Source organism: Saimiri boliviensis, chromosome X (assembly GCF_048565385.1).
Source record: "Saimiri boliviensis isolate mSaiBol1 chromosome X, mSaiBol1.pri, whole genome shotgun sequence".
Taxonomy (NCBI): Eukaryota; Metazoa; Chordata; class Mammalia; order Primates; family Cebidae; genus Saimiri; species Saimiri boliviensis.
This window is the reverse complement of record NC_133470.1, coordinates 7599272-8593046: the sequence shown is the minus strand read 5'-3', so window position 1 is coordinate 8593046 and position 993775 is coordinate 7599272. Positions and strand designations below refer to the sequence as shown.

The following is a 993775-nucleotide window of genomic DNA, read 5'->3' as shown; positions in this document are numbered from 1 at the left end:
GGGATTCAGGAATCAGTGTTTTTGAAGCTCCCCAGCACCATAGCCAAAGTTTAGAACCACTGCTCTAGACTAAAAAATGAATGTCAAGGCAGATAAAGTGACTTTACTAAGATGAAATAGTTAAATAGTAGCAGAATCACTAGCTCTGTGCTTGTTTTAGAGCTACTGCTGAAGGACAGAATTCTATTCTAGGTTGATCCAAAACAGTGGTCCCAAACTGGGCTGTCTGTCTAATGGAGGTACATGGAATCCTTTAAAAATACAGTATATGGATTCTTACCCTACCCTAACAGAGATTCTGGATTTGTTTTTGTTTTGTTTTGTTTGGCAAAGCTCCTCAGGTGATTTTAATGTACAGCCAGAGTTGAGAACTACTGACCTAAATTTTAGAAGATCTTGGGCCATGCACAGTGGCTCACGTGTGTAATCCCAGCACTTTGGGAGGCTGAGGCGGGCAGATTGCTTGAAGCCAGTAGTTCTAGACCAGCCTGGCCTACATGGTGAAACCCTGTCTCTGCTAAAAATACAGAAGTTAGCTAGGCATGGTGGTGCATGCCTGTAATACCTGCTACATGGGAGGCAGAGGCAGAAGAACCTCTTGAACCTGGAAGGCAGATGTTGCAATGAGCCATGATCACACCACTGGACTCCAGCCTGAGTGACATATTTCAAAAAAAAATTAATTTTAGAAGATCTTCTAAATAGTTCTATAACCTATCTGCTCATTTTTCTTAACCAAACACCACAAACTAAGTAAATGTGCCTCCTTCATGACCAAGGAGTTTTAACAGAATGAAGTCATGTCAGTAAGCTCCTAATGTCAAGAAGAAAAATGTGGAATGTATACATTAAAATTATCCAAAAATTACAGGAATTCCTCTCTGAATAATGAAAAGTATTTCCAATAATACTCTTCATTGTTTAAAGCTTTAATGTCAGAAAAAAAGTTAACATTAATGACATAATAATCAATCCAGGGCACATTAAAAAATTTGTGGTACAAACACTATCTTAAATATGAGATGTTCAAAAATAATAGGAAAACAAAGATATGTTCTTAGGTGCCCTGAGTGAATTGGTGTGAGGAGGAGTTATTTAGGAGTAAGTGAGGATGTCAAGATGCATAAATTGGGATTCAACCAAGGAAGGTATACTAGTTTTTCTATTGCTATATAACAAATTACCTTGAAATTTAGCAGCTTAAAATGTAAATGTTTAGTATCTTACAGTTTCTGTAGGTAAAGAACTTAGGAGAAATTCAGCTGAGTGGTTCTGGCTCAGGGTCTCATGAGATTTCAGTCATATTTTTGGGGCTACAGTTATCTGAAGGCTTGACTGGGGCTGAAGGATCTGTTTCCAAGATGGACCATGTGGTAGACAAGTTGATGCTAGCTCTTGAAAGGAGACCTCAGTTCCTTGCCACATGGACCTCTTCATAGGACTGTCCTTATGACATGGTGGCTGGCTTCCTCCAGAGTAAATCGTCCAAGAGTGAGCAAGGAGGCAGCTTTTAAGATGTAGCCTCAGAAGTCATATGTTATCACTTCTACCTTATTTTCTTTATTAGAAGCAAGTCACTAAGTTAAGACCACAGTCAAGGAGAGAGGAATTAAGCCCCACTTTTTAAATAACATGTCAAAGAATTTGTGGACATATTTTAAACCATCACATAAGGCAGGAGAGAACAGGCAAAGACAAGTGTGCTTGCTGATAAACAATGCAAACTCCATTTAAGAAGCACAAGCCCTTTCCTTTTTGACAACTTCCAAAAGGTCCAGGAATAGGCCTTTAAGACAAGACAGAACAGCTTCTGGAAGGAAACAAGGGATTATCTTTGATTTTAGGAATACTTTTGGTTCACAAATATCTTCCTGAATGCCAGAACTATTTTTATATTGAAGCAAAAGCCACAACTAGAGATGAGACAACAAATGAAAATGGTAACTGAAATAAACACTGATACAGCTGAAAATGGAAGAGTTTACCAGCCAATAGGTGGGGAGACTCAGATCAAAGACATAACCTCATGTAGAGGGTGAATGGCAGAATGGAAGAGAATTAGAAGAAGGGGAACAGAAAGGTTAGGCTGAGAGCTAGGAGGACTAGACTTCAAAGACCCAAAGGCCCAGGAGACGTTTCTGAGTGTCCAAGTCATTAATTGGCTACCTCGGTATTTTTACTTCATATTCTATACACAGAGAAATCTTCACCCAGACAGTTAAGATCTTATACTCTGGACCTCTGGGAGTGAATCTCAGTAGGATTCTTTGCTTGCTGTGTACTATAGCAAGTTCTGTAAGCACCCTGTACCTTTCCTTCCTCATCTAGACAACAGGGAGAATAATAGTGCCTACTTCATAGGTTAATAGGTAGATTAAATAAGTTATTAGTTTCTCATTATTAAAAAAAAAAAAAACTTGTGATAGTTGACAAATACCCTAAGACTCAAGCTTAACATTTCTTAGCATTTCCTGATTAGAAGACTACTACAACTTCTAAGACTACTAGAACTATTAGAACTTCTAACTACCAAACTTCTAGAAATCTACTTCCTCAATTGCCATAGGTATTTATCCTTCCAACTGACTCTGATGTTCCAGGGGACATTTTAGTGAGCCTTCTTGTTAACATACATATGTCAAGAGCTGAATCATAATCATATCTTTGGGTAGCTTCTAACTACTCAAAAAGAGGATGTTTTGATATTAAATACTAATCAGTAGATTTGCCTTTTTCTCATGTCAATTTTTTCACACAAAAAATATTTAAAATTACTTTTGATGTTAAAAAACTAATTTATTAAAATTTCTAACTCAAAAACTAGTCCTTCTCTAGCTTTTTAATTCAATTCACTAATCATATTATTGTATTTATAAATCTATGAAGTTTTAATAATCACTCTTGGGGGAATCTTTAATTAATGTTTGTTCCCATTGCAAATGTAGTTGATTAGACTCTCTCTAGTATGTTAAGCAACATTTAAAATTTTGATATATGCTATTCCTTTTTTATGGGCTTCAATTGTGTGAGTAAAAAAACCTTATTCATGTGCTATTTATAAATCTAATAGATTAAATTTGTCAATATGTTGGCAAACTTAACTTTCCTGAATTTTCTAATATTGCTGATAAACTTAAGATCTCAAGCTAAAATCACAAGTTTAAATCAATAAGTCAAATACACATTTTGAATTGGTATTGCAAAGCTAATAAAGTTATGTTAATAAGCCAAATTTTCTTAAACATAATAAACAACTAAAATACCAAATGTATATATATTATTCTTAAAAACAAAATATTAATGCTATAGTTTTGATTCTCTTTTTTCTAAATTACAATTTTTCTTTAGATTAAAAGGAAATGTAACTGCTGCATTAAGCACTGAGCATCTTAACGTTTTCAATTCAACCAGTATGGCATCCTCCAGGAATGATCAGTTACATCCCCAGGTGATATTTGGGCTTGTCTTCTAGTCCCCTGAAAAGAGACCCATGCCTCAGCCCCTATGAGATTCTTATACACAACCCTGAAGGGAACACTGAACTCTCTTTATGGCCAACATAATAACACTCTCCGAATGGGCTGGTCTCACAGCTCAACTCTATGTAATCCCATTCCTGAATCTACTAATAGAAGAAGCCTTGAACCCCTCCCCAAGTCTAAACAATTACGTTTTGAATTTACTGGGTTTTAAAGATACTCACCATGCTCTCCTCTAGCTCTAGCGACTTGAGTGGTACCTATAGTCTTCTCTTAGCCTTCCTATATAGGAAAGTCACATCTCTCTATATATTAAAGTAACAGGCACCTGAAGAATGGATTGTCTAGGGAAAACCATAAGCAGGCGGAAGAGTTAGGAAGGTATTTCAGTGGTTCAGGTGACATGTGACAGTGGCCAAGACCAGGGTGATATTAGTGGAGATGAAGTGGATTGATCAGAATATATTCTAGAGGTAACACTAACAGGACTTGGTGATAGATAGTAGCTACTGGAAGAGAAGAAAGGAATTGGGGACAATGCCTGGATATTTGCCTGAGCAACCAGGTGGTTGGTAGTACTATTACCAAGCTAAGGGAAACTTGAGTGAAAGGAGCTTAAAGAGAAACTTCAATAATTCTCTTTTAGGCATGTTAATGTTGAGATGTCCTTTAGCCAAATAGCAATGAGTTCACATGATACAGAAGTCTGCTCCTTCATCAGACAGTTCAACACTTCAGTTTTGTTTCCAGGAGGAGAAATGAGGTTTGGATTGTCCACCACTGGGCATATTTGCTGCCAAGATTTGAGAGAAAGGATCTCACTCCTCCTTTATCTTTTCTATAGAAACTAAGCAATGACTTTATGCCTATGGTAGGCATCGTTTACCTTCAAGTAAGCAAGAATAAATATTTTCATTTAAAAATTTTGAATGCATGCATTCTCTATCATAAGATTTGTGATCATTTGGCTTGCTTTTGAAAAAACTGGACTTTATTATAAAAGACTTTGGTTTCATATAACCTAATAGTCAAGTATTCCTATATGTTATTATGACGGTTAAATTTTTTGTTTCAAGTAGTCTGAGCTGTGATTGGTAGTTTGGTCAAACACTAGTCTAAGTGTTGCTGTGAAGGAATTTTGTAGATGTGATTAACATCTACCATCAGTTGTCTTTAAGTAAAGATTACTCTCCATAATGTGGGTGGTCCTCATCCAATCCACTGAAGGTCTTAAGAGCAAAAACTGAGGTTTCCTGGAGAAGAAGCAATTCTTTCTCAAGACTATAACATAAAAATCCTGCCTGAGTTGCCAGCTTGCCAGCTTGCCCTACAGATTTCAAACTTGTCAGGCCCCACAATCACATGAGCCAATTCCTTAAAATAAATCCACCTCTATACATACATGTATATAGATAAAGATATAGATACATACATATATATCCTATTGATTCTGTTTCTCTGGAGAACTCTGATAGTTATTATGCACATATTTCATGTAGGTAAAAATTAATAGGAAAATTACACTGAATGATCAAGAAGTCTCTGTGACCTCCCATGATTATGTGCACTACCACTTGGTACACTAGAGGTGCTTCGTAAATTTCCATTTGTGAACTGAGCTTTTCTGGAGTTACTGCTTGGATACAGGGTTGGGGGGAGGGAGGGAGGGACGGAGGGAGGGAGGAAGAGAGAGAGAGAGAGAGAGAGAGAGAGACTGCGAGCGCATCTGTAACAGCTGGCCTTGCTACTGATGAAGACCAGCCTCAGCACCTCTTGGTAGGTTTGCCATGTGCCACTCATTCAAGAAAAGGGCTGATGAGTTGTTCTGAATAGAAGCTGAGGAAAGAGATTTCCAAAGCCATAACTATTTCTAGAGACAATATGCCATTGATAAGAAATTATTTCGAATTGTGAAACGCATCTGTGTAAAAGAAATGCATGTGAAAACCTGCACATCCTTTGTTAGCAAAACTGAATTCAGCTAGATTATCTTTCCCATATTATTACAAAGCAAGTTTTACATTAATTAGCAACCTCTTCCAACAGAATGAATGAAAGGCTGCTGATTTTCTAAATCACTTGTCTACTAATACATGATTGCAATTTAATAGGACACTATAAATAACTTATTTTTAGGACATATGTTTTACATGCCATTATTTTCACAAAGAGCTGTTTTATTACATAAAGTGTTTTTTTTTTTGTCCTTGACAAATTTGGATACAAGTACTAAATAACAAATGCTTTCACTGGATCAGAGGCATAAACGTAAAAGCAAAAATGAGAAAATGTATTGAGGAAATCATAGAAAAATATAATCTTGACCCTGGAGTAGGCAAAGATTTTTTAAGATAAAACCCCAAAAGCATTAACCATAAAATAAAAAATGATAAATTGGACTTCATCAAAATTAAAGACTTAAAAACATACCATTAAGAAAATGAAAAGGCAAGCCACAGACTCTGATAATATTTATAGTACATAATCCATGACAAAGTATATGAATCCAGATGAGAAGAGAATGACTACAAATCAATAATAAAAGAGACAAATGACTTAATTTTTTAAATGAGACTTGAAAATACACTTCGCAAAAGATTATAGATGGCCAATAAGAACATGAAAAGATACTCAGCAGCATTAGTCCTCAGAAGTACAAATTAAAACCTTGAGATACTATTATAAATCCAATAAAATAGTTAAAATGAAAAGATTTGAATTAACAAATGTTAGGGTGTGAAGTGACTGGAATTCTCATATATTGCTGGTGTGTGGAGGGGTGTAAAGTGGTGAAATGTATTTGGAAAAGAGTTTGATGCTTTCTTATAAACTTTCCATATTCTTACTCTCAAGTGTTTCCATTCCTAGATATTTCATTTCCAGTAGAAATAAAAATGCACGTCTACACAAATACTTTAATGCAAATGTTCATAAGAACTTCATTCATAAACAGAAAACACCCAAATTTCCATCAGCAAGGGAGTGGATAACCAAATTGTGATATATTCCAACAATGTTATGTTACTCAGCAACAAATAGCAACAAACCACCGATAGCTGTAACAACATGAATGAATCTCAAAATCAGCACGTTTGGGGAAAAAAGGCAGGCGTGAAAGAGCACATATTGCATGACTCTATTTATATACATTTCTAGAACAAACAAAGCTTCTTTAGTGACAAAATAAAATTGGTGGTAGCTGGAGTTGGTGGTGGAGGACTGGGGGGTAGAATTTGATGGGAAAGGGACAAGAAAGAACTTTCTGGGAAGACAGAAATGTTCTATATCTTGATTGAGACCATGAGTACATGGATGTATGCTCACTTAAAATCTTTACATTTTGCTGCCTCTACATTATGTCTCAATAGGAATGTCTTTTTCATAGGTAACATATACTGTTGCTTCCACGTTTTACCCATTCATAAGAAATTTCCCTAAATCTTTACAGGACAGTCAAGATTTTAAAATATGTTAGTTTTTTTCAAAGGCTCCAAATAAAGCAACACCTTAAGAAATTACTGCAACTGTTCTAAAACTGTTTTACTAATACTTTCTATAAAGAAGACAGGATGTAACAATAATAATAGTAGTTCATGCTGTTTCTATGAGCTCTACTAGCACAGAGTGTATAGAGGTTCAAGGTCACATTTGGAAGAGCAAACAGCATTCTTTACTGCTCTGCTACCCCTTTCAGGAGCCTTATATTCATCCAGGTAACTTCACTGCCCCTCATGGTACCTCATACTTGTGTTCTGTCGCCACAGCTGTGCAACTCTCCGTAGTCAGCTGTGGGCCTGTGTGTCCAGGTGGCTGGGTACCCCTCTGAAAATAATATTGGTTCTGTGGACACTCTAGCATCTGCAGTGACCCACTCAGGCAATCCTAACCAGCCTTTCCACAGCACACGGGGGCTCTCAGTATCACATGTTCAGTCTCCTCTCCGTAGAACTGTGGCATATGCCTATGAACTGGAATGGGAGGATAATTTGAGAATACAGAAGGCCTTCTTACAGTGGTTCCTCCATTCTGCCTTGTCCCAAACCTCCAATCTAATTATTACTGGGCTCTGAATTGTGAAGTCTTGAAGCTCTGCCTTGTCCACCCTCAATTCTTTGGCTCTGCTGTGTGAAGTTCAGCTGCTTCCCCCTCAACTTGGATGTTAACAGACCACCCAACTCAGCACTCCTTGTTCTACCCTACAGATTATAGTCCTGGATCCAAGTACCAGCTCATCACCAAAAGAGGTAAGCCCTTTCTTCTGCTCACTGTTATTTCTTTCTTTCATTTCATTTTTTTGAGATGGGGTCTTACTCTGTCACTCAAGCTACAGTGGTATGATCATAGCTCACTGCAGCCTTGAACTCCTGGCTCAGCCCATCCTCCTACCTCAGCCTCCCAAGTAGCTGGGACTACTGGTGCATGCCACCATGCTCTGCTAATTTTTTTAGAATTTTGTAGAGCTAGAGTCTTGCTATGTTGTTCAGGCTGGTCTCAAACTTCTGGCCTCAAGCTATCTGCCCACCTCAGCCTCCTAAAGTGCTAGGATTACAGGTGAGAGGCACCACATCAGGGCCCAACTATCAAGTGCATCTTACTACGGATGCACTTGCTCCCAACAGAAATAGAGAAATTACATTTAATAAGTAGTAATACATTGATGAGAAAGCTAGACATTTGAGAATAAAGAACTAAAAGATTAGCAAGTTTATATTATGCCAAATTTATAAATCAGCTCTTCCTATTTGTAAATGTACTGGAAAAAATCCTACCTCATATAAAACTTTGGGAAGGCAGGTCATACAGGATTTTTGATGCACTGAAATCATTTATTCTCAGCTTGCTGTTTTGAGGTATATATATGAAGAAAAAGTTTCTTTGAAATGCTGCAATTCCACATAGGCATACTCAAACTTAGGAGATAGTCAGAGATTTTCATAAATAAAGGACTGAATTAGGAAGATGACAATCTTTTCTATTGGCTGAGAAAAGTATTTTCTTTCAAATACATTTCCTGACCCTGAGGTAACTTATTACATAAAAATAAAGTGGCCTTGTTTTGATCTTCTACCCATCTATCCAAGTATAGGAACCAACCGTAGCTTATAGCCAAACCCAAGTAGCATATCTTTACAGACTTAAATTTATTTAAAAAAAAATAATTTCTGCAAAATTAAGTGTGCATCACACTTGAAAACACTGATGTTGAAAAGAAAGTTAGACACTCTAAAGAAACTCTTTTGTCCCAAGCTGAAATGAAGCAGACTGATGTTCAATTGAGAAGACTGGAACTATAATCAATTATTTTCTCACCCTAGCCAGTGCACTGTTAAAATGGAAGATCTGGCTAATCAATTACAGCAGCTGAGGTGGAATATTGCATAGCTTGTAATCTCTGAAGCTTAAAAGAAAATCCGTTTACAAAAATTCAGAGATACATCAAAATGACAAGGGGAATGAAAGTTCCTTCATTTTCAATTAACACCAGCCAGAGTTTTAGAAACCTGTAACATCCTTATTCCCTGTATTCTTACCTCTTCTGAGGTTGTCCAATTTGACCATAAACATGCCATGGAAACAGAATTGATGAGATGTTTACAAAACAGATGTGTTCAAGGGATGCTAATAACATATTTAAACCCAAGACCTACCTTTCCAAAGGGACATAAATTATAAGTGACAGAATACAAAGTACACAAGAATGTATTAAAATACGTGCCACAGAGCAGACAAAATTGAGGAAGATATCATCTAGTCCATATTTATTAAACACTAACTGTATGATAGAAAGTTCCCATATTTCTTCCAAAGAATTAATATTATTTCACTCTGTCAAATTATGTACTACTATCTGTTTAGAAAATGACTCAGAAAGAAAAGTACAGTATTTCACCTTATGTAGAATCAACAGGGGAAGAAAAAATATTCAGGATAAATGAATAAATGATAGAATATATATGCATATGTACATAGCACATACATCTTAATAATGATGAAGTGTTTTTTCTCAACTTTGTTTCTTTTTTTAGACTGAGTCTCACTTGCTCTGTCTTTGAGGCTGGAGTGTAGTGGCGCGATCTTGGATTACTGCAACCTCTGCCTCCCAGGTTCAATTGATTCTTCTGCCTCAGACTCCCAAGTAGCTAGGACTACAAGCACGTGCCACCATGCCCAGCTAATTTTTGTAGAGACAGAGTTTTCCCATGTTGGCCAGGCTGGTCTCAAACTCCTGGCCTCAAGCAATCCACCTGCCTCAGCCTCCCAAAATGCTGGGAATACAAGTGTGAGCCACTGCGCCCAGCCTCAACTTTTTTTACAAATGAAATATGCTTGCCTTCCAATGGCAAGTGCCATTAGGGAACACTGGTTTGCTAGTGGTACAGAGGTCTGATTGTTGTCAGTACTTTGTCCTTCCTACTTCTTTCCTAGTTTCTCTGTGTGAACATACTTTTGTCATAGTAAATACATATTTTTGACCTATAACCCTTCACCCACTACACAGTGGGAAGATGATTCTTCTGGAAACCCATCCTCAGTTTTGTTATCACCACTAAGTCAGTGGTTGTCAATCACTAGTTAGTCTGTATCCTTAGGGACATATGGCAATATCTGGTGATGTTTTGGGTTCACACAACTGGGGAAGTGATGCTACTAGCATCTAGAGGCCAGGGATTCTGCTAAATAGCATATAATGAACAGGTCAGCCCCCAGGACAAAGAATGATCTAGTTCAAAGTAGCAATAGTGCTGAGATTGAGAAACTGTGCTCCAGAGTTAGGTAGAACTAGGTCTACTGTGTGATTGACTCACTGCTGAGCCATTGTATTTTTGGACCTAAAATACAAATCGATTTTTTTATATTTGGTTATTCAAATTTCCCAGTTTATGACACATTGTCTTCATTGGACTCTTCAGGGCCTTATTTTGTTCTACTTATTACTTTTCTATTTCTTTTCCCCACTCCACCATTCTAAGATATTTAATATATATCCTTTTATTTGTACATGTCCTTGAGTAGCATTTGAGGTATGTTTGTATACATGCATTGTATGGTACACACATGGCATTGGGCTCTAGGCTCATACCGTTTGGCTTTTTTTCACTCAGCACTGTTTCAAAGATCTGCCCACGTTGCTGTGTGCACATCTAGTATGCACCTTCTAATTGCTGTAAGACACAGCAGTTTACTAATACACCACCCCATCCCCATCCTCACAAGTGGTAGTGTCTCCAACACTCTACTACTATAAATGCCATGAAAAATAGCCTTGAAAATATTGCTTTTGTCTGTGTGAGAACTTCCCTGAGACATACATCCAGAAGAGAGTTCTCAGTGCTTTCTCAGATATTATTACAATAGACCTTGGAGCAATGATGCGACATAGGCATCATTGTTTTCCAATGATGAGGAAGCTGAAGCTTAGTGGGATGATATAGGTTGCCCAAGGCCACATAGCAGAGTGGGGACTGATTGACTGTATTTTCTGAAGCTCTCATCTCACTTTCTCCTTAGACACCTCTAGATGCAAAAGAGAGTGAAGCCCAGAGCAGAACTGGCACTGACAGCAGGGAGACATGGAGGGATTTTTGTGAGGCTGTGCTCACATTCTAAAGCTCTCTGCGCTTCCCCAGATGAGGTATTTTCCTCTCCAGCATTTTATTACACACCAGGATCTCTGGGACCAAATCTCACAGAGACAACTGGACCTATCAGACGGAGGATGAGGAGGATCTGACAGCCTGAGCCATAAGCCCAAAGGAGACCTCATGGAGAAACTATAAACTTCTGGCATGTGAGTGTCTTCACCATTCATTCTTTCATTTATTTTCACTATTAATTGATCAGCTACTATGTGTAGCACACTTGTCAAGCAAAACCTATCATTGGAGGGATTGTCCTCCTATCTGTGATTCCATATTACAACCAGCTAGTGCCCTTGCTTAGATGGCTACCCGAGCCATCACACACATGATCCTTAGGGAAACCAGCCAGATGATCATAGCCCTTAAATGCCAGAAGAGCTGGCAGCAGACCTGGGGCCAACCTCTCTCTTATGCCAATGAGACCTTACCGTACAGCAGTGCATTGGAGATCTCTTGCACCTAGAATCATGATACCTAGGTCACTAGGAAACCCTACAACACCCTCCAAAGAACAGAGACATTATAGTGGCTAAGATCCCTTCACTTGACTGAACATATCTATTTGGTCCCAAACTAACATGCCAAGGAAACCAAAGGTTAAAAACTTCCCTGCAGATGGAGGGAAGGTTGTTAACCTATCATAGTTTCACATGTTTTGAAGTTGATTCATGTTTAGGTTTCGAAAGTAGATTTGTCTATGTTATTTTGAACCTAAGAAGGAGTAAGGCAGGGAGGAGGCTAGTGAAAACATCCCTAACCCAGAAATCTAGATACCTGCACCTGGGTCTCAGCATGACAATTGATCTACTGTGTAACTGGCATCAGCTCAGATTCTCTGGGTCTCACTGAATTCCCCTTGGAAAGAGGTGAAGTTTCAGATTGTGTCAATGAGCCTTAAGGGTCAGTGAAGATCCTCCAACGGCCACTCAAGATGAGAGTTCAGAGTTTAGGAATGGGAGTTGCAGTACAGTACCTGCCCAATTTGACCATTTTGATCAATTTTATATCTTGGCATTGTATATAAGAATTCATCCTTTTACAACGAGTTCTAACACAAAAGAAAGATTTTTAAAATGACTGACCACAATGACTTTAAAACTCTGCTTAGTGCTAGATATACTTTGCTTCTATGACTCATTCCATTTTCTCAACCCCAAACCTCTGGCTTCCCTTAACTTTCCCTTCTCCTAGAAAACCAATAAATTGAAGGAAAAAGAATGTTAGAGTGGACAGGGCCAACCTCTCCAACAGGCCTAGACAATCAGTCCAGGGCCAGAGCCCAGAATGTTTTTAAAGACCCATGAAAACTTACTCTCTTAAAATTTTAATCTTTTGAAATCAGAAAAAAAATTAATATTTCATAATAATGAATCCAGCTCTGTTTACATTTGTCTTTATGCCATAACAGCCATAAAATAAAACTTTTGGTATTTTTGGTGAAGGATGGACCCAGGACGGCAAAAGTATTTCAGCCCAGAAAGGCATCATGGGTTCTAATAACAGAAAACATGAGATGTTTGGAGAAAGCACAGATCTGAGTTCAGATTCCTGCTTCTAACATAGCTGCATGTGATTTATCCCTGGGTCTCAGTCTCCTGGTTTACTCAACAGGGACACAGATTCCTCCAGGACTTGCTGGGAGCTTAAGTAATAAGCGTGTACATCATGTTCCGGCCCAGCAGGTGCTAAACTAATAGAAGTCTCTCCTCTCCCCTTCTTTTCACACAAACCCCCAGCCAGGTGGCATGGACAAACATTTTAGGGGGCACTTAGCCAAGATTTGCTCCCTGGCTTGGACTTAAAGCATCTAAAATTTCCTGCCAAGTCATTCAGCTCTGCTTTGTTCTCTCCATACTAGGAAATAAACAGAACTCATGTAATGGTCTTATAATTACCTCCTGCTTCTGTACAGAAAAATCCCAATTTTGACTAAAATGAACTGAGGTCAATGAAGGAGCCACAGCATGGGCCTCATCCTTTGTCATTTGTATCCCCAAAAACTGAGAAGTAGCAAGACCTGATGATAGAAATAGCATTGACAGAACATATGGCTTGGTTGACGTAAAAGATCTGACCCGAGAAAGACAGAAATAAATCTAGTTTTCATAAATTAGATGATGTTTATCTTTTAAAAACACACACAAACATTTACACTTAAATATGATTATTTGGACACTTAGGTTCCTTCCATAGCTTGGCTATTGTGAACAGTGGTCCAATGGACATGGGAATGCAGATATCTCTTTGACATACGAATTTCATTCCTTTTGGGTATATACCTAAGAAGTGGAATGACCGGGTCATATGGTAGTTCTATTTTTAGTTTTTTGAGGAACCTCCATATTGTTTTCCATAATGCAAAAAGAAGGATATTCTACCTTTTGCAGCCACATGGGTGAACCTGGAATATATTACACTATGTGAAATAAGCCAGACACAGAAAGACACATACCACAAGATTTCCCTTACGTATGGAATCTAGATAAGTCAAGCTCATGAAAGTAGAGAGTAGAATGGCAATTTCCAGGGGATGAGATGGGGGCAGGTAGGAAAGGAAATGGGGAGATGTTGGTCAAAGGATACATAATTTCAGTTAGACAGGAGGAATAGGTTTTAGTAATCTACTGTATGGCATGGTGACTATAGTTAATAATAACGTATATTTCAAAATTGCTAAAAGAGAAGATTATTAAAGTTCTCACCACAAAATAAGGGTGATAGATATCTTAGCTGGATTTAATCATTCCACATTATATGCATATAACATTAACATCACATTGTACCCCATATATATATATATATATATATATATATATACACATATACATATATATATATATACAGACACACACACATATATATATACAAAAAATTAGCATTTGTCCATTAAAATAAAAAATAAATATGATTATGTGCTTTTTAAAATATATATTTTATTGCACTTTAGGTTCTGGGGTACATGCGCAGAACATACAGGATTGTTGCATAGGCAGTGTGGTTTGCTGCCTTCATTCCCTCGTCACTATATCTGGCATTTCTCCCCATGTTATCTCTCCCCAACTTCCCTACCCTCTGCTGTCCCTCTCCTATTCCCCCCCAACAGACCCCAGTGTGTGATGCTCCCCTCCTTGTGTTCATGTGTTCTCATTGTTCAACACCTGCCTATGAGTGAGAACATGCAGTGTTTGTTTGATTTTCTGTTCTTGTGTCAGTTTGCTGAGAATGATGGTTTCCACATTCATCCATGTCCCTAAAAGGACACAAACTCATCATTTTAATGGCTGCAATAGTATTCCTTGGTGTATATGTGCCACATTTTCCTTGTCCAGTCTATCACTGATGGGCATTTGCGTTGATTCCAGGTCTTTGCTATTGTAAACGGTGCTGCAGTGAATGTGCATGTGCATGTGTCTTTATAATAGAACAACTTATAATCCTTTGGGCATATACCCAGTAATGGGATTGCTGGGTCAAATGGAATTTATATTCCTTCAGGAATCGCCACACTGACTTCCACAATGGTTGAACTAATTTATACTCCCACCAACAGTGTAAAAGTGTTCCTATTTCTCCACACCCTCTCCAGGATCTGTTGTCTCCAGATTTTTAAATGATTGCCATTCTAACTGGCATGAGATGGTATCTCAATGTGGTTTTGATTGGCATTTCTCTAATGACCAGTGATGATGAGCATATTTTCATATGTTTGTTGGCCTCATAAATGTCTTCTTTTGAAAAGTGTCTGTTCATGTCCTTTGCCCACTTTTGAATGCAGTTGTTTGTTTTCTTCTTGTAAATCTGGTTTAGTTCTTCATAGATTCTGGATATTAGCCCTTTGTCAGATGGGTAGATTGCAAACATGTTTTCCCATTCTGTTGGTTTCCAGTTCACTCTAATGCTTGTTTCCTTTACTGTGCAGAATCTCTGGAGTTTAATTAGATACCATTTGTCTATTTTGGCTTTTGTTGCCAATGCTTTTGGTGTTTTAGTCATGAAGTCCTTGCCTATAGCCTATGTTCTGAATGGTTTTGTCTAGGTTTTCTTCTAGGGTTTTTATGGTGTTAGGTCTTATGTTTAAGTCTTCAATCCATCTGGAGTTAATTTTAATGTAAGGTGTCAGGAAAGGGTCCAGTTTCTGCTCTCTGCACATGGCTAGCCAGTTTTCCCAACATGTGCTGTTTTAATTAAAAAGAATATAGCATTAGCAAAACCACTCCATATAAGAGCATATTAAAAATAAAGCAGAATTGACATGATGCTTTAGAGATATGAAGCTAATATAAAGAACTCTGTGTCTGAAAGTGAACTAGAATCCACTTTAGAAACTGTGGGGAATATGTGTGCATATTTGTGTGTACACAGATAGACATTTTTATATGTGTGTATATAATATACAAAAAATCAGAAGAAATAAAGACTAAAACAATAATGTATATCATACACACACACACACACACACACACACACACACACACACACACATATATATATATATATATATATATGGAACCTTGGGTCTTAGGTAGCTGACCTTTCTGGGCAAGTCCTGCAAACAGCTGGCACACAAACATAGGCTTCCAGTGCCAAACTTCCAATGACCTTGCCTTTGACTCAGTTGCTGTCATGCTGTATCATAAAATGAAAGCTCACAAGCGGCAGGAGGCCCCCACCAGAACATGAATGTCCAACACATACACAACGAAAAGCCTTGACTTTAGCACTCCTTTCTGTGGAACTCTGGAATGATGAGGTGCCCATGCTTCTCATCTGAAGTCGATCCTGAACTCATAAGTCTACCCTTTCCCTATTACTCTTTCCCTATACTCTGTAACATATAATTTATCCAAAATCCTAATTGGTGAGGCAAAGACAGCCAAAGGAACCATCTGTGTGACAGCTGTAACCTGCATATTGGTAGTGATCATTGCTGGGTGGTAGGTCTGTAGGCAATGGTTAATTTTTTCTTCCTACTTTTCTGACTTTACAAACTTTCTACCTTACCCTTAGAATGCAGGAGCTGGGAGGGGGAATAGTTATTATCTAAAATGAACTTGAGACCACCCAAATAGGAGCCCTTCAAAAGAAACTAATCTACTTGGTGATTTGGTCTAGAACTAACCACTAGCTCCTTTAGAGATGTAATCTACGAGACACTGATTGTAAAGGAAATCTAATCTCTGTTCTCAATTTATCACTCTAAAATTTGCTAAAAGAGAAACTAGTCCATGTCTCTTTAGTTTAGAGAATGACAGTCTCTGCTACAAAAGATAATTTCTTGGAAAACATCTTGTTGCTTCTTTCCAAGGTTCCTTTCCCTCCAGGACTTTCAGGGAAAGCTATTCTTGTGAGAAATAATAAATCAAGCTAAATAAAATATGGTCTAAAAAAGGATTTACACTTCCATTTACGAGAATGGGTAGTGGCAGTAGATAGATCAAAGTCACCTCATTTAATTCATGGTCCTAACAAGGGTGGTTATCTGGCTCTCCAGCCTATAAGAAATAAAAGATGTAAAACAGGAGAGGGATGGAGAGAAAAGGTCTGAAGGAGCAGACTGCATGGCTGACAGCAGTGAGCAGACAAAAATCCCTGCCTGACTCAGATGGTAATACTCTTGATGATGTCTCAAGAGATACTTAAAATGTAGATATAAACAATTATAAACAAAATTTGTGGGATACTATTAGACCAGACTAAAAAAGAAAGTTGAGTTTTCTGGTTGTGTTTTATGAGCAGTGCCTGGCACACAGTTGGCACTTTACAGATGTTTGTAAAGCCTAAATATCACACAACCCTAACAAGGGATAAAGTGAAATGACCACACTGGCATGGTTGGTACTAGTAGAAATTGAGTTTTTCTTTTTGGAACATAATTTAGAAAAATGCCCATAGCTTTGGAGTCAGTAAATTTTAGGAATCTGATCTAAGGAAATAATCTCAAAGTCAAAAAAAAAAAAAACCTATGTAAAAATATTTTCATTGGATTGGCTATTAGCAGTAACATTGGAAACAATTCAAATTTCCACCAGAGAAGAATAGTTAAATAAGTTTAGTGGAATATTATATAACAGAGAATATATATCCAGGACAACCTAGGAAAATATTTTTAAATGCTTTAAATTTTTTACATTTTTCTGTCTATCCATCTATTCTATGTGTGTATATATGTATGTACAAAGGCATATATAGTAAGATTATAATTTAATCATTGAAAGAGTAAGGATTATTTCCTATACTAACTGTACTATATGGTAATCAAATAATTGTTTAAAAAAAAAGTTGTTCTTTATAGAAGTATTCGAGCTGTTAAATGAATATTGAATGAATTAGAGTAACATTGGGAACAAGTCAATTTTCCAACAAAGAATAGTTAAATAAGCATAGTGGAATATTATATAACAGAGACTATAGATATTCAGAACAACCTGGGAAAATACTTTTAAATGTTTTAAATTTTTAAAATGTTTCTATCTATCCATCTATTCTATGTATGTATATATATATGTGTACAAAAGCATATATAGTATGATCAGAAGTTAATCATTGGAAGATCATTGCTGGGTGGTGGGTCATTGCTATCATTGTTGAGTAATAAATTACCCCCAAACATAGAAGCTTAAAACAACATACTTTCCATAGGTCAAGAATTCAGCATTGGCTGAGCAAGAAGTTCTGGCTCACGATGGTTCAGAGGCTTCAGTCAAGATGCCAGCTGGGGCTACAGCCACCTAAAGGCTTGACTTCCAACCTCACTCATATAGCTACTGGCAGGAGGCCTCACTTCTTCCATGTAGTCCTTATGGAGTGGCTTCTGGCTTTGCCCAGAGCAAGTGGCCCAAAAGAAAGAGGAACAGAAGCTGCGCTGCCTTTTATGACCCACCCTCACAAGTGACGTAACAGCATTTCTCGTATGTTCTATTGGTCAGGCAGACCAATCCTGAAACAGTGCAGGAGGACATTCCATGAGGCCATGAATCCCAGGAGGCAGGGAGCACAGGGGGCCTCTTCAAGGCTGGCTACTGCAAACACCATTTCTCAACCCTCAATGAATTAATTGATCTACACTATAAGCATCAATGGCCACTGACATCACAACAAGAGAGACAACCCGGCATGAAGTGCCACTGATGGAAGTAATAACAACAGCTATGAAGGAGTCTGGAGAAAAAATTTGAACTGGAATTTGATTATGCCTCTGGTTCTATATACTAATGTAAATGAACAAGGGGGACAAAGGAACATGTTAACCAATACCATGTAAATGCGGCTTCCATGTGAGTGCAATACCATGTAAATGCAAGTCCAGACTCTGAGCCATGTTATAAGACAAAAAAACTAATTTCTTGAAAAAAATAAACTGCAAGGCAATAAATAATAGCGACAGAGAAAAGAAAACCTACAAATTGAAAGAGACTAAAGGACATTTCAATAATTGCAACATTCAAACATTATTTCAATCCCAATACAAACAACTAAATTGTGAAAAACACAACTAAGCATATTAATAGAAGGGAGAAACTTTAAAGCATACAAAAACAAAATACAACATTCTGTAGTCATTCATTGTAAGGGGAAGAATAATTCTACAAATCTAATATCTTAAGAAAATATTATAGTAAGAATGTTTCTATGTTTCCTCATTTATTTATCCATGCAATTAATAAATGCTTACTGAGAACCCACTGTGAATAAGGCATATAGTAAATATCCTGGCAAATATACAAAAGGTTATGTTATACTTGATACCCAGTGTTCAAGAAGGCAACTAAGTACAAGCTGAATTTTTGGAAGTTAGCATTAAAAATCATTGAGCCTCAGTAACCCAAAATGTGATGTGGGCGGAAGACATCAAATAAATTTTCAAGGCCAGGCACAGTGGCTCATCTCTGTAATCCCATCACTTTGGGAGGCCAAGGCAGGCAAATTCCCTAAGGCCCAGAGTTCAAGATTAGCCTGGCCAACATGGCAAAACCCAATTCCTACTAAAAATACAAAACTTAGCCAGGCATCATGATGTGCACGTGTGTAATCCCAGCTACTCAATAGTTTGAGACGGGAGAATCACTTGAATCTGGGAGACAGAGGTTGCAGTGAGCCAAGATTATGCCACGGTACTCCTGAGTGACAGAGCAAGACTGTTTCAAAAATAATTTTCATATCTCTCTTGCATTAACTTTATAATTGACATTTTAAAAACACTTCACCATTTTTCATTAGTGATGAACATGCCTGCTCTAACTTCACAAGCTTTTAGTGGCAAAGTAGATCTATCTTTCTTTGATGTGATTAGATATTCATATTTCCATAGCATTTTTAATATTTGAGATACGATTGAAATATTACAAAATTATCTCCTTGAAAGTGTACAGTTTGGCAGTTTTTATTTTTATTTATTTATTTATTGAGACAGAGTTTCACTCTTGCTGCCCAGGCTGGAATGCAATGGCAAAATCTCAGCTCACTGCAGCCTCCGCCTCCCAGGTTCAAGTGATTCTCCTGCCTCAGCCTACCGACTAGCTGGGATTACAGGTGCCTGTGGGGAACATTCCCGTGTGAGACCCCCAAAAGGCGTGAGTCTCACTATACAGTGAGTTTGATCCCAAACAGTTTCCTACTGGAGGCAGTTGAGCTATCCGGAAAAAGGAACTTAAAGATGAATGATCAGTTTCTAATATCAACCACAATATCGTTTGGGCCTAAAACTATGTGGTGCTGCTAGACCGAGTGACCCCCTGCCAGCAACTGGTTCCTGCTTTTAACTTTTTTATGACTCTTTCTTTAAGAATAAGCTTTAACTTTTTCTTTACCTGCCTGACTGCCTTGTACCCTAGATAATGGTTTAACTGTCAGGATATTTGCAAAGCAAACGCCACCATAAGGGATGGCTTTGATTTCTGACTCAGAGACTCCTGAATGGGGAAGTTGAGGTAAGTTGAGTCAGGAGTAGACAAAGGAGAATCCGGTTAAAAGATATTCTGATGAGCAAAACCAGAAAACCTTTTCACATCTCAGTTCTAAAACAAGATCAAACCAGAGATACCTGCAGCCAGGAGGAATAATGTCTGGATGTAAACAAGCTTTGTGATCACAGGAAATTCTGTTACTTTTTACAACCACTGATTGTGTATCTGACTTTTCAATTGTATAGGCCATGTAAGGTATACATTTGCATTTCCTCTTGCAAACATTGTGTATCTGACTTCTCTATTGTATAGGCCATGTAAGGTATACATTTGCATTTCCTCTTGCAACCACTGATTGTGTATCTGATTTCTCTATTGTATAGGCTATGTAAGGTATACATTTGCATTTCCTCTTGCTATAACGTAAACCAGAGCAGAAGAAAGTGTATTTATTCCTGGCCTTTGAAAAATAAAATTTGCTGTTTAGGCACAGCCTATTCTGCCCTCCAGACGCCTCGCTTTCTCTCTCAGTCTTTATTATTTTTCCAAGCACACTCTCTCTTCCAGGTATTGGGACCCTCTTGCAGGTCGGGAGACCCCTGGCAGACGTGCCTACCCATCCCGGACGGTCCCCGACAGGTGCCCACCACCACACCTTGCTAATTTTTTGTATTTTTAGTAGAGATAGGGTTTTACCATGTTGGCCAGGCTGGTGTTGAACTCCTGACCCCAGGTGATTCACCTGCCTCAGCTTCCCAAAGTTTTGGGATTACAGGCGTGAGCCACTATGCCCAGCCAGCAGTTTTTAGTATATTCACATAGCTGTGCAACTATCACCACTATCTAATTCTCAAGCAATTTCATCAACCCCCAAAAGAAACTCTGTACCCATTAGTAGTCTTCCTAACACATCCACTACCCTCTGGCTGCCCCTCCACCCACTGACCATAGGCAACCAGTAATCTACCTACTGCCTCTATGGAATTGATTGTTCTGGATATTTCACATAAATGGTATCAGATATTTATGGTCTTTTGTGACTGGTTTCTTTCACATAGCACAATATGTTCATGGTTTATCCATGTCATAGCATGTGTCAGTACTTCCTTTACTTTTATGACCAAATGTCATTTCATTGTATGGACCGAGCACATATATTCATCCATTCATCAGCTAATGGGTTCGTGCCATTTCCACTACTTGGCTATAATGAAAAATACTGCTATGAACATTTGTGCCTAAGTTTTCGTGTGGACATATGTCTTCATAGGAGTGGAAATGCTAGGTCATATAACACTAGGTTGAGCTTTTTGAGGAACTGCCCCACACTTATTGATATGGTTTGGCTCTGTGTTCCCACCCAAATATCATCTAGAATTTTAATCCCCACATGTCAAAGGAGGGACCTGGTAGGAGGTGACTGGATCATGGGAACTGTTTCCCCCATGCTGTTCTTGTGATAGTGAATGAGTTCTCACAAGAACTGATGGTTTTAAAGTGCGGCACTTCTTCACTCTCTCTCTCTCTCCTGCAGCCTTGTGAAGAAGGTACCTGCTTCCCCTTCACCTTCCACCATGATTATAAGTTTCCTGAGGCTTCCCCAGACATGTGGAATCATGAGTCAATTAAACCCCTTATCTGTATAAATTACCCAGTCTCAGGTAGTATCTTTATAGCAGTGTGAGAAGGGACTAAAAATATATACTTTATTTATTTACAAAATAAATATGTATTGAACAATGAAAACATTTCAATCTGATTGGCTCTTAATTTCACCTAGCTTATTATTTTATAATAATTTGGGGGGGGGGGTTTGGTCATAAGATTAACATTTTAAATGCCAGACTTCCCTCCATTTTCTTGAATTATGTTGACATCATAGCTGCTGTTACCTTATGTTTTATTTATACTTAATTTTGTCCAAGTTTTAAAAATGCTTCTGTTTTTAAAGGCAATTTTATATTCAATGATATTTGGAATTTACTTCCGTAAAAGTATAGAAAAAGAAAGATGAAACAAGATTGGCCATGAGTCAATAATTGTTGAAGCTGGTGATTATACCTAGGGGCTCAATATTCTCTACTGGGTCAAATTTTGTATATGTTCAACATTTCTCATAATACAGTTCTGAAGTAAATATTTTTATATTACTGTAATAGATTTAAGCCATTTTTTAAAACGCTGAATTGATATTTTTCATTTCATCTGAAAATCATTACACCATCCTTTTCTGTTATTAAACATAAAGTATATTTCATCTGCCAGATAAATGTTCTCTTTTCTTTGTTTCAGAGGTACTTGAATATATAATTTGTGTTTGCTTTACATCGTGGGTTTGGAATCCATGTGGAGAGGGTCTCCTTGTTCTACCAACACAATATGAATATTACAGAGTCACGTAACAATGCCCAAGTTAAGTCACTTAAATTAATGCAATTTAGAGCAGACTCCATGCAGACAAATTGGCTATAGAACAGCTAACCATGAGGAATAATACTTCAGTCAGGGCGCCCCAGCAGGGATTATTTGTCAAACTGACCATCCTGAAGCCCATTAGGAGCAACGGGATCTGAAAACATGTACTCAAGCCTACTGAAGTCCAAGTCATGATTCTAGCAAGTCCCTAGCAAAAAGAATGTGATTTCCACTAGCTCCCCAGGTATTATTTGTATAATGCTGTCTTAAAGAATTTCATATTGTAAGGTGACTACACAATATGCTCAGATGCTCTTTGGCTGACTTGATCAAAATGTACAACTCAGTCATCAACACTGAAAACGTTGTTCACAAAATCATTCGATCTGCATATACTGATAGCAAGCCAATTTTGCAGTACATCATAGGAATAGGTGGTAGATTTTCTTTACTTAGGTATAGAAAATCTGGGAAACAGGAAACTATTCTCAGGAAAATAGTATCCTTAAGATGATCACTTACAATGAGACATTAAAGATAAAATCCTTTGTAGGGACATGGATGAACCTGGAAACCATCATTCTCAGCAAACTGACACAAAAGCAGAAAATCAAACACCATATATTCTCACTCATAGGCGGGTGTTGAACAATGAGAACACATGGACACAGGGAGGGGAGCACTACACACTGGGGTCCGTTGGGGGGAAATGGGGGAGGGGCGGGGGGGTGGGGAGGTGGGAAGAGATAGCATGGGGAGAAATGACAGATACAGGTGAGGGGACGGAAGGCAGCAAACCACACTGCCATGTGTGTACCTATGCAACAATCTTGCATGTTCATCACATGTACTCCAATACCTAAAATGCAATAATATATATATATATATATATATATATATATATATAAAAGATAAAATAATCCATTTCAAGTGGCTGGGCACGGTGGCTCACACCTGTAATCCCAGCACTTTGGGAGGCTGAGGTGGGTGAATCACAAGGTCAGGAGTTCAAGACCAGCCTGGCCAACGTGGTGAAACTCCATCTCCACTAAAAATACAAAAATTAGCCAGGCATGGTGGCAGATGCCTGGAATCCCAGCTACTTGGGAGGGTGAGGCAGGGAATTGCTTGAACCTGGGAGGTGGAGGTTGCAGTGAGCCAAGATCATGCCACTGCACTCCAGCCTGTGTGGCAGAGCAAGACTCCATCTCAAATATAAAAATAAATAAAAGGATGAACAGTCTCTTGGAAAAATAATTTTTCAAAATTACATACTGTGAAGTGTCCGTGGAAAGCATACAGATGCTTCTACGAAGGCAAGTACGTTGAAAAGTAAATGGCATGTCATAAACAGCTCATTTTCCACCTGCCAAGGCCTGGATCCTTACTAGCTGGTAATCTACACAGTAATCTAGGAAATCAAAATAAAATAACTGTCATTTCTAAGTCTTCAACAAACTATTACTGGCATTTTCAAACTACTCTAAGCCTTTTAGAAAATAAAGGAAAAGGAGTGTTCTATTTCATAGTTGATCCTCACCTGCCCTCTCAAGCCTCAATCACCAACATTAGCCATCAGCCAGACAAGCATATTTAGTGTCTCAATTTCAGTATCTGTAAAGAAGATATTTCAACAGATAGTGGAAAAGGAAATAGGACAAGAATCAAAGGAGACAATTCCAAAAGGAAGCTTACAGAAACTAACCCAATGCTTGGTAACTTCATATGTACAAAACAGTGCCAACCAATTAGCTGGTTGATGAAACAGAATAAGGTCTGTGTGCATCCCTTTGGATTGATTTTCCTCAAAAGAAGCATAAAAGTAAAATTACTCCTAGGCTCCAGGTTGGGTTCTAGAAGCCTGGCCCCATCAAGTCAGAGGGGAGGAGCCAGTGCTCAGGCTGAGTGCTCAGGAGTGGAGGGAAAAATCATGAAATGAAAGGTTAATACAAAGGAAACATACATTTAAAAGGGTTAGGAATAGATTCTATTTCTTTTTGTTTTTGAGCCCTTTCCTGGAGAGATTTACAAGGGTACAGAGAAAACTTTCCCTTTGCCCTCTAAAGATTTGCTGAAAATCAGCTGACAGAAGACAGATTAATAAAGGAAAAGGCACGTAATAGTTTATTGCAATGTGCATAGCATGGGGGAACCACAGGAGAATGATTACCCTCTGACTCACAGCAGCTCAGAAGCACATATGTCCTTTTTCATAGGGGAAGGGGAGATGGCTCTCCTGTCAGGTTTAAATCAGCCTCATTGTGCTAACTCTGACCAGGAAGCCAGGAGGTTTCTTATTGAATTGGTGGCCAATTAAATGTTGATAAATCCATGGTTTATTGTGAGGCTTTCACATACCAACAATCATGCAAACATATTCAACACACAAGGGCATTAGTAAGACAGAGAGGAGGATTGAACCACCGTGAGTAGCTTGATTAGCTTAGGAGGCCAGCAGGATGACTAACAAGCCCGGCAGGTCCTGTTACTTTTTTTTTACAGGGTCAGGGTTGGAGCAGGGATTGCTGTCACTGCCCTTCTTCCAGACCTTCCTACAGCACCTGCTAATGGAAGAGGCCCCAGGGTTGCCACGTGCAGAGCTTCTGCAGATCTCTTGACCGTGGTCAGTTTCTTTGTGGTTTTTATGGCCCTCCGGATCTCAGCCACCTTTTGGCTTCACTCACTTGTCAGGAGTGCCAGCAGTGCCTGGCCACAGCGGGTGACATCTTCCATACATGTGCTTATCACTCTGGGGGGTCAGCAATTTCACTGTAGGCTGAGTCATTTATCATAAGTGACACCATTTTGAGACATTTAAGATCACAAAACATTATTATATATCATTGGGGAATGCAGACAATTATTTTCTGGGACAGTAAACCATTAGGGAGAATAAATGGACTGTGGAGGTGAGAAACAGACATTACAGAAAGGTGAGAGGTGGAGGCCCACAGGAAGAAAGTTTGTCTTATGCAGATGAAGCCTTCCAGGTCATCTTTCTGAGCTGCCCTCAGAAGAATAGATGAAAAGTCTGTCTGGGTGTGGTGCTGACTCCCTGTTTTTTATTTTCATAGATGGTCGATCTTTCCTAGATACTTGATGAGATTCCTAGGGAGGGTGCTTAAGACAATTACGTTTCTTTTGGAAAGACATTTTCTTAATGAAATAAGAAAATTCCAGAGAGTCCCTCCCAGAGCTTGGGGGACAAGAGGGAGGCAGGGGGAGACAAGACAAGGTGAGAGGGACCTTGATTCTGAGGCATGCATGTCAAAGCACCAGTCTTGGAGTATTGCTTTCTCAGACGCAACAGACTCATGGCAAAGGAGCTGAGAAACTTCTACAGCAGGAGTAGGAGAGCTCAGGCAACAACTGCTATTCTAGTGATGTATAAATTTTCAATCTAAAGCAGTTCACATGTCTGTGTGAAGCCACTGAACACTGAATGCCCAGTGCTATTTTAACACATGAGCTATATGGACAAGGATACACAAGGGAAGTTAATCAAGTCCCTTCACACTTACCAAATAGGTACTTTGCAAAAGCAACTCTCCAGAGAGGCATGGGTTTTCTCACAATTCCCCCCCTGCCCCCCACCCCCAGGGAGCACATTGGGCCACACACCTCCCTCCAAGCGTCTACTGCACCATCTCAGGAAGCAGAAGCCTGGAAGTATGCCTGAAGCCCCTTCACTCTGCAGGTGCATGGTGACAGCCTGGCCCAGGTGGCAGGCTAGAAAATATGACGACACAACCAGGAAAGGCAGCATCTTCACATTAGTTCTTACAGACTGTTAGTACCTGTCATTCAACACCTGAGAAAAACAAAGCAGCAAGATGAGACGTATTTCTATGCTGGTGTCTCATTTGCAAGGAAAAAATAAAATGTGACCTCAAAAAGCACCAAAGCATCACAAATGAAATAAGAGATGGTAAGAGTTTGCTGAAAAGTGCAGAGGTTAAAAAAGTATTCACTACTAAAAAGTGGTCAAGAGGGTTTTGAAATCACAACTCTCCTTTTGATTCATTATTCAGAACCCAATAACTCAAATATTTGGTGTCTTGGGAACATAAAGCTAGTAAATGTATTTTGCAAATTGCAACTATCCCACTGTTTGTCTTTTGCTTACCAAATAGGATTGCATGTTATCAAATATCCTTTTTCCCAGGACATTAAATGATTTTATGGACTCTAAAAAGCAATGATAGGCCGGGCGCGGTGGCTCAAGCCTGTAATCCCAGCACTTTGGGAGGCCGAGGTGGGTGGATCACGAAGTCAAGAGATCGAGACCATCCTGGTCAACATTGTGAAACCCCATCTCTACTAACGGTGCAAAAAATTAGCTGGGCATGGTGGCGCGTGCCTGTAATCCCAGCTACTCAGGAGGCTGAGACAGGAGAATTTCCTGAGCCCAGGAGGCGGAGGTTGCGGTGAGCCGAGATCGCGCCATTGCACTCCAGCCTGGGTAACAAGAGCGAAACTCCGTCTCAAAAAAACAAACAAACAACAACAACAAAAAAAAAACAATGATAATCAAGTAAGGAAAAAGGCTGTGCCTCTATGTGTACCCTCAAGTAAGAAACAGATTCAATATATGTTGCTTGATGCTATTAGTAGAGGATGATGTAGATGATATGAAAATAACAAATATAAGCTCACTATGGATCATTTTTGTATTAACTTCAGTTAGTTTCAGATATTTTATGTGGGTATTATTAGAATCTGACATTTCATTCCTACATAATTCATTTTATTTTTTTATTTTTATTTTTTGAGACAGAGTCTCACTCTGTCACCCAGGCTGGAATACAGTGGTATGATATCAGCTTACTGCAACCTCTGCCTCCCAGGCTCAAGCAATCCTCCCACCTCAGCCTTCCGAGCAGCATGCATTACCATACCTGACTAATTTTCATATTCTTCTGTAGAGACAGGGTCTCACCATGTTTACCAGGCTAGTCTCACACTCCTGGGCTTACGCAATCCACCCACCTTGGCCTCCCAAAGTGTTGGGATTACAGGTATGAGCCACTGCTTCTGGCCCCATAATTCATTTTAAACCTATTTAGAATGCAGAAAAAAACACTATTTCTCTAGAGCAAAGGTCAGAAAAATACAATCCACAGGACAAATCCTGCCCACCACCTGTTTTTTCTTTTCTTTTTTTCTTTTTTTTTTTTTTTTGTAAATAAAGTTGTATTAGAACATACCCACGCCCATTCATTTGTATTATCTCTGGCTGCTTTCACACTACAATGGCAGAGGTTGAGTGGTTGCAACAGAGCCTGTATGGCCCGCAAAGCCTAAAATATTTACTACCTGGCCCTTGACAGAAAACATCTGCTGACTAATACACTAGATAGTTCATTATTTACCCTCAGTATCACTATGGCACAATAAATAACAGATACGTAAAATTTCAGTATCTGATTTGTTATTTTCCTGAAGAAAATTACAGGAATTTATATTAAGTTTTGGTACAGTCCCTGCAAATATGGCTGCCAAGAAGTCTGCCCTTGCCATCACGACCTGGAGTTTATTTTCCCTTCCCTTGAATCTAAGGTGGCCTTGTGACTTACTTTGGCAGCAGAGTATGGTAAAAGAGGCCTGTCAGCTTCTGCTTTCCCTCTTGGAGCCCTGAGTCACCATGTGGAGAGTTTGTCTTCTCTGCTGGAAAGAGGGGCTCAGCCAGTCCCAGACATACCAGCCATAGGGCCAGTCTTTGAGTGAAGCCATCTTGGAGATCCTGGCCACAGATAAGCTCCCAGCCGAATACCACCCCAGGAGTGGCCACAGCCAACACCCTGTGGAAGAGAGCTGCCTAGCTCAGCCTAGGCAACCAACAGGGTGGCAAGAATAAATCATCATTTTAAGCCACCAAACTGTTATTATGCAGCAATAAATGAACTCAAAGTTTTGATGTTCCATTTGGCATTTCAAACTTTCTTTAGGATATTTTAAAACAGTTCTTAAACAAGACAACTCTATTGTCTTCTTTTATATCTTAAAAGCAAGAAACATCATTCTGTTCAGATGTCAGTACGAGCAGATTGGATGAAGAATGTCTCTCATAAACTACATGTAAGACATGGAGAACCATCAGAGAAGAAGCAAAGTTATCTGTCGACAGCAATAAGATAGAAAATCTCATCTAAATGCTGAGAGAAAAAAAATTTTTTTAATCCACCAGCAGCTCAGTGCTGAGGGTTTTTGGAATCTCATTTGTTAAGAAAGCATTTCTTTTCTCAATCTATTTGTCTTATTAAACAGCAAGCAGGTCAGGAGAAAAAAAGACTTCAAGGAAATAAAAAACATGCTGTTAAACTGAAATTAGCTGGTGGCAGGTAACTTATAACTGACTAGTAATATAAGAATAAAGTTGATAAATACTCCCAGAAAAAAAGCGAGAAAAGAAAGGAAAACAATGAGGGAAGAAATTGATGCAAAGATGAGAATAAAAGTCTTGGAGACAGACACATTTGGAGCAGAGGATTATATTTTCTATAGGGTATAGAGACGCGGTTTTAGTTAAGCATCATTTATTTAAATTTTACTTAAAGAAAATAATGACTTGAACAAACCACTGAAACACATGTGCCTCAAATAGTAGACTAAATCAGTACAGTGCCTACCAGAAACAGCATGGAGGTTCGTCAAAAAATGAAAACAGAATTACCATATGACCCAGCAATCCCACTTTTACTTCTATATCCAAAAGAATTGAAAGCAAGATCTCAAAGAGATATTTGCATACCCATGTTCACAGCAGCATAATTCACAATAGCCAAGAGGGGGAAGCAACCGTAGTGTCTATCAACAGAAAAACTGATAAACAAAATGTGTTCTATCCATACAATGATTATTATTCAGCTTTGATAGAAAGAAATTCTGACACATGCTACAACAACAACATAAACCTTCAGGACATTATGCTAAGTGAAATAAGCCAGTCACAAAAAGACAAATACTGTGTGATTCCACTTAGATGAGGTACCTGGAGCCATGGAATTCATAAAGATGAAGTAGAATGGTGGTTGTCAGAGGCTGGGGTAAGGGGGAAGTGAGGACTTGTTTAATGGGTGCAGAGTGTCAGTTTTGGCAGATGAAAAAGTTCTAGAGATCTGTTGCATGACAATGTGAATGTACTTAACACTACTGAACTGTACACTTAAGAATTATTACAATGGTTAATTTTATGTTATTGTATTTCTTTACTGTTAAAAAGCTTTAAAATTGTTATTTTATTTTATTTTATTTTATTTTGAGACGGAGTTTCACTCTTGTTACCCAGGCTGGAGTGCAATGGCACCATCTCGGCTCACCGCAACCTCCGCCTCCTGGGCTCAGGTAATTCTCCTGCCTCAGCCTCCTGAGTAGCTGGGATTACAGGCGCACACCACCACGCCCAGCTAGTTTTTTGTATTTTTAGTAGAGACGGGGTTTCACCATGTCGACCAGGATGGTCTCGATCTCTGGACCTCGTGATCCACCCGCCTCGGCCTCCCAAAGTGCTGGGATTACAGGCTGAGCCACCGTGCCCGGCCCAAAATTGTTATTATTTATTTATTTATTTTTTTTAAAGGAGGCCGGGCTCGGTGGCTCAAGCCTGTAATCCCAGCACTTTGGGAGGCCGAGGCGGGTGGATCACGAGGTCCAGAGATCGAGACCATCCTGGTCGACATGGTGAAACCCCGTCTCTACTAAAGATACAAAAAATTAGCTGGGCGTGGTGGCGCTTGCCTGTAATCCCAGCTACTCAGGAGGCTGAGGCAGGAGAATTGCCTGAACCCAGGAGGCGGAGGTTGCGGTGAGCCGAGATCGCGCCATTGCACTCCAGCCTGGGTAACAAGAGCGAAACTTCGTCTCAAAAAATAAATAAATAAATAAATAAATAAATAAATAAATAAATAAAATAATAAAAGGAGACTAGAAGGAAAAACTCCAAAACAGTTATGGTGACTAGCCAGGGCAGGATGATATCGGATATTTTTTCCTTCTCTCTTATCTGTGCTTTGATGTGTCTGTGTGTTTTGGTTTTAGTTTTTATATTTTGAATTAAAAAATTAGTTTCCTATAAATTCAAAAGAAATGGGAGTTATTTGGGTCAAAAACAATAATAATTACCTTAATATATTTAGACAAGGATTTTTTAAGTCTATATGTAGGTTGAAGGAAATAATGAAATCATCAAAACAAATATATTAGAAAATTTAAAACCATAGCAGTTACAAACCCAAGAGCAAGTTTCTTGGGAAAAAAAAAGTATATATATATATATATATATATATATGGAATACCTTTGCCAAATGTAATGAATAAAAAGGGATCAGGAAAATGTCCACTAAATGAATTATGAATGTTAATAATATAACGTTACTAACAGCTACTAAAAAAAAGTCCTTTGAAACTGCAAGAAATAACTAAGCAGGCACAGCTGTAATACATTTGAAAATCTAGATCAGGTTTGGCAAACATTATCTGTAAAGGACCAGATAATGAGTATTTTTAGCTTTGTAGGCCATGCAGTCTCTGTAGCAATTACTCAACTTTTGCCATTATAACTTGCAAACAATTACAGACAATGTTTAAATGAAAGGGTGTGGCTGGTTCCCATAAAACTTTATTTAGAAAAGCAGGCAGCAGACCTGATTTTGCCCACAGGTCATAATTTGCAGGCTAAGAGACAGAGGGCTGGGGTCACCTTTCCTTCCTGTTGCTTTCCCCCTAAAATTTGGCCTCCCCCCATCACTGTGACAATCTTTACCGAGGTAATAAAGAACTGGAGCTACTGTATCTTTTTCACCCGGGCCACTGACATCCTCATGGATAGCATTCGTAATTAGATACCACGAAACAAACACTGATTCTGGATACTCAGAATCCATAGGCAACCCGCTTCCACATTTCATATTTTATATTAAAAAACCAAAGTCTCATAAACCTTAGACGGCAAACAGAGGCAAAGTAAAAGTTTCTTCATGGTCTAGCAGTACTTACCAGGACTCTTTTCAGAAAGTATCTCACGCCCACTCCTTGACATAAGGAAAACTAGAGACTATGTCATCCTAAAAGCTTTGGAACATGGGAACCAAGGCTCTAGGTTTTGGAGAAAGTATTAATTAAAATAAGAGACTCGATCCAGGGGTGAGAAGGACCACAAATACAGAAACCAGGTCTTCCCTTTGCTACAGTGATCCTGTGCAATTACCCCAATTGGGGTTCAAGTTCAGCATTCTACTTTAAGTCCCTTTTTATTAAAAAAGAAAAAAGTCAACAAGAAGGTCATGGAGTTTTCAGATGAAGACACTGGGCAAACCATCAAACTTCAAAAAAAGAACTGCAGGTCCTGATGATTTTGAAGTTGATTTGGTTCTAACTTTCAGGGTCTGGATTAATTCCAAGTCAAAAATTCAGAAGTTTGACTATAAAAACATGAAAAGTTATGCAATTAATTTCAGAAAGCTTCCACAGAATCAGAATCTCCGGAAGTACGATCTGGGACTCTATATTCCCCCATGATTCTGCTGCATAATGTCTTAGAGCTAGCACTTGAGAACGGCTGAATTCAAGGGTTAAATGTAAAAATCAACCAAAGACAATAAGTTAATTAGCAACAACAATCATACGGGAGAGGGTTACTGGAAGCATTTTCGCACATAACCAGTAAGAGTGTAAATCACGATAATTCGTCTGGAAAGCAATTTGGCAAATGTATCAAGAACTTTAAGAATGTTTATAGATGTTGATACCTGCGGAGGAGGGAGGGCTGCCGGGCTGCTGCTGGGAGCAGGGGTTTAAAGAAAGAGACGCCAGGCTAAGCTCAGGCCGCTGAGGAAGGGGCGCCTCCCAGCTGTTGCTGGTGTGACTGACCGACCCCAGGAGGATGTTTCTGGAAGAGCGGAAAGAAGGTGGAGGCTGCCACCAGCCGCTGCAGTCAGGGTGAAGCGCCCCTGCATCGCGACAGAAGCAGCAAGCCAATAGCGATGAAGCCCCTTCTCCGGTCCAGTCGTCCCTCTCCAGTGCCCCCTGCTGGCAAAACAAAACAGGAAGCAAGAGAGCAAAGGAGTTTTCAGCACAGCAGAAAGCGGTGTATTTTTAGCTGCCTGATAATCGCCGAAAAACTAACACCTGAAATCTCTTTATAAAATTCCCCTCAAGTGTAAAAAATACGCAGGATATTTCAAAAACTAGAGCCCTAATTGCCCAAATCTTAAAGGGCAAAACTAAAAAAAAAAAAAATGCGTCAGATGTTCCTTTTAGAGTGATTTCTGGAAGCCAGTAGGATTTTACTTCATTATTATTATTATTATTATTTTATTTGTGTTAATCGGCATTTTGTCATCGGTGTAGCTTGGGAGTTTTGAGGACAAAGATGTTGCTTTCCAATAGTTTTATGTATCCTCATTTTCTATACAAAGTGCATGATAGACTATTACGTCTACAAAACAGCAATTCTTATCACCAGTTACAAGAATTTTAAACTAAGAGCATCTCCATTATAGAACAGCTATAATGTAAACTGACATAAATCAAGAAAACCTCAGGCACCTCTCCGATAGGGTTACAAATTGAAAGGAATGGGGTAACGTTGACATCATCCTATTATGATCAGCTGGTCTGCACTGAGCCCGAAAGAAAAGGGGTACTCACAATTTGTTGAGAAGAACATTTATCATGAGAGCAGGCTTCTTGTGTGCTAATTCACTTTTGATGGGGATGTGTAAAAATCTAAGAGCACTTAGCTACTTACTACTGAAACAACAACAGTAATGTTCTGTTTACAGAAGGAAAATTGTTTGAACTTGACTATGATCTTACCATAGTATGTTTACCATACCATGTCTTGGCATGGCAAAATACAGGATTTTAAACTTGACTTCTCCATTGAGGAAACTAAAACAAAACAAAAGAACTGGTTTGCTTCATTGAATCGTGAATCTGAGACTTCTCAGAAACGATCTAATGTGATGTGTTTGTCCCATTCAGAGAACATTTCAAAGAGATTTCAAGTTTTCATCTAGCTTTGCTTTTATTTTAGCTTCTTATGTTATGAATTTGTCCCACAAGACAACCACTCTGAAACTTAACATCCAGGAACTCTTATAAAGCCAAGTTCCTGTCTGGTGGGATAAATTTAGACTCTAGAAAATGCAAAAAAAATGTGTCCCAGCATCCAGAATTCTGGGTATGTGACCTAGAGAAAGACTGGCATTTGAATACAAGGAATTACATACAAGTGCTATTTATTGCAGCACTATGTATGAGTAAAGGGGGAATTTGGAAGCAATTTGAATATTCAACAATGGTAAAGGAATTAATACCAGGTACTATATCCATGTGATAGACTAACCTACACAGTTAAAAGTATTAAACTAAATGTAGTGTATAAGTAAAACTCATATTTATGTATTTATGCATATATTATACATATATGTATATATACATATGATATATGTCATATATCTATATGTATGTCAAAAATACAATGAGTAAAACAGCAAAAAGTTTCATTGTACAATGTGAGTCCACACTATACCACACTCAGGCTATTTTTGCCTCTGGAAGAAGGGCAGGGGATTGAGACCCAGGCAATGGTTAAAGGGAACTTTAGCCAAATATAATTTTTTTGTTTTCCAAATAGTGGTTGAAACAAATATTACAAAATAATAACAGTTTTTAACTTCATAGTGAAATGTATTTTATATTCTCCTTCCTAGTTTTATGCAAATTGTAAATTTCCTACCAACTATCTCCCACTTACCCCACCAGTCCTCATGCTAGCTACAGGATCCCAAAGAGGTGTTGGTGGCTCAGTCTACTTTCCTCCTTGTTACTTGAACAGTAGCAAGGGCAGGTATATGTTCCCTTGAGTATCTGATGGCTTCTGAACATGCCAGAGTTTCAGCAATTTCAGCCAAGGCAATGGAGTTTGAGCTGTTCCATGGGCAGGGAGTAATACATATGCACCACAAAAGGCACATTGTGACATTAGCTATTGCTGTATAGCAAAGCATCTGAAAACTCAGTGGCTTAAAACAATAAGCATTTATTATTGATCAACAGTACATGGGGCACCTGGATGGGTCTGCTAACCTGGGCTAGATTTAGCTGATCTTGGCTGGCTTGTATATGCATCTGTTGAGGGCTGGCAGGTAGGCCAGCGGTTGGCCAGTCTAAGACGGCTTTTTTCACATGCTAGCCAGTCGGCTGATTTTTGGCAGGGGTGATAAGAATAACTGGGCCATGTGGCTCTTATCATCCAGCAGGCTAAATGGGATTTGTTCACATCTAAGCAAGTTTCAAAGGGAGGGAATGAAAGGGAGTCACTCTGCTATATTGTCTTGGCTAAAGCAAGTTATAAGACCAGAACTTCCCTTGCCCTTTTCAAGAGCAAAGAAAATAGACCCCACTTCTTTATTAGAGGAACTTCAAACTCATATTTCACAGGTTAGGGAAGGGAGTGGTGGTGGTGGTAGGTGTGTAAAGATTTAGAAACATTTTTAAATCCATCTACCACACCATGGCGTCTTGTGGATCACCAAATTAACAAAGCATAACACCGGTTATGCTTTACAAGCTACAGAATATAAAAGATAAGATGAAATATTATATATCAAAAGAAAATTTTACTAGTTTTTACCTCCAATAGTGTTTTTGGGTTTCAGATATTGTTTTATATACTGCCCAAGCACATTTAAACAGCCTTTATCCTCTGACACTAATAGCTGTGTTTCTATGCAGCTCACAAATCATCTCACCCAAAATTATTTTCTGGATGCTAATGGACGACTAATAGAGGCTGGTGACCTGAAATTGTCTCAGAAGTCACCTTTACTGTAGTGAAGATTGAGCAGTAAATAGAGCCTGCAGGCTAGTATAATTTAGCTTGTGCCAAGCCATATCCAAAATGGCTTATTAAATCATCCCACTGAGAGTTGTAAATCTAAGTGGAAAAAGTACAAATCAATAGAAAAACATAGTCAAGTACTTTACTACCTATGATTTTCATGATCCTCTGGAACGATGAAGATTGATGTTGCAAAGAAATTCCAAAACATGGAAGACATGTAAAGATTAACTAGCTCTGGTTTGCATTAGTCTTAACAATTCGTTTTATTCCTGCTGTCACAAACCTCTCTGTGCATTAACCTTTTTTTGCTTATATCACATTATCAGTATATATTTATTCCTTGTGCCCTATCTTACTAAGCAGGAAAATCAAGCCAAACAAGTTTGAAGATCTGTCAACTCCATATTTGCTTACAAAGGAAACTGTATAAAGGCACAGGTTTTCTGACCTTCCAAGGAAGTACGAACTCAGAGGAATGACAAGAGGAAACTTGGCCTGTTTTAAGCAGTGATGCGTGAAAGAAACCTCACTGGAGTGTTGGAATAAGTAGCTTTCAGCTCTCAAAAAATGGGTTTTCATAGTGTTTTTTTCCTTGAGTTTCAGGCCTAGCCAGTTTTTGGAGACCCTTTTCTAAAAAAGTGAGATATAATTCCCTGTTTTCATCCATTCTCACATTACTTTAAAGAAATACCTGAAACTGTGTAATTTGTAAAGAAAAGCAGTTTAATTGGCTCACAGCTCTGCAGTCTGAACAGGAAGCATAACCCCTTCTATTTCTGGGGAGGCCTCAGGAAGCTTTCAGTCATGACAGAAGGCAAAGGGGGAGCAAGCTTCTTACATGGTAGGAGCAGGAGCAAGAGAGAGAGGCAGGAGGTGCCAAACACTTTTAACCAAGCAGATCTCGCGATAACTCACTCACTATCACAAGATCAGCACCAAGAGGATGGTTCTAAACCATTCATGAAGAACCGCCCCCATGACCCAATTACGTCCCAACAGGCCCGGCCTCCGACACTGGGGATATCTAGTTCAACATGAGATTGCGCAAGGACACAAATCCAAATCATATGATTCATATACCATAAAATTCAGCCTTTAAGTGCTGACAATTTGGTGTTTTTTAGTATATTCAGAGTAGTACAATGATCACTGCTATCTAATTCCAAAATTTTCCATCACTCCCCCACAAAACCTCATACCTATTAGCAGTTAGGCTCAATTCCCTCATCTCCCTATCCTCTGACAACCACTAATCTACATTCTAGCCCCATGGATTTGCCTATTCTGAACATTTTATGTAACTAGAATCATGGAATATGTGGCCTTTGTTTCTGGCTTCTCCAAGATCCTTTTCGATGAGTGAAAGAGCACATGAACCTGATGTTCCTGACTCTCGGAGTGTCCCTGCTCTTTCTCTGCCTGCCCGGAGGCCTGTTTCAGCCCGGCAACCTATCTTCACAGAAGCTCAAAAGCACAAATCCAGCTCCGTAAGCATTAAGCGAAAATCTGACACTGGAGCAGCGATGAAGGGGAGGCTCGCAAAGCACATCACCAGAAAAATGCCCCTGCCCTACTTTCAATCCTTCTCTTTTTTCCGAACAGATCCTTCTACGCTTTTCTTTTTCTTTCCTCTTCAGAAATCTCTGCCACCACTTCGAGGCACAGCTCAACCTCTTCCGCAGATGCTTCTACAAACTCTTCCTTTGGGTATCTCACCTAATAGCCAGAAGCACAGGCTCGTTGTGGGCCAGACCACACCACACCTTGCTCCTCAAGGGCTTCCTGGGGGCACTCCATTTGCTTCCTCACACACTCATTCCAGAACAGGACCCCTTCAGGTTTTGTAGGGCCTCAAGTTTCTGTAATCGTGGAAGCCCTCTTTAAGAAATATAGCACATGGCCAGGCACAGTGGCTCACACCTGTAATCCCAGCACTTTGGGAGGCCAAGGTAGGCAGATCATGAGGTCAGGACATCGAAAACAGCCTGGCCAACATGGGGAAACCCCGTCTCTACTAAAATAAAAAAGTTAGCAGGGCATGGTTGTGTGTACCTATTGTCGCAGCTACTCAGGAGGCTGAGGCAGGGGAATCACTTGAACCTGGGAAACGGAAGTTGCAGTGAGCCGAGATTGTGCTGCTGTACTCCAGCCTTGGTGACAGAGTGAGACTCCATCTTAAAAAAAAAAAAAAAAAAGAAAGAAAGAAAAGAAAAGAAAAGACATAGAGCACATAAGTATGACCACGAAACTGAGAGCTTGGAAGAGGTACACACAAGCAAATGAGGAGCCCTGAAGTTTCAGCTTCACGAGCTCCACCATCATTCTACCTCTGCTCCACAGTCAACACCATGGACTGTTGGAAAATCTGAGTAATGCAAATGTCTCCTGGCCTCAGTGGCCAGGACTTTGTGATAGGCAGAACAACAGCCACCAAAGACATCCACATCCTAATTCCCGGGATCTGTCAGGACGTTACCTCACATGGCAAAAAGAACTTTGCGGGTAAGATTAAGACAAAGGACCTAAAGATGAGGACATTATCTGCATGGGCCCAATGTAATCATAGGAGTCTTCACCAGCGGAGAATCAGAGGGATGGCAGCTTGAGAAGGATTCGGCCCAAACTTGCTGGCTTTGAAGATGGGAAAAGAGGCTACTACTCAAGGAATGCAGAAAGCCTCTAGAAGCTTGAAATGGCAAGGAAAGATATTCTCCCCCAGGGCCTCCAAAAGAAACACAGTCCTCTGATGCTTTGATCTTCACCTAATGAGACCTGTATTAGATTTCTGATGTCCAGAACCATATGTTAATAAATTTGTGTTGTCTCAAGTCACTACATTTGCGATTATCTGTTACTAGCAGCAGTAGAAAATTAATATGGACTCCAAAATGTGAAAGTGTTGTAATATGAGCATAAGTGAAAAAGATGCTCACCTTCCTACAAACCTGCCCTAGCAGGGACCAAACCCTTAAAACAGGTCCCTCTGTTTTTCTGGGAGTCATCATACACCAGTTGGCTACCTGTGGTCACCATGCAGTCTGCCAGGTTCTTCCTCTCTAACTACCTTAGGAGCTCCTTGGAGGAGGAGGAAGAAGAAGAGGAGGAGAAGGGGGAAGAGAAGGGGAGTAAGTAGGAGCATAGTGCAGAGCTGATTTGGAAGCTCCGAGACTCACCTCCCTCCATGTGATGATGGGTCCGTGATGATAGTATCAGTGCTGCATACACCGTGGGCTGCCTCCAGATGGTCCCAAGCTTTAGTCCTCATGGAGTCAGAGAGGTGTGAAGCTCATGTCACCTCTGTCATCTGGGCCCCCAAAGAGCTCTGCTTGAGTCTACAAGTGCTTTTGTGAGGGATCCCCAGATTCTGTCCTTCTGCCTTTGCCCAGAGGCCCAGGACGTCCCTTAGGAAACATATTGCTTGGTGTTAGGCCCTCAGGCCTCTCCTGCTAGGGACTTGAGCCCTTCATGGCAGCAGACAGCTCCTCTGTCCATCCTCTGCCTCCTTCTCTTCTGCACTGGCCTCCCCAAAAGCCCCTCCTCCCAGAAACCAGCTGGAAATGACCTCCCGCATTTCAGCACCTGAGCACACCCATGAGGTTGCTGTCCAGGCCGGCAGCCTCTGGGCCCTGCTTGATCAACCAAAAGGCTTTGAAAACTGGGGCAGGGGACAGCAGAGGGAATTAACTCTTACTCCCTGCCACATTTAGACTCCCATAGGAGTACTTAGCTTTTTTTTGTCTTTTTCTTGCTTTTTGCTGTGGATAGGTCTCCTTTGCTGAAAGCTGAGAATTCACCACAGAGAATTATACAGCAGCAAGCCAAGACATGATATAGAAACTCAGCCCTCACGACCTAGTGTTGAGGGTCACCTGCACCTGGGTGTGCTGGCTCCTGTCACGTAGGGGTCCATTGTGTTGAAGAAAGCAAACTGAGATGCCGCCAGAGTTTGAAGGCTGTTGTGACTGGTGTGTTTTGAAGCCAGTGCTTGGAAAAGTGGCCAGGAACACACTGAGGGGTCTCTGACAGCCCAGAGTGCTGGAAGAGACCCTGGCTCTTGACTTGGATTTTGGGGGGAATAAAGTCTAAGTCCAAAGTTGTATGTAACCAACACTTTAATGATATTTGCCAGCCTTGTCTTTAGCATTTGGGGTTGCTGATGAGAATCCCATGTTCTGGCCAGGTGCGGTGACTCACACCTGTAATCTCAGCACTGTGGGAGGAGGCCAAGGCAGGTGGATCACTGGGTCAGGAGTTCAAGACCAGCCTGGCCAACATGCATGGTGAAACCTCATCTCTAGTAAAAATACAAAAATTAGCCAGGCATGGTGGCAGGCCTGTAATACCACCTACTCAGGAGGCTGAGGAATCACTTGAATCCCGTTTGAGGCCAAACTGGGTAATATAGCAAGCCCTCACCTCCAGAAAAAATAAAAATAAAAATAAAATTTGCCTGGTGTGGTGGTGCACACCTGTAGTCCCAGCTACTCAAGAGGCTGAGGTGGGAGGACCACTTGGGCTGAAGGAATGAAGCCTGCAAGTGAGGTGAGATCACGCCACTGCACTGCAGCCTGGGTGACAGAGCACAACTCCATCGCAAAAAAAAAAAAAAAAAAAAAAAAAAATCCCATGTTCTGCTCAGTCCATACTCTCTTCCTTGGTGACCTTAGCCAACCTCAGAATTTACCACCTATGTTCTGGTGACTTGACGGACTGTATTTCCCTCCCAGTTCTTCCTTCTGAAGTACAATTTCCACCTCATATACTTCTCAAAACATTCTGCCTCCTCATCCACATTTCAATAATTTTGTGGAGTCTACAATATCTCCCAACTGGCCTACATTCCTCTCACCTTTTTTTTTTTTTTTTTTTTTTTTTTTTGAGACAGGGTCTTAGTCACCAAGGATGGAGTGCAGTGGCATGATTATAGCTCACTGCAGCCTTCATCTCCTCAGCCTCCTGAGTAGCTGGAACTACAGGTGTGCACCACCACACCAGGCTAATTATTTCACTCTGTGTGTGTACAGATGAGGGCTTGCTATGTTGCCCAGGCTGGTTGTGAACTTCTGAGCTCAAATTATCCTCCCACCTTGGCCTCCCAAAGTGCAGGGATTACAGGCTCATAAGCCACCTAGCCCAGCCTTCCTCTCAACTCTAATTCATCCTCCACACTGCAGTTGAGCGAGGTTCAGAAATCACAAACTTAATGATGCCAACGATTGCCATTGGAATTCATTGCCCCAGGATAACATGCGGACCCTTAACCTGGTCTATATGGCCCCATATCATGTGACCCTCAATCTTTGACCGTTTACCTCTCTGACCTCCTCACTCTGCCCCAGGCACACGGCCTCTTTCCTCTTCCTCCAGCAATGCCAAGAACACCACTGCCTCAGGGTCTTGGCCCTGGCTGTTCCCTGTGCCTGAATGCTCCTCCTCCAGCTATCTGCATGTCACACTCCCTTAAACTCAAGGTTTTGCTCAGATACCACCTTATCAGTGAGTGAAGCATCTCCCTAGAACTATAACCACTTTACCTAAGTACTAATCAACTTTTACCTTGGAAATCAGGTTAATAAATTCAGTGGCATTCAGAATAGATGATAACTGTTAACTTCAGTGAGATTAATAAAAAGTGAAATAGTTTGATGATAAAAATACAAGATTCCACTATTGTGTCCATTTTGATAGATATTGTTTGTCCCTAGAAATCTGTCACTGTGAGTGCATAAGTACCTTGAAATAACTTCCTGATAGTGAGTTGAGTTGCTTCTGCTAGGCTAGAGAGATCTCTTTCCCAGTATTCTCTGAATGTAGCTATTATTACTGTGTCCATTTCGTATATTCTATTTTACAGTTCTCATTACACCCCTATGCAACAAAGGACTTGGATGGCAAAACTAAGATATTTTGTTAAATCCTCTAGGAAGCCAAACATCTCTAAAACTCTTCAAAGTGTGGTGAGTGAAAGGCGTTGTCATTGAATCTTGGTTGAATTTAATATATTTCTTCTTTTGCAATCAGCCCTCTCATTTCAGAATTACAAAAAATAAATCCAGTTTAGATCTAGCTACATAAACAATAAAGCCTCAAACTAAGAACTGCCTCTTCCTTTAATACCAGAATCAAGCAAATGGCCAAGCAGATGGCAGTTTAAAACAGTAAGAATCCTGGGAACACGTGGGAAGGGTGAGGAAGATGGAGAAAGTGGAAAGACTGCAGAAAAATGATTCCAAATGTTCCCCTACTTCTTTCCTCTACCCTCTAACCCACAAAGTTTGCCTATTGTTTTGCCTCAGCTTGGAAAAAGTTGGGGTGACATAGCTTTAGAATCAAAAGAGATCAGTTTGAATTCTCTCCTGGCTTCTAACTAATTTGAATTCTATTTCTCTGATTTATGTAAGACATAATACCTTCCTCATGCAGCTATCCTGAGAACAAAAGGAAGAACGTAAAGTATGGCACAAAGGACTGACTATGTCTGAATCCTGCTTCCTATCTGATTTCGTACATCCTATCCCCTCAAACAGTATCTCAGAACCCACCTGCTTAATGTGCAGACTGAGGGCCAGCAGCATCAGTGTGGCTAGGAGCTCCCGAGCAGTTCAGGCCTGCTGACTCAGAACCCACATTCTAGCAAGACTGCCCATCAAAGCATGAGAAGCATCATCCTGAAGGAAAGGTCTCCTGATTTCCAGCAACCCAACTGTTCAACTACTTGTGAACTCTTGTTTATTCACCCATTTCTAGTAATTATATTTCTCACTGTGTGATGAAAGATGTAACACAGGTATTTTCCATGTGTGATGTATGTTGGCAACATGTCCACTCTGGATATGATGTGGGATAGCCACCCAGTTGCTGTGTCTGTCACCATGCAAAGGAAGTGGTGCTGGCTAGGCACATCCCAGGCCCTGAGACAATTCGCTGGGGACTTACATTCTGCTCATTGGTTAGATAGCCCACAATTTACACTGGAGGGAAAGCTGAAGGCTAGAAATGGCTACTGATCAATTCATGTTGAGTTTAGCAGATGGATTCCAGAGAAGAGGACGGCACTTGGTTTTTTGACCAGAATGACATAAAAACAAATACACACTAAAGAGTCATTCAGTTAAAAGGCTCATGACTGTAATTTCAGCACTTTGGGAAGCTGAAGCGGGCGGATGACAAGGTCAACAGATTGAGACCATCCTGGCCAACATGGTAAAACTCCGTCTCTACTAAAAATACAAAAATTAGCTGGACATGGTGGCACACACCTGTAGTCCCAACTACTCAGAAGGCTTAGGCAGGAGGATCACTTGAACCCGGGAGACGGAGGGTGCAGCGAGCCGGAATTGCTCCACTGCACTCCAGCCTGGTGACAGGGTGAGACTCCATCTCAAAAATAATAATAATAGTAAAAGATTTAACTAGTTTATTGAGGAGTTTCATGCCTTGCTGGAGTATAAACATGATTTCCAAGTCATTGCTTTCAACTTAATCTGTTGAAACCCCTTTACCCAAGTGGATATCAAGTTCTTTAACGCCATCTTGGCCAGATTTCATAACTGGTGAAAACGTTCAATGATCAAACCCCCTACACTGAAAACCAGTTAAAAGAGTAGAAGCATACTTTCTTTTTTGGGGTAATGGAGGGTTAATTTTGGAAAATGCTGACCTTTATGGGTTACGTTATACTTTTGTATATTATGAACTGATTAAAGTAACACACTTCCTTAATACCAAACTTGATTTAGTAAAAATGATGATCAGTGCCTGCAAAAATTCTCTTAACTGTATTCCAAGAAGGACCATGCCTTATTGTTCTTCCTGTTTTCCATACCTAGTAGTTTCTGGCAGGAGAACAAGTAGTCAACAAATGTTCAGAAAAACTTAACTCTTGACAAGCCAAATCTTAAAGAGCAAAGGCTATTTGTTTTTTAATGGCAAAACAGGGTAATTACACTTGCTCAAATTTTTGAGGTGATAATATAATCTAAGGATAGATGGCAACTTTTGTAAATTCATGGTTTTTTTTTTTTTTCTTTGCTTCTTTAGTGTACATCATACCCTGGAACGATTTATATATTCTATTTTTGTTCAGAAATGGTTTTTGTTCTCACAAGTTTTTGTCAAAGATCTAATACAAGGATCTGATACAGAAACTATTGAAATAATGTTTTCAACATGCCTTTAAATTACTATTAAAAGGAAAACATTGATAACGAATATGAGACTTAAAAACTGCAAGGTTTGGCAGTTTAGGAAAGTAACAATTTAAAATTAACAAAAGGAAGATCGTTTGTAATTTGTACAAGGATTATATAGACATTTAAATATTTTATCTGGAAATATTTTGAATTATTAGTAATATACAATAGAGGGATTGATGTTTTGAAGAAAAATTATTACTTAAATCAACCAAAGCTGCATATCATCAACTTTTGAAGTTATACTTAAGCAATGCATTTAGGGGAAAAAATAACTGTTCATTATTAGAAAATAAATTAACTGTAAACTCAAGATATGTTACCTATATAAATGTTCCAACAAAGTCTGTGCTCACTTCATTGGAGACATTTAAACAAGTAGAGTCTTACAAAGGAAAATCTTTTTCCTTTTCCCAGCCATAAGTAATTACTGATTCAACTTTTTAAACAATTCAGAGCACACTGCAGATGCACCAGATTTAAACAAGCATTGCATAAACCGAATGGCGATAAAACCGACCACGAACCTGAGTACTATTCTGACTGGTCAGCATATGCACAAGTCACTTTGATGCAATTATCTACAGAATTTTTAAAAATCCTCATGGCCCTTGTTCACAACCAGTGGTCTTTGGAAGTTAAGGTCTGCTGAGCTGAGTTATAAGACAGGTGCTATATTCAATGCTGGTATGGTACTGATACCCTTTCTACCAATTTAGAGCTTTCTAAAACATCTGAAGATGGGGAAGGCATGTGAGACTAAAATAAGGATTAGAGGGGTGACTGCAGAGACTATCAGTTGGTAATGAGGGAGGAGGAGGATAAACTGGTGTTGGCCCCAGATGAGCCCAGGGTGCAGCAACAAGACGGCACAGAACTGCAGGAACTTCTAGGAACCACTGTCTGGTCCTGCTGCCAAGTGAGATGAAACCAAAGAGGGATTGAACAAAAAAGGTACAAAGAAAAAACAAAATGAAACCAAAAGTTAAGAGTCAAAAGGTTACCCCACTATCATCCTGCATGAAAGAGAAGGGGACAAGGCCAGAGTGAAAACTCTCCCTCCTGATTCTTTCAAACACGACGGGCTTTATTTAGATTACCAAAAATAACATTTTACAGAAAGAGAACCATAACATTACACAACAAAGTATAGCTGTAAAATCTCAAACAAGAAAGGCAAAGCTTTCTTTAGATCACCAAAAATAATGTTTCACAGAGAGGGAACCATTAGAAGCAAATGTATAGCTGCAAGTTTTCTTTTGCCACCCATATCGATTCCCTCTAAAATTCTTTGAGACGACTTTGTGGTTTCCAAGTACAAACTAAACCTTGTTGGACAGAGTTGCTCGGCTTCATAAAAAAAAAAAAAAAAGAAGAAACCAATTTGCAAAAAAATTTGTTTAATGCTAACAAATGATGAGACAATGTGGTTTTTGCTAACCGACTGCAATGTCTCCTGAAATGGCCTAACCTCTGTACACTTCCACGAACATTTCACTGTGAACAGAGTTGCCTTTTCCTTGCCGTCACAGATGACCTGCACAGTTACAAGCGTCATGTCAGAGCACTTTCAGGCACCCAGGAAATGATTCCTAACAGAATAAATGTAGTATGTGGGCAATTCAAACAACAAAGCCCCAAGGTGGCCATTGCATTTGTGCTCTGGGCAGACGTACCACCTTGCTAGTTGTTCACCTGGAACCCAGAGCACCAAACTAGACAGAGCAGTTGATCTTACAGAACCATCAACATTTTAATAAATTGCCCGGGGGTTCTTGGTACTGTAATGTGCCTCACAGGCAGCGACATAAGCCGACTCTGGGAAGAAGTCATCATGGTATTCTGCTAAAAACCTGAAAACAAACAAACAAACAAACAAAACGATAGCCCCAATGAGCTTCATACTAAGGACTAAAGACCATCATGCAAAATATTAACTTTCAACTTATTAACATTTCAACTGTTTTTTGGTATTAGGAAGAAAAAAATGACTATAATTTTGATCTCTCTATAGTGATTACTTTCACTGCGCTTATCCAGCTTCTCTGTGAATTACTACTTACCTGAATACTTTCACCATCATCAGGCGTACAAATAGAAATAGAACCTAAAATCCACTAGGTGGCACTCTGGTTATATAAACACTTTTGTGGTGGGGGGGGGAAGCCCATGAATGTTTCTACTTTTTCCTATTTTTCAAACAAACTATTAAAAACAACAGATTATAAGCAATAAATCTCGCTTGAGAAATCTACATCATTTATATGAGCAAAGTCACATAAAAATTGAACAGAACAACTAGTAATAGCATTTGGTGTCCTAATTTGCCATGCCAAAAGATGTTACAGTTCTAGCTGACGGTACCAAGACACAGAAGAGACTCATGTGTATGAAGATGGATGCACTGGTCATTCAAGACTCTGCAATATACAGAGGATATCTTGACTTAAACTTTAACTGATTTTGCCATGGAGGGCTAAGACCTTCTCACATGTGCAATATTCACTAACAAGCACATTAATTAGCCTTATGCTTGCTTCCCAGCGACACCCACCTGCCCAAATTCCTAAAAATGTACAAAACTTCTTTAGTATAAATTGAGACAAAACTCACTGGATAGCTAACTCGTTTTCTTCTATGAGTGTACTCTTTTTATGATCATTATTGAGTCCACTGATTCGGGTTGATACCGTTGGATATATTTTTAAAACCTCTTACTAGGTTTATTAATAAATCTTCCTAAGTTACCTCCTAAAATTCTAATTTCTACTTTGTATTAGGCATACTTCAAAATTAGCAGGGTTTCCTATGCTAACCTGCAGCTGACTCTTCATATTTTCTTGGCACTGTTTGATTTCAGTTTACAAAATTTTATGCCAAACAGAGTTGTAGGTTTTGTTGAGGAAGAGGCTGGGAGGGAAGACGGTATTCTGGAAACTTGTTTCCAAGAAAATGTTGTAAAGTCTAATGCCACTCATGGATACTTTATTCGAAATGCCTACATGAAAGGATCTTTTAAAACCACAAGATGATTTCCCTGGCTGGGATACTCTGTGGTAAATCCTACTTGATGAGTCAGGGTAGGGCATGGATACAAGGAATAGTGGCTCCTCAAAGAGAAAAAAGAAACAAAGTCAGGTAGCTAGGATGAGCCAGGGGAACAACTAGCCTTGAAGACCAAGCAGAGGAAGTGGTCTACAGACATCATCTGCAAGGGAGAGGACACAGCAGAGCCTTGGGTCAAATGATCCTATTAGATAAGAAAATGGCCAGGCGAGGTGGCTCACACCTGTAATCCCAGCACTTTGGGAGGCCGAGGTGGGCAGATCACGAGGTCAAGAGATCAACACCATCCTGGCCAACACAGTGAAACCCCATCTCTACTAAAAAATACAAAAATTAGCTGGGCTTGGTGGCACACGCCTGTAGTCCCAGCTACTCAGGATGCTGAGTGAGGCAGGAGAATTGCTTGAACCCAGGAGGCGGAGATTGCAGTGAGCTGAGATCGCACCACTGCACTCCAGCCTGGTGCCTGGAGACAGAGCAAGGCTGTGTCTAAAAAAAAAAAAAAAGAAAATGACTGGCTTTGTCAGCTGCAGGAAATAATACCTTTCTCTGAATTTATACATCACAACACAGGCTAGGGGTCTTTTATCTTAATTATAAAGTAAACACCAAAATCCAATCAATGCTACTATTTAAATTAATTTATGTACATGCAACAAAGGAAAGTCCAATGCTTGCGGTTCTGTTGAATAAAAAAATGTAAAACTACATTATCATCAATCTCAATCACTTCTATTTTAGAAATTTATTTTGTTTATAAGGTTTTTCAATTAAATTCTTCTAGTGACACACAAAAAAATCTTTACCTCTGTACAATGAATGCCCCAACTCAGAAACTAGAGAAATTATGGAAAAAAGAAATACCAAAAAAAACCCACTCCTAATTCCCATAGTTTAGAACCAGCCATACTTAGGTAACTGCTACTATTTAAAATACCACAGAGCTGACTTCCCCATGTGCTAAAGAGAAGTTCAGAAAAGCCATATATATGGCAACAGACATAAGTTTTGAGAAAGTAGTAAAAATACCTCAAAAAGAGATCAAAGTGCTTCAATAAAGCCTTCAGATTCTTCTCAGAAAAGGACATCTTTCCAAGGATTTCTGGAAGTTTTACTGCATTAAAAATAAAAGCAAAACCATTTACAATTAGCAGAATCTGACAATGCATAGGATTCACTCAGGTTGGTCTGGGCCTCTCCTTATCGCTATTGGAACTGAAATTAACATCCACATTCTCAAACAAAGCCCAAAACTCTTACTGAATAAAGATAGGGTAGCGGTACAAATTCTACAAACATAATTTTTATGAAATTTAAGATTCATTCAATGCCTTTTCTTTGATAGGTTACCTTTGATTTTTTCTTAGATCCCCACATTTCTTAGTTAGATAATAATAGCCCAAACCACAAGATGTACAGAAAGCTAACAAGACAATGAAAAATGAAAAATGGAAAGAAGAAAGCAGGAACCAGCATTCTTACCAAACAATCGCAGCAAATGCTGTGCCCCATAAATGTAAGAGGGTGGTGGTGGCTGGTCACCTGGGGGGTAATTGTCAGGCACGAGCTTCCAGGAGAGGACCTGAAAAAAGCATGAATTGAATGCTTGTTATTCTTAATGGAGGCACTTCCAACCACCTCATCATTGTGACAGTGAATTGTACGTAGAGGGGAAAAATATACCATCGTATCAAAATAAACACAAGCTTATTAAAATCAAAGATGAAAGGCAAAAACACTTACAATAGATTAAGAAAGTATTTGATTTATTAACTCACAACAGTTATTCCCTAAAAATAACTGTAACTGTTTGGGTTCTTTAGCCCCTTTCTCTTTATTGAAAATCCTGCTGCATAGCCAGGCATGGTGGCTCACACTTTGGGAGGCCGAGGTGGGTGGATCACCTGAGGTTGGGAGTTTGACACCACCCTGGCCAACATGGTGAAACTCCAGCTCTACTAAAAATATAATCAACTAGCTGGGTGTGGTGGCAGATGCCTGTAATCCCAGCTATTTGAGAGGCTGAGGCAGGAGAATCACTTGAACCAGGAGGCGGAAGTTGCAGTGAGCTGAGACTGCACTACTGTACTCCAGCCTGGGCAATGGGAACAATACTCCGTCTCAAAAAAAAGAAAAAAAAAAAAAGAAAATCTTGTTGCACCAGAGTAAGAATGACGAAGCATTAAAAAGTAATCCAGGCCGGGCGCGGTGGCTCAAGCCTGTAATCCCAGCACTTTGGGAGGCCGAGGCGGGTGGATCACGAGGTCGAGAGATCGAGACCATCCTGGTCAACATGGTGAAACCCCGTCTCTACTAAAAATACAAAAAAGTAGCTGGGCATGGTGGTGCGTGCCTGTAATCCCAGCTACTCAGGAGGCTGAGGCAGGAGAATTGCCTGAACCCAGGAGGCGGAGGTTGCGGTGAGCCGAGATGGCGCCATTGCACTCCAGCCTGGGTAACAAGAGTGAAACTCCGTCTCAAAAAAAAAAAAAAAAAAAAAAAAAAAAAAAAAAAAAAAAGTAATCCATAGGCCGGGCATGGTGGCTCACGCCTGTAATCCCAGCACTTTGGGAGGCCAAGACGGGCAGATCTCAAGGTCAAGAGTTGGAGACTATCCTGGCCAACATAGTGAAATCCCGTCTCTACTAAAAATACAAAAATTAGCTGGGCATGGCGGCACATGCCTGTAGTCCCAGCTACTCGGGAGGCTGAGACAGGAGAACTGCCTGGGAGGCGGAGGTGGCAGTGAGCCAAGATCGCACCACTGCACTCCAGCCTGGCAACAGAGTAAGACTGTGTCTCAAAGAAAAAAAAAAAAAAAAGTAATCCATAGATGTTCTGAATAATATTACTGTTGTTTCAAGATTCCTTAATTTCTTGCTGTTAGATTCATTATGGAAAGTAATTTGAATCTTTCCACCCCTTGAATCAACTGAAATAGACTTCAAACCTGATAACTGATTTGTCTTCATTCTGAATTTCAGAACTGTGGGTGGACTTGGGGCTTTTGTTAAAGGGAGAGCTGCATTACAAAACTCTCGAATGAATTTCCGTAAAAATACTTCAGCAAATCACAGAACAGGGTCTACTCTACTGAGCTACAACTTTGGCTTTTGGGACGTCATAGTCAATATGGAAATAGTCAGACTGGAGGAAACCCTCCAGCAGACAAAGCAGCAAGGTGTCCCTCAAACCCGGAAATGCTGATAAAGTCAATTTAACAACATGAAACTGCCAGAAGCTAGCAAGCACCAAGGTGGCTCTGGAGGATCCAGGACAAAGGCCTAGCTTCACTTCACCCCTGCTAGGCCGGGACAGATTCTCGCTTAGGTCTCCACCCCCAGTACCCCACTTTTGCACTGTGGAACACTGAGGGAAAGGATCATTCCAGCATCTTTACAGCATCCCTGCACCTGCCTAGCGCACATAGCTGAAGCTTTGAAACCATTCTGACAGTGACTCAAAGGGAACATACAGGACTTTGCAATCTCAGAGGCATGAACAGCACTTGGCATGTGCGAAAGCAGGTCGTCTGGCTCTACTTCACCCACTTGATTGTGTTTCAAGGCAGTTTATTATCTTCTGCTTATGAAGACACATTTTCCAGGGGAAAGCAGTAGGTTTCTAGTGGGACATTCCCTATGGGGTATGCATGGGAACCATCCATGGGTCTTTATTAGTCATGTGCTGCCCCAGACCAGCCCCTAGTACTGTGGAGCAGCGACTGGTACTGAGAGAAAAATCTCTGGTCAAAAAACACAATGGTAGAGGTGCATAAGAAGGTGGGAATCAAAGAAAGTTTCATAAGCCCTTGTGAGAGCCACCTAAATCCCAACGATTTCCCAGAAAACACTTTTTAAATTGCAGCTGTACCTAAAACCACTAGATGGCGCCTTCGCACTGCAGACCAGTGTGGGAATGGCCCTTACTTGACAACTCAAGATACCCCTTAAATTCACGATTTCCCTTTGATAATAAAATCCGCAGTGCATTCTTAGCTGAAAAATGGGCGTACCAGGGACTGCTTGAACTAGGGATTTCCTAACTTACCCTCAACAATCATGATAACACAAATTGGGCTTTCTAACTTCTCTACAGGGTCAGCCAACTGTAGCCCTTGGGCCAAATCGAGCCCAATGTTCATATGTTCAAAATGGTTGGGGGGAAAAAAGTTACATGAATAATATCTCACGATATGTGAAAACTATGATATTAAATTCTCAATGTCCCTGAATGAATTGAGGGGCAGCACACACAGCCACACCCCTTTGTTTATGGCTTTCCTGCTACAACAGCAGAGCTGAGCAGTCACTCCAGAGACCTGAGGGTACACACTACTGAAGACAGTTATCATCTGGAAGAAAGTTTTTTGACCCCTCTTCCTATCATCAAGGGCTCTTTGCCTAGGCCAGGAGCAGTGGCTTGTGCCTGTAATCCCAGCACTTTGGGAGCCTGAAGCAGGAAGATCACTTGAGCTCAAGAGTTGGTGACCAGCCTGGGCAATATGGCAAAACCTAGTCTCTACAAAAAAAAAAAATGCAAAAATCAGCCAGGCATAGTGACATGAGCCTGTAGTTCCAGCTACTTGGGAGGCTGAGGTGGGAGGATCACCTGAGCCCAGGAAGCAGAGGCTGCAGTGAGCCAACATCCTGCCACAGCACTGCAGCCTGGGTGAATGCACAAGAGTGAGACCTGTGTCAAAAAACAAAAACAAAACAAACAAACAAAAAAAAAGTTTTTTGTTTAGCAAAGCCATCTTCCCCTGTGCAACTCCTACCCACCTCAAAAAAAAAAAAAAAAAAAAAAAAAAAAAAGGAAATCTCACCTCAGAGGAGACATTCACAGAATAACAGAATATGCTGATAGACTGAGACCTCTTCAGAATCCCTGACAAACTCACTACCTACAGATCCCCTAAGGGGCCTTCAAAATGGCTTTAAAATGGAAAGTTCTCCCATCTATTAAGTGGAAATCTGGTGGCAAGGCTGATCTCGAGAATGCAAGGTAATTTGGTTCAAGTGTCTGGCACAGTGGTGGCCTAGCACACACACCTGAACGGACGGCTCTTGGAACTACAGCGAATGATGGAGGGGAATCAGTTATATTAAAGCAAGAGTCAGTAAACTACAGCCTGCTGGTCACAGCCCACCCAACTACTGCCTGTTTCTATACTGCCCAAAAGCTAAGAATAGATTTTATTTTTTTAAATGATTGAAAAACAAAATTTTTTAAACACATGAAAATTAAATGCTAGTCAAATTTCAGTTTCCATAAATAAACTTTTATTGGAACATAGCACACTCATTTACATACTATCTGTGGCTACTTTTGGAGTTAAGTAGCCTTGACAGACACCATATGGCCCACGAAGCCTAAAGTATTTACCCTCTTGCCTCTGTAGAAAAATTGTGTTAACATCTGTTCTATAAAGTAAAAATAATGGTACTTCAATAATCGCACTTATTTAAAAGATGACTGTCAGTGTAAGGCTGGAATCCTAACAATTTTCTCATTTTAGAAACCAAAACCCACAGTGTTAAGCATGATCTTACATATAATTTTGTTAATGTTTACAGTAAGAGCAGCAAGATGCTTCAAGAACCTCGATTTCCACCCACAGAATTGAAGCAATCAGAAATGAAGGAACCCTTGGGAACAAACATCATTCTTTACCTCGTTTATTTCATTAGTTCTTCTCCCTTCAAAGCCAGCAAACACAGCACTCCCTTCCTTGCTAGGAGTCAGAGGAATAGGTGAAGATGATCTGCTATGCACAGGTGTCTCTTCCAAATAAAAAGATGAAATTATTCACACAGCAACTGAATTCAAGAGTGCCTCAAGACTGTTAAAAACTGCAGAACATAAATCTCAACTTGGTTCTCACAAATTACCAACCTTTAACAATAAGACTTTCCTTTTATAACAGATAGCACCTGAATTTTACTTGCTTAAAAAAATAAGAAATAAAGCACTGCCACATGCTACAATGTGGATGAACCTTAAAAGACTATGCTTAATGAATGGAGCCAATCACAAAGGGCCACATACTATGTTTCCATTTATATGAAATGCCCAGGGAGGCAAGTCCAGAGAGAAAACAGCTTAGTGGTTGCCAGGAGCTTGCAGAAGGGGAAGTGGTGAGTGACTGATACTGGATATGGGGTTTCTTTTCGGGGGTGCTGAAAATGTTCTGGAATTGACTGTGCATATGATCACACAACTGTGAATACACTAAAAACTGCTGAATTGTACACTGGTAAACTGTAAATGTGGAATCATGTGCCAATAAAACTGTTTAAGTGCCACTGAATTCTTAACTTTAAAATGGTTAATTTTGTATGTGAATTTCACATCAATAATACAAAGTTTTTTAAAAGTACAAAGAGAAACAGAAAAACAGCACTTTATTTTGTAGCACCTTTTTAAAAAGTCTTTTTTAAAATTTACCCAGCTGACTCTCAATCTTCATTCAATCAAGCAGTCCTTATTAACCACTTACATACAGATGATTCCATTTATATGAAATGCCCCAAATTGGCAAATTTATAAAGAGAAATCGATTAGTGGTTGCCCAGGGACACAGGGAGAGGCAAATGAGTAACTGCTAGTGGAGGTGGGGTTTCTTTTTTGGAGTAGTGAAAATGTCTGAAACTGATTTCAGTGATGGTTGCTTAACTCTAGTTTTGCCCAACTAAAACTATTTTGTTAGTTAGTTATCTATCAGACAGGGTGGTCTCTTTGTGTCGCCCAGGCTGGAGTGCAGTGGCCCAGTAAGAGCTCACTGCAGTCTTGGACTCTGGACCTCAAGTGATCCTTCGGCTTCAGCCTCAGCCTCAGCCTCAGCTGCAGCCGCAGCCGCAGCCTCCCAAGTAGCTGGGACTATAGGTGCACATCACCACACCTGGCAATTTTTTTTTTTTTTTTTTTTTTTTTTTTTTTAATAAGAGATGGGGTTTCACTATGTTGCCCAGGCTGGTCCTGAACTCCTGGCCTCAAGTGATCTTCCTGCCCTAGCCTTACAGGCATGAGCCACTGTGTCTGGAGACACCAAAAACTTTAAATGTGTGAATTTTAAGGTATGTGGATGATATCTGAATCAAGCTGTTTTTAAAAAGCACTTGATTTTGTTTTAGCGCTTGATTATTCAAAGGACTTCTCTTAAAGGTATGTCTTTTTTAACTCTGCCCTCTGAGTCTTCCCAATCTTCAAAGAATCAACAAATACTTTCAGACACCTGGAACTATGCTCCTAACACTGGCTATGATGGAGGTGACACAACCAACAAATCAGCCCTTTCTCTCAGGAGCTTATGAGGTGGCAGGGACAGGATGTACACAAGGTAACAGGCACCTGAACACAGAATGGCACTGCGATGACAGTTTTGGGAGTCCCAACAGGGTGATGCTTAGAAGGATCCCTGAAGGAGTCAGCACAGGAGAGGCTGAGGGAAGAACAGGGGTGAGCACAGGTCACACACAAAATAGGCCTACGGGGGCAGGAGGATTCCACTCCAAGGAGTTTTACCCTGATCTAAGCTTTGAAAGTGTTTTTGATGTTTATGAGGGGTGTCTTAGATTTCACAGCCTGTGAGCAGCTGGGCCCTGTGAAAGGAAGGCCACCAGGCCTCCATGTCTGCAGTCGGGCACTTGGCACCTCCTGGTGCAGCGCCGTCTCCACCTCCACACAGTGTGGACAGGCATGCAAGCTGCCTCCTCTACTGCTGACTTCCTCACTGCACCCGCCAGGCACCAGGTGGCATCGTCAGCACTGCTGCCACCAACTTTCCATTTCATATGGTTTTGGCAGTCAAGGGTGGAAGAATATAAGCATGGAGCACCCTGTATTTTATTTGTGAATGAGGTCTTCAATGTAAAGTGAATACTACTAGTAAGGGGGCTTCATTAGCATAGGCTAAACAACCAGATTTTAATTAATTTGGGAAAAATACCTGGTTAGTGTATGGCAGCTAATGTTAGTTTCTACAGTAATTGTACTTGATTCATGGCACCTGTTTCAGCAGTTTTTGGAAGTTTAAAATGATTGATTAGCAGTGGCTTCCTTCTAAGTTTTATATTACAGCAAATCAACCTGTGTGTATCTTGGGAAAAAAAATAAAGTCAACTCTTGTCTAATGTATTTTGACCATTGAAACATTCCAGTTGAAAATCAAGGTGAGCAGACCTGAAGGAGTTTGAGTTGGGCGAAGAGGAGGTGAGAAGAGATGATGGGAATGTGAGCATTCTCACTTTGATATTTTAGGCCAGAACTTTCCCAATTAAACTTTAGAATGAAGAGACTACTGAGACAAAGTACAAAGAACACAAAACTAAAACAACCCATTTAGAATTGCTCATTTTGAATGATTCGTTAGGCCTAGCTACACAATATATAGAATTCTGATACCCCGATTTGCTCACAGTGGCAGAGTGGTGGCCACAAAGGCTGAGGAAACAGCCCAGGCCTGCCTCCACCGCAGCTGCACTGCGCTCTGTGCCAGTTACTTCAACTTTCTATAGCTCCAGAAAGCAGGAGGCATAACAGCACTTTGGACGTGGGAATCACACACCGTACACTCACACATGTAACCTCAGCACCGTGCCCGGCACCAGCTAAACAAGAGGTACACGCTGGCCCTCCCCGGCCTTTGCCACCCGAGAATGAACCTACTCTTTTCCAGGTGCAGGAAGAGCTTGGGCATGCTGGCAGACGTGTCCTGCTGCCTGCGCTTGGGCTGAGGGGAGGCGCTGCTCTCAGAAAGCCTGTCACAGTTAGTGGTGTGGCGCGTGGACCGCCTCAGAGACTGCAATCCTTCTGGCTCAGCTTTGCGCCTTTTGGGGGTGGCTGGTTCACCGGTGGTCGGCTGGCTCTCTGTGGACTGTGGCGTGGATGGATTCAACAAAGGGGGGCTGGGAGAGAGCTCCTCCTGGCTCCTAGAGAAGATGGAGAAGGTCACACACGGCCAGCCCAAAGGGCCTTTCCAGAACATGGAGGGCTTCTGAAGACACGAAATGCTCTCTCCAGTCCAGGAGGGTTGTAAATCTGTACCTAAGTCATTTGGACCCTGTCCATAACTCTGTAAGGCACGCTGGCATTAAAGATTGTGATGCCCCCTGGTATATGTGTCTTAGAGCAGTGGGTCTCAAGTGGGAGCAACGCTGCCCTGACAGGGAACAAAGAGCAATGCTTGGAGACATTTTTGATTGCTGCAACTAAGGAAAACCGTGCTATCGGCATCTACTGGGTGAAGGCCAGGAATGCTGCTAAGCGTCCTATATTGCACAAGGAGCCGCACAACCAAGAAAGATCTGGTTCAAAACAGCACTAGGGCCGAGGCTGAGAAACGCTGGTCTAGACAACAAGAATACCCTATCAGCTCATCGAAATGTAACTACTGGCAGGAATAGGAAAAGCATCGGGGTTACTGTGTGAAACCTCCTCCCGCACCGCCCTCCCTGGAGGAGTCTCCAGGAATGAAGTAGGCCCTGGGGACTTGGACGCAGGTCCCCCGTGAGTTCTGCAGGCCTCTCACCTGGGGTAAAACTGACATGGGAAAGGGAAAGGAGGGAGAAGCTACCCAAGGAAGGCTGGCTGAGGAGATGGTGGCCAGGCAGACAGAGAAGCTGGGGAGCCCACAGCCATGAAGCCGAGAAAGAAAGGGAGGGCAGGGGAAGGGGCTGAGGCAAAGGGCAGTGTGCTGCAAGCGGGAGGTCATCAGTACACCTGCAGGCAGAGTTGTGCAGCGTAGCAGTAGATGAGGGCAGATGGTTAAGTGGTAAAGAGAAGAGACGGATGAGTGGAAATCATGAGAACAGACCACTTTCTCAGGAAGACAGGGAAGAGGGAGTGAACACAACACCTTATAAAGAGATTAAGGGAAAGACTTTAGGGTGTGGGATCCCCCTCCCTGCACCCCCAAAAAGAACAGAGCATGCTTGGTCACTGAGAGAAAAAAGTGGTGACATCACAGAGCAAGAAGAGAAGTAACTTTTCCTAAAGGCCAAAGGTTGCAGGCCCTGTATGAACGTTCCTATTTACTACCACTAGCGAGGCCAGCCTTCACTCCGTCACATAACTGCAAAAGAAGGAGGGTCCTAAGGAATCTCCCCAAATAACACAAGCAGCCAGTGAGGGCATTCAATTCAACCTGCCCCTTCCACCCTTCTCGGCCTGTGCTCTCTTCACCCCACTCCTTGCTGTCTTCCCAAAAATGTGATAGCTGCTCATCATCCCACCTAAGTTCTCTGTGCTGAGGTCTTCACTTGGTAAAATCTGCCAAAACCATACGACAGTGAATGATGACTTAGCTTATCCAGAAAAAAGAAAACCACTAGGATAGACACTTTTCATTTCCTTCCCTCCTCCAAACATGTTAGACCACAGCATCAGACTGAACTCCTCAAAAGAAGGATCTGATTATTGCACCGCTGACATCTAAGGGGAAAGTGCAGGCTATCTAACTTACCTGGCAGTGCTTGTGGCACTCTCCTTAATTGGAAGAAAAAACTTAGACGAAGTCACCTTTTTATACTGAGCTTGTTCATATGGATACAGTAAAACCAATGGGAGAGTATAATCAAAGGTTATTCGTAATCCATCCACCATCTCCTTACAAAGGTCAACACTGGGAAGATTAAGAAGAGATTAGAGACACAATGAAGTAGGAGGTACTTTCCAAAATTTCACAATGAAGCTGCCCATTTTTAATAGGGGAGTTTTAAACATTATACATTGTACCTACATACACACAAAATGAAATGGATTTATAGATACTGTCAAGATTACATAGGAAAATATAAAGTGCAGAAAGTACAGCAGTCCCTTTAACTTACCCCACAAAACACAAATAAATATGTTCAAGGCCACATGAGGTATCCAGCAGCCTGTGCTGCATAAGTAGACAGGTGGACACATCCCCATCACTGCGAGCTGAAAGGGGCTGGCCCTAGTGAACCCCTAACCCTTGCTTTAACTCCAACACTCCACCTTTCTGCCTCTGGTCTAGCTGAGTCATGTGTGCCTGGCAGGATATAAGGGAGCTTTCTCCAACTGGAATGAAAATCTGTTTGCAAATAAGCTTTGAGAAATACTCACTGCCCCTTCTGGTGCTTCTCAAGGAACGTTCTCACCCTAAACAGTATCACCGAAAAAACTGTCTCAGTGCTGAGGCAGGACATTTTCAATGCATCCACATCAGATGTGTAAACAGTTACCGAAGTACTGAAGATTTCACAGGTGACAAGGTTTTAATATGAGATTGACGATTCAGTGAATTATGAATAAATTACTAAATATTACATGAATTCAAAATAACTGAGTAGAGACAAGAGTCACCTGTTCTAGATGGAAGCCACCTCTCTAATACACAGAGAACCACAAAACAGAAAACATGCCAGTACTCACTTCTTTTCGGCTGGGATATAATGCACGTTCATGTTGGCATGTGGCATAACGTGATGGTGACGAGGCCTCTCGTTGGCTGAAAAGGCTGCATTGATAGCAAAATGTTTCACATAGGATTCCAAAATTGTTATGATGTTGGTCTGGCATGGAAGTTTCACTAACTGTTAACAAAAATATAGACATCTGATATATACATCCTAATGTAACAAGCCGCATATTCTGAGAAACACTGGTCATGTCTGTATAACTCAAAAATAAAGCAAAGCCAATTCTGTTTGAACTTCTTAAGTATGTTCTCAACTTGTTTGATCTTTTTTCCTCTATGATCATAACCTTATGTGGATTACAATAGTACTTTTTTGAATAGACATAAGCAGTGATTCCTAATCTTGGTGATCTGTTGGAACAACTTTGGGAGCCCCTTCAAGTATACCTACAGTTGGGCTCCACCACAGGTCAATTAATTCTTAGCTTCTGGGCTGAAGCACAAGCAGCAAGATTCTGGAAAGCTCCTAAAACAACCCTAATGGGTAACCAGGACTGTGTGAGTTATAATTTAATCAGCTGCACAGCACCACCGGCAGAGAACTTTAAAACCTGACTCAGTACAAAGCTGAAAAACATAAATTTCATTCCTCCAAGATTCACTATTGCTGAAGTCTCTGATTGCAAAATATGGCAAAATGAAATTTCTAAACAAATCACTGTTTTATACACTCTCCCTACATACCCGTTTCCTCCTATTAATGTAATAGCAATCATCCTCCAGCTGCTTCTTCAGAACTTCAGGGATTTCTATAGTTATTGTTCTTTCTTCCATTTCCCTTTTTGTTTGAAGCTCCGGTTCTTGTTTCTGCAATATCAAAATTCCATTTTTAATTATTTAAAACAGCACAGCCAATATCCAAAGAAAGACTAACATGTGACAGCCTGCTATGAAACAAACCCAGCTAATCCTCAACACTCCCAGTATACCACGTTCTAATGAAAAGCATGTTAAAGGCCAAAAATTAACTTGTTTGGGGGCACTCAACACAATACAAATATTTACTTTATTTTTTTTCCCATTTAAGTTTACCACTAGAATCTACACTAACTTTGGATGCAGACAGAAGACATCACACTCTGCCGGCTCCACTAAAAATATTAATCATCATAAAACAAATCATTTGACTGGAAAGATAACTATAATTTGTGGAAACACTATGGGGGCATAAAGAGCCACTAAGAGACTCACATGGTGATTATAAATAAGGATTGTTTTTCTTTAAATGTCAAACAAAAATTTACATTATTGGTTTAAAAGATGTATCTTGAAAAAACAATTCACAGCTGGAATATTTCACCATGAATTTTTAGCACTAAAATATGTAACAAAGAGAAAGTGTTTACAATAAAAACTTTATACCACTTCAGTCTTTTCTTCAATATCACTTTCTTCACTTATTTCTTCATCCTTGTCTTCAGCACTGTCAGAGGAACTGTTTAATGCTAGGTGAAACAAAAGCATCTGGTAAACTCGCATTATGTACCCCACCAACCCTTATGTCTACAAATCTTCACATGCAGTGTGGGTGCTACCAGAAATAATAAACTGTAGTTCCATGTATATTTTAAATGCTGAACACAAATACTGTATCTTTCACAGTAGAAAATTATTGGCTGGGTACAGTGGCTGACACCTGTAATCCCAGCACTTTCAGAGGCCAAGACAGGTGGATCATAAGATCAGGAGTTCGAGACCAGCCTGGCCAACATGGCAAAACCCCGTCTCTACTAGAAATACAAAAATCAGCCGGGCCTGGTGGTGGGTGGCTGCAATCCCAGCTACTCAGGAGACTGAGGCAGGAGAATCCCTTGAACCCGGGAGGAGGAGGTTGCAGTGAGCCAAGATCATGACATTGTACTCCAGCCCAGGAGACAAGAGCAAGTCTCCGTCTCAAAAAAAAAAAAAAAAAAAAAAAAATTGACAACCAATTTCAACAGATGTAAAAACCATACAAGCTAATGATCTGAAAGTGTTCTGTCAGTTAGGATTCTACAGTTTCCTACTGCATTCATAAGTGGACCAAGGCTGGGAGGTTCCAAAAAGAGAACAGATGCCATGAGAAGACAACCGTGGAGGGTTTGTACAAAGACGCTGGTCAAGAGTAGAAAGACGCTGGGCAGTAGTCACGAGCATGACTCTGGTAAGGTTCTATTACTGACTTCTTGACTTCTTATATTGACTGCTACTTTAATTGTCAAAAACAAATGGGGCAAATATTATACATAACAAGCTTGAAGTGTTTCCCTGTCTAGAATTTCAATGACTCCTTCTCTCAGTCTAAGTGGAAGTTCTTTCAGCCAAAGAATATGAAGTGCAGCTACTCACAGTTTTCGTCATTTTCATCTTTTTCTTCACTGGGGAGGCCTTTTAAGACAGAGTCAACACCAGGCAACCTGCAACGCTTCTTCTTTCTTCCTGTGCTCCTCCTGAAAAAGAGTACCAAACAACAGAAATACATTTTGACACTGAACCTGTGAGTCTTGAGATCAAAATGAGACATAATAAACAATGAAATACATCTGAACAAAATTAAACTTTTGAACATAAATGGTAATTTCCATTTCAGGAAATTACACAGTAACCACTCGGAAAACACTAAGGTATGCATAATGCCATAGGAATACTCTTCCCCTTACACACTTTCAGTATGTAAAATTGCTTAATAAATGTTAGTTATTTTATTACTTTTATATCATAAAAATCTAAGACACTAAGAGAAAACACATTGCATAACATTTATATCTTGATTTTTGTACTCTTACAGGCGAGCTACAGCTTTTCTTGCCAATTTACGCTGTAATCTACGATTTTCATCGGTATCACGAAGCACATGATCTTCGGCTGCCCATCTATCCCAGCTAATTGAACAAAAAAGGAAAATGCAGCACTTTAGTTTGATATGAAACAAAGGCTAAAAGTATCTCACAGCAATAGAAATGGCCCACAATTCCTTTTTAGAAAATGATTCAAATATTTTACAATCACAAAGAGGAGGCAAATAAACTGAAAAAGTAACTCATTCAGACACAGAAACAATTGGAGTTTTCAAAATCACCCAGACAGAAATCAAATACAATGTACTTAAAACTACTCCTCATTATAGGCAAGTTCTGTAACAAAGTAAAAACAGGAAATGAATCAAACTTCTCTACAAGTGTTTCTAAGACTTAAAGAATTATACAATGTTTCTGTGGCACAAAGACAATCAGTTTTCAGTCTGGTTTAACAAGTTCACTCACCTTCTGTTCCAACCATTAAAATGGATCAGATATTCTGGGATCTTCCTGCCTTTTTCGTCTTTCCCAACAATAACATCAACAATCTGAAACCAAGAAATATTGCCCACAAATGACAGAACATAAAGAAAATTAGAAGTTAGATCAGGAAAACTAATTCGTAGACCCTTTTTAAAGAAAAGAAAGCATTCTCTCCTCTTTTAGACCGAGGGCTGGGTTGAAATATTTTTCCTTTCATTTTTCCCCCCAGTGGACGCCTTCAAAATAGGAAACATCCCTCCAACCACCCCGTGATTGGTCTCTGAGCACGAGACAGCGTGAGCCTTCTGAAGCCATTGGTCGGCCGATGTGTCACTAAGGGGAGAGTCCAGGCTAGACGAGAACTGCAGTCCCGAGACCTCTGGGAGTTGTAGTCCCCCGGGCTCCCCTAAATCCAGGCCCGAGAAGGCTGGCTGGAGACTCTCGTCCCTTAGAGAGAACATCTAAGACTAATAATGGGGCGTGTCTCCCCCCTGCCCCAAACAGACTCTGGGGCGGGGAGAACAAGGAGGGAGAGCAGATGTGGTTAGAAGACAGGCGCAGCAGAGGAGGGAACTGAAGGCACAATAGGCTCATCCCATTAGGGATGTTCTTTAGCATCTCTAAAGGACCGAGCAGCCAAAGACACAGCTGGGGCTGCCTTTGTCCCTATCACCTAAGGCTTCGCCCAGGGGGGCGCTAGGAACCCAGGTCTCTAAAATGAGCACCTGAAATGAAAGCACATGGGCGCTTTCCTTGGGGATCTGGGAGACCTGGTGCCAAGTCCTGCCCTCAACCCAAATCCGAGGAGCTGCAAGATGTGGCTCAGGTACCGGAGACAGGTGGAGCCGCCCGGGGCGCGATTCCCGTCAACCATGGTCAGACCAATGTAAATCCTTCAGGGTTTGAAAATGTCAATGCTGCAAGGCCCTGAGGATACGAAAACACTGGGCCAACCTTGCCATCGGGGTAGGGTTCATGGCTTACAGGAGGGATGGGGCCTAAACACGACTAGGGTCCCAGGGACACGACGTCTCAAGTCAGCGGCCAGCGCCGTGGAACTACGAATTAGAACCTGGATCGGACGACCAGGGCGTCCGACAGGAACCCACCCGGCACTGGGCCGCACAGTAGGAGAAACTTAACGCAAAGACAGAAACCGTATTCGAGAGGCCTCCTCCCTCAGCTGCCCGCGTCGGTGTCGGGGGCGCAAACGGTAGCCCCGGTAACGCGACGAAGCACGGGCGAGGCTACCAATCGCGCGTGCGTGGCCCGGGCTGACCAAAGGAAGCGGAAGCACCCCAGACCCCGCCCCTACTCCCACGCGCAGCGCCCTGTGAGCGCCCCCTGCCGGCCGCACCGCTCCTCGCAGGCCGAAGAGCCCGGCCGGTCCCCCAGCTCCGCGCGGCCATCCGCCCCCGCCCCCGCCTTCGGTCCCCGGGTCTCCCAGCCCACGCCTCCTCCCTGTCCGTCCGCGGCGGCACCTTGGCATCGTACAGCACTCGCGCCTTGGTGGGGTCAGGCTCGAAGCACAGCACTTTCTCCCCTGAGTGGAATTTAAATTTCATGCCCTCGCTCGCGCTCATTTGCTCATCGTGGCGGAGGGCGAGGCTCCGGGGCGGGCGGAGCGCGCGCGGTGGGGGAGGGCGGGCGGGGGCGGGGAGGCGGTACGCCGCGGTCGGGGGGGGCCGGGAATGGCGGAGGCTGCGGCCGCCCCGCCCTCGGCCCCTCCTCCGCCCGCCCCGAGCCGCTGCAGAGACCTCAGAGGCGCCGGGCGCGCGCGCTCCCGCCTGGGCGCGCCCCCGCACGTCCCAGCCGGGGCTCTGGGAGGGGGGCGGGCGGGGAGCACGACCCCCTGGCCAAGGTCTACCGGCAGGACGTCTCCCGTCTCCCCCATGGGAGAGGGTCCCCGAGGCCTCCAGGCTGCGCCCACGTGCGCGCAGTGTCGTCCGTCGCCCCAGGGGCTCGATCTCCGGCCCGGGCGTGGGGAGCACCTCGGAAGAGAGCGAGCTGGTCTGGAGTAGGCACCCGGCGGCCTGCAGGCTGGACGGCGTCTGCCCCCAGGAGCTCCTTGGCCGTGCGCGCCGCGTCAGCCCCCTTGGCAGAGCCGCGCGCCGATGAGTGTGGCCACGCGAGGAGAACGCAGCGCTGGAGCTGGCCCCAGGCGGGCAGTGGCCTCGGGCGAGGGCAGAAGGGCACTCAGGGCACTGAAATGAACACTTGCTTATTCCTTCAGAGGACTAGCCGGTGGCAGGCCCGTAGCCCCCAGTGACGGGGTGAGCAGTGGGCAGCGAGGCACATGGGTCCTTAAAGGGTAGCTGACATCTTCAGTGTCAGTTTCTAGCGTGGCCACGCAGCCCCCAGCATCCCGGGAATGCCCACCACGGTCTATCTGCTCCAGTAGACTAAACATTCCATAAAGGGTGGAAGCACCCTTGAGGCCGCTATCAATATGGTACCTGCACAGAGTAGATGTTAAGTAAATATTCCATGAGCGAATGACAAGTGATGGGAGACTTGCGGTGCAAACTTCCAGGGACCGGAAGGACTGTGCTGTGCGTTTTCTTTTGAGTTTTGGAAAGCCATTGGGCAGCGTAGTTACTGGAATAGAACCAGGCTGGAGACCAGCGACCAGGCTAACCTCTGCGGACCTAGTGAACTTCAACTACTCTGTTCTAACCTACAGAAAGTTGCATTTGCTTCCCCTGCGCACGCGTCCTTCACCGGGTTCCTGGTATATATCCTTCACATTTCACCATAGGCATTGCCAAGAGAAAAGCCCTCGGGTTTCCCAAGATGAATCATAAAGCCCTGAGGTGTTCCCTCCCAGGACTCTACTTACCCATTTCTCGCCTGTACCACTGTGCTGTAGAATGGGTTGTTTATTTGCAGAATGCCCTCATTAAGACAGTAAACTGCTTGAAGCTGGGGGTAGGGGTCTTATCCAATTCATCGTGGCATACTCCTGGCACACAATCAATACAAAATGAATGAACAGATTGATTTAGGAAATAGAACCCACAAAACTCAGTGGCCAATTAGATGTGAAGAAGAGAGAAGGAGGAATCTTGGAAGACTTCCAGGTTTTCTTGCCTAGGGAATTGGGTGAATAATAGCTGCATCCACCAGAATAAGGACTATACAGAGGAGATAAAGGTTGGGGGAAGATAGTTAAATGATGACCTTTAGGGTAATACAGTGCAGAAACCAGAACCGGAACCATGATTCCCCTCCAGATTGTGGTTTACCAGATCAGAGATGAGAAGAGTAAATAGTGGTGTTCCCCACAAATGGCAGGGGCAGGTTGAAAGCACACGTAGTTGCACGTTCTGTGTAAACCACAATTAAAATACTCACCTTTTATTTTCCCTGCCCATGAATGGAGAGTTCTGCTCCAGGCTCTACCCTTTCAGGGATAAGATTTTAGATGCGCCGGGCGCGGTGGCTCAAGCCTGTAATCCCAGCACTTTGGGAGGCCGAGGCGGGTGGATCACGAGGTCGAGAGATCGAGACCATCCTGGTCAACATGGTGAAACCCCGTCTCTACTAAAAGTGCAAAAAATTAGCTGGGCATGGTGGCGCGTGCCTGTAATCCCAGCTACTCAGGAGGCTGAGGCAGGAGAATTGCCTGAACCCAGGAGGCGGAGGTTGCGGTGAGCCGAGATCGCGCCATTGCACTCCAGCCTGGGTAACAAGAGTGAAACTCCGTCTCAAAAAAAAAAAAAAAAAGAAAAGAAAAAAAATGATTTTAGATGCTTTCCTTTGTTTCTCCCCATTTCCACCCCTTCTTATGTCATTGAGCAATTCCTCTTTCCCTATCCCTCTAAAAATTCCAAGAATGCAAAAGCCTTCAGGAACCTAAAAGTTACAAAGCCTGTCAATGGCAGCACCCCTTCCTCCAGATTAGGATCAGCTAGAGAAAGCTCCACCCTTAATGGAGGAGCACCATTTTTCCTCTCTGGTGTAAAGGTTAACATGGCTGGCTCTGCAGACCACTCTCCAGGACCCAGTCCCATGCTTGTTACTTTCTAGCTTGTGAACATGGACAAGTGGTTAGTCTCTTTGTAATGCACTTTGTTCATGTCTAAAATGAAGGAAATAGTGGCTTCTCCTCTGTAGGGTTCTTTTAGGAGTCAATGAGTCAATTCAGTATACAGGCTTTCCTGTAGTGCCTGACATGTAAGTGCTTGGTAAATGTTTGCTCTTAACATCAGGCATTTCTTATGTTTCTCCTTCTTGTCCCCCATTCATTCATTCATTCATTCAACAAATATTTATTGGGCCTTCTGTGTGCTAGTTGCTAGACACACAAAGTAGAATACGTACATTACCCCTGTCCTCCCAGAGGGCACATTTCAAGAGGGCAAAGCAGCAAGCAATCAAGTTCAAGCATGTATTAGGGTATGTGTATACCCTAATAAAGCTGGTGTGGAATAAAGGAGATAAAAGAGCTTACTTGTCTCTAGGAGGAGGGAGAGTGTCCAAAAAAGCTCCAGAGAGGAAGGCACTCTTAAATTGCAATTTAGAGGTTTTCCTCATTTTCCACTTTTTGCAGTTTTGGACAGTAGTTGTTTTGTCTGCATTTGGGCATGATTATAGAATGGTCTTGTTTTTGTCGGGATTAAGATAGCCATCAAATCTTATAACAAATCTCTTTGATTTCTCATTATAGGTCACCTAGTGGGTCACTGACCCACAGGAATCTCTTCTCAGCAAGGTGCATGCAGTGCCCGATCCAGTTAGTTGCACTCCCTGCCCAGTTCCTGCTGGCCGAGGCCCAATTTTGTTCAGGTGTTTGCCATTCCACATTCTCAGAGCAGACCTCCCATCAGGGCTCAGGCTGGGGTGAAACTTGATCGGACTAATATGTTAAAACTCACTTCTGAGGATACATTTGCAGCAGCTGGGGAACTTTGATGACTTTCAAATACTGTTGCCAGGAGTTGGAATTTTGTTTCCAAAGCTCCCAGGCGATTCCACTGTGCAGGCAGGGCTGAGAACTGTTCTAAACCAATCCCGGCAACCCCCTTTGTCTTTCAGTGATTGCTTTAAGTATGGTCATGTGATACACACCTGGCCAGTGAGAAATTTTAATAGGGAGTTAAAATGGAGAACTGTGAGTACTTCTGGAAAAGATTTTCCACCCGCCTCCCTTCAAAAGAAATACATCTGGCATAAAGTCTCATCTTCCTCACTGGGTGTTATTGTCTGCATTGGAATGTGGGGTTGGGGAGGGCGTCAGTGCTGCAGCCACCTTGGCACCACGGAGCGGAGCTGGCCATCATCACTGAGGCTCAGAGGGTGAGAACCCAAGGCTAGCACTCGTTCACCTGGGTCACTGGGGAGCTGTTGAGCCCCTGATGCACTGAACTAACTAATCCTGCTGCCTAACGCCAAACTTCTTGCTCTGTGACATAATAAACCTCCATGCAGCAAAGGCATCCTGATCACGCCCCTCCGGCAGTTGTAGAGTTAGGTAATTGGCATCTGGCATGATGTCTGTTGCTAATTTTGGTGATACTGATGAGATGGACCTCTGATGGTGAGAATACATTTTTGCATGGACATGTAGACGTAATTGATGCTGCATTTGAAATACTATTTCACATATATTCAGTATTCAGTAGACTGTGGGAATGAAGGATAAACCTAGTTACCATTTGTGATATGGTTTCAACTGGAATGTCTGTTTTAAGTTAGAATCAAACTTTAAATGAATTTCTGGAACAACCCATTTATAAAGTTAAGAAAAATCTATGACCTTACAACTGGATGACCTTACAGTTAGATTTTTTTTTTTTCTTTTGGTCTTAGGTAATATGCAGACCTACATTCTAAGAATGTATTTTGTGGTTAATGAATATTCTGAAAAAAAGTTACAGTGATACTTTTCCAAAAGTTGCAATGCTTCTTAATCTTTAATCCTTGGTGGTGCTTCTCAAGTTAAATGGAGATGACCTTCATTGCTTCTTGGCTTCCACCCCTAATTCTTCAGATGATATAGGGATCTAGTTCCAACGGAAAACTAAGCTACCTACATTGTGGTTATATTTTGAAGGTGTTCCAGGATACTGCCATCAATGCCCTCCAGTCAAAGACGACTAGTAACAAACTTGCTAAACTTGAGTTGAACACATTGTATATTGTTTATTTCAGCAAGAGGGAAGGTGCACTATGGGGAGTTGTTGGGAGCCTCAGTGAGGAAGGGTTAGAAAAGGCTTATTGGAAAACTTAGGCTTGTGTTTTGGTGAGTTGGTGGCTTGAAGCCCCTCTCCTTGGGAAGTAGTTAAGGATGCAAGGTTTTTCTCTGCATTGGATGGTGTCATGAAGAGGGGATTTTAGGATTGGGTATTTGATTACATCTTACCTAGGAGGAGGAAAAACTAGATTGAGCTGAAGGTGTAATTGGTAAAGAAGTGGCTGTCTCTCATATTAGCCAGGAGAAGGGACGGTTTTGGATTTTGTGATTTGGACAGTAATTGTGTTTTGCCTGTGTTCAGGCGTGATTAGAGTGGTCTTGTTCTTGTCATGATCCATCATGATCCCTAAGTGGTTTCACCTGATCTTCTGTGACACTGTTTATGATTAATAGGAGAACAGCCAGGCCCAGCTGTGCATGCCTGGCCAACTCCTGGATGTCAGAGGCTGCCTAGTTTTTCCTCAACCATTAAGGTTTATTGAGTGTTTGCCATATGATAGGCATTTGTGCTAAGCGCTTAACATATTCAGATCTAGTCATTCTCGAAACCTTAGGAGGTTGTGTTATGATCATACTTATTTAACAGAGGTAGAAACGGGGACTTGCATTGCTAACCGGTTTGTCCAAAGGGGACAATCATTTGAACCCAGGAGTGAGTTCAGGCTGACACCAAGGCCAATGATGCTCGTAATCACTCTTCTCCACAAAACTGTGTGGCTGGGCTTGGGCTGTAAGACTCAAAACTCAAGTCACTGTCACTTTATAAATAGCAAGAGTATTAGTATACATCATATCTATCTTACACTGAAAGGTAATCGCAAGTTTGAAACTAAGTCCAGCAGCACACCTCTATTATGAAGCCATTTAAAGTTATGTTGTAGAAAGACACTTACTGACATGGAAAAACTGCCAACAGTATGGTGACAGACAAACACATTAAAAAACAGAATTTGGGTCACCTGAGGAGCTTTTTACAGCTGCAGCTTTGACTCACTGAATTGAAATATCAGAGTGAGTTTCTAGCAACTGTAAATTCCAGAATTGAAATTTTTACTGTACAGATGAAGCCCAGTGTTCTAGTTCAGGTGTAAACCAAGGCAGGTACTTGTCAGGATTTCCTGATGTATGATCAAGAACATTAATGGCCAACACTCAGGATATAACTGGGTTCTGATTAATTCAGAGCTGTAGAATTTGCACTTTTGTGACACTGTACTTAGCCTCAGTGGATGCTTTTGAAGATGGTGAGGATGATTATTTACATCTATTGGCAAGTTTGAGTAAAGCCACCTTGGGCATAAGATTTGGCCCTGGTGACAAGCTTAAAAAATAACTTTAGGTCCTCAACCTTCTTATTCAAGATCAAAAGCTGAGGTTTACTCCATTTAACAGAATCAAATAGTAGCAGCTATTTATTGAGTGGCTACATGCTAGCTTTTTTACTTGTCTTTGTTTTTAGCCCATAAACAATCCTCTGAATTATTATGTCCACTTACAAACAAGAAAACTAAGGCTCAGAAATGTTAAGGGGCTTGCCCAAGGTAGCATATGAATAAATGTCAGAATGGCAAGATGTTTTCCAATCTGGTTCTAATACCCATGTCCTGCTTTCTCCATTTGTTAATGTCCCCACAAGTTTTACAAGCTTTTGAAAAGGCTTGTGGCCAGGTACAGTGGCTCAATACCAGCATGCTGGGAGGCCGAGGTGGGCGGATCATGAAGTCAGGAGTTCGAGACCAGCCTGGCCAACATGGTGAAACCCCTTCTCTACTAAACATACAAAAATTAGCTGGTGTGGTGACAGGCACCTGTAATCCCAGCTACTCAGGAGGCTGAGGCAGGAGAGTCATTTGAACCAGGGAGGTGGAGGGTGCAGTGAGCCAAGATGATGCTATTGCACTTTAGCCTGGGTGACAAGGCAAGACTCCATCTCAAAGAAAAAAAAAAAAAAAAAAAAAAGCTTATAAAATTCTAAGGAGATTTGGAGATAAAAAAAAAACAGGCTTGTAAAATTCTAAGGAAGTTTCAAATATCTGTGTCTTTGTACAGCTATGTAATCTATGCTTTCTGCACCTGTGACATATCAAATTAGCACAAACACAGAGAATATTATTTGCATTAAAAAGGGTACTGGACTTGCAGTCGTATAATCATTGTAGTCTTCATGAAATTGAGTCATATCAGCTACAAAAGCCAGATTAGAAGACTATCTTTACAGTTGAAATTCCAGAGAAATTTACAGAAAATCATTTTCAAAAAGGTCCAAAATATCAAGTCAGGTTTAAAAAATTTTAACTACACGACAGCCTTCAAATGCCAAGACTTCTGAAACATTAAAACCTAATTGAAATTTGGTGGAAGAATTGTGAAAGGAACATTTAACGTCTTATTCACCCGAAATTTGCTTTACTTAAGACCCACATGTTTCTGAGTAAAACAACTGTTCTTGACTAATTTCATATAAAAATGACCATGTATTATGAACAATAAAACTGATAGTAATTGTACATTATGAATTGTTGATGAATCATGTCAGGAGAACAATATACACATAACTTACAAATTTTGCTGTTTAAACATATTCTGAAAATTATTGGTTTCTCGGCCATTTAAGTGTTCACATTTCAGTGAGTGAATCTTAAAAACAGTATTCTCTGTTTTTATCATATTTGAGAAGTGGCTTTGTTATCCTTGTTATTAATTTTTTAAAGTTTTTTAAGAAGGAGTAGTAAAAAGAATCAGGCTACACTGAGTATTTATTATTAGCTTTCAGTTTTCCAAGGAACCATGGCTAAATACAGCTTCCTCTTTACTCAAATCTATAATTAATGTTTATAAGATTTCATATTGACATAGTTTTTTGTTTTTATTTTGTTTGGGAGGGGATATTTTGTTTGTTTGCTCTTTTAGAGACAAGATGTTGTTATGTTGCCTAGAGCGTAGTGGCTGTTCACAGACACCGTCATAGTGCACTACAGCCTCAAACGCTTGGCCACAAGCCATCCTCCCATTTCAGCCTCCTGAGTAGTTGGGACTATAGACATGTGCCACCTCACCTGGCTGACATTGTTTTTCAAAATGGAATCTCATGAGGAAATTACCATACGAGTCCATGACTAATGGAACATGAAAATATTAGCTAAATTATCAAATTAAAAATTATTGACCTAAATTATCCTTCATTATACTTGGGTTATATGTAGTAAAACCTAAACTAAAAATGGTAATTTTTAGCTCAAAAAGTAACTGAAAATGATTTTCATATTTTAGTTTCCAGAGATTAATAATTTACTACAAAGATGACTTTAAAACCTTAAAGATTCTAAGAATGTTCAGTAACATTTCTGATCTCACCCTCAATCTTATTCAGATGATTGTCTCCAATGACAATTATCATTCACAGTGATGACTCTGAGGTATTGTCACTTCTTTTTTCATGTTACCCAAAGTACTGGATTCTTATCATTGCATGAATTGTGCTGTAGTGACTATATTTAGTGTGTCTTGCTAGATTTGCCATCTTCTTTATTCTGGTAACAGATCTTTCCTTCTGACCACAAGTTGGGCAGATGGCCCAGGCATGGCCCAAGGCAGTATCTCATCTCCTGAAAGGTGATTGGGCAAAAAGGCAATCACCCTGGTGGGATACAAGACCAGTGAGAATTATTCCATGTTCTTGCTACTTGAACACAGGGATAAAGCAACTTAAGTGGAAAGAAAGCAACTTATTGTTCAAGTAGATTTCTGTCACTTGCAACCAAGAGTTCTAGTGAATAGAAACTTCTGAATACCTCAAGGTATAGCCACTCTTTTATGCAGTGGTTTTCCTGAAAGCAGGAAAGTGAGCCAAATTATTTTATACATGTTTTTAAGAAGGCTTGAAATAAAGCAGTTTCTCAAGATTTGTACCAAATCTAATTTTTCATTTTATTGATATCCAATAAAGTTTAATAATGAAAAAAATAAATGTTAGCTAGAATGAGTGTTCTAATCCCATCTTGGATTGACAAATAGTTTCCTGAAAGTGGTAAACAATGAACCTGGCTTGAGTGTACTGTTCCATAAACGTTGGTATGTCACAGTAGCAGAAAGAATGGTGAAAGACCAGTTCTCAGACAGGAACAGAAAGATTGCAAAAGAAGCTAAAGTGCAAAAATAATTCTGCTTTTCTTCACTCAATGCATGATCTCACTATATTGGAGGAAAATGGTGACTAGTGGATCTGATTCTAATCTTGCTTTCCTGGAGGAAAGCCTCCAGTTAAACCTATGGGGAGTGCAGGGACAAGGTCTAAATTACTGGGAGCTGTATAAACATGTTACTGAAAAGAGTTTACACTCTTTTGTTCATTTGGACTTTCATTAGTTGGACTTTTCACATTAATTAATGCAAGAGGTGATCAGACCTACAACCCTAGTTTCTTAACAGTTGTGCTTCCCCAGAGTGCCGTCTCAACCCTGCTGTTGGGGCATGTGTAACCTGCAAAATGATGTCTCCGCATACCTACGTCTCTTCTCCAGTGTTCAAGTATCAGAGTCTTTTCTGTAAATAATATGTTAACCTTATACCTAGGAAATATCCAACGTATCTAAATGCAACAAGTCCAAAATGGAACTCATTATCTTTCTTCCTAAGCCTCCTGCTGTGACTCAGTTGACGTTAGTGGCTGTATCACCATCTATCCTATTGTTAAAGCTGTGTATCTATCTGAATACTTCCCATTAATTTTTCTCCCTCACCCCCAACATTCAATCAGTTCTACTCCCTAAGTAGCTCTGAAAATGTGTAGTCATTCTAGACAACCCCTTCCTCTCAGCCCTCTCAGTAATCCCTAACCAAGTCCTACCACATAAGCAGCTTTCTAGCTCATTAATCTTTTATTACATCTATGCTACTACCACTCTGGTGTGAGCCATTGTCACCTCTCCTGCATCAGCGCAGAAACCTTCTCACTGGATGCCTTGCATCCACCTGACTCTGAAGCATCTTTCTTCACAGTGTAGGTAGTATGAACTATTTTAGTATGTAAATCTATCATGATACTAACTGCACTGCTTTTAGTCTCTTGGGGACTTCTTTTTGCTATAAAGAAATGACATGGCTCACTAGGCAAAGTATAGTCTAGACATGGCCTTTCTCATGCCATTGTCCTCCTCTCTTGCCCTATGCCATCCACACTGATCTTGTCTCAGTTCCTTTAACACCTTATCCAGAATGTTCTTCCTCCACCCCTTTGCCTGGTTGCCATGTTGGTCTTTCCAAACCCAAGAGGTAGGTGGTGCTTCATTATGTCTCCACTGGTCCCTTCATTTTATAGCCGTCATCTCAGATCATCATCATACATTCATTTATGTGATTGTTTAATTATTTGTCTCTTCTATTAAATTGTAACTCCTATGAGACCCAGGACTGTGTCATCTTTTATAAACATGTATCCCCAGAGCCTAGCATTTTTTCATAGATATGACATAATAGTGATTCAGTGTATTCGAAATAGAACTGTTAATACTTCATGTATATTATGGGTTAAATAGGCTTTGAGGACTGGATAATAAATATAACTACTACGTATAATACAGTTTCATTTAGAAACTGTAGTCTAAGTTGCCAGGCACAGTGGCTCATGCCTGTAATCCCAGAACTTTGGGTGACAGAGATTGGAGGATCACTAGAGCCCAGGAGTTCAGGAACAGCCCAGGAAACATAGTGAGACCTCCATCTCTAACAAATAAAAATGTAAAAAATTAGCCAGGCCTGGCAGCACATGTCTCTAGTCCAAGCTACTCTGTAGGCTGAGGTGGGAGGATCACTTGAGTCCAGGAGTTCAAGGTTGCAGTGAGCTATGATCACACCACTGCACCTAAGCCTGGGTAACAGAGTGAGACCTCATCTCAAAAAAAGAGAAACTGTAGTTCAAGATGGAAAAATCGAACTGTAAATGAATTTCTGAGCTTTCCCACTAAAAAAGTTGGAAAACTGCCTCTGAAATTATAGTTATTTAACAGTGATTTTTGTTTTAGTAATGTAATAATATTCAGACTATAAGAATGTATTTGGTGGTCAAGGAATACTTGGATGAAAAGTCTCAAATAAGATTTTATAAATATGTCTTACCCTTCATGTGAAAGCTACTCAGGAAAGCAGGGACTATGTCTATTTTTATTTATCAGTACCTTGTGCCAAATACTGTGTCTGTGACATAGGAAGCACTCAATAAATATTTGTTGTATGAATAAATGCTGTTTTGTTTGTTTACTTTCTGCCATTTGCTTTGATGTGATATTTCTAACTCTATTCCTCTTTGCTCAGTTAGTTCATATTTATATTTTATGCTTCAACTTAGGCATTGCCTCCTGTTACAAGCCTTCACAGATGCCAACTGCTCCTGGCCAAGAGTGAGTTGAGGGCCCCTATGTGTATCTCCACATGCATCCTTCTATTATTGTGTTTATCATAGAGTGGGATAAATCTGTTTATGTCTCATTTTCTCCCTGTGTAATAGGAACTCCTCAAGATCTCTTCCGTATCTCCAGGGCCTTGTACAGTTTTGGGTACATCATAATTTCTTGAGGAAAAAAAAAAAAAGCTTGTTAAATAAAATAATTAGTGAATATTCAGCCTTCAAAGTCCTGAGAGACTGCTTCTTGGTGCATCCTAATTGCTCCAAAATTGCTTGTTGAATTAAAAAAATGAATCAGTGGATCTTCAGGCTTCAAACATCATCTCGATCTCATATTAGTTTAAATCTAATATGTAGACCAGGCATCATGATTCACGCCTGTAGTCCCAGCACTTTGGGAGGCTGAGGCGGGTGGATCGCCTGAGGTCAGGAGTTAAAGACCAGCCTGGCCAACATGGTGAAACCCCATCTCTACTAAAAATACAAAATTAGCCAGGCATGGTGGCATGCACCTGTAATCCCAGTTACTTGGGAGCCTGAGGCACAAGAATCGCTTGAACCCGGGAGGCGGATATTGCAGTGAGCTGAGGCCACACCACTGTACTCCAGCCTGGATGCTAGAGTGAGACTCCATCTCAAAAAATAAATAAATAAAACAAAATGTGGATAAGTGACTTGAATAGCTTTAGCATAAACCCGTCTGTATAATTTTATTTCCTTTTACTTTTTTAAAAATTGTTTATTTATTTTACTTCAGGAGCATACTATATCTGGCATTTCTCCCCATGTTATTCCTCCCCACCCTCCACACACACACACACACACACACACACACACACACACACACGTGAGATCCAAGCAGCAAAACAGAGGTAGACTCCTTTAAAAATATTGGTATAAGTTACATTAATATTCAAGATGAAAATCACATGCCAGAAATATATCAAGTACTACTGAATTCTTTAAAAAAGAACTATAGGTTACCTTTTTGATAAGAAAGAGATGGATTCTCAAATGAAGCAAACTACTCATGTAATGAATATTTTAAATCTAGGGATAGAAAATTCATTGCAGAACATTGCACTTAGCAGTGAATTATGGCAAGCTTTTCCCCTGAGATGGGGACTAAGACAGGATGCTTATTTTACCTCAATTGTATTCAATATTGAGGTCTTAGAACAATACCACAAATAAAAGAAATTAAAGGCATAGAGTTTGAAAACAAAGAAATAAAGCTATAATTATTCCCAAGTGACAGAATAGTCTAAGTAACAAAAAAGTCCCAAAACTCTATCTGTAGACAAGCTATAAAGATACTTTGTAAGGTTGCTGTATACAAAGTCAATTGTATTTCTGAATGCTAGCAATAAGCAAGTAGAAAATGAAATTTAGAATAGCATTTACAATAGCATCAAAAGATCAAATACCTATCATAAATCTAATAAAAGATGTAAAAATCACATCATTATTGAGAGAAATTAAAAAGACCTAAGTAAATGGAGAAATACATCATGTTTATAGATGGAGAAGCTTAATGTTATAAAGATGCCAGCTTGCCACAAATTGATCTATAGATTCACAAATACAATGCAATCCTGGAAGTTTTTTGAAAATTGACAAGCAGATTCTAAAATTTGTATGGAAATTAAAAGGGCCAGAAACAGCCACCAAAGTTTTGAAGAAGCGGAACAAACCTAGAGGACTTTTATCATCAGATACTGTGGCTTCTTATAAAACTGCAGTATTTAAGATGCTGTGGTACAGACGTAAGAAAAGTCAAATAAACAAACTGAACAGAACAGAGCAGGGGTCCCCAAGCCCTGGGCGGCAAAATAGTACCAGTCTGTGGCCTGTTAGGAACCAGTCCACACAGCAGGAGGTGAGCCGCAGTTGAGCAAACATTACCACCTGAACCCTCCTCCCATCAGACCAGCATTGGCATTAGATTCTCACAGGAGCACAAACCCTATTGTGAACTGCACATGCAAGGGATCTGGGTTGTGTACTCCTTATGAGAATCTAACTAATGTCTGATGATCTGAGGTGAAATGGTTTCATTCCAAAACCATGCCTGCCTTACTTCCACAAAACCAGTCCCTAGTACCAAAAAGATTGGGGACCACCGGAATAGAGTCCAGAAGCAGACCCACACATGCCACTTGAATTGTGAGAAGGAGGCTGCTTTAGTGCAGTGGGCCAAGAATGGTCTTTTTAATAAATGGTGCTGGATCAACTGCATGTCCATATAAAAAAAGGAATCTTGACCTCCTACTTCAACCGTATGTAAAAATCAATTTTAGATTGATTGTAGATCTATGTGTGCAAGGTTAAAACAATAAAACATCTAAAAGAAAGCATAAAAGAATGTCTCCATAACTTTCAAGATACCAATTTTTTTTTAACACAAAAAGCACTCATTAAAAAGAAAAAGTGGACTGCATAAAAACTAAGAACTTTGGTTCATCAAAGAGCACCATAAAATTAATAATGAACCAAGTCACAGTGTGGGAGAGGATATTTGAAAAGGTGATGAACTTTAGTAGGGAAATGCAAATTACCAAGATTTCACTATATTTTCTCTAGAATGTCTTAAATGGGCAAGACAAATAATACCAAGTCTTGATGAGGTTGTGAGCAACTGCAACCCCCAAATCCTGGAGGTGGGAGTATAAGTTGAAAAACTACTTTTGAAACTTGTTTGGAAATATTTATGAAAGCTGAACATATAATCTTCTATCACCCAACAATTGTATTTGTAGGTATATGCCCTGCAGAAATTCAGACATAAACTTAACAAAAGACATGTACAAAAGAATGTTGTACATGTCTGAATGTTGTACATGACCTGAAACTGTCATCCATATCTATTGACTGTAGCTTGGGTAAACAATTGTAATGCATTTATACAATGAAATACAATATATCAGAACAAACAACATAGATGAATCTTTCAGAAATATTATTGAATGAAAGAAGCCACACACTAAGCAGTACATAGCGCATAATTATATTTGTATAAAGTTCAAAAACAGGCAAAAATGATGCATAGTTTTAGGAGTTGGGATTGTGTTACCTTTGGAGGAGGGACAAAAGAGGATATTCTGGGTTCTAGTATGTTCTATTTGGTGATGTGGCCACTGGTAACCTTTGTGAAAACTTGCTGAACTATACACTTATGATCTGCGTACTTTTCTGTCTGTATGTTATATGTTAATTTTAAATTTTACTTAAAGAATTTGCTTGTGGTGTGGAGCAAGATGTCAGAGAAAGGGTTTTAGAGAATGCTTAGAAATCAATAAGAAAAAGATGAATGACCTAAAAAAAGGCAAAGCAAAAATATAGGCAAGTAACATGGGAGAAAATTATGGTGGCAGAAGCATTTTAAAATAGGTATGCTTTTGTTAGTGTTTAGGGAAATGTTTCTTCTAAAAACAATGTAAGTTTCACATTCTCAAATTGGAAAAATGTGAAGGCTATATAAAGATACCAAGAGGTGAGCATTCTCATCTGCTGCTAGTAAGAGTGTGAATGGGGACAACTGCTTTGGAGAACAATTTGGCCACATATAAAAAAGTTGGAAACACAACCGTCTTTTTATTCTCCAATTCCATTTTTAGGTATGTATCCGGAAAAATACTTAAGTTTGTAACAGGAGATGAGTATTATAATTTTCTTTCTGGTATTGCTTGTTATTACAAAGATTATGATGACCTAAATATAAGTAGAAGTAGGCCAGGTGTGGTGACGCACCCTTGTAATCCCAGCACTTTGGGAGGCTGAGGCGAGTAGATCACCTGAGGTTGGAAGTTCAAGACCAGCCTGGCCAACGTGGTGAAACCTCGTCTATACTAAAAATACAAAAATTAGCTGAGCATGGTGGTGTGCGCCTGTAATCCTAGCTACTTGGGAGGCCGAGACAGGAGAATTGCTTGAACACAGGAGGTGAAGGTTACGGTGACCCGAGATCGTCCCATTGCACTCCAGCCTGGGCAACAAGAGTGAAACTCTGTCTCAACAATAAAAATTAAAAATAAAAATGAATAAGTAGAAATAGATAAGTAATATTCATACAACAGTACAGCAGCATATAAATAACATAGAGCCATTGTATCAAAACTGTAGCAGTCAGTAAAAAAAATCTTAAAAACACACGAGTGTATATGCTGTGTGCATAAAAATGCACAAAAAAACCCAATAAATCCAGAATGGTGGTTGCCTCCAAGATAGGAGAGAAATAGGATGAGGGAAGGGGTACATATTGAGGAAGGAATGTTCCAATTGTATTATTATTTTTTACTTAACTGAAAAAAATAGGACAAAATATAAAGATTTGATAAGGCTGTATGGTGAGTCCACAGGTATCTGTTATATTATTCTAACGTTCTGTGGGTTTGTAATATTTCATAATAAAAAAATTTAACAGGAATAAATGGACAAACATTGGGCTGTTTTCCACAAAAGGAATCCCATCAGTAAAAGAGCTAGTTGTATGTATGTATGTGCAGATGACACTTCATGGGATATATCTTACTGATCAATGCCTTGTTTCTCTATTCAAAAATGTGTTTAAAAGCTTAGAAAATTGTTTTTAGATAATAATAGCTAATGGTGATCAAATGCTAAATTTATGCTGGATGCTTCTTTCCTGTCCCCTCCCTGCCCCTCTCCTTCTCCCTGTCTTCTCACCTTCCTTTCTCCCCTCCCACCCTTCCCTCCACCCTTCCCTCCACCCTTCTTCTCTTTCTTCTCTTTCTCCTTCCTTCCTTTCCTTCTTTTTTTTCTTTTCCCACCTTTTTGTTGCTGTTGTTGTTGTTGAGACAAGGTCTCGCTCTGTCACCCGGGCTGGAGTGCAGTGGTACAATCTCAGCTCACTGCAACCTCCACCTCCAGGGCTCAAGCAATCCTCCCACCTCAGCCTTCCCAGTAGCTGGGACTGCAGGCACATACTACTACCCTTGGCTAACTTTTGTATTTTTCTTGGAGATAAGGTTTCACCATATTGTCCAAGCTGGTCTCAAACTCCTGGGCTCAAGTGATCCTCCTGCTTTGGCCTCCCAAAGTGCTGGGATTACGGGCATAAGCCATCATGCCCAGCCCCTTTTATTATAAAATATTACACTCATATAAAAATTGTGTAAAACTTAAACCTATAACTTAACAAATTACTATAAAATGAATACTTCTGTAACCACAACTAAGGTCAAGAAACAGCATGGTCAGCCCCTGGAAAGCCTACCTTGTATGGCAGGTTCAGTTCTAAGTGGCACACAAAAGTAGCTCATGGTGGAACTTGTATTCCATCCCAGGCTGTTTGGTTCCACACTCCACGTAATGTGTGCATGTGTGTGTGTGTGCATGCATGCTCATGCATGTGAAAATGCACATCTTGATTTCTTCTCTGTCAATTGAGTAATATATCCATATCTAACTCAGGATTGTTGGAAAGATTAAAGGATAATATGCTATAATACATAGCACAGTGCCCCGTATGTATAATTGTTTGCTGTCATCATTATTGTCACCATCTACCACTACTTTATTCTGCTTCTCAGAGCCCTTCTGAACTTGGTCAAATGTAAACCCCAGAAGTAGAAATGAACACTCCTTTCAGAAGTTTCCTTTTCTGCAGCAATGTCTGGGCAGGTAGACCAATGAAAAGCAAGATACATGTAAACTTTCCTGGTCTATTACTAAAATAAACACATAAAAATTTATGGCAGTGAAACCAATCCAATAGTCCCATAGATAATTTTGTGGATAAATAGAAATTGACCCTTCTGGGAGCCAGGGGCGGTGACTCATGCCTGTAATCCCAGCACTTTGGGAGGCCGAGGCAGGTGTATCACTTGAGGCCTGGCCAACATGGTGAAATAGTGTCTCTATGAAAAATAAAAAAATTAACTGGGCATGGTGGTGCACTTGTAATCCTAGCTACAAGGGTGGCTGAGGCAGGAGAATCACTTGAACTGGGAAGTCGGAGGCTGCAGTGAGCTGAGATTGCACCACTGCACTCTAGCTAGGAAACAGAGAGAGACTCAGTCTCTCAAGAAAAAACAAAAATGGACTCTTCTGGTCTTAAAACTTGAAACTTACATTTGTGTTATGGGAGTTCCTTCCTTAGGAAGCAAAGAGCTTCAGACCTCTCAAAAAAAAAAAAAGTGTCGAAGAACTAAAACTTACAAGAACCACACATCCAGAAAATTAGATGCTAGACCCGTCATTCATGATGATTGCTTTCTTGCCCCGCCCAGCTCCTGTTTTCTCACACATTGTTACATTTCTCCACTTCTATATAAACTCCTAGTTTTAGCTGGTCGGGGAGATGGATCTGAGACTCAGGAAAACGGACGTGAGACTGAGTTCCCATCTCCTTGGCTGCAGCACCCAATTAAAGCCTTCTTCCTTGACAATACGCATTGTGGCTTTCTGTGTGATGAGCAGCAGGACCTAGTCCAAACCCTTGGTGCTTCGGTAACAGTGAGTGTAATTCAGAACTTGACAGTCCTAAAGAGACCTGCACCTTTTCTGTTCAGCAGTACTTTGACACCAAGGAGAAAAGTTGACAAAATTTATATATAGTGTTACAAATTTATATAAAACTTATATAAGTTGCAGTGAATCTGTAATGTAAATTCTGCATTTTGAAAGATATGTGTGCACCAGGAGGAGAAACACAGTGACTGAGAGAAACTAGGAATAGGTATGAGAATTATGCAATATGGTTATTTAGAGTATTAATTTATCCCGAAAGTAGTTATTAGACACTAGACACTGGAGGAGATATGAAATGGCAACACATTAGTACAATCCCTAGCCCTATGAAGCCAAGACTAGTTGGATTGACAGATGGATTTACAAACTTAATGAAGAAAAAAAATATAATGAAAAAGGAAGTACAGAGTGCTATAGGAGGAGTGAGCAACTTAATGCTAAAGGTCAGGGAATAGCTGGAGCACAGATATTCCTCCTCTAGAGATATTATGCTGAAAGATAAGAAGGGATCAGAGAGGAAAACTTGATTGTGGAGCAAATGGGAAAAGTATGTGCAAAGGTTTAGAAGATGCAAAAAAGGCCTACTTTGGCTGAAGACTAGACATGGAAGGGAGGTTCAGGAGTTGCCCAATGCCCAGCACGACATTTTTAACCACAGCTGACAACAAGAAAATATGGTGAAACATGTTACATCAGTTCACTGTGTTTGCTTTGTTTGGATTGTAGCTAACCTAAGTCTCTTGTCTTACAAACGTGGTTTATACCTAAAATCCTTTGGACCTGCTCATTGAGATTGATAAATGAAATGTGATAACTTTTTAGTTTCCTGTATTGAATCGCATGTGCCATTTTTTCCTTGTTTATATCTCAAAGGAAAATAAATATGAATAATATTGGATTAATTTTATAAACACTAAGCTACTAGATTCCCTATAAAGACAGTGTTTCTAACCAGATGGATTTGTGTTATTAAACTTCCCTTTTTTGGAAAACTTTTGAACTTTTCATCCAATAATGTTTATAAAACCATTTTAAAGGACTATAATAAACTGATGTGGTAAAATAGTGCTTGGGAAAAGCCAGCTATTCTTTTTCACTGTTTAAACTGTATCATTTCAACTAGTCCTAAATATTAATTCCTTTCATTAGCTTAATAACATTTTCTAGGCAATTTTTAAATGAGTACTGGTTATTTTGCAAGTAAGTCTCTTACAGACTTGAAAACAAAAGACATCCCAAAAAGAGCATGAAAGCAGCAAAATGTATATTCTGTTTTTTATGTTCTTTTGTAAGTGAGGATGATAAAGCTTATAGAATAAAACACATATATCTTCAACTTGTATACTAATTTAAATTATATGCTGTTTACATTCGATTTATATACACATCTATGTTGTTTATACTAGATTTTAAGTTCTAGGGAGCAAAAAAATCTGGCAAATAAATTACTGAATTATTTTAAAAATTATTATAGAAGATGAATGAATATGGTGGGCTTTCTCATGGATTTATGGATAAAAATTAAAACAAATCTAAAACCCATGGCATGGCTTTGTCCTTCTAATGACCCCTCCTCCAGCCTTGAGAGCACCTCACTGCTTTGACTCTCATTTTCCATATGAAAACTAAAGACAGCCAGGCATGTCACGCTCCAAACTACTAGTACTCACCAGTGCTTTAAGGACTTCATATCCTAGTCCTTTCATACTAATTTTATAATTTGGAGACAAAATCCCAGATCCTGCTGGATAACTAAACTATTTCCCAGAAAGTTATGTTAGCAGGTGTGTTCTAAATTTCACCTAATAACTTTATTTCACTCAGTAAGCAATAGAGGAACTTTTAAAAAAATCACAACAGCTTATTAGGATAATCCACTAGAATGTAGAGTCACTAAACTGATTTGAATCTTTAAGGTCAACTAAACTGACTGCACCTTTGAACAAGCAACACAACCATATATACATACATATATATATATATATATATATATATATATATATATATATGAAAGGGATGCTGTCTCTCCTCTTTCAACTCAATAACCTCCTCATATTCTTTAGAAGAGTACAGCATACATCCCATTAAAACGCCTTTCACCAAGACCTCGGATGACCTTGGTGCTAACCCAGGTAACAATTGGGTTTTCTATCTTGCTTTTCTTGGCCCCCTGGCGGCATTTACCCAGGCGCGAACTCTCACCCTTCTGGAAACACTCCACTCCCTTTGTTTCTGTTTCCCTGTCTTTCCCATTGTTCCTACAAGCTCTCTCGAGCCACTCACTGTTTCCTTTGTACATACTCCTCCTTTATCTGCCAATAATAGTTAGGGCTTTCTTCTAGGCCTTCTTTTCTCTCACCCTAGATCAGAAATTCTTTTTGTCTCATAAACGGTTTTTGTTGGTATAATATGCTCAGTTGATAAAAGTTCCAAAGATACAAAGGTTGTCAAAGTGAAGAGTCTCCTTTGCATGCTGTTGACTCTCAGCCATCCAATTTTGTTCTCTCTCTCTTTTTTTTTTTTTTTTTTGAGATGGAATTTCACTCTCGTTGCCCAGGCTGGAGTGCAATGGCGTGATCTCAGCTGTTGCCTCCTGGGTTCAAGCAATTCTGCTGTCTCTGCCTGCCGAGTACTTGGGATTACAAGCATGTGCCACCACACCCGCCTAATTTTGTATTTCTGGTAGAGACGGAGTTTCTTCATATTGCTCAGGCTGGTCTCAAACTCCTGACCTCAGGTGATCTGCCCACCTCAGCCTCCCAAAGTGCTAGGATTACAGGCGTGTGTCACCATGGCCAGCCCCATTTCTCTTTTTAAAGGAATCCCTTTTGTGGACTTCTTGTGTATCCTTGAAGAGATGTTTTATGTATACACGGGTATAGACACACATAAGATACTGTATAATACTATATACATATATTATTGTGTCTTGCTCTTACTGTTTAATAATGTATCATGTAGATTGCTGCATATATGTATATATAGAGCTTCATCTTTTGTGTGCATGTAGATGTAGAGTGTGTCTACATATGGATGTATTGTAATTTATTTAACCAGCCATCTTGTATCAGTCACAGTTTAATGCAGGAAGTAGGAATTCACTTGCTCTCTGGTATATAAATAAAAGGAATTAGGTGAGGTGAAGTAATCAAAAGGGAAGAAGGAGTGAAAATCATGGGTTTGCCACTGAATTGCTGGTTTCAAAGTTGTACAACCGTAGCTGTCATCCAGAGATTCAGAATTTGCTTTCAACATGGACACAAACGGCACTGCTGTCTCATACCATGAAGCTGGTGAGTAGACTCTGGAAGATGGAAACCAACGGCCACATACATTCATACCTGTCTGACTTTGTATGCAGCCTGCATAATATCACAGAGATGGCCCTTGTCTTACTTTTAGTCTGGATGCTTTTCAGCTTGGACTCATTTTCTTGTTGTATAAGAACAACTCACAGCAGAACCTAAATAAAACAGAAAGAGGAGTGGAAAAGGATACCAAAGGCTGATTGAACAACACTTTCTACCCCTTTGCATTATTCAGCATAAATGCCTATCCTTCCACTTGTCCTTGAATTGCAACAACAATATGGTCACACCTTATATTATATATTACCTTCTATACATTCACCCTTTCCCCATAAAGGAGAACCAGTTCTATTAGTTGCAAAATCAAACTCTGAATGATTTCAATTACTCTTTTAAATTAGTCACAATGGAAATTTTACGTCTTATAACCCAATGACCAAATTTTAACTAAACACTAAATTGTAACTAAACAGTATACTAATTTGGTATAAGCTAAATTATACCAAATATTTATATAAAGCTTTTAACACCTTTATATAAAATAATAGTGAAGGAGAAAACAGAGAAATGAAATTTGGTTACTATATAAATGTCTATACACAAAATGGCAAGGAAACAGTGTATGTAGCTACTATATTCCTTGACTTCACAACTACTTATGAGGTTGTTCTTAGTGAAATTTCTTTCTTCACTTAGCATTCTGTTCTGTTTCAGCTGGATGGGGTATTGGTATGGTAGGACAAACTAGTATGGTGTTGTTATCACTACCATCAAACACAAACAGGTTAGATAACTAATTTTAGTTTTCCGTTTTCGTGCCAAATGCTGTTTTATTCAGGATTATGTGCAGTAAACACTCTAGGTATTTTAAGTAGAAAGAGTTTTAACACACAAAAATTGGGTGCTTGGAAACTCATTGGGGGTAATTCAGGGTATTGCCAATGGGCTAATGGTTTAAAAGTCACACCAAAAGTTGCACCATATTGCTATGATTACAAAGTCAGAGAACTGGGACTGCTGCTGTCGCGACACTCCCACAGCTGAATCTCATACTCATGAAGCTAGTGAGTACATGCTGGAATTGTGGAGTCCAGCTGCTGCAAATGCTCATGTCTGCCTCATTTTCCTTTTCAGACTCCTAAGCATCAGGAAAATGTCTCATTACTACATTACATTTCATGAAAATGCAGCTCATCAATGAAATCTAAATCATGTCACAAATCCCAGCTTCATGAGAGTCCAATAAATGTAGTTTTTGGTCTTCTGAAATATCTAAACCATTGTAGATATAGAGTGGGAACAAAAAAGGGCGAAAGAAAGTGCTAGCACACTTATGATGACAGACCTTGATGTGGCTTGCTATCTTTTGTTTTTGCACCAAATTTCATGAGGAATGTCTTAGAACACACACCATTTCCCACATATGTGGAAATAAAAGTAGGATAAATTTCTAGAAATAGTATTGATGGTTTAAGAGAGACTTTTATTTAAAATTACATTAAACATTTACAAATTAATACAGCTATAATACAGAGTGTGATCTGGTCTGTGTACAAGCAGTGTTGGCCTCACCTGGAAGCTTGTTAGAAAGGCAAAATCTCAGGCTAGGCATGGTGACTCATGCTTGTAATCTCAGCACTTTGGAAAACTGAGGTGGGCAGATCACTGAGCCCAGGAATTTGAGATCAGCTTGGGAAACATGAAAAAAACCTCATCTCTACAAAAAATATAAAACTTAGCCAGATGTGGTGGCATGCACCCATGGTTCCAGCTACTCGGGAGGCTCAGGTGGGAGGATCACTTGTGTTCAGAAGGTCAAGGCTGCAGTGAACTGTGATAATGCTACTGTACTCCAAACAGGACAGCACAGTAAGACTCTGTCTCAAAAATAACTGCAAAATCTCAGGCCCCTCCCCTGACCATCTGAGCCAGAATGCTTTTACCAAGATTCTCGGGTAATCTGTGTGCACATTTCAGTTTGATGAACACTGGGCTGTAGGTAGTACACACTGCATTCCCAGTAGCGAAATATGTATGGAATTCTTCCTCTACTTTCACTAAGACTGTGCTCAGTTATCTTCATATTTTTCAAATTAATATTTGAAAATGGCATTTCTCTTGTCCAGGCACAGTGGTTCACGCCTGTAATCCCAGCACTATAGAAGGCAGAGGCGGATGGATCACATGAGGCAAGGAGTTCAAGACCAGCCTGGCCAAGATGGCAAACCCTGTCTCGACTAAAAAAAAAAAAAAAAAAAAATAGGTGACACATGCCTGTAATCCCAGCTATTGGGGTGGCTGAGGCACGAGAATCTCTTGAATTCAAAAGGCAGAGGTTGCAGTCAGTCATAATGGTGCCACTGCACTTCAGCCTGGGTGACAGAGTGAGACCGTGTCTCAAAAAGAAAAAATAAAGAAAGAAAATGTCATTTTATGAAATTGAGCATCTTCTCATGATTTACAAAAGTTTTTGTATCCATTTCTGCAAACTTTTTCTTCACATTTATTGAGTTAGTCTTTTGGTCTTTTTCTTATCAATTTAAGAATGTTTTACTGTTGAGAAAAAATCAGGCCTTTGGCTTTGATATGAGTAGCAAAATGTTTCTCATATTGTTATTCCCCTTTTGATTTTGTTTATGATTTCATTTCCATGCAGCAGAATACACACACATACGCATGCACATGCACACACACACACACACATTCCTGTATGGTTGAATTTGTTAATCTTTTCTTTCCTGTGTTAGAGATATTTGTCTTATGCTTAGAAATGCCACTATCACCCCTAAGACTTTTTAAACTCTTCAATGTTTTCTTTGGTAATGATCCAAACCTTGAGACATTGGAATGTATTTTGGTGAGAGGTATGAAGTAAGTAAGTATCCAATTAAATAGTTATCCTAGATAACTATACACCATGAGTTTTTAACCTCACATTCATGAATGCCTAGAGAGTACTTAAACCCCTAAAATTGCATGTGAAATTGTGTCTGATTTTGCATTTGTCTGAAGTAAAGATCACTAGAGTTCATTCAGTTTTCCTCAAAGATTAAGAACCATTGCTCTATGTATGTATCATCCAGTATGGCTTCAGTTGTTTTCCGTATCTTTATTACTCCCAAGTGTCTAGTCAGAGTCTTCTCTTGACCTCCACACTTCGGTATACCAAAGTGGATGAGTCCAGTGTAATCACAAGGGCCCTTATAAGAGTAAGGCAAGAAAGTCAATTAAAGAAAGGAGATGGAATGACAGCCGCAGAAATTGGATTGATGCACTTTGAAGATAGAAGAAGGAACCAGAGCCAAAAACTGCTTCATTTTATCCCATTAAAACTCATTTTGGACTTTTGAGCTCCAGAACAACAAGAGAATAAATGTGCATTATTTTAAGTCACTAAGCTTTTGGTAGTTTATTATAGCAACAATAAGAAACTAACACATGGTATAACATAGAGAAGGCAGCAACAGTCTAGCTTTAGGAATTTAATAAATTTACTGGTCTCATTATAACTGCTGGCATCATGAGTCCAGACAATACAATATCCAAGCCCATCTCAATGGGATATATTTATATAAAGTTTTATAAAGTAAACAAATACAATCCAGTTACAGACAAGCCCACTCTTATTACCTTACAACTGCATCTCATTGCATGTGACCAGAGCATCATTGAAATTGGTGGAAGGAACAAGCCTGCCATATTGGCCCTTGGGTCTCATCTAGCAATCCTACCATTTTCACCTTTTAGACATCCAGCATCTTTTGACATAAAACATCTTTCTGCAAACACCGAAAAAGTTCTAGCAGTGTCCTATTTCTCAAATAAGGAAAAAAAATTAAGGGAAATATTCTCACACAAAAGGAAAAAGGTGCAGCTAGGCATGCCCAAGGATAAGGAAACATAGGCATTTGGGAACCCCTGAGTTTTTCACTTTGGCAGGAGGTGGGGAGATTCAGACGGGAGATAAAAACTAGTCAAAGCGGGTTTCAATTTAGTCAATCAACTCCTGAAACTGGGCACCTAGTATAGCTTAGCTCCGTGTCATCTGACTATCATACTTCTAAATCCTACCCTAAAATAGTGTGGCTGTGACAATATGGTCAAACAAGCCGACTGCAGCAACGCAGAACTCTGTAACCAAGGTAAGTTGGAACTCCAGCCTATAGGTGCTCAGGGGAATCTGCAGAGGTGAAAATGACAGGCCCACTAAAGGCTGTAGGAAAGGAGAATGTTTGAGGGAACACTTAGTTCTGGAGATAGTGCCCCTTGCCCCCAGTCCTCTGCTCCTTCATGCCAGAGAGCGCTATCCTTCTCTAACCAGTCAGGGAAAGCATTTTGTGGAAGGTATTGACAGTGAGATAAAATTAGCCAAGCCAGATGTTTGGTGAATTGCCAAATATGAACAGACATTGTTAGAGGGACGTTGAACAGTTCAGAATAACTGAGAACAGTCATCACCTCTGTGGAGAAGCCTCTGACTGGGTATAGGAGGCAAGAATAGCAGAGGTGACTTAATGAAGCTGTATAGGCAACTGTCTTACAAATGAGAATGCATTTATGTAATCATCATGTAATTAAAAATAAATTTACAAAAAAAGTACTTGTACTTTAAAAACTGAATGTTAATGAGCTAAAGGCCAGAACAGAACTCTAGCATTCATGAATCAAACAGAATGAAAGAAAGTAAATGTCTTTACATGGATTTTCATAATCAGCCTAGACATGGATTAGCAGAAAAGAGACATCCAGATAATGAAAGAAGAGAATCTGGAGCTGAATAAAGGCATACGGTGAATTTCTAGTGGAAGAAATTGTATTAGTCATCTTTGTTCCTCTGGTCTAGTGCAGTGCTGGTTCTTGGTAGCTGTACATATCCCCAGGTATCTGTTGACTGCTTGACTAAATGGACAAATGGGCAGATGGCACTATCCCATCCATGTTTACCTACATTCTCACACATTCCAGATGGAAAGGACTGTGTAAACACTACTTGGCCTTTTGTAGTCATTGTGGACCCCATATGCCTGTTACTATCTGGGTATAGTTTATCCATTCACTTCCTAGACCAGAATCAGGATTCTCAATAAATCTTTTGTTTCTTTTATAAAAACCCACCTTCCAAGAATCACATTCAGTAATCCTGCCCCCAACCCTAGGAAAAACATATGGGGAGTCTAAAAAACATTGATTACAAGTAAGCCTTGGCCAATGAACCCAGAGGACTAATCAATACAGAAAAATGAGAAAGTATGTTGTACATGATAACATTCTAAGCCAATGTGATCAGGAATTACAATCATTCAGTCTCCTGTGGTTTGTCAGTGCCCTTTGTGGCTGGGTCTGAGTTGCTAAACTGCTCCTTGTGGGGCCAGTCTCTGTAACTGGTTCAGCTGTTCCCCACAATCCTCCATTTCTGGTGTCCTTAAGCAGGTATTGGTCCTTTCTCTTTGATGGTGTTGATGGACACAAACTCATCCATTATATTTTTCACAAGATACCTTTCCTCACCAATGTTGCCAATATACAAGAAGGTAGGGGAACTGGGGTCTCAACCAGCATATTGTGATCCTAAGTTTGTTGAAACAGATGGAATTTAAAAATGACAAAAGACCCAATGAGTCAAAATTCTACCACTAATTTTGTTTCTGCAAAGAATTGAAGTTCCCTATCAAAATGCACATAGTTACTTGAGAATTATAAATAAGTCATTATCACTGACCAACCATTAGTTGGAATTGGCTCATCAGATTTTCTGTCCAGTTAGTTAGCATGGCACTGAGACGGTAAGGTAATAAACTCATAGGCATTGATAGAAGTAGAAAAGAGATTGTCCAGAACAAGAATGTCAAATCCATGGCATACATGCTTTGCTCATTCACTTCTACACCCATGGAAAACATCAGACTCTTACCAACCTATGCCAGATAGAGCCTCAGAATCCTGTTCAACACAATGCTCTAGGAAACCACTGTGAATTCCACTTTGTGTTAGCAAAGGAGTTAAAACCTTTGTTTTTTTCTGGCCTGAAATATAAGACAGAATGTTAGAAGAGTACCATAGGAGGATATAAGAGTACCATAGCAGAGGAAGGCAGGCAGGGGTATGGGGAAGAGGCTAAGCTTTTGGGGAGACCAGTGTTACAAAGGGACACAGCATAGTGACACAACTCTGTCATTATCTTTCCATATTCATAGAGTTGAACAGCAGCGCTTCTCAAAATTTAGTGTATATAAGAATCATCTGGGTTTCCTGTTGAAATGCCGATTCTGATTTAGTAGATCTTAGGTGGGGTTCAGGATTCTGCACTTCTAACAAGCACATAGATGTTGTTGAAGTTGCTGGTCCAAAGATTACATCTTGAGTAGCAAGGATGGAGTTAATGTGGATTAAAACTTGTGTCTTGGGCACAGGACCCTGTGTTCTTTCCGTATGTTGTAGAGAAGGGAGACTGGAGTAGAAGCCATAACTCCCAAATTCAAACTGGAGTCTGCCACTTATCTTATGACCTCAGTTTTCAAAGACCCATTTTTAAAATTTGTAAAATGAGGACAAAAACATATACCTCATGGGATGCTCATGAAGATCAAATAGATATTGTAAAGGGCTCAATAAATATTAATTTACTCTGAGTAGCCAACAGTCAATAGTATTCTATGAAGACACAGAAGCTCATGCTACACACCCCCAAAGAATCCAGAAGAAAAATTTTATCAGCTTTCCGATGGCTGTCAACATAATGCCAAACATAAAAATATTTGGAATGCATTAAAAACATATTCAACAAGCATCTTTCTCCCTTCCAGATGGGTGTTTTGGCCTCAAGAAGACAAAGAGTGATGGGCTCTCTATCTAACTTCACTGGCTTTTTTGTATACTTCGGAGCTGCTTACAGATGCATTGGAAAATGATAATTCATACAACATGGATAATCTCAATTTTCAGAAGGCCTTTGATATTGTTAAACCCAAGACAGCAGGGATTCTTGATGGAACCCTGGGAAAAAGGAGAAATTGGCTAGAGAACAAAACAAAAAGTTGAGAATGAAGCAGAATGGAAAATAGATGAGGTTACATTCAAAGAGCAGGGGAGGAAGTCCAGATGTTGCAATTGTGACTGTCACATAGGTTGGTACACAGGGTGAGCAACAAGAGGAACGGTGATTACAACTGTGGCTCAACCATGCGTGAACATCAAGCTTGACAGTGACATGCACCTTATATGGCAATATCTTAACATTATAAGGGCTGCATATTAATTGGACTAGAAAGACCGTTAAGGCACTTGAAATGATGTGAAAACAGGTCCTATCTAAGCATCAAAATATCTAGCTACAGCATGAGACTTTTAGTAGAAATTTTGCATTTTTCATTAATTATACTCATTGTAACTCTGGGGAAATAAGAGATCCACCTGCTTCTGAATCAGTGGTTCTCAAATGAGGGTGGTTTTGAGCCCCTGTCCCCAGGACATTAGGCAATATCTGGAGACATTCTTGGTTGTCACAATGGAGCTGGGGATGTGCCTGGCATCTAGTAGGTAGAGCCAGGGATGTTGCTCAGCATTCTACATTGCACAGGACAATCCTTCATACACAAGTGTTATCCAGCCCCCAATGTCACCAGTGCCAAGAAACCCTAGTTTAAATTATTATATGTTAAGAAACCCTGGTTTAAATTATTGTACCCTAGTTTGTGCACAGTAGAGGAAAATTCATAAGGTAAGATTTTTGTGCAAAAAACATTTAAAACATAACTGCCATTAGTGGAATAAAGTATTCATTGTCACCAAACTATAATATGATGCTCTAAAACTAGAAACAGGAGCAAGGAGCAGGGGCCGAGGAGAACAGAGAAATCTGTGCAGAAAGGGAGATAACAGGAGACAACAGAAAAGAAAGACATCGAAAAACAGAAAAGACATCGAGAGAACAGAAAAGAAAGTCCTCTGCTGGGACTTCCATGCCCTGCACAACCCCCTTTCCTCATGAGTCTTCTGCCCAATTCATTTCAAATGGATTGGTCTGGAGTTTGCTACAGATGGCACACAGATGTCTGAATCTACTCATGCCAGCTAGTTTTCCAGATACCATTTTGTTTTAGAGAAAAAAAGCCGGTCCAATGAGAGAATATGGAAAGTAGGTGGAAAAAAAATAATTTTACAACTTTTTAAAATGTATGAAATTGCTTCAATTTCTGATACATAAAATATAGAAGAAGGTGATTCTTCTAGCTGGTACATTAAAATTAAGGCAGTCCAGATTTCCATAACTGCTTTCTAGGACTAGGCGAAGATGCAGCCCTGATGGAGGAGATAGAATGGTTTCAGCGGGCCTCCAGAGGAACCCACACCCTGCTACTAATCCTACCTCTTTTGGTGTCGCAGTTACAAACACTACTTTCAGAAGTTTTGTCTTTTATTGTGGTATGAGTATTCTCTGCGAGTTTCCTCAAGTAACTTACTCAGTTAACTCTTTCAATTAGTTCATGTGGATAATGAACCAGTATGGAACACAGCTAGGGAGTTGAGGAGAAGTGGGAACAAAGAAATCTCTCTGAGAACGCTTCCTTAATTTACATTTTCTTCAAAAGTCAAAGCTATTTGTAGGAAGGCAGGGCCCTGAATCATTCAAAATTTCATCTAATTTAATTCGATGGAAAAGAAACACACCTGTGACATGTTCTTGGCTATTAATGACATTGATTGACCTTTGACTGAGTCCATTTAGGAGATGGTAACATACATCCCAGGAACCTAACCTGGTATCCTGAAATGAAAGGGTTCCTCAGCACAAGGTTGAATTATAAATAATTACATGCTTGGACATCAGCACTCCTGCAAAACAGCCAGAGGTAAGGACCACTAAAACAGTGGGAATAGAACTCTAGCGTCAAGCCTATTTATCCACAAAGATACACAGATGGTATTGCCTTGAGTTTCAACACCATTGTCATCCTTCTTGGTTGGATTCTTTACCATCATTAATTGATAGAATTCTGTGGATTAATTGATTTTTTCTTTTTAAAATTAAGTTTAATTTTTAAAATTAACAAAAATTGTACATATTTTTGTATACCACATGATGTTTTGAAGTAGGTATCCTTTGTGAAATGGCTCAACAGGGCTAATTCACATATGTATTACTCACATACTTAACATCTGTTGCAGTGAGAACACTGGAAATCTGCTCTATTCATGATTTTCAAAATACAGTATGTTCTTTTTAACCATAGTTACAGTGCTGTACCATAGATCTCTTGAACTTATTCCTCCTAACAGAAATTTTGTATCCTTTGACTAACAACTTCTCAACCCTCCACCTCCCCAGCCCCTGATAACCACCATTTTACTCTCTACTTTTCTGAGTTCAACTTTTTTAGATTGATTCCACATATGAATGAGATCAGGTAGTATTTATTTTACTATGCCTGGCTTATTTGATTTAACATAATATCCTCCAGGTTCACCCATGTTGTTTTGAATATCAGGATTTCTGTTCTTTAAGGCTAAGTAGTATTCCATCTTTCATACGAAACACATTTTCTTTTTCTTTTCTTTCTTTCTTTTTCTTTTTTTTTTTTTTTCCGAGGTCTTGCTCTGTCACCCAGGCTGGAGTGCAGTCTTGGCTCACTGCAACTTTTGCCTCCTGGGTTCGAGCAATCCTCCTGCCTCAGCCTCCCAAGTAGCTGGAACTACAGACACACAACACCACAACTGGCTAATTTTTGTAGAGATCACGTTTTTGACATGTTGGCCAGGCTGACCTCAAGGGATCCACCCACTTTAGGCTCTCAAAGTTCTGAGATTACACATGTGAGCCACTGTGGCTGGCCTGGACCATATTTTCTTTCTCCATTCATCTATCGATGGACACTTAAGTTGGCTCCATATAAACTATTGTGAATAATGCTGAAATAAATATGGGAGTGCAGATATCTCTTAGATCATGTGATAGTTCTATTTTTAACTTTTAAAGAAACTTTCATACTATTTTCTGTAATAACTATATCAATTACATTACCACCAACAGTGTACAAGGGTTCCCTTTTTTCCATATCTTTTCCAACTTCATATCTTTTTTTTGGTAATAGTCATTCTAACATGTGAGGTGACATCCCATTGTGCTTTTATTTTATGCAATGATTAGTGAGATTGAGCATTTTTTCCTATATCTGTTGGTCATTTGTATGTCTTCTTTTGAGAAATGTCAGTTCAGGTTCTCTGTTCATGTTTTAATCGGATTATTTGTTTTCTTTCTGTTGAGTTGTGTTGAGTTCCTTAAATTTTTTATTTTTTTGGATATTAACCCCTTATCAGATGTATGTTTGCAAATATTTTCTCCCATTCTGTAGACTGCCTTTTCATTCAGTTGATTGTTTCCTTTGTTGCAGAGAAGCTTTTTAGTTTGATGAAAAATTTGCTTTTTGCTCTGGTTTGTGATATGTGTATGTACACATAAATACGCACTTAAGCATACACACTGACATACCTTAACAGCTGAATTTGAGCATTGTTTTCATTCCCTTTTTCATGTTTTATTTTACAGTTTGTTATGGTGTTAGTGAATTTAAAGGTCCGTATTTGACATGTCAGGGCCAGGTAGACTTCTCTTTATTTTTTACCTATGGATCCTTGCTCATCATTGAAAAATTTATACCTTTTCTCACAAGAAGGAAGTAGCAAGAAGACAATGATGAATCAGTACCACCATTTATCCTCAAATGACTCCTTGGTGAGAGGCGTCAGTGAAAGCATCTCTGTACACAAACAGGGGCATCTTATATATCTTTTTTTTTTTTTTTTTTTTTTTTTGAGACAGAGTCTTGCTCTTGTTGCCCCGGGCTGAAGTGCAATGGCATAATCTCAGCTCACTGCAACCTTCGCCTCCTGAGTTCAAGCACTTTTCCTGCCTCAGTCTCCTGAGTAGCTAGGATTATAGGCGTCCACCACCACACCCAGCTATTTTTTTTGTATTTTTAGTAGAGACAGGGTTTCACTGTGCTGATCAGGCTAGTCTCAAACTCCTGACCTTGGGCCATCCACCTGCCTCAGCCTCCCAAAGTCCAGGGATTACAGGCATATAAACCAATGGAGCAGAATACAAAACCCAGAAATAAAGTTGCACACCTACAGCCATCTGATCTTCAACAAACTTGACAAAAATACGCGATGCGGAAAGAACTCCATATTCAATAAATGGTGCTGGGATAGCTAACTAAACATATGTGAAAGAATAAAACTGGACCATACCTTTCACCATATATGAAAAGTAAGTTAAGTTGGATTAAAGATTTAAATGTAAGACCTCAAACTATAAGAATCCTAGAAGAAAACCTAGGACATACCATTCTGGACATCCACCTTGGGAAATAATTTATAAGTGAATCATCAGAAGCAATTACAGCAAAAACAAAAATTAACCAATGGGATCTAATTAAACTAAAGAAGTTCTGCACAGGAAAAGAAACTATCAACAGAGTAACCAGACAACATACAGAATGGGAGAAAATATTTGCAAACTATGCATCCAACAAAGATCTAATATTCAGAATCTATAAGGAACTTAAACAATTCAACAGGCAGAAAACAAAAAAAAACCCACTAAAAAGTGGGCAACAGACGTGAACAGACACTTCTTGAAAGAAGACATACAAGTGGCCCACAAACATATGAAAAATTGGCCAACATCACTAATCATCGGGAAAATGCAAATGAAAACCACAATGAGATACCATCTCACACCAGTCAGAATGGCTATTATTAAAAAGTCAAAAAAACAATGGATACTGGTGAGGTTGTAGAGAAAAGGGAACATTTATACACTGTTGGTAGGAATGTAAATTAGTTCAGCCACTGTGGAAAGCAGTCAGGAGATTCCTCAAATAACTTAGAACTACCATTTGACCCAGCAATCCCATTACTGTTTATCTACCCAAAAGAAAACAAATGGTTCTACTAAAAGACACATGTGCTCACATAGTCATCACAACACTATTCACAACAGCAAAGACATGGAATCAACCTAGGTGCCCATCAACAGTGGACTGGATAAAGAAAGTGTGGTATGTATGCACCATAGAATACTACATAGCCATAAAAAAGAATGAAATCATGTCCTTTGCAGCAACATGAATACAGCTGGAGGCGATCATCCTAAGTTAATTAACACAGGAACAGAAAACCAAATACTGCATGTTCTCACTTATAAGTGGGAGCTTGAACATTGGGTACTCTTGGACATATAGTCAGCAACAATAGACACTAAGAACTATTAGGGGGGAATGGAGGGAGATTGTCAAGTGTTGAAAAACTACCTATTGGGTACTATTCTCAGTACCTGCGTGACAGGATCATTCATACCCTAAACCTCAGCATCATTCAATATACTCATGTAATAAACCTGCACATATATTCTCTGTCTCTAAAATAAAAAGTTGTAACAACAATAAAAAAAAGACTAGGCCAAGAAGAATTGTAGCCCAGGGATACCAAACCCATTAAATTGCTAGTTTGATTCTCAATGATGAGCAAAGGATTTTACTGGTTTCAATTTGACCCAAACTCATGTCCCCATTATCAGCTAATATTAAGGTATTACAGCATGAACTTGTTTTTCTAATTTTCATTCTACAACACTGTAGTTGATTATTTTTGCAAAGGAATAATCTCAATTTATAAAAGACTGTGGATGCGGTGTAGGCAGACAAGGAAGACGGGATCAAAGTAGAAACGCTAATCCAGAGACAATGGCACAGGGAGGGCAGCCAATTTCTCCCTGTGAGACAAGTGCTTTTCCTGATGAAATCTGCAAGGACAAGATAGAGTGTCATGATCCCAAACTCCAGGAAAACAAAAAATAAGAAAGTCACTTAACAGTGAGAAACCACTTGGTGTTCAAAGAAATTTTTGTTTTTATTTTTGTTTTTATTGCTCTTTATTTTTATTTTTAATTACTCTCCCAGGACTGGCTAAATGACATGGGCTTTTCATTTCTTAAAGATTGCAGGGGTCTCTAACTTCAAGACAAGATGATAAATTAAAAACAAAAAACCTCTATGTACATATGAAAAGCCAGATACCAAAGTAACAATGGAGAATCCACTTACAATGGGACACCTCAAGTATTCCTTGATACAGTGACAGTTCTCACTCAGGAGACTGGTCATGAAGGGAAGTCAGTGCGAGATGTCAGGGAATATACAAAGAAAATAAATCAAACCCAAAAGATAGACAGAGAGAGGAGTTAAGACAAACAAAAGCGATTTATGCAACAATATTGTGTGAGAGAGGAACACTTTAAGAATTGAAGTCAGAGATTCTGAGGTGTCACCTTAGTTCCAAAATCAATGCCACACTCTGAGGTCTCTTATGTGCTTCTTGGTTACAGTAGTTGTAGTGGCTAACAAGAGTCAGACCCTGTGCTAAATCTTTCCTGCATTAGTTGTCACAGTCTCCTTGTGTAAAGTTGGTTGACAGATGATAAAACCAGCTCTTCAGTTATTTATTCAGTGTCTCAGGTTTTAAGTGATATAAGCATGATCAAACCAAAATCTCTTTGATTCCAAAGTCCACATTTTCATGCACTCTACCAATACTAAAATGGCGTTTACACATGCCTAGAAGAAGATTTCCTGGACATATCTTAGACATTATCTTTTCAATTTTTACCTCTCTCCATCCCTTCAGCTGTAATTCCTACTAATTGTATTTTGGAGCTTACCATTTATCTGTCTTGTTTTTTAACTTCTCTTTAGCAACTTCCCTGTCTTTTCCCTTCTGTGCTATAATTTGGTCTGTTCTTTAAGAGTCCTGTCTGAATTCATAGTTCTGTGTTTAGCTGTGTTTACCCTACTGTTTAATTCATGTATTGACTCCTTCATTTTAACAGCCAAATCAGACTCTTCTATGATCTACAGTTCCTTGCTGTTGCTCATGGCATTTGATTTCCTCAGATGCTTTGTAAATTTTGTCTGTAAGCCTATATTTAGAACAAACTGTCTTCTATAGGGCTCCTCTACTCAGCCTATTAGCTTTTGTGGTCATGTTTGCCAAGGCTCTGCAGGGTTCAAAGTTCCTAGACCAGAAGATACACTAGTCTCAGTCCCACAGCCCCACACTTCTTGAGTATATGGAGATGCAAAGAAAAGATACTTAGCATAAGTACACACTGTGTATCCTTCACAATAGTCCTGAAGGAAAGCAGTTTATACAGGCTAGCCCAGGTGTCTGCAAACTATGAACTGTGAGCCACCTCCAACCTGCTGCCTGTTTTTGCAAGACCTGCGAGATGAGAATGTTTTTTGAATTTTTAAATGGGTGAAACGTACGAATTATATTTCGTGATACGTGAAAAAGATGCAAAATTCAAATTTCAGTGTTAATACACAAATATGTATAGGGACATACCATGCCCATTTGTGTATATATTGTCTGTGGCTTCCCTCATCCTACAACAGCAGAGCTGAGCAACTGCAACAGAGACCATATGGCCCACAAAGCCTAAAATATTTACTGTCTGGCCCTTTGCAGAAAGCATTTGCTGCGCTAGGTCATCTAATTGAAATCATCTCTGTTTGAAAGTGAAAGTACAGTCCACAGATGTGTGTCAAAATGTTTTGCCTATATAAAGAAAATCTTAGAGTATACAAAATAAAAAAGAAAGACTGTGATTGCCAGTCCCTTAAGATACCAAGAACGCTTTTAAAAAATTTTCCCAGTTTTACCCTTGCCGGTAATTTCTTCAATAAGACATGCCATTCTCTACTGTGGCCACCAGATGGAGACTCCAATAACGGCCAAACGGTACATCAAAATTTATTTATGAAGACACTTTATGCATAATTTTAAAACAACAGTTTGCGAACAGTTGCAAGTTTAGAGATCAACTGAATAATGCCAAACTCATAATAGCCTTGGTAAGGAAACAGTCTGGGGCCCAATAGCTTTTGGGGAGGTAGGAGCACCCCTAGAGTTAATTTATGTTTGATCTTATCAATAGTCTCAAACTGTAATGTACAAAGAATCACCTAGAATACTTGCTAAAAAGGCAGACTCTCAAGCCACACTGCTAGAGAGTCTAAGTCAGCAAAATGAACATGAATTTTTAAAAATCAACCCTACATTTGATTCTGATGTAGGTGATCTGATGACCACAGAGGTAATGGTAGTGATTTCAGGAGATTTCTTCCCTGTAGGCCTGAATAAACAGGTAGTTGCTTGCACAAATTATAAGATCCAATGAGTCCAAGGGCATTGGGCACTACTTCATGGGCAGGAGTTCAAACTTGCAGTCGGGGTGGAGAAAGCTCTCTCTCGAATTTCAGCACCCAGGGAGAAAGTCAGAAAGGATTGTCCAGGCTCCATTCAAATGGAATGATCCTCAGGCAGAGCTCCCAAAGGGGTGCTATGGCTAGAACATAACTTGGGGAAATTCTGGAAGGACTGAGGACCTTCGTGGGAAGAGGGACCAAGTGTAGAGGTAGCAAGAGCTATGCTAGACCGACGTGATGCCAGACTTAGGTCTGCTTAGGTGAGGTGGCCAAGGCTGACCTGGCAACCTGAATGTCAAAGTTTCTGTAGCTCTTTAAGAAGAGGAAGTCAGGGAAGACACATCCTGGTGGTCTTTTTTCTTTTGTGATCTTCTAGTGGATCCCTTGTCTTAATTCACTGATTTAAAGCAATACATCATCTGGCATTCACACCTATAGTCCTAGTACTTTGGGAGGCCGAGGTGGGCAGATCGATTGTGCCCAGGGGTTTGAGACCAGGCTGGGCAACATGGTGAAACACCATCTCTATAAATAAATAAATAAATAAATAAAGCTATACATCCATTCTGAAAACTATATAACCTCTCATTATAAAGTGAAGGTTAAGTGCAGAAACTCCTATATGTCACACGTACTGATTCTCTTAAGCACCTTATTATTTCTTTTCCAAGTGTAATATTCAAAGCAGCTTCCACAAAATAGACAAACCCTGTAACAACCTGGTCTAAGGCATTTCTAGATGATTTTTGTTTGCAGGACCCTAGATTTCTTAGAATCACTATGAGGAGCTTATACATGTGCTGAATAAGTGGTCATTAAATGAAACAATCAAATGAAGAATAAAGTTTTATCTTAAAAGCAACAAAATTCAGTTTGTTAATGGCTCCATGCAGTTTCTTTCTGCATCATTTCCTTCAGGAGCATAGTGAACGAAGATACGTATATAACCTCACTTAGTTAAAAATCCCTATGTCTTTATTTCCAATCCTGTCCTCTCTTTAAATCTTCAATTGCCTGCTAGATGTTTCTACATACATGCCAAAGACTACAGCAAAACTAAGCTCACCATCTTCAAACCTCTCCTAGAATCACTACCATTTTTCTAGTCAAGCATGCACAAAAACTTGGACTCATTTTTATTTGTTCACTTTTTCTCATCCACTATCTTGCTGGCTTTTTTCTGTATTAACTTAGCTCAGCTAAGCCCAGGTTTTGCGCATCCCCTTTGCCATTTGATTCTAGAAAGTATTGGCCCCCAGGATATTTTGTGTGCAACTTGGAAATTGGAATTGAAGCAGAAGTCACATCTTGTACATTCTGAAAGTTTGAGCAGGGCTTCTGCACATTGTCACTGATCCTCTGGCATGAGACCAGCACTTGTACCACAGCTCCTCCAGTTCCTTCTGATGTCCCCCTCAACTTCCCCAAGACCTGGGACAAGTGTGCAGACAGCTGGCTCTGTTGCGATGGGCACCTATCTCACCAATGGTATTAAGCTTTCCTTCCAGATTGCTGATCTTTGTAGGTTGCTTCACCAACTTCCACAATTGCATAAGCCTTATCCCCTATAAATGCATCCATTCTCCATCCCTCTCTCTTAGCCTACTTCCTCTGCCATAGCAAGATACCTCAAACTGGGTAGCTTAAACAACAGAAATTTATTTCTCACAGTTCTGAAGGCTGGAAGTCCAAGATCAGGGTGTCAGCAGAGTCAGGTTCTGGTGAGGGCCCTCTTCCTTGCTTGCAGACAGACACCTACTCACTGCGTCCACACGTGGTAGAGAGCAGAGAATGCAAGCTCTGTGGTGCCCCTTCTTAAAAGGGCAGTCATCCTGTCATGAGGAGCACACCCTCATGATCTCATCTAAACCTACTCACCTCCCAAAGACCCCACCTCCAAATACCATCCCACTGGGGATTGAGGCTTCAACATATTAATTTTGAGGGTAACAATTCAATCGATCACACCCTTCTAGCAGTTTTCTTTCTCTCATTGAACAGATGGTTATAGCTGCTGTCATTACTCAGAAAGTCCTATAAGACATTGCAATTTTGTCCACCTGCTTCTTATTTTAACTGCCTTTGCCACCACTCCAGTTAAGAACCCCTCCTCTGAATGTGGATCCCTGCAGGAGCTTTCTGGCTGAGCCACTACTCCTAGTTTTAGGAGCCCCTAATCCATCTTGCTCCTGCTGAATCATTCTGGTTTCAAAAAATCTCAGTGTCTCTTTGTCTTACCAAATTCAATTCAAATGTCTTTGTTTTTCAAGGAATTTCATTTTTTTAAACCTATACCTTCTTATTCACTTGTTAATACACACACGTGGCAAGTTTCTTGGACTCTCCATCCCTGTTTACTCAGCTATAAAATGGGACATATTAATGGTGTCGACACCAAAGTGTTGTTGTATTAAATGAGTTAACATATGTGAAGTGTCTAGAAGACTGCCTGTTTACCTCTTAAAAAGTACTCTGAAAGAGTTACCTATTAGCATGAGCCTATTCCCCTGGTACAGCCTCTGAACTAGTCTATGGATGCTCCAGGCTCTGCTTTTGTGTCCTTTTTTTTTTAGAGGTGGTGTTTTGCCATGTTAGCCAGGCTGGTCTCAAACTGCTGACCTCAGGTAATCCTCCTGTCTCAGCCTACCAAAATCCTCCTTGGGATTACATGTGTGAGCCGCCATGCCTGGCCTTTATGTCTTTACTCATGTTGAACACTCAAGCCACCTCAAAAAATAAAATGACATCTAGCAGAATAAGCACTTAAGATAGAGGAAAGACTACTAGAACATACGTTGGATCTGTGCTGGACTTGTCAGACATGCTAACCTAAAAAGCATAACTTTCCCTCCTAGTGGGCCACACCCCATCCACAGTGCCTTGAAGGAGAATCTGTGACAGCCTGTTCTTAGCATGAGGTGGCCACCTGGTTGGGGTAGGGTGGCGAAAGAGCAAAGAGTGGAGTTTCCATAGCTTCGGGAGACCCCTAAGATAGCCTGGTGTAAAGGCTTTGCCTAATGCAGAGGTGGAAACTCACTAGGCTAATGAGACTAGCTTCCAGTGGAATCTGAACAGAAGAATATGGTATGCATTGGCAAGTTAGGACACGGGAAATCATGGAGCACACAGAAGAAAGCAGAAGTGTCCATGAGGGAGATGTCAGGGGAGCCACAGAAGACAAGAGGGAAGTGAGTCCTGAAAGCAGCCTGAAGGCCTCAGCAGAAGAACATTTCTGCCCCAATAGTGTTTATCACCTCTTATAATAACTCCTCCTTTTCCAAAGGCCCTCTTAGAACTCCGAGAGGCTAAATCCAGAGGGCCATTTTTGAGAAGTTCAAGGAACAGAAGATGGAGAAAGACATACACTGAGAAGTAACTGTCTTTCTGAGGGAGTTTGAATGAGGCTGATGGAGTCATGACCAAAGGGCTGTATTTGTCCAACCAGTGCCCCTCCCATTTCCCCCTCCATCAGCCAGGCTTCCTTTGGCAAATATAAAGTAGAGATATGTAAGAGTCAAAGGTAGGTAGGACACAGAGCCTGGGAAGCATTGGTGTGATGGTTTTGGACTCCATGTTGCTATTGGATTGTTGTATTGGTTTCTAAGGGCGGCTGTAACAAGACGCTGCAGACTGGGTGGTTTTAAAGCAACAGGTATTTATTGTCTCACAGTTTTAGAGGCCAAAAGTCTGAGATGAAGGTGTTGGCAGGGCCACGCTGCTTCCGAAACTCCTAGAGGAGACTCCTTCCTTGACTCTTTGAGCCTCTGGTGTTGCTGGCAGTCCTTGGTGTTCCTTGGCTTGTAGGGCATCACCCCAATCTCTGCCTCTGTCATCACGTGGCTGTCTTCTCACTGCGTCCTTCCTTTTTTTAAATAGCGACATCAGTCATATTGGATTGAGGGCTCTCCCTACCCCAGTAGACTTCATGTTAACTAGTTACATCTGCAACCACCCTGTTTCCAAATAAGGTCGTATTCTGAGGTGCTACAGCTTAGCAATTCAACATATTTTGTTGGGGGACAAAATCCAATCCATAACAATAGATAAGTTTCTTTTTTTTTCAAATTATTTTCAGTAATAAATGTTCATGCATGATGGCAAGATGCAGGATGCCATCTGTCCACTGACAATTGCCTGCTCCTTCCATCATGTGCTGTGGTCACGGTAAGGCACCTGCCCCACCCAGCATTGCCCTTTCCAGCTGCCTTTGCTTCCAGTTGTAACCACGTGACTAGTTCTCACCAATAATGTGCAGATAGGGTTGAGGTTCGTCAGTTCAGCTTAAGTCTTCAAAGAGACCAGTACCTTTTCCATTCTCTTTTCCCTGAGACAGAGGACTTGAGGCCTTAGGGGACAGCAGAACTCCATGGAGGGAAACTGCCTGCCCAGTGACTGAAAATATTCATTTTTTTTTTTTTATGCAAGTGAGAACTAAACTTCTGTCCTGTTTAGTTTAGCCATTAAGTTTGAGTAGTTTACTTGTTATAGCAGCCGGCAGCAACCTAACTGTTGCATTCAAAAGACCTGATTGGTTTTCTTTCATCATTTTCTCACGGAAGTTGATATTCTGCTAAATGCTCCTTTAAATTCCAATATGATCTTAAGCTAATCATGAAGGAAAGCAAAGAGAAAAATCATCCCAACTTTTGACAAGCTATAGGGATAGATACTATATACTACATTTCCTACAAAGTAAGAAGTCCTTACATATTCCAGATATATCTGTTATATTAGTAACTTCCTTTTCAAAAACTATTTTTTTTGCTTAATTTTCTATTGCTATTAATAATGACATAACCCATGGTCTTTATACTACACAAATAAGGAGAAGCTGAAGGTGATAGAGGAGGGAGTGTGTTATTCTTGGATCACTTTTTCATTTATCATTCCAATATCATGCAGCCCTTCCCAGTTTTTGGATGAGAATAGAAGGATATCTTAATTTCCAAATGCACAATTTGGCTAAAAGACTTTTTAGCCAAATATCTGTTTGTGTGTCTGTTAAGACTTATTTGGCTAAAAGAGTTTTAACCAAATATCTGTTTGTGTGTCTGTTTGTTAAATCCTTTTGGCTCAGATATCTCTGGTGACTCATTCTGGCACCATTCACATTTTAGCATCTCAAGAATAATAGGAATAAGCTTAAGAGACTTCTCAGGAGAAAAGGCACCTCCTTCCCATATGGAGATTTAAGAATAAAACATTCATGCCGAAGGCTCAGAGATGGCAGAAGGTCTTTATAAAGGAACATTCTGTGGGTTCTGACAGATTTACCTATTACAGAAGTTCTCCACATGGAGCAATTCTGTCCCCCCGGGGATCAGCTGACAATGCCTGGAGACAAGTTTCACTGTGACAACTGTTTTGGGGTTCAGGAGCTACTACTGGACTCTAGTGAGTAGAAACCAGTGACACTGATCAACATTCTACCATGTACAGGTCAGTCCCCCAATAAAGAATTGCCCAGTTCCAAATTTCAGTCTTACAAAGGTTGAGGAACCCTGACTGGGAGTAACACATGAGAATTAACTATGTCTACATATTCCTTTGATGAAGTTTGCTTTATTCTCAAAGCAGAAAGTTCAAGTAGAATAATCATGAAAATCATAAGAATGATATTGACTAGCTTTCATTGAAATCTATGTGCCCAAGCACTATGATAACTGCTTTACACAGCAAGGAGTGCTTTATAATTTTCTTTTTCTTTTTTTTCTTTTTTTTCTTTCTTTTTTTTTTTTTGAGATGAATCTCACTCTGTCACCCAGGCTGGAGTGCAGTGGTGAGATCTCAGCTCACTGCAACCTCCACCTCCCAGGTTCAAGCAATTTTCCTGCCTCAGCCTCCCAAGTAGCTGCACCACCATGCACCACCATGCCCAGCTAATTTTTGTATTTTTAGTAGAGACAGGGTTTCACTATGTTGGCTAGACTTGTCTCGAAACTACTGACCTCAGGTGATTCAGCAACCTTGGCTTCACGAAGTGCTGGGATTACAGGCATGAGCCACCATGTCTGTACCTCAGCTTTGCTTGTCATGCAGAAAGTAAAGATAAGAATCTAGGAAACAGAAAATTAGAGACATTTTTTAGAGTAAATTTAGATTTAATTGAAAATCACAGAAACGCTCAATCAAATCATCCAAGAAGCCCAACTTTGTGAATGCTAATACTTTTAGAGGAAAAATTCCCATGAAAACACTGAGTCAAGCAAAATATTACTCAAACATAAATGAGTTGAGAATCGTATATCTTTTTGAAGAATATTTAGCCTTGTGAAAAAACATGCATAACATAATGTTCAATAAAAAGTTCAACTGGGCACAGTGGCTCCCACCTGTAATCCTAGCATTTTGGGAGTCCGAGGCAGGTAGATCACTTGAGGCCAGCATGGTAAAACCCCATCTCTACTAAAAATATAAAAATTAGCCAGGTACGGTGGCATGTGCCTGTGGTCCCAGCTACTCAGGAGGGTGAGGCAGGAGAATCGCTTGAGCCCAGGAGGCAGAGGTTGCACTGAGCAGAGATTGCACCACTGCACTCCAGCCTGGGCGACATTGAGACTCTGCCTCAAAAGACAAAAAAAAAAAAGAAAAAGAAAAAAAGAAAAAGAAAATTCAGCTACAAAACTTTTGCACTTATGATCCCAATTCACAGCTATGCTTTTTTGATGAATGAATACATTGATAAAAATATCGGAGAGAAAATATGCTGTAATGAAATACACTGAAATATTGTCTCTAAGGTATTGAGATTTGTTTCTTCTTTACTATTTCAATTATTGTGTAAATTTTTCATATTAATTATGTATTATGCACTGCAAGGGAGGTAGATAAGGGAACTGGGAGAGAGAGAGACCAAATCTCCTTGGACAGAAACTATTTTGACAACAGTAATAAAATATATGCTCTTGATTGAACTATTTATGACTGTTTATATTGGCTGTATTAATGAATTGGATGGAATAGCTCTGATGGAATAAATTACTCTCTTTTCATATTTCAGCAAATGTAAGCGAAACATGACTAATTAGTTTACCTAACCCAATGTGCTTTGGAAGTGTTCATTTTCACTATGCTATATTTATTTTTGTTGGGTTTTCTCTTGAAAGCATATGAAAAAGAGGGAGAAATAAACATTTCAAACATTAGATACAACTATTTCAAATATTCATAGGCTAAATAGAGGGAAAAAGTGAGAAAAATATCTTACCTATTTAGTACTGATGTTTAATAGTTCCTTTACTAATGAATGTAAAACTGATTGTTAAGAGAAATTTTCTTTCACCTACCGTTTTCTAAATTGCAATTTGAGGGCTTTTACAATTCAGACTTCTTAGAACTCTGGCTTTCGACCACAAAAGCTTAAGATAAATAGTATGGAATATTAAAAAAAAACAAAACTGAGTAGTTTGAGCTTTGATGTTGGGAATGCAGTACGGCACACTCAGATTCAGGAATCCTTTCTGTTCAGTTGCAAGCGCAGATTAGAAGACTGCAGTCCAAATACAGGAGTGGTCTCCCCAAAGATAAAACATCTTTTCTAAAATGAAGCCAACAGAATTGTGAAAACTAGTTAGAAATTTTGCATTGAGTTAGCAGAGAGGCCATTCCAATTAGGGATACTAAGAATAAGAGACTCATTTCTCATTATTCTTTATCATTATTTTAAAAATCATTGAATCAACATTTGTGTTCAAGTGCTTCTCAACCAAGGTTACTTTTGCCCTCCAGATTCTCAACCAGGGTTACTTTTGCCCTCCAGGTTACATTTGGCAATGTCTGCAGATATTTTTTAGTTGTCACAACTGGGGGATGGGAGTGCTACTCACATCTCTTGGGCAGAGTCCAGGAACGCTAACTTTAAAGCATGTATTCAGTCAATACAGATCTCATCCCAAACTGGATTTAGAGTCAATCTTTCTTTCTTTCTCTTTCTTTCCTTTCTTAATTTCTCTTTCTTCCTTCTTTTCTTCTTTCTTTCTTTCTCTCTTTCTTTCTTTTTCTTTCTTTCTTTCTCTTTCTTTCTTTCTTTCTTTTTTTTTTCTTTCTTTCTTTCTCTTTGACAGAGTCTCCCTTTGTTGCCCAGGCTTGAGTGCTATGGCACAATCTTGGCACACTGCAACCTCTGCCTCCCTGGTTCAAGCAATTCTCCTGCCTCCACCTTCTGAGTAGCTGGGATAATAGGCACCCGCCACCATGCCTGGCTGATTTTTGTATTTTCAGTAGTGATTGGGTTTCACCATGTGGGCCAGGCTGTTCCCCATCTTCTAATCTTAAGTAATCCACCTGCCTAGTCCTTCCAAAGTGCTGGGATTACAGGTGTGAGCCACTGCAGTGGGCTGCATTTAGCATTTTTAAGCCATCTGTTACTGAGAATAAATTTATAGAAGCCCTGAAATCATGAATCTAGGACCATCAGACATAAACTATATAACTTCTTATTGTAAAAGTGGACAGGTTTTTATTATTTAAATTCACATACACTTGTTCCTATGTGGGGATTTTTCTTATACTGAAGCACGGACTTAGATTATTATTAAATTAGGAAGTATGCCAATCAGTAAGCTATTGTATCTCAGCTCAATCCCAGTCTGCCACACTCCTCTTGGATGTTGGAGCTGAGGGTCTTTTGCCAGTTGGCTCTCTGGTAGGTTTAACCAAAAGCAGGGATGCAGGGAGAGTTTGAGGCTGGAGGAGGGAGAAGGGGCCTGCTCTTTACTGCCTGCTTTTTCCTGTCAGTGTCATCCCAGTGATGCCTCTATGCCTGAGAATGGCAGTTAGCTCAAGTTTCCAGGACTTGTTTTTCACTTCTCTACAACCAGTCTCATAGTACCTTCTCAGAGACACTAGTATCAGCCAAGCAGTGTTTCCTTTTCAGAAGTCTGGAGTCTATTCATATGTGGCCTCTCCTCCGATCTCCTAAGCTCTGATAACCCCAAACTCTTCCCTTTGTTCCCTCAGCCCTAGAGGGAATAAATACTCAATACCTTCTAATCTATCTCAGTGACCCTTTATGTCCCTTCAGTACTCCATACCTGTCCAGCCAATTTCTTAGATTAAATTTCTTCTGTTCACAAACTCGATTTGATTTTCATTTTTCTGATTGGACCCTGATTGAAAATTTAAACCTTGTACAAAAGTTTACCACAGTATAGTTGTTTATTCTTATCTGAAATATGAAGATAACTTTCAACTGTTTAACTTAGTTTATTACACAACAAAACTGTCAGAAAATCAAGAGACAGCAAACACAGACACCAGTATTGTTACTTACAGTCTGCTGTTCTATACCTGCCATCTTCAGGCTGACTGAAATAATAGCCTATATTGAGACTTGCACCGTTTCACCACTGAAAGTCTTTGGATAGTCTTCCTTGGTCATTCAGGGTTTTGGTGAGTTTTTCTAGTTCTCTTTTGCACTTACCAAGCACTCTTTTAGGTTCATAAAGGGTTAGTAGCACTAATTATTGTATCTTACATCACTGATGCCCCACTACTCTTCTTCTTATCAAGAGCAACCAGACAGAAAATAAAAACTTACTATGTTCAGGGGATAGCCCAACTCTACTCCTGAACAACAGGACTTTGGAAGGTGGTACTTGAGAAAGCCTGTTTGAATCTTGAGTCTTTCTAAAACAGGACCAATGGTACTGTGTTGTAAATATTATGGAGACTCTAAGTAGAAACCACACTCTGTGCTTTGGTTTCCCCGCATATAAAATATATAAAAATAAGCCAACTGACTAGATGACCTTGAAGATACTTCCAACACTGAATCCTCTTCGAAGCTGTGATAGTTACTCAAAATCTTCTGTTAGCTTTAAGGTTTGCTGGAGTGATTGGCGGGTAAGATGGAGCCTAATGTCTGGCTGGCTCATAAAGGATACAAAGAAAAATGGACAAAGAAAAATTCACATGGAATTGAGTAAACAAAGTGAGGAAGGTGTAGAAGGGAAGGGTTTGATAGAAAGACATGATGCAGGAACCAGGGAGTGCTCTAGAAAATTCATTTGGACAGCTGTCCCCTGCTCCAGAGTCTTCTGGGAAAGCTCAAAAGTTCACCCCTGCAGTCACACCTACACTGCCCTTGGCAGTTTTCTTTCCTTCACCCAACTTCTTGTAGATAGAGTTCCTGCCCTCAAAGACTTCATAGCATGCCTGGAAAAGATTGAGCTATAATTCATTGGCTTAGTCCATTTTACGCTGCTACAACAAAATACCTGAAACTGGGTAATTTTAAAACATCAGAAATTTATTCCCTCACTCTTCTAGGGGCAGAGAAGTCCAAGATCAAGGTGCTAGCATCTAATCTGGTGAGGGCCTTATTGTTATATCCTCACGTGGCAGAAGGTAAAGGGGCAAAATAGCCAAACCCTGCATGAAGCCTCTTTTATAAGGGCCTTAATCCCATTAATGAGGAAGGAGCCCTCATAGCCTAATCATCTCTTGAATACCCTACCTCTTGATTCTATCACATTGACGGCACCTAAATATTGGAGAGGACACATTCAAACCATAGCACTCAATAACTGCATGATGATAATAAGCACAAATGAATGAACAACTCATCATATCTGCAGTGGTAGAGCATTTTAACTAATAAAGGCATCAAAGATATCATTTGAACTGAATTTTGGGGAAGGGTTCTAGTCAGTGGAGGTAGGGAGGGACTGCTGAGATAAGGAACAACATGAACAAGAGGTTGGATGGTTGAATGTTGGGAAATGTCTGGCCTGTCTGTGGGGAATAAGTTGGATTGGCTGCCCTGGAAGGAGGAGGTATATGTGATTGTTTATACTAGAAATGTGGCCTATGGCTAGGTCTGGAGACCTTACATGCTACGCTAAGAGCAGAATTTATTCTGCAGCCAAAGGGAAGCTACTGGATGATTTTAATGAGGGAATTGACATGAACAGGTGTGTGTTTTAGAAAAATGCCTCTGTAGCATTGAGGAGGACAGATTGGAGGAGAGGAGAATTTGAGAGATCCAAGGGAGGAGACATTTCTTTATCCAGGTGGGAGAAGGTAAAGCCATGAGTCAAAGTTATGGCTGTGGAGGCAGAGAAAAGGAGATTCAAGTGGACCAGCATAACAATACAAGAAAAAAAATCTGTTGAAAATGGAAGCTGGGAGAAATAGGAATAACAGCTGAATGAAAGATCCTTGACAAAATGATAAATATAAGAATAGTGGGTGGGAACAGTTTTACCTTCTCTCTTTCCTCTAATGGCCCTCTTCCTGTCACTTTCCACGATACTTTGCACATAGTAGGCACTCAAATATTCGTTACCTATTTCATTAATTAAGGTAACCTTCTTGTATGCTAGTCTCACACCTTTATTCTACAGATAAATTGTTCTAACTTTGGTTTTATTTGTAGCATTTGGATTTCTGTAGTAGATAAGGATAATTTAGTGACACATTAAAATATTGACATGTCAGGAAGAGGAAACCTTCTTTTTCTTTTCTTTCCCTTCTCTTCCAAATATTTTTTTTTGAAAATTCACTTTGATATTCTAATCAAAATGTAAAAACCAAAAAATGAATAGACAACAGAGTTGTTAGGTGTTGATTATAATGAGTGTGCAAATTGCCAAGGTTCACTTCAGTAGAAGATAAGACGAATACCTCGTGGTGACGACTGAATGGGTGTTAGAAGGTTGGCAACACAGTGGGAACGTCAGCATTGTGCTTCTCTGGGGCCCAAATTGTCCTCAGAATAGTAATAATAATGAGTAGATAGTGAAATAAACAGTAGACCTTGATCTGCTAGAAATCATGTTGTGGATATTGGTCACAGGTGCTACTATAATGAGGGCTGTTTAGAAACCAGTTTTGAGTTTTGCTTGGAATTTATGTTGTAGCTTGAGTGATTTGTAATTTGTTTTTCAAAAAATATTAGGCTGGGTGCAGTGGCTCATGCCTGTAATCCCAGCACTTTGGGAGGCTGAGGTAGGCAGATCACGAAGTCAGGAGTTTGAGACCAGACTGGTCAATATGGTAAAACCCCCATTTCTAAAAAACACAAAAATTAGCTTAGTGTGGTGGCTTGAACATGTAGTCCCAGCTACCTGGGAGGCTGAGGCAGGAGAATCGCTGGAGCCTGGGAGGGGGAGATTGCAGTGAACTGAGATCGCACCACTGCACTCCAGCCTGGGCGACAGATCGAGACTCTGTCTCCATAATAATAGTAATAATAATAATAGTGGATTGGAGAAAAAGGGAATGGAGAGTGATTGCTAATGAGCACAAGGCTTCTTTTGGAGGTGATGAAAAAGTTCTGGAATTTGTGTGATGGTTGCACAACTTTGTGAGTATAATAAAAATTCCTGAATTTGAATCATAATTTTAGCTAATGTTTTAATTAACATTTTATGTTCTATTAACCAGATCAAAACCTTGTTTCATTTGATTTTTAGTAGATTTTATTGTTTTTTTTTTAATAGTTCTTTGAGTTACTTGGTCCAAAAGGCAAAATATATGAAACATTATTCCTCAACAAGTTTTACTCCTATGAATATTTATTCTTATTTTCCACCTTTTCTTTACAAAAGATAGTGCTCTCTATATATACACACACTGTTCAGTGCCTTGCATTTTCACTCAACAATATGACCTGGACATCTTTCCACACTGGAACTTAGAGAACTTCCTACTCCTTGGATTTGCAGTTGCATGGTTTTCCACTAATGGAAGTAAGACAACTCATTGATTCAGTCCCCTGTATGATCTGATTTCTAAAATATGAAGATACAATTAAATAGAATTTTGGAATGTCTGTGGATAAAGAATACACACACAACTCACATGTACATCTGGTTTGAAATATTTTGGCTTATGAAATGATCAGAGAAAAGAAATTTGTTACTTATAGGCTCCAAAATAATAGTTTATAAAGAAATCCTATAAAAACTAATTTTGAATCAAAATGCATAGCAGTTACAGAAAAGAAAAAAATCAATGTACATAGAGCAATTATGTTCCAATATTTTAAACAAGGATATGTTTCTTATTAAAGTTCATTAAAGCTCAAATCATGTAATGTGGCTATTCTGTGATTTTACATTTCATAGTAAAATAACTAAAGCCTTTTGTGATAGCAAATTAATTTTTTGAAATTTCATTCATTTATCCTGCGTTGCTGTCAGGATTTCAAAAACAAAAGCAACATACTTTTATTGATTGTAGCAAAGCAGAAACATAATTAAAAATCAGATTAAAGCTCAAACCATGCAAAATGAGCTAATGTTTTCCTTTCACATTTATTAGGAAAGCAATCAAAAGCCTTTTCTGATATTAACTTTATTTTTTGAAGTCTTACTCAAAGGAATCCTAGGTTAATCATAGATTTAAAAATCCACCCATTTGTGCCTGGGATTAAGCTTGTCCCCTGCCTAAGCAGAAGTGGGAGCTGAGTGGGGCTGCTGTGGCCCTGCTTCCTCCTCCCCATTTCTACGCTCCTGGGACCATGTCTGCATGGAGGGTGCTAGAGCCAGGCGAGACTTTTGACATAACGTACAATCTCCTCATTTTACATATAAAGAAACTGAGGCTCAGGGAAAAGAATGACATTGTCCTGGATTATTCATCTAGTGGTAGTGCCAGGACCAGGGTGAAGATGCCTGGAGGTGTCAGGGCTATGGGGACCACATTGCTCCAAGCTAATGATGGTACAGGACTATCAGTGAAACCTGGCACACAGCTGTTGCTTCTGGTGTTCAGAATGCCAGGATTCCCTCACTAAAAGGTACTATGAGAAGGATGGGAAGCTCTACTACCACAGGACTACTGGGAGACATTTGGGGAGTTCTGTCATGGGTGCTCCCTGCTGATGACACGGCCCATTTTAGTGGCTAGAGATGTTGTAGTAGAGCTAATCAGACATGAGCAGGGCAGGAGAGGGCTCCTCCCCACCAGGAATGTCAGACAACCATCAGGTGATGGTCAGGAGGTTGTTAAACCGTCTCTCTAAAATAGCAATTGGTCGCAGCCAACTCCAGGGAAAGGTCAGTCTCGTGATAGATAGAAACTGGTGATCAGCAGCTTCCCAATAAGATCTCAGGAGCTGGGTGAGTGGGCTCAAGAATGTGCAGTATGAGGCAAAATGGTGGCATTTAACTGGTCTATGACCTTCCTCTAGGAATGCTTGACTGGTAAGGGGAAAAGCACCTCAAGTGAGCATGTGCACAACTGCAGTAAACACACTACACATGCAGCCCCTCCCAAGTGCCAGCAGGCCACTGCACATGCGGACAGTCCACCCCAAGGGAAGAATCAAGAGAGACAAGATGCAGACACCGTAAGAATGCCAACATATAAAACCCCAAGTCAAAGGTCAAATTGCACACTTGATCTCTGAAGTCTCCTGCTTGACCCTCTTTCAAGTGTGCTTTACTTCCTTTCATTCCTGTTCTAAAGCTTTTTAATAAACTTTCATTCCTGCTCTGAATCTTGCCTTGGTCTCTCACTCTGTCTTATGCTCCTTGGTCAAATTATTTCCTCTGAGGAGACAAGAATTGAGGTTGCTACAGACCCATGCATATTTGCTGCTGCTAATAGGGAGTTCAAGTACCACCCAGAATGCTTTACCTGTATGAGCTATAAAGTGACCATTGAGGATGGGGTTGCATATGCCCTGGTGCTACATGTCACTCTACACTGTGGAAAGTGTCACAATGAGGTGGTGCTGGCACCCATATTTGAGAGACTCTCCGCAGAGTCCATTCAGGATCAGCTGCCTTACTCTGTCATGCTCATGTCTATGCTGGCCACCACAGAGGGAAGGCAGAGCTTCTCCATGTCCGTGGAGAATGCCTGTTCCAACTATGTAACCACTGTGCAAGTAAAGTGGTCAACCAGATGCACATCAGTCCAAACAGCCACAATGCCATCCACCCCAGGGGTCGCATCCTGGAGATCAATGCAAGCCCCATCTACCCACTCCAAGTAGAGGAGGTGGAGGATGTGATTAGCCAGATGAGCTCTTGATTGAACATGACCCCTTCTCCAGAGAAGGCTGAGGCTGGATGCCTGGCTCTCTTCCCACACACAGAATGCCAGACACCCTTATGCCCTCAGCATGCTAGACACCAAGGAGAATCTGGAGGGGATACTGAGAAGATGCTCCCTGAGACTCAGTAACAGCAACTCCAAGTCCCCTAGCCCTAGCTCCCCAAAGAAGTCCCTGCTGCTCAGCCCTGATGCCAGCCACTGGAATCCCTTTGCTGTTCCAGCACTTATTCACAGCAGATATTCTGGTCCTGTGACCTGTTCCACGGGGAGGTCCTGGGGAAGGGCTTCTTTGGGCAGGCTATCAAGGTGACACACAAAGCCAAAGGCAAAGTGATGGTCATGAAGGAGTTAATTCAATGTGATGAGGAGACCCAGAAGACTTTTTTGACTGAGGTGAAAAGTGATGTGTAGCCTGCCTGGACCACCCCAGTGTGCTCAAGTTCATTGGTGTGCTGTACAAGGACAAGAAGTTGAACTTGCTGAGGGAACATTGAAGGGGGCATGCTGAAGGACTTTCTGCAAAGTGTGGACCTGTTTCCCTGGCAGCAGGAAGTCAGCTTTGCCAAAGGCATCTTTCAAGAATGGCCACCACCAAGAACTGCACCTTGCACAAGAACAACATCGAGTAGGTCTACACGGTGGTGGGAAACGTCTACTGGATGACCCCTGAGATGCTGAATGGAAAGGGCTACGATGAAATGTGGATGTCTTCTCTTTCGGGACCATTCTCTGCGAGATCACTGGGAAAGTATATGCAGATCCTGATTTCCTTCCTCAAACACTGGACTTTGGCCTCAATGTGATGCTTTACTAAAAGAAGTCTGTCCCTCCAACCTTCTTCCCCCTGGCCATCATCTGCTGCAGACTGGGGCCTGAGAGCAGACTAACATTCTCAAAACTGGAGGACTCCTTTGAGGCCCTGGCCCTGTACCTGGGGGAGCTGGGCATCCCTCCTGCAGGGTTGGAGGAGTTGGACTACACTGAGTATGCAGTACGGCCTGACCCAAGACTCACGCACCCTAGCCCTGGCCCAGCCCCCTGCAGGGCAGTGTTCCACAGCCAGCATTGCTCCTCTGTACCCCATCCCTGCTGTGAGCAGGCTGTTTGGGCTTCCTGTGGATTCGCAGCTTGTTTAGAAGCAGAACAAGCCATCTCTTCTATCTCCCCAGGAGACGAGTGGATGCAGCACCAAGGAAATGTATCTCCACAGATTTGGGGGTCTGGTTACTGTCTGCAAATCCAGCACTCACCTGAAAGCTGTGAGGAAGAAGAAAAAAAGCCCGGCCTTTGGGCCAGGAGGAAATCCGTTATTCAGATCCACCCAGGAGCTCCCAGGTCACACTGATTAGTGTAATTAATATAATTTCTTACCCTAATCAGCATGACCTGGACCTCCTAGGCAGGATCCCAGGGTAAACCTGCTTGTGAACTCTGAAGTCTGTAGTCCAGCTGGGTGTGTCCAGCTGAGTGCAGGAGGACTTCAAGTGGAAGTGTGGAGGAAGGAAAGGCTGCTGGCCAGAAGGCACTCAAAGGGTGTGAAAAGACAGTAGTGTGCCCCACTTCCACTCCAGGTCTTGCCTTTCCTGGAGCAGAGGTATTGGAAGTAGGTTTTGGAGAGTCTTGGTGTGTGGCACAACTGGCCAGGAGTCAGGGAAACGGCTGGCTTCTGTTCACCTGCCAGAGGGTGACTCTAGCCAGTCGAGGGGCCACATTGACGTGAGGGAAAGCTTCTACCTCATGTTTTCAAACCTAATTACTGGAGACTGGCTGAGAACTTACGGGCACCAGCTTGTCTGCTTGCAAAAGTCACTTTCAAGCAGAGGAAGAGTCTGGGGGACTAGAGAGAAAGAGGCCCTGCCCTCTCGAAAGCCCGAATCCTGGCTTCTGTTACTCATATCCTGCTGGGCTCCTCAGTCGGAAGCTTAAGAGAGTTTGCCTAGAGCGAGATAGGTTCTGGAGGACAGTGTGGCTTGTCAAAGGCCTAGGGTCTCAGGCAGGGGAGTGGCAGTCTCAGCAATCTCTTGCCTTGGCCTTGTGGCAGCCACTGTTTATCCTTCCACATGCCAGGTTTAGGCAGCAGCTTGGGCTGGGAAGAGGTGGTGGCAGAGTCCCAAAGCTGAGATGCTGAGAGAGACAGCTCCCGGAGCCGGGCCAGCTGACTTTTATCTCCCTCATTGGCTGTCCTAGTTCACTAGCTCCTGGCTGCAGCTGCTGATACTGGAAAGGCCTGAAGTGAACGTCCATCTTGGTTCCCAGAATTCCAGGGACTCTGGCTCATCTATATTTGCATCCTCCTAACTGTGAGCTTGCACCATATTTACCAAATTGACAATAGGTTTGGAGTATTCATGCAATATGCAGAGGTTATATTGGAGTAGTGTGTGCGCAGAGGGGAGTGATCCAGGAAACTGGTTGCTGTTAATGTTGTCGTTACATCTATTGGGTGGTATGTGAAATATCGTACATAGACCTGATGAGCTATGGGATCAAATGTCATCTCTGGCCAGAGTTTCCTTGCTATACAAACTATACTTATATGTGAAGTTTGCAAGCTTGCTGTAGGGTTGAGCCCGGGACTCCCAGCAGTAGCCCAATTCAACATTGTGTGGCTGGTTGCACCTCAGCTGTCTCCAATAAGTGTGGGAGTGGTGGGCCTGAAGTGGGCCATCGATCAGACCCAGTAAGGTAAGCAGTTAATATAACAAGCATTTTTTTTTATTGTACTTTAAGTTCTGGGATACATATGCAGATCTTACAGGATTGTTGCATAGGTACAGACATGGCATGGTGGTTTGCTGTCTCCATCCCCCCGTCACCTACATCAGGTATTTCTCCCAATATTATCCTTCCCCAACCTCTCCAACCGCTGCTGTCCATCCCCTAGTCCCCCACTCCCTAACAGACCCCAGAGTGTGATGCTCCCCTCCCTATGCCCATGTGTTCTCATTGTTCAACACCTGCCTATGAGTGAGAACATGCGGTGTTTTGTTTTCTGTTCTTGTGTCAGTTTGCTGAGAATGATGGTTTCCAGATTCATCCATGTCCCTACAAAGGATACAAACTCAGCGTCTTTTATGGCTGCATAGTATTCCTTGTTGTATATGTGTCACATTTTCTTTGTCCAGTCTATCATTTATGGCCACTTGGGTTGGGTCCAGGTCTTTGCTATTGTAGAATGTACAGCAATGAACATACGTATGCATGTGTCTTTATAACAGAACAATTTCCAATCCTTCGGGTATATACCCAGTAATGGGATTGCTGCGTCAAATGCTTTTTCTCTTTCTAGATCCTTGAGGAATCATCACACTGTCTTCCACAGTGGTTGAACTAGTTTACACTCCCACCAACAGTGTAAAAGTGTTCCTATTTCTCCACATCCTCTCCAGCATCAGTTGTCTTCAGACTTTTTAGTGATTGCCATTCTTACAGGCATGAGATGGTATCTCAATGTGGTTTTGATTTGCATTTTTCTAATGACCAGTGATGATGAGCTTTTTTTCATGTGTTTGTTGGCTTCATAAATGTCTTCTTTTGAAAAGTGTTCATATCTTTGGCCCACTTTTAAATGGGTTTGTTTGTTTTTTTTCTTGTAAATCTGCTTTAGTTCTTTGTAGATTCTGGATATTAACTCTTTGTCACATGGGTAGATTGCAAATTTTTTTTTCCCATTCTGCTGGTTGCTGATTCACTCTAATGATTGTTTCCTTTGCTGTGCAGAAGCTCTGCAGTTTAATTATATCCCATTTGTCTATTTTGGCTTTTGTTGCCATTGCTTTTGGTGTTTTAGTCATGAAGTCCTTGCCTATGCCTATGTCCTGAATGGTTTTTGCCTAGGTTTTCTTCTAGGGATTTTATGATGTTAGGTCTTACGTTTAGATCCTTAATCTATCTGGAGTTAATTTTAGTGTATGGTGTAAGGAAGGGGTCCAGTTTCAGCTTTCTGCACATGGCTAGCCAATTTTCTCAACACAACTTATTAAACAGGGAATCCTTTCCCCATTGCTTGTTTTGTCAGGTTTGTCAAAGATCAGATGGTTGTAGATGTGTGGCGTTACTTCCGAAGCCTCTGTTCTGTTCCATTAGTCTATATCTCTGTTTTGGTACCAGTACCATACCTTTTTGATTACTGTAGTCTTGTGTATAGTTTGAAGTCAGGTAGTGTGATGCCTCCAGCTTTGTTCATTTTGCTTAGGATTGTCTTGGCTATGCGAGCTCTCTTTTGGTTCCATAAGAAGTTTAAAGTGTGTGTGTGTGTTTTTTTTTTTTCTGATTCTGTGAAGAAGGTCAATGGTAGCTTGATGGGGATAGCATTGAATCTATAAATTACTTTGGGCAGTATGGCCATTTTCACAATATTAATTCTTCCTAGCCATGAGCATGGAATGTTTTCTGTTTGTGTCCTCTCTTATTTCCTTGAGCAGTGGTTTGTAGTTCTTTTTGAAGAAGTCCTTCACATCCTTTGTCAGTTGTATTCTTAGATATTTTATTCATTTTGTAGCAATTGTGAATGGGAATTCGTTCTTGATTTGGCTCTCTTTAAGTCTGTTATTGGTGTATAGGAATGCTTGTGATTTTTGCACATTGATTTTGTATTCTGAGACTTTGCTGAAGTTGCTTCTCAGTTTAAGAAGATTTTGGGCTGAGATGATGGGGTCTACTAAATATACAATCATGTCATCTGCAAATAGAGACAATTTGAATTCCTGTTTTCCTAACTGAATACCCTTTATTTCTTTTTTTTACCTGATTGCTCTGGCTAGAATTTCCAATACTATATTGAATAGAAGTGGTGAGAGAGGGTATCCTTGTCTAGTGCTGGTTTTCAAAGGGAATGTTTCCAATTTTTGCCCATTCAGTATTCTATTGGCTGTGGGTTTGTCGTAAATAGCTTTTATTATTTTGAGATGTGTTCCATTGATACCTAGTTTATTGAGAGTTTTTAGCATAAAGGGCTGTTGAATTTTGTTGAAGGACTTTTCTGCATTTATTGAGATAATCATGTGGTTTTTGTCTTTGGTTCTGTTTATGTGATGGATTACATTTACAGATTTGCGTATGTTGAACCAGCCTTGCATCCCTGGGATGCAGCCTACTTGATCATGATGAATAAGCTTTTTGATGTGCTGTTGCGTTTGGTTTGCCAGTATTTTGTTGAAGATTTTTGCATCAATGTTCATTATGGATATTGGCCTGAAGTTTTATTTTTTAGTTGTGTCTCTGCCAGGTTTTGGTATCAGGATGATGTTGGTCTCATAAAATGAGTTAGGGAGGATTCCCTTCCCTCTTTTTGCATTGTTTGGAACAGTTTCAGAAGGAATGGTACCAGCTCCTCTTTGTACCTCTGGTAGAATTCTGCTGTAAACCCATCTGGACCTGAAATTTTTTTTGGTTGGTAGTCTACTAATTGCTGTTTCAACTTCAGACCTTGTTATTGGTCTATTCAGGGATTCAACTTCTTCTTGGTTTCAGCTCAGAGGGTGTAAGTGTCCCGGAATTTATCTATTTCTTGCAGGTTTACTGGTTTATATGCATAGAGTTGTTTGTAGTAATCTCTAATGGTAGTTTGTATTGTGGCATCAGTGGTGGTATCCCCTTTATCATTTTTTATTGTGTCTCTTTGATTCTTCTCTCTCTCTTTTTTTTTTTTTTTTTTTGAGACAGAGTTTCGCTCTTGTTACCCAGGCTGGAGTGCAATGGCGCGATCTCGGCTCACCGCAACCTCTGCCTCCCGGGCTCAGGCAATTCTCCTGCCTCAGCCTCCTAAGTAGCTGGGATTACAGGCACGCGCCACCACGCCCAGCTAGTTTTTTGTATTTTTAGTAGAGATGGGGTTTCACCATGTTGACCAGGATGGTCTCGATCTCTTGACCTCGTGATCCACCCGCCTCGGCCTCCCAAAGTGCTGGGATTACAGGCTTGAGCCACCGCGCCCGGCCGATTCTTCTCTCTTTTCTTTTTTATTAGTCTTGCTAGCAGTCTGTCTATTTTGTTGATCTTTTCAATAAACATTTATTGCTATAAATTTCCCTCTAGAAACTGCTTTAAAGGTGTCCCAGATATTCTGGTACATTGTGTCTTCATTCTCATTGGTTTTGAAGAACATCTTTATGTCTGCCTTCATTTCATTGTTTATCTAGATGTCTTTTAGGAGCAAGTGGTTCAGTTTCCGTGTAGTTGTGTGGTTTTGGGTGGGTTTCTTAATCCTGAGTTGTAATTTGATTGCACTGTGGTCTGAGAGAAGTCAAGAGCCATCAGTGTGCTGTATTCAGGAGACCCATCTCACTTGCAAAGCCACACATAGGCTCAAACTAAAGGGATGGAAGAAGATTTACCAAGCAAATGGAGAGCAAAAAATAAAGCAGGGGTTACAATCCTAGTCTCTGATAAAACGAACTTTAAACCAACAAAGATCAAAAGAGATAAAGAAGAGCATTGCATAATGGTAAAAGGATGAATGCAACAAGAAGAGCTAACTATCCTAAATATGTATGCATCCAATACAGGAGCACCCAGATACATAAAGCAAGTTTTATATATATATATATATAATTATATATATACACACATATATATAATTGCATTTTATATATATACACATATATAATTATATATATACACATATACACATATATACACATATATACACATATATATACACATATATATATACACACATATATATACACACATATATATATACACATATATATATAATTGCATTTTAGGTTTTGGGGTACACGTGAAGGACATGCAAGAATGTTGCATAGGTACATACAAGGCAATGTGGTTTGCTGCTTTCCTCCTCATTACCTATATCTGGCATTTCTCCCCATGTTTTCCCTTCCCAACTCCCCACCCCCTGCTGTCCCTCCCCTAGTTCCCCCCGCCACAGACTCCAGTGTGTGATGCTCCCTTCCCTGTGTCTATGTGCTCTCATTGTTCAACATCCACCTATGAGTGAGAACATGCGGTGTTTGATTTTCTGTTCTTGTGTCAGTTTGCTGAGAATGATGGTTTCCAGGTTCATCCATGTCCCTACAAAGGACATAAACTCATTTTTTATAGCTGCATAGTATTCCATGGTGCATCATCTCAGCCCCAAATCTCCTGAAACTGATTAGTAACTTCAGCAAAGTCTCGGAATACAAAATCAATGTGCAAATATCACAAGCACTCCTATACACCAATAACAGACTTAAAGAGAGCCAAATCAAGAGTGAACTCCCATTCACAAGTGCTACAAAAATAATAAAATACCTAGGAATACAGCTAACAAAGAATGTAAAGGACCTCTTCAAGGAGAACTACAAACCACTGCTCAACGAAATAAGAGAGGACACAAACAGATGGAGAAACATTCCATGTTCATGATTAGGAAGAATCAGTATCATGAAAATGGCCATACTGCCCAAAGTAATTTATAGATTCAATGCTATCCCCATCAAGCTACCCATGACCCTCTTCACAGAACTGGAAAAAAATCACCTTAAACTTCATATGGAACCAAAAGAGAGCCCACATAGCCAAGTCAATTCTAAGCAAAAAGAACAAAGCTGGTGGCATCATGTTACCTGACTTCAAACTATACCACAAGGTTACAGTAATCAAAACAGCATGGTACTGGTACCAAAACAGAGATATAGACCAATGGAACAGAACAGAAGCCTTGGAGGCAATGCCCCACATCTACAACCATCTGATCTTTGACAAACCTCACAAAAACAAGCAATAGGGAAAGGATTCCCTGTTTAATGAATGGTGTTGGGAAAACTGGCTAGCCATGTGCAGAAAGCAGAAACTGGACCCCTTCCTGACTGATACCTTACACTAAAATTAACTCCAGGTGGATTAAAGACTTGAACATAAGACCTAACACCATAAAAACCCTAGAGGAAAATCTAGGCAAAACCATTTGGGACATAGGCATAGGGAAGGACTTCGTGACTAACACACCAAAAGCATTGGCAACAAAAGCCAAAATAGACAAATGGGATCTAATTAAACTGCAGAGCTTCTGCACAGCAAAATAAACAATCATTAGAGTGAATCAGCAACCAACAAAATGGGAAAAAATTTTTGTAATCTACCCATCTGACAAAGGGCTAATATCCAGAATCTACAAAGAACTAAAACAGATTTACAAGAAAAAAAAAAAAAACAAAGAGGCTCATTCAAAAGTGGGCCAAGGATATGAACAGTAACTTTACAAAAGAAGACATATATGGGTCCAACAAACATGAAAAAATGCCCATCATCACTGGTCATTAGAGAAAGGCAAATCAAAACTACATTAAGATACCATCTCATACCAGTTAGAAAAATAGGGAAGGGACAGTGGGGGGTGGGTTGTTGGGGAGAGATAGCATGGGGAGAAATGCCAGATATAGGTGAAGGGGAGGAAGGCAGCAAATCACACTGCCACGTGTGTACCTATGCAACAATCTTACATGTTCTTCACATGTACCCCAAAACCTAAAATGCAATAAAGAAAAAGAATGGCAATCATTAAAAAATCTGGAGACAACAGATGCTGGAGAGGATGTGGAGAAATAGGAACACTTTTACACTGTTGGTGGAAGTGTAAATTAGTTCCATTTTGTGTAAATTAGTTCCACCATTGTGGAAGACAGTGTGGCGATTCCTCAGGGACCTAGAAATAGAAATTCCATTTGACCCAGCAATCCCATTACTGGGTATATATCCAAAGGATTATAAATCGTTCTATTATAAGGACACATGCACACAAATGTTCATTGCAGCACTGTTTACAATAGCAAAGACTTGGAACCAACCCAAATGCCTATCAATGATAGACTGGATAAAGCAAGTTCTTCAAGACCTACCTACAAAGAGATGTAGACTCCCACACAATAATAGTGGCAGACTTTAACACTCCACTGTCAGCATTAGACAGATCAATGAGACAGAAAATCAACAAGGATATCCAGGACTTGAATGCAGATATGGACCATGCAGACCTAGTAGATGTCTACAGAACTCTCCACCCCAAATCCACAGAATATACATTATTCTCAGCACCACATCGCACTTACTCTAAAATTGACCACATAATTGGAAGTAAATCACTCCTCAGCAAATGCAAAAGAATGGAATTCTTAACAAATTCTGGATGTTTTAAATGAGGGGAACAGTTTTTCATGCATTCATGCATTGCAGTGAGGTTGAGATATACACATCAACTTTTGAAAATGACCCAAGATATTGTAAATCAGCATATGAGTCTCTTCCTATTCATCTTATAAAAAGTACTGACTTTGTATCATTTACACACTTAGAAATTCTATTATGCTATGCAGAAAAGGACAAAATGTGGGAGCTAGGATTAAACAATATTCCAGGAAGAACAGTTAAGATTTTTTTTAGGTAGCTATTGATTTGTCCAAGCTAAAACTGGTTTCTGAGATTGTTATCTGTAATAAAATACATTTCTCAATGAGACTGTGAGGTCTTGAGATGACATAATAGGTGAATCTTTGCCAATCCTGTGTCTGTTCATTGCTTTGCATGTATTATACACTGGGAAGTCTTGAGGACCAAACATGTCATGTATAACTTAAAATGTCTGGCTAGGTACAGTGGCTCATGCCTGTAATCCCAGCACTTTGGGAGGCCAAGGCAGGCAGATCACCTGAGGTCCAGGGTTTGAGACCAGCTTGGCTCACATGGTGAAACCCCATCTCTACTGAAAATATAAAAATTAGCTGAGTGTGGTGGTGGATGCTTTTAATCCCAGCTACTTGGGAGGCTGAAGCAGGAGAATCACTTGAACCTGGGAGGCAGAGGCTGCAGTGAGCCAAGATTGGGCCACTGCACTCCAGCCTAGGGGACAGAAGGAGACTCCCTCCCAATAAATAAATAAATAATCAAAAAAGGAAAATATGCTTGGTGATATTGTAAAATATCAAAATCATCTCATTTAAAAATCAAGCATGATTTTTCAAGGAAATTAATTTTGCTACTTTTCCATTCATGGCACGGGGAGTTGTTTTTGAGAAGTGTTTCTTTTCCAACTTGCCCCTTGAAAGTAAATCTATTTTCTTTCCCTGATCTACAGGGCAACACCAATCATAAGACAATTCCTCTTTTATTGCTCTCTTAATGTTGTTCTCCAGCTCACAGGGTATTTCCTCTTCAGGATTTTATCACTGTACCGTCTAGGTGTCAATTAGTTAATTCTATCTGTTATTCCATTAGTGTCTTTTAAAAGTCTATTATATGAAAATTCCTGTGCAACTTGTTATTTGAAAAGCAAAGGCAAAAAAAAAAGTTGCTTAGTATATATTGTATGTAGAAACACATGAAAATAACAAATCTATAATATGAAATAAAGCAATATGAGAGGAGAAGGAGAATGCAGGCACAACATAGTTGATTGCTGGGTACATAGGGTCTCCAGACACCAAAGGGGTGCAGAGAACAAGGTGCACACGGACAGAGTAATTTGTGTGGCTTCACAGAGAGGGAAAGACCTCAAGAGGCCATGGGACAGCATTTGGGTGGGCAGAGGGGAAGAAGATCAGCACTCACTAAGAAACCTTAATGGTGAAGAAGTTCCCCTATTTAGAGTCAATGACAAGGTGAATGTGGCTGGCATTAAAAGCTAAAGGAGAGGACCAGCAAGCCTGAAAAACTGAAGTTGGTTTCAGCCCACAGAAGGTGTTGCATGTGAGAATGAGTAAGAATTTGGAGTTAATCTTCTCTCTGTTGGATAATTGATTCATCAGCAGGTGTTTATGGAGTGTCAGGCACAGTCCCAGGAATTGATAATTCAGTGATGATTAAGGCGCTCAGTGTCTCTGCTGCTCTAGAACCTTCACTGTAGAGGGAGGGAGACAAAGTAAACCAAAAAACAGATTAACAAGATCATTCAGGCCGGGTGTGGTGATTCACACCTGTAATCCAAGCACTTTGGGAGGTCAAGGGAGGGAGGATTGCTTGAGCCCAGGAGTTGAAGACAAGCCTGGGCAATATAATGAGACCCCATCTCTCTGAAAAAATTTAAAAAAAATTGCCTAGTGTGGGAGCACATGCCTCTAGTCCTGGCTACTCAGGAGGCTAAGGTGAGAAGATCCCTTGAGCCTAGGAGGTAGAGGATGTAGTGAACTGAGATCATGCCAATGTATTACAGACTGGGCAACAGAACAAGATCCTGTCTCAAATAAATAAATAAATAAGATCATTCAAGATAATAACAATTGTGGTAAAAATAATGAAATAAGATTAAGAGAAAGAGGATGACTGGGGCTAGGGACAAATTTTGATTATTTATTTATTTGAGATGGAGTCTCGCTCTGTCACCCAGGCTGGAATGCAGTGGTGCTTTCTGGCTTACTGAAACCTCCACCTTCTGGGTTCAAGCGATTCTCCTGCCTCAGCCTCCCAAGTAGCTTGGACTACAGGTGTGTGCCACTGCACTCAGCTAATTTTTGGAATTTTAGTTGAGATGGGTTTCACCACGTTGGCTAGGCTGGTTTAAACTTTTGGCCTCAAATGATCTGCTTGCCTTGGCCTCCCAAAGTGCTGGGATTACAGCCATGAGCCACCATGCCTGGTCTGATCATTTTTTTAAAGCAAGGAAGTATCACTATCAAAACAAAGATTTAGAAAGTTACATTGCTTTTTGCTTAATAAACACTCATGCACTAAGGGAAGGAATAGGCTTTTGGTCTCTCCTCTTCTTACTTTTATGAAACATTTATTGACTGGCACTTTTCTGGGGACAACTCTTCAACTTAGTTTTCTAAATTAATTAGGGGGATCTCTAAGAATGGAGACTTTTGATTCAAATAGAAAAGTGAGAAGTCCAAGACAAGTTAATACCTACTTAGTGTAGGCCAGCAGGTTTCTCTTTTGGCTTTTGCTAATGATGAGATTGCTGAAGGAGCGAGGTTTTTCAGAAAAAGGCAGGGAATGTTGGGTCTGCCCTTGATCTATACAGTGTCAGTGACTGTCCACTACATCTGGACCCAGATGTTCCCTCACAATCACTTCCACTGAACATAATCATTCTTAAATAAAGGAATAATATAGATATGCTCTAATGCTTGTTAATTTGAGTTCATGTTGTCACAGGTTATATGAATCAACACCATTTCATGCAGTTCAGAATTGCCCAATTGAGGCCCCCTGACCAGATGTGCTATGCTAAGCCAACAACAGTCAGCAGAACTGCCTATGAATATGAACAAAAATGAGTGTTTCAGATAAGAAATGATCTCCCAGACTTCATGCCAGAAAACAACTGCGTGAGTTTATAGTTCTGGCTGGGGATTTCTGAAGCAAGCCAATTTCAAAATGTTATTGGTTGCTTCTTTATCCTTAACAGCTTTAGTTTTTCATGTGAATTAAGTATGTGCCTGTAATTTGCCATTCAAAAGTAAACTCCCTTCTCCCCCATATTTTCCCATCTTGTTCTCTTCCCACCCCCACTGGGACTTTGATCTCCCTAATCTCTTAAATTCTTCCCAGAGATACAGACTTTAGCAGTTTGTTCTCTTGGTCCTTCACCATTAAGCATACCTTCCCTCCCTTCAAAGGTCTTACTCACTTTCCACCTTCTTTCAACATGTAGCTAGAAAGTCCTTGTAGTAGACCAGAAAGAGGTGGGCTTTGAAGTCAGCAAGACCTGGGTTTGAAAAGCAGCTCTGTTTGAATGGCTCTGCGAATCACTTCATGTTTTAAAGCCACACTTCCTCACCTATACAGTGTGCTTGATGGACAAAAAAAGTAAATGCTTCATATCTGAGGTTTAAAGGAAATAATGAACATAAACTACAATTAATACATATATGTATAAATGCCTGCCATACAGAAGGTGATATACAAACAAATGTTTGAAATTGAGCCCTCTGTTTCCCCCTTTTTTCCTGTAATTGAATGTTTGGAAAATTACTGTTATTCTATATATGTGTACATATAGTGTATTTTTCTCTGTTTTAGAACTATGATTTTCAAATTTTAACATATATGCAAATCACTTGGGGATCTCATTGAAATGTAGATTTTTCTGATTCAGGGAGTCTAAGGTTAGGCCTCAAATTCTGCATTTCTAACAAGGTTCCAGGTGACATTCAAGCTGCTGGTTCAAGGACCATACTTTGAGTGGCAATGTCGTAGAAGGAAAGTTCACAAATGTGGCGTTAGGAATGCATTTAGCTGCATGTAACAGAATACCAGCTAACAGTGTCTTATCACGATTTGTTCTCAAGCATTAAGAATCTAGAGGAGGTAGACGGCTGCTAGCATTGGTTTTGTGGCACCACGATATCAAGCCTAGCATGACTGTGATACTCTTGCTTTTCCTTCAGGCTTGTTGGTGAATGGCCATAAAACTTGATCCTACAGTTTCAGACTTCATGTTCACATTCAAGATAGTGAGAAGAGACATAGCCCATACCAGCTGTTTGCTTCTATCAGGAGAGCAGAACCTTTTTCAGAACCTTCTGAAATCTTTGGCTTATGTCATACTGATCATCTTAGTGTCACATGGCCAATCCGCACTCCAAGACAGACTGGGAAAGGGTACTAAATAGGCAGCTAGCGGAGACTGCTATATCTAGGTTTCTCCTACCTTTGTTAAATAACTTCTATATAACTTTCCTCTGATACCTGATCTTTTCATACACACTCAGAAGATACTTGGTAACCCTTTGAAGGTTTACCTAGCTGCCCCAATAGAGCAATTGCTTTTCTCAGCTCTTATATATCACATAAGACTAATATGATATTTATTAATACACAAAATATAATTATGAGTTAATAAAGTCAGCTTTCAATTTTAAAAATGCTCAGATTCTTATTGAACACAGAGCATGTCACTCACTTAAGTAATTTGGGCTCAAATTAAATACTTTAATTTATATTCAAATTAGCTCTCAGTGAAGGAATTAGATGTCAAGAATAATAGGTCAAAGGGAACGTGGGAATGTGAATCCCCTGGCTATAAATAGAAGACTAGTGATACACAGATCAAAATTAAGTTCAAACGGCGTGCCTAAAATAGACTTTTGCAAATGGTGCTTCTAAGAAGGAATTATTTGAGTAAAAATAACTCTAGCTCCTATTTTAAGAAATCATGCATATTACAATAATGTATTTAATGGCAAACAAATTAGTGGATGTCTAGTAAAATTATTGCACAAATAATAATTCATAACAGAAAAAAGACAAGCATATTTACTTTGTAAGAAAGTTGAACATTCTATGGAAATGGGGAAGAGAAACAAAATTAATACCTCATAGTGTTAAATTAGAGGTCAATAATAAAATCAGATTTCAATTATTTGAGGCCATATTGACATTTCCACAAACTTTATGAATCAGTCAGTCAATATACATGGGAACTTCAGTCTCCTAGAGGCTATAAACCAAAACATTAAGTAATTATCAACATAATTACTTTTGTGCCCTAGGGATGGTATGAGCCCCCTGCCCCCACAAAAAAGACATTTCCAGAGATGATGTGCAAAGACATGACAAATTGTTCCTAAGGTTATAAAAGTGATTGGTCATATTCCTGATGCAGGATCAGAGGAGGCAGGAGATGGAGGTAGGAGATGCCCATTAAGCACTATGAGCATCTAATCAAGGCTTTGGTGCTTTCAGGGACTCAAAAATCTTCAAGACTTGAAATCAAATTTATGGGCTCAAAAATACAAAGTGAGAACTGTAAAACAGAAGTAAATAAATATTCAAGTAATGTATACAAAATCTAAGATTATGTCAATGTCCCTAATTAATAAATTTTGTATCTATAAACATTTCAATACATTTAAAACCATATGTAAGTTATATTTTCTCACTTTGCGAGAGTTGGTGTATATGTGTAGTGACTGCTGAGAAATGATAACCAATTTAAAAGTCAAAAGTTACTTATAGCCAGATGTCATAAAACACAATTGTAAAATCCTGAACTGTTTTTTTTACAATAATGAATTCTATTTCCTGTGGGATAATGGTTTGTTTTAATATGTTTTTATTTATTTATTTATTTATTTATTTATTTATTTATTTATTTGAGATGAAGTCTCACTCTGTCCCCCAGGCTCGAGTGCAGTGGTGCAATCTCAGATCACTGCAACCTCTGCCTCATGGGTTCAAGTGATTCTCCTGCTAAGCCTCCCGAGTAGCTGGGACCACAGGCACATGCCACAACACCTGACTAATTTTTGTATTTTTAGTAGAGATGGGGTTCCATATGTTTGCCAGGCTGGTCTCAAACTCCTGACCTCAGGTGATCCACCCACCCCAGCCTCCCAAAATGTTGGGATTACAGGCGTGAGCCACCATGCCCAGCCTAATATGTTTTACATAACGTGGAAGAAAGACTTCGAAAATAAGAGAGCATAGGGCTACACTATGTTTAGACCAGCTCTGCAGACATACAAAAAAGTATGAGTTAGTGAGCACTCATCCTACAGAAATCCTGTAATTGAATAATATCAGTATTTGATCTGTAATTATTTCAGTTATTTGTAGAAAAAAAACTCTAAGTTTTATGCTTTAATGAAAAATTCATCTTTAAAATCCATCTCTCATCTCTCCACTGATTTTCAAAGATAAAATTCTAGGCTTGGTTTTCATAATATGTTCCTAATCTACCCAGTTCTCTATACCTATCGGACTAATACTTTGTCCTCCAGGCATCAATACTATCCTTTGCCATTGTCCTTATAAATACATCCTTCACCTGGAATGATATTTCTTATCCTTAATCCTCATTCATTCATAAGTTCGTTTTGCATTTATGGAGCCTTCTATGTGCCAAACAGTGTACTAGGTTTTGGGAATGCAAAGGTGAATTAAACAAAGTCCCTGACTCAAAGAACTAATAATTGTTTACCTTGCCTCTTAGACTGCCGTCTTTGTACCAGCATCCCCAGAATCAGCATCACCTTGTAGAAATTCAGAATCTCAAGTCTCACCCCAGACTTCATGAACCAGAATCTGCCCTTTAACAAGACTCCCAGGACATTCATATGCACATCAAAGTCTGAGAACCACTGTGGAGTAAGCCATGATAGACAGATAAATATTAATAGCTATTACAAGAATGGTATATTATGCAATGGATATACTTTCTATTATTCAGGTGCTACTCATCAGGCTCAGCTTCTCTCTCTCCCACCAAACCACTCCTGCAACTCCATCTCCCAATGCCTCTTTCTGAACATCTACGGCACAGCCTTCTACCCCCAGTGTAGCCGTTAATCATGCTTAATCCTTGACCTTTCTCTTGTTCACTGTTGTTTTGGGCATGAAATGCTCTTCTTCTCAAATGGAGTTTCCACTGGCTAAGTGTAGGAGACCTCTTACACTTCTGTACCCCATGAAAGCAATCGACATTTACTGAGTCTATACAATTAGCAAATACTTTTGCTTCATCAGTTTAATGAAACTACTAATATAAAATAGACTTTGCCTATTGAAAAGTCTAGGGAATATACTAGCAGACAGCATTTGTGGCAGTTGTAATATCCTCAAAAAAGAGACTAGATTGGGAATACTTATCCATCTGAATGAAAACAAATTGAAGTCAGATATTTCTCCAACTACCTAGAATAACTGTTATGCAGATAAGAGCAACTGTTCAATCAGACACACCCCAGACCTGCTGGGGGAAAACTCAAGGAAAGAAACAGTGGCATATATGTATAGATCCCTAATGCCTCATCACACTGCAGGGCAGTGCCCAGCAATCTGGCAGGAACAAGCTTCAGACCCTAGGAGAGGAGAAAAATAGAATAGGGAGGAATCTTAAACAATCCAAAGGACAGCAGGAATAAAGAAAAGGGAAGAGAGAAAAGAAAAACAAAAACTGGAACTAAGGCAAAACATAAAATAAGTTGGAAAAAATGAAACCAAGTGGTTTTGTAACCACAACAATTGCAACAAAACTCTCTAGTTCAAAAGCAATGATCATAGGCTGAATGTTTTTTAACAAAAACTTCTTGTAAATTGTATTGCTGACAAGAAACATATCTGAAACAAAGGAACACAGAAATGCTGAAAGTGAAATGACTGGAAAAGTCATACCAGATAAATGTTAATCAAAAGACAGTTGGTATATTTGTGATACTATTAGACAAAATAGACCTTAATGCAAAATATATCACTAAGAGTAATATACAAATATATTACTAAGAGTTTTAGGTGTGTGTATGTACACACACATTACGCAAAACAACTGGAGAATACATAATATGTTTTTCAAACATACCTGGAACTTTACAAAATCTGACTATGTAGTGGAACCTAAAATCATCTCAAAAATGTCAAGAAAACCCAATAGCATACAGTTCATCCCCTCTAATCACAGCTACACTAGAAAATAAGAACAAACAAAACAATAGAAAACAAAATGTACCTCACATTTTTGGAAATTAAAAAAAGCAAATTAGAAAATATGTAGTTTGCATAAGAGATAACAATGGAAATTAGAAAACACTTATACTTTAAAAATATTTAAAATAATGCTGGGCAGGGTGGCACGTGCCTGTAGTCCCAGCTACTTGGGAGGCTGAGGCAGGAAGATCACTTGAGTCCAGAATTTTGAGCCCAGCCTGGGCAGAAACATAGTGAGACCCTGTCTCTAAAAATTAAAAAATGCTACAATCAAATTTTGGGGGTGCAACTAAAGTGGTTGTATTAGTTTGTTCTGTTCTTACGCTGCTAATAAAGACATACCTGAGACTGGGTAATTTATAAAGAAAAAGAAGTTTAATGGACTCACAGTTCCACATAGCTGGGGAGGCCTCACAATCATGGCAGAAAGTGAAGGAGGAACAAATGCGCATCTTATATGGTGGCAGGCAAGAGAGAGAGCATGTGCAGGGAACTCTCATTTGTAAAACCATCAGATCTCATGAGACTTATTCACCATCATGAGAAAAACACGGGAAAACCTTCCCCCATGTTTCAATTATCTTCCACTGGGTCCCTCCTATGACACGTGGGGATTATAGGAGCTACAATTCAAGATGAGATATGGGTAGGGACAGAGCCAAACCATATCAGTAGTATTTGACAGGAAGTTTATAGAGTCAAATGCTTATATTAGAAAAGAAGGCTAAAAATAAATTAAACTTCCACATTAAGATGCCAGAAAAGAAACACTGAATATAAACTTAAAGAATGTAGAAGAATGAGAACAATAAAGTTAAGAACATAAATGAAAGTATATAAGAAAGCAGATTAAAATAAAAGCCAAGTTATTTACTTTAAAAGACTAACAGTAGTGACAAACAACTGACAAAACTCATAAAATATAGAAGGAGAAAACAAAATGTCAATACCATTAAGAATATAAAGACAGATAGCTACAGATGCACAGAGATTTAAAAGATAATGAGAACCACTGGATTGGAGTGTGAATAGCTCTTCCAGAAGGAGACTGGAAGGGAGAGTGCATAGCATAGGTATAGTGCTGAAATGATAAAGACAAAGTCTTCTGTTGTTTTCAGTGAAATGGAAAATAAGAACCCTGATATGGTTTGGCTCTGTGTCTCCACCACCCAAATCTCATGTCAAATTGTAATCCCAGCATGTTGGAGGAGGAGCCTGCTAGGAGGTGATTAAATCATGGCAGTGAATTTCCCCTTTGCTGATCTGGTGATAGTGAGTTGCATTCTCATGAGATCTGGTTAAGAGTGTGTAGCACTTCCCCTTTCACTTTCTCTCTCTCTCCTGCCACCATGTGTAGACGTGCTTGCTTCCCTTTGGCCTTCTGTCATGATTGTAAGTTTCCCGAGGCCCTCCCAGCCATGCCTCCTGTACAGCCTATGCAACTGTGAGTCAATTAAACCTCTTTTCTTTATAAACTACACAGTCTCAGGCAGTTCTTCATAGCACTGTGAGAATGAACCAATATAAACCCCAAATGAGAGTGAGGGGGGCAGGTAGGGAGTAAAAAATCTATCTTGTAAAGCACTGTGGTTGGTATTTTTTTTAATGCAATCTCACCAGAACCTATTCCCATAAAAGAAGAACAAATTTTCCCTTCAACAAAAACTTGGGAGCATTAAAATTATGGTACCCCTCTTGCAGAATTATGCTTACTGCCACAGTGATAATTCTTTTGAGAATGTGTTTAATTTTTTTTTTTTTTTTGAGACAGAGTTTCGCTCTTGTTACCCAGGCTGAAGTGCAATGGCGCGATCTCGGCTCACCGCAACCTCCGCCTCCTGGGTTCAGGCAATTCTCCTGCCTCAGCCTCCTGAGTAGCTGGGATTACAGGCATGTGCCACCATGCCCAGCTAATTTTTTTTTGTATTTTTAGTAGAGATGGGGTTTCACCATGTTGACCAGGATGGTCTTGATCTCTTGACCTCGTGATCCACCCGCCTCAGCCTCCCAAAGTGCTGGGATTACAGGCTTGAGCCACCGCGCCCGGCCAAGAATGTGTTTAATTTTTTGACTCCGATAAAAACCTCTTGAATTGACCCTGATAAGGAAGATGATTAGAAGACAAAAACATGTATTTTAAATGAAAATAATGTGTGGTTTTAAAGTAAAGAAACAAACATTATTTCCTTTTCAAATGACATTGGAAACTCTTTGGATAAAGGGCTTTCATATATTTTAAGCAACGAAAGCATAAGGCTAAGAGGGGCACCACCTCTGTAGGCAGTTATGTCGGAGACCTCACTCAGCTGGCAGATTGTAAAAATAAAGTCAGGTTGTCAGCAAAGCTGGAGTCCTGTTCTCTCACTCTCCTCCCCAGACAGCATGAGTTCCACCACTCACTCCACCTTCTCCACAAACTACCAGTTCCTGGGCTCTATCCAGGTGTCCAGCTATGGTGCCTGACTGGTCAGAAGTGTGGCCAGTGTCTATGCAGGCACCGGGGGCTCTGGTTCCCAGATTTCCCTGTCCTGCTCCAACAGCTTCCAGGGCAGCATGGAGTCCCAGGGCCTGGCCACGGGGATGGCCAGGGGTCTGGCAAGAATGGAGGCATCCAGAACGAGGAGACCATGCAAAGCCTGAACAACTGCCTGGCCTCCTACCTGGACTGAGTGAGGAGCCTGGAGATGGAGAACCAGAAGATGGAGAGCAAAATCCAGGAGCAGCTGGAGAAGAAGGGACCCCAGGTCACAGACTGGAGCCATTACTTCAAGACCATTGAGGACCTGAGAGCTCAGATCTTTGCAAACACTGTGGACAATGCCCACATTGTTCTGCAGATCGACAATGCCCATCTTGCTGATGATGACTTTAGAGTCAAATATGAGACAGAGCTGGCTATGTGCCAGTCTATGGAGAGTGACATCCATGGGCTCTGCAAGGTCATTGATGATGCCAGTGTCATTCAGCTGCAGCTGGAGACAGAGATCAAGGCTCTGAAGGGGGAGCTGCTCTTCATGAAGAAGAACCATGAACAGAAAGTAAAAGGCCTACACACCCAGATTGCCAGCTCTGGGTTGACCGAGGAGGTAGATGTCCCCAAATCTCAGCACCTTGCCAAGATCATGGCAGACATCTGGGCTCAATATCATGAGCTGCCTTGGAAGAACCAAGAGAAGCTGGACAAGTACTGGTCTCCGCAAATTGAGGAAAGCATCACAGTGGTCACCAAGCAGTCCACTGAGGTTGGGGCTGCTGAGATGACGCTCATGGAACTGAAACGCACAGTCCAGTCCTTGGTGATTGAGCTGGATTCCATGAGAAATCTGAAGGCCAGCTTGGAGAATGGCCTGAGGGAGGTGGAGGTCTGTTATGCCCTGCAGATGGAGCAGCTCAACAGGATCCTGCTGCACCTGGAGTCAGAGCTGGCACAGATGTGAGCAGAGGGACAGTACCAGGCCCAGGAGTACAAGGCCCTGCTGAATATCAAGGTCAAGCTGGAGGATGAGATCACCACATGCTGCTGCCTGCTGGAAAATGGTGAGGACTTCAATCTTGGTGATGCTCTGGACAGCAGCAACTCCATGCAAACCATCCAAAAGACCACCACCTGCCGAATAGTGGATGGCAAAGGGGTGTCTGAGACCAATGACACCAAAGTTCTGAGACATGAAGCCAACAGAAGCAGGGGACCCTTTGGGGAGAAGGAGGCCAATAAAAAGTTCAGAGATCTGAGGCGGGTGGATCACGAGGTCGAGAGATCGAGACCAACCTGGTCAACATGGTGAAACCCCGTCTCTACTAAAAATACAAAAAATTAGCTGGGCATGGTGGCACATGCCTGTAATCCCAGCTACTCAGGAGGCTGAGGCAGGAGAATTGCCTGAACCCAGGAGGCGGAGGTTGCGGTGAGCCGAGATCGCGCCATTGCACTCCAGCCTGGGTAACAAGAGCGAAACTCCGTCTCAAAAAAAACAAAAAAAAAACAAAAACAAAACAAAAAAAAGTTCAGAGATTAAAAAAAAAGAAGAAAATCAAATTGCCTTGCTCATTTAATGTTTCTTAGATTGAGGAAACAGATGAATAAACCCATTGACTTAATACTTCATAGGTACTCAATAAATGCTAGCTATTTTATCAATGTTTAATATCTTACATATATCATATATTATAGAAAAATATGGTTCTTATATTCAAGAGTATATTTCTTTTGAAAAATGTTTAAAAGTTTGGAGCAAAGCATTTTAAATTTTGGAGCCGAGTATTTTAAATTTTGGTGGTGCATGCCTGTGGTTCCAGCTACTCAGGAGGCTGATGTGGGAGAATCACTTGAGCCCAGGAGTTTGTATGGGCAACATAGTTTGCCTGAGCAACCTAGTCTCTTAAAACAATTTTTTAAATACAGTGTTTTAAATTTTATTTTTAACAGAAATATAATAATTGTATGTATTTATGGGGTAAAATATGATGTTTTGATATGTTTACAATGTTGGAATTGTTAAATTAGGCTTATTAACAGATCCATCATGTAACATACTATTTTGTGGTGAGAATATTTAAAATATACTTTCTTAACAATTTTGATCTATGCAATGCATTTTTATTTATTAAAGTCACCATTATGTGCAGTAGGTCACTAAAGCTTATTCCTCCTAAATGAAACTTTGTACCCTTTTACTCAACATCTTCCCATTCCTCATTTATCCCCCATCCTCCAGACTCTCATAACCATCTCTACTTCTATGACTTTTTTAGATTCCACATATAAGTGAGATCGTACAGTATTTGTTTTTCTGCCCTTGGCTTATTTTACTTAGTGTAATGTTTTCCAGGTTCATGTCATGAATGACAGGATTTAACTATTTTTTAAAGGCTGTATGACATTTTATTGCATATATATGCCACATTTTCTTTATCCATTTATCTGATGATGTACACCTTGGTTGCTTCCGTATCATAGCTATTGTGAATAGTGCTGCAACAAACATGAAAGTGCAGATGTCCCTTTGACATATTGATTTCAATTCCTTTGGAATTAGAAGTGAGATTACTAGATCATACGGTCATTCTATTTTTACTTTTCTGAGGAACTTGCATGTAGTTTTTTGTAGTGGCTGTATTATTTTACATTTCTATCAGCAGTGCACAAGTGTTCTTTTTTCTCCATACCCTTGTCAACACTTATCTTTTTTTATTTTGGTAATAGCCATTCTAACAAGTGTGTGGATCTATCATTGTGGCTTTAATTTGCATTTCCCTGATTATCAGTGATGTTGAACATTTTCCGTATATCTGTTGGCCATTTATACGTCTTCTTTTGGGCCATGTCTATTTAGATCCTTTGTCCAGTTTTTAATTGGGTCATTTGCTTTCTTGCTATTGAGTTGTTTTGAATTCCCTAGGTATTTTGGATATTAACCTCTTATCAGGTGTGCAGTTTGCAAATATTTTCTTCCAGACTGTGGGTTGTCTCTTCATTCTATTAATTGTTTCCTTTGTTATGCAGAAGCTTTTTGATTTGGTACAATCACAATCCAATTTGTTTATTTTTGCTTTTGTTGCTTCTGCTTTTGGAGTCGTATTCAAAAAATCTTTGCACAGACAAATGCTGTGGAACATTTCCTCTGTTTTCTTCTTGTAGTTTTATAGTTTCTGGTGTCATGTTTAAGTCCATTTGGAGTTGATTTTTGTATACAGTATGAGATTAAAAAGCACATTTTTGGCCGGGCGCGGTGGCTCAAGCCTGTAATCCCAGCACTTTGGGAGGCCGAGGTGGGTGGATCACTAGGTCAAGAGATCAAGACCATCCTGGTCAAAATGATGAAACCCCGTCTCTACTAAAAATACAAAAAATTAGCTGGGCATGGTGGCATGTGCCTGTAATCGCAGCTACTCAGGAGGCTGAGGCAGGAGAATTGCCTGAACCCAGGAGGCAGAGGTTGCAGTGAGCCGAGATCGTGCCATTGCACTCCAGCCTGGGTAACAAGGGCGAAACTCCGTCTCAAAAAAAAAAAAAAAAAAAGCACATTTTTGATGAGCCATTAAACAAAGATAGCAATAGGATTATTATCCTTATTTTATTAATTAAAATTTAGGATCTGAATGATATTTAAAGAAATTGCACACACCTCTAATAATAATAAAATATTCACAGTCCAATAAGATGATCAGTCCTTCTATTTCTATTCTGAATTCTTTTTTTTTTGAGACGGAGTTTCGCTCTTGTTACCCAGGCTGGAGTGCAATGGCGCGATCTCGGCTCACCGCAACCTCCGCCTCCTGGGTTCAGGCAATTCTCCTGCCTCAGCCTCCTGAGTAGCTGGGATTACAGGCACGCACCACCATGCCCAGCTAATTTTTTGTGTTTTTAGTAGAGACGGGGTTTCACCATGTTGACCAGGATGGTCTCGATTTCTTGACCTTGTGATCCACCCACCTCGGCCTCCCAAAGTGCTGGGATTACAGGCTTGAGCCTCCACGCCCGGCCTTCTATTCTGAATTCTTTCTATGCTTGTCTTCCAGATTAGGGTAACATCTTATTGGTGGGTTGAACTGAGTAGACTGGGAACTGGAGATTTAGATTTCCTTATGCTGACAGTAAGCAAGGAATGACATCAATGGTACTAGAGCCATCAGATTTATCTAGTTCAGTTAATATCAATCTACTGTTCCTTTCCTGATGCTTTACAATATAAAAATGTTTTCTGCTGTTGCAACATGACTGTGTAAATTAAGTGGCATCATGAGGCTGTGCACAGAAAGAATGAACAGAACACCACATAACTGCGCTTTCAGTCTAGAAACTGATTTGTCTAAGTATTGTATATAAGTTCGTAGGATAAACATTTGTATCCTCTCTTCCTCTTTATGCAGCCAATAGCTCAAAGAACAGTGCTTTTCCATTTGGATTTCATCATTTATTGTGTTTATCACTTCCTGGCCCTTTCCCACGGGACAACCACAAACCAATGACTCAAGTTTCAAAAAGCCACTGAATAGGTCCAAGATAAAGTGACTTTTCTTCTCGAATTCTCTAACTAGACCCCTTGCTCCTTGCTTTTTTTTTTTTTTTTTTTTTTGGCACAGGAACAATGTTGAGCTGTATCATAATACACACACACACACACATACAAACACCCCACTTTACAACAAACTATTAACAAACCATTTGCAACTTGTCCCTACGTCTGCCAATACAGAGAGCACCACTATTTAATATTTAGCTCAAAGTCAGGAATTTTTGCATTAAGAAAAATATACCTCTTGCTGTTGTTTTTCATCCTGCGTAAACAGGCTAACTGGTATCATAAAGCAACAAGATCGATTCAGGTTTCTAAGATCAACTCTGAGGCTTGGGTTCTAGGCCCAACTCACATTGATCACATCCCATGAGTAATTTCAACAACCGACATTCTTTTCTCCTTCAAGATTTTTTCCATTAGTCACTTCCATGTCCTCAACATATAGCCACATGTTATAATGGCTAAATAAGATATGGCTTGCAAATAGTGTAAAGTGCCCAGGCAGAAAGCTAAGGAATAAGACATTATCAGTAATTGCTCAAGATAAAACTGTAGTGTAAGTAAATACTTCTGGAAAAGTTCATAGTTTTAACACAGTAGGTTTAACTATTAATGGCTAATTAAAACAATTTTAATTCTCTTTGGATATAAGTAATTTCAGAGTTCTTTAAAAAAATAATTTTTCACATTTTATAAATATTTGCCTTCAGTCTAAACTGTAGGACATACTAACCATAAATTGTATCAAAATAGCAATAACATTTAATATACCCAGGTCCATTGTTTCATATAAAATAGTGAGGATTTTCCCTATTTATGTTGGCAGATGGTTGAAACAGGTGAACTTTCCATTTGGTCCCATGAAAGCAGTTAACAGTTTTTAATTAAGCAAAACAGGAAGGGAATTTTGAGGGCAACCCTCCTGCATGGAGCCCACCTTGTCTTCAGGCCCTTGAAATGTAGGCCTCAGGCTGTCATCACATTACCCTCCTCCAACCGCATTCTCTAGAGATGAAATGGGAGTCAAATTCAGAAAAGTCTAGGTTATGTTGACCATACATCCCCAGAATCTGGAAGATCACCCAAGCACCCATGGATAAGTGAGCTGCAACAGATCCAAAGACAAAAGCTGCCAGACAACAGCTGTGTGGATTCATCGAGTGGGCCATTTCTCTTCCTTTGTACTCTCCCTCCCTAATTCCCACACAGTGGCTACAGGTTTCTAACAATGGAGGGCAGTCATCAGTGCCCACCTGGGAGCTGGAGTCCCCGCTTTGTTCAATGGATTTCATATTTGGAAGGAAAGGGTTAATTTCTGAGGTGCAGGCCTTTTTGCTTGCTCCCCTTACAGCCCTCCCTGGTGACATGTCAGGATTGTTATCTGTGACTTTCTGATAAGGAAACCAGGCCCAGGGGAGTGCAGTGACCTGTTGGGCTCCACAGCAAGTCCCAGGCAGAGCAGGCATTAGGATTTTCTGTCTGCCCCTTGGCCTGTTCTCCATCACTGCCTTCCCAAGGGATCCTCAGATGCCAGAAGAGACATCACACCATGAAGACAGACGCTGCTGCTGTACAGACCCCGATCCTGTTGCTCTATGGAATCAATCTGGAGTATTGCCTTATTTAGGCTTTTAATTTCACGATTTAAACCTAAGGTCCACATCTGAGTTACTTATATTCCTTAGTGCATAATATACCATCACCTACAATACCCATTTAAAATTTTCATTATTTTTTCCTTTTATTTTCCTCTCATACTCCACCACCTTGACAGGTTCAATACAGGTCTTTAGATATGAGTGTGCCCATTACAAATCCTCATTCCAGGTCTGCTGTTACCATCTATTTGGGTAATCCCTTTTCTTTCTTTCTTTTTTTTTTAACTTTACTAATTTTCTTTTTCATTCTGTGCCTTTAGGCTTACACTGTAACATGGTTAATATGTAGCTTCGATAAGAAGGTTCCCTGAAAAAGCATTTATTGTTGTTTTTATCTTTATATTTCTGATTTTTAGCTTATATAAATACTGTTATAGTCTAGATCTTATTCTGTTTCTTACTATTTTCCTTATTTTAAAGACAGATCTATATCTTTATGTACTTTATTTCATTACGTCTGATTACGGCTTTGTTTTCCATTTTACACTTTTACTACATTTTACTAATTTGATGGATGATTTTCATTTCAGGATTTCTAATTCATTTCCAGGTTTCTTTTGCATAATCATTTGGTATAGTGATCTAATTATTTTTCTTCATAAATTGAGCCAATTTCCCCAATATTATCTAGCAAACATTTTTGGCACTAGTTTGGAATGAAATAAATCCAGATATTCTCTCCTGTGTTATTTCGAAGAAATTTAAGTTGAAATGAACTTAAAATGCTTTACACAGGGTCTTAAATATGACTTATTTCTTGATATGGTTAAGCAGCCCTAAGTCTATAGAATTTAATTAAATAAATATTTATCAAGCCCCTATTCAGAGTTAAATAGAATGCCGAGTACTAGGAAGCCCAGATGAGTTAAAGCTGGTGTTCCTTTCTTACCTCGCAGTCTACTTGGGGAGACACATCTACATTAACGACATAATGCGGAAACTGCAAAAACAATGGAATACACTGAAGTTTATGAGAACTAAGAGAGAAGATTTCATAGAAGTGATGTATAAGTTGGGCCTTGGTTTTTAGGAAGCTTATATGTCACATCCCCAAAAGAGGCAAAGACCTGTTTAAGATACCAAGGTAGCCAGTGGCACATGTCTGTAGTCCTAGCTATTCTGGAGGCTGACTGTTTGAGGCAAGGAGTCTGAGCTCAGCTTGCACAGCATAGTGAAACCTTGTTTCTAAAATAATAATCATAAGATACCAAGGTGTGAAAATAGAAGATGCCATTGGGAGGATGGAAGGATGTGAAAATAAAATGCCAAGTTGGGGCTAGATTGTGACTGGTTGAGACCACACATGCTTCTGAGAACTGGTGATGGTCCCTGTTATACTTAATTGAGAATATGTCATGATTAAGTTTTAATTTTTGATACAAAACTTCAATGGTCAGGTGAATGGATGAGAAAGAGACTGGTATCAGGGAGAAACATTTAGAAGGCTGTGGCTACAATAAAGGGTGAGGTGGGAGTGGTCCATAGCAATAGCTGTGAATATGTGAAAGAAGTAAAGGGTTGGAGAGGTAACCAGGGAGCACAATTAATTTCTAAACCACCAATGGCTCTGAAAGTTGAGCAGAAGGCCTCTGAATTGAGATTTTGATGTTCTATTTTGATTTTATTTAACATGGGCATGACCTAAGAAAAAGTAGTGCTATGTTTAAAAAGTGCAGTTATGTGTGTATGCTAGTAGATAGAACTGAGGAAAATAATTTGTCTTTGGTTTAGGAAAACACTTCGTGAGCCTTTGCACTCTGCAAAGGTCACAACTCTGGACCTAGTCGCAGATCAGGAGTTTGAGGAAGATGGAGCTACCTGCTTTGCACCATTAGAGATATGAAGTTGAAGTCTTAGAACTGAGGGAAGAGGAGAGAGGCAATGCATTGAGAGGCTGAAGCCTGAGGAAGGAATTGAGAAGAGATTCCTCCATAAGCTATATTCTTCCAGAATCTATAGCTGATGAAACCCAGAGGATGTTGATGTCCAGTTTTAAATTATTGCTGGAACTATGTGGCAATTTTACTCTCCACTTTTTTTAACCTTTGGTAGACTTTGTTGCATAGTATGGCACTTTTGTTAGTTGCACCTTAACAGTAAAGGAGAGGAGACTATGTGCATCTAACGTAGACAAAGTGGTTTGAGGACATAGGTAAGCAAGAAGCCTGGAGAAGCAACCGAGAATGGATGGTGATGGGGAGTTCAGGTGAGGAGCAACAAACGTCCACCATTAGGACATAGATGCAGCCAGAAACCCTTAAAAATACTGGAGCAGGCCCATGCGTGTTGAAGTAAAAGAAACACTGGACTCCAGTTAGTTTCTTTGGATATTCAAGGACCCAGCAGGTCAGAAGACTCAATCACTCACTTACAAAATAACCAAACCATTTATACCTGAATCCAAGAGGCAAAGACTAAACCCAGCTTGGGGTAACTTTCACCAAGGAATATTTTGTATGGCCCCAATTTCCTCAATAACTGAAGGAGATGGGCTATACCAGGTCCACGATAACTTCTGGTTCTGAAAGTCTGTTTTTTTAAACTTACCCGGTTGGTTGGCTGCTTGATGTGCTTACTGATCAGAAACGTCTTGCAAATGGCTTTCAGAGTATTGTTTTGGGGCCACCATATTGTAAACTAATGTCAAATGAGTATTCTGGTATTTTACTTCTAATTCCCTTTTTGAGGCTTTTTTCTCACTTAGATGGGGGAATGTGCCTAATTAACACTCCCAAATCTCCAATCATCTTGAAGTTTTTGTGCAACCACAAAAAAGAAAATATCGTGTTTTGTTTTGTTTGAACCTCAAAATGATTTAAACCATTCACTTAATAGCTGGAGGGGATTTAGTTCTCCTTTTGTCAGTGGAGGCAGGTCTTCCTGTGCTGATGAGAATTTTGTAAATTCTGGAGTGAAGAACAGACTTACCTCCTCTATTCCATATTATGACCCATGCCCCTCCAGGACTAGGCTGGAATTCCTGAGTACCTTTCTCTAGGTTGAGCCCTTACTCCACTCTAGTCCTTTGAGGCAACTGCTTTATTTCCCACTTGTGAACCTGAGATCTCAGAATAACGTTTGGAGTAACATTATGGAGTTTACGTGTTTTCTCATTGTGCCAAAAGCGAGATAGGTATATTTTTATTTTCTAGAATCATTTAGATAACAAATAGTTGCAGAGGGAAATTATTTGCATGTACCTTTCTACCCAGTAGTAGTAGGAAAAACAGTTCTATTTAACATCTGTATTTTTTCCCAGTCTTACAATCCATATTTTATTGGGGTTGTTTATACTATTACATTTAATGAGGCAAAGTTAAAATCTACCATCTTGCTGTTTGTTTTCTGTTTCTTCTTTTTCTTCGCAGTTTTTATTTTATGTTCAGTAGTATGTGTGCAGGTTTGTGACATGGGTAAATAGTGTGTTGGGGGATTTGGTGTAGAGATTATTTTATCACCCAGGTAATAAGCATAGTATTCAGTGGGTAATTTTTTGATTCTCACCCTCCTCCCACCCCCAAGTAGGCCCCTTGTGTCCATTGTTCCCTTCTTAGTGTCCATTGTACTCAACATCCATAATTCTTATTAGTAGCTATGTTCTAAGTGCGACTATTGCTATATGCACTGGTGACTGTGTCCAGTTAAACTGAGGGTCCAGATCAATCCACATGCACCCTGAGCATGCAGCTTGGAATATTTGAATGAATTCTACAAAAAAAAAGCTAAAGAGAATGGTGAGCTTTATAAGGAATATGTTAGTGTTGATCTGCATGCAAGTGCACTCCTGGGAGCCAAGGAAGGTTGTTCATCATGTCCTTGGAAGAGCATTCCCAGGGTGCTTGGTGTCAAGAGCCTATGTGTCTTGCTTCTTAGGTTTCATGTAGCAGACTCTTGGCCACAGGCACAGGATAGGAATATAATTCCCTGGAGAAAAGTACACCTTTAAATATGGGTATACACCAGCTCCCAGTAGGAAAATATACTTTCCTTAGGAGGAAGGGCATTTGGCTAGTGGACACACCTTAGCTTGCTTTCTTCGGCAGTGTTTATACCAGCTTTTCAAGCAGACTTTATGTTTTCTGTAAAGTAATATGCTAAAGCATTAAAACCTGCTTCGATGTCTTATGGCCTTTGGGCATGATCACTTGATATTTATGTTTCTTGTTGAGAGCCAAGGGTAAATTTTTAAAGTTCCTGTGTTTAATTTCCCTGGCATCATTCACTGAAGAGAAGTTGTTCCACATTGAAAGCCATTAGAAATACATTATATACAGAGGAAAGCTCGGTGGACATATTTATAACATCTATGCAGTATATACATGTGTATATACATATATATGCATATGTATTTATGTATGTATATATGTGTGTGTGTATGTATGTTCAGAAAAATAATTGGGACATGTTAGGGATTATTAACAGCCTTTGTATCTGTGGGTTTGGCATCTCTGGATTCAATCTACAGATCAAAAATATATTTTAAAAAGGATGGTTTCGTCTGTAACAAACATGTACATTTTTTCTTGTTATTTACTACACATTACAGTATAACAACTACTTACTGATCATTTGCATTGTATTTTGTATTGTAAGTAATTAGAGATTGTTTTAAGTACATAGGAGGACACATCTGTAATCCCAGCCATTGAGGCAGGCAGATCACTTGAGGCCAGCAGTTTGAGACCAGCTGGACCAACATGGTAAAACACCATCTCTACTAAAAATACAAAAATTAGCTGGGTGTGGTGGTGCATGCCTGCAATTCCAGCTACTCAGGAAGCTGAGGTATGAGAATTGCTTTAACATGGGAGGCAGAGGTTGCAGTGAGCCGAGTTCATGCCACTACACTCCAGCCTGGATGAGGGAGTGAGATTCTGTCAAGAAAGAGAGAGAGGGAGAGGAGAGAGAGGGAGAGAGAGAGAGAGAGAGAGAGAGAGAGAGAGAGGAGAGAAGGAAGGAAGGAGAGAAAGAATGAAAGAGAAAGAGAAAGAAAAAAGAAACAGAGGAAGGGGAAGGGGAAGAAGAAGAGGAAAGAGAACGGAAAAGGAAAAAAGAAACAATATGGGAGGATGGGCTTAGGTTATATGCAAAGAGTACCATTTTTTATAAGGGACTTGAGCGTTCATGGATTTTGGTATCCAATAGGGGTCCTAGAACCAATCTCCATGGATACTGAGGGACAACTGTATTTAGAATATAAATCTATTCTGATTTTTCCTTTTAAACAACCCAGCAGCCTAGAGTTAAGTGTGTAAAAAATCATCATAATGATAAAATTATTTTGTTCTGTCTCTTTGCCGGAATTCAGTATGATTCCATTAAACATATTTTTTTGGGGGGAGAAAAATGGGCATTGAAATACTATTGGGGAAATAATATCAATCAAATGTAAATCATTTCCAGAGTATACAAATTGAAGTTGCAAGAATGCAGAGCAACTAGACAAAAGCAAAGTAGTGTAAGAAACAGAATCAACTCAAAGACTAATATTAACTTGAAAGGATCTTTTCCAAAATATGAAGAATAGTAAGACGACTATTTTACATTCTGTAAAAACAGTTTTGAGTTAACAAGAGAAGTCTGGTTCCAACAAGGACCACCAGACTTGAAGCTAAAGATAGTGCTGAGGACACTAAGTAGTTCGCTCAACTCACATTCTTGTGGTGACCCTGTAACAAAGCGAAAGCCTGTGGTGTCTTTTATGTCGTTGTTGAAAGGGGTTTAGGTCTTACAGTTGAGGGCAAAGCTCATTTTCCTATATATTCTAGGATCATTGGTGCATATCTTTTGTGGACAAATATATAAATATTATGGCTTACTTCTAAGAATTTTCCTGCTCTTTTTCCTGCCAAGTGTTACTTATATTTTCCACAGAATAAATATGGGCAACTTCAAAAGCAACACCATCCATTAGAAAAGTTTCCATAAAATCACAAATGAATTCTTTGAAAGCCCTGTGTTTCATAGTGGAGGAAAAAAATCCTCAGTATCTACAATGCATTGTTGTAAACATGCTATTGAGGAAAACAAATATTGGGTGACCTTGATGGAATGAATCACCTTTTCGAAGACCAAAGTCATTTCAGAAAAAAAATTTTTGATTAAAGTTTCTGTTAGAGAATTTCCCCAGAAATTGTAAAAATTATAAAAATAAATGGAATATTATAACCAGTTGCTCTTTATAAACAGAAACAGGAAGAAATAAATGGAACTGGCCAGGCCCAGTGACTCACACCTGTAATCCCAGCACTTTGGGAGGACAAAGTGGGCGGATGGCTTCAGCCCAGGAGTTCAAGGCTAGTCTGGGCAACGTGGTGAAACCCCATCTCTACAAAAAAAAAAAAAAGAAAAGAAAAGAAAAAATACAAAAATTAGCCAGGTGTAGCAGCATGAGCCTGTAGTCCCAGCTACAGTCTGAGGTTCGAGGATCGTTTGAGCCTGGGAGTTTGCAGCTGCAGTGAGCCATGATCACACCACTGCACTCCAGCCTGGGTGACAGAATGAGACTCTGCCTCAAAAAAGATCAAATAAAATAAAATAAAAATGCGAATCAAAGAAACAAAAGTATGAGCCCTCAAAAATGCTTTCTGTTTCCTATCAACTGCTAAACCTACCACAACATGGAATAAAAAATGCTGGTGTCACTGTCCTTATCAGTGTTCATTGTGTGTCAGGCACAGTTCTAAGCATTTTACAAGGTTTAACTCATTGAATGCTCATCACAACCCAGGAGCAAAGCCTGCTACTGTCCCATTTTACAGCAGGAGAAACAGTGGCACAGAGCTGGTAAGGAGCAGAGCCTGAATTCAACTGCGGCTCTGATCCCAGCATTCCTGCTCCTCACCCCTACTCTTTTGCCTCTTGGATATACTTTTGCTGTTTGTATTATTTTCTGGATGATGACCTTTGCAGAAAGCCAACAATTCAGGCCTGGCACGGTGGCTCACGCCTCTAATCCCAGCACTTTGGAAGGACGAGGTGGGCAGATCACTTGAGGTCAGGATTTGAAACCAACCTGGCCAAATTGACAAAACCCAGTTTCTACTAAAAATACAAAAATTAGCTGGGCATGGTGGCAGGTGTTTGTAGTTCCAGTTCTCGGGAGGCTGAGGAAGGAGAATTGCTTGAACCTGGGAGGCAGAGGCTGCAGTGAGCTGAGATTATGCCATTGCACTCCAGCCTGGGCAACAGAGTGAGACACCATCTCAAAAAAAAAAAAAAAAAGGAAAGAAAAGAATCAAACTGTGTGACACTTCAGTGTTCAATGGCCAGCAATGCTTGTAACAGGGGGCCTGAGAGAGCTTTCTTATTTGTCATTTGTCATCTTCTATTGCATCCCTTTCCCCACTTCCTGAGAGGCTGCAAGCCCCTTTGCAGCCTGTCTGCCTTCCATTTCTGACCTTCCCCACTTTTGATTTCTCTCCCTTGCCTGGTTTCTGTTACTTAAAGCCCAATTGGGTAAAGAGGAAACAATCTGGGTTGGTGGAGTAGAATCTTTCCCTACTCCTCTCACTTTTCATCCTTTATTCTAAACCATTATCCTCCTGAGAGCTAGGAATTTATCTCTGAATCTCATAGATGATTGGGTTGAACCTAGCCCTAAGATGAATCCACTGATACGCTAAATTTTATATGTTCCAAGAACCAGTATCTTAATTAATTAATCTTTGTTCAGCCTCACTTTTAAAAAGCATTCTTTTATCATCTCTACAGTGCTGCAATACTCAGGAAAGTCTATTAAAAGCTGCTATTTTTCCATGAGAATTAGTCATGTCACTACCAAGCTCTCCTATTTAATTCCCCTTGTGGGTTCTGTGGAAATAATAAGGTAAAAAAAATGGCTTGGCAATTGTGTTCTACAAATTATCCTTCAAAGCCTAACAAATAATGAAAGCGATATGTTTAAGCATTGCTTCAGAAGATACATTTATTTTCTTTTAAAGCTAGAGTGAACTGATTCTATTAAATACTACTAGGGCATTTGATATTTACATAGAACTCACTCACTTCACTCGCTGTGGATGAGTGAGTGAACAAAGATGCCTGACATGTTTTAGTGGACTTCTATCACTGTTCTCACAATCAGACTAGCAAGCTAAAGGGATGCAATTGTTTTGAGACTTAACCAACTTGGAACATGATTAGTTGGGGTAAGAAGTAGTTCCTTGAATCTTGGAGTCATGTTCAATTAGTTTATTACTGATCATTTGAGTTTTCTTGTATGTTTATGACCAAGAAATTGTGACCTCAGGACTAACCCAAGGTGAAGTAGGGTCCAGAAAAATAACAAAAGATTTGGGCAGATGATGAATTCAGGTAACACTCATCGAGATATTGGTCATCAATTCCTCCCAAAATGAATACTCTCCTTGAATGTTTGTTTATTCCCCCTCAAAATAGAGTGTTTTGTTTCCCCCTTGATTGTAGTTCTGTTGACCTGGCCTGAGAAAACTGGAGAGGATCCTGCCTTCCATTTCAGCTCCGGTTTCTGGATCTTGTCAAGTCTTGTATTTATTTAAAAGATGATATATTATGAGGTCAAATTAGTCTAAGCACCAAATTTAGGTTTTTGTGAAAGAAAAAAGGCACAAGGGCAAAGGTTTGCAAAACCTAATATGACCAGAAATGTTTGTGTAAGGTTTTTTAAGAATTAATGAAAACATGGGAGGTCATTTAAACACTGCCCCCACAGGGCTGTGAACTCAACTGGTGGCAGCCTCTGAATGCCTGAGAACTAGAAAGTGAACATTCCCTTGAAGGCAAATATAATGCAGGAAGTCAGCCAATGGCATATGTGCCAAAACTAAACTTAGTTCTGGAAACTATATTTCGAGTGTAAGTGAAGTGTTTTAACAAATAGGTTTATTTATTTATTTATTTTGGTCACAGAAGTACTGTCTTTTCAAAGTAATTGTAGATCTATGGGTTGAATTGGAATACCTGGCCTTCTAAAGGTGAGAACCACTGGATTAACCCAAGGCAGGTGATAACTAAAAGTCTCTACCATGGCTGGGCATCTGTAATCCCAACACTTTGGGAGGCTGATGCAGGTATATCACTTGAGGCCAGGAGTTTGAGACCAGCCCGGCCAACAATGGCTAAAACCTATCTATACTAAAAATACGAAAATTAGCTGGGCGTGGTGGTGTGTACCTGTAATACCAGCTACTTGGAAGTTTGAGGCAGCAGAATGGATTGAACCTGGGGGACAGAGGTTGCAGTGAGCTGAGATCATGCCATAGCACTCTAGCCTGGGTGTCAGAGCAACACTCCATCTAAAAAGAAAAAAAAAGGCTCTACCAGGTCTCTTGAGAGAAGCTAGACTTTACCTTTGAGAAAGCTTCAGGATTGTGTGTGTGTGTGTGTGTGTGTGTGTGTGTGTGTTTGAGACAGAATATCACTCTGTTGCCCAGGCTGGAATGCAATGGCACAATCTCGGCTCACTGCAACCTCCACCTCCTGGGTTCAAACAATTCTCCTACCTCAGCCTCCTGAGTAGCTGGGATTACAGGCATGCACAACCATGCCTTGCTAATTATTGTATTTTTTATAGCGATGGGCTTTCACCACTTGGTCAGGCTGGGCTTGAACTCCTGACCTCATGATCCACCTGCCTTGGCCTCCCAAGTGCTGGGATTACAGGTGTGAGCCATCACACCTGGCAGCTTCAGGGTTATTGAGGCTCAGGCTTTAGGTTTTCCTTGATTGCTCAGGGTATATAGGGTTACTATCATCGACTTTTAGAGTTACTGTCTTAGACTGAGTTCCCTACAAACAGAAATCAAATCAACTACCACCTCTTTAGAAAGGTCTTTTCTCACCACTGTAGCTAAAGCAGCTTACCAATTCCTCTGCTTTCGACTCTACATACCACTTACCAGGTCTTAAAATGATATATTAACTTGTTTATGTGTTTATCATGTGCCTTCCTTCACAAATTGGTAAGCTATCTGAAAGCAGAGACACCTTCTTTCCTATTTACTGCTGTATTCCAGTATTTAGGAGAATTCCTGGTACATAAGTGGTTATTCAATAATTTTTTGGTGGCTGTCTGACTGTATAAAGCCATGATCACTCATTTTGGGATGAAATATTTCAAGAGATGTTTTGAATATAATTTGAAGGCTCCAAGGTACCTACTAAAATCTATCTAATTTGGAGGTCAGGTTAGTAAATAGATCTATGCCAAATTTTCTTTCTCCAGAAAGGTCATGTGTGAAAATCAGTATTTCCAAGATGTCTTGTGTTTGCCACATAAAAGGGGGCACAGGGCCGGGCGCGGTGGCTCAAGCCTGTAATCCCAGCACTTTGGGAGGCCGAGGCGGGTGGATCACGAGGTCGAGAGATCGAGACCATCCTGGTCAACATGGTGAAACCCCTTCTCTACTAAAAATATAAAAAATTAGCTGGGCATGGTGGCACGTGCCTGTAATCCCAGCTACTCAGGAGGCTGAGGCAGGAGAATTGCCTGAACCCAGGAGGCGGAGGTTGCGGTGAGCCGAGATCGTGCCATTGCACTCCAGCCTGGGTAACAAGAGCAAAAAACTCCGCCTCAAAAAAAAAAAAAAAAAAAAAAAGGGGGGGCACATATTGGGAAAAGTTTTATTTCCTTTAGCAATAGAACTTAAGTGACTCTCCCCTACCCGCACACTCCTGCTCAGTAAAAGGAACAGAAAACATCTTTCTCATCAGTAGTTTATTTTCTTTTGACTTTCAATCTTATCAAATGATGGTTCCATTGTGTTCATGCCTTTCTTTAAATAGTTGATGATGTTCTGGATTAGACTAACAACTTGAACTCCTAAAAGAGAAAGAAACCGGTTGACCATGGATTAAATATTTTCAAATAAAAAGAGGCACCATCCAAATAGTCCTTGGGGCTGTGGTCTTTCCCAGGCTGCAGAAGGGGGCTTGAGGTCACCATTATCAATTACTCCATGCCTCCAGGGTGGTTTGGAACTATGTTTTATCTGGCCTTCTCATTTCTAGTGTTTTTAATTTGCCTTTTAAAACAACAGCAAATGTCAAACCAGGACACTGAAGCAATCTGTGAAAACAAATGTTTTATCTTGCTGGAAATCAGTAATAATAAATCCATCTGGCTTCGCCTTAGAAGTCTGTAGCCTCTGGATCTGGTCAATCATCTGAGAATCTCATGATTCTGTTTTGGAAGCTCCTCTTTATAGCAAGATGCTGATTCAAAAAAGCAATCTCCTCATCATTATAATAATTTCTCTACCAAGTTAAAAAGGTACTTCAAAACTCTCTTTTAGTTATAGCCAATATATATTTTGGAAAATACACTCAATTGTTAATTGGTGGTCTCAAGGGATACATTAAGTCAGTCAAGAGATGGATTCCAAAACTTGTTTTGACTGTGCACATTTACCTTGTTTCTTAACAAATCTTTAAGCAGACTTTAAATAAATATATGTAACTCATCACTATTGAGTTAATTTGAGTGAAACTGAATTAAACTGAAAATGAGTGAATTTTATGGTATGTGAATTATATATTAATAAATATTTTAAAAACAATGACTGGAGCTGAGTGAATTAATGTCATAGATGTGATTCAAAATAACATGCATAGTGACCTTGGTGTGTCAGGTAGCAAGAATTTCAGTTCCAGAAGTCTCTTATTCATCCATCCACTCATTCATTTATTCATTTTAATGAGTGCCTATTTAGTGTTAGACATTGTAGAATATTCTGGGGATAAAAAATGAATGGAACACAATCTCTTATTTCACGGACATGATACTTGCTATTTCTATGCTATAGCTTTCTCCGTTCTTCAAGTAAATGAACTAGACACTTGTATTTTCAGTCTCATTGCTGGTAGAGATGCTAACAACTAGGTCAAAGTGAGAGGTGTAGGTTTAAGGAAATATTGAATGCATAAAAGATTGCCTTATTTTTTGCTGTGATATAAGTAGTATCAATAAATGATCTTCTTGCTTTTTTTTTTAAATTCAGGACTTTTCAATAAAAGGTTTATGCAACCACATCAATGTTAATTATTATTTCTTCTGCCAGATATAGATGAAGGGGAGGAAGGCAGCAAATCACAAAATCAGGGTGTCAAGTAGTTTGAACATTTTTGGTTGTTGTTATATTAATGATCCACACTGTGTTGTACGCTTGAGCTAAATAGATCTGTTTGTTACTGAAACAAGGGGTTCGGTCTAGGTCCTGCTGCTCACTTCACAGAAAGCCAATGACTGAGATGATGAGTATTGCCAGGGAATAAGGCTTTAATTGGGTGCTGCAGCCGAGGAGCTGGGAACTCAGCCACAAATCTATCTCCCTGAGGTACCAAAACTAGGGGTTTATATAGCAGGGAAGAAATAAACAATGTGTAAGAAAACAGAAACTACAGAAGGGCAAGGAAGCAATCATGATGAATGAGGGGTCCAGCACCTCATTGTCTGGATGTGGTGATCTGGTGAGTTTGAGTTATTTGATACTTTTGTTTCCTGAGGAAGGAACTCAGACAAAACGAACATAAGTTTCAAGCTTTAAGACCAGAAGGGTCAATTTTTATGTTTATAAAAATAATCTATCTATGGGACTATTGGGTGGGTTTCACTTTCTTGGTTCTCTGCTTCATCTGCTCAATCACCATTTGGAAAGACACTGTACAGCATACAATTTGGAAATGCTTCAAGTATCATCTGGCGCAAGTGCACTGACTTCCCATTGATGAGAACTCATTTGGGCAAATGGAACTGTTCTAAACAGTAATAGGGAATTTAGTAAGAGCGACTTCTCATAACCTTGGAAACCAATTTGTCAGGATTGGCCTTCTTTCACCTTACTGATAACAAGAATTTGATGTACAAGATTTTTTTTTACCACCACCCTAAAGACATCAGACAAATCACAGAGGGTGAATAAAAGCCTACACAACTTCTTATTCAGCACAGATAAATCAAACTAAACACAGTTTGGGTATTTACCTTTAAAGAGCATTGTGTCCAGTTTGGGGCTTCACAACTTAAAAGAAATACTGCAACACATTAAAAAAAGCCCCAAAGAACATGTTTACAGAATACAATAGAGATGCCAGAGGAAAATAATTAAAGATTTACCCCGGAGGAAAGAAGGCTAGACCTCTTTTAATAAGTGAAAATATGTACAGGAAACACAGAGCTATGGCTAATTCCCACCTGCGCTCAGAAAGTACAAACGGAAAGTACAAGTTCGGAGTATGGCATTCCAGTTCATGGTCATGTTTCTGATGACTGTGATTATTTAGATTTGCTAGCCAGATTAGCCATTCAAGAAGTATTGTAGGAAACAGATGGATTGTGACATGATAGATGTGGGTGTGAATCATTGATTTCTGAAATGGGAATAAGAATATTTACCTCACAGCAATGTTGTGTAGAAACCATGTATGTAAAGTTCTTAGCACAGAATAGATGCTTGGGAAATACTAAGCCCTCCTTCGCCATATCTGATCCCCACCACCCCAACACTTCCAGTCCTGTCTATGCAGTGTAGGTCATGTGAATGGAGAGATGAGCATGACTTCTGTTTGTCACACATTTTCCATAGAAAACATGTTTTAAAAATTGACTTTATATTGTGTATGAGGATCAGTTTGCTGGCTCCATTATTTCCTAGCTAACTTGGGCAAAGCAATGGCTCCACCATTTACTAGCTCACTTAAGCAAGTTCGTAACCTCTCAGTGACTCAATTTCCTCATTTGAATAATGAAGATGATAAAGAACTACCTCAACGAGTCATGAGGATTAAACGAAATAACAAATGTAAGACACTTTCACAGTACCTGATGCATATTAAAGGTTGACTCTTTCATTATTACTACTGTAATTGTTGGATATTCAATTTTGTAATATGTACAGATAGGCAAACCTGAATAAGCCATGCTATGTGTCTTATTTATGTAATTAATAACAAATTTATTAATAACAGATAAGTTATTTTGTATTTGTTCTATGCCACAAAACATACTAAATGCTTTACAATATATAGCTATTAACTCTGTGTACTAGAGGAAGAACAGAGCCTCTGAAGAATTAACTAACTTTACCCAAGGTAGATTGGTTGGTCTCTCTCTCTCTCTCTCTCTCACACACACACACACACACACACACACACATACCCACACTCAATGCACACTTAGGACTCAAACTTGTAGATGTCCAACTCAAAAGCCATACATTTAACAAAATATTAACAATTTTGACTAGCAGACACCTATATAGTTATCACTCATTTTAGTCCTTCTGTGACAAGTCAAATTAATACAACTTCCCACTGATACCTGAGGATAATTTTGAGGTGTCAGACACAGAAGGCAACAGCTGGCAGAGACCTGAGCAGCCAAGTTTCAGATAAGGAGATTGAGGTTGAGTGGTTGATTATGGTTATTGATTGAGCCTTTATTCTTATGTGAGATGAGTCATTCTAGTGCTAGGATTATAAGGGAAACCAATCAGCAATGGCTTTTGCTTCATGAAACTTAGGGTCTTGGGGATGTTAGAGAATGGACATGCATAATTGCACGAATGAATCCTATATACTTACCATTGTGGTAAGTGCTATAATAAAGAGAAGGTCTGAGAGTAAGAGAGTTATACCATGAGAACTAACTTAGTAGGAGCATAAGACAGAGCGGGAGATATTTAAACCAAGTAGGCTTGAATGGTGAATAGCGGTTTACTTTGCACAAGGTTAGTTGACTGAGATAGTTAGTAGCCACACCTCTACGAACAGTTAGATCGATGATTCTCATTCCTGCATTTTTCTTACTGCTCCATAAACCTCCAACAACTTCCAGGACTTTGCTTTTGCCAATTCTGTAACACTGGTTCAGGAAGCCATCTCTATTAAAAGGGGGAAACCCCTTTTAGCTCCCTGATCCACAACCCGCTTATTACAATCCTGTGAGTGTCTTATTTTCATTCCTATATCTTTAAAGGAGGCTGAGAGTTCTTTGGTATGTGTCTAATCTGTGTCATGCTACAAAGCAGTGAACTGTGAAAAATACCCAAGGAATTCCCAATAAATCATACAGGAGGCAAATAAAGTGCATGTGGCTATTAACTTTAACAACTCTGCTTTTTAAACTGGATCCCCGGAAGTTTTCCCTAGAGAAAGGCTTACCAGGCTTTGGTTTCCATGAAGCCTGTTGAAGAGTTTCAGCAGCTTCCATCTCCTTTTAAAGGCATTTCTCACTGGCTTGTTCTGGCACTTGAATTCATTTGTGTCTCAGGTGTATGCTCAGCCCCTTTAATACCAAGCAAATTAAAGACCAAAAAAGGCAAACCAAAGCATCCCAGCACTCTGGATTTGAGTGTCTCTTTCTGGTTTTAGTCCACAATACACATCTGCATGTTGCTGACCAGTTACAAAGTCAAGTCCCAAAAACCTTCTGTTGAAACAAATGCACAGAAGAGCAGAAGTTCCCCAAGGGGAAACTAAAGACCATCCTGAAGGAAGACTAGAGCCGTGCACACATGGGACCGACCTAACTGCAGCTCGGCTGCTGACATAACAATGATGACACCACGCTTAGCAGGAGACAGGATGTCCAATCCATCATTTTTTCTTTGAAAATGAAACAGTGATAAGCATTTGTTAGCCATTCTCTTGCCTTCTTTTAAAATTCCTTGGGATTGCTTTTTGCTCAGTGAACTCTTTGGGTTTTGTTAAACTGTTTGAAAGAAGGAAAATGAAGCTGTGGCAATAAGAAACACATAATTTTCCTAGGGCTGCCTTGACAAACTACCACACACTGGGTGGCTTAAAAAAAAAAAAGCAACTTCACGCCTGTAATCCCAGCACTTTCAGAGACCGAGGCAGATGGATCACCTAAGGTTGAGAGTTCGAGACCAGCCTGACCAACGTGGACAAACCCCGTCCCTACTAAAAATACAAAATTTTCTGAGCCTGGTGATACATGCCTGTAATCCCAGCTACGTGGGAAGTTGAGGTAGGAGAATCGCTTGAACCCAGGAGTCGGAGATTGTGGTGAGCTGAGATTGCACCATTGCACTCCAGCCTGGGCAACAAGAGCGAAACTCTATCTCAAAAAACAAACAAACAAACCACCACCACAACAACGAAAAACAGTTCATTCTCTTATAATTCTGAAGGTTAGAAATCAAAAATCAAGGTGTCAGCAGGGTTGGTTCCTTCTGGAGGCTCTGAGGGAAAACCTGTTCCAGCTGTCTCTTAGCTCCTAGTGGTTGCTGGCAATCTTTGGCATTTTTTGGCTTGTAGCTGCATCACTCTAATATCTGCTTCTGTCTTTACATGGCTTTCTTCTTTGTACATGCATGTACCTATATTCCAATTGCCTTCTCCTTTCTCTCATAAAGACACTAGTCATTGGAGTTAGGGTCCATCTAACTCAGTCTTACTTAATCTTAACTTGATTACATGTGCAAAAACCCAGTTTTCAGATGAGGTCCCATTCACATATACCAGAGATTAGGACTTGGATATACCTTTTAGATGAACACACTTCAATCCTCTACAAGAAGCAAAAAAACTCTGTGCTCTATTTTGTCATCCCTCCCTCACTCTCTTCTTCCCTCCTTCCCTTTTTATATTGGCCAAAGGCACGACTCAACCATTGAACACAGCAAAACCCAAGTTGTCAATGTTCAATGAACACGAATAAAAGCATACACTAGAGGTGACAGGAATGTTCTGTATATTGATTGTGGTAGTGGTTTTATGGGCATACACAGCTGCTAAAATTCATCTATATAGCTTATTGTATGTAGATTAGTCCTCAGTAAAGTTGATGATTATATATGTATGTATATATACTTACTCTAGGCATAATACCAGTTGTTTTATTTTCCTCTTTCCCTTTCATACCCCATCCTACCTTGTAAGAGAGACATGTTAGGCGAAATAGGTCTTCTTGTTTCCATTCAATATAGAGAAGTGAAGATTTTGGGGGAAAATTAATATTTCATAGGAAAGGAAACCTCACGTTATTTGGTTGCCTTTTTAAATGGGAAATATTGATGAATGCTTATGTACAACTTAGGGTAATTAAGTATTAAAATTGTTTACATTATTGCAGAATTCTTCATCCTCAAAAGTAGTTCTAAGACATATGCTACAGAATGTTTTAAAAATTAGCTTAAGTAGCTAGTACAGCTGAATTATATACCAGGTTCAGATCAATTTAACTGATTTTGAGATTCTAAGTGTACTTTCACCACAAAGATAGAAGAAAGTAAAGCTAACAAAGAAAGAATGCCACTAGCACACAGTGTGTGTTCAAAAATGTTTATCAAGCAAACTGAAGTTGGTTGTCAGCCAATTTATATTGCTAAAACTCTCCTGAGACCAAGATTCAAAGCCTAAAACAAAAGGGATGATGGTCATGCATTTAGGATTTGATAGTGGAAGATTCTTTCACATGCCGCAGGAAAAGAGTAACCACTGTTTGTTTCAGGAGTTGCCCCTGACATCCTGCTGAGCACATCTACATTGCAACTTGGTTTAAGATTCTTATACAGCCTTATTTTTCACTTGCCATGCTAACTTGGGTTCCATGAAAACAGGATGGTTGACATTTAGAAATAGTGTACTCAGACCAGGTGCAGAGGCTCACGCCTGTAATCCCAGCACTTTGGGAGGCCGAGGCAGGAGGATCACTTGAGGCCAGGAGTTTAAGAACAGCTTGGCCAACACATTGAAACCCCATCTCTACTAAAAATACAAAAATTAGCTGGGCATGGTGGCATGTGACTGTAATCCCAGCTACTGAGGAGGCTGAGGGAGAAGAAAAGCTTGAACCTGATAGCCGGAGGTTGCAGTGAGCCTAGATGGGGCCACTGCACTCCAGCCTGGGCCACGGAGTGAAACTGTCTTAAAAAGAAAAAGAAAAAGAAAAAAAAAAAGAGTGTACTCATACCTGCTGAAGAAATAAACATGTAAGTGAAAAGGCAGAAAATCTGCCTATGGCAGGCCGGGCGCGGTGGCTCAAGCCTGTAATCCCAGCACTTTGGGAGGCCGAGGCGGGTGGATCGCGAGGTCAAGAGATCGAGACCATCCTGGTCAACCGGGTGAAACCCTGTCTCTACTAAAAATACAAAAAATTAGCTGGGCATGGTGGCACGTGCCTGTAATCCCAGCTACTCAGGAGGCTGAGGCAGGAGAATTGCCTGAACCCAGGAGGCGGAGGTTGCAGTGAGCCGAGATCGCGCCATTGCACTCCAGCCTGGGTAACAAGAGTGAAACTCCATCTCAAAAAAAAAAAAAAAAAAAAAAAAAAAGAAAATCTGCCTATGGCAAACTCCTGCTTTTTTAAGTCCAGAAGATAAATATGAAACACTAGAAAACATAGAACATCTTGCTAGTATTTTCACAGAAGATGAGAAAATGGACAATGTTGCAAGTAGATGTTTTTGTGTTCAATGCAGATGCTGATACAGATACATTAGTTTTTTTTTTCTTTTATTGAATTCAAATTTTTAAGGTCACAATTGGTGAGAGATGGTGATATTACACACACAGAATGGGGAAAAACTGGGAAAGATGAATAAGAATATTCATTTGGGTTTCCAAATATAACGTCAGAAAAAAAAATCACAGATCTGGATAACAACTCGATGGATATTAAAACCTCATGTGGGTACCTGGAGGGTTCATGTTTCCAATTCTGGGCTATGTGAAATTAATCCAAAATATTGAGCCAAAATAACTTGCTTGTTGGTATATAAATGTAATAGAAGACAAAAATTTCCTGTACTCAGAGACTCTAGGTTTACCTCCACTGACGTTTGCCAATTGTAATTTAAGTGCTTTGGCAGCTGGCATAGGAATCTAAAGAAACATTTTTAGTTCAAGCATGAGGAAGTCAGGATACTTAATGTAATTAGCATTCTTAAGTCTTGTAAAATTTTGCCACACATCTCTCATATATTCCACACATGCCACACAGATTTAAATGATGCTTCTTTTTCATGTTTCAGGAGCTTAGAGACAGAACCCTTGACTTTATGGGCAAGTGAGATGCTGTGAATGTTTACCCACTAAGAACACAGAAATGATATCAGGGGGATCATAATAACTTTGAGAGACATGAACAGTATGAAACAAAAATCAGCAATGCTAAAAGTTGGGAGCCAATCAGATAGAATTCTGAAATATTATATGATACTCAATCAGAAAGTTCAATGTGATTTGAGACTATTTAAGCAATAGAATTATATAAGAAACAAGAGCAAAATTGTGGGGAACATTCCCGTGTGAGACCCCTAAAAGGCGTGAGTCTCACTATACGGTGAGTTTGATCCCAAACACAGTTTCCTACTGGAGGCAGTTGAGCTATCCGGAAATATAGGAACTGAAAGATGAATGATCAATTTCTAATATCAACCACAATATCGTTTTGGGCCTAAAATTATGCGTTGCTGCTAGACTGAGTGACCCCCTGCCGGCAACCAGTTCTTGCTTTTAACCTTTTTATGACCCTTTAAGAATAAGTTTTTTTTTTTTTTTTTTTTTTTTTTTTGAGACGGAGTTTCGCTCTTGTTACCCAGGCTGGAGTGCAATGGCGCGATCTCGGCTCACCGCAACCTCCGACTCCTGGGCTCAGGCAATTCTCCTGCCTCAGCCTCCTGAGTAGCTGGGATTACAGGCATGCACCACCACGCCCAGCTAGTTTTTTTGTATTTTTAGTAGAGACGGGGTTTCACCATGTTGACCAGGATGGTCTTGATCTTTTGACCTCGTGATCCACCCGCCTCGGCCTCCCAAAGTGCTGGGATTACAGGCTTGAGCCACCGTGCCCGGCAAGAATAAGTTTTAACCTTACCTAACTGCCTTGTACCCTAGATAATGGTTTAACTGTCGATATTTGCAAAGCAAAATGCCACCATAAGGGATGGCTTTGATTCCTGACTCAGAGATTCCTGAATGGGGAAGTTGAGTTAAGTTGAGTCAGGAGTAGACAAAAGAGAATATGATTAAAAGATATTCTGATGAGCAAAACCAAAAAACCTTTTCACATCTCAGTTCTAAAACAAGGTCAAACCAGAGATACCTGCAGCCAGGAGGAATAAAGTTTGGATGTAAACAAGCTTTGTGAATAATGTTTGGATGCAAACAAACTTTGTGATTGTAGGAAATTGTTACTTTTTACAACCATTGATTGTGTATCTGACTTCTCTATTGTATAGGCCATGTGAGGCATACATTTGCATTTCCTCTTACTATGATGTAAACCAGAGCCAAGAAAGTGTATTTATTCCTGGCCTTTGAAAAATAAAATTTGTTGTTTAGGCACAGCCTATCAGCCCTCCAGACGCCTCGCTTTCTCTCTGTCTTTATTATTTTTCCAGGCGCACTCCCTCTTCCAGGTATTGGGACCCTCTTGCAGGTCGAGAGACCCCCGGGCAGACGTGCCTACCCATCCCGGATGGTCCACGATACAAAATAGGATGCCCTAACCTGGAATATTGGACCTCAGGACTGAAAAATAAAAATAAAAAAACAACAACTGGAGGGAGTCTAGTCCAGAAAAGATTATCTACAGTGATGGTTTTAAAGCAAAATATGAACTTTATCATGTAGCCAAACCACAGAGTCAGACCCAAGGGGCATGATAAAAATCTACAAATAGCTTTGGGGTCTAAACACCAAGGATAAAGAGGAATTTTGGCTGGAGATATGAAAAGCTTCAAGGGATAAAGTTAAGGAAAAGGAAATTTACATTAGGCATCAGAATATATCCTTTGATAGTAAGATATGTGTGTTTGTAGAACTGTCTCTCAAGGGAATAGAAAGAATACTGATGAATTTTCTAGGATCCCTGATAAGAGGATAGCTTGATGTCAGTCCAAGGATTCTAGAAGTTTTATTGGAATATTCTTGTGTCATGACCAGATGGAATGGATAGCATAAGATGTTTTTTAAATCCTAGATTTCTGCAATTATCATGGGGAATGAACAGTGAACAGAATGTTCTGCTCTTTAATAAAAGGTATCCCACATCTTTGATTAAGTTTGTCTCTGAGGAAAAAATTAACAAATATAGGGACCATTTTTTAACACCAAATGCCCTAATAGAGAAGCAAAGCAAAGTCTTAGAAACCTGTTTTTAAAAGTATATACGTTAAAACCATTTATTTCTTGATTACCAATTATATTGCTTCTGAAGCTAGCTGATGAATTGTTAGAATAATTCCAGGAAACAATGTAACAAAATGAGCCATTCTTTGAAATTGGTAACCAAAACCTAAGGATCTTCCTTAACTGAATTTGGCATAACCTGACAGTTGATCATAAAGGCCAATGTGAGTTGAGTCTACATAAGCAAAGAGAATATATAACAAAGAAGAGTTAGATAAGATGCTTTCAATAGGAATGAATGAATCCACCATAAGCCACCAAGACTGCAAGGTAAACCTAATAGCAGTCAGGTTGAAAATCAAAATACTTTTAAAAATTAAAAAGAAATCCCAAATAAGTCTTATGAAGTCTTTCTTTCCAGCAAAACATCGACATTGCCTACCCCATGTATTAAAAGCACACATAGTTACACTGAGATTTTAAAAGGACCCCCAGTCTAATTTGATTAATATTTAAAACAATTTATTCACTGTTCCCAACAGTGACACAAGTTTCCAGTTTCCTGGAGGGTCAGGAACATTTGGAAACTAGATGATGAATTAACTGGCATGTGTCTGCTCCAAGCCCTATGAGTGCCAATAGAAGAATCCCGCCACTGATCAGCTCTCCAACACCCACGACCAAGAATGTATGCCCTTGTGCCTGGAAGGCATTCATACTAGCCTATCTAGTCATAGCAGGGGTGAGTTTGCTAGCCCATGGTCATCATATGGGCTTAGAGAAATAGAACTTATATGAATCATCAAATACAATCACCAAGGTGCTAAAACCCCTTGAGTTACAACTGGTTCTGTGAAGTGATTCTGTTAACCATCTACCCTGAATGCCAAACTCCAATGAGGCATAACCATGCAATGAGGCATAACCATGCAATGGTATCCCAGTGGTAGAGACATTAAGTGTTTCCATTACTAGTGATAAGTTACACAGTTTTGTTACTAAAGAAGGGGCAGACAAGATCCACCCACTTTTACATCTAATGTGACTTGTATGAGGAGAGAAGAAAGCCAATGCCAACAAGCCCCCAAATGTAACTTGGCCTGTGTATGTAGTCAGGCAGGGGAGCAAGAGCTCTTTAAGGCTGTGCCTCTCAGCAGCGCACCTGATTGACAGCCACTGAAAATACTTAAGAGGCTCAGGGTGAGAAGAGATGGACAGCGATGGGGGATGGGAAACCAGAATCACCCACTGTCTTCAGGCAGCAGATAGCTCGTTAAAGCTACTGGAAAAAACTCACCGGGTGCAGTCTGTCCCGCTGCGTTTACCAAAAAGGAGTACAGCCAAGAACTGGGAGTCTGACGCCCTTTGTGGAGGCATAGAATTCTCCTGATTAGATTTCATGACACACCTCCAAAGTAGCTGAACACCTAGGAACACCAAACATGGTTTTCAAAGAGTCAAAGTTAATTAACTCTTCCCCTGAAAATGTCATAGGGAATAAAGGAAGTCTTCTAAAATCAAACTCGGACAATTGTGGTAGATATGCAAGACAAACGTTAGTGTCAAACACCTGTATTTATAATTTCATTGTAATTTTTCCTCCAAAATAAAAGAAATGGTAAAGGAAAGTCACCTTTATATTTGTATAAAATTTTCTTCATCACTAAGTGATAAAAAAGGACACAAACACAAAGTAGACGTTTTCAACATTATCTGCTCCCTGCTGAGATGGTTGTAAGATGCATGGCAAAGCTTAAATGTTACGTCAAAAAGCCCTCCAAGACGAGGGCGAGGCTTTGCGCTTTATAGATTCCAGGGGTCCAGCAGCGGGAGAAGCTGCTCTCAGTCTCAGCTCCTTGCCAGAAAGATTGATTTCATCAGCGTTCTCCAGCTTCCCAGGACTGTGGCCACTGAGTGCTGCGCCCAGAGGCGTCCCAGAGCGGGACTTAGAGACAGATTGCTTTGTGAGCGCCAATCTCTGTAGTCTCAGGGCTGAAGCTGCGCCGGGCGCCTACCCCTTGCCCGGCCTCACTCACCCTTCCTCCTAGAGCACGTTTCCGCACGTGCTCAGGATCCCTTCCACAGCGAGGACTCCTCCCCCTCCACTTTCTTAGTAGGTCTCCATCTCCAGTTCATTCATTGGCAGCCACTGCTTTTAGACTGAGTCTCCTATCTATCCTTCCTTTTTAAAAACAAAAGAAGCCGGGCGAGGGGCGGTGGGGGTGCGGGGAGGAAAGGCAGGATATTTAACTCCGACTTCAGAGCAACCGTGCCGGGCTGCCCATCTGACACCAGTGGGTGGGGTGCAATCTGACACTTCCCTTCCTTTCCAGAAACGTGAGTGGAGCTGGCGCGACCCTTGATCTGGGGGTGGGAAGAGCGAGTAGAAGGTCCGCACTTCCGTCCTCACGACTTTCTCCCCAGGAGACCCAATATCAGTGGCAAGCTGCCTTCTCTCCGTGCCGTTGGCAGGTTTGGCGCCTGGAAAACTCTTCACGTTCTGCTTTCTCCTGCTCCTGGCTCCGCCCCAGCTCCAGCCCCGGCATTCCTCCAGCCCTACCCGTCCCGGCCGCCCCTTTCCCACTGCCTCTAGCGCTAGCGTGCGGGGCATCTCCGCGTTTGCCCTGGGCCCAAGGCTGGGCTGCGAAGATCATGTTCCTCTCGGGCGGAACACGCGCACTCCGTCTTGGGGCTCTCTCCTGAGCTCCCTACTCCACCGAGAGCGCTGAGCGCAGCCGGGAATTCTCTTCCACCGTGGGCACGCAGCCTTTGGAGGTCCTGAGCGCAGCACTCGGTGTCGTCACACCGCGGTAAGACTGAGACACCGCGGGAACCTTGAGCTTGAAACCACCCTTGAGCCTCTCCAGTCGGAAGAGTACGCGCAGCAGCCCAGCAGAGGCCAGGCGCGTAACCTCGGGCGCCGGGGCACGGAGAGGGTGCTGGGTTCAGGAGCCGGAGGAAGTTCTCGCGGCACCGGGAGCGCGGTGGACGCGCCCGGGGCGCACTCCCAGGCCGCCTCCTCCGTGGCCCTCGGGATTGTTCTCGGGCAGCAAGGAGGAGCTTGCTGGAGACTTCGAGGCTGTCCGGAGCCAGCAAGCAGGAGCGCCGCGTCTTTTGCCTTAGCTGGGAAGGGGGAGTGGCGCTGGCAGGCTGGAGTTGCGAACCCAGCGAGCGCCTGACCTTCCTCTTCTTCCTGACACTCTTAGCGTCTTGGGCTCCAGAGGAAGGTTGTAGGGGCTGCAGGAGGCCCCCAGACCCATTTTCCTAGAAGGCTGATGATGGATCTGCTGCTTCTGTCCCCGCCGGGGCATATGGAACGCGTCGGCGGTGCTTGAGCCAGGCTTTGGTCACCACCGCCCCGGACAAACCCCCACGGCCAGCCCCGCCTGGCAGCTTTGCCTGAGTCCCTTTGCGTTCGGGACCCAAAGCCACCAGCGTCCTTCTCAGGGAGAAGGTGGTTCTCAGGCGCAGCTCCGCCGCGATGTCCGGGCAGAGCCTGCTACACAGCGTCTTCTCTTGCTCCTCTCCTGCCTCAAGTAGTGCGGCCTCGGCCAAGGGCTTTTCTAAGAGGAAGCTGCGCCAGACCCGCAGCCTGGACCCAGCCCTGATCGGCGGCTGCGGGGGTGGCGAGGCGGGCGCGGAGGGCGGTGCGCGAGGGGCCACGGCGGGCCGCCTCTACTCCCCATCACTCCCAGCCGAGGGTCTCGGCCCTCGCTTGGCGTCCTCTCCCCGGGGTCCGCCCCCCAGGGCCACCCGGCTACCGCCTCCTGGACCCCTTTGCTCGTCCTTCTCCACACCCAGCACCCCGCAGGAGAAGTCACCATCAGGCAGCTTCCACTTTGACTATGAGGTTCCCCTGGGTCGCGGCGGCCTCAAGAAGAGTATGGCCTGGGACCTGCCTTCTGTCCTGGCTGGGCCAGCCAGTAGCCGAAGTGCTTCGAGCATCCTCTGTTCCTCCGGGGGAGGCCCCAATGGCATCTTCACTTCTCCTAGGAGGTGGCTACAGCAGAGGAAGTTCCAGTCCCCACCTGACAGTCGAGGCCACCCCTACGTCGTGTGGAAGTCTGAGGTAAGGACCGGTGCTGCGCGTCCCAGGGCCCAAGGCTGGGCATCCCAGGCAGTTCCAGGGGACCACCTTTAATTCCATTACATTTACAGAGCGAGGCACCCACTAAGGGGTTTCCCTCTTCTGCTTGCTAAATGGTGCCTAGAAATGGGGCGTCCCTAGTGGCCACCTGCGTGTGTGTCTTGCAGGACTTGTTGGCTCCACTTTGGAGCAGTCGTGGGATCTGGAAAAGTAGATGGTGTTCAGGTTTCCTGTTTGTGCTGCAGGCAATTTCAAAGGGTCACCTTATCCCTTCACCCAATGTTGATATTTTTCCAAACTCAAAGGATCTATTGCTAAGTTGTTTGTAAAGACTGGATGAAGTATATTTTGAAATATGTTTGCCATCTTGTTCTATAGAGAATTCAGAAACATTATTTTGGAGAGTGTCTTGATTGTATGAGTGTGTGTGTGTGTGTGTGTGTGTGTGTGTGTTTGGGTGGCAGAGAGGATGCGACTTCTCTAGTTTTCACCTTTTCTTTCCCTAAAGGGGCAATTCCAGAAATCTATCGTACTGAGTAGTAGTTTAACCTATGAGAAGAGGAAGAAAATCACTGTGTAGGGGTGTGAAAGATCATGGAAATATGTTGATGCCTAAATCGCATTAAGAACAATTAGTAGTTTTGTGAAGAATCAACAATACATAGGGAACTCAGAGGGAGCTATCTGATACCTTTAAAATGTTTGCTGTCCAGTTAGGAAGAATGGTAAATTGAGCTATTGGGAAACTGTCACTGATGGCCACTTTGAAAACAGCACACTTTCAGAGAATAAATAGTAGTTGTTTTAAAAATGAACAGGCTCTATCCCTTTCACTCCACAAACTCTACAGATTTGCCTTTGATCTGTTTCCATAAAGGAAGGGAGATTCCATCAGTTGTAATTTAATATTTTTAAGTACAGTTAGCATTACAGAAATGAAATGAAATACCATGTAATTGCTGGAAATTTAGGCTAAATACACAACCAAGAAAAACTGTTTGAAAATAGCATATGAGATCATACTCAGCTGTGTTAATGTGAGATAACTGTTAGACTTTGGCTTTAATAGGCTGTCTTAGAGAAATAAGCATCATTTATCAGAATTATTAGCATCACATATTATTAATATTAGTTACTGTGTCAAAGTAACTGATGCTGTTATGTGTTGGGGTGCAGATTACAAACAACTAACAAATACTGCCAAGTCTTCTGCCCATTTTCTTGAGAAAGGCAGTAGAAAGGAAAGTCGAGGCAGAGGGCAAGATGTTACCTGCAAACCAGGGAACTCAAGATTAGAAAGAGGATCAAAAATTGAAATGTTGAATTTCTGTTGGTCTTTAGGAGGGGCTGGATTCCCACTGTATTTCAGAAGCAAACATTATCAGATTAATCTGTAGGAGTTGAGAGAAAGAAATGCAAAAGCAAGCCAACATTTTGGATTAGCTAGCCACTCACATTTGTGCTTAAAACCAATTGCATCACTAATAACGTTCCTGCTTTACTCAGCAACCATATACGTATTTGCAATATAGTATACAGATGCTGCTAATTGCTGTTATCCTCAAAAGGCATTTGGCTGTAGATGATTTCACCTGTTGCAAATTATATTCTTATCCATTAGCATCTCAATCAATGGACAAGGATCTGAACAGCAATACTGGGCGGCTTCTATTCCATACAGTGGGCAATCTGCACAAGACTCATCTACCATGTTTTTCACCTTTTTGCAATGATTAAAAGTAAGGATGTAGCCATCTAGCAAAAGAACAAAATGTTCTCATAGAATGTGTGTATGTGTGTGTGTGGTGGGAAGAGGGTGGAAATCCCTTTATGCTTGAGGCAGACATGGAGTGATTGGATAGAACTCTAGTGCGTAGATAGATCCAACCCTGGTTTTGTTTAGTAAAGGCCAAGATATCCTAACATAAGGCCTGGATCTCTAATTTAATGGCCTGGACTACCTTTGAAAGCTTTAACACCCTGGAATCCTCTCAAAAACCAAGAAAATGCATCTTATTGGGCACTGACTGTCCTTTTCACTTGCAGGGAAGCTGGGTCTTTGGTCCTTAAAGGAGAATCCTTACTAATGACGTCAAACGTCAGCAAATGAGCATCTTGCAAGGCTGCTTAGAGGCCCTGGAGGGAATATCTGGTTCATATAGATTTGGTTCTTAAACTTTTCTGGTTGCTCTGGCTCAGGGTTTCTCAGCCTTGGCACTACTGACACTTGAAGCTGAATGATTCTTTGCTATGTGGCTGTCCTGGGTTTTCAGGGTATTTAGCAGCATCCCTGGCCTCTTCCCACTAGATACTAGTAGTGCTCCTCCAGACCAGTGTGACAACGAACAATGTCTCTCGACACTACTGAGTATCCTCTGGAGGTCAAAATTGTCCTAGTTGAGAACCGCTGTGTTATTAAGGCTGAACATAGTACTCCATGCTGGCCATCAAGAGAGTGCTTACAAAAGTGTTTACAGCTGGTCTAAAGTTTTCCTGGGATCTTCATTTGATTCCAAAACCATGAGGATCCCTCTGGAATCATGTACCCTTTACAGTCTGTTCAAATTTTGTTTCTCTTCGATTGAATCCATAGGAAATCCTAAGAATTCACCTTCAGGTTTAGCCATTGACGGATCTCACCCATTTCCACTTTGTTCTTTCAGAATATTGTCTGCTTTTAACCTAAATTGTTCATACAACAGCCCCTGCTCCCAAGACGCTCACAAATGCCTGCAGCTGTAAGCACAGTACTCATCCTCCAAGGAGCCCGTGGGCATCACAACTGCAGAGAGTGAAAGCATATGGAATGTTTCCCAAGTGGAGTTTGGTGTGCCTGCAGCAGAGGATGTATCTTGCTGTGTGTAGGATAATAGTGTTCAACATGTAGGCTAGAGGTAATTACAAAGTCTTACTGTGCTCTTCTCAGGAGTTTGGACTCTATGTTGGTTCTTAACCTGGAGGCGACTTTGTCCCCAGGGCACATTTGGCAATGTCTGAAGACATTTTGGGATGTCACAAATGGAGGTGGTAGTGTATTAATTTTCTATCACTGCTGTAATGACCACAAACTTAATGGCTTAAAGCAGCGCAAATTTACTGTCTTACAGTTCTGGACCTCAGAAATCCCATCAGGTTTTACCAGGCTAACTTCAAGGTGTTGGCCTGTGTTCCTTCTGAAGGCTCTAGGATCTGTTGTTCCTTTTCTAGTGGCCCCCTTCATTCATTTTTAAAGCCATCCATGTTGCATCTCCTCAATTCTTCTTGTGCGGTCATTTCTCTCACTGACTCTTTTCAGGACTCTTGAGATGAGTCTCACCTGGATAATCCAGAATCTCATTATTTTAAAATCGGCTGATTAGTGACCTTTAATTCCACCTGAAACCCTAATTCCCCTTTGCTATGATGTATTCACATGTTTCAGGGATTGGGGCGTGGGCATTTTTGTTGGGACATTATTCTGCCTACCACAGGGGAGTTCCTACTGGCATCTTGCAGGGAGGCTGGGGTTGCTTCTAAATACCCTACAGTGTACAGCCCCACAAAGAATAATCATCTAGCAGTCAATGTTAAGAGTGTTGAGACTGAGAAACCCTGCTGTAGAGAGTGGGGGAAATTGGTGATTTTTAAGCATGAGGGTATAGCGTGATCAGATGTGTTTTAGAGGTAAACTGGTGTCTGGGGGAGCATGGATTGGAAGCATGAAAGAAGTGGAGGACAGATCCTCAGAGGAGATGGGCATGGGGAAATCATGCCAAGAATCCTGTAAACCACTGGTAGTTGGCATATAAACATAAAACTTTTATATTTCCCACATCTCCATGTTAGCAAATTGTTCTCTTGCACTGTTGATCTCCTGGAAAGCAGAACGGTTACTCATCTTTGAATTCTTAAAATCTGGCCCCTATACTCTGGGGGTTTTAGAGAGATCATCATAAAGACCAGTGGTTCTCACCCAGGAGAAAGTTTGTGTATTTGGCAATGCCTGGCATCATTTTTGATTGCCACAACTGGAGCAGGAGTGTGCTACTGGCATCTAGTGGATATTGGCTGAAGGTACTAAAAATACCGCAAAACACACACAATGGCCCCCACAAACAAATACTTATCTTGCATAAAATGTCAGTAGTGCTGAGGTTGAGCTGCCCTGTATACAAGACACTGAATTCTAGGTTTTGCTTTTCAGTACCATTTTTTCTCATGCTTGTGGCTTTATTCTTGGTCATTTTCTTCTTCTTACCTAGTATATGTCAACCAAGGCTTTGAAATTGGAAAAAATGACTTTCAAAAGGTATTGAGCATATGAAAAAATATGCAACGTCTAAACATATCTATTGGGAAGAATTGAATGGTAAATATATAATGATGGAGACTGGAATTAAATTTTAAAATGCAGCAGAGAGGAATATTGCATTAAAAATAGAGGCTCACTCATGCCACCAAAGAGAAAGTAATTAGAATAAGACAGCTTCAAAAATAGACAAAAAGCGTTTTGCGAGGATTTTTGTGTGAAATCGGTATAATGCTTTACGGTTTTTAAGTTAGAAAAAAAGTTATTCAAACTTTCACACACACTGTCTCTCAGGCTGTCTCTGCTAGAATTCCTTCTGAAGGCAATTTTTAATTTAAATGGAGAATACTCTGAAGATCGCTTCTCAGATGCCTTAGAATTGAGTTTTCACCAGCATTTTGGGATCTGAGGGTTGGAAAGAGCAAAGTTTAGACTCAGAAAGAACCTTGGGTTGCATATAGCTCCAAACGGCTTATTTTACAGTTGAAGAAAGGGACTGTAAAGCTTATGCCACTCAAACTCAGGCAAAGAGCCAAGGGCAGAACCACCCTGAAATTCTTCTTAACTCTCTATATAAACTGCCAAGCTTCTGGAAAACATAAGTGACCTTGACTACTTTTGTTCTCTGGTGAGCGCCTTAAACCTTGGCAATCTCTTTTCTATCCCCTTTACTTACGGAAACCATTCTCTTAAAGTTCCTAAGTTCCAAGAATCTTCTTAGACCCCTTTAGCTAGACTTCTGGGCAAAACTAAGAGCACCATCTCCCCTCCCTCCTCCTCCTATCCTTATCACACATAGATAATCTCAATTTTCTCCTTACCTTTCTTGCTACTCTTCTGTCTCCAGGAATTGTCTTTGGCCATCCCTACAGTTCTGTGATTTTCCTTCAGGTCATTGTCCCTTGATTGTCCCATTTACTTTTGTGACTTCAACCATCATCCCTCTAGGGGAGACTTCTCACTCTGCATCTTGTAGTTTAGCTCCCAATATATATTTTCTGATTTCTTCCTAGAGATCTGCTCATCATGCCCAATTGGCTCAAATTCTACATGTCTGAAACAGGACAAATCAGCTCCCCTTTCCTCTGAACAGGTTTCATTTTATGTGTTCCTTATTTTGGTTGGTATCACCATTCTTCTGCTTGCCTAGGTTTACCAGGCCAGAATGCCTTTACTCCTCCCTCTTGTTGTTTCCTCTTATTTTCTTCCATAAGTTTTCAAATCCTGTAGTGTGTACTTCCCATTTGCTCCATTCTAAAAAGAATTTGAAGTAGAATGTGTCGGAGTTCTTACATCCCTCTCCAACTGTTCACTCACAATGTCACTGCCTAGTTTGGGTCCTCATTTGCTGTGGCCCCTTTCTTAGTCACCCTGCCTTCAGTTTCTCCATTGCCATCTTGATGTTAACCTCAGACGACACAATTGTAATCATGTTAATCCTTGATTGACAACATTTGATGGGTCTCAGAGTGTACAGAATAAAAATCCAAATTTCTTAGCTAGTCATTTCAATGCCTTTTACAACATAATCTCAGCCTGCCTTCTCCCAGGAACTCTAGTCCAGTGAAGCCAAGTTGGCCACTCAACCAGTTAGTCATCAAATATTTATTGCATGCCAGCTATGCAATGGATACTAGAAATGTATGTGAAGCAAACGGGGATGGCTCTGCAAGGTGGTTCCAGTTTATGAAAGCAATACCTTCAAATCAATTAATCTCCATAGTTTTTCAGAATGTTGTGGCATTATGAGGAGAGAACTGTGGTAGACAGAACAATGTTCCCCAAAGATGTTCATGTCCTAATCTCTAGAACCTGTAAATATGCCACTGTACATGGTAAAAGGGATTTTGCAGACGTGAATTATTGTAGACTGTCTGGGTGTGGCCAATGTAATCACAAGGATCCTTAGAAGTGGGAGGCAGTAGGGTCAGAGTCAGATAAGGAGATGTGAGGATGAAAGTAGGGAGAGAGACAGAAAGAGAGAGAGAGGAAGTGGGGAGGAGGAGGGCGATGAGAGAGATTTTGAAGATGCTACACTTCTGGTTTTGAAGATGGAGGAAGCAGCCATAGCCCTTGGCTGTACCAGGCCCCAGAAGCTGGAAAAGGCAAAGAAATGGATTCTTAGAATGTGTAGGAGGAATATAGATCTACTGACATCTTGATCCTAGCTCAGTGAGACTTTTGACCTTGAGGATTGTAGAAGAACATGTGAGTTGTTTTATGTTACAAAATTTGTGGTAATTTTGAGCAGCGATAGGAAACTGATAAAAGGACTAAACAGGTGTGGGATGTCTCAGCTGAAAGCATTGGATGAGGAGGCATTTGCCAAACAAAAAGAAAGGGCACAGCCCTCCTGCAAGAAGGAATGGCCTGTACTAAAGAGGGAACATAGCATGCTTCAAGAGTTTAGAGAAATCCAACTAGAATGGATTATGGGAGTGGGAAGATGGTGAAGAATAAGTTTTGCTGGCCTTTGAGCTTAATGATATGGATTTCACCATTTAATGTAAAGGTTCCCCACACAGATTTTGTTTCCTCTCCTTCTCACTTAACTTTTGATAGCTTGGTCCCATATCTACCTGAGAAGGCTCCATTTGTACTTTATGGCTCAGCCAGATGCTGCCAAATAAATGAGCTTGACTCTGGTACATGTAATGATACATTCAGGGTTTGCAAGAACAGAAACTCATGTTTTCATAGTGAGATTCACATTCTTTCAATCTGGTGCTTGAATAAGAAAAAGTGTGTTTCATATCAATGTCTAGTAATGACTGAGGGAGTCTGCATGCAGATAGCAGTTCTCCCAGATTCCTATCCCTTTGGGGCATGACATCTTGTTCTAAAATTTACTGCATCCTCTCTGAGCCATTACTTAGATAAAGAGAGTGAGACTGTGATTGCAACTATGTTACGATACGGAAGAAAAACCTTTGGAAGGTAATGTGTGAAAAAATGAAATTAGTTGTGTTATCTGGTAAAGAACGATGTTTTCATTAGCTATTGGGAAATGTGAATCAAAACCACAATGAGGTATCATTTATACCCACTAAGATGGCCATAATAAAAAAGATAGATAATAACAAGTATTGACAAGATGTGGAAAAATTGTAACTCTCATACATTGCTTGTGAGAATGTAACATGACACAGCAGCTTTGGGAAACAGTTTGGCAATTCCTCAAAAAGTTAAACAGTTATTCCATAGCTCAGAAATTCCATTTCTGGGTATATACCTAAGAGAAATGAAAATGTATGTCCACACCAAAACTTGTATATGGATGTTATAGCAGCATTATTCATAATAGCCAAATGGTAGAAACAATCAAATATTAATCAATGAATGGATGAATGGTTAAACAAAATGTGATCAATGAAAAATTACTCAACAATAAAAAGGAATGAAGTACTGATGAATGCTATGCCTTGGATGAATTTTGAAAACATTATGCTAAGTGAAAGAAGCTGGTCACAAGGGTCCACGTATGGTATAATCCTATTTATATGAAATGTCTAGAATAGGCAAATGCATAGAGACAAAAAGATTACTTGTCAGAGGCTGGTAGGGAGGGATATGGAGTGACAGCTAATGGGTACAAGGTTTCTTCTTAGGATAACGAAAATGTTCTGGAATTAGATACAGGTGATGGCTGCACAATCTTGTGAATATAAGCAATCACTGAATTGTATACTTTAAAAGAGTAGATTATATGGTCTGTGAATTTTACCAAAAAAATGATATCTATAACTTTCAGAAAATATACTAAATATTGTTACTACATCTTGTTTTCGATAAAACATAAACATAAATGTAGAAGAGCAGTTATGTAGTCAGTTGAAGCTCCATGTATTCAACATGAAGTGAGGGAGGTAGTACCGGCCTCTGGCAGATTCAACAGAGGAGTAAGCAGTCAGCCGTGGAATTTTCTGAGATTGGTCACTGTGGAAATTATATGTCCTGATTATTGCACTTTGAAAGCAAGCACAGAGAAGCTATTAAAAGATTGCTTTTTCAGAAGATGCAAAGATTTTTAAAACTGCTTAGAATCTTGCAAAATTGCCTGGCCGTATCTCACCTGAACAATTAAAAAAGCCAACGATTTTCAAGAGCCACTAGAAGTAACAGCAATTCTAGAAACCACCCATCAAATGATATGCTGATGGATCCAAGAGGAGAATGCTGAGCCTAAGAAGCTATCTAACTCTTTGGAGAAATTGGAAGTGAATTGAATTACATGGCCCGATGGACCAAAAAAATAATGTTTTCATTTCTGTAGAACTGGGCAGTTCATGGAAACAGGTGAATTAATGTGACCTAGAGGAGCTACTGTGAATAAGCATCGTATCAGTTCTCAGCTTGTATTGCTGATAACTTCATTCCTCAGGGGTTTGAGAAACAGCTGGGCAAGCCGGTACTTTGAGGCCCAGATGTAGATGGAGAAGGGGAAAGAGAAGCATTGGACAACAATAGCCATGCTGCCTCAGAGTTTAATATAACAAGACCTTTACTATAGCGAATAATTTGATTCAGGGAAATTTTGGACTGGGTCACCAGACTTTCTGAGCAAAGTATAATTTTGCTCAAATTGGAACTTCCAGGTGATTCCTTGCTCACTTATTTCACTCGAATAAGCACTAATGGGTGATGATGATAATGATAAACAAAATAACAATTAGTATTTGTAGAATGCACACCAGTTTTGTGTTCTTAGAACAACTCTGTGGGGTGGTAGTATCAACCTTATGGGTGAGGACACTGAGACTCAAATTCAGAGGTAGCCAGATTTAGCTGCAGAGAAAATGAAGTGAATTGGGTTAGCTAGGCTCTGAACCAGACAGCCTAGTTTTTAAATCCCAGCTCTGTTCTGATGTTAAACAAATTATGAAGCCCCTTTTGTTCCTCAGTTTCTTCATCTGTCAAGTGGGGATGACGAAAGTGCCTACCTCAAAGAGTTTTTCTGAGGATTTCATGTCATAATTACCTGGAAAGTGCCCAGCACATAGGAGTGCAAGTCTAAATAACATTAGAGATGTGGTCACACAGCCAGGAAGCCACAAAGGTAGGGCTTAAGCTAAAGAATTAGTTTAGTCGAAAATACTTATTGTGTGCCTACTATGTGTGCCAGGAACTTTGGTCTTTCCACCATGGCAGCCGAAGAGGGTAGAGGTGATCAAGGACTCGGTGAATAAGCCTAGCTGCATCAGACAACAGCAGAAGACAAGTGAGACTTTATTTTGTAAGCTGTTAAATAAGGTGTGGTTTTTATGGTAGGCATTGAAGTGACAGCAGGCCTAGTGACTTGGAACACAGAAATTTGTCAGACTTGTATTGTGGATTTGGTGTAACCCAAGGCATGCCAACAGACCAAGGGGCTGCCTTCATTCCAATACATGGTATTTTCACTGCATTTAGACACTTTTTTTTTAAGTAGAATGTTGCAAACTGGAAAGTTCCCAGTCCAGCCTTGGTTCTTTAGCTGGTAAATGTCAGTGTGCTTCTCATTTCAAGCCAGGTGTGTTTTCATTTCCACATGCTACAGTTATTACATGAGAACCAGTTGACTGCTTTTCAAGGTACATCTCCACAACATCTCCAGGGGAGCAAGACAGCACCACTAAGTTAAGACAATCCTATCTCCAATCAGACTGTCTTTTTGCTCAAAATCTAAATGTAGCCTCCATTTGCATTTCTAGACTTATTTTAGCATTTTATGAGCAAATTGAATATTAGGAGAAAAAAGCCCTTGAAAGTCTTCTGTCTATTCCAAACATTCATGTCATGCCTAAATCCCATCTACAACACCCCCAGTCTATGCCTAGCTATCACCTGCAGAGACCTTCATGGTTCTGCCTTTAGATTATAATGGACATAAAAATTCTCCATGGAACTGTGTTCACAACCAGTCTCCCTGAAACTTTCATCATGTCACAGACAAATTCTGCCTCTTTGGTTTTACAAGTAATCACCAATACCACGTTATTATTGTTGCTAAGGAAGTACAGGTTGGCATAGCTTGCTTTCTGAGCATCAACACAAAAGTCTGGGTCATATTTTCTCTCTGGCAGGTGAGAACTGTGAATATATCCAACTGTAACTGGAAAATATTTTAAACTAAAGTTAAACTATTGCCCCCAAAGACATTTTGCAAACCACTTACAGAAACTAGGATTAGGTAGAGAATCCTTCCCCATTGCTTGTTTTGTTGAGTTGGTTAAAGGATTCACTATTCAGTAAATGGTACTGGGATAACTGGCTAGCCATATGTGGAAGACTGCAACTGGACTCTTTCCTTTCACTGTATATAAAAATTAAGGTAGATTAAAGACTTAAATGTAAAACTGAAAACTATAAACACCTTGGAGGATAACTGAGGCAATACCATTCAGGACATAGGCATGGACAAAGATTTCATTAAAAAGACAAAACCAATTGCAACAAAAGCAAAAATTGACAAATGGTATTTAATTAAACTAATGAGCTTCTGCACAGCAAAAGAAACTATCAACAGAGTAAACAGATAACCTATAGAATGGGAGAAAATTTTTGCAGTATGTGCATCTGATAAAGGTCTAATATCCAGCATCTAAAAGGAACTTAAATACATTTGCAAGAAAAAAACAATGCCGTAAAAAAGTGGGTGAAGGATATGAACAGACACTTTTCAAAAGAAGGCATAAATGTGGCCAAAAATCCTATGAAGAAAAGGTCTATGTCGCTGATGATTAGAGAAATGCAAATCAAAGCCACAATGAGATACCATCTCATACCAGTCAGAATGGCTACTATTAAAAAGTAAAAAAATAACAGATGCTGGCAAGGTTGTGGAGAAAAAGGAATGCTTATACACTGTTGTTGGGAGTGTAAATTAGTTGGAACACTGTGGAAGACAGTGTGGTGATTCCTCAAAGACCTAAAGACAGAACTACCATCCAACCCAGCAATCCCATCACTGGGTATATACCCAAAGGAATATAAGTGTTTCTATTATAAAGATACATGCATGTGCGTATTCATTGCAGCACCATTCACAATAGCAAAGACATGGAATCAACCTAAATCACTGTCAATGATAGACTGGATAAAGAAAATGTGGTACGTATATACCATGGAATACTATGTAGCCATAAAAGAGAAGGAGATCGGGCCTGGCGCGGTGGCTCAAGCCTGTAATCCCAGCACTTTGGGAGGCCGAGGCGGGTGGATCACGAGGTCGAGAGATCGAGACCAACCTGGTCAACATGGTGAAACCCCGTCTCTACTAAAAATACAAAAAATTAGCTGGGCATGGTGGTGCGTGCCTATAATCCCAGCTACTCAGGAGGCTGAGGCAGGAGAATTGCCTGAACCCAGGAGGCGGAGGTTGCGGTGAGCCGAGATCGCGCCATTGCACTCCAGCCTGGGTAACAAGAGCGAAACTCCGTCTCAAAAAAAAAAAAAAAAAAAAAAAAAAAGAGAGAAGGAGATCATGTCCTTTGCAGGAACATGGATATAACTGGAGGCCATTATCCTTAGCAAAACTAACTCAGGAACAGAAAACCAAATACCACAATGTTTTCACTTATAAGTGGGAGCCAAATGATGGGAACTCATGGACACAAAGAAGGGAACAACAGACATTGGGGCCTACCAGAGATCGGAGCGTGGGAGGTAGGAGGAGATCAGGAAAAATAACTAATGAGTACTAGGCTTAATACCTGGGTGATGAAATAATCTGTGCAGCAAAGCCCCTGTCAGACAAGTTTACCTATGTAACAAACTTGCATATGTACCCCGGAACCTAAAATTAAATTAAAATAAAAGAAACCTAGGATTAGTACTCATGGTCTCTAGGTTCCTGTTGCTGATGCAGTGAATCAGGTTTTCTTCATTTCATGATTTATAAGACAGCTCAAAGACAGGTGCAATTTTCTTATGATATCAGAGTGTTACTCTGGGTATTTCAGCAAGTCCTCAAGGAGGCATGTTGAATCTGGCTTCTAATGTTTTAATATATTGTCAATAAATGATATTGTCAGAATGTGTCAAAATGCTGAGAAAGCAAACATGAAAGGTGATATGAAATTTATCCACAGGCTTGAAGATCACAAAGTGTGATATGAGTCCCAGATCAGCTCCAGACACTCCAAGGTAGGAGCTCAGCAAATATACTGTTCTTCTGCAATGGCAATATTTCAATCTTCAAATTCATTCAATTGGAAATATATTACTTTTTCTCATGCAGCTGAAAGTGTATGGCGAAAGATAGGTATAGTGTTATGGAAATGATCAAATATTTAGATTCTTGTTCAGAGTTCTTTTAGCTGAAATTAGTTATTTAGAATTACAAGTTTAAAAAATGTGAAATAGTTCATTTTCTTTGAAATATTCTGTTTTGGTACTTCCTGGGGAGAGCTGGATGCAGGAGAATCAATGGGTCTTCATTGTCTAGTTTGCCCTTCCTCATCAAGAAATAGCCTTTTGTACAGAAAATGTTTAAAATCCTACTGTGTATTTTACTCTCCTTATCAGGTTCTCATTTCTAATTTATATAAAGATATGGTAGATGTTGCTTATGTAAATGTTCATTGTCTGAATCTAAAACCAATCTAAAAATAATGTTATTTTTAAAAAAGTTCATTGAATAAGAGAGTTGAGTGGTCGGGCCAGGTGCAGTGACTCATCCCCTTGAAAGCATGCTGAGGCAGGAAGATCACTTGAGGCCAGAAGTTTGAGACCAACCTGGCAACATAATGAGACCCCATATCTACAAAGGAATTTTAAAAAATCAGCTGGGTGTGGTGGTGGGTGCTTATAGTCCCAGCTACTCAGAAGGCTGAGGCAAGAGGATTGTTTAGGCCCGGGAGTTCAATGTTGCAGTGAACCATGATCATGCCATTGCACTCCAGCCTGCAACACAGGGAGACTCTGTCTCAGAAAAAAAGAAAAAGAAAAAGAAAGTTAATCTCAAAAACAAATGAGAACAAACAAAACAAACAAACAAAAACCCAGAAACTTGAATGGTCAAGAATAACGACTTAATATATTTGCAAAGATTCCTTCTAATTAATTAATTAAATATTTTTATGCAATATTTTTACAATGCAGAAAGTTTATTTTTTCTTTTTATTTAAAAAGACTTCTTACAGAGTTTTAGATCACAACCTATTCATATAATTTCTCTGTCTATATGTACACACATATAACTTTTAATAATAACTGGCTTTACAATAAAAAAGGAAAGGTTGGTTATTACCGTATATAATTGGAGCAATATGGATACATTATTTTTATGAAAATACAACTTTTAAAAACTTTGTGAAGAAAGTATAAGAGTGGAAAAAGCTCTGTTTCTCAGTCTGAGTTTTCCCAAAGGCAGGTCCTGGGTGAATGCAGTTTATTTGGGAAGTAATCTCAGGAAGTAATGGAGAAAGGAGAATGAAATGGGAAAGGAAGGGAAGTAAAGCTGTATCATGGAACTTGTAATTGTGGAAAAAGGGGTGGTTCAGGTTCCACCAGGAATGCTGGAAAGTGTGTAGAATGCCTCTTGAGATGATCTACCCATGTTTTAATTCTATATTGCTGCATAACAAACCATCCCCAAACTTAGTGGCATGATTCTGTGGGTCCGGAATTAGAACATAGCTCAGTGGGGTAGTTATTTGACTCTGCATGGCATCAGCTGGGTTTGCTCACTTGGCTGCTTTCAGCTGGCATCTGGGATGCCTGGAAAGTTCAAGATGTATTCATTTATAGTGATTCTCCATGTGGCCCTTCTGTCTCCAACTGACTACTTTGGGCTTTTTCTCTGCATGCCGGTCTCATGGCATTTCATCAGAGTGAGTCACAGGGCCAGCCCAGATTCTAGGGCAAGGGAAAAAGAGTCTACCCCTTGATGGAAGAAGTGAAAAAGAATTTGTGGTCTTCTTTAATCTGCCACAAGCTAAAAGATGGGAAGCTGGAGAATGTCTCCACTGGTTTTCATGTTCCATTGGTTAAGATTGCTTCTGGGGTTTTAACTACCTCGTGCTTCTTACATATGATGAGGTGTGCACTAGAGATGAATCACTAGCAGCATACAAGGTCAGTCCAAGCTTGCAAAGAACTGCCCAGCATAGAACTCAAAAACTTTAGCACAGGTTCATGGGGAGTAGCATTTAGAATCAGTCACCCATAATCTTAGCTACTCAAAAACATAACTGGAGGACAATATGATCTTAGACAAGCCTGGGATCAAATCCCAGTGCCACTATTTATTAGGTGTGAATTTCAGTTTTCTCAGTTTAAGGAGAATATAACAGTATGCACTTTGTAGGAGATTGTGAAATGAATTGGTGGGGGTACATGTGCTATAAGGGGTCAGGTAGAAGTGTTTATTGTTTATTACTATTTCTAATTAGTTCTCAAATGCTGCCATAGGAAGATGCATATCAATTTTATAATGCTTCGAGGGGAAGGGGGGAGGCAACAATACTATGGTAAATGTGGATAACAATTGTAAGATGCAATTTTAGGTTTTTTAAAGTGTAGGGAAAATATGTAGTAGTTGGAGAATTATGATACAGTGTAGTTTATCCTCTACATTCATGGAACTAAGAAATAATCTTTGGCCACAGTTTTATTACTGGGATAATCTTGGTAATATTTTTAATACTTTAGCAAAACTTATAATTGATACATAACAGTTGTACATATTTATGTGGTACAGTGTGATATTTCAGTGCATGTGTACATTGTACAATGATAAATTCGGGGTAATTACTGTGTCTACCGCTTTAGACATTTATTATTTATTTGCGGAGATAGCATTCTATACCTTCTAGCTATCTTGAAATGTACAGTTTATTGTTATTAGCTATAGTTACCCTACTTACTGTACAATAGAACACCAGAACGTATTTTCCTAACTGTAACTTTCAAATACTTTAAACTGAAATATAGAACTTACTTGGATTTTTATCAGTTTTTCCACTAATGTCCTTTTCCTGCTCCAGGATCTGATGCAGAATCTCACATTACATCAGACTGGCAAGGCTTCTTAGTCTCCTCCAATCCGACTTTATTTATTTTTCATAAGCTTGCCACTTTTGAAAAGTATTGGCCAGGTGTTTTGAAGAATGTCCCTCAATTTCAGTTTGTCTGACATTTTGCATGATTAGGACAGGATACTTGAAAGAATACACAAAACGTCATTTGAACACCAAGTGTCACTGTTTATCTATGTTAGTAAAATACAAGATTTCTATTATTGGTGATGTTTTTCACCCAATCAGCCCTCATTCTCCTGTCCCATCTGCCTGGTTGCATGGATATATGCTTGTTGATAAGATACAATACTGAAGACTGTGCTAAGGGACTGAAAAAAGCCACCTTATAACAGTGACCCCATTAGCAACCAACTGACTTCATTGGCCCTTCAGGTGGATTATCTTCTCTGTAATTTGGATTTTCCTGCCCTTTTTTTTTCCATTACATGGGAAGCTCTCTGGCAGGCTATTGCTTTGTCTGTCATTATTGCCTCCCTGGGTCATCAATAGCATGTCTTTGGGTGCTGCATTTGTTAATGTGTGAGGCTGGGAGAAATCCAAGATGAAAATACTCCTTGTCATTCCCCTGTCAGAAGTGGGAGGGAGAGCTAAGCTGTGAGCACATATTCATTTACATCAGCAGCATTCCTCTGTGCTCATTGGTTGCTTACTTCTCTCTTATTAAGAGTGCTAGAATAAACACACAATTCTACCAAAATATTAGCAGTGTGTGCTGTTTTCTTTCACTTGCCAGGATTGTTTTATAATAAATACCATTGGAAAAAATACCACTGGCAAGCATCCTCAGCAATTACGTTAACATCTTCAGAACAAAGTATGGTTTTGGAAGGTTCTTTGCAAAGAGAAACAGAACATGTCTGGTTTATACTACATTCCTTGAATATACTGATCTTGTTACCTATGAGTTTCATTTTAACTTAAGTCTTTCTTTTGATTGACAAAAATTGATGCCATTATTTTGTACGATATTCACTAATTAATTAAATATATTTTGGAAGACAAATCTAACATAAAGCTTCCTTTATAATGAAGTGGCACTAAAACATGTTCATAATGTGCTTTCATTGTAGGAATTTGTGGATTAAATCAGATATTCGTGCTTATCAAAACATTTTAGTCAAATGGAATAAACGAGTTTTCTCAACAATGTTGTTTGTTTAGCTTATATCATGTCTTAATTTATTTAAACTCTCATTTCTATCCTTTAGAGGTACAAATTGTTATTTCTCTCCCCTGCTGAACCCTTGTTCCATATTTCTATTTGCAAATAAAATGTTTCTACTTGCTGATTCCACCATCACTTCAAAGTCTAAATGTTTAAAATAATTACCAGTCCATTCCCCCAACAAAAGAAAAGTAAATACATGAACACGCAAACCACAAACAGCCCTTTCTTTAAACCTTCCTGTTTTCTTCTGTAATAATCATTTTTGCAACCTTGGAATCTTGAACAAATTTCTCATTGTTCCTCTGCATTTATATTCTGTATTCAAATGATCCTCAAGACTTGTCTGTTTTTCTAGGCAATGTTCATGTTTACCCTTTTGTTTCTGCTTCACTGGGCACTGGCCCTCGTTTCTCATGCTAGGTCATATGGTTTGACTCTGTGTCCCCATTTACATCTCATCTCGACTTGTAATCCCCTCAGATCGAGGGAGGGAGGGACCTGTAATCCCAGGTATCGATGGAGAGAGGTGATTGGATCATAGGAGTGATTCTCCCCATGCTGTTCTCATGTTAGTGACTGAGTTTTCAAGAGATCTGATGGCTTTATAAGTGTGTGGAAGTTCCTCCTTCCCTTTTCTGTTTCCTGCCACCGTGTGAAGAAGGTCCTTGCTTCCCCTTTGCCTTCTATCATAACTATAAGTTTCCTGAGGGCTCCCCAGCCATGTGGAACTATGAGTCAAACCTCTTTCCTTTATAAATTAACCAGTCTCGGGTATTTCTTTATAGCAGTGTGAAAATGATCTAATACTCTGGGACTTCTAACTACTTTCCTGAGTGATGAGTTCTCCTTGTTTTAATCTATGCCTTCCTCTTCCTTAAGCCTTAATAACATCATTTAACTTCCTGTTATAAAGTCCCTGTTACCATCAAGACAAAATCTCATCTGTTATACAGACCCTTCCTACAGTCGTCAACCCCTTGCCCATTCTTTTCCAGTAGGTCTTTGTTCTTACTCCTCTCCTTCTCCTTTTTCCTAAATCCAAGCTTCTTATTTGCACTCTTCAACAACCTTATTCAAATTTCACAGTCATATCTTTGGCTCTAAAAACCAGTTAAGGAGAACACCCAAGTACTTTATTTGAAAAGACATTTAGAGACAATTAAAATAAGTATGGCTTGTCTAATTTCTGAGACAGTGACTTAAAACCATTTTCCATGTAATCTGTGATAGCATCTTTGGAGTTGGGCAATCATTAGTTGCTGAGAACCTTGGTAACCACTTCATATTGTTGAACTATAGTTTCTCTTCTTTAGAAATGCAGTAAAGTTTCCCCCAAAAACTACCGTAGATGAGATGTTTGGAGTATTGAGTAGTCCATATTAATATAAGGGATAGTGAAAAGTTTTATTTTTTTCTTTTGGAGTATAATTCTATAGATTTTAACACATATATAAATTTGTGTAGCTACCACCACAATCAGAATACAGAACAGTTTCAGTGTCCGCCAAAAACTGTCTTAAATGATTGCTTTATCATTCCTAACCTGCCCCTACTGGCAACCACTGATCTGTTCTCCATCACTATGGTCTTTTCTAAGAATTCCACATAAATGGAATTGTACAGTATTTAACCTTTTGAGACTGGCTTCTTTTGCTTAATATAATGCCTTTGTGATTCATCCAACTCGTTGGATTATCAATAGTTTGTTCTTTTTTATTGCTGAGTAGTAAGTTCCATGATATGGATGTTCAAGTTTGTTTATCTATTCACTTGTCAAACTAAATTTGGCTTGTTTCCAATTTGGGGACAATTAGAATAGCTATAACCATTTATTTACAAGTTTTTATGTAGGTACAAGTTTTAATTTCTCTAGAGTAATTTCCAGGAGTAGGATTGCTGTGTCATATAGTGAGTGTATGGTTAACTTTATGAGAAACTATCAAATCATTTTCCAGAGTGGTTGTACCATTTTCATTCCCATCAGTAATATATGACAGTTTTAGTTGCTCTGCATCCTTACCAGCACTTGGTATTGTTAGTACTTTCTATTTTATTCATTTTAATAGGTGTACAGTGATATTTTGTCATGGTTCTGCTTGGAATTTCTCTAACAGCTGATGATGCTGATCATATTTTCATGTATTTATTGGCCATCCATATATCCTCTTTGGTGAAGTGTCTGTTCAAGAACTTTGCCCATTTTAAAAAATCAGGTAGATTTAATTTTTGTAAGAAAATTTTTCCTAGATTTCTCTAGGTAACAGCATAGTGACGGTATCCATTTTCTAGCAAGGGTGGCTAGAGGCAGAGGTTTCTAGCTTTTACAGGCAGCAGTGGCAGCACAGTTGAGTTTCTGATAAAAGTGACATCCATTTGGTGACAGTGTGGTTATAGCAAAGTTTAGGTTTGGGAGGCAACATAAATTATAGCATCTGGAGCTTGAAGACGGCCAAATTCAGTTAAATTCCCAGGTCAGCTTCATTATGTGGTTTTGAAAATTTTCCTGGGAGGCTTGGTTCTGAGCCTCTCCATGATCCCATTAGCTGCCCATTATCCTTACAACTCCATTTTTCATTAGGTGGAGTTAGCTTCTAAGAACTTAAAGTACAGTGTTGAATTACCTACTGCACCAGTTATCTATGGCCATGGATAAAGTTGTGTAACAGACAACCACAACACTTGGTTTCATGCAACAATGAATAACTAATTTTGCACATGAGTCTGTAGGTTGGTGTAGTTTGGTTGATGTGGGAAGGATGTGGCTGATCTCTACCGGGTTTGCTAATGCATATGCGGTCAGCTAGCATGTTGGTGGGGATAATTCATGCTGATTCCCTATGGGTTCATTCTCCAGCAGGCTAGCACTGATTTGTACTCATGGTGGAAGCAGAGTTGTAAGAGAGAAAGAAGATGCTCCAAACCTCATGAGGCATAGGCTGGAAACTACGCACGGTCACTTCTGCTATCTTCTATTGGTCAAGCTACAAGGCCAGCCCAAATTCAAGGGATGGGGGCTAGACTCCATCTATTAGTGAAAATTTCTGCCACAATGTAAGGGGTTGATTCTGTAATTAATCTCCTTTATATATAAATGGCTTGGAATTTTTAAATGAATGTAGTATAAAAAGAGAACCCAGAAAAATACATCAAAATGTTAAATTATAATATCTCTGAATGAATTGAAATCCCCTTTTGCATTTTTGTACTTTTAGTTTTTCTACAATAAATAGGTATTACTTGGTGTAAGTTAAATAATAGTTGTAAAAAATTTATAAAGTATGTTGGAAACAAAGAAGAGGGAGTGATTAATTCTGGCTGTGAGAAAGGTGCTAACATTTCTTCCCAAATTGCCGGAATTGTAAATAGTCCTGCAGAGTGTAGACTTGTCCAGAATATTTGGGGCCTAAAATATTAAATACACTATTTGTGGGTGGGAACCTCTGACTTTTTTCAAGCCTTCAGAGGTTTTAGGCTTATTTTTTACTATAGCTCTGTGCTAAGAAGAAAGACTGTAGAAGGGGAGACAAGGCTCTGGTATTATCCTCTTAAATTTGGAAGACTGGAATCATGCTGGGGAAGGGACTCTATAGTATAGACTTTTATGTGTGCTTAATGTTGAGTAGACAGCTTGGTGGTGGATCTATGGATGGCATGATGGCTACAGAAAACAGCTTTTCTTCCCCAATGTCTTCTGACATATCTCAAATGAATTCTTCACAAAAACAGAAGCAGGGAAATGCTACAGGAGAACCCATATCAAGTAGATTTCAGTTATAGCCATTATTTCCTTTTTTTTTTTTAAAAAAATCCCAGTTTTATTGAGCTTTATCTTCCATGTAATTCACTCATTTAATGTTAGAATGTTTTTTTATCACCCCTCAAGAAGAAATGTTGGCCCATTAAGCAGTTATTCTCTATTGATCCTTGCCCTCAGTTTCTGTCTAATCTACTTTCTGTCTCTGTGGATCTGCCAATTAGGGATATTTCATATAATGGAATTATACAATATGTGGCCTTTTGTGTCTAGTTTATTTTACTCAGCAAAATGTTTTCAAGATTCATCCACGTTTATGTTATAGTATGTATCAAAACCTCATTCCTTTATATGGCTGAATGATACTCCACTGTGCAGATAGACCACATGTTGTTGATCCATTCTTCGGTTGATGGGTAGTTAGGTTGTTCCCACTTTTTGGTTATTATGAATAATACTTCTGCCAACACTCTTGTGCATGTGTTTGTCTAGATACATGTTTTCAGTTCTCTTGGGTATATATATAGCATTGAAATTTCTGGGTACACTAAGGTTTAAATAAATTTATTGCTTAGGCATATTTGGCAAATGTGATAGTTGATTTTGCTGGGAATATATATTTTTTGGCTTAAACACAGTATGAATATAGGACATTTTATGAGTAAACTTTCTAGGAGAGTTCCTCAAAAGCAGATCTGTAGATACTTTTAAGTGATAGCACACAAGCTGGAATAGGTGCCCAGCATCTGTACCTAAGTATTTTGAAGTGACTGTGTAAATTCTGTGGCTTGTTTGTAAGATGTACTACATCTATTAAAAATTAAATCTTATAGTTAATATTCAATATATGCGGTATCAGCATGCATTCAAGGTGAACTGAAAAAGAGAAAATGCATCTGTGCCTGTGGCCTGAAAAAAGTAAAAGAAAGGGTAAAATCAGTCTGTCAAGCAATGTAGAAAAACTATGGATGTTTGTTATTTTTTAAATGATATTTTTTTTTTCATGGGGAGAAAACACATAAAGACAAAAGAAGAGAAAGCAAGTGATGATGAGATGCTTGATAAGTAAATGCAGCTGAGCAGAAACAACATGGACATGCTTAGAATTTGCTTTAGTAGTTTCTATGCTTCCTTCCCTGGAGGCTGTTAAAACTCTTTAGCACAAAAGCATTTAAACAAGGAGAATATTGCCTTTTTTCCTCCTCCTGCATCTATTCAAACATGCGGAATGTATGTCTTGCTGAAATACTCCAAAGATAGCTTGTGGAAATATTTATAATGTACGTACCAGCATTTTTTTTTACATAATTTAAATACATGCTTATAAAAAATTTTTTCTTCTCTGAAGTTTTGCAATATCTGTATGACCAACTTTATTTTATCATCTGCTAACTTGACTGAGCTGTTAATGTGTGATGTGACCTTCTTCAGGTTGAAAGTGACAATTCAGCATATCACAAGGAAAAGGTTCTCCTTAAATGTTGAGACTTTGAGATACTTGCCACAGTTGTCCGTATGCCAAGTCCCAGGCTACTTGCTGCTCATACTGAAGCACAAAATATCTTTGGAAAACATTTTCTCCCATTTGGGCCATCTTTTTGGAACCAGAAATTGCTACACTTCTATGCGAGGGAATAGATTTTTACTCTATCCATTCCCTGTATCATTTTGGCAAGTTCTTGTTACTGTTAATTCAGGGGGGCTGCCAATTTGAGGGATGCAACAAATGTCAAAGAGGCCATATTTGTCCCATGTTTCCCCTGAGGCAGAATGTATTTTTTACATTGTGATCCTTTGTGAAATCAGATAACAAAGGACCACCGGTTCCAAAGACAAGTCTTCTCCCTATATTTTCCCCACTTTCTAGTCTGGAAAAAGAAAAGTGGGGTTATCAGTCTCTCTGCCAGCAAGTGTTTGTTAAACTCCCATGCCCTTGTCACTGCACACAGGCTTGTGATATAAAACTGCCTTAACCTTCATACAGCTTACAATTATAGGTAGGTAGGAGACAGGGAAATTTACAGAATAACATATCAGTGTTAAATTGGGGTAAAACTACATGAGGATGCCTGCCAATTCCATATATATTTAGAGAAGGGAGAACTTGGGATGATTGAGAGTGAACAAAGAAGACCTCACAGATAGGGGAACCTTGAGGTGGCTCTGGAGGTAGACAGAACAGAACATCATTATATGAAGTGGAGACTCTTCTGGGTGTTTGAGGTTGGGGAAGAAACATAAACAATGCCTCTAAGAAAGAAGCAGCCTAAACAACAGCTCAAAGGAAGATGGGTGTGTGAAATCCACCATGTGTGTGAAATTACAACAGGAGTCCCAGTTATAGGATAAAGCAGCAAAACCAGAAAGCAAGTGTTTAGACAGTTAAGCAAACCTCTTATTTTCTTACCTGTGTTTGAACCATCACATAATTTACAGTTGAAAGTTCTTTAAGGCGAGGCAGCACTGTTCATCAGGCTCCCATTTATGTATTCAATTTTGAAAACACTATGACTTCTGGAAGCAAACAAAAACAGAGTTAGGCTGAACACCCAACTCCAGTGTAAGAGAATTTTTCTTCAACTCACTAAACAAATGAATATTTTGGGGTTTCTGTAATGTTCATATGGGAAGCAAAATGTAGTAACAAGCCTAGAAAATAATTTAGATGCCAAGTTGATGTGTTATTGAGCAATGGACGTGGAATCAACAAATAGTCTGATGAGAGAGCAGTGAGGGTAAATTAGGAAGTGGAATATTCATGTTTGCTTTCCCAGGGCACTGCTCTTACATCTCGTTTACATTTTATTAGATTTAAAACAAAGGAATCAGAAGCTGAGAAAAAATATTACAGTGAGAGAACCATTGAATAAAGGAGTGGTGAGAAGATTCATTCCTCTATTAACATCAGCAGTCATCTAAACATGTACTTTTTGTTCTGGCATAAAATCACAGCTGTAGCATGACCTGCTTACTAAAGGTCACTTAAAATTTTTAATAAAATTGGCTTAAATTTAAAAGGAGGCTTTTAAAATGTTAAGTATGGTTCTCATCTACTTTTAAAAATCTAGTGTTAAGGCCAGGGGAATGGGGGTTAGAAGTTGGTGGGGGATCAGGAGCGAGTTGGTGATTATCTTTCTCTCTCCTCTCAAGCGCTCTTTTTCTTTCTCAATTTCTCTCTCTCTTTTCATCTCTCTTTTTCTTTCAGTCTCTCTCAATCTCTCACTTTCTTATGCTTTCACATTCCTTAGACTCTGGGTTTCCATTCCTGATTTTTGGCAGTCAGAAATCCCTTCAAATGAGGCTGTCAATCTATGCTTCCTATAGCCTCCAATTTTCAGATTAGCCAAAATATAAACTTTCCCATTTACAAGTGTGGCATTCTTCCGCAGCCTAATGTTTATCTAAAAATGGTGTTCATTATCCATTAGGTGTTATTTACTCTAATTTATAAATTGAGTAGTTTGACCTCTTTTACTAGCTAATACACTTATTTAAAAATACTTTTTATTTTTAATTTTTGTGGATACATAGTAGGTGTATGTATTTGTGGGGTACATGAGATGTTTTGACATGACTTTGTATTTAATAGTCTTGGGCTATATATAATTTTTCTTTTATATGCTAGAAATTACTGTCTTCTTCCTCTGGGTTGGGGATTAAAACTTGCATTTAATAGGGTGTGGTAATAATTTGGCCCTGTTTTCTCTGTATGCTTGCTGACTCCTTGTTCTTAGTTAGGACAGATACTGGGAAGAATTATTTTTGCAACTGAGAACAAGTAGAGATTTTAATAGGGGGTATAGAATGAATTTTAGATGACCGTAATCACTAAAAGTGTCTAAACAGTTCAAATTAGTTGTGTGTCATGTGGACAACTCATCGAAATACTTGAAGTTTGGTTATTTGCACACAGAACATGAATACTATTTCAAGCTTCAGGTTTTAACATGTGCTGAATTGTAAACAACTTTCAAAAATTTAACGCAGGCAAGTTCACCTCAGGCCACTGAATTTGAATTGCTTTTGTGTATATTTTCAGCATTACCCTTGTTCTTTTTTGACTTTGTCATATTCTTCAGTCCAACTGAAAATGTTAGTCAGAGTTCATTTTACATTAGAGTATATATTCCTAGATGCCAAATCCCTGAATACAACCTTTTTTACCCACTTTTGTTTCTTCTGGTGATACTTATTTGCATTTTGCGTTCAAAAGGTGGCTATCCACTGGATGCCAAACTTGTGTTATTAGCTATCTTTATCTGCCTAAGCCTCTGGTTTGCTTCCTTATGGGAATTAAAAATAAGATTTCCCTTGATTTCATCAAAAAAATCATCATTCTTTCAGTGTTGACCATATTGTTTTGATAAAAAACATCTGATTCGTATTATTGAACATCTTTCTCATTTTTTCTTTCTCCATAAGGAGAAATTCATCACTATTTATTACCTGAACATTTGTGAAACCAATTTTAGAGAATCCCAAAAGAATCAATTTAAGCCACCTAGTTACTGGTAATTAAGATGACTTTAAAATGCCCCCAAAATTATCAAAATTACAGCTAACAAATTCAGAGGAAATGATAAAATCTATTACTGAAAAATCCAATCAGTTTTGGGAAGAAGCTGAACAGAATTTTATTTAAACTCAGTAAAATGTCTTTTTGAGCTTTTTGCATGGACCCATTTGAGTTAAAACTCTTTATTATTAAGAGCTAGTTTTATCTTTGTTTTCTGTTAGTGTAGTAGGTTTGAATAGGAGCTCTTGAATAGGAGCTGAAATAATTAGGTTAATGGTTTTTCTTTTCATACATTATTAGAGGAATAATACAGATGGAATGAAAATGAAAGCAAAATTTAGAATAAAAATTTTTTAAAAGTTTATGAATTCTTAAAGTTAATTGATGCACTCCCAGCAGTGTCTGGGAAAATGGTAGGATTTTATGCCAAATATTATTACTGTTGTCTTTTGCCAGAGTTTAGTGGAATTGCCCTGAACATCAATTTGGTCATTTTAACTCTCTTATGTTTGAGGTCTACTGCCAATAGTCAGATCATGATAAAAACCTATGACATGCTAAGTAATGGATGCTAGGCAATAAGGATCTTTCTAAAAATGGCTCTTCTTAAAAAAAATCATATCTTGCAACTGTAAATGGCCTGTTTGTTAATAGATTATTTTCCTCCTTTTGGTCAAGATTTTCTGCTTATGTTTATAGCTTATAAGTTTATAAATAAAGTACTACTTTGAAGCAACATTTTTATTAGTAGGTATTTCAACTTGGATGTTTTAAGGGCCTTTTAATTTCACTTTGCACAAAGTGAAATTATAGAAATATTTTAATCAAAGTGATCATGGCCTAAAATCTTCTGCAACATATTTGGTTGACTGAAGTTATTGTTAAATTTGGCCTGACCAAAATTAAAATTTCATATTTTATGGTTACCAGTGTACTCTCTGTAACAAATTGTACTTTTCTCATGATTACAAGAATTCTAAAAGATGGTTGAATTAGTGCTTTGAGTTTCACATTATACTGAAAAATGTGGATGCCCAGCTGAGCCTTGATATGATGACCAGGAAAAGAGCAGCACTTTCTCAAAATCTTAGTTGATTTTAGACAAACAAATCATTTAATTCTGTGAGGCTTACACTCTGTTTCTTAGAAGAAAACTGGAGAAGAGTTCTGGGCTCGGACCGGTAACATGGCCAAACGTACCAAGAAGGTTGGGATCGTCGGTAAATACGGGACCTGCTATGGGGCCTCCCTCCGGAAAATGGTGAAGAAAATTGAAATCAGCCAGCATGCCAAGTACACTTGCTCTTTCTGTGGCAAAACCAAGATGAAGAGACGAGCTGTGGGCATCTGGCACTGTGGTTCCTGCATGAAGACAGTGGCTGGCGGTGCCTGGACGTACAATACCACTTCCGCTGTCACGGTAAAGTCCGCCATCAGACGACTGAAGGAATTGAAAGACCAGTAGGCGCTCCTCTACTCTTTGAGACATCACTGGCCTATAATAAATGGGTTAATTTATGTAATAAAAAAAAAAAAAAGAAAAAAAGAAGAAAACTGGAGAAGAAACCCTATCTCAATCCTTGTCCTGGAGAATCCTAGAAAATCCACATAATTATTTTTCCCAAGTCATTGGAGACCCTTATTCATCCTATAAACTCTAGATATGCTTTTTACCATGAAGCTTTAGGAGCCTTACTAGTATCTACTGTAGTATCTTGATAGCTCTACAGTAAAAAAAGAAAATAATATGCAAAAAGTGCTCTGATTTGTAGTCTATGTCTCTAATTGGGTATTATTCTGCAATGACAGTAAAAAAATTAAAAAAAATTACCCTTTACGTTAAATTCACACCCAGTGAGAGAACAAATAATCTGAATGAACAAACATTCTCTTTTTGATGCTGATAGTAATCATTATCTATTGAACAGATCGACTCAATTTAATGAACATAGATGCCCTCTACTTAGGGTGTTCATATAATTTCTTGTCAAAATTGTAGCATTTTGGAAAGTGAAAAACAGCACTATTAATAATTACACTAAAATAACAGGCATAACCTGAATTGTCCCTGTCAAACCTCACCTGGAATGTATTATTCTCCTCCCTTCCATGTGTATCCAAGTGCTACCCACTTTTGATGGCCCAGATGAAGTTTCATCCAAGAAGGCTCTTTAGAGTCCTTTTCCATATTTTACCTGAATTAAGGCATCAGGGGTGCCAGCATGTGAGAAATTAGGATGTTTTAGATATTTCAAGGAAATAATTATTGCTGTTATTTGACATGTATTTGTTCTCTCTTACCAACTAGAATGCAACCTTCTTGAGCACAAGGAATATGTCTTATTTTTCTGTCTCGGTGAAGCACTTAGGTATTTTGCAATGCCCAAAGTGAAGAGAAAGAGTAAATTCTTGCTGCATTGCTATTCATAGTAACATTCCTCTCTATGTTTGTGAATAAAATAATGGGTGTTGTTGCCAAAATGCAGGTTATTTAAAAAATTTTCTTCTGGATTTATAATCTTATGCAGTAGAAAGGGATAACAATCAAACCAAATACAGTTAATTATGGCCTGCATACCCATTTAGTCACCAGATGTTTGAAAGTGTCTGCTCAGATTTAGACATTTAAAAAATAACCAGACCTTTCCTAGGAGCACTTTATCATACAAAGGATCATTTGAGAATATCTTACTTGTAGCATTCTGAGCAAAATTATAATTAATTTTTACTAAGTATTTATTAAAAATATAAAGTAGATATTTTTCTAATTATAAAAGTAATATATGCTCATTGTAAAAAAAATCTCATAGAATACAAAAAAATATTGAAACAAAACCTGAAACCACCCATAATCCTTTATTTTAGAGGTAATTACATGGACTATTTTGGTATATATCCTTCTAGTAGTCTTCTGTGTTATTTACATACTATGCAGTGATCCTTGCCTTCTGGCATTCATGGGCTTGTGTAATCCCCTCTGTATAACTTGCTTATAACCAATAAGAGATGACAAATTTGGGAGGACATTACTTGCATGATGAAATCACAAAAGATTGTGATTTTTGACTTGCTAGCAGGTTCTATCTTGCTGGTTTTGATGAAGCAAGCTGTCATGTTGGAGAGGTCCACATGACAAGGAACTGAGAGTGGCCTCTGGCTAACAGCCAGCAATGAACTGATTTCCCAGTCTAATAACTCTTAAGTAACTGAATACTGCCAATGACCATGTGGATGAGCTTGAATGTGAATCCTTCCCCAGTTGAACCTCCAGATGAGACCCCAGCCTCAGTGAAACCTTGATCATTGCCTTATGAAAGTCTGAGCAGAGGACTCAGCTAAGTTGTGCCTGGATTCTTGACCCATAAAATCTTTGAGATTACAAATGTGTGTGGTTTAAGCTGCTAAGATTGAAGTATTTTATTACATAGGAATAGGTAACTAATACAGTTAGAGAGTGTCTCATTTATAGTTTTATAGCATTTTTGTTTAACATTTTTTTTTTTTTGAGACGGAGTTTCGCTCTTGTTACCCAGGCTGGAGTGCAATGGCACGATCTCGGCTCATTGCAATCTCCGCCTCCTGGGTTCAAGCAATTCTCCTGCCTCAGCCTCCTGAGCTGGGATTACAGGCACGCGCCACCATGCCCAACTAATTTTTTGTATTTTTAGTAGAGACGGGGTTTCACCATGTTGACCAGGATGGTCTCGATCTCTTGACCTCATGATCCACCTGCCTCAGCCTCCCAAAGTGCTGGGATTACAGGCATGAGCCACCGCGCCTGGCCAACATTTTCTTATTAAAAATCTTCTGTGTCATTAAAAATTGCTGAAAATGTGATTTTCTTTTCTAGGTGGAAAAGAACCACATAGTAAGGATATGTCAAATTTTATTTATTCTTATCTAATTTGATATTTAGGTTATTTCCAATTACTGGCTACTATGACTAACACTAAAGTGAACATCCTTATACATCCATTTTTCACTAGAATGACTGTATATCTTATTATCCCAACAAAATTCATTCCCATAAAATAAATGATTCAAAGAGTATGCATAATTTTAAGGATTTAGGAATATTGTTAAATTACCTTTTAGAAAGTTTAGGTTATTAAAGTGCCTCTGAGTATTTCAGTGTACCTTGGCCAACAATGGTTAAAAAAATTAGTCAACTTGAGAAAGAGTATCTCTTTGTAATTTTAGTTTTTATTTCTTGTATTATATCTTCACATGATTATTAGTTGGTTAAAGCTTATTAAGCATTTAAATAAAAATAATTACCAGCCTGGCCGGGCGTGGTGGCTCAAGCCTGTAATCCCAGCACTTTGGGAGGCCGAGGCGGGTGGATCATGAGGTCAAGAGATTGAGACCATCCTGGTCAACATGGTGAAACCCCATCTCTACTAAAGGTGCAAAAAATTAGCTGGGCATGGTGGTGCGTGCCTGTAATCCCAGCTACTCTGGAGGCTGAGGCAGGAGAATTGCCTGAACCCAGGAGGGGGAGGTTGCGGTGAGCCGAGATCACGCCATTGCACTCCAGCCTGGGTAACAAGAGCGAAACTCCGTCTCAAAAAAAAAAAATAATAATAATAATTACCAGCCTGGGCAATATAGGGAGACCCCATCTCTACAGAAAAATGGGCATGGTGGTTCACACCTGCAGTCCCCCCCCCAAAAAAAAATATCTAAGAACATGGCTTAAACCACCCAATCCATAAGTAAATGTATACATAGGAGAATGTTTTTCAGTGAACTTTTACCAAGTGTTTCTTACTTGTTTTACAAATATTAACATATTTGATCCTCAAAACAACTCTGAGTCAAGTACCACTATAACTGCTGTTTTACAGAAAATAGTCAGAAAGCAACTTACTGAGAGCAGCACAGCTAGCACAGAGCTAAGAGACGGAGACAGGAATACCATTGAACGATATGTAATAGACACCCCGCCCCAATTTCAAACAAAAAGCCACATCCATAAACCAAATGCCAAAGGAGGCATTAATTCCTTCATCATAGATCAGAAAAATGAAACTGAATGCATCTTATCTAGTGAATGGTTCAAGGTTATACAGCTTGTCAGTACTATGATTTAGAACTCAAATGCTAGTCTGTCCACCTGCCTTCCAATTCCACATTTCCTATAAGGAATAAGCACACAAAGCAGGTGGTCAGTAAATATAGGTTAATTGAACTCCAACAGACCACATGCAATATGAGAAGGTGATGGAATGTCAGTGAATTGGAAACGGTGGGTATAGTGGAGTGATGCTAAGAATGATCCATCATGGCAGGTCACAGGAGGACTCCCAGTGGCTCAGCCCTTGGGAAGAAGGTGTGTAGAAGTGATGAGGGAGATAGAGAGAAACAAAAGACAAGTTTAAAGAGATCCTACTCCTAGACAAGCTTATGACTGTTTCTGCAAAGGCATTCATGACATTGGGACAGGGAGGGTGTATTGGCACACAGTCAATACTGTAAGGGAAAAGGTAAAACAAAAACCAAGACACGTTTGTCCAAGTAGCCATAGCTGTCACCAGCACCATTTAGACAATTGTATGTTTTAGGTTGTGTTCTCCCTGAAGCAGACAGAGCCAAATGTTTGAGTGCTAGTGATTTATAGGAAAGAGCTTTAGAAAGAAGCCAGAACAGTAGTGTGGTAGAAAGGGGAAGAAGCCAAGCAAGGGTGTAGTTTTGGGTGATGTCCCAGGCTCAGCCTGATCCCATGGGGTGCTTGGGAGGGTAAATTATACCTCAGAGTTTGTTCTACCATGAGGCAAAGGCTCTGGGCATTGGTACTCACACAGCAGTCAATGGATAAGTGTCTCATGCATTTCTGGCATGGGTGAGCTGGCTTCAGCACCAGAGGGACAGGTGCCAGTTGCTAGCAGCAAAGCCCACAAAAGCCAAGGGATGGAGACACAAAGTTAGTAAAGGGGATCTTAGAAGATGTTGTAGCTACCAGAAGTGCCCATTACAGCATGCTTTAAACTACATATGACAGTGCATCCACTTAAATACATGTATTTGTAAGAACTGGAAATTTCTAATTTGACAGTTCTAATTTCCTCAGTTCCTGCTGTGTCTTAATGTACCACGTAGAAGTAGAAATTTTGTTAAGTTCTTTGCACAGTGACCATTTATGTAGAATCTGTGGGAGTTAGAACTAGGTCAATTAAAACTGCAATTTGCTAAGGGAAAATGAAAAATAGAAGTCTCTAATGCAGAGGGTTAGTATTCAAATCAAATTGGAGCTTTGGAAATGGTAATAGATAAGCTATGGTTAGGGCATTTCAATTCTCTACTCATAAAGGCAGGTTTTAATGAAGTCACATAGATGATAATCCCAAAGGCTTTCTAGCAGCAGGATGGCAAGTTGTTATGTATTATTGGGAAATGAGCTATATTTAATACCTGTCTAATTGTCATCACTCTAAAACACACTTCAACAATTGATTAAGTTGAAACCAGAAGCAAATTATTTCCCCTTACTTTTGTTTTCTTAATCTAATGTCTTGGCTAGAAAATGTAGAGATTAGCTAATATGGGTCTGGCAGCAAATACCTGCAAGTTTTAAATATTCACAAATGTCACTAATAGAGTATCTTGATAATGGTTCTTCATTTCTACGCAAAATATTAAATATTGTATTTCTTAACTCTTATTGTCAGATTAGGAGGACATTTACGTCATATTTAAGGCAAATATTCCTGAGTCGTTAAAGCACTCTAGCTGGGTATTTAAAAACTGCCTGCTATAGACCAGGGATCAGTGAACTATAGCCCATTGGCCCAAGTCAGCCTTTCATATACGCATTGTTGTACAATGGTATATGGGAGCAAAGAATGGTTTTTCTAATTTTTAATGGTTGAAAAAATCAAAACAATATTTTATGACATGAAAATTATATGAAATTCAAATTTCAAGGTCCAACTAAAGCTTTATTGGAACATAGCTACACCCATTTATTTATATATTGCCTGTGGCCACTTTGGTGCTTTTACACTAGATTTAAGTAACTGTGACAGAGACTGGATGGCCCTCAAAGCCTACAATAGTTATTATCTGATCCTTTACAGAAAACGTTTGCTGCTTTCTGCTCTAGACTTTTGTGCTTCCCTTTGCCCATAGTTTGCGAGCTCTCAAAACAACATTAGAACACGTAGAACTTGGGTAATCATGACATGGAGACACTGGAAATAAAGTCTATTTTCATTTTTGAGGGAAGAGTTGATTTTCTTGATGAGCATTTTACTTAAACACATATGGCTACAACACAGACATTGCACAAGATCTTTTATCTATGCATGCTTGAAATGATTGTAGATTTCCAGGGTCCTGAATTATCTGAACTATTACCTCTTTTCTGTTTACATGAGGGACATGTCCTTTGACATAGAGACAATCATCAACTCTCTTCAATTTACCTTTCAAAAAAAACAGTGCCAGACAGCCTAGTGGCCCCTTTCATTGTTATTCCATTCCATCCTCTCAACAACCCTATGAATAAATTTTATTTTTCAATTTTAGAGATGAGGAAATGGGCCAAAAAAGTGATGTTATTTGTATTAACATTTCATAGCTAATCAAAGGTTGCTTTGGGATCCACATTTTGATTCACCTAACTTCAAAGCTTTGCTCAGAGTGTTTTGTCTTATTGCCAGTAGAAGAATGCCATTAGCATTGATCAGAAATACTATCCTAAATCATTGATTATTCTCTACCCCAACTCATCCTCCACCTGTCTAGGTAACTATATGCATTCATCTGCTTTTCTATCTGTCCATCCATTCATCCATCCATCGTCCTTTCATTCACCATTAACTCAAACATCAAATGTTTATTGAGTACATGTCAGCCATTTTGCTAACTGCACTGGGCAGTAGAAATACATTTGTGAACAGAAGAGGCATCGTCTCTGCCCTCACAGAGTCCTTTTTTACTTGGAAGAGCTGCACAGAGGATGGGTTTTATTTGTCCACAGATTTATAGGCCCCAGGCATCTATATTATAAGTGAGATTTGATGTCTATATGTTTCATAATCTTCCCTTTTGGAAATCATTTGACTTGTACCTCTTGGATGTTTTGCTTTTACAAGTAGTTTAGATAGTGTATTGAAGATGTTATAATCAGATTTTTTAATTGAAGGATAAAAACTATATGACACTGCATCATTTATTTTTAAGTAAATGTAACACTTTACATAAACATTTCCCTCAAGGCTACTAAACACATGTTAGTAGAATTTGGCATGCCAAATTCTTTCTATCTATCTATCTATCTATCTATCTATCTATCTATCTATCTATCATGTATATATATTTGGTAATACATTTTGTTGATCCTACCCCAAAAACTTTCTTACCCATTGCTTGTCACTTTGAGAGAACAGAAACTGACAGGAGGTAATTAATAGACTTCGCCTCTAGGATGAACAGGCACACACACCAGTTGGGGGAGCCTTGATTCTTTTCAAAGGGCTTTGTTGGTGAGACTTGAAAGTGCCATATGACTGCTGGGAGTTTTGTTTTGGTAGTAGTTACTGGTTAGGCTTTGGAAATTTTTATTTCAGACGTCTGGTTGGTTCTCAAAAATTGCCTTTAAGAATTTTATTTTGTAACTTAAGAGCAGAGGCTATTATTAGCTGTGTGTTTGTGGTTGAAACATGAGGTCAGGTTTGGCAGGGAACTCTTAAGGGTGTGTGAAGGCGAGCCTCAGCCCAGCCATCCTGTGGCCACTCAGTGCTGTGGGGAGCAGCTTATTCCTGGGTACAGAAGGAATGCCTTTGTCTTACAGTTCGTGGGAGTGTGTGCTTTAATAATGGAATGCTTCCTTTGGGATTTAGGAGTGACTTGCAGTAAATTTTTATTAAGGATTCAATGTCCTATTGGGAATATACATATAGGAATATATGTAAGATTCATATTCATAATTGCTTTATTAGATCAGGGATCATGTTGGTCTTATCTATCGTTTTACTCCCTGTTCCAAGTGTAGTGTGTGCCACATATTATAAATATCAATATTTGTTAAATAAATGAATAAATGAATGAGTGAAAAATGACCATAAAGAGCAGGTGTAGAAAGATTAAGGACATGTGTTAAACTGAAGTATAGAAGTTGGTAGTCAGAGAATATTTATAGGTCAAGCACTTTCAAGTGATGGCAGATATCTAAGATGTGGTGACCGTACTCATGAACTGCAACATTCAAATAAATACGGAATTCTCTCTACCTGAGAAAACTGTGGAAATGTGAGGTAATAGTATGCTCTGATGTTGAAGCCACTAAAAGTAATGGCAGAAGAAGGAGGTGGAGGTGAAGGAAAGTAAGCAAGTCCCCTCCTTTCTTAGCTCTCTCTTAGAATGAACTAAGTAATTTTATATAGCTGTATAAAGATAGAAATCTGCAAGACTTGAGCTCTAGCTCGTGTACATACACATACACATGTATCTGAAGCATGGAGATGATCATGTGACAGTAATAATAATAAAACACTTATTGTAAGCAAATGATCAAAATTAGCTGTGGTTGGACGTTATGGAATGATTAGTACACACAATTATTCTCTGCTAATAGCAAGACAGGAAGTATTTATACCCACTTGAAATATTTAAACAGGGAGAAAACAATCCTGGTTTTGCCAAATGTTTCTTTTATCCATTTTGTGGAAAAGACTCCATACTAGGGAAGAGGTGTTGATCTGTTCATTGCTCACTTGCTTTCATGTAGCAGATTTTTAGCAACATTTACAGGGTGAGCTCTGGAGGAAATGACTAAAATTATTCTAGATCACAGCAGTACCTAAAATTATGAATGGTTAGAATCTCTTCATGCTCTGATGACCTAACTAGCCGTAGAGTATCACAGAAAGAAATGTTATCTTGCTACCGTTTGCATGTATGCAAAATATACAAAGAATTGAGCTGTTTTAAATGCTTTGTCAAATGAAACTAGTAAGCTTTCAATAAGAAATCCTTTAAATTCTCAACGTTACACAATAATACAATTACCTCTTTACCATACCTTTACTGAATCAGAAGATGGTGTTGGGAGAAAAGTTGCTTTTCAAATGTAACCATAATAGAATTTTCCCTGTAACTTTCGAATAATTGTCTGTGAAGTCATTTTGTGATTTCTATTTCAGAAGCTTAACCATGACAGCACAATCATAAATATTTTCCTCTATGTCGACCATTTTAGATGACACATAGATCCATCTAGTACATTTTGTTTTCTTCTAAAATCTCAACTACTACCTAAGCCAGCTCTTTTTAAAGCTGTGGCCTAATAAACAGTTGGATATTGAATTGCTTTATTGCAAATAAAATGTCTCATTTTTGTTTCAGTCTTTTCTCAAGTTACCAGTGACATTCAGTACACTTTTATATTACATTGCTAATGAAAGTTTACCTGTGGATCTAAAAATAAAAGGCAGAGAACTGACTGGAAAACTAACCATTAGGGATATTAATTTTTTTGAAACCGTAGTTTTATTCTGAATACTATGGACTACCTGAAGGCTTGAAGGTTACAAATACCATAGTCTCTGAACTCCATAGTGGAAATGATGTCTACGGTAGCAATCATCACTTAATGAGAAATTATTACTTATTACGCCAGGTACTGAGTGAATTAGATTAGTAATTGCATTTTATCTCTCATTAATCTCATGTAAATAATGTTAATCCTCTACAGATGAGAAAACTGAGACCCAGAGATTAGGTAATATGCTCAAAATCACAGAATCAGTAAGGGCAAAGCCAAGACTTGAAGCCAGATGCATGTTCCTAATCACTTTGACTTCATTACTGGGAGAAGCATAATAATAAAGATAATTTATTGTGACCTCTATATTATGTCTTCATGACTGAACAGCATTTTTCCATGTTTAAAAAATCTCTGTAAGTGGCATTATTTGATAGGTATTATTCTGCAACATATTTTGTTTACTCAGCATATTTCTAATTATCAATTTGAATTGTTACATATTCCATTTTATGAGTATATCAATTATTTTATCTCTTTTTTCTATTGGTGAACAGAGTATTCTTCAAAATTTTCTTGGCTATTGTTTAATACTTCTCCATTTACATAAGTTTTATGGTATGCTTATCAAGTTCCTGATTAATCATGTTGGAATATTATTTGGAATTGTTTTGTATTTGCATATTAATTTAGGAAAATTGTCATATGTATGATATTGAGCCTTCATGTCATAAAATGGTACACCTCTCCATTTACTAAAGTAATGTTGTATGTTATTGACAATATTTTAAAATTGTTTCAACATGCCCTGTACTAATTTTCTTGCATGTATTTCTAGGAACCTTAGGGTTATCATTAACTTTTTTTGTATGGTGTTTGCTTTCTAATTTGTTATTACTCTTACATGGTAAAGGTATTGATTGTATGTTGATCTTGATTAAGCAACCTTGCTGAATTCTCTAATTTGTTCTAATAGTTTTTTATAAATTTCTGAGACTTTCTATGGAATATTATCATATTTTTACAAGTATGGGCTGTTTTATCTCTTTCTTTCCAATTCTTATACATCTTAACTCTTTTGTTTTCGTTTTGTTTTACTTACATTGATTGTGGCCTTCAGAAAAGTTTGGCGGGAAAGTGGTGATCTAACATCTTGTCTCAGATTTTTAAAATAATGTCTATCAAGTTAAAAATTGGGGGTTCTTTAGTTTTTGATTAAGAGTTTTTAAAATAATGAATAATGAATTTTATGGATGTTTTTTGAGATGCAGATATAGGTTTTTATCTTTAATTTACTAATGTGGTATATTCATTTTTAGATTTTCTTTTCCATTGAACCATCCTTGCTTTTCTGATGTACATTATATGATGCATTAAGAAATACCAGCTATATTTTCTTCCAGACTGTAACATCTATGTTCATTGTAAGGTTGATCTCATATTTTAATTTTTTATACAATCCTTATCAAATCAGTACAAAGAACATTTTAGCTTCTTTCAGAGATTTGGGTAGTTTTTTTTTTTTCCATTTTCTGAAATAGTTTGTACAAATCATAAAACCCTCTGGGCCTGGATGTCATTTTCAAGGCAGACTTCATATTGACAATTGAATTTCTCTGATGGTTATTTATTTGTTCTGGTTTTATTCATTCTCTCTCTCTCTCTCTCTCTCTCTCTCTCTCTCTCTCTCTTTCTCTTTTTGAGACAGTCTTGCTCTGTTGCCCAGGCTGGAGTGCAGTGGCATGATCTTAGCTCAGCACAACCTCTGCCTCCCAGGTTCAAGCGATTTTCTTTCCTCAGCCTCCTGAGTAGCTGCAATTACAGGCATACGCCACCATGCTCAGCGAATTTTTGTGTTTTGTAGAGACGGAAGTTCACCATATCGGTCAGGCTGGTCTCAAACTCCTGACCTTGTGATCCACCCGCCTCGGCCTCTGAAAGTGCTGGGATTACAGACATGAGCCACCGTGCCCGGCCTAATTATTTTTTTCTCTTGAATAGTTCTTGTAATTTATATGTTTCTTGAAAATTATCCATTTTACCCAAGTTTCAAAATGTACTGTATTACATTCATATTATTCTGATTTAAGATTTTTATTGTATTTGTATTTTTCGAATTCTTAATATTGTGTATTTGTATATTTTATTTTGGCGTATCTAACTTATAGGTTGCCATTTTACTAGTTTGTCAGTACAAAACTAGCTTTTGGTTTTACATATCTTTTATTACACCTTGTGTATTTCATCAATTTCTGCTTTTCTCTTATTCTGTTTTTTTCATGGTTTTATATTTTATTTATTTGTGAAAATGTGTTAAGAATATATTATAGGCCAGGCACTGTTTAGAGATTTGGCATACACTTAGTATAAAATTTCAGTAGTTATTAGAAATGTAATGACTCTTTTGTAATTTTTTTTCATTTTTCATTTTCATGGATACATCACAGTTTTATATATTTATGAGGAACATGTGATATTTTGTTACAAGCATACAATGTGTAATGATCAAATTTGGGTAACTGGGATCTCCATCACCTCAAACATTTATCGTTTCTTTGTGTTGGGAACATTCCAAATCTTCTCTTTTACCTACTTTGAAATATGCAACAAATTACTATTAACTATATTTGTCCTATTGTACTACAGAATAGCTGATCTTATTCCTTCCATCTAATTTAATTTTGTACTTATTAGCCTAGCCCTCTTCATTCCTCCCCACTACCCTTCCCAGTCTCTCGTAACCACCATTCTATTCACTATCTCCATGAGATTCACATTTTTAGCTCCCACATATGGGTGAGTATGTGAAGTATTTGTCTTTCTGTGCTTGACTTATTTCACTAATGTAATGTTCTCCAGTTCTATCTGTATTGCTTCAAATGACAAGATTTTAGTCTTTTTTTTGTGACTGAATAATATTTCATTAAACACACATAAACATACACACATATACACGCACACACACACACCACATTTTCTTTATCCATTAATCCAGTGATGGATACTGTATCTTGGCTATTGTGAATAGCACTGTAAAAAACATGGGAATGCAGATATCTCTTTGACAGATGGATTCTCGTTCTTTTGGATGTATATCCAGACACAGGATCACTGGATCATATGGTATTACAGTTCTATTTTTAGTTTTTTAAGGAGACTTCATTTGTTTTCCATAATGGCTATACTAATTTACATTCCCACCAACAGTATACTAGCACTACCCTTTCTCCACATTTCCACCAGCATTTGTTATTGTCTGTCTTTTGGATATAAGCCATTTTATTTCAGGTGATATGATATACTGGAGTTTTGATTTGCATTTCCCTGATGAGTAGTGATGTTGAGCATTTTTTTCATATACCTGTTGGCCCATTTTATGTATCCTTTTGAGAAATTCAGAACTTTTGCCCATTTAAAACTTGGATTAATATTATTATTTGCTATTGAGTTTAGTTCCTTTTATATTCAGGTTATTAACTTCTTGTCAGATGAATAGTTGACAAATATGTCTTCCATTCTGCATGTTTTCTCTTTAATTTCTTGATTTTTTTCCTTTCCACTGCAGAAGCTTTTTAGCTTGATGTAATCTGATTTGTCAATTTTTGCTTTGGTTGCCTGCATTTTTGAGGTCTTACTCAAGAAATCTTTGCCCAGACCAGTGTCCTGAAGCATTTGCCCTGATGTTTTCTTCTAGTAGTTTCATACTTTTGGGTCATTGGTTTAAGTCTTTAATCCATTTTGATTTTATTTTTGCTTATAATGAGAGATGGGGGTCTAGTTTCATTCTTCTGCATATGGATATTCAGTTTTCTTAGTATAATTGTTAAAAAGACTGTCCTTTCCCCATTGTATGTTTTTGATGCCTTTCTGTAAGGTGAGCGAGCTATAAAGTGTGGATTTATTTCAGGGTTCTCTATTTTGTTCCATTGGTGTGTGTCTATTTTTACGCTGGTACCATGCTGGCAGTATGTTTTGCAGTATATTGGGAAGTCAAGTATTGTGATGCCTCTAGATTTATACTTTTTGTTCAGGATTGCTTTGGCTATTCTGTTTTCTTTTGTGATTGCATACAAATTTTAGGATTTCCTATTTCTGTGAAGAATGTCATTGGTATTTTGATAGGGATTGCATTGAATCTGTAGATCACTTTGGGTAAGATGGACGTTTGTACAATATTATTGTAATTTATGATCATAGGATAACCTTCCAATATTTTATGTCCTCCTCAATTTTTTAAAATCAGTAGTTCATAGTTTTTATTGCACAAATCTTTTACTTTTTTGGTTAAGTTTATTCCTAGATATTTTTGGTAGTTACTGTAAATAGCTTTCTTGATGTCTTTGTTGAGATTGTTTGCTGTTAGCGTCTAGAAATGCTACTGATTTTTGTATGTCGATTTTGTATACTACAACTTTACTGAATCTGTTTATTAACTCTAACAGTTTTTTTGTGGAATCTTTAGGATTTTTATTAAGCATCTTTAGGATTTTCTAAATACATGATTATATTGTCTGTAAACAAGGACAATTTGACTTATTCCTTTCCAATTTAGATGCCTTTTATTTATTTTCCTCATCTCATTGCTCTGGCTAGGACATACGGCACTATGTCGAATACAAGTGTGAAAGTGGGCATCCTTGTCTTTTTCCACATCTTATCTTTTGCAATTTTTATCAGCAAATGGGAAAGGTAACATAGAACATAGTTCTTTGACTTATAAATAATAAGATTTTACTTAGGTTGCTGATAATTACTACATTTTTGTTCCATGATATTTATTGAATATTTACTACTAAAAACTTGGCATAGAGTCATGGAAAAATATAAAATCTTTTCTTGGGAACAGCAAAAATTCTAATCCATATACATATTTCAAGGTTAATACTTTATACTTGTGACTACTAGATCACTTATGCTAAATAGTATAGCTTAAAGATACTATAATGATAACCTTTTAGATTAACCAACACCTTTGATCAAGGATCAAGGAAATTTGATTTCCCTTAGTCCCTTATTTTTCTGATTAAGCACTTGAAGTATTCAGTCATTTTTGTGACACAACAGGGTCCAGGTTACAATAGTTATCCCCATTTTTGATGATCTAGACCAGGCATCCCCAAACTACAGCCCGCGGGCCACATGCGGCCCCCTGAGGCCATTTATCCAGCCCCCTCCCGCCGCACTTCAGGAAGGGGCACCTCTTTCATTGGTGGTCAGTGAGAGGAGCACAGTATGTGGCGGACCTCCAGCGGTCTGAGGGACAGTGAACTGGTCCCCTGTGTAAAAAGTTTGGGGATGCCTGGTCTAGACCCTTCTCCTACCTATCTTCCCCCAACCCTCTGGTTTGGTAACTATTTCTCTGAAGAGTCTTTCTGTTTCTTTGGTACATTTTTTTCTGTATATTATTGATTTATTCTAGTCATTTAAAATTTTTCTTAAAGTCTCTAAATGCTTTTCCTTGCCCAAATTTATTTTTCATCTCTTTACTTGAAAGAAGAATTTTCTCTCATAGTGAAATTAAAAGCAATATATTAAAGTAGGGAATCTGAGGTAAAATATGAAAGTGACCAAACTGAAGGGCATTTGGCATTTCTGAGAGTAAAGCACCTGAACTACCACAGCAATATCACTTGTTTTTCATTGACAAGAAACACAAAATTGTTTTCTTTGTCCCATGCCTTTCCCTTGAATTCACCTATCTTTTTGCTGAAATAAATTCTTTCACAGTTTTTTAATGAGAACCTTTGGCTGTAAAACAGTCTGAATGCTTTATGTTTTGTAATATCATTGTTGTACCCTCAACATTGCATGATGGTTTCTCTGGAAATAAAATTCTCTATTGATAGTTATTTTTCCTCATCACTTTAAAAGGCATTGCTCTAGGTTCTTCTATCCTCTGTTGATTATCAGAATTCTTCTGTGTTTGTGATAGTAAATTCTTTACAGGTCAAACTGTCTTTTGTCTCTGCTAAATTTTAAGATTGATATTTTGAAGTTTGACTAAAATGTGTCTATGTGTAGGACTTAATTGATTTATGTTTGTCAATACTCATAGGGTACTTTCAACTGAGAATTCTCGATTTTTATGGTTCTGGAAAACTCTTGGATATTAATGTTTAAATTCTGCTCTTCATTAAAAAAAATCTCTAAACATAGGTTCTAAATTTCAAGTAAGCCTTTGAAGCTAGAGGCTCTCAAACCATCTGCCATGATTCTTAGATATTTCTTTACAAGTTTTTATTACTTTTTCTCTTTTTACTGGCTTCTGGGTAATTTTTTTGGCATCAAAATCTAATTCACTAAAACGCTTTCCAGCTGCCTCAAATCTAAAGATTACCTTTCCTTTGAATTTTTCATTTTAAAACACTATTTTTTTTCATATCTTTTTTTTTCTTTTGTATTTACCTGTTCTTATCTCCTTTCTGGCTGATTTTGTGTCATAATTTGTTTGATTTTTATACATGTGATTTAATCTATCTTTCTGATTATTTTAAACGTGCTTGTTTTGAAGTCTTTGTCAAGCTATTTTATAAAATTAATTTCATCACAGAAAACTCATATTCTGGATATTGATATATTGGCTGTCTTATTCAGTGTTATATTTCTTCAAATGTTTTAGAATTTTGATTCACAAGCTAATTTTGAGTGAATTTTCTGTTTGTGCTTTTCTGTCTTTTGCTTGCTGTTCATGTACTTTTATTCTCTCTCTCTCATTTTCTCTCTCTGTATGAGCATCTTTTTGTGGCTGGCATTTTTCAGTTGATGTCCACCCATACCCCGGGACAAAACTACATTTTAGGTGATGGTTTAGAGCTCCTGCCATATAGTAAAATAATGCAGAGCCGGTCTCCAGGCCAGTAGCAACTTGTTTCAGATCTTTGTCTAGACAGAGGCTGTGTTGATGTTTCTTACATCTGTAGTTTTAAGCTTTATATAAACCAGGATTTCTCAGTAGGGCACTGCTGACACTTTGGACCAGATGATTCTTTGTTGTGTAGGGCTGTCCTTTGCATCATAGAATGTTTAGCAACATCCCCAATCTCTACTCACTAAATGCCAGTAGTGCCAACTTTCCTCCAGTTATGACAACCCAAAATGTCTCTAGACATTGTCCAAATGTCCTCTGGGGAACAAAGTCACTGACTCTATTGCCTGATAACCAGTAGTAAAACCTGTAAACTCTGGAGTCAATTGGCAATGTCTGATTTTAGCTTCCTTTATCAAGCACAGGGTGCCAAATCCAGTCCAGCTTTAAGCCTAAAGCCTGCTTTCAGCTTTTCAAAGTAGAGGACCTTTCATCTCCCATGGGAGATAAATTTCAAAAAGGAGGAGTTCATGTCCTTTGCAGTGACAGGGATGAAGCCGGAAACCATCATTCCCAGCAAATGAACACAAGGAAAGAAAACCAAACACTGCATGTTCACACTCATAAGTGGGAGTTGAACAATGAGAACCTATGGACACAGGGAGGGGAACATCACACACCAGGGCCTGTTGTGGGGTGAGGGGATAGGGGAGGTATAGCAGGGGGTTGGGGAACTAGGGCAGGGATAGCATTGGGAGAAATACCTGATGTAGATGATGGGTTGATGGATGCAGCAAACCACCATGGCATGTGTATACCTATGTAACAAACCTGCACGTTCTGTACATGTACCCCAGGACTTAAAGTATTAAAAAAATTCTCTGTTTCATTGCCTGATTTGGTGCTCAGTACCCTTCAGGCTGTGGCTTCAACCACACTCACCATTACTCATCCCTGAGGATGTGTATCTTAATTTGTATTCTGTTGTCATCTTTTTGGTATTCTTTTGTTACATTTCACTTATCACAGCTATATGTTTTGAGCAGTGGGGACATCATACAGCATGAGCTTAAAATTCTCTTAACCAGAAGTCATAGAAAAAAGTTTTCCAAAAAATGTTTTTGTTTTTATAATTGCACTGCTTGGTAGTTCAGCATCTTTAAATGCCTTATTACCTTATTGCCCTGACTTGATTATGCTTTTGCTTCTTCTTTATTTATTTGTGATTAACAAAAACATCCATAAACCTGCTTTAGTTTTAGCCAAATTCTATATTTGGAGTATTGATAAGACTAATAAAAACTAGATATTTTTGAATGATTTCTACAGACATCTCTATGACTTTGTGTATGATCTCATTGGAATTGAGCACAGGCATTGCATTTGGGAAATTAAGACAATGAGGAGATTGTCCTACAAAGTCAGAGCAAAGGAAGCCTGTAGTTAGTTATAATGCAGACTGACAGTGAAGACTGTGAGGGAGAGGAGGGCAGCAGGAGGCTTAGACCTTGCTGGAAAATCCTCAGGAATGAAGCGAAACGTAGCCAAGTTGGAACCTACCCCAGCCCTTTCCCTCCATGTTAAAGTTAGTTAAATCAATTCTAGTGCCTATTTATAGTTGAGCCTTGATTTTGATTAATGATGTTGGAGAGAGATAGGAAAGCGGGGAGGAGGACTGTTAGGAGGGTGGGAGGAGGCAAAGCTGTCGAAGCTGATATGTTCATCTGTTATTTGGACCTTACTCTTCATCACACGCAGATTTCTGGCCAAATATAAAAATTATTTTTATTAGAGGGCAGTAATCCATGTCAACATTTTCACTGTATGCCAAGTGAAGAAATAAAATACCTAAACACTGAATAAACCATACGATAAATCACAGTGCCCTTTTTTATTGAGTCATCCAGCATGCATTTTCATGGACATAACCTAAGATTTAAATGTCTTTAGAAGTTATGCTTTTATACGTGAACAAAAATGAAATCATTAAAACAAACCCACATTCGTGGTTAAGCATAGATTTTTTTTGAGCTGCAAAGAGCTTGAGAGATAACACAACTGGTCCAGCATTGAATATTGTCTGGAGAAAACCAAGATTTGAGAGTCCAAAGGACTTGCTTAAAGCTGCACAATACCTTGGTTGCAGAACAGGGACTAGATCCCTTGTCTTCCCGCCAAACCAAAGATCCTGTTACTTCTGCCCAAAAGATAATCAATTTTAATTTTGGTAGCTAGCCATAAATACTTTTCTGGTTGACTTATTCTCTGCTTTTAACGTTGGAAATAGATTAAAGTTTATAGTTCTCATAAATTAGCTTCAGTTACTAAGGAGATTAGTGTATTATTAATCCCTCCTATTTTTTAAAAAAAGTTTTACTGAGGCTGGGCGCGGTGGCTCAGCCTGTAATCCCAGCACTTTGGGAGGCCGAGGCGGGTGGATCACGAGGTCAAGAGATCGAGACCATCCCGGTCAACACGGTGAAACCCCGTCTCTACTAAAAATACAAAAAATTAGCTGGGCATGGTGACGTGTGCCTGTAATCCCAGCTACTCAGGAGGCTGAGGCAGGAGAATTGCCTGAACCCAGGAGGTGGAGGTTGCGGTGAGCCAAGATCGCACCATTGCACTCCAGCCTGGGGTAACAAGAGCGAAACTCCGTCTCAAAAAAAAAAAAAAAAAAAAAAAAAGTTTTACTGAAACCCACTTTCCTTGAAAAGTGATATTTTCTAAAGAATTAACTCTCTAGGTATGCACCCACAGAGGATTGTGAATAGGGATTGTCTGAATTAAAAAAAATTGCTTTCCTGGTAATGACGAATTTAAATATTATAGACAGGTAGAGGGACTCACAGCGACTATACTCCTACTTCCACTTAGGTTGCTATGTAAAACGTCTTTTCCTTGATATATGTAATTGTTGTTTATTCACAGTAATTTTATTTTATGTCAGAATCTCAGCAGCATGGGTTGGGTAATGACTATCCATTTGTTTATCTACAGGAAAATAGTATTGTGTATGAAGCAAGTTCATTATATAGGACAACTGATTTTTTTCATGGAGATAAAATATCCTTAATACTTCTTTATTATAGTGTAGGTTCTAGGGTACATGTGCATAATGTTATATAGGTACACATGTTATATATTGTTATACCTATATATGGTTATACCTATGTAACAATATATAATATATAACAAAATACAGTTATATATTGTTATATAGGTACACATGTGCCATAGTGGTTTCATGCACCCATCAACCCTTCATCTACATTAGGTATTTCTCCTAAGCTATCCCTCCCCTAACCCCCACCCTAACAGGCCCTCGTGTATGATATTCCCCTCCCTGTGTCCATGTATTCTCATCTTTCAACTCCACCTTATCAGTAAGAGGTGTTTGGTAGGACAACTGAATTTTTATTTCATAACTTTATCTTCTTTTTCTCTTTAGTGATTTCTCTTTGTGGCCCCATGCACATTGTGCAAATTAATTAATCATGCATGAGCTCAGCACAGTCCAATCTACAGTGATTCATTGGGTAAAGTAGTTTTAGGGAATGCATCACATTATAAATGTGAAGATGTGATAGACACCTAGGATATATTAGCTATCAGTGATGTCCTTAATCACAGTCATATAGAGTTCTACTTACTAAAATGGAGTCATTTATTTTGGTAGAATCTTTCGTTTTGAAGGAAAGCTGACTTGCAGCATAATCTATCTGTGTATGTGTATAAAGCTGTATTAATTTCCTGTTGCTGCTGTTACAAATTACTACAAATTTAGTGGCTTACAGTTCTGGAGGTTTGATGTCTGAAATGAATTTCACGGGGCTGAAGCCAAGGAGTTTGCAGTATTTTGCTTATTCTGGAGAATCTAGGGAAGAAGCTGTTCCACTGTCTATTCCGGCTTCTATTATAGAGGCTGCCTGCATTCCTTAGTCTGTGGTCCCTTCCTCCATTTTCAAAGCTAGCAGTCTACTTTCTTCTATTTTCTCTCTGGCACTGCTTCTATTATCATATTTCCGTCTTGCTTTCCAGCCTCCCTCATTCCCTTAAAGACTCTTGTGATTATTGTGAAGCCCTAAGTAGTCAAAAGAAAATTGAAAAATGGGATTACCTAGCAGGAACATAAATGTGTCTAGGGGAGCAAATATTTTGAGAAATGGGGTAAACCACAAAAGGTTCACTGGCATCCAGAGCATCCTGTTACAAGCATTCAGCCCATGGTCCACCTGCACTCAAGGATTCTCTCTGTAAGCATTCAGCTCAAGCAGCACGACCTTATAAAACTTCCTTTCCAGCCCCTGACTCTTTGCAGATAGCAGACAGCCTTCTTTCTGCTGTCTGGAAATGTATATCCCCTTTTCCTCTAAATAAAACTGCCTTTCTAAACTCATTACTATCTTGGTAAATTCCTTTACCATCCATACATTGGCCTCAGACAGTTGTTAACCATGGCAATTACATTGAGTCTACCTAGATAATCCAGCATTATCCTTCATCTCAAGGTCTTTAACTTAGTCACATCTTCAGAGTCCCTTTTGCCATGTAAAGTAACACATTCAAAGGTTCAGTGGACATCTTTGGTGGGGGGTTATTTTCCCTATCACAAAAGTATACGAAATTGGGAGACTATTTTGCAATAGCCTTTACTTGAGCTACTTTGCATGATGAATATACTGTTTAAATTATACTGTTTAAACTACTTATTTTCTATAGCAGCACTCTCTATAGCACCAATGGTCATAGAAATACAATGTAAGCTACAAATACAAGCCACCTCTGGAAATTCAAATTTTCTAGTAGCCACATTAAAAAATAGGAGAAATTAATGTTAATTATATATTTTATTTAATTCAGTAAATCCAAAATATTATATCAACATGTAGTCAATATAGAAATATCAATGAGATATTGGTATTTTTTATTTTATACTGTCTTCAAAATCCAGAATGTATTTTACACCTACATCACATCTCCACATGGATTGGACACATTTCATGTGCTCAATAGCTGCATGTGGCTCATGGCTCTTACATTGGGAGGCACAACTCTGTAGCCAAAGCTTTTATATCTCCACACCCATTTAACAGCCACACTGTCTACTCAAAGGAATTTTGTGTGATGACTCAGACATTGAATAAGACCAGGGTTTCTCAACACTGGCAGTATTGACATTCTAGACCAGGTAGTTTTTGTTGTGGGAAGCTCCTTTGTATTGCGGAACGTTTAGCAATATCTCTGATCTCTACCACTAGATTCTAGTAGTAACCCTCCAGTTATGACAATGAAAAAATGTCTCCAAATATTGCCAAACTTCCCTTGGGTGGCAAAATTGTGCCTAGCTGAGAACTACTAGGCTAGACATAGAAAGTGTGTTAGTCTGTTTTGTGTTGCTATGAAGGAATGCCTGAGGCTTGGTAGTTTATTAAGAAAACAGGTTGGCCTGGCACGGTGGCTCATGCCTGTAATCCTAGCACTTTGGGAGGCTGAGATGGGTGGATCACTTGAGATCAGGAGTTCAAAACCGGCCTGGCCAACATGGTAAAACCCCGTCTCTACTAAAAATATAAAAAAAAAATTTAGCCGGGTGTGGTGTTGGGCACCTGAGTCTGGAGCAGAAGAATTGCTTGAACCCGGGATGCAGAGGTTTCAGTGAGCCAAGATTGCACCACTGCACTCCAGCCTGGGTGACAGAGCAAGACTGGCTCTGAAAAAAAAAAAAAAAAAAAAAAAAAAAAAGGTTTATTTGGCTTATGGTTCTGCAGGCTGTACAAGAAGCATGGCACTGGCATCTCCTTGGCTACTGGCAAGGACTTTTGTGCTGTGCCAAAACATGGTAGAGAGGGTCTAAGGGGAATCTGGCACATGGAAAGGCGGGTGAAACCCAGGGCATACTAACTATTCTTGCCAGAACTAATCTATTCCCTTGAGAACTAATCTGCTGTCACTGGAGTAAGAACAGCACCAAGCCATTCATGAGGAATCTTCCCCCATGACCCAAGCACCTCTCTCTAGGCTTCTACTCCAACATTTTTACCCTGTGGACCAAATTTCAACATGAGATTTGGTGGGGATAAACAAACTATACCCAAGCTATAGCAGAACGGTTGAGTTTGAATTCTGTTCCCCATATATTACTCTGTGACCTTGAAAGAGGAGCCACTTTAAATTGTTAACACAGTTTTATCCTCTTTAAAATTAAGTGTTATCTAGGCTGCTTGAGCCTCAAAAGAGACAGTGTAGGTAAAACAGCTCTGTAAACTGTAGATACTCTGTAAGATAAACTCAGCATTGTTTTTATTTATGTTCAGAACTTGAGTTTAAGTACAGCTATTTCAGTACTAATGTATTTTCTCAAAATATTTGGCTTATTTTTTTAATACCCTATTTATAACAATTGGACTACAGTGTAGACCAGATGTTTTAGGTGTTTTGTTTTCCTGTCTGTGGGTGCTCATGGGAGTACAGAAATAAGTAGAACTGGGTCTTTTCAATGGGTGGATCAAATTTGAAATAACTGGGAGTTGTTCTGTGGCCTTCTCAGCTCTCACAGGGTACACCTGCCTAAGGAACCTGCAAAGATATTCTGTAAATTACTTTGATTGACCCAACAATTATTGAACACTCATTCCTGTTAGGAATGGTGCTAGGTCCTGGGAGTAGAAAAAAGAATGAGGCAAGGTTCTATCCCTCAGAATGCTTGCAAGAGTAGTAGGGGAAAAGGCATAGACATTAATGGAAAGTATTTGGATGGAAGTGGTGCTTGGAAAAGAGTCAGGAGAATGCAAAGAGAAGGTTCAGTTTGCAAAACAACGTTTATGGGAAGGTCAGAGAAAGGCCTGAGAAAGGTGCAGAATGAAAAAGTGCATGGACTGGTTTGACATTTTGGGAAATGGAACATAGCATGAAGGAAAGAGAAAAAAAGGAGAAAATAGGAGAATAGCCTCCTTAAGAAAGGTGGGTCCCTTTTTGCAAAGGCCAATTCTTGGGAGAAGGAGTAAGCTAGGAGTTCTTAGCAACTGGGAATGGGTTCCCCAGCAGTAAGAGTCTATGGCAGCACCACAGCATCCACTATAGGCTGTAACGTGTCTCCACTTTTTTTTTCATCATCGCCCCATCAAGGAAGATTTTTAAAACATTTTTTGTCTAATGTCCCCAGCCCACACCCATGAAATTTAAATAGCACAGATATCCTACTTATCTATTTGTGTGGTGTATTTCTGTGCTTTATACATAAAAATAATATGTTTTCTTCACCTCTCCCAAGAACCGATTTTCACCTCATCGGTGGTGATATTGCCTGGTTGAGAATACATGTGCTATACTTGTCACTCATGAGTTGTGTTCTTGGCTTTGGTTCCCTTGACTCATAAAGGTTTTAACAATCATTCTGTGTTTCAGAGTGATATGGTTTAGTTCTGTGTCCACACCCAAATCTCATGTTGAATTATTAATCTCCAATGTTGGAGGAAGGGCCTGGTGGGAGGTGATTGGATCATGGGGGTGGATTTCCCCCTTGCTATTCTCATGCTAGTGAGTGAGTTCTCATGAGATCTGGTTGTTTTAAAGTGTGTAGCAATTCCTCCTTGGTTCTCTCTCTCCTGCTTCAGCCATGTAGGACGTGCCTCCTTTCTCTTTGCCTTCCTCCATGATTGCAAGATTCCTGAGGCCTCCCCAGTCGTGCTTCCTCCTGTACAGCCTATGGAACTGTGAGCTAATTAAACCTCTTTTCTTTATAGATTACCCAGTCTCAGGTAGTTCTTTATAGCAATGTGAAAAAAGACTAATATACAAGGGCTGCACTGAAACAATCCCTTTCTCAACCGATGGGGGAGAAAGCTAGAGTAAGAGTTTCTAAGAGGCACAGGGGTGTGATCCTGCTTGTATGCCACATGTCTGCCCAGCAGATCCTTGTGGATAGGGTTGGAGTGGATGTGGCTAGGTGGCCATGGAAAAGGACCTGTTTACTGAATTTGCCATATAGGGAAGTGGGTGGTGCCTGCACATGGACCATATGTGCCAGTGTTCTGGGATCCCTGGATGTGGTGCCATGGTGATCTGCAGACCAAAACCCTTCCTGGTTCCTCCCAAGAGTTCTTGGCTTCATCTGAGGTTATTAGAAGAAGGCACAGCTAAAGTAAATCTGTTTTGCTATTTTTCTTTGTGCATGTAACTCTCCCAGGAACTTCTGGGTAGGGGATAGAGAGTGAATACAGTGAGGATTTGGCCCAAAGCTATCAAATAGCACCAACCATTGAGTCTTCCTATGAGTATGATTCTATTTTCTCTTTTCCAAAGAATGACATCCCGGTCACAAACTACATGACCAGAAGTATTATGGGACAGATGCTCAAAAGCGTTATAGTTGAATTATAGACAGGGGATTCCAAGGAAGAAATGCTGTGAGAAACCTCCACATTTGTCATTTATCATTTACTGTTAAAAAGCTCTGTCAGACCTTCCCAGAACTTTATTAGATAGGGCTCTTGTCACTAGTAATCTAAACTGATTGAACTAGCTAAAGGACATTTTGTGAAAGTATGTAGGAATGTCTGTGGGTATCAAAAGCAGGGATGGAGCCAGATCTCAGAGAAGGCTGAAACCTACAGTTAGAATTATGCATGCGTTATTCTAGAATCTCTCATTACTGTGCATTTCCTTTATTCATCTTTCTCTGTTCACCATCCTTCTCAGATTCTCAGTTTCCTTGGTGGCCAACAGGTAGCCTATCTTCAGAGGTTATATCAAATGAGCCCTGCTCCTCACAGAGCCTGCTAACAGTTCTTCAGCCTTGCAGTCTCAATTCCCCGATGCAAGAATGTGATTGACCCTGCTTGGGTCAGTTTAAACTTCCAGTTTGGTCAGATGTAATGGAAAAACCATGGCTGCTGGGGGCCAACCACTGGAATAGGGATGCAATGAGTAGAATAGTAGATGGAAGCTCCCAGAGAAGATAATATAATATTGCTGGCTTCTGAAGCTATCTACTGCAGACAGTGATCACTGATTTTTCCAATTCAAATAAACCATTGAATTTCAAGAAACTATGGGCATTTTGGATAATGGAAACTTTAGTGTTTAAACAACATTCTTTCCTTATTCTAAGTTTACAGCTAGTAGGCTTGGTTGGTTGGTACATAAACGAGGAGTGACAGCTTGATTTGAGTCGACATTTTGGCTGTCTACCTCTTTCTTAATTCTTAACCAGAATTCTAATAACCTATTATGGATCCAAGGAGAGTGAGTGAGAATGTTTAAGGACTAGCTGGATCATAATGCCACTTACTGAAGAACCCTGGAGTTGCATCACTATGGATGCTGAGTTATTGTAGACCTCTCCTCTATCAGATGTGTTCTTTCTTTCCATCTTAGTCAGTTCAGGTTGCTATGTAACAAATGCCTGTAGACTGGGTGGCTTATAAACCATAGAAATTTATTTATTATGGTTCTGAAGGCTGGATGTCCAAGATCAGGATGTCAGCATGGTTGGGATCTGGTGAGGGTCTACTTCCTAGTTCATAGATGGACAGCTGTCTTCTTGCTGTGCCCTCACATGGCAGATGGGGCAAATGAACTGTCTAGGGCCTTCCAAAGGCTCCACCAAAAAATACCACCACATTGAGGATTAGGTTTTAACATGTAGATTTGAGGGGTACACAAACATTCTATTTATAGTATCGCCCATCTCAAGTGACAGCTGTTTAGATAAGAAGTGGATACTTACCTGGCAGGGGAGATACCATGATCACAAAGGTAGTTTTCCCAGGGTGAGGCTTATCCATTGCACTCCGGATGTGCTGACCCCTGCAATTTCCCCAAATGTGGGAAACTCTACTGCATAATTCATGGTAGTGGGGGACTGCATTCGTGCTTTCCACGGTTTCTATTGAAAAAAAAAAAAAAGAAAGGAAAAAAAATAGGTAAGAAGTGGATACCTGACCCAAATGACAACCTGGCTTTTCTCTTCTGAAATTTAGAATTGAGATTGGAAGACCTTAGTCAGTTTGGACATCTGCAATGTGCCAGAAGCTAGCAGTTGGGTGTACAGTATTTAACAAGAGAGAAGTTGTTGCTCACATAAAATGTGCATTTCAGCTTTATGTTCAGCTATGTGCAGGCGAACAGACATGTGGAATTATGATGATTTTCACTTCTTCCTGAATCTAGCTATACATGTGGCCCTTCCAGGTCTGTGAGATTGAGATCACATTATCACATTATCAGTGATCACATTAGGAAGACTGAGCTAGTTTGAAGTGAATTTTTATTACTTACAACCAAGAATGTGTGTGTATCTCTGTATATTAAATGTTTTGAAAATTTATTTGATTGGTTGATTAGTCTCCATCTTTTTCAAAACAGGGTAAATTCTTTGAGGGAATTTTTCTGTGTACTTTTCCAACCCCAGGGTGTACCACCCACTATGCTTTGCACATTACAGTCACTCAGTTGTCACTGCATGTCATCTGGTGCTCCTGAGCACTCAGTAATATGGGGTGAAAGAAAGGATGGTTATAACTTGGGGGAACTGCAGGGAAACTTGGAGTAAGTAGCCTTGAAGGATGAAAACTTGTAAGTGGAAACGGAAGGGCAAGGAGTAAGACCGGCTGTTGTAAAGAGCCGGTACAATTGTTGGTACAAGTTGAAAAAAATCATTGTACACTTCCTTTGGAAGGTTTTAAGATTTTTTTTCTCAGCTGTGGAGTGAATGTTAGGCAGGGACATATAAATCATTAGATCTTCACTAGATCCCAACTAGCGATTCATTCTTTGGAAAGATAAGCTTTAGCAACTACATCTTTTACCCTAACGGGAGTAATTCTATTTGTTCCTCGTCATGCACTAAGTCAAGGGAAAAGAATGCTGGATAACTTTTTCCCATTGTTATGTTCAGAAATGTGTTTACACTCCATTTTAGCAAGCACATTATGCCCTAGCTTCTTGCCATTTTTCTTAAAGGTGCATTTCCCTCCCCACAAGGTCTTATATTCTCTTGTAAAGTTTCTTTTATTATGGGTTCTTCGTAATTGTTCCCTTCAATAGAAAAGTTATGTTTTAGAGCCCTAGCTGTGGAGCTCTTTCCTTTTTATGCCACAGTGGATTATATGAAAACGATCTGATGAAAACTAATGCATATTTAGAATTAAAACCCAAATGTTGCATACAAATGTTTATAGTATCCATACCCATAACAGACAAATAATAGAAATGACTCAAGTGTCTGTTGACTCACTTGTGAATGGATGAATAAAATATGGTACATCCATAAAATGGAATATAATATGGCAATAAAAATGAAGTACTGGTATATGCTACAACATAGATGAACTTTGAAAACATTATACTGAGTGAAAGAAGCCAGACACAAAAGACCACATATTCTGTGATCCTGTTTATAGGAAATGTCCAGGACACGCAAATCCATAGAGATAGAAGGTAGAATAGTGGTTGCCAGGGCCTGGGGAGAGGTTGGAGAAGGGGATGGGGCATGATTGCTAATGGACATAGATAGTATTTCTTTGTGTGGTGATGAAATATTCTAAAATTAAGTGTGTTAATGGTGGTACAACCCTGTAAATATACTAAAAACCTCTGAATTTTGTACTTTAAATGGGTAAATTATATCATACATAAATTACACCTTCATAAATCTGTTTACAAAATAAGACATTTCTCTGTGTGTGTGTGTGTGTGTGTGTGTGTGTGTGTATAATATAGGTTTCTGTGTGCATATATTTACATATATTTATGATGTTTCAGATTTTGTCAAGTGCAGCAAGCATCATTAGCACGGGCACTTGTTCCATATGACCACTGGAACAATTCGGAGTGCATATAACAATCCAGGGCTCTGTCATTGCCTGTGTGAATTTCGATGGGCCATTTCATCTTTCTCAGCCTCAGTCCCTCACCTGAAAAATGGGGATAAGAAACCACATTTGCATGGTTCCCATAAGAATTAAATGGCATATGTGAGGTGAGGTGACTTACTTATTAGGCCCAGAAGGGCACAGTGCCTGGGACTGACAGTACTTCAAGGCCCCATGAAAATGTTTTTATTTCTTTTAAACACAAAAGAAAGATGTCCTTTTAGGCCCAAGAAAAAGTTTTAATGTATAATACTAATTTCTTTGTCTTTCTACCAATGTGATCATATAATATATTTTGTAATTTGTTTTTTTACTGGAGGAAGAGACCCATAAAACCAAAGTGTCTCAGGCCTGTGGAAGGCATCATGGGCACTTGAACGTGGCAGCTCAATGACACAGGCTGTTTATCTTATTGCTCTGCAAATTCAACAAAAACTTACTCTAAAATCATACCAACAATTTTGTAGCAGTACAAGCAAAAAACGCATCAGTAATTCAGCAACAGTGTAAGCAGTCTGTGTTGAGCAGCTTACCTGCACACACCTGAAGGCATACACTTAGAGGAGAGGAGGAACACTGGGTTGGCCAGCCTGGGTTACTGGCAAGTTCTTCTGTTTGGTAGTGCCCAGCCTCCTCTTCCAGGGCATCTTTGCCACCATTGCTCCCATTTGTTGAGTCCCTCTTATGGACCAGATACTTTAAATCCCTTATCTCTGATCCTCACAGTCTCCTGTAAAGGTGAATAGTATTGTCCTGAATGTAGCAGATGCTGTTGATGTCTTTTCCACTTCCATTCTAATTGCCTCATATTCCCTGTAGCTTTATAGTGTGCAGTTTTTGGTATGCTGATAGGTTGCCACTGTAAAATCCTGCCATTGTCTTCTTTGCCATTGTTGTCTTTCCTCCTCCGCTTCCTTCTTAAAGTCTGCCTGAGGGCTTCTTCTGGTATCCCAAGAGCTTGCTTTTTTGTATATAGAGGCAAACTAAAAGTGTCAAGGGGGTTTGACACCTTAGAGAAGAGCCCTCAAGTAACAGTGGATAGAAGTAAGTAGAAAAATGTCATAGCCCCCTCCCTTCTAGTGAGTGATTCTGAGGTGTGTTCCTTGTGGTTTCTCAGAGTGCTTGGCAACATTGAGCCCCACCTGTCCATAGCAAGAACCGACTCATCTATGTACTTTTCACTTTTTTTTCCTTCTTTTCACATGTCACTTCTTCCCTTGGGCCTCTTGAGATCACCTCCTACATGAGCTCCCTGTATCCCCATACTTATCCAGGGCCTTCTTTTGGTGGAACCCAAAGTTAACAAGTTTATAAATATAAAAACTAAGACTAGGAAGAAGTTGAAGTGTTCCAAGCCCACTTCCCCTAAACAATGGAGCCAGGTTTGCAACCTACATCTGTCTAGTCACAGGACATTCTGTCTTTCAGCCATTGCAGTAACTACTATTACAACACAGGAGTTGTTTTCTTAATTATGATGGAATCTGCCATTCCTGGTGCCCCATAGGTGTTCAGCCATACCTTACGTGGGTGTGTGAGTCTGTTTTCATATTGCTGATGAAGACATACCCAAGACTGGGAAGAAAAATAGATTTAATTGGACGTATATTTCCACATGGCTGGGGAGGCCTCAGAATCATGGCAGGAGGTGAAAGACACTTCTTACATGGCAACAGCAAGAGAAAATGAGGAAGATGCAAAAGCAGAACCCTCGATAAAACCATCAGATATCATGAGACTTATTCACTACCACAAGAACAATATGGGGGAAACTGCCCCCATGATTCAAATGATCTCCTATGGGGTCCCTCGTACAATATGTGGGAATTACGGGAGTATAATTCAAGATGAGATTTGAGTGGGGACACAGAGCCAAACCATATCAGTGGGCAGAGACCACCGAGCTAAAAGGACACGGAGTCATGATGTCTCATAGTTAGATTTGTCCAGCTTCAAAGTCTGGGTTTTTCTCCAAAGGCCTCATGCTTCTCCTTGGTGGTTATGATGGTGGTGATGATGATAATATTGATGATGGTAGTGACAGATTTGGTTGTCAGAGTTTACTGGGCATCTGTTTTGAGCCTGGAAATGTGCAATGTACCATAACCATGTTTTCAGATTTAATACATTCCATAATCCAATTTTACAGAAAAAAATATTTTGATATTTTGAACACTAAAATGTGCCAGAACCATCATTTTCTCATTGATGATATTGTTCTGTTACTTAAATTTATTTCTATTTGAAGGCAAAGCATCATTTAAGTCACTGTGCTCATATAATCCTGCCATGTTTGCAGGGTTACCTTGGGGTTACTTACTCTGAAGTTGTAGCTATGAATTATCACTTTGTAAAACTGAAATATATTTATATAATGCTACTAAATGGGATATTAATGAAAACCAGGCTTTATCTATTTTTGTCCAGTATGGAAAAAAACATTCTTAAATAATAATCTACTGTATCCACAAGATATAATTGCATACAGATTGCAGACTTAATTCTTAAATTAGTGTTTTTGAAGCAAATACCCAAAGAAGAACCAAATATGATTATTTCCCCTTATTTTTTCTTATTTTTCATTGAAGCCTATAGTATCAGATGTGCTGTTAGGCTTTTGCACTGGTTCACTCAAAACTTGGTTGAAATAAGCCAGAAGATTATAAGTTATTTGTTGCCCCAGCTTTGTGGCTATAATCAAACATAAATTGAAAGTCAACTGTCACAAAATATACTTTTATATATGCCCTAACTTAACAGTAACCAAGCAGCCAGCAGTAAGAAGTTGATTACATTGCTTTATGGCTATTTTAAAAATACATATTTACAAAGGAAGAAGGAGATTTTAAACCCTGAATGTAACCTCAGATTCTCAGTTACTTTGTCTATAATTCTGTTAGCTTCATGAATTTTTCCTCTGAGTAACTTAAACATCACCTGACCCATCTCTGAACACTAAATAATGGTGGAAATACCTTCTTAGCTTGCTTTTTATTAGGCAGAGAAGTATGGAATCAACCATTGTGCTGTAATCACTACCAGGGATCTGTCCTTTTATATCCATTTATTCTTGAATCTGGCCTTTTCAAAGTATTTCAGACATAAAATGCTGCTTCTAGAGGAGCTTCATCATTTGTACATTGTCACTGCACAGCATCTCTTTGGACTTCTGTTAACATTATTGCTTGAGATGACAGACTATGACGAGAGAAACAAGGTTCTCTGTAAGGCAGCATTGACTTCAGGAAGAGGTGAGAATTGTAAGCTGTCAAAATGCAAAAGGCAAAAAGTGTAGTCTGCTGGGAATACGTTCATGCAGACTATTATATACACTTACTGTCTATAACAGCTAAGCACTCAAAGATTACAATGAAAATGCTTCCAGAATTTTTAATGGGAACTATGGATTAGTTCGTGAGTTGGCAATTGTAAGAAAAAAATCCCACTTAATCAAATTAATACTGACTGAGGCAGAAGGATTTGAGCATCTTGTTGTGAGAAATCAGAATAATGAAGGAAATAAGAAACAGACTGGAGAGAATGAAGTATTGAATGAAGTGGTTTTGCAATGTGGAATTTGTAATCACTACATTTTGAGCAACATTTATGTTTTGCTAAGTGGTCCTCCTAATGTATTTAAACTTTTAAATTACTCCTTATATATATGTTTCATTTGAAAGTGAAAGTGGTACCTAAATTAAACAATGACTAAACTTACTATTGGGTCCAAATGGAGTTTTAAGATTTTAAAGAGTAAAACTGAGCCTCAAGAGACCTAAAAGTAATTTAAGAAATGGTGTCCTCACACTAATAAGATGCTCCCACTGTACTTTCCCCTATTTATTCCCTAGACTATGTCTAAGGGAGATCCTGGCCATTGATTTCATTTTCACTTTAATAATGTGAGCCCATCAGGATCCATTCATTGACTCTCACAGATTTCATTGATTCTGTTTGCTGCAAGGACTGCTAAGACCCTTGGATCTGCATGGACAAACTTTGCCTTTGGAGAGATCATAAAGCATGTACACATTATAAATAAGTGGAAACTGCAACAAGAGCACCTTCCTGGGATTCTCAGAAGCAGATAACACTGCAAAGAATTTAATGTAAATGCAAGACAACCCTTGGAGAACCATTACAAGGAATTCCATTAAGTGTAGCAGCTTTATCTTGGCAAATCTTTATTAATTCTCTCAGTTCATTTGTATTACTTGGATAAAGCTAAGCCACTTCCTATCTAGTCCAGTGGGTGTCACATTCAAACCAACACAAATTCAATAAACTCCTTGAAAGTTGAAAAGCAATTTAAATATTTGTTGCTATGTTCTTTACGTTGAAATTAAGTTGCATAACACAGAAAATTATCCTGAAAATCTTCAAGAATCTAAACTCCCAAATCCTATTCACCACAGTGAACTTCCTTGGCATAATTTTTTTCTTCCTTGTCTTTTCTTCCCTCCCTTGTCTTCCTTTTCCATTCTCTACTCAGCTTCGTCTCTCATAGCACTCCATGCCCTACAACTTAATTTCTGGATCTATTCTTTTCTCCCTGGGATGGGGTGGCTCTTGGCTCTCATATAGCTCCTACTCTCTTCTCTGGGCATTTTTTCAGTTTGCCTTTCTATCCATTACCCAGATAATACAAATGAAGGACAGACCCTGTATTCCCAATAAAAAAAGACTCCATCTTTTTGGAGAGCTGATGGGAGGTTGTGAATATTCAATTGTTGTTATTATGATTTTCCTCTGTCACATCAGTTTCACGGAGTGTTTCTGGGAGAAATAATCATATTTCTTAGCCCTCTTGGGATATCCAGATTAGAGGAAAAGCTCTTGAAATTCAAAATTACAATGAGACATTTAAAAGAAAGCATCAGGCACCCAAATGCTTTGGTGCCATACATACTTGCCTTCCTCATATGGCAGTAGAATCTGAACAGTGTCCTTATTATTTGGGAGAATATCCAGAGAACTCTTGTACAAGTAACACAGACTGGTTAGCTGCCACACCCACTGCCATTCACCCTGTTCTTCTTCTGCCCCATCTCCAAGACTGCTTCTCCAACACCTGCCCTGTAGCAGAATACCAGTGTCTCTATCACCAGGAACTCCCAAATTCCCAGTCCTCCATATGCCAGCTTGCTGCTGGTTTCCATGTAGAAGTGAGGAAGAGTGGACAGCTCCCCAGCTGAGTCAGGCTTTGTCATTTTGACCTGAAGCTTGGGTACTGAGTCTCCCCTGGAAATTTAAGAGTCTTAACCAGACAACTCAAACCCAAATTTAGGGAACAAATGGAGAATATTGCATCCATTCTCTTCCTCCTTCCTCCTGTCCCTTGTGTACAATCACCAACTCTTATCTCCTCCCTCTGTTACTCATCATGGCTTCCCAAACAGATCAATGGATACCAACTGCAGTGGATTCTGTAAGGCTCCATCCAGGCCTCTCTTCAGGAACAGCTCATTCAATCCCAGCTTCTGGGAATGAGGGCTCACAGCTGTGCCTCTGACCAGAATTGTCCTTGGCCCCAGGAAACTGGCTGTCCAAAGATTATACTTCCTCTGAAAGGGCAATCCAGTACAATTGACTGGCTGATTTAGGGATATGAAGGCCTGGCTTCCTTGTCTCTGAAGGGCCACCACAGCTCCAGAGCTCCTTGTTGGGTGAGCTGAGGCCTCCATTGCAATTGTATTACAGGCCAACTCTTCTTTCTGCCTGATCCTTCCTTGCTCACTTTCTCATAGGTTTATCTGTTTAGAAGATTTTCAAATAAACATTTTGCATGAAACTCCCTGACTCAGTCTTTTTCTAGAGAACCTAATGTAAGACCCCACAAATACTTTTATTTGGGGAGGGTGGGGCTTGGGAGACGCCGTAGACAGGCTAGGTTTCTGCCGAGTTACACAATAAATAGCAGCTATTTATGCATGAAGTATGTGGATTCCATGTGGACACTGGGAATTTCTAGATATTTGTAGAACTCAGCCTCCCAATTCACTCACGAAACTTGAGCCACTTTGTGACTTATATGGCAGTTTCCCACTGTTGATAACCTCAGTGACTAAGTCACTCATGTCTACCATCTACACAAAACTATTCTTCATCAAAATGTGTTTGGGGTGTTTGATCTGTGCCCTTTATGAGTCAAAATGATGGGATTCTTGTACAGTGTGATAGCTTGGTTGTGTTTTTAGTGCTTCATTCTCTCCTAGGCAGTATGATTTTCCAGTACACTAGAGTGAGTTGAGTATATTTTTGCACCAATAATTGATGTTGGGGGCCATATAACTTGCTTTAGCCAATGGAATGCTACTAGCTGTGAGGCAAGTGGAGGTCTTAACATATGCTTACATGGTTAGGCTTGTCCTCTGGTCTCCCAATATTGCTGTGATTAGAGCATGCTCCAGGTACTTATTATTCTTTCATCCTGGGCTTCACGAAACAGACCAGCCTGAGCCAAACCAAACTGACTGCAGTCTGAAACAGAGTCACTGAATGGGACTGCATGAGACTTGTTACTGCTGGACACAGAGCTATAATTCAACAGTTTGGGGTAGCACTTTTGATAGCTTCACCCATAAAATTTTCTGAATTTTTTCTTTCCATTTTGTTGTCTTATACTCTTTTATCTTGTCAAATCGGAAACATTATGCATACAGACCATAAAAGTGAAACTTTAAGATTTTGTTCTTTATGTGTAAACCTCAGTCTTCTCTACACACACTCCTGTTTTCTTCTTTAAGTATAATATGATTTTACATAAAGAAGTAAAATAAATTTGTCTTGATAAACTGTATTCTGATGCAGTTTTTTTGATAGACTGTATTCTGACATATAATCTCATCCCTTTTTTTCTTGATAAACTATATTCTGACATATAATCTCATTTCTCTTTCCTGTATATGGATAAGGTAAAAGCTTCCTGTTAGTAAATCACAAATAATATCTAATATCAGAGTCACAGAACTCACAGACCCCTTCATGTCTCAAATCTGATGTATTTAAAGCATCCCCCTCTATACATACATATACACAAATGAGGTCTGTAAACATCACACATACACACCCACCCATGCATCTGTAAGTAAAAGTAGCAAAAGACTGAGGGTAAAACATATTCTAGAGCATTATTTTGTACCTTGTTTTGTGTGAGAAGCAAAACAGTTTTCACTTTGAAGCTCTGTCAATTAAAAAAAATTATAAAAACAGGACTGAAGTGCTCACATCTGTAGATCCTCTTCATCAGTGTAGCTTTTGCTATTTCTCAGGATATGGATACTCTCAGTGGATTAAGTGGCCTGAAAACCAATTTAGGAATTTCACAGTTTCTGCTCAGGGCTTAAATGCTGCTTGAGAGCCACTACCAGCAGGATCGAATGAGCAATCTTAATGCTACTTTCCAGGGCAGACATTCCACTCTGCTTTTCAGAGCCAAGATCATGTTCATGACCCTTTCTGGAGCACATAGCCTCGATCAGGACCATGCTGATGAAAATGTATATCACAATCTCCATGACTTAAGAATAATCATAAAGTCAGGTGGGCCAGTTTCAGTGGTTTTCAGTCTTTAGTGATTTTTTAATGTCCTGTCGCTCAGACACATCCGGTATTCTGGGCAAAGTATGAGTCCATAATCACTTAAGTGAGTTGAGCTCACTTCCTCAGTGGGAATCCTAATGCTAATGCTTGCAGGTAAGTGCCCTGATTTCCAGTGTCTTCCAGCGTCAATTGGGGATAATGGTAATTGACCACATAGAGGTTTAGTAAAGTGCTCCAGCATGGGTCTGGCAGATAAGCACACCTTTAGGTTGTGGACAGTTGGCAGTGCCACATTAGCACCCCTTTCCTCAACTGGACAATACCCGCCGTGTGAGTTGGTATGGGAAGAATATCCCTACCTCCTTCTGCAAGAGGTTGAGGGGGAAGACAATCAATCCCTCTCCCATCCCCAGCTGGGCAGAGCAAGGGTTCATGACATAGACTCAACCAATCAGTTATTTCTTCCTGAGCTTGTAGCCTGGAGGTGAGTGGCAGGGCAGTGTGGCCACTGGCCACTGGGTCCCATGACAGTAGAACTGCACAAGCACTGAGGCAGTGTCAGGTATCCAGGAGAGATACTTTTGTCATGTAGCTTCCCTTGATTCCTGTGCATTTTCCAAGCCTGAATCTTCAGAAAATGCTAATATTCTTTCAATATATTGTAATATACCTATTTGCTTTTTAAGTTAGATGTAGATTTCTGTTGCTTGCAACCAAGAATTCTGGCAGACACCCAGACATATGTTTTGTTTGATAAACTTTAAAGCATTTTACTGATGGGAGGTATTGCTTTTTTTATTAAGATATGTCGCAGTCTAAGGAACAAGTTATATATATGTATGAAGAATCAAAATAAGACTTAATTATCAGTTATATTTTACTATCTAGTGGTAGGGAATATTTATGCTGTCCACAGTTATGATATAAATATCCCTAATTCTTTTTTCATCTTTAATCAAATCTTGAACTCACTACATTTTTGCTAAGCAACCCCCCTCACCTCCATACACACACCACCACCATGACCAATAAAACTGCACTGTAATCATAGGTTCTTTCAGGCTCTGTCTTACTTTTTTTTTCGTACTTACTGGCCATTTGTTCTTGGCTTCTTTCAAGTGTTTTGTTTGCTCTGGTTGTCCTTAAGATATTGGAGTTGCTCAGAGTTCTTCTGTTCTCACTGTTAATGCTCTCCCTGAGCATGTTCCTAGCCACCATTGTTTCTGCCAACATTGACGACTGGTTGTGCTGTAAGCTTCCAAGAAGGAAAGGACTTCTTACTTCATAGTCACAACTGCATGTCCCTAGAGATTGACACATTGGCTGGCACAGGCACATAGTAGACATTTGTTTAAAAATCTCTGTTTAATTAGTTTTATCTCATATTGGATGCTATGAAATATTTGTCTTCAGCATGGACTGCTTCTGGCTACCCTACCAGTAATGTCCATAGCGTGCTTTTATTTGGATACCCCATAGGCCTCAAACTAAAACATGTTAAAAACTAACTCATGATGCTCACTCTGAGACATAAATAAATGGTCTGTCTCTCTGTGTCCCTGGTACTGTGAATGGTGCAGCCATCTGGTGTCTGGAGGCAGACATCTGAGAATCTCCCCCTTTCTGTGATTCTTTACCCTGCCCCCATTCAGCACATCCTCTTGATTCCATTCCCTCTCTCCAGCTCTACCTTTCCCTACCACTAGGCGTGCATCACTGCCCTTTTGGATATGTTAACCAGTCTCCCACCTAATAGGCCTCCCTTCATAATGGCACCTTTCCCGCACAATGCTGCTGTGACTCTCTCATACCTCTCTCCCAAGCCCCACTGGCTTCTACTAGTCCTTCAGAACTGATCCCAATCTGTCACTGGGAATTGCTTGCTGATACCCTACTTCCTGGTTTGTGCTTCTCTGTCCTTGACATTCACTGTTCCTGTATGGTCTGACTGTTGACTTCCATCTACCAGCCTAAGTTGTCCTCTGGACATGCCTCTGTGGATGCTGCACTCTTTCTAGCCTCTGCATGGTGAAGTCTGGAAATGCCAAGCAGTCACATCTGCCAGGATCAACCCTCAGCACATGTCCAGTAGGCATTGGTACATAAATACCACCAGCTTCCTTAGCTTTGCTAGGAAATCTCTGAGACGTGTTCCACCCAGGCTTGCAAACGTCCCCAGTAGAACTGAACCCCAGTTGCCCATAATGGTAAGCTGTGCTACTGGCTTCCTTCCCTTGCCAATCTCACTTCACATTCTTCTACTAGTGTTTCCTGGGAACATCAGCAAAATAAACTTCATACACTCATATGCTTGCCCACTGGGCTCAATCCTACCAGAAGATGTTGGGAGATAGTATAGAATACCTCTCAGAGTTATCCCAACTGGGGAACAGGGAGGTTGATGTGTTTGCCCACCAATACTTCAGTTGTCATTGGTAAGGGCTACTTCCAAGGGCATGAACTTTCTGATATTTCCACTTAGCCCTGCACAGGAGGTCTTGCTCCTTGAGCCAGAAGAAAAGCCCTCAGGCAGAGATTTACAGGTGTTCCCAGTAGGCAGGCTTCAACAAGCAGAGGTGGACGTAAAGGGTGGGGCATCAATAATATCTGCTCTACAAGTTTAAATTTTATAAAAGACTTTGTTATTCTGCTGCAATGCTGAGATTTTCCCTATTTGTTTCTGGGCTTGGAGCTTATGAAATAGAATGCAAGAGTGTTTCTCCCCCAACATTCAACACTGAGAGCATCTGGTCCTTGACAGTCTGGTTAATCTGGTGTGTTACCATCCAGATATACTCTGGGATTCTTATATAGTCAAAATTGCAACTGTCCTTCTGGTTACTGTTTTCCTTTGGCTTACCCTGGATTCCCAGGAATGCATGTATGGGCAGTATACTGTGCCTGTGTTCTGGTCAAATGGCTTTTGAAAGTGGTGCATGGTATCTTGGCTATTACTGCAGAGCCACCCACCTATGAGAAAGTTTCCAGAAAAAAAAGCTTTCCGAGAGTACAGGGTATTATATCACTGAAAGCCCAGACTTATTACAAATAGACACCTCTGTTCCATTTACTATCTGCATTCTTTATTTTGTACAAGTAGAAACATTTGTTTTAAAACTACACATTTCATTGTTCTGCTGTGTTTTCTTTTTATGTATGTTCTTTTTTTTGTATTCTTTGTAATTATCTTAAGTCTTATGATCACACATCATTTTTAAATTTGTGTATATCTCCTCTGCTTTAATCCTTTTAAGTTGGCAGAAGCACCATTCCCAATCACAAATACACAGCAGTTGTACAGTTTTGTTTCTGAATGGCTGTTTAAAGACAATCCTAAATTATAACTTAGTTTGACTTAGATAGTAAATAATCCAAGAGTGAAGTTTAATTGGCTACTATTTTAAAAGCATGTAACCTTATAGATCATCTATAAAATGTGTGAAGTGTTAAATAATTTTTGATATTACGCATAAACCACACAAAATGCCTTTCAATAAGTAAAAGGAACCATTTTAAATACAGAGAATTCTAATTAGATTGGCATAGTTAAGGCCAAAAATATAAACTAGCCATTGCTACCCATTTATCTTCAACCCTTGCCTTTAAGAGGCAAATGAACACAAAACACAGGTGAATCTTTCTTGGTTCTGAGACAGTGAAAGAATTTCCCCCATATTTAAATATATTCACATAACCAGTTATATAAATCTAAATATAAAACCAATTTCCAGTAAGTTTTAAGATGGCACTCACCATCTTTGTGAAAAATTTAGCATTACTAAGGAAGTCTAATCATATCTTTAGAAGGGGTAAACAGTGATAGAATTTACTAAATTGGAATTACTATTAAAATCCAAAAACTGAACATACTCATTTAACCACAAGCCAGTCTTAGTTTTAAATCAGAACTGCCCAACAAAATATTCTGTCAGTCATTCATGATGTAAATTCTGGTGTATGAGATCTATTAAAGTATGGTGCACATAAAAAAGTCATGAGACATTTGTTTTGTAATAAATAAGGCAGTGGCCAATTATTACTCATTAGTAGCTTTTTTGAGATAAGCTATTAAGTCTTTCCTTTCTCCCTTCTTCTTAATACCGACAAAGATCATTTTTGTTCCAGGGATATACTTCTTGGGATTCTCCAAATATTCCATCAGTGTATCCTCTCCCCAGATGATGCCTTTGTTCTTATTGGCTTCAGTGTAAGTGAATCCAGCGGCCTGACCTGTCTTCCGCCCAAAGATACCATGGAGATTAGGTCCAGTCTTGTGCTTGCCTCCCTTTTCCAAAGTGACATTGGGAACACTTCTGAATAAAAATCCTCTTGCCTTTCTCAACATCACCCATATTTCATTCTTTTTCGTCATTAGCACAACGAAGGTTAGCGTGCAGAAGCCGGACATCCCACTCTCTCTTTATGTATGTTCTTAAGGTGTACAACTTTATGATTTGGTATACATTGTGAAATAATCACTACAGTTAAGTTTATGGTCATATCCATACCTCATATAGTTACTGGGTTTGTGTGTGTGTGTGTTTGTGTGTGGTGTATGGTAAGAACACTTAGGATCTATCCCCTTAGCAAATTTCAAGCATAAAGTTCGGTATTGTTACCTATAGCCATCACGCTATCCATCAGAGCCCCAGAGTTTATTAATCCGGCATAACTAAAACTTGTACTTCTTGACCAACATCTCTCCATTCCCCTGTTCTCCCAGCCCCTGAAAATTACCATTCCACTCTCTGCTTCTATGAGTTCAGCTATTTTAGATTCTACATATAAGTTATATTATGTAGTGTTTGTCTTATTTAATTTGACACGTTGTCCAAAAACACATGAAGATTCTTCAAAAATTTGAAAATAGATTTTTGAGTATTGTTGCTATAAAGAAGTAATAAGTGTTTAAAGTGATGGATATGATAAAACTACCCTAATTTGATTATTATACATGCATTAAAACATATCGTGCCCCATAAAATATGTACAATTATTATGAAGCAATTGGAAATTAAAAAAAATAAATAGAACTATCATATGATCCAGAGATCCACTTCTAGATATTTATCCAAAGGAATTAAAATCAGGATCTCGGAGAGATTCCTACACTCCCTTGTTCCTTGCAGTATTATTCACAATAGCCAAGACATGGAAACAACCTTAATTCCCACAGATGGATGAAGGGATTAAGATGAGGTGTATACACACACACACACACACACACACACACACACACACACACACACGGTTTACTACTTAACCTGAAAATAAATGGCTTCTTTTTCTTTTTTCTTTTCTTTTCTTTTTTCTTTTTTCTTGTTTTCTTTTTTTTTTTTTTTTTTGAGGCAGGGTTTTGATCTATTGCCCCAGCCAGAGTGAAGTGCCATGATCATGACTCATTGCAACCTTGACTTTCCAGGCTCAAGCAATTCTTCCATCTCAGCCTCCTAAGTGGTTGGAACCACATGCATGTACCACTATGCCTGACTGATTTAAAAATGTTTTTGTAGAGATGGGATCTCACCATGTTGCCCAGAGTGGTCTCGAACTCCTGGGTTCAAGCAATCTTCCAGCCTCAGCCTCCCAAAGTGCAGGGATTACAGGCATGAGCCAGTGTGCCCGGCCAAGGCTGTGTTTCTTAAATGGAAACTATGTATTTAGAATATAAAAATGTGGTACATATATAACACGGAATATTATCCAGCCACAAAAAGAATGAAGCCACATCCTTTGCAGCAACATGGATGGAGCTGGAAGCCATAATCCTAAGTGAATGAACACAGGAACGGAAAACTAAACACCGCATATTTTCACTTCGAATTTGGAGCTAAATATTGAGTACATATGGACGTAAACATGAGAACAATAGACACTGTGGACTACTAGAGTGGGGAGGGAGTGTGGTTTGAAAAACTACATATTGAGTACTTTGGTCACTACCTCGGCACAATATACCCATGTAGCACACCTGCACATGCACCACCATATCTAAAATAAAAGTTGAAATTTAAAAAAGAATAATAAAAGTAACTATGTATATGCCTTTTTTAAAAAGTGGCACTGTAAGCTCACATTCTTTGTAGGTTCTTGTCAACTTAAGAGTCAGTGTATAAAACAGCTGAATTCATCATCTTCCCATCCCCACTCATCCTCTTCCAGACTCTCCATCCCTGTGAAGGGCACCAGGTTCACTGATTGCTGAAGCCAAGTACTTGAATGTCAGTTTCTGCCTTTCTGTCCTCCCATGTCCCCACCTCACATCCAATCAGTTATCAAGTGATATGTTTTCCATTTTCTAGTCACCTCTTCAGTTTCCCTCTCTCCAGTGTCCCATGTGAGATCACACCATGACCTGTGACAGTTTTAGGACTGGACTCTCTGCCTCTAATTTGACTCGCCAACAATGCACTCTTTACTTTTGTTATTTGAGTGATTTTTTGAAAATAAACATCTAACATCTAATTTCCTGCAGAAGTATTTTGATGGCTCTGCATTGCTCTTAGAATCAAGTCTAAACTCTGAATTCACTACATTTTCATCCTTAACCCCAACTCTCTAACCTCTCAATTTTTCTTCTTGAACAAAGCACACTTTTAGCTTCTTGAATATGCCTCATGGTTCCTCACTTGTAAGTCCTTACTCACGCTCTTCTCTCTGCCTGGAACAATATTGCTTAGTCTTGATCGCTTGTGTTTCTCAAGAGCCAAGTTCAAGCCCTGACCTTCTGTCAGTTTCTGATTAAAAATGTTGATTTTGGCTTTGCTTTTTATATTAACAGTGATAAACTCTATAATTCCTTACAGCTTACAGAATGATATTTGCTTCTCCCATGGGGATTCAAAGTAATTTTCAATGCAATATATTTGACAAGGAGAAAAGGGCAGATTCAATACTATCACCACCAACAAAAAAGGTAGTAGAACAGATGCTAATCAGATATATTAAATTGGCCATAAACTTCACTCCCACTGAAATATTTCTCAGTGGTCACAGATAAGATGCAGACTTAGTTAGCAAGGATTTTCCTAGCTCTTCCATATTTTTTAAAAGCTATTAACATTTTTGGCTTTGAACTTTTATTTTTCTCTTTATGTTTAGGTTGCCAGGAACTGGCAGACCATTTTGTCTAATTATAACAGTACTTGGACCTTATGATAAATTCACAGAAAATCACTATTTTGGAAATGGTTTCTTAAAAATGCAGCAACAAAAATGCATGCAATTGAAATTAATCACAAATATTTCTGAGTAAATGTTATGCTTAAAGCCCTACGTTAAGCCTGTGAAAAACACAGATAAGCTCATAATTTAAATAAAAGGGTATAGGGTGACCAGCCATCCCAATTTGCTTGGGACTGAGTGGGAGAAGGAATCCTGAGAAATAGAATTTTCAATGAGATGAAACAGAAGGTCCTGGGAGAAATGGTACAAGTTGATCCCCGTAGCTACATACCAAAATAATAGCAGGAGTTGTTTTATGAAAAGTGCCACACATTAGTTTTTAACAAAAAATAATTTATTAAATGCTTGGGTCAGGTGGGCAAAGAAGAGATATCAAGACACTCACAAGCCAGGAAAATGGCTATGATCAAAGACGATGTGCCTTGAAACCTTTCAGAGTATCAAAGATAAGTGTGGGCCATGAGACCAGAAAATTTAGAAGAGGCTGAATTTGAACACCTTTCAAATTCCAAGCCTGGGGGTCAGACCTTATTCTTTAAGGACTTGGGTGCTAATTTTGGAGAATTTGGGGCAAGTTGGACCAAAATTACAATATTAAAAAAGGTGACTTTGATGGAAGAGTAGTGTAAGTTCTTTTTTGGTTCTTCATTTTTAAGAGAATGAAGAAATCTGCAGAAAGTTGTTTTTACCAAGAAGACTGCATCATCTCAGGCTTTGTTTTTTATTTTGTAAATAAGAACGAGTGTTCAGAAACTTGTGCATCTTAAACAACTAGTAACATGACAAGCAATATTGAAAACTACAGGTTTGCCTTATTTTATATAAAACTACTTTGCAAAATATAGATTTTTACATCTGAAGCAATTAGAACAGCCTCCCTAGCCTTTTTGCCACCAGAGGGATCGGTTTTGTGGAAGACAATTTTTCCATAGATGGTGGGTGGTGGGGTGGTTTCAGAATAAAACTATTCCACTTCAAATAATCAGGCATTCGATTCTCATAAGGAGTGTGCATCTTAGATCCCTCACATGTGCAGTTTGCAAAAGGGTCCATGTTCCTATGAGAATCTAATGCCACTGAACTGACAGAAGGCAGAGCTCAGGTGGTAATGTTTGCTCACCCACTGCTCACCTCCTGCTGTGAGGCCTGGTTCCTAAGAGGCCATACACCAGTACCAGTCTGTGGCCAGGGAGTTGAGGACCCCTGAATTAGAAGGCTATTTCTTGCATGAGAAAGGTAGTTTTCTTTTCTAAATTAAATAACATTTAAAAAATAGTGTTAAATATATTTAAAATAGTGTTTAATATATAATATAAGCATTAATTTACTTATCTGTGGCCTCTCTGCTGAACTGAGACTTGCAGGATCAATAGCAGAGTGATGAAAAATGGGAGGAATTGTATTCCAGGTAAGGGAAATATATACAAAAGTCTTGAGGTAAGGGGGCATGGAAAATTTTAGAAAGTAAAGGAAGCTCTAGGTGACTAAAGCATAGAGAATAGAGTGGGGCTGAGAGAAATAAACCTGAAGGGGTAAAGGGGCTGGGAGATCACGAAGGACATGTCAAGCTAGTTAAGGACTTCTAACTTTCTCACTGTTTAACGGAGGACTTTGAAGGGTTTTAAGCAGGGAACTGCATATCAAGGCCAGAGCCAATTTCATCAGCATGTGATGAATGCCCATTGTTTAGAGAGGACCCATGCTTGATTCCATGCTGTTGCCACCATTTTGGAATTTTAATTTTTGACCAAGTGGCTCTGCATTTTTATTTTGTGCTGAGCTCTGCCAGTTACCTAGCTGACCCTGGCCAAGACTCTATCTAGGTCAGTAGGATATAGTGAACTAATGCTTACTGAGAGGACCATGTTTTTCTGCTCACTGTTTTTTTTTTTTTTTTTTTTTTTTTTTAAATAAACTTTATTTTTTAGAACAGTATTCAGTTCACAGCAAAAACTGAGAGGAAGGTGCAGAGAGTCCCCATACATCCCCTGTCTACCCTCTGCAACAGTTTCTCCCACTATCAATAGCTTTGTACCAAAGTGATATCTTTGTTACAACTGATAAACCTACAGTGACATATCTTTATCACCCAATGTCTATAGTTGACATTAGGGTTACTCTTGGTGTTGTATATTCTATGAATTTGAAAAATGTTAACACATGTGTCCACCATTATAGTATCATACAGAATAGTTTCATTACCCTAAAAATCCTCTATATGCCACGTACGTGTCCTCCCTAAAGTCTGGTAACTAATCATCTTTTATTGTTGTTATGGTTTGGTCTTTTCCAGAATGTTACATAACTAGAATCATACAGGATGTAGTCTACTTAGATAGGCTTCTTTTCACTGCCTTTTCCCCTGTTAGCTTCAGTTAATTCTGCAGGGTACTCTATGAGAGCCAAAGGTCACATTTCTACTTCTGGAATAATCATGAGAACAGGAGGTTTTGCAGGAGGAATTGACTTTAGAGGTTTAGAGGACGAATAAACTTGCCAGTGGTTGTGATATTCCCGAGCAATAACATGAAGAAAGCATTGAATTTTTATTCCTCAGGATTTTTGTATTTCTAGAATAGTTCAAAGTATGTACAGAGTTGACAGATCTTTTCAACTGACTGGTCATTCATTACAAATTCCAAAGAAATAAACGGTTTAGGAAACAACTAACTGATGAGATATATTCGATATCATTTCTCTGATTCTAGACACTGAAGTTATTTTACATGCCCAAATTTTGTACTCAGACATTAATTCTGGGGTCTGCGTAGAATTAAAGGTGCAAATACATTCTAATAGAATGCTGCCAGGTAGTGAGGGTCATATTCTGGCCAGAAATTTACCAGAGGCTCTTCAAACTTTGCTTTTCCCAAACGCAAACCCTACCACCAATAGTTTCTATGGAGCTAACAAATAACTCCTTGTCTTCTATGACATTTTCGATTTTAATTCTCACTTCTTCGAAGAAAAGTCAAGCATCTTCTCTTACAAATTTTCTACAAATTTTATATACTGTCTCAGAAATAGTGTCCAACCGTTATTATGTACATGTGTATAAGTATATATATTAAGTGTATAATATGTACATATATACTAGAGATATAATCACTAATACTATAACACTGTATAATGATATGCTATATTTTTATATAACATACCAGAAATATATCTTTTTCTATTTTGTCTACTCCTGCCTATATAATAAAAATACACTTGTTGAAGATGCTGCCAGAGCTTCATCTATATTCTCATGCCTCCTTGTACCATTAATTGAGCACATCAGTTCCTGGGTGCTTTCACTCCCAACAGTCAAGTACTCCCTTTCTTGGAGGATCAACCTTAGGCTGTGGCACACAAAGAACCACAGGTTCCTGTGAATTTACTATTCCAGGCAGGGATAGAGGTAGGGATGTCAGCCAATGGCTGATTGGTGTTGTGTGTTGTATGTTTGTATGGGTGATACTGTAAATACTCCAACTTCCTGAGCAGATGACTTTGAGTGGGACCCACACTGTCTCATCAACTTCCCCTTCCCCCATCTTCCTCCTCTGCAGCATGGAGCCATACTTAACCTTCCCAGCCTCTTTGTCTGATGTCACATATTTGCTTGGTATTCTTACCTACTTAGTCTCACTTTCTCATGCTCCTAATTTTTCCTGGGACTACTGCTTATGAATTGCTTTCACACGATTCTTCATCTCAGGACTACTTTTGGGGAACCTAGTGTAAGAATTCGTTGAGATAGAAAAGTTGCGGATCATTGTAAAGTGTAAAAAACAACAGGAAATGAATCATACTATTTCTCTACCTCCAGGAAACCTGCTGTCAGTCTTTTTCTATGAATTTTTAGAAATTTTGAGGCACACTTTGCATATCATTTAATTTATCCTTTCAAGTATACATTTCAGTGATGTACTTAGTAAACTTGCTAATCAGTCATTTTCATTTTTAAAATTTTTAAAATTTATGTTTATACTTATGTTCTGGGGTACATGTGCAGATCGTGTAGGTTTGTTACATAGGTATCCATGTGCCATGGTGGTTTGCTGCATCTATCCCCCCATCATCTATATTAGGTATTTTTCCTAATGTGATTCCTCTCCAATCCCCCCACCCCCTGCTATCCCTCCCCTAGCCCCCCACCCCACCAACAGACCCCAGTGTGTGATATTCCCCTCCCTGTGCCCATGTGTTCTCATTGTTCAACACCCACTATGAGTGAGAATATGCGGTGTTTAGTTTTCTCTTCCTGTGTCAGTTTGCTGAGAATGATGGTTTCCAGCTTCATCCATGTCTCTGCAAAGGACATTAGCTCATCCTTTTTTATGGCTGCATATTATATAGTCTATATGTGCCACATTTTTTTTATCCAATCTATCATTGATGGGCATTTGGGTTGATTCCAAGTCTTTGCTATTGTGAACAGTGCCGCAGTAAACATGCATGTGCGTGTGTCTTTATAATAGAATGATTTATAATCCTTTGGGTATATACCCAGTAATGGGATTGCTGCGTCAAATGGTATTTCTATTTCTAGATCCCTGAGGAATTGCCACACTGTCTTCCACAATGGTTGAACTAATTTACACTCCCACCAGCAGTGTAAAAGTGTTCCTATTTCTCCACATCCTCTCCAGCATCTGTTGTCTCCTGATTTTTTAACGATCACTATTCTAACTGGCATGAGGTAGTATCTCAATGTGGTTTTGATTTGCATTTCTCTAATGACCAGTGATGATGAGCTTTTTTTCATATGTTTGTTGACTGCATAAATGTCTTCTTTTGAAAGGTGTCTGTTCATATCCTTCACCCACTTTTTGATGGGGTTGTTTTTTTCTTGTAAATGTGTTTACATTCTTTGTAGATTCTGGTTATTAGCCCTTTGTAAGATGGATAGATTGTGGAACTCTTTTCCATTCTGTTGGTTTCTGGTTCACTCTAATGATAGTTTGTTTTGCTGTGCAGAAGCTCTTTAGTTTAATTAAATTCCATTTGTCTATTTTGGCTTTTGTTGCCATTGCTTTTGGTCATCATTCCAAGAAGACCCATCATGCCCATTTAAATGACATTAATCTTCATTTTTCTCCACTCTATTGCCTGGAAACCACCAATATACTTTCTTCTTCTATGGATTTGCCCATTATGGACAATTTGTAAAAATGGTACCAGAAAGTATGTGATCTTTTGTATGTGCCTTAATTTGGCAACCATGTTGTAGTATGTTTCAGTTCTTCATTTCTTTTTATGGCTAGTATTTCATTGTATGGACTGAGTGCTTTTTGTTTATCCATTCATTCCTTGATTTACATTTGGATAGTTTATCCTTTTTGGAATATTATTAATAAGGCTATTATTACACATTCATGTACAAGACTTTGTTTGGCTATATCTTTCCATTGCTCTTTGGTATGTATCTAGAAATGCAACTGCTGCGTTATCTGATAACTCTATGTTTAAAGTTTTGAACTGCCTGTTTTGCAAAGTGACCATATCATTTTATAGTCCATCAATCTATAAGGGTTCCACTTTCCCCATATCTTTGCCAATACTTGTTATTATCTGTCCTTTTGAATATAGCCACCCAGGTGTGAAGTACTGTCTCATTGTGGTTTCCATACCCTTGATGACTAATGAGGTTAAGCACCTTTTCATATGCTTCTATGAATTTTAGCCTGATTGAGATATTACTATACATTTAATTTTGCATTCTTTCACTTATGAATAAGACAGAAACATCCTCCCGTGTCATAAAACTACTTATAAAGATATCAAAATGATATAATATTTTGATATATGCATGTGCCACATTTTATGTAATGCCTCCTTAGCTCCTTAGCATTTGTTTTCAGATATTTCCTCAATCTTATTTTTCTTTAATTTTATTTTTTGAGACAGAGTCTCTCTCTGTCACCCAGGCTGGAGTGCAGTGGTGCAGTCTTGGCTCACTTCAACCTGTGCCTCCTAGGGTTCAAATGATTCTCATGCCTCAGGCACCTGAGTAGCTGGGACTATAGGCGTACACCACTGCACTGGGCTGATTTTTATTTTATTTATTTTTTAGTAGAGAATGAATTTGTCATGTTGTCCAGGCTGGTCTCAAACTCCTGAGCTCAGACAGTCGGCCCACTTTGGCCTCCCAAAATGCTAGGATTACAGACATGAACCACTGTGCCTGACCCCCTCAATCTTATAAATCAAATGATTCAACTTTTTTTTTTTTTTTTTTTTTTTTTTTTTTTTTTTTTTTTGAGATGGAGTCTCGCTCTGTCACTCAGGCTGGAATGCATTGGTGCGATCTCACTGCAACCTTCACCTCCCGGGTTCAAGTGATTCTCATGCCTCATCCTCCCTATTGGCTGAGACTTCTGGTATGTGCCACCACACCTGGCTAATGTTTGTATTTTTAGTAAAGATGGGGTTTCACCATGTTGGCCAGGTTGGTCTCGACTCCAGACCTCAAGTGATCTGACCACCTCAGCCTTCCAAAGTGCTGGGATTACAGGCCTGAGCCACCATGCCCAGCTGATCCCACCTTCTTGAAGTTATTTGTATTCATTCATTTAATTTTCTTTAATAATTCAACAATTTTTGAAAGTATTATGCCAGGCATTGTGTTTAATACTGGAAATATAAGGTTATATTTTTGAAACCAAATTTCAGGGCATGATTTGAAAACTGCATATGTGTTATTGGAGATGATAAAACAGAGCTTTGGAAGTCAAGATTGGAAAGAAATAATTTAGATCATAAAAAAGGGAGATACAAATAATTATAATAATTAACCTCCGGGACATGCTACCTTTGTAGAATTATGATCTAAATCTTTCTCGAATCTGAATGGATTTAAAAATCTCCATGTACACGCCATTGCCATGTATTTTTAAGGTATCAGATTCCCATTCAGGGCCATAGAAATCTCAGAACACAGAAAGTCAGTGTAAATTGTGTTTACCCTTATTCTCCCTCTCTTTACCCTGCCCTTCTCGTAATCACTTCTCTCTCAAGTTCTCTGTTTCTTCAGGGCTGGTACTTAAAGGCATGTCTCATTAGTCTTAACTGTTTCTTTCTCATCAAAGGCTGTATAATTACCTGGTAGATTCCAGTGGGAGTATGGGTGAGTGTGTCTCATCGCTGAGCTTCAGGGTTCTTATAAGCTAGTGATAAGGTAACAGTTTACACAGATGAAAGGGGACTGGTAAAGTGTGGGTAGAGGTTTTTGCAATGAGGTAAATTTTCTTCTGCAAGGCTCTAATGAGACATCACCACATGAGTGGGCCGGTCTGGATTTTGTCACTCTCCTGTATCAGTCTTTCCCCTCCAAACCAGCCTATCAGGCTCCCTATTAGATAATTTTGTTTGGACTCAGCATTTCAGCAGATAGTAACTAAACACCTTCTCTCCTTCACTCAGAAAAGTACCCTGTTTTTATAGAAAACAAGAAGAGCTTACTGAAATCCTTCTCAGAGGCAAGCTCTCCAAGCAAGTATATTTTCTCAGACTTTTTATGGTTTAATCTACTTATAAACTTCCAGAAGCATAGTATGTATCTTTCCATGCAGTCTTCTGCCTGATATCCATGTATGAGAAACTGCAAAAAAAAGGTTATATTTGATTTATAAAAGTTCTTCATTATTTGTAAGTGTAGGAGAACAAGTCAGTAGAAATTCCAGCACACGCCAGTGGAGTGGCTTGCGCCTGTTATCCCAGCACTTTGGGAGGCAAGGCAGGCAAATTACATGAGATAAGGAGTTTGAGACCAGCCTGGCCCACATGTGAAACCCTGTCTCTGCTAAAAATACAAAAATTAGCCAGGTGTGGCGGTGTGCACCTATAGTCCCAGCTACTCGAGAGGCTGAGGCAGGAGAATCACTTGAACCCAGAAGGCAGAGGTTGCAATGAGCTGAGATCATGCCACTGCATTCCAGCCTGGATGATAGAGCAAGACTCCATCTCAAAAAAAAAAAAAAAAAAAAAACAAAAAAAAACAAAAAAAAACAAAAACAAAAAAACTCCAATGCAGCCGACAAATGTATCTTGTTATCCCACATACAGATATTGACAATAGAATTACTGACAAACAATAGAATACAGGATTGCTTTTTAATAACACGTTTTTGGGAGATATAATCCACATAGCATAAAATTCACCCTTTCAAAGCATGCAGTTCAGGGGATTTTACTATATTCCTGAGGTTGCGCAACTATCATTATCTGATTTTAGAATATTTTTATCAGCTAAAAAAGAAATTCTGTGTCGTTTAGCAGCCACACCTCATTCTGTCCTCCCCCGTAGCCCTAAGAAACCAAAAATCTACTTTTTGTCTCTATGGATTGGTCTGTTCTGTCTAGAACATTTCATAGAAATGCAGTCATACAATATGTAGTCTTATGTGACTGACTTCTTTCATTTAAAATGATTTTTCAAGATTCATTCATTTTGCAACATGTGTCAGTAGTTAATTTCCTTTTGTTGCTGAATAATCTATTGTATGGATGACCACGTTTTGTTTATTCATTTATCAGGTGATGGATAGTTGGGTTGTTTCTACCTTTTGGATATTGTGGATAATGCTGCTATGAACATTTATGTATAAGTTTTGGGGTAGGCAGATGTTTTCAGTTCTCTTGGGTATATACCTAGGAATGGAATTGTTGGGTCATGCAAATAATATTATATTTCTAAGTTTTGGAGGAATTGGCAAACCATTTTGTAAAGCTGCCACATCCTCTTAAACTGACAACAATATGGGGAATGATGATTATCTACATTTGTAGACCAGGAAGTAGTGGTTCAGAGAGCTTAAAAGAGTTGCCTAAGTCAATAAGATAAACCTATATTATTTTTCAAAATGTTGGATCATTCCAGAAATGAAGCCCTTTCAGATTCCTTTAAGAATTTCCAATGACAGAGATGGAAGCCATGAGGTTGGGACCTGAGTAATGGATGTGTCTGCCTCAAACTCTGGATATCTCAAGAGCAATTCCATAAATGGAAAACACATTGTAAAAAGCATATTTCTCTTTTTAACAACAGGAAATGTTAATTCTTTTTAAAATGAACACATATCATTGTGTTCAGGGAGAAGGCAGAGGGGTTAAATATGTATAAAACATCATGCCACTGAAACTGTCATACTGTAAGAATTTATTCTATTGTAAGGACAACTCTTCTCCCTTTGCTTTCTGTATATGAAGGTGAAGAACCCTATGGCCTATAGATTTTTATAGTGTTCTCCATCTTGTAGCACATTAAGGAGTTAATTCCTTTCAGGAAATCAATTTCTGCTGAAAGGCTGATTTTTCCAGCCCCTGAACACCATATGTGACCTATGGTGGTTATTCCTAGCAAACTTGTTCCCAGGTCCGACCCAATAGGAGGAGCATAGCTCAGTCTTTTCGTAAAGAGAGAAAACATCTCAGATTCTTTTCCTGTTTTAAATTATTAGGAGCTGATGGCTTAGAACTATACCAGTTATAACTAACTGCTTCATCATCTTCCATCCTTCTATGCCAGTCTTGCTAGTCTTTCTTGCTGGCTGTAGTTCTTGGAACTGTTTAACCAATCTTGACTTAGGGTCTTCTTTCAGATTGCTCTCTATGCCTGTGATTAGCTCCCAAATTCTTATCTAGAAAGATTTTTTTGGTATGCGTGTATTCTTCATATGCATTACCAAAAACATTGCTTAAAAATTTATGTAGATACCTCCAAATAGTAACAGCCAACTATGACAAACCCACAGCCAACATCATACTGAATAGGCAAAAGTTGGAAGCAGTCCCCTTGAAAGCCAGCACAAGACAAGGATGCCCTCTCTTATCGCTCCTACTCAACATAGTATTGCAAGTCCTGGCCAGAAGACAGGCAAGAGGAAGAAATAAAGGGGATCCAAAATCAAGAGAGAGGAAGTCAAACTATCCCTGTTTGTAGACAGCATGATGCTATGTCTATAAAACCCCATAGTCCCAGCTTAAAAGCACCTTCATCTGATAAACAATGTCAGCTAAGTCTCATGATACAAAATCAACATATAAAAATCACTAGCATTCCTATACACCAACAGCAGTCAACTCAAGAGCCAAATCAGTAATAAACTCCCATTCACAGTTGCCACAAAAGGAATAAAATAGCTAGGAATACAGCTAACTAGGGAGGTGAGAGATCTCTGCAAGGAGAACTATAAACCAGTGATCCAAGAAATCAGAGATGATACAAATGTAAAAACATTCTATGCTCATGGATAAGAAGAAACAATATCGTGAAAATGGCCATACTGCCCAAAGCAATTTATATAGTCAGTACTATTCCTATCAAACTACCAATGACATTCTTCACAGACAAGAATAAAAACTGTTTTAACATTCATATGGAACTGAAAAAGAACCTGAATAGTCATGGCAATCCTAAGCAAAAAGAACAAAGCTGGAGGCATCACATTACCCAACTTCAAACTATACTATGGGGCTATAGTAACCAAAACAGCATACTGGTACTGGTACAAAAACAGACACATAGACTAATAGGACAGAATAGAAAGCCAAGAAATAAGACTGACACCTATAACCATTTGATATTTGACAAACCTGACAAAAACAAGCAATGAGGGAAGGACTCCCTATTCAATACATGGTGCTGGGTTAACCGGCTAGCCATATGCCTAAGATTGAAACTGGACTTCTTCCTCTCACCATATGCGAAAATTAACTCAAGATGGATGATAGGCTTAAATGTAAAACTTAAAACTATAAAAGTCCTTGAAGACAACCTAGGCGATACCATTCTGGGCATAGGAATGGGCAAATATTTCATGACAAAGACACCAAAAGCAATCACAACAAAAGCAAAAATTGACAAATGGGATCTAATTAATGAGCTTCTGCACAGTAAAAGAAACTATCAACAGAGTAAACACAACCTACAGAATGGGTGACATGGTTTGGATGTGTGTCCCTACCCAAATCTCATGTTGAATTGTAATCCCAAATGTTGGAGGTGGGGCCTGGTGGGAGGTGATTGGATCATGGGGGCAGTTTCTCATGGTTAACCACCATTCCCCTTGGAGCTGTCATCATGATAGAGAGTTCTCACCCAGTCTGATTGTATAAAAGTGTGTAGAACTTTCCTGCCACTTCCTCTTGCTCTGGACATATAGGCTCTGACGATATAGGCCAAAGGCTTCCTCCTTAACCTTCCACCATGATTATAGGTTTCTGGAGGCCTCATCAGCTGTGCTTCCTGTACAGCCTGTGGAACTGTGAGCTGACTAACCCTGTTTTCTTTATAAATTACCCAGTCTCCAGTATTTCTTTGTAGAAATGTGAGAATGGGCTAATGCAACAGGAGAAAATGTTTGCAAACTATGCATTTGACAAAGGTCTGATATCCAACATCTATAAGGAACTTAAATTTACAAAAAAAAAAAAAAAGTGGGCAAAGGACATGAACAGAAGCCTTTCAAAACAAGACATACATGTGGCCGACAAGCATATGAAAAAAAAGCTCAGCATCACTGATCATTAGAGAAATGCAAATCAAAACCACAATGAGATACTTTCTCACACCAGTCAGAATGGCTATTACTAAAAAGTCAAAAAATAACAAGCACTGTCGAGGTTGTGGAGAAAAAGGAATACTTATAGACTGTTGGTGGGAGTGTAAATTAGTTCAACCATCATGGAAAACATGGTAATTTCTCAAAGACATAAAAACAGAACTACCATTTGATATAGCAATCCCAGTACTGGATATATATTTGGTATATACACAAAGAAATACAAATCATTCTATTATAAAGACACATACACGCATATCAATAGCAAAGATGTGGAATCAACCTAAATGATCATCAATGATAGACTGGATAAAGAAAATGTGGTACATACACGTCATGGAATAGTATGCGGCCATAAAAGAGAAGGAGATCATGTCATTTGCAGGAACATGGATGGAGCTGGAGGCCATTATCCTTAGCAAACTAATGCAGGAACAGAAAACCAAATACCGCATGTTCTCACTTATAAATGGTAGCTAGATGATGTGAGCACATGGACACATAGAGGGGAACAACAGGCACTGGGGCCTTTCTGAGGGTGGAAGATGGGAGGAGGGAGAGGATTGGGAAAAATAACAAATGTGTACTAGTCTCTGTATCTGGGTGACAAAATAATCTATACAATAAGCCCCCATGACACTAATTTCACTATATAATGAACTTGCACATGTACCCTTAACTTAAAAAAGTTTGTTGAGTTTTTTGCTGTTACACATCTGCAGTTATTACTGCCGTAACACTTTAGAGCTACAGAGACTTAAAGGACCAGCGCTGCCAAACAGTTTTGACAGCAGAACAATCTGAATAGATAAGAGATTCAGGTGGGTTTTTGCTCAATAGATGAGGTTGCTTATATTCTTTGAAACAGTATGGGAATTCATAATACTCCAACACATGACTGCCTGTGGGCAGACTCTCCTGCTCAAGGTACTGTGTGAGGTATCACAGAATACTGCCAAGGAAGATATCATTGGGGCCTTCTACTCTCCAAGGGGTTGATAAACACTTGAGAGCATGAGGATAAATACCCAAGGGATTAGGTGTGCTTTGGGCTCTGAAGCTGGCCACATCAGTAAAATATCACTTACTTGGCAAATTAAATTTGAGTAATCAAAGAGAATAATTCAACATCTCTCCCCCATAGAGTTTTAGTAGCTGATAATAGTTTTCATTTCACGACAATTATTGATCACAGTAATCCTCAACAACTAGCAGTGTTTTACTTCTGTAACTTTCTTATGTAGATTTGGCACATTTCTTGTTAATTTTATTCTTCAGTGGTTTACAGATTTATTTATTTATTTTTTTAATTTCTTGGTTGTTTTTGCTTATCTGAATGAAATGTATTTTTCCAATATGTTCTTAATTTGGTTATTTATGACTTATTGGAAATCAATTAACTTTTAAATTGCTCTTGTATCTAGTGACATTATTGCTTTCATATTAGTTCCAATAAACTTTAAATTGACAAGTTGGATTTCTAGACAGAAAATCATTTATTTGGTAATAATAACATTTTGGCATAGTCCTTTTCCATATTTAAGGCTTTTAAAAAATCTTCTTTTCTTACATATTGCTGAAGACTTCTGGTACAATATCAAATTTGGGCATCTTTGGCTTGCTCCTGAGTTTAATGAGACCACTTTTTAACTTAAGTGAGATAAACCAGTTTCCTTCTATCTAGACTTGTTGATAGTTATATTTTTCTTTCAACGTGAAAAGGCTGTGAAATTTTCTAAAATATATCTTAGCATCACTTCAGATGATCATGTTTTTTTCCTCCTTCTTTAATATAAATACATAGAGAATTCCATTAATAGCGTTCCTAAAGTTAAACCTCCTTGAATTCCTGGGATAAAGCCTGGTTGATTGTGATTTATTGTTGTGGAGTTCTTTATTTGCTTAGCTTTGTAATCATTCTCCATTAAAAAACACTTATTGGCTAAGTAAACCAAAATATCTAATGAACCATGAAGTTATTTGAAATTATAGCAAGGAATACAAATAGACTAGTTGGCTATGCTGTTCACTTTTTAAAAATAATTTCATACCATGCTGACATGAGCAATAGGATTTGATCGTAACAGAGAGAGAACTTCTTGGCTATGTAGGCCATATTTTTCCTGATAAAATATCTAGTGTTTAATACTGAATAGTCCTTATAGCTTATTTTGTATGTTTAAACAATCTGGTCCAGTTCTTTTAAGTGGCAACAAACATCACTTACTATCAAAACTTTTCTGAGCCTTCAGAAATTACTACAAATGTGGAATGTACTTGATTTCAATGTGCTGCATTAATGTTTGCCCAGCAATTTCTAGTTGCAGAGACTATAGCTTGTTCTTCCACCAATCATCCTGGAGAGCAATTAGAAAGGTGTAGTAGTTGAGAGTGTGAACTATCGGGTTTCACTTCACAGCTCTGCCATTAACTGCCTGTGGAAACCTTAAATTCCTGTTTTATTATTTTTAAAATGGAACTATTTAAGGTACCTTTGAGCTATTGTGAATATTTAGTGAGTAAATATAAAGCACTTAAAATGTACTCGGTACATAGTAAGTGTTACACATACGCTAGCTATGATTTATTTTATTTTTGTTTCTATGTAATTTATTTTTTAAATTTAAAACTTTTCTAGCTTTATTGAGGTATAATTCACAAATAAAAATTGCATATACATATATATTTATAGTGTACAATGTGATGTTTTGACACAGGTATACACTCTGAAATAATTATTACAATCAAACTATCATATCTATTACCTCACATAGTTATATTAATATTTAAGATTATTCTCTTAGCAATTTTCAAGTATACAATACATTATTAATTACTAGCTATGACTTTAAATAATCAAGTTAGAATGATCAATTTGCCAGGATTTTTTGTTACAGATGTCAGAATCCTATGATCACACATGAAAGGTTTACTTTTTTCCTTATATATGACAAATGGAAACACATCCCTTGTGGAATTTGACTGGTCTTTTACTCATTCAAGGAATCTCTGAAAATAGGCAGATTTGTTTGACTAATGTTTTCCAAACAAAAAAGGGCTGGCTGTTTTTCTCACAGTATTTTACACTTTGAAAAATTCAAAGAGATGAGATTGCAGCTGATTATCAGAATCTGTCTACTGATACAAGGAAGAAATCATTAAACATTGGCCAGCTATAGTAAATAGCAATGGAAGGATAACTTACACCTCTTTGCTCTAGAGGAGGCTCTTCTGTCACCTCTGTGTTGACTGGTTCATAGTTAGCAAAAGTACCTTGTAGGGGGACTCCAAAGACAGTGAGATTGTGTGCAGCTTCTGCTCTCAGAATCCCTGGGTCAAATCTGAACTTTGCCACTGGTCATAAGCCCGTTGACTTTGGATGTGTTTCCAATGCACCAGTTTCCTCATTTGTAAAAAGGCGATAATGGTAACAATTACCTCGCAGGGCTGCAGGGAGAATTACAAGAAAAAGTCTCTGTGTAGGACCAACATAGGACCTTGCACATAGGAAGTGTTCAATATATAATGTGTCATTCGGTACAAAGCATGTGTTATTTAGGAGCTTTTTTTTTGTTCTAAGTTGTAAGTCATCGTATCTCCAGTTAGGCGGTATGTCACACATGAATGTTTGGGACAGGGGAGTTCATTTTTTAAAAAATAATCCAGTGTTTTTAGCATAATCACTGTATGTGCAACCATCACCAAAATCGATTTTAGAACATTCTGATGACCCCCAAAAGGAACCTCATACCCAATAACTCTCATTTCCCCCTCCCCCATCCACCTAGCTAGCCCTAAGCAACCACTAATCTACTTTTTGTCTCTATAGACAAAAAGTCTAAAGTCTATAGATTTGCCTATTCTGGACATTTCATACAAATTAAATTATACTATAGTTAGTCTTTTGTGACTGGCTTCTTTCATGTCGCTTAATAGTTTCAATTTATCTATGTTGTAGCAAGTATCAGTACTTCATTTTTTGTATGGCAGAATAATCTTTCAGGGTATGGATAGACCACATTTTGTTTATCCAATTATCCATTGATGGACATTTGAGTTGTTTCTACCTTTTGGCTATAGGAAATAATGCTGCAGTGACTATTCATGTACATGTTTTTGTATGGATGTATCTTCTTATTTTTCTTAAGGATATGTCTAAAAGTGGAATTGTTGGGTTATATTCCATTTGAGGAACTGTCAGACTGCTTTCCAAAGCTGCTGCACCATGTTATGTCCCCACCAGCAATGTATGTTTGAAGGTTCCAATTTCTCCACACTTTACCAATACTTCTTATTATTTTTGTTTATAGCCATCCTAGTAGGTATGAAGTGATATTTCATTGTGATTTTAATTTGTATTTCTCTGATAACTAGTGATGTAGACCATCTTTTTATGTGTTTACTGTCCATTTGTACATCTTCTTTGGGAAAATATCTATTCAGATCTATTGCCCATTTTTTAATTGAGTTGCCTTTTCAGTTATTAAGTTGTAACACTGATAATTTTTATTGAGCCATTAATTGCTGTTCACACTTGACCTTGCACACAAATCCCTGGGGACTTGGTTAAAATGCAGACTCTGCTTCACTTAGGTCCCTTCGGGAACCTAAGAGTATACATTTTCCAGTAGTCCCAGATGGTGTAGTCTGTGGACCCTACTTGAAGTAACAAAGACACTTTTTTTTTTTTTTTTTTTTTTTTTTGAGATGGATTGTCACTCTTTCATCAGGCTGGAGCGCAGTGGTGCGATCTTGGTTCACTACAACTTCCACCTCCTAGGTTCAAGTGATTCTCCTGCCTCAGCCTCCCAAGTAGCTGGGGTTAAAGTTGCATACCACCACGCCTGGCTAATTTTTATATTTTTAGTAGAGATGGGGTTTTACCATGTTGGCCAGGTGGTCTCGATCTCTTGACCTTGTGATCTGCCTGCCTCGGCCTCGCAAAGTGCTGGGATTACAGGTGTGAACCACTGCAACTGGCCAACAAAGACACTTTTAAAAATGCTTCATGATCGGCCTTTTGTGTATTACACAGAAATGCCACTTGAAGAGAGAAACACAAAACCTACGTTTTATTTCTTCTTTCCATCTTCACTTCCACAAATGGAACTGTTAGAGAAATGTAAAATATAATGTTTTCTCACTATTTTTAAAGAGAGTTAACAATGTATTAGTGTCTGAAAATGAAGATATATTTAGAACAATTTAACTTTTTCTCAAATACTTGTATTATAATTTAAAGCATTTAGAAGCAGTATTTGCCAAGTGATTAGATGTACTTTCAGTTTTAAAAATAGTTTTGACTACAGATGTAGCTGGAAGTTTGTACTTTCTAGTACTTATTTATTATCTTTTGCCTTTAAAAAACAGTTCGAGGCACAGTCTCCTTCTAATGAAAGTGCATTCATCATCTTCTTTGGTCATGCTTCATTGGGAGGCACTTGTATTGATGTAGGAGAGGGAAAAAGGGGAGGGGCCCCGGCTGAACCAGCCGGATTTGTAGAATTAGTGGCCAAGATGTGTCTCATAGATGTATGTGCCTACAGTCTTGGCAGCATCCCAATATAAAGGTATACTATTCCCAGGGACTTAAATCCACTCACAGTGTGAAAGAGCAATGGAAAACAAGTTTGGAAAAGAAACTGCAAATGAAAAAATCAATGTAATGAAATCAATTGTGAACACTAGAGTTTGTTCAAATTGTCGTTTTTGTTTAGTTTTGGTAGCCATCATCTTTATAGATACCCCACAGATACCCTAAAGGACATATGATTTCACTTTCAAGGGAATTTTCTGGCCTTTAATGAGTTGCAGCAGTAGTTATCACTACTTGCAGTGGCTGGTAGTATAATTTGGAGGTGCTTTCTGTTCTGTAGTGACATTAAAATAGAAAATATGAGCACAGAAAATGATTCCTCTAGGGATGCACATACATGGTTACAGCTCATTATGAACCCGTCAGCATCTTCTCCTCTGCCCTTCCTTGGGGGAGATTTTGTCTCCTGACGCAGTTTTGAATGAGAGTTTCCCAGTGCTGAGTCTTGTACCTTTTACAGTAAAATATTTGCCCAGATGAAGTCATCTCCTTCAGAATTTGAAATTTCTCTCTGAAAACATGGCTAAACCCACAAGCTATAAAGAATCATAATAATTCATTTAGAGATATATTTTAAGCAGCTGGAACCACTAGAAATTTTCTGGAGTATAGATTTTGGTAAGTTAGGCCAAACAGCTCTGCCCCTAGATAAGCAACCCTTACGGAATTTTCCATCTCTGAAAGTAAGAAGGACTATGGGAAATCAGTGCATTGATAGACTTAGTTAATCAAGACGTTATTTCTGGCACCTTTTAATAATTAACATTTATTATATGCACATTGATAAAGCCAGAAAATACTCTGAAATATTGGAACTATAATTTTTAAATTTAGCTTAAACAATAAAATTATCATTTGTAACATTATACTACAGTAATACTATAGTATCACCATACAGATACCACTATGGGGCTGATTTGTTATAGAGATATTTCATAATCTGTTGTTTAAGATGGTTTTCTTTTTCTCAGTGGTCCCATGATTGTCCAAATGTTTCTCTAAAGAAAGTCCCCTTGAGTAAAAGTGGCTGCTTTGGTCATGAAAGCCAAAGAGATCCTCCATATGCAGAGTGGAAGTGATAAACCTTCATTGGTGAGAAAATATCCCATTATTTGGATGCGGGAATCTTCACATTGTTACACTTTGACCTTAGAATATAGAGGGTGGGGCCCCTCTGCTGTAGGACTGCTGAGGTCCACTCCAGGCCCTGCTTGCCTGGGGATTACCTGCAGCAGCTGCAGCAAAGTGGGCGAAGGATGTGAACAGACACTTTACAGAAGAAGACATACAGGAGGCCAACAAACATATGAAAAAAATGCTCATCATCACTGGTCATTAGAGAAATGCAAATCAAAACTACATTGAGATACTATCTCACACCAGTTAGAATGGCGATCATTAAAAAATCTGGAGACAACAGATGCTGGAGAGGGTGTGGAGAAATAGGAACACTTTTACGCTGTTGGTGGGAATGCAAATTAGTTCAACCATTGTGGAAGACAGTGTGGTGATTCCTCAATGACCTAAAAATAGAAATCCCATTTGACCCAGCAATCCCATTACTGGGTATATATCCAAAGGATTATAAATCGTTCTACTATAAGGACATATGCACACAAATGTTCATTGCAGCACTGTTTACAATAGCAAAGACCTGGAACCAACCCAAATGCCCATCAATGATAGACTGGACAGGGAAAATGTGGTACATATACACCATGGAATATTATACAGCCATCAAAAATGATGAGTTCGTGTCCTTTGTAGGGACATGGATGAACTTGGAAACCATCATTCTCAGCAAACTGACACAAGAGCAGAAAATCAAACACCGCATGTTCTCACTCATAGGTGGGTGTTGAACAATGAGAACACATGGACACGGGGAGGGGAGCACTACACACTGGGGTCCTTTGAGGGGGAATAGGGCAGGGGCGGGGGGGTGCAGAGGTGGAGAGAGATAGCATGGGGAGAAATGACAGATATAGGTGAGGGGAAGGAAGGCAGCAAATCACACTGCCATGTGTGTACCTATGCAACAATCTTGCATGTTCTTCACATGTACCCCCAAACCTAAAATGCAATAAAAAAAAAAAAAAGAATATAGAGCCCATGCCTGGCTGCTGGGGCCCTGGGGCCTCACCTCTTCTGAGAGCAACAGTGTTGCCTTTACATCTTTTCCACTCTATATCTTCATTTTTAAGCCACTTCTTAAATAGTATAAAAATATCTTCTTCTCTTTCCTTTTTCCCCCTTCCTTACTTTTCTTCTTTTCTTCCTTCCTTCCTTTTATCCCTCAAAATTTAATGAGTACATTCATGCATGCTGGAGAGTATTCCAGGTGTGAGGGTAGAAGTGGTCCTCAAGATGATAGGTATGATATGACCCCTGAGACAGTCATAGCCTGGGGCCCAGAAAGGAGGCAATATAGATATAGGCAGAAAGATGATGAGTTTCCTTCTGGCTGTGTTGAGTTTTAAGAACTGGGAGCATGTGTCAAGCCCCTGGTACAGTGCCTACCACATAGTAGCCTGAGACACTGAATGGAAGCCACCATCAATGCTCTTCTTTGGTCATATGACCTTGGGCAACCTCCACCACTCACCATTCTGAGCCTCTAGTTGCTCTTCTGAAAAAAGAGATATCGTTGAATTAGATGACTCTAGAAGCTTCTTCCTTCATGAGAAGCTGTTGGTACCCTCTATATGTTTCCTAGATACACACCTGATGGCAAGTACCTACTAAGAACACCTTCAGCTCTCTTTCTAGTACTTTCTTTCTGGTCATGGGAACATACTCTGCCATCACAGGGCAAGCTTCAGAAGTGACAGAGAGTTAATGACCCTAGGAGCAGCCCTCAATTGGTGATGGATAAGGAGTCAGTGGGAAATTCCAGGTTACCTCTTTCGGGGTAACACTGAAGCATATTCACTCTGTCTTGCAGAGTCTCCCTGCAAGACTGAGTACCAGTTTCCCTCGGTGATAACTATATTGTTAACTTATGTTTTATTGACTTCCTTCTCTTTCCTATCTCACCTCCTCTCACTCCCCTACCACTGTTTCCTGGTGTCACCTCCTGTGGTCAGTAGAATAATATCCCAAGAGATGTTCACATCCTAACCCTGGGACTTGTGACTCTGTTCTCTTAGATGGCCAAAGAGACTTTGCAGATGCAGATTAAATTAAGGATCTTGAAATGAGGAGATTGGCCTGGGTTGTCTGGGTGTGCCCACTGTAATCACAAGGTTCTCATAGGTGAAAGAGGAAGGCAAGGGAGTCAGATTCAGAGAAGGAGGTATGATGACAACAACAGAGTTAGAGAGAAATGGGAAGATGCTATATTGCTGGCTTTGAAGAAGAAGGAAGGTGCCACAAGCACAGAATTGCAGGGGGCTTCTAGAAGCTGGACAATGACAAAAAAGGGGGGGCTCCCCCCATAGGACCTCCAGAAGGAATGCAACTCTGCCAATATTTTGGTTTGAGTCCAGTGAGATCCGTTTTGGACTTCTGATCTCCAGAACCAAGAGAGAACAGATGTCTGTTGATTTAAACCACTAAATTTGTAGTAATTTGTTACAGCAGTGACATGAAATTAATACTCCTCCTAAATAAACCATTTGCTCAGAAATTGTTGTTTCAGCATCTGCTTGTGGGAGAACCCAAATTCAGACACTTCCTAATCTGATATTGTATGCTTACTTTTACCTTAGTTAAAATATAAATGTTTTTCAGTTGTTCAATAGCAATTAGTTGTTGTGTCCTATATGCTTGATGTTCCTGTAAGGCAAGTCACAAAGAAGAAATTAACTTAGCCCTTCCTTGCATAAAGATTACATTCTAACAGTGGAAATAGGAAATGCCACAAAAATTGTAGTGTCTTGTACTATTGAGCACATTTTGTTGAATAGTCAAATAACTATAAGCATTTATAATGCATCCCTTGTGAATGTTGAGCAAAGCATCAAGTATATAAATACATGCCGTACACAATGATGTATAAAACAATGTCATAGTCACTGCCAACAACAACAACAAAAAACACATTCTCAAATCCGGTTTTTAATAAAATGACAGTATTACCCTAAAAGAGGCCAATCTTATTCTGTCAGTAGAAGAAAAGGAAGAAGAACGAGGAGTTCTCAGTGTAAACAATGCAGGGATCCCATTTTAGGGAAACTGAAACACTGATTTCACCTTCTAGATTCCCATAAAAAGCATGGAAAGTTTATTTTGTTCCCAAGGAAATTCACTGTTGTTTAGCTTCTGAACCGTCAGCACATTAAAAAAAAGATAATTTACTGCAGCATTTTGGCTGTGAAATATGCGGAAAGAAAGTTGAAGTCAGATTCACAAGATATGAGTTCGAATCCTAGATCTGTCACTTCATAAAATCATGAGCTCTCAGGCAACAATTTAACTGTTCTGAACTGCAGCTGTAAAATAACAGTCGTGGATGGAGGCCAGCACACACTAATGTCCCAAGCCCTTTCTCTGTTTTATATGGTTGGGCATGAAGTAGAGTAAGCTTTTTCAACCCTTTAGGCTGAAATTCTGGAATCCTTGTTGCTTTCATTTCTGCTTTCAAAATGGCCAATTTCTCTACCATCTCTCCTCCACCCACTTTCCTTTTAATCTCTTGTCAGACACAGTCAAGAGTAGCCACCATATGCTAACATTTTAATTCTAAAGGTGCTTGCTTTGAGGATGTGTGGCTGGCCTTCCAGGTTATCACAGGTGGAAGTTGTAGCAAGTTTTTTGCTGCCACATGATATGAGTCACCTGTCTTTCTAACCTCTGGTATCTAGTTACTCTCTGTTACCTGAGGGCTAGCCATTTCTAAATTCATTATTACATTTTGGTTATGACAGCTCCTCACTTTAAGATTCAAATATCTCAACTAGGGTAGTCCTGTTGCTGCATCAAAAAGGTAATTGCTGGAGGCCGGGCATGGTGGCTCATGCCTGTAATCCCAGCATTTTGGGAAGCCAAAGTGGTCGGATCATGACGTCAAGAGATCGAAACCATCCTGGCCACGGTGAAACCCCATCTCTACTAAAAATACAAAAATTAGCCGGGTGTAGTGGCACGCGCCTGTGGTCCCAGCTACTTGGGAGGCTGAGGCAGAAGAATCACTTGAACCCAGGAGGCGGAGGTTGCAGTGAGCCGAGATTGCGCCACTGCACTCCAGCCTGGCGACAGAGCAAGACTCCGTCTCAAAAAAAAAAAAAAAAAAAAAAAGCTAATCGCTGGAAAAAACAAACTGAACATTTTTGTGACTTAACACAAATTTAGTTTTTGTTTGCATTGGAATTAAATCAGGCATTTGGAGAGCACGCTTCCATGTGGGGATTCAAGGACTCAGGCTGCTTCTATCTTATGGCATCCCATGTTCAATCTGTGTGCTCTATGGAATGGCATGAGAAAATTACAGATCCCACGAGCCTGACCTGGAAGTGACACACATCACTCCTGCCTTTGACCAGAACTCTGATCGTTTCATTGACCATTACTTGATCACATGGCTCCATCCTAGCTCTAAGGGAGGTGGGGAAATGTGAACTTCGGCTCAGCATAATCCCTTAGTCATTAGCCATCTCTGTCTTCTTGTGCTTACTTCGAAATGTTGCTATGTGGATGAAAAATGTAAAGTTGATGTGAAAGTTCCTTTTAGAGTAAAACATATGGTACAGATGAGAGGGATTGATTTTGTTCAAAGAAACCTCATTACCCATTATGATTGGATTATCCTGATAGTACAAATAGTTCAGCACCTAATCGGTTAATCGATTTAATGGACTTGAGCCCTAATCAACAGGTGTTAACATTGCCTTTTGGGAAAATGCCTGTTTCCTTGCTGGCTGTTGACAGCAGGTCAATCTCAGCTTTGAGAGGCTGTCAGCATTTCTTGTTTCATGATCCCTCAGTCTTGAAATCCAGCAATGGTATGTCAGGTCCTTGTTACGCTTCCAATGTCTTTGACTTCTTCCTTTTTAATTTTTTATTTTTGAGACAGGGCCTCTGTCTCCCAGGCTGGAGTACAGTGATGCAATCATGGCTCACTGTGGCCTCAACCTCAAAGGCTTAAGTGATCCTCCCACCTCAGCCTCCAGAGTAGCTGGGACCACAGGTATGCAGCGCTCTACTCAGTCAGCTAGTTAATTTATTTTTCTATATACAAGGTTTCCCTAAGTTTCCCAGGCTGGTCTTGAACTCTGGGGTGAATCTATCCTCCTGTGTTGGCCTCCCAAAATGCTGAGATTACAAATTCACACCTGAAAAGCCACCATGCCCAGCCTTTGACTTCTTTCCTTTAAAGGGCTAATGTGATTAGAGCACACCCACCCAGATAATCTCTACATATAAGGGTAAGTGATTTGAGACCTTAGTTACATCTGCAAAATCCCTTTCTAGCAGCACCCAGTTAGTATTTAATTTAGTAACCATGGGACGGGAATCTTGAGAAGCTATCCTTAGAATTCTACCAACTGTAGTTATCTGAATTGCCTGAATTCACATGACTAGAGAGTAGTGAGTAAAGCAAGGATTTAAACCTCAGTCTATCTGGCATCAGTTTATGCCTCTTCTACCTATCAGGTGGCCCCTCTATGAAAATAAGTGATGGACATTACCCCCAAAAGAATTTTCTAGGGGGAAAGCCCAAACCTAATTCCTAACCTAGAGGAATGTCTTGGTTTATTTGTGCTGCTGTAGCAAAATACCATACACTGAGTAATTTATAAAGAACAGAATTTTATTTCTCACTGTTAAAGACCCCAGCAATGTCACTTTCTGGTGAGGGCTGCTGTCTACATAAAAATGATGCTGTCCGCATCTTCCAGAGGGGAGGAATGCTGTGTCCTCACACTGCAGAAGGAGAGCAAAAAGGGGCCCAAGCTAGTTACCTCTGGCCCTTTTACAAGGCACAAATCCACTTACTACGGCTGAGTCCTTATTATTTGACCATTTCTACAAAAGCTCGCACCTCTCAATACCACCACAATAGGGATTAACTTTCATCGTAAATTTTGGATGGGACAAAAATATTCAAACCTTAGCAAGGCATATAATTGAAATAATTATTACATTTAAAATTGTAGATTTAGTATTTAAAAATTATGTACCAAAGTAATGCTGGATCTTTCTCAAATTCTAACTACCAAAGAGACGGTATTATTGTGGGCTATGTAGACAGATATGGATAAAGTCTAAGGGCCACCACTTACTTGCTCTGATGCCCCATGCCTCAGTTTCTGCACTGTGGGGATAATAATAATAGTATCTTCTGGTTGTGTTGAGATATTGAAATTATAACACTTATCATAGTTCCTAGGACATGGTAAGCACTCTCAATAATTGCTAACCGTGACCATCACTACCATTATCATCATCATCGTGTTATTGTTATCACCAACCTTCAGCCCAGATGTTGGATATCTATTAAACATATTATCAAGTATTTATAATTTTACATCAATAACATATAAAATAAATCATGTCCATTCATCAAATGAGCAGAAAAACTATCATCCCATGATCTCGTTTTTAACTTGCATTTGCTTCTGAAATCTCAGCTGTAGATTAGTAAATGTAATACTTGGTAATTTTTTGATCTGATGTTTTATCTGCCCTTCCTGTAATTTAGAGTTTGTACACTTGGTTCTAATTCTGTCAGTAATTTAAATGAATATAAATTTAATATCATAGCTCAAGAGACTTAGTGTCACTTTCAAAGTCCTCCTGTCAACCTGCCCTTCTCCTTTTTCCTCTTGATCCAAGATCCATTATTCTAAGGTTTCCAACACGTTTCATTTTACTTATACTCCAGACTTGAGCTTGCTGTAAACAAGACATTTATTTTTAGAGCTTTTTGCTCTGCATTTTACTCAGTGCCTTTCTCTTTCTGAGTTTTCACGACATTCCTAGGCTTCTGCTCAGCCAACATTTTAAATATGACAAAAACAAATGTGATGGAGGGAAGACTCTGGCAACAACAGAAGTGCCTGTTGAGTCCCCTTTGGATGGAAGCCTGAGACCCCTGGGTGGTTTAAGCAGAAATTTGAGTGAAGAAATGCAAAGGACAGAGGTGTCAGAAGGAATCTTCAAGAGTGTTTATAAACAGTATATGCTACAGAAGGTGCAGGGCTACTGAGACCTCAATTAGGAATGGGGGTATGGTTAGGAGAGGCCACTATGGTGCAGACATCCACCCACCCCAATTTCTGTAGAAGCCAGTGATGAAATGCCCAATGGTCCAATAATGTTCCTATTGGTGTTAGACCCAGAGCTTTGATTTTTATCACCTTACATGGATTTTACACATTATTAAGAAATAAGCTAGAGAAGAGAAATTTGTTACTAACAAAATCTGAAATCTTTCTAGCACTGCTACTTTCCCCCAACACCGATACTAGCCACCCATGACATCCTCTATAGATTAGTGTGCCTCCTCTGCTTTCCATGTTAACCTTTTAGCATCCATATCATTCCCTTTAAAACAGGGCTTCTCAACTATGACACCATTGACATTTGGAACCAGACAAATCTTTGTGGTGGGGGCTGTCCTGTGCATTGTAGGATATTTAGTGGCATCTCTCACTTCTACCCACTAGATGCCAGAAACCCCTCCTTAAGTTGCTACAACCAAGAATGTCTCCAGACACTGCCAAATGTCTCCTGAAGTCAAGATTGTCAGTGCTAAAGAACTACTAGTGTAGAACCCCCTCTTTCCTCTGCTATACTAGTTTGTCCTTCCTTGGTTTCCTTTATAACTCTGCTCCTAGCTCACCTATACAAAACGATTTATTCATTAATCCCACCTGGCTCTGAGCTTTTTCATCACTAAGTACCTTCTGTCCCACTGGGCCTAGACATAGATTTTACCAATTATGTTTTTTGCCATAGCCTCCATTTGGAATAAATCAGTTTTTGTTACTCCTTCCATATGTAAGGAAAGACTAAGTTTGACTTCACTTTTAAAAGTATCTCCAGAGTTACTGCTAGCATATTCTGCACAAAATGGCTTCAGTAAAACTTTGATTCAATGAGCAGAACTACATTTTTTTTTTTTAAAGGCAGAGTCTTGCTCTGTCACCCAGGCTGGAGTGCAGTGGTGCAATCTCAGCTCACTGCAGTCTCCACCCTCGGGATTCAAGCAATTCTCATGTCTTTGCCTCCCGAGTAACTGGGGTTACAGGTGCCCTCCATCACACACAGCTAATTTTTGTATTTTTAGTAGAGAAAGGGTTTCACCATGTTGGCCAGGCTGGTTTCAAACTCCTGATTTCAAGTGATCTGCCTACTGCTGGGATTACAGGCGTGAGCCACTGCACTCAGCCAGATCTGTCATTTTCTACTACTACCAGTTGCATTGCTTGATTTTTATTTATTTAGCACTTTTACCATTACTGAATTGCTTCAGGATTGACGAGAATGAATCTTTAGAATCTCTATTGAAATAAGGAATTAAAGAATTGTGATTTCTTTTATTCTGTTAAGAACTTCCAGTGTACTCACTTGATGATAAATACATTTTTAAAGTAAATATTCCCAACATACTTTGGACCACTGTACCTTTCAGCTATATGGCATGTACCTGGGTATGCCGACACTACACTATTTTTGTTGTAGATTCAGCAGTTATTTTGTGTACAATTGACAGACTTTTTTTTCCCAGGTCCTCCCTGGGATTTAATTTTGTGATACTCTTTGTATTTTCTCATGTCCCCTTAGTATTCACTCTATGCATGGAAGGCTGCTTATTGGGAACACCTAACACTCTGCCAACTGAGGGCATTTTTTCTAACAATGAGAATTGCCTGAGTATTAATAGCCAAGACAGCAATTCTCCCAGGCCCTTAGGAAGGCTGAGGTAGGAGAATTGCTTGGGCCCAGGAGCTGGAGACCAGCCTGGGCAACATGGCTAGACCCTGTCTCTACAATAATAATAATAACAACAACAACAATGATAATAACTGGGTGTGATGGTACATGCCTGTAGTTCCAGCTACTTGGGAAACTGAAATGGGAGGATCACTTAAGTCTAGGAATTTGAGGCTGCAGTGAGTCGTGACTGTAGCACTACACTCCTAACTCCAGCCTGGGTGACAGAGTAAGCCCTGTCAAAAAAACAAACAAAACAAAACAGAAAAAACAAAACGAGAAAAGAAAACAAGCAGCTCAGCTGGATTGATGGGGATTTGGCAAACAGCTGCCCCAGCTTCCTAGTTCCCCAGTTAGGACAACTCTGAGGCATATTCTATACTTTTTCTCAGTATTACCTAGTAGGATTGATAAAACTGCTCACAAAAGTAACTTGTGTGATAACACACCTCTGTTGGTTTCTTTCCCTTCTCTGTCTCACCTTCCAAATAAAGGTTTCTTTTCCTTCTCTGTCTCACCTTCCAAATAAACTACTTACCCTCAAATCTTTGTTTCAGACTCCACTTGTAGGAGAACCCAAACCAAGAATCCATGTTATAAACATGATGATTCAACATGTTTAGAGAAATCTTGAGCGAATTCACAAAGGCTTGTTAATGAAATGCTGTTGATCAGTGTTGTCACCAAATGTCCTAAGGCCTACACTCTGGGTGGGCCAGACTGCATCAGGGACTGCTGTGCACTGATGTGTATGTCTGTGGTGATGTGGGCAATGTTATTTTTCTTGGGTTTGTTGTGAGTAAAGCTTTTGGAAATTATGTTTTCCCACAAGTTCCACAAATGTTTTCACATTTTAGAAATTGTTTGAGCATTCTCTAAGCCATAACTTTGAAAGCCAAACAGTTTGGCTGTTGATATTATTTTTAAAGAAACAAAAGTTTTGTTTTGTTTTCAATTTTGGCTTTTGTTATGCTTTGCAATCCTTTCTTGCTGTCACAGCCTTAACTTACTTTGTCTTGTACCTACTTTTGCATAATACTCGTGGAGATATTTCACCAACATTTTTATATGGATATGATTGCAGTATTTTGTTTACTGATAATATTTTACATTCTAAATCTCTTATACTTATATTTTATTTAATTCTCGCAAACCCCCTAAACAATAAGATTATAATCATGGTTTAATGATAGAGAAGACCAAGTTCCAGAGAGTTTAAGTGAGTTTCTGTTCAGCACTTTTATCTTGTCATGAATTAGCAGAAACATTTTATTCATGTGATAAGTAACTCATGCAAAGACAACAAAGAGTGAGGATGTAATCTCCAAGGGAAGCAGAGTGTTCATTAGCAAAGCTGTAGGGTAGGGGAACTTGGGGGTGTATTGATACAGACCTCAGCAATCTTCCTAGGTCTGGTTTTCTTTTAGATTTGTTAATTCACCACATTCTCATGTAATGGAAAGAGTAAACATTCTCTGTATTGCTAGCATTCTTTTACAAAATGAACACCAGTGAACCAGATATCAAAGCAGCATTTTCCCAGTGCTTCTTTCACCTTCTAGAAAACCTCCTTCCCTATTGTTGTCAGTCTCTGGTGGATTATCAGCACCATTGACACTATAGTCCATATTTTCTGTATCACCAACCAGGACACCATGAGCACTGTGTGTTGGTTTATACACAGTCTTTATTGCATTTGCACTAAATTTGTATCTGGGGTGAGGTGGAAGTGCACTATCATCTCAAATGTCAATACTAAATTTTGAAGTCAGGTCCAAAGCTAGTAGATGTTGTTTCTTCCAGGAATTAGAATCTTGCCTTTGATAACCAGCTCTTAATAGGACCCTACTTGACAATTGCCGTCCCTTATGTTGGACTCAGTATGAGTCCTTTGCTTATTATCTGCTGTTGTTACCTGAGATTCTGTGGAGGCCAGTTAAACCTTTTTGGCCGTTTCACCAACAATGAACTTGAGTTATGACTAAGCCATTCTGCACGGGCGAGGATTCAGCTGGGAAAACAGAAAATCTGTAGATATTTCAAGAAAAAATATTTATTGCAGGAGAGAAAGGCTTATTAAAGCATTTAAAAGGACTGCAACTAGCATTCAAGAAATTAGGAAGATAGTAACAGCAGGTAAGCACCACTGATGGTCTCAGATACCTATTGTAGGTGAAAACATCTAGCAACACCTCCCATTGGTCATTGGCCCACGCCTATTAGTCGATCTGTCATCACCATATTGGACTTTGGCTTCTCTTCTGCCTTGTGAATGTGTCGCATTTGTGTGACCTCACCCTGAAGTGTATGGCAAGGAGTCTGGAAAATGTAATTCCCAAACTTCTAGCTGCTGGGATACAGAAAAGAATATATAGGAAAGAATATAGTTCTGAGTAGCCTACTGATAGTTCAGGCCACATTGTGTTTCTAGGAATTTTTCTGAAACTGATCTGTGAGCCTGAGGTTCCCAAAGAAGAGGATGTTATTCCTCCAAAACTGAAGATGCTAAGAAAAACATTTCTGATCTGGGACAGGGCAATAGAATCAGGGAGAAATAGCAACTGGGGATGTGATGACCCTCAAAATTAAGATTCAGTGATAGTTGTTGATGTGAAATAAGAAAAGATTGGGACCTATGCTTCACACAGAGCTACCAGAAATATGTTGCACACTTTAATCAGCTGGCTGAGTGTCTTCTCTACCCCTATATGTCAAGGTCAGAGTCTTTGGATAAGTTTTCTCCTTCAGAGACAAACTTAGGAAAAAGTCTCTGGGAGGCAATGAGATATGTCCAGGAGGTCATTCTTGCACACGTGCTCCATCCAGCCAGTCCTGTAGGGCATGGGACCTGGCCAGGAGTGGTAGAACAACTTTTGGGATTGTTTTTAGTGGCATATTCTACTTGTCATCTGATTCATAACATTTACTTACAAAAGCCCATGCTTTTGGCCTAGATACAAGACTGAAAGGCTGAAGCATCCATGAAATTGACCTAATGCTGTAAAAATATGTTACTACATGTTACAAGTCATAAAGTCTGATTTGTTCCTCATAGAATGCTATTGGTCAGTTTTTTTTTCATCATGATTTGAAATAGTCTTTGTATATTCATTATTACATTTTGTGAAGAAATCTTATTTAGGTGAATTAATAGTAAATATCAAATAATGGTATATTTTTCTCTCAAGAATATATTATAAAACCAGAATCCTGTAAGAGAAATTGTTTTCTTGGATAAGTCAAATAAAAAGTACTATAGCTAAGCACTTAATTTAATCAAACTGAGATACTAACTTCTAATTTTCTTAATATGTTCTTAATACTTTTAATTTTTTCTTAGGGAATTTTTATGGAAATTGTATTCAATAATATTCTGAAGGTTTTACAAAATTCTAGTTGGAAGCTTATATTTTCAGGAATCATTTCTATAGTTTCTTACTAGAGAAGTTTCTCTGAACGTGTAGAGCACTGACCAATATCATCCTGATACCAAAACCTGGCAGAGACACAACTAAAAAAAAAAAAAAAATGAGGCCAATATCCATGAGGAACATCAATGTAAAAATCTTCAATTAAATACTGGCAAACTGAATGCAACAGCACATCGAAAAGCTTATCCATCACAATCAAGTAGGCTTCATCCCAGGGATGCAAGGCTGGTTCAACATATGCAAATGTATGAACATAATCCATCACATAAACAGAACCAAAGACAAAAACCACGATTATCTCAATAGATGCGGAAAAGGCCTTTGACAAAATTCAACAGCTCTTTATGCTAAAAACCCTCAATAAACTAGGTATCCGTGGAACATATATCAAAATAATAAAAGCTGTTTACGACAAACCCACAGCCAATATCATATGGAATGGGCAAAAACTGGAAGCATTCCCTTTAAAAGCTGGCACTAGACAAGGGTGCACTCTCTCACCACTCCTATTCAACATAGTATTGGAAATTTTAGGCAGAGTAATCAGACAAAAATAAATAAAGGGTATTCAATTAGGAAAAGAGGAAGTCAAATTGTCTCTCTTCACAGACGACATAATTATATATTTTGACGACCCCATTGTCTCAGCCCAAAATCTCCTTAACATGATAAGCAACTTCAGCAAAGTCTCAGAATACAAAATCAATGTGCAAAAATCACAAGCATTGCTATACACCAACAAAAGGCAGCCAAATCCTGATCAAACTCCCATTCACAATTGCTACAAAGAGAATAAAATACCTAGGAATACAACTAACAAAGGGCATGAAGGACCTCTTCAAGGAGAGCTACAAACCACTGCTCAATGAAATAAGAGAGGACAGAAACAGATGGAAAAATATTCCACGCTCGTGGTTAGGAAGAAGCAATTTCTAGCAAATTACCACAGTGCCTAAAGAAATTTATACATTCAATGCTACCCCCATCAAGCTACCATCCACCTTCTTCACAGAACTGGAAAAAGCCACCTTAAACTTCATATGGAACCAAAAAAAGTCCACATAGCCAAAACAATTCTAAGCAAAAAGAACAAAGCAGGAGGCATCACGCTACTGACTTCAAACTATACTATAAGGCTACAGTAATCAAAACAGCACAGTACTGGCACCAAAACAGAGATATAGACTAATGGAACAGAACAGAGGCCTTGGAAGTAATGCCACACAACTACAACTATCTGATCTTTGACAAACCTGGTGAAAACAAGCAATGGGGAAAGGATTCCCTGTTTAATACATGGTGTTGGGAAAACTGGCTAGCCATTTGCAGGAAGCTGAAACTGGACCCATTCCTTACACCTTATACAAAAATTAACTCCAGATTGATTAAAGATTTAAACATCGGTGGCTCAAGCCTGTAATCCCAGCACTTTGGGAGGCCGAGGCGGGTGGATCACGAGGTCGAGAGATCGAGACCATCCTGGTCAACATGGTGAAACCCCGTCTCTACTAAAAATACAAAAAATTAGCTGGGCATGGTGGCGCGTGCCTGTCATCCCAGCTACTCAGGAGGCTGAGGCAGGAGAATTGCCTGAACCCAGGAGGCGGAGGTTGCGGTGAGCCGAGATCGCGCCATTGCACTCCAGCCTGGGCAACAAGAGCGAAACTCCGTCTCAAAAAAAAAAAAAAAAAAAAAAGATTTAAACATAAGGCCTAACACTATAAAAGCCCAGAAGAAAACCAAGTCACAACCATTCAGGACATAGGCATAGGCAAGGACTTTATGGCTAAAACATCAAAAGCAATGGCAACAAAAGCCAAAATAGATAAACGGTATCTAATTAAACTTAAGAGCTTCTGCACAGCCAAAGAAACAATCTTTAGAGTAAACTGACAACCAACATAATGGAAAAAAATGCTGCAATCTATCCATCTGACAAAGGGCTAATATCCAGAATTGACAAAGAACTTCTACAAATTTACAAGAAAAAATCAAACAACTCTATCAAAAAGTGGGTGAAGGATATGAACAGACACTTTTCAAAAGAAGACATTTATGCAGCCAACAAACATACGAAAAAAGGCTAATCATCACTGGTCATTAGAGAAATGCAAATTAAAACAACATTGAGATACCATCTCAGGTCTGTTAGAATGGCAATCATTAAAAAATCTGGAGATAACAGATGCTGGAGAGGATGTGGAGAAATAGGAACCCTTTTACACTGATGGTAGGAGTGTAAATGAGTTCAACCATTGTGGAAGACAGTGTGGCAATTCCTCAGGGATCTAGAAATAGACCATTTGACCCAGCAATCCCGTTACTGGGTATATACCCAAAGGATTATAAATTGTTCTATTATAAAGACACATGTGCGTGTATGTTCATTGCAGCACTGTTTACAATAGTAAAGACCTGGAACCAACCCAAATGCCCATTATTGATAGACTGGATAAAGAAAATATGGCACATACACACCATGGAATACTATGCAGCCACAAACAAGGATGAGTTCATGTCCTTTGCAGGGCCATGGATGAGTCTCGTGACCATCATTCTCGGCAAATGGACACAAGAACGGAAAACCAAACACTGCATGTTTTCACTCATGGGTGGGTGTTGAACAATGAGAACACATGGTCACACGGAGGGGAACATCACATACTGGGGACTGTTGTGGGGCAGGGAACTAGGAGAGAGATAGCAGCAGGTGGGAAGTTTGGGGAGGGATAACATTGGCAGAAATACCTAACATAGGTGACAGGGGAATGGAGGCAGCAAGCCACCATGGCATGTGTATACGTATGTAACAATTCTGCAAGATCTGCACATGTACCCCAGAACTTAAAATATAATTTAAAAATAATTTTAAAAAACTAAAGAGAAAAAAAATTCTAGTTGGAAAAATACTTTACAGACTATATATAATATCGAAATTTTGTTTCTTTTATAATTATTAGGATGCAAACAGAAAGGCATAGTAACCTCCAGTTAACTAATATGTAGGTGTGTTATTTAATCTGTATATATTGGAGATCTTCTTTGGTTGCAGTGGAAGCTGATTTATCACCTATTTTTGCTATCTCTCATTTTATTGTTTTTCATTGGAATAATGGCCCTTTTTAGACCTTGTGTGAATTTTTTGGTTCACAACGATATGCTAACATGTCAACAAAATGTTTTATAAATGAGTCATTTTAGCACCTGCCTCTCTTTGTGACCTTTAACACACAATGCTTTAGATCTCTGGACTAGAAAAAGTAACAAGTCAAAACTAAGAATCCTAAGAGACATGTTACTGAAAATAAGGCCTGCAAAAAATCATTTTAAGTTAACCAACAGTAACTTATCAGAGTATTATGTTTCACATTGTAGGAGAAACTAAGAATACCAGTATTTGTTCCAGAATTTAACTTCACTTTGATTTTAAGTACAAACATAAGTGTGAATTTCTGCCAGTTCCTTCTAGACTTAGGTTATGATGTGAAATTAGGAATTTGATTGTAGCTGCAATCAAATTGTTAATTGTTATGAATGATTAATGTTTGCAAAGTATGTTTCCAGTCTTTGCATAGATGTGCTCTTCTGGCTCATGGGAGTATCTTTCTAATTAGTAGGTGGATGCATACTTATTGTGTGTGTACGCATGTGAGAGAGAAATACTTTTCTCAATAATGTGCTTCTGATTATATACATCTTGTGAGATTTCATATAATTGAAAATTAGCTAGAAAGAATAATAATACTGATTTGTCTTCATAGCACATTTTCATATGCTTGCTCCATTACTCTTGTAATTTACATATTTGAACTTCTTTATTGTTATTAAATTGGATTATCTTATAGTTTTTTTAATAGTGGGTATTCCAACTCTTGGCTCACAAAATTACAATTAGTAATTCATTTCTTCAATGAATTTTAATACTGATAAATTATTTCAAATGAATTCACTTAATATCATTTTTATTTTCTTATGAGTTTTCTAATAAAAACAGTTTTCCTCTCTTCCTCTCGTTTTCAACTCAATGGCTTTTTAAAAAATGATATTAATGTGTAGTATAATTATGCATTTTTTCCAGGTGCTCAATGGCCCATATGTCTCTTTTAAAAATAACTTTTATTTATTGTGGGGTTTCTACCCAAAGCAGAAGTTAGTCCATACACAGGGACTAACTTCTTTTGGGTTTTGTCCCCAAAGCAGAAGTTAGTCCATACACATGGAAATTTCACAATTAGGCAATTAAGGTAGAAGTATAACAGCTGTGTTCAAAGTAATAAAGTTTCAAAATTATAAAGTGAATCAAATTAACATAAAGGCATTATTAACTTTTTCTGGAAGGCGTGAGTTTGCAAAAGTCTTGGGTAATTTGATTTGCTTATTCTCAAAATAGCCGGTGAACCTTGAGTGACTTTGCATTTCAAAGGTGGGAGCCAGAGGGAAGGTCACTGTTAGTACCAGAGTGGCAAAGAAGAAAGAGGTTTCACTTTGAAATCATCTAGGGTAATGCCTGCTGCTCTGTTCTGAGATTCTTAGCTAGATGCTATGAAGAAGTTTTGTTTTGCTTTGCTTAGTTTTTGTGAGAATCAGAAAATCAGTAATTCCTAGATTTGGAACTTCAGGTGGTTTTTAAAACTTCTCCTTGTTTTATAGTTTTCTCTGTTATTTATATCTTACTAACATTCAAATAATAAAGTCATTTTCATTTTTAAAAGAAACAAAAATAATACCATTGTGTGAGAGACCGCTGACTCTAAGCTTTCTGTTTTCTTGATACACTGATTACATGCTAATAGGCTTTAAAACATCTATACAGGAACATTTTAAGATTGTTTGAATGAATGATTATGTCATCTCCATTACAGGCTGCTAGACTGCAGTTTCATAGACTATTGATGTAGGTCTGAGGGCAGTTCCCCAAATTAATATGGTGGATACACTGTTTTGATATGTTTTGAAAGACCATTTTCATTTTACACAACTTCTGGCACGTTCTTAAAAAGAATTACACACACACCTTTTAAGTAGTTCCCCCAGTGTGGCTGCTATTCATTGTTGTCATCCTTGTTGTTCAGGTCCGGCCTAGTCCCTTCATGATGTATTGCCCCTGTTGTTCTTGCTTTCTTGCCCTTCCTAAGAGCTCCTGCTCTCTTTTCCGGTCCTTAGGTGGGGCAGCGCTTTTCTTGTTGCATATAGTTAGAGTCAGCCCTGCCTCTGGCCCCTCTCAAAGGATATGCTGTATCACCTGTCCCAGGAGGTTCACTGGTTAGGCCTACAGGGCTTCCACTTCATGAGTGTTGCCACTGGCCTCCATCTGAGTGTGTTTCACTACCCTAGCCATATGTGGACATCCAGATGTTGCATCCTTGATGTTCACGTGGGACAACCAACGCTTCCTGACACCAAGGAGGCCAGGGCTTTCTGCAACTTCCCATCTTTGACATGAGAAAAGGAGGTGGACAGAGAAACTTGAAATAACTAGTCTATTTTTGTCCAGAGCTGGTAGAAAATTTGGGTTGGCCAGATATAACTTTATTTCCTTTGGGGTCATAGCCAAACTTGATTTTATTTAATGCATCAATTTTCAAAAAGTGTTATTTTTATATACTTATGAATGTTTAAGGGTTCATGTATACATGCAGTTAAAAAATTAAAATGGTCTAAAACAACATGTGCTTTTTTAAAGGTCTCATTACCATCTCGATTCCTGAGTCTACCATTTTACTTACACAGAGACAAGTGATACCAATGTCTTGCATACATTTCCATTTTTCCTGTGTTATTGTATGCATTTATAAGCATACCCATTTCTGAATCTATCTCTATCTCTACATATACCACTTTTGTACAAATTATACTACCCCGTTTGTACACAATATCTTACACTTAACATACCTTGATGATAGTTTTACATCTCTGGGTGCACAAATGCTTCCTTTGTTTTAGCTTTTATTTTTAAGGGTTTTGTAATCTACTATATGGAGATTAACTATAAAATAGTGATTTTTTAATTTGTTTAACCTGTCCTCTACTGATGCATATTTCTGTTGCTTATCATCCTTTGCTTTGGATCAAGGCTTGGCAAATGTCTTCTGTAAAGGCTAAACAGTAAATATTTTAGACTTTGAAGGCTATGTGGTCTATGTTGAAAGTGCTTCACTCTGTATTACAAGAACAGACATAGACTATATGTGGCTATGTTACAGTTAAACTTTATTTATAAAAACAGGCTGCAGTGCAGGTGTGGCCCCTGCCCTAGATGTTTCCTTTTGAGAGACTGTCATAGCACCTAGCACTGTGATTGGCCTGCAACAAGTACTTAACAGTTGGCTGTTACTTGATTGATGGGTAATTTGCCTGGAAATTTGTCGTTAGAATAAAGAGTATTGTAACCAGTAAAAGATTTGAAAAATACGTTTGTATCAAAACAGAGAAAATAGAAAGTGCATGAATTTAAGAGCATTTGACTTTCTGGTGTTTTAAAAAATTGTTTAAGATGATGCCCTGACTTCTTTTCAAAGTGTAGTAAACAGGAATAAGAAAATGATATAATGGAGAAAGGATTATCTACCTCTTTGTAGCACTGCTACCCTTTGAAATTTCACTTCCTGCCCCATGGGCCATCAGTCTGACCAGTAAACTCAGATTCAACCACAAAACTGGGTATGTAACATACCTCATGGTTATTAAACCCACTTGGTTTTAGATGCTGAGTGTATTTTCTTGCAAATTCGTGTCATCCTTATCATGTCCACATACAAATGGCCTCCATAGGCTTTTCCCTGTTTCTGGGGTTCTAAGGAACACATGAAAGTACTTCCCTTTTCATTAAGTACTAAATTTGATACTTTTAAATTCTTCGAAGTTCTGTATTAGGGATGAGTAAACTAAGGCCTGCAGGCCAAATTTAACCTGCTGCTTATTTTTGGAGGTAAAGTTTTATTGGAACACAGTCATATGCATTTGTTTATACATTACCTGTGGCTGCCTTCATGTTACAACAGACAACTTGAGTAGCTGAAATAGAGAATGTAGAACTCACAATAATGAAAAAATTTACTGACCCTTTATGGAAAAAACCTTGCCAACCTTCTTTTTGATTGCACTATTTTTTCTCCCAACTTTGAGAATCTAGTGCTCTCTTCTCTGAAGTTGTAGGGGATCTATTGTTATTTTTTTAGGATGGAGAACTTGCAGTCAGCATGTTTCTTAGCTTTTTAAAAACAGGCGTGGTTGTTTGGTTGATTTATCTTTTCAATATTGTGAATTCCTAGATTATTTGTTGAGCAGACAGTTATTAAACTGTCTCTTAAATACTTATTAAACCTTTTATGTTCAAGCCTGGGAATAGAAAGACAAATTAGATTGATTTCCTGTTTGGGAAAAAGTTTGGGCACCAATAGTTAACATAGATAAATAAATCGGTGATTATAGAGGGTCACAGAGGTGTGAAGGAACTGTTACGGGAGGAGGAGCCCTCCATATTATCCTAGAGGACAGCAAAGGCTTGCCAGTGCAGAAAGGTGACATTGTGAAAGGATAACAAGGAATTGGACAAACTAGGAAGAAGAACACATTCTAGGCAGGCGGAAGGTACACTAAGCATGTACAAAGGTTTTGAGATCTTTAACAGCTTTAAACAGCTTGACGTAATGGAAGAAGCGGTGACAGAAAAAGAAATGAGTCTCATCATTTTTTTTCATTACAACACATTTTTATTGTACAAATTTGGCAAATACAGAAAACCAGTAAGAAAATTAAATTCATCTGTAATATCATCCGATGCTAATAATTTTTAACATTTGATATATGTCATTCCACTTTTTCTATACATAGATATTAATATACTGTATTTCTTTTTAAAAACAAAATTAGAATGTTGCAAGTCTACAGTGTTTCTTACTTTTTAAAGAACATTACACACATTTTCCATGTCATCGAGTATTCTTCTATAATATGTTAACAGCTACATTATATTTGATTGTATGTATATGCCACAATTCCTTTAACTAATCCCTCATTGTTAAACAGATTTTTTTTTTCTGGGTTAAAAAAAAATGGATACCTTTGTGGATAACTTCTTGTTCACCTTCTTAATCGTCTCCTTTGGTCTCCTCTTTTTAAAAAATATTTTATTGCACTTTAGGTTCTGGGGTACATGTACAGAACATGCAGGAGTGTTGCATAGGTACATATATGGCAATATGATTTGCTGCTTCCATCCCCGTTACCTATATCTGGCATTTCTCCCCATGTTATCCCTCCCCAACTCCCTACCCACCTCTGTCCCTCCCCTAGTCCCCCACAACAGACCAGAGTGTGTGATGCTCCCCTCCCTGTGTCCATCTGTTCTCACTGTTCAACACCACCTCTGAGTGAGAAGATGTGGGTATTTGACTTTCTGTTCTTGTGTCAGCTTACTCAGAATGATGGTTTCCAGATTCATCCATGTCCGTACAATGGACACAAACTCATTGTTTTTTATGGTTGCATAGTATTCCATGGTGTATATGTACCATATTTTCCTTGTCAAGTCTATCATTGATGGGCATTTGGGTTGGTTCCAAGTCTTTGCTATTGTAAACAGTGCAGCAATGAACATATATATGCATGTGTCTTTATAATAGAATGATTTATAATCCTTTGGATATATACCTAGTAATGGGATTGCTGGGTCAAATGGTATTTCTATTTCTAGGTTCTTGAGGAATCACCACACTGTCTTCCACAATGGTTGAACTCATTTACACTCCCACCAACAGTGTAAAAGTGTTCCTGTTTCTCCACATCCTCTCCAGCATCTGTTGTCTCCAGATATTTTAAAGATCGCCATTCTAACTGGTGTGAGATGGTGTCTCAATGTGGTTTTGATTTGCATTTCTCTAATGACCAGCGATGAGCATTTTTTTATATGTTTGTTGGTCTCATATATGTCTTCTTTTGAAAAGTGTCTGTTCATGTCCTTGCCCACTTTTGAATGGGTTTATTTGTTTGTTTCTTGTAAATCTGCTTTAGTTTTAAATCGATTCTGGATATTAGCCCTTTGTCAGATGGGTAGATTGCAAAAATTTCTTTCCCATTCTGTTGGATGCCGGTTCACTCTAATGATTGTTTCTTTTGCTATGCAAAAGCTCTGGAGTTTAATTAGATCCCATTTTGTCTATTTTGGCTTTTTTTTGCCATTGCCTTTGGTGTTTTAGCCATGAAGTCCTTGCCTATGCCTATGTCCTAAATGGTTTTGCCTTGGTTTTCTTCTAGGGTTTTTATGGTGTTAGGTCTTATGTTTAAGTCTTTAATCCATCTGGAGTTAATTTTAGTGTAACATGTCAGGAAGGGGTCCAGTTTCTGCTTTCTGCACATGGCTAGCCAGTTTTTCCAACACCTTTTATCAAACAGGGAATCCTTTTCCCATTCCTGGTTTTTGTCAGGTTTTTTAAAGATCAGTTGGTTGTAGATGTGTGGTATTTCCTCTGAGGCCTCTGTTCTGTTCCATTGGTCTATATCTCTGTTTTGGTACCAGTACCATGCTGTTTTGATTACTGTAGCCTTGTGGTATAGTTTGAAGTCAGGTAACATGATGCCACCAGCTTTGTTCTTTTTGCTTAGAATTGACTTGGCTATGTGGGCTCTCTTTTGGTTCCATATGAAGTTTAAGGTGATTTTTTCCAGTTCTGTGAAGAGGTTCATAGGTAGCCTAATGGGGATAGCATTGAATCTATAAATTACTTGGGCAGTATGGCCATTTTTACAATATTTCTTCTTTCTAACCATGAGCCTGGCATGTTTTTCCATCTGTTTGTGTCCTCTCTTATTTCCTTGAGCAGTGGTTTGTAGTTCCTCTTGAAGAGGTCCTTTACATCCTTTGTTAGTTGTATTCCTAGGTATTTTATTCTCTTTGTAGCAATTGTGAATGGCAGTTCGTTCTTGATTTGGCTCTCTTCAAGTCTGTTATTGGTGTGTAGGAATGCTTGTGATTTCTGCACATTGATTTTGTATCCTGAGACTTTACTCAAGTTGCTTTTCAGTTTCAGGAAATTTTGGGCTCAGACTGTGGAGTCTTCTAAATATACAGTCATGTCATCTGCAAATAGAGACAATTTGACTTCCTCCTTTCCTAATTGAATATCCTTTATTTCTTTTTCCTGCTTGATTGCTCTGGCTAGAACTTCCAATACTATAATGAATAGGAGTGGTGAGAGAGGGCATCCTTGTCTAGTGCCAGATTTCAAAGGGAATGAATGCTTCCAGTTTTTGACCATTCAGTTTGATATTGGCCGTGGATTTGTCATAAATAGCTTTTACTATTTTGAGATATGTTCTGTCAATACCTAGTTTATTGAGAGTTTTTTAGGATAAAGCAGTGTTGAATTTTGTCAATGGCCTTCTCAGCATCTATTGAGATAGTCATGTGGTTTTTGTCTTTGGTTCTGTTTATATGGTGGATTACATTTATAGACTTGCATATGTTGAATCAGCCTTGCATCCCTAGAATGAAGTCTACTTGATCGTGATGGATAAGCTTTTTGATGTGCTGTTGCAATTGGTTTGTCAGTATTTTATTGAAGATTTTTGCATCTATGTTCCTCATTGCTATTGGCCTGAAGTTTTCTCTTTTTGTTGAGTTTCTGCAGTGTTTTGGTATCAGGATGATGCTGGTCTCATAAAATGATTTGGGAAGGATTCCCTGTTTTTATATTGTTTGGAATAGTTTAAGAAGAATGGTACCAGCTCATCTTTGTACATCCGGTGTAATTATCCTGTGAAACCTTCTTGACCTCGACTTTTTTTGGTTGGTAGGCTATTAATTGCTGACTCAACTTCAGCCCTTGTTATTGGTCTATTCAAGGTTTCAGCTTCTTCCTGGTTTAGGCTTGGAAGGGTGCAAGTGTCCAGGAATTTATCCATTTCTTCCAGGTTTACTGGTTTATGTGCCTAGAGTTGTTTGTAGTAATCTCTGATTGTAGTTTGTATTTCTGTGGAATCAGTGGTGATATCCCCCTTATCATTTTTTATTGCATCTATTTGATTCTTCTCTCTTTTTCTTTTTTATTAATCTGGCTAATGGTCTATTTTGTTGATCTTTAAAAAAAAACAGCTCCTGGATTTATTAATTTTTTGAAGGGTTTTTTGTGTCTATCTCCTTCAGTTCTGTTCTAATCTTATTTCTTGTCTTCTGCTAGCTTTTGAGTTTTTTTGATCTTGCTCCTCTAATTCTTTCAATTTTGATGATAGAGTGTCAATTTTAGATCTTTCCTTGCTTCTCATGTGGGCATTTACTGCTGTAAATGTTCCTCTCGACACTGCTTTAAATGTGTCCCAGAGATTCTGGTATGTTGTGTCTTCATTCTCGTTGGTTTCGAAGAACATCTTTATTTCTGCCTTCATTTCATTGTTCAGTTTCCATGAAGTTGTGGGGTTCTGAGTTAGTTTCTTAATCCTGAGTTCTAATTTGATTACACTGTGGTCTGAGAGACTGTTATGATTTCCTTTCTTTTGCATTTGCTGAGGAGTTTAAGTCTGCTGTAGCAGAACTCATAACTGCCTTTTTTTCCCAGGTGCTCTGTCCTGGGAAGGTGGGGCTTTATTTATAAGTTCCTGATGGGCTGCTGCTTTTTTTCAGAGATGCCCTGCCCAGCAAGGAGGTAGCCTAGTCATAGTCTGCCAGCAGAGGCATTGCTGAGCTGCTGTGGGCTCTGCCCAGCTGCTGTGTGAACTTTCTTACAGTTTTGTTTATAGAGGTATAGTTAGAAGTGCCTTGGTAATGGCAGTCTCCCTTGGTAATGGCGGACTGCCTCGGTAATGGCAGGTTGCCTTGGTAATAGTGGACTGCTTTGGTAATGGTGGATTGCCTTAGTAATGGCAGACTACCTTGGTAGTTGGGGACTGCCTTGGTAATGGTGGACGCCCTTCCCCCCATGGAGCTGGACTGTCCATCCCAGGTCCAGCTGTGTTTGCTGTGAAACTCTCAATCCAGAGCATTTCAGATTGCTGGTCTTTGTGGGGGTGGGACCTGCCGAGCCAGATCACCTGTCTCCCTGTTTCAGCCCCCTTTTTTTCAGTTGAATGGGTGACTCTGTCTCCCAGGCATTCCAGGCACCAGTTGAAACAGCTGCCCAGATTTGTGTGAGTTTTTGTGTGGAGACCCACTGTGCCAGCTGAAATAGCGATGCTGGAGACTCATGGCACTTTTCCGCCCATGAATCTCCTGGTCTGTGGGCAGTAAAAACTTGTTTGGAAATATGGTGACCAATCACCCTCTGCATTCTTGCTGGAACTGCCCTCCGGAGCTGTTCCTATTTGGCCATCTTGGATCATAGGTCCACGAGTCTCATCATCAAAGACAAGAGTGTTGATGATATAAGAGGTGAAAGTGGCATTGCTTATTCCTTCCATACCGGCCACCAGGGGGCCATGACCTAGAGAATGCTGGAATACCAAGGACTGATCTTCTGGAGGAGCTGTTGCCATTTCTGATCCCTTTAAAGGAAGGGCTAATAAAAATCTGTCACTATAGCTGAAAAAGCTGTGCATAGAGCAGACGAGTGGACAAGCAGAAGCAGAACAAAAGGTCCCAATAAATTCTGAAAGCAGTTAAATGTACTAGAGAGAATTTATATGACTTAACTCTAAAATTCTCCATAAGGGGAGCTTCTTCATGGAACTGTGTAAAATTTATCCTTTTTAAACTGTAGCTGCAGCTCTTTATCTTAGTGCAACTAGAGTTGATAGTCTTCATGATCCTCTGCAGCCTAGTTCAAGTTAAAACCAAGAGGGAACACAAAAGCAGATTAAACCCATTCCTTTGCCAAGAAGAAGTGTTACTTGATTTTTATTTGCATCCTGAATGTTCCTTGGAAAAGAACATGATGTTTGGCAATGTCCAAATGCCCGTTGACATTCCTTTGACATCATTTTCTATTTCCATTGCCTCATTCAGCACAAGGGCTCTCATAAGCTTTCCAGTCAACAATGAAGCCCAGATGTTATGGATAAGCCACAGACTTTGAGGGGAAAATAAGTAAACACCAATAATAAATAGTGCCTTGAGGACATACTTTGGCTACCCTCTAAGTATCATGATGGTCAGGCTTCATTGTTTCCCAAGAAGATTGCTTGGATTTTATTTTGGCAGTAAATCACATGGAGCATATGAGTTTGTAAATGGTAGCTCTGTACCAATAATTCTAGATGATGAGCCCATTCTAGCTTTCTTTATCTTGGCGATTTGAGCATGCATTGTGGTAGGTCTCCTCAGCGTATCTGTCTAGAATGATTCAGAGAGGCCACTTCTGGGCTGAGTTATTTCTCATACATACATATAATTGGCGACCATATTAGCCTGCAGTATAACTTGAGAATTAAGATTTGCTCAAAACCAAGGCTGAGTTTGATTAATAGGTAGTAAGTAAGAAACTTCCTTTCATGTGTTCTGATCCCAAATTCCCACTTTATATTGTGGCACCTATAAAATTTTTCTAGTTAAGTATGATTTGATGGTACCTAACATGAGGATGGTTTACGGATGAAGTTCTTTGTGCTTACACGTTTTTTTCCCTGATAATTAACACTGGGATAAATAGAAGGCCCATCTTTGCAAAAGGCAGTTTCTTTTCTTGTTTTTTGAGGATTATTCCTGAAATGATTTTGTTCATGTTTTGGCTTCTGTAATATTTCTATTCATTTTTTTTCATGGAATTTCTATTTTTTCTTTGGGGCTTTTTTCATATATATATATATATATATATATATATATATATATATATATATATATATATTTGTCTCTCTGTAAACCTAGAAACAAATGGTTAAAATTCAAGGGATTGTTGTAGCTCTGAGGGTAAAACTTGCAGCCTGTTGGTGTCATTTGCTACCCACACAAGCTCTTAATATTTTATTTCTGTTGCCGCATTGGGTTGCTATCTTTCTCATCATGAGTAATCTAGCATTCATGCCGCATTCTATTCATAGCTGTCATACTGTGTCTGACAGGGTGTTTTCAAAACTTTGATTTGCTTCCAGAAGAGACTTCTACATGGGTAGTAGGATTTATGGAGGAAACTTTCAACTGAATACCAGGTGTTACCTTCTTGGAAAGAGCAAAGTATCAAACATGAAATATCTCCTTTTTCTTCTTCTTCTCCTCTTATTACTCTTCATTTTTATATTATCAAAGCTCAGTTTTTAGTAACTTTATGTTTCCTTTTTATTACAATCTTTGTACTCTTCAATTGCAGTGTCCAAGGGGTAGAAATTTGATTATTGTTGTAGGGGAAGAAGCAAGAAAAAATACTTATTTCAACGAATATTTACTGAGCACCTAGTATGTGTCTGACCCTGAGCAAGTTGTTGGGGTACAGAGATGGGTAAGACATAGTCTCTGTCCTTGGAAATTTCAGAACCTAGGAGGTAGACAGTCACATTAACAGAAAATTTTAGTATAACATAGGAAGGAATGAACAGGATATTTTAGAAATATCAAAGACTCTGAAAGTAGGGTGATTTCCATTTTTAAAGAAGGAATTTAGGTTCCGAAATTAAATTCCTGAAAATAAGGACCACAATAGACCATACCATAAGACAGTTAGCTACAGTTACTTATGCTAATAGTAACCACTTTCCTGTTCCAAGGAACCCCTTTTCTTTAGTCCACAAAGAGCCCCACCTTCATGGGAGATCCAAAACAAGAAACTCTAAGTCTGGTTTTGAGTGTTGGTCTTTTTAAGAAACTCTAATCCACAAAGAATAGGTCTGTTGCAGGAAGTTGCCCAACTGGAAGTTGCCCAACTGGATGTTAACTAGTCAGATAGCAGCCTTGCTGTGGTATAGCACAAGTTGGCCAATCTGTACTGGCATATGGCCTGGCCTCTTGGGTCTTCCTGGTAACTCAAATTACGTTGCAAGCCCTGGTAGCTTTACAAAAGTCTGATGTACCCTTAAGTCTCACCCCATGCACTCAAATATCCTGGAAAGAAAAAGGTGTTAGATCTTGGCCCACTACTCAAGAAAGTGTATTGACCACTGGTTGTACAGTTAAGTAATAGCATTTTGAAGATGATAATGATAGTTTTGATGGTGTTGATGATAATGGCATTGATGCTGCTGGTGCTAGTGCTCTTAATGATAAGGATATGTGATGATAATAATAATAATAGGGCAGGAACTATATCTCATTCTTTTATACCTGGTATTTGTCACAGAGTAGGGATTTCAAAAAGTTTGTCGTAGATGGACTGAGCAGTCAGAGTTTCCCACTTAAAACCTGACACAGAGCATGCTATTCCACTTACTCAGCACCCTCCAGTGGACTTCCATTTTACCAGCATCACCCAGTATTATTTTTTGCATTGACCTATGTATTCTGGCTCTCCTCTGACTTCTTTGTTTTTATTCAAACACATCCACATTCTGAACTGGAGGTCTCTGCATATACCCTTCCTGCTGCCTGGAATGCTTTTTCCCCAAATATCAATGTGGCTCATTTTTGTTGTTGCTGTTGTTTTTGAGTTGGAGTTTCACTCTATTGCCCAGGCTGGAGTGCAGTGGCATGATCTTGGCTCACTGCAGTCTCTGCCGCCCAGGTTCAAGAGATTCTCCCACCTCTACCTTTCCAGTAGCTGGGATTACACGTGCCAAGCACCACTCCTGGCTATTTTTTTTTTTTTTTTTTGTATTTTTAGTAGAAATGGGATTTCACCATGTTGGCCAGGCTGATCTCAAACTCCTGAATTCAAGTGATCCACCCACCTTGGTCTCCCAAAGTGCTAGGATTACAGGTGTGAGCCTTCAGGCCCAACCCCAATGTGACTCACTTGTTAGCTTTCTCAGTTCTCTGCTTAAATGTCCTCTTCTCAGAGAAGCCTCCCTTCACCACTGTGCACCCCTTTCTCTGTCCCATGTCTCTTTATCTGGCTTTATTTTTCTTTGTAATATTTACATATTAAGCATTATTTATGTATTTGTTGCCTATCGCTACTCACTCCATCTCCACTGAAACTAAGCTACATGAGGACTAACTCCTTTGTTTTCATCATAAGCATTTCCCCAGAACCTAGAACCGTGTGTGGCATATAGGCATACCTCTGTAAATATTATTGAATTAATTTGAAATGAGTTAATGAATTGCTTATACCATCAGAAGACACATTTCATAAACTTGCATATATTTCTAGGTATCTTTCTAGGTTTGTCTTTCTTATCACCCTCTTGGTTGTGTGAGTCCCTTCAGAACAGAGATCCTGTCAGATGTCTTTGTTTTTTGGTCCCAAATGGAGCCCAGCACAGACTCATTCACACAGCAGTTGTTCAGTAAATGCTATTCATTGGTAGATTGTCTCAAAGGTCCTGCTTAGGATTATTACTCTTCGTTCTCACTCTGCTTCACCACATTTTTCAGTTACCATATTTTCCTTCCTGTATTTTGACACGTTATCAAACTATATTTTTTCATTGTAGACATCTATGGGAGGGAGAGATTATACAAAAGTATTTATATTTCCACTGTCAAATAAATGTGTGGCATCAGGTTTAATTTTGTATTATTCATACCACTGCACCAAAGACCAACTACCAAGAAAGCTGTAAAAGCCAGATATTGATAAAATGCAGGTTCTGTAAGAGAAACCAAATTTCTAACTTCATAAGATTAAATAGGATGATTCTTTTTAAAAATGGACACATACGATTAGTTCATATTTATGAGGTATGTGTGATATTTTGTTACATACATAGAATGAGCAATGATTTAGTCGAGGTATTTAGGGTATCCATCACCTCAAGTATTTATCATTTCTATGTGTTGGGAACATTTCAAATCTTTTCTTCTAGCAGTTTTGAAATATACAATACATTGTGGTTCTCTTTCTGTGCACGGCATATTTCGCTTAACACAATGACCTCCAGTTCCATCCATGTTACTGCAAATGATGGGATTTCATTCTTTTTTTATGGCGGAATAATATTCTATTGTGTATATATAAAGCACATTTTCTTTATCCATTCAGTGAACAGAATGATTCTTAAAAGCAACTTCTAGCTGATTACATTTAGGCAATTACATTTAAACATTTGCCATGGTTTTTTAGCATTTTAGTAGCTTTTGAATACGCTATATTTTGTCTACTCAATGTCCTTGAAATGTGTTTCTGAAATAGTTAAATTCATGCTGATATTCACATTGGACTCTGTATCACTACCTCCCTTACCCAAAGGAGTTTGGCTCGTTACTTGCTAGTTGAAACCAGCTTGGTACAAGCCAACACATTTTTTTCAAGAAATAGTTATGCAATACATGTTGATATTCTTTGTTCTTCCTTTCCTTATTCATCCATTTGGCTCCTTTCTTCTTTCCCTGACTCTATTCCCTCCTCCTTGACTTTTTGGAAACCATTATCTGTTGTAGTAAACTTAATGGTGAATTGCCTCAAGAGTAAAAATGCTCTGCTTTTCAAATTAGAAAGGACTACTTCCTGTATTCCTGGGGATCTCATTCTGTCATAGCTCTTCTTTAAAAAGTTCTGGCCAGCTGCAGTCACTCATGCCTGTAATCCCAGCACTTTGGGAGGCCAAGACAGGCAGATTCCTTGAGCCCAGAAGTTGGAGACAAGCCTGGGCAACATGGTGACACCTCCTCTCTACAAAAAATATAAAAATTAGCTGGACATGGTGGCACACGCCTGTAGTTCCAGATACTCAGGAGGGTGAGGTTAGAAGACTGCTTGAGCCCAGGAAGTTGAGGCTGCAGTGAGATATGATTGCATCACTGCATTCCAACCTGGGTGATAGAATAACACCCTGTCTAAAACAAAAACAAAACAAAACAAAAACCAGAAAATGTTCTAAGCAACTATTTTGTTTGTTTACTTGTTCAAGATTGGATTTTCTACCCATTTAAGCCTGATTCATCACAAATAAAGGACTTTCTCACATCCATTCTCATAAAACAGTCTCAGCTAATTATTATTTTTATTACTAGCACTGTCCTAATTTTATAACAGATAAACTTCCTCTGGTTTTATTTTTAATGTCTTGACATATGCATACATTTTGGAATGACAAAATGAAGTTAATTAACATATGCATTACCTCACATACTTATCTTTTTTTGTGGTAAGAACTCTTAATATCTACTCTGTTAGCTATTTTCAGGTATACAATACATTGTTATTAACTGTGGTCACTGTGTTGTACCATAGTGCTCTTAAACTTATCTCTCCTAACTGAAATTTGGTGTCCTTTAACCAACATCTTCCAATCCTCCCTCCCCATCCCCAGTGCCTGTCAACCACCATTCTACTCTCTGCTTCTATGAGTTCAGCTTTTTTAGATTTCACATACAAATTGATATGCGGCATTTGTCTTTCTATGCCTGGCTTGTTTCACTAAACATAATGAATTCCAGGTTCATCCATGTTGTTGCAAATGATATGATTTTCTTCTTTTTTTTTTTTAAAGGCTGAACAGTATGCCATTGCATGTGTATGTGTATGTATATATGACACACACACACACACACATATATGTGTGTGTGTGTGTCATATATATATGTGTGTGTGTGTGTGTGTGTATACACACACATACAATGGCATACTGCATGAGCCAAATGGATGAATAAGGAAAGGAAATAATATATATATATATATATATATATATATATATATATATTCTTTGTTCAATACATTTTTGTATACACACACACACACACACACACACACACACACACAAACACACACACATGTATATATGGCACATTTTCTTTATCAGTTCATCCACTGATGGACCTTTAGGTTGATTCCATATCTTGGCTCTTGTGAATACTATCATAGTGAACACGAGAGTGCAGATATTTCTTTGACATACTGATTTCATTTCATTTGGATATATCCTGAGTAGTGGGATTGCTGGATTATATGGTAGTTCTAATTTATTGGGGAATTCCCATACTAGTTTCCATAATGGCTATTCAAATTTATATTCTCACCAACAGTGTACCAGGGTTTCTTTGTCTCCACATCCTCTCCAGCACTTGTGTTTCATATTTTTGATAATCATTCTAACAGGTGCGAGGTGGTATCTCATTGTAGTTTTGATTTGCATTTTTCTTATGATTAGTGATATTGAGTATATCTTTTATATATTGAAAAAAATATTGGTCATTTGATGTCTTCTTTTGAGAAATGCCAATTCAAGCATTTTGACCATGCTTTAATTGGGTTGTTTATTTTTTACTGTTGAGTTGTTTCAGCTCCTTATACCTTTTCCAGGTTTTTATTTCATCTCTACTATCTTCTCTTATAGTTCGTTGTGTTAGTTTGCTAAGGCTGCTATAATGAAGTAGCACAAACTGAGTGGCTTAACAGAAATGTATTGTCCCATGGTTCTGGAGTTTAGAAGTCTTAGATTATGGTGTCAGCAAGGTTGGTTCCTTCTGAAGGCTGTGAGAGAGAATCTATCTATTCCAAGTCTATCTCCTAGTTTTAATGGTTTGCTGGCAATCTTTGGCATCATTTAGCTTGTAGATGCATCACCCTAATCCCTACCTTTATCTTCACATGGTATTCTCTCTATGTGCTTATCTCTGTCTGTCTAAACTTCCCTGTTTCATAAGGACACCAAACATATTGGATCAAGACCCACTCTAATGACATCATTTTAACTTGCTTACTTCTATTTATTCCCTATCTCCACATAAGGTCACATTCTGAAGTAGTGGGGGTAAGGACTCCAACACATCTTTTTTGGGAGACACAATTCATCCCATAACACTCATCTTCTGAAATGTAAAACTCCGGGGTTAGTCAAACCAACCAAAGTGTTCATTGCAGCATTATTAACATGGGTTAATAATGGGTTCTCTGGTTTATCAAATGTTTAACTTTGACTCTAGATACAGTAGAACTTTAACTGAGTAGGATCAGAGATTCTAACAGATGGAATTTTCTAATTTGCTGGCAATTGGCCTGTAGATGACTATGTGGGATGCCAGCTCTGGTTCCTTCAGTAGAATATACATAATTGAAATTTTGATGATTAACAATCCTTTTATTTAGTATTCATCCTGACCTTGGACTCTTCATTTCATTTAATAAGCGTGCCTGCACATTTTGGCACAATCGAGACAATGTGATGTTGTCCATGTGACATTTATCTCAGTCCCAATTCACCCTTGTGTGGTCCATGACTTTTATGTAAGTCATTGCTTCCTCGTTCTAACCACTCCTCCAGCTCCCAAATCTTGCTTCTCTCCCTTACTTTTGTACATTTTTATTTGTTCTCTAGATTTTTTTTTTTACTCATTTCCCCCTAGAGAATTTGCCTTATATATGCTCTACTGGCTGTCCCTGATTCAAATCAAATTGTTGGATGGGCCATCCTAACTAATCCTTTAGACACCACTGCCAACGAGTCTGCTCACCAGCACACAGACTGGCCCCCCTTAGTTTCTCCACAAAGTGGAGAATTTGATAAGGTGATATGCTGTCCTCTCATGATATGTATTGTGTGATGCCCTTTTAAGAGACTTTTCAAGTGGCTAGTCTTTACCCCATCTGATTATATTAACATGCAGTTATTCAAGTGATCTTCCTAATACATAATTCTGAAAAGCAATTTGTGTTCAAAATCCATCAAGGCCCCTCCCATTGCCCACTCGATGAATGCATTCTTCAGACTGACGTCTCATCTTCACATACCTACTAGAGCTCCAAACAAGTAGTTCTCAGCCTTGGTTGCAGATTGAATCACCTCAGGAGATTTAGAAACTAAAGATGCCTGGGCCGCACCCAAGAGGATCTGATTTAATTGGTCTGGAGTGTGGTCTATACATAAGGATTTTTAAAAGTTCCAATATTCAGTTAGCATTGAAAACTGCTTATTTGGGAATGCTGGGAAGATGGCCGCCTAAGAACAGCTCAGGACTTCAGCTCCCAGTGAAAGTGCAGAGGGTGAGTGGATGCTGCATTTCCAGACGAATTTCTATTGCCCACAGACCAGGAGATACCCAGGCGGAGGGGTTGCCAGCACCACAGTCCCAGACAGTGCGGCTGTTTTGGCCCCCACAGGGCTGATACCGCCCGCGCGGCTGCTGTGACCACGCCCTGTTGCTGCGGTTCTCCGTACAAAAGCCACTGGTCTGGGAGCCCTCTTAGCTGGCAATCGGAGCCCTGAGACAGCAGAGTTGCCCATTCATCTCAAATAGCGAGCCAGGCCAGGAGATTCCTAGGCAAAAAATCCGCCAGGAGCCGACTCCACTGTTTGAGCCGACTCAGTGAGTCGCAGCACGGGAGATCCCGGCGCCTTTTCAACAAGCGACTGGAACGCGGGGTCATTCAACTTAAAAGACTCTGAGTCAGGGAGCCAGGTGATCAGGCTTGGTTGGTCCAAGCCCCCCACCACCAACAACAATGAAAACAAAAACAGTAATTGGAAACCCTCTGGCTTGGGCCCTTCAAACCAAGCACAGCTGAACCGGGGACTGTCCCGCTCTGTGGGGGAGGGGCGTCTGCCAATACTGAGACTCTCCACCACTACGGAGGCAGGCCACCATCGCCGAGGAAACCCGCTGTTGCCGAGGCAACCTACCACAACAGAGTCCGCTATAACAGAGGCCGGGCCACCATTGCCCAGACAGTTCTAACAACGCCCATATAAACAGGACTGTAGGGAAGAGCACAGGGCAGTTGGGCAGAGCCCACAGCAGCTCAGCAAAGCCTCTGCAGGTAGACAGTGGCTATGCATGCTGCTATCTGGGTGGGTCAGACCTGAAAGAAAAATAAGAAAAGGCAGTAGTGCAACAGAAACTCATAAAGCTCCAACTCCCTGGGACAGAGAACCTGGGAACAAAAAGTGCTTTATGTGTTCAGCTGCAGCAGACCTAAACGTACCTGCCCAGGAGCTCTGAACGAACAACGGAGCTCACAGCTCAGGACTTAAGCCCCAATAAAAGATAGACTGTCTCCACAAGTAGGCCCCTGACCCCCATAGATCCAAAGACTCGCCTCATAAAGGAGAGAACAGATTGACAGTAGGCGAGCATCCTTCTGGGACAAAGATAGCGGAAGAGGAAACTGGTAGCAACCCTTACTGTTCTGCAGCTGCTGCAGGTGATCCCCAGGCAAGCAGGGCCCGGAGAGGACCTCAGCAGTCCTACAGCAGAGGGGCCAGACTGTTAGAAGGAAAGCTTAAAAAAAAAAAAGAAGTAACTTCAGCATCCACGTACTGGAAGCTCACTCAGAGACCCAATCTGAAAGACAGTAACTACAAAGACAACAGGTGGATAAACCCACAAAAATGGGAAGAAACCAGCACAAAAAGGATGAAAACTCCCGAAACCAGAACACCTCTCCTCCTAAAAGGGATCACAACTCCTCACCAGCAAGGGAACCAGACCGGATGGAGAAGGAGGGTGATGAAATGACAGAATCAGACTTCAGAAGGTGGGTAGTAAGAAACTACAATGAGCTAAAAGAATATGTTCTAACCCAGCGCAAAGAAACTAGGAACCTCGAAAAAAGATTGGACGAAATGCTAACGAGAATGGACAGCATAGAGAGGAATATAAGTGAATTGATGGAGCTGAAAAACACAACACGAGAACTTCGTGAAGCATGCACAAGCTTCAACAGCCGAATTGACCAAGCAGAAGAAAGGATATCAGAGGTCGAAGATCAACTCAATGAAATAAAAAGAGAAGGCAAGAACAGAGAAAAAAGCACAAAAAGGAATGAACAAAATCTTCAAGAAATGTGGGACTATGTGAAAAGACCTAATCTACGTCTGATAGGTGTACCTGAATGTGATGAAGAGAATGAATCCAAGCTGGAAAATACTCTTCAGGATATTATCCAGGAAAGCTTCCCCAACCTAGCGAGGCAGACCAATATTCAAATCCAGGAAATACAGAGAACACCACAAAGATATTCCTCAAGAAGAGCAACCCCAAGGCACATAATCGTCAGATTCACCAGAGTTGAAATGAAAGAGAAAATGCTAAGGGCAGCCAGAGAGAAAGGTCGGGTTACCCACAAAGGGAAGCCCATTAGACTCACAGCAGATCTCTCAGCAGAAACCCTACAAGCCAGAAGAGATTGGGGGCCAATATTCAACATCCTTAAAGAAAAGAACTTTCAACCCAGAATCTCCTATCCAGCCAAACTAAGCTTCATAAGTGAAGGAAAAATAAAATCCTTTGTGAACAAGCAAGCACTCAGAGATTTCATCACCACCAAACCTGCTCTACGAGAACTCCTGAAAGAGGCTCTACACATATAAAGGAACAACCAGTACCAGCCACTCCAAAAACACACCAAATGGTAAAAGAGCATCAACACAATCAAGAATCTGCATCAACTAACCAACAAAACAGCCAGGTAGCATCAAAATGACAGTATCAAATTCACACATAACAATACTATCCCTAAATGTCAATGGACTAAATGCCCCAATCAAAAGACACAGACTGGCTAATTGGATAAAAAGCCAAAACCCATCAGTGTGCTGTATCCAGGAAACCCATCTTACATGCAAGGATACACAAAGGCTCAAAATAAAGGCATGGAGGAAGATCTACCAAGCAAATGGAAAGCAAAAAAAAAAAAAAAAAAAAAAAAAAAAAGCAGGAGTTGCAATTCTCATCTCTGATAAAATGGACTTTAAAGCAACAAAGATCAAAAGAGACAAAGAAGGACATTACATAATGGTAAAAGGATCACTGCAACAAGAAGAGCTAACGATCCTAAATTTATATGCACCCAATACAGGAGCACCCAGATACATAAGGCAAGTTCTTAATGACTTACAAAGAGACTTAGACTCCCACACAATAATAGTGGGAGACTTTAACACCCCATTGTCAATATTAGACAGATCAACCAGACAGAAAATCAACAAGGATATCTGGGACCTGAACTCAGACCTGGAACAAGGAAACCTAATAGACATTTACAGAACTCTCCACCCCAAATCCACAGAATATACATTCTTCTCAGCACCACATCACACCTACACTAAAATTGACCATATAATTGGCAATAAATCACTCCTCAGCAAATGCAAAAGAACGGATATCATAACAAACAGTCTCTCAGACCACAGTGCAATCGAGTTAGAACTCAGAATGCAGAAACTAACTCAGAACCGCACAGCTTCATGGAAACTGAGCAACTTGCTCTTGAATGTTGACTGGATAAACAATGAAATGAAGGCAGAAATAAAGATGTTCTTTGAAACCGATGAGAACGAAGACACAACATACCAGAATCTCTGGGACACATTTAAAGCAGTCTCTAGAGGAAAATATATAGCAATGAGTGCCCACATGAGAAGAAAGGAGAGATCTAAAATTGACACCCTATCATCAAAATTGAAAGAGCTAGAGGAGCAAGATCAAGAAAACCCAAAACCTCACAGAAGACAGGAAATAACTAAGATCAGAGCAGAACTGAAGGAAATAGAGACACAAAAAACTCTTCAAAAAATCAATAAATCCAGGAGCTGGTTTTTCGAGAAGATCAACAAAATAGACCACTAGCCAGATTAATTAAAAAGAAAAGAGAATAACCAAATTGATGCAATAAAAAACGATAAAGGGGATATCACCACAGATTCCACAGAAATCCAAACCATCATCAGAGATTATTACAAACAACTCTATGCACATAAACTAGTAAACCTAGAAGAAATGGATAAATTCCTGGACACCTGCATCCTCCCAAGCCTAAACCCGGAAGAAGCCAAAACCCTGAATAGACCAATAACAAGGTCTGAAGTCGAGGCAGCAATAAAGAGCCTACCACCCAAAAAAAGCCCAGGTCTAGATGGGTTCACAGCCAAACTCTACCAGACATACAAAGAGGAGCTGATACCATTCCTTCTGAAACTATTCCAGACAATCCAAAAAGAGGGAATCCTTCCCAAATCATTTTATGACACAAACATCATCCTGATACCAAAACCCGGCAGAGACTCAACAAGAAAAGAAAATTTCAGGCCAATATCCATGATGAACATAGATGCAAAAATCTTCAATAAAATACTGGCAAACCGATTGCAGCAGAATATCAAAAAGCTCGTCCACCATGACCAAGTAGGATTCATCCCGGGGATGCAAGGCTGGTTCAACATATGCAAGTCCATAAACGTAATTCACCACATAAACAGTACCAAAGAGAAAAACCACATGATTATCTCAATTGATGCAGAGAAGGCTTTTGACAAAATTCAACAGCCCTTTATGCTAAAAACCCTCAATAAACTAGGTATTGATGGACCGTATCTCAAAACAATAAAAGCTATTTATGACAAACCAACAGGCAATATCATACTGAATGGGCAAAAACTGGAAGCATTCCCTTTGAAATCTGGCACTAGACATGGATGCCGTCTCTCACCACTCCTATTCAATATAGTACTGGAAGTTCTAGCCAGAGCAATCAGGCAAGAAAAAGAAATAAAGGGTATTCAAATTGGAAAGGAGGAAATCAAATTGTCCCTATTTGCAGATGACATGATTGTATATCTAGAAGACCCCATCATCTCAGCCCAAAATCTCCTGAAACTGATAAACAACTTCAGCAAAGTCTCAGGATACAAAATCAACATGCAAAAATCACAAGCATTCCTATACACCAGTAACAGACTTAAAGAGAGCCAAATCAAGAACGAACTGCGATTCGCAATTACTATAAAGAGAATAAAATACCTAGGAATACAACTAACAAGAAACGTAACAGACCTCTTCAAGGAGAACTACAAGCCATTGCTCAACGAAATAAGAGAGGACACAAACAGATGGAGAAACATTCCATGTTCATGGTTAGGAAGAATCAACATCGTGAAAATGGCCATACTACCCAAAGTAATTTACAGATTCAACGCTATTCCCATCAAGCTACCAATGACCTTCTTCACAGAACTGGAAAAAACCACCTTAAACTTCATATGGAACCAAAAGAGAGCCCGCATAGCCAAGTCAATTCTAAGCAAAAAGAACAAAGCAGGAGGCATCAAACTACCGGACTTCAAACTATACTACAAGGCTACAGTAATCAAAACAGCATGGTACTGGTACCAAAACAGAGATATAGACCAATGGAACAGAACAGAGGCCTCGGAGGAAATACAACATACCCACAACCATCTGATCTTCTACAAACCTGACAAAAACAAGCAATGGGGAAAGGATTCCCTGTTTAATAAAAGGTGTTGGGAAAACTGGCTAGCCACGTGCAGAAAGCAAAAACAGGACCCCTTCCTGACACCTTACACCAAAATTAACTCCAGATGGAGTAAAGACAAACATCAGACCTAACACCATAAAAACCCTAGAAGAAAATCTAGGCAAAACCATTCAGGACATAGGCGTAGGCAAGGACTTCATGACCAAAATGCCAAAAGCAATGGCTGCAAAAGCCAAAATAGACAAATGGGACCAAATCAAACTCCACTGTTTCTTCACGGCAAAAGAAACAGTCAGTAGAGTGAATCGGCAACCAACAGAATGGGAAAAAAATTTTTGCAGTCTACCCATCTGACAAGGGGCTGATATCCAGAATCTACAAAGAACTAAAACAGATCTACAAGAAAAAAACAAACAAGCCCATTCAAAATGGGCGAAGGATATGAACAGATACTTTACAAAAGAAGACATACGGGAGGCCAACAAACATATGAAAAAATGCTCATCATCACTGGTCATTAGAGAAATGCAAATCAAAACCACATTGAGATACCATCTCACACCAGTTAGAATGGCGATCATTGAAAAATCTGGAAACAACAGATGCTGGAGAGGATGTGGAGAAATAGGAACACTTTTACACTGTTGGTGGGAATGTAAATTAATTCAACCATTGTGGAAGACAGTGTGTCGATTCCTCAAGGACCTAAAAATAGAAATCCCATTTGACCCAGCAATCCCATTACTGGGTATATATCCAAAAGATTTTAAATCATTCTACTATAAGGACACATGCACACGAATGTTCATAGCAGCACTGTTTACAATAGCAAAGACCTGGAACCAACCCAAATGCCCAACGGTGATAGACTGGATAGGGAAAATGTGGTACATATACACCATGGAATATTACGCAGCCATCAAAAATGATGAGTTCACGTCCTTTGTAGGGACATGGATGAACCTGGAAACCATCATTCTCAGCAAACTGACACAAGAGCAGAAAATCAAACACCACATATTCTCACTCATAGGCGGGTATTGAACAATGAGAACACATAGACACAGGGAGGGGAGCACTACACACTGGGGTCCGTTGTGGGGAAATGGGGGAGGGAAGCGGGGGTGAGGAGGTGGGAAGAGAGAGCATGGGGAGAAATGACAGATACAGGTGAGGGGACGGAAGGCAGCAAAGCACACTGCCATGTGTGTACCTATGCAACAATCTTGCATGTTCTTCACATGTACCCCAAAACCTAAAATGCAATAAAAAAAAAAAAAAGAAAAGAAAACTGCTTATTTAGAACAACAGGTCTCCAGTTTTAATGTGTGCAGCAATCGTTTTGTTCAAATGCAGATTCTTATTTGGCAGGTATGGGGCCACTCAAGGTTCTATATTTTTAATAACCAGTGATGTTTTTGGTTCACACTTTGTATAACAGGGTGATCAGTGAATCTCTGTCAGGTCCAGTGCCATAGTTTTCTCATTTTTGTGTCTCCAAAGTATAGTGTAGAAGCTCTTAGCAAATGTCTGAAATCAAATTAAATTACAACCTTTCCCCAACTTTCCAACCTTTTTCTCTGCATATTGAAATCCATAGAAATCTCTTTTGAAGTGTATCCCCAGCCACAAGCAGATGGCCAATTTTTTTTTCTAAGTTTCTTTTTCTTAAGAATACATTATTTATGCAACATATAATGGATCTATTATTTTTAAATGACTAAGTACACATTAAAATATTTTCAATTTTAATTTTGTTTTTTTTTTAATTTTTTTTTTTTATTGTACTTTAAGTTCTGGAGTACATGTGCACATTCTGCAGGATTGTTGCATAGGTACACACATGCCATGATGGTTTGCTGTCTCCATCCCCACCCCCACCTCCCATCACCTACATTGGACGTTTCTCCCAGTGTTATTCCTCCCCAACCTCCCCTGCCCCCCACCACTGTCCCTCCCCTCCCCTGCCCCCTGCCCCTGCCCTGCCAACTCCCATGTGTGGTGTCCCCCTCCCTGTACAGATGGCCAATGTTTTTTACTCATTCTTTCAACCAGCATTTTCTAAGTGCTTTTTAGGGCCTGTTACCAAGCATTCTATAGATAATAAAATGTAATTTCTGCCTCAAGTTTGCATGTCCAAACAGGGGATTATCCTCTAGGTATGTGCTTCATTGATTATCTGTGCTGAAAGACCAGGTGTTTTATTGTAATATGCTTTACCTTTGTAAAATACAAAATTCAACACTTGAATGTCTCTGCAATGTCAGGTTGCTATAAATGTATCTAAACAGTGTGCTCAAATTCTCTCCTTATGAAATGGCAGTAAGTAATTTTCAGGTCACATTGGTTCATGGACCACACTTTGAGTACTACTGTTTCAGGGCCTTCCTAGACAAAGTGGAGTCTGTAGACCAGCAAAACCAGCATCCTTGAAAGCTTCTGAGAAATGCAGACGCTTGGATCTCATCACAGGCCTACTGAATCAAAATCTGCATTTCTAGGTAATTTGTGTGCACATTACAGGCTAAGAAGCACAGCTCCAGGGCAGTGACTCTCAAACTTGGCTACATATTAGATTCACCCCTGGGGCTTTAAAATATTCTTCTTCCCTTCTTTTGAAAATTGTCTATTCAGATCCTATTTGTTTTAGTTGCTGTTGAGTTGAGTCCTTTTATATCCTGGATATTAGTCCTTCATTGGATGAATAGTTTGCAAGTATTTTATTCTATTATTTAGGTTGTCTCTTCACTCTGTTGTTTCCTTTGCTGTGAAGAAACTTTTTAGTTTAATATATATACCTTTGCTTATTTTTGTTTTTGTTGTCTTTGTTTTTGATCATAAAAATTTTATGGCATTACTTAAGTCTAATAGGATTAGCTGAAAGTAGTTTCCAAATGTGCATCTCTACCCCTTGCTTTGCAACCTTCTGAAAACCAGATAACACTCTGATGGAATTTGGGAAAGAAGATATGTGAGTTTAGGCCTAATGTCTTAATGTCCTGAAGACCTTCCCTGTGTTTTCTTCTAGTGGTTTTATGGTTTTGGATGTTATGTTTAACTATTCAATGCATTTTGAGTATATTTTTGTATATGGTGATAAACAGGGGTTTAGTTTTATTCTTCTATGTATGTAGTACATATACACAATAAAATACTTTTCAGCCAGCTGGGCATGGTGCCTCACGCCTGTAATCCCAGCACTTTGGGAGGCCAAAGTGGGTGGATCACCTAAGGTCAGGAGTTTGAGACCAGCTTGGTCAAGATGGTGAGACCCTGTCTCTACTAAAAATACAAAAATTAGCCGGATGTGGTGGTGCATGCCTATAATCCCAGCCACTCGGGAGGCTGAGGCAGGAGAATCACTTGAACCCGGGGAAGCAGAGGTTGCAGTGAGCTGAGATCATGCCACTGCACTCCAGCCTGGGTGACAGAGTGAGACTCTATTTCAAAAAAAAAATAAATAAATACTTTAAAGCCATAAGAAAGTGAAATTCTGTCTTTCTTGGCAACATGGATGAGCCTGGCTGACATGATATTAAGCAAAATAAGTCAGGCACAGCAAGATAAATGCTGGATGTTTTCACTCATATGTGGTAGCTAAAAAATATTGAGCCTAAGGAAGTAGAGAATAGAATTGTGGGTATTAGAGGTAGAGAAGGTCTGAAGGGAGGGAGTATGGGGAGAGATTAGCTAATGGATATAAACGTACATCTAGGTAGGAAGAAGTAATTCTGGTGTTCTACAGCACTGTAAGGTGAATATGATTGACTATAACTTATTGTATATGTCAAAAAACTAGAAGAGTGGATTTTGAATGTTCACAACACAAATAAATGATAAATGTTTGAGGCAATAGATATGTTAATTACCTTGATTTGATCATTACACAGTGTGTGTGTGTGTGTGTGTGTGTGTGTGTGTGTGTGTGTGTGTGTGTATCAAAATATTCTGTATCTGTAAATATGTAGAATTATTACATGTCAACTAAACATAAAAGGAAAAATAATTCTGCTGCCCAAGCTATATCCTGATGAATTAAACTAAAAATCTCTGGGGGTGACCCCCAGTCATAGGTGTTTTTCTTTTTAACAGCTCCCCAGGTGACTCTGGCATGCAGCCTATAGTGGGAACCAGCACTAAGTCAGCCCAGCATCCAGAAAGTCCCAGAAAGTGTCCAGCCATTGCTGTAGCCTTCAGATCAGCTCAGATTCTCAGATGCTCATTTATTACTCATTCCCTTCACCTAGGAAACTCAGGACCACAGCTAAGGTATTCCTGTGTGGATATTTAAAGAGGACTGCTTAGATTAGTGGTCCCCTACTTTTTGTTGCACAACAGTTCCTGAAATTCAATGGGTGCATCTTTAAAGTGCAGTTGCAGGGCCTGTGTCTTTTTTATTGAGGTGGAGCAATTGTTTCCCTGTTCTGGTCAGTAAGACATAAAGAAAATGTGCTGGGTGGCTTTCTCCATGATAAAAAAAAAGAGGAGTACAGAAATAGAAATATTATTAGAAACAGAATTAGAAATAGATAGAGGTCCACTGTCATGAATGTTCACCTGGACTTTTTAGTATCTCAGTTTCTACTCATGTAAGCTCAGATTTCTCAGTGAGCCAATTGGCAAATCCCAGAGAAGGGAATAGAGAACAGACCTCATTTGGAAATACTCTATCATTTCAAATGTGGGCCATGGACCAGCAACATCAGCACCATCTAGGAGATCATTAGAAATGCAGAATTTCAGGTCCCAGCCACATTTGTGAAATCAGCAGTGTGCCCAAGTGATTGCTATGCACATTCAAATTTAAGATGTGGTGGTCTTTAAGAGGCAAATTTTTGTTTTCTCAAACTACTTTTCAATTCCCCTCTTTTCCTTCTGCTGTCATGGAAGATGAGCTTGCCACAAAGGGAAGCTATGAAGAATCTAGCACATTCTTCCCTTGGAAATTCAAACACCCATCTCTACACTGCATTGGAAGTGTTGTGACATGTTCTATTGGAAAACCACTACCTACATGCCATCATGTGGAGCCATAAACTATTTTTAGGTTTTCTGGACAGTCCAAAGATTTTGCTGCCCAAATGACTCCAAAGAACGTGAGGCTGATGTGTCTCAGATTTTCTTGTAATTCTTGCATTTCTAAAAATATATTGAGTGTTTACTCTTGAGTTCAGCCCTGTTTTACTAACAAATGAAGACTTTTTATCTACTATGTCTCAATTGGTAGGTTGTTATTTTCTCCCTTTTCATTTCCAATGAGACATCATGTTTCCTGATACTGATTTATCAGAAAAGTAGAACAAGAAATTGATTCAATATGCATAATATTTCATCAAATGACCATCTCCATCTCAAATTTTTCTTGGAGTTTGAAGTGGGGAGAAACATTGGATGTAGACCTGGAAAAGTGAAGGTGTGGTGGAAGTTCAAGTTTCTTCATTTTTGTTAGAGGAGTTTGAAAGCTACCAGCCAGTGTTTAACAAATAAGAAGGTAGCCACTTGAGATAGTCCATTGAAATGGAAAGAGTGATTGTAAAATACAGCAACATGTGGTCCTACAAAGAAAAAAAAAAAAAGCATGGGCAGGACTTACTTAAGTCTAATAGAATTAGCTGGAAGTAGTTTCCAAATGTGCATCTTTATACCTTGCTTTGCAATCTTCTGAAAACCAGACAACACTCTGATGGAATTTGGGAAAGAAGATATATGAGTTTAGGCTCAATACTTTCCTAGTCTTTATTATAATATAGGATTTTCATAATGTAGATTTAAAGATTCTTACTACCATAATTAAATTCTGCCTAGCATGATGATCAAAAAGGGCTTACTGGATGGAGAAAGACATTTATATAACAGCTAGCAATCATTTATTGCAAAGCCAATAAGTGCCAGGCATTAGGGATATAGCTATAATGTCCCAGCATAAAAGGCAAACATGTATTTATTTGCCAAATATACATATATTTTATGTTATACATATTTTTCAGGAGTTCACAGAAAACAGTAAAATAACCCTGAAATCATAGTTAATTTCTTAATCTTCCCAGTAGGAGAAGGCTCACTTTTCATGTTTTTCTTTATTATTTTGAGGACAGGACTTCAAAAAGGAATAAAAGCAGAAGGTCAATTGCAGGGCAAATCACAGTAGCTTCATTCTTACATATCCAGATGAGCCTCACCCTCTTTCACCTTCCTAAATTGGGAATCTTTACATCTTTTTACGACATGATCCATTATTATTTTCTTCCAGTTTACTTTTTTAAACTAGTAGAAAGCATGCTATTAATGTTATAGTATGAACTTAAACTGTGAATAAGAAAATGATTAACATTTCAAGCCTGTGTTTTGGGGAGTTACCTTGAGCCCACATTGTGCTGCGCTTAAACACGTCAGCTTATGCAGTCTTTGGGCAGCTCCCTGAACTAAAGACTCGCATACTGTCATTTTAGAGATGTTGCAATTAAAGTTTAGGGTCTAGTTTTCTCCTAACCTCAGCTGTAAATAAAGGATAGAGTGAGGATATCTGCCTGACTTCTATGCTTAAGCTTCTAAATGTTGCCTTGCATACTGTTTGTTTTGTAATCTGGGAGTCATAGGTTATCTGCTATTTTGAAGCACAAATTACTTCTTAAAAAAAAAAAAAGCACGATAGCTTTATCTGAGAGAATTAGCTCCTACTATACAAAACTTTGAAGGGAATAGACTATATAGCTACCTGAATTTTTGTATTTTAAATTTCGAGGTTATTGAAAGTACTAGAGATGTACTTCAATCTAATATTTGCAAATAAGCACAATATCTTATTGAAGTCAAGATTGTTGAAAGGCATTATTACTTGGTAAATTAAACATTGCTTTGCCAAGTAGGTTTTTTTCTTATTCTGGAGAATTATATAATAGAATCGTGGGTCTTTTGTAGTTGCCAAGAATCACTTCTTGTGCCATGTAGAATACTCCTGACTCTCTCCCCTCACATCATTGTATAGATGAAAAAATCAGAGAAAAGGAAAGGCACATGCCCCAAGTCACACAATTTGCTGGTGTCTGAAATGAATGAAACCTGAGAGGTTGTCTAGTCCACACTGCAGTGGATCTCCAGCTGAATGGTAAACATAATTATGAACGATCTACATATTTTTTGTAGGGAGTTTCAGAGTGATGAGATCATTTCTTCAAAAGTTTTGTTTGTTTGTTTGAGATAATGTTTTAATTTCTGCCAAATAGCTTTGGCCCTATGGGAAGGCCTGCATTATGTAAGTCTAGCATAAAATATTTATTATACCCTTAATTTGCTAAAATGTTTGATCTTCTTACCACTGCATCAAAACAAGCTGGGTTCTGAAAGGCTGATGGATAATTAATTTATTTGCAAGAAAGAAATCACACTATTTAAATGACCCAAGATGTCGATGTGAAATTAAATTCCACCAGAGAACTGATGATACTGAGATTGACCCTTGCTTGAAACAAATAAACAAGATGAACCATGAATTGAATCTCATTCCAAACATGGCATCAACAAACATAAATGAAGACCTAAAAAGTGACTTGTTTTGGGTGCCAGATTTTTCAACCTCAAAATTGAAGTGGTTGTGAACCCAATTTCAAAATGATAGGCATAACCCAACCTTTAGAGTTTACTGGAAACTAGGTTATGTTCTTAAGGCCACTCATTTTTGGCATGGTTTAAACATTTGCCACTCTGCCCTACATATGATGAATCTGTGACTTTTGGCTAGAGTCTGGTCTATAGAACTTTACCCATATGTGGATCTTAAGCTTTCAAACATGTTGCATTCTTCTAAATAAGCATTAGTTCATTAGGCATCTGCTGTTAATGTGGATCTTGTAGTCATGCTTTTTTTAAAAAAAAATCATTTCATTCATTCTCTTCATCTCTTACTGAGCATTATCCATTACATGGACAACACACCTTTCACATGTTCTGTATTTCACTTTGCATGTGTCATGATTATCCCAAATGCCTAATAGCAATTGAATCAGCCTAGATACAAGAAAAGGGCCAGAGGGAGCCTTAAAGGATGAAGGTAACTTCTAAATAATCAAAAGTTGAATTACACTTGATATGGCTTTAGCATTAAGGCAATTTCCTTGTATACTTGTTCTTTCAAAATTGGGTAATCAGTCTATGAAAAGTATCTGTTCTTAATGCATTGCTCTGTTCCTCAGAGAATCTTGACTTAACAAAGTACTTCAAAAATTGAGCAAATTAACAAAATAAGCACTAGAACATAAAACTCTTTCTGTCCCTCTTTCTACACACACACACACACACACACACACACACACACACACACACATTTGCAATTGTTTACAAGGTTTCTGGGCTATGCATGTAGCATGCAGTTTACAAGTATAGGTTTTAGAGTCAGACAGTCTTGGGTCCAGACTCAGCTTCGTCTAGTGGCAATGTCACTTGTTGACATTGGCAGGATCCCATCCTCATAAAAGCAACCAAGAGGGGAGAATACTACTTACCTTTTGGAGATTTTATGGTTTTAGTGAACTAATTTGAGCAAAATACCTTTGCACTGTCTAAACTGGGATCTGTCAACTTCAGCACTATTGATATTAGTAACTGGATAATTCCTTGTGGTGGTGCCTGTTGCATACATTGAAGACCTTTTGCAGCATCCATGGCCTCCAACCACTAGATGCCAGTAGCATGCTCCTTCCCTCTGAATTGTAACAACCAAAATGTCCCACGACATTGCCAAATGTCCCCTGTGAGGCAAAATTGCCCCTGGTTGAGAGTCACTGTTCTAAAATTATACAAAATAGCCTCCTTTTGCTAAAGCAAAATAATTGTTAGACATTCTAAGACTCAGAAGAGACGGAAACCTGAAATGATTCAAGCCATTAAGGACATTTGAACTGAGAGGTTACATAGAACAGAAGCTCCAAGGAGACCCCAAGGGTCCCCCATCTGTATTTCCTGCTCTCCTAGAGCTGCATTAGTATCTGCAATAAATCAACTTTTTTTGTAAAATCCACTGTCTCCATTTCTTAAATCATTGCTTCATCTCTCATTTGTGAAAGCTGTTATTTTTGATTACTCCCAAATATGATATTTTCTGTCCTACCCAAAGGAGATCCTTCCCACTCTATGCCCTAAAGTGTCTGTGTTGACTCATAGTCAGTAAGGTGGTTGCTATGTAAATTAATGTACACTAGCTGATCTTTTGGTTTGCTCTCCTGGCATATTTGTCAAGCTCGGAGGGTTTTCTAACTTTGCAACTTGGACTCAGAGACTCCTAACCTCAAAGAAATATTTTCGCATCAGCCTTAAGTTAACATCCAAGATGTGACAGATTGCATGTACTTGGGGTTGAGATGACAGAGGAGGGGCATAAATAAAACCATTTTTAGGAAGTACAGTCAGTGCTTCCACCCTTCCATCATGCCTTTCTGAAGGCAGCACCTCAAACCCAGACTTGAAATTGAGCAGACTGCTTGAATTAGGGGCATGGGCATGATCTATCCATAAACCATAGATGGTTTCTTCCTCCCCCACATTCTCCCTCTTTTGACTCTATTGACCACTCCCTCTTCCCACAAATTCTCTCTTTTGATTTTATTGGCACCAGGAAATCTTTTCTTTTCTTTCTTTTCTTTTCTTTTCTTTTTTTTTTTTTACCTTTTTATTGAGATGGTGTCTTGCTCTGTCACCCAGGCTGGAATGCCGTGGCACGATCTCAGCTCACTGCCAACTTCTGCTGCCCAGGTTCAAGTGATTCTTGTGCCTCAGCCTCCCGAGTAGTTGGAATTACAGGCACCCACCACCACACCTGGCTAATTGTTTTGTATTTTTAGTAGACAGGTTTTCGCCGTGTTGGCCAGGATGTTTTCAAATTCCTGACCTCAGATGATCTACACCTTGGCCTTTCAAAGTGCCAGGATTACAGGTGTGAGCCTCTGTATCCAGCCAGAAATCTTAAGATTTAATTGACTTCCAGTGAATGAGCTGAGAGAAATAGGATTTATTTAAGAAGAGTTGTCTTCTCCCTTTGGGAGTGAGAAAAAACAAAAGTAGGGATTTGCCTAACCATTATTTACAGCTCTAGAAAACCAAATGTACAGTCTAAATCTAAGTAAGGAAAAACACAAACACAACCTTAGAAGATAGAAATCATTCACAGAAAGCTCTGCATTTGTATTCCAGCATGTGATGTTATATGCTTTCAGTTCAGTTCAACAGACATTTTGAAAACCAGACACTTATCCAGTGTTTGCAGTATTATTATTACTATGATTATCATCCCCATTTCACAGATAAGGAAAGTGAGGCATAGAGAGGTTAACAAACTTGCTTAAGGTATGCAGCTAGTAGTGATGGCTCTACAATTAAAATTTATTGAGCAACTAGTAGATGTGCTAAGTCTTGGGTGACAAAGACAAGTAAGAAGCCAGCAGTTTTGTGGGGAAGACCTCTGAATGTTTAATCCTGTGATGGAGTGGTGATTGCTATGTTAACTGCTGGATTAATCAAGTGTTTTTAATTTCTGTATTTCTGATCATTTGATATCTGGAGTCTTGCTGATCCTGAAGGGGCTGCCCCTCCAAGGGCTAGCTAATTCCTAGGGATAGTAAACAACTGACCTGGAATCATACCTTTCCTATGCAGACCAACCAATCCAGAGCTCATACCCCAAGTACCTCCTTAATTGGGCCCTCACACGGCTCTCAAACCCTGGGCCACTATTCCCTTGCCCTAATCACCCCAGGCCAGGTACCAGGCACTAGAGACAGCCCCAGAGTCCACTGAAATTATTCAAGCTAGCTAATTCTAAGCCTGCTAGCCCTGCCTCACTCATTGCTTACCACGCAAACCACAGTAAGGGCTCTTGCCCATGTTTTCTCTATGCTCCCTCTTTCCCCTGACTAGCCCTGGTGCTTCCCCATGTGGCCCTATGTGGTGTGGCATGCCTTTCCTCTTGGGAACTGTGAGAAACAAGCTGTTATTTTCAAAGGCAATTGTCTCCTGATCTGTTGGCCTCACTATACCTGAATAATAACAAAACCTACGTTTAGAAACATTTGCATGCCTGTGGAGTCCCATACATGCACTCAGGAGACAAGTACAGCTGGACACTATTGTCAAGCTGCTCACAGCTGTGCTGCACTGTGCCACAAAATGCAATTCCTCTGCCATGGTTGGTGCACAACAGCTGTTTGGCTCCCCACTGGTCTGGTTTGTACAAGTGTAACAGATGACTTCCATGCTGTTCTTAAATTACAGCCCAGAGAAATCAGTTGGTTTAAATAGTCTCACTTATGGACTACTTCCAACACCCTATGATTGCTTTGTCCCTTCTTTATTTGAAGGTTCACCATATTCTTCTTTATAGAAGGACACTGTGTTCTTCTACAGAATTTTCTGTACATTCTCTCAAGCCTTCTTGGTGTCAATAAGCCATCTTCAACAATGAAAGCCACTGGTGGCTGCTGAGTAGGAGTTGGTCACCTTTGGAGACCCCAAAGAGGGATCTAAGACTCTCTCAAGCTGAGGGACATCAAAATGACTAGCTATTTGGCCAAGGAAAGACAATTAGCTCTCAGATGGGTAATTTTGCTTGTGGAACTCTGCTGTCTACCCCAAAGGTGACCATTTGCCATGATTATTGAAAAGAGGATTCTAGAACTGGGTGAACAAATGAAATTTGAGGTCTCTTATAGCATAGGGCCTCCTCCTTCTCCTATTAGCTGCTCTGTAAAGCTGAAGTATTGCTCCTCATAGTAACTTTTCTTATTTAAATCTTCTCAATATTGCATTTGTTAGAGTTTTGTTTTTTGTTTGTTTGTTTTTCTTAATTTTTGCCCCTGGATAACCAGTGCGATTAGGTGCTAATTAATCTACTCTGGCTAGTTATCTCCATTAAGCTTACTGATTTTCATTCTAAACAGGTTTAAAAGAGCTGTTTATAAACTTATCTAAGGGCTAAGAGGCTGGTGATTTGGAGGTCTGTATTCTTTGCCAGACTAAGGATAAAGTCACATTCCTTTTGCTATCCCCAACTCCTCCTAAAGCCGTGGGAGGCCGTGGTTAGGCACTCCACTAACATTTACTGCATGTGGGTATTTTCTGATGTTGAATCAGTTAGGCTAGTTCAGAAGTGGGAGCTGTGGTCTGGGTCTTTGTAAAACATTTCCTGAGAAGATGAGAAAAAACTGTTTACTCTCGAGTGTCTGAGGTTATGCCCATGTAAATGATTAGGAGGGTCCGTCATTTGTTCAGCAGAGTAGGCAGTTCTGCAGATCCCAGGAAAATTACCTTTCTTGGAATCCATGGAACAATTTTAAGTTGAAATCATAGTAATGAAACAAAGCTGTTATGGGGATCGTGCCAAGAAAGTTCAGTCATATTCTGAAGTCATCTAAATTTGCATGTGAAGGGTGTGTTGTCTCAATGACCCATTTCTCAGACAATTGAATGATAAATTGATAGACCTATAGCAGTGATTCTCAACCAAGAATGATTTTGCATTGTCTGGAGACATTTTTGATTGTCATCACTTGGGGAACATTACTAGCACCCAGTGGGTAGGGGTGAGGGATGCTGCAAAACATCGTAAGAGGTACACAGTGGGCCGAGTGTGGTGGCTCATGCCTGTCTGTAATCCCATCACTTTGGGAGGCTGAGGCCTGTGGATTGCTTGAGGCTACAACTTCCAGACCAGCCCTGCCAATATGGAGGAACCCCGTCTCTACTAAAAATACAAAAAAAATTAGCCATGCGTGGTGGCACACACCTGTGATCCCAGCTACTTGGGAGGCTGAGATATGAGAATCACTTGAACCCGGGAGGCGGAGGTTGCAGTGAATTGAGATCAGGCCACTGCAGCTGCACTCTAGCCTGGATGACAGAGTGAGACCTTGTCTCAAAGAAAAAAAAAAGGCACACAATGGTCCCCACAACGAAGAGTTTTCTGGCCCCAAATGTCAATAGTGCAAAGGTGGAGAAATCTTGATCTTTATTAATCTAATAACTGGATTAGTTTCAATGAATCTATGCTAAAAAATCAAGTGTATTAAGAAATGGAGAAAATGATTATTTTAAAATGACGTACCTTAATATTTTAAAAATTAGAAGCATTTCCCAATGAGACATTTAGTATATGGTTATTATTGTATACATTCTATGAGTTAATTCTTTATCAATTTGAGAAAAAAATTATAAAAATATTGAGTTCTTCCTGAAATCTATGTAAAGAAAAGAGCCATTCTGGGCCTTCTTTCTGGGTAATTGATATTTTTGGGTACAGCTTGTGTTAGTTACTCTTCTCATAAAGATAAATTTTATTGACAGGTGTTCAGCTATAAAGGGCTAGGAAAAGCAGAGAAAATATTATTCAAGATTTTAAAGTCTCTTTTTATTACCAGATTTCATTGTGCTTGGGCACATAAAATATGAGACCATGATCTTTTGATAGTTCCAGATGTCTCCAATTACAAAATGCAAATGACTGACTGTTTTTCTCAAATGATCTCTAAGATGCAATGTACATATTCAATATTTTAAAAGATCAAAAGTTGCTGTTATCATGTTATAGTTGATTTTTGTTTCTCTTGTTTGTATGCTTTGGGCCATAGAGAAGCTGTAAGAGACAACTCTTTGTATGCTTTAGAAATGAACATATATTTACAAGGAGAAAAACTATTTTGTGTCACAAAGTATACTAGGACGTTTATCAATTTCTAGGCCTTTTAAGTGATGCCTATAGTCCTGCAGTTTCCAAAGTATGGTCTGAGAAACTATTGCTTGTTTTTTTTTTTTTTTTTTTTTTTTTTTTTTTAATTCCCAGGAGTTCCTTGAGTTCAAAATTATTTTAATAATATGAAGATATTATTTGTGTTTTTTAGTTCTCATTCCCTCAAGACTGTACTGTAAGAGTTTTCCAGAGACCACATGGTGTGTGATGAATATCATTCCGATAGCTAATAGAATATGTTCTCGTGTTTTAAAACTTTCTTAGTTTTGATTGCTGATTCAATAAATAGCAATAGATAAAACATAAACACAGGCTTTTGGAGCTTCTAACAATTTATGAGTGTAATGGGGTCCTGAGACCAGAAAGTTATGAGAACTACTGCTTTAGTGAATGACATAGAACATGAATCAAGTTGAACAAAAGTTCAGGACTTTGGATATTTCAAATACCATGGCTAATAACATAAGCCAGCATCATTTTTTATTTCTTTGTAGATATCAGAGAAGTGAAAAACCCTTGGATTCTGTGCCAGAGCTTAAAAGAACCAGAAGTAATTGTTTCTGAGTTCTTGTTTCAAATCCAGTGTCTAATTTGGAGTTTTGTAATCTCTGTGCCATTGACATTTTGCTCAGGGTAATTCTTTGTTGAGAGGTGCTGTCCTGTGCATTGTAGAATGTTTAGCAGCGACCTTGGTCTCTGTCCACTTGACACCAGTAGGAACTTCAGTTGCAATAAGTAAAAATGTCTCAAGACATTGCCACATGTCTCCTGGCTGGCAAATCAACCAGTTGAGAACCACTGTCTCTTAAGGTGAGTTATTTATTGTTACAACGGGAGGTTTCTGCTTACCTCTCATTGTTCAGAATTTATTCCCATAGCCATTCCTAATTGTAAATGCGCTGAGTTATCTAATACTCATTCTAGGTGGGTATATACCAGCTAAAATTGGATGTTCTATTACTATGACAGAAGAGGAGAACAAGTATTATGGGAAAGCTCCAAGTTTTCATCATGTGTGGAAAGAGAATCTCTGCTTGAAATATTTGTGATAACGATAGCACATTCTGTCAACGCTAGAAAAGCAAAAAGTCACTGGATTTTTTTTTTTTTTTTTTTTTTTTTTTTTTTTTTTTTTTTTGAGGCAGAGTCTTGCTCTGTTGCCCAGGCTGGAGTGCAGTAGTGTGATCTCGGTTCACTACAACCTCTGCTTCCTGGGTTCAAGTGATTCTCCTGCCTCAACCTCCTGAGTAGCTGGGATTACAGGTGTGTGCCACCATGCCCAGCTAATTTTTGTATTTTTAGTAAGACGGGGTTTTACCATTTTGGTCAGGGTGGTCTCAAACTGCTGACCTTGTGATCCACCCGCCTCAGCCTCCCAAAGTGCTGGGATTATAGGTGTGAGCCACCATGCCCGGCCTGTCACTGGATTTTACTGAAGTATTTAGGTGTAAAACATTGAAGGCCCTTCCATGAAAAAGTTCTAATTGGTAATTTCTATAATAATTTGAAATTTCTATAATTTCAAATAATAACATAATGCCTATTATGTTATTATTTGAGAGAGTTCAAGCATACCTTTTATCCTTGGTAGATATTACACAGTAAAAAATTCAACTATCAGAGACAATATAAAAATAATTGTACTGACTCTGCTTTCTTTAGTTATTTTTTTTGTCCAGAAATATGTTTTTTGTGCATATTTTCATACCACAAGTTCAATTATTTTTCAGCTTTCATTAAAATTTTATCATCTCTCTTGATGGTGACTGTTCACAAAGAAACAAAATATATATCTATTAAACAAAGCATGATTTGCATCAGATTCTCCTGGAAGCAGCATCTGAGTCAAAGATTCACATTCAAGGAGTTTATTCGGGGAATACAAGTAGAGGAGTGGAGGTGCGAGTCAGAAAATGAAGGAATTCAATGATGGGCGTACTATTATTTTTTTAATATATACTTTAAGTTCTGAGGTACCTGTGCAAATCTTGCAGGATTGTTACATAGGTAAACTCATGCCATGGTGGTTTGCTGCCTCCATCCTTCTATCACCTACTTTAGGTATTTCTCCCAATGTTATCCCTCCCAATCTCCCCACTCCCCACTAACCCTTCCCTAGTCCCCTACCCCCCAACAGACCCCAGTGTATGATGTTCCCCTCCCTGTGTCCATGTGTTCTCATTGTTCAACATCCGCCCATGAGTGAGAACATGTGGTGTTTGCTTTTCTCTTCTTGTTTCAGTTTGCTGAGAATGATGGTCTCCAGATTCATCCACATCCTTGCAAAGGACATGAACTCATCCTTTTTTATGGCTGCATAGTATTCCATGGTATATATTTGCCACATTGTCTTTCTCCAGTCTATTATGGGCATTTGGGTTGGTTCCAGGTCTTTGCTATTGTAAACAGTGCCACAATGAAAATACATGTGCATGTGTCTTTAAAATAGAATGATTTATAATCCTCTGGGTATATACTCATTAATGGGATTGCTGAGTCAAATGGTATTTCTCTTTCTAGATCCTTGAGGAATTGCCGTACTGTCTTCCACAATGGTTGAACTAATTTATACTCCTACCAGCAGTGTAAAAGCGTTTCTATTTCTCTGCATCCTCTCCAGCATCTGTTGTCTCCAGATTTTTTAATGATCGCCATTCTAACTGATGTGAGATGGTATCTCAGTGTGGTTTTGATTTGCATTTTTCTAATGACCAGTGATGCTGAGCATTTTTTCATGTTTGCTGGCAGCATAAATGTCTTCTTTTGGAAAGTGTCTGTTCATCTCCTCGACACAGTAATCAAAAGAGCATGGTACTGGTACCAAAACAGAGATGCAGACCAATGGAACAGAACAGAGGCCATGGAAATAATGCCACACATCTACAACCATCTGATCTTTGACAAACCTGACAAAAACAAGCAATGGGGAAAGGATTCTCTGTTTAATAAATAGTGTTGGGAAAACTGGTTAGCCATGTGCAGAAAGCTGAACTGGACCCCTTCCTTACACCTTGTACAAACAAATAACTCAGGATGGATTAAAACACTTAAACATAATACCTAAAACCGTAAAAGTCCTAGAAGAAAGCATAGGCAATACCATTCAGGACATAGGCATAGGCAAGGACTTCATGACTAAAACACCAAAAGCCATGGCAACAAAAGCCAAGTAGACAAATGGGATCTAATTAAACTTAAGAGCTTCTGCACAGCAAAAGAAACAACCATTAGAATGAATCAGCAACCAACAGAATGGGAAAATTTTTTGCAAGCTACCCTCCTGACAAAGGGCTAATATCCAGAATCTACAAAAATGAAAATAGGTGTACTGTTGAGCACATTTCCACTTTAGGAGATGGGTTGAAATCCCACTAGGGAACCCTATCAGGTAGTATAGAATATAACTCAGAGTTATCCCACTCAAGGGGCAAGGACGCTGAGGTATTTATGCTCCAACGCTCCTGTGTTGGCTCAGGGCTACATCCAGGGGCATTAGCTCCCTGGCACTTCTGGCTTTCCTTTTTTCCCTGGTCAAGAGAAAGCTCTTAGGCAGAGAGCTGCTTATGTGTGAAGCAGGATGTCAGGAGATGTCCTGAAGTAGCGAATGCTGAAAGGACATGACAGGGTACTGACAGCATCTGTTCCACCCTCTACACTGGTTGGTTGGCTTGGCTCATTCACCAGCCTCTGGCCCACCAGCCTTGCTCTATGTTATGTTGTAGGCTTACTGAAGTCAGATAGTCAAGGAAAAATGAGCTAAAGCAAGACCTCAAAAGGCTGCTAAAAAAAATCCTTGCGTGATGAATAAATGATGAATGAATTTCATCAGTTTGATGGTCAGGAATACATAAACATTAACAAAAATATGAACCTAGTTTTCAGGAGTCATAGCAATATAGTTTTAAATTCCAACCCAAAGGAGATCTGCAGAGCAACATGGGAATTGGAACTTTTGGCTATTGTTTGCCTTGAACATATCACAGATTCCTCTACTCTAGGATGCTAATCAGGGCCATCTTTGGATCGTACTTACTGTCAGATGTAAGCCAGACCACTGTTAATGAGACACTGGAATGCAGCCCCAGAATCAGTGTCTGCTTCAGCCCAATGGACATGGGGATGAGAGATGCTGGGTGGGTGTGGAATATAGGGAAACAATATGGTGACTTAAAGAAGGGCAGAGGCCCTTAAAACTTCCTTTTATAGTCCATCAAAGCTGTTGATCATTGAAGAGAAAAGCTTAAGGTGGGCTACTGAGACCTACTGCTTTCAGCAAGAAGGCTCATTATTTTGAGGATAAGCAAAACACATAGCCTCATGTAAGGACCAAGTGCTCATCTGCAGATGTTGGTTGAGTCCATATGGTTTGCAGAACATCACATTAAAGTTTGCTGAACCATTCCATACAAGATTTAAGCAATTTTTCCAAGGAGACAATATGACTGTCTCCATGTAAATGGGAGTAATTCTAGAAGGCTAATTTTAGTCGGCAGAGAAGGTATGTGATGAAGAAATAGAGACTTCTATAGGTAATGGGGGTGGCCACATCACAGGTACATGGGAAGCAGAGTGGCAAAATGCGAGTGTGTTTTAAGCCAACAAAGCTAACAGTGGCCGTGGTGGAGGAGCTGGAGAGAGGGGACACTTGTTGGTAATTTATTCCACCAGCCCTTATTGCAATAAAAAGGAACTATGTAGTACAGTGTGTGGTTAAAAATATAAAACTAATAAGATAAAAGGAGATGACAGCAAAATAGGGGAGAAGAAAATAAGATGATGTCAGTATATAAAAATGTATGTTATGAGATGCTGTCTCTTAATATATTAACCCTTAACCCATGGAGCTGTTGAGCACTTGTAAAGTGGTGAGTCCATGTTGAGATGTGCTGTTAGGGTTAGGTGTGCACACTGGATTTCAAATACTAATATGAAAATATGTAAACTATATCATTGATAATTTTTATGTAGATTACATGCTAAAATGATGATATCTTGGCTATACTGGGTTAAATAGAATATAGCTTAAAATTAGTTTCACCTGTTTCTTTTCACTTTTTTAATGTGGCTACTAGAAAGTTATAAATTACATAGTGACTCTCATTTGTGGTCACAATATATTCCTTTTGGACAGGGCTGTTCTCTGCCATGTCCTATACCAGTGGTTCTTAACCGGGGGTGACTTTGCCCCAAAGAAGACAGTTGGTCATGTCTGAAGACATTTTTGGTTGCCACTGCTGGAGGAGAGGTATGCTTCTAGAAGCCCTCTAGTGGGTAGAGGCCAGGGATGCTGCCAAACATTCTATGATACATAGGAAAGCCTCCACCACAAAGTATTATTCAAATGTCAGTATTGCCAAGGCTGAGAAATCCCACTCTACACCATAGATATAGGGTGCTGGAAGCCCAATATTGGAGGTACAGTAACAACCTAAGCATGAGGGTATAAGCATCTAGACAGCGGGACCCATAATATCACCCTTCGCTGCGCAACTGCATTTAAACAAGCAGTACATGAAGCGCCTGATATTAATGCTATTTTATTTAATTCCCTTGAGAGCACTATTGAGGTTGGTAGCCTCTCCATTTTGAATCTAAGTCAGTTGATTCCAGCTTATGGGCTTTATCATCCACAGAGATAAGAAATGTAACTGCTTCAAGTTCAAGTATCTTCAGTCCATTTATTTCTTTCCATTGTAAGGACCCACTATCCTAGATAAGGCCACCTAACTAGTCTCTAGTCTTGACTACTTCAGTCCTCCATTTCTTTCTCCATGTCACAATAATCTTTCCAAAAATCCAAAACCTTTCAATATTTTTTTTCATTACTCTCAGAATATAGCCCACATTCTTTATCGTAGCCTAGAAACTAGGATTTGGATTCAATACATTTTTGTCAAGGATGCACAATGTATTTTGGACTAAATATGATAATCACAAAATCACTGTAAAATGTTGCATATTAATGGCTGTCACTAATAGAAATGCATCTTGAAGACAAGATTGGTAACCATTCTCTCTGTAAACAAAGACTTTTAGGGCAGTATTTTGCTTGTGTGGGACCTGTGATCATTTGGATAAAACATGTTTACGCAATTTAAATGATTTTCAAACCAACGATAAGTTTATTGAAGTGGAAGATTTTAATTTGGGAATTTGCTAGGAAGATACATGTTGTTTGTTTTACTTTAAATCTACAAATGATCAATTCTTTGGAGGGAGCGGTTCTGATTTGTATCTTTTTCTGTGTCTCCAAAAATAACGAGTATGAAGTAGGTTTTGATAGTTCCACCTTAACTAAATTACAAACCTTGTGATGAGTCTGAAATGTATGTTTTGAATAAGGGATCTTAAGTGCCACCTAGTGACAATGAGGGGATATATTACATATTACATTACAAAATATATTAGTTTTGAAAGTATAGATGATCTTAAGTGCCACCTAGTGGGAGTAAAGGGTTATATTACACAATATACTACAAAATAGAGCCGTTTTGAAAATGTAAAAGGTCTTAAGTACCGCCTAGTGGAAATGGGGGGATACATTACAGTTATTTTAAAATGTTACTGAGAAGTTGCCCCCTTCTCAGTGGTAGCCCCAGTATGACTTAAGCACTGTGAATATAAAGCATGAAAATAGCATCTCCTTAAAATTATGCATTCTTGCATTTTCTTTATTTAGTTTTCCTGTCTGTCCCACTGTTCTTTGGACATCTAATTTTTATAAAAAGACATTTTTGTATTAGTTGAAACAGATGAATCATGAAATCTGAGTGAAATTTTAAAACTGAAAGTTTATTTCCCTCTTATGTAAGAGTCCAACAGGATATTTGGTGGACAGCCTTCCTTGTAGTGATTTGGGGACCCAGGCTCCTTCCATCTTGTACTTCAACTAAACTTTAGGGCAGGGATTAGCAAACTGTTCCTGTGGATGGCCAGCTGGGAAATATTTTAGTCTTTGTGGACTTTCTGGTCTGTGTCAAAACTACTCAGCTTTGCCTTTTTAGTGTGAAAGCAGCCGTACACAATATGTAAATGAGTAAGTGTGGCTGTATTCCAATAAAACTGTATCTTTGGATGCTGAGATTGGAACTTCGTATGTTTTCCACAAAATAGTCTTCTTTTTAAATTTTTCTTCAATCATAAAAATGTAAAAAACATTCTTAGCTCACAGGCAGTGCAAAACCACTTTGGTAATACTTGCCGTAGGGCTTCGGAATCCTTACTTCCAGCCAGAGGCTGGAGAAAGATCTTGCATGGAAAGTTTTCTTCTAGCCAGTCTGGAATCAGTCAAGCACCATTCCATTGGCCAGAACTCAATCACATGATCACAGACAAGATGGAGAGGGAATAGGTTTTGGTGAACTCATAGCAGTGTATCCACAATCTCTAATACAGTCCACCCTGTTACTTTAAAAATATGATTTCATCATTCATTCATTTATTCATTATCAGTTGATGCCATTTCTTAGCCATGTTTTCTTGGTATTTATCATGAGACACACATGATTCTGAACATATATGCCCTTTAAAACCTTGTCTTTAAATTCAGTACATACATATAAAGGGATTATGATGAACTTAAGAAATGTCATCAACTAATAATGAATGAATGGAATTGTATTTTTAAAGAAATATCATGAACTATATTAGAGATTGTGGCTACAATGCTGTGTGTTCATCAAATCTTTCTCTAACCTCTACGCACGTGGCTGAAAACAAAGGAGCCTTTGAACCTCAGCTCAGTGTAGCACCAATGCCTTCATAGCATCCTTGGAGCAGAGCTCCTCAAATGAGAATGTGCATGCAATTGTCTGATAAATATTATCAGCACAACAATGGGGCCTGAGCTTCAGAATTTTTAATATTGGTGATGCTGATGTTGCCAGCCTGTGGACCACATTTTGAGTTGTAAGAGTAAATGTACTAAGCTAATAAGAGAAACCACGTTTCTTCATCTCTGTAATGACCAATACTTCCGACTGTAATCGCTGGGACCCCAGGAAGCTCTCTGGATTTTGGAGAAAACAAGGATATAAAGGGAATGTGAAGTGAAGCTCAAATCTTGGAATAGCTATGGATTATACTAAATTTTAAAGCAATAACTTGCAAACAAATGGGCATTACATATCTGATGCAGTTCAGGTTTAAAAAATAAATCTTACAGCCAAAAAAAAAAACTCTGTCATTAATCTAGATTGAAAAACATAAATGAAAAGTTTATCTAGGAAAGAAAAGAAACAGAGATGGGAAAGAAGGATGAGGTGGTTGGGTGCATGGAGGAATGTCTTAGACTGACTAGAGAACTGAGAATTTTGCTTCATGTGATTTTTTTCATATTGCCAGGAGAGGGCAGCCAGTCCCCACTCTAAAAACAATGTAAAGTTTTTACATTTGCACCTACCATTTTCAGAAAGTATTATGATATACAGTGATTTCTTAAGAAACTTACTTCTACTGTTTATTCTATTAACCATAATCGGAAGCTCAATGTGTACAGAGGGCATTAAACTAAGAGTCAAACAAACATCTGAATTTGGAAGTTCCTTTTACCTTGATCTTAGCAGTTCTGTGTCTGCAGGCAAGTTGATGAACATCCTAGGTTTCTTTATCTGTAAATTACATGCAGTAAGACTAGATCTGCCTCCTGAGATGTTGGCAGATAATTAATGATTTTTTTTTTTTTGTGAAAGCCCTGTATGAACACGTTAATTCATTCATCTATCACTTGTTCAGTCACAGATATAAGCCTTAACGTGTTGCAGTGCTGGTTGCTGAAATACAAAATGACCATCACACAGACTCTTCCTTCAAACAACCCATTGCTAACTAAAGAAAAATCGGATGGTTATGCTATAATTTAACTGCAAAGTAACAGTCTAATAAGGCTTGGTATGAGCACCCTCTACTGACAACCGTGACCTGCTGTCCTTTTCCCCCCGTACTTGGCACTTCACTCATTTCATTCCAGTTACACAAGTCTCCTCCAGTTATTCCTCAGACTCAACATATTCACTGTGTTTTGGGGAATTTGAATTTCACTTTCTTGCCTGAAGTGTTTTTCCTTTAGTTATCCACATGGCTCACGCTCAAGGATTTTTTTAAAAAGATCTCTGCTCCCCTGTACAACTCTTAGAGGCCACTCAGAGTACATTATCTAAAATAGCACTTCAGTTACTCTCTAGTTCACCCTCTCTCAGTCTGAAATTCAAGACCTTATTCCCTAAGGCATCCATTGTGTGCAATGAATTAACTTGTCTCTTATGTATCTAGAATGGTAATAGCTGTGCATCATCCTTGGGAAAATCGACAATATAGTCTGTCAAAGCACTTTCTGTGTTCTGGGGTTCAGATGGAGATAGCAAGTTGAGTCCGTGTTTTACTTTTCTTTATAACACTTTTCACTTACCAAACACAATATTATGAATATATTTAATTTGTTTTTCTCTCCTTTCTCCCCATTAGAACACAAACTCCAATAAGGTAGGAACCATGGTTTCTTCCATGTTGTATCTCCAGCATCTACCCTACCATGTGCCATCTCCAGCTTGGCACATGGTAGAGTAGGCAGTAGACTTTTGTTGGATGGATGAGTGTGAATAACAAATGAATGAATGAATGTTCAGAATGCACTCGAGAGGCAACTCTTGATCTTGATCTCGTAAGATCAGAAGAATTTTCCGTGGTAGATGGGGATGGGAAAGGTATTCCAACACAGTATGGTTTAATGCTACAGTCTTGTAAACTTGAGAGAGCCATATCCAGGTAAGGCAGTGGCTTTCTGAAGTGGTAAATCTATACCTGTTGTAGCTTTTCTGATTTTTGTCCTTCTTTGGAGAGTATTATATACATATACATATTATATGTGCATGTACATATACATGTACATATTGTCTTCTTTGGAGAGTATTACATACATATACATCATATTATTGACAATACATTTTTGACAGAAATAAGTTTTATTTCCTGAGTAGACACCTCCACTTGTTGATGGCCTGTATACTAAGGAAAATACAGATTTTAACATTAGCCTAAATACCACATAATTAGAAATTTAATCTACTAAGGAAAAGAGCATTAAATTCTCATAGTCCGTATATTAACTTTTGCTTATCAGAGCTATTCTACTCTTATTAATAAAAGAACAAGATGTCAATTTACTAACTGATTAAAATAATCATATTATTCTATTTCAAGAGCCTATATTTTTCAATAGTGAAGTACATGTTTAATGATCATTAGATCCATACTATTCAAAGTATGGTCCCCGTACCACTGCCAATTCTCAGATAGTGCTTGCAGGTCTAGAAGGAAATAAGCAAATCAAGCAAGAGTAAACATTTGGAAACTTTTATAGAAATGTGGTACCATAATTTTATATCTATTGAATCTAATTTTTAAATTTGGGCTTGTATTTCATGTGCTTCCCTACACCCCTTTTTAGTAATTTATTTTATTTTTATCACATTTTGCCAAAGTATGATCTGCAATAGATTGGAAACAAACAAGCAAACCTTGTCTTTCAATACAGGTCATTTGAGAAACAGTGCTCAATAGAGCATGATTTGTGGACTGTGTTTAGTCGCACAAAGCCTGAACTATAGGGAACACTGAGAATTCAGCTTGGAGTGGAACTGGCTTCAAACCAGGTGACAGTGCCTGTTAATAGTGCTGATGGCTGGCATTTATCAAGCACTTACTATGTTCCAGACATTACACTAAAGACTTGAGAGATTTTCCTTACGGCAAGGAACTGAGAAAAGTAAAAGTAGATGGGGGGAGAGGGACATTGTGTGTGTGACATCATAAGCGCAGGTGTTTCTTGCTCTATCCGACTCATTTCAGAGATAGAAAGTCTAGAATGCCAACCACTCTACTGAGAGTTACACTGATTTGAACATTCATTTTCTTTTATTTCTGGATTGGTATTAGTAATGTTTTGGTAATGTAAGCCATTAAGCTTACCCATGGGTGTAGGAAAGGCTAAGAGTTTTAGGTTGTTTGTTTATGCACACATGCATGCCTTGGAGACCTCGTAGAGAACCCAAAAGCTTAATAGAGGCCTTTGCTTAAGGAAAGCTGACTACTTGACCCACGGGCAAAGCCATTAGTGTCCAGGATGTGGGCCTTGTTGCATAAAGATCTTGTAACTGGTGCAATTCCAGGAGGGCTGGGGAAATATGTTTTTTAGAAGCCCTGGAATTCACAACCTTATTGTCCATTGTGGTCTTTTCAAAGCATTCAGAGAATCTTCATTGATAACAGTCTATAGATAAAAAGGACAGGCAACCTTTGCTATAGTTTCCTGCATTTGGAAACCCTGTGGACCCTGCTAGGCAACACTTTTGGTAAAAGACAGGCAGTGAAATGCAAGAATCGGTGGAATCTACACAGCATCTGGGCTAAATCAGAAGTGTGCCTGAATGACAAAGGAATATATGCCTTGATAAGCTGAACTTCAGTAGCAGGACTTCATTTCCCTCTGTGCTGAATGGCTAGCAAATATTTTATATAAACGTGCCACAGAAAGGTACCGTAGGCACTACCTATTGATAGAATAAATAGTTCAATCAATAGCTCAGTGTAGTTTAAGTGGAATTTAATAAGACTTTGGAAGCAAATGGACTAAAAGAAACACAGACAACAGAATCTGGGGCCCTGGTTCTGTAGCGATTGCTCATACAAGAATGCGAATCTTTAGACTAGGTTTCCTAAAAGGAATCCAGCCGTGCTTATTTAAAATTTTAGTGGAATTTATAAAAACTGAACTGAAACTTGTATCCACAAGTCCTTAAGCCTTTTGACCGCCTCTGAGATTAGGCATATTCATCTAATATAACTACTTGACAGATTTAGCAAATCACTCACTTGCATTTGAATTTCAGAAAAATAAATATTTTAAAAGTATATCCCATGCGATATTTGGTATTTACAAGTAGATCCCATGCAGTGCTTTGAAAAGACCACAATGCACAATAAAGACTGAAAATTCCAGGGTTTCTAAAAAGCAAAGCCATCTAGAATCATGCAATATTTGGGACGTATTTATATTAAAAATATTCATTTATTATCTGAAAGTCATTTCTTTTTTTAGATGGAGTTTCACTGTTGTTGCCCAGGCTGCAGTGCGATGGTGTGATCTTGGCTCACCATAACCTCCACCTCCCAGGTTCAAGTGATTCTCCTGCCTCAGCCTCCCAAGTAGCTGGGAATACAGGCATGCGCCACCACACCCAGCTAATTTTTTGTATTTTTAGTAGAAATGGGGTTCCTCCTTTCTCCATGTTGGTCAGGCTGGTCTTGAACTCCTAACCTCAGGTGAACCACCCACTTCGGCCTCGCAAAACGCTGGGATTACAGGCGTGAGCCACCATGCCTGACAACAATTGGTTAATTTGTAGTTGAAAGCTTTATACATATATCTTACTTAAATTTTACAACAGTCATAGAAGAAGGACATATACTCATAGAAGAAGCTTGTTTTACAGATGTAGAAACTCAGGCTTGGAGAAGTTAAATCATTTGTCTAGGGTCAAACAGCTACTTAAGTCACAGAGGTAAGATTCAAGATCAAGTTTAGCTTTGGAACCCTGACTCTTAAACACGTCAGTATAGTCTTACGTGACATTTAATAACACTTTGGAAGAAGATGGATTAAAAGACACACATACACATGCTCATATACACACAGAGAGACACACACTCTCCTCCTATTAGCAAAGCATCATTAGGACTAATTCTCCTTTAGTGTTTTCCAATCGTATCAATGGTTTCCAAACTTTTAAATTATGGACACCTCTCCTCCATTTTAACCTCTCATGGTTAGAATTACTAAGCATGGTAGTTTTAGTTTTGTTGTCTAAGAAAATATAGTGACAGAAATTAGCAAATTAGTTTGTCCGTCAAAATGAATTCATAAATAATTTTTCACAATTCAAGTAGCATCTGACAGCATATAAAAGACACCAGACATATCTTCAGATAAATTATTTATTCTAGAAATGATGTTGACTGTGCAAATAGGTTGGAGGAGTCCCTTATATAACTTGAGGCTCCCCAACTCCCACCTCAAAGCAGGTCATGTCCTACAAGTTGGGAATCTATAACTTAGAGCAATTAAATCTTAGAGATAGACCCAAGATGAATGAGCTTACTTTTTCTATATGCAGAAATGAACCTAGAGGAAAACAGAATACTAAAGTTGGGGATAAATGCAAGAAACAGGGTAGTGGAGGGTCAATGATTTAATTCTGGACCACAGCAGGTGCTTCTGGTGCCCTGCCTACATCAACCTGAGGCTTTATAATACAAACACTGGGAACTCTTGACCTGATGGCTTTCTCTGCCACCTCTCCCTATGCCTCATGTTCTGTCGATAGGAGAGCAGGAAAGTCTGGAAGTGGTTACACTTAGGAAACAACGCTTAGCACAACCAGCTTCCTTGCCCTTTGAGTGGGATGACTCAGAGTAAAGCTCTACCCAATCTCCCAGAGATCCCCAGAAGTACTAAGCCCCAGGTTCCACAGTAGTCACCCGTTCATGCATGCATTTGAATTGATCAACCTTCCCTTCCTTATCTCACTTTCATCCTTTCCCAGTGCTTCCTGGGATCTCTTCCCAATTAAACTACTTGCATGCAAATTCTCATCTTACCCTCTGCTTCTGGGAGAACTCAATGTTAAGAAATGGATTAAGGAATTTTATATTTTTGAACTCTGCCATAGGTATCAGTACTAGAAAAGATTAGCTCTCAGTTATTTTTCTGATCCTCAGTGCCTTGAGAATTAGTCCAGCCTTTTGAGAGTAAACTGGTTGGTGAGCCTGGTTAATATCAGTTCTCGACAGAGGGGCCCATGTAGTTACTAACAACATGGGTAAATAGAGCCTGACGTCAATTAATTATGCTTACGTAGATTTTTTTCCCTCTGTAAATTTTGGTCATTATAAATAAAGATTTGAGAGATTTTTGTATACAGTACGTGGCAAATAACTGTTGTCCTTCAGTGCTTCCCTCCTGTATTTGGGCATTTTCTTTGAACTGAACTATAAAAGATAAATTTGATTATTTTATTGGGTGAGAAAGTTGTGTAACAATAAAGCAGAATAATGTATTCACTCAGTCTTATGTCAGGCAGTATCGGGTAGTAAAAGCAGAATTTAAACGGGAATTGGGAGCCTAATTTCTGCATGGTGTGTAACACCTCTGGGTCTTATTTTCCTTATGAACCGAATGAGCTCTAACAATCCATTCACCAATAAGTCTCTATGATCTTTTCCACCAATAAAAGTCCCAGTGTTGGTTGCAGAGTTGAAAAGGGCAGACTTCAACATCTCAAGATTTCCTGCTCATCAACCCCTGGAAAGAGATCATGCATGCAGCATTGTGAATACCTCTGAAGAAGAGTAAGAGGAGTATATGGTTAGATAGGCTAGACCACTGGTATGCAACTGGGATAATTTTGCTCTTCAGGGGACATTTGACGATGTATGGAGCCATTTTTGGTTGCCAACAACCGGAGTCAGGGAAGATGCTAGTGGCATTAGTAGGTAGGGATGCCGCTAAACATCCTATAGTGCAGGGGTCCCCAATCCTCTAGTCATGGACCAATACCAGTCCATGACCTGTTAGGAATCAGGCCACACAACAGGAAATGAGTTGTAGACTTGTGAGTGAAGCTTCATCTGTATTTACAGTGGCTCCTCATCACTTGCATTACCACCTGAGCTCCGCCTCCTGTCAAATCAGCTGTGGCATTAGATTCTCATAGGAGCATGAACCCAGTTGTGAACTGTGCATGCAAGGGAGCTAGGTGGCACACTCTTTATGAGACCCTAACCAATGCATGATGATCTGTCACTGTCTCCCATCATCCCCAGATGGGACAATCTAGTTGCAGGAAAACAAGCTCAGGGCTCCTACTGATTCTATATTATGGTGACTTGAAGAGTTTAACATTATATATTACAATGGAATAATAGAAATAAAGTGCACAATAAATGTAATGCACTTGAATCATCCAGAAACCATCCCCCTCCCCTCCAGTCCTTGGAAAAATTGTCTTCTACGAAACTAGTCCCTGGTGCCAAAAAGGTTGGGGACTGCTGCTATAGTGTGTGTATAGGATGGTCCCCCAATGACCTGGAATTATCCAGTCCCAAAAGTCATTGGTGCTAAGGTTAGAATAAGGCAACAAATAGACCAAAGCATTCAATGGCTGAAAACAATAAAAATTTGATTTTTGCATCTATAACAATCTAGGGTTGTTCAAGCTAGACTAGAGTGGGGTTGCGGGGGTAGGCAGTGGAGTGGGAAGGTAGATCCAGCTCTGCTCTATGAGAGAATATCAACTGATGGTGTTCCTTTCACTTGCAGTATATTGTTTCCATAGCTACACCAGGCCCCCTCCATTTCAGCCAGCAGAAGAAGGGAAATGGTATGGAGGAACATGTATATGAGGTTTAGGTGGGTAAAATCTGGCAATAACACACACGCCTTCCTCTCATGTTCCATTGACTAGAAATCAGCCAATGCAAGGCAGACTAGGAAATTTAGTATGAACTAATCCATTACTCAGAAAGAGGAGGAAAGAATATTTTGCTTACTAGTTAGCAATATCTGCCCTAATGTACAACTGCATCACTTCTTTCATTATAATAATAAGTGATAATAACTTCAGTTTTTGAGTACTTGTATTTTATGAATTTGTATGTATTTTGCATATGTTAACTCACTGAATTCTCCCAGTAGCCTAATAGGCTACATTCTGTTATTAGCTCCATTTTACTTTTCAGAAAACCAAGGTATGAATGGTTAAATAATTTCTCTAAAATACACAACTAATAAATGTCAGAGCCTGCTTATAAACCCAGACTGTCTGACGCTAAAACCCGAGTTCTACCCATTGTACCACCATGCCTGTTTTCTCCTTGAATACCCTGGTTGTTATTTCTTCTGTTCAACCCAAATCTGCCTTTCCACACCCTCCCCCTCCACTTGCTGATTCTACTTTTGTTATTGGGGAGAAACAGGACAACCTTACTTAGAATTTTCAATATAGGCAACTAGAGGCATGGGTGGAAGTCAAGGTAATGGCCATGTGGGCTGGAAAGAAACAGGCAGATGTAAGAGATGCAGACTCCATAGGATAATTCAATGGCCTGGAATTTGTTTATAAGGTAACTGGTAAGATTCTCTAACAGTTAAAGAAAATTGGGCCAGGCACAGTGGCTCATGCCTGTAATTCCAGCACTTTGGGAGGCCAAGACAGGAAAATCGCTTGAAGCCAGGAGTCTGAGACCAGTCTGGGCAACATAGCAAGACCCCATCTCTACAAAAAGCAATTGAAAATGATAGTCAAGTGTGGTAGTGTGCACCTGTAGTCACAGCTACTCAGGAGGCTGAGGTGGGAAGATCATGTGGGCCCTGGAGTTCAAGGCTGCAGTGAGCTACAATTATACCACTACACTCCAACTTGGGTGACAGAGCAAAACCTTGTCTAAAAAAAAAAAAAAAAAAAAAAAGGGAAAAGAAAATTGAAGACAGAAGGACAAACTGATTTAGTGATTTGGGTTGTGGATGAGTGATAGGGTGAGGCAGATACTGACAATTTCAGATTTTAAAATGTTAGATTAAGGTATTTGGGGCTGGGATATTTTCATGATTATTTTCTTTTTAATTTTTTTTTTAAATTTTATTTTAAATTTCTGGGGTACATGTGCAGGATGTGCAGGTTTGTTACATAGGTAAATGTGTACCATGGTGGTTTGCTGCACCTATTAACCCATCACCTAGGTATTAAGCCCAGCATGCATTAGTTATTTATCCAATGCTCTCCCTTCCCCTGACCCCACCATCCGACAGGCCCCAGTGTGTGTTATTTCCCTCCCTGTGTCCATGTGTTCTCATTGTTCAGCTCCTACTTATAAGTGAGAACATACGGTGTTTGGTGTTCTGTTCATGCATTAGTTTGCTGAGGATAATTACTTCCAGTTCCAGTTTCATCCATGTACCCTCAAAGGACATGATCCATTTATCACAAACCTACAGCCAATATTATACTGTTTGATGATTTTAAACCAAACTCATAGGTTTAAAGTTTAGGAGAGAGATGAGAGCTAGAGATAAGCATGTTAACATTATCTTAATAGACGTGACAGTTGAACCTATGAACGTGGAAAGGATTCATGATAGAAAACAGTGTACATGAGAAAATAAGATTAAAAGCAGAAATTGGTAAGGCCAATTCTTTTATTGGCCCCGATTCCTCACCTACCCTTGCATACACACCCCAACATGCTTGTAGACTTAGAAGTTCCTGTACAAAATGGGGAGAGTATATATTACACTGTCCCCTGATGTTTAACTCTTTGACTTGCTTTGGCCAATAGATAGGGCAGTAATGACAGTGTGCCAGTTCCTAGCCTAAGCATAAGATGTTTTGCATGTGTCTGTTTGCTGTCTGGGCTAGCCAGTTTTTCTTGGGTAAAGGATGAATGACATGTGAGGCAAAGCCCAGCCTACATTAGCCAGCCTCAGCCTACCTGGACACTCATGAGCTACATCAATGCCTCTTGTCATATTGTTATGGGCCTCTGAGATTTCATTATTTTTGTTGTTGTTATTATTGTTATGCAGCATGGATTCTGAGTTCTGGAGAGAGGCCTGCAGATAGGCATAGAAGTTTATTTTCCAAGAAACGGTAGTTGAAGCTGTGAAAGTGAATAGGGGCCTTGATGGAGAAGACAATATGAGAATGCCTACATTTACAGTTCTGGAGGAAGTGTGGAGATGATGACAGAGAAAGAGGCTAGAGTGTGGAAGGAGAAGACAAGGATAGCATAGTCTTTAGACTTGGAAAATCTCTGCATAATCATATATTTACCATTTACTAGCAATGTGACCTTGAGCAAACTAGGTTTTAAAACACACAAATTATGTTTTAAAAGAAAAATCAATAAAAGTGAAACATTAAACTCCCAAGGCCTCAGTTTTCTCATCTGTAAAATGGAGGAATGAGGACCTATGTTGAATATTACTATAACAAATAAGTAAACTTATCACAGTATGTGTTAAATCTAACAGAATGCTTGGTAAATGTTAGCTATTCTCTAAGAAACTCAATAATTATGATAGCTAAAATATTGCATACACACTTGGCAAGATATTGGAAATACCTTCTTAGGAGAAGAAGGATGCATATCAAAAGAGAATAAAAAAATGAAGCCAAAGGCTGGGGAGAGGGAAGAATTGGGAGTTGTTTAATACAAATAGAGTTTCAATTTCGGAAGATAAAAAAAGTTCTGGAGATAGACGGTGATGATAGTTGCACAACAGTGTGAAAGTACTTAATGCTACTGAACTGTACACTTAAAATGGCTAAAATGTCAAATTTTATATTATGAATATGTTACCACAGTAAAAGAAATAGAAAACATTTGAATGAAAGGAAACTTACAAAATATAACTTGAAAAAATACTTAGTAGATTAACTTCTCAATTGACAAGTATTAGATCCAAGATATAGTAAATGCTCAGTAGCTGTTTTTGTAAATAAAAACGTGGTTGCAGAGAGAGTTACCCCAGAAACAACATTAGAAATAGCCACATTAGATTGACAGGAGACCTTGATGGCCGATGTCTAACCTGCAGACAATCAACTTTAATAGGAAAATTGTTGATTTTCATTGGGGATTTCATGTTTGAGGGTGAAACACACCTGATGGGAGTGGTCTAGCAAAGCAGAGGTTCATGGGGCCTTTTGACTCCATCTCAGTCTTCATTTTTTTGTTTTAGAAACAGCAATAACATTTCATAAATCGTGAGGTTCTGAGATAAAGTTCAACTAAATTTTAGAGAATGTTTTGTGCAAATCATTTACTGCTTCTGGAAAGGACAGATTTCTTTCATTACTAATTTGTATGAGTCATTTTGTAATAAACAAGATGATTTTGTGCCCATGACAATGACACATCTAATTCTTTTAATACGAAATATGTCTTAAGAGAAAAATAAATAAACAGAAAACATTAAGGAGGCAGATGTCCAAAAACATATTTTAAATGGTATAAATTTCCATGGCCTGTAGGTTTTTAGCCAAGTGTAGAACCTTAGCCAAGATTATTGAGGGAAAGGTTTGGTTGTTTGAAAAACAATGGATTGGGGAGAGGTATAGTTATGTGCTTCAGTATGTATATAATGTATAGCTGCTACTCAAACTGATAATTTTGATGAAACCAAAATAATGTTCCCTAACATGACACTGTGATTGACACAGAGCCTAGGGAATGATTGCATCAGGACACAACTTTTCCTTCTTCAGAGATGCATTAGGAAAATGTTTGGGGATGATTTCATAAAGTTATATGTACTTTAGTGACTTATATACTGATATTTTACTCTCCAAGACAGTTCTTCCTCTGCATGAAACACATATCCTGCCTTTAAGGAAATTATACTAGGACTGGGAAAAGTCAACAGAGAGCAATGTAAGACAATCTATCTTGGATGGCATGGCTACCATCATTCTACTTCAGGTCCATGACAGTTATTACTCTTTGATTGCAACATACTGTTGCTGAGCCTGTATATACCCTCACTTTTTCAATGCTATGCTCCAGGTAACCATTGTCAGTTATGGTTTTTCTGTGAGATGGAACCCATTGTTCATTCTGTATTAGACAATATCGCTTCAATAATTTACAGAGAGGACAAACCAGTGAGAGTGGAATTGAAAGCTTCATGGAAATGGATAGTAGGATCAAACACATAGAAGTAGAAATGTGTGGATGAATGTGTGTGTGTGTGTGTGTGTGTGCGCGCACAGTGTGTGTGTGTGTGTGTGTGTGTGTGTGCAATGCATAGACAAAGGTGAAGAGGGCAATATAGGGAGATTCAGTTGATGTGCTAGATGGTAATCATTAAGAACTTTGGAAAGTAAAATTGGGTCAAATCAAGAAGATATTGAAAATCACATTGAGGACTTTAGATTTCCAATTACTATAGAGAATTGTTTGATAACTAGATGAGTGAAGCCTGTGCATACCAAATAGATGAAAAATGGGATATAGTAGGCATAAGAAGCCATTGGGTCTCAAATGGAGGAAATTTGTCTTCCCAGGGGACATTTGGCAACATCTGAAGAGATTTTGGTTGTCACAGCTGAAGGCAGGGGGCAGGGTTCTACTTGTGGTGGAAGCCAAGGATACTGCTGAACATCCTATGTTTAGGCAACGATATCCTGATAGGATACTCCACCAAGACAATGAATTATCCAGCTCAAAATATCAGTAGTGCTAAATTGAGCAATTATGCTATAGGCTAGTTGCTGTAATCTATAACCCCAAATCTCAGTGATTTAGTTCAACAAAAATCTATCTTGCTCCTGAAAAGACCAAAGCAAGTATTTTAGGTGAGGTAGAAATTCTGGGAGTTCTCTTTCAAGAAGTCACTCAGGAATTCAATTATTATCCATTATGTAAAACCTCTTTCTTTTCTTTTCTTTTTCTCTCTTTCTCTCTCTCCCTCCCTCCATCCCTCCCTCTCTCTCTTTCTTTCTTCTTCCTTTCTCCCTTCCCTTTCTCTCTCTCTCTCTCTCTCTCTCTCTCTCTCTCTCTCTCTCTCTCCCCCCCCCCCCCAGACTAGAGTGCAGTGGCGCAATTTTCCTGACTCAGCCCCCTGAGTAGCTGGGACAACAGGTATCTGCCACCACACCCAGCTAACTTTTGTATTTTTAGTAGAGACAGGGTTTCGGCATGTTGCCCAGGCTGGTCTTGAACTCCTGAGCTCAAGTGATTTGCCTGTCTTGGCCTCCCAAAATGCTGGGATTATTGGCATAAGCCACGATGCTCAACCTGAGCCAGTCTTTGGTATGTAGCCCCCAAGGTAGAGATGGAAGGGGAAGGAGAGTATGTTCATAGAGAAGGCATCCTTGCTCTCACCTGTCTTGGACAAGAAGTGATCTACCAATCCACTCACATTCCTTTGGAAAGAATTTATCACATGGTTCCACCTAGATGCAAGGTGCCTAGGAAATGTGGTTTATCTCTGTGCCCAAGGAGAAAAAAAACTGGGTCTCATATGTTTCATAGCTCAGGTGGAAAAGTATAGAGATTCAGTGGCAAGTTGTAAGCACCTGGGCAAATGGTGGCATGAGGACAGAAGGCTTAGCAGGAGACTCAATTTAACAGGTAAAACAGTGCAAGTGTCCAAAGCAAGTCAACAATGGCAAGTCTGAGATGTTACTTACACCTTCCCACTAAACTGTAATCTCCTTAAATGTGATCTTGAGTCTTACTGCTTTTTGAAGTCTCAACTTTCTTGGGAATAGGTTTATGGACCACAGTCCATGCAAGAAAATATGGATATGTGGGAATAAAGTAGGAAAGAACAAAATCTTGTAGGTTTTTTTGGTTGTTGTTGGTTTATTTGTTTTTGCTGAGGGTTCCTGGAGGAGGGAATGATTACTTAAGATTTCGAACATGATGAGTTTTCAGTAATGGTAGAATATTCTAAGAGCTGGCCCCTAAACCATTAGATAAGAGTGCAGCATTGCAGGTGTAGTTTTGGAGGCATTATTAGTTGAGTGGATTTCACTGCTATATCCCTGGAGTCCAGTTCAGAGCCTGAGATAAAATATATGGTTGATAACATTTTGTTAAATGCATAGATCAACAGGTATTTGACTAACATAAATAAGTTACAGATAACATAAACAGTGGATTAACATGTATTTTGTATATGAGTTATACACTGTATTCTTCCAATAAAGTAAGCTAGATAAAAGAATGTTATTAAGAAAATCATAAGAAAAACTCATGAAGTAGAAGTGGATTATCATAAAGGCTACCATCTTCATGTCTTCCTGTTGAGTGGGCTGAGGAGAAAGGAGGTCAAGGAGGAGTTGGTCTTACGGTCTCAGAAGAGGCAGAGGAAGGAGAAAATCAGCATATAAATTGACTTGCATACTTTAAATGCATGTTGTTGGAGTCAACTGTATTTTATCGATGCCCAAAGTGCATGCAGAAAAGTGTACAGATAGATCATAATACACACCTTTGTTTTCACAAAGTGGACTCACCCATGTGACTAGCATCAAATCAAGAAATAGAGCATCATGAGAAATAGAACTCCAGAAACTTATCAGGCCTCCTTTTCTAGGCATTATCTGCCCCTCTCTGCCAGAGGTAACCATTATTACAACTTGTAACCACATAGATTAGTTTTGCATTTTATATAAATCACATGTTATATATTATTTTGTGTCTGGCTTTAACATTTTGGTGACATCTGTCTAGATTATCACATGTATTTGTAATTAATGCACTTCCATTGCCATGTGGTATTTCATTGTATGAATATACAATAATTTACTATACTGTTGATGAACATGTAAGTTATTTCCAGGTTTTGGCTATTGCAAGTCATGCATTGTTGTACAAGTTTTTTTTAATAAACACAGTTGTTTATTGCATGTGTCTATACCTAGAAACGAAATTGCTGAGGCTTCATTTGTATACACACACACACATGTGCATACACACACAGTTATCTTTCAATAACCCAAATTTGAACTGTGTGGGTCCACTTATATGTAGATTTTTTTCTGCATCTGCCACCCTTGAGACAGCAAAACCCAACCCTCCTTTTCCTCTTCCTCTCCGCCTTCTCAACATGAAGATGATGGGGTTGAAGAGCTTTATGATGATCCACTCCTACTTAATGGATTGTAAATATATTTTCTTTTCCTTATGATTTTCTTAATAACATTACTTTTTTTCTAGCCTACTTTATTGTAAGAATGCAGTATATAATACATGGCATACAAAATACATGTTAATCTACTGTTTATGCTATTGATAAGGCTTCTGGTCAACATCAGGGCATTAGTAAAGTTTTGGGGGAGTCATAAAGTTATACACAGACTTGACTGCATGGGAGATTGGCACCCCTACTCCTCTCATGTTGTTCAAATGTCAATTGTAATTTAGTCTTAGTTTTCTAACCTGCTTATGCAAATTTACATTCTCACCAACAATGTATTAGCAGGAACTGGCAAACCATGGCTAGAAGACCTGTTTTGTTTTGTAAGATCACAATTCACTGCACCCTCACACTCCTGGGCTCAAGTGATCCTCTCACCTCAGCCTCCCAAGTGGCTAGGACTACTGGTGTGCACCACCACGCCCAGGTAATTCTGTAATTTTTTGTAGAGTCAGGATCTTGCTATGTTGCCCAGGGCAGTCTCAATCTCCTGGCCTGAAGCAATCCTCCCTTCTCAGCTTCCCAAAGTGCTAGGATTACAGGCGTAAGTCACTGTGCCAGCTTGTAAGTAGTTATATTGGAACACAATCTCAGTTTTCTTTTTTAATGTATTGTCTATGTCAGTTTTTCTGTGGCAAGGGCAGAGTTGAGTAGTTATGAAAACAACTGTATATCCCACAAAGCCAAACATATTTACTATCTGGCCCTTCACAGAACCAATTTGCCAACCACTATATTAGAGTTTTGAGAGTTTCAAAACCTTGCCAACAACCATACTGTTGGCTGCTTCATGTCAGCCCTTCTAGTGTGTGCTCTGGTGGGTGTTTCATGAATCATGTTATGGGATTAAAGTCCGTGATCCTATTGAAATCTTCATATACATTATAAATATAGCTTACAAGAGAGAGTTGTCATTATGGTTAAATGTTGAGCTCAACTTGAGATTCTATAACCTTCCCTCCAAAAAGATTTGATTTATTTTATATGATTTTGCTAAATGGTATACTAGTCATTTCACTTTGAAAAAAATGTTTATCTTTGCTTCTTTTGTTTTTCTGAGGCTGGAATGCAGTGATACCATCTTTGCTTACTTCAACCTTTGCCTCCCAGGTTCAAGCAATTCTCCTGCCTCAGCCTCCTGAGTAGCTGGGATTACAGGCATGCATCACCATACCTTAGTAATTTTTGTGTTTTTAGTAGAGACAGGGTTTTACCAGGTTAGCCAGGCTGGTCTCGAACCCCTGACCTCAAGTGATATGCCTGCCTCAGCCTATCGAAGTGCTGGGATTATAGGTGTGAGCCACCATGTGTGGCCTTCTCTTTGCTTCTGAAACTTAAGTTGTAGAAATTAATGAAAAATTATTAAAATGTACTTGGGAAAGGGTATTTTATTCTCAGTGGAGTACAGCATAGCAGGCAAGTCAATAAGCAGAGGAAGCCCCCATGGATGAAGCAGGTAGATGATCAAGTTACTTGGGAAGTACCTTCCAAAGAAAGGAAGGGTCCATAAATATTTATTAATGGAATAAAAAGAAAAAGTGGTTCAGGTGGCTCAATGCCCCTTCAAGTCCTTTCATTTTATAAAATCACAGAAAAGTTTCTGCATGTGACTAAACAATTCTCTCCCTTCTTTAGATATCCTCCTATTCTAAGGACTGTTGGAAAATAGTATTACTCTTCTAGTAAGAAAATTAAGTGAGTTAAAAAAAAAAAACCCACAAGACCTAGGTATCTGAATCAGTCTTTGAGAAGAAAGCTGAAGTGCACACTCACTAAACTGCAGAATATGGCTCAGTAAGTCTTTCTGCCTCGAGATTGTTTCCAGCTGAAGTCATATTTGGCAAATCTGGATGCCTCAGAATGTAAAGATGGCCCTTGTCCAGGGGCAGACCTCCATGCCACTTCTTCCTCTTCCCATTTGCATCCAGCAGTGCCTGGGAGAGGCAGGGATCAGAGTTCCTTCAGGCAGTAAGGATGAAATAGATGAAAGACGAGAACATTAACACTAGGAGCCAGAGGTCAGGAAACCTAGAGCCCAAAATAGCAAAAAGATATGAGAAAACGATCATTATATAAACACCTAAAAACCTTTGCTCTTTGGAGAGGAATTACTGCAAGAAAACTATTCAGAGGATCTTTGAGTCCTGGAAGCCCCAGAAGGGCATGGAGAGGGAGAATGTGGAGATGCCATTTTGTTTAAGAAAGCAAAGGAGTGGAGAAGTACAGGACTACTATTTTGAACATAAACAGATTAATGGAAAAGAAGTCCTACAGTATGTTTAGAAGGGAAAAAAAATACTGCTCGCCTGAAGTTGAGAAAACATTTTCATAAACGTAAACTTCACAAATATCTTCAGCTCAAGCACATGACTAACTAAAGATGAATGACTCCCAACGCCACAGTAAACATTAAGGTTCTGTCTACACACAAAAGTCAGCTTGACTCAATGTATTAGAAGTAAAAAAGATCAAGTCAATGAAACAACCAGTTCTTAGAGGGCCAAGTACCTGATTTGCCTGTGGCTTTAGTTTTCACTTATTTTGGCATTCTTATACACAGCCAGAAAATATTACAACAGAAAAATCTCATTCTAGGATATTATTTTAGTTACTGGGACAGGGGAAGGGAGAAGTGCTTTCCAAGATATAACTTAGTTGATAGTATCCTGGTTCTTAAAATCAGGGAAGTTACCAGAGACCCTGACCAAATGTAGCATAGTATGAATGCCACCTCATAAATATGTACAATTATTATATGTCAATGAAATAAGCAAAAGAAAAAATGAAATAAAATGCTTCCAGGTACTGCTTTTTACCAAATGGTTTCAAAACATGGACAGGATTGCTGAGGTCACTTCTCCTACCTGTGTATAATTGTTTATTTCAACAACAACAAAAAAGTATTTGAGAATTGGACCATTATTTTATCTTTAAAAAAATTCCCCCTTGCCCACAAATGCTTTGATATAATCAAACTTTGGATTACTTTTTACTATTTACTCAGTGAGGTGAATCTCACTTTGATTAAATCTTACTTTGATTAAACTCCACTTTGATTAAAATGAGACCAAAGTTCAGGGAGCTGAAATGAGTAGCCTAAGATCTTATTGTTGGGAGGGCACAGACAGGTTTTCCTACTCTGACACCCTCACTGAACTGAGCACATAGTGGGCCCTTTATCAATGTCTCTTAAAGGAGTGACTGAATGCACAGATGGTGAGAGCTGAGTTTGTGATATAGATACTTCTTTTTCAGACATCTGGAAATAAGTACAGATAAATTTTTGGAGTTAATGAAAGTGAAAAAAATAAAGACAATATATATGAAGTTCTCATCCGTTGCATGTAAACATCTAAGCATATAAATTGTACCACCTCTGTGGAGTTCAATGTAATGGTGTCTAGTAAAGTGAGATACCAGGCTCTTGAATCATCAACTTCATTTCTAAATTCATACTCTAGGAAAATTCTCATACACATGGATGAGACTGTTCATTGCAATGTTACTTGTGATGAGAAAAAAGTGGAAAGATCATACCCTTATGAGAATCGATAAATTAATTATGGGATAATAATTCAGTAAAAACAAGTGAACTGGGCCAATATACGTCAACATGGATAAATCTCAAATTTTGATACAATATAATTTATATATTGAAATTCAATCTAATTCAAGGTTACAGCAACAATAATGATATGCTGACTTATATCTTAGCATCCTTTTCTGATTGAAAGATAAAGGGTTACAGCTAGTTGTACACAACGTTTGGATTATACCCTCATGGAAGAATAATGTCATGCATGTGAGCATCATTGTTTTATGTGTTAAAGTGAACAAAAAGAAGGCTGAGAACCATTACTCTAGAGCTTTGTTGTTCAAACAGTGATCAACAATGAAGAAAAATTTTTGTGAGCTCTGTCTTAGTCAGCTCAGGCTGCTGTAACAAAATACCACAGACTGGGTGGCTTAAACAATGGGAATTTATTTCTCATAGTTCTGGAGACTGAGAATTCCAAGATCAAGGAGCTGACAGATTCAGTTTCTAGTGAGGCCTCTTTACCTGGATTATAAATAGTCACTTTCTCCTTGTGTCCTCACATTGTGCCGAGAGAGAGAGAGAGAGAGAGAGAGAGAGAGAGAGAGAGCGCAAGCGTGCGAGCGCACATGTGCAAGCCGAGTATGGGAATGAGCTCTGGTCTTGCTTTCTCTTTTTATAAGAGTATTAATCCCATCATGGGTTCCCATCTTCATGACTTCATCTGTACCTAATTACCTTCCAAAGACCTTCCCTTCACATACCATCACATTGGGGGTTAGGGCTTAAACATATGAATTTTAAGGGGAATCATTCAGTCCATAACAGACTCCCAGTGTTGACTTACTCTAATTTTACTGAAATAGAGCTATAGTTATTTATGTAAGACTATGAATAAACTTCTTTTATTAAGAAATCTTATCTATATAATCTAAGTTTTTATTAGTATCATACAAACATGTCAGGATGTATTACATTAGAAATTGATGTTTCTTATAATCTTACTTAGAACACAGGCTTCGTAGCATACAGTAAATTCACTTTGATGGCCCTCAGGGAACCTCAAAAAGTTAAATCCTCCTCCTCGAGAGCAGTTGAAGCTAGTGCAGAAGAAAGAAGATCTAGTGATGGCTAAACCAATAAAAAATGTACACATAGCAGAGAACATAAACAGGATTTCAAACATGGGCCCCAAAAGAAAGTCACCAAAATAGTCACTACAACTTGTAGGGCTGATGTGTGATACAACTTTCTACTAGACAGCTCTTTGGTGATACAAAATAAGGGGCAGGAGGATTTATATATTTTATGAATAATGATTCTCTGGGATGTTCCTCTATTGCATTGAAACCACCTACTACTAAATCTATAAATCAAAACAAATACTTTATGTATAACAATCAGTAAGTTTCACAGTAGCAATATTAATTTAATTTGACAGATGATTTGGCTTTGTTAAAATCCAGTGATGGATGTATGATTAAAAAAATGAAGACTTGGGTCCAACTCCATGCTTTGATTTAACACAAATGTAGAAAATGTCTGTTTGCATAAAAATGCTTTAAAATGTTACCCATAAGCACAACAATTCTTTTTTTTTTTTGTTTTTTATTTTTGGCTAGTTCACAATAACCATAATGCATTTAACTGAAACGTATCACTCTCAAATGTCAACTCTAATGAGGAATACTTGATAATTCTGAGAATGTCCCTCATTGATTTGAATATAAAGATAACACATAGCTCTTTTTAGAATCTTATAATAGCACATATATAAGATAATAGATTTGATAATAAGCACAAAAAGATAGGATATACACAAGAAATCTCCCTGTGTATCAGCTAGGCTACTTTTGGCTGCACTTAACAGAGCATATCATTGAAAGTTGCCTATATAGTAAGAACATTCTTTATCTCACATAGACATTGCGTTAGTTATTACTGTGTAACAAATTATGACTAACTTAGTGGCTTAAAACAGTACCTATTTATTATCTCACAGTTTCTGTGAGTCAGGAGTTCAGACACAGTTTAGCTGATTTCTTTGCTTCAGAAGTTATATGAGGCTGCAGTTAAGGTGGCAGCCTGAGCTGGGGTCTTATCTGAAGGCTCAACTGGAGAAAGAAGGCCTTATTTACCAGCTCACTCTGGTTGTTGGCAGAATTCCTTTAAAGGATGTTTGACTAAGGACCTCAGTTTCTAATTGGCAGTTGGCCGGAGGCCACCCTCCTCCACTCCTTGCCTCATGGGCCTCTCCAACATGGCAGCTTACTTTATGAACACATGCATGCCAAGAAGGCAATAGCAGAATCAGCTACCAAGAGAAAAGTTACAATTCTGGCAGTGATATCCCATCACCTTTGCCATATTCTGTTTGTTAGAAGGTGCTGTGGGGTCTATTTATCACAGCACCTTTGCCATATTCAGGTAGACCAGCTCACACCCAAAGGGAGGAGATTGGATAAGGGCAAAAGTACCAGAAAGGGAAATAGGGGAATCCTTAGGACCACCTTAGAGTCAGCATGCCACAGACATAAACCTGGAGCATGGTTCCAGGATTAGCTCAGGGTCTCGGTGACTACAATTACCCAGATACAGTTCATCTCTCTTCCCTGGCTCAGAGACATCTGTCTCCATATAGATAGGCTACAGCCTTACCATGTGCTGTGTAATAGGAGCACACTCAGGTAAAGAAAAAAGGGAATTTCAATATTTATTATTTTTGGGAAAAAAACATCTTTCCCAAAAGTCTCCTGAGAGATGTCCCATAAAATTTCATTTGTCAGGATTGGGTCATGTGCCCATATCCACATTGCAGAGGAGACTGGAGAAGTAAAGGGCAAGTATATGGCATTTTTTGCCCTCAGTGGTTGTTAAGTCTCTACCAGAAAGGAAAGGGGTGGGGGTAGAGGCTGGGAATTTGTTCCACCGACTACTAAAAGACAGACTTCTTTTGAAGCTGCCTTGTGTTAACATGATAACTGATTTTTCTGCCTCTACTCTCCTTACTTGAGATGTTCATTCATATAGCGCACTACGATGTAATTGAGTCTTTACTTGGCTCAACATTATTGTGCAGACAAATGCAAATTATAGGTCCTGAGACTGCCTGAGGTTCTCTATTATTGATACAATTATTTTTATTCCAATATTTTTCTAAATATGTAAAAATTATTAGGCTACTTATAAAATTCTTATTCTCAAATCTCTTATCGGTAAATGTTTTTCTTTTTGTATTTCTTCAAACAGAAGTGATTGGCTCTTTAACTTTCAACCATCTAGAGTCATTTCTTTAGATATGCAAAGGTAATCATTGAAAATAAAAATAGATTGTGGAATAAGCCTTTGACCTACCCTCAGCTCCTGCCTTTTCTGCAAAAATCCCCAGATAACTGCACAAAAGGTGAGTTGTTTACAAAAATCTCTCTGTAATCAGAGCAGGACCTGTGACCTTTAGCACCTTGGACTATGAGGCTTCCAGACTTAAAAAATAATGATATTTGTTTCTCCTCTGCATCATGGCCCAACATGTGTAGTCTAGGTTGATGGACAGCTGGGCTCCAGGCAGTCAGCTGGGGACCCAAGATGACATTGGCTTTGCCATCTTTAACATGTAGTTCTTCAGGTCACTCTGGTGGTCACCATTTTGTCTAGTGGGAAGAAGTGACACTGAGTATGACCTTGACTTAAGAGACAAGTCTAGGAAAAACCTTACTTACATAGCCATACCTAACTGTTAATGGGGCCAAGAATTAAAGTGTAGCTGGGAGGCTATATGCCAAGCTACAATTCTATTATATACAATAAATGAAGAATAAATTTTGGTGGATAGTGGCCTAATGATCTGGTTTTTTCTTTCTCCTCTTTCTCTCTTAACATAAATAGGACTGTAGTATACAAGCACATTTCTTTGCCTTCATCCTTGTCCGTGTTAGTACATACAAATATTCCTCTTTTTTCACAATTATATTAACTATATTACTCTTGACTCTTATGAGGCTCGTGTATAACTCTTCCCTATCAAGTTTATCCGATGGTTTTCTGAGCACTTCTGTTTGTTTAGTTGTTGATTAAATGCTCAGCACACATAGGACTTGGTTGATAGAGAGCAGTGCTCTTTGCATGGCTGGCTAGGGTTTTCTTTTTAAGCCATTCTTTTCTAGTATTGATATTTTCATTCTGATATAGAATGTTTGGTTTCTAATTATTTATAACTATATATTAAAGAACTGGGCTACTCAGCCACAGCAGTTTGCAAAAATTGTTAAGTTGTGCTGTTTATTATTGCACTATTAAATAACAAGGGTCACTAAAATGATACACTGCAAATTGCATTCTGTTTTCCAAGGCTAGACACAAATTTGAATTTCCCCAAAGTCTGTTTCTGGCTTGCTTTTACACTGTTAACGTTCCTCAGAAGTGGCAAGAATAGGCAAAGAATTATGTGATGGCCATTTCAATTCTAAACTCTTGACTGCTTCATTCTCACCCTTCACCATTCACATATGGCATTACGATTCCAACATTAAATACTCTTTTTGAAAAAAAGGTTAAGTTTTTATCTGGTGTTTCAATGTTGATATACTATGATTGGGTCTTATTGTTCACAGGGAAGTCAAATTTGTGTTTAAGTAAAATAATTCTAGCATGGTCTTATTCCATCTCCGACCCATTATTTGAAAAGCAACAAGAAAATGTATAAAGCTGCTAATAATTGAGGCATTTCTAGGCTTGGGCCTTCCAAAGACTGTAAATAGCCATAAACTGGCAAATAGAATGAGACCTGGAAACCACTTGCAGTCTGAAATCACAGCACCATCTGGGACACCATTTTCCTAATTGTATTAGTTTTCTATTGCTGCATAACAAATTACCACAAACTTAGAGGCTTACAACACACATTTATTATTGTGCAGTTTCCGTAGGTCAGGAGTCCAGGCACAGCTTAACTGAGTCCTTTGCTCAGGGTCCTATAAGGCTGCAATCAATGTGTTAGCTGAGCTGTGTTTCTCTCTGGGGCTTCAGGTCAACTTCTAACTCATGTGGTTGTTGTCAGAATTCATTTCTTTGTGATTGCAAGATCAAGGTCCCTGTTTTCTTGCTGACTGTTGGCTGGGGGCCACTCTCAGCTTTTGGAGTCCACCTTCATTCCTTGCCTCATGGTCCTTTCCCAGACCTCTCAACATGGCAGCTCACTTCCTCAAAGTCAGCAAGGGAGACTCTCTTAGCTCAGCTTGCTAAGATGGAATCTTACATAATGGAATATAATTATGGGAGTGGTATCGTATCACTTTTGCCATATTCAGTTGGTACAAAGTAAGTCACAGGTTCTGCCCACACTCAAGGGGAAGGGATTGTATAAGGGTGTGATTCATTGGAGGGGGTGTCACCTTAGGATATGTCTGCCACCTGCATTTCTGGTTTAACTCACTACCTTCTTTCCATTTCACCTTTAGTGCCCTTCTAATGCCTATCTGGTGCCTGGTTTAAAATTCCTACCTGTCCGGTCCTCACATTTTTAAGGCTCTCATATGCTTCCTGATTACCTTTTACCTTACATTTCCAACACCTTCACAGAATGCATCCCTTTACCAGTCTGTATGGTCTTCTTTTCTCTATGGTCAAGTCACTGATCCCTTGCCTTTGCTAGCCCTCTCCTTTTAGTGTTCAAGCACAGCAAGGGTAAAATGAAACTGATGCTGTTATGTTAAATATCTCGTCCTCCTGGCTTTTCTACTCATCTCAGTGGTGTGATCATTCTTCAAGTTACCCTAAGTCGAAACCATATGGTTATTAATATCTTGGACTCCTCTAAACCAGGGTTTGGCAAATCATGGCCTGTGAGCCAAATTTGATCCACATGCCTGTTATTGTAAATAAAGTTGTATTGGTGCAAAGCCATACCTGTTTGTTTAAGTATGGTTTATGGCTGCTCTTGCACTACAATGGCAGAGTTGAGTTGTTGCTACAGAAGCTGACCTAAAAGCTGAAACTATTTAATGTAGCCAGTGCTCGACTTACGACCATGGTGGGGACCGCGGACCGGTCATAACACTATTTGGTCGTAAGTGGAATAGGCCATATGTACAGTTGAAATGGTGCACGCGGAGATGGTAGTGCTGCCAGAAGCTGGTCCACACTGTTGTACGCCCAGCTGGGCAACGTTTGCGCTGCCAGACGTGAAGCAGTCGTGGCTAGCGATTGTGGTCGTAAGTTGCATAGGTCGTAAGTCTATCAATACCTGTACCTGGCTTTTTTTACAGAAAGCATTTGCCAACTTGTGCTCTAAACCAAAGAACACAGAGATTGTTTCTTTTGCCTTTAAAATTCCAGTAGTGTTCGTTCCTTACCTCTCTTCCTTCTGCCATTGTTCACCTTGGTTAGCGCTTTTGTTACCATATACCTGAATCATATACCTAATTGGGCCTCAGTAGCTATTCAGAACTTCTCTTATTTGAAGCTCTTGGTTCATTGCTATTGTTTGTGCATCCGAAGATCTTCCTTGTCTAGTTCTAAATTCTTTCTCTTTATTTTTCGACACTTTTTACAGAAACTCATCTTCCTTGGGTGGGCTGAGAGCAAACACTAGCTCAAAGACTTTACCCGGTTTTGCATGTATGATTCATTTGGAACTTCTCATAAACTGTCTGGATTTAATAGTTATGTATTACCCTGCATAAGACCTAGATCCTCTATAGATTATTATAAAATCATTGCATACAAGAATTATGTCATACATGTTTCTTCTGATAAAATGCTTAACGTTGGGTTGAACTGGACAGAGAGGTATAGAAGGTGTAGACCAGTGGTTACCAGTGCCCAACCTTTTTGGCACCAGGGACTAGTTTTGTGGAAGACAATTTTCCCACAGACCAGGGTTGTGGGGGGATGGTTTCAGGATAAAACTGTTCCACTTCAGATAATCAGGCGTTAGTTAGATTCTCATAAGGAGTGTGCAACCTAGATCCCTTGCATGCACAGTTAACAATAGGGTTCACACTCTTTTGAGAATATCATGCCACTGCTGATCTAACAGGAGGTGGAGCTCAGATGATAATGCTCGCTGGTCTGCCACTCACCTCCTGTTGTATGTCTCAGTTCCTAAGAGGCCATGGATTGGTACTGGTCTGCAGCTCGGGGGTTGGGCACCCTTGGTATAGACTATTGATAAGTCTCTGTAACAAGCTGCTTTACTATTTAAAAATAGAGCTTTGTTTTATTTTATGTTGTTTTTAATGGTGGCACTTAAAGATACTTAAATACATTTAAACTTACAAAAAGGTCGAAGTAATGATATAAGGAACTTTTTCTCTAAATCATTTAAGAGTAAGTTTCCAACATGATGCCCCATCCCTCCGAATAATTTATTGTGTAGTTCCTAGAAAAAAATAGCCAAAATACTGTCATCAAAATCAGTAAATGATCATGGTACCTGATGGCCATTTAATCCTCATGCTCTAGCAAGTTTAATTAATTGTCTAGTCTCCATTGTATCAAAAAAATCTAGTCCAGGATCATGAGTTGTACTTAGTTGTCATATTTCTTTACTCTCTTTATATTTGAAATAGTTCTTCAGTATTGTTTGACTTACATGACCTTGACATTTTTGAAGAGTACTGGAGAGCTGTTTTGTAAAATGTACAATTGTATTTGTCTGATGATTCCTTATGATTAACTTCAAGTTATATATTTTTGACATGAATATCACATTTGCGGAGGTATAAATATCTCATTTGACATCAAACTTTCACTCACTGGTTTTAGTGTTGTTTCTTGGCTAAATTAATTATTACTGTGATAGTTGACACTTGATAATTTTCTATTTCCATCACTCCTATAATTATTATTTGGCATTCCATCACAGGGAAAAGATTCTTCTCTTCCTATTAGTTCATTTATATCACCATGGACTCATGGATTCTTACTTTATTCAATGAGTTATAATCCATTACTTTCATATATTTTGATGCTCAAAGGGTTCCACATTTAGCGGTGGAATAAGGTTGCCTGATAAGATATAGAACACCCAGCTAAATTTGCATCTCAGATAAAAAATTAATAATAATAATACTAGTTTTAGTAAAATATGTCTAAAATATTGCATATACATGCTTAATATTGCATGGACATATTTAAATTATTAGTTGTTTATCTGAAATTCAAATTTAACTGGGCATCTTGTATTTTATTTGCTGAATCTGAAGACCTTCAGTGGGAGCCCCTTCAAGATGCTTTCTGTGTTCCTTTGATATGTCCCCATCATTTTTTGAATATGTTCTTGATTTCTGGCCCAACAGAATGCTCTAGTCTCACCTTGTACCTTTCTTGCTTCAGCTCTCAAGCCACTTCCCCAAAGAAATCTGGTTCTGTTTAGTATAAAATGGTGTGCAGAAACCGAGATCCGTACATAGAGTATACTCATTACTATTGAATGTCACAACTCTTACACCTTCTCAGTGAAGAGATTCGGGATAATATATGTATTTATCTATATACATGTAAACATATATGTACATGTATCTGCATATGCATGTACCTCTATATCTCCATATATTGAAAAATCATGAGTTCACATCAATGTTTCTAATTCCAATCTAGTGCCACATGAACATTTCTTGTTTTTTTTCCTTTTCTACTTCTCTGACAGTGAGAAATTTGGTGCTCCCACCCTCCATATAACCATAATTGGTTAATTATCCCCATGTGTACCCAATCTCCCATTGCTATCACCAGCCCCCACACCTCTACATGTATGCTTTTCTCAACTTTCTTGGGCTCTGACAACCCACCCTGTGCTTCCTCTCACTGCCTCGGGCTCCAAAATCCCATGCCAAGCCATTGCCAGTACCACTTCCCCCCACGTGGCACATGGCACCTTACTCACTTGATTCAGGCTCTAGCATCCCATGCTAGCCCAGCACCATCATCCCCCTGTGTGGATGTCATCCTCATGCCACTTGGGCTTGATCCCCAGCAACAGACTACCCTGAGTAAACACCCTCCTCTTGATACTTGATACACTGTGCTGGGTTACCACTCCTGCCTCACCTGATGCAGATACCTGTCCTGCAAGGCCTGACCTTATGAGTCTTGGACTGAATTTCAGGAAAGGAAGGAAGGAGGGAAAGAAGGAAAGTATTTCTCACCATGTTATATTATAACTGATTTATTATTTTTTATAATTGATTTATGTTTTCATTCCCTGTTTTCCCTTCAACCTGGCTCACTCATTGGTAGATTAGCTTATTACAAAAGCAATGTCTGCCTTATCAGCACTCAAAGATTATCAATTGAATGAATAAGTGAGTGAATTAATGAACAAATTGATATGTAGAGATCTAAAGTTTCTACATGTCCAAAAATTTTTTAATTCTTTTAAAACTTTCTTTTCTCTTGGCTCTTGAACTTATTTAACTTCTGATGTAGCTTTCACCCCTGGCAACCCAATGATTGTTTGGGGTTTTCTACCTGACCTAGCATGACATCTGGACGAGTTGATTTTCAGGTCACTGTAACCCAGACTTTTTGTTGCAGGAGTGTGGTCAAAACATCATTTTTCCTTATTAGGAGGTGGCTTGTGTGTTTGTGTTGGGTTCACATTTCATGCCTCCCAAACTTCTCCTGCTCTCATCCCCTGTGCAGACTCAATCATATGCCTAACCGTGATTTCTATATACTGAGATCAGAATCAGCTTCTGTTTCTTGTGTTATCAAATAAAATATCTACTGAGTAAAACTCCTCCTACATATGAAAAAAAGAATTGGGGACCAGCTCTTCAACTGATATGAATGAGTTGGGGAGAAGGGACAGTAAGGCACCCACCCATAGGCCCCCGGGGGTCAGGAAGCAATGTTCGGTGTTTTCCTTCTGTCACCAGCTAGCTATATTGTTGTGGGAAAAATCCCTTCCTCTTGACCTGCAAATTGAAGAGATGTAGCAACTGGGCTCATTGATCCCACCCACCCCCATCCTGCCCCAAGTCATCACAAGGAAAATGAGCAGTGCATGCGTGAATGGATATAGCATATAAAATTATATTTTCATTTAGCATTTATTAGAGCTGATTGGAAAAGTCACATGAAAACTATCACAAATTGCTGAACAGTTTCAAAGTTTGTTTTACTTATGTGTATGGAAGAGAGACAAAAGTAGACGGGAACTTTAAAAATAATGTTTATTACATGAGTAAGAATTTGGGGGCTGAGAAGGGAGACTAACATTATGTAAGCTCAGAATATTTTTGGAAATTAAATGGCATTTCCTACAATTTTACTTCCAATGCGTTCAGCTGCTCACCTCTCTGAAAACACCTTGTGCCTTGCTTGCTTTTTGGAAGCTTACTTTCCCCTTTCTCTTCTCTTCTAATACCCTTTCCTTGATAAATCCTCATTCATCATGGAAGACTAGGCATTAAAAACATTTTCTCTATGAAACTTGCAATGGCTTTTGAGTGAATTCATTAGAACAGTGGTCATGATTAAAACTACGTATTTACACTTTGTCTCTACCATTGGCTGTGAACTTCCAGACAGGGGATTGTTACATTTCATTTTGTTTTCTTTTACTTATGTTAAGGATCTCAAATATACAGAAGTGGGTAATTACACTAGCTAGCTCATGACACCTAAGTGATGCGTTATATATTTTTTCATTCTCAATGAATGTCTTCAGTGGCATTTAGCACAAGAGTGGCTGAGAGTGGGGCTATGGACTTAGGCATACCTGGTCTAAATCCCGGCTACCCACTTAACTGTGTGACTTGGGGAAATTTATATAACTTTTTGAGCTTCCATTTTCTTAAATGTAAAATAAGAAAAATAAAAGTTCCTATTTAATAGTTTTTTTTTTAATTTTTGAGTGTTAAATGTAATGTTGCAAACTAAATGCTAAACATGATTTCTGTGACAAAAAGCAGCCAGTAAATTTTAGCTTTTTAATTTTTTAATGGAGTGGGGCTCAACAGATACTTGATGAATGAAACATCCATGAAGCTTTTTGTTATCCCAATTATGTGTACAATTTTATACCTTTCCTTTTTCTTTTTGCTTTTTTCTTTTCTTTCTCTTCTTTCTTTTTTCTTCTTCTCCTTTCTCTTCTTCTTCCTTCTCTTCTTCCTCCTCTTCTGCCTCCTCCTTCCTCTTTTTATTTTTTCCTTTTTTCTCTTCCTCCTTTTCCTCTGCTCTTATTTTTCTTCCTCTTCCTCCTCATCTTCCTCTTCCTCTTTCTTCTTTTTCTACCTCTTCCTTTTCTTCCTCTTCTTCATTCTTATCTTCCTTCTCTTTTTCTTCTTCCTCCTCCTTCATTCTCCTTCCTCCTCCTCCTCTTTTCCTCCTCCTCCTCCTTCTACTTTTTATTCTCTAAAATTCTTCTCTCTCTCTCTCCTTTCCTTTCCCTTTCCCCTTCTCTGCCCTCCTCTCTTTTTTGGACATCTCTGAGCACAGCTGCTGCACATACCAGGGCAAAGCTGCATCAGATGCCAAAGTCTTTTCAAAGGAAGCCAGTTTTCAAGTTCAGGCACACTGACTTTTAGGATACAACTCAAATACTATTGAATAACAAAACATTAAGATTCTTTGCAGATAAGCCTGGAATACCATATTCTCTAGGTATTTAAATTTAAGAGAAGTGGAACCAGGCAGCTTACAATTTGAAATGTTGTTTCAAATTATTCTCATAGCAGCAGCCCTGCATGATAAGAATTATTATTCCAACTTTACAGATAAGAAAGTTGAAGATGATGTCACTACAGGACTTAACATTATTATCTCATCTCTGTTTCCCTCCCTGCTGGCTTTAATTTCTTCCACTACATATGTCTTTCTTCCTATAGTCATGAAAGACAATCACAGTCCAGCAGAGGTATCTATCCTTATAGTTCATGATACCAAAAGAAGTGAGACCATTTCTATTATAGCATCCAAATTATTAAACAGTTTAATGAGAGGGCTATGAATGGCCTTCATCACAGGATATTTTCATTGTTAAGCACAAGAGTAATCAGCAGTGGCTTAAGTGAACAGAAAAAAAAAAAAAAACATTTGATTATCTCACAGAGCTAGAAGTTTGGAGGTAGGGGGCTCTTGGGTTGAGTCAGTGACTCATTGATAGCAGGAGCTGAGCAGTGTCTTGTGACCCTCTTGAGTTCATGCTCATGGTTGCAGATGCTTGTTGCAGCTCCAAGCATCACTTCTTCACCTCAGCATCATAGGGAGGAAGAAAGGATAGAAAAGAAATCATTCCTCTGATTACACTCTTATTTGGGGGTTAGAAGAGCTCTACTCTATAAAACCCCAGTGGAGATCTGTTGGGGGGTGAGGGCCTAGGGGAGGGACAGAGGGAGTGGGGTGATTGGGGAGGTATAACATTAGGAGAAATACCTAATGTAGGTGACGGGGGGATGAAGGTAGCAAACCACCATGGCATGGTATACCTATCTAGCAATCCTGCAAGATCTGCACAGGTACACCAGAACTTAAAGTATAATAATAAAAAAAAAAACCTCAGTGGATTTCTCCTTATATCCCATTGGCCAGAAGTGGGGCACATGTCCACTCCAATACCAATTACTGGCAAGAAATGATGGGGTTAACATGAGTGGTTTGGAGCAATCATGACTTGGCCTCTGAGGCTAAGTGAAGAGACAACTTTTCCTGAAATCAAAGGTTCCTGCCTCTTGAACACATCACAGGTTCTGTGTGCAGGGCAGGAGAGGGTGTGTGTACAGATAGTTGTTCGTAAGGCAGTGGTCAATATCTGCTGCAGCCCATTTTGGGTCACATGTCTATCCCTCAAATCTGCTGAGGACAGCACGTTGAGTTCTGCCTTCGACGGTGTTCCCCTGGTGCAGTCTCTAAGACTAGGATTAACAGGAATGGGATGGGTCAGGAAATACTGTTGGGGAAAAAATGGCAGAGGAAGTAGGTGAAGAATAAAGGGAGGATCCACAGAGTTCATGGTCTCATAAAATTCACCCCCCAGAGGGTAACTTAAGTGCAACTCCATAGAGGAGGACTGGGGACAGTGTATACCCCACTCAATGCTATATTCCTCATCAGGATAGCCCCACCAACACTGTGGGGAGGGGATATAAATTTCCAGGCACTCCTGGTTCTTCACACGTGCAGGCAAAAGAGATTCTGCAAGTCTGTTATTCTGCAAGTCTATTTAGTGTGGTTCTCCAAACAGGAGACACAAAACTGACCCTTTGAAGTAAGAGCCTGTTAGAGCCACTAAGCATAACACTGGGGATTTGGCTGGGATATGAGCTGAGCCCCAAAGGCATTTGCCACAGGGTACACGAGAGTCCAGACCAGCATCAAGTCTCTACACAAGAGCCACGGTGTGGGTGGGCACTTCTTGATGGTTGCCAAGAGAACCAAGACAATATGAGCTCAAGGAACGTAGCCCCTATGGAAAGAAAAATGCCGAGAGGTCTACATCTCAGGATACCCACTCATCAGCCCTCTGCACATTTCACAAACTCATTAGGGTGCCTCCAGAAGCGGTTTTACATGAGAGCAGGAATGTTGGCTCTGCAGGTACTGTGTAGAGTCTGCTGGATTCTCTTTATCTCCAGCTGCGGGGGTTATACCAGCCGTCAGTGATGAATTCTAGTGCCATTCCTCTTTTCCCCATTTAGGCTCCTCTTACTCTTTAGCTGAGAGTAGAGTTTCTCCACTCGAAGTACTATTGACATTTGAGGCTGGATTATTCCTTGTTGTGAGAGACTGTCCTGTGTACTGTAGATTATTTAGTAGCCTATCTGGCCCCTCTCCACTTGAAGCCAATTCCACCAGTGTTCCCCCACCACAGTTGTGACAGATATCCCCCAGACCTTGTCAAAACCCACTCCTGCTTGAGAACCACTGGCTTAGAATACTGGGCTCCTGCAACTGTGGCATCCAGGTTTCACATGCTAAATTGGGGGAAAAGCCCTCTAAACCGTGGATCTCTATGAACTTCATGGGAGTTTACCAGATCTAGCGTGACTCTTTTACTTTTAGTGAGTTAATTTGGCATATATGTCTTGTCTCCTGTATGCTAGGGGTGTAAAGAATACTGGACCGGTATTCAGCATTTCCTCTCCCTCCTCACATTTACCTGGCATTAGTGAGCTGAGGCTTTCTTTCCTTAGAATGAGGATTGCTAGATTAAGCAAATAAAAATACAGGGAATCTAGTTAAATTGGAATCTCAAAAAACAACACTTTAGTATAAGTGCATCCTGTGCAATATTTGAAATGTACTTCTACTACAAAAGTATGTGTTCTTTATCCAAAACCAGGTTGAACTGGGTGTCTTGTGGTTTTTCTGGCCACTGTACTTGGCATGCATTCTTCCTCTAAGGACTCCACTAGGAAATGCCTGCCATGACTGTATTCTGGTACACTCAGCTTATCCTTCAATCACTGAGTCCCCACTCTGCCTATTGATTAGCTCATACTCCACTCACCATGGCACCACAACTTAGGCTGTTTCTATCACAGCACTTACTGCTACTTTCCATATTCCTTCTTTTAGCTTTTATGTCTTTCCGCAAATTCATTATATGGAGTTGGATTAAAGCCTGCAGCAGTTATGTGTGAGTGTGCGTGCATGTGAAAAAAAATTACTCTTAGTTTCCCTAAGAGAAGCTCATGGGAATCCAATCATTGAGTAATACAGCCATGGAGGATCCTGGGGAAGGAATTCTCCAGCATTCCACAGTAGCGTCTATTCTGAAAGCTTCCAGTTAGTGTCACCATGAAAATATCAGAGGGAGAGGAAACAACCCTCTGTAAATAATAGCACTCCAGGGGAGATCCTAGTAGTTTGCACTTTTAAGACCAGATACAGTTACCCTTTCATATATTGTACATATTTTAGGATAATTTTTTTCTAAATGAATTTTATTATTAATACTATCATGACCTAAAAGATTAGCTGATTTGTGAGTTATTTGAATAAAACAAACTAAAAAATAAGGAAAATAAATGTTGCTTGTCACCTTCCTTGGATTCATTGTGGCAAAAAGGGCAGCGATGAGGTCTTGTTAGATAAGAGAACTACAGCACAGGTGTAGCATGCAGCATCATGGGAACCAGAGTTCATCTGAGAGACTCGATAACTATGATGACTGTTTATTTAGTGATCGAGGGGAAATTTGTCTTGAGTTATAGTGTGTGTATTGCTTAGTTCTTTCTGTGTGTCTTGGTTATTTCAACTAAAAATGATTGAGGGGAAAAAGCAGCTAATAGGCTAAAATTGCAATGATCACTTAACATTACATTTTGGAAAAATGGCTTTATTGAAATATAATTCACTTATACAATTCATCCATTTGAACTGCACAATTATATAGCTTTTTGTGTATTTACAGAGGTGTACAGCCATAACCACAATCAATTAGAACATTTTTTATCACACTACAAAGATACTCCATACCCATTAGCCAGCCATCACTCCCCATTTCTCCCACTCTGCACCCACTCATCCTCAGCCCTTGGCAATCACTAATCTACTTGCTGTCTCTGTGAACTTAGCTATTCTGCATATTTCATATAAATGGAATTATGCAGTATGTGATGTTTTGGTTTCTGGCTTTTTTCATTTAGCATAATGTTTTTAAGGCTCATCCATGTTGTACCATATATCTATACTTTATTCTTTTTGTTGCCGAATAACATACCATTGTGTATATCACATTTTACATTCATCAATTGAAAGTCATTTGTGTGTTCAGTTTCGGGCTATTACGAATACTACTGCTATAAACATTCGCATATAAGTTTTTGTGTGGATTGGCAAAGACGGGCAGAGAAACAAACTGGAGAAAGAACAAACTGCAGAAGTCCAAGTGAGAACAATTAAGAGCTCAATTGTAGTACATTTCTTTTTCCTTTCCTTCATTATTACTCTGACTTAAGCCTTGCCTAGCCTTCCTTTCACTTTCACAGTATCCCTCTCGCACCCTCTCTTGTGTATTTCAAGGAAGGGCTTTTTGAAGAGCCAAATTGAAGGGCCATCACCTGGCCAGATTTGCAAATGTAAATGTAGACTGGTACATAGATTCTCCCACCACAATATACCCCCGAACCCCAGTGAGTTTAAGAACCAAATAAAATATATAGATTGGCTTTTGATTAAGAGCAGCATGACCAAGTTTCCCTTTTAGTCTCAAGATCCAGGAGAGATGAGCACTTGTAGTAGCATCTGGGACTGGCTACAAAATTGGTAGGACCCAGTACAAAATGAAAACATGAGGCTCCTTTTGAAAAAATTATTAGAATTTCAAGATGGTGAGAAATAAGCCTTAAACCAAGTGCAGAGCCCTTCTGAGCATGCAGCTGTATGCACAGGTCACGAACCCATTAAGCCAGCCCTGCAAAGAGTTCTAAGTTTGAAAATATCTAGATTCTATCTGCCATAGAGTACCAGCTTGTAATCAGAATGTCACATTTGCAGATACTTCCTAAGCAGCTGAATGTACACCATGACCTATTGATCAGAGGGATGGTATCCTCCAGAAATGAGTGTGTTACTAGGTGTCTCCAACATTAAATCTCTTTGGAACTGTGTTCTGATGAGCTGAATCAGGATGTTGCCCTTGTTGGTTGTCCAGTCATACTGCTTCACATTTCGTGATAGCGACAATAAAATACTATGAACTAAGTATTGTTTCTTGTGTGGCAGGTACTGTTGGTCTCATGGCTTGTGAGAAACATTTCAATGCACAGCGCTTAAAACTCAGAACCCTGTAAGTCAGATAAACTGTGACAGCAGACTACGTGAGTTGTTAGGAGTAACTCTGGGAGAAAGCCACATTTCTTTAAAGTGAGGACTGAATGGATTCAAATGCATTTTAAGACATCTGTTATGGCCAGATTGCCATTTCAATAGCCCCATTGCTTGCCTGGAGCTTTTGCATGCATGAGTATTTCTGCTAGGAAACAGAAAATGTTTGGATTCCCAATTTAGAATCCCTTCTGTGAGTTCAAAGAGTTTGGGCTTACACCGCTCAGCAGTCTCCTGGTTTTGTTTCTTTGTGTCCTCCTGAAACTAGAGCTCTGTGTCACTTTGCTCTAGGAAGAATTTTATTGTTGGTGAAGAATATTCTTGATAACTAGCATCTTTGAAGTCTCTATGAAAATGAGAAAATAAGCACAAATGAACACAAGCTCTAATGAACTCTTAACCCCCCAAATCTTTCTGGCTTCAAATTTTATTTTTATGTTTTTTTTTTCATGCTTTGTAAGGTACGCTTTACATACAGTAAAATGCAGCAATATTAAAGTGTACAGCTTGATGAAATTTGAGAAATGTACATGGCCATTACCCAGATTAAGATATAAAACATCTCCATCACTCCAGGAAATTTCCTCATGCCTCTTCCAGTTAGTTCCCCTGCCCAGAGGCAACTGTCATTCTAATTTCTATTTACATAGTTTAGTGCTACCTGTTTTTGAAATCTGCATAAATAGGATAATACTGTATGAATTGATGTGTGTTTCACTGTATACAGAGTTTTTGAGACTAAGTTGTTGTGGGCATCATTAGTTTGTTCCTTTACACACCACAATTTGTTTATCTACTCTCCTGTTGATAGATACTTGGGGAGTTTCCAGCCGCTGGCTATTACAAATAAAGCTTCTGTGAACATTCTTTTACAAGCCTTTTTGTGGACATACATACTCATTTCTCTTGGGTATAAAGCTAGGAGTAGAATTGCTGGGTCATAGGGAAGCTGTTTATTTAACTTTAACTGCCAAATAAGTTTTCCATCAATGTACAAGGGTTCTAATTATTTCATATCCTTGCCAACACTTGGTCTTACAGTCTTTATAATTTTAGTCATACTGGAGTGTATGCAATTGTATCTCTTCTTTAAAAATATCACTTTTATTGAAGTATTATTAGCATACAATAAAATATGCCATTTTAAGTGTGTAGGTTGATGAAGTCTGGCAGGTATTTATATCCATGTAATCACCACATCAAGATAGCAAATATTTCCATCACCACAAAAAAAAAAAAAAATATCTTCATGCCCCTTCCCAGTCAGTGTCTGGTAGCCGGCAATCACTGATCTGTTTTCTGACCCTATAGATTAGTTTTATATGTCTCAAATTTCTTAGTAGTAGAATCATGTTGTATGTGCGTTTTTTGGCCTAACTTCCTTTTCTCAGAATATTTTTGAGATTCATGCATGTCCTTGTGTATATCAGTACTTTCTTTTTATTGTTAAGTCATATTCCATTCTAGAGACATATCACAATATGTTTACCTGTTCATCTGTGGATGAATATTTGAGTTGTCTTCCATTTTGTGCTATTATGAAAACGGCTGCAATAATCATTTGTGTACAATTCTTTGGGGGACATATGTTTTCCTTTCTCTTGAGTAAATACCTAGAATTAAAATGGCCAGGATGTATAGTAAGTGTATGTTTAACTTTACATGAAATTGCCATACAGTTCTGAAAGGGTTGTCACATTTTATGCTTCCGTCGGCAAGGAAGAGAGTTCCAATTGTTCCATGTTCTTGCTAACATTTGTCATTCATACAGTAATCATATAGTATATTTTTTTAAATTCTAGCATGTTTAGTGGTATCTAGTGTTTTAATTCACATTTTCTTGAGGAATAGTGCTGATAAATATCATATATTATGTACTTATCAGCCATTCATTATCTTATTTTGTAAAGTTTCCAAATCTTTAATCAGCTTTAAAAATCGGATTTTTTTTATCATAGTTGAAATTCTCACAACTGAAAAATATTGTCAATTTTTGAGTTATAAGGTCTCTCTATATACTCTGAAAATAAGTCATTTGTCAGATGTAAGTATTGTGGATATTTTTCCTAGTCTCTATCTTGCCTTTTCATTTCTTCTTTAATGATATCCTTCAAAGAATATAAATTTTAAATTTTTATGGGGTCCAATGGTGGGGAGGTGGGAAGAGATAGCATGGGGAGAAATGACAGATACAGGTGAGGGGACGGAAGGCAGCAAACCACACTGCCATGTGTGTACCTATGCAACAATCTTGCATGTTCTTCACATGTACCCCAAAACCTAAAATGCAATAAAAAAACAATTTTTAATATTTTTATCTGTTCTTGTTGAGTTTTTCTCGTATCTTAAGACATCTTTGTATACCACAAGATTGCAGAGGTTTTATTCTATATTATCTTGAAAACACTTTATAATTTTAACAATTACATTTAGGTCTATGATTCATTTTGAAATCATTTTTATGTACGATGTGAGGTAGACGGGCAGTTTAATTTTTTAAGAAAATATTGTTACACCATCATTTTTTGAAACTCTCTCCTTTCTCCATTAAATTACTTTTGACACATTTGTTGACATCAGTTGACCATATTATTAGTCTGTTTGTAGATTCTCTATTCTGTTCCATTGTTCTATATGTCTCTTTTTATGCAAATACTACCCTGTCTTTATTTCTGTAGCTTTATAGTAAATCTTGAAACCAGATATAAGTCCTATAATTTGGTTCTCTTTATTCAAAATGTATTGGCTAATCTGGGTTCTTTGTATTCAATACAAATTTTATAATGTTTTTCAATTTCTGCAAGAACTGATGTGGAGATTTTGATTGAGATTACACTGAAATTATAGTTTGACTTATTTGTCTGTTTTCTTTCCTCAGGAATATTTGTAAATTTTCACCTTTTAGGTCATTCTATATATTTGGCTAAATTTATTCCTGAGTGGTTTGTGCGCTTTGATTAAATTATAAGTTGTATTGGTTTACTGGTTTTATCTTCCAACCCTTCATTGATTACAAATATAAATTTAGTTGCTTTTGGATGTTAACCTTGCATGCTGAGGCCTCACTCAGTCCACTTATAACTCTAGTGGCTTTTTAAAGTAGATTTCTGGATTTCTATCCTACATAATTAATACGTGATTGTGTTTTGGAAAAAATACTTAGTATTTCTCCTTTGTTTTCAATGTGTATGTCTTTTATTTCTTTTGATTGCTTTGTAGCACTGTCTCAGATATCTTATTCAACTACTCTGTGGCTTTAATATGCATTTCCTTGCTGAGCAACTTTTCATATATTTATTGACAATATAAGTATTTTATTTTGAGAATTGCCTGTTCATGCCTTTTTCCCCATGCCTATTGTTTTGTTTATTTGCATTATTTATTTGTAGGAATTTAAAAAAATAATTACAAGTACTTCATTAGACATGTGTTTCTTAAAATTTCTCCTAGTCTGTGGTGTCTTTTGTTTTTACTTCAGCAATGGTGTCTTTTCATGAGCAAGTGTTTTTTTTTTAAATTTGATGAAGTGTATCAAATTTTGTATTGTAAGAAATGTTTTCCTACTCCAAAGTCGAGAAGGTACTTTCCTATGTTTTTGTCTAGAAGCTTTTAAGTTTTTAGATCAATGATTAGTATCTTGAAAGTTGTGTATGTGTGTGTGTGTGTGTGTGTGTGTGTGTGTGTATGTATGTGTGTGTTTGTGTGTGTAGTTTTAAAAAATACTATACTCAAATGCTTTTTTTACCATTTTTTGTGGGTAACTTTGGCAAAGATGAAAATTATATAATATATAATGCTGGTAATTGGATTGGGAAAGAAACACAAGATATGCTGCTGGAGGTGCAAATGCATACATCTTTTTTGGCATGGGTAGGGAACAATTCAGTAATAATAATCAAAAGCAGTTGGAACCAAATGCCTTAAAGATGTTAGTTGCTGAAACTCTATAGGTTCACATTAAGAAATTTATCCTATAAAAATAATCCTGTGTATGTGCCAAAATTTAGCTTCAAGGATGTGTTATAATAGTCTTTTTTTTTTTTCAAATAGGGCAAAGGACGAATGGAAACAGTCAATAATAGTGGATTGGTTAAATGAACATATATGGCCAAAATTTAGCTTCAAGGATGTGTTATAATAGTCTTTTTTTTTTTTTCAAATAGGGCAAAGGACGAATGGAAACAGTCAATAATAGTGGATTGGTTAAATGAACATATATGGAATACTGTTTAACCATTGAAGATAATACCATATCAGGCGTCCCCAAACTTTTTACACAGGGGGCCAGTTCACTGTCCCTCAGACCATTGGAGAGCCGCCACATACTGTGCTCCTCTCACTGACCACCAATGAAAGAGGTGCCCCTTCCTGAAGTGCAGCGGGGAGCTGGATAAATGGCCTCAGGGGGCCGTATGCGGCCCACGGCCGTAGTTTGGGGACGCCTGCTATAGAATATTAAATGCCTGCCTTTGTCTGTTTTGTGTTGTGATAAAGGAATATGTGATGCTATGTAATTTACAAAGAAAAGAGATTTATTTAGTTCATGGTTCTTCAGGCTATAAAAGTACTATGATACTGGCATCTGCCTGGCTTCTGGTAAGGGTTTCTGTGCTATGCCAAAACATGTCAGAGAAGATCAAAAGGGAAGTGGGCACATGCAAAGAGGGACCAAACCCAGGGGCATCCTGGATTTATAATTACTCATTTTTGGGAGAAATAATTCATTCATTTGAGAACTAATTCAGTTTCACAAGAGCTAGAACTCACTACACCAAAAATGGCACCATTCATGAAGGATCTGCCCCTATGACTCAAACATCTCCTACTAGGTCCCACCTCCCAATACTACCACATTAGAGATCAGATATCAACATGAGATTTTGTGAGGGCAAACAAACTGTATCCAAACCATAGCAATGCCATGGAATGCCACATTTTAAAATGAAAGGCAAATTATAAAACTGAACTTAAGCTGTTAATTGCCATTTGATCTTTGTGCATATACATAAATGCCAACATCCTTACCCTTGAATTTTGTACTTAACTGTGTTTCTCCAGTTGCTTAAAATGTACATGTATTCCAGAAAAAGAAGCACTTATAAAATGTTGGATTTTAGAAGCATAGAGAATATGAGGGAAGGAGAGACATGAAGGTAATTGGTAACTGGAAATGAATGTATTACAGTGAGAACTTATGTACTTTAAAAAATGATTAAAAGACAAATTCCATGCTATAATTTTTATGCCATTTGTTTGCTGCTTTATACTTTTAATTTGTCTCTGATTTCATATTTTTATTCTTCTGTATGACTAAGAAAAGGGGCTTTTTGTCCCCTGCCTAAGAGTTGAAAGCATATCAAAGAAGCACCACCATCCAAAACATTTCTCTTGCTATCTAGCATTCCATCTTCTGAGTTACAATGACTTGGGCCTCTTATAATTTGGTGAGATTTATGTATCCATTTAAATTTTCATTAGCTGGCTATGGAAGTGGATGTAAACAAGAAGCATTGATTAGAACAGGCGTCCCCAAACTACGGCCCGCGGGCCACATGCAGCCCCCTGAAGCCATTTATCCAGCCCCCCGCCGCACTTCAGGAAGGGGCACCTCTTTCATTGGTGGTCAGTGAGAGGAGCACAGTACGTGGCGGCCCTCCAACGGTCTGAGGGACAGTGAACTGGCCCCCTGTGTAAAAAGTTTGCGGACGCCTGGATTAGAACTAGAGAAGGTGGTATGTGGACCCAAAGGAGCACCAATAGACAAGGCTGTAGACAGACTTGGGGACGAAACTGTTGTGTACTCCCTGGCATTTTGCTGACTCAGGTGTGGTGCGAGAGTGATACCTCTAGAAGACTGTGTTCAGGTGTCTTTGGAGTAGTGTGTACTCGCGAAGTTTACAGCTTGTGGGAAAGAGTAATCAGAACATGCAAAAACTCAATCAACATTTACTGAGGCTTCCTCAGCTATGGTACTCAGGCTTCAGGGCCCAGAAGGTGCATATTGAATTTCGCTATCCAAAGAACCCAGCATGAGAGCCTGGACCCCAGGACCTTGCATCTAATGGAGTAGTTGAGCAGCCAAAAGGACTGTTGAGAAGGCAGCTTTAACAGAGCATATGTGTACAATATCAACTGAACTCAGAAGGTTAAACTGCTGGAGTTCTTCATCTTATTAACCTTCATCATTCAAATATTCTATGCTACACCTTTTCAACAGGAAATTCACATGTACTTAAAATGTACTCTTTTTGGCCCAAACTGTCTAAATGTGCATTGTATTAGTTTCGCCAAACCAAATTACTACAAACCGAGTGGTTTAAAACAAAAGAAATGTAATCTCTCTCAGTTCTGGCGGTCAGAAGTCCAAAATCAAGGTGTTAGCACGGCCATGCTCCTTCTGAAGGTACTAGGGGAGATTCCCTCCTTGCCTCTTCCTAGTTTCCAGTGGCTCCTGAGGTTCCTTGAAGTTCCTTAGCATGCAGTTACATGACTTCAGTCTCTGCCCCCATTGTCACATGGACTTCTTTCCTGTGTGTGTTTGTGTCTATATGTGTCCCCTCCTCTTTTTAAAGGACACCCTTACAAATTTAGGACCCACCCAAATCCAATGTGACCATCTTAACTAATTACATCTGCAAAGATCCCATTTCCAAATAAGGTCACATGCACAGGTAACATGGGGTCCTAACCCCTTGACCATATCTTTTTGGGAGACACAGTTCAACCTATGATTTCAGTCACTGTTTAAGTATCCCTTTGGGGGCTACTATGTTGTACTGTACATTCCTCTTTCTTGCATTTTTGACTCCTGTATGTACCATGTCTTTTGTTCATAGGATGATTCCGAGAAACTTCCTAGACCCTTCTCAGGAATTTATGATGAAGATAACACTTGGGTTTCTATATTCATAAAAACAGAATGTTCAGCTTTAGCTCCCGAGAGACTTCAAGTGCTGGCAGTGTTTGGAGGGAAATTGGATGTAAGAAAATGGCAGGGAGGTTAAGGGAAAATGAGGTTGCTGGCCATGGAGCTGACTAGGGCGGTATTCAGGGGTGACCTATAAGAAGATGAGGATACAGAGTGGGGCTAAGATTTACAGATTGAGCCCAAACAGGAATGCAGCAAATCTGGCCTAGTTGAAGGCAAGGATGGATTTCCAACAAAATAAAGACAATAGGACCCATCTTGGCAGACCCCTAAAGGGGAAGGGGAAATTGTTGTCCATGTCCAGTCTGTTAGCAAGGCCTCTCAGCTCCATATCACCATATGACAGACCTGTCCATTGTCTCCCATTTCTTTCATTAAAACCCCATGTCTGCTCCCACCATCTTTTTCCTTAGGCTAGGAAATTTCCCCTTCTATTCCAACTACTTCAAATTGTTCTCCACAGAACAACTGAATTGTCTTTTCAAATATAAACCCTAAGTTGCTATATGATCTGGCCCCTGCTCACTTATTCTATGTCATCACACCTCAGTCACTCTGTTTTCTTTATGTTCCTTTAACATACCAAGCTCCTTGCCACCTCAGGAATTTGTCATCCGCTGTTCCCACTGCCTAGAACTCCCTGCCCTCATATACCAATGCCTGATTCTTAGGTTTCTCTCCTTGAAACATCCTTCTGTGACCCTCCAGTCTAAAATGGTGCCCCTCCAACTCTATGCATTATCCAATTTTATTATCTTCATATTACTTATCACTATGTGAAATTATAGAGTTCGTTGATTTCAGTGTTTCTCAGCATGGAATGATTTTGTCTCCCCGGGGCAAATTTGGCTTTGTCTAGAGATTTTCTTGTTCTTACAAGTGGGGTGGAGGGTGCTACTGGCATCTGTTGGGTAGACACCAGGGATGCTGCTAAAATCCTACAGTGCACAGAACCACCCTCACAACAGGGAATCATTCTATCCCCAGTGTCAATAGTGCCAAGGGAGAGAAATCTATTTATTTGTTGCTTTCAAATTCTCTACTCTGTGCTTAAACTCATTTTTGATTGTATATCCCAAGAAAGCAGTGTGGGAAGTAGAAAAGTTCCTCTTCAAAGTTTCCTTTCTTGTTTAAGAAAAATTCATTAATGTTAGAAATAAGAGTTGTAAACACTTTTTTCAAAAGCCTTTTTGCCTTTTTGTTAGAAGCCCTATACTACGTAGCTGTTAGACATGCTTACAGGCACGTAGTACATTCTATGTCCTTGTACTTTAACCAAGGTATCTATGCCAGACATGCTTACAGTCATGTCCCAGCTCACAGCCTATGCCCCTTTCTTATTTGGACTCCTTTTTTTGCTCTCCATTGCTTGTATGTGTTTAGAAAAGTTTCAAGTTATTAGCCAGTCGGGTTTTACTTTAGATTGTAAGTTCTGGCACCAGCCAACAGAGATCAGACACAGCAGTAAGGACAACCTCAAATGTTTAAGAAATAAACATGTCTGCTTTGCTTTGTTCGTTATACTCTCGTGGCACGATTGCTAGTGTGAGTACCCTTTCTAGAAGAAGTAAATAGAATTGCTTTGCTGAGAGATCCTTTGTCCCAGTACTAATTTTTCTTTGTGGCACCAAAAAGAAACATTTTATGCATAATAGCAGGGAGCAAACTGGTATGGTATCTTGTTTGCTTCTCTGTCTCTCTACCAGGACAATGCCCTGGCTGGCCAGAGTTGGTGATCAAAAAATAATCGATGGACAAATGAATGAGTTAATGACTGAATAAATGGCTTTGAGCCCTGGTTCTATCCTTTCCTAGCTCTTTGAGCCTGGGGACATATTTTTTTAAGTGAATTAAGCCATTGTTGATCGGGTTCAGCCTCAGTTTGAGGTAGGCCCTGTATCCCTGGGTCTCAGGATCAGACTATGACATTGTCCTTCACCACCAAGATGCTTCCCTGCACCCTCCAAGAGTACAGAGAATTTTCATTATCTTTTTCAGATTATAGAAAGAATTTTTAAGATGTGTTACTTCAGACGTCTAATATTTTTATGAAATTAAGCATTTCTGTCCGGAAATGAGATATAATCCATCATTTACTTCAGTCTTCTTTAGTATCTTTTAGCAAAATTCTATAGTTTATTCACACATAAAAACATATACACATATAGTTAATGCATATTTCTTACTAAAGGGATTATCATTTTTGCTATTGTTGAGGTCCAAAAGTAGACTTTTGAGTTTTAAACATATTTTTGCTATATTTAAACAATTCTAAATAAAACCTTTAATGATTTTATAAAAATAAAAATTTGGAATATATTCTCAAATTTACAATTTCCATTTTTAATTTTCTTTGATCAAATGATTTTTAAAGAAGAATGTTGCTGTTTGTTTTTAAGTGTGAGAGACTTTTATTGCTGTTATTGTTTCTGGTTGTTTTACAATTGTCTCTTTATAATTACTACCTTATTTTTTAACTTGATGATGAGCTGGTCTTTATATTTTGCAATAATTTTAGATTTACAGAAAAGTAGTTACCAAGATTATACAGATAATTCCTGTATACCCTGTACCCAATTTCCATTTCTTCTAATGTTATCATTTTACTTTACTGTTCTTTCATCCTCTTTTTTATCCTTGCGGTGGGCCAAAGCTTTCAGAGGCTCACCTACTAAAAGATGCATTTTCAATTAATATGAATAGAGAATCCTGTATATGAAAAAAGGAAGAAAAGATGCCTAGGAAGGAGATAAAAGTAAAGACACATTGCTGTTTCTAGGATTGCAAGGCCCAGTGCAAAATGAGAATGCAGAGCCCCTTGTTCAAGAATTAATAAGAATTTCAAGATGGCGGCAGGAGAGCATTTAACTCAGCACAGAGCCCTTTGCAGTGTGAAGCCCTGAGCCACTGCCTGCTTGCATGCCTGTGAAGCTATCCTTCCTGTTCCTACAGTTGAAAGAAATCTTTCAACTTCTTCCATGATACAAATACCTCAGAAAGTTAACAGAAAGTGTCCTGTACGACAAAGCCAAAGCTACTCATATTTGAGTTTTTCTAGAACACTCAAAGTCATAAGCTTTGCAGCTTGCCTGTCTTCTAAATCTAAGTTCAAAGGGCTTTGAGTTGAGGACAATAGTATTAGCTACCCCGAAATGGCAGTGAAGCTAATTCTAAAATAACATCCACATTAGCTCACACAGGCTGATATTTTCTTTGCTGAAGATCAGGCAAATGGAGTGTTTGTTTTGAGTGCCTTCCAATAATACTTACAAGTAGCCAAGAATGTTTGGGCTCTTGGAAACTGTACCTATGCCCAGAGGCTCTTGGTGAATATATTTTTTTAACCAGGTTTACTCATTTAACTTGTCCAAATGGGGCACTTTCACAAGGGAACCCATCCTCCAGTCATTTCTGATGAAATACCAAAAGGACCTGTGAGGAAGTGAAATATGAGAGCTCTTGGTAAACAAAGATTTTGAAAGTATCTGGGAAATACATTGCTGGAAATTGGTTTACCTTCATCATTTATTTATCAATGTTCAACAGCATTGTATCTTGAAATTTGAGGGCACAATGTCCACTTACAATATTTGCTTAGCTCTGCTAGCCAGATAGCAACTTACCTACAACTTACAACATACACACTGCATGGGCTACATAATTCCAGTTAGGCCTGTCTTCCCTTCTGTGTCCCTTCTGTACCCATGTTCTATTCATCATGGTAAAAGAAGGTATCCTGGATCTGAGGCTGCTTCCTCCTGTTTTTTTTTTTTTAATTTTTTTTATTGCATTTTAGGTTTTGGGGTACATGTGAAGAACATGCAAGATTGTTGCATAGGTACACACATGGCAGTGTGGTATGCTACCTTCCGTCCCCTCACCTGTATCTGTCATTTCTCCCCATGCTATCTCTTCCCACCTCCCCACACCCCCGACCCTCCCCCATGTTCCCCCAACGGACCCCACTGTGTAGTGCTCCCCTCTCTGTGTCCATGTGTTCTCATTGTTCAACACCCGCCTATGAGTGAGAATATGCGGTGTTTGACTTTCTGCTCTTGTGTCAGTTTGCTGAGAATGATGGTTTCCAGGTTCATCCATGTCCCTACAAAGGATGTGAACTCATCGTTTTTGATGGCTGCGTAATATTCCATGGTGTATATGTACCACATTTTCCCTATCCAGTCTATCATCGTTGGGCATTTGGGTTGGTTCCAGGTCTTTGCTATTGTAAACAGTGCTGCAATGAACATTCGTGTGCATGTGTCCTTATAGTAGAATGATTTATAATCCTTTGGATATATACCCAGTAATGGGATTGCTGGGTCAAATGGGATTTCTATTTTTAGATCCTTGAGGAATCGACACACTGTCTTCCACAATGGTTGAATTAATTTACATTCCCACCAACAGTGTAAAAGTGTTCCTATTTCTCCACATCCTCTCCAGCATCTGTTGTTTCCCGATTTTTTAATGTTTGCCATTCTAACTGGTGTGAGATGGTATCTCAATGTGGTTTTGATTTGCATTTCTCTGATGACCAGTGATGATGAGCATTTTTTCATATGTTTGTTGGCCTCCTGTATGTCTTCTTTTGTAAAGTATCTGTTCATATTCTTCGCCCATTTTTGAATGGGCTTGTTTGTTTTTTTCTTGTAGATCTGTTTTAGTTCTTTGTAAATTCTGGATATCAGCCCCTTGTCAGATGGGTAGACTGCAAAATTTTTTTCCCATTCCGTTGGTTGCCGATTCACTCTACTGACTGTTTCTTTTGCCGTGCAGAAGCTGTGGAGTTTGATTAGGTCCCATTTGTCTATTTTGGCTTTTGTTGTCATTGCTTTTGGCATTTTGGTCATGAAGTCCTTGCCTACGCCTATGTCCTGAATGGTTTTGCCTAGATTTTCTTCTAGGGTTTTTATGGTGTTAGGTCTGATGTTTAAGTCTTTAATCCATCTGGAGTTGATTTTGGTGTAAGGTGTCAGGACCCTTCCTGTTTCTGCTTTCTGCACATGGCTAACCAGTTTTCCCAACATCATTCATTAAACAGGGAATCCTTTCCCCATTGCTTGTTTTTGTCAGGTTTGTCAAAGATCAGATGGTTGTGGGTATGTTGTATTTCCTCCGAGGCCTCTGTTCTGTTCCATTGGTCTATATCTCTGTTTTGGTACCAGTACCATGCTGTTTTGATTACTGTAGCCTTTAGTATAGTTTGAAGTCCGGTAGTGTGATGCCTCCTGCTTTGTTCTTTCTGCTTAGAATTGACTTGGCTATGCGGGCTCTCTTTTGGTTCCATATGAAGTTTAAGGTGGTTTTTTCCAGTTCTGTGAAGAAGGTCATTGGTAGCTTGATGGGAATAGCATTGAAGTTGTAAATTACTTTGGGTAGTATGGCCATTTTCACGATGTTGATTCTTCCTAAGCATGAACATGGAATGTTTCTCCATCTGTTTGTGTCCTCTCTTATTTCATTGAGCAATGGCTTGTAGTTCTCCTTGAAGAGGTCCTTTACGTTCCTTGTTAGTTGTATTCCTAGATATTTTATTCTCTTTGTAGCAATTGTGAATGGCAGTTCGTTCTTGATTTGGCTCTCTTTAAGTCTGTTACTGGTGTATAGGAATGCTTGTGATTTTTGCACGTTGATTTTGTATCCTGAGACTTTGCTGAAGTTGTTTATCAGTTTCAGGAGATTTTGAGCTGAGACAATGGGGTCTTCTAGATATACAATCATGTCATCTGCAAATAGGGACAATTTGATTTCCTCCTTTCCAATTTGGATACCCTTTGTTTCTTTTTCTTGCCTGATTGCTCTGGCTAGAACTTCCAGTACTATATTGAATAGGAGTGGTGAGAGAGGGCATCCTTGTCTAGTGCCAGATTTCAAAGGGAATGCTTCCAGTTTTTGCCCATTCAGTATGATATTGGCTGTTGGTTTGTCGTAAATAGCTTTTATTGTTTTGAGATACATTCTGTCAATACCTAGTTTATTGAGGGTTTTTTAGCATAAAGGGCTGTTGAATTTTGTCAAAAGCCTTCTCTGCCTCAATTGAGATAATCGTGTGGTTTTTGTCTTTGTTTCTCTTTATGTGGTGAATTACGTTTATGGACTTGCGTATGTTGAACCAGCCTTGCATCCCCGGGATGAATCCTACTTGATCATGGTGGATGAGCTTTTTGATATGCTGCTGCAATCTGTTTGCCAGTATTTTATTGAAGATTTTACATCTATGTTCATCATGGATATTGGCCTGAAATTTTCTTTTCTTGTTGAGTCTCTGCCGGGTTTTGTTATCAGGATGATGTTTGTCTCATAAAATGATTTGGGAAGGATTCCCTCTTTTTGGATTGTCTGGAATAGTTTCAGGAAGAATGGTATCAGCTCCTCTTTGTATGTCTGGTAGAATTCGGCTGTGAACCCATCTGGACCTGGGCTTTTTTTGGGTGGTAGGCTCTTTATTGCTGCCTTGACTTCAGACCTTGTTATTGGTCTATTCAGGGTTTTGGCTTCTTCCGGGTTTAGGCTTGGGAGGATGCAGGTGTCCAGGAATTTATCCATTTCTTCCAGGTTTACTAGTTTATGTACATAGAGTTGTTTGTAATAATCTCTGATGATGGTTTGGATTTCTGTGGAATCTGTGGTGATATCCCCTTTATCATTTTTTATTGCATCAATTTGGTTATTCTCTCTTTTCTTTTTTATTAATCTGGCTAGTGGTCTGTCTATTTTGTTGATCTTTTCGAAAAACCAGCTCCTGGATTTATTGATTTTTTGAAGAGTTTTTTGTGTCTCTATTTCCTTCAGTTCTGCTCTGATCTTAGTTATTTCCTGTCTTCTGCGAGGTTTTGAGTTTTTTTGATCTTGCTCCTCTAGCTCTTTCAATTTTGATGATAGGGTGTCAATTTTAGATCTCTCCTTTCTTCTCATGTGGGCACTCATTGCTATATATTTTCCTCTAGAAACTGCTTTAAATGTGTCCCAGAGATTCTGGTATGTTGTGTCTTCGTTCTCATTGGTTTCAAAGAACATCTTTATTTCTGCCTTCATTTCATTGTTTATCCAGTCAACATTCAAGAGCAAGTTGCTCAGTTTCCATGAAGCTGTGCGGTTCTGAGTTAGTTTCTGCATTCTGAGTTCTAACTCGATTGCACTGTGGTCTGAGAGACTGTTTGTTATGATTTCTGTTCTTTTGCATTTGCTGAGGAGTGATTTATTGCCAATTATGTGGTCAATTTTAGAGTAGGTGTGATGTGGTGCTGAGAAGAATGTATATTCTGTGGATTTGGGGTGGAGAGTTCTGTAAATGTCGATTAGGTTTGCTTGTTCCAGGTCTGAGTTCAGGTCCTGGATATCCTTGTTGATTTTCTGTCTGGTTGATCTGTCTAATATTGACAATGGGGTATTAAAGTCTCCCACTATTATTGTGTGGGAGTCTAAGTCTCTTTGTAAGTCATTAAGAACTTGCCTTATGTATCTGGGTGCTCCTGTATTGGGTGCATATAAATTTAGGATCGTTAGCTCTTCTTGTTGCAGTGATCCTTTTACCATTATGTAATGTCCTTCTTTGTGTCTTTTGATCTTTGTTGCTTTAAACTCTATTTTATCAGAGATGAGAATTGCAACTCCTGCTTTTTTTTTGCTCTCCACTTGCTTGGTAGATCTTCCTCCATCCCTTTATTTTGAGCCTTTGTGTATCCTTGCATGTAAGATGGGTTTCCTGGATACAGCACACTGATGGGTTTTGGCTTTTTATCCAATTTGCCAGTCTGTGTCTTTTGATTGGGGCATTTAGTCCATTGACATTTAGGGATAGTATTGTTATGTGTGAATTTGATACTGTCATTTTGATGCTACCTGGCTGTTTTGTTGGTTAGTTGATGCAGATTCTTGATTGTGTTGATGCTCTTTTACCATTTGGTGTGTTTTTGGGGTGGCTGTTACTGGTTGTTCCTTTATATGTGTAGAGCCTCTTTCAGGAGTTCTTGTAGAGCAGGTTTGGTGGTGATGAAATCTCTGAGTGCTTGCTTGTTCACAAAGGATTTTATTTTTCCTTCACTTATGAAGCTTAGTTTGGCTGGATAGGAGATTCTGAGTTGAAAGTTCTTTTCTTTAAGGATGTTGAATATTGGCCCCCAATCTCTTCTGGCTTGTAGGGTTTCTGCTGAGAGATCTGCTGTGAGTCTAATGGGCTTCCCTTTGTGGGTAACCCGACCTTTCTCTCTGGCTGCCCTTAGCATTTTCTCTTTCATTTCAACTCTGGTGAATCTGACGATTATGTGCCTTGGGGTTGCTCTTCTTGAGGAATATCTTTGTGGTGTTCTCTGTATTTCCTGGATTTGAATATTGGTCTGCCTCGCTAGGTTGGGGAAGTTTTCCTGGATAATATCCTGAAGAATATTTTCCAGCTTGGATTCATTCTCTTCATCACATTCAGGTACACCTATCAGACGTAGATTAGGTCTTTTCACATAGTCCCACATTTCTTGAAGATTTTGTTCATTCCTTTTTGTGCTTTTTTCTCTGTTCTTGCCTTCTCTTTTTATTTCATTGAATTGATCTTCGACCTCTGATATCCTTTCTTCTGCTTGGTCAATTCGGCTGTTGAAGCTTGTGCATGCTTCACGAAGTTCTCGTATTGTGTTTTTCAGCTCCATCAATTCACTTATATTCCTCTCTATGCTGTCCATTCTCGTTAGCATTTCGTCCAATCTTTTTTCATGGTTCCAAGTTTCTTTGCGTTTGGTTAGAACATGTTCTTTTAGCTCACTGTAGTTTCTTACTACCCACCTTCTGAAGTCTGATTCTGTCATTTCATCACCCTCCTTCTCCATCCGGTCTGGTTCCCTTGCTGGTGAGGAGTTGTGATCCCTTTTAGGAGGAGAGGTGTTCTGGTTTTGGGAGTTTTCATCCTTTTTGTGCTGGTTTCTTCCCATTTTTGTGGGTTTATCCACCTGTTTTTTTTTTGTAGTTACTGTCTTTCAGATTGGGTCTCTGAGTGAGCTTCCAGTTCGTGGATGCTGAAGTTACTTCTTTTTTTTTTTTTAAGCCTTCCTTCTAACAGTCTGGCCCCTCTGCTGTAGGACTGCTGAGGTCCTCTCCGGGCCCTGCTTGCCTGGGGATCACCTGCAGCTGCTGCAGAACAGTAAGGGTTGTTACCAGTTTCCACTTCCGCTATCTTTGTCCCAGAAGGTTGCTCGCCTACTGTCAGTCCGTTCTCTCCTTTATGAGGCGAGTCTTTGGATCTATGGGGGTCAGGGAGCTACTTGAGGAGACGGTCTATCTTTTATTGGGGCTTAAGTCCTGGGTTGTGGGCTCCGTTGTTCGTTCAGAGCTGCTGGGCAGGTACGTTTAGGTCTGCTGCCGCTGAACTCATAAAGCACTTTTTGTTCCCAGGTGCTCTGTCCCAGGGAGTTGGAGCTTTATGAGTTTCCGTTGCACTACTGCCTTTTTTGATTTTTCTTTCAGGTCTGACCCGCCCAGCTCACAGCAGGCCTAGCCACTGCCTGCCTGCAGAGGCTTTGCTGAGCTGCTGTGGGCTCCGCCCAGCTGCCCTGTGCTCTTCCCTGCAGTCCTGTTTATATGGGCTTAGTTAGAACTGTCTGGGCAACGGTGGCCTCGCCTCTGTTATGGAGGACTCTCTGTGTTGTGGCAGGTTGCCTTGGCAACGGCGGGTTGCCTCAGGGACGGTGGCCTGCCTCCCTAGTGGTGGAGAGTCTCAGTAATGGCGGACGCCCCTCCCCCACCGAGCCGGACCGTCCGGGGTTCAGCTGTGCTTGGTTTGAAGGGCTCAACCCAGAGGGTTTTCAATTACTGTTTTTGTTTTCGTTGTTGTTGGGGGTGTGGGGCTGGGACCAACCGAGCCTGATCACCTGGCTCCCTGACTCAGTCTTTTCTTTTAAGTTGAAGGACCCCGCGTTCCAGTCGCTTGTTGAAAAGGCACCAGGATCTCCCGTGCTGGGACTCACAGAGTCAGCTCAAACAGCGGCGCCGGCTCCTGGCGGGTTTTTTGCCTTCACTCATGTCATCATGATCATCTCTCTCATGTTTCTTCTATGTTAGTGTCTTTATAAGACATGAATTCCATTCATGAAGGCATTACCCTCATATCTCATACAGAATTACCTCCCAAAGGCTCCACCTTTAAATACTGTCACATTAGGTATTAGACCTTCAATATATCCACTTTGAAGGCATACAAACATTCATTGCATAGTACCTTGGTATAATTACATTTTCATAGCTTTCCCTTTTTGTCATTTAGAAATTGTCACTTAGCATCAATTCTATGTTTGGAATTTTGTTGGGAGAAATGGTCTCAAAGTGGAAAGCAAAAAATGGATTATAAAATATTTTCTAGAAGTCAGTTTAGGTATTTTAAATACTTCTGCCACTAAGCAGATACTACTTGATTAATATTTTTACCAGCAATGTCCATCTCAGATAAATGTTTTTTATATTTAAAATATATTGCTTTTTATTAACTATTGAGTAGATTCAAAATAAAGTTTGTGGTTAAGAAAAGAAGAAAGTGATAGCTAGAACACTAGAAGTTACCAGGATTTAAGGAACAGAGGTGGAAGAGAAAAATCCAATGAAAGAGAGAAGGCAGAAGACTTTAGAAAGATTACTGTGAAATGAAGGGGCAGGGGTTGAGCTGCATTCAGCATAATTTCTTCAAATGTATCCTCCAGGTGACTGATTCAGCTATGCTTAATCCACTTTTGAAACTGTTCATTGAGTTTCATTTTTGTTTCCATTTCTTATTATACTGAAGTGTATTATATATACACAAAAGTATACAAATTATAAATGTACTACTTAATGAGTTTGCACCAAGCAATAACTGCCATATAAATGGCACCCTGATCAAGAAATAGAACATCATTGGATAGTTAGTTTTCATGTCTATGTGCTTCAGAAAGTCAGAAAAATATTAATCACATGAGCTTAAAATTCCAAACAAGAAAATCTCAGCAAAATACATTGTATTGAATGCACAGTGATTTCTTTTAAAATAAAAAGATAAATAATTTCTCCTTACGTGGAGGTAAGGTGATAGCTTTATAAATATTCCTCTTTGGCAGAAAGTTCCACTGTGGTTTACATTCAGCCACAAAGAGTATGCTTCTTATATTATATCTCAAAGTGGAATTCATTTTGCATTTAAACAATGTATAGATGAGGAAGAAGTTTAGCCACATCTATCCAAAAACTCAACCATAACTGAAAAAGATGTGAAGTTATTGTTTTCTCATTTAGAGGAGACTGGAATAGTGGCTTCACATTTACTTGGGACCCCGGTTTCTTCAAGCTCCTTCCTCCATCTTCCCAGCACATGTCTTTAGTCTCAAGGGCATTTCATGGTTTAAGATGGCTGTTGCTATGACAGCCAACTATGAAACAGTTTGACTTACAATTGAAGGCCATGTTGTATTTAAAGAATGTATGACTTTGAACACTAAATGTAGTTCATAGTTTAGCTTGGTGAGGTGCTGTCTGTGCAAAGCACACAAAGGCAGATATTGACTGAACAGTCAGTTGTGATTGCTTTGAAGGAATCACATTTTCTAAGTTATGTGCAGTCCCAGGAGGACACACTCGTGAGTGGAATGTAGCATGGAATCAAATATTTGAATTACAGGCTTGGTTCAGTAGTTCATGCCTGTAATCCCAGCACTTTGAGATGCCAAGGCAAGGGGATTGCTTGAGCCCAGGAGTTCACGACCCTAGCCTGGGTAAGATAATGAGATCCCATCTCTACAAAAAATTTAAAAAGTTAACCAGGTATAGTGGTTAGTGCCTGTAGTCCTAGCTACTTGGAAGGCTGAGGCAGGAGGATTACTTGAGCCCAGGAGGTCGAGGCTGCAGTGAGCCATGATCATACCACTGCACTTCAGCCTGGGTGACAGAGTGAGACCCTGTATCAACAAACAAGCAAATAAAAGAACAAAAAACCTGACAATAACTGAATTATGTTTTCTCACAGGCATTCTCCTATTTTTCCCTCCACCTTCCCACTCTACACACCTCACCGATGCCTTTTTCAGAGCACCCAAGTTGAATTCAAGGCAGATATATTGGCATGTTATGTAACTTCACAATGTAGTGAAGTCTCCCTACTCTACCAACACTACCTTCCACTCTGCTCAGGTGATTTGTGGAACCTGCAATTCTGTACCAGACACACAAAGAGAGAAATTCACCAATGCTAATTGGAGACATCTAAAAGGTAACAATCACAAAGTATAAAGATGGCTACCCAGATTTCTGGTTGGGACAGACAGCATTGCTGTTGTGGGTGGAGGAGAGATGAGATTTGTTGTTTCTCAGCCATGGGGCAGACTGCAAGAGGAGAGATGTAAGAATACCCTCAAGTACTTTCAAGAGTCTTGGCACTACCTTTTAAAAGCCGTTTCAATCAGCCATGCAGTTAGTGGAAATGCCTGTGACAGTCTAGCAAAGCACTGGCAGAGGTCCAGTTTTTGCTGACGCTGTCTTTTTGGCTTTTGTGGTGTCACCATAGGTATTTGGGTTTCAAAGTTGGGAGCAAATTCATCATAGAGTCCTTACCACACAACATTATGAATTTGAATCCCAGGCAGGTATAGCCTTTATGTTAGATTTGAGGGAAGAAATAGCTACTTTCTAAGAATTGGGGAATCAGAATGTCATCCCAAATCTCATTTTAAAAATCAAATTAATCGATTTGGAATGAATTGTCAAACACAGCACAATGGTAATGTTTTCTTTCTTGATTGAGTCATTAAACTACAAAATCACTGCTATGTTTCTGTTGTGTTATTCCTGAACCACAGCTGAAATAAATTTGGAAAGTATTTTCAGACAGTTGGGATGGCGGAAACACAAGGATGCCATTACTACACTGTACAAACAATGCAAAGGTCGCTTTCCCACATCATCCCAAGGCTTGCTGTTAATCTGGCACAAACACCGTTTGATATTTTTTGATGGAGAGGGCATTGTTGTGGGTGGAGGAGAGATGAGACAGTTCCCTCTGACCCAGCTGTGACTCAGCTCAGGTCACAACCTGTGGCCTTAAATCTCAAAGAGAATTAGCTGTGTGTGATTTTACAAGTTGGACTTTCTTTTATTGAACCTATTTCTAAAGCACAAGAAGGAAATGTGCAGCCTACCATGCATTAAAAGGCCAGTAGACACTCTTACTATCTGTATGCCCTGGTTCCTTTTGTGTCTCATGATAAAACATTTCTACAAAAATATGGAAAATATCCTCACTCTAAATTAGGAAAAAGGCCTTGCTTTAATTTCCTTCTCTGCAAGTTGGCAACTGGGTAAAAGAAAATATTTTGACTTCCAGAGATGCTATTGTCCCTCCTCCAGCCTCCCTCCTAGCCCTGGACTGCAGGCAGTCTGCAGTGGTGTTCTTTCTGGACAGTCCCTGGTCAGATTTGATATGTTTCTTCTTGACAGAGGCCCCTGTTTCTCAGCCAGCAAAACCTGCAGTGGGGAAAATTTGCTGTCTGCAGGAAGTCTAAAGTCCAGTGACATCTTTCAGCTCTATCCTTAGCCTACAAAATAGGAATGTGGTTTCCTTGATGATATTCTGCTGAACTATCTTGTACACAAGATAATTTGTTTGCTTCACATCCCTGAAATATGTTCCCAAAGCTTGGTTGTGATGGTTAAGAAGCAGTCTGTACCTTGAAGAGGTCTGGGGAATAAAAATCAGAGAGACAAGTATGTCAACCCCACCACCTCATTCATGTAGTCATTCCAGTAAACAAAGTGTTTGAGGTTCTCCTGAGTGTCCAGCAAGTGTGTTAGGCAACTGGGGGACAGAAGTGACAGCACAGATAACTCCCACTTTTGTATGGTTACGAGTCTAAGAGTTGCACTTTCTGTTTCTCTCACTCTCTTGCTTTTGCTCACTCTGTGAACTTGCCCCTCCCTATCTCTCCAATGATTTCATCTTTAACTCTTGTCCTTAGTCACCACACAACTGTCACACTGAACGTCTTACTCTTTCATGACCATGTCAGTCATTCCTTCCCCACAGCCTGTATACTGGCTGTTCTCTGTACATGAAAAGATTTCCACATGGTGGGCTCCTAGTTTTTTGTCTCTTTTCAACCAGCTTGAGTTAGGTGAGATCACACGACTGGTTTTGCAGCATGGACTGTGCATGGAAGTAGCATGTGTTACTTTCTGTCCAAGAAAGTAAATGACTCTCTAGCTCTGTCTAAGCAATTTGTTAAGATGGTGGCATCTCAGTTTGGAGTACCCTTGCTCAGCTGGAGTCCATTAGTAACTACAAGAAATGGAGTCCCCTAAAACACACATCATCGCTAAATAATAAGTTTCCATTGCATTAAACTAGTGAGGTACCATGGTTAATTTGTTAACCCAGCATAACCTTATCTATCTTGATTAATAAATAGGGTCATTTGAATGGAGTAGAAACCATTATTATCCTCATTTTACAAATGAGGAAATGGGCACACAGAAGTAAATCTACCCACAGTCATACAGCTAGTAAACAGTAGAAATGGGATTTGGACCCAGGTAGTCTAACTCTTAGGACTGTAGTAAACTGCACAAACAATGCAGGAGGAGGCACTTAAATATAAACAGGTCCAATCAAGGGAAGTATGGTAGAAATTTCCAGCCTTAGGAATCTACTCTGGAGTGGTACACACAGCAGGATCTCAATAAATGTTAAATGAATGAGTGGATCTTTTTAAGGAACAGTGCATTCAATATTTATGCTACATAACAAAGTACCAATTAGTGGATTAAATTAGCTCACATACATTATCTCACAATTTCTGCAGGTCAGGAGTCAGTAACACCTAACTGCATTCTGCACTCAGGGTTATGCAGGGTCATACAAGAGTCATTTGACCCTAAGTGAAGGTATCAGCCAGGGCTGCTGTCTCGTCTTCAGCTCAGGATCCTCTTCCAAGCTCATGCTGATGGCAAAATCTAGTTCCTTGCCATTGCAGAAATAAAATACTCTCTTTTTGTCAGCTGTCAGCTATGGTTGCACTATGCTCCTAGAGGTCCCTTGAAGTTCCTTGCCATGTGGCCATCTCACAGGTCCTCTCCCAACATGGCAACTTACTTCTCCAAAGCCAGCAGGAGCATCTCTTTCCTGTAGGCTACTATGGAGTCTTACTCAAAGTAATATAATCATGGGAGCAACATCCCATCACCTTTGCCATATAAGGAAACCTAATCAAGGAGCAGACTCTTCTATCATATTCCCAGGTCCTGCCTACACTCACATGGGAAGGGGTTATACCAGGTGTATATGCCAGGGGATGGGAGTCTTGCAGGCCATCTTAGAATTCTGCCTAACAAAAGCAGTGAACAAAGACAAACTGTAACACATTTTTTTGTTCAGTCTAATTCATTGGCTACTCACTATTAAATATATAACCTGGTGCTGAAGTCTGTGAATGGACACATATTAAATGCATCATATAAGTCACACCTCAAGTAAAAATAAGGGAGTTAAGCAAAATACATAAGTCACACTTGGCCCATGAATTAGAAACTTGAGTAATGTAGGGTAACTAGGGTGAATGAAACTGGTGATTTCAGTATATGCAAGTTAATCTTTCCAGAATCCCTTTTCAAAGTTCATATTGAGCAATAGTTTAATAAACTGCACCCATTTCAAGTAAATAAATAGATAAGTTTTGATAATTGTTGTGAAATGACCACCACAAAACAATAGCAAAACGTTTCCATCACCCCAAAAATATATCACATGCCCCTTTACAGTCCAGACATTTCTCTACAACCCCAACTTCTACCAGGTAGCCTTTCTAGCACCCCTTTAACTGTTCTTTTAATTAAATAAAGGTATTATGGTGTAGTGATTCGGCATTCAATACTTGAGTCAGAATGTGTTGTTTGGATCTTTCTTTCCCTACTTTCTTGTTGTGTGGCCTTAAGCAATTTACTAATTTCTGTCTGCTTCAGTTTTATCATCTCAAAAATAGGCTAGTACCACTATCAAAGATAGTCTCATCTCAAAGAGTTCCCATGAGAATCAATTTAGTTGATAGATGAAAAACCTAAGTAGTTCTTGACACATAATGAGCACTAAATAAAGGCTTACCATGTTTTTTTAAAAAAATTATTGTTATTGTCAATATTGTTCAATTAAAAGCCACTATAAAGATCGCCAGTATAAGTTAATGTTCATTAAAATATATTTATGTATTTTCCTGGAGCACTCTTCCCCCAGATATCAGTACTCCAAGAGGACTTCTTTGAATATTTTCTCTAATCTCAAACTCTCATTGAATCCTACCCTGACCACATTATCTAATACTGCAGGCTTTCTTACCTCACCCTATCCCACTCCCTCTTTCCTGATGTTTCCCTACCCTGCTATGCATTTTACTTCTCCCTAGTATTTGTAACCATTAACTTCCTAAATAATTTACTTGTATATTATATTTGCTTTTTATTGTGTTTCTTTCCGTGGTAGAATGTAAGCTCCATGGGGACAAAAATCCATGCCTGTTTTGTTTGCTAATGTATCCCAGGCTCTTAGAACAATGCCTAGCACATGAGCAGCACTCAGGAAATACATGCTAAATAAAGAAGTTGGAACTTAGGGCATAAGATTTATATTATCACATATAATCCTCACAACAAAACCATGAGATACAGATATTATCACTACCTTTTAATAAATGAAGAAAGTAAATCTTAGAGATGTAGTAGCTTGCCAGAAGATACACAGCTTAGTTGGTACTACTCCAAGACATACTCTTTTTGGCGGTAGTATACGATATGGAGGAACTTGGAGGAACCCTAGGGTGGATGTGATGAGTCAGGCATTGCTGCCCAGCTCTAGTAACCCAGAAGCAATTTGTATGTTTACATGCACTGAGTTTTAGATCCACTGGCTTATGCCAAGCCAATTTCTTATTCCTACCCTGCTGTTTTTCAAAGTACTGGAGTGGCAAGGGGCCGAGGCATATTTCTGAAGGATGAGCTCATTCCCTGGCTGGCAGCCTTACTAAAGTCTTGAGTAAATCTGTTGAATCTATCGCAGGAGTTTCAATTGCATCAATTTAGGATTATTTTGCTTTAATACAACTAAGTATGTAGAAGAATAAAGATTTGGACCATCGCGTAACTCTGAATCAGGGACCATCTTATTACAGGAAAAATCTTTAAAGTATGACTTCCTCCATTTTTTAGGCAATGTCTACACATCACAAAGTAAAGATGTCAGTTGTGGACACTAACTGATGTGGGTTTATTTCTTTGCTCTATCTATCTTGGTATGGATTTTCCAAAAGTAGGCCCTGACACCAGGAATTGAATTTAGGTCATTTATTTGGGAGGTAATTGCAGGAACACAGTGAGAAAGTAAGGAGGTAAGACAAAGAAAGGAGGAAAGCTAGTAAAGGCTATGTTAATGAGTTCATGTTAAGCTATATTAATGAGTTAAGAGCTATGTTAATGGTTACTGCTGTGGGAAAGTGGAGCTCACTGCGGCTGAGGGCCTGTGTAGAACAAAATTCAGAAATGTCCCAGTGAGGGGTGATGATGCAGGGGTATGTATGCCATCATCTGTAACCTTTTCTGGGCCCTTACCTCCCCTGTAATTCCAGCCTGCCAGTGCAGTTGATCTAGCACACTCCCATTGCCAGAGATTTCCCTGAAGCAGTCGAAATTGAGGGGAGCTTTCTTCAACTGACCTCTGTTGAAAGACAGTTCTCCATGTGTCGCTGGCATTTCTAACATCTTGTGAACAGAGACACTGACACTTTTCGAATATGTTTTCAAAAATATTTCTTTAGTGAACAGTCTCAAGAGAGATAGAGGTCATGTCTCACTCTAGAGAGAAGGGCAGCCTTGTTTTCTGTCCCGAAGGAAGAGATTGTCTTCCTTAGGGACAAAGTTTAGGCAAACTTACCACCCATCACAAAATATTTTGGTTCTCTAAGCTCAGGGTTGATGTCTGTAATGCAGTCCATTATGTGAGCAGGCGTTACCTGACTCTCTTAAGTCACCTTGTAGGGACTGGGGCTTGGAGGGACTGGAGCAAATGCTGATGCTCTGGCTATTACTATTGCTGTGAATAATACATTGTCCTTGGTCTTGGACCCAGGTGTCTCATGTCTTCTAACAGCATCCATGAAACTGGCAGAATGACTCACTAACTTGAAAGTAGAATAAAAGTTCAGACCTATCACAGTTTTTGGGTTCTTCCATGGTGGATCTAGGGGATATGCACAGGGTTCCAACTGTGACTACCAAATGCTATGCTTCTCTCTATTAATAGCAGTATTAACAGGATAGTACAAAATCTCTATTATGTCCTGTATGTTTGATTGAGCCTCAGACCTAAGCATTATGTTCCTCTAAGTAGTACCAGCCCTCTTTTAAGGATAACAAGAAAAAAAATAATATTAGGGGCAAAACCTATGAGTGTATACAAATATATTACCTATTGAATATAGGTAATATCACTATATATTTCAGTTTTTCAAGGCAACACATGTTTTCTACTTTGTAATATTTTAAATAGAATAGATTCACTGATTAGTGAACATTGTAATTATTCTTTTTTGAATTTATTGTGTTGAACACATTAGAAAATTGCTAGGATTGTCTTTTGTAATGGATGTTTTATGTTGTTTCCATTTTCGAGGAGTTCTTTCATGTATGTGATATGCAGAGAAGGGTTGTCTTCTGCTGGGCCCGAGGAGGCATCAGTGGGCTTGCCCTGCCTCCATTCCTTGCTGCTGGTTAAGTTGGGTAATTGAAGTTCTTTATTCTGTGAGGCCAGGTCTGTCATATATCAAAATTACACCAGTATGATCTGGATCTGTAGCTAAATTCTGTTCCATTTCAAAGTTTTCTTTGTTTATTCTTTCACCCTTGCCACATTCTCTTAATGACATTGGGCAAGGCAGGTCTGTCTACCTGTTTTTTTGTTTTCCTTGAAGAAAAGTTTGGACACTTTTGACCCTTTCCTTAGCGACTTCAATGGAAAATAATTAGTTTGGATTTTGATTGGAATTGTAAAATATCTATTAAAAAAACTGGGAGAATTAACATCTTTATTAATATTTTGACTTCATACTCACAAACATGGTATTTCTCTCCATTTACTTCACAATTCTTTAGTGGTTTACAACAGTTAAAATGTATAATTTTTTACATAAAATATTGGATATTTTGATTTTTCATTGTATATTATATATTGTAATTACAAATGGCACAGTTTTTAATATTACAGTTTACAACTGCTGGCTGAAAATTTATAAAAATGCACTTTGCTTTCATATATTGAAATTATTGCAACCACTTTACTGAACTCTCTTGTTAATTCTAATAATTTATCTGTGGAGTCTCTTGAGTTACCTATGCAGACAGTTATGTCATCTGCAGATTATAACAATAGGTTAGACATTTTCAAACACTTTCACATACATTATGGCATCTGACTTTCCCAGAGTAAATATTATCGTCTCCATTTTAAAAGTGAGAAAATAGATCAAGGGATTTTTTTTTTTTTTTTTTTTTTTTGTAGGGTGGGGGATGGAGTCTTGCTCTGTCACCAGGCTGGAGTACAGTGGTGCGATCTCGGCTCAATGCAACCTCCGCCTCCCAGGTTCAAGCGATTCTCCTGCCTCAGTCTCCTGAGTAGCTGGGATTACAGGCATGTGCCACCATGCCCAGCTAATTTTTGTATTTTTGGTAGAGACAGGATTACATCATGTTGGCCAGGATGGTCTCGATCTCTTGACCTCGTGATTGTGTGCCTCAGCCTCCCAAAGTGTTGAGATTACAGGCATGAGCCACCGAGCCTGGATCAAGGGATTTTAAGCGACCTGCCATAGGTACCAGGTACCAAGTGATTGAAGTAGAAGAATCTAGTCTCATGTCCTCTTATTTCAGTATAACACTGTGCCTTCTAAAATCATTTACCTTGAAAAGGACATGAAAACTGCAATTGGAGAGAAGTCGCAGATAGTGGGGATAGATGGAAAAGAGGAAAATAATTTCAGTTACCATGTGAACATCAAAATATCATGAATTGGCTAAGTCTTGATTTATTGACCATAAGGACGGACAGACCCCTTTTTGTTTTTTCCAGTTTGCAAGGTTTAATATTATTGGTATGTTTATAAAAGTTAATATTTCAGTTTTGTCCCAATGCTACTGAAGTAATGAAGTTGTTGGCTACAATTAACACAACTGTGGCAAGATCCAGCTACTGCAGTTTTTAATGGTTACCTCATAAGTGGTAGGAACTGGTATCAGTAACTATTCTGCTTCTTGTAATGCTTTGTAGAATGACAAAGATGTCACCAAAGAGTCTAGCCATGTTTGTGTCATCCTAACCATTATTTCAAATAGAAGGTCACAATTTCTTCTTTTGTCTTCACTCTCTAAAATCTGCAAAAGTACTTTAGAGTTTGGATGCAGTAAGAGTATATCCCATTTCTTCCTGTGGTTATTTTCAAAAGACGCCTGGAAAGCAAATAGAGGAATTTCCATTTAGTAAATATAGGAATTTATTCCACTGCCTTGGAGAATATGTTTTCTCTCCAATGTCAAGTAGATATATTGGAATCTACCCATTGGATAATAAGGAAATAGAGTCCTGGAAAACTCATGAGAGATTAAGTGTTGGTTTCCATGTTTATAATAAAGATCTGGCATCTCCCCAAGTTGTACTTGAAAAAAATACTTGTTTTGTTATAAAGCCAGCTCCTTTTCCCAGGTATTTCAATATTGGTTCATAGTCTGCAGTGATTCCGATTATGAAACCAAACTGGACTGAAGTGTGTATACTTAATAACAAATATTTTATACCATACATGTCCTGTGTCATGAGGTCTGTCTCAGGCCAAATGCTATCTAAAGTGCCCAGTGCAGACCAAGAACTTCTTAAGTTCCCTTGTTGAACCACTTGTTTCATATACAAGTGGAAATTATAGGTTTTCAAGCAGGACTTCTGGTTGTCACTCATGCGAGGCTGGGCTACACTGACTGTCCAACCGGTAAATGAAATGATATAAACCTAATAAACCCCAACACCTGAAAACCACACTCCTTGATTCTTGACAGTACAACCCCATATGGAAACTTACTATATGAAATAATCCAATGAATTCAAGGGCCTGATTGTTGGAAATCTTCCTTAAGAAAAAAGAAATCTCTTTTATTCAGGTAATTATTTTCTTTAACAAAGATGCCCTCAGTTTTATTTATGGGGATTAAAATTAGGTGCCTTTCTTTTTTTCTTTACTCTGAATGCTTCAAGGAAAGGATTTTAGAACTTATATTTTAAACTGTTATTTTATGGAAAAGGAGCTTCATCATGAAAGGTTCCATGCAAACCTACTAATGCTTGAAATGATCCTTTAAGAAACAGCTTTTCTGGTTTCTGGGACAGCATGAGGCAAAGCTGAGGAAAGAAGATGAAAAAACACCTGAAGTGCAAAACCACGACAGATTATTTAGGAAGATACATTATTAGTGCATCTTAAAATGTAACCATTACCAAAACTGAGAGCTGACATGTATGCTCTAAACGCTACTTTGCTTACTTTTCTTTTGGAAATACTAAATGAAACAAAAACAAGTGGATTGTTAGGCTTTTTAATGAACTTTGCTGAGCAACAATATATCTTCAGAGGACTGAGGATATATCATATAACTCATGTGTGGCTTAGTTTTAGAAGAGTCAAGAGAATACTATTGGTACAACCAAAAGTAATTTTACAACAACTCAAACCATTTACTTAAGCTTCTTGGAAACAACTAAATATTTAGTACCCAGAAATACTGCTTACAGTGTCTTCTTTCCTCTTCCATGCACCATCCTTAAACACTATAACCAGATTTGTACCTCTTTTAAGTGCTCAAAAATCTCAAGAACAAGTTTTGCAAGGGTCCCGCTTGGAGGCCAGGGCAAGTACATACTGAAGCTGGACAAACCAGAAGATCTTTAAGATTCTAGAGAAGAGAGTATTTAGGAAAATTCTTAACATTTTGTTTAAAAAAAAAAAACCAATTACACATAAAATTGCAGAAAATAAATTTAATAAATCCCAAATGAAATTTTAGCTTGACCGCTTCTAAGTTCTCAGTTGACAAAGTGTAGCTAATTATTTCTGGGTTTTCCAAATCCACGTTAGTGTTACTTTATTTTGAATAGAGGCTTTTATTATTGCCCAGATAAGAATGCCTCTAAGAGAATCTTTCAACATATGCTAGCAAGGAGTAGATTTGGAGAACTTGACTTTCACAACTTTGCAAGGCTGAGAAAAATTGTAGAATTCATTTAGCTTCTGCTTGGCTTCCCTTTGCTATTTATCCTAATAACTAAGTGAGCTTTCTGCCCTTGGACAAAGCCCAGGGGACCAGTCACAGAGAGAGTCTTGTGTGCAAATGTCTGCTTCTATGAAAAAATCTCCATAGAGTAAAATTCATTAGCTTTCATGGTATGTGAACAGAATATTGAAGTTTTGAAGGTTGGAAAATTCAGTTATTTGCTTGTTGAGAAGCATGCAATTCTTCAGAGATATCATTCTGAATGGAAGTTGTAAAAAGAACACTAAGCATAGCATTGGTCAGAAGAGCCAGATTTCTCACTTTTGTATGATTTTAGGAAATGCAACCACTCAATGTGTTTCTGGATATTCCTCTGATTAGGTTCTGTGGATGAAACTGTTGCATGGACCTTAAAACCTTATAGAAATATAAAACATGACCTGGTGCAGTGGCTCATGCCTATAATCCTAGACCTTTGGGAAGCTGAGGAGGGTGAATCACCCAAGGTCAGGAGTTCAAAACCAGCCTGGCCAACATGGTGAAATCCCATCTCTACTAAAAATAGAAAAATTAGCCAGGTGTGGTGGTGGGTGCTGTGATCCAAGCTATTCAGGAGGCTGAGGCAGGAGAATCACTTGCACCCGAGAGGCGGTGGTTGCAGTGAGCTGAGATCATGCCATTGTACTCCAGCCTGGGCAACAGAGCAAAACTCAGTCTCAAAAAAATAAAAAATGTTAACAAACCATTATTATTCTCATTTGTCATGTACTTGGCCTATAACAGACATTTAATAGATATTCCTTGAATGAATGAATAAATGAACGAATGAACAATGTAGTTACTCTGAACCCATTGATGGATTATTTAGGATTTCAGATTGCATGTATAATAATCTTATATCTCCTGCCAGAAGTCTGGGATCAGGGGTTGATGCATAATTGTGGTTTTTCTTGTTTTTCTAATTTTTGCATAAGTTTCTTTTGTTATCTGTTTACTTTCATCTCAAGTGCCAAACATAAAGAGTCATTTCAATTCAACAGTCATTCATTAAACCCTTATTAAATGCCAGAGGAGGCATCATCTCTACCTTTAAGGAGTTTCCAGTCTAGCAGTAATTTCAAATGTGTAAAGGAATGGCACTGCAGTGGGGCAGATTGTTACCAAGGTGCTATGCATATGGAGAAAGGGCATTGTCTTAGCCTGGGTAGGAGGGACATGACACCAGTGCAGGGTGCAGAAGGTACTGTAGAGAGACTGAGCAGCAAAAACAAAGCTGAAAGTATAGGTGAGTGGAGTTGTAGGTCTCCAGAATTTTGTTCTTCAGAACTTTTACTTGTATTGCTAGATTTACCTTCATATAAAACCCTCTTTCAGCTTGAGGAACCACATGTTTGAGTGTTTATCATCCCTTGTAACTAAGGTTTCATTTCTTGAACTGTAATGCTTGAGTGGACTGATTGTTCTGTGAAAGCAATTAGAAAATCAGATGACACTAGAAACCTGCACTGTGAACTCAAGGGGTACAGTAAATGTACTCTGGCTTTGTTGCTATGGTAAAAGTGGTTCTCCTGCTTTTTAGTTCCATTTTAGGCCATGATGATAGCATTTTCTCTTTGGGTAATTAAGAAAAATAAAGGAGAAAGAAATAAAAGTCATATTGTGGTGTTTGCCCTTGCATCTAACAGCTGAATTATAGTCCGGCACCTGTTAAAGGCATTGGAATGAACTCTTGTAAGGGGCAGCAATTGTGATAACTTTTCCCTGAGGGGCCATGTAATATTGGCTTAAGGAACACTTTTAGTGTGTGCAGGGTACAGGGAGACTAAGCATCCCTGGGCAAGCTATGTTGCACAGCCAGATCCATGAGTGGGAATGTTGAAGTCTCTCACCTGGGCTCATATTAACAGCCCTCTTGGTAATTCTCCAGCAAGATGCCATCCTTTGTTCCAGTGGTTTGTGATGGGCGTGGGGGGTAGGGAAGTGGGGGAGGATTTTGCCACCCAGAGGACATTTGATAATGCCTGGAGACATTTGATTGTGACAACAGTGGAGGGAGGTATGCAAATGGCATTTAGTGGATGGAGACCCAGGGTACTGCTAAATGTCCTTGAATTCACAGGACAGCCAACACCACATGGGGTTATCTGACCACAGCTGTCCATAGTGCCAAAATTTAGAAACCCTACTTTGGGCCACGATTTTCATGTTTTGGAATTCAAGAAGTACTAACAGAGCCAGCATATGAATCTGAAGCTGTAAAATGGATATCTTCAGGGTGAGTTTTCTGTGACTTCTTAGAGGTTGTCAGAGATGTTCGGCCTTGGAAGAATGTGCATTACAAAGGGCAGGCTTGCCAGAGCCTTACAGTAAAGGGCTCATCTCACGCTAGCATGACTCCGAAGCCCAGCAGGCTCAGGTGCTCAGTTCTAGAAAAACATTTCTCTTCTCCACATATTGTGTTACTTGTTTAGAATTTCACGTAGGTAGCTGAGCACATTGAAATGACACATTTGTTGTATTTTGAACACCGTATGTTGACAGGGCTGTAAGCCCAACAAGCTGTTTTCGTTTTTTTTTTTTTTTTAAATAGGATTTCAGCTGTCATCCTTTCATCAACCTGGGATCAAACACACCGCAGACAACAAAATAACACACACACACACACACACACACACACACACACACACACACACATTATTTATTCTACAAAGGGGATTTCAAACATAAATCACTTATCACACTCTATGCAAATATCAACTGCATGTCAGCTTCTTATTTTTCTGGAAAGCTATCCCTTAAGGGAGCAAGAAAAAACTGCCTTGCTGTGGGTATCTGGGGGCTTTTCTGGTGACAACTGTGAGTATACATAGCTGTGGAATGTGTCCACTCATCAGCCATTTCTCTCAGGGTGAATACCTCACCTGTCACAGGGAAATGACCTGTGTAAGTGTCTTAGAGTGTTCCCTGGCAGCATTGTGGAGCTTCACAGCCTGACATTTTTCTTCTTAGCCAAGATATTTCTGACGTATCAGTCCATGTGTGTTTACTCCCAGATTTTCCTAAGGCATCTATGATCACTGATGCCAGTCAGATACAAATCATCCTGGAATCCTTCCAAATCCCTGGACTTTGACACATCCGTGCATGTACCCTTTGTCAGCACATCCAATAGTATGCCAATCCCTCTGCTGAATGATGCAGCTGTAAAAATCAGGAAGTTGTGGCTCGTGCTTTCAGGCGAACTCGGTAAGGGAAAGACAGCACATGGGGAAAATAAATGATGACTTTTAATACAAGAGAAGGCATGTACAGGGGCAGGGTAGCCCAAAGAGGGAGGAGTGCATTGGCCTGTGGGTGTCAAGGGAAGGCTCCAGCAGAGGAGGTGGGACTTTAGAGCTCAAGCCTATAAGTCTAGTGAGAATGTGCCCAGGCAGGTGAGAAAAGCTGGGATACATGCCTGGGAGCACAAAACAACATGGGGTGTCCCAGGAACTCTCAAACAACATACAATGGCTGCCTGGATGTCAGATTTCTGTTGCTAATCAGATGTAATTGATTGAACTGGTACTTGAGAAAGACAGTTTTGGCAGTGGAGAGTAAAATATATGGATTGGGGCTTGGGGAGGTGGGGACAGCAGGCCAAAGACAAGGAGACTAACAAATACACTATTGGTGGTGAGGACACAAAGGAAGTAAAATGTATAGATTCAAGAGAGAATTCTGACATGGGGCCCACTGGCCTTGATGGCTTGTTGGATTGGGGACTAGGGGTGGTATCTCAGCTGACAGCGACAAAGGAAGGCTAGTGAATAATATGCTTCTCATAGCTTTCACAAGCATCTTGTTCCTAGCCATCCCAGATAAGCATAGAAACCAAGTCAACAAAACTTAGTCCCAGCCTCCCACACCAAACGATATTGCTGCATATGAAATCCTGGAGGTTAGAAAATTGGATGAAGGTGGGGCATTTCAATGAAACATACTTTATGGTAGGAGAGAAGTATGGATCATCTTTGGTATTTCACATGATAAATCTGAGATGCCTGTGGAATGTACATGCAGGGTGTCCAGGGAGCTTTATGGTAGGAACTCAGAGAAAGTGCTAGGATGAACATGCTCATTTGGGAGGAATTAAGGTCTAGATCAGTGGTTCACAGCCCTGAGTGAATCATCTGTGGAGCCTTTCAGAATCCCGATGTCCAGGCCCACCTCCAGACCAATTATATTGGAACTACATGGCAGCATATTTCAAGGGATAGAGAATTGGTTAGTTCTCAGAAAATCATGGTTTCCCTGTGAGAGGGAAAGGAACTTTAAGTGGTACCAGTTTATGCAAAGGCTTGAGAAAAGAAGTAGAGTGAGTACAGGCTAAGAGATGCAAGTGCTGGAAGAGGGAGGAATGCAATGGACTGATGGCCAACCAGTGCTCTGAACCCCTCTGGGATAAGAATTGTGGATCTGTGTCCAGTCTGCATATTTGTGCATTTTTTTGCCCCAGTGTACTTACCATCCGACTTGGGGAAGGGAGGTATGGTGATACCGTCTGAGACAATGGAAGGGCAAGAAGGGTTTCTGCAGCTGACTTTGGAACCAGGCTGGATAAGGAAGGCACAAAAGTCAAAAGAGGCTGATGATCTGGAAGAAAATCAAGTAAGGAGGAAGGATTGGAGACTGTGCTCAAAGACTGGAATATTTGAGGTTGAGATTTCCAAGTGGTACAGTTATAGTGGATGCATGACAGAGAGTGGCTGAATATGCTTGGAAGTGAAAACTGTTCCAATTGAGGTGGAAAGAATAAGTGTGGATAAATATTTGTTCAGTCTTCTTGTATTCCTTTGTTCTAGAAGTCTGTCTTAGTTATTCCCAATTTACTTAACATAAAGGCTGTCTAATGGTGACTGCAAGTGCTTTAGCACAGCTGTCTTCTATAGAGTGGGTCATTATATCTGTTATTTTAAAACATTCACAACAGCAAATCAAAAACCCTCATCCTTGAATTAACAAACGTACATGTCAGCCAAATTCCTTATATTAATTAACAATTATTTCTGAAAATTGCAATACTTTAAGTGAAAATTTTGTGGAGCCAGCATCACTTAGAAAAGATTTCTTGCTAGAATCGTGTGTTCTTGCCTTGTGACTGTTTGCATATTTTATTGCTAAGTCTGTAGATAACATTCTTTCTTGAAGTTTATTAATTATGTATACAAATACCCCTGTGTAAAAGTATCCACTTGGAAGAGACCCAGTAATCTAAGGCAGGGGTCAGCAAACTGTTTCTGTAAAGAGCCAGAAAGTAAATAATTTCAGCTTTGCAGACTAGACAATCTCTGTCACAACTACTCAACTCTGCTTTTGTAACCTTAAAGCAAACAGACAATATATGAATGAGTTGTGGCTGTGTTCCAATAAAACTTTATTTACAAAAATAGGCAGTGGGCTGAATTTCATCTGAGAGCTAGTTTGTTGACCCCTAATCTAAGATAATAGAAGACTCTAGTGGATTATGTAATTTTGTGGGAAGGTGTCCCAGTTCACATTTTAATTGATTTGACTTTTCAATTTTGGCTTTAAATAAACCATTTATATCATAGTTTGTTATGGTGCTATAGAAATGAAGTAACTTGTAAACGATGACACATGGAAGGTTCTAACTACAGATGGGTTTGTGGAAAACTAACAGGTCATGATATTCTGATGGAGACAGTTGTCAGGTTTGTCATCTTAACTTTCTTGAAGAGACTCAAGTACCTCCTCCCTCATCTTGGGGAAAGTGTGTGTCTGACATTACAGTGTCATTTCCTTCAACCATGTAATCCATAGGCACAAGTGAAACAGTGTAATTCAATGTTGACTAGACCAATTATGGTATTCTAAACTATTTCCTTATGGAAATTTAGTGTCTTCTGGGAAAACTAACAGATTGAAAATCTGTTTCTAGCTTTTAGAGGAACAGATTAATTAATAAGTACCTCATTAATAAGCACCTTTTAAAAAGTAAAATATGGCCTAACCAAAAAAAAAAAAAAATCTCTGACAAGATGTGAGACTCAATGTTGTTCTTAAGATTTAGAAGGCACATTGAAGTGAGATATACTTCCCTACAAATAAAATAGACATTCCTTAAAATATCAATGAGAGTTCTGTGGTTTCATTGTCCCTGTAAAATATTTACGTATTTACAACTAAGGCCTATTAAATATTTACTATTAAGGTGGCCACCTTCTGAGGTAGTTTGATGTTTCAATCGGGGCCCAGAGGTTTTTTTTTTTTTTTTTTTTTTTTTTTTTTTTTTTTTTTTTCATCAGTCATTCTTTGGAATTAAATGTGTGTACGTTGGTAGGACAGAAAAGGAACGGAATGTCAGCTTTCTGCCAGCAACTCTTCTGGCTGCAAGAGAATTTTCTCATTTTTTTTTTTCTTTTCAGTGTGAGTCACTTGGAGAATTTATCTGAGGAGGGCATCAAATCGAGTGAAAAGCAATTAAGGAGAAAAAACAGCTCCTTATATCCATTTTGGTCCATATTGGAAAATGAGTACTGAGTATCATTGCTGGTTATCAATTTCTGTTCTTTTTAAAGCTTAATTGCTGAATTTTTCACTTGGAACATGCCCAGATGGGATGAAACTTATTCAGGCTCCCTTCTGAAAAAAGGATACCAGAAGTCGTGATCTGCTTTTCTCACTCTGGACATGGACATTCTCATCACAGTGGTCAGTTGGGGTGATTTCAAGGAATAATACCTGAAGGGATCCTTTAATTCAGTTTGCAGAACAAAAGCCCAAACAAATCATTAACAATAATTAACCTCTAGGATGTAATAAATTACTTTTAAATAAGTTAGTTTATTTAGACATATAATTTGAACATATATAATAACAAGAGTCTGACGCTAACTTCTGTATCCTCTGCTTGAAATAACTGGGGAACGCTGACTATGGTGTGATGGGAAGTTAACTTTGCTCAACCTGTGAGACTGGATCTTTCTTCTGCACCATCCATGGGCCATAAGGCTCACGCTGATATGCTTTGGAATGAGCATGACCCATTCTATCTATTGCTCTAGCTTCTGCTGGCTTTAATTCAGAGTTTCTCAACCTCAGCACTGTTGATATTTGGGCCACATGTGGGAGGCCACCCTGTGCACTGTAGGATGTTTAAGAGCATCTTTGGCATCTATCCACTAGATGCCAGTAGTGCCCAGCCCCTGACCCTGGTCATGACAACTAAAATGTCCCCACACATTGCCCTATGTCCCCTGGGAGGCAGAATTACCCTGGTTGAAACCACTGCTCTAATAAGATATTGAAAAGCTCCAGGTTTGATATAATTTAATTCATATTCTCAAAAGCATTGGCTACATCTGCATGCTGCTGCCCTATGCTTCTCTCTGCATGTTTGATCTCAACTTTGCAGTGAGTCTTGCAGGGAAGGGGCCATGTGTGTAGGAGGTCCATACAACTAGGTTTGCCTAGGATAATCCAGTTTTTGTCTGTCATCTGGATATAATTATTAAGTAGCACCACCTTGAAGAGTGTCCCAGTAAGAGTGAGAATTATCTGGCCCCCATGTGGCTTCGGAAAATAGGGAAGAGTTTTGAGTTCTTACAATGTCAGAAAACTGTTTTACTTTGCAGAGGTTTCTGATGCCTTCCTGTCCTATTTTAAGAGCTTGGAAATTCAACTATTTCTTGCCCATATGGGCCACATACTCAAGTCTTCTGCCTTAACTCTTAACAGCTTCATTTTTTGTTCAAGTAGGCAAAGTGAGCTCAGACAAGGAAAAGAACAGTGCTTTTAAAAGAATGTTCTTCTCAATAAAACTAAATTCTAAAGTTCTAGTAGGGAGTTACTGCTGAGTTTCTAATGGCTTTTATATTTGCTTTTACAATCACAGTATTGCTGGGCTCAGGCTTCCTGCTTGGAAAAGTGCTTTGCAATTCTTCAGACAGAAGAGAACGACTTTAGAACAGGCTGGGCTACAAAACAAGAGAGTTGAAGAAACCAGAGGTGATTTGAAAAGCAATCATTCCTTTGGTCTTAAAGATATGGGAAAAAATTGTTCCCCCTTATTAAATCCTGTCACACGTAGACAAGAGTGCTTGTTAAAGCCTCGAGTGGACATTTGCATTGCATGGTTCTCTGGTGTGTACCTTTGCTAAAATAAGCATGCAGAAGTCTCTAGGTAGTAATATACCCTCAACCCTGTAATCAGAATTGGTCTTTCATCTGGAAATGTGAAGACAAGATATTCGGCTGGTAATGAAATTAAGATAATCGTGTGGGACCACACCATTCAAAAGGTTGTCTCATGCTCACAAGATGAATGCTACATTTCCAGCCATCATGTCCATGTATCAGACAGAAGGAATAAGAAAGAGGGGAGCCCAATAAGGCATCCTTGTTAAGACAGCTTCCCAAAATTACTGAAGTCGTGCACCTAACACTTGGTCTCTAATATCTATAATTTTTTCAGCCAGATATTTTTACTATCTCCTCCAGTATTATCTTATCAATAAATAACAGGAGAATGGATATTGGGTAGACAATTAGCAAGCTCTGGTGTATAGCCCAACTTTGGCTAATGTTTAGAAATCAAAACCACACAGATCTTCTAAGCCAGTCCTGGACATTCACTTCCTGTGGACTAAATCCAGCCCACTGACTGTTTTGGTAAATAAAGTTTTATTGGGACACAGCCACACCCCTTCATTTACATATGGTCTGTGGCTGCTTTTGTGCTATCAAATAGAGTAGTTGTGACAGAGGCTATATATGGCCTCCAAAGTCTAAAATGTGGTCTCTCTGGCCCTTTACAGGAAAATGTTGCCAACCCCTGTTCTAGACAGATAACTCAGTGGAAAAATGGGCAGAAGACCAGAACAGACACTTTACAAAAAGGATATCCAAAGACCAATATGCACATGAACAGGTGTTCCAACTCATTAGTCACCAGGGAAATGTTAATTTAAAAGAAAACGTGGCACGTATACACCATCGAATACTATGCAGCCATAAAAAAGGTTGAGCTCACGTCCTTTGCAGGGACATGGAGGAAGCTGGAAACCATCATTGTCAGTAAACTGACACAACAGAAAACCAAACACCGCATATTCTCACTCATAAGTGGGTGTTGAACAATGAGAACACATGGACACAGGGAGGAGAATGTCACACACCAGAGCCTGTTGGTGAGTGGGGAGGGTAGGGGAGGGATAGCAGGGGGTAGGGGAATTGGGAGAGATAACATTAGGAGAAATACCTAATGTAGATGACAGGAGGAAGGATGCAGCAAACCACCATAGCATGTGTGTACCTGTGTAACAATCCTGCACAATCTGCACATGCACCCCAGAACTTATTTTTTTAAATAATAAAATAAAAAAATAAAAAGAAGGATATACAAAAAACCACACACACACACACACACACACACACACACACACACACACACACAGTGGGATAGCACTATTTTCCCTTCAGAATGGCTATAATCAAGAAAGAACTGACAATATCAAGTATTGCATTAATATGAGACAACTGAAACTTTCATACATTGCTGATGGCACTGTAGGTTGGTATAAAGACTTTGAGAAGCTATTGGGCAGTGTCTAATAAAGTAGGACGTATGTACCCTCTGTGATGGAGCAGTTCTACTCCCAGGTGTATGTTCAACAGAAATTACTACATATATTCACCAAAAGGCATGGACCAGAATGTTCACATTGGCACTGTTTATTAATAACCCAAAATTGGTTAATAACTCAAATGTCTATCAAAAATAGAAAAGGGACAAATGTGTTTTATTCATACAATGGAATAGTTTTCAGTGATGGAGTCCCACTACCTGCTACAACATGTAATATTGACAAAAGAAGCCAGACAAAAAAGACTGATTCTGCTGCCTTAAAGTTCAGAAACAGGCAAACAAGGTGTTTAAAGTCAGAATATGGTACCTTTTAGGGGTAGAGATCAGGAGAGGACTCTTCGTGATTTGGGTGGTCATTATACAGAGGGTTCACGTTGGCAAAATGCATTGAGTTGTGCACTTATGAGTTCCAAATTTTTCTGCTTATATATTGTATTTCAATAAAGATGTTCAAAAACAGAAAAAAGAAAAGAATACACATCTCTTTAATGATAGAAATGTATCGGCATTGCTCTCAGCCAGTTTTCTATTGAAAATGATGCCTATGACATGTCCCTCATGAAACAACCACATGAAGCTACACAATAACTCTGGCCCTTTTGATTCTGATCTTATTCACAAATGAAATAAATTTTCTGTTTCCAGCTTTTTTGCATTTGACTACATTTACCCTGACAGTCTGGTTGAGTAGGTGGTCTCAGCTGCACAAACTCCATGGCAAGAATAAAAAGGTTGTATCTAAACTTCAGTGGATTAACCCACTGAGCCGACCATGTGTCCCTAGGCTTTCTTGCCAAAGGAGAGCGCAAAGGCTGCAAGGAAGCTGAATGTGGAATACCAAAATGCCTAAGAAGGCAACTTGGAAGGATTTTCTCCCATTTCTGTTTAGTCTTGGTGAAGTTGTGAAGAGGTGCAGGATACTGAGGGAGCTGTTTTTAGGTAAAGTGTTGTCTGCCTCAATTGTGCTCCTGAATTTTGAGTGGCTGCCCAGTCTTATATAGGAAGCTGAATACAATGTGCATACTGATGCAAATATTATTACTCTCAAGGGAAGGATAGAGGCAGTTTTTTTTCTTTAAGAAGGTCAGAAGAAATAGCCAGGTCTTTTTTAAAAAATCACCCAAATTTTTAGCTGACATATTGAGTTAAATTTGTCCCCTCTCATTGATGCAGGTAGAGAGTTATAAAGGAAAGAAAAATAATAAATGCTAAAAATGAATAAAAGGTATGTAATAATCCAAGTATTAGGGCAATTGAGGGTATTTTTTAAAAGATACTGTTATAAATGAAATTTAAATAACTGTAACTAAAGCTAGGTATTCAATTCAATAGTTATAGTATATACATAAGATGTACTAGTTTTTGTCATAATTATGCAAAATGTTTCATTTAAAACTATCATTTTATATTTCTTAGACTATATGTGTATATGTTACATATGTGTGTGTGTATATATATATATATATCTTTCAAATGCATATGTGTGGACATTCATGAGATCTTTTTAAAAATTACCATACTCCAAAGGAAAAAAAAATCTGGCAAATGATGAGAAGGAATTGGAGCTGTTTATAAGAATCTTACAAGATGGCCAGGCACGGTGGCTCACACCTGTAATGCCAGCACTTTGGGAGGTCAAGGTGGGCAGATAATGAGGTCAGGAGTTCAAGACCAGACTGGCCAACATAGTGAAACCTCATCTCTACTAAAAACAGTACAAAAATTAGCGGGCGTGGTGGCATGCACCTGCAGTCCTAGCTACTCAGGAGGCTGAAGCAGAAGAATCGCTTGAACCTGGGAGGCAAAGGTTGCAGTGAGCTGAGATTGTGCCACTGCACTCCAGCCTGGGTGACAGAGCAAGATTCTGTCTCAAAAAAAAAAAAAAAAAAAAGAAGAAAGAAAAAAAGAATCTTAGGAGATTTAGGTGATCTTCATGCAGTCTCCCTGGTCTGGTGTAGCACCTAAAAGGATCATTCTGTAAAAAGAGTTCCAAATATTAGTTTAGGAGAAAACACATAAAATCTTATGACTCTCGTTTTTGTGGAAATTAAAATCTGACAGTAGAAGGCAAAGTGGCGTGGCCCCTGTGCTTGGGTCACTGCTGCTTCCCAAGGGGCTCCTCAGGGAAATAAGTTCCCTGTTCCTTCTCTTTTTTAATTGGCAGTCCCAGTTGGACAGTTGAGTTGGGCGCCTGCGGGCATTGGAACAAGGGTGTCCTTGCCAAGCTCCTGTGGTTGGCTGCTAAGTGGGCTTCTCACTTTGTGAACCAAAACAGTTAAAAAGTCTTGTCTTAGGAAAAGCAAATTATTCCGCCCCATGATGGTCCTTCATTGTGGAAACATCAAGGAGATAGGTCTCACTGACAACAGTTGATCAGGGGAGAGTTTGCAAAGACAAGACTCAATTATCAAAGCACAGCCTTTTCAATGGGTTTTGAATGGATTGCACTTGTTTTGTGAGAAACAAAGTTAGCCCAGCCTTCTAAACTCTACACAGACTAATGTGTTGTTGGGGAAGCACCCCTGCTCTGGGAGTCACATTTACCTCTTGGTCATACTGAATTCCTTTGTAGGAGGGCCTTTAATATATTCTATAAGCAAAAATGGCAGCTATGAGATTGGACAGCATCCCTTCGATTTCCTGTGGACTGTCCTTTTCTGGCGATATGGTTTATTCTTTCCTAAGCGTCAGAATTATGATTTTCAAAAGTTTTGCTTTTGAAATACTACATCACAGTGTCCTAATGAGAATGGTGAGCCATCTGCAATGTTCAACACCTGGGCATTGCAGTCAAGTCTGGGCCCAGTGAATGATTCTGTTATATAAATCACCAGGTACCTCCAAGCAGCAGTCATTGCCATTGTAATTGATTCCTGTTGAGACTATTTCTTGAGTTGCTGGTGCTGTAGCCACTGATGCTGATTGTTCTCATGTCCTGAAATTGTATTTAGTAACAGCGTTCAACAAATTTTTCTCAAGTGGTGATTGTAGAGCAGGAGTGGGACCAGGCTCTGGGGCTAAAAAAAATGAATATGACAGCCCTGTCGTTGAGGAGACAGTTGTTTCAGGAGGAAACAGACAAGATGAGCCTCCTAACAGAGGTATAAACAGGAAGCTAGCAGAGCTCCTATTGGAGAGTTGTGAGGTGAATCAGGGAACATCTCTCCAGGAAATCCAGAGAGGCTAATGGGAATTACACAGGCGAAGGAGAAATGGAATGGAGGTGACAGAGGAAAAAAAGCATTATAGATGGAGGGAAATTTCTCCTTCAAAACAAAGGAATAATGTTCAATGTGTGACATAGAATTTCAATGGGCATTTCTGGCAAGAAGTTGAGTAGAAAGATGGCTGCATTTTGAAATGTTCCAAGTGTAGAAAGGATGCTATATGCACTGTAATAAGTACAAAAAATTGGGTTGAATATTTGAAAACCTCCCCAAATCTCAACTAGCCTGAAAATTTTGTGTACAGACATATTTATCTGTACGGTGTGAGGTGACTTAGAAGTCATAGCCTGTTGAAAAGTTTATGCCATAAAAATAAATAACAATTTGAGTTCACTTCCTGTGAGTGGCCTAGGGTTTTTAAGACAAGACAGAATAATAGGATGCCAAGGGCCAAATATAGACATGGATGTTTTAGAATCCTCTGCTTTTATGATCTCAGAGCACGTGGCATTTTGTGTAATTGAATCCAGGGCAGATGGGTGCAAGCCCCAGTCAACTTTGGAGGGAAACCAGTTAACAAGCATGTGTCCAAATGTAGGATTAAACTTTCAAGGCAAATGAGTTGCTTCCAATAACACGTAGAAAACACTAATTAGTGAGAGGGAAATACTTTGTCAAATGGTTTGAGAATAGTAAATGCAAATGCAACAAGGGATCATTGTTTTTAGTTATAATTCGTATTGATCTAGAAGAAATGGGGCTGCAGGTGTTTTCCACAGACAGAATGAATCCCAAATACATTTACCTAAGACTTCTAGAAATAATACAAATGTGTCTTTAAAAGCTCAGATACATAAGCAGTGGAATCCAATTTAGAAGTCCTCTGGACCTAAGCAGTCTGATTTCTCTTTGGTAAGTTGCCTGTTTCCAGACTATAAATGAAACAAAATAATTGTTATGTTAATAGAGATGAATATATGGAAGATAATTTTTTCTTTTGGGCTTATAAAACTCCAGGAGGCAAAAGATGAAAGTCTAAAGTAGAAAAAAATTCAAAGGAAACAAAATACAATTTTAGTTTTCTAGATTAGGGGTCAGTGAGCATTTTCTGTGAAAGGCCAGATATTTTAGGTATAGCGAGCATGCGGTCAGTCTCTGGCAACTGCTCACCTCTGCTGGTGTAGTGAGAAAGCAGCCATAGACAAGTATGTAAATGAATGTGTGTGACTATGTTCCAAAGAGACTTTATTTGTGGATGTTGAAATTTGTATTTCATATAATCTTCACATAATAAAATATTATTTTTTAAATTTTTTCCAACCATTTAAAAATGTGAAAACACTTTTACCCACCCTGTGCTAGGTCTGAGACAGTTATCTCCCCACAAGTTTGTTCTGTTAGAAACTCCTGGGTTGAAAAGCAGCATGCTTTCCTTTTGAAGTTTTCATACATTTATTAAATGATGATGTTTTCTGCCACTGGTATTTTGCTAGGTTTTTCTAGAATGCTCTGTGCTCTCGTAACACTTTCTAACATCCGTTATCATCATGCATTTATTAAGCACTCACCGTGAACTGAAATGCTGGGGACAGACGTCAGAGGAAAAGAAAATATTAGCAATAGAAAGTGGTACAGAAGCTCCTCTATTTATGGAATTTCAACTTGTGCACTTTCAGAGATACAAACAAAACCATACTCTGGAGCAAAGCCCTCTGGCTCTCTCCTCACCACCAAAATATGCGTCAAGAGGTTCTGGGAGCTCTTTTAGTTTCTGCCCTTTTTAAAAAGAATTTTTCATTTTTCAGTCTATGCAATATTTGCTCTCTTTCTGCTTGGTGTTGAGGAATTTTGCCAGGAACCTAATCTTATGTGATAACCTCAGAGGACCTGAAAGAAGAAAGTGCTAGTAAGAAGTAGTAGAAGTAAATGCAAGATAGAAATTTTTTTTTTTTTAATTGAAATAGGTCAGAAAAACTGTTGCAAGCCCTTTGGCAGGAAGAATGATTTTGAGGACAAGAATCCCATCATATAACCTGAGAGAAGTTCTGTACCTGTGTAATAGCAAACATTGATACAGAGCTTCTATGTGCCTGGCTGTGTTTTAAGTGATTACACGATCATATGAGTGTGCATATGCAGTACTTTAATCACCACCAAATAAGAGTAAATCAACTAATGAGCTCATGAAATGATTGATGAAACAGAAACTTGAAGTGTATGGCTCAGGAATTAGCATCATAGGCCTATTTGTGTTAATTGAGGAGAAGGAAACCAATCTGGTAAGTGTACTCAGTCATGGATGGTTCCATGGGTTTGCAGCTTTTGGCATCTGCCCAACCTTCAAGTAAGAGGCAGAACAGCAATGCTATTTTGGGGTGATATTATAGATGCTAAAGCTGCTGAGGAATTCCCTATGGTGCTTGTGGGTAGATTATCCATTTCAGAACATTTTCCGTATATGAAAGGAAACAGATCGAATGCAGGCAAAGATGCCAGCCAAAGCATTTATCAGTAAGGAGGAAAATGAAAACATCAACTCATACCTCACTTCAGTGGAAATCTGGGGGTTGCAAGCTTCTACCCTGTTCAAGACCTCGGGACGTAGGAACAAAGTCATAAATAGCCTTTGGAGTTTAACATGTCTTCAACCAAAAAGTATAGTGGACTCTGTCTGTGCTCTGCCTGGAATATCTCAGATCTTTTACCAGTTCTATGTGCCTGCCCTATTCACCAGCTTCTGTGTAGTTTTGCTTCTAATGACTAACATGTGTAAACATTCTGTGGGGTTCTGGAGCAGTTGCCCTATATTCACAAAGAGCAGGAAGTGCCTTGGAGTTTACATCACCCTGGGGGCATCCCATAGCCCATGACTGGTGCGTGTGAAAATATTAAAGCCCAAATTCTTTGGCGAAGGCAGGACAAAGCTTAGATGTAATTAATACTCTAGAGCTTCCCACAGGACCAGATTGAGACTGGGACTTTGCTAGAAATCAAACCCTTACTTTGCTTTATTCCCTTCCCTACCCTGTTATGCTCACCCCTTAACAGTTTCTCCTGGGAACAGGTTCTTAATAAATCACTTGCACATCAATCCTTATCTTAGTATCTGCTTCTGGAGAACTCTACCTAAAGCAACAAGCACATATAGTATTAACAGAGAGATATATTGCAAGGCTTTTCCTTAAGTTAGCAATGAAATATTGAATGAAAGAATTGACTGAATGAACTGATAGAAGCCAGTCTTAGCTTTGCACTACTCATGTTGTAGTTAGGGAAACAGGAAAAGGAGAAAACACTGAAACAGTGACTATTACATTTTAGAGTTTGAAGGTCGTATAATGAGACTGCCCACATAGTGCAATCTCTCTGGCTGATGGTAATCTAGGCTCAGCTTATATATGGCCAGCGAATAAGATACTACCACCTCCTGGGACAGTTGCCTTCCATATAGATTTGTTATAAAGTAAGTCTTTCCTTCCTACCTCCTTCCCTCTCTCCATCCCTCCTTTCCTTTCTTCCTTCCTTATTTCCTTCCTTCTACTTTATGGAGGTAAAATTCACATGCCATACAATTCATTCATTTAAAGTGAACAATTCCTTGGTCTTTAGCATATTCAAGTTGGGAAATCACTATTACCATACATTTCAGAATATTTTCATCACCCTGTAAAGAAACACTGTATACTTTAGCTATCACCCCCTCAGCCCCCAAGCTCTGCAGTCCTAGGCAACCCCACATCTACACATCTATTCTGTGAATTTGCTTATTCTCCACATGTCATATAAATGAAATAATATGTGGTCTTTTGTGACTGACTTCTTTCAATTAGCTTATAGTTTTTGGGGTTGATCCCTGTTGTATCATGTATCAGTATTTCATTCCTTTTAATGGCCAAGTAATCTTTTATTCTATGGATAGATCACATTTTGTTTATCCATTCATCAGTTGATGGAAATTTGGTTTGTTTCTACCTTTTGGTCATTATGAATAATTCTACCATGAACATGTGTATACAGGTTTTTGTGGACATATGCCTTTATTTCTCTTGGTTATATACCTAGGAGTAGAATTGCTAGGTCACATGAAGAAAGTTCTTTCTTATATTCAGACAAAATCTGAGTCTCCTTAACTTCCACACTTGGTACTTGTCCAGCTTTCTAAAGAAATATATATGACATCCCCTCAAATTATTCATTATCTTTATGTCCTCCTTCAACTTTCAAAGACTGAATATCTTCTGTTCTTTCAATCATTCCACTGCAAAAATGAGACTTACAGAAATGCAAACTGATAGCTTTGAGGTTGTCACATTATCTGTCATAATGTACAAAACAGCTTTATTTTGTTCCAAATCTCAGACTTTCCCATTAACAACAGGGAACAAGTGGCTAAGTTTATTTTGCCAAGATAAGAGACAACAAATTATTTTCTGGATAAGAAGGCTTTTCAATAGACTCTGCAGGGATTTTCCCTTTGGTAAATCAAGAGGACTAATGATTTGTGTAGTTTATGTATACATTTGTCATTTCTTGACATGTTAATGTGAGAAGAATTCTGTGCTTCTGAAAAATAAAATTTCATGGAAATCAATTATCTTAAGAGCTTTAAAAGAAGTCACGTGTAGCATTCTTTTTACTCTTAGTCATGAAGACAATGGGGATAAAACTTAACAAAACCACAGGAAAATGTAGCAAGTTACTTAGCAGGCTCTGGATCGTGCTGAACTGGGCCAAATGCTATGGTCGTTTCTTCTTCTGTAGCTATGAATGGATCTGATCCTTGCTTGTTAATCATACACTTAGGAATATTTTCTGTCTTTTTTTAACATGAAATCCAGAGCTTAGAGTGGCTTCTGGCATTGTCTCATGCAATCTGCATGATGTTGGTCAAGTCACCTGGACTTTCTGAGAGTCAGTTTCTGCACCATACCACCACTGTATCAGTGGCTTTCAAACTGTGTTGCACGGGATAGCAACCAAGGGATCTTACTAAAAATGTCAATCCTATCGTGCTGCAAGGGATTCTGCAGGTAGGTTCCAGGGAGGTCCTCACAATTTGTTTTTAAAAATCTACCTAAGTGATGCTGATGCCCATGGTCCTGAAGACCATACCTTGAGAATCCCTGACTAGCCATTTCCTTCTGGTCCCTCTTCCTCTTGTTTTGTATTCCACTGAAAGGGAGAAGAAATCTTATCATTTTTCCAGATACTATATTTTCATCTGTGCTTTGTGCAGAGACACTAAGGAAGACAACCAAAGTCAAAATAATGAAAAATATCCCGGTCTGATGCTTAGTTTCTGATTTATTAGAATTATTTTGACCATAACAATTTTAACTGTAAAGTAGGGTTTCTTAACCTTGGCACCTATTGACATTTGGGACCAGATCATTCCTTGCCTTGTGTGTGGGAGGCTTTCCTGTACATTGTAGGAAGTTGAGCAGCATATCTGGTCTCTACCTACTAGATACCAGTAGCAGCTCCCCCTCCCTCCAAGTTATAGCAACCAGATATACCTCTAAATATTATCAAATGTGCCCTGAGGGGAAAATTTGCCCCTGGCTGAGAATCACCTTCATAAGTCCCCAAAGCAAAGAATCAAGAAATTAGGCTTGGAGCAGTTTTCTTTGGTTAGTTCTTACTGCACAGCAAGGCAAAGAAGGCCCTGCTAAACTGTTGGTGCTTGACCTTTATGTACCAAGCATTCCTTGGGGACCTGGAACTCCCTGGCTCATCCTCTCTGTTTGCTGGATTAATGGGATACAGACAGTTTAAGTGACTTGGCAGGAAAAGGACATTCTGTTTTATTCTCCTCATTTTATTACACTCCTGACAACAAATTCTTAACATTTACCTTATATGTTCTGCTCCCTATCATAATCACAAGATAGATTAATTGGGGGAAGGGAAACCAATATATGTGAAATTACTTTGAAACCTACACGTACCAGAGTAATGCCAGGTGTCACCATTCATCCTGCTCCTGAGCTTTTGAAGCCAGGGGTTTCTTGAGGTTACAAAAATGATGTGGGTTTTTTTGTTTGTTTGTTTGTTTTGTTTGTTTTTGTTTTTTTGGTGACTAGTCAAGTACTCCAAAGGACTCCAGAGTGGTCAGTTTTGATCACACAAATGGCCAATTTTTTCCCAATCTGTTAGCCTTTTAACAACACGCCATGTTGCATGGAGACCCGCTTGTGCCCCAGTGCTGGGTAGAGACCCAGGGCTCGGCTCTACTCTCCGGGGAAGTTTCTCTTTGTTTTCTTGGGTGATACAAGACCTACTTCAGGGAAAGAAAATATATTGTTCATATGAGATGCACCGCTAACTGGAAATTATTAAAGGATGAATTTTGTATGTCCATGAAAGGTTTCTCCGCCTTGGCACTATAGACAGTTGGGAACAGATTATTCTCTGTTGCAAAGGCTATCCAGTGCAATTCAGGATGTTTAGCAGCATCTCTGGTCTCCACCCACTGGAAGCAAGTGACACCCTTCCCCTGCAGTTGCGATAGCCAAAGATAGCTTCAGATATTGCCAGGTTTCTCCTCAGTGGCAAAATTTTTCCTGTTGAGAATCACTGGCTCAAGGGATATGGATGAGACAACCAGGAATCTAATGAATGGGTCTGACTTGTCAAAAAGAGTCTCCACTTTGAAACATATTGGAATGGCCCACAAAGAGATTGGGGTCCAACTACCCATTTACATCTCAACTCCACCATTTCTTAGATGTGCGAAACAATTTAATTATCCTCATAAATAAAATGAATATAATCATACTTTCCTTACCCAGTTGTTCCAAGGATCCAGATGTTTGCAAAGCATCTAGTTGAGCCTGTGATGTACATGTTTAATGAATAATGGACTTGTTACCATTTCAAACAATAATTCTAGCACCTGCAGTGTTGATGTTGTCATGGAAATTCTGCAGACTTTAGACAACTGAAACACTGCAAATGTGCAGAAGAAAGGACATTATGATCAGAGGGATGAAGGCAATAGACTAACATTAGATTATGGATATAAATGAAAAATCATTTCTTAATTCCCAAACTACTATTTGGAAAGTCATCTGCATTAGCTATTTCTCCTAATGCTATCCCTCCCCTAGGCCCCACCCCACAACAGAACCCAGTGTATGGTGTTCCCTTCCCTGTGTTCATGTGTTCTCATTGTTCAGCTCCCAATTGTGAGTGAGAACACGTGGTATTTGGTTTTCTGTTCTTGTGTTACTTTGCTGAGAATGATGGTTTCCAGCTTCATTCATGTCCCTACAAAGGACATCCTTTTTTATGGCTGCATAGTATTCCATGGTGTATATGTGCCACATTTTCTTTATCCAGTGTATCATTGATGGGCATTTGGGTTGGTTCCAGGTCTTTGATGTTGTAAACAGTGCTGTAATGAACATATGTGTGTGTGTGTCTTTATAGCAGAATTATTTATAATCTTCTAGGTATATACCCAGTAATGAGATTGCTGGGTCAAATGGTATTTCTATTTCTAGATCTCTGAGGAATCACCACACTGTCTTAGTTCAACAATGATTGAACTCATTTACACTCCCACCAACAGTGTAAAAGCATTTCTATTTCTCCACATCCTCTCCAGCATCTGTTGTTTCCTGACTTTTTAATGATTGCCATTCTAACTGGCATGAGATGGTATCTCATTGTGGTTTTGATTTGCATTTCTTTAATGACGAGTGATGATGAGCTTTTTTTCATATTTGTTGGCTGCATAAATGTCTTCTTTTGGTAAGTGTCTGTTTGTATCCTTTGTCCACTTGTTGATGGGGTTGCTTGTTTTTTCTTGTAAATTTAATTTCCTTATAGATTCTGGATATTAGCCATTTATCAGATAGATTATAGAAATTTACTCCCATACAGCAGATTGCCTGTTCACTCTGATGATAGTTTCTTTTGCTGTGCAGAAGCTCTTTAGTTTAATTAGATCCCGTTTGCCAATTTTGGCTTTTGTTGCCACTGCTTTTGGTGTTTTGGTCATGAAGTCTTTGCCCATGCCTATGTCCTGAATGGTATTACCTAGGTTCCCTTCTAGGGTTTTTATGGTTTTAGGTCTTACATTTAAGTCTTTAAACCATCTTGAATTAATTTTCATATAAGGTGTAAGGAAGGGATCCAGTTTCAGCGTTCTGCATATGGCTAACCAGTTTTCCCAACACCACATATAAAATAGGAAATCCTTTCCTCCTTGCTTGTTTTTGCCAGGTTTGTTAAAAATCAGATGGTCGTAGATGTGTGGTATTATTTCTGAGGTCTCTGTTGTGTTCCTTTGGTCTATATATCTGTTTGGGTTCCAGTACCATCCTGTTTCGGTTACTGTAGTCCCCTTGTAGTATAGTTTGAAGTCAGTAGCATGATGCCTCCAGCTTTGTTCTTTTGCTTAGGATTGTCTTGGCTATGTAGGCTTTTTTGTTGGTTCCACATGAAATTTAAAATAGTTTTTTTCAATTCTATGAAGAAAGTCAATGGTAGCTTGATGGGGATAGCTTTGAATCTATACATTACTTTGGAGAATATGGCAATTTTCATGATATTGATTCTTCCTAACCATGAGCCTTAAATGTTTTTCCATCTGTTTTTGTCCTCTCTTAATTCCTTGAGCAGTGGTTTGTAGTTCTCCTTGAAGAGGTCCTTCATGTCCCTTGGAAGGTGTATTCCTAGGTATTTTATTCTCTTTGCAGCAATTGTGAATGGGAGTTCAGTCATGATTTGGCTCTCTGCTTGTCTATTATTGGTGTATAGGAATGCTTGTGATTTTTGCACATGGATTTTGTATCCTTAGACATTGCTGAAGTTGTTTACCAGCTTAAGGAGATTTGGGACCAAGATGTCAGGGTTTTCTAAGTATGCAATCATGTCATCTGCAAACAGAGACAATCTGGCTTCCTCTTTTCTTAAGTGAATACTCTATATTTCTTTCTCTTGCCTGAATGTCCTGGCCAGAAATTCCAATACTTTGTTAAATAGGAGTGGTAAGAGAAGGCATCCTTGTCTTGTGCTGGTTTTCAAAGGGAATGCTTCCAGTTTTTGCCCATTCAGTAGTATATTGGCTGTGGGTTTGTCATAAATAGCTTATTATTTTGAGATCTGTTCCATCAATACCTAGTTTATTGGGAGCTTTTAGCATGAAGGGTTGTTAAATTTTGTCGAAGCCTTTTCTGCATGTTGATGTGACCATGTGGTTTTTGTCATTGGTTCTGTTTATGTGATGGATTACGTTTATTGATTTGCATATGTTTAACCAGCCTTGCATCTCGGGAATAAAGGCAACTTGATCATGGTAGATAAGCTTCTTGATGTGTTGCTGGATTCAGTTTGCCAGTATTTGATTGAGGATTTTCACATCGATGTTAATCAGGGATACTGGCTAGAAATTTTCTTTTTTTGTGTGTCTCTGCCAGGTTTTGGTATCAGGGTGACAATGCTGTCTTCATAAAATGAGTTATGGAGGATTCCCTCTTTTTCTATTGTTTCAAATAGTTTCAAAATGAATGGTACCAGCTCCTCTTTGTACCTCTGGTAGAATTGGGCTGTGATTCCGTCTGGTCCTGGACTTTTTTGGTTGGTATGCTATTAATTACTGCCTCAATTTCAGTACCTGTTAATGATCTATTCATGGATTCTACTTCTTCCTTGTTTAGTCTTGGTAGGGTGTCTGTGTCCAGGAATCTATCCATTTCTTCTAGATTTTCTAGTTTATTTGCATAGAGATGTTCATAGTGTTCTCTGATGGTAGTTGGTATTTATGTAGGATTTGTGGTAATATCCCCCTTATCGTTTTTTATTGTGTCTATTTGATTTTTTTCCCTTTTCTTTTTTATTAGTCTCACTAGCAGTCTATCTATTTTGTTGATCTTTTCAAAAAACCGGCACCTGGATTCATTGATTTTTTGAAGGATTTTTTGAGTCTCTGTCTCCTTCAGTTCTGCTCTGATCTTAGATATTTCTTGTCTGCTGCTAGTTTTTGAATTTGTTTGTTCTTGTTTCTCTAGTTTTTTTAATTGTGACGTTGGGGTGTCAATTTTAGATCTTTCCTGCTTTCTCTTGTGGGCATTTAAGTGCTATAAATTTCCCTCTACACACTGCTTTAGCTGTGTCCCAGAGATTCTGGTACATTGTGTCTTTGTTCTCATTGGTTTCAAAGAACATCTTTATTTCTGCTTAATTTCGTTATTTACCCAGTAGTCATTCAGGAGCAGGTTGTTCAGTTTCTATGTAGTTGTGTGGTTTTGAGTGAGTTTTGTAGTCCTGAGTTATAATTTGATTGCACTGTGGTCTGAGAGGCTGCTTGTTATGATTTTCATTCTTTTGCATTTGCTGAGGAGTGTTTTATTTCCAATTTTGTGGTCAATTTTAGAATAATTGCAATGTGGTGCTGAGAAGTATGTCTATTCTGTCGATTTGGGGTGGAGAGTTCTGTAGATGTCTATTAGGTCCACTTGGTCCAGAGCTGAATTAAAGTCCTGGATATCCTTGTTAATTATCTGTCTTATTGATCTGTCTAATATTGACAGTGAGGTGTTAAAGTTTCCTACTACTATTGCGTGGAAGTCTAAGTCTCTTGTAGGTCTCTAAGAACTTGCTTTATGAATCTGGGTGCTCCGGTATTGGGTGCATATATATTTAGGATAGTTAGTTTTTCTTCTTGTGCTGATCTCTTTACCGTTATGTAATGCCCTTCTTTGTCTCTTTTGATCTTTGTTGGTTAAAGTCTGTTTTATCAAAGACTAGGATTGTAACCCCTGGGTCTTGACTCTATCCAGTTTGCCAGTCTGTGTCTTTTTTTTTTTTTTTTTTTTTTTTCCGAGACGGAGTTTTACTCTTGTTACCCAGGCTGGAGTGCAATGGCGCGATCTCGGCTCACCGCAACCTCCGCCTCCTGGGTTCAGGCAGTTCTCCTGCCTCAGCCTCCTGAGTAGCTAGGATTATAGGCACGCGCCACCATGCCCAGCTAATTTTTTGTATTTTTAGTAGAGACGGGGTTTCACCATGTTGACCAGGTTGGTCTCGATCTCTCGACCTCGTGATCCACCCGCCTTGGCCTCCCAAAGTGCTGGGATTACAGGCTTGAGCCACCGCGCCTGGCCAGTCTGTGTCTTTTAATTGAGTCATTTAGCCATTTACATTTAAAGTTAATATTGTTATGTGTGAATTTGATTCTGTCATTATGATGCTACCTGTTTTTTTTTTTTTTTTTTTTTTTTTTTTTTTTTTTGTCCTTTTGTTGATGCAGTTTCATCATAGCCTCAATGGTCTTTACAATTTAGTATGTTTTTGCAGTGGCTGGTACCGGTTGTTCCTTTCCATGTTTTGTGCTTCCTTCAGGAGCTCTTATAAGGCAGGCCTGGTGGTGACACAAGCTTTCATCATTGCTTGTATGTAAAGGATTTTATTTCTCCTTTGCTTATGTAGCTTAGTTGGGCTGGATATGAAATATTGGGTTGAAAATTCTTTTATTTAAGAATGTTGAATATTGGCCACCACTGTTTTATGGCTTGTAGGGTTTCTACCAAGAAAAGTGCTGTTCGTCTGATGAGCTTCCCATTGTGGGTAACCCAACCTTTCTCTGGCTGCTCTTAACAGTTTTTCCTTCATTTTAACCTTGGTGAATCTGACGATTATATATCGTGGGTGGCTCTTATTGAGGAGTATCTTTGTAGTGTTTCTCTGTATTTCCTGAATTTGAATGTTGGCCTGCCTTGATAGGTTGGGGAAGTTCTCCTGGATAATATCCTGAAGAGCGTTTTCCAACTTGGTTCCATTCTCCCTGTCACTTTTAGGTACACCAATCAAATGTAGATTTCGTCTTTTCACACAGCCCTGTATTTCTTGGAGGCTTTGTTCTTTTCTTTTCACTCCTTTTTCTCTAATCATGTCTTCTCCCTTTTTTGATTTATTTCGTTGAGTTAATCTTCAGTCTCTGATGTTCTTTCTTCTGCTTGATCGATTTGGCTATTGATACTTGTGTATTTTTCATGAAGTTCTTGTGCTGTGTTTTTCAGCTCCATCAGGTCATTTGTGTTCTTCTCAAACTGGTTATTCTTGTTAGCAATTTGTTTAGGTTTTTTTCAACGTTCTTAGCTTCCTTGCATTGGGTTAGAACAGGCTCCTTTAGCTCAGAGGAGTTTGTTATTACCCACCTTCTGAAGCCTATTTCTGTAAATTCATTAAACTCATTCTCCATTTAGTTTTGTTCCCTTGCTGGCAAGGAGTTGTGATCTTTTGGAGGAGAAGAGACATTGTAGTTTTTGGAATTTTCAGCCTCTTTGTGCTGGTTTCTCCCCATCTTCATAGATTTGTCTACCTTTGGTCTTTAATGTTGATGGACTTTGGATGCGGTCTCTGAGTGGATGTCCTTTTTATTGATGCTAGCCAGAGCTCTCTTTTATGAGGTGTCTGTCAACCTCTACTGGGAGGTGTCTCACAGTCAGGATACATGGGGTTCAGGGACCCACTTGAGGAGGCAGTCTGTCCCTTATCAGAGCTTGAATACTGTGCTGGGGGTTCCACTGCTGTCTTCAGAGATATTAGGCATGATGTTTATGTCTGCTGAAGTTGCACCCACAGCCAACCTTTCCCCCAGGTGCTCTTTTCTTATAAGTTCCTGACTGGGGCTACAGATTTATTTTTCAAAGATGCCCTGCCCAGAGAGGAAGGATCTAGAGAGCAGAAATGTCTCTTTTTAGGTACTTTTAAAGGATAGTCTCCCTGGCTCCATGATACAGAGTAGAAATTCTTCGGTGAAAATGTCAAAATGGCAAGAACAAGAAAAACAAATAATACCAAATAGAACCTACTGTAATGGTTTTTTTTCCTCACCCTTCTTCACTTGTTTTCTTTCCCTGAATTCTCAGTTTATCATATTCTCAACTTCAGTTGATGCATAACTTTATGATGTTCTTTGTACTAGGGTTTGAGGCCAAAGACAATGGTAGTGGGCTGTGCCAGGATGTTCTCTCTCTTCTCCATCTTTCCTATGTGACCAGAGCTCCAGGCATCATTTTTGAAAACACCAGGAATTCTTTCTTCACTGGTCTTCAGCCCAGCTGTCTTCAGGCTGGGGGTTGTCTTTCTAAACTTACCCAGAAAAAAGAATGAGGACCTTCATTATTCCTTAGATTTCTCTTATCTCCATATCCCTAGAAAGGTTAAGAGGGTGGGAAGAAATTATGGCTGTAGAGCAAAATGATAATTCCTGAAATGGCATATATGGTTACAGTTGTCAGGTTGAGATTTTCCCCCCAGTTTGCTGAACTTCTGCCTAACGAGATATCTTCCCTCAAAAGCACATTTGGTATATCCATTGCTCTTGTCTGTCTGTATGGGTGAAGTCAGCCTTAGCATTGCCAATGCCAGGGCCTAAGCAGGGCTGGTAGGTCCTTCCCTTATAGGAGACACATGACTTTGGACAAGGAGGGCCTTAAGCTGCTACTCCAGCTCTCCTTTCTGATCCTGGAGTTTGACTTCCTTAATTTTATCTTTGTAGCCCCATGAAAAAACTTAAAAAAAGAGACAACTCTAAACTATGTTCAGTCTTCATATAAACTGTGTTCAGTCTATTTATGCAATAGTGTAAATAAAGATTCTAATTAATACAGTTGGAAAACTGTTGGGCATTGTCCAGTAAAGTTGAAGATATGCATGTCTGTGGCCCAGCAATTATATTCCTGGGTTTGTACCCTATAAAAATGCAAGCACATATGCACGAGGAGATAGGTGTAATGATGTTCAAGGAATGTGGTTTTCCGTAGGCCAAAATTGAAAAAGATATAAATGTCTATCAACAGTTGAAAAGATAAATAGTAATAAACACATGTAATGGAGTACTAGACAGCAATGGGAATGAACAAACAACAAAAGATAAATAGTAATAAACACATGTAATGGAGTACTAGACAGCAATGGGAATGAACAAACAACAACTACATACAGCAACATGGATGAACCTTAGAAACAGAATGTTGAGCAAAAGAAGTCAGCTATAACAAAAACATACTTAAAAATCTGTTTACATAAAGTTAGGAAACAGGCAACACTAAGCTCTAATATTTATGGATGCCTGACTTCCTAAAAAGCAGTGGATTTTAACCATGTGTGATTATGCCTTTCCCCACTCCCTGGGGGACATCTGCAATGTCTAGAGTCATCTTTGGTTGTCACATTTAGTGTAGGGGGAATAATACTGATATGCAGTGAGTAGAGGCTGGGGGTGATGCAAAACGTTCTGCAATGTCCAGCCTCTACCCCAAAGAATGATTGGTTCCCAAATGTCAAGAGTGCTAGGGTTGAGAAATGCTGCTATAAAAGGAAAATGAAGAAGTGAAGTCACGACAGTGTCTGCCACTGGGATAGGGGAGGGAAATGCAGCCAAGGGACATGGGGATCTGGGATACTAGCAATATTCTATTCTTCGACCTTAGTGAAGCTTAGACAGGTGAATATTTTGAAACAATTCATTAAGCTGCACATTAAATGCTATTGATTTTTCTATTTCAAAATATTAATACTCTAGAGACTAGATAAACAGGACAATATGATGGTATAGTGTGGGCACTGGGTTTCAGGGAGGGGATTCCCTATCTAAGAGGGTCTCATAGCCACTCTGTTAACAGTGGTGGGGCTGGGCCTCCAAGAAGGGCCTGCCCTGCCATCCAAAGTGATTTTTAGTTCTCATATGGGCCTTCAGCTCTTCCTACACTGTGAAGTTGAATTTGCTTCCACGGATTGAGGTAAAGGTTTTCTGAAAAAAAGTAATCACCCTTCCTTTGGCACTAACTGTGGAAAATTTTAACTCAGCCTATAGGCAGGCAGAATAAATGCAAACAAGGATTTTAATTTAAATGCTCTGGCAGAAAGGGCAGCGTTCAGTCCTGGAAATGCTGTAACGTTTAGGGACAGGAAGACGTGGAAATTCCATAGTTACTAGGGCACGTTTTCTCTTAAAAGAGATGCTAGTAGAGAAACTCATAGAGATTCCCTTTAAGTTCTCTCTGGAGTGAACTATAAATGCCAGATAAATTTATTATTTTTTTTAAAAAAAGAAAAAACACTAAACAAAAAAGAACATTAGCCTGGCAGGCTCTTAACCAACAAATAGGATGAACTTCAGCCTCCTCTGAAGTAAGGTTGTATGCCTTTCTTGCTCCCTTTTTATCTCCCTCCATCACCCCAAAGGATCAAATGTGCATTTTGAAACTACATGTCATGTCAATATACAGTTTAGTTGACCTAGAACAATACCTGTGCATAGTATGCATTTAAAAATATAAAGTGTGGAATAATAGACAATGGATACTCAGAAGGATGATGGTACATCACTTAATGGGCACAGTGTACCTTCTTCCATTCTTTTGGTGATGGATACCTTCATCACTACACAATCTATCCATGTAATGAAATTACCCTGGTACCTCATACATTTATACAAATAAAAAATGTCAAATAATATTTGTTGAATAATAACCAAGTGAACAAATAGCATGGTCAAGATACTTGGAAGTAGATATGCAAGTAAGAAATTTTAATTAGGGTGTTGTTTAAAATATACCCTGAAATATATTTAAATGAAATAATGAATAATGTGTGAAATTCAAATTGTTTAAGATTGAACAGACTTCTTAGAGTTCTGCATGATCTTCTAGATCCCTTCTGGATCTTTGAGCTTTAAACAGTTAGACTAAGAATTGAAGGGGGTGAATGATTCTTCCAAGGTGATTTAAGAGTCTAGCAGCATGAACTGATCATTTCTTTAAGTGCTTTGCCCAAACTCACAAAACTCGTCAAACACAGAGAAAAAACAACAGTATTGCACTTGAACATTTTACTCCAACTTAGCTGTGGCACTTTAGCAAGAAATAATGCTAGAAGGTAGGAGTCATTCCTAAAATGTAAGTACACAGTTTGGGGATGATGGAGTATTTTTGGCTTACAAGAATGTCATTTAGTAACTTACTACATTTTTCAAAGAAAGAATACAAACAAAATCTAGGATGACCCAGTTTTAAGAGGTGTCTTACTCAGGAGTAATGATCAAAAGGCTATGGTTAAGGTTTTAAAGACCCAGGGATAAACTTTGTATTGTTTAAATATATTAATATTGAATAGCGTTTTTAGGGAAAGGGATTTTTAGCTTCAGGGCCTTAAAGGCAAGCATGACAGAAGAAAAAGTCCTAAGGCGGGAGTGTTCATCTTTTGGAATAGACCACATGAGTGAAAGTCCCTAAACTGGGGCTTGTCCAGGCCATTGAATTGCATCTGTATACACACACCCTCCTCAGGCTGCCCTGGCTGCAGTTCTCTGAAAGATGCCAGATGGTGAAGCTTGAGCTCCTTCTCTGTCTTATTCGAAGGGTCTTTGATGACTTTGCTCTAAATGTTGCTTTTAGCAGCAGAACAGAGTAAAAGTTAAAAGGGAACTTTAGTGTGTCATTTTTCCAGCTCTGCCTGGACATGTTGCAGAGCAGGGAAGTCATCCAAGGTGAATGGGCATACTCTTTTCTACCACAAAGCAGAAGAAAGGAAATAGTTCAATTGACTTTCTCATAAGATAGGCAACACTCTATTTGGAAGTTCCTGTTTTTGGCAAGGGATTGATTTTAAAATTATTTTTATTTTGTATTGCAGTATAAAAATGCACATAGTGAAGGGTATAAATTACACTAGTCTGAACTATACTGCTCAGTGAATGCTTACATATGGGTGTACTCCAGTAGCTGCCATACAAATGTACAGATCAAGATATAGGCCATTTCCACTATTATGACATCTATCACCATGGATTCCACTCACCTATTGCACTTAAACATTTGAATTTCAGTTGCAGCATAAATAAGTAAAATAAGTAAAATCTTACAGTATGTACATTTATGTCTGATTTCTTTGTCTCAATGTAATGTTTGTGAGATTAATCCATTTATTCTATGCATCAGTAGCATTTTCCTTTTTATTCCTGACTAATATTCCGTCATGTGCCGAGACTACAATTGGTTTGTCATGCACCAGTTGATGTACATTTGGATTGCTTTTATTTGGGGCAATTATGCCTCAAGACAGTATGAACATTCGTGTATATGATGAGATTATTGTACTCTGTATATCCCTTTGGTGGGAATTTGCTGGATCAGAGAGTAGGACTGTTATTGGCTTTAGCAGATAGAACCATAAACTTTTCCAGGTGGATAAACTATCATGGGAGTATCTAATGGTAGATTCCCCAGGACACTTGCACCCCTGGCTTCACATTCCCACTGCTAATTAAAATTATGCTGTGAATTGTTTTAAAATATTACACGCCAATGGATGGTTCCTTCAGGTAAATTTTAAGGGCTGAAACTCCGGGGCCATATCCAATTTTCCTCCCTGCTTCCCTTACACAGAGCAGGTGGAGAGTCATTCAGCCAGATCACTGCAGTGGGACTCTGACAAATTGGCACAAGCTACCCCCAAACACATCTTCCACTTTGTAGCCAACCCTCTGGGGCTTGCATTGGTTGATTTCATGAGTCTGGAGTCTCCACTCTGGCCCCAGGCTTTGCCTTTGTCTGGGCTCAACTTGTGGGAGGCTGCATGCCAGTTACAGAATGTCAAGGCTGTGGAGGGAATTCATTGTGATCTTCTCAAAGGTGTCTTAAAGTGCAGGTTTCCCCGAGGGGATTTCGGAGCAGAGACCAGTTTTAAGGGTTATTGTGAACCTACCAGATGTGTCCTGCCAGCGCCCCTGGAACTCGGTTCACCCTGAGTGACCAGCATCCCACACAGCCTTGTCCCCTCAGCAGTTCCCCTGGGCAGCATGACTTAGTTCCTCTCACTCCTGCCCTCTCCAAGGGTCCTCGCATTTGAGACTGTCACAGCAGAAGGCTTTCTAGAAAGGGTAACTCTGCCCTCCTGGGAAAAGATTCTGAATCTCCTTCCAGTGTCAGGCCCACACCTCCTTCAAAGTTAATGAAAGTCTCTCTTTCTTGGAAACCCAACTTCGCCTTCTCGCTGGTATTGAAGGCTTCAGCAGTCCCCGCCTCAGCAGCCTGAGTTCCACCGGCCCGGGGAGGGTGGGGTGGCAGGAGGCCGGAGAGCCGGCCAGCCCAGCACCTGTCGTGGGCGCTTTCCTCGTCCTCCGTAGCCCCCAACAACTGTCAGCGCGACTGCCACAGGGACCCGCCAGGAGCGGAAGGAATGAAACGCCCGCCCATTGCATCAGAGTCAGCCAGTCCCCCCTCCTCCTCCTCCTCCTCCTCCTCCTCCTCCTCCTCCTCCTCCTCTTCCCCCTCCCGCTTCGCACCACCGCCTTCTCCAGGTCCCCACCGGCTCCGCAGTGGGACTCTGTGCCAAGGGCGCTTTGCACAGCACTCAGCAGGCACGAAGCAGGGCTTGCGCCCCCGGGGCTGCCCTGGGATGGAAGTGAAGTAGGGGGAACTCAGAGAGACACCGTGACCCCAGGCTGAGTCCAAGACGAGCCACTCCACCCGGCGGCGACATGGGGCACCCGGTGTACCGCGGCGAGAAGCTCCAGCTGCACTACGCGGTGAGTGTCCTGACGTGTGCAGAGGCCACAGGGGGCGCCACTGGGCTGATCCAGGAGGGGACTCTGGGGGGCGATGGTAGTCGGGGCTCCCCGCAGGTCCACGGCTGAGGGAGTGGCTGGTGGCCGGGTATGTCACCCCGAAGTGCCACCTGCTCACTAACTCAGAGGCTCTTCCCGAAATCCTGTAGAAGGTATGGGGTAGCCCCAACCCTGGAGTCAGTATTTCTTTGCCCCAGAGCCATGGTCACTGCATCGGGGACAGGGACTAGACTCCGCCGCCGCCTCGCTATCAAGGGCTGACAAATGGGGTTCCTGGGGTTGGGCCTAGGTCGCTCATTCAGCCTTTAGTCAGATACGTTGAAATGATGACGGGAATAAGACTAGACAGGAGGCAGGGCCGCTTCACGATCTCAGTTTGTGTCAAGTGGACTTGCTAGAGAAATGCAGAGAGCGTTGGGGTACAGCTGTTTCACTCTTTAGAAAGGGAGTGCATTTCCCTCCTACTTTGTGGCAGGACAGAAGATTGTACATTATCATTAATGTTGCACGTTAATACAAGAGAACACCAGGGGCTCCTCTGTCACACCTTCCCCCTCCCTTATAGTGGCTTCTGTTCTCCCTTTTGATACAAAGATTTACTGGGGACCTACTAAGTGCCAGGGACTGCGCTAGGTGCTGCAGGGATTGCAGGAAACACAACAGATAGAAAACTCATGGGATTTGCCTTCTTTGAAGAAGGTGTCAAGATTTCAAGGTTAACAACCGACCAAATGCAGATACTGGATTGAGTATGTTTTTTGAGAGAGAGAAAAGAAAGGAAAGAAGGAAAAAAGGAAAGTTGTTTCTGAGGAATGACTATTACTTCTGAAGATTTCGAATGCCCCCTCCAGGAAGCGGGCAGGGAGAAGATTTACTTTACTCCAGTCTTCAGACATTGATTTTCCACTTGTAAGATGTGTCGTTTTGAGTTGGGACACTGCAATTCTTCTGCCATTTGCTAATTTACAGAGTTTTCCTTGAATTGATTTGCACTGTTGAGACTGGATGTCATGACTGCCAACTTTAAAAATTGGAGAGAAGCAGGCAGAAAGTGACAGGAATCATTAATATGTATAATAAGGCAAAGACAGTTAACTGTCTAGAATCTGTGTCTTCTAAAATTCAGTCCCCAACATCAGAAAGAAAAAAAACAAGATTTTTTTTGAAGAAAGGAGTCGAGGTGGACAGGTATGGTGGGCTCAGACATCCCAGAGCTGCTCCAGTTGGTTCCTGGTGTCGCCTGGGGGCTCGTGGATCAATTGCAGAGCCATTAGGCAAATTGCACACCTCTTCTACTGAACTTTCCTCCACTGGAAAAATAAAGGCCTGAATTAGAAAATTGTTAAGATACCTTCCCAGGCAAATGTTCCAGAAACCTGTGACAACTCTTTCTCTGGTTTTTCTATAGTTAACTTGACTTGAAACACCAAATGAGACACTTGTAAGTTACTAATGCTCGTTCTATCTTTGGACACACTAGTGACTCAGTGATTTTCCTTTTAAAGTGGTTTAAAGGGCGACCATTTTTTGACAGAGGTTGCTTTGCATTGAAGGAGGTAGAGTCTGTGCTCATTGTGTTCATTCAACATCTCCACCTTTTCCAGATTCTTAACTGTGCTGGTGCCCTTTGATTCGCAATCTGAGGTCTTTTCCATTTACAAGAGTTGGGGTGGGGGAGGAAAGGTGAGAATGTGCTCCTTAATTTAAGAAAATCAATGTATTCATTCAATGAATGGTTATTGCCTCAATTATGTAACTACATCACAAACATATTTTAAAATTTTATTTTAATTCAGCTGTCTCATTCTTCTAAAATCATAAACTGAAGAATCAAGCTGATGCTAATGTCCCCTCTGAAGACTGCTGATGAAATAGCCCTTTATTTTAGTACAGATCATCATGTATGTGTATTCTGATTTAATACTATAAAAAAGAATATTCCAGAGGGAATTTATTGGGATTCCAGGTTGGAAGAAGTCACCCAGGCTGTCTGAAGTTTCCTATGCATTCTTTAGGATAATAAAGCAGCAGCTCTGAATCAGTCACGTGTCCAGAGAAGGTTCTTTATTAAGTGTGACCTGTTGCTTTTCATATTGGTATAAATCTTGATGGTGTAATATCTATTCTAATGCTGCACTTTTGTTTACATCCCTCATATGGGTTTTGATAATTCCAGAGCTTGTTTTGCCCTTCAGTACAAATATTCCACTTACTTTACTTAACATGGTTTTGTCCCACTGTTCATTTTCCTGTGATCTTGGGTTTTTTTAGGTCTGTCTTCCTTAACATGAATGCCCCTCCATGTGTGCTTAATACCTCCTGCCTCCTCTGAAATATAATTTGGGGATAAGTATCTAATGTTCTTCCTTCAGTGTTTTTTCAGTTGTCCAAGGTGAGACTGCATGTAAGAGGTTAGTGGCTCACATTTGATTCATTCAACAAACATTTGTTGAATGCCTATTATATTCCAGCTATTTGGTCAATTTTCCAAAGAGACAATTAGATAGTGAAAATGTTAAGAGTTGCTATGTACATCTTACTCATCTTTTTAAACGACCATAATGGTCACAGAGAGCAAAATACAATTAAGTAGACAAGAGCATCCTCTATTTATATAATCAGACATTTTCAAAGTATAGCACAACTGTCTTCTTATTTTATCATCACACACACAAAAAAATTGTTTTAACACACAAAAAAATATGTGTTAGCAGCTAATGTTCTCCTCAAAAAATTTCCTCCCAGTTTTCTCACATTCATGTTTACGGTGACTCCATCCTTCTAGCTGGGTGTCATCCTTTATGCCTTTTGGAGTTATATTTTCAAAACCCTATCATGATCCTGGCATGGGATCAGAATAAGGAGGAGCTAGAGTGCATCCTGGTATTTGGGCCTGGGAGAAATTCAAGAAGATGACCGACCCTTGGATGGCAGCTGGGCAGGAGGTTGAGAGTAGTTGGTGTATTTGAGAAATGCTTAGAACATAGAACCCAATCAGACTTAGTTTGGATGGGATCCAGAGGTGACAGAGTATGAAGGATGAGGATGACATAAATGAATCAATGATTTTTCTGGCAGCACTTCTAGAAAAACTCTAGAAGTTTATATAATAATCAAATAATAATAATAAATATTGCCGTCCTTGTTATTGTCTTACTCAGATTGCAAAACATTTGAACACAGTCAAGGTCAATTTCAGTCTCAAATCTAATAGCTGCCTTATGCAGGTTTTCTATTTCCTGATTGAAGACATCTAAGCTCAGAGCAGTGGAATTCAAGATGGCACATCTATCGTTGTTGACAGAACTGAGAGCTTTATCCAGGTGCCCTGATCCTGCGGTGCTCTTCTGAGTCATTTAGATAATTGGGATAGTTGAACATAATCATCCCTCTGTGATCCACGTTGCCACAGTAATAAAGCAACAACGAAATATTGGACTTCCAGTGACTTACTGTGACTATCTGTATTGGCACATTGCATAGCCAAATAGCTCTTTAATTTGACTAGTGTAGACAAAAACTAAAAATTTAAGTATCCATTAAGTTCAATGCCATATTTTTATGTCTTTCTGAAAGACATTTTTAAAAATCTGGATTAAAAGCTTGGCCTGGTGACTTACTGGGGACTGTAGGAGGCTCAAGCTCTTCTCTCTTGGCACCCCAACCTGTCTTTGCCCTCAAGTGGGACAGAGAAAAGCAAATCAGTGTCCATTATATGGTCACCATCAGGAATCCCTGGACCAACATCAGTTATTTGTCTCTGGCTGGCAGGTTGAAAATTTGCTGGGAGTGTGTGTCTTGTCCCTGCTGTCACCTAGGCACCTAGCAGAATGCTGGAAGTCCAGTGGTTGCTCAGTAGATATGTGTTGAATGACTTCATGAATCTAGTAGTTGAGACTTAGTTTTTGAGGTCCTAAGCTGCTCATTCTCCTCCTTTGTACTGGTCTAGTCTGAGCTCCTCTGCTGCTGATGTCACTTCCTGTTTGGTGCAGTCACCACACCATCTGTGCTTTTGACCACAGCTTTGTAATCAGATGCTGACTGTGCCCTTGTTCCAGTTAACCCCTTCCTTCAGAACTCACCAGAAGTGCCAAGCTGCTTACCCTGACAGAGAACCTGTTTTCACATAGAATGGTTAAAGTCTTACTATGAAAGTTTTCAAATTTGTTCTCTATGAACATTCAATTTTCAAAGACTTTAAAGTCATTAAGTTTGCTTAATAATTTAGTGGTATTGAATATAGGACACTCTCTGGTAATTCTAAAGATACTCAGAACTGGATGCCGTTGCTGGCCTGTGCTGATATGAATCAGTTATCATACATCAGTGCTAACAGTGTAGACATCTTAGGAAACAGGAGAACTTGTACTGACCTGTGGCATGGCCCAGAACTTACTTTTATAAAACCATTCTTAATTAACTCTGCTTGTCATTTATATCATCAAAAAAGCAATTTTTTTCAAGTTACAAATAAGTGAGAGATTACTATATCATCTTAACACCTCTAATAATTGTAGATACCTTTTCTACTCCCACCCCACCCCGGCATGCTTACTTTTCTGTTGCATGCAGAAATTTTCCTGGACAAGGCATCTTTGGTGTGGAAGATTCATCATCTTAGGAAGCTACATCTCCCATCCTTCAAACCACTCATTAAATAGCACTACTAACTGATAAAGAATCATTTTTCTGTTGGGTGTTGCAGAGCAGGCATATCTGCCAATCATTTGAAAACAGTTACCAGCCTTTGCCTAGTCCTTTCTGGTGATGCACTTTTGTTATTTACATTTCCTGTTCCCCACATTGTGATAACCCTGAACCATACACACTTGCCTCTCAACTTGGTTGTGAAGTGATTGTCCAGTCATACAAAGTCTTCATTGGGTTCTTGATTCCTCACTTCCCTGTCGCCTGTTTCATTCTCAGACTTTCCCATCTCCGTGAATGATTGGCTATACCTATGTCCAGTGCAGTCTTTTTAAAAAGTAATTAAATAGTGAAATTTCAGTGCTTAAGCTTTTTGGTTGGTTGCCATTACATTTTGAATAATAACTTGATCCATAACTTTGACCTTCCAAGTGCTCCTTACATGATCTTCTCTGCCTCCTACCACCCTCCCCCAGCTTATTGCCTGGCTACATGTGTGCCCTTTCCGTTCCTCAAATGCCACCAATCCTTTTCTGCCTCAAGCCTTTGTACTTGCTGTCCCTTCTGCTTGGAATTTCCTCTGTGTGGTAATCTTTTTTTTTTTTTTTTTTTTTCATTCTTCAAATTGCAGGAAAAATGTCACCTTTCCTCTCTGAAGTGTTTCTGAGCCCACTCAGTTACCCTGGTTCATATCACACTAGCCACTGCCTTCATTGTTCACATCAGCACTTGGCATTATATTGTATATTCATTGTTTGTCTGTCTCCTCTGACTAGTGTGTAAGTTTATTCAGGGCAAGGACCCAGTGATCCTTTCCCATTGTCTTTCCACTGCCTAGAGCAGGTCCTGGCACAGAGTAGGCACATAATAAATATTTATGAGAACATGAATCTGGCTGCCTGTGTATTTTCCCCTAAGTTACTCTAGGAGTTTCCGAATTTAACCCTTTATTACTTGATGACTGATGTCAGAGGGAGAGACGAGACTAAAAATTAGCTATAGGGTTTCACTGAATTCTTACTAAGTGAGAATCTCTAAGGACTACACTTGGAATCAATCCTTTGAAAAAGCTTTAGAGGTGGTTCTGATATCAGCTGGGTTTGGCAACCACGGATTAATTTACACAGTGAACCACTTACTACACAAGCAACACCTACAAAATCTAGGATTCAGCAGCAAAGTAGATTCAGAAAGTGCAATGCAATACTTCACCTCAGCTGACTCTGAGGTAATCTAGTACAAGTTTTCAGAGAGGTCCTTTGTTTTACCACCTACTGTTTATTTCAGCCAAACTCTCTAATAATACAGCAGGTATAGGAATACTTCCTCTATATAATGTCATCTGGCAATATGTCCCTCAGTATCCATATTCTAGGTAAAATCAACCAGTGGTTCTGAACCAGAGGACCTTGGGCAAAGTCTGGAGGCATTTTGGGTTATCATAACTGGTAGAGTTTGCTACTGGCATCTATTAAGTAGAGACCTGACATGTTGCTGAACATTCTACAAAGCACGGCACAACCCAACAAGGAGTTGTCCAGCCTCAAATGTCAATAGTACTGAGATACAGAAAGCTTGACTTAATTGCATCTCAGTAGACATCAAAATCTTAAATGTTTTTGAGAACAATTTTCTGTGGCACTTTCTAAAATACATTATTCATAATTTCCTGGGTTTTGAGAGATAGACGTGAGAAAATGTGACTGTGGTTCCCTGGCTGTGAGTTACAGTTATGAACAGTGTATTTCATACAGTGTGGGGATTACTCTGGAGAGGGTGTTCGTGGTCCTTCCAGAAGGCTCACCATCTTAGACTTTTTGTTTCTTCACTCCTCAATGCCAATGCCCTTCCTAATCTTGGGTTAAAAAATGTTTACTGTCTTCTCTCTCATGTGAGACATTAATTAACTTCTTCATTTATGAACGTCAAATAACCTTGTGTAATTTGCCACCTCTATTCCGATTTAGCCAGAATGCCCGTTTAACAAATGTGTTAGTCATGGGCCTAAAATTAGAAGTTATAATCTCCAAATGAGGACGTGTGGGGTGCTCGGCAGCCTTGGTGTGTGGATGTGGGATCCACATCTGTATGAAAGTGGAAAAACTAGAGTGCCTGCTTCTGTACCCACTCCTTGAGGATAATGACGCAGACTGGCCTGCTCTGGGGGAAAGGGAAGAGGTGCTGAAAGGAAAGCCAAAGGTAAGAGGAGGAAAACCATGGCTTCCAGCATTTCTGTCTCACTCCCATCAGTGTTCAAAATCTCCTGAGCAGCCCAGAGTAGCAGGAGGGTTTGTAGCCTACCTATTCTCCCATTGAATTGCAGAGCCCTTTTTTAATGCCTGGCCATGTCACTGAATGTTCATTAGCATTGCCTGTTTTAGATTGTGAGTACTGAGATGACGTAGGGGTAGAGATAGATTTAAAGGTCTTGGGTGCTTGCCAAATTTTGGACTGAGACCACTGTTTACAAACACAATTAATTAATTTAATATCTTTTAATGTTCCTTCTATTCTCAGATTTTCTCATTCTAACCTTATTTTCAAAAGACCAATTTTTCTGGTTTATTCTTAAATATACCCTGAATACTTAAAAACTTAAGGATAGATCCAGTGATGCAACAAGGACTTCCACCAGTCATTATGTGATACTGCTTTCAATAGCTTTGTGGTGACTAGTTGGATGTGAATAGGGGTACTTTTCAATATAGGAAACATACACAAAATGTGTTCTCATTTTTTTTCATTCAAATACAGTTCCTGTTACTGAGGACTCTTCCACTTCCAATTTCCTTAAAAGATGCCATGACCCTTTGAAATGAAATCCTGCCAGGATTTTTTCCTCTTCTCTTTGGCTATTTGTCATATTCTTAGAACTTTTCTAACATTAAAAAAAATCTTATAGTAAAATATGAATGTTTGGGATATCAGCTAATTTAGATTTCTGAGATAACATCTTTAGAAGAATTTGGAGTTGTGGCTTTAGGGAAAAGTCATGGCAACAGCAACAGAAGTAGTATAGATGAATAAACTTTCTAAAATTTTTTTTTAATTTTATTTTTTTATTGCATTTTAGGCTTTGGGGTACATGTGAAGAACATGCAAGATTGTTGCATAGGTACACACATGGCAGTGTGGTTTGCTGCCTTCCTCCCCTTCACCTATATCTGACATTTCTCCCCATGCTATCTCTCCCCAACTCCCCACCCCCCACTGTCCCTCCCCCATTTCCCCCCAAGTGACCCCAGTGTGTAGTGCTCCCCTCCCTGTGTCCATGTGTTCTCATTGTTCAACACCCGCCTATAAGTGAGAACATGCGGTGTTTGATTTTCTGCTCTTGTGTCAGTTTGCTGAGAATGATGGTTTCCAGGTTCATCCATGTCCCTACAAAGGACATGAACTCATCATTTTCGATGGCTGCATAATATTCCATGGTGTATATGTGCCACATTTTCCCTGTCCAGTCTATCATCGATGGGCATTTGGGTTGGTTCCAGGTCTTTGCTATTGTAAACAGTGCTACAATGAACATTCATGTGCATGTGTCCTTATAGTAGAACAATTTATAATCCTTTGAATATATGCCCAATAATGGGATTGCTGGGTCAAATGGAATTTCTATTTCTAGGTTCTTATGGAATCGTGACACTGTCTTCCACTATGGTTGAACTAATTTACACTCCCACCAACAGTGTAAAAGTGTTCCTATTTCTCCACATCCTTTCCAGCATCTGTTGTCTCTAGATTTTTTAATGATCGCCATTCGAACTGGTGTGAGGTGGTATCTCAATGTAGTTTTGATTTGCATTTCTCTAATGAGCAGTGATGATGAGCTTTTTTTCCTATGTTTGTTGGCCTCATGTATGTCTTCTTTTGTAAAGTGTCTGTTCATATCCTTCACTCACTTTTGAATAAGCTTGTTTGTTTTTTTCTTGTAAACCTGTTTTAGTTTTTTGTAAATTCTGGATATCAGCACTTTGTCAGATGGGTAGGCTGCAAAAATTTTTTTCCCATTCTGTTGGTTGCCGATTCACTCTAATGACTGTTTCTTTTGCCGTGCAGAAGCTGTGGAGTTTGATTAGGTCCCGTTTGTCTATTTTGGCTTTTGTTGCCAATGCTTTTGATGTTTTGGTCATGAAGTCCTTGCCTATGCCTATGTCCTGAATGGTTTTGCCTAGATTTTCTTCTAGGGTTTTTATGGTGTTCGGTCTTATGTTTAAGTCTTTAATACATCTGGAGTTAATTTTAGTGTAAGGTGTCAGGAAGGAATCCAGTTTCTGCTTTCTGCACATGGCTAGCCAGTTTTCCCAACACCATTTATTAAACAGGGAATCCTTTCCCCATTGCTTGTTTTTGTCAGGTTTGTCAAGGATCAGATGGTTGTAGATATGTTGTGTTGCCTCTGAGGCCTCTGTTCTGTTCCATTGGTCTATATCTCTGTTTTGGTACTAGTACCATGCTGTTTTTATTACTGCAGCCTTGTAGTATAGTTTGAAGTTCGTTATTGTGATGCCTCCCGCTTTGTTCTTTTTGCTTAGAATTGACTTGGCTATGCGGGCTCTCTTTTAGTTCCATATGAAGTTTAGTTCCTTCTTCTAGTTCTGTGAAGAAGGTCATTGGTAGCTTGATGGGGATAGCATGATTCACTACATAAACAGAACCAAAGACAAAACCACATGATTCTCTTAATTCATGCAGAAAAGGCCTTTGACAAAATTCAACAGCACTTTATGCTAAAAACCCTCAATAAACTAGGTATTGACGGAATGTACCTCAAAATAATAAAAACTATTTGCGACAAACCAACAGCCAATATCATACTGAATGGGCAAAAACTGGAAGCATTCCCTTTGAAATCTGGCACTAGACAAGGATGCCCTCTCTCACCACTCCTATTCAATATAGTACTGGAAGTTCTAGCCAGAGCAATCAGGCAAGAAAAAGAAATAAAGGGTATTCAAATAGGAAAGGAGGAAGTCAAATTGTCTCTATTTGCAGACGACATGATTATATATCTAGAAGACCCCATTGTCTCAGCCCAAAATCTCCTGAAACTGATAAGCAACTTCAGCAAAGTCTCAGGATACAAAATCAATGTGCAAAAATCACAAGCATTCCTAGACACCAATAACAGACTTAAAGAGAGCCAAATCAAGAACAAACTGCCATTCACAATTGCTACAAAGAGAATAAAATACCTAGGAATACAACTAACAAAGAACATAAAGGACCTCTTCAAGGAGAACTACAAGCCACTGCTCAACGAAATAAGAGAGGACACAAACAGATGGAGAAACATTCCATGTTCATGGTTAGGAAGAATCAATATCATGAAAATGGCCATACTGCCCAAAGTAATTTACAGATGAATAAACTTTTAACATATTTTTGAATGACTCCTTCTACAGTTGACTGAAATATCTGGTAAAGAAATGTGTAAACCAGTCCAAGTGCAATACAGAGGCTAAAAGCATCTCACCAGCTTTTGGAGCATGTGGGCTCCATATTTGCCAAGCACCTCTGTACCAGGTGGGTGCCTCTCCACATAGGCACAAATCCCTGGACATTGCTCTAGGTTCCTAGCTTGATAATGCCATATTAATTAGACCCACAGAGGAATAATAGTCTAACAGGGGAATGGAACATCAAGTTTGCTAGCAGCATTTGAAAATGGTAACATAATACATAGTATCATTTCTGTCATGACTTTCAACAGTTCCATTTGTGTTAACATGTCATTTTGAAGGTCTGGGCAAAATGTAAAACACGGTCTTAACTTTGATCTCAAAAGTTAAGACATCCTCCTACACTAGCTACTGATTCACAGTCAAGGACATTGTGTTGATCAGTATCCAAACAGGAAACAGATGAGTCACTCAAAAGGTTTAATTTGAGGAATGAACTATGCCAATGTGTTGACAGGTTTAAGGGAACCAACAGTGAGTGGTGAAGCACCCAGCCATTAGCAACATTGGGAAGCTGTTACCAGGGAGGGACAAGTGTTACCAGAGCCCACTGACTTCCAGCCTTGGCTGGAAGGGACCTTGGCAATGTTCCCAGAGAAGACTCCAGCAAGGGCAAAATATGGAGAAGCAGGGACAGACTGGAACAGTCAATACTCTGACCTTTTTGTCTCCCTATCCACCATCTCCTTCTGGCCCCAAGCCCAGCCAATCCAGTGAGACCAGCACAGAGAAGGGCAGACCATTTTATTTCCTATTTTTGTTGAGGGCTGGAGCTTTGATGTTGACAAACACAAAGTATCATCACAAGCATTTTCAGTCTTGTTTGGAGTTAGCTTCTATTTATGAAAGACCTTAAATTCCTAAGTATGCAGAAGACTCCCAAATTGCTTCAAATGTCTCTTTCTTCCACACTGTGGATTATTTTAACTACTACATTTAACCTACTCAGGTGCTATGCCAACTCCATACACGGTGTGCTTGCTTTTAAGGACTTTTATATCACAAACCTATTAAAGCACTTAGTAGAGAGTGATATACTCTACATACATTTTGTTGTTAATTTAATATTGGAAAGTTCCATACTTTAAAGTGCCCTGGGGTAAATTTATTAGTATTTATTAATGTAATTCAAAATATGTAAATATATTAATATAGACTAGAATTAGATTTTTTTTCCTCGAAGTCCATTAGGATAGTCTAATGTAATTTACTTCCCAAACAATAAAAAAGGAAGATTTGATTTTGCTCCCTTTCTGGTTGATGGGTTTTAACCCTTAAAGTTGCATGCCAACGCAAATGGGCTAACATGTGCCTGATTGAAAGGCAATTTTCATTTATCTTTGCTGGTCAAGGAATTGTTGCACCTGAGCACTGCAGTTTAACCACCCTGCACCCCAGTTAATTTTAGCAGAGAGAAAATTCTCATTTCAACCTTGACTTCAGAAAGTACCTTCTATTCTTAAGTTAGTTCCTCCTTGAGTATCCTGTGCACCCACTTTTATAATATTCATCCTGCTTGTTTGGAGACCATATTCACAACAGAACCAGAAAATCCAAAAGGGCAGAGACCAGAACCAGGGACCATATTGTGCGTGACTCAATGCTTGGCCATTAATAGCATGTGCCTGATGCTTAGCATGTACTTGAGTGTCAATGAAATTAATCAGAGATTTAAAGCTCTCGAAAATATTTAGTATGACTTAGAGTAATAATAATAATGGCCACTATTTATTGAATACTTTCTATGAGTCTTTCTTATTCTACATATATTATCTCACTTAATCCTTAAAATAACCCTGTGATCTAGGCTCTATTATCATCCTCATTTAAAAGATGAGTAAACCAAAGCACTGACTTTATGTCTGTTTCAGAGCCACACAACTAGTATGTAGTAGGGCTGGGACTCAAATACTTGTCTCTTAATTTGACTGCAAAGTCTGCATGCTTGAACCACTGTGCAGTGAGTGATTGATGACATGCCATTGGCTTAAGATTATGGTTTTGAGGTAATACTTTTTAAAGCCCTTTCATTTTATAATAACTGAAGACTTACAAGAACTGACAACAATAGTACTGAGAGGTCCATGTACTCCTTATCCAGCCTCCCTCAATGGTAGTAGCTTATATGAATAAATATAGTACAATATGGAAACCAGGAAGCTGATGTTGGGACAATCCTATTAACTAGACCATAGACCCCATTCACATTTCACCAGGTTTTTACACGCATTCTTTTTACATGTATGTATGTGTGCCTGTGGTTCTGTGCAATTTTATTATCTGTACAGACTGGCATATCCACTACTACATTCAAAATACAGAGCTGGTCCATTACCACAAACGCACTCCCCCATGCTACCCCTTTGTATTCACACCCACCCTATTCCTGCCCGCAGCATGCATCTGGGCTACTACTGAACTGTTTCCATGAGATGACACATTTTAAATTCTTTCTCCTGTTCTTCCTGCATGGTGGAAACATTTGTCTCCACTGATTATTTATACCCAAAGAGTCCATAAACATAAACACCGTTTAATCAAATTCTCCTAAGAATACTGATATTTTTAAGAAGGTACAAATCTAATCCTGATTCTTTTTTTCTATTTTGTCAGCGAGTTCTTTCTGTCATCGATGTCAATATCTATGTCATCATGACCCAATTAAATGAGAAAGGCAGGGTTTCGATGTTCTCTCACTGATATCAGTTCCCATAAATCCACAGTGATTGGATATAGACTGAGTAGACATTAAAGGAATATAGAAATAGACTGAATGATATTAACATTTAAACAGAATTGCCATAGTCGTTCCTGTTTTCTTCTGTGTAGCAGCTAGGGTGAATTAATAGTGAGATCAGAGAGGATTTTGGCGTGTCCTTGTTGCCAGGAAATATATGTATCTGCAAATAAAGAACATCCTGTTCATCATTTTTAGTTGAGGGTTGTGGTAATTTTATAATTCCAACTCCTGTGTTTTCACTAGCAAACTGCTTTTGATTGAAACATGGCAGTTTATCTCCTGTGTAAATGAGGCACACTCTCTCTTTGCATGGCTGTTCTAATGGCACATCCATTTCTGGATCGACAACTGCGTGATTGAACTTGCAGCAGCCTGGAAAAGGTACATGAGAGCTGGCACTGTGCCCTTGTCAGTTTTCCAAAAGTATTTATGAACAAAGATAAACACGAATCCTGCATGGATTTGAGGTAGCCATGACCGAGCTGGGCTCTGGTCAGCATAACAGTTATGTAAACCTTGGCATTCATGGCACACATGCATTTTTATTCTTTCATTTCAAAGGGAGTGGTAGTTTATAGACCCCTCCTGGGGAAAGGTTTGAACCTTATCAAGATGAACTGGTTCAAAAAATTCTTAATAGCTGTTTTTGTTCAGGATTGCTGCAGAGGGAAACCTTATCATCGGGGCACAGTTAGAAAGACTTCCTGCATTTATTTGTTTCTCACTATTTTAAAAAAGGTGTCCAAACTGCTGATGCTGTCTGATTCTGCAAACATACCCAATCTTACTAGATACTTCACATATTTCAGTTTCACCATATGATTATGACTTGATATTTATTAGAAAAGAACATTTTTTAAATGTAGACATACTGAGCCCAACCATTGCTTTTAATGCAATTTAATGCATTATAACTAGGCAGGTAATGTCACCATTACCATGCATACTTCATATCACCCATTGCAAATATCTATAAAGCATCAAAGGCTCTTGTAGTGAGTCTAAGAGGAACCTGGATTTGAGAATGGGGCCTTCCAGCATGTTTCTGTACTACTGCAGGTGCAGGAGGGGACATTTTTATTTAAGGTATCATTAGAAAGGAATGAAATAGCAAACTCCTAGCATGCATACATATATGCACACAGACACACAGAATGGTGCTTTACTTTATATCTGTGTTGTCTAAAATGTAGAAGTGTGTTTTTATCAGCCAGCTATCACCACACTAATGCTATGTAACAAACTACTTTAACATTCAGTGGTATAAAACAACTGTCATGGATCCTTTTGGATTTGTGGGTCAGCTGGGGTTGGCTTACCTAGGCAGAGCTCAGCTGTTTAACCAGAAGTCAAATTGTCAGCCCCAGAGGGCGTGGTTCTTCTGTCAGTTCTGTTCTACGTGTATCTATTCTGGGGCCCAGGCTGGCAGCATCTACCCAAAGAAGTTCAGCAATGACAAAGGCACAGGATGGCAAGTGGGATCAAGTGAAGACTCTTGAGACATAGGCGGAAATTTGACATACTGTTTTCTCCACCCACCTGCCACTGACCGTGGCAAGCCATATGTCAAAGCCTAACTTCAGTGTGTGGGGAAATGCACTCCTTCCATGATGGGGCTGGGTAAGGATGGGAAGCAATGAGGGATGAAGACATGGGGGAATTGATTCACTTTACCGAAGTGTCTAATCAAATTCTCCTGAGAATACTGATATTTTTAAGAAGGTATAAATCTATCCTGATTTTCTTTTTCTATTTTGTCAGCGAGTTCTTTCTGTCATCGATGTTAATATCTATGTCATCATGACCCAATTAAATGACAAAGGCAGGGTTTCGATGTTCTCTCACTGATAACAGTTCCCATAAATCCACAGTGATTGGATATAGACTGAGTAGACATTAAGAGAATACAGAAATAGACTGAATGATATTAACATTTAAACAGAATTGCCACAGTCGTTCCTGTTTTCTTGTGTGTAGCAGCTCTGGTTCCTCAAACTATCAAAAAGAAACCATTCAGAATCACCTCCCTGGAGACTTTTTAAAATTTATTTTAAATTGATAATTAAAAATTAAATATATGATGTACAATGTGATTTTTGAAATACGTATGCATTGCAGAGTGGCTAAATTGAGATAATCAACACATGCATTACTTCACACACTTATTTTTTTGTGGTGAGAACGCTTAAAATCTATTGTCTTAGCAGTTTTCAAATATACAATACATTGTTATTAACTATAGTCACGACATTGAACAAGGAATGTGAACTTACTCCTCCTGTCTAACTAAAATTTTGTATCCTTGACCAACATCTCCCTGGAGATTTTTATCTGCTTCTATTTACTAGTGTTACTTTTAAAGGATTTCTGAATTTAGGTACTGTTTCAAAACCTAGAAGAAATTAAGGATGAGGTGATTTACAAATGGAAGAAAAATACATTAGTCCTTTAGGTCAAACACACCAGAGGCAACGTTTGGCAATTAGATTGTTAATTTGATCAATTTTGACATGTAAATGGATAAACTACATCAAAAGCAGTACACTTAATGTACACACACAATCTCGTCTCTTTGAAGTTTGAACATCTACTGTATCTTCTTCTATTACGTCAACTAGATTGGACAGTTGCCAAGCCCTGTTTTTTTTTTTTTTTTTTCTAGTTTGCTCTGGACATGATCATAACTAGTAGACTGTCTGCTACATTACAGTAGCTCAGTTCTTAAATCAGGGGTCAAGAAATTATGGCACATAGGCTAAATCCAGACCACTGCCTGCTTTTGCATTTCCTATGAACTAAAAATCAGTTTCACGTTTCAGATGGTTGAAAAAATACCAAAAGAATAATATTTTATGTCATGCAAAGATTTTGTGAAATACAGATTTTAGTGTTCAAAAATAAAGTTTTATTGGAACACGGCCATGGGCATTTGTTGATATACTGTCTTTGACTGTTTTTATACTATGATAGCAGAGTTGAGTGGTTGGTTGCAATGGACTGCATGGCTTGCAAAGCCTAAAATGTTTACTCTCTGGCCCTTTACAGAAAAAGTTTGCCTATCACTAGTCTAAATCTATGTCTCAAATTACCACAGACACTGTAGATAGGTCTACTGTTACATCAGTATGAAGGCAAAAGAAAGAGACACACATTGTTGGTATGGAGCGGAATGCTGGAAATACTTCAGAAAAGGGTAAAATATCAGTGAACATTCATTGATTCACCAGTATATGTGGAGAACTGGGTATGTGTGTAGCACTAAGGCAAACATTTCTTTAAAAAGGGTAGTAATCCAGTTTTTACTCTAAGGCTTCTTCATGAATAAGAAGATGCATCTGCAAGTGTAGTATCTAAAACCTATTTGCCTTGTCCAATCTCTACATCAATGGCAAATGCTTTAAAAATTTTAGGTTAAAAATAGTATCTGTTTCATGGTTTATTTTGTAATTATTATAGGCAGAATAATTTTCATAAACATTGCTATTCTTGCCAGTGCAAAAGGGAGACTTAAACTCAGAAAAGCGTCATTTACTCACGGGTTTAAAATGCTAGTTCTCCTTTGGATGTACTTGAGATTTTTACATTACTGTATCCAGAACTCCCTCAGAGGCAAGAATGTAAAGGGCCTCCAGGAGCTGACTCTAAAAACGCCAGTCTCCTGTTCTTTAAACCGTGTAACTCGCTGAGTGCTCAGCCACAAGAGCTAGGGGGTGAGCCATCTCTGGGTCCTGCCAATGCAGCCCATGTTGTGCCAAAGGATGTGGCCCTGTCTTATACTTTGTGATGTTTCTTTTGGCTGACTCTTCCACATTCTTGTGACCCTTTGAATGAAGACGTCTTAACAGCTTTAGCTGTACAATATGGCCTCCCGCTATCATTTCCTGCAGGTCTTGGTCTTAGATCTCAGCAGCTTCCTGAGTAAATGTTACCTTGGTGTCTTCTAAGAGGGTCTCACAGAGGCTTACAAAACCGTGGTTCCCACCAGATTGAAAACTTAATGTCCATGAGTATTCGTCTCACTGGACTGTGCAGGAGGATGAACCTGGAACTCTTTTTGGTTTTGAAGCAAGGGGCTAGGTCAGGGCATCAAACAGAGAACCAGGAAAATGTCTCTGAGGGTGGAGATCAAATGACCCCAGAGGAGGAAATTCCAGTTGAAAATAGAAACTGGGTCAGCACCCTTGTGAGAGCCACAGCATCCTAGACTTGGAAACTGGCAACCTGTGGCCTGTGAAGGTTGCTATCAGAAGTCCCTGGACTGGCTTGAAATGAGTGCTGTGTTTTATGGCAAACCCAAATTGAAACAGGATTTATCTAGTTTCACAGATGGTGCTCTGCTGGAGAGTTATGTGGAAATGACTCAATTTCATAAATTGTCTTTAGCAGAAAAAGTCAATTTGGGAAAAATATTTTCTTGAGAACTATGATATATGTATACACGATGGTAGTAACTTCCAAATTACCATGGTAAGAATTCTCTCCATTGGCAATTATGGGGAAAAGGGTTATTTTGTTGCAGATGTATAATGTTCCTTCATTAACTAAATAAAAAGATCTCAATTAGTGATTATTCCTTAAAATGACAGATCTATAATTAACCTGGAAATGACCACAATATTATCATGTTGCTATGAAAACTGGTGGTTTTTAAACTAGTCTAACATAATTCCAGGTTATCTTTAAAGAGAATTTAATGTCTAGAAAAGTTCTGTAGTTCTAAAAAGCTGCAGAAAAGGATGTCGTTTTTGGAAGTTTCCTTTGCGTGATTCAGCTTGTGATTTAAATTTGAAGGAAACCAGGAGTTTTGTCTGCAAATTAAATGAACAATATGTGCTCTAAAGTGTTTTGGATTTTTGTTTTTGGTGGGAGGCTGGTTAGTTGTGGAGCAGGGTATAATCAATAACTTTTGGCTTTAATCAGGAAAATGTCACATAATTGCAAAGTGCTGTCTATTAATTGATTATTAAAAGCTTTAAAATAGTATATTATGGTGGAGAAATTTGTTATTTTAGGGACTGTTCTTCAGAGGCTTTGTGGCAACTTTTAGTTATTACTTAAAAATTTTAAAGATCACAGACACTGATATTCTGCTGCAGAGCTAGGATTTTGTTAAAAGATAGATGTATTTTTGATATATATTTTCTATCTGTGTGTGAAAGTATAATGCCTTCCAGAAATCCATAGAAACAGAAAATAGATTAGTGGTTTCCTGGGGCTGTGGTTGGGAAAGGAGAATGACTGTCAGTGAGTTCCAGGGGTTTTATTGAAGTGACAAAAATGTTGTAAAATTGGATTATGATGATGGTTACCTAACTCAGTAAATATACAGGTGAAGTTTGTAGAATGTAAACTACATCTCAATGAAGTTGTTTTAGAGTATGCATTAATAAGAAAACCAAAAAGCACTTATTTGCAAGTAAAGGATTAAAATCAATCTTATAGAATCAAACTTAAAATATATTAGTAATGGTATATTTTTTTCCTTTCTAGGCCACCTCTTAGAAAGCTCAAAATGTAATAAATGAGGGGAAACATCTTTTTATTTTTATGCTAGTTGTTCGTGATTCAGTGATCTGACGAAGCACCCATTTGTAGTTAGCATGTAAACATCCCACTGAACAAGACCAGACTTCTAAGAAACCCAGCTTTCTAAAATCAAAAGCAAAAACACATCTGAGCAGCAACCAGGACTGTCTATATAATTTGATTAAAATGTTGCAAAACTGAATTAATAGTTATGGTTACACAATTTTGTACATTTACTCAAATATCATTGAATTGTACACATAAAATGGGTAAATTTTATGCTGTATAAATTATACTAAAATAAAATTATCTTCCTACAAATATATTTATTTTTTATATATTTATGTTTATGATATCATAAACATAAACATATAACATGTAAACATATAAATATATGTTTATATATTTCATACATATTTATATATATTATATATGTATATATACATATATATATATATATGTATATATATAATGTTTGCCAGTGGCACAGGCCCAATATCTATATTCTATATAATGAAGTCACAGCAATAGGGCCATAATCTTATCTTTCTCATCCTACTTTGGGATATTTTGGCCTTAATTATGTGGCACTGAAATTTGCTTCGGACTGTTAAAAGCATTCCCTTTGTTTAAAGAGGCTCTACTAAAGGCAACATTTCACCCATTTTGTTGTTGTTTCTCTTTGTTTTTTTCCTAGCACAGAGGTGACACCCTATTCCCACTTTAACTTCTTTTCCTTCCTTCTTTTTTGAAAAATTTCTAACTTGTATTTATCATTCTGTTGCTCATCAAGGTTATCCAGACACTATGGTTCCATTCCGGTGGATTTTTAGTCTCATAGCAATCAGTAAGACTGTCTTGTGAGAGCCGGAAATGTGTTCGTTCATTTGAGAGGCCTTCCTGCTAAGTGGTCAACCGTGGAAAAACAAAGTTATATAGGGACATCTTGCTCTGTAAATTCAAGGTATAGCATCATTTGTTTAAAAGCTCTATTGAGATACATCTCACATATGATAAAATTCACCTATTTACAGTGTACGATTCAATGGGTTTCAGTATGTTTACAGACTTGTACAACTATCACCACTAGCTAATTTTAGAATATTTTTGTTCCCCTAAAAGAAACTCCATGCCACTAGCAGCCACTGTCTTTGTATCTCCTCCACCAACGCTACTCTGAGCCCCTGACAACCATTAATTTGCTTCTGGTCTCTGAATTTGCCTGTTCTTGACATTTTACATAAATGTAATCATATAATACGTGGTTCTTTGTGCCTGTCTGCTTTCACTGAGCATGTTGTCAAGGTTCACCTGTGTTGTAGCATGTATTAGTACTTCATTCCTTTTTATCGCCACATAATATTTAATTGTATGGAAACATCATACTTTGCTTACCCATTCATCAGGTAATGGACATTTGTGGTACTTTCAGTTTTTCTGCTTTTATAAATAATGTTGCTATGGACTTTTGTGTATATGTTTTATGTGGATGTATGCTTTCACTTCTCATGGGTATATACTAGGAGTGGAATTGCTGGGTCACTATGGTAACTCTATGTTTAACTATTTTAGGAGCTGCCAGGGTGTTTTCCAAAATGACTGCATCATTTTATATTCCCACAATGGTGTTCAAGCGTTCCAGTTTCTCCACATCCTCACCGGTACTTGTTGTTGTTGTTATTATTTTTAGTATTAGTAGTATTTAGAGACAGCATCTTGCTGTGTTGTCCAGGCTGGTCTTGAACTCCTGGGTTCAAGAAATCCTCCAACCTCAACCTTTTGAGCAGCTGGGACTATGGGCATGTGCCACCACACTGAGCTTTGTCTATTTGATAACAGCCATCCTAGTCAGTGTGAAGTGTTTTTAGTTATAATTTTTATTTGTATAATAAGCAAAAGACACGTTATATGGTGATCATCTACAACATTATTTTCTGTAGCCCTTCTTTTAAAATCACAAAACCACCTATGAATTTAAAACCAGATCCTTTTCTTTAAAAATAGTCCACTGTAGTCTACCCATATTCCAGCCCCTGCTCTCCTATCACAGTGTCACCTTGGAGGAAGTGGCAGGGGGTCCTTCACTTCAACTGTTTTCTAGCCCTGGCACTTGGCAGCAAGACTCAGAGAGGCCAGAGGGCGTGTGGCCACAGGTCCCTGCTTGTGCTCCTGAGTGAACACTTGACATAGATATCCAATGAATCATGGGGTGCAAGCCAGAGACAACCCCCACCCCCTTCCCTACAGGCTGTGAATCTACGTGACTGTGACCCTAGTTATTATATCTAGAAGTGAAGCCTAGGCCAAGATCTACAGGCTGAAGATTATTAGGTGGATGAACATCGGGAAAGCACTCTAGAAAACAAGGAAGAGTTTGTGTAAAGATGCTGAGGAACAAAGAGGCATGGCAGGTTCAAGCAAATGAGTGAAGAAAGTAGCAGAGTGAGTGAAAGAATAAGGGGAACAGTAGCAGAACAGACCTTTGGAGAGTTGGGTGGGGTGGTCCAGAAAAATGGCAGAGACTTACAGACCACAGAGTAAGGATACTGGAGCAAGATAAAGCTATAGAAACAGTTAAGTAGTGTGAGGTTTGGAAGGCGTGTGTGTGTGTGTGTGTGTGTGTGTGTGTGTGTGTGTGTGTGTGTGTTGATCAATTTCCTCAATTATAAAAAAAAAAAAGACGAGATGCAATTGTGTTACAGCCTTTTAGACACTCAGAATAGGAGCTCCTTTATTGCCAGGATACCTATAGCATTGCCACCCTCAGAGATCTTGTAAACTCTGGTAGGAAGAAATCATGGATGATTCCTTTGTGGTCCTACTACCTTTAAATCTGCTTCTGTCTGTTCACAGCACTGATCAGCAATTTCTACAACTCTCAATTTGGGCAGCAGCATTCATACTGGGAAAACTTTTCCATCATGCCTCCTCATAGACCCCTATTGATTGGGTAACTACTGCATCAGTCACCTCCCCTTCCTGGGTCTATTATAGCTATGACTGAGGGTGCTTCTGTTGTAACTGGAGAGAGTTTTATGCTTATAAGTTGCTCGTGGCTACTAACCAGAGCAAGAGGCAACTGTACATGGAAGAAACTTTGTTGCCCTTCTCTGTTATAGACAAGCAAACCACCACTGACAGCAACAACTTTTAAAACAAACCCTGGTGGAGTTGTGGCAAGGATAACCAATACTGTAATTCACCCACGAAACTTATATCATGCTTGCCACATGGTCTGCATTGAGAATCTGGTTGTGGTTTTTATTATAAACTGTTCTATACCACTTCCCCCCCACCCCCCACCACACACAGACACACCCACACATACACACGTTCACTTCAGTGAACTCTGCTTGACAAACTAACCAGGCTGAAGTCTCAATCTGTGACCCAGGAGCCAATGACAACAGCTTTGACCAATGGAAAGAAGACTTATAGTTCTATTTTTGTTGTTGTTTTTTTTTAAGTTATGGTGTTGAAGTCATTTGTTGTCTTTACTTATTAATCTTACTGCTTCATTCAGAATTTTGTCACATAGCATTTCATCATGGTTTGGTTAAATGATTTATAGTTAGCTCACAAATTCCAGGCTCAAGATTAAAAAGCTACTCATAAAGTCCTTAGAACATTCATTGTGCCAGCTGAAAGAAAAACATACTGGACTATAGGATATCATTCCTGTATTTGATTCCTACACAATTCTATTGAATACCATCCCACACCTCCTCCCCATTCACCTCCACATGGCCAACGAACCTATGAAACATACATATGGTTAGCCAATAAGAACATGAAAATATGCTCAAAATCTTTAGCAATCAGGGATATGGGAATCAAAACCACGAGGAAATACCACTTTATACCCACCACAATAGTCATAATAAAAAATACAGAGAATAAGTGTTGGTGAGGATGTGGAAAAATTAGAACCCTCATAAACTACTGGTGGGAATGTAAAATGCTGCAGCCACTTTGTTTATGTATATATAGTACTTTAGATTCTGGGGTACATGTGCAGATCATGCAGGATTGTTGCATAGGTACATACATGGCAATGCGGTTTGCTGTCTCCATCCCCCCCCCCACTTTGAAAAACTGCCTGTCAGTTCCTCAAAAAGTTAAGCATAGAGTTACCTACTATATTACTCAGCAATTCCATTCCTAGTTATCTACCCAAGAGAAATGAAATGTGTGTACACAAAAGCTGATACATGAATGTACCTGCATTATTCATCAGAGCAAAAGAGTGGAAACAACCCAAGAATCCATCACATGATTAACAGATAAACAAAATGTGGTCTATCCATACAATAAAATATTATTCAATAAGAAAAAGAATGAAGTACTGACACACACTCTAACATGGAAGAACCTTAAAAATATGGTACTAAGTCTCTCTTGAGCTGGACACAAGAGATCACATATTCTGTGGTTCCAGTTACATGAAATATCCAGAATAGGCAAATCCATGGAGATGGAATGTAGATTGATGGTTCCCTGTGGCTGGGAAGCGGGCAAAATGCCGAGTGACTGCTAATGAGTATGGTGTTTCTTTTAGAGGTGATAAAAATAGTCTAAAATTGGTTGTGGTGATAGTTGCACAACTCTTTGTGTATACTAAAAACCATTGAATCAAACACCTTAAATGTGTGAGTTGTAAAGTATGTGAATTATATCTCAATAATGTAGTTATAGAAAAAATGAACCAGGAAAACCAACCAATGCTAGATGAGAGTGATCTATTCCACTGTAAGGTAACAGTCTGTCTAGGCACATTTACTTATTTAAAAAAAAAAACAAACAAAAACTCCCCAGTTTTCTATTTAGATGTTGCTTCGTTATATACGTACTTAACAGTCTTCTCAGTTTACTTGCAATTTGTAGGTGACAGTTTATTTTATGTCATGGGAAACCGAAACAGAATGCACCTGAACTATTTATGTGAACACCGTCTGGCCTTTTGCTGGACACTGGGATACAGTATATTTCAATACCCCCACTCACACATCCCACACACATTAATCAGGGCCAACATGATGGGAGCAACCACGACAGCCAACCACAGGAAACGAGGATGCTTTTTATACAGATATTTGTGGGCAAATGTACCATAATCTATTTAACTGGTTGATAGTCCCAATGGCAGTGACATGTGTTTGTGTGTTTACATTGTGTGTGAGTGTGTGGGGTGTATGTGTGTGTGTGTGTGTGTGTGTGTGTGTGCATTTTATAGCAAGCTCAGTCAGAATCCTGTAACCCAAACAGTATTGTGAATGTCTCTTAAAAAAAGATCATCATCTTTGAAAGTGCATTCTTACATGCTGTCAATCATTTGATAATTGCTATTCCTAGCTGAAGCTCAGCGTAGTCATCTTTAGTCTGTTGCCAGAGGATCGGCAATGGGTAAGATCTCCGCCCCCATTTCAGTACCCACTCTGTGTCAAACGTTTTCCTTGATGACTTATGTGAGTACTCTATAATCTTTACAACTCTCGCTGGGCATGGTGGCTCACGCCTGCCATCCCAGCACTTTAGAAGGCAAAGACAGGAGGATCACCTGAGCCCAGGAGTTAGAGACTAGTTTGGGCAATACGGCAAGACTCTGTCTCTAAAAAAATTAAAATATTAGCTGGGCATTATGGCATACTTATTAGGCCCAACTACTCAGGAGGCTGAGGTGGGAGGATCACTTGAGCCAGGAAGGCTGTGGCTGCAGTGAACCATGATCACGCCACTGTACTCCTGGGCAACAGAGTGAGACCCTACCCCCCAAAAAAATCCTTACAATTCTCTAATGGGGGTTTCTTTATATCATTTTATAGATGGGGAAACTGTGGCTTGTAGAGACAAAGTAACTTTCTCAAAGTCACAAAAATAAGGGCTGAAGTTGGGTTGTAAACTCAAGTCTGCTGATTACCCTGACCATGTTCAGGGTCCCTTCAGTTAAGCTGTTATACATCTTCCCAAAGAGAAATGACATGCTTTACTCTTTTGCTACTGACTTAATAATAATCCTTAACAAAACTGAAGTGGAAATTTATTATTTGACTAGAAATTGATTACACATCAATTCAAGGTTTAGACTAAGAACCAAGGATTTCCAATTTCTATGCCAGAGCTTGCCATTAAAATTTTTTAAATTGTCATTTTTTTCTTATGAATATATAATAATAATACAGTAATTGCTTGATTTTTAGAATACCAACCTGCAGGAATGACTAGTAATTTTTTTTTAAAAGAAAGAATAAATAAATTCTCCTTAAAAGTAGAATTGGGGATACAGATATGTTTTTACCCAGCAGTGTCCTCCTTCATCGATTTGTCTTATAGAAGGAAAAAGACATTCCACCCCAATGGTGATAGGTGCATGAGAAGCTCATTTTGAGAATTAAGTGTGGAGAAAGCAAAGAGGAGCAGAGTGGTAGAGATCACAGTGGCAGCAGCACTGGGGTCACCTGAGACCTCAGGGTGGGCACTCATGGCCACATGGCGGTGGAAGTGAGAATCAACAAAGGGATAGCAGTTTGCCCTTCCTGTTGACAGTGGAGAAGAGCAGCAATGACAAGGTAGAGTCAGGAACTGCTCTAATGTTTGCTGGAGGGGCAGTCAGCAGCCCATTATATTATACCTACCAGGATGCTGGGTGCCATACTGAAAAGATATAACAGTCATAATGGATTGTCAGTGTGAATGCCTGGAGACATTTGTTTCATGTGGTAATACCATGACAGAGTCATTCAGCTCTTTATTTGATCTGTATTTTCACTTGTAATTATGCTTATATGACAAACTGTTAAATGGTTTTAAAAGACATGAAAATGTCTCCATTAGAGGAATAAAACTCTTACAATAAGATAGTTAGAATATTAACCCTGAGCTATCCAGGATGTGTGCTTATCTGGAATGACTCATTCCTACATGATCCAGGGTCACTGAGGATTTACCATATTGGGACTTAAGAGCTATGATCTGCTCTTTTATTTTTAATATTTTTGGAGATATTTTTCATTCCTGAGGTTACCCACAGCAGTATCCTTTGACCACATTTTCTTTGAGCTCTAGATTAGAAAAACATTTATCACCACCCACAAACACAAAACTTCTTAAGATGAGGTTTTGAGTGGTAAAAAGCTTATGAACTGAAGAGAAAATTTGGTTCCTGTTGGCAGACAGTGATACTTTCTTTGAGTTCTAATTATATGGAATAGTTTCTAAATGAATTAACCAAATGCAAAGCAAAGGGATTATTTCATGTTTTAATTTGAATGCTGTATTAAAAAGGCTGAGGATTGATGTGAATAGATTGGAAGACTACTTCATTATTAATGTTTCTCATGCTCGTCTTTGGAATCTCTTGCTTGGCTGGGTTATATAGAATCAGATTTTAAGGCTTTGGTGCAAGGATGACCTTGATCCTGGCTGCTTGCTACTCTGATCGGCTCTTAAGTCAAAAGTTGAGATGATTTGCAATGGTAGGAGGACAAGACAGATTAGCAATAGGAGATGCAAAGAGTAGAGAGGCTCATCAGAGAGATGAGGAAGACAGCTTTGCCTCTGCCCCAGGTATGAATCAGTTAAGTGGTAGAAATGAAAATGAAGAGGAGATGCCAAAAAGCAAGTATAGGAAGGCACAGACTGGTGAAATTTGGATATCTGTAACATTTGCATTCATAAACGCAACGTTTCCTCTGTGCCCTTGTGCAGACCTGGCCTTTTTCCATCTACGTGTCTTTTTGAAACATTACAGGATATTCAACATTAGCACCTAATTATGAGCCCATTTCAATCTTAGAGCCTGTTTTATCTCTGCTTTAACATGGTTTAAGTATGTCTGTAAAGGAAGAAAATTTAGTTACATTGTTAACCATCTTTTTTCATGTTTCAAAGAGTAGAAGATTTGTTTATCTAACAGATTTTGCCAAGAAGATAGTGAATGAAACTTCAGTTTTGAAGAATATTTGAAGTTAACATTTTGAGATAGGGAGCCAAGCTCAGTCAAGCAACACTTTTCTATGGAAGCGCCTTCCTTTGAGCTCAACATAAATTATGCCTTAAAGTAATTTTCAGCCTGATTAGGGGTGTCTAATAGAAATGAAATCCAGACCACATATGTAATTTTAAATTTTGTAATAGCCACATTTAGAAACGTTTAAAAATAAAAGGAAACAGTAATATATTTTATTTAACCTAATATATCTGAACCTAATATACCTGAAATATTATCATTTTCCTATTCAAAAAATGGAAAAGTTACTGAGATACGTACATTTTTATGCCAAGTCTTTGAAATATTATGTGTATTTCTCACTTACAGAACATTTTACTTCTGACTAGCCAAGCCACATTTCCAGTCACTTGGGGCTAGTGGCTGCAGTATTTGACATCAGGACTTTAGAGAACTGAATAAGGAACCAAAAGATGACTGATTTGACTCAGTCCCCTACTGGGGAAGTTTTCACATCAACTATGTCTAATTCTCCCCTATACCTACATGCAGCCCTGAGCCCCCCAAGATTGCTGTTCTTTTCTCACGCTAAAATTGTCAGGATGTCTTAATAGGTAGGCAGGATACTGAGTATTGTTTTAACATTGCATAGTAATGCAGTTGCTCTTCTCTGCCTGTATTATACTTAGCTTTGAATTTCAACCCCTTGACTTTCCCATACTGAGCAGCCAATGCAAACTACTGTTTTCAATGATACCTGTTCCTTTATAAGAAAATGAAGGCAATAAGCAGATTTGTGCTTAGTACAAGGTGTTCAAGTGAAATTACCTATTTATGTTGGTGATCACCCTCCCAAATTGCTAGAGTGTATCTTCATTTGGGCTTATATAAATAGGACTTGCCCCCCTCCTAAATAGAGTGTGTGATAATGGAGGTAACCTAGGCATCCTCCTACACCCTGCCACAACTGATGCTCAATTATTCCCCAGAACACCTAATGCTTTATGTAACAGGGCTCTGGGAGAATAGGGGAGTGGCAGGCAAAAATGAAATAGATATTTCAAACATCACTCCTTTGTGAAACATTTAGATTTGGCATTTGGGTAGAAGGTTCTTTTTTCCTTCCACTTACAGGGATTGTTAAATTGCAAGCATGGCTTGGTGTTACCAGAGCAGCTTCTTGGAGCTAATACTCACAGAGAGCCAGCGATCTGTAGACTTCTCTGTACAAGCATAGTTGTGGACAAAGCCATTCTAGAAGGGAGGTGACCCCTCTACGATAAAGCGTGGGTTGTTACAACATGAAATAGAACAGGGCAATCTTGTATTTTGTTAATTAATCTGCTATATAAAGTCTTGCTTAAATTAGGCATGGGCTCAAAGTCTGACTCACTTACGGTCTTTTATGTTTTGAAAATGTTCAAAGAAGGTGGAACCAAAATGGGTGAAAAAACTTGATACATATTTGAATTGTTCTCAATTGTTCATATTTGTAATTCTTTAAAACTAAGCAGACAAACTTAAGACACTTACGTACAGCATACTTCTATGGCCAAGAGCTTGGGAATCAGATCCTAAATTTCATTGCAATGTTGTACTTTGGGTTTGTGTTTGGAATCAAGCATGGTTTCAAGTCTCATCTACTGACTACTTAATGGTATCTACTAACTGGATGATTTCTAGCAAGTTCTTTGTAAGCCTTGGTATTATCATATTATAATTGAGTCAGCAGATCTACCTCTCTGAGATGGAGTCAGAATTTAGCAGAATGCTATACATAAAGTTATTGGACTGTAATGGGACACAGTAAAGCCTGACTAAATAATAACCCTACTGAGTTTCAAAATTTAACATGCTATCAGATCTCTTTTAATTATTTATATGTATATATGTATGTAATAAAAACATATATACTAGCCTTTTTACTGACTTATTCTAAAACAGGAAATATATGCAATCATGTGGTTTTATTTAAGTCAACAAATGTTTGCTGAGTTTGGGTAATGTCAAAGAACTTGCTTTTGGGTGATGAAGGGTATATTATTGTTCAAGCTGTAAGTGTTCTAATATCCTGTACATATGAATGGCTGTTAGTTCGCAGCCTCCCTCCTGTAGTTCTTAACATGTAATGCCTCTAGTCCTGTGGCTCTAAATTGGGGGCAATTTTGCCCTCTCCCACCCCTGCTCCCTGACCAAGGGACATTTGGCAATGTCTGGAGAAATTTTTACATATTTGCTTGCCACATCTTGGGGAGGGGTGCTATGGGCATATAAGTGAGTAGAGGTCAGAGATGCTACTAAATATCTTACAGGGCACAGAATAGCCCCTACCACAAAGAATTATCCAGCCCTAAATGTCTGTAGTGCCTAGGTTAAGTAAGAAACATGATCTTGATATTATGTATTTTTCTAGAGTTTATTATGTCTTCCATCATTTGTGGTTTTGGCCATTCTAAGAGGACTGTCTAGATAAAAATTGTCCAATCATGAGCTGGTTGAACATAAAGCTGTGTCTATTTGAAGTCAATGTGATTCTTACCTAATAGCATTGCCAGAGGGAATTTGTTCATTGGGCAGGAGGCTGGATTAGCTGCTTTTGAATATTCTTCCAATCCCAAGAATCCCATGCTTTTCCTCTTTTGTCCTACAGAGCTGTGTTTCAGCAGGAATCTCTCCCAAACTTTGTGCTCACTATGATCAGCTTCTTCTCAGATTCTGTGATCAGGGCCAAGCAGAATATTTTTGGAATATGGATGAATGTGCCGAGAATGTTATTCTTAAATGGCAATTCTGCTATGCAACACCATGATACAGTCACCTGAATGGATCTGATTCCAAGGGGAGACTTGACCTCTAATATCTAATAGTTAACTATAGAAACCTTATCAAGATAAGCAGCATTGTTTTCAATTCTATTTACATGACTAAAAGTTGACATTGATGTCCTTTTTGAAACTCAGACCCTCAAATATTGGGAAAGTCAAGTATAATATGGCACAGTCATAGGATGAGTATCACACAGTGATGGATCATGCAAGGTTAATGTCAACCATTAAAAGTGTAATGCTGAAATATTTCTGGGTGAAAGATAGAATATCTTGGATTTCGTTCAATGTAATCGAGTGGGACAGAACTCTAAAAGTCGGTATTTTAAAGAGAAATTGGTAAGCCACAGCTGTGAAAATGGAGGCTTAGATTGTTTGCATATTGGCTGCTTTGAACTGTGAATTCCACCCGAAGCAGAGGTAAATGACAATGCTTTTAGCAGGGGAGGGTGCAAGTTCATTGGCAATATTATTACAAGATATGTTGGTTCTTTTTTTCATGACTAGAACAATGACCAACTTTACTTTGTCACCTTCTTCATCGCCTATGAAATGCCTTCTCTCCTTAAACCTAAATCTAATGCATCCCTGAAGACCTAGCTCAATTATCCCCTCCTCCTGGAAGTCTCTAAGATCTTCTAAATTTTATTAATATTTCTCCAGCGAACTCCTGCAGTGACACGTCTTTTGTGTGTTTTAAGAAATTGACGTCTGGTTCACATACCATAAAATTTACTATTTTAAAGTGTACAATTTAGTAGTTTTTAGATATATTCACAGAATTGTGCATTTATCACCACATGTTCTAGAACATTCTGATCACCTCATAAAGAATTGCTGCTCCCATTAGCGGCCAACCACCCCTCTACTTCCTTTAACACCTCTGGCAACTGCTAATTACTTTCTGTCCCCATAGATTTGCCTTTTCTGGATATTTCATAAAAATAGAATCATACAATATATGGTCTTTTGTAACTGTCTCCTTTCACTTAGCATATTGTTTTCAAGGCTCATCCATGTTGTACATGTATACGGATTTCATTTTATGGTTGAATAATCTTTAATTTTATGAATATACCATATTTTGTTTATTCATTCAGCTGATGGACATTTGGGTTATTTCCACTTTTTAGTTATTATGAATAATGCTATGAACATTCATGTGCAAGGTTTTGTGTGTACATGTGTTTTTGTTTCTCTTGAAATGAAATATAGCTAGAAGTGGAATTCCTGGGTCATATAGTAACTCTGTATTTAAACTTTGAAGAGCTGCCAGACAGTTTTCTAAAGTAGCTGCTCCATTTACATTCCCACCAGTGATGTAACAGTGATGATTAAAAGCAATGGAAAACTGCAACTACTTTTGCACCAACCTAATACAAGGATTCAGATGTCTCCATATCTTCTTTGGCATTTGATGACACTATTTATCTTCAGGATTGATTATCCCACATCCCAAATTAATCTCACCTCCCAAATTAGTTTGTAAGCTACTTAAGACGGCGATCCATTTGTATGGTCTTCATTTAAGCTAGTGTTTTCTTGATTGCTTATTGCATGACAGGAACTAGTAAGTGCTAAGGCCTTGATTAAGAAGCTCTGTTTTGTGGGGAAGGCACGTACCATCCCCCTGGCCTGTTTGGGGGTGATGGATGCAGTAATAACAGCCTATTCAAAGTATAGCCTTTGCTTCATATAGTTTCCCTCCCACAATGTTATACTTACAAACACCACTCAAGTCTACTATTTAATACATTCTATTAAAGAAAGAACAGATCTCTGTGTGTGTCCTCTTTTTAGTCCAAATGTAGAAGCTCTGATTTTTCTGTTGGGCTTTTTGTGTTTAAATGTGCATAAAGAAACCAATGCCAGCAATATTTCTAGCAGTAACTTTGGATGTACCATATAAGTTATTTTGAAACAGTGAATCATCACAAATTAATCTGTTGACTTGCATGTATAAAAACTGCTTGGAATTCTAGGCTAAGGAGAGACACAGCACCTTCAAAACTTTAATTCTTCTGGATTCAGAAATAAATTATCTACATGCTGTTTTAACCTGCAGTTAATCTGGTTTTATGTTTGTCTTTCTGCAACTCTTAGTCAGTGTTTTGGAGAAATTAGGACATTTAGAATTCCCTAATGACATCAATGATAAAAGAAATCAAACTGCAAACTGTAGAAAAGAATGCATTGTTTTATATAAAGATACAATTATATAAGAACATAATAATTAAAACATTGTGCTTAACAATAGTATCAAATTGTTTTCATCTGAGTTATTAATATAAATATGTCTATGCCAGCCATGCCAAAGCAGTACCTAAAGGAATTTCTTGTATCCAGGAAAAAACTTGTTGATCACCTGATGCATTTAAGGGAAGAGAATGGCACTTTCATTCCAATTTATAAATCATGTCAATTTTAACAATAACTTAAAAATTCTTTTGTGATTTGTTTAAAATCTGAAAAGAGGCTTGTTTATGTTAAAGAAAAATCAAGAAACTGAGAATGAGTTATGTGCTCATGTTATATATAGGTGAGTAAAATTCTTACTGCCTCTGCAAACATTAGAAAACCATAAGATATTCCCACAGTTTCTTTTTTCTTTCTTTCTTTCTTTCTTTCTTTCTTTCTTTCTTTCTTTCTTTCTTTCTTTCTTTCTTTCTTATTTTTTAAGCAGTTATGCAGTCCTTACTATTTAACAGGCGCTGGTTTAGAAGTTTTACAAATACTTCTTTAATCTTCATAACAACCCTAGGAAACACATACAATTATTATCCACATTTTACAGATGAGGAACCTGAGAGTTTCAGTAACTTGTGTGAGGTCACCCAGGTAGTGTAAGCCCATGAGATTTGGCGCTTGCTCCAAAGTAGAGTAGACCTGCCCCAGAGTAGAGAGTGCCTGCTCTAGTTTTTATCTCAAAGAAAGCAGTGATTTAGTTAATATCAATATGGGGAATCTGCTGGTCTGACATCATTCCAGGTTTCAGGGGCAACTTGGCTGCACATTTTGTTTTTGTTTTTGTTTTAAGACAGGGTCTCGCTCTGTTGCCCAAGCTGGAGTGCAGTGGTGTGATCTTGGCTCACTGCAGCTTCAACCTCCCTGGATTCAGGTGATCCTCCTACCTCCATCTCCTGAGTACCTAGAAGCACATATTTGTGCCACTACACCTGGCTACCGTTTTTTGTATTTTTTGTAGAGATGGGGTCTCACCATGTTGCCTGGGTTGGTCTCAAATTTCTGGGTGCAAGTGATCCGCCCACTTCAGCCTCCCAAAATTCTAGGAAAACAGGCATGAGCCAACATGCCAAGATTGCAGGATTTTTTCATACAGCTTAGGAGAGCAATGAAATTAAGTGTGAGAAATAAAATATGCATTGTCACCTACCTTTTCTATGGTCTATATAATGGATTATCTATACCATACATTATAGATCATATATATTATATTACATTTTCATATTATTTATAGTTATTCTATCTGTGGTATACATAAACATATATATGCATAAATTATACATGCACATAAATGCTTAGCCCCTTGCAGGCTACCCTTTCCTATGTGCTTCCATGGCTTGGATAACAATTCTTCTCAGACTTTCAGGAAGTACAGTGCTACTAATATTCTTGGAAATTATTATTCTTTCTTCTTGGTGAAGAGAATATTGAAAGATCAGTAATGTCCATCTATCTCCAGATGGTAAGGCTGGCTCGTGGAAGAGAGATCTGAAGACCCTGACATGTCCACAGCTTTGCAACCTGATTCTGACCTTTATGCTCTCGGGGAAACTTTCATCAAAAGGAGTTTCTTGTCAGAGTTCTTGCAGGCAGGAGCATCTCACAGCAGTTGCTAGTAATGATATCATCTACTTCCAAGAATGGGAAACCTATACTCATCTACTTGGATTCCCAAAGATGGATCTCATTTAGGGTGTGTGTGCACATGTGTGTGTGTCTGTGTGTATGTATGTTTTAATGGACCAAAATAATGAGTGTTGTCAAATCTCTAGGTGTCCATGCATAGAGGATCTCTAATTAAGTAGGACATTCTATATGCTCACACTAGAAAGTTATAATGGCAAAAAAGATGCTAGATTAAAACTGATAATGTCCATATAGGTTCTGGGATTTTTTTTTAAAGACCAAGCTTATCTTAAACAGAGATAATGAAAATAATCAGTCATATAGGCTTCCCTAATGTATGTCAGTATCTCTTATCTTGGCATTCGTTCCAGAACTTTTTTTTAAAGAGGCTTCCATGTGTACAGTATATTACCTTGCCTTCCAAGCACTGTCAGAATTGGACTGATACCTAAGAAACATAACAAAATTATGAATCTTAGAACAGCGCTTGGATGTAATAAGCACTCTGTAAATACCTTGAAAAAAAGTAAGTTGATCAACTACAGTTTTATTAGATAATTTTAAAAAGATAACTTTAACCCCTATCCTCTTTGGAGGAGAAAGTGGCTACAGTAAGAGGGGGTAGTCATCCCCAGATCTCTCTTTGATGCTTCTGGGTGTTAGAAGGGCAATTCAAAAGGGATTTAGGAAATGCCAGGCATGCTGGATGAGTAATATGGCTGCCACCTAAGAGACCATCAGGGAAATGTCTTCTATGGTATCATGCCCTGAGCCAGAATTTGGTTGACTGCTTGACTCTGAAGAAATTTTAAAGTGTTCCTGAGGTTGGGAGAGGTCTTTTGAATTATGAATTCTCAACATAGCCTATGGTGTTTTGAAATGTTTACATTTTAACATCACACTCTCCTTTCTATTGGGGGCAACTAAAACTGTTAGCGAAGACTTATGCTTTTGCTGTAAAGACTAAGAGTTGCATATCTCTGGTATGATAGTACTCCTAGAGGGTGATTCATAGGTTAAACCATTGGAACATAAAATAGGAAATATTTTTACTTGGCCATGCTCTCCTTTTTAAAAACAAATATTACTATTTTTTTAAAGCTGTATCACTAGCATAATTTCAGTTGTTTTTACAATTGGTTGCTCTTTAGGCATACAATTTTTAACTGTGAAATTATTCAGATATAATTATTTTTGGAAGAAAAATGACAAGGGAAATAGTTATGTAGTCAATTTTTTATTATCCAAGATAATTTTGCCATTGGAATTAGTATCCTATTTTAACAAATAGCAACAGTCACCTTCTCTCTTTGCTAACCCTTGGAACAAAATGTTTTATAAGGAACAGAACTGAATTTTATTTATCCTCTTGTGCCCCAGGCCTGACTTACATTTTCACTGCTGGTAGCACCTAATGTTTTCCCCATTTCAGCAGTATGCTGGAGCTGGCTTACATTGGCAGGACAACCAATTGTGTGCATCTCTTCCTAATTACATGTCCTGCATTCTCACCTTGGTACCTGGAATCTGTCACAATGAGTATTTATATCATGGAAATTGACAAATGCTGCAAATCAGAGCTTTCCCCCAGACAGCCAGTTGTTAAATGTTTTATCAGCACACTGCTGCCCCATTGAGTCCTTTTTTTTTTTTTTTTTTTTTGATGAATATTTTCTAAAATGTATTAGATGTCCTTGCAAACAAGGTGTAATAGAAAAAGTTACTCTTTCCTGGCCTCATTATTACAATTCATATAGCTGGGTTCACTTCTTAGTGTTTCTTCACTTTTCCCTTCAGAAGAGGGCTTCTTCCTTTTGAAATTTTCCACTCAGTTCTTACGTGTTGATTTTGATTGTCCTTAGTCCATCAGATGAGGTAACCAAGTCCATAAATGTGCATATAGAATAAAGTGAGAGTTAGAGGACTTCTATTACAGAATAAAGCTCTTGAATAAAATCCATGACCTTAGTCCAGAGCTTTTGTGGCAACTAGTTTGATTGCCAGGGACAGCTTTATGAGTATCCTACCTGTTTGGTCACACAGGACCCATGCTCAGAAGGACAGCATGGCTAATGCTCTGCTGTCATCATTTAAAAATTATTGGTCTTCTGAGCAAGAGGTCCTTCATTTTCATTTTGATCAGAGCCCCATAAATTATGTAGCCAGTTCTGACAGTTGTTCAGATGGCTTTTTGGCTTATGATTTTAGAAAGTTGAATTTCTTAGAAGTCTGGTGTCTATCTAGATCAGTGGGCCATTTCTATATTAGCTGCAGAAGGATGCTTGGTCAGATCACTGTGAATCCTGAATAGGTAGTAACAAAAAATTATGTTTATTCTCATTCATTATATTGTAATTTTTCTAAATGGGTGACCTAGGAAGGAAAATGATACAATATAATGTTTTTTATTTTGAATGTATAAGATTGATTTTAATCCTTCACTTGCAAGTAAGTACTTTCTGGTTCTCTTATTGATATGTACTTTTAAAATAACTTTATGGATGGCCAGGCATGGTGGTTTATGCCTGTAATCCTAGCACTTTGGGAGAACGAGGCGGGTGGATCACGACATCAGGTTGTCGAGACCATCCTGCCATCATGGTGAAACTCCGTCTCTACTAAAAATACAAAAAACATTAGCTGGGCATGGTGGTGTCTGCCTGTAGTCCCAGCTACTCGAGAGGCTGAGGCAGGAGAATCGCTTGAGTAAGGGAGTTGGAGGTTGCACTGAGCCAAGATTGCACGACTGCACTCCAGCCTAGAGACAGAGTGAGACTCTGTCTCGAAAATAAACATAAAAATAAATAAAATAACTTTATTGAAGTAGTAATTTTACATAATAAAATTTACTCAGTATAAGTATACAATTCAGTAGTTTTTAAATAAATTTGTGGAGTTGTGCAATATTCCCACAATCTGTTGTAGAGTATTTCCATCATCCCAATGAAATTGATCATGCCCATTTGCAGTCATTCCCTGTTCCCACCCCCAGCCCCAGGAACCCACGAATCTACTTTCTATTTGGAAAGATTTGCCTTCTGTGGACATTTCATATGAATGGAACCATACAATATGACATGTGGTCTTTTGTGATTGACTTAATTCACTCAGTATCATGTCTTTGAGGCTCATTCTTGTTGTGGCAGGTAAATGCAAAACTTTACACTAAGATTCAGAGTACATGTGAGGTTGGTGTAGGAGAAATAACACTCATCCACTTATTTGTGAGTGCATATTTATTTTGGCTCAAATTTACATTAAGAATGGAAAGGTAGACCCCTTGCATTATACAGGAAGTCCATTTTCAGCACGTAATGCTTATCATTTTGACACCCTCTAGATCAACTACTCACCCTACCTTCTGAAGAAACTTGAAGCTATTTATGAGGGTCTAAATGAGCTTGATACTTGAGTTCAGTTACTACCAAGCAGACTTTCTGGAATTACTACTAAATTGCAAACATATTCCAGCAGTTATAAAGATGCTTTTTTTAATGTTAATGTTTGTCTATATTTAAAAAGTATTTTTCTCAGCATTAAAACAAGTTTAAAATACTATTGATAAGAATTCAGGCTTTTGACTGAGACAGCTATCTGTGGAAATCCTAGCTCTGCCTCTCAAAGCCATGACCTAAAATAAGCTATTAAATATCTCCAATACTTAATTTCCTAGATTATGAAATAATACTATACCCTACATCAGAGAATCGTTGACAGAATTAAATAAGTCAGGTAATGCATTGAACACAGTGCTTAGTACAACAGATGTTACTAGATGTAAACATGATCATGACTGATGATTCTGTTATATACAGATAAATACCACCATTTGCTAGGGTATCACAACAGAATAGAACAAATAATGTAATATGATCCAAGTTATATTAATAACATATAATGTCTATGCATATATTTTCTTATATCCATAGACAAAATTTAAAAATTAACAGCAATGTGGCCTTTAGTACACTCAATAAATATTAGTTATCATATTATTATTATTTACAATGTCTTTCTCTAGGGGGTGGAGCTATAGGGGATTTGTTCTTTTCACAGTATATTTCTGCTATTTTTGGGTTTTACTTTTTTTTAAATGTATTTTTTAATAGGAAAAATTAAAAACTAAAACCTTAAATTGTTCTTTAATAGATCTGTAAACATTATCATATACTTTCTTAGATCACTGTTAGTCACCTTTTACAATCTTGGTATAAAAATTAAAACTTCTATTTCCTTTAAATAAGAAAATCATACTGCTTTATAAATACTCAGTAATACCAAGTAACTAACTATTTCGTTAACTGGATAGTGTTTTTTTCAGGATATCCTTAGTGCTTTTAATTTAGTAAATGGAAAGGGCCCCCATTAAAAATCACAAGGAGAAAGTAGGGTGCACGGTTGGGACAAACACACCAATGTGACTAGACTTGTAGCTCTTATTTTAGATGCTGGTGGGTTAAATTTACTTAATATCATGTTTAAATATACGTACAGTTTTAGGACTTGGTACTTGGTTCTTAAGAGTGTGTTGTAAAAATAAAGAAGTCAGCTAGGATAAGCAGAAAGACCTTAGATTTTGAATTCAGAGGCCTGCCTTCAATTCTTCCTTCTATGACTTTTGTGCTCTGTGGCATCTCAAAAACTCAGTTTTCCTACCGTGAGAATGGGGAAAATTCCCACCCTGTGAGTTTTTCCTAGGCCTCAAATGAGACAATCAATATGAGATAAAGCCATAAATTTAAAGACTTCTCCAAAATGCCAGCCAGAGTGATTTTTTAAGATCATACATTATTTTTCTTCCTTTTAGGATTTCTCTCTCCCAAGACCCCTGTACTGACCAATAGTCAGGCTTCATGCCGGTTTCAGCAGGGCGTGGGAATGGTTGTGGGTTTCTTTGGGCTCACTGGTCATTTATTGTTATTGATTAATTAACTCGTGATAAACAGCTGTTGAAAAACCCAGGATAAGGAAATTAGAGTGATGGGGTGGGGTTGGGGGTGATAGGAGGAGACCGGAAGGATGAGTAGGAAACAGCCATGCAGAACTCTGCGGAAAGCCTTCCAGAAAAGGAACAGCAAAAGCTAAGGGGTAAGTTACCTGTATTAATATAAGATAACATCAAATGGGCTGTCCTTCCAGAGGAGTAACTGCACTAGTTTTGGTCTACAGTGGAATTTCTTCCCATTAGAAATCCGACCCATTTTTTCTTGCGAAACGTAAGCCAACGATATGTGGATTGCATGACAGTGATTCAGCAATTCCTTATTTGAGGAATGCTTCTTTTTCTATTATACTTCTGTGCCCACCTAACACCCAACTTAAAACTAGAAGCTTAGTCATAGACGGTTCTCAATGCTGGCAGCACATTAGAATTAACCAGGAAGCTTTTGACACCTCACTATTCCAAGTGTGGTCCTTAGAACAGCACTTTTGATAGTGCAAAATGCAGAATCTCAGGCACACCCCAGACTCACTCAGTTAGAATCTGCATTTTACAAACATCCCTAGGCAATCTACATGAACATTAAAGTTTGAGATGTGCTATACAATACTGTACCAAAGATCAAGCCTCACTCCTAGAGTTTCTGATTTATGTGGTCTGGGAAGAAGCCTAGGCATTATTTTAAGAAAGAAAAAGCTTGTAATCTCCAACTGATGAGAACGTACAGCCAAACGTGAAGAGCACTGACTTGATTGTTCTCACTCACACTCTCCGAATCATTGATGACTATCAAGCACGTGGAAATGGGGTTCATCAATTATTTAAATTGCTTGAGAGTACCAGTCATGTTTTAATGTTTTCTGGCTTATAATGAATAATATTAATGTGTAAATCTTTCTCTAAAATAGTCTTCTAGTTCCCATTAGAGCTAGACTAGTAGTTAACATTACTGTTATCACAGATCAGAGACTGGAATGAATGATAAGTTTTCCTTGTCTTTCTAAACCAGGTAAGACACTTTCTCCAGCTCTAACTACACTGACTTTCTCATGTTTGGGGGTGATATTATTTCTCACTGTTTATTTGCATTGCAATTCTGAAAAACACCTTCCTATCCCACCTCTGTTTTGATTTTCATGAAGTGAGTAAATTTACCAAGTGACTTGGAAGAAATGAATATAAATGTATAGCTTAAAAAGCCTTTTTTATCCTACAAATGCATGATTTAGGACATGTAAAATGTAGTAAACATAGATATTTTAAGCATAATTTATTAAATATTATGATAATACATGCTCAGATGTCTTCATTTAGAGGACTCCCAATTTGTCTGATTGTAAACTCAACTCCAACAATCAAAATAATTTGAAATCTGTTTTTTTCTTTAGCAACTTCACTTGGTTGGCCAACATTCTAACTCTCCAGTCCTTGATCTCTCATTGTGGTAAACCCACAAGATAATTTTATTAGTGCTTTGATTTTCTGTAAGAGGCTTTTTTGTTTTTCTTTAACTCAGCATATAATTGGTGCATGTTGAAACTTATTTTGTGTTTTGGTTGAAAGGCAGTTATTAGTAGAGAGTATCAATAGAGAGTTATTATAGAGAGTATTAGCTATGATTTGCAGAAATGTTAACCTTACTGTCTAGAGCAGTATCTCTCTGCCTCAGCACACTGATATTTTGGCCTGGATAAATTTTTAAGGGATTTCTAGTGCATTGTAGGGTGTTTAGCAGTGTCTCCGGTTGATCCCCAGTAGATTCCAATAACAAGCTGCCAATCATGATAATCAAAAATGTCTGAGCTTTGCCAAATGTCCCCTGAGGGGGCAAAACTGTCCTCAGTTGAAAACCATTGATCAATAGAGATGAAAACGGAAAAAGAGTCTGTAGATAGCTTTGTGATCTAAATAGGACATTCTTATCTCAGTGTTGCTAGCCTTTATTTTGTAGCTAGGTGAATTGTTATCTGTGTGAAAACCAATGATGTTATTGGATTTCTATTTAAAGATGGTTCCAAATATGTAAAATAATTGATACTTTACAAGCCACGAAAACATATTTCCCCACTTCCTTTTCTGAGTTTAGTTGAGAAAAATTTCCTCTTTTTTCCTTCTGAATTTTAAATCTCCTTAAGCCAAGTGAAAACTCTAGTCGTTTACCTGCCAAGTTCAAACAAGGAAATGACTTTGGCTGCAATTAATGGAGTGCTTCAGGTGCAAGTGGCTGTTGGGCCTGATAATTTAGAGAGATGGGACCTGACATTTACTCTCTGTAGGCAAAGCAGTTGGTCTCAGCCCTAGTTGCAAATTGGGATCACCTAGGAGCTTTAGAAACTTCATATCCAATCCCCAAACCCCAGAGATTCCAGCTCAATTGTCGAGGTTGGAGCATAGGTAGTTTGTAGAGCTCTCCAGAGGACTCTAGAGTGCAGTCAGGGTTGACACACACTGATGTAAGTAGATAGTGCTGTGCTGCCTTTCTCCTTCACTGATCACTTTCCCATATTTCCCTATAGCCTGCTTTCTTCCTGTCTGTAACATTCTGATCAAACTCTTCTGCCTATCACTTGTTATTATTTTAACCAAATGCTTTTTTTCCAAGTGTTTTTCCTTTGTTCAGTCCTGGACTTGCATGTAAATTGCTGGATAAGTCTACTTAATCCATGAGCTTTCTTCAACTGCTGCCTTCCTTTCGACTGTTAACTTCATTCCACCTTAAAAACAATTATCGTTTTTAAGCAGGTATTTCTTCTTTTGTCAGCAAATCATTTTCCACAATTCCTGTCTGTTTCCCACCACAACTTGCCTCTATTTCTTTTTTCTTACTGCCATTTATAGTTTAATTTTTCCTTTTCTCTGTGCTCTTTCTTATTCATGTTTCCATCCTTAGATGACATGCTCACATTTTGTGAATTAAGTGTGTTTCAAGATGCTGGGAAAGTAAATTTTCTGTACTTTATAACTTCAGACCTGTGTGTTTGGTTAGTCTTATTTAAAAGTGCATGCTCTTATAGCCCTGTTTGCCCCACCTAAGCATTTAAATGTGACACCTCATGTCTGTGGGGCTCCCAGGTTCCTATTATGGCCAATGGATCTGGGCCAGGCAAACCATCCCAGGCCTCAGGCATCTCGTCACGTCTAGATTCACCTCTCCCCTTCCCACAAGACAGGCTCACCTGCCTTCCAGCCCTGTACCTGCTGGCCTCTCCCTGAACTCCGTGTTCTCTAGCAACCTTTGGACTTCTAAGTAATATTGCAAAGATCTTTATCCTTGGCTTGCTTGAGAGCATTTCAGCTAAGCCCCACCAGCAACTTTCATCTTGTTTCCTCAGATAGTTCGTCCAAAATAAATCATAAATTGCCCCATTGCTAAAACTTACGTCACATTCTTTCAATTCTAGTATCTGAGTCATTGCAAAAAGGCATCTCAGGTTCATTCCAGAGATTTGGCAGGGGAGCTTCCGACAACACAGCAACGCGTTGGGCCCCTTGGGCCTTTTTATTGAAACTTGAGGCTAAATTCGCTGTAACTGCTCTGTCCTTTCTGTTCTTCTAATTTTCCAGGAATTGCCTTTGCTGTCTTCTTATGTTGTCTGAGATCACACTTCCACACCTATTTCAGAAACATCACACCACTTGTATATTTTAAAGCCTTAGCTTTTGTTTGTGGGTTCACTTGTACAAGAATATTAACATAGAATCTCACTTTGTGTAATAGTATATCAAGTTAGTCTTTTAGAAACACCTTTTTAAGCCATTAAGCTCAATTTATACATTTCAATTTATTTGTAAATTTGTCATTTTGCATTAATGTTTAAAAAGAAAACAAAACACCTTTCTTTTGATCCTTTAAATACCAACCAGTGAGACTTTCAAAACGAACACTTAAATTTTTACTGAGCATCTAAATATTCCTCACACAATTTAAACTTCTAGATTTGACTAATCAGATTTCCTCAAATGTTTAAACAGAGATTACAAACTGAAATCATTAAATTCCAAGTATTTTAGTTAAAATCATGAGTTCAATATGTCAGATTCTCCAAAAGAATTCTAACACCTCAAAAAAAAAAAAAAAAAAACAAATAAAACTTGCACATCCTAACATATTGACTCCAGAAGCTATTTTTACACTCAATAGTATTAATACCAAAGTTTGATGAATTTCTTCATTTGTTCCATGTATTTTATCAGTATTACTACTAGTACCTGATTACTATTAATATTAGTAGCAGCATTATCATTAATATTCATAATAGTGTTAATGCTAGAACTGTCATTATTATTAGTACTAGCACCAGCACTATTAGCATAGAATTAGCCTTAATCTTAGACTTATATTCGTATTAGCATACCTCTCAGAGTTGCAAGGTTACTGACCCAAATAAAGAAAACAGAGATGATGGATACAGTTATTGGTTGAGAATGCGACTTCAAATTTGTGAATTTGGGGTTTTCAGTCAGAGATTTTCGACCAAGACACCAAAAATTAGGGTTTGCCATTGTGCTCCCTCAACCTCATTGGGCCTTTATTGTGCTATAGGCATTTATACAGTAGTAAGAATTTCTAAGCTTCAACCTTTTCTTGCAATCTGGGGAATCATGGTCATTTGCACTTAATTTTTTTACAGTGCTTTCTTATGTAATTTTTATTGAAAATTTCTGTGACAACTTTTTGTTGCCTGTTTGGAGAGGGTGACCAATCATCCTTGTTTGTCCAGGACTGAAGGGTTTGCTGGGACATGGGACTTTTCAGTGCTTAAACCAGGGAAGTCTCCAAGATGACTGGTTATCCTACATTCTAGGCCAGTGATTCTCCACTTCCACTAAAATGGTCTGGGAAAATTTCCAAACATACCAGGACCCAAGCCCCACCTCCAGATTCTGATTTAATTAATCTGGGGATAATACCCAGTCATTGATATTTTTTTAATTTTCTCAAGTGATTTTCATGTGTAGCCAAGGTTGACAACCAGCATTCTGCATTCTCTACCCAATTTGAAACACGCTATGCAACATTTTATTGTCCACTTTGACCTACTGGAATTTAGCAAAACTTGAATTTGACAAGCATGTGTTTGGGTTCATCAATGTGAAGTATTTCCAGTTAATATTTCTGGAGGAAGTCATGCACATCTTTCTTGAGCAGATTCTGCTATTTGTTGTTTTTGAGTGTATGTGTTCTCATGACTTTTCACAGAATTTTTGGTTGTTGCTTAAACTGTCACGTTTTCTTAAGTGACAACTGCATTAAGCTGGCCATTTGTCCAGTAGCACCACCCTTGGAAGTATTCAAGATTTTTGGTGACAACAAAGTGTTCCGGACTCATCCTGATTTTTCCTACCACAAGACGTGGAATCACCTACTTTTCAAGGATCCCTGTGTCTTTAACTTTTTAGATGAAAGTTTTAGATAACAAGATCTTGGCTACCTGGGGTCACATCAGGTTGTTTTACAAAAGCATTGGTATTAGGTGGATCTTGGATCCATGATCTTGTCTGAAATTGAAATTCTTAATTCTCTCACATGGTTTTTATGCATCCCCATTGTCCATCCTATAGAAACTTTTTATCCTTATTATTTTGTTCTACAAACCAATATGGTTTTCTTTGTGCTTTTTTCAAGCATTAAAATTCTGTCACTCCTTTACTCTCCTTTCAAATTTCAACTGTGAATCAGGAAAACTGTATGAATAGACTTTATTTATTTTCTAGTTAATGCTAAGAGGCAAGGGGAAACACCCTGTTCTCTTTTCCAGGAGCAGACTCTATTTCCTTTTATAGTTTGATAATTTATTCATTCTCCAGTACTCATATTTTCTGAAAAGTCATCACTCCTTAGCTTACTTTTTCATAAGTTATAGGCAACTGAGTTTTATACTTAAAGTGGAAAGTGAATTTTCCTCTGAAATGAGAGGAAATAGCTATTTTGTTGCCTTTTTAGAAGTGGTAGAAATGTATGAGCAGATGACCCTCTCAGTCCTCATATGGGCTGATAATTTGTATCTGAGATTACAGATTTAGGATATGGGGCAGAAACTGAGATCAGAACAGTACAGCCACCAATGGCAGGGACCACAGACCAAAGCTCAAAAATAAAACCCACATAAATGTTATTTTAGTGAGTTTTGTCCTCATTCTGGGTTGTTTTATAGGAAAAATGATGGGAGAGAGAAGGGGACATATCTCAAGAAGGCAGTCTCTCTTACAATCTTTTTTGACTCGATCTTAGACCTAACTCTTAATTTTAGAATTCACTCTAAGAAGATATTAGTTAAACTCTTACTATCAAAGGATTTCCCTCACTTGGGATCCTGAGTTTCATCAAGTCACTTCAAATCAGCAATAAAACCCCCTTGAGAGTTTCCAGATTTTTCTCCACAAGGAACCATGAAGCATGCTGTTTATTTGTGGAACTCCCAGTCCTGGTTCTTCAGGACGCTTTCATTTGCTGATCTAAAGATAGCAAAAAAGGCTCTTAAAAATACACGCCTTATTGATTTTGGAATGTTCTGGTAAATGCCAATCTGATTGATGTCATTTATGTAGGGAAGGCTTTGGCTTAAGCCCCAAAGTTGTTTTAGCAAAAAAGAAATAATGTGTCTAATAAGTAATGTGGAGTTCGTGTATCCATCCACCAAATAATTATTATCACTAAAAATATGACTAGAGATGCCATATCCACTTCTACATCGAGGTAAATTTCTAACAGACATAGTCAAGCGAAACTTGATGTTAGTATAAGCTGCTTTGACCCCATTGTTTCTGACTTTCATTACAGGTGAATTTTTATTTGTATTTTGTTGTTGTTGTTGTTGGTGGTGGTGGTGGTGGTGGTTTCCTTGGTACTTTTATTTGTTTGGGTGAAAATTCAGTGACTCTGTAGTGATTTAGTAAACAGTTTAATCAATACGTGCACACATATTTCAGACTCAGACATGCAGCTGATATTTATTCTGGGTATATTTTGGGGGAGCTACACCTTGTATTTTTTCTAAGATGACAAAGCTGCATTATTTTATATATAACACACACTCATTGTAAAAAAGTTGCAGTGATAGACAAAATTATAAAGTCATCTTTATCATCATTACCACCATCTCTACCATGACCAATGACATTACAATCACCAACACCATCATCACCACCATTGTCATCATTGTTATCATCTTTTAATACTAGGTTTGAGGAAGCTAAAGGGAGCCAAATGTACATTTCTGTCTTATGTAACATTAATTTTACTTGTCTTATTCCTAATGCCTCATCTTAAATGTAAAGAAAGCAAGAAGACCCAGAGATAGTTAACTTTGTCATCTCTTGACTCCCAGGATCAAAAATAGCTGTTGCTGCAGTATTTGGAATAAAAAAGCTTAAAAGGACCTTGTATACAAAAGTGGTTCGTACAGCCTTCTCTCGTGAATTCATGCCAGCAGATATTTTTATCCTGGTAGGAAGTAACTAAAAGCTTTACTCAACCCTGGTCTGCCAGCCTCCGTAATGCCTGTCTGACAAATACATATGACTCTGTGAGAAAGTTTGATTCTCCCCCTGGTGGCAAAAGGAAAAACTAACATTAGTGCTCCTTATGGGAGGGTATTGATAGGATATGAGATATGGAAATACAGCTTTTTACCCTTTTTACCAGTTTCGCCTGAGATTTTTATCTCAGCCCCCTTGGTTATTTTTGTTCTTTGGACAACAACTGGTTTTTATCTTCTATGGTCGTTGGAATGAAAGGGATTTGACAAACTGACGAAGCATTTTGCTTCAGAAACAACTTGAAAAATACATCTATGTTTCAAATCAAGATTATTTCAGGATCATAACAGTATGCTCGGTGTGTTAGTCATGGAACTGGATTTTAAGCTTCATGAGCACAGAGATAGATGTTGGGTTTATTTTATTGTTATTGCCTCTGAACTGAGAAAAGACTCCTGAATTCTAAATATAATGTACACACTTGAACTCATTAGACAGAAACTTACCCTTCTATGATAAACAGAGTTTGGAGGATGTTGCCTCATAGAAAGATTTTTTGATGCAACACTCAGGAGCCCTTATAGACTGCTGCCTTGGGGCCAGGCCCCATGCCACTTGATTAAATACATCCTCATTTAACCTGTGCCTACAACAACTCTATAGGGGAGGCATACTCATACCAATGCTTTAGCCATGTGGACGCTGCTCCCCTGAATCACCTGGGTAGTCAAATGGTTAGGGCAGATTTCAACTCACGTCTCTTTTATCCAGGACATATCCTTGAAGCCAGTAGTTCTCAATGAGGGTGATTTGGCTCCCAAAGGACACTTGGCAATGTTTGGAAACATCTTTTGGTTGTCACACCTGGAGAGGTGTTACTAGTCAGTAGAGGCCAAGGATGCCCTTCAACATCCCATAATGCACAGTGCAGCCCCCACAACAGAGAATTACTTGACTCCGAATGTCAATACTGCCAAGGCTGAGAAATTGTACTCCAAACAAGTGCTACTCAAAATGTGTTCCACAGAACAGCAGCATCTGCAATACATGGGAGCTTGTTAGAAATGCAGAATCAGGAGCCATGTCCCAGACACAGTGCACCCGAAACTCCATGGTTGGAGCTTGGGAACATGTGGTTCTACAAGCCCCCAGGTTCTTACTTGTGCACTCAAGGGAGAGAAGCTCTGCTTTAAAACGTCAGATCATTCTGTGTCTATTGAGCTCGACACAATCGTATGGTTTCTTCATCACTTTCCAGTGTTCTGTTGTTGCACAGAAGTATCTCTTCAGGCATCTAAAAGGGGAAAGTCTGGCGTACCCTAGGAACAAATGTGACTCACGGGGAAATCAGTGCTATTACAAATCCAGGAACCACGCCTAGACCAGCTGAAAATCTAGGAAGGTTCTTTTTCTCTTATTTTCTCTACTTAAGGAGGGAAGTCTTGGGCACTTAGTCTAGGTTCAAAAGATGTTAACATATATATAGTTTTGGTTTGGGATTTTATTATCTAAAATTAAACCTTAAGTTAAATCAGGTAAAACCCATTTTGGAGAGCCACAGAATTCTAAATTGCAAATTACATTGAGTTTCATATTTACTTGCCCAAATAAGTTATTTTCTCTATTTGTGCATTTTTATAATCCCAAATTGTCTTCTGAAAGCCAGTGAAATGATTATTTTTATATGGGTCTCTCTTCAATCATTGCTCATTGCATGGTATTTTATGTGATTTTTGTGGGGCATACATTATAGGCAAGGATACATGGTAAAGGATACAAATGTCAGACCAAACATCTGTGTTCAGGTAGTTTGTACTTCACTGTCCTCCATCCCATTTCACAGATTCCTACTGCTTGGCTATAACTAAGAGAAGAATTTAAGGCTGACACAGGAAACCAGATAACCAAGCTCATCAAGTAACCTTAATCAACTCTGGCCAGAGGGTGATTTCAGAGCTCCCCTGTCTCGAGAAGAAAGTTCATGAGAAAACTCTGGGGTTACTTTCAGATTAAATGTTATGTTCTGGATAGTTCAAGCCCTCAACAACAGACATATGAATAAATGGAGACATTTCTATTATACTTTTTCAGGGCATGAAGATATAAATATTGGTATTTGTTGTAAAAGGATTTTGTTTTTAAACCTGATGATGCATATATTTTTATGTGTTTTCATAGTATTCCAGCTCTTCAAAAACCTAATTTGTTTATAGATGCGTCATTGTCATCTTTGAAAGGTTCCAGTAGACTTCAGTTTCTGGAATACTTTCTTTTCCTATACCAAATAACAGCAGTGACCAAGAAACCCATCTGAAGAATTTGGATAGTGTGGTAGAATGTACTGATGGACCTAGTGTTTCATTCATCCCTGTATACATGCTCTGTAGGTAACATGGCAGTGCTCTCTAACTCTGACTCTGTAGTCAGCCATTTGACTGGCTTTGGTCAATAGGGACATGGAGAGGTGATGGCATGCCTGCTGTGATCCTAGACCTCAAGAGGCCTTGCTTGTTCCTACTTGCCCGTTTGTGCTTCTGCCATGCCATGAGAAGGACGTGTCTGAGCTGGATTGCTGGAGAGATATGAGAGACACGTGGAGTTGAGCTGCATAGTTAGGCAACTCCACCCAAGCCTGGCCTAGAGCACAGCCCCTTGCAGATGCCTGAGCCAGTCAGTTTAGGATCAACTACACTCCAGCCTCTGAGTAGGTTATTACACAGCAATAGCTGGCTGATACACATGAGTAGAGAAGAAAAGAATTTTCCAAGTAAAAATAATAGTATTGATAAAACCATGAAGAGAAGGGTTTATCAACATGTTGGATCATGAGAAAGTTGGCTTGAAGTCGAATATATGCTTATTGAGAAACAGCCAAAAATAAAACTGGATAGAGAGGGCTGACTCAAATTACAGAGGAGTTTGAAGGCCAGCCAGAAGAATCATAGTGTTGTGTGAAAATACCATAGAAATATTCTGGTGCCAAGTCTTCAACTAAGACAAAGTGAATTAGTGGCCAAACAATAATGCTACTCAAGTCTTAAGTGTTCATAGGTGATGCAACAGGAAACAGATAATGGAATGATGGAATGGGGATTTTAAGAAGGTAAATATAACTGTGAGTTAGAAGGAATGGTTTGGCTGTCCCTAGACATATTACCTGTGAGACTTTTGTAGTGTTATGGAACTCGGATCATGAAGCTCTGGAGCAGAGGATGGTCTTGAGGAATGGAAAGGGTAGATGTGGAAGAATTTTGGAGAAAGAAAAAATATTGAGGTTATCTATTGATGAAACCCATGCTTCTCTCCTGGTCCCAGTTGGTATTTAATGAGTTCTTGTTAAAAGTAACCATGTCCATGAAGGATCTTATTGGGATAAAGAAAGTGTTCTAAAACTGGTTTATGATGATGGTAGCACCACTTGGTAAGTTTTCCAAAAGTCATTGAATTGCATGCTTGAAATTGGTGAATTTCATGATATGTAAAATATATCTCAATAAAGCTGTTAAACAAACAATGAAAACCCCCACCAGTTATGTTCCATACTCCCTGGAAGGGGCTGTTTTTATTTGAATACCCAAACTCATCCTGTCAAGCACAGGTGGCATCCTACCCTTCCTTCTCAGATGACACTATACACAGTGAACCATTGGGGTGCCCACATGTTCCACACAGTCCAGAGCCATCACTGTGCCCATGCCAATAGTACTCCATGTAGATGCAGGGGAACTCTTCTCCATCCTGGCCCCAACTGTCAGTGAATAACAATGACGTGCTGTCTGTATCTATCATGAAAACAGTCCCTTTCATCTTGGCCAGAAACCTCTTTTCCTAGATCTCAGAAGTATGTCCTGGGCTTGGGCCAAGGGATCAATTCCTTGGCTCCTCTTCTCAATCTTTCCTTTCAGTTGCTATCCTTCTTGCTTTTTCTGTCCTGGATCTATCTCTCTCACTGTCATAAACCCGCAACCTCTTTTGAATGTTAGCAACGAATGAATGGTAGCAAATGCTACTACTAAAAACCTGCTCACAAGTGAACTAATTAAAGGTGATGTTGAGATAAGTTTTCTGGATTTTAAGCACAATATGGAACAAATCAGGAAATTGATAAAGTCTTTAAAAAAATTTAATAGCATTATTGAGCTCTGATTCACAGACCATACAATTAACTGATTTAAAGTGTACAACTCAGTGGCTTTTAGTACATTCTTCTAGTTGTGCATCCATTACCACAATCAATTTTAAAACATTTTCATCACCCCAAAGGAAACTCCATATGAATTAGCAGTCACACCCTATTTCCCCCATCATCCACCAGTCTCTGCAAACAGTAATCTGTTTTTTGCCTCTATAGATTTGCCTATTCTAGGTATTTCATAGAAATGAAATCACACAAAACGTGGTCCTCTGTAACGGGCTTCTTTCACTTACAATCATGTCTCTGTGTTCTTGATTCAATTAAATAAACACAAAACTGGTAGCCATTTTGTGCCAAGCACTATTCTGGGCACTAGTTAGAAAAAGAGCTTACCTTTCTGGGAGAGTAGAATAACAAGGAAACATTGAATCTCATTTCATTTAAAAGAGAGATTGATCATTTGGAGTGTGCAAGTTGAAACATGAGGCATGGGACTTATACTGGAAGAATTTTGCTCTGCAGACTGTCAGAGTACCAGAGTATTGAACCAGGCAAATAATTTTAATTATGCTCTTGAGTTTATTTGATATGAATGTCTTGCTGGTAATCATGGTTTTACTATGGAAGCATTTCACGGTCTTGGAGAGCTCATTCCGTCCTTAATTCTAACATTTAGTATCAAGACCTTGGACATGGTACCTCTCTGGGCCCCCCCCTTGTCTCATCGTCAGGGGTAAAATTGATGGTCTTTGCTTATATTCCACAGGTCTTAGAAGCATCAGACCAGACAATGTATGTCAAAGGGCATTGTATGCTGTAAAATGACACCCAAGCATGATTTTAACAGTTGTGCTGCACGAAATAAGCATTTGGCTGTAATCATTTGTGATTCTATAAGTATTAGTCTTCTATTGATGCAAATTACCACAAACTTAGTGTCTTAAAATGCTATAAATGTATTACCTTCCAGTTCCGTAGATTATCATTCTGATACAGATCTCACTAGGCTAATATCAAGGTGTCACCAGGGTTCCTTTGGGAGGCTCCAGGGGCAGATCTTTGCCTTTTGAGTTTCTATTAATAGAAGCTGCCCTCATTCATTGGCTCTTGGCCCCTTCTTCCATCTTGAGAGTCAACAGTGTTGCATCTCTCTGTGCCTCTGTGCTTTTCCTCCATCTCCCTTTGACAGACTCCAACTGGGAAAGAGTCTCATTTTTAAAGACTCATGGGATTAGATTGGTTTTACCTGGATAATCCAGGATAATTTCTCCTTCTCAAGGTCTATATATTTCATTGTATTGGCAACTTCCCTATTACCATGTCAGTCAAAATATTCACAGGTTCCAGGGATTGGTGTTTGGACATCTTTGGGACCATCTTTCTGCCAATAGATGAGTTTCTGTTATTTCTCTCTTTCTCGCATCTCACTATGTTTGTATGTGTACATGATCATCTTGTTATTTTCTCTCTTCTGTATTTTCAGTCTTTTTTTTGATTTTCTCTTTTCATGCTATATCATTTTTTGTCCTTTTTAACTGTCTCTTTTTCCCTTACTACACATTTCTTTTTTTTTTTTTTTTTATTGTTACTATCCTTTACTCTTCCTTAGCATTTTCTTTGTATTTCTTATTCATTTGGCTATTTATGGACGTTTTGTATTTCTTATTCATTTGGCTATTTGTGGATGTATCTTCCTGGTTTTTTTCTGTCTAATTTAATTTTCTTATCACCTTCCTTCGAACCCTCTCGGTCTCTATTTTTACACATCATTGACTCAGTCTCCTTTTCTGTCCTTCTTAGCTTCCCCTTCTAACCCTTGCTCTCATGCAGAATTCTTATCTTCATGCACACACATTGTTTAACTTTTGTGGCTCCTTCAGCCCTGACTGTGTGGTTTATATTTTGACAAATGGGAGGCAGGAAAGCAGACACAGCAGGGAGAAGCCATTGGTACTGGGAATCACAACCCAAATCTACACGAAAATGCCCCAAGTTATGTAGCCAAACTTCAGCCTTTGGGAGCTCTTGCTAAAACCTCTTAAGGAAATCTCAAAGATAAAAGGTACATGATTATTGATTACACATGTGGATATATATAGGTATGTTTAAGAATAAAGGTCAGAAGAGAATTTGGAGCGATCTAAATTACCTAGGATAGATGAAGTTCTTTTTGGTGTAAATTCTCTTACAGTTACAGAAGCAAAAACAACAAGCCTTTCAAATATAAACTTTTCATGTCATTGCTTTTTCAACTTATGTTTATTTTGTATGATTCTATTTTTTTCTTTCATATTTAAAAATTTTTTTTATTATACTTAAAGTTCTGGGGCACATAATAAAGTGAGCGTTTGATCAGTTGCAGAACTTTGTATGGACACTGCAGAGAATGATGTTGCTGATAATGAACATGGGATTATATATGTATAACTCTGGTTTTTAGTCTTTTTAAGCCCCAGAAAAAATCTGTTCAGAATAAGATCTATGTTACACATTTGCTCTCCAGAGTAAATGTATATAAATGAAATTTTGTATCTGCTTTCTGGAGGTTCCATTCATAAATTCATTATATAAGTATTTACTAAGGATAAATAAAGTGAACAAAACAGAGATACTGTTCTAAGCATTAGGGATACATCAGTGAATAAAATACGATACTTTCCTTTAAAGAGATTATGCTGTAGAATAGGGAGACTGACAAGCCAATAAGTATGTAATATGCCAAGTGGTAATACAGAAGATAAGGGGATAGAATGATAGAGAGGAGTCAGTAGGATGGTTAGGGAAGCTTTCTCAAAAGGTGACAATCAGAGATACGACATAAAGGAGACCCGATATTTAAAAGATGACTCAACCATTGTTAACAGCTTGCTATCACCTAGGTTCCTGTGTGGGAAGCCAATTTAGATAATCAGACAAAGCACTTTGTCTGTTAAAGTGAAGGACAGGTTTTAGTTTAACGTCTTATGCATAGCAGTGAGTAACTAGAAATTAGCACATTCCAGGGGCAACATACTCTTTCAGATTTATTTGATTTTCCAATTTGACTAAGCAAACATATGATTATTCATTGAAAAATTAGCTCCAGGGGTGGTATTAGACTGCCTACTTCGGGAGAATTAAGAGAAGAAATGGTTGCAGATAAATTTTAAAAAGCTTGTTTTCTTTTTTGTGAATTTGTTTTAGTTCTTTGTAGATTCTGGATATTAGCTCTTTGTCAGATGGGTAGCTTGCAAATTATTTTTTTCCATTCTGTTGGTTGCCGGTTCACTCTAATGATTGTTTCTTTTGGTGTGCAGAAACTCTTCAGTTTAATTAGATCCCATTTGTCTGTTTTGGTTTTTGTTGCCATGGCTTTTGGTGTTTTAGTCATGAAGTCCTTGCCTATGCCTGTGTCCTGAATGGTACTGGCTATGTTTTCTTCTAGGGTTTTTATGGTGTTAGGTCTTATGTTTAAATCTTTAATTCATCTGGAGTTATTTTTTGTATAAGGTGTAAGGAATGGGTCCAGTTTCAGCTTTCTGCACATGGTTAGCTAGTTTTCCCAACACCATTTATTAAACAGGGAATCCTTTCCCCATTGCTTCTTTTTGCCAGGTTTGTCAAAGATCAAATGGTTGTAGGTATGTGGCATTACTTCAAAAAGCGTGCAAAAGATATGAACAGACACTTTTCAAAAGAAAACATTTATGCAGCCAACAAACATGAAAAAATACTCTTTATCACTGGTCATTAGAGAAATGCAAATCAAAACCACATTGAGATACCATCTCAGAGCAGTTAGAATGGCGTTCGTTAAAAAATCTGGAGACAACAGACGCTGGAGAGGATGTGGAGAAATAGGAACACTGTTACACTATTGGTGGGAGTGTAAATTAGTTCAACCATTGTGGAAGGCACTGTGGCGATTCCTCAAGAACCTAGAAATAGAAATACCATTTGACCCAGCAATCCCATTACTGGGTATATACCCGATTCTATTATAATGACATATGCATATGTATGTTCATTGCAACACTGTTTACAATAGCAAAGACTTGGAACCAACCCAAATGCCCATCAATGATAGACTGGAGAAAGAAAATGTGGCACATATACACCATGGAATACTATGCAGCCATAAAAAAGGATGAGTTCATGTCCTTTGTAGGGACATGGATGAATCTGGAAACCATCATTCTCAGCAAACTAACACAAGAACAGAAAACCAAACACTGCATGTTCTCATAAGAGGGTGGTGAACAATGAGAACACATGGACACAGGGAGGGGAACATCACACACTGTGGTCTGTTGGTTTGGGGGAGTAGAGGAGCAATAGCAGGGGGTGGGGAGGTTGGGAAGGTATAACAGGAGAAATACCTAATGTAGGTGAAGGGGTGATGGAGGCAGCAAAACACCATGGCATGTGTATACCTATGTAACAATTCTGCAAGATCTGTACATGTACCCCAGAACTTAAAGTATATATATATATATATATATATATATATATATATATATATATATGGCTAAAACTTTAAATTTTATAGCACCTAGATATACAACATTTTCCAATAGAATTTTTTGTGGTGCTGGAAATACTTAATATCTGCCCTGTACCAGTGAATAATCTTCCTCAGAGGTTTTCTTTATAGCTCCATGTCAGTGTTTGAGATGTCCCAAGGAACACAAAGACTGAATCTCCACCCTAGAGCCTGCCTGAGAGGGAATGACTACTCAAAGCCTCTTTAAGAGCAAAACTGTGGCTCCTAAGTACCTGGTCAAGTCAACTACAGTCCTCTGGGATCTTGTTTTGAATTTTAAAGCTGCTCTCTCTTGGACCCACTCCATACTGCTACCACGGAGAGGGAAGCTAGGTCACAGTGCTTCTTTGAAGGAGGAAAAGCCCCTTCAAACTCCAGTCCTTTATGTCAACAGACTTAGCTATAGGGATGTCTCCTCAGGCTTGTGATTGTATCTTCTTATAATTTCCATGGGATATTGGTCTTGATTATTTTATTCCATGTTATATAATCAAAAGGCTGATAATTGCTTGGTCTCAATTAGTAATAAAACATTGCCTCCTCACTGAACTATTAATCAGAATGGTAGGTGGCTGCTATCTCTGTAGAATACCAATCAACTTAATCTCATTTGGATAAATTTTGAAAATGCAGGAAAGAAATGTGGCTACAAACACCGTGTTTTATTTTTCAGCACCTAGAGTTCCACTCCAAAGGAAATAAATTTCTCTCACTAACCTTACTGAACAAATGAAATTTACCCACTAACTCCACTTGTGCCCACCCTGCCTAGGAGTTCACACTTATTTAATGATTCCATTCCATTGCAGCCGAAGTGAAAAAGGCTGGTTGAAATTCAGGTGTGGCCTTTGCTTAAATTTCATCCCCAAATTGTGCCCTTCAGAATGTCACATTCGTTTGGTAAATAGCCCTTTCACAAAGTGAAGACACAATTATTTCATCTTATTTATAAGCTTGAAATGCAGACCTATTTTCCAAATGCACAAAAGCAATGATTTAATTTTCAATAGTTAGGATGTTCTTGGGTCAAATTGTAGCCACCATGCTTCAGGATAAATATTGCTATCATTTTTTTTTTCTCTATCTCTCTTTTTTTTTAAAACAGTGTCTTTATTATGAACTTGAGAGGGCTGGTGATGATTTTGTTTTGTTTTGATTTATTTTCCCCAAACCCAAAGTAGAGAAAGCAAGGACACCTGTTTTGTATTTTACTTTTTATTTCACTTACCAAGCAGGAATTTGTTGGTCTGCTGTCTTACCTACTAACATCTATGTATCCTAGTATTGAAGATTGGCAACCACAAGCTCTTTAAAAGGCTGATACAGATGTGCAGAGATTTAGCATCCTAATTTAAAATATGTATGTGTGTGTGTGTGAAAAAATTAGAAAACATTCATATTTAAAAATGCAGAATTACTAGAGTCTTTAGTTTTATGGTTAGGAATTTCTTTAAATAATTTTTATTTCTGTATTTACATATGGCAAGCATTTATAACCATTCCAAGTTTTTTTGTACCTGATAAGAAATTAAAGAATAAAGCAATATTAATTGTGCTTGGCTTTTGAATTTCCAAAGTCTTTCCTTAACCTTTCAGTGTAAGTAGAATTGTAAATCATTGTTTCAATTAGATTATCAATAATTTCTTAACTATTCTGTACAATGCACATAGAATAGGAAATATGAGATCCCAAAGTGAACACGAAGATTTTAAAAAATCCCAAAATGAACATGAAGATTTAAAAAAATAAATCCATTCTTTATTAATATCCACTTAGTATATATTTAATCACTGACTCATTAGTCAAAACGTATCATTGTTCAACACCCGCCTATGAATGAGTATCTGTCATGAGAAAAATGTTTAGTTTTACATATTGATTTCAGGTGGGGAAAAGTTGAGAATATATAAACCTATAGTCAGTATATACTTTATTTACTAAGGAAACATAATTTTATTGAATTTTCCATCTGATTAAAATGACACATCTAGATATTTTAATAATAAAGCAACAGCAAATGCTTAAAGGTCTTTGAAAGGTGAAAGGAGGTTCTATATTTCAAAAGTAGCTTGGATATAAATTGCAAAATTTTTTCTTCAGATGAGCTTGTTTCCCCCTTTTTTTTTAATCAAATGTAGATATTTATGTCTTAAAATTGAAGCAGGACACAGGAATAACCCCTTTCTCCATTTAAATATATATTTCTTTTATCTGGGCTCTAGATTTTCAAATGATTATACACATACATTGTTAAAAGCATATAATGAGATACACTAAATCTAGATTAAGATGATAATATACTTTTAAAGAGACATTTCCTATAGTACTCACAGCAAAGCCTTATATCAACTCATCTATTCCAAATTATTATGTAGATACTTAGGATATTAGCATAAGCTCAAGTACTAGTATTTACTTTATGATATACTGGCAGAAATCAGAGATATTGACTGTCTATGCTTCCTTGTTATCTATCATTTTCATTAAGATTCGAATATATAAAACTAGGTATTATCTTTCTCATAAATAATATTTGATTAATTTTTTAGTGATTAACCATATACTAAAGGGATATTTGCATAGAAATTTTTATTCCAAACCTCTTAATGCTAGCTTTTAATTACCTCTATTAAGGATTATAGTAATTTAAAATTATTAAAGATATCCATGAATTCTTCAGACTGAATCACTGAAATGTCAAGGCAAGCTTAATGGTTTTATTGTTGTTGTTTTTGGTAAAGTAGCATGGTCTTTTAGTTAGTTAAGACCAGATAGTAAATATTTTAGGCTTTGCTGACCATATGATCTCTGTCACAACTCTGCTATTGGAGTACAAAAACAGTCATAGACCATACAGAAATGAATGTGCACGGCTGGTTCCAATAAAACTTTATTTAAATTAATAGGCGATGGGCTGGATTTGGTCCATGGATTATAGTTTGCTGACCCTTGCTTAGAGGATAAATAGCTGTGTACTTGTAGAACCAATCTGGTGAGAGAAACACTTAAGGGACCATGTTAATTTTAATGTTGCACTGATCCTGGCTGCTGTTCTCTAGGAAACAGCCATCCCTCCCATCAGATAATGAAAATATGCTGGTGATTTCTCTCCCTGTCTGCATGAAAATCTTCTTAAGGGATTTTGAGAATTATCCATCAAGTGAGATCTGTCAGTGCCTAGTGCAACGCTGGTGGAAAATATAAATTAGTTATTCCTACTCTCTCTATAAGTAGGCCCTCCAGTCGTTGTGATAGTTGGGTGAATCTTTGCTAAGAACATGGTTTTTTTGGTTTGTGTTGTGTTTGTTTTGTTTTGTTTAGTTTTTGTAGGCATACTTTGAAAATGACCTGCCATCTAAGTGTCAATAATAGTTAACTCATGTTAGAATCATGATTGACTTGTAGAGTGTGATGGACCTCAGGAAGCATCCTCGGGTAGTTCTATGAGTACTCAGTAGGGAGAGACATTTTGTTATGTCTTCATGCCATAGGTATTATGGTCTAAGCAAACATGCAATGAATAAGTCAATGAATTAATCAATTAATGGAAAATATAATCTGTAGTGAGCTTTGAATTGTAGGAGGTGAACCTATAGCACATTGTCACTTCAAACTCAACATCCAGTTTTACAGTGACTAAGTAGAGATTTTCTAGTAAGAAAATTATCCAAGTTTTTTTTTTATTGCATTTTAGGTTTGGGGGTACATGTGATGAACATGCAAGGTTGTTGCATAGGTACACACATGGCAGTGTGGTTTGCTGCCTTCTGTCCCCTCACCTGTATCTGTCATTTCTCCCCATGCTATCTCTTCCCACCTCCCCACCCCCCGCCCCTCCCCCATTTTCCCCCAACGGACCCCAGTGTGTAGTGCTCCCCTCCCTGTGTCCATGTGTTCTCATTGTTCAACACCCGCCTATGAATGAGAATATATGGTGTTTGATTTTCTGCTCTTGTGTCAGTTTGCTGAGAATGATGGTTTCCAGGTTCATCCATGTCCCTACAAAGGACGTGAACTCATCATTTTTGATGGCTGCGTAATATTCCATGGTGTATATGTACCACATTTTCCCTATCCAGTCTATCATCGTTGGGCATATGGGTTGGTTCCAGGTCTTTGCTATTGTAAACAGTGCTGCAATGAACATTTGTGTGCACGTGTCCTTGTAGTAGAATGATTTAAAATCCTTTGGATATATACCCAGTAATGGGATTGCTGGGTCAAATGGGATTTCTATTTTTAGGTCCTTGAGGAATTGCCACACTGTCCTACCCATCTGACAAGGGGCTGATATCCAGAATTTACAAAGAACTAAAGCAAATCTACAAGAAAAAAACAAACAAGCCCATTCAAAAATGGGCGAAGGATATGAACAGATACTTTACAAAAGAAGACATACAGGAGGCCAACAAACATATGAAAAAATGCTCATCATCACTGGTCATCAGAGAAATGCAAATCAAAACCACATTGAGATACCATCTCACACCAGTTAGAATGGTGATCATTAAAAAATCTGGAAACAACAGATGCTGGAGAGGATGTGGAGAAATAGGAACACTTTTACACTGTTGGTGGGAATGTAAATTAATTCAACCATTGTGGAAGACAGTGTGGCGATTCCTCAATTATCCAAGTTTTTAATATCACTTTACTTCTTTCATTGGTGACTCTACCCAGAGAGAAAAAAAACATGGGTCCTACATTAGGACTGATATCAGAGGAAAGAGAAATGTTTATAGCCAGAAAGGACCTTAAAGATGAGGACGAAGATAACACTTTTGATGACTACAACAATGATGTTGACTCTATAGGTTTATATAGTAAATTGTTATTTACAAAATGGTATTTCAGTCCTATCAAAGGTTTAGGTTATGTGACTTTTGAAAGGCTAAAATAAGTAAGTGAAACTGGAATACTTGGAATTCTGCTACCTAATGCTCAGTTAGGAAACAGAAGAGACAAAGTTTAAAACAAGATCTAGGTTGAAGAGTTGGTCTGTTCAACATTTCTATTTTTCTAATATTCTCCTTCTTCTGCTGGTAATTCTGGGTTTAAGAAGAGTGTGTGCTGTTGAATTGCTTCTGATTGCTGCTATTGATGCATGCTAACTAAGGGAGGCAGCCTCAGCCCAGAGAATTTAATCCAGTCAAGTGATAATTATGCATCTATGAATTGGAATTCATTGCCAACTTTTGGCCTTACCTGTGGATCTGTCCAAACCTTGATTGTAATTCCTGCATGTACTAACAACTTCACAATTTAGCATATCCAGGTGTCCATTTTTAAGGCACTGTCCAAAATATAGCTCTACTAATTAGCCTCTCATATTTATCTAAACGAGTACCTTCTGACGTTAAGCTTTGAGTGAAATGGGGGAAATAAATGGCAGGGAAGAGCTCGACAGAGTGTACAGGGGAGGAATTCAAACTACACTTTGATGACTATGATGATGACAATTTCAGCTACTACTATTTTTGAACATTTGCAATGAGGGAAGATAGTACTGTTTTATATTATTTCATTTAATCCTCACATCATTCCTCTGAGATAGTTGTTATTCTTTGTATCTCATATATAAGAAAATTGAGCTTCAGAGAGATGAAGACTTTGTGTAAGGTCACAAAGGTATAAGTGATGAGGGCAAGGTTTGACCTCAGCTCTGTGGCTTCTAATGAGTATGCTGTTGAACACTAAGGAATGTTATGTCATAATACCTGGGCTCTAAGTCGTGGCTAACTAGGAAAACTTGGAGACCCTTGTTACTCAAAGTGCTGTCCTCTGCCCAAGAGTATCAGTAGCCCCATTCCAGACCTTCTGAATAGGATCTGTGTTTTCACAGAAGGCCCCAATGATACATTAAAGCACACTAAAATGTGAGAAGCATGGCCCTAGACTTTTCCTAGACAACCGCTGCCCAGCAGTCTGAAGATCCATAGAGACACTTCATCATCAGGAAGGGGAGCAGGAACAAAACAAACAGAAACTACCACAATGTCTCATAAAAAGAAAGCTTTCTCCAGCTTCTGAAATGCACATGTAGAATTTTTCAGAGGGGTTCAAGGAAACCAAGGGAATAGTGGTTATGGGGTCATTCAAACTGGGATACTTTTGAAAGGGAAAAGACACTAGGAATAATTACCCTGGGACATTAAGCATGAACTGGAATTGCACTAAGCAATCTGGGACATAGGGTCACCTCGGTTATAGTACCTAAGTCTTATTTGGTGAGAATCTACCAAAATATCACGATTCTTTAGACTATAAAACATGACAGCAGAGAGGTAGAAAATTTAAAGTCGTGTATTTAAAGGGGTGACAATTAGTTATTGATTAAATTATTTATTTCACAAATATTTATCAAGTTCTTTCCTTGTCAGGTACTTTATAAGCTACAGAGATATGAGATGGCCAAAACACAATAGAACTTAACAGGACTAGATAATACTCTTTAACTTGACAACATCAATATGAGGACACATGAAATAAAAGTTAACCTCATGAAAGTCATAAATCACCAGCATCCTGGTTCTATTTCTATCCTGTATCTTAAGAAGTGATATAGTCTAATATTTAAATTCATGGAAGAGGAATCCAAATGTGATAATTAAGGCAGGTTGGGAAGCTAGAATTGGAGGAGGGATGAGAATGCTATTTTAGATGACAGCTAAAAAGCCTGCCCTCCCTATTATGTCACCTTGATCTTTTGATAGATATGGAACTCTGGGCCAGATGGGCCATGATGAAAATTAGAACACGTGTAATCTTTGGAGTTTATCATCTTTTGTGAGTTTTAGAAAGGAGTATTTATCTTAAGGCTTTGTTCACCCGGAGCTGTACCTTGTAAATGAAAAGTACAATGTGTGCATCTTCCATGCTGAAAAATAAACAGCAACCTTACCCTTTTATAAACAGTAATGCAATATGTTCCAGCAAGATTTACAGATACATCTGTTTAGATAAACAACAAGAATCCTTATTAACGATTAGTCCTCATGCAAGAACCACAGCAATCAATGCTATATAGGAAAGCTATTTTATAATCACCACGATTTCTCTAGTGCCTAGGACAGAGTCTAGTATACAGTATAGATCAGTTAAAACCTGTGGGTTTAGTAAATGAGTCAGACAGCATTTCAGAGATGCTAAAAGAGTAGAACCGTTTAGTCCTTCCTGCTTTAATTCTGTCTGCAGAGTGCAGAATTGGTTGAAGGCAGTTCAAGTAGATACTCTCAGGTCAGTGCAGGAAACCAGGAAGGAGAGGACAAGAATTGACCTTGTGGCTTTGCCAACTGACTCTTCTATTCTGGTTTTGTTTCCTTCATCTGGAGAAGCAGATGTGCTTGCCTGATAGGGCGGAAGCCTGTAAGCCCCACAATCTGGAGGTAACATCCTGGTCTCTAAAACTTCCTGGGTGATTCATTAGCCAGCCACAAGTACAAGATCTGTCACTTCCGGAAACTCAGCCTCATCAGTGTTCTTCTAATATGAGTTTAAGATCCAGAACAAATAACAATAATTGGAAATTTTTAGATGACCATGCTATTTATACATAATACTTTGTGAGGTTAAAACAAGCTCACTTAAAACGTTAAATATTCCTTTGTTATAGCTAGTTCCATATGGAAGTACTGGGTCAATTTGTCCTCGTGGTCAAAGATTCATCACAAATGAAATTCAAGAATGGGCAGCACAGGACGCATTTCCTCCCATCTCAGAGGCAAAGGTATCTGTCATTCTTTCCAAATCCCATGCAGTTCTGCTTCATCAGGGTCACTCCAGATAGCATCATCTTAACTCTCCCCTAGCTTCAACTTCTACACACTCAGTCTGCTTGTCATGCCAATACCCTTCCTTGAGCAAACCTCTTCCAAAAGCCATCTCTCTTTTGCAACTAAATCTCTCATAAGAATATTTTACACTCAAAGCTAGTTCACATGCTCATCTATCTACTTCTGAGCTCTCTGCTGTCTGGCTTTCACCCCATCACTCTTTTGAGTCATCTTTTTTCAAGGTTATAGGAGACCTTATTACAAATTCAGGAGAGTGAGTCCTTACTGCATGTTACCTCTGCAACCTTTGAATCCATCTTTTTTTTTTTTTTTTTTTTTTTCCCTGACAACCTCTTTTCTTTCCTTTTCCATCACTCTGTTATTTCTTTTCCTACCTCTGGGAATTATATGTCTTGGTCTCCTTTGAAGACATCTTATCCCTCATCTGCTCCTTAAACATATTTCCATTTAGCCGCCTTCTCCTCTCTTTGTAGACACATTCCTTTCACCCTTTTTTCAATTCTGTGGCTTAGGCTACCACTTTGTTTTCTGTTCTTCCATGTTGCGAGGAACAGAGACATGCTTGGTTATTATGGGTAGGAGAAATCCGTTGTAAAGTTACACAGGAAAGAACTTAAGAGGAGAAAAACATCTTAGCCCTTGGAAAAACTGGAACACCACTTTATGCAAGACTCAAAGGGAACTAATCCCTGTACAAAGCATGACTCTAGTAACATTCGACGTTTGGCAGGCTGTAGACTCAACTTCTCTACCCAGCTAACTAGCTTGCTCTCTTTCTCCCCACATCCCTCATCTCCTCACTTCTCTCTACTCTACTCTCAAATACCTTTCCTTGACTTTTCTTCCCTTTCCCTCATGGTTTCTGCTCCTTTGTGTCATCTGCTATCTCTTGGTTTCTGCTCTCTCTTTATCTACCCAAAGTTTCTTGATAGGTACAATTTATTCCGTAACTTAAAACATTGTAATAATTTTTACATTTGCTTTCCAGCTGCTTTCAATGCCTTCTGGAACTAGGTGGGATCTGAATGTATGTATATATAAATGAATGAATGAAAGATTGAATCAGATCTATTCGCTTTGCCTTTATATCCTCATTGGCTGCCCATGATGTCATAGTTGCCAGTTACTGAGTAACTACTATATAACTGCCATTATGTCATTGATATATTTTTTCAACCTTCACACATTCTTAAGAAGAGATGATTTTATGAACTGAATGTTTGTGTCCCACAATAATTCCTGTGTTGAAGCTTAGGCGTATAGCCATTGTGATGCTATTTGCAGGTAGGGGCTTTGGGGAGTGATTAGGTTTAGCTGAAGTCATGAAAGTGGGGCTCCCTTGATGAGATTAGTGCCCTTATAAGAAGAGGAAGGGACCAGACCTTGCTTTTTCTCTGCCACGAGAAAACACAGTGAGAAGGTGGTTGTCTGCAAGCCATGGAGAGATCTCTCATCAGAACTGGACTCTGCTGGCACCATGATCTCAGATGTCCATCCTCCAGAACTGTGATAAGTAAATGTCTGTAGTGTACACCAGCCAGTCTATGGGATTTTTTTTTTTTATGACAGCTATGGCCGACTAAGACCAGTGGTATTCCTCTCCTGTTTTTTAATGTATAAGAAAACTATAGCTCTCACAGGTTGAATTATTTGCCTTAGATCACAGTGCAAATGGTAAGGCCAGGAATTAGAACCTCAATACCTGAATTATTTTATGATTTTCTGCATTCATTTTATAAAACAATAAGCCAAAAGATAAATGAACAATTATTTTTAAATGAATGTGAGCCTGACATATTTAATACATTTCATATTTTTGTTCTGCTTTTCTATTTTGGTCTACATGGCTATAACACATCACTATAGGTACATACATTAATATTGCTAAGGCAATACTCAAAGATATATTTTGCTAATAGTGATCAAAACAAGAATTGATTGGTCTTCTATGTCTCTAGAATTTTTAGCTTGTGAAAACACAAAGCAAGAGGGAGAAATAACTGCCTTTAAATTTGTAAGGCCTATTGGATATGTTGAATGAATTTGAAGACATTTGGCTGCAAGTAACAGAAGATTCCCCCTCCATTGGAAATAAACACTAATGAAATTGCCATCTAAGATGACAAGATGTCCAGCATGGCTTAGAATCTGGGTACTGTACAGAATGTCAGGGTGTTGGGTCTTTGTTTCCACAGGCTCTGTCCTGCTCTGTGTATTGTTAGCTTTGCATTCAGGCTGGTAGCAAGATGGCTGCATCAGTTTCAGACATCACATTGAGATGTGACACTGATCAGAGGAGGAAGTACAGTTCATCTCTTTCTGTTTCTCTTTCATAGCAGGAGACTTTCCCAGAAGCTTCATATTTCATAGACTGGAATTTGGGCCACATGCTGTGACAATAACTACTAGTTGCCTCCCCTTCTCCCTGCATTTCCCCCTCCTTCCTTTCACTACCTCCTGTATAGCTAACTGTGATCATGTGAGTAAGTCCCCTGCAGTGAGGGCTTCCTGTTAGCTGAAGTTGTCCAGGGCTCCTAGCAACAGTGCTGGACCTGAGACAACACAGCTAAATGACAGAAAAGTAAGCTAGTTGGGAGCGTCCTCCCTGATGCATAGGGGTGCCCCCCATTGCCTAACACCTGACTTATTTTCCCCAATAGGGAATTACATTTACAACTTATTTAAAACCACTGTTATTTTCATTTCTTGCTCTTTTATTTTTGTAGTTACGCAACCAAACCTAATCTGATATGTATGCATTTCCCTTCTTAAAACATTCTTGGCAAATGGACTGGTATAACCACAACGGACTAAAAATAATGAGGATCTACCTTTGGAGCCGGGATGGGTCATCTACCCTTGGTCACATAGGGAAAGTTTGAATAGTCAAATAACAGACCTCTCTTTGGAAGGAGGAAGAAAGGGGAAATCACTGTTGGGTAGGCAACTAACTGAGTCTGCTAACAAAGTTAAGTAACTTTTCCAAGGTCACATGGCTAATTATTGGTGGAAAAGTAATTTCTTTTTTTAAAAATTATTTTTAGTTTCAGAGGTACATGTGAAGGTTTGGTATATAAGTAAATTGCATGTTGTGGGAGTATGGTGTAGAGATTATTTCATCAACCAGGTAGTAAACATAGTACTCAATAGGTCATTTTTTGACCCTCCACCTTCCACCCTCAAGCAAACCCTGGTATCTGTTTTTCCCTTCTTCGTATCCACGTGTACTCAATGTTTAACTCCCACTTATAAGTAAGAACATGCAGTATATGGTTTTCTGTTCCTGTTACTTCACTTATGATAATGGCCCCTAGTTCATGTTGCTGCAAAGAATGTGATCTTGTTCCTTTTCATGGCTGCATAGTATTCCATGGTATGTATATACCACATTTTCTTTAGTCTACTGTTGATGTGCATTTAGGTTGATTCCATGTCTTTGAAATATTATGGAGAGTGCTGTGATAAACATATATGTGCATGTGTCTTTATGACAGAGCAATTTCTATTCCTTTGTGTGTATACCCAATAATGGGATTGTTGGGTTGAATGCTAGTTTTGTTTTAAGTGCTTGAGAAATTGCCAAACAGCTTTCCATAGTGGCTCAAGTAATTCACATTCAGAAAAGTAATTTAGACCTAGGTTGTCTAAAAGCAACTTTAGTGGACTTCTCATTATAAGCTAAGCTTAGTCATTGATATTATAAGGGAAATTCATACATAGCTGGGAGATGACACCTAGCTGTTAAATATTGTTTCATCAATTCCCTCTTAATAAGATACAAATGTGAGCAATTACCTCTACATTGGTGAGAATAATATGCATACAAGTCAATGTTATACTCATATGGAAAGAAGCAGACAGAACAGACCACCTCAGAGTTATATATTTGGCCATGGATAATAAGGTGAGAAAAATATGCATTGCCAATGTTGTCCTGAGCTAAATATTGAAATAGCATACATTTACTTCGCATACGAACCAGGCAGTGGGGAATAAGGCAAACTGGGATTGTTTTGTGTGGTGGAACAAAGATGATCCAAATGTGTGTTTGTGTGCTTTTTAGAGTTTGAGGCCAATTTAAGAAGCAGTCTGCACTGCACCATGCGCATGGGTTTCTTTGTCAACACCATCTGGGTGCTGACTCTAGAAGTTTCGCTTCCCTTAGCTTACTGTGGCTCCATTAGGAGATGGGGCACAGCACTTTGATTTCAAAGGTGTTTGGCCTCATTAGCTATTTGTGGAACTCAATAACCAGCAGAAATTATGCTGTTGGAAAATCTTCTACCTCAACTTTAATTCATATGATTTTATTTTTTTTTTCTTCTGGTTTTGAGCGACTTTCAAAGTGAAGCATCAGAAGGAAACAGTGTTTTTTATATGCACATATGTGTAGTTTTTTTCTTAGTCAACTGAAAAGATAGAAAAAGCATTCTTTGTTTGTGGATAGTATTCGTATAAAATTCAAAGGCAAATTGTATCTGTGTGATTGATTAACAAATTACTAATGCTGTTAATCCCAGTGAATTATACAAAATGATTTGACTGGCGCTGAAGGAAACAGGAGAAAGACAGCAAATCTGAACTCTATAAAATCCCTGAGTATTTTCTTAGAAGACCAAGGAGGGAATACTTTTTTCAAATGTGAAGCAAATCACAATATAGAATTACAGTGTTTAATAATGCATATGCAAAGATGATTAGGAATTTTGAATACATTGGAATATAGTGATAGGAAGTTTGGTACTGATACACATTTTTATAAGGTAAATAAGATTTAGAGGTTTTATTGACAGTACATATGGGCAAGACTGGTTACCTTTAATCTTTTCTAAGTGCCATTTACAGAATTAATTTGTTTATTAAACATAGCATCCTCTTATTATCTAACAAAGTTTCTTATCCTGAAAATCTGAATGATTATGTGTTCCTGAATATAAAAATGTTTACATAGAAAAACTTGTTTATTTCCAGTGTTGCTAATTCAGATTGGTCCCTTTGTCTCATGTAACATGGGTTTGACATTACCAGATTTTACAGTGATCAGAAAATGTTTCTGTATAGATTGATACTATCAGCTCTCAGATGACTTGACATTCACATAAGGAAGAAATGATTTCTTATATCTAGTACCTGAGGTGTTTGCTTTTTTAAGGAGATGCTATAACAGATAGTAATATAACAAAGTATTATTAATGAATGGGGAATTTACCCATTTTGTTACATACGGAATTCTTCTAAATCAAGTTGAATTTATTTTTTAAGGAAATAAGTACTTAGGATTTAACTTTCTGAAGGACTTTAGATTAAAACGTTTCTAGACATGAATGGAGGACCTTTATGATGATAAAATAGAATAAAATATACCAAACCAATGTTTCAATTATAAAAAGGGAAGAAATCATTAAATAATAAAATAATTTACAGAAGAATTGAGACCACTCATAGCTACCTGAGGAAAACAGTTAAGATATAGTTAAAATATAGCACTACCATATGACCCAAAAACTCTAGTCTTGGATATCTACCTAAGAGAAATGAACATATATGTCTGCATGGAAACAAGTGCATGAATGTTCAGAGCAGTGTTGTTTATAATAGCTAAGAAGTGAAAACAATCCAAATGTCCATCAACAAATAAACAAATGTGATGTATCAATATAAAAGAATATATTTAGCCACAAAAGGGATAATTAACGTGAAAACACAGGCAAACCTTGAAAATGTTTTGCTAAGTAAAGAATCCAGACCCAAAAGGCTACATATTGTATGATTGGATATTTATGAAATGTCCAGAATAGGCAAATCCATAGTGGCAGAAAGTGGATTCATAGTTGACAGGGGCTGAGGGAGAGGGATGTGAGGAGTAACTGTTAATGGATATGGTTTTCTTTTTAGAGTGATGAAAATGCTCCAAAATTGATAGTGGTAATGGTTACATGACTGAATGTACTAAAACTCACTGGATTATAGACTTTAAAGTGGTGAATTTTATAGTATGTGAATTATATCTCGATTTTTTAAAAAGGTGCAATTAAGATTCAAGTTTTAGAAAAATCAGTCCTGGCTAGTATTTCTAGCTTTTCCATCCACACAACAGATATTTATTAAGTAAATTGCTATATCCCTAGTGTATTGCTATTTGTGACTTGTAGGACACCCAAGACAATTTCCAGGTTTTAAAAGACTTATTAGCATTGGGAAAATGCTATCTGTCACACAGGCAGAATTTTTGCATCTGGCCAGAGACCCCATATCCAAAAAGGACTACAGCTGTGGGGGAAGAAGGGAGAAAAAAGTACTACATCTATTTGAACACAATGAATAAAATTAGAATGCTGATTAATTGACCAAATCACATAAAATTACATGAGCCAAGTTATAAGCATGTAGGATGTGAGTTTCCCTAACCCCATCCTTCATCTAATTTAAAAAGAGGAAACATTTTCCATCAACTGAGTGGGAGAAAAGCTAGGAATCTCCATGAATCAGGGACCCTTGGATTTCTTCCATCCTCATTGCTTTGGAAGTGATTTGGTCCAATGATGAAACAGTGTCTATAAAGAATTATGCTTTGCATATAAGCCTGTAATTTCGAAATTAATTATAAAATGTAAATAAAGGAAAACGACTTTCCAATTAAGTGCAGTTTCAGTTTGGGTCATAAGCACAATACCATTGTAATTAAAATCTAAAATGAAATACTCAGAGACAGCAGGATCAAAAGCCATGGCATTTTAAATTGACCTGAACTATCTCTTACTGGCAGATAATATGGCTGTGATAAAATTCCCTAGCAAGAAAAGGTGAAAGTGAATTAATAAGAGGTACAGGCTCAGGTAGCACTATGTGTGTAGCCATCATAGCAACAAGGAGATAAAAAGGATATTTGAAAATGTACTTGCTCCATCAATTATGTTCTACAATATTATTCTAACCTTGCTTTAACACTGTAGCATCATTTTAACACTGTAGCATCATTTTTCTTATTTCTGTGTCCAGGCAATATGGATATTTTGTGTTATTTAATTATGAAATAAATTCTCAATTTGCTTTGGTATAATTTAATATATAAATAGATGTACTTCTTCTAGAAAGTTTTGTTAGATATTAAGGTAGATATATCAAAATATAATGTATGCTATCAAATTATATGAAATCACTATAGTGTTGAAGCAGTCTAACAGTCTTTCACCATATTCATTAATGTCTGATCAGACACTAAAAAGTATATTTTAAAAAGATAAATTTTTAAAATTAACAGTGATCAAGAGATTTAAGAAAAAACAAACATTGGCATACTACTGTGATAGTTTCTCAAAAAAAAAGTTTATGTTATCTCCATGTCAAAATACTTCAACTTAGGTTGGGGCCATATATCCTAATGAAAGTAGTCAAGCAAATAGTCACTTTGCCAAACTAGTTTTTTGTTTGTTTTTGTTTTTTGTTTTTATTTTACTTTAAGTTCTAGATACATGTACAGAACGTGGAGGTTTGCTACATAGGTACACACGTGCCATGGTGGTTTGCTGCATCTATCAACTTGTCATCTAGGTTTTAAGTCCCACATGCATTAGGTTTTTGTCCTAATGCTATCCTTCCCCCTGCCCCCTACCCCCTGGCAGGCCCCAGTGTGTGATGTTCCCCTCCCTGTGTCCATGTGTTCTCATTGTTCAGCCCCCACTTATGAGTGAGAACATGTGGTGTGCCAAACTAGTTTCTATTGTCGACTAATCATTCCTTATTCTTTAACCTGAACTCCCTGGAGAAAAAGTAGAAAGTTAATCAAGCTACTGCCTAAGGTGTCGTGAGGACTGTGGAAAAAGAACAAAACATCATTCCAGCATTCAGAGGGAATGGATTAGGCCACAGGGCACCAAGACAGCTGTCTTTGATTCAGTTGTCTTTAGAATAGGACTAGCATTTAATAAAATTCCAAAGCTTGGTTGAGCCTCAATTAATTAGTATAAATTCATTTATCATGGGAATTATGCTACCTGCTACACTCCTCTGCCCCCCAAAGTCAGGAGTAAACTGCTCTTTCCCCTTTTCCAACCATCCCCTTCTCTAACAAACCTCTCCCTCTTCTTCATATTGCTCATTGACACTTTACATAGGAGAACTGAATTACAGTTGTGGCACCCCAACGGTCATGTTTGGCCACTCACCCAAAACAGGACTCCTTATCACCACATTCAGGATGGATAATCAGATGATAATCTGCATGAACCTTTAAGTATTAAGAATCCCCTTCCCCCTAAGTCACTTATCCTTGATTCACTATCACTAATGAATATTTTCTTTCATTAGAATCTCCTTGAGAGAGGCCCAGGCCTACTTCCTGAAATTTTCACTCTGTCATTTGAAATCTGCTGTCTTGAAAGATAGGCCACATCTGCTACTTCACTATTCAAATATTTTAGATCAGCATTTCCATTACTGCACAGTCTTTGCAACTTCAAACTCGACATCAGTTTCTTTCATGGATTTCAAAGGTGGGTCAAATGACAAAATTTTCACCATTTTCCCCTCCCTAGCCTCACTACCCTCTTCAGAAGTTGCTGGATTTATCAATGTGTTTCAAAGTTGTGACCTCCAGAACAGAGTTTAGTGTTCCATGTGTGCTCTGGCTGGAGTGGAATCCATTGCATGGTCACTTTCTTCTTTTCTTATTTTCCAAAATTCTTTTCATGCAGCCCAAGTTTCCATTGCCTGGTGTAATGCCTTTGTCAGACTTGGAGTGCATTTGAGCTTATTGGACAAATGTTGGCTCATTAAATATTCTACCTATGCCTTTCACAGAATTAAACTCAAGTTGCCTCTCTCTGTCTAATTGTTACAATTTGTGAAATTTCTAATTGCTTGAATTTTTTCAATACTTTAAAAAAATTATTATACTTTACGTTCTCTTGTACATGTGCATAATGTGCAGGTTTGTTACATAGGTATACATGTGCCATGGTGGTTTGCTGTACCCATCAATGCATCATCTACATTAGGTATTTCTCCCAATGCTATCCCTCCCCTAGCCCCCCAACCCCCAACAGGCCCAGTGTGTGGTGTTCCCCTCCCTGTGTCCATGTGTTCTCATCGTTCAACTCCCACTTATGTGTGAGAACATGCAGTATTTGGTTTTCCATTCTTGTGTTAGTTTGCTTAGAAAGATGGTTTCCAGCTTCATTCGTGTCCCTGCAAAGGACATGAACTCATCCTTTTTTATGACTGCATAGTATTCCATGGTGTATATGTGCCACATTTGCTTTCTCCAGTCTATCATTGATGGGCATTTAGGTTGGTTCCAAGTCTTTGCTATTGTAAACAGTGCCACAATAAACATATGTGTGCATGTGTCTTTACAGTAGAATGATTTACACTCCTTTGGGTACATACCCAGTGATGTGATTGCTGGATCAAATGGTATTTCTAGTTCTAGATCCTTGAGGAATCGCCACATTGTCTTCCGCAATGGTTAATTAGTTCTTCCACAATGTAAGTTAGTTCTAATTTACATTCACACCGGCAGTGTAAAAGCATTCTTATTTCTCCATACCCTCTCCAGCATCTGTTGTTTCCTGATTATATAATGATCGCCATTCTAACTGGTGTGACATGGGATCTTATTGTGGTTTTGATTTGCATTTCTCTAATGACCAGTGATGATGAGCGTTTTTTTTTTTTTCATGTGTTTGTTGGCCACATAAATGTCTTCTTTTGAGAAGTGTCTGATCATATCCTTCACTTACTTTTTGACAGGGTTGTTTGTTTTTTTCTCGTAAATTTGTTTAACTTCTTTGTAGATTCTGGATATTAGCCCTTTGTCAGATGGATAGATTGCAAAAATTTTCTCCCATTCTGTATGTTGCCTGTTCACTCTGATGATAGTTTCTTTGGCTGTGCAGAAGCTCTTTAGTTTAATTAGATCTCCATTTGTCAATTTTGGCTTTTGTTCCTATTGATTTGGTGTTTTAGTCATGAAGTCTTTGCCCATACCTATGTCCTGAATGGTATTGCCTAGTTTTTCTTCCAGGGTTTTTATGGTTTTAGGTCTTATGTTTACATGTTTAATCCATCTTGAGTTATTTTTTGTATAAGGTATAAGGAAGGGGTCCAGTTTCAGTTTTCTGCATATGGCTAGCCACTTTCCCCAACACCATTTATGAAATAGGAACTCCTTTCCCCAGTGCTTGTTTTTGTCATGTTTGTCAAAGATCAGATGTAGATGTGTGGTATTATTTCTGAGGCCTCTGTTCTGTTCCATTGATCTATATATCTGTTTTGGTACCAGTACCATTGTTTTGGTTACTGTAGCCTTGTAGTATAGTTTGAAGTCAGGTAACGTGATGCCTCCAGCTTTGTTCTTTTTGCTTAGAATTGACTTGGCATGTGGGCTCTTTTGGTTCCATATGAAGTTTAAGGTGGTTTTTTCTAGTTCTGTGAAGAGGGTCATAGGTAGCTTGATGGGGATAGCATTGAATCTATAAGTTACTTTGGGCAGTATGGCCATTTTCACAATATTGATTCTTCCTAATCATGAGCATTGAATTTTTTCCATTTGTTCATGTCCTCTCTTATTGCCTTGAGCAGTGGTTTGTAGTTCTCCTTGAAGAGGTCCTTTACATCCCTTATAAATTGTTTTCCTAGGTATTTTATTCTCTGTGTATAATTTTTTGAATTTTTAAATTATCATTCTAACCTTTTGATCCAATAAAATTATTATATACAAATTACAATTATATTTTAAAACCCCAATTCTCTCTTCTATCATAAAGATATCAGAATTTGATATCTTTACATATTTGATATGCAAAGATTCATATCATTATGTATTCTTCCTAGTTTAGTTACCTAGTAAAAATTCAATAATCACAGCCCATGCTTTTATGTAAGTTGCTGATGAAGATGTTAAACAAGATGGGACCAGGTACCTGCCATAGTAGATTTGCTTACTTTATTAATTAGTACCTGATATGCATAATTCTTCAGTCCATTTGTAAGTACAGCTATATTTGGTACATTTTACAGTGTAATTCACAAAGGTTCCAGAAAAATTTGTCCAGCACTCTGCTGAAATCAGTAATTTAGCTAAATCTTTTGGGCTCAGGTTCCATGGTAATGAAAAAAAGTGGATATATGGTTTGTTGGGAAAATATATGGAAACTGATGAACTCTCAGGGCATCCTTCTACATAGAAGAACTATGTATTACTGTGTTTTCCTTTCATTTTATTCTGTCATGGATGGCACTCTTCTTTTCCTGACTAAAATTTTATAATTAGTAGTCCTCATTTCACAATAAATTATGATAATGATGGTGGTCATGGCAGTGGTGGTGGTGATCACGATGATGATGATGATGATGATGATGATAAACATAAAGATATATATATATATATATATATATATATATATATATATATATATATATCTTTCCATGTGCCAGGCACTACATAAGTACTTTATAATTTTTGTCTCATTTAATCATTGCAACAAACTTGTAGGCTAGGTGTTGCTGACTGACCCTAACCAGTTTAGATGTTCACAACTGTTAGGTTCTCTTTGGTAGGTAATGGAAACACTCAAGAAGTGATGAGTGGTAAAAGTTAACTACTGTACTACTATGTCACTACCAGGTTGTATGAAATACCAAATTCTTCTGTATAGATAACCGTTTAGTAGCCAGCAGGCACCAAAAATCCAGCCTGTTTTGGTAGCTTGGAAATAATCAATTTCTCTGTCTTTTCAGGGTTTCTGAGCATTTCTTTGCATGAAAAATTTGCCTGATGCAGTCACAAATGATTGTTGGCTCATTAAAAATCCTAAGCAGTGACTTTTCTAGAATATGGCTTCACTCACTCTCTGGGTACACCCTTTCTAATGATGGGGTCAAGGAAAATGATCAGCAAGTACGGAGAGGAGGTAGAACAATTAGGGAAGAGAGAACTAAAATAGAAGTGAGGGGCCAGACAAAAATTCATTTGGGCTACTTGCCACATTTCCAATTTCAAACTCCTTATCCTAAATCAGGTTTCTTCAACTATCAAGAAATAGGTGTGGCCCTTGGAACAAGTTGGTGCAGAGTGACATACTACCATGTGCGCGCGTGCGCGTGCGCACACACGCACGCGCACACACACACACACATACACACACACACAGAGACAGAGAGAGAGAGAGAGAGAGAGAGAGAGAGAGAGAGAGGAGAGAGAGAGAGAATGAGAATGTAAGCAATGCTGTTGCCTGAGACAGGTTGTTTCTGATTAAATAAGGACACCCTAGCAAATATCTCAACACTAAAGACTTCTAAGCACTGGCCAAGTTCAGTAGATTTCCTGAAAGGAAGAAGTTTAGTTCTCAGGGTGACTTGAAATTAGAACTTTTTTGCTGTTTTTATTTTACAATGCTTTTGCCTGGGAGAGAGCACCATGTAGAATTAATATCCCCTTCTGTTTCCACAGCACCACACTGGTCAGCCTAACTTAGGGAAATTCTTTGTTGCCTTTTTTTCCCAAATACCTGTTAAAGAACTTTTGCTGGGGCTTACGTCTGTGTGATCAAACTGCAAATTTTCCAATGATCTGAGGCTTCTCTGGAGTGTAGACTGGTGTTGAAATTTCTTCAATAGTGCAAAGTATGATGTTTTTCACAACCAACACAGATATGCATGCTTAAAATTTACCTTCAGTCTGGAAATATGTTAGTGAAGCATGAATTTCTAATTGGCTACCCACAGATAGATATGGTACTAAGTATGCTTGAACTGGATAATATAATTTGAAGGCATTTCTAAGGGTCAGTTGACATCTATTATATAACAAAGAAAGATTTTATATATATATATGCCTATGAATATATACATATGTAGTATATATACCTATACATAGTATATATACATCAATGCAGGTGAACATAGTATATATGTGTAATGTATAGTCAATATATGTGTGTGTATATCTGTATATTATATACCAACTAAAATAACGTTCTCAGGCATTTATTTTAAGAAACCAACCAATCTTCTCTTACCTCATTTCAGATTCCCCATGGGTGCTGGAATATTTTAGCCTTGGGGATAATTAAGTAAGAAAGATACAATACCAATATTGAATTATCATTAGTGACTCAGTATTGGAGAATTGAGAATTATTCAAATATGTTGAAATCTCTCTTCCCACCCTCGACATAGAGAGCAAGTCACTACACTGAAGTTGGCCCTTGTATGTACCCTTGCCCTTTGGTTAAGGACTTTGATCAACTGACTTAAGACAACCTCAGATTTGGGAGACCCTCTGCTTTTTCATGCCCTAATTTGGTCTCCAGTGGTTTCTGTGATTTCTTTAATTAGATAAGAGAGGCTCTACTTCTTTCTGGTGAATAAACTGAAGATATACCAAAGGTACCTGCTTCAGCATGACCATTGTTTTATTTGGACTGGTTAACAGTGTTTACTTAAGGCTCCCAGGCAGTGAATATCCTTCATCTTTTAGAAGATTACAATCTGCTAATATAATCACTCTCCATGTCTTTTGCATTGTTAGCTGTCTTTGTGTGTATATTGTGTGTGTATGTAAACTACTTGACCTTGTATTTCATCAGCTTATACCAAACGACCCCTTTGCTGTTGATGAAAACAGTATCCTATCTACACTTAATTCCACTTATTCAAGAGGACTATTATGTGATCATGTCTCTCAGTTGATTAGAACATGGTATTACTGAGGTATAATTTATTTTTATCGTAATTTTATTAATGGCAACAGTAAAATATACCCATTTCTTGCCATGGAACAGATCATATGCTGAATGTTGGACTTGCCTTATGTTTCTCTGTGCGAGAGTTGACTCTGATGATCACTCAAGTATTTCCAGAAGTGAAAGGTGAGAAGTGATTGGTCAATGCCTAAGGCTCTCACAATTTGTGGTCTACAACCCTGTTTGACAGTGAGTTGTTTGGGCCTCAGTAGGAATTTTCCCACAGAAAGGATGTTCTCACTGGCAGCATCCCAGGACCGCCCACAAATCCATTTAACCATAACAGAGCTGACAGCATTGTCAGGGCTGGAGTTGGCTTCCAAGTGGGAAGTCAGCTTAGTATTAATAGCACAGTTCCAGCTGCACTGTGGGTCCAGCAGACTTCTGATGGACCGGCCTGGGAACCAAGACAGTCTTCGTAACATTTATGGGAAATGGAGTCCTCGTTGAGAATGGTGGGAAGACAGTACTGTGGCGGCACAAGGCCCATGGCTTCTCACTTCCCCTTTCTACTCTAACCACTTCCAACGCCACTATCCAGCAGGAAGAGACCAAGGGGAATCCTAGAGGAATCCTTCTCTAGCCTTCAAGTCTGGGGAGAGCCTGCCCTGTTCCTGGCCTGGCTCACTTGGGTCGACTGTTCTCATGTACAGGATATTTGTAAGTTGGGTGTTTCTAGGTCACCTGTATTCAGTTATGTGATATGAATGTTTATTTTAATATAGTAACTCTTGATCCAGGCATAAATATATTAGAATGTAAGGTTCATTTTTATTTTTAAAACATTTTTATTCATTTTGACTAATTTCAGTTCTGATTATGATCTTCTGCTTCTTTAATATTTTAAAGCCATCATTTTTAAGGAAGTTAAATGTGTGTGCATGGTTGTAGCAAAACATTCAATTTTGTGGTTACAACAGGAAATGGGAGAAGTGGGTGGCGCATTATGTGTGCGTGTGTGTGTGTGTGTGTGTGTGTGTGTGTGTGTGTAATTCGAATATGACCTAAAGGATGGGTGTGTTTGTTACACCAAGACATACTTCAAGGAATTAAAAATTGTGTTGTACTAAAGGGAGGTCTTTTTCACTAATGTACTTAGAAGTACTGCAGACCATTTATTTTTTTCCGTTGGTCAGAAGTATTATAATTAAGCGATTTCCCCCCCCCCCCTCCCCGGGAGCTCTTTTAATACATAATTTCTTTAAAAAAATTTTTAAAGATTGACCAGCAACCAGTAAATTATTTTCCGCTAATCCCAAGTAAATGTCTCTGTAATGTAAGTGCTGCTTTAAAGTTATTTTATGGGGTACATATAATACAAAAAGAAAATAATTTATTTATTAAGTTGATTTTCTTTCTTTTTTCATGATTCACAAATTGTCTAATTAATCCTGTTTGGGACAGGAGAAATGTGGAAACTGGTAAATGAATAACAATTTTAAAGTGTAAATCCACTAAAATGTATATGAAACCCTGCTGGATTCTTAGGTGGTCTCTTGTTATTTCTAAACCATACTTCTGTCTTCTAGGATTCTATTTTGCGATATAGTCACAAACACAAAAGGAAGATTTCAGCACCAAATTACATGCATGTTTAAAATATTGGGCCCCTTCATCCCCTTCCAAACATTGGAAAACTCTGTGGAGTTTGATTCGCCAAGACATGGGAAATTTTTCTTCCAGAATATTTTTAAGAGAAAATTATATTTTATGGTTATGAATGTAGAATTATAACACAGATAATCTACCATATTTAATAAGCCTCTATAGCTAAGTCTAGGTTCTCTTTAAAAGATCTTGTTTTTTCACCCAGCCCCATAGTTACATATTTGAGGGAGGGAAACTGAGCATACAGGATTTTTGGAGTGGCAGGTCCATTTGAAATCATTCGGATCCAATATGTTCATTTTATAGAAAAGGGAACTGGAGCCCAGAGGGGTTCAGTGACTTGAGTAAGGCTACTGCTGGTGGTGGCAATAGTAGGAGTGGCCATCATTTACTGAAGTTATTCTGTTTCTGTGTTTCCTTATGTTTTATTTTACCCTCACAACAACCTTGTAAGGCAAGGGGCCATATTCCAGTTTTATAATGAGAAATCTGAAGTTTAGGAAGTCCTTGCTGCTCAAAAGCAACAGGCACTAAGAGGCAGAGCAAGAATCCACTGATTCTGGAGGCCTGGTGGCTTCTGCCTCAGGGTATTTTCCATTGTGCCAGACATTTCCCAGGCCTAAGTAGAAATACAAGCAGCATTCCTTCTTTATACATGTTTACTTCTAATATATCAATAGCATCTCTATCTAAGCAATCACCTTGGTTACCGAATCTGTTGGGTAGTAGTGTGGGGTATTGGGTCTCCCTACCTTAGTTTTTCTGACAAAAAATAATCTCCCTCCTACTGGATTTTATAATATTCCAAAATTTGTCTTTAGCTGATGCCTCAACATATACTTTGAAATGTCCATTTTATTTAGATCTGAAGAAGAGTGTACTTCTTTTCTCTCATTCAGTGATTCATTCATTCATTTATTTATTCACTAAGTATGGTTTGAATACCTACTATGTGCGGATGCTATTCTAGGCTTTGGAGATACAGTTCTGCACAAAACAGAAAGAAATCCCTGCCCTGATGGTACTCTTTCTAGATGGCCAAAGGATGGCCAATACATACATAATAAAAATAAGGTAAGTGAAATTGTGATAATGGTGATAAATACAAAACCACAACAACACCAGCAACAACAACAACAACAAAGAAATTTGTTTAATAAGGAGAAGAAGATACCAGAAAGACAGGGTAGGAGTTACTCAAAAAGGACTTCACTGAGAGGGGGAAATTGGGGAGCGTGTCTTGTCACATTGTCAATTCAGCAAAAAATGCAGTGTCTATTAAGTCTTCAATCCCCCACCAATAGTAAAATGCTTATCCTAACTCTGTCTCTATCTTCCTGATATTTTCCCATCCACCCTTTATGAAACCTATTATTATCACTATTATACAGAAAAACGGGAATAACAGGAGGTATCCACAGATCTAAGGGCAATACAATTTGAGAGTAAGAGAAGCTTAGTGCCTGGTCTAATTTTCCCAAACATCTCATTTACTAGAGAAGGATCCTGAGTCTCAGAAATATTGAAGGAGAGGGGAGGCTGGGGCGGGAGAGTTCCTTGAGCTCAGGATTTCGACACCAACCTGGGCAACACAGCAAGACCCTGTCCCTTAAAACATTTTTTTAAATTAGCAGCTTGTGGTACCCACCTGTAGTCCCAGCAATTTGGGAGGCTGAGGCAGGAGAATCACTTAAGTCCAGTAGGTTGAGATTGCAGTGAGCCAAGGTCACATTGCTGCACTCTAGCCTGGGTAACAGAGCAAGACCCTGTGTCAAACCAAAACAAAGCAAAACAGAAAAAAATAAACATTCAAGTGACTAAATGACAGTCTCAGATCATAATGCAAGGTGCTTATTATTTTATTTCCAGTAAATGATGTGCTGGGTTCTCATGGTGGGCCAAGTGATTGAGCTGGATCCAGGGACCTCAGCACTGGCTTCAGAGAAGATAGTCTCTGGCCTGGAGGCACCAGAGAAGGAAGTGATACAGACAAAGGCTTCTGTTCTCAAACCAGTGTTCCTTCCCCTACCCCATGATGGGGACTCTTCTCTGTTTTCTAGGGTCTCAGAGGGTGAGAACAGGGTTCCCATTTATATTTGTACTTCCCACTCTACTTGAAGTGTGTCATAGGTTAATTGAGACTACCTGAGCTGACCTACGAACTAAAACCACTGTATCATTATGTCTGTGGGAAAATGCATGTGGACTCTGAAACATCCAGCTATCTTAACAGACTTTCAGAATTGGGGAGTATCTGAGTTGGAAAATAGAAGCAAAGATCACTTAGTGTCCAGTGAGGCAAATTCTGGCTGCCCAGCCTCTAAGATATTGACTATCTCTTAGAGAAAACACAATCCTCAGCAGTCCTCAAGGAAACATGAGATGAGATGCAAATAAGTAGCAACAGTTTCTTCAAAACTGTATGGAAAAAGTTCTCTTCACTATGAAGACAAACTGATAAATAGTCATGATGGACTATGGGGATCTATCAGGGGATTGCAGCTCATTTAATCTGTATTTACTACTTTACCTATAGGCTGGACTCATGTTTCTATTAATGGTAGTAGCCAGCATCGTGCCACAAATGCATGCCAAATGGCGTGAAGTGGAAGGACATGTTCTCTTAGCTATTCTGTATGCTAGCAAGTGTCGTTTTCCCATCTACCTTCCATAATGGTAATGCCATGGACATTTATGTTCCTGTTCTACATTCCTATCATCACCTGATTGATTGGAATGATATTGCTATATAATAAGGACTTCAAGCATATATAAGCATTCAGAGGAAACATGAGGTTAGGTTGAACAGCAGTGGATGTTCTACCATGGTTCAAGGGAAAGATGATTATGGTTGCCTTGGCAACCATAGCTCTGCACTCTGTTTTATTACATACTCTTTTCCTATTTGGGAATACTTTTGAAGAGAAACAAAAGAAAGAATGTTAGTAAGGTCTCATTTTCAATTTATGAGGCTTCTGGGAATGATAGAGTTTTATGTTGCTACAAAAACATCTCAATTTCTTAAAATTTACCCTAACATTGGAAAGTACAGCATGTGAAATGAACCAAAAATAAGCTTTTACTTATGTCAAAACACAAATATCATCTTTGCTCTCATTAGAGGTAATTATTTTGTAAGGACTGAAACAAAAAGATTACTTTTCTATTTCTCTCTAGCATACAGCTGTGACTTCTATTTTTCTATAAAAAGGGAAATATTTTTGCTTACAAATTTTTCTTAGTATTTTTACCTGTAATATAGTTATTCGACTGCAAATAGGTATATAAATAAAATAGTCTTACTCTAAGAAATGTCTAGGTTGAGAGACTGTCAAACAGTGGTATTTTAACAATGTGTTAAATTTTTAATTACCAACACATCCTCTTTTAGGTTTCCTTTGTAGACCACACAACTTTTTAATTTTTTAGAAAAGAAAAGGTGGTCATATTTGGGTCTTTATGATATTTTTTCTGTATTAAAGCAAAAATATAGTATAAATATATACTACTGCATGGCTATTGAAATAAAAGTCATTGAGAAATATATTTTATTTTGTCCACTTGTTATTGTCTGTCTTGTCTGTCTGTATTTTTCTTTCTCTCTCTCGCGCGCGCTCACTCTCTCTCTCGCTCTCGCTCTCTCTCTCTCTCTGTCTTTCTCTTTCCCTTTTTCTTTTCTTTCTTTCCTTTCTTTCTTTCTTTTTTCTTGAGACAGATCTCACTATGTCACCCAAGCTAGAGTGCAGTGGCATAATCTTGGCTCACTGCAACCTCCATCTCCTGGCTTCAAGTGGTCCTTCCACCTCAGCTTCCCCAGTAGCTGGCACTATAAGCACCCACCACCATGCCTGGCTAATTTTTATGGAGACAGCATTTCACCATGTTGCCCAGGCTGGCCTCGAACTCTTGGGCTCCAGCTATCCTCCCATCTCGGCCTCCCAAAGTGCTGGGGTTACAGTGGCTCTATGGAAAAAAATGTATGTTAATACTCTAGGACATGAGTTAGGGAACTTTTCTGTAATGGGTCAGATAGTAAGTGGCTCAGGCTTTTGAGGCTATACAGATTTTGTTACAACTACTCAACTCTGATGTAGCTGAAAGAAGCCATAGATAATATGCAAACAAATGGACTGGGCTGTGTTAAATTAATACTGTATTTACGAAACAGACAGTGGACTGGATTTGTCCCAGGGGCTGTAGTTTGCCAACTTCTACTCTAGGAGAAAAATTGTTTTGCTTACTTATCTGTCCACAGTCTGCAGGGAAGCGTAGTGCTTCAGGCAAATTGGTTCTTTTATAATATATGCCTAAACTAGTGCAGTGGTGAACACCTGTAATCCCAGCTACTTGAGAGGCTGAGTTGGGAGGAACACTTGTGCCCCAGGAATTTGCATCCAGCCTGGGCAGCATAGAGAAACTCTTATCTCTTTAAAAAAAAAAAATGCCTAAAAGGCCATCTTTTTACACTGCCTTTTGTGTAAAATGTCCCAGTTGTTAAAATATTGGTTCTGTTAGAGAGAAAGGCAGGGGTTACACACTTTTGCATCTCATTAAGGAGGGTAGAAGCAGACGTTGATAATAATTTCCTTAGTTTAAAAGCTGTTAGAACATATGAAAAAAAAATCAACTACTAAGATTTCCTTACACCCTGGCTGAACTGTTCAGTTAGAATTGCTCTTGAATATCAAAGGCCTAATGTGCCCTCCCTGCATAAGCTGGCAATATAAACTGAGGTACACACTGTGGGATTCAGCCTCTTGGGCCCCAGCTGGCGTCCCCATCCCAGTGGGATCTCCATAGTCACCTGGCACCAACAAGAACATGCTTTCTTCTTTATTTTCCTTTGAAGTATTCACTGCTGCTTTGTTCAAACTGATTTTAACATCCCCTTTGAATTTTAATCAGATACTTCAAAGAAAAGTATAGAAAAATTAAAACAAATATCTATATATTTGTTACTCAGATTTAATAACTGTTAACATTTGTTAACTGCTTTGGATATTTTTATCATTTTAAAAATAAAGAATACACTTACAGACACAATTGTAACCCAAGATTTTCCCCCATTCCAACAATTTCTAAAGAGGCTATTGTCAGAGGAATCTGAATTCTTTTTCACTTATTAAAATTGGTTATTGAGAAGCAAAATAATAGAATATCGATTTTATAATATATATTCAGACCATCGCTGGTGCATAGTATGACCGATTTGATCCAATTTATATGGTTTCCTGCCCATAGAAGACTGAATAATACCATGAATCTACTCCCAAGAGAGACTTAGAGAGTATATCACATCCCTTTCCTATTGGGAATGGGGTATGCATCTAAGAGAAAATAAATATAAATTATCCTAATTCATAATAAAGAGCTGGATACGTTTTTCACTTTCGGTGGCAACTTTGAAAAGTACATTATTTTTCTCTGCTGCCTTTAACATACTTATTGCCTTGTGGTACAAATGCTTTCATAAATGCTCTCTCATATGATCTTATGTGGTGGTTAGAACAGATTATGTTAACAGCTCTTTCCCAGGTAAGGGCATGGATGTACTGGGATGTCTGTACAGTGCTTGACAGTCTTGGCTAGACCTTTGTACCACTTACCGAGTTTTGAAAAGGCACTGATCTTGAGCCTATCCACAGAGGTTAAAGCCAACCAGGCTGCAGGGCATCAATATATATATATATATATATATATTTTTAGACAGAGTTTCACTTTTGTTGTCCAGGCTGGAGGGCAGTGTACAATCTCGGCTCACTGCAACCTCTGCCTCCTGGGTTCAAGTGATTCTCCTGCCTCAGCCTCCCGAGTAGCTGGGATTACAGGCACCCGCCACCACCACCACTCCCAGTTAATTTATGTAGTTTTTTTTTTCAGTAGAGACGAGGTTTCACTGTGTTGGCCAGGCTGATCTCGAACTCCTGACCTCAGGTGATCCACCCAACTCCACCTCCCAAAGTGCTGAGATTACAGGCATGAGCCACCACATCCAGATAGGCATCAATATTCTTAATTGATTCTACTGTACTGCCGAGGTTGAGAACCCCCAGTGGACCAGTGGCTCCCAACTAGGGACTATTTGCTTCTACAACGGGACATTTGACAATGAGACATATTTGATTATCACAATTGAGAAGGGGCATCCCCTGGCATCTAGTGGGTAGAGACCAGGGATGCTGCCAAATATCCTACAGTACCCCTCTAACATAGAATTATCTGGCCTCAAAGGTTAATAATGCTTATGTTGAGTAACCCTGATTTAAGCTGGACTGAAGTCCCTCTGATGCTAAATCATATTGTTGTTTCCTTAGTCTCAAATTTCTAGGTTATTCAGATTAGTCGTCCTGTTATTATTGCTGCTAATAAAATATATTTTAAGTAGGTTGCTCTTCAAAACTACAATGTTTACAATGACTTTTTAGTTTATCAGGACCAAGTGATCTTGTGTCCTTGTGATCTTGTGAAATTAAACATTTTCAATTACTTTTGTCAAAATACAAAACAAGCAAACACACAAAAGATAACACATCATCAAAAAGAAGAGCTATTTCTCAACATAAATCGCTCTGTATGTATTATCCCAAATAAGCGATTTGTATCATATAAAGCAGAGGATTTCACACTTGAGAGTGCATTGATGTCACCTAGAGGACTTGGTAAAATACTGACTGCTGGACTCATCTCCAGAGTGCCTGGTCAGTAGGTCCAGGGTAGGGTTCAAACAGTAGCATTTTTAATAAGTTTCCAGCTAAGATTCACATTTCTTGCCTAGGGATTATACTTTGACAATTGTTAATGTAAAAAATTTCTCTATATTAGCATTTCACATGAATATTAACCCAGGATCATCTATTATAGCCACAAGTATATATTCCTAAAAATTCAAAAATCATTTTATCATAGTATACAAATAACTTAAATATGATTCAAGAAGCACAGAGGGCTTCCTAGTTCTACAGTTAAAATCAGAACAGCCCTATAGAATCAAACCTTTTGCTACCACTTCTAAGAGCAGCAAGAGCTAGCTACAGCAAGTGTTGCTTAATAACAAGCCTAGTAGTGTTAGGAATGCACAGCTCTCTACCTGACTCGAAATGAAGGGATGCCAGTTCACTGAGATGTTTGTAAATGCATCTAGTCAATGAGAAAGTTGATATTTTCTGTTTCTTGTGTATCCTTCAAATTATATATAAGTCCTTAAGTGAAAAAAATGACTTGGTCCAAATTCCCTTAGCTTTGGATGCATTAACATATGCTTATGGAAGTGGATGGGATATCTAAAATTTTATTGAAGTGTATTGCCTCTCTATAAAATAACAAATCTTAATTCCTTAAGTAATCAAAATATTTGGCAGAGGTGGCTAAATAATGTTAGATTCAAGTATGGAATTTGAAACCCATTTTAAGTATTTTAAGAACAAGTCAATGATTCATCCAGCCAATCAGCCAAAGACACTTTAATTACTTTTTTCACAATATAAAACAAGCAAACAAAGTTTAAAAGACAGACAGTAGTGACATAGTGTTTTGTAAAAAAACATTTCCATAGTACTAGTGCCCTGCTTTTGTTGTCATCCAGTAGAAAGAAGTGTATACATTTGTGAAAAAATGCATGAGAATAATAAAAATGTTTAAAAATCCACATTTTCTCAATTTAGATGGACTTTTCTTAAACCAGTCAAAAGTTAGATGTTACAGTATATTTTGTAGGAGTAAAAATCTAAACCCCAAAGTGGCAGAATTCAAGAGTACCCCTCCCTTATTTCCTACAAGAGCTCATCTGAATCCCTTGATTGTAAAGATTTTCTTTCTTTCTAGAACCTGACATAATTCCTAGTACATACCAAGTGATGAATAAATTCACTTTCATTTTATAAATTAGGTAAATTCACTTTCATTGAATTTACTTAAATAGCTGTATGAGAGGTCCATGCATTTCTATATTTCATGAATTTTAAATTATATATTTCAGTCCCATTTGAAGTTAGGATCCTTATAAAGAAAATCCTGAAGAGGATCCAGACTGTAGTGTCCGATGTGCAAATTTTTAACTGTGAACTAGAGAATGAAAATAAAGGAAGGTTATTGGAAAATTTTCCAAGAACTAAGCCTTTCTGTTGTGCTGATATTGATGATATATGGCAGTCAGCAATGAGACTACCAAAGGTGAACTAAATAATCCCATACCATAAAATATTATATAAAATTGAAACTGCTAAGAAAATCTAAACGTTAAAAAATGTACCTATTTGCATAGTTCTGCTGTTGTGTGTTTAAGAGCAAATTGGGAGGTTGCTATGGCATTACTTATGCGTGCATGGCAACAGAGTGAACTCAGTGATTCAGCTTGATAAAAGAGGAAATTAGCTCACCATTTCCCTTTCCCCAAATCAGAGTCAGATATCCAAATATTTCGTTTTGAAATAGTATATCCATCAACATGTTCTAATGGATGAAAGTCAATAATGGGGGTGGGGATAGGGGTGGGGGAAAGGTCATAAGATGAAATTTGTATATCATGTGCTTACTTTAGAGAATGCAACTTGTGTCTAACCAGTCTATTCATAGCTCTGCATCCTTCTTCCCCCTTGATAGGATGGGGTTTCTCAGTGCGCATCTGTTGGGTGAATATGCAATGATGAGTAACACTTTGGCAAAAGACAGCAATTTATCAGCCCATATAACTTTGTTCTAATGAAAGTGGATCATCCTGGAATCTGAGAAAGAAACATTGTTCAGCTGTGAAACTGTAATTCCCTGTGTGTAACAGCCCTCCAGGGAAGGAGTAGATTTTGCCAGCATAATATGTGAAGTTTAGTCATTATCAACTGCACAAAGCAGAGGTCAGCCATGGGTGTACATGTGGGAGGCACCATTATGAAATCAACCCACAGCCACGGCCCTGCTGGGTGATCCAATACAAACAGAGCCAAATGTCACGAATAAATGCTGACATTTTATCACATGATTAGTTTAAATATTACTACTGTGTCTTTTCTTGTATTGTTTATCTTTCACATCTTTATTTTGTTTCCGGTTTCCTTTCTTTAAACTGATAAATGAAAAATAGGGAAGTATGGTTTGAGTCAGTACTTTGACCATGAACACAGGAAGTTAACTGAACCCACCACCATCAAAAAAAAAAAAAAAAAAAAAAAAGCTCCAAATTGTGAATCTTGGAATCTTACATTTGTCCTGGGTTGACATAGGTTTGGGAATCATAATTTTATTTTATTTTTTAATTTACATGGAGTAAAATTGACCTTCTGGGTGATATGGTTCTATCAGTTTTGACAAATACATAAAGTTGTGTAGCCAATATCACAATTGTGATACAGAAGAATTCTATCATATCCCACCCCCCACCCCTGCCACCACCAGTAAGTCTCCTCATTTTGCCTCTTTATAGTCAACCCCTGTTTTCACCCTCAGGCCCTGGCAACCATTGACCCATTGGAACCGTACTAATATGACTGTTTTCCTCCACTCTATCCATTCATGCAGCAGCCATTTATTGATAATCTACTATATGCTGAGCTCCATTTTAGGTGCTAGGGATGAAATGGTGAAAAAGACTGGCATAGATCTTTCTATCTAGAAACAAGATAATAAACAGTAGTAAATCAGTAATTCCAAATTGTGTCAAATGCTGTGTAAAGAACAGAAATATTTCTGTGATAACAGATATCCAAAGACAAAATCTATTTTAGATAGCATTAAGAATTTTGCTCTGAGAAGGCGGCATATAACCTGAGGACTGGAGCAGGAGAAGAAACCAGCTATGCGAGGTGGGCAAGGGGTGGGGACACATGGGGTAATCATTTCAAGCAAAGGGAACAGTGTATATAAAAGAGAGTTGGGAGTCTAGTGAGTGAAGGGAGCAATGGCATGGTGTACTGTGGATAGATAGGCAGAGCCTCACTAAGGGGTGTGTACTTTATTGCATTTAGAAAATCTATGGTAGATTAGCAAGAATGGATACAAGGGACCAGTTGATTTGCAGCCACCATCCAGTTGACTGTTAATGGAAGATTGGGCTTGGAAGCAGCTGTGGAGTTGGAGAAGGGATAGATTTGAAACATATTTTAGAAGTATAAGCAACAGGACTATGTGTTTAATTAGATAGGGCAAAGCGGCTGGTGAAGGAAAAGGGAATCAAATGTGACCCTCAAGGTCTTGCTTGAGCAGCTGGGTGAGTCATGCTATTTACTAACATGAGTAAAATAGAGAGAAACAAGATTGTATTGGGGGAAAATTTAAAAGCTGGGGTTTTGGACAGGCTGAAATAGAGAACCCCATTAGACATCCATTTGGAAATGTGAGACCCCTAGATGGGTATATGTATATAGAATTCGGAGGAAAGCTCAGAGCTGGAGAGAGAAATTTTTGTCATTTTTAAACTTTTGATTATTCATCATATAATTAATATATAATTTAAATATATTTATTGTTAATATATTTTGATATGTTAACATTAATATAAAAATGCATTAACAATTTGTTCACTGATATTTATTGAGGGTCCACTGTGAGGGAGACTTAGGAAATCGGGGTATGATGGTAAGTGCAAGCCTGCATGATCTGAGGCAGGCTGGCAGGAGAGATAGGATTTCATTAACAGTCACAAAGATATGTGTAAAATTAACGTGACCTCAGTACCACAAAGGAGAGCGTTCTATGAAAGGGCACGAGAGGGAGATTTGACTGAATCTGGATGGAGGTGAGGGTCAGGAATGGCTTCCCTGTACATTAAAGAATGAGGAAGTGGGAGAGGATATCAGGTTAAAGAAAAAGCATGAATAAAAGGCGGTATGGCAGAAGACCAGAGATTTTGGTCCTCAGATGCACTGTGATTCCAATTTAGAAGTCCAGAAGGGTATCCCAGGAACATCTCAAGCACTTTAGGCAATTCACATTCCTTCAGCAAATATTTGTTGAGCACCTGGAGTGTGCCTGAGATTCTTTCAGATGTTGGGAATTCAGCAGTTAGTGTGCAAAGGTTCTTTCCCTCATGAAACTTGTTTCTTTCTGGTGGGGCTGATTCAGGAGGTTCACAAATTTCAGACACATCTTGAGAAGGATTGACTAAGAAATGTTGGCCTGGAACAGAGCCATGAGGAGTGCCAGCATTTAGAACTCTAAAGGAGCAGAAGCACCATCAAAAAAACCTAGAGCAACAAGTGGCTAGTGAAGGAAAAAGAGAGGAAAGGGGTGCATATAACAAAAGGTGGGGGAGAAAACTGATTCCAGATGGCAAAACTAATGAATGGCCACTTAGGTTTAGTGGTGGTGAGGGGTCAAGTGAATGAAAATAGAACAGTTCCCCTCCAGCTTTACAACATGGCAGCACTGGGAGTTTTTACCAAACCACTTTTATCTGAGTAATAGAAGTAGAAAACAGATTGAGTTGCTTTAAAGAGTGTCTGGGAAATGAAAACTGAGAGAGTGAGAAGATATTGGCAACTGCAAAGTCAGAAACTGCTGATGACTTTGGAGAAATTTGCCTTCAGTTTGGGACTTCATTATTGTCCTGCAGGAAAGTGTCTTCTGGTAGTAGTGAGATTAACTTACTTTTGCCTAACTTGTCTATCTAAAAGGAAGACAGTAGTAATACATTATAAGATTGAGATTGCTGAGGACAAAATAAGGTAGTATATGCATGCAGTGGATACTCACTAAAAATAACGGGTTGTATTTATAGTGTTTTAAGTTTTCCAGTGTCTCTCTACCTGACATAAAACTTTTAGTAATTATCTTATTAAATGCCAAGGAGTATTTGAATTATTAACTGATACTCAAGGGAGGAAATAGGATAGGTTAAGCAAATTGCCCTAATAATGCTACTCATAAGCCATGGCCCTTGGAGAATTTGAATCATATTTGCTGTGTTTTGGGCATGGTTGGTTTGTCCCCATCAAATCTCATGTTGACCTTTGATAATTGGCATGGTGATATTGGAGGTGAGGTCTAGTGGGAGATATCTGAGTTACAGTGATGGATCCCTCATAAATGGCTTGGTGCCCTTCTCATGGCAGTGAGGGCATTCTCACTGCCTTGAGACTAGATGGGTTCTCAGGGGAAATGATTAGTTCCTGCAAGAGTAGGTTGCTAGAAAACCAGGACGGCCCTGGGTTTGGTCCCTCTTTGCATGTGCCTACTTTTTCTTTGATCTTCTCAAACATATTTTAATGCAGCACAAAAGCTCTTGATGGAATCCAAACAGATGCCAGTGCCCTCTATCTTATAAAGCCAGCAGAACTTTGAACCAATATAAACCTCTGTTCTTTATTAACCACCCAGCCTTAGCTATTCCTTTATAGCAACACAAAATGGACCAAGACAACATCTTTTGACTTGGTTCTATGCTATGTTTGCTCCACTTGGTGTTGTAATTTTATTCCCCTGTAAGAATTGTATCTGCATTAGTGAAGACTGAGTATTCATCTGCTTTGTATCTCCACACCACCATTGCATTTAACCCAGTGCCTGGCAGAAAGTTTTCAGTTGTGATTTCTCAGCCCTTGGCCCAACCTTCTTGGGCTGCTCTTGTTTTTGAAGCTCCAGTTTATATTCAGGAGAAATGCTTTGGACTTCAGACCCCCAAACTAATTCATGTACACATGTTGTCAGTGGAGAAAGTGGGAGAGAGTAAAGGGTGGAGATAGCTCTTGAACATGACAATAGAAATGGTATGATGTTAGCAGAAAATTAATGTGTGCACATTTGGTTGTATTGAGAAATAAATACTCTAACATTATCAGGAAGCAAATAAAACTGATAATTGCTAGGTGTCATATATATGTAGTAGATAATGTAGAAATGCATATGTAGTGTATGTATATTATGTAATTGTATATTCTATTATAGATCATGTACAATGTACATTTATATATCTATAGATATCTATCCTTGTGCATTTTTTCCTCCAAAATGAAATACTTTTACCATCAGAGAGTACCAAGTAAGAATATTCCCAGGACACTTTGGGAGGCCGAGATGGGCAGATCACGAGGTCAAGAGATCGAGACCATCCTGGCCAACATGGTGAAACCCTGTCTCTACTAAAAATACAAAAATTAGCTGGGCGTGGTGCTGTGCGCCTGTAGTCCCGGCTACTCAGGAGGCTGAGACAGGAGAATTGCTTGAACCCAGGAGGCGGAGGTTGCAGTGAGCCGAAATTGTGCCACTGTACTCCAGTCTGGTGCCTGGTGACAGAGTGAGACTCTGTCTAAAAAAAAAAAAAAAAAAAAGAAAAAGAATTCCCAGGAGGGTCAGAGATTGGGGTGCAATCTCAGAACCCATTAAAAAGCCTGGGGACAGGTGGGCTGTAGCAGTCCTGTGGAGAGCTTGAATGTAGTCTCTCACCTCCTGAAAGAAAGGACTATGAGGGGTGAAGCAGACTGATTCAGTATACGTCTCCTTGGGATATTACTTACTGACTTTTAGGCATTACCTAGGACATGCATTTAGGGAATGCTCCAGTATCATACTTGGTTGCATTATTTCCCTGTAGTGGCAAAAAAGGCCTGTAAAAGCTGTGCATTCTGGGTCATTACTAGAACCCAGATGAGTATTGCTTGGGAACTGGATAAAGAAAATGGAAACAGAGCACTCCCAAATTCTTTCCCAAATCTCTTGGGTTGAAACATCTTAAATTGCTGTTTTTATATTTCCAAGATGGTCAAATAGTAATCATTTCATGCAGTTCCACCAAAAAGTATGATCCAGCTACTATAGACATGTGGACGTTGGAAGGCCTTCTTGTTGGTTTTAAGTTTTGCCAATTGGTAGACATCTGGGGCTGTATGTTAAGGTCTCTTGATTTTCTGAGCCAGAGCAAAGGCATTCTGGTTCCTGTCTTTATTTGAATAGCATCTTGGGTGAGAGAGTGCCAGCATCATCTATTTATTACCCTTCATGCTCTCTGACTATGTGAAAAGAAAGGAAAAGACCTTTAAAGCTGGGGTGATTGTCTAGACAGTCCTAAAATAGCTGCTCCAGGTGCAAAGGAAGCCATAAAATGCAGACAAAGCATGAGGCTCCTTTGGCAAAAATACAGTGTTTTTGAACTCTCATAGGCTCCTTGTAAATTATGAAGTAGAAAATGGCCATGAGACTAGATTCCAATAATTATAATCATTAGTTATTTTAAATTACCACCACTTATTTCACACAGAGGCATTCTCTGTGTGCTAAATTATATTTAAAATAGTTTAAAATAATTATTTGGATAATTCAGAGCTGAAATAGTCCAGGCCGAACTATTTAGCAAGCTGAAACACCTGTGCAAGCTTTAATTCAAAATATACTGAAAATTGATTTCATTTTTCACTCCACTTCGGAAGTCTTGTAATATAAAACAAGATCAGTACCTTCAGCAGGGCCCATGCCCCCTTGGTCTGCGTCCTCTTGCTCTCTACTCTGTCCTGTGGCTACCCACTGTGCTCTCAAGGTCGACCATGACCCTGCCGTACTCCAGCCATGTCCTCTAGAGGATCTCTGCCACCTTTCACCCAGGGCTCTCCACCATGGCTTCTGCCAGAGCCAGCTCCTTGTGGGTCCATGTGGAAATGAGACCTCCAGATCCCGTCTTGGGAGTCACCAAAGCCTTTAAGAGGGACATCAATAGGAAAAAGATGAGTCTGGGAGTTGATACCTACTGGGATAATAAGAGACCGGATTAGATCGCCGTAAAAAATTTAGACTAGGAATACCTGCCGATTGTAGGACAAGCTGAATTTTTTTTTTAAATGTTAAAAAGAGTTTATTACATCATTTCACAAACTGCAGAACTAGCCCTGGGTGAGAACAGCAAACTGTTGAAAATTGGCCACTTTGTCACTGTGCAGATCATTTCTGGAACTGGGGCCTTAAGAGTTGGAGCCAGTTTTGTGCAAAGATTTTTAAAGTTTTTGAAGACAGATGTCTTTCTGTCCAAACCACCTTGGGGAAATCACACACCTGTCTTCAGGGTTGCTGACATACAGCTACAAGGTTATCAATATAATAACCACAAGACTTGCAGTTTTGACTTCACAAGTGCTATGGAGGACATTTCAAAAATGAGCAAAGTACTCTTCTCTTGCATGCCTGGGACCCTCATGCAAAGCAGTGGAAGGAAATAGTAACAGTGGCAAAGAAAAAGAATCTCTACATTCTTTGATATGGTCTACCAAGGCTTCGCCAGTGGTGATGGTGACGAGGATGCATGGGCTGTGTGCTACTTCATTGAACAGGGCATTAACGTTTGTCTCTCCAATCATACTCCAAGAACATGGGCTTTATATGGTCAGCATGTGGGAGCCTTCACTGTGCAAAGACAGTGACTGAAACCAAAAGAGTAGAGTCACAGTTGAAGATCCTGATCTATCCCGTGTATTCCAATCCTTCTCTCAATGGGGCCTGTATTGCCTCTACCATTCTGAACATCCTGGGTTTGCAAAAATAATGGTTGCAAGAAGTGAAAATCATGGCCAACTGCATTATTAGCATGCAGATTCAGCTGATCTCCAACAATAAGGAGGGTTCCTTGCACATCTAACTACACATGACTGACTAAATTGGCATGCTTTGTTTCATAAGGCTAAAGCCTGAACACATGGAGAAGCTAACCAAGAAGTTCTCCATCTATATGGCATAGGATAGCTGCATCTCTGTGGCAGGGATTACCTCCAGCAACATGAGTTATCTTGCCTATGCCATACACCAGGTCACCAAGTAATGTCCCTGGTGTGAGGGAACAGATACAACTTTTCTGTTTTCAGCTGCTGCTATTGTGAGCTTCACATGGAGGATGAGTGAAGGTAGATGCTGGTAAGTAGATCATTTTTTTTCAACCACAGTACATAATACTGAGTGATTGAATGCACTTCTCAGAAAAGAACATGTAATGACATTGGGCAGAGGCATCTGTGACTGGTGTCTGGAACTTTGTCACTCTAAGCCAAATTCTCCTCCATCTTTCTATCTTCAACTTTTCTCAAAGGGTTTATATGTACAAGAAACTCATAGCACCAAGAAACCTGCTAATTATGCCACTACAATATTTTAGAAGCTTTAACTGAAGCATCTTATGTTATCAGGGTTCTTCATGAGAAATAGCACACATTAGAGGCTTTGAGAGAAGACCTAGTTCTGTCATTAACAACTGGTCTCATGTTTGTCCTCCCATGATGGAGCAACCTTATCAACAGACCATATTGCAGAAATTGTGTTTTATGGAAACCAATGAGTCTGCTGACACTGCAGCAAGGAAAATAGAAGGTGCTCTTTCCTGTCTTATTTAAGAAAAAGAGAAGGCTCTGTCTTCTCCCTTTTCAACCTGTTCTTTCAACCTGTTTTTTTCCTTATGCACAGTAGATTTTCATCCCATTCTACTGCTGGATTGACCATCTACCCTATATTGGCCTTTTTTCATGCTGGTAATAAAGAGATACTAAAGACTGGGTAATTTATAAAGGAAAGAGGTTAATTGACTCCCAGTTCAGCATGGTGGAGGAGGCCTCAGGAAACTTACAATCACAGTGGAAGGGGAAGTAAACACATCCTTCTATACATGGCAGCAGCAAGGAGAATTGCTGCTCAAAAGGAGCAAAAGCCTCTTTTAAACCATCAGATCTTGTTAGAACTCACTCACTATCATGAGAACAGCATGAGGGTAACCATCCTGGTGATTCAATTAACTTCTACCAGCTCCTTCCCAAGACGTGGGGATTACGGGAACTACAATTCAAGATGAGATTTGGGTGGAGACACAGCCAAACCATATCAAGCCCCATCCTACTTGGATTTATTTAAGAATAAAGAACATAATTTTCTGATGCCATAGCCTCATTTTTCTCAGCAAAGAATAGTGGAGAAGGTAACAGTATTTTATCTGAGCATCCTCTTCAACAATTGCGTAATTGTCTCCTGCTGGATGTTGCCTCTGCCAGGCTGGACTTCCTCTTTTCATTGAATATGGTTGTATAGTCTCTATTCTCACATCATGAGTCAAGTAGTACAGGAAAGTACCAGGAAGAGGATATTCTAGGCTTTGTGTGCTGCTATCTGGGTTTAAGCTTCACCCTTTGGAAAGATAACCACCATATGCTCTAACCATATAGACTTATTGCAGTCTGGATTCTATGTTACAATAAAATTACTGTAGACCCTCCCCCTAAAAAAGAACAAGATCATTTATGTAATTCCCCATCAAGTGATATGATATACTACAGCACTGGTGCAGTTAATAAAATTGTATCAAATCAATAATTTATTTCTGGTTAAACAAGCTGTGATATGACCATACCATAGAATACTATTCAGCAACAAAAGAGAATTAACTATTGGTATACTCAATAATTTGGATGGATCTCAAGAGCATTATGTTGAGTGAATAAAGCCTGTCAAAGAAGGCTACATGCTGTATGGTTCCCTTTATATATCATTCTTGAAATGATAGAATAATAAAAAAAGGAAAGCAGATTAGTGGTTGCTAGATTTAAGATGGTGCGTTAAGAGGGAAATGCAAGTAGCTATAAAGGGATAACATAGGGAATCCTTGTGGCAATGAGACTCTTCTGTGTCCTGACTATTGTGGCTGTCACACAAAGTATGTGATAAAATTGCATAGAATTAAATACACACACATACACACATTCACACACAAATGAGAACATGTAAAACTGGTGAATTCGAAATAAGATAGTTGAATCAATGTCAGTTTTCTGGCTTTGACATTTACTATAGTTATGAAAGATGTTACAACTGGGGGAAGCTGGGAGAAGAGTATAGGAGATCGTTCTCTATTATTTCTTGCAGATGAATGTGAATCTACAATTATCTGAAAATAAAATTTTAGTCTAAAAATGCATTTCTCAACATGATCTTGAGTCAAACTATCTTGGAAGAGAGGCACTTTGATGTATTCACTTCGCAAAGCATAGGGGTGAAGATTTCTGGTATTACCAGCAAGCCAAACCACATAACTTTCTGCTGTCTGCATGCTGTGGCCCTGCACTGTGGATAAGGGAATGTATGTGCCCTCTAGAACAGTTTAGTTTTCTTTGTGTTTGTTTGCATGAAGACAAAAGTTGCAAATGAAGGAGAATATATGTGTACGTATCTACGATTCATCAGCACTCAAAATACCAGAGCAAGCTAGACATCATAGAGAAGCACTGAGCAGAATATACAAAAAGAGATTAAATAATTTGATTATTCAGAGAAACCATATTTCTAGGAGATGGATCTAAGAGGAGCTTGTTGATGAAAATGGAAAAAATATAGCGGCAAGAGGGTCACTAAGTGTAAGCAATGTCTAGTTTTTTGAGAACCACACTTGAACTAAACCTTTAAAATTTAATAAAAGAATGAAAATGAATAGTTTAGCATGAGAAGATAAATAATCATTTGAAAATAGTCTTGCACTTGGGTACTTTGCTCTCACTGATGTTGGACTATGCCCCATTTTGTTAGTTGTTTGTACGTAGCTTCACAGTTTTAAAGTAAGCATAGCCAGTTATGGCTATGATTTCTCTGTAGTCAGTTATATTTGCCCATGAAAGTCCAATCAACAAAGAGTTATCAGTTATCTTACCCATGACAACATTGTGAGATGTTGTGAGATGCCAAGAATAGACCACAAGAGTGATGGTCTCAGACCTCCAAAACAAATGAAGAAGACTAACACACAGTAAATCAGTAACATCTATAGCATTTGAAATCACATAGAGAATTTGGTTAGCGGACGTACTAAATGCCTTCACTTTGCAGCATGTTTCTTAAACATTTTGCACTTGTGTTTATTCTACCTATCTTAAGCATGGTTTTACTCACTTAGTGGGAGCAGTTGGCTCATGTCTTTTACCTATTTCATTTACTAACTCTAAGGAAGTGAAGGAGAAACTTTCCCTTTGCCATCTGAAGGATCACTGGAAAATCACTGGTGTGAGGCAAATTGATTAATAGAAGAAAAGGAATACACATTTATTTAACTTGTATGCACAGAAGCCTTTGGAATGAAGACCTAACATACAGGGGAAATTGTCCATTTTTATGCTTAGGTTCAACAACATGTGGACAGCCATGTAGAAATGTGATTGGATAGAAAGGGTCTGATTTGAATGCTAATGGACTGTGTGGGGGAAACCCAGCAAGGCCTGTCTGTCTAGATTCTTCTTAGCTTCTCTGAGAAGCATTTCTTCCTTCTTGGTGTGAGAGAGGACTTTGTCTGGAACAGGAATCTTAGAACCTACAGTCAGACAAGGTAGGTCAGATCATTTCTTCCTGAAAGGTTTTTATGTAGAATATTTTTGGGTTTTATGACTGACTTTTGGGTAAAGGAGTTCTGATTTGTATGACCTATCTTGGGGAAAAGGGATTCTAATTTCTATGGCTAGCCTCGGGGCAAAATGGGACCGAGAGACAGGAGGACAGAAGGAGGTAAGAGAGAAACTTTTGCTTCTGAAGCTGCTCAGCAGCAGTCTTCATTTTGAGGTACTGTTTTCTGAGCCCCAATAAAACTCTTCTCACCTGCTGAACATGTGCCCGGCACTATTCTAACAGCCATGAGAATAGAGAGGAGAGGAAGAAAGCGATCCTGCAACTTACCAGTTGGGTGCTGAGATGGTGACACCATTCACTGAGTGACTCCAAATGATTAGTTAAATATATTCTCTTCATTTTGACCCTGTCTCCTTCTTACCATGGGTCTATGAGCAAGTTTCTCCACGCTTCTATTAAATACTGTGAAATGGGAGCAATGGTGGTGTTGTGATGATTAGATCAGTAAACACATCTAAAGCATAGAGCTCTATGCCTGGTACAAAGGAAGCCTTCAGTTAATATTTATGGGTTGTGGAAAAGATCATGTTTATCTGGTTTTCAAGACCATCATCTTCAGAGATGCCAACGAGATAGTTGCTATGCTTTCTGGAGTTTTAAGACCCACGTGTATCTTGTTAACCCTTGGGAAATCTAGTGGGCTCAGAATTTTTTAAATTGTATATTAATAAATTATAATTGTATTTATCTGGTAAAAAGTGATGTTATGATTTTTAATACAATGTGAAATGATTAAACTGAGCTGATTAACATATACATCACCTCAAATATTTAACCTTTTTTCTGTTGAAAACATTTGAAATTTACTCTCAGTAATTATGAAATGTACAGTACTCAGTTATTAGCTATATTCACCATGCTGTGCAGTAGATCTCAAAAAAAAATTCAAACATCTTCCTCCTTTCTGAGGCTTTGCACCTTTTGTACCAGTTGCTGACATCCCCCAGCTTCACCAGCTTGGCGGAACACCTTGAGATGTGCTGATAACAGTAGCTGGCATCTAGTCAGTGCTAAAAAAAATTGTTAGCTTTTGCTGTTGTATATGTGGTTGTTGTTGTTATTGTAAAATGGTGGCTGAAATTTGCTTGTGAATATGCAGTCATGTGCCAAATAAGGACGTTTCTGTCAATAATGGACCACATAGACAACAGTGCTCTCATAAGATTATAATACCATATTGTTACTGTACCTTTCTATGATTAGATACACAAATACTTACCATTGTGTTACACTTACCTACAGTATTCAGTATAGTAACATGCTATACAGGTCTGTATTATATATTGTATATATTATATACAGAAGCAATAGGCTGTACTATCTAGCCTAAGTGTGTAGTAGGTGTGTGTAAGTACATGCTATGATGTTCACTTCATGGTCCACTAGGTCACTGGGAAGCCTTCCTGTACCTTTTTGTATGTATCTCTTTGTGTATCTGCCACACATGATGATAATGCTTAGGTGTTTGTGTAAATACACTCTATGATGTTCACAATGAAATCACCTAATGATGCTTTTCTCAGGATTTATCCTCATCATTAAGTGACACGTGATTATACTTTAACAGAGATACAATTCTTGAACAGCTTGTTAGAATGAGATAGGAGAGATAACAGAAATAAGGGTAGCATCTTGAATTATTCAATAACTAAATTAATCAATTCATTAAAACAGCTGTCATTACTTACTTAAAGGCAGACAGGTGAGGGAAAGAATGGCTTCACATTTTCTAAATTATCACCCTTATGTGTTGCCTCTGGCTAGACAACCTACGGCTGCGACTGCAGCTAAGTATGTCAAACTGTTGAATACCCAAGCCAGGCTTGTGAAATATTGAAAAATGACTACTCCCATGTTGATCCATTAAATCTTTACCACCTTACAGAGAGATGATGAATCTCCTTTCTAGCACCAGGTTCAGGTACTTCCCATAACGATCTCATAACTAGTGCCAACATTGCCCAGACTCAGTAGCCTTTATGAAATTCATTATTAAAGTTTGACATTTGTTCTTGTGTAGGTGTAATGTGATTAGTATAATTGCAAAGATGATAGAGCTGCCATTTAGAGAATAAGCTCCTTTCTAAAACTTGCCTCTTCTAATGAGTCACCGTAATACCTCTGTAATTATTACACTGATTGTCTTTCGCAGAATTGGATTTTTTTGTACCCTGGGAGATTTTGATTAGAACATTCAGTTATTTTCTCTGAAGAGTGACCTAGCTATATCCGTTAATATTCTTTGGATTTAATGCACTGAAAATTAAGTTGAAATTAGAAATTTTGTATACCAAGCCTTTAGGTGCCCTTTAGCAACTTTGGGACATGAAAATATCTCTACACTCAGAAATAAATTTTACTTATAAGTTTTTGGTGGTGAAAAAATAAAATATCTCAAGCTGCAGAAACAAAGATTTTCCCAGAAATTCTCAACAACTATGAGGATAGGTAGAAGTTCTGCACGGGCAGACACTTGTATATCATTAATCCTTGACAGAATTAGTAGGAATCCTTTGGATTTTAGCCAGTGTGTCAGAATACCCTGAGACATGACAGAAGAGAATGGTGGTGGTCAGGCACCGAATTCAGTTAACTATTACTAGTTTCTAAGAACTCATCATGCATTCACATAGAATCTTTGTCAACTTCTCAAAAATCCTAGTAGAGTAAGATTTTTATCCCCATTTTAAAAGTGAGCCATGTAGGTAACTTGCTCCCAAATTACTCAATACATGCTGCATCTGGATTAGAATCTATCTGAGGCTGGCTTCCCCATCTGGATTTCAGCATTACTTCATTAGTGCTCCCCACCCTATCCAGCCCTACGCTGGTCCACTAGTCTGGTATACCTTCCTATACCATAACCATATTTCCCACACAGAATAATAATGCTTAGGTATTTGGAGATGAATGTGCAAAGTTCAGAAATGACGTTAGACAACATTTTATCTTCCTTCACAGTGAAATAAGAACAATTAACACCAATCTAATACCGAAACAATTTATAAAAAACGTGATTTTCTTGTAATGTGAAGGATTTAATATAAACTATCACTGAGTATTGTTTGAAAGGGTTCCACATTAATGCATGTCAGGGAAGCAGGCCAGATGCTGACTAAATCAGCAATGTCAATGTTGATGCTTTTGGCCTGTGAAGTATCCTTAAAACCCTGTAAAGCAGGCGTCCCCAAACTTTTTACACAGGGGGCCTGTTCACTGTCCCTCAGACTGTTGGAGGGCCGCCACATACTGTGCTCCTCTCACTAACCACCAAGGAAAGAGGTGCCCCTTCCTGAAGTGCGGCGGGGGGCCAGATAAATGGCCTCAGGGGGCCGCATGCGGCCCACGGGCTGTAGTTTGGGGACGCCTGCTAAAGTATCTTGTAATGGAGTAGAATAATCAAAGACTTGGGATAACTTCTGTGGTCACCAAGCCTGTTGTAAATGAATAACCAGGCCTTTTGTTTTGATAAATTCAATCTACTTTCCTCTGTAGCACAAGATTATACTCAAAAGCAGGTTATGTTTGCCCCCAAATTCCTACTGACCATTGTGAAGTGAGGCTCAGCCCTGACTTTTTCATATCTTTTTACCTGAGCACCTACATCCCTGGTACCAATAGAAGGCATGGTAAGTAGTCACTAAATGAACCCACAATACGTGTTTAGGAAGAGTGACTTTTTTGGCTTTTAATTGGCATTCAAATACCTCTTTACTCACCTATCTTTGACAACATCCCTCTGCATTATGGTACTCCGTGTGCCGTTTCTACAGGTGTTCAAGATTCCAAAATTATTTGATACTTTGCAAAGTAAAATATCCAGCAGCACCAAATATTTTTCAATCTTTAAAAGGCTGAATTTAGTTTGGCCTTAGAACAAAACAATCTGATGAAAATAATGCATACTAAAAAGTGAATGGCTAATATGTTTTGTTTTGTATTATTTGAAATTTTAGAGGAACTTTTTCTTCCCCACTTCCAAGTCTTTAAAATGAACCGTGTGAGCAAGGTTTTGTTTTCTTTCTTAGCAGGAATGAATTTCAGCTGTCCTTTTCTTACCTTAGCTTCTCTTTACTACCCCATTTAGAAACTTGACACCTCTCTTCTGAAGTGTTGATGACATGTAATCTAAAGAATATCTTGGGCACTTAGGAAAATTAAACACATAGGAAACTTTTTTTTTTCCTTCCTAGTATGAAGTTTTCTATTTGTCTTTCCTTTGGGTGGGGCAAAACATTAATAACTTACACAGTGCTACTCCCTAATGTAAAATTATAAAGTAATTTATATTTAGGGATATAGATTGTTATTTTCGATTTAATGTGTACTTACATAATCAGTGGATGATTATGTCAAGCCTGTAGCATTATTTAAGCGGTCTGCCATGGCATTATTTAGGGAAATAATTTTAAAAATGCTTTTATTTGGAAAAGATAGTGTAAGCTATTGAAGAAAAATTTTACTCAAAGTTTAAAACGTCTTTAGTTCATGATGAGGCATTTGCAGCTGTAAGCAATCATATTACTGTGCCATTTGTTTTATGGAAAATGAAGACATTTACTTAAGGCTGTTAAACATTTGATTTTAATACTGCCTCCTAAGCGATACAGACTATCACTTACTTTTGACATTGGAGGAAAAAGAGTTACTCAAATTCACTCAAGCTTTAGCTGTATTGATTTATAGGATAGATTTTTGTTAGCACGTCAAGTGATTCCTGTTTTATAATGAAAGCATTACTTTGAGTCAATATCAAAGTACATGTTTCCCTCAACATTCAGTTGGTGTTTCCTGCTTTTTGAGTTGTCAACAGTAGCAAGAAGGGGTAGTTTAAATTCCACTTTCCATAGAAAAAGAAAAATCCTGGCAGGTGTGGTGGCTCACACCTGTAATCCCAGCACTTTGGGAGGCCAAGACAGGCGGACCACCTGAGGTGGGGAGTTTGAGACCAGCCTGATCAACATGGAGAAACCCTGTCTCTACTAAAAATACAAGCTTAGCTAGGCATAGTGGTGTGTGCCTGTAATCCCAGCTACTAGGGAAGCTGAGGCAGGAGAATTGCTTGAACCCGGGAGACGGAGTTGCAGTGAGCCCAAGTTGCGGTTAGCGGAGATTGCGCCATTACACTCCAGCCCAGGCAACAAAAGCAAAACAACTCTGTCTCAAACAAAACAAAAAAAAAAAAAAAAAAGAAAGAAAAAAGAAAAAGAAAAATTCCTTTGGTGAAACATTATGTACTCTCTAAACAGGGATTCTCTTCACACTATTTTGAATTGTATGCTGCTTGCTTTGTTGCACAGATTAAACTGGGAAACAATTTTTTGTGTAGAAGGGTTTCTAAATCTCAACTCTATTAACATTTGGGGCCAGATCATTCTTTTTTGTGATGGGCTGCCCTGTGCATTGCAGGATGTTGAGCAGGATCCCTGGTTTCTAGCCACTAGATGCCAGTAGCACCTTCCCCTCAGTTGAGACCACCCAAAATGTCTCCAGGCATCCCTAAATGTCCTATTGGGTATGCAGTCACTCTCAGTTGAGAACTACTCATGTAGCAAATTAGCATATTTCTAGCAAAATAGCATAACTATTTTAAAAAATAAGTTTGGTCTAGGACGTTTTCCTCTCAAATGAGGAATATTTTAGATCATTAACATTTCAATAATAAATAATCATTACAGAAGCCAAAATACAGGTTTCAGATGTTATCTGTGTAGGAATGTGAATAATGTAACAGTGACAGCATTTTCTGAAACAATAATTTGTAGAGACTAACAAATGTGTTTTTTTTCATTTGTCCATTAAATTACGATATTTAGTAGTGATTGGTACACATTTTGATCTCTAGATTTATTATTAAGCAATGCAGACACACACTTTAAACAGACTTAGTAGAAAAAAATTGCTTATTTGTCTTATTTGGAACATTTCTCAGACTAAAGAATTTTAAGTGAAACCAACCACTACTTTGTGCTGCCTATATGAGAGGACTTCAAAAAGTTCATGAGAAGAAAATGAAATTAAAAGATAAAAAATAATAAATAGAAACTTTATTTCTCAGCATCAAGGTCAAGATACTTTTGTAAGCAATGATACCAGCCATTTTAGTCCATCTCTAAAGAACTAAGGGTCCTGGGAATTTTACCATGTCATTGCAGTCTTTTTTACATTCTTAACTGAAGAAAAATGGGTGCCCTTTAGATATATTTTTTGAGATTAGGAAGCAAAAAGAAGTCAGAAGGAGCCAAATCAGGACTGGAGGGTAAATTCTTATTAACTTCCCATAGAGATGCTCACAAAATTGCCCTATTCAATAAGAGGAATGAGCTAGGAGCATTGTTGTGGTCATTTTTTTGCTAAAACTTTGGCTAACATTCTCAAAATACTCTCATAGTAAGCAGATGCTAACTGAGTTTTGGCCCTCTAAAAAGTCAACAAACAAAATGCCTGGAGCATCCCAAAACAGTGTTGTTATGACCTCCACTCTTGACCAGTCTGCTTTTACTTTGAATGGACCAATTCCACCTCTTGGCAGCCACTGCTTTGATTATACTTTGTCTTCAGGATGGTACTGAGAAAGCCATGTTTCATCTCCTGTTACAACTCTTTGAAGAAATGCTTCAGGATCTTAGTCCCACTTGTAAAAACTTGCCTGCAAAATCTCTGTTTTTTTTTCTGCAGCTGATCTGGGTGCAATGGTTTTGATAACTTTTTTAGGGTGGAAAGTTTGCTCAACTTTAATTTTTCAGTAAGAATTCTGTAAGCAGAACCAATTGACATGTCTATGGTGTTGGCTATTGCTTCTGTTGTTAATCATTGGTCCTCTTCAATTAGGGCATGAACAAAATGAATATTTTTCTTAAAAATCGATATGGATGGTCTGCTGCTGTGGGCTTCATCTTCAACATCATCTCTTTCCTTCTTCTTTTTTTTTTTTTCCTTTTTTGAGATGGAGTTTCACTCTTTTTGCCCAGGCTGGAGGGCAATGGCATGATCTTGGCTCACTGCAACCTGCATCTACTGGGTTCAAGCAGTTCTCCTTCCTCAGCCTCCTGAGTAGCTGGGATTACAGGTGCCTGCCACCAAGCCGAGCTAATTTTTGTAATTTTAGTTGAGATGGGGTTTCACCATGTTGACCAGGCTGGTCTCAAACTTCTGACCTCAGGTGATCTGCCCACCTCAGCCTCCAAATGTGCTGGGATTACAGGTGTGAGCCACCACATCCAGCCCTCACCCCTTCTTAAAATGAGTTTTCCATTTGCAAACTTGATATCTTTGGGGCACTGTACTCATAAATTTTTAATCAAGCATCAGTGATTTCACCATTGTTTCACCCAATCTTCACCATAAATTTGATGTTTGTCTTTAGTTTTAGTAGAATTCATGTTTCCCTGACAGGGACTCTTTTCAAACCAATGTCTTATCTTTCTTAATGCCTCAACTAGATCCTGTTCAGACAGGATATAACCAGTTAGTAAGAATTTAATTTGGTGCAATGTATATTTCAAATTTTTGCATAGTTCTTTCATAATGCATATTTTCTATGAACTTTTTGAAGTAGCCTCATATTTTCTCTTTGTTCATTTTATTGGCATGTTTAAGATAAGTTTTAAAGGCAAAAGTATGACTTATACGGTTTTTATAATTAAGTATTTCTATAATCTATAATATTCCATATTATTGCCAGTTCTCTCCAGGGAGAAATCTTTCTAGCTCTTTCTTGAATAATTGTTATAAATTATTCATATTTATCTAAGATATTTCTGATAACTAATATCAAAACCTTAAGAATTTCAGGGTATACTATGCTTAGCAATATTAATTGGAGCTTCTATTCAAACAGCAGAAACAGATTGTTTTCCTTTATCCAAAATAAAAGTTACATCATGTAAAGCAGTGTTAACATTTTGGGTTAAGCCCCAAATCACAACTTCTGGGTGAGAATCCTTGAAATTTTTATATAATCAGCAGAAGCATTATAGTAGAGTTTAAAAATGTTTATACCTAAGAAACAGTCACTCTAGATTTATCAGTTTAATGTGCTTAAATATGAAAAAATGTATACATACAACACAGGTAAAATTCACAGAATGAGTTTTGTATGAAGATAAAATTGTGGATAGTTTTATCCTCTTTACCACATCAATTGATTAAATAAGTTTATATAAATGTATCCTATCATGGGAGGCCAAGGCAGGTAGATCACCTGAGGTCAGGAGTTCGAAAACAGCCTGGCCAACATGGTGAAACCCCATCTCTACTAAAATTGCAAAAAAAAAAAAAAAAAAAAAATAGACAGATGTGGTGGCACATTCCTATAATCCTAGCTACTTGGGAGGCTGAGACAGAAGAATTGCTTAAACCTGGGAGGCAGAGGTTGCAGTGAGTTGAGATCGAGCCATTGCACTCCAGCCTGAGCAACAAGAGTGAAACTCCTTCTCAAAATAATAATAATAATAATAATAATAATAATAATAATAATAATATATGCTATTAGTGTTTTTCACTGGGTGAGTTTTGCATCTGCCCCCAGGACACATTTGCCGACGTCTGGAGACTCTTGTGGTCACATTTGAGAGGGGTGATTTACTACTGGCTAAGGATGCTGCTAAACATCCCACAATGTAGAGGACAACCACCACCACAACAACGAATGATTTTACCCCAAATAGCAAGAATGCCAAGACTGAGAAACTCTGTACTGTAGAGATGATCACGTAAAATGTTTTCTTTATTCTCCAGCAATTTTCTTGAGATGTTCTTCAGATGTGGGACATTTTGCAAATGTTAACTTGCATCACTGTATCATTGGGTATGCCAACAGTCTCACTCACATATGTCACATCACAGCACAAAGAAGAGATAATCTCTTAATTGGCCCCTTATCTCATTGTCCAGAGTGTCACTTTAACTGCAATTTCTTCACAAAGATTTCTCACCAGGAAACTGGCAGCTCTGATATTTATGGTCAGTTCCTTTTTTATTTTTAATTTGTTACAATTTTTAATTTTTAATGTTTGTGGGTACATAGTAGGTGTATATTAATAACGAGAGAACGCCACTCGTGTAGCAAATGTTTTTGAATTTTTGATGCAGACTTGTTTTGAATAACTGCTTTTTGCTTTATTTGTACTTTTTAGAATCTTTTCTTTTTGAATAATATGGAAATTGCTATAATGGCTGTGGCTAAACTATGCGTTTTTTTTTTGGTGAGATGGAAAGTTACAACTTCTTTGAACACAGGCTTATTTTTAATAGGGTAACATTGAATTTGAAAGTATGTATATGTATGTAGCTGTTGAAGTTCTGGGAGCTAAGATCTGAGAGCCAGCAGATTTAGATGTATTCTTTTATTCAATCATTCATTTTATTGAGAAGCTATTGTGAGTAGCATTTATTGAACTACTTTTATATCTAAAATACTACATTTTTTAGAAAAGATACTTATTTTGAAAAATGTTTGATTTTCCTGCTTTTATACTAAGTTTTACATCAAAATACCATTTTGCAACTAAATTTTTGCCCAATTAAACAAATTTTTAAACAAATTAGAACTTCAGGCCAAATTGTTACATCTAGAAAACACTTAGAAATGGTCACCATTTCTCCTATTTTGTTGCTTCCAGTAAATTTCCTTCATGGCACTATTTACAAAAAGGAATAAATATTGAACATGTATTGAACATTAAAAACACCACTTATATGCATTTACAGTCATAGATCTTAAAATGCAGACTTTTGTATTATAGCAGTCTATAAGTTCTCTCTTTTGTGAAATATTTTTCTTTGTAGTAATAGCTTTATTTCAATGTTAGATGACTATATGTTTTATTCAGTGACTATTTGCTGAAGTATTTGCAGCTGGGGCATTTTGAATGTCTAATGGGAGCAAAGAGATCTTATATACAATTGGAATTATTCCATAAAGTCTGAGTGTGTATATGCATGTATGTATATATGGGGGGGTGTGTATGCATACACGTGTGTGCATTTATATGTGTGTGTGTGTGTGTGTGTGTATTATACACCTATGTGTGTTTGTGTATATAAAGAGATAATTTTCTTTGAATTGAGCAAAACACACATCTTCCTTGTGTTCGTTAGGGCACAAGTTTTTTTTCTTTTCCTTTATTCTATTCTGATACCATAAAAGCTGTTCACAATAGGTTATAGGTGGCTGTAACTTATAATCATTTCAGTAGTGAAATTCGTCATCCCTGGGATTATTCCCTCTCTTTTCACATGTTAATTCCTGGCTTCAGATTGTCTTTGCTGTGACCTTGTCTGTAAAGATTTGCTTCCTTTTTCAATGTCTGCCTTTCGCTTTCTGGAGATATAACCTTTGTTTTTCAAGATCTGAATGCATGGAATATGAAACTTTCCCCAGCTCCACTAGCACAAGTGACCTCTCTTTATCTCAACCCTGCAGCTGTTTATTCATTAAAATTGCCAATTATATTTCCTTTTATACACATCTTGTCTGCCACTAATTGGTAACCACTGGGGTCCGAGACAGATTCCATATTCTTTAACTTGACCCTGAGGAGACACAGGTCTAGCTTTTATTTAGGTTAGGGCTGGCATGTGAGGAACTGTGTTTCTATTGCATGCTGCAGTCATGAGCTAACAGAACCCTTAAATCAAGAGCTGTCAACCTAACATGAAGAGGCAGCCACAGAGCTGTCTCTGAGAAGCTTTATTCTTTGACTCACATCTCCAGTGTGGGTAATTTGGTTGAAACCTAGCAAAGTCAAAATTTACTTGAAGTGATATGGTGGATGTGGTGCTGTAGATGATGACTGTAGACCTGAACAAAAGGAGTTAGGAGAATAACATCTGCTTTTCTGTGTGATATCCACCCCACCCCCAGCTGTTTAGAGAATTATAAATTGCTCTGTCACGAGTTTGTTTACAAAAGCCTGGCCAATTTCAAAATGAAGCTTGCCTTTGAATTGTCCCTGTTTCATCTCACTGTTTGGAAAATAAATCTGAATCATTAAGATGTAAATATATAAAGTGAAAAGCCAAAGGCAGTGAAAACCAAGTAGAAGCAAGAAATGTACCAAAATTTAACTATGCTCCTGAGGGGGGAAATGGTAATAAGTTTTGTTATTATTAAATTAAGGGGAGATAAATTTGAAATCAGCATAGTATCTACTTTGTGTATTATTTAACACTATGATTTATAGTGACAACTGGTAATGAATCAAAGTCAAAGTATGTGAGGGTAACTGTATGTTCATTAAATTAGAGTTTGGTAATGAGATGGAGAGAATGAGAGGTATACAGGTGTAAGAAGCAGTTCTCAAAGTGTATACCCAGAACCAGCAGCAGATGCATTACCCTGAAACATGAGAAATGCAGTTTCTCAGACCCTGTTGAAGACGTGCTGAATCAGAAACTCTGGGGATGAGGCCCAGTAGTCTGTGCTTTCATAAGCCCTCCAGGGGATTCTGATGCACACTCCAGTTTAAGAACCACTTCTATGTAGATGGATAGTTGGATGGCTGGCAAGATATACGGGTACAATAACGTACATATGTAAGTACAAGTATAGATATGGGTATAAATACAGATATGAATGCAAATATAGATATTAATATAGATATTTGGAGATAGCTATAGATATTTGGAGTTACTATCACAAGATTTTTGTAGAGGACCAAATTATTTCCTTTCATTTATTATATGATTGGATAAAAGCTGTTCCTTTCTCTAGGCAACAGGTCTGTCACTTAAAAACTGAGAAAATCTACTTGTGGTTCGTTTGTTGAACCTTTTTCCATTAGGTTCATTTAAAGTGTTTGCTCCATCAAGTCTGCCACCCAAGTGGTTTCTTTCACTGCAAGACTGATTGGCTCTTTTCTCCCCTCTGCCCTCTTGGTGGTTGCTGTTGGCCCTGGTTCTATCCATTGGTAGAACTGATTGCTTTGGAGATTGGATCAACAGTTGAATCATCACAGGATTCGGAAGCCAACAATATCCTACATCTTGGTCCATTTTTTGGAATTACTTTATTTTTGTTTTCTTTTTCCATTTTTGTTTCTAAGCATATATAAGTTGTTTAGGTTGGTGAAAAAGTAATTGCAGCTTTGCCCTAGTAATTGCCATTTGCCCTAGTAACTGCCAAACTGCAGTTACTTTTGCACCAGCCTAATAATTTCAGACAAGCATTCACATGTAACACTGATGACAATGGGAATGAATAAGTAACAGCTAAATGTCTGATAAAGGGGGATGTTTTAAATATTGTAGATTGCAAAATAGTATACTATTTGAGAAGAAAATTTCAATATGCAAAAAATATGCAGGATAATATTCATGAACATAATGATTGGGATTATGGATGATTTTAATTTTACTCATTTTGTTTATTTTTATATTATTTTAGTTGTAAGCTCAAATTGCTGTCATAAGCAAAGATAATACACACATATATATATATATATATATATATATATATAAACAGTAAAATAAATTGATTGTATTTTTTATCTTCTCCCTCTCCCCACTATACCATGAACTTAAAGGCCAACAATTATGCCAGCTGTATCTTTTCATCATTTGTCACATTAAAAGCAATATTGCTGGCTGGTAGAATTAAATGACCACTCTGCTTTTAGAAATGACAGGAAATCTGCTGTAAATAGATAATTGATGTAGATGTTAAAACCACATAGAATTGCCATTTATGGAAAAGGGAATATTTAAGGGTATGTGGCTTTAAGAAAATATCTCTCTTTGCTTTTAACACACGATGTAAGATGACTTGTCATGCTCAGGATATGTTTTGAAGTGGATAATGGCACTTTCCCTAATATTCGGAGGCACAGGGCTTGATCTTCTTTTGAAGGCTTTCCTTTGAAGATAACATAGACATTGGTTTTAGCTTAATTCTTCCCTAAAATTCCTTCCTTTCTAAAATTTTATAATTCCATAACAAGAGTGTATAAGCAATAATTATGAAATGGGAAAATGAGCCATTCTACTTGTCATCCTTCATGTAAAGCTGCACTGTGGAGTCCTGCTCTAAAATGTGGCTGGGTTCATTTCTCCAAGCAATATGATGCCCTGGAAGAAAGCAATGTGCAGTGGCCCGCGATGCTGGATCCTGGATCACTTTGATACCTTTGGCTTAAAATAACAGCAAAATCCACTTAAATCAGCGTAAATAATTAGGAATTTTAAAGGCTCATGTCACCAAAATCCATAAGTATGTTGAGTTTCATCCAGTGATCTGATCTTTTTCCTGCAATCCTCTTCATTTTATGTCCCTCTAAGTGTCACTTCTAAGCCAATAGCAAGAGAACCTGTGGCAGTTTGGGGATGTATATGACAGTGTGTAACTAATGGTTCTCAACTGTGAGTGACCACCCCAGGGGACATCTGGCAAAGTCTGGAAACATTTTTGGTTGTCACAACTGGAAAGATGCTACTGGCAGCAAGTGAGTAAAAGCCGGGGATGCTTCTAAACATCGTCAGTGTATAGGACAGTGCCACAAGAGAGAATAATCCAACCCAAAATGTCAATAGTGCTGAGTAACTCTGGCATAGAAGAAGAAAGGTTTCCTTTGTCTATATCTCTCATTTACGTTCTAGAACATTTCCAAAATCTTCCAGCCACATTTCCTTCATATGCTTTATATGCTGCTGCCTATAGTATAGAAGGCTTTAGGCCTGGGTTCTGAGATCAATCATGGGTAGGGAGCAGTATTACTAAGATCAGCTCAATGAGCCCCAAAATACATGTGGAATGTCCATGCTATACACTGTGTACTAGCAAAATAAATGCCCATCATGTAATACTAGTATTTTGTATTAGCAAGAGAGGGGAATTCAGACATCATTACTATTCAGCCCTAAAAAAGAAGGAATTCCTGTTATTTGTGACAACATGAATGAACCTGGAGGACATTGTGTTAAATGAAATAAGCCAGGCACAGAAAGTAAAGACAAATACTGCATTTTTCACTTACATGTGGAATCTCAAAAACTTGAACTCATAGATGCAGAGACTAGAATGGGGGCTTTCCAGAACCTGGGGGTGGGGCTGGGGGTTGGAGAGATGTTGGCCAAAGGATACAAAATTTTACTTAGACAAAAGGAATAAGTTCAAGAGATCTGTTGCACAACATGGTTACTATAATTAATAGCAAAATGTATTTTATTTTAAAAATCACTAACAGAGTAGATTTTAAGTATTCTCACCACAAAAAAGTCATAGCTGTGTAAGTAATGCATATGTTAATTAGCTCAATGAAGCCATTTCACAATTGTATATGTATGTCAGGACATCATCTTGTATACAATAAATATGTACAATTTTTATTTGTTAATTTAAAATTCTGTGAACTGCTAATGAATAAACATACTCTCTATAGCAATTTAAATCCTTTCTGTGGGATTAGGGGAAATCTTTCTTCATCTGTGTTTTTTCTGGGTTATCTGCATTAATATCTTTCTAGAAAAGGATATGACTGGAAGTGAATCCAATATGACAATATGAAGATTTTCCCAAGAGAAATTACCTTCAACCAAGAAAGATGACTACTTTAAAGATGGGCTTTGCAGAACTATCTCTTTACTGAGTCATTCAGCAATCCAGGTGAGAGATGATGTTAGCTTGGACCAAGATGGAACCATTGAAATTAGAAGAAGAGGTCAGATTCCGGCATTTTTGAAGGTACAGCCAACAGGATTTACTGACAGATTGACTATGGATTATGAAATGAACCCATTGGTGATACAGAGTAGAAGTTTTGACCTGATCTACTGGAAAAATTGAGTTGCTATTGACTTAGATGGGGAACACTATAGAGAAGCAGATTGAGAAGAAGTTGAAGAACTCGAGGAATTCAAGAAAAAAATGTCCTAGTTGGAAATATAAAGTAGGTAACTATCAGTGCATAGATGTCATTTTAAGATAAAAGGTTTATTGAAATCACCAAAGAGGGATTGCCGATGAAACATAAAGGAGATACAAGAACAGAGGTGTGGTGAATTCCAACATTATGTTACATTCAGAGAGATGATAGACACTCAAGAGAGTGTGGCATCCACAATGCTTAGGGCCATATTTGTTAATTGATGTCAAAAACATGGCTGGTTGTTTTGTTTTTGTTTTTAACTTAAGCTATTCTGGAACTTGAGTATCTTTACCCAAAAGAGAAAAAAAAAAAAACAAAAAACAGCCTTCTTTATCTTTTGAGCAAGCTGGGAAGCCTCTTCCTGCTGTCAATTATTATTTTTCTTAACATTATCCACTTATCATCTAAAACAGGGGTTCCCGACCCCAGGGCTGCAGACCAATACCAGTCCATGGCCTGTTAAGAAGTGGGCCACACAACAGGAGGTGAGCGGCGGGTGGGTGAGCATTACTGCTTAAGCTCCGCCTCCCACCAGATCAGTGGTGGCATTCACTAAAGTCTCATAGGAGCCCGAACCCTATTGTGAACTGTGCATGCAAGGGATCTAGGTTGCATGCTCCTTATGAGAATCTAGCTAATGCCTGATTATCTGAAGTGGAACAATTTCATCCCAAAATCATTTGCCTCATTCCCCAACCCCCAGACTGTCTGTGGAAAAATTGTCTTCTGCAAAAGCAGTCCCTGGCGCCAGAAAAGGTTGGGAACAGCTAATCTAAAAAATAGCCAAGCTATGGGCTAAGGAACTTACCTTGCTTTTTTTTTTTTTTTTTTTTTCATCTGGGTAGTAGTTCATGCTGCCCCTCAAGGGTGAGAATTGCTTGCGCAGTTCACATGCCTGTCCCTTTCTCTCAATCTGTACATGCAGGCTAACAAAAGGTATTTTCAGAGATGATTTATTTAACAGAGAGATTATTGATAATTTGCATTTATGGACACTTGGTGACCTTATCAATATTTTTATGTTTTCTCTTTTTTGACTTTTAAGTTCAGGGGTACAAGCGCAGGCTTGTTACATAGGTAAACTTGTATCATAGGGTTTTATTCTACAGATTATTTCCTCACCCAGGTGTTAATCCTAGTACCCATTAGTTATTTTTCCTGATCCTCTTTCTTCTCCCACCCTCAACCCTCTGAGAGGTCCCCAGTGTGTGTTGTTCCCCTCCAGGTATCCATGTTTTCTCATCATTTAGCTCCCACTTGTAAGTGAGAACATGCAGCATTTAGTTTTCTGTTACTGTATTAGTTTGCTAAGGATGTACACCATGGAATACCATGCAGCCATAAGAAAGAATGAGATCATAACCTTTACAGGGACATGGATGGAGCTAGAGGCCATTATCCTTAGCAAAATGTTTTCCCTTTTTGTGAGACATTATCTTGAATGTCTCGGAATTCAACTACAAATTTAAAGAGTGAACATTGGATATCTATTGTAAAATTTTCTAAAAGAACACACATAAATCTAGCTAAGAGAAAAATAGTTTTCAAATTTTATTTTTCACAAGAAAAAGTTCTGTATTGATCAATTTGGGACTGGACTCCAGTTGGTCTATTTCATCCATCCCACACCATTATCTGATTGCAGGGCAGAGGGTCCACAAGCTGTTCAGGAGCTCACACAAATTTCTGCAAGCTGAAAAGGAAATTATTGATTCCCAAGGTACTAATGTAAATACTTACCTATATATCTAAAAACATAACAAGTATCAATTTCATTGTCAATTAGTATTTTTAACAATCTCATCACATGTCAAAGCAATTTTTATGTACATTTTGTTCTCTTAACAAGTATTTCTGAACATGCACAATAATTACTTTAAAAATCACAGCCCAACAATAATCTGCTGAATTACTTATTGCCAAATCATGTCAAAATCAAAATTGTAAAAATTATTGATAATACAAGGAGGTGGACCTCAAAAGTAATTGCTTAAAATAGCTCAGAGCTCTTGGAACTCTACTTTTGACAAAAAGCATCCCCAGATGATTCTATATTTGATCTTTTGCCCACACTTGGAGAATCTAAGGTCTATGTGGGGATGTTTCATATCATCAAAGCATACTTATCTTCCTTCATTTATCAAAATTCTTAGCACCTAAACCTAGCATCTTAGCATTATCCTAGATTATAGAAATACAGTGATAAGCAGTATTTTTAATTGTGAAGCCTGGCGCCCAGTAAGAGAGACAGCCAGTAGACAAATGTACAAATAAGTGAAATCAATTACAAGTTGAAATAAGTGCTAAGAAGAAAATCAATCATGTGTTGAGATCAAGAAGTCAGGAGATATTAACATCAGATTGGGGAAGTCAAGGAAGGCTTTCTGAGCATGTAATATTTAAGCAGAGACCCAAATAAAAAGGAGCCAGACCTGTGACTGATGCCTTAGGAAAGCACTTCAGATACAGGAAACAGCACAGGCCGAAACCCCTAAGCAGGATCCAGCTTGCGTTGTCCATGGGTGTTTGAAGAACAGGAGGAAAGAGAGGAGGCATGAAAGGTGAGGCTAAGGAAGTTGGTCTAGACCCTTTGACATAGTTCTATGTGGATGGATTTTATTCTAAGTGCAATGGAAGCACATTGATGATCTTTGCTTGCTTGTTATTTTGTAAAGGTTGGATATGGTGTGGTACATTGCACAGCAGTTGAATATATAGCTATGGAGCCAAACTGCCCAGGAGGGAATTCTGGTTTTTCCTCTTAGAGGCAGAATGAACCTGAGCATGTTACAACCTCTCTTTATTCAGTCCCTCACTGTAAAATTGAAGTAATAACAGTGCCTACCTTATAAGGTTGTTTAGAAGGTTTAATAAATATTGATATGTTCTATATATGTCTCAAAGTGAAGAACTGTCTTTAAGAAAATTACTGTTATTTCTCCTGTGAACATTTAATTGAGTAAAGACGAGCAGATGGCTAGGTTGTTTAGAAGACTGCTAAATTTGTTTGGGAGAAATACAATGGGGGCTGGAACTGGGATGATGAAAGTAAAGATGGAGACGGGGGTCAGATTCCTGATTTATTTTGGATGCAGAGTTGACGGAAGTTGGTAATAGAACATGTGGTGAAGAGAAAGAAAAAGACTTAGTTCCCTGCTCAACTAACTGGGTGGATAAAAATAATCATTATTAATCATCATTATCATCACCACCACCACCATCATCATCATCATCCACAACAACATTGATTAAGCAAGTGCTGCATGCCAGGCATGCACTGTGATAAATGCTTTGTACACACCTCTAAAGATGTGGGAGGCTAGGATACCAAAACGTTTGCCAGAAGAGAGATTCAAGAGTTCAGTAATGGATAAGGGAAGTTTGAGATGACCCTGAGATACCAGGTGGAAGGGTCAAGAAGGCAGCTGGATAGTTGGCTCTGTAAAACAGAAAGATGACTGATTTGGAGATAATATTTGAGAGTCCTGAACTTTGCAGTGGAATTTACCACCATGATTTTTTGTGTAATGGCTTGGGCTGCTACGATTATATTTTTATGTTTTTTGGTCAAATTCTTTTTAGTTCAAAACCTGCTTTATAAAAACCTTAGTGTCAATTGGATTTTCAGTTAATTCTCCATAGTGTAAAATAAAGTATTGTATTTAACATTTCTGACTCTGAAACAGAACTCTGCTGAACTCATCTTACTTAATCTGAAGTTTGTGTTGTGTGTGAAACATTTCCTAATCAAAAATCAAAGAAACTTTAGTTCAAATTATGGCCTGAAATCAACAGAATTACATTAATTCATATGGATATAGAAAATAATTAATTTACAGTATTTAAATTGACATTTAAACAGTTTTTCCAATCCCACACAGTTAGTGCCATAAGGTCTTGAGAAAGCATGAAACATTTTTTTATCAGCCTCATATTTCGTTGAGCTTGCCAAGCACAGTTCATTTTCCATAGAAATTTGCAAACCTGAGTAGTGGCCAAATTTTCAGAGTCGCTGAATGTAAGCCAATGAATAAAATTGTTAAACCCTTTGATTTCCCCCCACTTTTTTTCCCTTAAAAAGTAACATAGTGTGTGCCTGAGTTTTATTATTTGACATCTATTACCCACAACATTCGAGTGTGTTTCAGAATGAGCCTGTATGGACATTTCAGTACAAAATGAACACAGCTGACCCTTTGGGAAACATTCGTTTGCAGCTTTGTTATCCTTAGATGGGAAGCCTTCTCCTCCATATGTCCATCGACATTTTTCAGAAGGAAATGGCATCAACCTTTAAAAACGGATACTTTCAAGGGCTTTAAAGGTTGAAAATTTTACGACAAACCCAGAATAGGCAAAAGTTACATACTGGTCCCAAATGTGACTCCAGAAACTATGTGTTGTAGCTCATTGGGGCCACTAGCAAATCTTAGAGACTTTTGACCTATTAGCAAAATGCACTGATCAAAGTAAAACCTTGAGCATGACACAGGATAAAACTAGTTATTGTTCAGAAAATAATGTTCAAGGGCATTGGTCCATTGTACACAGGAACCATTTTGAAAGATGAAGGATATGGAAACAAGCAAAAAGAAGAATTAAAATTAATAATTAAAATGTGTCTGTAACTCTAGTTCTCTTAGTGGATGGTAAAATTACGTAAGAATGTTGACGTTTTCTTTAACCCAATGACCACAGTGTTAGTATCTTCATTGGACTGCTTCCTTCATTGGCATCACCTTCTAATTTCATTTTTACTTATAATAGTGAAAATGCACAATGGCCCCTAGAGGCAATTCCTTAATTCTTTTGTTTACGTGCTCAAAAAGTATATCCTTTCCCTGTGAAAAAGGCATAGGGCCACAATTAATTACTGAATTTCAGCTATGAAAAACCCAGTGAACTGTGAGAGTCCACTGTGCTTATGTTGCACAGTGGAGTTGCACCAATCTCTTTGGAGATACCAGCTACCTGGGATACAAGAGCAACTGTAAGTTCTAAAAATTCTTATAGATAGGAACCATAGGCATGGAGAAAAGGGAGCCACCACTTGGAAATGAAGGAGTCAGGGAGGAGTGGGGCTGAACCATGAAACTAGAGCAGAAATTTTGTCAATGGCCTAGAACCAAAGCTGAGAAGAAGGTTCTGAATGTGCTAGGGGCCAGTGTGGGTTGCTCCACACTGAGATGCATTGTATTCAAATGATTTGTTCCCTCCAGCATTCATACTGCATTTCTACCATCTACTGTAAACGGGCATATGTCTATCTCATTTATCTGAACTTTTATAACTTTTAGACTTTTCTTCCTAGTGGGTACTTGGGGGCTCTCAGCCTTCTGTGGGTAGGGAGGACTTTCAGAACTAAGAGCTCCCCAGGGTGTCTGACTCAGAGGATCACAGTGACCCAAGGCTTTCTCCCTCCCAGAGCCTCTAGTTGTGCATTCCAGACAGGGAGCCTGCCTGGCCGGCTCCTCTAGCACTCTGGGCAGTGTCTTTCCCTGCCTCCTGTCTCATTCTCTGTTCCCACACTGCCCACGGGCTCTGCGAGAGGAGCATGGGGGCTCGATACTGCCTGGAGCTGCTGCTATTGCTGAGGTGTAAGAACACTGGAGAGGTAAGAAGATAAAGTGTGTGTATTTCAGGCTCTGTGTTTTGTGCCTACTGCTAGAAGCAACGTAGGACCCAAGCCAGGAAGACGTGAAAGATTCCACAGGGTAATAATCCCAGAGCAGCATCTGGGAAAGGTGAATATATGCAGGAAAGAAGGAGAGAAGCAATACCATTGGAGGGATTTGCTCAATGTGTCCCAGCACTTGAGTCTCTTTTAACGAAGTTCAGGTGGTTCAAATGACAGTCACACTGTCTCTGCCTGTTGCTTTAGAGTCTTCAAACCAGGCTCATTGGAACATTACATATCATTTCCAGGACACTTACATTTTTATTGAAAATCCAGAGCAAATTGTAGCAAGGACCCATCATTTCTTCTGTACCATTCTTTTTGGCTGTTTTCTCAGTATTTGAAAATCAGTGGAATTTGACTTTAACATGCACATTGGCTTATAATGTTACTGTTACATGGGTCTTTATGATCTTCCAGTTCAGTGTTTTTCTGCTAGAGGTAGAGAAACTGAAGTTCAGAGTGGATCAGGCATTGCCAGGGTCACCAGACTAATCCAGGACGGAACTGACCTGAAACATTATTTCTATGGAGCCTCTCTGTGGGTCTTAATCATTGGGTACTACATAATGACTGATGATTGCTGACAAGGGCACAGATTGCCCTTTTCCTTAGTATGATGAAGGATCAAGATTCTCTGACATCTATAAGTGATCAGGGTACCGACGTGGAATCACAAAATGTGGTTCAATTCTGTCCTGTGGCCCTTCCATGCAGCAAACACAGATGGCTGGTTCAGAAAACTTTGGTTTTGTTGTCTGCATACAATAAAGCCAGCCTCTGGTACAATTTTTTTTTTTTTAATGATTCCAGGGTTTTTTTTTTTTTAATGATTTCATAGAAAGAACTTTAAAACTCATCTTTACATATTATTAATTTAGAAAGTTACCACAGTGTTCACAGAGCCTAATTAGATACTTGCTGGTTTCATATAGCTACAAGTAAATGCTGCTCGAATCCTTCCTAAAGTATCATTGATTTATTTTTTTGAATTGTTGTTTTAACACCAAGCAAGTGAAGTCACTAGCTTTTCTACAGATTGGTGATCTATTACCTTAAACAATGTGATCAGGTCACATCAATTCACTTGCAAATTCCTTCCTCTCTCTATCATGTGCAAGTGCCACCACAGGTATAAAGTAATTTAAATATATATGAATTATTTAGTTAAAAATGAAGTTGCTTTTGAAGGAAATTTACTGCTCCTAGATTATGATTATTTTGTTGAATGATTTCATTTTGTAGGCATAGACTTTATATTATGATTCTGATTATTTACAGTAATAGTAACTACCAAATCAACTAATATTGTGGTGATTGCAGATTTTTGGATATCTATTACTGTTTATTGGGAACATTTTTTTCACTACCTGAATGGGAAAAAGCTACAAAAGCAGTAAATCACATTGATTTCCAAGTGTCTTTGTAAATCCTGCTGACAAGAACTGCACATTTTAGCAATACTTAATAAGTGCTTTAAAAATTGACAACTGTCTTAAACAGATTTTGAAGTTTCTCTGTTGTACCTGCTTCCAGATTTTAAAAAATCATTTGTGGAAACCAAGTTGATCTCAAGTTCCCAATCACGGGGAGAAGATGGGATTTTGGAAGCCTGCAGAGCCTCAATTTGTTATTGCATGAAGCTGTGCAAATTTGCAAACATTTCCTTCTCTAGTCAGGACCCTATGGAAGGAGCCAGTTTGGTCTGCTGCCTTCAAAGCTAACATTTGTGGAGGCTGCAGTGCGGGAAGCTATTGGGATATTGGAACATTGTCACCTATTTTAATTTGGACATTAGATGCCAGGAAGAGAGAGTATGCAAGCCAATTAGTTCTGCTTCATGTCATGGTGGGGATATATCAGTAGCCTTATTATTCTGGTCATTCTCAGTGAATTTCAGAATGCTGCTTGAAATGGGCTTTCTGTATGTGTTGAGTGTGTGTTCAGTGGGCTGTCTGGGAAGAAAGATAGGGGAGGGCCAAGGCCTGGGTGTCCTAAAACACATCATTATTTTATTGAACTAATCAGTTAGAGAAAGACAGGGCCTTGTGGTTTCTACGAACACTGGACTTAGGTTTGTTTTCAGTCTATCCTTTGGAACCAGAGAAGGCATGAGGACCATACGTGAGCAGGTTTACACTGAAAGCTGGGATAGATGGTTGTCCCCTGGTTGCCATGGCAATGCTGTTCTAGCGTGAGGATACTTGCCTATATTTGTAGCTGTCTCCTACCCATCTTTGGCAGTTTAGCGCAAGAGGCAACTCCCTCATGCAACTACAGAGCACTTATTGGGTTAGGGATTCTTCATTTTGAGTTACAGTTAGTCCTCTAGTATACTTTTGGGAGGACAAATGGACAGGAAAAATTAAGTCACCGAAGGAGACAAGCTTCATGACTCTAATGGAGTTGAATTTATATTTGCTGTTAAAAATAGCTATAGGTTGTTTAGAATCCCAGAGGCAGATGACGAATTAGTTTATCTTTCAAAAGGTACTCATCAAAAATGGGGCAATGTGTGTGTGTGTGTGTGTGTGTGTGTGTGTGTGCATGCATGTGTGTTTTTAAGAGCCTAATTTCTTGTTAAAATTTAAAGTTCAAACAACCCCTCATTTGTAAATTGGTGATAGAGACAATTCTATAATGTTTTGAGAATTAAATGAGCTAATACACATCATGTGCTTAGAATAGTACCTGAAATAAAACGAGCCCAGTAAATGCTCAATGCTATTATTATCATTACTTTTATATTACAGCATCCTGGGTGTTTAATGCTAATGATGGCTCATTGAGCAGATATTAAGCATACCGACCAATTCCAGGTATTTTTCTAAATCTGCCTCAAGGAGCTTGCCAGCTAGGGCAGAGATGAAAGTAGAAAGAAGTAGTTGTTTGAAATATAGGCATGGTCAACATATCCTGGGAAACCTCTGAGCCTGTGTACTCCAGCCCACATAGACCAGTGAGAGAAGGTTTCTAGAAGAGATGGCATAGAGGTGATGGTCACTGATGGCTGCTCCCAGATGTGTGGGATGCGGGGGCAAGGAGACTGGGGAACCTCACTTCCAGGAGTACCAGCCAACGTAGAGCAGTGAGAGAAAGTTTCTAGAAGAGGTGGCATTGAGGTGATGGTCACAGATGGCTACTCCCAGATATGTGGGATACAGTAGCAAGGAGGTGGGGGAAGCCCCCCTTCAGGAGTGCCTTGAGTTGGTTATTTGGACAGATAGGGTGTTCGATGGCCTGGGTCTGTCAGATATTCTTAGCTGTGGAAGATAAGTGCTTAATTGCCTCCTCTCCTTACAATACACTGCTTTATGTTCTCCATGCTGTAGGAATTTTATTCTGTAACAATTTTGTATCAAAAAGTTCTTAATTGAATAATTCTTTTGGACAGTGGTGATTCTGAAGATCATGTGAATTAAGACATCTTAAATTACTGCCCACTTTATGGACAGAACTACTCATTTCTCATTATTTTGCCAAATCCAAGCAAATCTCAGATCAGAATTTATCCCAGACTAACTGAATAAGCTTGAATTCAGTAGTTACACTCATTGCTAAATTGATTATTTTTCTCCTCTTTATCAGTCAGGTAGACACAATCACTTTTAGAGGTTCTTCAGTCTGATTCACAATTAGCTCCTTAGCACATCTTTGGAAGGTCAAACAAGCAGGAAAGATTAAGTCACAGGTGACAAGCTTCTTGCAACCTCCCAAGAAACAAATAACACACTTCTAAGTTCTAAAGAAGCAAAAAACTATTCTAATTTAATTTTATAGATTTAGAGGGTAGAAGCGCTTTCTTACATGGATATATTGTGTAGTGGTGAAATCTAGGCTTTTACAGGATAGTTTTGATTTAGAGACATTAACTGACTTAATCATGGGGCAGCACTTTCTTTATTTTGCAAATTCTCCTTAATGTCACTACCACTCCCCAAGCTGTTTTGATTTGTTTAGATGCAGTAGGGACAGAAAATGAAAAGCCTATTGTATGTGGTCCTATATCAAGTTTATCAGCTTTAAGATTTGAGCTCTTGGTTTTTCTTCCTCAATGATGTAAAAGAAATGGACGTGGACTTCTATATTTGTTTAGAGTCTCATTCTTCTGTCTGTTAAAATCTGAACACATGGCATGACTCAAAGTTGACATTGTTTTGTAGAGTAGAATTTCTCAGTTTTAGTAGAGTTGACATTTGAGGCCATGTAACTTGTGGGGGCTGTTCTGTGGATTGTAGGTTAATTAGCAGCAGCCCTGGCATTCATTCAGAAGATACTGAGAGCACCACTCCAGCTGCCACCCCACCCCACCCTCTGTTGTGACTCCAGACATTGCCAAAGGTCCCCTAGGAGGCACAACTATCTCTGGTTAAGAACCACTTATCTAGAGGAAAATGGTTTGGTAAAGAAATCCTTATAAGCCAGGCATGGTGGCTCACGCCTGTGATCCCAGCACTTTGGAAGGCTGAGGTGGGCGGATCACGAGATCAGGAGATCGGGACAATCCTGGCCAACATGGTGAAACCCCTTCTCTACTAAAATACAAAAAATCTTCCAGGAGTGGTGACGAGCACCTATAGTCCCTGATATTCAGGAAGCTGAGGCAGGGAAATCACTTTGACCCAGGAAGTAGAGAGTGCTGTGACTCAGGGTTGCACCATTGCACTCCAGCCTGGTGACAGAATGAGACTCTGTCAAGAAAAGAAAAGAAATCCTTATAAAGTGGAATTAGCTGAACTCTGCTAATGCCAGAGTGACAAGGGAAGGGTCTGAGTTAGGAGTCACTGTACACAAAGGCTCAGCCCTAGAAAGAAGGTGAAAGGAAAACATGCAGATACAGGTGGTCTCAAGGTCTAGCCTCCATGAAGTGGAGTGCCGCCATGACACTTGCCTGGTGGATTTGCTCTCCTCTTACCCTCACAGTGGTGGATTGAAGATGAAGGCTGGTCTTGAAGGCAGCAAAGAACAGTATCCGGGGATATCAGATAGGAGAAGGCAAATATTATGCAGGGTCACAATCAATGAGGGAGGTGTTGAGGTGGCTACATAGTCAGAAGTGATGCATTGATAAATTACAGACATGGGCTGGGCATGGTGGCTCATGCCTGTAATCCTAGTACCTTGGGAGGCCGAGGTGGGCTGATCACTTGAGGTCAGGAGTTCAAGACCAGCCTGGCCAACATGGTGAAATCATGTTTTGTATTTTCTACTAAAAACACAAAAATTAGCTGGGTGTGGTGGAACACTCTTGCAATCTCAGCTACTCAGGAGGCTGGGGCTGGAGGATCACTTGAACCCAGGAGGCAGAAGTTGTAGTGAACCAAGATCGCACCTGCACCCCAGCCTGGGTGGCAAAACAAGACTATGTCTAAAAAAAAAAAAAGACAGACATGATATACTTCAGTGCCTATGGCATGAAAAAGTCCATATTATTTCCAAATTGTGTATCACTCTGGGTAGTGTTCTCTTTAAGAGTCTACAGAGGCAGGACAAAGCTCTCTTTCTAATTATAAGAACTGCAGCCAACATTTTTGAGCTTGGGGCTCATAACATAAAAAGATTCAGAGAATGATATTAGCACATTTTATAGACGACTGTACTGAGCCATAGAGAGGCCAAAAAAATTGTCCAAGTTTCCACAGCAGATAGTCAGTGGTCATGATAGTGAACCGAATAGTTTGGTTATGGAAGCTGCACCCTACCACCACACTGGAAAGCCATCTTTGTGTCTGTGGACAACTAACTGCCCCCCTAGAGCCTCCACATTCCATGGCCAAATATGAAGCATGGAAAATTATTTGGAGAGGCAAACAAAATTTGGCCGTTTGAAGAAATTGAGATATTTTAATATTGTTCATTTTTTAAATTAATAGTATAGTGAATTCTGGGTCGTGTGGCATTTTTTTGTTGACCATAGGGTAATGATATTTGTAAATGGGCTTTATTGATTTAGACTTTTTGTGATAGAGGATTCAAGTGTGATTTAGGTAAATGTTTTGAACCCAAATGACTACTCCTTTCTTCTTTCTTCAACTCCTCACCACTCCCAGCCCAATATTATTCCTCAGTAGTTATTTATCACCTGGAAGAGTCAGGTGTTTCAAATGAAGTTAGCATGGACTTTTCCCAGCAGGGATGTATTTTTTTTTTAATATCTAAATGTCAGCCTATGATCCTTGCTTATAAGGTTCCAGAAAAAAGGGGGCAAAAGGAATTGAAAGCCAAATCACAAAAATATGTGAAAACTCCAACTAACAAGAATTTCACAGCAGCTATAAGCTGATAACTATTTTATTAAAGCAACGTGGAGTACTACTAAATACTACTATGTCCTGGAAATGTAGGAAATTGGTTGAAGTTGTCTTTCTCTTGTGAATCCCATTTTTTGTTTGTTTGTTTGTTTGTTTGTTTTTATTTTTTATTGTCTTTTAGGTTTTAGGGTACATGTGAAGAACATGCAAGATTGTTGCATAGGTACACACATGGCAGTGTGGTTTGCTGCCTTCCGTCCCCTCACCTGTATCTGTCGTTTCTCCCATGCTGTCTCTTCCCACCTCCCCACACCCTCGTCCCTCCCACATTGCCCCCCAACGGACCCCAGTGTGTAGTGCTCCCCTCCCTGTGTCCATGTGTTCTCATTGTTCAACACCCGCCTATGAGTGAGAATATGCAGTGTTTGATTTTCTGCTCTTGTGTCAGTTTGCTGAGAATGATGGTTTCCAGGTTCATCCATGTCCCTACAAAGGACGTGAACTCATCGTTTTTGATGGCTGCATAATATTCCATGGTGTATATGTAAAATCCCATGTTAAGTTGTTCATAGGAGGATCTCTTCGGTTACTTTTTCCAGTTAATACAGTTGTCTACTATTTTATATTCTTTTTAAAACACTTGGCCTTAAACTCAGTCTTGGTATTTTCAGCTATTGTTTACTACTGAGGGAAAAACTTCAGGTTTAGGGAAAAGCCTGTGTTTTTATTTTGTGTGGAGTTGAGAAAGGAGGTGGTAAACTTGACATTGCTTGCAAATGAAATGCACAGCTTGATCATTTTTTTCTTGGTATAATTTTTGTATTGGAAGATGTATAGTATATCTTGGCAGTGATAATGAATGCTATAACCATATAATCATTCTCTGAATGATTGGAATGGAAAGAAGTTTCATTTAAAATTTCAAGGTACTCAAATGGGACATGTCTCCGCATGTGTCTTTTTACTACAGGTAAACCCAGAGCACATGTGTGCTTATGGATGTGTGTGTATGTGTGTGTGTGTGTGTGTGTGTGTAACATGAATGTGTTCCTCCCTCTATGTTATATTGCACTATTAGTTTGAACTACAAAATAGAAAAGAATATAAATATCTTCTGAAGTCTAGATGCATCTGAACTCTGGATTCACCTGTTCTAAATGAAAACTAGAAGAGAAACCATTTTAGTATATGAGGTTTGGCCTGAGGAAGAGAATGGCACTTCTACAGTTCTTAGAAAATTCTCATACATGATCAGGATTACTGGCATGCTTGGGGAACAACTTACTGTGGATAGTTGAGTTCTTTAGTTTCAACTGGCAAATCTGTTTTGTTTCATCTTTTGTTTATAATATTTGAATTAATAAGAATTATTTTCAACTCCAAGAAGTAGTATATAGAGCAATGCTGTCTAGTAAAACTGAGTGGTGATGGAAATATTCTATATCTGTGATGTCCAGTATGGTAGCCACTAGCCCCATGTGGCTATTTAGCCTTAAAATGTGTCTATTATGACTGAAGAATTGAATTTGAAGTTTTATTTAATTTTAACTTATTTACATTTAAACAGCTACACAGGACTATCATATTTGACAGTGCAAGTATAAAGTATAATTACCAATTAATGTATGTCTCTGGTTTGAAATATTACACTGTGTTATCACGCTACATATCTGAATTTTGATTTGGAGACTGTGAAAACCATTATTGTCTTTGATAAGTGAAGTTTACTTCTAGGTAATTCTTTGAACATCTGTTCTCAATTCCTGCTATTAAGATAAGTGATTGTGGAAATACAGTCTGGAAATTAGTTTGTTAGCCTGTATTCTTCTTTGCTTTTGTAACAAATGAACTGTGAGGATTTTCTGGTTAATTGGAGTTGTTATTTATTGACATTGAGCTCCTCAGTATGATTCAGACCCAACACCATTTAACATAGAGAGAATAAAGTACATTATAGCCAGCTTAAAGCGCAAAAGAAAAATGAGATAATTTATGAGTTTTTGGTCAGCAATAATTCAGGTGTTTATTTAATCAAGAGAAAACTCATTTAATATGAAATCTTACTGCAAACCCAAACTATTGAAGAGTTTGGGGCTTAAACCTTTTATTTTGCTTATGACCAACCTGCCCTTTGAAACCAGTCAGCCTCCAACAAGATTTCTGCAAGAGCAGCCTTAACTGTCATTTCTCTTTTTTTTTTGTTTTATGTATATTGTTTCCAATTCTTCTTGCTTCACTTTAATAATGCTCATCTCTTCTTTCTTGTTTGGATTGTACTGTGCATTTTTGTTTCTGCTAAGTCCTCTTCTTTTTTTCTCCTTCATTCTTCTTTGGTCAAAATGTTTCTCTGCCAAATCAAGTACCTGTGAACTGATTTCTACTCGGAAATTACCTGAAGGGGATACACCAATAATCCAAAGGTTACATCCAAGAGAATTAAAGAAAGAAGGTGTGTCTGGACTGAAGCAGGAAAAAAAAAGGGATAATAAACTTTAAATTTGTTTTGTTGATTACAGAAGTAATTCATGTTTATTGCAGAAGAATTGAATCTTCACATAAACAATTACATTTTCTTGCTAGTTTTTTTCTGTGCATGTTTATGTGTACATGTCTAAGCCATTTACATGTTATAGTCATGTATGACATTCATATATGACATACAGTCTAGATCTTAAATTTTAATTTATCACACTTTCCCCACTAATGCATTTTCTTTTAAAGCACACTTTTTATCACAGTATTCAAGAAAATTTAAGCTAGGTTCAATTTCTTACTGGTATAGATAATACTGTAATTAATATCTTTGTATATATCTACTTGTGCATTTTTGATGAATGTCTCAAGGTAATTACTAGACATGTATTTGTGCTCTGGAAAAGTTATGCATATTGAAATCCTCATCAACAAAGAGTGAATGAGAGCAGAGCACAATTTAAATTTTTTAGTGACGTAGGAATGGTTATTGTGAGATAAGAGTTTCCTTGAGATGGTTTACTCAACTCTGTTTTTCAAGAGTTCATCACTTTAGCTTAATTCCAAACATGGTGCAAAGCATTGTAAATAATCTGATTTTACTTTTTTTTTTTTTACCAATTTAAGTATTGTATACATATAATTTTGGGTTTATTAGTACATTTATGATCAGTATTGTTATTCAACCTGGACTTTGAGTCTTGGTCATTAATATCTTGTAATTTTTTTCATATTAATTCAAATACCTGTAACACTAGGCAGTTGACTAAGCTTGGGTTTGAATAAATTAGAAAGGCTTTGCTTTATTCAATTTATATCACCTTATGTATCACTGTATAGTGATAGCCACCTACATCTACATGTCAGAATTTTGTCAGTGGCAGCCATTTTCCAAAGCTGGGGAGTCTGGAAATAAAATAGTCTCAAAGTGACTGTAGAACTTCCAGAATAACAATCCCAAAACCAGTGCACTTCATTTGTTAGAAAGAATATGTCTACAAAATAAGCTACATATCGGAAGATGTAGGTATACATTAACAAAAGGAAGTGATAGCCAAGAGGAGTAATGAACAAAACAAGAGACCAGTTAAAACAGGAATAAGAATATTATTTTCTGTGACTCTCCAAGACAGCACACTTCATTGATGAGTATTTATAAGTCTTATTTCAGACCATTGAGGAGATGCTATATTGTGATTAACATATGTTCTTTAATGTGCTAGAACAATGACCATTGTAGAAAACTGTCATGAAAATGATTATATTGAAAGCACATTTGGAGATTTAATAGACAAATTTTAGTTTTTTATCAGATTAACTTAGGCAGTACATATCAGTTCATCGTGAATAAGTCTTCAGAGTCCAAAGCCTGACATTTTTCTTATAATTCAAAATGTGATTTGAATTATGGTTATATATAAATCTCTCTCTCTCTCTCTCTCTCTCTCTCTCTCTCTCTCTCTCCTCTCTCTCTCTCTCTCTGTGTGTGTGTGTGTGTGTGTGTGTGTGTGTGCACGCACACACACACAGAGACAGAAAGAGGGCATAAATGGTTAGGGTTTGGGCATTAATGGTTAGGGTTTGGGCATTGATATCATGACTTAGTAATCAGCTAGGACACACAATCCGTCTACAGCTAAATAGTTCAAGAGTTGGTTAAATTTCTGGCACAGTGATGCCATCAAGAACCTAGGGGCTTTCCATCTTTCTGCTTGCTCCTTCTGTTCACAAGATGACAGGCATCACATTCTCAAACAAATAGATGTAAAGACAAACGGCGCTTTTTCCTAGTATGTATCTGTGCATTCTAATTAGAGGGAAGTCTTTTTCCCAGAAGCTCCTCTTCTCCCAGGAGACTTCCCCTTGGCCTCATTCAGTGTTCAAATTCCGCCATAACCCATCCCTAAACCAATCACCAGCAAGGGAAATAGCGTTATAGTAATTGATGCCATGATTGACATGGAGGAATGAACATTTGCTTTCTGGGGCGGAGTGGGGACTTATGGCTCCTGAGCTGGTGGCAGGCTGAATGCTGGAATTGATTCCAGCCCTCCCAACAAGGAAGGAGTGGTGGGTAAAGCTGTTGGACAGCTAGCCTAGGATATTTGCTATATTAACCAGAGTATTTTGACTGTAATTCTGTTATAGTATTAATACCATTTGGCCTTTTAAATCATTATTTGTGAGCTTATTTTATCCCTTCGGTGGCTTCTAGATTCCTTAAGAGTGGGACATACTATGTTCACAAGCACATGGAGTAGTGCCTTGCCCTAGAGTATGCTTAATATCTATTGACTCAATTGATTAGAGTTGGTCCATGCCAATTGATTAAAAGCTTTTCTACCTTTAAAAATTGATTCTAAACTCTTTAAAATCAAGTTATTTGTTTGAATATTGACATGCTTCCAGTAAAGTTATGTTTGTTCATTCCAGAAAATGATTAAGGGGCCTTAATCATAAAGGTACTGGAATAAAGTTACCATGGGTGTGTGTAGTATAAACCCTGGAAAGACTGTTTACAATTCTGTGTGGGTGTAGGAAGAAAAAAGGATTCAAATATAAATATGAGTGGGAAATAAAGCTTGTTTTGAGTCCATTTTATGCATCTGTTAACATTTTAAAGACTATGCAGTACAATTTATCATCTTAAAGATTATGAGGTGAAAGAAATGACTTGTATTTAAAATCACTGCAATTATCTATTTGAAGCTCCATTAGTAGAATTTTTTGGGAAAACAAATTACTTGAATACTTTCAAATTTAGTACATTATTATGCATACCACATAATTTCATTTAAAAATCTCTGTCCATAGAATGAGATCAAAAGACCAGATTTTGATTGCCAATGTTGTGTGAAGTATAAAGTCAGTATTCCATGTCCTAATTTGTTTTATAATATAAACATTTTTCAAAAGTTTATCTTTTTTAATGTAAAGAATTTTTCATATAAACTTCCCTTCATTTGGTTCAGATTTCAGTGATTGTACATGTTCATAAATTTTCATTTTACCAACTGTTTTAACTGATGTATAAACTTCCTTTTTCAAAAAAGATTTGAGATAGTATAAATTTTCTCTAAAAACAAATATAGTCCTTTTTTGCTTGCCAAATGGTGAATTTGTGTGACTAAACGAGCAGTTCGTTCCTTATTCAAGAATATCCATTCATAATATATTGTCTCAAGTGAAAGGAAAACTTAAGTTTCATTCAACACAAAGACATGAATGATTTTTAAAGCATTTTATTGTCTGCTAATGGCACTTTTTTAGTTACAGAATTTGCTAAGTTAAGTGATTATAATCGAAAATCATTGTGTTCTTGTGTCATTCCTGAAAGCAACTGAAGTATTTTTCCCCTCTCATATTCTCATCTTTTAATCCTGAAAAAAATAGCAAAAGGAACAATTAAAATAATTTACAAATGTTCCTAGTAAGTACCATTTACAAAATCATGTATGCCTTCAGTTTTGTCACAACAATGTGCAACCATTTAAGTTGAACTCTACAATTTCCAAAGTTTCTTTGTTATTTCGTTGTCAATAAATATTAGATGTCCATGAGGGCTGCTTCCACCTTCAGGACACTTAAAGCCTATTATTTTATAATAACAATTGCGACCTTTTTGGGGGACTTCTTGCATGTCAGGCTCCAACCTTATCACACTATTTTGTTTTCCATAAAATAACTCTAAGAAACTATCAATGTTTATACTCAAATTTGACACAAAAAGAAACAGTTTTAAAGAGTTCAAAGTATCTACCCAAAATCACCTTTCCATATAAATAGCTTTGTCAAGATATGAGCACATTATGAAGTTCATGTGTTAATTATTAAGAAAGAGATAAATAAATGCATTTTCTATGCACAGGGAGAACACATACCTTAGACTAGAATAGCCAATGATAGGCACCAGATTACTTGGGATTCAATCAATTTTCAAAAATTCTGCCCCATATTTTCCATAAACATGCTCACAATTATAAAGCCATTTATGACATATTATGATTTTTTAAATTCAGCAACTATGGTATCTATAATTAGATAGAGACTTAAAAGTGATCTGATTTTGTGATCTTCCCCCATTTAAAAGAAAAGAAAATACCCATACACATTTGAAGTAACTTTTACAATACTGTCTATTCTTTGAGGGCAAAGCCAGAACTGGAACTTAGGTGTCCTGGCTTCTTATCCTGGTCATTTTCACCTCAATTCTCTCTGCTTATCAGAGTCAAATCATCGATAGTATGTATAAATTGGAATTACAGTTGGATACATATACATGATTGAATCACGTAGTCTCGTACACATAGCAATAAGAGTTTGTGGATGTAGATTAAGGTTGTTTTGTTGACTATTCCAATTCATTTGTAAGAGCTACCTGTAATGGAAGATTTAGTGCTAAATTGCAGTAACTTCTAGCTAAAAGCTTACTCATCTATACAATCCCAGTCCAAAAAAAAAAAAAAAAAAAAAAAAAAACCTAACAGTGTGTTTAGCCTCCTCCAAGTTAGATTGAAAACTGCTGGAAACAGGAAATCTTACTGTATGTTTTTGAAGAGATTTCCCATCTCCCTTTTGTAGTTTGTTCAGATATTTGCACTCTCAAAATTACCTGCTGCCTCTTTTCATAAGCCTTCAGTGCAACTTTAGCCTATTCTTACTAGTCAAACTTTTGAAATATAAGGAGAATTGATAGTCTCTTATACTGCTGCCCTTAAACTTAATAGGATTTAGTAATATACATTTCTATAAATGGGTTTTGGTAATATATGTATTCTGGTAGACATTCAGTAACAGTAAAATTGAAACCTGCCATAAAAACTGTGATCTTAATTACCAAGCCATTTAGATGAAAGATGTATTTGTTTCTAGTATAAAGGTGTAGCATATTGCTTGGACTAATAGACTCATATACCTGTAACTACTGCAACTCTAGAACGTTGGTTGTTTGGAGACCTTAGAACTCTGGGGCCAATTTTGCTGTACCATTTTCGCAGGATTTGCACTGTAGTAGCTACAAGATATACTCACCACTTCTTCCCGCTTGGTCTTGTCTGTTGCTGGCCAAGCTTCCAGAGGCAGATCAGGAAGCATGGGAGGCAGGGGCTGCATGGGGAACATCGGAGGCAGAGGTGGCTGTGGCGGCAGGGGCTGCATGGGGTGCACAGGTGGCTGGGGCTGCATGGGCTGGTGAGGCTGTGGCTGAACAGTCTGGGGCTGGAAGGGCTGCTGGGCGGGCGGAGGGAGGTTTGGCTGATGGTGTTGGGTTGGAATCATGGAGTGTTGGCCAGGAACGGGCATCATTGGTTGCTGGGGGACCACGGGCTGCTGAGCTGGCACCACTGGGATGTGGTGATGAGGCTGCAGGGTGTGAGTCGGGGGGTGCTGTTGGGACAGCACAGGGATGATTTGGTGGTGCAGCCATCCACCCATGGGCTCGTAACCATAGGAAGGGTACTGGTGAGAAACAGAGAGGCAGGTTTACCATTGGCTCAGGTGACTCCAACCAGAGAAGCAGCAGTGTTTTCTTTATCATTATGGCCATAGGGATATTTTATTCATTTTTCCTTTGCAAAAATTTGTAACTATGTACAAAGATATGATTTTTTTTTTTACAAACTAAATTTCCTCTTAGTGCCAGTATGTGGAGTAGACATATTTCACTTAATATGGGAATTTAAATGCATGCCTAATATTTTCAGGGAATAAAGAAGGAAATATCTACGTACCGCTGGCCTTATCATGCTTTGGTACCACTTCAAAGGGGTAAGCACCTTAAGAGAAAGAGATATTAGAATACATTTGATTTCATTTACTTTTATCCAATATAGAGACTCACTGATGCAGTACGAAATATAGACTCACTAATCCAGTCCTGTCAATATTAATAGCCTGAGAATGTGAGTTCTACAAAAGAAAGAAGAAGGTAAACATTTGTCGGGTGCTTCCTATGTGTCAGGCACTGTGTTTACATCCATCACACAGATTCTTCATGAGGCAAGTATTATTACTCTCACTTTGTAGATAAGGTCATGGGGAGTTAAAGAGGTTCATTAACTTGACTGAGGTTTCAAAGAGAGTCAATCTGTTTAATTCCATAGCTCCTACTTTTCATTGTAAGAGCAAAACAAACACAAAATTATGGCATATTAATATGACCTGATATTAATTTCATTTTTTCTTTGATGTCACAATGGGCCAAAGGAGGTATAAACACTGTCCCTCATCATAGGAACACAGATTTACTGATCAAACTTGTCAATCTCTTAGGTTTAACAGAAAATCTTACCTCAGATTCTTGCTAACATTTGTCTTCAGCTTTTATAAGTAAATAAACACAGATTTTTACCTGGATCTGTGAGGGGAGTAAGAATTCTATTCCTTTCTGAACAGTGTATATACTTGGTTAACCTTAGGTTTGAGGATTCTTTATATGGTAATATGGCATTTAATTGATACAAAAAAATAGTAACTTTGCTCATATTATAGTTGACAAAGCACTTTTCATATCTGTTAATTATATTACTCTCCAAACAATATTTTGAAATATTATTATAATCATTTCCTTTCTCCAGATGAGGAAACCAGGGTTCCAGAAAAAGGAAATGAATTGCCCAAAGTCACACAGTTAGTAAGAGATTGAGGAGAACCTCAAACCTGATGTCCCAAAACTCATGCATTTCATTGTTCTGCAGAATCTCTCATATACCACTTAGTCAATAATATTTCAGCAGAGCCAAATGAGAGACACATGTACAGTGTGACTATCTTAGAATCAGAAGTTTGTTGAGCTGGAAAGAATCTTAAATAACATCTTACCTAATCCTTACATTTTACTAGCTGGGATAGAACCAAGCTGGTCAGTCAGAGTTGACTTTTTGCCCTACCATAGAGCCTCCCTGAGCAGTGGTTCATGATGGGTAAGGTCACAGTCATATTTAGGAGGAGAGACTGAGTCAGAGTGGCCAGGCAGGAGGGTGCTGGGACAACACAGGCTTGAGGCCAACCGTCAAGAGCTTAAACTGGGAAGCTGGTGGTAGAAACTGTAAAATCAGGGCCACTTGAGAAACATCTGGGATGAAGAATCAACACACTATTCTTTACAGAGCCCAGGGCACTGTTAACGCAAACAATGGTCAAAATTAGTAAAGAGAAAAATTACCTCATAGCTGAAGTTGATATAACCAGGGTGCCCAGGATGAGGTGGTAGCTTTTATAGGGAGGAGGAGAGAAGAACAGAAAGAGAGAGGAAGGGAGAGAGTGAAGGAAGGGAAGAGAGAGGAAGAGATTAAGTCAATATGCAATTGTTCACATTAAAGGAGACTGAAGCTACTTTTTAAAAATTTATATAGTGTAGAATATATTTGATATCTGTTTTTAGTTTGGACAAATGTACCATGTAGAATAGGAGACCTATGAGTTTAAAGAGACCCAGAACAGCTAAATGACTGTCCCTGGGGTTATAGTCTTATGGTTGGAGACCTGGAAGCGGAAACCAGCACACATTTACTCTCCAGTGATCTTTGGACAACATCCCACCCCCACCCCCAGTGTTGTCAATGAATCCTACTCTATTCTGCCCAACAGTTTACTTTCTGATCAAACTCACCCCATGTTGAAGAGAGAAGTATGCTTCTCTTATACAATAAAGAAATATCAACAAGGAGAGAATTGTCTCACAAATGTTCCCTTGTAGATCAGGAGGTGGTCAAGTACTTTAAATATCAAAGGGATTTCTCATATTTGACATGCAAAGTAAACAACACATCCATACACCAAAAGAACCCACTAAAGAAACCACAAGGTGGGAATTACTGATGAATGCCAGAACAAGATGGGTGGAGCAAAGTGGAAACATTATAAATCTTGTGGAAAATGAAAGAATTGATTTATGATGTTTAGGCCAATCTTTTTTATTATTCTGCCAATGGTTTTATAGCAGAAAAATTTTAAAGTTAGAAATGCCACCTGAATGATCTGGATCAAGGCTGTCTATCCTCTCAAAAGTGGGGACCAAGTATCTGGTGCCTGCATTGTGGAACTCTGGTTGTGTCTGGGGTCCAGGTGAGGGAGAGGAGAGACGGTCCTACAGAAAATCTCCCTCAGACATTGGCCTCATTTAGGATTGGCTCTATTATATTCTTTTAAAATGCTTGCATTTCATACGAGGGCTTATTCACTCTCATCTGGATGTCAGTGGTTTGAGTCAGGTCCTATACCATCTTGATTAATACCATCTTAGAGAGTAGGAAAAAGGCTGATTTTGTAATGCAGGGACCCCTCAAGAAACTAGGAATTACCGCAATGCAGGATTTCAGGAAGTCAGAGCACAGAATCTTGGTTTTGTGGGTGAGAGAGGAAGAGAGGAGGCAGGTGTGCAGACTTGCTGGCTTCTGGTTGTATCAACTGCTCTTTATGCTACCAAAAAGCAGATGCAGCCTGCTTGGCATGCATGTGATCTAAGTTTTCTGCCCTTATGCACCTGTGTCCAGACAGAGTAGATCTGGCGTCCTGATCTTTAATACATTTGAATATAAAATATAACACTATGTATTGGGTGTAGGCAGGATCCCGGGCAAGAAAACCACTTACTTACCAGATGCACCCAAAAAGGTGGGGACTCTGAGAACAGGAAGATGGCTCAAGAAATGGATTCCTAACAGAAAAATCTTACCCCCTGAGGGGTAACAATAACAATATGTGGAGGGCAGGAAGATATTTGGAAACTTGAGAGGAATTGGTTTTAGACAAAACTGGCATCTCTGTAATATTTGCCCAAAGCTGGTGAAGCACTTTCTCTAGAGACCTTTCAAGGCTCCCTTCCAAAAGCTTCCTCCATCTAGAGATGGGTGGTGATACATACAAGCTAATGGTTTCAACAGAATCTCCTGTGGTACTTATAAAAATGCAGAGTCCTGGGCCCCACCCCAGCTGTACCAAATCAGAATCTTTGCTGGAGGCATTTGAGAATCTATCTTTTTAAAACAAGCTCCTGAAGTGTTTCTTCAACCCAGAAATGTTTGAAGACATCTTATCTCATACTGTTTTAAACCCTAACTTCACCAACCATGGGGCAGACTTTTATTGCTAATCTTATGAAATTGGACACTGACTTATGCAAGGGGTTTTACTCACAGGCATGGCAAAAGCTGCTCCCAGGAGGCAGGCAAACAAAATCCAGGTCCCCATTTCTTGATGGTTCTGAAATGTAAGTCAACATCCACTTTTCTTACCTCTTCTGAAACATGGACTTAATGAATGCTCCATAAAATACCCATAATCTGTATTAGTCTACTGCTAGTAAGAAAGATGGAGCCATTCTTTGTGTATTTACTTCAGTTGTATGTGGTTTCAAGCTCTCGGCCTATTTCACTGTTTCTGGAGTCACAATAGTGATAAAGTTACATTTAATTTAGGTTGAGGGCTGAACAAGTTACAGGGACATGAATGATCTATCCTTATATGACTTTGCGTGCCATTTTCCTATGCCTATACAGCCTATAGTCTTAGAAGCTAAATGGTATTTATAATTAATGATTAAAGGAATAAAGTTGGCTCTGAAGGATGGGAAAATCATCAAAGTGCATGGTATTTTATAATTTCAGAGCAAGGAGGCACAGAAAAGTATCCTTCAGAGTCTCCTGGGGCATTACTACTGTTAAAAACTAATCATTTGAGAAAGCTATTAATTTGCCAAGATAGTAGATTTTAGTTCCAGAAATTCCTATCTATAGATCTTCAGGTAAGACACTCCAGCAACATCTCTGAGCTCCAGATTGTGGAGCAAAAGATATGGCTGAACCAACAGGAGAGGATGGTACTAATTGTCTGTGATTCTTTAATAAATTTTGAATAATTTCTCCCTAAGAGGTTCCATTTTCTGTCAATGAAATCTTCTTTTTGTTTGATGTTGCACTGTATTATTCTATAAGTAAGATCCTTGTTATATTAAGCAAAACAGGTCATCCTAAAATGTGGACATTGATTTATGGCACAAATTATTGACTAACTTGGAAAACCATCAGAAGAAAGACCTTAAATTTTGTATAGGAAGTGAATATTACATGAAATAATGCTTTCTATGAAAAGTACACTGAAATTATCCACCTCCTAATTTTTTTTTTTTTTGGGTTTGGGTTAATGAGAGAAAACATTTCATTGATGGTTCTATTTTATGTAATTAAATAAAAAGCTTTTCAAAGTACTAGATCACAGCCTATGAAGGTATTCTTTTTACTTTAATCAGTAATTAAAATAAATATTTTACTGTGAAATGTGGCCCCAAAAGAGCTTTGGAATTAGACAAGCACTTTGTTGCATTAGAAAGTAAAAAGAAAAAAATCATTTCAGTAATAAGAATCTAATTTAATTATGGGCCGACTAAAAATTAACTGATGATGGCATATAGTATTAGAAATGTAGAATACATTTGTTTCTTTAAAAAACAATGCAGAGAAAGAAATAAGCACAATAAAAAGAATATCAAATTAGAAATAAAATCCACATACCTTTGAATGTATTCAGTGTAAGTTTCTGTTTGAAACTCAGGGATGCTTGATCCTTTAGATTTCTTCCAACTATGAGCTTATTTTATATCAGTCACAGCATCTAGAACAACCAATCCGGTTTCTGCAGGAAAAAATGTGTTGAGTATAACTAAAAATTCCTGTATCATGAATTTTTAGAAGCTATGATCAGACATAAGGTTGTATGTTGTGATTAGTTCATATGGAATCTTTCATTATGGGCAATAATAGGTTTAACAGGCAAGGAGTTTCATCAGGCTATTCTGAAGTCAGCAAATTAGTTGACTGCACATGTTGATATATTCAAATTTATTTTTAAGAAGCTGCTCTGCCATCATCCTTTCCTCAGTTCTAGCATACAACATTGTTCTTTACAAAAATCAAGCTAGGTGGTTGAGATTCTCTAGTGTAATCTGGATATCCTCAAGGATTTTTCCGGCCCTTTCAGATCAGGATAAATTGATTTAAATTCCCATTCTGGTAAAAATCCAAAGCTCTCTAGTATCTCTCTGAGGAATTATACTTTCAGGATCACCACTGCTCTATTTTCTGCTGAAACTCATCTACCATAAAAACGATCAAGAACTTAAGGTTCTTGCAGCAGCAAAACTTTTACTGATGATCTGAAGCACAAGGCAAGGAGTGCACACCAAACAGCACATTTAAAAGTATATTTTGTTCTTTACAAACAAACTCATGTCACAGGGGCTATTGTCCTGTCCCTCCCATCTCACAGAGCAACTCAGCCTCTCAGTATGGTGGCCTTCTTTGTCCATATCCTTCTGGCTCAACCTCACTTTCTCATACAGGCAAACCCAAATTCTTCTCTCTTTTTCAGAGCCTCTTATCTGTCTGGCTAGTTTCCATGTTCTCAGCAGCCTCTCCGTTCCCTAAACAATAACCAAAGCTATTCACTTTCTAAAAGAACGTGTGATCTAGCTATTAAATTTATGTGTCTTACCCCTCTACCTAGGTATAACATGTGTTTTTTTTTTTTCTTTTATTCTGGAATTTGATCAATTAGATTGATGTAATTGAGCAAACTTGTAATTAGTGACAGGAGTTAACCGATGAGTTGTCCGTCAATATTATATCAATAAAGGAGATACTGACTATCTACCCAGATACAGTTGATGTTATACCTGAATCTCTTTGAATACTCAAGTAATTATAAAGTTTGTACATATACGTGTGTGTGTGTGTGTGTGTGTGTGTGTGTGTGTGTGTGTGTGTGTGTGTTTGAGACAGAGTCTCGCTCTGTTGCCAGGTGCCAGGCTGGAGTGCAGTAGCATGATCTCGGCTCACTGCAACCTCCACCTCCTGGGTTCAAGCAATTCTCCTGCCTCAGCCGCCCAAGTATCTGGGACTACAGGTGCATGCCACCACACTCAGCTAATTTTTGTATTTTTAGTAGAGACGGGGTTTCACCATGTTGGCCAGGATGATCTCGATCTCTTGACCTCGTGATCCACCTGCCTCGGCCTCCCAAAGTACTGTGATTACAGGCGTGAGCCACCATGCCCGGCCATACATATGTGTTTATATGTATATATACAAATTACTTAGCCTGTCTGAGCCTCAATTTCTGCATATGTAGATTGGGAATAATAATAGAACCTAGCTCAGGGAATTAGTGTGAAAAGAAGATGAGTGACATCTCTGGGGAAATGGGAGGTTATTTATTATTCTCTCCAACCCTGTCAGCTGGCATATGGTAAATGTTTAAAGAATGCTAATAAATAAGATGCCAAGATGATCTTCGGGGATAAATTAGTAGAGATGAATGTTGCAGAGAGAGAAAGGTAAGACCTTCCAATCAGGGAGAGAGAGATTGCAAAGAAGGAAATGGAAGATTATAACAGGCAAAATGTATACATGAAAACAAACATAGAATGTGATTCTAAAAGCCAAATGTGCCCAGGATTTGCATTTATTTATGAATATATTTATTTGTGAATTTTATAACAGAGACAAGAGAATTCCCTTTGAAGGAAGTTGCAAAATGGACCTTAGGATGATTGGCAGGGGTGTATAGCAAGGTGGTAAGGGAGAGGAAGGAAAATGTGGATCACATTATGTTTACTTTCAGTCTTTTCCCCTATTTTATATAATTACATATATTGGAGTGTGGGTAATCTCTACTAATGAAGTCATTGATTTATTGCTAGTAGTCTTGTAGTTTTACAAAGATTGATCTCATTACTTTTTCTTACCTTTTAAGAATGAGTGGATGATATATTTTGCCATAATGATCAAGAAGATGCTTCTTTAATGTGGCATTAATTCCTCTGGACCACTGGATAATGAGTTACTGCTAATTTACCATGTACAGTTGAACAAGCTTTGATGGCCAATTCTATAGAAATAATTGATTTTCCCCTACTGCATATCCTGAGTCATAGGACATTAAAATATGGATCTCTGTTTGAAATCTCTTCCACTAATTTAGGCCCCACTTACATAGCTTAAAAATTGCTGAATGTTTTTGAGGAAAATAAAATTTCAATTGAAATATTGTTCCTATAAGTGATGATTTATTAATAAATTGACTTCATAAAATCGTTATTTTGCTCATTTTTTGTAGCAGGTATTATTTTTCTTGACTTGCAGCCCATTATGTCTTGCTGTTCCCACAGTACTTATGCTAGCAATTTCTCCCCTTCTAATTTGCTGCTTCTAATTTATGGCATGCAAGAAAATCATATGCCCAAGCTTGTTAGAAGTGAGGGTGAACTGCAAGTAAAGGAACACTGTAAATGGGGCTGGCCTGGAAGGGCCTCACCTGGGAGAAAAGCAAAGGAATTTCGGTTTTGTGACATTTATTTTTGACTGCTGCGAAGGTGTTTGGTTTGTTTTGGGGTTCCCCTCGCCTGGCTTACTGCCTCGGTTTCAACAGCACTCAGCTTATGAGGGTGGTCTTTGGATAAGTCAGGTATTATGAGTTTGAAAAGCCTTTCTTATAATCTATAAGAGTTCAACTCTTGAGTCTTCTTTTAAAGCATGCCCAGGGTTGTCCAATATTCTAGAATAATTTCAACAGTAAGTATTCTTAAGTCACTGGAACCAAAGTTAACTTTTAAATATTTTCTCTGTAGATGTTTACTAAAAAGAAAACGTTCTCTAGGATAGTTTCTTGCTGGGGTAGAGTTGCAGTTGTATGCTCTTCAGATGTTAGACACAAAACCACCAATTAATTCCAATAAACATTGTAACTTTGACCTCGTTGCAACCCTTAGAAATCAGGTATTGTGTCTTATACTTTCTTGGCAGCTCTTTGGTACCTAGAAAAACAAAGTACCTGCTAGAGGAAAGTGTTGATTAATTGATGAAAATGTAGAAAAGTTATCCATGACGTTGAAAATATAGAAAAGATGGATTCTGAAAGAAATGCTACAGTGATTTAGATGGACCTTTTTAATAGCTAAGATGAATAATTCAGCATTGCTGTCAACTGCTACTGTGGACTTTTTGTGCAAATGACCTCTGAAAAGTACCTGAAATGGGAGATGCTGTAAAAGGGCTAGAATCTATTATCCTAATATCCTTATTACATTTGGCTCTGACCTCTTCGTTCAAATTATAATATACTCCAAGCAAATATACTGTGATAGATAAATTTGATTTTTTCTTATTTATGACTGAGTTTATTTGCTTACTATAATAAAGCTGTTGTTGTTGATGTTAGTTTACTGTGCTTCTAGAATAAATTTAGCCCTAGAGGTAGGGCACATAAAAGAAGAGGCAAATGCATTGTGATAGTAATTTCAGGTGGTGACAGGCTCAGCAAGCCATACATGACCTGAAAAGAAGAAAGGAAACTTAATAATGAAGCAGAAGGAAAGGAAACATCTTTGTAGTAAAGAGAGGTGGCCCTAGGGTCACCAGCCCCTGAGTAACATATTCCTCAAAGGTCAGAATTATGGTCTAACTTCAACAGCCATTATTAAGCATTTAGTGTATACCTCACATGAACATTGGCTTTGGAGTACAAAAAGGAATAGGACAGTGGTCCATTTGTCAAACTCACAGGGTCTAGAAGAATCTTCCACTCTGAGTTGTAGCAGAGAATGCTGGGAGTAAGTGTTGGGGCAAATTCTCCTTACGATTAGAAACCTAATACACTTTGTAGCCATATCTGTGATTGTGAACAAGAGAGGGATGAGGAGGGAGGAGAGAGAAAGTAGTGATACTGTAGTATATGTCAGTGGTTCTTTGGCTGAATCAGGAAGTTACATATTAACTGTATATAGGACCACTTCAGTCCTAGATGATCTGCTTCTGCAGTGATTGTGCATTAAATGACAGGTACACACTGAGTCATCAGGGAAAGATAACAGCCAGTGCATACTGCTTCAGAGGACATACAAAATAGAAATGTTGTTTGTTTGTTTGTTTGTTTGTTTGTTTGTTTGTTTGGACATGGAGTCTCCCTCTGTAACTAGGCTAGAGTACAGTGGTGCAATCTAGGCTCACTGCAATCTCTGCTGTCTGGGTCCAAGCAATTCTCCTGCCTCAGCCTCCCAAGTAGCTGAGATTGCAGGCACACGCCACCATGTCCAGCTAATTTTTGTATGTTTAGTAGAGGCAGGATTCACCATTTTGGCCAGGTTGATCTTGATCTCCTGACCTCATGATCTGCCTGCCTTGGCCTCCCAAAGTGCTGGCATTACAGGGATGAGCTACCATGTCCAGCCTATGAACTAACATTTAAAACAAAATATCTACCAATAGGGGACCTGATTTAAATCCATTATGGCACAGATAGCATTCAAGATGAGAATGTCACTCTGCATTTGTCGACATAAAAAGATGTTGGTGACACATCGTTGAGTGGAAAAATAGATTTTTGAAGGTCCCATTCTCTAATCTTTTCTCTCCCTCCCTCCCTGCTCTCCCTTATATTCGGGGAGATATTGACCAAAATGCTAACAGTAATTACCTAGGGACTCCTTCTTGAAAATTTCTGGGTAGCCAATATTTAAATTTATTTCTTTTAAATAATCTCTGAATACAACAAATCCAGGGAAACACAAGAAGTTTGGAGTATGGTATTTCTCATTCATGTTCAGCAAGTGAGATAAGTAAGTGATAGTGCTACTTGCATAGGCCCTGGGTATATTCAGTGTTCATTCATAGGGGGGAAAATGTTGAATATAAAATCCAAGACAGAAAAACAAAAGCTTGATTTTTTTTTTTAGTTAGAGAGCTCTTTTAAATCATGAGTAGGAAATATTTTAATAATATAAACATTCACAGTAAGAGTTCTTACAGCTTGTAATTTGAAAAGTCCATAGGCATTTGCTAAATATCAGGTGGAACAATTTTCAACAAGGGAAATTATATGCAGTTGGAGAGTGTGTTGCTTGGATTATAATTAACTGGTAACTGTCAGCAGTGAAAATGGTACATCTGTGTTAAAAGAGGTAGGACAGCAATGTAAAAACAAGCATTTTTGTTCCTGCTTATTTGATAAAATACATAAAATAAGTTGGACTTTGCTACTGAGGTTCAATGGAAATATACACGGATTAGTAGTTTTTTTTAGTATTGTTCAGCCATAAAATGGAATGAAGCACTGATCTATACAACAACATGAATGAACTTTGAAAACATTACATTCAGTGAAGGAAGCCAGCCATAAAACACCATATGCTGTATGACTCTAATAGGACATGCCAAGAATAGGCTAAATCCATAGAAACAGAAAGTAGATTCATGATTGCCAGGGGTTGAGGGAAGGGAGATGTGGGGAGTTACTGCTAATGAGCACCAGGTTTCTTTTTGGGATGATAGAAATATTCTGGAGTTAGATAGTGGTGATGGTTGCACAATCTTGTGAATATACTAAAAGCCACTCAATTGTACACTTTAAAGTGGTAAATCTTATGGTATATGAATTATATCTTAAATTTTTAAAAGACGCATATTAACAAATATATATAGCATGGTCTTGGCTCTCAAAAAGTTTGCAGCCTTTATACATTATGTAAAATATAGATACATAAAAGGCTAAACACAGTGTAATGGTACAGAACAATAGTGTAAGGGTTACTCCAAGATGATAAAGTTGATGGTGATGAGTATGATGAAGATGAAACTAACCTTTATTGCCACCTAAGCATTTTACATGTATAAATGTTTATTGGTCACCTCACACATGCCGGCTATATTCTAGGTTTATGTTTTACATCAGTGATTAAAACACACAAAGACTCCTGCTCACAGTCTCACCGAAAGCAACTATAAACAGTGGTTGTAATAAATAAATATGGTAGAAGAAAAGAAAGCCTATGGAAAAGGAAAAATTAGAGCAGCTAAGAAGGATTAGAGGTACTGAATTGCATGTTTCAATAGGGTGGTCAATTCGAAACAATTTCTTGAAGAAGTTGAGGCGTTCACCTGAACATCTCTGGAATCAGCACAAAGGCACAAAGATGGAAGTGGCCTGGTGTGTTAGCTAGCTGGCAGGAACCCAGTACTGCTGGTGTGGTGCAAGGTGGAGGGCATAATAGAAACTGAAGTCAAAAAGGTGACATCTTCTCATGCTTCCATGATCTTGGCAATTAAATGTAGAATTCCTTGCCTAAAGTAATTTCTATTATTCATTGTGAGCCAAGGGCTTCGGGCTTTGGAGATGTGAAGGATTTGGATAGACATAGAGGCTGTTTACTCATAGGGCTGAGTCATTGGGAGAAAGAGAAACGAGAATGGACAGAGCATGCTTAATGTACAGAAGGAGACCAGCTAGGCCCCAGCAGAGGTTTTAGGTAGAAAAATGGCAATGGCAGATGGCTTCTGGGGAGAAAGACTTTGAATGTTGAACAGGGAACTCCATTTGTGTTCCGTCGGTAGTGGCGAAGCACTAAGCATTTGTACCCACTGTCCTTGCTTGCTTTCGAGTTTCTTCATGAAAGTTCATCAGGAAGCTGAGACTTGTGTCAAGAATGAGGAAGTAGAAACACAAAGCAGTCAGATGACTTGGCTGTCTTCACATCACATTGAGAGCCAGAGCAGAAGGAAGACCCCTGGGCTCTGGCCCTGGCTCAGACACTCTTTACCCACAGATAAATGAGACATATCTCAGGGCCCCAGATCAAATGATAACATTATGGGAACAACTGGAAATAGATAAGTTTTTGGTAAATAAAGAACATAATGTTTTTCCTATGAAATAGAGGGTTGCATTAAAAATCTGTTACCAGAGAATATTCTCCAGGGAGACATACAGCTATTCAAAACTGCTCTGCAGTATAAGCTCTTGTTTAGTAAGAAATAAATCTATTTAATGAAAGTTCTATAGAAAAGAATCTTAATAATTTTATTGATACATAATTCACATACTATAAAGTTCACCTGTTTAAAGTGTACACTTGAGTGGATTTTAGTATATTTTGAATATATTGACCTAATTTGCTACCATCACCATAGTCTAGTTCTAGAATATTTTTATCACTTGAAAGGAAATCCCATAACCATTAACAGTCACTTCCCACTCCCCTCCCCTTAGCCCTAGACAACCACCAATCTTTCCTATCTCTTTCTATGGATTTGCTTGTTTGGAACATTTCATAGAAATAGAGTCATACAACATATGGTTGGAAAATGGGTCTCTGACAGCAGTCTTGGCATTTGGGGCCAGATAATTCCTTGCTGTGGGATGTTTAGCAGCATCCCTGGCCCCTACCTTCTAGGTGTTAGCAGCAACAACACCCTCTGTCTTAAGTTGTGAATAACCAAAAGTGTCTCCAGACATCACATGTTTCGTAGGGTTGTGAGGGGGTAAATTCACCCCCAGTTGAGACCCACAGACTTACAGTTACTTAAGAACTGAGCTAGGTGTAGGAGTATATAAAGTGAGGTGGGTGCCTGGACCTAGGTTGCTGTTGTGGAAAGACAACTATTTCAGGATCTGTGAAGGTCCAAACTTTGGACCCTGTGTTCCAAAAGTCTGTGATTCATTTTAGAAAATAAGAAAGAGATGACTAGGGGCAAGAGGCATAATTTTTATTTAGATGAAGTCATTGTTCAAACAATAGCTGGGGAAAACACTCATTTTTTAGGTCATTATAAAAGATAGAGGGTAATGGGGGCACCAAAATCTCACAAATCACTGCTAAAAAACTTACTCATGCAACCAGATATCATCTGTTTCCCAAAAACTTACGGAAATTTTAAAAAATCAAGATAGAAATTGTTATTTTAAAATAATAGCATATACCAGTGGTCTTTACCTTCATTATAAAGGACTGAATCAATAATTCAAAAAGTGTCTAAATTTGGATTTGGGCTGTTTTAAGTTACAACAGTAAGAATTAATGGTTCTCAAAGAGCCTTACTTAAGTCAGCTTTAACATTTTTCTGCAAACTATAAACACCCCTTGAGCAGCAAAAGGAAGCATGAAATTTGATTTATACCGTAGCTAACAAAAACAAGTGGGCAATCACAATTTGATCATACCCTACGAATCTAACTTAGACTCAGGAATGGAGGAAAGAAAGGAAGCATACGGGCTTTAAAAGTATGTAAATTTCAGAAAGTCAGTTTATAAGTGTGACCTCTTTTCAGAGTAGTCTGAGTGAAGGAAGCTCTCATTTACCCTGGTAAATCCATTTGTAAATAAATGGGCTAAAGATATCATGACTATAGTCCTTTCTAGTTCTTAGGATCTTTCCTGCTCACAGTGAGAATCACAAAGTGATTGAGGTAGTAACTGGTATGTTTGTTGTTCTCAGTTTAAAGGAAGTGTTCTCTCAGACTGCCTTAGACTGCACGGCCTTGACCCTCTAGGACTGGATACCCTGTGTATGGCATTACTATCAGATGCAAGTTAGGAAACCCAGATTGTGTTTACAAGTAGGTTGCCATGATATAGTGGCTTCCCTGTAAATACAAAATGTACATTTCCTTTTTATTTATCATGGACTATAGCAATTGCAGAATGTAACTCTTGTTTTTATCAGGGATATTACCGAGTCTCTTAAACTCAAGCTGACTTACATTTATTTTAAAATACGTATTCCAAAGATGTTTTCGAAATTTTTATTGTGCATATTTTTAAGATCATCTCCTTTACCTGTTCTCCCACCCTGGCACTTAGGATGGGGAATAGGCAGAACTTACGAGGGAGTTTGGGCCTCACAGATCAGCTCTTGCATGATATGATGGGATGTCATGTTTGAGTAAGAGCAAAATGTTTGGAAAAAGCAATCTGTGTGTGGTTCATCTGGAAAGATCTGTTCCCCACTCAGTAGCTTACAGAAGGCCCAGCATGATATGGATCAGCTTGAATTCATTATCTGACCAAACAGCAATTCAGGAATCTTATGTCCTGTCCAAGGTGTGCTGTGGGACCCAATCTATTTCTAGATCTATTACATCTTTGAAAAACATGCACGAGAATCAGATAAACCAGTGAGCCTCAACTAGGAATGATTGTGCCCTTTGGGGTACATTTTATAATAATTGGAAGTGTTTTTGGCTGTCACTACCACTAGGGGACTGGGATGTTTCTGGCATCTAGTGAGTAGATGCCAGAGATGCTGTTAAGTATCCTACAGGGCACAGGGCAGACCCCCAACTAATTATCCAACCCCGAATGTCAGTAGCATTGAGGTTGGGATACCTTGCTCAAGCAAATTCCCAGGGCCTCAAGTTGTCTTATAAGATGCGAAGCATGTCAATACCCACAGTTACCAGTTGTGCCATAGGGAATGCTGCAAGAAGAAAATACAGATACACATAAAAATGTGTTTTTGGGTTTTAGGGAAATACATCTATGGATTTGATACTTTGGTGTTCCAAAAGATGTGGCTATTTTTGCTCACAAGTTTTGCCCAAAACCCCGGGGCTCTGTGGTGCCTTTTTCACAGAGCAAGTACATAAAGTACAGAGTGTTAAGCAGATCACCCACCTGCTAATAAAATGTCAGTTAATAATGAGATCCCATCATGGATTTTACTTGAATGATAAGTGTCACTTCTTTTCTCTTACATGTTTATTAGTGTCATCTAAAGCAGTGGCTCTCAGTGTGGTGGCTGGACCAGCAGCATTGGTATCACCTGGGAACTTGTTAGAACTGCACATTGACAGACCCCTCCCACATCTACTGAATCCAAAACTCCTGGGGTAGGGCCAAGCGATCTGTGTTATTTTAACAAGCTTCCCTATGATTCTGATGAACTTCAGTGCTTAAATTGGAGAACCATTGAAGACCAGCAGCACCTGGGAGCTTGTTAGAAATCACATGACTAGGCCAGGATCTTGTTGAAAGGCAGATTCTCATTTAGTAGTCCTGATAAAGGGATCAAGATTTTGGACTACAGATATGATAGCTTGGGTGAAAACTACATCATTTCTCCTTCTTCAGCCTTCTATTTCCCTCTTCAAAAATTGGGAAGTGATAGTATTGGTTTCCTGTTGCTGCTATAATAAATAACCACAAACTTAGTAGCTTAAAACAACACAAATTTATTATCTTACAGTTCCACAGGTCAGAAGTCTGAAATGGGGCTTACTGGGCTAAAATCATGGTATCTGGAGACTGTAGGGGAGAATCATTTTTCTTGACTTTTCCATTTTCTAGAGGCTGCCCACATTCCGTGGCTCATGGTTCCTTCCTCCATCTTCAAAGCCACAAATGGCCTGGTGAGTCTTTCTCACATCACATCACCCTGACACTGACCCTACTGCCTCCCTGTTCCACATGTAAGTTGTTCCTGTGATTATATTCATCCCATATACATAATTCAGGACAATCTCCTTATCTTAATATCATGTGACTAGCAACATTAATCCCATCTGCAGCTTTAATTCCTCTTTGCCAGGTAGCATAACATATTCACATATTTTTGAGCTTTGGATGTGGACATGTTGGGGGGGCATTATTGTCCAAATAATTTTACTTTTATTCCCCAGAAAAAATGTGTGTCATAGAGAAAAATCATAGAAGGAACCCAGTCAGGACCAATCTCTTACCAATTCAGAAATCTTCATGCAAAATCCTCCAAATTTGGCCAACTGATACTAGCTTCTCAGCTAGACTGTAAACTCTGTCCTACAGAAGATCCTATCTTATAGTTATTCTCCATCTCCTCAGTGCCTAGAAGAGAATTTAGGTCATAATAGGTACTCAGAAAATGTTCTTTGATTGGTACACTGGTTTCAGACAGATAGAGCACGATATGACTATATAGACTGTGGAAACTTGCCTTTGTGAAACTGAGAGATTGATGCTGAATCTCTGCCAAGCCTTATTGGCCTCATGTGTAAAATGGGGATCATATTACCTTCTCTATAGGATTGTTGTTGGAATCAAATGAGATGATGTAAATAGAGTACATGGAAACATAGATACAATTTACATAAAATATCTGAAACCTGGTAACATGGTTACCAGGTACAATACTACCTGGTAACATGGTAGAATACTACCTTGTGATTATTTTCTAACAAAACTGTACAAGATGAGGACAGGTGGTATTGAGTCTACAAAACGCTTCTTGAAGTGTTATTTCCAGCTTCATCTGTAACATAAATGTAGAAGCAGCTTCTCAACATAGACTATGTTTTTGAACCATTCCTGTAGCTTTTAAATAATATTTTTGTCTGAGTTCCATTCTACCTAGTTCCAATTTACTTGGTCTAAGCAATGGACCCAACTCTTACTATGTTTTTGAATCATCTGGGGGAGCTTTTAGAAATATTGATGGCCAAGTGCCACCTCCAGAAATTCTGTTTCAATCAAATATAATGTGTAACCATGGTTGAGATTCATTAAACACAACTTACTGTACCTTGTGAATTGTTTCATCTGTCAGGCCTTTACTGTATTTGAAAAGTTGTAGTTTTATCAACTTTTCCTAAATGAGTGTATTTTTTTCTAATTTCCATTCAGTGTCATGGGTGGAATTAAGAACACTCAACGCAATGATATTTGCAATTATAAAGGCAGTATCACATCCCTAGAGTTTTAGCAGGATGGCAGAACCACAGCACTCAGAAAACATTTGCTAATGATGGGCAAAAAAAAAAAAGTGTTTTTTATGGTCTCTTGATTTATTGAGGAGTATTGCATTGCAATTGAATCTCTCACATAGTCCACTTGAGGCTGCTAACATGTTGATTTAATGAATGGGTGCATTTCATGAACCACCCATCTGAGTGGGTTACTTTGGATGTAGCTGTTTTGATTTTTCCTTCCTCTGAGTATATGGTTTTGTTCATTTAATCAAACAAATTTAGTTGTTTTACCATTTTGTAGACAGATTCTTTGTGTGGCCAAGAATCCTGTTTGTCGTGGCCACACCACAACTAGATTTGAATGTGGAGCAATCCAGCAAATAAGTGCTAATTTGAAACAATTGTTAAGATTGCCAGCAACAAACCAAAGTGACCTCCATCAATGGGTTTAGTTAGCAACCCTGAAGGCAAGACACTGTGTTTATTCCATTATCATTTCCTTCACCCATCAGAAACCCTAATCTTCATGGATGATGAAATAATAACCATCTTAAACTTATGACATATTTTGTTCATCTGAATTTTCTAAATGTCCTTTTTTCTTTCAGTACAAACATAATACATATTTGTAAATAAATTCCAACATTATAAAAATTCATTAGGTAGAACGTCAAAGTCCTACAAATCCCATCCTCAAGTGATAGCCACTAATAGCCATTTGAGGATATAACCTCAGATTTCCCTGTTAAATTATAATAAACATTTATGTCCATAGCTTGTGTTCTGCAACGTCTTTGTTTAACATTACATATAGTGGATATCTTTCCAAATTTATTCAGAGAGAGCTACTCCATTTTTTTTCATGACTGCCCACAACTCCATTGAATAGATATTCCATACTTTAGTTAGCCAGTTGCCCACTCATGTTTCTTTAAACATATATGTATATAACTAATATATAACAAAATTAATTATATATGATAAGTATTAACACACATATATATTTGGTAGGGTATAATACACATGTAGAAAAGTGCACATAAGTTTACAACTTAATGAATTTCTGCAAAGTGAACACACCTGTGCCAGATGAAGAAACATCCCTGACCAGCACCCCAGAGGGATCCCTTGGACTCCCCTCCAGTCACTTCTCCCCAGAGGTAACACCTATTCTGTCTTTTTGTGTCACATATTGGTTTTATCTGGTTTTATACATTACATTACTGGTATCCTACAGCATGTTATCTTTTGTGTCAGACTTCTTTCACTAAACACAATGTCTCTGGGATTCATCTATATTGTTTTAGTTCGTTGGAGTTTGTTTTTTCATTCCCATTACTGCATAGTTTTCCATTATGTTATATACCACAATTTATTCAGTCTACTTTCATGAACATTTGGATAGTTTACAGTTTGGGGATGTTTTGAATAATGCTGCTATGAACATGGTAGCATACATATTTTGGTGAACATATGCTCACATTTCCATTGTTTTTATTGGTGACTGGGTTTTTTTTTTTTTTTTTTTTTTTGCTATCAGATATTGTACTGAAGTGAATGTCTCTGCAAATGTATCTTGCACATTTTGCAAATATTTCTATAAATTAGATATTAGAATTGCTGGATCAAATGACATTCACAATTACATTTTGAGTAGATAGGGCATAACTGCTCCTGAAAAATTTTGACTTTTGGTTTTGTTAGACAAGGTCTTGCTCTGTCGCCCACGCTGGAGTGCAGTGGTACAATCATGTCTCACTGCAGCCTGAAATTCTGGGCTCAAGCGATCCTCCCACCTCAGCCTTCTAAAGTGCTGGGATTCCAGGTGTGAGCCACCAAGCCTGGCCTAAATAATTTGAGTTTTAAGCTAGATCTGGACCCCAAGTAACCTATTGTGGATGCATACCTTTGCTATTACAATTATCTGTGACACAGATGCTACTATTGTGTCTTCTTGACTACAAGGCAAGACTAACAAAAACCAGATTCTTCTGGCTCGTTCAGTCACCCTCTGCTGAACTAATGCCTCTTTCATGTATCCCCTGAGGGACAAAAAGATAAAATGACCTAGTGTCCCAGGATGCCAACTTAAATTTTTGGGTAAATCAATGCTATGATAATATGCACCAAATGGACTCTGTGGCTCTAAGTACCATCCATTCCAGATTGAGATAACCTCCTTTCCCAGGTAGAGATGGAGGATTCTAACCTGGAAGTGAGAGACACTTGCATGTCTTACCAAAAATGTCCCATTCAGAATGCCCTGACATTGGGAGACATAAGGTTAGAGCAGTGTTTCCTAACCTTGGGACTATTGGCATTTAGAGTGGGATCATTCTTTGGTGTGGTGGCCGTCCTGTGCACTATAGAATATTGAGAAGCATCACCGGGCTCCACCCACCACAACTGGCACTTTCCTCCTCAGTTGTAACAACCAAAAATGTCTCCAGGCAATGCCAAATGTCCCTTGAGTGGCAGAATCACCCCAGTAGAGGACTACTGAACTAGTGCTTGTAGAAGACCCTAGCTCTAAATCAGATTATATTCAGATTCTGGCTCCGCCACTTTTTATGTGACCTAAACCAAAGTAACTAAGTTCTCTGCCTCATTTGGCTCATCTGTAAAATACAGATGTTAATAGTAATATTTACCTCAATTGGTTGTTGTCAAGATTAAATGAGATTCTTAATGTGATGAACCTGGCATAGTCTTTGGCAAAAAATAAGTGTTCAAAGTTGTTATGTTTATTAGTCATAATCTTTATTATAAAAACCTGAGGAGTGGAAAAAATGTTCCATTTGTGTATCCTGGAAAAAGGATGAGGATTATGCATATCTGAAAAACATCAAAGGACAAGGGGCTCATAGCTCTTGGAAGAGGCAGTGTGAAATGGAAATGTGGAGAAAGCATTAAGTACTATGAAGGAAGATGATGGCATTTGGTTGTCTCTCTATGTTCCTTCTCAAGCTAACATTTATGGAAACTAGAATTTGTGGAAAATAGACTTTGGCAGCAGAATTCGGCATTTTTAGGAACAGGATAAATCACTGTGGGGAAATACTGTATTGTATTACTCTTGTTAATATAAAATTAGTAAACTTTCAATAGTTTATTGAATGCTTTTATTTTAAATAATAAAATATATTCAGGGCTAAAGCAGCCATATTGTTTTTGATATTATTGAGCAGAAAAAAATGATCTCTTAGGAGCTTGGTTGGGTCGATTTGCAACTGATACCCTCTTTTCCCACCAAAAATCTAACTTTCATAAATTCTGGCAGTAGGAAAGCAAGTCATGTTAAGCTAGGTCTGGACCTTAAGAAACCCACTGTGGCTGCATCCATTTGTTATTGCCATTATCTGTGATGCAGATACAGTGAGACAAAGTGGCATCTTGGATGGGACTCTAGATGGAGAGTGTGTGGCCAGGGTTCTGTCTTTGTGTTGCCAAGCTGCCACCTTGGCTTGTCACTTCTTCCCATTGGGCCTCAGGTTCCGAGCAGATAGAATTAGTTCAGCATGTCCCAGCTATATTTTGGGGAATTCGAGCGATATGAAGAGATGGTCTGAAAAAAATAAAATAAAAGGAGGTGAGATTATAGCAAATGTATTTAGGAGGTACTCTGAGTTATAATTTCCCCTCTGCAGGACTTCTCTATTATTCTTTGTTATTGTTTATTGTGACTATTTAAGGTAAAGCTACCATATACAACTTTTCCAAATATATTTGATTATGAAACAGTTTGGAAAATCCTACCTTAAATAATTTATGAGTCCCTTGCAGGCATAAAATTAATCTGATTTCTTTTGAATTAGTCTGTTATCACTGCTGTGACCAGTTACCATAAATATAGTGCCATAAAACAATACACATTTATTATCTTGAAGTGCTGTAGGTTAGAAATCTGACACCAATTGCACTGGCTAAAAATTAAGGTGTTGACAAAGCTGCATTTCTTCTGGAGGCTCTAAAACCACCCACACTCCTTAGCTCATGGCCCCCTTCCTTCAGCTTCAAGGACAGCAGTATTTCTTCTTTTAGATCATTCTTCTATAGTCACATATCCCTCAAACTCTGAATTCTGCTGAAAAGTGTTCTCATATTTTAAGGGCCTGTGTGGTTACATTGGGTCCACCTGGATAATCTAGACTTCTGTACCCCTCTCAAGGTTAGTAACTTAATCACATCAGCAAAATCCTTTTTGTCAGGTAACGTAACATATTCCCAGGTTCCAGAAATGAGAGTGTGGAAATATTAGGGGTGAGGGACATTATTCTGCACTACCTATCCTAATGGCTTCTTCCATTTCTCAACACTGGAGGGTGTGGGGTCATGTTCTGTAGAGCCAGGAAGAAGTTCAGCATTTGTTCACCTGCTTTTGACACTATCAACTCATGAAATGTGCAATGACTATCTTGTAAGAGGTATTAAGTTCTTCTGGCTTTTCCTCACCGAGTAAGCAATAAAATCAGAGGATAAGAGGCTATTGAATTATTTGGTGTGGCATTTTCTTTTTAGCTTCTCTTCTGATATAGGCAAGAATATCTACCTGAAAGAAACTAGACTCTGAACTATAACATGTAAAATTTCCATGCTGAAGATCAACAATTAGTCTTTAGAGTTAAAATATAAACATAAATGATTAAATTAATTAATCTACTCTTTGTGGTATAGTAATTACAGGGCTCATTTTAAAAAATGAACACGAGAAACCTCCAAATTTTTCAAGCTATTCATATTCATCAGACTATAAAAAGCAAAAGAAACTGAAGGATCGTGTTCCTTATCACGGCCTGGCAAAAGCTCTGATGGCTGATCTATAAGAAGTGGAAACATTGCATGAGTTTTCTTTTTTTTTTTTCTTTTTTTTTTATTGCATTTTAGGTTTTGGGGTACATGTGAAGAACATGCAAGATTGTTGCATAGGTACACACATGGCAGTGTGGTTTGCTGCCTTCCTCCCCTTCACCTGTATCTGGCATTTCTCCCCATGCTATCTCTCCCTACCTCCCCACCCCCGTCCCTCCCCCATTTCCCCCCAACAGACCCCAGTGTGTTTTATAATTGTTGATATCTCATGTGAATGGAATGGAGTGGAAAACAAGTTTTGCACTAAAATGAATTTTTGAATCTTGCTATTTGGAGTCATGTTGTCAAAAGTTTTTGTTTTTTGTTTTTGGCTATATAGTTACCATATGATCCAGCAATTTTACTTCCAGTTATATACCCAAGATCAGGAAAAACGTATGTTCACTTTACTTATGTTGACATGAAGTGTGTATGAATATTTACAGCAGCTTTATTCATAGCTGTCAAAATGTGAAAACAACCCAAATGCCCGTCAACTGAAGAATGAACAGGCAAAATTTAGTATATCTATACAGTGAATATTATCCCACCATAAAAATAAAGTAATGACATATGCTACAACATGGATGAACTCCAAAAACATGCTAAATGAAAAGAAACCAGACACAAAAAGGCCACATATTGTATGATTCCACTTTTATATTAAATGTCAAAAACATGCAAAACCATAGAGACAGAAAGTAGGTAGTGGTTCCCAGGGGCTGGGGTGAGAGGGAAATGGGGAGTGACTGGGTATGGGCTTTCCTTTCAGGGTGATGAAAGTGTTTTAGAATCAATGATGATGGTTGTACATATCTATGAATATACTAAAAAGAAACATGGAATTGCACACTTTAAAATGGTAAATTTTATGGTATTTGATTTTTATGTCCAAACGCCTCTATTATTTTACTATAATTTATTTTTGAAAACATGTTTTAATATTTCATTTTTCAGAGGAAGCATGATTTTCTATATATCAGAGCAAAAGTATTTATCCAGGTCTATGAAACACTGTGTAATTTATCATTTTAAAAGTCATACATTGAGGAAAAAACATTTTTGAAAAATAAATCTGAAAAGTGGCAACTAGAAAATCAGATGTGTGCCAGTAAATGCAGATGGTTTGTTTTCATGTCATGCCTGCATTTGCTGTCATTCTTCATGTTGGTTTATCCCTTTTCAATTTTCCCTTTTACATGTTTGTCTCTTAATACTAAAAGCCAGGAAGTGAGATTTTTTTTTTTTTTTTTTTTGCATTTTTACTGGAAGTGACTTTAGCTACTTTAAAATAAATGTCCTAAATATAAATATTCCCTGCTGGTCTTGTTTCCACGCTAATAGACAGAAATGATTTTCTATATAGACACAGAAGTGCTACTCTCCCCCAAATTTTCTTTTAACCAGCAAATATACAAAAGCACAAAATGCTAGTGCTGTTTCTGTTCTTCCAGGATATACAGTCTAGCCAGGGAGAAAAGGCACAAATGTAGATAATCGAATAGCTTTCCAATGTTTAAATAAGGGTCAGTAAAATAGCTGAGATGGAGCAGGGTTGGGGTAGATGAGTGTGATGGTTACATAGGAGGGATGTATCTGTGACATTAGAGTTTTCTGGAAAAATAACTGACATTTAAACATTCCCGCCCCTCCTCTCTCCTCTCTCAATGAGACGTCACACAAGTGATTGTCTAGACATCTCAAGTGTCTAGGTCATTTGGAACCTTGAAAGAAGCAGATTTGCCTTCTTTAACAAATATAAGGTTAATTTTTTTTGATTATGTTTCAATGTTCCTTATAGGTCCATAGTAAACTTGTTTGTGCTAGATGGTATGATTTTTTTGTTAATGTGATGGTTCATTTGCAATGTCCATGTAGGGGGACAATAGCGCTTCTCAGAGGAGGTGATGCTTCAATAAGCATTGCAGGGTAAAAGTTAGTTGATCCAAGATGTGGGGAAGGCATTTGGACTAAGAGCACCCATCACCCCCACCATAAAGTCCTTTGGGCTCTTCCATGTGGCTGAAATTAAGGGATGTGAAGTAAGTGAGGCTTGGTGAAGCTCCAGAGCTAAACAGGGGCCAGATCGTGAGTGACGTTGTGTTTTCACCTCAGAGTTCAGAACTTCATCTAGAAAGCTAGGAATCTCGTTGATGGTTTTCATAGGGAAGGGACAGGATGAGTTTTGCTTCGTAGGGAGAAAGAGCCTACAAGAATGTGGAAATGCTGATGGACATTGCCTCAGAGAGAAAGTGATGAAGGAAAGGACAGTTTTTAATGAGGTGGAATCCACAGAAACTGGTGACTTTCTGAGTGTGAGTAGGAGAGACATAGCGAGTAATGTGAGAAATCGTTTTGCTTCAGTTTTGCTGGGTCATTACAGGGAACTCATACTGATGTATTTAAACCACAAAATCATTGCCCCTCCTTTTGTGGTTTTTTTCATATACTTAAAGCAAGATGCATTCATTTGCATATATACTCTTTACCCACTGTGTATTATCATATACCTATTATAAATATTTGTCTATTTAAGATGTAAATAAGTTACATATATAATTCATATAATAAATATGTAATAGTCAAGATATATAACTTTAAATATAATAGATGTAGAGATACTTAAATCTATTTTATATTGACATATATCTATAATGTTTACAGTTTTTAATTACAAGTTTCCCAGGCCAGCCATAGTAGATTTGATAGGCACCACTCTAATATGAATATCTCTTCTTTCAAGAATACTTGGAAGAAATACTGATTCCTAATAAGCAGCTCATACCAAATACTACAATCCATGCCATTGATTTCACTTTTTTCCCCTGAGCATTTTCTCATTATGTGCATAAAAGAAAATAAGATATTGAGTGATCTCTGTGGACCCATCTGCTCATACATACAGAGATGTCACAATGATAGTTCTAAAAACATGTGGTTCCTGGACACAGGAAGGGGAGCGACACATACTGGGGCCTGTCAGGTTGGAGGGAGGGAGAGCATAAGGATAAACAGCTAATGGATGCTAGGTTTACTACCTAGGTGATGGGTTGATAGGTGCAGTGAACCACCATGGCACATGTTTACCTATGTAACAAACCTGCACCATCCCGCACATGTACCCTGGAACTTAAAATAAAAATAAAAATTATTTTTAAAAAGAAACAGACAAAAACACATGGTTCCTTTGCTGTTTGAAATGGTGAAATGCTCCACCATGAGATGTGAACGTTGTCATCCCCTGTGTCATATGCCTGTGATTTATCTTCAGTGGATCCAGGTCTGGGGTCAGCAAACTTTTTCTGTAAAGAATCAGATAGGAAACACTTTAGGTGTTGTGGATCATACTGTCTCTGTTGCAACTACTCAGCTTTGGTGTTGTATCAGAAAAGCAGCCACAGATAATATGTAAATGAGGAGGTGTGGTTGTTTTCCAATAAAATTTGATTACCAAAACAGGTCTTAGGCTGTCCTTTGCTGACCCTGCTGTAAGTCAACAGTTGCCACCTCAAGATCAAGGCATGCCTCAATCAATGTGTTAGAAGTAATTTAGTTTTTTTAGTTGGAGCCTGGCTCTGTCACCAGGCTGGAGTGCAGTGGTACGATCTCAGATCACTGCAACCTCCGCCTCTTGGATTCAAGTGATTCTTCTGCCTCAGCTTCCCAAGTAGCTGGGACTACAGGCATGCACCACCACGCCCAGCTAATTTTTGTATTTTTAGCAGAGACAAGGTTTTACCATGTTGGCGAGGATGGTCTCGAATTCTTGACCTTCTGATCTGCCCGCCTTGACCTCCCAAAGTGCTGGGATTATAGGTGTGAGCTGCCGCGAGTGGCCAGAGGTAATTTATTTCCTATAATAATTAAGTTGCAAACTTGAGAATCTTTATAAGAAAACTAAATGGGAGAGAATTAGAGGTGAGCCTAGAACCACCTCAGACAGTCATTTTGATGAATTTTCTTGAGTAGGAGAGCAAGGTGCAGAAAAGTATCATAGGATAGTGATTAAGACCACAAACTCAGGACTAAGGTCCCTGAGTTTGAATTCCAGCCATACCACTTGTGATATGTATCCTGGGACAAGTTACTCCGCCTCCCTGTGCTTTGATTTCTTCATCTATAAAATGAGCATATTAATAAACCTCACATCTTAAGATTGTTTAATGATTAAAACCACAAGTGCATGGTAAGGGATTAGAATAATAATGGGTACACATTCTATGCACAAGATATATTAGTCATTCCCCACATATCTAAATCAGTTCGATTTAGATCCAGGACATAGCTCTCAGCTTATTTTATCTGTGCTGTGAGTCAGTGATGAATAAGCCATACTGTGCATCACTAATTAATAGTTGTAGTGACTACAAATTTTTTATTTTGCTAATGGGATGCAATTTTATCGTTTCTTATATTAAAAAATAGTCTACCCATAGATGGATACTTAACAAGAAAGAAGCAGCAAAACTCAGTGTAGAAAATGTGAGCATGCATGAATCCGTAATGCCTGTGAGTAAAAATGACAAGGGAACATGTTGTTAGGGTACAACCGTTGAAATTACCAAAAGGTCAATAAAGCAATTTTTTACTTGAACATTGGACATTATGTTCTTTATGTTCACATCACTGAATTTTGGAATTTTGAGTCTACTTTTTTTTTTTTTAACAAATAAAATGTAGCTATGTTTATAGCATACCATTCCTTGTCCATCCTATTCATATTAACTGGTAGCACAGTAGTCAAGAAAAATGAAGACTCATTGAAATAAACATGTTCAATATTTTAAAAAATCAGATTAGCATATAATTTATTTTTTTGTAACTGTTTTCAAAATGGTCTTCATATTGCCACATTAATTGATCATATGTTTAGAACGTGCTTTCAGAGATTTGACTTTCTCCTTCAAAAGTTGGCTCTGCTATTCGTTTTATTTACCAAAAAAAAAAAAAAAAAAAAAAAAATGTGAGGTGTGGACAGGGGTGTGGGGAAAAAGCAATCATAACCTGGATCTAGGAGTGCATGTGACACATTTGTCATAGGTGTTACACATGTAGCTCTCTCCTCCCTACAAGACATTTTATCTCCACTTTACACAGCAGGTAATTGAGGCCTAAAAGGGTTGGATACTCACTTGGCTAGTTATATGCTGAACTTGAATTCAAACACAGGCAGCCAGAGAGTCCTCTCTGCAACTATTGTGCTGTAACACTGCATCCCATTTGAACAAAACAGTGGCAAAATGAACAGATAGGATGAAAGCTGTTTCACTGTGCTACTGTTCAAAATATTCCCCATCACATTTGTGACAGAGCTCATGGAAAGTGACATCTGGATCAAGCCTGTGCACATAAAACAATTTTAAATTGTAGATACATGCGCTTGGAGATTTAATTTCTTAATTGGTAGCATTGTTAAGTTTTCTTTCTGCCACCAGTGGGAAAGAAAGGAAAAGAAGAATCTGGACTTTGAGATGAGGGCACATTATGCCCTTGGTGTGGGAGAAATCTGGCAGAATCAGTCAATGAAAGAATATATGGAGAGTACACTCATCACATGAGTATGTGGAGGAGTGTAAGAAGTGAGGAGTGGAGGCAGGAGGGAGGGAAGCAAAGGTACATGACAGATGCTTAGTATAAGCTTCTATGGCCATATCTCAAGTGCTCACTAGCCATTGGTGGCTAGAGGCCACCTTAGCAGTTACTATGGCACATATACACCATGGAATACTATGCAGCCATCAAAAACGATGAGTTAGTGTCCTTTGTAGGGACATGGATGAACCTGGAAACCATCATTCTCAGCAAACTGACACAAGAACAGAAAATCAAACACCACATGTTCTCACTCATAGGCAGATATTGAACAATGAGAACACATGGACACAGAGAGGGAAGCATCACACACTGAGGTCTGTGTGTGGGGGGGAACTAGGGGAGGGACAGTGGGGGGTAGGGAGTTGGGGAGAGATAACGTGGGGAGAAATGCCAGATATAGGTGATGGGGATGGAGGCAAGCCACATTGCCATGTATGTACCTATGCAACAATATCCTGCATGTTCTTTACATGTACCCCAGAACATAAAATGCAATTATGTACACACACACACACACACACACACACACACACACACACACACACACATATATATATATATATATATATATATATATATAACAAAAATGTCCATTATTATAGAAAAGGCTATTGGACCATGCTGTTTTTGAGGAGACGGACATGGTTATAAGAATTTTTGAAAACTACAGCAAGTAATTCTAATGTGCAATGAGCTTAGAGAACTCTTGGTCCTTAGAGAATACATTTGTTCTAAAATGTATCACTACTTGTATCTGAGCTAATTTGGCTTTGGAAAATGATTCTGAAAATAATGTTAATGCTAGACTTTTTCTGCAGCCTAGAAATGTAGCTGCAAATATTTTTCTTTAAAGCAGCTTGCTTGCTCATTTCTCTACAAGGTTTAGATGAGTTAATTACTAGACTGCAACTAAAAATACATAATTTGCCTTCCCCCACTTAGAATGAAGTGGTACAACAATACATGCTGATTTTGAATTACTTACTAAGAGTTTAATAAGGTAAATTAATCTTATAGTAAAACTGAGAGGCTCATTGTCCACAGCTCACATTTTAGGCAACAGATTAGAGGCGACTGATGTCTGTATAATTGATCATAACCCAAATTAATTTATTATGGTAATATGTTTATGAAGTCTTATGTAATTTTGAGGAAATTGTTTTTCTTTCTCATTAGAGAAGAACCCCATTAAGAAGAGACTTTTGCAAAGTGCCAAAATGTAGTTGATGATGTAGTAGTGCCACAATGTCACCAAATGTAGCACTGAAATGAGAAAGTGGAAAGAAATTCACTTTGGCATTTTTTATTTTGCCTAGTTTGTTTGGCCAAAGAGTTTTCAAACTCCTAAATATGATATTCATCTATCCTTAAGGCTTGTTTTGTATCCTGCTGATTTGTAAATATCTGACTTGGGATTGGGTTCTTCAGTTTGAGGTGACAGTACTTCAGCATCCCTGTATCTTTTAGGTAATCTTGCTCTGAAATCCATTTCATGTTTAATGAGCAGTGAATATACCCATAACAGAATAAATGACCTGCCCTACAGAGAGTTCACATGACATCTTACTTATAATGAGTGCCCTCTTATCTGAGTTTCCTTCTTTTTGGAAGAAACCTGAAGCATCAAACCTTATAACTCAGTGTTCCTCACTACATGAATAGAAGGAGCAGCTACAAAAGAAATACCATTCTCTGCAGTGCGGTGGAACCAGCAATATTCAGATTTTTCTATGAGAATCAGGATAAAATGCTTTTCTCTAGGTCGACCCTCCTTGGCACCTAAACTGAGATGCAGATTTCCCACTCTGTACTCAAAGGTATTTCTCCAGCTATAATCTTGGGCTTGATTTTCTGGGGATCCATATTTATTGGAAAAAGAGAGGGACTCTCATAAAGAAAGAATTCCTAGAGTCAGCTTGTTTTATTGCTGCCTAGAGTTGCTTCTTATCAGTTCATTCCACACGTGGGGCCTCCCTTTACCAGTTACATTGTAGACTCAATGTTTACTTCCTCTCTTTATCCCCTTCCTATCCATTCTGTACAACTTGGCCTCATTCATCTTTTCTAAAACACTTCTTTCATGTTGTTACACCCCTACCCAAAACTGAGAGTCGCTAGTTCTACTTGCAAAGAATCTGGCATCCAGGAGCGTTTCTAACATGCCTTTTCCTTTTTCTTTAAATGAAATGCCTTTCCCTCTCCTTACTCCTGGAGGTCATTGCCCCATCTCTTGGCTTTCTTTTCTGTTTCCTCCTGGTGCCCTGCCTCTGTTTGTTCATATTTTTGTGTCGCAGTTCCACAGGGCTTTGAGCCCTGAGCTGTCCTCCATGTATTTACCTGAATTCTCCCAGTTACAGAGAGGCCTTTCAGTCTCTGTTGAATGCTCTGTGTCATACTTACTTTGTATATAGGTCTTCCAAGGGAGTGAATAAAGAAAAGCTTTGCTGGTATTCTGTGATATTGCCTCAGCGGTAAAATCATTGCATTTGAAAACAGACTGCCTGGGTTTGAGTGCCAACTCCTTCCCAATTGCGTGACTTCTGGCAAGCTGTTTACACTCCCTTTGTTTCAATTTTCTTGTCTGCAAAATGGTGGTAATTCGAGTACCTGCATCCTAGAGGATAGTGAGTATTCATGGAGGCAATAAGCACCCAGTAAATTTTAGTTGTTCTTTATTTTGGTTTTGACTGTTTCAGATTCGTGGTCTTAAATAGCTTTCCAGTTACTAGATTTGCTTTGATGGTAGAGTTTAGATCTGAAAGATCCAAAATATTCTCTCCCTGCAAATAGGTCACAGTAGCAGCAGGAGGACACTAGCAATTAGACCAAGGTCAGGGTGCTAGGATGGGAAAGGGACAGACAGCTACAGTTAAGGAAGCAAATGGCAGCAATGAGAGAATGTCATTTGGCTTATAACCTAACCTCTGGAAGTTCTGAGCAATCCAAAGATAGAGTCGGACAGTTAAATTGATGGTATTACATTTTCATCAAGCACTGTAAGGCAGCAGATGAACTAAAATGTCCCTCACAATTTGCATTTTTATATACAGTCTTAAAAAATATTAAGACCTTACATGAGAACTCTATGTTACACTCAAAAAAGTTTAACAGGACCAACCCAAATGCCCATCAATGATAGATTGGATAAAGAAAATGTGGCACATATACACCATGGAATACTATGCAGCCATAAGAAGGGATGAGTCCATGTCCTTTGCAGGGACATGGATGAAGCTGGAAACCATCATTCTCAGCAAACTGACACAAGAACAGAAAACCAAACACCACATGTTCTCACTCATAAGTGGGTGTTGAGCAATGAGAACACATGGACACAGGGACGGGAACACCACACAGCAGGGCCTGTTGGGGGGTGGGGGATAGGTGAGGGATAGCAGGAATTGGGGGGATTAGGGAGGGATAACATTAGGAGAAATACCTAATGTAGATGATGGTGGGGGGTGGATGCAGAAAACCACCATGGCATGTGTATACCTATGTAACAATCCTGCATGATCTGCACATGTACCCCAGAACTTAAAGTATAATAATAGTAAAAATAAATATATAAAGCAAAAAAAAGGTTAACAGGACCAATGAAAAGGTTATCAGTAATGGATGTAACCTCAATGAAATTTCACTGTGCCGTTTTATTAGAGTCAGTCATGATTCTGAAAGATAAAACATTACCTATTTCTAACCACTGACTATAATTTAAAATTTGAAGGATGTCATTAGAAATATATTTATCTTCTTTTTTATTAAGGACTTTCTACATGCTCAGCAAAAAATGTATAAAGAGCAATTTTTACTTTACCATTCAGTTGATCAACTACTCTCTTTCCATGTGAGAATGTAGGAAGGGAAGAAATGAGCCATCATGTCATTCAGAGGGAAGAAGTATAGGAGGAGTTTCAAGAGCAAGGGCTCCAGATCAGACTGCTTAGATTGATTGTCTGTGTTCATACGGGAAGATCAGGAAAGTGAGGTCAGCTGCTATAATAGATACATCCCCAAATCTCACAATATAAGTCTATTTGTCATTCATACTGTTAGACTGACCATGATTGGTGGCACAGCTGTGCTCTAAGTAATGATTCTGAACATGGGCTGCTTCTTCCTTTCATTCAGCTGGAGGTAGAGTAGGCTGGATTTAGGTTGGGGCATCGCCTCCCCACATGGCCTTTTCAACATAGTGGCTACACCCATGACATGGTGGCTCAAGGGTCCTATGAATGCAAAAGCAGAAGTTTCCATGCTTTCTTATGTCTCAGGCCCAGAATGGGCTTGGCATCCCCTTCTGCCACATTCAATTGGTTAAGTAGATTGTAGAGCCAGGCAGGCTTGAAGGGCAGGGGACTACACTAGGCAAGGAATGCTGAAAAGTACAGTCTATTCCTGGGACTACTACACACGGCTATGCGGGCTGCCTGGATGCTGTCTCCAGGTTTTTATGGACCAGTGCTAGATGTGAAGCTTGCCACTTCCTCTGGCATTCCATTAGCTAGTCTTCAGTCATGTGACCACTATTAACTGCAAGGGAGCCTGGGAAATGTCGACTAGCTGAATGCCCACGAAAAGAGGGCTCTGGCCCTGATGAGCAGTCTTTTCCTCACTGTGTGCCATCCATTTCTGTGCCTCCATCACTTCCTCTATAAAATGAAAATGTTGGACTCAGTAAATGCATGGCACACATAAAGTACTTAGCACCTAATATATGCTCAGTAAACCTCTGTTATTATTCACTATTATGTAGTGGCTATTTGATTTTATTCCATCTAAGTCAACACACATGGCACTAGATACCTGGCTAAGAAATTTGGACTTTGTCATGGAGCTAAAAAGGAAATATCAAAGGGTTTTAGGCAAAAGAGTGCTATAATCAGAAATGTGTTCACTCCAAAATTTGACAGAGTGTTTTTATATTTTTGCCTTCAATGTGCAAGATATCATCAATGATGTAAACAGAAATTATCCAGATTTAAGAGCTAAGAAGAAGTTGGAATTAATGCTTAATGGCATAGATTCTAAGGCTATAAATTGTTTCTTGGTGTGCTTAGCTATGGGAGGGTTAAATGGGAAAAAAATGACTATTGTGTTCTCAGCATTTTTTGTGATTAGCAAAACTCTTCCACAGATTGAACCTTTTAATTGCTTCCTGATATTTATATCCAAGGCTGTTTTGATGACTCTTTGGTCTCTTACTGGTTTTACTTAAAGAGTTGTTATTTAAATCTTAAAAAAGGATTATTTATCATTACCTTTTGTTTTTCTGGTTTGAATGCATTTTTCAAACAATATACATTTTTCAAACAAACATACATACCTGCTCCATTATTTCCGCATTTCTTCTCAAAGCCTGCCTTGCTTCCACTCTTAAAAGAGACTACACATTTCACAAGACATTGTCTCTTGAGATTATTCACTTAAATAGTCACGTTTTTATGAAACACTTGTTGACCTGGAAGTGTATGTCTCCATCAAATAATTGATTTAACAGACCACTCTAGTCTTAGGTCATCATTCTTATTTCATCACTGTCTCTTCCTCATTGGACATTTATAACATGGCTCCTACTAGTGCTGACTCTGAACTGTGGCTTTGTCTTCTAGTTAGTCTGTAATCTCATAGTGGTTGAGATCACAGCTGCATTACTTATGAGTTGTGAATCTTTGGACAAGTTACTCCTCTGAGCTTCTGTTTCTTCATCCATAACATGAGGATAATAATGTAACCTACTACGAAAAATTCTTTTGATGGTTAGATAAGTCAGTGCTTATAAAATGTCTTAAACAATGCCTGATACTTAGTAAATGCTCTGTCAGAACTACATCTTGCTGTCATCTATTCATAAACTAAAGGATCATTTGCCTAATAAAAAATGAATAGAATATTTATCAATTTCATGTGAAATAATATATGAAGATATTAGATATATTGACATTAAGATATAAATCTCTTTAAATGAGAATGTAACTTCCATTAATGAGTATCAAACATGAGCCCTATTGACTGTCTACTAGAATTATGTGTATTTGCAACATCAGAGTTTTGGTGGTACTGTTGGTAGAAGTATGTGCAGTAACAGGTCGATTTTACTCTGAATCTCTGTTTAAGTTTAATCATTCTAGTAAAGAAAACCACCTGGAATATTTTACTACTTTAAAATTCCCTCCTTAGTAGCAGCAGCAGAGGTTATGTGTGGCTTACATGATTAACCTCACAGAATCCTAGTAAAACCATACTGAGTCCTTAATTTCGAATCAGTAAGATCTTCCATGAAATCATTTCCTGGTTTGTCAATTATAATCACAGTGATTCTTTTGTTGGAATTCACTTGAGACCCATGGGAGAGCTATAACTTCCTATCAACTGGGAAACAAAGATGTCTTTTCAAATTGGATTCGGTTCAGTGCCATGTGGAATACATGGAGATCAAGGTAATTCACGGTTGGAATTCATCTTCCCTTTTCCCTTTGCTCTTCACGGATGCCACCCCCAGCCCGTACCCCAAGCTGCACCCTCTTAGACATGGCCATGTGGGTACATTCACTCTGACCTCCACACCCTCTGTTCAGGAAATGAACAACTTCTCAAGGACTGCTCTCCCACAAAGAAGATAAAATACAGAGCCTGTGCTATGCTTCAGTGTGAAAGAGAAAAAACTTTTTCTTTTTAATGTGTGTGCTAGTGTTAGAAAAATGAAATCAGTGGTTTTAAAATATGATTTAATAATTGAGAATTTGTCCTAAACAAAGAAGGCATCCTATGTGCTTTATCTTGCTCTCGGGCTTTTCACCAGTGGCTTCCAACATTCTTTGGTTGATTCCTAATAAGGACAGTTTACACAGTTACAATCCAATTACCGTTTGTAGATCTCTGTAGAAAAGGGAATTTTTTTTTTTTAGAGGAATCCTTTTCTAACTCCAGTATATTTCTTCAAAATCGTCTTACAAAAATAAGAAGCAGGAAATACAGTTTCAATTTCTCTTCATTCTTTTTGTCCCTTCCCTCCCCTCTTTCCTTCTCCCCAACACACTCTCTCTCTTTCTCTCTCTCTCTCTCTCTCTCTCTCTCTCTCACACACACACACACACACACACACACACACACTCATTTGTGCACTTACTCAGGGACACAGCCTGCCTCCGTTCTGAAAGGACAGGAACTTCTCAATGATCCGATGAAAAGATTGCATATTTTTGGTCCCAAGATTCACAGTAGCGGAGGTCTCTGGCAACAAAAGGTATCGTGGGAGTCACAGCTATGCCAGCTGGGCCATTTCTCAGACACTCGATATGATCTGCCATTTCAGGATGCATTTTTCACCAAAAAAAATATTTTTGTAAAAAAAACAGACTCAACTTCTTACTCCAAGCTTAGTTCAGTTAGATTAGAGAGGACAGCAGAGACGCAACTGATTACAATTTATGGGTAAGCAATATAAATATCTATACTTAACACTTCTTTTTCAGAAGACAATTGTGATTAAAATTTTGTGATTCTTTCACATCCATCTTGTGATTTAGGAGAAAACTGGATTATCAGTGTCTGAGATGCGTGACAGCTAAAAACTGTTTGTGTCAATACAGATTTATGAGAACCTTATTTTTAGATTAATGATGTTGCAGCAGCTTGAAATGAGCAAACTCAAGCAGAAAGGATTGCGTTATGATTAACGGAACAGCATGATTGGGCTGATTTCTGTAAATGATTCGGGCACAGGCTGTTTTGAAGTCTGAAAGGGTAAAGTGGTTTATCATTCCCTCTTAACTTCTTGAACATGGGTGGAACATTTTCATTGCTGTGGCTGTGATAAATATGGGTTTGGGGGAACAGTTGGGATATTATATAAGGCTAATAATCAATTTGCTTTGCATGTGCTGTCGTTTACAAAAGAGGAAAACTTTAAGCCTCTAAATTTTAAAACACTATCTGGCTTTCATTATTATAATGGTATGTCTCATAATGAAGGGGCTTGGTGGTAGCCGCTTTGCTCATTTGTGAAGTTAGAGGTTTGGATTGGTTTATCATGAAATGTTACGAAATAGATAGCGTTGTGATGAGTCTAAATTCCAAAACCTAAAGCCTGGCTTCAAATCCCAACTCTGCCACTTAATTGGTTTGTGCTCTTGGCAAGTTACTTAAGTTCTGTGCCTCAGTTTCTTCCTCTGAAATATGGGAATAATGATGGTAACATAGTGCTTAGGTTGTTGTAAGAATTAAATGAGATAATATAAATAAAGGGCTTAGAACAGTTAGCAGAGAGTGGACCATCTATAAATGGGAGCAGTATCTTCAAGGTTTAATCTATCTCTGGAGGTCTGTTCTAATTTCAGTGAACTAAATTTAATTAGAGAACGACAAGTAGAACCATCAGCTGCTGGCCCTGTCATTGAGAAGTTTCTAATTCATCCCAGTGTTTCCATTTTCTGCAACCCTGAGATCTGTGCAGGCTGTTTTACCTTCTTCCCATCTAAGACTCAAGAGAAGCTTAGAACTAAGAATTAAATTGATGGCCATTAGGAAAGTCCACAATTCTACTGGGGCTACACAGAAATAAAATTGACCTTTTGCTCTGCCTTTTTTACCCTTGAGGACTTCCAGTATGTCCCCTCTATGCTAACCATTGGAAAGGTTCTTTCCACTGGAAACAAGATGCAAGTGACATTTGTTTTTTTAGATGGTGTTAACCCAGCACTGGGTTTGAAAATGTTCATTTCTACTTTTTTAGTTTATCAGTAACCCAAGTGAAAAGGCCATTGGGAGGGAACCACTTCTATTTTACCCTAGTTTTTGCCTATTTTCTAATATCCTAAATTATTTTAATGTTGTGTGATTTTTTTTTTTTTTTACAGGCTCTCTGGGATGTTTCTCAGAGACAAAATCTTGGGAGAGGAGGAAAATGGTGATGCCAAAAGGGAGATCTAATCATAGATGTGCCTTTACTTTTAGTCTAGTCAAGGGGTCAGTAAACTCTTTCCATAACGGGCCAGATGGTTAATGGCCCTTTACGGAAAGGCAGCTTCATGGACTGGGCAGCCTCTGTTGTAACAACTCTGCAATTGCAGCTTGCAGGCTGCCATGGACAATAACAATGAGTGAGTGTGGCTGTTATTTTCATAAACCAATACAATTTGATTTATAAAAACAATCAGTGGGCAGAATTTGGCTTCCCGACTAATCAGCTTGTATCAGCAAAATCCCTATCATCATCCCCATTTCACAGATGAGGAAAGTGAGGCATGGGGATTGTAAGTAGCTTGCTAAAAAGCCACATGCCTGGCTAGTAATTGGCAAAACTGGGACTCAAACTCAGGCAGCCCAGCTTGCCAGCCCTTGCTTTTAGCCACTATGCCATGCTATACCTATGTCAACCAGTCTCTGCCTGGGCTGCTGGGCTCCCGAAACCTGCGTGGCTCATTTCCTCACCTCCTTAAAGGTTGGTGCAAATATGTTCTCTGTAAGGCTGTCCTGGTAGTTCACCCAGCACTCCTATTCCCCTCACCTTTCGCTACCTCCTTCTCTAGCTCTTATCACCTTGTAAAACTTCTTTGTATTTAAGCACACATTTCTTATGCATTTTTGGTGTCACCAAAACTTCCAAGTTACAATGCTGTGTTAAGTCCTTCTTGTATCACCATAAAAATATCTGAGACTGAGTAATTTATAAAGAAAGGAAAAGAGGTTTAATTGGTTCAGAGTTCTGCAGACTGAACAGGAAGCCTGGTGGTGGCATCTGCTCAGCTTCTGGTAATGGCCTCAGGGAACTTTTACTCAGGGTGGAAGGCAACAGGGAGCTAGCCTGTCACATGGTAAGAGCAGAAGCAAGAGAGAGAGGAGAGAAGTGTTACGCTCTTTTTTTTTTTTTTTTTTTTGAGATGGAGTTTCGCTCTTGTTACCCAGGCTGGAGTGCAATGGCGCAATCTCGGCTCACCGCAACTTCCGCCTCCTGGGTTCAGGCAATCCTCCTGCCTCAGCCTCCTGAGTAGCTGGGATTACAGACATGAGCCATCACACCCAGCTAGTTTTTGTATTTTTAGTAGAGACGGAGTTTCACCAAGTTGACCGGGATGGTCTCGATCTCTTGACCTCGTGATCCACCCGCCTCAGCCTTCCAAAGTGCTGGGATTACAGGCTTGAGCCACCGTGCCCGGCATGTTACGCTCTTTTAAACAACCAGATCTCACATGAACACAGAACAAGATTTCACTATTGCAAGGACAGCACCAAGACATTCATGAGGGATCACCTCCCACCAGGCCCCACCTCCAACATTAGTGATTATATTTTAACATGAGATTTGGAGGGGACAAACGTCCAAACCGTATCAGATGGGGATGCAGATTTAGAGTGGTGATTATTAATATTAATTATAACTTAAATTTCCATTTATTCAAGTCTTGTGGGAGCTTATAAATAAGCCCTCCACAAGAAATTCATTTGTATTGTCTGATATTATCCCTACAAATTTCAGAGTTAAGTCTTTTTCTTTTCTCCATCTTATTAACGAGGAAACTGACGTTTAGAGATGTTCTGAATCTTACCAAAGACCTCCCATCTATTTGAATCTCAACGTTTATTATGCAAAAAGTAAAACTCATCTGGGGATGCTGCTTTATAACGGAGGTGCTTGGGCCCTATTACTTGTGACTGTAATTCTCTAAATCTACCTTAAGCTGAAGGAACCTACAAGTTTAGCAATGATCATCTGCCCAGGTGATTCCGAGGCCTTGCATCCACAAACCATATTTTGAGCAGCCCTGCGTCACCCCTTGTTTGCCCTGGGGAGTTTACAGTTGAATGAGATTAAAGAGATGCTGCAATTAGACACTAACTGCAAGAACGTAAGAAAACGATGTGGTATAGGACCAAACCAAAATTATTTCAATCAATTTTATTGCATGGGAAAATCAAGTCTGTTTGTAAAGATGCAACTTAGCTCAAAAGAATGACTTTCTGAATAAAGCATAGGTATTAGATTGTTTGGGTTTTAGTTTGTATTTTGCTTCTTTTTTTTTCTAAACATAGAGACATATACTTCTGCTGGGAAGGAAATCTATTTCGTTAACACTTTTGGTGAGTTGTTCTCCGGTTAGCCACGATTCTTTTGTTTTCAAACATTTTTGTTTGCTGCTTTTAATTAGGTTTGTTATGTTTGTGCTTCTTTTTTTTTAATTGTTTTATTTATTTATTTATTTATTTATTGCATTTTAGGTTTTGGGGTACATGTGAAGAACATGCAAGATTGTTGCATAGGTACACACATGGCAGTGTGGTTTTCTGCCTTCCGTCCCCTTGCCTGTATCTGTCATTTCTCCCCATGCTATCTCTTCCCACCTCCCCACCCCACCATCCCTCCCCTATTTCCCCCCAACGGACCCCAATGTGGAGTGCTCCCCTCCCTGTGTCCATGTGTTCTCATTGTTCAACACCTGCCTATGAGTGAGAATATGCAGTGTTTGATTTTCTGCTCTTGCGTCAGTTTGCTTCTTAATACTAGTTTAAAATAAGCCCTATAATTTTATGTGTACAATATGTAGAAAAATACATGTAAAAAACACATAGTAATACATGATATATATATGAATATATAGTGCATATTTTTTATGAAAAACAAAATATATAACTAATTGTTAATACTTTCCAGCACCATCATTTTAAGGAGATTCTATATGATTTGGGCTTAACAGAAGATTTCTTTATGCTAAACCAAGGTTTCTCAAACTCTGCACTATAGACATTTTGATCCAGATAGTTTCTGATTTGGGCTAGTAGTCCTGTACATTATAAGGTGTTTAGCAGCATCCCTAGCCTCTATCTTCTAGATGCCAGTATCAAATGCTGCCGCAATTGTAACAACCAAAAGTGTCTCCAGACATTGCTAAATGCTCACTGGGGGCAACATTACCCCGCCAAGGACCACTATCCTATATCCTTTTTATCATATTGCTACCCTTTATTAATGCTGTCACATAGTAACCTAGACCTTTACAACTGCCAAAGTCTTTAATCTATCCAGAAACACTGGGTGGGTTTCAATTTCATCTACATTTATAAAATCAAAACAAATTTGAAATCATCCATTTTTAATCCTTAAAAAAAAATCCCATTATGAACACTCAAAAGACTAGATTTATAAAGCCTTCAAATGAGTCATCCATTTATAAGATAAACAGTCACCAAAGAAAAATGCTGGCCTGGACCATGTATCTGAGAGTTGAGGAACCACCAGAAACATATTCTAGACCGTGCTGGTAGGCTCTGGTACCTTTCCTGGGTGCTTGTTTACCAGTTTATGCTCCACGCCATGAGAGTCACAGGGAGACTATGACCTTTGTGTTCATGTCTTACTGCTCCTATGAGGTCTGATGGGTGGATATAGGTATCGTGGATTCACTCTTCCCCGTGTCACTTGTTATCACTTTTATTTTTTCCCCTCATGAACTGGCATTTTTTTTTTTTTGGCTTATTAACAAGCCGTTTCAAAAGACTGTCTCTTAATGATTTATTTGAATCCAGAATACAGTTTCCAGCATATATACAACATTGTATGGGTTGGTTAGGTTTCCAATTTATTTAACTCATGATATGCCTGATTCATTAGTCCCTAGATTGGCAAATACTCAGTGGCTGTTAAGTGCCAGGTACTGCCTTAGATACTGAGAACACCAAAGTGAATAAGCCAGACAAGACTTATTCAGGATTTCCTCCTGAATCTGGCTGACATATGTGGCTGATAATGCAAGGCCCTAGAACTGTGTTGCTGGAACATGGCAGTAGATGCTACATAAATACGTGTAGGGCACCAAATGACCCTAATGTCTATATAAGAGGTTGGCAAACTACAGCCAGTGGGTCAAATGCAGCCTGATGCCATTTTTGTATGACCTGCAAGCTAAGAATTATGTTTACATTTCTAAGTAGACGAAAAAATTTTGAAGGAAGGATATTTTGTGCACATAAAATTACATGAACCTTGAAATTTTGTGTCCATAGATAAAAATTTTGGAACTTTGGTTTATGCAGAGTCTATGGCTGTTTTTGCCCTGCAATGGCAAAAGTTGAGTAATTGTGGAAGACAACCTAAGACTCACAAAGCCTAAGGTGTTTACTATATGTTCTTTTCTATAGTTCTATTGTATGAGAAAAGTGCTTTCAGAATTCCAGTCTTGGAACCTCTCCAGCGCAAATCATTGGTGGTGGTACCTGTAATATGAAGCAGCACCTTAGCATCAGGTAGCAGGGAGATAAGAATGTGATGGAAGATTAAAACTTACTTTTAAGTGTCTGGGAGCATGCCCTTCACCCCATCAACCTTCTTCTCTAATACTCCTTTCTACTCCTGGATCCATTTCCTATTGCTGCCATAACAAATTATCACAAACTTACAACACAAACTTAATGTTTTATAGTTCTGGAGGTCGTAAATCTGATGTGGGACTCACTGGGCTAAAATAAAAACCATGTTCCTTCTGGAGACTCCAGGAGAGAATCCCCTTGGCTTTTTATGCTACTAGAAGCTGTGTGCATTTCTTGGCTTGTGATTCCTTTTTCCATCTTTAAAGTTAGCAGCTGAGCTCTTTAAAATCTTTCTCTCTCCCACCTCTGCTTCCATTATCACATTTTTGTCTCTGGATCTGCCTCTATCTCTTTCTCTCCTTGTGATGAGATTGGGCCCACCTGGATAATACAGGATAATCTTCCCATCTCAATGATCTGAAAGTAATAGCATCTGCAAAGTCCCTTTTACCATGTAAAATAACATACTTACAGGTCCTTGGGATTTGGGTGTGGACATCTTTAGGGGAGACATTATTCTGCAACCACACCTTCCACCAGATAACTGTGTACTGTACTTCTCTCTACTGCCACAGAACAAAATGCGGGCTGAGGGGCAACTCACAAGCTTGCAACAACCAGCCAAGATATTGTAGTGGCTAAGAGTGGCTTCTGAGAATGTCAGGTTCAAGTCAATTTTTTTGTTGAATGAAAACCCAAGGATTATGGCATCATTTCATTTGTTTAAACAAGAAAATAGGATCACGATTACTCTCAGTTTCAAAAAGTAAAATCCTTACTATTATGACTATCATAGAAATAGCTTTCTTTCCCTTGGTAGATTTGCATCTTTCTTTGGCAATGGAGGGCTTCTTGGATTTTCTAGACTTACTACAGAGCACTTATTATAGCCTAACTGAACAATGGGGATGCACACTCAGACTGAACTAGAATCTGTTCAAGCCTTGAACTCAGTGGTTCTCAACCCTGGCTGCATGGAAGAATCATCAGGGAACTTCAGAAAAAAATGGACAAAGAAAATGTGGTACATATACACAATGGAGTACAATTCGGCCATAAAAAAAGAATAAGATCCTGTCATTTGTAACAACATGGATGGAACTAGAGATCATTATGCTAACTGAAGTAAGCCGGGCACAGAAAGACAAGTATCACATGTTCTCACTTATTTGTGGGATCTAAACATCAAAACAATTGAATTCATGGATAGAGAGTAGAAGAATGGTTACCACAGGCTGGGAAGGGCAGTGTAGGGGGTTGGGGGGAGGTGGGGATAGTTAATGGCTACAAAAAGTAATTAGAAATAATGAATAAGACCCACTATTTGATAGCACAACAGGGTGACTATAGTCAGCAATAACTTAATTGTACACTTTTAAAATAACTTAAAGAGTGTAATTGGATTGTTCGTAATTCAAAGGATAAATGCTTGAGGAGATGGATACCCCATTCTCCACGATATGATTATTACACATTGCATACCTGTATCAAAGCATCTCGTGTACCCCATAAATATATATACCTACTATGAACCCCCCAAAATTTAAAAAGTAAAAATAAGGAAACAAACAAAAAATACAGATATTGTCTTGGTCAACTGGGTTTGCCATATCAAAATAACCCCAGATCTCTCTTTTGGTTAACAATTCCAAATATACCAAAGAAGTTTAAAAATATAAGAGGTAAAGAACCATGGAATTCCATATATAATGGACTAAAATAAAAGCATCACACTTCACTTTTTATTATGCTAGGGGTAGTCATTTGTAAACAGCTTGAAAAAAACATGTATTAGTTGATTGTATTGGAACTGTTTTTCTTTTCTTTAATTGTACTTTAAGTTCTGGGGTACATGTGCAGATCATGCAGGATTGTTGCATAGGTACATACATGGTAAGGTGGTTTGCTTTCTCCATCCCCCCATCACCTATATCTGGCATTTCTCCCCATGTATCCTCCCCAACCTCCCCCGCCCCCGCTGTCCCTCCTCTAGCCACCCTGCAACAGACCCCATTGTATGTGGCTCCCCTCCCTGTGTCCATGTGTTCTGGTTGTTCAACACCCGCCTATGAGTGAGGACATGTGGTAATTGAGAGAAGAAAATCAAGGCTCAAGAAAAATATAAATCGGCCATGTTCTGTTTTGCCAGACTTAAGAATGTTTTAATTCTATTTTTTTTTAACAAAATACCATTTTCACCATGTCCAAAACTGGGTGATCCTCCTTCTCCCCCTGCAAACCTGATTCCCTCTGCCATTCCCCGTCTTGGTGATTAGTGTTACTATCTGCTCAGTTGCCAAAGCTAGAAACCCAAGAGTCATCGCAGATTACTCTTTCTTTTCTCCTCACTGCATCCAGTTTGTTCTCCAGCATCTATGTGGTTCTAAGTGTCTTCCGTGTTTGTTCAAATTGGAATCAGCATCCTACTTAGCACAGAGTCTTTTCTCATCTCTGCATCTTTGACTTGCCCTCCCCTTTAATTCCTTAAGAAGCTTGTTTCCAGTCATCTTTTCCATATTTCAAATTTGCTTATGCTCCTCTCTTACTCAAACTTCCTGAATGACTAGCCATCACCTATGGAGGAAAATCTAATCCAGTCTGCATTGCCAACAGAGACGGCCCTACAGAATCTGGCCCTGACTTCTGCTTGGCTTCACCTCTTTCCATTTTCTTCCTTCCAACCTTGTGATTCCCCAAACAAGCCTGTTTTCTCAAACTCATTTGCCATGGCACCTGCTGCTAAAGTTGTATTGCTACTTCGCAAACCCTGCCCCCTCTTACTCAACGTTCAAGCCTCCAACGAAACCCTACCTTCTCTATAAAGCTTTCCTTGATCCTCCAAATAGATAACAAAAGACTTGTTTCCTAGGCATTCATTGCATTTAGTACTTACTTCTAGTAACACAATTTCTGTGTTTTATGGATTGCTTTTATTCTTCCTACCTGAAAGTTAACTTTGAGGACAAGGACTGTATTGTCACCTTGATAGTCCCAATCCTATCACAGAGCTTAGCATCTCACCTGTGCGTATTAAATATTGTTTGAATTAATTAACCAGGAAGACTTAGTAAATAAGAATAAACTGTCCCTTCTAGGAATTCGTTTATTTCAATCATAAGCTATAGTTCACAGGTTGGGAAACTCTATCCCACCAGCCAAAACCAGCCTGCTGTTTTCTTAAATAAAATTTTATTGGAATATGGCCACACTCACTGATTTATAAATTATCTGTGGCTGCTTTCATGCCACAAAGGCAGAGTTAAGTAGTTGTAACAGAGACCACATGACCCACAAAGCCTGATATACTTTCTATGTGGTCTTAACAGAAAAAGGTTGTCAAACCCCTACTACAGATAATTAAGCTCATTGGAGGTCACATCATTAAATGCTTTTAAAGAATGGGTATGTAATTCTGTTATGACACTTCAAATAGCCGTCAGCTCCCTTAGGTACCTAAGCTTCACATCTAAAATTTATAAACTCATCTGGGGAATTTCTATCTGGGAGAAATTTTTTTAAATTCCCTAATACTGTTCCTTGTTCCCTATGCTTAGAGGGTGTGAGTGAGGGGTACACCCAAGCCCTGAGCCCCTAACCCTAACATCTATATGCACTATTTGTTCTTAGTCTGGTTATAGCAAAAGAAAAGAAAGAAAAAATTCAAATACACAGGCTCTAGAAGAATTTTCTTCTGTTCACTGAATGTGACTGCAACCTCCTAACTTTGACTAGATTTGCTCACTCACTCCTCTCCTCACATTCCCTCCCGCATCACTCTCCCTGAGCTCCTCCTGGGTTCCTGCCAGTCTTCATCATTATCCACTGGATGTAATTCATACATGTCAAGGCAAAGAAACTAAAAGCCATAACTTCTTTAGCGCTTGCTCAAATTTTGCCTTCTCAGTGAGGTCTTTCCTGAGTGCTAGCTCTAAAATTGCAAATTCCTTTCCTCTACTTCCCCTTCTTTGCATTTTTCTCCTCCCTAGCAGTTATTATTTAACACACCATTCCTTTTACTTACCCTGTTCATTTTCTGCCCCTACCAGAGTATAATGCCTTCATGGATTAAATGAATGAATGAAATCCCAGCTGAAGAGGGAAAATATCAAAGAATTAATATAGTGCCATTCACTATTTGGAATCAATACACTAGGTAGTAATTTGCCACCAGTGGGAAACAAAGTGCTATGGCGCTTTGTTGCTGGAACCAGTCTTTCTGTCTCCCTTCTTTAAGGTGAGTGACTTCTGTAAGATGGTGAAGTCTTAGGGGATTCTGTAAGTGTTCCACTCATTGCAATGAATACCTGCATGGGCCAGCACCTCTACTACCCCAATAGGACTTTTATTTTCTTGATCATTGGGCAACAGTAGCTGCCTCTTCAAATCTGTTGCAGCATCCCTGATATATGAGATTCACAGGAAGTCTTCTTTAGTAAGGAGACACTGAGTTTCAGAGGATTGTAAAGTACTTTTTCTTCAGGCATCACTTTCTCACTGTCTGCATTGAGCGGGGAGCCATTCACCCTCAGTGGGCTGCAAGGGTGTGTGTGTGTGTACACGAGTACACTTTTAGGATTGTGAGAATCTTCGCTTTGACTCTTTGATGCAGAGTATTTTCGCATCAAATATCTCTATAAATACTGTACATGTTCCTATTGATCATATTTCTACGCTTATTGTGTTCAAAATAACTCACAAGAGTGCTATAAATAGAATCTAGAGTTTAAAGCCCTACATTCTTAGCTTGAGTCCTGGTTCCAAATTTTATAAGTTTTATGAATTGGAGAAAATTACTTAACTTCCACAAGCCTCAGTTTCATCATCTATATTATTATATGTATATATATTATATGTTACTATAATATTCATATACCATAAGTATAAACTTTACTATATATTATATGTCATATATAATAATAATAGATTATATTATCATATTATTATATTTCACAAAAAACAGGTCAAAAATGTTAACCACTTCATAAGGTTGTTGGAGGGATTAATTAAAAAGCCCTTGACTGTGGTTAACAGTAATATATAATCTCAAATAGCTAGAAGGAGGATGTTGAATATTAGCAATGAAAGAAATGATAAATGTTTGAGATAATGAATATGCTTATTGCACTGTTCTAATAACCATATGTATAGAAATACATATGTTGCAATTTGGCAACATTTATCTAAATTGTATTATGATTATTTTATGGTTTTTTTGAGGAACAGGTGGTATTTGGTTACACAAATAAGTTCTTTAGCGGTGATTTGTGAGATTTTGGTGCATCCATCACCCAAGCAATATACACTGAATACAATTTGTAGCCTTTTATCCATCAACCCGTTTTCACCTTTTTGAGTCCCCAAAGTCTATTGTAACATTCTTATGCCTTTGCGTCCTCATAGTTTAGCCCCCACTTCTTAGTGAGAACATACAATGTCTGGTTTTCCATTCCTGAGTTACTTCACTTAGCATAATAGACTCCAGTCCCATCCAGGTCTCTGTGAATGCCATTAATTCATTCATTTTTATGACTGAGTAGTATTCCATTGTGTGTGTGTGTGTGTGTGTGTGTGTGTGTACACAGTTTATCCACTCATGGATATGGAGATACACACACACACACACACACACACACACACACATATACACTACAGTTTCTTTATCCACTCATGGATTGATGGGCATTTGGGTTGGTTCCACATTTTTTGCAATTGTGAATCATGCTGCTATAAATGTGTGTGCAAGTATCTTTTCTGTATAATGACTTATTTTCCTCTGGGTAGTTCTCAATAGTGAGATTGTTGGATCAAATGGTAGTTCTGCTACACTGTTTTTCATAGCAGCTGTACTGGTTTATACTCCCACCAGCAGTATAGAAGTATATTCCCTGTTCACTGCATCCACACCAACATCTATTATTTTTTTTATTTTTTGATTATGACCATTCTTGCAGGAGTAAGTTGGTATGCATTGTGGTTTTGATTTGCATTCCCCTGAAATTAGTGATGTTGAGCATTTTTTCATATGTTTTTTGGCCATTTGTATATCTTCTTTTGAGAATTGTCTATTTGTGTCCTTAGCCCACTTTTTGATGGTATTGTTTGTTTTTGTTTCTTGCTAATTAGTTTGAATTTGTTGTAGATTCTGGAAATAGAAAATCTGCATGGAAATACATATGGTTATTAGAAATACATATCTAATTATTAGAAATACATATCTAATAACCATATGTATAGAAACACCACCATGTGCCCCATGAATATGTACCATTATTGTTTGACAATTTTAAAAAATGTCCTTGATGCAGCCACTGGCACACAGTTGGCTCTCGATACACATTCATCCCCCTATATCTGATGTACATGATGGCAATTAGCAGCAGCACAGTTTTTCCTGTTACTGAGATACAAAAGTTAAAAGTTCTCATGTGTTCCCATAAAAAGTAGGAAATAGGATCCTCACAGTCTCTTTCCACATAGTTTCCTTAGGCCTGTATGCATAATGAGATGAGGTCATGTAACCCAGCAGATACTGGAGATTTTGACTTTTGCAACTGACTGAGAAGATCCACAGTGAACTAAAAGAGGATTTGACTTTGGGAATTGAGACCCAATTTTGGAACACAAAGGTGGTTTGCCTGACTTTATTACTAAGAAAGGATGAGATTTTTGAGAGGTAGGTGAACTCTGTAACAGTTGATTTTTTTTTTCCTTTGGCCTACAGGGTGATTTCACCTGGAACAGCATGTCAGGCCGCAGTGTACGGCTGAGGTCAGTCCCCATCCAGAGTCTATCAGAGCTGGAGAGGGCCCGGCTGCAGGAAGTGGCTTTTTATCAGCTGCAACAGGACTGTGACTTAAGCTGTCAGATCACCATTCCCAAAGGTAAGGCCTCCTCTGCTTTTCTGCTGGGGAACACTGCAGGTCAAATATTGGCTCTGCCAAAGCCATGAGCTGTGAACTCTTCTCACACCTAATATTCACACAGGAAGGAAACTACAGCTTCTCGGTTGTTGGCTGACATTAGTGTCCATTTGAAAGCCATGTTAAAGTGGGACAATTTTCATGTCAGCTGATATGTTTATTTAAAGGGAAGGTCAACTTGGGTCATTACAAAGGAAAGCTGTGTGTATATAAACAGTCTATATGAATTCAGAACAACTAATTAAAAAGAATTTTCAGAAAGGTCATCTTAAAGAGTCAAAAGAAAAGCTGTGTCTATCTAAGTTTTGTTTCAAAATAAGCCATTTGAACAGAATGCCTTAACACTTTGTTAAACTTGTCATTTGACCCTAAGCCAACTCAGAATCAGGGATTTTACCAAAGTTAACTGCTTTTTATCCACTTTTCCAGCTGGTGTGCTCTATGTTGCACTGGAGCCAGTGCACACCTGACTGGCTGATATTTGTTTTGTAAACAGATCCTGATTCCAGTAAAGATGAGATACATGTACTTGAATTTCTCGAATCCATAAAACGTTGTCTCTATATGTTTACTATGTCTATAAAGGCACTTTGTAATTTGTATTGATATGTAGCAGACCAGCTACTTTGAAGCAGAATGAAAAACTGATATACAAATTGAGTAATATGCCATGAAAAGCAACATTAGCCAGTGGGCCTAAAACTTAAAGGAAAGCAGAAGACAGATAGGAAGCTTCTAGAAGCTAGAATATTGCCTTGGAGGATTTTGGTATCTGCAGAACTTCTCTTCTACTTTGTTTTCTTCTGGAGGAGGTTGAGGGGATGCTTCATGAATATTTGTTCATAAACAGTTCATATATATATATATATATATATACACACACACAACATATGTGCATATACACATATATACATATACACACAAATATGTGGTTCTCAGGCAGAGTTGATTTTGCTCCCCAGCCCCTGGGGACATCTGGCAATGTCTGGATATACTTTTGGTTATCGCAGCTCAGGGGATGGATGCTCCTAGAATCTAGTGGGTAGAGGCTGAGGATGCTTCCCAACACCCTATAATAAACAGGACATCCCCCTGCAACAAAAATGATCAGGTCCCAAGTTCTAAAGTTGGCTTACCTTGCTTTACACACATATATTCACATTCTGGCACCCACACTGGCAGTGGTGGAGTTCTTTTGGTTCAGCTGTGGCTGACAGAAAGAATGCTGGCTTGGTCTAAAGGCTAGGATTTGTGAACTCATCCTGTCACTGATCACACATGCGAGCTTCAGCAACTCGCCTTTGCAGTAGGAGGCTCAGTTATTTGACCAGAAAGAGTAACACAAAAACACTGACCAGAGTTTTTCTTGGGATGGTGAGTCTTAGGGCCATGTTTTGCCTTGAAGCAGGAAGCTGAGACTCCACTGGAGGTCATGACAGAGTTCAGACGGGCAAGGTAGGCAAGACCAAGGGGCTGACAAGACATGCATATTTCATTGGCATATGCCTTGCGCCATTGGCTTTCTTGTCACACTTTGTTCACTACCACAATCATGGCATGTTCTTTCTAAAAGGAAATCCTCACCCCTGTTTTATTTTTTCCTGCTAATCTCACACATAGAGGCCCTCAGCTCAAGTAAGAAGAAAATCACTTGGGCAATTGTGAAAAATAAATACTAGTGACCGTCAGGCCATGTCGCTCTTTTCCTTGAAAAAGCCTCTCCTGCCTTACCTGATATTGATTTGGTTGTAGAGCAAAGATGAGGCCTGTTCTCCCTCCCACTTAACTCACAAAGTGGCCCATGTGGGGCCAGGGCCAAGAGTTTTGTCTCCCTTTAATGAGCACAGACATTCTTTTCGTTCCTAAGGAAAAAAAAAATGGAAATATTGTTAGCAAGCTCAATTTGTAGTGAAGGGAAATGATAACTTTGAAAAGTTTTTGAAACTTGGATTGAATGCACATCAGATAAGATATCAGGGAACAGATACTCTCTGTGGCTTTGTTTTAAAATCTTGTTGATTTGATTTTTCTCTTTGTTCCTGCTTTTGAAAGAGTCCACTAAACAAATAACCTTTACCAAAAATAATTTTATAAAACTTGTCTACTAGAAGCTCTGTCTGCATTGATTATTTTTGAGGCTGTGTGGTTATCAGCACATCCAGGGAAAGCTTTGTGCTGTCAAAATGTTCGAAGATATTCCTAGGCTACAGCAGTTATTTTCATATTTTCTATCAAAATAGGAACTAATGATTTACAAAAAACAATTGCTTCCTTATAAAGGAGAGAGAGAATTGTATGGCTGGTGAAAGAAGCAGATACCACTTGAGGGTTTCTGAAACTATTGAATTGGGCATATGAATATAGACATCAAATATTTACTGAGATCCTTGGAATGTGTAGCTGGTGGCAAGCTCTATGACAGTAGCTTTGGTCTAAGTGTGGCCACTTGGTCCCCGTGCAAACCTTCAAATGGGGGTTCTAAACAGGGTCAGATTCACTGTGTGAATAATTTTCACAGGAAAATAAATACTGTAGCCAGGACCTAAAGCCTAAAGAAATGATGTCAAACCTAACAGGATATAATGAAAATCATGTATACAATGAAAATGGGCACATAGTCAAGCTCACATTTCTGTTCTCTGTCACATTAGGATGATCATAGGGATTTATTTGTGGTTATCTATTTGCAGAACCTTCTCCTGTGAGACTGGTGCTTCCAGGGTTCAAATGAATGCTATTTTAACATCAGCTGCCAGTATTTACCATAGAGAGGAAAGAATTGAGGATGGGAGAGTTTGAAATTACTGGATGATTTCCTAAACTAGACCACAGAGGTGGAACCCAGAGTACAAGTGGAGTGTTTAACCTTCTTTTATGCTATAATAATAGATGGGCATTCCTTACATGGACACTGATGCAAGTGAGTTAGAAAATGGTGGGAGAGTATGTGGGATTTTACTCCAGATTATTTCTCAGCAACCAGCAAAATAGGACGCAATTTAATCCACTAGGAGTGAGGATGGAGAAGAGGTCCTGGAAGTTTGAGGAAAGAGGAGAGGAATGGAAGAGAGAGCAGCTAACAGACCAGCAATATCACAGGATTGCAGGACAGGCCAAAAGGTCCGTTTGAGGTTAGTAGCTGGGAATTTTAAATAAAAAATAAACATTCTGGTAGCTAAACACTGTTAAGCTAAATACAGCATTTCAAACTTTTAATTTCCCAGCCTTATTTAATCTAAATCTCCTCTTTTGAGTTAGTATTTTCTAGTTGAATTCAACGAAGTTGAAGAGGGACATGGCAGTTGAGAGTATATCTGCAATAGGCAGAATAATGGACCCCTCTCCCCCACCAAAGATGGCCATTTCTTCACCCCTGGGACCTGTGAATATGATACCTCACAGGCCAAAAGGAACTTTGCAAATGTGATGAGTTAAGGTCCTTGAGATAGGGAGATTATCCTGGATTGTCTGGGTGGACTCAAACTAATCACATGGGTACTTAAAAGTGCTGAAACTCTCCCAGCTGTAATCAAGGAGAGATGTGACTATGGAAGTATGGTCAGAGAGATGCAATGTTGCTGGTTTCAAAGACACAGGAAGGGGCCATAAGCCGAGGAATGCAGATGGCCTCTAGAAGCTACAAAAGTCAAAGAGACAAATTCTTCCCCTGGGCCTCCAGAAAGGAACAAAGCTCTGCCGACACCTCAGTTTTAGCCCAGCGAGACCCATTTCAGACTTCTGGCCTCCAGAACTGTAAGATGATAAATTTGAGTTGTTTAAGACACTAAGTCTCTGGTCATTAGTTACAACAGCACTAAGAAACTAATAAAGTTATCCAAGGGAATGATTATAATCCCACAACACAGAGTCTAAATTGGATAAGAAAGGAAATTAGGAAGAAATATAAAAGACAAGAATAAATAATATGAAGATGTCAATTATGTCGTTAATTATCTATAAGCCGAATGTGATTCCAAAATAAGGTACCAACAGAATTTTTCTTTTTGGTAATTTTACTAAATTAATCTAAACATCATCTAGGAAAATAAGTGAAGGTAGTCAGGGGAAATATGATAAAGAGATAAAATGGAGATTAACACTGTTCGTTTACTAAAATGTGTCACAAAACTATAGAATTAAAAATGAACCAAAATATATATGAAAATTTATTAAATGTAAATATGGTACTTCTTGTAATGGGAAAACGATGGGCTATTTTTGTATTTCAGACAATGAGACAATCATTGTTAAGAAAATAATACATTGATATGGAAAAAAAGATTCAAGGATCAAAAATGAAACTATAAATGATGTACCAGAATAAATCATAGCTGGATATGTATTTTTTTACACCAGGGAAGGAAGGCCTACCCAGAAAACATAAACAAAGAGAGGGACAAATTTCACTACATTTTTTAAAATAGAATTATCTGTGACAGATACGCAAATAAATAAAACTTTATAGCGCATTTGACAAACTAAAAGCTAACTTCTCAACTACATAAAACTTTACTACAAATTAATATAAAAAATGTAAAATATAGACAAATTACAGGTGGCTTACAGAAATATACAAGTGGTATAAATAGATTTGAAAAGATGCTTACCCTCACATTCATTAAAGAAATGCAAGCTAAACATCAGTATTTTTTTTCTCTCAGATTGTTATGGCTCCAAAAGTTGGATGATATACTTTATGGGGAAACAGGCACTCTTATACCCTGTTGGTAGAGGTATAAATTGTTGCAACAAGGTGCAAGCAATTTGGCAAGATTTATCTAAATTGTATGTATGTATGTATGTATGTATTTTCTCCATGGTTTTTTGAGGAACAGGTGGTATTTGGTTACACAAATAAGTTCTTTAGTGGTGATTTGTGAGATTTTGGTGCATCCATCACCCAAGCAGTATACACTGAACACAATTTGTAGCCTTTTATCCCTCACCCCTTCCCTCCCTTTCCCTGAGTCCCTGAAGTCTATTTTGTCACTCCTATGCCTTTGCATCCTCATAGTTTAGCTTCCACTTATTACTGAGAACATACAATGTCTGGTTTTCCATTCCTGAGTTACTTCACTTAGAACAGTCTCCAGTCCCATCCAGGTCATTGTGAATGCCATTAATTCATTCCTTTTTATGGCTGAGTAGTATTCCATCACATATATATATACCATAGTTGCTTTATCCACTCATTGACAGGCATTTGGGTTGGTTCCACATTTTTGCAACTGTGAATTGTGCTGCTATAAACATGTATGTGCAAGTATCTTTTCTGTACAATGACTGATTTTCCTCTGGGTAGATACCCAGTAGTGAGATTTTTGGCTCAAATGGTAGTTCTACTTTTAGTTCTTTAAGGAATCTCCACACCGTTTTCCATAGCAGCTGTACTAATTTACACTCCCACCAGCGGTGTAGAAGTGTTCCCTGTTCACCACATCCACACCAACATCTATTATTTTTTTTATTATGGCCATTCTTGCAGGAGTAAGGTGATATTGCATTGTGGTTTTGATTTGTATTTTCCTAATTATTAGAGATGTTGAGCATTTTTTTTATCTGTTTGTTGGCCATTTGTATATCTTCTTTTGAGAATCGCCTATTCATGTCTTTAGCCCACTTTTTGATGGGATTGTTTGTTTCTTTTTTTCTTGCTAATTTGTTTGAATTTGTTGTAGATTCTGGATGTTAGTCCTTTGTCAGATGTATAGATGGTGAAGATTTTCTCCCACTCCGTGGGTTGTCTGTTTATTCTGCTGACTGTTCCTTTTGCTGTGCAAAAGCTCTTTAGTTTAATTAAGTACCGGTTATTTATCTTTGTTTTTATTGTATTTGCTTTTGCATTCTTGCATTTTTCTAAATTTTAAATGGCCCAACAATTCTACTTCTAAGAATGTATCTCAGAGATACATACTTGTATTTGTTGGGGTAGGCTAACTAACCACTCTGTGCCTTAACACTATAAAAGTTTCTTTCTTGCTGAAGCACTATCTAATGCAACTTGGCCATGGGGTGAGAGGGGCAAACACTGCTCCAGGCAGTTATTCAGGGACCCAGGTTTCTTGCATCTTGTGGCTCTTCCTTCCTCTATATCCATTTAGCCTGGAGATGCACACACTGAATAACTAATAAGATAAAATGGCAGATGAACTTAATTTCTTACCCCTTCTAAACTTAACGTGGTTCAAAAGGAGACTTTTGAAATCCTTTTGAGAATCTGGAGAAATCTTTAGTGGTTGAAATCAGGAAGCAATGATTTTCCCTGTCAGCCCAAAATTACTCCATGGAGGCAAGCATGGACTCTTCTGATTATTCAAATGGCTACTCTTGGCATAGGCTCTTGGATCAGACTATCTAGTTTATAAATGGCCAACTCTTAGTAACAGAACCAGGAAACAAATGTAAAAAATAGTCAAGAAATTAAGGAAAAACTAATGGTCTACACTTATTCAAATACATCAAAGGAGCCCTTTTTATGTATCAGGTGGTATGCTAGGTCCAATTCATATTATTTTGGTAACATTTTAATATAAATTGTCAAAATCAGGGGTTAGCAACTGATCCACTGCCAAACTCAGCTTACCATCTGTTTTTGTAAATAAAGTCTTACTGAAACACAGCCATGCTCATTCATTTACATATCATTTATGCCTGCTTTCACTCAGTTTCAGAGTTGAGTAGCTATGACATCATCTCAAAAGTTTACTATCTGGCCCTTTACAGGAAAAATTTGCTGATGCCCGATCTAATGTAAAATGAGAGAAAGTAACTTATTTCTGCCACAATCAGTACAGCATGTTAGTGTAGGCAATATGGCTTAACCTTATTATATTGTAAACAAATGTTTTCATTTCAATGATTCTATGAGAGAGAAATACATATTTGTGTTTTCTTTACAGCTGACTTTTTTTCTTGTATCAGTTCATTTCTGATATCACAATTGAGAAAGGCTTTGTTTATGTATTTTGAAAACAGTATATGGAATGAGGAATGGCTGATGGTTTAAGAAAATATGGACAATAGTCTCATAAAAGAGAACCCTGATGACTCAAAATTGCTCAATTATATGGATTTCTTATAAAATGATTCCTCACCATTATTCCTTAGGCAATTTCAAACCCAAGTAAACAACTCAGTGAAATAAGGAAAATTATATTCTTGCTAGGCCAACATTGCAGCTGTCTTCGGTTTGTGATTTAAATGTTGATTTAGAAAATAAAAGTAACCAGGTGGACAAGGAAATTGAGATTGGGTGTTTATGTAACAACCCTTTATAGAAAAATGTAACTGTCCTATTTCTGTTATTCTTTCTGGCAATGCACAGCTGAAGAGGTGATGTGCTAGAACTGTCTGCCAAAGCCTTTTGTGTAAGTAAGAATAAGATAGAAACCTGGTGCAGAAGCCGCAAAATCCACTGTAGGTAGAAATGCCAATGGGAAGCAAACACCACAAAATAGGGATTATCATGGAATACTGAAACCATTGGGGCTACAGACCCTCAATAAAGGTCTCTATTGTGTGAACTGTGGAGCTAATTGTACCTGCTGTGTGTCTACATCAGCTTTTATATGATCTTCACACAGAGGATGGTGATTTTCCATGGGGTAGGGCTATGTCTTATTTGTCTTTGATCCGGAACACCAGCTGTACTGCCTAATACACCAGTGGCCTCAGCAAATCGTTGAGATGTGAATGAATGCACATAGGCATATTATTTAATAATAAGCATTTAAATTAAGCTCCTTCTCTCACTCTTCCCTATATCTCTAAAAAGCATTGATCACCCTTCTCTCATTTCTCCCAGTGTCTCCAGTAATGATTTTAAAAGGAACTGAACACTTCCTTACTGCTTTACTTCATGCTCAGTTTCCAGTTTTCCCTGATGGTCTCACAGGGTTGATGTGAGGTTTAAATGAAGTAATAACCATAATGAGCTTAAATCACTTCCTGACATCTTACATACTCTCCACAAAACTTATCCATCACCATCATCATCGTCGTTGTCGTCGTCGTCGTCATTTTTATCATCACCATATCACTTTGTCCTGTATTTCCCCTCAACCCCATGTCATTGCATCATTATGCTTCATTTTAGTCATAGCCATGGACCCCCCCACCTACTTGCCTCAATTCAGGGCTTCTCCTTTATTCTGTCTACCACCCGTAAAATCACCATAGTGAATCTGCAACCATAGTAGCTACTTCTTTGTTGGAAAAACAAACAACAAAACAAAAGTCCCAAGATTCCCTATTATCTACCGATCTCACTATCAAAGCTATTTTATATGAAATACTATTTTATGTAAAAGAAGAAATCCATTTAGTTTGCAGCCTGTTCTCAGGATGTACCACAGACTTTTATTTGTTTATTTGTCTTAGAATAGCAACTTGCAGATTTTTTGTCCACAACCTATCTGCAGTGAGAAGTACATTTTATATCTCAGTCCAGGAAATTCATGAAGCCAAACAGCTTATCTTTATCAGGGATACATTTGGATATTCTTTATACTATTCTCTCCTATCTTCTTCTGTCTTATTCTCTTTCCGTTTCAAAATACATTGTTGTGATCCACTAAATTTTCTTAATTAATTAATAGGTTATAACCCACTATTCAATAACACAGTCTTGGAAGGTATATGAAATAGAGAACAGGGAATCACAAAGGAAACAACAAAAATATCAGTATGGAAAAAAATAATTGTTCTTTGTTGTGGCTCTTAGAGCCTTGATAAAGTAGATGGGAACTTTTGTTTCCATAGGGCATTGGTGATGAACCTAAGGCTGGAACCATACCTAAGTATCTTATGCCTTCTCTCTCTAGAGCCAAACTGAGGGAGTGACATCCAGAGGGCTTTCTACACTGCCTCACTGCTCTTTCTGATAATACCAATGGATATGCAACCTGAAGGAGATATATATGTGGGGCTTTAAGTTCTAGCTGCGATAGAGGATTCAAAACTGTGTCAAAGGAGTTCCTATCATCAAGGAGATCCTAGTCAATAGACAGAGAAAACAGGAATATGTCAATTATATTAAAAGATAGAGCAGTGGATATGATCTGTCCAAGTTGACTTTGATGACCCTTATAGATAGAAGCTGCCTCATCCACCTACTCCAGTAAACACCAAAAATGACAAAGACATTTTCCTGCAAGTTATTTTGTAATTTTCTTCTTGGATGCTCTTCTTAGCACCCTAGGACTTTTACCATGTAAAGTTCTCAAGTGTCTGCTGCCACTATATGATCCTGTGTTGGTCCCAAGCAGTTGTGGAATGATTTAAGCCATGTGCTTTGTACCATGGTATCGCAAATGACTTCCTTTATGTTCTCAGACAACATAGTTTTCTATCCAAGTTCTTGTCTCAGCTGGTCACATTTACACATATTTATATGTCTTGTTGGAGCAGCAATCACTATTTCACAAGACTTTGGCATCTTGACCAAAACTTCTGTCACTGCAGTTTCTGAATATTCTGGCACCTTTCAAAGATTTCAAGACTACACTATTATCTCTGTCGGGATCATGGCCCAAAATAAACTTGACAATTATGAAGAATGTCCCATCTTTAAAATATTAACAGGAGCTTTCATTTTTGCCTTTTTTCTTGGTTTTCCCATTGGCAAAATAAAAGCAAATACGTATACATTGAAATTAAATACTGAGTGTATTTTTTAACCAATCAACCTTTTTAGATCATTTCGAATCAAGCCCTCAAGATTATTTAAAAATTCAACTAGTGGGTGTTATTCAGTTTTACATATGGAAAGCTCTGGAAGAGTTGTTTAATGGGTTATCACTTAAGATAGATGTGGGCAAACTAAGCTCATGGGCCAAAGCCAGTTCACTGCCTGTTTTTATAAAGTTTTATTAAAACCCAGCCATCTCCATTTCTTTCTGTATTTCCTAAGATTACTTTAGTGCTACAGTGGCAGAGTTGAGTAGTTTTGACAGAGACTTTTTGGCCCACAAAACCAAAAGTATCTGCTATGTGGACCTTTACAGATAAAGCTTGCCAATCCCTAATTTGAGATTAAAATAATAGTAATTCATTATTATTTATGCAGTTGATCAATTATACTATTCCTGTTCATTTCACTTTCTTATTTTAATTTCATGATGTAGTAATTATGTGCTTTTTAATGATCAGATTTTTGTTATTCTTAAATGTTTTAGTGCTTATATTATAGTTATACATGCTTAATGACAGATTTATTCTGTGAAATGCATCATTAGATGATTTTGACATTGTGCAAAACATAATAGAGTATACTTACACAAACCTAGATGGCATAGCCAGTAACACCTAGGTGATATGGTAAAGCCTACTGCTCCCAGGCCATAAAGCTGTACAGTATGTTCCTGTACTGAATACTGCAGGCAATTGGAATGCAGTGGTAGGTATCTGTGTATCTAAACATAGAAAATGCATAGTAGAAATACTGTATAAAAGATAAAAAAATAGTCTAGCTGTATGAAGCACCTCCATTATAATATCTTGGGACCACTGTCTTATATGTGACCTGTTGACCAAAGCGTTGTTATGTGGTGCATGACTGCATATATGACCAAATATTTTTTCATGGTGGGATCAGTTCCTTTGGTGGCATCAAACAAGAAATAAAAGTTAATATTTTTATGACTGGTTTAAACAACTGATGCCACCATGCAGTCTATATGCACGTAAGTTATACATTAAATGGGTGACTTTAATAAGTCAATCTTCAGCACAAGCTATTAGTTTTACTATTACTATTTGTTTGATGACTGAAAAGTTAGCAGTATTCCCTTCTCATGTCTAGAATTGCAACACCTTCCAGTGCCCAAATCAATACTGGGAAGCAGAAAGAAATCACTGAGATTGGCTTGAACTAAGGTTTGTTTCCCAAGGTTGGGGTGAGAACTTATCCCAGGATGAGCTACATGGAGGGCAAGCAACTGACAAAATGGAGCAGGGAATAATTGCAGCAGGTGGGTTGAGGAGAGCAGGACAGAGATGGATTTGGATTAAACACCACTGGTATAGGGAAGAACATTGTCATCTTCTGCCATTGCAGAGAAGTGATAGAGAGGAAACTATTTTTATATTTATTTGCCTTGGTATCTAGCACAGTGCCTTATACATACCTACAGTACAATAAATATTTGAGAAATTAAATGAGATACATTAAAAATTCAATCATGTCACATTTATTTATATAGTGTTTCCATAGCACATAGAATTGTTTTGAATGGCTCAAAGGATAATCAAAAACAAAGAATGGAAAAGGAAAGGATAGGGAGTATAATCGTTTCATTTAGTTGTATCTTTTCAGCTACTGAATCAGAAAGAGCTGTTTTCATGGGAGCAACTGGCAGCAAACTTTAGGCATTTCCAAGACTTTTAATAAGTAATGATAAGACTCCCAAAATTTGTGTTTTTATTTTCGTAACTACTCACGGTATTTATTTGGGATAAATGATTTTTGTCTTTTTGTTCTCCTACCTACTTTCTTTCTTTACACCCTAGAAATGAAATGTAGCTTAAAGAAATGACTTGGCAAGAACCATTTTTTCTGCCCTGATATTTGGAAACTTCTGTCTCTGCAAGTACAGTCCCTACCTAGACTAAGCTAAAAGTATTACTTTCTATTTAAGGACTGTTCGATGAGAGATACAAAATCAGGAGACTGGAAGAACATACTAGCTCCTCGGTTATGAAAAGTAGCAGCAGAGCTGCCTCTTTGGGACATGTGCTTATAGCTTTGAAAAAAAAAATGTATTTTTTAAAATCATAGAACTTGACTGTGGAAAAAATGACAACAAGTAAAAGATCCTTCTTGGGCATAATTTGATCATTACCAGTTGTTACAGCAAGCAGTGATCACAAAGAACACCTAGTTAAGGAAAGACGATAGTTGAGCCTTTAAACCCATGGTATCTAAACCATGAGATCAGCTTCCCTACCTCACGTTTTGACAGAACAAGGAGACATGTTCAACAAATCAAATATCTTAATGATTTTTCTGTAATAGAAAAACAGTTGCTTTGAGGTTCAAAGATCCAGAAGTTTTTTTTGTTTTACCCCCTCTTGAAGATTATATAGAAAAATTTTAGAAATAATTACCCTACCAGAATAATTTACACAAAACAGAACAGGTTTCTTAGTGTTTAGTCGAAAGCATGGTGACCTCCAAGAGTCAACTCCTGTTACAGCAGCGAGAGACTCACAGAATGTTCTTATTTTCTGACCACAAATCTTTGATAATTTCACCACGACTTCAACATGTAAACTGTGGGGATTAGTACATTTCACAAGTACTTTGAGGAGCCTCAGCCCTAAGGAGAGACATCTCTATTGCTTAAAAATACCATAAAACATTTTCATCCTCAGGGAAACGTAGACACCTTGGAAAGAGATTTTGGAAATCCTAGCCTACAAAGTGCTAGCAGGAAAAAGAAAGTGTTTAATTCACTGGGACTTATATCAAGAAAAGTAACCCAATCACCCTGTTCCTACTTGCCTTCTTCTATTTCAATTAAAGTTAATGGAAGAATTGTTAAGCATAAGATGATAAATAAGTGAAAAAATTGATAACATGAGAGTTTAAAGAACCAACAATCTAGAGTATGTAAGATTTCTTGAAGATGACACACACACACATACACAAACACACACACATGCACACACATACATACACATGTATTCAGCATTGCCTGAATGATGGGACCAGTTTGGGCTTGAATATGTTGTTTTCCATTTTTTCCATATAGATTGTTTTCTTCCACAATTATTATTTTCCCCTCTCTTGAACCCTGGTTCCTACTTAAACTAGAAATCTACTCTGAATTTGCAATTTTCTCATCTTTTTCACCAATATAATTCTTACTTGGTAAAGGGGCAGATTATAAGGAATCAAACATTAAGAGGGTTAGTATAATCAGGAAGGAAGGATTTCCTAAACTAAGCTGGTAGAAACCCCTACCAAAATTCGAAGACTCCAGAGAGGGATAACTTCACCCTTCAAGGCTGAACTCAAATATTAGCCTTTGCAAGCAGAACTGGAAGTAGTCTTCTCTCTTCGGTCCTAGCACCTAGTAAATGTCTTCTCTTCAGTGAAGCATTTCTTCATATTGCTTTTTTTTTTTTTTTTTTTTTTTTGACACCCAGGCTGGAGTGCAGTGACACAATCAGCTCACTGCAGCTTCAACCTCCCAAGGCTCAGGTGATCCTCCTGCTTCAGCACCCCCACCCCACCCCACCCAGTAGCTGGGACTACAGGCACGTGCCACCATGCACAGCTAATTTTTGTATTTTTAGTAGAGACGAGATTTCACTATGTTGCCCAGGATGATCTCAAACTTTTAGCTCAAGGGATCCACCTACCTCGGTGTTCCGAAGTGCTGGGATTACAGATATTAGCCACCATGTCCAGCCTCATTTTGCTTTAATTAGTTTTCCACTTGTCTATCTCTAGCACTGAATTTTGAATTTTTCAAAGAGATAGCATTCATTCATCTGGGTTCATGGCACCTAGTTCAGAATCTCATCTATTGATCAATCAATAGGTGGATGGATAGATCAGCATATGGAAGATGACATTTAAACAGGTAACTATGATATTATACATAATATTCCCAAGCCAAGAAGAGTCATCATTTTATATGGTACAACATCCCTGGGCAGAGAATAGTTGCTTAAGAATAGAGAAGAGATCTCTGTTTTGGCTCCCTTCCGAAATCTCTGGGATTCATCCCGGGTTAACTCTTAAACCAGAGCATTGCATTGATTTCCCTTTCCTGGACCACGGCATTGGTCCCACTGGTTTCCCTTTCCTGGGTTACTATTCCCCTTTCCTATCAGAGCTGCTGTTCCTCCCATTTCTTGGGATAGACTTTGAATATGAAGCAGGTAACTCAAAGTAGAAGGAGCAATTTTGAATTTATTCCACTGGGGGTGGTGATGGCAGTAAGTAGATCCTATGTCCAGCCCAAGTAGTCCTCAGATACACCTATTTTCCTGTGTAAACTTACGGGGCCAATTTAACTTATGTTGCTGGGATTAATCATTAGAAAGCACCAAACATGGAGTACAGGCACAATGAATGGCTCCCAAGTGCCAGGGGCCATTAATAATATCGTTACTTCTATAACAAACCACCTGTTCCAAACTGGAAATAAAATATCTTGTTCAGTCTTTTTCTTGCCTTATTTTTTGGAAGGTCTGTGGCTTGAAAGCCACAGAAAAAAGCCCTCAAAGTGAGAAATAATGAAATTAAAGAATGAATTTTAGTTTTAGTAAAGGATAAAATATGGTATTAGTAAACCTTTTTACAGGATATCCACAGATTGTATAACTCATTTAATTCACATTGATATGTACAGATAGATAGATAGATAGATAGATGTTTTATTTTAAAAACAATATTTTGAATTACAGAATCGTCATTGGAGCTTAGAAAATAAACAGATTTCTGTACTAATCAACTAATCAGTTTCATGAATGCAAATGAAAAAATGCTCTCTGGATAACTTAGGCAGAAAAAGGATTTAGAGAACCTAAGATTTAGAATCTTACGACAACCTAATAAGCCACCTATGAAAACATCACCAGCCCCATAAAAACAAATCTGGTCCATCTTCTTAGCTGTCCCCTCCCTTTCTAGCAAACATGCTCCACCAGAATAGCAAACATAATAGATATTTAATGTCAGCTGAGGCACATGTTTTCTTTCACATCGAGGAGATGCAAATAGGAGATTATTCCACTAGTTTCAGCCTGGCTTGTGAGTCACCTCCCTTCTTGTCACTCAATTGAACTTCCAATTCTGTGGAGGAGTACAGGCCTCCATTTTCTCACGTGCTTGATAAAGTGAGTTTCCAACCTTGGTTTGAATGCATCTGGTACCTGGGAGAAAGGACTTAATTATTTTTAATTTTGGAATAATTTTAGATTTATATACAGTTACAAAGAAAGTATAGTTTCCTCATACCCCTTCCCAATTTTCCCTGTTAACATGAATGATAACATAACATCAATGCTATTAGGTTAACTTTAATAACAAAAACTTATTACCTTGGTATATTTATCACTGCTAAGAAACCAAATTAGTGCATGGCTATCAACACAACTATAGACTGAATTCAGATTTCACCAGTTTCCACACTAATGTTATTTTTCTCTTCCAGAATCCTATTCAGAATACCACATTGCATTTGACTGGGTATCTTTTCTTTTCTTTTTCTTTTTCAAATACAAACATTTATCCTGTAAAACAACTTCGGTGAATACCTTAGCTTAGGCGTTCTGGTCCAGGGGCTCCTGTGAAGTTGCAGTCAATCACAGATGGGGCTGCAGTCATCTTAGGGCTTGACTGGGGCTAGAGGAGCAGATTCCAGGCTCACTAATAAAGCTTTCGGCTGGAGACTTACCCCTTGGCCTTTTGCATAGAGTTGCTCCTGACCTAGTTTCTCACAAAGTGGTGGGATGCAAGACAGAATACAACAAAAGGAAGCCACAGTGAATGATGCTTTTTTTTTTTTTTTTTTGAAGCAGCTCATTCCACTGGTGAACAGTTTCATTTGCTGGCTAGACTGTCTTCTTATGATATTTTCCTGAATTTTCATTCTGGCCCATGGAGGGCCAGCCAGTAAGTCTCTTCATCTACCATGTTTAGTCCTCTAAGTAAAAGTAAAGAACCACAGTGTCTCCTGAGTCTTCCCTTAATGCTGAACAACATCCATTCATACAACTGTTGACCATCAGATGCTGTTCCTTACCTGATCTTGCCCCACCCAAACTAGAAAGAAACAATTTGTACAAAGAAATATAAGGCTATTTCCTCAAGAAACTTGGCTTATTCCCCCATCTGTAGTAATTATTTGGTAGAAAGATAACTATATACAGACTCCCATTTCTTTATAAATTAAAGAAAATTGCTATTGCGCCCCAAATTCAGAGTGATACATAAAGGCTTAATAATTTGTAAACACTTTTACATTGTTCTATTTAAAACAGAAACTGAGATAAAGTATAAATTGAGCATTGAGACAAGTAGGAAAATGTGAATGTTTTGTTCATATTTACATGGTTTGGGTTCATAGGTGCTCTCTAAGTTGAGTTATACATACACCATTGGTTTTCATTTGGAGTGAGTTTAGACCCTGGGGGACATTTGGTAATGTCCAGAAACATCATTTGTTGTCCCAACAGGGCCGGGGTGCTCTGGCATCTAGTAGACAAAGACCAGGGAATGCTGCTAAAGATCCTACGAAGCACAGGACTGTTCTCCACAAGAGTTATCTGGCCCCAAATGTCACTAGTGCCTAAGCTGAAAAATCCTGGCACAGATTATACGCAATTTCTAAAGGGCCACCTCCCAGTCTGCCACCCAAGTGTATCTTAGATCATTTTCCCCTCACTTTTTCATTGAGCTCTCCTCATTGCTTATGAATTCCTTTGGTTTGCTTTCTCTGAGAGTCTATTTTTCTGGTCCAAGTACATAGTAAGGCAACTTTGGCTGGTGAAACAGGGGAGATGGTGCCAAAACACATTCTTTCAGTCTTTTCTCAACAGGATTTTTTTTTCAAAAATTTGAATAAGCTAGGACCTTCCTTTTAGGCTAGAGTGGGGTTGCCAACTCTGAAGCATGCCAGGTAATGTAAGTGGGTACAGTGGCCCAGGGTTAGGTGCCTATGCTGCCTTGGGGCACATGTAAGAAGTGTGAGATCCACTGCTGCCAGCCATTCCACCTTCTTCAAGAGGCTGGAACTCTAGATATGTATGTGAGTTTTCCAAGATTTTGCATCAAGACTCAACTTTTTATAAAACTTTGTGTGAGCTAAATACCATAGGAATAGTACGGGACTGGATATGGTCATTTTGCACCCATGAGGCTAGATCTTTGCCTGTTTGTGCAGCAGCAGCAGAGGAGGGCATTGTCCCCAGCAGACATTAGTGACTCTTTTTCACCATCATTTTATATTTTATTGCATGTGATTTCTTTTCCTTTCCAATAATGTAATCTTTATTGAGCTCTGCAAATGAAGGAATTTAAAAGAGGTTAAACAACAATACCATATCCCACATTCAGGTACACCTGTGAATTGAGACTGTTTACGCTCATTCCCCGTAATTGCCTGGCTAAGAAACGAGCCTTAGCGCTTCTTGCCCATCGCATAGACTTCTGGGAGGCCAGAGTCAAAATACACCACACAAATGGATGTCCATTGTTTTGCAAACACCTCCTGGATAGGAGCGCCTTGAGCCATCTTTCATGTTGCAGAGGCAAAGTGACAAAGAAGGACTTCCAGCTTCTCCTCATAGGCACATCTCTTAAGACAGAACCATGCTTATTGGAAAGAACTTGAATTTGGCATTGAATGTCAGCCCTACCATCTACCAGTTCTGTAATTTTGAGAGAATTTGCTTTAATTCTGATTTTCAGTTCTCTCAGTTGTAAAATGAATAAATCAAAATTGCCATCCCAGTGGATTCTGTGTTGACATGTATTAAGTATATGATATAAATATTTTACATCATTAAAAAAGAACTTCTTCCAGTCCCAGTGCATATATAGAGCTTGGAAATTATTAGTTTCTTATTCCCCTCCTTCTCTTACCTTGGGCATGCCAGTCCATGTAGCTGGCTGTTACTGTCACACCCCTCAAATAGGCACCACACTTCCTCCACTATAGCCTAGGTAGAGCATGATATGGTTTGGCTGTGTCCCCACCCAAATCTCATCTTGAATTGTAGTTATGGGAACATAATACCCATGTGTGGTGAGAGGGACCCAGTGGGAGGTAGTTAAATCATAGGGACAGTTACCTCTATGCTGTTCTCATGATAGTGAGTTCCCCAACTTCACTCTGCACTTCTCCTTGCTGCTGCCGTGTGAAGAAGGACATGTTTGTTTCACCTTCCACCTTGATTATAAGTTTCCTGAGGCCTCTCCAGCCCTGCAAAACTGTATCAATTAAACCTGTTTCATTTATAAATTACTTAGTCTCAGTTCTATCCTTATAGCAGTGTGAGAATGGCCTAATACAGTAAGTTGGTACCAGTAGAATTGCATGCTGCTATAAGGATACCTGAAAATGTGGAAGCAACTTTGAAACTAGGTAACAGGCAAAGTTTGGAACAGTTTGGAGGGCTCAGAAGAAGACAGGAAAGTGTGGGAAAGTTTGGAACTACCTAGAGACTTGGAGGGCTCAAAAGACAAGAACATGTGGGTAAGTTTGAAACTTCCTAGAGACTTGTTGAATGGCTTTGACCAAAATGCTGATAATGATATGGGCAATGAAGTCCAGGCTGAGGTGGTCTTAGATGGAGATGAGGAACTTGTTGGGAACTGGAATAAAGTTGACTCTTGCTGTGCTTTAGCAAATGGACTGGAAGCATTCTGTCCCTGCCCTAGAGATCTGTGGAACTTTGAACTTGAGAGAGATGATTTAGGGTATCTAATGGAAGAAATTTCTAAGCAGCAAAGCCTTCAAGAGGGAGGATAGCATTAAAGTTTAGAAAATTTGCAGCCTGATGATGTAATAGAAAATAAAAACCCATTTTCTGGGGAGAAATTCATGCTAGCTGCAGAAATTTGCTAAGTAACGAGCCAAATGCTAATCACCAAGACAATGGGGAAAATGTCTACAGGGCATGTCACAGACCTTCACAGTAGCCTTTCCCATCACAAAGCAAAAGTCCTTGGAGGGAAAATGGTTTCCTGGGCCTGGCCAGGGGGGAGGAGGCGGGGCTTGCTCTATGCAGCCTCAGGACACGGTACCCTAAGTTCCAGCTGCTTCAGTTCCTGTTGTGGCTAAAAGAGGCCAATGTAGAGCTCAGGCTGTTGCTTCAGGGTGTGCAAGCCCAAAGCCTTGGCAGCTTACATATAGTGTTAGTCCTGTGGGTACACAGAAGTCAAGAATTGCAGTTTGGGAACTTCCCCCTAGATTTCAGAGAATGTATGGAAACACCTGAATGTCCAGACAGAAGTCTGCAGCAGGGGCGAGCCCTCATTGAGAACCTCTGCTAGGGCAGTGTGGAAGGGAAATGTGGGATTGAAGTCCCCAAACAGAGTCCCCACTGGGGCACTGTCTAGAGGAGATGTGAGAAGAGGGCCACAGTTCTCCAGACCCTGATGTCATCTATATAGCAGGAATCATACAGCATACTGCCTCTTCAGATTGGCTACTTTCAATTAGCAATATGCATTTCAGATTCCTCCTGGTCATTTTATGGCTTGTTAGATCATTTCTTATAATTGCTGAATAGTATTCCTAGGAATCCCATTTGACCCAGCAATTCCATTACTGGGTATATATCCAAAGGATTATAAATCATTCTACTATAAGGACACATGTACACGAATGTTCATAGCAGCACAATTTGTTTATGCCCTAACCCATTGAAGAATATCTTAGTTGCTTCCAAATTTTGGCAATGATAAAGCTGGTTAAACGTATGCATATAAGTTTTAGTGTGGACATAAGTTTTCAATTCATTTGGGTGGTTAAAAAGGAATGCAGTTGTTAGATTGTATGGCACATCTATGTTTAATTTTTTAAGACTATACTTAGTTTTTGCAACATTTGGCAACCCTATTCTCGATGAGTTGCACCTCTTTTGAAGAGGCAAAGAACAAGCATATATTTCTTTTTTTTATTGCATTTTAGGTTTGGGGGTACATGTGAAGGACATGCAAGATTGTTGCATAGGTACACACGTGGCAGTGTGCTCTGCCGCCTTCCGTCCCCTCACCTGCATCTGTCATTTCTCCCCATGCTATCTCTTCCCACCTCCCCACCCCCCCGTCCCTCCCCCATTTCCCCCCAATGGACCCAGTGTGGAGTGCTCCCCTCCCTGTGTCCATGTGTTCTCATTGTTCAACACCCGCCTTTGAGTGAGAATATGCAGTGTTTGATTTTCTGCTCTTGTGTCAGTTTACTGAGAATGATGGTTTCCAGGTTCATCCACGTCCCTACAAAGGATGTGAACTCATCGTTTTTGATAGCTGTGTAATATTCCATGGTGTATATGCACCACATTTTCCCTATCCAGTCTATCATCGTTGGGCATTTGGGTTGGTTCCAGGTCTTTGCTATTGTAAACAGCGCTGCAATGAACATTCGTGTGCACATGTCCTTATAATAGAATGATTTATAATCCTTTGGATATATACTCAGTAATGGGATTGCTGGGTCAAATGGGATTTCTATTTTTAGGTCCTTGAGGAATCGCCACACTGTCTTCCACAATGGCTGAATTAATTTACATTCCCACCAACAGCGTAAAAGTGTTCCTATTTCTCCACATCCTCTCCAGCATCTGTTGTTTCCAGATTTTTTAATGATTGCCATTCTAACTGGTGTGAGATGGTATCTCAATGTGGTTTTGATTTGCATTTCTCTAATGACCAGTGATGATGAGCATTTTTTCATATGTTTGTTGGCCTCCCGTATGTCTTCTTTTGTAAAGTATCTGTTCATATCCTTTGCCCATTTTCGAATGGGCTTGTTTGTTTTTTTCTTGTAGATCTGCTTTAGTTCTTTGTAAATTCTGGATATCAGCCCCTTGTCAGATGGGTAGACTGCAAAAAAATTTTTCCCATTCTGTTGGTTGCCGATTCACTCTACTGACTGTTTCTTTTGCCGTGCAGAAGCTGTGGAGTTTGATTAGGTCCCATTTGTCTATTTTGGCTTTTGTTGTCATTGCTTTTGGCGTTTTGGTCATGAAGTCCTTGCCTACGCCTATGTCCTGAATGGTTTTGCCTAGATTTTCTTCTAGGGTTTTTATGGTGTTAGGTCTGATGTTTAAGTCTTTACTCCATCTGGAGTTAATTTTGGTGTAAGGTGTCAGGAAGGGGTCCTGTTTCTGCTTTCTGCACATGGCTAGCCAGTTTTCCCAACACCATTTATTAAACAGGGAATCCTTTCCCCATTGCTTGTTTTTGTCAGGTTTGTCAAAGATCAGATGGTTGTGGGTATGTTGTATTTCCTCTGAAGCCTCTGTTCTCTTCCATTGGTCTATATCTCTGTTTTGGTACCAGTACCATGCTGTTTTGATTACTGTAGCCTTGTAGTATAGTTTGAAGTCCGGTAGTGTGATGCCTCCTGATTTGTTCTTTTTGCTTAGAATTGACTTGGCTATGCGGGCTCTCTTTTGGTTCCATATGAAGTTTAAGGTGTTTTTTTTCCAGTTCTGTGAAGAAGGTCATTGGTAGCTTGATGGGAATAGCGTTGAATCTGTAAATTACTTTGGGCAGTATGGCCATTTTCACGATGTTGATTCTTCCTAACCATGAACATGGAATGTTTCTCCATCTGTTTGTGTCCTCTCTTATTTCGTTGAGCAATGGCTTGTAGTTCTCCTTGAAGAGGTCCTTTACGTTCCTTGTTAGTTGTATTCCTAGGTATTTTATTCTTTTTGTAGCAATTGCGAATGGCAGTTCATTCTTGATTTGGCTCTCTTTAAATCTGTTACTGGTGTATAGGAATGCTTGTGATTTTTGCACGTTGATTTTGCATCCTGAGACTTTGCTGAAGTTGTTTATCAGTTTCAGGAGATTTTGGGCTGAGATGATGGGGTCTTCTAGATATACAATCATGTCATCTGCAAATAGAGACAATTTGATTTCCTCCTTTCCAATTTGGATACCCTTTATTTCTTTTTCTTGCCTGATTGCTCTGGCTAGAACTTCCAGTACTATATTGAATAGGAGTGGTGAGAGAGGGCATCCTTGTCTAGTGCCAGATTTCAAAGGGAATGCTTCCAGTTTTTGCCCATTCAGTATGATATTAGCTGTTGGTTTGTCGTAAATAGCTTTTATTGTTTTGAGATACATTCCATCAATACCTAGTTTATTGAGAGTTTTTAGCATAAAGGGCTGTTGAATTTTGTCAAAAGCCTTCTCTGCATCAATTGAGATAATCATGTGGTTTTTGTCTTTGGTTCTGTTTATGTGGTGAATTACATTTATGGACTTGCGTATGTTGAACCAGCCTTGCATCCCTGGGATGAGTCCTACTTGATCATGGTGGATGAGCTTTTTGATATGCTGTTGCAATCAGTTTGCCAGTATTTTATTGAAGATTTTTGCATCTATGTTCATCATGGATATTGGCCTGAAATTTTCTTTTCTTGTTGAGTCTCTGCCGGGTTTTGGTATCAGGATGATGTTTGTGTCATAAAATGATTTGGGAAGGATTCCCTCTTTTTGGATTGTCTGGAATAGTTTCAGAAGGAATGGTATCAACTCCTCTTTGTGTATCTGGTAGAATTCAGCTGTGAACCCATCTGGACCTGGGCTTTTTTTGGGTGGTAGGCTCTTTATTGCTGCCTTGACTTCAGACCTTGTTATTGGTCTATTCAGGGTTTTGGCTTCTTCCGGGTTTAGGCTTGGGAGGATGCAGGTGTCCAGGAATTTATCCATTTCTTCCAGGTTTACTAGTTTATGTGCATAGAGTTGTTTGTAATAATCTCTGATGATGGTTTGGATTTCTGTGGAATCTGTGGTGATATCCCCTTTATCGTTTTTTATTGCATCAATTTGGTTATTCTCTCTTTTCTTTTTAATTAATCTGGCTAGTGGTCTGTCTCTTTTGTTGATCTTTTCGAAAAAGCAGCTCCTGGATTTATTGATTTTTTGAAGAGTTTTTTGTGTCTCTATTTCCTTCAGTTCTGCTCTGATCTTAGTTATTTCCTGTCTTCTGCTAGTTTTTGAGTTTTTTTGATCTAGCTCCTCTAGCTCTTTCAATTTTGATGATAGGGTGTCAGTTTTAGATCTCTCCTTTCTTCTCATGTGGGCACTCATTGCTATATATTTTCCTCTAGAGACTGCTTTAAATGTGTCCCAGAGATTCTGGTATGTTGTGTCTTCGTTCTCATTGGTTTCAAAGAACATCTTTATTTCTGCCTTCATTTCATTGTTTATCCAGTCAACATTCAAGAGCAAGTTGTTCAGTTTCCATGAAGCTGTGCGGTTCTGAGTTAGTTTCTGCATTCTGAGTTCTAACTCGATTGCACTGTGGTCTGAGAGACTGTTTGTTATGATTTCTGTTCTTTTGCATTTGCTGAGGAGTGATTTATTGCCAATTATGTGGTCAATTTTAGAGTAGATGTGATGTGGTGCTGAGAAGAATGTATATTCTGTGGATTTGGGGTGGAGAGTTCTGTAAATGTCGATTAGGTTTGCTTGTTCCAGGTCTGAGTTCAGGTCCTGGATATCCTTCTTGATTTTCTGTCTGGTTGATCTGTCTAATATTGACAATGGGGTGTTAAAGTCTCCCACTATTATTGTGTGGGAGTCTAAGTCTCTTTGTAAGTCATTAAGAACTTGCCTTATGTATCTGGGTGCTCCTGTATTGGGTGCGTATATATTTAGGATTGTTAGCTCTTCTTGTTGCAGTGATCCTTTTACCATTATGTAATGTCCTTCTTTGTCTCTTTTGATCTTTGTTGCTTTAAACTCTATTTTATCAGAGATGAGAATTGCAACTACTGCTTTTTTTTGCTCTCCATTTGCCTGGTAGATCTTCCTCCATCCCTTTATTTTGAGCCTTTGTGTATCCTTGCATGTAAGATGGGTTTCCTGGATACAGCACACTGATGGGTTTTGGCTTTTTATCCAATTTGCCAGTCTGTGTCTTTTGATTGGGGCATTTAGTCCATTGACATTTAGGGATAGTATTGTTATGTGTGAATTTGATGCTGTCATTTTGATGCTACCTGGCTGTTTTGTTGGTTAGTTGATGCAGATTCTTGATTGTGTTGATGGTTACCATCTAGTAGAATTTTAAGCCTTTTTTAATGATGTTTTCCCTTTAAGGATTGCAATTTCCTAAGTTGAGTCAACATTCAGAACTTCAGTTACCATTGTCCTATGTGAGATTTTTGTGTCTTGTATCCAATGTACTAGTTAGGTATTTCTTTATAGGCTTTTTAAGATTTACAGGTTTAGCTAATCAAAAATAGCTGGAAAGATCTGAGATATTTTTTACTGTATAATTTATTCCATGTGCACCCAACAGCCAACAACTTGGCAAATAACCAAAATATATGACTTTAAAAGCCAGAATAGCTTGTGTAAGAAATAAGTAGCTGACAGACAAAGTGGCAACTTTATACTTTAATGCCAGTGTAAACTATCTAGAAGGGACATTTATCAATTCAACAGAAATTAATTTTCCTTACTCTCAACTCCTATTAAGTCTTCTTTTTCTGAAAGATAGGAATGTCTGACCCAGTAATTAATTTGTTTATGTGTAACTAGTACATCGTGAGAATCTGTATAAGGCATCTTTCTCTAGAACATATTTTATCTTGATACTGGATGGAAGATAATGATAACCAAGTGACCTGTTTGTTCAATAGGGCACATTTCAAAGGCAGATATTTGATTTTATTTGATATTTGGTTTAATGTGCATTAGCAGGACATGGATACAAGTGTTGTGTGAGTACTGAGGCAAGTAGGCAAATGGCGCAGTGAACTTCACTCCTTAAAATAGTGAGCTCAAGGGACATGACTACCTAAGCTGTTTGATTTTGTTCCATGTGTTCTTTTAAAATGATATAAGACAAAAGAGATTTAATTGGTTAATTAGTGAAAATCTAGTAATGAAAAGTGTCTGGTTAATTCCTGGAAAATGGGAAATTAGAATAAATTTAATGTTTGAATTAGGCCAAAAAAAGTTAATTCTTGTGTTTGCATAAACACAGAGATTGGAGAATTGTTTTGTGTTCAACATTTACTCTTTCAAGTGACCATTTATTTAGCACATGTATATTTTGTATCTCCTGTATGGCTGGGAATATGCCAGTTTCCAAAAATAAAACTAGGACCATGAAAAAGGTTTTACTCTCAAGGGTAACAGTTAAGTAAATAATAGCCACAATACAGGGTTTAAGAGGTCCAGAACCACTAAAAGAGATGAAAATGGGCACAATTTGTTTGAGAACTAACAGATTCCAGAAAAGGTGAAGAATAAGGTGGTCTTTGACACAAGTCTTAAAAGAGTAAGTAGGCACTTGCCACACATAGATGAAAGTAAGCATAGCAGACAAAGAATAGATCAGTTGTGATTATTAACTATCAACTAGTCCATTTTTTTTTTTTTTGAGATGGGGTCTCCCTTTGTCACCCAGGCTGGAGTGCAGTGGCACAGTCTTGGCTCACTGCAACTAACCTCTGCCTTCTAGGTTCAAGCGATTCTCTTGCCTCAGCCTCTCTGAGTAGCTGGAACTAAAGGCATGTACCACCATGCCCAGCTTTTTTTTTTTTCTTTTGTATTTTTAGTAGAGAGGAGGTTTCACCATGTTGGCCAGGCTGGTCTCAAACTCTTGACCTCAGGTTATTCACCCGCCTTAGCTTCCCAAAGTGCTGGGATTACAGGTGTAAGCCACCACACCTGGCCCACCTTTACCACTTACTTGCTATTCATTCCTGGATACAGTTGATCTCAGGGAGGCAGTGAGTAGAAGGGTGGTTACCAGAGGCTGGAAACAGTAGTGGGGATGACAGGGAAAAAGAAATGCTGGACAATGGGGACAAACATACAGTTAGAAGAAATAAGTTCTAGTGTTCAATATCACACTCGAGTAACTACAGTTATCCTGTATTTCAAAACACCTAGAAGGTAATTGCAATGTTCTCAAAACAAAATGATAAAAGTCTGAGATGATGAATATCCCAACTACTCTGATTGATCTTTATATATTCATGTATCAAAATATCATATTTACCCCATACATATTTACAACTTATATATCAATTAAAATCATGAATATATCAGTAACTAATAGCTAACATTTAATCAACATGTACCATGTGTCTAACCTTCTCACCATCATTTCCTCTGACACTCACAGTAACTCTCTGACACAGATACCATCATCACTGTTTTACAAATAAATAAGAAGAAGAATTGATTTCAACGTGCTTTGGGTGAGCAGCGCTGAGAGAGCCCTGATTCACCTGGATACGAATGCAGTGCATTGTCTGGTTCAGTTTTACATCTCAGAGCTTTTTTAAGTGGAATAAGCTGTGTGCACAGAAATCAGGGCAGAGTTAAGCTCCTTCTAAGGAGTGAGTCAAGTGTTTTGTGATTTGACTGGATCATCTTAATTTAGATATCTTCACAAAGATATGAACGATCAATTCAAAGTGAAATTTTAACTAACATCAGGGAAATGAGATGGCCATTTCCCTCTGCTGTCAGGAAAACCCCTCTCCAAGAGGCAGGGGCAAGAGATTCTGTTTCTTTTGGGTTTCAATTGCTGAAATAAAGGACTTGCCACTGGTCTATGGGCAAACTTTCTTGGGAGCTGTCTTTGCATATGACCTCTGAATTTTGTTCACTGCATCCTTGTTCTAGGGATATATTTAGTGCTTTGTGATTGTACATTTCAACATTCAGCTGTTGAGTGAGACAGTATTTTGAGACATGATGCCCTTGATGTCAGCCATTCCTCAAAGGGGTTGCTTATTATGGAGCAAAAGATATTATGTGCCTCAATCTAGAATTTAAAAGCACTAACTGCAGTTTTTCAAGCATATATATGTAAATAAAAGTTATTTGTCTTACTGTTTTCAAGAGAAAAGTTAATCTTTACATTTGTTTTAGTACTACTTGTTTCTGATATCCAAACCTAAAACTTCATGGTCACAAAAAAGTATAAATTAAAACATGTATACTATGCAACAAACGTGCACAGTCTGCACATGTACCCCAGAACTTAAAGTATAATATAAAATAAATAAATGTTTGAAATGATGGACATGCTAATTACCCTTATATGATCACTATACATTGTACATATCAAAATATGTACCCCATGAATATGTAAAATTATTTGTTAATAAAAAATAAAATATTGAAAATAAAAAAATTAAATGTTCTCTTACTGAAAAATAAAATAGGCTATAGCACAGAAAACATGAGGAAATAGTCACTAAAAAAAAAATCTAATCAAGAATGAACCTTGAAGTAATCCATGGACTTGGGGTGATAATGATGTGTCAATGTAATTTCATGGAATGTAACAAAGGCACCACTCTGGTAAGTAATATGGATAGTGAGGAATGTCATGGTGGGAGAACAGGGGGTAAATGAGAACTCTCTAGACCTTCAGATCAATTTGTTGTGAATTAAAAATTCTAAAAACAAAGTCTCATGTGTGTGTGTGTGTATTCACATTACATATATGCATATTATGTATGTATATATACATACACACACACATATATATATACGTATATACACACATTTACACACACACACCCCTAATAACTTTTTTAAAAAATTGTATTTTGGGCTCTGGGTTACATGTGCACATCCTGCATCTTGCAGGATTGTTGCATAGGTTTATACATGCCATAGATGTTTGCAGTCTCCGTCCCCACCCACCCACCCCCACCCCACTGCCTACATCAGGCATTTCTCCCAGTGTTATCCCTCCCCATCTTCCCTGTCCCCATCTCCCCCACCCCAACACCTAGCCCAGTGAGTGTTGTTTTCTTCCCTGTGCCCAAGTGTTCTGATTGTTCATCACCCGCCTATGAGTGAAAACACGTGGCGTTTGGTTTTCTGTTCTTGTATCAGTTTGCTGAGAATGTTGGTTTCTAGATTCATCCATGTCTGTACAAAGGACACGAACTCGCCATCTTTTATGGGTGCATAGTATTCCATGGTGTATATGTGCCACATTTTCTTTGTCCAATCTATCATTGACAGGCATTTGGGTTGATTCTAGGTTTTTGCTATTGTAAACAGTGCCACAACCAACATATATCTGCATATGTCTTTATAATAGAACAATTTATAATCCTTTGGATATATACCCAGTAGTAGGATTGCTGGGTCAAATGGAATTTCTATTTCTAGATCCTTGAGGAATCGCCACACTGTCTTCCATAATGGTTGAACTAATTTACACTCCCACCAACAGCGTAAGAGTGTTCCTTTTTCTCCAAGTCCTCTCCAGAATCTGTTGTCTCCAGATTTTTTAATGATTTCCATCCTAACTGGCATGAGATGGTATCTCAATGTGGTTTTGATTTGCATTTCTCTAATGACCAATGATGATGAGCATTTTTTCATATGTTTGTTGGCCACATATATATCTTCTTTTGAAAAGTGTCTGTTCATATCCTTCACCCACTTTTGAATGGGTTTGTTTTTTTCCTGTAAATCTGCTTTAGTTCTTTGTCGATTCTGGATATTAGCCCTTTGTCAGATGGGTACATTGCAAAAATTTTTTCCGATTCTGTTGGTTGCTGGTTCACTGTAATAATTGTTTCTTTGGCTGTGCAGAAGCTCTTCAGTTTAACTAGATCCCATTTGTCTATTTTGGCTTTTGTTGCCATTGCTTTTGGTGTTTTAATTATGAAGTCCTTGTCCATGCCTGTGTCCTGAATGGTACTGCCTAGGTTTTCTTCTAGGGTTTTTATGGTGTCAGATCTTATGTTTAAATCTTTAATCCATCTGGAATTAATTTTTGTATAAGGTGTCAGGAACGGGTCCAGTTTCAGCTTTCTGCACATGGCTAGCCAGTTTTCCCAACACCATTTATTAAATAGGGAATCCTTTCCGCATTGCTTGTTTTTGTCAGGTTTGTCAAAGATCAGATGGTTATAGATGTGTGATGTTACTTCTGAGGCCTCTGTTCTGTTCCATTGGTCTATATCTCTGTTGTGGTACCATTACCATACTGTTTTGATTACTGTAGCCTTGTAGTATAGTTTGAAGTCAGGTAGTATGATACTTCCAGCTTTATTCTTTTTGCTTAGGATTGTCTTGGCTATGTAGACTCTCTTTTGGTTCTATATGAGGTTTAAAACGTTTTTTTCCAGTTCTGTGAAGAAGGTCAGTGGTAGCTTGATGGGGATAGCATTGAATCAGTAAATTACTTTGGGCAGCATGGCCATTTTCACAATATTGATTATTCCTAACCATGAGCATGGAATATTTTTCCATCTGTTTGTCTCCTATTTCCTTGAGCAGTGGTTTGTAGTTCTCCTTGAAAAGATCTTTTACATCCTTTGTTAGTTGTATTCCTAGGTATTTTTTTCTCTTTGTAGCAATTATAAGTGGGAGTTCCCTCATGATTTGGCTCTCTGTTTGTCTGTTCTTGGTGTATAATAATGCTTGTGATTTCTGCACATTGATTTTGTATCCTGAGACTGCCCAAGTTGCTTATCAGCTTAAGGAGGTTTTGGACTGAGACGATGTGGTCTTCTAAATATACTATCATGTCATCTGCAAATAGTGACAATTTGACTTCTTCTTTTCCTAATTGAATGTACTTTATGTCTTTTTCTTGCCTAATTGCTCTGACTAGAACTTCCAATACTATATTGAATAGGAGTGGTGATAGAGGGCATCCTGGTCAAGTGCCAGTTTTTAAAGGGAATGCTTCTAGTTTTTGCACATTCAGTATGATATTGGCTGTGGGTTTGTCATAAATAGCTTTTATTATTTTGAGATATGTTCCATCGATACCTAGTTTATTGAGAGATTTTAGCATAAAGGCTGTTGAATTTTGTCGAAGGTCTTCTCTGCATCTATTGATATAATCATGAGGTTTTTGTCTTTGGTTCTGTTTATGTGGTGGATTATGTTTATAGATTTGCATATGTTGAACCAGCCTTGCGTCCCCAGGATGAAGCCTACTTGATCGTGGCGGATAAGCTTTTTGATGTGCTGTTGGATTTGGTTTGCCAGTGTTTTATTGAAGATTTTTGCATCAGTGTTCATCATGGATATTGGCCTGTAGTTTTCTTTTTTAGTTGTGTCTCTGCCAGGTTTTGGTATCAGGATGATGTTGGTCTCATAGAAAGAGTTAGGGAGGATTCCCTCTTTTTGTATTGTTTGGAATAGTTTCAACACACCTAATAACTTTTAAGGGCAAAAAATTTCTTCCCTTCAGAATATCTGCCAGAATGGCTTCAACTACACAGTTACTCATTTGAGGTAGGAAGGGGTGGCAGAATTACCAACTATTTGATCACTAAGTACATTGTGGCCTCTTTCCATCCTTCCACTATAAATAGTCAGATAGCCCAGTATGTATAATAGAGCTCTCATGTGGACCTCTGCACAGTGCTTATTTTGCCTCTGTAACTACGGAAAGAGATCTCACACATAAGGATCTTCTTAGAAACTTGTAGTAATTAGACTTAGGCACCAACACATGCTTTAGGTAAAAGGAAAATCCTTTATGAAAATGCGAACTTTAGGAATTAAATGCTCCTCATAAAGACTTACTTATTTCTGTATAAGTGATTGCAGGCAGAAAAAAACAGAATCTGAATGAACTTGTTTTATGTCTTCAACTTGGAAAACCTTGAAAAGATAAGAGTGGTATATAGGGCCAATTAAAATGAAAAGCACAAGGAAAAATGAGAGGAAGTTGCTCCTCTCCTCCCAATAGGGGTACTATGTTTTGAACAATTCATGAATGGAAGTTCAGAAACTCAGCAAAACAATATATTTAGTGAACTTACTCCAAATATATTCTGAATTTCATATTTACTAGATTGTTTCCAAATGAACATTTTGTATGTTTTTACATGTAAAAACTACACATTACAAAAGGTAGGAGAATTCATCATTCAGGTTTTTAGATACATGTATACTTAAACTTCCACATACTCCACAAATACCAAACTTGAAAAACAAAGCACCCTACATAATTTGCTTTGCCATAGATGTGAAGTAATTGTAAGCATACATAAATGTAAATAAAATACTTTCATTCAATGCTAAGGGGAGGTATCATTGAATGGTGGACCAAAACGAACTAAATGGCATTTTGATGTCTTTGTGGACATGACATACCCACAAACCAGTGGCTCAGCACTGATATTAATATATCCTGTTCAGTTGTCTTAATAATTTACAGTAGTATAATTTTTTTTCAAGAACACAGACATTAAGGTACTTTTAATAATTTTGGTAAGGCCATATCATATGTTTTTTGAAGCATACTTTAATTGGAATTGTCTCTTTAATCTAATGAGCAAATAAAAAAGAATGCAAAAATAAAATAGGTTTTGTCCTCTTTTATTAGAGAGAAATGTGCTTTTCCATGCCCATGCTTTCTACATTTTTGGAACTGATACAGATCCACAGAAGCCAAACCGAAAACTAAATTATCTTTAATGTTAAAATTTAATTGATCGTGTATGTAACTGTGGAATTGCTGCTTTCTCGCAGAACTGTTTAGGCTTCCTTCAACAGATCATAGAAACAAGGTCTGGCATTTAACAGACTGATGATAGAGGAGGTATACTAATTTATACAAGAATTAACTAAACACTCATGTGGTTTAGTGTAGCTCAAGTTATACTTGTATCATATAACATAGGTTCAAGTTCTTTCGTCAGTCATCAGAATAGAGGTTGAATAAACATCTGAATAAGTGCCAACTCTTGTGGCGGATTGTTTCAAAAAAAAAAAAAAAAGAAAAGAAATTCAATTGCAATGCGCATTTCTACAAATAAAATAGTCCAGTACTTACATCAATCCTGAATTCTGAAGATGATTAAATATGCACTGCTTACAGTCTCTGACACAGTTTTATTTCGGAACAAGGCGATTTATTTTTTAAGTTGACTTTTTTCACCAAAAAGAGTGCTTTCATCATACTTTTCCAAGTCCTCGATACTCTAGAACAAAAAGTCTAGTTCACTGACAGAGTATCCCTTTACATCTGGCATTTCAAATAGGGTAAATTAAGTGTCAAAAGGAAACAGCTTTTAATATTTAAAGGATGCTTGTATTTATTTCAAATTTAAAAACTGTAATCAATACATGGAGCTCCAAATACTTTTAAATTTTTTAATACCAGATTGCAGTCAAATTTTTTTTATATACTTTAAGTTCTGGGATACATGTATGTAATGTGTGGGTTTGTTACATAGGTATACACATGCCATGGTGGTTTGCTGCATCCATCACTCCGTCATCTACATTAGGTATTTCTCCTAATTCTACCCCTCCCCTATCCCCCCACTCCCTGCTATCCCTTACCTAGTTCCCCACCCCTTGACAGGCCCCGGTGTGTGATGTTTCCCTCCCTGTGCTCATGTGTTCTCACTGTTCAACACCCACTTATTAGTGAGAACATAAGCGGATTTGGTTTTCTGTTCTTGTGGCAGTTTGCTGAGAATGATGGTTTCCAGCTTTATCCATGTCCCTGCAAAGGACACAAACTTTTATCTTTTTTATGTCTGCATAGTATTCCATGGTGTATATGTGCCACATTTTCTTTATCCAGTCTATCATTGGCAGTCATTTGGGTTGGTGCCAAGTCTTTGCTATTGTAAACAGTGCCGCAATAAACATACATGTGCATGTGTCTTTATAAAAGAATGATTTATAATCCTTTGGGTATATACCCAGTAATGGGATTGCTGAGTCAAATGGTATTCCTAGTTCTGCATCCTTGAGGAATTGCTACACTGTCTTCCACAATGGTTGAACTAATTTACACTCCCACCAATGGTGTAAAAGTATTCATATTTCTCCATGTCCTCTCCAGCATCTGTTGTCTCCAGATTTTTTAATGATTGCCATTCCAACTGGCATGAGATGGTATCTCATTGTGGTTTTGATTTGCATTTCTCTAATGACCAGTGATGATGAGCATTTTTTCATATGCTTGTTGGCTGCATAAATGTCTTCTTTTGAGAAGTGTCTGTTGATATCTTTTGCCCACTTTTTGATGGGGTTGTTTTTTTCTTGTAAAATTTTTTAAGTTCTTTGTAGATTCTGGATATTAGCCCTTTGTCAGATGGGTACATTGCAAAAATTTTTTCCGATTCTGTTGGTTGCTGGTTCACTCTAATAATTATTTCTTTTGCTGTGCAGAAGCTCTTCAGTTTAACTAGATCCCATTTGTCTATTCGGGCTTTTGTTGCCATTGCTTTTGGTGTTTTAATTATGAAGTCCTTGTCCATGCCTATGTCCTGAATGGTATTACCTAGGTTTTCTTCTAGGGTTTTTATGGTGTCAGGTCTTATGTTCAAATCTTGAATCCATCTGGAGTTTATTTTTGTATAAGGCTTAAGGAAAGTTTCAGCTTTCTGCACATGGCTAGCCAGTTTTCCCAATACCATTTATTAAATAGGGAATCCTTTCTGCATTGCTTGTTTTTGTCAGGTTTGTCAAAGATCAGATGGTTATAGATGTGTGGTGTTACTTCTGAGGCCTCTGTTCTGTTCCATTGGTCTATATCTCTGTTTTGGTACCAGTACCATACTGTTTAGATTACAGTAGCCTTGTAGTATAGTTTGGGATGCAAGGCTGAGTTCAACATATGTAAATCAATAAACATAATTCATCAAATAAAAATAACCAATGACAACCACCACATTACTATCTCAATAGATGCAGAGAAGACCTTTGACAAAATTCAACAATGCTTTATATCAAAAATTCTAAATAAACTGGGTATTGATGGAACATATCTCAAAATAGTAAGAGCTATTTATGACAAACCCATAGCCAGCATCATAATGAATGGGCAAAAAGTAGAAGTATTCCCTTTGAAAACTGGCACAGGACAAGGATGTCTTCTCTCACCACTCCTATTCAACATAGTATCAGAAATTCTGGCCAGGGCAATCAGGCAAGAGAAAGAAATAAAGAGTATTCAATTTGGAAAAGAGGAATTCAAATTGTTTCTATTTGCAGATGACATGATTGTATATTTAGAAGACCCCATCATCTCAACCCAAAATCTCCTTAAGCTGATAAGCAACTTGGGCAAAGTCTCAGGATACAAAATCAATATGCAAAAATCACAAGCATTCCTAAATACCAGTAAGAGACAAACAGAAAGCCAAGTCATGAGCTAATTCCCATTCACAATTGCTACAAAGATAATAAAATACCTAGGAATATAACTAACAAGGGATGTGAAGGATCTCTTCAAGAAGAACCACAAACCACTGCTCAAGGAAATAAGAGAGGATACAAACACATTCCATGCTCATGGTTAGGAAGAATCAATATTGTGAAAATGGCCATATTGCCTAAAGTAATTTATAGATTCAGTGCTATTCCCAACAAGCTACCATTGACTTTCTTCACAGAATTGGAAAAAAACACCTTAAATTTCATATGGAACCAAAAAAGAGCCCACATAGCCAAGACAATCCTAAGCAAAACAATCAAAGTTGGAGGCATCATGCTACCTGACTTCAGTGAAATATTATTACAGCAGGTCCAACAGTCATGTAGTTTCCTTGAAAATAATGGTTTGATGAACATGTAACAGACAAGCTAGAACAAAGACAGAAAAACTGGCAGTCTTATAAAATACCCTATTTTTTTTTTCACCAGATAGTGACCGATTTGTTATCACAAATAGTCCACATAACATGGTTCCCATTGAAGGGATAAAATGGTCTATGATAGGACCTCAAGTTAGAGAAAACATAACTATGTTTGAAACATATACTATTCCCTCAGCAAATAGTTCAGCAGTTTCTATTCCCTAAAATGTTGTGTGTTAATGCTGAGGAAGAAATAAATATATATATATATATATATATATATATATATATATATATATATATATACAATCTCTTCCATATTCCTGTGACATGAGCAAATGCATGAGTAAAAAAAAAAGTAATACAAAAATTGTGTAACTGCTATGGAAGGGCAACTCATTTGGACATGTAGCCAAGCAGACTGATGTGAACTGACTTAACACAAGATTTCAATCATTTAAAAAAAAAATTAAAGCATTGTGAGGGGAGAGCATGAGCAAAGCATGGTAGTAACAGTGAGTCCTGTCAGGGAAGGCTATAACCTGGAGAGGTGGGAGAAAAGATGGAGGGCGGCAAAACAAGCCTAAAAGGGAGTCATCATGTAATGGGAGAGTCTCTGAATATCTAAGAACTGAGACATGGGTACCACTGACATGCTGGGAAGAGGGAAGGGCTAGGGAAGCATTTTATGAAGGGAAGAGTTTTAGGAAGATAGTATCACCAATCAATGAAGGGTGTGGCTCAGGGCCGGGCACAGTGGCTCACACCTGTAATCCCAGCACTTTGGGAGGCTGAGGTGGGTGGATCACGAGGTCAAGAGATCGAGACCAGCCTGGCCAACATGGTGAAGCCCCATCTCTACTAAAAATACAAAAAATAGCTGGGCTTGGTGGCCCATGCCTGTGATCCCAGCTACTTGGGAGGCTAAGGCAGAAGAATCACTTGAACCAGCGAGGCAGAGGTTGCAGTGAGCCAAGATCATACTTCACTCTAGCCTGTATGACAGAGTGAGATTAGGAAAAAAAAAAAAAAAAAAAAAAAAAAAAAAACATGGCTCAGAAGAGAACAGAGAACTCAGAAAAGAGTTTAATAGTACAAGCGAGAATGAGGTCTTGAACTAGGGCATCCTCATTGGGAATTTAAAGAAAGAAATTAAAGGACCATTGCAGAGGTGAAAGTTGCCTGGTGAAAACTGGATGGGAAGGATAATGGACTCAGAAGAGTCCAAGGTGACAGCAAAGTTCCTACCCTAAGTGGTAACATGTAGCATTAATGTTGACAGGAAAACTTTTCTAGTCTCATGTTTGTACCAATTAATAAATGGTTTCTGGGGAGCATTATAGCAACATGTTCTCTATATGTGACTTCTATATAAGTAACTGCTTTGCGTATAGATAATCCTCAAGTTGCTCTAAAATTTTATTTTCATACTCTTTTCCCAGTTTAACACATCAGTTAGTGTAGAAGAGTGAAATATGCACATTTCTTTTCACAAGGTTATCAAAAAGAATACCTCTGAAAAGAAAATTCCATTGTTTCCTAAATAATACACTTCTACATGAAGAAGAGGTCATTGTCCAATGACAATTTACTAATGTGCTGTATGACAGCAGATAATTCCCAATTCACAACGTGTTAAAGATCTGCTGGCTTTCCCATTCTGTTACACATCTGAACCATCTCTTATGACTACAAATTGTCATGTAAAATCATTACTAGTCACTAATAATTTTGAAAGTGAGTATGCCATAAAACACTCCTACGTTACAGCAGGAAATAAAAGACATACTAAGTAGTTAACACTTGCCTACTTCCTATTTAACTAAAACTGTTGAAACAAGACAAGTAAAAAAGACATCCAGAAAGGATATTTGGACTTCCTGCCTTCCACTAAAGATTGGTTGCTGATGTCCTAAAAACCGAATATAAAATCTTCATTAATGTGTCATAAAGTATAAATTTTATATACAAGATGTATATTACTAGGTAAAATTTCCAATTTATCTTTTCCTGTTATAAATAACTTCCACAAAACTATTCATGACTCCTAAAAATATGTTTACCAATTATGTTAAATCTGGAACAGTACGTTCAAAGGGAAAATGGTAAGTAATTTAAAAGGTCTTTCCATACATTCAGAAACTAGTAGACTATCTTCTATTTTTATGCACATGTTGTATTTTGTAAGAATGTATTGTGTTACCAAATAGAAAAGACCTTTGTGAATTGCTCATGTGGGAGCTCAATCTCTTTCAGTTCCTTTCCCATCTCATTGTCACTTCTCTCTCTTGTTGCTCTTGAAATATTTTCTAGAAGCACAAAACTAAAAACTGATTAAAATTGGGCAAATTTTAATACTTACAAAACAAATTCTGCATTAGCTTTAAAAGGATACTCTTTAAATCAATACTTCTGAATCCTTTTTTTTAAACAATTCTGTTCACCACTCATATGCTAAAACAACATAATTTTTTAAATCAGTTATTGAGTAAAGAATTTTCTTTCTTACACAAATTCAACATGTATGTCCTAATTCTTGATTTCAAATGAAGAGTATTTGATGACCCTTCCTACAATTTGTTGACCACACATCAGTAAGATCTATACAGAAATTAACTAAGAAATGTTCTTTCTTACTAAGGTTTTAAACACTTGGTCATTTCAGTATGCACACAAATGAACCTTGCAATAATGACTGCCTTTCTGCACCTTGACCTCATCTCCAACAATAGTGTTCTCCTCTCCTCTACATGGCACTCACTCACACAGTCATCTAGATTTTGTTATTCCCAATGTCTGCAACATCTCACGTAATATTAATGATAGCAGTGATAAAGAACAACCATGGGTGAGATTGCATCCTGAGAAATTTAAATAAACCCATTACATAGGAACCCTTTGATCCTCCAAACAATGCTGAGGTAGGTACTCTTACCGTGTCTCCTTTCGTAGATAAGGAAACTGAGGCACAGAGATAATTTGCCCACATTTCCAAGCTAGCAATGGTCAAACCGGAGTTGGAGCCAAAGCAATGTGGCTGCAGACTCCCAACCCCTGACCACTGCACTCAGCTGTTTCTCAATCTTCCCAGCCACTACCTCCCTGCAATTGTAGGTCACTCACTTCAGTACCACAGCTCAGGAATCTGTAGGGACCTAACACCCACTGAATAGAGCACTTTTCACTGCCCAATGCCCCACCCCCATGTGCTCGGGTAACTCAGTCCCAGCTGAAATTCCACAGCCAGTCATCATAACCCCATCCCTGCATCTATGCCCTGCCCAAGTCTCCCTCTGTCAACATGCTTGGCTACACCCCAACCCAACCCTATAGTGGCTCTTGCACAAACAGACCGACTGGACTGACTTTAAGTTCTTAATCGCTACGACACTGACCTCAGTTGGACCCCTAGTGCTGTGTGGCAATTATATTTCCCTAGACCATTAGTCCACTAATGGGCCCCCTCTCTGGGCTCATGCTCTCTTCTTTGCTGGATGTCTGCATGAACTCTTACTACCTGAGACATTGATACAATAGATTAATATTAAAACTAAGGCTGATACCAACAATTAGTTCTTCTTCTCCTTCTTCTTCCTTCTTCATTATCTTTCTGCTTGTCTGTGATGTATTCTTCAAGGACATTTAGCAACTTCAGAGAATGTCCACAACTATGTTTCTGCCTCTAACACATAATAAGTAACACAGTCATATGTCATAGAGAGATGAAAAATTAATCCTATTCAAACCAAAACTGACTTGACATAATTTATACTATAAAGTAGCAAGGGAGTAACAGCAGCTGAAATCTTGTTTTGGGGGAAAGGTGAAATGGTTATTCTCATTCTGAAGGGATTCCTTCCTAACTGACCACTAGAGCAGCTGTCTTACATTCTTTATGTGCTGAAGACAAAGGAGGGTTTACTGCACTATCAATTTCCCAGAAACATTCATTTTCTCTAAGAGCAGTTTACTTTTCATTTCCTCTTACTGAACAACATATGGGTTCTCATAAGTAGGTTCAAGAATATCATAGCCATTCATCCTGTAAGATTTCTCAAAAGAAATACTTCACTTAACTATTTCTCCACTTTGGCACAATAATGATTTTGTAAAAGGAATAGTGAAAACAATTTAACTAAAATAGATAACTTATTTGCAACATAAGGTTATCCCTTTCTACAAAAATGAATATCTTAAGGATCTACAGACTAAATGTTGAAGACATTTATCTTATATTCAGCTACCGTATTTCTAGAAATGGATGAAAATTGATTTTACAGGGAGACTATTTTTATCTGGAAGGCAAAAAGAGGTCATCTTCATTGGCTTCTAGGTAATATCTCTCAACTCTGTTAAACTGAGGTTATAAAACTAAAACTTACATGCTTAGGGAACAGTTAAGTAAAAATATGTTTTTCACCAGAGACGCCAGTATGTACAGGATAGTTTTTGAAATTATTTGCACCAACAAACACAAAGAAATGATATATATATATATATATATATATATATATATATATATATATATATAATCTCATTATGCAAAAAAGCCAACAATCATACCTTTTTAGTCGTATTGTTCTCAAACACGTTTAATTCTGTTCTTTGTTTTGCTGCAAGCTTTTGTATCCCTTTCAATCCTTTTTCTCTTTGCAGCAAGATCCTCTCCAATGTCAGCTACATAGTAAATGAAAATGCATTAAAAGCTAATGTTGGAAAGTAGCTTCTTTGCATATATTGAAATCAATATGGGACATGATGGTTCAGCAATATCAGAGGGATATTTAAAATGTAAAACGCAAAAATCATTTCAAAAAAGTACTCATTTTCTGTAAACCTTTCAGGTATTAATATTAGTTTTCCAGTCCCAATTGGTGGAACAACAAACTGCTTAATTGACAGATGATGGGAAAAAAAAGCAAACAGTTTCTATTTTTTTAATGTGCAGAAAGGATTACAAACACAAACTTTAATTTCTACATTTACAAAATGTCCTACAATTCAAAGGACATGTTTTCATGAAATACTGTCACAACCCATTATGTAAAGCATACAAAAGTATCTTATTTAATAAGACCATCAAAAGGGTAGAAATAATACACAATAAGGAAAGTATTTTTAAGCAATTTAGTGATTGATGCTATTAACTGTATTTTAGTAAAAGAAGCAATGTCCATGGGTATAAAAATTGGGGTTTAAGCAGATAAAGAAATACAGTGAAAAACACATTTGAAATATTTTCTGGGAGCTTTTTATATGAGATTTTTATCCATAGTGCTGTGTTTGTTTCAGAAAACTATAATGCTGCAAAGAATGCTTTCCTAAACGTGGTTTCACATCAGATATGTACCATCAATTGCTAGGAATAGTTTTCAGCAGTCATAAAAAATCTGTACCATCATACAAATTTGTTTTTACATACAGTCTCCATCTATAATGCTCAATGTATTAAGCAGCTTGCAAAACCAGCACTTTGTCACCACCAAGCAGAACAAAGCTTTCCAAATACACTGCTTGTATGAATTATCACTATAGAAGAGCTGAAAACTAAATTGAGCTTCTTAAAAATGAGTATTGTCTCCATTGTCTCTGCAGACATTTTCTCAAACTGTTTTGAAAATATGGTTCTATAAGAGTGCAACTAATATTTCACATGGCAGTATAAATTTATGAGTTTTTGCATCCAGTTAATTACATATTTCTCACTGGGTAGAAAAGTTGTCTTTACTTTTCTACTACACAGGTTATTACTGGAATCATAATAGAAAATCATCATTTTTGAGAATTCAATTTTCTCTGGTACTTTAAAGAAAACAAAATCAGAAAGCTGTGACAATAGAAAGCTAAATTAGGAACATGAAAAACTCATATTAAAAACTTTGAGTACATAGGGACAGGAAGAGGGGAACAATGGACAACTGGACCTACTTGAGGGTGGAGGGTAGGAGGAAGGTGAGGACGAAAACCACCCATCAGGTGCTATGCTTATAACCTGGGTGGCAAAATAATCTATACCAAACCCCTGTGTCATGCAATTTATTTATATAACAAACTTGCACATGTACCCCCAAACCTAAAGTAAAACCTAAAGAAACTGATATATGAGTTAATCTGTGTACACTAAAAGGAACAAATATAGCTGTTTCTCTTCCAATGTCCTCTAAGATTCCCCAATGAAATTTCCGCGTGTATGAAAGAAAAGCTATCCCTCTCGCTTCACCATTGTTAGAAGCATTCTCACATTCCCTATCAACAATCAAAAAGGTAAGAAAAATTTATTAAACACATTATGTTAAATACTTAACATAATCTAAAATAATCTAAAATCGACACCCTAACATTACGGTTAAAAGAACTAGAGAAGCAAGAGCAAACAAATTCGAAAGTTAGCAGAAGAAATAACTAAGATCAGAGCAGAACTGAAGGAGACAGAGACATGAAAAACCCTTCAAAAAAATCAGTGAATACAGGAGCTGTTTTTTGGAAAAGATTAACAAAATAGATAGACTGAGCTAGACTATTAAAGAAGAGAGAAGAATCAAATAGACTAAAAAAAAAAAATTAAAAGGGATATCACCACTGATCCCACAGAAATACAAACTACCATCAGAGAATACTATAAACACCTCTATGAAAATCAACTAGAAAATCTAGAAGAAATGGATAATTTCCTGGAAGCATGCACACTCTCAAGACTAAAGCAGGAAGAAGTCGAATCCCTAAATAGACCAATAGCAAGTTCTGAAATTGAGGCAGTAATTAATAGCCAACCAACCAAAAAAAAGCCCAGGACCAGATGGATTCACAGCCGAATTCTACCAGAGGTACAAAGAGGAGCTGGTACTGTTCCTTCTGAAACTATTCCAAACAATAGAAAAAGAGGGACTCCTCCCTGACTCATTTTATGAGACCAGCATCATCCTGATACCAAAACCTGGCAGAGACACAACAAAAAAAGAAAATTTCAGGTCAATATCCCTGATGACCATCGATGCGAAAATCCACAGTAAAATACTGGCAAACCAAATCGAGCAGCACATCAAAAACTTATCCACTACGATCAAATCAGCTTCATCACTAGGATAAAAGGCCAGTCCAACATAGGCAAATCAATAAACGTAATCCATCACATAAACAGAACCAGTGACAAAACCCTCATGATTATCTCAGTAGATGCAGAAAAGGCCTTCGATAAAATTCAACAGCTCTTCATGCTAAAAACTCTCAATAAACTAGGTATTGATGGAACGTATCTCAAAATACTAAAAGATATCCCATAGCCAATATCATACTGAATGGGCAAAAGTTGGAAGCATTCCTTTTGAAAACCAGCACAAGACAAGGATACCCTCTCTCACCACTCCTAGTCAACATAGTATAGGAAGTTCTGGCCAGGGCAATCAGGCAACAGAAAGAAATAAAGGATATTCAGATAGGAAGAGAGAAAATCAAATTTTCTTTGTTTGCAGATGACATGATTGTATATTTAGAAAACCCCAACATCTCAGCCCAAAATCTCCTTAAGCTGATAAGCAACTTCAGCAAAGTCTCAGGATAAAAATCAGTGTGAAAAAATCATAAGCATCCTTATACACCAATGTAGGATGTTAGAGGTGACTCTTGAACCTTGTGAGTGCAAAGATACACTAAGGAAATGGAGTGTCTGAAAGGAGAGCCATAGCACACAGGGCTTGGGAGGGAGCCTGGGCCCCACCCTCGGGGTGATAGCCATTCCACTCAAAGGGGAAGGGGTGGCTGGAAGGAGCCCTGGGGCAAAGTCCTAGGATCCCGTCCACTTGGCCTCCATTCTTCAGGGCAGCATTCCCAGCACTCCCCATTCCTGGGTCCTTGCTTCCTTTCCCAGGATGAGGAGCTGGCATACCGTGGGGACAGAGGCCTCAGAGAGCCACCCTCTCCCTGAGTCCACAGCAACCATGGGCGGCCCCTTAGTGAGAGGGCAGGCCTGCAGGGGACGTGGCCCCACGCAGCCCCACCACCTGCATGCTCACTGAGCTGACCAATCAGTGAGGAGCTCAGGAAAGCGAGCTGGTTGCTCTTGCAAGAACTGAGGACCCAGGCTCTCAGAGGAGCCTAGTGGTGTCTGCATCTGCAGGTATAAATCAAAGCATGTAGGTAATTTTGTGGCTGAGTTTAATTTTATCTTCATGCATAGAAATCTATAGACAACTGCAATGCAGGGACACTTTACTAGCATGACCTAACCTTCGAAATCTTGTCTAGGTGAGTCATGAATGTTCATTATCTGTCAATTCTCTCCTAGTTGGGAAACATTCACACAGACACACAGGGGCCTCAATTAAACTGCGTCAGTGTGATATTTGCAGGGGCTCTAGTGATGTGTGAAACACACAGGGAAACTAAGATCTAAGTTTATGATTTTCTGTGTCAATAGGAGAGAAGGAAAGGACTTCTGAATAACATCACCATCAATTGTCTCACAAAATCTCTGAAAGCAGTGATCTAGGAGTTACAGTGATTGCATCAGGAGCAGCAGTCTTGGGGGCAATTGAGAAGGAACTTCTCTGTATAGCTGCAGAGTTCCTGAAGCTTCTCCCAATTAGAAACATACAAAATTATCACCCCTACTTATAAGTGCCATAGGACCTGGAACTACTCAGAATAAAGGATCGCTTAAAAAAAATATGTCTGAAAAGAAACCAAAGAACATTACCCTCAAAAGGCAACTTCAGTAATCCAACTATAACATTTTTGGGTATATATAATACATAATATAGTCTAATGTTCTAATAATATAGTAAAACAGATCAAGTTTAGAACAAATTAGGAGACATATTCTGGGTCAGGTGCCAACTGCCTCTGCAATTTTGGGCAAGGTAATTAACTGCCTGGAGTTTCTGCTAAATTGAGGTTGGCAGGGTGCTGGGTTGACAAATTTAATCTTAAAGGCCCTACATCTTTATTAGGGAGCTATTTCTTATATTAATAAGACTCCTTTACTAATTTAAAGGTCTTTTCCTTCCTCTACCATTTACAATTTTAAAAAACTGTCTTCAGCCAGGTGCAGTGGCTCGTGCCTGAAATCCCAGCACTTTGGGAGGTCGAAGCGGGCGGGTCATGAGGTCAGGAGTTTGAAACCAACCTGGCCAACATGATGAAACCCCGTATCTACTACAAATACAAAAATGTGCTGGGTGTGGTGGCACCTTCCTATAATCCCAGCTACTCAGGAGGCTGAGGCTGAAGAATCACTTGAAACCAGGAGGCAGAGGCTGCAGTGAGCCGAAATCATGCCACTCCACCACTCCAGGCTGGGCAACAGAGCAAGACTCTGCCTCAAACAAAAAAACAAACAAACAAAAAAACTGTTCTCATAACTTATCTCCATTTCTGTTTTGCATTTGAGCAAATGACACTTAATTCATCCAGATTTTTTAAAGAGCATTGCTGGCTAAACTCTCATAAGATGAGGCTGGTTGTATCATTTATAAAATATTTACAACATCTGAGAGAGCTCTGAATAATAAATGACTTCTATTCAAATGATAGACTTTTAACATTTCAAACTTGGCTTTTCAGTAGGTATTAAGGCTCTCAATCTCATTCCATGTGTGAGTCTACTTTAAAATGGCTTTAATCAAATGTGTAACTTAATAGTTCTATTAATAGAAAAAAATTTCTCTACCTATTTTTTAATAATAGTAGTAGAAAAGGATCCATACCAAAATAAATTTTCTAGATTAATGTTGGAATCTTCTGGTTTCATTCTGAAAAACCACTCTTAGTCTAAATTGTGTTATTACATTGTTTGTAATGATATTTAAAAGCTGGAGGAACGTAAACTTCACAATAACTGTTTCATTTTTAAATTTGATCCATCTTCAGTTTGTGGAACTTGTCTGAAATTTCACAGCTGTTTTTATTTATAGTCTAACTGGGGAGTTTCACTTGTCAAAGATGCTATGGCAAAAGAAATGTCCCTTTGTCCATTGCATTCTGTGGCATGGTTCACTTATAAGCCAACAAAATGTCAAAAAATACCACTAAAATACTTTCAGCTGTGAGGCTGAATTATCATTCTTTTCAAGTTCCTGCTTTTTGAGGGACTATTATAAGAGAAGTTCACAGGTAGACGAATTGCATTAATTTATGTACCATGCTTACTATTTTTAATTTAGACCAAAAAAGTCGGATTCCTCTTTGAACCTCAATGCTAACAACTTCAATCAGTAATAACAGGCTGTCCTGTTATTTTGTACTTTTTTTTTTTTTTTTTTTTGAGATAGAGTCTCACTGTGTCACCCAGGCTGGAGTGCGATGGCATGATCTCGGCTCACTGCAACCTCCACCTCCCAGGTTCAAGTGAATCTCCTGCCTCTGCCTCCCAAGTAGTTGGGATTATAAGTTCCCACCACCATGCCCAGCTATTTATTTATGTTTTTTTTTAATTTTATTTTCAGTAGAGATGGGGTTTCACCAGGTTGGCCAGGCTGGTCTCTTACTCCTGACCTCAGGTGATCCACCCACGTTGGCCTCCCAAAGTGCTGGGATTACAGGCGTGAGCCACTGCACCCGGCCTCTATACTACTATTATTCAGCAGGAACAGTCTGTACTGATGGATGTACTACAGTTGTACAAGGACTCCAGCAAACTGGCAGGCAGTGAAGAGATATGCTTCAGTAGTGTCACGAAAGTGGTGATGGATTTAGAGAGAATAGAGCCATCCATTCATCTGCCTGCCTCTGCTTAATGTATGTTGCTCAAACACCTCTATCAAAACACTGCCCCAAATACAAAACTATACTATTAGACTGACCTTCCTTTATAACTTTCAGGGATGATAATTGTAACTTGCTAATTGCCAAACTCTTTTACAAAGTACATATTCCATTTATTTCCCTGCATGCAACTGTATGACGTATAGTTGTTTTCAAGAAATGATGACTAAAAGGTTCTGGCTGAGAGACTTGTCATTTCTTTCTTTAAAAAATGTCAACTGGTTTCCTGCTGCTGCTTTCCATTTTAATTGGCCATAGAAATCCCAGGGGTGTCAAAAGCCTTTCTTCTTGTCGCCATACAGTTGGCCTCCTGATAGTAACAGACACACTCCACTCACAGTTATTTCGGGATCAAGTAGATCCATTGGCCATGGAGTGATGGTCTTTTCAAGTAAGGCTAATTTGAGAGGTCATAAAATATTCACACACTTTATTTCTCTTTTGTACTTGCTTGTTTTAAAATACAGTTCTACACATAAATGTTTTTGACAAGATGAACAACATATCTGTTTTTTCATGTTACAAAACAAAATTACTCTAAAGGTAAGTAAAAAATGGCTGTAAGTAGAACATTTTATTTGGTTATTAATTTTCATTGGGCTTTCAAAACACTTTTCTGTATAACATATTCAGATATATTGAATACAGCAATGCAGTCAGATGTTTCATTTAAGTGACCGGGCACAGTGGCTCACACCTGTAATCCCGGCACTTTAGGAGGCTGACACAGGCAGATCATTTGAGGTCAGGAGTTCCAGACCAGCCTGGCCAACATGGCGAAACCCCGTGTCTACCAAAAACACAGAAAAAATTATCCAGGTGTGGTGGTACATACCTGTAATCCCAGATACTCGGGTGGCTGAGGCACAAGAATTGCTTGAACCCAGAAGGTGGAGATTGCAGTGAGCTGAGATCATGCCACAGCACTCCAGCCTGGGTGACAGTAAGGCTCTGTCTAAAATAAAATAAAACATGTAAGTGTAACATGTAAGATTAAGCATAATCTTATGTGGTGATATCTGAATTGTTTCTTTTTTTCTTTACTTTTATTTCACACTGGTATTTTTTCACTTGTTTTAGAGAATTGTGTGTTCATAATAAAGGCTCCCTTTTCTACATAGTTGGTTTTCCCTTCTTTCATCAACATTTAAAAAAAATTCTACAAAACCTACACAATCAACATTTCTCCTTTTGATTTAAGCTACGTTACTGATTTATCTCCAACAGCATTACAGTTTTTCAGCAGCTTGGAAATGGAACCAAATAATGTTTAATTCTCCCAGCAGTGAGGTGAGGAAACATGCACAGAACATTGCTTCCCAGAAAGCTCCCCCAAGCCTGGCATCCAGTGTGGTTACTGGGGCATATAAGCATGGCAGACTGTCTGCATGACTGAACGTAGTTGCCAGCCCCTCCAGAGGTCCAGACTGATACAGGTGGCCCAAAGCCCCCACTATAAATCACATTGTTACCATTAACTATCTAGCATAACTCAAAGCTCTAGATAAACAAAGACATTATTATCAGGTGGGATATTCCAAGGGTTTGGAGTTTATCTCCTAAAAGGCTGTCAAAGAACAGAACTTTCTTTGGAAAGTGCAGGGTTTGGACAACACAGACCTGCTGAGCTAACCTCCTACTGCACTCTCAGTGAGTGGCTCATTCAACTCTTATTCTGAGTTCTCACTCACTCTTTCTAAAATGTTCAGATCCTTATGAATGGATGGGAAAATCTGGGAAACACAGCACTCACTGTAAACACACCATTCCTAGAATTTAGCTCCTCTTCAACAACCCAGGCTTTTGAACTGGGTCAAAGTCACTATGCCAGGATGACACTTTTTTTAACCTTAGAATGAATTCCTCCCTGGTAGTTCCTCATCATCCAGGTAACAAGCCTCCTGGATGACCCATGGCATCCACAAGGCACACCAGAGTCTGAATCACAGCTTATTTTCTGGATTGCCCTTGGCCTCAGCAGGATGATTCCACATCTTCCAAATTCTAGATATCCTAATATCACAGTATTTCTTATCCCTGTTTCTTAATGAAAGGGTAAATGGAGGTAGAGCTGTTTCTCAACAATCTGTAACAACACATTTTTCTTTCAATCATTCAGTACTTAATTGGAAACCAAAGCCCTTTTCTAATGTATTGATAACATTGGAAATTGATGACTACTGTGTAGTTGTACTTAATCTACACCATGCTAATTCCTAATATGGGCTATTGAGGCAGCAGAGCTGCAGGTGACAACATATGCACTTCTCTACCCCTCTGCCAAAACTCCTGGTAACTGTCAAATGAGCAGAGGACAGGGGAAACAATAGGAATATTTTAAAACTGTGGTTTTTAGGATGGGAATGTATTAATATCACACAACCTAATTATTTCCAAACTTTCTGTATATTGTTGGATATTACCCAAGCTTCAGAGCTGTCAGAGCAAACCTCAAAGATGAGGAGCCAACAGGTAAAAAGCCAAACCAAACAAAAACAGCCTGTTTCTCAAAGACTAGGATTTTTAGTTCAGTTACATTTCCTTGACATCTAAATAGCTAGGTGCAATGACCCGTAGATAGAGCCAGTGTAGAAAATATTTCAACCTAACATAATACTGTCTAAAGGGGTGTAGTAAATGTTCTCAATTTGTTTCAGCCATTCTATTGGAATTCCAATTAATTTGAATTAATGGTAAATATATGGAATGTCATATAGTGAAACAAACAACCTATAGCATGCCAGGTTTCATGGAAAACAGGTAAAAAATCATGTGTTTTTTAAAATTATACTTTAAGTTCTGGGGTACATGTATAGATCATGCAAGTTGTTGCATAGGTATACATATGCCATGGTGGTTTGCTGCATCCATCCCCCTGTCACCTACATTAGGTATTTCTCCAAATGTTAATCCCTTCCCAATCTCCCCAACTCCTGCTATCCCTTCCCTAGCCCCCACCCCCAACAGACACCAGCGTGTGATGTTCCCCTCCCTATGTCCATGTGTTCTCATTGTTCAACACCCACTTATGAGTGAGAACATGCGGTGTTTTGTTTTCTGTTCTTGTGTCAGTTTGCTGAGAATAATGGTTTCTAGCTTCATCTATGTCCCTGCAAAGGACATGAACTCATCCTTTTTTATGGCTGCATAGTATTCCATGGTGTATATGTGCCACATTTTCTTTATCCTGTCTATCACTGATGGGCATTTGGGTTGGTTCCAAGTCTTTGCTATTGTAAACAGTGCCACAGTGAACATACATGTGCATGTGTCTTTATAATAGAACAATTTATAATCCTTTGGGTATATACCCAGTAATGGAATTGCTGGGTCAAATGGAATTTCTATTTCTAGATCCTTGAGGAATTGCCACACTGTCTTCCATGATGGTTCGACTAATTTACAGTCCCACCAACAGTGTAAAAGCATTCCTGTTTCTCCACATCCTCTCCAGCATTTGTTGTCTCCAGATTTTTTTATGATAGCCATTCTAACTGGTGTAAGATGGTATCTCAATGTGGTTTTGATTTGCATTTCTCTAATGACCAGTGATGATAAGCATTTTTTCATATGTTTGTTGGCCTTATAAATATCTTCTTTTGAAAAGTGTCTGTTCATATTCTTTGCCCACGTTTTGATGGGGTTGTTTTTTTTCTTGTAAATCTGTTTTAGTTATTTGTAGATTCTGGATATTAGCCCTTTGTCAGACGGGTAGAATGCAAATATTTTTTTCCCATTCTGTTGTTTGCCAGTTCACTCTAATGATTGTTTCTTTTGCTGTGCAGAAGCTCTAAGATATAAGGAATGGGTCCAGTTTCAGCTTTCTGCACTTGGCTAGCCAGTTTTCCCAACACCATTTATTAAACAGGGACTCCTTTTCCCTTTGCTTGTTTTTGTCAGGTTTGTCAAAGATTAGATGGTTGTAGATGTGTCACATTACTTCTGAGGCCTCTGTTCTGTTCCATTGGTCTCTTTGTCTGTTTTGGTACCAGTACCATGCTGTTTTAATTACTGTAGCCTTATAATATAGTTTGAAGTCAGGTAGTGTGATGCCTCCAGCTTTGTTCCTTTTGCTTAGGATTGTCTTAGCTATGCAGGCTATTTTTTGGTTCCATATGAAGTTTAAGGTGGAGAACATAAATGATTTGATGGAGCTGAAAAACACAGCATGAGAACATCGCAATGCATACACAAGTTTCAATAGCCAAATCGATCAAGCAGAAGAAAGGATATCAGAGATTGAAGATCAACTCAATGAAATAAAACAAGAAGGCAAGAGTAGAGAAAAAAGAGTGAAAATAAATGAGCAAAGCCTCCAAGACATAAGGGATTATGTGAAAAGACCTAATCTACATTTGATCGATGTACCTGAATGTGACAGAGACAATGATCCAAGCTGGAAAACATTCTTCAGGATATCATTCAGGAGAACTTTCCCAACTAGCAAGGCAGGCCAACATTCAAATCCAGGAAATACAGAAAACACCACAAAGATACTCCTCAAGAACAACCCCAAGGCACATAATTGTCAGATTCACCAGGGTTGAAATGAAGGAAAAAGTGCTAAGGGCAGCAAGAGAGCAAGGTCGGGTTACCCACAAAGGGAAGCCCATCAGACTCACAGTGGATCTCTCAGCAGAAACCCTACAAGCCAGAAGAGAGTGGGGGCCAATATTCAACATCCTTAAAGAAAAGAAATTTCATATCCAGCCAAGCTAAGCTTCATGAGTGAAGGAAAAATAAAATCCTTTATGGACAAACAATTGCTGAGAGGTTTCATCATCACCAGGCCTGTCTTACAAGAGCTCCTGAAGGAAGCTCTAAACATGGAAAGAACAGCCAGTACCAGCCACTGCAAAAACGTACCAAGTAGTAAAGACTATCAACTATCAACACAATGAAGAAACTGTGTCAACTAATGGGCAAAACAACCAGCTTGTATCACAATGGCAGGATCAGATTCACACGTAACAATATTAAGCTTAAATGTAAATGGGCTAAATGCCCCAATCAAGACACAGACTGGCAAATTGGATAAAAATTCAAGACCCATCGGTGTGCTGTATTCAGAAGACCTATCTTACATGCAAAGATACACATAGACTCAAAATAAAGAGAGGAGGAATATTTACCAAGCAAATGGAGAGCAAAGAAAAAGCAGGGATATTAAAGGGATGGAGGAAGATTTACCAAGCAAATGGAGAGCAAAAAAGAGCAGGGATTGCAATCCTAGTCTCTGATAAAATGGACTGTAAACCAGCAAAGATCCAGAGACAAAGAAGGGAATTACATAATTGTTATAATGCAACAAGAAGAACTAACTATCCTAAATGTATATGCACCCAACACAGGAGCACTCAGATACATAAAGCAGGTTCTTAACAACCTACAAAGAGACATAGACTCTCACACAAGAATAGTGGGAGATGTTAACACTCTACTGTCAATATTAGACAAATAAATCAGATAGAAAATTAACAAGGATAAGCAAATCACTTTTTTAAAATCAATACCAACCAGGCCAGGTGTGGTGGCCCACACCTGTAATCCTAACACTTTTGAAGGCTGAAGTGAGAGGATTGCTTGAGGCCAGGAGTTCAAGACCAACCTGGCCAACTTAGAAAAAAATGAATATCAACAAGTACAGTGAGATCAAAGAACACTAGCTACCATCTACTCTTGGTTTAATCCTTGAGAAGGCTGGCATACATGAAGCCTCTCCAGGAAGACATTTGAGGCAGAAAACTGGAATAGGAGCAGGCAGTGTGTTATTTCATCTTCTGAAATGGGGACTTTATTACTCCCTTGAGTATAAAGTCAGGAAAGAAGGTATTTTTCAGGACTGTTTAATTAAACGTCATTCTGTTTATCAAAACAGGGAAATGTGGCAGGAATTTTTAACCGTATGGGATTTTTGAAAATATATGAGAAACATGTGATTATGTGTTTAGCTGAATATTATTTAAAATGTATGCAAACTCCTGAGAGGACTTTTGAACTAAGTTCCTAAAATCATCCTCGGGTGCATCCTATTTGATATGCTGCTGTGCGCGTAAAATTATTCCAATAGAAATAAAGCAGAGCCTCAGTGAAACCAACCCAGCCCCCTTTAATGAGCTGCTTGTTGTAATTGCAGATACCCATAATTGTTTACTATGACTGTAATATAACAAGACAAAACCTATAATTTTTTAAAGGAATAGAACCAACATAAAAACAAAGGTGTTTCATACTACTTACAGAAGATAAATGTATCCTGCAAGCTGAATAATGGCGCATCAGCTTGTGCTGTTCTAAATCATCTAAATATCATCAGTGCCTTTCATTACAGCCTCCTGCCCAGTGCTTAAAAAAATCAAAGTTCACTTTCAAGGAAAGTCATTTAGAAACCGCTGATCATCTATGCTTTAGGTCAAGGACACTCTTATTTCCTTTATACTTACAAGTTTAATTTGATGTTTGCCAATATAGACTTAGGTATAAATTTCACATCAAGATGCTAAGCAGAGTCCCATACAGAATATTTCTGAGTGGGGTTAAATATAAGATTATTTTTATGATTGGGACATTACAGATGCGATCATCAATGAATTTAAAAAAATAAATTTTAACAACTTCCTCTTGCATCATGTTGAAACTCATGTCTCAATAAAGCAAGTTTCAGGAACAGGTGGGATTTCAGGTAACATGGAGAACAGCAGCTCAGATCCACTTCTTAAAGGGGATTCCCCCTTGACATGAAGCCAGCAACTCACTCTGCGTGCAGAACATGCAGCATGTTTCCATGCCAGGGAGAGGAAGGTATGACCTCATTCATTCACTCATTTGGTCATTCCCTTATTCATTTATCTAATAGTTGTCAAAACTCCTACTATGTGTTGGGCATGGTACTACATGCTAAGTATATAAAATCTCTTTTCTAAACTCAAAACGTTTTAAGTAGGTGGTAGCAGTGGTCAGGATAAAATATATTTGTGAAAGGAAGAAATTTCAGTGACAAGTGCTGCAATAGTTGGTACGTGATATAGGAGCCACAAGGAAAAAGGACAAATTATTTATAGTGTGGATAGGAAAGACTTTACACAGGCATTTTAGTTTGGGAGTTGTAAAAGGTGGAGTATACTTGGAAAAAATAAGTTTTCTGTAGAACTGTAAAAGATGTCAGGGTCTGTGTGAGTTATAGTTTCCGGAGATAAAGTTGAAGATATTTGGGTACAATATCTTGTGGTATATTATAAGCCAAGAGAGAATACAGGTTTTACTTTTGCAGGTCAGTGGTTCTCAATTGGAGGCAACTTTGTGCACTGTCCCTGGGATATTTGGCAAGGTCTATGTTTTGCTGGTACAACTGGGGAGGGGTGCAGGCTACTGGCATCTAGCAGGTGGAGACCAGGGATACCGCTAAGCATCCTACACTACACAGGGCAGTCCCTACAGCAAAGACTGACCCAAATGTCAACAGTGCTAGGGTGAGCAACCTTGTTCTAGATCATGGAGAGTAACTGAAAAATTTTACATATGGGAGAGAAGAGGTAGTTTCTAGGAACATGATGTGACACCTTCCAGGAGGTTTGCCACATCATGATGGTCATCAGAATGCTGCGTGTCAATAGGACAAACAATATTCGCCTGCAGGGAGAAAGACCAACTAATTTCTTCAGCATCTACTCTCTGCTGGACATTCAGTGTGTTATATCAATTCCCACATGATATTGGCAACTGCTACTTTCCGCAGCAGTGGGGAACGTCAGATGAAACAGGATGGGACTAGACGCTGGGAGACCATATAGATCAATCTTCACTCTTACATGAAAACAGTGGAGGTCTGGACTGTAGCAGTGTCCATGGAGATGGAGATGTGAGAACAAAGAGGAAGATCAAATCAAAATGAATTTTTTACCAATTGCATGTGAGAAGAGATTAGCCACCAAATGGAAGGTTTACAGAACGACTTTGAGGTGGCTGGTTCAGAAGAGTGGGTAGCTGCAGAGACTACAAAAGAAAGTCTCAGAGGACAGGTACAGGGCTACCCACACTTGTGACCTCTGAGGTGCTCATGGGAGATTCAGATGTAGATGCCTGGTAAACAAAGGGAAAAGTAAGTCTCCAGTTGTAAAGAGATCTCAAACAGAGATGTGTTTAAGAGTTTGCAACATCACGATGGTCATCAAAACACTGGGTGTCATTAAGAGAAACAATAATTGCCTGCAGGGAGAAAGATCAACGAATTTACTGAACATCTACTCTGTGCTGGACACTCTATGTGTTATCATCTCAATCTCCCCATGATATTGGCAAGGAGACTGAATGCAGACAGGCCTAGGAAGGTGCTTGAAGTCAGGCAGCCAGTCAGAAGCAGAGCCAAGCTTGCAACAATGTCTCTCCAAAACCAGTCCCCATCCATTCATTCTTTCAATAGTACTTATAAAGTGAATTGCTGAGAGGAGAGGAGAAGCTACAGAAGAGGTTGAGAAGGAAGACCCTGAGATAGGAAAAGAAAAGGTGAAGAATGATGTCATCAAGTCCAAAGGAAGGAAGAGCTTCAAGTAATAGTTTCAGTTATCAATTATAAAAAGACTCAGAGTCAGACCAGAGGATGTTTCTGTCATAAATTGCTATCCAAATGATATCAAGTCATGCACACACACACAGAGTTTTATCAGAATTAGGATGTGTACACTGCATTAGACACTGACCATCATCAGGGACTTGCTGGAGTGGAAGGAGCAAAAAAACAAGACAGTAATTTGTATAAAAGTACTTAGCATTTGAGGAAGCCAGAAGAACAGAAAGAAGGCAGGGTGGTTGCTAAAGGGAAGGTATTTTACAGACGAAGATTCAGACTTGAGCATAGATGTAGGCTGAATGACTTGAGTTGAAAAATCAAGGTTTAAGTATGCAGGAGAGAGGCTCTAAATGAGAGAATGAGGAGTTGGCCTTGGAGTGGAGCAGGGTCCACTCTTCCTCTAAAATAGTGGTCTTCATTCTTGCTGAGCCCATGGACTCTCTTGAGAACCTTGTGAACATTTTTAGGTGTCTCCCCAGAAAAACATATCTAAACATTCACAAAACTGGGTATGATCTTAGGGAGTTCTTGCTAAAATCTCCTAAGCTTCAAATTTAACGCACTCTCCTTGAAAGTGAAGAAGTGCTATTAATGTTATTATAGAGAACAATAGGCTCCATCTAAGCTTCAAGCAATCCCAGATTGGTGAATTAGAAGTGGCTGGAGAATGTGATGAGTTGGATTTCCTTTGTGCTGACATTGATTAATGAGGCCTGACTGAATCACAGTGACAGTTCCCCTGAAAAGAGCAGTTTGAGTTAGGAAAATGGCGCTCTGGAAATTGATTTCTTTCAGACAATTGGCCTCTGTGAAATCCTCCCAATATCCTTGTGTGAATCCAGGGTTACATGGATGAACTCTGAAAGCCATTTTTGATGTGGAAATTCCTAATGTAGAAAAAGTATCAAAAATCTTTCTGGAAATATTTACACCTGGATTATCAATTTGGTATATCCCAGGGGAAGTATCCAGTGTGAGGAAATTAACAGGAGCCCAAAGTTTTGCATTCTATTCACTGAGTAAAAATGCATAGATTGCTACATGACAAGACCTGTTCCAAGGGCTTTATGAACTAATTCATTAAATTCTCATCACAAGCCTACTAGATGGGTACTGATATTATCGCCATTTTACAGAGAAGGCAATAGAGGCACAGTGAGATAGCATGGTTGGTCTTGGTTTGGGTCAGAGACTAGATCTGGAACCAGACTGTCTGTTTCCAGAGTCTGGCCTCCAACTTTTACTCTATGTTGAGGAAGTTTACATATTAATATGTTCACACATCATATTAATATGTTCACACATTCAATTTTTTTTTTTAAGATAGAATCTTGCTCTGTTGCCCAGGCTGGAGTGCAGTGGAGCATTCTCGGCTCATTATAACCTCTGCTTCTTCCTGGGTTCATGCAATTCTCCTGCCTCAGCCTCCCGAGTAGCTGGGACTACAGGCGTGTGCCATCACACCCAGCAAATTTTTGTATTTTTAGTAGAGATGGAGTTTCACCATGCTGGCCAGGCTGGTCCTTAAGCTTATCAGCTTAAGGAGATTTTGGGCTGAGATGATGGGGTCTTCTAAATATACAGTCATGTCATCTGCAAATAGAGAAAATTTGACTTCTTTTCCTAATTGAAAACACTTTACTTCTTTTTCTTATCTTATTGCCCTGACCAGAATTTTCAATACTATGTGGTATAGGAGTGGCGAGAGAGGGCATTCTTGTCTTGTTCTGGTTTTCAAAGGAATGCTTCCAGTTTTTGCTCATTCAGTAGTATTGGCTATGGGTTTGTCATAAATAGCTTTTAGTATTTTGAGATATGTTCCATCAATACCTAGTTTATTGAGAGTTTTTAGCGTAAAGGGCTGTTAAATTTTGTCAAAGGCCTTCTCTGTATCTATTGAGATAATCATGTGGTTTTTGTCTTTGGTTCTGTTTATGTGATGAATTATGTTTATTGATTTGCATATATGTTGACCCAGCCTTGCATTCCAGGAATGAAGCCAACTTGATTGTGATGGATAAGCTTTTTGATGTGCTGTTGGATTCGGTTTGCCAATATTTTATAGAGGATTTTTGCATTGACATTCATCAAGGATGTTGGCCTGAAATTTTCTTTTTCAGTTGTGTCTCTGCTAGGATTTGGTATCAGGATGATGTTAGTCTCATAAAATGAGTTAGGGAGGATTCCCTCTTTTGCATTGTTTGGAATCATTTCAGAAGGAGTGGTACCAGCTCTTCTTTCTACCTCTGGTAGAATTTGGCTATAAACCCCTCTACTCCTGGACTGTTTGTGGTTGGTAGGCTATTAATTGCTGCCTCAATTTTAGACCTTGTTATTCGTCTGTTCAGGGGTTTGACTTCTATCTGGTTTAGTCTTGGGAGGCTGTAAGTGTCCAGGAATTTATCTGTTTCTTTTAGATTTTCTGTTTTATTTGCATAAAGGTGTTTATAGTATTATCTGATGGTAGTTTGTATTTCTGTGGGATCGGTGGTGATATCCCCTTTATCATTTTTTATTGCATCTATTTGATTCTTCTCTCTTTTCTTCTTTATTAGTCTGGCTAGCAGTCTATTTTGTTGATCTTTTCAAAAAACCAGCTCCTGGATTTATTGATTTTTTGAAAGGTTTTTAGTGTCTCTATCTTCTTCAGTTCTGCTCTGATCTTAGTTATTTCTTGTCTTCTGCTAGCCTTTGAATTTGTTTGTTCTTTCTCCTCTAGTTCTTTTAATCATGACATTAGGGTGTCGATTTTAGATCTTTCCTCCTTTCTCTTGTGGGCATTTAGTGCTATAAATTTCCCTCTACTCACTGCTTTAAATATGTCTCAGAGATTCTGATACATGGTGTATTCATTTTCATTGGATTCAAAAAACATCTTTATTTCTGCCTTCATTTTGGTGTTTATCCAGCAGTCATTCAGGAGCAGGTTGTTCAGTTTCCATGCAGTTGTACATTTTTGAGTGAGTTTCTTAATCCTGAGTTCTAATTTAATTACACTGTCATCTGAGAGACTGTTTTTTATGATTTCCATTCTTTTAGATGTTGTTCATATCTATGAACACATACATAATGGGAGAGATTGATGGCTCTTGCCATCAATTACATTACATTAAAACTGATATACATAATTTCCCCTATACAAATTGCGTGACTACAAGAGTGAAGATTTTTATGAACTATTTGTGTGTGTGTGTGGAAGAAGAGTGATTTTTGAAGTCTTTGAAAAGAAGGAAGGATTGAATGTGCCTGTTGATTATATTGTGATGTTCTTTTGCCTCCAAAAAATTTAGAGTTGGGAGCATCTACAACTGTGGGGATACCAATAATGCTCATTTCTGTTTCATAATACTTACTGTGTTTTTTCCTGATATTATAGTCTTGCTTTTAAATGTATTGGGCTGAATATCTTTCTTTACATTTTTAGTGTGTCCTGTACAAATAATTCTTAGTCATTTTTTTCACTATACATTTCCTTGCAGCATGGTCTACATGTCCCCTATTTGATCACAGTGTAAATTCTGAATTGACACCTCCCACATGTTAAGTTGACAGCTGCATAACCTCAAAATGCATTCTGGCAATGATGAATGCCAATATTTTATGATGACATCCCAGGAATTTGATTGCAGCTGCCCACTAATATGAGTGGTATCTTTATTATTTGGTGAATTAAACAGACACATTAAGTACATTTGTAGCCAATGCTAGATTGTAAAATAATATATTTCTTATAGTGAACAGTGAGAAACAATTAAAATGTCCATCAATGGAGGAATGGTTAACTAAATTACGGTACAGCTATGCCATGGAACGCCCCACAAAGTAGCCTGACCTGTGTCAGGCTCTCTATTAAGTGCTTTATACTTGTTTCATTTAATTCTCAGAACAACCTTGTGAAATTCCCATTTTATAGATGAGGACAAGAAGACTTGTCCAAAGTCACATAGTAAATGGTGCAATAGTTAGACCTAAGTTCTATGTACCTCCAAATCCATTTTCTTATCCAGTTATACTCACCTAGCTCATGAATGTCAAAGCTATACATACTGTTAACTCTCTTTTCATGGAGATTTGGTTCAAGATGAACATTAAGTTATATAACCAGAGAGGAGAGGAAGAGACTTAGGTCATAGTAAAATTAAACCTATCTAAATGTCAATGCTAAATTACTTCCAAAGGAGGTAAGTTTTCTGCACATTCCATAACTGAAAGGAAATTCAAGAATATACACCAAAATTCTGACAATATGTGCTATCTAAGTCAGGATTTTCATGTATTCTCAGGGCTGACACTCTGTTTAAAATGACAAATTATAAGTGAAGAGAAAAGCCATACTTTTGCTCAAATATAATTATTGATACTGCAAAATATCCCTTGTATGTTTATCTTTATAACTTCTCATTCTTTTAATATTTACAGATGGACAAAAGAGAAAGAAATCTTTAAGAAAGAAACTGGATTCACTAGGAAAGGAGAAAAACAAAGATAAAGGTAAAAGATAAAGTAACTAATGCAAATCCATCTACCATGGAGCATAATGGTTAAATTTGGTGGGGTTTTGAATTGCATAGATATACGTGGTTCAACTCTGTTATGAAAACCGGATTTCTACAATGGAATGCCATTAAGCGCTGTCTTGGTCTACTCTTCTGTGTTTGAATAGCACTGTACTGAACTGATGAATTCAGCTGGTTTGAGGAGAGTTTGACCTCAGCCAAGTTTATGGTTCCAATTATGATTTCGACCAATCAGCTATGCATAAAGAGGACTTGGGTTGTGTAGCCAGGGACAGCATCTCTAACACTAACCAGCTGTCTGACAAATCCAGACAGGCAGGGTTAGTTGAATGAGAGCTTGAATTCACCTACCATGACTACTGGAAAGAAACAGTCTCATCCTCATGAGTTATTGAAGATAGCATTTTTTTTCACCCAGCTGAAAAATATTTATTTGCAACTAACCTGAATGCTTACATTTTATTTTGTTACATTGCCTCAGCCAAGATACGTTAAAGCAAATGCCCTTAATATTTTGGGGGTCACAGAGTCCTTTAAGAATCATTGACAACAATGAGGCTCTACCAAAGGCCCGAAACTCACCCAGTGCCCACCCCATCACCCCCTAAATTAAGAATTCCTAGATCAGACATTCAGTTGAGTTAACAAGTATTTTCCTTTTTAAAAATCCAGGGGCTTTAGGGAATAGTCAGTGGCTGTCAATATTTTTTTAACTCTTGTTTTACGTTCAGGGGTACACGTGCAGGTTTGTTATATAGGTAAATTGTGTGTTGCAAGGGTTTGTTGTACAGATTATTTCATCACCCAGGTAATCAGCATAGTACGCAATATGTGTTTTTTTTAATTCTCACCTTCCTCCTACCCTCTACCCTCAAGTAGGCTCCAGTGTCTCTTGTTCCCTTGTGTCCATATGAACATGATGTTTAGGCTCCCACTTATAAGTGCATTCTCAGCATTTTTATGTTAGATCACAGTATGCTCATCTTTTGCTTCATATGTTTTGGGGATTGTTTACTCTCATCATACTGTTTTGTGTCCCCTTCTGCATCTATTTAGGGAACTAAAACTTAAGCCACTCTCTCAGAGTTATTTATGGTTATTTAAAACTAATATTCTTCAAGCCCACATAATGGATGCCTGAGCCACATTGACATAATCTCATTTTTTGTGGCTTTTTTTTTTTTTTTTTTTTTGACAGAGTCTTGCTCTGTTACCCAGGCTGGAGTGCAGTGGCATGATCTCAGCTCACTGCAAGCTCCGCCTCCTGGGTTCAAGCAATTCTCCTGCCTCAGCCTCCCAAGTAGCTGGGATTACAGGCACACACCACCATGCCCAGCTAATTTTTGTATTCTTAGTAGAGATAGGGTTTCACCATGTTTGCCAGACTGGTCTCAAACTCTTGACCTTGTGATCTGCCTACCTCAGCCTCCCAAAGTACTGGGATTACAGGCCTGAGCCACCATGCCCTGCTTTTTGTGGCTTATTTTTATGGTCCCTTATGAAGTCGTTGCTGAATGGTACAGTTATATGCATTTATTTTCATTTTATGTGACACAGTGAATGAGTCTTGAATGAGAACAGCCATACACATCTCATCTTGGAGTCCTTTTATGTAATGATTGAATTTCTGCTTTAAAAGTAATGGAAGGCAATGAAACCAAGGATATTAAAAAATGCATTGGTATCGGTGTTGGACAGGAGCTATTCCATACCATTGATCTCAGTCTCTACACCTATATCTTGAACCGTTATAACATTTGGTTCTTTGGACTAAAAAAGATGAAGAATTCTAAAGAATGGAAAACCATTGTTTTACTTCCTTTGGAGTGAGGTTTCTCAACCTTACTACTGTTGTCATTTTAGACTGGATATTTATCAGGGGTAGGGGCTGTTCTGTGCATTGTGAGATGTTTAGCAGCATCCCTGTCCTCTACTCACTAGATGTCAGTAACACCACCCTCAACCCAAATATCTTCAGACGTTTCAAATGTTTACCTCAAATTAGAAAAAGATGAAAGTATCAGTGATCTCAGCCCCTAATTACACAGTAGAATCACTTGTGGAACCTTTAAAAATTCCAAGACCCCCACCCAGGGAGTCTGCAGGAATACCTCAGGCGTGGGTATTTTTAAGAGCTTCTAATGTGCAACTTCTAGGATAACAACTCTGATTCATATTAACTAGGATAATCACTAGGGCACGTTCTGTCACAGCTGAATCTACTGCTGGAATAATGAAGGCAAAGGGTTGTCCAGCTACCTATTATAGTCTGATAAATTGTATTATATTTAGTTGAAATGTTTGTGCCCTTATTTTTGTAATGACCTAAATATTAGGAGCCAGCATTGCTCTTTTAAACTATAGTTTTTCCTCATTCTATTCCTGCAGTAGAGCACTTCAACATCTCTAGATTCGAGCAATTTTCCATATGTATATAGAGCATATTAAAGGGATCACTCAGGTTGGTATTAATAATGCATTCTCCTTTAAATTTGATTTATTCTAGGATGATGATATTGATATTGGGATTTAAACACATCTAATGTAGACTTTAAGTGATTTTTCAGAAAGTGTCCATTTGGCTAGACTAAGCAGAATGAGCATTTTTGCAGGAGGGGATAGATGTTCCCTCAGCAAAAGTAGATGTAGGTTTCCTTGCATGTATTATATACAAAACAGCAGGAAGCAAGAATTTGAATTAACAGGGAAGGAAGGTCCAGGGAAGTAACTGACCAATACATACTGGGCCATTATACATTTTTTAACTAAATTATATTTGCATAGGCTCAGTGAAAACTCTACAATGTTCTATACTGCCTCAATGGTAGCTAAGTGGGAAAAGGAAGGTAGGTCCTGGTGGTTCCAAAGAAAAGGCGTATCACCCACTCAACTAAGGGGAGAAATATCAGGCTTCATGGCAAAGAAAAAAAAAAGGTTTTCTTTTTAAAAGTAGCATTAATGTTTAAAAACAAAGTATCCTAGGCTTAAGTGAAGGTTAATTATATGGCATCTTTTTAATTATATGGCATCTTTTCAGAACATAAAACCCTGTCCATGTCAGCACTGGGAGGACATCAATGTCCTGGGAACCAAGGTGTGAGGGGAGGGGCGCTGTGCTGGTCTGGCACAGATATAATCTATTCACATTATTTCCTTCCAGTTAGATATTAGCATTTAAGTTTGTAACAGCTGCACATGTTAAAAATGATCATTTGAATCCAAGAGTAAAAGAAGGAAAACAGGAAACTCTAAATGATCTCTTGAGTTAGGTCATCTAAAAATAACTAGAAGCAGCCTTTTAGAATCGAATTGCTCTCCTAATAGTGATTCATAAATGGTTGATATGCTACCATATTAATTGATTTCATCAGACTGAATCATGTCCTGTATGTTATTTAATTGCCTTGTTATATAGCGTATCATGTGACACTCCTGTGTTCCTCATGCCACTTAAGCAGTGCTCATGTGACTTTTGATTTACATATGGAAACTAATTCAAGATTGACACTGGTTCAGAAATGTATTTTCATGCAGAATAATTCCAAGTCCTTAATTTCTCTTAGTTATATTTCTCGGTGACCAAAAGTGTTTTTAAGACTTTCAGAACTTCAGGAAATTTCTTTCTTGTGTCAAAAGGAAATCAGTGTTTTTGGGTGGAGGGGTAAGTAATTTTAAAAATAGCTACTTTGTTTTATTAATGTGCTTCCTAAACTGATCACATGGTGAATTTACTATGATGTAACTCTGGGAGATTGTACTCCCCAACCCCTTCCAGGACATTTTCTGATTATGCCATATATTTATCCACATACAATCTGGAAAGAGTTCAATCCTGGCACTGTTCTTTATGGTGAAATCATATTGTATTATGTTTTATTTTCTGCACTGTCTAGGTATGTTACTGTGAGCTGTGAAATAACACTATGTACAAATAGCTCATGTAACTCTTAATTTTGCTCCATATTAAATAGCATATCAAGTATCAATTATCACTATGTAGAAATTCTCAAAGAACATATATTGAATCTTGTCATTGAGTGCTAGTAATTCTAGGATAAGAAGAGAAGAAATAACTAGGGGGTGTGTGGTTTCTGAGATTAGAAAGGGGCCAGCTCACACAGTACTGGGTCACAGCACAACTTTTGATTTGGAAGTTCAGGAGAAAGATAATGGTACCTTGGACTGGGGTGAGAGTGATGGTGGATGTGGAGAGAAGTGGATGGAAAAGAGAGATAATGTGAAAGTGATATGATAAAGATTTTATTATGGAGTGAAAATGGGATGTAAGGTGTGGAGTATCAAGGTTGACTCTCAGATTTCTGGTTCTTCCACATGAAGAACAGGCAAACTTTTGGAAATCTGAGTAAGACATGATAAGAGAAGATAAAGAGCCGGGCGCGGTGGCTCAAGCCTGTAATCCCAGCACTTTGGGAGGCCGAGGCGGGTGGATCACGAGGTCGAGAGTTCGAGACCATCCTGGTCGACATGGTGAAACCCCATCTCTACTAAAAAAAATACAAAAATTAGCTGGGCATGGTGGCTCGTGCCTGTAATCCCAGCTACTCAGGAGGCTGAGGCAGGAGAATTGCCTGAACCCAGGAGGCGGAGGTTGCGGTGAGCCGAGATCGCGCCATTGCACTCCAGCCTGGGTAACAAGAGCGAAACTCCGTCTCAAAAAAAAAAAAAAAAAAAAAAAAAAAGAGAAGATAAAGAGTAAGAAATCCCTTTGGGACATCCAGATATGAAAGTGGAAGAAGTGGTTGGTGCTCAAAGAAGGATTCTGAGCTAGAGGTAGCAATGAGGTGTGAAATTTCTATGGATGAAAGTTTAAGTTATGGGCATCATGCTATTACTTACAGAGAGAGACCAGAGTGATGAGAAAGGTTAAGAGTGAGTTCTGAGGACCTTCCACATTGAAAACTCAGGTAGAAGATGATAAGCCAGAAGAAAATGGTCAAGAATGTAGCCATAGAGGTAGAGGAAAACCCAGTTAGTATATCCAACATGCAAAGGTCAGGGAGCATTTCAGGGAATGTCAGTCAGGTTTAAAGGCTGCAAAAAGGGCAAATGAAACAGAGCTGTCAACAGACACTGAATTTAATGACCCTGAAGACAGCAATGACTTGGAGGGAGCTGCTTTAGAATCCAATGGAGGTATCAGCTAGATGGGATGAAATGAGGAAAGAATAGTAGTTGAGAAAGTTATAGGCCAGAAAGTAAAGGAAACACTTCAGAGAATTTTAACTGTGGTAAAAGGAAAGGGGGTAAACTGTGGAGAAAAGAAAAGAGTGGGTCCAGGGTTATTTATTATTTTAAGAAGTAGCTGCTTGAACATATTTAGTATAAAATATCTAGTAGAAAAAAGAGGTTGAAGATACAGGCACAAGAAGATGTAATTAATAGCAGGGGTGGCCCACCAGCTGTCTTTGTAAATAAAGCTTTACTAGAACACAGCCATGCCCATTCATTTACTTACTGTCTGTGGCTGCTTTCCCGCTAGACTGGCAGATTGAGTAGCTGTTACAAAGAGTGTGCAACCAGCCAATACGGTGGAGGCTAGAGTGAGGCAAATTGATCACCTAGGCCACAAAATAGAAGGAAATGCTCAGTCTGCAAGCTGACTCTGCAATTGCCCCATGCTGAATGCAAGCACTTTATCATTTTGCATCCTAGCCCTTCTAAGCCCCAGCCGTGTCAACAAAGCCTAAAATATTTACTCTCTGGTCCCTTATAGAAAGCAATTGCTGAACCCTACTTATACTCTAAGAGTATTAGGGTAATTTTTTGTACTCTTGAGTACAGTACAACATTGTCCATGGTTCAAAGTTATCAATAGTTGAATGGCAGGTAGGAGAGCATGGGAAACAGGGAGAGGCAGAAAGGCTGGCAGGATGCAGAGTCATACCTCCATAGCATGCAAAGGGAGGTGGTAGAAGGCACAGGTACAGCAAGTGTGAAGAGTTGGAGCCTTTGTACCTGCTGGTTGCTCTTCTCCTGAATCAGGAGGCAGAATTATTTGCTGGTGGGGAAGATCTGCACCAGAGGTATAAGAAATCTGTAAACGACTCTGGTTGGTTTTCCTTATATGGAAAAAATGACTGGGGAAGGGCTCAATAGTCCCCATCTTATAGTAAATCCCTGCCATGCATATGCCTATCTGAGCAGATGTGTCACTTGCTACATTTATCAATGTTCTTTTCACTCTAATTATCCCCCTCTGTTTCTGTTATTTCATGTAGCTGTCAGCCTTACCATCCACATGTTTCTAGACTTTTGCAACCTTTTAAAAGTAATGTTTGATTATTTCTACAGACAGCATTATATATATATATATATATATATATATATATATATATATATATATAGTCTTCAGGGTGCATAACAGGAGATCTGGTACTATCCCCTCTGGTTTCTAATTTTGCTAGGAGTAGACACAGCCTATTATCAATAGTGAGAATTATACCTCAATACACTGTCCACATTGATCACTCAAAGAATTATTTTTTATTACCGTATATCACCTAGCTTGTTGCTAAAGAATGGCAACTATCCTCTGAAAATTCCAAAAAGGTTTGTTTTTTTACTTCACAATAAATTGCATGTTTTGATAGAACCAGAGGTTCAGGCTTTTCAAGTAGTATTTCTGCTTTTAATGTAGACTTGGCCTTTTAAAGTCCTTTACCTGATTTTAATGTTAGCCTTTTCTTTCAAAGAACAACCAACATTGGAATTATTTTCCCTTGATCACTCTAGTTTCATCCATAGGGCTTATAAAAACAATGGAGAGGTTAGATTCCAACTTACTGATGCTAGGAGACCTAATTTGGAATCTAAAAAGAATAATACATTTGACTATTATTAGTGCCTTTCGGCATGAATCTAAAATATTGCTAATAAAATGCTTGGCCTGAAGGATCCAAGGTATATGTATACAAACAGATTTATGACAGAAACTCAGAAAGGAACTGTATGCAGGTCTCCAAAAAAAAAAGCCATCAATTTCTGTACTATGCCCCTTTCCCCAAATTGTCCTTACTAGAGGATTTAACAAATTGTTTCCTGGGCCTCCCGCCAGATGTTTAGTATCCCACTCTGCATGTGGCGAGCAGAGTGGCTTGAGTGTAGATCATGAGAGTTACAGCCCCAACCAGCTGGCTGAAAATAGAATGTGCTCTTCTGCCTCTCATGTTATCACTTCACATGCTGACTCTTACTGGAAACCTCAAAGTGTATTCAGTTAATTAAATTTCAGCCTTAGCTTTATGCATCTCTCTATTATAACACCTGATAGTCACTCTGTTATCATGATTTGCATTTCTGATTCTCTACTCCTTCACCCCAACCCACACTCTGAATGTAGAGGGGAGATCCCATAAGCGCAGAGGCAGGAGCAAAAGGCCTCAGCCTATTTTCCATATAAATAATGAAGAAGAAAGTAACTAGAAATATAACTGTAGTAGTTATTAGTTATTCATATGTGATCTTAGTTATTCATAAGTGATCTTAATTCTTTTACTAATACCTCTCTGGTCAGAAGTGTGAACCTGGGGTGACACTGTGAAATGAATGACACTAAGGCAAGATGCTTTAAGCTCTCTGTCATGTCCCATAAGGGCTGCTGGAGGTCGCCTCAGCTGTGTGGCAGCACCAGCGCTGTGAAAGCGCCTGCTGCTTAGCCAGCTAGGGAAGAAGATGTCCAAAATGGCCGAGACATCTCCTTCCTGGGGAAGTTTGGAGAAAACTCCGCTTCTCCATGCTCTTGTGGTAAGACCTGACAGCTGTCAGGTAGGCCCACAGACATCCAGGGGCTTAACTGTCTCTATGTGATGCTGTGCTTCAGTGGTCACATTCCATGTCTACTCTTATGTTCTGCTTCTGCACCTGGTTCCTTTTTACTTAGAAAACATAATCAGTAATAGTAATATACATCTTAATGTTTTAGTTCTTTCTTGATAAGTGTGGAAAAGTGCTGATGCATTATGCACCTTACCTTACTTCAGGTGCGAAACTCCTGAGCCCCTACCTGAATGGCACGTGATGTACTTGACCTTATCGCTGCCACGCCGTATCTACCGCGCCCCCAGTCTCTGACCACCAAGACCATGCCCTACCTACCCTGCCTCCAGATTTGCAACTCAATAAAAGTGAGAGAGAGAGCGTCCAGGCATTTGGTGTTTGGGGCCACTGCTGGTCTCTACACTTTGGGTAGCAGTGGACCCCTCGGCCCAAACTCTCTTTCTCTGTGTCTTGTGCCTTTTGTTTCTACAATTTCTCATCTCCACACCAGCCAGGAGGGGCTCACAGAACCCTATAGGGCTGGACCCTATACTGAACACCTCAGGAGAAAGGACTGTATCTTTTATAAGCTTTGCACCTCCCATTGACTAGCTTGTTGTGGCATGTAGTAGGCATTCAATAAATGCCTGTTTGAATGAATGGACAGACTTGAGACATGTGGAGAAAAAGTAGAGACCTAGGTGTCTAAGATATGTGTTTATAAATACTAGTTTTCTTTATTGAAATGGAAACTTGGGCCATTGTGATAAGCACAAATGTCACCTTTGTATTTTGACTGATGAGTCAGTTCTTCAGAAAACATTTCTTTGAATATGTCTGTCCTTACTTAGCTCTTAAACATAAATGAGAGTGTTTTCAATGGTCCAGTCAGTCTCTGAAAGTGAATGTCTGTTTTTTTGATTCCAGAATTCATCCCACAGGCATTTGGAATGCCCTTATCCCAAGTCATTGCAAATGACAGGGCCTATAAACTCAAGCAGGACTTGCAGAGGGACGAGCAGAAAGATGCATCTGACTTTGTGGCTTCCCTCCTCCCATTTGGAAATAAAAGACAAAACAAAGAACTCTCAAGCAGTAACTCATCTCTCAGCTCAACCTCAGAAACACCAAATGAGTCAACATCCCCAAACACCCCGGAACCGGCTCCTCGGGCTAGGAGGAGGGTAAGGTGGCCAGTATTTGCTCTGACACCAGTGTTAGGAAAACTGAAGATGTACAGTTATTCTTTGAGGTTTTGTTCATGTGAAAACTGGTTATGTAGTTGGTGTTCAGATATCTGTCAACAACTCCATTAATGAAGAATGCACTGGGCATGTGGCACCTGGCATAGACTCAGACCTTGTCCTGACTCCTCTCGAAGCTGTTGGATATCCCCCCTTTGTCACTTCTGTGCTCCATGCTCTCCTAAACATTCAACAATATCACCATTGATTCTGGTCTCTTGTAATCCATCAGTCTTGCTAGACTTGACTGCTAGACTGGAGTCTCAAGGGCAGGGTCCGGTGTTTTAGCTATTAATACCTTCTTCATCACTGGTCTGAGAACATGCCTGGCCAACTGAATTGGCAGTGAGTCTTCCTAAACAATGAGCTTTTTCCTTATCAATGGAACATTTCATTTTCTCAAACAGAACCATAGAATCCTCTATATATCCTCTTTCAAAACAATACTCTAACAATGTGATACCAATTGCTGAGTACTAGGTTCTAGGCAGTGTGCTATTATTTGAATTCTTCAGGCAAACTGGCTGGTGATTGGCTGAGTCAGTTGATAAGCATCTCTAAAGCTTCCAGGTTACTGGGAGATCTTCTCTTCCTTTTTTAAAACAGATCAGCATTTTATTTTTATTTTTTTGATTCAGGGTCTCACTCTGTTGCCCAGGCTGGAGTGCAGTGGTATGATCACTGCTCACTGCAGCCTCAATCTTCTGGGCTCAAGCAATCCTCCTGCCTCAACCTCCCCAGTAGCTAGGACTACAGATGCACACCACCATACTAGCTAATCAAATGCACACCATCATGCCTAGCTAATTTTTTTTTTTTTTTTTTTTTTTTTTTTAGTAGAGGTGTGGTCTCACTGTGTTGCCCAGACTGGTTTTAAACTTTCTAACTCAAATGCTCCAAAGTGCTGGGATTACAGGCATGAGCCACCACACCTGATCTTCTCTCCCTTTTCTCTCTGTCACTTGGGGATCCTTAACTTCTGCCACCTCCAGCTGTTGAAGACTGTCCTAGTTAAAAACACCAGACACTTCCCACATAAAACCCACATTTCACAATCAGCCCCTAACATTCATTGCTTCTCCAAAGTAGAGGGAGACCTGATCCATTGTTTTTGCTGTATTGACCATGTTTAAAAATGAAGAAACTACAAAATTATGGAATGCCTGAATTTGCATGATGGAATTGTTCTTCTAATTGTGTCATTGTATCTCAGACTGTATTGTCATACAACAATGACACTAAACCTCTAAATTTTAGCTTTCTGGGAAGGTAGGGCTCAGGCAATGAGTCTCCCAAATGTCCTCTCCTCTGTCCAGGCCTGGCTAGCCAACTGCTTTCTCAGTGCTTCATCAAGTATGGGTGGCTATGGCAAATGCAATTGGTGCCGTGCTCCCTTTCCCTGACCCTTTACCATTCCTAGCATGCCAGCTCACCTTCCACCTGCCAACACCTTCTTTGCTGAGGGCTTTCTCTGATGCCAGAGTCACCCAGCCCATGCAGATGGAAGGCTGTTAAGTACTTAGGAGATATTATTATCTCTCTGCCCCCCACCAGAGGCTGCCCTTAAGCAGTGATGCCTGAGGCTTGATGTATAAATACCCCAGCTCTCTCATTTGATAGGGATAGCTCTGAGGTGCATAATACATAGCTGTCTCCTAGAGCTCCGCAGAAAGACTGAGCTCCAGTTGCCCGCAATGGTAATAGGCTTAATAATGCTCCCTTCATCAGCTGCCTTTCCTTCCTTATCTCATTTCCCCATTCCCCTACTGGCATTTCCCAGGACCACCTCTCTAGTAAAGTACTTTGTGCTGTTTCTCAGGAAAATTAAGCTAAGGCTGTTTAGTGGAATTATTCCACTTTAAAAATCCTAGAGCCATAGTTTTTTATTTACAAGACTTCTCTGACTACCTCATTCATTGAGTATGTAATTTTTTTCTTGTTTCAAGAAATGAAGTGATGGGGCCAAAATACTTTAATTATATGTTTCCCATTGCTTGTCTTCCATTTGGAAATTTTTGGCTATTGTTGAAATTGTAACTGCCTTTACCTTGAGGAAACCTTGTAGAGGTTTTCTAACTTTTTCAAAAGGCATCTTTTTTTAAAATATACAAACAGTACAATTAATGCAATCAAGCAGTATTATTTTAAGTATGATAGAGTCACGAGCAAAGTATGTATTGGCTAGCATCTGGGGGCAGCTGTTTTTCTTGGCTATCTGTATTTTTGTTCATGGCTCTGCGTCACTTGCAGGGTGCCATGTCAGTGGATTCTATCACCGATCTTGATGACAACCAGTCTCGACTACTAGAAGCTTTACAACTTTCCTTGCCTGCTGAGGCTCAAAGTAAAAAAGAAAAAGCCAGAGATAAGAAACTCAGTCTGAATCCTATTTACAGGCAGGTCCCCAGGCTGGTGGATAGCTGCTGTCAGCATCTAGAAAAACATGGTAAGTAGACTTGTCTGTCTAAAATACTAATTCAAATACTTATTCAAGCATCATTCATTAAAGTACCCAATTTCAATTGTGTTCATTTGATCATGCTCTGAGCTGAAATTTTCTGTGTAAATGTGTACAGATGTGTTTGCTAAGAAATTGTGGGGCTAAACAAGATCGGAGGAGGGGGTGAATCAACTTGATGATATTCAGACTACTTAGCTCCCAGTAGTCCTCAGAAGTGACCTTGGAGGCCAAGCAATTTAGGGAAGGGTCAGGTCTGTTGGACTGGGTTTGTCACCAGGACTTCTTCCAAACAGACCAGAGCCACTTTTATTAATTGTACATAAAAGTAGCCTAGGAGGTTACTCACAAGGATTCCTTTAAAAAGTAAGAGTCCAACCTAAAAAAAATTGGGGAATCATTGCTTAAGTGAATAGAAAATACATCATTTTTGACAACAGGTTTACATATTGCTATTTGCATCTTTGTGGAAGCTATTCACTTAAAATTTCTCCACAGTCACCCTTTGCAAGTCAATTCTAGTTACTAAGTTGACTTAAAAATCATATACAGTTCTTTAAAACTTTTTCTGAAATTTAGACTTCTGGCTTATTAAACTGCCATTTTCATAAACTAAATTTGTTTGCTGTAATGTTAGCACATGTTTTATGTACATGAGAAAAGTTTACTTTTTACTATAAAAATAATAGCTCATTGTAATAGAGTAAATGTGAGAGCAAAGAAAATTCTGAGGTTACCATATAGACATAACTACTATTAACATTCTCATCTGTTTGCTTCCTAAGAAAAATTGAACTTTATTTAAAAATTGTTAAGAATATATCTAAATTTCTTAATTCATTATAATGGAAATCACTGGATAACACATGGATAACCTAAAACTAATGTAGTAAAATCTTGTTTATACAAAATTTTAAGTGTAGGGTTTTTTTTCCATCTTATCTTTCACATGCCTGTGTACTACCTATGTACATACCTTGAACGTACCTCTCCCTGTATACACACACACACACACACACACACACACACACACACACACACACACAGTCACGTACCACATAATGACATTCCCATCAACGATCGACCAATAGGCAATGGTCATTGCATAAGATTATAATACTGTAGTTTTACTGTACCTTTTCTATAGTTAGATACACAAATACTTAACATTTTGTTACAGTTACCTGCAGTATTTAACACAGTCACATGCCGTCAGGTTTGTAGTGTAAGAGCACTAGGCTCTACCATATAGCATAGGTATTTAGTAGGCTATACCATCTAGGATTGTGTAAGTACACTCTATGATGTTTGCACAGTAATGAAATTGCCTGATTTATTGCTTCTATCAATTGGGTAACTAGGGAAAAAATCACACTATTTAGAATAAAATACAGAATTGTATTTCTTCATCTGCGCAAATGAACATAAGTACTCACCTCAAAAGTTCTGCAGTGATTCAATTAATTAACGTGCATACAATACTTAGAATAGTACTTGGCATATATTATTATATAGAGAGAAATAGACCCTGAATGAACTGAATGACTCTTCTATGTATGAAATAGAAAACTTTAATAGTAGGTCTCAGTAATTTTAATTCTGGCTGCATTTACTTTTTTATTTTCACATGGTTTCTGAATAATTTAAATTTCTACAGAAGCAAGATATCACATAAGGGCGTTTTCTACACAAGTGGGACTATTCTCTTCCTATCAAGAGATAGAAAAGACAACTAAAACAAATTGAGATGTTTACTTTGTTTTTGGATGTAAAGAAATAATGTTATAAAGAGTTAAGGCTGGCACTGTGATTCACGCCTGTAATCCCAACACTTTCGGAGGCCCAAGGCAAAAAGATTACTTGAGCCTGGGAGTTTGAGACGAGGCAGGCAATATAGCAAGACTCCAACTCTATATAAAAAATCCAATTATTTCTGATTTAATTATATGTTGTACTAGTCATAAATTTTTCAGTGCCAAGAGAAATGTACCCAAAAGGTACCCAAATAAAATAGGTTAAGCAAAGTGACCTCCCACAAATAACAACCATCTTTATTTATATATTGGGAGCTTGATCTAGATTTAGGCAGAGCTGGGTCCAGGATTCAAATGATGTCATGATTGTCCTCTGTTTGCTGGCTTTACTCTCAGACCAGCTGTCTTCATGTGGTGGCCATCACTCTCATAACTGAATCTCCCAAATGAAAAGAAAATTTGCCACCAATGAAAGAAGTAATGTACATGATGCTCGTCAATGGCAATGACTAATGACTGGCATAGAAAAAGGAGAGCCATTCAGACATTCCATGCTCCCAAAGGAAGTATGCAATACTTTTTGTGAAGTATTCTTGCCCTATAAAATCACACCACAGTCAGAAATCTCTGGCTTTAGCTATCTCTTTACAGAAAATAAAGGGGAGAGAAGAACATATAAATAACACCATGGAGCATCCAAATCCAGACAATATGTAGATCTACAGTAGGAAATCACTGAGATTTCTTCACTAAGCCAATTATAAGGAAAAAGGAAATAAAAGGGGGAAACACAGATTAAGGGACTAAAAGGCACATAGACCATATCACAGTGCGTGTCCATTATGTGGATGTTGACTGGAAATTTAATGCTATTAAGAAACTATTGCTGAAATTTCTAGTATGTGATAGTAAAATTACTTGTGTTTTTAAGAGACCTAATTTTTTAGAACTGGGTTTCTCAACCTCAGCACTGACACTATATTCTCACGTCTAGGACATGATCCTAGGAAAAGCAATAAGAAATGTGAACAAAAACATATCCACAGTGTTGTTCACAGTAAGGTCATTTATAATAGCAAAATAAGCATGTATATTTTGGGGACCTGTTCACCATTTAGAGGGGAATATGTAGTAAATTGTGGCCCATTCATACAATAGAATATTTGGCATCTTTTTTCATATTTCCATAGATTTTTAAGGAACAGGTGGTATTTGGTTACATAAGTTCTTTAGTGGTGGTTTGTGAGATTTTGGTGCACCCATCACCCGAGCAGTATGCACTATACCCAATTTGTAGTCTTTTCTTCCCTTTTAAGTGACATTTACAAGGAAGTGTTACCAGCATGAATGAAAATTCTTGTGGCATAAGAAAGGCAGTAGCATTTTCTCTGTTAATAGATAGATATTATATATGTGCAGTGTGAGCTTAACTATGTAAAAATACATACATTCATGTAGAAAAGGCTGGATTTTAAAAGTGAAATATTAGCTAGGCATGGTGGCTCACACCTGTAATCCCAGCAATTTGGGAGACCGAGACTGGCGGATCACTTGAGCCCAGGAGTTGAGCTTGAGCCCGGGCAACATGGCAAAACCCTGTCTCTCCAAAACATACAAAAAAAAAAGTACTCAGGCATGGAGGCATGTGCTGGTAGTCCCAGCTACTCTGGATGCTGAGGTGGGTCAATCACTGGAGCCCAGGAGGTCAAGGCAGCAGTGAGTCGTAATCACACCACTATACTCTAGCATGGGCAACAGAGTGTGACCCTGTCTGAAAAAGAAAAAAAAAAAAGAAGAAGAAGAAGAAACTTAAGAGTGACTATTTCTGCATCAGGTATTTCTAAAAGTATATTATTTTTACATTTTTCTCCATTTTCTAGATTTTCTTTAAGAAGCACACTTTATAGTCAGACAAATATTTTTTAAAATTGATAAAGAGCTAGAATCCCTATAGAATGTGTGTTTAGGTAATAATTCTGAATAATGAAATAAAAGCTCATTTCTCTGATAAGGAGAAGGTTAGAAATATATAATATCACATGAAAATATTTGATCAGAAACATTAAACATAAAATTCTGGTGCTTAGAGGGCTGACCTTTAAGTGTCTGGAAAACAGAAATAGTGTGAGATGAAAGAAGCTTTACTGTATGCTGCCAGGTTACTATTGCTCTGCATGTTATGGCACTGTGCTGGCATTCTGCTCTCCTTCTATTTTGATTTCCTCCAGAGTCTCAAGCCATAAAACAAGACTGTTGATTTTGTTTGCTTATTTTCAGGCCTCCAGACAGTGGGGATATTCCGAGTTGGAAGCTCAAAAAAGAGAGTGAGACAAGTAAGTAAAAAGTAAAGATTATATTTTATGTTTTACTTGACTTTCAGTTCAATTACCTTTTGCAAAGTTCAAGTCTATGCAAATTCAATTTTGATTATTTTTTTTTTTTTTTTTTTTTTACCCTCCAAGCTATTATAATATAATTGAATTCCAGGAGGTAAAAGGCAACAACTCAGAAATGTTGTTACAGTTAGGCTCAAACACTTGAAAGCAAAACACATGGCTGCATCTGTGGCATGTGCAGCCAAACAAAACTAATTTATATACATCTTATTGGCAATTGCAAAAGCAGGAAATTCAGAGTACCCGATCAATAAGTGATAGAAAATAATTGTATATAGCATCTATTTTACTAAAATGTGATACTAAAAATGCCGTTAATATTCCCTTCACATAAGATGCTATTATAGCTTTACTTTATCAAAAATAAATAATTCTTATGAAGTTTTCATAGAACCATTGACCCCCAGTACGCTTTTCACATAGGGACTGTGCTCCTTTGTTTCCTTCAGCCCTGTGCAACATTCCTGCCACGAAGTTTGGTATTAGACCTCCAACAATAGGTTCCTGTGATGAGGCAGGTATTCGTGTTTGTAATGGCTTCATAAAACACAAACCATCCTTTGAGAAAAGAGTTCATTTGTTGGTGAAGGAAAATTCAATCATTATTTTCTTTATGTTGTTTTCAGTGAAAGGAAATAAGGAACTCAGCAACTTGAAAATTAATTCAAATGAAAATGAATTTTAGTTGGATGAAGCTGAAGAAATGACATTTGTTCATATTATTGAAAGTAATTGAAATAAATACATCATATATATTTTTTGTCAAGACAAAAAAGGCTTTCAAAAGAAGTATGTTTTCTGATTGGCTGGCTAGTTTTTATTCTCACACAAGAAACAACATTAAATGGATCAACATTTAATGTTCCACAACAGAACTTGCAAGAAGGAAGATAGTATGATATTTCGTAGGCCTCCACCTATGCAGAATTGCAGAATATTTTCACAAATATTATCTCATTGAATCTGCCAACCTGCTGTGAGCGTAGCCTCTTTAACACACTTCTGTCAAGGCTTAAAGAGATTAAGAAATGTAAATCAAGATCACACAATTTAACTAGTCACCGTTAACTTCACAGGCCAAGCTATTTGCATGTTCCATTCTTTCTGCATGTCTGTATGCTCAGAAAAGAAGTATGGTGTGTTTGAATGATCACAAGTTGGAGGAATTTCAATGGAAGCCTTTGTTTTGGCTGCCCAACACACACTGATGGCGAGTTGTCTGGAATCAATGAGTGGTTCAGGATAGTGATGGGTATTCATTCTCCTCAAGTGGACAGGTAGCAAATGCCAAAATTTACTCATCAGTTATATCTGGATTCGTCAAAGGGGAAACCTTTGCATGGAGTTGTATTTAAGGATTACCCAATAAAAATATAATTAGTGTTTATTTAGAAGTAGATTTTGACTATGAAATATGCTCTAACTCACTCATCATTTTATTTTGTCATATAACCCCTTTGCACCCTGCACTTTTTTCTTAGATGACTAGCCACAATGTTAAGAGTGAATCATTTGTGGGATTATCTGCTTATCACTTTGTTTCTCTAGAGGTACTTTGCCTCTTTATTCACTAGTGTATTTTGAGGGCCTGTAACAGGGCCTGTGACACAGGGAACCTGTAATAATCTTAGTTGAATGGATGGATGGATAGATGATTGAAAACAAATGAACTCTTAGAGAAGTTTATTGCATAGTGTAGGATTATGAAGTTACATAATTATTTCTACAGCAGAGAATAATGCATAAGAGAAGTTGAGCTTTTAGAGACAAAAGCAGGGCGTGGAGTTATTACACTCCTGTTACTTTGTTTTCTTGCTGCTCTAAGTGCTAATAGACTTAGTGTAATGATTACAGCAGGGAATCCTTCTGGTAATTGTTAATAAGGCTACTTTGACAAATCTAAGACAGTATTTAGTTATTGTCATCTTTTAAGCCTTAGTCATAAATGTCTTATCATGGTTCTTAATTTCATTTTTGCAGAAAAATCTCTTTGTTCTCTTGTCAAGTAACCTCAGTAAAATATCAACATTCAAACATGGCAGGATTGGTGACACACAAAACCACTGTGTAACAAATTAATTCCTCCTTCCCACATTTTAGTTGACCTAAGTTGTTTTCCACCTTTTAGGTGTTCCTCCTAACCTGGTTGTCATTACTGAGCCCTTCTGCCTACATCATTAACAATAAATCCACAGATAGTTTTATTTAATAATGTTTTTAAATATATATACATATATGTATATATATACATGTATATATATACATATATGTATATATATATATACACACACATACATATATATTCATAGCTGGACGTGTAAACTTGACAGATCAAGGTGACATGTTGTTTGCTTCTCTTTCTTGGGGTCTGTACAGACTTAATTCCAGATCCTACGTGTCACAGCACTTCTCTTGCTGGGCACTGCACATTGAGGTATGGTGTTATGTGACTGCCACTCGAACCATTGTTTTTCTAGTTACGTGAGGAATTTGACCGTGGGATTGATGTGTCTCTGGAGGAGGAGCACAGTGTTCATGATGTGGCAGCCTTGCTGAAAGAGTTCCTGAGGGACATGCCGGACCCACTTCTCACCAGGGAGCTGTACACAGCTTTCATCAACACTCTCTGTGCGTAATACAGCCATTTGTGGGAAAGTGGCCCTGGAATACTGAGATGTTCAACTCATTCATCATAACTTTATGCATATGTTTCCCGATAACTTTTTTGTCCTTATTTATCAATCTCTAAAGAGTGGGCTATTTTGAGACATTTCTCAGATTTACCCTGGGAATAATTAGCAAGAAGAAAGTTGCAATAAAACAAATGGAAATAGCCAAGAAGAATTTAAGAGGCTTTGAAATGACCCAAGAACAGTAGAAAGTGCTATGAGCTAATGCTTAGAGTACCAACAAGAGTTCACATTGATTCTGTGCCTAAAATTGAGTTAGTGTTTCTGATATGAAGAAGGAGGGAACCATGGGAACCCAGGGGAAACAAGATGCCAAAGCCCAGTGCCAGGGCTTTCAACATAGCTGCTTCTGGGCTGTAGCTATAAATTCCATGAAGAAAAAAAAAAAAAGGAGAAGGTAGAGGACAGATAGGCCAAACTTGGGTCGGCCTTCATACATTTCTTCCCTCAATGGTACAATTCAAATAGAATTTGAATTGTAGCATTGTACAACAGAGAGAGAAGACATTGTCTTTGCCGTATCTTGGTTATTGCCATCAAAATATCTGTCCTTGCAAATTGCTCAACAGAAAAGAGCCTTAAATCCATTATAAACTCAAACTTCAGAATGTTCACCAATTCTCATTCATTGTTAATAAATATTTACCAAGAATGGAAGACTGAAATCCTTAAACTAGGTGATGAGTAATGCCAGGGAAGGGGTAGAAGAAATTAAGGGAAATTTAGTTACCCTTTTTTTTTTAACCTGGATTACAGTTATTTTTCCAGATATTATACTTCCCCCAGGTCTAATTTTATATCTTTCACAGAAGCTTGCTGCTACATTGCTAAAGTAATGGGCAAGAGAGTGAAGGCATGAAATAGGACTTGCTTTTGATAATCCCTTTCTTAGAACAATTGAGCAGAGGCCTTTCCTCTGTGCCTGAATGGTATGGGCTCCCCTTTTATTTGAGCACCTCTTTTTGCCTTGCTTAGTGTTGGAGCCGGAGGAACAACTGGGCACCTTGCAGCTCCTCATATACCTTCTACCTCCCTGCAACTGCGACACCCTTCATCGCCTCCTACAGTTCCTCTCCATCGTGGCCAGACATGCCGATGACAACATCAGCAAAGATGGGCAAGAGGTAAAATGCATTTGCTGTCATAGATGCTGTGACTCTTCCTCTCCCCTGTTTTAAAAGGGCACATCAGCAAAATGGCCAAACATTTTGCCTGGAGGTAATGACATCTCCACTTTCCAACCTAGCTGCCTATGTAGGAAGAGACTCATGCAGGGCCTTCTCTGGAGGGGCAGTTCCTAAGAGTGCATGGGCCATGAGCCTCCTTATATGTTTCAAGTATGCTTCCAAATAAGGCTGCCATTTTCCATGATGATGCTTTACTCAAGACTCTGAACTTCTATTTGTGAAGAAGAAAAACAATGAGCTACAGAAGTGCTTGCAACCATGTAAAAGTGGATTGATAGGGGTGGAAGGAAACTATTGGCATTGTAATTGATTTTACCTGCTTCTGTAACTTGGAGCCCAAATATGATATCACCTCTTTATTCTTCTAGTTTGTCCCTGGAGCTCCCATCTGCACTATTAGCAAGAAGTCTAGTATCTCCCTTTTAAGGGATCCTTTCCTTTCTTAATCCCTCCCAACAAAACAAGGACTTGCTCAATTCAAGGGAGGGTGAGTCCTGCTTCCAAACCAAGCATGGAGGAAACTAGGTCTGATCTGCTGACCATTGCCATTGTGTCTCAGTGTCATATGATATCAACTGCTCAAAGCAGGTTGTACATAGTCCCACAGACTCTTTAGGGATGTTCTTGTTGCACCTGATCTGCAGTCAGGCCCCAGTGAGCCCCCCACCAAATCTAAGATCTTGGGTTCCGATTCTCTACGGTTACATTCATATTTCAAGATTTTTTTGGTTTCACCCTTGGACAAATGAGATGCTGGCTTCAATTTTAAGTTTCTTACTAATAGGCAACCTATTTAATCTTCAGCTTAACAAGAGAGCCCCCCCCACCTTCCCTCTTTGATACCATGCAGTTATACCTCTCCCTGACCTTGGATTCCTCAGGAGGTTTTAGACTCTTTAATAAGCTAATATGCACTGCAAATCAACAAGAAGGGGCCAGAGGCATTCCAAACTTACTTAACCACAGGAACTTTTTTGTAAATCTTTGTTAAACAAAGTTCAGCTGCATTGTGCCTTGAGTTCTGTGTTTGTCAAATTTCCTTCCCAAATAACATGGTTATATATATTTTTTTCACCCTAATCCAGAAAGGCAATTTTGCATTTCTTCTCATCCTCCTCCTTACGGGTATAAGAATGGAACTCTCCTGACTTAGCCGTTTATCTCTATAGTAGTTATAATTAGTGAAGCCCCAGATGGCTTCAGGTTTCATATGGCACTGACACCTTATTTCAGCATACACATCTCTTTGATGGGCATACTATAATTCTCATAATTGTTAAGTAGTTTTATTACTCATTTGGGTGTCAGCCTTTATCGACTACAGTTATAACAGGAGCTGTAGCATTATCTGCCTAATTGCTGGGGGAAAGCAGAGCTCTGTGTTTAAAGGTACTTCAGTTACTTCTCTGACATTTCTTAAGTACTATGTGAGAAGGAGAAAATTGGGTCTTAGGTAATTAAGAAGGCATTGAGGAGAGCAAAAGGTCCCATTGAAATAATTATTGCCCTTTTAGTATCATTTTCAGACATTCTTTCCATTTAAATGCTGAACAATCTCCATTGCCTATGCCAAAAAGAAGAAAATATTCTTAAATAGGTGTAAATGAAACAGCCTGATGGAATATTAGCTACCATTTATGTCTCTCCTTCCATGTGCTGGCTTTGTGCAAATCCTCTTAACAGGCAAGAGAGATATCACTGCTCCACGTTTTAGAAGCGGGGCAAAGTAACTTAACCTAGCAACCCACAGACAGCTTCCACTTAAGGTTGTACAAGTGGCATACTAGTCCATTTCACAACTCTAGGGGAGGTGCCATGGACCCCATATTCACTGCAGATTTGCAGAATTATTAGGACAGTATTTCAATGGTTGATAGAAAAATATCTTGAAGAAGAGCAATGTCATTATACTGGGTAGTGAGTCAGGTTGGTCCCCTGACTAGTCAAGTCCCAGCTGTGCATGGAACCCAAGACAGTCTAAGATAAAAGAAGTACAGAATAGGAATTCAAAGACCTGTACTGGGGTCTAGGTCACGGTTTCTCGGCCTCTGCACTGTTGACATTTAGACCTAGGAATTCTTTGTCATGGGGCTGTCCTGTGCATTGTAAGATGTTTACCAGCATCCCTGGCCTCTACCCACTAGATGCCAGTAGCAGTACCTCTCCCCTCCCACCAAGTTGTGACAACCAAAAATATCTCCAAATATTTCCAAGTCTCCCCTGAGGGGAAGGGCTCAAAATCGCCCCTGGTTGAGTGCATTTGGTAGCTCTTTAGTTCACTGACCATGTGTTGTTGAAAAATTCTATTAACCTTCCTATACCTGGGTTTCCTCATCTGAACTTGGGAAATGAATATTCTTCAACCAGCCCTAAAGAATGGTTGAGAAACCTAGTATACTATAAGGAATATGAACTTATCCTGGTGACAGTGAAGTTGTAGAATGAAGCCAGGGTTTACAAGGGTTTCTAGACACTCTAGACCTAAACATTGCATCAAAATGAAAGACTAATAGCCAAAGATTAAAGCAGCAGGAGAAATATAAGGAGAGCACTGCTTCCGTGAAATCGTTAGCAGTGACAGGAGATCAGGCAGCTCTCACAGCCATTGCAGATTGTAGTAAAGGCTACAGAGCAGTGAAGTACTGAGGGAGACAATGGGAAATCAGGCCATCTTCATAAAGTGCTGAATACCTCTGTGCGGGGCAGGTGGTTGATTCTTTTAAGCTGTGAATCCTTGGAGGGATTCAACAAACAGGTGGTATAAACTGTGTTGTAGACTGGGTAGAGACAAAAGGTGAGTGAGTTAAGAGGCTTTTGTATCAATAGAAATATGGACAACGGCAATTCTTGTTTTAAAAGATTCCATGTAAGAATAGCCTTGGGATTTGAATCATGCATGTTCTGAGCATTTACCTTAGGTTCCTCTAAACCAATGACTGTTGCTTAGAGATTTTCTAATGACTATCCTCAGGATACAGTGGTATGTAAGAAATGGAGGAGGTGAGGACACACGGCAAATATAGAATTAGGGAATGCACTGCAGACTCATAGCAGACATTCAGAGAAGAAGTGATGAGCATTGGCCAGAAAAGTTAGGAATGGCTTCATGGAGGAAGTTGAATTTAAGATGTACTTCAAAGGGTGTGTAAGGATTGAATACATGGACCACATAAGCACAGCATTGGCATGGAAGTTAGCCACACCTCTTGTGTTAGAAGTCAAGGGTAGAAGGGGAGGATTAAGAGAGAAGTTGTTTATTATTTTTTAGTCGATTTGGCATGAGTAGGTAGAGAATATGGAAGGGGCAGACTGGAGTACAGCTAAATATTAAATTGTAAAATATGGTCAAAACAGCATTTTTCAACTTCTCTTACCTATTTTTAGTGTGTATTATCTATTGGTTAGGGTGCTGTTTTGGGGGATTCCAACATAGTTGAAACCTGGTGCAGACTGTCAAAAAGCTTGAAGGGTCACACAGGTTTGGCCAGCACCTTGCTGCATGACTTGTCTTTATGAAAGAGAGGAAGAGGAAGGAAAACAGAGTTGGGATGGGGGATGATCTTAGCTTGGTCATCTACAAAATGAACATAATATTTTCTCTTTGATAGGTGCTTAAAATTCAATGCATCATTAACTGGTGAGATCTTAAAGATGTCGAAAAGAAGGGCATGAGAAAAATTGTTGACCAGTCAATCAGTGCTTTTTTGGGAAAAAAAATAGCAGTATTTTATTGAATTGGGGTGTTTTGCTATCTTGTGTTTGTTTTGTTTTCTTCTATTTTGTTTAGTTTGCTATTTGCTTTGCTCCTTAGGGAAAAGAGAAATTCCCAAGTGTAAGAAACATTGCATTTCTTTAAGAAAGAATATAGCAAGAACCAAATTGAAACCTCCTGAGCAGTGGTTTTTCAGAGAGTTCAAAAAACCCCTAGCACTGCATGGCAAATGTGGTGTGAATATGCACTTGTTTGGTGAGAGAGTCCCTAGCTATCATGGAGTTCTCAAAGGGTCTATGAGGCAAAAAAGAAGTTACAAACCACCAGTGTAGGGCCATGATTCCTGATTTTTGAGGAGGTACATGCCTCTAGGAAATGGTAGGTTGGCTTTGGAACAACAAGACTTGTGCCTCTCCTCACCCTCATCCAGCCCTGTTTTAAAGTTCATTTTCCCATTTCCCCATGCCATGGCTGAGTCTGCCAAGCAAAAGGGAACAGGAAGAGGTGTAGCAACAGGATGAATAGAGTAGGGATGCCTAGGGTGGGGCCATCAGCTTCGCTTCTTGCTGTTGAATCTCCTGGCTCTGGGCTTTGGGCATCACTTCCCTCATCTATAAAACAGGGACAACAGCAGCAGCTGCTTCTTAAGCTTATAGTGAGAAAGAATTAAAATGGCCAGTGGAAAGCCCCTAGCCTGGTGCCTGTACATGCCAGACTTTTAACACATATGAGCTATGTGTTAACACATATAAGGCTTAGAAATGATCTAGGATGTTTATTTAGTGAAGATGAAAGTTTTCTTGAATTGATAACTAATTTACAAATGAAGTAATGGCCTGGCTCAAGTGCACATTGCATTACCTAGACACAGCCATATAGCACATACAAACATATGCTGAAATACATGGAGAAAAGGTAGCCATTGCCTCGGAGCAAGTCTCCTTTCCATGTTAAAAAACAATAAAACAAACACCCAAAGCATTAACAAACCCAAGCAACTTGGTCTGCAGCTGGAGTCTGTGTGCAGTTTTACAGATGGGTTGTATTCCATTCCCAGAATAGCAACAGGAGAAGGAAAGAGCGGAAACAGAGCTCTAGATTGTCCTTGTACGAAACATTCTTTTAAAAGAAAACAAAGTCTTCCATTTGTTCATGCTTAAAAAAAAAAAAAAAAAAATGAGAAAACCCTACTATGACTTTAAAGGAGTAAAGGGAAACACTCCAAATACCTCTGAGTTCTAAAGGGAGGAATTTGAAAATGACACATATTTTATTTTCACCTTAATCATGAATTTGCAGGAAAAGAAATGAAAAATAAAACAAAAACTTGTCAGATTTTATATCAGTGAAATAAAAATTGGACGATCCTACATAAAGGGCACTTTCTTTCAAATTCTCAGTGTTTATCACATGAAATAATTTCGCTTGGTGGCCGTTCACCTGAAAACAGCCTCACCTTTTAAAAATAAGACAACTTGTGTACCATGCCGGGATTGCAGTACAGCGCAGTCACCAGCTCATGGCTCCAGAGGATGAGAGTGGTGTTCATGGGGGCTTTGTCTCAACTATTCATCAGGACTCCTAAATTCTATACCAAGGTGTTTCTGAAAGGTTGTATAGATCTTCCCAGGCACAAAATCCCCACCAAGCAGGCACAGTTCCCATTTTTATCCTAACTCTCAACTGATATTGACAAGAGAAATAAAAACACACAAACCAGTAGTTCTCAACCAGGAGTAATTTTACCACACAGGGGACATGCGACCATGTCTAGAAATAATTCTGGTTGTCACACTGTAGGCTGGGGGTCGGGGTGCTCCTGGTATCTAGTAGGCTGAGGCCAGGGGTGCTGTTCCACATCTCCAAAGCACAGGAAAGCCCCCACAGCAAAGAATGATCTGGCCTTGCATGTTATTGGTGCTGAGGTAGAGAAACCCTAGCCTAGAGAAACTTAGACTCTCCCATTCACCTGAAAAAAAGACAAGTAAGTAGAAAGAATGCCCACACCTTTAAAAATGTTCATATTCCTTATTACAACAATGCAACTTGTAGAAATTTACTCCTAAAAAGTGCTCACCCAAGCTCACAAAATGTCTTTTCAAGGGTACTTTTGTACTATTGTTTATAACAACAAACAATTCAAGACAACATAAATGCCTATCAGTTGACTGTGATTAAAACACATCATGGTTTATTTGTGCAATGGGATTCTATGGGCCAATGAAGACTAAAGACAGGATTTTTTTTTTTTTTTGTAGTGGAAAGATTATTGTAGCATATTGTTGAGACAGAAACCAAGTTACAAAATAACATATGGATGAGATCCCAGTTTTAAAGAAAAAAAATTCAGGTATACATGTATATATGTGCACAGGAAGACATAGGAATGGATGATTTGGGGCAGTGGTAGAATTATGGGCAATTTTTTTTTCTTTTTGCTTACCTGTACTTTCTAATTACTAATATATTGAACATAATTTTTTATACTTCAAGCTAAAAAATAGTTTCCTTCCTTCACCCTGTACTCCTCTTTAGTTTCCTATATTTCTTCTTCCTCCTTCTCTGTGAGATCTTTTGAAGAAAGTGTCTACATTCACTATTTCCACCTCTGCAACTGTTCCTCATTCCTGCCACACCACTGACATGACTCTTATCTGGGACATCAGAACCATCAGAGAGTCCATTCTGGAGGGAAGGGTCATATCTCAATGACCCTCTGCCACAGCTCATCACTCACTTGAAACTCGCCTATCATTTCTTTTAGGATATAGGTTTCTCTTATTCTAACTTCTCACCCATTCTTGACCTCCTTCATCAGCTGCTCCTTAAAGATGCTGGAGTCTCAGGAACCCCTTGTCAGCCCCTCATGTTCCTCATTTTACTTTCCTTCCATTCCATTTTTTCCTTTGTTTAAACACAAGAGCCTCACCCTCTGCATTATCCTCCTCACCCTTCATGCGCTCCATAATTTGGGAAGCTGCTCTTCATCCCTACTTCTTCCTTCCTAGTTCAGATGCTAGCTGCTGTAGCCTAGACTATTGCAGTGTGTTCCAGGTAGTCCTACTCCATTGCATCCCCTATCCCCTGTTTCATAGATTGCTCTTCCTAAAATGCAAATTCCATCTCCATTCTGCTCTGTTCAGAATCCCCTTGCCCTTAGATGACAATTTGAACTCCTTGGTGTGACACACAAAGATCATCTTACCTGGCCCTTGCCTGCCTTTCCTGCAGAACCCCTTCCACACTGAGTTTCCTGGGGCTCTGTGACATATTCTAGATGTTTCTGTCTTTGCATGTGTGGTGCTTTCTTCACTGTGAAATTGTCCCCTGCCCCAGATCCTTTGCTTTTCAACCTAGCGAACTCTAGTCTTCTTTTGAGAGTTTGTGCAAATATTTCCACCTCTGTAGTGGTGATCCTGGGGCCTTAGGAGTTGAGAGCTTTATAGTTTGCAGTCATTAACTGTAAATGATAGGTTTATTTCCTCCCTAGAAGGAAAGCCATTTAAAATAAGGTCTATGTTGTGATCATTGCTGGAACAGTTTTAAAATAATTATAGCACATGAAAAATGCCCAGCCTATGATAGGTGCTGAGTGGATGAATCAATGGCGATATTATGGATTGATGAATGAAGGGATGGATGAAGAAACAGATAGATGGATGGATGGGTGTCAATATTTCTTAAGTGCAAACAGGATAGAAATTTTATATAGTACCCATTTTACAATAAATGACTTAGAGTTGCAAATTTTTACTCAATATGCTATTGAGATGACCACTGAACTATGAGCTCCAATCCAAGATATGAAAGCAAAAGGAAAATGGTGATGCTCTCCATGGATTGTGATAGAAATGATGGCATCCTTGCAGGATTATAAAAAATGAAGAAAAGGTTTCAGTGATTATTGAATCACCCAGTATTTTGAAAGGCAAACATAACAACAGTCCTTATGTTTTCTTCTCCCCTAGGTCACTGGGAATAAAATGACATCTCTAAACTTGGCTACCATATTTGGACCCAACCTGCTGCACAAGCAGAAGTCATCAGACAAAGAATTCTCAGTCCAGAGTTCAGCCAGGGCTGAGGAGAGCACGGCCATCATTGCTGTGGTGCAGAAGATGATTGAAAATTATGAAGCCCTGTTCATGGTAGGTAGCCCTTCTGTGGCAGAACATCACAACAAACTGCCTACTGGTTGCCTCTGAAGGCAGGATGAAACTCTAGGAGACCACTCTCTGATGTGTAGTGCTGCTCACTGAATTCATTTGAAGTCAGGCAGTTTCAGCAGGAGTAGAAATCTGCACAACTATTGTGATTCCATGTTTTAACAAACATGCCAAATTATAATTTTCATTTTGTCATCCTCTAAACCATGGTCACATTTTGGATTCATTTAATCATAAAGCAGTGTCCTTGCTCAAGACATTAATAAAGCCCTTCTTTTTGGAATTCTGTGTCCCTCATGAATTCATGTATTCATAAGCATCTTCAGTGGCTTCACCTCCTCCAAGGTCAATCTTAACATTTTACCTCCTACATGAAACTTCACCTGTCCTTCCTCTGTCCTTCCCATGCCACTTCTCTGTCCCTGAACTCCATTATTGTTCTTACTGATGTTTGTCTTGCCCAACATTGTATATAGTCATATATGCTCATTTCCCCTAGTAGAGTATAAATGCATTTAAACCAAGGGCTGCACCCTTATCTCCTCTCTGTATCCTCTGTACGCTTTTGGAAAGCCCTCCATCTGGTAGGCATTCAATACATATTTTTTTTGATTTGTATTGAATTACCAGTTCCTGTTTTCCTTCATAAAACTACATTGCTTGGTACAACTTCCCTTGAAACATTAGAACAACTGCCAACTCTCTTCTATTTCTGTTCACCAGTAATATTGCATGTCAAAATTTACAGGAACCTTCTTCATGTTTCTTCTTCCATTTCTCTTGTCAATTTGCAAGCACTATAAAGCCTACTTATTCCGCTAGACCCTTTTGTGCATCCTTTAAGAATGCTAGTTACCTCTTTTAAATCTCTCTAGTAATTTGTCTACACTTATCAATTGCTGTGCATTATATTTATGTCCATGCTTGTCTTACACCAATTATTTTTTATAAATTTGAGACCCAGTGTTTAAGAATATTTGCCCTCTGTATCTTACCTATGTGATTGTGAGCAAGTAATTCAATACTCATTAAGCATCAATACTAGCTTTAGAAATGAGAAATATACAAAGGTGATGTAATTCTCAGAGTGGTGACCAGAATTATTTGATATGTCAAAGTATTGTGCAAACTGTAGCGGTTTATGTGTTAATTAATAATTATATTAATTGGGTAACACATGCTGCCTCAAATCTCAGTGCTTTAACACAGACATAAATAGCTCTCTCTCATTAAGTTTAATCAGATATTAGGTGGACAGCCTTCCAGGTGATTTAGGAATCCCAGCTCCTTGTATCTTGAGGCTCTGCCATTTTTTAGGGTTTTACAGATAACCCCAGAAAGGTCATCCATCTTGTCCACTCAGATCTCATTGGTCAGAACTTATGCACAAGCCACACTTAACTTCAAAGGAGGCTGGGAAGTGTATCCTGGTTGGAAGCCCAGGAGGAAGAGCAAATAGATTTACCACACTGAAAAGTTCACTGAGGTAGAATGGCATCTTTCTCTTGTATGTATCTCTGAAACATTGTCCCTGGATTGCCCATGATAAGCTCTCAAAAAAAGGTTGAATTAATAATTGACTCTACATAAAATGTACACTTCAGCCAAAATCCTGATAATTAGCTACATATTTGGATGAATCAAATGTCTGAACTTTTCAACATTTTCATCAACTTTTAAGTCACGTATCATCCTGCCAAGTAGTCTTGGCATTACTTCATGTTCTCTGGATTTTTTTTTTTAACAAAACAATACTTCTTGTCAATCTTAATTCTATTATCTAAGTAAAGTTCTCCTTTATATGAAACCACAAACCATCGGGCATTTCTTTTCAAATCAGATACCAACAAAACTCTTCCTGGCTTCTTTGAAAATACAGCTGCTGCCATTTTAATTGCTCTTCTCTCCATTTCCTGCCACCTGAATTACTAAGAGCAGTATAAAAACATCAGTATTCTACCTTTTCCAGCTTTTCCCAGATCTGATCTTTGTTTGCCATTCTCTGTAGGGATTGATGTCAACATTCTCTCTTATTTTTGGTGGCCAGTTATAGTCTTTACTTCTCAAAGAGGCCTTCACTGGCCACTTAGTATAAAATGCACCTCCCATCCCCGCCACCGCACACATACATGCACGCACGCACACGCACCTTCACTCCCTATTTCCTTTCCCTGCTTTTTCTTCTTAGCACTCACCACTGTTAACATAGGGTTTTACAAATTTATCTTGTTTATGTTAACTACATGACAGGATGATTTTTTTGGGTCCATTTCTATCTATAGTACTTCCTTTACTGCATTACCCCTGTGCCTAGGACATGGTAGGAACATAATAAATATTGGTTGAATTAATGAATGGCTCTATGGTTCTTCTGTGAGATATGATTTCCATATTACCAAGTTTTACTCCTTATACATATGAAAACATTTGGGCATGGAGAAATTGAGGATACCTTTCTTGTAATAAATTAACCATTAATGTAATCATTCTTGATCTCTTTAGAAGGATTATGGGACTCATATTAAGAAAAATAACAGTCAGTCAGCAGAGATGGCTCACACCTGTAATCCCAGCACTTTGGAAGACTGAGGCAGGTGGGTCACCTGAGGTTGGGAGTTTGAGACCAGCCTGACCAACATGGAGAAACCCCATCTCTACTAAAAATACAAAATTAGTCAGGCATGGTGACTCATGCCTGTAATACCAGCTACTCGGGAGGCTGAGGCAGGAGAATCACTTAAACCTGAGAAGCCGAGGTTGCCGTGAGCCAAGATCACGCCATTGCACTCCAGCCTGGGCGGCAACAAGAGCAAAACTCTGTCTCCAAAAAAAAAAAAAAAAAAAAACCCAACAGAGAGAGAAAGAAAGAAAAGAAAAATAACAGAATAACAGTAGAGTGGGAGGAAAAGGGAGACAATTATCTCAAGTCTGGGTCTATGAAAAGAAACTGACTTCTGGGAGCAGAAAATTTTACTATAGTCCTATCTCTGGTATTTATTAGCTATATAACCTCATCTTTCGTTTCTATTCATTTTAGTTAGCAAAAAACTAGATTTGAATGAATGATAGCCAGAATCCCTTCTAGTTCTAAAATCTGCATGGTTCTATGCCCTAGCACTGACTTCCCCACCTTCCTTTTTATAAAACACAGAAGAAAATTAATCTGATCACATTTTAGATTCTCTTGGCATATTTGACAGTTTGAAATCTAGTTGGCTAAACCAAGGCTGGTGGTTGGTCAGCAAAGCTGATCTGCATAGGTGAACAAAAATATCGTGTATGTAACTATTTTGTTTTGTTTTGCTTTGCTTTTTAAAGAAGCTTTCACAATTATTGTAATTCCAAACAAGGAAGGATGAAGCTAGTCAGGGCTTGATGGTTAAAAGTAGTAATTGTGCAGTTTCACAGTCCTTGGGTTTAGGAGCTTCGAAAAGGAGACCTTCACTTCCATTAGCATTAGAAAGGAAGTCTTGTTAGGAGAGGTAGCTATACGCTTGTCCTGGAAGGCAGAACAGGCCTGGAGGCAGTGACTCCATAGAGGAACTGGTGGGAAGGAATATAGAAGCTCACAGAGGCCTGGCAGGGGCCCAAAATTTGTTGTTAATGTTTTAATGTCCTTCATTTCCTGATGCTGAGACTTCCTCTCCCAAGTGGCCACTGAGTTAATGGGAAATGGCAGAAAAGAACCTGGCTTCATCCTGTAATATAGAAGAGGCACCTAGATGCAGAGGTTGACACACAATTTAAGAGTCTGGCTAGGACAGTCTTTGTAATTGGTTGTTTGCTTTTCAGGTAGTGGTTTGGAAATCCTTGAGCTGGAAATATATCATAATAGTAGACACCATGACCACTCTATCAAAATACCAAGGCAGTAATTATAATAGTGGTTCTCAAACTTGAGTGTGCAGCAGAGTTGCAAGGAAACTTAGACATTCAGATTCCTAGGATGCAGTCCAGAGAATCAGATTGAGCAGCACTGGGATGGGGCTCAGCAATCTGCACTTTCTAGTGAACACCTCCATGGAGTTCTGGTAGTTTCCTAACCACAGCTTTGGAAACCAAATGTTGGGAAACACTGGTAAGATAGAAAGACCATGTGCATTGGAATGAGCTACCAAAATTCAAATCCCTGATCAGCCACTTATTTGCTATGTAATCTTGGGCCCCCACACTTAACTTCCCTAGCCAAAAGATGAAATGACATGACCTAATTTACAGGGTTGTTATAAGACTTAGAAATATTTTAAGTCACCTAGAACAGAATTAACATATACTAGGCACTAAAAAAAAAAAGATTTCTGCTGTGATTACATTAAAGTGATAAGATGCCTGCTTTATCAAAGCATGTTTGGATGTCTTCTTGGAAATCAAGCCCACCCTGCCCACACTGTGTATAATGCTGTGAACTGCTCCCAGACATATATACTGCTAGGTCCTTACTCTGCTCTTCTTTTTATTCTATAGCATTTACTACCTTTTAACCCACTATACAATTTACTTATTTATTATGGTTATTGAAACCTAATAGAATACAAACCTTATAAAGGCAGGGATTTTTGTTTGTTCTATTCACTGACATTAACATCACCTAGAAAGCACATGGCAAAAGATGGGTACTCAGTAATTATTTGTTGAATAAATACTGCAAGTCTCTATTACTAGAAAAAAAAATGTATTTTTGTTGTTGTTTGGATTTTTTCCAGTGTCCATACTGCTTATATTCCCTTACTTTTAAATCATGACGCTCCATTTCCAATATCAACACCTATTAAAAACTGGCTAACATAAAATGAATATTCTGTGGGAGCATTGGAAATCAAAGAATCATGAATATCTAGACAAAGTCATTGGTATTATCCTAACCAGAAAGCTCTCACTGACTAAATCACTGACACATGAATTGTTCTGAAACTTGTTGCTACTGTAACTAATATTGGGAATTCCAGAGAAAACTCATCATTGCTCTTGGGATTAGTAAGAACTTCAGAGCAGAATGGAGAAAACTGTCAGCTTCTTCCAAGGGCTGATATTATACTATTCTTACCAGGACTTTTTCTTAGAAGAGGGGCAAAAATGACAAGGCACCACCCTTGCAAGCTGATGAAAAGTCCGGAGTGCAGTGGAGACGTGGGAAAGCCAATGTGTTCCCACCCCAGTGAGCTGTCAGCCTGAACTAGGGACCAGCTCAGTGCACGTGGGAAATTTCAAATGAGCACTACTGGGAGCAAGGGTCAGAGGCTGTGATGAGGATTCCAAGTCAGAAGCCAAGCTTTGCTTTGTGTTCTCTTCATTCCCCGATGCAAATTGCATTTTCTTAAAGCCTCGTTGCACGCCAAGTCAAAGAGTCAAGCATTCATCCAGGTCATCAAGCAAGAAACCACCCCTCCCAATATATATATATATATATATATATATATATATATATATATATTTATTTATTTATTTATTTATTTATATATGATTTCTAGTTCCTTTTCTGTATAGCCAAATACCACCGTTTACGTGCCAGGGATGGGCTAGTCATTATGTACATCATTGGCTTTTTAAAAATCTCACTACTATTTCATGAGGAGTAAGCTAAGTTTGTTTGCCCAGGTGATGCAGTGACTAAATGAATTATTTCTACAGCATGATGCCTCCTCACGTAAAAGAAGAGGCACTTTGATGTGGCATCTCAGATATGGAGTCCATTTGCAGGGAAAGAATAATATATTTTAGTCAATCTGAAAATCAGGAATGAAGACTTTTAACAGCAGTAATACTGCAGGACTAATCATAGCACCCCCTGATGTTCATGCCAGCAGATGGCTTCAGGAGCCAGCACATGTTCCTGCTATATAGCCTGCTCACCTAGTCCCTGTCTGCAAACACAGAACACGTGTAGAATTGGTGTCCCACAAAGGTGAAAGGAAGCAGAATCAAATTACGCTTGAACCTTTTCCACCTCCTTTAGCCCGTTGCCATGGAACAAAGACTGCTGATTTCTTTCATCTTTGCTTGAATCATCCTCTAACATCATTCCATGAGCCCTGGACTCTTCCACTGTATTTGTTCACTAATGTACCTCAATTGCCAAAACACGCTGCCTGGCATGCATCTAGCACTTAAGAAATATTTGCTGAATTTAATGCATCTTGACCCTCCAGTGCACCCAGATCCCCTTAAATTATTAAACCACCTGTTACAACAGAACCACACCAAAGATTCTAAGCTAGGCCTGTCCTTGTTTGAGCTTTTGCTCCCATAAACAGCCAAAGTGATTTCTTTTAGTGTGTTTGTTAACTATAAAATGCCATCATGATTTCCAGTGATATTTACTTTTGCTGGATTTTAAATGCCAAAGCATCCTTCTTGCTCAAGTGCAAAGTGGTGGATTGGTGTGGAACACCCAGTGACAAGTGCAGTAGGACTGGGTCCTGGGAATAGCTCTTCAAAAAGCCCTGAATGGTTTATTGAGGTGATTTAGTAAATGGAGAAACTTGTACCATTTTTCTCTCTCAGTGGTTTATGGAATAAACTACCTCATAGCAATTATACCCTAGGCAATAATTCAAGGTTTCATTTTTAATTTGATCGGGTAGCTTTTAATTGTGACAGTTTTATTCTTTCATATGTGCAGTGTTTACTTTTTTTTTTTCTCTGAAGCAGGAGAGGCCAAAGTTCTTTTGATTTTTGGAATAGCATTATGCTTTGAAGGAACTCATTAAAGTCTAAAGAGTTGAGCCTTCAGATAAATACAACCATAAATGGTACCCTTAGAAAATATCTAGAATTGCTACATGGTTGACTAAAACCCAGTAGAGATTTTGATGTGAAACGATGAATTGTAAATGAAGAATTACTTTGGGCTGGGTTTTGTTTCTTCTTTTTAACATGCAGAATTGCTTTTTTTCTTTTTAATGTAATATGTTTTTCACTGTCCTTCTCCTTAGTACCCATTTTGCTATATACAAAAATCCCAGAAGCAGAAAATGAACATTGTTTAATTATTGAGCTATCTTTTTCAGTTTTGGAGTTTTTGTATTGATAAGAAAAATAGCAGCATGGTGGCTCACACCTGTAATCCAAGCACTTTGGAGGCCAAGTCGGGCAGACCACCTGAGGTCGGGAGTTCAAGACCAGCCTGACCAACATGGTGAAACCCCATCTTGAAAAAAAAAAAAAAAAGAAAAAGGAAAATAGCTTAAGAACATGAAAAAATTCTGATGATACTCAGTTGGGAAAGAAAATGTATTTTCCCACTCTAGAAATGAATAGCAATAAGATTGTGCTGCAGCATGACATTGGTAGCACTGGTAAGTACAGAGAAACATCTAGACAAGGGCAACAACACATGCAGACCATGATTGAGTGATTTTAGATTATTATTATTTTTAGCCATTTCAACAAACCACCATGGCACATGTATACCTATGTAACAAACCTGCATAATCTGCACATGTACCCCAGAACTTAAAGTATATATATTTTTAAAATTATCTTATTGCTAGATCTCTTTGCAATTGGTAATCTATTTTCAAATTTTTTTAGCCCTTTTGATTCCCATAATAACCCCATTAAGGAAATGAATATGCACATGTTTTCAGATGTGGGAACAGAATCCTAAAGACGGTGATTGATGTGTCCAAGTTTATATTAATTATAAACAGTAGAGCCCAAACTGAACTTCAGGGGCTGTTGCCTCAGATTTTTTTTTTTTTTATGGCATCCTAATTTCTGAAAAAGTATGCTTAAGTCAATGGTCTACCTGAATATTTCTTTCTTACTTATTTCAAGCTGCTGTTTCCTGTCAGTTTATTTACTTGACTTTTATTTCTCCAATAAGTACCTAAATTAATAGAGAAACAAATGTTCATCCAATTTAACAGAGCCAGTAGTTTGAAATTTTTATTAAATGTTAGGAAATGAAATGTGTGGTTATAGCCAAAAATTAGAGGAATTATAGGAAAACAGTACTGGGTGCTGTTGTAAGAACATTGAAAAATCAGTTCCAGGCATCATTTCAAATTTCTTACCTCATTTTCCCACTGACCCCAATTTTCTGAACCATTCCTTTATTTTTTAAAATGTGGTTTAATCACATAAATTTTGAAGCTGCCTTAAATCGTTCTGTAGCAAAAATGGATTATAAATAAACTAATGAATTATATACATTGTAGTCAGTTTTGCATGATAAATAGGAAAATATTATCTGCCTTCCTGTAATACAGGAAGGAAATGCTGGGGAAGATGCAGTTTTAAATAGGATGGTCAGGTCCCAGATATATTAAGTTTAAACTATATCTTTTTATTTATTCGTAAATAGTATCTCCAAGCCAAAATGGTACCATGGGCCTTTTAAAAGGAAACTATAGATAGATTTATAACTGTCACCTTTTCAATTTGCCTTCGTTACCAAGTAAGAGTCATACATGCTACATAAAAGAGACCTCAATAATTATGATTGCTTGAGAGTCAAGCCTAGTTGAATGAGGAAAACCTCTGAATTGCAGACTAGCTTAACAAAAATTTATGGAAAGTTACTTTTTAAGTAATGATACTTTCTGAAACTTATGCTATTAATTCATCCAAGTTGATAATTTATCTTAGACATATCACTTACTCTCAAAGAATTAATATTGTCATGTTTGCACCACTCTGAAGGGCTTGCACTCTAATTGTTTATTCTTTAAATCCAAATGGGAACGGATTCATGCTTGGAGCAAAAATTTTTATTACATATCTAAGCCTAGCAAATTTTAAATTAAACTAACTGGAAGGAAATGCAAGTACTTTTCCTAATTTGTTTATGGAAGTTTCATCTAAAAAAGAGATCGGGACATACATTTTTGTCCTACATTAATTTTTGCTTTGCTGTTCATTAATAAAAAAAGACTTCTCTTTCTTCTCATTTTCACCCCTTAGGTGTTACCTTTTTTAAAAAAAAACTATTATAATAGCACATGGCTGTTGAATAATGATCTTTGAAAAAAAATACAGTAAAAATGATGTCTTTCTGCTTACTTTATACAGTAAGAGAATAGATAATCTCACTCTTGACCTAAATGTCCTGCCGTTTCTTTTCTCTCCCCTTTCATTCCAGGCCACTGCAGCTGGTCACTGGGCTTTAAATACCATCTATATGTGTCTCTTAAATGTCTATGTCGAACCCAGACCTCTCCTATGAACTCTGAATCCTTATTGCCAACTATCTACAAGATATTTCCTTCATTTGGATGTCTTGTGACCTCTCAACATTATCATATCAAAACTACACTCCAAAACTTGACCCCCAAATTTATCCTCCTGCAGCTTCTCCAAACTGATCAACAGCAACTCGATCTTTCTAGTTGCCTAAGCCCAAGCATTGAGGTCATCTTTTCTTCTCCCTTTCCCTCTCTTCTCTCTGTCTCCATCCAATAAATTTATGCTATCACCTTTGTCTTCACTATCTCCATGGTGGAAATATTTCTTATCATCTCACCATCCTAGTTCAGGACCCACCATCTTATCTGGATAGATCAGCAGCCCCCCTCTGCTGTCCTTGCTTTCTCTCTTCCTCTATGTATTCTATGCTCAAGTCAGCAGCCAGAGTGATGATGCTTCATGTTAGTCATCTGTTCAAAATCTCCAGTGGATCCCCACCCACTTCGAGTAAGAGCAGAAGTCCTTATCATGACCCATAAGACTCTGTGACACCAGATCCTGGCCCCATGACTCCTTCCTACCACCTACCTCCTTTCCTGCTCTTTTCCAGCCTCACAGGCCTCCTCATACTCTTGACTCAGGACCTTTATCATTGGTTTTCTTTTCCTTCCTTTTACCTGAAACGATTTTCTCCAACTCCTTTATCAATTTCAGTTTTCTGCTAAAATGTCAGCACCTCTAGGACCTGACCATCCTATTTATAACTGCGACTTCCCTAGCACTCCCCATTACCTCTTTTTGCCTTGTGTTTCTCTATGTTTTTCCGTGTATATTTAAGGCCTGTCTTTCCATGTTTGTTATCAGCTTCATGAAGACAAGGATTCTTGTCTGTTTGGTTTGTAACTGAATTCCCAGCATCTAGTACCTGGCACTCAGGAAGCATTCACTCAACATTTATGCAATGAATGAAAGGAAGGGAGGGAGGAGAAAACTTAAGGGAGAAGCACAGTGTTGCTGAATTAGAGCTTGTGTGGGATGACTGCCAGGGGAGAAGATGGGAATGACAGATTGAGGAGAGCAAGCAAGTGGATGGCTTCAGCATGGGGATAAAAAGAGTTTCCAGTAAGTGAGTATGTTGACCACAGCATTCTGACAAACACATAGAGAAGAAATATGATGCACATGCTGAGGAAATAGCATACAAATTAGCAAGCTGTTGTATCAAAGGTTCATCAAGTATGTATTTTTCTTTGCAATGAAAAACTCAAACTAAGTAAAGGAATTTGAAGGCTCACATAGCTTAACAACCCACAAGCAAATATGGCTTCAGACATAGTTTGTCCCAGGACTCAAGTGATATCAAGACATCCCTTTTTTCTCTCTCCAGTACTTGGTATTGTTTGCTCGATTGTCAGCACAATCATCAGGCCTCATATGGATACAAGCCCTGTATTCTCTCTTAGAAGTCTCAGGGAAAACCTCCAGGCTTTTCATTGCCTCTGCTGGAGTCACATGCCCATTGCTCAGGCAACTATGATAATCTGGGAATGGAATGCTCAATAGCACACTTCACCCTTGAGCTAAGGGTTGGGTAGCAGTTGGTTTTCCAGAGGGATCTTGTGGTATAACTATTATAAGAGGAGGGAAATTGAGGCTTTTATGACTAACAGATGACCACTACAAAAGGGCTACTAAAGACTTGAACTTGGGTCACTGTAGCTGCAATGGAGAAGAGCGATAAAAAGTAACAGAGGTGAAGTCTAGTAGGCCTCCTGGCTCTGAATGGAGAGGAGAGGGGATGCAGAGAGGCTTTAGTACAACTCTGAGATCTTGAGCTTGTGAGATTAGAAGTTAGCAATGTCATTAATGAAGATTCACGATGAAGTAGGAGGAACAGATTTCTAAGAGATGGAATGCATTTCCTTGCTTTCTCATCCCTGTTTTTATTAATAAAATTGTTTCCAGATTCTCAGAGCCCAAGAACCATAGAGTTCTGCAAGAAGCAAGAAGCAAATTCTTCCACCAACCCACTTATTTTCAGAAGACTTGTCCCTGTGGTTTCAAAAAGTCTTCTCTCTGAGCTCCTGAGTGAGAGAATCAGACTGACATTTTATTTTCTCTCAATAGTTTGAGTTTCCTTTGGTTGAGCTATCAGCTTCTATGGAATAAGAAACCGCAAGTCAGAACTGGGTTCAATTATCTCTTATAGAACATTTCCACACAGATAACTTAGGGTTGTGAGGCTGTCTTCTAATGTACTGTGGATGGATTAGGCTTAGAGAAAACATATGATGTTCATCTATATAACTCTAGCGGATGCCTAACAAATTACAAAGTAAGAAACTTTTAATTATTGATGGGCCAGGTGCAAGAAAGGAGTGAAGGCAGGCACCGAATAACAGTGACATGTGCAAATGTAGTAGCCAGAGATTTTTTGAGTATTTGCCATTGACCAAGCACTACTTTAAAGTCTCTACATATAATAAGTCATTTAATCACCACAGAAATGCTTCATGGTGAGTACTATTGTTATCCCCATTTTACACTTGAGGAAACTGAGATCTAGGAAGATTCTTGTTGATGTACCTTGTCAGGGGTCCTACAGCTAGTGAACTGGTGTGGCTAGGATTCAAACACAAGCAGTCTGACTCAAGGGCCTGTCCTCATAATAAGCTGATCAGATATTCCAGAACTGCCCAATACAGTCATCATTTATACCTGTTGTCTTGGCATAATTATAAATGTGAACTCTAGAAAGTGTCCCCATTTGGGCAATAAATTATGAACACTATTTCTCTTAACCGTGATATTTTCCTTATTCAAAACCAAGAAAATCTAGCCTAAGCAATAAAGGCATCTAAGTGGTTCATTTGCATCTCCAGGCATATGACGGTTGAGATTTTGGATTGAATGTGACTATTTGATAATCATCCAGTTGGTCCTAAGAATTAAAGCAGCTCTATGGGTTGGCATAGGTTTGGTTTTAACCAGCAAATCACTCTGCTCTCTTGCAACTTTTAGGGCTCTGTTTTATGCTACAGTAAAGTTGTTAATGACCATATTTTGCCTATTTCTGGAATGGTTTTGTTTATGCCTCAACATTTGTCTCTTCCAGGTTCCCCCAGATCTCCAGAACGAAGTGCTGATCAGCCTGCTAGAGACAGATCCTGATGTCGTGGACTATTTACTCAGAAGAAAGGCTTCCCAATCATCGTGAGTATGCCAGTTTTCCATCTTCTAAAGCCACATTGGAGATTTCTGTTTCCATTTCTGAGAAATTGGAAAGGTTTACACAACTACATGCAGGATGACCTGAATTGGAATTTTGGCAACTTTCTGGCAATTCTGATCAGTCCATCTAACCAGAAAATTCTTCAGTCCCACCAATCCATTTACCAAATTAGACACCACTTTACAAGACTGTTTCATTTTCAGCTTTCTCTGGCCTTAAAGGTCCCTTTGATTGTGTTTACAGGGAAAAAGCACTAATTCACTGGCAAGAGACTATAATGCACGTCAATGATTCTACTTCTAGAATTCTGATAAGCGTGTGTAGGGGCCCTTAAGGCTGTGCCTGGATGCATCTTACTTACACAGCTTTACCAGTGGGAGTAACCCATTATCAAACCACAAGACAGACCTTAGCAGAGGCCTAGGTGCCTATTTGAAATTATAGGTGTACACCCTCTTGGCTCTCCCATTTTTTTATAGCTAGTATTATTTTGATATAAATGCACATGGGTCTCTACATGCACTCATGTTTGCAATGAGTAAAATGCAAGCCATGCTGTAGGCTATGGCTTGCTGCCATTGTTTGCCCCCAAAGGAGGAGCACAGAATATTTTTATTAGCCAGATTTATGGTTACTTCCAGTCTTTGCTGCAGAGGCAGAGGGTGTGGGGATGCTGAGCATTTGGCATAACTAGTTAAGGGCAAAATATGGCATCATTATCCAGGAGTAGTATCACCACCATGACACCAAATCATAAATTTGTGACAGGAAAAGTTGTTGCTATGCTCTTATAAAATTATCACTTGTGTTATACTTGTAATCTACTGAATTTCAACAGTTCTAAGACACGTTTCTCCCATGCCCTACCATCTCTGAAATTTAAACTAATCTTATAACCAATGACAAGCTCCTAATGTAATGCATAGCATTTTTTCTTAGTCATATAAAATAATGATATGCCTTGGCCGGGTGCGATGGCTCGTGCCTGCAATCCCAGCACTTTGGCAGGCCAAGGTGGGCAGATCACCTCAGGTCAGGAATTCAAGGCCAGCCTGGCCAACGTGGCGAAATCCCCTCTCTACTAAAAATACAAAAATTAGCCAGGTATGGTGGTAAGCACCTGTAATGCCAGCTACTCGGGAGGCTAAGATGGAAGAATCAGTTGAACTCAGGAGATGGAGGTTGCAGTGAGCCGAGATCTCACCACTGCACTCCAGTCTGGGTGACAGAGTGAGCCTTTGTCTCATAATAAACAAATACATAAATAAATAAAATGGTACATCTTAATTGACGGTCTCTTATAAAAAGTAACACATGTTAAGTTATTCCTATATATTGGTGTTAAATTTGATAAATTAATTTTCACTTATGATTATTTCAGATACTTAAAAAATTATATTATTTAGAGAAATTTGGTGAAAAGGAATTCCACGTTGTTCAGCCTCCTTTTTTCCCAGGTCATTACATTGATAGCACAGCTAAATTCAGCTTCACTCCATTTCCAGCTTAGCAGGGAAGATCTTTTAATTGGATTATCCTTTTAGATGTACTTTAAAAAATCTATGCCTGTGCCAATCATTATCAGACCAAATTCTCATTCAAATGAGACTAAATTCTGATCAAATAAGAACAAATTCTGTGAAAGTAAGGCCTGGATTCAAGCCCCAAGAGCCGTGAGTGAATAAAATTATATTCAAATTGTGTAGATGAGCTAGTATTTTATGGTCTTGCTTTTCATATCAGAGAATTAGACTGACATTTAAATTTTTCCTAGATTTCTAACCCTCATCAAGGTATAAGTTCTAATTTATATTAACAAATGGCTTTTCTTTTCAGCAGATCATGCACCACCATAATTTTAATGAACTCATTTATTTCCCTCCCTTGTGAGGAAAAGATATGGTGGCATTTCTATTTATGAGCCCCCGATTAAACTTCACTTATAACATATGGTTGGTACTGTGTGGGAAAGCTACAAAACACACATTTTTGAAGAAAACAACTGATTTTTGCCTGGCCAAATTTCTACTTTTGTGTGGCATTATTGGATAAATATTATACTTTAAAGAAGAGTTGATAGAAGTTATTTTTATATGGTTTCCAAATATGCTCTTTGCATATAAATGCCATGGTAAAAAAAAGCAAAGCTTTGTCTTCTATTAGGAAAAGGAAGAACCATGTAAGCCCATCCCAAGCTGTATAATTATCCAGCCCCTTCTGTTCCCTATCTGTAAGAGTAAGTAGTAGAATTGTAAGGTGTTGGTGAGAAGACCCCAGACCAAGATCTTAGGTGAATGTCAGGGCTTCCAGGAAAATAAGAGTGAGCCCATAGGAGCTCTGTGTATGTCAGGGGTACTATTATCAATGAACAGAATTCCTTGGGAGAAGACTTACTTAGAAGGAGAAGACGGTATTTGGTTTTTGTCTTCCTCTGCATACAAGCCAAGGAACAGCCCAGAAGGCTGATAATGATGTCATGTAGTAAAAATGCATACATTAATAAATGAATATTTACCTTTAGTAGCCTTTTGAGGCTTGAGATTCCTACCCCTCCAGCTGTCTGGGTTTAAGTGATTCTCCTGCCTCTGCCTCCCTAGTAGCTGGGATTACAAGTGTGAACCACCACAGCCGGCTAATTTTTGTATTTTTAGTAGAGACAGGATTTCGCTATGCTGGTCAAGTCTCGAACTCCTGACCTTGTGATCTGCCCATCTCAACCTCCCAAAGTAGATAGTGTTTTTCTGCTTTAAACTCAGTCACTCATTCTTCCCAAACTTTGCTATGCATAGGTATCACTAAGAGATCTTGTTAAAATGCGCTCTGAATCAGTAGGACTCAGGGAGGTAGTCTATGTATCTGAATTTCTAACAAGCTCCCAAGTGATGCTGATGCTACTGGTCCATGATCCATACTTTGAGTTTAAAAAGCTTAAAATATCAAAGCATATTATTGCCTTTAAGAGCTTTCATATTTGTTGCAGGAGGCCTCCAAGGGTAGAATACAAAACAATAGGTGCTGGCCCACTGGCTCTCAGACTCACTAGCCCCTTGGAATAACCTGGGAGATTGAAGAACAACTATGCCTGGGCCACCCCTCAGAGATTCTGGTTGATTTTCATAGGGTGCAATCTGGACATTAGTGTTTTTTTTTTTTAAGTTCTTTGCATAATTCTAATGAGCAATCAGGGTTAAGAACCTCTAGCTTAGATCTACCACATTGGATATCACAAATTTACTATCACATGGGAGTTTGAGCGGGGTGATTTTTGACATTAAAAAGGCATTCTTGTGTTGACAAAGGAAGGGAACCAATGCTCCAGACCAGGTGTCCCCAAACTACGGCCCGCGGGCCGCGTGCGGCCCCCTGAGGCCATTTATCCGGCCCCCCGCCTCACTTCAGGAAGGGGCACCTCTTTCATTGGTGGTCAGTGAGAGGAGCACAGTATGTGGTGGCCCTCCAACGGTCTGAGGGACAGTGAACTGCCCCCTGTGTAAAAGGTTTGGGGACACCTGCTCCAGACCATGAATCTATTTGGAGCTTGGAGAAGAAAAAGAGGTATGATTTGAAGTCTCAGAGATGGCTTCTGAGAAGAGGAAGGATTTGCAGTGAACTCTGAAGACTGCAGAATGTATAAACAGGCCTGGATATTTGGGGAGCTTTGAAAAGGACCTGGACATAACAGTACATATGCTGGTGGCACAATAAAGAGGCTGGCCAGCACTGAGGGTAGAAGCCCTTAAATGGCAGGCTGAGAGTTGGTGCTTAAGTCAAGAAGCAGTGACAAAAGATTACTGTAAAGCTAAATTATAGTAAATTACAGTACCCCAAACTACCAGATGGTCCTGCCTGCATTGGCAAGTCAATTATCCATCAGTAACACATGTTTTCATAGTCAGTTATCTGTCAATAACACATGCTTGTGTAGTTTAATAGACTGGTTACCGTTTCAGACCCAGAGCCAGATTGCCTGAGTCTGAATTCCATTTCTATTGGTATTAGATGTGCGGTCTTGGGTACAGTAGTTAAGAGTTAATCAATCTCTTGCACACGCACACTCTTTCTCTCTCATGCCCACTCGCTCTTTCTCATGTGCGCGGGCTCTCACTCTCTCTCCAGTTTCCTCATCTGTAAACTAGAGATAAAGAGTAGTACCAACCTTAGAATTATGCTTTTAGAATATAGTCTAGTTTATAATAAATGCTTAATAAATATTAACAGTTAGTCTCTGGTTACTCCAAACGTCACCAATTTATTCATTTATAACTACTTACCAAAGGTTTGGGCATCACTAGATGCTACTTTGGTTTTCATGAGATAGCAACCTCCCAGGCAATATGACACAAAAGAAAACCCATTCACTTTAAGTTGTGACATTGTATCTAAAAGCAAAGCCCTGTATTTGATTCTAACCCTTTGAATTTTTTTTTTTTTTCCTGAAGTTTCTGTTCTCTGCCACCAGTTCACATACCTAAATAAAGCTTTACATTCCTGTGAGGCCAAGTGGAAACTGCACAAGATTTTATTTGGAGGGGAAAAGAAACAAGTTTTCAAAAGAGTGTAAAACCAAGAACAAGAAAATATTTATTATAATTTCTGTTTTGAAAGAGCAAACATTTAGTGATATTTGGGAATTTAATGTTTTGAGTTTTTCACTTCTTTATGCAATATTGGTATTGGAGGAGTTAAAGGATAATTCCTTGTTTCTTCTCATGCTTGTCTGCTTAAATGTTTGGCTTCAACCAAAATCGGATGCCAGAGGGAGATTAGAAGAGATTTTTATGACTAAGAATGCAAGACCAGGAGTTTGTGACCAGCCTGGTCACCATAGCAAGATCTTATCTCTATGAAAGAAAAATTTAAAAATTATCTGGGCATGGTGGCTCGTGCCTGTACTCCCAGCTACTCAGGAGGCTGACATGGGAGGATCGCCTGAGCCCTGGATTTTGTGGCTGCAGTGAGCCAAGACTGTGCCATTGCACTCTGACCTGGGTGACAGAGAAAGACCTTGTCTCTAGAAAAAATGAAAACCAGACTTTCATTAAAAAAAAAAATATATATATATATATATATATATATACACACACACACACATACACACACACATACATATATACATATAATGCCCCTGCCCCCTCCCCTAATACACATACTCCATTCAAGAAAGCCTTTCCAGCCAGTTTTAGAAAACATATATATATATAATATATATTATATATATATAAAATATATATACATAATATATACTATATATAATATATATACATAATATATATTATATATAATATATATACATAATATATATATAATATATATACAAATATATATTATATATAATATATATACATAATATATATTATATATAATATATATACATAATATATATTATATATATATAAAATATATATACATAATATATATTATATATATATAAAATATATATACATAATATATATTATATATATATAAAATATATATACATAATATATATTATGTATATATATATATAGGCCAAGCGCAGTAGCTCATGCCTGTGATCCCAGCACTTTGGGACACTGAGGTGGGCAGATCACGAGGTCAGGAGTTCAAGTCCAGCCTATCCAACATGGTAAAACCCCATGTCCACTAAAAATACAAAAATTAGCCAGCCATGGTGGCAGGTGCCTATGATCTCAGCTACTCAGGAGGCTGAGGCAGGAGAATTGCTTGAACCCGGGAGGTGGAGGTTGTGGGGAGCTGAGAGTGCGCCATTGCACTCCAGCCTGGGTGACAGAGCAGAAACTACATCTCAAAAAAAATACACACACACACACACACACACACACACACACATTTGTCAGGTATATTTACTAGCATTATATATGCTCTTTTCTTCAAAGGTACTTAAAATAGTTCCCCTACCCTTTGATTTAAGGATGTGAGGAAATAGGGGTTAAGAATGGAAGGTTAATCAAACAAGACAGCATATGTTGAATGTGGATATTTGCAGTATAACAAAAGAATCACAGTAGGACTGGGACTTAGTGAGAGGCAAGTGAGACACTTGCCTAGACACAGATATTAAGGGGATGTTGGAAAACTCAGCCATCAAAATTTATTAATATTGCAATGTAATATTCTTTTTTAAGTGCAAGTTAATGCCAAAAATGTTTGAAGAAAATATCAAAAATTAAAAAATGCTAGCCATGCTTAGTCGTAGTAGAACCTGAAGCAAAAGGTAAAATATGTGCTGCTGCCTTAAACGGATGCAACTTATAAGTCATATTTTATTATTTTTATTTTTTGAAACAGTGTATCGCTCTGTTACCCAGGCTGGAGGGCAGTGACCCCACCATGGTTCACTGCAGCCTCAACTGCCTGGGCTCAAGCAATCTTCTGTCTCAGCTCCCAAAGCAAGATTTTCAAAATCTACTTTGTTTATCTTGGTTCCAACTGAGAGAATTGCTATGTTTGACAGTGTATCTGGACCAAATGGCAATCTTAAATAAATTTTAATTAATTAACCTGGAATAAAATAATAAGGAAATTCTGTTAGGGCATCAATAAAACATTTAAATTTAATATAAATGTTAATACATTCAAATGTATCTGCTTTTCAGTTTTTCAATATTTTTCAACTGCTTTGATGTTCTTGGCAAAAACTTATAGATAAAACCATGTGTACAGAGGTACACAGTTTTCTTTTGCCTGAGGCATCTCGGGTCCCTAAGTTCTGCATAAGGGATGCATTGCAGAACTAAGCATGATTAATGTGAATATCTCCCATAAATCCAGAGCTCAGCAGAGCTCAGCAGAGCTCAGATCATCTGTGACACAGTAACTAGTTTCAATAACAGGTCTTGTAATTTTTAAATATAGGCTTGAGAAAACATGTAAAGATTTTGCTCTCATTCTATCAAGCCTCAGGGGCTTCCCAGTAATAGAATATTAATTAAATAAGACCAAGTAAAGTATCTTCCCTTTTATACTCTAGAAACAAGATCAAAACAGAACAAATTTAACTGCACTTAGAGAGAAGGCAGATATGGATGAACTAAACTCAGGTATATATATTTAAATTTCATTGTGGTAATTCTGTTAGTGGCCTTCACAAAGATTTTACTGAAAAAAATTAATTTAAAAAAATAGCAAAACTGGTATCTAGTGTATCAGGACCGTGGTTGAAGATCTGTACTAATCTGAAAAAAATAAAATCTCAGAACTGAAAAATAATTGTATTGTTTAGCCAGAAGTTTATCCTATTGAATGACAAATCTGCCTTCTTCATTCTGGGGGAGCATTAGGCTTTCTTGTAATTTAAAGATATCTCATTTAACTTATTAAATAAATATGACATAGATCATTTCTTTTAATCTTTCAAAGCTCATCATTAAAAATACCTTCTTTCACAAATCTATGGAGTGTTACGAGATGGATAATTTCTGATTTTCTTTTATTAGGATTTTTCAAATCAGAAAGGGTTTCATGAAATTTTCAGAGACAAGAAATCTCACTTTACCAGTACAGTATAACAGCCAAGAATCCTACTGAGTGGCAGTAGTTGTTGGCCTCAATACCCTGGAAATTATGAAGCATTAACTGCCCCTGCCCTCTCCCCCAACACACACACTGCATTCAAGAAAGCCTTTCCAGCCAGTTTTAGAAAAAGCTTGTGTGGAATAGGGAATTCCATAATGAAAAATTCCAAAAAGTATGCATATGCCTTCTATGGAAAGGCATTCAAAGTAGAGGGAAGGAAAAATGTATCACATCACCCCTTCCTTCCTCACACTTTTACTGTGATTCACAGCTTCTTTATAAATTTGCAGAATGTTAATTTGAAGGTGTTTTTTATCAGGACCACTGTAAAGAATGAAGACAACACTGCCTTATCTTCACCTGTCATAAATGTTCCATATGCCAGGGATATTAGGAGGGAATGAATAAGGACTAAAAATGAGGGGACAAATTTCACCAAAACCTTGTACCCAGGGTGTGAGCTTCATCATCCACTGAGGAGTTTAGAGCCATGTCAGCTCCTCTTTGAAGTAGGGCACTTTTATCCCTAGCAATCTGCGTAAGGGAGGCTTTGCAGAACTTACAGTGATTAATGTGATCATCCTTCATGATTCCAAAGCTGCTCCAGCGGTGGATTCCTTTCCAAATATCACTGATATAATCCAAGATGGATGATACAATCCTTTCAGTTCCAACAGACTGGAACTTATCAGTCAAAAGATTAAGCCAAGGATGAACTGAACACACATTTGATATGTCCACCGTTCTTCTTGCTGGGGTAGTTCAGCAAGGTGCTGGGTGGGCCCCATCTGGTGATTGAACCGGAGTTTTCCATTTGTCCCCAGAACAAGTTCTGTGCTTCCGGCTACAGTGCAGGTCTGCCCACAGTACCCTGCCAGTATGTTTATGCCCTGACCCAGAGGGACCAGCTAAGGGTGAGAATATGTCTCACTCTCCATGCCCATCCCTTGCTTGTCTCGTTAGCTGAGCCTGGCCATGCATGCTGTGGATGGTCTTGGGGTTTGGGAGCCTAATGGGGAAACCCTCCATGCATGGAGGCAAACCCATGTAGACTGGTGACCTGTCCACCCAACCTCAATCCATGATGCTCTGAGACTGCAAAGAGAAGCCACCAGGCACTTTTGGATGCCAACTCATGTCAACCGGCAACTCATCCACTCAACACTTCGAACCTCAATCCATCAAACTCTAGGACAGACAAAGAGAGGCCACTATGTGCTTTTAGACTATTCCTCATGTAGTGACTCACTGGTCAGAGTAAATATTTCATGTAAATTGATACACAAGTATTTTAATGTCTTTATTTGGAACCCTGAACTCAAAACTATCTTCTTAGAGTTGGATTATCCTAAAGTCAAATCTGAGAGAAAATATTGTGGTTGCTTATCTCATTTTTTGGACATACCCAAAGGATGGTATGGTTTTCCAGATTTGACACTGAGTGTACTGTGGAAAATCACTAAAGCCCTCCTTCTGGGCTCATTTCTCCACCAGTGTTCAGAAATTAGAGTCCTGCTAATTGGAACTGGTTTGTAGAAAGGTAATGGTCACTCAAGGAGCCCCCAGAACTGACACCCTTAGAGCACCCTGGTCCTGGCAGACAACCACTTCTCTGACAGTTGTAACCTGAAAGGTAGTTCTTTCTTTTCTCACTTTCATCTCTAGGTTTCAGGCTCATAGAAATTTCTTTTCATGTATACTTTTACCATCCACATTTCCACTACACTACTTCTGGATTTATTCACACCCTGTGAATAAGAATTTGTTTTTCCGGATTATAAGAATTTGTTTTTCGATTTGTGATTTTTATATGGAAAATGTTACAAAACTTTATAGATTGTACCTGATTTATATATTTGACAAGCTGCTTTTCCAATAGCTTCCATAAACTTAGAAATGTATCAGAAACTTTGGGTAGAATAGAAAGATTTAGAAGTGGAAAATGGAAAAGGGACAGACATAGGAAGCATAGGTGTATAATGAAGGTATCCAGAGTGACTGGATGCCCAGCCCCCGTTGTAAGACAGATGTTCTGAAAGGCCCGTAGAGTTCTGCTTCCAAGTCTCTGGAAATTTCTCCAGACTCCAGCCTCCACTCAGCACTCCTATTCTCTTCTTGTGTTTGTGTCTTTACTTCCAATTGTATTTATTGCCTAAGTGGATGTATATGTATATGCATGTACATATAGCTGCATGTATGTGTATATGTGTATATGTTTACATGTCTGTAATATTTGTGTGCATGTATGTTTATGAATATGCATATGTGTGTATATGTCCATGCATGTATATGTGTATTTATGTCTGCATATGTGTGTGGTGTGTATATATGTGTGTTGGGTATGTATATATGTGTATGTGTGTATATGTTGATCCTGGATTTGCTTCTGACAGATATAAAACAATAGAATGACACTAATTTTTTTTAAATCTATAAACTGCCTATGCTGTTATGAGAGTCCTGAGGAGTGAATAAAACATTTTTCTTTAATCGGTGGGCTTTCATGTGGAAAGATAATTCTTTGACATAGGTCGTTAGGCAAATTTAGCTGCCACTTTCTGACCTCTACTAAGAAAATAAAATGATAGGGAAATATTTAAAAAATTTTTAAAGGTCATTAACTCTAAGAAAGAAAGAGCATTTTACTATTGATTTGTAATGATGTTGAGTACTCTTTCGTGAATAAATTATAGAAGGGTCCTAGCCCCAACTGCCTCTCTGCTAGAGAGCATGGTATTCAGTATTCAGTCAGGTCTTTATTTCTTTCACTCAATCCCAGACTCAGGTCAGAAAAAAGGAATGTTGTTAACAGTAGCTTAGTACAGTGCCTACCACATAATTAACTCTGTATAAATATTAACTTTTACTCTCCTCACAGGCCAAGGGGATATTTCACATAAGTATATTTCCCAAACTGCTTGCCATATGTACTTACACTGTGTCTCCTCCCATGGTTGGAATATACTGGGGGTTGGGGGAGATTTTGAAAAGACGACATCATCTCTCATTAGATGCTCCCTGTGTGTATGTCCCTGGCTGTGACCCCAGCCATCCCCAGGAGGTTCAAAGTCTGTGTCTACTGTGAGACACCTCATCTACCTCTGCCTCCAGGGATTTGCTTCAGCCACCTCCCGTCATTCCTCCCCTGATGGAGGGCCCAGCTGTGGTCATTTCAGTGGCTTGACTTAGGAGACAGAATCAAAAGAACAGAGAACACTACACTGACCCTTCCTACACCACTTTCACCTCAACATGTTCTGATCCACAACGGGACTACACTACATTCAGCTGTCTGGATTCTGCTTAAGGCAGACAGAGGAAGTCCAGGAATCAACTAGGATGGGGACACTCTTCTTCCTTCTCCTAGCTGTGGCCTCAGCCACGCCAAGGTCAGGACCACCACATTCACTCCCAGGCCAGCCAATGCTGCCATATTGGCCACCATCTCTGGTTTCCTTCCTGATGTGACTATTAGCAGACCTTTAGCCCACTGTCACATATGCAGAATGAGAGAGGAAAGTAATGTTTGGTTATTAGAGGTTCCCAAACATCCCCATACATCAGAATCACCTGGAGTGCTTCTTTAAACAATTTCCTGGCCCTACCCTGGCCCCAGAGCTCGCTTCCAGGACTGTGACTCCACACTCAGAGGCAGGTCACATTTGGTTTACTGATTTGCAGTCGCCATCTTGAAATGCTTAATGCTTTTTAAGCATGGGGCCTCACATGTTCATTTTGCACTGGGCTCCACAAATGTTGTAGCCAGTCCTGTCAGTAGGTCCAGAATGGAGCTGGAGAATTGACATTCCCAACAAATTCCCGGGTGAGACAGATGCTTCCACCCCGGGATGCACACTTCACAATCACTCATAGAGATCTTGCAGACCTAAAGAATAGAGGAAAGGGACAAGGGACAGTGGCCCTCTGCCTCCTTCTCTCTCTCACCTCTACTTAATCAGATGCAGTCAGAGATATTAAAACAACCAAAGGAACAAATGATGTGGCAACTTTAGTTAATGTTGTTATTATTATTGTCTTTGTTTGACTTTGTGTTGTTTTCACCAACTAAATGCTTTCATGAGGCATACTGCCTTTTCAGCACCTCCCCAACAATTAACGTAGGTATGATTTCCCCTGCCTGTACATCAGTCCAAAAAATTTTTGAAATAGCTTGAAAAATATGTAAAGTGAAACAACATAAGTAATTAATTAGAGATATTATAAGTAATTTGAAATGTTAGGGAAAGGAAAAAGATACAAAGAGCGATAAGATGAAGTTGGGATGCAAAACTCACAAAGGTACCTCCAAGCTTCAAAACACCAACTCAACTTGGCCTTAATTCTCTGAGCCTTTAGCCATCATTGGAGACAGAAATCCATTATTTATTCCATGATTCATGGCTCCTTAGGGTAAAAATAACCTACTCGTTCAGTAGCCCAGATGTCCCTAGTACCAAAACTTAAGGGATATTTCTTCCATCAAGTATCTTTATGCACATAACTCCTGGCTAAATCTTCAACTTATAACACTTTGTTGAATGTATTCTGTTCTGCATAGGTTGTAACATGGATGAGCAAGACATAAGAGAATTATTGGGCTCTCTGTGAGCTAAAATATGAACTTTCCAAAACTTTCCTCCCAATATGAGTGGGGCAAAACATAAAACGAAACATTGGTAGCACTGATTTTGTTTTGGTTTAGCTAATGAACTGACTCTCTAAGTATCCCGTACAATAAGGCTTTATGTACTCACTATTATTGATAGAAAAATATGACATATATTTTTACTGAGTGGACATAAGACATTTTTATTAATGACTGGAAAAATGTTCACTAAACAGGGAAAACAAATAAAATCATCCCAGTAATAAAATTTCTAGCCCTAATCAGAACAAAGAACACTGATTCTGAGCTCATAGCCACATTAGCTTCTAGTTCAACACATGCGATTTTTCTCATTTTCATAATAAACTTTCTTAAACCAGTGACAGCCCACGATAACAGACAAGTGTCTATTCATTTTCTTTCTGTGTTTTCTCAGCTAGAATGAGGAAGACTTTTTCCCCTTTAATTAGATTGGGTGGTTAAAAAACCGCCCTCTCGCCGGGCGCGGTGGCTCAAGCCTGTAATCCCAGCACTTTGGGAGGCCGAGGCGGGTGGATCACGAGGTCAAGAGATCGAGACCATCCGGGTCAACATGGTGAAACCCCGTCTCTACTAAAAATACAAGAAATCAGCTGGGCATGGTGACGTGTGCCTGTAATCCCAGCTACTCAGGAGGCTGAGGCAGGAGAATTGCCTGAACCCAGGAGGCGGAGGTTGCGGTGAGCCGAGATCGCGCCATTGCACTCCAGCCTGGGTAACAAGAGCGAAACTCTGTCTCAAAAAAAAAAAAAAAAAAAAAACCGCCCTCTCACTACTTTCCTGCAGAAATTGGTGGCCTAAAGATCTGGAAAATCATCCTCATGGCAGTTCTCTGGCTTCTTCCCATAAAATTATGTGATATGAGTTCAAATAGGAAGCAAGGAAGGGGCTTCTTTAATCCATGTTGGTAGTAAATATCCTCAGCAAGAGTGCTCAAGACCCTGGCTGCCTCAGTTATGACTGGCGGTATCACAGATGCTGGGATGTTTTTTCCCCTGAATACTAACCCCTGCTGGGAACCTCAGACGAAGCTAGACCCCTGTGAATGCATTCCTCCAGTTTGCATGCACAAAACCATTTGGTTAGGGAAGTATTGCTCAGGCATGTGTTTACCTTCTTTAAGATTATGAAGGATTTGTTTTTGAAAAATTAAGCCAAACGAGAGCAAAGACTAGTAAAGAGAAGTGAAGTAAGGGGGAGGAGATACAGGTTCTGGAACTTTTAATCAATCTGTCATTGTTTCCCTTCAAGATGTTGTCAGGGCCACTGTTCTGAGGAGGGTAGAAAATAAAGATGTTTCCAGGTAAGACTTCCCATGCTCTTTTCATTTCCTCAAGTTCTCATTTTTCCTGTTCCACATACATTTTCACTGTTTTTTCTGTTTCTGTGACAACTCATGAACACAGGACTATGATAATGGTATGCTAGTGAGTACATCATATCAGCTTGTAAAAGCACTAGTACCTTGCAGAATCATTTTAGATATATTTGAATAAAATGGAGTCTAGTGACTCCACTTTCATACATTTGTTTTTGTCGCCACGTTATACGTGAAATGCTTATTCCCACCGGTGACATCATCATCTTCATCACATGAAGGATAGATTTACTTACACTAAGTATTTTGGGGGAAAAGAAAAGTCCCTAAAGCCGCAATGAACTTCAAGCAAAGTGTCAACCATAGTTTTATAGGAAGGTGAGTTATCTACTAGTGTATCCTTACCTAATAGATAGTGAGCATCAGACTTTCACTTAAAAATGGAAGCAGGAATGAGTCCCTGAGGCACTTAGCGATCCACATTGGCAAATGCAGGGCTCCTTTGTTTCATTCCCACGCTGCCTTCACCCATTGGCTTTTCCCGTTACTTCTGTTGGGTTTTACTGCCCTCTGCTGGCCATATCGTTGAAACACTTTCACCTCATGGATGTAGACGTCTTGGAACATTGCTCCAACTGGTCTTTTTTTTTTTTTTTCAGCTCCTGTGTCCATGCATCCTCCTCCGTCATTTGTGTAACGGCCGTATTGTTTGATTCTGGTCACTACTTGTTAACATACTGACACATTTGTAATTGTCTCGTTGTGCCAGAAGCCCTGACATGCTGCAGTCGGAAGTTTCCTTTTCCGTGGGAGGGAGGCATTCATCTACAGACTCCAACAAGGCCTCCAGCGGCGACATCTCCCCTTATGACAACAACTCCCCAGTGCTGTCTGAACGCTCCCTGCTGGCTATGCAGGAGGACGTGGCCCCGGGGGGCTCGGAGAAGCTTTACAAAGTGCCAAGGCAGTTTATGCTGATGGGCCACTTGTCCTCATCAAAGTCAAGGGAAAGTTCTCCTGGACCAAGGCTTGGGAAAGGTAACTGGAGCCTGGTCAGCCGGCACTGGCCAAAACAAGTGACCCTCCTCTTGTTGCATGTGGCATGGTGTGGGGCTCTTCGGACCTTCTCTTCATCTCTCCCTTATTTGATGTTTCTGTAATGCAACCACCATTTATCGAGTACCTGCTGAATGCCTACTCTAGGAAGAGGAAGGTGTGGCGAGCCCAGTTGTTGGCTGGGTGGGTCTCCACAGGCCACGCTCCAATTCTCAGATAGCTGGGAAATAAGCGCATACCCAGAGGAGCCACTCCTATTCCCAGCTGACTCTTTTTCCCTCCAGCATCCTAGGAACTTTATGTGTACTGGGCTTGCGTTGCATATTTGCTAGTCTAATGCCACCCAATTACTGCTGTTGCTTTTCTAAAGAAAACAAGCTGAACCTACTATGTATCAAGACAACCTTCCAGAACCAAATAGTGTTAGTATCCAGTGACAAGAGCACTAGACTGGGAGTCACATATCTGTTCTGCCACTTTCAACCTGCAGGATCTCCAGTGAGCGATTGAGCTTCCCAGAGTCCCATTTCCTCCTGCCGTGAAAACTCAGAATGATAACAGTATTTAATCCATTGAGTTTAATGAACTAATCCATGTAAAGCCCTCAACGCAGCACTTCGAATGTCATACGCACTCGATAATACTTGCTGTGTAATCTTGTGTGCATTTCTTACCTGCTCCTTATGCTAGTTGCCTCGTCTGTAAAATGATCTCCTGGGAACCTCCTAGGAATGAAGTGAGATAACGCATGTGAACTGCTGAACACGTGGAGGCACCCAGTAGACGTCTGCTGCTATAAATCGTAATTATGATCCCATCACGGGATTGTAGTGAGGATTAAATGAGATGGTGAAAAAGTCTAATGTAGTGCCTTGCTCCGTAAATATTGATGGATAAGCTAAGGGGATTTATGAATGAATGCATGCATGAAGAAATGTGATGATACCAATAGCAAAGTATTCCTGAGGGTAGTACAGAAACTATGCTGTTCCTCTAGCTCTGTGTTAATGTGGTTAAGGCCTATAAAGCTGTTGCCACCCATCAGCCTTCTATTCATTTCCTGTAACACGCAAACTTATTATTTTATGGTTCTGGAGGTGAGAAGTCTAAAATGGGTCCACAAGGCCTCTTTCCCTTCTGGACATTCTAGGGCATAATTGTTTCCTTGCCTTTTCCAGCTTCTAGTAGCTGCCGCATTCCTTGGCTCAAGGCCCCTTCCTCCATCTTTTAAGCCAACAATCTAGCAGCATCTTCTCTCCTGCCCCCTCTTATAAGGACCCTTGCAATTATATTGGCCCCATCCAGATAATCCAGGAAAATCTCCCCATCTCAAGAACCATAATTTAATCACATCTGCAAAGTCCTTTTTGAAAATAACATCTTTGTAGATTTGTGAGATTATGACAGACATCTTTGCGGGGGGGCTTATTCTGTCTACCACAAGCATGATATACAAAGAGCTTTTTTTGTAAATGCCAAGTAGAATGAACATGCTGAAAGTTAGATCTGAACTGTATTCTGTTTTGTATGCAACATGACTTCGAATGCAATACTTTGCACAGAAGAGATGTTATTGAAATGTTCATCGATTTTTAATTTTGCTTTTGTGTTATATACCTTTTTATACACTTTTTTCCTAGATCTGTCAGAGGAACCTTTCAATATCTGGGGAACCTGGCATTCAACATTAAAAAGTGGATCCAAAGACCCAGGAATGACAGGTAAAGTATTAATTTTAAGCTTTATTGCATTTACTTTTAAAATTATTTTGCAAAGTTTTCTTTACTATCATTTTATTATATGCCTGTCAAATATTATTTGGGAAATGCTGAAAATAAGAGGGGATGAAACTAACCTTAGGCTTTCCACCCAAATATGACAATCTTTGACTATATTTTATTCTATTTCCTTTGCAAGGGTTTTCATAGTTACAATCATTCTGTCTGTGCAACTTTGTATTAATTTCTAACTTCCACTTTCCAGTAATTTGCCATTTTCCTTTTTTTTTTTTTTTTTTTTTTTGAGACAGAGTGTCACTCTGCTGCCCAGGCTGGAGTGCTGGAGTGCGGTGGCACAATCTCGGCTCACTGCAACCTCCACTTCCCACTTTCAAGCGATTCTCCTGCCTCAGCCTCCCAAGTAGCTGGGACTACAGGCACCCACCACAACTCCCTGCTAATTTTTTTGTTTTTAATAGAGATGGGGTTTCACCATAATGGCCAGGCTGGTCTCGAACTCCTGACCTCGTGATCCGCCCACTCCTGACCTCGTGATCTGCCCACACCTCGGCCTCCCAAAGTGCTGGGATTACAGGCCTGAGCCACCGTGCCCGGCCTCTCCATTATTCTTTTTAAAGGCAAGGAATATTCCACGGAGTGCATATTCATAGTTTACAACCCAATACTAAGTCATTTGAAATTTTTTATCATTGTAATAAGTTCCACTGTTAGGAGCCTCTTTTGTGTAATTATTTTTTCAAATTATTAATAGATTCACAAAATGTTAGAAAGCAAGTCAAAGGTTATAAATCCCAAACAGGGAAGCAGGTTAAATATAACAAGCCTTTCCAAGAATCTGGAGATACAGTCTCCTTCTGTTCTGTGTAGGATCCAGTAGCTTGCATTCTGTAAACTGTGGATGGCAGGACATTTTCCACTGCTGTCTGCAAATCTCATCATATTACAAATTAGTGGGTTTTCACTTTTGCTGTGGGTTTTCATTTTTGCTAACCGAAAAAACAAAATTGCATTTATTAATTTGCATTTCTCACCAGTATTTTTCAGTATTTCTATTAATTCACTGAATTTTCCCCCATTGAATTGTTACTTATTTTATTTCCTATTTATGTATGCTAGAATTTTTGTAATTGATTCTTGCGAACCCTTTATATAATAAAGATGTTAACTCATTTTCCATATTGTTTACCACTTGAATTTTCTTTTTTACATAATTTTATCACTGTCTCTTTTCTGTGAATTCTTTTATCATCTTTAGTTCAGCATTGGATACTCAGTGATCTCTATGCATTTCTTTTTAATGTTATTTCATTGTTTCAACCCTTAATTTTTTTAATCCATTTGGAATATGTCTCATGTATGGTATAGAGTGTGTAAATTATTTGTTTGGTTGGTTTATACTTGTATTCTCCTTCTCATTGTTTTGCAATATCTCCCATATTACATTTTAAAAGCACAGTGCATTTTTATTTATTATTATTATTATTATTATTTTGAGGTGGAGTGTCGCTCTGTTGCCAGGCTGGAGTGCAGTGACACAATCTCGGCTCACTGCAATCTCCACCTCCCAGGTTCAAGCGATTCTCCTGCCTCAGCCTCCCGAGTAGCTGAGACTACAGACGCACAACACCACGCCGAGCTAATGTTTGTATTTTTAGTAGAGACGGGGTTTCACCATGTTGGCCAGGATGGTCTCAATCTCTTGACCTCATGATCCACCAACCTCAGCCTCCCAAAGTGCTGTGATTACAGGCATGAGCCACTGTGCCCAGACGCACAGTACATTTTTAAATTTGATGGCCTCTAGTACTGATTCCTTTTCTAACTATATCTCATTGTATCCTGTGAAGAGACTTACCCCCTTTTCCTTCTCCAGTTTCAGCTGTCACCTGTTGTTTCAGCTTTCGTTTGTTTCTTTGTGAATACTCAGATCCCCCACTCCCCTGCCCCCAACATGGCCTTGTTCTTGTTCCTTGTCTGCTTTTTAAGAAGTGGGAGATGGAGCAGATTCATAGGAAAATGGTAGTCTGGGAACACATGCCCCGAGGACTCCTCCTTTGCCTTCGAAATGGACTGTTAATTCTTTCCCTCAGTTTCCTAAAGAAAGTTGTATCCTTTAGAGAAAGCTAACTGCTGTAACGACTCCAAAGTGTGAGTGGCTTAAGCTATTACAACTGGATTTCTCTCTCACTGTCCCAGTACAGTGTAGATTGCAAGGGGGTGAGGAGGGGTGGGAGTGGGTAAGGGAGGGAGTGCTGTCTTCCACAGTCACTCATGGGCCCAGCCTAGGCTCTACTATCTTCAGAGCCCCGACGAGTCCTCCAAGAGTTCACGCTAGGCTGGTAGTTAAGGGAGGCGGGAGAACAAAGAACAGTGGGAAGGCATTTGTTTAGTTTTCTTTATTATTAGTTCAGGCCTAGAAATTGCTCATGCCACATCTGTCCATATTTGTTGCCTAGACCTCATTTCTGTGGCCCACCTCGCTGCCGGAGAGGCTGGGAAATGCCATGTAGGAAGTAAAGAGGAATGCCTGGGTGATCACCAAGTGTGTCTTTTCCACGCTGACAATGGGAGAATATGCACAGTGGCTGGCCTGCCTTCTGGCACAGAATGGGGTACTTGAGATTCAAGTCACTTCATTGATGTGATAGAAACGTGAAAACATCATTTGTATCTCTCCTGGATTACAGAATGCATTGAAAAGAAGGGAATGCTTCTTTTACCTTCTGGATTCTGAGAAGTTTTCCCAGCCATGTAGAGGGGCCCTTTCCTGAAACACAAATTGGTGGCAAAACCAATTATTAATCTAGTTTGACATCTCACCTAACCTGTAGAGGTCTGGGAATACGAATTGAGCATTTGTTTTGCTGGGAAAGTCCTTTTCTTTAGGCAGCAGCAGCTAAGAGCATACGGTGCAGTTTCAGTTTTAGAAGTCCACTGGGACTTCTTAGAAGTGAGAACGAAATAACAGGATTTGAATCCCCAAGAAGGATTCTACAAACTCATTCCACTTCTTGGCTTTCTCTCTGGCTTCTAGGTTCCTCTGGAGACATTTTTGAAAGCAGCTCCCTAAGAGCGGGGCCCTTCTCCCTTTCTCAAGGGAACCTGTCCCCGAATTGGCCTCGGTGGCAGGGGAGCCCCGCAGAGCTGGACAGCGGCACGAAGGTGGCTCAGAGGACTCAGCCCGCGGCCCCCGCGATGGAGGGCAGGGCCCACACTGCGGTGCCGCGTGCTTACAGTACACCCCATGTCCAGGGTGGCAGTGGGAAAGCCGAGCGGCCCATGGCCAGATCTGAGCAGTACTTGATCCTGAGCGGCGCCCACGACCTCAGCGAGAGCGAGCTGGACTTGGCCGGGCTGCAGAGCCAGGCCACATCGAGGTGCCAGAGACCCCGTGGGAGCACGAGGGATGACAAACGGCCCCCGCCTCCGTACCCGGGCCCCGGGAAGCCCGCAGCAGCAGCGGCGGCCTGGATCCAGGGGCCCCGGGAAGGCGCAGGGACAGCCACGGACCAGGGAGGCCAAGAGGCCGAGCAAGAGCAGCAGGCCGCACAGAAAAAACTGAGCAGTGCCACCTCCCTGCCAGCGGGCAACCAGGACAGTCCGCGCCTGGGGGACGCTGGCTGGCTCGACTGGCAGAGAGAGCGCTGGCAGATCTGGGAGCTCCTGTCTGCTGACAACCCCGATGCCCTACCTGAGACGCTGGTCTGAGCCCACACCCAGCCGAGCCCCTCCTGCCCCGCGCCCTCCCCGCCCCGCCCTCCAGCCCAGGGGAAAACGTGGGTGGTGGCCACTGGCACACTTAGTGTTCTTCTTTCATACTTCCCAAAAGCAACACGAGAAATCCGGTTCACCTATAGAGGTAGAGCACTCACGCCCCTGCCATTGAGAATAAGGTTCCATTGCATAGCCAGCCTTAGGAAAAACAACCCAAACCGAATGGCAATGTCCAATATAAAAAAGTCCCTCTTGGCTCTATAATAAGATACAACTCTTGCTTTCATATAGCCTAACTGTATTTATATGTCTTCAGTTTTGACTATTGTATATTCTGTAACAGATTATGTATGATAATCATATATGATATATTCACAAAGAGAAAACAAAATGAACATTTAAAAAAATCACTTATTTTAAGCAATGAAATATACTAAACAATGAGATTCTATAGAATGTTCTAGAATATGCACAAGCGGGTTTCTGTGCTTTTGCCATAGCTTTATAACTGGGGATAACCCTTCCTTCAATACCTAACAAAAACACTAACAAGATGAAACAGAAGATGAGAAGCCATATTTTTATATGAGTCAGATACAAGAAGAAAAATCACTGAATGCTTTTTGATATTGAATACGTATTATGGAAAATGTTAAATCTGATAGATTATGAAATATATTTTTAGAACTTGTTTAGAAATGACTCAGCCAGACAAGAAAAAGGCAGTGCCTCACAAAGAAATTAAGAAGTTGTCTGTCCCACTTTACGTCAAATTCAGTTTTATATAGGCCGTATATAATAAATATTTATAATGTATAATTTTTATGTATTTTTCAAAACTGCAAACTGGAATCCAACTATAAAGTGTTTAAGAATCTAAATACAATATTCAAATTATAGAACATGTTTTTCCCTTTGCCCAGAATCAGTATTTGCCAAATTACACACAATTCTTTAAAAACTAAATCACATTTGGAAAAAAGCCTACAGCTTTGTGCTTACATTGTGCCAAAGGCTGGGGAAATGTTTTCTTTCTTAATTTTATGTGTATTGTAAAATGTTCCTACCGTACTTTAGTAGTAAGTTTTAAGTTTTTCAATTGCATAACTGTTTTTGACCAGCAGATGGCGATTCGCTTCAGTATTTTACGCGATTTTTTTCACTTCTGAAGGGAAAGTGTATTATAGAAAAAGATTTTTTTTTTTTTTTACATATAAAACATGCTACTCTTAATTGTCATGTTGGTGATAAAATTTTCAGTGGTGTTTCTTAAGGTTCTATCTTGTGCCATGATGAATAAAAGGTTAAGCAAAGGCTTTGCTCCCTGACTTTAAATCTCTTGAATGAATTTGCACCGCATTTCAGACATATACTTCGTTATCCACAAGTCCAAGCATAATAAATCATGGCAATTCTATGCATATACATATATAGCAAAAAATATGGTTTAAAAATATCAGCTGGCTTTGGGACATCAACTCAGTGACACCAAAGCATTTAGAAATTTATAACAATTTGTGGCAAGTAAAGGCTGATTTCCTCGACTGTTGAAGAGGTGGTTTTCTACAGGACTGAAACTCAGGTTTTCTGAGTTTCCTGAACTGTGTCCAGCAGGTGTTGCCTCACACAATTCCTCTAAGTTATATCTGCTCTATGGGCCTTAGATGCCTAATCTGATTCAGGGCCAAAATAATAAAATCTACAAGTGGCATATGATATTTCTTATTTGGGGAATGGTTGATATAGCTTTAGCCTCTGCCATCAGGTCCAGTACTTCCACCTCTGGCTGGGAGTCAGGGAGGATTTGCCTGCAGACCTCTGGTTCTTCCTGACTGCCCACACGCAGCCAAAAGTTGTCAACAAGATCCAGAGGAAATGCTGCTTGGTTATGGATCACAGGCAGCTTTTCTGTGCCACCTACTCTCATCCTACTCCTCATAACACTATTTCCTTGGCTTTGAATTTGATCATGATCTGACTAGTTCTTTCCCTCCTTCCTGGACTGGATGGCCTGATAAATGGGACTCTTTTTCTACCACATTCTTGCTAGAGTGGTCCTATTTTTTAAAACATCCATATCAAATGACCCTGAAATCATTTGATGCCTATGTCAGAAAAGGTAATGAAAATTATGTCCATCTGTTCATAGATCTAAAATAAGCAGTCCTGAAAACAGGACTCAGAATATCCTTTACATATATCTTAATATTCACTCTCCCTCTCTTTGTATGTTTAAGCCTAGGGGCCGTATCATTAGCTTAATGAGTGACAGCTAGTTTCTTTCTTTCTTTTCTTGAGACAGAGTCTTGCTCTGTCACCAAGGCTGGAGTGCAGTGCTATGATCTCTGCTCACTGCAACTTCTGCCTCCCAGGCCCAAGCGATTCTCCTGCCTGGGCCTCCCAAGTAGCTGGAATTACAGGCACACGCCACAGTCCCCAGCTAATTTTTGTATTTTTAGTAGAGATGGGGTTTCCCCATGTTGGCCAGGCTGGTCTTGAACTGCTGACCTCAGGTGATCCACCCGCCTCAGCTTCCCAAAGTGTTGGGATTATAGTTATGAGCCACCTTGCCTGGACTTGTTTCTTAAATGCCTTTATCATATTGAAAATAAGCAGTCTTAAAGAAAATACATGAAACCCACAAGACCTGAGGGAAGTTATCCTTTCTAATACCTTATAAATGATATGATACCTGACAAGAAAAAAAATAAAACTCAAACTCTTTCAAGCTGTCCAAAACCTCTTTAACAAGCTGTTCAAGTCACTCATTCCTCATGAACAGAGAGATTCAACAAGCAAGAAACAAGCTCCAGTGTGTGACATATGTGTCTGCATCTATGAATACTCTGACATTGACATTGAAGCAATATGAACCATTGTTTTGTTTGTTTGTTTGTTTTTGTCTTTGGCAACGGGGCCAGAATGGGGATGGCAGAAATGGCCAAATACGAATTTATCTTGATCCATCTAAGTAGCTATTACCATATGTTTGTTGTGGGTTTTCATAGAAAAAAAACAAAAAACAAAAAACAAAACAACCTCTTATACCAATGGAGTTTGTGCAAATTGAGGAAATTTCTAAATAAACCCAGCTTGCTTCTTTTCTTATGCACATTTTTAATACACATCTGCTTGGCAGAGAAACAGCATTGGGATTAAACATAAAGGGACGTCAGAACAAAGTCCAGGCCTGTGGGATATGTCGGTCTGATAAGCAAAGTGCGGGAGGTAGATTATACTGAACCGAGACGAAAGGAAATAACTGAAGAAGAGTCACACAGAGGTTAAAACAGGACAACATCTCTGCTGAGCAGAATTTTAAAACAGGACTAAATCAGCAGCAAATGTTCAAGAGAAAAAAAAATACAAACCAAGGGAAAATTCTGACAAAGGTTGGAATTCTTCGGCACAGTCAAGGTGACAGATGGTGTCATGGAGATGGCAAATGGCAGACCGTGGTGTCTGGGTGCCCACCCCTGATGTGGTGTGACCCTCAGTGTCAGCTCCGACTGGAAGCCCCCAAGAGGTTACAAAAGGATCAGAAGCATCTCTAAGTTCAATTCAACCAATATGTTTTCAGTTTAGGGTGGCCAACTCATCCCAGTTTCTCCAGGAATCTTCTGAATTTAGGAAAAAAACAAAAAAGTCCCAGATCTGGGACACAGGCCATTCTATGATGTGGCAGGGTGGGGAAAGGTTGGCATGGGGGATCTAAGACACTTGACCTTAGCATCTCTCAAGTAGGGTAGCCAAATAAGATACAGGACACCCAGTTCAATTTGAATGTCAGCTAAAAAACTGATCATGTATTACTATGAGTATTCTTATGCAATACCTGGGACACAATTATGCTAAAAAATGATCCTTTATCCCACATATTGCATGGGACATACGATAAAAAGGGATTCATTGTTTATCTGACATTCAAATTGAACCTAGCACCTATTTGCTAAATCTGGCAACCCTAATCTCTGACCTTAACATCCCACCCATTCCCCAATGGCCTGCTTGACATTCTCACTGAAGCCTCAACCATCCTGAAGGACCAGTGAGCCACATTCTCACCAGCCACCACTCCCATCTCTGTGAAGAGCACTGCTTCCTGCTCCCCACAGGCAGCCTAGCCTGGGATCTCCCTCTTGTTGCCCTCCTGCGCACATGTTTACCATTTGTCCACCCCACTCAGAGTGGACCCTTCCATCTCTGACCTCCCACCCCTCCTCCATACTGCCACAGTTTCTAGTTCTGAAGTGCACTTTGTGTCAGAGGCTCATTACTGCTGAAAAGCCATTGATGCTCTCCTGCTCCCGGATATACAGTACAAAGTCCATACCCACCATAATATCAACATACTCCACGATATGGTCTCATCTAACTCTGCCTCTTATCTCTCCCCAGTCTGGCACCCCATATTCTGGCCATGTACAGAAAACCTTATTCTCACATGCAGGGCACTCTTTTGTATTTTTGTTCCAAGGGTATCGAATACTCTTCCCTGCTTTTCCTATTCAACTGAAAGCTATTTTCCTTGAAAAATCAGCTCAAACTTTCCCTTCCCACAAACACAATTCAACACAGCTTATTCTGGCCCTTTGCCCACTTGGCCATGTGAGCAAGCATTGCTGTGCATTACAATTACTGTCTTATTCTTTTATCTGGAGGTTGTTTCCCCTCTGTCCCAGAGGGTGGAGGCCATGTACTTTTTTTTCTACCCTCAGGACAGGGGTACCTGACACACAATTGGCATTTCATAAAGTTTTGCTGAAACTTTATCACGTGTGTAAACGTGACCAACCAGCTTACCATGGAGTAGAGGAAAAATACATGTCTATCTACTTGTATTTATCCAATATTGGTGGATTCATCCAATAATCCACCTGGCAAATGCAGATATAGCGATATATTTTCCAAATAAAAATAGGTTTTTGAAGAAAGGAGGAGACAAGCTGAAGAGAAGCTGATGGCAAGCACAGAGACAGAGATGCTGTCTCAACCAGCACTCCCCTGCAGCGATGCACCACCTCAGCTCTGTGCTGTATGGAACAGAGGAAGTGGGTGGCTTTCCATTCTTAAGATTAAAATTTGAATGGTAAATGAGGTAAGTAAATCTATAGTTCTATGCTGCCTGGTGAGCATGCAATAGATACTTAGCAATCATAAAGACAAGAAAGTTTCAAGATACGGGCTTCGGCATTCAAGAGAACAAGGTTTGGATTCATGGCTTTCCCATTTATCTGCTGGGTGACCTCAGGCAAGTTGCTTTAATTCACCTATTCCCCATTTTCTCAGAATAGTTGGGGCATAAAAACACCAAACTTCCAGGATTCTTCTGGGGGTTATGTGAAACAATGCCAAATATTCAACAAATGGCAGTGTAATTGGTGTCCTATGTGAGATCATTTTAGAAACAAAAATTGGAAAGCTTGCCGTGAAATGCAGTAGTAGTAACTAACATTTATTAACAACTTCTACTCTAGTCTCAGTGTTTTATGCACTTTCACTCATTTAACTCCTTCATCTTCCAGAGGGCACAACTGGCTCAAAGTGACATAAAGTGACTTGCCCAAAGCCGCACAGCTACAAGGCGTAGAACCAGGATTTGGTCACAGGCCATCCAACTGTGCTACCTGCTGTTTGTATAAATGCAGAGTCTATGAACAAAACTCTGTAGTTAGTTATTGGAGCCCCTGGGTATCTCTCTTAAAGAAAAGGGGGCTCAGCTGGACCATCCTCTGCGGAGGGCCTCTGCCTCCGGGATGATCCGCAGCTTCAGGGGAGCATTGAAGGGTCTGGGCTCCCTGCCCATTTCCTACTGAAGGAAGGGAAATGAAAGCGAAATTTAAAAAGGTCCAAAGAGTGTTAGATTTTTGAAAAGTTTTAGATAGCAAAACTACACGGAAGAATGGGTATGATTTAGTCATTGAACTTTCTTGGTTGAATTATAATTAAGAATATTCAATTTACATATTTATTAATTTGACACCTTACGCTTAATTTCAGTCTAGCATTATCTTGAGATTTTCCTTTGGTTCATACAGCTACAACAGCCATGCACTGACTTTATTAGGTTAACTGGTTGGTTGATGGATTCCTCCAATAACTTATCTAGTCAATATTTACCAGTGGCCTACTGGTTTCCAAGCCCATTAGAAAGACAGATAAGAAAAGTCCAGATCTGCCTTCAAAGATTTCTCAGCTAATAAAATGGTCACTCTGGTAAAATGTACTGCAAGAAGGGTAGCAGATGCTGTCAAGTCCCAAAATCCAGCAAATGTCCCAGTGGCTTGTATCTGGTAGGCAAACTGTAAATCATTGCATAAATGAATCAACAGATCCATCCATCCATCAATCTGTACGTTCCAGGGTAAAAAGTTTTTAAAGGGTCTTAAACAGGAAAACACAGTTTCTGGAAGTGAAGCAAACACCTTAGAAAGAACTTGGCAGGGCTGGGCACGGTGGCTCAACCCTGTAATCCCAGCACTTTGGGAGGCTGAGGTGGGTGGATCACCTGAGGTCAGGAGTTTGAAACCAGCCTGACCACTATGGAGAAACCCCATCTCTACTAAAAATATAAAATAAGCTGGACATGGTGGCACATGCCTGTAATCCCAGCTATTTGGGAGGCTGAGGCAGGAGAATAGCTTGAATCTGAAAGGCAGAGGCTGCGGTGAGCCGAGATCGTGCCATTGCACTCTAGCCTGGGCAACAAAAGCAAAGCTCCATGTAAAAAAAAAAAAAAAAAAAAAAAAAAAAAAAAAAAAAAAAAAGACAAGGAAAGAAAGAAAAAACTTGGCAGAAATCAAGGATGGTGTGGTCACAAGTGTGGGCTGGCTTCCTTTGCAGTCACAGAGGACCCCATGCTTGGAAGAGCCCAGAACTTATTTGAATGCTCTATCAGTGCCATCCTGGAATTTTCATACTTTTGAACAAGCGGCCTCACATTTTCATTTTCCACTGGACCTTGCAAATGATGTAAGCAGGTCTGGCCACATTCTTTGCTAGATAAAGAGAAGGACCCAGTTTCAGACCAGGAAGCCCCTCGTAGTACAGGTGAGCCACCTGAGGTCCAAGGAGGTTAAAGGGCCTTTTTGCCTGAGGCCATTTCACAAAGTCCTAACTCTTCCATAGAGCTCTTTTCCATCTGAACATAATTCCATAATGCAAAATAATGTAAAACTGTACCTTGCTCCATGCCAGGGAATATAAGCATTGTTTATGATATGCAAAACCCATTCCATTTATTTCCTTCCACACTTTTCTTCTTTCTGTGTTTCTATTTCTGCCATCATTTTTTGTATTCTTATTTCTGAGTCACCATTTCTCTGGCATTATCTTTTATTGTGTGCTTCTCTTACTGCTAGAGTCTGAGTGTTTGTGTCCCCTCAAAATCCATATATTGAAACCTAACTCCCAAGGTGACGGTATTAGGAGGTGGGAAATCTGGGACATGATGAAGTCATGAGGGTGGAGCCCTTGTGAATGAGATTAATGCTCTTTCAAAGAGGCCCCAGCTCCTTTGTCCCTTCTGCCATGTGAGGACTAAGGAAGAAAGCGCTGTCTATGAACCAGGAAGCCCTCACCAGGCACCGAATCTGTCACTGCTTCGACCTTGGACTTCCAGCCTCCAAAACTGTGGGAAACACGTTTCTGTTGCTTATGAGCCACCCAGTTTATAGGATTTTGTTATAGCAGCCCTAACAGACTAAGCCATTTCCCTAGTTCCAAGATCAAATGTAGTGTTGGGCAATGAATGAAAAGGAGGACAGAACTCTCAAATGTCCAGTAAGGGAAGGCCAAAGCTGTTTCTTGTTTCTGCACAAAGGAGATGACTGCATTCCCTTAGAGGGTAAATGAATTAGAGAAGGTATTAGAAACAGGCTTTTTCCTGCGGGGAAGAAATGTAGCTGATCAGTGTTCAGTGCCGCCTTCTAGTCGACTCACTTTACTTGGTCAGACACCAAGGGTCTAGGCCCAGGATCTGCTTGGGAAAATCAATCATGAAATAAACCTGGGGGCAGATGAGTTACCTGCCTTTTTCATTCCTGATGCTTTGCAGGGGATCAGATGATTTTCTTGCCCTCCCCCTCTTCTCTCACCAAGAGACTTCCATCAGAGGCATGCATTAACTGGTTATCCTGTCTATGGAAGGACCATGAGCACATGGAGCCTGGCAAAAGGGTGAACCCAGAAGGGCACCCTTCTGCCAAGGGTGACGCCCTTCTGGGTTCACCCTTTTGCCAATACAGGAGCCAAACCACACTGGTTTGCACTGCCATGGCCCAGCAAAGTGTGCAAGTGGGCACAAGTGGAGCAATTCAGCAGTGACAGGGCTCAGGCATCAGATAAATGAGCTGGCCTGACCATGGATGAATTTTTTCATAGTCATTCTGAAAATGTGTTAAGGGTTGAATTGTGTTCCCGCCCAAAATGTGGAAGTCCTAGCCCCCAGTACCTGTGAATATGATCTTATTTGGAAATTGAGTCTTTGCAGATGATCAAGTTAAGATGAGGTCAGTAGGGTGGGCCCTAATCCAGTATGGCTGGTATTCTATAAAAAAGGGGGGTGAGGATGTTGGTGCAGACACACAGACACAGACACACACACACACACACACACACACACACACACACACGGAAAACACCAGATGAAGATTGGAGTCATGCTGCCCCATGTGAAAGAACTCCCAGAAGCTAGAAGAGAGGCCTGGAACACATCCTTCCCTAGAGCATTCAGAGGGAGCATGGCCCTATTGACATCTTGATCTTGGACTACTGTCCTCCAGAACTGTGAGAGAATAAATTTCTGTCATTTATGCCACATTTGTGGCACTTTCTTATGGCAGCCACAGCAAACTGATGTGTTGAGCAAAGGTCAAGTAACAGGAACCACCCAGAGCACCTCTCCTGCTCCAGTGAGTGGCTACCAAGGAAGCGTTTTCCTTTCGAGACCACAATTCTCATAGAAGCTGCGCACACTGTAAGAGGGACCTTCTGTTACCCAGTCTGGGAGGCTGTTGTCTTCAACCCATTATCTTCCTGCCCCAACTATCATCACCTACAGAAGTCACGTGAAGAACTGAACTTTTAGAGGAAAGCTTTTCATTATTAAAGCACAACAAAGACGGAATCATGCAACATTGAGAACTGAGTGGAACAGAAGGACTTTAAAGAAAAATGGAAAATAAGCAAAATTGGGGAAGTGGCATTTACATTAACATTTGCTTTTGCATCTTCTGCATGGGAACTCTGACCCATGGCTATGTGACTATGAGGCAACTGGAAAATCATCACAAAGATGGGGGTGGGTGGAAGCTCAAAGGATTCAAAAGATGCCAGAGGAAAGTGAAGATCAAATCGGGCCCCCTGGCCCAGCAGCATCGGTATCTCCTGGGAGCTCGTTAGAAATGAGAATTCTCAGCCTGCCCAGGGCCTACAGGATCAGGAACTCTGGGTGGGGGCCCAGCCATCTGTGTTTTAACAAGCCCTCTAGGGGATTCTTATACACAGTACACAAAAGCTTGAAAAGCATCTTGCTAGGGAAATTACAAAAGGGGAAGAGGTGGAAAAGGAAAGGCAGCAAGATCCAAAATGCTGTTCTACAGCAATGCTTGGCCTGAACAATGTCAAATCATGCTTTTAAAAAAGTCAGCTGAAACTAGAAATCATCAAATGACCACGTTACATTTTACCTGAAAGCATAAATGTGCATCTTTTGCTAACCTTTCAACATGCAGCCAAGGCCTTTTGCATCTCTGGGTGCAGTGGGTCAGCAGTTCCACTTCACCCACAGTATATCATCTGTTCTTCCAGTTCCAGTATTTTTTAACCGGCAAATTTAAGAAATGACTGCAAAGCAGTGAATGAAGAATTATCCTAGATTTTTATATTTTCCAAACCCCTTCCAGTTTCATGGCAACATTTTTTGATTCTCATTTAAACCCTTCCTCATCATTCATTAGACTATATATACTTGGCTTAGGTATTTACATTGCATTGTCTATCGTTTCGGTTAATTAAAATATTTACATGACTGGCTCATGCTAAGCTGACTGCTCAACTAGGAGGAGCAGAGTGGGGACCTGCTAGCTGTAGCGATCGACCAGCACGTTTCTATTTCTTTTTCATTTTTAAAAACAGCTTTATTGAGCTATAACAAACACAGTTCACTCATTTAAAGTATACAGTTCAATGGTTTCTAGTACAGTCAGAGTTGTGCAACCATCAATTTTAGAGCATTTTTATCACCCCCAAAAGAAACTCGCACAGCCATTAGCAGTCACTCCCCATCCCTCCTGTCAGCCCTGGCAACCACAAATCTGCTTTCTGCCCCTATAAATTTGCCTATTCTGAGTGTTTCATAGAAATGGAATCATACTAAAGGTGGCCCTTTGTGTCTGGCCTCTTGGAGCACAATATTTTTAGGGTTCATCCATATTGTAGCATGTATTAGTACTTCATTTCTTTTCATGGCTGAATAATATTCCATTGCATGGCTATGCCAACATGTGTTTATCCATTTACTAACTGGTGAATGTTTGAATTGTTTCCAAGCCAGCACCTCTTATAGAGGGAAAGGAAGGCACTGGTTAACTTGGAACTCACTTAAGTGTAGGTATTTTAAGAGTCTGTCTACTGATGTACTTTATGTAAAAACTAGTTTGAAATAGGGTTTCAAACCACATTATTTTCCCTTAAAGATTCTCAACCTGAAATATGACACATTTCAGTCCATCCTAATGTGAGGCCACACGAAACACATAAAACATTTTGTATGAAAGGAGCCTTTAAGATCATTTCATGAAAGACTTATGGACCTATGACTTGTCTCAAATCTGCCAGCTTAACACAAGGAATCAGCACAGAAACAAAGCTCTCCAATCTTGTCTCATGCCATTACATTAGCTACCACTTCCAGATTTAAAACGCTGGCCCTAAGAAAAGGGCTCAGGCCGAGCTTGGTGGCCTACGCCTGCAATCTCAGCATTTTGGGAAGCTGAGGCAGGCACATCACTTGAGTTCAGGAGTTCAAGACCAACCAGGGCAATATGGTGAAACGCTGTTCCTACAAAAAATACAAAAATCAGCTGGGTGTGGTGGCACATGCCTATGGTCCCGGCTACTAAGGACGATGAGATGGGAGGACCACTTGAACCTGGGAGGTGGAGGCTGCAGTGAGTGAAGATCACAGAACTGCACTCCAGACTGGGTGCTATAGTGAGGCCCTGTCTCAGGAAAAACAATTTAAAAGTTTTTTTTTTTAATTTAAAAACATTTTAAAAAGGTTCAAATGAAGGAAAAAGACCTTAATGAAATAATGACTAAGAATGGGATTTAAAATCAGCAGTGAAAGAATCCTCTTGTAGTCACTACATTTCCTCCTGATGATTTGTCTGAGCTAATCCAAGCATGAAGCACCCCCAGGAACATAAAATGGGAGGGGTGGTAAGACACAGGCCCAGTGCTGAATTGGCCCAATTAAATTGAAGAGAAACCTTTTGCCTCATGGTTGTGGTAGATGGCCCACTCCCACCCCACCTCATACCTATTGACCATAAACAAGGATCTCAAAGCAACTGAGAACCATTGATGCTGATAAAAGGAACCAGCCTATACAGATGAAGCTAAAATTGAACACGGAAGGAAAGGGAGTCCAGAGAAGCACGATCGACCAAGTACACACCTGACCTCTGTACTTCTGGCTGTGAGTTCAAGCAGGGATTTAGTTACTGGAAGCCAAAAGTATCCTGATAATATTCTATAGCAAACCATTGAAGGGCCACGGGAATTAGTCACATCGTTATCCCAAATGTAGAAGGAAAAGCAAAGTGTTTAAATGATGATTCTGCATAGAGCCCCAAAATAGCAACTTTTCACTGTTCTTTAGGATTTCACTCGACTATGGGCCTGAAGCCTTCTCTTGTCTCACAGTTTGTTACACCTTTAAGCTGGATTATTTCTGTGGCCTCTATCACATATGACCTTGGGTGTTTAAAAGCGTCAATTAAAAGCTATTTATAAATGCAAGCTACAACCACATGTACATGCCTCATTCCCTAAACCAGTCTTAGGAACTATAATGTTTGCTCCAGTATCTGGTATGACTCCACAAAACATTTTGAATCCTTGCCAAGTGATGTATAAACCCCAGGCTGAATCATTTGCAGAAAGTGCTGTCAGCTTTTTCTTCCAAACTGGAGTGTGCACAAGCACGAAAATAGACGCTTTACCACTTACACCAATGGCTTGAAATTTTACTGACGGTACAGTGACAATCTCTACTGCAACAGTAAATTTTTTAAGTCTGGGGTACTTGTGTATGCTTGTTACATAGGTAAACTTGCATCATGGGGGCTTGTTGTAAGGATAATTTTGTCACCCAGGTGCAAAGCCTAGTTCCCATTTTCCTAAGCCTCGCCCTCCTCCCATCCTCCACCCTCCAATAGGCCCCAGTGTGTGTTGTTCCCCTCTGTTCTCATCATTTAGGTTCCACTTACAAATGAAAACGTGATATTTGTCGTGAGTGAAACAAGGCATAATTCATATGCTTCATTTTAATATACTGTATACCCCCAAATTATGTGATTTTTAAAATGTTACCTTAAGTTACAAGGAATATATATGACTTTTGAAATAATTTTGGTACCTTTTTCTTTGCAGTAAACATAACCTTGTAATATGTTTTGAATCTAGATATGTAATATATTTTCATGGAGGGATATAACTTTGTGATCCAAAGGACACAATGAGCTATATTTTAGATTAAGAAGCACAAGAATTCCAGCATTTTGGGAGGCTGAGATGGGTGGATCACTTGAGGTCAGGAGTTTGAGATCAGCCTGACCAACATGGTGAAACCTCGTCTCTACTAAAATTACAAAAAAAAAAAAAAAAAAAAAAAAAAATTAGCCAGGTGTGGTGGCGGGCACCTGTAATCCCAGCTTCTCCAGAGGCTGAGGCACAAGAATCTCTTGAACCCAGGAGGCGGAGGTTGCAGTAAGCCAAGATCATGACACTGTACTCCAGCCTGGGCTACAAAGTGAGACACCGTTATTTAAAAAAAAAAAAAAAAAAAGACGGTAAATAGAATATTTTTGTAAAGTGGGACTTGCATATCAAGTACGTAATTGTTACCTTGATATGTTTTGAAAGATCAAAGGCTGTAACCTGTTCTTTTTCCATTTGATGATTTTAAACAACACGAGCTTGTTTAGAGCAAGCACCCAAACACCTGGTAATTCTTAAAATTGATCAAAATGGGGATTAGAGCCTCCTGTTACTCCTCTAACCCATTCTTCTTGGTGGGGGTGGGGGGAATAAGGCCAGAGGATGAGAGACTTAAATTCTATCTCAGTACTTTGATTTCTGTCCTTGCCGTTGTCAGTCATGAGGTGATAGCTAATATTTGCCAAATATTTCCACCCCCAGGCTCTGTTCTCAGTGTTTTTAGGCATCGTCTCAAAGCTAAGTTGGTTCTACTACTCTCATTTCATAGCTGAGAAAGCTGAGGCCCAAAGACAGTATCACACAGCAACTAAAGGGGAGAGATATACAAGTCATACAAGTCTGACAGTCACTGCAAAGGTGAGACAAGAAATGTGCATCACTTCACTTTCCCTAGGATGCAATCTCTGGGAGAGAGAAACCATGATAACTCAGTAAAGAAACTGATAACTATCTCCATATATTCAAAAATACTTATGTGAACCTGCACGCTGTGTATTACCACAATGTGTTCCTTAAATTGGAGTTCTAGCATTTACCACCATTTCATTTACAGACTGTCCATAAGACTGAGTTCCCTGCAAGTAGAGGTATTAGTCTGTTCTCATACTGCTAATAAAAACATGCCCAAGACTGGGTAATTTATAAAGGAAAGGGCCTTAATGGACTCACAGTTCCTCACGGCAGGGGAGGCTTCCCAATCATGGCGGAAGGTGAAGGAAGAGCAGAGGGACGTCTTATGAGACAGCAGGCAAAAGAGCTTATGCAGGGGAACTCCCATTTAAAGAACCATCAGATCTCCCGAGACTTACTCACTACCACGAGAACAGTATAGGGGAAACCGCCCCCATGATTCAATTATCTCCACCTGCCCTTGACACATGAGGCTTGTTAAAGTTCAAGGTGAGATTTGGGTGCGGACCCTGCCAAACAGTATCAGGGTCATACCTCTTGCAATTTTGTATTCCTAGTATGATGCACAAGGTGGACATAACTACATTCTGTTAGCCAGTGAACTCATAGGAATACTAAATGTTAATATGCAATCCATTTGTAGCTCCACCTTGTCTGCCAATACTTAGCCCGATGTTCAGTAATTTGTTTGATTCTGAATAGTGCTATTTCCACAGACACAAGACTTAGTTTAAGACCCCAGAGGAGGCCAGGCATGGTGGCTCACACTTACAATTCCAGCACTTTGGGAGGCCGAGGTGGGCAGATCACGAGGTCAGTAGTTCAACACTAGCCTGGCCATCGTGGTGAAACCCCATCTCTACTAAAAATACAATTAGCTGGGCATAGTGTCACGTGCCTGTAATCCCAGCTACTCATGAGGCTGAGGCAGGAGAATTGCTTGCACCGGGACCTGGGAGGTGGCGGCTGCAGTGAGCTGACATCACGCCATTGCATTCCAGCCTGGGCCATAGAGCGAGACCCTGTCTCAAAAAAACCAACCAAACAAACAAAAAAACACCAAAACAGAGAATATCCTAAATGAGTTTCAAGCTGTACCTGAAAACGCCTATCAGTATTAACCTCTGGACCCAATCAAGCGTAATCTAGACAAAGCAGCTCTGACAATTCAGGAAGTCATGGTTTTTTTCTGGAAGTGGTAAAAAGATGTATAAAACTGTTGGATCTTGTCATCAAGTTTGCTTATCTTAAATAATACCATAGCTCTATAAGAGGTGAATACTGCCTTTGTCCTAATTTTGTTTCCAGTTACAGTGCTTTATTTTTCATAAGAATGTCTTATCCCGCACTCACTCAGTGGCACTTAAGAACATCCCCCAAAATGCCAACAGTCATTATTTTCCTTTACAGTTTAAAAACATGTCATTAGTAGATGAGAAAGTGGCTGCTTTGAGTAGGGAGACTATAGTATTGCTTTTATAAAGATAGTATGTCTGAAGAAACAATGTTAAGTGTAAAATTACTCTGAAAAATTTTCAAAACCTGTGAACTATCAGCTTTATTTTTAAATACACAAGTATTTTGAAATGTAGAGTTTAAGGCTATTGTATTTCTTAAACTCCACACAAAACTGACAAATCCATACCAAATTAATCACAGGCTGCCAATTTCATCCACTAATTTAACACTACAGCATTCAGAGTAAATCAAAGGCTTTAATAGTATAGACAGTTTAAAAGAAACCAGCAGTCATTTGTAACATGCTGCTATAATTAGAACAACCAGTTTATGGATTACTGGTACAAAAAATGTCAATGGCAAACTTAGAGCTTCCTTAAAACAAACCAAAAACCTCTAGACCAACTGAGTTGATGCAAACATTCTTCATCTCAGAAAAACACTCATCTTAGGAATTTTAACACTCAGCCAAATATAAAATCATGTTTCACCGGAGACCATCACCGATCCTGGGACTTACGCCACACTTTCAAGGTTTGAATTAGGCCAACTTATAGGGGTTGTGGGGAGGGTGGAGGCTGCCAGCAGAAGAAGGAATGAGATTCGAAGTTGGGATAACTTGTCAAGTGCCAAAGACAATGAGGTGATCTGTTTGTTGGAAGCACAGTTACGTATCAGAATAACAGGAATTAAACGGAACATTTTTTTAAAAGGTATGTTCCAGAGCATAGTGTAGTTGAAAGTACTCTATAACAAGGTCTAGTCCAAGACATTCATATAAATCAGAATTTGGAGAGAATTTTGCTGAGTACCTTTCCAGTATATAACTTTGCATTTTGTTAAAGGTCACAATCATATCACAGGAACTTTAGAAATAATAGTAACTTTTAAAAAAAAGGCATAACTACCTCTCATTTATAATAAACAGTTTTGGTTAAAATATTTGGCCAGATGAAAGCTCCTGAGCATCACTGCAGACTCTCAGGTTTTACATCTTGAGTATTCCTGAGAAAACAGTAAAAAAAAAAAAGCAGTTTTCATCACTTTTTAAAAGCTCTTTTTCAGAGGTTGTTCCAGCTTTACTAGATGAAACACACAGGCAATACTGCAGGTAAGGAAAAACTGAGGTACTGCTTCCCACTTAAGCTAAGTAGGAAGAAAACAAAATGATCTGCTATAAACTGCAAGGTACAGTGCAATTCAAAAGTGAGTAGTGCATAGTATCCTTCGCTAAATGAAGGATAAAGTGTGATTACCCACTTGAAGTTACCATTATATCATAAGTGCAATTCAATTTGGGGAAAATAGTTTAATGTATCTCTCAGAAAAATAGTTTATATTTTTCCATCTCAAACAGTGCTTTACGAGGTCCAACGCCACCAAGCGACTTTCATTCTGTCCCATACTGCCGAAAGCGAATCCAAGGCAGGACGGACGTCCAGGATGGTGAACTGGTAGTCCTTGTTGACTTCGCCACCATCGTAATAATCAATCACATATCTAACTTCCGTCCCGCAACGGTTTATGATCCAATCATGCCTATCAAAAGGCAACTCATACCTAGAATAAAAACATGCCACTGAGTGTTAAAATGCTTGCTCTAAATTCAGTCCCAGTGTAAGCCATGAGAAAGCTGAAGAAGCACATGCAACCACCTGCTCCCAAACACCTAACTGGGGAAGTCAGTCAGACTTGAAGAATCACATAGCGAGCAGTACTAAGGGAAGATGGCACTAAAGAACTGTGATGAGTCCAGATAAGATGACAGCTCATCTGTTTACAAAGAAGTAACGTCAACAGGAAGTGACCTCGGCCAGGGAGGTCAGCTGACACACTGCAGTAATGCAGGTGTGAGCAATGAATCTGAACTATGCTGGAAAAGAAAGGGAGGATCACTAAGTGCATAAACCCAAAAAGACAGATCATGGGAAGAGTAAGAGGGCAAATCCAAGAACAGGGACGATAACTCCATTCAACCCTATGATAAACAGGAAGCAATCTACTACACCCTAATACATCTGCCCATTAATGGGCAAACCTCAGGGAGAGAAATAAATCTACAGCTGAATATGGATTAAGTTTTGCAAGATGGCACTGCAATTTTCAGATGGTTTTGGTGCGAAGAGAAAGTTGACCCTGACCTGAGGATGGTGAAACAACACTGTGCGCTGACACTCACCCCATCCAGGAACGAATTCGTGCCCTTGGTGAATACTCTTTTGCTTTCCCTCCAAACCGGATCAATGATGGACCACTAGGACACTCTCTAGAATTCCCCAAATAAGAAAAGTCTGTTAAAATATTTTCTTTTCTTTGACAAAGATGACGTTCTAATTTTTTAGTAATATACATTTTTTTCTGTATGCATTTCACATAATATCACATTTACAGAGAAAGGTAAGTTCTAAAATAATTCAAACAAGTGCCTATTTGTTAAAACTGTTCCTCTTTCCTTCCGCACTGGGTGTGTTCCACTGCCTCCTCTTCCTTCTGGATATATCTATACTGCACTTTGCAGGAGTCAGGAAACAGGGCCTTTCCATTTGGTGTAGGAGGACAGGCACATTAAAAACAAACCAGCCTCAAGTATTGTACATCATGCTTCTTTCTCTTTGGCACAGAGCAGCTGGGGTTTTCAGACAAACAAGAAAATCCTATACTCTTCTTTCATTTCAAACCAATGAACAGCTTTTATGAAGAAAGGAAAATGATGGATTAATCCCTATAAATGGATTGTAATTAATGTTGGGCCAGTTCCTTAATAACTACACATAGGCTGAGGGGTGGTGGAGTCCTAGCTGGCAAATGCACTCCCTCGGCCTGCAGACCCCTGCTGAGGACTCTCTAGGTGCCAGCCCTCTATGGGCACGGGGGTGTAGCAGTGCCAACAAGACCCTCTATGCCCTGTCCTCGTGGAGTTCACAGCTCACCTATAGGCTAGACAGACAGCTGTTTCCCAGACAGAGGGGGTGGTGGCTAAGACAGAAGGCCACCTATCTTGTTAGCTGCTCCCATGGGTAAGACAGGCTTTGGTATTCATTTGTTTAATTAAGTGGGAGGGAGAAAAAATTCCAAAGTATAAAGGACTCCTATTTGAGGACTTATGAGTTACTTTTCTTCTTTTAGGAACTGCTCCTTAACATCTCTTCTCAAGAGGGTCACAGGCAAAAAGGCAAACTCAATCTAGGTAAAACTTTTTCCTGGAGACCATAGCATGAGTCTTTAAAAGGTCTACTTAATTTTGATGGAAAATAACTGGAAAAGGAATTGAAACTGACAAAATGAAATTCCCTTTTCTCTTTGCTCCATAATCACACAAGTAACTAGCAGGTGGTCTTAATTATAATACATTTTTAACGTAGGTCACTGCAAACACTTGTGGCTCCTCTCAGGTCAGTGGTTACTGAGGAGAATGTGGTTGCAGTTGTTCCCCTCTCACATGCACCCACCCCAGGTCTGAGGCCCAGCCAGTGACAGCCAGGGTGTGCAACTAATGAACTTCACAATGCAAATATTAAAAACAAACAAAACACCTTAAAAAATTAAGTGGACTTTAGTAAACCACTGTTTATGATATAATCTGGCTCTAACCAGCACTAGATGCAGTGCTCCAGATACACTCAGTCTAGTCCCCACCTGAAATAGACTAAGTGAGACACCCTGGGGGTGGGGCCCAGCATGCTGGGTTTTAACAAACCTTCCCTGTGATGCTGATGCACACTCTAGTGTGAGAACCACTACTCCCAACAGAATGAAGTCCTGTCTCCTTTAACACACACAAGTGCATTTACCTATTGTCCCTGAGAAAAAGGGCTCTCAGTTAGGACATCTCTCTGTGTTTAGTCCTAATGGGGAGTCAATAAATGCTACTGAGGGAACAAAAATGTCTTTCCCACCTCCCTTGGGGCAGATGGCATTTTAGCATCTCCCTACTCACATGCTTTGCTTTCGAAGGGCTGTGATGCTCCTTCTGCTGAGAGGTGGGGTCTCTGTCCCATCCCCTTGAATATGGACAGGATCCTGACACTTGAGACTTCCCAGGCTGGGTCAGAAAAGGAGATGCTTTTTGGAACACTAGCTATTGGAACCTAGCCACCATGATATGAGGAAGCCGAAGCAGCCACATTCAGAGGCCATGGGCAGGTGTTCTGGCCAAAACCCAGTACCACTCATGAGAGGAGTAAACAGTTAGGCCTTCAGAAGACTCTAGCCCATGGCTCAGAAGCCATCCTGACCACTGAGTCTTCACAGCTGAGGACCCAGACATCAAGGAACAGAGACAAGCCACCCTTACCCTGTCCTTGCTGTACTCCGGACCCACTGAATCCACAAGCCTAATAAAATGGTTGCTATTTTTCACATGACTAAGAAGGGTGGCCTGTCATGCAACAATTGTCACTGAGAGCCATGACTGCTATATGACATGTTTTATTAGAACAATGAATTATTGGAATAAAATGTTAAAACTCTAGAAAGCTGATAGGAAATAAGAAAGATACTCCGTTTTTTTTTTTTTTTTTAAGATCTCAAACATACTTACGCAGCATGAAGGGCTTCCCACTTCAAAATCTCCTTCCAAGCTTGCTCGTTATTCTGATTGTGAATTCTAATGATATTATACATATCCTTCTGACTGATATCCTCATCTTTCCACTTCCACCTAGGAAAGAACATCTGGGAAAATCTGACAAATGTTCCTGATAATGCCATAAAGTTAATCCACATATTTTCATAAGATGATTTATTCAACATTCCCCTTTGAGAAAGAACTAAGAATGGTCATTTTCTCTGAATTTAACAGACTTAAGGCTCATTTTCAAGATGCACCCATGATCATGGAACAGCACTATAAATCCAAAGCTACCATAGAAGCATTTAAAACAAATATAGAAAGTTCACCTTAGTCTCTTTTTACTGAGTCACAGTAAACCAGTTACAGAATCATGAGGTGACATTTGTTCAGACAGTGCCACTGATCAATGATTACCTAACTTTTTCTAAACATTTTATCTAACAGTGTTTCCAGTTCCTTAAAAAACCTATTACTGACTGTGATGGTTCATTTTATGTGTCAACCTGACTATGCCACAGGACACCCAGACATTTGGTCAAACTTTATGCTGGGTGTGTCTGTGAGGGTGCTTTTGAACCTGAGTAACATTCTTTTTTTTTTTAATAGATTAACTTTTTTATTTTTTAATTTATTTTATTTATTTATTTTTTTAATTGCATTTTAGGTTTTGGGGCACCTGTGATGAACATGCAAGATTGTTGCATAGGTACACACATGGCAGTGTGGTTTGCTGTCCTCCGTCCCCTCACCCGTATCTGTCACCTCTCCCCGTGCTATCTCCTCCCACCTCCCCACCCCCCGCCCCTCCCCCATTTCCCCCCAACGGACCCCAGTGTGCAGTGCGCCCCTCCCTGCGTCCATGTGTTCTCATTTGAACCTGAGTAACATTCTTATCAGTAGGCTAAGTAAAGTGGATTGCCTTCCCTGCTCCATGTGGGTGGGTCACATCCAATCAGTTGCAGACCTGAATGACAAAAAGGCTGACCTTTCCATTAGCCAGAGGGAAAGCCTCCTGCATGACTGCTTGAGCTGGGACATTGGGCTTTTCCTGCCTTTGGACTTGAACTGAAACATCATCAGTTCTTCTTGCATCTTAAGCCCACTGGCTTTCAGACTTGGCTCTCCTGGGTTTCCAGCTTGCTGACTGCAGATCTTCGGACTTCTCAGCTTTACATAGTTGTGTGAGTCAATTCCCTACAATAAGTATCTTCTTGCCCTCTTTACCTCCTGCTTCCCCACACATATCCTATTGGTTCTGTTTCTCTGGAAAACCCTGATTTAATACACTGGCCTTGCACTTACATTCTGACAGGTCTGAAAAATCAGGTGATTATAAACTGAATACATAAAAATTTGTTATATTGTTTTGAAGGTAAAAAATCTCTTTAGCATATAACTCTTGGATACATTTGACAAGCAAATTTTTACTTTAAATAATATGCTCACTCACCCTTTCCTTAACATTGCATTCCAGAACATCTGCTCAGAAGGGTAAACCCACTTTTTCTCTGAATCTGCTCTGGGAATGGAAGACTCTTCTCTGACAGTAGACAGTGCAAATGGCTGATCTGGAGCTGGTGTTTGATTGGGTGGTGGCATCTAAATAAAATAAGCAGATTTGCTTTTATAGGATATGAAGTCAAAGGCAATATAGTTAACTACTTCCTGGAAAGCAATATGTCACACAAAAAGCACAGATTACTTATTAAATCAGTGACATAAAAATTTCAGAATTCTCAGATAATTTGACTGTTTTGAAGAGTCAGATTACTGAAGTTGTGTTTCTTCATTGATTAAGTTCTCACATGTGGTAAACACTGGTTAAATTTTTGGCATCTCCTTTGAAAAAATTTAGAAGAAATGTCAACAAGGAATAAGAAGTAAAAACTAATGCCAGGGTCTTCAGGCATTTCTAAAAACTTTTTTATGACAAGCTTTTCAAAAATGACTTGTCTTGGGAGACTATACAAGCATCTCTGCATAAATAGCTCCAGAAAGAAAAGATGAGTGTGGATTACCAGATTTGAAGGATCTAGGTTCTCCTTATTCTCAGCTGTGGTGCTCCTAATGGGACACTCCACGTACTCGTAGGCGCGTTCCTGGTGGGCAGGCATAGAGTATCTTTTCTTCTCACAGGTTGGGTCAGATGGCTCTGCACTCACTGGACAGCCTGAAATAATCAAGTGTAAAAACGGTGTCACCATGAAGGCAGGACATCTAGCTCTCTCAACAGGAGCCCTAAAGAGCTGAATTTCTGACCAATTGTTTACCACTGTAGGAAAAGCCAGGTTTCTTCTGTTTAAATCTACCAAGAACTGAGCTAGCTAACATTCCAAAATCCTAAAGATGAGAAGATTCTAAAATGTACTTTTCCTTTGAAAGAAAAATGAGTACCCATTCTCTAATGTCACATCCCCAGCAAAAATCAGCCAAAAAACCTTGGCAGTTGGAAGAGCATGTGTTATCCATGCCATGGCTTTAGTAACCTGGCTGGATGAGCAGCTGGGAGTTGTTAGTGGAACCTAAGTGGGGACCAACCATATTTCACAGGGTCTCCTTGACTTTCCATTCACTAGTTCCAGAGAAGCCCAGCCCCAGTCAGGACACAGCTGTGATCCAGGCTTTCAATACTGATGTATTATCTCAGGTACAAGGAATGGGAGAAGAACAGAGGAGACAACACAAAGGCTATTGGAAAAAAAAAATCTGAATGCCGCTCTGCCTTGTCCCAAGACTGAAACAAGGCACAGGAAAACTACGTGGCCTAGGTAATATTCCCATCAGTCAACAGCGAGAGAGTTTAACAGGAAAAGGCAGAAATTAAAGAAAACATTCCATGACCCATATGGGATCAAGATGCTCATTACAAGGGAAGGTCTGAGCCTAATGAGATGAGCAATAGCAAGCACGATGCCCAAAGACCCAGGATGCTGATCCCAATTAGTGGAAGACTAAGAAGCTGGTTCAGAGAATAAGCCAGCACTTGGAGAGCTGCGACCCAGAAGACAGCTGCTCATGTAATAGAATCCTGGCCTCAGGCAACAGCAGTAACTACAGCAATACACACGAAAAAGATGAGTTTGCTTTCATCACCTTCCCTGCACTTCTCCTCCCAAGCCCTCATTTCCTGATAACCTGTGCTGCTGCCCACTTTAGCGGTGAAGGAAGACTTGCTATGCCTTCCCTCTCTACCACTGAAAGCACCAATCCTTTCCAAGTCATGGATCCCAGTTGGGTGTTAGAAAGAAAATAAGGTTTCCATTTTTCAAATCATATAACCAGCAGCCCCTTTGATCTCCTATAGATATCCACATTTTTCACTAATGTAATAAGTCTGATAGCTCTCCAAGATACATAGCAAATGACATAAAACCAGAGAAAGGGCTTTAGGATCTCCCTGAGGACACTCAGAACAAGAGCATACCTGCTTCAGCTGATCTGTTTCAATTCTTCCTATACAAAGAAACCCCAGAAGAACACCGTCTGTCCTTGTCCAAGGTCACAGAACTTTTGCTGGCTTTGCCACTTACCACCTATGTGACTTGGAGCATCAGTTACTCCAACCCTTAGTTTCCTGACTATAAAAAAGGGGGAAAATCAACCACACAGCTATGACAATGAGAATGTAAGCTCCACCAGGCAAAGCTGCATTTCGTACAATGCTATTCTTTTGTGCAGAAACAAACCCAGCAGTGCTTGGTACAGAATGGGCAGTGACCTCTCAGAATAGGCTGGCTGACTGAAGAAATGAGTAACAGCGGCACATGCATTAGTACTCAGTAAGCACACCATGCTGCTTCTGCCCCTCACAACTTACTGATTCAAGCCATAATTAAATATGAACAATCTAAAGTAGACATGCATCAATTAAAAATGAAAGACAGCTTTTCCATTTTCATTTTCTTATCTAAAGAATGGACAGCAAGCCCATTAGGTGATGGCTTACTTTTACATAGAAGAATATTGAAATGGCTATGGGAGCAAAGGTTATTTATTAAGACAGCCAGATCTAGACAAACGTTTCTCAACCTTGGCCCTCTTGATATTTGGGGCTAGCTGATTCTTTGTTGGGGGTCTGTTCTGTACATTGTAGGATGTTTAGGAGCACTCCTCGTCTCTATTCACTTTCCTCTCAGTTGTGACAACCAAAAATGCCTCCAGATATTGGCAAATGTTCCCTGTGGGAAGTGGGGATTGTCCCCCTCCAGCTGAGAGTCACTGATGTAGGCACCAGTAATCTTTGGGAAGTTGGGGCTGGTTTAGAGTACTCACTATGATCTCATGTACTATCTCAACCTGTTAGTGACAGGCCTGTGAAGTATTATTATATCCTCATTTTACAGATGACGGACTGAGACTTACAGAGCTAACTTGTTTAGAGTCATAAATCTCAATAAGAGGCAAAATAAGGACCAGGCCTAGGGTGCCTGACTGCCATGCCTACCAGCCTCAGCAGCATAATACACTGCCTCTTCCTTTAGAGCCTTTCAAGAACTTTTTAAGACACAGTCTCACTGTCACCCTGCTCAGAGTGCAGTGGTACAATCTCGGCTGACTGCAACCACGGCCTCCCAGGCGATCATGTCCACCTTAACCTCCCGAGTCGGTGGTACTATGGGTGCCCACCACCATATCTGCATAATGTTTGGGTTTTTTTTGTAGAGGAAGGTTTTTGCCGTGTTGCCTAGGCTGGTGTTGAACCCCCGAGCTCAAGCAATCCACTCACCTTGGCCTCCCAAAGTGCTGTCACAGGCCTGACCCACGGTGCCTGGCAGTGAATTATCTTTTATTTTTATAGACAAAGGGCCGATTACCTTTCATTTTCCCTTCATGCATTGGGCATCCTGAAGATGGGGATGCTGAAGCATTTGAGGCCTGAACTGCAACAGCAGGAGTAGACGGAGACAAACCCATGGCTGGAAACAGTGCTGACACCAAGCAATTCTGTATTTCCACCTGCCAAAAACAAAGAGACAGATTAATGTCTCTGGACTCAAAACTATTCTTTCGTTATTCCTAATCTGGCCAACCCTTGTTCCTCCTCTTTATCATCCCATGGGCATCTACCAGGCAGGATACCAACTTCGAAGGACAACTTTAATATATTGCTACTTAGGGAAATACTGCGAAACCTACAGCAACCTCTGGGGGGACGTTTCTAAGGCAGTGAGATTTTGGGGACTGAGGTAAGGCAGTCGCTGAGAAACCACGACACTACCAGGAGGTATAGTCCTGAGGCAGGGTGGAGGTGGGGGTTTCCTAGGAGTCGTGACCCGGGTGGAGGAGGGGAGGCCCATTAAGCCCAGACTTAACCCCGGTCCCCAACGCCTTAGCGAGGGACTGGGGGTCCGGGAAGGGTGCGGCGCATGAAGATAAATCAGAAGAAAGGAAGGGACAGCGGAGGTCAAGGCGCTGCCAAGTGTCTTCCCCACACCGTCCCAGCGCGTGCCCACCGGCTCCAGCCCGCGGTCCCCAGACCAAACCGGCCACAGTCAGCCCGCCCTTCTGCACCTGAGCCCTCCCCCGGGCTGCTCCGGGCGGCCGGTACCGCCTTCAATCCCAAACTCGAACCCAGAGCAGCAACGACTTTCGCCACCACCGCCGCCGCCGCCGCCACCTTCCTCTCGCTCGGTCACCGCTGTGGCCGCGGTCACCGCCGGCGTTCTCTCCTGCCGCTACTTCCTTTTTAGAAGGCGGGACTTCCGGGCACGCGAGAGGCGGGCTGAAGAGTAATGTTTTCCGTCAATCACGGAGAGCGGGTTCCGTTCTCTCCGCGCCTCCGCCTGTAACCGCAGAGGGGGCCGCTCTCTGGGCCCGCCCCTCAAGGCCAGGAGGCTTTTTCAAAATGTCCGCGCTGGCAGGGAAGGTTGTCTGGTACAGAGGCTTCCCTAGAGTGAAGATCTCTGCTATGTATGCTTTATGCGGCAGAGGGAGTGCTCTGGAGGAGTTTTTAAATTTCAGTTTCCTTAAATGTTATCCCATCAGTTTTAATTATAGCAGTGATTCAAGAAACATTAGCAGGTGCCCATAACTGTGGCTGGCGGAGATCCAAAAGTGAACAAGACAGTGTTCGGGCTGCCAAGGTCTTCTTCACTGGGTATGTGATTTTGAATGTCTGTATTTTCATTTACCTCCAACGGAAATTTAGCATTTTTTTCCATCGGGAATGTAGGCAACAAATCCTAGTACTATTAGCTACATATGGCACTAATAGACATCAGAGATAAACTATGTCACATGTGGTTGTTGTGTCTATCTCAAAATATCATCCATCCACTACTTTGAAATTAAAGTAATTTGATCATATTACTTAAAGTGTTAGTAAATAAACATATATCTTTATAACTAGTGGATCTGTGAAATACGTCCAGATGCCCCCTGGTGCAGGAAGTGTTGGGGGCTCACAGCTTTCAGCTGAGTCTCCAGGGATTGTCCTCTGCCTAAGAGAATTGCCGCACACAAAATCACATTTCCTCCTTGGGAACAGTCTGCATCCTATGAGGGTTTCTGCAAAGGCACATAAGCCCAGGCCCCCTAGTCCCAAGGGGGACAACTCAGAAGGGCCATCCTGGCATCAGAGCTGTCTACAGGATAGCCTGAGGTTTCCATTTCAACTACATTGACTACATCACAGCTCAACTTCTCTCTTTACCCACAATTATTTTATACCTCCCACAATTCCCTTTCACTCTGATAATTCTGTTTTGTTACCCACAATTCTCTTTTCCACAATTCTCAGTTCCTTGCACAATCTTCTGTCTCCCACAATTCCTGTTTCTCTCACCATCCCAAGTCACTCCCAAAATTCTATTCCTTCCCACAATTCATTTTTCTGTCTGACAATTCCTTGTCTTGCTCATAATCATCTTGTTTCTCCCACAATTCCCTTTGTCTCCCACAATTCACATTTCTGTTCCACAATTCCCTGTCTTGCCCATAATTCTCTTCTTTTTCCCACAATTTGCTGGCTTTCCCAACAATTCTTTATTCTTTCCTACACATTCTTATATCTCTCAAAATTCTATTTCCCACAGTCCTGTTTCTCCCAGAATTCTTTGTCTTTTCCATCATTCCCTATGACTCTGTCTCTCACAATTCTTTTCTCTCAAAATTAGTCATTTCCACAGTGTTCTGTTCATTCACAATACTGTTGTTATTCCCCAGTCTCTCCCATAATTCCCCATTCTCTCTCATAATTCTGTTCTCTCACAATATTTTTTCATGATCTCCTTTCTTCCACAATTCTCTCTTCATTCTCATTAGCCCTTCTCTCCCACACACTTTACTCTCTCCCATGATTCCCTGTATCTCCCAGAATTCTCTATTCTCTCCTCTACTTCCCTGTCTCTCTCCTAGTTCTCTGTTCTTCCACAATTCCTTATCTTAAACATAATCCTGTATTCTATGCTACAATTTCCTCTCTTTCCTGTCTCCCCCACAATTCTTTGTTCTTTCACAGAATTCTCCACTTTTACAATTCTCCATTCTCTCAAAATACTCCATTACAATTCCCCAGTCTTTCTACTAACGCCCATTCTCTCTCATAATTCTGTTTTCTCACAATATTCTCTTTCACAATTTTCTATCCCACATGTGTTCCTTTTCTCCCAAAATTTTGTCTCTTCCACAATTTTTTGTTCTCTCCCACAATCCTGTCTCTCTCACAGTTCTTTGTCCTGTCCTCTCCCACAATTCCATGTTTCTCCCACAGTTCTGTTCTTTTACAGCTCCCTAGTCTGTCTCCCAATTCCACATTGTCTCACAATTCTCTGTTCTCTCATGATACTTTATTATCTCCCACAATTCTCCCTTCTCCCATAATTCTCCCTTCTCTTCCACAATTCCCTATTTCTCCTACCATTTTCTATTCTTTACCACAATTCTCAGTTCCCTTTCACAGTTTCTCAGAATACCCAAGCCTGGTCCTGTAACTTCAGTGTTTCCCAAGAGCAGGGCAAGAAAGGGAGGTTTTTCAGGCCCATAGACAGAGCAATGGAAGAGGATGCAGCCTGGGCATGACACAGAAGGTAGGTCAGGGAAGAGCACAGCTCACTTTGGATGGAGGTATGGGAGTGGGCAAGAAGGAAAGCAGGGCCCAAGTGGAAGAGCATGCCCCAGATAAATGGTGCGTGATCAAGAGGAAAATGTACAGTAGGAGGGTTTGTGGTTATAAGGAGAACAGGTGTCAGGAAAGTTGTGACTAAGGGGGAGCACAAAAGACCAATTCTTTGATTTTTTCCACAATTCCTGAATTCTTTCACATAATTTCCTATTATAGCACTTGACAAAAAATTACAATTATATATTTGAATGTGTGATTCTCTTACCTATGTATGATTTTCTGAAGTTAGAGAATAGATCTTATTTAGCTTTTTATCCCCTATATCAGCACAACTCAAAATGTGTCCTGCCAGTAGGGACCAGTTCACACACTGTTACCATTCTAATATGAGATGAGGAGCTTTCACCACAGGTAAAGCAAAACATTCCTTGCTTCATCAAGTCAAGAAAGTCTTACTATGAAAAATGTCTCATCTCAGATAAAATTGTGCTTAGTAACATAGCAGATTCATATTATAGCACAAGATTCTTATCGGTACCTGGACTGGCCCTTCAGTAGCACTGCCCTATCATTACAGTGTAGTTTCTGTTGTATAATTGAGTGCCCACTAAAGCAATCAGAAGCAGACACTGATGGGATCACAGAGTCAATGAATCTTGAACAACATCACTCATTCAACAGTATTTATGGAGCATCTATGTTGTGTCAATTACTGTGGGAAGTGCTGAGAATTTAAAAGTGCTAGACAGCCGGGCACGATGGCTCATGCCTGTAATCCCAGCACTTTGGGAGGCTGAGGCGGGTGGATCACAAGGTCAGGAGTTCGAGACCAGCCTGGCCAAGATGTTGAAACCTCATCTCTACTAAAAATACAAAAATTAGCTGGACGCAGTGGCATGCTTCTGTAATCCCACCTACTCAGGAGGCTGAGGCAGGAGAATCGCTTGAACCTGGGAGGCAGAGGTTGCAGTGAGCCGAGATCGTGCCATTGCACTCCAGCCTGGGTAACAGAGTGAGACTCCATCTCAAAAAAAAAAAAAAAAAAAAAAAAAAAAAAAAGTGCTAGACAGACTCCTTGCTCTCAGGGAATTTACATTCTAGTAAATGAATAGATCAGATAACAAACAATCCAACAGAAACAGGTAAATAATTTCAGATCCTGAGAAAAGCCAATTAATTGACACAGGTAGTGTCACAGAGATTGAGGGATGGAGGTCTACCCACCCCATGGGTGGATGATCTGTGGAGCAGAAAGTTTGTATTCCCTGGGAGCTTGTTAGAAATGCAGACTTTCAAGTCCCTTCACAGAGTCACCGAGTCAAAATCTGTCTTGTAACATGATCCCCAGATGATAAGTGCACACGATATAGATTGAGAGCTCAGGATACCTTCTCAGATATGGTTGTCAGTAAAGACCTCTCTGAGAAGGGTGACATTTTAGCTGAGACCTGAGTGTTGAGAAGGATATATGTAAAGGTGAATGCAAAGAGTGGTCCAGACAATGAGAATTCCATGGTAAAATGTTCCAAGATCAGAAGGAACAGGGGAAGACCAGTGTGGCCCACACAGAATGAGTCAGGGACAGAATGGTTAGTGGTGTTGTTGGGGCTGGATTATGCCATAGGCCATGAGGAAGTTACATTTTCTTCTAATTGAACTGTGAAGCCATGGAAGGGTTTTTAAAAATAAGAGTCATTTGATTTGACAATAGAGATAGCTTTTCTCAACTTTGCTCTTCACCACTCTCCAGTTATACCTGGAGACCTTCACTTGGTTCTATGACAGCACTGCCCATGAACTTCATAGAATGTGGTCTTTGCTAAGGCCTAAATGAATAAAGGCAAGTTCCTAAGACACAGCCAGGAGACCCCCCCACTTATTTGTCTGTGTTCCATGGGGTCTGCCAGAATTCATCATGTATGTACTCAGAGGAACCACATCTACATGAGAGGCTAGGGCTGCCTCTTACTTTTGAAAATGAACACTGCTTTTCCTTAAAGGGATTTATTGCCAATAAAATTATAGATGGCCAGAGGTTATCATTCTATTTAATATTCTCACAACCATTGTAATAACTTCAGAGGATATATTACTAATTGGTAGGTCCCAAGCTTTTTTGTGTTTTTATAAGAGTCAAGGGTTTCTTAACACAGACCTCTAAAAATTCAATTAATTAATTCACTGATTGTGGATGGCCACCTTATATGATGGAACACTCCCAATTTCTTATCTGAAACCTAGTTTCATGTCTCCAGATGTATACAGCACATTGCTTTTTGAGAAAGTTTCTTTAATTTATAGCTGTACTTATTTAAGACTGGACTTCCCTTAATATCTGCCAAGGGAATCTGAGTGGGCACTAATGAGCCAACAGTGAGATCAATTCAGAAAACTTAAGGCTATTCTTTATGAATGCCAACAGGGAGATTGCCCAGCCTTTTCTCATGCTGGGGAATTAAGTGGGGATGAGATTTGTTAGGAGACAGAGCGCTGATTCCCTCTATGGCAGTGCTTCTCAACTAGGGCTGATTTTGCTAGCCCTATCCTGGGAGTATTTGACAATATCTGGAGACATTTTTTTGGTTGTTACACTGAGGATAGTGGTTATTAGTGAAATCAAGTGGATAGAAGTCTGACATTCTGCTAAGTATCCTATAATGCAAAGGCCAGCTCTAGCAACAAAGATTTATCTGGCCCCAAATGTCAATAATGTTAAAGTAGAAAGACTCTATTCTAGGAAAACCAAAGGCCAGAAACTTCCTCTCCTTGATACCTGGCAGCTAGAGCATGGGCTTCTACTTTCTCAGCTTACTCAATATATATATATATATATATATATATATATATATATATACACACACACAGGTATTGATCGACTTACGATCTATACAACTTACGACCATTCGACTTTACGACCACAATCGCTAGCCACGACTGCTCCGCATCTGGCAGCGCAAACGTTGCCCAGCTGGGCGTACGGCAGTGCGGACCAGCTTCTGGCAGCACCACCATCTCCGCATGCACCATTTGAACTGTACATATAGCCTACTCAACTTACGACCAAATCGTGTTACGGCCGTTCCGCGGTCGTAAGTCGAGCACTGCCTGTGTGTGTGTCTATGTGTGTGTGTGTGTATATATATATATATATATATATGTACACACACTCAAACATACAGGCATGTGGTGTGCATTAAGTAACTACACTGGGACTATTTAACTCATTATCCCTTCTTTCTACCCCGAACCAACACACACAGTCATTCAGAAGCAGAAATGGGGGAAGGAACTCACTGTTTTCAAGTCATAAAAACTATTAATATTATTATTGAAGTTATTATGATAAAGTTACTGATCCAGTTGTTGTCACAAGTGCTCCCTTATGAATCCTTAGATTTAACATGGCATGCTGAAAAAGATGGGAATAGCACTGGTAAGAATGGGTGAAATGAACATTGTTCTGGGGAGGAGTTCTGGAGAGCCATGTGAGTCACTACCCACACAGGCAGGAGACATCAGTATAGTCTTGGCTAGAGGAGTGAGGAATTTCGTCTTTTCTTCCCTATGGAAATAATTAGTAGTGGATACAGTTACCAATGTTAGAAATGGGGAAACCATGGGGTTATGTTAATGAAATTTCCAGTGGGTATTGGATTTGCCTTCCAATTTTTAAAGCATAAACTGTAACCAAAGACCTTCTGACATACTTATTCTTTCTAAAAGGATAAGGATGGTAGAATACAGTTGTCTGAATTTACCATCTTACTGCATAAAGAGAAATCTAAGGTGAAGTAAATAACAAGAGAGGAGTAAAAAAAATGGCTACTGATTTTGAGAAATATTTAGGTTTAGGGGCAAGATGAGTTCAGGCTGCACTCGAGGTGATAATGGTTATATAGGCAGCGAAATCTGAGAAGCAGTTCAGAACACAGAATTAGAACTCTGGAAAGAGCTAGTTGCAGATATGGAAATTAAGTTACCAGGTTTGGTTGGATGTTAAGCCATAAGAATGGATGGTAAAATCCTTCGAGGCTTTGATTTTCTTTGCTCTCATTCCAAATTTACCAGAGAACTTCCTTAGTTTGGCTTTCCTATTAGGAAGCGAACACTTCACTAGCCAACATAAATTCCTTCTTCCTTGGCAGTTTTATTTTTTATTGTAAGCAGTATGAATTAATAAATTGGAGAAAATAGGAGTGATGGAAGGAAAATCAAGAAGGCAAGGTATGAGTGGCTATAGAGAAAGGAGGGAAAGGCTCTTTTGAGTGGTTTGGATTTATTCTAAAATAGGATTTAAAAATTAAAGCCACAGAAGACAAGTTGACAAACCATTCTCTACTACCACCACATGAAATGCAGTTTTCTAAGAAATGTGCTTTGGGGGATACTAAAACTCATGTTTTAATTCTTGAATCCTAGTAGGTACAGGACATGACCTCTGAATTGACATTTTTATTTTACCATCTTAACTATTTTTCAGTGTACAATTCAGTGGCATTAAATATAATACGTTCACAATATTGTGCAACTGTCGCTATGAATTGATTTTTAAAGGCTAATTAGGGATTATTTCAGTATGGCAAACACTGCTAGATGCTATAGAACGGTTATTCTCTCCTTGACCCCATTTTTAAAACACAAATAGTAGCATACTTTATATAGGGATTTAACTGTTGTTCTTCACCTAAAATATCTTGGAGGTTTTCCATATCAGTGTTTCTTTTTATTTAACAGATTCAATGATTAAGATATAAATTTTCATATCAGTATATACAGTGTTCCTTTTTGTTTGTATTTAAGACAGGTACACTATTCTATGATATTGATTAATACAATGCATGTAACTGGTCCCTTACTAATGAACTAAATTTATGTTATTTCTAATACTTTCCTATTACAACAGTACTACAATGAGTAATACTGTGCTTACATCATTACTCACACTGTGTGAACATATCTGTGTAATACCTAGACTTAAAATGACTGGGTCAAAGGGAATGTGCTTTTAGAACTTTGATAGTCACTTCTAAATGACCCTTAATAGGTGGTTGTACCAATTGTAGCTTCTTCCCTCAGAAGTGGATGAGAGTGCCTGGTTTTCCACACCTTTTTCAATAAAGCATATTGCTCTTTATTTTTCTATTGATTTGTAGACATTCTTTATAAGGAAATTAACCTTTCTTCTGCACTATGCGGTTGGAATATTTTCTTTCTTTCTTTTTTTTTTAGGAGCCAGAATTGATTGATTGATTGATTGATTGATTGATTGCATTTTAGGTTTTGGGGTACATGTGAAGAACATGCAAGGTTGTTGCATAGGTACACACATGGCAGTGTGGTTTTCTGCCTTCCGTCCCCTCGCCTGTATCTGTCATTTCTCCCCATGCTATCTCTTCCCACCTCCCCACCCCCCGCCCCTCCCCCATTTCCTCCCAACAGACCCCAGTGTGTAGTGCTCCCCTCCCTGTGTCCATGTGTTCTCATTGTTCAACACCCGCCTATGAGTGAGAACATGCGGTGTTTGATTTTCTGCTCTTGTGTCAGTTTGCTGAGAATGATGGTTTCCAGGTTCATCCATGTCCCTACAAAGGACGTGAACTCATCGTTTTTGATGGCTGCGTAATATTCCATGGTATATATGTACCACATTTTCCCTATCCAGTCTATCATCATTGGGCATTTGGGTTGGTTCCAGGTCTTTGCTATTGTAAACAGTGCTGCAATGAACATTCGTGTGCATGTGTCCTATAGTAGAATGATTTGTAATCCTTTGGATATATACCCAGTAATGGGATTGCTGGGTCAAATGGGATTTCTATTTTTAGGTCCTTGAGGAATCGCCACACTGTCTTCCACAGTGGTTGAGTTAATTTACATTTCCCCCAACAGTGTAAAAGTGTTCCTATTTCTCCATGTCCTCTCCAGCATCTGTTGTTTCCAGATTTTTTAATGATCGCCATTCTAACTGGTGTGAGATGGTATCTCAATGTGGTTTTGATTTGCATTTCTCTAATGACCAGCGATGATGAGCATTTTTTCATATGTTTGTTGGCCTCCTGTATGTCTTCTTTTGTAAAGTATCTGTTCATATCCTTCGCCCATTTTTGAATGGGCTTGTTTGTTTTTTTCTTGTAGATCTGTTTTAGTTCTTTGTAAATTCTGGATATCAGCCCCTTGTCAGATGGGTAGACTGCAAAAATTTTTTCCCATTCTGTTGGTTGCCGATTCACTCTACTGACTGTTTCTTTTGTCGTGCAGAAGCTGTGGAGTTTTATTAGGTCCCATTTGTCTATTTTGGCTTTTGTTGCCATTGCTTTTGGCGTTTTGGTCATGAAGTCCTTGCCTACGCCTATGTCCTGAATGGTTTTGCCTAGATTTTCTTCTAGGGTTTTTATGGTGTTAGGTCTGATGTTTAAGTCTTTACTCCATCTGGAGTTAATTTTGGTGTAAGGTGTCAGGAAGGGGTCCTGTTTCTGCTTTCTGCACATGGCTAGCCAGTTTTCCCAACACCATTTATTAAACAGGGAATCTTTCCCCATTGCTTGTTTTTGTCAGGTTTGTCGAAGATCAGATGGTTGTGGGTATGTTGTATTTCCTCTGAGGCCTCTGTTCTGTTCCATTGGTCTATATCTCTGTTTTGGTACCAGTACCATGCTGTTTTGATTACTGTAACCTTGTAGTATAGTTTGAAGTCTGGTAGTGTGATGCCTCCTGCTTTGTTCTTTTTGCTTAGAATTGACTTGGCTATGCGGGCTCTCTTTTGGTTCCATATGAAGTTTAAGGTGTTTTTTTCCAGTTTTGTGAAGAAGGTCATTGGTAGCTTGATGGGAATAGCATTGAAGTTGTAAATTACTTTGGGCAGTATGGCCATTTTCACGATGTTGATTCTTCCTAACCATGAACATGGAATGTTTCTCCATCTGTTTGTGTCCTCTCTTATTTCATCAAGCAGTGGCTTGTAGTTCTCCTTGAAGAGGTCCTTTACGTTCCTTGTTAGTTGTATTCCTAGGTATTTTATTCTCTTTGTAGCAATTGTGAATGGCAGTTCGTTCTTGATTTGACTCTCTTGAAGTCTGTTACTGGTGTATAGGAATGCTTGTGATTTTTGCACGTTGATTTTGTATCCTGAGACTTTGCTGAAGTTGTTTATCAGTTTCAGGAGATTTTGGGCTGAGATGATGGGGTCTTCTAGATATACAATCATGTCATCTGCAAATAGAGACAATTTGATTTCCTCCTTTCCAATTTGAATACCCTTTATGTCTTTTTCTTGCTTGATTGCTCTGGCTAGAACTTCCAGTACTATATTGAATAGGAGTGGTGAGAGAGGGCATACTTGTCTAGAGCCAGATTTCAAAGGGAATGCTTCCAGTTTTTGCCCATTCAGTGTGATATTGGCTGTTGGTTTGTTGTAAATAGCTTTTATTGTTTTGAGATACGTTCCGTCAATACCTAGTTTATTGAGGGTTTTTAGCATAAAGGGCTGCTGAATTTTGTCAAAGGCCTTCTCTGCATCAGTTGAGATAATCATATGGTTTTTGTCTTTGGTTCTGTTTATGTGGTGAATTACATTTATGGACTTGTGTATGTTGAACCAGCCTTACATCCCCAGGATGAATCCTACTTGATCATGGTGGATGAGCTTTTTGATATGCTGTTGCAATCGGTTTGCCAGTATTTTATTGAAGATTTTTGCATCTATGTTCATCTTGGATATTGGCCTGAAGTTTTCTTTTCTTGTTGAGTCTCTGCCGGGTTTTGGTATCAGGATGATGTTTGTCTCATAAAATGATTTGGGAAGGATTCCCTCTTTTTGGATTGTCTGGAATAGTTTCAGAAGGAATGGTATCAGCTCCTCTTTGTATGTCTGGTAGAATTCAGCTGTGAATCCATCTGAACCTGGGCTTTTTTTGGGTGGTAGGCTCTTTATTGCTGCCTCGACTTCAGACCTTGTTATTGGTCTATTCAGGGTTTTGGCTTCTTCCGGGTTTAGGCTTGGGAGGATGCAGGTGTCCAGGAATTTATCCATTTCTTCCAGGTTTACTAGTTTATGTGCATAGAGTTGTTTGTAATAATCTCTGATGATGGTTTGGATTTCTGTGGAATCTGTGGTGATATCCCCTTTATCGTTTTTTATTGCATCAATTTGGTTATTCTCTCTTTTCTTTTTTATTAATCTGGCTAGTGGTCTGTCTCTTTTGTTGATCTTTTCGAAAAACCAGCTCCTGGATTTATTGATTTTTTGAAGAGTTTTTTGTGTCTCTATTTCCTTCAGTTCTGCTCTGATCTTAGTTATTTCCTGTCTTCTGCTAGGTTTTGAGTTTTTTTGATCTTGCTCCTCTAGCTCTTTCAATTTTGATGATAGGGTGTCAATTTTAGATCTCTCCTTTCTTCTCATGTGGGCACTCTTTGCTATATATTTTCCTCTAGAGATTGCTTTAAATGTGTCCCAGAGATTCTGGTATGTTGTGTCTTCGTTCTCATTGGTTTCGAAGAACATCTTTATTTCTCCCTTCATTTCATTGTTTATCCAAGTCAACATTCAAGAGCAAGTTGTTCAGTTTCCATGAAGCTGTGTGGTTCTGAGTTAGTTTCTGCATTCTGAGTTCTAACTCGATTGCACTGTGGTCTGAGAAACTGTTTGTTATGATTTCCGTTCTTTTGCATTTGCTGAGGAGTGATTTATTGCCAATTATGTGGTCAATTTTAGAGTAGATGTGATGTGGTGCTGAGAAGAATGTATATTCTGTGGATTTGGGGTGGAGAGTTCTGTAAATGTCGATTAGGTTTGCTTGTTCCAGGTCTGAGTTCAGGTCCTGGATATTCTTGTTGATTTTCTGTCTGGTTGATCTGTCTAATATTGACAATGGGGTGTTAAAGTCTCCCACTATTATTGTGTGGGAGTCTAAGTCTCTTTGTAAGTCATTAAGAACTTGCCTTATGTATCTGGGTGCTCCTGTATTGGGTGCGTATATATTTAGGATCATTAGCTCTTCTTGTTGTAGTGATCCTTTTACCATTATGTAATGTCCTTCTTTGTCTCTTTTGATCTTTGTTGCTTTAAAGTCTATTTTATCCGAGATGAGAATTGCAACTACTGCTTTTTTTTTTTTTTTTTTGCTCTCCATTTGCTTGGTAGATCTTCCTCCATCCCTTTATTTTGAGTCTTTGTGTATCCTTGCATGTAAGATGGGTTTCCTGGATACAGCACACTGATGGGTTTTGGCTTTTTATCCAGTTTGCCAGTCTGTGTCTTTTGATTGGGGCATTTAGTCCATTGACATTTAGGGATAGTATTGTTATGTGTGAATTTGATACTGTCATTTTGATGCTACCTGGCTGTTTTTTTGGTTAGTTGATGCAGATTCTTGATTGTGTTGATGCTCTTTTACTGTGTGGTGTGTTTTTGGAGTGGCTGGTACTGGTTGTTCCTTTATATGTGCAGAGCCTCTTTCAGGAGTTCTCGTAGAGCAGGTTTGGTGGTGATGAAATCTCTGAGTACTTGGTTGTTCGCAAAGGATTTTATTTTTCCTTCACTTATGAAGCTTAGTTTGGCTGGATAGGAGATTCTGGGTTGAAAGTTCTTTTCTTTAAGGATGTTAAATATTGGCCCCCAATCTCTTCTGGCTTGTAGGGTTTCTGCTGAGAGATCTGCTGTAAATCTAATGGGCTTCCCTTTGTGGGTAACCCGACCTTTCTCTCTGGCTGCCCTTAGCATTTTCTCTTTCATTTCAACCCTGGTAAATCTGATGATTATGTGCCTTGGGGTTGCTCTTCTTGAGGAATATCTTTGTGGTGTTCTCTGTATTTCCTGGATTTGAATATTGGCCTGCCTTGCTAGGTTGGGGAAGTTTTCCTGTGTAATATCCTGAAGAGTATTTTCCAGCTTGGATTCGTTCTCTTCATCACATTCAGGTACACCTATCAAACGCAGATTATGTCTTTTCACATAGTCCCACATTTCTTGAAGATTTTGTTCATTCCTTTTTGCACCTTTTTCTCTGTTCTTGCCTTCTCTTTTTATTTCATTGAGTTGATCTTCGACCTCTGATATCCTTTCTTCTGCTTGGTCAATTCGGCTGTTGAAGCTTGTGCATGCTTCACGAAGTTCTCGTGTTGTGTTTTTCAGCTCCATCAATTCACTTATATTCCTCTCTATGCTGTCCATTCTCGTTAGCATTTCGTCCAATTTTTTTTCAAGGTTCCTAGTTTCTTTGCGTTGGGTTAGAACATGTTCTTTTAGCTCACTGTAGTTTCTTACTACCCACCTTCTGAAGTCTGATTCTGTCATTTCATCACCCTCCTTCTCCATCCGGTTGGGTTCCCTTGCTGGTGAGGAGTTGTGATCCCTTTTAGGAAGAGAGGTGTTCTGGTTTTGGGAGGTTTCATCCTTTTTGCGCTGGTTTCTTCCCATTTTTGTGGGTTTATCCACCTGTTGTCCTTGTAGTTACTGTCTTTCAGATTGGGTCTCTGAGTGAGCTTCTAGTTTGTGGATGCTGAATTTACTTCTTTTTTATTTTTTTTTTTATTATTATTTTTTTAAGCTTTCCTTCTAACAGTCTGGCCCCTCTGCTGTAGGACTGCTGAGGTCCTCTGAGGGCCCTGCTTGCCTGGGGATCACCTGCAGCAGCTGCAGAACAGTAAGGGTTGCTACCAGTTTTCTCTTCCGCTATCTTTGTCCCAGAAGGATGCTCGCCTACTGTCAGTCTGTTCTCTCCTTTATGAGGTGATTCTTTGGATCCATGGGGGTCAGGGAGCTACTTGAGGAGACAGTCTATCTTTTATTGGGGCTTAAGTCCTGAGCTGTGAGCTCTGTTGTTCATTCAGAGCTGCTGGGCAGGTACGTTTAGGTCTGCTGCAGCTGAACTCATAAAGCACTTTTTGTTCCCAGGTGCTCTGTCCCGGGGAGTTGGGGCTTTATGAGTTTCCGTTGTGCTACTGCCTTTTTTGATTTTTCTTTCAGGTCTGCCCCGCCCAGCTAGCAGCACGCCTAGCCACTGCCTGCCCGCAGAGGCTTTGCTGAGCTGCTGTGGGCTCCGCCCAGCTGCCCTGTGCTCTTCCCTGCAGTCCTGTTTATATGGGCGTAGTTAGAAGTCTCTTGGCAACCGTGGCCCCGCCTCTGTTATGGCGGACTCTCTCTGTTGTGGCAGGTTGCCTCGGCAACGGCGGGTTGCCTTGGCGACGGCGGCCTGCCTCCGTAGCGGTGGAGAGTCTCAGTAATGGCGGACGCCCTTCCCCCATTAAGTGGGACCGTCCGGGGTTCAGCTGTGCTTGGTTAAAGGGCTCAACCCAGAGGGTTTCCAATTACTGTTTTTGTTTTCGTTGTTGTGGGTGGCGGGGTGGGGCCAACCGAGCCTGATCACCTGGCTCCCTAACTCAGAGTCTTTTCTTTTATTTTTTAAGTTGAACGACCCTGTGTTCCAGTCGCTTGTTGAAAAGGCGCCGGGATCTCCCGTGCTGCGACTCACTGAGTCAGCTCGAACTGCGGCGCTGGCTCCTGGCAGATTTTTTGCCTAGGAATCTCCTGGCCTGGCTCGCTATTTCAGATGAATGGGCAACTCTGCCGTCTCAGGGCTCTGCTCGCCAGCTAAGAGGCTCCCAGACCAGTGGCTTTTGTGCGGAGAACCGCAGCAACAGGGCGTGGTCACAGCAGCCGTGCGGGCCAAATCAGCCCCGCGGGGGCCAAAACAGCCGCACCAGCCGGGACTGCAGCGCTGGCGACCCCTCCACCTGGGTATCTCCTGGTCTGCGGGCAATAAAAATTCGTCTGGAAATGCGGCATCCACTCACCCTCTGCACTTTCACCGGGAGCTGAAGTCCTGAGCTGCTCTTAGGCGGCCATCTTCCCAGCATCCGAGGTTGGAATATTTTCTAAAATTATCTCTTTTTTTTGTTTTTGCCTCTGCTAAGTTTTGCTTTGAGTAATTTTTATGCATCTTAATTTTAAAATCTTCTATGATTTCTGGATGATGTGGCATAATTAAAAATATTTTCTTTAAGTCCTAAATTCTCCCAAGTTCCTTCAGTTAAAAAAAAAACTCCACTTTTTCCTTTAAACTATTTATATAGTTGAAACTTATCCTGGTGAAAGGAATAAAGTACAGCTGTGCTATGATATGAATATGATTTGTTTGTCCCCAGCAAAGCTAATTTTGAAATTTGATCCCCAGTGTGGCAGAGCTGGGAGCTGGGGCCTAATGAAAGGTGTCTGGATCATGGGGCAAATCATTCATGAATGGCTTGGTGACTTTCCTGTGGTAGTGGGTTCTCACTCTCAGGAGACTGGATTAGTTCTCTCGGAAATGGCTTAGTTCCGGCAAAAGCACGATTGTTACAAAGTGGGGATCCCACTCCTGTGTACTCTCTCTTCACACGTGCCTGGTTCGCATTTGACATTCTCTTCTATGTTTGACTCAACATGAAAGCCTTCACCAGCAGTTGAGAAGATGCTGGTTCCATGCTTCTTGAACAGGCTGTAGAACTGTAAGCCAAACAAACCTCTTTTCTTTATAAACTATCCAGCCTCAGGTGTTTTGTTGTGGCAACACAAAATGGACTAAAGACAAGCTCCAGGGACTACATCCATTTTATGCTCTGCTATGCTTTGGATTCTCTTGTCTTTAGTCTTAATGTTTGTGTGTTTATTTTGGATTTTCCAGGGATTATTTCATATAATCTCCACTAATAATGATTTTATTTCTTCCCATCCAACTTTAATGCCTGTAATTTCTTTATCCTGTGTGGGCTAAGACTTTCCAGCAAAATGTTAAATGTAAGTGGCAGTCGACATTCGTAATTTTTGTGGCAAGGTGTCTAGTGTTTATCCATTAAGCATTTTGCAAACTTTTAGATTGACATGAAGTTTTTTGTTATGTTTAGGAAGTAACCATGTATCTCTATTCCGTTATGAGCTTTTTTTTTTTTTTTTTTACAAAATCAGCAAGTAATCTAGTAAATTGGTTTTCATAGAAGATAGCAAAGGGGCAGAGTTTCCCGTCTAGGTCCATGTAAACTGAGCCAGCACAAGCAGAGAGGAGTCTAGAGGCAGAAGTGACCATGGGAACCTAAGTCCCTGAGGAGTAACATATAACTCAGGGAAACTTGATATTCTATGGACCATGAACTGGGAGATTCCAATGAATAAGACCTTGGGTTCCAGGAGATGGGGAGGCCAGGCCTAACTCACAAAGGCTTCTACTTTGTTTATGGGTGAATTTATTAACCAAATATTATACAAAATGCAATGAGCTGATAATAAAACATTCTATGTTCTTAAATTTATATATGTAAATTTAAGTGTTTACGTGTACTAATACTGAGGCACTTAAACCACTAAGATTTAGAATTCTTAAGCAAAAGAGATTAGGTAGTTTGCCTTCCAAAGCCAAGGGGTGAGGGGTGGCCAGGGAAGGAGAATGTTCTGGCCGGAAAGGAGATAAAATCTGAGTGAAGGAGGCTGAAGGACAAATAATTCCACTCAGGATTTAGCACTGGCAGGACTGTTTGGTGTGTAGGAATTTAGAGCTGGCTTAGTATTATTTTAAGTACTACAACCTGGCCTTAAATTTAAAAGGGATGTGGGGGTGGTGCATGGCAGGTGGTGAACTGAGGAATTTACTATGATCTGTAAAATAAGCTTAAGTATTAACTCAATTGTGGGCAGGGAGGCAAGAAACTTCCCTTTTTTGAGTTGAAGATAAGCCTCTTCAGTCTGGACTTCCCTAAATTTCACTTCTTTCTTTTCTATAAAACAAGATGATAAAGAAAATGTGGCACATATACACCATGGAATACTATGCAGTCATAAAAAAGGATGAGTTCATGTCCTTTGCAGGAACATGGATGAAGCTGGAAACCATCATTCTCAGCAAACTAACACAAGAACAGAAAACCAAATACTGCATGTTCTCATTCATAAGTGGGAGTTGAACAATGAGAACACATGGACACAGGGAGGGGAGCATCACACACTGGGGCCTGTCGGGGGTTGGGAGGCTAAGGGAGGGATAGCATTAGGAGAAATACCTAATGTAGTAATGTAGATGGTGGGTTGATGGGTGCAGCAAACCACTGTGGCACGTGCATAGCTATGTAACAAGTCTGCATGTTCTGCACATGTACCCCAGAACTTAAAGTATAATAATAATAGACAAGGTGAAGTACTTTATGCTATCCATCAAAAATCTCTGAATGTATTTTACATGAATTTGTGAGCTTATTATGCTAGAAAAGTTTTCCTTGGCTATTTCATATGTATATATGCTCTCTCCTTAACACAGTTTCTGCTTTTTATTTTTAGAATCTCACATAGTCCATATCTTGTTTTTCAGAGTAGATACTATCGCTGTGGCTGGCCAAGTTCTCATCTCTCTACAACCAAGGCTAACTGGTTCTTAGGTTACCTTGATGCCACCCACCGAGAATCCTTTCTGGATTTAGCGATTTGGTGCTGCTTTTTTCCACCTTCTCTGCGAATGGAGCCTCAGAATAGAGACCAGGTTGAAAAATCAGTCTTTTACTTTGAACCGTGAAACCAGGTACTACATCTTATCCATCTACGACCCTGTGACCCAGAAGCCATTAATTCGACATTACCAACTTACCTCCACACAAGGACTTCATAATCTTCAATGCGAGAATTAAAAAACAAAACAAAACAAAACAACAAAAAAAAAAAAAAAAAAAAAAAAACTTAAGCAACTTTGGAGGAGAGGAGAATGAAAACCTAAATTTTAACTATCAGAAAATCTCTAACAAAAAGATCCCAATAATTGCCACTTGGGGGAGATGGAAGTTCATGAATTGCTCTGCAAATCCCTGAGGCAACTGAGCACTTTAGCTGGTTTATTTATTCAAAGTTGGAATTTGGACGTGTGAACCATCAAGCTTAGGGAAATTCCTGGATGAGGAACACAGTCCTGGGAGAAACCTACCAAAGATGGAATTAGCACCTTGGCGAACTGCCTTCAGCACAAAGAACTTTCTTTCCTTGTGTGTCTTAAGAATTTACTTCAGTTCCCTTCTGTCTGAAGCAGAGGAGGCCAAGTTAAACTGTGAAGAAGAGTGCTTATTTATCACTACCTGCAAACACATGTAAGTGCACAGTTTAAACAGCGTTAAGACATCTCACAGATACTTGGATCAGAATTTTGGTTGGTGTGGGTGGGCCTCCGTTGGTACCTTTCCTGAGGAAAGGAGGGAGTTTATAGAGTTTATCTTAGGAAATTCTGAGTCATAGGTAACACTTGAAGTGACAGTTAAGGAATCTAGTGAGAGGGAGTTTGGACAGGTTTAGAAAAGCATCCTATGGAAAACAAAGGAGAGAAAAAAAATCTTCATTGCAGGAGTAATATTGCAGCCACTTGGTGGCCTGCTGTGGGCTTTATTTCTCCTTTCTGATTTCCTCGGTGGTACCTGGAACCACTGGCAGGGTAGGGGTCCTGGCATCAGATTTTGGCCAGCCCAGTCATCAAGCAATGTAAATGTTAGGGGTCCAGTTGCTGCTTCTACTTGATCTTTTTTTTCTTCCCAAGATTGCCAATAAAGTGTCATCAGCCACTGGGTGCAGTGGCTCATGCCTGCAATCCTAGCACTTTGGGAGGCCAAGGTGGGCAGATCACCTGAGGTCAGGAGTTCGAGATCAGCCTGGGAAAATGGTAAAACCCCACCTCTACTAAAAAATAATAATAATAATAATAATAATAATTAGCAAGCATGGTGGTGTGTACCTGTAATCCCAGCTATTCGGGAGGCTGAGACAGGAGAATTACTTGAACCTGGGGGGCTGAGGTTGCAGTGAGCTGAGATCACGCCACTGCCCTCCAGCCTGGGCAGCAGAGTGAGACTCCGTCAAAAAAAAAAGTGTCATCAGCACAAGAATTTTTCCTCTTTCGACTCCAAGAAGGGACAAAGTGGACAAAGAACTGTGGAACTTAAAAAAAGCAAATCTAGAATGCACTTTTGTGTATAAGAGAAGACATAAGTATAGCCAAGAAATCAGGTTGTACCCCCTGTGTGATAGGCTTTCCATTTCAAAAGCCCTCCATCCTGGCATAGGGATGACCTAAGGACTCTAAGATTGCAGCTAGGATAAGGACCCATGGATCCCCACACTCAGTGCCCTATACCCTCTGGAAGTTGCTGACACATGTTTCTGAGGGACATTCAGAAAACCTGGAAGCATGTGATGTTAGTGAGGACATTTTGGATTTAGAGTGAGAAGTCCAGCTGGAGTTAGCTTAAGCAGAAAGAGAAATTTGGGGATCACACCCTTAGGAAGTCCAGGGGTGGGTAAAGCCTCAGGAAGGGCGGGATCCAGGTACTCTGCCTCCATCTCTTGGCCTGATGCCACTTAGTGTGAAAGCCTCTCTCCCAACTTCTTTAACATTTGGGAGAATTTGCTCTGACTGGGTCACATTCTTTCCCCTAGATCAATTACTGTGTCTGGGGAGGTGAGGCAGTATGATTGGCTAGGTCTAGTGTGTTGTGATTGACAGCCCACCTGGGACCACATAAAATGGGGGAGAGGATGTTCCTCAGAGGAAATGATGCTGAACAGACAAAAGCAGCATGAATCTCCAGGCAAATCATTTGTCTGTATGGACAGGAAGATCAACAAGCTGAGCCACAGGAAGTGATCCATTAGCCAATAGTAAAATTAATCCCAATTGCTGTTTTGCTTCCTTACATTCTAACATAGACCTAATGAAAAGGCTCTGGATTCTTTTGTAAATAATTTGGGAAATGCCTCTACTAATTCGAAGAGGATCTTGGAACTGTTTTCTATTGACAAATGCCCATAAAGAGGAACCTGAGTTGCAATCACATGCTTCTTTTATTCCTACAATAAAGAAAGCACCAAGAGTTCAATATTGAATGCTGAAATGAAAGAAAACATTCTGTTTAATCATGAAAAGGACCAACAATTGCATTTGGGTCTAGAAGTCCCAAAATTATCCCTAGAAACCTCTTAAGGTCTACATATTATTTGCAAGGCTCCCTTAACGCTAATGATCTGTTTTCTATGTCAGTCATAGTCATATAAAACACATGCCCCAGCATGAAACATAAACTAAAACAATAAAATTTCAAGAAATCAAGGGCCAAAAATAGCTATAGTCAATTGCTGATAAGGTATGAGTGGAAACAGTGGGACATTCTGTTCTAATGACAATTATCCTTGATCTTCCAGGCTGAGAGGATTGTAGGAGGCTGTTGTGCAGATGTGCGGACTTACCTAGGCCACAGGCTGGCAGCCACATCCACACCCCATTCTGAGCCTAGGAGCAAAGCCCTGGGCCCAGAGGTGAGATGGTCTGGAAAGGGCACCCTTTGGAGTCATGAAGGTCCAACTCTGGGCTCTCTGACTGTCAGCTGTGTGATATGGATATCATGTTACTTCTCAGAGCCTCCGCTGCCTCATTAGTGAAGACAAGAATGCTGACATTATCTCACAGAGAAAATGAACACTTATATATTGATCTAACTCAGGAGTCAGAATATTTATTCTGTGAAGGGCCAGAGAGTAAATATTTTGGGCTTTGTAGCCTATAGACTCCATGGCAACTACTGAACTCTACATGAAAGCAACCACAGACAATGTGTAAATGAATGGATGTGGCTGTGCTCCAATGAAAGTTTATTTACAACCTGAAGGTGGCCCTCCACTTTGGCCCAGCGGCTATAGTTTGCTGACCCCTGGTTTAATGGTTAGTTCCTCCCCATTCAATAAGTATTAGCAACTCCTTGCTCATCCTGTTAACCCTCCAGCCCATTGTCAGAGAACATTCTGGTGATAGGCTGAATTGTGTCCTACAAAATTCATATGTTGAAAGGCCTCACGCTTTATGTGACTTTATTAGAGATAGGGCCTTTAAAGAGGTAACTAAGGTCAAATGAGGTCATTAAGAGTAGGGCCCTTAGGGCCCTAATCCTATAGGACTGGTGAGGACTGGCGTCCTTATAAGAGGAATAGACACCGGGGCTTGTATTCTCTCTCCACATACAGAGAAAGGACCATGGAGAACACAGTGATCTGAGGAAAGAGGGCTCACCAGAAATTAACCCTGCTTGCACCTTAATCTTGGACTCTTAGCCTCCAGAACTGTGAAAAAATACATTTCTCTTTTTTAGACCACTGCCTGTGGGATTTTGTTATGGCAGCCCGAGCAGACTAATATAATCCCCCATGAATTAGCTGGGTAAATGATGATGCCACCTTAAATTCCTTCCTTCCTTTTAAAAATATCTTTGTATAAAAATAATATTTTCATATAAAAATTTTATATCACTTTTATATAAAGCTTTATATTTTATATCTTTTTATAGTGGAGGTAAAAACATCTGCCCTGCTTATGTAACAAAATTTTTGTGAGGTTTAAATTGAGTAGAAAACACAAGGTGTGATATAGCACAAGTAATTACTAGGCATTTCTGTTTCGGCTATGTCACTCATATTTGCAAATGTAAGCTAGAAGGTGAGAGAGCAAATCTGGACTCAGCTGTTGAAGTCTTTTCTTTCCCTAAAGTAAATTACTTGGTCAGTGGAAAGTGGTGTTGGTATTTGTTTGCTTTTCTTTTTTTGAAAGGTGGGGAGATACAAGAAAGCTAGGAGGAGAAAATACGTATAAAAAGGATTCTCGCTCCAGTTTAGAGTATTTGCCTCTGCCCTTTGATGGCCAGTGGAATCATTTCATTCAGTGTAGTAAATTCAGAGAAAATGTTCACGCTATGTTAGGTGCTGTGCTGGGTATGGTAGATACAGAAGTGACAAACCAGACAAAGTCTCGGTCTCCAAGGAGCTTACATTCTAGGGCAGATGTAGAACAGGTTGGGTTCAAAGCAGAGAACAGATGAATGAATAAAATAAGTACAGAAATTGAATAATGCCAGAAAGAAAGCTGACAGAAGTTACATGGTTGAGGTCTTCATGCCCGTTGATCTTGCCTTTCGTCCTCTTCTCTCAACTCTGATGTCCAAGGGTTTCAAGTTCCTAGTTCCTCCTAAAGATGTTGAACCAAGATGGTGTTCTTCTTGTTAGCATCACTTCTAATGTATAATTCACAAAAATAGTAACAGCAGTTAGGTATTCTGGCCTGGGCACTACTATGCTAGGCATTTTTGGGGGATAGTAAGCTTTTAAATTCAGAATAGTTTTAGATTTATAGAAAAGTCACAAATATATACAGAGAGTTTCCATTTACCCTACCTTCATTTTGTTCATTTATTAACATCTTACATTAGTATGGTACATTTGTCACAAGCAATAAACCAATTCCGATATAATATTAACCAACACCCAAGATTTATTCAGATTTCCTTAGCTTTTACCTAATATACTTTTTCTGTTCCAGGATCTCGTCTAGGATGCCACATTATGTTTCATTATCATATCTCCTTGGGCTCTTCTTGGCCCTGACAACTTCTCAGAATTTTCTTCTTTGTGATGACCTTGACAGCTTTGAAGACTGCTGGTCAGGTATGTTGTAGAATGTCCCTCAGCTGAGATTCGTCTCATGTAATACATTATTTCTCATTCTCATCCTTAACCTTCAGTATAAGTATAAATTATTCATCTTTTATAGATGAAAACACTGAGACACAGAGAGGTTAAGGAGCTTCCTGAAAGTCACACACCTAGCAAATGGCAGAAGCCATGATTCAAACTCAGTGTTGACATGACTTCAAGCCACATACTTACTTTGCCTCCCTGGTCTCAATCTGCTAAATTTCTGACAATGGAATTGTTCTCATCAAGGCTACTAGGGTGATCTCTTTATAGTTCTTTCATACACTTTTAAACAATTTGATGACATATTTAGTTACATTAGAACAATTTTCCCAATCAGTTGTTTGCTGAACTGGTTATTTGTATAACTTTGTTGGTTGTGTTCTTAGGACAGTTGGTTAATCCAAAAGGAATATCACTAAAATGTATTTGAGAGCCTGTGTTTATAGAAGCAGTTCTCAAACTGTGCTCATCAGTATCACCTGGACTGCTTGTTAGTAATGCACTTCCCTGGGTTAGGGTGACCCACTGCCCCTGTTTGCCCAGAACTGAGCAATTCCCAGGAAAGTCCCAGGCAAACCAGCACACTTGATCACCCTACCATAGAACTCTTGTGACTCACTATGGCCCAACAAACTGCTCTTGAACAAACTATCAAGGAGATTATTCTAAACACACAGAAGTCTGAGATCCACTACATTAGATATGGAAATGAATTACTGAAAGAACTGATGACCAATTTCTGAAGATATTGAAAAATTGATTTTCATCTGGTTGGGTGTATTTAACTCTGCCTGAAGTTGAAGGAGAATAATATCACCCAAACTTCCAGCCTTTTCATCTTTACCTAAGAAATGGTGCTACTTCCCCAGCTCTATATTTAGTTGAAGAATGATGGGAGTTCCCAAAAGATATAAAGACCCTATGAGGCCAGTATTTATCGTCAAAATTAATGAATCTTCTATTAACCCCGGGTGGTGGTTCTCAAACTTTGGAAGCTCAATGGAATCACCAGGGAACCTTTAAAAATCCCAATGCTCAGTTTAACCCTAGATCAATTTTATCACAATACGTAGGAAGTGGGAGCCAGGCACCAGTAATTTTACATTTGAGAAGCATGGATCAAAAGAAATGCTGTCCAGTAGAAGTAGAATGTGAGCTGCAGTTTCCTAGTAGTCACATTTGAAAAGTAAAAGAGAAGCACATGAATTTTAAGAACATATTTAATGTAACCCAACGTATCTGAAATTTTATCATTTTAACCTGTAATCATAAACTTTTCAATGACATATTTTATCTAAATGTTTTTATACTAAGTCTTTGAAGTGTGGTGTGTATTTTACGCTTACAGCACTTCTCAATTTGGATGCTACATTTTCACCAGAAATACTTGATCTGTATTTAGATTCATGTATCCAAGTTGTTTCGAACATATTGAAAAGTATTCCAATAACTGAACTGAGTACGAGTTTTTAAATTTTAATTAATTAAATGTTTGAAATGCAATCTCTCAGTCTCAATAAGTACATTTCAATAGCTGAATAGTTACATGTGGCTAGTAACTTTGGAAATGAACAGCACTTCCCAAACTTTAATTTGGGCACATAAATCTGGTAAAACCTTAGGTTCTGTTCTGAGAGGTGTTGGGTGGAGCCTGAGGTTCCTCATTTCTAAAAAGCTGCTAGGTGACACTGTTGCTGCTGGGCCAGAGACAACATTTTGAGTAGCAAGTATCTGAGAGTAATATTGACTGATGGCTACTTCCACTCTTATTTCTCCACTTGCTCAGTAGTGTTATTATCTTACTTCAGAGGCTCAATGTGAAAACAATAAGCCTTTCCTTTTTGGTTAGGAAATGGGTGTGTGTGAATATATATACATATATTACACATATGTATAAATGCATGTGTATATACACAAATATGTGTGTATCCATACATATGTACAGATAGGTCTGAACTTGTCTGGAAGCATAAGCTAGCTCTGCGAATGTAAAGAGCACTTCAGTACCTCATATATTATGTGTCTTCATTTTATTTTAAATTCAGTGTACACTTCTTTGGTTCACTGGAACTGAACAACAGCTGAATGTTTAATCTTGATGTTTCTATGTTCATTTGTTTGCTTTTTAAAGTGAATTAAGTAGGTTCCTGCATTGTGTTTCAGTGTTTGAAGGTATTTAAAAAGTATTGGATGACCCAGGCCCTGGTTTTGAGTACAGTGCAGAGTAAATCCCAGTTTCATTTGTATGTGGAAATTTTGAGCTCTGGTACTTGTGTTTCTTTCTACAGATGCTTTTTCATTGTTCTTTAGAGATCAGTATGGAGAGGAATTGCTCTAAAGTGCTGTTTCAATGTTTATTCAATTATTCAGTTGATTAAATTCAATTAGTTCCTCTGAGCCAAAGCTGATTTAACTGCTGTGCCAGTATCTAAAAAATAAACAAACCCCACAAACCTAAAATTGACAGTTCTTTTTGAGGATTTATAATCTGAGAAAGTTATTCGAGCATAAATAGGAACCAAAATCATAATGAAATTGAAGAAATTGGTCATGTATCCCTCTTTTACTTTCTTTTAGGGGCCAATTTTTTTAGAGGGATGCCGCCACTGTATTTAGCAGTTGTTGAAATCACACGAAGATGTGAAGGAAACTCAAAACTTACGGAAAGAGCAGGCACGGTGACTCACACCTATAATCCCAGCACTTTGGGAGGCTGAGGCAGGCAGATCACCTGAGGTCAGGATTCAAGACCAGCCTGGCCACCATGGTGAAACTCCATCTCTACTAAAAATACAAAAATTAGCCAGGTGTGGTGGCAGGCACCTGTAATCCCAGCTACTCGGGCGATTGAGGCGGGAGAATGGCTTAAGCCTGGGAGGTGGAGGTTGCAGTGAGCCAAGTTCACGCCACTGCACTCCAGCCTAGTGACTGAGCGAGGCTCTGTCTCAAAAAAAAAAAAAAAAAAAAAAAGTTTTGGAAAAAAATCGGGGGATAACCCATTAAAATAATAGGAAATAAAATGAAAGATAGCAATTGGGTATATCAAGGCAGGATTGAGAGGAGAAATATTAATTTTTACTTAAATCAATTTTTAGCTATTTTATCTATTATCAGTCATATGAAGTGGGAAAATTATATTTCTTTTTCTTTATGAGACAGAATATTTATTCTGTTTATGATTAGGTATCCCAATAAATGTAAGACCCAGCATCATCCATGACAATAGCTACTGATTCAAAAGCTTGATTCCTTGGATTAGACACTGGAAGACTCAAAAGTCCCAAAGGAAATCAACATTCTCTGTGTTTTATTTATTTTAATTTAACCTCATGGGTATCTATAGGTGAAGTTTGGCATATAATATATTTTTTGTTTCCTGTGGACCAAACTTCATTTAATAATAGATAATAACAATAGCTAACATTCATTGATTAAAATGTGTCAGGGCCTTACTAATTACTTTATATTATTATTATTATTGTTTTAAAGATGGGGTTTCACCATGATAACCAGGCTGGTCTTGAACTCCTGACCTCAGGTGATCCACCCACCTCAGCCTCCCAAAGTGCTAGGATTACAGGTGTGAGCCACCACACCCGGCCTACTTTATATTATTTTTATTTAACTATCAATCATAACATCCTTATAAGTATGGTTAAAGTATAATTTTTAATTACTTAAATACATGAATGTCATATAAATACGGAATGAAAACATGCCAAACAGTCGTTTCACTCATTAATGATTAGAAGCATTACAAGATTAAACTAATTCCAAGAGCGTTTTGAGGAATATGGTATTTATAGACATTTTGAGGAAAAAAAAGTGTTGAACAAGATTTTGAGGCTACATTCAAAACTGGTTAATGTCTTTCAAAGCAATAAAAGCACAGTATTTTGTATTGTCTTTTCTATTGGATAGAAATTTATAAATTAACAAAACTTCAACTCATCTAAATTCTAATTCAATAGAAAATAGAAAGTTAAACACAGGTACATTCCCTAGATAATGAGATAACTCTTAGCACCAGTCAGTGCTCTGGTAAAATTTTGAAAGGTCATGCCACACCCTTTTAACCTTATTTAACATTTAGATAATTTTTCTTAATAAAATTATAATTATCTGCATTTTACCAATGAAGAAATTGATGCTTAAAGATATTAAATAACCTGATAAGGGAATCACAGTAAGGGCACAGCAAAAGTAGATCCTTCTGATACTTTAACCTACTGTCTTATACCAGTTGAAAGCCATTTTTATTGGTCCTATAAAATTGTGTGTGTGTGTGTGTGTGTGTGTGTGTGTGTGTGTGTGTGTGTATGTGTTCAACATTGCTTAAAATAAATGGAATCAGTATTTGAGATAAACCTTTATTATATGAAATTTTTTATTATGATGGTATTAGTTGCAATGATATTGGTCCTATTAAGGATTTTGTTTTGTTTTGTTTACATGTACATACATGCTTACAATAGTAGAATGATGCATTCTTTGTAAGCAAACCAGATCACGACTAATGGTGGATAAAGAGCTCAGAGTTAGAACGTTATGCTGAAGATAGGCTATAACCGGATATGATCCTGGGCTAAAAAATGAAGGAGGGAGACAAACTTTGACAGCAGTGATCTAAAGAGCCTTGAGGGAAGAAAGCTGAGAAGGAAAAATCTAAAAACACTGAAATCTAATTAGCTCTCACCTTTTCAATTTGAAGCTGTTCATAGTGAACCCAGCCTGTGTTCTAAATAAACAGACACCAAAAAATCATGTGGGAGCTAGAATGTTGACTCTGGGGATTCTGAATACTGAGCTGATTTATAGTATTCCAATTCTTTGATAAATGTCTAAAATGTTTGAACACTTAGGCTACCTATGATTAATTTGTATTTAATATTAGCTTTATGATGATATTGTTTACAAATCAGCATGGATTTTGTGTGAGTTATTACAAGAAAACTTTACTATTCTAACTAACTAAGGAAAGAACCACCTAACTTTATGAAACTTCTGACTAATAGACATTTGAAATGTATTTGTTGGCATGGTTTTCTAAAATAGGGAGTATAATAAAGTAGATTAAAACAATGTTGTATAGTGAAGGTCCCCAAGAGATCAACCTAGTTTATTTATTGTTTAAAACAAAACAGAACAAAACTAAAAATGATGGACTTATACTTCAGACTAGTATAGAATACCAGGTCCAGATTTACCCTCTTACCTGAAATAACAACAAAAAAACTACACAAAATATGTGAAGCAGTGATTTTCAAGACACTGACGTCAGATAATGAGGGACAGTGGTCCTTGAGAGATGATAAATAAATGATGCGAACTCTATGATTTCCCAAGCTTACTGCCTCAAGAGAATTTCCAAGGCACCATGTTGGGGGAGAGGGTTGGTGAAGATTGATGAACTCCTTGGTATGAGGAGATGCAGCTGAGGGTCCAGGGAGAACAAGAAGGCTAGAATTCACAGAAAATAGTATCAAGGAAGAGAGAGCTGCCCAGAAACAAAACTCTGGATACTTGCAGAATATCCATCACAGTACTGATCAGTGTATTAGTGTGAGGATGCTACCTAGAACCAGAGAAAGAATGACTTGAAAGGATTACAGGGAGTGATATGCAGCACTCACTGGCATGGGAATAGTGCCTATCCCACCAGGAAGACTTAGAAAACCTCATAATTCATGAAGCACTAAATGATTTACTCAAAAGGATCTTGCCTCAGTAGTGGGAGAATAATTAGTTCTGAATACAGCTCTGGCCCTACCTAACAAATCTTAAGAGCAAGATCCAAATGGATCAAAAAGTTAGCTAGAGACATGGAAGATATAGAAAAGACCCAATTCAAATTTCTAGAGATCAAAACTGCAATGTTGGAGACAAAGTAGACTACATGGGAATAGTGACAGAGTAGACATTGTAAAAGAAAAGGTTAGTGAATGTGAAGATATGGCAATAAAAGCTATCTAAAATAAAACATATAGAGAAATTGTTTAAATGAGCAGCATATCAGTGATCTGTGTGATAACTTCACACAGCCTAAGATGTATGTGCAATTGGAGTTCCTGAAGGGGGAAGAGATATTATAGGAAACAATTTCAATACAATGATCAAACTATAAACTCACATATCTAAGTAGGTCAATAAACCTGAAGCATAAAAAATAAGAAAATGACACTAAGACACACCATAATCAAATTAAAGTCATAAAAGCATCCAGAGAAGTAAAGACACTAAAGATACATACAGATACATTACAGAGGAACAAAGATAAAGATGACAGCAGATTTCTCACAGGAAACAATGCAATCAAGAAGACAGCTGATTTGCATATTTAAAGTACAAAAAATGTCAACCTAGAATTCTATAGCAATGAGGCTATTTTTCAAAAATAAAGGTGAAAGACTTTTAGTCATCCAAAGTCTGAAAGAATTTACTACCAACAGCTCCACACTATGAGAAAGTTTTAAAAAAAATAAGGCAGAAGGAAACTGATATCAAATGGAATTATATCTACACAAAGGAAAAGAATGCATTTGAAATGGTCACTATATGTGATAAATATACAGGAGTATTTTCTTACTATTTAAATTTCTTCAAGAGATCGTTGAATGCTTAAATACAAATATAATCCTGGAAACCATCATTCTCAGCAAACTAACATAGGAACAGAAAACCAAACACCACACGTTCTCACTCATAAGTGGGAGTTGAACAATGAGAACATATGGGTACAGGGAGGGGAACATCGCACACAGGGGCCTGCCGATGGGTCAGGGGCAAGGGGAGAGATAGCATTAGGCGAAATACCTAATGTATATGACAGGTTGATGAGTGCAGCAAACCACCATTGCACATGTATACCTGTGTGACAAACCTACATGTTCTGCACATGTATCCCAGAACTTACAGTATAATTTTAAAAAAATGCTGTCATATGTGTATTATAGCATAGGTAGAAGTAAATGTATGGCAACGGTAGCACAAAGGTTGGGGAGGAGAAATAGAAATATACTATTAGAAGCTTCTTATACACATAAGAAATGGTGTAATAATCACCATTTAGCTCACTTTTTAATGGAGTTGTTCATTTTTCTCTTGAAAGCTTAAGTTCCTTATAGATGCTGGATATCAGATGATGGTCAGGTGCATAGTTTGCAAATATTTTCTCCCACTCTGTAGGTTGTCTCATTACTCTGCTGTTAGTTTCTTTTGCTGTACAGAAGCTCTTAAGTTTAATTAGATCCCACTTGTCAATTTTTGCTTTTGTTGTGATTGCTTTTGGTGCCTTTGTCATGAAATCTTTGCATGTTCTTGTGTCCAGGATGGTATTGCCTAGGTTATTTTCTAGAGTTTTTAAAGTTTGGGGTTTTACATTTTAGTCTTTAATCCATCTTGTGTTGATTTTTGTATATGGTTTAAGGAAGGGGTCCAGCTTCAATCTTCTGCATATGACTAGTTATTCCAGCACCATTTATTGAATAGAGTATTTTCCCCACTGCTTGTTTTTGTCAGATTTGTTGAAGATCAGATGGTACTAGGTGTCTGGCCTTATTTCTGAGCTTTCTATTGTGTTCCATTGGTCTATGTGCTTGTTTTTGTACCAGTACCATGCTGTTTTGGTTAATATAGCCCTGTAGTATGGTTTGAAGTCAGGTAACATAATGCCTCCAGCTTTGTTCTTTTTGCTTATGATTGCCTTGGCTATTCAGGTTCGTTTTTGGTTCCCTATGAATTTAAAAATAGTTTTTTCTAGTTTTGTGAAGAATGTTATTGGTAGCTTGATAGGAATAGCATTGAATCTGTAAATTGCTTCGAGCAGTATGGCCATTTTAATGGCATTGATTGTTCCTATCCATGAGCATGGGATGTTTTTCCATTTGCGTGATCTCTGATTTTTTTGAGCAGTGATTTATAATTCTCATTGTAGACATCTTTCACCTCCCTCATTAGCTATATTCCTAGGTATTTTATTCTTTCTCTGATACTTTTCAAAAGAAGACATACGTGTGACTAACAAGCATCTGAAAAGAAAGCTTAATATAACTGATGATTAGAAAAATGCAGTCAATTTGATCGGTGAGGTTGCAGAGAACAGGGAACACTTATATACTATTGGTGGCAGTGTAAATTAGTTCAACCATTGTGGAAAGCAGTGTGGTAATTTCCCAAGGAGTTAGAAGCAAAACTACCATTCAACCTAGCACTCCTATTATTGGGTATATACCCAGTGGAATATAATTCATTCTATCATAAAGACACATGCATGTGAATGTTCATTTCAGCACTATTCACAATAGTGAAGACATGAAATCAACATAAATGCCAGTCAGTGACAGATTGGGAAAAGAATATGTGGTATGTATACACCATGGAATACTATGCAGCCATAAAAATGAGATCATGTCTTTTGCAGGAACATGGATGGCGCTGGAGGCTACTACCCTTAGCAAACTAATGCAGGAACAGAAAACTAAATTCCACATGTTCTCACTTATAAGTGGGAGCTAAATGATGATAACTTATGACCACAAAGAAAGAAACATCAGAAACTGGGGTGTCCTTGAGGGTGGAGGGTGGGAGGAGGGAAAGGAGCAGAAAAGATAACTATTGGGTACTGGGCTTAATACCTGGGTGATGAAATAATATGTACAACAAACCCCATGACATGAGTTTACCTATAACAAACCTTCATATGTACCCCTGAACCTAAAAGTTTCTAAAAAAATAACCACTTGAAGTTAGACTGTGATAAGTTAAAGATGTACACTGTGAAACTCAGATCAGTGACAAAAATAACAAAACAAAGATTTAATGAGTATGTTAACAGAGGAGATAAAATAGAACTATAATAAATAATTAATTGAAAAGTTGGCAAAGGAAGAGGAAAAAGAGAACAAAGAACAGATAGAACAAATAGAAAACAAAGAGCAAGATGATATGCTTAAGATTAATCATATTAATAATCACATTCTATATAAATGGTCTAAACATTCCAATTTAAATGCAGAGATTTTCAGATTGGATAAAAAAGCAAGATTCAACTATATGCTGCCTACAATTAGCTAATTTTAAATATAAAGATGGAAATACGTAAAAGTAGATAGATGGAAAGAAATATAAGACTAGTCAAAAGAAAGCTGGAGTGGCTATCTTAATATCAAACAAAGTAGATTTCATAGCAGAGTATTATAAGGAATAATAAGCTCATTTGTGGTAGGCAGAATACTAACGTGGCCTCCAAGATTCCCTCTCCTGGTGTACTGAATGCAATAGGTAATCCTTTATTGGATCTTGGATGATTTTTTGAAAGCAGTCATGAAGTACGTGATTTGGTGAATATGAAGAATAAATATGGATTGTATATTAAATAATGTTATTTTAAGTAACATTTAAACATTTAATGTTTAAATAATATCAAATATTTAAAATAACATTAAGTAATGTTATTTTATCAGTATTAAATTTCTCAGTGTGGTATTGGTGTTGTGGTTTAGTAGGATAGTAAGATAATATCATGTTATAAGAGATGTATGCTGAAGTATTTAGGGATGAAGTACTGTGAGGTCAGCATCTTACTCAAATAGTTGAGAGAGTGAGGGGTAGGGGGAGAGAACAAAGAAAATATGGCAAAATATTAGCAAATGGTGACTTTAGGTATATGGTTGTTTATTTTGCTTTTCTTGCAAGTTTTCTGAAATTGGAAAAACTTAAAATGTCAAGAGAAAAATTACTTATATCTTTTTTAAAATTGAAAGTGACATCTTGAGAAGGAAATAATTTGCTAATTGATTAAAGGGAAGTGTTTAAAGCCTTATGTAACTGCTCAAATGTTCAAATAGGACTGCAGCCAGATCGGAGAAGGGCAGAGGAGATTAGGGAGAAAAAAAAAAAAAAAGCAAGCAAGGAGACTGAACCTTGGTGGGCCAATGCCTTTTCTCCATCTTTTTACTTCATGGTGATTTCCTGTCTCTGCTCAGAAACACACATCAACCTTCCCTTGAGGTTGACTCTGGCTTTAAGACTCTTTGCTTAAGAATCTTAGAATCTGGGCTGGGTACTGTGGCTCATACCTGTAAACTCAGTACTTTGGGAGGCCAAGACGGACAGATCACCTGAGGTCAGGAGTTCAAGACCAGCCTGGCCAAAACAGGGAGAAACCCTATCTCTACTAAAAACACCCCCAAAATAGAAAAGTTAGCTGGGCGTAGTAGTGTGCGCATGTAGTCCCGGCTACTCGGGAGGCTGAGGCAGGAGAATTGCTTGAACCTGGGAGGCAGAGATTGTCGTGAGCCAAGATCTTGCCACTGCACTCTAGTCTGGGCAACAAGAGTGAAGCTCCGTCTCAAAAAACAACAACAACAACAACAACAACAACAAAAACTTAGTCTTAGAATCTGACGATCCTTCCAGAAATGTTGGCTGTTTCTCCTGGCAAACTCCAAAGCTGACTAATTTTTGTTTAATATCCCAAGGAACTTTTTACAACCACAGTTTCCTGGGCCCATTCCTAGAAATTCAGATTCAATGTGTTTGGGTTGGAGACCCAGAGATCTGTATTTTTTCAAAAGCTTTCCCAGGGATAGAGCATAGCTTCCTTCCACTGAGTTAGAATTTCCAGGAGAGGCACTTGAGAAGCTGTATTTTTAACAAGTGTCATTGACACTTCTTATCATTAAAAGAGCTAGAGGAACACTGGCCTCTAAAAAGCCCCCATTCAAACAAGAATTCTGATGCCTTACTCTGACATTTCAAAGATCTTGATACTCAATATCCCCAGATCTTCATTGCACTGAGGTTAAGAAAAAGTGTGTGTGTGTGTGTGTGTGTGTGTGTGTGTGTGTGTACATGTGTGTACACCTGTATGTGGGATGGGGAAAGAATTTGGAAAGGGGCATTCTAACCTGGATATTTGGGGACTTTTATTGGGTGTCTTATTCAGATGATACTAACATTTCGACCATTTTTTTTTTTTTAATAAAGAAGAATCTCATTATCTCTTGCCCATTAAGTCTATCATTAAGGGAAACGTTTTCTCTATTGGTTTCTTAGGAATGAGGGAGGGATTGCACTAAATCATCACACATACTATCCTTGCCCTTGACCACCAGCACACATTGAGAACTGGCTGGCCAGGAGGAGTTAGACTCTGAAGTCCTAAAATAGGCTTTTTCTTGGTACAAAGCAAAGTGTCTTCATGAAGAATCTAAATCCATGAACCCCAGCCTATAATCAACTCAGCTGTCTAGCTTAGATCAAAGAGAGTTAATACATGCCTTTAGTTGTAATTTGAATGAAGCTATTCCCTGTAAAATCTATTGGATTTTACAGTGAGTGGGAGAGAGAGAGTCTACATTAGTTGAAGGCAAAGTTAGACTTTATACCCCTCAAGTGGACAAGGGACCAGATTTAAAGGTTAAAAAATGTGGGTCAGAGGTGGGAGGAACACAGAAGCATGGATGGATCTGTTCCCCTCCTTGAAACTCCAGACTTTAGGCTGTTTGCCTCCTTTGAGCCAGGAAACTGCCCAGAAGTGGGTGATTAGAGTAGGTGAGGCCTTGGGCTCTGTTAGGTGCCCCTGCCATTACAGAGACCTGAACTGGACTATTGCACATCACCTAGTGATGACTGGGGAATGGCAAATCCCAGCCTGGCATTCAGGATGGATAATGACCCCATTTGAGTGTTCTAGGTTCTGAGATCCCCGTGAGGAGTAGAAAACTAAAGTTGTAAATACCAAAAAGGGCAATGTGATCAGTTGTAGAAATGTGGATTGTAATAGGTATATTTTCTTACTTGTTTGATATGAATATATCTGTACCTATTAATGAAATTTGTCCTCCATTCCGCTATCATAGAATATAAGGGGTGAGTTAAGCCTATATTTCAATATTTAAATTGCAGGATAAAGAGCTATTGTGACTGAACTAGAAAATAAATAAAGATCAATCGGTTGTGGATAAAACAAGAAATAGGACATTGTGGCTCCACTTTGGGGGAAAGTGTGAGTGGGTTTTGGATGTATGAAGAATAGTTGCATCAAGTAGGACAGAAGCATTAAGTGGTTTACTTTATTTGGAAGTTAAAAATGGGTAAAAAGCATGTGTATGGCTGCTGCATTGACAAAGGGGCAAAATGTGATGGACTGTCCATTGCCAAGTAGGCGTCACTACCATCCTTTCCTAAGAGCTTTTCTGCATTGCAGGAGAGAAGTAGAGTGCTATATATTTTCTATACCCTTCCCTGTATGTTCTTGAGTCAGTTTGCCAGAGAGAGTAATATAATCTATTTTTTGGAGGGTTGAAAGAGAAACAAGCTATTATGCTTGGGGTGGTTGCAACTAGATGGTAGGCAGGCAGTAGACTTAGAGAGGCTTTGCAGGGAGTGCCTGAGAACAAGATACTCTGCTGGTGCAAACTGAAACAGTTAGTGAAAGGTTTCTCAGATATTCTTGCAAGTAGGAGCAATTTTCTGTCAAGCTTTTGCTAACCACCCACTTTAGTGAGTGCAACATACCTTGTAGTAGTTTCTTTATTCCTGGAATACTTAAAATGTTTTTTTTTTTTTTACTAAATTCAAGCTTATGCAGATACTTCGATAAAAGACATGCACATCTAAAAGGTGCATTTAAGGAAAATTCTATTGAAAAGCAAACACCATAAGATCCACATGAGAAGAAAAGGTACTGCTAAGCACATTTTAAAATGCAAGGAACTTAAAAACACTGTAATTTTCAACTTGACCTTGAGATCTGCATGTTCCCTTAGGCTTCAGTCTGTTTTGGAGAGCCATCTACATGATACTCCAGGGATCGGAAAACTATGGCCTGTGAAGCAAACCCAGCTTGCCCACTTGATTTTATAAATAAAATTTTATTGGGACACAACTTTGCCCACTTATTTGCATGTTGTCTGTGGATACCTTCACTACAATGGCAAAGTTGAGTGATTGTGAGAGACCATGTGGTACACAAAGCCAAAAATATTTGCTATATGACCCTTTACAGAAAATGTCTGCTGACATCTGTATTATGCAAATTCCTACTTCCTTCAAAAATTGATTCTGCCTCTGTCTTCATCAGCTTGGCTCACTTTGTGGAATTAGACTAAATAAAATTATTAATTTTTTGGCAAAGAGGTTTTGGATGCCTGGAAGAACCTTTTAATAGGCTCAACGCACCCACTAACACTTGCAACTTGGCACAACAATGTGCCAGTTTTAAGTAGCAGAGTTCCTCCTTAATCATTTTATTACCTCTGCGGTATTTCCCTTCCTGCATTGCCTAAGGTTGGTATGTGTATGGTTGTTGTCTTATATGACTCCCAGCCATCCAATCAACTCTTGGGCTTTTCTGAAGGATATTTCTGCTCTCTAATTGGACTTGTGTGTATTACAAATGCAGAGAGGATTACTCATTTCTGTTGTAATTGTTAAATACTAAAAAGAAAGGTTTAGATGTAAAAGTGGAGCATTTTGCATCTTACGTTCAGTGTTTTGGAAGTAGTTGGAAAGTAATTTAATACTTTACTGGAAATATAGAGAAATGATCCTTAAATTAAATGATTATTAGCAAATCTGGTCAAATTTTTATTTTTATTAATAAAAATTAATTTAAAAATTCTCTGGAAAGGTATAATTTAGAACACATAGCATCCGTGTTATGACACTCAGAAGGGATTCTTGAACTTTCAGTTATGATGCTGCTTCTGCTATAATCCAGTGAGCCTGCAAATATAGTATATAAGATAATGGATCAATTAGTAAATATCCATCCATGTGCACGTCATTAGTTGAGTCCAGCCCATGTTAATTTAATTCATTTTAAAACATATTCATTATATATTTATTATCTATCTATATAGCTATCTAGTTATCTATGCAGTCCCTACTATGGGCCAGACCCTGCTTTGATTCTTGCACTTATGAGTACAGGGACAATAAGGAGAGAAAGGAAAGTTCTAGAATCCCTTCTTTTGCTCAGCTATGGAGAAGTAGTATTTGTGGCTCTCACTCAAACAGCTTGAGTGTGGCTCAGTCTGGTTCCCTCCTCCACACTTACCTCTGGCTCATGTCCTCTTGCTGTACAGAGTAACTGAAAAAACACAGGAAAATCATTTAAAAAGAATTTTTGTTTGTGTGAAGAGTCAACTCTAAAGTTTGTATTGGACCAAAGTTAATATGGAACAGCAGGAAGCTGCTTGCAGTTTTCTTTCCAACTCCATAGTCTGATATTTATTCTTCTTGACAGGAAAATAGACTGCCAACTTTGTTTTTAATTATTTGAATAAAATCACATACATCATTCTCCCTTTTCTTGTGCTTTCCTCTGAAATCCCATCTTCTGTGTAACTGATGCTGATGAAATTGCCGGTTTTGGCATTAGTGCTTCTGTCAGCCAAGTGAGATTGACTGAGTTAATCTCCATACCCAGAAATGAAGCCAGGAACACTGACCCCACTTCCCTCTCTCTCCCCCTTACCCCTCTACCTCCCCTCAACTCTGTACCTGCCACCCTCCAGACATACTGCATGTCTCTGTGGCATCTAACCTGGCACCTGAATAAATATTTTCAAGTATTTTCTAATTCCCTACCTTCCCACATCTCCCATTTTCTTTTCTTCTCTTTTCTGTTTTCCATTTTCTTTTCCTTCCTTCCTTCCTTTCTTTTTCTTCTTTACAAAATAGTTGAATCCTCTTTTGTGTTCTAGTATAAACATGGAACAAATGTGTAACTCATCATAATGGACATCTGTTACATGAATAGTGGCGAGTCCATATCTCCCAGATTAATCACCGTTTCTATTCATTTGGAATTAGCAACCTGTGACTTCAAGTAACTCCCTGATGAGATGGAACACACATTCTTTTCACAGATGTATAGAAATAGGAATAAATCTACAATTTGGCAAATGCACCAGATGCAGAAAACAGTGCATGCTTATAATAAGAAAATATCATAACTGTCTTGGACTAATATGTGGTAACTCTGACAAAGAGGAATTTATATAGTTGAAACTTCTTGAAAACAGCCTCACCTGCATAAGTGTTTTCTAAACTCTGGCCCCAGGGGCCTGCAGTTTCCTGACAAAGTTTTCTCATGTTATTTGTTCTCCTTGGAGACTTGAAATTCCTCATCACTTAGAAGCAAGATAGAAATTTGGAGGCTATGAAGCGTAACAGAATTATCGTCTGTAGGAGCCAGGGTCTTACTGGCTACCCTTCGTTGTTGAGGCATGTTTTCAGAAAGAGTATGTTTCTATGTGCTAGGACTGTGTATCCAAGACATCTATCATATATGGACCATTGAGTGAGTCAGCGTACTGCACATTTAGAGAGAATATTTTACTCATAGCAGAATAAGAAGTTTCCAGCATAAAATGTTTGCTAAACTTATATATTCTATGAAATAATGCCAGCTTTTATAACGAAGTCATTTGTTCATTCAGCAGTTGTCTACTCTTCTGATCCTGGCACTGTTCTCATTTTTAAGGAAAATATACAAGATATAAAACTTGTATATTTTCCTTAAAAATGAATAGTCTAATAAAGGAAAAAGATTTGTCTATGCATGAGGACAGTACTGCATATGAGATCCTTTTTGATAAGTACCTGAACAGTGAAATGATCAATCTTTCTTCAGTGAGCTGGAAGCAGTGAAAAGAAATACAGAAATGACTTGAGGGAGAAGGTGCCATTTTAGCAGAGTTTTGAAGGAGGGTGATTTACTGGGACCTAGGGAAGAGTTTTGGATGTAGAGTGGGAATGTGACTATCTTCCTTAGATTACATCCTGTTTCCATTCTGCTTCTAAAGGTAAACTTAGAGTGTATAAGATGTAAGTAGGAAAATTATATAGTGAGGTCCAGGTTTGAGAGAAAGAGGTAACAGCTTAGGCCACATGAAATGATTATAATCTGAAGGTAAGAGAAACACCAAATAGTTCACCTGTGGTTCCTTACACTTGACTATGCTGAGTATAGACAAGTTATAAGAAAACTTTGACCAAAAAATGGTCAAAATTATATTTCCATGAAGTTCAATCTAACAGGTATAACATGCATGTACGTGGCATAAAATCCCAGAAAACAAAATGGAGTGAAAAGTATGTGTCAATCACATCCCTCTCCCATAGCCACCCATTTTCCTCCTCAGAGACCTCTGTTAGAGTTCTTCCAGAAGGTATTCTTGCCATATTCAAGCATTTACGTAATGTAGCATGTTCAAAGCAGGGACTCGCCCAGAGTCAGTTTTGGTTGACGAATGAAGACAATGAACATCACACTCCAAGAGACCACCAGGACGATAATTCCAAGTAGATCATGGAAAACCGGAATAGAAGACTCACTGGCCTGACAGATAAAAGGGTCAAGAGGACAGAGGAAAGAGGTGTTTGACAGAGGGATTTCCTTGGAAGAAGTAGCACTGAGTGTTTCAACAATGAAGGCAAGAAAACTCCTACCCCTAGCCCCAATCCTAGTGAGGGGAGCATCGGTGCAACCCACACTGAGATGTGAGGTCTGTCCCTTGAAACTTGGGAGCCCAGAGGGCTGTCACCTGACTCATCTGAGAAACCCTGAGTGGTCTATGGTAGAGGAGAGGGGGTTCCATTTGAAAGGAAACTGCCTTCCCTCCAAAGTTGCATGGATTTTAGAGACCAGCTGTGGAGCTCGTAATAGGAATATTGGCCCTAGGTTCTTAGTAGGAATCTTAGAGCAGGGTGTTCCAAGTTGGTTTCTCTAGTAAGCACACCATGAGAAGGAGTTTAGTGTGCACATGTCTAATAGTTTAGTGTGCACATGGCCCTTGGGGTCAACACCTGGGAAAAGGAGAGGAAGAAAGCAGTATTTGCAGAAAGGGAAGCTGAGCTTCAATGTAGGCCCAGAGTCAGCCTTGGCCATTTCCATGGGGAGTTCTGGAGTAAAATGGCTTGTCATAATGGTCCCACTTGGGGCATATGACAGTAATTTACCTTTGCTTTGACCAGTGGTCATTGGGTATAGGCCACACTGGGAAGGATGTCACCTTGGCCATGGCAGCCCTCTGCTGCTAAGTTGCTGCCAGCTGAAAGCTGCCTGCCTGCAGCACTCTCAGCACCACAAGGCTTTCCTTGAAAAGGAATCAAGATGACACATCTTAATGTCCATCATCCTCAGCATTAGGAGGCAATTGTGTGCAATGCTAGGGCAGATGCTGAGGGGACTGGGAACAGTGAGTCAGATGAAAGGCCATGTCATATTACAGGTGTTGTGGTCAGAATGGCCTGAAGGGAACCTGTAAAAGCTTGGGTACCTGCTTCAAGAAGGCAGCCTTATTAGAGAGTACAAATCCATCTCACAACAGTATGAGTTAGAAGTTTTTAAACTGCTTGTATAACTGATGGCACATTTACATTGAATAATCTGAAAAGAGTTTAGTAAAGGGTCTAGTTACAAAGGTGCGAAAACCTCAAGTGTAGGTACACTACCCATAAATGAATGGACACTATTAACATCCCATGCCTGAAGGGTGGAAGGGAGAGTTCAGCTTCGAGGACCCTGACACAAGGAGAGCTGAGTCAAGAAGGCTACCTGACTAGGCTGTGACCTTCAGCTAACAGAGGCTGACCAAGATCACTCTGCAGCTACAACACTGGGGGAATTCCTACTTCAAACTGAATCTCCTCACTTTCTCTGGTAATATCCTGGGACTCCTCATTGGAAGGCTCATTCACAAAGTTCATTTGGGTCAGCCCCCAGGGGCACAGAGCCAGACCTATAAGAGAGGAGTGTGCAAATCCTCTCTTCCCCTAATGGATCCAGAGAGAGGGAGAGAGACAGAGACAGAGAGAAAGAGAGAGAGAGAGAGTGTGCCATTGCTTGCCCTTCCGAAGCAGCAAGCAACTGGACAGTAGCCTGTGATGGCTGGAGAAAGGTGTGGAGACTGTTTTGAGATGATGACCGAGACCACCTTTCATGTCTATACTCTATACCACCCTTAGGTCACAACACATCAGTGCAACTTCTTACTTTTCAAAATGAGACACAAAATAAAGTGCAGTTCTTGGGTCTAATTGAATCATAGAATGGGTAGGAAGAGGTGGAGGAGTAACCTATCTCTTGGTGTTTGCACTGGAAAGGTGAGGGGTATCATGTTTGGTTCCTTTCCTTACCCTACCTCCTTCCAGTATCAAGGCTGATCTTTCTTTTCACCTCAGGTCACATTCTGGGCCACAGCTTTCCTTTCACTGAAACTTCTGAATCTGGATGAAACAAATCCCCGGAATTTTAACCCTGGGCCTTAATTGTAGCAAATAATCCTGCGATATTTGAGTCTTGGGAGAAAAAGACACACTAGTGTTGCAGTTTCTGTGGTTTATTTTGTTGCTAGAGATGGATGCTTGATTCTCCATTGAGGATGAGGGCTCTTCAGTTGTGGGGGGGAAAAGACAACCACAGTAACTCTTTTGGTTATGCCAAAGGGAAGTCATAACTCTAAGCCATCTGCATAATAATTCTTCATTGTAGGTCAGAGATGTACACTCACAGGAGATGTACCTGAGGCTGGTAATCAAGGATAAACTTTTGTTACCTCTCTCTAGGTCCCAGGAGAGTGTGGCTATAGGAGAAGCAATGGTCAAGAGGCTTTCCAGGAAGAGTGTGGGGGGCAGGCAGTGGGAGATGTGGGCTCAATTCTGCAACGTAGTGGGCACTGGGAGCTACACTATTTTATGTCCAGTTTTATATATTCTCTTCTGTATTACAATTCTCTCCTTTTAGCCTCCTGTGGTCAGTAAGTGTTATTAAACCCTGTAGCCTGGTCTTAGCAGTGCTTTCTGAAATCAAAGCAGTGGTCAGTGTCTCTGTATGGGACAAAGCTGCGAGAAGAGTTATTGCAGCCTGCTGGGAAAGCTTATGAGACATTAAGGTGCTAAATTCCAGGGCTGCCTGTAGCCTCAAGGCACCAGGCTAAATGAACTTAAGGAATAGTCAACGATTGTATTTAGGAATATCTATGTCAAAGATGGGCAGGGAAATATACTATGACATGGGAATTTGACCACTTGTCCTGGGATATTAAAGGAAAGTGCCACAATGAAGCAGGAGCATTTGGGACATCTGGATATTAATTCCAAGGAAGAACCTTAGTGGTTTCTCTAAAAGATCATCTTATCCAGCTGCTGCTTAGATATTTGTAATCATCCTTTTGTCTTGTTGGATGGTGCTACTTACTAGAAAATTCTTCCAATGAAAGATAAATTTGAGTTCTTGACCTTATTCTTCCTAGCTAACACTTCCTATTCTCTTCTGGTCTGTACTTTTCTCTTCAGTTAAACATTGCTCAAGAAGCACGGTGTATGGTGGAAACATTGATTTGGAGTCACAAAAACTCATATTCAACATTGACTGTACTTACAGTCTGCATTTCCTTGGGAAAGTTACTGAATTTCCCCCAGCTTGAATTTTTATAGTTATTACTTATAAAATGAGGACACTTAACTGCAGTTACCCTTTTTGATGTTCATGTTTTCATCATAGATTTGACTAGTAGGAACCCCTTTAAGCTGGTTCTAGTTTCCTTCTGAAATGACCCTATTTATCGTTGAAATCTTTCTTGGTTTATGGCACTACATGGTGTCACAGGCTCATCTTGTATCTTCTCTACCACTACACCAGCCTTGGAATTGGCCATCTCTCCAAGGAACACTAGTACTTTTCTGTGGGGGACTGAAATTAGAAGCCAAAATCTAGGGACTTGGGCACTATTTCTACCAGAATGCCGTTGCTCCTAGGTCATTTTAGTTGACAGAGCCAGAAAGTACACATTTTTAAAATTGTGAGTTCTTATTAACATTTTCAACTCACGTGAACAGTACTTTTTTTGTTGTTTTTTGTTTTTGCTTCTTTTGATTTATAACCATAACTTTGTTCTCTTATATGGAAAATCCTTTTACATAAAACTATTAGCATAATTACTTCTTGTCTTTATATTAAAAAATAAAGAAGATATTTCAAAGTAACAATGTATTACCACACAAAATAAAACAATGGGATGAATGCTAACAAGAACAACAGCAAACTACTAATTGAAAACTACCGAGCTCACAGAGTTATAATGAGGAGTAAATGGCCTCCTATGTCAATTTCCCAGAACCTAAGACACAGTCAGTACTCAATAAATGTTAGTCTTCTATTCCTCCCATTCCCAACTCTCTATCTCAATCAAATCTTTCCTTAGTGATCCTTTCACTATTGGATAAAGTCTAAACACAACCTGACATTTTAGCCTTCTCCAAAGATACTCCTGTTTGCTTTCTCTAATCCCAAACTGCTCCCTGTGCTCTTGTTCAAATGCCTTCAATCTTTTCAAAATGCTGTATGTACTTTGCCTTTTAAGTTTGGCTTGTAGTGTTCTTTTTACTTCCTTTCTTCTTTCCCTTCCAAATTCATCATCTATTCCTTTCCTTTTCAATTGGAATGACTGCTTTAACAGGCATTAAATTCGTGTGTGTGTGTGTGTGTGTGTGTGTGTGTGTGTGTGTGTGAACATACTGTATATATTTGGATCTCTTTCTGGATTTTCTACTCTGTTATATTGATCTCTTTATCTTTTGTCATGTTAATGCCACATCCTTTCATTATAGTAACTTTATTGTATGTTTTAAAACATTATTAAGCAAATCTTCATTATTATCTTTAAAAATTTTCTTGCAATTTTCATAAACCTTTACAATCAGTTTTGAACTGATTCAACCTCCCATACCCCAGTTAAGAAAAAAAGAAGTCCCACATTCCAAATAACTTTGCTTGGACTTTTATGGAAATAGTATTAAACCAGTAGATTGGCCTTTTTGTGACCTTAAGTATTCCCAGAAAGGAACTCTTCCTGTAGAAAATCTTGTTTTAATTCTTTTACTATAATTTTATGGTTTTCTTCATGTAGGTTCTGTACCTGTTTCTAAAATACATTTTGAAGTATTTTGTAGTTTTTCTTTTTTTTTCTTTTCTTTTTTTTTTGAGACAGAGTTTTCGCTCTTGTTACCCAGGCTGGAGTGCAATGGCGTGATCTCGGCTCACTGCAACCTCCACCTCCTGGGTTCAGGCAATTCTCCTGCCTCAGCCTCCTGAGTAGCTGGGATTACAGGCACGTGCCACCATGCCCAGCTAATTTTTTGTATTTTTAGTAGAGACGGGGTTTCACCATGTTGAACAGGATGGTCTTGATCTCTCGACCTCGTGATCCACCCGCCTCGACCTCCCAAAGTGCTGGGATTACAGGCTTGAGCCACCGCGCCCGGCAACACAGTTTTTCTTGATATTATATTTTTCTTTCAGTTTCCACTTTAATTGGCGTTTTTAAAACTATTGTTATTTAAAATAATAAAACTATTATTTTAGAATACTTTTATGTTTACAGAAAGGTTACAAATATAGTACAGAGAGTTTCCATATAATCCACACCCAGCTTCCCCTATTATTAACATCTGACATTAGCATGGTATTCTTTTCAAAAGTAACATATCAATATTGAAACATTTAAAACTAAAACCCATTGTTTATTATATTTCTTTAATCTTTAATGTCTTTTTTCTAACCCAATATCTCATTCAAGATACCTGTTGTAGTTAGTTATCCTGTCTCTTTGGCCTCCTCTTGACTGTGATTGTTTTTCAGACTTCCCTTGGTTTTGATGATATCTACATGTATTTTGTAGAGTGTCCCTCAATTAGGATTCATCTGGTTGTTTCTCATAATTAGCTGGGGCTGTGGGTTATTGGGAGAAAGACTACGGAAGTGACATACCCTTTTCATCACATCATATCAGTGACACATACTACCAATGTGACTTTCCACTGAGGATGTTGAGTTTGATCACTTGGCTAAGTAGTGTTTGTCAGGTTTCTCCTCTGTGAACTTGTTCTTTTATTTTTTGGTCCTTTCCGTACTACATTCTTTAGAAGGAAGTCACTATGCACAGATCATATTTAAAGAGTGGGAAATTATTTTCCTCCCACTGGGGGCAGAAGATCTACGTGAATTATTTAGAATTCTTCTGCATGGAAGATTTGTCTGTTCTCCCATTTATTTATTTATTCAATTATTTATTTATATCAATATGGACTCATGGATATTTATTTTATACTTTGGGTTGTAATCCAGTACTGCTTGGATTGTATTCAATTATTTATTCATAACAGTATGGACTCATGGATATTTATATTATGCTTGGGTTATAATCCAACGCTGCTTTATTTGTTTCGTTGCTCAAATTGTCCTAGCTTTGGCCATTTGGAGTTCCTTCACTTGGCCCCTGTGTTCCTGTGACATACTCTCATGATTGTGATTGTTTGTTTTTTAGTACTTCTTTACTTCTAGCACTACAAGATGCGCCAGGCTCGTTTTGTGTGTTTTCTGCACCAGCTGTAGGCTTAACCATCTCTCCAAAACTCCCTGGTTGCTTTTATTTGAGAATGGCATTAGAAACCAAGATCTGGGTGCTAAGTTGGCTTTTTACTGGTCAACACTTTCAGCTGGTAGAACTAGGAAACATATTGTAAACGTATGTTTGCAAAGTAAGCCATGTATATGCACATATCTATAAATATTTCTATATGTGAACATTTGTATCCACATTAAGCTAAACATAAATAGCTATTGATTTTTGGCAGTATCCGTAAATTTTAAAATGAACATATATTTTAACTCAATACTCCTAATTTGGAGACTTAATGCTATAGAAATAAAATTACAATAGATGTATAGAGAGAGCAAGGGATGTTTATTGTGGCATTGTTTGTGGAAGAAGTTACTAGAAATTATTGGTCATAGAAGTTTATTACTAGAAATAGCCACGATGCCTATAAAAGTGTGAACATTTTAATAAATTATTGGATATTAATACTGTGAAGCATTAGGTAATCATTAAAATATAATTAATCCTTTCATGTATTAATCAGAAATATATTAATGATTTTTTGGTAAATGATAAAAGCAAGTTGTGGAGTTATAGAGTCCTTTTTTTTTTTAAAGTTTTTTTAAAAGTTTTTTTTTTTTTTTTAAATGTAGGTACATGTTACAACGGACCTGAGAAAGACATATAGAGAGATGTAGAAAAATATATACTAGACTGTTAACAAAACTGTGGGACTTGGGAGGAGCAAAAATATTATTTAAAAATGTATATACCTTAATATTATATGCTTCCTATGATGATCATACATTACCTTATATTATGTTTTTAAGATCTAACAAGATTATTTCAACCATACACAAGAAAATATGGAGGAATGGATTTGGACTTGCATAGGAAAGGTGCTTGAATATTATTCCACTTTAATTTGCATACTGTAAGCTCCATATGTTGTTACAAATTATCTTTGGGGCTATCATTTTGGGAAACATACAAGATAGAACAGAACTTCATTATTAGAATTATGAAAGTCACAGTGGCATTTGAGAACCTTGTCTCAAATATATGTTACTGTCTGCTAAAAAGATATCACATTGTAGTCTGGTGATAGTTAATATTCAATCACATAAAAATGTTTTTTTTTTTTTTTTTTTTTTTTTTTTTTTTTTTTTTTTTTCCCGAGACGGAGTTTCGCTCTTGCTACCCAGGCTAGAGTGCAGTGGCGCGATCTCGGCTCACCGCAACCTCCGCCTCCTGGGTTCAGGCAATTCTCCTGCCTCAGCCTCCTGAGTAGCTGGGATTACAGGCACGCGCCACCATGCCCAGCTACTTTTTGTATTTTTAGTAGAGACGGGGTTTCACCATGTTGACCAGGATGGTCTTGATCTCTTGACCTCGTGATCCACCCGCCTCGGCCTCCCAAAGTGCTGGGATTACAGGCTTGAGCCACCGCACCCGGCAAAAATGTTTTATAGATATATTTATATCTCCCTATTTAATAAAAATAAATATACATTTTTCAGATTCTTAAGTTGGAATAGAAGCCCCCCCTTTTTTCCCCCCAGGTGCGATCTAAGGACACCTTGTTTTCACTTTTCTCCCCTGTGAAATACCAGAAAGCTGGAGGAAGTAGCTAATTTTTCAGCATTTATGAGTTTCACCACATTAGGCAGTGCAACTGAGATATTCCCACCACCTGTCCTGGACACCAGCAGGGCTGCTGGACAGTGGTGGCAGGAGTGTGCTGACTTATTCCCAGGTTAAACCCAACTCCTTCTCCTCCTCTCTTTCTCAATTTTGTTCTGTGATAAATTACCAAATCTTCTCAGCAGCAAAGAGGAAAACAGGCACAATGATGATGAGGAGACTGTTCAATTTCTTGTAAGAAATATTCTTCAGGTCCAATATAAGTATTTTATTGAAAACTGAAAGTTTGCTTATGCTTTCAATTTTTATTAATTTTATTAAGTAGTAAATGCTATATTTCTAAAAATACTAATAAGCACTTAATTAGGATATTAAGAAATTAAACCTCCAATAGTTTAAATGTAGATAACTAATATCAGTAATTTAGGATTAAGGAGGGGTATAGTTCTAGAATATTTTTTAAAGCTCTTGTAGTTAATATTTTAGAAAAAAATCTTTAGTCTAATATAGCTTGTTCTATTCATCCTCAGTGAACATTTAGTTGGTAGTTTTCACATAGACCCCTTTATGATGGTATTGCCAACTTCCTTCAGTTGGAGATAGCATAGCACAGTGAAAATTATGTGCGGTGAAAACTGTGGTGGTATCAGTTCTGGGTTTGAATTCAGCCTCGGTCAAGTTATTCAATACTTCAGAAACTTGTTTTTTTCATCTCTGAAATGAAAATGAAGACACTGCCTTGAGGATTAAATTAGGTAATACAAAAAGCAGCAAGAGGGCCTGTTTAGCAAATGGTAGTCATTGATGTACATATTGAACAATTTCATAGCTCTCTGCTTCTAAATAGTGAGCCAATGAATAGATGCAATAATCTATCTGCTTAAATGAAGAGAAAATGAGGTGATGATGCAGGTTAGGTGAGCCCCCAAATTGGGGTTTAGCCCAGGAGGGTTCTTGGCTTTGTCCAGGAAAGAATTCAAGGGTGAACCAGTGGTGTTAGACAGTAACTGTTATTGAAGCTACAGCATACAGCAGCAGCAGAGGTACTGCTTCTTGTAAAGCAGTGCCATCCCATAGGCAGTATGCCCAGAGTAGTAGCTTGAAGACAGTTCTGTAGTCATATTTAAACCCATTTTTAATTATTTGCAAAACAAGGGGCAGATTATGCAGAAATTTCTAGAAAAAGGGTGGTAACTTCTGGGTCATTGTGTTATTGCTATGGAAAGGTGTGGTACAAACTGGGTGTTGCCATGGCAATGGTAAGCTGGTGTGGCATACTGGTAGGCATGTCTTGTGGAAAGCTGCTTACACCCCATCCCTGTTTTAGCTAGTCCTCAATGTGGTCTGAGGTCTAAGAGCCCCACCACCAGAGTCAAGTCCTACCTCCTACTTCAATTCAGAGCTGTGCAAAGGAAATTAAGACCTTGACTTTGAATTAGAATGGATGTTAAATAATCCAACTCCCTGAAACACATTTAATTATTATAGCCTAATATTACAAGGGAAAATGTCAGTATTTAAATGAGCCCTCAAATGTATCATAGAACTCCCCTGTAGGATGAATTATTTATGGCTACAGTTCATATTTTATTTTACTGAACCAGAATAGGTTTTCCTCCAGAAGTTTCAGAGCAAGTATATTCTTCTTAACATTAGTCATATTGTCTCCAATTAAACTTTGATTGTTGCCAATTCACAGGAAATTTGGTTTGAAGAAAACATTTATAATTTTGGGATATCAGTCATTGGAATGCCACAGAAGTAGAACACAGATTAAAGAAACACTTTCCAAACCAATGTCTGGATTTTGTTTGGAATTATCCTCAAAACCCCAACTCTGAAGCTTCACTGGGAATATCAAATGACTTTCCATGTCAATTATCCCTTCTATACCCTCCTTGTCCCTCCTTTTTGCTGAATAAATTTTCTCTCTAATTATGGCATTATTCATTCAATTGAACTACCATGGAGGTGAAGCATACGGAAAACCCATGCAATGTCAGAAGTGGAAAAATCAGCTCATATTTTCAATCATGTTATAAGAAGATATGGACTATACATTGTAGTCCATTCATGTTGCTTCCTTTTGGAAGGTCTTACCTACCACTGACACATGAAGCCAGCTGTGCCTGCCCAGAGTTGGAAATGTTACAGATTTCAAGAGGCAGTTCTTTGTGCTTTTATTTGGAACGCAAGATCCTCTGTGTGGCATCCCACCCCACCCTATTATTGGTATGAAGCTACATATTTCAAAATGTCTGGCTTATGAATACCAGGCAGAAAAAACACCCATGTAAGCATTTAAAGAGAGGGAAAAAGGGCTAAACTGGATGAAGAGAAGCATAAACGAATTTTGGAAGCCCTATTTGTTTTTCAGTGAGATCCCTTGCTTCCTTTTTCCTCCCCCTTCTTTCAGTCCTTATGGAGCTATGTCAGAGCAAAAAAAAAAAAAAAAAAAAAAAAAGAGAGAAAGAAGAAATTCAGGAGAAAAATAATGTTTCAACTGTCAGTATTTCTTCTCTTTGCATTTTTCTTTTCATGTTGAACAAATAATTCGTTTTTATTGTATTTTATATAATTTCCTTTTGAATTTACAATTCTGAAACTTGGCCATTGTGGAAACATAAAAGCAATCTAACCTATTATTAACTATCAGATTTTGCCTATTGGAGTCACTAGCATCTGCCAATTTGCTTCTCTCTTCCTACTCCATACACACAAATCCATTCTCTTTTTCTTGCCTGTCCTGAAGACTGTTGCATTTCTGCGATTTTTATAACACTCGGTTATTTTGGAATCTCTTACAACTTTGTTGTTCACCACTCATATTTAAGTCCTTAAGGAAATTCTACAATAAATAATCCATTTAAGGCTACAGCTTATCTCTTTGTAAATTTATTAATTTATTTTTTGCTTCATTCTATTATATCATGACCAAGATTACGAGCCAGTCTGCCAGTTGCTATATGTGTAATTTCCAAGAAAGGAGAAACTGTTAGATTCAAAGTACAGTTGTTTTCAATAATTTATTTAAGGCAAAAATTACCTAGCTAGTTTTGTGAATCCTCAATTATTTTGTTCTATCTATATTTATGTTGTCTGTTGCTAAACTTATGTGAAGATGGAAACATCAAACTAAAGCAAAATAAAAATCAAGGAGATATTCTCTTCCTCCCTTCCCTCCTCCCCTTGTTCCTTCTTCTTTTATTCCACTGAGGCCTTGTCAATTTCTTTACTATAAAGGGCTGGTGAAATCAAGATAATAATGATTAATTGCCTTTATAAATAAGGAGACTCCTGGTGTCTTCTAAAACAGATGATGACTTTTGGAAAGGGAGCAGCCACTCTCCAGGTTAATATAAATGCTTAAAATATGAGAATTACTTTTGCCTTAGAATTTTGGATTATTTCATTTTCTGTTCGGTAGCAGAATTTTACTATTCATCTTCTCATCATTGTGGACTCTATTCTCCTTTATCCCCTTTAATTTGTCACTTGATTCTTTTTAGCACATTAACCAGAGGAGAAATGTATCTGGAAAAGCTATGGTTGGGCTAGACCTGTAACAAGCAGGTAAATGAACTTAGGAAATCATGCTTATCCGAGTTATTACCAGCTTCTACTAACACACACACACACACACACACACACACACACACACACACACACGTGACTAGAATGAGATTTGGTTGATTTTCTGCCAATATCAGGGATTTAAATAAAATTTTCAGAACCTAAACGAATGTCAAGGTATATCTTTTTCCTTCCTAACTGTACACTATTATGCCTAAAATAATAGGATCCAGAATTATTTGAGTTTCTGGTGCCAGCCAATTCAGACTAGATTAAAAAGTAGAATGTATTGGTTTTTGTAACTAAAAGTTAAAAGAATTAGGGCTGACTTCAGGCATGGTATGATTCAGGGAGTCAAATTATGTGGTAAGGTCATATACATATGTATCTTTCTGTCTGTATAACTATCTATCCATCTAATCTTTTTTCCTTTTTAAATTTTCAATCTTGTGCCTTTTAAATATTTTATTGTGATAAAATATATATAACATAAAATGCTATTTTAATCATTTTAATTGTATAATCCAATGACATTAATTACATTAACAATGTTATAAAACTATCACAACTATTTGTTTCCAAATCTTTTCCATCATACCAGCTAGAAACTCCATACCTATTAAGCATTAACTTTCCAGTTCCCCTCTTCCCAAGCCCCTGGTAACCTCTAATGTATTTTCTGTCATTATGCATTTGCCTATTTTAGATATTTCATATAAGTGGAATTATTAATATTTGTCCTTTTGAGTATGGCTTATTTAACTTAGCATAATGTTTTTAAGGTTCATCCATGTTGTAGCATTGATTAGTACTTCATTTCTTTTTATGGTGGAATAATATTTCATTACATGTCTATAGCACATGTTGTTTATTCATCTGTTGGTAGATATTTGGTTTGTTTCCGTCTTTTGGCTACTGTGAATAATGCTGAAATAGACATTGGTGTACAAATATCTGTTTGAGTTTCTGTTTTCAGTTCAATTGGGTATGTACCTAGAGGTGGAATTTCTATAATCTTGATTCCTTTTGCCTCTCCATGGTTTCATCCTTAGATGAGCAAAAACAACTTGGTCCTCACTCCTAAAGTTCTTTAAAGAAGGGAGCTATTTTCTCCGCCATTGCACATATTAACCTCAAAAGAGAAAGTCTGATTGGACATGTTCTGATGTCAACCTCTGGATCAATCACTGTACATAGAGAGAAGCCCCTTCATAGCTTTTTGACTAATAATCCCACTGTGTGGGAAAGCAGTTCTCTACTGAAAAGAGACAGTCTGTTTCTATGCTAGGGGTGAGAAGCAGAGGAAGAGACATTTGCTGCAGTGTCATCCCAGGTGTGGGTAGAAAATTCACCTTGATTGTTTACCAGGGACTCATGGGTGAATGGAATAACTTAAGAATGATAGAATTTTGACAAGAATTAGGGAAAACAAAAACTGTCAATACTGCCAGTTGGAATACCAATTGCTATCACCTCTCTGGAGGACATTTTGATAGTATCTATCAAAATAGATGTGCAGATGTTCTGACCAAGCAGTTCTGTCCTTAATATAGTCCTTAATGTAGTCCCAAGAAAACCTCTTCCCCTACTGCCTAGGAAACATGGACAATACTGTTCATTGCAGTATGGTTTGTAATGGTGAAAAATGGAAAATAGCTGAAGGTTTCATTAGCTAACTAAAAGATAAATTGTAGCATATTCATAGAATAGAATATTATGCCACCATTAAAAATAACCTAGATCTATATGTGTCAAAAAAGATAAACTCAAAACTATAACACTGAAAGAAAAAAATCGAGTTTCAGTATCATAAATACTATTTGCAATAGCATTTATGTAGACATTAGAAAACATACAAGACTATATTATGTATTGTTTAGGGATATACTATGGGATTAAGATGTATATGAAATAAAACTATAAACCTATGTACTGGAAGAGTACCCAACAATTAAATAGTGAAAGGCAAATGGGGCACAAAAAAGCAAGGTTGTTTTTGTTTTTTAATTACACTGCTCTTTTTTATTTTAAAATTAGCTACGTTATATTGGATAAGTGTGAACAGTTGTTAATTTAGGCTGGTTGATACTGTATTATTTTCTTTTCTTCACTTCTATATTTTTCAAGCTTTTCACACTTAAAAAAAGTAGCACACAGTTGGAGTTCAAATAGAAATTTGATTTTTTTCTTTAATATTAAAATTCTGGGATATGTAATAGGTAGACAGTTTATCCTAAGCAAATTAATGCAGGAGCAGAAATCTAAATATCACTTGTTCTCACGTATAAGTGGGAGCTAAATATGGGATATTAATGGACATAAAGATGGCAGCAATGCAAACTGGGCATTACTAGAGAGGGGAGGGAGAGAATGGGGAGAGGATTGAAAAACTAACTATTGGTTACTATATCACTCCATTCTCACACTGCTATAAAGAAATACCCAAGACTGGGTAATTTACAAAGGAAAGCATTTAATTGAGTCACAGTTTTGCATGACTGGAGAGGCCTCAGGAAACTTACAATCATGGTGGAAAGTACCTCTTCACAGGGTGGCAGGAGAGAGAAGAAGTGCAAGCAGGGGAAATGCCAGGCGCCTATAAAACCATCAGATGTCATGAGACTCACTCATTCCCATGAGAACAGCATGGGAGAACTGCCCCCATGATGCAATTACCTCCACCTAGTCCTGCCCTCGACACATGGAGATTATGGGGATTACAATTCAAGGTGAGATTTGAGTGGGAACACAGAGCCAAACCATATCAGGTACTATGTTTAGTATCTGGGGTGACAGGATCATTTGTACCCCAAGCCTCAGCATCACACAATATACTCAGGTAATAAACCTGCACATGTACTCCCTGAATCTAAAATAAAACTTGAAATAAATAGCCAGGCAGGTAGGTTTGTGGGGGCGGGGTGGCGGGGAGAGAGAGAGAGAATGAGAGAGAGAATTGTGGTTTTTTTTTTTTAAACTTGGTATCTTTTTCAAGCAATCATAAGAACAAGCTCTTGCCAAAATCTCCCTGCCATGCTATGCTACTTTATGCCATTGTATATCATATATGTGTTAGAATGCATTTTGTCCATAATCTTCCCTATGCCAGAGTATTTCCCCTAAGAAAATGCCCAGTGTGTTTCCCATTAACCTCAAAATTCCTACCAGGGTTCAGCCTTACAACCCTGAAATACCTCCTATCATTTCAGCAAACAATGAGACTGCTCCCTGTATATTAAAAACTGGCAAAAGTAAACTATCCAAATCAGTATTCCTATAAGAAGAAAGTCCTGGGAGGTGAAGATAAATTTCAGAAATCCTATTCATATCAAGAGGAAAAAGTAATTAAATAATTGTGCGTGAGGCAGTTGGTGATAGCCTTGTCTCTTTTGGTTTTACAAAAACGATAACAGAAAGATTTGCAACATCTTGTAGGATTCTGAGGTGGTTAAAATTTTATAATAGAAACTTTAAAGGCAAGAAAAAGAATCGCAGAAAGAGCATTGCTCACTAAGCACTGACATCATTTCGTGGGAATGAATAAGTATTGTCTTACACAAAGGAATGCATTCTATCTCTCCTCTGAGAGGGAATTTGGCTTGGTATGCAAATTAAAATATTGTTTTGAAAAATCTGTTGCATCAAATTACAGAAAGAATTCTTTTGCTAATCCAGTTCTTGGGTACATTGTTGGCAAAGCAATTGACAGCAAGCTTGTCTAGCCAGTTTGTCTGGGGCTCCACTCTTGGATTTTGTGACAGAGCGCAATCAAGGAGAACTGTCCTTTGGCAAAAAAAGGAAAAGAGCCCAAAATTCTTGGGGTCTCTGCTTAAATGGTTTTCTCAGGCATAAAAGAAGGAATGATAATTTACTTGAAATACTTGTAAACCCTTAAAGGGATTTGGAATTTGAGTGTTTGTTATTTTGTTCTCCCTTTGTTGGGAAGTTGGCAGGTGAGGGACTAGGTAGCTGGCTTGTGTTGGTAGGTGGCCTTCCTCATCTCCTTTCAAGCTTACCTGAAGGGGCCTATCCCCAAATAAAATCTTTTAGTCCGAAGTTCTGCGGCCTGGAAATAATCTGAAACTATTCAGAAATGTCATACATTTCACAGCTCTGCTCCCCAGTCTCCTTGGCTGGAGTTGGCCCTGTGTTTGCTGATGGGGATTCAGAGAACAACTGACGCCAACACTCATACTCATGGCTTATGCCTCACTCCAGGGCAGTAGCTTGTGAAGAGTGGTCCTGAACGACATCATCAGCATCACCTGAGAGCTTGTTAGAAATGCAGATTCTCAGTCCATCCAAGACCTACTGGGGGTGGGGCCCAGGAATCTATGATTTAACAAGTTCACCATGTATTGGAATATACACTCAAGTTGGGAACCACTGCTCTAGGGTAATGTGTCTACTTGCGTGTAGAGAACCCCAATTCTGAGCTCCTTCATTCTTCCACCTCCTGTTATAATAATTGTTCCTTACTGAAATAATGTTAAAATTATTAATGAAGGAGGTAGAGCGAGAAAACTGGGTTTTGTGAAGCAGCTAGTATAAGCCAAGTGATTTACATATGCAATCTCACTTAGTGTTTCAAGCAATTATGAGAATAAGGCATTTGGCCCAATTTACAGATGAACAAACTGAATCTTTAATACTTTTTGTAGCAAATTTGGTTGTTTGGATGTTCAGTGGTGATTTCTTTTTTCTTCTTTCGTTAACAGAGGAATCCAGATTTATTGCAGGTATCACATAGTTCTGTGTTCAGGAAAGAGGGCCCAGCCCCAGGTTATGGAATATGATTGGGTTTAAGTCAAACATGGTATTCCTCTTCTTTTCCAGTAATTGACTTGAATGTGGCCATGTGACCTGGTTCTGGTCAACTAAATGTAAGGGGAAATATGTGGATGCTGTTGGGAAAATGTGTTCTTTCTAATGAAGTAAAGACTTGCATAAATAAAAATCCTCATTCCTTCTTACACTGGACTGCTGTCTTTTGAGGATACAGTATTTGGTTGGAACTACAGCAGCCATCTTGCAACCATGAAGAAAAAGCCAAGGGAGAGCTGTTGAGATTGCCCTACCTAGCTCTGTTCTGTTTCTGAATTTCTGGTTGTTTGGGTTAACAAATCTCTGTTGTTTAAGCCATATTTTGTTAGGCATCCTATTATTTAATACTAAAAGCATACATTCTGAGGGCACACATGTTTACCAGCACCAGAATAAAGATTAGAATCCAAGTTCAACTGATGATAAACATCATCCTAATTTGTTGTCTCTCTTATCTATCTGCTCTCCTGCCTTGTCTTCCAACAAAAGTACGTTTTGCAGGAGTATATGGATAATCTCTGTACCTTCCTCCTAATTTTTCTGTGAACGTAGAACTACTCTAAAAGAAGTCTTTAAAAAATTATGGTTACTTTTCAGAGACCCCCTCCACCACTAGATAAATAAATAAACTTTGTCTAGAATCAGCCTACAGAATTTAAAGTCCTAGAAAAATGACTAGCAATGATATGAAGGTTTTTGAAAACATTATATTAAGTGCAGTTTATTCTAGGCCAGATTATCACAAGGAGCATTTTATCAGTGCTTTTCAGGTAGCCTGATATATTTTAGGTATGCATATGATAAGTACATTCTTCTGGCAAAAACTCAAATATTACACAAAACCAAAGTTTTCCATGACTCACTCAGTTCCTCTTTTCTCACCAGCAGTAATCATCCATCTCCTGTTAGTAACATATTTTACTAGTTATTTTCTGTGCATTTATGTATTTATATGCTCAGATCAAGATGTTTTTTAAATACATTCTTACATATATTGCACTGATTTTTTTTTAATTTCACAGCATGTCTTGAACGTTTTTTCACATCTGTTGATTAAGTGTACTTTTTTCTTATTATATTCAGCCTAGTGCTTTATCATAGGTGCAGACCAAGGTATTATTTAATTATCCCTTTGGCTAAAGCAATACTTGGCACATAATAGGCACTTCATAAACATTTGTTAAATGAATTTGCCTTCGAAATTACTTAGGGTGTTTGCAGTTTTTCCTTGTTTTATACAATGTTTCTATGTAAATTGTAGTGTTCTATGTAAATTGTAGCGTTTGTTTGCTAATTTGCCCAAAGTAAATCCTATTGGAACTTTGACTGGACTTTTATTGGCAAGGATTGACATTTTATATTATTAAGCTATTCCATGCCTTTTTTGCATGTGCATTTCTGCAAGATAGATATTTTGGAGAGAAATTGCTTACTCAAATGGTATATGAATTCTGAAGATTTAATAGTTACTACCAAAATTATTTTTAATAAGGCTTCTCCCATTTATTGTACTATCAATAATATATGATGGTAGCAGTAATGGTGATGATGACAGTGATGATGGTGATGATACCATATTGCAAAATAACCCAGTGCTTTTCTATATTAATTTATCTCTGATTATCCTCCAATATCTGATCACCTTCACATTTTATTACTACTCATTTTGAGTATGGAGAAAAGTCCTGATTCTTTAGCTAAACCCATGTTAGGAAAATTTGCCTTGCCTGAGAGTATGTATTTTATGATCACCACCAACATGTTGGACTAATCCCTGTTTAATGTTGAGTAATACCTTAAACCACTGTCATAAAATGCCCTAGGATGGCAGAGGAAGACTTCTAGAAAGGATGACAGGCACTGAAAGCAGAATAAATAGTTGCCTGTTAGTTCATTTTTATGTAGCTGTCTTGCTGAGTACTAGGTATCCTACCTGAGCACCTTGAAGTTCCTATTTCCTAATAAATCTCTAGATCTCTGTGACTGGATAGATCCCTGTACCTTAGTTGAAACACTTAACTAGCTGCCTTCATTTAAAATTTATTTTTACATTTTAAGCAGGGTATGCAAAGTTTGGAACTCCTAACCTTCATCACACCGTGACTAGTCCGTCTTGTTAAACTAGCAAAACTGTGAACAATTTGAAGAGCTCTTCTTTTGCCGTCATTTATGTGCCTATGAGTTTTAGTTGTGTTTCTTTGACAGAGCACTTGTGTGCCTGACGATTAATGCCACTGACCCAATTAACGAAAAACCTGATCAATTGCAATAACTCAAGTGTATATCATACCACATGTGTGTATATTATACCACAATAAGCACTGATATTTCTTGTTTTAAATATAAAGTTTAATTCTGAATGATAAATCCTTAAGTAAAATGGCTGGGGGACTTATGAATATTCTGAATTGCTTAGATTCAGTGCTTCTAGTACATTTTAAAAAATAAAATCTGGAACTCTTGCATATAGATAGCATTTTTGTCATCTTAAATATTTATTTAAAGATTTTAGACTTTCAATATATGTCCCTATGGGATGTCAAATATAATCCTGTCACTGTAATCTTACTATCTCTTATAATGCTATTGCCCAAAGGTTACTTTGGGGCAAAATCTGTTTTCCTTTATGTTTGCCTGAGGAGCAACATTGCACCCAGCAGGACCACTGGGGAAAGAAGCCCTTTTCCCCGATCTGATTGTGGAAGCAGGCTCTGGCCCATCCCAGAGAGGGACCCCCTGACCTATATTCCTCCTTCCCCGGCTATCAGACAGGGTGTTCCTGCTGAAGCAGCAGCTGAGGTGTTGGTGAGGCTCCAGCATGTGGCCCACTGCTCTGGTCTTAGATGATTCTGGAAGATCTGCTACCTGTCCTGTGGGAGCTGCTAGTCAATAAAAATCCTACAGATTGATGATGGGAATGCATCAGGGGAGATGAATTGATTTTGAGTGAATACACAAAAACTAGAATCCCTGTCCAAATGTTTATTTTGAAATCCAAAAGCTATCCTTTGTCTACTGTTGGGACCCTAGCTTGCACATTTTGAATCTGAAGCTGTCGAATATCAAAGCCTGGATTGCAAATCTACACATGGAGAGAGGTGATTTCTAGAAACAGAGAACATAACCATAGAGAAAAGAATACTTGGTCCTCACAACTCGAAGTGTGGCCCATGGCCCAGCATTGTCCCATTACCTGGGAGCTTTTAGAAATGCAGCACCTTGGGCTCCACTCCAGACCTGCTGAATCAGGATCTTCATTTTAACAAGATTCCTTGGCGATTTATATGCACATTAAAATGTGAGAAGTGCTATTATGGGCAGTGTTAAGACTATGAGATGTTCTTTTTCTCATTTACAGTCACCTGTAGTCAGTTTGGAGTACTTCAAAGGAGCCTCACGGGAAAGTATTTGCACAGACCTGTATAGAGAACTTGAGATCAGAAGTGGCAATAATGAAACAGTCAAGCATTTAATGGTAGAGCTCTCACCAGCCATACAATCGATAAGCTCTGCATGGTTAAAGTGGGAATCCCCAGTGAATTAAAGGCTGACCCTAAACAATTATAGGCTGACACTGAGAGATTATAGCAGTGACACCTCAGCAGGTTTTGGGTGAATCAGCCTGAGATAACACTGGCTAGAGACAGATAAAAGGAAAAGATCACTCATCAGGTATGGGATTGTGCACTTTTTATAGCAAGCCCTGTCCTGTCTGTAGCTGTCTATTAAATGTTATGAATAAGAAAAGTACTGTGATTTTTAAAATATTGACTTTGGGTGGCTTGCAGGGCCTGGTTTTTAACTCTTATATCATGGACTAAATTTGGAGCTGACTCATTCTCAATATTCTGAAATAATGATATTTGACCATGTACAGTTAAAAACTGAGGTATAATTATGCTGCAATAAACTGCACAAAACTTTGTTTCAGTTAAGTTTTGAGAAGTGTATGCACTTAACATCTGAAACCAAGTAAAGAATCTTACCAGGCCAGAAGTCTTACTTGGCCCCTTCTGGGTCAATTCAATTACTGTTTTAATTTCTATCACCATATATTATTTTGGTGAAATTCATATAAATGGATTCATACATATATACTTTTGTGTTTGACTTCTTTCACTCAGCATAATGTTTTTGAGAAACATCCATCTTTGGGGGTATGTGAATAATTTATATTTTTTATTGCTGAATAGTATTCAATTGTATGAACAAAGTTTTATCCACGTACACATTGGTGAGCATGTAGGTAATTGCCAGTTGTGACTTATTATGCATAAGACTGTTTTGATCACTAGTAAATAAGTCTTTTTATGAACATGCATTTTCATTCAGCTACAGTAATTGCCTAGGAGTGGAATTGCTGAGTCTTAGGTCAGATCTATATTTAACTATTAAAAACTGCGAAACAGTTATTCAAATTGGTTGTACTATTTCATACTCTAACCAGAATTTTCACCGTTTTAATGCGTGGGGTTTTAAAATTATTTTTTAGAGAAAGATCTCACTCTGTTGCCTTGGAACTGCAGCCTCGAACTTCTAGGCTCAAGCTTTCCTCCTGTGGCAGCCTCCCAAAGTGCTAGGATTATAGGCGTGAGCCACTATGCCCAGCCTACACTCTAAATAGAAATGCACAAGAGTTCTAGTTGCTTCCTATTCTCATCAATATTTGATGTTGTCAGTCTTTTACATTTTGGTTTAATTTGCATTTACCTGGAAACTGAAGATATTGACCACTATTCTGTGTACTTATTTGTCTTTCATACAATCTTCTTTTGTGATGTATCTGTTTGAGTAACTATTTTGCCCATTTTTATTGGGTTGTTAGTCTTTCTTTTGTTGACTTGTGGGAGTATCACAGATAGATTTCTCTCAACTTACCCACGCCTTCAGTACCTCAGAGCAGAGAGTGTCTCCAGTGTGCTTTCCGGAGTTTTCAGTTCTGTTTTTAGAGGTGGCTGCCTTGCACTTAGGAAAGGCAAGTGGGTCATCTCTCTTTTTTCTACCTATCTCAGCTTGATAAAGTTTGGATGTTGTCCCCACCCAAATCACACTTTGAATTGTAATCTCTAGTGTTGGAGGTGGGGCCTGGTGGGAGGTGATTGGATCATGGGGGCAGATTTCTCATGAATGATTTATCACCATCCTCTTGGTACCGTCCTCACAATAGTGAGTGACTTCTTGTGAGATTTCATCATTTACAAGTGTGTGGCATTTCTCTCATCACTCTCTTTCTTCTGCTCTGGCCATGTGATGTGCCTGCTCCCTCTTTGCCTTCTGCCATGATTATAAACTTCCTGAGGCCACCCCAGAAGCAGAGGCCGTTATGTTTCTTGTATGGCCTGCAGAACCATGAGCCAATTTAAATCTCTTTCCCTTTTCTTTCTAAATTATCCAGTCTCAGGTATTTCTTTATAGCAATGCAAGAGCAGCCCAACACACAGCCTTTGGCACAATACCCTGAGCACGGTGACAATCTGTGGGAATGATTTGGTAAGTCAGTGCAGACCCTGTGGCTAAACTCGTTAGCATTCTCATCTGTCACACCAGACCACATGTGACCATTAAACTTTCGTTAAAATTTTGCCTGGTTTCTCCTTGTTCTCTTCCATGGTAGATTTCCACTCCACCCATCATTCTACCCAGATTGAGAACAATTAAGGCCATCTTCTCACCTATAAGAGGCTCACTGTTTTCTGGAACCATGCTCATTCACATTTCTTTGCCTCCTCCACTCTCTAGTGAATTTTATAAAACTTTGATTGTGTAGCTTATCAGGCTTGTTTTGGTGGTTAGGGTGAAAATGATGCTCTCTTGTGAGTTTCTACATTCTAGCCAGAAGTGGAACTCCTGCACATTTTTATCCAGTCTATTTCTTCTTGAAATATGCCAGAAATGTTCTCTACTGAAGCCTGGATAGAGACATTGCTTTAAAAATAACAAGTCAATGTGTTCACAATGACCCAGTGTATAAATCCTGGAGTTATCAGAAGCACCAAACCACATTTTATACATTTATGCTGATAATTTAAAGGTTAAATTAGCAACTAGTAAACCATGATAGCTCTTGACCCTGAGCACTTTACTAAACATCACTGTGACTTAGTTTCCTTGTTTATAAAACAGTAATCAAAAGAATACTTACATCATGGGATTGCTGGATGATTAAATGAGTTAATATATGTAAAGTGCTTAAAAGTATACTTGGTACATAGCAAATGCTTGATAAATGTAGTGTTAGCTGTCATTATTAATATATTGCTACAAATAACTTGTTCTAGCAGGAGAGGTTTCTCTAAGAAGCATTTATTTCTTCTCAGTCAATCCCTGTTATATCCTAATTAAACATTAAGTTAAAGCTTTCCTTGGGCTTTGATGAGAGTCAACAGATCTAAGCGACCAATAATGTGGTCTATTTCAGTTCCATGAGTGACTCCATCTTGAATAGGGGCTGGATAAATTAAAGCTGAGGCCCACTGGGCTGCATTCTCAGGATATTAGGCATTCTTAGTCACAGGATGAGATAGGAGGTTGGCAGGACTGGTATCACAAGAAACAGGTCACAAAGATCCTGCTGATAAAACAGGATATGCTAAAGAAGCCAGCCAAAACCCACCAAAACCAAGATAGCAACGGAAGTGGTCTCTGGTCATCGTCACTGCTCATTATACATTAATTATAATGTATTACCATGCTACAAGACACTCCTACCAGCCCCTCAACAGTTCGCAAATGCCATAGCAATACCTGGAAGTTATGTTATGTACTCTAAAAAGGGGAGGAACTCTTAGTTCCAGGAATTCCCCACCCCTTTCCTGGAAAACTTATGAATAATCTACCCCTGGTTTAGCATACAATCAAGAAATAACAATAAAAATAGCCAACCAGCAACCCTCAGGGCTGCTATGCCTAAGAAGTAGCCATTCTTTTGTTTCTTTACTTTTTAATAAATTCACTTTCACTTAGCTCTATGGATTCACCCCTAATTATTTCTTGAATGAGATCCAAGAACCCTCTCTTGGGGTCTAGATCAGGACCCCGTTTTGCTAACAGTAGTAGTTAGTATTATTCAGCAGTATCTTTGGTTCTCCTGTCTTTGGGTAGGATCTTTTGTACCTCCTGACATGAAGCATGCCTATGTGATGCATTGGCCAATTAATTTTGAATGGAAATGTATCACTTCTGGTCAAGTCTTTAAGAACTGGTTTGCACTGCTATATGCTTTCTTCCCCATGTTATGTGACCAGTGATCGTCCCAACAAGAGGAGCCTCTAAGTGAGGGTGATTTGGTACAGAGTCACAGCCGGCTCATGGTGGGCTGTAGAATAAGCCAAATATAAACCTCTGCTGTAGACTCCAGAGAGTTTGGGGCTGTTGGTGACAGAAGCATCCCCAGGCTTCTCCTGACTGACTGATAAAGTACCTTCACAGGATAGAGGCCAGACTGTTTGTTCTGCTCTGTCTGGGCAGGGTTGAGTATGATGGATACAATAGTCAGGCAGAGAACTCCTGGAGACCAGAGTTTGAGTGGAGGGGTAGCCAAATTCATAGGTACCAGAGTGAGTTCAAACAATATCTATAACAAGGTGCCAAAAATCTAAGTGTCCATATCTGCCTAAAGTGCAGGTGTAGTTCTGGAAGCAGAAGACAGAAAGTGGAGACCAAATGTTTGACGCTGAGTAAAGGCAGGGATGGAGCAGGAACCCAGGAACAAACCTTGGAACTAGATAAGAAGTTCTCTCCATGACGTTTCATTGAGTAATAAAGAAAGAGCCAAAGTGCTGTGTTATTGGGGCAGCTATTTGTTGTATGATGGGCTGCTTGATTGAAAGGTTCATAAGGTCAAGTTGACCACATCTTGGGGCTATTTCTCCTTGTATGAACCAGTCTTCACACCAGCAAGATTCCTTGGCACCTCAAGGTTGGAAGAACAACTCCACAAAAAAATTCACTCCATTCTGGATGATGTTTGTGCTTATTCTCTATCTTATGCTCAGTATCTCCCAATCCAGGTTTAGAGGTTGATCACTTTCAAATTAGCTGGACAATCACTCTCATTCTGCCCCAGGGAATCACTTCTGAAACATCAAAACACCTATTTTGGCTCTCTTTTATGTTACCCTGTCATTTAAATCATACAAAATGTTACAGAACTGTCCATGTATGTTTTTAATAGGGTCAGCGATGTTAGTGCAGCAGCAATGTAAACAGAGCATTTTAAGAAATTCTTCCAGTCCTTTTGGAATTCAGCTTAACAGACATGTATTGACATAACTAACTTGTTCAACATGTCTTTCTGTAAGTTATAAGTGAGGAAAAAGTAAAGCTTTCCATTAAAGTAACAGATGAGATTTTTGTATTAGGGATAATGTACTAATATGATACACACTAATATGATATATATATACCAAAGTGCTGGTACATCATTTAATGCAAAGTTACCTCCTACTGGGAACTAAAGATTATTTTATAGAAAATATAAATAACGTGAAGACTTTTTGGGTGCTCAGTAATAACCTGGAATGTGAAATAACTTGACTTGTGCCACTGGCCATGTACAATATCATTTTGTTGAAGATGCTTATCAGGATTCTATGGAAAATGTATTTTTAGGGCTGTAGAATGGACAATTCTTGTTACAATCACTAGGGAACAAGCTTTGTAAATGATTGTTTTTGTTCTTAGTTGTCCTCTAAATAAACTAGAAAGGTAGAAAGTATTCACCTAAGTCTGTTTCCATTTGTGGTCATGAGTTTGTTTAATATTATTATTTGTCAGTTAAGTTGTCTGATTTTTTTTGACAATTGGCTTATTATGGTAATGATACACATTGACATACACTAGCATATCCACCTATATACAGTAGATATTTAACAACTGTTTGTTGAAAATGATTCTATTAATATATCTATAAAGTTTGAAATCTACATTGTCAGACAGCAGAGGAAAAACTCTTTTGTGAGGAAAAAACAGCAAATCTTAGACATTTCAATCATTTGTGATATATATGTTATATATATGTTTTATATATATATATATATATATATATATACACACACACACAATACATATATAAATACTTCATAGGAAATATCTTGAAATAAATATCATCAAATAATCTTTAGGTATTTAGATAGAGATTTGTATGAGGAAGGTAGACTCAAAGAGGAAAGCTGCCTTCACTCTTAATTTATTGCCTATTTGCTAAAGGTATTTACTCAGTAGATCAAGAGTAAAACTTTAAACTCAAATGTCTGAAGGAATTTAAATATATGTGAATGTGTATGTTTAAGTTGAAGAAGAATGTTGACAGAAATAAATCACTTTTAGAGAGAATTCCCAGGACCTGGTCCCTTTTAAGAAAGCTCTCCTGGTCCTTGTGCAAATACATAGTTCTTTAAAGTACCAGCCCACATACTTTATGGGTTTATGTCTGTATGCCTCTGTTTATTTTTGAAATAAAAATCCTTTCTTATAAAAAAGGTAGCTAAGTATGATACAATATAGCTGTGATCCCTTTGGCCTGACTTAAGAGTTTGTACTTAAGGAACATAAACTAAAGTCAGAGATAATTCAATTAGCATTTTGAACACACAAAGGCATGCTTACTTCCTAGCTTTAAAGGCACAAAGCAGCCCCATTAAATTATTACAGCGATTATACCACTTGCACATATTCTTCAAAGTTTCATGAAGTGCACAGCTGAGCTCTACTTTGAGAGGTTTGTCTGTCTCTGGAGAATCAACTGAAATAGGAATCTAGAAGTCAAATAGCTTAACTCCTTGTCCAACTTCACAAAACAAAAATTGCCACTTTCCCTTCTGGGACATGTATCTGATACTCCCTGTTTTCTTCTCACTCCTACTAATCCATCAATAAACTTCATAGATGTTAACTCTGAAATAGCTCTCAACTCTGTCCACTTCCTCCCATTTTACTTGCCACTGCCCTGGTTTGGGGGTGCCACCTTCTCTTGCTCATACTCATGGCAGTGGTCTTCTACCTGTTCTCCCTGCCCTGACATTGTCTCCTCCCATCTCCCCTCCCCTCTGCACAGAGCTCTCCTGTCAATAAAATGAAATGTCAATGATAATTTGACTTCTAGATTCTTATACCCTGAGCCTCAGCTTCATCACCTGAATCACTTCCCAGGTTATTCCTGATTCATCTGCTTTACTCTGCACTACTGAAGCCCCTATAATAACTCTGCTGTAGAAAGTGCCACATTTTATTGTGCTTCCTCACATAGTAGTCTGTTTCAGTAGATCATAAGTTCTGCGAAGGTAGGGACCATGCTTGTCTTGTTTATCCCAGAATTCTTGGATTCAAGCCCAGGGTATACTCTCAAATTATGAAGGAATTTATCACAACTCTTCAATATCAGAGCAATTCCTGAGCCAAGGCACGTTCCAGCGCTCTCTAACACACTAAGATATTATTTTTTTCCTCACGCTGGAGCCTTTATGGCTCTAAAGGAGAATTCCCTAAGGCAGTGTGTCCCAACAGGCTTTATTTTACTAGTGAGAATAGTGAAATCGTATAAATTTCTCCTTGAACTATAGGCACCAACTTAAATTTCTTCTCTCAACTTTGACTAAAATGCCAGTAATTAGATTTTAAAATATTTTTATTTTATGCATACTTTATGATATATGAAAATGACATGACATATAATGATGGTGCTATAAAAACAAACCGATACAAAAATCTGCACATATGTGGGATGGGGTGTGGCCTAGGTTCCTTTAACTAGTGATAGGTTAGATGACTTTTTTGTATTTTTCTTATTTCTTTCACAAATGCCTTATTTACAGACTTTTACCCATGATTGAAGAATCTAGTTCAGTTTAGGCTAGAGAACTGAGATACAGGAAGAAAAATTATAAATGTCTTTCTGTGAGATTTGTATGTATATATGTGTGATGATTGATTAACGACTATTATTAGCCATAAAAATAAAACATATGGGGGTTCATGGAACAGAATTTTATTCGCAGCTCTATTGTGAAAGAAAAAGGTCATTGTTAGTTCAAATGAAATCTCATCTTTATTGTATATATGCTGTCCAAGTGAGCACTCATCTTTATGGTAAATGTTAAAAGTGAGTAGTGTTGAATAGATTTGGTTCCTGTTATGAAAATAGCAGAAATAAATATAATTCTTGTAAAAGTCAAAACATTCATTTTAATTATGGCCACTGATAGATTTGGCATAAAACCCCATACAGGAAATATAAACCTAAACATACATGTATGTACAGAAATAATTGTAGGTGAAATGGCAAGTGTAGGGTTTGTTTCAAAATAATTGTGGTGTGGGGAGGGAAGGGAAGAGTGGACAGGGCCGTGGAAGAAATAGGAAAGGCCCTGAAATGATAGTTGTTGAAACTTAAGTGATAAGTATATGGTGAGTTATTATATATTATCATGACTTCTGTATATGTTTGAAAATTGGCATAATATAAAGTTTTTATAAGGAAATAAAAACAACTTATATGTAAAAGTAGGAATACACTGAAGCTGGAGAAGCTTAGGCCTGAGGACCCACCACTGGATGGGTTCCTTCCAGAATGCTGAGAGGAGCCCTGGGGATGTCTTCATATTTTTTCTGTAAAACTTGAAAAAGTGAGATAATTTAATCAAAGTTGGCTAAGACTGTAGTCCCTTCCCCTTTCAAAAGCCCCTTTCAAAAGCCCCTTCAAAATGAGAGATGTTTGAGCAGCTGTGGGCTTCTGGGGGCTCTGACTAAGGGAAAGTCAAGTTGAGGATATAAAATAACTTTCAATTATCATTACTCATAGATGAAAGATACAGATTTAAAATTCCCAGCAGGAACATGCAGTTTGAAACCCCCACAATTCATTGGTGGAATATATTTATTGATTACCAGTCCCTGCTATGTATGTTATGACTAGTTGCTCTGGTGTGGCAAAGTCTTCCAGGAATACTATCCACTGTGCTGAGCCACCCTGTATTGTGACCCAAGGCACAAGACCAGAGATTGTATTGTGACGTGAGTGTGCCCCATGTTACCTGTCACGAAAGTATTCAAGTAGTGTAGGAAAAGCAAGATTTGAAATGTAGCCAGAAGCCTATCTATGGACAATCTTTCTAATCATCAGATATGTAAAATTATATGCATTGGGTTTTGTTTTCCTTGATACCTACTTAAACTCAAAGTCATCTTCAGTCAGAAACATACTTGATGATGCTGCAGTTATAAATGCATATTTTTCATATTTTTGACATAAATCAAGAGAAATAGAATTTATCAAAATGTTCTGTTTACAGGGTATAAATATATACTACCAAAAATATAAGTTTATATGTATAGCTGTTTGAATATCCATTTATTGTGTCTTAGCTTATCTAATGCATTTTTTGCCCTGAGGCAGTATAGGATTCCAAATAAAAAGCCACATAAAAGAGGAAGCAGAGCAAAATGGCTGAATAGAAGCCTTCACTGATTGTCCTCCCTGTAGAAACACAAAATTGAACAACTATCCACACACACAAAAAAAAGTACCTTCATAAGAACCAAAAATCAAGTGAGTGATCACAGTACCTAGTTTTAACTTCAAATCACTGAAAGAGGCACTAAAGAAGGTAGGAAAGACAGTCTTGAACTGCTAACACCACTCCTCCCCCATTCCTCAGCAGCAACTACGTGGCATGGAAAGAGAATCTGTGCACTTGTGGGAGGTAGAACACAGAGATTGTGGAACTTTGCATTGGAACTTGGTGCTGCCTTGCCATGGTGGCTCATGGATGGAGCATTTAGACCAGCCCCAGCCAGAAGGGAACCACCCATCCCAGCAGTTAGAACCTTAGTTGTTGCAAGCCTCAACACTGCAGGCTAAAGTGCTCTGGGGTTCTAAATAAACTTGAAAGGCAGTCTAGGCTGCAGGACTTTGATTCCTGGGCAAGTCCTGGTGGTGTGCTGGGATCGGAGCCAGTGGCCTTGGAGGGGGACACATGAATTAGTGAGATGCCAGCTGGGGTGGCCAATGGAGTGCTTGTGCCACCCCTTCCCCAAACCCAGGCAGTGCAGCTTACAAATCTGGAAGACATTTATTCCTTCTACTTGAAGAGAGGAGAGGGAAGAGTAAAGAGGACTTTGTCTTGCAACTTGGATACCAGCTCAGCTACAGTAGGATATGGCACTAGGCAGAGTCCTGAAGCCCCCATTCCAGGACCTACCTCCAAGACAGTACTTCTAGATGCACCCTGGGCCTTGAAGAGGAGGACCCAGTCCAGGCAGGATTAATCACCTGCTGACTAAAGAGCTATGGGGCCTCAAATAATCAGCAGCAGCACCCAGGCAGTACTTGCCTTCGGCTTTGGGTGGGACTCAGAGACACACTGGCATTAGATGTAACCCAGCACATTACCAGCTGAGTTGACTAGGGAGAGGGACTCCTTCTTTTTGAGAAAAGGAGAGAAAAGAGTAAAGGAGACTTTGTTTTATAGCCTAGCTACAAGCTTGGACACAGTGGGGTCTCTTGGAGTCACTGATTATAGGCCTTGGCTTTTGGGTGGCATTTCTAGATCTGCCCTGGGCCAGAGGTGAGCCCACTGCCCTAAAGGGAGAGTGCCAGGCCTAGCAACATTCACTACAAGCTGAGTGAAGGGCCCTTGGACCTTGCGTGAACATTGGCAGTAGTCAGGCAGTATTTGCCACAGGCCTGTGGCAGTGGCAGCCACAGGGAGAGATTGAGAAGAGTGGGAAGGACTTTGTCCTGTGGCTTAGGTGCCAGCTCAGCTGTAGTATTATAGAGCACCAGATAGATTCCTAAGGTTTTTGACTTCAGGCTCTGCCTCCTGGACAGCATCTCCGGACCTGCCCAGGATGAGGAGGAACTTTCTGCCCTGAAGGGAAGGACACAAGCCTGGCTGGCTTCACTGCCTGCTGACTGTAGTCCTAGGGCCTTGAGTGAACATAGACAGTAGCAGACAGTGGTTAATGCGAGCCTTTGGTGAGACCCAGGGCTGGGCTGGCTTCAGGTCTGACCCAGCAAAGTTCTAGTGGTGGTGGCAGCCACAGGGGAGCTAGTATCACCCCTTTCCCAGCTTCAGGCAGGTCAGCATAGAGAGATACTCCATTTGTTTGGAAAAAAGCAAGGGAAATGAACAACAGTCTCTGCCTGGTAATTGAGAGAATTCTTCTGGATCTTATCCAAGACCACCAAGATGGAACCTCTATGAGTCGGCAAGAGTTACATTGTTACTGGGCATGGGATGCCCCCTAAGGCAGATACAGCTGCAGTGACCAAAAACTTAGATCACAATACCTAAGTCCCTTCGAATACCTGGAAAGCTTTCTCCAGAAGGATGAATACAAACAAGGCCAGACTGTGAAGACTACAACAAAGACCCAACTCTTTAATGCCCAGACACGAATAAACATCATGACCCTCAAAAAACTAAATATAGAAGGAACATACCTCAACATAATAAAAGCCTATATGACAGACCCATAGCTAGTATCATACTTAATGGGGAAAAACTAAAAGTCTTTCGTCTAAGATCTGGAACGTGACAAAGGTACCCAGTATCACTACTGTTTTTCAACGTAGTACTGGAAGTTCTCAGTAGAACAATCAGAGATAAGAAAGAAAGGGCATCAAAATTAAAAAGGAAAAGGTCAAATTTTAATTATTTGCTGATAATATAATCTCATGTTTGGAAAAACCTAAAGACTCGACCAAAAATTATTACAACTGATAAATTCAGTAAAGTTGCAGATTACAAAATCAACATATAAAAATCAGTAGCATTTTTAAATGCCAACAGTGAACAATCTGAAAAAGAAATTAAAAAGTAACCCCATTTACAATAGTAACTAATATCATTAAAATATGTACAAATTAACCAAAGAACTGAAAGATCTCTACAATGAAATCTGTAAAATACTCATGAAATAAATTGAAGAGGACACAAAAAAATTGAAAGATACTCCATGTTCATGGATTAGAAGAAACAATATTGTTCAAATGTCCGTATTATCCGAAGCAATCTACAGATTCAATGCAATCTGTATCAAAATACCAACGACATTCTTCGCAGAAATAGGAGAAACAATCCTAAAATTCATTTGGAACCACAAAAGACCCAGAATAGCCAAAGCTATCCTGAGCCAAAAGAACAATACTGGAGGAATCACAGTACCTGACTTCAAATTATACTACAGAGCTTTAGTAACCAAAACCACATGGCACTGGCATAAAAACAGACACATAGGCCAATTGAACAGATGAGAGAACACATAAACAAACACGTACACCTAAGTGCACTTATTTTTGACAAAGGTGCTAAGAATATGCCTTGGAGAAAGGACAGTCTCTTCAATAAATGGTGCTGGGAACACTGGATATCCATATGCAAGAGAATGAAACTTGATTCCTATCTCTCATCATATACAAAAATCAAATCAAATTGGATTAAATACTTAAATCTAAGAATTCAAACTATGAAACTACTACAAGAAAACATTGGGGATCATCCTGCATGTAGAATTTTTAAAAGAAAAAAATGAATAAAAAAGAAAACAGTGGGGAAACTCTCCAGGACATTGGTCTGGCTAAAAATTTCTTGAGTAATACACTGCAAGCACAAGCAACCAAAGCAAGAATGAACAAATGGGATCACATCAAGTTAAAAACCTTCTGCCCAGCAAAGGAAACAATTGATAAAGTGAAGAGACAACCCACAGAATGGGAGAAAAGCCTTGCAAACGATTCCTCTAACAAGGGATTAATAACCAGAATATATAAGGAGCTCACACAACTCTATAGAAAAAAATGTAATTATCTAATTAAAAATAGGCAAAAGATGTAAAGAGCCGTTTCTCAATAAATGACATAGAAATGGCAAACAGGGATATGAAAAGGTGCCCAACATCATGGATCATTACAGAAATGCAAATCAAAACTACAATGAGATATCATCTCACACCATTTGAAATGGCTTTTATCCAAAAGTGAGGCAGTAACAAATGCTAGTGCGGATGTGGAGAAAGGGGAGCCCTCATACATGCTTGGTGAGAATGTAAGTTAGTACAACCACTATGAGAACAGTTTTTAGGTTCCTCAGAAAACTAAAAATAGAGCTACTATATGATCCAGCAATCCCACTACTGGATATGTACCCAAAAGAAGGCAAGTCAGTATATCAAAGAGTTATCTATGCTCCCATGTTTATTGCAGCACTGTTTATAATAGCCAAGATTTGGAAGCAACCTAACTGTTCATCATCAGTTGAGTAAATAAAGAAAATGTGGCACATATACACAACAGATTACTATTCAGCCATTAAAAAGAATAAGATCCTGTCATTTGCAACAACATGGATGGAATTGAAGGTCATTATGTTAAGTGAAATAAGCTAGGCACAGAAAGACAAACTCATGCTCTCACTTATTTATAAAAGCTGAAAAATAAAACAATTGAATTCATGAAGGTAGAGTGTAAAATCATGGTTACCAGAGGCTGGAAAGTTTAGTGGGTGGGTGGGTGGAGGGGCAAATTGGGAATACTAATAAGTATAAAAATATGGTTGGAAGGATTAAGATCTAGTATTTGATAACACCACAGGGTGACTACAGTCAACAATAATATATTGTACATTTTTAAATAACTAGTATAATTAGACTGTTTGTAACACAAATAAAGGATAAATGTTTGAGGTGATGCATACTCCATTTACCCTGCTGTAATTATTACACATTATGTGCCCAAATCAAAATGACTCATGTACCCCATAAATATATACACCTACTATGTATGAAAAAAAATTAAAAATTGGAGGCATAAAACTGCCTCCAGTGCAGCAAAATGAGAAACACACAGACACACACACACACACACACACACACACACAAATACACAGTGGATTGAACCATTAATGAGTATAGGAGGTGCTCCAATATTAGTGAGTGGCTGAAAGTGTTGCTGTTTAGCAAATTCTCCTATGAACAGAAAGATGTTTGGAAACCATCTTCCAGAATGACTTAAAATATACAATGTACTCCTTGAGGATAAAATTTAAAATAGAATAAAATCAGTTGCATTTATAGGTTTGAATCCAAAGTTTTCTGCTACTTCAAATTTGAGCCCGTTGTGGAGATAGTTTCATATATAACAACATAATTTTTTTTTAATAGAGTCTCTCCAGAGAATTGAAGCATAGCTAAATCCTTCCATAGAAGAGATTGATTGCTTAAAAGAGAAAAGCAAGTCATCCTGTTTCACTTGGTTATTTTGTCTTCCAAGTATGGACTACAGACGTCCAAAAACCGTGGTGATAGTGGGTTAATATACATCATGCTTTGTTTATTTTGGCCTTTAAAATAACACACATTTAAATTTCTAGTTTGTGTGATCTCTATATTTATCCAACCAACCTTGTATCTTTTCCTATTTTTCACCTTTAAGGGAAAATCTTGGTTCATTTTCCTCAAGTTTTCCTTTTCTCTTTTCAGACATTATTCATTATTTTTGCTAAGAATCTGTTTACTCAGAGTATGACAGGAGGATATTTTGTTTTCGTAACAAAATTTAAGTACATTAACACACAAGCAATGGTGTGTGTAATCTGTATGGGTGAATATAATTACATGATCCATTTATATCTTCCATAGCTAAATATAGGATGCCAGTTGTTTTTGGTTTGTAAGTGGTTACGCCTTTGATTACATTACTTCCACTTGCTATGCCTATAATGGCAAAGAAGTCTCCTTTTTTTTTCCTGAATTTTCTAGGATGCTGTTTTATAGGGCTTTTCTAAGACAGTTTCTAAAACATTCAGAAACTTTCTGGCAAACCTAGTTCTTATGGCTGCATTCAGATGTAGCTAAAGGCAATGTATTAAGGTAAGCATTACTATCCAGGTGACCTGAAAATCTCTCTGGCATAGACCAAACATGGTTGATATAGTGTAGAGAAAGGCTCTGTTGCATTCAGCCAGTCAGGGGCTCAGGCTCCATTCATGTTATGGCTCCATGCCCTGAGACCTTAGAATTCAACTTGATTAACTACAAACAAATGGTAGAAAAAGTAAAAAGGAGCATGAAGTATTATGTGTGGGGTTCAGGGGGAAGGTGGTAAGGGAACAGGCCTAGAGGTGGCAGGCATCACTTCTACCCACATAATGTAGGCCAGAATTCAGTCACATGGCCTAGTTGCATCACAGAGAAGGCTGGGAAATCTGTAACATTGAGCCTGGGGTTTGGTGAATTCGTGGCATTATCTCTGATACCATTATAGTTCACTGTGGTATAGCACCATAAAGGTCCCTCATGTTCCCTAAGTAGTCTCTGATGACAAGCTGATTCTTTAATGGAGCTTGAATCAAGGTTGAATGGCAACCTTAATTCCTGTTAGGTGAGAATAAAATATCATCAGTCATTTAGTTCCCATGTCGATGAAGGCTTTCAGAGAAGGTCTTGGAGTGGAAGGAGATACTGCAGAGAAAGTGAAAGGTTGACCAGTTACTCCTACCTACTTAAAATGGCCTGAATTTCTAAGTGTGCAAAAAGGGCACTTTTAAAAGCTGCCAGACCACAAGCTTTCTAATTGCCACCAGCATAGGTTGTTTTTCCCATTCTGTGTCCTTAGGTTGGGTTCTCTAGGAAACAGACTTTGAGATGGAGATTTGCAGTAAAGTAATTTATAGGAGAGTGCTCAATGGATGGAAGGATGAGACAGAGGGAGGAGTTGAAATGCTTATGGGTCAGGAAGCTTTAATACTGGGATGGCTCTTCAAAGTTGTCCTGCCTTGAGGCAAGTGGGGGCAGGCCTTTGGATCCCTCTCTAACAGTCAGTGGATACGAGCTCCTCCAAGGGAGGGAGTGTGATCTAGGGTAATGGATGACCCCTGGGCTATCATCACTGCATTTCTGTACATTCTCCCTTGGAATACTATGTGAGAAGTACAAAAGATGACCCCATGAATGTGCTTTCAGATGCCATGGTTCCATGTGGTAAAATTCTTCTACAAAGACCAGCTTTACTCATGCTCTGCTTTCCACCCTCATCTCACCACCCTGAAATGGCCTCCCCACTTTTCCTAGCTTATAGGAAGCATCCTCATCCTTTCAAGTATATTTCGTTTTCACTTCGATGAGGCACTCTCTTCTTCTCTGCATTCTAAGGGAACTCACACTCACCAGAAATCCTTTATAGTAATTATTGTCTAAATTAAACATCTATTACTCATTAAGGCCTGTTTTACAGTGCTAGCTATGTTTTCTGGTGTATACCTTCACCTAAAAATATAAGTACTTGAAGGAAAAGGTTATGTTTTTATATTACGTGAATCATCATCGGTGTTTGGTACAATGCAAGTTTTATTTCATTAGTTTGACAAATATTTATTGAGCACCTGTTATGTTTGAGGCACTATGTTGTATGGTGGGGAGACTAAGTTAAGAGTTTTCACACTCAAGAAGATTGTTCTTGTGAGAATGAGGGACAGACAATTTTATGGCAAATAATCTGAATAGAGGTTTCAGATGATAACGAAGGATAGAAACTGCCTGATGGACAGGATTGGGTCAAGTCTTAGGGTGAGGATATGAGTCAAGAGAGGTATCAAAAAGATCAGTTACCATTAATATGGTGATATGAAAAACTCTGAAGCTTCACATGATTAGGGTGGAAAGTCAGGAAGCAGGAACTGACAGACCTTAAACTTTATGGAAATAGGCACTAATTTATGAAACTCTGAGTTCAGTCCAGGGTTTCTCAACCTTGGAACTATTAACATTTTGGACTTTAAATTTCTTTGTTGTGGAGGTTCTCCGGTGCTTTGTAGCATGTTTAGCAGTATCCCTGGGCTCCAAGCCTCAGAGGACAAAACAAATGGAGTTGGTGAGTTCATAGCATTGTCTCTGATACCATATAGTTTACTGTGGTATGGCACCATAAGGGTCCCTCATGTTCTGTAAGTAGTCTCTGATGACAAGCTGATTCTTTGATGGAGCTTGAATCAAGGTTGAATGGCAACCTTAATTCCTGTTAGGTGAGAATAAAATATCATCAGTCATTTAGTTCCCATGTTGATGAAGGCTTTCAGAGTAGGTCTTGTTAAATGATGGGTGGGGAAAATTCCTAGAGCTATGAGGGGCCAGTGAGGAGTGGAAGCTTTCCCAAGATGTGACAATCAAGCATATGCCTAGATATTATAAAATGTCACCTGGGGGCTCAAATCACCCCCAGTTGAGAACCAGTGGGATAGACACTTGTGCAAAAAGCAACACTGGCCATGATAACAACTTTTCTATGAGCAGGAGACATTCCCTTTATGAGGTAGAAAAGTTAGAAGTGTGTTCAGTGTTAATGGAAGTCCAAATGCCAACACTCTTTCTTGGGAATAATACACTTGTGGTGGGTGTTTTACTCTCTACTGTTGATGGTCTGTCTACCTAACAAAATATCCCTAGAGTTGAGATCTGGTATAAGGACCCTATTTTTCCTAAAGTTAATAGCTCCACTTTTTCAAGTGCTTCTTATAGAGTACATGGTCATAGAATAAAAAGATCAGAGTTAATAATCAATTGTTTATTATTTTTTGGAAACTTTGACCAGCAGGGAAGTATGAGGATTTCTAGAAATCACCAGGGTATGGTGAAAGTTGCCAATAAAAATGTAAAATAATACAGATGTTGTTATGAAGCAGAAACATGTTATGTTTTAAATAAATCAGTATCCTTAACAATTAGCAAAAGAACTTGAGTTTTTTAAAAAAAGAACAGTAGTATTGTAAGTTTATTGTCTTTTTTTTTTTAACACATCTGGAATTTTAAAAACTTTTTGAATTAAAAATACCTTTAGATTATTTATGTCACTCTTGAGTTAAGTAGTAGTTTTGAAAATATATGGAAAAGTTCTGCCTCAAATATCTTTTCCTTTTACAGAACCTTCTTAATTATTTAAAAGAACTTATCTGTGAGTTATTGCCTGATGTATATAGTCAAAATCCAGAGAGAGACTACAAATTTTAAATTTACTCATTATTTTTTCTTATATAACTATAAAATTTGAAAACTAGAGATGAGTATAAAAATGTAATTTATATTATTTTGATGTAATTTTTGACCTTTTTCCTTGCTTACTTTTTAGTGGCTTTTCAACTTTAATGTACATAAGAATCATAGATATAACTTGTTTAAAATGCATGTCCCACGGCACTACAAAAGAAGAGTACAGGATGAAACCTGGTAAACAGCATTTTAACAGCTATCCCAGATGATTCTGATTCAGAGGTCCGTAAAAACTGCCTGGAAAGACGGATGTATGTTCTTATGTTGCCATCATATCGTTACTGTCTATTGACTGATTAGGGGAGGGGAAAACACGTTAGCTTTGTCTGTGTTTAAAAGAGCCCTGTTCTTTGTAAATACCATTCTTTCTACAACAATTAGCTTCTATTTAGGACACAACGTTCATTTCAGTCTTTCAGTACACTTTTGGGTGACTTTTCTGGACTCCCAGTACATTTGGCCTGTATTTCTCTTGGGATGTATTAGCTCCAGGCATGACATAATGTTGATGTGACATACAGGGCATCTGTGGAAGGATCAGATGAATGGCACAGACCTAGATGATTTTGGCAGGCAGAATCTGTAGTAATTAGCACCTCTTAAGGTATGAGGGTGAATGACAAGGAAACATCTTGTCCCAGGTGATTCCAAATTTGGGAACCTGGGCAACTTGAGTGAGAGGAGCTGTGTTGGGGAATTTGGGAGCATGGGTCAGTGAATATAAGAAGAGTGGCAGTGATATGGTTTGGATTTGTATCCCCACTCAAATCTCATGTTGAATTGGAGGACGGGCCTTATGGGAGGTGATTGGATCATGAGGCAGTTTCCCCCTTGCTATTCTCATGGTAGTGACTGAATTCTCATGAGATATGATGGTTTAAAAGTGTGACACTTCCACCTTTGTTCTCCTTTCTGCCTCCATGTGAAGAAGGTGCTTACTTTCCTTGTCTTCTCTCATGATAGTAAGTTTCCTGAGGGTACCCCAGAAGCAGAAGCCTGTACAGCCCACAGAACCGTGACTCAATTAAACCTCTTTTCTTTCTTTATAAATTACCCAGTCTTAGGTAGTTTTTTAAAACAGTATGAGAACCGAATAATACAGGTAGGATGCAAGAGTTTCAGCGGCCAGTAGGACATCTGTTAGAGACGTGTATAAGGAGTTTAGAAATTTCAACCACGCTTAATAAGTTAATCAAGGTTTGAAATAGAAAAGTAGCGGCCAAAAGAGTAAATGTACTAACTAAAAGCTAGTAAACATTCCATGGAATACTATGCAGCCATAAAAAAATGATGAGTTTGTGTCCTTTGTAGGGACATGGATGAACCTGAAAACCATCATTCTCAGCAAACTGACACAAGAACAGAAAATCAAACACCGCATGTTCTTACTCATAGGCCGGTGTTCAACAATGAGAACACATGGACACAGTGAGGGGAGCATCACACACTAGGGTCTGTAGGGGGGAACTAGGGGAGGGACAGCAGGGGGTGGGGAGTTGGGGAGCGATAACATGGGAAGAAATGCCAGATATAGGTGAAGGGGAGGAAGGCAGCAAACCACACTGTCATGTATGTACCTATGCAACAGTCTTACATGTTCTTCACATGTACCCCAAAACCTAAAATGCAATAAAAAATAAATAATAATAATAATAATTACAATCCAAAAAATAAAAATAAAAAATAAAAGAGAGCCAAAAACTAAGCTGTTAGATGTGCCCTCATTTAGAAAGTGAAGAGGGGAAAAGAAGGAAATAAAACAAGCAAGAAAGGGACAAAAAAGGAAGTTGGGACTTCCAGTAAAAGCCTGTCCTGGAATCAAGGTAATGCTTCTGAAGGAAGACATATTTAGCAGAGGCAAGCCCCACTGAACTGAGAGAGGAAAAGTATTGAAACAAAGCTTTTGAGTTTGGTGGCCAAGGTTTCATTGGTAACCTTTGACAAAACCTGTTATTTTAGGAGACTTAAATGAAGTGAAAAGTCATGAGCTTGAGGAAGAACTTAAGACTCAAAATTACAGTAAGAACTTGATTCTTCCAAGCTCACTTGTCATCAGTTTCCTTGTTTTTGTTGTGGTGCATTTTTGCCTGCAGGATAGATTTTCCCCTGAAGTCTTCCCTCGGTGACCGCTTCAATATATCAGTTCAGTATTTCCGCTATACCTCCGTTACCCACATCTGATGCTCTGAATTAAGTGGAGTTAATTGGCTCAATTGGAGAGTCACACCCATGGTACCTTGTAATCTCCTAACCTCTTGATAAAGTATACCAGGGAATGAGAGATGATTTGAACTAATCTGACCCTTTCATTTCACATCAACAGCACAATTACTCTCCCTTTTGCTCAACTAACACTATCTCAAATACTAAAATGACCCAATCCAGCTTATTAGATTCCCAAATAACTACATAAAATAATAGAAAATTCAGACATTGGAAAAGGAACATGGGGGGTCTGTATGTACCTGTTCCAATTTTTTTCCTAAGGTTCAAAGCACAGTTTTAAGAAATAAGTTATTTTTCTTCAGTGAGGTCTATTTGCCAGCTTCTCTCTAGTATGGGAATAAGGTCATTAACCTGTACTTGGTTCTGAAAAGCTAAAAAAAACTTTGAAGTTGCAAACGTGAATTTTTGCCCTGATATCTCTGACTCCATTGAAAATAATATTTTCTACCACACCATGATACCTTGACAGATTATCTTTCTCTTCAAATTTTATTTTGTATAAATGGATAGTTGACATGTTTTCTTTTTGCTGCCTCCTATGGTATATACATACAGTTAAGCAATAAAACCAAGGAAACACAATATCAAATTGATTATGTATGACCCAAATGTCTAGGAAAAAAACATTTAGCCTTATACCCATTCATGCTCCATATGCAGCTAAGAATGAATCCAGTTTCCTAATGTACCTCTTCATTAGCTAAAAAAAAAAAAAAGAAAGGGACCATAATGAGTCTGTCTTCTATATCACACCTCTAATGTTTATAAATATTTCATATAAAGTCAATTCATGGAGTTAAACTTCTGAAATCAGATTATGGGATCTGACAGATTCCATCTATTTAAGGCAAAAGTTGAAAATATCTAATTCAAAGGCATCATAACTTATTTATATGTAAATTTAAAAATTTAAAGTTTCATTTTGGCTTGTTTTCATTTTCGGAGAAGGAAAGGGTCATGTTAGATCTGATAACAAGTAAGTACAGTTATATATCAACATATTCCAGATATTTGAGTGTGAAATACCCCCATAAAGCATACTTGTGGAACAGTGTATCTTACTTATGAATTTTAGTGCTCTGAGGCATTGGGCTAGTGTGAGGTTAAGGATATCAAGTCTAGGAAAGATGTGAGTTTGGTTCTGTACCACGGTTGTGATCAAAGGAATATAATCTGACTGCAGGTCAGAGTGTTAGACACTAGAAGGACAGACTTTGGTGGTAGATGATGAGTACCTCCGAGAAGGACCCCAGGCAGAAGTTAGGGGATTATGGGAAATGACACCCACCACTCAGGGACAAAGTTGGCAAGAGTTGTCAATGGCTAGGTCAATACCAGCCAAGTGTGGGTCACACAGGAACTCCAGGCAGTCCCAGTGGAGATTTCAAAGGATAAGGATGATTGCCACAGTGGGAATTATGGAAATTTCAGTGGCTAACAATTGAGTAGCACTTTTGGTAGGACTTGGTGGTAGCACTTGAGACTCTATGGCCACTTTGTTTCAGAAATTTGGTAGCATTGAGCCTACAATAACTCCAGCTACAAAGGTCCAAGAAAGAGGGAAGCTGACAGCTTTCAGACTTTTAGTCTTTGGCCCTACAGTTCAGTGATTTTATATACTTTTTGTTGTTGTTGTTCATCTTGACATACTCATTTTTTTTATATAGTTTATTTTTATGTATGTGTGATTAAGTCTCTTTAAAAGTTAACCAAGCACAGACTCTGAAGCCAGATTTCCTGGGTTCAGCTGCAGGTGTTTGGACAAGTTACTTGACTTCTCTGTGGTTTAGCTTTGTCATCTGTAGACAATATCCCTACATTATTAGTTATGAGGATTTAATGAGTTAATATTTGCTTTACATAGAATAAGAGTTTTCCGTTAAATTGCTAAAACTAAAAATAAAATTTTATCTAGGTTAGTAGGTCCTTTTGTATCCATTTCACATGGGGGCATGGTTTAAAATGCAGATTCTGGAGTGTCACTCCAGACTTACTCAAATTCTTAAGGGTAGCCCTAGGAATCTATATTTCTAACAAGTCTCTCAGGAAACTCCATTTATCAAAGTAAGATTTGGGAATTAAATAAGCCACATTTCTTGTTCACAGTAGATTTAAAGTTATTAGCAAATTTTTTCTGACTCATTTCTTTTTTTTTAAATGTATTTTACTTTAGGTGCATACTATATCTGGTATTTCTCCCCATGTTATCCCTCCCCAACCTCCCCTCCCTCTCCACCCCCCATTGTCTCTCCCCTACCCCCCCAAACTGTCCCCTGTGTGTGATGCTCCTCTCCCTGAGTCCACATGTTCTCCTTGTTCAACACCCATCTATGAGTGAGAACATATGGTGCTTGGCTTTCTGTTCTTGGGTCAGTTTCTGACTCACTTCTTAAGAAAAATCCTTAGTAGATTGTACAAGGCTTGCTTACTTAGTTTAAATGTTATTTAGAACAAGAAAGACTGTAACTAAATCAAGCTTTCTCTAAACCATTCTTCATGCAAGATTTGCTCTTACATCTTCCTCTACGAACTCCAGATGCAAATATATCACCTGTGAATTCGAAACTACTCTCCAGCTCCAGCTATTCATTGGCCATATCTTTTACTAAGACTAACCTGGAATTTGGTTTGAATTACCAAGTATTTGTAATATGATATAAAAGAAACGCAGTTCTGTGTGTCAGAAATCCCCAGTTCCTAAAGGAAAGGTTCACTGTGACAGGCAATTGCTAACCATTCATGAGCACATTTTTAAAAAGTATAGCAATGATAGAAAACCAAACAACAGAGCCTCCATAAAGATTTATCCAAATGTAGTTGCCAAGACAAATAGTGTTGCATTTTAACAGTAACATGGTTTGTTCTTCATTAAACAAAACAAAACAAAAACAAAAACGTGATCTTGTCTTCTATAAATGAATTCAATAGAGTAGTATCACCCTCCCATCAAGAGGTGGAATCTATTTCTTCTCTCTTGAACCTGAGTGGAACTTTGAGACTGGTCAACAAATAGAATGGAGTAGAAGTAATGCTGCATGACTTCCAAGGCTAGGTCCTATAAAGCAATATGGCTCTACCTGGCTCTCCCTCTTTAGCATGCTCACCCTTGAAACCCAGGCACCATGCTATAAGGAAGCTTCAACCACATGAGGAGACCATGTGTGCACTGACTAACAGCACTAGCTGAGACCCCCAGCTGGCAGGCAGCATTAGCTACCAAAGATGTTAGTGAACTAGCCTCTAGATAATTTTATATCCTAGTTCTCAGTCTTTGAGCAACCCCAAATTCTTGAGCAAAAAAAAAATGCTTAAGGTGAAGTTTGGGTGTGATTTGTTAATCAGGATGAGATAACTGTAAAAACAGGGCTTCCTCCTCTGGAAGTGTGGATAGTTTTTTGCTTCAATGATAGATAAAAGGCCCTTGTTTCCAGACAGGGTGAATAAGATCAGGGCTCAGAGGGTTCAAGCAGTGAGGTGGCAGTCTAGTCCACAAGGAATAAGATTCCTAATCCAAGTAGCCAAGGGCAGGGAATTGTGAGAGCAGTGGAGATGGTGCCCTGCTCTCAATCTGGCTTTGGGGAAGGGGCAGGACCTCTGATAAGGCTAGCAACCAAATGCTAAGCACAGTGACCTTGGAAGCTGTGGTTAAGGCTGTCATGATCCCCTGTAGAAGGGAGAGGTGTACATGTACATGAGCATATCCATATGCATGTGTGTGTAATGGAGGGGTTGGGTCAGAAAAGCCAGCTGCATTCAGGAGGACCACAAGAGCTAGAACAAAGAAAAATGGCATAGTTACAACCACACACTGAAAGACACTCTTGGAGTTCTTGTCATCCCCTGGAACTCTTGTCAGACCCTAGGAAGTAGAACGGATCCTCAAATTTTATTCTGATGAGGTTATATTTATATATTGAAAAATTGTTAATAATTTGTTCTAATATCATTTATCAGCTGATTACTTACCTGGTTAATCCTTTTAGTACTAATTTGAAATATTGTGTTATCATATAAGAATGTCTTTGGTCTGCTGTGTTTTTGTTCCATTAATCTGTCTGTAATCACCAATATGATTCCATTTTAGTTACTATTTAAAATATATTTTGGTATCTTACAGGGAAAAAATCTCATTAGTACATTCTCGCAGAAATTTCTTGGCTTTCTCACAAGTGTATTCCTTCAGGCAGGCTTTCAAATCATCTGGTGATGTTCCATTCAAAAAACTCATTGGGGCTTTGATGAGTATTGTCTTGCATATGAATAGTTAAAAAATGGTAGAATGAACATACACTTAGCTCCTCTCCCTCCTAGAATCCCACTAAATGAGAATAAAGAAATATTTACAAAAGATATAAATACAAGAGAACAAAGTATGATATAGGAGACACCAGTGACACAATTTTGGAAGTTGGTGGACATATGGTAGGGGTTAAATGATTTAACAGACATGAGACAGCTGAATCCTAATCTGGAAGTTGGAAAAGGGGAGAAATAACTTAATGTACATTGCAGACTCCTCCAAAGAAGCAGGATTTGGCAGGTGGAATAATCAGTTGAAAGACTGTTTAAGAATTTAGTCCTTTGTATCTCCATTCCAAATTTATACATCTGAGCAAATATCCATCCCCTATTCTGACAGGAGACTTGAAGTTTATTCTCTAACAATGATAAGCAGATGATCTTTGAATTAGGTAATACCAGACACAACTAAAACAGAGATATCAAACAGAAAACATGGGGACTAAGATAAACCTTATATATAGGACCTAAGATCTCTAGCCATCTTCCCTCATGTAGCCAAATACATATGTTCTTAAATTCTAGAAATTTTATTTTGAATTCTTTTATGACTGATTTCCTTCTATTTTCTCTATCCTCTATTCATAGAATTTCAACTATTCTAGACCATTCTCCCCCTTCTGTGGAGGAGGTCAAAGGCATCTTCTTTGAGAAATCTGTCTTCCAAGAGAAATAAGCACAAGATACTTAAAAGTTTTCCAAATATTATCCTAGAGAGGAGAGTACCGTTGAGAAACACTCCCCTGCCATGAGTGCCCAGCCTTCTTTTTAGCACCTGCCTTACTCTTAAATATGAGCAGACAGCCAAGGACTGCCAGGCATTTATGGAAAAAAAAAAAACCTCATTTTAAATGCCACAGCAAATAGAAAGAAAAACTTAATAATAACTAGTATTAATACCCTTAGAAAATATGAATGTAGGAAGCAAGACTTGGATACTATAAAACAAACATTCAGTGAACATGAAACCTTAGAAATAAAAAATATGATCACATAAAGTTTTGGAATTTATGAAGAACATGAATGTCCTGATTGAAAGGGATGTCACTAAACACCCAGAACAATGGAAAAAGTAGACCAAATCCAAGGCACATTATTGAGGAATTTTATAAAGCTGGGGACAGATAATGGACAATGTAAGGTCTCAGGGAGGAAAAAAAAAACCAGATTTCATACAAAGTATCAAGTATAAGATGACATCAGACTTATGAAAATAAATAGTCGAAGCTAGAAGGCAATGGAGCAACAACACACTAAAAATTCTGAGAAAAATAACTTCAAGAACTCCATATTCAGTGTCTAAAAAACAAAACTTCTTATGTAGCCCCTTTTCAGGAAGCTGATTGAAAATGTGCTTCTAGAAATTTATGGAGTAAACCAAGAAAAAAAAAAGACACAAAGTCCAGCAAACAGGGAATCAAATTCAAGAGAAAGGCTGAGGGAATCTCTGTGATGATAATGAATGGAGATTTCTGGATGGTTTCATTATTAGGTATAATGGTAAGCAAAACTGTATGATGACCCCCAAGATTTCCACCCCTTGATATATTTGCCCTGTAGAATCCCCTTCACATGAGTGTGTGCAGGACCTGTGAATATAATGGGATGTCACTCCTGTTATGTTATATGGTGAAGATGAAGAGGTTTTCAGATGTTATTAAATTACCTAATCAGTTGACTCTAAGTTAATCAATAGGGAGATTATCCTGAATGGAGTCTTACCTAACTAGATGAGCCCTTTAAAAATGGTCTAGAGATCATAGAGGAAAGGAGTCAAAGAGATTTGAAACATCAGAGATTCTATCCTGCTCACCTTGAAGAAGCAGACAGCCATTTATGGGGTGAGGACCACATATCAGGGAATGGTGGGTGGTCTATAGAAGCCAACAGCCTCAGTCCCACATCTACAAGGAACTGAATCCTGCCAAGAGTGACATGAGCGTGGAACAGGACATGCTCAGCCTCAGATGAGAACTCAGCCCTAACCAATACCTTGATTTCAGTTCAGTGAGATCCTGAACAGAGAATTCAGCTATGCTGTGCCTGGACTCCTAACCCATGGAAAGTTTGAAATAATATATGTATGTTATTTTAAGCCACCAAGTTTGTGGCAGTAAATAGTTAATGCAGGTATAGATGGCAAACAATCCAGACTGAAGCAGCTCAGACTCTGGAGAGATTTATCCAGAGATGTAAAATTGTCATGTTGTCCTGAGAGATATATACAACTTGAGGTTAATTGAGAACTGTATTAGTAGTAAATACACACAAAGCTAAGCAATCAACCATCAGATGACTGCTAACTTTAAGAAAAACAAAATGCTGCATAGAAAAATAGTCATCATATATAAGGCAACTCAGTTATAAATAGGATTTACAGAGTCAGTGTGATGTAAAAACCAAATTATTTTGTAAGCAAAATCATATAGTAAATACAGTGAGAGGATGAAGTTGAGAAATATATGCAGGAGTGCAAATGGGGTGAGATTTTGCAAGAGCAAAATCTTCATCTTTCATACTAGGAGTCATAGACAATGACTAGAACGAAACATTCAGAAATTGCAGTATATGTCTATCACGGTGCCTTTGGGAAGGGAAACATTTGAGTGGATGAAGCAGGTAACTTTTGTTTTTTATTGAAACCTTGTGAAATTACTTGACTCTTTAAAATATGTGAATGTATAACTTGGACAAAAATGAAAATAAATTTAAAGCAAAGAATCGAAAGTTCAATAGATTAAAGACATAATATTAGTTCTTGAGGTGATGTTTTCATTTAATTGTATTTTCAGATATCTCCCACTTATTGGCTGTTTATGAATGAATATGATTATAAACCGTAAAATTCAATTTGCTTATTCTGTGTGTGAACAAATGCCACAAAAGAAAATAAGAATTTTCTTTTCCCAATCACAAACATTTTCCTTACAAAATGACCTTCAGGAAGTAGCTTGACTAAATAAACAAGAGCTTCCATTTCTCAATCTTTAGCACATCACAGGGTAATGAGATAATTTCACTTTTCCCTTTTGTTCCTTAGAATAGCATTAAAATATTTGTAATATATCGACACCCCCTGATGGAAGATCAAACATTTTAGTGTTTGCTTCTTCAACAATCAACTACTCATTTGGAATAGCTGGAATCTGAATTTAGTTTTCTAACACTTTGCAGTCTCTAGTTGCTGTAATTGAGCTAGATCATGAAGATATGTTGTGCCTGTTTTCGTATTTTCTAATGAGTAGTATTCACCAGAAGTGTGACAGAATTCAATGTGCATCAGCAGGGTGTACCTTTTACCATTACATGTACTTACTGTGTGAGTTCCTAAACCCTGTTAAGCAGCTATCTCCATTTCAGTAAAATGGAGATAGTAATAACATCTCTAATATGGGATTTTTGAGTAGCTTCATGAGATGAATAAGCAAAGGGCGTAGCACAATGTAAGAAGTCAATAAGCATTAACTGCTGATATCATTGTTATTCAGGAAAAAGAACTATGATTAGTAATAAACATTAATATTCATGTTTAATAAATTTAAGAATAAAATTCTAAATTTAATGCAGTGGAAGTTTTGATGCTGGGCAAGATGGCTGAATAGGAGCAGCTCCAGTCTGCAGCTCCCAGTGAGATCAATGCAGAAGGCAGGTGATTCCTGCATTTCCAACTGAGGTACCCAGCTCATCTCATTGGGACTGGTTAGTCAGTGGGTGCAACCCACAGAGCACAAGCAGAAGCAGGGTGGGGCGTTGCCTCACCTGGGAAGTGCAAGGGGTTAGGGAATGCCCTCCTGTAGTCAAGGGAAGCACGAGGGACTGTGCTGTGAGGAATGGTGCATTCCGGCCTAGATACTGTGCTTTACCCGCGGTCTTCACAACCTGCAGATCAGGAGATTCCCTTGGGTGCCTGTACCACCAGGACCCTGGGTTTCAAGCACAAAACTGGGCAGCCATTTGGGCAGACACCAAGCTAGCTGCAGGAGTTTTTTTCATACCCCAGTAGCATCTGGAATGGCAGTGAGAGAGAACCGTTCACTCCCCTGGAAAGGGGACTGAACCGTTCACTCCCCTGGGCCAAGTGGTCTAGCTCAGGGAATGCCCTCCTCACAGTGCCCAGCAAGCTAAGATCCACGGGCTTCAGATTCTTGCTGCCAGCACAGCAATCTGAAGTCAACCTGGGACACTTGAGCTTGGTGTGGGGAGGGGTACCTGCCATTACTGAGGCTTGAATAACATACCTAGGAATACAACTTACAAGGGATGTGAAGGACCTCTTCAATGAGAACTACAAACTACTGCTCAGGGAAATAAAAGAGGACACACACAATGGAAAAACATTCCATGGTCATGGATAGGAAGAATCAATATTGTGAGAATGGCCATACTGCCCAATGCGTTTTATAGATTCAATTCTATGTCTGTCAAGCTACCATGGACTTTCTTCACAGAATTAGAAAAAATTACTTTAAATTTCATATGGAACCAAGAAAGAGCTCGTATAGCCAAGACAATCCTAAGCAAAAAGCACAAAGCTGGAAGCATCACGTCACATGACTTCAAACTATGCCACAAGGCTGCAGTAACCAAAAGAGCATGATACTGGTACCAAAACAGATATATGGACCAATGGAACAGAACAGGGGGCTCAGAAATAACACCACACATCTACAACTACATGATATTTAACAAACCTGACAAAAGCAAGCAATGGGTAGAGGATTTCCTGTTCAGTAAATGGTGTTGGGAAAACTGGCTAGCCATATGCAGAAAGCTGAAACTGAACCTCTTACTTACAAAAATTAACTCAAATGGATTAAATACTTAAAAGTAAGGCCTAAAACCAAAAACCATAGAAGAAAACCTCGGCAATACCATTCAGGACATAGGCATGGAAAAAGGCTTTATGACTGAAGCACCAAAAGCAATGGCAACAAAAGCCAAAATTGACAAATGGGATCTAATTAAACTAAAGAGCTTCTGCACAGCAAAAGAAACTATCATCAGAGTGAACAGGCAGCCTGCAGAATGGGAGAAAATTTTTGCAATCTATTCATCTGACAAAGGGTGAATCTCCAGAATCTACAAAGAACTGAAACAAATTTACAAGAAAAAAAAACCCCATCAAAAAGTAGGCAAAGGATATAACAGACACTTCTCAAAAGAAGACATTTATGCTGCCAACAAACATATGAAAAAAGTTCATCATCACTGGTCATTAGAGAAATGCAAATTAGAACCACAATGAGATACCATCTCATACCAGTTAGAATGGCGATCATTAAAAAGTCAACAAACAACAGATGCTGGAGAGGATGTGGAGAAATAGGAACACTTTCACATTGTTGGTGGGAGTTTAAATTAGTTCAACCATTGTGGAAGACAGTGTGGTTATTCCTCAAGGATCTAGAACCAGAAATACCATCTGACCCAACAGTCCCATTACTGGGTATATACCCAAAGGATTATAAATCATTCTGCTGTAAAGACACATGCACATGTATGTTTATTGTAGCACTATTCACAATAGCAGAGTTGGAACCAACCCAAATGCCCATCAATGATAGACTGGATAAAGAAAATGTGGTATATATACACCATGGAATACTATGCAGCCATAAAAATGATGAGTTCATGTCCTTTGCAGGGACATGGATGAAGCTGGCAACCATCATTCTCAGCAAACTAACACAGGAACAGAAAATCAAATACCACACGTTCTCACTCGTAAGTGGGAGTTAAGCAGTGAGAACACATGAACACAGGGAGGGGAACATCACACACCAGTGCCTGTCAGTGAGTGGGAGTGTAGGGAAGGGACAGCATTAGGAGAAATACCAAAGTAGATGACGGGTTGATGGGTACAGCAAAACACCATGGCACATGTATACCTGTGTAACAAACGTTTTGCACATGTATCCCAGAACTTAAAGTATATATTTTTAAAAGATACTAAAAATGAAAGCTATTTACTACTTTAAAAAAACCAAAGTTTTACAATTCTATGTATGGAATTTTCTCACCCTGCTTAAGAAATAAATGGCTAATTAATTTCTACCCTTTTTCTGAAACTAAATTAAACTTATAGTACTCTTTATAATCTTTTTTAATACATTCGAATCTGTGTAATTCAGAAAATGTTTTGATGACAGGGTAGGTGCATTTATACACCTGTATAAAATAAAAATATGTATTTCAGAGTTAGAATTTCACAAATAATTTTGTTGGAAACCCACAAGTTCTTTGAAAAGTTGGTAGAAAAATTGTGTTTAAATAGCAACTGACTTTTAATTCTCAGAAGCTACAAATGAATTAATCTGACCTTATCTAGAAAATGAGATTACTGCATGTGATTATTATTTGCACATATGGAGTGAGAAGGCATACTAAAGAGTTAACCTTGTGTAAACTTAATTCTTCAACCGTTAAGACGTTGGCTGGGGAAGAAAGTGAGAAAGAATGAGGGTTTTTCAGCTCAGAATCTTTTTTCAATCATCTTTACCCATTTATTTCTTGCTCAGAAAAAAATTTTTTAAAGCACAAATGCCTATGCTTTCACATTTCCAAATGACCAACTTAAAAATCTACTTTAGCAGTATGCTCATCATTGCTCAGGAAAAAATTCTCAATGCAGTATAAAGAATGAAAGCCTATGAAGATGTATTAATCTTTTGCTTTGAGTGGTTTTGTTCCACTGCAGTCCTATAAAGATACATGAATTAAGAGCATTGGGGTTAGGAACTGCTAAATTGAAGATTTCTCTAGAATGCTTTCTTCTCTTGTAAACTCATGGAAATTAAATACAAAAACTATGTTACCACGTAGTTTCTGTGCAAAGACCAAACTTTAGAAAAGTTTTCAGGAAATTCCAAAAGTTATACACCCTAATTATGTTGGTGTTGTGGCCTGAATGTAATTTTTCTATTACTCTTTTCCTTGTTAAATTTTTACCTTCAGTACAGTTCTGTTCATGTGGTAAAAACTATGTCATAATTTGCCCAAGGTATGCAATGTGGCCAAGTTCTCATTGTTCTTAAGATCCTTAACTAGGCATTTCCTGACTTTTGATTTTTCACCCTTTAAACAAGTTTGCATTAATGCACACCATGCAGAGTATTAGCTTGAGAGAAAAGGAAGAAATTTTGGATATAGATATTTGTAAACATGTGGCACCCACACAGAACAGTTCAATAAGACCAGGTTTGCTGTTTGAGTAAGTATGCTTTTTAGGGCAGTCAGCTTATTCTTCCAAGCATAAGAGGAAGAGAAAGACAAATCTTTATTTTGCATTTTTTGTAAAAGCTATGTTAGGTTCACCTCATTTATCATTCAGCTACAAAATGGAAACTTGGCCTTTGTTCACACACAACTCTAATTTTTCAAAAAATCATGCACAGAGTTGAACAACTCTCACTTCTGAGTGGTTAACATGAAATCTTAAGTTTTTAGAACTTGGAAAACAGTTTCAACAAGGAAGGGGAACATTTTCAACCAGGCAAGAAAACAGTTTAATTTGGAGATTCAAGCCCTTAAATAATGGGGATCTAGAGTAGGATTAGAAATCAATAGAGATCAAGATCTCCACAGACCATAGTTAAAATGAAACTAGTTCCAGTGTAGTGCAAATTGAAATTGATATTAATGTAATTGTTAATGGTTAATGTTGTAGTGGATTTAAGGAATAAATTTTCTGTACGAGTGTAGGAAACAGTGATTGATATCTAATATAATGAAGTTTGCCCTGTTTCTTAACTGAGTTCTGGTCTACCACCATCCCCCCTATGCTTCTCGTCCTCTCTCCATCTCTCCCTCCGCCTCCCCATCTCTGTCTTTCCCCACCCCTCCTCTGCTTTTCTCTCTGTCTACCCCCACATCCCTCTCCTGTTTTCCAAGTGGAACAGGGTTGGCTAGAGATGGTATGATCTTAGCTGTATGTACCGGTCCTAGCTGTATGTCCCTTCCACCCTCTTTCTCTTGTTGCCTAATTCATCCTACCTCAGAACCCTATCTCTTTGGATTCACATACTTTTGGCACTTGGTGCCAACTTGCCTCTGCCACTTGGCCATCCAGCTGCTGTGTGCTCTCTGATGGGGCAGCTGGCAAAAGGAGGGGCCATCACTCCCTTGATTCACAAATGTGATCATTTAATCAATCGATCAACAATAATTACTTCATATCACCATGTGCCTGGCACTTTGACTGGAGTCCCTGGGAGAGATAATGTTTATCCAACTTACTTCCACACTTCCTCTGCAGCTCCTTAGGGTCCCACTCCATAGCTTTGCATAGTTAGCAGGGTCTCACTTTCTTTGGTGATCCTGGACTTCCAGTTTTGTTCTTCTAGACTTAGGAAGCTGTCAGACATTTTTCTCAACTTCTCAGCTTCTTCGTTCCCTCATTTGGGCTTGACAAATGTCTCTAAAGGAGAAGGAACACCCAAATGGCAGGCTTACTTCTCTGCAGTTCTGTCTGCTCCCAGTTCCTTGAAGTTAAAGTTGTTTAATCCCTTGTTAGCAGTCCAGTGCCTTAAAGCAGCTGGTTTAAACAAGTCGTCCAGCTTTTCTCAACAAGTTGTTTTAAACAACTTGTCCAGTTTGTTGCTCATTGAAGGGGTGGTTCCAATGATCTGGTCTGCCCTCACCTTTTAAGATTCATTTCCACATCTTTTCTTTTTGAGATCATATCTCTGATACCCTTTCTTTTATGCAGAATTTGTCATGTCATCCTCTGTGTCAGCAAACTCCTGAGTGCATGCCTGTATTAGAGTGTATTCATTTTATAAAACTTATTAAAACATTTGTCTCTTATCTTAGACAGTTCATGTGTAAAGGACACTAATTATATCTAATCTATATTTGTGCCCCTAGTACCTAATGTTGCTGCATATAGTAGGCCTTCAATAATGTTTAATGATGGAATAGATGGCATTTCACATAAATCTTATTGTTAGTTAGATTCAGTGTCTCAAATGAAAGTTACGGCCCCTAGTACCTAATGTTGCTGCATATAGTAGGCCTTCAATAATGTTTAATGATGGAATAGATGGCATTTCACATAAATCTTATTGTTAGTTAGATTCAGTGTCTCAAATGAAAGTTACGGGCTTTCTTCCCATTACAAGAAGAGAAAAAATGAGAAAAGAAGAACAAAACTTATATATCTCATATAGGATGCTTCAGACAGGGAAATTAGAAAACCAAATGTCTTTGGTTGTGTCAAAGGAAGAGTGAGGAAATAGAAAAAGAGAAGGACAGTAATCATCAAGCTTAGAAAGGAACAAAGAAAGAGAAGAAATCTTTATACACAGATTTTTGGGATGGTTTTTCAAGATATTAGCCTATTTACATTGTTCAACCTCTGCATGTGTGTCATTATCTCCCAAAGGAGAATCACCTGATACCCAAATATCTACCTTTAATTCTCAGGCCTGGTGGAATGGGCATTCAGAAGGAAAGGAATTACAGTTGTTTTCAGAGATATCCATCTCAATGTTTAGGTTTTCTGTCTGGATACCTGATAGGTAAATTTTGTAGAAATATTTAAAAGTGCAGAAAAAGATAATAAAAAGTGCACTTTTGGCACAAGATGTGAATGGAAAATAATAAAGGCAATGGCAGTTTTTCCTCACAGTGAAAATTTATAAGAAAAATTGTCCTATTTACAATACATAAATTACTGCAAATGACATAAGCCGAAGGAATGTATGTGAAATTCCCGTTTTGCTTTTTCATTCTTGTCCTTTTCTCAGCCTTTTTTTTCCTCTATATTTTCCCTTATAAAATAAAATAGTCACATGGACAATTGCCTTCTCTTGTTCAAAGATGTCTCAATTCTCAGAATAGCAACAGTATGCTATGATAATGTTCCTAAGCTCAAATTTTGCAGTTAAAAAATACAAAATCTACCACTCATGATCAATAATACATGGAAATCACATAGTAATAGTCTCGAAAATCACCATTAAAATAATGTGAGCAACAGGTTTCACCATGATCTATTTATTTAGCACAATTTTACTGTTAAAAAAAGAAAACAAACCAAAGTCAAGGGAATCTATACACATTAAGCACCTACATCTTTTGTTCTCCCCAATAAGCATAAGAGGTAGGTGGTCTTACCCTCAGAGAGCCAAGGAAGCAAGCATTCTGAGAATATAGTGCCTTGTCCAAAGCAAGGAAGTGAAAAAAGAGAATCCAAACTACAGTTCTCTTGCTTCCAGAATCTCTGCTGTTTCCATTTGACCATACCATTTTTAGTCTTCAGACAGGACATGGATAGATCATGGCTCTGACACCTGAAAAAATGAACCCCTCCAATGTAATGCAAAATAAAATAATGCCAAACCCTAGAAGAAGTGCAAGAACATACCACATTTTCTTACTTTTTTTTTTGCATGGTGACCACCTTATTTATTTATAGAAGTATCAATAACCCATTTTTTTCAAGGGTCCCTCTCCTTCCCTCCTCCTACCCCTCTCTCATCTGCTTTGGCAGTATCCTAAGCACATAACTTGTTTTTTCATTTGTGTAATCTGGTACTAGTCAGGGTAGGAAAACATTTTTTCTATAGAACAGAGTTTCTTAAGTAAGGTGTATGGACAACTAATAGAGGGACAAAAGATATCAATGAGAGCTTTGAAGTAATGTGCAAAATGTTGTGTATATAGGCAGTTTTCTGCGGTGTAGGGTAGAGCTTTTGTTACTGTCCTCAATAGATGAAAAACATTGGATATAAAAAGTTGATGCTGCTAGGAATTCCTATAAGCAGGAGAAGAAACTGAAGAACAAATAAAGAGCAAGTTTTTCAAATTACTTTTATAAGACAAATGCTAGAAACTTTATACATCCGATTATTAATTAAGGACAAGGATTATCAAATGCTATTTAATAATTACCAAAAATCAAGATAATTCTTGCTACGTTATCTTTACATAATTTTCATTTTTCTTTGGCATTGTTCTAAGCATTTCATGTATATTAACTTATTCAATCCTCACAAGAACCCAATGAAGTTAGTATTATCATTGTTTCCACTTTATTTAAGATGTAAGATATTTCATAAATAAAAACATCACAGTTCCATATTATGATAATAGATAATGGAGAAAGATAGATGAAAAGAAGAGAGGGAAAGAGAAAAAGGAAGAAAAATAGAGCAAGGAAGGACACGGGTGAAAGGGTGATGAAGAGGAATCTAGTAGTGAAGTGTTACAGGAAAACAGAAGTAACAACTATATATAGGCTGGGGCAACTGTAGCTGTAAAAATACAATTCTGCTATTTTCCAAAGCCACAAGCATTAACAGATTAATCATTTTATAAGAAAAAATATATAGACGATTAGATTATAAACATGTATAAACACTGTCAGAATTTATTAGGAGAAATGTTTGAATTTCAGCCTAATATTTAGAAGCACAGATATTTCTGAAATGTTCTCTTTTCTTCATTTGATGGAAAATACTTATTCCCACACTGTGGAAACAGGCTGAGAAAATAGTAGTTTCATTGAATAAACATCCATCTTCCACATGGTCTTTTGGACTTTAATTAATGTTTCCTCATAGTTTACCCTGTATATTGGTGAAATTAAGCCAAAAACTGTATCAAGACCATGGATGAATGCCTGTCTATCCTTCCTCACTCGCCAAGTCTACCATGAAATTAAACTGAGCTGTCATAGTTGGAAAGTAGATTATCTATATTGTAACTGAAATGCTCTCAGTATGTTTAAACTAGCCCTGTATACTACCTGTGACAATAAATATACTATTAGAGGAATTTGAACTGGATTCTTTCTGCTCTTTAATGAAAAGCTCATGAATATAGTAAGTGCATTTAGGACAGGGAAGTTCATATGGCTTTCCTTTCATATTAAAGAAATTTTGTTACATGAGAGAGAATGAGTGATCTTGGGTCAGTGTCAAGTCTCTCATTTTCTTTTTAGTTTTTCATCTTTAAAGATGTGGGGAGAAGAGTAGATTATGAAAATTGACTTTGTTTTCTACCTTTATTCTCATTGATCAAGGTGGATCTGAGATGCACGTTTTTCAAGCAAGTGTTTTCTAACATTTTTGAAATTTGTTGTGTTATGCCTTCCCTACACCACCCTCATCCCTCACATACATAGTCTACTCTATTAATAGACTGCAGAGCCGTGGAATTAGGGGCACAACATAGAGGATAGGCGGTGGTTGTCTGGGGACCATTCAGGCTCTATGTGAATTGTTCTTCTCACAGAACTAATGGATTCACAATTTAGACTAAATGGCTATCAAAGATGGATGTTAAGTACCTTGAATTGGCTCTGAATGACTAAAATTTATTTCAAAAAGCTAAGCATATATATTTCAAAGATAGAGAGGGAACTTATTCATTGTTCTCTTTATGTTCACTTATAAAAATACTCCCTACTTGCCCATTTCTTTTCATTGGACATAGACTGTTGTCACAGTCAGCTCATGAAGCTGTCAGCAGATCCATGGAGACCACTTTAAAATAAAGGCAATGTAACATCAATGCAAATCCCATGATTATTAACAAAACAAATAGAATTCATTGAAAATGACTTTTACAGTTGAGGTTTCCTCTCAGAACTCTTCCCCACTATTCTGTTTCCATTTCAAAGTCACATCTTTGTTAATGACATCATGGGATCCTGAAATCAAATTGCTTGTGTTTTGTTAAGCTTTGGGAACACGCATGCTAGAGTTCCAGCTTTGCTTGGGCATATTAGTAAAACACATACTATTTAGAAGGTTTTTAGTATTGGTTAAATATTTTGTGTATTAAAATGTTACATTATTGCAGCAGAGTTTAAAATATTCCCTTGAGTTGGGGATATTGAGTAAAAAAATTCAGCTAAAGGTATATCACTAAAATATTTGCAGATAAAGAACATTTGAACCATGACTCCAATTTTTACTAGATTTTCCAAAAAGAACATTAAGTGCTTACCATCTGCCAGACATTAGCTATATGTTAAATAAGGAGAAGAGAAAAATGCAAAGAAAGATCAGTCATACCCATGATGCACAAGGATTTTTTGGAGTTTATAAGTGAGGAATGCAAATGTATAATTCCAGTACAGCATGAGGGTCATGGTAGGGGTATACCTCATGAAATTGAGATCTGATTGCCTTAAGGAATCTGATGATTAGTCTTGGCAGGGAAATATGAATTTGGCCATCAAAGAGGAAGAATGTTGTGGATAGCTGCCAGATTCTCTAGCTGCCTAGACCCTTTAAACACTCTTGTAATGGTTGGGAAACTTCTTGCATCCCCAATGTAGAAGCCAAAAACCTTTCTCCACTGGACTCACTTGGAGCTACACACTTGCCCATGACCTAGATTCCAGCAGTCAAAAGGGGTAAGCAGCAGACGTTGATATAGAGGTGAGCAATGGAAGTGGTAGGTGTATGGGTTTTGCCTTCTGGAGACAGAAGTAGAGCTTTAGTGTGAGCTCTGCAGGGGTGGAGAAATCTTTGATGTTGGAGTTGCAAAGAGGAGGCTAGAGAATTTGGGCATGGTTCTTGGCATCTGAGTATACAAAAGTCTCTGACTCTTCTGGAAATTGTAAGCTTCTTCATACCATTCAGTACATTTTGTGAACTACTAGTATCCTATAATCGATGTCCTTTTGCTAGCTAGAATGGATATAATTTGGACTTGAAGACCTCGACTGATAGAAATATGTAGTTATGTGCGGTATGGCCAAGGCAGAAAGAAGAGAGTGTGCAAAGAAAAGAAGAAATTAAGGAAGTGGACCAAGTTTTGAGTGTGATAGAGATGGTTTTGATATGACCATTGGTAGTGAGGTTGGGAGTATTATAAGGAGATGAGATTAAGAAAAGTTAATATTAGATTTGGGGGCAAACTAAGATATAGTTCTAAATTATCTAGACTTTACTCCATAAGCAATGGGAAACTATTGAAAAGTTTTAATTGAAAGACTGACAGACGTTTTGATGTCTCTATTTTCAAGCAAGAACCCTGGTGGTATTGGGAGAAGGCATGAAGAATTGCTCATGGTGGGAAGACCAGTTTGGAATCTGATATCATAGTCCATTTGAAAAATAATGAGGCCCTAATGAGATGGTCACAGTAAAGATATGGGTCATTCGGGAGGGGATGGCTGGCAGGTGTATTTGTGAGATCTCTAGAGAGCACAATCAGTAGGACTTTATGACATTGAAAGTAATGGGACCAGGTGCAGTGGCTCACCTCTGTAATCCTAGCACTTTGGGAGGCTGAAGTGGGTGGATTGCCTAAGCTCTGGAGTTTGAGACCACCCTGGGAATCATGGCAAAACCCCATCTCTACTAAAGATACAAAAATTAACTTGGTGTGGTGGCACAAGCCTGTAATCCCAGCTACTCAGGAGGCCAAGGCACGAGAATTACTTGAACCTGGGAGGCAGAGGTTGCAGAGAGCCGAGATTACGCCACTGCACTCCAGCCTGGGTGACAGAGTAAGACTCTGCTTCAAAAAAAAAAAAAAAGTTAATGAGTCATGAGGAAGGAAAATCGGGATAACTCAAGTTTTCTAATTTACATTATTAGGTGAATAGTAATGAAAGTTATTGAAATGGGAATTATAGTGGAAAAGGCAAGTCCTGAAGTGAATGCAAGAGGATAACTTAATTTTAGGCATATCAAAATTTAAGTACTTGAAGGAAATAGTTGGGAATACACATCTGGAATTTTATAGAGCAGTCAATGTTGCACATAAAATTCAAAATCATTAGTAATTAAGTGGTAGTTGGAGTCATGGACATAGATATATTAAACAAGGGAGAGTATGTAGGGAAAAAAGGAGCAGAGATCTGGATACGGGCTAGGGAGTTGTAATTTTAAGGGGGCAGAAAGAAACCAGTAAAAAAAAAAAAAAAAAAAAAAAGATGGAAAACTGGGAACGGATCATCATAGATATAGAAGGAAAACTAGAAGTGGCACTCAAGCAGAGTTGAGTCTTTTACTGTTGGAAATTAATGTCTTATTTTACTTCATCTTAACATGAAGGTTCTATTACCTTTAAAAATATTTTCTTTTCTCTGGAATATTCCACATAGTATACATCAGAATGTTAACCATGTTCAGTAGATACTGCCACTAATTTATCTTGCAAGCCCTATGTTCAAGGTTTTAGAAGAGGGTATAATGTACATAAAATAAATACAATAGAGTAAACATTAAGCACATGGGTTAGGTTTTCTGCAGAAAGTGAACAGTCTTCATTTCCTTTACAGATTTCTAAATGGTAAAATCCCCAAACAATTCCTTGTGGTAAATAACTGCAGACAGCGTGAAAAATTCCTTAGGTAATTACTACTCTCAAGGATTTTTGGTAAGGCAACCAAACAAGCATAATACTGACAGTCCAGACACCTTAGTTTGAGCTTTCAACAGGTGGTCCACATAACAACATTGAAATATATATGTTCATGTGAATGGAAACATTTGGCACATGTAAAGAAACCTTTCTTTTCAGAAGTTAATGATTATAATTTTTAACTAGGAGATTTTATTCATAATCCTTCAATGAATTTCAGCATTGACAATCGCTTAAAAAACTAGAGTTGGTTGAGTCCCTACTTCTAGATATTTAGCTCTTGAGTTCGTCAATTCCTCATCTGTGATGTTTGAATATTGGATTCCCTGGATTCTTCTGCTGACACATAACAGTTCTCCATCTTGTGAAAGATTCTTCCAGGAGTAGGAATTATTCTCAGTTCCTTTAATGTGCTATTACCATTTTGTCCCATCCTACCTGGAATCATCTCTACACTCTTCTTCTGCCCACATATATATATATATATATATATATATATTTTTTTTTTTTTTTTTTTTTTTTAAAAAGACGGGTTTTTACCATGTTGGTCAGGCTGCTCTTGAACTCCCGACCTCAGGTGATCTGCCCGCCTTGGCCTCCAAAGTGCTTGGATTACGGGCGTGAGCCACCATGCCTGGCTTTACCCACTTCTAGATCCAAAGGGGGAAGAGCCCCACACTCCAGTTGCTGGTATAAGAATTCACCATCAATATCAAATCCCATGCCTTTTCATCTTATATTTGCCCGGCATTTTTCATGGTGACTTATCCAATGAATTGCAAACAGAATTACCCTGAATCACAAATAGGTTTATAATGGTAACCAACAACATTTATGTAATTTTTTAGCAGCCTTCACTACAAATTTAGGAATGGAGAAAGCAAATGACAACTATGGGTTGCTGGTTGACAGAAGTGGGCATAATGGACAAATTAAAGGTTTTCTGGAAAGCCAGTGAAATAACTCACCCTAGAGTCCAAACTGGGGAGGGAAATTTATGAATTCATTTATTCTTTTAGCTGACTATTGTGTGCTTGTTCTGCCAGGGCCAGATTACTCTTATGCCCCCAGGTTTTTGCTATTTAAAGGAATGATTTAAGAAAGGAAATGATAAGATATTTCATAGATGAGGAAACAGAGGTTCAGAGAAGCTAAGTAACATGTGTAAGAACTAGTAAGTGGTGAACTAGAAAGTCAGACCTAGTCTGTCTTCCTCAGAGGTCCTTGCTCCTTTCAATACACTATGCTGGGATCTTTGAATCCTTCACAAACTCATTTTGCCCTTAACACTTCCCTTCGTTGTCAAAGGGTCATGCAACCCTGAGAGCAGGTCAGGTGCCTCAATATAAAGGTCAAAGTGCCCCATGGTCCCTGACACCATCAGAACCTGTGTCTCCACATCTAGGAAGATATAACCATTAGACCAAGGTTTGCTGTCCTCCAAGCATTATCTCCTAATGTAGGAATGTAGTCAGGGAGTTTGACAGCTTTGATGTCTGTCTCCTTGAGTGCTCTACCCTCCCAGACTCCCTCTCCCTAAGACAGTCTTCAATATCTGGTCTCTGACACTCCAGTTCCTGAAATGCTTTTGGTTCCTCTGACCATGCAATGTTCCAGGGAAGAGCTGTTTTTTTTTTTTTTTTTTTTTTTTTTTTCATGCCTTAAGTTCTGTTTTGTTCAAAGCAACACCTTTGTTCCCAATTTATATTATAGTGGAGGCTTTCCACTCAATAAAGAAGAAAACCATCATTTATAGTAGAAACCAGTAGGGTGTGGGAGAGGTAAGGGGACCTGGTGGATGAGAGAAGGGAAGGAGAAGAAAATGAGGAATGAAGACAGGGACCAAAAAAGGAAAAGTTTTTAAAAGCTTGACACAAAAATAATTGGAGGGGGTAATTATCACTGAAAGGCTGTGGGGAGAGGTCATTAGGAAGTCTTTAAGATAAAAATAATAATAATATCCATTTCTGGGGAGGTGACAAGGTCATTAAGCATTGCTGGAAGCAGTGTAAATTAGTATGGCTTTTTTGGCAAGAATCTAGAGTTTGGCAAGAGCCTTAAAAAAGTTTATATCCTTTGGCTCACTATTATACATCTGGAAATATATCCTAAAAATACTTCTGAATTTTGAGAGAAAAAAAAAACTTTGTGCACAAAAATCTTTTCTCAGTAACACTTATATAACAAAATAATTGATGACAACAAATGTGTCTATCAATAGACAAGTGGTTAAATAGTTTTAACCATTCAGTAATTCCTGTTACTTGACTGAATAATAGGTAGCCATTGAAAATGATGATTTTCCAAGACCATGTAATGTAGCAAGTGCTTACAGTAAATTTTTATAAAAACAAGCTACAAAAAGCTATATGATCCAAATTATGTTTACAAATGAAGAAGTAAGTGTCTATGAGAAATGGTGTCGGAAAACACACCAGTGTATTAATAGCGATTGTGTTTTAGCAGTGAGACTACAGGGTTGTTATGTTTTTAACAAAGCAATTTTTAAAATTAAGAGATTATTTGCACACAATAAAATTTACCCATTTTTAGTATATAATGTGATAAATTGTGGTATTGTGTACAATTGGTTGCCACTACCTCAATCAAGAAATTCTTTGTGAAGGATGAAAAACTATCTATTGGGTACAATGTAAACTATTCGGGTGATGGCTACTGTAAAAGTCCAGACTTCACCATTGTGCAATTTATCCATGTAATCAAAAAGCACTTATACTACTAAAACTATTGATTTTTTTTTTCTTTTAAAGAAGTGCCTTTATGGCCTTTCACAGTGAATCCCCTCTTCTCACCCACAACTGCTGCTGATCTTTTTTTCTGTCACAGAAGTTTTTCCTTTTCTAGAATGACACATACTTGGTTTCATATGATATATGAGACTATTGTTTTTAGCGTTAATCTACTTTAAAATGCTTCTTCAGTGAGTACATTAAAAATTATTTGAACCTAAATCGTAGATTTCAACTGTTTCTTTTTCTACTAAAGTGGGAAAGAAGAGCTTTGATTACTTAAGAGAAGAAGATAGTTCAAGCAGACCTGAGTTATCAGAGAGCTTGGAAAATCTCCCTGCTTAGAGGCTATAAATAGTATGGTGTAATACTGATCCTCATTCAAAGCTCTGATAAAGTAGAAGATAACTTTTCAAAGTTTGTTTCTAATCCGATAAGAGGATAATAGGAGAAGAAGACAGATAAGAAGAGATGTTTGTCAGCAGAAAATGATAAAGGAGGCACACTTTTTCATTGCTTTGTATTCTGAACATATGCTATCATAAATTTACCATTCTGGAACATTCTCTTTAAAGAATGCAAAATTTATCTGACCACCCAGCTTTATTTCTGTTTTTCATTTTTAATGTCTGCACATTAGTCATTTATTTTAAGCCATATAATTTTAAGACAAAAGATGCTAGGTTAAGTATAAATATAACCATCCATGAACATAAAGTCATGTTTAGTAAAATTACAGTCTGAGCTACTATATGTAGTCATGTGATTATTGGCATAACGACCTATCCATCTGGGTCAGTATGAAATAACAAAGTTAAATATTGAGTGAAAAATGCTACACGCACATTATGTTTTTATGTGTGTATACATCAATATAAATGTAGTAGAGAATGTTAAATGAAAGTGTTATTTCATTCTTTCTTTTCTTATGTTTATAAAAGAAAAAATTTTGAATGTTTTGCTTCCTAGTAACTCCTCAATACCTTATTTAAAGTTTTTTAATTGTAGTAAAATATGTATAACAACATTTACTATTTTAATCATTTTAGGTATACAGTGTATAGTCACATTAAATACATTCACATCATCGTGCAGCCACCATCCCCATTCATTTCCAGAACGTTTCTCATCTTTCAAAACTGAAACTCTGTACCCATTAAATATAACTTGTCATTCTTTCCTCCTAGCAAGGTCCTGGCAGCCATCATTCCACTTTCTTTATCTATGATTTTGAATACCGTAAGTACCTCATATGAGTGAAATAATACGGTATTTGTCTTTTTTTTTTTTTATTATATGGCAGAACATCTCTATGAGATTTCCTCATGGTGACATAGTGAAGTTGATCCTATAATGATAACAAGATACTCTGAGCTGCCTTCTTCATGTATCTTGATGCTCCTTGACAGAAATATCTCTGTCTGTATTTTTGCTGTAACGTAGTTAACTATTAACGGTACATTGTATAATAGCCATATGATGAAACAGAGTAGTCCTTAACCTGACTGAAGGACTCTGTTGTGTTAAGAACTTGACAGGAATTTGTAATCTGGAAACTTCTTAAATTTTAGGAGATTTATTTTTCTATTATTTCTTATATATTTTTTCCCCCAACACTATTCTCTGCTCTTTCTGAAATTTCTAATAATTGGATTTTAGACCTCTTAAACTTATTTTCTAATGTTTTTCTCTTCCTCTCTAGTTTTCCCAATTGTTTGTTTTACTTTTTGGTCAAGATTATCAACTTCTAATCCTTCTTCAAAATTTCTAATCCTTCTCCTAAATTTTAATTAGTTACCAGATTTTAATTTCTATGATCCGATTTTTCTTTCTTTCCTTTTAAAAATAAAATCCTGTCCTTCTTTCCTGAATGCCATATCTTTTTTATCTCTTGGATGATTTTATAGTTTTTTTGAAGTGTCTTCTCACTGATTTACTTCTATTTTCTTCAATTCCTCTTTGGTATTCACCTGTCATTCACATTAGAAGCTTTCTCGAAGGTCTGGGGATCCTTTGCTTCCAGCACGTAAAAAAGAGCTAATTGATAGCTCTGGTTTCCTGTGTAGGTGTTGGGGGAGGAGGGCCTTTTAGAGTGTGGACTTTAATGTGGAATTAGTGGGATGAGTTAGCTGGGTAAGCTGTGGGGTACAATCTCAGTAGCTTTGAGCCTTTTCTTTGAGCTGAGTTTCCCAGGGAGAAGTTTTGCATCTCCTTCCTGGGGTATTTAATGCTGGCTTCTCAGTGGGATGTCACTTATTAGGCAGTAGATTTTTACTTTATTGTTCTGTCTATAGTATAGCACCCTTTTCTCTGACCATCCCCATGTCCAGAGTGCCTTTGATTCATCACTGCTGGAGAATAGGCCTGCACACTTTTACTGAAATGGGAGTAGTTTCCAGATTATTTGAGTTAGGGAAGAGATACATGTCCCTAACTGCTTTCTAAAATGCAGCTAATTGTACAATTTTCTATTTTACCTGTAACCCAATTTTAAAGATAACCAGTGGTTCTAATTCCTGAGTGATTCAGGAGTTCTGTGGTATGAATTGCCCTGCGTTGGGGTTTTTCTTATTACCATTGTAAATTTCATCTCTATTTCTGCTTCCAAATCATAGTGACTGTGGCTTACCCCCCTGCTTCTTTATCTTTGTAAGTTTTCGCATTTTTATATCCCTGTAATTTTAATAGTGTTTGGGGAAGGCATAGTGGTGAACATGTGCATCTAGATTGATATGTGTGATTGGAAACTCAATGTGTGATTTTTAGATCCCTACTGTATTTTATTATTATTTAAATATTATTTTTTAGCTGTATGTTACTGAATTGCGATAAAAAATATGAGCTGTATGATACTAGTTCTTTGGTGTTAAGATTTTCTTTTTGAACTGTTACAAGGTCATTATTATAAATGTGTCATGAATATTGGAAAATAAGCTCAATTCTCTGATGTGGGTGCAGAAATTTTCTGTTTCAATTAGTTAAGGTTTGTTAATTGTGTTGTCAAAATATTCTATTTCCTTGCTATATACAATATAATATATCCAATAAGTTAAGGTTCAATAAGTTAACAATTAAGTTAATTGTGCTGTCAAAGTCTTTCTATTTCCTTGCTATATACAATTTGGCAGATCCTTAAAAAGTTAATTATGGGAGTATATAGGAGATGTATAATTAACTTTTTAGGGACCCGCCAAATTGTTTTCCAAAGTGGTTGTGCCATTTTACACTCCCACCAGCAGTCTATGAAAGTTCCAGTTTCTCTCCAATCTCATCACCAACACATGGTATGGTTAATTTTTAAAATTTAGTTATTTTAAAAGGCGTGTAGTTGTGTCTCGTAATTTTAATTTACATTTCCTTAATGACTAGTGATGTTGAGCATCTTTTTATGGCTTTTTTGCTATCTGTATATTTTACTTTTAAAGTGTCTTTTCAAATCTTTTGTATACAAATGCTCCTTTAATATCTGTTTGAAATAATAACATTTTTCTCCTTTGATGTATTCAAGTGCTTAATCAAAGTAATAAAATTTCTAGTACCAAATCCTAGGTAAATTTTATGTTTCCAAGTTGGGTCATTTTTCAATATACAGCAGATAGTTTGGTGGGGTTTTCTTTTTCTTCTTCTTCTTTTTTTTTTTTTTTTTTTTTTGAGACAAGGATCTCACTCTTTTGCCCAGGCTGGAGTGCAATGGCAGGAACATGGCTCAATGCAGCCTCCACCTCTTAGGGTCAAGTGGTCCTTCCACCTCAACCTCCTGAGTATCTGGAACTACAGGTGTGTGCCAACATGCCTGGCTACTTTTTTAACTTTTTTTATAGTGAAGAGGTCTCACTGTGTTGCCAAGGCTGGTCTTGAATTCCTGAGCTCAAGCATTCCTCGGGCCTTGGCCTCCCAAGGTGCTGGGATTACAGGAGTGAACCACCATGCCTGGCTTCAGCAGCTGTTTTAATAATCATGATTTGCTTCATTTCAATATTGATTTTTGCTTATGAACTTAAGAATGGCTTAGTCTATCATTCTTTTCTATAATCTTTCCTTGTCCGATTTTTAATCGATCTTATGTTTCTGCATTTCTCATGGTCTGAAATGTTTCTAGAGCAAGAGTATTCTGTTTCTTAAAAAACTTGATAGAACTCATCTGTAAAACTTTATGGACATAGTGGATTTTTTGGAGATAATTTCTAATAATCATAGTTGTAGAAGTTACTGTTATAACCAGAAGTTTTCTTATTTCTTCTCATGTCAATTTTGGTAACTTTTACTTTGCTAGAAATAATCCATTCAGTCAGATTTCAAAATACATTAGCATATGATTGTACTAATATTTTTAAAAGCGTCTCCATGACTGCTTTTTTTTCTTTTCTTTTTTTGTGACAGAGTCTCACTCTGTCGTCCAGGCTGGAGTACAGTGGCACAATCTCGGCTCACTGCAACTTCCACCTCCCAGGCTCAGGTGATTCTTTTGCCTCAGCTTCCCCAGTAGCTAGGATTACAGGCGCCTGCGAGCACGCCTGACTAATTTTTGTATTTTTCGTAGAGATGGAGTTTCACCATGTTAGCCAGTCTGGTTCCGAACTTCCAACCTCAGGTAATCTGCCCACCTCTGCCTACCAAACTGCTGGAATTACAGGCATGAGCCACCGCACCCAGCCTCCATGACTGTTTTTTATAGCCCCTTTCTCATTTCCACATTTTGGTGTTTGATATTTCTCAGTTTTGTTTCCTAAAACTAAACCGAGGATTTTCTCTGTATTTTTTAAATCTTTCAATTTCTCAGGTATTTGTTTTTAAATTATTACTTTGTTCTATTTTCTAATTCATTAATTTTGCCTTTTACTTTTATTATTTTTTTCCTGACTTTTCTTATAATCTTGTTCTCTTCTTAATAAGTGAGTGAGCTCATTTATTTCCACTGTTTTATTGATTAAATTCAGTAAAATGTTATGAAGTTACCTTTGGGTATATTTTGCCACAACCTGTTTATCTTGATATGTTGTGATTATCTTTAATTGTAGAGCTTATTTACTTTATATATATATATGCACAAATTTAGATTAATGCTTCTAAAACCTCCAATTTGTTGTTTTTTTGGTGTGTATTTCACTAAAATTTTGTTATAAATTTCTATGTCATTACATTGTAGCTGGTAAAATGTCTACTTTGGGGAAATCAAAAATAGGCTATTTGTGGGTCACAATTTGTAAACATCCTTGAATGTGAGTACACATTCCTTGAGGCAAAGTTCTATATGTAATTATTAAGTAACTTTAGCAATTAAATTATTCAATTTATTTTTATTGTATTTGGTTTTGGCCTATTGAATATTTCAGAATTGTTTTATAATAAAACACTGAAATATGCTTCTCTTAAACTCTGTTTAATTATAGCAACATTACTTTATATATATTTCTACAGAGACCTAGACATACATTGTCCATTATGGTAGGCACTCACCACATCTGACTTTTTACATTTAAATTAATTAAAATTAAATAACATTTAACATTCAGTTTATATGTTACCCTAGTTGCATTCCCAGAGCTCAAAAACCCCATGTGCCTAGTAGCTACCATTTTGGACTGAACAAGTATAAAACATTTCCATTGTCATAGAAAGTTCTATTGGACAGCACTGATTGACTATTGTATTTTATATTGAATTATACCTTTTGATTAGTCTAGTGTTGCTATTTTTTTATTTATTGCAATCTGCATTTAATGCTTCCTATTTTTTCTTTCAATTTCCTGATACATATTTACCATCCTTGTATTTTTAATACTTCTGAACATTTTGTTCTGTATATTGTCTCTCCTAAATAATATATAATTCTATTGCTACAATATTTGTAAATGAGTTTAACAAATTTGTTTATTTTCATACTAATATATTTTATCTTCTGACGTCTTCATTTATGTTTTTTTTTTTTTTTAATCACTTCCTAGTATTCTTACTGGTTTTCATCTTTTGATCCATGTGTAGAATATTGGTTAAAGGCCGGGCTCGGTGGCTCAAGCCTGTAATTCCAGCACTTTGGGGGCCGAGGCGGGTGGATCACGAGGTCAAGAGATCGAGACCATCCTGGTCAACATAGTGAAACCCCGTCTCTACTAAAAATACAAAAAACTAGCTGGGCGTGGTGGTGTGTGCCTGTAATCCCAGCTACTTAGGAGGCTGAGGCAGGAGAATTGCCTGAGCCCAGGAGGCGGAGGTTGCGGTGAGCCGAGATCGCGCCATTGCACTCCAGCCTGGGTAACAAGAGCGAAACTCCGTCTCAAAAAAAAAAAAGAATATTGGTTAAGACCATAAGCTCAAGCATATGCCTACTTGGGCATGGGTCCCATTTCAACATTTCAAGAAACAGAATCTCTTAAATTCTGTGTGCCTAAATATCCTCATTTTTAAAACTTGAAAAACAGGGATAAAAATAGTACCTATTGTTTAGGGTTATTAAGAGAGTCATAGGAATAAATGTTTTAAAAGTGGCTGATACATCAGTAGTCAGTGCTTATAACTACTACTAGTCATTTCTTGGGCTGCTGTGTCTCTAGAAACACTGAATGTATTTTTATTATGATTTTGCTGTTAAATTACAAAATATGCATAACTTGTATATCTCTGTCAGTATCACAAAATAGATAAAATTATTTGAATCCCATCTAAATTGAGGTCAATAGCTTCTTTTTCATGCCTCCCTCTTGTAGACACATCTTATGAATTTTGTTAGAATTATTTGTCACTATAGATCCGTGTTATTTAATATTAAATACTAGTTTAACACATTTGGCTTTGCTTTCAAGAATGATTATTTTTGCATTCTGTAATATAATCATAAGTATTTGGTTCACCACTAGACCTTTTTAATCTTTATGGTGCTCTTTGTTCTTTATTAACTTATATGTTTTAGCCAAATAGGATTACCCCCCCCCTTTTTTTTTTTTTTTTTTGAGACAAATCCTCGCTCTGTCACCCAAGCTGGAGTGTAGTGGTGCGATCTCAGCTCACTACAACCTCTGCCTCCCAGGTTCAAGCAATTCTAATGCCTCAGCCCCCGAGTAGCTGAGACTACAGGCATGCACCACCATGTGTGGCTAATTTTTGTATTTTTAGTAGAGTGGATTTACTATGTAGGCTAGGCTGGTCTTGAACTCCTGGCTTCAAGTAATCTGCCTACCTCAGCCTCCCCAAAACACTGCAAATTTTGAATCTGCCTTTTTCCTTAAGAATTTTTGAGAGACAGAAAAATTTATCCTAGGAGCAAAAAGTAATTAAAGTTCACTTGATATGCCAAAAAATGTGAAATATAGCCATCCAATTTCCTCTATTTATTCACTTTGTTTGGACCATATAGTTCTCTATGTTTGGGTGGTATCCATTCAGCCATTTCATTATGGGTGTGTCACTCTCTATATGTTTTGTTTGGAAGCTCTTCCCTCTGTATCATCATAGATGAATTCAATTACTGCTTGTACCTAGACAACTCCAAAGTCTGCCTGTCCATTTCTGGACTCCTTCTCTCTCTCTGGTACAATAACTCCTGATTTTAAAAGCTCTTTCCTCATGCCTGTTATTCATAAGATGTTCATTTATTCATCTGTAAATAATAATGTTAGATTAAATGATCTTAAAGGTTTATTCAAGAAATAAGTGTCTATGATCTATAGCTGTTATTTCTTTATTATTCCACCAGCAGTGCCCTTTAAAATTCTTTTAAACTCCTCCTCCTGAATTTGTTCTTTTTCCACTATTGGTGTGAAGCTGGCCATTGTTTATCTAACAAATTTGAACTATCTTTTAACTGGAGCACAGAGCCTTTGTAAAACATCTATGATCTTTGATTCTCTGAAACCCACTTTGTTCCAATTAGTAGCTCCAGAATCCAAAGGGAACATAGTCACCACCTGTGTTCTCAGCTTTGGACTGCTCCAAGACTTCCTTTTTCTTACTCATCACACATGCTCTCAATTTTCCAAGACACATGATAACTCCCCTTTAGGTGCCACTCAAAAAGCAGGATCATAAGGGCCAGTATCAATGGGATAATGAACTGGCTTAAGGGACAGTGGCTATCCCTCCATTTCTGTTTTCTTTGCCTTTCAAAGATTTTCAGCAATACCTGACCACCCATCATTGCCTCATCTCTTTCTTAGAGAGCTCAAACTATACCTTTCACTTCAGGAGTATCAGCACAGTTTCAGTACAATAGATATGGCACATGCCACACTACTGAGAGCACCAAGAGAGAAGAGCAAACCTTTCTGGGGCTGAGGGAGTCATCTCAACTGAATGATGATTACCTGTGGACTATAAGCTCCAGTGATGGCTTCTGATCCCAATTTTCTTGGCTAATCAGAACATGTTGCTCTCTCTCTCTCTCTCTCTCTCTCTCTCTCTTGCTCGCTCGCTCACTCTCTCTCATTAATTTTCATGTCTAAGCCATACCAGAAAAAAAAAATCAGGCCTCTCCTTAAGTTACTATCATAATAATATTACTGCTGTTACTACTATTACCGTAACCGACACTGTTGCTGGTAATACTATTACCTTAGGGCTGATAGTTCTGCTACTGCTATTACTATGGTTAGGGATATTATGACTATCATTGCCACAATTGTCATTCTGGTAGCTTTTAATGGCATGAAATCAGCAAAACATTTTCCATACATTGTTTCATTTAATCTTTGTATCAGCTCTTTTGGATAATATTACTTATCCCTATGTGAGAGAGGATAAAATTGAATTTTAGGGAAGTTAAGTCAATTTCCCAGTGTGACAGAAGTTGTAGGTAGTAAAGCTATGGTTTTTGAACCTAGATCTGTTTGGCCTCAAAGCCCACACTCTTAACTGTTACAGGGCCCCAAGCTGGAAAATTCCTCAAGAGCTGATAGCATCTCCTTCCACAGTACTAGCAAATGTTGCTAATAGATTTCAACTCTCTTCCTGCCTAAGCCCAGATACAACCTCAGAATTCTTCTCCAGTTAGAGCCTGGGCAACCACTAGAGAAAATCCATCAGATTTGGCCTGTTGAGCTAAAGTCTGTTTGTGAGCCCTGTATTCCATGACATAAAATGGTATCTCCCCTCTGCTTTCCATTCCTTAGCTCTCCTGTGGCATTGAGATCACAAGGGGCTAAAGCCAAAGCTCATTCAGTTGGGAGATACAATAATGTGGAACTACAGGCAGAAGTGGGGCTGTTGCCACTGTATACTCCTGACCCTTTTCTTGAATAACATTGATGACTCCTCCATATACTAGAACATCGAGCATTGATTGTAAGGCCAAGAGTAACTCAAACATTTTGTATATATTGTCCCTTAATAGTTTTAGAGCATAGGCAACTCTTTTCTTCTCCATACCATTGACCACACAAATTCTCCTCACCAGACTCCATTCTTATTATTTAGAGAATGGGATTTACAATGCTTAGAACTTTCTATAGCTAGAAAGCTTTCAAATCATGAAATGTGCATATATGGTTGTCACCAGGAAGTTCAAGATAATTATAATAGATGCAGTGAAGCAAAGTCAGGCTGAAAATGCATATCCATACACTTGCACCTTTAGATATATGTTCGTTTATTCTTAGTGTTGGTAAAAAATGTCTCAATTCAAGGAGAGGAGGAGATTTCTTCCTGTTATTATGAAGCAGTGCCAAAAAAGAAAAGATCAATTATTCTCAAGACACATTTAGTTGAGCCTTCCTCCCACATCCGAAATACTTATGTGAGTTATACATCTGTACAATGCAGCAATTGTTTCATCTTTCTCAAACTAATGGAGATGCTAGAAACATCTGGTAGTTGATAGTTAATTTGCTTTTTTCATTGCACCTTTTCATAGGAAGCAGGGAACGCAATTCAATATATCCCCTGAGAGCGTCTTACATTTATGACAGGTGTGTATTTCTTAATGAGTCGTTGTTTGACACCATTGCTTCCAGTCCAGCTGGAAGTACATTCATCTGGCAAAAAAAAGAGGGGAGGAAAAGTGAAATTTGAAAGAAAGTTGGAGTGTCAGGTGGTTGTTGCATAAACCATCCAATTTACTCCAGCAATATTTATGCTGCTTATTTTGTACAATTTCCTGGAACTACCTTTTACAACTCTGTCACTATGATGAGTTTTTCTGCTTTGAGTTATTTAGCTGCATACTATTAATTTATCTGAGACTAAAATGATACTTCTTTTCTGTGTAGAACTAAGAATTGATTCGGCATACGGCTTGGCCTATGGGACAAACACCTTAATCCCAGCATCCCAGTATCCCAGCATTCCAGCATTCATGCCTCAGCCGGGGTTCAGAAAGAGCAGAAGGATATAAGGTTGGTTATTATATCCTGAATTTTCCGACTCCTTATTAGTGTAACTCTTTAATCTCAAAAGACTTATTTTTAGCTATTTGTGACCTCACTGAGATTATCTCTATCCTTCCTAGCAATTATGATTAGCTAAAGTTATTTTTACTGAAACCGTTTCAGGGCTTGAAGTGGGAGGGTAAGGATGCTGCACTGTTGGTGGAGGGCCCAGTATTTGGAATTCTTCCCTTGATATGACATAATGAATCTTAATTGGCCTGCCATTGGGCCATGGCATAGCAATCCTGGCTGGGTAAGCCTGAAGGACAGATGTTGCTTAGGGAGAGGGTTAGAGCTGACTAAAGAGTTGCCATTAGCAAGCAGAGGTGAATGTAGGGCCACCTTGATGACCAGAACCATGGCATCTACCTGCTTCCTCAGTGACTTCTTCATGTGAAGACTTGGTTTGCTGGAGAGCTATAGAATATGTATTCTAAAAGACTCAGTGCTAATGGTGTTTCTATCACCATTGCTTATCTCAAACTACACAGACTCCTAGGCTCTGTTGACAATCTAGCCTTTTAGTTGGCTTAAAGTACTCTTTCCTACACACACACACACACTGAAATGAAGAACTCTGCTGTTAATAGAAGCATTTCACTGGTCTTTTTTAACATTCAGTGTTAGGCAAAATATGATACTTGCTTACTGACTTAGTGATTTCCTCACTTGATTCCAGTGAGAATGGCTTGGAATATTGGTTATTTCTAATTTGTTCTTCAAAATGCAAATAAAAATACATGCAGAATTATAGAGTACAGTACAGCAGAACCCAACCCTTTTTATCCATTTCTCTGAAGAGTCTTCTAGTAACAAGTTGGCAATAATATTGTCACTGGTCTCATGAGGTCACTGGAGCAATGAGAGATTCAAAATTTGACCAAGGCCAATGCTAATGAATGAAGCGGCTGTGCCTTTACATTAAATTAACCAGTTAGTCCTGGTCATATAATTTCACTTAGCATGCTAAATTATTTTGATTTCCTCTAAGCATCTATTTTAAAGTGGCAGAGCTAATCCAAGTAAGCAATTGGATTCACACAGGATGAGGACATGGTGGGTTGGCCTCTTGAGTGTTGGTGACCTCAGTGCCCAGGCATCTCCATTCCCTCAAAGTCCTCTCTTGCTGATAAGGTCAGGAAGAATCTTGCTCTGTTCATGCTCTTCTATTGGCTGGCACGCTCTCAGTTATCATTACTGCCACTTACTGACTATACAGAAATGTGTTTCCATAGGATAATCACTTGGCAATGGCTTTGATAATTACTATTTGTGCTGCTGCCAGTCCGTCTTCTTTTGTCTGTCTTTAGGGGTGGTCTCCTGATGGTCTCATGAATGCCATGAATGTAAGGAATGTGTAAGAGTCTGGGACTCTGATTTCAAGGCAATTTTACCTGAACTCCTCTTCCCTTCCTTTATGACAGGAGTAAAGAGAACTTTAGTAATTAGATTAATCTCTTTAGGAACATTTCTTGTTAGAAATCGTGTGTCAACACTGGTAAAGGTCACTATGGAAAGGAATTCTCATTCATCTTGGAGACTCTGTCTGATAAGTTTTCTTCGTCTTAGAAACCAATGCAACAGATTTTTGAATTACCTAATAATAAATGTTATATTTCTCCCATAGCAGGAGAAAGATTTCTTTTCCCAAGTATGGCCTTCTATTCCTCTTTTCTTTAAGTCCCAAGAGTGGTATTTAATCTTTGAGAACATTATACTTTGCATATGGTAAAGATTGTTAAAACCGTTGGGGAAATTTACCAGGAAATTGGTGCATTTTTTTCCTTCTTCCTTTTCTGCAAAGAAGTAACAATAATTCTAACACTGTGTTTTCTGTGATCTAAGGCTCATGGTAACAGGATGAGCTTTAAGGATTTCACCAAAACCTGTACAGGCCTGCTTTGCCCGTATCTACTTGGCTGTGATAGAGATGTACCAGGATTACCCAGAGAATTTGTTAAGATTCAGATTGCTAACTTCCACCCCCAGAGTTTCTGATTCATTGTGTCTGCAGTGAGCCACAAAAATGTCCCTATCTAACAAGTTTATAGGTGATATTGATGCTGCTGGTTCTGGGAGCACAGTTTTTGAGAACTCCCAGAGACGGGAGTAAGAGTAACAACTGCCCCATGGCCAACACCTGAAGTTACTATTCCTTGTGCTAGAGTAACCGCAAACCTCTGGATTTAGTACATCAAAAGTGTTGGAACAACGTATGCTACTACTGGGAAGCTTCTGAGTTCATTACATCCTGTTAGGATGCTTGAAAAATGGACAATAATGTATTTGCAAAATATGACTCTAGCTTTAAGAGATATCCAAGCACCATTATTTTTGTTGCTTTTTTTTTTTTTTTTTCCAAATGCTTGTCTTGGAACTGCTGGGTTGTGAGAAAAAGGACTACAAATGCCATCAGGAAAGGAAGGTCTTAACATGATAGTCAGTTTAACTCTTGAAGAAGAATTCGTTTTTTACGTGTCACATGGTTTGAAAGGTTAGTTAAACCAGGACAAGCCTCGATATGTCTGTATTGAGCTAATGAGTAGCTGAATAGTTTACCCATAAGTGCAGAGTAATCTTCGTGACCGTATGATATAATGTGGAAAGTAATCAACGGTTTCAAACACTGACATCACCCAGCCTTTTGTTTTCATTTGACTTAACTGATAATTCCTACATGCCTTAAAGGGGAAACTAGACTAATTAGTAGAGGAGGAAGAAACCACCTGACAAAGAGGCACAACTCTAATTACATATGCAAGCCTCCCCACAATATTCAGTTGCAGTATGAGATGGGTGAGAAAACAAGACAAAAAGAAGCCAGTGCTGGGCAAAGATTAGAGGTAGAACTCTCCGCCAAGGGACTTAATGACAAGTTTTAACAATGTCATTAATGCTTTATGAAAGGAACAACCAAATTGTAATAGACCAACTCTTATAAATGAAGTGAATAATTATGTCTTCCTCTTCTAAATAACCTCTTAAAAGAGGCTAATACACACACAAACACACACACACACACACACACACACACACACAAAACAAACAAACAAACAAAAAACACATATCACTACTGACAACTTAGTGATGAATCAGTAGCCTCTAAATGAAAATATTGGCCAGGCATGGTGGCTCACACCTTTAATCCCAGCACTTTGGGAGGCCAAGACAGGCAGATCACTTGAGGTCAGGAGTTCGAGAACACCCTGGCCAACATGGTGAAACCCAGTCTTACTAAAAATACAAAAATTAACCTTTTATATTTGGAGTGGTGGTGCATACCTGTAGTCCTAGGTACTTGGGAGGCTGATGCAGAATTGCCTGAACCTGGGAGGCAGAGGTTGCAGTGAGCTGAGATCACACCACTGCACTTCCAGCCTGGGCAACAGAATGAGACTCTGTCTCTAAATAAATACATAAATAAATGCACAGATTAGTTGCAGATGTAAATTAGTTTCTGTTACACAGTGAAAGAATATGGCACAGAATTATAAGGTGGGAATAATAGACTAACAAATTACTTATAGATGGAAAAACATAATTTATGATCTCTCAGCTCAGCATCTCTGTGTTACACAACTCCAGGGAGCACCATTAAATAGGCTGGGTGCTTGGGACAATTTAGAATTATCTAATGGGATTTTCTCTGTTGAGAAAAAACTGAAGAACAGTTACAGACTTTGGGCTCTAGATGCCTCCTATACCATGAGGCAGTTTCTTATACTGTTCTGCAGAAGACACCTAAAAAGGAAAGCCTAGCAAACATTTGACTGGAGAGTCTAGTTTTCATCTTCTCCAGGCATTTCTCTTTTCTGCTTCTTGGCTGCTTTTGTTTCCCAGTTCTGCCACCCTCACTGCATTAACTGGTGTCTTCACCTGCTTTCTGTCTTCTCCCTTGCTACCACTGCCTACACCAAAGTCAGAGAATTTGGAGAATCTCAATTGATTATAGTCTGACCTCTAAGTGACCTCAGCTCTTTGGGGCCCTCCTACCCAAAGGAATTTTGCCATTTCCGTTTTTGCCAATTTCCTCAGGCTAGGCTGGAGAGACTTAGTGTACTGTGTCTTACAAAAGCAACTCCCTCTTAGTCCCTGCCCATGAATATAGAGCTAAAGATAATAAAAATCCAGTCTGACATATATGAGTATTGAGAAATTATTATGGTAGTCAGTTTTCTAAGCTCCTCAATGTATTAATTCATTTTACCTGTGTGGCAACCTTATAATGTAGTTACCATAATTATCCCTATTTTTACAAATGAGTGAGCTCGACACCATGCCATTAAGTAACAAACAAAATTCCCCAGATAATAGGGCAGAGCTAGGATTTGAATCCAGGCAGTCTACCTTCACAGTCTGTGCTGTTAAACTTCTGCAGGTGCTGAGAGTCTTGCCTTCCTGGGAGTAAATTTTTCCTTTTGTAGGGGGTATATGCCACCTCCCTCAAATACTGCCCCTGTTTGCAATAAGATCCAGGTGGTCTCATCTTTCTACTTCCTCTAGTATGAGAGGATCATTGTTGGCCTTCCAAAACATGACTGCCAAAGACAAAGTCCTCTAGGAGACTGGGGGATGGGGCTATGTCGGGGGCTGGGTTGAAGGAGCTCATGCAAATCATACTTCTGGTGTTCTTTATCTTGATTTTTTTTTCCCTGAGAAAATGATCAAAATATTTCCGTATCAATAATAAGAGAACTTCCCTCGCACCACCCCCACTTTTAACACCACGAGTCCAGAGTCCACTCTTTTAAAGTAAAATAGTCCCAATTAATCTGAATTTACTAAATAAATTGGGAGGAAGGATGTTTGTTAACAGGATGACTCCATTCCATTTGAGTTGCTAAGTACAATTAAGGTAGAAATTAGTTTTCATGTGCTCAAAATGTATACAACTTTATAAGAATATATTTGTGCCTATATGGCATTTTATTTTTATAAAAATGTGCAGAGATAAGAAATCAGGATTCAAGAATTTTCTTAAGTAGAAGACAAGTGAATTTGGCTAACTTTGACAAATGAAGTAGCATATTAGGTACAGAAAAATTCTTTAAAAAAATGAGAATACCTTGGTGATGAAATAATCTGTATAACAAACCCCCATGACACAAGTTTACCTGTGTAACAAACCTGCACATGTACCCCTGAACTTAAAATAAGAATTTAAAAAATAAGATTTATTGGTTTCCATATAAATTTTAGGATTGTTCATGTCTTTATCTAACAAATTTTTATTGACTTCCTACTGTGTGCTTGGTAGTGGAAACACAGCCCCGAGTGAGAAGGAGAGATGTTTTCTGTCCATGGGTATTTAAAGTCTAGTGGTAAAAACAAACAGTGAAATAAATAATACTGATAACATTTGATGTGAATTGATGGTGGGTGGAGGATAGCTGATGGAAGCTTTGAGTAGGGGATCTAACCAAGCTAGAAGAGAAAGCATTCTGGAAGATTTGACATTTATGCAGAGATTTGAAGAATGTGGAGGGCCAGCCTGTGAATGTGTGAAGGACAAGCATTCCAAGAAGAAGCAATAGCATATGTGAAAAATCAGAGCTGAGAAAGAATCTAATATATTCATATAACTGAAACATCATCTAGAATGAGATTTCATTTTGCTGATGAGGACATTCAAACCTAGAATGATGAAGAAAACTGCTCAATGATACGGGTTATAGAATGCAGGTCATCTGATTATAAGAGCTGATCTCCTGCCATCACCTCCATGGCCTTCCAGAGACTGGGCAGACCTTGGGGCAAGATTGCTGCTTGCTTATATGGCACCTTTTCATGAGTTAGAAATATAATATATTTCTATATTGTTATAATATAAACATTTCGGGCCGGGCGCAGTGGCTCACACCTGCGATCCCAGCACTTTGGGCGGCCGAGACAGGCAGATTGCGAGGTCAAGAGATCGAGATCATCCTGGCCAATGTGGTGAAACCCCGTCTCTACTAAAAATACAAAAATTAGCTGGGTGTGGTGGCGTGTGTCTGTAGTCCCACCTACTTAGGAGGCTGAGGCAGAAGAATTGCTTGAACTGGGGAGGTGGAGGTTGCAGTGAACCGAGATCACACCACTGCACTCCAGCCTGGCAACACAGCAAGACTCCATCACAAAAACAAACAAACAAAAATAAACATTTTATTAGAAAGAGTCTGCTAGAATTATGTCAAGTACACAAGTCTACAGTGTCTGCCATCGTAATGGTGCTCCATTAGATGTACAACATGCATAAACATATTGACTATTGAGAATTCAGGTCAATCAAACCTAAATTAACAATCTTTTAAGTATCTGTTGGGTAAGAATCTATAGCCATCTCATTCCCCTGGCTTTTTTTTTTTTTTTTTTTTGAGACGGAGTTTTGCTCTTGTTACCCAGGCTGGAGTGCAATGGCGCGATCTCGGCTCACCGCAACCTCCGCCTCCTGGGTTCAGGCAATTCTCCTGCCTCAGCCTCCTGAGTAGCTGGGATTACAGGCACGTGCCACCATGCCCAGCTAATGTTTTGTATTTTTCGTAGAGACGGGGTTTCACCATGTTGACCAGGATGGTCTCGATCTCTCAACCTCGTGATCCACCCGCCCCAGCCTCCCAAAGTGCTGGGATTATAGGCTTGAGCCCCCACGCCTGGCCTCCCCTGGCTTTTTAATGGTTCCTGATGAGCTACGCAGAGTGGAACCATTGACCTTGCCCTCCTCTCAGGTGTTTGTGTTCTCTTGGCTCCTGATTTATGACCCATTGCCTGCTGTGACCTTCATCATTCCTCTCTGTTCTGCCTGCTGGCCTCCTGGTTTCTAATTTATTACTTTCCATGGTCAGATTTCTTTTCTTAATCTGAAATAAATAGAACCATAAAATTATAAAATTTGACATTTAATTTTAAATTTTACCTCTTTATTGGGTTTCTTGTCTTCTTCTATTTAGTCTTATTTTGTTGTTGTTGTTGGCTGTAATCCTTGGAGCCTTGTTTGGGAAGGTATTTGAAGTCTCTTCTATAAAGAGCAAGCTGGAGAAAAGAATGGGAGCTGGGCTTGGGTTAGAAGAGATTTTCTCAAATGTGTTACACAGTAGGAAATACTAGTTTTACATGATATGCGCAGATGTACAGCCAAAAGGGACAATTCATTAGTTAAATAATCTTGGGCAACTGTGGGATGAAAAAGGGCAACCACTTTTCTACACTGTGGAGACTTCAGAGTCTTTAAATGCTAATATGCTTGTGAGTATGCAATTATATGCAGCATTTGTAAGATTTAGTTGATCATATAAATAATGAGTTTTTTGTGCTCGATGGAATACTCTTGCCACCTAAGCTAATGCTCTAACTAGGCCATAGAGAGCCCTTATTCAAAAGAGGGAGATAGTAGTAGCCCATTCATTGATACACAAGAAGGTATAACAAATGGAGGGTTCATTCTGGGTGAGCTATCCGTATCTCAGGCAGTGTTTAATGGAAAGCAGGGAGGTGCCAGGAAAGGCCAGAAGTAGAAGCCTTCCCAGGGAAAAAGAAGTGGTGAAGTCTGATGATCACAGCTTCTTAGCTATGTAGGGCAGGGCTCCAACCACACTGAGAAATTTGAGTGCCCATCTGGAAATGGGCTGAGAGATCTTGGTTGGGGATAGGGGTGGTGCCCCTAATAAGTCCCTCAAGGTCATGGTCAAAAGCCTTGACTTCAGAGTCAGATTTTTTTCCTATTTCACATTTAAGTTTGAAGGGCCATTTTGAAACACATTATACAATGTTTGACACAAGTGGTTACACACACACACACACACACACACACACACACTGTCCTGATACTTCTGTTTTAACCTGACACTCAATGTATAAAATCATTCTATATAGAGCTTCCTCATTTTAAAAATAACTACACAGAATTCTATTGTATAGGTGTGTTATAATACATATCAGTGGGTATGGATGTGGATTGCTGCATTAAAATTATGCAATAAATATTGACCACATTACTTCACACATGAGAATATTTCTGCAGGATAAATATTTTAGGAATGGAATGTCTGACTCAAAAATAATCATTTTTAATTTTGATAGATATTTCCAAGTTACCCTCCATAGCGATTGAAGCAATTTATCCACAGTCCCATAATGTATGAGAGTTCATTCTTCATTTTAGTTATGTTTTTGTTTGACCTACACAGTGCTGTTAAAAACCTGAATTTTCAAAAATGAGAGTATATTCATTTTCTATAACTACTATACCAAAATACCACAGACTAGGTGGCTCAAACAACTGTGAGAAATTTATTTTCTCACAGTTCTGGGGGCCAGAGGTGTGAAATCAAGGTGTCAGCAGTGTTGGTTTCTTCTGAGTCCTCTGTCTTGGGCTTGGAGATGGCCACCTACTCGCTGTGTCCTCACATGGTCTTTTGTCTGTATGCATACATCCTTGGTGTCTCTATGTGTCCCAAAGATTCTCTTCTTATAATGACACCAGTCAGATTGGAGTACCGCCCTCCCTACCAGCCTCATTTAATCTTAATTATCTCTTTAAAGGCCCTATCTCCAAATATAGTTAGGACTTCAACATATGAATTTGGGGAGACATAATTCAGACCATAATAAGGAGACTTAAATTAAAAGTTCAGAAATGTTTGTTTTCTTGAAGAACTTGACATTGATCCCACAAAACCACAGTGATCAAAGAGTTGGAGTGAACACTGATGCCAAACTTTAGGTGCCTTTTATCTTTATGTATATATAAATGCATGTGTGTGTATTCACACATATATGCACATATAAATATATGCATTTATTCACATATAAGAATTAAGAGGAACGTGTGATACAGATGCATATATATGTATGAAAATTAAGAGGGGAGTGAAATATTTCTTCCCCACAGTGAAGACGGACATCTTGCAGGCATATTAGATATAGTGCTCAAACAGCTTTTTGCCCAGTACCCCAACACATAGAAAGCACTCAGTAAAAATACACGTATAATGTTTAGAGGCAGGATTAATTGGGCTTGGGCTAGAATCAACTCACGTCTTGGGAGCCTTTAGTACCTACAAATGAATGGATTTGGGGACTTGGGGACTAACATTCAACACATGTTTTAAAATCAAATGTGTAAAATCTAATTTTACAAATGATTCTTAATCTCTAAAATCTTTTAGTTAAGCATGCATCTATTTAAAGTGGTTTAGTTTTACAGTCTTGATTTAAGATTAACATTCTATCCACAAAAAGACAAAGAACCAGCAAAAGAGCTTCAGATGTGAATAATGGAATGTAAGAGTTTCAGTACAAATGCCTTAAGCCTGCTTTTTTTGCATTCCTCTAAAATATCACAGAGAGCCAGAATTTTTTCCCTCAGATCTTTATTTACACTGTATAGATTCCATGGTCCAGGCAGTGACGGTCAAGGTGAGCAAGGGACCCTGGGCTCTCGTTTGTCTCACAGCATGCTGTAAGGGAAGTTGAGCAGCCTTAGCTTTACTTTCCCGTACCCTAAGCAGAAATATTTGAACTTAATATATTTATTTCAGGGGGGTAGTGAGGATACAGCAACTTAGAAGCATCAATTGAGGGTCAGCTAAGTTATAAGAGCAGTGATTTTCCCTCCCCCTCCCCTTAACACCATCACCTGCTATAGTGGATCTGGCCTGTCAAAGGTTTGTGAGCTCAGGTTGAGGCTCTGCAGCATTTGGATGGCCCCAGGGACACAATAAACATCTTATTGTTACTGGTGAAACCTAAAGTGTTAGGATTTTTAGCAACCAGGAAAGCAGGACCACTGGGTGTTCTCGGAGAATATTGGTTTATCTTATACTGTAACTTGAGCCATAACAGTTTCAGTAAGAAAGGAATGCCAAATGGCAACCTCCAAAAGTGTTTCTCTGGCTACTCTGCCTCCACTGCTCAAGTTGTCCCTCCATAGTCTTGGGGATATCCAGGGAATGTGCCCACTGTACTCTATGTGTCCTCCCCGTGCTGTCGTAATGCACACCACCTGATGTGGTTTGGTTCTGTATCCCCACTCAAATCTCATGCTGCACTGTAATTCCTGATGTTGGAGGTGGAGTCTAGTGGAAGGTAATTGGATCATGTGGGTGGTTTCTAATGGTTTAACACCATCCCTTCTAGTGCTGTCTCATTATAGAGTTCTCACAAAATCTGCTTGTTTGAAAGTGCATAGCAACTTCCCCTTCACTCTCTCTCTTTCCTGCTGCCATGTGAAGACATGCTTGCTTTCCCTTTGCCCTTCTAACATGCCTGTAAGTTTCCTGAGGCCTTCCCAGCTGTGCCTCCTGTACAGCCCATGGAACTGTGAGTCAATTAAACCTCTTTTCTTCGTAAATTACCTAGTCTCAGGTAGTTCTTTATAGCAATGTGAAAACAGACTAATACACCACCTCTTACTTCCTCTCCTCTGAGTCTCTGTGGGGAGGGATTTGATTGCTTCCATCTGCAATGGAAGGGAATACTTCCACTGCAGATGTCTCTCAAGAGCATTGCTGCTACAGTTGCAACCAACGACTTCCATCAAGGTGAATAGAGGTGGATAGAGGCCACCATATCACCAACTTGGTTGTCAGAATAAAGTGGGCAGCCCTTGTAGGCAAAGTATCCACTAATGCCAGCTTCTTCTTCATAGTTATAAATCCAGTAATATTTGTGCTTTAAGTAGCTCTTGCAAATTTTGCAAAAACAATTTTGGTTCTTAGCAGGTATTTTTTAAATGTTTCCTTGTCCAGAGATTCAGGGTGAACTCATGATGAGGCTTATGCTGTGCTTAGAGGGACTCCTTTCTTTTGAAGCTTACCTGTTGTCCTTGAAACCCTCTTTTCCTATTGACTTTTTATTCTTCAAGGATGAGTTATTTTCCATGAGGGTCTCTTGTCTCTTACGTGCATGGATTCCTGGTGAGATCACCCTACTGTATCTTCATGAGTCACAAGGTGAAAAGTGTCGCACCTCAAGCCCATGCCTGAGTCTGTGATCAATGATGGGTGAGAAATTTCAGTTTTAGAAAGAGGTGGGGTAGAAAGAAAAAAATAAAAAAGGGAAGGAAGATCAAAGAGCTCTGAAAATGTCAGGCTGTGGGGAAAAGGTCCAACCATCCACTTCCTTGCTCTATCTCTGTAATATTCATTCCAGAGGTTACCTAGAGCAAGAAAAGGGAAGAGAAGTGTTCTTTGTGAAGTGCCTGTTATTTGCAAATCACTGGAGAGAACTGTTTCATGTTCAATATCTTCTTTAGTCTTAGCAAATACCTATGCAACCACTGTTACGATCCCAGTCTTACAGATGAACAAATTAAGACTGGGAAACATCAAGTAATTGCTGGAATCTTGATTCTGACATTTTAGCAACACCATTCTGACTTCTCATTCATTTATCATCTTGAATTAGAAGTCCTTCTGAAGCCCAGAAATGTCCCATGTCCGATTTTGTCCAACTATGTCCCTCTTAGCCATGTAATCTGGCTGCTCCTGTATCACCAAGCTAGGGGTGGCTTCTTTTAGGCCAGAGTTTCTCAACCACAGTTCTAGTGACATTTAGAGCCACATAATTCTTGGCTCTGGGGGCTGCCCTGTTCATTTTAGGATGTTAACAGCATCCCTGGCCTCTATTCACTAGAAGCCAGTAGCATCCTCCCTTACCCTGAGTTGTGACAACTAGAAATGTCTCCAGACATTGCTCAGGGTTGCCAGGGGTCAGAATGACCCCTGGCTGAAAACCACTGATCAAGGTATTCCAGTCCTAAGGTGTGTCCTCTTAGATGGCTCCACTTCTCTGGTTATCTCCATGAATACTTCCTCATTACTTTTTATACCCACATTCAACAGACCAGCACCTGGCTTTCCTCAGAAAGGATACAGAGACTCATGTACACAGTGAGCTGAGTTGAGCAGGCCACCTGGGTTCCAGACAGAGCCTGGGTGAAAATGGTGGCCCTGAGGATGGTTGGGAGGAGCCTCTAGGCAGGACTAGCTGATGCCCCAGTATTCTTTTTCCTGCTTCCTTCCTTTGGAGTGGGAAAGATGGTTAGAGTGGAAAGTATCTGAGGCCCCATCCATACCTGCACTTCTCTCATCCCCATCCTCAATGGATTTTTAACTTTTTGTCTCAGGTTGCTGTGTCTCCCCTGCTCTGGTTTCCTGACTCCCTCATCCTTTCTCTGCTTTCCACTCCTTCCATGGAGAGTTTGGGCATCCCAAGCAAAAGGGGAGACTCACTGGGATGAGTTGAATTCACTTTATCAAAGGAAGCGTTACATCCTTTATGTTGGCTTCACTCTCTCTCAGTGATACCGAGTCTCTTAGCTCGGAAAATTCCTGACCAACACTTTGCCAACTGTGATTAGATGCATCACAGCACACATGGACATATATGTGTTTAACACAAACACAGATAAAGATACTTTTGCTCTAACTGAAATGGTATGTTTTTGTTCCTCTTCTCCATTGTCTTATCTAGACACCTCTTAATATGGGACAGATTCAGGTCACCTTATCTTTGATCAGGTCCTCACCGAACTCTGCAGATAGCACCCCTGTGTCCGCTTGGCTGTTTTTAAAGAACACTAGAGAAGAATGACCCAGTCCTGATTGACTGGGCTTTGTAGAGGGCAGATGGAAGGGCATTTGAATGCTCATTGGTTGGCCCAAAGAAAATGGGTGGCCAATATTTTATGGAACAGGCATGAAGCAGTTGGTGTTTCTTGCCATCTCTTCCTCTAAGAGAACTCCTGGTTTGCTGGTTTGGAATAGTGATGATGTCAGGTGCCATATACATTGTTATCACTGATAGTTTCATTTTCTTTTATTATTTTTTAACTAAAAGTGCAATTACTTAAACTTTGAGGGTCAAATGTATGTGTTATGGTCACAGGCTTACATGCATGATACATAACTGCTAGCAAAAAGTGGAACATGTGCGGATAGGTAACCATGTTAGTGATGAATTAAACGGCTATTTCCTTGTTATGTTATATTATAACAACTTGTGTTAAATATTGACTGTTACTGGGTGCATTTTAGTGTGACTTGGTGTTGGTTTAGCATAAATGGTTTTAATTTGGGCAACAGAAATGTATACAAAACTTTGCCAAAGTGATTTTGTTTTTTACTTATGAAAATTTACATTAGGAAGGGTTTTTTGTCTTTAGAATGTAGTGACTCTCAAAAGGTAGGAAGAAGATTGTGTATGGTGTATGTGTGTGTATGTGGTGTTCATATTTAGAAATAAATGTGGATTTTTAAAAACTTAAAAATATATATGATATATATATATATAAAACATATTTTCAAATTAACTAGTGTGGTTACAGTTTTGTATTTGAAATCTAGAAGGTATAGATTCTATGAAAAAGTTTTATACTTTGTTTGAAAATACTAACTTAGCAGTAAGATAATGATGATTTTAGAAAACAAAAATTTATCCACAAAGAATTCATGTCCTAGACAGGGGTATTAAAGGCGGGATGGTTAATGGGTACAAAAATACAGTTACTTAGAAGGAATAATATCAAGTATTCAGTAGCACAATAGGGTGCCGATAGTTAAGAACAACTTACTGTATATTTCAAAATAATTAAAAGAGTGGAATTGGCTATTCCTAACACAAATGCTTGAGATGATGGATATCCCAATTACTCTGATTTGATTATTATACATTGTGTGCTTGTATCAAAACTATTACATGTGTAGTTATACATACAACAACTTATGCGGTACAAGTACCCCATAAACATGTACAACTATTATATATCCATAATTTTTTAAAAGTAAATAAAAAAGAATTTGTGTTATAAATAGTATTTTAATTTCTGATTTTATGCTATATTTTTAGCCCTTGTTCTAACCTGTAATTTTGCAACAGGTTATGACTCCCAGTGAATTCACTTGGAATGACTGCTTTTCTGTAGTAGGAAACACAAAGTCCGTAATACCAGATTATCATTAGTTCCTCTAAATTTGCCCTTTCTTTGCAACTAATTATTTCAATCCAGTGACTCTAGGGACAGTCTAAAGGTAGCTGATATACATTGTTTCACTTGCAAGGGACTTATTTTGGTTTTCCATTTTCTATCTTTTTGTTTTTTGTTTTTGACAAACATGGTTTTAAATATCTGCAAAAACTGGCAGCCCTTCCTTTTCAAATGCCATTGTTTTGTGGTTATTGTCTTGTGTTGCCTTAAAACTTCTAAACATGGTAGAAATAAAGCATTGTTGTCCCATGTGACCCCAAGAACATCAGCTTTGATGAGGTAATGCCAACCCCCTTTCACCCAATGTCAAGTGTCAGCTCAATGAAACAATTTCATGGTATTTGACTTAGTGAAAATTTCAGGGACTGTCGCACTGGGCCTCTGGGATTCTTATCACACAGTAAGTCTAGTTGACTGAAGCACGAAGAAGAACGATACTGCCAAATGTGTTGCAACCACTGATGTAATTTGCAGTTAACATCTTTTCAGTGAAATAACATAGAGCATATGTGGCTAGCCGAAACTTATTTTAAGTCACAACTGGAAAAGTAAATGAAAGAGAAGAGAGAACCTCATAAATTAATTGAGTGGGACTTTAGAAGTGGGTACAACCAGGCTCTTGAACGCATACATCTCAACTCTGGAAGTCTGCATTCCAGCTCTCAATCCTTCCAGGACAGCTTTATTGACTTTGAGGTTTATGATTTATGACTTGCCATTTATGGAGTCTTTATAAAATTTCAGTGGAGAATATTCTGACCAATGCCATGATTAAAGGACAAGAGTTTAAACAAGTTGGCCAAGGTCAAAAAGGGAGTTAATTCTGAAGCTGGCATTAGATGTCTGGCCTAGTTTCCATCTTCTCAGTCAGAATTAGCATGAGTGGCCATAAAATCCAGTTTTCTCAGCAAAGTCCAGGTTAAACAGTCCCAATGTAAATATTGATCATCCCCCGTTCACTCAGAAAGTCTCCGAGTTTCATGAAAAATTATATATTCACCTTACTGTCAGGTGTTCTATATCTTCATCTGCATTAATATATTTTCCTGATTAATTATTTACAAGGTTTATCTATTTTCCCTTTGTGTGAAATAAATGGAAGAAGATCATTGAAGTCTTCATAACAATACAAAAAATTCAGATTGATATTTTCCATTTTTAATATTAGAATTTTATTATTGGTTATATACCCAAGATAAACAAGTGCATATATTCACACAAAGACTAGTAAACCCCATTTTCTTTGCAGTTTTATTCTCACACACACACACACACACACATACACAGACACAAATATCCATCACAGGAGTCTGTGTTTTATTTAGATGAAGGAGTACTACATAGCAACAAAAAAGAACAAACCATTGTCACACAAAACTGAATGAATGAACCTTAGAAACATGTTGAGTTTCTTTTTTTTTTTTTTTGTTCTAGAATCTTCCTTTCACAGGGCTTTTTTTTTTTATTGCATTTTAGGTTTTGGGGTACATGTGATGAACATGCAAGATTGTTGCATAGGTACACACATGGCAGTGTGCTTTGCTGCCTTCCGTCCCCTCACCTACATGTTGAGTTTCTAAGGAAAAAGGGCACAAAGAGTACATATTGCACAAATTATAGGATAAAAAACAGACAAAGCTAATCTTTCATTGGTAGAAATCACAATATTGCTTTCTAGGGTAATGAAAAATGTTCTATATCTTTATCTGAGAAGCAGTTGCATAAATATGTACATATGCGAAAATTTATAGTCCTTTACAGTTTAGATTTGAACAATTTATCGAATGTAAATTATATCTCAAGCTATAAAATGCCAGAGAAGAAATTATGTAAGAACTACATCTATTAAATATTTCTGTTTAATTTCTACAGCATATTTATTACTGACATATTCAGAGAAGTAACACAGGCTATGAATAAAATAATGCCATAACTCATTTTCATTAAGAATGGGTATTTATGCTAGGTGATGGGTTGATAGGTGGAGCAAACTACCATGGCACACATTTACCTATGTAACAAACCTGCACATCCTGCACATGAACCCTAAAACTTAAAATAAAAATAAAAATTGAAAAAAGAATGGGTATGTATCATTGTATAGTATTAACTTGCTCCAGTATAACCACATTCCAATTTGCTTTGATGTATCTTAAATCAAAATAGCAAGAACAAATTGATTCTCATGGCTCCATTTGTGTTACCTCTTCCTTCCCTTTCTTCACCATCATTGAGCCCTGACTAACTCTTACCAAAGTTCTGTGGTTTTGGGTGAAAATGCTAAGCAAATGAAGATGGGTCAGAGAAAAGGAGTTTAGAGATTTGGTTGTCAGGTCCTGGAGACCTGAGAGATTTATGCTCAGTGCAGGCATTAGGAGGTCAGAGCTAAGGATAAGAGGCATTCTTTTTTCATTCCTTCCCTCTCTCCAAACTTCTGGCTAGGGAAGGGAGATGAAGAGGGAGAGAATTTGAGGTTGGAAATGCACCAATTGGCATTTTCTGAAATTTGCTGCAGAATAATATTATAATTACAAACAGGCAGGCTGTGTTTTCATGGCAACAAAAACATACTTTAAGGCAAAAGTGCGGTGGGAGTGAGGAAAGGCATATGGTTGATTAAAACAGCTTTCCCTTTTTTTTTCACCAAAACATTTAAATGGCTTTAGAGCCAAGGAAGATTCATAGTCAAAGGTGCCAGTGAGTTCCTTTGTATCCCACTTTTCATCTCTGCTTTGCTCCTCTTTTGTGTCAAGGTTCATATAAGTGCGAAAAGGTTTAGACCAATGGTCTTCAATTTGAGGTGATTTTGTACCCCCACCCCAGGAGACTTCTGGCAATGTCTGGAGACATTTTTGGTTGTCACAATTTAGGGGTGGGGTGCTACTGGCATCTAGTGGGTAGTAGCCAGGGATGCTGCTAAGCACCTTGCAAGGCATAGGTTGATACTCACCAACAAAGAATTATCTGGCCCTAAGTCAATAGTGGTGATATTGAGAAACCCTGGCTTAGACTAAACCCCATGTCTAGGACTAAGGGGGAAGGCAGAATGTGTTCGTATTTAGAATCATATCATAGAACTAATCTCTTAGGAATCTTTTCATTTCACAATTCTGTTAGATATGAATATATCTATATCCAAGGGCTGGGATGTACCCAACCCTCACAGCATTTCTCAGTGTCTTTGTGGGACATTAAGACAAGTAGAGCCACAAGAATCAATTTGTTTTTGCTATTTTGATTCAAGATACATCAAAGCAAATTGGAATGTAGTTATAATGGAGCAAGCAATACTATGCAGTGATAAAATACAACTTTCTTGAGGAAAGGGACAATGATAAATGAAAAGATCATTGGACGAGTCATTAGAAAACCAGGGTCCTAGTCCTGAACTGCCATAGATCTGTGATTTTATGATCCTGAACTCTTGGGTACTCTTTCTCAGCGTGACTTTCCTCATTCATGAAATGAAAGGCCAAGTAGATTACTTCTTTTTAGATCTCTTTTAACACAAATATTCAACAATTTGATGGGAACCAACATGCTCTTCACAAAAAAAAAAAAAAAAAAAAAAAAAAATTGGCACCATTAGTTCTGGAATATTTTAGACAATAAAATGACTAGAGGAATGTAAAAATTGTTTTATAAATTACTCTAAAAATCTCTTATTATGCCTGTCACATAGATGAAGTTTCTTTGTCTCTATAACATCAAGATGTGTCTTTCTAAATTGTCAGTTAAACTGTTTGGCAAAATGTGTTCCAGGTAAAGAAATATAACTGTGCAGAGCTGTTTAAAATTTGTTCCTAATGTTAACTTTTAAACTCTGTAAGAAAAATAATTCTGTTCAGAAATTTGATCTGTCTGCCTTCCTTTTGTATTGCTTTTGGCTCTTCTAGAACTTCAGAAATGTCAATTTGCTATTCATTTGGCCTTCGCTAATCCTTCCAAAGAATGTGAAAATGCCCACAGTCTTTTATATTAGGAAATAACTGAGATTAAAACAGATTAAATCTAAGCTTCTTTCTTTGGCTCTATTCTGATGTAATGAGTGTTATAGCAGCATTTACAAAGGCAATAGGGTTTTTCACACTAAACTATCATTTCTTTGTTTGAGCATTCAGTAGGGGCATTGATACAGTTAGGTCTGGTGACTTTTCACAACTTAAGTGCCAAGATCCTGTGGTGCCTCTCTGAAGTGTTCAACAAGGTGGTAGATGGGGAGGAGTTAGAGAGACAGAAGCGTGTGTTATGCCAAAGTCATAAAAAGGGAAAGGGGGATGGACAGACTGAGGACTGTGAACTTACAGGACTAGTGGGGGAACATGGCATGGTGTAAGCAGCCAGCTCACATGCTAATGAACTGGAAGTCGAATTGGATATGTGAGTATCTTCTAGGTAGCATCTACTCTCATCACCAAGAATAATATAATGTTCTCCTTTTCATGGAAGATGCTACAGGACTCACATCAGAAGGAGGGTGTCTTTATTTTCCAGTAGTTACAAAGAATATGGTGTTCTGTCCACACCCATTCATCCTAAACTGACTTAGGATGAGACACTGTGACACAGGGCAAAGCTAACCAACCCACAGTGGCTGAAATGCATATAGCACTGGGCTTCAGTTCTACCCCTAAGCTGGCATGGTAGAGGCTTTAAAGAGAGTGAATGCATTTTGATACTTGTTAGTTATTACTCAGCCACATTGTCTCCAACCCAAAGCTAAAAGAAAGCTAGAACAAAATTTTCTCAAGGGTCTGAGAAAAGCTTTCTGTTTTTCAGAGCCTGAATGAGAATAATCCCTCCCAGAAATCTGAAGTCTATTATTGTTTCCTGTAGTTGCGCTTGCTCAAAGGAAGTTCTTGTTTAATTGACTCTGTCTGCTGCTCCGTAGTGACATTCCAGCTCTCAGGCCTGTTCCGAGGAGCCACAGAGCATGCCTATCAAGAGCTATGTGGGGCCATGGGGGCAGGCCTGGGTTTTGTGTGAAGCAATGGCTTTTCAAGCCTGGCATGACAGTTCACAGTCCAGCATGGCAACCAGCAGCCCAGCATGAAGGAGGCAGACAGTTGAATAGATTATTTTTATGGGTTTCTTAAAGAAATACTCGTGATGCCAAATCCTTTTAGGTTTCAAATGGGAAAATCAGAGTTAACCTCTCTATACTATTCAGAAAAATCAGCTGAAAAGTACAAAAACCAAATTGGTTTACCAACTGGTTGTCATTATGCCAGAGAGCAGTATAAGCAATGCTCTCCTCTTCTCTTTGCATTTCCTTCACTCCAGTTGACTAATTGTTTAGATACAATTAACTTTCATTTGTTGGATGTTGCGTGAACTGGACTTTACAACTAGGTATAAGAAGAACAAAGAGGGAAGAGTATCTTCTTTGTATTGAAATATGTCTCATTTTTCACAAGATAGTTTGTATCTCCTTTTAATAATGATATATGCCTCTTTAAATGTTGTGATTGCTTGAAATTGTGAAAAAAATTAAAATTATTGTTGAAATCCTTAAGATTTCAGAAGATAATTTTTAGCACAATGATATTTTTTATCCTGCTTGGTGGTTGTTTTGTCAGCATAACCACATTCTCCATTTTTTCTGTCTTAAAAAAGCAATAAGACAAGCAAAACTAAACAAATAAAAAAAATTTTAAAAACAGCATGTGTTCCTATTCCTCCAAGCCTTGAACTCTTCTCCAAAATTCACTGCTCAGTTAACGCTAATATTTCAGAGGTCACCCATGATATCCTAGTAGGAAAGTCATGGAGTTTCCTTAGTGCTCATTCAACACTCCTGCTCCATAGCATTCGACCTTGCTAACCAAATCTTCCTTTAAAATGTCTCCCATCTTATTTTTGTGACACTCTGTTATCCTTGTCTTCCTATTTCTCTAATCACTTGGTTTTGCCTCTACTTTTTGGTCCCTCTTTCTGTTTTTTTTTAAATATAGTTTAATATAGACATTTGTCAAATCTCTTTCTCACCCTGTTCCTCTCCCTCTTTCATAACAATCCTGTACTAACATGGCTTTCATTAATTGTCCTAAATGGAGAACCCTACATCTTTATTCATTACACATCTCTCTAGATCCAACTAAACCAGAGTTTTTCAAACTTAGCATCGTTGTCATTTGGAAGCTGGACAATTCTCTGTGGAGGGGGCTGTCCTGTACATTTTATGAAGTGCAGCAACACTCCTGGCCCCTACCCACTAGATGCCACTAGCATACCCCCAGTTGTGACAGTCAAAAACATCTCTAGTCGGGCTGGGCTCAGTGGCTCACACCTGTAATCCCAGCACTTTGGGAGGCTGAGGCAGGCAGATCACAAAGTCAAGAGATCGAGACCATCCTGGCCAACGTGGTGAAACCCTGTCTCTACTAAAAATATAAAAATTAACTGGGTGTGGTGGCATGCGCCTGTAGTCCCAGCTACTTGGGAGGCTAAAGCAGGAGAATCACTTGAACTTGGGAGGTGGAGGTTGCAGTGAGCTGAGATCACGCCCCTGCACTCCAGCCTGGTGACAGAGTGAGACTTCGTCTCAAAAAACCAACATCTCTAGTCATTGCCAAATGTGCCCTAGGAGGTAAAATCTCCCCTGGGTGAGAACTACTGAAATAAATACTGATCAGCAGTGGGTAGCAAGAGGTGGACACAGGTCTTAGAAGAGGAGAGATGATGTTGAAAATAAGTAGATTTTACCCAATAACTAGATTAATTAGTAAGGTTTTCTCAACATGAATTAATTTAACTTTTCCAACAAATTATGAAGGAAAAATATTTCTGCTTTTTCTTGTAGAAGGTAGTCAATTTTGGAAGGTTTTTGTTTTCTTACAAAGTACTTTTCTGTAAAGAGATAAATGATAATAAAGAGAAATGGTGTTCTTAGAATTTTAATCTTAATTTTGTATTAAATACCGCTTATTTGACGATTTTCCCCATATATTAACATTAAACTCCTTTAGCAAAGCTCTGGAACATACCCAATACAAAAGGGAAGAACTGTGTGGTTAAAGGTTAGATAAAGTGCAGAGTTAACCTTTAGACATTTCAAATAGACAAGGCAAATGTTTTCCTTTAAGCCATGTGTCTGTCTCTTTAGAGTCTATGAATTTAATTTTTATCAGTTTTAACCAACTTCTTAAAAATTAAAGAAACCACGTTTATATCTTGGAATTTTAGTATTAAGGGAAGGCTCTAGATTTAGAAGACAGAGAATGTTGGGATAATACACCTACCATTCAAATTTTACTAGAAAGATTTGCTTCCCTGGGGATTTTTGTCAAAATTACAATCTTCAGACTAAAATTATTTAAGTGTAGGTGCACAAAACAAAATTTAAAAACTACCATGAAGTTTTGACTGGATGTTATGTCACTGGGAAATTAGCCTTATTTTCAGTTATCTTAGCATGGTCTCTTTGGATTTCCACTAGCTTTCAATCTTTATTTATAAGAAGAAGATAAATAATGCAGCTAGGTATGTATTAGTTTCCTATTGCTGCTGCAACATATTACCACAAATGTAGCAACTTAAAACAACACAAAATGTGACTACTGTTGGCTTGGCTGGTTTCTCTGCTTAAGAGCCCACAAGGCTGAAATCAATGTCAGCCAACTAGGCTTTTCCCGGGATACTCTGAGAAAAATGTACTTCTAAGTTCATTGGAGTTGTTGGCCAATTCAGTTCCTTGCGGTTGTAGGATTGAGGTCCCTGTTTCCTTGCTGGCTGGCTGTCAGACCACTCTGCTCCCAGCAGCTGCCTGCATTCTTTCTCTTGCTTTCCCTGGCCCCTGCCCACAGTGGTGGGTTGAGCCCCTCTTACCCGTGAAATCTCTTCAATTTCCCTTTCCTCATTGCTATAAACTGAATATTTGTGTACCTCCAAAATTCATATATTAAAACCTAGTACCAAGGTAATGGTATTTGAAGGTAGGGACTTTGAGAGGTGATTGATTCATGAGGGTGGAGCCTCATGAATGGGATTGGTGCCCTTATAAAAGAGACCCCAGGGAGCTCCCTCACCCGTTCCACCATATGAGGACACAGCGAGAAGGCTCTGTCTATGAACCAGGAAGCAGGCCTTCACCAGACACCAATCAGCCAGTGCCTTGATCTTAGACTTCCTAGCCTTCAGAATTGTGAGAAATAAATTTATATTATTTATAAATTACCCAGTCTAAGGTATTTGGCTGTAGCAGCTCAAACAGACTAAAATATCTTTCTATAGGATCTATCTATCTATCTATCTATCTATCTATCTATCTATCTATCTATCCTAGTTTGCTCCTGTCTTTTACAAAAAGCATATGAAATTCCATTTATGTAAAAAGTACGGAATAGGTAAATCCATATAGCCAGAAAGTAGTGGTTACCTATGACTGAGGGTAGGGTGTTGTATGGATTAACTGCTAAAAGGTATGGGGTTTATTTTTAGAAGGATAAAAATGTTTTCAAATTAGACAGTGGTGATAGTTGCACAACATCATGAATGTACCAAAAACCACTGAACTGTAAAGTTTAAAAGGGTGAGTTTTATGATATATGATGTATCTTAAGAAGAAGAAAACTAGGTCTAATCCTTGCTTTTTCTGTGATGTGGGCAAGTGAATTATTGAAACTTAACCCCAAATGTCTGTCTTGTGAAACTGAAGGAGGGGCTTCCAGCAGGAATGCTAGAAAGGTGAAAGTTGATATTTGTGAAGCCCCTGTACATGGTCTGCTCTCTATAAATGGGGATGTGCTGTCTCCTTAGTTGATTCCCCAAATCATAGAGAGGGGCCCCACAAGGATGCTAAAGGACAGGTTGGTACCTGCAGGGGAATAAGGAGCACCAAGGAAAAGAGGCAGGGACTGCCCTGGGTGATTCTAATCACCCTTTTTCCATTGGTTTATTTTTCATGAGCTGGTTTTGGTCTTGGGAAAGCCACCTTGGAGTAAAATCAGGAATAGCTGTTCAGAGAGATAACATGTTTATTAAAAGTCAAGTATATAAAACCTTCTCAAGCAATACCATGGCTAAAATAATGTGTTTTCCTTTTCCTTAAATTTTGGCATCCTTTTCTTTTTAGCCACTTGATTGCCAAGCCCCATAGAACACAGATAATTTACAAGAACCTCATAGAGACTCAAAATCTAAAGTTCTCTGAAAGAAATTGAGGTGTAATTCTTAGGTGAATAAGAATTAACTTGATTTATCTGTGAAGTTTTTTTTCTCAGTGTGGAGGAAAGCAGATAATATACATTGCCAAATGATTTGAAAGACATTGATTTAGTCAGTAAATGCTTATTGAGTATTTACTTTGTTTAAAGCATTGTGTTGGGCATTCTTGGGGAAAAATTAAATACACTTCTTAAACAGAAGGAGGAAAAGAAATCTGTGTTTTTGGAGAAGCTGTGACTCATTCAAGCTCCATAACATTGAGGAAGATGAGAATTACAATATTATTGTATGTAATTTTGGGTATTAATGGGATTGAACTTATGAAATAATACATAGTGAGTGATAAAGGTTCAAATTCATATTGAGTTGGCTCAGACATGTACCTTCTTTTCAGTACTCTGTATTGCTTTTCTTACTTAAATGTCTTTATAATTTCTTTAAGATATTTTTCATAAATTGGGATTTAAGATGTATTCTGGTACTATCACTGATATGGTTCATATATTTCATATATATGTAAAGTCACAGATTGAAAATATAAATTTTGAGAAGTTAATATATGTAATATACTTTTTAAAATAAGTCTGTGTGCTTTACCTACACATGCAATTGATTTAAGCAAAAAGAAAATAGCTACATGAAAAAATCTATATCTTTTTCACAAGGATTATATTTCTGCAAGAGCTTGGTTCTTTATTTATTTGGCTAGAATAATGTTAGACATTTTAAAATAAGCAATATTTTCCCCCAAAAATGTTGACATCTTTACATCGACATAATGTCAGTTATTATGTGTGTGTGTGTGTGTGTCTGTGTGTGTGTGTATATATATATATATATATATATATATATATACACACACACATATATATATATACACAACTGTTCCCTTTTATGCTTATTTCTCTTCATCCTTGGGCTTTTTTTGCCAGCAAAAATTTTTGGAACTATTACATGACATTTCTGAAGCCAATAACAAGCTTATATTAGTGTCAGCAGTAGAAAGCACATAATTCTGTTTTCACAGTGGGAAGCCACATGGTAAAGGTTATAAACTGATGAAAATATTATTTTGTAACAAATTTATGGGGACAGAGATGGAAACATTCTTACCTGAAGGCAAATCCAGCTGTTTGGGGTAAGAGTTCTATGGCCCATAATGATGCAGCTCATGAAAAATGTGCATTTTAATGAGCTGTTTTGAATATTTAATTCAATAAATATTTAGTGAGTGTCTATTACACAAGACACAGTTCTTTAGGTATCATGGGAAGAGTGACCCTAATTTCCAAAACAAAACAAAACAAATGGATCATTTTATATTTATGGAGACAATGATATAGAATATCTGCAATCTACATGATCTTAGAGAATTCCTATTAATGTCATTGTGTCGTTTCCTGTGTGTCTCCAAAAGGCAGAACAATAGAATGTTCTCTTCAACTTGAGAAAGTCTTTACATTTAAGGCAAGAAAATACAGTCAGAGGAAACAAGGTATGGATCTAGCTTTAAGGATCTTAGGAAACAACTTGAGAGTGATTTTTATCTTGGATGGCTTAGGTAGTGCTTCCCTGAACCTGGGATTGAAGCTCCCAGTGCCTAAGACTTCATCTTATGCACCCCAGTTATTGAAGCTAATAGATGATGTAAGACCCAGGAAGATGCAGAGTGGCGTGGGATCTAGTGGATATGGAGAGGATGTACATAGAGCTGAGAAGGAAAAGGCACTGAATTTGAGAAAAGAAGGAAGAAAAGAGGCAGTTAAAACTAGACGAGGTGCATGAGATATTTTGATACATATATACAATGTGTAATGATCAAATCAGGGTAATTGGGATCTCTATAACCTCAAACATTACTTTTCTTTGTGTTGGGAACATTCCAATCTTCTGTTTTGTGTACATGTATCAAAATGTCGTGTGTACCCTAAACACATGTACAACTATTATATAAGAATTCAAAATAAAAATAATAAATTACATTTTTAAAAACCGTTTTAAAAAAAGATAGAAAAAAAGGTTGAAAGGTTGTAGACGATCTCAATTTTGTCAGAGAAGGTGGGTTCATTGAAGACTGAAGAGGGTGGAAGTAGATTTGGAAACAGCATAGAAATATTTGCAGCATCTGCTACTGAGCCACTGGTGAGAAATCTTCAAGGAAAAATAAGATTTCTATAATTCGGTAATTTATAAATGATCCTAATTAACTAGTTTAAGGTCTGCTCTAACATCACTCAAAAGCTGATGTGTAGGAATGGAAAAATTCCATAATTGTAATATAAGTCAGTTGGGAATTGGCAAGGCAGCAATCTGGAAAATAAAGTTTGTTGGGACTTGGCAAGAAGAATTCTAGGGTGAAGGGCAAAACAAATTATTGACCATTGGCTCTTTCAGAACTGAGACAAGAGGCCACTTAGCTACATGGTTGTATATTAATTTCCTATGGCTGCTGTAACAAATTACCACTTAGTTGATGCCTTATACAACACTTAACTATCTTAAAAGTTCTGGAGGCCAGAAATCCAAAATGAGTTTCACTGGGTTGAAATCAAGGTGTAAGCACTAGGTCTCCCCTAGTTCTCCAGGGCGAATCTTTCTGGACTTTCCCAGCTTCTAAAAGCAGCTGACTTTCTTTGGCTCACAGCTGTATACTCCAGTGTTTACTTCCATCCTCACATCACATTGTGCAACTTTGATCCTCCTGCCTCCTGCTTACAAGAATCCTTGCTATTACTTTGTGTTCCTGGAAAATCATCTCATCTCAAGATCCTAAACTTAATAACATCTGCAAATCCCTTTTGCCATGGAAGGTAACATATTCACAGGTTCTAGGGATTAAGATGTGGAAACCTTTGGGAGGGTCATTATTCATTGGACTACAGTTGGCAATCTACTAGAAAAGTAGGGAGGGATCCAGGAAGTGGATGTTATGAGGAAGGAGATGCAGCAAGAATCAGGATTTGAAAGCATGGGAAGTTCAGGAGGTGGTGGTCTATTAGAGGGGTCTCATTCTAGTCACACTAAATGGTCAAGTGTATTGTAATGCTTCCTTAGAGGGAAAGTGCCGAAGAGTTGAGTTCTTAGTGCACTCAAGGACAAGGATCTGTGAACTGTGGTGTCAGAAGGGGCATCAGTAGGGGTTGTCAGTGCCTTGGAGGATGATGTCTTTAAAAAGAAAGACTGCAGTGGATGCCTAGTGTCTTAAAATACCTGGCGATGTGTCTCAGAATGGAACAACAATAAATGGCAAATGAGAGATGTGTAAGTATATGACAAAAGACTTAAAACCTAGGAACAGAGCCAGGCTCAGTGGCACACGCCTATAATCTCAGTACTTTGGGAGGCCAAGGCAGGAGGATCTCTTGAGCCCAGGAGTTTAAGACCAACCTGGGAAATATAGTGAGACCCCATTTCTACAAAAAAAAAAATTACAGAATTAGCTGGGCATGATGGTGTGCACCTGTGGTCCTAGCGACTCAGGAAGCTGAGATGGAAAGATCACTTGAGCCTGGGAAGTTGGGGCTTCAGTGAACCATGATCATACCACTGAACTACAGTTTGGTTAACAGAGCAAGGCCCTGTCTCAACAAAACAAAACAACCTCCCCCCAAACTAAAAACATTATTGCATGATGATGTTGGGGCAGGAACCTAAAAGCTACAGAAGAAAGTAGAGAACATTCCATTTCCTCCTAGTCATTCTACTCTTATCCCCAAGTCATGGGAAGTGTGAGAAGGAACAATCAAACTTCCTTTGGAAAGGCTTGGAAGGAAGGTAGAGCCTTGAGGATAAGGCAAGGGGCAGAGACATTAGAGAATATGAAGGTATATGGAGATGTTATCAGTAGACTATGGGCTGCAAAATGGTAGGAGTGGAGTTATCTTCTTGAGAGTAGGCCTGGAATAGTTCTGAGCTGTGAGAAGGAGAGTTTTCTGGAGATCAGAGTGGGGAGACATTTGTAATTGCAGCAGTGAGTGCTGATACCTGAGACAGTTTCCATTTCTTCCCAGCGGGAGAGGAAGCAAGCCAATGCATTCTTTTGCCAGATATTTTATGTCACAAAGATTCCTCTTAATAAAAATTACCTATATGTAGCCTCTTGGCACTTACAAAGCTTCTTCACAAACTACCGTATCTTTGAATATCTACACATACCACTTGTGTAGGTATTTATATCATTGTTTTTTAGGTGAACCCACTAGGATCAGAGGCATCACAGAACCAGCGACAGGTCACATGGCTAATAAATGACAGAGTTGAGGCCAATCCCAAATTTTCCTAATTCAAGGCCAGTCTTTTGGTTTTGTTCTCTCTGTCCCTTGCATTTAGAAGGAAGAGTAGCCTGGAAAACACTAGCACAGTTGAAGAGAGTGTAGAAAAATAAGAGAAGTTTATTAAACCACCAGATAATTTAAAAATTGGTGTTGAACAGGAAAAGGGAGGTAGTGGGATACTTTTTCAAAGTTAGAAGTAAATATGAAAATGGTACCACAAAACCTTGGAGGAAAAATTTATTGCCTTGTAAACTACCATTGTGTTGACTTGTTGTTCGTATTGTGGTGAATCCTGAGAGTATTGGCCTACAAATTTTCATGTGGTGTGGACACTGCAATTATGGCTTCTGAAATGACCATATCATTTTGAAATTTCAAGTGACAGAAAGAACAAACTCCCAAGCAAAACAAAGCTGAAGTTATTCTAAAAAGTTCCGAAATGGTTAAAAGTACACAGCAATTGAGTAGCATATGTGTGTGTGAGGGCAGGGGAGTGTGTTCCTCACAGCTATTTATTTATTTTTATTTCCAACTTTGATTTTAAGTTCAGGGGTACATGTACAGGATGTGCAGGTTTATTACATAGGTAGATGTGTGCCATGGTGGTTTGCTGCACAGGTCATCCCATCATCCACATGTTAAGCCAGCATCCAATAGCTATTCTTTGTGATGCTCTCCCTCCTCCCACCCTCCAACAGGTCCGCATCATTCAGCTCCCACTTGTAAGTGAGTACACACAGTATTTGGTTTGCTGCTCCTGTGTTAGTTTGCTAAGGATAATGGCCTCTAGCCCCATCCATGTTCCTGCAAAGGACATGATTTCTTTTCTTTTAATGGCTGCATAGTACTCCATTGTGTATATGTAACATATTTTTTTAATCCAGTCTATCATTGATGGGCTTTTAGGTTGATTCCATGCCTTTGTTATTGTAAATAGTGCTACAATCGATGTATACATGCATGTATCTTTATAATAGAATGATTTATATTCCTTTGAGTATATACCCAGTAATGGAATTGCTGGGTTTGATGGTATTTCTGCCTCTAGGTCTTTAAGGAATTACCACACTGTCTTCCAAAATGGTTGAACTAATTTACACTGTCACCAACAATGTAAAAGCATTTCTTTTTCTCCACAACCTCACCAGCATCTGTTGTGGGTTTTTTTGACTTTTAAATAATAGCTATTTTGACTGGTGTGAGATGATATTTCACTATGGTTTGGATTTGTATTTCTCTGTGATGTTCAGCTTTTTCATATGATTGTTGGCTGCATGTATGTCTTCTTTTTGAGAAGTGTCTTTTCATGTCCTTTACTCACTTTTTAATGGAGTTGTTTGTTTTTTTTTCTTGTTAATTTGTTCAAGTTCCATATAGATGCTGGATACTGGACCTTTGTCAGATGGATAGTTTGCAAAAATTTTCTCCTTTTGTGTAGGTTGTCTGTTTACTCTATTGATAGTTTCTTTTTCTGTGCAGAAGCTCCCTAGTTTAATTAGATCTCATTTGTCAGTTTTTGCTTTCGTTGCAATTGCTTTTTTTGTCTTTGTCATAAAATCTTTGCCTGTGCCTATGTCCTGAATGGTATTGCCTAGGTTTTCCTCTAGGTTTTTTATAGTTTTGAGTTTTACGTTGAAGTCTTTAATCCATCTTCAGTTGATTTTTGTATATAGTGTAAGGAAAGAGTCCAGTTTTAATTTTATGCATGTGGATAGCCAGTTCTTCCAGCCATCATTTATTAAATAGGGAATTCTTTCCCCATTGTTTATTTTTGTCAGGTTGTCAAAGATCAGATGGTTGTAGATGTGCAGTTTTATTTCTGGGTTCTCTGTTCTTTTCCATTGGTCTATGTGTCTGTTCTTATACCAGTGCCACACTCTTTTGGTTACTGTAGCCCTGTAGCATAGTTTGAAGTCAGGTAGCATGATGCCTCTAGTTTTGCTCTTTTTGCTTAGGATTGCCTTGAATATTTGGGCTCTCTTTTTTGTTCCATATGAATTTTAAAATAGTTTTTTCTAATTTTGTGCAGAATGTCAGTGGCAGTTTTATGGGAATAGCATTGAATCTATAAATTGCTTTGGGCAATATGGCCATTTTCACAATATTGATTCTTCCTATCCATGAACATGGAATGTTATTCCATTTGTTTGTGTCATCTCTGATTTCTTTGAGCAGTGGTTTATAGTTCTCCTTGAAAAGGTCCTTCACTTCCCTTGTTAGCTATATTCCCAGGTATTTTATTCTTTTTGTGGCAGTAGTGAATGGGAGTTTATTTGTGATTTGGTTCTCAGCTTGCCTGTTAGTGTATAAGAATGCTAGCGATTTTTGAACATTGATTTTATATTCTGAGATTTAGCTGAAGTTGCTTATCAGTTTAAGAAGCTTTTAGCCTGAGATGATGGGGTTTTCTAGGTGTAGAATTATGTCATCTGCAAACAAAGACAGTTTCACTTTCTCTCATCCTATTTGAATATGCTTTATTCTTTCTCTTGCCCGATTGTCCTTGCCAGGACTTCGAATACTATATGGAATAGGAATGGTGAAAGTGGGCAAACTTGTCTCGTGCCAGTTTTCAAGGTAAATGATTCCAGTTTTTGCCCATTCAGTGTAATATTGGTTGTGGGTTTGTCACATATGGCTCTTACTATTTTGAGGTATGTTCCTTCAATACCTAGTTTATTGAGAATTTTTAACATGAAGGAATGTTAAATTTTATGGAAGGCCTTTTCTGCACCTATTGCAATAATGTGGTTTTTGTCTTCATTTGTGTGATGAATCACATTTTTTGATTTGCATATGTTGAACTAGCCTGGCATCCTGGGAATGTAGCCTACTTCATTGTGGTGGATAAACTTTTTGATGTGCTGCGGGACTTGGTTTGTCAGTGTTTTGTGCAGAATTTTTGTATCGATGTTCATCAAGGATATTGGCCTGAAGTTTTCTTTTTTTGTTGTATCTCTGCCAGGTTTTGGTCTCATAGAATGAGTTAGGCAGGAGTCCCTCCTTTTCAATTTTTTTGGAATGATTTCAGTAGGAATGGTACCAGCTCTTTGTATCTCTAGTAGAAGTCAGCTGTGAATCTATCTGGTGGTGGGATATTTTTTGGGAGGGTGGGCCGGGAGGGTTGGTAGGCTATTTATTACTGCCTCAATTTCAGAACTCCTTATTGGTCTATTCAGGGATTCAATTTCTTCCTACTTCAGTTAACAGGGTATATGTATCCAGGAATTTATCCATCCTTCCTTGTAAATTTTCTAGTTTATGTGCGTAGAGATGTTTATAGTATTCTCTGATGGTTGTCTGTCTTTCTTTGGGGTCAGAAATCAGTGATTTCTGATTGTGTTCATTTGAATCTGCTCTCTTTTCTTCTGTATTTGTCTAGCTAGTGGCCTATCTATTTTATTATTATTATTATTATTATTTTCAAAAAACCAGCTCCTGGATTCATTGATATTTTGGAAGGGTCTTTCATGACTCTCTCCTTCACTTCAGCTCTGATTTTGATTATTTCTTGTCTCCTGCTAGCTTTGGGGGTTGTTTGCCGGTTCTCTAATTTTTTCAGTCATGAAGTTAGGTTACTAACTTTGAGATCTTTCTAGCTTTTTGATGTGGACATTTAGTGCTATAATTTTCCCTCTTAACACTGTGTTAGCTGTGTTCCAGAGATTCTGGTACATTGTAGTTTTTTTCTCATTAGTTTCAAAGAACTTCTTCATTTTTGCCTTAATTCCATTATTTACCCGAAAGTCATTCAGGAGCAGGCTGTTCAATTTCCATATAGTTGTATGATTTTGAGTGAATTTCTTAATCTTGAGTTCTAATTTGATTGTGTTGTGGTCCAAGAGATTGTTTTGATTTCAGTTATTTTGTATTTTTCGAGGAGTGTTTTACTTCCAACTATGTGATCAATTTTAGAGTAAGTGCTCTGTGGTGATGAAAAGAATGTATATTCTGTTGTTTTGGGGTGAAGAGTTCTGTAGATATCTTTCAGGTCCACTTGATCCTGAGCTGAGTTCGGGACCTGAATATCTTTGTTAATTTTTTGTCTTGATGATCTGTCTAATATTGTCAGTGGGATGTTTAAAGTCTCCCACTGTTATCGTGAGGGAGCCTAAGTCTCTTTGAAAATCTCTAAGAACTTGTTTTATGAATCTGGGTGCTCCAGTATTGGTTGCATATATATTTAGGATAGTTAGCTCTTCTTGTTGAATTGAACCCTTTACCATTATGTAATACCCTTTGTCTTTTTTTTCTTTGTTGGTTTAAAGTCTGTTTTGTCAGAAACTAGGATTGCAACCCCTGCACTTTTTTTTGGTTTTTTTTTTTTTTTGTGTGTGTGTGTGTGTGTGTGTGTGTGTTTTTAATTTGCTTGGTGAATTTTCCTCTATTCCTTTTTTTTTTTTTTTTTTGAACCTATGTATATCTTTGCATGTGAGATGGGTCTCTTGAAGAGAGCATACTGATGGGTCTTGGTTCTTTATCCAACTTGCCATTCTATGTCTTTTAATTGGGGCATTTAGCCCATTTACATTTAAGATTAGTATTATTATGTGTGAATTTGATCCTGTCATCATGTTGCTAGCTGGTTATTTTACAGACTTGTTTATGTGGTTACTTCATAGTGTCACTGTTCTATGTACTTCATTACGTTTTTGTAGTGGCTGGTAATGGTTTCTCCTTTCCATTTTTAGTGCTTCCTTCAGAATCTCTTGTAAGGCAGGTCTGGTGGTAACAAATTTCCTCAACACTTTCTTTTCCGAAAAGGATCTTATTTCCCCTTCGCTTATGAAGCTTAGTTGGTCCAGATATGAAATTCTGGGTTGGAAAGTCTTTCCTTTAAGAATGTCGAATATTGGCCCCCAATCTCTTCTGGCCGGGAGGGTTTCCACTGAGAGGTTCACTGTAAGTCTGATAGGCTTCCCTTTGTAGGTGACCTGGCCCTTCTTTCTGACTACCCTTAACATTTTTTCTTCCATTTCAACATTGGAGAATCTGATGATTATGTGTCGTGATCTTCTCCTGGAGTATCTTACTGGAGTTCTCTGCATTTCCTGACTTTGAATGTTGGCCTGTCTTGCTAGGCTGGGGAAATCCTCCTAGATGATATCCTAAAGTATGTTCTCCAAATTGGTTCCATTCTCCCTGTCTCTTTTAGGTACCCCAGTCAGTCATAGATTTGGTGTCTTTATATAATCTCATATTCCTCAAAGATTTTGTTCATTCCTTTTCATTCTTATTTTCTCTATTCTTGTCTGCCTGTCTTATTTCAGAAAGGTAGTCTTCAAGCCCTGAGATTCTTCCTTCTGCTTGGCCTATTTGCTATTAATACTTGGATTACATTGTGAGGTTCTTGTAGTGTGTTTTTCAACCCTATCAGGTTGGTTATGTTCTTCCTAAACTGGCTATTTGGCTGTCAGCTCCTGCATTGTTTTATCATGATTCTTAGCTTCTTTGCATTGGGTTATAGCATGATCCTTTAGCTCAGTGAAGTTTGATTTATCCACTTCTGTCACTTCAGCCATCTCAGCCTCAGCCCAGTTCTGAGTCCTTGCTGGAAAGGTGTGGTCATTTGGAGGAAAAGGGGCATTCTGGCTTTTTGGATTTTCAGCATTTTGGGCTTGATTCTTCCTCATCTTTGTGGGCATATCTCCCTTGTATCTTTGAGGTTGCTGACCTTTGGATAGGGTTTTTATGCGTTGTTGTTGTTGTCTTTCTGCTTGTTTCTTTTTCTTTTAATAGTTTGGCCACTCTTCCATAGAGCTGCTGTGGTTTGCTGGGAGTCTAGTCCAGACCCTAGTCACCTTGGTTTTTCCAGTACTTTGAAAGTATCACCAGTGAAGGCTTCACAACAGCAAACATGGCAGCCTGCCCCTTCCTCTGGAAGTTCCATCCCAGGGGTACTGACCTCTTGCCAGCCCAAACACACTTGTAGGAGGTGACTGGAGACCCCTATTGGAATGTCTTACGCAGTCAAGAGGAATGGGATCAGGAACCCACTTGAAGCAGTCTGGCTTTTTTTTGGTAGAACAGCTGTTCTGTTTTGGGGATCCCTTCCGCACCTGATCAGTTTTGGCTCTCCAAGGCCCACAGGCTGAACTGGCTGAGACAGCCGAACAGCTGAGGTGGCAGCCTGCCTTACTGCTTGGGCACTCCATCCCAGGGTGAAGTTAGAACTCTGCTGCAGAACATGGGTAGAGATGGCTGGAGGCCCCGGCTGGGAGGACCCAGCTAAGAGGAGGAGTGGATTGGGGTCCCGCTGAAAGAAGCACTCTGGCCATGCCTCGACAAAACAGCCATGTCATGCTGGGGAACTGCCTCTCAGCTTAGATTCTCCAAAGCCCACAGGCTGGAATGGCTGAGTCCAGCAATCAGCAGAGATGGTGGCCTACCCCTCCCCCTGAGAGAACTGTCCCATCTCTGGCAGGCTTCACCCTGTTGCCAGTAGTAGGCTGGAATTCCAAGCCAGTGGGTCTTATCTTAGAGGTGCTGTGGAAGTGAAGTCTGCAGACTGATGCTGCTCAGATCCCTGGATCCAGTCCCTTTCCTAAGGGTATGTATGGACCTCTTGCCTTTCCTGAATTGCAGGCATGTCTGTTGGGGATCCTGGGCCCAGAGGATGTAAAGTTCCTGGGTCTCTGTGCGATCCTGAGCAGTTGCTCTGCTGAGACTCCACACAGCTCTGTGTGTTGAATCCAAGGCTTTGGTGCCAGGGGATCATGAGGGGATCTCCTGATCCACAGGTTGCAAACATCCATGGTAGAAGTGGTGGTTTCCCAGGGTTGCATAATCACTCACTGCTTCCCTTGGCTGGGGGTGGGGGTTCCCTTGGCTCTGTGTCAATCCCGGGAGGGCCGTTACCCCACCCTGCTTTTCTTCGTTCTCTATGGGTGGTTTCCCTGATCAGTCCCAGTGCGAGTGTACCTGGATATTTCAGTTGAAGGTGCTGTGTTCAATTGCCCCTTTCATTCTTCTCTGTGAGTGCCTCACTCCACAGCTGCTTTCAATAGGCCATTTTTGGCCCCCTCCGTAGGGCTATTTAATTAGGAAAGCAGAAATCACTGTTCTCCCAAATTAATGTGCCCTGGTTACAAAGTCTTGAGGATAATGGAGTCTGTTCTTGGGTCAACTGAAAAGAAAATGCAGATGGACAAAACAGAAATGTAACACTCCCCCTTTCTAGAATTTAAACTTAGAAACTGAGTATATGCATAATTTCTTTTAGCCAGATCTGGAGAGACTATCAGTTAGCTAAAATTGTAAACATTTTTCTAATATTTTTATTCTGAGTTTCTGGTAACGACATAGAAAGAGAAGTGAGGCAAAGAAGAGCTAAAAGAAAAGAAGATTTTATATGAAAGTGAATTTTTTGGTAATTATGGAGAAAATTAAACAACCTCAGAGATTAGGGAAACAAATTCCTTCAGGTGACATTTTTTGGCCTTTCAACAAAATATTTTACCTCAACTCAATTATTCTTCTGATGTTTATGTGAAGCACTGTGGAGGAATTTTAGATTTTATTTCTGCCAGTAATTTAATTATATGTCATAAGAGTTAGTTTATTCTAGCTCAACTAGTGATGAATATTTTCAGCTTTGGAATAAATCAGAGTTAAAAGATTGTGAAGTGGGGGGATTACTTGGTTAGAACATTTTAAACTTTTTCCTGTGTCAGACTTAGAACATGTACCTCCAAAGGAGACCAAATGCAGTAAGCACCTGTAGTGGATTTTAAGCATGAAGAAAAATCACTCTGTGCTGCTGAAGGAAATTAGGAACCCTGTGGAATGGTTGCAAATCATATTCATGTTGTATTTTCATGTTCAGACAGAAATTCTGCTTGACAAACAACCAGAGATCATTACCAAACACTTAAACTTGCAATTCTTAGTGGATGCATGGATATTCTCTTTAATGGAAAAATAATCCACCGATTACCAAGAGACTGGCTTCCAGAAATACATTTTCCAATTGCTAAAGGGATGAAATGGCATATATCATAGAAGACAAGCTGCTAGGAGGGAGGGAGGGAGGGATATCATGCTACACCTTCCAAAAGGAATATGGAACTATTACATGGGGAATAACTTTTCAGGCTCGGAAATAAGACTACATAAAACATTGTCAGATACTCAAACTGATCTGAATGATAATGCTATTCTCCAACAAAAAAAAAAAAAAGAAAAGAAAAGAGCTTCCAATGGCGATCATTAAAAAATCGGGAAACAACAGATGCTGGAGAGGATGTGGAGAAATAGGAACACTTTTACACTGTTGGTGGGAATGTAAATTAATTCAACCATTGTGGAAGATAGTGTGGCGATTCCTCAAGGACCTAAAAATAGAAATCCCATTTGACTCAGCAATCCCATTACTGGGTATATATCCAAAGGATTATAAATCATTCTACTACAAGGACACATGCACACGAATGTTCATTGCAGCACTGTTTACAATAGCAAAGACCTGGAACCAACCCAAATGCCCAACGATGATAGACTGGATAGGGAAAATGTGGTACATATACACCATGGAATATTATGCAGCCATCAAAAACGATGAGTTCACGTCCTTTGTAGGGACATGGATGAACCTGGAAACCATTATTCTCAGCAAACTGACAAAAGAGCAGAAAATCAAACACCGTATATTCTCGCTCATAGGCGGGTGTTGAACAATGAGAACACATGGACACAGGGAGGGGAGCACTACACACTGGGGTCCGTTGGGGGGAAATGGGGGAGGGGCGGGGGGTGGGGAGGTGGGAAGAGATAGCATGGGGAGAAATGACAGATACAGGTGAGGGGACGGAAGGAAGCAAAGCACACTGCCATGTGTGTACCTATGCAACAATCTTGCATGTTCATCACATGTACCCCGAAACCTAAAATGCAATAAAAAAAAAAAAAAGACTTAAAAAAAAAAAAAAAAAAGAGCTTCCTCAGTTCAGTGGGTAACTGCAATGACCCAGAAAGAAGTGATGCAAACCAATTGATTCTCTTTTAGGTTTGCAAATGCAGATGACAATGTTAAATAGCCTTCAGTCTTGCAAACTCATCTTTTCTGCATTCTCCATTACCTTCCCCTTGACAGTCATCATCTTAGCTCAACTGTTACTCCAATTTGGAGATCTGAGCTATTCTCTTTTCTCCAATGACAAAGCTGTAGTTAGAAAAGCCCAGGTTGTGCCGGGTGCGGTGGCTCAAGCCTGTAATCCCAGCACTTTGGGAGGCAGAGGCGGGTGGATCACGAGGTCAAGAGATCGAGACCATCCTGGTCAACATGGTGAAACCCCGTCTCTACTAAAAAATACAAAACATTAGCTGGACATGGTGGCGCGTGCCTGTAATCCCAGCTACTCAGGAGGCTGAGGCAGGAGAATTGCCTGAGCCCAGGAGGCGGAGGTTGCGGTGAGCCGAGATCGCGCCATTGCACTCCAGCCTGGGTAACAAGAGCGAAACTCCGTCTCAAAAAAAAAAAAAAAGAAAAGAAAAGCCCAGGTTGTAAAGGCTTCTTTTCCGTGAGCTATGTATGGGAGCTTTGGCATTGTACATAAACCGCTCGAGTCTCAATTTCTCATTTCTGAAAAGGCAGAAAATATTGACTTTGCAGAGTTGTCATGAGCATAAAATGAGATAAAGGCACAGAAACTGCCAACCATAGAGTCTAGCATATTTGATCAGCAATATCTGCTAATATTAAAATTTCAAATGCTGCCAGGAAAAACTTCATCTTCCTTCTTTTTTTTTTAATGCTTGCTCTCCTTTAACATTTATGTTGAGGATATTCCCAGCACACTTATTTGCCAGTTCCTCAATTTCCAGCACTTCCTGGGCCTCCATTTTCACCTCACCCCTGATATCTGTCCCTGCCACCACCATTAGTAATCAAAGCTTTCCAAACTTCAAGATTTCCAGGTCAGAAAGACCATTTCCCTTCTTCCACCTCTCCCTATACTATATATAATATATATAGTATAATATATATACTATATATATTAACTTGCTCAATCCTCATAATAACACACAAGGCTTTGTTGCTATTGCTGTTTTAGAAAGAAGGAAACTGAGGCACAGGAAGATAATGTGATTTGTCCAAGGTCACACATCCAGGAAGTTACAGAGACAGGATTCCAAAACAGGTTAAATGGTGGCAGAGGCTGGGATCTTAACCATAGCATACTTCCTCTCCTGGAGCAAGGCACTCTTGGGACATATTCTCCATTATTCAATGTGGATCACAGACCTGTGGTTCCCAATCTATCTCCATTGTAGGTCTCTCTCTGTCCTGACTGTCTCATTCAATACCTTCATCTGGGCTTCACAGCCTCTTCCAAGACCTGAGAACCTCCAAGCACATCAGTTCTTCTGTGCGATTGCACCCTATTTAGTCTCTTGCCCCTTGCTGTGCTGTCTTTCCCGTCTTCCTTACCCCCCAGTGATCTCTCTGAATGCAGTATCACTGACCTCTGCATTTGTGTTTTCCGTAGCCCACTACTCCTCAAATTCAACAGAACCCCCACCCAACTCCTCAAAGAAGCCAACCCATCCTCCACATTTTCACACAAATTATTATACTATTTTAGTCATCTACTTTAAAACCTTTACCCTCTTTGCCTTCCAGTATTCAATGTGTTTCCAACCCAGTGGTGCTCTCATTTTCTCCTCACCTCTGCTCCAAGCCTTTCCATTCTGTTGCTATCACCTGAGATCCAATTACCTCTCCATTTCCTCATCGTCCAGGCCTCCTGGTGATTCTGCTTCAAAGCAGTACCCCTACCTGCATTTGTCCTCTTCAATCCTCACCTGTTAGTCTTTTAGAGCCAACTGTACACAGACACACAGATTTTCCCAGCTCCTCTCCTTTGGGAGAGACAGAATGTTGTGCTTAGGAACCATGCAGGGTATGATAGGATCTGGAATCAATTCACATAGGTGGATGCTCAGTTTTGCTCCAGAGGCAAGTGGACCTCATGGCTTCAGAAAGAGCTCAAGAGTCAGAAATGACTCTCTCAGTGAACTATAACCAACAGAAAGAGAAATGAATATCCATATACATTCTATTTATGTAACTGAAGGTTTACTTTTTCAGATATGTATTTTGAATAGTAATCTGCAAACCAATATTTAGAATACATGAGAGAGAAAAACATGCATAGAGTGGGATCAAATAAAATTATTTTGGTAGTATGTGCTCAAAAACAAGTTTGTAGATATCCCATTCACATTGGCACTTGGTTGATTTTATATTAACATAAAATACTTTGTATTTAACATAAAAATGTCAAGTATAAATACTACATCAAATGTGGAGTGAGTGATTCAGGAAAGCTCCAATGGATATATACAATGAGTATGCTAATTTCATGACATACTATAATATGCAAATCTAATTCTTTAATGTCATAGGGACAGAAAGTGGATTTAGTGATTAACTTCTCTTTTTCCTTCAGGACTTGGTTCAAGGTCCGCTTTCCCTGGATGTATTTTTTTATCCTGCCTTCTAGCCTCAAGCTGAATTACTTAGATACTGTTCCCCTGGAGTCCTACATTTTAGAGCCAGATGCATCTCTTTTTATAGTACAGATCATAGTTTATCATCACCTTTGATTTTCTTGTCTGCATTACCATCTAGACTGTACTATCCAATATGAAAACTACTAGGTACATGTGACTATTATATTTAAATTAATTAAAACTAAATTCAGTTAAACATTCTGTTCCTAAGTTGCAATAGCCACATTGTAAGTAGTCTTTAGCCACAGGTGGCTAGGGTTACTGTACTGCACAGTACAGATATAGAACATTTCTGTCATTGCAGAAAGGTTTACTGTACAGGACTCTGATAGCCTCTGATTCCCTTAAAGGATTGATTTTTGCCCTTTGTATTTCTATATTCCCTACAGCTAGCATATAATAGGAGCTCATTAAATATTTATGGATGAATATGTACAGGAAGTTCCCATGCTGAGCTAAGGGAAATAATTTATAACCTATATTATTTTGAAGCCATAAATTTAAGATTTTCTCATTTATTTGGTTGCTCTGGTGAACATTTGATTGTTATTCAAAATAATGAATTAAAACAAAAATTCTGAGTTGTGTACAAGATTGGCAAATATGTGTGCACTCAAGTGGTTTGAACTCCAAAGACATTGCTTTCCCTAAAAATTAATGATATTATTTCTGGGTATATCACCATCCAGCTATGAGATATGTCTATAGAAATTTGTTAATAAAGAGCATTTCTCTTCTAAATCTTCAAAATGCCAGACTAATTGCATTCCTTGTGAAGCCTCAGGTTACCAACTGTAGCAATGCAGCTGCTCCATGCTCCTTTGTATTTTGAAATAGTAATTTGAAAACTGATTTTAGAAGAGATGAGAGAGAAATACATCCAGAAAATGGCATCAGATAAAAGGCTTCAGGAACATGCTTTTGGAACCAAGACATTCTCAATTAAATTGACTTAAACTAGAAGGAGAGGCATTAACTCACATAAACACCCATGGAGCATGTTCAGGGTGGTTGATTCCATGACATAGTGATGTCAACAAAAATCCAAGTTCTTGATACCATTTGCCCCACGGCCATCTTTATTATCAGTTTAACTCTAGGCAAGATGATGGATCTTGGCATTGCCTACGGAGACAATGCTTTACAAAGAAAGAAGAGAGACAGTCTCTCCTGTTGCCCTCTCAAAAGAATTAGGAAACCTTTCCCAGAAGCCCTATGTGACTTCCTCTCATCTCTCTTTGGCCTGAATAAGGTCATATACTCATTTTCTATCCAATCACAAGTGAGAAGATATACATTATTGCTGTGTCAATCAAGTCCACAGGTAGAACTGAGGATAGGTTCAGCCTCCCTTGCTTGAAACACATGATGGCCTAGGAGTAAGAGATCTTTGAATGATATAGGGATCCCTTAGCAAGGAAGGAAGGAAATGGATGTTATACAGTCAACCAACAATTCCTGCTCATAGGAATTAGTATCCCAGTCTTTTAGAATATGTGACATAGAAATCTTCTAAACCTCAGTGGAAAGATAGGTAGCTTGATCACCACCCTAGGATATTTTTAAAAGTCAGTAAATTCATGAATATAAGTATAAATCAATTTTATCATGTCAACTAAATCCTAAAGTCACACTTTGATGAACATGTCTCTTCTATTCAATGAAAAATAATGAATTATGTTATTTAGATTCATATTTAAGCCACCAATCTTAGCCATTTTGCATATATCTGATTTAAAATACATATAATCTTTGCATTCTCTTTATTTTGTTTCAACTTCTGGGATGCTTGTAGACTATTCAGACTCCAGACTGGTGATTCTCAGTTGGTGGTAAGGTTGGGCATGGCATCAGAATCTCTTTAGGGAGCTTCTTCACATGCCTCCTTTACCCCTCTTCCCATCCCCTTTTTAATATATTCCTACTCCTCTCTCTGATTGTGAGAGTACATTTTATTAAAATATATATCTTTTCTAAGACTTCAGTTTTTTCCAATTTTTACATGAAGTGTAAAAAAGCACATCTTAAAATAACAAAAGTCTGCAGGTGGTGGAATCAATACCAAGCAATTACCATGTGCCAACCATGGTGCTTGGCCATTTCATCCTCATTTAATCCATGTAGAAATTCTCTGAGGGGAATCTCATACCTGAGTTATTAATGAAGGCACTCAGACACAGACGGTTTGAGGGAACTGCTTCTGCTAATGAGTGGCAGAGCTGGGACTCACAACCATGACTCTCTTTGTCTAAAGGCAGCCCTCTTCCCATTAAATGATTCACATGTTATTCTAGAGCAATGTTTCAAGCTTGTTGAGAATAAAGCACAGCATGTCCAAGACAGACAGAGAGCTGGAAATGGGACCACAGCAGGCCAGTAGGCAGAAGAGCAGAATTCTGGCCTTGACTTTATTATTCATGAGTGATGAGGTCTTTAACATCTCCAGATGTCTCTTTCCATAGAAATCTTCTACTAGATCAGGGGTTGGTAAACCATGGCCCCTGGGGAAATCTGGCCCATCACCTGTTTTTGTAATTATAATTTTATGGGAGCAGAGCCATTTCCATTTGTTTATATTACTGCCTAAGGCTGCTTTTGCCATGGAACAGCACAGTTGAGTAATTGTGACAGAGACTGAATGGTCAGCAAAGACTAAAATATTTACTAGCTGCCCCTTTGCAGAAAATACTTACCAACCTGTATACTAGATCAGTGGTTCTAAACTTTGGTGGTACCTTGGAATATTTAAATATTGCTGATGTCTGAGTCTCACTCCCAGAAATTTTTATTTAATTGGTCTGGGTGAAGCTCAGACATAGCTACATTTTTTTTTTCAGTGTACTTCAGGTATATCTCATGTCAAGCCAGAAATTTTCCAAGTGTAACATTCTTTGAGTCCATGAAGATGTAGGTGTTCAGAGAAAGTTCTGTCTTAAGTAGCAATAAGCTCAATGACTTAAGCTAGAATTTTACTCAGATCTAAATGGCTCCAAAGCGTGGGCCCTTTACCCAATTACTTACTAGCCAACCCAGTTCAATTCTCTGAACTTCTGTTCCTTCATCTACAAAATGGGGATAGTAAAATTTTTCTTGCCTGCTTCAATAATCAAATTGGAATTGAGTGTCCAAATGTATCTTGAAAACTGTGAAATAATAAATAAATGTAAATATATTCTTGGAAACATTTTCTAGAATCACTGGAAGAGACTTTAAAAGAAGAAATATTAATGTTTTTTTCTAAACTCTGGTAGGAAAATTTGGATCCAATATGTATTTTCCAAATATTATTCTATTTTATGTTTTCAAATCTTTAGATAGAATGAACAGCACATACCTCTTTCTGCAGCACGTGCAGCATTCTTACATAAATGCTTTCATGTGTCCCCCATAGTCTTCCTTTATTCCACTCTGTTTCATAACCTGGGGCCTTTTTAATCATTCTGCAACTGTTCGCTTCCCAAGCTGCCTTTCTGGCTTCATGCTTCTGAATATACTCCAGTGACTAGGAAGGCTTTCCAATGTTTTTGGACTTTTTTTTCCCATTTTCTCCTTAATGAAGTACCTGGACCTGCCTACGTTTTTCCAAGTGTGATCTCATCAGCATATTCTAGAGAGAGGATCATCTTTTCACAATCATAGAGTGAAGCTCTGTAGCGTGGCCTAAACCAGGATATAGCCATTGGTATTGCTGCTATTTGATTTTTCTGTTATTACTTTTATTACTGTTTGATTTTTTTTCTACACATATTAATTTTCACTCTAGTGTTCTGGATTCTTTTTAACATTGATTTTTTTCTATTTATTTGTTTTTATTTTTAAGAGCAACTCTGATTTTCTTGATACTGTGATCTACATGCTGTATTACTATTTGGTAAACTGTGGCCTGAGGGCCAAATCCAATGGCTGCTTATTTTTTAAAACAAAGTTTTATTGATACACAGGCACAGCCATTTGTTTATGTATTATGTATTGCTGCTTTTGTGCTACAAGCACAGAGTTGAGTAATTGAGACAGAGACCATATGGCCAACAAAGCCTAAAATATTTACTTAGTGGCCCTTTATAGAAAAAAATTGCCAACCCCTGTATTAAAGGAATTCACTGATTTAGACATTAACCATATAGTTTGGGAAAGGAATTAACTACGGTATATTTGTATTTCTCTTTCACTTTATACATTTTAATAATAAAATCCAATTATAATATATCTTTCATTAATGATTTCTTCCCCACCACCACATGTCAATACACAACTCTGGGAGGATAGAGAAGGAAGCAAGATATTCGAATTGCCTCTCTTTTGGGTTTACATGCTAGTGATGACACAGACAAATAAGCAAATGGAGACAGGCATCAAGACCACTTCAGATGCTAAGTGTGGTAAAGAAAATAAGACCCAGTTGTGTGATAAAATGTGATGTTCCGACTGGTTCTGTGGTCATCAGGAAAGCACCTATTCAGAATTTAACATTTGCATTAATTCTGAATGCATGAAAGAGCAAGTCATGTGAAAAATCTGAGGATGAGCTTTTAAGGCAGAGGGAGGAGCAAGTGCTAAGACCCAGAAGAGGAAATAAGCCTGATGTATTCTAGAAATAGAGAGATGACTTCAGTGCCTAATGTAGAACTGAGAGAGGGAAAGGGAGGTGGGAGATGAGGCAGTGTTCGGATCTTACAGGGTCGTGTGGTTTAGAGCAAGGGTCCCCAAACTCTGGGCCATGGATCAGTACTAGTTCTTTGCCTATTAGGAACCCGGTCACACAGCAGGAGATAAATGGTGGGCAGGTGAGTGAGGGAAGCTTCATCAGTATTTACAGCCATTTCCCATCACTTGCATTACTGCCTGAGCTCTGCCTCCTGACAGATCAGTGGCTGCATCAGATTCTCATAGGAGTGTGAACCCTTTTCTGAACTGTGCATGCGAAGGATATGGGTTGTGTGCTCCTTATGAGAATCTGTCACTGTCTCTCATCACCCCCAGCTGGGACTGTTTAGTTGCAGGAAAACAAGCTCAGGGCTCCCACTGATTCTACATTATGGGGAGTTGAATAATTAGTTCATTATATATTTCAATATTATAATAATAGAAATAAAGTACACAATAAATGTCATAGGGAAGAATCATACCCCTCCCTGATCCATGGAAAAATTGTCTTCCATGAAACTGTTCCCTGGTTCCCAAAGACGTTGAGGACCACTGGGTTAGGTATAGGACTCTGAGTCTGGACTTATGCTAAATGTGATGGAAAGTCTTGGGAGGATGGTGTATATGTGACAGACCTGCTCTGATGTCTGTTTGTGAGAGATCACTCTAGTTGTTCTCTGAAGAATGGATTACCGGGATCAGGAAAAAAGGCAACCATCCAAGTTATTAGCTATACACACAATACTGCCTTCAGTTACAGAGGAAACTTGGTAAAACTTAATGGAGCCCACACTTCCACTTGGAACAGAAGATCCAATTTAGCAGACTGAGAGGCAAAGTTGAGTAAACTAGCATCTAATCTCCAACTGAGGAGGTCAGCCAAGGAGAATATGCATATATGTTGTCCATTCTGCTAATGATATCTCAGTTGCTGGTCATCTTTCTCTTTTTGCCCTTGCCAGCAAGAAGCTCAGAGTTAAACTTGTTTAGTGCCATCAAATGTGCCAGTGTACATTTTCTTTCTACTTCATTCCATGACCTCAATTTCCTATTTTTATTTGGAATTTATATACTAACTTTTAAGCTGTATCAAATCCTACTTTGAAAGAACTCCCAATCCATAAAGTAATGATGGAATCTGTAATTTACAAAGTCTACTGGAAGTTTTGTTTTTTTTTTTTTCCCCTTTGCTCCAATGTTAGCATTTTGGTTTATGCTCTCTGTGAAAATACATCTTCATAAGAGTTTGTTATATAAATGATGAACTGACAGTTACCACCAAGTACTCAAAAAATTGTCCCCAGTTGTTCAAGGATACCATGGACACTTCTCATTCCCACTGAACTCCGAGTATTTTGTAAAATTAACTCAATCTCGTATGTGAATATAAACATAAACATAAACAAGAAGGTCTAATTAGTTTGTTAGTGGAAAAGAACTCTGAGTATGACAGATTTTCTTACTATTGTTACTACCCTGAGCTACATAATTAAGAGAAGAATTCAGGGGAAAATGGAATGTTTAAACAACACTTTTGTTCATTGGTTCATGGGTTGCTGGGCTCATGTGAGGGATATTTCCTTTCTCAAAAGAAGTGCCATTCTGTTTGAAGAGCAGTTAGCTGTTAGATACTAAATGCAAGGCTGAAATGCAGGATTTCTTTCTGATAAATTTACAGTCTCAGGCTACACTAGAGAGGCAGTAGAATAAACAGCCTCAGTAAACTGAGGTCTGTAGTCAGATTTACTGGACCGGCCACAGCAGCACTATTCACTCATATATGGGTCATAACAAAGACGGCAGCTGCTTGTACAACATTGCACTCTTAAGACAGAATTTATTTCTTCTTACTCCCTTTATTTTCAGGGCCCAGAATGGCATGGTAGCAATGCTGAAAGGTTATTTCTTGAGTTAGTGAATGAATGAATGATTCTATAAGGATGGAGAATGTGTACCTAGATAACTATGATTTAGGCTAGGATTTGTTGAATTCCCTAAAAGAGTTTTAAACAAGGACCTAAGGCAACAGACGAGGCCCATGGGGCAGTGGCTAGGGGAGGAGAGTGGCATATGACCTGGAACTTGGAGTCTGGGCAAGATTTGGCAAATTGGAGATACTGGAAAGAGTCCTCCTATGCTGGAAGTAAAGAATGGACAAATGTAGGGTCTGCATCCCACATGTAGTTCTACTTGATCAGACCTACAAACCCCAACAATTAGGAAATAACAGAATCCTTTCATAGCCATATATGGCTTTTCACACGCCCATAGGAACTTTTAAAATTGCATAGTTTTTCATAGTATAAATTAATAAATTTCAAGTAGAATTATTAAACTTTATATAAATACTTATTTTAATATTTTGATGGTTAATAACTTTTAAAATTATATATAAAGACAAATTTTGTCTTTTCCCACTTAATACGTTCCTGTTCAGCAGTCATTAGCAACATTAAAAAAATACCTAAGGTCTATGGGGAAAAAAGAGTAGGGGAAAAGAAGTGATTTGTTGACACATAGTTAATAGCGGTGGGACACTGAGCTAATTATTTACGGTTCACCACGACCTCATCTGCATACAGAGGCCATACTGCCTCGTCCACAGAATTGCCATAAGCATGAAATAATATATTAGAAGAACTTTTAGCTGTTATAAGATACCATACAAATGCAATACTGAATGCGGAGTTTAGAAACATCTCCCTACCAGTTTGGAGCCTACTGCATAGACTAAATGAAAGAGAAAGAAGGCTGAACTAGCAGTAGTAATTTGGAGATGATCCAATGGGCATGAACATAATTTCAGAAGCAGTATGAACCCAATTCAATGGCTAATTAAATGAGTAAAGTTCACAGGAAGAGGATGTTTAGAAAATGGCTAAAATCTTGAACCTAAATGATTAGCCAAGTGATGATATTAGCACACATACACATATGTAAATATACTCCCATATACACAGATATCTGCATGTGTGTATACGTGTATGTTTGTGTGTATTTTTTTAAAGGTGGGAATGGAAATTAGATTCCAGAGACTGTCCTTCATTTGTTTATGCATCAAGAAAAAGGCTTGTTCTTTGGTGCTTTTGCCAAAATGTTATGGTTGGAGTTGATACATCCAGGGAAATGACCACCATCCCTCCAGTGCCTTTTGGGTGGCTGCACAAGATAGAAGGTATGACTGAGATTGAGTTTTCTAGTAATGAGTGTAATTCAACTCTGAAACAAGGTAATAAGGAAGGTTTGAAGCCTCTTTTACTGGGGTTTGTAAAGATAGGGGAGCTGTCGTTCATCTAATAGATGTAGCTTTCAGACTGAGGACAAATAGCAGATTAGATGTCCTCTCTGGTTTCCGTATCTACAGATTCCAATGATCATGTGTGAAAATGGTGATTGGAATTGTAGAGAAGATAGAAAGATAAAAACTTAGTTGAATGACCATATCTGGTGATCACTGCTTCAATGAGTCATTCTGCAAATATTTATGGAGTGCACACATGTGCCAGACCCTGTACCTGGTCAAGCTCAGGGCAACAATTAGGAACAACCTGGTCACCATTCTTAAGGTAATCATCGTGTAATGGATGACAAAAGGACAAAAGGATTGACACTATTTGTAATTCATAAACCCTGAATAGCACAGTTAAAATTTCTGTCTACTTTCTGCATTGGTTCTTGTGTAATTCATTAGCCCTGAAATCATTGCTGTCACTCCTAGATGTGTGACAATGTGACTGTGTCACAGGGAAGTCTCTTATCAGACTGGAACTGGCAACCACTTGTGTGGTGGGCCCTGATATGTGCCAATAGCTCCGCTTATTTAAAAATAGCTTCCCCTGCAGCCTGCCTGTCTTACTTGAGACCCATGCCACTGGGATATAGTATTAGATCTTGAAAAGTTCCTTTATGCCATTAACATTAGCAGGATTTCCCAAAATGAGTTATATGGTGTAATCTTTCTACAGGACACTCAGGAGAAAAAAATATGGAAATATTTAAACATTTTTTAAAAAATCTGTACTTTGCTATCCCATATAATATATTTATAATAAACAATAACATGGAAAGTTCTGGGCATAAAAGGTTTTGAGAAGTTTCGACTTCCTATACTTTTAACCATGGGACCCATCTTTTCATGGGACTCTTGCTAACAGCTGCTAAAACACACATCTTTGGGAAATGCTGGTTCATCAGACTGGGTGGCATCAGTGAGAGCAGAGTTAAGCCTCAAGGGAATGGAACACAAGACAAGCAAATTTAGATGGAAGAGGAGGAAGAGAAGATTCTGGACCATGTGTTCTCTCAGCAGCTGTCTGCCTGCAGTATTGGCCTTGTTCGTGCTGCAAGAAATGGAGCAAAGTCTCACTCGCAGCTGCCTTGTTGCTCAAGGAATTTTTAAGAGACAAGGGTGAAGGATTCCAACTGCAAACATATATACATATGGGTGTAAGAAACATAAACAGAAGAGAGCACTTATGGGTAACAGAAGTGCCAGCTGGGACTTTAGAGCTGGGTGGTTTGTGTTTGCACAGTTTTTTTTTTTTAGTCAAGAGTAGTTCTTAGAGTACATAATCCATGTGGTATGTTTAAAATAGACCACATAGTCCGAAAATGGAGCTCCTGAGAAATTCACAGATAACAATCTCAACTGCTATTTAAATATGTTAAAGCTGAAATCATCTCATAAAGATAATTCAGGATGAAATATTTTCATTTCCATTTGAATGCAGAATTGTTTGGTTTTCGTTGCAAAAAGTTCCAGCCAGAGCCTCCTAATAAAGTCACATAACTGACTCCAGGCATTTTTGAAGTGTCTGTTACAATACTGGGGTATCTAGCTTGCAGGAAAAGATCAAAAGAGAAGATATGCAAAGAGAATAAAAGATCTGGAATTAATGTTTTAATAATTAATTCTACTAGGGAAGAGGGAGAGGAAACCTGTAGAGTTACAGTTGTGGAAAATGCTTGAGAACTTGGCTTTATGATAAAAATCCCAAATCACTTACAGCTTTATTCCTTGCTTCACAACAGTGATTTATTACTGAAAACCATGAAATAAACAAGGTTCACTAATTAGATTAAATGGATACTAAATAGATAAATACCTAAGTAGATTTTGTACCTATAAATATAAATATTATGAAGATTTGTTATGTCATATTTTTCTGACTCATTTTCTTTCCCAACTTCTCAGTCTTTTGGGGCTCATGGTTGTATTATATTCAGAATACACTTACAAATAGTTATAGTGCAGAAAAAAATATATACTTTGGGACAACATTAAGGTGTGTCTCAAAAATGTGGAAATGGTACATGTGGCCAACAGCCATCAACCAGTTCATCCTTCTTGCTTAGCTTAAAAACCAAGCAAAATCCTTTGAGTTCATTCAAGCATTGTATACATAAAACTTGTTCCATATTACTGTATTCGCTTACTACAAATTGTTGTGTCAAGTAAATTGGTAACTATATCTTTGCCTAAATTAATAATGTTGATATATTACCTCTTGTTTGTTTAGTGTGTTTTTGGGGTCAAAAAATTGATATTCTGGTAAAAGTATTCTAAAAGTGGTATGATTCCTCAAAAATCATTAAGAGAAAAAAATAATTAACTGTACCATATTATATATTAATTATTATGTATCACACATTGCACTTATAATGTCTGAACTTTTCAGCTCACCTCAGAGAATAGAGCTTTGTGCTGTGTGCCTAGTGGAAGATTTTCATTTCAGACAAAAGGATGGTAATAAATAACTTGCTCAGAGACTTATACCAAGTTTATAGACTCACAATAAATTAGCCAACACAACTTTACAAAGCAGTTATGGAAAGTTTGATTCCAAATAAGTTAAGCAAAGAAAGATTAGCTTGTTGGAATAATCCCAGAATATTTTAACGAAGAGTAGCTCTTGTCCAGGACTGGCCAGTAACCAGCTCTGTGGCCTTGGAAAAGTCTCATATCCTCTGGGATCCTCTTTTCTCATTTGTAGTAAAAAGGAGTGGTTGTACTAGATCTTCATTAAAGTCCATCAAGTGTCCACATTCTGGGAAGCTAATGTTTTAGTTAACCTCTTAAAGTAGATAACACAATAGATGTGGAGTTTTTAGTCTAATTTGGCCTCAGCAGTTACAGGGTTATACCTCGACCTATGTTTATAGATGTAATAGGGGGAGACTGAATTGAATGTTTTGAAATAAAAGCATTGTAAGTCATCTCATACTGCCTCCATTTATAGAAATTGTGGGACCCTATTAGACCCAAAAATATTTTGAATACTATATCAGGTTGATAAATGTAGACACTAACAAACCATTCAGAAACTTGAATTTAAACACATTCTGACTGGAGTTAAGACATTACCAGATATTTCCCACACATACTATGTGCAATGCAGTATGCATCGTGCTTCTCTGTTCGTCTCCAGGGTATCTGTTTGGTGCCAGATCAGTGTTTAAGGAGATTAGTTGTTACTGAGTTTTTCTCATAGTAGTTTCAAAATTCGGTTTAGTGCTACATGGGTGACTTTAAAGATGACATATGTTAATTTATGTAACATTATCCAAGATGAAAATGTAAAAGCTATGCCTTCAATGAAAGGCATCAAAAGTCTGAAAATCAGAAGTCTACTTTAACAATGTAAATCTTTTAAAATTGGACTTACCTACCATGGCCCCATGAAGTAATGAGTGTTGTAACTTCAAAGTGGTTTCTAAAACTTGACACTTGTGATATTTTGGGCCAGGTAGTTCTTTGTGATGTCAGACTGCCCTGTGTACTGTAGGATATTTAGAAGCATCCCTGGCCTCTACCCACTAGATGCCATTAGCAATCCCCCATCACCATGTGACAACCAAAAATGTGTCCGGTTATTGCCAAATATGCCCTGGGAGGCAAAATATCCCCAAGTTGAAAAGCACTGCCTTATGGAAAGATAAGTTGGCAATGACATTACATCACAATTTTGTTTTCTTGAAAATACTCATGTGACAAGAAAAAATACTTTGCTGATAATTGAACCCTGATTTAAGTTTTTGGTGCTGCTATGCTGACCTCTGTTTGTGAATAGGTTCAGTAGAGTTAATTTACTGTCCTTTTAAATACTTAGGCAACATGGAGCTAATTCACATGGAATAAGCTGGACAGGGAGTTATAAATCAGTCCATATATTAAAAATAGATGGAGGAAGATTACTATCAAAATTGCACAAAGAAGAACATGTTCCTTTTTATTGGAGTAGACCTAAGGAACTTAATTTATATTGAATTTTTTCCTTAAGAATTGGAAACAATGAAAATAAAGCCATAAAATAGGCACATTTGAGAGTGAATAAATTAAAGTCATTTCTTCCATACTTATTTCATCTGAGAGTATTCTCGCCAGCTGATAATGGATACATTTCAACTTCTCCTGGAGGGTCATGATGCTTTTGCCTAAGAAATCTTTTATAATCAGCAGCAGGCTAACAGTTTGTGAAAACATCCAAAAAAAACAGAGACCTTAGGAGTTCATATTGGGGTGTGTGTGTGTGTGTGTGTGTGTGTGTTTGTGTGTGTGTTTGCAACCCAACCTTGGCAGAAGCAGAGAAACCAGTCAGGGACCATTGTGATAATCCAGGAAAGAGTAACAGTAGGGTGGACCTGGGTGGTCCGAGTGGAGGTGATGAGAGCAGGTGATAGGATCTGTTAATGGATCAAATGTGAATACAGGACAAATCAAGGGTGCCTCTAAGTTCTTTGGCCAAAGCATACAGATGGGGTTGTCATTAACTGAGATGGGGAAGACTGGGAGAAGCAGGATTGGTAGTAAGTGGTAGGTGGGAGAATATACAAGGTATCATTTTGGACATGTTGCATTTGACGTGCTTATTAAACACCCAACAATGGATGGTGAGCAGACAGTTAAATATAACAGTATATTTAACTGGGAGAAAGGTCTGAGCTGGAGATATACAGCATTCAGATATCATAAAAAAATCATACAACTGGAATAGATCCACTAAAGAGTGATGTAGAAAGGGAAATGGAGAGAATAGGTGGGAGGACTAAGCCCCAGAGCACACTGATATTAACAAGTCAGGGACAAAATAACACACAAGTAAACAATCCAAATGTCTATCAACATATGAAACAAATTACGGTCTGTGTGTACAATAGAATAGTCATCATTCATCAAGAAATGAAGTACTGACACATATGACAACGTGGATGTACCTTGAAAACCTTGTGCTAAGTGAAAGAATCCAGACACAAAAGACATATGATTCTATTCATATGAATAACCATAATTGTAAAGTCCAAAACAGAAAGCAGATTAGTAGTTACCATGGTTACCAGCAGTTAGGTGGAGGGGAGGATGTTGAGTGACGTTTTTATGGATACAGGGTCTCCTCTTGGAGTGATAATAATGTTTTAGAACTAGATAGAGGTGAGTAGTTGCACAACATTGTGGATGTACTAAATGCCAATGAATTGAAATGCTTTCTTTTGTGTTATGTGAATTTCATCTCAATTTGGAAAAAAAAAAAAAAAGGAAAAAGAAAGGAAGAGGAGAAGTGACCAGTGAAGCAGGCCCAGGAGAAACAGGGGCAGAAGGAAAACCAAGAAGGTTTTTGTATGCCTGTCCTGACCGTCAAGTATAGAAAATGTTTCTTCTTTTTCTTTCTTTCCTTCTCTTTCTTTTTTTTTTTTTTTTTTTTTTTTGAGATAGAGTCTTGCTCTGTCACCCAGGCTGGAGTGCAGTGGTGTGATCTCAGCTCACTGTAGTCTCGTCCTCCCAGGTTCAAGCAATTCTCATGCCTCAGCCTCCCAAGTAGCTGGGATTATAGACATACGCCACCACACCTAGCTAATTTATGTATTTTTAGTAGAGACAAGGTTTCACCATGTTGACCAGACTGGTCTTGAACTCCTGGCCTCAAGTGATCCTCCTGCATTGGCCTCCCAAAGTGCTGGGATTACAGGTGTGAGCCACTGTGCCCAGCCTAGAGAGTGTTTCCAGGACAGTGATGAACTTTGTAAAATGCTGCCCATGAGCCATGCCTGATGTGGACTGAGAACTAACGTTGGATATAGTAATGTGGATGTAACTAATGATCCTTCATTAAAACAGCTTTGGTGGCTGCAGTGGCTTGGAAAGAGGAGGTTCACAAGACTGGGAGACAGGAAAGTGGAAACAGGAAGTAGAGGCAACACTTGGAGTCTCCTTGTAAAAGGAAGTTGAGAAATGTGTCACTATCTGGAGAAAAATTGGGTGATGGGAGAAATAACTGCATGTTTTGAAGGTGATTTTAAAGCTTTGACTTATTGCCTCCCTACCCCATAATTACTCAAAAGTTGCTTGCAGGGTTTGCTATTGGAGAGGGAATACACTTACAAATTGATCAATCACCCTAGCCTACAGTTATCATTAAGGAAGCACCACATTCAGTGAGCACAATTATTGAAGTGCAAGATGACTGAGTGACATTTGTGTACTTAAAGGGTATACAGCACACGTATGTACACACACTCTATTTACTAGCCCTGACTAAAATGGGTGGAAACACAGTATTTTAATTGTGTGTCATGATGAGTTTTTTGGCATCGTACCAGATTTGGACAGACTTGTTGATACTAGAAAATACTGCTGCCTGCAAATAATAACTGACAATAGATTAATATTTGTGCTGCAGAGTGAAGTTGTAGACAGTGTTTTTACTAGGATTTTATTGGCCTGTTTAAGGACCCCCCAAGGAAGAGCATAGCAGTGAACTAGCACAGGAAGTCAGCTGGTGCTAATGCACAGGACTAATTACAGCATGGTCCTAAAATTAGAGTGGAGGACTAGAAAGAAAATGAAATTAACTGAAAAACAGAGCTGATTTTTTTGTGTTTTGGAAGTTTTCATGTAAATGAGTTTTATAGTGAGGTAGATAAATTGAAGTAGCAAAATGCGTGGGAAAAAAGAAATTGGCTTCAGGGGGTTCAGACAATTCTTCAGAAGTTTTATTATAAATGACAGGAAATAAAGGATGGACTAACTTGAGGGGGACTGGAATAAATATGTTATTATCTTTAGATAGAAGACCTAGTAGGATATTTATAAAGGTGAGTTTTAAAAACTTAACCTATTCCTATTTCTGCTCATAACTTTTCAAACATTACTATTAATTGGTGAATGCACTAGCAAGTCAATATCCATTATCCTCACTTAATAGCACCATGTTTGGGAAACCACCTTCACCCTTTCTTTTCCCCTTCATATGAAAGGTTAAAATCATTAACATTTATTTCCTGAAAGAGTAAATAAGAACATAGATTTAAAAATCTGCATTTATCAAATTTGTAAGCTTTTTCATAATTCTTCAAATAAAAAAGGACATAACTGCTGTGTTCATTGGCTGGGACAATGGCTGGAAAAAGGGATAACCAATATGGTAGTGCCTGGTGGATTCACTGGATGACCAATTAGTTTCAGACATTTGTATAACAGCAAACTGCATGGACATGTTGATGAGTATGTAGGCCCAGCATGTCAGGGATGTCCTGAATCTGCTCCCACTTCTCTAAGAGGAAACACACAAAGAGTGGGATGCATGGGGAGGCGACCCGCCAAACATCTGTGTTTAATTTTTCAACAGCAGTGACCACCCAGGGGGCAGCAGCTTCTTCCCAGGGAAACTCGATTACACCAGCATGAGGTGCCTTCACTTCCTGGAGGAAAAATTATACCTTTGGTCAAGCGAAAAATCTGCTTTGGAAAGAGTTTTGTGAAGTGTTATCCCTGCTTCGGTTTAAGAAGAAACTTTAGAAAGATTTTTAAGAAAAAATGGTCTCAGCCTAGTAGTTTCCTCTCTCCCATCACTGGAAAGTTTTGAAAGAGGTAGGGGAGGTGAGTGGGGGTGTTGGGGTTCACACTGGGGCAAGTCAGTCAATCAGTAGCTGATGGGTCATGTATTTTATGCCCAGTCTGCCTAAGTCGTTAAGGTCAGAGTATATGAATTGGGTACGTTCATGGAAGAATTTGTAACTATCTTCCTTTAGTTCTTCTCTTGGTCAGCCAGAGAGTTGTTTGAGGCTGGCTTCCAGGTGCTACTATGTGCTGGCAACATCCTTGAACATTCCAAGAGAAGTCTTGATGGATTTTGTGGGCTTTTGTTTTTGTGTTTTTAGAGACAAGGTCTTGCTCTATCACCCAGGCTGGATTGCCGTGGCATGATCATAGCTCACTACAGCCTCCAACTCCTGGGCTTAAGTTATCCACCCAACTCAGCCTCCCAAGTAGCCAGGACTACAGATATGCACCATCACATCTGGCTGGTTTTTGTTTTTTTTTTTTTTTTTTTTTTTTTTTTTTTGCAGAGATGGGGTCTCTATATTACCCAGGTTGGCCTTGAACTCCTGGGCTCAAGCAGTCCTCCCACCTCTGCCTCCCAAAGTGTTGGGATTACAGGTGCCTGGACCCTGATGGATTTTGATAGAGACCCAAGTGATGTTCATCATGCCTCCAGGTGGCATTTGCCAGCCCTGTAAGCTTGCCCTGCCTCTTCATATCAAGTTGCATTCCCTTTCCATTGGCATCAATTATCTCCATCTTTCTCCCCTTTGCGTAACAACCTATTCTTTACCAATCTTTGCTCACTTACTCATTTTAAGATTAATCTGTATTAAGTTCAATGCTCAGTCTAAATTTTGTTTCCATAATATCGAGTGATTTTTGACAGAATGTTTCTTATTCTTATAGCATTCTCTCTTGTTAGACTTTGTACACCCAGAAGGCAGGGCCCATGTCTTATCCCATTTGCATCTTAGTCAAATAGCAGACTGCCCACTGACCTTCTCTCACCATTACCTTAAGTATAAAATTCAAGGGCCTTGTCTGTTTTATCCTTAAGCCTATTACCATCCCGGCCATATAGCAGCATTCTATGAATATGTGTTGAATGAATGAATGAATGAAGGAGTGAATGAATGAATGGAATCAACTGGCAAAGTCAGTCATGATCTCATGCATGTTCTGCATACCTGCCTGCATAATTAAACTGTGCACTCTGGCTCCAGGCTGCCTGGATTTGCATCCTAGCTTTATACCTTACTGGGCACTCTGACCTCTCTTTGCGTTAGTTTCCTCATCTCTAAATAGTAGTGCCTATCTCCCAGGAGCTGTGAGGATTAACAAGCAGTTATTAAGCAGGAAGAACCACAAGTGGCATGTAGTAAGACTATACATGGATTAGCCATTTTATATTTCTTCACTCTATATCCTACAATCTATGCTCAGATCACATCTACTTTCACAGATGATGCTTTGGGGATGCCCTCCCACCTCCTGGAATGCAGTCACCCCTCTTTACTCATCTTGGCCCATAGCCTCCATAAAAAAATCTTCCTTGGCCTCCACAGTCTGTGCAAGCTTCCTCAATCATGAGTTTGGGTAGCACCACATGCCATGCCTCTATCGGAATGCCTATATTATTTTTTAACTGGCTGTTGTCTGTTCTTCCCACAAAAATGTAAGCTCCTATAGGGTGGGGACACTTTCATCTGTAGATCCTCAGTGGGGGGTGTGCACGAAAAAATGGACCTCCCAAAATGTTGTACATTGAGGAGTCTCTGGACCATAATAACATTTTGGGGTGAGAATGTATCCCTGTGTTTGACTATGTTTTTGAGGATTAAATGGATAAAACACTAAAGCAGTTCTTCTCTAGGAGTAACTAGAAGATTCGAAGAATTGAAAGCTGAAAGATAATATGTGAATTACTAGGATGCAAAAGAATGTGAAAGCTAGCCAGGAACTTATCAAATTCCAAATGCAGTAAATTAAATAAAACCAGAGGCTACTGAGAGAGATGATTTTGAAACTGATATGGTTTGGTCAGTGGAAGGAGATGGCAGCTTAGGCTTCACTGTGCTGGTAAACTTTTAGCAAGCTTTTCAACCTTTGAAAGTCCTCCCAGACTCAGGACAATGTAATTGTGTGTGGTGCATTATCAGAACCCCCATTCTCAGATCAGAAAAGAATCATTAAATATATCCATCATGGGGTCATGGAAAATACATCTTGTACCTTAGGGTCAGGTTTCCAACATAGGTTTGGAAGCCAGAAAATCTGAAATTTTCTTTTATCAGTATTTATTTTCTTAATTCCTTGGGCCAGATTTCAGAATCTTTGGTTCACTTTGTCACCAGAGTGTTTCGTTTTGGTTTTGGTCATATAGAGTACTATGTTTGGTGATATTTTTTCAGTAATTAAGATGAATAAAGTTAAAGTTGTTTATTAGAAGAGAGTCAATATCACAGATTTTTGTTAAAGTTGTTTATTAGAATAGAGTCAATATCAGAGATCAGTTATGACTGAGGACTCTGGAGTTGGATGCCTGCAGTCTGAATTCCAGCTCCACCACTTGAGGACCTTGGGCAAGGGGTTCGAATTCTTCAAGCTTTAGCATTTTCATCTATAAAATGGGGATCATAACCATCATTATCTCAGAGGGTTATTTCAAGGTTCACAGACAATAATCTTATCCTAGAAGTCAGGAAAAGGAATACGCTCTTACCTTCATGATGTACAGTAGGCACCAAGGGGCCTGCTGGCCTACCATAGCCTCATTATGCTTCAAAGGCAGATCTAATGCTCTGTCAAAGACCTGTTCATCTTTACTCTGTTAAAATATGATGTGGCTAAGAAAGGGGCACCACATTCCCAAAGTGGTTTAGCCTATTATTTCTCTTTATCAACAGTAGGGAGACTGATCTCAGCTGAAAGGTCCATAGATCTGGAATGCATAAAGTGGAATGCTATGACTCTCCACCTTGGCTTCCCAGTAGGATCCACTCAGAGCTTTGAACAAACACCAGTGTCTAACCCCCACCTTAGACCAATTAAATCAGAATCTGTTGCATAGGAAACACCTGGGCTTTGGGTATTTTCAAAGCTCTCCAAGTGCTTAGAATGTGCAACAAAGATTGAGGGAAGTTGTGATAACTGCTTGATGTGGTGGAAAGAACATAGACATATTTTGGTTCAAAACTAGGTCTGTTGGAATTTCCCTAAAAAGTTAAACGTAGAGTTACCATATGACCCAGCAATTCAATTCCTAAGGTATATAGACAAGGGAAAGGAAAATCTATGTCAATACAAAAACTTGTAAATGAATGTTCATAACCGCATTATTCATAAGAGTCAAAATGGTGAAAACAATCTAAATGTTTATCAGTTGATAGATCCATAATTAGAAGTGGTATATCCATACAATGGAATATTATTAAGCCATAAACAGAAATGAAGTAGGGATTCATACTGCAATATAGATGAAGCTTGAAAATGTTTATGTTAAGTGAAAGCCAGATCACACCAAAAAAAACATGTCTGACTCAATTTATATGAAATGTCTAAAATAGGCAAGTCCATAGAGATAGAAGGTAAATGAGTGGTTGCCAGGGGCCAGGGAAAGGGAAGAATGAGGAGTGACTGCTAAAGGGTATGGGGTTTCTTTTAGGGGTAATATAAATGTTCTGGAATTCAATAGGGGTGATGGTTGCATGTTATGAATATACTAAAACCCACTGAACTGTATACTTTGAAAGGGTGAATTCTGTAATATCTGAATTGTATCTTTAAGAAAAGACTAGTTCTATCCTTAGTTTTTCTGTGACATGGGCATATGAATTATTGAAACAGATTCAATCCTAAATGTCTCTCTTCTGAAAATGGAAGAGGTGCTTCCAGCAAGGATGCTGGAAGGGTGAAAGTTGATGCCGTTTATGAAGCCCCTGCACGTGGTCTGCCCTCCATACATGGGAATGTGCTGCTCCCTTCACTTGCTCCCCAAATCCCAGAGAGAGGACCCATGAGGACACGAAGGGACTTGTGCCTACAGGGGAATAAGGAGCACCAAGGACAAGTGGTAGGAACTGCCCAGTCATGCTTACCTGATTAGACTCTTTTCATGAGCTGGTTCTGGTCTCAAGAAAGCCATGTCAGATGTTATGAACCGAGTGTTTGTGTCCTCCACCCCAGGTTATCATGTTGAAGCCCTACAACCCAACAGATGGTGTTTGAGATGGGGCTCTTGGTAGATAATTAGGGTTAGGTGAGATCATGAGAGTAGGACCCTTGTGATGAAATTAGCAATGTTATAAGAAAGGACCTCAGAGATACACTAGGAATACTACTGGCCAGTGCCTTGATGTTGAATTCTCCAACTTCTAGAGCGGTGAGAAATAAATTTATGTTGTTTAAGCCACTCGGTCTGTGATACTTTGTTATGGCAACCTGAGCAGACTAAGATACTGGAGTAAAATTGGGAATAGCTCTTTGGAGAGATGATACGTTAATCAGAGATTAAGTGTGTGAAATTTTCTGCAGCAATAGCATGATCATAGTGGTGTGATTTTCTTTTTAGTTGTAATATCACTTCTATTTTTAGCCATGTTGTTGCCAAGTTCTATTGAGGACAAATATTTAAAATTGTGTTGATCTTTTTCTAAGTTGGGAAAATTTACAATTGAAATTTTCATGGTGTAATTATTTTCCTTAGTCTGAAGAAGCAGTTAAATTAGGCTCACAGCACTGAGATTAAAGTTTAGATTGGCTAAGGGATTGAATTCTGATTGGATAAAAGGGAAGATAGCATTCTCATTTTAGTCATCATCATTTCTCTAATCAATTCTGGAGAATTCCCAAGCTTTATCTCACAGTATTTACAGTCTTCAAGAATTGGAATGAGATACTGAAATTCTTGGAAATTTCACAAATTATTCTAAGTCATATATTATTCTTTGAATACTTCCACTATTCTTCATATCTTACCATTATGGACATTTAATTATTTAATAAATAAGGAATTTTCAGTTTACTATTTTTACCAAGAATTATGGTTTATAATAAATATTCAAACACTGAAAAATGCTGACAAATATTATTGGATAACATATGAATAACCTCACATTCAGATATCCTAATAAAATTAACATCACTTTCCAGAGTCACATGTAGAAATTGCCAGTTGAAGGACTTATTTCGCTTCAAAAACTTGTTATTTTTTGGAACAGCAATCATATGATTTGTGTAAAGTATACTATACATATAAACTTGTTAATATTTATTTTATCTGCAACAAACACATACATGTATCATGGCAACAGCTGCAAGAAAGGATGATTGATTAGCTCATGACCAATATTCTGTACTCCTGTCATGGTTCTGGAAATTCCAACCTTGATTTTTGACTCCATGTCAGAGTTTCCTGCTCTTTTGACGTTTTGTCAGTGGCTTCCATCAAATTAGTTATATCTTTATGTTGATTGTTCAGTTTTAATTTTTCAAGGAGAATTATAACACCTTTTCTCATTTCCTCAATGTTTCAATGAATTTTTCTTACAATTTGGGTTTTATAAGTACATATACATTTCTGAAGAAATGCCAGAGAGGAATTCACACTTGAAAATGCTACTGCTGATAAGGCCTGACCTGGCTGGCTGTTGATTCCAGCTGAATAAAGCAGGCTAGGAGAGACTGGGACCTGAAGGTAAAACAGCATGCTTGTAGAGTGAGAATAGCTACCTCGGGGTACAGACCCAGCTTTGGGTGCTGGAAGAAAGTCCAAACTGACAAGTTGTGAAAGTCATGAGCGTGCAGGTGGCACACATGTGACTACAGGGAATGTAATTGACTGAAACTCCATCTAGTGCACTCTGGAATCTGTCAGTGGGTTTGTGCTATGGCCCCTTTCCCACAGGCTGCTCTCTACCAATGACTAAGTGCGATTGGGGTTGAGGGGGTTCTAAGGCAGGTCCTTTCCTGAGAGACACAGTACCTCTTTGATGGGTGACTTTGGATAAGATGCCTTGGTGGCTGTCCCAAACCTTCCTAAGGCAGAAGGATGGTCTAGGAGCTTCCATCTTCTCCCCTTTCTCCTTCACTGGAAGTCAATTTGCATCACAAAGTGAATGCTCTTCTGGCCTACTCCTTTCCCCTCCTAGTTCCTTTCATGCAGCCATGTCCCCTAATGAAATCCTTGCATACTTCGTCTTGTCTTAGCATCTCCTTCTTGGAGAATATGAACAAATACACAGGTAGATCACAGTATCCAGCTATTGTGGCTACAGAAAACAGGGGCTAGGAGATCCTAATGGAGTATCTAACAACTAGAAGGGGTATGTTGGCAAGCAATCCCAATAACAGGCAGACAAAAGATTTTAGGAAGGTTCCTCCCTGAGCTGGTAGGGAGCAAGAGAATTCAGCCCTCCACCATTGTAGGAAACCTAAAAGGTATGAAGATGGTACAGCCCTAAGGAGGCTGAGCTGATTCTGATTTACTGAGATTCAGATTCAACTCAATATATGAGCCAGTAGGCGACAAATTGAGGTGGCTGTCCTGGGAACAAAGAAGAACTGCAGTTATATGAACAAGAGGCAAGATCAGAGCCAAAATGGCAGCCAGGAGGACATGAGAGGGTATTCAGAGTATTAAACCGAATTCCTTAAATCCCCCCAACCAAGATAAAGGTCGGGTCTGGAAACTAGTGCAAGATTGAACCTTCAGTGATGAAGAAAGACTTTTTGTAGAAATTACAAGGGCTTAGCTACAGGAGAAAATGGAGTTATTGAGGGCCCTGCAGCCTGGGGTAAACATTCATATGGCCTGGAAAACAGGGCCACTGATATGGTTTGCCTTTATGTCACCAACCAAATCTCATTTCAAACTATAATCCCCACATGTTGAGGGAAGGACCTGGTGGGAGGTGATTTGATCATGGGGGTAGTTTCCCCCATGCTGTTCTCATGATAATGAGTTCTCATGCAATCTCATGGTTTATATGTGTGCCACTTCATCTCTCTTTCTCCTGCCACCATGTAAAATGTGCCTGGCCTCCCCTTCCAACCTTATTGTAAGTTTCCTGAGGCCTCCCCAGCCATGTGAACTGTGAGTCAATTGAACCTGCTTTTCTTTGTAAATGCCCCAGTCTCAGCTATTTCTTTATAGCAGTGTGAAAACAGACTAATAGAGCTGCCCACTGAAGTCACCCTGGCACAGTCACTTTATTTCAATGTCATGCTGGTTTCTAGACCCAACCTTTATCTTTGTTGGGGGTATTTAAGGAATTCTGGTTTAATACCCAGAATATACTGTCATGCCCTCCTGGCTGCCATTTTGGCTCTGATCTTGCCTCTGGTTCATATAACCAGAATTCTTTGTTCCCAGGACAGCCATCTCAATTTCTATCCTACTGGCTCATTTCTTGAGTTCAGGCTAAATCTCAGTAAATCAGAATCAGCTCAGCCTCCTTAGGGCTGTACCGTCTTCATCCCTTCTCATTTTTCTACAGTGGTGGAGGGCTGTATTCTCTTGTTACCTACCAGCTCAGGGAAGAACCTTCCTGAAATCTCTTGCCTGCCTGCTACTGGGATTGCTTGCCAACATGCCCTTTCCAGTTGTTAGACACACTGCTAGAATCTCCTAGCCCCTGTTTTCTGTAGGCACAGTGGCTGAATACTGTGATCAACCTGATGAGATGGGCTCACCTATGAGAATATAGACCTGGGGACCAGAGACTTGTGTTGCCAAAAGACTGAAAATGATTAGTGGTTTGAACTATGTTTTACAATTGGAAGTATGTTGTTTTAAAATTATCCAGGTCACAGTCTGGCCTTAACATAGTTTGGCTGATGGATATGGAGAAATATTTATAGAACTATTATTCTTTTCAAAAAATACCCTGGACAGCTATGTGTAAAGCAAATATAGAAAGATGCTCAGTTATAAAGATATTTATATCAATGCTGTAACATATCAATTATTTGTACCCATAAAGTATACTTGTTTTGTTGAAAGCCTCAAGAAATCATGAAAAATTAAGTGTTGAAATAGCCCAATGTAATCCAAGATCATCAGAATCTAAAGTAATGAGATTATACAGTAAATGAGAAGCTCTTAAATGGGCAAGTTTATTCATTTCTTTGAGTATCCCTATAAGTGAAACAAAAGATTTTATCATATTTCTCCTAAGAAATATGGGGCATTGGCAGCATTAAATTTGAATTTGTTCTCCAGAGAAATCTGGAAGCCAGTATTTCTATAACTCATACCACTGTCGTCATGGATGATCAAATTTGTCATAGCTATTCTGGAATCAGAGCTTATGAGAAATTAAAGCAGTAGAAAAGCCAGGAGAAAACTGGAAGTAAAATCTCCTAAATACACGCTGAAAATATCGGCCAAATTATGAAAGCCCACATTTTTTAGGCCACTTGTCCTCACTGTTGCTGGCCACGTTGTCACTAATAAGAGAAAAGAGTGGTGTACTTGAAAGGTCAATGAGCATTTTTACAATCAAACTTCTTAAAAATTTTTAAACTGAGTGGAATAACTTGAGAACGCTCACCACTGTCATTGCAAAGTTATCAGTGGAGATACAATGATATTTTATGAGCTTTGAGAAAAGTCACTCGTCTGGGATCAAACCAAAGGTTAATCTTGTTAATTGGTTACTGGCTAGTAGTCTCTATGGTCTTCACCATATGAGGTAAAAAACTGCATGCCATTGTCATGTTTTGGCTTCAACATAAAGCTGCCCTTGTAACTGCAGATATATGTGGGTTATGGTGATCACCTTCAGTGTCTCAATGATACTACCAAATGTTATGCCCAAACCAATGGCCTAATGTTGCATTCTGGAAGGCAAGCCTGATTTACTGCCGTGTCTGAAACTTTTATTGGAACAGGATACTGTGTTTTCTTTCCAATGACTGCACAAGAACTATACGCTCTCTCAGAGGTGTCTTAGCCCAAGATACCTACAAAGCTATTTTCAAGTGTTTATAAGATTGGAATCAAAACATGAGATCATGGCTCTTTGGCTGCAAATATCATTATCTTTTTAAATGTCCTTTTCTGTCATATTACAATATCAGGAAACCACTCTTAATGTGTTTGCTAACAGCACAATTGAAATCAGAAAAACCAGGCTCAAAATTTTCCCAGCTTACATGTCTATGTTGGTTTAACTTAATTGAAAAGTTGGAAAAAGATAAAAAGAATCCCAAGTCTTTATCTTATGCTGATTTATCTTGTTAGATGATGGTTTAATTGTTATCTATCAATATTTATTGGACACCTGCCACATACAAAGATACCATGAAGGACATTGGAAACTAAGACATACTCTATTCTTAATGAGGTCCCACAGTTGAGTGGGGAATAAAGTACCCCATTTACTTTGGAGCAAAGCATAAGATTAGAGACAAGTGTCACCAAGCAGGTGCAAAGTATAGTTGTCCAAGTGACTGCCTAGAGATGACATCTCTAAGCGTGACCCATGGCTTGGCTCTGCCATGAGCACTGATAAAGCAAGCACATTTGGCTCCAACAAAACTGGCATCAGGAAGTAGCTGATAACTCAGCACAGCACACATCATTTAGTTCTTTTCATGCATAATAGTTTTCTGGAATGATATTCCTTCCTCAGCATCCTTTCCCGCTCTACACTCCAATCATATTACTCATTTGGCTTATCTAAGTCCTGTTTATTTCTAATATTTCAAAACAATGTCAATTGCTTTAGGAATCTCCCCTGACCCATTTTCAAAGGGGTTCCCTTCTCTGTGCTTCATTTCACCGTATAATTCTTATATTACCCATCATGCTTTAATCATGAATACTTCCTTATTTCTTTGACTCTCCTAATGTCATATTAACTCCATGAGGACAGAAACGTCATTACTTTGGCTCACCAGGGTCTAGCACAGAGCCCGACATATAATCATTATATAGAAATATTACTGTTATGTCTGTCATGAGCAGTTGAGCAGGTTGTATACTGCACAACTTCAGGGAACACTATTCACATCAAAGACTTTATGAATGACTTTTCCTGTAGTTGTGCAATGTACAACCAGCATGGTCTTACATGATTATCTTGCCTCTTATCTGCTATGTATTGCAGCCAAATGTTCCTTTGCTGATTTATTTTAAAGACCGGCTTTTAGTATGTAATAAAAGCCAGAATTGCATTTTAGCCTGCATGTCCAATGAAAATTAAAAATTCCTTAGAAAACTGCTTATGACTTACAAAACTAACATTTGCATGGCCATTTGCAAGGAATAAAGTCTTGAAATATGGTATAGCAGGAAATCGTTTGTCATTAGAGAAGGCATTCTGGGGTGGTGAACAAATATGTTAAAATGAAGGAAATTAGGCCAACCTTGAGTGAGCCAATACTCTTTTTCTTTATCTGCTTTATCCAGTTAAGAAACAGCAATCTACAAAGAACTTAAACAAATATATAAGAAAAAAAAAAAACAAACAACCCCATCAAAAAGTGGGCAAAGGATATGAACAGACACTTCTCAAAAGAAGACATTTATGCAGCCAACAAACATATGAAAAAAAGCTCATCATCACTGGTCATTAGAGAAATATAAATCAAAACCACATTGAGATACCATCTCATGCCAGTTAGAAAGGCGATCATTAAAAAATCGAGAGACTACAGATGCTGGAGAGGATGTAGAGAAATAGGAACCATTTTACACAGTTGGTGGGAGTGTAAATTAGGTCAACCATTGTGGAAGACAGTGTGGTGATTCCTCAAAGATCTAGAAATAGAAATACCAGCTGACCCAGCAATCCCATTACTGGGTATATACCCAAAGAATTATAAATCATTCTGTTATAAAGACACATGCACATGTATGTTTATTGTGTTACTGTTTACAATAGCAAAGACTTGGAACCAACCCAAATGCCCATCAAGGATAGACTGGATAAAGAAAATGTGGCACATATACACCATGGAATACTATGCAGCCATAAAAAATGATGAGTTCATATCTTTTTTTTTTTTTTTTTTGTTTAGACAGAGTTTCGCTCTTGTTACCCAGGCTGGAGTGCAATGGCGCGATCTCGGCTTACCGCAACCTCCGCCTCCTGGTTCAGGCAATTCTCCTGCCTCAGCCTCTTGAGTAGCTGGGATTACAGGCACGCGCCACCATGCCCGGCTAATGTTTTGTATTTTTTTTTTTAGTAGAGACGGGATTTCACCATGTTGACCGGGATGGTCTCGATCTCTTGACCTCATGATCCACCCGCCTTGGCCTCCCAAAGTGCTGGGATTACAGGCTTGAGCCACCGCGCCCGGCCGCGAGTTCATATCTTTTGCAGGGACATAGATAAAGCCGGAAACCATCATTCTCAGCAAACTGACACAAGAATAGAAAACCAAACACTGCATGTTCTCACTCATAAGTGGATGTTGAACAATAAGAACACATGGGCGCAGAGAGGGGAACATCACACACTGGAGCCTGTTGGGAGGTGGCGGATAGGGGAGGGATTTCATTAGGAGAAATACCTAATGTAGGTGACAGGGGGATGGATGCAGCAAACCACCATGGCATGTGTTGTTCTGCACATGTACCCCAGGACTAAAAGTATATTTAAAAAGCTCTTTCTCATAAAAAAAAGAAACAGCAAGTCCCTCCATCTCCAATCTTGCAGCTTCAGCAGAAGATGAAGGAGGAGGAGTAGGAGCAGAAGGAGGAGAAGGAGGAGGAATAATAACAGTAAAAGGAGGGAGAAAGGAAGTATTTGCAATATCCCAAAACAGATAGACAAAAAAGAAACCAAGGATAAGAATGAAGAAGTTAAAATTTAAATACTTATGTGCTTTTTAGGCTATGATGTGATTGAAGTCAACTGCAAACTTAATACTGATTTTTCTGGTTTTTCCCAGCCATAGGAGAGGTATCCATCACACTGGCCCAAGTCAATCAGCCATTGATGTGAAAGCCTTTACTGCCAAGGAATAGGCTAGGAAATATATATGGACAGTGTTCTCAGAAAGTTACTCATTTGTCACCTGGTTAAGTGCTGCATCTTGGAACATAATTTTACCAGCTACTCTCAGTTTTATGTATTGTATCCCAAGGAATGCTTCCCTGTATTCCATTAATTGTTCTATCTGTAAAGAGTGTGCTCTTCCCTTAAGGATTGCTGATCTACCTATATTAATTAATAGCTTGATAAGTATCATAGATGACTCATCTGTCTCCAAAGGATTGTCTATATTATCTTCTGATTTGGCTTAATTCCCTTGAGTAATTCTGGTGATTTCAGGACTTGGTTTCCCTGTTTATTCCATTCAGATCTCACTAATTCCTGAGTTCATTTTCCTACTCAAGGGTTTAAATTGTTCTTCTGACATTTGAAGATTCAAACATGAATCATAATCAGTTTTTTTGACCATAGTCACCAGTTAAGTTGCTGAAGTGATTTGCTCAACAGCACATAAATGTCTGTGCCAGAGCCAGATTATAAGTCTTTTTTCTCTTGACCTCCACACCAGTGCCCATTCTCTTGTACTTCCCTGCCTCCTTAAACTCACCAGCTATCTTATAGATACATGCATCCATAAAGAAGGTACATGCCCAATGCTGGAAGCTTCTCTCAAAACCAACAAATACACCTGTCTGGGGATGATCCTGAAGCATTCGTATTTTTAACAAGGCATTATATGCAAAATGAGACTAAAGACCCACACCTTATTTTATGCTCCTCCCAACGTACCTATTTTTCTTATCTTGTATTATAATTATGTCCTAGTCTTACATGCTCTGTCAAATATGTCCCCAGAAAACAGGGACTATATGCTATGCATGTTTACTCTTCAGGTGGTGCTAAGGATAGTGTCTTGCCCAGAGCAGGCATCCAAGTTAACATTTGTTGTGTAGAATTGTGTTGAATATATGCTTGAGAGATGTATAGACAAACAAACCAGACCATGTTTGCACTGAATTTCAGAGAAAATTTTAATTCATCAGCAAAGCAAAATTACTTACATCCCTGGACATCAACTTTTCAGTTTTCCATATTCTGTGGATTTAGGTACCCCTAGAAAGACTGGGAGAAGTACAAGTTTGATCTTAAAGTAAGATCTAGGGGAGCACTGTCCAATCAAACTTTCTATGATGATGGGAGTGTCCTAATCTGTGCTGTTCAATATGGTAGTGACATGTGGCTACAGAACAACTGACATGTGTCTTGTGTAATGGAGAAACTGAATTTTTAATTTTATGTAATTTTAATTGATTTTAATATAAATAGCCTCATATAACTAGCGGCTTTCTTCTTGGACAGAGCAATTCTAAAGAATAAGTAGACAGCCATTAGCACCTAAGATGGTTGGCATTTTTATTCTTCTCTTTTTTTTTCTCCTCTACATAGTGTCTGGCATTTTTCCTTTGATTGTTATTTGTTCCACTCTTTTTCTTTGTGCTCTTCTTGGCTTTTTGTTTTTGCTGTTATTGTTTTACTACATTTAAAAATGTATTTTCCTTCCTATGTCTTAGGTCTTTCCCATTGGTCCTATTGGTGATCCTCATGGATAAAATAGAATCTAACCCATAATACAAGACTTCCTGTCTTTTTGAACTTGATGGGGATTTAAGAATATACATCTTCCTCGGGTCAAGGAATCAGTAAACACGCACTGAAGGTTCTGGATGATTTCTGTATGGCTCTTCACTGTCCATATCCAACAGGAGGCTTTGATCTTAAGTCCCATATGGAATGGTCATACATTTTAAGTGTCGCTTCCTCTCCCCTTGGCCAAACCTGAGGCTTAACACCTTTGCTAATTCAACTCTCCCACAAAGTAAATTGTCATGCCAAGATAGGTACAGAGATCAGCCCATCTGATTAAAAATCCAGCCATGAAGTTTAAAATGTCAGACTGTTAAAATGCAGAACTAAATGAAGCAAGTAATCCAGTGATTTCCTAGCCAGGCATACCAGATGCACACACCTGGAGACCGTTTGTAGATATTGACAGTAGTACTCATTTGTAATCCTTTCCAGCTGAGTCCTCTCGTAATGGACTGTGTTGGACAGTCTTTAGTTTGGATGGTTAACTTGAATGAAATCAAGGAGAAGGAGAACATACAGATCTCAGCTTTCAGGGATGTTTAATAGACACACCATCTCCTCTCAAATATGACTTAAGCTTTTTGGAGGGAGGGGCTTTTCAAATATTAGGGCAGTGGTTCTCAAACTTGAGCATGCCCCAGAGGGCTTATTAAACACAGATGCTGGGCCCCTCTCCCAGAATTTCTGTGTTGGGAGTGAGGTAGGGTAGGTTTCCCTGCTGTTAATTTGCATTTCTACCAAACTCCCAGGTGATGCTGCTGGTCCAGAGACAACACTTTGAGAAACACTCTCTTAAGTGATATGTACTTACTATATATAGCCAACATAAATCCTGAATTTTTCAGGATAGTTCTGGTATCTTTTCATTTTATTTTTTATAGTAAAGTTTATTTTTTTAAATCTGTGGCTTGATTTATGTACATTTATCAGATGTTTTATGCAAATACACATACAAATTAATTCATTTAACAGTAATTTCCTACTGTATGCCAGACACTATACTAACTTCTGGGGATGCAGACAAGAACCAAACAGACTATCTCTTACAGAAATTGTGGTAGTGAGTATGGGCAAAAAGTACACCACAAAGTGAACAAGTAAATATAGTAGTGATAAGGTGCTAGGAGAGATGGAGTGCAGGGAACTTGAGTGCAGGGAGTGCTGAGAACTTGGGTGCTTGAAGGTCTTCTTGAAGAAGGCAAAATCTGAGATCTAGTGAGTAGTAAGTTAGGTGAGCATAAGAGAAGACAGGAGGTGGGAGAGTGGAGAGAGAACAACAGCGTAGAGGACAGGGGAGGAAACTACATGTTTGTGCTCTGCAAGAAGTGAAAGGATCTCCCTGTGGCTGAAGAATAGAATTTGAAGAAGAGAGTGTTACGTTACTAGGAGGGATATGCAGGCTCAGGCCCACACTGAGCCTTATGAGCAGTGGTAAGGAATTTGGATTCATTCTCATAGCCTCAAGCCAAGCTTTCTGTCTGCCATATCCTTCATCACCTCTTTCATTTTGGAAAATATGGTCTACCAGGGAAAATAAGAAAGGATACATGTAGGTCGAATAAGCACAGGCAGTGTTACAATCAAAATGTAACTTTCTTATCTGTTACATTCCTGATTTAACTTTTATTTGGAAGGGTTGAATGTACCCTACCCCAAGATGAAAACTTTTCTGTTCATTCTTATGTAATGTGTAGTTTTTGTGGTTATAGACAGTTGCAAATAGTCTCAGTTCTCAAGTCATTGTCCAATCCAAAATATAGATGAAAACAGAAAAGATTCATTTAAAGGCAGCACTTTATTCCTTTTCCACACTTGAAACCTGAAGTGAAGATATGGGTGTAAACTGGGGTTTCTCCTCTTCTCCAACCCCCTAGCATTTTGGGTAGACCAATCAAGAGTTTGGGCATAAGGAGGAGTAAGATAGGGAAGAGAAAGGAAAGGAATGGAGTTGGTCTATTCTGAGTTGCCTACATTTTTTTTTATGCTTGGCAGACCTTTAAAGCTGGTCCTTTGTCATATGGGCCTTTTTTTGAAGGCTTCTTGGAGGATCTCTGCTTGAACGCTCTGACTTTGACCCCCTTGAGCTAGGCAGGTGCTTCTCTCTTCTGTTTAGTCACTTGTGTCACCTCCTTCTACCACATTGTGTAGCAGATACTCATGGTATCTTTCACTATGTGCTCTTAACGTAACTGATCTCCCTGCAGCTGGGATGGACATTCCACGCGTACTGCCAATGTGTTATATCTCATTCTTGGCATCTCCTTGCTTGGTTGCTCAGGACTTTCTCCAAAGCACAGGGAGACCCTTTAGGCTCCTTGAAGTATGAGGGGGATGTTGATGCCCCAAGAGTAACCAATGAGAGACAAGAGTCAGTAGATAAATGACTTCACTTCCATTTAGTTTGATGTGACAATTCTGAGATCTGTTCTACTACTTCCCCAGATGGCACTGATTGAGCTTGAGCCCCAGTTGCCCACACTGTTTACCAACTTAATAACTCACTATTTTGTGACTTTTTCTCCTCTTCCTGTCTCACTGTCCTCATTCACTCACTTCTGTTTCTGGGTAGGACTTTCCAAATCAACTCTAAAGTGAGATACCCTGGCAATCCAGGTTATCTCTCATTTCTTGTTGCTGGGGTCCTTCTACCCTATACAAAGCCAGTTATCTAGAACCTCAAACCATGCCCCACTTACTATCTCTCGTGTGTTGCCCATATCTTGGCTAAAGGAATTACTAAGACATCACTTCACTTATAAAACTCTGGGAGTGTGGAAGATCCCAAGCAACCAATCTTGCTCTGCCTCCATAACCCAGCCTTTGTTTCCATGTCAGGCAATTATTTTTTTCCCTGTCCTTGTAATTCTATGCATACATTGAACTAGAGAGACTTGAGATTAGGGATGATACCTGGCACATGTTAAGCTGAAGGTAAGGGTGAAGTACCAGTAACATAGAAAATGATGGGAACACCACTCTCCATTCCCACCCAATCTCCTGTCCCTGTATTGTTCCCAGAAAATCAGGGCCAAGTGGATAATTCATGACACATAATTGGAGCTCATCCAGTGAAGAAGCCAGTGGTCCATGCAACCGTTTTACAGGAAGCTCACTAGTTGCTCCCTGCCCCATATGGAGCTTTCAGTCAGACTTCTAGTGCTTCAGTCTAAAGAAGTATAGCAGCCCTGTATCATTAAGACATTGTGAAATAGCTTCCAATACACACAAAGGAAATGAATGATGTAAAAATCATGAAATAATTTAAAGCTGTAATTATTATCCTCAGAGATAAATCGTATGTTGTTAGTCAAACATGAACTATATACTATAAAAATACTATAATAGAAGAATCAAAGAAATACTCTTAGAAATTAAAAAAGTATGATAGATCTCTCCCTCTTCATCCCCCCTTCAAAGTTTTTCAATAAAATAATTCAAAGAAATTATCAAATCAAATTCACTGAAAGTAGGCAAAAAAGGCCCAAGAGATGGATAGGATGTGAGAAAACATAAGAAATTAGAAGATTAATCTAGGAAGTCGAATATCTCACTGATTAACATTGCAGGAATTTGGGAACAGGGAAAGCAGTTTGGAGAATATTTCAAAAAAATATATCAGTCCGGGAACACTGACCACTATAACAAACCTTTAAACATCAGTGGCTTCACAAATTAAAGTACTTTTCTCACTCACATAACATATGAATTCCCATGGTTACTGGCTACCAAGCTGCTTGTCTCCTCATGATGACTAAGGGACCCATGATCCTTCTACCTTGTGGCTCTACCATCCTAGCACCTTGACATTTGCTGCATCCATCTGGCAAATGGGAGGAAAGAGAGTGGAGTAAACCACCTACTTCTGCAATGCCTTAGCCCACATGTCCCTTCTCCTATTATTGGTGAGAATTTATCATCTGGCCTACCTGGATGTAAGGGATTGAATAGGGGTTAGGGGTGGACTCGGAAGGAGAAAAACTAAATTCCAATAAGGAGTTTAGCTGTTTTGCCACATAATTCAAGAAGGAGTTCCAGAACTCAAGTATCTTGAGTCTCAACATTGAAAAGACCTCCCTAGATCATAATGCAAAGAATTAAAAAACACCCACATTATGGTACACAATTGTGAAACTGCAGAACACAGATGATTAGGAAAAAGTCCTAAAATATTCCAGAGATAAAAATCGGGTCCCATATGAAAGATGAGGAAAAAAACAAACAAACCAAAAAAAAAAAACAGTCTTTGACTTACCAACTTTAGTAGCTAGAAGAAAATAGATCAATGACTTCCAAAAATTCTAATAATTTCTAACCTAGAATGCTATATCAGACAATCTACTAATTGAGAGTGAGAGTAAAATAAAGATTTTTTTAAAGGTGTCTCTCATGTATCTTTTCTTAGAAAGTCTCTAGAGCATGAGCCACACAACAGTAAATCCAGAAAGAAGTAGTGAGGCCCTTAGACAGGAGATCTGACACAGGAAAGAGGAAAAGAGAATCTCCAGATTGATGGCAAAGAGAACTTTCAAGAAGACAATTGTCAGAAGTCCAAGAAAGTAATTGACCTTAATGGACATGAAGATGGAAAGTACTGGGAAGAAAGTCAGAAAGGAGAAAAAGGTAACTGATGTATAAACTGAGATATTTGACTGCAGGGAAATCTCCATTACCCATAATAGGACATGGGAGGAATTAGCCATAGATAAAAAGACACTAAGCACAGGAAAATGAGACAGTTATCAATCAGCACTAGGAAGAAAAAAGATTAGAAGAAAGTTTAGTGATAGCATACATTTGGCTTATATTTACCTAATAATACGGAATAACAATTTAACACAAAGTTACTTGGATGATGCATTCATGTAAAGGGAGATGTAAGAAAATTACATAATTATATGCCAGAATTGCTAATAAATAAATGATGTTAACTAAAAACTGTTCTTTTTTGAAATTAACCTGATCTGAGCTAATTTGAGGTTTTGCTGCTTGTTATCTTATGTAAACTACTCCCCTCAAGTGTTTCCAAAGGTGTTTAAGTAAAATTTTGATTTTTCCATTAAGATAGCCAGGCAAGTTCATGTTTTGGTGCACAGTTTCTGCTCCCAACACGTAGTAATGAGATATCAAAAAAATTTTTTAAAGCTTGTAATAAAAATAATTATTGCTGTGGTCCAAAAAAAGAGTAACAGAAAATGCAAATCCCAGCAGCCTCTCAAAACCTGGGTCTAACAGAAGACAGTTTGGCTTCAAAGTAAGGGAGACTAACGTACCCTGTGGTTCTCCATCTCCACTTGGTATGCACTGGACCAAACCCATGGCTTAAAGCTAGGGCTGAAGTGGGTCTTCCTCTTTCCCCACCAATGAAAACAAACTGAAAAATCTTCTGCCAGTCACTGAGTTCACAGTTACCTACAGAGTTCACAGTTACCTACAGGCCAAACCAGTGGAAGAACTCAGTCATAGCTGATCCACTAGGAACTTAGCCAGGTCACCAAATGCCTTGGGGTTCAGGTCTGTGATAACTGTAGCTGGCTGGAAAAAAAAGAAGGCACATGTACCCCTGAATTACGTTTTAAACCTGGTTCTAGAATTGAAGTCTAGTGTCTTGAGAAAGAGATAATGAAATGACTATAAGAAGATGAGGGATCATTGAAATAGGAGGAGAGAGAAATAAAGCAAAATCTCTTTCCCAAAATGAGCTTGTGAACCAAAATGCAAAAACAGGCAAATAAATCTAATGTGAGGAACATAGCCAAAAATATTGATAATTAAATCATTAAGTTCTTCCTACTTAAAACTAATTTATAGAGAATTCTGACAATGACTTTAAAATTCATAGGCTTTGCTTCCAGGAAGATGAAATAGACATGCTTTTTCCTATTTTTCCAGCTAAGTACCACAAACAACCCTGAACATTAAACATAAATCAAATATAACAAGCCTCTGAAAGGTAGAGAAAAGAAGGTAGACTGGCTAGGGACCTTGGGACCTCAGATTTTCTTTTTGCATCATATATTCCAGACTGGATACCTGGAAATGCCAATAGATACAGACCGAAACAAACAAACAAAAAAGCCTGAGAAAAGCCAGATCTCTCTAGCCAAAAACTAGGGCAACTGGCAAAGAATATTTAGGTACTAACCACTCCAGCTGAACTCCAAAAACACACACACACACACACACACACACACACAAAGAACAAATTGCAGCTGTTCCTCTACCGCAGCCAGCAAAGGCAGAGTGCAGAGCTTAGACTTCCATCCTGGCCAGGCTGTAATGAGATGCCCCAAACCATCACTTTGACTATGTTGGAGTGGCATCAGAGAAGTGGGACGCCAAGAATGGAGGAAATGTCTGTTATTATAGCTGAAAAATATCTAAATTGGAGAAAGACATGAGTCTTCAATTTAAAAGAATGCCCCAAGTACCAAAGAGGATAAATGGAAATAAATCCACACCTAGACACTTGTGATGAAACTACAGAACATGAAGGGTAACATACAAAATATCTTAAGAGTTGCCAGAGAGAAAAGACAGAGAACTGACTCCTGTTGGTTATATTCCCAGTGTATTTCTTTGTAATTGGAAATAGATGCCAGAATATAATGAATTAATAGCCTCAAAATGTTGAGGGTAAATGCCAACCCAGGATTTTATACCCAGTTAACTATCATTCTAAAGCAAAAACAAAGTAAAGATATTTTTCAGATACTCAAAGCCAAAGACATTCAATAAAGTTACAAGGAGTGAGGGGCTTCTGAATGATGAAATGGAAACTCAGAAGAAAATGTGGAGTACAAGAAACAATTGAAAGCCTAAAATTAATAAAATATGTGAATAAACATAATTAACTTTGATAAAAAAATAAGGTTTTTTTGAAAGACATAAGAGTAAATTTATAGACACAAGTAACAAGAGAATGGGAAGAAGTTTCTATGGCTTAAATCATTAAAGCTCTTGCTATGTCCTGCAGGAAGGTGGGACTACCAAATAACCTTAAAGCTGTTAGAAAAATGTAAACTTGCTGTGTATGCTATCATGTGTGAATAACCACTAAAGTAATACAAATGCAAACCTTATCTTATTAAAAGAAGACTAGATTAAAAAGTTATTCATCCCACAGAAGTTATAAAAGGAAAATAAAAATAGTAGCAAATCAAAAGATAATAAAGAAAAAGAAAACAGACAGCATAAATAACTTTATCCTGTCAGTAAAAATATACACAAAAAGATTTAATAAAACCATTAAACATGGAGATTATCAGATTGGATTAAAAATTAAATGTACCCATATGCTGCCCACAAAAGAAACACATAAAACAAAGTGACACAAACTATTTTAAAATAGTTTGAGAGAGTAAAAAATATATATCCGGAGAAAGACCAGTTACCAAAACAAAACAGGTATACTAAGTACTATAAAGTAGAGAAGAATTTAAGAAAAATATATTTAAATAGAAAAAAAGAGATACTGAAATAAAGATTGGATAAGAAAGTAATTATCTCATAAGATTATTAAAAGGTTTTGGTAAAACATGTTTGTCTAGGAGATGACTGCATCATTAATCTCTAGGATTTCTGTATATTTCAAGTATTTTATTAACAAAATAATTTTAAAAAGAAAAAGGATCGATATCCAGATTAAGAGGCATTATGTATGAACACTGGAAACCATCATTCTCAGCCAAACTAACACAAGAATGGAAAAACCAAACACCACATGTTCTCACTCATAAGTGGGAGTTGCACAATTAGAACACATGGACACAGGGAGGGGAGCATCACACACCGGGCTTGTCAGGGGCTGGGGGCAAGGGGAGGGATTAGCATTAGGAGAAATACCTAATATAGATGACAGGTTTATGGGTGCAGCAAACCACCGTGGCACGTGTATACCTATGTAACAAACCTGCACATTCTGCACATGTACACCAGAACTTAAAGTATAATTTAAAAAGAAAGAAAAAAACCATATGTACAAGCTAAAAAAAAAATTCAGTTGACCATACCAGAAAACTGAATTGTCTCTTTATTCTTTCTCTATAAAGTTATATAGGACCATTGTCATATGAGGAGGCAAAATATGAAACATATAAAAGTATACAAGACAGTCAATAAAGTATTTTTTGAATTAAAGAAAGAGGCACTGTGTATTTAAAAAGGAATAGTGCAGTCACTAACTAACAAAGGATGAAGAGCACATTTTTGTCTATTTTACAATTTCCTGATTATCACAAAACAAGGTTATAAGGCTTGATAGTAATAATGCAGTCAGGTTTATTAAGCTGTTAGTTTCAGTTTTTAGTATCTACAAATAAATACAAACCCCCCAGAAGAAAAATTCAATTTTCTGATTTTCTCTAAAAGAAATTAGAATGTGTAAATATTAGAATACTGAAAGATATTTAAAAGGCAACTTACTATGTAATTGATAAGGAAATAAATGCTTATCTTGTCCAAATATTAAAGATTTTGGTATAGATATAACTAGTTTGACCTGGGAGTTGGATATATCAAGAGTCACATTTTCAAGGGCAAGTTACAGAAAAGATATGGCAGCAAATTGACTCCATGGGTATGGAATGATTATATTAGTGATATTTTTTTTTTAAGAATGCTGATACTCATTCTTAAGTATTATCATACATATGCTCACTTTCCCAATCTGCAATTGTAAGTACGTCTTGAAAATAACCAAGGAGAGTTGTTCTTGTTGAGTTATTTGTCACAAAGTTTTTGTAACTTGTCATTTTCATATCCAAAGGCTCACACATTATTAGGCCTTACATGTTAATTTTCTGCACGTTTGATTGCTTTACAAAACTCCTATCAGTGTTAATCAACCTTAGAAGCAGATATTATCAATCACAATGTCCCATTGAGAGCAGGATGGTTAAGTAAAATTGAGGCAATGTCACTCAGTGGAATAATCAACCTAATTATTACAAAGCAGAATTAGTGAACATGAAATCATATTGATAGGATAATGTGGGGTGAAAGACGTTTGTAGCAGAATTCTACGTAGACTCTGTCTTATGAAAAATGTAACACATATTAAAAGAGAATAATTAAAGAGCTATTGCAATTGGACAGTAAAATTATAAATGATTTTTCTCATCCTTTTCAAAAATAGATTATTAATTTTATATTAAATTATTTTGTATAAATCCAATATGATTGTAGCTTAAAATAGCTTAGAGTTTTGGATAAGAGTGGAGAAAGACATAAACTTGAAGAAACTGAAAAATAAAGAAAGGAGAATGAACACGGCATTAAAAAGGATGTTCACAATCGAACATTTGGTGGTAAAAAGAGAGAGGGAGTCTAGGCCGAGGAACAAATCAAATACCAATGCTCAGAAGAAAAGCAAAACTTGGGAGCTAAACGTTTCAGATTTTTTATTAGCTCTTAGCAAATAAAGTAAGATTAAAGGAAAGCATCAGAGACAGCCAAGAAATCTTCACTCCTTACCTTCCTCTTAGTCTTGGTGGTAAGCACGAAGTAACTAAACAAAGACCATATGTTTTCTTACTTTACCTGGCCAGCAGGCTGTAGGGGTTTGAAGGAAAATAAAATAAGGACAGTTTCCCAGAGTATTCAGGTACAGAGTTCAGTTCGGGAGGCTGAACTTTGCATTCAGTGGAAGTAGCCACTTAATGCAACCAAAGAGTCAATGCTGAAACAGAATCACGCACAGCTTGATTTTTCACGGTGTGTAAGAATTCTACTCATGACTACCTGCAGCACTAGCTTGGCCTTTTTCTCTCCAAAGAATGCTATGGATACCCACCATTTACCTAACGAAATCTCCATTCTGTCTCTGAAGTTGATTTCAGATATAGAGGAGATTGAGGCAGACCAGCAGGCATGTTTCCTAAATTTGAAATGGGAGGAGAATCAGAATAGGAATTTTTAGGTAACATCCCTAACCAAGGGTTGTGTTTCGTAATGGGTTCTTCAAAAGCTATGATCTACCCTTTGGGTTTCTTAAACATCTAGGTGAAATATAAGTGAAAAGATAAGTGCTTTGTCAAGAATGCTATGTAAAGCCTACTGACTTTCTATGTGTCACCTTTCCCCAGCCCAGCGGTGGAGAGAGAGGTTTATCCCAGCAATAGAGGCACTGACATTCACCCTCTCGCCTGCACAGGGCACCATGAGATGGCTCATCCGTTTCCAGTCCTGAGCCTCAGCTTCCTGAACTTTTCATTTTGAGCAGTTATCTAAGAGCAGACCATCTCATTCAACTGGAATATATAATCAGATCACTTTTATTACTTAACATGGAGCCTACCCAGAATCCAGAGGGGAAGCCACACAGTAGGAGCCAGTTAAAAGTAACTTTTAATATTCTTCGCTTTAATGACATCAAATCCAATTTGCTGTTCAAGACTTTGTCAAGGTGGAGCCAACCAGACGATGTACTGCTACACCCCCAATTACTGTTCTCCTCTTTAGCACATGAATTTCTCTATGATGCTATTGAAATAAGGCAGAGGTCTTAGCTCCTGGGCAAACAGGAGTGCAAAATGTGCAGAGCACTTGTGGCATCAACCTTTACAATATCTAGTCAATTTCCCATGATTCTCTTGATTCCTTGAATACTTATGTTTAAAGAATGCAAACCATGTCACAGCTTTGCCTCTTTTCTTTCCCTGAACTGTCTTTCTTTTGCCCAAAGGTTTGGCTGGCCTATAATGTGTCCATTGAATTTAATAGTTTAACTTTCGTAGCTGATCTTGAGTCTTTCCCCCTCATCCTACACAACAGAGGACTCTTTTTTATTTTTTTGAGATGGAGTCTCATTCTGCTGCCCAGGCTGGAGTGCAGTGGCCCAATCTGGGCTCACTGCAACCTTCACCTCCCATGTTCAAGCGATCTTCCTGCCTCAGCCTCTTGACTAGGTAGGATTATAGGCACATTTCACCACAGCTGGCTAATTTTTGGGGGGTTTTTTTGTATTTTTTTAGTAGAGACAGGGTTCACCATGTTGGCCAGGCTGGTCTTGAACTCATGACCTCAAGTGATACACCTGCCTCGGCCTCCCAAAGTGCTTGGATTACAGGCATGAACCACCACACCCAACAACAACAGAGGCCCCTTGATTGATCATTTTCACTAAACAATATTTTTAAATAAAGATTGGCATTATTTATTTAATTCTGGGCTAAAGCTTATAATTATAAGGACCCTTTAATGCATTCTTTGCCTCTGGCTCATTACCACATGGGGTTGATGTTTGTCATGAACTGTTCATCTCTTTCTCCTCGGTGATTTCCTTGCAATCTTCGGCACTCATCATAGAAAAGCAATAAAATTACCTTTGGCAATTCTGATCACATCCAAGAAAATCCAAAGCAAAAGTGCCAGCCAAATTTTGCCTGTCAGACAGTGTAGCATTTCAAAGCTCTTTGCTGAGAAAGCAGCTAGAACCAAATAAAACTCAACACCATTATACTGTAAATTCATCATTGCTAAGTTTTTTAGCTGGGAATCAGAGACCCCATGGTCTATAGAAACATTCTTTTGAGTCTGAAAGTTCTTCTATGAAATTTTAAAATGTGTTTGTTTTCATGGAGTGATAATCTAAAAGTAATATAAACTTACACTAGATCACAAGGATGATAATATAACTAAGAATTTCTTATCTCAAATCCCTGAAATAAGATGTATTTCAGATTCCACCATTTTTCAAATTTTAAGAATATTATATGCTTCATATATTGTGTATTTACCCACAATAGAGACTAGGGCAGCCCCAAGAAATAACTCATATGAATATTTCTGTAGTGAAACATATGAATATTCACTAAGTATGATGAACATTGAATTTAAGTAGACCATATTCTGGACAATAAAACCTCAGTAAACTGAAAAGAACTGAAAATATGCACAAATACTAGTAAACCAAATTCAACAGCATGTCAAAAGATTACATACCATGATCAAGTGAGATTTGTCTCTGGGATTCAAGGAGAGTTAAACATGCAAATCAATAAATGTGATATACCACATTTATAAAATGAAATATAAAAATCATATGAGCATGTCAATAGAGGCAGAAGAAGCATTTGATACAATTCAACATTTTTTTCCATGATAAAAACTGTCAACAAATTGGGTATAGAAGAAGTGTACCTCATCATAATAAAGGTCATATATAACAAGCTCACCTCTAACATTATACTAAATGGTGGGAAACTGAATTATTTTTCTCTAAGATCAGGAGCAAGAAAAGTATGCCCACTCTCACCACTTCTATTCACCATAGTACTAGAAGTCCTAGACAGAGCAATTAAGCAAGAAAAAGAAATAAAAGACATCCCAATCAGAAAAAGTAACATTTTCTCTGTTTGAAGATGACACAATCTTATATAGAGAGAACTCTAATGATTCCACTAAAATCTTTAAAACTAATGAATGAATTCAATAAAGTTGCAGAATACATAATCAACATACAAAAAATTGGTTGCATTTTTATGTATTAACAATAAATTATCTAAAAAAGAAAATCCTTTTTATAATAGCATCAAAAGCAATAAAATACTTAAGAATAAATTTAACCAGAGGTGAAAGATCTGTACACTGAAAACTATAAAACATTGATGAAAGAAACTGAAGACACACAAAAAATGGAAAGATATCCTATACTCATATATCAGAGGAATTAGTATTGTTAAAGTATTCATACTACCCAAAGTGATCTTTAGACTCATTGTAACCTCTAAAAAAATTGCAATAGCATTTTTCACAGAAATAGAAAAAAAAAATCCTAAAATTCCTATGGAACCACAAAAGACCCGGCATAGCCAAGACAATCTTGAGAAAGAAGAAAGCAGGAGGCATCACATTTCCTAATTAAAACTATATTACAAAGCTATAGTAATCAAAGCTGTATGGTACTGGCATGAAAACAGACACATAGACCACTGGAAAGAAATAGAAAGCCCAGAAATAAGCCCACACATATATGGTCAACTACTATTTGACAAAAGTGCCAATAATACACAGTGGGAAAAGGATAGTCTTTCTAATAAATGGTGGTGGGAAACTAAATAGTCACATGCAAAAGAATGAAAGTGAATTCCTGTCTTTCACCATTCACAAAAATTATTTCCTTCAATGTAAGACCTGAAACGATAAAAGTCATACAGAACAAAACAAGTGAAAAGCTCCCTAACATTGATCTTAGCAATTAGTTTTTTGGATTTGACACCAAAAGCACAAGCAACAAAAGCAAAAATGAACAAGTGGGACTACATCAAACTACAAAGCTTCTGCACCCAAGGAAACAACAAAATTAAATGGCAGTTTACAGAATGGGAGAAAATATTTGCAAACCATATATCTGATAAGAGGTTAACATGCAAAATATATAAGAAAAAAACCAAATGACTGTTCTAATTCTTTTGATATTTAAATATATTAATAAATATCTATCTATAAATATCTTATTCATATCTTTAAATATCTTTTGATATTTAAAGATATGAATAAATATCCTGAAATTGTCAAAGTAATGCCATCCTTCAAAATCTTCTCTGATTTGTCATAGCAGCAAACCTAATCTCCATAGGCAAGACAATGATAATAACTAAGAACAGTTTGTGAAAAAATAGAGATGCCCACTGGGAGACTTAAATGGAGAAAAATATCGCCTGAATTATTAAGAGCATATTATGGAAATGAAAATTTAATAAAGGTGACCAAATCACTTAATTCTTCAGATATGTTCCCTTTAGGGAGAGCTGGGAGTGTTGAATGGAACCACTTACTCATTCTGTTTTCATAGTAGCTGTACTTCAGCAGATGAAGACAGATATATTGTTACAGCAAGATCTTCATATTCTAGCACTTTCTAAAGTGAACTTCTCTTATGGATAACAAAGGATGATATTTTCTAATGAAGCTCATTGTTTAAAAGTAGAGAAAAATGAAATGAAAAGTGTTTCAGGAAAAGCTTAAACAAAATCAGAGATCTCAGTTGTGGAAGGATTATCTTGGCAATGATTTTTTTTATATGACACCTTGACTGTGGCAAGGCTCAGAGGACAATGAGCTGATAATGAGAAATCCCTTGGCATTCCCCATGGAGGCTTTCCAAATGATTAGGAACAATGTTTAAATGCACAGTACAGGCATTTGCAAAGACCAAGATATAACCCAATTTCTATGAAAGAGACGGAATTTAAATTATAGAATTTGGTTGGATTGTTTTAAAATATGACTATGTATGCCTTTCTTTTAATATTTAATTTTAAAATAGTTTCCATTTGAAAAAAAGATGTTTCTTTAGCCCCATTTTCCCCTCCAACTTTCAGGACTGTATCTCTGTCCGTTTTATACTCATTGTCCCCATTTTACCCTCTCCCAATCTCTCCTGCACCCATTCTAGTCAGGCTTTTGTCCCCGTAACTCCACTGAAATGTCTCTTGTCAGCCTATGAATAACCTCAGTGTTTTCAAATCCACTGGTTAATTATCTGCCCTTAATTGATCTGACAGCACCATTCAATACAGTTGATCACTTATTCCTTGAAATACTCTCCTGGTTTGGCTTCTAAGATATCGCAGTTTCCTAGTTCTCATACCTGTCACTACCTGATTCTTTTCTGTCTCCTTACCAGACATCCAAGTGTTGGGATGCCTAAGAGCTCATCCTGCTAACTGTTCTTCTCTCTCCATGTGGCCTCATCAAACACCATAACTGTAAATTCCATCTATATGCCAGTGGCTTCTTGAGGCAGATAGAGAGCAAGTTGACTTATTCAATATTCATTCTAAACCTTTCTAGCTCACCTTCCAATATTACAGAAACTGCAAAGCTAAAACTGTATGTTTTTCTTATAGCTAGAGTGGAGACATGTGACATCAATTGCACAGGTGGAATATTTGGACACAATTGTGACTAGGAGAGATAGGGTTATCTAGCATGAAGGCTAAGACACCTGCTTGGTCTGAGACAAATTGAGTACATCTCCAATGTCCAGTCTGTAAAGTCATAGTGGTTAGTAGCAACAGTGGTGTTTTCACCAGAACTTTCCTATGGTGTGGTTGGCTGTGTACCCTGGATATATTGTTTCTGACCAAATATCATCAGGTCTTGTTCTATCCTACCCAGAGATTTTTGGAACTATGTAACATCCCCTTTTGATTTTAACGGGCTAGAATGGATTCTGTTGTCTGCAATTAAGAATCCTGTGCAATACCACTCTCACGTTTATATTTGCAACCAAACATGTAACTTTAGATTAATGTTTCTAAGATTCATATTTATATATGGCTACTTAGATAGCTGATAAGTTCTCAATGTTAATATGTTAAAAAATGAATTTTTGATATCTTCCCAAACTTGCTACTCTCCCTAAATTCCTCAACACGGTAGTTCATGTCAGAAAAGTTGGAGTCATTTTTGAGTCACCTCTTATACTAAATTTATCTACAAATTCAATTGATTTGGTCTTCACAGATATCCTCAATCTGACCACTTTTCAGTCTCTACCCCTGACATCTGAATCTAATGAAGTTGATTCCTGCTTTTACCCTGACCCCACCACAGTCTGTTCTCTTCACAGTGGTAGAGGTATCCTGTAAACCAGAGTTTCAAGTTTGGCACTGTTGCTATTTTGGCCCAGAAAATTCTTTGCTGTGTGTGTTCATGGTGGGAATGGGCAGTGGTAAGAGAAAGGGGTTGTCCTTTGCATTGTAGGATGTTTAACAACATCACTAATCTCTGCTCACTGGAGGCCAGGAGCACTTCTCCCCAGTTGTGACAACCAAAATGTCTCCAGACATTCATGGCCCAATGTACCCTGGAGGCAAAAATTATCCCCGGTTGAGAACCACTGCTGGAAACTGTGAATCAGATCATGTCATTGTTTAGCCAAAACACTCCCAATTTCTTCCCATCACATTTGGGGAGAAAACCCTGAAGTCCGTTCCAGGGTCTACAAAGCCCTTTATAAATTGGCCCTTACTCCCTCTTGACTTCCTCTCCTTCCCCTGTCACTCATTCTGCTCCAGCAACCTGGCCTCGCTGATGTTTCCCTAAGGGGCCAAGCACTTCTCCATTCCAGGACCATTGCACCTGCTGTTTCCTTTGCTCAGAATAGTCCTCTCTAGGACACTGCATAGCCTGCGTCCTGCTCTTCTAGTCTACTCACATGTCACTTCACTGATCAAAAATAACACCTCAATCACCTTCAGTCCTATTATAGTGCCTTAGTTGTCTTTATTGCACTTAATAATACATAATTTATTACATATTCATTTCTTTATATGTTTACTGTTTGTCTCCCCTACTAGAATGTACACTCCAAGAAGACAAGAACAAGGAGTTTATTTTATAATCCCCTTTATTATGAGTGTTCAGAAGAGTGGTCTGACATATATGAGACAGTCAATATTCATTTACTTTAAAATTAGTGCTTGAGATTATTCTGAATATTATATAACTACTTGATTATTAACAAGGAGGATATCATTAATTTAATTGGCATTTCTAAAAATATTACATTTTAAGGAAAGCTTCACTTGTCAGCTACTTTTTTGCTACCTTTTTTCACATTGAAGAAAAAGAAACGTGGTGCAGTGAGCTGAGTGGTGAATAATGCCATGTGAGGCTTCACATATGTCATCTTGGGAGCCCAGATTTATTGATTCTGATTTCATGCCTCTTGTATTCATATTATGTTGCTTTTCACAGCATTGTTTATATGTGATATTGTTCAAAAAGTGAGTCATCCCACCTCCTGTTTGGTTGCTCTTAGTTTATAGCTAGACTTGATGTAAGAATAGAAAATTCGTGAGAATATTACTTTCAAATGAGGAAAATTACATGAAGAATGATGACCTCAGTATATCAGGATATCTTGATTCATCTCAATACTTATATTTGTATTTAATGGAGAAACCACATTTTCAGATCTACACACGCTGAACTTGAGTCCTTTGACTTTCAATTCCTCTGTAATGATCATTTCCTCTTGCATAATCTTATTTATTTTTTCTTTGAAATGGCTCTCCTTTTTATTCCTTTGTTCCTCATTGGCATTGCTGCTATTCTGCTACTGTACTTTACTGATCCATAGAAGGAATATAAAATTATTTTATTCTCTCTTTGTCTTCATGTTTTCTCTTCTCTAAATCTTTCTAGTACCATGACATGTGGATGTTACTGAGTAATCAGTCATGTCATTCCCATACTAAAGAAATTGTCTCCAAACTCTTTAGTTTGGCTGCCAAGATGCTCCAAAATATTTTACCAGACAATTCATCCAGGGAGCTAGCCAAATCTATTTTATGGACGGTGCTAGTCATTAAAAATAAGAAAATGATGAAGTGTACATAGTATCTATAAACTGGGCAGTAGATAATCAATGGCACAAATCTAATACCCTGGAAGAGTTCAAGAGAGAATGGAGTCATCCCATTTGAGTGCCCACTGAGGCTACACAGATGCTCTGGTTTGGGGATTCAGGGTCAAATAGGCAGGTAATGAGCCAATGCAAGGTGTGAGTTTACATATGGGTCCTAGCCTACCTATACTGACCCGGTTCGTGACTCTTGCCAGGGAGATGTTAAAAATGAGGTTAGATTGTGAGCTTTCTAGGCTAACTCATAAGCTCTGTGAAAACAAGCTTTGTACAAGGATCATATCCAATAGTGTCTAGCATCACCCCTTACACAGGTGCCAACTGTGGAATGTATTAATAAATAATTCAAAAGACTGAGGATGAATACCTGTCTTGCTCTTTATAAAACTCATTCTCAATAGGGGACAGTTTTTCTCCCCAGGGGATACTTGGCAATGTTTGAAGACATTTGTGGTTGTCATGACTTGAGATGAGCTTTCTACTGAAACAGTGGGTAGAGGTCAGGGTTGCTGGTAAGCATACAATGCACAGGACAGTCGCTACCCCAGCAAAGAATTGCCTAACCTAAATGTTCATAGTAGCAAGTCACCTGATTAGAAAAGATCACTTCAAATATCTTTGTTTCTCTCATCTGGCAGTAAAAACAACAAATGTAATAAGTGGAAGGAAGTGATGACTTTGCCAACATGTACGATTTAAGGAATTTGATAAGTAACATGATAATTTCATGGCTTTGGCATATAGGTCCATTACGCTAATGAAATACTTGGCATTTTTCTTCCATTGGTGAAGGTCTAAAAGGCATTTTCCTTCCATTGGTGAAGGTCTAAAAAAAAACTCTAAATCTCAAAAGAGTATTTGGCAGAAACCAAATGTAACTATGAAAGAAATGCCCTGGGAGAAACCTACCTTGAGCAAAGACAATTAAGTAGAAACTTAGATCTTCAGATTCTAATGGTGACTAATTGAATCCATCAGAGGCTGGTTGTGTATGCATTGCAAGTCCCCTAGTGCTTAAAATACTGTCTTCTAGAGTTGCCTTGAAAGTGAAACTACAGAATTCTTTGAGGTTAGAAGCAATGTAGTGGGCTAATTTTATGAAATAGAACATAAATATTAATGTTTACTTTTTAGCTACCATGAAGAGTGAATGTTTGGACTGCCAAACTGCACTATGGTTCAGTAAGAGAAATGAATATTCTCCGTAATTCAAACCCATTGTTGCCTTCATGAAGGGGACATTCCCCATAATGATTCAGTGTCCTTAAGTACTCTGACAATTGATGGAATACATTCCAGTGTAATGCACAGTCCTTTCAAGTCTCCCTTGGATTTTCCAAGTTTTCTTTATGTCAACTTTGCCCCCAGAAATAAAACCCACATACCTTGGATCAGGTCACTCCATGAAGGCAAAACAAAAAACAAACCAAAAACCCTCTTTGGAAAGGTTCCTCCTGGATCCCAAAAGCAAGGGTTGTAGAGTAAATTGGATTCAAAACCAATGCGTTTTTCAGACCATTTAAAAGTGTACCTTTATTCCTGCCACATAAAAGAAAAGCAAACCTTTGTTTAATGGTTAACAACTTTTGGCAGCTACTACCTTTTAAACCACTCCCAGGCCAAGATGACTATCTGGAAAGGTGAATTACAGATCATTTAGACAGGAGATTATGCCATGTTGACCTGTTCTGAAGTTTGATTTTAAACAGTGATTATATTCTTATTGCGCAGGTTACATTTACTTGAACCTTCTTATCTGTACTAAACAGTAATAGAGCAAGCAAATATGTTTGTGCAAATGTTGAAAAAGAGCTCAAGGCTGTAGGAATATATATAGGTTTGGATTGAACAAAAGCCTTGTTTGAACCAGGAATTTAAACTGAACCATATACTTAAAATAATCAGAACAGAAAACACCAAGATGCTGATCTTCAAATCTAAATATTAATTACTTTTATATGAGTCAGCTGTGAACTAAGCCACATTTTAAAAAGATAAAAGCAACAATGGAACAAATTCAAAATAAAGTCTTGTCTATTTACTAACTAAAGTGAAAGAAAAAACTAAAATGAAAGAAAGAAGAAATTCTTTTAAACAGAATAAAACCAAAATTGTATTTGAATGAAACTTCTGGGACAACACACACATATACACACATACCCCTCCCCCCCCACACACACACCCCTCTCTTGATAGTGTTTTATCAATTCCATAGTTGTGTTAGGGGCCCACTATCAACAAACCTTATTTGTAACAATGCCAGGTGAGAGAAGTGAGCCATTCTGTCTGTTGGCCAAATAAAGAATCCCTTCCCATTCCCCTACTACCAAATTTGTCCTCTCCCTGCTACCCTGGGCTGGTAATGCCAACCCATATATTCACTGCCAACAGAATCAATTGACTGTACTGTCCATTTTTGGTGGGCATCGTTTAACTGTTTCGATCTGTGGGTTAAATGATATACCAATTCAATGTTCCTAATATCTGCCTTATAATTCCCAGGAGCTGTCGTAGAATAAAAATATAATTTGAATAGATAAACTATAGCTCAGTAAAATCTGAACTGACTTCAAACTATTTCTGAAAATTGAGTGCAACCACAATCATTTGAAAAAAATGTAGGACCTCGCATTTATAGCTTCCACTTCATTGTCATAAGCAAATTAACTTTCAACAAAACAATTTTTAAAAAGACATGCTTGAGGCAATTGAGGATATTTGAAAATCCATTGATTATTAGGGGACATTAAAAATTATTGCTAATTTTGTTATATGTGATTACCTTTGCTTTGTTTTTAATGTTTCTCAAGGGATTCATATTGAAATATTAACTAATGAAATAAAATATGAAATTTGCTTTAAAGGACTTGAGAAACAAACAAAATTGATAGTGGTGACTATCCATCACCACATTATTTAAAAGAAATAGCAAATACAATCATTGAAACTATGTGATCAGTTCACACAGTTTATTATACTCTTTTAATTCTGTACAAGTTTTTTAATGCTAGGAAACAAAAAAAAATAATAACAAAACAGGTTACCTGCTAGATTTTTTTAAAATAAGGTTAAAAAATACAGCCAAGGATAATTTAGGCATCAAAACCTAAAGGGACTGCAATGAGATATAACTACACAGAATGGCTAAAATTAGAAGAAACAAACCAAAAAGACTGGCAGTATTAAATGCTGACAAGTATGCAAAACAACTGGAACTCTCATATATTGCTGATGAGAAGTCAAAACACTGGGGTCTGTTTGAAAACAGCTTAGCAGTTTCTTATGATGTTAAACACAGAATTATCATACGATCCTAAAGTCCTACTCCTACGTAATAACCCAAGAGAAATTAAAATTTATATTCACACAAAAACCTCTATGTGAATGTTTATAGTGGCTTTATTTATAATTGCCAAAAACTAGAAACTGCTCAAACATCTTACAGTTGGTAAGTGAATAAACAGTGGCATTTCCATTCAATAGAACAGTATTCCATTTAAAGGAACAGACTACAGATACATGAAACAACATGGATGAATCTGAAATTTATTATGCTATGTGAAAAAAGCCAGACTCAGTATTCCACTTATATGACATTCTGAAAACGCAAAACTGTAGAGGCAGAAAAGTGGTCAGTGGTTGTCTTTGGGTAGAAAGAAGAGCTAACTACATAGAGTCAGCATGAGTGAAATTTTGGGGAGTGATGGAATTGCTGTGCCTTGATTGCCGTGGTGGTTACCCAAGCTCATGTGTTTGTCAAAATTCAGAACAGTACACAAAAAGAGATTAATTTCCCCATATGTAAATGATAACCCAACATAATTTTTTAAAACTTAACAGGGAAATTTTTAATATGTTCGAATAAAAATTGTTGCAATTGATTCAAACTATAAGGTTCTTATGTAGCATATTATAATACATTTTTCTTGTCTTGTATCTCCTTCCCTCCCTTCTTACTTCCCTCCTTTCCTTTCCTTTTTCTGTTCCCCTTCCTTTTTCCCTTCCTTTTTTCTTTTCCTTCCTTTTTCCTTTTCCTTCTCATCTCACTTTCCTTCCCCCTTCCCCTTTCCCTTCCTTTCCCTTTTCCCTTTTTAAAAATAGTGAAACTAAAGGATTCGGGACATGAAATTTTATATCTATATTGCAGTGGAAAGGCTGTGTGACAATGAAGTATTCTTCTTGGATTCACCTCCTAGCCTTACCTTAGAGCAGGGTTCCCCAACCCCCAGGCGGAAGACCAGTACAGGGCCACACAGCAGGAGGTGAGTGGGAGGCTTACCACCTGGGCTCAGCTTACTGTCAAATCAGCGGCATTAGATGCTCCTAGGAGAGCAAACACTATTGTGAACTGTGCATGCAAGGGATCTAGGTTGTACGCCCCTTATGAGAATCTAAAACTTAGTGATCTGAGGTGGAACAGATTCATCCTGAAACCCATCCCTGCAACTGTGGAAAAAATTGTCTTCCACGAAACTGGTTCCTCTTGCCAAAAAGGTTGGGGATGGCTGCCTAAGAGGGATCACCACTTTCTATGTGTCTCAACCCTGGCTGCACATTAAACCCACCTGGGAACTAAGATAATCAAATGAAATACTGATGCCCAACCTCCAACTCCTAAGAGTTTAATTGGTCTGCTCTAATTGGTCTGGGGTGGGACACAGGGATCATATTTCTTAAAAGCACTCTAAGTAAAATCTAATGTGCAGCTAGGGTTGGGAATCCTATGTTAATTCATTTAGGATATGTTCCTATGTTAATTCACTTAGGTTAATGGCCTCCAGCTCCATCCATGTTGCTGCAAAGGACATGATTTTATTCTTTTTGATAGCTGCATAGTGTCTTATGATATATATGAACCACATTTTCTTTATCCAGTCCACCATTGATGGGCGCTTAGGTTGATTCCATGTCTTTGTTATTGTGAATAGTGCCAAAGTGAACATAAAAGTACATGTGTCTTTTTGGTAGAATTATTTATTTTCCTTTGAGTATATACCCAGTAATGGATTGCTGGGTCAAATGGTAGTTCTGTGTTGAGTTCTTTGAGAAGTCTCCAAACTGCTTTCCACAGTGGCTGAACTAATTTACATTCCCAGCAACAGTGTATAGACATCCCCTTTTCTCTACAGCCTTGCCAGTGTCTGTTTTTTGTTTTTGTTTTTTTTAACTTTTTACTAATAGCCATTTTGACTGGTGTGAGATGGTATCTCATTGTGGTTTTGATTTGCATTTCTCTTCTGATTAGTGATGTGGAGCATTTTTTCATTTTCATTATATGCTTATATGTCTTCTTTTCAGAAGTGTCTGTTTATGTCTTTTGCCCATTTTTTTATGGGGTTACTTTTTACTCTTTCAATTGTTTAAGTTCCTTATAGGTTCTGGATATTAGACCTTTGTTACGTGCATAGTTTGCAAATATTTGTAAGTTGTCTCTCTACTCTATTGATAGTTCCTTTTGCTGTGCAGCTCTTCAGTTTAATTAAGTCCCACTTGGGAATTTTTGTTTTTGTTGCAGTTGTTTTTGAGAACTTAGTCATAAATTCATTCCCAAGGGCCATGTCCAGAATGATATTTCCTAGTTTTTTTTTCTAGGATTCTTCTAGTTTTTGGTCTTACATTTAAGTTTTTAATCCATCTTGAGCTAATTTTTTATATGATGAAAGGTAGTGGTCCAGTTTCATTCATCTGCTTATGGCTAGCCAGCTATCCCAGCACCATTGAGGAGTCCTTTTACCTGGGGATCTTGTTAAAATGAGATGCTGATTTAATAGGTTTGGAGTGTGGCTTGAGACTCTCCATTTCTAACAAGCTTCCAGGAGATGGAGTGCTAGAGATTCTCAGGAATCAAGTTTGAGTTGCAAAGACTAAACCAGTGTTCCCTGAACTTGGCTAATGATTAGAATCACCTGGGAGCCTTGTTTAAATGTAGAGATTTTCACCCTACTTCCCTGGAAATTCTAATTCAGTATGCCTGGTTTGGGGCCCATGAATATGTCCTGTAGCAAAGAACATAGTGACTTATCTTCAGAATAATAAGGGAATATTGGAATCCTGATTTCTGCATTTGTAATAGGCCATTTGCTGTCTTTGGAACTGTGTTAGCTGCCTTTTTCACTCTTACTTTTCTTTTTTCTAAGTTGATCCTATCAAAGGAACATGTTCACACAAAAACTTGTACACAAATGTTCATATTATTTATAATAGCCAAAAAATAAAAACAATGCAGATGCCCATCAACTGATGAATGATTAAAATGTAGTCCATCCGCACAGTGATGTATTTTTCAACTATAAAGAGGAAAGAAGTACTGATTCCTGCTACAACATGGGTGAAACTCAAAGCATTATGCTAAGTTAAAGGAGTCTGTCACAAAAAACTACATATTGTACCATTCCATTGTTATGAAGTATCCAGAATAGACAAATCCATAGAGACCAAGAGGAGATGTGTGGTTCCCAGGGACTAGGGGAAAGAGGGAACAGCTAGTGAGAGCTTAGAGGGTACAGAGTTTCTAATTCAGGTGATGAAAATTGAATTAGATAGTTGTGACAGTTGCACAACTCTATAAGTATACTAAAAACCAATGAATCATTCACTTTAAAATGGCAGATTTTATGGTGCATGAATTGTATCTTCATTTAAGTAAAAAGATGGAAGTTTCACCAATTAAAAAAAAAGGAATACTTTCTTTTGATTCACGTATTCTATAGACCAAGTACCAGGTTTCTGTTTTCAAGGTGGCTTGTATATGCAGTTGATCTCAGCCTTATGTGTTGATGTTATTGTTCTAACTGCTGGGATTCTGAGTATAATTTGTTGTCACTTACATAAATTGCCTTTATAATAACAGTCATTTGTCATTTCTCATGACAATATAAAATTATTGATTATCTTTTATGTTATGGGTAGGGATCAATGTTAGTGAACAATATCCTGATGCCTGGCGTGTAGCAAGGATTTTATATTCATTGATGTTTACTGAATGAAACATTCTTTTAGATGAAAGCAAGTTCTGTTTAGTTTGAAGAGATTATCAAACTTCCTTTTCTGAGTTATTCAATTCTTGTATTAAAAATTTTTTACTTACATATTCCTCCACTTTAGACTAAAAAGCCTACATTAGAACTTTCAAACCTTAAAACTATTTTCAAGTTGCATGCAACTCTGTGAATTCCTTCCAGCTAAATATTCCATCACTCTTTTGTTCATTAAAAGAAATATATTCCAGCAGTTCAACTTTGTAAACAACTTTGCAATAAAAAAACAAGTGTTCACATACAATGAATGAAAACAATTTTAGACAGGAAATAGGCTTCAGATTCCAAACTCAGTGCCTATGTTCCAACGATGTGATTGGGAAAATTTTGGATTGGCAATTGGGAAGTCTTTTCTCTAAATTGTAAACTGAAGACTTTTCTGTTCCTTCAAAGTTGAAAGGAATAATGAATTTCAAAACTCCGCCTTTTCTGTGGTAAGAAAGGATTGTTATATTAGGTATTTATGTTAAAAAAAATTTTTTTAACTAGTTATTATCTTTTATTTTGTGGAATGAGTAAAGATTTTGAAACTACTGCTGTCCATTGAACACTTCTTCACACAGCTGATTGGGAGTGGAAATAATAAATCTGGACTAAGAAACCCTGAGTTCTCATTCCAGTTATTTTGCTTTCCTACTATGTTACCTTGGAACTTTAGCAAATTAGGATAACATTGCCTAATTGGAAAAGCCATAGTGAAGTTTAATTTATAATAAGTAGAGGAAACATACTGCATAGGGGCTAATAACCCCAGATGTAATCAGCCAAACTAAAATGTTTATTGAGCTCCTATATTATGTACAAACTACCATACTAGAGTTGATGACACCCTAAAGGATAATTAATGTCCCTACCCTCACAGGGATTATAATCTAGTGAGAGAAAACAGACAACTTCTTAGGCAATTAAAACAGTACTTTTATTCTTCCTGGTCTTCACTTATCTATATGAGTGAGTTCCGTGAGGTTTCGGTTATTTTCAAGGACACTCCAAGTAAACAGGAATATTTAAAAATAAATAGTGTGCTATCCATTTCTGTCGTGTGTGGGATGGTTAGCTAGACAGCAGGAGAATGAAGTACACTGAGAAAAATCAATCAATCAATCAATCAATCAATCAAGTCATGACTAGGCAACCAAGGAGTTCTGACTAATAAAACCATAAGTGATACTCTGAATATTCCAGGGGAAAGTAAGTGAGAAACTGGAACAAATTAAGTGGTTCGGTGGACTAAGTATTCCACCAACTGGGAATTATCCCCCAAGTGAGGAAACAGCACTCATTGAGGGTCAACACTGCAGTCCTGCCTTGTTGTAGTTAGATTTCCCTTGCAACTTTTTAGCATGTTAATTTCATCAGCCTGTCCTGTTTTATGGAAATGTTAGGTTGTAACTCAACGAGTTTCATAATGAGTTTCACAAGTTCTAAAAGCATTAAGAAAGTATGTCAGCATTTTCAGATTTTCTTTTATTTTACAAAGAAAAATCTGGAAATACACTTTCCTCTCACAGCCAAGGAATTAGAGTGGGAACTTTTGATCTATATGAACATAGTACTGCTGGTCTGACTCAATTTTTCATTAACTCAAACCTTTGAAGCATGAGATTGACTAATGTGTTTCTGAAGCTCCTTTGTCTCTGTTCTCATGGATGTCTAGGTACTTACTTGGTTCCTGTGTATTTCAGGATTTTATAAAATTTCTCAATGTACATATGGATGATGTTATTCAAATCCACAGCCCAGGAAATGATTGTAGCTATGATATTTCCTCTAAAATCTTAGAACATTTCAATAATCCCACATTTACTCAAAAAAGCACATATTTTACTAATCAGAGAATACATTGTTCAAATAATTTACTCAAATATTGAGGTGATCTTCCAAAATGAGTGCCTCCCATGAAAGCTTCTAATTTATTTACTGATAAAATCCCCAGAATATCTTGAAGCCAACAAAAGGAAACTGAAATAAGAGTCATTGTATGCTCTGAAAACCTTTCTTAGCTCATGACTTGCAGATTTGTAAAAATATTGCAATTTGAAATACTCCTGATTCACATTGTTGCTTACCTGAGACAACTAAATATTTCTGTATCCAAAGACCAATATGATGGTAAAGCTACCAGTTTTCTATTGGAAATTCCAGGTTTTAAAATCAAAACCTCAGAATGAAGTTCTCACATTGCTTAGTGGTGAATATTTTTCAGTGAACCCATATCTTACAGCCACATCTGCTGAACCATAAGGTTTGTAAAGCTGTGGTCATTCTCCAAAACCATCCCATGGCCTACTTAATTTATGCTCAAAGGAAAGCATGAATATAATAATTGGAATTTTTATAGCCCTAAAACCCAAATGATTCTATAATCTACTGGTTTGGGGGTGTGAAACTATTATTTTTTTCACAAGGTAAAACACATTGCTGAAAAGTTCTTAGAAGAAAAATAATTTGCGTAATATTTCAACTCCAACGTTATAAATTGTAGATTGTGACATGAATCCTGTATGTCTTATATCAATATTCAGTCTAATGAAATTTAAAATGTGAAAACATCTTTTTGATATTTTACTGAAATTTATTTCTCTACTTCACATCAAATCTGTAAAGTATGGCATATGTTTGAAATTAAATTTCCAGGGATCTAATAGAACATTATGGAAACTGAAAATATTAAGGTGATTTTTCCTTTTATTCATCTCCCAGGTGAATGGTCATGCATTTTGTTTATCTCGCCTTATATTTGTGTCTATATAAGTTCCCAAGCTGTCAAAATTATAGAACATTATACAATTAAATTAACAAAGAATTGTAAAGTATTTTTATGCTACTTGGGAATAAATATACAGAAATATTTTCACAGGGATTCCAGTTATAGGGAAAGGATTTCAAAAATTCAAGAAAAGCCCAGAGGGTACAAGGAAAATAGAATTGATATTTCACTTCCAAAAGGATTAGTTTAACATATTATATATATTTTAACCCTCCTAGAGTGAAATGATTTGAACTTCTCCCCTGGTGCATCCTCCTCTATTTAGTCACTGTTATGCTCTCAAAGCTTATATTTCAAAGGTATAATGTTAAAGGAGAACATTAAACAAAACGCCAGGCCAGAGATGAATCAAAGGATGGAGAGAATGTTAGCATTTCCTTTATTTCAACTTACTGAAATAATTTAAGTCAAGAACTTGGTTCAAATTACTCATAAAATTTCAAGTTAAGAGGTCATTTAATAATAACAGTGGCTTATATTCAATTTTGGTTCAAAAAAAGTCACATGAAACTTTAACATAAAGTTCTTCTAAAATCCAACTTCTAAATGAAAGTATGTAATGAATGTATCTAATTTGGGGAAATGTATTAAATAAGTAATTTGGTTAAGTTTCAAAGTAATGCTTACCCCTCTATCTAGATCAAAACAATTACTAAGGTGACTCAAAGACCCTCTCATTTGCAAGAATTCCTGAAATCTTTATGCTTCATTTTAAGTGACTATAGTCAATTTTTAGTTCTCTGCCCCTTAGAAAGTTTTTAAGTCAAGACAGGACTGATCAAGAGGTAAATTATGTAGTGCCCAAATCACATTCTGGCGACTACTGCAAGTCAAATTTTGCCAGGGCCACTCCTTTACATAATGTGTATGACCATGTTCATGTTACAGCAGCAGAGTTGAGTTGTTGAATAGAGACTGTACAGCCTATAAAGCCTAACATATTTTCTTTCTGGCCATTCACAGAGAACAATTCTGATGGTTCCAGCTATTCTTTTTATTTTCTGTGTCTATCACATTTGCCTGGATTTCCTGCTGTTACCCAAAGTCCTCTGTATTCAGTCTTAAGCCCCATTAGATTTTGGCCTATTTTCCTTATGTAATTTCATCACAGGCCCTGCCACTTTTTGCTTGAACTCTTTTGATAGTGACTAGTTTTATGATCAATCATCAATTGCCACTCACCTGCTCAGCCTTTTCTGCCTTTATACTCACTCGACCTCAGAAATGCTTTTGTTCCTGGCTAGTATTTCATCTTCCTTAGATGGACACAATGAGGAACAAACCCTCCTCACATCATCTCCACCCTACTCCACCCTAAACCTAGAGTTTAGGTTTAAACTCCAGAACTTTTCACATCTTATGAATGGTTTTTTGTTGATTTGTTTTTTTCTTTGAACAGTCTCACTCTGTTGCCCAGGCTGGAGTGCAGTGTTGCAATCTCAGCTCACTGCAACCGCTGCCTCCTGGATTCAAGCAATTCTTCTGACTCAGCCTCCCAAGTAGCTGAGATTACAGGTGCATGCCACCAAGCCTGACTAATTTTATTTATTTATTTATTTATTTATTTATTTATTTATTTGAGATGGAGTCTCGCTCTGTCCCCCAGGCTGGAGTACAGTGGCATGATCATGGCTCACTGCAACTTTTACCTCCCAGGTTCAAGTAATTCTCCTGCCTCAGCCTCCTGAGTAGCTGGGATTACAGGTGCGTACCACCACACCCAGCTAATTTTTAATATTTTTGGTAGAGATGGGGTTTCACCATGTTGATCAGGCTGATCTTGAACTCCTGACCTCAAGTGATCCTCCTGCCTCGGCCTCCCAAGGTGCTGGGATTACAGTGTGAGCCGCTGTGTCCAGCCCTGTGCATGTTTTGCTTGTCTTTAGAGTAGCATACCATCACTGGATGGTGGTCTAGTATCATATTTTTAAGATCCAATCATCTGTGCATGCTGTTCTACCAGTCCACCTCAAATTATATAGCCTGTTTCTGTGCTTTCAATATTTTGTTTAAATTGAGGAGAAGCAACAACTGTTCCTTATAGAAAAATTTCAAGGAATAAAAGTAAAAAGAATGATGGAAATAAACAAATAGAACTTCTAAATTTAGTAGTTCAAAAATAGAATTAGTAAACTATGGCAGTAATTGTCTCAGGAAAAATCCACCAATGAATGTTAAAATGAGTGGGTGATAGTCTAGGCAAAAACAGGACATTTGTTTAGATAGTATCTCTCCTAACATATTTAATAATTACAAAGAGAAAAGAGTAAATTTATTGTAGAGAATTCTGGCAGACACCAGCTTAGCTAGGTGATCCAGGAGTATTATTTCACCAAACGTGAAACCTCAGACTAAATCATGAGAAAACAAGTAACCAGTACTCCTCAAAAGTGTTGAAGTTCTGAAAGACAAGGAAAGAAAGAGAAAGTTATGGAACAGAAGAGACTAAGGAAGTGTGACAAGTTACTGCAATGTGGATTTCTCAGTGGGTGCCTGCAACAACAACAAAAACAAAAGACATCTTGATTTAAAAACCTCTCAAGGGACAGAATTTCTTTTTCATCAGTGGGAAAACTGATGAAATATGAATAAGTTCTGTACTTTGGTTAATGGTATTATGCTAAAGTCAATTTCTTAGTTTTAATAAAAATTTGATGTTTATATAAGATGTGAAGGATAGGGGAAGCTAGATGAAGGATATATGAGAACTCTCTCTATTATCTTTGAAACTCCTCTGTAAGTCTAAAATTTATCTCCCAGGAAAGATGAACTGATAAAAAGAAATCACATCTTAAGCGGGTGAGGGATAAGAGACTACAAGTTGGGTTCAGTGTGTACTGCTCGACCGATGGGTGCACCAAAATCTCACAAATCACCACTAAAGAACTTACTCATGTAACCAAATACCACCTGTTTCCCCAAAAGCCTATGGAAATAGAAAAAATCTTTTTAAAAAAGAAGTCATGTCTTGATTCCTGAGGGGTGTCTTGTTGTAGAAATCATGCTAACAAAATTAGTTCCAGAAGTTCTCTTTTAATTCTTTTTTACTTCCTTCTGCCATTTGTGCTAAGTCTTCAAGTAAGAGTTTCTCAGGGCTGACAGTATGATTAACCAGTTCTGTAACTGTCTTGAGATTGCCTCTTCTAGCAGGAGGTGTCCAGAGTCTAATAGCTGGTGATGAATCTCCTCCTTTACAGCAGGGCTCACATATTTCCCACTTGGAAGGCCATGTCTTCCTGTGGACAGCTTGTTATATATGTGTGTGTGCATGTGTGTGTGTATATATATTTCAGACTTACGGTTGGGGGAACAAAACAGAAATGAAAATATATTAAGAAAACATATCACCAGTCAGAAAACTGCTTGGTACTGTTTGGGGAGGTATTTCATGTCATGAAGAAAGCCTATGGAGCTATTTTCCACTGTAGAAAATACTGGAAGGTAAAGTGGAATGATCACATCTTCTCAAGAAGAACCTATTGGTCAAACCACATTGGGAAATTTTGGACAACTCTGCCTAATTTTAGAGAATAGTATTTATTTTCAGGTATTACTTTTGATATTCCTTTCTTACTCATTCAGTATGTATTTGGGCTCCTCCCGTTTAGGGTGACATGCTGTTCAGTACCTCATGGCCAGTATGAAATGGTCCAATAAAAAAACCTGGGACTTCAAGTTGGAGAAGCTGGTTTCCAGTTTCATCCCTAGCTCTGTCAGTACATCTCTGGGATATAGTATAGAGCTGTGGTTCCCCTCAAAGACTGACTCAATTTCTTAGGCATTTAAAAATACAGGCACCTATTCCATCTTTGGAGATTCTGATGCAGTGCGTTTTGTTTAGAATTCTGGTATTTTGAAAAAAAATGAAGCATGTAATATATAGTCAAGTTTGAATTTCCAAAAGATGTTTGATCATAAGCCTCACTTGGAGAGCCTCCCACCTGGAGACTCTACAGGGCTGGTGGAACCCAAGAATCATGATTTTTTGGAAGTTCCATGGGTGACTGTTATGATCCTAAAGTTTGAGAAACACTGATTAAAAAACTAAGTTGTAACACAGGCTTGAATGACTATGGAAAGTACAATACAAATGAAGGTTGTATTGTTCTAGTATATATTATTGATCTTGCAGCATCCACTGGTGATGTGTTCCACATACGCACATCCAGAATAAGTGAAGCCCTTGACTAAAACTAGTACTACATGCATCATTTGAAGAATTTAATATTTCTGAGCTTATAGGTGCAGGAGGAACCTACACAGGGAGTAGTACAAGTGAAAAAAAGAAACACCATTCCATTCAGTAAAATCATCAGAATCAGCCCTGGGGATCAGGATACTGATGTTTTATAGCCATCATTGCTTCATATGCAGACCACCTGAATAGAAAAGTGACTGTGTTATCATGAGATGGTGACCCCACTTTCCAGAATAAAATAAGATTTTAGATCATCCCTTGAACACAGACTGTCCCAATGTGCCTACCATAGAGCATTACTGCTGTATGAAGGTCGTAGTTCTGTGAGAGAGGTAATTCCATGAAAAAGGAGTTATGTAGACAAGTAACCTGCTGGAACACAGCATTTCATTTTATATTCTTCTCTTGGAGATCCACAGCACATAGTAGCATTTTTATGGCTCTGATAAGTCTTGTATGCCTGATTAACATTTAATTCAGCATTTTCAAATTAACTTTAATATGATATTTTTTAAAATAGGGATATTTATTTACATCTGAAGAATATGCTTCTTGGAGGTACTGTGAGGAACATTATTCTAAGGTGCTAATATTGTGCTGGGCTCTAGAAGGATTGTTTATGGGATTTAATACTGATGACAAGGAACTGGTGTTTACTTTGTTCTAAGAAGATGAATTTTTAAAACTGAGTACACAGTAGAAAAAAAAAAGCATTTTTAAAAAAATAACCGATGAAAATAACCACATAGGAAAAAAAGAAAAAAATTTGTTTTATAGGTCACCTATTATATTGTGGGACTTAGGAAATCATACAAACAATGGAGTCCTAATTTGTAAATCAAACAATAGGTATTTAATAAATACTATATTTACTCTTTGCCCTGTTAGTTGATGTGCACACCATAAAGGCATATGGGGCACAGAGCTTATGATAGGATTATGATATTAATAGTGAATATCTATTGAGTCCCTAACATGTGCTAGGGTCCAGTCCAATGCTTTACATGTATTATCTCATTTTATACCTACAACGGCCATATAAGGTAAGTACTGATATTATGCCCATATTGTCTGAGGTCTGGTCCGGGACCCTTTCTAAGTCATACTGATAGCTAGTAGTGAAGCTTCCATCTAAGGCCAGAAGGTTTCACTCCAGAAACTCCAAGCTTGACCATTATGCTACACAGCTATCAAGTTGCATGCATGGGTCTTCGTTAACTAGGCGTGTGACAGAGAGGATTATCAGGTTTGGGAAATCATTACAAAATTCATTACTTGCTGCGGCTTTACTTTAAAAATCTCAGCTTTGCTCAATTTCAAATACGTGTGTGTGTGCGTGTGTGTGTGTGTGTGTACACATATATACGTACATGGTATGTGTTCTTTGGTTTAATCAACCAATATACATCCACAGTATCCCATACGTTTGCTTTCACCTTCCTATCTCTTCAAGGAAGTTTCTATTCCTTATTTTTGTGGAGCTCTTTGTCTTTAAAAAACAGCTTGGCTGACTTAATTTTTATGGTCCCACTTCAATGGCAGGCCGCAAGTGAAACTTCAGTAGTGTTTGGGCTCTACACATAGACAGATTTCATAGACTGTCATTATTTCCCAGCAACATGGAATTAAAATCCTTTCCTTGTGTTTGTTGGCAACTTTTGGTTCCCTGGTCATATTGAGGTACTGTAAGCATGAAGCAACCCTGCTGGGTTACCAGGAGTTTTAGTTTAGCACGCCAGATATTATTTCAGGCAAACAGTATTTGTTCATTTTCTCTTGATTGACTTTGGTCTTTGGACTTCTATCTTTGGTTATTTTTTTGTGTTTCTGTTGTTTTAGAATGCAAGCTTCCCTGTTCCATAGTATCCTTTCAGACTATTAAGTCGACCATGAAGACGACAAAACATCCTTATTAAATTATCTTTTCTTGTGTCGCCTTATCCCCAGTTTCTTGGTCGGGGGCTAGGGTAAGACTTGCTACTGACTGGGTGCCAAGCTGTTCACCATATCATGTCTGTTAACTGTACACATGGTGAGAGCTCATGTGCAGGGTGAGGGGCATCCTTTGATAAGCCCCTTCCCTTCCAAATCCCTTCTAGAATGACTTTCCCATTTCCTGTCCCGCTGATCACACCCTTGGAGGGGATTTGAAGTCTGGAGTGTCTTTGATGTTTTCTTCTGGCCATGCCAAAGCCTCTCCAGGGGACAACAGCCTCTCTCAAGCCAATGCAAAAGGGTTTTTAACTCAGGAGCATCTGCCAAGTGGCTGTGTTTCATCCCTCTCTCTTTGATGTCCATCTAGCATGGTGCCTTGTAGGCCTCACCCAGTGCCTGGCATGTGGTGAGTCCTTATTACCGTTGGCTTACGGAAACTTGTATAGAAAATATTTCTGGCACTCCCCCTCCTATGGCAAGTTTACTTCCTTATTCCCATTCCATCTCTTTCCCTCTCCCCTCTACTATATAGACATTTGCCAAATGTGAGCAAACTTCAGTAAATTGAAACAAAACAAAACAAACAAATAAGTAAACCCAGGACATAATAAGAACTGCGTCCTTTAAATGGCAGACTGCAGGGTTGGAATACATTGAGTGTCACTTACTGAGAATCTATGGTTTCAAGGCTTCATATATTCTGACAAGGCTTTTGACTCATTCAGTAAGCCCAGCTTACATGTATTCTGTTCTTGTTCTTTCTGAGGTTTGAGAAAGCTATTTATGGAGGGGCTGAATACAAAAATGAGGTGTTAACAAATTGGACAATCGCTTTCACCACCTTTTGACACATAAATGGATATCTATTTACAACTTTCACCACATCTTTAAATTTTATGCTTACTAGTTGGTTTCTAAATGGAATCTTTTCTTTTTTAACATGGTGTAACTAGTAAAACAAAACACAAGGGGTGCACCTTTAAAGGATGCTCTGTCAGATTTAGAGTCTGATTAAGCCACTGATGTCATTCAAAATATACATACATATACTTCAATTCATAGGCTTTTAGAACTAAAAGGACACCAGAATTTTCCAGTGTAACTCTACCATTATACAAAGAAGGATACTGAGACGTGGAGAGATTATGGGACTTGAGTCCATGGCCATTCATTGAGCCATTTTTCCTCTTGAGACTTTCTTTGAGCGTTCTCTTCTCTTTCTTCCTGACTGATGATCAGAAATCTCTGCCGTGTTTTGGCTCATCTTGGTTGATATCTCAAATGAATGACTTGCCAATTGTAGATTATTAAGACTAGCCTAGCCTTGGCAGACTCTAGCCCTGAGAGTATTTCCTATGGGACACGTCAGGCTGTACAGTCATAGGATTAGCAGCATCATATTCCTTCAAGTGATAATAAATAATACAGTGAGAGGAGGATAAGGGCAGAAACGTTACTTCTTTTGGATCTTTGTTAACTGTGGAATGCAGAGGGGCTTAGACACAGATAATTCAGATACCTAAACATAATTTTTTTGCATGTGACTTAAGACTGCTCCCTTTGCAATGAAATTTGAATGTGAGGCTTTTGCCCTTCCAAACAGTCTCACTTTAAACACCACTGGCATTTATTTAAACACTGGTCTGAGGCACTAGGCAAGTTGTCCGGATTACTTCTGAAATTTTTCTTTCAAATTTCATTTGCTGAAAATGGGCAGTATCCCATGCTCTACTGCTTTTTGTAGCCTAGACAGTTCTGGTTGAAGAATGTTTTTTCACAATGCATCCTGCCTTCCAAATACAAGAGAGAATCATTAGACATATCAGCCTAGCATTCCTGACCTTCTGTTTTACTCCTTCCAGGGGGTCATAGGTCAGAAAATTTTGCAGAAGAAATATTCGACACAGAAATTGTGGTCTCTGGTAATGTACTTCTTTTATAATTATGGCCAAGTGTGCTTTCACAATGAAATACATACATACACACCAAAATATGCAAAAACTGTATAAATTTATAAAATGGTCACATGTATGTCCATATTTATTTATTTATTTAAAACACAACCATCTTCCTGCCTGAGTGGAAAAAGCATTTGTCTATGGTAAAAATCATAGAAAATAAGAAAGAGTTAAGGAAACCATTGAACCAAATGTCCAGCAAACAAAAAGTGTTGCCCTACACACAGTTTTTCAAATTGTTTATAAGTATTTATGGAAATATTGTAAGGTGGCTTTCACTGTCTTACATATACAGGTGTCTAAGGAATAAATATGAGAAATTATATTTGCAAACAAAGGATTTACTATTTTAAAAGCAAACTCTGCATTTGGCACATAGGTAGCATTAAAAAAATAAATGTTGAATGAAAGAATACACATTGAGTTACAATTATGTTGATCATAAGAAATAGAGAAATGTTTCATCTTCATGTAATGCCAGAACTCATATAAATTTAGAAATATTTACTCATGAAAAATAGTTCAGAGATTTTTTTAGCAATATGTCCCAGTCAGCAATACTGCTACTAATTTACTATCTTATGTTTCTGCAGAATATAAGAATAGTAAATAGAAAACAAGAGAAGGAAAAAGAGAATGTGCTAACAGTAGGGCCAGGATTCATTTTAGAAATGTACTTCTAACTCAACCATGGCTGAAGTTGATTGCAAAATATTTAATTATTGTCTCTTTTGAACACTGTATGGGATCATTCAGAAGATTATCAGAAGACAAATTGGAAGATAAAAAAGGCTGCCTTACAGGTACTTGAGACCATCAGAATTAAATTGCTACCACACCCTAAATACTTTAGCTTGGTACTGTGACTGTCAACATTGAAGGTTCTTAGCACAAGTGTACTAAACTTAGTGTTTTCTAAAAGGAAATTTTTGCTGGGCACCATGGCTCATGCCTGTAATATTAGTATTTTGGGAGTCCGAGGAGGGAGGATCACTTCAGTCTAGGAGTTCAAGACCAGCCTGGGCAACATAGTGAGACCTTGCCTTTACTAAAAAATCAAAAAAAATTAGCTAGGCATGTTGTTGCATGCCTGTAGTTTCAATTGCTCAGGACGCTGAGGTAGGAGGATCACTTGGGCCCAGGAGTTTGAGACCAGCCTGAGCAACATAGTGAGACCTCACCTCTGCTAAATAATAATAATAATAATAATAATAATAATAATAATAATAATAAAAGCTGAGTGTGGTGATGCGTGCCTATAGTCTCAGCTACTCAGGAGGCTGAGATGAGAGGATCACGAACACCTAAGCGTAGAGAGGTCAAGGCTCTGCAATGAGCTGTGATTGCAGCACTGCACCCTAGCCTGGGCAACAGAGCAAGACTCTGTCTCAAATAAATAGTAAAAAATAAGTAAAATGAAAGTTTAGATTAGATTACATTTTATCTTATGATGAGACAGATAGCCTCTTCCTATACCCATAAACATTAATGTATTCCTTTGCTGTCTCTCTTCTCCCAGGCCTCCTATTACTTAGCTTCTGTGGTTGAGTTGTAGTGGCGAGGAGGGGGATGTCTAGCTGTCACATAAACAATCTGTGAGTGATAACAGAAGATATTACTTTTCATATGGGCTGCGACAGTTTGATTGGCTGTGTTATGCAGCCCATGACACTAATTCAGAAAAGGTTGGAAAATAGCAATACAAACAACTAAATCTGAAAGCCAATTCTGCTCTTACCGTATGTTGTCCTAGGTTTTGCTTGACATGTAAGAAGAGGTTAGATGGTTATAGGTGTTAGAATTTCTGTAGCTTGCCAATTTGCATAACAGTCTTGTTTACCTGAAGTGTGAATTGGGCTAATTGTGTGTTCAAAGGTGAACGGATCTCACATGTGAGGTTTAACAGAGCATATGTAGATAGGTTCTCTAATTCTCTCTACTAGAAGCACGACCCCTCTGTCTCCTGTGAATATGAAGATACCCCATTAGCCATGATTTTGAAAAGTGGGGTTTTCTGCTGCTTTTGTAAAGTCTGAAACTGAAAATAGAAAACCAGAGAGAAATTGGGGATTGTAGGTGAACTCTCAGCTCCTGAAACTCTTTGTTACAGGCAAGAAAGGGGCATGTGCTAATTATATTTATGTAACTGAAAAGTAGAATTTCAATTCAAGTTTAAATATACTTAATCTAAAACCTGATGATAACTCCTAATAAGCTAATTAAATTTTCACAGGTGCTTAAATGCATTAGTGGGCATTTTTTATTTTTATTTTATTTTTTTGCAGTTCTGTTCATCATACTCCATAGAGAAAAACAGCAACCATAGAAGCAGTAGCTGTATTTGATGGAAGAAGTTGTTAACGTTTCTCAAAAATTTATGTGCTAAACCAGTGCTTCCCAAAAAAAATTTAGATAAAATTTTAGCAAATCAAATTCAACAATATATAAAAAGCATAGTACATCATAACTGTGTGAGGTTAATCCTAGGAATGCAGGTTGGTGTAAAATAGGGAAATCAAACAATATAATTTACTGTTAAGGTATTATTTTCCCCAGATTGATCTGTAGACTTGAGGTAATCCCAATCAAAATCCCAGCTGGGTTTTTTTTGTTGTTATTGTTTGTTTTTTTGTTGGTTTGTTTTTGAGGCAGGCTCTTGCTCTGTCACCTAGGCTAGAATGCAGTGGTGCAATCATGGCTCACTGCAGCCTCAACCTCCTTGGCTCAAGTGATCATACCACCTCAGCCTCCCTAGTAGGTGGGACCACAGGTAACCTGGCTATTTATTTTATATTTTATATTTATACACTACCACAACCTGGCTATTTATTTTAAATTTTTTGTAGTGACAGGGTCTCACTGTGTTCTCCAGGCTGGTCTTGAACTCCTAGATCTCAAACAGTTTTCTTGCCTCGGCCTCCCCAAATGCTGAGATTACAGGTGTGAACCACTGTGCTCAGCCCCAAGCAGTTTTTTTAAATAGAAATTGAAGAGTTGATTCTAAAATTTATATGGAAATGCAAAGAACCTAGACTAGCCAAAACAACTTTGAAAAGTAGAACAAAGGGCGTAACACTACCCAATCTCAAAAATTATTATTAAGCTACTATAATCAAAACAGTGTGGTATTGACATAAACATATACATTAGTGAAACAGAATAATCAGTGATAGACCAACATGCATATGAACAACTGAATTTTTACATAGATACAAAAGCAATTCAATAGAGAAACTGTAGCCTGATCTACAAATGGTGATGGAACCATTATGTCCATATACAAAAAATTAACTTTTATCTGTGTCTACAACCACATACAAAAATTTACTTAAAATGGATCCTAGATCAAAATGTAAGGCCTAAAGGAAAAGGCATGAAAACTATAAAACTTCTATAACAGAACATTTTTCTTCTCTTGACTTAGGCAAATGTAACACCAAAATATGACCTATAAAAGAACAAAGTAATAATATGGATTCATCAAATTCAAAACAGCCACCATTAAGAGAATCAAAAGACAAGCACATACTGATAGAAAATATTTGCAAGTCATATATCTGATAAAGGACTTATATCCAGAATACGTATATAAGCAAATCTTAAAAGTCAATAATCAGAAAAAGTAACCACTCAGTAAAAAGTCGACAAAATTCTGGATAGGTAGGATACTTTTCTCTATGCCTAATTTCAGAGTCCCATTATCCTTCTTCTATGTGACTTTGCCGTCTTCAATGATTGTCAAAGAAGGAGAAAGAATGTGGAGAAACCACAAATTGGGGATTTTATGAGCCAGGCCTGATGATGATGTGATGTACATTACTCTTGCCCACATGAGATCCTACTGAACTGCCCAACAAATGGGGAGAAAGGGTTAAGTGAACAGCTAGTTAATCTCTTCCACATTCTACATCATTGGAACTAGCAAGTGTCAGTAGATGCTTAAGGTGGTTTTATGTCAAATAAAAGAGTTTTCTACAGTAAATCCCAAATGTATAAAATCATTACCACAATACCACTGGTTTAACCCAATTTAATGCTTTCTTTCCTTCTTTCTTTTTCTTATGGCTTCATAGAATGAAGAAATACTTTCTGGTTGTCTAGAGTTATGGAAATTATATCCCTTTTTATTTGTAAATATGAGATTTATGGTTCTTTATCCTTAATAATGCACAATAAGGTCTGAAAAAATGTCATTTTTTACTGTGGCATGACAGTTTTAGGGAGAGAAATAATAGATTTCTTGAGCTGTAGCAGATGATATCCCAATGGCTTAAATGTTAACAAGAATCTAGGGGGCACAGCAAATATTGAGTACAGAATGGAGATCGTAGCAATGATACAAGGCTGGGAATGTGAAAGACATGACAAGAAGTCGGAGCCTATGGAAAGATAGTTCATGAGAAATTCCAAGCTTGGGGTGTAAGCAAAGTATTTTAAAGCACAGATGCTAAAGATTCAGTTTCATATCATTTGGGGTGTAACAGGGGCTGCTGTCCTTTGCCTCCAACCTTCAATGAAAAACTGCTATACATAGAACTTTGTGTCATTGGTACTTTTAGTGGTGTCTAGCACAGGTAAATGAGAAAAATCCATGTGTCAGTTTGGCTCTTCTAAGAAGCACATGTGCAGATAGAGAAAGTGCCAGTGAAAGATAAGCAGCGGGAGTCAGGGAGAGTCATTAATCCATGATGCAGCTCTGACACCTGTGAGGGAAAAGGAGAAAGGAAGGAAGATTGGGGCAGAAAACTCCTAACCTTCAGTGCAGCTACAGGAACGTCTTGGCCTGTCTAATGGGGAGCCTCTGAACAAAGCTTGTCCATTAGAGGAATCCACATCAGACAGGGGTCTTCTCTAGTCCTCTGCTGTGCCCAGTCATTGGCTGGGAATGACTTCAGGGAATAAATGCCACAAGGGAGCTGTATGGGCAAGAACTAGTGGCTGTCTGCTAACCATACTCCTGGTAGCAAGTTCTCATAAAGGGACATCTGAGTGGCACAAGCCTGTGGTTACCAAAGATGATAAACTCAGTAAGGTGAGGTGATCAAGACACCAGTCTAATTCATCAGAAGCAGAAATTTGAGTCAGAAACAACTAGAAGAAACCCAAGCCCCTCCTACCTCTATGAATCCCTGGAGGACCTCCACTGTCATTGGGATGGAGATACCAACCAACTTAATGAGAATCAAAAGGGAAAGCATGGCTCAGCCGACATCTGAGTTATACCCTGACTCATAGAATGAAAAAGAGAAACTTAGGCCAAGCCCTTCTTGTCCTTCATCTGTGCATATTGTCTAGCAGTGTAATCAACTCAAAAGTAGATGGAAGAGTTCTCAACCAGAACACTTTCCTCAACCAATGTTCTGGTTGAGAACTTGTTCACTATGGCCAATTGTGAACAAGAGGTAAGAGAGGTGTCCGGTCGTTTTAAAAGCACTTAATATTTTATCTGTGATCATAAATATCTTGTTTTTTAGAGGCTTTTGCTTTACATAAGATGCATTTCAAGATAGTCCCCAATTCTGGACATAGCTGAATATAGGCAACAGTGGCAGATTCAAGTATAGTTTTTTTGGAACTTGACACTAGAATATTAGCCTCTGGTGACTTTTTCATGTAAAATGGGCATCCTATTATCTTAGAGAACTCAGTGCTTATGATAATAAAAGAAGCTACTTTCTAAATTGCCTTCTTAACATAATATTGCATTTTCAACATATATAAACATCTCTCTTTCCCTCACGGCAAAGCATTAAGTTGATGTTCATTTTAGACTTGACACTTATCTTAGGGGGAATTGATTTTATTTAATTGAATTTTAGAAAATGTTTTGTTTATATCAATATCCTGACTATTCTGGAGAAATCAAACTACCAAAGGCATTCATTATAGCCTTTTAAAACATTTAAGATTTTATTTAGGTTTCAGAATTTTTTCCTCCATTTAGACACTGTGAGTATTTCCAGGGATGATCTCAGTTCTGGGTACTTGAAGGACAGTCATGTGTTCCAATAACAAACCCAGATGGGTGCAATTTGTAACACCCAAGACAGGTTTTCCTGCTGTATGCTAACCAACTCATTGTGGTTTGCTCAGGAAAATCCTGGGTGCTGAAAAGTCCCACATCTTGGAAATCTCCCCAATCCCAAGCAAATGGAATGGTTGGTCACCCTACCATGCTCTCACCCTCAAACAAAATGGCAGAGTGGCTATTCTTGACTGGCAAATTACATTCCCCTTTACTTTCAAAGGTAGTAAAACAGTAGGATGCTTTAGACTTCTTGAATTGCTGTCATTTATTTCAAACATTTAAGTCACATTGATGTATAGTATCTACTGGATTTACCAGAGTTACTGATTTAACAGAATATATTCTTCTTAAACTTAAATATTGAACAAATTAAAATAATACTTCTTTTCCAGAAGCAGTGAAGGGATGGAAACAATTGTGTTCTAAACAACCTACATATATATATATATATATATATTTCTCCATCTTAAATTTGCTTTTATTCAGCTTCTCACTTCTCAGAGCTACTCTGTATAAATAAACTAAATTAGCAGTAAGTTCAACCATGCAACTCTTGCTTTATTTTAACTTCAGTTGTGCATATGCACATACATATACTATATATATATATATATATATATATATATATACACATACATGTATACGATATATGTATACCTATATTTCTATATTTCCTGGCACATCTTGAAAACCAGTAAATCATAAAAGAGAAAAATGCAAAAGTGATGGTTTAGTCTTCAAAGCAAATTCAGTACAACTGAATTACTATTTCAGTTCACAATGTGACAAAGCCAATTGGAAATTTTCCAGATGTGGAAGAGGTAAAAATGCCAACTTTATTCAAATGTAAGCCAAAGCAAAATTACAGTCTAAAATGGAAATAGAATTGAGAAAAATGCTGATTTTTGTTTGGCATGTACTGTAAAATTGTAATTTCATGTAGGTTAAAACAAATGAAATTCCCACCCTTATATAGCCATTGAAAGAAAGACAAGCCCACACTAAGCAGATTGTCCATAGTTCTTAGATTTTCGTATTAATAATAATTTAAATTTTTGACAACATTTTTAAGCTCAATTGATAATGGCATTGAATGATTTCATAAACTTAAACAAATTGTTTTAGTAGAGACCACCAAAAAGGAGACACAATTTGATCTTGGGAGACCAACTTGGACCTATCACATATCTATATGTATCCTACAGATGGAGTCATAGAGGAGCCACATTTTTAGAAAAGATTGGAAATATGAATATAGCCTTTTCATAAACTGAAGAAAGGCAGTGTTTTTAGTGCTTTAGGTATGATATCTCATAGAAGGATGATCCACATACCTGTTTATAACCTATAGATGAAGCCATAGGGGAGTCACATTTTCACAAAGGAAAAATGAAGAAAGTGTCTTCTCTGTGACTTCAGGTATAATTTTCCTTAGGAAGATGACCTAAATACTGTGCATACCAGTGAACTGAGAAGGCATACAATCAGTAAGGTATAAAGTACTTTGATAAATAGAAAGATTGTGGGGTTTGGAGTCAGGTAGAAAGGGGTCCAAATCCCAGCACAACTTACTAGCTGGATAAACTTGGGAAAACTAATTAAGCGCTCTGGACAGCACTGTCCTCAACCACAAAATGAGGGTTATAATACCTATCAAATGATGTTGTCTAGATAATAATTACAGGTAACCTTTCTTGGGTGCTTAGTGTGTACTAGAAGAGGTGCTGTCCTAAGTGCACTGCATGATCCTGTTCAATCATCACAACCACCTGATGACATAGGAACTCATATTTATCCCATTTAATAGAAAAAAACATTGAAGTTTATTGAAGGCAATTAACTCCCCCCAAGGTCATCTAACCCAGGGTGTAGAAGAGCTGGGACTTGAGCCCAAAACAATCTGATTGCACTGGGTCTGTCCTATAATACATATTTACAAAATAATAAGCATGGCACTTTGCAAATAGTTGCTAATACTCTAATTATATCATCTGTCTTAGGCTTTTCTACTGCGTGGTTCCTAGAGGATATTGCTACCTGAGAGGATATCCACAGCATGCTTTCCTTCCCATGCTCAACTCAGTACCACAGACACCTCATTTCATTTTATAAGAACCTATCAATCAAACAGCAGATATTTTCCAACACCTTTTACACTCACATCTGCTACCCAAGCAAGTTCCCCAGTCACTGGAAAGCATAGAGTCTTGTATCTTTGTATGTTATTCCAACCATCTACAAAAATGTCAAGTAAAACTATTTTTAATATATACCTTTTAGTCTGCTATCCAAAGAAAAACCCTTTACTCTTTTTGCTCTTTGCCATTTACAACTCTGTTCTTTAACTGCAACAAAATTTTTCTTAAAAATAGTAAAAGAAATATTTCAAAATATTTAAAAATTTCTTTTAAAACATAATTTTATAGTTAAAACAAATTTCCAAGCAAGACAGAAACTCTAAAAGACATAAAAAGAAACAATTTGAATCCTAATAATGAGATAAATTACATAATTGTAAATTATAACAGTGGAAGCTCATATTTGCATGCTCATTATATGCAGTCAATAATGTAATATCATGTATGTATTAACTCGTTTTATCCCCAAAGGAACCCTAGGAAGAATTTCCCACCATATTAATAATGATAGATAACTGAGTGTAGAAAAGTCCCTGAGTCATAGAACTACTAAAGAGCAAAAACAACATGAATATAGGATATCTAATTTTAAAGCACGTTATACCAAAACGAAAATTTCTGATCAGCAAAAACCCTATCTACACAAAGTTGAGAAACAAATGAAAAATATGGCAGATAAAGAGCTGAGTTTATTGAGATATAAGGAATTTTTATGAATCAATATCCAAAAGGTGTATATAGGCATATAACAGAAAAGACAATGAATAGCTTTTATGCAAATGAAGTTCCAAGTTCACTTATAATTAAGTAAATGTATATTAGAAGAACAAAATTCTAAAGATGAAAACCGTGCAGTAGAGGTACCAGCTGTTGACTTCCTTTTGTATTGTTTAATGAATGATAAACACATAAAAATATGTTAGTACAATATTCTGCAAGTAAGAGAGTACCTGGGACACAGTGGCTTAAATAAGTTCAGGTTTACTTTTCTCACCTAATTAGAAGTTTAAAGGTAGGTGGCTTCTGGTTTGGTGACTCACTGCTTCCATTATCTGTTATGGTTCTCTTGGCCATTCCCTCTGTCTGTGGCAAGATGCATACCACAGCCCAAGGAACCATGTTTGCATTCAAGTCAGTAAGGAGCAAGGAAAGACAGAGGAAATAGTGCTGACACATCTCTTCCTGTATTAGGTAAATAAAAGCTTACCTAAATAGGTCCTAGCAGACTTTGTTTTATACCTTACTGGCTAGAACTGTGATATAATTGAACACTCATAGATGCAGAGGAGACTGAGAATGTATTAGCTTAATGGAGAGAGGCAAGAAATAAAGGGGGTGGGAACACATGTTGGTTTAAACAACTAAAAATGTTGATATACATTTGGAGCATAATATTTATCAAAATCTACATCTCAACTGACCATATTATGTATTGGCAAAGATTTGGAGCAACTGGGACTCTCATACAGAGCTGTGAGTATAAAATGGCATGATCACTTTGTAAAACCATTTGGCAGTTTATCACAAAGTTAAATACACACCCAGAAATTCCATGTCTGGGTGTTTTCCTGAGAGAAATGTACACCTGTGCCCTTCAAAGATATTTTCAAGAATATTTGTAATATCCCAAAGCAAGAAAGGATTCAAATGTCTATCAGAGATGAATAGATTAACAAATTGTGGTATAGTCACACAATGGAATCCTACTCAGCAATAAAAAATAAAAAAAACTATTGATAACAAAATAGCATGAATAAATTTTAAAACTATGCTGAGAAACAGAAACCAGGCACAAAAGTGTACACACTATGTGATCCCATTTGTAAAATTGTAGAACAGGCGAAACTATGATGATAAAAAGCAAGTAAGTAGTTGCCTAGAGCCAGGGTTTGGGGAGGAATTTTCTGCAAAGAGTTGTGAGAGAACGTCTGTGATGATGGAATTTGTATTAATCATGCTTCTACCATCTGTAAATTTGATGCTTTAACATCTGCCCTGTATGCATATGCCAAACACACTTTGCTCTGGATAACCCAGTGAAATACCTAAGTCACTTTAAATACAAACCAATCAATCCATAGTCTACATTCCCTTCTCTAACAACCAAAGGTCATTTCTCCTCCCTTGTGCTTCCTGAGGAAACCATGAGAAAGGCTTAGGCCCACAGTTCCTCTTTCTCTTTTCCACTGGCTTCATTCATTACCTTACCCTCAGTGCTTCCTCAGGTGACTCCCCAGTAGTGCGAAATGTACTCCCTCTCTTGAAAACTGTGAGTATGATAAACTGTCTTTTCAATGGCAGTCATTTCCTGCTCTGTCAGCCTTACCACACCTGAGTAATAATAAAGCCTATTAAAACACAAATATTTGATATCTGAACTGTGTTGATGGTAACATGGATATACACAAACTGCATACTTAAAGAGGATAGATTTGATTGTATATAAAGTTTATTCAAAGTAAACAAAAATATACATACCTTTTATTTCAGTACTTGATTGCTAAGACTTTATTTATTTATTTTTTTCTTGAGATGGAGTCTCACTCTGTCGCCCTAGCTGTAGTGCAGTGGCGTGATCTTGGCTCGCTGCAACCTCTGCCTCCTAGGTTCAAGTTATTCTCCTGCCACATCCTCACTAGTAGCTGGGAGTACAGGCATTTACCACTAAACCCAGCCAATTTTTTTTGTATTTTGAGTAGAGATGGGGTTTTACCATGGTGGCCAGGCTGGTCTTAAACTCCTGACCTCAAGTAATCCATCCACCTCAGCCTCCCAAAGTGCTGGGATTACAGGCGTGAGCCACCATGCCTGGCCTTTTCTTTAGACGTACTTGCACATATATGTAAAGGTAGAGCAGGATCTTCATGACATTGTCTACAATACCCTCAGACTGAAAAAAAGCATAAATGTCCGTCATCTGGAGATTGTTTATTAATGTAGCATAACTGTGCTATCAAAATGGGTATCGTGCATGCTATAATTTTGAGCCGGACCCACCTACAGCTTTCCAGCTTGGTCATCTGCACCATAAGCCAGTTCCTAAATGTACAATGAAATATTATTTAGCCATTAAAAAGAATGGGTAAATCTATATAGACTAAAGAGGAGCAATGACCAAGATAACATTGTTAAGTTTAAAAAGTCAAGGTTAAGTAAGCAAGATCAAGAAAACTGTGTACATTCTCTCTAATTTATGTTGATAAATATGGGAAGGGTAGGTTTTAAACATTGTATGTATCATATATTATACCTGTGTATGCATATAATGTGTAATGGTAGTAAGGATTGCTCCTGGGACCTGGATACCTGGAGTGAAATGAAATGTAGTTATCCCTGTATATCCTTTTATAAGCTTAATTATTATCTTAATCCATTTTCTGTTGCTTATAACAAAATACCTGAAACTAGGTAATAATTTTTAAAAGGAATTTATTTCTTACACTTATGGAAGTTGAGAAGTCCCTGGTTGAGTAGCCACATCTGGTGAGAGCCTTCTTGCTGGTGGGTACTCTGCAGAGTCCCAAGGCATACTTCAAGAGGACACATTTGATTGTTTATAAAGTCACATGGTAAGGTGGCTAAGCATGCTAGCTCAGGCCTCTCTTCCTCTTCTTATAAAGCCACCAGTCCCATTCCCACAAAAACCTGTTAATCAGTTAACCCTTTAATCCATTAATTGATGAATGAATTAATCCATTTCATGAGCACAGAGCCCTTGTAAACCAATCATCTCTTAAAAGCCCCACCTTTTAACACTGCCATGTCGGGTGTTAAGTTTCAACGTGAGTTTTGGAAGGGACAGATTTTCTAACTATAGCAATTATTATTGTAATATTGCATAAATATATTACTATTATAATTAAAAAGTGGACATTGCTTTATTAACAAAGTAATAAAATTTTAAAAATTAAAACATTTAGAATTTGCAGAAACACAATATTTATTGCCATTTCAGGCCGATATAAGAATATCCTCTTCTTACTGGATTAGCTGCTACTCTTAAATCAATAAATAAGTGTAGCAAGTCTGTGTTTCACTACTGCTGGGGCTAAATATCTCAATGGAGAATGAATATCCAAACAGCTTTAGCATGTAATAAAGGTGGGAAAATAGATAACAGATTCCAGCATCATCTGAAGGTCCATAGTTCTCTGGACCACTCCGTTGACTGGAGTGCCTTTTTCAATTATAGCTCACTTGATGCAAAATATACAACATTTTCCCTAACATCCTCTTAGTTATACAACACCCCCCCACACACACACACACACATTATCATAGCCACCTTGGGAAATATAACTCTTGTCTTTGCTTTACAGAGTAGCAAAAGGAAACCCAAGATGACAGTAGTTTGCTCAAGTTATAATGTGGCACTGGAACTCTTAGTATGTATATATTCTTATAAGTTAAATTTTAGCTAGTTGAGTCTGTGTCAAATAAATCTCTTTTGGGAGAAAGAAAGAAAATGATAGTAAAATTTGGCTTGCTTATAGCTTTATATATTAGTGTGAGACTCAGAGAGAAAAAAAAATATGAGATTTTTACCTCCCTTCACTGAGCATCAAGTAAACACAAAGATGCTGATGAATGTGACATATGTTATCAAAATGATGCAGGTGGTCTAGCCAGAGGACCATAGGTGTGCCAAGCTTAAAATCATGAGACAAGTCAGGTTAGTGGAGGTTAAGCTGCATTAACAATCAACACCAAAAACTTAGTCATATAACACAGTGAAGTTTATTTTTGTATTGTGCCTCATAAATAGCAGATGCCCATGAAGGATGTTATTCTATGTTATCCTGCCTCTGGGACCTGGGCTAGTATAGATAGCAACATATGGAACATCACTGATCATAACATCAGTAGGAAGAATGCTGTGAGGTCTCACAATGGCAATAAAGTTTCCTAATTTGGAAATGATGCAAGGTACTTCTGCTCAAAACCTATTGGTCATTACTAGTTACATCCCTCTGTCCAGTGGCAGGGGTATTGGTTAAGTGTATGTCCTCTCATAGTTCCAGGGAAGAAAAGGCCCAGATGTGGGTAAATGAGTAGTCGCTACCACCAGAATGAAAGCAAAAGCAGTAAAGAATGGTGAGCAGCTGGGATCCTATAGAATGGCAGCCCATCTGACCTCTTCACCTGGAGTCATCTCTAGGATCTCCTAAAGGGTTGTGTCTTGGGCTAAGTTTTTGCCTAAGAGAGCAATCCTTAAAAGAACTTTGAGATTCCTAGAACATTCAGACTACACCCACAGGTTGACATAGAGCTCTATTCCTTTTCTCATACTCTGACAAACTATAAGAAGGAAATGCATGGGAAATTAACATGTGTAGGGGAACCAGAACCAGTGATATGTATTGTGTATATCAGTTATACTGAAAGCTCAGGGATCCTAGAAGGAGTGTAGACAGCAGTAAGGTTAAAGATGCTACACCAAGGCTTTGATTTCACTATGATCGTTAGGGGATTCAGGGACTACTTAGGGCAGAACCACCAGAAAACATTTACCAAGTCTAGATTTGTACTCCAAATGCAAGATGATGCCATTTCAAAGAGTGACAAGCTTAATATAGTGTGAAAACCATAATTTACAACTATTATAGTGGTTGACTGAAGTATAAATATGATATTCATAAATAAAATGGGTTTCCCATGAGTCCAATGGACATGAAGAAAGGTACTTGGGGTTGGGCTATTGCCTCACCCATGCTGGCTGCCTATTGGGTGAGGGGTCCCTGGCAACAAGCAGTTGTGTGGTCCACCACCAAAGACAGTCTTTGAAGTGGGGTCAAACTGAAGTATATCTTTCACATTTGAGAACTGTGTAGTGGAAAGACCCATCCCAAAGGGGCTTCTGGAAAAATATTTCCATGAGCTGTAGGACAGAGCAGGCATTTGTTTTTATGTATGTGCAGGGCCTCTGGGGAGGAGCAGCAATAGTCAACAGCGAGTTGACTGCAAAGATACCTATTCTATCAGAGTTGCCTGCCCCCAGGCACCCCCAACCCTGTTCCTTCTCCCTAAGCCCAGACATTAAATAAAAAGAAAGAGCCTGGCACCAAAAGCATTGGCAACAAAAGCCAAAATAGACAAATGGGACCTAATTAAACTCCAGAGCTTCTGCACAACAAAAGAAACAATCATTAGAGTGAATCAGTAACCAACAGAATGGGAAAAGAAATTTGCAATCTACCCATCTGACAAAGGGCTAATGTCCAGAATCTACAAAGAACTAAAACAGATTTACAAGAAAAAAACAAACAAGCCCATTCAAAAGTGGGCAAAGGATATGAACAGATACTTTACAAAAGAAGACATATATGAAGACAACAAATATATGAAAAAATGCTCATCACCACGGGTCATTTGAGAAATGCAGATCAAAACTACATTGAGATACCATCTCATGCCAGTTCAAATGGCGATCATTAAAAAATCTGGAGACAACAGATGCTGGAGAGGATGTGGAGAAATAGGAACACGTTTACACTGTTGGTGGGAGTGTAAATTAGTTCAACCATTGTGGAAGACAGTTTGGCGATTCCTCAAGGACCTAGAAATAGAAATTCCATTTGACCCAGCAATCCCATTACTGGGTATATCTCCAAAGGATTATAAATCATTCTATTATAAGGATACATGCACACAAATGTTCATTGCAGCACTGTTTACAATATCAAAGACTTGGAACCAACCCAAATGCCCATCAAGGATAGACTGGATAAAGAAAATGTGGCACATATACACCATAGAATACTATGCAGCCATAAAAAATGATGAGTTTGTGCCCTTTGTAGGGACATGGATGAACCTGGAAACCATCATTCTCAGCAAACTGACACAAGAACAGAAAATCAAACACCACATGTTCTCACTCATAGGCAGGTATTGAACAGTGAGAACACATGGACAGAGGGAGGGGAGCATCACACAGTGGGGTCTTTGGGGGGGGGATCTAGGGAAGGGACAATGGGGTGTGGGGAGTTGGGGAGAGATAATAGGGAGAAATGCCAGATATTAGTGATGGGGAGGAAGGCAGCAAACCACATTGCCATGTATGTACCTATGCAACAATCTTGCATGTTCTTCACATGTACCCCCAAACCTAAAATGCAATAAAATATATATTTAAAAAAAAGAAGCACCTGGAAAAGGACAATATGAAAGAAGTAGAAAAAGCCCTCTCCCTGTCTAAAACCCTGCAAGCCAAGCCCAGCACTGGGAGCTCAGAGGAGGAGTTCCTACTAAGCTCAATATGAGACTGAAGTTTTAGAATGGAGTGAGCTGGTCATTTTCAAATCAAAAATAAGCAATCAGTGGAAGGATCTGCCTGGGATATCTTTGAGGAAGAACCTGGCAACCAGACAGAAAATGTTTGAAGGCAAAGTTTTGGAGAAAAAATACTCTTGTCATGTTCTATAAACTGGTTCCACATAGATATAATGTAAAATATTATAGTGAGTATGTAGCCCAAACAATTGTTTGTTACTTTTTTGTCTTAAACATACATCCACTGTGTAACCATGAGAAATGTTGAGTTCTTCTCTTCCCTATGCCTCAGATCACTGATCCAGAAAAATGAACTGATTTTACCAAATATTCCCTAAGAAGTAACTCAGTAACTCTTTACTCTTTCTTCAGCACAGTATCAAATCATTGTATACCAATAAATAATTCAACTAATCCAATCCTTAGAAGTACCCTGTGAGTAGGTAGGGGAGATATTCATAGTCCCTTTTAATATTAGGAGGATCAGGAGACTTACAGATGTCAAGTGAATTGCCCAAATTGCCCCAGCTGATGAATGGAAGGGTGAGGACCATGAATCAAGCCTCCCAACTCAACAGCATTTCCTCTTCCAGTAAACTACACTATTTCATGCTTAGTTAAATTCGTGTGTATGCCATCCAAAATATTTTCCAAAATGACATTTTTATCTCTTAGCATTTTGTGGATTGTGAGGGGACTATACTTGTGAGCAAAAAAAGAACATTCTGCAAAGGTTTCCTAAGTGCTGGAGCAGATCCCTGGTGGTGATAGAGGGGATGGTGCTACGTGTTTTTCCTGTCTGAAGGGCTTGAAGATGTACATCTAGACGAGCCAGAAAAAAGTCAATGAGCTTCAGGAACATGAGACACCTGCAAAAGTTATCTAGGAAGTTTCCTCCAGTTGGGCTAATATCAGAAGGAAGTGAGTTGGTTGATAACCTAACAGCAAGATCAAGAAGAGAAATGCTGGAATCTTTCTTGAATTTACATTCATAAAAAGCAGCCCCTCCAATGATTTCTAGGTTTAAATTTTGTCCAAATAGATGGTGTTAGAGGATGACAGATGTCCAGATTTTCATGTGACAATATTTGTATAAAAGCATTTGGAATCATGTTTATTATGCTGAAAATGACATCCTGGGGGAAAGTGCATATTTCTTTGGATTGTAGATCTACAAGCATCTACCATTATGTGAGACCAGCTCTTATTTACACAAAGGATTGCTCTCCAACCTTCTGTCCACTCAGAATTCTTGAAGCACTGCATTACATTATTTTATCATGTGTTCATGTGTTTTGGGTTACCCTCATCATAAACTGCAGCTGCAGGAAAGAACTGTGTACCCATCTACTTTAAACTTAATAAAATCTTCCATACATAAAATAAATTAAACCATCCTATTGTGGTACATGTTTGTTGTGATAATAAGAGGTAAAGGGGCGGGGGGGGGGGGGCTTGGATTTCTGTGTTTTTGGTTTAGGATATCAGGCTTTGGAAACTTCCTGGGAAGTTGTCCTCTCCAGAGAAAATCTGCTAGGATCTTGATATGGAAAGATTGAAATGATTAATTGGGTCTCTAGAGAGAAGAAAGAAGAGACCAAACTGATCATGAGGCTCCATCCCCACCCTTTCCTTCCCACTGCTGATGAAATCCACCAGGTGCGTCTGCACTGACTGCCTCACCCAGATAGGGGCTAGCTTGTCACTGACCCCTGAGTTGCTCAGGACTGGAAATGTTTTTATTAAAATAGATTTGGAACTCATAGATTCCCTGAATCAATCCAGAATCTACCTTTAGGGCATTTGGTAAAAATAAGAAAGATATAGAAAATATTTTCCAGGGAGCAAATAATCAGGTCCAAATACAGTTTTCATGGATCATTCAAACCACTTTCATAAGTTTCACGTGCCTGGTATGGACCCTCAGGTAGTATTTGATTAGTAATTTAAGCAACTTCCAACCTATCTTCTTTCCCACAGTAAGGGAAAGATGGTTTTCTATGAAAACCTATTCCTTCAGTCTTTGCCAACATGCATGCATGCATACATGCATCACACACCATTACCACCACCAACACCACCACAGAAAAATGCAGTGACTTCCTTAGAATACTCCCATAAAATTATCTGTCTCCTCAGAAAGATTGGACACCATCATCTGAGCACACATATATTTACCTATACAAGATGCTTTTGTTAAAATTCTTTATGTGGCATTATACTTCAAAGAATGGCATGGTATAAATGTAGATGAACAATGGGAATGAAATGCACCAAATCTCTGAAAATGTTGATGACTGGCTGAGTCTTCAGTAACTCTATGCTGCCTGTGTTTCTAGGATAGGTTAGTCTGTGTTCTGAGAAGTGGATGTGTGTGCCTAGCTGAAGAGGGGACAAAGGGAGCAGAAAGAATGAACAGGAGAAAAATCCTTTCATAGGATAGTTGTTAATTTGATAAATGCAAGATATAGGACATGGAAACCTTGAGGCACCTTTGTCATCTCCCTTTTCTCCTGGGAAAGCATTCGTGTTGCATGTTGAAGCATCCCAATCTAGTTTCCAGGAAATCCTGAAATATTACCAGTTGCTATTTGCTACATACAATTGATAACATGAAAGCATCTCAAAATGTACTGCATTAAATGCCTATACTTAAGGACAAGCAAAATTGAAAATTATTTCATCAATGTCACTTAGAGTAAAACACATGCACATACTTTAAAATACATTTACCCCTTAATTATAAATATATTTATAGTCAGCATTCTCGATTTTCTTGGCTACTGACCAAAAAAAGTAACAACCACTTTTATATGAAATAGTTTATCCAATGTTAAAATTGTCTGTCAAAATACCTCAAACGTGTTTGATGAAATAACAAAGGGCCCAAGGGAAGATTGGTTGGTGTCATGTAGGTGTATGTGTGTGCATGCATGCAAGGACACATACACACACACTCATACAAAACTTGCTGATGATGGGACCCTGTATAGACTCATGTAACTCTATTTTTGGGGGACAGATATGCAGAGAAATCTTGACCCTCACCATCTATGAACCAAAGACACAGAAATTACAACATTGCCTTAGGTATTGGCACAGATTATTTGAAGCTTCTAGTTGGAACTAGAATGCACCTTCCAAAGCATCAGGAAAGTGCCACTTCACCTAGATTTTGTTGGATTATGTGATTCTTGGCACCTTATGCTGAAGACTTCATACCATTTTTGAAAATTAGTTTCAGAATTCAGAGATGGGTTGATCTATATGAAGTTGCTGACAGTCTTTAACAAGAGCCATAGCTATCAAATAGCTTAGAACGATTGAAAAGTAGGTTTGATTATGCAGGTGTAGAAGTAACAATCAATGCACATGTATTCTAAATATATATATATATATATAAATTACATACATGAACCAGAAGCCAATATGTTTTGTATCTTATAAAATAAAGATGAAATACATAATGGAATAAAGGTGAGGTAAATAGATAATATTTTGAAATGTGTTGCTTACCATGATAACATCATCCTATGGGAAGACACAATTCCCTCTTAGGGTATAGTTTGTATAGAATATAAGTAGTTGTTAATACATGCTATATGTGGATTTCTTAATAATGTTAAATATTTATGGCTGAGTTATATTTGATTCAGAATAAAGAGTTATAATATGGCTGATGATGGCCTACTTGGAGTAAGAAAAGGGTTGCTTCTGACATTTTCTTATAACTGAGTTAAGATTGCAATAGTAGTACTTCCTCAACCTGTGGCTTCCTTACAGAAAACTTTTAAAGCCATTAGTCCATTGTGTAAGGCTTATTCAAGTTAAAATTAGATAAAGTAGATTGTTAGACCCTAATGGGAGAGGTTTCCTCCCTGTAGGAAAGGAACTATACCTGAAGTAAAGGAACATCATTTTATCTGAAGACAGGGATGCAGAGAAGAATCTGAATAAACAAGTCTTATAAATTCCCCCCAGTTTATTATCATTAGATCATATCCTTTTGTCCTCCAATCATATTTCTCCATGACTGTCCATTCTTTATCAATCTTAAGTATAAAAATATACAAGTTTACCTATTTTGAGCCTTCATTTCTGAAGGCCCCTGTGTTACATAAAACTTACATTAAATATATTTATATGTTTTTCTTGTTAATAATCCAGTTTTTGTTATAGAAAACTGGCCACAAACTTAGTGATGGAAATCTTTTCCTCCCCTATGTTAGCAAAGTTTATTTCTTGTTTTGTAAATAAAAATAAATACAAATATAAGTTCTCATCTTTATCCCTATACTCCAATACAGTCTCTTGCTTGCCTTTGGTAGTGTATGTACTCCACTTTAGAGATCAGGGATTGGGGCTCTTAAGGACTTACAGGATGTGCTGCCTGTCATCAAGTGACAGCTCAAATGCCCCCTCCCCAGAGACATTTTCCCTTACGGTAGCCTCCACTCTGACACAGACACAGCCTAGCATGTCACTTTCACCATAACATTTCCCTTTCTCTGGATTTACATTGTTAGTATATTGGCTCACTTACCTATTGGTGTATTATTTCCCTCTCATTCCGCCATTAGAATGTAAGTACCACAAAAGCAGGTCCCTTATCTGTCTGTGTCACCCCTGTTCCTTGACCTGGTGGTTAGTTATCTTTTTGATTACTGTAGGTTTTGTTGGCTGGCCATTTACTTCATTGTCCTCAGTGCATTGGCATGACCATGACACTTTATGGTGCTAAGTACAACCTGTCCATCTTCAAACTTTCTAATTGTCTTCTTAGTAGCTGAAATGAATAATCATACATCATAGTTGGCTTGTAATTAGGGAGAGAATTCCTAGCTTCCACCATAGAAACCAAAAAGTTTTCTAGTTCCTATCTTTTAGAGAGCCAAACCCAAAGCTACTTAAGTAAAAATTACATATAGACTCAAAAAACGTGTTTCTTCTTTATTAATTTTGAAGATGAGATGCAACAAACTGTGCAGTTATTTCATAGAGCTTTCCAAATCACAAAATGACATCTGAAATCTAATCAATTATAATTATTACTAATGAAATATTCATTTTTCTTAACTTAGGGAAAATAATATATATTAAAAATAGTATGCAATGAATAGAGGACTATTTTTGAGCACATTCTCTACTTTAGTAATTTTACCTGTATTAACCATTTTAAATTCAAAAAAATTAAGCCCTTTGAAGTGCTTGTGTTTTTCCATTTAAAGACATCAGGGTAACACAATGTTTCTCAGTTTTGTTATGGCTTCGGGAGAAAATTGAAAACATCCATAGAATACATTTTAGTTTTTAGTTTTTATTTCCATCATTTTCAATTATTTATAACAGCAAAGACAAAGACTTTAAATTTTTAAATAATTATTTAATAGATGTGGTAGGTAGAATAATAGCCCGCAAAGTTTAGGGTAGACCTAAATAAAGGCTTCCCATCCCAATCTCTGGAACCTATGATTATGTTACCTTACATAACAAAAAGGACTTTGCAGATGTGATTTAGTTAAGGCTTTTGAGATGGGGAAATTATACTGGATTATCCAGGTGGGCATGGTGCAATTAAAAGGGTCCTTATAAGTGAAAGAGGGAGACAAGATAGTCAGAGGCAGAGGTATGAGGATTTAAGCAGTGTCAAAGTGATGCAGTGTGAGAAAGACTCAACCACCATTGCTAGCTTTGAAGATGGAGGAATGGGCCATGAGCCAAGGAATGTGGGTAGCTCCAAGAAGCTGGAAGAGGCAAGGAAACTGATTATCCCCTAGTACTTCATGAAAGAGCACAAGGCTGCTGACATCTTGATTTTAGCCCAGTGATATCCATTTGGACTTGTGACATCTATAATTATAAAATAATAAATTTGCTTTGTTTTAAGCCACTAAATTTGTGGTAACTTCTTACAACAGCTGTAGGAAACTAATATAACCATATTTTTAGAATATGTACTTTTAAAAACCCATCAATTCCTCTGATACATTTAGCTTCAGAGAAATTTTAATGGCTTCAAAAAATAATCTAGTTAGAGCTCTTGAGATCTGAGCTTTACTAATCAAAGAATCATTTTAAACTATGCAAACTGGATAATAATGCCAAGTCCTTGTGTGTGCTGTTTATAACTCTAGGCTCATATGCAAAAAGACACTTATTTGACACAAAGCAATAGTTATATCATAAACTACCTGAAGGATCAGTTCAAGCCTCCTGTCTCTTGGAAACTAAGCAAACAGGATCAGGCTCTGTAAAGAGTGTGTGTTAATAAATGTCAACAGACCAACACAAGAGACGCAGATATCCAGGAGGTGGTCTTTGAACCTGTAGATCTTTCCTGGTTTCAGAGTCTGATGCTTGGCTGTCTGAAACCTATTCCTGTAATGAAAATTATAGGCTCACATATCCAGCATTGTTTCTCAAATAGAACTAGAAATAATAGCCTAAGAAATGTACCATCGGCTGGAACTGAAATAATTGTGATACTTGAAGAGACTTAGCACTTGTTGGACTATGATTTTCTATCAATCAAGTACTGCTACCCAGTCTTCACTACAGAGTGCACCAGAAAAAAATGATTCAACAGTAAAATGCTTTATGAACTATCCATATGGAAACCATTGGTAGTAACACATCCTAGCATATGGTAAGTGACGTATATATACATAAAAATAAGAACTGTAAACATTGCAAGCTATCTAATAGTGAAATCATATTCTGCCCCACCACTGTCGCTCCAACAAAGCACACCAAAGAGTCCCCCCCACTCTCTGCCACCTGAGACCCCTAGCAGGAATGGTTATGCTCAGTCATTGTTATTATTAAGGGTCTCCAAAGAAAGCAGATGGCACACTCAAATGAGTTTACATGGAGAGAGATTAGTGAACTTTTTACAGATGGTTGGGCAGAACTAAAAGACTGATGAGGAATGGTAGAGCACCATGGGATTAACAATAGTGGGAAACTGCAGCTGCCACTCCTAGGCCTGAGTGGGCAAGAGAAGGGAATGTTCTTAATGGTACCAGAAAGAGCTAGAGATCTGGAAGTGGGATGTCTTAACAGGAGTCATAGCTGTAGTAGAATGCAGTCACTGGCAGAACCACAGCTGGGAGGAAGTGGGAAGGGTAATTACCATGATCTCTCCTTCCACCCACTCATCCATCTCTTCCTCTTGGATAAACCTAACCAAACTACTTACCACAGCTGGCAGGTAGTCTGGAGGATACAGTCCATGTAGGTCTCTCTAAGAGAGACAAACTGAGCAAAGATGGATGGGAATGAATGGAACACAGAGACTATCTAATACAGTTTTTTTCAATTTAGCAAATATTTTTTTATTGCATTTTAGGTTTTGGGGTATATGTGAAGAACATGTAAGATTGTTGCATAGGTACACGCATGGCAGTGTGATGTGCTGCCTTCCTCCCCTTCACCTATATCTAGCATTTCTTCCCATGCTATCTCTCCCCAACTCCCCACCCCCCGCTGTCCCTCCCCTATTTCCCCCCAACAGACACCAGTGTGTGATGCTCCCCTCCCTGTGTCCATGTGTTCTCATTGTTCAACACCGGCCTATGAGTGAGAACATGTGGTATTTGATTTTCTGTTCTTGTGTCAGTTTGCTGAGATTGATGGTTTCCAGGTTCATCCATGTCCCTACAAAGGACACAAACTCATCATTTTTTATGGCTGCATAGTATTCCATGGTGTATATGTGCCACATTTTCTTTATCCAGTCTATCCTTGATGGGCATTTGGGTTGGTTCCAAGTCTTTGATATTGTAAACAGTGCTGCAATGAACATTTGTGTGCATGTGTCCTTATAATAGAATGATTTATAATCCTTTGGATATATACCCAGTAATGGGATTGCTGGGTCAAATGGAATTTCTATTTCTAGGTCCTTGAGGAATTGCCACACTGTCTTCCACAATGGTTGAACCAATTTACACTACCACCAACAGTGTAAACGTGTTCCTATTTCTCCACATCCTCTCCAGCATCTGTTGTTTCCAGATTTTTTAAGGATCGCCATTCTAACTGGTGTGAGATGGTATCTCAATGTAGTTTTGATTTGCATTTCTCTAGTGACCAACGATGATGAGCATTTTTCATATGTTTGTTGTCCTCATATATGTCTTTTGTAAAATGTCTGTTTATATCCTTTCCCCACTTTTGAATGGGCTTGTTTGTTTTTTTCTCGTAAATCTGTTTTATTTCTTTGTAGATTCTGGATATTAGCCCTTTGTCAGATGGGTAGCTTGCAAAAAATTTTTCCCATTCCGTTGGTTGCCAATTCACTCTAATGACTGTTTCTTTTGCTGTGCAGAAGCTCTGGAGTCTGATTAGGTCCCATTTGTCTATTTTGGCTTTTGTTGCCAATGCTTTTGGTGTTTTAGTCATGAAGTCCTTGCCTGTGCTTATGTCCTGAATGGTTTTGCCTATATTTTCTTCTAGTGTTTTTATGGTGTTCGGTCTTATGTTTAAGTCTTTAATCCATCTGGAGTTAATTTTAGTGTAAGGTGTCAGGAAGGGGTGCAGTTTCTGCTTTCTGCACATGGCTAGCCAGTTTTCCCAACACCATTTATTAAACAGGGAATCCTTTCCCTGTTGCTTGTTTTTGTCAGATTTGTCAAAGATCAGATCATGAATAGATGTATAGTGTTGCTTGTGAGGCCTCTGTTCTGTTCCAGTGGTCTATATCTCTGTTTTGGTACCAGTACCATGCTGTTTTGATTACTGTAGACTTGTAGTATAGTTTGAAGTCCCATAGTGTGATGCCTCCAGCTTTGTTCTTTTAATTTAGCAAATATTTTAATGAGCATTTATTGTGAGTCATGCTCTCTGATAGATGCTGAAGAGCTGAAGATTAAAGTATTCTGGTTTGCCTTACAAAACTCAGAGACTACCAGGAGTAGACAGATAAGTAAAATGGCAATAACAATATGATTCAACAAGAACAGAGTATTATGGAAACACTTAAAGGAGCTAGCCCATACTTAAGAAATCAGTGAAGGCTTCTAGAAGAGAATTAAATCTAAGCCAGAAAATGAAGAATTCATTGGCCATCAGTAACTTTTATTGAGGACTGTTTAAGTGCTTTGCACATTGTAACACATTTCATCCTTCCAAGGACCTGTTGAGTCCAGATCTGTTATTAATCCTTAATTTAAAGATGGGGAATTTGACATACAGAGACATGACTTGCCCAAAGTCATATGGCTTTTAGTTGGTGAATTTAGGTGTCTAACTCCAGAGCTGCCCTTTTAACCCCTACCCTAAAGGGAAGGAGATTTCTAGATAGAGGGAACATCTCAAGATAAGGCCTTAAAAGAGCACAGTCTGTACCAAAAACTAAAATTTAGTCTGATTGATGTAGGGAAGGTTAAGGAGCTAAATGAAGTGGAGGAATAGGATTAGAGGCTGCAGAATGAAAACAGGTCATATAAGGCCCCCTAAGCAGTATTGCAAAGTTTTTATTTTAACTTGAGAACAATGGGAAGCCCTTGCAGCATTCTTAACCAGACAAAATAATGCCTGGATTTACAGTTTCAGAAGATTATTTTACAATGTGTAATGATCAAATCAGGACAGTCACATCCATCAGAATATCACCCTGTACCCCCATACACATGTATAATTATTATGTGGCCATTAAAATAATTTAATTTTTTAAAAAAGAAATATGAAAGATCACACTTTAGGAATAAAGACATTTCAACAAGAAAAAACAACAAAAAAAAGACCATTCTAGCCATAGTAACAAGAAGGTCTTGAAGTGTGCCCAGATTGAGACGAGTAGAAGAGTTCAGAGACTATGACACATAAATCTACATGACCCAGCAATTTTAATCCTAAAGTGAAACACAGAAAAGATTTATATGTGTGTGTTCACAGCAACATCAGTCATAATAGCCAAAAAGTGAAAACAACCCCAAATGTCCATCAGTGGGTAAATTGATAAATAAAATGTGGTCCATCCATACAATGGAGTATTATTCAGGCATATAGAGGAATGAAGTACTGATTCATGCTGTAACATGGATGAACCTTGAAAACATTATGCTACATGAAAAAAAACAGTCACAAAAGGTCACGTATTATATGATTCCATTTACATGCAATATCCAAAAAGGCAAATCTGGAGAGATAAAATGTAGATTAGTGACTGCTTGCAGCTGGGGGAAGGGAGAAATGGAGATTAACTGTAAATGGACATGAGAAATCTCTTTGAAGGTGTGCAAATGTTTTAAAATTGGATTAAGGTGATGGTTGTACAACTCAGTGAATTTAGTAAAAATAATTGAAATGTACACATAAAGGGGGGTAAATTTTATGGTATGTAAATCACACTCCTACAGTCTTTACCAAACAAAAACCCAACAAAAACAAAAAGGCTATTGCAGTACTGTAGGGAAGACAGAATGGTAGCCTGAACCAAAGAAAGGGCAATAGAGATGAAAAGTAAAGAAGTGATTGAAACTGGTAATGCCACTTGTGTTTGTTAATGATCACTAAAATATTTCCCACCTTGACTGAGAGGCTTTGAGAGAAGGCTTTACCATTCTGATGTGGGATGTTTGTTTTGTTGGAAGACAGATCTCCAGCTTTGGAAGAAAGGTTATTCCAGCAGGCAATGACTTCAGTTTGAGCAGTAGCACTCTGCTGATGCTAATACATAGAATTCTTGCATAAATATTCTATGGCATCAGAAGGGAAGCTTTGAGAATTAGCTCAATATTTTGTATTAAACTTTAAGAAGGCACTAAGGACAAGTGTAGCATGATATTTATGTCAAATATGACTGTCTTCATATTTGTCAATTTTCCAAAACAAGAATAAGAATATCTGGGTTCTTGAGTTAATACCCTTTTCCATGTCAACTATAGTGATATTTGGTATCCCTTGAGGAATGTTTGGGTTGCAAGGTTCCCCTAAGGTAGCTTTAGAGCCAAGAAAATGTCAATGATCTTTCTGCTTTCCCCTTGAGCCACAATAAAATCCAGGCTCTGAGTAGTTGTTTGGGCGACACCTAGTCTTGTTTTGATGGAGTTTGGTAAAACAAGTAAGAAGATCCATTTTTCCCAGGCCATTGAAATGCATACAGTGGTAAGAAAATTGGGTTAGACTGTGTTTCCCCTGCCAGGACATAGAGTTCTCCATGTAGTTTGATATCCCCTAAGGGATGGTCGAACCTTTTAGCATATGGTTAGTTAATCTATCTTATGCTGGGTTATCAGTGGGGCAGCTGAAAGGTCAGAAGCCACAACAAGAACATGAGAAGTCTGAGCTTGGAGTTCTGAATTATAGGGTGACTTTTAAGAATTTGGGACGGGGTGAGACATGTCTAGGGAAGGGTAAAAAGGGGAACACTCTTAAGGTATCGTTTCTTTCCTGCTCTATTTTGGCAGCTTTTCTCTCGGCCTGTGTCAGAATTATCTGCCTTTCTGATATAATATTTACACTGTGTACTTACATTTCTGCCACCTGGTAGGCAGATGTAGTGGAGTTCTGTCCCAAAGAAATGTTCTCAGCATATCAACAATTTTAAGCTGAGACCTGGGACACTTTATTTAAAGCAAGATGTTTCTTCTGGTTAAAAATAAATATCATAAGCCAACAATCTAAGTTAGGAATTTTGTACAGGGAGTGACAAATATTGCTGGAACTCTAATATAGTTTAGCTGTGAGATGTAATAACACAGGCAAGTTGGGGTGGCAAGAAGGAAGCTTTTGCATCACCTGCTGATGAGCACAACGCATCCTCTCTCTCAGTCATGTCACATGCTATTCCTGTACCCTTCAGAGTCATTCATGGAGCACCTGAAAAATTTCCTTAGTTATGAAAGTTGTTTTAAGTTCTACTTTCATTATTTTGTATTGAAAACAGTCATATTCTGTTGCCTTTTAAATAAAGAAAACTGAGAGACGACATATTAAACTTAATAGGCCCTCATTTTCTTTCTTATCCTTTTAATTCCTTTTAAGTCTTCAAATCTCATTGATTTCTTTGACAATAACAAGACATATTTTTAGCCTGGACATTTGGGAATCAAGTGAGCAAACTGAATTCTGTACCTCCTGATAGAGCACTGAGTTGAATGCAAGCTACAATTGGATTACTGGACTGTTATTAAGAGAAAAGAGTTAATAGGCAGATGGGAGCCAACCCAGATTTCTCATGCTGGGTTTGAAGATCTTGCAGCTTGAAATAACATATCTTGGTTCCAGATAAACTTATTAGGAAATTGCCAAGAGAAGATAAGCATAGAATGTTATGTTGAGAGGACTTTGTTGATGACAACATTTGAAAATGTGGACACAGGAACTTACAGAAACTTGAGTCACAGTGAGAAAGCACTTGACAGTGATTTGGAGAACTCTTCTTTCTGTGTAGAGGTATAATTACTTAGATTCTTTGTTTAAACAATGGCTCCCCATTTACTGCATAATACATTTACTTTATGGAATTTCAGACATTTAACTAACAGGGAACATCAGTGAAAATATATTTTGGTAGCAAATTCAGGAGTAGACTCTATTCATTTCTGAGGATAAAAGTGGTTCTTCATTTTACCTTTGGGCTGAAACACTAAGCTTTAGTGTTTGTAATTAACTGCTTTTCTTAACAGTAGGGTGTTTGTGGAAGCCTAGCTTTTCCTGAAGAAAAGTGATTGATTCCTATAGTAATGAAAATAAAATGTAAATATTGCTGCAAATCTTATGGAGAACTTAATGAAACACTATTAAAACCTCATCTAAGTGTAAGTAAAAGATTATTTACTTGGGAAATTCTGTTGAGAAAGAAGATATATGTAAACGTGTGCTCATCAGATTATTTTTTAAATAGCTGTCAGATGTCAGAAAAGTGAAATGCATAAAGTTTAATATCTGTTCCTAAGTAATTTAAAAAGTAGCCTGTATAAGAGCACATTCTTTTTGAAGTAACTCTTCCAGATCCCAGGAGAGTTAGTGAGAATTGAACTTTAAACTTTAGTTATTCTGATGGAGGAAAAAAGTTCTAGCCACATGGCCAGAATTTAAACTGGACGGAGAAATTGGACGAGGTCATTGGTTAGTTTCAGGATACCTTCTAAAGCAGAGGCCCAGAGCCAACTAAGAACCAGAAGGAAAGTCAGCATGAATCTCATCCAGATAAAAGTTGAAAGCTGCAACAGAGTCCAGGTCGTAGTGTTACAGCTCCCTGCTGAAGGCCCTGATCTCTCACATGTGCTCCTGCATTTTCTACACTAGTGGTTCTACACTAGGGGCAACTGGGCCCCCCAGGGGACACATGGCAATGAATGGAGACCTTTTCAGTTGTCACAATTAAGGTAGTGACTACTGGCATCTAGTGGATAGAGGCCAGGGATGCTGCTCAACATTATGTAATGAGCAGGACAGCCCCCACAGCAAAGAATGGTTCTGTTCCAAATGTCCATAGTGCCGAGGCTGAGAAATCCTGTTACATAACTAAGAGCATAAGGGGCTTGTGATATGACATCAGTATAACACAATTCTGGAAATGTAACCAAAGTGTTGTTTAGAAAACTAAAAGTCAAATCAAGACCTCAGCATTATACACCCTAAACTGAGAAACATGCAGCCCTGACCCATATAGAATTTAATTCATAATATCAACCAAACTGCCAAGATTTTTATCATCAGTAAACTGATGTGACGTTGTGTAACTTGACAGTCACCTCATATGTGTGGAAAATGGTGTTGTGTGATTTATCTTGTTTTAGTTTTAGACAAGAAAATCCATGGTATATATACTTCATAGCCTTAATTACCATACAGGTTTAATAATGTACATTCTCATATCAGTAATTCATGCATTTGTTAATTCATTCAGTGAATAAGTTATCATTAGTTGAATACAAGCTAAGAAAATGTTCTGCCTAAGTCCTATTTTTATCAAATTTTTTATAGCTGGTTTAGGAGATAATATTCCAAAGCTCTCTCTATATATATGCATGCTAAGTTAAAGATGATAGATATTTTTAAACTCTCTGTTTATAAAAAGCCTTAAGAACTGTACTTTAAAATATTATTATACATATTGTATAAATCCCACAGGCTCTGAATTTGTTGTATGAGATAGCATGTGTTTTTTTTTTAAAGCAGGCACTTCAGGTATAGCATTATAATGAATTCTAGAAATGATCATTAGTATTATTTTATAAACCACAGCACAACCTCAACTTATACAGTCTGTTGTCTCTTTCTATTGGCATGATGTGGAAGGCGTATATTTCTAGCTCTTTGCAAAACATTTCAAATATGTAGTGAAATTATTAGAAGCTACCCTGAAAGAAGTTAATATCTAGAACGTAGAGCAGGTCAACTTTCATAGATTTGTGAAACCAGAATGGATTTCCATCTCTGTCACTGACTTTGTGACCTTGGCCAAGTCAATATATCCTCCTTGAAAACTCTGTTTCCTTACACACACACACACACACACACACACACGCATGCACACAAATACATTGTTTAAATCCTATTCAATGCATAAATATATATACATACATGGTTTACATTCTATTAAATGCATATGCACACATATATACAAACATCGTTGACATTTTATTATATACATACAGCACACACATACATATATGTGGTTTAAATTCTCTTCAACTCTCATGCACTTATGGTTTAAAGTCTATTCATTAAATATACATATGTATACATGGTTTAAATACTATTCAATGCACATATATATTTCTATATGTTTTAAAATCCATTACACACACACACACACACACACACACACACACAAACTTAATAGCATTGCCTTTGAAATTAGACTTGCCTCCTAATCCCAGTTCTCCCCACATATTAGCTGTGTGGCAGCTTACTACTCTGAGATTCATTTTTCTCATCAGCACATGTCAACATAATCCTAATGTCTTACCCTAGACATTTAAATAAAAGTACATAAAACATGATATATGGTGAGCACAGGGCCTCATACATAAATGACATTTTGTCCCTTTAAAAATTGTCTTGGGTTTTGGCAGAAGACAGCATGGTACCTTAATGGCACAGGTTAGTGTATTAGTGTAGAAATAAGACAATGTCTGAGTAGTCCCTGAACTCTCAAGTGGAAGGCAGCATTCCACTACAGGGTGTCTAAAGAGTGTAGCCAACGTATGCTTGGACCAGGCTGGCATCAGGATGAAGACTCTCTAGGTGGGTGGGGCAGGGCACAGGTTGTCAGCAGGTGGTCATTGTTTCTATTTAGATTGGTGGGAATGTGGGAATTCAGGGCAAGGCATCCCCTTAGAATCAGTGTCTGAGTCAGAATAGTGGGCCTGCCCTGTTATACAGACTCACTGAGAAAGAGCTCAATTTCCACAAATAGAGAATTGACATCTAGAATGATCCATGCTAATGTATAGTGTAGAGAGAAAGAATACAAAGGGAATATGCATACCAACATCACCCCATGAACTATTCTATTACATGTCCCTCTGCACTGAGTATGTGACTTCTATCCTGCAGAAGAAAACAATACAACTCTTACTTAGTGAGGGTAATGTCAGCTGCTGTAATGAACAGTGACTTCACAGTACAATTGTTCATTTGTTGCTCACATTTCACTCCTGTGCAGTTGGCCAACAAGAATAGAGGAGAAGTCCACATAGATGCCTGGGGCTCCAGGCTTCTTCGGTCTAGAGGCTCCTTCAGTCCTGTGCCATCATGAGAGCCTCAGAGGCCTTTTCTGTGTTCTCAACATCCAGCCAAGGATGAGCGAAGAGAGAGTTTCAAGGACCATGAAGGAGGTTTCAGGAGCCAGACCACTTGCCACAGGATGACTCTATTCCCTGGCCTCACTTAACTTCAAGGGACTGGGAAGTGTTTAGTGTTGTACCCAGGAGGGCTTGGCAAATACATGCCAATGTTTCTGCCAGAATGACATTTCGGTATCTGAGGAAAATGTGATGGAGCTTGAAATAGGATAGTATTTAAAATCAGCTGTGTAAATTGTGAAACTGATTCTCTTTATAGTGTGATAGGGTAAAATTTACATTTTTTTGAGAAGAAACTAAAAATAATCAGAACTCATGAATTCCATAGAGACCCACTCTTACCATGCCAATTTACCCTCCCTCTTTCCTACTCCTTTTCCCCCCAAAGCTGCTCCCTTGAGATGTTGAGGTCAGCTTGGGAACAGTGAGCAATTGGCTGGTAGCAGAGAGGGGCCTGAAACTACTGATAATGGCTATCTCCAAGTTCCAGACACTATGCTAACTTACAGCATTTGTTATGAAAAGGACATAGCAGAGACATCACCAGAGCCACAGTCTTGGATTGTTTTACATCCATTTCCTGTCAAAAGCCCAGCTGGACTGGTTGATTCCTTCTATTCATTATTCCCTAAGTTAGTACTTCACAACTTGCTCATACACAAAAATCATCTGGGATGCTGTTAGGTCAATTAGAAGCAACCTAACAGCATCCCAGATAATGATTCCCATTGATCTCCTCTTAGTGTTCTCACCATTGTGTAATCCCTTCCTTCGAATGTGAATGGGATCTGTGACTTGCTTCTAACCAATAGAATATAGCAAAGGTAATGGAATATACTTCCCTGATTACATTACTAAGATTGTAAGCCCTGTCTTGGAGTAGACTGTCTTTTGCTGGATTTGATAAGGGAAGCTACCATGCTGGAGAGACTCACCTGATAAGGAACTAAGGGCAGTCTCCAACCAAAAGCCAGCCAGGAACCTAGGCCCTTAGTCAAAAAGCCTTTAAATAAGAGGGATAAAAAACTACAAATATGGTACAGTGTATACTGCTCAGGTTATGGGTACACTAAAATCTCACAAATCAGTACTAAAGAACTTACTCATGTAACCAAATACCACCTGTACCCCAATAACTTATGGAAAAATTAAAAATTTTGAAAGAAAGAAAAAATGCCCTTAAATAACTAAATTCTACCAACAACCAGAATGAGCTTAGTAGCAGATCTTTCCCCAGCTAAACCTTCAGATGAGACTCTAGCCCCAACTGGCTGCTTAACTGTAGCCTTATAAGATCCTGAAGCAAAGGAATTAGCTAAGGTGTGCCTAGATTTCTGACCTACAGAAACTGCATTAATAAATGTATGTGTTTCAAGCTATTATATTTGTGGTAATTTGTATGCAGCAATGATAGCTATTACAAATGCTTATTGAAAATCCAAATTCCTGGGTCCTAGCCACAAAGTCTGTTTAGCAGAACTGGAGAAGGACTTGTGGATCTGAATTGTTCACCATCTCTTCAGATGATTCTTACATACCTGGTTTCTTACATCTAGACAGCCTTCCCAGAACATTACATAAATAAGCCATATTATTTTTAGTCCCAACAGAAGTGATCTAAGTTATATTTTAGTGATTTTTCTCTCAGCCAATTATAAAACAGATCTGTATTTGTTTTCTCTTGCTGCTATAACAAGGTATCATAAATTTAGTAGCTTAAAACGACATAAATTGATCATCTGATAATTCTGAAGGCCAGAATTCTGAAGATGGTTTCACTAGGCTAAAATCAAGGTTTCGGCAGGGCTGATTCTTTCTGGGGACTCCAGGGGAGAATCTGTTTCCTTGCCTTTCTCAGCTTTTAGATGCTGCCCACCTTGCCTGGCTTGTGGTCCTCTTCCAGTAACCATATCACTCCAACTTCTGCTGCTATCATCACATCTCCTTCTCTGACTCTGACCCTCCTACCAAATTCTTTCCCATACAAAGACTCTTGTGATTACATTGGGCCCACCATGGTAATTTAAGATTATGTCTCCATCTCAAGATCCTTAACTTGATAGTATCTGCAAAGTCCCTTTTGTCATGTGAAGAAACAGTCACAAGTCTGGTGATTAGGACATCTTTGGGGAGGGAAAAGGCATTCTTCTGCCTACCACAAGACTCATTGAATAAAATACCTATGTTTTTATTTTATTTTTTTTTAGAGACAGGGTCTCGCTATATTACTGAACTTGGACTTGAAGCCCTGGGCTCAAGTGATACTTCCACCTCGGCCTCCAGAGTAGCTAGGACTACAGATGTGTACCATTGTCCCTGGCTAAAATATCCATCTCTTGGTGCTAGTAAAATGGTTTTCTCTTTTCTTTATGTCATGCAAACTATCTAATTAGTCTCGTTTTTCTTCCTGCCTTGGCTGCCTTGGCTCCTGGATCTAATCATTGTGTTCAGTTCTAATGACTCTGCCGTACTTGCTTTCTAAACAACTGCTTCTCTTGGTTGATTATGTTACTCTTTTATCCTTATTTTAATGGTTCTGTTTTGTTTGTGTCACTTATTATAAATAGATTTTGAAACCTAACTGGAATATACAAATCCTCACATTTGGGCTTAACCCCTAAGTTTCTGATTCCTAGTCTCTTACCTTCCAAGGCCACCTGTCAATGAAACTTTTTCTCCACTTTGTACCTGGACTTCCTTTCTTCTATGTTTCACTCTACCTCTCCTTCTCTGTCCTTCTCACAACCATCCCTGGCCCTGAAAGCCATTCACCAATCTAGTTGTCAGTTTCCCTCAAGGGACCGTAGGTGAGGAGTTCACCTTCCACCCATTGGGTTGATTCTGCTAAAGTCCCTTATACTGTGATGGATGAACTGGTCTCTGAACCCTTAGTCAGCCTGCCCATGGAAGAAAGATCTTCTGAACTGATTTCAAATACACTGGGCTCATTAAAGTACTTGAACAAATTGCCCTAGAAACTCCTTTAATAGCCACACAGTTCAGGGAGACAAATAATATTATCCATATGTTAAAAGAAAAAAATACTGACTGAGTCAGAGAACGCAGAGAGAGCTATAGATTCTATTTCTCTGAGAAAAATATCTTGGTTTTGGGGTTTTAGATGACTTAGATGGATGAATTCAATCCCAGTTTTCCATTTCATCAGTACACCCCAGTTATTGTTAGAAGTGGTTTGACAAAATAATTTTGTTAGCCTAATTAAAATATATATTTCAGATAACACATTTTGGAATGGTCAGAGAAGCAGAGAATTTAGTGCAAACTTAAGAAACATAATGATTAAAGTGTCTGTCAATGTTTTTCAAGTTAAGCATATATGTATAGTTTAACAATTTTTATGAAATAAATAACTATTGCCACTCTCTCCTTACACCCAAATACTATCTGTGCCTCAAAAACCACCTAACATGCCCTTCAACAAAGATTTGCATGAGCCCCTTATCTGTCATCTTTTTTCATCAAATTCTAAAAACATCTAAGTTGGATTCTTCTTATGTATTTATCATTTGTATTATATAAATACACTTATACACAACACACACACACACACACACACACATATATATAATTAAATAGTAGTACAAGCAGGTGTATAAATGTAATACATTTGTAGCATTAGTTATCTGTATGTAACTATCTTCTCATTTCACCTCCAGGCTCTAAGATGGGTAAAGGCACAGTGAATTCTTGAATCATCCTTTGATCTTCCACAAGACTCAATATCACTGATTAACTACAATTTGAATATAGTTCATTGGTGAAGGAATGAGTCAATAAATGAGAAAATGAGCGAATGAGGCCATGGTGGTCGCTTAAACCAGGGGTCAGGTTCATAGAGGTCACCCAACACAAGATGGAATAGTCAAGTAAACCAAGTTTAGGGAGTTAGACAAAACTCGATAAGGCAAAGTCAACAAAGGCAGTTCTGAAAAAATGTTCAGTCCTGACTTTAGGCTGATGCTGGTCTCCATTCTTTCTGTCTCCTGAGAGTAGGTGGCCCAGGGGCCCTTAAACAATTGCCAGGTTTAAAAGGGAGTTGAATATTTTCAAGGATACCCAGCTCCTATTTGAAGAGAGATAGGGTAGAAAAATTACCTGACACATACTGCCACCTCCATTGCTATAATATTTTACTCTTGTCAGCAGGCTTTTACATATATGGTCTTGAGTCAAGCACAGGAAGAAATAAATTGTGCTACTGAATTTGAAGCAATTGACAATGGAACCCAGTCTCCAGTGACATTAAAACAAAGGCCTAATATAAGTTTGTTATAAGGCACTTGCTCTAACTGAACTTATTTCATCCTCAAAAAAACCTAAGAACTAAACATTAATATATTTCCCTTTTTACAAGATGATGGAATCAAAGAGCCTTAACAAGTTTTAATGGCCTGCCCAAGATCATTTGACAACTTCTGAGTCCAATATCTATGTTCTACTCATGACACGGTAGTTGTGGTATAGAGGGGTCTGATACATCATGAAAATATAAACCCACAGATTTTGATTTAAAGAAAGTGGTTCAGGTTGTGCTCATTATGGTCTTGCTTAAAATTAAAGTTTAGATTGAAATGATGCCAGTTATGTGTTCTTAAAAACCTGCCACGATTTACTTTAGATGATAATGATTGAGGACCTACTGTGTGCAAGTCACTAGGATGAACATTTTATATATAGTCTTTTATTTCATCACCATAGTTATCCTAGAGATAGGCTTGATTCCCTTCTTTTTACAAGTGAAGAAGCTAAGGCTCAGAAGCATTGAGTGACTTGTTCCGAATCATGAAATGAGTGATGGAGAGAAAATTTAAAGACAGGTTGTCTGGTTCTGGAATTTACACTTTTACTAACTGCTCTCAATTGCCTCTCCTTAATATTTGTGCTTTCATTGAACAAAATGCTTTCAAAACTTCCAGTGTGCCAAGCACTCTTTTAGGTGCTGAGGATATAACTATACAAATGTGAGTCATCTTTTGAATATGTTATTCTTCAACATTTTTGGACTTAGCTATTTTAATAAGTTCTATACTTGTAGGAAGTTTAAAACTTATAATCACATCATTAAGGGGCAAAAATACATTATATTTCTATAACTAAACTAAATTGAAGTCACTGTTTCCACTTAGCATAAGAATTCTTTGCTAATTCAATGAGAAAGGTCGCTTCTGGTTCAAAGTGTGGTTCATTCAGAGCTTAAATCCAGCCAACTTGGGAATTTCTCTTCTACTGACCTCTGCCATTATCCTAGGAAGGGTGGTCTGAGTGTGGGGAGGCAGTGAGGGAAGGATATTTCATTGGCAAAACGTGGGTAGAGGTGGGTGGACAACACACTTGATCTTCATCCCTGCTAATTTGTTTCCCACCCAGGCCCTGAAATTCAGCCTCATCTTTTCACTGGTCCCAGACAGATATGTCCCACTCATAGCAGCCTCTGGGATGGGACCCTTTGTCCAGAGTAACACTACACACACCTCTTAGCAGATTCCCAGCTCTCAAGTTCCAACCACTCTATCCATACCACTTATGGCGATACATGAACATCTCCAATTGCCTTCTCATCAAGGAGCAGCCAAGAAAAACTTGGAGCCAGCCAGCTAAGATCTTTCCTTCATTTCTGCTCTTCTCTGGCTGCCCCCAAAAGGGGCAGGGAATCCTACAAAGCTATCTCTTCTCAGTTTTCCAGTTAGGAAATAGAACACAACTCTCCTTGCTTTCAGAAACCAAATCTTGTTGGTCCATTTTTTAAAATTTCTATAGTCTAAATCAGCTGAGGCTCTGACTGTTGATATTTAAAGAAAAACTTTTTAAATTCAAAAAAATCTCATTTCTCCCTCAAAAAATCCTAGTTCTTATATATCAAATAAGCTTTCATTTTGAGATTATTATGATCTGCTATGGATTTACTAACTTAATTCATTAAAACAATTAAATATTGTCTGTTAATTTATGACATTCAAAGCAGTATCTGAAAGCAGTGTGTACAGAAAAAGTTGGTTGCCACCAAGGGTAACAGGTAGAGGCATATTCTCTGCTAGAGAATATGTACTTATTAGTTATTATTCTAGTTTATTATTATACATATTATCACAGGTAATGAATGCGACCAGCATCGAGTAGGTAGTAGTGAGAGCCCAGGGATGCTGCTCAGCATCCCACGGTACAGTCCCCACCCCCTCACGCACACACACATACACACACACACACACACACACACACACACCCCAAAGAATTATCTAAAATGTCAGTAGTGCTGAGGTTGGGAAACTTTGAGATAGTTAAATGATAGATATACATTGATAGATGATAGATGCATAGATGCAAAAATAAAGCCAGATATGGTCTAAGTGTCAAACACTGATAAGCAGAAAATAACCAAGGCATCCCTTATTAATAGCTTAGCTTAACCTAAAATCATTATATGTCTTCACAACTCAGAATTTCAGCCCTGTTTTCAGCCTATGTGCAAACCCAATTCTTTATCAGGAAAAATGAAGTTTGGCTTCTCCCAGGATTTATTGCCTTTCTAACCAGCCTGCTTTTTTTTTTTTTTTTTTTTTTTCTGGAGTAAAACCACCAAAACATGCGTTTTTGGTGAGGTTAATTTTCTGGACAGAATACATAGTTCCTAGCACTGATAACAAATTCAGCAGGCTTAATCAGATTCAGATTTGGTATGCTGTTTCAGTGGAAAAGGAAAACAAATCTAAGAGGGCACTTTAGACCTTTGGCTCTCACTAAAGAGTTTATGTAATTTGCCGCACTAAAGTTTAAATCCAAGCTCATGAGAACTTCACATTTAAGATATGAAACTAATTCAAAAGGAAATATGCATCCCCCTGAGATGTCTTCCAGATCTATCTCCCTACTCTTCTAATTTCAACTCAACAACCATTATCAAAATCTCAATCAGTTTATAAATAGAGATTTCTTTCATGTAATATAATATATGGATTCTGTGATCAATATCAATAACATATTTTGAGACCTAGCTATAAGTATCTCATCCATGAAGTACATGTTTGGACTGCCTTAGGACACACACTAATCAAATACCTTTAATTGACTGTTAATACCTCACACTTAACCTTGTCTGGACTCTCCTGATATATACTTAATAGTGTTTCAAATCCCCTTTTCAAAAACACCATAGAAAATATGAGTACACATTGGTCTGCAGAAATGCCTAGCATATGTTAATCAGAGTTAAATGTGAGATTCAATGATCAGGAAATCTTCTGTGAAATACTGGGACTCCTTTGAAGCGGGGACCCTCTGAAGATATCGTATGTACAATATCTGAAGATGTGAAAACTTGAATGTGAATACTTAAACTAACCTTATGGATTTTAAAAATAATTTTAAAATTTGTTTCTCATTATATCTATTCCAAGGTAGACCAAAAACTAGATGATTTCTAAAATGAAATGTCCATTAGGAAGAAGTCAAGGCCAATTCTAAATGTATCCTTCTGGCATTAGGATACTAGACAGTATGGGTCTCTCAAATAACAACTCCATGGCACATGACAGCTTTCAGTGTCAAAAGCTTGGTGGTCAGTCTTTGCCAAGGCTCCTGAAAAACCTGCTAACCCAAAGCTATTCATTCACACACTTGCAAACCCTTCTGAATCACATAAAAAAAAAAAAAAAAAAAACCCTAACATCTAAAAATAGAAAAAGACAGACAAGTTTCTATACTCTAGTGTATGTTTTCAACCTATGTCAAGTTCTCAGTTCTTTCAAAGAATCATCCTATTCTCTGATTTCTATGCCCTAAGAGATAGCAGTCACATCACAAGGCCATTGTGCTCTAACAACTTCCTGGAACTCTCCAGTCTATTTCTGTATCTGTGTTTCTCTTTGCAGGTCCCTGCCTCTGTGTCTCTATCCTTGCTTTCAGTGGATCTTTTCTCCATCTTATTTTTCTTTCTCTTGCCACAGGTAAAACTAATGTGGTATACTGTTTCGTTGTTCTTGTGTTTTTTTTAAGTAACCTTTTAAATGTTTAATAATTATAGGTTAATGAAAAAGTTACAAAGAGAATACAGAGAGATCCTGTATACTTTCACTTGGCTACCCTTCATTTACATTATGTGATATACTGGTCATGTTAAGATACCAACTTCAATACATTACATTAAAAACTCCATACTTTATTTGGATTTCTCCATTTTTTCCACAAATGCCCTCTTTTCTTTCTTTCTTCTTTTTTTGTGAGACAGGGTATCACTTTGTCTCCCAGGCTGAAGTGCAATAGCACAATCACAGCTCACTGCAGCGTCTACCTCCTGGGCTCAAGACATCCTCCCACCTCAGCCTTTCCAGTAGCTGGGACTACAGGCACATGCCACCATGTCCAGCTAATTTTTCTATTTTTTGTGGAGATGGAGTGCTGGGATTACAGACATGAGCCACCATGCTCAGCACACAAATGTCCCTTTTATGTTCCAATATCCCATCAAAGGTACCACACAACATTTAGTTATGTCTCTTTAGGCTCCCCCAAGATGTGACAGTTTGTCTTCTTTTCATTTTCAGGACTTTTACGGTTTTGAGGAGGACTGGTCGAGTATTTTGTAGAGTTTCCCTCCAATGTAGGTTAATCTGTTGTTTTCACATGATTAAACGGAGGGTATGGGTTTCAGATGAAAAAAAAAAAAAAAGCTGGTGGTGAAGAGCCCTTCTCATCATATCTAACAAGGCTATATGTTACCAGCATCACTTATCACTGGTGATGCTTTCTTGTTTTTTAGTATCACTGAGTGCACATTGTTTTTAATTTTAAAATGAGGCCGGGAGCAGTGGTTCACACTGTAATCCTAGCACTTTGGGAAGCCAAGGCAGGCAGATCAATTGAGTTCAGGAGTTCAAGAGTAGCCTGGGCAACATGGTAAAACCCCATCTCTACAAAAAGTACAAAATTAGCAGGGGGTGTTGACACACACCTGTATCCCCAGTTACTAGAGAGGCTGAGGTGGGAGGATTGCTTGAGTCTGGGAGGTCAAGGCTGCAGTAAGCCCTGATCGTGCCACTGTACTCACTCCAGTGTGGGTAACAGACCTTGTCTCAAAAAAAAAAAAAAAAATGAGAAAGCGGAATGTTTTCTGTGTTTCACTAACACATAAATTTGAAACTCTTCCAACCTTTAATTAAGTTGTTTTTATCTACTCTAATATATGAATGTGTCTCTGCCACAGAATTTATCCAGTATTATTTGTTGAATTAGTGAGTGTCTCTTTATCTGTCTCCATCTTCATCTATACCATGGATCTAACAGAATCCATGAGTGGGAAACAGTAATTGTAGGCTGCCTAAATGCTAAACCATTTGAGAGTCCAACCACTGTTATCAATTTGAGCTTTAAAAAGTTCATTGAAAATAACTTTGGAAAACTGTGATATATTTTCATCTTTCTATAAGACCATTCTAAGTTTTCATTTGGTTTTGATATTCAACTCTGATGTTTTAAACAGTGCTAATGAAGTGAGAACTAAGCATGTAAGAGTTAAGAAATACAGACCTTGGGAAATGGGGTGGTGCTTTGAATTATTATTGGAAAATTGCTCATTTTCATTGCTCTTTGAAGATTTTTTTTTTGATCACGTGGTTATTTGCCATCTCATTAAATAAGAAACCCTCAATGACATCATCTTGAAATACTTGCCTAGCCAAATGGAAAGAGGCTGCCATTTAGGAGATTTATTTTATTTTCTCTGTATCTTGATGAATGTTCATGCTTTAGCCAAAGCAGTGAGTTTTACATTGCTGACAGACACAATTCAAAGATGCAAAGTAAAGTGAACTGTTTAAAAATACAACTTACTGTATTTTGAAGAATGTGCATTCACTCAAAGCTAACCGTAAAAGGCCAAAATAATTGCTAGCCTGTGCTGGTGGCACTGGTGGCCTTGAGAATGTCGTGCAGGTAAGTCAACCTTTCTTGTGCCACTCATACAGAAAACGTATTGGCCACTGTAGGGAGATGAGGGAAACAAGGCTAACCTGAGGGAATAGGAGTTTCTTTTATTTCCTATTTATTCTACATTAGTTGTTAATTATTTTAAACTATGCTGGCATTTTACTAGCAATTAAAGGCAAAAAAAAATCCCTTTTTTGGGGATTATGCTTTTTTTGTGGAGAAGGGGGAAAAATTTGTAATGCTAGTCTTTTGTTTTAAGAATTAACATTCTTCCCTAAAAAGGTGCAAAATACCTTTTCTCCAAGGCTGACAATGGGTCCAAAATTCAGATAATAGGTCCATGAGGGAAATATGAACAATTTCTGGCCTTTGCTCCTCTTTGGGTTCAAAAGATAATAAGAAAACTGGGACACAAAGAGCTTTTGCAGGAAATCAAACACCTGGAAATCACTGTAAAATAGAATTTGAAAAATAAACTCCTCAGAACAATTCAGATACTAAAGCAAATTTGGTGCTTGGGTACTTGCACACTGAATTGCAAAGGAAAGGTTTCTTAAGATAAGCATTTGTGTTTCGAGTTTCCCCCACTTGGCTCTTTATGATAACAGCTTTCGTAAATAGCATAGCAGTTGAAACATTTATTATTGGAACAGAAATGCAATTACATGCAGATGTTGTCCTGTGATTCATTGCTTTGTGCTACATACATTTTCAAGCTGGAGAAAGAACAAGCAGGTCATCAAGTAAATGCTGTAGGCTGAGCTCCACTTATTCTCTTGACTTGAGTTATCTAATCTCTTTTGTGAGTGTTGCCACAATTTAGGCCTCCATGGCCCTTCTTGGCAGCCTATTTCATTGTGCAATTACTCCAACTACCGTCAAAAATTTCTTTTCATCCAACATAAACGTTCTTTACTTAATCCAAACCTGGTTCTTTCTCCAACATTCCTGATCCAAGGCATATAAAATGACTGCCACATTTGTTTTATTTTTCAAGTTTGTCATTGTTTTCTACTTTTATCTAGGTGAAATTTTACTGTTTGTTTTGTTTTTGTTTGGCAATGAATGAACTCACTTAATGCCAGATAGTGATAAGAGCTATGAAGGAGGTGAAATGGGTAAAGTGATGTGGAACTACTGCAGGTGGGATGGATGGCAAGGTCAGCAATGTCAGCCATGGTTGTCATGGGCCCCTCCTACCAGAGAAGGCATTTGCATAAGGGCTGAGAGGCATTAGCAGTGAAAGTGGCAGGTACATTTCTTTTCTATAGCTGCTGTAACAAATTTTCACAAACTTGGTGGCCTAAAACAGGTCTAATTTATTATCTTACTGTTTTTGAGGTCAGAAGTCCAACACAAGTCTAACTGGGCTAAAATCAGGCTGTTAGCAGGCTGTGTTTTTTTCGGGAGGCTCCAGGAAAGATTCTGATCCCTTTCATTTACCAATTTCTAGAGGCTTTCCGCATTCCTTAGATCATGGCCCCTTCCTCTATCTTCAAAGCCAGCAATGGCTGCTGGAGTCTTTCTCATATCACATCACTCTGAAACTGGTTCTTCTGCCCCCTCTTCCATATTATAACAACCTTGTGATGACACTGGGTCCCCACAGATAATCCAGGACAATCTTCATACCATGAAGTTAGTTTATTAGCAATCTTAATTCATCTACAACCTTAATTTCACATTGCGATGTAACATTACATATTCACGGGCTCCAGGAATTAGAATATGGACACGTTAGGGAGGTAATTATTCTACCTACCACACCAGGGAGAGCATTTCAAGCTGTGGGAAGAGCATGTGCAAAAGTCCTGAAATCTGAACAAAATGGGTATGTTGGAAAAAGAGAAGGAAGGCTGGTGTGGCTGGATGCAGTCCTATGAGATTAGTTTGGAGGAGCTGGCAGAGGTCAGATTATGGGGAGCTCTCTGGGCAATGGTAAGAAAGCTAGATTACATTCTAATTGTAGGAGGATACCAACAAGGTGGGCTTTTTGTTTTTGTTTTTTGAGACAAAATCTCGCTCTGTCGCCAAGCTGGATTGCAGTGGCATGATCTCACTCACTGCAACCTCTACCTCCTGGGTTCAAGCCATTCTCCTGCCTCAGCCTCCCAAGTTGCTGGGACTATAGGTGTGCACCACCATGCCCAGCTAATTTTTATGTGTTTAGTAGAGATGAGGTTACACCAGGATGGCCAGGATGTTCTCAATCTCTTGACCTCGTGATCCACCCACCTCGGCCTCCCAAAGTGCTGGGATTACAGGCATGAGCCACCGCACCCAGCCTACCACTCAAGGATTTAAGCAAAGAAGTAGCATGATCTAATAAATAGTTTTTTATTTAGTTATTTTTATTTCAACAGATTTTTGGGGAACAGGTGGTGTTTGGTTACATGAACAAGGTCTTTACTGGTGATTTCTGAGATTTTGGTGCACCCATCACCCAAGAGGTGTACACTGTACTCAATGTGTAGTCTTGTATCCCTCACTTTTCTTCCGCCTTTTCCCCTGAGTCCCCAGAGTACATTGTATCATTCTTATGCCTATGTGTCCTCATAACTTAGCTCCCACTTATGAGTGAGAACATACAATGTCTGGTTTTCCATTCCTGAATTACTTCACTTAGAATAATAGTCTCCAACTCCATCCAGGTTGCTGTGAATGCCATTATTTCTTTCCTTTTTATGGCTGACTAGTATTCCATAATGTGTGTGTGTGTGTGTGTGTGTGTCTGTCTGTGTATCTGTGTGTCTGTGTATCACATGATAAATAGTCTTTAAAGGTGACTTTGGCAGCTCTATGAAGAATAGACTATAGAAGGGCAAAAGAAGAAGTAGGAAAGACAATTAAAAAGATATTGTAACAGTAGTTCAGAAGTTCTCACTCAGACTCAATTTTGACCACAAGGGGACATTGGGCAATGTCTGAAGATAATTTTTGGTTGTCTTGACTTTGGGTGGGGGTGCAGTTGTATTAGCATCTAGTGGGTAGAGACCAGGGATGCTACTAAACATCCTACAGTGCACAGGACAGCAACCCTCACAACAAGAATGATCCATTCCAATACTGTGGAGATTAAGAAACTGGTCTAGGCAGGAACCTACATTGGACTAGGATGGGGTGGAGATGATAGTAAAAAGTGTTAAAATAAAAATTCAGAAGCATTTGGACCAACTCATCTATAACTATGCTTCAGCTTTCTGATCTTTATCTAAGGAGGGAGATGCTATGGGACTGGCTGCAAACCAGATTGGATTGGAGAATGTGAGGCTGTGGGAACACCTGGGGAAGGGAAGGAGAAATGGTGTGTAGAGTGTTGGACTTTCCTTGAGGCAGTGCAAAAGACACACCACAGGACTTCCATGTATGGGCTATGATATTGTGTGTGTTTGTTACTCCATTCATCCTCACTTTTCTAACAAATGCCTCCAGGCATTGCATTCATATGTATGCTTCTTTGTCCCAGCTCCTATGTACTTTGGGTTTATCATGATCTAGGACTGAGAACGCCAGGAATCTGCATCCTATTTTCTTCTCCATCACAACTAGCTTGTTGGCATTAGAGAATTAACCTAACCTTTCCTCGCTTCCATTTTTACCTATGTCTAATGAGGGCAACATCTGCTTTATTGACCTTGGCTAGTATTGTGACTTTTCTTACATTTAATTTGATTATTATAATTATTGTCTAGGTTCTATTATATGTTTTTATCACTAATATCTTTCCTGAAAAGACAAGATAGCTGATAAATATTTGACAAATTGAAATGGTAAATTATATTTTGGATTTATTTCCATGACATTTTCAAGCATTACATATTCCACTTCTTTTGGAATATTTAATGAGACTGGTGTACTAACATTTTTCGTTAATTTAATTTAGTTTGATTCACTAGCGCCTGTGTGGAAACAATATTAAAAGAATTTGAGCAATAGGAAAATGGCCAAAATAAGACCTCTCCTGCCTTCTAGGCAATTGCAATCAGTTTGAGTCCCTTACCATTCTGAGACACTTCTTATAATGTAGACAGCAGGAATCTGCAAAGTATGGCCCAGGTCAGCTGTCCAGTTTCCTAGTTTCTTTGGAATATAGCCATGCCCCTTCATGTATGCATTGCTTATGGGTGCTTTGGAGTACAACACCAGAGTTGCATAGTTGCAACAAAAACATAATGGCTGGCAAAGTTGAAAATATTTATCCTGTGGCCCTTTGCAGAAAAAGTTTGCTGACCTCTGATCTGGAGCACTTAGTCTTTAGGAAAATTCTTCTTTCACTTCTGAATGTGCTCTGATCTCTTATTTCTTAAAATGTGGATCTCCAATGAAGCAGTACTCTGAGAAGCACCTATTTTCCAGTGCAACCAAGATTTAAGACCACCATATTTTAAATATATCCCAAGAGCCTTTGTAAGTAAAAGTGCTAAGCTGCCAGCATATGTTCAACTTACAGGCTGGTGTTAACTCAGTATAGTTTTTTTCTTCTAACATATATTTTCTATACCTTTAATTCCAATCCTCTATCTCTGTTGAACATAAGCTCCTTTCTTAATGTCATTTTTATCTCACTCTTCAAGGTCATTTTGAATTATAATAGAATCCCCTGAGGTGTTAGTTATCCAATTTGGCACCGTCTGCAAATTAAATCAACTTGTCTTTTATTTCATCACCCAAGTCACTAATAGAAATGGTCAATTAAGCAGGCAGACTCAATACCCCTTATGGCATAATGACTGGCATTTTAAGTTTGGAAATGACTGATTAGATCCAATTTCCCTAAGAGCAGAGGCCTAAAGGTGTATTCAAAAATTATCAGTGATTCTGGTGGAATCTTAAGGGAAATAGTGATATTTAGAAAGGATGTCCTGGACAGCCCACTTTGGGCTAGACTTTGCAGACCCTTGCTCTCTCTTGACATTGTAACTGTCCCAGAAGAGTAAGGTACTCACATTGATTATAAGGCCCTTTTATAGTGCTTTCCACATAGGTGCTAGTGAATAATTTGGTGAAATAAAATTAACTTAGCTGAAGTGTTACTCTTCTTCAGCTGGCTAATTTGCCATATCTGTTGTGTAATCATTTGTTATGTATCCTGATTCTCCTCTGTTTCTTTGAAATTAAGCAGTCCGAGGACTTGCTTTGGCCCACACGACGCTAGTGGACATTTAAGGGACACTTATGGGGTAAAGTTTTGAAAACCCAGCACATGATTCATCAAGTCCCTGTTTCCTGTCTCAGCAACAGGAAGTACATGTTAAAACAAACCTTCAGGAACCTGGGTTCCTGAGTAGCTATGGATAGGTGCGCCCTCCCTGTTGGCATATGTAAACATGCTGCATGAGCAACAGATTCACTTTTGTGGTTTTAAGCCACTGAGATTTGGAGCTTGCTTGTTACCAGAGCATATTCTTATTTATTCTGACTGATACAGCTACTGAACACCAGAACATTTTTTCTAGAAAGCTTTATTAAAGCCAGGGATCACTCTTTATCTCTGTGTATCATTTTCTATGTCTGTCCTTCACAGACCCTCATTTATAGTATGTACCAATTAAATGTTTCTTGCACAGAAGTGAATTAATAATAGATTGGATATCTGATAACTGATTACAATATTTAGGAAAATTTTCTTATGCTTTTCCATCACTTCTTTATGTGCAGAATGAATAATAAAAATCACTCCATTGTCCATCCAGCTTCCTGAGCATCTTCAAGATGCTTTCAAGTTGCATATACTGGTCCTTCTCAATTGTTAGATAAAAGGACATTGTCATGATACGGCTGATGCATCAAGTTTTACTTTTCCCCTAGTATTTATCTTATTTGGCTCAGCCCAGGTCTACCCAGTCTAATCATGGTAAGGTCCACCTCAGGTTAGTAAGCATAACTTGCACTAACTACAGTGAAAGCTGTTGCTTGGACAGTATTCATTTATTAATATTCCTATATTTATATGTAACTTCAATTAGACATTCTTGTGTTGTGAGAAATTTAAGGAAACAATAGATTTTCACATACCATAATATAGATATACACAGTCTTTTCTGTAAGACTGTAAGCTTCATGAGGGCAGGGAATGTGCCAGGTTTGTTTATGGCTTTACTCCTAGGATGTAGCAGAATGCCTGGACCATAAGAAGCATCAACAGATAGATGAGGAATGATTGCAAAGAAATCTCCTTAGGTACTTTCAGTAATCTAAGATATTGAGCCATTTTCACTTCTACTTTGGAGGTGAAGCTCAGAAACATTAAGTAATGTATCCAAGGTCACACATCCAAGAGCCGGAACTAGAATTGAAACATCTTTGGACTCTAAGGCATCTCCTCTTTCTTGGTTACTGTGATATACTCAGGATGCATAGAAGTTATGAGCTTTCTGGAGTCTGATGGAGCAAGCTTTAAATTGTAGCTGATCTACTCATTAGTTATATGTCATTGAGAATCTCTAAACTCTGTCCCCTGATGTTTTCTTTTCTTTTTTTTTTTTTTTTTTTTTTTTTTGAGACGGAGTTTCCCTCTTGTTACCCAGGCTGGAGTGCAATGGCACGATCTCGGCTCACCGCAACCTCCGCCTCCTGGGTTCAGGCAATTCTCCTGCCTCAGCCTCCTGAGTAGCTGGGATTACAGGCACGCGCCACCATGCCCAGCTAATTTTTTTGTATTTTTAGTAGAGACGGGGTTTCACCATGTTGACCAGGTTGGTCTCGATCTCTCGACCTTGTGATCCACCCGCCTCGGCCTCCCAAAGTGCTGGGATTACAGGCTTGAGCCACCGCGCCCGGCCCCCCCTGATGTTTTCTTTAAACCACAATGATATTTTCTTCCCTTCAGAAAGATCTTATATTTTATTTAGTTTCCCATAAGTGCTATTTTTTGGCATGGTGTAATTAATTAGCTTTAAGTAGTCTCTCATTGGGGTCCTGTATGGTTAGGTTGAATTCACGCTGCTTCAGTGACCCCGCCTTTCCCAAACCATTTCTTGAGACCTCTAAAATTGATTTAGTGGAGGGTTGTATTTCCTTTTTGAAATGTGCTACTTTGAAATCCAAATTTCATTTTGACCTTCTAATTCAACAATTATGATCTATGATATTTTGTGTTTAAAGCCTAAAGGATTGTTTGCTTAAAATTGTAACAACAGGGCGGGTGCGGTGGTTCATACCTGTAATCCCAGCACTTTGGGAGGCCGAGGCAAGTGGATCACCTGAGGTCAGGAGTTCGAGACCAGCCTGCCCAACATAGTAAAACCCCATCTCTACTTAAAATACAAAAATTAGGCGGTCATGGTGGCAGGCACCTATAAGCCCATCTACTTGGGAGGCTGAGTTAGGAGAACTGCTTGACCCTGGGAGGCGGAGGTTGCAGTGAGCCAAGATCACACCACTGCACTCCAGCTTGAGTGACAGAGTAAGACTCTGTCTCAAAAAAAAAAAAAAAAAAAAAGAATTGTAAGAACAAATTTGGAGTCCAGCTTCAGGCATTTAGAGGTTTAGCCTGCCCTGGAAAAAAAATGCATTCTTTGTCTTGCAACAACATGTTAATAAAGTCTAAAGTTTCTACATAAACAGAACTTGCTTCAATGGGAATTACGAGGACACAAAGGGTGCAGATCATAAATGGACCATATTAGTGAAAGCCGTTTACCTAGCATGGTACGGAATTTCATTTTAGATTAATGAAAACAAATAACCCAATAAGTAGAAAACACTGATATTCCTTCCAGTGGAGGAATCAGGATGAGTCTTAACTTGATATAATAGAGATGTAAATACCATGAACAGAAAAATGTGTGCAATATTTGCCAAGTTATATTTTCATAATATTTTATAACCCAAATTTATATTCAATAAAAATACACTCTCTATCTCATTTTATGATCTTTCTGGAGACATTTAAAGGGAGTCATGTTAGCAGTAAGTTATGACTTTATAAAAAGTATTTTAATAAGTTTATATATTACATTTAAATTCTCTGGACATAGGATTATTAAAAATTGTATTTGAACATGGAAAATTGCCATTTTAATGTTCCTCTGTCTCTTCAAGCTGATTCTATTTTGGGAAATGCTGTTGGAATTAAATTCTATATCTGGGGTTTGGGATTTGCCAAAACTGATCATGAGATTTTGGACCAATCACTTTATCTCTGCAAGCCAAATTTATTATTGTGAAGAGGAAATACTATACATTTCACAGTGTTCTGCAGAGATAAGAAGAGAAATTGTATGCAGAAATCTTTGGCCAGTGGAAAATGCCGTTCAAAAACAGTTACCCTTCCTGGCAGTGCAATTTTTGTTCCTTACTAACCTCGGCAAAAACTGTTTGACATTGGTTTGTGTTGGTGCTCGCTTAGGTGGCATCTGAAGATTCATTCTCCCACCTTTCCCAAGCAGAGACCTAAAACAGCATTGAGCTATTTTTAATAAGGTTGTCACTACTCAAGGAGCAGTCAACCCATGGACAAAATTTTTAAAAAGTGTTTCGTTTAGAGATAGGTCCTTTTTAGCAGACAATCTTCATCTCTAGTACATCGGAAAGTCTCAACTCTCTATATTGTCTTCAGTGAAATTGGCTAAGAGTTTTTAAATTATTACTTTACTAGGTGGTAGATAAAATGTAAGGGTAAGAGCTAGTTATTAGACAATCAATATAAGATACCTATTTATATTTAAAAAAACTATGTTTTGAACCTAGAGGTAGGCCTTCCATAAAGTTCTTTTAAGGATATATTTTCTTATCTTCTTAAATCCAGGAAGTTGTTTAAAAATGTTTACATACAAGTATGCAAATTCGCAAGTCTTAGATTTCTTTCCTGAAACCATCAAATAACACGTCAGCATGTGGGCTGAGGAGGGTTGTTACTGGAATAGATGTTGTTATCTGTCATTTTGCCCATCAAAAAATACAGTAGCAATTACTGCATTGTAAAAGGAGAAAACCCAAAATGATTGTGCTGCGTTATCCACCAAAGGCCTGTGAAAATTGAATAGCTATTCGTTACTATGGGCAAATAAGGCATTTGAGCCTTATTTGATGGAGGTTTATTAAACTCTTTCTGTCACATGTTCTGTCACTATTTCTCTTTCTGTCACATGTTCTATTACTTCTTTGAAAATAATC

At 38.6% G+C, this 993775-nt stretch overlaps 5 protein-coding genes, 1 non-coding gene and 5 pseudogenes across 9 annotated transcripts; 7 read left to right on the top strand and 4 right to left on the bottom strand.

The window, feature by feature from the left end:
• Positions 1–44542: 44542 nt before the first annotated feature.
• Positions 44543–62890, bottom strand: MSL3 (MSL complex subunit 3). Of its 2 annotated transcripts, XM_003920309.3 has the most exons (13): positions 62730–62889; positions 61231–61313; positions 60754–60849; positions 60317–60417; positions 59351–59433; positions 58673–58795; positions 57943–58103; positions 57005–57163; positions 55210–55472; positions 52216–52325; positions 48025–48124; positions 47572–47656; positions 44543–45329 (listed from the first exon to the last, which is right to left on the bottom strand). In XM_003920309.3, exons 1-13 carry the CDS (start codon positions 62829–62831, stop codon positions 45230–45232), a joined length of 1566 nt encoding a protein of 521 aa, XP_003920358.1. In that variant the 5' UTR covers positions 62832–62889; the 3' UTR covers positions 44543–45229. The 2 variants fall into 2 exon arrangements, with proteins under 2 accessions (XP_003920358.1, XP_010334665.1); XM_010336363.3 differs by lacking the exon at positions 60754–60849 and having other exon boundaries at positions 62730–62890.
• A 46741-nt stretch (positions 62891–109631) lies between these two features.
• Positions 109632–115055, top strand: LOC101048671 (LIM domain kinase 2 pseudogene; annotated as a pseudogene).
• An 18613-nt stretch (positions 115056–133668) lies between these two features.
• On the top strand, positions 133669–135370 carry LOC101048363 (keratin, type I cytoskeletal 18 pseudogene; annotated as a pseudogene).
• A 28182-nt stretch (positions 135371–163552) lies between these two features.
• On the top strand, positions 163553–705821 carry ARHGAP6 (Rho GTPase activating protein 6). 3 transcript variants are annotated; one of them, XM_003920302.4, is made up of 13 exons: positions 163553–165107; positions 586587–586746; positions 644786–644857; positions 653587–653843; positions 656154–656349; positions 660393–660448; positions 662989–663139; positions 664177–664325; positions 672069–672248; positions 684508–684605; positions 698872–699140; positions 700799–700879; positions 703932–705821. In XM_003920302.4, the coding sequence occupies exons 1-13, from the start codon at positions 164520–164522 to the stop codon at positions 704603–704605; spliced, it is 2931 nt and encodes a 976-aa protein (XP_003920351.3). In that variant the 5' UTR covers positions 163553–164519; the 3' UTR covers positions 704606–705821. The 3 variants fall into 3 exon arrangements, with proteins under 3 accessions (XP_003920351.3, XP_074247820.1, XP_074247821.1); XM_074391719.1 differs by lacking the exon at positions 163553–165107 and adding an exon at positions 407498–407763; XM_074391720.1 differs by lacking the exon at positions 163553–165107 and adding an exon at positions 572875–573997.
• Positions 191015–194462, top strand: LOC101032881 (large ribosomal subunit protein eL43-like). The gene has a single exon (XM_074391721.1). The coding sequence runs from the start codon at positions 191059–191061 to the stop codon at positions 191335–191337; it is 279 nt and encodes a 92-aa protein (XP_074247822.1). The 5' UTR covers positions 191015–191058; the 3' UTR covers positions 191338–194462.
• Positions 216886–217049, top strand: LOC120366722 (U1 spliceosomal RNA). The gene has a single exon (XR_005581295.1). It is a non-coding gene; the product is annotated as a U1 spliceosomal RNA (small nuclear RNA).
• LOC141582674 (cytochrome c-like) lies at positions 230560–230956 on the bottom strand (annotated as a pseudogene).
• LOC120366737 (small nucleolar RNA U3) lies at positions 264191–264277 on the top strand (annotated as a pseudogene).
• On the top strand, positions 493550–526305 carry LOC141582768 (aspartate aminotransferase, mitochondrial pseudogene; annotated as a pseudogene).
• AMELX (amelogenin X-linked) lies at positions 538568–542824 on the bottom strand. Its single transcript, XM_074392110.1, has 4 exons — positions 542771–542824; positions 540798–540845; positions 539365–539409; positions 538568–539092 (listed from the first exon to the last, which is right to left on the bottom strand). The coding sequence occupies exons 1-4, from the start codon at positions 542822–542824 to the stop codon at positions 538568–538570; spliced, it is 672 nt and encodes a 223-aa protein (XP_074248211.1).
• A 14120-nt stretch (positions 705822–719941) lies between the features above and the next one.
• HCCS (holocytochrome c synthase) lies at positions 719942–729953 on the bottom strand. Its single transcript, XM_003920305.4, has 7 exons — positions 729789–729953; positions 729092–729233; positions 726296–726447; positions 725728–725876; positions 724245–724364; positions 721884–721970; positions 719942–721264 (listed from the first exon to the last, which is right to left on the bottom strand). Exons 2-7 carry the CDS (start codon positions 729189–729191, stop codon positions 721066–721068), a joined length of 807 nt encoding a protein of 268 aa, XP_003920354.1. The 5' UTR covers positions 729192–729233; positions 729789–729953; the 3' UTR covers positions 719942–721065.
• Between the last annotated feature and the right edge of the window lie 263822 nt (positions 729954–993775).

Bases quoted from the DNA above. Each gene is read 5' to 3' on its own strand.
- MSL3 (XM_003920309.3), bottom strand. From the start codon at position 62,831: ATGAGCGCGAGCGAGGGCATGAAATTTAAATTCCACTCAGGGGAGAAA. The intron at 61,314-62,729 runs GTGCCGCCGCGG...TCTTGGTTTCAG, and splicing joins GAGTGCTGTACGATGCCAAG to ATTGTTGATGTTATTGTTGG. The intron at 52,326-55,209 runs GTAGGTTCATTC...TTTATTTGGAAG, and splicing joins CTTCCTGCACCTGGAAAAGA to AGACACCTGTGCATAGCAGA.
- LOC101032881 (XM_074391721.1), top strand. From the start codon at position 191,059: ATGGCCAAACGTACCAAGAAGGTTGGGATCGTCGGTAAATACGGGACC.
- HCCS (XM_003920305.4), bottom strand. From the start codon at position 729,191: ATGGGTTTGTCTCCGTCTACTCCTGCTGTTGCAGTTCAGGCCTCAAAT. The intron at 726,448-729,091 runs GTAATCGGCCCT...TGATTATTTCAG, and splicing joins GCATGAAGGGAAAATGAAAG to GCTGTCCAGTGAGTGCAGAG. The intron at 721,265-721,883 runs GTGAGTGTCAGC...TTTTTATTCTAG, and splicing joins CGAATTCGTTCCTGGATGGG to GTATGAGTTGCCTTTTGATA.
- AMELX (XM_074392110.1), bottom strand. From the start codon at position 542,824: ATGGGGACCTGGATTTTGTTTGCCTGCCTCCTGGGAGCAGCTTTTGCC. The intron at 540,846-542,770 runs GTGAGTAAAACC...TCCCTATAAAAG, and splicing joins GAGCAGCTTTTGCCATGCCT to CTACCACCTCATCCTGGGCA. The intron at 539,410-540,797 runs GTAATTTTTCTC...CTTTCTCTTAAG, and splicing joins ATATCAACTTCAGCTATGAG to GTGCTTACCCCTTTGAAGTG.
- ARHGAP6 (XM_003920302.4), top strand. From the start codon at position 164,520: ATGTCCGGGCAGAGCCTGCTACACAGCGTCTTCTCTTGCTCCTCTCCT. The intron at 165,108-586,586 runs GTAAGGACCGGT...TTTGGCCTACAG, and splicing joins ACGTCGTGTGGAAGTCTGAG to GGTGATTTCACCTGGAACAG. The intron at 586,747-644,785 runs GTAAGGCCTCCT...TAATATTTACAG, and splicing joins TCAGATCACCATTCCCAAAG to ATGGACAAAAGAGAAAGAAA.